The sequence below is a fragment of the Vipera berus genome, assembly GCF_964194415.1.
Source record: "Vipera berus genome assembly, chromosome: 2".
In the NCBI taxonomy this organism is placed as follows: domain Eukaryota; kingdom Metazoa; phylum Chordata; class Lepidosauria; order Squamata; family Viperidae; genus Vipera; species Vipera berus.
In genome coordinates, this window is record NC_138203.1 from 219397386 (window position 1) to 220522298 (window position 1124913).

At 39.7% G+C, this 1124913-nt stretch overlaps 7 protein-coding genes across 12 annotated transcripts in view; 2 read left to right on the forward strand and 5 right to left on the reverse strand.

The window, feature by feature from the left end:
- The window catches only part of RASSF1 (Ras association domain family member 1), a 39516-nt gene extending 35259 nt beyond the window's left edge, over positions 1-4257 (reverse strand). For both annotated transcript variants that reach the window (XR_014025120.1, XM_081317718.1), the window contains exon 1: positions 2788-4257. Coding sequence is in view for 1 of the 2 variants with exons in the window: in XM_081317718.1 (XP_081173844.1) it covers positions 2788-3118 (331 nt within the window). In the remaining variant the exon portion in view is untranslated. The remainder of the gene's footprint in view (positions 1-2787) is intronic.
- A 6026-nt stretch (positions 4258-10283) lies between these two features.
- Positions 10284-40748, reverse strand: ZMYND10 (zinc finger MYND-type containing 10; the record flags this gene model as incomplete). Its single annotated transcript, XM_081316400.1, is given in 13 exon segments — positions 10284-10395; positions 12797-12922; positions 13256-13377; positions 17199-17324; positions 20031-20203; positions 23031-23131; positions 27847-27935; positions 28914-29066; positions 30952-31005; positions 31790-31906; positions 32736-32844; positions 40493-40602; positions 40605-40748. Coding segments are annotated over 13 exon segments (1536 nt in total).
- Positions 40749-42877: 2129 nt separating this feature from the next.
- Positions 42878-57579, reverse strand: NPRL2 (NPR2 like, GATOR1 complex subunit). Of its 2 annotated transcripts, none has more exons than XM_081318054.1 (12): positions 57354-57579; positions 54834-54919; positions 54356-54447; positions 54059-54227; positions 53852-53960; positions 52867-53003; positions 50801-50898; positions 49331-49367; positions 47862-47955; positions 47186-47303; positions 44824-44966; positions 42878-44585 (listed from the first exon to the last, which is right to left on the reverse strand). In XM_081318054.1, exons 2-12 carry the CDS (start codon positions 54909-54911, stop codon positions 44518-44520), a joined length of 1143 nt encoding a protein of 380 aa, XP_081174180.1. In that variant the 5' UTR covers positions 54912-54919; positions 57354-57579; the 3' UTR covers positions 42878-44517. The 2 variants fall into 2 exon arrangements, with proteins under 2 accessions (XP_081174180.1, XP_081174181.1); XM_081318055.1 differs by having other exon boundaries at positions 54356-54466; positions 57354-57493.
- Positions 57468-71173, forward strand: CYB561D2 (cytochrome b561 family member D2). 4 transcript variants are annotated; one of them, XM_081318058.1, is made up of 5 exons: positions 57468-57561; positions 61762-62063; positions 63681-63857; positions 64896-64933; positions 66535-71173. In XM_081318058.1, the coding sequence occupies exons 3-5, from the start codon at positions 63842-63844 to the stop codon at positions 67036-67038; spliced, it is 558 nt and encodes a 185-aa protein (XP_081174184.1). In that variant the 5' UTR covers positions 57468-57561; positions 61762-62063; positions 63681-63841; the 3' UTR covers positions 67039-71173. The 4 variants fall into 4 exon arrangements, with proteins under 4 accessions (XP_081174184.1, XP_081174185.1, XP_081174183.1 ...); XM_081318059.1 differs by having other exon boundaries at positions 63681-63766; XM_081318057.1 differs by lacking the exon at positions 63681-63857.
- A 5947-nt stretch (positions 71174-77120) lies between these two features.
- Positions 77121-86745, reverse strand: TMEM115 (transmembrane protein 115). Its single transcript, XM_081321928.1, has 2 exons — positions 85290-86745; positions 77121-78620 (listed from the first exon to the last, which is right to left on the reverse strand). The coding sequence occupies exons 1-2, from the start codon at positions 86141-86143 to the stop codon at positions 78413-78415; spliced, it is 1062 nt and encodes a 353-aa protein (XP_081178054.1). The 5' UTR covers positions 86144-86745; the 3' UTR covers positions 77121-78412.
- Positions 86746-100957: 14212 nt separating this feature from the next.
- CACNA2D2 (calcium voltage-gated channel auxiliary subunit alpha2delta 2) lies at positions 100958-826924 on the reverse strand (the record flags this gene model as incomplete). The annotated part of the gene is made up of 38 exons (XM_081316808.1): positions 100958-101086; positions 102503-102591; positions 104341-104450; positions 105409-105532; positions 106548-106603; positions 107344-107396; positions 109487-109639; positions 109875-109946; positions 111936-111983; positions 114962-115050; positions 116821-116919; positions 117568-117671; positions 118706-118768; positions 119166-119256; positions 120443-120540; positions 127496-127556; positions 144287-144363; positions 146837-146898; positions 147480-147551; positions 148868-148939; positions 155001-155075; positions 155432-155506; positions 161704-161787; positions 162092-162181; positions 183519-183568; positions 192034-192112; positions 198076-198183; positions 201340-201498; positions 208043-208142; positions 209679-209729; positions 230512-230569; positions 232669-232800; positions 266867-267005; positions 310196-310240; positions 397597-397656; positions 610446-610562; positions 764236-764317; positions 826800-826924. 38 exons carry the CDS (start codon positions 826922-826924, stop codon positions 100958-100960), a joined length of 3351 nt encoding a protein of 1116 aa, XP_081172934.1.
- A 274088-nt stretch (positions 826925-1101012) lies between these two features.
- LOC308661692 (uncharacterized protein) lies at positions 1101013-1112494 on the forward strand. The gene is made up of 5 exons (XM_081316817.1): positions 1101013-1101113; positions 1103100-1103183; positions 1104916-1104963; positions 1108797-1108881; positions 1112377-1112494. Exons 1-5 carry the CDS (start codon positions 1101021-1101023, stop codon positions 1112457-1112459), a joined length of 393 nt encoding a protein of 130 aa, XP_081172943.1. The 5' UTR covers positions 1101013-1101020; the 3' UTR covers positions 1112460-1112494.
- The last annotated feature ends 12419 nt before the right edge of the window (positions 1112495-1124913 follow it).

A 1124913-nucleotide genomic window follows, 5' to 3' on the forward strand; every position in this document is an offset into this window, starting at 1 on the left:
AGATACCAATTCCTGTTTTATTAATTTCATGGCAATTTCTAAGCAGTAATTTGCAGTTGCATTATAATAATGTCATATTTTCATTCACATGCCTTTACAGAGCAAAAACGACATTTTTATTCTTCCCAATGCAAGAGAATGTTAGAAGTGTCTATGGAGATTCTCAGTCATCTGGGTCATGGTTGTCCCAAAGGTGCTTTTTCAAGAGGCAACTGGATTGTCTTTTTTGTCTTTGAAAACATTTTGCTTCTCATCCAAGAAGTTTCTTCAGCTCTGACTGGATGGTGGGGTATGGAAGGATTTATATTCCTTGCGGTCAGCTGGTCATTTGCATTCTTTTAAAGCAGACATGTCAAACTCGCAACGTCACGTGATGTCGCACAACTTATCAGAGCTTTTTCACCATTGCCAGCAACAGGGTGGGCGTGGTTTCCCAATGACACGTCCGGCCCATGGGCCGGCAGTTTGACACCCCTGTTTTAGAGAGTTGTTTGCATTTGCATTCTTTTCGAGAATCATTGAGGCCACTTGGAGGTTTACCTGTGTCCTACTCAGTTGACCCTGAGGACACAGATAAACCTCCAAATGACCTCAATGACTCTCTAAAAGAACACAAATAACCAGCTGTCTGCAAGGAATATAAGACTTTCCATTCCCCACCATCTAAAGGTAAAGGTTCCCCCGCACATGCGTGCTAGTCGTTTCCGACTCTAGGGGCCGGTGCTCATCTCCGTTTCAAAGCCAAAGAGCCAGCGCTTGTCCGAGGACGTCTCCATGGTCATGTGGCCGGCATGACTAGACGCCAAAGGCGCACGGAACACTGTTACCTTCCCACCGTAGTGGTCCCTATTTTTCTACTTGCATTTTTATGTGCTTTTGAACTGCTAGGTTGGCAGAAGCTGGGACGAGTAACAGGCGCTCACTCTGCTACACGGCACTCGGGATTCGACCCGCCAAACTGCCGACCTTCTGATCAACAAGCTCAGCGTCCTAACCCACTGAGCCACCACGTCCCACCCCACCATCTAATCAGAGCTAAAGAAACTTCTTGGATGAGAAGTGAAATATCTTCAAAGAAAAAGCAGAAAGTCCAATTGCCTCCTGAAAAAGCACCTTTGGGATGAGAATGTTGGAAAGAAATTATATAAACAAACTTGGCACTATTTCTGTCTTTCAACAAGATTATTCTCCCAAACCTAAACAAAACTGGACTAAAATTTGTATAAGAAACCAACAAAAGAAAGATTGAATTCAAATATGGGCCAGCTGTGGCCAGGTGTTGTGGCAAAACATGAATGAATGAACCTTTATTGTCAAAGTACAACCATGTATACATTGAGATTGACTGAGCCTCCCTTCGTGCCCCCACCCCCAACTTACAGTAACACAAACCCTCCATCTTATTACACCATGTGAACTAATTGCACAACACACTGGCCTCGCAAGTCAATCATACATAAAGTTTATAAAATTATTTCAGCCCATGGATAAAAGCTGTTCTTCAGCCTGTTGGTACGGCTGGCTATACTCCTATATCTCCTACCCAATGGTAGGAGAGTAAAGAGATACCTTCCAGGGTGTGAGTCGTCCCTGAGAATTTTCCTCACTCTTCCAAGGCAGCGAGCCCTGGCGATGTCATCCAGTGGTGTCAGGGGACAGCCCACAATGTCTTGTGCTGTGCTCACCACCCTCTGTAATGCCTTCCTATCCGCGGCTGTCAGACCAGCATACCAAACCACAATACCATACATTTTCCAGAAAGGAAACCTCTATGGGAAAAACAGCCAGGCAGTGGCTGGTAAGCTTGTTGACTGCTCCATTCTAAGCCCTTCTCTCACTCTCTCCTGGTTCTGTGACTCACAGCTCAGGGTATCCTGCCCATCCTGTGTTTCCCAATGTACAAATACACAAAATAGCAAGGGGAGAGCAGAAACAGGTCCACAGGCAACATGCATGACAGTCCTCTCATTAGACCCTCACAGTCACACTGTAACACATTTGCAGACACCCTAATTAGCCCCCTCCTGTAATATTCTCTTACACAGAGCACACAGGCAGCTTGCCAATGTTGGAAAAGAGAATGAAAAGAAGAAAAGATCTAATTATATTGCATGCCCATGTTCAATGGTTGCTCTGGATACAGTCTTTAGGAAATGCAATTTTCCCCAATATACAGCTTTCAAGGAAATCTTGAACCCATGCAATATACCACTTTCAGAGGATCTGTCATCTTGTTTTTCTTGCACAGCTCTTATACTGTACTTTCAATGCAAGAGGTTCCCTTTTTTCCCCCTTTTCTTTCTTTTTTTCTTTTTTAAAAAACGAGGTAACTAGTTTTCCCCCTGCTGAATCTGTGCCTGCCTTACTTAGTTGTTATAAAAATTCAGCCGGAAACAAGGTAACAACCTGATGCGGTTTGCATGGAATAGGAGTAAAGGTGCTAACATACCCCAAATTGTAAAGCTCCAAATAAATAAATAAATAAATAAATAAATAAATAAATAAATAAATAAATAAATAAATAAATAAATAAATAAACCTTTATTGTCAAAGTACAACATGTGTACATTGAGATTAGCTGAGCCTCCCCCTGTGCTCTCTCCCCCCAACTCACAGTGACAACAAACCCTCCATCCCACCACACTATGTGAACCAACTACACCACTAACGATACCTTATACACTAATGATACCTGATACACAACTAATGATACCTTAACTGGCCTCCTCCCCACTAGGCATCAACTTCTGCGAGCGGAACTTGGGAAAGTGAAGTTCCGGTACTCACAGATGCAACGGAGACGCTTTTTGTAGACGCCCCAGATGAACTCCCCGCACAGATCGCACCAGCTGGGCTGACTCTGAGTGCAGGATCTGAAGAGGTGTCCCTCGCCGAGTTCCTCGGTCAGTTTGGGATCGATCTGGCCAGCCAGAAGGCGGATCTGGCGAACGCGAGTCAAAAGCTCGGGCACTTTGCCGGGAGAGATCCTCAAGGCGTTGGCGCGCTCTAAGCGGACTGGCCGTTCGGCCGTGCCCCGCGGGCCGCGCGTCAGGTCCAGCTGCTCCTCCAGCCCCAGGGTCTGCAGTTCGATCATCTCTTGGGCCGTGGGACGCTTCATGCCCCCCGCCTGCGCTGAGGGCGGAAGGGAAGAAAGAGCCTGAGAACCCGCGTCGAGTCCTCATCCCATCCTCCCCCTCGGTGCTCGTCGGAATCCTCGCCTTTCGTGCGGTTTCTTCGATCCAGCTCTCCGCTCGCCTCCCCCGCCCCCCCGCCGTTTCGAAGCGGTCCGAAACAGTCACCGGGGATCTTTGCCGGGGCTCAGTCAGCGGAGTCTTTTTCTTCTCTTTTCTCCCACCCCATTCTTCCTTTCAACAAACGGGGTGGCTTTCTGGGCTTGACGGCAACGGCCTTCTCCTGCGCGGAAAGGCTGGGGAGGAAGGCGGCGACGGTTATGTGAACTCGGGCTGCTCCGAACCTTGTTTTGTTTTGTTTTGTTTACGCACAAGCAATCGGAGGAAAAGCCTCAGCTCGCCTCCTCTTTCATTCGGGTCCCTCTTCCCAGTGGAGGGAGGGAGGGAGGGAGACGCGGGCGGTGCCTCGCTTCGGAAGCTTTGGGGCCGACGCTCCCCCTCCTCACTTCCCGCCTTAAGGCACCTCCGGAACAAGAAGCGACTGCGCCGCAGAGGAGCCGGCCCCACGCGGGTTCGAGGCGAGCGGTAGTTTCACAGCGAGGCAGCTCCCCCTTGACGAGGCTGGAGGGTGGGGTAGGTGCGCGAAGGGTAGAGAGAATAATGTAGAACAGCGCCGCGTTTTCGGGGTTTTTTTCTATTTTTTTTTTAGCGGAGGGACGGCTGCCTTTGAATTAAAGAGAAAAAGGTTTAGTAGGGAAAGTTTAATAGTGAAAGTTGAAAGTTGCAATCTCCCCCGTCCCCCATCCTACTCTCCCTGTTCTTTATTTATTTTATTTATTTATTTTATTTATTTTATTTATTTTAATTCCATTTATATCCCGCCCTTCTCCGAAGACTCAGGGCGGCTTACAAGCTTAGCAGTAGCCTTCATTCTATGTATATGCCTGCTTGTTAGGGCTTTCACACACACCCCAAGCGGCATTATTACAAAGTCAGCTGTGTGGAAGTTGGGAACCACCGCGTGGCTTGCAAACGGGTGGGGCCTGATGTCAGCTCTGAGTAGAGGGAGCCAGCAGCATGGCCCTGAGAGAGAAATAGGGATGGCAAAGTGCTCACCTACTGTCACCAAGCAAATAACTGTTAAAAACAAACTCTTATTATTGATTGGGACTTAAGCTTGCTGGAGCCACTTTTCTCCTAGGACACAGGTCTGCAACCCGCGGCTCCGGAGCCGCATGCAGCTCTTTCAGCCTTCTCCTGCGGCTCCCAGTCCTCTGCCATGTGCAGTCCAAAAAAAAAAAGTGGGACTAAAAAGGTTCAACCAATGAATTCAAATATGCAGGGTAGGTGCATATTTCGCCTTGGCTCCTCTTCAAACCCTGTTCTGCGCATGCCCGCATGTACGCGCATGTGCACACATTTTTTGCGGCTCCCAGTTTTTCCTTTTGTGAGGGAACCGGTTCCGAGTGGCTCTTTCACTGTTTCAGGTTGCTGACCCCTGCCCTAGGACAACCACTTTAGACTCCAAGTTGATAGCTAGACAGCTGCCATCCCTTCTTTGTGTGGAACACCTTTTCGCTTAAGATTAGACAAAATATTGCTCTTTGTGTGCACACCACTTCTTCCAGGTGCAAAGGTTCTCTGAACCAGTCTCCTAAACTGGGGTCCTCCTAATAGTTGGGACTATGCTTTCAGAATTGTCAGTTGGTACAGTAATTGGCTACATATGTAGCTGGAACCCCTAGAAATCATTCCTCCAACTTTTAGGTGTAAAGCAATGGGTCTAAGTGGATTACTTGCAATCTGCATTTTAAGACAGATTGTCATTCAGAGTCACAGTGGTTTAGCTGCTTGCTTATTAAGGGAAGAAACCACAAGAACATCTACTTCTAGCGATTAGCACTTTCCGCCTGCAAACAAAGCTTTGTCTTTGCTTAAAATAATTGCTCAAAAGTATTTTCCTTTTGTGCAAGGATTATTCTCCAGCTGCTCTTCAGTCTTCTATGAAAGAATCTCTACTGTATAGTGTATATAAATAACGTTTCCTATTAACTTCCTTCCCATTTTCCATTAAAGGTAAACTCTTCTTTGAATCCAGCTCAAATCTTAATGACTTCATAAAAACATCCGTATAGTTTTCTTGGTAACAATGGTTTGCCATTACCTTCTTCAGGGATGTTTTTTCAATTTCTCAGTTCAGACTGCAGTTTTGAGATTTCCTCACCAGATCTGATTCCACTGGCTTTTTTGAGACCAGCCTCAGCTATAACAATGAAAACAAGATTAACAAGGACACTTCTGCAATAGAGGTTTGTTTCTGTTTTGGAATTAGATAAATGCCATAAAATAGATTCTGTACTGTGCCGTCTATTTTTTAGGAGGCTATTTTGCATTATTATATTAAAAGCATGTTTCTGAACTCTCATTTGCCATGAAAAATATTTAGGAGGCAAAGAATAATTTTCAACCTTTAAAGTTCTCCAATGCAACCCTCACACAAAATTTCTGATTTCAGACTCCTTTAGGTGGAAAAGAACTTTTTTGGGCCACTTTTGTAGGGATGAATTAAAGCTCAAAATTCTTTTCTTTCCCATGGTTCTGTCAAAGTCCATCATTTGCATCTGCTTGTTGAGGGAAAATACAGACCATCCCATTTTTCTATATAAAATCTATTGGTCTTTTCCTTGAAAATGCAAGGAAAGCCTTGCCATTCTTTCCCCTTCCTATGATGATAGTATTGGCAATACACTTATATGACTGCAACAACTAAGACAGAAGTAATAATTTTAAATTCCCATCCCAAATTGGATCAGAACAATAAGTGTGAGCACATAGAAGAAGCAAGTTCATGGTCGTGAAGAGTGCCTATGATGGTACTCAAAAGCTGCAAGCAGAACCCCAATATTATATAGTATATGAGGTGCCTTAAGCTTCAGACTTCTTGCTTTTCACCAACAAAAAAGTCTGGAATGACCAGAAAAGTGAGTCCTTCCATTTTAATCCTAAACTTGGGGAAAAGAATGGATCTGTCATTGTTCTAAGTATATGCCATAGTTTAGCCCTGCTCACTGGTGTAAATTATATGGTTTATGTGGCTTCATGATAGAGGAAATCACTCATGCTGATCTTACTAAATACAGCTCTTGTCAGCATTCATAGTAAAAGCCTTATTAAAAATCTTGGCTAAGTCCTTAAGATTGTTGATGGTGGTTACCATAGATTCATATTACTGAGCTTACTCTTTTTCTAAAATTATCTCCAAGTCAAAAGGAGGAAAAAGAATGAAGTTAGAATGAGGGTTGCAGGCCCTACCACTTGCTCCAGGCACTGCATTTTGAACTCTTATGAGAAATAGAATCCATTTGAACAAATCCAAAAATATCATTGGAAAAAACCAGAAATTGTCCTATTTTTGCTGTTTCCTGAGAATAAGCATAGAGGTCTCAGAAGCAAATGTATTAATACAATTAATAGTATTTATCTTTGTCCAGCCTGGAAACTTACATCTGCAGCTGTTTGTAATCTTTGCATATTTCCTTATATTTAATATTAAAGCTTTTTAAACAGTTCAGTGGATACACTGATTATGCTTATGTGATGTCATAATAATTTAGACTTTATAACTATAAAGCCCATCTTCTTTTTTGAACACTCAACAAAGGAAAAGATTGTGGTTTCTTCCCTGCTGTTGAATTCCAGCCTCCTTAATCTCTTCAGTATCTTTATGAGTATAAATACATTTTTGAAACTTTATATATTAAGTTGTATTGGGGAGATTATTTCAGGAACTCCTCTAAATTTGATTACACCAAAAGAAGTAAAAAGAATCTGACACTGACTTGAAATAGCTTTTCATTTACAGATTCACCGATTACTTATCTTGTCATTATTTTAAACATTTGGAAGTAGCACTTGTGTTCGCTTTGGCTAGGCTGGTATTTTCAGATTAGTATGATTAAATTTATACCACAGACCATTAGACAGCTGAAGATTTCTATTCAGTGAAATAACATCCATACTTCTTTGGTTGATTGTTTCTCTTCCTGATAGGTTTCAGAAGTAATTCCTTTAAAACTATGTTTTAAAGCATTTTTTTTTCAACTTCTTTGGTGAACTACAAATTGAGACATACTGTATGTTGGGGAGGGATAAATGAGATGTAACAACCAAGAGTTGAATTAATAGCTTCATTCTGGTCTCGGTAACACTGGGAAGATAATTCAGTGTTATTGTTCATTCTGTAAGGTAAACATTAAAATCCATTCCTCTTATCCATTGTCCAAGTCCTATTTAATTTAGAACAACCATTTCCAAAGTATTACTTGTACTTTGAGAAAAAAAATGCAGAGGATTCATCTTATTCATCACTTGAACTGTGACCTCAATGCTCAGAGTTCTGCACCTTAAAATCAGATAACAACACATATCTAATATTTCATGGTATTATTCTGAAAAATAGTATTTCATAAGATAAGAAATGACTAGCAATTTCAAATTTCAGTAGTATCAATTTTCTTCATGGGAAGCTTCCTTCTTTCTACCTTTAGAGCAGCCATAAGACATATTTTAACCAGTCATTTATTAGCTTTACGGTAGTCTTGGTTTTTATTAATTTTAAACTCCCCCCGTATTTCATTTTTAATTAGTTGCCTTGACTTCTCAATTTAATAGGAAGGCAGGATATAAATAATGTAACACCAACTCTGAATGTCTAGGAATGAAAGAATAGTTCAAACGTATGCACAACTGCAATAAGAAAATTTTATTAACAATGAAACAACAAACACAACTCTCTTCTTTCTGTCAGAGGTATATGCAGCAGTGCATTGTGTGGCTTGCACTTACTATGAAGAGCAGTTGAACTTTGGAAAACTTCTGCCCCTGCAGTATTTTCTACATGGGAGGAACTTTTCAGGAATAGGTAATAAGGAGGGCTCTGTTGTAAAAGTTGCAGCATTTTAAACTTTGCTCTAAAGTCAGCTGAGTTTAACAATTTTTCAACATAAATTTAACTGCTGGAATATTTTTCTCTCTTGGCCAGCAGCTCATCTACCACTGCCAATTAGTTAAAAACCTATGAACAAGACAATACATCTGATTTTTTTTTGTTCCCAGCTTTCTTGGAATGAGGCATGTAATGAGAATATGTTATGAACAAATAAAATGGAAATTAGTGAAGGAAAATATTTGTAAATGAGTTATTATGCATATGACTTAACGATATTTCCTGACTGAAAACAATAATTGTTACATAGATTATATCATTTGAAGACCTTGAGTTGATTTGTTACTGAACAATTGGTATCTCAGCTTTATAATGTAAAAAACTAAGCATATAGAGACAGCCTGAAATATGTCAAGTTGCTTATTTAAAGAATGTAGTTTAATCAAGGTAGAAGGGAGTAAGGAAGAAATAGTATGCTGTTTTGAGGGAATAGCTGACATTTTTCCTCAAAATCACTGAGATTTCAGATTTTTTTCCAAAAGGACTTAAATCTTGCCTTTTTCAAAATCACACTTTGGCTAGAAGAAAAAACCCAGAGGGCTATGATTTTCAGAAATAAACTAAAATTTGTTGTTAAAGATCTTAGAAAAATTAAGAATAGATATTAAACATTTTCCATTTAGAATTGTATTCCATCTCCTGTGATTTTTTTGGTCTGAGATTATTAGTTATTCAGTAGCACTAAAAGCTTATATATAGCAGATTATTAGTGGGTGGTGTGTGTTTTTTACCAAAATAAGTACTAAATAACAGAGTCAGCTTTCTCACTAGCATGGAAAATATCATGTGATATGTATGAAACCATACAGCTCAGTAAACTGAAATTCTTAATTTACCACATCCTTTCCCCTTCTCTTCCCTCAAAGTCTTCTTCTTCTGACATGGGAAAAATATAATCAAACACTTGTATAATTCAGAAACTGTGGTACAGTTGACAATGCTTCACTTTTCTCCTCTCCACAAGCCAAGTATGTAAACCATTTTGATAGAGCATATAATTTGCAAATACCAAGGCCTGTTCAGAGAACTTTAATTGTACTTCATTGCTCTATTAATATAACTGGAACAAGTTAAGGATAAACTATTACCTACCAATACAAATAACTAATCCTTATTAGTTATTTGAAGTTGTACAGAAGGAAATTTGTAGTTGTACAGAGGAAAGTTGTACAGAAGGAAATGCTGCATAAGTGGCTGGTGATTTGAGAAGGGCAGGGATTAAATATTCCTACCCATTTTTAGTTCTAGTCATCCACTCTAGCAATATATATTCTTCTTTAAAAATGCTTATTAGGCTACAATATGTCTGCTTTTCTAAATCATGTAGAATGCACTTAAGTCCAGTTACTTTCATAAAGACAAAGAATTTTCTACATAAATATCTAAAATATTAGGCCCTTAATTAAGAAACTAATGTAATTGTGAAATTACTGGTCATAAAACTGTACCTAAATTCTTCAGACCAGATTTATGTATCAATGTGATTTCACAGAGCTGAGAGCAGAAGATTGAATTAAAATTCTTAAAATTCTTAAAATTCTTGTTCTAATGAAAAATCTGATTATGACAGTCTCCAACAGTGCAGAAATAGATATACAAACAGCTTAGGAGATCTGTGTCTTTTAAGTTAGCAATATCATTAGACCAAAAAGGCCCTTTTAAAATTAAGGCATAGGCTTTTGTTCCCAAATGTTTGCAAGCTATTTCTACTTATAAGAAGAAGGAAGAAGTTTTGCAAGTCAGTTTCATTACCTATGATGTTATTCACTGCTGCAGAAATACTAGTTAAGTATATATGCCATGGGAGCAGCATGTAGTGTTAGGCAATCTACAAAACAGGCCTCAGAAGCTAAAGTATCTTGAATGACAAACAAAAAACACTCCATTTATAACCTACTTAACTCTTCAAATTCCTAGGAAATTCAGAGCTTGATACTGCTTGAGCAATACAGCATAGTCTCATCTAAAATTTAGGATACTAAGATTTATCTCCTAGAATTTGAGAATCATGTTGGCTGACATTTGTTAAATCAAATGCTTTTAAAAAAAGCCTTGTGTATTTTATTAATTATTAACCTGGTGGCCTTTTTTACTCTCTCATTCTGAATGTTGTATATTTGTTAGATATTTTTTTCTGACCATCAGAATTACTTAATGGATGTTGCTTGCATCTGTACATCTTCCTGTATTTTCTTCACCGTATCGGCAATCAAATTGCAAGCTTTCTTGTGCTTTTGCCAGTGCTGCACTTGACACTCTCTAAAGATGAGTAAAAAATGAAAAAAAAATAGTAATGATAATGATAACTACAACAACATTCAGAATTTTTCCTTACTACTGTTAATATCTGCATGAAGGTCAAAGCATGTACTTCTTTTACTCATAAAAATGATTTCATTAATGGTAATTTGGGATTTGGATGTTAAGCCTATATAGAAGCTATATCTATATCTATCTATATCTATATCTATATCTATCTATATCTATATAGGATACAGCACACTTGTCCAAGCTGTTGCTGCAGGAATGGAGCTTCCGAGGGCTGGATCCAGGCTTCGGAGGGATCCTCCAAGCCGTTTGTGCCAGGAGCGGAGGTTGGGGGAGCTTCTGCATGCCTTTGGAGGTTGGATCCAACCTCCGGAAGCTCCATTCCAGAAGCTCCGTTCCAGGTGGGAGTAGCTTGGAGCGCGTGTGCATGGACAATTGGAATTACCATTTAGGTTAAGTTGTGTGTAACAACAACAACAAAAACATTTTGATGCAGATGTGTGAGCCTTTCCAATTTTTTTGAGGAGGGGTGTTCATTCAAATGCTTTGCACAATTTTATTCTGAACTGGATACAAATGCAAAGAAAAATAGATTCCAGCTGAAATTAATGAGAAAAAATTTGCTAAAGCAGAACTATATTTGGTATTTAACTTTTTGAGAAATGTAACCAAACACTGTCAGAACAAATCTTACCATTGCAAAATAATACCCACAAGACCATCTACTGATCTAGAGAAGTTCAGGTAGTCCTTGAGTTATGAGAGTAATGGAGCCTGCAGATTCCACTCATAACTCGAAAACTGGTAGAGTGAATCTCGTACTTCGAATGAGATCACTCCATTGCTCGTTAAAACGCATGCAGCTCGTTAAGTGCACATAAGGTATCTGTGGTGGGGAAGGCCATGGTGGGCCTAGTGATGGAACAGGCCTCCCCAACACACTAAGATACCTCATGCTTCCCCCTCTCTTCTTGCCGTGCTGGACTCACTTACCTTGCAAAGATCCATCTCTTCTCTGCCGCGGTTCCTGCTTTTGAGGGACAGGAGAGTTGAGGGAAGCCCCTGGGTGCAGTAATATCATGCGAGTTCGGGCGGCAGAGAGGATTTTTGCAAGGTAAGTGAGTCCGGCGCAGCAGGAAGGGAGGGGGAAGCAGTTGTGAGGAGTGGGGGGGAATAGGGTGAATGTTGCAGTGCCACTGAAGTCGCTCGTAAGGGTGAATGACTGCCATGGTGCTGCAATATTCGTAATTTTCGGACTTAGTGCAGGTTCGCATCCCACCAGGCTCAAGGTTGACTCAGCCTTCCATCCTTCCGAGGTAGGTAAAATGAGGACCCAGATTGTTGGGGGCAATAAGCTGACTTTGTAATAATGCCGCTGGGGGGGGAAAGCCCTAATAAGCAGGCATATACATAGAATGAAGGCTATTGCTAAGCACATTGATTTGTGCTTAGATTGTAAGCCGCCCTGAGTCTTCAGAGAAGGGCGGGATATAAATGGGATTTTAAAAAAACAAAAAAACACTAGGGGGCGCTGAACATGTAACTTCAAATGAGCTTTAAGTAAATGCTCATAACTTGGGGATTACCTGTAATGAAGAAGCAGATTGCAATATTGCTAGTTGCTACAATTCCTTTTAAAGCAGATATTAATGGCACATAGAAGTAAATCTATCTATATATATACTTGAATATACATGATCACTTCTGAGGGGCTTGATTCAAGCCCCTTACAGGTCATTGTTCAATTAATGTCCTACTGTTACAGAACTGTCAGATGATAACCAAAGAAAACATAAATTTGGTAATATAGTAAAATAAATCTCAATCATATTACCTATAGAGACAGGATTGAAACTGGCATGGTTTTCTCTATTGGAAGCTCAATAGTAACATGAGTAGTTAAGCTCTGACTTATAGCAACCAGAAAGAATAACCCAATTCTGGATAATCTCTACTATTAGGAGAGTCCACTTTCTACTGAAGAGAAAATGTTTTAAGTATCCTAATTATTAGTGATAACATTATGAACCATATTATGGAGAAACTTTGTTTGAATTCTACTTGTTTCACAAACAAAGCCAATGTAATAAAATATGGTTTTATTTTAACTTGGGACATAAGAATTAGATGTAATTTATTAAAACATTAATGCAATAAAATATTTCTACACCCACACATACGTTCATGTTTGTTTACAGAGCTCAAGCTAATGAGATGCTTACAGTAAATGAATTATGAAAGTAAGGGTCTGTTAAATGAAAATTAGCATTTCACCCTTATAGTGTTTATAATATTTATAATATTGGTATTATTTTTGTTTCTAGATATCTATGTTACCATAAGATTAGTGAAGGATTTAGGATAGCATGAAAACTAGTGGTATTAAACTTACCGTTTGCAATACCATTCATTCCTACAACGGGAGCAGCGTTTTGTGGCCTCGGAGCCACATACTGCACACTTGGGTTTATCTGGAATTAGGGCTTCCATTACATCCAGGTTATATGTCTTTGCCCATCTGATTTAAGAAAGAAAGCAACCTTCATATAATACAACAACTGGAACAATTATCAGTCATATCTACAATAGAAATGGAACTCTCACATTAATTTCATATTTGGTAAATAATTATTAAAAGTGAATTTATACCAATGAAATTGACTTCAGTATCCTTTGAAGACAAAGATTTTGGAATAGTATTAAGTAAATGACTTCTAAACCTTATTGAATTAAGAAAATGATTTTTTTATTTTTCAAATTGTGGGCTTTCAGGTTAATTCTATGTATCTTGATAATTGTAACAATTACAATCTTTGACAAAGTTAAGAAGTTAAATGTGAATGAATCTTACCTATAAGCCTGGCTTTTCAGCTCCTCTTCTGAAGGACTAAACATATTGTTTACTTGGTGCTTGGCAATTGCTTGCCATTTTCCAGTGTTTTTTCTGACAACTTTATCCCAGATTTCAGGAACCTGTTAGGACAATAAAAGAACAGAAGACTTATATCTTTCAAACAGTATATCAAAAATATTTTGAAATTCTGATGTTCATTACAACACTAAGATAAGAGATCATAAACATTAACTTGAAGCAAAAAATATAATACTATACTAGATATTTTATCTTGGGGAAAATTTACCCTAAAGAAAAAAAGCAGGGACAAAACTAGATTAAATAGGAATTCCATTTTTATAGACTGGTATTAACTTATGGGGGAATGTGACCTCTTTCCCACTTCACCTTGTCATATTAGGTTCTAGAAAATAATTCCCAGTTTAGAGGCAAAGAGATTAGGAAAGGAATAACATTTGCTCTCCATTTCTGCAAATTCACTTTTAGGTAAACACCAAAGAATGTGCCCAGCTAGTTAGTAAATAAATAACATCTGAAAATTTCTACACACTTGATTTGATTCTGGGTGGTTGTACAACAGATACCACACCTAGAGAAAGTATTGATATGGGATGCTGTTTTCCTTCTATCATTTTTTTTCATAAATAAGAATGTGGATGCAACGTTTGACTCTTGTTCCCCATAACAAATGTGGCAGTTGATAAAAAAAATTTTAGGTGTACTGCTGAGGTCTCCTGGAGGCAGAGGGATCAGTATATACACAAATTCAAGGGCATTTCCTGTGCAACTGATTATCATTCATACTTCTCAGAATATTGATTTGTTATATTCACAAATTAATTCAATTCATGTATAAAGTTCTATAATCTTTCTATATATTAATAATGAGCTGGTTTTTTGATGGCTGAGCCTTATATAGAGATGAATAAGAATACTTTCATTAGCCACAAAATGCTAAATAAATATTATCTGGGAGAGGGAGGAATAAAAATCTAAAGGAAGGGAAATATTAAAATAGGCTGCCTGGCATGCTCACTAAAGGAATTTTACAATGCAGTATTTTGTTGAACAATCCCACTTGTAAAAAGAAAAAAATGTAATGTTTGAATTAAAGTCCTATCATTCATGTTTAATAAGGTCTACAATTAGAATCCTAGTCTGTTTGAGGAATAACTAATATTTGTTTCATTAAGACTAACCACAAGGAGGGACGTCCGGTCTTGTGCGTTAGCGACTGGTCACAGGCTTGCAGACCACCGCACCCCCCCGTGGCTAATTTTTGTCCTGACTGGAGACCCTAATGGGTCCAAGCTGCCCCGGAGAGGCAGCAAAGAAAGAAGGGTGCCCCTGTGACTCTGGAACGACAGCGGTCGTTCCGTTCATCTTGGGGAAAGCCTTCTAACCCGACAGGAGAAAGGCTGTATTTCACCGATCAGCCCAAGCTACTTGCAACCGAAGTCCAAAAGAACTAACCAGCACAACAGTAAACAGCGTGCTTGAAACTGGATGAGGAATCTGATTTTCCCTTTTCTATTCTACACTTAATTTCCTGGTAAAGATCCCCAAGAAGCAAAATACCTCCGAAAGTGAAGGAGGAGGACTTCCGTCCCACCTTTATACTAACGGAAGTGGCAAATTAAACTTTCCATGGAGGATCAAAATATATGGTAGTGAAATAAATTTATAAACTTGAAAGCTAAAATTTAATTTTGGACAAATTTAAAATTGTTGAATGGTTAAGACCCTCATTTTAAAGACCATTGTTCATATTGAAAATTAAATAGATGCTGACACCTAGTGGTGGATGAAGATTATGACAGTTATGGTTTCCAAGAGAACTTGCCAAAACCTGGGAAAAGCTAATCTGTGTTTGTGACCTTCAAAGCTTTAATAAGAAAGAACAGCTGTGACAAAACAGCTTAACAATCTGGGCTGCCGACAAAGAGAGAATTATAAACTTTAGGAAAAAAATCTTTTAAAAAACTCTTTGAATTTCAAATATCTATTTAACCGGGACTCTAAAGCTATTTGCAGATAAGAAGCCATCATGGATCAGAGATGTGTAGATAGAACACACCAAGAAAACATAAATACTTCTCAGGAGGAGTAATATAGTATACTGCAATTAATTCAAATAACACAGTTCAAATCACATAGAAATTCAAAATAAATTTCAAAATATAAATCAATCTATTTCTAAGTTAACTCCACAACAACAACAAAAAACTTTCAGGAAACAACAAGAGAGAAGGAGCAGACAAATAAGTGGACATAAAATTGAAAATAGAGATTCAAAGACGGAACTTAACAAACAAGAAAACATGATTTAATCCTAGTGGGGAAAAATTACAAGAAATGGAAAAAAAACAACTCATCCCTTAAGACTACAAAATAAATTTGAGGACAAAAAAACAAATTGGATAAAATGGAATATAGAGATGTTGAAAACATCAGAGAGAAAGGAAGTGATAAGGGAAGCAAAGAAGGAGAAAAAGATTTTCAAGAAACATGGAAAGGCAAAAGCCTCATATAAAGACACTTTATTCGATTTACTTCTTATACCTACAGCAACACTCATGAATATATGGAAAAACTTTTGATTCAGAAAAACACATTGATCAAGAAAGATACTGGTCAAAGGGAAAAGATTAAAGTGAAAATTAAGAAAATTGATGACGGGATCTACCAGAGAGAATATATAAAAAAGAAACATTTTTTTGAATATGGTTAAAGAAATAGAAAAGTTTCTGAATACATATGTCATTCTAAGAGGGATGAATTCTTTAAATAATACTGTATGCTTTCCCTCCCTTTTTATTTTATTTCTCGATATAAGTAATATAATATTGTTGAAATGGCTTAGATGAAGGAAATGTTTTAGATAATTAAATGTGTTTGAATTTAGGGAAATTATAATGTATAAAAAAGAAAAAAGTTTTGAATAAGAGTTAAAGAATTAGATGATTAGACACATTAAATGGAATATTTAAAGATTAAATATATTTTAATATGGTTAAAAAGAATAAGAAATTTTGGGAATGAATATATATTTGCTTAGGAGGAATATATATTTTAAGTAGTATTTTACTTTTTATGTTTCTTTACTCTAGCTTTCTTTTCCTTTTGTTTACTGTTTTTACCTATTCTTTAAGAAGTGTAAAAGTGTTGAGATGGTTTATATGGGAAAGATGGATTTAAATCTTTAAATGTAATTAACTGTTGACAAAATCTTAACCAGCAAGAATATTTTGAACTTTATGGGAGAAACAAATCTAAATAAGGACTGTAACAGGATATAAGATGAGGCAACTAGAATGATTAGATAGAAATATTGATGTGATCATTATTTCTAGGAATATTGGGGAAAATCATATATGTAACTGTTATTTATCAAAATAATAAGAACTGTATTAATTCAAGGTTTGCAAAGAAGACATTTTGGGGAAAAGGGGAAATCAACTAAATGTACTATGTGGATTATGGATTGTAGAAACCAATTGTTAATGATTTTTCCTTTACAAATGTCAACCCAGCAAACACACTGTTTACCAACTATTGATTTATGTTTAAAAAAATCAATAAAATATATGGAAAAAAGAGACTAAGTTTAACCATATGCTTTCAATAAAGAGAAGATAAAAACTATACATTTTGTATAATAAAACTAGAAAAATCATGAGAACTAGAAGCTTTCCTTTGGTTTCATAGATTTTATTGTAGTGGCTGCAGTAGCTTTGCTTATACATCTTTTGTTGATGAGAGAATGAAATACATATTTGCAAGTAAAATGGCTACTATAACTAGAATCTCTACATCGTTTTCCATTGGTATCCCAAAAAGCTAATGCAGTATTTTAGTGTGTCATCAGAGATATAGAGATGATATTCTCTGGGTTTGTGAAATATAAGAATAGGACAAAAGTAGCAGCGATGCACATTACTTGCTCCAGTATGAGATCCTTCTTGGGTGGATCAGGATCTGTTACAGCAAGATGGCTCAGGAATTTCTGCATCTCCAAAAGATTGGGAAATTGGTCAACAAGAACATCGGTCAGGAAGGCACGAAGCTAAACAGAGACAAGACAAAACTAAAATATTGTAAAGCATTCTAAATGACACATGCATATTTTATATTATAAAACTGGATTGGAAAAATATTATGGGAACTTTAAGCAATTCTCCTGTGCCAGACTCATTTGCCCACCTCCAATCATCAATTCATTTTTTTTTCTATTTTTAGCAAAAAAAAAACGTAAAGAGTTTCCAATCACTAATAAATGTATATGTTGTCTTCTTTCTAATAAAAAAGACATTTTGCCATTTTTGCAATTTATGTCGCTTCAATAAATTATATGTGTATATTAATCATACAAGAACTAGGTTGACAATAATGATGTCAACATTGGGGCCTCTAAGAAGTCATGCTCCAAAAATGCACTTTTCCATCCTTCTAACAATGTCTAGCCCACTGATTTGGGCATTATACTCCCTTTTTTAGTTATTACATCTTAAATCTCATTTACTTTTTTGTACAATTTAAAGGAAGCTTGATTCCACAAGACTTTGGGCAGCTCGCAGCTTTAAATACAAGAAAACAATACTAGTATGAACATTGATAATAGGTGACCAAAATGAGACACGACACTTCAAAAATAGATATTTGACAAGACTTCAATAAAGTTAAACTTATTTTTAAAGCAACTAATGCATATAGAATAGTCGTTTTGTGCTTTAGGTGCAAAAATGAAATAAAAATTTAAAAAAAATTTGTATTCCATTCCATCTATTAAGAATATAAACAGTATTGCACTATGGTCACTAAGAAGTCTTTTACAAGAGATTTATGTTACAACCAAAGTCCCCATATCAAATATTTTGTGGTATCTATGGAATGATAAAAATACTTATTGAAAATAAGATCCCATAGCAAATATTTGTAGACTACTTTTACAGAAACATGAAAAAGGATTTGAATTTGAAATGTTGCAATTTGTTCACAAAATGACTGTGTTATTGAACTAGACCAGGGGTCGGCAACCTGAAAAAGCAAAAGAGCCACTGGGAACCAGTTCCATCACACATTAAAAAAGTGGGAGCCGCGTGCGTGCATCCACGCATGCGCATGAGCAAAAAAACGTTTTGCGCATGCGCAAAACATTTTGTTTCTTGCACGTGCTCAGGTGCGCGCGCGGTTGCCACTTTATGTGTGATGGAACCGGTTGCGCGGCGGCGACGGCCCGTTTGCGCGCGCACCTCTCGGAACGGGCAGTGGCGCCATCCGTCGGGAAAGCTGCCACACCCTTCCTCTGAAGGCGGCAGCTCTGCAAACGGGCCGCAGCTGCTTTCCCAACGAGCGGCGCCACTGCCCGTTCGGGTGGAGGTGCGCGCACCTCCACCCGTTCGGAGAGGTGCGCGCACACCTCTCAGAATGGGCAGTGGCGCCGTCCGTCGGGAAAGCTGCCGCGGCCCGTTTGCAGGCTGCCGCCTTCCTTTGAAGGCGGCAGCTCTGCAAACGGGCTGCAGCTGCTTTCCCAACGAGCGGCGCCACTGCCCGTTCGGGTGGAGGTGCGCGTGCAGGTGCGCGCGTACCTCCACCCGTTCGAAGAGGTGCGCGCGCACCTCTGCCTGTTCGAAGAGGTGTGCGCGCACCACTGCCCATTCAAAGAGGTGCACGCGCACCGGGCGACTGGGAGCCGCAAGAGAACTAGACTGTTAGAAATGTCCAAGCTGGAAGTAACAGAAGAATTTTGAGCTCAACATACATATCAGATCACAACAGAACATGTATACATTCTCTCTCTGTCTCATTCTGTCTTTCTCTCAATTTCTCTCTCTCTCTCTGTTTATATAGATAGATGGATAGAGAGAAGGGAAATGCATTCATATCTTCAACTGATGTAAGTTATACTGACTTCTTTTTATCCATGCACTTTAACAGCATTTAAAATACCAATTAAATATTTTAATATATCACTTTTTAATATTTGTAAAAAGATATTAGTATTATTTGATGGCAGCTTTTGATTTTTCCCCCAAGTATCTGAAACTGCTTGTATGTTTGGCATATGTTTTCTTTTCTTGTGATGCTATTCTGAATTTTTGTCTAATTGTAAACTCTAACATTTTAATATGTTTTGCATGTATTTGTATAACTAGATGATATAAGGTAGTATCAACATATATTAATGTACATTTACAATATTAATTCCATTTTTTGCAAACAATTTGTGAGTGAATAATTAATACACAAAAATAAACCCATATTTGAAGGGGGGAAAAGTCCACATTCAAAATTTGACAAATTTATTTTCTATTTCTGTAGCATTCTAAAACAAAATTACCTATATCTTGCGCTGATAGAGATTGATTCGGAAACAGAACTTGTTAAGGATTGTATGATAAAATGGGCCCAAAACATCCAGGAAGTTATCACAATGGACACGTGGGAAAAGATTTGGGTGAGGAACGTAAAATTCACACAAGCTCAAAATCTAAGAGAGAACTTTTACGATTTTACTTATTTAGTTAGTTATGGCTTTCATCCCTACGTTCATTCTAATTTATTTATGTTGTTCATTATATGTATATATATCTGGATGTGTGTATCTTCCACATCCAATATTGAAAGGGGTTATCATCTGATGCAATATTAAAACAATCCCCTTCTTGCTCCCTGCTATACTGTTTAAAACTAGAATACAATATTAGGTCTAAACATGCTAAGGAAAACCTGAAGTACACATAAAAGGTGTGCCAGTTTTGCAATCCTGTACCTTGAGGAGCTGGCTTTTGTTAAAACTATTGAATTCGTACTTGCGCTGGCATTCTGGGCTAAGGAGTAGGTTATAAAGAGCAAGCCACACTTGCCCATCCAATTTAGTCATCTTCATGCGGTCTTCAGGGGCAACTTCATACCATGAACCATTCTCAAATTTCCTCAATTTTCCTAAGGAAAAATATAAGAAAAAATATTTTGGTATTAAATAGTTTGATACATACGGAACATTAATTTACAGGTGCACTGTTTAGCAACTGTTCAAGCTTATGAGAATAATGAAAAAGTACTTTTATGACTGAACTTCAAATTTACAACAGTTGTAGCATGTCCATAATCAAGTGATCCGATTCGCATGCAGCATAAATTTATGAAGGTCATAGTGTCCCCACATTCAAATTATGGCAATTCAGGCACTTTGCAACTGGTGTGCATTTATGACAGTTGCAACATCTATGGTCATGTGACTGTCATTTGCAACTTTCATAGCCAGCTTCTCATAAGTAAAATAATGGAAAAAACAGCAGTAAACTGCAAATTGCAATCACATGTCATGCTTAATGACATGTGATTCGTTTAATGACTGCAGCAGAACTGAAGTGAAAGTTAGCTACAGTCACGATATTTCACTTAACGAAAGTGTCAATTAGCTACAGAATCATTAGTCACAACTGCAGTCATTAAATGAGGACTACCTGTAATTATATCATTTCTTGAAAGGTGAAGAAGGTACTATAAATACGCCCTCATCGTTTTATACAAGTCCAAATTCACATATGTGTCATCTTTATACATGTGTAAAAATTCTTTTGCTGGAGCTGCACTGACTGCTTCTAGGTGCAATTTAAGGTGCTGGTTTTTACCTTTAAAGCCCTACATTGCTAGGGGGCAAATTATTTGATGGATCATCTCTCCTCAATAACATCCAGCAGAGCAGGAAGGCAGGGCATGTTAAGAGTCTCAGCTACCAAGGAAATACACCTGATGGGACCTAGCAAAAGGGTCTTCTCTGTGATGGCTCCCTCCCTTTGACATAACATTTCCAGAGATAAGATTAGCTCCCACCTTGTTGCTTTTCCGCAAAGCCTTGAAGACATGGTTTTGTCAGTGGGATTGGAGATCCCATTTGGAGCTGGTAATATTTTTCAGTTGCATAAAATAGTAAAAACTGCTTTGGTCCAACTGAAAATGCTGCAAATATATTTTCAGCACAACACACACGATGGAGAGTTAGAGTCTGCATAATAATGGGATTTTCTCAGTAACCTTTTTTAAGCCTGGTGTTCTCCAGAGGTGCTTGGCCTACAGTTCTTAGAATTCCCAATCTGTGAGTCAAAATACATCTAGAGGACATAAATTGGAAAAAGGCTTCTCCGCTGAAATGAAACACACTTTTCAGATATAACAATACATTGTTCTCTGTTGAAACTTCAGAAAACATAAGCTTTCATAACCTATATAGGTTGCTGTTGGGTTTTTTAGGTAGATGTTTTTTTTTCATCTGCTCAGGCTTTTGAACCTTAGAGTTCATTTAAAATCAATGCCTTTCACAAATTCAGTTTTATTTTGAGATGCCCTTAATATCTTTCTTGGACAAATACCCTCCTCAAACAAATGGGGTTCTCTGTTTGTAACATCAGACTAATGTATCAACCTACAATTACAGTACATCCTTAACTTACAGCTGTTTGTTTAAGAACTAGTAATGATGGCCTTGAAAAAAGTGACTTATGACCTGTCTTCAAAGATATGACCATTATACCACCCCCTGCAGTCACATGACGGTAGTTCAGATGCTTGGCTGCCACTCTAATTAATGATAGTTGCAGTGTCTTGTAGTCATGTGATCGTGACTTTTACCTTCCCAGATGGTTACCAACAAGCAGATAACTGGGGAAGCCGGATTTGCATAAACATTGCAGCGATTTTCTTAATGGCCACATAATAATGATTCTAAAACTGGGTCTAGTCACATTATGACCTGCTTAGCAATCAAAATTGTGGTTCCAATTGCGGTTGTAAGTTAAGGACTATTTGTGTGTGGAAAGGAAACCCATCAGCAGGCATCACAGCTTGTTTAAATGGATTGTTACATTTGTTCCTTATTCTTCTGTTTATCTTCCCAGGCAGGCATTCCTGAGGCAAAACCCCCATTAGAGATATTAAAAAAAGAGAAAAAGCCAAGTACAGATAAATGCAAATAAACAAGACAGAAATTACTGAGAGAGATATCTGATGAAAATAAATCTGTCACATGCATACATGAAGAGCCATATACAAACAAAATACTAATTAGATTTACTGAAATGAATATGAAATGAAATCAAGCACAAATTGCATCAGCTAAAGTCCAGAAGGTAATGAAAATAGTAAATGTTGGGCAGAGCCTTCCAAAAATGATGGGAAATGATAGGGCAAAGCCTTTCAGGATATGGGAATGACATCAGAAGCTTGTCTTTTTGAATAACTAAAGTAGCCATGTCTTTTTTCAGACTCACGCAACTCCTATCTGTTTACATTTGTGGGTTATACAAACAGCTATGTGCAGTGATAGCCAGGAATAGTTTCCAAAGACATCTACCCTATAAAAAGACATGGCTGCTTTAAATATTTGAAAAGATGCCTTGTATGTGTTCCAAAACTTCTGCTCTGAATGAAGTGCACAGTTTTAAAAAATAACCCAGAGAGGCATTTGTTAGACGTATTGAAATATCATATGTGCTGATAGAAACACAGAGGACAAATGGCATTAAAATGTCTTGAGGTTTGGAAGAATTTCCTAATTTATCTCAAAATCCTAAACTGTATTTAGAAACAATCAAGAATTTAATCAATAGGTGCTTTAATAATATTTTAACCAATGGAAAAAAGAAGTATCAATCAGAAAAGGTCAGATTTTCAAAAATCCATTCTTTCCTAATTAAAAAAAAGAACATAGAAATGTTGACTACATTACTTTGTCATACACAAGAGAGAATTTCTAAGACATGATACAGACCTTCTTCACGATTGGTCCATGGACAATGCTGTAAGAGCTGCACCAGAAGGCATGGAAAATTGTGGGTATTCAACATTCTTGTCACAGAACTTACTGGCAAACTGACAAAGTATATGAGAGAAAAAGGATATAGTGAAAAACAAAATAAAATTTTAGCCAAAAAGTGTCTGACCTTTCAAACTACTATAGCGCAACCAACACAAGGTGTGAAACCACTAACAGATTATTATCCCATAGCATCTCTGTAGCATGTAAAGCAACTACAGCTCTGATGATGTGACCTAGCTTGGGTAATGAAACATCTGCAAGAAAACAAGCAAGCTCAGAGAGCACCAAGGACTCCTCATTTCAAACCTCAGCTACTGTACACATATTCTCCTTTGTTGGCAATAAAGCCCTCCAAAACAAGTTAAACCAAAACACTCAATAGTCCAAGCAGAAAAAACAAGAATCATCTACAGCAGCGGTCCCCCTACCTTTTTGGCTCCAGCAGTGATGGCAGTGGTTGCAGGCGGAAGGGATAGTTTTGTGTGTGCAATCTAATCCTGTGCACGCGTAAATAAAGCTTCATGTGCTCGCCTACCACTTGTGCGGCCTGGTTCCCAATGGGCTGTGAACTGGTACTGGTCAATGACTGGGGCTAGGGATTCCTGATCTACAGCATATAGTGTAAGAATTGTAACAGCCAATATGTAGGACAGTCAGGTAGAAGACTAGCAGAGTGTCCATGAACATTAACAGTCAGAAGACATGAAAACTTCTTAAATCTCACATGGACAGACTCAACAACAATCTCAGCTGTGAAACTGAGCATCCTTGTTGTTGTTGTTGTTGTTGTTGTTGTTGTTAGCTGCGAAGTCGTGTCCGACCCATCGCGACCCTATGGACAACATTCCTCCAGGCCTTCCTGTCCTCTACCATCTTCTGGAGTCCATTTAAGCTCACGCCTACTGCTTCAGTGACTCCATCCAGCCACCTCATTCTCTGTCGTCCCCTTCTTCTATTGCCCTCGATCTTTCCCAGCATTAGGCTCTTCTCCAGTGAGTCCTTCCTTCTCATTAGGTGGCCAAAGTATTTGAGTTTTAGCTTCAGGATCTGGCCTTCTAAAGAGCAGTCAGGATTGATCTCCTCTAGGACTGACCGGTTTGATCGCCTTGCAGTCCAAGGGACTCGCAGGAGTCTTCTCCAGCACCATAGTTCAAAGGCCTCAATTCTTTGGCGCTCAGCCTTTCTTATGGTCCAACTTTCACAGCCATACATTGCAACTGGGAAGACCATAGCCTTGACTATACGCACTTTTGTTGACAGGGTGATGTCTCTGCTTTTTAGTGTGCTGTCTAGATTTGCCATGGCTTTCCTCCCAAGGAGCAAGCGTCTTTTAATTTCTTGGCTACAGTCCCCATCTGCAGTGATCTTGGAGCCCAGGAAAATAAAATCTGTCACTACCTCCATTTCTTCCCCATCTATTTGCCAGGAATTGAGAGGGCCAGATGCCATGATCTTGGTTTTCTTAATGTTAAGTTTCAACCCAAGTTTTGCACTCTCCTTCTTCACCCGCAACAAGAGGCTCTTTAGTTCTTCTTCACTTTCTGCCATTAGAGTGGTATCATCTGCGTATCTTAGGTTGTTGATATTTCTTCCGGCAATCTTAATTCCAACTTTTGATTCATCTAGCCCTGCCTTTCTCATGATGTGCTCTGCATATAAGTTAAATAGGCAGGGCGACAGTATACAGCCTTGCCGGACTCCTTTCCCAATTTTGAACCAATCAGTGGTTCCCTGTCCAGTTCTCACTGTTGCTTCTTGACCCGCATATAGGTTTCTCAAGAGACAAATAAGATGGTCTGGTACTCCCATCTCTTTAAGAACTTGCCACAGTTTGTTATGATCCACACAATCAAAGGCTTTAGCATAGTCAATGAAGCAGAAGTAGATGTTTTTCTGGAACTCTCTAGCTTTCTCCATGATCCAGCGTATGTTGGCAATTTGATCTCTAGTTCCTCTGCCTCTTCGAAATCCTGCCTGTACTTCTGGTAGTTCTCGATCCACATACTGCTGAAGTCTAGCTTGTAGGATTTTAAGCATGACTTTGCTAGCATGAGAAATGAGTGCAATGGTGCGATAGTTTGAACATTCTTTGGCATTGCCTTTTTTTGGAATTGGAATGTAAACTGATCTTTTCCAATCCTGTGGCCACTGTTGAGTTTTCCAAATTTGCTGGCAAATTGAGTGTAGCACTTTTACTGCATCGTCTTTTAAGATTTTGAATAGCTCAGCTGGAATACTGTCACCTCCACTAGCTTTGTTGTTGCTCAGCTTTTCTAAGGCCCACTTCACTTCACATTCTAGGATGTCTGGCTCGAGGTCAGTGACCACCTCATTGTGATTATCAGGGACGTTAAGCTCATTCTTGTATAGTTCTTCTGTGTAATTTTGCCACCTCTTCTTAATCTCTTCTGCCTCTGTTAGGTCCCTGCCATTTTGGTCCTTTATCATGCCCATTTTTGCATTAAACGTTCCCTTCATCTCTCCAATTTTCTTGAAAAGATCTCTGGTCCTCCCTATTCTATTGTTTTCTTCTATTTCTTTGCACTGTTCATTTAAGAAGGCATTCTTATCTCTTCTAGCTATTCTCTGGAATTCTGCATTCAATTGGGCGTATCTTTCTTTTTCTCCCTTGCCTTTCGCTTCCCTCCTTTTCTCAGCTATTCGCAAAGCTTCCTCAGACAGCCATTTTGCTTTCTTGCATTTCTTTTTCTTTGGGATGGTTTTGGTTGCTACCTGTTGTACAATGTCGCGAACCTCTGTCCATAGTTCTTCAGGCACTCTGTCTATCAGATCTAATTCCTTAAATCTATTTGTCACCTCTACTGTATATTCAACAGGGATATGATTTAATTCATACCTGAGTGGCCTAGTGCTTTTCCCTAGTTTCTTCAGTTTAAGCCTAAACTTTGCAAGGAGAAGCTCATGGTCTGAGCCACAGTCAGCTCCTGGTCTTGTTTTTACTGACTGTATAGAGCTTCTCCATCTTTGGCTGCAGAGCATATAGTCAATCTGATTTCTGTGTTGACCGTCTGGTGATGTCCATGTGTAGAGCCGTCTCTTGGGTTGTTGGAAAAGTGTGTTTGCTATGACCATCGTATTCTCTTGATAAAATTCTATCAGCCTGTGCCCTGCTTCATTTTGTACTCCAAGGCCAAACTTGCCTGTTATTCCAGTTATCTTTTGGCTTACTACTTTAGCATTCCAATCCCCCATGATGATAAGGACATCGTTTTTTGGTGTTAGTTCTATAAGGTGCTGTAGGGCTTCATAGAACTGGTCAATTTCATCCTCTTCAGCACTGGTGGTTGGGGCATAGACTTGGACTACTGTGATATTGAATGGTGTGCCTTGGATTCGAACTGAGATCATTCTGTCATTTTGAGGATTGTATCCCAGTATTGCTTTTCCTACTCTTTTATTGACTATGAAGGCTACTCCATTTCTTCTGAGGGATTCTTGCCCGCAGTAGTATACCTGATGGTCATCTGAATTAAATTCACCCATTCCTGTCCATTTTAGTTCACTGATGCCTAAGATGTCGATGTTCAGTCTTGTCATCTCTTGTTTGACCACGTCCAGCTTTCCTTGATTCATGGATCTTACATTCCAGGTTCCTATGGAGAAAAAATCTTTACAGCATCGGACTTTCCTTTCACCACCAGACACATCCACAGCTGAGCGTCCTTTCGGCTTTGGCCCAGTCGCTTCATTCTTTCTGGCGCTACTAGTACTAGCCCTCTGCTCTTCCCCAGTAGCATATTGGACGCCTTCCGACCTGAGGGGCTCATCTTCCAGCGTCATATCGTTTTGCCTTTTGGTACTGTCCATAGGGTTTTCATGGCAAAGATACTGGAGTGGGTTGCCATTTCCTTCTCCAGTGGATCACGTTTTGTCAGAACTCTCTGCTATGACCTTTCCGTCTTGGGTGGCCCTGCACGGCATAGCTCATAGCTTCATTGAATTAACGCAAGCCCCTTCGCCACGACAAGGCAGTAATCCATGAAGGGGTGAGCATCCTGGATCAAACCAAATCCCAAAACACTATAGGGAATTCCTACAAGCTTGGCATTCAGACAAATCAGCTGTCAATAGGAACATACAATTAAACCATATTTATATACCATTCCATAGAGATAACAAAGTTAAAATGAAAAAAAAAAAGACCAGAACACATCTCTTCCAGTAGCCAACACAGATAAGCATGGATTAATCTCAGACAAGCAATCAAGTTACCAAGGAGAAAACCACACCTCCACCAACATTGGCAGGGCAATCTACTGTATGTAAGTAGGGAATGAACCCCACAGTCACTAACGCTGATGATGTTAGCTAGTAATGTAAAGAAACTTTCACAAGCAAACAACCAAGCTCAGAGAGTTCCAACGACTCAGTAGTTCAGAGTTCCTGAAGGTTCCAGCTTTGTGGACCAGCGGGGAAGAGAGGGGATGGTTCCATGCGAGCAGCTGGCAAGTGCACTCACGCAGCTCCATTTGCATGAGCAGCGTGCATGCGCACCTGCCGCTCACGCAAATGGAGCACACATGCACGCTCGCCTACTGCTTGCACAAGTGAAGATGCACAGGTGCATACTCGTTGGCTGTTTCCATGGCACGATTGCAATCACCTCACTGCCCACTAGTGGGCCATGACCCACAGGTTGGGGACCCCTGCAATAGTTCAACCCTGAGGCTACAGTACAAATAGTCTCTTCTATTGAAAAGATTATCTTTCCCAAGTGCCTTATTTCTTTTATGGAAAGTTGACATACCTCTCTATCACATCAGTAATGAAACGGAACACTGAAAGAGCTCTCAGTGAGATCTCAAACTCCATCATTTCAGCTTGCTTCTTTAGTTCCTGTAAAAGACGCATAATACAATCCTACTAGATGGGAAAATCTGAGGTGCCTAAAATTTTAAGGAATGGCTGGAAATTTGGAGGGCAGCCATGGCAGTGGCCTCTGAATTCTGAAAAGGTTTTCCTAGAAAAACTCTAGGAAATTTGCTCCCAAAATCTAAATATCTAGGTGGTGACTGTTCTTTTTATGAGTTAAGGAAATATAATGGTCTGATCTTGAGTTTAGATGGCTCCAAATGTACTCTTAGTTGGGAAAAGATATGTGTTGCTGGGAGTTTAATAACCATGCAGTCTGGAGTATGATGGCCCTCCATGATGTTGCTGAAAAAGTGTGTGTTGCTAAATGCCCTAAGTCCAAGATAATTTCATAAGAAAAATGTAAAGTGCTGGATAATTGTACAAGGGAATAAGTATTATTGCTGTTGATTGGCTATTTGTGGTAAACTAATATATAATACTTACAATTGAGAAAAAAAATGAGGAAGAAAATATAATAAATGGAACAATGACGTTGTGTAATGTCTTTATTTGGGATGTGATCCAAACATAGAGAAGATTGGGTTCTCTATCTTGGGATGGAAGATCAGAGTCAGCAAAATGCTAAGCAGAAAGAATATAATTGTGAGAAAAACTAAGAAACTGTATAAATAATTGGATGTAAATACATGGATTTATTAAGAAATAAGACCCTAGGAAGTTTGAGGCCAACCAATTTCAATTGGTGGAAGATTAGGCACAAGCAGATAATTATGCTGTTAAATTGATGGAAGAGAGAGCAGTGTGTTACTCTCTCTTAAGAGGGCTAACTGATTGTGACATTTCTGGATACTCACAGGTCACCACAAAATAAAGATACTAGATTTAAATGTTCTTTCATGGCTACCCAACATTTTGCAGCTGTATTCAATTATGATATCTTGTATTTTCCCTTTACCTAGAGTGGCTGCCTAGGAGTAAGAGATAATATCTTTCACTCACCTGCATTGATGAAAGATTGGCAAGATCCCCAGATTGAAGCTTTTGTTCAAATGGTATCTTCCCATTGGCACTTTGAGCTGCTAACCAGGTCAGTTTCCTATGGGTATAATCTATTAAATCCAGAATGGTATCCTCTGCTGATTCACAGATTTCCTATACAAAGAAGACAAGCTATATTTCATAGAAACATCTTCTAAAATGAAGGCAAATGTCAAGATCACTTAAACTGTTTTAATTTCATCTCAGCTGGTAGATTAGTCTACTCACTGGTTATGTGGAAAAATGTTTCTCAGTTAAACAATCTTTGTCAATTATAATTTTGTATCTTATGACTTGGTACAATAAATTCCTTCTCCATCTAAAATAGCTTCCTACCTGATAGGCATGCAAAATTTTGTATTCCCAAAGGCAAGCAAAATACCTTACTAGTTTTGTATTCCTAAGGAATGAATTGTGGATTCGCCCAAAGTAAAGAAAAATGGAATTGTATTAATACAGAAAGTTTAACAGCAACTATCTGAGGAAGATTTGCAGGGGTGATCACAATGGTACAGAAAACAGCAAGAAGCTTGGCCAGATGTGTGTCAAGTTTGGGGATGAATCTTGTCTCTTCCTTCTAGATCAGACATGTCAAACCTGCGATGTCACCTGACACCGCATGATGTATTGCAATGGGGTGGGCAGTTTCCTGATGATGCATCCAGCCCGCGGGCCGGCAGTTTGACACCCCTGTTCTAGATTATCATAGGATTTAGATAGGTCAACAAATTGAGAAAAGTCAATTACTTGAAAGTATTAACATTATCTAAAAGTTTCAATCTAGTTTAAAAAGCAGAACATTTTTGTTTCATCTTTTCCTTACTCTCTTTATAGAATACTAAAATAAAATTCATTTGATTTGAAATGCTAATGTAATTATGAAAGGAAGAATTGAGATGAGTTAGTCAGTTCTTAAAGGGAGCACCTGACTCTTTATGGAAGCGGTGATCTTACTTCTTTTGCATAATTTGAACAGCTCTTAGGACTTTTTTTCACAGACGAGCTGAAATTTCTCCATCTATTCTTGAGTCAATGTGAAATGAACATTGCTGCCCCACTGCCAATCCCTGCTTCTTCTCTAAGGTTCTGTTTCTGAATCACTGGAGGCATCTGATTTTCCTTGAAGGTAACATACTTTTTTTTTAAATCCCATTTATATCCCGCCCTTCTCCGAAGACTCAGGGCGGCTTACAATTTAAAGCACAAATCAATGTGCTTAGCAATACAATTTTATATATGTCGGGGCTGCCTTTGCTTTATCAGAACAATGGAAGAAATACTATTTTAATAGCTATATAGTTAAAAGTACCTTACGCCCATCTCACTCTTGTGTTGCAGATGGGATGAAGACAATGGCTGAAAAAATAGCATCTAGGGTATGTTTATGCCATGGTTAGATGCAAATGTGGAAAGCTGTTGAGTTTGAAATATGGATTCCAAACAAATAAATGCCAGGCAAGTAAGCACCTGAGAGAAATTAGCTTGCACATCAAATTAGTTCAGTTCAGGATGATTCCAAAGGAGGGAAATATATACTTATTGTTTCCCTTATTGTTTGGGGAGCACCAGGTTAAAAAAATGAAAGATAATGTTGATTTAAAAAAATCAACAAACTGTTCAGCTATAATTGGTTCTCCTATTTATTAGGATTGTTTATAGTCCATTTGGGTCTCCAGAATGAAATTATATGAAATATTGTATGAATTTGTTCAGCCAAATGTTAAGATACAAATAGACATTTCAAAGTCATTATACTTGAAAATAAAGTACTAGTAGATGAACCTATTACCGTTTCAAATAAGATGGGATACAAGGCATATACATAACTAAGGGAATAGAAGAAAATATGTTTATACCAGCTGCTGTCTTCTAGATTGAAGTTCTAATTCTTGCTGCACTAAGACTTCAGTCAGATAATTGTATTTCTTCTGGAATGGTCTAAATTATGAATTGAATTTTTTATTTCAAACTTTACTTACATTGTTAAACTATTGCCTACCTTGTGAAAAAATACAGTCTCCAAGAGATTAATAATTGAAGCTTCATGTCGCAGCTGAATAAGAGAAACAGTAGACAGAAATCAGAAATTAATACAAATATTATTATTCTCAGAAAACAAGGTAATATGGAATCAGAAATTAAAAATATTGTATTTGTGTGGCCTCTTGACATAAATGCTACCAGGAAGCATAGAATTAAAAACAGCAAAAGAATTAGACCACCTAACAAGCTATAGCTGAACACAATGTGAATAGTTATTTCTCCTTCCTCTCCTTTGTCAAAGTGTGAGGAAGAATTCAGAACTATTCCCTTGTTCTGAGCTTGTGCTGTCCAAACAGACTGCACTGAATGTTTTCTGCTTTGTATAAAACAAGCCAACCTGTATTATATATTGAAATCCAAAGTGTAAACTGATTTTCTATTATCTGAAGAGATGCTCTCCTTCACAGCTTCTGTTTTGACATTATATTTTATAGAAATTATTGAAAATAATCTGCAACATAATGTAGAACTGTTTCCTTTTGTAAGGTTGACATTCTTCTTTCTTTGAGAAACTCAACAGAAGTTATACTGCACTCCTTTCTCTAATTTCACGGTAAAAGGTTGGACTGAGAAAAAAAAGACAGGCAGAAAGTCACATGAACTTCCACAGCTAAGACTGCCCTCCCTGTTCTTAATCCAATAGCTTGACCCATACTAGCTCTTAAAAAAATAAGATATAGATTACTCTAGCAAATAAATATCAGAAGCATCATTTGGCAAATAGATCTTACAGGAAGCTTTGTGTTCTAATAGCAATTATACAAAGGCTGATTCCAAGCATTTCTCATACATACCACTAAATACAAAGGAAAAGTGCTTTTTGGTTGGAAATCCTCCAGTTTGCATAGTATAGGGAAGATCTTTTGCTTCCAAATGGCCACAGTAATTAATTCTTCAATGAGAGTTGGGATCTACACAGAATGGATAAATTAAGTATACGGTTTGCAAGGTTGAGATCATGGATAACAGGAAACATGTCAGACCTGGGAAAGTTCTGTCTGATGGCTGAATTCATAGAGACAAATCCAAGCCGAAGGCTTTCTCATTTTATTTCTATTTTTGTACTCAGGAAGACAAGAAATATTATTTGTAACAATAATGGGAACATATTTTGCTTTGTAAAGAATACATATCTCTATCTCTTTCATGCTATGCAGGCCCTTAGTAGGTTTGCTTCATCGTGTTTTCTCCAGTAGGGTTATAGTTTACATATACAGTCAAAACCATTCGTTCCAGATAAGTTATTTCTCCATAATTTAGCAATAGGGCTGCAGTTAAGTTGGGAAATTGACAAAGCACTAATGAAACCTATTGTCCCAAAAGTGCTCTTTCAAAAGGGAACTGGACTTTGTTTTTCCTTGAAGATGTTTTGCTTCTCATCAGTTCAGAACTGAGGAAGCTTCTTGGTGAGAAGCAGAGCATCTTCAAGGAAAAACACCTTTGGGACAACCCTGACCTGGAGAATCTCCACAAACGAAGCATATTGTTTTTATCCTGCCAATCAATTTATATAACCAGAGCAAAGGTATTATCAGCATATATGTTTATATCATTAGTCAGATTAACAGTTTTTACTAAATGTATAGGTTAGAAAGCTATGTATTTTTAAATAACAATATTGCCAAATATATAAATAATAAGAGAGTTTGATCCAAATTAAGTTCATATTTACTCAGGTCGATGTTGCCTTTGTCATAATATAATGATTTTCTTGTGACCAAGTGGCTGAATTCATTGTACCTTGCCATTATTCACCAGAAGCTCAATAAGAATCTGCTCATGGCCAGCAGAAGCACTCAGTATGGCTTGCATGTTCAGCTTTTCAATCATTTCCTGTTGCCGTAGCCACCTAGGAATTACAATAATGCAGTTAGTATTCAGTTCCTATCTATGGCTGGTATTCCAATACTTCCCTACATCCACTACTGTAACTACAGACTTACATAATTCAAACTAAAACCATCCTAGCTGGATGGGGCTTGCCCTGCCAATGTTATTTTTAAAATCATCTCTATTATATATTACAGTGTAATCCAATTTCGAGAATAATCTCAAAGATGCAGTAGTATTCCAAGTGTGGTCCTACCAAGGTATTATAAAGTGGTATTAACACCAAGTGATCTTGATTCTATCCCTTTGGTAATGCAGCCTAGAACTGTGTTGGCTTTTTTGGCAGCTGCAGCACACTGCTGGCTCATATTTAAGTGGTTGTCCTCTAGGACTCCGAGATCCCTCTCACAGTTGCTACTATTGAGCAAGGTATCACCTATACCAGGGGTGTCAAACTGCCGGGCCGCGGGCCGGACACATCACAAGGAAACTGCACCCACCCCATTGCCGGCAAGGGGAAAAAAGCTCCAATATGTCACACAACAACATGTGACGTCATGAGTTTGACATGTCTGACCTATACTATACCTGTGCATTTGGCTTTTGGGGGGGATTTTTTTTGCCTAAAAGTAGAACCTTATATTTTTCTGGACTGTTGACTATTCCTGCCAGCTTGGTGTCTGCAAATTTGACGAGTTCCCCATCTATGCTCTCATCCAAATCATTGATGAAGAAGTTGAAGAGCACTGGGTCTAAAACAGAGCCTTGGGGTACCCCACTGCATACTTCCCTCCATGTAGATGCTGTTCTATTGAGGACTACATGCTGAGTGCAGTTGGTCAGCCAGTTACGAATCCATCTGGTGCGGATGCTGTCTAACCTACATTTTTCTATCTTATCAAGTAGTAAGTGTTGTGTACTGGGTTCTTTGCTTGAGCGAAGAGACGAGGCGAGTGAGTTCAGTCAGAAACATTCTTTATTTGCTTGCAGGAACCGAACTGGAGAAACAGGGCTGCGAATGCAGCTATTTATACCCTGGCCTCTAGGTGGTGACCAATAGGCTTAAAGCAACCTATTGCCACCCTAGAAGCAACCAATGGCGGCGCTGGAGACGGGTTGTCTGAGGAGCTGGGAGCCATTAGCCAGCTGCCTGCTTAAGCAACCTTCCAGCAATCAAAGCCCACGTGATACACTCAGTAAAACAAAGCCCTATACATTACACCCCTCCCCCCTAGAATGTACACACATTATAGCACAAATGAAATAAGTACAGCAATTACAGAGTTTACAAAATACAAATAGTAGTATGCATGAGTACAGCATTGTTTCACATTTCGCTAATGCAGAGGCTTTCCTGACTAGCAGCAATTTCAGTGACAACACAACATTACAGAACAATTATTTTAGGACAAAATCCTGTAAGTATGCAGGTTTGCAAACCCTTGTGGATCGCCTGGGGGATCCTGGCAGCTCCCGGTCTACCAGCTTGCCTGCCGGGCTGGGTAGACCAGGGTCCTTGAGTCCCATAGAGTCTGGCTGACTCAAATTTCTCTGGCTGGCCATTCCAGGTCAGCCCACCCCAGAGTCCATTGTTTGCGCAGTTAGCACAGCGAATGTAATGTTCGGTTTGACTTTCCCCATCAGGAGACCCATGTTGCACTCCCGGGCTTTGCCCCTCTATGACCACCTCCCCGTTGCTCTGACTGCTAGGGTCCTCAGAGCATGTGAATTGTTCGGCCTGGCTGCCGGTTTGAGGTCCGTGGACTGGACCTGGGTCAAAGTCCTCACTTTGTGACCATTCTGGAAACCGCTTCTTTAGCTGATCAATATGGCAGCGAATGACTCGCCCACCATCTAGGGCCACTTCGTATGAGAGAGGGCCCGAAATTTTAGTGATTTTGCCTGGCACCCACAAGTTCCCATGCCCATAGTTCCGGGCCCACACTCCTCACCCACTTGCAACCCCCTTGGAGGTCTTGGGCAAGAGGTGTCTGCTGCCACCTGGTCTGGGTGCAACCTGTCCAGTTTCGTGATTAGTCGCCTTCCCAAGTGCAGCTCTGCTGGGCTTTTGCCAGTTGCCATGCACGGCGTGGTATGCTGGCAGAGCAAAAAATCAGCCAATCTGTGGTGCCAATCCTCAGTCACTATGTGCTTCAGTGACTCCTTTGTAGTGTGCACCATTCGTTCAGCTTGCCGGTTGCTAGACAGATGAAATGGAGCCGATGTCACGTGCCTAATCAAGTTAGTCCTCAAGAAGGCCTGAAATTCTGCCGCTGTGAATTGGGCCCCGTTATCGGACACTACAACGTTCGGCAACCTGTGCATTGCAAAGAGTTTCCTAAGCACCTGGATGGTCTTAGCAGTAGTCATCTTCGCGATTGGAATAACTTCCAGCCATTTAGAGTGGCTGTTGACCACTATAAAAAATAGCTGCCCCTGAAAGGGCCCAGCGAAATCGATATGAATCCTCGACCAGGGAGTATGTGTCTCCTCCCATCTATGGACAGGAGCGTGTGGCATTTCAGGCCTAGACTGCTGACATGTGTAACATCCAGGTACTTGAGCTTCATTGGCTTTATCTAATCCTGGCCACCATAAATAGCTTCGTGCCAATGCTTTCATCCGAACAATACCTGGATGACCTTCATGAAGCAATTGCAATACCTTGTCCTTTAATGAAGTGGGGACAATGACCCTGCTCCCCCATAGAATACAACCCTTGTGAGCTGAGAGCTCGTGTCTATGTGTGAAGTAGCTCTGGAACTTGGGTCCAGGACTGTTTTCCAGCCACCCCATGTGAACCCAGGATAGCACTCTACTTAGAATCTTGTCTGCAGCAGTTTCTGCAGGTACATCCCCAGCGTTGAGGGGAAACTCCGGCAAGTCCTGAATAGACAAAATGCGGGCCGCTGGGGCCGGATCTCGCTTGATTTGAGGCAGTGGAAGCCTGCATGGCCCATATCTTTGCCGGGTTTGTGACTTAGCCTGAAACTGTAGGCCGATAAAAAGATAGACCATCTTAACATCCTAAGGGATAAAATGTGGGGTGTCTGTCTGTCTGTAGTGAATAACCCCAATAGCGGTTTATGGTCTGTGAAGACCGTGAAGTCCCTGCCATACAAGTAGTCGTGGAATTTTTTTACTCCAGCTATGATGGCCAATGCCTCTTTATCAATTTGTGCATAATTATGCTCTGCGAAGGACAGTGTCCTGGAATAGGAAGCAATTGGGACTTGAGTCCCATCACTCTCCAAGTGGCTTAAAACAGCCGCCACCCCATATGGGGATGCATCACACGCAAGGCACACTGGCATCGATGGACAGTAGGGCCTTCAATGCCTTGAAGCTGCTTTCATGTACCTTGGTCCATTTCCAAGCAGTGTTTTTATTCAAGAGCTGGTCTAACGGCTCTGCCACTGCGGCCTTGTTAGGAAGGAATGCATGGTAGAAATTTAGGAGGCCTAGGAATGCCTGAAGCTCTCCCTTTGTCATGGGGCTGGGTGCCATCTGAATGGCTTTCAATTTGGACTCGGCAGGGTGGATGCCATCGGCATCGATACGGAAACCCAAGAACTCAGTTGAAGGGACTCCTATGCTACACTTGTTTTTCTTAAGTTTAAGGCCCGCTTCGCAACGCCATTGAAGGACGGCTCTGAGACTCCTTGCAAGTACCTCAGTGGACTCACCGGCGATGAGCAAATCATCGAAATAGGGGCAGACCCCTGGAATGCCCTTGAGCGTACGCTCCATAATGCTTTGAAAAATGCCAGGGGCTACACTAACCCCGAATTACAGGCATTTTACTTTAAAAGCCCCTCTGTGGGTTACGATAGTCTGTGCCGCAGCTGTGGCCTCGTCCACAGGGAGCTGTTAGTAGGCCTGAGCCAAATCTAACTTTGCAAAAACTGTACCCCCTTACAGTGATGCCAGGATGTGGCTCACTACTGGCACCGGGTACGCATGCTGTTTGAGTGCGCGATTAATTGTGCACTTGTAATCAGCACAAATTCTGACCTCTCCATTGGCTTTTAGTGGCATGACGATTGGGGTTTCCCATTCACCCCCATCTACAGGCTGTAGTATCCCTTGTTCTACAAGCTTATCTAATTCAGCGTCTATCTTGTGTTTAAGAGCAAATGGCACTCTACGAGGTTTAATCCTGACCGGCATTACAGTAGGATCTAGTTTAAATGTTATTGGCGGGCCTGTGTAAGTCCCTAGACCTGAGTCAAACGCATCTGCGAACTCCTCGCATACTGTCACTAGACTCGCGACTTGCGTCCGGTTGATACCGGTTACCTGGATGCCTAATGCATCAAACCAATCAAGCCCGATCAGGCTCGTTTGCTGACCCCGTTACGACAACGTCCAGGTGCCCAGAAAACCCCTTAAATTTGACGGCCAGTGTGGCCTCGCCCTTGACTGCGACTCTGGCATTCTGGAAGTTGGTCAGTATAATGTCACATGGCCTGAGCTTGGCCTATCTCTTGCTGCGATTGCAGACTAAGTTAAATGTTTCAAGTGATATAATGGACACACCTGAGCCCGTGTCCAGCTCCATCTTGCAAGGGACCCCTTGCAGCTTGACCTGAAGTCGAAATTTTGGCTTAATGGGGCAGTGAGCTCCCGTGTGGCAAACGCTTCTGCGGCTGGAGCAAAACCCTATGCTAAACAGCCCCATGGCCCCGGTACCTCTCCTGATCAGAATGTCCGACTGGCGCTTCGATTGCCAGTCCCTCTGGCGACCTCTGCAGATGGATGCAATGTGGCCGGTCTTCCCGCAGGCCCGGCACGTGGCTGTCCAGAACCTACAGTCCAAACATTGGTGGCAGCCGCCACACCCTGGGCACCTAAGGAAGGGATCTGCCTTGTAAGTCATCTCTTGTTGCTTGTTGCTGCAACGTTGTTGGTCATCATGCCTCTGGAGCTTGTCAACCTCTGTGTTGTCGTCGGAGTCTTCAGCATATTCAGCGTCCTCATGGTGGACGGCCTCCTCGTGCTGTGCTGTTTTGGCGGGCTGCATGGCTTGTACGGCCCTGCCGGCGGCTTTGTACACCATTATCTCTTTCAGCGCGTCTGGAAATGACAGTGTCTCTTTGGCGAAGAGCTTTTGTTGCAATTCTCGATTCCGGATGCTGCAGACGAGTCGGTCCCAGAGAACTGGCACAGGCCTCAACACCGCGATTAATTTGGACGCTGTTTCACCCGGCCATTGAACCCTCTGTTCGAATGCGTGGGGCCAAGTGATTACCGACAGCTTGGGCTGGAAGTGGTCACCGAGCCATTTCTTCAAGTTCGTGAATGTTATGGACTCCAATGGCGTCAGCGTGAACAAGTTCTCTGCGATGTCGAATGTGGCTGGGCCACAAACACATAGTAGCGTAGCGGCCTTCAGGCCATGCTCGACGACTTGATTGGCGCGGAGGTAGTTGTCGACCCTGGATAGATATGAAGACCATCTTTCTGGGTGAGCTATGTCAAATTCTTCCAGCTTTCCGACCTTCGCCATTTCAGGTTGGTCTTCGCGGCTAGGGCTCGTCGTCTTCTTGTCCTGCTTCTCCGTGTGCCCAGGGACAGATTCTCCAGGTGTGTGGTCACTAGTGTGGCTGTGGGAGGAGGAATTGCTTTCCCGCCAGGCGCGTTCCAGCCTCTCCCCTAGTGACTCTCAGCTCTTTTGGAGAAGCAGGATCCCACCTTCATCGCCAGTTGTGTACTGGGTTCTTTGCTTGAGCGAAGAGACGAGGCGAGTGAGTTCAGTCAGAAACATTCTTTATTTGCTTGCAGGAACTGAACTGGGGAAACAGGGCTGCAAATGCAGCTATTTATACCCTGTCCTCTAGGCGGCGGCCAATAGGTTTAAAGCAACCTATTGCCACCCTAGAAGCAACCAATGGCGGCACTGGAGACGGGTTGTCTGAGGAGCTGGGAGCCGTTTGCCACCTCCCTGCTTAAGCAACCTTCCAGCAATCAAAACCCACATGATACACTCAGTAAAACAAAGCCCAATACATTACAGTAGGTTGTGGTCTTCTTTGTCAAATGCATTCAACTATACCTCTCTGCCAATGGAGTAGGTACTGGCCATGGAATTAGTCTATAGCCCTCTCTGTTCTGTAAAATCTTTTGCTCTAAATCTCTTTCTAAAGCTGATTTGGGAAATGATTACTGCAGAAGACTAGGAAAAAATGGTCTCAGATCTAATAAAAATCTCGTGATATGGGATGGAAATACACTTTTTAGATAAGTGCAAATAAAATTGTGAGTTTAGGTTAATAAGCAAGAATGATTGTAATAATGGGAAAGTGGAAGTTTTAGAGATGTTTCAATGAATCATTTTATTGTGATATATCATTGTTTATAATCAATTTGGGTAATCTTGAACGAGCTGAGTATATGTTCTGTTGCTTTTTTCTGCTCTTTGAATGATTCCCCCCCCCAATTCTGCCCATGATTGCATTAATTCAAACAGCTTGCTTTTGCATAGCCAAAATCAAATCTTTGGTTTCTTTTTTAAATGTTCCAGTTGTAAGCCATTGCTATGTTTTATCTTTATCCATTTTCCTGTCTATCTTTTGTTGAAATTGACCATGTAATGCTTTTTGTTGCCAGCATTCTGTTCTTGTTTTTATTACATTATTTTGATATTCACTTTTTGATTCCTGCACTTTTAAAAAGTGCCAATTTTTACCTTGCATCAATGTTTGTTCTCAGATGTCTTCTTCATAAATCACCCAATGCACACTTTTCTTTCTTCAGCAGTTGTTTCATTTGAAATAAACCTCTGCCTCCATTTCTGTGAGGCAGGTATAATTATCAATATCATGAAGAGGATTAATGCATAGTAGTCATCAGTTTTCTTGTTTATCAATCCAAGCTGTCCAGTTTAGCTTGTGTCCAGTAAATAAATTCAAGAAATGTATCGAACCACAGAGATGGCCCAGGCTTTGATGGTCTTTCTTACCATCTTCTCTTCCATTAGGATATAAACATTGAATCCACTTATCACCTCTTTCCTTGTCCACTCCTACCGTATTTCCAACTGCAGCAATGGAACGGATATAAAAAAGGATTTGCCCCAACGTTTTGATCTTCCTTTTAGGTGGAATGGCAGTTCCAAGCAGAATGTCTTGCCAGCGTCCCTCCCATCTTCGCCCTTCAAGGGTCGTCTATGCTTGTTCTTTTTCTTATCCCATACCTTCAAATACAGTACATGGGAAAACACGACTGAGGTCTTTTGAAAATAACAACGGCCCGCTGTCAGGCAGAAACCTAACAAGTTAAGTTAGTTAGTTAGTTAGTTAGCTAGTTATTCATTCATTCATTCATTCATTCATTCATTCATTCATTCATTCATTCATTCAAGGACCTCTCTGCCATCTCTGTAAAACAGAGGTCTTCAAACTCGGCCCTTTTATGACTCGTGGACTTCAACTCCCAGAATTCCTCAGCCAGCATGCCTGGCTGAGGAATTCTGGGAGTTGAAGTCCACGAGTCATAAAAAGGCTGAGTTTGAAGACCCCTGCTGTAAAAAAATAAGCAGGAGGGGCTGCTCGGAGAAAGGAAAGTGGCCCGTAGCTCCGGCTGACATTCAACCCCAAAGCAAAGCCGAAACAAGCTGTCACGAGTTTCTCCCCATCGCACCACCCGCCCCACCTCCTCCTCCGTACTCATGGCTTCCGATATCCCGTAGCTGGAAACTCCTGAACGACTCCACCAAGATTTCGGCTTCGCCCGGCATCAAAATCTTTGGCAAGAGGTCCTCCATGGCGCAGGCCCGACAAGCTCAAGGCCTGACGCCGTTGCCGTGGTGACGAGCGCGTGCTCCCGAGATGCTCCTCCCTCTAGCGGCGGCCCCCCGGCATTGAGGCTTCTCGCTGCCGGCTGGGCGTAGGGAATTACGAGCGCGACCACTAGGGATTTCATAGGCTGGGTTTGTTCCACGTGCTAGCCCATAAATTCATAACATGAGACATTTGGGAGGAGGGGTTACTTGGAAATCAATCAATGGACAGCTTAACGGGATTTATACAATACTCCGCTTTGCAGAACCAAGCTCCTCGCAAATCATTGTCTCCTTATGATTTCATGTTTCTGTCGTTTGACTTCCCTGCTTAGCTTAGGCTGGTGTTTCTCAAACTTGGCAATGATAAGATGTCTAGATTTCAACTCTCTGAATTCTCCAGTCCGCGTGAAATTGCCCAGGAAAGCCTAGTGCAGGGGTAGGCAACCTCGGCTCTTTTATGACTCATGGACTTCAACTCCCAGAATTCCTGAGTCAGCATAGTCGTAAAAGAGCCGAGGTTGCCTACCCCTGGTATAGGTGGTACTTTACTCAATAGCAGTAACTGTGAGAGTCCTAGTGGACAATCACTTCAATATGAGCCAGCAGTGTGCTGCAGCTGCCAAAAAAGCCAACACAGCGCTAGGCTGCATTAACAGAGGGAAGATCACATGAAGTGTTAATAGTGCCTTATAATGCCACGCTTGGAATACTGCATCCAATTTTGGTCACCGCAATGAAAAAAAGATGTTGAAATTCTAGCAAGAGTGCAGAGGAGAGCAACAAAAATGATCAGGGAACTGGAGGCTAAAACATATAAGGAACAGTTGCTGGAATTGGGTATGTCTAGTTTAATGAAAAGAAGGGCTAGGGGTGACATGATAGCAGTGTTCCAAAATCTCAAGAGTTGCCACAAAAAGAGGGAGTCAAGCTGTTCTCCAAAGCATCTGAGGGCAGTACAAGAAGCAATGGATGGAAACTAATCAAGGAGAGAAGGAACCTAGAACTAAGAAGAAATTTCCTGTCAGTTAGAACAATTAATCAGTGGAACAACTTGCCTCCAGAAGTTGTGAATGCTCCAACACTGGACGTTTTTTGAGATTGGACAACCATTTGTCTGAAATGGTATAGGGCAGGGGTGTCAAACTCACAATGTCATGTGATGTGTCATGACGTATTGTGACTTTTTTTCCATTGCTGACAATGGGATGGGCTTGGTTTTGCTGTGACGCATCTGGCCCGCGGGCCAACAATTTGACACCCCTGGTATAGGATTTCCTGCCTAAGTGGGGCTTTGAACTAGAAGACCTCCAAGGTCCCATTCTATTCCTAATTCTAATTCTATTCTGTGGTCCCCATCCAGATTTATTTATAGTTAGTTTTGTTTTAGCTAAGTAAAGTGGATTACCTACACCTTACAAATCTTGCACAACAGCAATAAACCACAGACTACTCGATCACATTCTAATCTGGCACATGATATCAATTTGACCAGAGTACTGACAGCTCATTGGTTACAAGCAAGGAGGAACACTAATCTTGATCAGGAACATCAACAAATAGAATGCTGGCTGGATTTAAGGAGAGCATATGCAAATCTTTCCATGAGCTAACTTTGATTTTTTGGAGCTACTGGTATTTACTTGGTACCTAACTTGCCATACAGAATTGTTATGAACAACAACAAAATGCATACAAGAGATAAACCCTTAAAGAAATGAAAGTATAAATATGAATATAGCTGCAATCAGGACAAAACAGAAATATGTTCAGGTTTCATCTAAAGTAGAAGTTATACATCTTTAATCCCTAAGGTACATAGTAGGTTGTAATTACAATGCTAAAATACCCATTTTATTCTTAAATACAGTTTAAAAATCAGAACACTCCCCTGGTAACCTAAGGTTTTTTTCTACCTGAAATGACAGTATAGTCAAAAATCTTCATGTGCTCAACAGCTATCTACCCCAAAAACATAAATCATTACACTCAGTTTTATCAAGATGGCAGAGAAAAAAAGCACAAAAAGGTCAATCTGAGATACAATTTAGACTCAGATGTCTTTTCCCTCTCAAGGTTTATGGAGCACCTCTCTAAAATAGAAATTACAGATTCAGAGAATATACTTTTAAAATAATAGTTTCCATCAGCTGAGATGAACTCAGGCAGCAAATCTATGTGGCCACTAAGAGTTGAAATTGATGACACAGTGAATCAATCAAGAACAATTTAATAGAATGCAGCAGTAATAGAATGTAAAAAGTTGGTAAACTGTTACAGAACTTTAGGTCAGCTAAGATGTATGGATTTGCCAAATATATAAACTTGCTACTATAGTCACAAATAGCATAGGACATGTAGATATTAACATACTACAAACAACTTCTGCTCAGTTCCAGCAATGCCTTTGTATCCTCTGTGTATGCTTATGTATGCATGTATATAGAGCACTCTTAGAAAATGAAAATTACAGGGGAGATACAGTCCAGTGCTGTATTTGGAAATGACCCTCTCCCACACATACAAAAGACATCTAAGTAAACGTGATGAAGTGCTTCTGGGAGGTCTTATGGGAGAAATATCCGCACTGTGGTTTCAAATTAATACTGGTAGTCCTTGCTTATCACTCACTCAGTTAGCCACTTGAAGTGGCACAGAAAAAGGAGACTGCAACTGAAAGTTGTGGCCATTGCAGCATCCCCATACTCAATATGATTTAAGATTCGGCTGCTTTGTAACCAGTGCACATTTACAACTATTGCAGAGTTCTGTGCTCATGTGATTGCCATTTACAACCTTCACAGCCAGTTCCTGACAATCAAAGTCAATGGGGAAGCCAGCAGGTAGTTACACTTGATCATGTGACATCATGCTTCATGGCTGCAGCTGGAAATGCTATGATTAGTTAGCATGGTCATGTGATGTTTCACTTTACAATCACATTGCTTAGTGACAGAGTTGTTGGCACCAACTATGGTCGTTAAGTGGGGACCACCTGTATTTGGCACTATCTACCTTTACGAAAGTAGTCAGTTTGTGCTAGCAATCATTTTATCAAAATTCCACCCATATACCTCAAGTTCTTTTCAGATGCAAAAGCTTTAATTGATTTATAAGAGGAAGATATCAAATAATGAATTAGAGATTCTACACAATATTTATTTTTACTGTTTAGTTTCCCTTTCAATTGCTGTGCTTGCATTAAATTTCCACAGGAAAATATTCTAGTTTATATGAGCTTTATAAAATAGAAGAGGCCCATTATTCTTTCTCACAATCACTAGTTTTGAAAAGTATTCGAAATAAATAGGTTGAACCCAATTATATTAAATATAACTATGCTGCAGGTTTATTTCCACAATTTTACTTCAGTATTTTACTTCCTAAAAAAAGCATGCTTGCTTTTTATTAGCATGATTATCCATGATTTATAATCTGCAAGTCTTTCTCAAAGGATTTCAAGTGGGTATGATCCCTTTTGTTAAAAAAGAAGGCATATTATGATAGAGGTGTAGTTATTAGTTATGGGGAAAATCCAGAATGAGACAGTAATAAGCAGAATAGGTATTTCTGCCAGCTGAGGAGCAGCAAATTAAGCGGGAGGATTTATTGTACAGCATTCCCTGCTAGACATTTTTCCATTTCAGTTCCTTCCAAACTATTTTCAAACTATTTTATCCCTTGCTCAACACCATAGCCTTCTGAAGTTTCTATATACACCAGTGTGTCAACCCCCCCTCCCCCAAAAGAAGCATCTCTGCTGATCAAAGAGGGTCAAATCCATTAACCCTTTTTTTCAGATGCTAGTTTAAGCCATGCTGCTTTTCATGAACCAGAAGAGTCCTGGGGCCACCACAATGTCTCCCGCAGCCCAATTATTATTATTATAATCATCCCATTTCTCGAAGAGTCTCATTTCCAACAAACAATTATATTGGGATCATTCTCTAATCTTTCATCCAATTCCCGATAACTCATTCCTAGAGAGAAATAAAAAAGATAATGATGAAAGAGCATTAGTATAATTCCATTGCTTAGGCAAAATAAGGAAACTGATTTATATTTCCCAAGTAATCCAAAGATTGTGCTGCTTTTACAACTGTTTGCTATACTGTTACTATTTACTTTTAAAAAATATTATTTTGTTTCTGCATTGTTATCTATCAATAAGTTACTATGTGTTGTGAGTAGATGAATACAGGAAATATGATTCCTTACCTGTTTTACAACAAATCTCATCATAGCTATGGCAGCCAGTGTACAGTCGAGCTGGATGACTTCTTTCATCCCGAGCTATTTTTACAGGATATTTCTGGAGCCGCCGAATAAGATCCTTCATCAAACCAAACTGGATGAGTTTTCTAAACAAGAGAAGAATATGCTGAGAAAGAGGCTGAAATATTTAACAGCAATAGTATTTAGACTTATGTACCACTTCATAAGGGATGCGGTGGCTTAGTGGGTTAGGATGCTGTGCCTGTCGATCAGAAGGTCGGCAGTTTGGTGGGTCGAATCCCGAGTGCCGTGTAACAGAGTGAGCGCCTGTTACTTGTCCCAGCTTCTGCCAACCTAGCAGTTCGAAAGCACGTAAAAATGCAAGTAGAAAAATAGGGACCACTACGGTGGGAAGGTAACAGCGTTCCGTGCGCCTTTGGCGTCTAGTCATGCCGGCCATATGACCACAGAGATGTCCTCGGACAAGCGCTGGCTCTTTGGCTTTGAAACGGAGATGAGCACCGGCCCCTAGAGTCGGAAACGACTAGTACACATGTGCAGGGGAACCTTTACCTTTACCACTTCATAGGGCTTTATAGCCCTCTCTAAGCAGTTTACAGAATCAGCATATTGCCCCCAACAATCTAGTCAACCCTTGAGCCACTCAGAATTGAACTCCTTGAGTGAGCAGTGAGAGAGCCTGCAGTACTGCACTCTAACCACTGCGCCACCATGGCTCTTAAGACTCTGTGTAGTGCAGGGGTGTCAAACTGCTGGCCCGTGGGCCGGTTGCATCATGCGGAGGCCGTGCCCACCCCAGCTCTGGCAATGCAAAAAAAAGTCACAATATGTCGTAACACGTCACGTGATGTGGCGAGTTTGACACCTGTGGTGCTAAAAACAATTTTGAGATCAGCAGGAATGTTATTACATGTATTACTGGTACAGAAACCTGTTTTCTAAAACTACAGTTGTTTTTGACTGGTTTTTTTTCTGTACTGCACCACAGATTGTTATTAGTCCTTGTTCACACATGCATGGAAAACTTTGATATAAATATCAAGAGATGTGAGAATAAAAGAACCTTTTCCATCAGGAAATGAGTAATGAGTATTTAATGAGTATTTAATGAGTAGAAATAATTATATGGAGAGGAAATTGCTCAAAGGACCCTTTATAATCAACCCACAGGCACACAATTATCAAATTTCTACCTGCCACAATTGACAGACAGTATTTGATATACATGTTACATGTTTAATAGGCCCTGACACAAACAGATCATGGCAATTATTTCTCCTTCCAGACATCCTCAGGTTTCTAAGTTTTTTAGAACAAATGAATGCTTTGCCCATTAATACTAAAAGACAAGTCTGAACATATACGCAACAAGAATGTTGTTTTATGTGAATAAGTAATGCTATTGCTACTAATCAAATAGCCAGACTCTTCTTACACACAGGTTTACTGAAAAAAATAGGATAGCAAACAAATTAAGAGAAGGAATTTCATATTTTGATTTAGCCCATTATTATGTGATCTGGCAGCTGCGAGAAAGAAAAGGATGTGTTTGTTCTGAAAATATATATCCATTTTAAGGAAGCTGACCTGTGGCTGTTTCTACCTGTCTTGATAGAGCCCTAGGAATTGTAGTTTGATGAATATGCTCTCTTACAGATCTCAAGCAAAGTTCTCGGCTTTGTAGATGAGACAACAGTGATTAGATTCAAATCAATTTAGCCTTGAATTGCTCTATGCGGCATATAGCAACAACAACTTTATTATCACTGTGAATGTACACCAATCGGCATACATCAAAATGAAATTTTGTTGCATACAGCTCTCAAAGGTTCACCAACTCTGATATACACTCCTGGTTCGTGGTCAGCTCAAGTTACAGATCTTCCATTTTAGTCTCTAGGGAGCGAATGATGGCAAACAGGACAGATGGAAATGGAGCTCCATGTGGATTAGCCCTCAAATTAGCTTGTATTCCTCCACGACAACCTTGCCTCCTTTCCTTTTTCTGATCCTGTCTCTTCCACCTTTTCCTTAAAGAGGCCTTGATTCTTTTTGCCCCTGGAGCACGTTGCCACCAATAACAACTCCTCCAAAAGCTTCTCTCCCATCCTCTGCGCCTGCCAACAGCCTCATCCAGTTCCTTCGCTCCATAAGCCTCGGGACCTCTCCTCCTCTGCCTCCTTCAGAAACAGCCCTGATTTGCAATAGAATCTGTCACTGGGCCAGCAGTCAGATCTTGCTGCCTTCGAGAGCCAATGCAGCCGCAGCCGATCCAGGCACCGCCATCTTAGAACTCTATATAGCTGAGTCATTGGTTTTCTGAAGGGAGGGGAAGCTTCCTTACCTTTCATCCACTCTCTGGAGTTGGAGGGTATAGCGGCAAATAAGGTCTCGAACAGTTGTCCCAGGGCTCAGTCCACAGTAGAGCTGGAAAACATCTCTCAAACTGGCTCGCTTGTGTCCTATAGAAAATAGTCAGAGAACAAAATTGCGAAACCTATTTGATGAAGATGATGGCTACCATCAAAATTAAAGATGAAGTAAGAACAGCATTCAAAATTACAATGTGGATTGCATTTAGGACTAAAAATAACATTGCAAGGCTGGATGCAAATTGATCTATACTGCCAAATATAGGCTATGAAAGTGCTGGGGTCACTGACAATGCCAGCAATTGTTATGAGATTTTTATTCTGGATTGAAAGTCAGCCAAAAGCAAATGAATTCATTTTATCTGCTATAAATTATTCATACGACTACTTATGTCGTGAAATGATTGTTTTATGGAAATATATGTTACAATAGCTTAGTAAATAGCTTATATTAATAACCTTTGATTTTAACAGGAAAAATGTCAGCAGGCTTGGTAAGTGTGAGGACAAGGACCAATTTTATAGTAGTTCCTCCGGATGAGGCGGAAAATACACACTTTCCTGAAACTAAGTCCAACTCAACTCACAAGGATGTAGTTTGAACAGATACAAACAGGACTGCACTTTCAGCTATCCATGCTTCTTTACCTGGTTTTGTGACATATGAGAGACAGTCATCTTGCAGGCATTTATCATCCACTAGGTCCTGAACTTTAGGAGTTGTGCAATAGACATTTGAGTACTGTGGGAGGGGAAAAAAAAAGAGATTCCAGTCAATAGTGGCAGAGTTGCACCATTTTAGTTACTGCTGGAATTCTCACTAATTACTCATCAAAAGCATTCCAACAGACTGTATAGTAGCATATAATAATATTACATGAAATAATGGTATCAAGTAGCAGTATAGGATAGTATGCCAATCAATAGTAACAATTAACAAACTTTTGCTTCTAGGCTACAGAACATTCCCACTGAGATCACAGAACTTCTGCCATACTGCAACCTAAAATCTGGAACTCTAGAATACACAGGCTTTTTTGTGACGAAGGGGCAGATCACTCTGAGCTGTTATTTGGGAGTTCTCTGCTACCATCATCTCCTATGCAGTTTCAGCCTTGCTGGGCTCTTGTCAGCAGAACAAAAGCCGGGAGGTGGGTTCTTCCCTATCCCTACTCCTGTTAAAAAGCAGTAGGCTCCCCTTCATCTGAAAGTAATTAACTGACACAGAATAAGAGCTGGGAAGGTCTGGCACATAGAAAAAATAGGGTGTACCTTTGCCCTTTTCTGATGCTCAAAAGACCTTGGTATAGGAAGGTGGAGCTCCAAAGTCAGTTTTCTCTTCTAACATGAGCAATATCTCTGTGGGGTAGGTTAGAAGAGTGAATTCCTATAGCTTCTAAGACACCTTTCTTGGCACCTCAAGATAGTAACTGAACTCTTAACGTTCTTGGCAATTAGCATACATATTTTCCATTTACAGTTGAGGTTTTTTTTTCTAAGATGTACTTTAGATATACTGTTTTCAAATATCGGGGACTTCTCATTTCATTAACATCTATCAGGTTTTTAAGCCTCAAAATATCCTGTATGACAACTAGGGTTCCTCTTTTTGTTTAAAATGGGGCTAGATAATCTCAAATTTTCTGTTTTGCGGTTTCACTAAAGCCTAGTCGAAAAAGATGCAGGAGCTGAAGAAGACAGAGATAGACACTTTTTCCTGTGATAAGGTAACAGAAAATAAATGTACATTTTATGTATATCGTCTTATTTCTCATCAGATTATTATGAGCTAAAGCAGGAAGGGATTATTGGAGAAACAATTGCTCTATTAGGGTGTAAGTTCTATTCCTTAACACAGGGGTGTCAAACTGCCAGCCCGTGGGCCAGATGCGTCACGCCAAAACCACGCCACCCCATTGCTGGCAATGGGAAAAAAGTCACAATACGTTGCGACACGTCACATGATGAGTTTGACACCCTTGCCTTAACAACTATATTCTTTGATAGATGACCCACACTTACAAAGCACCATCTGATCATGCATAATCATAATCATGCAAATATATCAACTTGATATTTTATCATCTCAGTTCATATTGTGTGTACGTTCTACTCACCTGAAGTATTGAAACAAGTGTGACTACACTGTAGTATCTAATAATAAAAAGAAAAACCATTGGAAAGTAACAAACATGGAAAACTATATGCATATTATATGAAAAAGAAAAATACAGGAGAAAGTAATAAATTATAGGGAAACCAGTATCACTGGTGACTGGATGTGTCATATTAATTCAAAGATAACCCCACCTTCCAAATGGATTGACAGAAAATGAAGCGTATACAAATACTGTGCAATGGCTAGGTTCCCCAAACTCTTAACCTAGAATTATCAAATCCACTGAGATGGATTGTGGTGGGACAGAAATTGGATCAAGAAGTTAAAAAAATAATTCTAGCAGAAACCAGATTCTTCCATGATTTCATGCATAAATATATGCGTTATGTTTATAAGCAGATGGGCATATGTATTTTTACACTTTCTAGAAGTTAATCTTCAAAAAAAGGGCTGGATTGGGAGAGGCCAGAAAGATCTTAATCAAACTGTGTGCTTTTGAATCCATATTGACTACTGGTAACTGCCTGGACAAATCCCCACACTTTTCCTGGCAAGATTTCAGAAGTGGGTTGTCATTACTTTCTTTTTGGGGCTGAGAAAGAATGACTAGCCCAAGGTCAGCTACCTGTCTTTATTCCTTAGCTGAGACTAGAAATCAGTCTCCTGGTTTCGAATCTGGCACCTTAACTACCACCAAACTAGCTCAATATTAATCCAAGCAATAACCACTAACTGCAAATTAATTGTTTATAAAATATCTTATTAAAAAAAATAATACGGTAATTTCCATTTATATAAACCATTCTCATTAATACACAAATGCAAAAATATACCAGTATATATACTCCCAATATCTGCATGAGAAAACATAGTTCCCTTCCTCATTCCAACAGAAAAAAAAGACAAAAAATGAATGAAGATGTTGAAAAGAGAAGGGAACAGAGAGGACAAACAAGGGAAAACAGTGAACTGCACACCAAAAAAACAAACAAAAGAAAAATCCTATTTCTACTTTACGAAAGTTAAATTCAGATAAATAGCTGCAGCTGCTCAAAGTATCTCCATCCCCGATTTCTGGCCATTTCTGCTTCTTGCTTAACTAATAAATGTCAGATGACACGCCCACTTCCCCAATTTATAGTACATGGAGAAAAACTCATAATTAAATGCAGTATCCTATGGAAATGTTATTAGAAAGATGATTAAAGTTGCAGAATTAGAGTAAAGAAAGAGCCTTAATGTATGATTTTTTAAACTATGGTCAAAACAGTATCAAACGAATACACAAGAAAAAATCTGCAGCCATCAAAAAAGAATCAGAACCTAATATAAAGAGGATGTTAAAGTGCTTGCTGGAATGTTATATGTTACATTATGTTACATCATGTCACAATAATGTAATGTAAAGCACTCTTTCTTTCCTGTAATCAATCCCAGTAGTTTTTTCTTTTGTGCACCTAGCACTTACAAAAGGTTTTGGACAGCAATTCGAACCAAATTGAGTTCCACATCTGCTTCAGCTGATATTTTCTGAACATGACGAAATCCATCAATATATGGCAGGATCTAATGTGAGAGAGGATGTATACAATGAATGTAAGGTTAAAGATCCATAAATATAAACAATTTTTTCCTCATAAATTAAACCAGAAAGACAAAATAAGATGAGAAAATGTCCATATAAAAGAACATTTGATTTCAGTGGAAGCATGTCTTAAGCCAGGGGTGTCATTATGTGGTTGCGTTATTTGGAGGCCACGCCCACCCCAGCTCTGGCAATGCAAAAAAAGTTGCGATACGTCGCAACACGTCACGTGACGCGGTGAGTTTGACACCTGTGTCTTAAGCCCTTTCACTTGTTTATCAAATGTATGTAGCTGCCCATCTCATGAAATGTAACTGTTGCATTGAACTATAGTTAACTGAATGGCAGAGGCAAGTAAGGTCTGATGCCAATACTTTACTAATTGCTTACTTGTTCAGAATTATCAATTCTGGTGTGAATATCAGCTTTCCAGGGTTTTAAAAAATTATTTATTTTCTATAGCCACCCGTCTCAATCAATGATTCTGGGAGGCTTACAATTAAATATATATATTACATTTAAAGCAATAAAAGCATTTTAAAACTCTAAATAAAATACTCTAAAAACATCCAAAATAAATACAGCTGCTGAAATACGTGGGCAATTAATTATAAAGCCAGGAAATTGGGCCCTTAGCACATTCAGCACTGTAGGCTCAGGAACACAGCCTGATGTTTAGAGTTTGTTTGAAATGCTAACAAGTTTGGAACCATTCTAATCTCTGAGGAGAGGATTTTCCACAGAGCAGGTGTTACTGCAGAAAAGGTCTATCTTCTAGTCCCCACCAATCAACACTGTTTGACTGATGGGATCTGCAGTATGCCCAATCCCCAAGATTGAATGGGAACAGACTCTTGGAAAAAGGTGGTCCCTCAGGTAACCCAGATGCAAGCCATGTAGGGCTTTAAAGGTGACAATTAACACCTTGAACTGAACCTGGAAACACACTGGTAACCAATGTAGCTCATGCAGAAGTGGTGCTACATGTACCAATATCTGGCACCATTTACTACCTGCACAGCCATTTTCTTTTGTGTAGTGGAAACTGCAGGCTTTTAACAGCTTTTATCAGAATGACAAACACAGCATTTTAGCATTGTGCCTGGAGCCCTAGCCTCCTTGAATGCATAATGTTATGATGCATACAGAAAGTGGGCAAAGATTGTACTGCATTGCCATAGTGCTGCTTGCCTCACTTTGACATTTCTCTCCCTTTGACCTATGCAAGCACTTTTGTGCTGAACAGATGAAGATCTTAGCAAATGCATAGTTTTAGAGAAGGAATGTGTGCAAATTCATATCTGCATCCACTTACTTCACTTGAGTTTAACTCATGTGCACACAAATAACAACATAGATTCAAGTAAATTTCAATTTCAATTAACCTGCCATTGATAACTAAAATACAGGTAGTTTTTGCTTAACAACCGGTCATTTAATGACCAGTTATGATGGATCTCAAAAAATATACTTATGACCCATCCTTGAAGTTACTTTCCTGCATCCCAATGCAGTCACCTGATCACAATTTAGCTGCTTGGAAATTGGTTTGCTTTTAAGATCAGCTGCAGCAGCCTGTGGACATGTGACCATGATTTACAACCTTTTTTGCCACTTATAAAGTTCATGGCATCCTGTCACCTCTCTTAAAAACTCTATTCTGATGAATAATATTGAATATGCAATTAAATAAATACAGCAGTATTAAGACCACAAAACTGCAGTCTGAATCTCAAAGCAAGGAAACATTTAGCTAGAACCCATTTCAATACAGTGGAGACAGGCTGAATAAATTCATACACATTCAAAATTTAATCCCTTTAATCGCTCAGGAGATTAATTCGTGGTGGATCTGGTGGAGGAAAATTGCAGGCAAATTCTCCCTCTAATGTTGATATTATCATGAAATCCATGAGTGGGACTATTTCAAGCTAATTTTTTGCACTAACCTGTTGAGTAGTGAGGTCCCACTGAGAATTTAAAAAGTCATCTTTATCCTGGGTGAAGACAGGAACATCATATTCTTGTACAATGGGGGGATCTGGACGTTGCTCAATCACTTTCAGGTGAATGGTGTTTGATTCATCTATGAAAAGGGGTAATGCTTAACTCATTGCAAGATTATAGTATCACAACAGGCCTGCTGGAATTGAAATACATCGGACAACAAAAATAGGCCCTGCTTTACAGGGCATAATTGGACTGGGAGTGCAGTGGGAGTGCTCATATTACAACCACGATTAAGTTTTAATGTTGAATGTACAGCAATTTTCAAACCAGTGGGTAATCAGATAACCCAAGTGAATGACAGTCCAAACCAATAGGATAGTGTTACAGTATAGCCTACTCACCTTATTGTCTTACAGCATGTTGCACTTAGTACTAGAGAATATTCAAATTATGCAAAAACCCCAACGACAATTAGTGTCATTTCCTTAATCATGTCAATTTATAAGAGCCAGAGTATAGGAAAATAAATTTAATTAATAAATTATATGTATATTTGTAAAGAATAGTAAGAACTTCCTTCAAAGGACCAACATCCAACTCTTCTTGGTACTTTGTGGATCCTTGATCTAAACAGTGGTTGTGGTTGAGAACTGTGGAGGTACTAGGCTGGAGAAGACTGCTTCGGGAAATGACATCTCCCTTCCCATCCAACAAATAAATAGAAACTACAGTGTACTGTATGCTCAAGAAAATCGGTACAGAATTTCACTTATCACTTTTTCCTGCTGTTGAGCAAAATCATATTCTTATCTACTTTACCTTTTCATATTGAGAGATATAGATATGAAGAAGGCAGCACTAAATAATAAGTGTCCATCTTTCTAAAAGTGCTGCATGGTCTTATCTGCCCAAGACTCACTAGCCTGAATTTTAATATGCTCTGTTCCAAAATATATTTTGTAACAATATGCTTGGTGAAAATACCAATAGGCAGAGTGCATTTGCCAGTAGCATTCAGTTCTTCAAGTAGGATGGTCATGATGGGTATCAGTTTTTGCTTGCTCTCATCATTGGAAATGAAACCACTTTCAAGCTAGGAAAAAATGGAAATAAAGTATAATAAAATATAATAAAAAAATCTGTACACACGAGAGCAGAAATGAAGGATACCATATTTAGGCTATTTCTAACCTCCAGAGTAGTAAGGTAACCTGCCAATTTTTTCACAATCGGTTCCAGTGCACAGGTCTTAGCTCTAGCATCACAAACAAAGCCAAGGTTGAAGTGCAAGGCATTCCGGGTATATTTCTTATGTTCAATGCAAACTGGGCAACCAATCAGCTTTTTCTCCATAGCCGTACTGGATTTTTGTGGAGCAGGGGAGAGAAGAGAAAGAGAACAATTATCTTTCCAGCACCCAAAATACTGAGTAATTGTATTTTTTCATCAAGTAAGGCTTTTCTTACAGTGCTCCTGCATAATACTCACACTGTGATAAGCTTATTTTGGAGTTCGGGTTTGGTGATGATGTATACTTGCACTGTATCAAACAACTCTCGGGAAATAAAATCCTCTGGTACCTGCAGGAACAAGACAGAACTGCAAATAATTAATAGACAAATGAATTAATAAATAATGATCTTGACTTTTAGGACAACACCATTTTAATGCTACGGCAACATGTATTTCAAACAAAGGTAGAAAAACACTTTATTCACCACTGCAAAAATAAAATGCACAATCAGAAATAAAAATAGACAAGCCGAGGCAAAATAAGCTCTGATACACTTTATGAAGGACATCCTGACAAAAGGTGGTCCCCCATGAATGGCAAGTACTATGTTTTCCTTGGTCTTGGTTTCAACTTCAGTCAAAAATAGTAAAGAGCAAATCTAAAATCTTGGACCACTGATGCCAATCAGAGCAGAAAATAACAAACAAGACAGGTAGCTTTTGCACAACTGACCTGATATGTTATTTTAGGTCCCAGTGTTGGGTGGAATTCACTGAAAAATATACACTCAATTCTGCTGCTGATTTCCATTGTTGTAACTGAAAAAGATGAATACACAGAAATGAATGGAAAGCTACTTTTGGGGAAATTTTTTTTTGAAGTATCACTCTTTATTTTTTTTAATCCAGTTTCAAGGCCATATGACTCTCTGATGACTCTAGGTGGTTTACAAATAAAAAAATAAAAAATAAATTGAGGCTAACTGGAAGGACAAGTACTCAGCTATAACCAAACATCAACTAAAGGAGACTCCAAAACCACTCTATCCCAAGGTCCGAAAGAACAACCTGGTTTTAAATAATTTGCTGAACATTGTAATAAGGGTGGGAGATTACATGTAATCAGATTACATCTCATCTGCCCCAAGACAATATCCAGATCTAATTATGCACCATGCTCATGATGATTTGGGACAGATCTATGCTTGTCATGGTGGCTCAACATCATTGATATTCTCTGAACTGACATATGCTCCAAGCCTGCTGACTCACATCTAACAAAAGCTTTATGACAAGAACAAAACTGTATTAGAAAGATGGAGAAAGACCATTGAACAAGGCATAATGTTACAGGAGGATATGGCTGAAGAATACGATCTGCCTTATACTACTTGGAGAACCCTGAATAGGTTGAGGGTTGGAGTGCCTAAGGTAAGAGCAATATGCTTACGTGAAGGCTTTTAGCGAAAAACAACATGCTGTGTGAATGTGGAGAAACACAGAGCTGGCCCATCTGCTTCTGGGTCAGATAGTACCAAAAGCATGTACCAATAATAACTTATTTTTGCCTAACAACAAAACCAAGAAGGTGACTTCATTCTGGCAGTCTAAAGTTTGATCTAGACATGGAAAAAGAAGAACATCACCAGCTGGTAAATTGATATCCCAAGAACTTGTAGCCTTAGGATCTCAGTTACCAGCTTAGTAATGAAATCCAGCAGCTCAGCCATGAGATGCTGTACAACACAGAGGGCAGTGCAACAGCAACAATTACATGTGTTCCTGGGAAGCCAACTTCAAACCAGAGAGGGATTCACTTAGTGACCCACAATGCTTGCTTAACAAGGGCAACAGAGTATACCAAGATTGCCATTGCTAAGCAATGCAGTCACATATTTCACTTTACAACTGCATCACTTAGTGACAGAGATTCTAGTCTCAATTACCACAAAAAGGAGAATGGAGCAGACTCACAGTCACAGCCAGCATCTGTGATGCCGGAGGGAACCCAACTGGCCTTAGCCAGCAATTGAAGAAATTGCCCTATTTTTATATGGAACAAATTCCACAAAAGTAGGTTAACCCTGAATAGGTTAATCTTACCTCCTGCACTGAATATGTAACCTGAGTACTAAGCTTACATTCTGCATAAGTTTAGCTTATCACTGGAAGACTAGCACAACTACCACAATAAATGAATTATTTTACTAGTGTAACTACAATAAATCAGGATGTGTTGTCTGTGATTTATATACAATCTTGTAGAAACCAGAACTCTGCTGAATTATTCTTATTCATTTAAGACTAAATGACTCACAGATCAAACTGTTAAGATCTGAGAGTCACCCCTAGTCAGAAAGAGCAGAGGGAGTAATCAGTGCATTTTGTGAAATGCAATTCAGAAACTGTTGTGTTGAGCAACATAGAAGGTTGCCCCTAGCATTCTCACTCTTTTGTTCCCACTGATAGCATAGGAATACTATAAATACTGTACTATAAAAAATATCTACAAACAGCCGCTCTGTTTCCAAAGACCCATATTTTCCAAAAGAGGGCAGGACAATATCCCATGATAGCAGTAAATATATGTCTACCCACTCTATTCATCATGTTGAGAATGGCTTTGTACTGTACTTAGCAATCTTCTAAATTGGCTGAAAACAGGTGCCCTATCTATCACTAGAACCTCTCTGCTAATCTTACCACTTACGTGTGCACAAATTTCTAAACTACAGTACTCGGAGATTAATCTACCACAGTCCATCAGTTTATTCAATGTTTTTCAGACTTAAAAAGTGTGGACTTCAACTCCCGGAAATTTGAGGAGTTGAAGTCCATCATGCATCTTAAATTGCCAAATTGCAAATCACTACTTTAGTTCATTAAGTACAAGCCAGTCCGCACTTCCTTAAATATAACCAATTCCAACCATTCTGGCAGAGAGCATTTGTCTTTTTAAGAGCTGACGGAAAAGGCGTAGTGGAAGAAACCTAGAGATCAAACAGTATTCTTGCCTTTAATCAATAATCAAACTGCCTATATGAAATTAAAGGGTATTATTGCTCAAGAAAGGCCTATTTCATGCCCAGTCCCCTGAATTAATAGAAAGCTACCGAGACTTGGGTTCACGTAAGCTCCTAAAACCCCCGCCAGATAGTGTGCCTACGGAAGGAAAGCATCGGGAGCCTTCACACGCTCTCTTCCTCTCTCTCTTTCAGGTAGCCAAAGACCAGCCCACAGGCTCTGCACCTACCTCCTACAGAAGAGCACGGGCAAAGCACGCATGTGCAAGGCTAACTCCAACCGGGCGAGCGAAAGAGCTTGGGAAAAACAGCGATCTCAGAGCGCATGCGTCTTGGTGGCCCCGAAGAAAAGACCCTTCCTGCAGATTTCCGCGCGCCAACGTGCTCGCCGACCTTGCCCGCTGGTAACAATACAGTTCTAAAGCTAAGGCAAGAATGGTAGGTACGAACGTGCAGCGCTTGTCACGTGTCGCGCAGTTAGCTGTATTCGGGAGGGTTTCCCCGCTGATGGACAGCGCGGCTCAGCCTCTCAGACGCAGAGACTAGCCGCCAGGTAGGAGGAACACATAACAAACTGGGTAGACTTGCCCAATGAAAAGGCATCAGATACTTCCTCGGCTTTCACCAGAGTTGGTGCTCCTTTGCTATGCTACCGTTCTCAGCGGAGGTGAGTTCCTTGGACTCTCTCTCCCCGTCCCCGTCCCCCCCCCCAGGCGGTTGGATGGAGCTGGGAGAGGGATGCTTTTCTGAAAGCCTCGTGGCGGTGGGCGGATTAGGACAGATCTCCCGAAGGGGATGGGATCTGCCTGGGGTTTCCAGGGCTTGAAATGCTTTTGTGGAACAGCAGCCCGGGAATTCACGCTTCTCATCCTGGCAAAAAGAAACCTAGATACAGTCCTTGATTGGTGGAGGCATCTCTCCACATCTCTTGCACTACAGACCTTATCGCCTATTGCAATGCAAGATGTGGGGTGGGCAAAGCTGAGGTAGGGAACGGCTTCTTTATCCGAGGAGAATGTGTGTCGTGACGCTGTCAAATCAGGTTAGGGGGAAGATCGGCACATTCTCTGCCTCTCCCCGAAATGATTCTTGAAACTGTGTATCACCGTTTTGGTCGGAGTCCTGAGAGCTGTGTGTCTCTTTAGATAGGTTAGCTTCTCATGTTTCCTTCCTTTCTTCCAGCAGCCACCTCCACTTTCGATTGTGCCCGTAAAATACGCGGTGCAGAATCAAAGTGCAGGCTGCCCCCGTCTTTTTTTTCAAAATCCTCAGAGGGAGTCTTGCCTTGCCACTGAAATAAAGAAAAGGAAGGCTGTGACGTCTGTCTCTGCCTTAATGCTGTATTACAGAGAACAGAACAGCCTAGGCTAAAAGAGGGTCGTGTTATTTGTGGTTCAGCATCTTCTAGGAAGCCAGCCAGTAAGCTAGTACATTAAACTATATGTTTTATTTGTTAGGCATACCTCAATGAAGTATCATATGAAAGTCTGTTGTTAGGGTCAACCTGCCTTAAGATCAGCCAAATTTCTTGGTTTCAGTCTCATTTTTTTTAATCCCATGGTTTTATTTAATTAAAGTTGTGTCACTATAGATTCACCTTCTTACAAAGCTTGGAGTTTAATTCTCCACTCGGGATATTTTCATTTATTATGACATCTCCATAGGTAAAGCATATTTGTGGCAAATTGAACCACTGATTGGTTCAAAATTGGGAAAGGAGTCCGGCAAGGCTGTATACTGTCACCCTGCCTATTTAACTTATATGCAGAGCACATCATGAGAAAGGCAGGGCTAGATGAATCTAAAGTTGGAATTAAGATTGCCGGAAGAAATATCACCAACCTAAGATATGCAGATGATACCACTCTAATGGCAGAAAGTGAAGAAGAGCTAAAGAGCCTCTTGTTGCGGGTGAAGAAGGAGAGTGCAAAACTTGGGTTGAAACTTAACATTAAGAAAACCAAGATCATGGCATCCGGCCCTCTCAATTCCTGGCAAATAGATGGGGAAGAAATGGAGGTAGTGACCGATTTTATTTTCCTGGGCTCCAATATCACCGCAGATGGGGACTGCAGGGAAGAAATTAAAAGACGCTTGCTCCTTGGGAGGAAAGCCATGGCAAATCTAGACAGCACACTAAAAAGCAGAGACATCACCCTGCCAACGAAAGTGCGTATTGTCAAGGCTACGGTCTTCCCAGTTGCAATGTATGGCTGTGAAAGTTGGACCATAAGAAAGGCCTGGAGGAACGTTGTCCATGGGGTCGCAATGGGTCGGACACGACTTCTCAGCTAACAACAACATTGTAAATTTATGATTCCAAAGTAGCCTTAACTATTACAGGGTATCTAGAACTGTAATGTTCAGTTAGCAACAAGTTTCCGCTATGAAAAGTTGTAAGAAACTCGTGCATGTATGATTACATATTTAAATTGCTTACCTATTCCTTCAGGTGTAAACAATTTAATGGATGGATTTTGCAATGCCAGAAAAGGTCTCAGGATGATACACACTTGGTTAGTCTTAGGCAAATTAACATCACCTAACAACAGTAAATATGAACAGAAGGAAAATTATTTTCATGTTTATATTGATATAAAATTCAGTGAATAGATCGGTAATACAGCTTGCAACTTGTATAGTGCATAAAAATTAATCTACTGGCATTTTCCATTGGTGCTTATGACTGAACAATTGTTCAAGAGTTTCAAATGTTTGCCTGTAAATACAAATGTACTTTTCAAGTGGACAGTTATTTGAAGTTACAACTCCCAAAACATCTTAGGGAGATATTTACGAGAGCGAGATTCGAACAGCTTGATACAGTGGTCAGATATGGGAGATTTCATGCTATACCGTACAATGAGCGTCTCTGCATTTGTGGAGCAGCAGAGGTAGAGGACCGGGCTCACATCCTATTTGACTGTTGTCTGTATAAGAGGGTGAGAGACAGGTATCTTGGTCTATATACCAAACAAATGACCCATTGGGATCCCCACATCAAAATAACTTACGTCCGGCCAGAACTTGAAAATAACATTTAACGTAGCACAGTATTTAAACAAAATGATCCGGTTAAGATCTGCATATGTGGGACTGATTGGGGTAGATTGCAAGGGCGACTCCGAAATATAATGTTAGCATATTTTATCAATATCTTAAATTTGTATTTTATTACTATTTCATCTTAAATTGTATTTTATTTTAATTCCATTTTAAATTGTATTTTATCAAATTCCATTTTGGACTGCTTTTATCAAGTTTTGGTGATGGTTTGTTGCTGGAACTTTGCACTTTGATATGGCCCAAGGGCTAATCAATAAAGTTGTTGTTAAATGTTTGCCGTCTACTTTTATGCTGCTCAGAGGACTGAAGATGGGCAGCATGATAGATGTGAACATGAGCCCTGCTGTGTTCTTTAACCTGGACACATATTCATAGCATATGATTGAGATGCATTTCCATGGACACTTGTAGTAAAGGTTGAATGTAATACTGCAGACTGTTCTTCAAGAAATCATAATTTCCTAGTGAAACAAAACAGTAATGTTTTAAATGTTTAGGCTTCTGTAGGGATAGCTCTGGTGGTGTACTAGCAGTGAAATGTACATTGTTATGCTAGAAGTATAGAATGAAATTTTCTGGCTTATGATTCATAGAAAAAGGTGCTGCACAACATTTTGTTTTGAAAAGGCCCCAGAAAGGAAGATCTGCGTGCCTGCATGACTGTTGAGTTCAGTTTGAAGAGGTAGATATTTTGCTTCCTACACATAGAACAAAAGTGATTAATGGCTATGTTCACATGATCCCTGCTGAACCACAAAGTAACCAACCATATTTTAGTTTACTGTGATTTGTTGACACTGGTTTTTAAAATTAAACTGGTTAAATTAATCACAAGGAAGCCTATTGGGGCTTACCTATCTCTATGTATCAACCATGGCTGTGTGCTTTCCTTCTTTTGCTTGTCTGCATTGGTTTGTGGTCTAGTACAAATCCCTGTTGGGTGTTTCCCATACTTCTGAATGTCAGTTGAAGTTGACAGCGGCTTGCTGTACTTGCATATTACAATACTGATACCATCTCCCCTTGAATCTAAATAATGGAGCTAGATCAGCATTAGTGGTGTATTTAGGCTTCCTTCAGGCATTTAGGTTTAGTTTGAGTGCTGTGTGTTTAGTCGGTTTGCTTCCTAGAGGGAACAAAACCCTCTTAATCTGAAGCCCACCCTAAATTACAGTTTAGAAAACCTTTCCCCAACAACAAAAAAATTCCATCCAACCCTCAAATGTCAGCATATGCTTATTGCACATAAAATGAGAACAGGAAAAAGGAGAGGGAGAAATGATATTAAATATTTGGAATTATAACATTTTATGATATGAAATTACATTGTCTAAAAATTTCCTTTCTGGCAGAATCCCAGTTTTGATGGGAAATCCATGTTGAAAATGCTCTGCTTTGACAGCCTAGGATTTTATTTAGTTATATTTGAGGACTAAAGATTATTCTTGGGTTTTCCAATGCTTTTATTTTGCTCCAGCACCGGCCCCTAGAGTCGGAAACGACTAGCACGCATGTGCGGGGGAACCTTTACCTTTACCTTTTTAATATAATCTCTTTACGTTTTTCACACAGGATTATTGACAGAAGCATGAGGAGCCTGAAGATTTTTTTTGTTTAAAAACAATACTGCTTGAATTTTCCCTCACTTTGATGTTCTGAGGCATTTGATAGGTTTTGTACATAAACACGGAAAATCAATAATTAGTGGACAGTGGAAGGCCAACATCTTATTCATTTTCCAGAAGACATGGCTCTGACAGTTGAAACAGAATCTCAGATTTACCACTCTCTCAGGACTGTATTTGGTGCAGCTGCACACCTGGTTTCTCTTGGATTCACCATAGTTGTGGTGGTGCTCACCAGACCTGGATCAAGTAAGTAAAGAGCAATGGGAGGACCATGCTGTGTTATTTCCCCAATAGTACTTGAAACATGGACAGGAATTCTTAAGATCTACTGTACAGTATAGATCGTCCTGCTGGATGATGACTTTAGCTAGTAGGTTAAGGCTGGGCACAGGGGGATGGAGGGGAGGAAGAGAGAGGGCAGGTTGAAAGTGAGTCAATAGCCTCCCTAGTTGAGTTACACTTGGACCTTGGCAATTCTAGTCACCCATTTTCACCAACACCCCACTCTGGATTTTCCAATCTCAACTGTACTGTTATATATAATTAAAACAATTAGCGGAGTGCAGAGGTAAGGTGTTGCACCTGAGCGAGTTAGATTCAATTCCCACTCAGTTATGAAGTTCTCTTGATAAATTTTGGCCAATCAGCCCCACTTACCTTATAGGATCATAGCTGTAGATACAGCATTGGGAAAGACCCCATTCATAAATGCTCCATTGTGTTCTTAGAGAAAAAAGTTACATTTGTATGCAATCCTGGTGACTGGACAAGTCTGCAGTTTGCTTGGCAAGATATGCAGAAGTGGCTTGCAATTGTCTTCCTAGGAAAAAGAGAGACTGGTCCAAGGTCACCTAGCTGGCTTCATACCTAAAATACCTAGTAGTCATGGTTTCCCAATTTCTCACCATAGGGATTCTTAATATGGGGGGTGAGGTGTTGCCCCCCGTTGATAGGGCTCGCAACTTAGGCGTCCTCCTGGATTCACGGCTCAATTTTGAAGATCATATAGGAGCCGTGACCAGGGGGGCTTTTGCACAGGTTCGCCTGGTGCGCCAGTTGCGTCCCTATTTGGACCGAGACGCCCTACGCACAGTCACTCATGCGCTTGTGACCTCCCGTTTGGACTACTGTAACGCTCTCTACATGGGGCTGCCCTTGAAGACCACTCGGAGGCTTCAACTGGTGCAGAATGCGGCCGCGCGAGTTGTAATGGGGGTTTCCCGATACTCCCATGTAACACCTCTACTCCGCGAGCTGCATTGGCTTCCGGTTGCCCTCCGGGTGAAATTCAAGGTGCTGGTTATCACCTATAAAGCCCTACATGGCCTGGGTCCGGGTTATTTGAGGGAACACCTGCTGCCGGCATCAAACGCCCTTCGCCCAGTGCGCTCCCACAGGGAGGGTCTGCTCAGGGTTCCGCCGGTGAGAGATTGCCGGCGGGTGACACCCAGGGATAGGGCCTTCTCTGTGGGAGCGCCTGCCCTCTGGAACCAGCTGCCGGTGGAGCTGAGGACTGCCCCCGACCTCCGATCATTCCGCCGGGGCCTGAAGACCTGGCTCTTCGAGCTCTCGGGCCCAGACTGAGGAGGAATTTTTAATTTGGGGTTCTTTTTTAACTGACTACAGGGTTAATTTAATTTTTTTTTAATTTGGTTCTTAATTTTTGTATTTTGGATTTTTAATTCCCTGTAAACCGCCCTGAGTCCTCAGGGAATAGGGCGGTATATAAATACAATTAAATAAATAAATAAATAAATAAATATATAATCATCTGTGATTATGACTGGACTGCATCCATACTGCATTGCCTGTGCTGAGTTTGGTCGGTGTGTGTAGCATTTGCTTTTGTTTTATTGACTACAGACTGAGCTTCATCCCACTAAGTTCATCCATTCATTGCAGTGTCTTCTCCAATCCAGTTATAATTCTGTACCTTCTGCGAGGAAAAGGTAATCAATTTCCTTTAGTGAAAGGAAGGTGACAGTGAAATAAGAGTCTTGGACGCAAAGACTTAACATGGATTAATGTCCATTTTCCATGGTGAATAAAGAATTTTGAGAATATACATAATTTTTCAGGCTGTATCCCATCTTTATTATTTTCATAAATAACTCAATGTGGAGGACATATCCAACACACCTCCCTTCTTCTATTTTCCCTGCAACAACCACTGTGAAGTGAATTGACGTGCGAAAATAGCTGGCCCAAGGTTACCCAGTTGGCTCTCATGGATAAGGCAGGACTACAACTCATGACTTACTGGTTTCCAGCTTTGTATCTTAATCACTAGACCAAAGTGGCTAACATTTAATTCTGAAAATGTATGTTGTGTTACCTTACCGTGAATATTATGTAGTATAGTTTGATGAATTAGCATTTTAAAAAAAATACTTCATTATACATCTGTTTCCTTCTTTTAACTCTCCAAAACAATCCTGTTACTCTTGGAATTTAAACAATTGGTTTTAGGTTTCACTAGGTTGTCACTTTTTTAATGGTGGGGATGGACATGTTTTATTTTTTTCCTCAACCTCAAGAGATTATTAAATTCATATTTGAAAGAACCTCAAAATTACTTATTTCACAAAAAAACTAGTGAGCTTCCAATGCTGCCATATTTAGTATTATTTTACTTGTAGTTTCTCAGTCAATATGAATCTAATACTTCACAATCTGTGGACATGTCAGTTCTTCTGTCTTGGATCACAGTTTAACTTCTTAGCTGCACGAATCTTACTAGTGATACAAGGATACAAGGCAATAACCTTGTTTTGCTTAATTTGGGAGAATTTAGGAATGTGAATGAAAGCCTTGTGTTTCTATTTCTACCCTTAAAAATACCCAGTCTAAAAACAGGATGAAAATTATCCCTAATTAGCTTCCAGATTTTGGTGGCATCTCCCAAATGTAGTATCAGCATAGTCACAGCTATGGTATACAGTAAACCTTGGATTGGATTATATCACACCAGAGTATTATTTTAAGACTTCAACAAATGAATAGAATGTATGGAGCATACATTATCTTTTCAGCCATGATTAGCCAGCAGAGATTGATTTTGCTCTCATTCCTTTCCAGGTCTGTTCTCCTGGCATCCTTTCTTAATGTCTCTTGCGGTAAGCCAGACAAATGAGATTATGTTTTCTTGATTTTTTTATCTCACATTTATTGTTTTTATAAATAACTCAAGGTAGTAGATATAAATAACGCTCCTTCCTTCTACTATTGGCTATCGTTTCTCAAATAACTAACTATGCAGGTAATCCTTGACCTATGACCACAATGTAGCCTGCCCATTACAGTTGAGAGAGTGCCTTGCTTGGTTACCTCCACCCCCTGCAGTTGTTAAAATGACTGTGTGGGTCAGAACACAAAGTGGCTGAGGGGTGGAAGATGCTGGAAGGCCTAGCAAAGGCTCAGGCCCACCTGTCCTGGGCTTCCTATGAAACACTTCAGGCTTCCCACCCCTTGGGATCTCCAGAGCCCTTGGGCCTGTTTCTCCCTCCCCACACTGGTTCACCACAGGGCTTTGGGCTCCTGCCCATTCCCCATCACCCAGTTAGCTTCTGAAGCTCTCTAGACCTGTGTACATCACATTGGGGAAGGAGGGCATATCACGCCATCCCTCAGCGTTCCTGGGCCGTGTGGCCACGTGACAGATGCAGCTACCATTTTAGTGCAGCCACAATGTGGATTGCTTTGTTGCTGAGCTGTGTTGCCTTAGCAACCCAGTTCCTTGTGGCCGCACTGAAATGGCAGCTGCTTCTGGGGATGCAGCCGTGTGGCCCAGTAACAGAATGATCCATTATGCTTCCCTAACATGATCTGTGCAATGCTGTAGAAAGCCCTGGCACTTTCTGCAACACTGCATAGACCACGTTAAGGAAACAGAACAAACTGCTTCATTGCTAGGCTGTGTGGCACGATCCCAGAAGTGACGGCCATTTTACGATCAACCCCTGGAATCCTGGAAGAGGCCATTTTATGAATGGCAATTCAATATGGCCTCTTGGAAGATGTGCCCCAACAACAAAACGTCTTGCTATGCTTCCCTAACTCAAGCTCTGGAACTCCTTGAAAGCTAAGTGAGGAGAAAGAGGATGTGGGCCCTGGTGGGATGGAAAGCAAGTCCAAGGCCTGTGGGGACCCGCAGGGGGTGGGGAATAGGGAAAGAGGCAGGAGGGCACTGCAGCATCACTGTGGTTGTTCATAAGGATTGACTTCAGGATCACTGCAGCAGCGATAACTTCAGGACCAGGTCATAAGTAGCCTTCTTTGGGGGTGGGGTGTCTGCTGTAACTTTGAACAGCTGCTAGGTGACCGTAATTTGAGGACTACCTGTACAACCTTATCTTTTATAACAAGTTCAATTTGCTGGCTCTTCATGCAAAAAGGCAGAATATTTTGTTGCACATAATAGGCGCAGGTGTGTATTCTTTACTATGGAAGTTGGGGAAAGATAGCATAACACATCTGCTGCCCTGGTTCAAGATGGTTCTCTATACCATCTTTCCAAATCTATATTTTTTTCTTTTGTAGAATTTCATTTTAAAAGTTAAGTATCATCTTGACTAGAGCCCCCCACATTGACAAATTAGTGTCTCATTAAATATCTGATGGTTTCCCAAATTTTCACATGAAGTATTCTTAAATATTTTTTGCAGCTGATGTTTATGTGGGTAATCCTTATGTCTTTTTCTGTCTTCCCTTTTCCCAGTTTTCCTTCCTCATGACAGAGGCCCTGCTGACTTACTCTCCAGAGAGCAGCCTGCTCCGGTCCTTCTCCCGCAAGGCCAAGGTCCGCTTCCACTGGGCTTTACAGCTGCTAGCTCTTATCTGTGCATTGCTGGGATTTGCCATTATCAGCTATAACAAGTACCTCAATGGGAAAGAGCACTTTGTCACCTGGCACGGCCAGACTGGCTTGCTGACAGTGGTATATGCTAGCCTGCAGTGCATGGGTGGGCTTGCCCTGCTCTATCCCAAGCTGATGAAGAACTGGACCCTGAGCAAACTGAAACTGTACCATGCCACATCAGGGCTTATTGGGTATCTACTTGGTTGTGCCAGCTTGATGCTGGGCATGTGTTCCCTGTGGTTTTCTACAACTGTGACTGGAATCTCCTGGTATCTAATTATGCTGTGCCCTATTCTCACCAGTTTGGTTATCATGAACCAAGTGAGCAATGCCTATCTCTACCGTAAAAGAATCCAGCCTTGAAAACAGTCTTAAAACAAGACATCTGTGTGTGATCGCAGAAGCATTTCTGCATTATCTGGAAGGAATCCATAACTCTGTACAGGAATACTGGAACACAAGAATCTCTATCTGCCTCTAACTTTGTATGGATTTTTTTTATTGCTTCATTTTTTCCCCATAGCATAGATACCTATGCTGTTGAACCAAATTTGCTGCAGTCCCGTTGCTGCAACTATAATAATAATTAGTATTGTTGAAGAGTCCAACCATGCCCTACTGGTGCTCCCTCACCCCGAAATGAAATCAGTAGATATATTATGGTTTAAATTATTCTTGATCTGGCCATGTACATTTACGCTTGTAAATCTAACTTGCTATATATATTTTTTAATACTCATGCTCTATTCTAAGGCCCAGGCATTTTTAACCTTCCTCTTTGAAAGATGGCTTTTATTCAATGTGTTCGGTTTTTGTTTGCAGTGATGGTCAATTCTTCCTCTTTTTTTAAAGTCACATACTATGTGAAGGTACAGCATATCCAGCTATATTAGCTAAATCGTGTGTGCTGTTCAAGGGCTAATAATATCTTTTACATTTTTTAAAAAAAGTAGAATTGCTTTGTGCAGATGAAAAATGTGAAGAAACTTCAAAAAATGAACATTCCTTCACCTGTTGTTTTTCTTACTCAAGCATATCTGTCCTGTTCCCAAATACTGTCATCCCCTGTAAGATAGAGACAACTCTTCAGCATAAAAGGTATCACTTAAAACCAATGTCCCTCCATTCTCTAGATACATTGAGATTATTGTAACTCTATTCCCAACCGATATTCTGACTTTCTGCTCTGCAGTTAAAAGACGCAAAGTTATAAAAAGGCACTTTAATTTAAAGCAGAAAACATGAACATATATTCCTGGATCACTACCAGAATTTAAACTATAGTCAGCCATTTCTGTAGGTTGCATGTTATTAGCCTTGGTTTAATGGCATAATAGGAATGTTAGCAGAGCATAATAGTGAATCGCTTATTTTGCTAACTCTCTAATACATTTTCAAAAGATATGTCCCCCAAAAGCATATGGTATCCTTATCCAGGAGCAAATAACCCATGACAACTATTCTTGTTGTGGTCATCTATAATTGTAAATAGAATTGGGAAGGAAAAATCTAAGGTGGTGTTTCCCAACTTTAATATTTTAAGATGTGTGGACTTCAACTCCCAGAATACACCAGCTGGGAATGCTGGCTAGGGCATTCTGGGACTTGAATCCCCACATCTTAAAATGACTAGGGTTGGAAACACCAGTCTAAGGGCAAGGAAGTAAGCACAAACTATTTTTTAGAAAGATGAGAAAATGCAGAGTGAAGAATACTATTTTAGCCTTATTATTATAAAAAAATGTTGAGGCCCCCCCAGAGTTTTGCATAACTTTCACAATGCACATCTGACTCTCTTTCTCTACCAATAGTTAATAGTACCTAATTTTCTCCTGCTTGGTAGCTCCTGTCATTACCTTATAATCCCTTGTATTTTTCTCTAACCTTCAGTCAACTTTTCCTGTACTTCCTTGCTATTTACTATTATAAAGGCTGAACACTGATTCTTAAAAATATACATTTTTACTCAGAAGAAAATTCACTTGGTTTATATATGCAGATGAAGATCTAATAAGGCTTATCCCACATGCAAAGAAGAGACATGGCAAAAATTCAAGGGGCCATGCATCCAAAGAGATGTGCAAAAGATTGGGAAATAGCCAGAACTGTTTGTTTCAATCTCTCTCAACACTTTATGATGCAGCTTCAGGGGTGATCTTGTGTAAGATGAGTTGAATCTGTCCCTTGGCAGTATGCATTGAATTTAGAGGTGATTCACTGTTAGCCCACAGCTTTGGCAGCTATGAAGTTTCAAAGCATAGTGGCTAAGTTAAAACTAAATTACAGTGTGATTGGTTTTTGTTTTTGACTTAAGGTTATGTTAATTATACCATTATGGTATCTTTATGAACCAGGCCACCATAGTTTATTCAACAAATTATGGTTAAAAGAAACCAAAATTTAGCAGAATGGATGAACCTATCCCATAGCACTAGCATAATGGCTAACAAAGTGTGCTGTTTCAGGTTACTGATAATCCAGTGGCATTGTAATAATGAAATATTAATTCTTTTAAACAACAAAAGGTAAGAATAAGTAACTCTCCTCTTGAGTTTCCACAATATTTAACTCCTGAACTTCCTTCTCATACTGTATTATATAGTCTCCTGTTCTCTAAAGTGAGGTCTTACAGCAAAATGATGATAGCTTGGAGTGATAGAAACTAGTCCCAAAACTGAACAGGAAACTAGTTGGACAATCTGTCACAAGTGACTGTAAACCTCATCTTTTAGACTTGTAAGGGGGAAAAAAGGCTTCTTATCCTTGCTCTGTAAATCAGGCAAAGTATACTTTTGACCCAAACTTTTCCTGCAGTTACAGACAGAAATGCATAGGCTTGATTGACAAGAAAATCCTGTCATTTCTCCAGACTTGAAGTTGTTTCATATGCACAGTTCTTTCACAAAAATGAGATATATCATGCAAGCAGAGCTTGAGAAAAGCTCATATGTGATTAAATAAATGTGCATAATCAGCATTTTCATTTATCTTTAATTCTTACATCAAAGCACTTCCGAGGCATGCTGAGATTCCTAAAGAACTTAGAAAAGGATTGAGCTTTTTCCTTTGCTTTCCGAGATGGGGAACAATCCTAATTGCTTATTTTTTTATCTTGGCTATCAGCAACAATTTACCTACTATAATGGGGTTTGACAAACATTACATTAATGTTAAAACATTTTCGGTAACCATAGTTCCTGCTTATGTTACTTCCAGGAGCTCCTTAAATATATCTTTGTTTTCTACTATTGAGAAGGGATAACACCTGCCTTCCAAAGAGGGAGAAAAGAAGAGTGATCACAGAAAAGTTTAATGGGGAAATAATATTGTGTCACAGATGAACTATTAGTACTGATGTATTTAAAGACACTCATGTTGCAGTCAATGAAACAGACTAACTTAAGTCTGACAGTTTTCAGAGACATGGCCACAGGTAACTTTAGTTACAATGTAAGCTTTGATTGCATCCCCCCCTCCTATTTTTAAAAATTAATTCAGTTCTCTTATTACAAAGGCAGGAACAAAGATTGATGATCTTGTTAAGATCTTACCACCTGGCATTGTGTAATGAGTATGAGATATGCTCTTCAATCAGTACCTAAATGTCTATATTTCCAGTGGTACATAGTTTAGATATCTGTTGCTGCTCCTTGTGTTCCGACATATATTTTATCATACAGTATTATAGTTAAAAAACATACATTAGGCTTAAAAAGTTTGTATTTGCACTGAAAGCATGGGGAAGATTAATTCCTCCACAGATAACATCAATGAATAGTTTATAACTGGTTCTAATACTACTTATTTGCCCAGTGTTTATCTATTAAACCGGTCAAGTAATGACTGCTGCCTTGATAAGAGGGAACATAGGTAATATTTGTAATCTGAAAACATCAAAAACAAAATATATGCCACCAAACTATGTAGCAAATAAACCTACCACTGAAACTTGGGGGTAGGGAAAAGAAGCTTGTACTTATAAGTGCTTTAAATAAAGATTTTTTTTAAATGCAGCAACTATGACGTACTGCCATCATGTTTGTTTTTCCTTCCTTCAGATAGATTTTGGATTGTTCAATGATACAGAAGTCGTTGGAATGATAGCTTTAGATTTTGTGAAAGCGTAACAACTTCAGATATTTCTATTAACCTTATTCCCTATTAAAATTTCTGCTTGTGTTTCAGAGGAACATTACTCATTATGGACGCAATATTTTAAGAATAGTCATTTTCAGGTCACTGAGCAATAATTTAACATAGTAGCCAAATTAGCTATGACTAGAATTAGAATCTGTTCATCAGAGCCTGTGTATGAATTCACATATCAACTCCTGATGTTCATTTGAATTATAAGCAGAAGCAGAGCTGCCAGCTATCAAGAATTTTCTATTTGACTACAATATATAAAAATACTGTATATGTTTTATACTGACGTCTTCAATTAACAAAGTCTTATTTCACACCATGGCTTAGTATTTTAAAACCAGTGAACCTTATCCAATGTCTTCATCTATATATACTGCTCTGTTCCTGCTGACATCTCTGGAATATCGTCTTCTCCTGTCCTGATATCTGGTTTCATTAACAGTTTAAGTAACTCAGTAAACTAAACGTTGATGAAGTAAAATGGGAAAGTGCAATGGCAAAATCATTGAACTAATAGGATGTAAGGGCGGAATAAAAAAATACAGATGTTTAAGAAACAAAAACCCCACAGTCATGGAAACTAATTCCCAAAATGCATTGCTGAAAATATTGTCTTTTGGAATGCAGATATGGAATGAGGGAATTAATCTGATCTCAGCCAATGCAGAAGAATTGACTAATAAAATTAGTATACAGTAGGAGCCTAGGAGAAAATGATATGCTGGAAATCAATCTTTTAAAAGCTAGTCATGAGCTTAATGTATTCCCAAATTCAGGAAAGTTAATATTAATAAAATCAAGGAGATGTTAATGTTCTATGGCTAGGTATATTAGGAAAAGAAAATCAAGATAGCTGGAAATTCTTGGGAAGGTTATAAATTGCACAATCATAATTTCCAATGATAATAATGGGAGACATCTAAAAAAATTATCTGGCTAATTAAAAATGTTATTGAATTACTGAAAATAAAACAGAAAGAATGCAGCCAATTACAGTATGTATATGAAGAAGTCCCTTGGACAGCAAGGGGATCAAACTGGTCAGTCGTAGAAGAGATCAACCCTGACTGCTCTTTAGAAGCATTAGGCTCTTCTCCAGTGAGTCCTTCCTTCTCATAAGGTGGCCAAAGTATTTGAGTTTCAGGTTCAGGATCTGGCCTAAAGAGCAGTGAGGGTTGATCTCCTCTAGGACTGATTGGTTTGATCACCTTGCAGTCTAAGGGACTTGCAGGAGTCTTCTTGGCAGGGTGATATCTCTGCTTTTTAGTGTGCTGTCTAGGTTTGCCATGGCTTTCCTCCCCAGGAGCAAGCGTCTTTTAATTTCTTTGCTGCAGTCCCCATCTGTGGTGATCTTGGAGCCCAGGAAAATAAAATCGGTCACTACCTCCATTTCTTCCCCATCTATTTGCCAGGAATTGAGAGGGCTGAATGCCATGATCTTGGTTTTTTTAATGTTAAGTTTCAACCCAACTTTTTCCTTCTTCACCTGCAACAAGAAGCTCTTTAGTTCCTCTTCACTTTCTGCCATTAGAGTGGTATCATCTGCATATCTTAGGTTGTTGATATTTCTCTCGGCAATCTTAATTCCAACTTTAGATTCATCTAGCCCTGCTTTTCTCATGATGTGCTCTGCATATAGGTTAAACAGGCAGGGTGACAGTATACAGCCTTGCCGGACTCCTTTCCCAATTTTGAACCAGTCAGTGGTTCTCACTGTTGCTTCTTGACCCACATATAGGTTTCTCAAGAGACAAATAAGACGGTCTGGTACTCCCATCTCTTTAAGAATTTGCCACAGTTTGTTGTGATCCACACAATCAAATGCTTTAGCATAGTCAATGAAGCAGAAGTAGATGTTTTTCTGGAACTCCCTAGCTTTCTCCATGATCTAGCGTATGTTGGCAATTTGATCTCGTAGTTCCTCTGCCTCTTCGAAATCCTGCCTGTACTTCTGGTAGTTCTCGATCCACATACTGCTGGAGTCTAGCTTGTAAGATTTTAAGCATAACTTTACTAGCATGTCAAATGAGTGCAATGGTGGGATAGTTTGAATATTCTTTGGCACTGCCTTTCTTTGGAATTGGAATGTATGTAAACTGATCTTTTTTAATCCTGTGGCCACTGTTGAGTTTTCCAAATTTGCTGGCAAATTGAGTAACACTTTTACTGCATCGTCTTTTAAGATTTTGAATAGCCCAGCTGGAATACTGTCACCTCCACTAGCTTTGTTGTTCCTCAGCTTTCCTAAGGCCCATTTCACTTCACATTCTAGGATGACTGGCTCGAGATCAGTGACCACCTCATTGTGGTTATCTGGGACGTTAAGCTCATTCTTGTATAGTTCTTCTGTGTAATTTTGCCACCTCTTCTTAATCTCTTCTGCCTCTGTTAGGTCCCTGCCATTTTGGTCCTTTATCATGCCCATTTTTTGCATGAAACGTTCCCTTCATCTCTCCAATTTTCTTGAAGAGATCTCTAGTCCTCCTTATTCTATTGTTTTCTTCTATTTCTTTGCACTGTTCATTTAAGAAGGCATTCTTATCTCTTCTAGCTATTCTCTGGAATTCTGCATTCAACTGGGTGTATCTTTCTTTTTCTCCCTTGCCTTTCGCTTCCCTCCTGTCCTCAGCTATTTGCAAAGCTTCCTCAAACAGCCATTTTGCTTTCTTGCATTTCTTTTTCTTTGGGATGGTTTTAGTTGCTACTTCTTGTACAATGTCACGAACCTCCATCCATAGTTCTTCAGGCACTCTGTCTATCAGATCTAATTTCTTAAATCTATTTGTCACCTCTACTGTATATTCGTCAGGGATATGATTTAGTTCATACCTGAGTGGCCTAGTGCTTTTCCCTACTTTCTTCAGTTTAAGCCTAAATTTTGCAATGAGAAGCTCATGGTCTAAGCCACAGTCAGCTCCTGGTCTTGTTTTTACTGACTGTATAGAGCTTCTCCATCTTTGGCTGCAGAGCACATAGTCAATCTGATTCCTGTGTTGACCGTCTGGTAATGCCCATGTGTGTAGCCGTCTCTTGGGTTGTTGGAAAAGAGTGTTTGCTATGACCATCGTATTCTCTTGACAAAATTCTATCAGCCTGTGCCCTGCTTCATTTTGTACTCCAAGGCCAAACTTGCTTGTTATTCCGGTTGTCTTTTGGCTTCCTACTTTAGCATTCCAATCCCCCATGGTAAGGACATCATTTTTTGGTGTTAGTTCTATAAGGTGCTGTAGGGCTTTATAGAACCGGTCAATTTCATCCTCTTCAGCACTGGTAGTTGGGGAATAGACGTGGACTACTGTGATATTGAATATTTTGCCTTTGATTCGAACTGAGGTCATTCTGTCATTTTGGGGATTGTATCCCAGTATTGCTTTTCCTACTCTTTTATTGACTGTGAAGGCTACTCCATTTCTTCTGAGGGATTCTTGCCTGCAGTAGTATATCTGATGGTCATCTGAATTAAATTCACCCATTCCTGTCCATTTTAGTTCACTGATTCCTAAGATGTCGTTCAATCTTGTCATCTCTTGTATGACCACGTCCAGCTTTCCTTGATTCATGGATCTTACATTCCAGGTTCCTATGGAGAAAAAATGTTTACAGCATCGGACTTTCCTTTCACCACCAGATATATCCACAGCTGAGTGTCTTTTTGGCTTTGGCCCAGTCGCTTCATTCTTTCTGGCACTACTAGTACTATCCCTCTGCTCTTCCCCAGTAGCATATTGGACACCTTCCGACCTGAGGGGCTCATCTTTCAGCGTCATATTTTTTTTCCTTTTGGTACTGTCCATGGGGTTTTCATGGCAAAGATACTGGAGTGGGTTGCCATTTCCTTCTCCAGTGGATCATGTTTTGTCAGAATTCCCTGCTATGACCTGTCCATCTTGGGTGGCCCTGCACGGCACAGCTCATAGCTTCATTGAATTACGCAAGCCCCTTTGCCACGACAAGGCAGTAATCCATGAAGGGGTGAAAATGGATACAGGAAGTTATATTCTAAATCAAAAACCTTATTTCCTTTTATAGGCAGCATAACAAGTGACAAAATAGTTATCTGTTCAGTTTACTAGATTTTCTCCTGAACAGTTACTACCAAAATACCTTACAAAAGTCAGAATAATTCTAATTTATGTGAGTGTATGCCATCAAATCATTGTTGCCTCCTGCTTTTTTCCTTGGTGGTGAAAGTGATCTGACTTGATTTATATCTGCATTGGACTATTGGAAGAATGTCACCACTCTTCACCTCAGTCGACCTGGCTAAGTAACTAAGTGACTTTCTTATTTTTCCTTTTACCATAGAAAGTAGGTCAAATTAGTTGGGCAAATAGAGCTGCAGATGTTTATAAATTGTAAACTTGTTTTGCAGGTGGGATACTATTATTGTTGAAATATATTTATCAGTATTCAACTGAGGGGACAATACGTGTATGCTTTTTATGCACTTTTTGTTTTGTCTTTGCTTTTTAAAATGCATTTAACTTTGAAAATTAAAAATAAAAAATAAAAAAGAGCTCATAGAGAGAAACTGGCCCAGGGTTATCCAGCTGGCTTAGTGTGCCTAAGGTAGGATTAGTAGTCAGTCTCCTGATTTCTAGCAGGTTACCTTAACCACTTTACTAAACTGGCTTCTCTACTTCTAATTCACAGGAGTCAATATATTACCTGTAATCAAGTCTTCATTAAAATCTTACCTTATATTAATGGGTCGAAGACTTCATCCAGAACTATTGTTGTAAATATCAGGTTGTCTAAACCATTCTAAAAGCGATTCAGGCTTTTAAACTGATTTAGAAAATTAACTCATTATAAATCGGTTTAAAAATCTAAGTTGAAAAAGTACTTATGCAGAAAATGCTCACAAATCATGAATTAGATCTGAATCTTTTTAAATCAAGTCCAATATCTATAAATCATTGTATATATTTTATTTATATTTATTAAATTTTTATACCGCCCTTCTCCCAAAGGACTCAGGGTGTACAGGGCAATAAATATTAAAATACGAAATTGTATTCACAGAATTGATCCAGCAACTCAAACTGACTTCTCAAACTGCCTGTGAACTCAAATTTCTGAATTTTCAGACAGTCAACCCTAGCTTTTCACATATTTTTTAGCTTTTCTAATATATAGGAACTATTTTAAAACTGTCTAGTTTAATTCAGTACTGCTTAATAGTACCTTCTCAGGGTTTCGGGATGAATTTTGACTATTTCCTTCCATATTTTCCACTTGGAAATATCACATCCTGAATCAAAAGAAAAATAAAGGCTTGATCTTGGGATCCCTTTTCAGAATATCAAGCTAAGGTGCAAAAGATGCTCAAGATTCTTCTTTAAATCTCAGAAGACTACCTTCTCCATGCTCTAACCAGGCCACTACACAATATGAATCAATCCAAAGAGACAAACCATTTGTTGAGCTGCAAAGTCTGAATATGTAGTGAATATAGGAGGAATGTATGTTAACAGGATGAAATATTTTGCCCAACCTACTAATGAATCCATTATAGTTCTGAGAACTGCTTTTCTAACAAGAAGTTGGCAACTCTCTTCATTTCTAACCTTAAAATAAAGCATGATCGTATCAACACAGATCTATGGTGATCACCCTATCATAATTGGCATCATTTCTAATATAGCTATTACAGGGAATGCATTGTACAAAGTGAATTTCTTCCACAGAAATCATTCCATGCAGATTATTTTTTACATTCAGTGGAAGGAAAACAAGGAAGTATTTCAAATCTGTTAAGGACAATATAATTCTTTCTTGTTTTTATTTTTAGAACAAGTACACAATGATTGCAACTCATCAGTGGGGTTTTCTTACTGGTGCACATAAGAAATTCATATTGGGTGAAGAAGCATTAAGTTTAAGACCTAAGAAGTAGATATATATTCAACCCTGGAAATTTAAGATCAGATAAGCAAACAATTAGGAGAAAGTTGCAGCTGGAAACACTGAACTTTAAGGTATCATGGTTGTTTTTTACTCAAGCTTTCAGGTTCAAAATGGACAGTGATTATTATGCAGGGTTTCTGTAGTGAAATGGGATGAGGAAGTGAAAAGGGATATACATACCGGTAATCTTAATTGCACTGGGCATAATTCTGAAAAAGAAGCATTCAGGAGTTTGCATGTAAAGACTTCACAAACATTTGTTATTGTATTTTAACATCTCTTCATGTTAACAATATTGGCTGCAGTGAAAATGATTTTGTGAGCTCATTTCCAAGTAGGAACTAACAAGGTCAAATGATGGGAGGTTTAGAAAGCCAATCAAGAGGCGCTCTTTGAAAGAACTGTTTATTGATACTGCAATCTGTGTTTTACTTCTTGGTTGACAAAAAAAATCATGGTCCTTTAAAAAATTATCTTAACATTTTCATATATTCTCTTTCCATTCTTTTAAGTGCTACCTAACCCAGTTCTCCACCTTTAGTTGGCTATCTAGGCAAGAAATCTCAGAACTTGTTGCCCCACATAAAAAAATATCTCAGCCCAAAGGAAAAGAGGTTAATGATCTCACCAAACAGAAAAATTAGGCATCAGAGAAATTGTCAGTCTCCTGCAAACAAAAATAGTAGTAGCATGTAACCTCCTGTGGCAAAAATTTACCCACTAGTGTCTGAAAGCACTGGTTCCTCACTAAAGAAAAAAGCTTCTTTACACTTTGAGTAATTGTAAATGAAAGTGAAGAAAAAACTAATCAAATTAATTTCCTTTTGGAATCCTAAGGAAAGTCTCAATGTTTTCTATCCAAGTATTAACTGGCAATCTAGAAGCAAGCTGCAGCCTGCATCCTTTCACTTTAAAAACAAATCAGCAAATGGCATTATTAAGACTTTAACTGCCGCCTCTACAAGAGGCAAACAGTTTTATTTGGCAGGGTTTAAAACTATGAAACCCATGGATATCGGAAATAAAAGTAAGTAACAAAGATCTTTTTTGCTTAATCAATATTAAATTGCTTAATTAATCAATAACTAATTCTGAAAGGAAAAAAGCCAAATTATCATTGACAACAATCACTGCCACCAAGTAAAACTGAAATCAAGGAGAAAACTATACATTCGAAGGGGTTGTTCTTTGCTATTTTGGTTGGGTTTGTGTGATAATTTAGCATTTAGAGCTCAAAGAAGAGCAGATCCAATAGATTGGAGAATACAAAACTCCATTCAGATTAACCAGAATTGGGAGCTAAACACAAGCACTGTGTTAATAGCCACAATGGCAGCTATAGGCTGGGGCAAATTTTATAGGTCTTTTTTAAGGAGATAATCCTTACTGAGCTGTAACCTCCTTCCTCCCCTGCCAGTTCTGAGAAGTTCTTAATTTCAAAACCTTTTTGAAAAAAATGAAACAAATTCCCAGGTCAGTTTGACAATTAACAGTTTTCACCAAAAGAGTCCTAAGACCTGGCAAAACCACAGGTGGCTCACAAATGCTGGAGGAAGTAGTTAGGAGGCATAGTGTTTTGTTCCCTGAAAAACAGGAAAGATAGGATACAAGAGAGGGCAGATGAAGGATCATTAGCAGCTCTGATACGCAGGGGCAGGCAGGAGACACAAATGCTTCATGGTCACAACTGAGAGGGGGCATCTTCAAAGGTAATGAGGCTGGATTCTTGGCTAGAAGCTTTTCCAACACTGGTAGAGTCCCGACTCTTTTCAGGTAGCAAGAGAGTATTGGCATTGGTATTTTCTTCATCTTCATCCTCCATATTAGGCCAGGCTGACTGATCTTCCACACGCTTCAATCGTTCATTCAGTGCCTTTAGAGCCAGTTGTCTACAGAATGAAAAAAGATACAAAATCTAAACAGTCTATCAGGCATTCCACTGAACAGGAATTTTCTAGCAGTAGTTACTAGAAGAGACTAAAATCATTTTAAGGCTCCGTGGATATAAACAGCTAAAGCCTCAAAACAATTCTTCTTCCCCATCACATCAATCTAATGCAGACTATGAAGGTTTTGTCACATCCACTATATATCCATATTAATATCTATAGCAATATCCATTTAACATATATTATCTATTAATATCTTTAACAGTTCATTTGTCCATTCACTTATGACAATTATTAGTTAGGTCTCTAGAAACGTATTTCTTTTCATTAACGATATGAAAATAATAGATTCTTTGTCTTTCAATATAAAGTGCTAATATTACTCAAGTTGACATTGTCCAGATATGTGACATTTAACCTTTCTGTAAAAGCACAGCCCTTGGGGGAAAGCATGTACATTACAATAATGCAGTTACTAGTTCAGGTTACAGTTTACATACACTTATAAATGCACTTATTAAATTATTAAAAAATAAACAGTTCAATACCATAACTCAAGAACAAGAGTAACAGCGTAGTAGAACAACTCTTACTGATCTAGTAAAGCAATCTAATTTATGGGCTACATGCTTCATTATATACTAGATCAAGTTTCAATCTATTCACTCTAGTATAATTATAATGAAAAACTGATTTATTCTACAACTTTTGCTAGACAATCAAGCATTCTATACAGATGTATTCCAAGAAAAAGATCAAGTGAGAGTGAGTTTGCCCTGGTGGCCCCGCCATGCAATTTTAGGAGGCTATATCTTGATCTTCTCTCTTAAGGAAAGGACCAGAGAACATGACAAACTTACTTTTCCTTTTTTTTCTTCTAAGGAAGAAAAGGCAAAGTTCATCAGTTTGGCCCTGCATTTCTTTGGAATGTCTTTTCTGTGCAGTTGCCCAAACTCTGCTTTCTTTCACAGTAGAGTTAAGAAGACAGCAGGGACAATAATGAAATAGTGTTGCTAATTGAATCAACATGTGCTTTTCTAAGAGGAACTGCAATCTCCCACAAACGATCCAAAATAAAGTTTTTAATAGACAATATAGTGTTAACTACCTACAAATGTAATTTGCTTGGGCTGGAGACCGACTTGTTTCTACCCCACAGTACTCGAGGTTTCAGCTGAAGAACATTCTTGACCAGATTTGTGCTTAGTGATCTTGTTATCATGTTACAAAGTACATAAAATAATTCAAATGGTAAAAAATTATCACCATAGTAATTCCTTTAATCATAAAAGGGATGAATAATTTGTTCCCATTGTTCCCATTTGCAAGTAATTTGTGATTCGCAAATATATTTAGAATATATTGTTTTATAAAATCACAATGGAATAGAAAAAAGATTTTTACAAATTAAAAAATCTAAAAAAAATAGTTCACTGTGCACTGAATACATTTGCTAGACTAATTCTCTTATTTCCCTTATGACACAGGATCAAGTTCTCCAACCCTGTAATTATTTATTCTGCATTTGTATTCAAACTGTTCAGAAACCACACTAACAGGAGAAAACATTTATACTACAGGCATAAGAGAATGTGAGCTGAAATCTCTAGACTACAACCAATCAAACAATTATGCAAGACAGCGCAAGAGTGCCTTCAAAGCCAATGCATCGAAAGCACATCTACAAAGGATAGTTTTATAACTTTTAAAAACAGATTTAACAAGCATGTCAAACTGCTGGCCTACTGGCCAGATGCATCATACTAAAACCGCGCCCACCCCATTGCCAGCATGGGGTGACACGTCACGTGACATCGTGTGTTTGACATGCCTGAGATATAATAATACTTTATACTTTAGCCTTATAAATAAAAACTCTTTTAGCTTTACACAATTACATTTTCGACCCAGGGTATGTAATATTTAATACTGTTAATACAATAAAATTATGAACTCCTCAAAGTGATTCTGTCTTCTGTTTTGCTCCACTGTGCTTATATGAACTTAAAAAAACATTTTGTTTAATACAACTAAACTGCTGAGGTGAAAAACAGTGTAATGTATAACAGTTACTTAAATTTTTGAACAAGATCAGAGCTCTTTCTGGATTTTAGGCTCAAAATAATCAGAACTAAACAAAAAAGGCATCAAAATGCTTTAGAATTTAGATGTACAGGTAGCACAGTACTTGACTTACAATCACAAGTGAGCGCAAAAATTTTTTCTGTTGCTAAGCAATAGTTGTTAAATGAGTTTTGCCCCATTTTACCATCTTTCTTGTCACAGTTCTTAAGTGAATCATTGCAGTTAAGTCAGTAACACAGCTGTAAAGAGAATCTGGCTTCCCCATTGACTTAGCTCGTCAGAATGTTGCAAAAGATGATCACATGACCCCAAGATACTGCAACCATCATAAATACGAGTCAGTTGCCAAACATCCTGATCATGTGACCCAGGGGATGCTGCAAGGGACGTGTGAAAAACAGTCATAAGTTATTTTTTCCAGTGCCACTGTAACTTTGAATGGCCGCTGAACAAATGATTGTAAGTTGAAGACTACCTTTGTACCTGAAGTCTAACACATGTATTGTGAATTTTCAAGTCTACAATTTCCTTTACTGACCATAAATTGTAATGTCTTTCTGTCTCATTTTATTTATTTATTTTATTTATTTATTCGTTTTATATACCGCCCTTCTCCCGGAGGACTCAGGGCGGTGTACAGAGCAAAGTAAGTATACAATAAACCAACAATACAACAAATAAAACCCCAGATCTACAAATAAAACCCCAAATCTATCAGGCCAGGCCGGCTTGCTGGAATAGATAGGTTTTTAAATCTCGCCGAAAGGTGCGAAGGTCGGGGGCCATCCGGATTTCGGCTGGTAAGCGGTTCCAGAGGATTGGCGCACCCACCGAGAATGCTCTCCCCCTGGGGGTCACCAGCCGGCATTCTCTGACCAGTGGCACCCTGAGGAGGCCCTCTCTGTGGGAGCGCACAGGACGGAGGGGTGTTGACGCTGACAGTAGGTGCTCCCGTAGGTATTCCGGACCCATGCCATGTAGGGCTTTGTATGTTATCACTAGCACCTTGAATTTCACCCGGAAGGCAACTGGAAGCCAGTGCAGCTCACGAAGCAGAGGTGTAATATGGGAGTATCGGGGAGCCCCCAAAAGCGTCCGTGCAGCTGCACTCTGTACCAGCTGAAGCTTCCGAGTGATTCTCAAGGGCAGCCCCATGTAAAGAGCGTTGCAGTAGTCAAGACAAGAGGTCACAAGTGCATGGGTGACTGTACGTAAGGCGTCCAGGTCCAGATAGGGTCGTAGCTGGCGCACCAGACGAACCTGAGTGAAAGCCCCCCTAGTCACAGCTCCTATGTGATCTTCTAAGGAGAGCTGTGAATCTAGGAGGACACCCAGGTTGCGAGCCCTATCTACGGGGGGCAGTAACTCGCCCCCAATATTAAGGGATGGAATACTCTGAATATCCTGACATGCCGGTATGTACAGCCATTCAGTCTTGTCCGGGTTGAGTTGAAGCCTGTTCCTCCCCATCCATTCCCGGACCGCTTCCAGGCAACGGGACATCACGTCAAGGGCATCACTGATGTGGTTTGGGGTCGAGATGAAAAGCTGGGTGTCATCAGCATACTGATGATAACCCACTCCAAAACCACGGATGATCTCACCTAGCGGCTTCATATAGATGTTAAACAGGAGAGGTGAGAGGACCGACCCCTGAGGAACTCCATAAATGAGAGGCCTCGGGGTCGATCTCTGGTCACCCGCCAACACCCACTGTGAACGTTCCAGAAGGTAGGAGGAGAACCACTGAAGAACAGTGCCTCCCACTCCCAATCTCCTGAGACGCCGAAGTAAGATACCATGGTCGATGGTATCAAAAGCCGCAGAGAGGTCTAATAGGACCAGGACAGAGGAATGACCCCTGTCCCGAGCCCGCCAGAGATCATTCATCAGAGCGACCAATGCCGTCTCCGTGCTGTGTCCGGGCCTGAAACCCGATTGGTACGGGTCTAGATAATCAGTATCTTCTAGGAACAGAGGAAGCTGATGCGCCACTACGCTCTCAACAACCTTCGCAAGAAAGCGAAGGTTGGAGACCAGGCGAAAGTTGTTTAAAACAGCTGGGTCCAGGGAAGGCTTTTTGAGGAGGGGTCTCACCACCGCTTCTTTCAAGGCTGCGGGGAAACTGCCCTCTTTCAATGAAGCAGTTACCACTGCATGGATCCAGCCTCGTGTCCCATCCCGAGCCGAATAAACCAGCCAGGAGGGGCACGGGTCCAATAAGGATGTAGTGGAGCTTAGCTTCCTCATGATCCTTTCTACCTCGTCCAGAGTCACAGGATCGAACTCTTCCCAGATAACATCAACAAGACTGTCCATGTTCTCATCGTCAGACTCTGCCCAGTTGGAATCCAGACTGGTCCGGATCCGAGCGATTTTGTCCAGCAGATGTTGGCTAAAATCCTCAGCACGACCCTGCAAGGGATCCTCCTTCACCTCTAGATTAAGGAGGGGGCGGGTCACCTTAAACAGGGCGGTCGGGCGATTATCTGCGGACGCAATAAGGGCAGCAAAGTAATTAGACCTTGCCCTCCTTAGCGCCGCGAGATAAGACCTCGTAAATGATCTTAGTCACGATCGGTCGGATTCGGATCGGCTGGATCTCCAACAGCTCTCTAGGCCCCGTCTCTGCCGTTTCATCTCCCGGAGCTCCGTAGAAAACCATGGAGCCCACTGGGATCTGCAACGGGTCAGGGGCCGCATGGGTACAACTCGGTCGAGTGCTTCTGTGGCTGCCTTTTCCCAGGCTTCCACCATGGCACTGGCCGAGCTATGAGCAAAGGAGGCAGGTGGGGGGCCAAGCGCTGTTTGGAACCGCCCAGGGTCCATAAGCCGCCTAGGGCGGTACCATTTCATTGGTTCAGTAACCCCACGACGGGGAGTGGCAAAGCGGAAGGTCAGCCGCAGGAGATGATGATCTGTCCATGACAGGGGCGTAACAATTGGAGAGCCCCCACCCAGATCATCTAACCACTGTCCAGATAGGAAAATCAAATCGAGCATGTGTCCTCCTACATGAGTTGGGCCCTGGATTATCTGCGTCAGGTCCATGGCCGTCATGGAAGCCATGAACTCCCGAGCCAACTCAGATGATCTCCCCAGGGATGGTAAGTTGAAGTCACCCAAGATCATAATTTTGGGGAACTCAACCACCAGTCCCGAGAGGATGACAAGAAGCTCGGGCAGGGCTGCTGCTACGCGACTAGGTGAAAGGTACACTAGCAGCAAGCCCAACTGAGCCTTAGGGCCACATCTAAGGAGGAGAGACTCACACCCGGCTATTTGGACAACAGTGGCCTCTCGCGGATACAGGTTCTCCCTCACCGCTACCGCCACTCCCCCGCCTCTTCCCTGAGCCCGAGGCCTGTGTAGCACCCGGAAACCTGGTGGGCAAAGATCTACCAAAGGGACACCACCCTCAGGTCCTAACCAGGTTTCCGTAATGCAGGCCAGATCCGCATGTTCACTCTCAACCAAATCTCGGATGAGAGGAGCTTTATTGACTATGGATCTGGCATTAAGATATACAAGCCTGAGCTCAGGTGGTTGATTATCTTTGCTCCCGGTACCTTTACTTGGCAAATGTCATACTTAAGACAAAAAAGCCTACATTTGATATTTAAAATGTTCCAAATTTAAACTCTAAACACTGCCTATATAGTTAGGATGTATTCACTTACTTGAATGAGGTTCCCAGGTAATTCAATGCATCATTTTTAAGTGTTTAGACATAATTTTTATGGAAAAAGCAAACAATGTACAGGCAACTTTATTTCATACAATCATGTGCAATTTTCTTGATAGTATTACAGAAGTAGCTTACAAATGCTTTCTTCTGAAATAGTTTTATATTTTCAAACCTAGTCCTTTGCAAACTTAAATGGTGCAATTAGTACTGTTAAAAAACTGCAGAATGCACTGGTAAATTTTAACTACAGCACTGTAAATAGTAATAACAGACTTAGTATTCAATTCTGCTGACTACTGTGAGGTTACCTTTATGTAAATATGTAACCCCATAAATATGTGGGTCAAATAAATACGCAAAGACTGAAAAAGAATTATTTAAATCTACATTTAAAAATAAACTTTCTTACAACTCACTTTTCCTAGTGTTGACAATACTGACAATAGAAAGTCTAAAGAAGTAGGCTGGAGGCCTCATGAAAAGAATTCAGCTGGATTCACAGTTCTCTTGAATCTCAACTATAACTCCTTGTTCTGGTTTAAATATTTTCTCTCCTTTGCTGCAAAGAAAGGGAATTGTTTTAAAATGCACAGGAACAGGAGAGATGTATCTTTTCACTCTTACTTTGCTCTGCATACCTCAACTTGGAAGGCTATTGATATCTTTGATAGAATATTCTGAGGGCAGAGCTCTCAATAGTAGCCAAACAAGAAAGTCCATCAATAAATCAAAGAAAGGTACATAAGGCACATAAATATAAAACATCAATTTAAAAAGGGACTACTTTCAACAGTTTTATCTTGGAAAAATAGCCATAGTTCACTTAGTTCCTCCCTTTTCCTTTCCAACATAGATTACATAAAAGTTTAACCTAGATACGTTTTAAGAAAAATTACCTCCTTCGTTCAGCATCCTGAGGATCTGTTCCCGGCAAGCTGATAGTAATAGAAGAAGGGGCTCCAACATCATAACGTTTCACTGTTTTCCGGCAGACTTTCACTTTCACTAAGATGGTGTGCACAAGATTAGCCAGCAAACCAACCACAGGTTGGACAATCTCAGGGAAGAATGTGGCAAATGCAAAGTGGTCTGACATATCCCCACGCCCTCGGCAATGCCTCTGGTAAAAACGAAGATATATCCAACTGGAAAGGACCCCAAAGCCATAAGAAGCCAAAATGTTGCTTTCAATAAGAGTAGTCAGTCTCAAAACTGAAAGAACGAGAAGCAAGAGCATTGGAACAACTTTCATTCGCACCTGAGGTATCTTTAAGACAGTACTGTCACCCATGGTTTGCTTGAGGGCCACTAAGACGCCACCAAGGAAACCCAGCATTCCATAAATGCGAACAGAAAATAAGTAAGACAGACTGAACGTCGCCATGTAAGTAAGAAGATAAGCAAAGGCCCCCAGAAGCCCAACTGAAATATTCACCACTGCAAAGAAGATCAAAAGTTCCAGGGCACCCCACAGTGGCTCCAGCAACCTTCCTGCCACCACTACGGTGGCCAGGCTTACGCCTACATCCCAAATGTGCTTTTCCACCAGGCTGTGGGTGGCCAGCGTCCATATCCAAAAGTTGGGTGGAAAGAGATATCCGGGGGTAACACCAAGTCCAAACACTGTGTCGACAGCAAAGGAAAGAAGATAGAGCAAAATGACAATGGCACATATAGATTTCACGACTACACTGGTGCTGGCTAACACAGCCAGGAAATGCTGTCGTGCTACTGGGAGGTATCTGTTCATGTTTCCCCCTATAAAAGCACCGTCCTACGAGTCACGAGAATTTGATCCGAGTATCTGGCTTAGGGTGAGGATTCGGTGGCCCGCAAGCCTCTCTCTCTTTCCTTAGCGCAAACGTACTCTCAGCTCCGTCATCTTTTCCCCCATAGCGCCCAAACGAAGTTGGGAGTCTGGTTCGAAATGGACGGCATCAGCTCCCCCGGCAGCCAGCTTTCCTTGGCTTCTGGGGCACGGAGTCCTTCTTGACGACCTCGTTCCACCGACAGAGATTGGCACGGCCGAAGCGGCTTCACGGGGGAGAGGCTGGAGTTTTAGCGCCTAACAGACGGCGAAGGCGCGACGGGGCCGGTTTGGAGGCGGCGACGCTGGCAGCCCCATTCAACCCGGGCGGAAGGTTGCCAAGGAAGGCCTCGCTTCGGCCTCTCTTCGCCGGAAGCAGAGCTCTCGCCCCCGCCACCTCCCGAGTCGCTCCGTCGAGGCCGACGCCCGGCGGCCCCGCCCCACGACGGCACGCCCGCTACGTTCCTGCCGCTGCTGCTGCTGCTGCCGCCGCCTCTTCTTCCTCCAGGCCGGACCCTGGCTTCTCACGACTCCAAAACGCAAACAAACGGGAGGGCTGCGCACGCGTGACTGCTCTGTGAGCCGTCCGGTGCCTGACGGGAAATGGAAGCTCACCTATTGCGTAAAGGGTGATTCCAGCATGCACCAGGACACAAATTCTCGCGCGAGAGAGGGGCTGGCTGGCTGGGGGGGAGCCCATGGGGTGGAAGGAGGGAGAGGTCGCTCCAGACTCTAATGAAGCACCCGGTAATACAATTTTCTAACGGTTTTCCGTCAATTATTTAAGTCAGGGGTCTTCAAACTTGGCTCTTTGGCGACTTGTGGACTTCAACTCCCAGAATTCCTCAGCCAGCATGGCTGGCTGAGGAATTCTGGGAGTTGAAGTCCACAAGTCGCCAAAGGGCCAAGTTTGAAGACCCCCGATTTAAGTGTTGAGACTGTAGAAAGAATGCAGAGAAGAACAACAAAGATGATTACTGGAGGCTAAAACATAGAGGGAATGGTTGCTGGAGTCGGGTATGTCTAGTTTAATGAAGACATGATAGCAGTGTTCCAGTATCTCAGGGGCTGCCCCAAAGAAGAGGGAGTCAAGCTATTCTCCAAAGCGCCCGAAGGCAGGACAAGAAGGAACGGATGGAAACTAATCAAAGAGAGAAGCAACCTAGAACTAAGGAGAAACTTCCTAACAGAACAATTAACCAGTGGAACAACCTGCCTCCAGAATTTGTGAATGCTCCAACACTAGATGTTTTTAAGAAGAGATTGGACAACCATTTGTCTGAAATGGTATAGGGTCTCCTGCTTGAGCAGGGGGCTGGACTAGAAGACCTCCAAGGTCTCTTCCAGCTTTATTCTATTCTAAGTCCAAGTGGATTTGATCTCTAGGAGAGGTTTTTTGGGAAGGGTTTTTTATGAAGGAATGAGGCAGCGCTGCCCTGAACGGGCAAATTTAGGCAAATTCAAAAGGGGTTGTTGTTTTTTTTAAGTGTTTCCCAACATTTTCAGCTCCAGTATGGCCATTGAGAAGAATTCTATGAGTTGAAATTCACACGCCTACAAGTCTCCAAGCTGGGAAACCCTGCCACATACAAAGACACAAAGAGCAATTTCAACTAAGAGTTTCTCTGTTAAAACGATTGTTACCCATCAGTATAGGTCAGACATGTCAAACACAAGGCCCGGGGGCCGGATCCGGCCCGTGAAGTGGTTTCATGTGGCCCATGAAGCCATCCTGGAAACAGTGAGGGAACGGCCCCCACTGCCTTGGCCCTGGCCCAGAGACCCTCAGATCTGTCCCACTCCTGCCCAGGCCCCCATAGGCACCCTTGATGTGAACGATGTAGAGCTGGCCATGCCCACCCAGTAGGCCATACGCACTCTAGCCACGCCCACCCAGTAGGCCACGCCCACCCTGGCCATACCCACCCGGCCCCTTGAGGGCAACCGCAATGCTGATGCAGCCCTCAACGAAATTGAGTTTGACACCCCTGGTATAGGTGGATGTATGGCATATCCTCTTGGAATACTTGTAACTCTTAAGTTGAAGCCCTGTATGTAGAACTGCTGTAAATGCCTAATTCAGAGGGTGTGCCACACACGTGCTAGGAGGTGGATCTGGCAGAATGCCACAAGGCTACCTAGCAGTAAAGCAGCTTTCATGTCTAATGGAGAACTAAAGCTCACAGCCTCCCAGTTTCTACATGGAGGCATGATGATAATTGTTTCAGGGAGCAGCTATGCCTGTTGATGATGGCCAGATAGGTTATTTTAGAATCTTTTATCTAATTCTCATCTGCACCAAGTATTTTATTGTAAAATAATTGGAGGGGAACTGGATATCAGGACATACTCTTTCATATTTTGTAATGAAATTATGTCACAAGAAATGTTGCAAATATTCTGGAAGTAGCTACAGTTACTGTGATGAAATAATCTCTCCCGCTGGTTTGTATGATGGCTATTGAGAAGTTGAGCACTACAGAATGGAATATACAGAGCTCTACATTTCTTAAATTTGCTCACATTCTGTATCTTTGGGATGGGGATAGCATAATTATGGCCTTAACTTATCAAGTTGCTTATTAGAAAGATTGATTTTGTACTCATCAAAGAAATAAAAAAAATCAATTTCTGGATTGTTGCCAGAGAAACAGAACATCCAGAACTTGAAGCCTGGTATTTATCTTTTCACAAACAGAACATTGCCTCATTGGTCCTCTTAACTATTGCACTGATATGGCCCAATAACTTTTTTTTCTACCTGAGGTAATAGCTTACAGTTGTCCCTAAGTGTTTCAGTGTTCAGCTAATGTTTTTTCTCCTACTACTTTTTTCCCTAAAGGCAGAGGTCCCCAACCCCTGGGCCACTGGCCACTACCAGGCTGTGGCCTATTCAGAATTGGGCCACGCAAATGGCTGGCCAAAGAGTGTGCGCATGTTTGCATGAGTAGTGGGCCAGCAATCATGTTAGAATCTGTCAAACTCCCACTGGCCTCTCTCCTGCCTAAGGGCGTTGGCTAGGAGGATGGCGTTTTGGCAGGCTTTTTGCACTTCTTATCTTTTTCTTGTCCTCTGCTGGTGAAGACTTTGTAAGCTAACTCATCTAATTCTGAAGTAAATTTTCCTGGACCTCCTTTTACTTTCTTGTAACTTCCTCCTAATATCTTCTGCCAACTGTCCTATAAAGATCGTATTCAACATTCTCTGGTTTTCGCCTCAGGGTTTAGATTGGTATATTGCCTGAAACCCTGATATATTCTCTCAAGAAAGTCTCCAGGACTCTCATCCTTCTTTTGCCTAATTTCATAAATTTTTCAGAGATTTTCGATCTTGGGGACTCCATTCTGGATTCCATGCAAGACCAAAGACAGATAATTCCAAAACCTTTTGATATCTCTGGTACCATCCGGATTCCATTCTGGCTCCATGAGGAGATATTCCCAATCAGGATCATCATTATATTCTTTCTCTAATTTCTACTCCATTGCCCCCCTCACCAACCTCCGTTCTTCCAGTGTTAGAATATCCATCAATGTCTGAATATCTGCCCAGGTGGGGTTATGTGTTCTAAAGATAGACAGAAACAGAGAGTGCGTTTTCTCTTGGTTTTCCCTATAACTGGGGTTTGCTGTTTCCAATTGTAGAAATCTGAAGTAGAAAATGGCTTGTAGACTAAATATTCAGCATGGTCTGCCCACTGCTCCTGCCACTATAGTTTCTCTCAATGGAGCCTGTATCTCAGTTTTTAACTCAGTTTTGGACCAACTGTTATAGGAGTGCCCCATTTCCTAATCTCTTTATTCTCCAGCTGCCATGCCCCTCAAGAATTCTACCATTGGGTAGCTCGTCCCATAGATAAACAAGGTCATTCTCAGGGGCCTTTGGCAAAACCAGGGAGCACTGGGTTTTCTTAACTTAGGATCCTGTGCTTTACATACAAAAGTTCCTTTGCAACCACAGTCTTGCAACAGAAATGGACTGTTTGCCAATTTCACAAAGAGCTCTAAGAACTAAATTTTAGTATGCCTTTTCTGTTCCAAGGGGGTAAATCTTACTTTTTTAATTAATTGGAGATTGATTGATCCTTGTGGCAGCCAAAAGCCTCCTGGTTTATCTAATTTTGCATATGGCCATACTAACAATAGTGAGAAAAGGCTGCCTTAGTCCCTATATCTTGCCCCCCTAAGCCAGACATGTCAAACACAAGGCCCAGGGGCCAGATCCGGCCCGCGAAGTGGTTTCATGTGGCCCGTGAAGCCATCCTGGAAGCAATGAGGGAACGGCCCCCACTGCCTTGGCCCTGGCCCACAGACCCTCCTCCTGCCAGAGACCCTCAGATCTGTCCCACTCCCGTCCAGGCCCCCATAGGCACCCTAAATGCAAACGATGTAGAGCTGGCCATGCCCACCCAGTAGGCCATATGCACTCTAGCCATGCCCACCCAGTAGGCCACGCCCACCCAGGCCACACCCACCCGGCCCCCTGAGGGCAACCGCAATGCTGATGCGGCCCTCAATGAAATTGAGTTTGACACCCCTGCCCTAAGCTATGAAAATTAGCCAATATACATCCCACTGGCGTATCCTTGGGCAGTTTCCTTTTTGGCAACTTTGTCGCCCCTTGACCATGTGCCTTTTTATTGCTGCGATTTCCCATTTTAAGGCTGAATCTCTCAGGTATATCCCTTATTCCCTGGGTATGTCTTCCATTCGGTCCTTACCTTTTATTTGCCTTAAATTCCTGTCCCTTTTTTCCTTCCCACTGCCAGTGGTTGTCTCTGCTCCTTGGTTTCTTTGGGGCTTCCAACAGTGAATTTGACATCACTGAGGACTTTCACCAAAGCTGCACATTCTTTTAGACAGTGGCTTATTCCACTCATTCAACCCATTCTGCATCAGTGAGACACACAAATCTTTGCAATATTCCTTGCATTCCAAGGCTCCCCAGTCATCGTCTTATGGGGCTTGTAGGGACTTGAGTGCAGCTGATGTATGCAGAAGCACACAGTCCTGGTCACCAACCGTGAATTTATTTTAGACCATTTACACACCTTTCAGCCATCCATCTCATAACCTAGCATTGTCACAACAGCTGACTCATCACAATTTCATGAATCATCTGCTCTAGTGTGCCTGTTCTTCATAGCTGTCTATCAGTATCACCATCCTGTTGCAGCTCCAGTCAGAGATAAAAAGCTCTTCTGTTATTCATCACTGTCTTGCATTATAGCTCCCCATCTGCTTTTTACCTCTCAGCCAGGCTATTTTTGAATGCTGATTTTTGCAGATGTATAGTTCTGTAGTTTGCTTTTAGAAAAGAACTATATTCATATTTAGAAATCGCCTGAAAGACAGCACAAGCACCTGGAGATCTCCTCCTTGCTTCATCCTTTTATTGTCAGGCTACTTCTGAATCCAGATTTAGAAGACATTCAGAAGAGTGCTTTCTTATTGAGAAATAGCTTCACTGACAGGCAACAGGTGAAGAGAAGGGGTTTTAAAGAGCATTGGGAAAGCTCCTTCTGCAGTAAAGCTTTAGCATTTGCCACTGCAGTCTGAAAGGTGGCAAACCCCACCATCTGCTGGCAAATAGTGTTTAGTTCAGCTGTAGCTGCTATACTAAAAGTGGAAACTATATTCTTTTAGCAAGTGGAATCAAACATTGCACTTTGGCACTAGCCATATCCAGTACATTTTGTTTTTAGCTTGGGTTTGACATTTTGTAAGTAATGGTTTTCTTGCAGGAGGATTAGTGGTTTTGTTCACAAATAGTGTTGCATATATTACTTAAGGAAGCTGGATTTTTGTATGAATAGAGCAAATAGTTGAATTTTTGAAGCCTAGCATCAATACCTGTTTGGGCTATTGGTTACATTTGGCATTTTGATCAGGCCCAATCTATGACAAAGCCCTGAAGTAACAAATGGCTATATGCAGCCTGCTGCCATCATTTCTGCCCGTGTCTTTTCCAGGCAAGTGGGCTCCCTTCCGAATAGTATAGCCAAGCATCCTGCTTATTTTGTAAGAATGCTAATGGGACTCAATTGTGGGCCATAGACATTCTGAGAAGCAGACATGAGGCTGAACCTTGAGTTTCCTATTTGAAAAACATAAGCTTTTTTAAAGCCCAGGGATCAGGCACACTAGAGGTACAATGACAGAGGCAATAAAACTTGAGCACTATGTTTTGGTTGTTAAGTACATCTCAGTTTGTACTTGGGGGGCAAAATGGCAGCCATATATTATACAGGTAGTCCTCAACTTACAACAGTTTGTTTAGTGACTTCTCAAAGTTACAATGGGACTGAAAAAAGTTATGACAATTTTTCACACTTATGACTGTTGCATGATCAAAATTTGGATGTTTGGCAAATGATTTGTATTTATGATGGTTGCAGTGTCGTGGGATCATGTGATCACCTTTTGTGACCTGACAAGCAGAGTCAATGGGAAAGCCAGATTCACTTAACAACCATATTATTAGTTTAATAACTGCAGTGATTCACTTAACAAAAGTGGCAAGAAAAGTCGTAAAATGGAACAAAATTCACTTAACAAATGTCTCACTTAGCAACACAAATTCTGGGGCTCAATTGTGGTTGTAAGTCAAGAACTACCTGTATCAGACTTACTGCCACTTTATTATTAACAGATGAATAATCCTTTTTTTGTGAACATGGTCTTACAGGAGTAGCATGCAGTCACTGGAATGTTATTTACTTAATTAAGGAACAGTTCTAAGGTAGAGGGCAGAACTGATAAAATATATAATATGTAAGGTATGTGTATATACTAGAATATTCTTATGTTTATGCATTACTTTGCTTGCTTTGCTAGATCAGCTTTTTTATTTTTCTATGAGGGATATGTTTATCTCTCCCAGATCACTTACCAGTATGTATATACATGATATATTCTTTTGTTGGGTAAATGAAGAGGGAATAGTTAATGATTTAACAGAGGAGACTACACAGCATATCTTGAACCTTACTTACATAGTAACCTGAAGGTTTTACACTCAAAGAAATCTTCCAACAAGTCTAGATAAGGTTATTGTGTTGTCTGTTTTAAGTCTCAAACTTTTTAGTCTCTTCTTCATGGGAATTATTCTATCCTTATTCAAGGCCCAGTGACCATCAAACCTGCCCAATAACAAAAGTCAGAGTATCTTACGTTGGGGCTTATACGTTACAAGGGTTCTAGCACAGGGGTACCCAACCCCCGGACCATGGACCAGTACCGGGCCACGGCATGCCAGCAACAGGTCCACACAAACAAGCAAAGCCCCATTCTTGAGATGCTGGCAGCAAACAAAACCACACACCCTCCGGTCCGCAGAAAATCCTCTCCCCACAGAACCGGTCCCTGGTGCCCAAAAGGTTGGGGACCTCTGTTCTAGGACATTTAGAGTCTGCAGAAATAGAAGTTTCTAGGAAATAAAGGCGGTAGCACAATCGAATCAAAAGAGCACAGGTGAGCAGGGAGCGAGAGAAGTCATAGGTATCTACAAAGGGGTGCATCAAATGCACTGCGGGATTCAGATGCTTTGTGTTTCCGATCCATTATTTGTTCAGTTCATTATAATCTGTCAACAGAAGAATTGGTATAGATTTCAGAATGCTTACTGCTTCTTTTCTTAAAGTATTTTATTTAGGTATTTGTATTCCGCATTTCTGTCTCTGTGTGACAACCAGGCCAGGAAATTTTTAAATGGATAATTGCCATCTCCATCATGCCATCACTGCCTGTTCAGAACATTGTTAAAAATAACAAACAAGTTTGTTTAGGTATATGTATTAGTCAAACATTTCCACATGCTTATCTACAAAGCTGATGACAGCTTAACTCAAACTTTATAAAGTGGCCTTTCTTTTTGGATTTGTCAAAAAAAACAAACCCAGATGTTCTGTTTTCTGAAAGTGTTTAATTATATGACGTATTTACATTTTGAAAACATCCTCTTATATTCACCAGTGATATAATCAGCCATGTTTGGCAAATATGTATAAATGGAAATGTACATTAAAAAGTTTGCTTATAAACAAAAGGCACAGACTTGCAAATATTAACCTTCAGCATATGGCATAGTCTCTGACTGATGGAAAATTGTTAGAAGATCATGTTAAAATTCTACCTATTTCTGTTTCTTCCTATGTTATTAGTAAAGGGGGAAAAAGCTATGGCTGCAAAGCTTGCTGATGGTAAGAAATAAAACAAAGAGTTTTACAACTCTTGTTCAAATATGGAACTAACAGAGGACCGTAAATTAAGCCCCATTTCAGAAATCTGATAGCAGCTTAAAATAAGACTGCAAAACTATTGAGTCTTATTTTTTTGTTTCATTCAGTAAAATTATGACTTGAGAAACAGGAACAGTAATTATCAGATTATAAGAGAATTTTATCTGCCCATCTGTTTTTACCATTTAATAATCAAGAAAAAGCTCACTGCATTTGAAGTGAAAATATGAACATTATTTAATAACTCATCCTCTGTAATAAACAATTTGAAAATATTTTACAAGGAATCACACACACAATATTTTACAAAGATTTTAGTCTTTTTTAAAATTGTTCAACTCTTCTGTACAAAACAAAATTAATGTAACAAAAAATGAATTATTGGAAGAAAGCTTTTTAAGTGAACAATGATAGGAATAGGATTCAAGCAGCTATAAGAAGAGCAACTTGATGTTTTATTTTATTTTCTTAACTTAAAATATAATATATATTTATAGATATGTATATTTTTCATTGTTTTTCTCAGATGAGCAGCACCCAACTAGACTACAGATTTACATACACTCCTGGTAAACACAGCCAGCCATCTGGTCAAAGCACAGTTCCCATATACATAACCAAACACACACTAAAAAGCTACAAGCAAAATGACCTTTAACCTTGTCATTATCAGTGAATCACCTCCTTGTCCCTTGACTTTGGAATCAAATTTCCAAGATCTTGTCAGAATCATGGATGTCCCCCTTCCTTTCCTACTTCTCTACTCTACCACAAATTTTGTCCAAACTGATTTTAAAAGGAATTAGGCATGGTAGGTGGATTGAAAAATGACTACATTTCACCTCTTCTAATATGTCTTTGTATGAAGAACCCAGCACATAGGGTCAATGGAATTTATTTTCACATAGTCCTTTACTTTTTCTAGAAAAAAAGTTTCTAACTAGGATTGACAAGGTTAAAATAAGAGTCCCTTGCTCTCTAGAGACTCTTCTTTGAAGATTCATTTTCTCCACAGCATTTTCCCTACTTCTCTGAATTCAGGAAATTGGTTTAATCCAAGTTCATAATTCTTTGCGTGGTTAATAATTACATGAGATTTTCTTTGCTGATGCTATATGTCAGTTGAATGTTCCTTTTAATTCTTCCAGTTTCATCATATTTTACTTTCTTCAGAACTATATTTTCTGCTTTTACAGCTTTGGATAATATCACCATTTTGGTTTCTTTTATGGGTTTTTTTTTTGTGCAGCCTGTGAAACTTCTGATTTCCTCAGGTAATAGAAGCAAAATGGTCATGCTTTTGGCTTCCTTTTTCCCAATGGATCCTCCCCTATCAATCAATACCAGCTTCATCCATCATCAGTGGGGAAAAAAAAGACTGGAGGAAGACTTAATGACAATATACAAGTGATTCTGACTGGGACATAGCACCAACCATTCAGACTCTAAGATAAGCGGCAGATAACACAAATTATGTGAAATGGACATTCCAGTTCCTGTTTACACAACTATTTCAAAAGAGCTGGTTGTTGCTTAGCTCAGCTTATATTTACACATACGTCTGAAGAGTTCATTTTCAGAAGGCAAAAATTTTGCTACAATAGCAGGGAAAGAGCAAAAACCTGCACATATTGCAATATGATTAGCTCATGCACAAACATCAATCTTGCCCACCCTAATCGCCTCTCCAAAAGTTGGAATCAACTTGGATTGAAAAATGGGCCATAGTTTCATCTTCCAAACGCTGATTCTCTAACTCTGGAAAAGTTTGCTCAGAACTTTGCTCTCTTTTTGTACCAATTGTGAAAAATGTGAGAAAGGATTACCATTGAACATATAGGTAAATAACAGAAAATTCTTTTCTAACCAGTGGTTTTTGCATATATCACAACTGAAGTAATTGGAGGCAGGACAGCATTTCTCTGACATGGTACTCAGTGATTCCCTGACTGATAAAAGAAGAGGCTGAATCATGTTTGATATGTAGTGATCAAGGCAATATCTACAATTTCTAAGTTCCAATATGTCTTCTGCTGCGGGTCTGTTTTTATATTTCACTTCCAGTGTTCTCCATTCTGCCACATCCTTTCCCTTCTGAACTTGAGTCTAGAATCAACTAAGGGTAAGGGAGTTATTCAACTAGAATTGCACCCAGACATTTAAAAAAATGATGAAACTTCTACCAAAACTGAAGGTGAATACACTCCAGCTAAAGCTGAACAAATGCTATAATTATTAGAAAGGATAATACTGTTCTATAAGTGGTCCTCTGAAATTAGCTCCGTTATGTGGGACTTCTTTATCAGCATTGCTCATATTTTCCTCTCCAAGAGCATTTCTTTCCCAGAGAACCACTTGTTCTGAAAATTGAGTGTCATTATCTCTCATGGCAACAGAGGTGTATCAATTCAGTGATTTATCCAATCTGGACCAAGCTCAGGAGAAATCAGTTCTATTATGTTTGTAAAAAAAGCTGCCTGGGCATAGCAGTCATTGGCTAGAACCTATAATGCTACTAAACCATCTTTCCCCTGCTGCTTCCAGACTTCTTGGCATTTCAGATTCAGAACAACTATTATTATCATTATTATTATTATTATTATTATTATTATTATTATTATTATTATTATTATTATTATTATTATTATTATTTTAAAGATATACATGATTGGAGTTTTAAAAATATATTTTAAAGCAAGCAATTCTAAATCCTAGTATGAAAAAGAAAAAAAGCCAGAAGACCCAACCAGTGCTTTCAGCAGTGACATAAATGTCCTCTTAAAACAAGGATATCTGGAAACAGACTCACCTCAAGGAAGGAAAAAAAACCCCCATAGGAATTACAAGATATACTTGCACCATTATAGAATCACTTAAGGTATGTTTTTTTAACCTGTCTTTGGTTATTACGTACATAAACACATCTGTATGTATATGTATGTAAACAACAAAATGTACTCCATTATGACTATAAAATTTCATTGGATATGTTAAAACCAAACAACCCCCCCACCCCCCAAAACATCTTGGGAGGGCATTGGCCAAAAGTCAAGAATGAAAAGAGTACCAGTTCAACTCCAGCAAACTTTAGCTTTGACCTTCAATAATTTAGCAAGAACAAAGAGGCTGACCAAGAAGTATGTCATGGTGATTAACAGTGATGATGTATGATATTCAAAAGCAGGGAAAGGCCATGTTATCCAATCAGCTTCATGTATGAATGTGAAGCACTTCAGGCCCAATATCATTTCCATATATACTTTCTGTGCTCCAAATTTTTCCCACTTTGAATATCTGTTGTTGATGAATATATACTGGCTCTAGAGCACTAGCCATACAGTCACAGACAAAGTGACATAAGGAAGACAAGAGGTTTTACTCAGACTAATGTAAAATGAATCTGGGGGTTTCAGCAAGCACACTACAGACAGTTGCCCACATCACAAAACAATCACACAATTTGGCACAATTTTGTAGTTTCTGCTCAGAAGAGACCAGGGAGATTCTGAGAGTGTATTCACAACCAGCACAATTGATTATCACTGGTAGTATACACAAGGAATAATGGCACTATCTTTACCATATATCATAGTTAATTAGAGTTATGTATTTATAATCTCCCAGTTTACTTCTGTAGAAATCTATACAAAGCCAATGAAGCAGAACTACTATCCTTAGCACCAGTGCAATTGTTGTGGATATAAGCAGTCTGGAAAAAAAATGCAGACTTGGAAGGAGACTCTTTTTAGTTGCTTACTTGAAAACGAGGATTCACTTGGGGTAGGGTTATATGTACACAAAGGAATTCGAATGAAGTTAGCTTTTGAGAGATTAAGAATTTCCTAGTCTCAAGAGCAAAGTTTACTGAAAAGCAAGCAAGTGCACCATTGGTTCTACTTCCAGATTTGTCAAGTATTTTTTTCCTACAATAGTTCCAAGCACCACATATTTGCACTTTGCAGCCATAATTATTACAGAAGTATTACGCTTTTGACTCTTTTAAATTATATTATGAGGACCACAGAACTCTTACTTCTAAGAACATCAGTAAATAATTTTGTCTGATATGCCTGCAGTATTGGCTGAGGAATGGGTTGCATTCAACTGTACACCTTCCAAGCTGCACTATTTTTTGCAATTAAACAACTGGTGAGGGTCATTATAAATGGCAGAGGCTGAATTAACATGTAAGTTATGAGATCAGAAGGCTTTTCTCCAAAATTCTGGTTTAGTACTAAACCACAATACCAAGACCACAGAAAGTTTGATTCAAGCAGAATCTGAAGTTGTTAATCAAACTGGATTGTCTTCTTCTTTAGAAAACGTCAGGTTGAAGTAATTATGACCTACAGTTTGCTTTCCAGATTTTCTTGCAACAAAGCAAATGAAATTCATAGCTGCTGAATAATTTGTAACAGGTGGCATGTTTGGATTAAAAGAAGTCTGGATTAAAGAACTGAGCATATTAAGTTGAAATGGACGCATCACTGTGTACAATATTTTAGCAGGCTTTTATAACAGCAATCACCCTTGTGCCAGAGGGAAAAACCCATGCAGTTCTTGGTGTTGCAACCAACAGTTTTTCCTTGATGAAGTTGCATTATACTGGTCTGCAGTTCCCCATATTGCCCAGAAGGTTCTGGCTCTCCTATAACATCAAGCAGGAACAAAACGGAACGGAACGAAACAAAACAAAACAGGATTCTTCTCACTTTGCTGGCTATTTCAAGTGTAGAGGCAGTGCAGTGGGGTATATTTGGCTGACGAGAAGGATCTTCTGGAATTGTCAGGGGACTGCAGGCATTTCGGTTCATAGTATGTGGCAAGATGTACTTATTATCATATGTTAACAGGCACAAAGACTGGAAACCTGCTCAAGACAAGTCCTAAAAACAGGCATTTTTTTAGGATACCAGTTGATGAATTCTAGCATTATACTTTCTTTTAATTCTTCAATAGTTGCAACCACTTAAAATAATTCCAGACGTGAAATGTACGCTTGCAAAGTCATCAGAGGTGCTCTGTTGGGGTCTGAGCTGAGTGGCAGATATTTCAACAGCCATCATTGTGAAGCAGAATGTTGTCACTTCCTCCAAGCTCAAGTACACAAACAATAAGCGTACAGTTAGGTTTCTGCACAAAGTCTAGAAGTAAAACTTTGGCTATCATCTTCATAGGTCGGTTTGGCACACAGTGCTGCCTCCACTAGGGTGGACAATATTCTTTAAAATTTAGAAGAAAAGAAACAAGAAAAGAGACTTCATCTTTGTCTAAGTCATCTCCATAATTGGCTTATCTTAAAGATACGGCAAAGCTACCAACTGAAGACTTCATAGTGATTTGGGGAACAGCTCTTAAAATAGCTAAATATGTTTTTTTTTCAGTTGGTTCAAATAAGAAATGGGAAAGCAGTAAAATAATCAACGGGGGCTGCTGGATTTAAACCATCATCATTATTTGCATTCTATCTTGTTATTCATTTTTTAAAGATTGTCTCAGTTGCTGCAACCTCCAACCTTACATGGATTACTGGAATGGTATACAAAAGGATCTTCACCCTCTTCTTTCTGCCCTGCTTGGTTTTCAAGTCCTCTTTACAGAATAAGCAGTTTAAATGAATAATACCGACCTTAAAAATCAAGTGATATCCTCTGCATTTGTGTATGTTTCTTTCTTGCTGACAATAAATGCTCTAGTGATCTTTCAGGCTTAATGTTTGGAAATCAGATGTTGAAAGATCTAGATTAAACTGTTTAGGATGAAAATAATTCATCATTGATTGGAGATGGGATCCACCTATTGAAAGGCAGAAATAACAATGGCCTAGGGAAACTCATAGCGAATTGGGTGGAATGATATTGGGGTGATCTGATAAGATTACTTTGAGTCTGAAAAGCTACTGGAATTGGCTGGAAGGTTTGCTAGGTTATAGAATCAATTTGGCAAGACTACTCCATTTTTTTGGTTATAGTGATTGGTGTTGTTTCTGCAGTTTTCATTATTGGAATGGGAAGGTACATTATTTCAGACAAAACAGTATCATCAGTATTGTTGATTAAGTACTTTTAAAACCATAATTAAAAGTCCTTCACAAGAAAACTAACAAAGGTCTCCCAGAATTCCACAGTTTCAATGGAAAAATAAAACCATGGGGCCATGTTCTTTGTATTTGGCCAACAGCTCAATGAGTGGAAAGGGGAACAATGAATCAAAGCTCAAGAATGTTCCCTGTGTGGAGAAGATCACGGTGGTCCATGCTTCCCCTTGTCATCTCAAAGACCTCTTTAGCACAATCTGCTGTGCAGAGACACCGGAAAGGCAAGGATTGATGGAGGAAAAGGGGTAAAAAAATGAGAACAGCTTCTGGACTTCTGAGTAAAGAAAGCAACAGTCCTCATGAGTGAATGCCAAGGTGCAGCCAGAATTGATGGGACTAGGCAGAAGTCATCCTCTAGCAAGTCTGGAGGGGATGATGATGTGCATAAAATAAAAAGGATGGGTTAAGCTAAATGGGCGTTTCAAAGGCAAAATGCCAAGGGCAGTGAATGGTGACTTGCAGTCAAATAGAGAAGGAGTAACTGCAAGCATAACAAGATATTCAAGGAAGGTCTGAAGGAGGCCCCTTTCCCACAATCCGAGGTGTCTTCCTGGAGAAATAAGAGAGAGAGAGAGATTTCTTTAAGAATACTTGCTTTTGTTGAAACACACACACACACACACACACACACACACACACACACACACACACACATATATATATATATATATATATATATATATATATATATATATATATATATATATATATATATATATATATATATATATATATATATATATATATATATATATATATATATATATATATATATATATATATATATATGTTTTCTGAGGTTTTCGCGGGTGTTTGTATGTGGATCTTTGGTTATTCGGGTTTTTCCCCGCGTAGAACTAAAGGTGTAGGCGCAACGTTTCGACGGAATCCCATCCGTCATCATCAGTGATTCCGTCGAAACGTTGCGCCTACACCTTTAGTTCTACGCGGGGAAAAACCCGAATAACCAAAGATATATATATATATATATATATATATATATATATATATATATATATATATATATATATATATATATATGTATATGTATATGTATATGTATATGTATATGTATATGTATATGTATATGTTTTCTTGCTGAAACTTGCTATATGTATTTTTAATTTTGTTTGTTTTAAGCAAAATGATCATGCAAATAAATCCATGCATTATCCAAGATCTTATTTCCTGTATTCCTTGTTCTATTAGAACAGTTTTGAATATCTAGAATTCTGGAATAAACTTAGTTTCATAGATTCGTTAGCAGGAAAAGAATAAATTTTACTGTTTTCAGGATAAAGAATAAAGCACAATGAGGTTAAAAGGGCACCCAGACCAATGTCTTGTTCAAAGAAATGTTAACATTCATGCCATTTTTTGCAGCATTTATTTAAGAATTACGGTAATTCCCAAAGGTTCTTTCAGATAGTCTTTTGTGATGTATACATACAATTAACTCATCAAAATTGCGTCGGGTGCAGACACTGCTATGCCTCTTGTCATGCACATTTGTTTTTTCATCTAGTCTAAAGAAACAACTCACAAGCAGCAAAAAAAAGAGTAGCTGTATTAATGGTTCTAGAGTCCAATAACCTTCGTTCTGTCAGTTGAAAGTGAATATTTTCTAGAGGCAGAGGCACAATATAGATGCATTCATAATGACTGTCAAGACTGGAAGCAGCCTCTCTATAACCTTTCCCTTTCATTTCCCCCTTCCCTTCCCTTTTTCTTTTTTCTTTCACTATTTACTATTTCTCTTTATTATTTTTATTCTTTTATGGTTTTTGCTTTGTTAAAAATTTCTTCATAAAAATTATTTTTAAAAAGTGAACCTTTTCCTTCATAGTGGAAGGAAAGTCTCTGCCTATTGTTTTTAAGTTTCCCAGGATATCCTCCTCCTAGAGCAGAGTCATTTCAGATGTCGCATTCCATATGTTTAGCATTAGCTATCCCTCCTTTCACTTACAGTTGTATTGTAATCAAAACAGACGTGGGGACCCTTCCGGTAACGTGGCTTCTCTACTAGCTCACATTGATTGCGATCTCCTGGAGGAGCTTTGCGTCATATCAAGCAAATGAAGCAGAAGATAACGGATTAAAATGATGTAAATTAGAAGATTAAAATAATAGAATACAAATGCTAACAGATTACATTATCTCCGAATATTGAACTGTTAACTGTATTCCAACCTAATTTTTGTGGTTTCTGTCCTTCCTCACATCCTTCCTCGTTTTTGTTTAACTCTCTCTAAAGTCTGTAATTGTATCAATGTAAATGGTAACTGGTGGGAGGAAAAAAAATGTGAAAGGTCTATTTTTGTGAAAATCCTCAATGGCCAGTATATATTTAAATGGGCTCCTATAGAAATAAAAATATTTGTAAACAAGGAGGAAATAGACTAGATGGACTTTTGTTTGACTCCCTAGCAGCTTGCCGTGCACAAAAATTTTTAATGAATAAAATATATTGGTCAGCTGATTGTTGGGTTGTCCTATAGCACAGGAAAGTAGGTCTTTCCAGCAACTCACCGCACTTTGGGATGGAAAGAAAAGAGGAACGGAGCAAGAAGTGTCCTTCTTCCCTCCCTTTGAACAAGACTGTTTGGAGGTGCTGCCTTTCTTTTGTTACTTGATTCATTTTCTCTCCTGAAAGGTGCTTGAGAGGAAAGGAGGGAAATTGCTTTCCTTGCAGGAATCCTGATGTTGGGGGGAGATTTTATTTTATTTTTTTTATTTTAATTCCATTTATATCCCGCCTTTCTCCAAAGACTCAGGGCGGCTTACAAGCTTAGCAGTAGCCTTCATTCTATGTATATGCCTGCTTATTAGGGCTTTCACACACACCCCAAGCGGCATTATTACAAAGTCAGCTTAATTGCCCCCAACAATCTGGGTCCTCATTTTACCTACCTCGGAAGGATGGAAGGCTGAGTCAACCTTGAGCCTGGTGGGACGCGAACCTGCACTAATTGCAGGCAGCTGGTGTTACTTAAGGAGGCATTAGCCCACTGCTCCACCAAGGTTCTTGGATGGATGAGGGAAATACATGTGTGTGCATTCATACAGGAGAGCATAGCTCCTGCCTTTCCGTGCAGCTCTCTGGTTCTAGGCAGTTTGTCTTCAACTTGATCTAAACTATATTTATCAACTTTATACAATATCATGTTAAAATTCTGCCTGCAAGTCCTACATGGCACTAAGGTTCTGTAGGTTCCTTCTTCCCCCTTCGTGGGTCTCCAGAGCAATTAATCACTGATTAGTTGTCAATCAGTCATGACCACTTTGGATTACTTCTGCTATCTGATGTAATGTATCTCTGAGCATCACTGGCTATGGAAGATGAGTTGGAGAACGCAGTTTTGTTTATGGCCTGCTGTGGATTTTCCATAGACCTCTTTGGCTATTGCAGGTATAATAGAGGAGAAGATATGTATCTTGAGCACTGATGTTATCTAGTTGGGTAATAAAATGTCTGCATGCAAACAACTAAGCTCAGAGAACACCAAGTACTCCACTACTGCTGGTGGACCAGATGCCCTTTGGTCTGATATAATGTAGCTTGTCTTAAATTATTACAAAATTTCCTTTTACATTTATCTACATAGTCTACAAAATTGTAATGGATTTGAGTTCAGATTATTGTATGTTTAAACTATTTGTGATGATATGAACATCAAACTACTTATGGGAAATGTATCTCAAGTAATATTTATTAAAAAAATACACCAGAACAAACATCTGTTAATAATAGTCATACCATCTATTATATTGTTTCTGATTTGGAACAGAACTGATTACCAATACCTTTTATCTCTGCTTGGAGAAGTTTTGTGGATTCACACTGATTGCATATTGGCTTTTCTGCTACAACAAACAGAAGATTAGACCCAGCAAGCCTTTGTGCATGGAACAGCCTGGAGAAAAAGGGAGAGAAGAAGAGAAGCAGAAGTACTGCTATCCTATTATCCTGTACTATTCTATAATTTACAGAGTTGTGTTCTGCAAAGAAGTGCTTTGGTAGTAGATTTTTTCTTAATAAAGAGCTTCAGTTTCTGAAGCAGCCATCATAGCTATCTCATTCAACTCTATCATCTATCATCTATCATCTCTATCCTATCTATCTATCTATCTATCTATCTATCTATCTATCTATCTATCTATCATCTATCTATCTATCCATCCATCCATCCATCCATCCATCCATCCATCCATGCATCCAGTGGTGGGATTCAAATATGTGAACAACCGGTTCTCTGTGTGGATGCCGCTTCCGGAAGTCCATTCTGGGCCTGGGCAGCAAAAAATTAGGTACCCGTTCTGCTGAACTGGTGCAAACCAGCTGAATCCCATCACTGTATCTATCTATCCCGCCTATCTTGTTGGGGATGGAGAAGGTCATTAACTATTTCCACTCCTGTAGTTATTCCAATAAACAATCCCTCCCCACCCATCAGCATCAAAACAAAGCATCTATTGATGCTAACAGAAGCATGAAAACAGTTTTAAAGTTATATTTTTAGGATTATTGCTATATGAACTTCTCAGGGCATTCTAGGAAATGCAGTTCTTTAAAAAAACACTGAATTTCTAACAGAATAGTACCATCATAACATTCCCCACGAGCTTTTGTGTCTAGCACAATACTGATGTTTACTGGGATGTCATTCATCTTGTGCAATGGCATCAGAAGCTGTCTGCTGTTTTCACTAAACAATCAGTTACAAGCATCCCATAATTTCTATGACAGGCACCACTAATTTTGGTACCTGTTAGTGGTTATGTTCCTTAATCCCACTGTTTTTTACAAGGACTAAGCTGAAGAACTAGTCTTATAATATTTGAACCTTTACAGCAGGGATTCTTTTTACCAACCTAGAGCAATTTCCACAGTCAATGATGGTGTTGTAGGTATAGTTAACAGAACTAAAATAGTATTGGGTTTGCTTCATGATGCAGCTGGTCTCCTTGGATTCCATGTTGTCTGCCGAGACATCCTCTGTTTAGACACATAGTACATATAATGAGTTGCAAATAAAAGCATAAACATTTTTTAAATCTTTCCTACATCATCTAAAAAGCAGTTCATCCGGATGGATTGACCTTTTCTAAAGCTGTGCTTGTGCCAAATGCTACTGATAATGGTGCAAGAATGTATGGGGGGAAAAAATTCAACAATTTATCCTATATTTCCACTTTTACCTTACTGTTTGTTTTTTCTCATCTATGTAGACATTTATTTTTTATTGTAGAAGTGTAACATTTCTCTGCTCAGTCTAGACCACGGGTAGGCAACCTCGGCTCTTTTATGACTCATGGACTTCAACATAGCTGACTCAGGATTTCTGGGAGTTGAAGTCCATGAGTCATAAAAGAGCCGAAGTTGCTTACCCCTGGTCTAGACTGAGCAGTGTTTCTCAAACTTGATAACTTGAAGAGGTATGGACTTCAACTCCCAGAATTCCCTAGCCAACCTGGGGAAATCTAGAGAATCAACTTTGTTATTGCTTTTCATTCTGCTATCCTCTACTAATCTACATTAAAGCTTGTTGTGTTCCCCTGCCCAACTAATTCACCTTGTGAAATTGACTTACATCTATTTTTTCCAGTGCAGAAGGTTAATTTAGCAACTTATTTATTGATGGCTGCACTCCTTTCTTTTGGCATGATAGATCTGATTTATTGGAGTATACTCTGGTGAAGATTTATGTGTGCTGATTTTATATTTGCGCCCTAAAGCCCCCTGAAGCTGCACTCAGAATAACTAGATCACAATTTGCTTCTCAAGATTAAAAAGCACAAAGATGAGGGATGTTTTTTTTAGAGACCTCAACCATTCAGTTGTAGCCGTAACATAGTCAGTCACATGGTAATGAAGGAACAACTGATAGTCAGATAACATTTAGTTTTATTTTCACTTTCTATATTAATCCAGCTACAGTTAATTTATAGTGCCTCCTCCTGCCATTTCATCCTTTGGGAGCTGAAAGAAATATACAAATAGGGATTTTTACCTGTTTGAAACCAGCTGTTATAGGCTAATCCATACAGGAACTGCTGAAATAGAGACCTTGTGGAAAGAAATAACAATTAGGTGTCTGTAAAAGAAAATAACTTCATGTCACAACACAGAACAAGTTCTTCGAATTAATTTTCTTTTGACATCTCCAAGTTGAAAGCAAAAAAAAACACCACACCCCCAAAATACAAACATGAATTTGTAGATTTCTAGAGAAATTTAATAGGGACGTGGTGGCTCAGTGGGTTAGGACGCTGAGCTTGTCGATCAGAAGGTCGGCAGTTTGGCGGGTCGAATCCCAAGTGCCGCGTAGCAGAGTGAGCGCCTGTTACTCGTCCCAGCTTCTGCCAACCTAGCAGTTCGAAAGCACGTAAAAATGCAAGTAGAAAAATAGGGACCACTACGGTGGGAAGGTAACAGCGTTCCATGTGCCTTTGGCGTCTAGTCATGCCGGCCACATGACCACAGAGACGTCCTCGGACAAGCGCTGGCTCTTTGGCTTTGAAACGGAGATGAGCACCGGCCCCTAGAGTCGGAAACGACTAGCATGCGTGTGTGGGGGAACCTTTACCTTTACCTTTAGGGAAATTTAAAAAACAATAAAATTACTATTTTAAAAATTTCCAATAATATTTCTGTAACTGATTGTGAGATCTATCCTAGAATGGTTCATGCTTTGTTACATCTATGCTTCTGCAGTTTATCTCATCAACGACAAGAAAAGAAAAGAAAAAAAGGGAAGAAAGGAAAAGAAAAGGAAAAAAAAGAAAAAAGAAAAGAAAAAGACTCACCATGCAGCTGCTGAGCTCCACCAAGCTAGGTTCAAGAAATCTGCCATGGTTGGCTAAATATAAATAAATAAAGGAGATATGCTTTTAAACAGAACACAGTTGCTACTAGGAAGTGAATGTAGTACTTGGGAAATCCAAGTCTAGTGAACTGCTGTTTCTCATGTGTTAATAGTGTAAATATCAATCCCTAATTTTTTTTCTCCATGAGTGTTGGGCTGCTCCAAGTTTGAATTCCCTTGGGTGATCAGCGTGTAATGATAAATATAGTAGGTGCCTATTTGAAGGGGACAACTATACAATTCATTTGGTATCGGTGAAGCTTGTTACATTAGAGTTGTCCTTTTCTAACCAGCATCAGTGTTTCATCATTTACATCCTAAAGGTGCTTTTTCAAGAGGCAATTGGACTTGGTTTTCTTTGAAGACATTTTGCTTCTCATCCAAGAAGCTTCTTCAGCTCTGACTGGATGGTGGGAATGGAAGGATTTCAGTGAAGGGACACAAGGCAGAAAACATCCTGCAGAAAGCACAGTTCCATTGTTGTTGTTGTTGTTAGCTGCGAAGTCGTGTCCGACTCATCGCGACCCTATGGACAACATTCCTCCAGGCCTTCCTGTCTTCTACCATCTTCTGGAGTCCACTTAAGCTCACGCCTACTGCTTCAGTGACTCCATCCAGCCACCTCATTCTCTGTCGTCCCCTTCTTCTATTGCCCTCGATCTTTCCCAGCATTAGGCTCTTCTCCAGTGAGTCCTTCCTTCTCATTAGGTGGCCAAAGTATTTGAGTTTTAGCTTCAGGATCTGGCCTTCTAAAGAGCAGTCAGGATTGATCTCCTCTAGGACTGACCGGTTTGATCGCCTTGCAGTCCAAGGGACTCGCAGGAGTCTTCTCCAGCACCATAGTTCAAAGGCCTCAATTCTTTGGCGCTCAGTCTTTCTTATGGTCCAACTTTCACTGCCATACATTGCAACTGGGAAGACCATAGCCTTGACTATACGCACTTTTGTTGACAGGGTGATGTCTCTGCTTTTTAGTGTGCTGTCTAGATTTGCCATGGCTTTCCTTCCCAGGAGCAAGCGTCTTTTAATTTCTTGGCTACAGTCCCCATCTGCAGTGATCTTGGAGCCCAGGAAAACAAAATCTGTCACTACCTCCATTTCTTCCCCATCTATTTGCCAGGAATTGAGAGGGCCAAATGCCATGATCTTGGTTTTCTTAATGTTAAGTTTCAACCCAAGTTTTGCACTCTCCTTCTTCACCCGCAACAAGAGGCTCTTTAGTTCTTCTTCACTTTCTGCCATTAACAGTTCCATAACACAGTCCTTTCAGCAGATCCAAGAAATCTTTCCATTCCCCAGCATACAGTCAGAGCTGAAGAAGCTTCTTGGACGAGAAGTGAAATGTCTTCAAAGAAAAACAAGAAAGTCCAGTTGCCTCTTGAAAAAGGACCTTTGGGACAACCATGACCTGGATGACTGAGAATCTCCATAGGCCAGTGGTTCTCAACCTTTTCTATATCCCCCACCCCTAGAACGCTTCTGACATATTCTCATACCACTTACAAAAGTTCGAAATAACAGCAACAAATCATGCATATACACTATAATTTTGAAAACCCACGTTTTCTCACCCTGTGGAATATCATCTCGCACCCACAGGGGTTGCGAGCACCCCTGGTTGGGAACCCCTGCCATAGACATTCATCATTTACATTTGCACATGTATGTATTCTACCCCTCAAATAGTGCTAGAAGTTTTGCTATATAGATTTGGCAGTTTGGCTTGGTCTACTACTTTTATAACTCTATAAAAAAGGCTGATAAGATTAGTCTGGCACAATTTCTCTGTGACAAGTATCCTTTTAACTCATAGGATAGGTAGCCTACATTCCCAGTTGAATTTTTTTTTTCATTCATAGGGATTTTAGAGTTCTCTTTGTCTCAACTTATAGTATCCTCCTCAGTCAAATGGAGTGGCTTCCAATTTATATTTTTAGAGGGGGAGTGGGTTGCCTTCTTCTTTCCCCTACACTGGCTACTTCATAAATTTAAATACTTGCCATTCAGTGATGTGAAACATATTTACACCCATATAGCCAATGCTTCAATCAAGTAAGATCTGATAGCATGGAATCCTGACTCACCACATAGACCCCACGTGATGCACTTCCTGTGTTGCTTGGAGCTTCTGGAGCACAGACAGATTGAAAGTCGTATGATTCTTTCTGTGTGAAGAATGAATTGTTGTAGAGAGCAGACATCAAATGGGCGTCCACCTCACTGAAGAACTTTCCAACCTGAATATCAAATAGGAGAAAAGAACGATCACATGTTGCTATTTGTAAAAAATGTTATCAGTCATACATTCTGTTCATAAATATGAGAAAATAATAATCAGTGAATGAACTGTACTAAGTAAACAGGCAGTCATATTAGAATATTGAAAAATATAACTTTGGTAATTACATAAATATCACTGTGAAATGAAGCAAGTACCCCCTATTATTTTTTTTAAGAAAAAGAACAGCTCACCTGGTATTTGTAGTCTTCTTGGTTGGAGATCACCAGAAATCCACCATCATCAATAAGCACACAAAGCAGATCCTGCAACATGGGAAGAGGGAGTGGGTGGCTGCAATGACATGGAGTGTTGCTGCTATATTGCTTTTGTTTAAGGAGGCCACTGGCCTTCTTTTTCCTCCCTTAGTTTATTGCACCTTTCTGCTCCACATGCATGCACCTATCAGCTTCCATAGGCAATTCGAAGTGCTAATTTTAAAGCCCCATGTCTTGGCATTAAGGTATCTCCAGGGCTGTTTCTTCAACCCAACTTGTCTACCTGGTATGAAATACCTGGGAAAATTTCCTAATTATTCCCGAGGAGGCAAAAAGGTTCATAGGCTTTGTTTCTCTACTTTGGGCTTTTAAACACCCCTTTCCTTGGAATCTGTGCAGCTCTCAGCTTACTTAGCTCTAGGATATTATTAAAAATTGAATTAAGAGAAATTTTGAGTCTTGAATGCATTTCTGTCTTTCTATCCATTTCTGTATTTCGATTTTAGAGTACTTGATATATTTTGTGGTTATATTTTTATATAATAATTGCTTAGTCTTGAGTGTTGTACCATGCAAGTTTTACTGTTAATTCTTACTGGGATCCACTGAGAGTAAATTGACAAGGAAGGCTAAAACAAACAAACACACAAAACATCTACTTATGCTCCAGACAGAGCAGTTATCTGGCACTGCTGCCTCTTAATTCTTTCAAGTTATGGAAGTAGGCCTCTAGACTTGCATGTGAGGACAGCAGCTCCTACAGGGTCCAAATGCACATCTCTACCAGTCATACACACACATCTGCCCAAACATGTTTCACATACCTTTAAACCTTCATTTAAAATAAATTGTTCTCAAACCACATTTAAAATCCATTTGATCTCCTTTTCTAATTCATAAAAACAGGTTCCTCAATCTACTTTTAAAGTAGAATGATTCCCCCCTCTAACCGTAACCCTATAATCCACTTTTAAAATAAATAGTTCTCCCCTCCCTTCTTTCATTTATTTTTATTGGTTAGCTGGCTGGCTGAATGATTTGCTGGGTTCTTCTACTGTGAAACCAAGAGTATTTGTTGTTGAAGGCACAAGGTCAGGAGGAAGTAAGTTTGAGAGCAGGAAGAAAGAAGATTATAAGTCTCTATCAAAGGAATAAGTTATAAGGTGGAACATTTTAAAAGGTAGGCAAACGGTGGGAGCATGAAGTCTCTGCAACCTTCACCCAAGCATAGAGAGCATAAGATCTAGACATTCTACATGACTGGTTTTAAATTGATGAATCAACTTCGAGGCAGGGATCGGTAAATGGGTGACGACAGCACCATCATTAGCCTTTTGATCTTGGACATTAGTCACTGCCTGATCCTTCCCCAGAAGAATATTCCATTGATATCAGATGTTTGCTGATCCTGTTAGCTTTCCATAAAGCCATCAGGACCTGACTGTTCTCAGTAAAACTTTGGATTCTGAATGGTTGCTATTGTCTCTCTGAGTGTGCATTAGCGTGTGATTGTGGAGATGGTTTTCCTGTGTCCCTTGACAAAGTTTCTGTTTTTAATGATTACAGTTATGGAAGTTTGCAAGCCTTTCAGAGCCAGGTAACAGCAGAGAAGCAAAGCAAATAAATAAAAATACAAATAAGGAAACTTATTACAGGTTACAGATGGCTTTTTTACTGAGCAAAGGGAGCATCCTTGCCTTCAGCAGGAGATGGAATATAAATTTCTGAATATGCAATCCAAATTGCAAACTCCTATTGTACATTGTCAATTTGAAAAAAAAAGTATCTTAGGTGCAATTTGCAATGTTTAAATTTTTGCATTAGTTGCTTTAGGCAGCAGATATTTCAGAAGCCTGTTTTGAGGGGAGGGGTGAAGGCATTGTCCTTTACATCATAACTATGTTACTTCTGGAGTCCAACTCAGTATTTCCAGAAGTCAATTTTAAATTGCTTACTTTCTGAATTTTAAAAAACAAGTGGATTTTTACATAGTCTTCTGGTCAGAAGGAGTCATGCAGTGATGTTGCAGCTATTTACCTTGTCATTAGTATCACAGTCCATCTCACAGCTTGTGGAGAGGTCACACTGCAAACCAAAAAAAGGAGGCAATAAAATCAAGGAAATTCTAGACAAATCTTAGAACTAATTTATTCAAATCCACATTTTGTCTATAAATCTTTCATAATCACTTTCTAACACTTCTATAGACTCTATAGACACTAATAAGTACATCAAGGTTGCCCATGCCAGTTCTGAAACATTGGATCTGAATACACCTCTAAAAGTGTACGAACATTCCATCACACAATGTTCTAATCACCAAATTCACTCTTTCAATTTTGGGATAGGTTGTACGTCAGAGTGAATGAATTGTTGTCATCTAGGTTGCGATGAGTGCATATGAATACATGAATCCATTGATTGGTGATACTTGCATGTGAACTCCAGGGAAAGCTTATAATGGAAGAACCAGAGGTAAATTTGGTGTGTGTGTGTGTGGGGGGGAAGAAGTGCAAAATTCTGATCAAATCCCATCCACAGGAAAAAAAAGTCTTTTAATTGACCTTGACTGGATGAATATAAACAATACAAAAGAGTTCAGAAAAAATGTTAGAGAGTGATGGATTTTAGAATTTATAGTTGTTAGTATATGGTTGTTTATGATTGCCTTTTTATATATATATACCTTGTATTTAGCTCTGGGAAGTCCGGGGGGGGGAGGGGGGTTAGGGGGAGGTGGGGGGGGAGGAGGGAGGGGGGGAGGGGGGGGAAGGGGGGAGGTAGGGAGGGGAGGTAGGGAGGGGGAAGGGGGTTTTTTAAAGGAAAACTGTATTTTTAAAACTTTTCAATAAAAAAAAAAAAAAAAAAAAAAAAGAGTTCAGAAAAAATGATTGTGTCACCCACAAATGAGAATACTGACACTTTGATTAGTGTCCGCTTAGAAAAAGGTCTGTTTCGAATAGAGATAGTTCTTGACTTGCAACCGTTTGTTTAGTGACTATTCGAAGTTACAATGCCACTGAAAAACTGACTTACAATTTGTCCTCACACTTATAACTATCACAGCATCCCCACAGTTATGTGATCAAAATTTGGATGCTTCACAACGTGCAGGTATTTATGATAGTTGCAGGATCTCAGGATCATATAATCACCATCTGCGATCTTCCCAGCTGGCTTCTGACAAGCAAAGATTCCCTTAACGACCACATGATTTCTTTATGTCTCAATGGCAAGAAAAAAAAATAGAGCAAGTAAATGAATTTGGCTGATAATTAAGATGAGAAAACAAATAGAGAAATGTATTACTATTGGCGTACAATTTTCTACATCAGCGTTCCCCAACCTTTCAGGTTGGTAGCCTGGCACCGGGAGGGTGAGGGAGGAGGGGATGGTTTTGTGTGAGGGGCAGTGCGCAAGTAGGGTTGCCAGAATGTCTGACGGCACCTGCTACTTGCACCGGCGGGGCTGTGCATGTACATGTACGCCAGCCCACCACTCAGGCTGCCCATTTGTGAATAGGCCATGGGCCAATAGTGGGCCACAGCTCACAGGTTGGGGATCCCTGTTCTACACTCTAGATAACGTGGCTTACCTTAAAAGAAAGTAAATGTACATCTATATATGGGAATATTAACTATGTTTATGATCATGAGACTAATACAAAAAATACTTTTGTCATGTTTAGTAAAACCACAAAGTGTTTTATTTTAAAAAGAGTTAACTGTCAACATAATGGATGACATTTATACAATTATATAATTCAAAATTGTCTTGCTGTTGTGCTGTTTGGTTCGATATTCATCCATTAGTTTACACAGTTTTACAAAAATTGTAAAAAACATTTTTGTTTTAAATATGTGAATATACTTTTGATTTATATACCAGAAACATATCACACTACAGAGAATTATGAATTTATCGATATGGGGGCTGAAAAAAATAAGCTATTTTTCACTGTTGGACTGCAACATTAATCCCACATTTACTATCTTGAATAATCAATACATATTTACTTTCTTTTTATGAACTGATTCTCTAGCAATATAATGAAAAGACTAATATAGTATATGAAAACGCCTACTGATGTGTTTAAAATGTAAATGGATGATTTTTTTGGTATGTATTATTATTTATCTTTAATAAGATTTATAAGGCCACCCAACTTAAACAGTATGGCTCTGGGTAAGCCTAAAGCATAAAAAACAATACCCACCCAACCTACAACTTTAATACATATACACTATAAAAATATAAATGGCAAAATATAAAATATAAAACCAAGCCACATAGCATATTAGGTTGGAACATATAATATTGTACATTTTTGTCATTTCTTTTTGTCCTTTTATTGCCTTTATATATTTTAATTTTTTCCTTCTTTTCCCTTTATTGTATATTAATGCAATATTTATTTATTTTGAAACCAGAAATTCCCCAGCTCCAACCATGCTGTTTTCAAAAGTCAAGATCCTAGGGGTGGTGGTAGTGTTCCTACCATGTTTTCCCTGAAATTAAGGCCTACTCCAAAAAATTTTGGGGGGTGGGCCTAATATAAGCCCTACCCCAAAAATAAGCCCTAGTTTTGGGACGAGGCTAAAAATCAAACTAGGGTGAGGGGAGGGGGGAGTGGAGCTGGTCCACGTGCCCTGTACCCACTCACCTTGCAGCCAGGCCTCTCCTCGCTAACTCACTTCTGCAGCATCTTCTGCAGCCAGGCCTGCATTTCTCAGTCACAGGCCTCTCCAGAAGGCCTCCGCAGCTGAGAACCGAGCTATGGATTGAATCGGTACTCAGCTGCAGAGGCCTTCTGGAAAGGCCTGACTGCGAAATGCAGGCTGGAGTTCCATTCCCATCTGCAGAATTCTTCTCCTTTGACCGCAGAAGAAATGGGCTGGCAGGGTGGGGCTGTTGGTGCCAGAGGTGAGTATAAAAGACATTCCCCCAAAATAAGACCTGATGCCTCTTTTGGAGGCAAAAAAAAGACCTGGTCTTATTTTCAGGGAAACACGGTAGGAACACCACCACCACCCCGCACACGCATGCACACTTTGATTACTTACTCGTCGTGTCTTCTGCTGATCTGTTTGATTGCTAGCAAGGACTTTAAATTTTTGTGTCCAGGCCTCCAAGTCAAGTTTTACTCCTACCACTGGGGAAGAAAAAGAATTTTATTTTTAAATGTGCAGATAGAAAGTTTAATCTGAGGAATATGAATGTTAGCACATTTGTGGGAGGAGATTTTGCTCTTCTTCTCCCTTGCAGCTTCTTGTATTCCCCTGAAAAGTCAAGTCGGGAGAACAGATGGGGAATTGAACTGACAGTGAGGAAAAAGGGAAAATCCTCCAAGTCAGCTGAAAGGACCAAAGGCAAGGACCCAATTCTATCTCTATTTTAAAACACAAATTCTGGTTTCATGATCTACATAGTTTTCATATACCCCAATGGATTTTTCACATAACTTTCCAACATAATCGCACTGAAACTCAAGTCTCAGAGATGGTGGAAGGTATATCTGGAAATAAGGAATAACAACAACAACAACAACGACCTGGCCATCGAAACTGTGCGATTATGGATGAAACGTATAACAGTGATACCCACTGTCATCGGGGTACTGGGAACTATGTCCAAAAACTTTGCAAAATACATCAAGAAACTGCAGCTTCCTGCAATAACTCCAACAAAGCTACAAAAAACTGCGCTACTCGGAACATCTTACTTTTTTTATTTTTTTAAAAAAATATGGAACGCTTCACGAATTTGCGTGTCATCCTTGAGCAGGGGCCATGCTAATCTTCTCTGTATCGTTCCAATTTTAGTATATGTGCTGCCGAAGCGAGCACAAGAACATCTTACATTTTAAGGAGATACCTGGTTGATACCTAGGATGCTGGTAGCATCCCGCGTCAACCATTAGTGCCAGTCAATTTGAGTGTTCAGTTGATTGAGTTTCATGTTTTATGAATAAAAGTTTTATATAATAATAATAATACTGCAATATGGAAAATAAACCTCTGTTTGGTTATCAATGACAGACACTCGCAGATACAGAATTTTATTATACACATTAGAAAACTACAACATTACTTTACCAACACCACACCGGAAGTGGTGCCATAGAAAATCCTGCCAAATGTGAAGATACCAAAGGAGTACTGCTAGTGACGTTCAGGGAGTGTGGTTCAATCATCAATTCAGGAGTCTACTGTGAAATGTTATGAAAACCCAGACGAGCCATCCAGAACAAGCGTTGGGGCATGCTGACTTCCAGTGTGGTGTTGGTTCACGATAACGCTTGCCCACACACCACTAGATGCACCCAAGAACTTTTGAAGCAGTTCCGTTGGGATGTTTTTGATCACACACCCCCCTCCATAGCCCAGATTTGGCGCCAAGCGACTACTACTAGGGAATTTCAAACCTTGTAAGACGTTATGACAAGTGCCTTAATTTGAATGCCGATTATGTCAAAAAGTAATGTAATAGTTTTCTAATGCGTATAATAAAAGTTCTGTACCTGCGAGTGTCTGTCATTGATAACCAAACAGAAGTTTACTTCCGAATTGCCCTTGTAATAATAATAATAATAGTTGGAAGGAAACTTGGAGGTCTTCTAGTCCAACCCCCTGCTTTACTCCAACCCTATACCATTTCAGACAAATTGTGTTCCAGTGTCTTCTTAAAAACTTCCAGTGTTGGAGAATTCACAACTTCTGGAGGCAGGTTGTTCCACTGATTAATTGTTCTGTCAGAAAATTTCTCCTTAGCTCTAGGTTGCTTCTCTCCTTGATTAATTTCCATCCATTGCTTCTTGTCTTGCCTTCAGGTGCTTTGAAGAATAGCTTGACTCCTTCTTCTTTGTGGCAAAGAACTGACCTAGGATAAAAGATCTATGGGACAAAACTCTAGATTACCTTACCTGCTGGCTTCAGATGCCTCTCTCCTATGTTCAGTTCTACAGCTGTGCTAACTAGGATCCCAACAGCACTGCTGTCTGGTTCTGATCCTCTGTAATTGGCTATTTAAAGAAAAGAGGAAAATGAATTAGCATTTTCTGATGAATAATACTCCATGACTGTTACAAGAAACTCTCTGGGCTAGAAGAAACAATCTGATAATGGACTATTTTTATGGTTTCATGAAAAGTTGTCTTCCTGCCGATGCTTACTTTCCAATTCACTTTAACAACAAAATAAAAGGCTGCTTCTTCGATTCTGCTATTTAGCAATTAAAGTCTTAAGCCACATCCAGTGCTACTGATGTGGATGGTAACCTTATCATCTGTCTATCTGTCTACTTTGTGACAATTCTATCAAATTCTGACAGCAAACATGACGAAAATTAAATATGCACCATAAAATACAAACATATGAGGCCAAAGCAATTTATTTCCCATGATATGATGACTGAATGCTCCATTCCCCCACTCCTGTCACACAAATTTGCATAACAGAGATCAAATATGGTAAGTTTTCCTATATAACAGTGTTTCTCAACCTGAGCAATTTTAAGATGTGTGGACTTCAGTTCCTGGGAGTAAGCCAGCATGCAAGCCAGCTTGAACAAGAGTTTTGTTGCAATCTCCTGAAGCTTCATATTTATAACGACTATCCAAACTGAAAATACACCAAAACTGCCTAGCTATTTTCTGCAAGATTTTACTTACGATCTCGGTAAGGTGGCTTAAAGATGTAGCCTTTATTATCTAGGCTCCTTCGATAAAAGCTGGCATTGAAGGGCTCTCGGTCTTCTTCCCAATCTTCAGCAGCTCTTTCATAGAAATCAACCACACCCATAGAATGTTATCAATTTCATTTTTCATAAAAGTAGGCCCAAAATCAAGTATATGCATAAAAATTCTAAAGAATTTTTAAAGAGGCAATCTGCTCTTCATTTGCCAAAACCTCAGATATTCATCAAACATATTTCCTATACATTTTTTAATAGGTAAATAAAACAACCGTTTAACACATGAGATTAAAAAATGGCAATAGAGAGAAGTTTTAATGTCACTTGAAGTTTACAGAATTGCCTTTTTAAAATTAGAATTGAGTTATATTATTTGTTTTAGAAGATTGCAGAAATTTCCCAAAGTAAATCCTATCAACTTTTTTTACTGGGGCAATAAAATAATTTTCATTTTGCATAAAGCTGACTGCTATTATTTTTGTTTTTTCCAAGCATATAAAATATCAGGATATTTATGACATTTATGAAGTCCCTAAAAGTTTGCACATGGTTTGGGGAATGTCAAGTAATTTTATTGCCTACCACTTAGGCATTTAAGGCAAATCAATAAAAATGTTCCTCTGAAGATTGTAGTTAATGCACATTTTTGTCTCCTACAGTATACAATTACAATAACCTCATGATTTAGGATAGTTTTTCAAGTTTGTATCACATTCAGATGTCCAAAAGTAGTGAGTTTTGTTTTGTTTTGTAGGAGACCCACTCTCAACATTCTTGCAGAAACAAAAGGCTTGTTCACATCTTTAAAAGACATACAGAGGAAACAAAAATGCTTGGCTTCATTAGAGGAAACCTTTTTCAATGCTGTCTTTTTTCAGTGGTGGTCAGCTGGGGGCTGCTGCTGATAAATGGGGCCACCAATTTTCTCTCTCCTTTGACCTACCTACTCAGAAGAATCTGGAAAATGGCTTTGATATCAGGCAATCACAAAATAGACCATATGTGCAATTCCATGATTCCCAGAGGACCAAGATGGATTGCAGAGACCAAAGAGAAGAAAGTTTAATCTATCTGTAGAAAGATGTTTATAGATCACAACAACAGCAAAAACTTACTTGTTAGGGAAAACACGGGTGATGCCACCATCTGTGGCAACAAACACAGCTAGAAGACTATATCTGCAGTAAGATAGAAATCAAAGTAAAAATTTAGGAATAGGGTTGCACATTCAAAATGTCCCTCCTTCCTGACAATCACTGAAATAAGTGAATTAGTTTTTTTGCTTTAAGAGATCAATGAGAAGCAGTTTATAGAGCACCTGTACAAGCCTGGGTAAAGATGCAGCTGCTTTAAAAATTAACAGAGATTTTTCATGTGTGCTTCTGAATCACCTCTTTCAAAAGATTTGCATAGCCCCATCCATCATTAATTTTCAACATGGTCTCCAGGCCATGTAATTTAGTTTATATTAACACAGCTGAAAACATCACATTGCCACAGAAAACTACAAAAAGATGCAATTAATCTGTGCATAATTGAATAATACCACTAGCATATCTCAGAAGTTTTATTTACGTGCTTAAATCTTGATTCTTCCATACAGTTTCCACCAGCTGTTGCGTAATTCCAGTGTCCAGGATAAGGTTGTGAAGAAGGAAGTTGTCACCTTAACAGAAAGAACAAATGTTCCAAAACCAGAAACTTGATTACCTGAATAGCCACAAGAATTTCTCCACTCACCATTTTACTCACAAAAAAGCAGTTGAAGGCAATACCAAATCTCTCCATTATTCAGTAATTTGGAATTAGGATAACCTGATCTAAATTTTTAGCAGTATTAAACTGCTTTAAAAAAAAGTGTACGTTTCTCAATGTTTTTGGAAACTCTTCTCAGTACTGTAAGTCAGCCAGCTCAAGTCCTTGGCTTTTCTTGTTCTGAAGTGGTAAATAATGTATTTCTGTATCTTATGCACACAGATTCCTAGAGTACTGTCATATTTTTTGCCTACACTAAATGTAATGAAGAAACATGGTAGAACTACATTTCCATATTTGACAGCTATGGAAGGGGATTGACTGAACTACTTCCCTTGGGAATTTACTTTTAACACCTAAAGGCTACCTGGTCAATACCTGTCCATAAAGGAAGGGAATCCCATGGCTCTTGTTTCTTAGTTGCTCAGTGCACTAATATAAAATCAGGCTGTTATGTAATCTAGGGTTTGTTTTAATGAAGTACATCTTATAGACATAAAATCAGAGAGCTCTAACCTCTGATGAAATGTGACCTGGTTATAGCCAGATCAAGCTTGAGGAAATCAATATTCCTATGATCAAATGTAGGATTCGCAAGCAACATTATCCAATGACTGCATGCTTTTTTTAAAGATAAGTCCCATCAAACCCATTTGGGCAAGCTGATTAGACATGTTCAGGGCTACATTACAACTCTTAACTGGCTAATCAATCTTCCACAATCTAATATTTTCCAGAGCAGGCCCAAGTGATTGGGAATTCTGGAAGCTGTAATCCAATACATCTGGAAGTTGCTAGAAAGCTGAATTACATCCTTGTTTTATGAAATCCACCTAAACCGTATGGTAACAATTCCCAGATACAAAAGAAGCACATCTTAACACTTTATTTAAAGAACAACAACATGCAACTTTATTTAAAACAACCTATTTTTGGTAACCTTTACCCCATCCTCCTCTTTAAAAGTAGATTTATTTATTTATTAACTAACCCACTGCTGCTTAGTAATGGATATCCCTGGATTCTCTCACTCACAAAATGTGAAGCCTTCCTTGGGATGAGACTTTCTGTCCACCACAGAGCTTTGGGGTACTTACATTGTTTGGAGTCAGGCGTCACCTTTTCCATGAGGGCAATAAAGTTTTCCAGGAATTCAGTGTTGTTATCCGACAGGTTGAGGTCTTTGCAATATTCTCTGGGTTACGAGGAAGATTTGTTGATTGGAAGGATGAAAAAGTTGCGGTTAGTTTTCTTTCTCTCAGAATTGGCCTAATCATGTGCTCAGCACAGGTGAAGCAGCTACTCAAACTAGCTGGGTATGGTTAAGACAAGGAAGGTGGGAAATATGCCTGGAGTTATTTATTGTGTCATATCCTCACCACCACCATTTCTGCTCAGAAATGTGATTTTGTGTTCAGTGTGCATCTCATTATCAATACAGATCAATACATTATCAATATAGATGTCTTAAATCTGTGAATGGGTAGAGAAAGAAATATGTATAAGAATCTAGTATGTTTCAAGTCTAATATCTGTATAATATGTACTAGTGAGTCTTTGAGAGTTGGCTATTATTTGGCCTTTTCACACTGATGTTACAGCACCTCTCAAGAGTAACCAGAAGGCTATAAACTAATACAAGGTCAATTTATGAAAGTGCAGTAGGAAACCTTGGGGAATTTATTGGCTATATAAAAACCTGTGGCATAAGTCCTTTCTGTTATTTACTGATGTCATAAAACACCACCTGAATGGTTTCTTAATGCCACCTAAAGTACAACACATAGTACTGGGAAGTACTATGCATCATTGCGTTTTCAGATTTCTGCAATAATTTTGCCACTCTATTTCTCTAAGAACTTACTGGCTTATTTTAATTCCTCCAGGGTTTGTAACTTAATTAAACTCTTGATCTGCTTTTGTGAATTTTTATAGACATGAGGCTTTACTCTGATTTTCAACACTGCACTTATATAGAAGTGTGACCGTGCTAGTTATAAAAAGCCTCTATTTTTACCAAGTATTGGAAAATAGCCTAATTTCCTTCCTCTCCACTTTTTTCTTCCAGAGTTCACTGTAGTTTTCACAATGACGTTGGGGGCGGGGAGGAGAGCAATACTTTAAAAAAGTGGATCCGTATATAAGCCATGAGATCCTTCAGTGAGATGCTAAGGATGCAGATTTGGTATCCAGTCTTTTTAGATTAGCAATAGGAAGCTTGTGGGTTTCCAGATGTTGCTGAAACAACATCTGAGCTGGGATGGTCAGTTGTAAAGAATATCAGCAAAAGATCAATATGTGGACCTACAAAGCCCAGCACTTCTCTAGAGGGAGCAGAACTCAAGCTGTGAATATTATTTTTTCATTCTAGTATTGATATTTCATGGCAGGGAATAAATGAGGTTGGTAATCTGGGACAAAGGTAAAATTCTTCACTGTCTTTAAATGGAACTATCTCTTGCCCACTTTATTTAGATTGTTTCTGAAGATTGTATGTGTCCCCAAATAAACTATTAAAAAGCATGAAGATAAGCAATAGCTATCTCCAAGCTAAAAAGTATATGCAGTGCCAGTTACTGATATAATGGGTCAATTGACACAGCCTTAAATCTTTCTCACTAAAACCATTCCAGAAATACTCACTTTCAGCATCTTTTCAATGTTCTTTTCTGATGTGATTGTATTATAGGACTTGACTGCTTTATTTGCAATGCAGAAAGAAATCTCTGTCAATTGCTTCAACAATGGCACTCTTATCAATGTTCATATCTACATATAATTGTTTTCTAACAGCAAAAGTTAGTCTAAGATGATATAACAGATATCAATTTTCTAAAAAGAAAACAGATGATATCAGTTGTTTTTTAAACTCTTCTGAACAGGTTTTTGGTGGTAAATGGATAAAAGGTGAAACTGTAAGTTAACATGGCAGACCCTATTTCTCCAAATATGGATTGCCTGTATCATGGTAATATCAAACAGTATTGCTAATGAAGCTACCCCAATCTGGCATCTTCCTGACATGTTGGGAAGTTCCATAATTTTCAGCCAGCAGAGGATTCCAATTTTGGGAAGGCTAGCCAAGGAGAACTGACAGGAGGAAGGCAAAAGTGCTAATTCTTCCTTTGCCCGCTAATTCAGTCCACAACTATTCTCTCCTTTCTATTGTATATATTTCTAGTTTTATTTTTTTATAGAAAAAATAATGGAAGTTGGAAGAGTTGTTGAATCAGTATTGTGAAGATGGGATTAATTTATCATCTTTCTTTCACTTATCTGATTGCAGCAGCATTATGAAATGTATCCAGGATGGGAAATTTCTTTCTTAATACTATATATGGTTTTCTTAATAGATTGCTTGAGTTAAGCAGATATAATTTAAATGGAATGCACTAATCCAATTAGATGATTGACTTCTTGAATGGCAACAACAACAGACTGAATCATATACAAGTGTATTTGTGCCAGTTTATTATGCACACATGCATGTAGCACCTATCTGTTTGTCAAGGGATGCTACCCAATTCAAGTGTCTATGGAGATTCTCAATTATCCATGTCATGGTTGTCCCAAAGGTATGCTTTTTCAAAAAAAAACTGAAGAAGCTTCTTGGATGAGAAGCGAAATGTCTTCAAGGAAAAACAAAGTCCAGTTGCCTTTTGAGAAAAAAAACACCTTTGGGACTACTTAATTCAAATGTAGTCAGAAGCCTTGGTGAATTAAGCAGGACAAGATCCTGGAGAAAACAACAAGTTAAGCATTTGGTGATTGGAGCCTGAGTTACTATCTTGAGAGGTGCTCAATTTAGAGGCACAAACACCTTGTTTCTTGCTTTTCCTTTTTGGTCTTGATATGGGATTTGTAAATGAGGGATAAAAAAATACTTACCTCTCTCTTAATGGAAAGAGGAGAGATGTAGGTTCAATGATTTGTGAAAAGAGTAGAAGATTCTCTTATCTATAATGCTTTGATACAGAATTGGTTTCCCTCAAAAGATGCTAAGGCAAAAGTTGGAATTTCTAACAAATTCACATATATTTCATCACTTACTGTGCAACTTACCATATGCTGTCATTAGATATGGTCTCTTCATTTATTGTGGTCACAGTCCAACCCAATAATTAAAATCAGTGCCACTTTTCTTTTCTTTTGGGTTTTTTTTGGGAGGTGGGGAAGGTCAAAAGTTACCCATCTTTAATTGACTTTATATTAAATATGCAAAATGTTTTTTCCCCTGAAACTCCACTCTTTGAGAAAGTGGGGGACAGGATAGGAAAGAGTGGAAAAGGGACATATGAGAGAAAAAACTAAAGATCTGTCTTACTTGTGGAACAAAACAAGATTCCACAACGCACAGAAATTTTCAGGACAGTCACAGTGAACCGCTCTTCACCATAGCAATAGAAAACAGGATGGCCAGCCATGTTTTGCTCCAAGATTATGCAGTGAAAAACTGCTACGGACACATATACAAACTGTAGACATATCTGTACCCTTCATTTAGACAGATAGGTGCTGGCATTTGCTTGCAAAAGTATACGCACATTCAGTACTGAGCTTTATACCGTATATTAAACTATTTATCAGCTCAGACTTTTAATGGGTTAACTTGTAAGATTGTACCTTGCTGTGAGTCTATGCGTCTGCATATATAGATCATTGTGAACTGTAAAGATATATAACAAATCTAGGCTTGTTCCCATCATAATTTGCCACTATCTTTCGGAGTTTCTATTCAATTTAAACAACAAAGTTTGCATGATCTAGTTTTGCATTGCCAGTTATCAAGGCCTGGGGTTGGAAATAGAATGTGTATGTGTATTCCTGCTTTTTTATATTGTAGCTTTCAGAATTAGATATTAAGAAATAATTTAGAACAGGATAGAGACTGCAATTTAGAAAGTGATTTTTCTGGGTTCATGACTAATGTCACATGGGATATCCCATCAGGTGGCCAGATGTAAAAGATGATAACTGCCTTTTAACAGTAATGTAGCTGAGGGGATAGCAGTGGGTGCAATTTGTTTAAGGCATCTGTTGCAAAAAGTGTGTTCAATACAAAAGCCTGTCCATGTATAAGTGGAATACATTTTGTAGATAAAACTACTTAGCTATGTTGCATAGCCACAAAATCAGTAAGTCCCTTAAAACGTCAATTCAAATAAACAGAGGTAATGAGTTTGAACCAAGTAGCAGGTTCAGTATGCATCTCATTTGTTAGATCCAACAAAATGAAGGTATATGAAAACAGAAGCAATTAAAATATATTCTGTAGAGTGGTTGGATAAGATTTGATGGTCACCAGTTTTTAACCATTTTTTCATAGAACTAAAATACAAATTTATTTTGCTTTAATAACCTTTTGATTTTCCATCACTGTACAGTATGTTAATGCAACATAAAATCCTGGGCCGCCCAGTTTATTTTGCTTCTTGAAGAGCTATAGATAGATAGATATACACAATATTTTATCCACCTATGTATCTACACAAATATGTACAAATATGTGCTTGCACACCCACAGATAGATTATTAGTGATATATGGTTTCTGAAAATTACCATGGACTATTGGCCATATTAGTAATGATGAGTCTTCACAGCATATTGCTGAGCATTATTGGGGCTGAATGGCTAATAAATAGTGTAGCTGGAATTTAAAAATGTCATAAGTAATCACTAGGAATGAATGCTTGCAGCCTGTTTGTTCTGATATAATCATAAATCTACATTTCTTAACCTCTGATAGCTTCCAATGGACTACACAATACCTCCTAGAATTTGATAATATGGCTATTGGTCATCTTGGCTGCCACTGGGGGGAAGTGTGGTCCAACAAATGTAGAAGAAATCAGGTTGGGAAAGGCTGCACGTGATAGATCTAATTAGATATTGGGTTGTAAAGAATGTTTTCAGAATAATAAAAAGTCTTTCCATTTTATTTTATGATTATCTATACATCTATACAAAAAAGGACATATTTTCAAATAAATCTTAAAAACCTAAAAAATTGAATATAAGCTATTATCCATGATTTATAAAATGCCCCACAGAAATCATGTATTTCTATGGTGCACAGTGTTTAGTGCAGAAAAACATATTTATTAGTTATAGGGCAATCAGGAATTCAAAAATTCAGATAACAACTAAATGATGACAGCAAAGAAACAGAACAAATAGGCCTATGGTAGCTATCTGGATTTTTTGTACTCTAGATTTGGTAGCCCTAAATGATTAAAAACTACAAATTTTACAGGTCTCCTCATGTACTATCATCCCCAAATGCAAAGCACAGAATGCAACAAATGTCAGTGAACCCCATTCTCAGAAGTTGCTAAACTAGAATCAACAGAATTTAAGAAAATAAAATATACTGCCTCATTCATCCAGGTAGAGTTATCTGGAACTTGACTCATGGCAACTGGACTTCTTTTTGGCTTGAAAAGCAGTGAAACATTTCAAACCAAAAAGAAAAGAAGTCCAGTTGAATGCTAGTTTCTAAGCAACTCTGCTCAATAAGACCAATACTGAATGGTGCTGTTTGGAATGGTTCAGCATTATATGGAGTTCAGCATTGTATGAGTCTCATGCATTTTTAAGACTGCAATCCTATAAATACTTACCTGGGAATAAAGTCCATGGAATACTTCTAATTATTTATGTATAGGATTGCTCTGTAGGATTAATACATCTCATAGCTGCTTAAAAATGTTAGAATGTCACCTATCCATTGTATTATTCTGTCTTATATAAAGCTGAATTTATTAAAATGGTGTTTCTTCTGTTTTCTTACTCTATATCCTTGACCGATGTAAAGGGTCAAGTGAGGCCCAGAAGAGGCCCAGTTTAGTGCATCTTTAAAAGTCTGGGTAGAAGGGCTTATTTCTGACAGCATGGCATGCTTGCCTGAGACTCTGATTTTCCCTGTTCTAAAGAACTATTAAAGATGTAAGAGCTCCATCTTTATTTGTATTTGGCCTTCCGTGGTTGGGAGAGCCAAATAGGTTTCACCATTGCAAATGATTATCACAAACATTTGTCATTGTAATTTCATTTGTATGCCAAATATATCACCAGTTTGTCAGATGTAGGCTGATGTTGTGGTGCCCATAAATCTAGCAAGATTTATTTATTTATGGAATACGGAATTCTGTTTTTCCCCCAAATCTTAGATAATATATAGTTTTCTCCCTCCCCAGTTTTATCCTCAAACTGTTCTGTGAATTTGAACCTCCCCTAGGCTAGTGTAATATTCTGACCCCCTACACTGGACTGGGTAACAAATGTTCTGTTCTGTAGATTTGAAATAATTAAATTTGAAAGAGTTGAAAGAATAAAATTTGATAGAATAAAGCTTACAAAAGGCAGAATTTGGATTTTATGTATGATATTACTATATAATAAGTCAATAATAACGTGTGTATAGGGCAAAGGGAATAGCCTTGAAGGACAGGAAGAAATACTGCTACCAAGTCAACAATCAGATAAGAGGGTCTCAAACCTAGACAAAGAAGTAACATAACGAATCATCTCAGACAAGGCCTTCCTAGTTCGCTCAAAGATAAAATGAGGAAGAGAGAGCACAGTCAGACTTTCAAGATTTCTACTACTATAGCTGTCACAATAAAAGTAGTCCTGATCAATGTGATTTCTTAGGCTGGGCTAATTTAGAGATTATTTGGTGGAATTTTTTTCTTACATGATCTCAATAGGATCAAAATATTGCTGTGCACTGGGGTTTTTTTTGAGGATTTTCAGAAACTATACTTATATATGTGTGCTACATATGCATCTCATATGCAGCCATACATATATATATATCTATATATATATTCTTCTTATGTAGGTGAGTGAACAGAAGGTGGGACAGCTATGCTGCCGGCCGCCAATGATAGCACAATGTAGTGTAGGTGGCGGCAATATAGTCCCCAAGACTGGCACACAGGCAGACAACAGACACACAAAAAAAGGAAGAAATGATCAAGACATTGGCACAATGAGAAGGTATATCAGTTCCAAAGGGGTCAGGAGTGATGGAGTAGAATATCTGAAGGTGTGGCAGGGACGGAAAAAGGGTTGGGGAAGGGGAGTTGAACCACTCCCAGGATCGGTGGTTAAATGGACACCTCAGCAAGCTCACACACAAAGCTACCTTGGAGCAATGAATACATGTCCCTCGGACTCAAAGCTGTTTGGCAGCAGGTATTCAAAATCTGCAACAGAAAGGTAACATTATGCGGCGGGGAGTTGAAATGAGAGAAGAAGGCAGCTTCGGTTTCAGAAGATGACAGAGCCAGAGCAAGAGGAAACGGGATTGGGGGAGAGAGAAAGAGAAAAGAGACAGGAATAAACAGAAGAGGCGAAACCACTGGCTCATTTAACAAGAGAGAAAGGAGAGAATACACTTTGGGCGCTCACATCACACCAGAAGAAAGTTATAGCCAATAAGTTGCCAACATTGAGTGGATTTGGTGAGCTAATCATATATAATTAAAATTCCATAATCTGTAATTAAATATATTTGACAGATTGTATATATATATAAAAATATTGATTTGGGACTATATATAATTATACCTACACACATATATATCCTCATTCTTATATATATATATATAAACACATATATATGTATGTTTAGTAGGTCATGTGGATATCTCTCTCTTATTATGAAATTACAAAGAAAAGAAATCACATGCTCTGCTCATACAAAAAGAGAATTACTAAAACAATATTTTCTAAGAAAAATTATTTTTCAGGCATCAACATGGCCAAACCAGGGTCCTTTATGAAGACAGTCCAACCAAAGACTTACCCACATCTAGAGGCAAAACACAATGCATTGTAGAGTGCAGCAGCTGTCTTTTCTAGTAGACAGAGATCTCAGAGCATTGCAACAGCCATCCCTCCTTGGTTAGAATGTGGAAAAGCCTCTGAATTCCATAGAAGCAACTTATGTAATCAAATCAACCGTGGGGCATTAAATATGGTCAATATTCCAAGAGAATACTGAGCTCTGATAGTTAAGGCACCAGGCTAGAAACCAGGAGACTGTGAGATCTAGTCCTGCCTTAGGCATGAAAACTGGTTGGGTGACTTTGGACCAGACACTGTTTCTCTCAGCCCAACTCACCTCACAGGGTTGCTAATGTAGGGAAATAAGAGGAGGAAGGAGTATCAGTATGTTTACCACCTTGATGTATTTATAAAAATAATAAAGGTGGGATATAAATATATTGTGTAGGGACGCGGTGGCTCAGTGGGTTAGGACGCTGAGCTTGTCAATCAGAAGGTCGGCAGTTTGGCGGTTCGAATCCCGAGTGCCGCGTAACAGAGTGAGCGCCTGTTACTCGTCCCAGCTTCTGCCCACCTAGCAGTTCGAAAGCACGTAAAAATGCGAGTAGAAAAATAGGGACCACTACAGTGGGAAGGTAACAGCGTTCCGTGCGCCTTTGGCGTCTAGTCATGCCGGCCACATGACCACGGAGACGTCCTCGGACAAGCGCTGGCTCTTCGGCTTTGAAACGGAGATGAGCACCGGCCCCTAGAGTCGGAAACGACTAGCGCGCATGTGCGGGGGAACCTTTACCTTTACCTATAAATATATTGTACATGTTTTATCAGTAAATGGTTATTTATTAAAATGAGGAACAGGTATGTTATAGGGTTATATTAGGAGCAGAAAAACCACACTGAAATTCACCCTCAGGCATGAAAAGACTGGATGACTTGGGGCACTTCACAGGTTTTTTTTCTTGGGAAAAATGGAAAGAGAGAGGCCTCTATAAGCTACCTTGAGCTCCCCAAGGAAAGCTGAGATATGAATTGAGTAAATGACTCAATCAATTCAATAGAACTACAGGGTTCTATTAAATCATAACACTGGAACAGCAAAATAGGACAAAAGATATATTTAATACAATCAGCACAAATGCAAGTGGTACTCACTAGTAGTGGTATAGGTATTGAATGAACATGATCGACAGTTTTCCAGAAAAACAATGATGCCTATACTGTAATCTGTACATTACAAATGTTTTCCATTTTGTTATTTGGTTTTCTATGAGTTGGTTAAATTTCAATAAACTTTTGGTATGCTCCTTAAATGTTTAACAGATGTTACCATGTTCTGAAAGTTTGATTTTGCAAGTTTCCTTACACTTAATTCTCACTATCTGAAAAAGAGAAGTAAGAATTCTTGTGGTATAAAACAGAGATAAAAAAATCCCAATGTCCTGAATTTCTATTGTCATAGGGAAAAAGGGGGCAGGAATTATTGTTATTTTATTGAAATTCTGTGTTTTATAATATTATCCTACGTAAGTTTTACCCAGACATATCTCAGGTAAGTAGGCTTATAAGCTCAATTTAAGATGTGCTTTAAAGGTAAAGGTAAAGGTTCCCCCGCACATGCGTGCTAGTCGTTTCCGACTCTAGGAGCCGGTGCTCATCTCCGTTTCAAAGCCGAAGAGCCAGCGCTTGTCCGAGGACGTCTCCGTGGTCATGTGGCCGGCATGACTAGATGCCAAAGGCGCACGGAACGCTGTTACCTTCCCACCACAGTGGTCCCTATTTTTATACTTGCATTTTTACGTGCTTTCGAACTGCTAGGTTGGCAGAAGCTGGGACGACTAACAGGCGCTCACTCCAAAACATAACTAAGCTAAGCTAAGCTAAGCTAAGCTAAACTAAGCTAAATATATTTACCATTGCTTCTGTCAAATGACCTTGCTAAAATGGGTGAGTTCCCCTACAAATTTATTTTTATGAGAAACAAATTTCTTTTAACTAGAATTGACATGCCCTCTACACATTATGAGACATCTCTCCAATGGCATTGCCATTTTGCATTGAATTATATATAATTTTCATCCATTTCATTCCTGACCTCTAGGAATAATTGATGGAAGCCTATGCCATAAATGATGGTGTGGGAAAAGAGAACTAAGTGCCATCGTAACAATGCTTATAAAAGGTAAAGGTAAAGGTTCCCCCGCACATGCGTGCTAGTCGTTTCCGACTCTAGGGGCCGGTGCTCATCTCCGTTTCAAAGCCGAAGAGCCAGCGCTTGTCCGAGGACGTCTCCGTGGTCATGTGGCCGGCATGACTGGACGCCAAAGGCGCACGGAACGCTGTTACCTTCCCACCGTAGTGGTCCCTATTTTTCTACTTGCATTTTTACATGCTTTCGAACTGCTAGGTTGGCAGAAGCTGGGACGAGTAGCAGGCGCTCACTCTGCTACGCGGCACTCGGGATTCGACCCGCCAAACTGCCGACCTTCTGATCGACAAGCTCAGCGTCTTAACCCACTGAGCCACCGCGTCCCTTCAACAATGCTTATACTGTGCTTCAAATCCTTGAATTACCTTGTGCAGCACTTTCGTGTAATTCTTAACAAGTATGGTAAGCAAAATGAAATCCTGTGGAATCTCCCTGGCCAATTTTCACAGAAAACGATTGCCAGGACCATTTCTGAAGCCAATTTGTGAGACAGGGGGTGGGGGTGGGGGAAGCAATGCATAGCAATTTATTCAGCTTTTCATCTAGAAAAGTGGTTCGGAACTATACCACTATTACTGCTGTCAGTGGTTATTGGTGGAGAATCAACATCAATAACTTACTGATTCTCTCTTGCTTCTGTCCAGGATTCAGACTGAAATAAATCCCCAAAATTTTGATCCAATCAAAACAGTGCACCCAATTTTCTACTTGATCAGATGTACTGATAGCTTCAATCTGGACACTTGTCTACACTTTTATGGTTCTTTCAAAAAATAATCTTAAAACAATAGTTCCCTTGATACAATAAAAAATAATTTAACCGAGGCATAATTTAGTTGAACTTTTTCTGGATAGCTCTTTATATAACCAACATTTAAGAAGGGTTCAAATAGGCATATATTGGGATTCAATAATATTTCAAATAATAACAACTGAAGGTTTGTAATTGGATTTTAATTGGCTATTGTGCTTTTGTTTCTTTCCCTTTAGATTTGATAGGAGGTTGAGGAGACTTTTGTTGCTGCAAGACTTGAGAAGTTCAGGACAAGGCAGGGATTGTCACTCACTGTTTTCAGTGTTTCAGAAGAAAAGACATAATTTCCAATCTGCTGCTAACAGATTGGAAAGTGAAAACAGTGGTGGTATGGTTTACTCTCCTAGTTTATTATTTTTTTTAAAAAAATCATGCCACTCTTTAAAAGTAATGAAAAATTAATATTTAGCAAATATTTAGCAAAGAAACAATCATTCTGAATCATATTTCTTTTTCAGTAACCCTACATTGCTCCAGAAAAAAGCAACAAGCTATTTAAATGGAATAGTTTCACTATCTCCTTTATTGAAAATTACAGAATATGTATCAGTTCCATCTATTCACCCCTAATCATATGATGGGTGATACTATAATCTGGATTATTTTGGTATTAAAATGTAATAATACTTAAAAAAAATTAAGGAGGCTAATCATTAAGATTAGGACTAAGAAATTAGTCCATATCTTCAACTCCTAACAAATCTTATCATTATCTTCTCCTCTAGCCAATCCAATCTGCAAACATCAACCTCTGCCAGGCTCATTGGCACTCTAATCACAATTCCTACAGTGCTGCAACATTTAGTAATAATTAACACTCTAGACTTGGCAGCAAGATCACAAACATATATAATTGACTGCACAGAAGAATTTATTCTAAAATAATGGCTTAACTAAAAAATAAACACCTCCCCCCATTTTTCTAGGAATATAAAATCATGCCAAGCAATGATTAAAAAACAGCAACAACAGGAAGGACTTGCTGGCCTTAATGGTCATAACCACAAAGGAAGATTTTGCTTTGACCAAAATAAAAATAATTGTTGACATTTCCAACATGAAACATAGACCAGTTTGCTAAAAAGAAAGAAAGAAAAAGAAAATGTATTTGCAATCATTTGTAAATTGCAACCTTTTTGCTTATTTCATTGGAATGTCTGCATAAGTCTCTAAGGTCAAGGCGCAAATGAATGAGAAGATAAATGCCATTGTACTTTGTGTTGCATATAGCTCCTAATTCACATAAGAATGAAACGGAGGCACAGCATAATCAGATTTGCAAGGCTCTGTTGGCATAGCCATTATCAATAAAAGTAGTATTAGCCTCCTATGGAATTGATTCCTGCTCTGGTCTATCTGCGGGTGGGGGGGCTGACAACAATCTTGCAAATCTCATTGTGCTGTACCCCTTCTCCTCCTTACACTCATGTGAATTAGTGTGGCATCCGTCTGAGCCTTTGTCATATTTTCGCCTTGATGCAGACTTAAGATGTTTTCCCCTGGTAACAATATATTGCCTATCTCCATTAAGGTTATCTTCATTACTTTCAACAGGTCTCTCTATACCAGACTAAACAATAGTCAGTTAACTATCTGTAATGCATGAAAAAAACCTGAATGGCTTTGCACCATTTACATTCAGGGGCAAGAAAAGAACATAGACTGAGGCTTCTGATGGAGTTGAAGTTTGGAGTCGAGTTTGGCTCTTCAGGAATTGCAGCGAGTTCCTTGGAGACCCTGCCGCAATTCAGGGTGGTTCTTTGCAAATGTAAGCATGGTTACTTGCATCCTTCATATCTACACACTACTATCTATAGAGCCAAAATGTGTGAACCAGATTTTTTTACTGGGATAAAAAATTACATGACAACTGTGATAAAATGAATTTTCTCTCTTTAAAATTATTTTTATCAATATAAAATAAAATAGTGACTACCCTAATCTCCAGAGTTTGTGTGCTGATGCCTATAAAGATATTGCACAGATGAAGTCCCCAAACTTCAAAAGTCCCCTTTTGCCAATATGGGCTTTGAGGAAGTGAATAAAACTTTCTGATTCACTGCTTTGAAGCCCGGAGAAAAAACCCTTAACTCAGCGACATTTTCTCCTGTGATGCGTATAGAGGCGGCTTACCTTTAATATATTAATAGGTTCTGGGGTGAGGAATTGTACCAATATAAATGTATATTTTATATCTACCTTCTAAGAATAGTGTAGTATTTTAAGTCTCCTTCAGCTTCTAAATCTCTTTTGGAAGAAAGGAAAGAAAGAAAGAAAGAAAGAAAGAGAGAGAGAGAGAAAGAAAGAAAGAAAGAAAGAAAGAAAGAAAGAAAGAAAGAAAGAAAGAAAGAGAGAAAGAAAAGAAAAGAAAAAGAAAGAAGTAGAGAGGGATAGCTGTTGCAGGCTTTCCCTTGAAGAATATCCATTCATTTTTCCTATTGGATCAATCAAATTCATCAGACTTGTATTTTTCGATTAGCTGCAAAATGCGCTTCAGAATGCATCAGTATAAACAGATGGATTGTGAAACTATCAAAACCCCTCTCCTCCTCCCCCCCATGTCTCCCACAATGCATTGCAAAATGTATGTGGCCCTTTGTGAGGGCAGCACAGCCATAGGTTGGACTGCTGTTTTCGAACAGGACTATAAGGCAGGGTCTGGAAACAAGCCAATGAAAGGAGGAAGAGGAAAGGAATACAAAACACTAAGTAATTATTTTCATCAGCATTGCCAATACAGGGTCAGGAGCAGGCAGCTCATTGCTGATAGAACAGGGCTGAAAACTCTTGTGCTTGACATCCAGTCACTGATAACGTCTTAGTGTGGCAGTGTACAGCTGTGTATTTTGACTGGGGTCTCTTCTCAGTGTCTTTTTACATGATGTATCTTTTCCTATCTACCTGCACCATTTCCTCTACTAAGTGCTTAATTTGGGCTTCCCAATCTGAGCAGTATCCAGCTTTGTTAGGAGTTACAACTCTTAGTATTCCCAGCCAGTGTGGCTGAACTTCCATAGATCTGAGACTTGCTTAACCTCATGAAATTCTGCAAAACTATAGAACCTTGGAAATTTCACTCTTGATTGTAGCTATGCTTGTATCTAGGGGAAATTTGGGTCAAATGAAAACCATATATTTATTGCAAGGCATTTCAGCTTCGTGTCTTTTTGTGTGGAACAGGTCACAGTCTAATAAGAAGCAGCCCTCTGGGGCTTTCCTGCATTTTGTGTTAATTAAGTGCCATTTCAAGTCACACCTCTCACTTTTATATGGATACCGACCCTGGAGATCTTGAATTATGGAAGTAGCCAAAAATATGCAGTATTTTATTTTTTTGCTTCTTTACTTTGATGAAATAAATGTTCCAAACATTGTTTTCATATAAAATAGATAGTTTTGCTTTTACTACTAAAGGGGCTTTAAAAATTCACTCCTCCTCCTTCTCCTGTCACAGCTGGTGCTATGGGTACAACTTCTACCACAGTCTTTTCATAACAGAGGTCTTTGATTTGTAAAGTATATTATTTAAATTAGTTATTTTAGAAAATATAACCACATATTTCTTTTTTTTAAAAAAAAATATATGCTCAGGTACATGTATATGGGAGCCATGGTGGAGCAGTGGTTAGGATGCAGTATTGCAGGCAAATTCTACCCACAGCCTGCAGTTCAATCCTGACTGGTTCAAGGTTGACTCAGCTTTCCATCCTTCCAAGGTTGGTAAAATGAGGACCCAGATTGTTGGGACAAGATGCTGATATTTGTAAACCTCTTAGAGAATGCTGTAAAGCACTATGAAGCGGTATATAAGTCTATGTGCTATTGCTAAGTGCTATATTCAGTACTGTATACAACCTCTAGTCTGTATTTAAACTAAAGTGCTATTATAGTGCTTGATATACAAGAAAAGGAGGAGGCAAGTGAACTCTATAACGATCAACCCTATCTTACTAATTTAGGTTTGTGTAGAGGATGGAAAGTTTTAGACTTGCCCTTCTTATTGAGTTTTGAAACCATTACCTCAAAATTTTATGAATGAGTAGGAGAACTAAGTAGACTGAATGTTCACAACAGTATCTTTCGACTATGTCCCATCTCCTATTGTGATAATAGTTTGAGATAATAAAGTAAAAATAATAATAATAATAATAAGTTTGAGATAACAAGTAGCCAGAAATCTCTTGTTAAGATTTCTGTTAATGATGACGATGCCCATTGTGAGGATTATGGTACTTTGGCTTCAAAAATTCTGGTGTGCGAGCAATGTAGACTCATCCTGAGGTGTTCTGCTCCTCCCCCTCTCCCTTCAGAGGAGCTTAAAGGTTTTCTTGAGAAAGTGATATTAGTCTCTGTTTCCAAACCTTTGTGAACCTGGAGGTTTCGGCACAGCCCTGTTCCATTCAGGTTGAGTTGTCTTGAAGAGAAAGGTAAGCACAGGAAGAAGGACAGGGTAAGAAAATTTGTAGGAAAGGTGTGGGGCAGGGGAGAGGAAAAAGCAGGAAGGGTGGAAGATATATTTTTGCAGGGAGGAAGAAGAGCAGGATTTTAAACTAGCTACAAGAAACCTTAATTGAATTCAAACATAACAGTTCCATATGAAATTGGCTCATCTTTAACGATACCGGATTGAATCTCTGAGCAATGTACAGGGTAGGAGTGGGGAGATCAGTAGTGGTGAAGCTATTATGAACATAACAAGACATGTTGCTTTCAAATAAAGAGTGGTGGAAGAGTATAAGGAGAGGGGGGCAGGGGAGAGGAGAGGGGAAGAGTTTGGTGGTGGTTCGCAAGGTTAGGCGTGGCAAACGGGCAAGGAAATGGGCAAGCAGGCCAGGTGGTGGTGGTAAGGGAGAGTGGTGGAGGTCTGGAGTGAGGGGTGGGGGATACTGGACACAGGTGAGGAGAAGGGGGTGGTGGAAGGGTAGTGGTCTAAGACTGAAAATACTTGCCCTTCAATTTGCTTGGTACTGTGTGAATCCATCAGAGAGAGAAAGCAAGAAAAAACAAACAAAAAACAGAAAACAAAAAAGGGGGTTGGGTGGAAAGGGGGAAGGGGGTACAAACAATATTTTATTCAATTGCTGTTTGAATAAAAATATTGTGTATCATAATCATACCAAAAGGAAACCTCTTGCAAAAAACGACATGAAAAAGAAATAAGCCAAAATAATAGTAATAATAATAATAATAATAGTAATAAAAGTACCAAAGGCCACAGTAAGAAAATAATAAAAATGTATAGATATAACTCGATCTATAGATATATATATATATATTATATAACCAACATAAAAATGGAATTCATTAGCAAACAGTTTGCAACAGTCTTGATCTAGAAATGTTCTTACTGAGTTAGCAGACCATGCAAAATTCATGATTAACAAAAGACACACACAGAGATTGAGACAGAAGGAAAGGAAAGGAAGGGAGAGAAATTCAGGGCAGTGGACCACGCCTGAGCTCATCTGGCAAATGGGTAAGAATGTGGCCATTCACAGTGAAAGGTAAAAATAGGACAGGAGCTTGGAATCAACCCTATGTGGCAGAAACTTTCTTTAAAAAAAAGCAATCCACATTTCCTTCTGCAAAGGAAGCTGGAAGTCTTTATCATGCCTGACATTATAGTGCATGGGGGAAATCACATAGTTTATGAAACATGACCAATTTTAAAAAACAAAAACCTGCCAAAAAGACACATATAATTTCCTGATGAGAGAAAATAGTCTCAATGATGACAGAAATTGTTGAAGAGAAATATATGTGCGTTAAAGTGACATTTAGGAGAAAGCTTGCAGCTTTATGGCAGAAAGGACATACTTGTTCATATGCAAAAGACACCAAGTATAATTTTCAGACAGGACTGGAAATGGCTCCTGCCTGAAATTTGGCAGAGCTGTTGCCAGGTACTACAATGACAATATTAACTTAGATAGACACTAAATAAGGTAGCTACTGTTAGAAGCAGGGAAATTGAAGACCAAATCCAGGTTGTATTATTTCAGGTTGGTTTTTAATTGGAAAAGGAACCTGGGAAGCATCAATCCTGCCAACCTAGTCTGGTGAGGGTAATCAGAGAGCTCTTCCTCTTCCTGACTGAATTTGAACTACTCATTTGTTGGTTTCAGAAACCTGAAGGCCAGGGCCTGATATGGTGTCCCTTAGCATGCTAGTTCAAAACCAAGAACCCAAGTGGTAATCTCAACTACATGTAGTCCTTGACTTACAACCATTTGTTTAGTGACTGTTTAAAGTTACTATGGCACTGGGATAACTGACCTATGACTGTTTTTCACACTTATGACCGTTGCAGCATCTCCATGGTCACGTGATCAAGTCTCAGACGCTTGGCAACTGGCTCATATTTATGACGGTTGCAGTGTCCCGGGATCATGTGATCACGTATGAGCTTTTGACAAGCAAAGTCAGTGGGGAAGCCAGATTCACTTAACAGCCACGTTACTAACTTAACAACTGCAGTGATTCACTTCACATGTAACAACTGCGGCAAGAAAGGTCGTAAAATGGGGCAAAACTCACTTAACAACTGTCTTGGTTAGCAATGGAGATGTTGAGCTCAATTGTTATCATAAATCGAGGACTAGTTGTATAATGTGTAGCAACCTAAGGCCTCACTTGAGAGAGAGAGAGAGAGAGAGAGAGAGAGAGAGAGAGAGAGAGAGAGAGAGAGAGAGAGAGAGAGAGAGAGAGAACACATAAAGTCAGAGATGGCCACTAATGGTATTTAGGAATGATGTTGGGAGATAGGGTGAAGATAGGAACTGTCAGATAAGAGAGGGGAAAGTCAACAGCTGCGTCATGGAAGAAGAAAGAGGCTTAGAAGGTCTCTCTCCCCAAGCTTTCAGGCTGTGAAGGAGATGATGGGAAATTTGTACTTTTAGACTTGCAAGATTCTGTTGATGTAGTCTTACAATAAAGTACAATTAGCTCATCTAGCCATGTTTCTTAACTGTTCTACTTGGGAAGGCTGACATCAATCTTGAAATCCTCCTTTATAGCTTGAGAACTTAGATGGGGTCCTTTCTGAGTCTCATTCTCCACCACGTTCTTCACCCAATACGCAGCTATGGGCTATGACCTCTCTTATTTGACCCTTATCTGACGGGGGGGGGGGGAGGAGGGGTGAATGATCTCTTCTCCCTGTCTCCCAAGGCCATTCCCATGTAACTTTATACCAGAGTAGGATCCTTTTGAAGCACAGACCGATTCACAGCAGATGCTCTTTGGAAAGTATCATCTCTTGGCCTGAGACATACATTAGGCCTATCTGATTCATATTTATGTTTGTTGCTATAATCCTTCCCAAAACTTCTATCAGGTTGTACAAGAGAGTTGTTGTTGTTGTTAGCTGCGAAGTCGTGTCCAACCCATCGCAACCCCATGGACAATGTTCCTCCAGGCCTTCCTGTTCTTTACCAACTTCTGGAGTCCATTTAAGCTCACGCCTACTGCTTCAGTGATTCCATCCAACCACCTCATTCTCTGTTGTCCCCTTCTTCTCTTGCCCTCAACCTTTCCCAGCATTAGGTTCTTCTCCAGTGAGTCCTTCCTTCTCATTAGGTGGCCAAAGTATTTGAGTTTCAGGTTCAGGATCTGGCCTTCTAAAGAGCAGTCAGGGTTGATCTCCTCTAGGACTGACCAGTTTGATCATCTTGCAGTCCAAGGGACTCACAGGAGTCTTCTCCAGCACCAGAGTTCAAAGGCCACAATTCTTTGGCGCTCAGCCTTTTTTATGGTCCAACTTTCACTGCCATACATTGCAACTGGGAAGACCATAGCCTTGACTATATGCACTTTCGTTGGCAGGGTGATGTCTCTGCTTTTTAGTGTGCTGTCTAGATTTGCCATGGCTTTCCTCCCCAGGATCAAGTGTCTTTTAATTACTTCACTGCAGTCCCCATCTGTGGTGATCTTGGAGCCAAAGAAAATAAAATCTGTCACTACCTCCGTTTCTTCCCCATCTATTTGCCAGGAATTGAGAGGGCCGGATGCCATGATCTTGGTTTTCTTAATGTTTAGTTTCAACCCAACTTTTGCACTCTCCTTCTTCACCTGCAACAAGAGGCTCTTTAGTTCCTCTTCACTTTCTGCCATTAGAGTGGTATCATCTGCATATCTTAGGTTGTTGATATTTCTCCCAGCAACCTTAATTCCAACTTTAGATTCATCTAGCTCTGCCTTTCTCATGATGTGCTCTGCATATAAGTTAAACAGGCAGGGTGACAATATACAGCCTTGCCGGACTCCTTTCCCAATTTTGAACCAGTCAGTGGTTCTGTGTCCAGTTCTCACTGTTGCTTCTTGACCCGCATATAGGTTTCTCAAGAGACAAATAAGATGGTCTGGTACTCCCATCTCTTTAAGACCTTGCCACAGTTTTTTGTGATCCACACAATCAAAGGCTTTAGCATAGTCAATGAAGCAGAAGTAGATGTTTTTCTGGAACTCCCTAGCTTTCTCCATGATCCAGCGTATGTTGGCAATTTGATCTCTAGTTCCTCTGCCTCTTCAAAATCCTGCCTGTACTTCTGGTAGTTCTCGATCCACATACTGCTGGAGTCTAGCTTGTAGGATTTTAAGCATGACTTTACTAGCATGAGAAATGAGTGCAATGGTGCGATAGTTTGAACATTCTTTGGCACTGCCTTTCTTTGGAATTGGAATGTAAACTGATCTTTTCCAATCCTGTGGCCACTGCTGAGTTTTCCAAATTTGCTGGCAAATTGAGTGTAGCACTTTTACTGCATCGTCTTTTAAGATTTTGAATAGTTCAGCTGGAATACTGTCCTCCACTAGCTTTGTTGCTCAGCTTTTCTAAGGCCCACTTCACTTCACATTCAAGGATGTCTGGTTCGAGGTCAGTGACCACCTCATTGTGGTTATCTGGGATGTTAAGCTCATTCTTGTATAGTTCTTGTGTGTAATTTTTCCACCTCTTCTTAATCTCTTCTGTTTCTGTTAGGTCCCTGCCATTTTGGTCCTTTATCATGCCCATTTTTGCATGAAACGTTCCCTTCATCTCTCCAATTTTCTTCAGGAGATCTCTGGTCCTCCCTATTCTATTGTTTTCTTCTATTTCTTTGCACTGTTCATTTAAGAAGGCATTCTTATCTCTTCTAGCTATTCTCTGGAATTCTGCATTCAATTGGGCGTATTTTTCTTTTTCTCCCTTGCCTTTCGCTTCCCTGCTTTCCTCAGCTATTTGCAAAGCTTCCTCAGACAGCCATTTTGTTTTCTTGTATTTATTTTTCTTTGGGATGGTTTTAGTTGCTACCTCTTGTACAATGTTGCGAACCTCTGTCCATAGTTCTTCAGGCACTCTGTCTATCAGATCTAATTCCTTAAATCTATTTGTCACCTCTACTGTATATTCAACAGGGATATGATTTAATTCATACCTGAGTGGCCTAGTGCTTTTCCCTACTTTCTTCAGTTTAAGCTTAAACTTTGCAACGAGAAGCTCATGGTCTGAGCCACAGACAGCTCCTGGTCTTGTTTTTACTGACTGTATAGAGCTTCTCCATCTTTGGCTGCAGAGCACATAGTCAATCTGATTTCTGTGTTGACCGTCTGGTGATGTCCATATGTTGAGCCATCTCTTGGGTTGTTGGAAAAGAGTGTTTGCTATGACCCTCGTATTCTCTTGACAAAATTCTATCAGCCTGTGCCCTGCTTCATTTTGTACTCCAAGGCCAAACTTGCCTGTTATTCTGGTTATCTTTTGGCTTCCTACTTTAGCATTCCAATCCCCCATGATGATAAGGACATCATTTTTTGGTCTTAGTTCTATAAGGTGCTGTAGGCCTTCATAGAACCGGTCAATTTCATCCTCTTCAGCACTGGTGGTTGGGGCATAGACTTGGACTACTGTGATATTGAATGTTTTGCCTTGGATTCGAACTGAGATCATTCTGTCATTTTGGGGATTGTATCCCAGTATTGCTTTTCCTACTCTTTTATTGACTATGAAGGCTACTCCATTTCTTCTGAGGGATTCTTGACCGCAGTAGTATATCTGATGGTCATCTGAATTTAATTCACCCATTCCTGTCCATTTTAGTTCACTGATTCCTAAGATGTCGATGTTCAGTCTTGTCATCTCTTGTTTGACCACGTCCAGCTTTCCTTGATTCATGGATCTTACATTCCAGGTTCCTATGGAGAAAAAATCTTTCACCACCAGATACATCCACAGCTGAGTGTCCTTTCGGCTTTGGCCCAGTCGCTTCATTCTTTCTGGCGCTACTAGTAGTAGCCCTCTGCTCTTCCCCAGTAGCATATTGGACACCTTCCGACCTGAGGGGCTCATCTTCCAGCGTCATATCGTTTTGCCTTTTGGTACTGTCCATGGGGTTTTCATGGCAAAGATACTGGAGTGGGTTGCCATTTCCTTCTCCAGTGGATTACGTTTTGTCAGAACTCTCTGCTATGACCTGTCCGTCTTGGGTGGCCCTGCACGGCATAGCTCATAGCTTCATTGAATTACACAAGCCCCTTCGCCATGACAAGGCAGTAATCCATGAAGGGGACAAGAGAGTTACCTACTTGTAAACACTTCCCACGTCAAAAACATATTTGTGCCAAGTTTCCATGCTAGGGAAGAGGCTTTGCAACAATTCTTTTTCATAACGTAACTTTTCATCCGGAAAGTATGGGATGGCAATTTTCCCCCCTAAGCAATAATACTGCACCAAATGCTCCTACAAAACATTGGAAGCATAAATATAGAACATAAAATAATGGAGTTGGAAGGGACCTCGGAGGTCTTCTAGTCCAGGTATGTCAAACTCCCGACATCACATGACATTGCACGGCATATCGGAACTTTTCTCCCATTACCAGCAATGGGGTGGGTGCGGTTTCGGCATGACGCATCCGGACCATGGGCCAGCAGTTTGACATACCTGTTCTAGTCTAACCCCCTGCTCGATCAGGAAACCCTATACCATTTCAGACAAATAGTTTGCCCAGTCTCTGCTTAATAACCTCCAGTAATGGAGTACGCACAACTTCTGAAGGCAAGCTATTCCATTGGTTGATTGCTCTCAATGTTAGGAAATTTCTCCTTAGTTCTAGGTTGCTTCTCTCCTTGATTAGTTTCCCTCCTTGTCGTGCTTTTTGATCCTTTGGAAAATAGTTTAACCCCCTCGTCTTTGTAGGAGCCCCTTAAGCAGCTTAGACCCATACCCCCCAACTTAAAACTAGATGATCTTTATTTTTTCTTTCTATAGATAGAGAAGTGGTAGCTTAAATAGCAGGAGAAAGATGATTCTCATTTCTTCTTAGTGTCATAGTTTTTTTTAAAGAAATTCTTATTGAAAGGATTTTTTATATTCCCAAGTAAATTGGAAAGGACTTCAGCTGTAATGTCTTTATGCAATGGGGTTAAAACTAATTTAATTAAAAGTGAGCAAGTTGGGGCAGCGTCTAGGCTAGAGATATGCCAAATCACCCATCTTTTAACTATTTCAAGAAACTCATGGTGTGGGCCTGATTAATATTATACTATGTCCAGAGTACTTGGAATGGTTTGTTCCGGGGCTGGATCAGTCCATTTAAGGGTAAGACCACTCTGCGATTGATGGTTCTAGCCATTCTTTGTCAGAAGAGCCTATATGCAGGTAGTCCTTAACTTACAACCATTTGTTTAGTGAATGAAGTTACAATGGCACTGAAAAAGTGACTTCGGACTGGTCCTCACACTTATAACCATCAGAGCATCCCTACAATCATGTGATCAAAATTTGGATGCTTGGCAATCAGCACGTTCTTATAATGGCTGCCACATCCTGGGGCCATGTAATTACCATTTGCTATCTCCACACTAACTTCCATCAAGGAAAGCCAATGGGAGAAGCCAGATTTACTTCATCGCATGTGATTCACTTTAAAACTGCAATGACTTGCTTAGCAATAACGGCAAAAAAGTTCATAAAATTGGATGTGACTCACTTACCAAATGCCTTGTTTAGCAAATGGACATTTTTTTTTAAAAAAAATCCCATTTATATCCCGCCCTTCTCCAAAGACTCAGGGCGGCTTACGATCTAAGAAGCACAAATCAATGTGCTTAGCAATAGCCTTCATTCTATGTATATGCCTGCTTATTAGGGCTTTCGCCCCCCCCAGCGGCATTTTTACAAAGTCAGCTTATTGCCCCCAACAATCTGGGTCCTCATTTTACCTACCTCGGAAGGATGGAAGGCTGAGTCAACCTTGAGTCTGGTGGGACTCGAACCTGCACTAATTGCAGGCAGCTGGTGTTACTTAAGGAGGCATTAGCCCACTGCTCCACCAAGGCTGGTCCCAGTTGTGATTGTAAGTCAAGGACTACCTGTATTTTGAAACCCATTGGCATAAGAAAATCTTCAAGATGTCATTCTTCAGCATACATTGTAAGGAATCATTCTAAATTTCCTTGAAGGTGAAAATTTTTTAGTCGCCATAAGTAACAGCGTGAGTATGGAGTACAAAAGGTGGGAGAAGAGAGAGAGTTGAGAAAGAAGAGGAATGACAGAGACAGAGGGACAGACACAGGTAGAAAAAGGCAGAATCGCTCAGAACAGGATGTTAAAAACTCCCTTGAAAGCTCCTCACACCCTTTGATGAGAGAGCAGAGCCCAGGATCACACACAAGGGGAAGCAAACACACAAGTACATAGATTAATTGTAACTTAGTGAGGACAAGAAGCAAAGAAATTCAAACTTTAAATAAAAATAAGGATGGCTTAAAACAAATTTAAACAAAACAGAAAGAAACATGCAAAATTTCCCAGTTTTCAAATTAACCAGCTGCTATTATAATCTACCACACGAAAAGCATATAAAGTAACAACTCAACCTCATCTCCCCTGGATGTTTTTAAACGTTCATTGCAAGGGATCTGATAAATCGTTTCATCTCTGGGAAGCCTGCATTATTCTTTCACAAATAAAATGAAATTTTCTTTTCTTCTCTGGGTAGGAATTTTTTTTTAATTTGATACATTTTTAAAAGCGTTAACATTTAGGCATTTTGCTTTCTCTTGGAAATCATCCTTAGGCTAGCTGGTGGGTTTAGGGTCAAAGGGTATGTGAAAGGACAGGAGGAAAATAAAAACATATACTTACACTTCACCTGGAGAATCTGGTCACTTAGATTAGCTTGGATGTAAGATCTGCTGTAATTCGGTAAGACCAGACCTAAGCTGGAAAAGGAAAAGAGAGAAATCACAGCGTTATCAAAGCAGCTGCACTGGTGATGAAAACAGTCTGAATAGAAGACAATAACTGAAGATTTATAGCAGGGGTGTTAAACTTCCAGCCTGGCCGGGTTGCATCTTATGGAGGCCGTGCCCACACCAGCTCCGGCAATGCAAAAAAAGTCTCAGTATGTCACGACACGTCACATGATGCGGCAAGTTTGACACCCATGATTTACGGCAACAAATTGGCTTGCGAGATCATCAGGGTTGAAGACTGATATATCTGGAAGGAATTGGACTGAGGCCACCTGTCTTAAGACCTCTATGAAAGTGTTGGATGTTGCAAATTGTCCAAGGAACATTTAATGAACTGATGTTATACAAGACTGAATCTCAGAATGGTCTGTCTTTGTCAGGAATGAAATACAGCTAAGAATAAAACCAGTATCTTTAAAGGACACTTGTTGGAAGCAGAATTAGAAATGAAGATTTGAGGAAGTTAAGTTTACAATGTCTTTCCCAGGAGAGTCTGTTTGCCATGCCATATCAAGACTTCATTCTGAAACACAAATTCATGGCAGACATAAATATCTCTTATTCTATGCATGATTCTCAGATAGCTGGATTAGAAACAACTGGCTATTTGTTGAGCCATCTAGTGATAAATTGGTTTTCCTAGAAAATTTCAGAGGAATATATATATTTGCAATAAACAACAACACACTAGATGGCAGCCTCACTTAACAGTTTCTGGTTGCAGATTTCAAACATGATATAATCTTCATATTATAATAAGTAGCTCCCTTTTATTACATTATAGTGGGAGGATATATACATTGGAAAAGTGTTATGCTTTAAAAAAAATCAATGGATGCTTCTTCCCAGATTTTATTTCTACCCTTCAAGACCTAAGGGCACAGTCTTCCGAGTGAGATTCAAGGTTTTGGTTATGGTTTTCAAGGCCCTACATGGCATGGGTCCAGAGTACCTCGGGGATCACCTGCTGCCGGCGTCAACTTCCCTCCGCCCTGTGCGTTCCCACAGAGAGGGCCTCCTCAGGGTGCCACCGGTCAGAGAATGTCGGATGGTGGCCCCCAGGGGGAGGGCCTTCTCTGTGGGCGCCCCGGACTTATGGAATCAGCTGCCAGTTGAGCTCCGGATGGCGCCTGACCTTCGCTCCTTCCGACGCGATCTGAAGACCTATTTATTTGAACAAGCCGGCCTGGCCTGATGGGGGATGTGTTGGGGTTTTTTTTGTGGGTTTTTTATACCATTATTTATTGTTTTAGCTCGGGCTCCTATTTAATTCCCTTTTAACTTTTGTATTTTGCATTTTATATGTGCCCTGTTCACCGCCCTGAGTCCTTCGGGAGAAGGGCGGTATACAAATATAATAATAATAAATAAATATAATAATAAATAAATATAAATGGATCCACAAAGAACATCTGCCACTGTATAATTCAGCACCAGCCATTTGTAGCATCAACCGGCTATTGCTCTGCTGACATAGCATTAAAGAAGAGAGGCTTTTTATTTCCACAATGATAGCTGGATGATATCATAATCTCTAGAGCAGAAGTGTCAAAAAATGTCAAGGGGTCACCTTTCCTGTCCTCCTAAGCACTCACAATAACTACCAATGACTACATTTGTTACACTGTTTGACACTGAATTGTTCTTGTACCAGAGTTTCTACTAGTGTGCTGTGATTGACCCAGTTTTCAAAGGGATGATCTCAAAAATACTCTAACAGACTTTATTACTGAATTCTAAACATGTACTTCGGTGAAAAATAAAGAATTTCAAAACAACTTAAAAGATCAAGCCACTATGTTGTAATCCTTTGGCTAATATTGGCTATCAACTTTAGTAAAGTTGCTTTCAAGTTAGACTGACTTCTGATGGCTTATATGGACACATCTGTGTAGTTTTCTTTAGAAAAATATAGGTGCAGTTTGCCATTATTTTCTTCTGGGATTTTTTAAAAAAACCCCCACAATTTAGCTTAAAAACTGGTTTCCTAAGGGGATCTCAGCCTGAGTACTCACCAGAAACTGCCCTGCTTAGGTTCCCAAACTAACCAAGATTGGCTGAAAGCTCTACCTGCTAAAAGGTTATCTGTTTAAATCATTATGGTCAATCACTAAACCTTTGGCACATTAGATAAAATTCTGAAGAACACAGTCATGAGACAGAGAGAGAGAGAAACAGAAAGAGAGAGAGACAGAGAGAGAGAGAAATAGAGACGGAGAAAGAGAGAGAGAGAGAGAGAGAGAGAGAGAGAGAGAGAGAGAGAGAGAGAGAGAGAGAGAGAGAGAGAGAGGGGAATGCATTTGTGGTGTCTTTTCCCCATCAGCAGAGAATTGCATCTCTTAAGAGTATTTCTCCTAAGCATTCTTTTAATCATCACTTCCGGAAGAGGTACTGTATAACAAATAGAAGAAGTCTGTGTTTTACTTGGCTACTTCCTTACCTGTAGTTTGTGCTTTTGATAGGTGCCCAAGTATAGGTTCTATGAACTTTATCAATATACCCCTGTAGAGTCAAAAGGAATGAATGACTAAATAGTGCTCATTACATTTATGAAAAACATTAACTAGCTGATTTCAAAGATTTTTGGCCACATTTCATTCTTCCTCAAATAAATGGTAAATAAACCAATGTACATCACAATTAACATTAAGTATATATTCCAGTTAATCTAACCAATCCCAACTACTAATCTAGTTCTTGTATTCTAATATATTGGAAATTTCTGTGAAGTCTTTTGAGATTGTTCTACATATAATGAATTTAAATGTTAAGACTGCTCAAATCCAAAAAGACTCTGGGAAGTTTGCAATATTTGTAATATGCAAGTTAAAAAAATTGATGACTGTCCAGACCAAAACAGCACTCCCAACATTCATAAAAGACACAACAGGGTCTCCACAGATACCTTAACATCAGGTGTAGGAACCAAGCAAGTCTTAAGAGACTTGGCCAAATGGAATAATGATTTAATTCCATGAAAATCATATTTTTCATATCCTAGTTCCCAGCTCCCTGTATGTTCCAAAAAAGGGCCACTCTTTTTGAAATCTGGCAGCTCAGACTTAAAAGTCCAACATATTTACCTCATCAAGGGATTTTATCAGAGTCTTAATATATTGTTGATCTTTATTTCCATCTATCATGCTTCGGCGAATCTAAAGATGGGAGAACAGAAAATGCTATCAAGTTGGGTGGGGATACATAACAGTGGTAGCACACAGGAACTGCATTTACAGTTACCTTTTTATATACTCTTCTGTTCAAATCCCAAGAAAATCTCTTAACAGGATAGGATCTGCATTCATGCATGATTCATACTATGGTATAAATGCACATACACATAAATATGCAATTTACTATACAGAAGTATAAGAAATAATTATGTAATTACAGGTAGTCTTCGACCTACAGCCACAATTGGGCCCCAAATTTCTATTGCTAAGGGAAACATTTTCTAAGTGAATTTTGCCCCAGTTTATGACCTTTCTTGCCACGGTTGTTAAGTTGGAAGGGACCTTGGAGGTCATCTAGTCCAATTCCCTGCTCAGGCAGGAAACCCTATATCATTTCAGACAGTCTCTTCTTAAAAACTTCCAGTGTCTAGAGGCAGGTTGTTCCACTGATTAATTGTTCTAACTGTCGGGAAATTTCTCCTTAGTTCTAGGTTGCTTCTCTCCTTGATTAGTTTCCATCCATTGCTTCTTGTCCTGCTTTCAGGCGCTTTGGAGAGTAGCTTGACTCCCTCTTCTTTGGGGCAGCCCCTGAGATATTGGAACACTGCTATCATGTCACCCCTCATCCTTCTCTTCATTAAACTACACATACTCAATTCCAGCAACCGTTCCTTGTGTGTTTTAGCCTCCAGTCCCCCAATCATCTTTGTTAAATGAATCTGGCTTTCCCATTCACTTTGCTTGTCAGAAGGTCGCAAAAAGGGACCACAGGACCCTGTCATAAATATGAGTCAGTTGCCTGGTGTCTGAATTTTGATCACATGACCATGGGGTTGCCGCAGTGGTTGTAAGTGTGAAAAATGGTCATAAATCACTTTTTCCAGTGCTGTTGTAACTTTGAACGGTCACTGAACAAACAAAGTCGAGGACTACCTGTATACATAAAGACATTATTCCAAATTGCCATCACCAGTACTGCAAAAATCCTGTTGTGACAATGTAGCAGTAAGTTTGTCAAAGGAAAAAAAATCTGATGCTTAGATTTGTAAAAGTAAACTTTGTAGAAGCTTACTATTCTGCACTGAGAAAAGATTGCTACAATGCCATTAGAATCTTTGTTTTTAAATAATTGTATCATAGTTTTTGTATTTTCATTTTTGGGGTTGTTGTAGGCTACTCTGATAGTCTTTGATAGAGGAACTATATAAACATTAATACAAATTTTTTAAAAATAGATAATTACGGTACATATGTATTTGCCTCAGATAAAGCAGAGCTGATCTATTGTTATCGCTTACCCTTTCTTTGTTCTCATCCTCTAGTTCAGCATCAAGGAAATCCAGGGTTACAGGTTCTTGAAAATTGATGATCTGAAAGAATAACCCCAAAGTAGTGATAGGTGGACTCACTGGAGAAGAGCCTAATGCTGGGAAAGATTGAGGGCAATAGAAGAAGGGGACGACAGAGAATGAGATGGCTGGATGGAGTCACTGAAGCAGTAGGCGTGAGCTTAAATGGACTCCAGAAGATGGCAGAGGACAGGAAGGCCTGGAGGAACATTGTCCATAGGGTCATGATGGGTCGGACACGACTTTGCAGCTAACAACAACAACAAAGTGATGGGTGGTGTGAATGAGATGAGAATTCAAGATTATCATTCTGTTCACAATAAGCATGTCAAAACAATCCTTGTTCTATGCCTTGACAGAGTCTTTTTTTTGCCTTCAAGTCAGTGTTTATTTATTAAATTTATATGCCGCCCATCTCACTATCCAGTGACGCAGTATTGATTCCTACTGACTGCCTGGACAAATCCCTGCAGTTTTTTTCTGGCAAGGTCTTTCAGAAGTGGATTGTCATTGCCTTCTTCCTAGGGCTGAGAGACAGTGACTGGCCCAAGATAACCCAGCTAATTTCATGCCTAAGGCAGGGCTAGAGTATACATAGTATAAATGCTGTTATAAATTATGATGTTCAGTAATTAGAGATGCTGACAGTTTGTAACTGAAACATTTTGTACAAAATGCAAATGTATGCTGTTGGGAGTAAATAGAAATTTTCCATATACACATAAGAATCTCAGACTTAGATGTACGGGGAGCTGTAACTGGAAAGAATGCTTTAATTGTAAAATTAATTCTTCTTCTGTAAGACACTTAGAACTGATTCAGAGATAAGGCAAGCCATCCCTTCTTTTAAACAATGTATCAATAATATAGGTAAAGTAAAGCAGTCCCTTAGGATTTTACTCCGCTGCTTGTTGCTGACTCTAGGGGGCAGTGCTCATTTTCATTTCAAGGTCATTGAGCCAGTGCTGTCGAAGACATTTCTGCAGTCATGTGAACAGCATGATGTCATGGACCAATATTGCCTTTCAACCTAAGTGACACCTATTTATCTACTCGCATTTGCCTGCTTTCAAACTGCTAGGTTGCCAGGAGCTGGGGCAAGGATGGGAACTCACCCTATTGCATGGCACTCAGGTCTCAAACCAGGGCTGCTGGCTTTTCAGCTGATAGGCCCAGTGTCTTAACCACTGTGCCATCATGCTGCCCCTATTAACAATATAACCTTACCTTAATATCTCGTTATATCTGTTCCTAATAGTTTACTTAGTAGTAGGCAAACTAAGATCTGTTGATTTGCCAGGATAGAAATGAGATATGAAGAATGGATGATTAAATGCATGTTGTCTTATAAAGGCCAAGTCAGAAGCACTCAACAAGACCAGACTATTTCATTATAATAACAATGCAGAGCTGTTAATGGCTTCCGCCATCAAAAGATATGAGACTCTCAGCCCATTATGCCACACTGGCAGAAAAAAGAAGTAAAAAAAATTGAACCTTACTTCTATTATAAATAGAGCTTGTAATTGATAATTGCCAGATTTCTTCTTTATCATGTTTCTAGGTTTTGCAATCAATATACTTATCAAGAGCTACATCCTTGAATCATTGTGAGACTTCTAGAAGCCCGGCACATATATTCTTCAATAAATGATTCACTGGATGACTGATGGTATGTTAACCAGAAAGTTTTTTCTCAAGGCTTCTACAGCAGGGAGAGACACCTCTCTGTTGGAATGGGACATCTTGCCATGGCTATCTTGCCATGGCCAACTCGCCATGGCCAACTTGCCATTGCCAACTTGCTGCAGCTAACTTGCCATGGCCAATTCAAAATGGCCAACTCATGGTAGGGCAACGTGCTGCTGGATAATTCAACAATTCAATTTAATTATTTAAAATAATTTTTAAAAATATTTTAATTTTTGTCATTCACATTTCATTTTGTTCCTCCTTTGGCATCCTTTCTTTAATGATTCTATGCCAACATTTTTTTTAATATTACTGTAATTCTTGTCCTGTGGTGAGTTGTTCTGTAGTGAGTTGGCCATGACAAGTTGTCCTTTGGTGAGTTGGCTGTGGTAAGTTGGCTGCAGCGAATTGTTCTAGGCCCCTCTCTTGATCAATCTGGACTACAACAGAAAGCTAGAGACTCTGAATCTAAAACTATTTCTGGGCCTACCAGAGCATATGGCAGGGACGTGTGTCTGTGAATGATTGTTTCAAAAGTGTCTGCTTAGAAAAAAGTTCTTTGTCAAACCCCACTGGGCAGGTAAAAAAACAGAAAGAAAAGAAACCCTCAACAGTTTTTGGGAGGGTTTTCAGTGGATTTTACACTGAAAGGATGTGACAGTGACAAGACAAAATTTGAGAAGCATAGTAGGGCTTTAGGTTATGTGCAGAACCAATTTGACATTTCAGCAGTCACTAGAAATGCATGAATTTAAGTGAGAAATTATATTGTACTTTTATTTATTTATGAAAGGCATACGATAATGTGAATATATTTATTTCTTGTATCTTATATACCAGTTGGAACTGAAAGTTGTGAAGTGTGATAGAAGTGCTATGTGGTAGAAGTGAAATGACCTAATAAATGAAAATGGTTCATCAGTGAGCAGAGGTAACAAAAAAAAATTGAGTTTGTTAGAAAGAATACATATGGCCAAGAAAAGCTTTGCTAGAATCTATTCCATTTTGTGCATAACTAACCAGTTTATTGTAATAAAAAAGATATTAACGTAGCACTTAATACCAAGGTGTCAAAGAAAAAAGTGCTTTCATTGGTTTGAAATTTCCAAACCAAGTTTTAGGATACTAAACATTTTTTGTGTACAAATGTAATCCGATTTCTAAGTAGGAAGAAATGCAAAAATGAAACCAGACATCAATGGTGTGAAATTAGGATAGAGTTCTACCACATTACCAGGACAAAATTTTACTAGTCACTTTTCAATCTTTACTCCATCAAATGCAGGTCTGAATGCCATTTGAATCAATCAATTAATTAATGAAGAAAATAGGAACTTGTTATTTGGAAGCATTCAAAACTACCGTAGTCAAATTCTCAAGTGTCCAGAAAGATATATTCTACTCATATGCCAAAATAATGTCTTCTAATTAGAGTTGAAAGAACAAGGTACTATTTAAAGACAGGCATTGCTATGAAAGTTGTTTGGATTTAAGACACACACACACACACACACACACAAAACACAGAGAATTATGGCTGTTCCTTGGGTGATTTTACTGTGCTGAATAATTTGAACTGTTATTGATCAGAGTCACAGTGAAGTGACTAAATAAATTGCTATGGTTTCTGTCCATCTCTGCCACATCATCTGCCTATTAATAAGGCTGATGAACTGAGCTGGAAATTTCTGCCAATGAAATGTAACTCAATCTGATCAATGCCATTTTTCAATTCCTTAATTTCTGGCTGCCCTTTCAATGACAGATTTATCTGACTAGTATTTGAGCTAGAAGCCTGTTCTTTTTGCTCCATTCTGATGATTGCAGAACTTCTGAGATAAATTAGCCTAAGGCTTTCATCCACTCCTTTTCTTTTGGTTAATACCCCCGAGCAAGTAATATTTCATAAAATGGTCTAGCTAATTCTTTCCTATACTTGCTAAGAAAGAATGAGAAATACATATATTATATTGTCAAGATGAGCCAATATGTGCTTTGTGACTCTCAGGAACATATTTTCTTTTCTTCAGGGCTTTTTTCCTCATAGAATGCTCAGAACGGAGTTCCGGCACCTTTTTTGGATGGAACCTTGTAGGGTAGGCAAGGCGGGTTATATGACATGTGTGAGTTCCGGCACCTTTTTCCTTTACAAAAAAAGCACTGCTTTTCTTCTACTTGAAGCACATGAGCATATTTGCCCACAGTCAATGAATTCCACCCTGCAGCCAAAACAATTATTTAAATCCCAAATATCTGAATTTCACACTGCCCAACATCCTTAGTCATCATCAATGCCAGTAAGTTAGAACAACCATGTCTATAAAGACAAAGGGAATGACTGAAGTGAAGGTTCAGTTCAGTAGCTCTTGTCATTTATACATGATGTGCATATTATGGAACTTCAACTGCAGATTCCACCATTAGAGTGGGCTTCTATATTTCCTAATCCAGTTAAACGCCATAATTCTGCTATGGCTAACTGATGAGCAGATATTGTGCTGTTCCTGTCTAATGTATATTCTCAAATTGGCTATTTTTTCTCACTTTGTTGCTGAGGAAATTAAGCAGGTCGTCCCTGTGTGTTTATTTGAGGTAGCTACTCCTTCAAGGATTGCCATGTTTAGCATACGCTGCGGTGGCTGACTTGCATTTGACACCCATGAGCAAATGTGTTCATGGGACAACTAGCTGAGGGACATACTATCATCATGCAGTCTTATGTATATCTTCGCATTTAATCCAGCAAAGTCAAGTTGAGCTCCGGATGGCTCTTTCCGCCGTGATCTGAAAACTTACTTATTTGAACAAGCCGGCCTGGTCTAATGGGTTTGGGGTATTTTTAATTTTTAATTTTTAATTATTTATTGTTAGGGCTAGATTAATTTATTTTAATTTTTGTATGTTGTATTTTATTGCCCTGTACACCGCCCTGAGTCCTTCGGGAGAAGGGCGGTATAGAAATTAAATTAAATAAATAAATAAATAAATTGAGCTCAGTCCCTGGAAAGTATCCGTAAGATTATAGCCTCAAAATCCCACTTTTTTAAAAAAAAGGATAAATTACACATTTTGGTGTTAATGTAATTAGCTAAATCTTTGGATGCAATTCTAATTTAAGCTTTGAAAATCTCTCGTCAGTTATAATGCTCATCGACATTATAATGCATTTAATAGTTACATCTTTTTTGTCTTTGTGCAAGGGGCTCCATGCCAAAAGCTGATTGGGCAAGGCTCCCAAGAAGAACACAGCTAAATCAAAAGAGTTGGCCAGGCAAACATTTTACATAGAACTATCTCCTTCTACCCATCCCCCACCCTGAAAGTAGCTAAGCAATAAACCAAGAAAGCTGACAAACGTTAAAGTGCTGAAAATGTTAAGCCTTGTAAAAGGATTTAAAGTGTGAAAAGCAAAAGTTCACCACTGTTTCTTTTTAAAATTTTTGCAGCAAACTGTACTGTCAGATTTGGTGACAATGATGTGTGGATTTCAAGATTGCATGAAAACCATCCCAAGGGTTGCAAATACAACCTAAGAGTGTTTGTTGGCCCTCTCTGGTGAGAGACAGGATTTGCAAGTCTGTTCTGCTATTATAGACATAGGGAAAGATCAATTTTCTGGAAGAAAAGCTTTACACCTGACTAGATTAGAGAAAAAAGTCCTGCAGGAAGTTGAGACCCAAGGTTCTAGGAATGTAAAGGAATGAACATCAAAGGGGCAAAGAATGAAAGAGAGAGAGTGGAAGGAGTGACGGGAGAGTTCACAAAGTCACAGTGAAGGGGGGAAAAATGATGCTTAATTCACTAAAACGTTTTGGGCCAGAAAATTTATGAGTGCTACATTTCACATATCCATTATAAACATTTATGCCAAGCTTTGATTATTAGTCAATAATAAGTATATGCAGCTATACATCCTACAGAACAGGAGGACTGATCTTTTCAATTGCCAAGCTCACTTTCTGGCCAGATGGTGGCATATGGTGGTCAATCTGTGACTCAGAGGTGGCTAAAATGTGAGTGGTGCACTTGTTTGTAACAGCTGTTTGAATACGCTTTCAGTCTAATGGAAAATTGCCACCATTAACATTTCCACCCAACTCATTAATTCCAATCCAGGCAGTACGAGATACTCACCTTTAGACAGGCATACTCAGTATCCACATAATAGCAAGAATGTCTTTTCAGGAAAAATGAAAGAGGGCAAGCTTATTGCAGTTAGTTTGGGGGGGGGGAAATGGAAGAGCTCATCATGATAAAAAATGGTGAAAGAGGAAAAATTGTCTTTCTAACACTGTCTGTTTTGCGGTTGCTGCTAACACGATGGACTAAATCACTACATATTTTTGCAATGATTTTGAATACACATTCACATGCCCAAAAGTATTCTTACCGGAGGTTGCAGGTTTGGATGTAGCAATACATATCCATTCAAGTCGATAGCAAATACATAGCCATTAGCACCCAACTAGATGGAAAGACAAAAAAGAAAGGAAAATGCTCCTGAAGAGAAACAGATTACATCTCAAAAGGACAGAATGGAGTTGTGTCAAAGCTTCTTTACCATGATACTCTGTGTCACCTCCTGCTTATCTAATACCCAACTCAAGCAGAGAATAAAGGTCCATCACATTTTCTAAATGAAAGGAAAGGATTTCAGTTTGCCTTACTGTAGTGATCTTCATTCGAAAGATGAAAGACAGTTTGGGGGTGAAGTAGAGAATTTAGGGAGGACACTCCTAAGAAAACTAACACCCCTCTTCCTATCCTGCTTCCTTTTTTTAAAGGACAGAGTTTGAAGAACATAACATCTTCCCTACTCACATTGTATCGTGGTGTCAGCTTCTTGATATCATTTAGGGCCACATCAATCCCCACAACACCCAGGATGAGCTGGTTCTGAAAACACATAAACAACAATGACAGTTTCATTCATTACATCATTCATTATTCTATTATTTGAAATTGAGCCAGTCGAGATGCTGACTCTATTAATTTCTACTGTTTGTGTCTAAGGCAGCCCTCAACCTCTTTGAGTAGTCCTGACAGGGAATTCCAGGAGTTTTAATCTGGCACATCTGGAGGTGACTGATTTGGAGAAGGAGGATAGAGTATGCCATGCCTACTTCCTCCACAGAATTCATTGGTCTAGTTAGTATATAACAATCAACTCATATACTTTTACATTTTACAATTAAATTGTTCAAAAACTAGAAGTGGACAATACGTAAGTATACCTGAGAAACTAATGGAAATATCAACATGTTTTCACAAGATGAATTTAGTATTTCACAAGATGAATTTTGCTTCAGTATTTGGGAGAAGATGTGTTAATTTCCTGAAGCAGGCTGGATGCAAGGTAAGCTGTGAGCTGTCAAAGAATTTCCAAAACCCCTTCTTACAGCAAGAGAAAGTGTAAAATATCACAATATTTAGTCAACTGAATGTCTGTCCGTTTAATGCTGAATAGAGAGTTGGAGGACACATAGTACCAGATATCTCAGCCGTGAATGAACTTTGTCACATTTGTTGTAAGAGGTCATGGTGGTGCAGTGGTTAGAATGCAGTATTGCATTCAAACTCTACCCACAGCCAGGAGTTCGATCCTGATTGGCTCAAGGTTGACTCAGTCTTCCATCCTTCCGAGGATGATAAAATGAGGACCCAAACTATTGCGGGCAATATGCTGTCTATGTAAACTGCTTAGAGAGGGCTGTAAAGCACTATGAAGAGGTATATAAGTCTAACTGCTATTGCTATTGATGCCTGCAGGGGTCTCATGACCCCATTTGGCTTGTCAGCTCAGTTTAGAATAAGGGGATAGCTTTCTTTAAAGAAGTCCAAGTCATGGAGCACCTGCTCCAAGTTTACACACCTCTGCTCCAGTACAAATTTGAACTATATGTTCTTTTCAAATGTAGGAACATTATGTCATGGTGTTTTACTATTTGCATAAGCATTTCTAAGTAAATTATTATTGTATTGTATTGTATTATATATTATATTATATTATTATTATATCATATCATATCATATCATATTACATTACATTATATATAATAATAAAGTTGGAAGGGACCTTGGAGGTCATCTAGTCCAACACCTGCACAGGCAGGAAACCCTATACCATTTCAGACAAATGGCTGTCCATATTAATTTAATTAATTAATGTCACCTAAATCTATGTCATAACTTTTCTGTATATCAGTTATTAGTGGCATCCCAGAATTCTCTGGAGTCAAATTTTTCTTCTAATATTCCAGCAATTCTGAAAACTGCACATAAGCAACATCCAGTGAAAGAAAATGGGAGGAGAAGAATATTAGTGCTAGTAGCAATGCTCCCTGCTCCCATAACCTCTCCTAAGGGCAGATGGGTTGTAGTTTTGGTCAGCTTCAACTACCTACAGAAACAAGGAAATTCATTGCCTTTTGTACTGTGGTCAAACTGAAGAAGTTCTGTACTTTGGCTCTTGGCAGCAACTCTGTGGTTTACATCTTTTCCATTCCATTTAGGATAACATATGGTGGTTGTTATAGCTAAGTTCTCACAACTACTATTGCTCTGCACTAGTCTAGCTGAAATCTCTCTTCGACAATGTACATAAGTTGACTTACTTACTGCTTACTTACTTACAAACTTACTGCTAAGTTTGTAAAGCCGCCCTGAGTCTTCGGAGAAGGGCGGGATATAAATGGAATTAAAATAAATAAATAAAAAATAAATAATAAATACTTTTCCAACAATATTAGCGAAGACCCTGCTCTCAAATTAATTGATTATGGAATTATCAGCTGTTGATTGGGACCTTTCCTTTTTATTATGTATGTTGGTTATTTCAAATTCTTGATACTAAATTAAAATCTTAAAATTAAAAGCTCCATTATGTGTTTGATGTGACAGATCCTTTTAAAAATTAATTTTATTGAATTTTCTTTTGCAGAATTAAAACAATATAACAACAACAACAATAAAAGTTGCCCCATTTTATGACCTTTCTTGCTACGGTTGTTAAGTGGCAAGTTGTTAACTATAGTTGTTAAGTTAGTAATATGGTTAATAATAATAAAGTTGGAAGGGACCTTGGAGGACATCTAGTCCTACCCCCTGCTCAGGCAGGAAACCCTATACCATTTCAGACAAATGGCTGTCCAATCTCTTTTTAAAGACTATCTTAACTTGTTTTTCTAATCTGTTTTTTGAGGTACTGTTTTTAATAGGTTGGGCTGTTTTTTCCCTTTATGTAAAGACGGATGCAAAAAACAAGTTAAATAGTTTCTCCCTGTTGCTTGTCACCTTCTTGCCACCTTCTCCCACTAATGGGCCAATCATTTCCTTCACTTTTTTCTTGTTTTTTACATGTTGAAAGAAGCTTTTTTGTTATTTTTGACTTTTGTCACAAGCCTTAGTTCATTTTGAGCCTTAGCTTTCCTCACTTCATCTTTGCAGGCTCGGGCTATTTGCTGATATTCTGCCTTAGTTATGTGCCCCTCTTTCCACTTGTTATACTTTTTTTTTAATCCCATTTATATCCCGCCCTTCTCCGAAGACTCAGGGTGGCTTACAATTTAAAGCACAAATCAATGTGCTTAGCACATGCTTGTCCTTTTTGTCTTTCAATTTACCAGAGAGTTCTTTATGCAGCCATGCTGGTTTATTTTGAGAACTGTTATTTTTCTTCTTTGTTGGTATCGTGCTAGACTGGGTTTTTATTATCTCACTTTTCAAATTTCCCAAGCTTCTTGAGTTGTTTTCCTATTGAGGATTCTCATCCATGGAATCATTCCCAAGCTCTAAGTTTATTGAAATTAGCTCTCTTAAAGTCCAAGACACTAGTTTGAATGTGTTCTAAATGCTTGTGCTTGCATAATGTTGAATTCCAATATTGCATGATTACTCCCCCCCCCAAGGTTCCTGTGGCTTCAACACCTTCTACTATCATTTCATCCCTGTTAATGAGAATGAGGTCCAGTATGGCTAATCCCCTAGTTCCCTTCTCTACTTTTTGGGAGACAAAATTGTCTGCTAGGTTTTCTTTAAATATAAATGTAATGTAAAGAAAAGAGAAAAAAAGTAAAAGAAAAGTGATAAATAAGACAGAAATGAAAGAAAAGAGATAGAAAAGAGATGAGATAAAGAAATGGATTCCAATCTTTACAACAGTTATAAATGCATTTATATTTTATTCCCTCTCTTTAAGGTTACATTGTAGGAAACAGAGAGATATCTGGAATACTAGATGCCTGAAAAATCTGGGGAGGATTGTTGCACTCCCTTACTATGTGAACGATGATTGAAATATCTAATGGCATCTACCAATATCAATATCCTTTGGTAATATTTTATCAGAGGCTTGCAAGGCAGAGCCAGAGAAAAATGCAGTCTGGAAGTGAATTTCTTATGTGCAGTGTTCACCCTTTAAGTGGTACATGTAGCCAGGCTTGGTGTGATTTAAAGAACAACTTGTAACTCAAATTCAAAAGGAATATCTGATTCTCAGCATTGAGGACTGGACATTTTGCACCTAGGTTTTCTGAGCTATGGCATAAAACACATTAATCCTGGGAGTCACACCAGAGTATTGGAGAAACCAGGCCCTTTCCAATGACTGATGAAAATGCATAGCCAGCCTTTATTGGGTTCTTCTAAAGAAAAGTACATTTTTTTCTTTAAAAAGACACCTGCAAGAAGCCACCGTGTCAACGACTAAATGGCGCAGCATGGGATGCTCATTTCAATGGAGCTGCCATGCTGCTTTATGAAGCCATAACTAGGCTCCCTGGAGAATAAATGGCTTGGTCTTTGGCCTTGTCACTTACCTAGTTGGGAAACAGATCATTGCCTGCTGAAAAGCAAGCTGACATAGAATGCCATGGCAGATCTATTGCTGCTAATAAATCTAAACAAGTAGGGATGTAGGAGCATAATGCAGATGAGACAGATTGCTTGTAGACATGCTGTGAATCTACTCACTGGGGAGAAAAAGAAATGTGTGATCTACTTAGTGGCACTTGTTCATCTTGCCATATAGAGTGATAAAGTGTACAAATATATAGTCACTACATTTGTGCTGCTGCATTAATAAAATCTTCAATAATATTATTTGTTATTATGTGACTCCTTTGGGCTCCCCATGAGAGGCCACAGAGCCAGGTTTTGACTCCTTTTTGGAAGGCTAGGAGAGTGAAGGCCGTCTCATCCTGGTGTGTGTGTGTGTGTACAATATTCCACAAGGTGGGGCAACGGCAGAGAACTTATCTTCCTAGGCGTTCTTCCTTGGAGTTCTTTAACTGACGGTGTCCATTCCTTCCCTGCATGACTGGGTGGGATGTGCTAATGTAATGGGACAAAAATGGCTCTGTAGGTAGCCTAGCCCTATGCCGTGTAGGGTTTATAGGTCATAACCAACACCTTGAACTGAAGCCAGAAGCAAACTGGGACCGAATGTGTCCTTCTTTGGGTGACCAGAATTGCCCATGTAGCTGCATTCTGTACTAGGTGAAACTTCTGGATACTTTTCAAGGGTATCTCCTTGTATGTACATGTACAGTATGTTGCAATAGTCCAAACGAGAGATGATCAGGGCATGAGTGACCAAATGGACAGCCTTCATATTCAGGAAAGGGCTGTTTCTGTCTTACCCAATGATAAACAAATACAGGAATTGCAATCTGATAACACAGATAATACATGTTGACCATCCCTGATGAGGCCTTTAATCTTACATATCTCATAATTAATTTGGGTCCAAGTGTATTTTTAACAGATCATTACTTGCTCTCTAAAACATTGTCATAGTTTTTTGAAGACTGTCTTCAATGTGATTCCACAGCAGAGGAGAGCCAGTAAATTAGGCATAAATTATTACTCATGATAAATATCCTAAAATACATATAAATCCATACAGTTCACCATTTCAACAGTTAACTCTAAGTTTGATAGCAATAGCATTTAGGCCTATATAGAATCTCTCCTATTTCAATAATACACAATTTTGGCTTTTCGCTCAATAAACAAAATGCATTGCATGCCAAATATATTCTAAGAAGCATCTCAAAGAGTTCAATTTCAGTTGAGTACAAATTTAATAAATACAATTAAACTCTTCCTGTTTAAATAAAAAAATCAGCTTACATTAATGATGAAATAAACATAACTCTGCTCAGTAATTTGCTTGTATTCCTGCACCCATGTTATCAAATGAATAATATTTGTCAAAATAGGTTTGGTGTGAAAGGATAATTTAGTTTACCTGCAATGTAAGCTGAAATTATGGATGAATGAAATGGGACAATTTTGTCTTACTCGATTGTAGTAATATTCCTTCACATGTTTGCCATTCTGGACAGATTTAACATCATTTATATGCTTATATACTTTTACATTCCCTCCTCATAATTGCCCCTAAACTGTGATTATAAATGTTTAGGACAATTTATTGGTGTATTATTTTTGCCTATTGTATTTTTTTTCTTTGTTTCCTATACTGTAGGACCAATTCATTCAACATATATAAGAGAACGTTCTCCATTACTTGCTGATATAAGATATACCTTCAGAATTATATTATGGGATATTACTGATACTAAGTATGTTTAGAAAAGAAACACTTCCATTTACAGTTTTGTTATACAAAAAATGTTTGTGAATCTAACTGCATTCTTTTTAGCGTATGAATATTGGTTGGTTGCTGGCTTACTGTCAGTACTGTGGAGTCCCAGGAAAAGTGGCAGTGTCTCTATCCCATCTTCTCCAACATGTTGCCCTCCATGTGTGGTGAACTATGATCCCCAGAATTCTCAGTTATATCTGGTAGGCACCCATTGGGAAAGGCTGTTGTATCTATTTAGCATCTTATCTTTTGTCTGTCCGTCCATCCCCCAAAATACATTTAGAAGATTTGATAACAATTTAGAGCCAATTTCAAGAAAACATGATTGTCAGTTGAGGATGTTACTTGACTGAAAACCAAGGAATAAATAAAGGAATACTGTGGATTCTCTGTGGAGCACTTGGACAAAGCAAAGGGGATGAGGGGATAACAGCAACCACCCAATATGATTATGGTGGCAGCTTCTTGCAACATAGGAACATACCTTCCATTCACTGCTCCCACGAGACTGACTATCTTCAGTGAGGTTAAATACAGGAAGAGTGCCTGTTATCACCAAACCCAGGCCCTAAAAAAGTAACAACAACAACAAAAGTAAAATATGGCATTATCTGTAAGACTGTAACTGGCCCATTCAGAATTATAATAGCATCTCTAACTCATAATATTGAAGAGTGAAGCAGTTAGACTTTGATCCAGAAAAAAATGGGGAGAAGAAACCATCTCAAGATTAACAGGTTTGGGAATCTGAAGAGATACTGAATACTAAATGTATTTATCTAATTTGAACCATATTACAATGTATGAATCACACAAGCAAATGAAAGTGGGGAAAAACTGGTTGCAATATTTCATAAAGTTGTTTTCCTTACCAAAGCGTCCTGATAGACATTGGTCCACTGAACTTGCTTTGCTTTGTTTCCGGCCAAGACCATGGGCCTTCCTAGGACATTGAGATATTCCTGCAGGAAACGGAAAGAGACTAAAATTAACAACACATAACATGCATTCATCCAGAAACATGAAATATAGCAGTATGTGTATATCATAGCATCATTTGTACAGCAAGCTCACACCAGCGTGTCTTTGAGGATTTATTTGTTTGACAATTTTAGCAGCTTTCAGATTGAGAAACAGCAGACTCCTCAAATGCCCAAAGCCACTATTCTTCCAGCTGAAGCAATCCAGATGTGCTGAATTACAACTTGAATACACTTTTATCAGCTGGAAAATATAATTATTGCAGTCCAGCAGACACTGGAGACACATGCTAAATAAGACTGCCTGAGCAATCAATTTTGTCAAAATGTTTATTCAGTCAATCTAACAGTTTCACCTTTAACTCATAGCTTAATTTAATCTAGTTATCACTAAACCTGGAAGCCTGGCCTCTTTCAGCTCATCTCCAGCACAGTCTATAAACTGGCAGCTTCACATGTTTCTACTGCATTAGGGTCCAAACCAAGTTGTACCTGCACTGAAACTGCTTGGACTTCATCATAAAACTAGTGCCAATTATATATATTTTGCCTCTAAGTTTTATCATAGTGATTTATACATATTATGCTTTTTATCTTGAGTTTCAGAAATATAGCTACAGAGTTCTATTAATGACTTATACTATTTACTCACTTTGATTACCTTTAAACCTAATCTAAAAAAAATATTTTAGAAGCTGAACCTCATTTAAGTTAGTTTCAGAGTATTTTTTAGTTGTGATATGATATAGTTTTATTATTGTCCAACTGCTGCAGCTGGCATTGCTGGGGAGGGCATAGGTGCAAATTTGAAAAACAAACAGTAAGATAGATAAAATATCACAATCCACATATTGGAGAAAATAAGCAATCTAAAACCTGTTTCAAAGGTATGCTATCAAAATCTATTTTTTTCCATACAGGGAAAACAGAACATTGGTCTCTATGGAGAAAAAATATGGGTTTTTCTATTGAATATAAAAGCTGGGGAGAGATATGGAATACAGTATTGTTAATATCAGCAAAACTTTAAAAATACTGCTAAGCTTGTAAGCCACCCTGAGTCTTCGGAGAAGGGCGGGATATAAATGGAATTAAAAAAAAATAGTGCTATATACAGATGATTTGAAATTTATTAATTCATCTATTTACAACTGAGAGGCTGTGATGAAATATATTTTTGATATCAAATGTGCTAGGATTAGCCCCAAATCTTGGATCAAGATACTCGGAATGATCTCAGATATAATAACCTCGCAGATGTATTGAATTCTGTTTGTATTATTACCCATTTTTTACAAAATAATGACCAATATTTTGCAAAAAAACATTTTTTTTCAGTTCATTTGGCTTACATTTTGAAGATTACAGACTTTAATTTACCAAATTTGTGAGGTATGGCGGGGAGAGAGAAAAAGCATTTCCTTGCCTTGCATTGGATTCTCTTTAACTATTCTTAAAAGATTGCAGGTTGCAAAACCCCCAGCTTTTAAATGGCTTTTGACCCTGTGTCTCCCAGCACAGTCACACTGAGATAAAGGTCACAGCCCAAATGCCCAACTGCTCTTTCCCTTCAACCCTATAGCTTGTAAATCCCTCGTCCACTTCTGCAACTTCCTTCTCAATCTTCTCAACCTTCCCACTTTTCTCTCCATCAGAGCTTTGTGCAGAATCTTCATGCTCCCCTGGCATAATTACATGTTCTCCTCTTTTGAATGGCAAACACTGCAATAGGAATGCAGAAGCTTCATACAGGGTCACCTGCTTTGCATTCAGCATGCTTCTGCATGAAATTGGCAAGCCTGTTTGGAAGGAACTCTTGAACAACTGTTAATTGATTGTCTCACAACCTTCATTTTGAGAAATGATAACCTATGTATACAGAGGCATGCTGCCATTCATACTGCCATCAACATCCTTTTTGGAAAAGCCTTAAGAGGGAGAGCTAGAACACGGAGAAAAGATAGCTTTCATTACATTTTAAAAGTGTTTTTTAATGCCCAGTAGAGGCCTAGTTGCCTTACATCCATGCTATCATTTCTGCTGTTTTAATAATTTGAGCACATGAACTGTACCTTAGTGCAGGGGTCCCCAACCTGTGGGCCATGCCCCACTACTGGGCCGTGGCCTACTGGCCACTGGGCCACAGAACAGGCTGGCTAGTGCACGCACACTCACGCTAGCGCCACCGCTGCTACACAAACAGGGTGCCATGTGGAGAACACAGGGTGCCACACGGTGAAAACAGAGTGCCATGTGGCAAAAATGGGGCAGTGCTAACGTGTGTCATGCAGGCGCTAGCACTGCCCCATTTGTGTCACGCATGCTCGCGGCCCCATTTGTGTGTGTGTGTGTGTGTGTGTGTGTGTGTGTGTGTGCGCACACACAGACACATAAAATGCTTCCCCCTCCCTTTCCCTCTGCTTTAGTGGAATGGTGCCTTGATGATTTTGCAGACAACCCTGATTGTGAAACTTCTGATAATTTAAGAACCAAACAAAAAGATAGACAAGAAGAGATGGGATGCATATTTATACCTGACTGACCAATGTACTCTCTAGCTGACCAATGATTTTGAAACCTGATGACCATGGGTTGCATTTTTCTTTGCAAGGTTTTTCAGAAATGCTTTGCCCTTGTCTCCAATAAGCGACTGACTCACCTGGCTTCCTGCCTAAAGCAGGACTAGGACCCACGGTCTTCTGGTTTCTAGCCTAGTGCCTTAACCACTATGGCTGACTGGCTCTCTTTTGGAGAGGGGCAGCAATAATGGTGCTGAAAAACTCCTCAAGGATTTCAGTGTTTTTGGTGACATTTTTTTCAGCAGATCTTCCTGCAAGCCACCAGACAAATACATTCCCTCCCCCTCCCAAGATGAGTTCTGAAAAGTAGGGACAAGAAATGGACATTGGCAATTTATTTTATTTCCTTTTTCTATGGAGGATATGTAAGCTGGTGGTATTTGTTACTTCACACTGGATGATCGTGAAACCTTTGATGTCTCCTATTGGTTAGCTGGAGGGTGCACATAAATTGGCATATGATGTACTCTGCATTTGTTGAAAAGATGAAGTTAATTACAGGTCAGAGTCCATTTCTTTTATGATGAACTTGGATGGACTGGTCTTGCAAATATGTCCTGAGTCGGCAGTGTAAAAATAGAATTATTGAAAGACAGTTTAGAGAGAAGACATGAAGAAAATGCAACCTAGCTCATGTATTCAAGAAATGCAGTCTTTAATGAGGACATCTCTGAATTTCAATGTTAAATTTAATTTCATGATTTCATACAAGACTTAAGGATTTCTGCATGAACAATTTCTACCATTGGGGGAGCTGAATCTGATTTAATACACAATAATAGTAATGAAAAGCATCTACTCCTACAAGCAAAAGTGGGAGAAGAAAGAAGTAATACATGCTTCTGGAAAATAAAAGTTGATATAACTTTCAAATGAATCTATCTTATGGTACCAATGAAAACAAAATCCCACAAATAATAATCATAGATCAACTTTGTCACATGCAAAGGCTTGTCAAGCATTTCTTCATGTGCCTTAGAGAACCCGTGAAACATTGACTATTTCTAACATAATTGAGGCCCTCTTGGCTATGTTAGATTGAGCTTAAATTAGACAACAAAATACAGAGTTTCAGATGGGCAATTAAAACAACTTTATCTCCATCTGTTTGAACTACTTAAAAAAACCTATACTTGTTGCCAAAATACCATCATGAAAAGAACATCTGTGTGCAGGAATCAAGTACATGCATGAATTTCATTGTATATTTATTTGCATGCTGGGAAGTACTTGGGACTTCTCACTATATGTGCGCATTAGACTTCTGCGCATGCCTTATCTAATGGTAATCTATATGCTGTGTTGGAAGAATCATGGTTCATCCAAGCGGGGAATAAACATGGCAACTGCTTTGGGAAGAAGGTTGTAGTTTATTGCAGAGGAAAGCCAGACAGAAAGATGGATCCAACAGAAAAAAAAGGACTGACCACATGTGGGTAGTGGGTTTTTATACCCCCTGGACTCTATTGTTTGGAGTTATTTCCTGTTTCAGGCTTTGTATTTCCTGTGTCATGAATTCTGTCCTGAATCTAGGTGTGCCCCTCTAGGAATCTTGATGGTTGTGGGTATGTCCTATTATGTTCCCTGCTTCCCTGGGGCTGTGACTGATGTTGACTCTAGAGATCTTTCTTCCTAATCCGTTTCCTGACAAGATTATCACATCTGCATTCCTGCAGACTTGGTTTGTGCTTGGGACAGAGAGACTTGGGGGCAGGGTTGGTTTCTGCTTTTAAAATCCTTTAGGGATATATATTCTGCCCTTTTAATATTTCCTTCTCTGGGGAGCTGACTTCCCACAGCCGGCTGCAGCTTCATTCGAGTAGTGGAAATCAGAGTTTTCTCCCATATTCTGCATTTCAGTGTGACACCAATGTAAACAAGGGAGGAATAGTAATGGCACAATTCCTTCAGCTTTCTTTTCGGACTTCTTCAGCTTGTAGAGAAAGACTGAATCTATTAAATACATTGGAGCTGATAAACCAGAAAGCTACCAGAAGAGGAGCAAAAAGAGGCAGAGAGTTGAACCCTTTATGAACATATATTGAATTCTGCCCTTTTTGTGAATTCTGCAGGAATGATGGTGAGCAATGGGGGGAGGAAATAGTGGGAGGAAATGGTCGGGGAGGGGGACAATGAATGGGTGTGGAAAAATGGCACCAGCATTTCCATATGCTAAAAGTCACATTGATTGCCTGTTAGTCTTGGTAAGCAGCATATTGTAAGGGAGAGCATGTTCCAGTCAGTCCTTACTGTCAGCATGAAGGAAACACACACTTTCCCCCCAAATCAATTAACCTTCCCTGCAGGTTGCCATGGAGAAGCGTGGCAGGCAAGAATTTCAGCCTGAAGCATCAAAAGAATGTATGTATTATTTCCGGATGATGTAGTACAAGGGCGGGGGGGGGGGAAAGAAAGGGGTGGAAAGGCAAAATGGAGTGGGGTGGATGAGGAGGAAGCGATATAGGCAGAGTGAGAGAAAAAGAAAAATAGTGGTAGAAATAGAATGACTGAAAAACATTCTGGAGAAGAGTGGCAATCAATAGAAATCTGAGCTATAAATTCACTGAAGGTCATGCACACCTTAATTCATTATTATAGCAGGAAAGTTATCTTCCCAGCAGTGTGCACTCAATCATGGAAAGCATTTATCTGCCCTAGTTCTTCAAGGACTGGTCATCATATCTTGCTTTCCATATGATTGTCAGCTTTAGTTGGCCTCTTGGCAAAGTCCTTCTAAAGCCACAGAGAAGTCTTTCTGCTTAAGTACTGGTAGAATATGCAAACTTCTCAATTCTGATTCCATTTTCTGGGACCAAGCCAACAAGCAGTGATGCTGTACTTGTAACATTTCTAAATGATTTCTGAATTTCCATCCTGAAAGTGGAAAGGAATGCATATATTTCATGTTTGTGAAGACCGCAAAAAAGTGTGTGTGCACGTGTGCGTGCGCATGTGTGTATGTATGTGATATCAAGACTGTGGTGCAAGAATTGCTTAGTCCTGCTTACTCCTAGTTGTTTGGAAGCTACCTTCAGGTTCACAAGTATCCAACTGGAATGGAAGAGGACCTGGTGGGGAGGCTAGTTCCGATTACGATTAGCTAAATCCATGGTGGTAGCCATTTTTGTCAATATACCCATCAAATGCTGTTAAAATTCCAAATATCTCTCCCCTTCCCAAACAATTGCCTGCTGCTGAATTATTTCACAGTATAAATGTGCAGCTACTATAACAGAAGTAAGCAAGAATGTAGTCCCGTTTCCCTTTCATATCCTAAAAATGCCATTTTAAAAGATTACAAGTATAGATGTATGCATTAGTTCTTTTTTGATGAATCAAAAATTGGAAAAAATCTTTCTTTTCTGTATCATTTACACCAATTCATTATTAGGGGAGACAAGTGTGCCTCCTTCCTCTCTTGGTTGCTGTAAAATAGCCAGAAGGGAAATGGAGTTGAACGATTGATTCAGCCCTATTGATTGTTTGATTTATAGCCCGTCTTTCTGCCAGGAGCAAAAGGTGGAGTGCTTAGCATTAGAAGTGATTTCCCCTCCCCCCCATCTGATTTTCCTGAATTTTCATGAGAAAGATCCTCTCCAGGGTTGAAAAGCTTGGGAAAAATTAATGGTTATCAAAGTGAGCGGTGGGGATCTTGCCATCATATCACTAGCCTGAGCAGCACAAGTGAACTCAGGCTGTGTGTCTGGAAATTCACCAACTCTCTCACGCTTTTGCTTTTTATTCAGCAAGTAATTAGGTTCTGGGGTTATGTTGAGCATTTGAAAGAAGCACTTTGAAAAGTCCATTACTGTAAGTGAAGTGCCCCTCGTGGAAGCCTTGATGCATCCACATCACAGCTACTTTGAGGCTTTCTCAGGTTGTCTGTACTTGAATAGACCACATGTTTGAAGAAATGGCCCATACAGATGCTTTGTGCAGCCTATCAAGTGATATTAAAAACCAAATCCTGTGGACAAAATGACTTAAAGTTTATAGAAACCAATATTCACGGAGTAAAATTGAGTAAAACTGTCTCATTCTTGTCCCGATAAACATGTAATTGCATAAAAGTGTCTGTGCTTGTGGGGTGGTGGTGGTGTGTATGGCTGCCGTTTCATTATTGTGCTGTTGATTATTCTAGACAGACAAATATGTAGCTTTTAAAACATATTTAATAGCAAGCACAATTGAGGCCACTAACTTAACATCTGGCACTGCTTACATAGCAGCCTCACTTTAGTACCTAATTTCTGCACAGTAGCAAATGCTCAAACATTTTAAATCTGGGATATAAATGGCTCTATTACTCTGCTGATCTGCTTCTCTCTGAGACTTCAGGCAGATGAAATCTGACGTGTTTGATGACAGGCAGTTTAATCATAGACTCCCATAATTGGACTCAAAACTTAAGGCAGCTGAGAGTCCAGTTAAGTGTGATTATTTGATAGGCATGCTTGTTGTCTCTTTTGTGCTTCAGTGAAACCAACACAAAACCTGTTTGCTGATGCAAGGCTCTTTGGGGAAATAGATAAAACGCTGTCAGTGTTTATCCCTACCACAGGAATGTATTTCAGCAAACTCTTTCTAATATGTGTTGCGGTGGTAGAAATTAAACAACTAATATTTGTTCAATGAAATGGTTACAAGCAAAATTTTCCCACGGTGGTGAAAAACTACTCCTTTTGTACTTTTTAAATGAAATGTGCCTCTGTAGATATAGTTGGAATTAAATTTATAACACGATCACATCTTAAACATTTATTATTTTAAAATCTATCATCATTTGCCTCAAAAACATATTATTTTTTTGCAGTTATGCTGGGAAGTGGTTTTTGGTTTTTTTGCATTTCCTAGGTGGAAGGGAAAAAAGGGCAGTCTTGTGTTCAGTTGCCTGTATAATAATTAAGGAAGGTACGATAAACATATTACAGAAGAATTCTATCAAGATGTCTTGAACAATAGGGGACCTCTGACCCTAACAATACTTGTCCTTCATTATGACATAAAGTGGCTACCCTTTAATTTCATAAAAAAACATATACAAGCAATTAATTTAGAGTACTAATAAGAGAAAAATGATGAGAGAAAAGTGTCAGAAGGATAGAAGTTTCATCTAATGTCACCCGCCAGTGATTTCAGTTCTGCTCATGGCTGGTATAGGTCTCTCTGGTGGAGAATTAAGCAAGTGGAGTGGTCACCTTAAACAGCAGATACCACCAGTTTGGGAGCTGTCCATTGTATTTAGCTTCCACCATAGCTCCCAAGTTGGTCTGCCACTCTCAAGCTGGCCACCACCAGTTCTCAAACAAGATTCAAAATGCCCATCCTGGAAATGACATCCTATTGCATTCATTAATGGAATGTCTTGGGACAGGTGTACTGTGTTTACAGGATGTGATTGGATGTTCACACACTTAGGAAAAGGCATACAAGTGCTAATGTTTCAAGTGGCAGTATTTGCTGTTTTTTTTCCTCTTCAAAGGTTTCGTTCATTTTGTTAAGCATTGAAGGCACTAATGCTACACTTCTTCTCAAGTAGTGCTTCATACATGTTTATTTTAAGAAAAAGGAGAACAGCTGGATGGAGGAAGGGAAACATTTAAAAGTGAAAATAAGAACTTGAGGTTGCATGTTTGACTCTGATCCATCTTGAAGAATTGCAGATTCCTCTCCTTTAGATTTTATCAGGAAAGGCTTCATACTGTCTGTTTGGCACTTAAATAATGCTGCTAAATGAAACAGGGCAACATGCCAGAAAGTACAATAAGGAATCAGCAGATCAATTTGTTGCTAGCTCCACTGGAGCCCCAGAAGGAAGCCAAGGGAGGAGGGGCATGCTGGTCCAATGCCCTGTCTATCCCTGTTCCTTAGCTGAAGCTCTGAGTGAGGGGTAGCAGAATGAAGTATGCATTAGAATAAGCTCCATACTGCAGCTCTCTTTACTTTTTCCCTCCTAAAGGTGTTCTGCTCTTTAAATGCATAGTCAGGAAAGACTTGGAAAGTGGTGACGGTGTAAAGTGTGTGGTGCTGTTAACAATCTGCAGCTTCACTGAAGGAAATGCACATTTATTTGTTGATTTAGAAGGGACTGGACAGTCTGCACAGATCTGTGGCTGAAATCAATGAAAACTATAAATATTTCTATTGGCGTATCTATTTATATCAATCTACTATGGGAACTGGCTTCACGGAGGAAAGCATATATTTGTGTTTGTTAAAATATTTTCATATGGAAAGCAAGTCACTTGGACAATAATAGATTTTAATTCATATAAATATTATATTTAATATATACTGTTGAGGTCTTCACTAATGATTATAGGTATGTACTTGCATAAGCAATCATGGGGTTGTTTACAACTGATACCTTGCAGCCACCTATAGCAGACTCCGTATCAGCACTGACAGGCATTACCCAAACATACAGTTTATTGCATTTTATCTGTCAAGATAAAAACAGAACAATTATTTCCTTAATTCATATGACATACCCTCATGTGCTGCCTAAGGGAATCAAGAACCTGATACTAATCTATTGCTCTTGCCCTGCTTATCATTTGACAACTGCAGTATTAAATAATGAGTTGGATATATGAAGCAGCCATAAAAGCCAAATGGCAAACAGAACACAGTGTTATCTGCTAGCATCATTTTTCATATTTATTTTCAGCCAAGCCGTCAGCATATTCAACAGTGAGGTCATCTGGCAACAGGTTTTTAGATGACAGGATGTCACATTACAGTGAAAGTGTAAAACAAAGGCTAAGAAGATCTAGACTGAAGAGAGTGACCTAGATATTGATTGATACTAGACCTCTAGTCCAATCTAAAATAGAGTATGTAGTTCTATTTTCTATATAGTGTCTTGTATTCTATAGTATATACAACACAGATACTATATTGATACACCAAACAATTAATGAATGAATATTGCTATAGAGATGGAATTGGTTTTGAGACAACTGGGGACGACAGAACTATTTTGCTTGAGCAGTATGTATGACCTATGTCTCACAATTCTGATGAAGGATATGCTCCATTCTCCTTTCTCCAAACTTCTTTCTCCAAAGCAACTAAGTTTAGGAGTGGAGAGAAAGCTTGGCTCAGGAGAAAGTATGCCCTTTAGCAGACCATCCCAAAGACACAAAGTATATCTCTAAACTCCTTTCTAGCAGATGATTCAGAAATGGAACAGATTAGCCTCCCCTTGAGGTGATAGTGGAGAAGGTGCAGGGTTGAACTAATTGATTTTGCATTTATTTAGCCTATTGTCTGTGAGCCTCCCTCCCTCTCTCCCTCCCTCCCTCTTACTCTAAGAAGGCATTCAATCTTCTACATTCAAAAGCACCAAGAAAGGGGATTTGGTTTGCTTTAATAGAACCATCAAAAAGCAATTCATCAAGAAGTAAAGGAACAGGGCAAAATGAAATAGTGCAAAAGATGCAGTGCAATTTTCTCTCCTCCCCCCCCCCCCCCGCACAGCTCTTTGCTAATCTCCACATGTATTTTCATCACCCCAGTTCCGAGACTCAAGTGGAGGACCAAAAAAATCAAGAGTGGGATTTCAGCTTTTATTCTGTGAAGCAAAGGAGAAAGATATATAATCTGGAATATATTTGAAAGTCAAAAGCTGATTTCACCCTGTTTTTAGCCCTCTCGGTATTGGAAACAGAGGAAAAGATTTACCCATTGGGAAAACTCACTCTGTCCCTCAAGCACCATTCTCTGAATATCACATGTAATTTATGCCTAATTTCCCAATCTGCAAGATACTGTATTCTAGATTACACATCCCATCGTTCTCTGATATTAAATTTGGGTTTAAATATGTAATTCAAAATAAAAGAAGAGTACTAGCTTTGTGGAATCTATTGTAAGGCACACACTACTAATCCAATAAGGCAGCAGCTGGCTGTGCCTAACCGGCTTTGGGTAGGTATTTATGATATAACTTTAATAATGATGATAATTTTAAAAACTAGAGTTGTTTCTTCCTTGTATTTGGATATTGGACAATATTCATTCAAACTGCCATAGCATCAGATGAAATACATACACATTATTGGAAGGAAACAGATTATCAGCTGAAAATCAAAATGTAGATTCTGCAGAGCCAACCTAAGCAAAATATTTTAGGATTGCTTCTGGCATCCATTTTATTTAATGTTGTTTTAAACATGCAAATAAAGAAGACAGAAAGAAATAGCACGAGTGTGGGAAGCCATTCACTCAGAATGTTATTAAGATTGGCAGATCTATGGAGGTAGCAGTGTATTCAGATTAGAGTTGTAGAAACAGAGCAATCACTTTTTGGGGGGAAAAAGTGAGGATTAAGCTACATGTTTTAGGCATGCACCTTTCATTACTTTTTTTCAATGCTGACAAGGGTTCAGTTACTTCTGAAATCAATTAGAAGTGCATCAGAATCCACAGTTTGAGCCATATGTAAGTGAAGGTAGAGCAACAACATGAGTAGAGTTGGCAGGATGACAAAATTGTATAACACTCTAGTTTTTCAGTACAGATTGCATGTAGTTAGACTCAGGACCACGTGTCCACACTAGAACTATAGAGTAGGATTCTCCTAAGAGTTCTTTTTGCTTGGTTTAGGAAAACTGGAAGAAGTTTCCTTACTGCTCTGCCCAACCTTGAGTCAGGAGTTAGCAACATCCGTATAATGTTTAATGTCCCTTCCTAAATTTTATCTTGCTCTATTGTTTTGGTTTCAAGTCACTGCAGTAAACTGATTTACTTGAAACTAATAGGTGATAAACAGATTTGACACACTTGGAGGCCACTGTTTGATCATGTTGGAATAAGAGAAAAGACACTATTGCAATGCCATTGTAGCTAAGGCTGTCTCAGTCACGGTATGTCATATGCAAATGATCCTCCACAACAGTGTTTCTCAACCTTGGCAATTTTAAGATGTGTGGACTTCAACTTGCTAGCTGGGGAATTCTGGGAGTTGAAGTCCACATATCTAAAGTTGCCAAGGTTAAGAAAAACCAGTCAGTCAAAAGAGATAGATGACGTTTATTAAAATAGGTAACTCATTTCATAGCTCAAAACCATGAAATGATTATAACAGGAAATTTCAATTACCCAAACATCTTTGAAAGTCTAACTGTCAAACAGAAGAGGTCAGATAAATTGTTTTTTTTAAAGAGTGAAACAGATTATTATGAAATCTGGAACAAATTGTATAATTGGTTGGAAAAAAAATATATGGAAAAACTTTTTGATTCAGCAAAACACATTGATTGAGAAAGATACTGATCAAAGGAAAAATATTAAAGTGGAAATTAAGAATATAGATGATGGGATCTACCAGAGAGAATATTTAAAAAAGAAACATTTGTTTGAATATGAGGCTTATGGATTATAGAAATTAATTGTTAATGATTTCTCTTTACAAATGTAAACCCAGCAAACACACTGTCAATCAACTATTATGTAATTTATGTTTTAAAAAATCAATAAAACATACATAAAAAAGAGGTTAGATAAACTCTTGACCAATACTGACATTAATTTTCTCTTTCAAGTTGAGACTAGGAAATTTGCTACAATAGATTTGGTCCAAGGTAAAAAGGAGGAGTTGATTTAAGGTATTAAAATAGTGGAAATTTTGAATGCAAGTGTTCTTGACTTTAACAACAACGAAGGTAAAATAACAATCGAGCAGAAATCATGAATTTTAGAAGGGCAGTAAAGAGAAATAGTACAGAAAATGTCATGACAAGAAAACCTTAAAGGCAAAGGTGTTGCAGACAACTGGGACTTCTTGAAAAGAAAATTAAGAATGACACAGCCTCAAGTAATACACTGGGGAAGAAAGTTAGGAGTCGTTTAAAAAAGACCCAACGTGGTTTAATAGGCAGCTTCTGAGAGGCTGAAGAAGGATGTGTATTAAAAATGGAAGGAACAGAGAATAATTAAGGAAATTTACAAAGCCTCCACTCGTGAATACAGGCATGAAGTCAGGGAGGCAAAGGTAGAAAACAAGCTAAGTTTAGCAAGAGAGGCAAAACTATCCAGAAAAAATTCTTCAAATATGCATGAGCAAGAGGAAAACAAAAGAGGCTAGGGGAGTTATTGCTTCATCTGAAACAGGTGGGCCACCATGGCCCCTTTATGACATGTGGACTTCAACTCCTAGAATTCCTGAGCCAGCCATAAGGGACCATAGTCGCCCATCTAAATGGAGGTCTAAAGGGAGAAATCTATGTTGATGTCCAAGTGAAAACATGAATTTAATTGCTGCCTTGTTTTTCTACTGAAAGGAAATAGTAATTTGAGTGGCACTGACAAAGAACAAACACAACACGGGAGGGCTGCAGGTCAGTAGGAATATAGTAGAGGATATTCTCTCTTGGCCCTGATGAAATACATCCTAGAATACCGAAGAAGCGGATTGAAGATCTGCCAGGAACTGTGTCAATTTTCTGAAGGAATCCTGAGGATGTGCCAGAGGATAAAAGAGCAAATGTGATCCCTTCTCTCAAAAAATCAAGTGGGGGAGCCCAGTCAATACTGACCAGTGAATCTAACATCAATAACTAGAAAGATATTAGAGCAAATAATAAAGCAGGGCATTTATAAGAACCTCATGGTTGCTAATAGTCAACATGGCTTTGTCAAAAATAGGTCATGTCAGAGCTTTTCTCCTGGTCTACATAAATAGAAATGGCAGGTTCATAATCTTTGGAGGTTAAGACACTAGATAGCCATCTCTGAAAGATGACTGAATTCAGGGCTAGGCAACCTTTTTCAGTAAAGCATCATGGAGGCCCAACAGAGAAAAGATATTGGCAGGCATGCCAATACCATGATGCTAGGTGATTAAAAAGAGCCCTAAGATAATCAGAGCACATTTGTAGAAGTTGCTCTGGAACAATATATTTAAACTAAGAATTGGTGGGGGGAATTTTATAATCCATTTGCTCTATCTTTTCTGTCCCTAAAGGAACAAAGCACGAGGAGACCAGAGCATCAAGAGAAGGAGAAAGAATTAAGCAATCCCACTTCTCACTTCATTATCCCATTGCTTAATTGGCACCTCCCTTCCCAGTCCCTGGGCAAATGACAAGATTCTCAAGGTGACATTAGGGATTTTTCTGAGATAATGGGCTATAATATTGGGCAACGTCCACCAGATGGCATGCTTACACCATTGTATATTGTCTTCTCAGCACAAAGAGAAGTATGAATTGGAAACCCAGAGGGGAAGCTCCTGTCAAAATTTGGACTCGCGTCACCAGAAATAAATATTCAGTAATGAGCTATTAACCTTTATAGTTCCCTAAGGGGGAGTGGACATGCTAAATACTTTGCTGTAAAACTGTACGGGATCCTGCTGAGCTACACAGAAATGCATTTTGCTACGATACTTCTAATCAGCAGAGATTCCAACAAGAAATGCCAATCTTGACCTAGAAAAGCAGTGGTTAGAACTGGACGATACTGATTTTTGTGGGATTGATCAGGAGGAATATGGTAAGCCTTGCTCATTGTGGATGGTCGATTGTTTTTGATTATTTCTATTTAATCTATGGCTTAGCATTCTGGAAGATGCCAAATCTAGTCCACAAACAGGGAAATAATGAAGTCCTTGATTGTCCAGGACAGGGATCTGCAACCTTGACAACTTTAAGACTTGTGAACTTCAGTTCCCAGAATTCCTCAGCCAGCTGGCTAAGGAATTCTAGGAGTTGAAGTCCACAAGTCTTAAAGTTGTCAAGGTTGCAGACCCCTGGTCTAGGAGGTGTAGAGCCATGGAGAAGGCCTTGAGGAAATATGTAGAAGCTGCTATGAAAGGGCCAGAAGCATACCATGAGCCCTGGGAAAGGATATAGTACTGTATTAGGAGGAGACTCGGGATGGCTCCTCCCTGACTTAATTAATTAATTAATTAATTTAATTTAATTTAATTTAATTATTGAATTTATATACCGCCCTTTCCTGAAGGACTCAGGGTGGTTTACAGGGTATAATTTTTAAAACATTAATACAAAAATTAAGACCAATTTAAAAAAGATTAAACTAAGTCCCTGCAACATGTAAAACCCCAGTTAAAACCCCAATTAAAACTCAGCCTGAGCCGGAAAGCTCGAAGAGCCAGGTCTTCAGGTCTCGGCGGAATGATCGAAGGTCGGGGGCAGTCCTAAGCTCCGCAGGCAGCTGGTTCCAGAGGGCAGGCGCCCCCACAGAGAAGGCCCTCCCCCTGGGTATTGTCCGCCGGCATTCTTTGACCGGCGGCACCCTGAGAAGACCCTCCCTGTGGGAGCGCACAGGACGAAGGGAGCTTGATGCCGGCAGCAAGTGTTCCCTCAAATATCCTGGACCCAAGCCATATAGGGCTTTATAGGTCATCACCAGCACCTTGAATCTCACCCGGAGGGCAACTGGAAGTCAATGCAGCTCGCGGAGCAGTGGTGTTACATGGGAGTAACGGGAAACTCCCATCACAACCCGCGCGGCTGCATTTTGCACCAGTTGAAGCCTCCAAGTGGTCTTCAAGGGCAGCCCCATGTAGAGAGCGTTGCAGTAGTCTAAACGGGAGGTCACGAGCGCATACTTCCTAGGGTATAAGAGCAAGGGGAGGGAAAAAAAAACCAGGCTTGCAAAGTTCTGTTAATATAGCTTATCTCAACAAAGCATATTTTTAGTCCCCTTGTAGAGTCCAAAATCTGGAAAATTTTGGAAAGGATACCAGAGTTCAGCTTGGGTCTCTTCCTCCTACTCAGTTTCCTTTGCATTAAGGTGCACCCTCCAGAGATAGCTTTGTGACAACGTCTTGTTTATACTCTAGCTACCTCAGGAGCTCTAGATTTTGGAAAGCACCCCAGTGACAGCCAATTTAATCTCGCCCCACACCTAACAGCAGCACCATCTGTACAGCAGCTGCTTGCCTATCATCCCTGAATCACATACTTCTTTTCACTCTGTGCTAAGAGGAACAATCTAGTGTCACACTTTATTCCACACAACTAAGACCGGTTTGAAATGTTTGCTTTGAGGGGAAATTGTCAAGCATGAGGCTGCTTGTTCACAATTGTGTCAGGGAAGAGAGATGTGCTTTTTGTGGAGTTAAACTGTTTCTAATCTGCCCACAACACTATGAATTTTCTTTGTCTTTGCTAATAACAAAACTTCAATAGCAGAGAGGCATGGGTCTTGGATGTTTCTGCAGAAAACAGAATGGCAATCTAAAGTTAGATTTCTTCCTTCAAGTGCAGTCTTATGGAGGAAGTTCTCAGCTATTGTCTACTTTCTTGCCATTCATTGCAGAGATCATAGGATTGCAGTTTTTGGTTCTTCATAATATTGCTACATTCCTTCAGTCTGTACTGTATATTTCTTAATAGGAGCTTAGCTTTTATTATTCATTAGAATTAGCACAGGTAAGACAGTGTGACTGTGGTTAAAACTATCCTGTGAGTTTCTGAATTAACCAGGGATATGTATAGTAGCTTTCAATTTAACTATGACAAGCCAGCAGTTTCTTTGGTCCTGACCACAGATCCACATCTCTGTGTGAACTGTGGGGTAGGGGTTAGGAGGATGGAGATTACTCCACAAATTATTTTTTAAGCTTTGGACTTTGCTGATAAGGAGTGAGGAATAAGATGGTTTAGCTTCTTATAGGACAAACTGTTCACAAGAGAAGAAGGGACTTCATATGGACTTGACACCAGTCTTTTCCAGAAGAGTACATCAAGACCTGAGAGAAGAAGATGAGAAGTGAAGGAGCCGGCTGGTAGCTAAAATGGACTAAACAACTTTAATAGCTGTTGACGTTAGTCTATGTACTATTGTTTTCTATCTAGTAAATCTAAAATAGGGCTGAGCAGTTGACATTAATTAGGATTTATAGGTACTGAATGAGACTTGAGGAATAGTCACTGAAGTGTTGTCAGCAACTTTGGGAAGAAGAGTGGTGAAAGGAAACAACATTGTGAGAAGACACGGCCAGATGAACCCAAGGTTTGACTGGAGTTGAAAGTGACCAAAAATAAGAATATCATAGATACACCTGCCAGAGAAATAACTCCCTGTCATCTCTTCCAGATGGTAAAATGCCAGTTGATTAACTAAGCCCTTTCCTTGGACTTAAGAGTGACAAACAGAGTAATACAAGGAATTGGGGAATGTATTGTGAGGAACCAACCTATTTTAGGCTCACGTTATATGGTGTTAAGAATTATTTAGTTAGAATGCATTTGAGAACAAATGCAAGTTTACAGAAAAAAAGACCTCATTGTGTCAGGCTATAAGTTGGGAGGTGGGAAATAAATGGCTAAAGAATGAAAACTGCTAAATGAAACTGATAAAAAGTGAAATTACATAAGTATTCTGAGGCAGCTTGGTGTGTGTGTGTGTGTGTATCCATATCCCACTTGCTTAGTTCTGTCTTTGTCTTGAATGAAATCAGAGAAAAAACTGGAAATGGTCTTGGCCTGTCTCTTTCAAATCTTGAACCCCCTATCTGTGCAACCCCAGGGGTGTGAAAGTATGGCCCTTTTATAATTTGTGGACTTTTAACTCCCAGATCTGCCCCTTTGAAGTAGGCATTTACAGATTTAATTAGGGCTATTGGAACAGGCAATGTATCTTGACTTCCTAGGCTGACAGTGCTTGGAGCACTTGAAGTTCCTAGAACACATAAGGTATAGGCTTCAATTACATAATATTAACTCTACAATTGTTAACTCTACAGTTACATTTTTCGTGACATTTGTTTTTAAATATTATGTATAAGGTAATGCAGAATTCAAAATACTGCACTAATCAATGGAAATTCATGCAAAAAATATTTTGAAATGTCATATCAAAGTTAGAGTTGGGGTTATTATGTACAATTATGAAAAAGAGCTTAGAATCAATAACTCAAAAATCAAAGTAAGATCAGATCGTAATAAATAAGGGAAGAACTATAAAAATAATTCCCCCCCACACACAACAGTTCTATAATTAAATACAGTGGTTCTCAGTGGATGTTTGTAAGTTCCAACATGTGGACCTTTTTCTATTATACATGATGCAAGTCTCACCTACTGTAAGCCCAAGTGATTGAATTGTTGGGAGCTTCGGTTTCTAGCTGCTCCGGAAAAACACCATGTCCCTTTACAATAAAGGTGTTTATAATCAAGTGATGGTAAAATGGACAGCTCTAATATGTATCACTGAGATCTAGTTAGGAGGAGAAAGGAAAATAGCACTGCCTGAAATCATTCTGGTTGGGTTTTAGATCCTGTAATTTAGGCCCTGTAATTTTTTGGGAGTTGATGTTCACAAGTCATAAAGGGTCCATAGTTTCCCATCTCTGCTCTAACCATTGAACTGGATTGATTCTTCAAGTATCACATTATTACAACATTGCAGAATTGTTTGTTGTAAATCAGCCAGCCAGAAATGCTCTCTTTGTGTTCCTTTCCATTCCATTCCTGCCTCATATTCTCCATCTACAATCCAGCCAACATTCTTGCCTTGAACTCTAATAGGAAGATTTTATTTTATTTTATTTTATTTATTTATTTTATTGTTTAGTTTAGCTTAGCTTAGTTTTAGTTTAGTTTAAGGTAAAGGTAAAGGTTCCCCCGCACGCACATGTGTGCTAGTCGTTTCCGACTCTAGGGGCCGGTGCTCATCTCCGTTTCAAAGCCGAAGAGCCAGCGCTTGTCTGAGGACGTCTCCGTGGTCATGTGGCCGGCATGACTAGACGCCAAAGGCGCACGGAACGCTGTTACCTTCCCACCATAGTGGTCCCTATTTGTCTACTTGCATTTTTATGTGCTTTCGAACTGCTAGGTTGGCAGAAGCTGGGACGAGTAACAGGCGCTCACTCTGCTACGCGGCACTCGGGATTCGACCCGCCAAACTGCCGACCTTCCGATCGACAAGTTCAGCGTCCTAACCCACTGAGCCACCGCGTCCCTTCTTAGTTTAGTTTAGTTTTGGTTTATTGCTTTGCAAACCTTAGGAGTTTTTCTAAGATTGCCAATGATCTTCCTCTTGTGTATAGATGGCACCATATGGATCCACACTGGGAGACTGAATTTGCCATTACCGCATAGGCATGATTATATCTTGTTCTTATAATTGAAGCCTCCTGGAAGTATTCTAACCCTTGGCTTGTACAAAGCAATTCTGACTCAGTATCACTTCACTTCACTAATACATCAGGTTCATTCCCCCCCCCCAAGTGGGATAGGAAGGAAGGGTAGTTTTCCATTCTTTTTTCAGCATATATGAACTTGGCTTAACAATTCTTCTACCTATCCCTTTTGCTGACTTTTATTGAAATGCTGCATGCATCAGTTGGCATATGTAACAGCTGGAAAAAAGCAGACAGGGGCTATCACAAGGGCAGAAATGCTCATTAGTTTCAAGCATTAAAAGAAATCGTTTTCAAACTGCTACTGAAGCTAAACAGTTGGGTTATCCATCTAAATAACATCAACTTTGTGTATTTTTTTTCCCTGGGTTTTGAAAATCAGGAGGCCTGGGGAAACAATTATTTCAAAAATGGGCTCCTAGGAGAGGTTCGGGCAAAAACTACAGATTGTTTCTGTGTTGCAAGAATCACCCAGGTAACTTTTCTCACAGTATTTATACATGTGTACAGATGCACAAAGCCCTCTGTCTCACTTTCCTCTACTTCCCCCATTTCCCCTGTGGCTTTAGGCCTGGAGATTCAGGCATCATTTGAATGGAAAGCTATTAGCTCTGCCTCGTCACCCCATTTCCAGGGCACTTATAACTCATCCCGTGCTCTTTCTCTTGCTTGTTGCCTGTCGGCTTTAATAGTTTGACAGATCTGGCGACTTGGCTTGGTCCTTGACATGCTGATTCAGGCACAAAGTTTTAATAATTAGTTACATAAATACAAGTCCCTTTAGCAAGCACACAAGCACTTCCTTCATGAGCAAGTCTCTGCTGGTTTGGATATTAGTGCAGCTTTGTATGAAGATGATCAAATTAGGAGGAATGTGAGGCTGTAACAAGGGAACTAACACATTTTTGTGAGCCAAGAAAATGGCAGAACAGGAGTACCGAATAAGTAATTAAGACAACTGGCAAAGTTACATGCACATTACATGAATCTACTGAGGCAGAGCAGATCTCTACCGTATAGTAGTAATATGGAAATATAGGATGTATGGAAGATATTCCTCTTAAAGAAATGGCTATGGCTTTATTAAACAATGGTGCTTTGTACACAGAACAAGGCAATCCATGATATTGCCAGATAAAACAGCTCTGATAATAGGACTGGAGACATTTGCTGGAACTTCAAATTCTGCTGTCAGGAGACAAGAATGGTTCAGAAAGACTGACTGACTTTATTAGCATCATCTTATTCATTCAAAGCCAATTCATGTTGTGATGGGGCTGATCCTTTCCTGTGTAATAGCCTGTCACATGCTCAGATTCATATTTCAATATAGCATGGTTGCCAGATTCAGGAGTGAACTTAAATAAAACCCTGAACTCTTTTGAAAGGAGAACATTAGAAACTTTTTCTCAAAAACTAAATTCTAAACAATACCGTCTTATCACTTTCTCTATGATGTTCTTCTATTATGTTTTGCGTCAACAGTATTTCCCTCAAGAACTAAGAAAAAAGTAATAACTATAGTATGCAGGTTTATACAAATTACAGTAAGTTCTTCCCACTGAAACGGGTTACAGGTAGTTCTCACGTAGTGACCATTTCCAGTTATGATGGACCCCCCCCCCCAAAAGGTACTTATGACCCAGTTCCAGATTTGACAGTGGCACCCCACCCTCCAAAAGTCACATGACTGCATTTCAGGCACTTGACAACTAGCTTGCCTTTATGGATGGTAGCAGTGTTCCATGGTCACTTGAGATGATTTTTATTTTTTTTTCTGGAAAACTTCCTTTACAATTTTAAGTTGTAAGGCTTTCAGGTTACTAGAGACTTGCTCAGATGGCTGCACTGCTCATGCTTATCCTTTTTTCCCCTAGGCTTTGTCTCTTTGGTTTTTTTTTTACAATATTTACTTTTTAAAGTAAAATTTATCTTTTATACTGTCATTGCAATATACATGTCAATGGTGCTTTTTCAAAAGGCAACTGGGTTATATTTTTTCTTTGAGGAAGAAATTTCGCTTCTCATCCCAGAAGCTTCTTCAGTTGTCAGAACTGAAGAAGCTTCTTGGATGAGAAGTGAAATGTCTTCTTCCTCAAGGAAAAAACATAGTCCAATTGCCTTTTGAAAAAGCACCTTTGAGAAAACCAGGATTTGGATAACTGAGAATCTCCACAAACTTTGTGATACATGGTTTTCTCTTTCGTTATGAGCTACCCAGAGTGACCTTTGGTGATATGATATGAATTTATATAGTTACATAAATTTAATAGACAGACAGACAGAGATACCTTCATTTTGTAGTGAATTGATTTAGACTGCTTACAAACAAACAAATGCACCTGGAGTTCCTCTGATAAGTCAGATGACTTACAAACGGATCTCTCTTTTACATTCTCAGGTATACAGGACTGAACTCAAAATTTGTACTCAACAGAGTTCTACTGAAGAAAAAAAAGTGGGAGGGAATTTCTCTTGATTTCCAATGCAAGCCTCACTTCTGCTCCCCACGCAGTTGTAAGAAAAAGAGAAACCCCAAATTCTAGCTCTACAGTATTGCCTCCTAACCCCCTTCACAAATGAAATAATTTGGACTGAGTTCACACTCATCTTTTCTTACCTGAGTGTTGATTCGGATAGCACCAATGGAAGGAATTTCAAAATAATAGCCTTTAAAAAAAACACACAGACACACACAAAATTAATGTTAGAAATTTTTTTAGCATCATCTTTTGAACTGGTTTCAGGACAAAATCCTCTTTTTAATCCAATATTTGGTACAACTGATGCAGGCTACATGCAACAATGAGTTAACTAAGCTCAAACTCACTAAATTTTGACTGCGTCATCCCCAAACAGCTTCCTATCTGAGATCCAGAAATTCTGTTGAGATAAGCCAATACAATCATCATGTTTAAGGACGGCCTTGAGCCATTAATTTGGTTGGATTCAACTCAGCTGACCTGCTTTGGCACCATCACCTACTACTTTGACAGGTGGCGAGTAAGAGCATCTTCTCTTCTTCTGCCTCACCACCAACTGCCAGCAGTCAGTGGTTTCTTTCAGACACCTGACTGGATGGCAACATTCACTAGATATGATGGACCACCCAGGCAGATGCCTAATCCAGGCCACCCAGAGCAAGCAGACAAAGTGGACCTATCAAAGTAGAGGCAACTCCATTCCAGCATTCAACTAATTAATATCCTCCAATGTCCAACTTCCCCTAGTTCAAATCCTTCACAGTCTACAAATACTGCATAGCAGCCATGTATCTTGCTGATGAAGATTTGCTAGGATGTGGGGTGTGTCATCTGCAATTCTCCCCCAATTAATACTTTAATCAAAGCCTGTAAAACCTGAATATTAATTTACATAGTCTTCATGGTAGTCGTACACATATAGGGGGTATACAGAGACACACACATGGAAAGAGGTATTGAAACTGAATTCCCATATCTTTTAAACTAAACCAAACTAAGACAGGTAGAAGCCCAAAGAGTCCATTTTTAAACATTTCTATTTCTGTTTTAGTTGCTTGAACATATTTTCAGTGATCAGGTACATTCTTCTCATATGCAGAACAAGTCTGATACTTTAAATTCTTTTTCTTTTCATCCATCCATAAGCAGAAGAAAAATTGATCCCTGTTCTTAGAGTTTTAAATCTAAATTGCAGCAGAAAAGAAACTACAAAGGCTAGACATTGTAGGGGAAAGCTTGTTAGACTATGGTGGCAAAAATCAGGAATCCGGCAGCCCCTTTTCCAACTAACAAATATTACTGGAAGACATAAGCTTTTTTGTGCTTCAGCTTTCTTCATCTAACTAATATGAGATTTAAAGTGGGAAAAGGTGGGAGGAGCGAGGGGAAGATGGTTTGTTTATATAGATGCAAGTAGAACATGGGACAAATTACAAATACCTTATCAACTAACAATTGTATTATAACAAACAACACAATAGTTGTCCTGAAGCTGCTTTTTCACGAGGCAACTAGACTTTCTCGTTTCTCCTTTGAAGACATTTTGCTTCTCATCCAAGAAGCTTCTTCAGCTCTGACTAGATGGTGGGGAATGGAAGGATTTATAGTATACTATTTGCAGATAGCTGATCATTTGCAGTCACAGCTGAAGCAGCTTCTTGGATGAGAAGTGAAATGTCTTCAAAGGAAAAACAAGAAAGTCCAGTTGCTTCGTGAAAAAGCAGCTTCGGGACAGCTATGACCTGGATGACTGAGAATCTCCACAGACATTTAACACAACAGTTACAATAAATAGCAGTTATGAGGTAGAGGTTTCCCTTTTCTCATTATAAATTCTCGGATTTTTTTTTAACGGTCAAGCAAAAAACATTTAAATTGTACTGAGTGCATGGAGTGAGAGTACTAGCAATTAATTTCTTTTTTCGGAAGTGTGAAGAGGAGGTGAGGGAATTTGTGTTATTCCTGGAGAAATAGTAGTCTGGGCACCAGGGCATTTTGAGCTGATCTTCAGGGTGAGGAAACTGTTAAGAGAATAGGAACTGTTAAGCGGAAGGCAGGAGCAAGCCATTGAGGAGGAATTTGGAAAAAAGATTACAGGATTCAGGGATGGAGAGAAACACAAGAAAGAAACACAGCATAATCCTGCTTGATTTTAGTATAATACTGGATAAAGAGAAACTGGGACAAGCTTTGAAGATTCTATTAATATACCCTACAGGAATAAATTAGTATTCCGGAAATCCTTGCAGGTCTGTACCTTGGCCTGGCCTACCTCAAAGACTTGATGGGTCCCAACTGAATGAAGGTTTGTTTATGTGGACTCCAATTGGTCAGCTGGAGAGTGAGTATTGATTGGCTCAATGCCTTTTGATTTTAAGAGCAGCAGAAATGAAGATGATCAGCAGATCTGCTTCAAGCAGTTTTGGAGGGGAATGGAAATGGTGTTGTATGGAAATGCCCTGCCTTCTTTTTAAAGTAAGTTTGGATATTGGCAAAAAACAACAATTCTCTCCTTTTTTTGGGATCAAAAAGTGCCTTTCCAGGAAGGCTGTTATGATGTAACTGGGAACAATCGGAACAGCAATAATTACAGTAGTGGCCAAAATTGTGGAAATCTTTTGGAAAAAGTGTACAGTAGAAATGCCACCTTTGGATAGGTTTCCACCAATTTTTCTTCTAATTTCTTTATAACTGTAGCCTTGTTCACTTAATAATACTATTTTACATTGCTTTCTGGGTGACCAGTCAACTCTTTGCACCATCGTTTTAATTTTATTATGTTTTACAAGCTCACTAAATGAAAGAATACAAAAAACCCCAACCAACTTGATAGCGATCACATAACATATTGACAAATGTCCTCCTCTCACCTTCAATACATGACATCAATAACTGAATCCTACTGTGATCTGATTGGCTCATTGCCAAAACAAGATGACACCTGATTGGCTCTCTAAACACTCATGCACATTGGCTACAATCAGATGAAGGAAAGCCACCTGATATCAAGTTGTGCTTCCTTTTTCTGGTTATTTGGTTATATCTTTTCATAGAATACAGTACAGATAATTGAACAAACTATGTTGCATTACATTCTTGATTAAATTATCTTTCCATTGATATATAATTTTATGGTACTACTCCCAAAAGAAAGTGGTGTTATTAGCCATCAAACCTCAAAAATACACTTTTGGCCACTGCTGTATAGTATAGAGTAGTGTAAAGTGTTGAACGTGATCATGGAGACTCAGTTTAAAGTCTGCTCTGAGCCTTGGTGCTTTACTGTATGACTTTGGGTCAGTCATTCTCTTACCCCGCTCTATCTCATAGGATTGTGGTTGTGGAGAAGAATTGGAGAAGAAGCACTATGGATGCTGCCTTGAATTCCTAAGGCAAATGTGGGATATACATCTAACAAATAACTATGCACATCTATGGGTCTGTTTGGCATATAGTTGTACTGGGAATACTAATCCTGTTGTAGATATTAACCCAGATGGATTACCTGGGGTCAATCATTCTATCTCAGCCCTTGGAAGGAGGCAATGACAAACCTCTTCCAAAATCTTGCCAATAAAACTGCAGGGACTAGTCCAGGGAGTTATCAGGTGTCACGACCGACTCAAAGGCACACACACAATACAATAATAACAATAATAACAATAATGACAATGACAACGACAACGAGAACAACAATAACAATAACAATAATAATAATTGTAGATACTTGGGCCTCAAAGCCATGGCTGGTTCTCTAGCACCAGTGCATCCATCAGGGCCATTTGCTGGGATCTCTTTCCAGTCCAACTCTTGGCAGCTGTGACCCTCACTGTCTCCAGCATTTTTCATCTCTCTACAGCATCTACCTCTGCAGACACTGATGTGCTATTATATTTCTTCAATTTTGTAAACAGGGAAGCCAAGATAGTTATAGTCACCAAGAGCTAAATGTTGAAAGGCTGATCTAAAAAGATGCAATAATTTATCTCCACCATTTCAGTTCAGATTTAATTAGCAATTCTGGGTAAAAAAACCCAGAACTCTCCAAGAATGCAAATAGACTTTCTTGCTACAACCTTGAGATCTACTGTGGACTGAAAGTTGCTTAAACTGTATGGATATAGCCTTTACTGTACTGCTGGGGCTGTAGAGAAATTACTTTAAGAGTGGGAGTGGTGATTGTCCAGACTTAGAAGTGGTTAGATGATAATGTCATATTATATTGAAACTGAATTGCCTCCAAAAATTCTCCAGATTGTTATATGAGTGAATATTAATGCATTCAGCACTGAACGATCTTGTAATCCAAGTAACATTGAGAAATAAAAGAATGAAATCATGTGGAAAAGTCTGATCGGGTGAGTACTAACCATGCCAACATCAATTGCTAGATAGAATGAAGGATTAAGGTATAGGTTGGGGTGAAACCACAAATTTAGCACCCAGTTATCAATTTTTGGTGGTACTTTTTTCTTTTTAAAATTAATGGTTTTAATGAATGCAGATGATCTCTGAGTGGCAAATTGTTTCCATTCCCACTCCTTAACCCCAAACAATGCAAAAATATCCCAAATTGTTCTGAAAATCCACAGCATCATTCTTCCTAAATCAGAAATCAGGGTGGGAATAGTATACAAATCAACAATAACCCCATATGAAAGGTTTGGAGCGGCCTCAGCTGGAGATGTGGTGTTTTTAAAGGTCAGGAGCCAGAGTTTGACTCCCCTATGCCTCAACAGTTTTCACCCCACATCACTATCTGTTCTTTATCCTACCTGAGGGCAGTTTATAAAAGTTTCTGGAATGACTTGAATCTGGTCATGGGATGGGACTGTATGTAACTCCAGAGAAATGTTGTGGTGCTTAAGGTAAGTGCTGTTTCTCCTGAGATCCTGGTGCTCTTTTTACAAACCAGCTCTAATCACCAAGATTTATATAAGTTGTAAATGTCTATCCTTGTTTAATCTGCATTCCCCTTTTGTTACAGTTTTTTTTTCTCCTGTGATTGAAAACCGGAAGTATTATGACAGCTTTCTCCAACCTGATGCTCTTCAAATGTGCCATCTAACTAATATAATAATGGAACATACATTTTACAGAAAACTTTTCTCTCACAAGATTTTTGTCCCTTGCTCTTTCTTGCCCTCTCAATCATCTTGCACCTCATGCAGCTTCTGCTGTGCAACAATAGAGCCATGAGCTTTTCCTTTCTGGCATTTTGAAAGGAGCCGGCTCTTTTTATTCTTGAGAAAGTTATGATGGTAGCTAACTATCGGTAACAATAGGATACTCCTCTTGTTCTAACTACCTACATCTTTTTCTCTCTCCTTCAGAAGTTCCTGCTGTTTACAATGGAGCTTTTCCTAAATATGATGTCACTGTTGCTGTCCAAATATCTTTGATGTCAGAAACCCAGACCTGAGGGATCAGCAGCAGGAGATTACAAAACTCTCAAGAAACAAAGGGTCTCCTCCTGCTTCATATGCCCTTCAGAACAAAGGCTGCAAGAACAAAAGCAGCACACAGAACCTTCAGTCAAAAACAGGTGGGCTTTTAAAGAGAATATGGGAAAAAAAGGCAAAAGGAGGCTGAAGGGGTTCATATAGCTACAAGTCGTTAAAATACGTAAGTCAACAACAAAAAAAAATCCATGGGGCTTAAATAATTGTCAAAATCTCTCTCTTTTCTAAAATTAAGCTCTTGGGGGGGGGAGAAGCTAGATGTTACAGTACGTAAGGTTCTTATTAATATTCTTATTGAGAGTCAGTGAATAAGCATCAGGTATTTTACATGAATAAACAGTAAGCAAATATCAGGACTTCCGAATGCCAAAAGGGAATGGGTGGAAGTTGAAAATAAACTGGCAAGATGAGTGGCAAACAAATTTAATAAATAAAATAAAATAGAAAATTGCTGGTAGAATAAAGAGTAAGGAACTAGGTTCCTGTTTAGTAAAAAAATTTCACATCAGTTGCACACATCCGATGTACTTGTCTAATTTTAATCACAGTGCTTTATTTCTGAAATGATTTACAAAATGCAGTATGTTTCCATCTGTGTCTTCCAAGATACCTTATAACCTAAACTAAAGGTCCACTCAACTAACATCTGTTGGGAACAAATGGAGTGTGTTTAGTATAGCACAATAGCTGGAGGTTCTGAAAGTCCCTATCCCAACTGATCTGGAGATCCCTGAGTTGAAGAAGCCTAGTTTACTATTAATAAAGTGAAAAGATCCTCAAATATCTTACTTCAGTTGGGTAACCTTATTAATTTATTGAGGCTTCAGTGACATCTTGGAGCACAGCAACAAAAGGACTGTTGAATAAATTTTCATCCTCACCTTCAAATAATCTGGAATTGTACTGACATCAGTTTCTAGGTTAACTCTGGTAAGCCTTGTTCTATAGCAGGGTCTTCAAACTTGGCCCTTTTATGACTTGTGGACTTCAACTCCCAGAATTCCTCAGCCAGGCACACTGGCTGAGGAATTCTAGGAGGTGAAGTCCACAAGTCATAAAAGGGCCAAGTTTGAAGACCCCTGTTCTATACAAATTAATTAAACTCAGTGAAGCAGTTGAGGCAAAAATAAATAAAAAATAGCTGTATTTATTCAAACTTGATTTTTAAAAAGTTGAAAGTAAACCTTGGCAAATGATTCTGATCCTGCATTAATAATAATAATAATAATAATAATAATAATAATAATAATAATAATAATAATAATAATAATAATAATAAACCTTTATTGTCAAAGTACATGTGTACATTGAGATTAGCTGAGCCTCCCCCCTGTGCTCTCTCCCCCCAACACACAGTGACAACAAACCCTCCATCCCACCACACCATGTGAACCAAGTACACCACACACCGGCCTCCCAAGTCAATTCTGCATAAGATTATGTCCCATTTAAAAGCCTAACAGCCCACGGATAAAAGCTATTTTTCAGCCTGTTGGTACGGCTGGCTATATTCCTATATCTCCTACCGGATGGTAGGAGAGTAAAGAGATACCGTCCAGGGTGTGAGTCATCCCTGAGAATCTTCCTCACTCTTCCAAGGCAACGAGCCCTGGCGATGTCATCCATTGGTGTTACTTGATGATATGAAAAACGTGGAAAGGATTGGCCAGAAAATGGCAGCAGCTAATATAAATTGAGCAAAACTCTGAGAAGTTTTTTTCCACGAAGCTTCTCTACTTGGATGCAGTGGCAATCAAAACACTTGCAGACATACAATGATGCATGATGACGGCTGGAAGGAGGAAGAAATACTTAAAGCCTAAAAGGGAGACTAACATCAGAATTACAATGAGAATTAGTTGCTGTGTGCAGTGCTGATCTGAAATGGAAAAGGACAAGAAAGCAAAATGGATGAAAGAGAGAAGTGGGCACTTGGTTATTCTGTCTAGAGATATTTCCACAGGGCAGAACAATGGGAAGATGGATTACTGCCAGCCCAAAGGTTCACAGACTTCCACCACCTGCTGAAAGATACAGACGGTGTGAACAGAAAGCCAGCCCTGGAGAACAAAAGGGCACAGGAGGCAATTTCAGATAAATGAGAGACAGCCAGAAGGCTTCTGATACAGAGGAAGGTGAGGAGATTAAAAGACTGTCTGAATGTGACAAGCCATCAGAGCAGTGGATGAGGTGGGGAGCAGCTTCAGAGACCTTATAAAGGGGTCTATGGCCACATTAGTATCAGAGAGCAAGAGAGGAAATGAGCCAAGGGATAATGTCTCCTGACCCTAACTGTATACAGGTTTTGGTATTACCCAAACTCACGCCCTTCTCATTTTTTCACACAAAATGAAAGTTCTGTTAATTCTGGTAATGTTCCTAGAATACCTTCTTTCCACAAAACAAACAAGCCAAAGCCGACCCCCACCCTCACCCTCCAGTTTAAGGAAATTGCTGAATTTTGTCCTTAGAGTGGAATCACTTTCATCTATCTCTTTCCCTACCCTCATTCTCCCCCAAAGAAAAGTCTATGCATTTGTCAATTGCTGGTATACGATTGGTGAAGAACTATTTTCCATGGACATAGAAAGTAGGACCAGAAAGAATGGATTTAACTTGCTGCCACCTAGACCTCATATAAGTATTAGAAATATTAGAAAAAAACTAATCTGTACAACTATGGAAGAGTCTGCCTGTGGAAATTGTGGGTTGGATGGAGGTATTGAGGAAGAGGCAGAAAAACCACCTCTCATGAGTACTTTAATTGATCTTCTTATATATTTTAATAGGTTGGGCTATATAATCTTTGTGATCCTTTTCAGCTAAATAATGTTATGATTCTCCTAGGTAAATTTATCTGGCAGTGCATTAATCATTTAATCTTTCAATATGGAATACCCTCTTCTTCCAATATAAAGCTACTTTATATCAGCTCTTCCCTCCAAATGCTGTCCAGATTTGTTGGGAATGTAGTTCCCATTCTCATTCCCAACAGTCCATCACCAAAACACAGAATGATAGCTGTGAAAAGGGGCACGTTGCCCACTCCAATCTCTGGGAAATAGCAAGCTAACTTTTGACCAGCAAAGGCTGTGTCCCTTTCTCCCACTTTATATAGTACAGTAAGAGGAGGCAATTTTGCTCCTGAGAAAAATTGAACATTTTGAAGAAGCAGGAGAAGGCAACCTACCTTTGTTAGCACAAGCCATCCACTGCAGGGGAGTGACATCATAGTTATGCTGTCCAACAGAAAAGGTGAATACTCGTACCTGGAACAAAACAATCAACCTATAAGGAGTATGTCTACCAAAGGGAGAGAAATTTGGAACATCCAACAGTAAATGAGTGTATCGTTCCCTAACTTTATCCCATACCTAAATGGCTTCATTGTAAACTCTTGTAAATGAAATCTACCAATATGACCATTCAAAATACTAGCAAAAATTCCTGCAACTTGAATAGCACAATAGTGTTAGATCTATCTGTTTGACCACTACTCACCTTCTTTCTTAATATATATATAAAAACCTGCCATTTGTCTTAAAAATGTGGAAAAGCCTAGTGTATCTTAAGAGATGCTGAGAGGGATCTAGGACAACTTGCCATGGTCAACTTGCCATGGGACAATTCGCCACAGTCAACTCACCATGGGACAACTCGTTGCAGGACAATTCAATGCTGTATTAATAATTTCATTCAGTTATTTTAATTATTGGTGACTATGTTTTTGTCAAAATTATTGTTAACTCTTGAATTTCTGGACTGACTTTATTATTATTGGCCACAGTTCCATTGAAATTAATATCCAATATCATGTCGATAGCATTCACCGAATCTCATTACTGTGATGATATGTGAATTCTCAGAGCCATGAGCTCAGCTTCTCTGTGTTAGATCCATGCAAGCTAGAAAGGTTTCTCAGGAAAGGATATATGGGTGGCCTCTGGTGCTGATGAATGCATCTTTAAGGGAGGGGATATATATATATATATATATATATATATATATATATATATATATATATATATATATATATATATATATCTCCTGCTGATATATAAGAAGGCAGAAGTCTGACTTTTCCTCAACCTCCATTGTCCATCTGATCCCTAATCAGGTTGTTGAGAAGATTATTGTGTTGCAGCTTCAGAAAATACTGGAGGAAATGGACCCCTTTCAGTATGGTTTCAGGTCTAGACACGGACCAAAAAAGCACTGACTGAGCTTGGGAAAGTACATCCATCCTTGCTCTTCTTGACCTTTCAGCAGCTTTCAATATCATCATCATGATATCCTCTTGGATCAGCCCTGGGTGGTCTAAGGAAAACAATCTTGTATTGTTATTATTAATTTATTGCTGGTGAGTTATTCTCAGACTTTTTTTTTGCTTTTCTTGCATTGTTTCTCTCTCTCTCTCTCTCTCTCTCTCTCTCTCTCTCTCTCTCTCTCTCATTATATTGATGTTTTTAATTGTGTTTTCCTCCTGTAGTTTATTCGTGAGGTGGGCTGACATATAAATGTAATAAAATAAATAAATAATCATAGGCACAAGTGTCTTTAACCAAGTATGCTGAGTAACTCAACATAGAGAGCCTGTTGGGTCTAGTGGTTAAGACCACCAAACTAGAAAGGGGGAGACCATGAGTTCTAGTCCCACCTTCATCATGAAAGCCAGCTGGGTGACTTTGGGCCAGTCACGCTCTCTCAAGCCAACTCACTTCACAGGGTCATTGTGAGGTAAATAGGAGGAAGAAGGTGTGTTGGATATGTTCACCACCTTGCATTATTTGTAAAAAAATAAAGGAGGGATACAAATAAATAAATATATACATATGCAGGAATTTTTCAAGAGACTACTGTGCATTACATATTGCTTTGCTAAACATATGAGAGAATAGTACCTGACAGTAGTATGATGTGAAGAACACTCGTTACAATTTATAATGCTCTGTTTAGGAGCTTATTTTTTGTTAATGTAAATATCTATGACAACCTCTGGGATAGATGTAGGAAAAAAGGACCGAAAATGCAAGAGCATATTGATTTGATTCACCTTACTTACTAATTGATTATTTTGGCAGTGTTGTGGCAAAAACTAAACCATATGCAAAATGGCAATTGGCCATGCATTTTCAAGCAGCTGTTATACCCATATTGATTGATCCAAAGAACCAAATATTATTTTATTGATTTTGGATCATATTTATGAAGAAATCAAACGGTTCTAGGCAGTCTTGCTTTATTTGTTTGTTTAAAAGAGTTATATGGTCGCCCATCTAAAACAATTCTGGGTGGCTTACAACAGCACTGTTGTTGCTGCTGAATGGCTTCTGCAATAGCCCTGTTGCTCAGTTTCATATCAAGGAAAAATTTGCTTGGTTGTCTTAATCAGCGCTCACATGCGTTCACATTTTCTAAGAGGAAAAACCTAGTTGTCAAAAATAAAATAAAATAAATGTATTATATTATGGAAGCACCCAATCCCCTTTTATCGAAGGGGGAAAACCCCATAAGCCCCGTAATAATATACACAAAATACTCTTGAAATACTGTGCATAAATAGATGCCCTCCAGCTTCTCTTATTTCCAATTTCATCCCCCCTTCTCTTTGAGAAGGGGAGACAAAATAGTTCCACAGCTATTGGATGTGCCAACGTCTTGCTTTGATAATATCACTCATAACTCCATCATCCTTAGACCAGGCTACTCATTTCAAATGGGAGTGGTCAGTGTGTCCACATCAGTGAGGTAGAAGGGGCAAACTTTGTTTCTCTTTGGTGACCTCCATCTTGTGGAACAGTTTTCCTTTGAGAGGTTCAGATGACACCTTCCCAGCCTTGTTTCAAGAGGGTTAGGATTTTCCATACAACTTTACAATATTAATGCTGCAGTGATTAGACTGTGAGTAGCATCAAAAATTGCTCTTATTCTTTTTACTTTTGTTTTTATTCTGTATTGTTACATTTATTATGGTTTTATTGTTGTTTATCTGGGGAATATTTTATGTTGATATGACGTTGGTTTATATTTACCATCCACAGTTTTTAACTATACCATATCGATAAATATTTTTTCTCTCTTCATGCAATCATTATTTGTGTCTGATAGAAATTGCAGAGGTAAAGAAAACTCTCCTGTGCTTCCTCTTCTTCACTTACTGGGAATTATGGATACAGTATTGTCTGGAGGGATTCCCTGTATTTCAGACTTTCAAATGAGAGGCCTTTCTAATCACATTGGATTACAACTTCTATCATCGTCACCTTGCAGAATTTGAGTTCTATAAATTGAACCCTTTCTCTGGAGCCATCTCACACTTCCAATCAATTAAACAAACTGAACTGGGTTCTACTTTGGACCTATTAAAATATTGGAGATCTCTTTTTCTTACCCTCTCTAAAACATTTCAGGGGATGTTAAATTAATCCTCACTTTCACCTTTCCAATCAACAAGTTCTCACTGACAATTTCCATTCTCAGATGTACCTATTAACTGAAATTAAATTGAGATATTGGAAAACTGAGGATGAATTTTGAAGGCATCATGACAACTGTCCTACTTCTAATGCCCACTAGGTGTTAGTTACATTAATAAGACTTATATCCAATAAGTTAGAAAAGTAAGGTCCTTCCCTTCCCTTCCCTTTCCGCTTTGTCCTGGCACAGAAGTGACTGGGGACTGCTAGTATTTGTAATCAGCAACATTTTGATAGCTACAAGTTTTCTATTACTCATGCTGAGTAAGAGTATCCTCTCCCAAAAAATGCAAGAGACATAACCCTCTCCTTTATTTCTTTGTATGAAAAGGGAGAAAGAATGTGAACATGAAGAGTGCAAATATTATGTGACTTTGAGTCTACAGTAAGCCATTTAATTTTTTTTAAAAATTCCATTTATATCCCGCCCTTCTCCGAAGACTCAGGGCGGCTTACAAGCTTAGCAGTAGCCTTCATTCTATGTATATGCCTGCTTATTAGGGCTTTCATACACCCCCCAAGCGGCATTATTACAAAGTCAGCTTAATTGCCCCCAACAATCTGGGTCCTCATTTTACCTACCTCGGAAGGATGGAAGGCTGAGTCAACCTTGAGCCTGGTGGCATGCGAACCTGCACTAATTGCAGGCAGCTGGTGTTACTTAAGGAGGCATTAGCCCACTGCTCCACCAAGGCTCTTATTTGAACTTCCATTAACAGGTTGACATTTCATTATACAGTTGACTTCAATGGGATATCTCAAAAATCCCACATATTAACAAAAGGTTTTTTTCCCCTTGTAGAAACATCCTCTACAAACTTTCAAAGGAAGTTCTGTCCATTTTTCCTTCTGGCACTTCAAGGTCAGTGCAAGCAATAAAACCAGTGCCGTATGTTAGACGCCCCATTAAAGGGGCAGCGGCTCAGTGCAGGAGCAGACAGGCAGGAAGATCAACTGTCTAAATAGCTGGCATCAAATGAGGCAGATAAAACCTGAGTTAGCTGCTCCTGTCTGTCCCCATGACTGAATTGAAGCAAGTCAGACAGCTGGGCCTTCAATTGTTTGGTATTTCTACAGGAATAAATCCTATATTCAAGTATTTGATTATATTGGCACTGTTACTGACTCACACAGAAATCCTCATTGAGAAAGATTATCATTGTATCTGCAGTAGAAAAAGATAGGCAATTTATGACTTTACCTGCATTTTCTTCAGGAAAAAAATCGAATGTGCATATGGGGCAATCAGAAGAAGGGTATTTAACTTAGCCACTGCACAGTCATTTTCTTTGTTGTAAAATAGGACCCACCAAAGTCAAAGGGTGAAAATTTAGAACAAGACAAATGGAATAAGGAGAGGAAGGTGTTCACAAGTTGTTGTTAGGTTATGGCCAATTGCACAGTTAGCCAGAGGCTTAGATTGGATTTGGCATTTTTATCTCCCAATCGAGTCCTTTCTAAGGACTTGAGATAACCAGTTGTTGGCGTTGGCTGGTGTTAAAGGCATCATCACAGGATGTAAGGCAAGCTATTCCATGTAAATCTGCATTTTGCAATAATTGTTGGTGATTTTGTCAATGCTGATAGTGTTCAAATGGTGCTCCAGATGTTTTGGGATTGCACCCAAGGTGCCTATTACTATTAGTAGTACCTTTGCTTTCTTTTGTCACATTCTATTTCTATTTGCAGATCTTTGTATTTTGTGATTTTCTCCTGTTCTTTCTCTTCTCTACTGCTGCCATGTCTGCTATCCAGACTTTTTTGCCTGTCTTCGTGACAATTGTGAAGTCTGGAGTGTTATGAGGCAGGTGTTGTCTGTTTGGATTCTAAAGTCCCAGAGTACTTTAGCTTCTTCATTTTCTATGACTTTTTCTGTTTCACAGTCCCACCAGTTCTTGCTTGTAGGCAAATGGTATTTCTTGCAGGTCTTCCAATACCATTGTTGCTACTTTGTCATGCCATTGTTCATAGCCAGCCTGTGTGATCTTCTTGCAGCAGCTAACCAGGTGGATCAGTTTCTCCAGCTTCTTTGTAGAGACAGCATTTGCTGTCTGCTGCTGTCTTCTCAATTCTGGCTTTGTATTCATTTGTTCTTAAGGCCTGATCTTGTGCAGCCAGAATTAGCCCCTCTGTCTCTTTCTTTTAACTGGTCTCCACCATTGCCAGGTCTCATTATATGCTTTGCCTATATACTGGCCATGTAATATTTTGCTTTGCCATGTCTCTTTCTATTCTTCATTCAGTCTTTATTATTATTTTTACTTTGCATACCCTTTCATTTAGATAGGATTTCCTGGCAGAAAACAAAAAAAACCTGTAGATTTTACAGAATTCCTTTTTCTGGACCCCAGGAAGAACTGACTCTACTAGCTTATTCATATGTGTTGAAGCTGAATTGTAACTAAATGTGATTGCCATGGTAGAAGAGTAAAACAAATCCTGATTCATTAAGTCTCTCCCCAATTATCTCTGCTAAAGCACAGGTGAAATTAAGAACTTTTCTAAAAAAAATCCGGGAGACCAGATGGTTAAGAACTTTAAGAGTCTATTTTAACTTGGAGGCTATGCAGAAGAGATTCCTTTTTACAGACTGAAAGCTAATAAATGCAACAACGTGAGGTCTCTTTTAATAAGCTGATTTAGCATTTTTGTACACAAGAAATGCAAGAAATGCAACCGGCTGTAGTAATATCGGCTGCCTACCTGGGGACATAATATAGTCATGTCCCAAGAGGAAGTTCAGGCTGAACACTCACCGTCTTGTTGGGTCCATTATACTTCTCAAAAACATCTTGCACGCGATCTTCTCCTCCATCAGTAAACATCATGATCATCTTATTACAGTTGGCTCTTGTGATGTTGGACTATAAATAAGCAGAGATTTCAGCAAGTATCGGACGCAGAACCAAGTACATTTTTTTTCTGGGAGAGATACAATCTAATTTACAGTACACACTGCATTTGTAAGGGCACTTGATTAAAATAAATTGTTGGTGGGAAACTGGCATTTAATGTATGCAGTATGGCTTCTTCAAGCAACTTTTCTGTAACCGAATGTGATTTTGTGTATGCTTCTTCCTAATAAAAATTTCTTTGCAAATTTTTCTTAAATATGCGTATTCCCATATACATATTTTGAGTTGTAAACATTACATTTTTTTAAAAAAAAACCCTGCAGATTTCAGTGTAGAATTTGAACTCTGCACATTTGTATACATTTTACTTGAGACTTTGGACTAATACTTTTCCTATCTAAAGAGAAAAACAAAACCAACACACAAACAGGTTGCTGACTATGTAAATACAGACGCACATGCCTTGGCACATATATTTTTCTCTATACGGAACTCAATTCAATCAGGGTGTATTTTTCAGACTTTTGGATAAGCCAGTGAAAGGAAGTGTATGGTTACAATCCTTATGTGTTCCTAGGATGGCATTTCACTATGGAGGACAACCATAGGGTATTTGTAATGGGAAAGAGCAGAAGGCAATAGATGTCAAGGTTATCAGTTCTACTTCTTTCCCATCCTGGTTGCTGTCCTCTAAAGACACTGGCAGAGAGACATCTGTTTTCTTTAGCTATTCTCCACGGGTGAAGGTGGTACAGATGAGCAAGGGAGAGGGAGTTGCTGCCGGGACCAAAATTATGTTGTGGCTATTACCGCTCAGCATTTAATAGAGCTATTCATCTTTATTTTGTCCAACGTCATTATAACCCTTCTGATCCAAGTCTTCTCAGATGGATCCTGCTAACTTTATAATGAAATGGAAGAGGCAGCTGTTTCCAATGAAATTTAAGTACCAGCTGCTGGAGTTTTCATTTATCTAGGAGAAAACACCCAGCACTGAAACCTTTTCCTTGGTTTCAGCCCCTCACATGCTCAGGAAAAAGAATAATTAAGGTTCCAGCTCTGTTTGTCATCTTAACAATTAAATATTTCAGGGAACAATTGCAATGAAGACAATTCCAGAGATGCCAGGCTGTTGGATGAGCAAATATCCTTCTGTTCTACCATATCAGAAGACAGAGCCAATGTAAGGTAATGGGGTACAGGCCTGAATATTTTAAAATTTATTGCAAGGAATAAATGTTCCTTGCTTGTACATAGGAGATACAAATTGATACAAATACAAATCAGATGTCCTTTTGGCTAATGAACTACTCTTGCTGGTGGCAGGATCGAAACAGCAGTGTTTAACCAATGCCTGCTTGCGTTGTTGCTAGTGGTACAGCTAGTTCTCAATTTACAATTATAATTGACTCAGAATTAAGGTCATAAGTCATGGTAGTCATTATGCAGGTTACCATGTGACCATATAAGATGTTATGACCTTTTTACAGCAGTTAAGTGAATGTGATGGTTGTGAAACAAATCTGTTATACCAAATGATCGGGGTTTTTTTTGCCAAAAAACTAAGTAGTAAACTGTGGAAACTGGCAAAAAATGTTGAAAATTGTGATCACATGACTATAGAATGCTCTAAATAGCTGTAAATGTGAGCCAGTTACCAAGCCAGTTACCAAAATGACCATGGACCATCAGAATTCCAGAACTGGGTCATTAGTATCTTTGGGAGGGGGGATTTTCATAACTTCAGTGGTTGTTAACTGACGGCTACTTGTATTATCCTCAGAATAACCCCTCTCAATCAAGAAACAGGTTTAGTGACTGTGTCAGTTATTATCTTGGTCCAACCTGCCTCACAGGATTGCTAGGTGTAAAAAAACCCTCTCCCTCATGGTTGATAGGTGTGAAAAAGAATCTTGTATTTTATCTCGAGTACTCTGGGAGAGAGATGATCTACATATGGGATAAACAGAGGAATACAAATATATAATGTGCTTACAATGTAATGTGCTTACAAATGGCAATTTTTACCTAGTGCAGAAAATTTAAAATACAATAAGCTCTGTGTTCTGAAAAGATTCCTATGATGCAGGCATTCTGGAACTTGCAGCTAAAAGGGGAAATCATTGTGGCTTTAATTGACAGATTCCACAATTCTTCACAGTCCTTTAATATTTTTTATCAAAGACTGTTGTGCTAGGCTAGTGTTTATCTTGTATGCTAAGATAACAGAACAGAATATAGCAAAGGGAGACAATGTTCGTGGAATGTTGTGCTAAACTGGGTTCTCATGGTAATGGAAGCTGTAGTAAATCTCAAGAGCAAAGCTGCAGTTGGCAAACTAGAAGGTTACATCTATCTAGGGAGACAAAACAAAGGAAGTGAATTGTGGCTGCCATCAAACATTTGACACTGTGGAGTGAATGGGCCACACTGAGTGTTATAACTTGATGCAGTTCCCAAGGCTCAAGGAAGAAATCATGGCAAACTTAGATTAAGAAAAAGTGACAAGAAGCAAATGTCATAACAGGCCCTTTTAAGTAAAAATTTAGTGCCCTGTCCAGAGTTCTGAAAAAGGACAACCTTGTAATTACAGGTAAACACAATGGATTTCTTTCTTTCCTTATGGCCTCAGTATTATTCCATTTCTATTCTCTTGCTCCAAAGTCGCATGCAGGATTTCTTTCCTCATTTTATTACAGCATCAACTCAAATCCACCAGTAGATTTTTTTGGCTGAGTAAGAGTTGGAGTTCAATTTTTCTCAGGTTGTTATCCAATATACAGGCATATTTATTTAGTGTCCCATCAAGGAAAACTAAACCAACATAATCACTTTTGCTTTTTAACATAGTAATGACACTAGGAGAATCTGAGACACAAACATAAAATTCCAGGAATCCTTCTGCTTAGACTTGTCAAGGTCAAGCTAAAATTTCAAATACAGAGATTTTCATTGTTTCCACCCCCCTTGATAGTTGCTGGGGATAGATTGGGAGAATCCTGCACTTGGGTGCTTTCGGCAAACAGAACACTAAAAATTCTTCATATGACTTTATATCAAATTTGGCCCTTCTCCAGCTCCATATTTCTTTGCCTCCATCTTATTTGAAATCTGGCATTTTAACGCTTAACCTTCCACCCTCCCAAGTTTAAACCCTGGACTTACATTTTGCAATTGCTCAAAGGCATATTCAAAGCCAGCCTTATAATCAGTGGTTCCTTGGGCCTCCATTCCTTCTACATCCTCTTTGAAGACCTTCTTGTTGCGGATATTAGCTTGGACTAAATGTTTAAAACAGGACACAGGTTGCGCCTTCTGGTTAAACTGAAAGACAGAAAATTATAATCCATTAGACTAGTTAAGGGCACCATGCAAAAGCTGCTAACCTGATCAGCTTCCACCAACTGGGTTTAGTGAATAACAGCTGTAAATGTTTTGAGTAATACTGAGCCATGATAACATACTTAGGTCAGCTGAGACAATCAATTGAGGAGTCAAGGAAGGTCAGAAGAAAATTACTACTACTTCCAGAGACTGACTTTCCTTTAAAATATGATTGTATCCTATTTCAAAATATTGGAACCCTTCCAGTTGATAAAGTTTCTGCAGCTGTGCTGTTCAAGATCCAGCTATAAAGGATGTAAGAACAAAAGAAGACACACAGCAAAGGGACAGCTTGGTTTCCCACTACCCTTGGAAATGATGATCAATTGCAATATACTGGTAAGGACCTGCCTCAACTAGTGCTAAAGCAAAACTCTTGAAACTGGCATTGTTTCAACAGGAACTTCTATTGAGAGTTAGTGATAGCAGTAGTAGAGCAAGGCAAGATCTAAATTCTTCCCACATGAAATGTCACATTAAAACTGTCCTTTCAAACCCCTTCCTAGTGTCCAACCATCCGGTTTGATTTTAGCCAATCCATAGGTGTGAAGTTGTTATGGGAACCGGAGTGATAAAATGCAGTTCTCAAGATTTCAGTTCCTTTGCGGTCCAGTCTTATCCATATGGAGATAAGGCAGATGGCTGCAGGCATACCCCTCCCATCTTTTACACTCAGAGAGGGTCATTTCAAATAAGGTAAAACAAAGCAAAGGAAATACATCTCAGAGCCCACAGAACCTCCCCCCTCTCAACAGAATGGCAGTACCCTAAAATGGAATGCACAAGCAAGTGAAATGGATTAAATGAATTGAGGGTCGGAGAGGTTTCAACTTGTAGTGAGTGTATCTTAGAGAGAGATCAATCAGCAGTCCAAGATCTATCCCTGCTTTTTTGCATGAGTGGGCATATAAATATCAAGATTTCAGCTTACTATAACCTAGGGATAATGGGAATTGTAGTTCTATTTTAAAGGGAAGGAACACAATGACCTCAAACTGATATTTCCAATTACCACTGCAGCTTGCAATTAACAGGGTTCTCTAGGAGAAAGTATGCCAATTAAAATGCATAACAAGTGCACAGCGGATATGCCCACTGGGGAAGATAGTTTATGGTCTTCCCACCCTCTTGTGAAAGGAAGAGCTGCAGATTATACCTCCAATCACACAAAGAAAGATGCAGTTTGGATAAGGTTGTGCTAAAGAAGTGCAGAAAGGAGTGGCTGAAATAAACATGGTTTCCCCCCTAGGCTGGGGGTCACAGCCCTCTTACTGATGACCACATTCCGTACTCAGGTTTCTGTAGGAATAGACTGACATTAAGGAATAACAAAAACCTTCGTTCCTGTTGAGAGTGATTGAGAATTGAATGAATTTGTGGATAGCATAACTGGGATTGCCCAAACATATTTTTTGCAGGGCATTTTAATGCTTTATCACAAGGTCACAGCCTCAGTGAAGTGGGTGCTCTATGCTAAATTGTTGTTGGGAGAGAGCAGGCTTCTCTTGCATAGAGTTTGGCCAGCAGGTGAACTGAAAAAAAACAACACTCATTTTTGCTTATGGCTTAGTTTGCTGGAAATACAGAACATTAATTTAGAAGGCAGTGATCCAGCAAAAGTAACGAGGCTAGACTTGTTAATTAGGCCAGCCATGTTTCTGCCAGTCAACAAGCACATGATAGGGTTACGGAGAATGATGGAATTTTTATTTTCTTTCATGGTGTGCCTTAATTCTGACTTATAAAAAGAGCAAATTTACAGGACTTTATTGAGGGGAAGAAGAACAAGATTAATTTAAGTCAAATTAAACATTAATTCAGGAAGATAACCTAAAATACATAGTACAAAACTGAAAAGTACTTAGCAGGCAATTCCTCAAGCTTTCTCCATGTCCTTTACGCTCAGGATCAGGTTTTGGGAGTAAAAACAGTACATTTGCTAATTGTTCCTGATGTGGCCAGGATTGTGACAGTTGGGGATTCATCCTATCTGAAAATCTGTCTTGGAAAATTCTAATTTTTCAGGTGGGATGCAGCTGAGCAGCAGAGATGCCAATATTAAGAAAACCTTCAGGGGACACCCATTAAGAAATGACAGGAAATTTCAGGAATGACACCTCCTTCTAACACTGCCAGGAAAAAAGACATTGTCCTCCTGTAAGTTTGCCAGCTGTTAAAAAAAAGTGTGTGTGTGGGGAGACAGTAATAAACCACTAACTTGTGGCCGATGGAAAAATTGGCATGCCAGCTAATTACAGTTCAGGCTTGACTCTTGGACACTCTTATTAGTTAAACAGAAATCTGGATCTGGATGAACTAACTTTAAAATCACGGCACCACTGACAACTTTCAACCTAGTGCCTTCCAGTTAGGTGGGGATGTTGTAGGTTTGCTCTTCTCAAGCCATGGTCTATTTATTTCTTGCTAAAGTATCCTCCGAAGTCCTCCAGATGGCTTTCGTGCCTGAAGCAGAACTATAACTCAAGTCTCCTGGCCTCTAGTCTCGTGCTGTAACCATGCACCATTTAATAATTTAAATTTAAAATAACTTTAAAATCTTAGTCTGTCCTCTGGCAAGGAATTCTTGAAATTATAGTCCAAATATGTTCAACTCTCAGTTTCCTATTTGATTTATAGGTGATGCATAATGCTGTCAATAAATAAGTCTTCTGCTGTCAAGAAGCTACAGATTGTACTCCTAAATTGTTTAGGTTTTCCTTTGTAACAAAGACTGTTGTTATGGAAACTATTTAAGGAGGAATAAACTTGATTTAAAGCAATCCACCAGGCCCAGTGGATATAAATGGTAAAGTTTTAGTGATATTTTAGATTTTGTTTTTTGGTTTGGACACATGAAACATTTGTCCTACAGTGCCAAGGACACCACGCTGCCAGATTCACTTCACATGTATACATACTGTACATATATACATAGGCTCTGTCCCTCAAAGGCAGAAAAATGTTGAAGGCCAGTACAATAAATAAAACATTAGAGTCAGTGTGATGTATAGGATGAGTATTATATAAACCAAAGTGGGATTTTCATCACTGAAGATAGCCCTCCTCAGCTGTGCTAGTCACTGGGACCAATTTAGCTTATGGATTTGTCAGCCTGCTTATGCTGTTCTACACATCTGTGTTCTCCATCTCTCATGCACTTCCCACCCTTTCTACTGAGAGTATTTCTTGAAGCTGTGATGGTACCATTCCTTCTTATCTTCAGAAGAAAGTTGGTATAAGAGGGACCAGTGGTTCTCAGGCTAGTGTCAACATATTCCAGCTGTGAACTTGAAAATAACAGCCAAAGGACCATTAACTTGGAAAGAAGGGGGGCGGGGGAAGAGTCTAGAATTTAAACTCTGGAGCAACTATCCAAGCATACATACACACATACATACACACACACACACACCCTGCTTTGTGAGATAACATAGGCAGATTTTTCTGCTGTATTGGCTTATGTTTTGTCTGTAATGAAGTATCAGAATTTGGTAAATCGTGTCCAAAAGTCTACTAACAAGCCCTTTCTAGAATAAGGGATGGAGAGTCTACAGTTCTGTCAGCCCTTATCCAAACAAATAAGGATGGATGGGAAGCAAGACCTACCCGCAAAAAAAACCAAAACCCTCTCTCAAACAACTATAGAAGAGAGGCAAGGTTTATTCTTCCATGAGCTGAATTTAAAATAAAAAACTGGAAGGCTTTTCAGTTTGAATGGCTGAACCCTTCCTCTTCCATAAAGCACCATGTGCTTGCTAGAGAGCTGAATGTCATTCATAGAGATATCTAAGCTGAATTAGGTTGTTCCTTACTTTTTCCAAGCCATAGCAGACATGAGAGGACACCTCTCCTCTTCCAGAAGCTTAACACTTGCCAGAGGACTAGGAGAGCAAACAATAACAGGTAAAAAGGACCCTCTATTTTAGATTAGGGACAGGGATATGACAGGTAGAAAGAGGCTGTTGAGCAAGTGGCTGCGATCCTTAGATGTCCCTTTCCATGTATCTATCCAGCCGGAGGCAGCAGCTTGGGAAGACATTCCTAAAAGGAGTTCAGCTTTGCTAATGCCGCCAATTTCATTCTTGATCTTCTGCAGCTATAAACCACAACACGTTCTTGCCTGCAAACGAACCTTTCCAGGTCCAGGAAAGAGCCCAGCCTCTTTCATGAGCATCATCCTCTCAGTCAAAGCTTTCCTTTTCCTCATCCTTGTCATACCTACTGGCTATGTCCCTCCCCTCCCCCCCCCCCCGCAACTCCCACCACAAAGAACCACCTTGTGCAAACAGAACGGCTTGTCAAAGCTGGCACAGAGGAAATGGCAGTGTAGGATGCAATTTATTTCTTGCAGGTGTGTTTTGTCATTTGCAATCGATCAAAGGCAAAGAACAGTCAGGAGTGTGGGAAAAGGAAAGGTGACAGAAATGGTAAATTGGGCTGCAGGAGCTGCATGAGGCAGAAGCCAAGGCTTCAGATGGGCATCTCCCTCTCCCCCACTCCCTGTTATACAAGGTAACAAATCAGACAACTAAAGAGCACGGTTGTTTTCGCAGGGCTGATGTGGCATTTTGGTTTGAGATGTTTTCAGAACTTGTTTCTTAGAGAAGCTATGGTTTAACTCCTAGAGGCTGGTAAGTACAAGAGCAGGCATTAAATGCACCACATCAAACCCAGGATAACAGCTTTGGTCATTAAGTTCTCTTGCTGCTGGAGAAATACTTATCTTGCTCCTGAGTGGTTGGTTCTTTCACCTTTACTTTTCTGTCACCTGTACTATCACGCCTGCCACTGATACCATTGAATTTATATGAGCCCTGAGCAGAAGCCACATAGATTGGCTTCAGTATGAACTGTGAACCATCAACTTCTTCCAAATTGTGCTATTATCTAATAGCAATGAAAATTAGGTTTTAGGTTTAGGTTTTATTGTATTTGTATACCGCCCTTCTCCCAAAGGACTCAGGGCGGTGAACAGGGCATACATAAAAAATACCAGATACCAAAATTAAAAAAGAATTAAATAGTAGCCCAGCTAAAACAGTCAATAACAATATACAATATAAAAATCCCCATTAAAACCCCAACATATCCCCATCAGGCCAGGCCGGCTTCTTCAAATAAATGGGTGTTCAGACCGCGTCGGAAGGAGCGAAGGTCAGGTGCCGTCCGGAGCTCAACCGGCAGCTGATTCCATAAAGCCGGAGCGCCCACAGAGAAGGCCCTCCCCCTGGGGGCCACCATTAATTGATGAAAGCAATAGTCTACTGTGGTGATGGATTCTCAAGTATTTATAGCATTTGTATTGTAGTTATTGCAATGTAAATAATCATATATCATTGTAGATTTATTACTATTGCACTATTTGATACTCTTTCATTCAAATGCTTTCGATCAGACCTTTGGATTGTAGGAAAAAGTTTGGCACTATGCTGAAAAATCCAAAGAAGTGCAATATCTAAGCAAAAAACATGTCTATCAATCTGGATTGTGAAAATTGTCAATCTATTTAACTTCAGATAAGTTGAGTTTTCCAACATCCCTAGAGAGCAAAGATTTCTTGCAAGCTTTCTTTCTTTTATCTTTAGGCATATATGAATTGCTACAATACACCTGACAGTTTCTTATGGTTAGCTTGTAAATCTATAGACTATGGGCCTGTCCTTTTTGTCCTATGTGTACCTTCCCCACTTTCATCTGCATGATTGGCAGCATATCTCACAAGTGTGAACACAGGTATTAATTCAAAAATGGTTGCATGGTCACATTACAGTAAAAGGGAAATATGACATTATGGTGCATTGATATTACCCTGTAACAAATTTTAACAGATCTGCACACAAAGCACTCATGTTAGTTACACCTTTATTTAGTGGCCAAATGACCCACTATCACTCAGAATAGAGGTGTGCTGATGTGAATTCCCTTTGCTAAATATCTACACAACAATTATAATGTTTACCAATAGGTTGTGGTACAATTTAGTGCTATTCAATCTGCTCTCTTTCCTAAATGTGGGCATGTATATTTATGTAAGAAAGGATATATGTGGTTTTTATATTTATAGGTATGTGCATGTGCCTATAACTATAATGTAATTAAGAGAATCTTAATAGAATCTTAATAGAGAAATCCATCAATTACTGCTGTGGATGGTATGACAATGAAGAAAATATTAGATTCTGCATCTCGCTTCCTTATTTTGTGTGCTCAGCACAAATCTGCATATACTCTCTTGGTCTGCATTCCATTTTTAAAAAAAATCTGGAATGAGGAAGAAAAGCATTATTGAAGATATAAAAGCAAATATAGCCAAATTCATAACAAAACTAGTATTAAAGATGGTATAGGCTACTACAAGATTTCACAATGCTTATTAGCATTTATTATTTCTATAATTACACTTCCCAATCCAGTGGGTGCCATATTGGTGGAAAGCTGCCTGTGTCTTTGCCCCTTACTTTCCTACCATAGTCTGGCTACTCACAGAAGCAACATTAACGTAGTCATCATCTGAGAGTGTGTCCAACATGTCATAGACTGAGGTCTTCATCAGCTTCAGTGTCAGGCCACTGACACTACCACTCCTGTAACAGAAGATAAGGTAGAGCTCATTATGCATCTCTTTCATTAAGGGCCTTTCCTTGCTTCCAGAAGCATGACCCAGCAACGTATTTCCTTTGCTGTGACTCACGAGGTTGCCTTCATCTTGCTCCTAGCCCGAATCTGAGACAGCTTAAGATTGCTCTTAGCTGTTCTAATTTCAAAATGCTTTCCCCCATCAGCAGGCAACAAACTGTAGGAACTTAATCACGAGTACCTTCGGATGTACTTCAGTGCTCATTCTGTCAATCACAAGTCACCATAGGGAGGAATCAGCCCACCCCCACCCCCCGCCCAGCACTATGGTCCACTTCAGATTGGTGAGGACATATTCCTCCCCTCAGGTTTCTGACTCAGCAGTGTCCTTGCTTGTTTCTTTCAAATAGAAACATTCTTCAGTCCATATCCAGGAGGGTTTTTTGCAACAGCCATTGATAATTATTATAAGCTTGATTTGAATCCACTCCAGAGTCAAAGCTTTTTTTTTTAATCACCCACAGGCTATAGTTTTAAAACTAGTTGATTAAGCAGCACATGCCACTAAATGTACCTGGGACCTCTGAATAAATAAGCATAGGATCAAATGTTAAAATTCTTCCATTCTCATAGCTGTGATAATTAATTCTCACAGCTGTGAGAATTAATCCTTTGTTGGAAAAGATGGAAGGTAAAAAAAGGAGATTCCTGGGATCAGCAAATCAATATGGATGACTTGTGGCTTTAAAAGCTTTCCAGCCTTATTGCTGTTTACCTAGGCATAAGTTATGCCAAATTAAATAGGATTGATTTTCCAGCAAAATGGGTTTTAGCATATGTGCTGATTGCATCTAACCTTTCTTTCATACACATCTGTGCCTTCAAAATCTTGAAGCAATATATCCTAGCTCAGCTGCATACAACTGCAACCCACTGCTCACTAAATTCCCAAAAGGAATTTAGAGCTGACCTTGAAAGAGCCATTAAGGAGGGACTTAGACAAGGGATTATGGAGTCCAAAGACTGAAGCAAGAACAAAGAAAAAAATTTAAAATAACCCTGTCTTGTTTTTGTTTAGTAAAAGATGGGACAGACAAAAACTCGGATAGGCCCAGATTCCTCCCAAAGCACTTTGAACACAGCTGGGCACTACAAATAGGGTGCAGATTGGTAAAGGAAACAGCAAATTTTAGGCTGCTCCAACTCTGAGGAAAGAATGGCCCACTCCTATCTCCTCACAAAGTTTAGAGCTTTGGGAGAGTTATATATTGACTGTGAGGGAGGAAAGTCTTATCCTCTTTGTCAGCCAGATCAGCCAAATCCACTAATGTGAGGAGAGCTTTTGCAGTCAGATTGTCCTGATATCTGAAGCACCAGGTATGTTATATTTCCTTTCCATGATTATCTTATGCTGCGGAAACAGCCTCTCCTGCCCACTGAGCCTCCAAATTCATTTCAAGAATTTTAGCATTTTACTGGGACCCAAACAATGAGATATAGTCTGAAAATATGACAAGTGGAAAATTGTAGGGAAAAATACTCACACATCCACAATGATCACCATGTCTTTTGGAGATGAGGCCCCTTGAATGTACCTGCATTAAGCAAAAAGAGAAATAAAATGAGAACTTGCATTCAATAGACTTTGTGAGTTTAGATAAAGGCTGAAGGTATCACTATAAGGACCTGCCTTACTACCTTTAGCAGGCTCAGGTAGCACCTTTAAGGGGGAAGTTTTGGGGTGCTATTACAGAGAATTCAACCATTTCAGAAAATTCAACAATTTCATTAAGAGAATAAAGACATTTGAATGTTCTTTTCAAGATTCCACAGTATCTTGAGCTGAGCCGGTTCTGCTGAAGAGATGGACAAAGAATAGCATGGATGTTGGCATAATAATTAGGTGTCAGTTCATACAAGCCACATCTATTATTTATGGTCAGTCCTGGAGAGCTGAAATGTGACTAGACAGTCTCTTAGTTGGGAAATCAGAGCAGCTTAAAAGATGAAATAAAAAAAGAAGCTTGTATCCATTTGTTACTTTGATCTACTACATTTGTACGTTTTCTGGGCACATTTCTAGCTATTTTTGTGCAATCAAAAATGTATAAAACAATTTTTAAAAATGAATACAGACTAATTTTACATAATGACTAATTTTACTTTTGATTCATTTTTTTACTTTATAGTTTTTGGAATAAAAAGAAAAATCTCCCTGGAGTTCAACTCAACTCCTTGTGATAATATGGATGCATTTGCATTATTTGGGAGGCAGTGGTTTCCTATTGTTATTTTGTTTCCGGACGCATTACTCTAATATCTATAGTCTTGAGATTTCCTGATGGTTGCCTATCCAAGTGCAAACCACGTAAGCCTTGCCAGATGCTATGGACTTTTTAAGAGACTGGCAATGAAATTACAAAGGTTGCAGACATGTGCTCTCTTTAAATGTAAGTTTGCTAAACTGTGACCTCTTCATTGCCTTTAAATAGATTTATATTTATTTACTTACTTATTTACATTTATTAGTATCCTGCCTTTATTACTTTTACAAATAACTCAAGGAGATGAACCTATCTAATACTTCTTCCTCCTCTTAGTTTCCTCACAACAACAACCCTCTGAGGTGGATTGAGCTGAGAGGGAATGAATGGCCCAAAGCTGGTTTTCATGGCTTTGAACTCACAGTCTTCTGGTTTCTAGCCTCCTGCCTTAACTACTAGACCAAAGTGGTTGACAAAGTATTCCACTAAGTACCTAAACAATGTTATTTCCTATTGTTCTAGATGAGCCCAAAGTATAAGAACAGCTAATTGATCACCAAAATATACTCTTCTTGGCACGTAGTTCTCTACAGATTCCAATTCTCCTCCAGATGTTGAGAATGCCATATTTTTCTATGAAATAAGCTTCTACATGTATGTGAGTACACCATTATCTAACCAGATGCTCACTAGTCACCTTTTTAAATTCATTTTGAGATCTTTAGAATTGGTCACTTCCTTTGCTATCTTGTCTTGTGTCCTTCCACCCTATCATGCCATCTAAAACAATCTCTTTCTCCCTCTGGATCATGTTGTTTCAGAATGTTGCATTATTTTTTTCTCCAAAATCATCTCTGGTTCTTCCATTATTACAATTCATTGAAGCACAGCATACAACTTATAAGTAACCTATGGAATCCTACTTTTAACCAAAATATGCAATATTTTGTCAGAGCAATGAAAACGGCACTGCAGTGGCACACCATAAGCATTTGCCCTTTGATACCCCTGGAAAAGGGCAGAGTTTGTATCGCAATGCCATTTGTATCACTCTGCCCACCCCCTTCTAGCCTGCAGAAGCTGCTACCCACAACATCCTATAAGATACCAAAGGAAACTTTCTGATGCATATTTTAGCCCTTTCCTTCATAACTAAGGACTAAAAAAGTAAAATAAATCTATTCTTTTATTTCCATTCATTTATTTACAATCTACACTTTTATTTCCATGGCTCCATAGCAATTTATTACATCCTCCTCCTTTCTCTTAGCTTAACAGCTTTACAATGTAACAGCTTTCCTTTCACTTAATTCATTTGTTAATTCATGCTCTTTACCGTGAATTATGTCTAAAGGTCTAGGCAAGCTAAGCTGATACAGAGGCTAACCTGAGTTTAAAAACCTTGGTAGGCTAAAGGTTTTAGTTCAGGCACTGGCATTGGTTTTACTCTTTCACCCTCCATTAGCATACTGTTCTGTACCAGCCTGTTACCGGCCTTGCAGAAAGGCAACCCCTGTACAAACGGCAGAGGCTGGAAAGCGTCTGAGGCTGGAAAACGTCTGCCAAGTTTATTACACAAACAAACAACAAAACATGAAACAAGATACCGGAGCTTTGATCCTCAAACGGAGCGGTTGCTTTCAGCAACCAGCCCTTCCCCAAACACTCCCTTTATTAGAGTTCAGGGCGTGGCCTCCCTGTGCCTCCTTCCGAGAAGTCCCACAGCCTTTCTCTGCTTGCTCCTGCTTGACTGCCTCCTGCGTCGGGCGTCCTTGAACAGGGCCAGCTGTGGGTCATCATCATCCGCACTGTCGGGCTCGCGCAGCTGAGTCTCCACCAAGTAAGAGGGCCCTGGCTGGGGGCTCTGCGAAGCCTCCAAGCCATCATCAGCAAGTTCATCTTCAACACCCTCCTCCTCCCCCTCGTCTGAGTCATCCGAGTCATCCGACCCGGCTGCCGGACCCACAGGCTGACCCTGAATCACAACACATACATCATAGGTGAGCAAATTATTCAAACAAGGAACCATGCCAGTATCTTCCTGATTATGATCAAGGAACACATGATCCTCTTTTTTGTGATATAAGAGCAGTCGAGAGAACCGACTTTCGAAGAGAACAAAGGAAGATTAAAAGAGAAAGGGCGTGGCCTCCCTGTGCCTCCTTCCGAGAAGTCCCACAGCCTTTCTCTGCTTGCTCCTGCTTGACTGCCTCCTGCGTCGGGCGTCCTTGAACAGGGCCAGCTGTGGGTCATCATCATCCGCACTGTCGGGCTCGCGCAGCTGAGTCTCCACCAAGTAAGAGGGCCCTGGCTGGGGGCTCTGCGAAGCCTCCAAGCCATCATCAGCAAGTTCGTCTTCAACACCCTCCTCCTCCCCCTCGTCTGAGTCATCCGAGTCATCCGACCCGGCTGCCGGACCCACAGGCTGACCCTGAATCACAACACATACATCATAGGTGAGCAAATTATTCAAACAAGGAACCATGCCAGTATCTTCCTGATTATGATCAAGGAACACATGATCCTCTTTTTTGTGATATAAGAGCAGTCGAGAGAACCGACTTTCGAAGAGAACAAAGGAAGATTAAAAGAGAAAGGACTTTTCTTCATCATCATTTGATAATAAATACCTTGAAGAAAACAGTGCTAACTTGCAATGGTTCCAGAGATACAAATTTACCAAGTTGCATAAACCACGGATGGTTGCATTTCATGTTTATGAACTGTCATGCATGAAGATACAATGTTAATGAATATATATTCATACACATACATGCCCACAGACACACTCAGGAATGCAAAAATGCAACTATTAATCCATTGTCTAGTTCAGAGGTGGGGAACGATGGCCCCTTTATGATCTGTGGACTTCAACTCCCAGAATTCCTGAAAGTTGAAGTACACAAGTCATAAATAGCTCACTGTTCCCCATCCCTGGTCTAGATCAAACAAACTCTGGAGGGTAAGCCAGTCAGCAATGCTAGATGGCCTCAAGGATGTGGAATGCACTAGAGTCATAGTGTTCTGCTGCTGTACCTCAGATTAGAACTTAAATATTGAATTCTATCATATTTTTAGTAGTAAAAATTCTGTTGGCACACACATCTATGTTACAATTTTACCTTAAGATTCCTCCTTCCCATATCAGTGGTTTCAAGGACCAAACTATTTAAAAATGGTAAGAAGACAATTACTTGACTCTTTGTAAACAATAAAGATAATTTTTTAAGAATTCCCCTTGTTTTAAAACAATGCATATTAAACCTAAATGAATATGTTTTTCTCTGTAAATCTCAATAACCTTGTTTTGTCTCCCTTTCTCTCTCCCTTTCTCTTCCTTTCTCTCTCCCTTTCTCTCTCTCTCTCTCTCTCCCTTTCTCCCTTTCTCTCTCCCTTTCTCTCTCTCTCTCTCTCTCTCTCTCTCTCTCTCTCTCTCTCTCTCTCTCTCTCTCTCTCTCTCTCTCTCTCTCTCTCTCTCTCTCTCTCTCCGTAAACTGATTTACAGAGTTAAATTGGAATAAAATGTAGGGAGGACAATAGGGATGGATAGACCCCTGTTTTATTTCAGACACATGATATACAGTCAAATTATTATATATGCAGCCCAATTTTTTTTTTAAAAAAATTGGCTCATCATGTAATCAGGAGAAATGTTGGTTTGGGTGATGGCAGGAACTGCTTCAGCACTGATGTACTGAAACATCTACATCTGCAAGCAGTATGCTTGCTCTAAAAGGCGTATTGGAAAGTATGAGCTCCAGCATCTAGTATAAGTCTACTTCATTCATAACACTAAGTCATAACGTGGTGGGTACTTTTGGGCTTAGCATTACACGATACCATCCATTACACATTAATATAAAGTCTGAACCATACTGGCATGGCTCGTTCAGCAAAACATTTTAGCAGTGCTATGTGTAAATACAGTTATAATGGTCTCTAAGAAACTCACAAACAGGAAATCAAGATGAGATATTTTTCCTGGTGTGGCTCCCCATCCATTGTTAATTGAAGTGACACTATTAATAATCAGAACACTGCTTACAGTCATCATGATAAGCAGCCCTCGCAATATTGCCCTATTTCTCTTTAAACTATCTTGTTGAAACTGTTCCTGATCCTTTTGTTGGTTCAGGATAATGTTAACTTCTGCAAACTGGATCTTTTTGCTTCTCTACTGTAATACCAGATCATTTATGAACCAGTTAGAAAGCTGCACAGCCAGGACATACCTATGGGGAAATTAACTATTTACATCCTTCAGGGCAAAACCTGTCCATTAGTTCCTGCAGAGCATCTTTTTCTTACCCATTCCTAGGAATACCAGTCCTCTTATAAATAAAGACTGCTCGCATTAAGAAAGTAAAAAGGATGGTTGGGATTGGGAAAATTAATGGGTCCCCTGCTAAACAAAATCCATAAACATAATGATCAATTAGTGCCAGTATCCACAGACTATTAATGATGTGGCCTGGCTTTTCCTCCAAAGAACATTACTCCACTGAGCCTCATTGAAAGGGCTGCTCCAATTTGCGCGCGTGCGCGCGTGCACACACACACACACACACACACACACACACACAAACACACAGACTGCAGACTGCCTGCCTTCCAGTAGTTTTCTTTCTGCTCAGTTCTTTTTCTTCCCCGTTAAACCCCTCCTCTGGGCAATTAGCAGAGAGTGCGTGTGAATGCAGTAGAGTGGGGTGACAATCAGGAACATTGGCTCTAGGGGACACATTTTTCCTTTTGATGTTTGCAAGAAACTGACAACCCAAGAATGGATTTGTAGCTCTTTCACACACATTGGTTCATTCAGCTCATTCCTCTTTTTACAGCTTCCTCATTTCTATGTGACAGGAGACACCCTCTGGAAAGTTGCTCATGAACCGATAAGCAGAGTGCTTGCCTGCCAGGCTGAGTTATTCCCCACCAGAGTGCAAAAATGCGCAAAAAGCATTAAAAAAATAGTTGCTTCTGCAGAAACAACACACCTAGAAACCATTATTTGTCTGTCTGTTTGCATCTATCTATCTATCTATCTATCTATCTATCTATCTATCTATCTATCTATCTATCTATCTATCTATCTATCTATCTATCTATCATCTACTGTAGTGCTTTTTTTGTAAAAGAAAAAGGTGCCGGAACTCACACATGTTATACAACCCACCTTGCCTACCCTACAAGGTTCCATCCAAAAAAGGTGCCGGAACTCCGTTCTGAGCATTCAATCAGAAAAAAAGCCCTGTATCTATCTATCTATCTATCTATCTATCTATCTATCTATCTATCTATCTATCTATCTATCTATCTATCTATCTATCCATCCACCCACCCACCCACCCATCATCTCAAAATGCGTAATATACCCCACAAGCTAATTTTCCCCCAAGACCTTCTTCCTTAGTGCCTGATATAATGTATCACAGCTTCTGTCATCATACAGTCAACTTGATGCTTATTTCCTTGTTTGCATACTTTGAAATGTCAGTGAAATATTTTCAGAAATCTCATAGGCCAGAAGTACCCAACTAGTAATCCCTCTGCATGTAAGAATGATACTATTTGCTCCTAAGATCTTACTTTGGATTACTCTGTATCACGTATATATCAGAAATGTATCATCATAGAAGAGCTATAATTCTTCAGACAGATACATGGAATCATAAAAGCTGACCCAAATCTGTCTGATATCTTCATATCACTGTTTTGTCAATCATTAGCAATTGAGCTAGAGAGTGTCAAAGGATGCTCATCTTTTAACAATTAAGAAAATTAAATCTACTTTGACAGTACAGAAACCTATGAACGGGACAGTATAAGTCCTGACAGGATCAATAACTTCAGGGAGCGTCTCTGTCTACCTGTTTTTATGTGTTGGACACAAGAAAGGGAAATAAAAGCTACCTGCCTATTATCTACTGTTTGGGAGCTATGCTTAGTTTACATTTTGATTGATGACTAAGAACATGCAAAATTGTGGCACAGAAAGTGCCACTTAGCTCTGTTAAAAATTCATTGTAATGTTAAACTGTAAATAAAGCTAATGTTTCCTCTTACATCTACATAAAGTCTGATCCTTTCCTCAAAGAAGCTAGAGGGAGATGTGATGGCACAAGCTGGCTCAAACAGGATCAGTCCCAGCATGAATTAATTAGTGCTTAATTACTATCAATTATTCAGCATTACTGGGAATTGCTTGTAAATGGACAGCCTTTGATTGCTAATCCCAATTACTAATGTTATCTAATTGGAAGTGATTATATTTTCTTTAGGGGTGATGCTGAGCTTTATGCCTTGTGTGCAGCAAAGAAACATTCTGCCTTCTTCTCATGCATTGTGGCATGTTGTGCAATGAAAGGAGATGACTTCACTGCAATTTCTCTGCCTTGTCTTGTAGGACCAGAATGTAATCTTGCAGGCTTCTTGGAAGTTCAAGCCCACTTGAAGGGCACTTCACTGTAAACCATCTGGAGCCTTTAGAAGTCGACTATATAAACACCTCTATAAAATAACAAATAGCAACTACCTCAGAACTGAACTCTCTGAAGTTTTTAAGCATTTCCTAAACTGAAGCGTAGTTCTAGTGCATGTAACTTGGAAGGTCTTCCAGGTGAAGAACAATAACTACCCCCATCTCGGTTAGCAGACAAAGTACAACCTGAACTATCCATGCAATGCCCATTGACTGTCTTCACACATTACCTGTGGGTTTTATGTTTGCTTCAGCTATACTTTGCTGAGCCTGTCAGAAACAAGCTAAAATTAGCACTGCAGAAGAGTATGAAATCCTCTTGCGGAACGAATTTCAGGTTTGTTTTCTTTCAGTTCTAGCTTTGCTCATTACATAGCTCTTAGGTTGGTTAGGGAGCCACAAACTGACCAGGAATAAGTCAGAAATGAACTTCAATGGCTTACCATTAAGGCTAGTTCAGGACTTCCAGGGTCCTAGACCAACATTTTAACTATTGCCCTGTACTGGCATGACATGTAACAGACAGTAGCAAGGAGAGTTGTTTTATCTCTTTGCTCCCATCTAGTGGTGATCCTGCAAGTTTCTTGGACTGCAAGGCGATCAAACCGGTCAGTCCTAGAGGAGATCAACCCTGACTGCTCTTTAGAAGGCCAGATCCTGAAGCTAAAACTAAAATACTTTGGCCACCTAATGAGAAGGAAGGACTCACTGGAGAAGAGCCTAATGCTGGGAAAGATTGAGGGCAATAGAAGAAGGGGACGACAGAGAATGAGGTGGCTGGATGGAGTCACTGAAGCAGTAGGCGTGAGCTTAGATGGACTCCAGAAGATGGTAGAGGACAGGAAGGCCTGGAGGAACATTGTCCATAGGGTCGCGATGGGTCGGACACGACTTCGCAACTAACAACAACAAGTGGTGATCTGGATGTTTGTACCTCAGATATGGTGCCTTGATATTATAGCTTCCTACCAACTCAGCCATAGAGTTAACTGTTTGTGTGATTCCCCCCCCTCCTTTTAATGGACAGAAACAGCATATATTGGCCTCTACCATAAATTACCTCATGAGTGGGGACAAGTATAATTTAATGCAGCCTTCACACGAGTTTTATAAACCTTTGTGGTTTAAACACTGGGAAACAAAAAGAAAGGGAGAGAGCAAACACTATCAAAAGGAAGGTAGTTGATTTCTGCATTGCTTCAAATGCTTCTATAGAGCCATGGTGGAGCAGTGGGCTAATGCCTCCTTAAGTAACACCAGCTGCCTGCAATTATTGCAGGTTCGCATCCCACCAGGCTCAAGGTTGACTCAGCCTTCCATCCTTCCGAGGTAGGTAAAATGAGGACCCAGATTGTTGGGGGCAATTAAGCTGACTTTGTAATAATGCCACTTGGGGGGGGGGGGCGAAAGCCCTAATAAGCAGGCATATACATAGAATGAAGGCTACTGCTAAGCTTGTAAGCCGCCCTGAGTCTTCGGAGAAGGGCGGGATATAAATGGAATTAAAATAAATAAATAAATTAAAAAAATATATGTGGTTGGAGACCCGATAAGGAATCACAATGGCATGTCAGAGGATGCTATAGCTGAAGTCTTACTAAACCAGGGGTGTCAAACTCTCAATGTCACAAGACGTGCTGTGACATATCGTGACTTTTTCCTCCATTGCTGGAGTTGGGGTGGGCGCGGTTTCGGCATGACACATCCAGCCCGTGGCTCACGACACCCCTGTACTAAATCATGACCTTTTAATCTTCCCCTATGTTTTTTTTTTTAAAAATCTGGAAATAAGCATTACATTCTAATGCAGTTGATTTCCTTTTTTTGTGCTCATCAATCTGGGCACTTAACTAAAGGAAAGTTACTGTTTGCCCAGCTGTTGGCTTGCTCTAACCCTGAGCTAGCTGGGTTTAGGCAAGGCAGCCCAAATTTAGTAATCCTTGTATGGCAGCATCAGTGGTTTTGAAGAAGAGGATAGCATGCCACTATAGCAGGGGTGTCAAACTCAATTTCATTGAGGGCCGCATCAGCATTGGGGTTGCCCTCAGGGGGCCAGGTGGGTATGGCCAGGGTGGGCGTGGCCTACTGGGTGGGCGTGGCTAGAGAACGTATGGCCTACTGGGTGGGCGTGGCCAGCTCTACATCGTTCGCATCAAGGGTGCCTATGGGGGCCTGGGCAGGAGTGGGACAGATCTGAGGGTCTCTGGCAGAAGGAGGGTCTCTGGGCCAGGGCCAAGGCAGTGGGGGCCATTCCCTCACTGCTTCCAGGATGGCTTCGTGGGCCACATGAAACCACTTCGCGGGCCGGATCCGGCCCCCGGGCCTTGTGTTTGACATGCCTGCACTATAGCAAGCGGAGGCATAAGTAAAAGGGACATATTTAATTCATTTTACTCCCTGAATAAAATAAACCTGGAATGGAAGGTAAGAATGCAATAATCAGTTACTGGCTGGCAGCTGAAAACTCAGTTGGCTTCCAGTTCTTTGTGCTTAGCTGTTGATCACAAAGAGCTTGTGTTTGGTTTTCTGAAGGGGAAAAAAAAAAAGCTCTATCCTGTTAGCATTCCAATTTTCCAAAGATCTAAAATGGTTAGAACAGCCTGGAGCAATACTGAGTAGGCTGTAAATTGAAGTCAAAAAGGTTTAGTGGTAGAAAAGCTGGTGGTCTGAAAGCCCCCTTTACTCGCTCCCTATATTTTAACGGGAAGCCATTGCAATGGTCATCTGAACTCTCAGTATGAGGAATCAACTTTCCGCTGGTGCCTGGGGAAGATAAAAACAGATTTTTAAAAAAAACCCAATTTCATCAGAAAGCAGCAAACTTTATTATGTTTTCTTGTGTGGGGACTATGCTTCAGGGAAAAGAAAGCCATTTCTAAATTATTTATTGCAGAGAAAGCTGTGTTAAAGCAAACCAACCTCACAAAACTGATCTGACTGAATTAAGCCTGTTCACATTTGCTCAGCCTTTAAATCAGTTCAATCTACCTGAGTTGTCCCTAGTTCAGTTCAAGCAATCCTCTTGCATGATGGCTCTCTTCTCATGATTTTTGTTGCAGGGCTTCTCCTCCTGATTATCTCATCCGTGGTACACTGAGAGCCTTTATAAAGCTCTATGACCCACTGTTGCTTCAAACACCCAACTAGTAATCCTCCTGTAGAATACAATTGAACTACTATTGCCAATCTGAGTCTGTCTCAACCACCTTCCTTGAAAATATTGAAGTGATAGGAAGAAATTTATTTATTTATTTATTTATTTAATTTAATTTCTATACCGCCCTTCTCCCGAAGGACTCAGGGCGGTGTACAGGGCAATAAAATACAACATACAAGAATTAAAATAAATTAATCTAGCCCTAACAATAAATAATTTAAAATTAAAAATTAAAAATACCCCAAACCCATTAGACCAGGCCGGCTTGTTCAAATAAGTAAGTTTTCAGATCACGGCGGAAAGAGCGAAGGTCGGGAGCCATCTGGAGCTCAACCGGTAATTGATTCCAAAGGGCTGGCACGCCCACAGAGAATGCTCTCCCCCTGGGGGCCGCCAGCCGACACTCTCTGACGGCACCCTGAGGAGGCCCTCTCTGTGGGAGCGCACAGGACGAAGGGAAGTTGACGCCGGCAGCAGGTGCTCCCGTAAGTAATCCGGACCCATGCCATTTAGGGCCTTATAGGTAATCACCAGCACCTTGAATCTCACCCGGAGGGCAACTGGAAGCCAATGCAGCTCGCGGAGTAGAGGTGTTACATGGGAGTATCGGGAGACCCCCATCACAACTCGCGCGGCCGCATTCTGCACCAGCTGAAGCCTCTGAGTGGTCCTCAAGGGCAGCCCCATGTACAGAGCATTGCAGTAGTCATGACAGGTCCTGATGAAAGTTAGAAACCATATCTGATCCTATGGCAAGAGGGAAGAATGAGACTCAAACATATGATGGAAGAGAAAGATCTGCTCAGTGTACTATGCAACATACTACAGAGAAATGCTCATTTGCAAGAAAGCAGTTGTAAGATGATGTGGTCCTTTAAAACTCCTTCCTCCTCATCTAAGCCCCCTCTTTGAACAAAATATCCCATTTGGGAGACAGCTAATCCTATAATAGTAGAGCCAGTCTTCAATGACATATTATTTCTATTCTTGAAAGAAAAAAAAATGCAAAAATACTTACCCATTTTTCTTTTCTTTTCTTGAAAAAAAAAGTTATTGGAGTGAAGGAGAGAAAGAAGGAGAGACAATGGCAACGAGGAGAATTTTCCAATAGATGAAATTAAGAGAATAAAGGCAATTGGCTTATTCCACAATAGGAATGGAGTGGGCAGTGGAATTCCAAGTGCCATCCCCGAAGAATTCAGATATATGCTACAACATTTGCTTCTTTCAGAACAAAGAAGACTCTTTTGCTGGCGGCCAATTCCCTCACTTAGCAAGCTCTCTGCAAAAAGACCTATTACTTTTCTCTCTAATCCATCCCTTTAATCCACAAGTGAGGAAAGTTAATAATGAATATGCACCAATTGTCAACAATTAACTGGAATGTTGCGGTCATTAATTTTTTGCCAAAGAAAATCCAATCATTCAGAATGCACACTGCCACTCAATCCTATTTGTCAAGAGGTGACACAGCATGGCTGAAAGTATAATTGCCCATCTGGCCAGCTAATATTTGAGGAGGAAACCCACCCCCCACAAGTGAATGTACAGTAGAAAGAAAACCCATCAACACTTGCCAATTAGTGTTCTGCATCTTGTTGGCATCACTTATCATTTAATACATACTACCTATGCCTTGCATGTACCAACAGCTAAGTAAAAATTAATTCATTCAATTTTGTATAGTCGTCCATCTCAAACAAAAGTGACTCCAGGTGACAAACAATCATCAAAATTAAAAGCAGTTACAACATAGTACAAAATGAAATAAAGACCTAGATAGAAAGCTGGGTCTTCAAAGCCTTAAGAGAGATTAAGAGAAGGGAGAAAGTTGCAGGGGACAGGGGCTACACCAGAGAAGGCATATCTCCTAGACTCCAAGACACTGACCAGCTGACATTCTTTAGCTGATGGAACCTGTAGCCTGTCCAACCTGCCAGACCAAATTAAATGGGTAGAAAGCACTTGGTGAAGACAATCCTCAGATAATCTGATTCCAAGCCATGACAGGCTTTAAAGCTGACAATCAGCACCTTGAATTGCACCCAGAAACACACAAGTAACCAATGTAATTCACGCAGTAGTGTCAAATATCTAATATCATCCACTACCCATGCAGTCATATTTTGCATCAGTTGACGCTTCTGAATGTTTTTCAAAGGCAGCCCTATATAGAGCACATTGCGGTAATCCAAACAAGAGTCACGACTGTCAGCAGAGCCTCTTGGTCTAGGAATGGGTGCAACAGACACACAACCCAAAGTTTACAAAGGCTCTCCCAGCTACAGCTGTCACCTACTCTTCTAACAGAAGCCATGAGTCCGGAAAGAACCCCAGATTGTGCAAGAGGTCTAAATATCTAGAGTCACTCACTCTTGCCTGGGTTGAATCGAAGCCCACTGCACTTTGTCCAGGCCCCTACAGCCTTCTAGGCACTGGGACAGGATATCCATGGTATCACTCAGGTGGTCCAGGATGAAAATATAAAACTGGATATCAACACCACATTGATGATATCTCACACCAATTAACAGATGACTCCACCCAGAAGTTTCATGTAGATGTTAAATAGGAGAGGAGAGAGAACCAAACCCTAAGGCACCCCACAAAGTACAGGCTGTAGGCTGGATCTTTCAACACCAATTGGAGCTGATCCCAGGAGAACCAGTGCAATACAGTACTATCCAAACTGCTGAAGCCAGTCCAGATGGATACTATGATTAATAGTATCGAAGGACGCAGAGGGTGAAGAAGAGCAAGGACCATTCCACTCTCTCCAGTGGTCAATGTGGTTTCAGTCCCATAATCCAGCCTGAACCCTGACTGAGAGGTCATCCAGGGTTTTTGTGAAGCTGCGATGCAACCACACTTTCCACAACCTTTCCTATAAAGGAAAGGTTGGAGACGGCATAAAAATTGTCCAGGCTAGTTGGGTCGAGCAATGACCCCTTGAGGGCCAACTATCAACAGTAAAGGAACCAACAGTCAAAGCTATATCACAGAGTAGCTTCAGGTAAAGTAGCAATGAAGGGTTTGGAAAAGATATTCAGGGGCAGAATCATGCAGGGAATGTTTTTTTCTCCTGTAATATTGCTTGGAAGTAAAAGCTGGACTATGAAGCAGAATAGAAAGAGTATTGATGCTTTTGAATTTTGGTGTGGGAGAAGACTCTTGAGAATAATACCACAAACAGCTGAGAAAATAAGCAAATGAATCATAGAAAAATCAACCCAGAGTTCTTCTTCAAGGCACAAATGACCAGATTCAAATTTCATATTTTGGACATATTATGCAAAAGCCTAGATATTTGGAAAAGGCTGTAATGCAGGGAAAGATGAAAGGGGAAAAAAGAGGACATCCAACAGCATGGTGGAAGGACTCTATTACTGAGACAATGGATACTCTAATCCCCAACCCCGGGGCCCACTACTGGACCGTGGCCTATTTCAAATTGGGCCACGCGAGTGGTTGGCCGGAGCTCATACACGCAGCTTAACTTGCGTGAGCAATGGGCTAGTGGGCACTCGTGTTCATGCGCCGGCTCACCACTCATGTAAGTCGAGCTGCATGCATGCATGCCAGCCTGCCACTTGCACAAGGGCTGTGAGTGCACCTGCCTGTGCCTGCCCACCACTCACCTGGTCCAGTTCCCCTCCCCCCCAGCTGGGCTGCCAAGTTGCAAAGATTGGGGACTGCTGGTCTAATGGAAGACATGAAGAGCTAGGTTGGGGACAGATCATTCTGCTGAAAATCCATCTGCCTGGTCATTAAGAATCAACACCAACTTAATGGCACATCATCATTAAATAAATATGCTTTAAAATTTAACTGGCCAAGGAAGAGGTGACCCTGGATTTACTTTTAAGTGGAACCTAGCATGTCTTTTATTATCAACTTCTAGAGAACATGAAATCATGAGAGCCTGCTCTTGATTCAGATTGTATACATGGACCTTCCAGAGGAATTTATTGAATCCCAAGAAAAAGCATGCTGTATGTAATGGACCCATTATAACTCTTTTTATGTTCTAGAATCTATACCTTAAAATATCTCTATTGTATTGTATAAGGAAGGCCTTGAAAATGAAATTTGCATTATCCTGTCCTTGCCAAGACTGTTCTACAAAATCTTTAGGGATTTGTTGCTCCACACATAATTATTTGATTTTTTCCCATTTAAAAATGGATGCATAATATGAACTATAGACCACAGTGAAAGTATAGGTTTGAAGATATTTATTTATAGGTCTTAAGCATCAGCCTTTTCAAAGCACTGTCTGAAGCATTTTCTTAAAAGTAAGAAGCTTAGGAAAAAGAAATAAACCTAGAGTGAAAGTTGAATGGAAGGATGTCAGCCTATGCTCTTTAGCGTACCCTACAGATTCATTTCTTGTAATTTCCTTATGCTTCCACTTTAAGAGAGACCTTTGCCTATCATGGATTATTATGGTCAATCTAGTTTTGCAATGCTGAGATAAATGCACATCCTACTGTATCTATAATTCTCTTTTGTAAGGGTCAATTTATTGCTTCTTTCATGATACTTTGAACATTTGGTTCTGGATAGCTGAAGGTGTATGAGCTTAGATGATCAAAGATATAGTTTACTATCTTAATTCAAAATGATGATAGCCGGAAGCCTCTTTGTTCATATTTAAGTAATTTCAGGTTGGCAGCTTGGAAGTTGGACTGGATATGAACCCATTAAGGACCATTATGGGGTCAAAATGGAAAGAGGCTAAGTTTTGTGAAAATCTCCTTTAGTTCACTACTCAAAGCATGTCTCACTGTCGGTATGGAGAAGATTCTTCTTAAAATCTGTGTCAGATGCCTTGACTTTTAGCTCCCTTACCTTGCAGCTATAATAATTCACCTTCAGAATGAAGCAGCTCAGACCAGCAATACCAGCCAAAAAAGGCTTGAGCTATTTTGCATGCCTGTACCAGCTCTGCATGGTTTGGAGAAGGCCTTAAGTTTAAGGGCTAGAACTCAAAGCAACTTTGGCTGTTTATACAAAGAAATGTTACTGGTCCCTCCCCCCCCCCCCAAATTAGACAGGATATGGTTTAAGGAAGACCTTCCAAGTCCAGTGAGAGTGGCTGGGTAGCCTGCTTGTGATATTGTTCTGGGAATCTGACTGGGCCCAGAAAGTGTGTGTGGCAGGATGTTCCTCTCTCAGAAATATCCCAGCTGGATTTTGGGTGTGGCATCAACTGAGATCTCAGGACAGTGGTGTAGCAATTGTCATCCAAGAATCTCTTAAGATTTTTAATGGTGCTGCTCTTCAGGTTGCTGGATGTAAGATCCTGTTCATTAAGTTGAGGCCTTGGGATTATTTTATTTTATTTATTTTATTTTAATTCCATTTATATCCTGCCCTTCTCCGAAGACTCAGGGTGGCTTACAAGCTTAGCAGTAGTTGAGATTGTTGCTATTGTACTAGCTTCTCTGCTGCTGAGCTGCTTGACTATTTCTGGATTGGTGGATGTTGGCCTTTCTGGGTAAAGCAGACAGAAAACATGGCTAGATAAACTAAATTTACTTTATTGTAAGGCTACAATAATAGACTCTTGAAAGTACAAACTTTCTGCCCTCCACTTTTAACCAGTTACTCCATTGGGGCAGAGTCTTCCTTTGTTTCTTTCAGTGACCATTAAGTGACTGCAGGCTCCTGCCCCTCTTATTTAATTGTTTCCTAGGCAGTACATCTTCCCCTATTTCTTCAATAGGAACAATAATGGTGCAGTGGTACAATGCAGCATTTCAGGCAAACTCTGCCCACAGCCTGGAGTTCGATCCTGACAGGCTCAAGGTTGACTCAGCCTTCCATTCTTCCAAGGTCAGTAAAATAAGGACCCAGATTGTTGGGAGCAATATGCTGATTCTGTAAATTGCTTAAAGAGTGCTGTAAAGTCTGAGTGCTATTGCTAATATCACCCATACATTCCATTACAGCCCTGGTGGCGCAGTGGTTAGAATGTGGTACTGCAGGCAACTGCTGACTCCCGGCTGCCAGCAGTTTGGCAGATTAGATGGCTCATTTTCAGTCAGGCCTTTATATGTGACAGAAATGGCATCTGTTGCACTTTTGAGGGATCTCTGGTGAGAGCGGGATAAAAGTTGTGCATCCATCCTTGCCCTGCTTGATCTCTCAATGACCTTCAATACCATCAACTATGGTATCCTTTCGGATCAGCTCCAGGGATTGGGGGTGGGTGGCACTGTACTGTGCTGGCTCTCTTCCTTTCTCTGGGTCCATTTCCAGATGGTGATAATTGGAGAGATTTCCACCCTCAGTCCCTATAGTGTGGCATTCTATAGGGTTCGGTGCTCCCCCTTTTCCTATTTAACTTCTCCATGAAACCATTGGTTGAAATCATCTGTTCTGTATACTCTGCCCCTGGCAATTTAAGCAGTGTTGTTGATATCCTATCCTGGTACCTGGAGGCTCTGGGGACTTGGATGTGAATAACAGGCTTCAGCTGAACCCTGTCAATAGTGAGTTTGGGTATTGGGTCCTCCAGCTCAGGGGTCATGCCGTTTTTGGACTGAATGGGGTTGAACAAATAAATAAATGGAATACTCTACTTTTCCTTCTTTTTGCTATCCAGCCAGGATTTCCTGCTCAACATGTCTGTCCCCTTCCTGTTTTTGCAGGCTACTAACGCTTGTTTGAACAAGAAATGTAGTCTCTCAGGTGAGAGAAAAAGCAGATAGTACAAGGAACACCAATCACCTCTTGTGGGAAAAGACAAACAGGCCTTTTTAGACAGAGGCGAAATGAGGTGTTGAAAAGAAGACTGTTTATCCTTCCATTTACAAGGCAAAGGCATTGTAATTTCCTTTCTGTGTCTGTGTCTGTACTATGTCTGTAGGAGGCCAGTCCTCTTCCCCCAATTTACAAAAGCTTCAAATAAATGGAGGAAAATTAAATCTGAAGCACTCTGCATTTGCCCAGGCATAATTAGTATTGCTAAACCAGTGCCTTTACCTGAGCTACTCCTAACTGATTCAATCACACTTAACTTGCTGTGTGGCTAAATTGACGATTACAGCTTTCACTGAAATGCAATCTGTCACCATGCGAGGTATTTATCTCTCTGTCCTTCTAGACTGAGAAGCGTTTGTTTTTCTGTTTTTGTCTCCCTGCTGCCGCTGCCTAAGGTGAAAGCCCAACCCAAGCTGCCTGCAAAATAAGACAAAATTTACAATTGCAACTTTGTTGGGAAAGGCGGAGGATTCCTGCCTCTTTTATCTGTATCTAAGGTTATCATCTCTCCATCTTCCCTGGCTGCGCTCCCACTTTTCTCCCGAGACACAATGTGAGGGAGGAGAAGAAGCCGAAGCAGATGAGAGCTGCAGCTTGGATGCCCCTGTCTGTGTTATTGTATCCATTTTCCAATGGCAACGATGTGTGAAATGAAAATTGGACAGAGCTGGCTGCTCACAGACCTGGAATTTCATACAGACTAGTGGAAGGAAGGAGGGAGGAAGCAGAGAGACAGAGAGGTGTCAGGAAGGGGGGAGAGTGTCTTCTGGATGGCTGCACACACCCATGGCCTGAGTAAGCCCTACTTCAGTTTAATAGACCCTTGGAGTGGAAGTACCGCACTCATTTACATTTCATTACTCCAAATGCTCTGCTAGCTCAAGATATTTGAGAGCATTTAAAGAAGCAGAAAAGTTGAAGAGAAGCCCAGAAGGGTTGTGGAGTCCCTCCCTTCTCTAATTCCTTTTGCTACATTCTAGCAGCCATTTTATAAGCATCTCCTTATAGGAAATGCTGCCCTACGTGACACAGATTTTCTCTTAGGTGTGATCTATTTCCTGCCATTTTTTCCCACCACAAAGCCTTTTCTTTCTATAAAGACTGGGATAGAAGATGGTGTGTGTGTGTGTGTGTGTGTGTGTGTGTGTTTCTGCATATGCGCCAGTATGTGTCATTACAATAATGTTCTGCAGAAATAGGATTATAATGTGATAAATAACAGAATAACAGAGTTGGAAGTGACTTTGGAAGTCTTCTAGACCAGCTCCCTCCACAACAAGAAGACCCTATACCATTCCAGACAAGTGGCTGTCCATTCTCTTCTTAAAAGCCTCCAGTGATGGAGCACCTACAACTTCTGGAGGCAAGCCATTCCACTGGCTAATTGTTGTCACTGTTAGGAAATTTCTCCTTAATTCCAGGTTGCTTCTCTCCTTGATTAGTTTCCCTCCATTGTTTCTTGTCTTGCCTTCTGGTGCATTGGGAAATTGGTCGGAACCCCCCCCCCCATCTTCTTTGTGGCAGCCCCTCAAATACTGGAGCACTGCTATCATATCACCCCAATTCTTCTTTTCACTAGATTAGGCAAACCCAATTCCTGCAACCATTCTTCATATGCTTTAACCTCCAGCCACCTAAACATCTCTGCTGCTTTTTTCTGCACTCTTTCCAGAGTGTCTACATCTTTTTTATAATATAGTGACCAAAACTGGATGCAGTATTCTAAATGTTCTTTTCACTATTTCCTCTTCTCTCTTACCAAACCCACAGAAGAAATAAAATGGAAAAAATATTCTGACCAGAATCTCTTGGTTGCTTCCGATAATGATCTCCAAAAGTATGACTAAATATTCTTTTACTAGTCTGTAAAATCAGAAATGATAATTTACAAAATCACAATATCCTCATTTCAATGTTTTCCCTTTATATGAGAGAACTAGGTAATCAAACCAGGAAAGTTCATGTGATGTCCAATATTGGTAAGTTAATAAAGTGAGATAACCCTAAGATATATAGCAGTTTTAAAGCTGTCTTACCATCATGGAATTTTAGACATACTTAAACCTGGTTTTGTAGAAAATATGGAGGTATGCCTGCTTGCTTTGTTCACCTGGTTTTAAAGGAGAGGTGGAGCTGAATTTACTAGCATAGTACTTCATGGCATTGCGGCATATTACGTTAGGATTTCTGATTAAATGTAACATCCAAAGATGGCCAAGGACTCCTGATGGTATCACAGGTTTTATTTACAACTATGCTTAGGTACTGTATAAAAAATGAGTGAAACTCACAGGAGACAAACTTGAACCAAAATTGTAGCGCATGTCTGATATTAAGAAACATGAACAATGAAATGATGGAGATACTATCTCCACAGTTCAAAGATAAAGTAACAGGAGAAATTGTCTGAGAATTTGTTCAGTTATTTTCTTTGGAACTTTGGTATTCATAGGAAGGTGTCAAAAATGGGTACATGTGATGCAAAATCAAAGAACATACAAAAGAGCTGGGACTTGTGTTGCAAAACTGCATCCTCTATCTTGCCTTTTTAAAATCTCCCTCCCATGGATATTATTGTTTGACATATTGTTTTAAGGATCCATTCAGACAATTGTTGCTTGCCTGGCAAATAAATGCATATGTATCATTCATTTGAGAAAGGAGATCCAGACTCACAAGCAGTAGTTTATTATGAAGTGAATTTTGCATCTTTCTAGTAATGAAACTTCAGTATCGTATATTGTTGCTGAGAAAATGCAACTTAACTCACTCAATCTAATACTTTTAATTCCAATGCAATTGCTGTGGTTAAAAGAAATTGTCACAAGGATGAATTCTACATTACTTCAAAAGTATAGAAGAGCTAGAGCATTTTTTTTAAAAAAATAATCTGAACTAAGCATGGGGCCCTAATATAATTCAAGATTTTAATTTGTGTAGGGGAGAGGTAGTTTGATCTTCCCCACGCCTGTAATTTAAACTGTCCAAAAATGCTTCATTCAAAACAACAACAACAACAACAACAACAACATTTGAATCATTTCTGGCAATAAAAATCTCAAGAAGCCCTCCTCCCAATCTAGATCAGGGCTATAATGAGAAGTAATATATTAAACCATCATAGTTTGCTTGCTCCTGGAACCTCTTTTGGTTTGGGTCATCTACAGCTCTTGCTAATATCCATTTGATAAAATCTATTTCTTCTGCAATGCATGTGCTCCATTTCGGGACCTTTTCTTTTTCTGTTTTCTCCCTTTTAAACCTACAGTATCTCCAGTATCTCAGTACACCTCATGATTTGCTGATTGAAGAGGGAAAATGGAATAGCAAATCACATAGTCCATGTGCCCTGAGTATGGATAGGGTTTCAAACTCTGTTATATTACTACCATTAGGGGGGCAGCTGTTGCTCATCTCAATAAAACCTGAGACTGTATATTGCTTAAGAAGTATTTGAAAAAAAAAGTTATTGTTAAATCTAGGCATCTCTTAGCTTCACCTGCACAATGCCAGAGAAAGGTATTTCCTGGAAGCCTGAGATCATTTTTTTCTCTGATTTTTCTCCAAGGAAGATTAAAATATAACAATAATAAATAAACTGACTTAAATTTTGAGCTGGTCCATTGGCCTCAATTTTGTGCTAAGTTGTTTTATTCTTTCTCAAATATGCAGCATAGTAATTACCCACTCCACTATATCCCTCTACTTACCAAGGCCTTCTTCGGACGTCATATAGGTCAATCTTATTGGGGGCTCTCCATGGGGAGGCTGCAATGAAAAAAAGCAGTAAAAATATAATGATTTTTGAGATATCAAATGTGTTGATATGAGGGAACTTGGAGAGAGAGCAAAGCTGACATGGAAAGATTTCTCTGCCAGAAGTTGTATTAAGCAACAACAACACTGGAAAATGTGAAACTGGGAGGAAAAGCAGCTGTAACTTTGTGTTATTCAAATACCTATTATTGTCACAATGTACTGGCTCTGAAAGAAATGTGTCTAAGGCCCATATTAATCTGAAATGTTTGAAGTTGATTTTTTTTTGCACATTTCAAACACTGTTCTTTATTTTGGAACATGTGAATTAGAAAGCAGTTAACATTTCAGCCAAACACATCTCTTTTTTCTCTCCCTCCTTTGAAAATACACATTTTGCTATTTTGATAAATAAGTACAAGGTGTATACAGTAATGGAGGGCATTACTGGGCTTCCCAGTTTAACTGGCAGTTGGACCTTGGGACTTTTGACAGAACTTTTCTATTCCTGCCTCAGAATTCTTCGAAGATTCGTATGAATGATATGTTTATTGCCATTTATATTTTTCTCAGGAATTCAGAATAGCATTTTCAAGCAGAGAAAGTATGACTTTATCAAAGCCAGTAGGTCTGGAAAAGCAGTCAGCAGCCTCAGAACTTCATATAGGTTTGCAATCCAAATTTTTATGGCCAGCAGAATACCTGAGGCTCTGCTACTGAAAACCAGCGGATGAATACTGAAAATGAATGGTGTGATTTCTCACCATTTTTATAAGGTTGATACTGTAGTGTAATTCTTACAGAAGGATTAGCACGGTATTTTAAAAGGCTTCACATTCCCCTTCATAGATTAGAGTTGCTAGGAATTGGCCAGCATTCAAATTACTTGTTTAATTAATTAAACAAACAAATAAATATGAACCTCAGTGTCTTAGTTCTGTCTAAATCAAGGCAAGAAAAGTTAGGAAAGAAAAACCACTGGGTCTTCTGCAAATAATTTTATTGCTAGTACAACAAAATCCAGCCTCTTGCAAGCCCACTTCAGCACTTCTCCAGATCATCCTGCACCTACTGAAATTAAGGCAGAGTTGCTTTGGGTCTATTTCTCATGATATCTCCTCCTCTGGGCTGAAGTGATTCTTCAGTGGTGGGCTGATTTCCTTTCCTTTCTTCCTGGGTGCTGCTAGAACTTCAACTCCTCAAATCCATGATATTCCCCATAGACATCACCTCTTTGTCCACATGGACCTTGGTCCTGGCCAATAATGATAAGTGCTTCCAAAAGAACCATGGGCAATGCCCCAATTTAAAGTAGGCCCAGCGGACACTGCATTTTAATTTGCATAGCATCCCTAATGTGGTCCAGGTCAGTGTGGAAATTAAAATAGTAGTTGGCCAATGTATAAAAATCCCAGATATTTTGTGAAAAGGCAGGCAAATAAAAGGACACAAGCCTTGCTGATTCCCTAAAAGTTGCCCATGGACGTCATAAGTTACCTCAAATGTTTGGTGGTTGGCAGAGCACAAGAGGACCAATCAACCTCTTTCTCTGACATCCCTACCATGTGAAGAGAATAAAAAAGATGACCTTGATGGAAATATGTAGAAACTGTTAGCTAGGCAAAAGGGGCAGAAGCAATTTTTAATGAGATAACATTAGGAAATGGCTCGGGTACATGCCTCTCTAATTCACTGGTGTATAAGAAAAAGGAGGAGAAAGATTCTGATACTGTAGCCAGGCTCAGTAAAAGTACGTTTAACCTTCCTGTGGGGTTGATTTCAAGGTCTGATCTACTTAGTGAGGCTGGCCATACCTTGATATCCGGAATCAAAAGGGAGGGCAGAGAAATAAAGAAGGCAGAGACTTCATTATTATCTAGCAAAGAAGCTCTTATCTATCCTATTAGGAAGAACAGAAACAATGGCCCTTCCCTAACAATGAGTGGCCTAGGATGATTAGGAAAGTAGTGCACTTTACTTCTTCTAATGTGAAAGCCATGACTGTGCTTCTACTCCTACTGTAAAAGCTCTGTCCTCAAATGCCAAATGTTTAAATGCAATGCCACTGTTCAAATTATATTTTCACTCTGTTAACTGAGAATGGCACAAACCTGGATAGAAGCGGGTTACCCCTGTAGCACTGCCAAAGACTTGCCACAGCAGAGACGGGTCATCTTTTCTGTTTTCCACAAACACATCCTCTAAGGCTTCTGTCCAATTCAGTTCATTGAGAATTACAGTGGCTGCAAAAGAGGGAACAAGTTTAGTGTGCTTAAGGTCTAGAGACCTCTTTGACAAATGTGATTGTTCTCTGCCAAGGAAAGAATGCGAGTTGCTTTTGTGAAAGGATATATGCCCTCCATTAGCAGGATATATTCACTCCATTAGGAGAGCTGTGAAGAGTGACATCAGCTGAAGGATTGTTCCTGGCAATGCCCAGCAACTCTTGTGGAGCTGATTATCATCAATTTGTCACAACAATATAGCCTGCATGCTATACTCCTTGACCTCTTGTTTATATTGCTTATTTACAGACCACCTTTCTATCAGAGATGGAATAGGAAGTGCCTAACAATAGTAAAAAAACAAAACAAAACGCTGAAAGCAATTAAAAGCCAAATAAGAACATACCCCCCAAAAGGCCACTTAAAACTTCATTAAATTAAGATAGAATTTAAAATTCAGAACAGCAGAAAAAAGTCTGTAAGCCAAGCACCTGTTTAAAGGTAAATGTTTTTGCCTGCCATCAGAAGGCCAGCCATGAAGGACACTATCAGTGCTATTATCAAGGTAATGATTTCATGAAAATACCATGCATAAATGGGTTTATATAATCAAACATCAACCGAAGTATTCATTAAGAGCAGTGATAATCAATTGACTGTGTCTGAGACGAAGTCCAAAGAGACATGGGTGGTATAAATGATTTAACGCATTAGATTTAATAACTACGTAGGAAAACATTATACACAGAACCAGGTGAGGTGCTCTTAGACTAGAATAAGTTGAAACAGAGAGCTTTTGTTTGTTGGTTCTAAAAGGAAATAACCATAAAATATAAAACCATTTGATAGTGTGTGCAGTAAGGAATTAGTTTTCTGGCATAGTATAATTTGTGATGTGTCTCATATAATGTAATATAACATGATTATAACATAATATAATAATATACAGAGAGAGATTAATAAAAGAGATTACCTAAAAAGTACCTATAAACTATCAAAATTTGAACTGAGCCTTCTCACCAGATGTAATAATTTTGAGGGTTGTGCACTGTTCATCTGAAACTTGGAAGAGGATGGGGAAGTGCTATCTGGTAACTCAGCCCACATCATCTCCATGTATATTGACAGCATCCAATCTGTGAAGGCGATGGCATTGTAGCATGGCAGTCTATGTGTGCCCCCTCCTTCCTGGTGTTCTCACCACCAACATTTGGTAGTGCAACTTTAAGGCTTAGCAAGGTAGTTTGCAACACTTTTAAAATGACAACAGGGTAGCTAAGGGAAAGGATATTTTGTCTGTATTTTGATGACTTGGAGCATTATTTAAAAATGTGGTTTTTCCCCCCTTTTTAATCCTGGTGATCCTGACTACTGCATCCCTCAGCTCAACTCATGGTTCAGAGATAAGTAAGCGAGTATTATTCACCACGCTGATGGAGGCTGATGGAAGCTAGAATCCAAAACAAGTGAAGAACTCTAGAGATTCTCCTTTCTCCACTTTCACTGGGGATATATCTAGAATGTCTTACCCTCTTCATGACACTCTGTTTTCAGTTCCCCAGTCCTTGCCCAGTACTCCTCATTACAGTCAGACGTCTTTAACTGGATGACAATTTTATGGCCATCTTAAAGTCTTCCCAAGAATAAAATTCCATGTACCATGATAGTTCCCCATACAGATGCGAAATATTCTGTCGGTAGCCAAGTTTATCCCTCCATAAACCAGTTCAAAAGAGAGGCCAAATGAGAGAAATAAAGGGACCCTACTGAGGTTATTCCCATTCTACATTCTTGGTGGCTTTTGTGTCTATTGCAAAAGCAATTAAGACGCTGACAAACAGAGGCTTTAAATTATTCAGCTATTAAGGAAGGTGATAAGCTCAAAGCAGCCTGACTGTATGATTAATCAGCTGGGGCTGGGATTTAAGCAATGTGCAGAAGAGAGACATTTGGTGCTTGTCGCTGCCAGCCTCCTCCTTTTCTCTTTTAAAGGAATCTTCCACCCCCGAAAAGGTGCCAGTAACAGTACTCAAGGGAGAGAAAATCCCAGAAAGCAGCTGAGAGGAGCTGGCAGCTGGACGATTGGGGAGAGAGATGAATTTTGAGCACCGGCTGGCAAGATGAACAGGAAACACCAGCCCCACTGACAATTATTGTTCTACTCAACCGCTCACATGCATTTTTAAGAGATCACATGTCACTCTTCCCTGACAGAGGATATCAGTGCTAAAAAGCAGTCAAGATATATACTTGAAATATTTTACAAGAGAGCACCAACTAAATTTCCATCATTTTATCACCCAGGAAATGGAAGACAGCTTCATCATGTTTAGTCACGAGCCCAAGATATTCCAAAATATGTTATCAGGCCCTGGAGTCTTGCCTAAAAAGATGGATACAGGAGAGAACAGCACTCCACACCTTTGTTAGCTCACACAAACATCCCTTCACCTCTCATCTGTTTCCTGATGCAACTCCTCTGGGAAATGCTCAAATGTATTATGTATGAATTGTGGGCCAATTTCCTATGTATTCTCTTGAATATATCAGTTGTCGCCTTTGGCTTCCCCATCAGCTGTACTGATCATTATACAAATATATTTCCAAGAATATAAAGGCACCACTCTTCCATGTGTACCCTCAGGAGATAGAAAAGAACAGCTCTTTGCCCTTCACTATTTGGAATGTGGTCCAGAAGAAATTCCTCATTCACAACCGTGCCAGAATACTAAAATAAAATGGGAGACTCTACTTTCATTAAGTATTATCATAGAATTATATCCAGTTTTCAAGTTATCCCAGGTGCTCCAAGTCAGAATGGCTGTGAATGTGAATGTTTACACAAACAATATCGAGCTTTGTATCATGTTATGGAGATATTGCCCCGAATTGTCTGGGGTTAATGGGCTCAGGTGGTATTTTGAAAACATATGAGGTATGTTTCTCTTGTAAGTTGGCTGTTGAAGAAACATTGTGAGCAATTTTCTGTTCACAGCAGAAACTCCTTAGGAAAAAGCAACTTGGATCAAAAAGCAATGGGAGCTTATAATTATTCTCATCCTTCTGGAGTCCACTGTTTCTTTGGCTCTGAGTTAACCAAATACCAGTTGTTGCATAAACAAATGTCATGACATATTTGAGAAACAACATCTAATCTCCTTTGTGCATTTAGTTCTATGTTATCTTTACAATTGTCTGATCTAGCCCCAAAGGATCATTACAGATCATTTGCTTGACCAGGAGACAGAAAAACCAGTGCTTGTTGTTAATTCTGTTTAAAGAAATCTACTAGCTTTCTTCCAATTGTGACAACAGTTCTGGCAAATACAATTTCAAGGATCTGGCTAGATTCCTACTGGTACTGCTCACAGATAATTATTTAGGGGTTGGCTTTTTGCTCATTCCAATTCTTTTTGGAATGAAATAAAAAGAAAGCTGGTAAAAGGGCTTTCAGTTAAATGTTTGGAATACGTATCTCTCAATGTTCCAGCTTAATGGATTGTGGAAGCTCTATTCTAATGCAGCACAATGCCTATCATAAACCTGTTATATATTGTTGGACACAAACCAGAGGGCACATTCTGGTTGAATCAATATGATTTTTTCCCCTTCTGACAGTTAGCAATTATTAAAGCTAAATGACCTGCAGGCGTGCTGGAATCCATGGTGGAACTGAATCAAATATAAATTAGAACATAGGGAATCTCGTGGCACAAACAAGCAGCTCTGATCAGAGGATAATATAGTATATAAAGAAGTCAGGAATTTGATACAGATACTGTAGTTTACCGGAGTATGGGGTACCCTTCCTCAGTCTGGTGCCTGCTAGAAGTGTTGTAGTCCAGAATTACCAATCAGAATGCCAAACCAGCTGACAGTCTGGAGAATATCTGATTGGGAAAGGCTGGTTTGAGAAATTTCCTATCCGAGTAATGGTAGAATGAGGAAAATCCAACTGTTCCTTTGACCTTACATCTTGAATAAAAGCTGCAAATATCTCTGACACAGCCTCACAAACATTTCTAAGTAAAATCCACATGCAGTATATCTGAATTTTAAAACAACTTGTTCTGCTGAAATCGGGGTGGGTATGCAACTGTAGGAAAACATTAGTTATTTGACAGCTTCCCTCCCCCCAAGGCACATGAGAAACAATCTCTTGGGAATTTGTCCCATCAAAGTTTCTTTTTAGTGATCTAAAGTTGCAGCAGAACTCATCCAAATATTTAGTGCATTTTTTGCCTAAAGGATACAGGACACCCCAAACAGCAATTGACATCTAAAAGCTTTGTGAGGATTCAGAATCTCAGCAATCGGCCTTAGTGCTTCCATTGCTGCATTTTGAAATATTAGACTCTATTTGTGCCTCATTTCCCTTAATAACCGTAATGTTCTGCCTGGTAGGCAGGATTTGATGATAAACCTGTTAGTATTAGGCTATCAGTCACTGTACCGTCATGGCTCTTTTATAACTCGTACAGATAAATAAAGGGAGCCCTTAACATTTAAACAACATCGGCACAGTTTCTTCCATCTTGGGAGAAGGATTACTGTATCATTTCTGTGAAGTTTGTTCAGGCAGACAAAACAGAAATACATTTCCTTTCCTCCTTCCTTTTTCAAAGATCAAGGACCTATGGGGTGAGGAGAAAATACTTTTACCTCTTCAAGCACCTGATGTAAATCACAACCTCATTTTTCATAAGATTCCTAACTTGCATAATCTTCATAACTTCATAAGGTTTAATTTGACATCCAAATAGGAACAAATAGCTTTATTTGTGGTTTCTTAACGTGACTTGCTTAAGCTGTTAACCAATCCAGAGGCTACAGCAGATAAAAAGGAGGAAGAGAAGTAGAAGGAGTAACAACAGCTAAGCAGAAACATTATGTACAGTTTGCAAATCTGCACAGCTGACTCTTATTTCTTGCATGCTGAACAGATTATGATTAAAACAAACCTTAGTGCAGTAATGAAAAGAAAAAGAACCCACAGGTCCAGGCAGCTCTACAGTTAGTTTGCTTCTCATTTTTTCTTGTGTTTCTCAATCCCTTGCAGTCCCTCTTGTCTTTTCTTCTTAATATTTTCAGTATCTCATTTTAACACTTAATTGTCTCCCTACTGTCTGCTTCTGTTTCAGTTTCTCTGCATCCTTCTTAAAATGCGTTGCAAATTTGATATGCATTCCATCCATCAAATCATCAAAATAATTAATAAAAATGTTGGGCTGACACTGGCTTTACCATTTGTAGGGGATGCGGCATATTGCACGGGTACAATTGAGGTTGAATAACAGAGTCTATACTTCATCTTGCTAAAAAAGTAATATGTGAAAAAACTGACTGATCGAAGCTCTGATAAGTAATAAAATTGAGTATCTATGATCCCATCTGGTGACAATCATGGCATTCCAACCATGACTTCACTGGGACCGGGGCAATTAACAAAGATGATTACTTAATAAAAGTAATGAAATAATGAATGAAAGTGGCCTGATTTGTGGTATAGAGTTGAGGAATAGATGTGAAGAGGCAAAGGGAAGATTTAATTATCAATGAAAAGCTCTAAATGTACTTTCTGGAATATGGGGTCATCTATACTTTGGGGATACATATTTGTTTACTGCAACATGACCAGTATTTCAAATTTTGACTCTAGGCAGCTTGCAATAAATGCAACAATAAAATTTAATAGTAGAAAAGGTACACTTATGGAAAAAGACTACTATTATTAAACTGTATCCATAAAATGTCTAAGTGCCATCATCTAATTTGCTAGAAAAATGTCATAAAAATCAACTACTAAAATATTCCCTCCACAAAGTTTCTTTAGAAAAAAAGAACATTGTGTTTTGACAATGCAAGCCATCTTAACCTCAGGGGACAAACTTTACTAAAGTTGGGGAGCCTCCAAATCATCAATTCTCCCTTGTCTTATCTCCCCAACATTTAGGACTCAAAAAAGACCTACTGACAAGGATGAAACTTTGGCAGCTGCGTGCCTCTGCATTTCATCTTGCCTTAAGATTAAGGGGGGGGGAATGTTATTTTCAAGTGGATTAAATGTAGAAAAAAACAAATTTGATTCATCTGGAGATTGTGAGAGACTGAAGCCTTGTCAAGGATACTATAACAGGTGTGGATTTGAAGCAGATGGTTCCCTTAACAAAGTGAACTTGTTGATATGTATTACATAAGATGTTGGGGGTGGGGGTTGGCTGGGAGAATTATTGTTTAAATATGTGAATTGGTGTTGGAACCTCAGAGTTAGTTTTTCTTTGACATACCCAAGCTGTGTATTCAATAAACATTAAGTTTTTCAGTAATGAAATGAACCTGGAGTTTTATTTGAATTCTTGAGCTGGGTGTTGACACCTACTCTATTAGATCTTATTCAATTTTCATCCAGGGTGTGCATATGAAAATAGGAATTCATATATAGAGTATATTTGCCTTTAATTGCTCCAATGAATGGTGATAATGAAATAAAAGATGGTGAAAAATGTGGGACATTCTGAATGAATGTGATTCAGTACTGAGCAATGTCTAAGCAAGCATGTGTGATACCCTTTGGTTGCTCAAAGTATGTATATATCACTTGTAATATTACTGGAGATAATAGGGTTGGGGATGTGGATATACATGTAAATAATGCCAGATTGTTGTCAGCAGGGCTTTTTTTGTCATAGAACGCTCAGAACGGAGTTCCGGCACCTTTTTTGGATGGAACCTTGTAGGGTAGGCAAGGCGGGTTGTATGGCATGTGTGAGTTCCGGCACCTTTTTCTTTTACAAAAAAAGCACTGGTTGTCAGAGAACCTAATGATTTACAACAAATGTTAGACTGTATGATTTGATTTCAAAATTGATTTATCAAAGACTGTGGTAGGTGTGTTACATGGAGGAAATGGAGTGAATAAACTAAAAGTGATACAAGTGGCAAAAATTAAGATTTTTGAATTTGTATTTGTATAACTTGGTAGAATGCTTACTAAATGTGGAAAATCAGATGAAGAAATTTTAAGATATGTACACATGCATAGGAAGGTAGTGTAGTCTGTAATGAAGAATGAAGACGGTTGAAAGAAGTGAAAATTGCTCTTTAGAAGAGAGTGCATGGAGAAGAGAGAGAATGGTAAAATTAACCTGAATGCAGAGGGAATGGCAAATTTAAAAACTGTTATGGTGATGCTAGAAGAGAACGGGAGCTGAAACAAGTTGACTCGAATAGATGTGGCCAAATGAAGTACACAGAGATAATTCTCCTATCAAGAGAATTTAGTAAAGATCAAACTGCAGGGAACTTAAACTTGGAGAATACACAGAAATGGACAAAACAACAGCACGCTTACAGAATAAAATTTTAACTAATTTAAGCAAGAATTATTTTTAGATATACAACACACATCATGCAGTATGGTAAATATAACTACTAACAGTTTTTGGCTTCTAAGAGGGCCTGAATGCTTACTAATATTGTAAAAGAGAAAATGTGTAAAAAGGGGGAGACAGAAATCATTTATTTTCTATTACTATGGTTTGTTGCACAGTCAGGTCTTTCCAAGGACCTGGGATAGGCAGATCTGGAAGTTTGATGGTGTTACAGATATTGTCGCAGGGTGTAAAGCAGCCTTTTGCAAACAACTGAGGAATATGCCAATGCCGATGGCATTCAAGTGGTGCTCCATTTGTTTTGGGATTGCACTCAAGGCACCTATTATTATTGGTACTACCCTTGCTTGCCTTTGTCACAGTTATTCTATTTCTATTTGTAGGTTTTTGTATTTTGTTATCTTCTCCATTTTTTTTTCTTTTATTCTGCTGTCTCCAGGTACTGCCATGTCCACTATCCAAACTTTTTTGTCTTTCTTATTGACAATTGTTAAGTCCGGGGTGTTATGTGGCAGGTCCCTGTCTGTTTGAATTCTAAAGTCCCAGAGCAATTTAACTTCTTCATTTTCTATGACTTTCTCTATTTTATGGTCCCATTAGTTGTCATTATTTTTCTTTTGAGGTACAGTATTTTCTATGGAAGGGACACGGTGGCTCAGTGGGTTAGGACGCTGAGCTTGTCGATCAGAAGGTCGGCAGTTTGGCGGGTCGAATCCCGAGTACCGCGTAACAGAGTGAGCGTCTGTTACTCGTCCCAGCTTCTGTCAACCTAGCAGTTCGAAAGCACGTAAAAATGCAAGTAGAAAAATAGGGACCACTCCGGTGGGAAGGTAACAGCGTTCCGCGCGCCTTTGGCGTCCAGTCATGCCGGCCACATGACCACGGAGACGTCCTCGGACAAGCGCTGGCTCTTCGGCTTTGAAATGGAGATGAGCACCGGCCCCTAGAGTCGGAAACGACTAGCACGCATGTGCGGGGGAAACTTTACCTATATTTTCTATGGAGGTATTTTAACTTGCTTCATCTATCTCACTTCATTAATTTTAATTTGCTTTGTCTATCTTCTATTTCACACACACACACACACACACACACACACACACACACACACACACAGAGAGAGAGAGAGAGAGAGAGAGAGAGAGAGAACATACATACACCCACACATATACATATACCAATACAAAGTAGTAATATAAAGGAAATTTTAATTTTAAGAAATTAAAATTAAGATTTAAAATAGTAACACTGCAGAGACAGTTAAATTGACAATATCTACATTTGTTATTGACTGGAAGCTCCATATAGACTCTTTGTGTGAACTGGGAAAAAATAACATTACTTATAGTTTTGATGATTAAGAAAAAGACCCTCAGATCATAGAAAAGAGAAAGCTTATTTTAGTAATCATAGAATAACAAGTAATTTTTTATTTGTGTTTATAATTGCTTTAAAGAAAAAAGGAAGCTACTTCTATTTATGTCTATTTTTTTTCTTTTAGCATGTTTGGCTTTTTTCCCTTGCTTCCTCTTCTCCTTTCCCTTATTATTTCACTTTATATTAGTTCTTGTTAGTGTCTTCTGTTTAAAATTCTTAATAAAACTGTGTTTTAAAAAGGAAGCCTCTATATATTATTAAAAATGGTATTCCCTAGTGTGAGGATCTAGACATTCCTGCCTCTTCTGTGATATCAAAATAATATTAATAGTGATACAGAGATGTGTCAGTAAGCAGGAATTAAATTCAATTCCCTGCATGTTTCATTTTTATATACATCAAAATGGTTACGACATACTGTAAAACCATGTTGTTTTGGTATCTGCCATGTAGCAAAATGTTATGAAATGAGCCATCTTGCCTTACACAGCATAAAATAGAGTAAGATATCAAAATAATATCAATAGTAATACAGAGATGTGTCAGTAAGCAGGAATTAAATTCAATTCCCTGCATGTTTCATTTTTATATACATCAAAATGGTTATGACATACTGTAAAACCATGTTGTTTTGGTATCTGCCATGTAGCAAAATGTTATGAAATGAGCCATCTTGCCTTACACAGCATAAAATAGAGTAAGACAAGAAATCATACTAAATATATTTGATAACTCTGGCAAGTGTATATATTTCACACAGAAACAGACTGTGAGAAAGCAGCACAATAAAGTACATATGTCAGCCAAAAGACAGTATCTGTTCCCCAATTTCGGCATGAGTACTGAAAAAGTCAACTCTAGGCTAGACGGGGGGGGGGGGGGAGAAAACAGAATATACAAAGTCACATCAATATCACTCTAAGATTCATTTTATACCTCAGAATAAAAATATGAGGGCTATTAGATAAAAATAGCATAGAGCAAAAAACGCCATATCAGCCAGCACTACCCTCAATCACATTTCTAAAGCTTATAGGAAAAAGCTATATTGTGATATGAAATGCCCTTGACTTATGGCTTCCCATCAGCTGCCCTGCTCATCACGTGTGTATCCCCAATGATAATTCTGATGTTCCTTCGTAGAGAGGCTCCTTTTATGCAGATAGAACTGCATAGCATCTCCTCAGTTGGAATGACTGGGGAAACTGTATGGGAGTAATTGTATATTGTATATCACAATTGTATAAACTGTATATCACAATTTCTTCTGAAGCAGCAAACCAGGAATCTTCTGGTATTCTGCAGCTGAAAATCTGAACCACACAGTGAATACTTTGTGCATCAGTTGGGCCTATTCTGGACTGGGAGACCTAATTCATGGACATCCACACTTTGGTTACCCTTAGGCTCCTGCAATCATACCACATGAGGCTATCTTTGAGTATTATTCAGAAATTGTGGTCAAAAAAATCAAGCAGTTACGGGTGTACTTCAATATGGACTTGTAAAATGCTACTCTGTGAGCTGCGCTGGTTGCCAATGGGCTTACAGGTGCAATTCAAGAAGCTGAGGGTCACTTATACATGGCATAGGACCTGATCTGTCTCCAATAATCTCTGCTTCTCCAATGAGATCTGGCAGAATTGGCATGCTGCAGATCCCATCACTTTAAGAAGTGTGATCTTTTGTGATTCAGGAGTTTGTTGTAGCACCTGCCCTATGGAATAACATTTCCCCTAAATTTGGACGGCCTTGGTATTGGCAGTATTTGGGAAAGGACTAAAGACCTGGTTCTTCCTGAGCCAGGAAGTTATGTGATGCTGTTTTAAATGTGAGTTGCTTCTGTTGCCATGTATTTTATGTATTTCTTCTGAATTTTTTAAAATTTCTTTGGAATCCTTTTGTAAGCCAACCAGAGTTGCATGATTCATGGGCAGCTACTGTAAACAGATTGAAATAATAAAATAAATCTTCCTACGGTTTTTTCTTTTTTACTTTTTTAAAAGCAACGTATCAAGTTTCTATTCATTGTGTGTATAAAAGAACCTTTGAAACTGTACAGACAGTGCTGTTGGAAGCTTAGAAATCACAGTGAGGAATAATTTGCTAAAAAACCTGCTGATGGATGTGTCTTCCTGATCATTAAATGCTGTTTGAGAATATGTGTGTTCAGTCTGCAGGAAAAGTAGGAAAGCAGATTTTGTAATCGGATTATGCTGGTCTGAGCCATAAGAGGAATACAAAGTTTAAGAGCAGTCAGAAAAATTAGATAAATGAGACTAAATGGAAGCAATCTGGACTCAACAATCTCTCAGGGCAACATCAGCCAAAATCCATGACTCTATGATCAAAATGACCTTCAAGCAGCCTACTAAAATGACACATGAATAATATGTAAATAGGAGATCATTGGTGTAGTTTTTTGTGGGCCATGGTTTAAATATTCAGATGAATATTATTTATTTATTTTATTTTATTTTATTAAATTTCTATACCGCCCTTCTCCCAAAGGACTCAGGGCGGTGTACAGGGCAATAAAATGCAACATACAAAAGTTAAAAAGAAAATTAAATTAATTAGCCCTAACAATAAATAGTTAAAATAAACTCAAACCCTTAGTCCAGGCCGGCCTGTTCAAACAACCAAGTCTTCAGGTCACGGCGGAAAGAGCAAAGGTCGGGAGCTGTCCGGAGCTCAACAGGCAGTTGATTCTAGAGGGCTGGCACGCCCACAGAGAATGCTCTCCCCCTGGGGGCCACCAGCAATCCAAATGTATGGTTGTAACCCAAAGAACTAAAAAAATGGTGAGATCAGAGATAAATGAACATAAAAAGGGACAGATCCCTGGTCTGTCTGTTTGAAAGGCCAATAACAAGAGATTGTGGTGTTGTAGTTCAACACATTATGGAGAGTACATACTAACTTGATGTAGATAGTGATAATTATCTTCTTGACATGCCATTCACACAAGCGTTGCTATGTATAACACAGACATTCCTACATTGGTGAGCTGTTTTTCAAAGGTACGCATTAAGAACCCTTAATTCAACCTACAGGAAACAGATTTGAACTTGCTAATGAATGATAGGTCAAGTGAAATAAGCTACAGAATTTTATCCAAATTTTGGGCAGAAATTTCCTTTATAGAAGTGGAAAGAAATGTAAGAGGAATGTTTATGCATCTCTGTCTGCTTCTTCTGGATAAGAAACAAGCATATACCACTGACCAGCTTTCATAGTTTTACAACGGCCATTTTTTAACCACAGATATAAAGACTGTCTAAATTGTGTTCCAGAATAACCTTGTTCACATGGAAAGCTGCTTGTGGAAGCCTCTAACTATAGCTCTCTTCTCCATGTAATCACAAAACTTCATACCACAAGGCCTGCAGTAGAACAAATTGCATTGTCTACCTGCTGAGGTGCTTTTTGCATGAAGACAGTTGCCATGGTGAGCAGTGAAAGCAGCCTCCCTTTGGTGGCAGGTACATATTCTCTAGCCTTGAAGATTACTGCTTACTCCATTTGGTCCACAGTGAAACAATTGTAATGCTTCTATCAATGTATTTTAATGTTATTTGATACAAGAATATTTCTTCTTCTTTTCTTCTGGAAAATGGAATTTAGTACAGAATTCCTGATAGGTGGCCAAATCTTTCTCAGTTTGGCTCACTTGTGACCAAGCTGAAGCAGGCCTTTAATGGAATCAATCACACTGGGGATGATATCATGGGGAATTTGCTATCCAAATATACCAGTCCTAAGGGGGAGTGGGTGGAGAGGAGACAATTAGCATGGTTACAAGTTTCTCCTTATAAGTTCATTAAAATCTACACAAACTCAGTGTGAAACTACCAAGTCTGCTGTTCATTCAAAGCAAGATGTAAGAGAAATTATTGGAGAAATTAATATTTTGTTTTCTTTGTTCAGTTATTATAGAGATTGAACATTACCAGTACATTTAATGTTCTTCTCAGCCTGAATAATGCAAATATAAAGCTATGTTTGATTGATTTAATATTTGATTGCCAGTAAGAAAATCATAAAAGAAATCAGAGAAAGCATCTACAGTGATATGTGGGAATGACCTTGGAAGATAGGAGGAAATGCTGTAGCTTAGGCAGCAGTCTGATAAAAGAAATCTGATTCTGAAGGAGGAGTGGGGGTGGACAAATTGTCTCAGAAAAGACACTCCCCCTTTATACTTTTTTAAAAAATCTACTGCCTCTTTCATTTCAGCCTTCCACCAAGCATCATACTGTACTTCTCATGAGGAGAACACCACACATTTCAGTGGAGATCTGTAACATATTTTTCCACTCTATTTTAAGCAGCTTCTATGTGGCCTAAAGTCAACTTTACATTTGTTCTGTTGGAAGTTTAATGCATTTCTAATACCTTTTTATACAAGGATTCATACTTTCTCTTCTTGCAGTCATTCTGCTTTTGCTTTCATTGCTTTCACTGCTTTCATTTACTTTCATGTCCATTTCTCATTTTTAACACTAATAGGAAAGATCTGACCTTGATTCAGAACTTTCTGTTGCTGTTGTAACCTTCAATAATTTTCTCAGTCACACTTATTTTCATTCCTGTGTCATGCGTGTATATGAATACACTTCTACTCAAACAATGTGTTTGAAACAGAGATGTTCAGAAACCAATCTACAAACTCGGAGAACTAACCTTCACCCTCACAGAGAGATACACATAAAATAGTGATCGTTCTAATTCTTTTTTGGGTCTCTGAAATGCCCGGTCATTTTTTTTCTGTATTCTCCTACATTATTTGCACCCATTCATTTGTGTTGACTCACAGGACAATTTTCTCTCCTGGATTGCATTTATTCATAATGTTGCACAATTTTTCACAAAACTCATCTCTGGTTCTTCCATATCCTCTCTCACTGGAACATAATATGCAACTATCTATTTATATGAATCTGTAGTTTTGTACACTTTCATTGCAATTGTGACTGTATGTAGGTAATCCATTCAATGTTGATTTTGAACTGGCTTTTGTTAAGGAGAAACCACAATCTTAGTCTTTGAACAGGACTGTATTTTCAAAACCCCCACAGCAGTGTTATGAAACCCAATTCAAAATCTCCCTAATGTTATTCCTTGATTCCCCATCATGGATGGTAAACAGAAACCACAGATTTTGCAAGAAATACAAGCACAAGTTGTAACGGGATTGAAATGAACAAACGGTGCCTCTTGATTTCCTGAGCCGGAATTTCTGTGCCACCTTCCCAATACTCCACCCTCATCTAAGAATTTCAACACTGAGGCAATGGAGGGGCACTATCGCTAGCTGGCACGCTAATTAAAACATTTATATAACACTCTCCATAGTCACCCGTCACTACACACGCTAATTGCATTTTAATATATTTTTTAATTTACCATGCTAGTTTTAATTAAATCTGTAATCACTTGCCAAAGAGGGGCGGGAAGAAGGCGTGGCCTAGATTCTCGCTCTTCCTGGGCAAAAAAATTGCTTTGAGCCTTCACATTTAAGCTAATAGTGGATTCCTCCATAAAAAAAGGAGCACCAAAAGGAGGGAAGAGGGAGCTTAATGGCAGAAGAACAACAACCTGTCCAGGAGGGAGGAAGTCTGAACAGGAAAAAACTTGTGAGAAACCAAGGTTTAATCAAAGCTTAGAGAGTCTCCTTATTAAGCAGAATGATTTATTATCTTAGCATTTTAATATGTTTCCATTAAAATCAGACATGAGGCAACAGATGATATAGAGACGAGAAATCTCTTTGAACATGACAATCCATAATATGTTAAACTCTTTTTTTTAAAAAAGTATGTCTTTCCATCACAGGGAGGTTTAAAACTCCCTGTACCACATTCCTTATCCATTAGACTCTACCAATAGTGAATAAAATCCTTTTCATAGCCTTAGCAGTTTTCATGACTGTGTTGCTATGGGAAAATGTAGTGCATGATAATCTGTGTAATATTTACTTAATAAATATTTCTTTTCTTTATACCTTTATTTTTGAATTTATATCCCATGTTTTAAACTTCCCTTCTCAAAGCTCAAGGCACCTAGCAGTAAAAATGAAAATAACAAGAGACTCATGCCTAAAAGAGATTCAGTAATTAAAAGCATGGATTAAAAGAATTAAAATATAATTTAAAGCACATGGATACTGAGCATCTATCACTATAGTGCATGTACCTCCTAGTGAACAGGATGCAAGCAACAATATGCGAGCTTGCAAGTTAACCTGTAGAGACCTTAGCGTGTACAGAAAAGCATAACTATGCTTGAAGTGAAATTGGTTTTTACTGTGCTTGTGATATACTGTTCAAAATGTGCTGAAACTAACTGGGATTGGTCTTACTATTAATAGAGTGTAGTGTATATGGCAGCTGCTTGTAACTAAGTATAAATCTTCTCGTGTTACTAAAGTCAAGTCATTTATTATAGGTTATGGATTCAGACAATACAAAAACATAATATTATATACTTGTTTTTTAAAAAGTCTGTGATTATATTCCATCCATTTTACTATTAATGAAGCATTAAAATTACAGGTTACATTACAAACCCACAAAAGCAAAAATTATTTTAGGATCTCTATCTGCCAAAAAATAAAAAAGCATACCTAGAATTCTTCTACTTATCCAATAAAGGTAAAGCTAAAGGTTCCCCCACACATGCGTGCTAGTCATTTCCAACTCTAGGGGCTGGTGCTCATCTCTGTTTCAAACCCGAAGAGCCAGCGCTAGTCCGAGGATGTCTCCATGGTCATGTGGCCGGCATGACTAGATGCCAAAGGTGCATGGAATGCTGTTACCTTCCCACCGTAGTGGTCCCTATTTTTCTACTTGCATTTTTACATGCTTTCGAACTGCTAGGTTGGCAAAAGCTGGGACGAGTAACAGGCGCTCACTCTGTTACGTGGCACTCGGGATTCGACCCGCCAAACTGCCGACCTTCTGATCAACAAGCTCAACGTCCTAACCCACTGAGCCACCGCATCACTTATCCAATAATTTTACTAAAAAGAGCTATGTGAAAGCCTCAGTTGACCAAAGCCAAAGAGACAGGGTTCAGTTTTTGTGATAGTATCTGATAATGACAGTGGTATACAGGAGATTTTGACTTGAAAGCAAGAGGAGTAAAATACATAAAATAAAGAAAAACAGATATATTTGTTTGCAAAAATAACCAGAAGGGTAAATAGATGCAACAAATATGAATTAAGCTTGTTTGATTTTCTGGAATGGAACTGATGAATCCTGCAGGGAAGTGAAGGTTTAGGCTTAATTATGAAAGAAAAGCTACAAATTATGTCAGCAAAAAAATTAATTACTGTCATTTAGTTTGTTGTGGGTGTATTTCAAAGTGTGAATTCGTATGTTGATTATTGTTGTATTTTTTTTACACTCCAGTGAATGTTGATGATGGAAAAAAACAGGGATGAAGTTTTGGAGAAAAATAGTAACTGAATGAATGTGATGAGAGGAGGAAAATACGTTGAATGTGAGAATAAGAAGAAAGGAACCACATTAAAACTGACAAGGTGATTTCTGAACCTACAAATGAATAAAATTGTGACTATTTGCTGAGTATCTGCTTTAAAAAGTCCATTTCAAGTATGTGCTTATCTCTCATCTTCTTTTTTGCATTGCAAAATAATGATTGCTGCAAAAAAAAGATGAGAGAAAGTTATTGTATAATCTGCAGAGAGATTAAAAAGATGATTGGAAAGAATGTAGTCAAACAGAAAAAGAAATGGTTAAGACTGAAAGAGGGAAAGAAAATTCAGATTGGTTTTGTTATAAATAATAAAAAAAATGTTTTAGAAGTGAGTGACAAGGACTAAACAAAAAGATCCCAGTAGAAAGGGGTTTGGAATGAAATATAAAAGTGATTAAATATTTTGGGTTGAAATTGAAATGAGAGATTATTTTCTTTGAGAGAGAGAAAATGTCATCAAGGATTACAGGTTACACATACTTGAGCAAAAACTACATTAGATGAATTAATGTACCTTTGTATACAGTTTATTAAAAACGGAGAAATGGAGTAAGAAATGTTAAACTGTAGAAATGCTGGAAGAAAGATACTGGGTGACATATGATCTGCAGATAAGGACTATGTATAATGCCCATTTTGTCTTATGGAAAGGAGGGTTGGGTACGTCAGGAGAGACATACAAGTGAATTGTGGCAGGAGTGGGGTGCAGTAAAGCAGGAACAGATTGGGTCAAGGCTTATGTAAAAAAGAGAGTTACTATTAGGAAAGAAGTATGCTGAAATGGTTTGATCATACAGAGGAAATTAATGTGGATCAAAACAAACCTATAAAGAGGAAATGTGAGAAAATCGTGGTTGGTTGCAATTAATAAAATCCTGAAAGACGGAGAAGTAAGAAATTTAAAGAACAGGAGACTTGAGAAGTGATGCATAGACTTGGTTGAAGCAAAGATGGCTTGCAAGGACAAAAATGGTTTGGAAAAATATAGTGAATGATTTTGCTACAAACAAGTTTAACCAATCTTTTCTTTTCCTTTTCTCATCTCAAAAACAACACGATGAAATATTTTAACATTTAAACAATCTATTAAAGTTCTTAGGTGCAGTCTTACACACCCAATCTTCAATGAAGTGTATGAATTAGGGAAATGATATGAAAAGTGTTCTGTTTTTCTGACTTACCATGAGCCAACCTGAGATGGAAACTGGACAAAGAAATAATTTTTCTAGTGCTATTCTTTAATATTCCAAAAGGACATTTAATGGATACAGAATAATAAGATATATGGGTAAGATATAGGTGAGAGAAAGATCCTTCCCAACTTTATTGTACGTATGTGAAAGCCAACCCCTCCTCAGTCAGTAAACCCAATTGTGTTAAATGAGGAGCAGTGAATAGAAGACTTTGTTCCAAATGCTCTAGTTCTAATGTTACATATTACAAAGATGTGATGCCGGATGCGTCATGAGAAACTGTGCCTACCCCATTGCCGGCAATGGAAAAAAAGTCATGATACGTCATATGACGTCACATGACGTTGCGAGTTTGACACCCCTGCCTTCTAACATAAAAATCATGTGAATGAGAAATCCCAAGGTTATGAGACTACATTTTTTAAAAAACGTAGGATGTTTCCAAAGTCTGTCTTCAGTGATATGGCTGAAGACAAGAAACAGCAAAATAGAAGAACTAAAATATCTGCTGAATTCACTAGATCAAATGACATCTCTTTCACTAATTTTTGAGAAATAACCGAATTTTGCACAGACAATGAAAAAACAAACAAACCCTGAATGAAAAGAGGGTACCGCCCTTGGTGCTGAAAAAAGACCAGTGCAGTCCAGTGCAGCACAACCCTCTAGATTGACGACCCCTTCATTCTGGAAAAAGATGAATTTTAATGAGGAAGGGCTCTTCATTATATAGAGCAGGGGGTCTTCAAACTTGGCCCTTTTATGACTTGTGGACTTCAACTCCCAGAATTCCTCAGCCAGGCATGCTGGCTGAGGAATTCTGGGAGTGGAAGTCCACAAGTCATAAAAGGGCCAAGTTTGAAGACACCTGATATATAGTTTCTCTGTAAAAACATCCTACGGTCCATAGACACTTAATGTTGTCAGGTTAGCGACCCAGTTCTCAAGCTGCTTTCAGGTTATCTGTGGAAGGTAATGGATTATCTCAGCATGAGACAGTATGTGAACAGGAACCTGATCTGGAAGGAGCATTTGACATGCTTTTTACCAGAGGCTCTGTTTTAGCTATTTTTGTGAGGAGTGGTTTAGAAGTTCCTAGACACTTTGCAGAAGATGCACCACTTGCTAATGTACCAAAGTCAAGGCTCCCTGCTTTGGTGTGATATTTTGCAAATCTGAGCAATAGATTGCATGCATAATAGCCCAGCACGAGGCGTGGATCCAGTTATCTTAACTATGGAGAAAATTTCCCTTCACCACCTCCATGAAAAGGAAAGTGAAAAGTGTGGCTTCATTTTCCCTCAATGACAATGTCAGGGGCACTAAACTCACGATGCTGTAAGTAAGGTCACTGCATTTAGTACAAACCACTTGGGGAAACAAGAATCCCAGAGAGAGGCAAATGGAGAACAAAAAGCAGGAATGGAAAGAATTCTAAATTGCTGCAAGCAGAAGCTAATAGGCTGCAATTCAGCTGGGTTAGAAAGGAAAATTTGCTTCCCTGAGGAAATTCAATACTGCCCTAAATACATGCCAATGTCCATTCTGAAATATAATAATGTATATATGCAGTTCTCAATAATGGGTGTTAATCAAATTCTGTACTTTTCAATTTCAGCCCCCACAAAAAAGGAAAAGAAAAAAAGGCTGTTTCTATAAGCTCTACTGTTCAAAATGTCTTGCCTTCAAAATGTATAAATTTCACATTATTATTCAGGCATGATAGCGCCAGAATAATTAAGGTTGCATCAAGAATATAATAAGGGCTAAAACATTTAATATCTCCAAAAGAACACGATCAATCTTAATGAAACTTTCTAGGGGGTTAGTTCCAAGGACTTTTCAATTTTCTAAACAGTTATGGTTTACAGTACTTGAATGTTAAGGGGCAAAAACTGGGTTTTGAAAGACAAGCAGTGTGTTCCCACTCCCTTTGAAATGCATTTTTGGCAAAATACAGAAAATTCATACCAGGGGATTTCTAGCTTCAGTAGTTTAACATAGACGATGCTTCTAGAAATATAAGCATCTGTTTTCCTATTGAAAACAATGGGGATAGTTCTTTAAATGTTTTGGGTGAATCATTTCTCTAGAAAGTAAAAGAAGATCCAGTGATAGGCTTTGAATTCTGCACTAAGCCAGGACCTTATTTAACTGGGTTTGCCTTAGTATACTAAATATATCTAGCCATTATGATTTGCAAGTCATGGTTTATGTCAGACACAATCAATTGTGACTTATTCAGTTTTTAAAACATGGCTTAGTGCAATGTGCAAGCTCAGCCACTAGAATGTGCATTTTTGTTTGTGCACAAGCATCTGGCTTGGTAGAGATATCCTTCAAATTTACTTTCAATTTTTCATCATTAGATCCTGATTCATATCTTTTTTTTGGAAAATGTTTTATTAGTTTTATAGGGTTAAAAAGTAAGGTAAGGAAATGGGGATTTGGAATAGGGTAGTGGAAAAGTTAAGGGTAGGGGTTGGGGTATATACATACATTTGTGAAGCAATATGGTTGGGTGGTCAAAAGTAACAAATAACAAGTTGTTTGTAGATAGTTCAGGTTGCATCAATAAAAATTCCCTCTCTGATTCCCTTAATTTTCACATAGTCAAAGTAATTAAGTTAATACATTTCTAGTTATGAACTAGTCAATTAACAAAGGTTTCAATATAGTTAGAGTAATACATATCAAAATCCTGTTTTTAAGTTTTACCTAATTGCAATAAAAATACTCTAAGGTAGCCTATAATATACAAAAAAGAGCTTACTTTTTGGGTAACCTACAATTCCCTATTTCAATAAAAAGTAATTCTCTTGTCTACAAAACTTACATTGTTCATTACAAATCATCCTTAGTCCATCAAAAGAAATTTTTTAAGTTCTGTCTTTACAAATCCCAAAAAAGAGAGACAAATCTAAGTCTTTAAATCTAATTCTCACCTTCTTTTTGTGCCAATCAGGCTTCCATCTTAATGCCTTTAAGTTCTCCAATGTGTCTCCCTTTCTTCCTCCACCTCTTATTTGAATCCACGGAGACCATCCAAATGACAGTTTTGCCAAGCTAGTGTCCCCTTTATAATCATTGAGGTATTGCTTTAATAGCTCAGTTTTTGATGTTTGATGTGATATGATTGTCATTAATTCAGTCTGATCTTTTTCTTGTTCCATTTCCATCTGGGTTAGGTAGTAAGTAGTAGCTAATGTGATCATTTGATTAGCTGGATCCTCAACATACTGTATTTGGAGGCCTTTGATATCTTTGCTCTTAATGTTGCTTTCTTGGGGTATTGTTGTTTTTTGAATTGTAAGTTTTGTAGTTAAAGTTGCAATTTGGACTTCAAAGTTCTCTGTAGGCTGTGTTTGTTGCTCTTTGAAATCTCCTATTTTAGTACTGATTTCCACTTCTATTTGTTTTTGGGTTGTCAGTTCATCATTTAAGGTCAAAGTTTAGTTTGGTGGCTTTGAGTTATCAGGTTTATCATGCAGTTTGGGATTAATTTGTTCAGTTATAGCCAAGATTGTGTCTAATATCAATTTGTAGTTAAGTGGTGGGATATAATCATCCATTTTGTTAGTGTTTACAGCTAAGTCTTCCATGGAGGCTATTTTAATAAGAGTCAGTAATTTTCTACCTCCAATGTTTCTAAAAGTTTTCAGTGCCAGGTGTTTCCACACTTCTCTTTAAAGATAATATCAGGGACAGCTCTCAGCTCTCAAAATAAGCAAAAGGTTTATTTGCAATTCCAGGTTTAGCCACAGGATGTCATCAGTAGCATATAGAATAAGTTGTAAAGTTCTTTTCTTTTTTTCCAAATTAATATAAGGCTTTTGTATAATTAGTCCATTCTTTTTTCCTTAGTTCACATCTTAAACAGAAAATAAGGTAGTAGATCCCCACAAAATTAGGAGCTTTTTAATAAGTAGTAATGAGATTATTTAGTTTGTTTAATAAGCTAGGGTTTTTTTTCCTTCAACGCTTTTAAGACTTAAAATGTTGATCCCCCAGGTATACAAAAGCCATTTTCTCAAAAAGAGGGGGGAGAAAATTTTCAGAAAAGTCCCACAGGCAGGCAGTTAGGGGGATAGAAAAGGAAAGGTCTCACCCAGGTCCTCCAGATTGCTTCGTTGTGCTAGATGGTGCTTTTGGCTTTTGGCAGGGAGCGGCTTAGTGATCAGCCATGTTGATGGCCGGTCTCTTCTTCTTCGGGCCAAAAGGAGCTGCTCCAGATTCAATCGGAGGGATGCCACCCTTCCACGATCACAGGAGGGTCTCCTTGCAGTGGTCGCCCCTCCAGGGCGACTTTCGACCCTTTTCAGGGTCTTCCAATGAAGAAGGATCGGACAGCAGGGAGGGAGCTCTCCCCTGTGTGTCCGAAAGCGCCGCACGTGCAAACCAGAAGCCCTGATTCATTTCTCACTTGAAGGGCAGATTTCCCAAAGTGATAATCTCCATGTGTATGGATTTACAACTCTTCATGCCTGAGTTAACTAATGCTAAATGGGTAAAGAAGATTCAACTACTCCCTCCTACTAACTAATAAAACTGGCTATTATAGAATCTAGAGGACTTAAGCTTGTATCTCCATCCTTTTCTTTCTTGGTTTAGCCTGATAAAGAAAGCAATGACAAAATCTTTCTGGAGACCCTCCCTCTGTTCTAACCTGAGTTTACTAGATCACACTTGGCATTTTATTGAAGATAAGTTGAGCTTCTGAGCTAGCTAGGCCTTCAGAGGACACCACATTATGTGATGGGCAAGTGCAGAGTCCTTTTCATTACTATTTCATGGCTAAGATGTAAGGAATGGTGCAATTGCCTGGGATAGGCGTGTATTTTCTGTATTGGGGGCGGGGACAGTTGGCAATGAGAAATACTTGTTCTGGCTACTGGGAGCACATTTCCATGAACAAGAGATCTACTGTTCATTTTCTTGCTTGTGCTTGCAATCAGTGGCTGAATCACTTCACTTTTTCCAGTTCCATTTAGAGTTCAGTGTTTTCTTAAAAATGCCAAGCATTTTAAAATCTAATTTTTTCAGAGCTAGATTGAAAGCTCTCTTCTTTAAATGGTTTAGTGATTTTATTGCTCATAGTATTCCTTTTATTGGAGGCATTTTGGTCCTAATGTATTAGTTCTATGCCATTATGCTGCTCTTTTCAACTGCAGATTTTGTATTTTGCATATCTGGTACTGTTGGGTGATTTGAAAGTATTAAGGTTGATTTTCTCAATCTAGAAAGCACATTGGTACTTGCCATAATGTAAATAGGCTTCACACCTATATAAGAAGGGACTTTTTATCATTTATGGTGGACATGTGATAAGGCAAAGAAATATTGGATTAGGATTCATATATTAATGCAGAAAATTCTTAAAGTGAACATAAAAATTAAACCAGAAACTTTCCTTCTGGGTCTAATGGAAAGAGACAACTGGAAAAAAAATGGAACTCTGATTTATATATGATGACGGCAGCAAGATTGCTCTATGCACAAAAATGGAAGGATGCATTGATTCCTACCATGGACAAATGGTTACAAAAGCTGATGAAATTAGCAGAGATGGCCAGATTAGCTGTGCTGATAAAAGAAAAGAACACAAGTACTTTTGTTTCTACTTGGTACCTGCTTCTGGACTTTGTGCTTGAGGTAGAAAAAATGATATTATGATTTTAAGTTTTACTGATTAGACTGATTTGGCGATACAGAAATGGCTAGTGCAGGGATAGGCAACCTTGGCTCTTTTATGACTTGTGGACTTCAACTCCCAGAATTCCTGAGCCAGCATGGCTGGCTCAGGAATTCTAGGGGTTGAAGCCACGAGTCATAAAAGAACTAAGGTTACCTACTCCTGGGCTAGTGCATACTACTATACAAACGTAAAAAGTTGAGATTTGATTTTAATGTCTGATTTTACTGCAACAGAGAGAGTCGGAAGTCAATGTCTTTTGTTTCTTCCCCTACCCTTCTTCACACCTTTTTGGTATTCCCTTTTTCTACTGTTGTCCCCTATTATTTGCTTTTGTATGCTATAAATGAATAAAACTAATAAAAAAAGAAAAAAATAAGAAATTGTATAGTAACAATGAGAACCAGTTTGGTGTAGTGAATTCTAATTCCACTTTAAGCACAAAGCCAGCTGGGTGGCCTTGGGCAAGTCACTTTCGCTCAGCCATAGGAAGGAAGCAATGCTAAACCACATCTGGAAAACCTTGACAAGAAAATTGCAGAGACTAGTCCAGGCAGTTTCAGAGAAATGGACACAACTGAAGAGAATAACAAGAACAAAGCCCTTACAATAATATTTACTATTTACTTAGCTTTCATACTAGGGTAAATGATGTAGAATTCTGTGTAGAGTGGGATCAGCTGATTGAGAACTGAGAATATTTTATGGTAGAAATGGCTATTTTTTATTCCTATCTCATACTACATGCAGCAGAGTCTTTTCCCCTCACCCTTTTATTATATAATAAAAATTGAAGGCGAGCAATTCTCAAGTACAACAATCCAGCTTGCCATTAGATAGAAGCAAAGGCTTAGAGCTTTCTATCTTCTCATGGCATTTGGTGAACCTCTGGATTTTTTGTCCTCAGAACTGGCATTCTTAATCTTAGTAAGAACTAAATATTAGGATTCATTTGGACTTACTCCCAGGTAAGATTCTGACATGGAACTGTAGACTTATTTGCTATGTGACGACGACGACGATGATGATGATGATGATAACAACAACAACAACAACAACAACAGGAGGAGGAGGAGGAGGAGGAGGAGGAGGAGGAGGGCTTTGGAAGAATATCTGAAAGACAATGATGAAGATGCACTGAAATTAGTATATCAGGAAGGCTTACTGGAGAGACCAAACTGGCCTACAAGAAAGACCAAATGAAGAACAGAATAGAGGCATGGGAAGACAAAGCACTACATGGCCAGAACATTAAAAAAATAGCTGGGAAAGCAGATAATAACAAGACCTGGCAATGGCTAAGAGCAGGAGAGTTGAAGAAAGAGACCAAGGGACTAATTCTGGCTGCACAAGACCAAGCCTTAAGGACAAAAGCATACAAAGTCAAAATTGAGAAGATAGCAACAGACAGCAAGAAGCTGAAGAAACAGTGGACTACCTGGTAAGCTGCTGCAAGATCGCACAGACTGACTACAAGCAGCGGCATGACAAAGTAGCAATAATGGTGCATTGGAAGATCCGCAAGAAATATCATTTGCCTGTAAGCAAGAACTGATGGGATCATAAAATAGAGAAAGTCATAGAAAATGATGAAGTTAAACTGATCTGGGACTTCAGAATTCAAACAGACAAGCACCTGCAACATAACACCCTGAACTTAACAATTGTCAATAAGAAAGACAAAAAAGTCTGGATAGTGGATGTGACAGTGCCTGGAGACAGCAGAATAGATGAGAAAGAATTGGAGAAGATAACAAAGTACAAAGACCTACAAATAGAAATAGAAAGATTGCGGCAAAGGCAAGCAAGGGTACTACCAATAGTAATAGGCGCCTTGGGTGCAATCCCAAAACAACTGGAGCACCACTTGAACACCATTGGCATTGACAAATTCACCATTAGTCAATTGGAAAAGGCGGCCTTACTAGGAACTGCTTCCATCCTGTGACGATATCTGTAATACCATCAAACATCCACATCTGCCTATCACAGGTCCTTGGTAAGGACTTGATAGGTAGACAAAAATGCCAAATCCAGTCTGAACATCTGGCTGACTGTGCGATGATCAATAATAATAAAAACAATAAAGTTGGAAGGGACCTTGGAGGTCATCTAGTTCAACCCCCTGCTCAGGGAGGAAACCCTATACCATTTCAGACAAATGGCTGTCCAGTCTCTTCTTAAAAACTTCCAGTGTTGGAACATTCAGCGCTTCTGGAGGCAGGTTGTTCCACTGGTTAATTATTCTAATTGTCAGGAAGTTTCTCCTTAGTTCTAGGTTGCTTCTCTCCTTGATTAGTTTCCATCTGCTGCTTCTTGTCCTGCCTTCAGGCACTTTGGAGAATAGCTTGCCTCCCTCTTCTTTGTGGCAGCCCCTGAGATATTGGAACACTGCTATCATGTCACCCCTAGTCCTTCACTTCATTAAACTAGATATACCCAATTCCAGCAACCGTTCCTTATATGTTTTAGCCTCCAGTCCCCTAATCATCTTTGTTGCTCTTCTCTGTACTCATCTTTTTCACATCGTGGTGACCAAAACTGGATGCAGTATTCCAAGTGTGGCCTTTCCAAGGCATTGTAAAGTGGTATTAATACTTCACATGATCTTGATTCTATCCCTCTGTTAATGCAGTCTAGCACTGTGTTGGCTTTTTTGGCAGCTGCAGAATTTAGTTGCAGAAACTAAGATCTATTGTCTCCTGAGCTGATTTGTCCTTGCACGCATATTGCTTCATTAACTGCCACCAAGCATACAAACTAATTTAATTTATCTTGATAAAATACTCCACAATGCCTGTTTTTTGATATCTTTTTCACTTTTTAAAGTTGTCATTTGATTATGAAATAAAGAACATCTATGAGTACATTTACTGTGCTTATCTCTCTCATGTGCATACATAAACATGTAGTGGCATGCAGAGTTATTTATTCATCTTTATTTGTCATCTTTATTTATTTACTGTATTTTTAGACCACCATACTACCCAAGGTCACAAAATATGTATAAGGTATATATAAGGTATAAGGTATATGTATGTGGATGATTATTTTCCTATCAATCACTTTTTATCATATCACTGTACCATGTTGTAATGCTCTTTTAAAAATACAAAAATACTTTGCTAGGATTGTTAACTTTTATTTTTACTTTAGCTCATTCTCTTTTGAAAAATACTTGATCATATAATTTAGTTGCTGTGGAATATAGATCATAATAAATGTTGCAAGCACTGTAGCTTTTCATTTTTGGAAAAAAATAGCAAATTACTCACTTTTTCCTCTTTCTCTCAAATGCACTTGTCAGATGAATGCTCCAACACTGGAAGCTTTCAAGAAGAGACTGGACAGCCATTTGTCTGAAATGGTATAGGGTTTCCTGCCTGAGCAGGGGGTTGAACTAGATGACCTCCAAGGTCCCTTCCAACTTTATTATTTTTATTATTATTGATCATCGCACAGTCAGCTAGATGTTCAGACTGGATTTGGCATTTTTGTCTACCTATCAAGTCCTTACCAAGGACCTGCGATAGGCAGATGTGGATGTTTGATGGTATTACAGATATCGTCACAGGATGGAAGCAGTTTCTAGTAAGGCCGCCTTTTCCAATTGACTAATGGTGAGTTTGTCAATGCCAATGGTGTTCAAGTGGTGCTCCAGTTGTTTTGGGATTGCACCCAAGGCACCTATTACTATTGGTACTACCCTTGCTTGCCTTTGCCACAGTCTTTCTATTTCTATTTGTAGGTCTTTGTATTTTGTTATCTTCTCCAGTTCTTTCTCATCTATTCTGCTGCTGCTGCTGCTGTTGTTGTTGTTGTTGTTATTATTATTATTATGTGAAAGAGGAGCTCCAACCAAATATTTTTCATTTTTTCACTGGTCACTGGCAAATCCTTACCTTCTGCTTAAAACTCTTCCGAGAACCAAGCCAATTCATGAGTCCTGTCTAAACTTATTTATTTATATTTATTTATTAAATTTATATCCTATCCGTCTTGACCCAAAGAAACAATACTTAAGTACAGCTGATATAGTTCCACAGAATCAGAAGAACCACTTTTCTGGGCATAAATGGAGAGTCACAAAAACTTGCCAGATAGATGATTTCTCATCTAATTACAAACCATAATAAAATGAAATGGGATCTGGGAATAAGCAACATTGATGCTTATTCAGTGAAGACAAATATATATTGCTAGATGATCTGAGCAGGTTCACTTACACCTACATGGGTAAACAAGCAGAGGTAATGGTTTGTGGGATTTCACACATATTAGAAATATATTCCTCCCATCCTGAAAGCAGTATACTTCCTGATTTAAATGTCTGGTTGGAATATATTTGCAACCATGTCTGTCAAAGCTTTTCTGTATGTGTGAAAGCTAACTTCCCATCAAGTACAGCCATTGGCAGCTATCGTCTATCAAAGTCTTGAGAGCTACTCTAACCTTAATAGCTATGCTAAGTGACTTCTTAATTTTCAGTGCTTCAGAGGGCCTTCAAACTCTTCCTGTGTTTCTGTCTTCCTTGAAACTCTGTCATGGTTTTATCTAATATTTTATTATGCAAACAATAATTGTCCCCTGTTCTGGGGATGGCTCACAAAACAGAATACAAACTGTATTAAATAAGATGCAAAATGTTTTGCTAAAATATAGCTTTAAAGAGCATCCCAGTCTCCCATCCTAATAGTTCTTTGTTTTGCTTATGAAACAAAGCATGGAAATTCATTTCTGCAACCCTTGTCTCCCACAGAGGAACAAAAATGCTGCAGGCATAGCTTGTTGTTGCTCTTAGGCAAGAAAATCCACAAAGCATACACATAGCTAGTGACCTCCTCAGAGGCTTAGCTGCTCAGATAATTATTTTAAAAATCCATGAACTTCCCTACTTCAAAACACATTATCTTGTTTGATTTCTTTTTTAAATGAAGCCCACGCACCCTCTTATTACAAGATTATTTCTTCTTCCCCCAGAAGGCATTCTTTGACATTACCCAGCTATGCCCTAAAACTGTTGTAAACTATGATATTCTCCATTTGTCATATCGCAGGGATGTTTCCTATTTATACCCGAAGCACGCCTTGAAATTATGACAGTGAGTAAATAAAAGTGAGTTCCGGGAATAAGATTTTTCTTTGATTTCCTCAATTATATTTTCTAACTTAATTTTCTTGTTCATTTCCTACCTTTATATTCCAGGATTCCCCAATGCATTGGCTGTGCGCTTCTCAGAACCAGCATTATTGCTATAAATGTCTTATGAGGCACAATATACTTTTATGCATAAGGAATTGCTATTATTACAACTTTATTGGTGGGACGTTGAGATTCAGAGTAGAAGAACAGAGCATTAACAATAAATCCTTGTAGATGCTGTATTCCTCTGACAATGCTTTACTGTGGCAAGGATTGAGTCATGTGCAGTACTAGTAATATCGGTAATAGCACTTCTCCTTTAGAGTAATGGATCTCAGTCTTTTCTGTTCTGCGTCCCACCTATCAGTCCATGAATAAGTTTGGATCTCACTAGAAACCCAAAAGCTTAATAAAAACAAAGAAATGACTAAAGGTTGGTCTGCTAATAAGCAGCTTCATGATTGGCTTCATTAGTAGCTTGGTCTAAACAAGGATGGTAATAAAATTAATCACTACATTTAATCCACTGGTGCCAATGCAATGAAATCTTTCCACTGATATAGTTCTCAATTTATGCCTGTAACAGGCCTCTGTAGGTGTATCTCAGAAGATGTCATTAAGAGGATAACATTAAGTTGTATTGTGTCAACCAGTCTGACAATTCAGCAGATGGATTCCAAGGATATATTTGGATGCATGTGAATACTGCCTACCTGAATTGCTTTTTCCAGAGACTCAACAAATACCAATGAATTAGTCTACATGGGGTAGCATCATTTTTAAATGATGCCAAACACCAAAAACAGCCTTTCCTCAATTTGGTGCTGTCCAAATGATTGAACACATCCTCCACAATTACAATTTAGCATGCTCTTTGATTTGCTAACCCCCAGACACTTAACACATTAGGAGGGAATTATGGGACTTCTAATCTAAGATCTGGAGGGCATTGGGTTGAGGAACAGCATCTCTGCACTAGGTGACAGTTCAAGGTCTCATATTTTTATGAGGCTAGGCACCTAGCTGAATTAGCTAGGCAAGGTTAGTGCCACGTCTCTACCAATTGCCCTTAAGTTGGGCAGAATTAGCCTCTCTACACAATGATATTAACTTGCATTTAAAAGAAAATCCGCCTTTCTAAGCTTACAGTCTGGCTCTGAAAGGCAGTAAAAGTTAAGCTTCTGTGTCATTTTTGATTAAATTCCTAAGTGATTTAATAGAGAATTTTAAAAACCATATTAAGGTCTTAAAGCTTGCAGGTGTCAGAGATTTAGCAATCTTGATCCTCCAAGCTGCCACTAAAGGGAGGCCAAGAGTTATATTTCTAGCATGTGGTATATTCGTCCCAGACTAGCATGAAAGGAAGGCACAGTGGGCATTGTATATAGAAAATCTTGTATGCCCCACATAGGAAGAAGCCTATACTAGCCTGCTAATACTTTGTGCATAATGATCCCTTGCTCTCAGTTGCTCCATTTACCTGTATTAAGGCTGAATTCAAAGACTGGCAATGCAGATTCATAATCAGCAAACTGTGCTCTGACTGATGAGGAAGCTAAGAGCCATGAGAAAGCACCACGGCCTCTTGATTGTAGGATGCTCAACATAGGTAAACAGCAGCAAAGATTGCCCCCTTATCAAACAGTAGGAGAAGGACATGACTTCTCTAAAAGCTGCAGGACTGGTTGTTTTCCTCACTAATACCACTGGATTCTAGGTCCGTATTTGGAATTAGGCAACATCTTTGCTTAATCTTTTGTTAATGGGAATAAATAAATAGGAATGTTGTAGGAGAAATAAAAAGAGGATTGCACCCTGCTATCATGGTCATGTCCTTTTCCAACCACGTTGTGCAAAATAAACATTAAGAAATGTAAGCGATGCATTGGAAAAATATTGCACATTTTGGGACACATTCAAGGAGCGCCATTTTCTTGGTAAAAAAAAGATAAAATACACCTTCATGAGCTCCCAGTTACAATCTAGTCCAGGAAAGCTAAGTTTCAAGAAAAGGTGTTCCATCCTACCTTCCTACAGCAAAAGAGAAATAATAACTTGGTGGGTAACAACAAATTAATTTTCTCAGTAAAGATCCTCAGTTAGGCTGGGGCTATTCTGGAGCTAAAGAGAAGGAATAAGTTCTCAACCCACTGATAAGCCAGTGACGTGCAGGGGCAGGGCACAAATTGGGCTGTAAGCAGGCAGCAATGGCAAGAATTTTTGAAACATGCAGAGTTTAATTCCACAAAATTGCAAATCTGTTGGAAGTGTTTACACCATGAAGTTTTCCTGGGGCAAAGAGCCCTTCAGGATTAGCAAGGTTGGATGACAGTTTTTTCCTTCTATTGCTGGCGCAGGGATTTGAGATCATATCTCTTTTTCATATTTTTCCATGGCAGATTAGCCTGGGACATGAATGCCTCCACAATTTTCTCGAGATGCTAGAAAGGGTGGGAGGGAGAAATGCACCATTTCAAATATGCCTCCTCCCTGTGTATTGATACTGTGTACATTAAAAATGTCCTTGGATTGAAACTGTATGCACGAGAAGTTGCAATCACTGTTGGCTGAATTTGTCATGATTTTCCCCTTTTCATTGTAGAATTCATCTGGTTCAGGAACTGTGGTTTATTAGCTCTGCTATGGTAAGCCAATTACTTCACAATTACCCTACACAAACACACTCATGTGAAATAGCAGTGGACAGAAATACAATACAAGCAATGCACAAGCCAATAGTGCGCCAAATAGAAATTAGACAGCCTGTAGTGCAAATTATGCATATAGCCAACTGTTCTGTGACTAATAATAATCATAACACTAAAGTTGGAAGGGACCTTGGAGGTCATCTAGTCCAACCCCCTGCTCAGGCAGGAAACCTTATACCATTTCAGACAAATGTCTGTCCAGTCTCTTCTTAAAAACTTCCAGTGTTGGAGCATTCAACGCTTCTGGAGGCAGGTTGTTCCACTGGTTAATTGTTCTAACTGTCAGGAAGTTTCTCCTTAGTTCTAGGTTGCTTCTCTCCTTGATTAGTTTTCATCTGTTGCTTCTTGTCCTGCCTTCAGGAGCTTTGGAGAATAGCTTGCCTCCCTCTTCTTTGTGGCAGCCCCTGAGATATTGGAACATTGCTATCATGTCACCCCACACCCTTCTCTTCGTTAAACTACACATACCCATTTCTAGCAACCGTTCCTTATATGTTTTAGCCTCCAGACCTCTAATCATCTTTGTTGCTCTTCTCTGTACTCTTTCTAGTCTCAACATCTTTTTTACATCATGGTGACCAAAACTGGATGCAGTATTCCAAGTGTGTCCTTACCAAGGCATTGTAAAGTGGTATTAATACTTCATGTGATCTTGATTCTTGACTAAGCATGCACAAACCTCCTGTCTTTCATTTCATGAAAAGAAGCAAAATTCAGAAGGAGTGAGATGCAAGGGCGAAGTTGCCTGAGATGCAGAGTAACAAAGTGATGGAAACACGCATTGCGACAAGCCGTCGGATTCAGTTCTCTGACTCGCAGGAGAAGCATTTTCAATATGGTACTCAAGAACATGGTTGTGTCTCTTTTAATTAGCATGACAATTCCACTTTCACACAGTCAGAAGTCATTATTTGGAAAACTGCTCAGGTGGAAGCCATTCTTTGCCACATGCAATGAGAAGATTCAGCAAAGGAATGGAACTTTCCAAGGCAAAGGAAGAGCAGTACTAACTCTCAAACAGGATCAAGCAGCAGATCTCGCCAAAATTGCAGCCCATTACAAAAGAGATAGCACTGACAGTACCATTTTTTTAAAAAAAAATATCAGTAGTGCAGGACAACTAAAAATCTAAAAGATCCCACTTTGGGTTATTGAATTTTGAGATGTGGATCTCAAAAACAGGGAATTGGATAGTTAATAGATAAGTTCACTGCTCACTTCATAAGCAAAGCTTATTTTCTAATCAACTTAGGTGCTCACGATAAGAGGTGCCTATTTCCTATATGGGGCTGTTTCCATCCAGAACCCTATGACAGCAGTCATAGTTCAAAAGGACAATGACAAATTGGAGCAAATTCAGAGGACGGCAGTCAGGATGGTAAGGGGTCTGGTAACCAAGCCCTCAGAAGAATGGTTAACGAATTTAAGGATGTTTGGCAGACAGCAAAGATGACTGAGAGGAGATATGACAACAGCCTTCAAATAACTGAAATATTTTGACATAAAAGAAAGAATGAGCTTATTTTTTATTGCCTCAGAAGTCAGAACCAGAATGATGGGTCAAAACTACAAGTGAGCAGGTTTAAATTAGATATCAGAAGGCGGTTCTTCACTGACAAGTAATCAGTGGAACCAATGATCTAGTGAAATCACTTTTTATTTTATTGTTATTTATTTAGATTTTTTTTATCCTGCCTTTATTATCGCATACGTAATTCAAGGCAGTGAACATACTTTCTGCCCCCTCCTATTAGCTCCACAACAACAATCCTGTGAGATGAGTTGGGCTGTGAGAAAGTGACTGCCCAAAGTTACCAAGACAGCTTTCATGCCTAAAATGGGACTAGAACTCAATCTCCTAGTTCTAAGTCAGCACTTTAATCACTATACCAAACTGCCTCTCACTTTTGTTAGAGGTCTAATTTTGCACTAAATAGAGGATCTATAAGCTCTTTTCCAATCCTAAGTTTCCATGACATGTACTCAAATCAGTGTAGAAATCGATGTATTCCTTGCAACAGTGAAGAATCAATGTAACATCCTCATCAATAAATATCCTTTTTTGTTAGAAGATATATACCAAAGTTCTGAGTGAAATGCACAATCAATCTCCAGTCTGCACTGGACAGGGGATGGAACTAGATGACTCCAAAATTCCTTCCCACCCTCATTCTATGATTCTACAATTTTAGTGCCTCTCAGTATGCCTGAAATTGATGCTAAATTGTAGCTTGAGGATGGACTTTTAAATATTTCCCTTTACATCCTATTATTTTTCATAGATGCTGTAACATTTTTGAATTGTAATAGAAAGTTGTGACTTTGTGACCCTGTACATCCATAAAGTGCTGAAGCTTATGAAGGCTTGACACACAAAGCTCACAGCAATCAAGTTGAAGCTTAATCAGCACATGGGGACAAAGATGTTCATCTCCTTCCCTACATATTTAACCATTGGTACTATAGAAACCTCATTCCATTTTTCCATCTAGATTTTTAACCTGAGGGCAACTTCACTTTCTAGGTCTTTAGTTCACAAACATTAGGCATAACTCCAAATAGTTTTTATAATTCACAGGGTTCTTGAGATATTGTTTATCTACAGTTTTTCCATATTATTTGAGAGCAGAGTCCAGTTCAGCTTTCCCCAACTTTTAGTTACACCTGACTCTGTTTCTCATAATCCCAGACTATCTGATACATTAGAATTATCCTTTCATACATCAGAAAAACACAAGCTTAGGAAAGGCTAATATAATACCTTCCTGTAATAAAGCAACAGTCATTTTCTTGTAAAGCAATTATACATTCAAATAATGGAGTATCCACACGCAGCCAATTTGACATTAGAATGTAGGAAAGAACTAGCTAAGAATCAGTCCCAGAAAACTCAAGCATAGAATAAGTAATTTTTTGGTTTGTTTTTTAGTAACTTTTCTATAAGGATCTATACATGCAGAGGGAAATTAATCCAATTCTTTTGTCTATATCACAGATTTTTTTTTAAAAAAATGAACATATAGGATATGGTCTCTGTCTTAATATGAAGAGTTCTGTGATAAGGAAGAACTTACAGCCTTTGTAGATGTCTGTAGGTATCTGTACAGCTGCATATGAGTAATTAACTTTGGTTTTGAAGTTATCATCTTCTGTGAATTCCAGCTTCAAGGAATTGGATTTCTCTCTTTCAATCTCTTCCCCTTCTGGGTCATCCTAGGGAAAGAAAAAGACATAAAAAATCAAGTCAGGAAAAGTCATAATGCCCCAAAGATGGTATGGCAGTGAGTTTTTGCCTTTGAACAGGCCTCAAGAAAGAAATGTCTATAGAAATTCTCAATCATCCAGGTCATGGTTGTCCCCAAAGTGCTTTTTCCAAAAGGCAACTGAATTTTCTTGGTTTTTTTTTCCCTTTGCTTGTCATCCAAGAAATTTCTTCAATTCAGAACTGATGAGAAGCAAAATGATGAAAACTCCTTAATTTCACAATACATGGGACCAAGCCTTGTCTAAAAATGCTAGAGAATTTCTGGAAGGCTGGCACTCAGACAAATCAGTCATCAACAGGCACACAGAGATAAACAATATCTACATACCATTCAAAAGAGACAATCAAAAAGCCAAAAAGAAAACAAAAAGACCAAAATACTTCCTCACCAGCAATCAACACTCAAATAAATAGAGATTAACCCCAAGATTAACATTAGACTAACAATCAAGAAGCAAACAATACTCCAATCAAGGAACTACCAACTCAGACAAACAACTTAACAGCCCAATAAAGGAACCACCAAGATCACTCCAACCAATGCAGGGCAAGTCACCAGTATAGAATGAGAGCAAACCTCACTCCCTACTAGCATTGATGATGTTATCTAGTTTAGTAATGAAATATCTACAAGAAAACAACCAAGCTCAGAGAGCACCAAGGACTTTGCAATATTGATTGACTTCAGGTTAAAATCTGAAGGTGATTTAAACCTTCACACAGCTGTAAGATAATTTGCTATGCAGATTTATATAAACAGAACTTTAAAATTTTGTAGCAAATTGTATGAACCTTGTAGGATTTCTTTAAAATGCACCTTTCGGTTCAGAATGAAAGCCTCTGCCTCTCATTTTATTGCTTTCTTGAAACAATCCAACAAAATAGGCTCCAAATATTAGTTCAGATTGTGATTCAGGGAGGCAAGTAATGCACCCTTGCAGACTTTTCTTTTGAAACGGAGGCATCCACCTCACAGCTCCCATTCTTAACAATTAAAGTGTACCACTAGTGACAGCATCTCCTATCCAATGATCTCTCCATTCCATCAGGTGTGTGTGTGTGTGTGTGTGTGTGTGTGTGTGTTGCTAGGAAACTGAGATGTGTATATCCCTCAGCACTCCTGAATCAACTCCATGGCAACCGCTGCCTGAGAATGGTGGAGTTGCTAAGATGCTCTATCAGGCTGAGGTGGCTTACGAAGATGTCTGAGTTCCTAACTCCTGCCCAGGCTCTGTTTTCCTTGCCTTCCAGTTTTCAGTTGCTTAAAGTAAAGGTAAGGTAAAGTTTCCCCCGCACATGCGTACTAGTTGTTTCCGACTCTAGGTGCCGGTGCTCATCTCCGTTTCAAAGCCGAAGAGCCAGCGCTTGTCCAAGGACGTCTCCGTGGTCATGAGGCCGGCATGACTAGACACCAAAGGCTCATGGAACGCTGTTACCTTCCCACTGTCGTGGTCCCTATTTTTCTACTTGCATTTTGACGTGCTTTCGAACTGCTAGGTTGGCAGAAGCTGGGACAAGTAACAGGCGCTCACTCTGCTACGCGGCACTCAGGATTCAACCTGCCAAACTGCTGACCTTCTGATCGACAAGCTCAGCGTCTTAACCCACTGAGCCACCGCGTCCCTTTTCAGTTGCTTGGCAGGAGTTAAATCAAGAAAGCCCCACCCCTTGAAAATCAATTTAGCAGCAAAAGGCAACTATCAAAGAACAAATTAAAACACAGCGGAGCTTACTTTTCTGTCAATAAGCACTGCAAACAATATTTAATTACGGCACAGAAAGGGAGAAAGAGGGAGAGATGGCAACCTTGTCTACTGCTGAGGCTGGGAAGGGGTTACTGTACTTTCTCTCTGACAGATCTCTCTGAAAACAGCCATGTTTAACCCAGAAAATATTTGTTTCTTTTGTAAAATCAGAACTGAGAAACCTTCATCCTGTTGATTGAAGAACATTGCCACCACCTTTGAAGCAGATTTAATCCATCTGCTTAGACGATATCTTGCAGGTAAAAAAAAAGTGTGTGTGGGAAAAGTATTTTAAAAAACCAGAGATAGCCGGACCAAACCCTCTTTCTTTGCTAGCATTTTATTAACAGGAAATACACAGCAAAGCAGTTGAAACTAAGTGGTAAGAAACAGCACAATGAAATGAATTAACCCAACCCCTACTTTTGTTTTAAAAGTATTAAAATGATTAGAACATTAATAGCCACTATATATGTCGGGCCTTAGACCAAAGATGATACTATTTTTTTTGCTTACACCTAATAGATAGAAACTTGCTAGACTAAAGCTATAATCTTTCAACCTAGCAGGTATACCCTGAGAGAATCTAGGCCAGTGATGGCGAACCTTTTAGAGACTGAGTACCCAAACTGCAACCCAAAACCCGCTTATGAATCGTCGGGTGCTGGGTGGGCATGGCCCATTGGATGGGTGTTCCCCATTGGGTGAGCGTGGCTGCGGTGGTAACAGCAGACCAGGTGGGACTAAAAAGTTCAATCAATCAATTCCAACTTAGCGAGATTTTTTTTTCCTGTGAGAAGTTGAAATTGATTGATTGATTGAACCTTTTTTTTTTGCACATGTCGGCGGAGGCCTAAAGCAAAAAGGTTTTATAAAACACAGCTGAAGGCCTAGGACTGGGGCGATGGCACGCGTGCCCACAGAGAGGGCTCTGCATGCCACCTGTGGCACCTGTGCCATAGGTTTGCCACCACTGATCTAGGCTGTACCGATAGTTATTCTGCACCTCTTCCCCCTCCCCCATCCAGTTAGGACTGTACAGTTTCTTATTTTGGGCTTCTCCCTGGAATACACTGCCTCTTCCCTGGAAATCCAAATTGTGATCCAAATGCTCTTTACAGAAATGGTCTGAATTCAGTGATGTTCTTGATCTTCTTTGAGAAAGGGAGATTGTGAAGAAAGCAAGAGAACACAAGAAATTGAGATAGCGACTTTGGAGATGTGCTTGGCTTCTGTCAAGTTTCTGCTTTCTATCAGCTCTTCTTACCATAAGAAATCTTAAAATGTATGTTCCCAACATGAGCAGCTTTGCTTCACTAGAGTTAATTTCTTTTGGGATCCTTTTAGATTGTGGACTTCTTTATAATCTGCAATGGGTGCTTGTTTTGACCTAGGGTTATGTTGTTTGTTCTGAAAATACATAGCAGAAAGCTTTTATCCACGATACTGAAGATGGAGCACATTTCAAAATTGTTGATAGTTACAATCTCCTTAGTGAAAGAACTCTTTTTGATTAAAAAATAAGAAAAAGAAAATACACAGTATTGACAAGTGATATTATAGATAATACAGGTGAAATTTAAATTACTTTGTATGTATAACAACAAGGCTTTTGACAAAGTAACTAAAATTATAAGTCCTAGGGCAAATAAAACAAAGAACAGCAGTTGATATGAATTTCTTTTGGGGAAATTCTTAATTCTGCATAGACATTTCTTAATAAAACAGCTGCAAGATTGAATCTCACCCAGGGGCTCTCATTTCATTTCACAGTATAACAACTAAGAAATGAAACACCAGTGAACCTTTTTTAATAGGTTTTTATTAATTTTTAAAAATTACAATCTTTAAAGCTTAGTAAACAACATGTTGTCTGGGTTCACATATTTAACATTAACTTCTTCAATATAAATCTATTTAGTACTGCACAATCCAGTATTTTTTCCTTGATCTTCCTTTCTTCCCTATATTTACCTATATTGTAAATGATTACAATTCTGAATACTATTGATGTATACAAAATTAGATATAGACATTATCATATTTTACTATTATAGAAATAGCAGTAATATCAATTCATAAGTCAATATCCTGTTTTTTGTGCTCTTATTAAAGTTTGATTTCCCATCAATATTTAAAGTATTTTTCTCAGTTATGATTTTCTCAATATTAATTACTTTTATATAGCTAAAAATTATTCATACTAATACTCCTCTTAGTTTCAAATTTCCCATATCAAAAGAAAAAATGCTATTTTAATTCTAAATCATATCTTCTATTATAAAAAATTAGTTATATCTAAGAGTCATCTGTTCTTTTAATCATATTCAAACAGATATATTAAATAGATAGTGCCTCCTCTGATAGATCAAATCCTCTGTTTTTTAAGTCTGACTCTCACTTTCTTTCTTTGCCAAGCAGCTTTCCAGGCCAAGGCAATTAAATCACCCAAGAATTTTCTTTCTATTTTTGTGAAAGCTGCTTGGCATGAGAAAGACAATTTAGGTAGAGTATTTTGAGGGAAGAACTCCACCCATCCACATTCCCTAGACATTTCCCCTGCCTGCTCTATGTTCCATTTTCTAGAATCTTCTTCCTTGCCATCAGGTGTATTTTGGAGAAAGGAGTAAAAGGATCTTTTGTATTTTCATTGTTATAGGTACGTCTTGCAGTATTTTATTTGTGTATGGCAGTCCATATTTCCCTTCTCCTATCTCCTTCATCTCTAGGTCCATTTCTTCTGCTTCATCCTCTGATTTCTGGTTTATTTGTTCAAACTTTGTAGTCATTGTCTGGGAGCTTTCCGGTTGTAGCTTCAATTTGGAGATTTGGTCCTTTATACAGTATGATGTAGGTTATTTTTAGTCTCATTATGGTTTCTTTTTATGTCCTCTTTGTGTGCAAGAATTGTTTGATGAATTTACTGTAGCATAGAGAGCATTTCCTTCCGAAAAGTGTTTTTTCTTGAGGCATCATTCCTAGAAATCCTCTAGTATCACCAGTCTCAGTAAGAGTGGAACAAAATTTCCTCTAGTTTTCTGGTCTTTATATATAGCCTTTATGATCCAGTCCTAATAGCAATATTTTATAGTAATCCTTTGTCTCAAGTATCCTGAAAATTATCAGTCAGGCACGTTTGTAATCCACAATGTTCCCAGTGTTCAAAATGTTCAACCACCTTGCAGCCAGACATATTCAAAAGTTAATTTTTTCTTCCTCTCCCACTGGTTCTTGAAATTAAAAGTCCAAGCTCAGTAGGTATTTATAGTCCATGAAGGTCAGGATGATAAATATGCCAAAATATTTTCCTTTATTGCTAGCTGTTCTCCAAGTCACCAAGAAGCCAAGGAGATAGTTATAGTACTGTACTCAAATTCACCACTAGGTGTCATTCAAAGTCCATTTTCCACTCTTAAAAGGTTGATTTCTTATATTTCTTATATTTCACCTCAATAGTTTTTTTCAAAGAGAAAATCTTAACAATTATCTCAGTTCTCAGATTTATCAAAACTGTAGCTTTGTATTACTTTCACTTAAGCATTGTGTATTTCTGTCCCCCATAAAAAATTTAAAATGTCGCTTCCATTCACATCCGGAGGTTTTAAGCTTCTTGGGAGCCTTCTCCAAGAAATTCAGTTGTAAAATAGTAAAGAATGGATCAATATTCCCACCCAGTTCAAACATGCTGTTTACTATGTGCTAATTAAAGCTTTTGTTCTTCGGTTGTCAGCAGCTAATGGCGGCTGCAGAGGTGTGGCCGGTCTTTCCCCTGCTGGTTTAGAGGGCTTTCCTTGGATCAAACAGAGAGACCACTGTCTCTCCATGATTGACAAGGCTCCCCTCCTTCTTCATCGCCTCTTCGGGGTGACTTTAGGCCCTTTTCAGGGGCCCCAGCAGGGTGAAATTGGGCATGGAAGGCAGAACGCTGCCTTCCTGCATCCCGTCTTGCCGTGACGCAAAACCGGAAGTCACCAGTGAACCTTTTTATTCTTGCTGTAATGTTTACCTTGATGAAATTGCAATCATTATGACTAGAAATATTAAAACACGATTATTGGAATTCTAGCTATGTCCACAACTCCTGGATGATATGAAGCATTTGCTAACAATGTAGGACAGTGCTTATGTGCCAATCTGCAGTTCTTCAGTGTTTCAGAGAGGGGAGCTATCCAGTTTGATGCGGAAATGCCAGGAATAATTCTATAGCCTCCTGCATGCCAAGTTTGTATGCTATTTCTCTTTATCACTGTTAAAAAGTAATATAATGCACAAACCATATTTTGGCACTTGGCGGATCACACTATATGATCCACAGACAATGTTCAGTTTCATAAATAATATAATCTCCGGATTTAGATGAAATGCTGAATGGTGCCAGAAATGACTTTTTTGTTTATTTGTAAGCTGTGCTAATTATTGAAAGTTCAGCACTAGAAATATGTGTTACTCAGTTTTGCAAGTATTGGATAATAATTTTTCTCATGAGGATACTGACATGGGAACAACATTTGATGTGGTCATCAGAGTCGACTTTCCCAAAATGGATGCCCTCCAGATGTGTCTTCAACCTTCAGAATTCTCAGAAAAGGTTGTACCAGCTGGGGAGTTTGGGGAGTTGTCATCCACACATCAGAAGGGCACCCAGAACAGGGTAGGTGAATTACAGGGTGCCATTCTGATGGGAAATTCAGGATCAAATCCACATTCGGCCATAAAGCTCAATGAGTGATTTGAACTAATCACAATCTCTCACCCAAATCTATTGGGGATAAAACTATACATTGTGTCAAGCATCTGGGAGAAGAAAAGTGCTATGAAAATTGAACAAATAGATGAGTCACAAATTTTCTGTCCTCACCATTGAGGCATTTATTTATACATACGTCCATGCATAGAGGCCTGCACATTCATTCCCCTTCTCTAGTCTAACAAGTAGTCAAGGCACCTAGGCGTGAAATTTTTATGTCAAAGGTACTGAAGCAAGATATAGCCCAATGAACTCCAGCTCAAACAAAAACCTTTTCTTTTCTGTTGTGTGTCAGAATGGAGGGATGTCTAAAAAAAAGAGAGAGACTGAGCTAAGATTGGGGTTAGGGTTAAACCAAAATGCTCTTAGCACCTGTCAGATTCTTTGCCCTCCTGATTTTAATTGGTTATAAAGCAAAGTCTCAGCTTCTATTTCAATCTTCATTTAAAAAATGCATGTGTGCTCCTAACAGGCCCAATGGGAATTCTTAGACAATAAGCACAGCCCTGGGTATTAGTTAGAAGTGCTGCTATTTGCACAGAACATAGATACAATCTGGGTGGAAATGAAAATCCCAGATAACTAGAAAGGATGGCAGGGAGCAAGCTTATCAGTTTTCCTTCTGGAAAATGGCTGTTTTGTGACTCCCCCAAATGTACCTAGTACCCCTTCCACAATTTCCTGTGGGATATACTAGTTTGTAATAATGTTATAATATTAGGGGGTGGAATAATCATAGTTTTTTTTAATATACCTCCCCCAGCCCCCTGAAAAAAGAAAAAAAATCCTTTCATAACTATTTTCCTGGACATGATTTCTGCTTTATGGCAATACGAGCCTGAGATGTTTCAAGAGCAATTTGGCTAGTATCTGAATCCCTTCCTATGAAAAAAACTGGAGTGCGTTATTTGCAAACTAGAAGTGTTTGAGGATTAGGGTTTTTTTATTTTAAACATGCTTGGCTAGGGCCAGAGTTCTAACTAACAGTGCATAAATGAGGAAGGAAAGAATAATTATTATGATTCACAAAGACAAAAATGCTCATCTTATTTTATAAAAAAGTTCCCTTTTCTTCCATCTTTCTAAAAATAGATACATCAAGAGACTATTAGAACAGAAGTCCAGGCTAACAGCCTCTGCTTCCAATCTTCTCTAACTACATTTTATATCTGATGACTCTCTTCTAATTGCAGCTGCAACGACTAGATGCATCTGGGACAACTGAAGAAGTTTACTGTTGTGAGAAGGTAATAAATGCTTTGTCTGGTGTCTTTCTGGAAAGATACCACTGAGATATATATGAGTGAAAGAGATATAACCAAAAAGCTGAAGGATTGCAAAATACAAAAAGACAAGCAAATAATATTTGCTTCATTTTTATTAATGGTAAAAATTTCAATGCAAGGGAGAAGAAATAAACTAAATTGATTTGTATGCTATTATTGTGAAGCTATCATGTAGGGCAGGGATAGGCAACCTCGGCTCTTTTATGACTCATGGACTTCAACTCCCAGAATTGACTCAGGAATTCTGGGAGTTGAAGTCCAGTCATAAAAGAGCCGAGGTTGCCTACCCCTGATGTAAGGCAAGATGCAGAGTGGAATGGGTCACTAAGGGCACGTCCAAACAGTCATCATTTTCATCTTCAAATCTAGAAGCCTTTTCTCCTCTTTGTCTTAGTGACATCACTGTGATTGTCCTTGCAATGCTTAGCATGGACCATCTTCATCCCAGCTGAGCAATAGTGAATACCAAAATCAGTTTTCAGTCAGCACTATTTGTGTCTTTGGTAGATTTATTTTAAGTGTGATGAACAGAACCATATTCACTCAGTTAAAAATGGTTAAATGATGGCTAGTTACCATGGTGTCATAATTTCAGCAAGATATCAGAGATGCTGAACTTAAAAAGCTCAGAGAATGATTTGGTTTCTTGACTTACATCAGGGACCAATTGGATCCAACTTCTTCAGCTGAAAATGAGTAAGTAGAATAATTTATCAGGTCAATAGCCCAGGAGCCTATTCATGAACCAATGGGCAAAGAACTGCAGGCATTGTTTTTCTCAATTTGAGTACAGAGGATTTGAACCTCCACCTGGAATCAGAACTAGCCTTTGGCATCAGCAACATGAGAACCAAAAGAATGTAAGGCAGAAAAGTGGCCTTTTAGAAGCAAAAACGCTTGTCTAAAACTTGAGTAAAAGAAATCAGGCTGATGCATTCTTAGCTGCATCTGGAAGAACATCCCCACTGTGGATGTTGCACCCCAACGGTTGCTGGCCTCCCCATGGTGGCTGCTGCATCCCCAGTTGCTGCATGTTTCCCAGCAGTTGTTGCACATTCAGGGGCTGCAGCCATTCCCACGGCTCTTGCTATACCTCCAGAGGCTGTTGGCCTCACATTTGTGGTGGCTGCGGCATCCCCCATTGCTGTATGGGCCTTGGACTGGGTGGCTGGCAGGCACGTTGATCTGGACTTCGGTTGTTCCCCACTTTTCATCTCCAGCTCCTCAAATCTTCCCACCAACGTCTCCACTGACTGACTACAGATTGTGGACAAGTACTTCCAGTCACTAGAGTCCTCAGCGGTAGTTGATTTCATGGCTCTCCACCGGTCCGGGGAACACGACTTGCGGGAAGCCCCTCTTTGCAGCTTGACCTCGTCTGCCTTCGAAGCACTTGATTGTGGCAAGGCTGTCTTGAGGTGTCTGGAGTCTCCACTGGGCAAGGTCCATTCCGACAACCAGATCAGCTGTCCTCATGGTTTGGGCCTTGCTCCCATCTGCGAGACCTGAAAAGGATCCTTCCCCACCGGTGCGCTGGTCTGCGCTTCCTCCCTTGAGGCAGCAACCATTGCCAGGGTGCTGGTTTCAGGCATCCCTCCCTTTTTCATGTTGGGATCTTCCCCGAATCTCTGTCGGTCTATCCCTCAACTCTAGGGACAGTGATTGGGGCTGTCATGGTTTCAATAGATGAAACTCTTCAAAAGAATTTCAAGGCATTGTTTACCTTAAAGAAACTTTTATTTGAGAAACAAAGTATCAGCACTACATAGTTGAAACCAGAAACTAAATTCCCCTCCCCTGGATACAAAGTAACAAACTGCAATTCCCTCCTCCAATAAACAGTGATAAATCACATTCCTCAATTAGCTTGAAGCCCAGGCTTTCTCCCCAGCTCTCCAGCCTGCCAAAACACTATCAGCTCTGTAATGATACCTTTAACAGCATAAAGCAACACCATCTGCCTATTCCAGGTTCTTGGGAGAGACCTGATAGGTGGATAAAAATACCAAATCCAATCCAAACATCTGGCTGACTGTGCAACCAACTATAATTTATTTCAGCATGTAACAAACAACAAAAATGCCACCTTTGTAGTGAAGAGAATGAAACAATTGATCATTTGACTTCACAAAATGGCCATAAGCAGTGTTGTGAGAGTTGCCAAAATTATTGTTTGGAAACTTTGCCAGAGATTTGAACTTAAATGTGTCAAAAACTACAGACCTCATCAAGTTGAGAAGGTTTTGGAAAAAGTTGGGTAAAAATCATACAGGACTTTAAGATCCAAAGAGTCAGACATCTTGATGGTTGATCTACTATCAGTCTTCTTCGTTGGGAATGGAAAGCGTGAGACAGATGGTTGTGACGGAGTCTTTGTGGAAGGAATAACACTGGATAAGTATAGCTGAAAGGTAGAACTGATAGAGAGAGTGGCAGAAAGCAGTGGAGTATGGAAAGAAGGTGGAGGTAGGGGAAAGCAAGAAAGATAGTAATAAAGAAGGGAAATAAATTGAAAGAGAACATTAGAAGCAAGAAGCACTACAGAGTAGTGATATGTAGCAGAGAAATTGTGAAAGTATCTGAAGAGAGAGTTACACAGCTGAAGAAGATTCAAATTGAATTTTTTCCCCACTAGAGACTGAAGAAGGTTGAAGATAATTGTTGAAAAAGCTTAGTTTGGACAACTGGAATGAGCAAATCTATGGAAAGTAATGATTTCCTGCATCCCTGCCATTGCTCAGTAGGAAAGGGATGAAGCTGAGGAAGGAAAGAAGGCTGCTGCTCTTAGTAACAGACAGACAAGGTGGACTCCAGCAGGAGTTACATCAATTTACTATGCAACAGCTGCTGTGGGAGATGGAGTGGGGTGCAAGTGAACTCGGGTAGGCTGAATGGTGGAACCCACTCCTGAATGCTGGCTCTATTCTCTGAGGAATGAATGGAATAGGTTCTTACAGACTGTCCAGATATTTTTGTGGATAAATCATTCATACATACCATGTTATAGAGACCAGGTTCAAGTGAGTAAATTGGGCAATGTCTTGTTTTACAATCAGGTGGTTTGTTTTTTTTTGAGGCTGTGGAATCCAAGAAAGTGGACAGGGTTCTCTATAACATGAGTCGTGTTAGTCTAGGCCTGAAAGTCAGGCAAAAGTGATTCAGGTGCTTGGTCACCAGCATGTATTTAAGAGAGTTGCAGTTGTACTTAAAATAAAGTGCCTCTTATTCCGTAGGTGCAAAAAAGCTGGAAAACAATTCTGGAAACAAGCAGAGCATAATGAGGTGGATTAAGCCTGAACTGATAACAGCATGGATTGGAGATGAGAGACGATAACGTAGACATGCAGGCAAATGTCACTTTCACCAAGTTTATTTCTCCCAGTGGCTACCATGCACATAAAAGACTTAGTAAATGCAGACTCCAGGATTGAGGCAATGAACCTGAGTGCAAGGCTGCATGGATGCAGAGCTAATGCATCCCTTTTTTGGGAGCTACTTATTTATAACAGATGATATTTGCTTTAATAAAAAGGCTATCACTTACCCCAGAGGGAGTGAAAGCATTATGCTTTTAAAGTCAGTCCTGCCCCGCTTCCAATGCCTGCCCTTGATAGGTGCCAATTATGGCACTGCGGCATTCTAGACATGCAAAGGAGCACGCCTCCCACTCTGCAATTCACTTCAGATAACAAAGTCAAACAATGTGATTGGAGCCATGCTGAGGAGGAAAATATGAGCAGTTTAATCTTGCAGGTGTGTAGACTTGTGCATTTTTTTTGTTCATCTTGGACAACAGAGAAATGGGAGGCCTCACTATATCTCATAACACTTCTGAAAGAAGCCCAGTGAATCAGGACTGCAAAAAGACAATTGTTTAAGTTAGGTGAAGTTGAACTTCCCTGATATAGTTTCATTTTGACAAAAGACCACTCAGTTTCTGGAAATCAAACTATTAAGTGCAGTACAAAATGGGAAAGAGTGAAGATGCAGACCTTCTGGTACACCCAAAGCCCAGCTGGAAAACACAGAGCCAGAAGACAAAGTTGGCTGCCTATTGTATGAAACTCTTGTATCACTCTCTGCTTGAAGGAATAGAATAGAATAGAATAGAATAGAATAGAATAGAATAGAATAGAATAGAATAGAATAGAATAGAATAGAATAGAGAATAGAATAGGGCTGGAAGGGACCTTGGAGGTCTTCCAGTCCTGCCCCCTGATTAAGCAGAAGAACCTATACCATTTTAGACAAGTGACTGTCTAGTCCAGTAATGGCGAACCTTTTAGAGACCAAGTGCCCAAAGTGCAACCCAAACCCCCCTTATTTATTGCTGGGTGCTGGGTGGGCGTGGCTGTGGTGGTCATGGCAGATTGGGTGGGTGTGGCCAAGGTGGGTGTGGTCACCTCAATGTTGCTCATGGGAAGGAATGCCTGTGGAGGGGTGGGCAGGGTTGGGGAGATCCAGGGGGTCTCTGGCAGGTGGGGCAGGAGGCAGGAGGCTCCTCCTGTGGAGTGAGGTGAGGTAAGGCAGGGGTGCCATTGCCATGGGGCAAGGCAAGGGCTGGGGTGGCTGCTGCTTGACACCATCAGCCCCCGCACACAGAAGCCAGCAAGCGCATGGGGGCTGACGGTATCTGTCAGCAGCCACAGCCTGCTGGCCCCTCATCTGGCACACTCTGGGGCTCTGCAGCCCGCTGCCAGCAGTTCAAAGAAGCTGCCTCTGAGCTGGATGGCCAGCTGACAGCTGAGGAGGCGATGCAGTGGGTCGGGCTTGGGAAAAGGAGAGCATGCGAGGCCAGGAGGGATGAGACGGGGGGTGGGAATCAGCTGTGCCGGGATGCATCCGGCCACATGGGGCCTCGGCAAGTTAGCAGGTGGCTGGTTGAAGAGGGACAGTTGCCATCTCTGGGTCATGGCGCATTTGCCCACAGAAAGCGCTCTGAGTGCCTCCTGTGGCACGCGTGCCATAGGTTTGCCACCACTGGTCTAGTCTCTTCTTAAAAACCTCCAGTGATGGAGCACCCACAATTTCTGGAGGCAAGCTGTTCCACTGGTTAATTGTCCTCACTATTAGGAAGTTTCTCCTTAATTTCAGGTTGCCTCTCTCTTTGATCAGTTTCCAACCATTGTTCCTTGTCCTGCCCTCTAGTGCTTTGAAGATTTGGAGAATAATTTGACCCCCTCTTCATTGTGGCAGCCTCTCAAATACTGGAACAGTGCTATCATGCACCCCTACTCTTTAGACTAGCCAAACCCAAGTCCTGCAGCCGTTCTTCATATGTTTTACTCTCCAGGCTTTTGATCATTTTAGTTGCTCTTCTTGGAACTTTTCCCTGTCTTTGCAAACACCTACCTGCTCTCCATAGCTGCCCCAAGCTTTTGTTTTTTCTTTTAATTTTCTCTTAAAGCCAAAAACAAATAGGATATAGGGGGGCGGAAAAATGGAATGGAGAAACGAAAAGCTGTCATTTGTGGCATCCTTTCTCCATTAGCTAATTGAAGGGACAATTTCGCTTATTTTCTAGAATTTCCAGAAATCCTTCTCAACAAATCAAATCAAACTCACCAAATTCTGATGGAAATGAAATATATAGATAGATGGGCCACAATTCTTTGAATAATTGGGGTAAGATACAGGTTATTATGAAGAATTAATTGTAAGTTTTTCATTCTGAGAGGACTTCACAACATTTATTTTTTTAATGGACATTGAACAGAGTCACCTCACAGGGGAAATGGACAGCATAGAAATTTAATAAATAAGAATAAGAATACAAGACCTTGCAATGGCTAAGAGCCGGAAAGTTAGAGAAAGGGACAGAGAGGCTAATTCTGGCCAACAAAGACAAGCCTTGGTGGAGCAGTGGGCTAATGCCTCCTTAAGTAACACCAGCTGCCTGCAATTAGTGCAGGTTCGAGTCCCACCAGGCTCAAGGTTGACTCAGCCTTCCATCCTTCCCAGGTAGGTAAAATGAGGACCCAGATTGTTGGGGGCAATAAGCTTGACTTTGTAATAATGCTGCTTGGGTGTGTGTGTGAAAGCCCTAATAAGCAGGCATATACATAGAATGAAGGCTACTGCTAAGCTTGTAAGCCGCCCTGAGTCTTCAGAGAAGGGCGGGATATAAATGGAATTTTTTAAAAAAATGCATATGAGGCCAGAACTGAGAGCACTGAAACAGCCAGCCAGTGCTGCCTCTGCCAAGAAGCTGAAGAAACAGTAGATCACCTGTAGCTGCTGCAAGAAGATTACCCAGACTGACTACAAACAACAGCATCACGAAGCAACAACGGCACACTGGAAGATCTGCAAGAAATGCGCTTTGTCTGCAAGCAAGAAAGGATGGGACCATAAAATAGAGTAGGTAATAGAAAATGTAGAAGCTAAAGTGCTCTGGGACTTAAGGATTTAAACAGACAAGCACCTGCCACACAACACCCCAAACTTAAACAAATTGTTGATAAGAAAGAGAAAAAAGTCAGGATAGAGGCCACTGCAGTACCTGGTGACAAGAGAATAGAAGAGAAAGAACTGGAGATGATAACAAAAAACAAAGACCTGCAAATAGAAATAGAATGACTGTAGCAAAAGAAAGTAAAAGGTTGTAGTAACAGGCACCCCAAAACAACTGCAGCGCTACTTGAACACCATTGGCATGGACAAAAATCACCATCAGTCAATTGGAAAAGGCAGCTTTGCTGAGAACAGCTTACATACTGCCAACAATATCTTTAAGACCATCAAACATTCACATCTGCCAACCCGAGATCCTTGGGAAGGGCTTGATAGGTGGACAAAAAAGCCAAATCCATTCTGAACATCTGACTGGCTGTGCAATGAACCATAATAATGATAACAGATCACTTTGGCAAGGATATTTCCTGATATTTTCATTGTGCAAATTACAATTACTTATTGAGAAAGGTATATAATAAGGAAATTCAGAATTCAGAGTTATTATTGGACCTTACTGAAATCTGGAGAGGGACGCGGTGGCTCAGTGGGTTAGGACGCTGAGCTTGTCGATCGGCAGTTTGGCGGGTCGAATCCCGAGTGCCGCGTAGCAGAGTGAGTGCCTGTTACTCGTCCCAGCTTCTGCCAACCTAGCAGTTCGAAAGCACGTAACAAGGCAAGTAGAAAAATAGGGACCACTACGGTGGGCAGGTAACAGCGTTCCGTGCGCCTTTGGCGTCTAGTCATGCCGGCCACATGACCACGGAGACATCCTCGGACAAGCGCTGGCTCTTTGGCTTTGAAACGGAGATGAGCACCGGCCCTTAGAGTCGGAAACGACTAGCACGCATGTGCGGGGGAACCTTTACCTTTACCTTTTACTGAAATCTGACAAGTACTGAGATCCCTAGTTGTGCAGAAAATTAAAATATTAATTTTAATATTTGTACTTAAATCTGCAAGATATACTTGGGTCATAGATATAATTTTAGCACACTCACCATAAAGAGCTAATGTGATTTTTTAATTTATAATTTGAAAAAGAACATTGAAATCCTAGAACATTATTTTGGATCAACTGTGTTCCCATCAACTTTTGCAAAATCAAGTTACTAGCTTTATGCTGGTCTATATGCTGGCTATTGCTAAGCACATTGATTTGTGCTTAGATTGTAAGCCACCCTGAGTCTTCGGAGAAGGGCGGGATATAAATGGGATTAAAAAAAAATAAAAAAATATCCATAATAAAGATCTGATTTGATAGTATTAGCGTAATTTCTTTCAGGATACTTTTTGTTTGGCATTGCTAACTTAGTATACTTACTACTTCAGTACATTTTCTCCTAGTATTATTGCTACTTTTGACATTCTGCAGTGTTTAGAGATTTTGCAGGAATTAAACTAAGCCACTAACCATCTTTATTGGAAATTGATGAAACTGATGATATTTACTTATTCAGTCTCTTGAATGCCAAGTTTGAATGTCCTGTCTTGATAACCCAATTGAGGGTCACTTTAGATACATCAGGGGTTCTCAATCTTTTTCTTCACCATGGACCACTTTTAAATACCTTTTGTGTCCATGGACCCCCAAGACTTAACTCAAAATTTAAATCATAACATTTCTTCAAGCTTTTGTGGACCCCCTGGATGACGTCACAGCCCCACAGGAGTCTGCAGAGGAGAATCACTGTAATACAGTATTTAGTTCTTTTGAGTTTAACCTGAGGTTACTACAACAACAACAAAAATTGTTTTGGACATAATTAGCACTTAAAAGTTGGTTGTAATTGCTTTGCTATTGGAAATGCAGTTCAGGAGTAGAAAATTAAATCATATGGTTTGGTCTTGTTCTAGTATCACAATCTGAAATGACAGTGATTGGGTGATTGATATGAATACGGTTCAAGTAGTACATGTCAAAAATGAATATATCCTCAGCACTTTGAATTGTCAAGATATAAACATTTGGAATTTTTTGGGACACAGATGTTGAATAAAAATTATACACTGTTTGAAGGAAAATATTTAATAAGTTGTTTATCTGGTTGCTTGTCAAAAATATTTTTCTTTAAAGGGGTAAGGAAGAGTTTTAAGCATTATGGTCAAAGTTTTGGGGGATTATTCATAGTTTACCAAGCTCCTGCATTTTCTGTTTTAAATAGCGTAATCACTATCAAAATTCATTATCTGTTAATTTTGCTTTATGCACAATATTTTTCTTTTGTTAATTAGTTTCGTTCAATAACATTTATTTTTAAAAACAGAACAGCAGTGAGATAGCAGTGAAGATACTTGTGTATTGACATGAAACTGCAAAAAAGATTGCGTGGGGCAAGGGTGAGTGGCAGTGTGGAAGTGCCCTTAAGTGCCAGCTATTTTCAGAGTTATACTGTAATTAGGAATCTACAAACCTTTGACTTGCCAATCATAACATTAGTCCTGCCAGTTGGAAAGACTAATTGGAAGGAACTGAGAAAAGGAGATATTTTTAGCCTGACATATGTTCTTCAGTATCAGAACATTACCTGCAGCCTTTGGTAATACTCCATTCTTGGGAACATGCCCCTCTCATGGAATTCAAGCACACTATTTAAATAGATAATGTCTCTTACTGCCAATTCAAGAAATCTTAGTTGAATGATTTGCAGCTTCTAATGGGCTAAGAATCTGGATGTTGAGCCTATCATCCATCTCTGTCTGTCTGTCTGTCTGCCTGCCTGCCTACCTACCTACCTACAGTTTAAATCATGAATTTTCTTCTTCCACCTTTTGTAATAAACTACTTGCAGTCTGTTTCTGATACCTGGCCTATGTTTCACAAATGGTTCTTGTAATTCCAGACTCTTTGTTTCCATCTTGCCAGTTCTATCCCCCACATACAAATATGGAGGTAAATCTAAATTCTGAAGTTGCTGTTCTTGAATACTTCCACACTTTCTACCACTCTAAAATATACTCAGCGTTCAGGTGATCTTTCTATGTCATCTGGATTTAGCATCTGCGTGGATTTTTTAAAAATCTCAGATGTGAAGCATCCCGAGTAGCAAAATGGGGAGTTTTCAAATAAAAACCGTGTGATCCCACAGAGTTTGGAAGCAGGCAGTTTTTTCCCATTGGAAGGGAATCTGGGCTCATCCATGCTTCTGGTTCCTGGGCTCAAGCCTGGCTCTTTCCCCCTCTGATAGAGAATTTGCCACTATATTTTGAAAAACGTTTTAAACGCACCTATGACAGGCATGTCAAACTCGCTATGTCATGTGACATCGCCTGACGTATTGGGACTTTTTTCCCATTGCCGGCAATGGGGTGGGCGTGGTTTTGGCATGACGTATCCGGCCCGTGGGCCGGCAGTTTGACATGCCTGACCTATGACATCATCTGTTGATGGCTTTGTAGCTCCCTCTTGCTGTAGCTGCTCAGATTGTTTAGAAACTACCAGAGAAATCAACAGGAGTTAAACTGACAGTGTGGATAGGGGGCAAAATGCTGACTGAATCCTGTTCCTTACACTCTTCTCATGATGAACTGATATGAGCAATGTTGATGTTCTCAATGTTTTGAAGTTGGTTTTAGTCAAGATAAGCTTGAAGCAGCATTTGAAATATTAGGAAGTAGAAATGGTGATAATATGCAGCACATTGCCCTTCCTTAATGCTTTTCTATTTATCAGCTATTCCTTTGAATCATTACAAAAAACACCTGGCAGAATATACTTGGCATGATACTAAGAGTGTTTCAGAAAAACAAAATGGTTTCTTGTGATCAGACTGCCATTTTACCCATCAATACTGGCTCTTATTGAAATAATTAAGGTTTTCTCCTTTTGTTTTCATGGAATAATCTAAATGGAAGGGGCTATTTAAGAGTATCAAAGGCAACCTCTGCTCACTACAATGTGTCCATTGCTCTTCTATGATTTATGAATATTTCCTATTTCTCATATTCCTATACTGTGCATCAATGAAAAAGAACAGAATCTACACATGCAACATTTGAGATATGCTTGAGATTTTTTTATGAATATGAACAACTCTTGAAGAAAGAAAAACATTGTTCTTATTTATAGGATTTTTTTCAGGATTTTTTTTAAAAAAATACAGGCTATCACATTAGAAATAAGAAGTAAATTTCCTGAGAAGGCAAAAATAAATCTTCCCACTGTACTTGATACACTATTAGCTTAATTTGAATGAGCGAAGCCAACCAACCAACCTTCTCTTAAACTGTATATATTAAATATTAAAATATATGTGAATATGAACAAATGTTTTCCTGCATTCAGATTGTTCATTTGAATGAATGCCTCTTTCAGCTTCCTCCTTGCAACAGGAGGCAAAACCAAAAACCAAAACCAAAAATCCTTTGTAACATCATTCTTCAATTGGGTGGTATGTTACTGCTGACTGTAGTAATGATTAATCTGTTTGGTCATTTTGAAAAACAGAGGGCCTCTTTGGTTTAATTATCAGATCACTGATTCACAAAAGCAACAAAGCCAAGAGGTCAGCAATTCAATATTCTCTAGGGCAGGGCTTTTCAACCTTTTCACCCATTGTACCACTTTTAGGATAAGGCAACATCCGAGTACCAGCAGTTGCCTAGCAAGGTGTCAAAAACTTGATGACCAAAAAAAAAAGGAAAAAAGTGAGGAAGTACAGGTAGTCCTTGACTTACAACAGTTTGCTTAGTGACTGTTTGAAGTTACAATGGCACTGAAAAGTGCCTCCCAAACCTAGAAAGACACTTACTTGCCTGCCCGGCGGCGCTCTTCCTCCTGTCTGAGGTTTTCATTGTTGTGAGCATTTCTGTTGAGGATTGGCAGTGGGGGTGGGGTGGGGTGTGTTCGGTTTTTATTCCCCCCATCTGCTGGGTGGTTGCAGCAGGTTTTGGTCACTTCACATGACCCTGGGACACTGTGACCGTCAGAAATATGAATCAGTTGCCAAGCATCTGAATGTAAATCACAAGACCCTGGAGATGCTGCAACATTCCAGCTGATTGGCACTTCTGGGCTCAGCAGAAGCACCAGGATCAGCACCGAGCTCCAGCTGGAGCCTGGCACTAATCCTGGCACTTCCACTGAGCCCTGACAGCCCCGAAGAAGTGCTGATCCTGGTGCTTCCGCTAAGCCCTGACAGCCCTGCAGCTCCAGCCATCTCTTGCTCAGGCTTGTGCGGAGCTGCCACCGGTTCAGCTCATTCCCCTCCCCTGCCACTTTTCTAGGATGGTCGCGTACCACCTGCCAGGTGCCAATGTACCACAGGTGGTACCCGTACCACTGGTTGAAAAGCCCTGCTCTAAGGCAGTGATTCTCAGCTACTGCTTTGTTGCCAGTGGTCAATTTACAGCAAAAAACTTGGCTTGGCACAGTCCTATTTGCTTCAACAACATGGCCTTTTCAAGCATTTTTTCACCTAGTATGAAGCCCAGAGATTGCCATAGAAATTGTCTTAACTGGAAGAAGGTATCCTGCATTTTGCCTGTATGAAATGTATGTGAATCTTACATTTTCTCTTCGTTTCACAATTTCCTTGTACTATGAATATATACTATATATATTGTATATTGTACAAGCACAGTGAACAAAAATACATAATTTATTTAAATTGGATAAAAAATTAACCAGGGCACCGAAGGCTGCAAAGAGATATTCTTTTAAGGCTTCCAGAAAAGTCAATTTTAACTACCCCAAGGAAGTGCATAGCTAAATGTCTATGGAGGTTCTCAGTCATCCAGGTCATAGATATCCCAAAGATGCATTTTCCCAAGGCAACTGGACTTTCTTGTTTTTCTTTGAAGATGTTTCGCTTCTTGGATGAGAAGCGAAATGTCTTCAAAGAAAGACAAGAAAGTCCAGTTGCCTCAGGAAAAAGCATCTTTGGGATACCCTAAGGAAGGCTACAAGAGTGGGAATCATCCTCATTTGCAGGGGTATATTGTTCCATTAATTTTTTTATTAAATTTATATGCCACCTATAGAGAATTCCCATCATCAAGATGCTCCTTCTTCACCTTCTGATGGTACAAGGAGAACTGCATTCTCTGGGGTTCCCTAATCAACAAAACTAGTCAAGCAGAATCTATCTGGGAATAGAAATCTCTTATTTTGATTCCCAGGCCTTGAAAAGTCTCAGAATTAATACAGCTCCCAAAGTAAAGTGGCAGCATCATGACTGGCCAGTAAATATGTTGGCCACTGAGTTTTTCAAAGGCAGCCCTATGTAGAGCAAATTATGGTAATGTAACTGAAAACAAAGAACAAGAGTATGAGTGAAGTTCTTAAGGGTACTTTGATCTAGATAAGTGTGCAACTATAAAATCCAGTTGGAGCTAAGCATAGGCACTTCTAGCTATAATTGCCAGATATTCTTTAATCAGGAACTATCAATTCAGGAGAACCCCTAGATTGTGAGCCTGCCAGCTCTAGGTAAGCTGAACCTCATTGAAAGTCAAGGTTAATGCAGGAGCTTCTCTGTCAGTTCAGAGTAGACTAGATAGCTTATCCCATCTGCTTGTGTAAGAGTGCTGCATAGGACGAGAGAACAATTGAAAGCACTAGCAATTTCAATAAACGTTTTGTTTGAAAGAAGTGCTGAAAGTTTGTTGAAAAAAAGCATATTAACTCCATTCTTCACCCCATTTCAAAAACAAAATGTGATTGATTTTGGTCTAGTCTTGGAGGAAAAAATGTTTAGTATTTTTAAATTGACCCAAGTTATGCTAACATCCACAGACCTTCATATCTTATTTTTGTCCTAAAGATCTTTGGTTGAGAAGAGCCTTGTGCATATTGAGTTACATAGACTTCAATCAATAGACATGATCAAGTGCTGCATGCTGCATTTCAGGCCAATGGAACCACCAAAAGTAATTTTGGGGAGGGCTTACTTTCAATAATTATCTATATCTATATCTATATCTATATCTATATCTATATCTATATCTATATCTATATCTATATTTATATATCTATAACTAGATAGATAGATAGATAGATAGATAGATAGATAGATAGATAGATAGATAGTTTGGGTCTCCTGGCTCCTTCGAAAGCTGCTTGCCTTTTTTATTTCAGATGAGCTTTTCAGGCCTCTCAGAATTACCTCCCCATGATTTCTGTTCCCAATGGAGAAAAGAAGAGCAAGTAGATGCCTTACATTACAGCCTGCACAAGAAAAGGGAAGATGGTAGTTCTCCCAATAATTACAAGCAGAGAACAGTTTTATCCACGGCAAGGGAGAGTAACAGATTAGATATGCAATGTTTGTTTTTTAATTCCAGCAGATGTATTCAGTGTAAATGCATCATATACAAGAGTTTTAATGGAGCAACTCTTGCAAAGATTCAGAGCCCAATTATGTTTTAGGAGCTCCTACTAGCATACAACACGGGAAATGGCTGCAGTTCCCCTTAAGGGGCAACTCAGCAAGTCAAATCTAACAATATAATAACACCGAACTGAATCCTCATCTTTGGTGTATTACTGTAGTTTATGTTTAGAGAGCAAATTGAGATTTTTATGAGCAAAGGACTCCCCCTAGGTTAACTAATTTGCCTTGTCAATACCAGAGGTTACACTATTGTACTATGTCATTACCAACCTGAATTGCTTCATTTTAATAAGATGTCATATAAATCAAAAAAGAGGATAGAAAAATCAGACAAAACCAACTAATATCTGAGAGAAGTATAAACATCATGCCAACAAAGACAAAGAAATGCTTACAAGCTTTCAACTTTTCAGTGATATTATTAAGAGAATCCTTAAAAGAGAACATTCTGTACTTCACAATAGATGTGGAAGGAAGTTGTGGACCATTTATATTTTTTTTCCTTCTTGGAAAGAACACACATGATGTTTTAAATTTCAGTGACACAGCCATGTAATTATTTATTCAATGACTTAATTAAAAGGACTGCTTTTCTGTGATTTAATTTATTTTTGTCCTTTCTGCACTGTACATTGTATCTCTGTTGAGAGCAGTTTCAGTCAGTATAAAATATACCAACCCTTATTTTAAAGGCTTCAAAATCTGAGAATACAAGTGACCATACAAGTATTTCTTATTCATATTCCAGAACAAAGATATTCCTCTTTTTCATGTTTCTTTGCTAGATTTTCACTTATCAAATGTAATTCATTAAATAACATAGGGCCAGTTGTGTGCAAATTTAAAATAATAATAAGAGTTCACAGATTAGTCTTAGAGAAGTTGAGGCAAACATTATACTGCACTGCATGACTACATATATCTTTTACCTGCCTATTCATTTATTTAATCCTGCTTCTCATTTGTAAGAAGCTGTTCAAGCTTCCTTCCTTTATTATAACAAGATATAAAATTCAGGAGCTTCATTTGATAGCACTAATATGAGATAAATCTTTCTGACAAGGGAGCAATAAACAGAGAGCATGAGAGAAAATCTTTCTCAAATGATGCCGTGTGTGTGTGCGTGCGCACGCGTGTGTGTGTCTTTCTCTGTGTAGTTAGTGCAGGTAAGAGAAATTCTCCTGTATTTTTTCAACAATTTTCATTCAGCTGAATGAAAGAGAAATAGTTTTCATGCAGAAGAGAATTTCAACGAAACTCCCAGGGCTAGCCTGTGGTACTGTTATATTTACCTAATTATAACTTGGAGAAAGGGTGTGCAGTGTGTTGATGGGTAATCACCTGTCCAGTGAGCTACACTGGTTAACCTCCCTGGTTACTTATCCAGGCTTCAATTAAATGCCAAAGGAAGATTTCCTAAGCAAAATTCTCCCACTGGATCTTGGAGGTTACTGTCATGGCAAAGGAGGATTTTTGCCCAGACATTTGATGGAGAATGCTGAAAGGCCATTTGTGGCTGACAATTTAGGTAGCACCTATGGATTGAATTTTGCTTTGTGCAAGTGAACTGAGAAAAAGTTGTGGCACACTGCAAAATATATGGCCTTTGAGTCTGTGCTACAGCCAAATAAGCAGGCCATCCCTAATCTGGTGTTCTCAATGATGTTGGAAGTTATGAGCAAATTTATAGAACTCATCTCTAGAAAGCTCCAGAGGAGTAGGGTTGGAGTTAGAAAAAACACACCTGTCTAAAAGTCACTTCCTGCCATACTGCTTATATCACATCTCCATTTATCTGCTTGCCAACAACACGTGTAAAAATTCACCATTCATGCCTGTTTTACACTTTAGTATGTTCTCATTATCATTGTTCTTCATTTTTTTCATTACTATCATTTTTATTTGGTACAAAATTTTAAAAATACCATACGTTTTTTTACTATCCTGTTCTTGTTCAAAAGCTGAAGTCTTCAGCTAATTTCATTTGAATGTAGATAGATAGATAGATGATAGATAGATAGATAGATAGATAGATAGATAGATAGATAGATAGATAGATAGATAGATGATAGATAGATAGATAGATAGATAGATAGATAGATAGATAGATAGATAGATAGATAGATGATAGATAGAAAGAAAGAAAGGAAATGAATGACATGAAGTTTTAAAAAGCTTGACATTCAGCTGGAATAACTGATTTGTGAAAGGGAAGCATCCATTCAAATTCCCTTCTCATCTAGGTTGCTCCTCCTTTCTGAGACTCACATACCTGCAAGCTGAAATGACAGTTCAAGGAAACTAGACCATGTCATTTCTCATCCTGCCTAGAACAATTCTTATTAGTTTTAATGAGGCATTTAGTGAAGGTGGTGTATAAAGCAAGATGACACACCGCAGTCCCAAATGGGCTCTATAACAGAGATCACGCATCTCAGTCCCAGCACATCTCTCTAAGTCTCCCGTACTACTTTGAAAAATGTCCTAATTATTCATGGTGATAATAGTACAAAATATATGGAATCAGTATTATAGCATATACTTTGAATGGCAAATAGGTAAAGAAATACTGGTAAATTAAACTCTCTGGTTGCTAGGTCTCCCTAGAATTTGTGGGGCCATTTTGGTCATTGAATCCAACCTCTGGTCAGTACAGGTATTTGAGTCAAACGATCTGTTTCAAATGTCTGTCCAGCATCTCTTGAATACATCCAGGGAAGGGTGCTTGATACTCCCCTCTGCTACAAAACTGTTCCTAATCCTACTTGTTGTTTCTACTAACAAACTACTTTACTATTAGGCAAGATTTTGGAAGTAGTTTGCCATTGCCTTCTTCTGAGGGCTGAGAGTGTTACCAGCTCAAGGTCATCCAGCTGGCTTTGAGGGGTCTAGGACAACTCACCACGCCCAACTTGCCGTGGCCAGTTTACTGCAGCCAACTCACCACAGGACAAGAGTCACACTAATATCGAAGAAATGTTGGAATAGAATCATTAAAGAAAGGATGCCAAAGGAGGGACAAAATGAAATGTGAAATGACAAAAATTAAAATAATTTTTTAATCTTTAAATAAATTAAATTGTTGAATTGTCCTGCGGCGAGTTGTCCTTCAATGAGTTGGCCATGGTGAGTTGACTCTGGCGAGTTGGCTGTGGCAAGTTGTCCCATTCTGGGTTTTGAGCCAGGGTGGGTCTAGAACTCATGATCTCCTTCTTTCTAGACTGATGCCTTAACCACTGGACAAGACTGGCTTTTTTCCTCAGACTACTTTTGTTAACTTGTCTCCTATACTATAAAGAAATAGAGAACAGATCTTTGCCTTCCCACCAATATCTAGGACTAATAAAATAATACTTCTTGGTGATGCTTTATCTTTTCTTACTAAAAATAGATATTTCATGCAATTGAATGGGTTCATTCCCCTTTCTATCTCTTCCTTTCTTGTATCTTCACTTATCAAAATATAAACTCTAAGTTTTGTGTGATATAAAATGGCCTTTTGTGTGTGGGCTTAGGTTGTAGTGCAATATAAACAATGCTCACAGATGCTAGCTTACACTTATTTTGTGGGCCCTGTACTGCCTTCCCATAGGCTTATGGGTGTGGTTTCAAGTGCTGGTTTTAATCTTAACCTATTTATGCCTGCATGCTAGGTTAACTTCAGGACTACATCTCTTTACTGGAATTGGCCTGACCTCTTCAATATGCTGGGGAAGCAGCTGATTGTTCCCAATTTTTGGGACATCAGAGATTCACAGGGGTTGATCTTTCTGTCATCATGCTGGCCCTCTAGAATTGCCTCTTGTCCGAAGTGCTTTTGGCCTAATCTAGTCACTTTGTGGAAGTTCTGAGAATTGAACATTTCCCAAGGGCCTTTAGGAGCTGATGCCAGATGCTATCTGGAATGCATGCGTCTGCATTTTTGACTACAAGTTTTTGTATTTTTGATTTTATTGCTTCTCCTCCCATATTTCAAGCCACCAAGAATCTGCATACAATTGTGGTAGAATATAAATGTGATAAATAAATAAAATTAATATGTAAATGCCAGAATCTAATGCTCTGAAATTATAATTTTTGCTCCCTAAATGGCAATTATTTTTAATTGCTGGAGTAATTTAGTATTTGGAGTGGGGTGGCCCATGCACAGTGAATATGTTCAGAATGGGATTTAAAAGAATGGTAGGTCAGGATGACATTTTATCTTTCTGAACCTAAGAATCCATTATTCTTAAGAAAAACATTTAACAAAACTGCTGCAAGAACACTGTTTCTTAAAACCAGGAGGTTTAAAGTGAAATATCAATACTCATCAGAACTACTAACCAGATTCTACCTAGCCTAATTAGGCTGCTGGCATTAAGTTAGCTGACAGCGGTGCCATTTAAGAACTGTATTTCTCTGATGCCATTGCCAACTACCTGGCCTTTGACCTATATAGATTTTTTTTCTAAGTGATGAGAGTGTTCTCCCCTAGTGAACTAAACCAGATCTTAGAAGGATGCTTATCTTCCTTCATGATACCTTTGATTTTGACATCATAGCAGGTTTTATAGAAATAACCAGTTATCTATCATAACTGTTTGGCCTGATACTTACTTGGGAATATATTACTGCCCTCCCACAACCCTGCGCACAGTATCCCTGCCCCCCAATTTACACAGAGAGAAATTTGGCGAAGTTTCACTTAGAATTATAAGTCCAGAAACATCAAACACTGGACAACCTATTAATTGCAGGAAGGTTGTGAGATTGTAAAAAAAAGAGAGGACTATCTACTTTTATGTTTTGTTTCTCTATGAGAAAGACTAGCTAAGTGCTAAATTAAGGGGGAAAAATAATCAATGAAATCTGGGTCAGAAGGGAATTATATAGCAATCTAGGGACTAATGAATGCAAGATGTAGATTAGAATTTTCATTTTATGGAATATTTTTATTTATTTATTTTAATTCCATTTATATCCCGCCCTTCTCCGAAGACTCAGGGCGGCTTACAAGCTTAGCAGTAGCCTTCATTCTATGTATATGCCTGCTTATTAGGGCTTTCACACACACCCCAAGCGGCATTATTACAAAGTCAGCTTATTGCCCCCAACAATCTGGGTCCTCATTTTACCTACCTCGGAAGGATGGAAGGCTGAGTCAACCTTGAGCCTGGTGGGATGCGAACCTGCACTAATTGCAGGCAGCTGATGTTACTTAAGGAGGCATTAGCCCACTGCTCCACCAAGGCCCTTTATGAGTTGAGCTGCAGTGCTTTGCTTTTTGCTTAGGTATGCGTAACATGCTGAACTAATGGTTAACTGAATTCAGCCTCTTCAGTCTTTTTGGCTCTTGCATAATAGACTTCAGTTCTTAATAAATCAGTGATTTCATTCTGGCCAGTATCTAGATTTCAAAGAAGGACTTAAGAGACTGATGAAAAGGCACAAGGATGGTGACTTCCTTCCTCCTAAATACATTGGTGCATGAGGGATATCAGTGAAGTAAAATAGCACCATTACCAAATAGGCTGAGAAAAGTAAGGTTTTACATTTAGGCAAGAAGACCAAAATGCAAACACATCTGCCTCAATAGCAGTAACTGTGAGACAGGTCTAGGAGTCCTACTTGACAATCACTTAAACGTGAGTAAGCAGTGTGCTGCAGCCACAAAAAAAGCCAATGCAGTCCTAGGCTGCATTAACAGAAAGATAGTAGATCGCATTCATTTTATAATGAATGCCTTGGAATACAGGTAGTCCTTGACTTACAAGAATTCATTTAGTGACTGTTCAATGGCACTGAAAAAAGTGACATGACTGTTTTTCACACTTATGACCACTGCAGCATCCCCATGGTCATGTGATCAAAATTCAGATGGTTGGCAATTGGTTCATTTTTATGACAGTTGCAGTATCCCAGAGTCATGTGAACACCTTTCGCAAGCTTCTGACCAACAAAGTCAATGGAGAAGCTACATTCACTTAACAACCATGTTACTAATTTAACAACGAAAATGATTCACATAACAAGAAAGGTCATACTTAACAAATGTCTCACTTAGCAACAGAAATTTTGGGCTCAATTGTGGTTGTAAGTTGAGGACTAACTGTAGTGCAACCAGTTTTGATCACCATAATATATAAAAAAGATGTTGAGATTCTAAAAAGAGTGCAGAGAAGAGCAACAGAGATGATTAGGGTGCTGGAGGCTAAAACATACAAGGAACGGTTGCTGGAATTTGATATATCTAGTTTAATGAAGAGAAGGACTAGGGGTGACATGATAGCAGTGTTCCAATATCTCAGGAGCTGCCACAAAGAAGAGGGAGGCAAGCTATTCTCCAAAGCACCTGAAGGCAGGACAAAAAGCAACGGATGGAAACTAATCAAGGAGAGAAGCAACTTAGAACTAAGGAGAAATTTCCTGACAGAACAATTAATGCACGGAATGGCTTGCCTTCAGAAGTTGTGGATGCTCCATTACTGGAGGTTTTTAAGAAGAGATTGGACAACCATTTGTCAGACATGCTTTAGATTCTCTTGCCTGAGAAAGGGGTTGGACTAGAAGACCTTTAAGATCTGTTCCAACTCTATTATTTTTTTATGGTTAATTGTAGGTAGAAGACTAATAGACCATTCTTCATGGGAGCCAGAGAGCCCAATCCACTCCCCCCCCATCTTGTTCTGTCTGCTACTAAATGAAATTTGATTGCTCTTTGTCCCCTGCTTGCTTCTCCTTCTCTGTCCTTCTCTGTCCAAAGATTTTCCCTAATGCCACAGCCTGTCCTTGATTCATGTAGCTTCCCATTATCAGCACTCAGATCAGAAAATCATGCATTCTCTGACTACCCACAAGGAATTCAAAGAAATGTAGCATTACCGGTAAATATCCTCTCATACAAAACAGGATGCCATCATGCTCTTAGCAAAGCCCTTTGGGAACTGGCTAACAGCATGGCTAGCCTTTCTTGCTGGATTTGAGGAATTAGCTGGAATTGGGGGAATAATTCATGGAGGGGGGCTTAGTTTCTCTTGAACAATAGACAAGACAACAAATAACCAAGAAAACAAAGGGTAGCTTAAATTGCAAGATGGTCACAGTTTGTTTCTCTTGAAGGATGCAGCCCTGAATGCTCTTTTACACAAACAGCTGTTTAAAAAACAACAACAAAAAACTAAGACCTCCTTCTAGGATTAAGAAATATACCCCCAATTAAAACTGCAACCCTTATTGCCCTTAATGCATTTTGCTTCAGCATAGCACACTGCAGAGAATCATAACACATTGTAGAAGAGTCTGGTACTTTATTGCCATTCAGGTTATAAATAACAATCAGTCTCTCTTGCTTGTTTGCTTCTTTAAAAAAAGTAAGTTGCCAAAGGTAGTATTGAGAGATCTTTCTAGACCATTTATTTTTAAATTAACAGCCAGAGGAGAGAAGAAAGGGGATGGGCCGGGGGATTGCAGACCAATTGCTTATCAGATGAAATCCAAATGTCACATTAGTTGAGTTTAGGAGATTAAATTTTCCAATGCCCTTCATCTGCTGCTGACATTTTAGGAGCTTTCCTCCCCCTCCCTCTTGCTTTCTGCTCTTTAACAACTTGAAACACAAACATGCACACATGCAATCCAGACAAACCCCAGGTAAAGGGAGAGGACTCCATAGTCTAAATTGCCACATCATTTTGTAGGCAAGGGATTTTGGGTGGGGGGCAGGTGGGGGCACAGGCTTACCTTTGCATGCAGAATCAGTCAGTTGTAGGCTTCATTTTAACTAGAGCAGGGATTCCTAACCAGGGGTGATTGCACCCACTGGGGGGGCTGAAACAATATTCCAGGGGGTGTGAAAACTTGGGTTTTCAAAATTATACTGTATATGCATAATTCATTGCCGTTATTTCAAACTTTCGTATGGGGTGCGTGAATATATCAGAAGCGTTCTAGGGGTGCGGGGTATAGAAAAGTTTGGGAGCCGCTGAACTAGAGTGTTTACATTCTTAAAACCATTATTCCAAGCAGGTCACCTGTTATTATAATCTAATGAGTTTTTACTAGCTTATAGCCTGCAGGTATTTCCTTTCAACATGTTTTCATCCGTCTGTTGAAGATCCACATTGCACAGCTGAACACAACATCTAAAAAGTGCACTTTTGGCATGTGTCTTGTTGGAATTTAAAAAAAAATCAGGTTGATTTCAAATAATAATCTAGAAAGACAAGGCAATGTTTGACTCTCCTCCTGCTTTTCTGTTTCTGTTGAAAGCTTTGCTCTCAGTCAAAAAGGATGACAGATCATTTGCAAAGGAACACTGAGATCCTTTTGTGACGCCTTGATCAAGACTAAACAAAAACCTTCATCCACTATCTATCTTCCTTCCAAACTGGAGTAGCCAATAGAACAAGCAGATAAAGGGCAAGATCACTATTTTCTGCCAGTTCAGTAGAATAATGCTAAAAATGATTGTTAATACCCTTCATGACAAAATCTGACACCTTTGGTTTTATGACAGTAGGTTTTATTTTAATTTCCTTACTTTGCTTGGTTCCAGTACTTCAGTGCATTGTGCTTGAAATCCAGTTCTAGTTTTTCACAGTGAGCAGGAACATGCTGGCAAAACTAAATTAAATTTTTTAAAAAGCTCAACTCTCTCTAGAAGAATTGGACCCTAATCTCCAGTGATACTTTAAGTGCACTGAGAAAGGTAAGCGATTCTCTTGCATTTCTAAAGCCAGTGCTGGAAAGGCACATGGGTCAGTCTTATTTTTCCACCCCACCTCCACTCCAACCTTGCCTTGGTTTGAAGGGAGAAAGGGAAGAAGAGAGAACACCCCAGAAGACAAACTGAGGATCCAAAAAGATCTTGACAAACTTGAACAATGGGGCCCTATCCAACAAAATGAGTTTCAGTGTGGAGAAAAGCAAAGTTTTACATTTAGGTAGGAAAAAATAAAGGTACAAGTACAGATGCCTTCCTTTCATTATCTATTCTTTAAAGGTTCTGTAAGATGTGGTGGTTTTCCGTTCACATGTTTAAAGTGTCACTGAACTTGCATCTTTTTATAAAGCTGCAAACATGCAATCCTATTAAGAACAGAATTTAAAAGAATGTGTTTGCATATTACATACCACCATTTCTGAGCGTTTGGACTGGAACACGTCCCTGGAATAAACCACACAAACTACCTTATCTGGATGACTATCCTGTAATTAGGTAATGGCATATAGCTTTATGAAGATGACAAGGAAGCTCTTAGCAGATGATGACTGCCTTCATTCAAAATTTTGTCAAATTCAGCATTGATCAAGGAGCATCTCCCTCCCTCATACACCTGGAATTGCAGTGAGAGGCAGATGAATAGTTTTGCTTGCTCTCCCCACATGACAAATTATTAATAGCACTGAGAAGCAGGACATTTCATTCTAAAGAAAATCTATTTAGAATTCACTACCAATCATTCTGTTCTATCTTTCCTCCATATTATAGAACTGTGTTCCATTCAAATCCAGTTGGAGAATGTAACAATAAAAAGGGAAAGCATTATGGGTTTGCTGTTGATGGAAGCCATTCTGTAGGGAATATTTATTTATTTATTGTGCCCTTAAGTCAGTGTTTACTCCTAATGACTCCATGGATAACTCCCTGCAGTTTTCTTGGCAACATTTTCTGTATAGTTTCCACTGTCTTTTTCTTAGGACCTAGAGCTAAGTGAAAGGGACGCGGTGGCTCAGTGGGTTAGGACGCTGAGCTTGTTGATCAGAAGATCGGCAGTTTGGTGGGTCGAATCCCGAGTGCCACGTAGCAGAGTGAGCACCTGTTACTCGTCCCAGCTTCTGCCAACCTAGCAGTTTGAAAGCACGTAAAAATGCAAGTAGAAAAATAGGGACCACTACGGTGGGAAGGTAACAGCGTTCCATGCACCATTGGCGTCTAGTCATGCCGGCCACATGACCATGGAGACGTCCTCGGACAAGCGCTGGCTCTTCGGCTTTGAAACGGAGATGAGCACCGGCCCCTAGAGTCGGAAACGACTAGCACGCATGTGCGGGGGAACCTTTACCTTTACCTAGAGCTAAGTGAGGGACGCGGTGGCTCAGTGGGTTAGGACGCTGAGCTTGTTGATCAGAAGGTCATCAGTTTGGCGGGTCGAATCCTGAGTGTCGCATAACAGAGTGAGCACCTGTTACTCGTCCCAGCTTCTGCCAACCTAGCAGTTCGAAAGCACGTAAAAATGCAAGTAGAAAAATAGGGACCACTACGGTGGGAAGGTAACAGCGTTCCGTGCACCATTGGCGTCTAGTCATGCCGGCCACATGACCACGGAGACGTCCTCGGACAAGCGCTGGCTCTTCGGCTTTGAAACGGAGATGAGCACCGGCCCCTAGAGTCGGAAACGACTAGCACGCATGTGTGGGGGAACCTTTACCTTTAACTAGAGCTAAGTGAGGGACGCGGTGGCTCAGTGGGTTAGGACGCTGAGCTTGTTGATCAGAAGGTCATCAGTTTGGCGGGTCGAATCCTGAGTGCCGCATAACAGAGTGAGCGCCTGTTACTCGTCCCAGCTTCTGCCAACCTAGCAGTTCGAAAGCACGTAAAAATGCAAGTAGAAAAATAGGGACCACTACAGTGGGAAGGTAACAGCGTTCCGTGTGCCTTTGGCATCTAGTCATGCCAGCCACATGACCACGGAGACATCCTTGGACAAGCGCTGGCTCTTTGGCTTTAAAATGGAGATGAGCACCGGCCCCTAGAGTTGGAAACGACTAGCACACATGTGCGGGGAACCTTTACCTTTAGAGCTAAGTGAGATGGTCTGGTCAAAATCCCCCAGCTGGCTTTGTGCCTAAAGTACGACTAGCACTCAGGTTTCCTTGCTCCTAGTCTAGTGCCTGAACTATTAGATGAGTGTTTCTCAACCATGGCAACTTTAAGGTGTCTGGACTTCAACTCCCAGAATTCCTCAGTCAGAATCTTTTCCACATTCAGAATCTCCTATTACCCCTGTATCTATGTAAATTCTCTCAATTTTTCATCACAATTGGATGAAACATGTTTTTAGCTTCATATTTATTCCTTTGCTATGGGTATGGGTACACTTAAAGCATTTATTTGAAATAAGCAGGCCTTTCCCAAGAAAATAATCAACAGTCAGTCAATATCTAATTAATTCTTGGATCTACAAGTGGCTTGAACATTTTTTTTATCCTCTGTTTAAGTTTCATCTATCCATTTATGTCCCTGAATAGAATAATTTTTCTCTTAGATCACATTCATTCAAACTATGGCACAATTTTCCTGAGAGGTCATTTCTATTTCTTTTATTATCACTATTCTCTGAAGTATAACTTGCAGTATCACCATCGTATGAACTCCTATACCTGTAAGAACGATGATACAAATTCATTTCTTTCTGAAATACATGTTTACATTCATAATTAAATCTACACAGTCATTTCTGTGCATACATTAATCAACTCACTATGTACAACAAGACCTTTTTCATTCAGATTTATTGTATGCTTCCCTTTCCTTTTAATTTCACATAGAAAAATGTGCCTATTTTTCCTTTTATTTTATTGTTTAATTCATACTATTTACCAATTATTCCTCTTGTAGTACAAGCCTCATGCCTCCTCATGCCATAGGTTTCCCCAGCGGGCCCACAGATATTGATCTTTGATGCTCATTATGCCTTTAGTTAATCAAAGATTTCACTCTTTTTAATTAAGATACATAAGAAGGTATGGACTAAATAACCAACCTTAGGCATATCCATGCAACATGCAACATTCTCTATTAATAGTGATAAACAGTTTAGACATAACGTGGTCTATATGTCACAAGGACAACCAAAGCTTCATGCATCTTCACTCTATTTTAGGATTTGTAATCTAGAGACCATTTTGCAAGTCAATGACTATTACCAACATACCAACACAGTGCACTGGCACACAGGATAGAGAGGAATATATTAACATTTGGGGAACAGCATTTTTTTTTAAAAAAATATCCTTTTTTAAAAAGAATGGGAAAGGAAGGATTTTTGTTTCTCCATCACCCCCAGCAGCTCATAAGATAGAATACTAATCAAATGACATTTCCTGAACTTTCCTCTTGGTTAGTTGGAGGAAACCTGTTTGACTAGACGCCAAAGGCACATGGAGCGCTGTTACCTTCCCACCGTAGTGGTCCCTATTTTTCTACTTGCATTTTTATGTGCTTTCGAACTGCTAGGTTGGCAGAGGCTGGGACGAGTAACAGGCGCTCACTCTGTTATGCGGCACTCAGGATTCGACCCGCCAAACTGCCGACCTCCTGATCGACAAGCTCAGCGTCCTAAACCACTGAGCCACAGCGTCCCTTGGAGGACTCTAGCATACCTCAAATCAGTAGACAGCATCTTTTTCTCCTTAGCATATTTTCTGTAGGAGGACAACAGTTTGAACATAAAATCAAGCAATGTGATACCATCTTACTCCTCAAAAGAAACAAAATGGTTGCCACAGTTTGGAAAATTGCATGCTGAAGTTTCCTGTCTGAACCACAGTTTGAACCACAACTTCACCACAAAACAAGGGTCATATTGGTGTGATTAAAGAAGGCATTCCCAAGTGTCAAGCAGCGCATGACCAGGGAAAGAAGGTTCACATTTCATTAAACAGGTTTAATGCAGGAAACACAGGATTAAGTCAAAGGATCTTAGAAAATGAATAAGCACACTTTTCATCTTCATTTATGAACAAATTCATTAAGGTGAGGTCTCAGTGAGTTGCTTAATCGGCTTTTTCCTGGAATATGAAACCAAAGAACTAACTGACCTTTTCCTAGTTAAGCCTAGGATTGCAATATCCATCTGCTTTTCATTAGCAATGCCTTTGAACACTTCATTTATCCTTCCTTCGCTCCTCCCTTTGTTCTTTCCTTGATGTAGTCTTGATGCCTACATGCTTGGGAATTTGCTGACTGAGGCAGGCTGCTTCAAGTCACTCTCTAGCAAAAAGGGCCCTTCACGGATCTTCCTTCTTCCTTCTAAAAATATGCTTTGATTTTCATTAATAGGCCTGAGGCTGTTTATGTCTCTTTTGTAGCTTACTAGATTGGCTGCAACTCACAGTCCCCAACACATGAACTATTTATATTCTGCCTAGTGTGCTATAATTATAATAAGAGTTTTGGGGGAAATAGTCTTAATTTTCTCATCTTGACAAGAAGCAACGGATGGAAACTAGTCAAGGAGAGAAGCAACCTAGAACTAAGGAGAAACTTCCTGACAGTTAGAACAATTAACCAGTGGAACAACCTGCCTCCAGAAGTGGTCTGAAATGGTATAGGGTTTCCTGCCTGAGCAGGGGGTTGGACTAGATGACCTCCAAGGTCCATTATTATTATTATTATTATTATTATTATTATTATTATTATTATTATTATTATTATTATTATTATTATTATTATTATTATTATTATTATTATTATTATTATCTTCTTTCAGGGGAATCCAGAAGAGAATGTCAGTTAATTTGAACACTTTTTTCTGAATAAACATTGAACTCCTCTCTGTTGGATGAATGAGTAAAGTGGATTTTTAAAACAAATATAACATATGTGAGTTCTCTTGTACAAATAATCAGACACCTTATCACTTTTTTAAAAAATAATCTTTTTAAGAATGGCAGCGGAATGAAAAACCTGTAACTCACATAGTTCCCAACACATGAACTATTTATATTCTGCCTAGTGTGTCTGCACTTGATATTAGCAGCTTAGCCAAATGCTATGATTTATTGGGATGTCTTTTTGTGTATACATATACATGCATACACACACACACACACACACACACACACACACACACACACACACACACACAGTGTCCAGGCCCATCAAGCAAGATATAAATTTTTCATATGTATACATGTGTGTGTATTTCTCATTGGCCTGGTATAAATATTAAATTGTGTTGTTTGAAAACCATCCAAGGTCACTTGGGTGAGATCGGTAGTATAGAAATTTGATAAACAAAAATAAATAAAAATGATTACATTTTTATGACAATATTAATTTGTAATTCTAACGTGCCTATCTGGGGGTCCTAGAGTTGATCCCATTTATGAACACCATCTGCAAAAACAGGAATTGGCAGCTCCAATGGCTCCTACCCTCAGCAGTGAAGTTTATAAGCTCCCGAAGCTTGCGTGGAAACCCCATCCATTTGCATTGCTTCATATACCCCTGGTCTCTAATGCATCAATCACAGTCCATGTGCTTTGCATTTTAAACTCCATTATAAGAAATGAAATGGAGGGGAAAAGCCATATAGTAACACCCATTTGCTCAATTTCTTAGCAATTTCTCTTCCTCTTTTTCCTGCACTGCTGCTCTTCATCTACACCCACTGTACTGGAAATCCAGAGGCAAAGTTACTTCATTTACATCATATCTTCACTGCCCAGTTATAACAAATTACAGTTTACTGAGATTTTCCAGTAAACATGCATAAGCCTGCAACAGGTTTCTGGATGTAACAAAATGGACAATTCTGTGATTGTATAAGGATGCAGTATGGAGGCTGATACTGGATAAAGACGCTTTTAAATACTTTTCCCCAGTGCTTTCTTGCTGGATATAAGCCCCCCAAACAATGCCTTTTATTCCTTGAAAGAACATAGCCCAATTTTATTCTTATCCTCCTATCTTTCTTGCAAGGGCAGGGTAGGGTCAACAGAAAAGAAATGAAAAAAGATTAAGTCCTTTCTTCCTCTACCAGTTTTCCATTTCAAAGTTCAGTTTCAGTAATTGCGACATACGTAAGACAAAAAAAAAATAACAACACAAAAATTATAAAATGAAATGCAACCTAAAAATGCAAACAGTAAAGAACTCACATCTTGGGGAAGAAACTCAAGATTTACAAGTTTTTATTTGAATGAAAAGATCAGTTTGACTTTCCTTCACCTTTCCTTCCCAAGGTATATAATTTTTCTCTTTCCCAGAAAGATAGAAACAACTAGGGTGGTTGTTTTCTGATTGCAGAAAAATTTGACAAGTTCCTAAGTTGTTTCTTTTGGAACTGGTAGGTAAGGATCCAAGCTTCCAGGTTTTGACTTTTTGATTCCTTCTAACAGCTGAGCATTGGAAGCAACAAGAGAGATCATAAAATGCCATAAAATGCGCCAATCACAAACTACTTTATGTATGTTTTATTAGAAAGCAGAACTGGAATGCTATGTGGTTTAAAAGGATCAGACTCTTAAAAATAATACATACAAAGGTGACTTCTATTCATACCACAGAATGTATCAGAATTGCATCTATCCAACCACAAAAGATCTGCAGAGAAAAAAATGCTTACTGATTTTTAACATTCTAGGAAATTAATTATTTATTATTGGTCATAGACAGAAAACAAAGGATACTGTTTATGATGTCCAGGAAAATCAGTGCAGCTTAAGTATGATCAATGGAAGGGGGAAGCTTACTTTTGTCCCAGGTGATTGTTGCCTTTATTATGATATATACACCATCTTACAACTCTACAATTAGAATAAGAGTCTCGTCTTCTTTCAGAGGAATCCAGAAGAGGAATGTCAGTTAATTTGGACACTTTTCTGTGAATAAACATTGAACTCCTCTCTGTTGGATGAATGAGTAAAGTGGATTTTTAAAACAAATATAAAATATGTGAGTTCTCTTGTACAAATAATCAGACTTCTTATCACTTTTAAAAAATTAACCTTTCTAAGAAGTTCATAATCAGAATGGCAGCGGAATGAAAAACCAGTCCAGAGAATAGGAATCTCATTTCTATTTCTCTCCACATTTATATCTCCCACAAGCTTCTAGAATAGAATCACTTTTATTGTATAAACATTGTCTCTCTGAATTAACTTCATTTGAGGGCGATCATGCTCTATTTAAATGGCAAAATGGATGCAAGCAAAAATGAAAGAGTTAGGTCATTTTTATTTAGTTCCACTGAATACTATTCATTATCTTTCTAATTGCATCATCAATGCCATCCTCATCATCTTTTCTACATTTGTTGGATTTTGTTGGAATAAGATTCATTGCCATCATAAATAAATAAATAAGAAAGAAAGAAAGAAAGGAAGGAAGGAAGGAAGGAAGGAAGGAAGGAAGGAAGGAAGGAAGAATCTCTCCTAGTTGAAACTAATTTGCTCTTCTTTCCCCCTATTTAGTGTTTTATTATTCATGGATTGTCAGAAGTCTGATGAATTTTAAATGTTTAGGGAATTTATCCTTAAGTATTCTTAAGAACCATTGTCCTCTGTAGCAAGCAAAGCTGAAGGTCTGCTAATACATTCTCCTTGAGGAATGTCTAGATTAAGCCATAAAGACCTTCTGTTCTGCAAAAATGATTCTGTGCTGTGGTTCTTGGGCTTCTTCCATTGCAATCCACATCTACTCTTTAGAGTTTATTTTATTTTATTTACGGAAGTTTGAAAGTACAACCATGACAAAAGAGAAAAAAACCCCACCTCTCACTTTAGGTTAGGTTTAGGTTTATTAGGTTTATTAAATTTTTATACCGCCCTTCTCCCGAAGGACTCAGGGCGGTGAACAGGGCATATCATAAAACTACAAAAATACAAAAGTTTAAAAAAGAATTAAATTATTGCCCACAGTAAAAACTTTAAAAGTAAAAACTTTAAAAGTTTAAATTCTTGATCGAGAGTTAAAACTCTAGTGACTGACAATTGACTGTGTTTGAAGGAACTTTTATGTTAGCCTTTTTACTCATCCAGAACCCCAGGGTTCTATGGAACACAATTTGAAGAATTCTGACTTAGAACATGTTAGGAAACAAGTTCTATTTGGTCTCCATCAATGTTATTTTTCCAGCTGTAATTTAAAGGAGGGGTGAATAAGCTTCCCAGATGAGTCTTGTTTTAAGGGAAAATTGTAGGAGATGAACTCAATCAGCCAAGAACCTAGAAGGCTAGCAGGGAAATTTGCTTTTTTTCCTGCCTGTGCCAATGTTCAGCAGGAAATAATAAGAAGTCCTTACTTAGTAGCACTGATAGAGGAGCTGAGGGAACAGAATTAATTGGTAAATAGAAATACAAACAGAAGTTCAAATGCAGATTGATGCTAGATATAGAGGGTAGAGTAGCTACTGTTTTATAGGAGATAGGTCTAAATTATATCAATAATATTGGCTGACCTTAGAAATCCATTTATTATTAAACTAATCAACTGCAAGCAATGTTTCTCTAGGAACTCTTACATTTTTGCCCTTTATAGCTCCATAAATTTTCAACAGCAAATGAACAGGCACGCCAAGAATAGAGATTTATTGCCATGTGTTCTAAACTGCTAATGACTGTGCACATCTTTGTGTGAAAACATAGAAGGAGAGAGGGATGGGGAAAGCAAATTAGACTAACAGTAGTAGTAGCAGGAGTAGCAGCTCTAGTCTGGCATGCTACAGGTTTTGCATTCAAAGGCAAAGTCATCGGCTGAGGAATTCAAGCAAGGCTGAACACAAATGAGAAAAGAAATCCTTCCGTAATGAAGAGAGTGGATGAGAGTGAATAGGAAAGATGAGATTGTTTTTAGAGGAAGGAGGTTTATTACTTAGAAGACATTGATAGATTTCCTTGCACAGGTGAATTTTTAATAAGAGGAATGGTAAAAATTGGGGGGGGGAAGAGGCTTGTTGGTCAAATTTTAAGAAATGAATAAGAAGTTTAGATAAAAGATTATCTTGTCTCTTCCCCATCCTTTCACCCTCCTTATATTTAGGTTTGTGAAAGAAACCTAGTAATTAACTTCTGTAGGCATCCCTGTAAAACAGTTTTTGAGATAACAACCAACTCCAGTATAAAACCTATCTGACTCCCTTTTAACAACCCTGTAATCCCTTAATTTGGGCTATTTAGCCCTTAACAGTAGCTTTTGCATTAACCTTCTATATTGCTGCAGGTATCAGCAATGACTTTTTCTGGTAGAAATCTGAGGACATATGCTTCTGTTTTATAGCCCTCTAGCTTCATTGTTCTCCTAAGAAAATGGGCTGACCAATCAAATTCCAGTTTGTGTTTGAGATGGGGTTCAAAACTGTTCTTTGTCAATAATTACCAAATTGGACATGTAGACTATTGGTCACTTCTCTCTTACTATAATGTTCCTCTGGTTATAGGGTGACCAGGTTTTTGCAACTTTTGTTTTCTATGAGCTTTTCTTTATTGTCTAGGATTCCACATTTTTGGTTGGCTACCATTCATAAAAACATAAATGAAACAAATCTTGAAAGGAATCCATTCTATATGAAGAACTGATACCAACTCAATCATGACATATAACTGGATGAATAATGTTCTATAGTCCAGTCTGAAAATTATATAGGAATCCCCTGTTAGTTTTCCACTAATATTATTATGAATATTATGAAGCTTAAGGACAGCAGCTTTCTCAATGGAGATATTATTAGTGATTTGCACCTTCTCACCAAGCTGGCAATGGACAACCTCTGTTCCTGCTCTTGCATACAAGTTCCTTTTTCTCTGCTCTGAAAAATTTGAAATATTCCAAAAGCACTCCACAGCCAATCAAATGCAGTCAGTTCTGGAGTGGGTTAAGCCAGGAGTGGATACTTGGGAATAATTTTGAGTAGCATTCTCTCCAAGTATTCATATTGCACATAGTAACTAGCAAAGGCCTATTTCCTTGGGGAACTGAAGCTCTCTAGTTTATACTTAACATTCTGATTGCCAGAATTACAGGATGGCTGTGCCGGGAGGAGGGTAGAGAATTAGATTCTGTCTCTAATTAGATGTTTGCTCTTCATTTGAATTTCAGATGCTAGCTTTAATTTTAGAAACTTTCCCAGGAAGCAAAATGACTTTCTCTAGCAAAATGCACCTGGCTTCTTCAGTCTTTGTCTGATAGCTTGTCAATATCACGAAGTGAGCATGGAGTGGAGCCAACCATTGTCTCAGTACTTGAGAATCAAAACTTTTAGATGCAGGCATGTCAAACTGCCGCCCTGCGGGCCGGATGCATCAGACTAAAACCGTGCCCACCCTGTTGCTGGCAATGGGGAAAAAGTTGTGATACGTCACGCGGTGTCACATGACGTCATGAGTTTGATATGCCCTCTCAATTTTTAGGGACCATCTCCCATGAGTATCCTCTAGATACGCAGACTTCAGTTCCTAGGATTCCCCAATTAGGTTGGCCATTATTGAAAATTCTGGTAGTTGAAGTCTACATATTTAAAAATTGCCCAGACTGGGAATGCTGTTTTAAAATCTCCACGTAAATAAAGGAAGTATATCTAAACTGCCAAGAACACATAACAATAGACAGCTCATTATTATGTATTATTAGGTAATTTAGGTAATGGTTAAGGCATCAAGCTAGAAAGCTGGAGACTGTTCTAGTCCTACCTTGGGCACAAAGCCAGTTGGGTGACCTTAAGCCAGTCATTTGCTCTCAGCCCTAGGAAGCAGGTAATGGCACATAGCTTCCCAATAACTTTCCAAGAAAACTGCAGGGACTAATCTGGGTGATCGCCAGGAGTCAACACTAACAACCATTTGTCTGAAATGGTATAGGATTTACTGCTTGAGCAGGAGGTTGGACTTGAAGACCTCCAAGGTTCCTTCCAACTCTTGTCATTCTGTTACTGCTTGTAATATATCATTGTAGCTTCACTGAATCCCAGGATATGTAACCTGATGCAAGCCTTGTGAAAAGATCTAATTAATCAACCATGTCTGACTTCTATAAAGACCCATCTAATAAAGGAGAATATTTGTAGCTCATGGTTGAAATGAGAAGTCCTTGCTGCTCTCTGAGCGTGATTGTTTTCTTGCAGATGTTTCATTACCCAAACTAGGTAACATCATCAGCACAGATGATGTTACCTAGTTTGGGTAATGAAACGAGTGCAAGAAAACAACCAAGCTCAGAGAGCAGCAAGGACTCCTCTAAGATCCATCGCTTTTTTGATAGATATCAGTTTTGGATAGCTTAATGGGAGAAAGAGAGGGTAGATGAGTCAATCACATGACAAACATTTGCAGGGGACCAAACATATTACCACAGTATCTCTTTAGCATTCAAGGAGATGGAAAACAGACATATCTAGCTTATGGTAATGAATAGACAAGTAGTCACTAGCTTCTAAATTTATATTTAAATTACAAAGGAAGAAGGTGGAGTATTTTTTGGTAACTGCAAATTAGCAGATGGATATATACGAACTCATATAAATATAAAACCTTTGGAGCTTCGTAGTGTAACCTTATACTTGTATTGTTAAAAACAAGTCTCTTTAGGGATTGCTGGATTTATTCCCAGATGGAGGACTTCAGTGCAAATTCTGTATTTGATGTAAGCAACAATGACATTATATATTTCCAATCAACTAACAATGATAGATGGTTTTGTTTTAGCATTTAAAACTTGTCTTCTCTCTCTCCACTGTTTCTTTTCCTAAGGTTTCACTATGATATTCTGTGCTAAAATTGTTCTGATTTAAGCATTCCTTATCCTGGAAAATAAATTTATTGTTATGATATTTGATAAAACTACATGGGAAGATTTTAGCACTTCTGAGCTGAACACTGATAAAAGAATATATATATAGAGAGAGTGACAAAAAAACCAAAAACAAAACCAAAACAAACAAAACAAAAAACCTCAACTAACCAAGCAAGGAAGCAATGAGAATTTAAACCATGAAATAAAACTGTGAATCCATTTCAAAATGCAATAAAACTTACAAAGTGTTGTGATTCAGGGTCAGCCTGTGGGTTCGGCAGTTGGGTCGGACGACTCAGAGGAGGAGGAGGGGGGTGTTGAAGAGCTTGCTGAGGGGGTTGGAGAGCTTGCTGATGAGAGCCCTCAGCCAGGCCCCTCCCACCTGGTCACGACGCAGACCCAGCTGTGTGAGCCTGACAGTGTGGATGAAGATGACCCACAGCTGGCCCTGTTCAAGGACGCCCGACGCAGGAGGCAGTCAATCAGGAGTAAACAGAGGAAGGCAATGGGGCACCTTGGAAGGAGGCAGAGAGAAGCCACGCCCTGAACTGTATAAAAGGGGAATGTGTGGGAGGGCTGGTTTGCTGAAGGCAACCGTTTGAATAGCTCCTGTTTCATGGTTCGTGTCTTGTTTTGCTCTGTTTTATGTTAATAAATTTGGCAGGCTTAGTTCCAGCCTCTTGCCGTTTGTAAAGGGGTTGTCCCTGCCTTTTCTGCAGGGCCGGTAGCAGGCTGGTACAGAACACAAATATATATTCTTGTTCTCTTCTCCAACGCACCACCCTACAATCACCAAGACTGATGAACATTTTTTTGGTCCTATTTCTGTTCTTTGAAATTTCTCCTTGTTGAAATGTAGTTAAATGTTTATAACTTCCTTTCCATTACCAATTGATGAAGAAGAGTGACAGGTTTGCAGCTCCACAATTTACTTTTCACCATTTTAAGCATAATTTTACTTTGGAGCCCATTAAATGAATGTAAGCACTGAACAACTGTAGCAAAGAAAACTCTACAGAAATTAATACAGAATCCATTTACTGTGTAACACAAAAGCAATACAACTGGAAGATACTTACGTATTCTGTATCAGCCTTGGAGTCATAGTATTCAATATCTTCCTCCTGTAGATTAAAAGAAATAAGTGTGATAAATATACAGTGCAGGATCCAGGAAGATTTTTCACCATGATAGGATTCCTAAATATTAGTTGAGTCCAAATATCTCATAGGACCATGGATCCCTGAGGAATTATTAGAAAACTTTTGGAGACTTTTTTGAGGCAGGCCAGAGTTTGTGATTGGATTTTATTGATGAGGTGAAGGAACAATGCTGGGATTTATGTCTGGGAGGAGATTCCCCAAGGGCAGCTGCAACTCCACCACCTTTTCTGTCTGGCTTTTGCTGTAAGTCATAGTCTGTTGAATAGCTTATCATACTAAGCCAAGGACACTCCGTATCTCTTTTGATCAGCATCATGTATGTATGTCATTTGGAAATGTGTCAGTAGAAACACCAGAGCTTGCCATGAAAAATGCCTATTGACTAGGTAGTTGCATGAACAGTATGATCAGTTCCAAAAGAAAAATGCTTGGTGGCAGTGCATTGAGAGATGGCTGAACTAGGGTTCCTGTAGGCCAGAAAGGCTATTTTGTTGTAATCTATTACTTTTAAGTGAAAATCTACTCTTAGGTGTAAACAAGATTGTTACGATTTATGTTGATTGCTTTTATTTAATATCCTGTGACTATCACTGACTGTTGTATCTTATGATTTATGATGATTGTATTTTATGATCATGATCATGATTTATCACTTGTTGCTTGCATGTAGACTGAGGACTTATGCACTTGAGATAAATTCCTTGTGTGTCCAATCACACTTGGCCAATAAAAATTCTATTCTGTTCTGTTCTGTTCTGTTCTGTTCTATTCCATTCCATTCCATTCTATTCTTGAAATCCACATAGAAAATGTTTAAATATATAAATGATTTACAAACCACAATAGCTAGATACAGAAAACATGGCATGATAGAGCCTTGGTGGAGCAGTGGGCTAATGCCTCCTTAAGTAACACCAGCTGCCTGCAATTAGTGCAGGTTCGCATCCCACCAGGCTCAAGGTTGACTCAGCCTTCCATCCTTCCGAGGTAGGTAAAATGAGGACCCAGATTGTTGGGGGCAATTAAGCTGACTTTGTAATAATGCCGCTTGGGGGGTGTATGAAAGCCCTAATAAGCAGGCATATACATAGAATGAAGGCTACTGCTAAGCTTGTAAGCCGCCCTGAGTCTTCGGAGAAGGGCGGGATATAAATGGAATTAAAATAAAAATAAATAAAAAATGATAGAAAGAAGCCTCATTAGGGTGACATATCTATACAGGTGAACTCAGATGGCTTAAGAAATTCCATAGAACAGAGACAAATTACTAAATAAAAGCATACAAAATAATTGGCATGCTGCAGCTAGGTTTAAAAACATACCATTGTTAATCCATGTGTATGATCTACATAATTAAAGTAAAAAAATGCATGGGTTGTTAAAATAAAATGAACAAATTTTGTCATTACTCCCAAAGGGCCAGCTTTCACTCATTGTTTGCCTTTTTTTAACTGCAGCAAGAATGAGAGCAGGTTGCGACGGCACTAGCTTAAAAGCAATAACTTCTTTTCTGAGCCTGAACAATGGTGATAAAAATGCTATTAATAATTCTTTCCTTTCTTTGGAGAGCTGTCCTGTGAACAGATGATTCTATTTCCACTTCATGCTATCTTTTTTTTCATAATTCTGCTCTATGATGTTTCCATGTCATTCATATATCTTTTTGAAAGATATCTACTTCAGAATTCATATTGAAATATGTATTTCAAATGACCGTATTTCAAAATAGTTGTATTTTAATACATACTCTTGCAACATTTAAATTAAGAGAGAACTGTGTTAATGTTCAAAGATTTGCAAAAGACTTTGATTTGTTTATTTTATTTATTATGTTTGTATATTGATGAATCAGACAGACTCACAGTGATTTATAAGCAGATGCTACTAAATCCATTAAATTACAAAGAGAAAACAGTAACATAAACCATTACTAATAAGGCAATATGGGAAGCTTGAAGACCTTTTGAAAAAGTTCTATTTTGATGTGCGACTAGTGAATTCCAATTCTATCTCTGAGAAGAAGATTTTCCTCAAGGTGAGAGCAGGCAAGAACAAACACTATTGTAATTTCCCACCTTCACATTTATGGGAAAAATTCCTCACTGGGCATGAAAATGATGAATGGGTTGGCCCCATAAGGAGGAAGCATCCTGGAGAAACTTGGGAGCTCTACCACATATGTTAAAATCAAGCCTTGGTGGTGCAGTGGTTAGAATGCAGTACTGCAGGCTACTTCTGCTGACGGCTGTCTGTCTGCAGTTTGGCAGTTCGATTCTCACTGGCTCAAGGTTGACTCAGCCTTCCAGACTTCTGAGGTTGGTAAAATGAGGACCCAGTTGGGGGCAATATGCTGACTCTGTAAACCTCTTAGAGAGGGCTGTAAAGCACTATGAAGCAGTATATAAGTCTAAGTGCTATTGCTATTTTGAATTGTACCTCGAAGCCTCTGGAAAAATTGATGCAGTGCCTATCACATTGGCATTGTTTTCACCAACCAGTGGCAATTCCAAATACCATTACAGTGATGTGGTTTATTTGTTATCAGGGCACTTCACAATCATCAGGGCCTTCTCATCTAGCTAGGATCACAACTGGCAAAACAGACAAAGCTGGGCAAAATGACCCTTGTGCATGTCCTTTATCAGGAGTCGTAATTCCAGGAAGACTCCTAAATTTTTCACTATCTCATTACAAATTTGCTGAATTCAAGGCCTGCATTTCCAAAGGTCATATGAGTAGTTTATAATATTCCTCCTCCTAATTATGATTCTTTGAATGTATGAGAAGCATGGAATATATTCTTAGTCCTAAAGGAAGAATGTGTACTAAAACTGGAGATCTTAGACCAGTGATGGCGAACCTTTTAGAGACCGAGTGCCCAAACTGCAACCCAAAACCCACTTATGTATCGTTGGGTGCTGGGTGGGCATGGCCCATTGGGTGGGTGTGGCTGCGGTGGTAACGGCAAACTGGATGGGACTAAAAAGTTCAATCAATCAATTGCAACTTTGCGAGATCTTTTTTTCCCTGCGAAAAGTTGAAATTGATTGATTGAACTTCTTGTTGTTTTTTGCACACGGCAGCAGAGGCCTAAAGTGAAAAGGTTTTATAAAACCCAGCTGAAAGCATGCCATAGGCTGGCCACCACGGCCTTAAGACATTGTCCTTCCTTTTACCCAGAACCTCTAAACAGGCAATGAAATATTGGAGACTGAATTCATAATTCCAAAAAAAAAAGAACTACATGCATTAAATATGCAGTAATTAGAAACGATTTGCATAGAAAGCTGTGTTCTAATTTCTCTTCTCTGCTAGGATACCAAGTAGCTGATCAAATTCATAAAGGGACCAGCAATTCAGAGAGCAAATATAGCAAAATATAATGCTCTATTCTACCCAAAGGGGTAATGTTAAAGGGCACTCAGAGTTTGTATTCTGCAAGCAAGAATGGAGTGAGACTGAAGCAGCAGTGGTAGCGTGCTCTCCTCTGCAACTCACTCATCATCATTATGGCTCCAAGTGCATCCATCGGTGGCCCTGAAAGTCTCACTGCCCTAATAGAAAAAGGATATTCTTCTGCATCTGGTTGTGTTGCAAGGATTGTAACCCACTTTGGAGATTCCAGGGTATGCAGGAAATTATATTTAAAACATGTCAAGAACTGCATTCTTCAGTCTATTTAAATCCCTGAGATTATGGGCCACACATATAAAATGTGAGAGAAATGAGTTAGAACAAATAGACACGCTTTTCTTCTCCTGGAAACCAAGGAAAGATAGTGGGCTACTAAGAACATGTTTTCCAAGCCATTTCTTCCCAGCACTGGCTTTAATGTTCAAAGGGGCAGGGTCATTGGGAACTTTAAGGTTACATAGACAGAAAATGAACTTTTTAAAAGACTAATGAATGGGGAATACACTTCTGATGGAATGCATCTCATTCCATAAGAAGCAACACAATCTATGTGTTCCCTCACAGATCATGGCCATGTTCATGAAGCCAGTTGTATTACTAGACTAGCTGTGCCCTGTTCAGTTTTCATTTCAGAGACATTTCCTTAGCTAATGAATGACCAGGGGTGGGTGAAAAAAGCAATGGGACTGGGAGCAAATTATGGTGTTCTGTCGGCTTCTATTGAGTTTTCTTATGAGAAAAGAGAGTGTCTGAAATTTTCCTCCCTCCCTCCCTTTCCCTCCTCTCCCCTTGCCTCCCATCCCCTAAGATTGGCTGGGAACATTAAAAATTAAACTCTTGTGACCACAACAGCAGCACAGCAGTGGAGTAGCAGCCTGGAGCGCTGAAGCAGCCACAACGTCCCCAAATTTCATTCCCTCAAGAGTCATGGGTCCCAGATTTTGGAGACATCCTGCAAGAAAGCCCATTTGAGATAATCTGATTAAAAAAATATTGCCCTATGCTGTACCATTTTTTTCCAATTAAAGGTCACAACAGTGAGAGTTTTAGCATAAGATATAAATATAGATAGGTACAGATGATAGGAAACAATGTCTTCCAAAAAATAGAACACAGAGAATATGCTTCCTATTTGAACACTAGTTTCTACTCTTTTTCTAGTTATAACCAAGACATCACTGTTGCTGTTCATAATAGTAGTAATAGTTTATAAACAACAGCCGGCTTGTTTTTGCACTGCGCTTGCTTAGCTCTTACAGTGAAACTATCAATGTACGATGCACAAAGGATTTTGTTCATCAGCTGGCTTGTTGCAAAGCCTAAAGATGATTAGAACTGTGAGTGAGTGACCAGGCCAAGATCCCAAAGCTGACTTCCATGTCCAAGAGAGGGTTACAATGATCTCCCTGCTCCTTGTCCAACACTTTAACCACTGTGCTCTATACTGGCTCTCTTACCTAGACATGACCGAGAGTGAGGCAACTCAATTTACAGCTGTGAAGACAGCTTAAACCAAGCAGAAGGAGTTGAGGAGATATTTCTGGGTGCTCTCTTCCAAGTGGATTGATCTAGCAGTAGATGGGGCATGCCCGCCCCCTATGTCAACTTTAATTGCAAGAGAATAACAGACAGTTCCTAATAAGCAGTTTTTGGTGGTAAATATGTAAAAAGATTTTATTCTCAATTATTTTAGTGACATTTGCAAGAGTACCTTAGCAAATCCTATGTAGAGTAGGAACATCTGATGAAAGTAATTGTAATTATAACAACAGTAATAGTACAGTAATAGCAACAACAGCAATAATACTAATAGAGTCGTGGTGGCGCAGTGGTTAGAATGCAGTATTGCAGTCTATTTTTGTTGACTGCCAACTGCCAGCAGTTTTGCAGTGCGATTCTCACTGGCTCAAGCTTGACCCTCCTTCCATCCTTCCAAGGTAGGTAAAATGAGGACCCAGATTGTTGGGGGCAATATGCTGACTGTGTAAACCACTTAGAGAGGGCTGTAAAGCACTGTGAAGTGGTATATAAGTCTAAGTGCTATTGCTATAGTTAACAGCAATTATTTGTATACAAATAATTCTACACAATTCTTATTCATATCCTACTTTAAATAATACAGATAATAGACTTCATATGCACTATTGCAGAAATCAACGTAATAGTCCTATAATATAGGTTAATATTAGTACCCACATAGAAGATTCCTAACATATGGGAGTCAGTATCCTCAAGGAGTAGTCTCATGTCATTTGTCTCTTGAAACAAGATTTTAGATGATACTGTAAATCTGGATTCTCCATTATATCAGAATTCATCAAAATGCTACAGTTTTTTTGACCAATGTTTACTTTTCTTTTTGTTTTACTGCTAAGTTTTTAAATCAAAAGTTTCCTGCTTCCCTTGCACGTGCCTACACATAATCAGCAATTTCAATTATACACATTTCATGGTATGGAAGTCAATTCAGTAGACATTCCCTCTGCAAGCTTCTATTCTTAATACCTAAATATCAAAGGATAAGAGCTGCACAATGTCATCAGCAGTGCAGCAGAAACAACCTTGCTGCTATTTCTATAGAAAGAATCCCAAACATGCAAATTATATAATTAAATGGTTATAAAGCAGCCAAATATGAATTTCATAATCTGTATATGGTGTTTTGCTGTACAGTTTTAGTCAGCACTTGGAAGAAATATAATTGTACATTGAAAGGGGTATCTTTTCCTGCATATATCCTCAATTTATCAAGCTGCAGTAATGAGGCCAACTGGATTATAAGTTAACTTGACCTGTATGGCTAGCAGAATCTTTCTAATGGTAGCCCCAGATCTAGAGAACTCATACAATAGCTTGGCTTACTTAATTGAAAGAAAAAGAGAAGATTCTTGCATTAATTGGCAAAAACATTCTTCTTGATTATGTTTTTAATAGTTATTTTCACTGCTTTTTAATATTTTTAAATGTTTAATAATTATCTACTCTAGATCTATTTATTTAGTAGGTTGTATCTCCTTTAAATATTGGCCAAAAATCCAGACTGACTTCTATTACTAACTGGAAGTTTACTTGCTATGTATTCATACATCTATACAGCACTGCATATGCTCTACCAGAACATCGTGCATTACAAAACTGCTAACTTTATCATGGTGAAGATTTTCTATAAACGGCTGAGAAGGGCTAATTATTCTTTGGCACTATCGTAGGGATGAAAACCTGCTTAGCTAAACTAATTTCCTCTTTCTTCTCCAGAATGCTAAAACTACAGGTAACAAAAGTATTTTTATTTAAAGAGACCTCTAGAATTAGCAGCAAGCTGTTCATTATTTTAACAAAAAAACTGGGTGTTAGCAGAAAATTTACATTCAGTACAAAAAAACAAAACAAAACAAAACAAAAAACTAGCATTCATAATATTAAATATTAATTAAAAGTGTTCATCATGTTTTCAGATTGTTATATTTTGTGTCTTTGTCTCTTTCGTGCCAGCTCCTAAATGTATACACATAGTGCTTCATTACATCTTGGAGAGCAGATTATTTAGCATCTAGATCAGTGATGGCGAACCTTTTAGAGACTGAGTGCCCAAACTGCAACCCAAAACCCACGTATGTATCATCGGGTGCCGGGTGGGTGTGGCCCACTGGGTGGGTGTGGCTGCAGTGGTAATGGCAGACTGGGTAGGACTAAAAAGTTCAATCAATGAATTCCAACCTTGTGAGATCTTTTTTTCCCCCGCAAGAAGTTGAAACCTTTTTTTTTGTACATGACAGAGGCCTAAAGTGAAAAGGTTTTATAAAACCCAGCTGAAGGCCTAGGACTGGGGTGATGGCACGCATGCCCACAGAGAGGGCTCTGTGTGCCACCTGTGGCACACGTGTCATAGGTTCGCCACCACGGCTCTAGATCTTCCTGCCTCTCCTAAACTCATACAACTAAACTATGAAGATTGGTTTTATATAGATGAGGCTTTATAAATGGTTCCAGATGAGTTGTAGGTGAAAAGAATGGTTGTTAGTGTTACAGAAGTAAAAATCAAAAATATTTATATCTCCTAATATACAGACTATTGTGCTTCTCTTAACTATCACTTTCTATCAGACAAGGAGCTCATCCCAGGCAGAGCTTTGTTTTTTCAGATCTGGAAGAAGGCTTGAGCCCTGTTGCTTTATCCCCAAATGTAGCTGTTGTCTGATATCTGTGACATCTATTGGTTTCAAAAGATCATTTCAGATTGTGGAAACTTCCCCACCATCAATATTTTGGCTATTATTTCTTTTAAATTACATTGCAATAGAGCCAGAAATAAATTGTTCAGCTCCTAAACACTAAGCTCATAGAGATCCTGAAATGGTATAGTAACCTTGCATGGAGGTGTCCTGATTTTAAGCTGTAAACCTCATGGCTATACTATGTATACTGTACATATACAGTATTTTTGTGACCTTTTGGCCACTCTTAATGAAGATGCTGTTAAGGTACCAGATGGATAGTTCCCTAGCCACAGCTCTGTCCTCTTAAAAGGGAGTAGAGAGGGCTTTAGTTTGGTGGTCTGTTCTCAAGGCCAGCCTAGACAGCATTGATTTTATTACTTAATATTCAACTAATAATTTTCATTCCTGATATGCTGCTTTTACTGATGGGTATTAGTAAATATAGGGACGCGGTGGCTCAGTGGGTTAGGACGCTGAGCTTGTCGATCAGAAGGTTGGCAGTTTGGCGGGTCGAATCCGGAGTGCCGCGTAACAGAGTGAGCGCCTGTTACTCGTCCAAGCTTCTGCCAACCTAGCAGTTCGAAAGCACGTAAAAATGCAAGTAGAAAAATAGGGACCACGATGGTGGGAAGGTAACAGCGTTCCGTGGGCCTTTGGCATCTAGTCATGCCGGCCACATGACCACGGAGATGTCCTCGGACAAGCGCTGGCTCTTTGGCTTTGAAACGGAGATGAGCACCGGCCCCTAGAGTCAGAAACGACTAGCACACATGTGCGGGGGAACCTTTACCTTTTATTAGTAAAAATATTCACTAATTCTCCACATTGGTGTAAGGATATGCCCTGATTCTTCTCATCTAAAAGATAGAAAAATGAATGCGATATGTATTTGAGGATAAAACTTCTAAAAAAGAAGCAGGCATAGATGGTACCTTATCTTAACTGCTTAAGTAAGGACAGGTTAAGAAACATATATAAGAATGTAAGAAAAATGCAGTACGTAAGAACATGTTAAGACAGTGGTCCCCAACCTTTGCGTCTTGGTGGCCTGACTGGGGGAGGAGAGGGGAACTGGGCCGTGTGAGCAGTGGGCTGGCGCACGCACACACACAGCCCCACTCACGCAAGAGTGGGTGCCATTTGATACTCCTTCAGGCTTCTCTGCGCCAAAAGCTTTTGCAACGGGATGGAAGGCCTGAAGCAGTGTGAGATCGCTCCGCCGAAGCCTTTTGTCCATTTGCAAAAGCAAAAGCAGAGAAAAGAGACTTTGGGGGTGTAGTCTCGAGCTCCTTCAGACTCCCTGAGGCTGCCAGACCCGCCAAAAGCAGATTGGGTGTCCTGTACAGGCAGCTTCAGTGAATCAGCGAACTGAGCACTCAGCCTCTGCTCTCAACGCTCCACTTTTGGTGCATTGGGAGAAGGCAGCTTGGCGGCCTGGCTGGTGGGGGGGAAGAGGGGAATAAGGCTACGTGAGTGGTGGGTTGGCGTGCAAGAAAGAAGAGAAGTCTTTGGGGCGATATTTGTGCAAATGGAGCTGCACACATGCACCTGTCCGCTTCTCGCATGGCCCAGTTTCAAATGGGCCATGGCCTGATAGTGGACTGCAGCCCAACGGTAGGGACTCCTATGTTAAGAAACAAGACCACACCAGTTTTCTAAAATAATGTTTTTAATATGTATAAGAAACTGAGAGACATCACTTTCAAATGGGAATTTGCACATGATATTTATCACCATTTTGTACTGCACTTGTAATAACAATAACAATAATAATAAGTTGGAAGGGATCTTGGAGGTCATCTAGTCCAACTTTGGAATTAGTTATTTCTAAAATGAAAAGCAGATAATAAACAGATAAATGAACATGTAGTATAAGGATAGTACAAAATGGTGGTGGGTTTTTTTGGTAAAATATTTGTTGTTGTTAGCTGCGAAGTCGTGTCCGACCCATCGCGACCCTATGGACAACATTCCTCCAGGCCTTCCTGTCCTCTACCATCTTCTGGAGTCCATTTAAGCTCACGCCTACTGCTTCAGTGACTCCATCCAGCCACCTCATTCTCTGTCGTCCCCTTCTTCTATTGCCCTCGATCTTTCCCAGCATTAGGCTCTTCTCCAGTGAGTCCTTCCTTCTCATTAGGTGGCCAAAGTATTTGAGTTTTAGCTTCAGGATCTGGCCTTCTAAAGAGCAGTCAGGATTGATCTCCTCTAGGACTGACCGGTTTGATCGCCTTGCAGTCCAAGGGACTCGCAGGAGTCTTCTCCAGCACCATAGTTCAAAGGCCTCAATTCTTTGGCGCTCAGCCTTTCTTATGGTCCAGCTTTCACAGCCATACATTGCAACTGGGAAGACCATAGCCTTGACTATACGCACTTTTGTTGACAGGGTGATGTCTCTGCTTTTTAGTGTGCTGTCTAGATTTGCCATGGCTTTCCTCCCAAGGAGCAAGCGTCTTTTAATTTCTTGGCTACAGTCCCCATCTGCAGTGATCTTGGAGCCCAGGAAAATAAAATCTGTCACTACCTCCATTTCTTCCCCATCTATTTGCCAGGAATTGAGAGGGCCAGATGCCATGATCTTGGTTTTCTTAATGTTAAGTTACAACCCAAGTTTTGCACTCTCCTTCTTCACCTGCAACAAGAGGCTCTTTAGTTCTTCTTCACTTTCTGCCATTAGAGTGGTATCATCTGCGTATCTTAGGTTGTTGATATTTCTTCCGGCAATCTTAATTCCAACTTTTGATTCATCTAGCCCTGCCTTTCTCATGATGTGCTCTGCATATAAGTTAAATAGGCAGGGCGACAGTATACAGCCTTGCCGGACTCCTTTCCCAATTTTGAACCAATCAGTGGTTCCGTGTCCAGTTCTCACTGTTGCTTCTTGACCCGCATATAGGTTTCTCAAGAGACAAATAATATGGTCTGGTACTCCCATCTCTTTAAGAACTTGCCACAGTTTGTTATGATCCACACAATCAAAGGCTTTAGCATAGTCAATGAAGCAGAAGTAGATGTTTTTCTGGAACTCTCTAGCTTTCTCCATGGTCCAGCGTATGTTGGCAATTTGATCTCTAGTTCCTCTGCCTCTTCGAAATCCTGCCTGTACTTCTGGTAGTTCTCGATCCACATACTGCTGAAGTCTAGCTTGTAGGATTTTAAGCATGACTTTGCTAGCATGAGAAATGAGTGCAATGGTGCGATAGTTTGAACATTCTTTGGCATTGCCTTTTTTTGGAATTGGAATGTAAACTGATCTTTTCCAATCCTGTGGCCACTGTTGAGTTTTCCAAATTTGCTGGCAAATTGAGTGTAGCACTTTTACTGCATTGTCTTTTAAGATTTTGAATAGCTCAGCTGGAATACTGTCACCTCCACTAGCTTTGTTGTTGCTCAGCTTTTCTAAGGCCCACTTCACTTCACATTCTAGGATGTCTGGCTCGAGGTCAGTGACCACCTCATTGTGATTATCAGGGACGTTAAGCTCATTCTTGTATAGTTCTTCTGTGTAATTTTGCCACCTCTTCTTAATCTCTTCTGCCTCTGTTAGGTCCCTGCCATTTTGGTCCTTTATCATGCCCATTTTTGCATTAAACGTTCCCTTCATCTCTCCAATTTTCTTGAAAAGATCTCTGGTCCTCCCTATTCTATTGTTTTCTTCTATTTCTTTGCACTGTTCATTTAAGAAGGCATTCTTAAATGAATGGTAAAATATATGTTATTTAATTAAATTCATGCACCTTTCCAATAGCAAATTGTTCTAGATTGCCTGTCCTTGCTCTTGGAGATAATGTAACATAAGATTTAAGCATGCTGTTTCCACAGTTCTTCTTCTAAAGCAGAAGAAAATCCATGGTTTATGATTGCAGCATGCCAAGGACCTCTCATAATTCAAGCTCTTCTAATCCTCAGGTGGACTTTAATATTTCTTGGTTGTATGGACCCTGATAAATCTGTTTTGGCTGCTTCTGTGTCATTGTGCTGTACTAATCTCTCTGTGACAGAAAACTGTGCATTGTAGTCTTGCTGTGAGATCAGAGGTAAAGGAGCCAGGGGAAAAGAAATCGAAATCTAACACCTGCACCGGGTAGAAATGTAAGGCTTCAATTCCAGACTGAAGTTCTTCCTCCAGCCTTTGTATCAGTGTAAGATGTATATAGCCTGGCTCACATATAGTCTTACATGCATCCTATGGGAAAAAAAATCTCTAGCATAACTAAACCATTTGCCGCAAGAAAAAGCAAGAAATGTTTTCCTAAACAGCACACATTGGCTTTTTCTAGAATAGCTAACATATAAAACCATCAGAAACCTTACTACATCTCTTTTGCTATCAATCACAAGTTTCACAGCATTGTCTATTTTAGTACAGTGTCATACTTCACCTGGCATATGGCTTTAGGCCATCCAAAGTACAACACCGATCACATATGTATATATATGTTTTCTTTTTCTTTACTATATTTTTATTTTTTCTTACCTTTCTCTTTCTCTGTTGTTTCTTTCTTTTCTGCACCTTCTACTTTTTTTTTTAAAAAAACCAGTTTTTATTAGTTTTGGCTGTTGTAATTATAATCTTTAGATAAAATTATTATATTAAAAAAGATACTAAAAACAAGTTACAAGGTCAATTCTACATTTGCAAATGTGATTATGCTTACTCTAAAATACCAAAATGTCTGAGGAATAATGTAAGATTTTGTTGCAATCAATACACAAACAAGCAATAGCAAAAGCCCAAGAAACTGGTGTTTCCTGCTTTGTGAGGATTTATCCCCTGGGCAGATTAACTCTCTACAACTTTCCCAACTGCCCTCTGAACCCAGTGTTCTGTTTAGCATTCTGTTATATAAGGTAGATTGAGTTCTATGTCTTGAAACCATATTCAGTATTACAATACGGAGAATGGATTTAATCTATGCCATGTTTAGGACACACAAAATATATAGATTGTATCAGGCTTCTTGCTATGTCAAATAATCTCCTTGCAAATCCCGGCTCAGCATGAGCAGTAATAAAAGAAAATAATCTAGGTGGCTCAAAATTTGGCAGCTAGTAGATAGAAGGAAACAAGACCAGAAAGGGTAAATCTGTGGATCACCAGCAATATTTCTGATATATGAAAACCTCTGGCATTGCACTCACTTACTAGTAAGATAGAGAGTTCTAGCCAGATAAGGACTAGTAAGCAAAGTTATGAAGGCTTTGCTGCCAGCAGCAACTACTTTTATAGAATGCAAGACTATCATAGCAGTAAACATCTATTCTAGACCTTTTGCTCCAGCCAAAAGGATTTCACTATTTGCTCCTACATAAAAAGAATGTGGAGTGTCCAACCAACTGATCAAAGAGAGAAGCAACCTGGAATTAAGGAGAAAGTTCCTAACAGTGAGGAAAATTAACCAGTGGAACAGCTTACCCCCAGAAATCGTGGGCGCTCCATCACTGGAGGCTTTTAAGAAGAGACTGGGCAGTCATTTGTCTGAAATGGTATAAGTTCTCCTGTTTGAGTGGGGGGCTGGACTAGAAGACCTCCAAAGTTCTGTTCTATTCTATTCTATTCTATTCTATTCTATTCTATTCTATTCTATTCTATTCTATTCTATTCTATTCTATTCTATTCTATTCTATTCTATTCTATTCTATTCTATTCTATTCTATTCTATTCTATTCTGTTTGTCTCTGTCTGTAATGGATAAGATTTTCCCAAGGAAAGGTAGAAAATTAAGGAAGGGAAGGCTTTATTGGGGGAGGAAAGTTTTAATAAGAAAACATTCAGATTTCTCACCTGTCCCTGGGTAAGAAATTCAGGAAAATAATGGGGAAGCAAGGTATGGTTAGGAATACCTACGTGAGATACAAAGGAAAATGAATAGAAGGGAAAGTTGTAAATGTCATTTGTATAGTGATGGCACCTTGCGTCAAATCATGGAATATCTTTCTGCAGCAATTTCAGACAGACATTCAAAAGCAGGGGGGAAATGATGAAATGCTGCAGTTAAAATGCCATTGGACTTAGCAGTCAACATACCATGCTGTCCATTGGAGATTATCTTGCAGAAAGTAATGACTACCATCTCGTGGCAATTTCAATTCCCACCTGGCAGAGAATATCTGTAATGGTATGTGGGAATAACTTTAGTGGACCGGAGGAAGAGCTGCAGACCTGAAAAAGGTATCTCAGCCAACAGAAGGAAAAGGGGTGTGGGAAACATCTCAGAAAGGCTCTTTCCTAGTTTTTTGGAAAGTTAAAGTAAAGGTGGGGAAAGGGGTTTTCAGACCTGCAAGATGCTGTTCCTGTAACCTTACAATACTGGTAGTGTTAGTACTCATGGTTTGTGCCTCTTGCCTGGACTACCTCGAAGGGCTAACAGTGGCTATAAGGATACACTGGTTAGATGGCATCTGAGATCTAATAGAATCAAAGGAAATAGGGGATGACTGATTTTTTAAATATACTGTATAGTATTTCTATCTCCCCCTTTCAATAAAATAGTGCCTGAATATTTTCCACCAATTTCAAATGAAGCAGAGGGGATATTTAGGAGCTTGCACTATATTATCAATTTACCTGTGGGGGTCTTGCTTGTCATATTCTGATGGAACAAAATGACAGCTGAAAACTTTATTGCTAAGCGGGACACCTGCTTCTAGTAACATATGGCATAGGTCTAGGGCAGGGGTAGGCAACCTTGGCTCTTTTATGACTCATCGACTTCAACTTCCAGAATAGCTGACTCAGGAGTTCTGGGAGATGAAGTCCATGAGTCATAAAAGAGCCGAGGTTGCCTATCCCTGGTCTAGGTATCTGAGGAGCCATCTTGCCTCAAAGGGACTAGCCTATCCCACTTACTTCAGTGGAATGTGTCTGCTTTGGACCCTGTTGGCCAACAGTTCTGGCTAGGGAGGTCAACAAACAGAGCCTTGCCTGCTGTCGCACTAGCTCTGTGGAACACTCCACCACCGGAGGAGGTGAGAAGTGCTTCCATGCTTCTGATCTTCCAGAAAGGTATTAAAACCTGGTTTTGCTAGGGGGCCAACTCAACACTGGGGGGAGGGGTATGAACAAGAGCTCATCCGTCACCATCATGCCATCCATTTCCTTGGTTCTAGTTATTTTATATAGAATTTGTAATTTTAATTGTTTCTATATTTATCATTTTATTGTCTGTAAGCTGCCCAAAGCCAAGGGCCCACCACTTTTGAAATCTTAATAAGAAAACTGCAAAAATGATGTGTCCAGGCAATCATGAGGAATCAGTACAAACAAACGTGCTGTGAGACCACATCCTGAGGTGTGAAGGACACCAGTGAAACACAGGGGAGTCCTTACAGGAAGAAGCACATCTTCAAGCATGTGGTCATCAGAATTTCCTTTCCCCCATACTTCTTTTCTAAAGCCTACAGAGAAATCTATCTAAGGGCCAGGGTCATTGCTGTGGCAGACCCAGAAGGAACCATTTTATCATATTAGAGTTGCTGTGAAGCAGTCTGGAGTAAACTCTTCTATTACATTAGTCATTTCTTTAAAGCTGTGTTTCTGAATTGACTTTTGCCTTACAGTTGCCTATAAAAAACAATCCTTTCAACTTTAAAACAAGCTTTTAAACCATTGCACTCATCAAAGAGAAGAACACATTTTAAGAAGGGAGAGTGCAGGTAATACAACCAATGGAACCCAAGTGAAAGCAAAAGTCATGGCAACCTAATTAAACCTGATTAAAAGAGGAGGGGCCAATTTAAACCCCCTTGGACAGAGTATTCCTCGATAAAAATGCCAGCACAGAGAAGGCTTCCATCATGTTCCATCCATTGCCTACCTCTTGCTAGTTGGATACACAGAGAATTTGCTGAAGCACATCTTAACCTCAGCAGAGAATAAATGACCAGCTGACAGTGTCCATCCAGCAAGTGACTAACTGTGCCTGCAGTGCTGATTTCTATCTTCTCCACTTCTCGGCTTTCATTAATATTGGGAATGGAGGGCCTGGAATTAGCTGGCACTTGCAAATATGCCTGCCTGATTTCTGATTCCTTTGGCTTCCTCAGCTAAGTGATTTTTTTGCTCCATTCTCAGGAATGAGAATGAGTATGAGGGAGAACATCCAGGAGGAGAAGGAAGAGGATGCCAGGTTTCCAGTTTTGGCCCAGACTAATTTCCCTAAAGTCACAGATACTTCTTTCAGAAAATGGTAGCCCTTAGAAATGCCCATAGCCAGGGAGAATCTGGAGGGAAAGTAGATTTTATCATATATTTTCCCAATGCTGAGTCTCTATCTCTACATAAGATACAACCCTCAGTCATCCATAAAAGTTGGTTTTAGGTTATTGGTTCACAAATCTCATCAATTAGCTCCTGCTAACACAGCCAATAGTCCATGATAGTCCAGGGATAATTTTTAAAAAGCTGGGAAATTTAGAGGAGACCCTGGAACAACATGGGATTGCGTTCTGCCATTATATTCACTTCCCCAGTATATTTTCCTCCTTCCCTTCCTTTATTTGGTTTACAGCCCACTTTTCCTTAAGGAGGTATACATACCTATCCCGTTTTCCCTACAATCTCTCTTTGATGCAGGTTAGGCTGAGAAAATATATTGAGCCCAAACTCAGCCTGTGAGCTGCTATGGCTAAGAGTAGATCAGAAGCTCCTGCACTGTGTGTCCTATTACACAATGTTGGCTCTTTATGGTGACTGCATTACTTGCTACTGTAGCTCATTTTAAGTCAAGAAGAAAGCTCATGAGTCTGCCTATACAGCTTAATGCAACAAACACAATATTTTGTTATGTGAAGAAAGTACTGTCCCTGCACCCAACCAAGAACAGGACAGCAGTAAATAAGAAGCCTCTCTGCATAATGAAAATATCTAAAAATGCTTGCCACAGGGTGGCAGTAATAAAAAAACCCCTGTTTGTTTGTATCCCAACTTTGTTATTTTTACAAATAACTCAAGGTACTCAAGAACATATCCAACCATCTTCCTCCTATTTTTCTTACAACAACAACAACAACCCTGTAAGGTGGGTTGGGCTGAGAAAGAGAATCTGGCCCAAGGTCACCCAGCTGGCTTTTCATGGCAAAGGTGGGACTTGAACTCACAATCTCTCACTTTCTAGTCTGTTTCCTTAACCACTAGACCAGGGGTGTCAAACTGCCGGCCCGCGGGCCGGATGCATCATACGGTAGCTGCGCCCACCCCATTGCCGGCAATGGCAAAACCGTCCGGATACGTTGCGCGATGTCACTTGACATTGCGAGTTTGACATGTCTGCACTAGACCAAACCAGCTGTTTGTTCATACATTGTTCTATCCAGCCTTTCCCCAGTCTTGTGCTCCACAATGAAAAATAACAGTTCTCAAAATTATCAAGCTAGGAGTTCTGAGAATTGTACTCCCAGTAGGTTTGAAGAGCACCAGCCTTGAAGACATCTGGCCAAGAAGAAGGTGTAAGAAAAAAAAATCAATATGGCAGTCATGGCACACATTAAAAATGGTCAGGGCTTTGACTGCACCATCATTTCCACAATCTTCACCTTTCTTCAGACCCCTGGCTGTGAGATCCCCAAAGAGAGCATTTTCAGATTTATTTCCTGCTCCATAGAGTCGTGCTGGAGGGCTCCAAGGCCCCAAATGGGATGTTCCCTATATGGATTGGCAGCAGGGGGGCAACTTTCTTTTTTGTCGTGGTTCAGTAGGCATCCTGGCAGAGCTGGAAGATGAGAAAAGAAAGCGCTGGCTTCCAGCATCATACCATAGCATGGCTCTGGCTACTCCAGCAGCCAGAGAGAGGCTCAAACCTGCCTGATAATGAAAATCTAAATGGGGAGGGTGAAGGCAGAGAGAGAATGAACTGATGCTGCATCTTCCAATATCTGCAATTTAACAAGCCTAGCTATTAAAGGAAGTGCACTTATTAATTATCCGTAATTTGTTGTGAAATACTCCAAGGCCTAGAAAAACATTGAAAATACAGATAAACTCATTTACATTTCCACCCCTTTCTTGGTCCACTGTTGGCCAGCTCATGCTTCCACCTCCAGCTCTGCCTCCTTTTCCAGAGGTGCCGTTTCCCTGGGATCTTGGCAGTCCACATTAATAATTTAAGACACCTCAGGGGACCTGTAACACAAATGACTTAATTTCATGTTTAATGATCTTTAATCAGAAGCAAGCGTGACTAAACAGTCATCCAGAAGGTGGCTGGTTTCTCATTTTATCTTCCAGCATTCCTCCCAAACCCCTAAATTTGACTTTCACGTATGATAGCCCATTTCTTAGCCAGGCACAAACCAAGCCACTACCAATACAGCGATGAAAGGAAGAGATGGAAGGGATAAGCAGTACCAGGCATGCTGAAAGTATCCAGCAGGCTGGGTAAAAATCCAGCTCTTGCTTCTTCTAATGTGTTTTCGGGTCACAGAATTATTTTGCAAGGGAAGTCTACACCATCTGATATTTCTGTGAAGTTGTCTCATATTCCCAAACTGTTGATTTACCCTGCCTGAGACCTGGAGGGTGGTTGTCAGATATTTTTTCTCTCCCTGTCACCCTTTGAACAGAGATGTTATGTGCTCTTCGAAAACACCCTGCACTTCCTCTTATATTATCACTCAAAATGGCAAAATAGGAAACTTAATAATAACAAGGCTGCCTGAATGGTTAAAACTATGCTTCTGGTGTGATTCAAGTATCCAAAGAGCTTTATCACCTATAAAGCCTTACATGGCTTGGATCCTAGTTATGTGAGGGATGGTCTGTCACCTGTGGTGTCTGTTACCTGTTACCTACCAGTAAAAGTGGGTGTGCTCTAGGTCCCTTTGATCAAAGAGTGTCATTTTTCAGGCCCAGGAGTTGTTCTTTCTGTATTGTAGTAGATGGAATAATGCATTGCACTTGGAATTCTTATTGTGGCACCTGGAATTAGGTTCCATTGAGACTTGGACAGCTCCAACGCTATCATTCATTATATGAATCAGGCACGCATAAGCATGAAACTTTGCATATGAACTAATCAGTGTATTTCTAAAAGTTGCCATGCAGATTGAATCAGAAAATATGGACAATAAGTCTTAAACTATCTGCAATACTGGCTAACCTCACTCAGAGAAGTTTGATAGGATTTGCTGTTCAGCAGACTGTAAATCAAGAGGAATTCGGGAAAACAGACTTCCTGTTAGTCTTATTTCAAGACATGTTTAAAGTAGTTTGCAAGTGGATGAAGGTGAACAAGCTGAAGCTTAATTTCAACTAGTTGGAAGCATTTTGGATAAAGTGATTTGCTTATCTGGTTAAAGCTATTCCACTGTTGTTGGATGGAGTTGCACTCCTCCATACAGCCAATTTCATACAGGTAACTGGCCTATGGAAGCTGATTACACTATATCCATTTTCCTGAACTGGTTGCCCATAAAATTCTTTACTCAGCTCAAAATAATTTGAGTTCAAAGAATTGCCCCTTTATGAACTTGACTATGTCAGAATGTTCATAGCCACATTTGCATGTTCACCATTAAAATATGAGAGATTGTTAGGCAGTAACAATAAATCTCTTGATTTCTGGGGAAGCAATGGTGGACAGAAGATGGGTCTGTGAGAGCAGGAACTGATAATGGCAGACTGAAGATAGCTCATGAAAGTAGAACTAATGACCATACAGGAGCTAGTGAATGGACCACCTCCTTAGAATTCCTTTCTGGAGCAAGGAGGGGATCAGGATCACCCATAAGTACTCCATACTATGGCTCCTCATAAGGAACCATGTGGTCTCTGGTAGGTATTAGAGCTCTGGGAGAAAGTAATCTCACCTAAGTCACAGTTCAGTGCCTTCAAAAGGATATAGGGTCTGCAAACTTCCTTTCTTAACTACTTTAGGAAATTGCTTGTTAACGGCTTTTGGGATGTTAAAAGCCTACAGAATGGCATGTTTAATTATACCAAGTGAGTTTTCCTCTAGTTTATCTCCCACAAGTTTAAAGACTTTAATACAAATATAACTTTCCAAAATCAATCCTCTATTCACCCTTTTGCTATTTGTCTGTCTGTCTGTCTGTCTGTCTGTCTGTCTACATTTGTGTCTCTAGAGACAGAGTTTAGGGGATGTCAGTGTTCTTCTGTTTATAAGGGTTTCAGTTGTGGGTGTGTCAAGTGAGGGTCAACACACCCACACTGAAGCCCTTATAAACAGAAGAACACTGACACTGACATCCCCCCAAATTCCACTGAAGATGTTACCTTGCCTGGTAACAAAACATTCGGAAACCAATCCACAAGCTAGATATAGATGTAGATGTAGATAGATAGATAGATAGATAGATAGAGAGAGAGAGAGAGAGAGAGAGAGAGAGAGAGAGAGAGAGAGAGAGAGACAGAGTGAGAGAGAGAGAGAGAGAGAGACAGAGACAGAGACAGAGACAGAGACAGACAGAGAGACAGGCAGACAGAGGAGACAGAGATGGAGAAGAATGTTTCATTCACACACACACACACACACACACACACACACACACACACAGCAAAAGGGTGACTAGAACATTGATTTATGGACTTGAGATAAGATTTTGAGGTTAATTACAAGAATACTTCCTGGGGGTTGTTTAAAATGTATATGAAGATTTTGAAACTAACTTCCCATTGGAAAGTGTTGTTGATTAGGAAAAAAAAACATGGTAAAAGGGGACTTGGAAGGTTGACTAGAGAGAAAAAAAACAAACGTTTTAATTAAAGGAGAAAAGACCCATTAATACAGAATGGAGCAATATTATTTGGAAGTATTCAAGGATATTTGGGACTAATACATTCAAAAATTACTCTTATCTGCTATTATAAAAATGGATTCAAAAGAAATTATGGAAGAGGAACAGATTTTACCGGGTAAAGCAGAGACTGAGGCCAATTTAAATGTGGATTTGAAAATGTCAGGTTACAAAGTGCGATATAGAAAACAATGTTACATTGGATTTACAAATGAAACTAGCTGATATCTTAATAATAAATCAGAAAAGTGACTTGAGCAGCTTTCTTATCTTGGATTTATGCAACAATTATGTTGAACTTGTGAAGGGGTTTCTCAGAAGAGACAAGGATTAAAGATCAAGATTATTAACATAAATGAAAGGAAAATCAAGTGGATTTATTTGATCAAGGTTAAAATATGTATGATGTTGTTTATGGTTGCTCATAAAGGATTTCTGCATGAAACCAACTAAACATTCTGATCCACAAGACTGGTACATAGAGCAATATATTTCACAGGGTGAATACAAATCCCAAACAAGTTGTTTGGGTTCTACTTTAAAATATATTGATCACAAACGTTTCAATAGTATATGGAAGACAAAAGCGCATCTTCTGATAATTTGCAGTCACGATCAGTTTCAGCATGTGGCTTTCTATAGAAAGCACAACATCAAATTTAAACTACTCTAAACTTTTCTCTACTACTGTTTCAATGAAAACAGTTATTATAATGCATTAAGCCGAAGATACAAACACAAAGAATACAAAGGACACGCAGGCTACTATTGATTCTACTGCAGATTCTTCCCATGCAGCAAGATAAAGAGATTGTTGTGTTCCTCCATCACAGCCTGCTGATCTATAATGGCATCTGCTTGAATGGTGCTTCTTGCCTGGGGGAACAGAAATTAATCTCGGGATGCCAGGAAGCCAATGCTATCATCTTGGCTAATGCTATCACCTTTAACCTGTTCCATCAACAACCATGGATGACAAAAACAAGGAGGGCCACAATCCTCTCTTGCTTCAGCTGGTTGCTAAGTTTGCAGTCAAAAAGAACTATAATTGTGATACCACACAGGAAAATAGCATGATGGCAGATGCAACACAATTGCTTTATGCCAATTCATGGAGTAAAGCAAAGCGAAGCTGGACAGAATGAAATTGATCAATAAGCTTGAAGTCCTAAAATATCCAGAGTTATGGAAGCAACAAAACCACGTTGACTTTCAGGACTTCATGTGGGAATGATAGTGACTCCACGGGCCTTACAGGCTAACAATGATAACGAGTGATCCACTTCATCCTTGCTATGAAAGAGAACAATATGGTAAGGTTGCCTTACTCTTTTTTTTTCAGGGCTCAGTTTATTGAGAATAAAAGACAAGAAATAAATAAAGGACTATGTAGAAAATAGGTGTCTTGAGTTACAAGAGATAGCACAATAAAAATATCAACTTATTATTAAACTTCTCTGAAAAGAACAAATTTCATCTTGAAGAGCATTAGGAAAGAGACTGAAAATAAAATTACCAATGCTAACATCTTGATGCAAATCTATGTATGACTACAGACTGCATTTGTACGATCGCATTTGGAATATTGACTACCATATCTCAAAAGCTGACAAGAATACATACCAGGCAAACAAACTGAATAAGGAGCTAGAGAAAAGTCTTTGGTGCTTTTAGCTTAGAGCAGTGTTTCTTAGCAATTCTAAAATGTGTGGACTTCAACTCCCAGAATCCCCCCTCAAGGCTTTCAGAGGCCAAAACTGACAAATTCTGGCTTAGAGGAAAGTGGGAAGGATTTGTAGTGATGTATAATCATATGCAGGGGCGCGGTGGCTCAGTGGGTTAGGACGCTGAGTTTGTTGATCAGAAGGTCGGCAGTTTGGCAGGTTGAATCCCAAGTGCCGCGTAACAGAGTGAGCACCTGTTACTCGTCCCAGCTTCTGCCAACCTAGCAGTTCGAAAGCACGTAAAGATGCAAGTAGAAAAATAGGGACCACTACGGTGGGAAGGTAACAGCGTTCCATGCGCCTTTGACGTCTAGTCATGCTGGCCACATGACCACGGAGACGTCCTCAGACAAGCGCTGGCTCTTCGGCTTTGAAACGGAGATGAGTTGGAAACAACTAGCACGCATGTGCGGGGGAACCTTTACCTTATAATCATATGCAAAATGAGTAAATGCAAAAGTTTGTTTTCTCTTCCCCCCATCCCCCCCACCCTGCTGTTTTTGTCTTAATATACAGTGGAGAATCAGCCAAAGGAAGTCCATCTTCACTCAACACATATTTAAACTGTGGACTTTAACCTGGCCAAATCCTGGGTGTCAAGTGACATGCTTGGGCTTGCAACAAAGTAAGAAGGAATGAGAAAAGCAAGCAGCAATAGCTAGAGAGTTTGCCTCTGCTAAATATCACCATCATCCATTTGTAGCTGGTTATCGGAAGAAGACCTGGCAGACAGTGACATTCCCTGCCAGTTATCTCCCCGGCAGCAGCGGCTTTTTCTTTGACACGCTTTCTTGTCTCTCTCTTTTTTCTGCCTCCCGATGCATCCAAACAGACAGACCAAGAAGAGGAGCTGAGATGAACAGAAGGCAGAAAGGCACTCCCTGCACTCCCCATTAAGGCTTGAGCAAGCAACCACTGCATATCGTCTAATTTTTTTGGCTAAATAGTCGATTTATAAAGAAATTGTTCATGCTTTCCTTGAAAAGAGCAAGGAAGGAAGCAAAAGAAGGACCCTCTCCTGCTGCACATGTCCTGAAATAATCACTGTTTACTGACACAGCAGGAGATGGAGGATCCAGGAATGACTGCAATTCTCGCTGTGTGAAGCTGTCAAAGAGCCCAACCTGCCCCTATGCCAGACAGGTGTCCCAGCAGATTGCCTTCCATTTTTCTTTTTATATCATAATCATCCAACTGCCGTATTAAGCCTTAATATACTGTACTTCTGAGAAAAAAAATCAGTGACATTAACCTTCCTAGGTGGGGAAAAAAATCATTAAAATTTCAAATATTAAATCTAAAAACCTTACAGATTATATTTTAACACTGCGAACGCAAAGGCTATATTTTCTGTTTTTGCTTTTAGAGTCGGTTATTTCAGCTGGACTGACAAGTTGAAAACTTTTTTTAAAAAAAAATGACAGTTGCAAAGAAACTTCTCATCTTGTTTTAAAACCCTTTCTTTTGAAACCTCAGCATACACATAAGATCCTGAAAAACAATTTGATAGCAAGCTTTTCTTTCTTTTTTACAGTTCAGCCCTACACTGCGTGCTGGTCTGCTGTCTATCTTTATGCTTTGCATTTGTAAGTTTGCTCAATTAAAAAATAACTCTAGGTGACATATTAAAAATAGATAAAACGTTTAAGAAAAATAACTCCACATAGAAAAGTAAATTCTAAAGGACCTTGCCATCGAAGTTAATCCTGGACGTGGAGAAAAAGATAGGTTTTAAGAGCTTTTTTTAAAAAACAAAAACAAAAATCAGTGGGGGATGGTACGTGATCACTGGGGAAATATTGTTTCAGAGACCAGAAGCAGCAACAAAAAAGGTCCACTTCCTGGTTGCATCAGATGACACCCTTTTAACAATGGTATCTGGAGCATGCCATATTGCACAGGATGAATAGACCTTATGGGAGAGCATTGGTCCTTCAGCTAGCTAAGCCTGATGCCATGAAGGGCTTTAAAGGTGATAACCAGCATCTTCAGTTCTATCCAAAACCCTACTGGTAAGTATCAGTTCTCTTCCTATCCTGCTTCTTCACATCCAACCTTTGCTTCCATAAAGCATCACATGATATTACATGGCTTGCGTGATTCTGATCTTTGTAAGTATAGACCCATCACAGCATTTGAATATCTTTTCCAAGACCTTCATAGCTTCATTACCGTATTTATTGAAAACGTATTCCTTTACTGTTGATAGTTGAAAGGCAGAAGCTGTCAATCACTTTGATAGATTCATTGTCAGTTGTACCTGTTGTCCTTAATTTGGTCTTCTTTATATTTAATTTTAGTTCCATTTTTTTCACTGTACTCAGAGGCATTTATTACTAGAGATTGCACATCCTCAGTATTTTTAGCTATCAGGGTAGTGTCCTCACTACAGTGCAGGTTAGTGATGTTTTTTCTTCCAATTTTAAAACCACCTTCATCTTCTTCCAATCCAGCTAATATGTATTCAGCTTAATACTGAATAAAAAAGGGGAAGGTATGCAGTGCTATCACACTCTTTTGCCAACCTGTCTGTTTCACCCTGTTCTGTCCATACTGTGGCTTCTTGATCTGGGGATGCGTTTTTGATGAGGACAATAAGTTACCTTGACAAGTCCCTGCAGTTCTTTTGGCAACATTTTCAGAAGTAGTTTGCGACTATTTGTTTCCCTACAGATGAGAAAAAATGACTGGCCAAAAGTTATTTAGCTGGCTTTGTGCTTAAGGCAAGACTAGAACTCACAGGCTCCCAATTTCTAGCCTGATGCCTTAAACAACGTATCAGACTAAATCTCCCCCCTGACTTTAATGGGCTAAAAATAAAAAATTTGAGAAGAAAGCTATAAGTGTTATAATTCCTATGTCTTTCATAAATAAAATTAGGGAGCACAGTGAAAAATATGGATTTATTTATTTACATCCTGCCTTATTTTTACAAGTAACTCAAAGCAGCGAACATATGTGTTAGATATGTTCTAACACACATCTTCCTTTTCTTATTTTCCCCACAACAATCTCTGTGATGTGGATTGGAGTGAGATAAAGTGGTTGGCCCAAGATTAAGAACCATGGTGACACAGTGGTTAGAATGCAGTACTGCAGGCTACTTCTGCTGACTGCTGGCTTTCGACAGCTTGAGTCTCTCCAGCTCAAGGTTGACTCAGCCTTCCATCCTTCCAAGGTCAGTAAAATGAGGACCCAGATTGTTGAGGGCAACATGCTGACTCTGTAAACCTCTTAGAGAGGGCTGTAAAACACTGTGAAGCAGTATATAAGTCTATTGCTATTGGTATCACCCAGCAAGCTTTCATGGCTAAGGTGGGACTTGAACTCACGACCTCTCATTTTCTAGCCTGGTACCTTTAACCACTAGCCTAAACTAGACTAAATTAAATGTAAAGAAGACAACAAGCAAAGTAATAACAACAGGCAACCATGGTTAGAACTGATAATGAAGATACTTAAGTGATGGACAGCTTCTGCCTTTTAGGGTCAACCATCAACAGAAAGAGAAATCAAGAAATACTGCAGAATAGTCCTTGGTAGACCACTGGTTTTTTTGAATCAACGATTATAGTAGGAAAACTATTTCAGAATTTTGTAGTTCATTTTAAAAACTTTATGGAATCTTACAGTAATAAACAAGAGTACTGAAGTGCACTCTAAATAATACTGCTTCACAGGTGTTAAAGACAAATGCTTCAAATCCATCTCCTGTAGTTGGATGGATGCTGAAAACACGGTGTGTTATTGCTCTGTCGTATTTCATAACATTAAGTGACCAAACATTCTTCATCGGCAGGTATATTCTAAAGTGACTTTAAGAGAAAAAAGGCAAACAACAAATTGTTAATTGTTTTTAAGTTTTGTAATTTGTTGTATTGTTTTAAAAAACCTTGTGAACCGTGCCGAGTCCTACGGGAGAAGGGCGGTATATAAATCTAATAAATAAAATAAATAAAAATAAAATAAATTGCTCCTCAGTAAATAATAACAGGGTTGTAAAAAAGGATACTGTAGTTTGGTTCCTGTGCAATACAGAAGGTCAACAAAAAATGTGGCACTGAGGACAGACTAACAATATAAGAAGAACATCACATTCAATGCTGCAAAAATTACTTTCTTTTAAAAAGTTTGAAAAACACTAATTCTTAACATCATTTAAAAGTTTCATCAGTACTGGTATAATTAATTTCTGAAGTTAATACTGAAGTTAATAATAATACTGACTTATATTAACTAGGTCCAATAGATTATTATCTTTGTTTTTCTGTATATTACCTAAAGTATACCTGAAATGCGCATGCATTTATACACACCGCAAATTCTCAACCTGGAAGATAGTACCTACCATAGCCCTCTAGAATAAAACTTATGGCTATGAATATTTATGAATTATTACATTTATGTAGCTGTACAGCCCATATATGGATGATGGCACACATTGGGTGGTGCCTACAATTAAAAGTAAGGTTCTACGTTTAGGCAAGAAAAACCAAATGCACAGGTATAATATAGGTCAGACATGTCAAACTTGCGACATCACATGATGTCGCGCAATGTATCGGAGCTTTTTTCGCCATTGCCGGCAATGGGGTGGGTGTGGTTTCCCAATGATGCGTCCGGCCCACGGGCCAGCAGTTTGACACCCCTGATATAGGTGGTACCTTTCTCAATAGTAGCAACTGTGAGAGGGAACTTGGAGTCCTAGTGGACAATCATTTAAATATGGGCCAGCAGGGTGCTGCAGCTGCCAAAAAAGCCAACACAGTGCTAGGCTGCATTAACAGAGGGTTAGAATCAAGATCACATTAAGTGTTAATATCACTTTACAATGCCTTGGTAAGGCCACACTTGGAATATTGCACCCAGGTTTGGTCACCACAATGTAAAAAAGATGTTGAGACTCTAGAAAGAGTACAGAGAAGAGCAACAAAGATGATTGGGGGACTGGAGGCCAAAACATATAAGGAACGGTTGCTGGAATTGGGTATGTCTAGTTTAATGAAGAGAAGGATGAGGGGGGACATGATAGCAGTGTTCCAATATCTCAGGGGCTGCCACATAGAAGAGGGAGTCAAGCTATTCTCCAAAGCACCTGAAGGCAGGACAAGAAGCAATTGGTAGAAACTAACCAAAGAGAGAAGCAACCTAGAACTAAGGAGAAATTTTCTGACAGTTAGAACAATTAATCAGTGGAACAACCTGCCTCCAGAAGCTGTGAATGCTCCAACACTGGAAGTTTTTAAGAAGAGACTGGACAGCCATTTGTCTGAAATGGTACAGCATTTCCTGCCTGAGCAGGGGGTTGGACTAGATGACCTCCAAGGTCCCTTCCAACTTTATATTATGATGATAATGATGATGATGATGATGATGATGATGATGATGATGATGACAAAAACCAAAACAATCCAAGCAATTAAAAACAAAACCATTAAAATACAATAAAACAATTAAAAATTATAAATTAAAAAAATTGGAGACTACTTTCTAAATCTTACATGAAATACAACCATTTTGCAGAATCCATACTTGCATAGGATCCCTATGTCCAACGACCTATGTCCAATGTTATCTGAAAAGTTCCATATGTGCCTCCTGAAGGGGTGAGATCTTTTTCAAAGCAACTGAAGCAGACAAAAATGTTTTGCTGTTTAAACCTTCATAATTACATTTTATGTATGATTAGCTATTATATTGGGTTACATGAGCCATGATAAATCTATTTGATGCTTTGAAAGTCACATCTGTACTGCATGTGCATCTGTATACATCTAAAGAGATCAAGGAGAGATTGTTGCTTGACTAGCTAGCTAACAACGACGTGACCAATATCTCTCCATTATTATGTATTCACAATCTTTACTTTCCTCTCCTGATCTTTCTTTAATCCAACTTTCTCTTAGACTCAGTTGCATGCTCAGCTCCTCATAACCAAAGCAATCCAATTAAGGCCCATCTGTTGATGTGTGTGTGTGCTGTTCTCTCTGAGGAGGGAGGCAAGAGGGCTGTGGTTAAATACACAATGAAGCAACCATATCTAATAATCAGAGTAACTCTCTCATGCATTGCCTGAGATGCTTGAACAGTAAAAGCTGTAGCCACCCTTGCAGGGACCACTGACTACTGCCAACCAGTCCGACTGCTTAGCCAAGATATCCAGGAAGTAGCAGCTGCCATCACCAGCAGAATTACTAGAAGCAGTTAGACACTGGGACCCTTCCTGATTTCAGGCAAATAGATGCTGAGTAATAACAGGAAGGAGATTTCACTTCTTTACAGAAGAAGAAACACAGAGAAGTGAGCTTTTAAGAAGAAGACATCCTAAAGTGACTTGGGGACAGATATAAAAGAAAGGATGCTTTGCCTTGTGTCATCTAATAAATTTACTAGCTCCCTGAAATAACAATTTAACAATTCAATTTAATTATTTAAAATAATTTGTAATTTTTGTCATTCATATTTCATTTTGTCCCTCCTTTTGCAACTTTTATCTAATGATACTATTCCACCATTTCTTTGATATTTGTGTAATTCTTGTCCTGCAGTAAGTTGTCCCGTGGCGTGTTGCCCTCTGGTGAGTTGGCCACAATGAGTTGAACGTGGTGAGTCGGCCATGGCAAGTTGGCCATGGCGAGTTGTCATAGACCCAATCTTGGGCTAGTCATTCCCTCTCAGCCCTAGGAAGAAGCCAATAGCAAACTACTTCTGAAAATCTTGTCAAGAAAACTGCAGGGAATAGTCCAGGCAATTGCCAAGATATAAGACTGAGTAAAGACAAAGAGGGTTATTACTTAAACCAGTGGAGTCCCCAACCCTTTTGGCACTGGTTTCATGGAAGACAAGTTTTTCATGGACCCGGGGGGGGGGGAAGAGGATGGTATCAGAATGACACACAAGGAAGCCTTCACTAGAAGAGGCTTCTTTTTGCTGCAGGGGTGGAGGGAAATCAGAAGACAGAGAGAAACCTTCACTTGAAGATGCTCTGCTTCTGCTCCAGAGCAACCCCCCCAATCAAAACCTCCATAGAAGCAGAAAGAGGCTGAATGACCACTGCCTGCACTTTTCAATGGCTCAGCACAGTGTTTCCCTTCCAGATTACACCAGTGACTTTCTGTCTCTAAGAAAGTGGGAAGGAAGTGGAGGAGAACAGATAATCCCAACAGCCTTCCACAAAAGAAGCCAAAGACCTAGCACATTAAGGAAGTGCTGAGAAAATAATTCAAGAGAGAGAGAGAGGGAGAGAGGAGAGAGAGAGAGAGAGAGAGAGAGAGAGAGAGAGAGAGAGAGAGAGAGAGAGAGAGAGAGAGAGAGAGAGAGAGAGAGAGAGAAAGCCAACTCTGCATAGAGAAACATCTATTTGCAAAAAAAAACCAAAGTGTGCAGCCCCCTCAACTTGCAAAGGCTTGATCACCATGCAGTGAAAGCCTTTTAAACACACGCACACACAAACAAACGGTCAATCACATACACCAAAGCAGACTGCAAGAAGTAGGCAGGATGTGCAAAAACACACGAGGCATCATCGAACATCAAAACAAAAGCGAAAAACATAAGTTGAAACACAACAGAGCTCAGAGATCTTGGAAAACGTTCAAACTAGAGAGGGATTCCCTTAGAGACGCAGCACTTAAGGGGGAAGGTACTTTCTCTCCACCCCTATTTGCACACCAAGGAAAATGAGGCTTTGGGGAAGCCCTCAGTCGCCAGCCGGGCTGTTGTGCCTTTGCAAACCTGGAGAGCTGTGCGAAGGCAATGTGAGCCGGGTTGGGGTGCAGGAAGGGGGAGAGAAAGAAAGCGAGGAAGAAGAGGTAGCAGAAGGAGAAAGAGGAGAAGGATGCGGAGCCCAGGACTGGCAATCCAGTTGCAAGCGCAGCCAGTGGGTAACGTTTTCCCTGGGCAAGACAGCTTCTGTCCCGCCAGTATCCCGCCCCAGCTCCCCCCCCAGACTCACCGCATGCCTAGAGATGGAAGACATGCCTTCATCTCACCTCCTGCTGTGCGGCCTGGTTCCTAACCTAACTGGCCATGGCTCAGGGGTTGGGGACCCTTGACTTAAACCCTTTGCTCTGAATCCTGCACTCTAGGATAACAGAAAACAGGTGTTGATCTTTTCCTGCACATGCCGGCCCACGGGCCGGACGCGTCATGACAAAACCACACCTACCCCATTGCTGGCAATGGGGGAAAAGCTCTGATACGTCACCCGACATCATGTGACGTCGTGAGTTTGACACGCATGAAATAGATTCTTCCTCCTCTTCCTGTCTTTCTTCACAGACCTTCATTTTTAGTGCCTTGATCATATTCGCTGCCTCCTTTCTCTGAATCAGTTCTAACCTGGCCTTTCTAAAGAATGGGACACATCACTTCAGATGGGAAAGTATTATTTCTTTGATATGGAGATTACATTTCTATTAATTCATATTGGATTTCTGTTTCCTAAATGAAAAATTTGCCCATTGAATTTCACTCTGTTGCTTTCAGTCCATTTCTATAAATTATCAGGATGATATATTTATTTATAAATATAATTTATTTCTGTCCTAAGAGTTAGTTATCCCACCCAGTTTTGTGTCACCTGCCTCCACTTCTTTATCCAAGTCACTGATAAAAAAATATTGCTTCAGGTTCCAGTGGGCTGGGCAGCTGTATGCTAAGAAAGTACTGGGCTATTTCTGAAATTAAAGTTACTGAATAGGTCCACGAGCCAATGGGCTCATGCACACATTTGCTGAGGAATTTCAAAGTGGGGGAAAACAACAGTAACAATAACATTAGCCAAAAGCCAGAACCATGACATTGGCTGCAGTTGGAGTAGGAGGGTGAGACAGCGTCTTTCTTATTTATTTCCAGTGTTTTTAATATCTGTACTGATAAAGAGGCTCTTCAGCCACCATAATTCTTTTCTTCTATTTTTCAATTTCTGCCCTGGGCTGACCTTCACAACAGATGCTAAAGTGCTAATAGGCAATTAATTAAAAAAAGAAATGAGAATGCTTTCTGCAAACTGCCATGCCACTCATCTTTTTCTGTTGCTCAGGTGATGCTCGTACTCCAGTCATTTCAATTTTGTGGAAGTGATGTTTTGACTGAGTTTGGCAGAAGCTGTTAAGACTCTTCTACTAACTGAAACACTTCAGAATGGTTGGCTTGGCCACTTGTTCTTGTGAATGCCTTCACTGTAATCATTTTGCACCAGTGTCTTGCTTTGCAGAGCAAATATAAACCCACCGCCATTCATTCATTCATTCATTCATTCATTCATTCATTCATTCATTCATTCATTCATTCATTCATTCATTCATTCAGTGAATGTATGGCGATGGTATATTAGCCAGGAGAATACAGTGTTAATACAGAATAGTGGTTTGGTTGTCTAAGACTGCTAGTCCATTTGGTTCACACTCATGCACTATCCAGAAGTGCACTACAGGGGCGAACTAGCTCTGCGTTCAGATTGTCATACAGAATTATGCAAACAGTGGGTCAACCACAACTCTGATGTCGCAGTGTTGTGTTTGCTCCCCCAAGAGTCCATACTTACCTTTGTAGTTGATACAAAGGTAGTAGTTGTAGTTTTTTTTTAATATACAATTAAACTGTGGTAAAATGTGATAATAGTTCTTTTCTGTTGGCAAAAGTCTTGTGTGGGCTAAAGATTGCAAATTATTGCACCAAGGATCATTTTAAAAAACCCCACAGAATTAGAAGGAATTTCAGAGTTTATCAAGTCCAATCTATGATCAGTTCAGGCTCTACTGAAATATTTCAGAAGATGAATATCGAGCCTTTGTTTTTTTTAAAAAAAAACTCTAGTGAAGGGAACTGTAGCACTTTATTGGGTAACTTATTCCACTTAGAAACTCTCCCAATACCTAATTGAATCTACTTCCTGTAGTTTCAGTCCACTGATTCCTCCCCTGATCTTTCCAGTGAATCAATATCTGGGCTTCATTGGGACACAGTATTTCAAATGGGACCTGAGCAAGGGAAGCGATTTCTTCCCACGGATTCTGCGCCTCTTACTACATCCCCAAATTTGTCATTTTAGCAGTTGGCTCATGTTCAGCTTGTGCTTTACTAGAACACCCAGACCTTTTCATATATTATTGCCAAGCCAATTATTCTATTTTATTTATGTCAAGGTAACAAATATACAGTATCTATTATTCCTTCCTCCCTGTGAGGTGAGCTGGGCTGAGAGAGAGTGACTGGCCTAAAGACACCCAGTCAGCTTTCATGGCAAATGCACAGTCGCCTGGTTTCTAGCCTGGTGCCTTAACACAGGTGCCTTAACCACTAGACCAGACTGGGCTTTCATGTTTTCCCTTCTATACCTGTGCTTTTCATTTTTTTCTCCCGTTACTACTGCTACATTCATGTCAGAAGGATCTACAAAGGTGCTTCCAGGTTGAAAAGTGACGTCACCTGTGACATCACCATTGCTCGGAGGGGGAGGTGCACGTTTCTCTCTCTCATAATGCAGGAATTTACATTCTCCCTTGTTCAATTTGACCCACTGTTCAAGCCCATTTAAATATCTTTCCTGAAATGTTAGCCACTTTTTGTAGTTTTGTGTCACCTGCAGATCTGATAATGTCCCCTCAACCTCTTCATCCATCATTAATAAAAATATGGCCCAAGACAGTGCTCTGCAGCATCTACTTGATGATAATCAAGGAGCCATTTATGAGTGTTATCTGAGTGTCATCTTTTAGCCAGTTATGAATCCATTCAAGAACTGTATCATCTTGGTCATATTTTACCACTGTATTTATGACTATACCATGAGATATTATGTTGCTGAAATCAAGGTACATATGTGGCATTTCCCCAATCTATTAAGCTAGTAACTCTGTCAAAAAGGAAGATAAGCCTAATAGGTTATTTGTTTGTGACAAACCCAGGCTAGCTTGACTTCTTGCATACTTATCTGAGCACTCACATATATCCTGTTAAAAAATGTGCTTGAGAACCTTGTTCTGTATCAATAAAAAACTGTCAGGTCTGTAATTTCTTTCTTTCTTTCTTTCTTTCTTTCTTTCTTTCTTTCTTTCTTTCTTTCTTTCTTTCTTTCTTTCTTTCTTTCTTTCTTTCCTTTCCTCTTTTCTTTTCTTCTTTTCTTTTCTTTCTCTCTCTCTCTTTCTTTCCTTACTTACCAGTCTTTTCAGACCTTGCTAATTCTTCAGGAATTACAGGAATTACAATTCATAATTTCTTGAAGAGGAAGCATAGAATACATATTTGTTCCAGACTACCATGGCAAGCTTTATATGGATGACAGTTTATATATATTTGAAAACTACTATCTCTTTTATGCCTGAGATTCAGAGCCATGGTCCCTTTTATCTGCTCTTCCAAGAGACAAGTCAAACTCAATTATCTTCTTGGTTGAGTCAGTATTACTTCTGCAGAGCCCTTCTTAAACCCCGCGAGGGTCATCCAGCTAAGGAAGCAAGTTATACTGAGGATTCTAGTAATTCCTTCAGTGCTGTATTGATTTGTGCTGCCTCAGAATTTCCAGTGGATTCCACTCACTTACGTGACATGACAGTTAGCCTTTTTGAAGATTTAATTAGCTTACAAATATAGCCTTTTCTTTTTTCAACCTGTTTAAAGGTAAATCAGAGCTGGAAGGAACCTAGAAGGTCTTCTAGTCCAACCTCCTGCTTAAGCAGGAGACCCTATACCATTTCAGACAAGTGACTATCCAGTGATGAAGCACCTTCTGATGGCAAGTTGATCCACTGGTTAATTGTTCTCACTGTTAGGAAGTTTCTCCTTAATTCTAGGTTGCTTCTCTCCTTGATTAGTTTCCATCCACTCTTTCTTGTTCTGCCCTCTAGTGCTTGGGAAAATAAGTTGACTCCCTCCTCTTTGTGGTAATGTATAGGGACATTACTGCCATCATGTCCCCCCTAGTCTGTCAGAATCCATTTATATCACATTCATAAATGTATGTTTAAAACATTATCCCCCCCATGGATTCTGCCATCTCCCGATGAAGGAGGAGTGCATGTGGATTCAGCCTGCCTTAGGTTATTTCAAAGACCAAGGGAACCTTTTGAACTGGGGGAACAAAAGGGAGGGTTAGAGAAGAAGGCATCTGGCCTGTGTCTTCATTTAATTCTGTAGAGGAAGAAGGCAATAACCATAAAGATTCAAAGTTCCCTTTTTCCCACGAAAGGGATGACACGAAGTAAAATGATGGGGGCTGACCAAATGGGGTTGAGGGAAGGGGGGTTGAACCGGGAACCCTTTATAATGTTTCAATTTGTAAAACAATACTAAGTCCTGTCTTGTATTTCCACAACCAAGCATGTCCTAGTAAAAATTCCTTTTGGACTAGAAATGACTCCAAGAGTTTTTGTTTTCCTAAGATGTGGATTGGGGTGGGTCCTGACAGTAGACAGGACTTGCACTGAAAGTCAACCTGGAAGGGAGAAAGCTTACCAGGGGACTTTGCACTAAATACTATGTCTGGCGACGAAGCAAGAGAGGAGGGAAGCCCCACAGAGAGGGAGTCTTCCCCCCGAATGGAATCCCAGAGATGATGGGAAGTTGAAGCGGCATATTTCCCTGGGGAAGAAGCGGTGGAGTAGCATGACCCAAAACCTCAGTGGTCGATGGGCGTCAGAAGGAAAAATGAGTGGGAAAAGGCATCGGGGGAAGTGACCCTGAGACGGAGCGAACACCAACCGGAATGGAGGCAAGAGATGGAGAGCTCCCTGCACACCAGTGAGGAGGAGCGGATCCTGGAAAAAGCTATTGATTTGATGAAAGCAACCCTGAGCTCACTAAGGGAGGAGAGAGTTGAAAAATGCAACCGAGGCAGCGCCTGGGGCCGCAACTGGAGTGGTAATGGAGGGGATCCAGCACCTGAAACCCCGGGGCCGTCCAACAGAATGGGAGTCGCTGCCTCAGCAGTACCCCCCCAGAACCACAGACGGGGAGCAGGATGAGGAGAGATACCGTCAGCGGCACAGACAACACTCCAGTCAAAGAGTCCCGCCCCTGGAAACAAAATTCAAGGGGGAGCAATCACGATTGGGGTTTTTCTTAACCCAAGTCCTTAGCTATATGGAAGAATATGGACGGGACATCCCCAGTGACAAAACTCGCATCCGAAATTTGCAAACCACCCTGGATGGACCGGCTGCAGACTGGGTGGTGAACCTACATGACTCCAATGCCCCAGAACTCAACGATTTCAACCAGTTCATGGCATCCTTGAGGCGGTGTTTCGAAGATCTCTTGGCAGATCGTAAAGCCTGGGAGAGAATCAAAACAGTCAGGCAGGGCAGATGGCCGATGGCTGAATACACCCAAGGATTCCGAGCCATTGCCAGCAAGCTGAACTGGCCAGAAGACATCCTCCTTAGCCATTTCAAAGACGGGCTAAACTATGAACTGTATGATGCTTGCCTGCCTCGAGGAGACCCACACCATCTCGATGACTGGTATGTCCTGGCAGAGGAGGGGGAGATAGGCCTACTGAAGAGATACCATCGGGGGAAACCATGGGGCCAACCGAGCAAACACGTGAGAGGGAGAACCCACTGCCCACAGCTAAAAAATCAACAGGCTGTTTCAAATGCGGGAGAGAGGGTCACCGCGCCGCAGAATGCCGCTCAACCCCCCCCCCCCCAGCGTAAAACAGTCATCACCCTCCAAGAAACTAGGGAAACCCCAAGGCAACCCAAAAGAATCTTCCATGAAGGGGATAGGGGCTGTAGAGTCTACAATTCCTGTCAGGAACTGGGATTGGACTCCGGCCTACACTGCAGGGGTGGTAGACACCTCGGAAGACAGCTCAGAGGGAGAACCATTGGTAAGTGGACCCCTTCCACCTACATTTAAGACAGTGACTATATTAGCTTCCTCTATGCCTAAAGCCTTCGAAATAAAAGCTCTGATAGACTCTGGCTGCATCCGCTGCCTCATCAGCCCAATGCTGGTGGAGAGATTGAGCATCCCAGTGAGGAGACTAAAACAACCAATCTCCTTTAGTCAATTAGATGGATCAATAGCAGGGGGGGGGGACCAGCTACCCTAGCCACCTTACCAATTCACCTGTCCCTGGGGTCTCATGAGGAAGACATAACGTTTATAGTGGCCCAAGGCATGGAATGCCCAATGATTTTAGGACTGGAATGGCTGAAGAAATGGAACCCTGGGATAAAGTGGAGGACAGCAGAACTCAACTTCCCAAAATGGGAGCAGGAAAATGTAACCCCCCCAAAGCACCCCCCAACCCGAAGGGAGGAGACAGCAGCAGTGGGGAAAGAGAGGAGGTTACCAGAGATACCGGAGGAATACAGGGACCTTGCTGAGGTCTTCAGTGAGGAGCAGGCAGATGAGATTCCCCCTCCCCCACCCCACAGACTGCGCCATAGAATTCAAACCCGGGCAAAACTCCCAAAACCCAGGATGTATGCCATGAGCCCAAGGGAAATGACAGAAATGGAAAGATTCATAAAGAAAAACTTAGAAAGAGGATTCATCGTGCACCCCCCTGCACACAGAAGCAATTGCAAAGTTTCCTGGGGTTTGCAAATTTCTACCAATTCATCCCCGCATTTGGCCAAATAGCCATGCCCCTCACAAACCTGTTGAAAATGAAGGGGGGCCCCCCTGTGAAATCCAGCTAGCCTCTAAAATGGACAATGGAATGTCAAGCAGCATTTGAGAGGCTAAAGAGACTCTTTTCTGCTGAACCTGTACTAAAACACCCAGATCCTGACAAACCTTTTGTAATACAGGCAGATGTGAGCGATGTAGCAGTTGGAGCAGTCGGAAAATGATGAGGGGACGTTGCAACCTTGCGCATATACATCCAGAAAACTCACGGAAACAGAACAATGGTGGCCAATATGGGAGAAGGAAGCATTCTCATTAAGGTGGTCGTTATTAACATGGCGACAATTTTTGGAAGGGAATAAAATACCTTTCCAGGTCTGGACAGACCACAAAAAATTAGAAGCACTAAAGACGCCAAGGAAACTCACTCCTAAGCAATCCCGCTGGTTCCAACACTTTCACCGATTCAATTTCACTCTCAAACACTTGCCGGGGGGGGGGGAAGAACTTCCTGGCAGATGCATTATCTCGCATGCCCCAATATAACAGCACACGAGTAACTGACTTTAAACCACTTGCATCACAACAACAACTGGCAGCACCAGTCACCACCAGGGCACAAGTAAAAATGAAGCCGGAAGTGAATAGCCAAACCGGAATAGAATTCCGAAAGTCCTTGGAAAGCGACGAATGGTTCCAGAAAAATAGGCATGTGTGCACAATTAAAGATGGGTTACCTTGGGTGGGTGAGAAGTTATACATACCTACCACCCAGAGGATCAATTTCATGCAACTGTGCCATGATACAAAATCAGCAGGACATTTCGGGTTTGTAAAAACATTACACTTAACTAAAAGGCAATTTTGGTGGCCAGCTATGAAAAAAGACATAGCAAGCTATGTGAGCAGTTGTCAAATTTGCGCGATGGCTAAGAGGTTGCAAGGGAAATTGCCAGGACTGTTACAACCGGTGGCGAATCCCTCAGCCCCATGGAAAGAAATAGCATTTTTATCCCTGTTAGGAACTACCCAAGGATTGACATCTAGTCATCATCCTCAAGCTAACGGGCAATGTGAAAGATCTAACGCAGTACTTGAGCAATATTTAAGATGTTATGTAAATTTTCAGCAGGAAAACTGGACAGACCTCCTGCCTTTCGCATAAGTGGCATACGTATAATAATGCAGTCCACTCCAGCACAGGTTACACTCCTTTTCAAGTAGCTAAAGGCCAAAGCTTCTGGTTGCCCATACCTGAACTAACCCCAAAAGAACCGGTAATTCCAGAACTAAAGGAATGGATTGCTCAATTACAATACACCTGGCCTATTGTCAGAAAAGCGTTAACAGATGCTAGACTAGCATACAAAACACAGGCAGACAGGAAAAGAGCCGATCCCACACCGTTCAAAGTGGGAGAGATGGTAAATCTGTCCACAAAATACCTTAAATCACTCCAACCCTGTAAAAAACTAGGACCAAAATATATTGGACCTTTTCCAATTAAAAGAATCATAAACCCAGTAACAGTTGAATTAGGACTACCTAAAAATCTTAGACAAATACACCCAATCTTTCACTGCAGCCTAATAAAGAGAGAACAACAATCTCCCCTACGAACAAAAATCCCACCACCACCACCTCCCATCATGGTGGAAGGGGAACAACAACATGAGGTGAAAGAAATTTTGGATTCCAGAAAACATCATGGAACGACCCAATATTTAGTGGCTTGGAAACACCTCCCCTCCTTAGAAAATGAATGGGTCAGAAAATTCCACGTTAAAGCACCAAAGCTGCTTAAGAGATTTCATACAGAATATCCGAACAAACCGAGTTAACATTTATATATGTTTTTTTCTTTTTCTTTTCTTTCCCTACAGATGGACATATCTTTCTTTTAAGGAGAGCGGACTGTCAGAATCCATTTATATCACATTCATAAATGTAAGTTTAAAACATTATCCCCCCCCATGGATCCTGCCATCTCCCGATGAAGGGGGAGCGCATGTGGATTCAGCCTGCCTTAGGTTATTTCAAAGACCAAGGGAACCTTTTGAACAAAAGGGAGGGTTAGAGAAGAAGGCATCTGGCCTGTGTCTTCTTTTAATTCTGTAGAGGAAGAAGGCAATAACCATAAAGATTCGAAGTTCCTTTTTTCCCACGAAAGGGATGACACGAAGTAAAATGATGGGTGCTGACCAAATGGGGTTGAGGGAAGGGGGGTTGAACCGGGAACCCTTTATGAAGTTTCAATTTGTAAAACAATACTAAGTCCTGTCTTGTATTTCCACAACCAAGCATGTCCTAGTAAAAATTCCTTTTGGACTAGAACTGACTCCAAGAGTTTTTGTTTTCCTAAGACGTGGATTGGGGTGGGTGCTGACATAGTCCTTCTTTTCTCTAGACTAGCCAAACCCAAATCCTGCAACCATTCTTCAACCATTCTTTGCTTCAAAGCAAAGTTCAAACGTAAAGAGCTAATCCCTCTCACGTTCTCTGCACTTTTATTATAATTTGGAAGAGGTTGTGAAGCTTAATTTTGGTTGTACCAGGAGATGGGAAGCTGTGGCAGTGCCAATGGGTGGAGGCAGGTGAGCCAGATATATAGCTCATTCTATTCTTGCCTTGCTGGATCATTTGATTGAAGTGAAAGCCTCAGACTCAGGCATTTTTTTCACAGACTCTTCTATGTTAATCTAACGTAAATCTGTAGTATAACCCCATCTGAGGTTATGGCCTTGCCTATGTAAAGCTTTGACTATGAGGCTGATTAATAAGAAGGAGAGGAACGTGGGTTCTCCTGTGGTGAGACCTTGACTGAAGCCTTATGCCTTAAATTGCCTGGTTCTCAACTCTACTATATAATCCTAGGCAAGGATGAGGTTACGTGAAGGATCAGCATTCAACCCCATTTCTGCTCTATCATGTTATCTAAGCAAAAATTGAGTGTATAGTAGCATTTCATATATTCAGCTTAAAAAAAAATACCTCAAAGACATTCTTGTGTCATGAAGCTACAGGGAAGCTCTTCAAAAAGGTCCAATGTAATAAGCTTTTGGGGCAGGGGGTATAAATTACGCTATTCTAATAAATGTGGTATTATGAGAATGCGAGGAATGAGGAAAATAATTCAATGTATATGTTCCTATTTATATAACTAAACTACCTTGGCCAAGTAATCCTATAGATCAAAGTGAGAAAGTCCTTTACATGTGTAATTAAACTATTTCCCATCAATAAAATCTTGCAAATCATAACATTTTTTTCAGTCTAGCCTAGTTCACACAGTACCCATGGTTATCCCAAAGGTGCTTTTTTTTTCTTCAAAAAGCAACTGTACTTTTTGGGGGGTTTTCTTCCTTTGAAAATGTTTTGTTTCTCATCCAAGAAGCTTCTTCAGTTCTAACTGACAGGTGGAAAATGGAAGGATTTATATTTTTTGCAGTCATTAGCACTTTGAAGGTCATTAGCTCTCTTAAGAATAGTTGAGGCCACTTGGGGTTTTATCTGTGTCCTCAGAGTCACCTGAATTGGAGGGTTAATGGGTGTGGAACCTTCTTGGGATTGATGAAAGGGCTGGATTGTAAACAGAACACAGGTGGTGTTGTATCCCTGGCCCTCTGTTGAGGGAGGGCTGTTCAATTTTAATATAGTCTGTTTGACTCCTCTTTCAAACTAGTGGTCCTTTCTGTCCAGAGCATGAAGCTTGCGGTCTTCAAAAGGGTGACTTGTCTTTCAGATGCAGTTTATTCGCCTGTTGTGCCATGTATTTGTGAAGTGGTTGTTTATTTTCCCCAATGTATTGGCTCTGCATATCTTGCTGCATTGTACTGCATATACAACATTGCTCTGTTTCTGTCCGGGTGTTTTGTTCTTGGGGTGGACAATCTTCTGCCTTAATGTATTCTTGGGTTTAAAGTACGTACGTATGTAGCGTTTGTTGAAAATTCTCCTGAGCTTTTCTAATATTAATAATAGCAATAGTACTTAGTTTCATATACCGCTTCACAGTGCTTTACAGCCCTCTCTAAGCGGTTTACAGAGTCAGCATATTGCCCCCAACAATCTTATATACTTACAGAGTTATATACCATTCCATAGTGATTTATAGCAACGTCAGCACATTGTCAGCACGTTGCCCCCAACAATCCTCCTTTTACCCACCTCGGAAGGATGGAAGGCTGAATCAATCTTGAGCTGGTGAGAATCGAACTGCCAAACCTCTGGCAGCTGGGAGTCAGCAGAAGCAGCCTGCAGTACTGCATTCTAACCACTGCACCACCAGGGCTCTTACTCCTGCAACATATGGAAAAACATATGCTGCTTTGTTTGTTGCTTTCTTTTCTGTCTACTATCAGGATGCTCCTACTGGACCTTTTTAGGGATTTGAAGATGGACCGGTTAGGATAGCCACAAGTTCTGAGGGCTTTCTTGATATGTTTTTGTTCTTTCTCTTTTCCCTCTTTGCTAGTGGGCAAACCTTCAGCCCAGTGATGTAGGGTTCTGATCACTCCCAGTTTGTGCTCCAGTGTGGTGAGTATCAAAAGGTAATTACTGATCTCTGTGTGTACATTTCCTGGGTACTTCAGTGTTGAGGCTTCTGTCTTCCTTGATCTGTACTGCAGAATCCAGGAAGGCCAAACTATTTTCCTTTACATCTTCCCACATGAAGTTAATGTTGCAGGCCGCAGAATTTATGTTTCAGAATTTATCTTCCTGAGTTTTAATTTTGACTCAGATATCATCCACATACCTATACCAGCAAGTGTGTGGACTTCCTATAAAGGGGTTTAGTGCTTTAGTTTCTATTTCTTCCATATGGAGATTGGCCACAATGGGGGACACAGGTGAACCCATGGTGCAGTCATGATTTTGTCTGTAAAAACCTCCCTGTATTTGAAACAGGTGGTGGCATGGCCAGGTAGTTACTTAATTATATATAATTGTTATAATTATAGTTAATTATACACACACACATGTATGTGTAATTGTGTATATATGTATGCGCGCACACACACACAATTGTGTATATATGTATGCACACACACACAATTCAAGGTGAATTTTTAAGTTGTTGTTGTTGTTGTTAGCTGCGAAGTCGTGTCCGGCCCATCGTGACCCCATGGACAACGTTCCTCCAGGCCTTCCTGTCCTCTACCATCTTCTGGAGTCCATTTAGGCTCACGCCTAATGCTTCAGGTCCAACTTTCACAGCCATACATTACAACTGGGAAAACCATGGCCTTGACTATACACCCTTTTGTTGGTAGGGTGATGTCTCTGCTTTTTAGTATGCTGTCTAGATTTGCCATTGCTTTCCTCCCCAGGGAATTTTTAAGCTGACATGAGCTAATGTCAGTTTTCAATTTTCTAAAAAAAGAATTGTTTGTGCGCATTTGTGCATATGCACTAATTATTGATGAAATAAAGGACATATATAAATAGGAATAATTTCTGTGATCTACTGTTACAGAGGCAATATATTTTCATACATTTCATTCACTGGATTCTACTTCACTAATGAGGTAAATAAACAACAGCTTGGCCTGCTGTGGCAAAGATATAAAAATCTGCATACCAAAATACTATGATGGTGCCAGATATGAGTGAAGCACTAAACAGTTTGAAAACACAATTTCTGAAAGAGTTGCCAAAAGCTACCTATGTTCATTATTATGAAAATTGTTGATGTCTGTCAAAACAGAGATCTTGCAAATTTTACTCTTCTTCTATAACCATATAGATTTGTAGCATGTTGCTGTGTGTTTTCACTTTTCATTGAATTGCAAAAAAGAAAATGGGAGTGGAATTACTGAATTGAAGAAACTGTCAGAGACTCAATAGGTTATGTCAGATTATATCATAGCTCAACTCTCTCAGTAATTTTATTGCTTTTGAACAGAATCAGCAGTGGACTGAATTCTGCAATAAGTATGGAGGCACAGTAGTTTTGTAAACCAGATAGACATTTACTTTGTGTTTTGTCTGACACTTTTTAGTGAAGTGTTTCTAGAACATAAAGCAGTATCAGATTACTTGCAGAAGTCAGATTGTGATGTGACTCCAGCTTGTTTCCATATTAATTCTTTGGTAAACTGGAAGATCTGATACTACAGAAGATCTTCAAACAAAAACTGCATGATAATCTCTCAGAGATACCTCTAATATGGCATAGAGTATTGGATTGGATTAGATGACCTCTGAGATCCCGTCTAACTCTATGATGTTATTATTCTATGAGGATAATTTCAACAACATTATAAAAATGTAATGATTAATTCAGAAGAAAATTTAATTAAATTTACAGAAAATTTTTTGCTTTATACCCGGCAGCCCCCAGTTTCAAAGCTATCAACTCTACCTAGCAGAAGTACACTGCAAAACTGCACAATGACTTGAAAATAAAGCTCTTTTCCTCATATATGTTTGAAGCATCAGTAAAGTAGGGGATAGTTTATAGACATGTTCCAAATTTTAGACATGATCAGCAAATTTAGTCTACAGTGGCATGATTTTTTTGTTTCAGAAGAATTCAGACCATCAGAAAATGTCTTTCAATGGTCTCTATTGGCTGTTCTTGCCACCACCATACTTTTATCAAAAGCAGGCTCTCACTGAGCATTTTTAACATAAGGTAAAGGTAAAGGTTCCCCCACACATGTGTGCTAGTCGTTTCCAACTCTAGGGGCTGGTACTCATCTCTGTTTCAAAGCCGAAGAGCCAGCGCTTGTCCGAGGACGTCTCCATTGTCATGTGGCTGGCATGACTAGACGCCAAAGGTGCACAGAACGCTGTTACCTTCCCACTGTAGTGGTCCCTATTTTTCTACTTGTATTTTTACGTGCTTTCGAACTGCTAGGTTGGCAGAAGCTGGGACAAGTAACAGGCGCTCACTCTGTTATGCGGCACTTGGAATTCGACCCGCCAAACTGCCGACCATCTGATTGGCAAGCTCAGCATCCTAACTCACTGAGCCACCGCGTCCCACATATTTTTAACATATGTCCATGCTGTTGTTGCTGTTCATGTTGTATGGACTGCAAGATGCCACTTTGGTTCAGGACATGTTAGGCAGCTTCTGCCTTTGCAGTAAATCAGAATATTCTGTGTGGTTATTTTTTATGTAGTTTATTTATTGTGAGAGATGCAAAAACAATTTTCATCTACCATATAAAAGAAGCAGATGGACGAAGAGGGCAAGTGGACCAGCCTAATCAGGCAGCTGGACCTGTCAAGCTAATGAGTGATAAATAGTTGCTAGGAAAAAAAACCAGATACTCCAGAGCATCATAATTAGTGATATGGATGGATTTGAAGCAGAACTGAGGCTATTTCCAAAATCTGAGAGAGAGAGAGGTAAAAAAAATATTTTCAGAGTTAACCAAGTGCTTGATCTACTGGAAGAAAGGAAAAATGAACTATCGATTGTGTACCACTGCCATCACCAGATCACCAAAGGCATGATATGGACATTTTCATGTCTGGGTTGAATTAAGACCATTTGAGGAATGATATGAATAAGGAACACCCATGCAGTACTGCCCTACTGCCAATATAAAAGAGGTTCTCCAAAGTCCCTGATTTTGAAGCAGTGGGTAGCTGTTTTGTAAAAGTGTGTGATTTAAACGTTACAAATATCTATACAGTATGTAAATTTGCTTCCATTTTCTTCAATGCCTCTCACTGACTCCCTGTGTGATCAAATTCATCAACCAATTTAATCAACCAGAACTTGGATCAACAAGAATGTCTTCTGGCTTTCATACATGGCCAGAGATTGTCTTGTCTCAGTTCGCTGTGCTTTCGTTCACTGACATGTATTCCTTGCCTTGCCTGTAGTAATACTAGCTGAGAAATAAGCAAGTATATGCTTGAAATAACTCTGCAACTTATGTGGTTTTGTTCACCCTTATTTGTTCCTAACATTTTATTCAAAGCAAACTTACCTGAGAATTGTTTTCCTTGCTGTAAATTGGAATTTGGTTGGTAAGAGCTGACTTGCAGTGCAATAAGCAAACTCTGCAGTTACCTAACTTCACCCTAATAAACTTCATATGAAATTCAGTCAGCTTTACTTCAGAGAATATCAATTGAGTGCTTGTCCACCTTGAAACTCACAATTCCACCTTTTATACCTCCTCCTTGCAAAAATGTTGGAAAGCATTGGGAAAAGTTTTTCCACACCTAAATAGTCAACTTGCAAAGGAAAGATTCCTTGCCTTTTGATATTTTTTATAATACATGTACAATCTGTAAGTTTCTTTTGGAATAAACTATTATAAGTAAGAGCTTTGTTTTGTTTTATAACATAGTTTATAGTTAGTATGGATTAAACATAATTTTATTAACTTGGTTTCTGTCTTTAGTAGTTTCTTGCAAGTAGTGGCTTGCATCACGGAGACTTGGTTGGGCCCAGAGGGCGGGATTCCTCTGGTTGACCTTTGCCCACCAGATTTCCGGGTGCTGCACCGGCCTCGGGCTCAGGGTAGGGGTGGGGGTGTGGCTGTTGTTATGAGGGAGACCTTGTGTCCGCGGGAGGCCACTGTTCCTCAGATAGTCGGGTGTGAGTCTCTCTTTTTGAGATGCGGCCCTGGTGCGCAGTTGGGCTTGCTGCTGGTGTACCTTTCGCCTAGTCACGCAGCAGCAGCCCTGCCTGAGCTGCTCGATGTCCTCTCTGGGTTGGTGGTTGAGTTCCCGAAACTTATAGTTTTGGGGGACTTCAATCTACCATCGCTGGGAGGATCATCTGAGTTGGCTCGGGAGTTCATGGCTTCCATGACGGCCATGGACCTGACGCAAGTAATTTCGGGACCGACTCATGAGGGAGGCCACACCCTTGACCTAGTTTTTTTATCTGGACGGTGGTTAGATGATCTTGGTGGGGGCTCCCCAATTATTATGCCCCTGTCATGGACCGATCATCATCTCCTGCGGCTGGTCTTCCGTTTTGCCACCCCCCGCCGTGGGTGCTTGGAACCAATTAAATGGTACCGCCCCAGACGCTTAATGGATCCCCAGAGGTTCCAGGCAGCGCTGGGGTCCCCACCTGCCTCCCTTGCTCACAGCTCGGCAGATGCCTTAGTGGAAGCCTGGGAAAGGATGGCCACTGAGGCTCTTGACCGAGTTGTACCCTTGCGGCCCCTGACCCGGTGCAGATCCCGTCGAGCTCCATGGTTCTCTGCGGAGCTTCGGGAGATGAAGCGTCGGAGACGGGGCCTAGAGAGCGGTTGGAGGTCCAGCCGATCCGAATCCGACCGATTGCGACTAAGAGCCTACATTAGGTCTTATCTCGCTGCGATAAGGGAGGCGAGGTCTAACCACTTCGCCACCCTTATCGCGTCCGCAGATAATCGCCCGGCCGCCCTGTTTAGGGTGACTCGCTCCCTCCTAAATCAGGAGGTGAGGGAGGATCCCTTGCAGGGTCGTGCCGAGGAGTTTAATCAACATCTGTCGGACAAAATCGCTCGGATTCGGACCGGTCTGGACTCTGACTGGGCAGAGTCTGACGATCAGGACACTGGCGGTCTTGTCGATATCATCTGGGAGGAGTTTGATTCTGTGACTCCGGAGGAAGTGGACAGGATCATGGGGAGGCTGAGCACCACCACGTGTTTATTGGACCCGTGCCCTTCCTGGCTGGTCTATGCAGCCCGGGAGAGGACACGCAGCTGGTTCCAGGCAGTTATATCGGCTTCTCTGAGTGAGGGTTGCTTCCCCGCCGTCTTGAAAGAGGCGGTGGTGAGGCCTCTCCTCAAGAAGCCTGCCTTGGACCCAGCTGTATTAAACAACTTTCGTCCTGTCTCCAACCTTCGCTTTCTTGCGAAGGTTGTTGAGAGTGTGGTGGCGCATCAGCTCCCTCTGGTCCTGGATGAAGCGGATTATCTAGACCCGTACCAATCGGGTTTCAGGCCCGGGCACAGCACGGAGACGGCATTGGTCGCGCTGGTGAATGATCTCTGGAGGGCTCGGGACAGGGGATATTCCTCTGTTCTAGTCCTATTAGACCTCTCGGCGGCTTTCGATACCATCGACCATGGTATCTTGCTGCGGCGTCTCAGGGGATTGGGAGTGGGAGGCACAGTTTTACAGTGGTTCTCCTCCTATCTCCGGGGACGTTCGCAGTCGGTGTTGGCAGGAGGGCAGAGGTCGACCGCGAGGTCTCTCATTTGTGGAGTTCCTCAGGGGTCGGTCCTCTCGCCTCTCCTGTTCAACATCTACATGAAACCGCTGGGTGAGATCATTCGTGGCTTTGGAGTTGGGTATCATCAGTACGCTGATGATACCCAACTTTTCCTTTCGACCCCAAACCACCCCAGTGATGCCCTCAACGTGATGTCCCGGTGCCTGGAGGCGGTTCGGGTCTGGATGGGGAGGAACAGACTCCAGCTCAACCCCGACAAGACTGAGTGGCTCTGCATACCTTCATCCCGGGTTTATTCGGATGTTCCACCTCTGGCTATGGGGGGTGAACTATTACCCCCCGTAGATAGGGCTCGCAACTTGGGAGTCCTCCTAGATTCACGGCTCACCCTGGAAGACCATATAGGAGCTGTGACTAGGGGGGCCTTCGCCCAGGTTCGCCTGGTGCGCCAGTTGCGGCCCTATCTTAGCCGGGATGATTTGTGCACGGTCACTCATGCGCTCGTGTCCTCTCGTCTAGACTACTGCAACGCTCTCTACATGGGGCTGCCCTTGAGGACCACCCGGAAGCTCCAACTGGTACAGAATGCAGCCGCGAGAGTTGTGTTGGGAGTCTCCCGATACTCCCACGTTACACCGCTGCTCCGTGAGCTGCATTGGTTGCCAGTTGTCTTCCGGGTGAGATTCAAGGTACTGGTAACAGTGTTTAAAGCCCTTCATGGCATGGGGCCGGAGTACCTTAGGGAACATCTGCTGCCGGCATCAAGCTCCCTGCGCCCTGTGCGTTCCCACAGAGAGGGCCTCCTCAGGGTGCCACCGATCAGAGAATGTCGATTGGTGGTCCCCAGGGGGAGATCCTTCTCTGTGGGCGCGCCGGAGCTGTGGAATCAGCTACCGGTAGAGCTCCGGATGGCGCCCGATCTTCGCTCCTTTCGTCGCGATCTCAAGACGTTTCTGTTTGTTCAAGCCGGCCTAGCCTGATGGGGATTGGTGGGGTTTTTAGTCTTGTGTTTTAATTTTAACTTGGTGTTTTTAGAACTTGATTCCAACTGTTTTAATATGGGCAATTATTTAATCTTGTTTTAACGTTTGTATTTAGTATTTTATTCTGCCCTGTGAACCGCCCTGAGTCCTCAGGGAGAAGGGCGGTATATAAATATTATTAAATTAAATTAAAATTAAAATTATTAGGAAATTATACTGTTTTCTGATTGTAAAAAGGCACTCCATTAAAACAGATGTTTTGATGTACACATTGCAAAATTGAGATTCTCTGTTTATCAGATTTATAATTCAGCTTTATTTTGAATAACTCTAGTTACCATTCACAATTTTTCTTATTTTCCAAACAACAAATGTGGGATGCATTGGCTTAGAAAGAATGGAGCACTTATTCAGCCAGCTTCTATACCAAATGGAGGTCTTCTGGATTCTAGTCCAGCACCTTACAATGACTATTAATAGATAGACCTAGAATACTGGTGTTCCTATTTATAAATATTATGAATTTATGGATAATGAACAGGATTTGGCCCAATGGCTGGATTCATCCTCTACTCATTTAAGTCTACTCATTCAAGTGATGTCTTCTGGCTCTAAAGAAGGTGCCATTCAAAGCATCAGGAACACTTTGAAATGGCTCTTCCCTGCCATGCCTCTATTTTGCAGATACTCCAGTTGTGATGCCTACAAGAACAGCTCTTGTTAATATTTGCCAATCCACAATTTTAGGAAATACAAAACAGAGGGAAAAAGGGTTCTACTTGCTGGCATTCAGGAAGGAATGAAGGAATCTGATAATGAACTGAATTATAGAAGTCACTCAAGTTTTGTTTACAAATCTATGCTTTTCGTCTGCATAAAAATATTTGAACATATCTCTAAAAATATTTAAAAAGCAACATACTGCAGAAATTACAAAACAATCAACTATTCTATTTGCTTAACTTCTGCTTCCTTGGGAACTTTCTATCCTTCTACCAGAAATGCTCACCTTCTTATATCTTATCCCTATTAAAAGCCAGTGAGCCAGCTGAGAGATGTTGCTCTATTGAGGGGACTATACTATTTTTTTGTATAATTACAGATTAACAGAAAAAATGCACTGCAAAGCAAGTCAGTAGTACAATATCTATTAGCAGATAAATGTAAGAATTCATTATAAGGCCAACACAGGTCTACAGCATAAAGCTAGCTTAACCTTCAGTCCTCTGCAAAGGTTATTTAACATTCATTCCCCATAAAATGTAGTGAATTAAGATTTGCTAAAACATTTATTTGACATTGATTTTTCCAAATGCTTTGGATTATAACTTTCCTTTGTCTCAGTTAATGTGACTCTCAATCAGAATGATGGCAATTGTTCTTAATAAAAATATGCCGGAAGGGCCCAGATTAGAGAAAGTGATTTTAAAAAACCCATTGCAGGTTCTAAGCAGTGATTAAAAAAAATGATATATAATGTAAAAATTAGTAAGTTGTCTAAATTTCAGTATCTCTGAGATAGTACGTTTTCTTTTTAAGAAAACTTTGGAAGCATTTATATCTGAAATCTGTCATATTTCCACCTGAACACTTCCAATACTTCCAAGCCTTTGTTTTTGTTTCGTGTGTTCTGAGCTTTAGCAAATATTGATTTTTATGTATTTACAACAACCAACTGAGCTAAAGTTACATAAGGCTGTCCAAATAAGCCTAACAGACAATATATATCTATTCAGTGGTAAATCTTACAGAGTTCACAGTGAGTCCTAATTTCAGGTCCCCGTAAGTAAGTCCTGGATAGCAGCCTTGCTCCACGGAAATCAATGGAGAAAAAAAAAGATAAGCAATCTTGCCTTTTTCACTGGTTAATCAGTGCAGGAAACTGTACGAGAAACTGAACCTCCTCCAGGAGAATCAACAAGTCTTGTCCCACCAGAAACTGAATAGCTTAGCACATTTGATAGCAAAGGCCATTAAATTCAGAAATGCACATTTTTAGAATTGCATCACAAGTTCTAATGGCTTTCTTGGATAAAGGTATAAATATCAAATATAAATATCTGTGGCTTATGGGGGGGGGGGTCCTTGGTGTTCTCCGAGCTTGTTTGTTTTCCTCCAGACAGTTCATTACCTGAACTAGATAACATCATCAGGGTTGATATTACCTAGTTTTTGGGTAATGAAAAGTCTGCAAGAAATCCGAGAGAGCACCAAGGACCTCTTATTTCTCAACAGGGCTTGACATATGACTTGGCACTGAGGTACTTACTAGATTGCCTTCTCTACCTGAAGGCCTACCCAAATAGTTCAGCACCACATTCTCCAACATACTTTAATGATCTTCCAGTCAGGTGAAGGGGGCCAGGGCTCAGAAGCAAAGTCTTTGCTTGTGTCCTCCATATTATGAAAGAGGCTCTCTCAGAAAATCAGGCTAGCATCCTCAATAGCTGGCCTTTGAGAAGCTATTAAAGACAGGGTTGTTCTGGAAGCCCTCAATCCCTGTTACTTGAATAGATCGTGAAAAGGGTAAATATGGATGTGTTCACCTAATTGTTATGCTTCCCTGAGGACTAAATAAAGTGCAGGGTACAATTTAGCATATAGTAGCACATTTTCCTCTGCACAATGCTTTGTAAAATTATGTATTGGATAGTGAAATACTGCGTGGGCAAACAGTGCTGCTATTATTTGCACAGCTGTAACTCTCCCATTGCCTTGGGCATTAAAAGCTTTACAAATAATAAAGCAGGAGTGAGTGGGGGAAAGTGAGAGAGAGAGAAAGGCAACCGGTCCTAAAGCATTGGTTAAAGTGACATGTAGCATTTCCATGAAAAAAATAACTCGATTCATCTCAGTAAAGCGTGGAAAGCAGTAACCAGAAGGCCTTTTGGAGATGAGTGCTGCTCCATGGTCTTTGCTCAAATGCCAAAAGATGCTTCCATCAGAAAGAAGGTAATTAAGATATTGCGTGTGAGAGAAGTCTCATCCAAAATACCTTAATTACCTTCTTTCTGATAGTCTTCAAAATTCAGAACTGAGTGTATAAGCAGTTTTAATTTAACCCGTTTAATTTACAATCATTCTGTGGAAAAAAAAGGGGGCAGCTGCTATCCACAGTTTCTGAAGGAGGAAAATGGGAGCTCAGGCATGTGGAAGTCTCAGCTGTATAACAGTACCAATCTGTATTTTAGCCAGCATTCTGTTATTCATACCCAGCTGTGTCCTACTCATTAGGCTGTTCAGGAATTCCAGGAGTTTTAGTTCAAGGCATCTGGAGGACATCAGGTTGGGGAAAGCTATCTTAGACACAGTACAGGTAGTCCTCAACTTACGACCACAACTGAGCTCAAACTTTCGGCTCTTAAGTGAGACAGTTTCAAAGTTTGTAAGCTGTCCAAAGTTGTCTCTGACAAGAGGGGCAGCACATAAATTTAATAATTAACTAACTAAACAAACAAACAAATAATATAACATGAAACGTGCACAGCCAAAGCAGAGTAAAATATTGCTGGCCTTCAATCTGCACCTTTTTTTTTTTCTTTTTATGTTCTTAGTTCTGAATAGTCAACTTTGCTAACTTTTTGATGCCAAACTAGATTTTACGTGTTCTGGATCCCTCACCTCTTTTCCTTGTGATTTTGAGAGAGACAGCAGAATGGCTGCTGGAGAAACATTTAAAATCCTTCCATGCATCACTAAAAGAAGCTGCTTGTTTTATATTGTTGTCATGAAGTTTCACCTACAGTAACTCTGGGAAACTTATGTTCATTTTCAAATGTCCACATTTCATATGGATGAAATGTTTCAAGCAACTGTTCTCATTTCTACAAAGATTTCACAAGCATTGCTGCTTCGGTAATTATTTGTACTGTGAGACCAAAGCACTGGAGAATGTTCAGAAATTGTTGGAAGGAGCAACTTGTCATGTTAGTAGCTTTGCATTATATGATAGCCCGTGGTTCAAAAACATTGAAACATTACCAGTTGAATGCCATTCAGAGCACAGTATCCCCAGTCAGCTAAAGATTCTTCTTTTAGTTCGCAAAGTCCTTCATTTCAAAATTAGCTGCTTAATGGATTCATCTCCACTCCCCCCACTGGGTTCAGTTTTATATAACCTTATTTTCTAACAATTAAATGACTTTGGTTCATTATCTTTTTGGGAGTTTTACGATATGCTGCAGATTTGTTGCTGAGCTCTGTAAACTATAATGCTTTTTCTTCAAATATGTATTGTGAGTTAATTTATTGTTATCTGTCTTTTCTTGCTATAAATGTATCGGTTCCATCTAATGCTCTTTCATGTGTTATAGTTCACAAAATCCATTTGACAGATTTGTTCTGCAAATTTATAAATGGTTGTGTGGACCTTTGATTTAACTTAAAATGTCTTTCTCATGCTAGTCTGTGCTTTCAATCACCAACGGTTATTTTCCTTACACATTATGTTAACCACTGTAAGCAAACTCAATTTTGCCTTTGACTGCTGTGCAAAAGAGATGTGACATTCAGAATTTCTTTTAGATTCTTTCTTTTGGAAGATCAGCCGATGATTGGCTCAAAAGGCAAAAAGTACTATTCTACTGTTGGAAAGCTGTAAGAATCTGAATATAAATTTTGATTACCATGATCCTCCTCACCCCCAACTCATCATAGTGGATCTCTGGTTGAACACTAAGAATTAAATTGTATTATATAAGGTATGCACATATATCAGGCTTCCAATAGCATATAATATGTATTTGTCCCTAGTGGAAGAGAATACACACAGACAAACACACAGGCAGACACACCCACAAACACACAAACACACACATTTCTGTTTTCTGACTGTCACGAGGTTTTGCATTAATGGAGAACTGAGGCTTGAATCAGGCTTTCTATTTCCCTTCTACTCTGTTTAACATGAAGTGCAAAATATATTGCTTTGCATAGATGGGGAAAAAAACTGGCACAATTCTCCGTGTCATCTCTTTTTTAAGAAAGCAATTTTCTCTTTCTGTTCTCTGATGGAGCTGGATAAATATTTAAGTGACCTTTCAATAGCCTTTTTTCTTCCATTACGTTTTAATTGATCTGACAATTTTTTATTTTGACTTTCTCTTTTTCTCCTGTCAGCTTAAGATTTCCCAAAATGAAATCTGTACAATTATCTACATTATAGAAAGCATCTTGCCAGTGGCTGCCTACCAAGCTTCCTTTATAGTCACTCCTAATCGGAGTGGATTGGACTGCATTACAGAAAGAAGATGGCAATCTGCATTTTACAATGTGAAGGGCCAACTTTCGCAGGCAGCAGCAACTAGAACTGGTTATACTAAGATTTCTCAAACTTTGGGTTGTAACCAGCTGGTGGTCACAAACAACTCAAAAGAGTGTAGCTGTTTTGCTTTTCTAAGATACAGGCAAGCAAAAAAGAATGCTGACAAAACCTCCTTCTGCTTTGTAGGGGCACGCCTGCAGCAAAGTGAGCGGCAAATATTGAGACATGGGTAAATCTGTAGATCTACACTTTTCTTGAAACCATCCCTGCATCCATGGTTGCCTGTTGGCTTCAAGTAATCCCTAGTAAGACCAAATGGCTTTGGGTAAACAGGGCTCTGGGATCAGGAAATTTGGCATCTTTGACTCTGGATGGGACGGCACTGCCCTAGAAAGATCCAGTCTGCAACTTAGGGGGTTCTTCTGGACTTGCAACTCCTGCTCGAGGAGCAGGTGGCAGTTGTGGCTAGGAGAGCCTTTGCACAACTTTGTGTTGTGCATCAGTTGCGGCCTTTCCTGGATCAGGATTCCCTGCGCTCAGTCATTCAGTCCTTAGTCATCTCATGGTTGGATTATTTTAATGTGCTCTATATGGCGCTACCTTTGAAGAGCATTTGGAAGCTATAGCTGATGCAGAAGGCGGCAGTGTGGGCAGTTTAGGGAGGCCCTATAATTGCCCCAATAACCACTGCTCAACGAGTTGCATTGGTTAATGGTTGCCTTCTGGCTGCAATTCAAGGAGCCCTTCATGGCATAGGTCCATCCATAGGACCATCTCACCCTACTGGGATTGTCCTGTCCCACCCATGCCAGCAGAGGAGGCATGCTGCAGGCCCCATCAGACCAAGTATTCCAGCTGGTGGGGTCCAGGAGAAGGGTCTTTTATGCTGTTGCTCCTGCTCTCTAGAACATCTTGCCCCTCAATGTGAGGTTGGCCCCAACCTTCCTGTCCTTTCGCAAGACAAAAAGACTGTAGTTTATTTGATAATCCACAGGAATTGCAAAGTAAATAAAATAAAGTGACAAGATGAATGTGCATAACATGGGCCATTTGAAGCGAGGTCTTGTTCTACGAAACACTTGGCATAAAACTAATCCCAAGTAGCTTCTTTGCTTGCAGACCATGTAAAACCTTAGGCAGCTCACACTTGAGTCAGCTGTACTCACTTCTCTTTTCAGAAACTTACAAGTTAGGCAAAATGCCAAACAACAAGAATCTGAAGTGCTCCTTGAAAGATGAGTGATAGAGGAAATCTCAAGAAATTCTATTTTGATATACTTCCTAAGGAGATGGCCTTAGTGTATTCTTGGGTTTGAAGTGTGCACGTATGTTGTGTTGGCTGAAGATCCTCCTGAGCTCTTCTGATATTCCTGAAATGTACAGAATGACTATGATGCTTTGTTTATTGTTTTCTTCTTTGTCTGTTGTGGAGGAGCTCCTGCTGGGTCTTTTTTGGAATTTGACAAAGAAGATTCCATACGTTCCATACATCATTCCATATGTTGCAGGAATATCAGAAAAGCTCAGGAAGATCTTCAGCCAAACAACATACGTGCACACTTCAAACCCAAGAATACACTAAGGCAGAAACTTGTCCACCCCAAGGATAAAACACCCAGACACAAACTGAGCAATGTGGTATATGCAGTACAATGCAGTGAGCCATGTGCAGATCTGTATATTCGAGAAACAAAACAACCACTTCATAAATGCAAGGCACAACGTAGGAGAACAAACCCATCAGGACAAGATTCAGCAATCCATCCGCATTTAAAAGACAAAGAGAGCAAAATCCACACTTTGGACAGAGAGGACCACTGGTTTGAAAGAGGGGTCAAAGAGGCCATCTATGTCAAAAATTGAACAGCTCTCTCTCAACAGAGATACGACATTATCTACCATCAGTCTACAACACAGTCCTTTCAGCAGTTCCAAGAAGGCTCCACACCCATTTGCACTACTCAGGTGACACAGATAAACGTCCAGGTGGCATTAACGATTCTCTAAAAGAATACAAATGACCAGCTGTCTGCAAGGAGTATAAATCCTTCCATTTCCGTCCCCCCCATACATCCAGAGCTGAAGAAGCACCTTGGATGAGAAGTAAAATGTCTTCAAAGAAAAACAAGAAAGTCCAATTGCCTTGTGAAAAAGCATCTTTATGACAACTTGGGTAGCATCTTCCTAATCTGTCTTGAGTCAGAATTCAACTCTTCCCTGCTTTGCCTCACTTTTTGGCTTTACTTATGGCATGTATATCTGCTCTGCTGGCAGATTTCTTTATTAGTGAATTGCAAAGTAGCACGAAAGGAATTTAGCTGAATGTGAACTGGCAGAAAAGACTTGTGCTTGATCTCAGCTTGGCTCATTTGTAGTTCTGATTTTATGCTCAGAAAATATATACAAAATGCATATGAGATTTTCCCCCCAGAACTATACATGAATATGCATATGAAATTCATGCATGCTTGTTGCTCTGATTTTTCAAATAACTAAACTGAATGATATTTGCACGCACTCAAATTAGAGCACTGACTTTTTTTTTTGAATTGTCTACCCTCATGCCTCTCCAATCTTATTACTATGCCAGGAACCTTTTAAAAAAAACCTTCTTTATCTCAAACAGAGGGGAAGCCACCCCATTTCCTTGATGAATTTCATTTAAAAAAAAATGAAGCAGCCAAGATTTTGTGCATTTTCTCCTGAACAATTTTCTTGTTTTACTTTTACTCAAAATGACTCTCCAGCAAGGCTGGTGCTGAAACACAGGAATTTGCAGCATGCCCTTATGGCGTAATGAAAGCTGACATTATATCAAACACAATAAAGGGTCTCAGCTGATGAAGATCATTGCTGAACACACAAACCTATTAAATGGAAGGGGAAAAAATATCAATTCTACACACTCGCCAGCCAAAAGAAAATGTGATTTGTTATCTAAAAGGGAGTTATAAACGCAGCTTTAGCGCAGTTTCTGTGCTGTAATGAAAACTGGGTTTGAAATGAAAAGATGATTGCAAATTAGAGCATTTGGTTTTATTTTCTAGCATTTTTTTTTTAGGTAAACCTTCCACAAGGACAAGTAGAAGGTTAAAGAGACAATCTCTCTGTTCTCTGCTGATAAGTGGGCTCTATAATTAAGGGAGAATAAAAAATGAAATGGGGTGCTAAGCTGCCTTTGCCCTTCTTGACATGCTTGGAACACAAATGCAGACTTCAACAATACAGTGCCAGAAATAAAATGATAGATACTATCTATACCAATGTCATTTGTGTGTGTATGTGTGTGTATATATATATATATATATATATATATATATATATATATATATATATATATATATATATATATATATATATATATATATATATATATATATATATATATATATATATATATATATATATATATAGGCCCCAAACATGGGACAAATCTTTATTTCCTGTGTCAGCCTAACCCGAAGGCCATCGACAGGCAGTAGTCACACCGGTGACAGCTCATATTTGTGTAAATTTTAAATTGCTAACAAAGAATTAAGGGAGACTGATATGCATTTCAAACTTATTAGTTTTCATCAGTCAGCCATACCCTTCTGAGATTCGAACCTGGGCTGATGAAAACTAATAAGTTTGAAATGCATATCAGTCTCCCTTAATTCTTTGTTAGCAATTTAAAATTTACATATATATATATATATATATATATATATATATATATATATATATATATATATATATATATATATATGTATGTATATATGTTCTCTGTGCTATATATAGTTTACATGTTTTTCTACTTAGTTTACACATAATTCTTATAACAATATTATCAAAATTATAAACCATTATAATTTTAAATTCTTATGGAAACTAAACATTTAAGAGATGAATTGGCACATTTAAAAAATATTATCTGAAAACATCAGTTGAATCCAAAATGTACAGTAGCAATAGCAATAGCGCTTAGACTTATATACTGCTTTATAATGCTTTACAGCCCTCTCTAAGAGGTTTACAGAGTCAGCATATCACCCCAAACAATCTGGATCCTCATTTTACTGACCTTGGAAGGAGGGAAAGCTGAGTCAACCTTGAACCGGTGGCAGCCAGGAGTCAGCAGGATTAGCCTGCAGTACTGCATTCTAACCACTCTGCCACCATGGCTCTGTAGCCATGTTGGCTGGCCTAAAATAGCATCATAAAGGTACATACTATAGAGCAGGGGTGTCAAACTTGCAATGTCACATGATGTGTCGCGACGTATCATGATTTTTTTCCCATTGCCGGCAATGGGGTGGGCACGGTTTTGCCATGATGCATCCGGCCGGCGGGCTGGCAGTTTGACACCCCTGCTATAGAGTCAGAAAAGGAATAAATTTTGAGGAGTGGCATACATTAAGAGACAGAGGTTCTAACTTTAATATCTGGAAAGATGGGCACAGTAAGGTCAGGATCAAAGATTGCTAAATTGAAGCTGCAATCTGATATATAGCAGACTGAGAAAAGAGATACTCCTTATCATTCTTTTTTTTTTTTAAAAAAGTTTTTTATTGAATATACAGTTAAAAAACAGAGTGGACATGATACAACTTCCCTGGTTTAAACAACACTATTAGTATTACCTTGTGAAAAGAAAAAAAAAGTTTCTTTACATTATAACATAATATGCATATACAGTCTGTGAGCTTTCTAGTAAACATTTTTTCGATCATAGATATAGTGGTTAAATAACTTTCAATGCTCTCTTACAGAGAATACTAGTATGAAGATTTCTAGACTATCAACTTATCAAACAACATTCGTCCCAGCATTCCTCCTTGACTCTAGCCATTTATACAATTCATTCCACATTTCGTAATAGTCTCTTTCACTTTTAATTTTAAGCTCTAATGTTAACCTATCCATTTTGGCGCAGGATAGGATATTTATTTATTACTTCTTCTTCGGTGGGGGTTTCTTTTCCCTTCCATTTCTGAGCATAGGCTAGTCTTGCTGCAGTTAGGATGTGCAGTACTTTGCTGAATTTATCCTTGTAATCCCTAATAAAAAAGTTTCTGGTTTTAATTCAATTTTATGTGTTAGTATCTCTTCAAGCCAGTTTTTTATCAAATGCTAAAATTCTTGAGCTTTTGGGCATTCCCACCACATGTGTTAGTAGGTCCCTGGTAATTTTCTACATTTCCAACATGTCGATGAGGGCTTTTTGTCCATTTTTGCTAGTCTTGTGGGGGAGAAGGTGCCACCTATAGAACATCTTATATAGATTTTCTTTATATGTGGTGGCTAACATTAGCCTCCTATTCCTGTCCCATAATAATTGCCAATTATCTAAAACAATACTATAACCAAAATTTTTGCTCCAAATTAACATTGTATCTTTTACTTTTTCTTCTACAATGTCTTGTTCTAGTAAATATTGATATATCTTTTTTATCATTTTATCTTCTGTTCCTAATAGAATTTTATCTAATTCTGTGTGTTCTAATTTTATTCTGGGTTCTTTTTTATCTTTTCTATATCGTCACTGTATTTTAGATACTCCCACCATTCCAGGTCTATGCTATCTTCAAATAATTCTTTCCTTGTTTTCAACTCTCCATTCTCATCTAGAATATCTTTGTATGTAATTACTCTTCCTAAGTTCATAAATTTTGGGTGTATATATATATATATCTCCAATGTCGATATCCAATTGGGAATTTCTATGTAGTTAATTTTTTTTAATTTTGGTCCACACATCTAATAGTGCCCATGTAATATAGTGTTTCTGAAAATACTGATGTGTCTTGTGTTTCCCCTCCCACAGTATCGCATGCCACCCTATCTGCATGTCATGGCCTTCTAATGCTAACACTCTCCCATTCCTTAAGTGTATCCATTCTTTTAACCAAGCAGAAGTTGCCGCCTGATGGTATTTTTCCCAATTTGGAAGGCCAAATCCTCCTCTTTCCTTTGCATCTTGTAATAATTTGAATTTAATTCTCGGTTTTCTCCCTTGCCAAATAAATTTGGATGTATTTTTGTTTAAATTTTCAAAGAAGTCTTCGTCTAATTCAATCAGTATGCATTGGAATAGAAAAAGTAGTTTAGGGAGTACATTCATCTTAATTGTCGCGATTGTCCCCATAAAGGAGAGCTGCAAGTTTTTCCATCTATCTAAATCCACTGTAATTTGATCTATTAGTTTATTGTAGTTTTCTCTTTTAAGTGTGATGCATCTTGCCGTCAACTGAATCCCCAGGTACCTTACTTTTTTAGTTATTTAAATGTTATTTTTTTCTGCTAGCTCGTTTTCTTGTAGCTTGGTCATATTCTTAACTAGCATTTTGGATTTTTCTTTATTAATCTTCAATCCCGCTACATCTCCACAGTTTCCTGGTATAATAGTCTTATACCGGACTCTAGGGGCTCTTCCAAAATAAAGACTAAATCATCTGCATAGGCCTGTAGTTTAAATATCTCTTTCTTAGTTTCTAAGCCTTTAATCAGTTTATCTTTTTGGATTATTCTTGTTAAAATGTCTAAAGAGAGTACAAATAATAATGCTGATGGTGGACAACCTTGTCTCGTACCTTTTTTATTTCGAAACTTTTTGTTGATTCTCCATTTATAATTACCTTTGCTTCTTGTTTAGAGTAAATTGCTTTGAACATGTTTATGAACCAAATTCCATATGTTTAAGTTGGGTCAACATGAAATCCCATTTGACATTGTCAAATGCTTTCTGCGCGTCAACAAAGATCAATGCCATTTGTTTTTCATTATGCGATTCATAATATTCTAGCGTTCAGGTAGTCGCTCTAGATTTTTACAATAATGCAAGTCACTTAAATTTGACTAATATAAAACCTGCAATTATATAACTCCGATATGGTGACATTTTAAAAATGTAGATTATGGGTTTTCTACCTATGGAGAAAATTATTCATGTTATATCAAAGGCATTAGAACTATGCATGCTTTAAAAATGATTTAGGGAAAAAGATTCAGGTCTCATGTGAATGCAGTGCCTCTCTGCTATTTAATGAAGAGCACTGACATTTCTGAGATTGTTGAAAAAGAAAGAGGGTGGCACTGGATCTTAAAACAAAATCTTTGGTCTACTTAAATAAATAGCAGAGAGGTGCTATGCTTGTTTGATGTCTGGAGTACTTTTCTGAATCATTTTTTAAAAGTGCACAGTTGTAAAAGATACACATACACTGCTACAGAAAAATGCAGGATGTAGAAAACAGTACAAATAGTGAACAATTTTCAAGCATTCCATAAATAAAGCATATAAAATTCTAATCAATAGTACCACTTCAATATTTTTCATGTGTATTATACAATCCACAATTATTACCTTCCAAGCCCATTAGGGCAATATGTATGTTGCTCTGTCTTGGGTGGTTCCATTGCATTCCCACCATAAATTTCCTCTAAAGGAACAGTCATGTTAGTAAAAACTTCTCATTGGGATATCAAAGAAGTAAATTATGTTTCAAAAGCTCCACATAAAGCATTCACTCAATATTTTTTCAGGTATATGATATAAGAAGAGAAGATTATAAGGAGAAGACAACTGCAATGATGGGAGCTAGAAAATATAGAACAAAAGAAGGGATAAAAACAGTAATAAATGTTTTATGAAGCAGAAAATTGCTTATAAAGAAGTCAACTTTTAAATGCAATTGATACAACCCTGCCAAGTGCACATAAACAAGGAAATAATTCTCTCTGCAACTACTAAGCACTTCTTTAAATGGGACAGATAGCTGCAGAAAAAAAAGGTCTCAGATGCCAAAGCCGATTAACAAAAAGAAAGACTGATAATGATGGAGGAGGAGGAGGAATATATGAAATCTATTTATTTCTTCTTCCTGTATTTCCTGTTGGGCAGCATAAGATACAAAGTACTAGCCAGTAAAGGCAAAGAGGCTGCTCATTATGGTTGATGACTTTTTTATTAAGGTGATAATTGCAACTGCAACTCTAATACTATACCTCGTTGTTGTTGTTAGCTGCGAAGTCGTGTCCGACCCATCACGACCCTATGGACAACGTTCCTCCAGGCCTTCCTGTCCTCTACCATCTTCTGGAGTCCATTTAGGCTCACACCTACTGCTTCAGTGACTCCAGCCAGCCACCTCATTCTTTGTCGTCCCCTTCTTTTATTGCCCTCAATCTTTCCCAGCATTAGGCTCTTCTCCAGTGAGTCCTTCCTTCTCATTAGGTGGCCAAAGTATTTGAGTTTTAGCTTCAGGATCTGGCCTTCAAAAGAGCAATCAGGGTTGATCTCCTCTAGGACTGACTGGTTTGATCGCCTTGCAGTCCAAGGGACTCGCAGGAGTCTTCTCCAGCACCACAGTTCAAAGGCCTCAATTCTTTGGCGCTCAGCCTTTTTTATGGTCCAACTTTCACTGCCATACATTGCAACTGGGAAGACCATAGCCTTGACTATACACACTTCTGTTGACAGGGTGATGTCTCTGCTTTTTAGTGTGCTGTCTAGATTTGCCATGGCTTTCCTCCTGAGGAGCAAGCGTCTTTTAATTTCTTGGCTACAGTCCCCATCTGCAGTGATCTTGGAGCCCAGGAAAATAAAATCTGTCACTACCTCCATTTCTTCCTCATCTATTTGCCAGGAATTGAGAGGGCCGGATGCCATGATCTTGGTTTTCTTAACGTTAAGTTTCAACCCAAGTTTTGCACTCTCCTTCTTCACCCGCAACAAGAGGCTCTTTAGTTCTTCTTCACTTTCTGCCATTAGAGTATTATACCTAGAGTATTATACCAGGGCAGCTTAAAGAAATACTTCTGTCTTAGGACCTTTATCCACAAATGAGTTTAAACGCTAATCACCCTTCCTGAATCAGCCAAAAACAATATTGGCATGTAATTTGCTATCCCCATCACTGAACCTATCATGCCTCAGTTACCTTTGTTTCCAGTCACTGCCTGTCCTAGACTTCCCTTCAGGGTATGAATGGCAAAGCCTTGGCTGGTGTCAGGATAGGCAGTAAATATTACCTTAGTACTAGTGAAGTTAAGGATAACTCATGTCTGTCTCCCTTGAGGATAAAATGTAAAAAGCCAGAGAATGAAACTTGGGCATGGCTGTACCATGGCTAAATCCAAATAAAGATGGGATCAAAGGGCTGAAAGACCCTTGATTATGATTTGCAAAATGTAACACCACCACACCCTCTACAGCTTTTAGAAATAAATCTAAATAATCTTTTTTTTAAACAATCTGAGACTTTAAGGCCCAAAATTTAGCATTTAACTTGGTGATTTAAGCGATTTGTTTAGCACTTCCAAATGTGAATGATACAAAATATTTCACAGCTTTTATTTAATGCTATGTATGTGTGTTTCTGCATGTGTATATGCATTCGAATGAGGAAGCCCAAAAGCTTTTTTGAATATCTACCAGGGCCTCCAGTCACAGGTTTTAAGGGTTTTATTAAGCCATCCAAATAGGGTTTTATTTTTCCCCCAAAGAAAGAACTGGAGTTCTTCAATTAAAAATCAGCATATAGCCTTCAGCAGGGAAGACATATGTTTATCTTAGAGTATAATGAAGTTCCTTACTTTAGCAGAGGGTGAATTAGCTCACTTTGAAGTAAATGAAGTAAACCTTTGATTTTTCATTTGAATTTGGTTTCAAAGTTGCCCTCTGTTGATAAAGAATGCACACTGATTTTTATTAAAAAGACTCAGCAACAATACAGTGTAGTGAAGAAAGACTTCAGAAACATCTGTTTTTGTGTTTTCTTAGATACAGCCGTAGAAAAAGGCTTAACCGTAGGATTGTGAGGAGAGAAATCAACCCAAATGATAGTTGTGATCTTTGGGTGATGTCCTTAAAAATAATGTGTTGAGTCTTAATGGTAGAATGAGTCCATGTTCTATATTTGCAAAGAAAAAGTCCTAGGTGTCATTCCCAGGAAATAATGGGAAGAATCCGTTTGAAGTATTGGAGAACTATTACTTATCTGTGTAGATCAAGGATAAGCAATTTTTTTCAGCATTCTCAAACAACATGTCCAGAGAAGTGACTTATTTATTTCTCCAATGGTTTCAGTGAAGGGTGTAGCCAGAGTTATGGGTCATGTTCATGCACTGTAGTTTTTATTTAGAAGTATTGTGAATGGATGGAATTACAGCCTCAGTGACATCTTTAAAATATTAAGGGATTTCGAAGTTAAATGGACATATAGGCTGCTCTGGTATATAAAGCAATTTCTTGCGTTCCATGCCCACAGAACACCATTTCTTCAACTCCCAGAATTCCCCAACCAGCACTCTGCCATAAAGTTTTAATTACTGAAAATTTAACTAGGGTTATCATACACACATATATAACACACATAGCAACAGACAAGGGTTCAGGTGAGACATTCTAGACCCAAAGACTCTTGACTCCACTAGTCAGTTCAGAAAATAAATGAAAGCTGCAACATCATGAATCTTTCAACTTTTATAAGGTCCATTTCAAGCTATCTCATTTCCCACATCTCCCTGGTCTCACTCCCCACCGCCAGCACCATCACCACTATAGGTCAAGTTCTGTCTACGAAGATACCAGTTGCAGCCTGCTCTGTTACAATCTAACTAGCCTGGATTAGAGCAATTTGCTTCCTACACCTCTTCAAGAAAAAGTGCAACAGGTAGTCCTCATTTAATGACTTTCAGGCACACCAGGTAAACCAGAGAGGAAACACAATTAGATGAGCTATATCTACTTATTGTAAGGCTACCATTAACTGTTTCTTGTAAGTCTGAAAGTACAAACTTCTGGCCTAGCACTTTTAACTGCTGGATCCGTGAAGGGCAGGTTCATTCTAAGTTTCTTTCTTGGACTGTTAAACATTTGCAGGCTCCTGCCTCTCACGTCCGATGGTTTCCTAGGCAACATCTGCCCTCCCCTTTCCTCAAGATTATTTAATTACTTTTAATTACAGCAACTGACTTGTTTAGCAACTGTTCACAGTTACTGTGGTGATGAAATAGTAACTTTGTGACCAATCGTTGCAGGTCTGTGAAGCAAAGGAAACCCGAAGTCATATTTTAAGTACCGTTGCAGTTTCACTTAGTGACCATTTCACGTAATGATCAAATTGTCAGTCCCAATTAATAATAATAATAATAATAATAATAATAATAATAATAATAATAATAATAATAATAATAATAATAATAATAATAATAAAGTTGGAAGGGACCTTGGAGATCACCTAGTCCAACCCCCTGCTCAGGCAGGAAACCTTATACCATTTCAGGCAAATGACTGTCCAGTCTCTTCTTAAAAACCTCCAGTGTTGGAGCATTCACCTCCTCTGGAGGCAGGTTGTTCCACTGGTTAATTGTTCTAACTGTCAGGAAGTTTCTCCTTAGTTCTAGGTTGCTTCTCTCCTTGACTAGTTTCCATCTGTTGCTTCTTGTCCTGCTTTCAGGTGCTTTGGAGAATAGCTTGACTCCCTCTTCTTTGTGGTAGCCCCTGAGATATTGGAACACTGCTATCATGTCACCCCTCACCCTTCTCTTCATTAAACTACACATACCCAATTCCAGCAACCGTTCCCTGACTTTGTAATAATGCCGCTTGGGGGAGGTGTGAAAGCCCTAATAAGCAGGCTTATACATAGAATGAAGGCTACTGCTAAGTTTGTAAGCCGCCCTGAGTCTTCGGAGAAGGGCGGGATATAAATGGAATTAAAATAAAAATAAATAAAATAAAGTGGTATTAGTACTTCACTTGATCTTGATTCTATCCCTCTGTTAATGCAGCCTAGCACTGTGTTAGCTTTTTTGGTAGCTGCAGCACACTGCTGGCTCATATTGAAGTGATTGTCTACTAAGACTCCGAGATCCCTCTCACAGTTACTACTATTGAGCAAAGTACCACCTATACTATACCTATGCATTTGATTTTTCCTGCCTAAATGTAGAACCTTACTTTTTTCACCATTGAATTTCATTTTGTTAGATAGTGCCCAGTGTTCGAGTCTGTCCAGATACTTCTGTATCTTAAGCCTATCTTCTGGAGTATTGGCTATTCCTGCCAGCTTGGTGTTGTCTGCAAATTTGATGAGTTCCCCATCTATCCCCTCATCCAAATCATTAATGAAGATATTGAAGAGCACTGGGCCCAGAACAGAGCCCTGGGGCACCCCACTACACACTTCCTTCCATGTAGATGCGGTTCCATTGAGGACCACACGCTGAGTACGGCCTGTTAGCTAGCTACGAATCCATCTGGTGGTAATGCTATCTAACCCACATTTTTCTATCTTATCAAGTAGTAGGTTGTGATCTACTTTATCAAATGCCTTACTGAAGTCCAAGTAAATTATATCTACAGCATTCCTCTGGTCCACTAGTTTTGTCACTTGGTCAAAGAACGTAATAAGATTTGTCTGGCATGATCTGTTTTTGACAAACCCATGTTGACTCTTAGTGATGACTTTGTTTGCATCAAGGTGTTCGCTGATTTGTTGTTTGATTATCTTTTCCAGAATCTTCCCAGGTATTGAGGTCAGGCTGATAGGTCTGTAGTTTCCTGAATCTATTTTTTTCCCTTTTTTTAAGATGGGAACAACATCAGCTCTCTTCCAGTCCTCTGGTAGTTCCCCAGTGCTCCAGGATCTTTGAAAAATACAGTTCAGTGGTTCTGAGATCACGTCTGCCAGTTCCTTGAGAACCTTGGGGTGTTGATGAATTAAAGGATGACCTACACAGTATCAGAATGTGCCTCAGGTGGAAAAGAGGCACCTGGAAGACAGGGAAGTCCAGAAAAAGCATAAAAGAGGGAACAAGTATGATGTCAAAGCAAGAACATCCAATGTTAGCTGGACATCCATACATGCTGGTACGTACATGTGGAGAAAAACGGTATCTAAGGAAATTTTTTATTTTTTATTTTAATTCCATTTATATCCCGCCCTTCTCCGAAGACTCAGGGCGGCTTACAAGCTTAGTGTCAGGGAGTAGAATACATCAGAAGGGACAATGATGGGTAATATACAGGTAGGTAATTCCCTTACAAGCCATTACAAGTTCAGTTGTAAAAAGGAACAAGTAAACTTATTACCAGGTTCTTTTAAGCTGCAGCTGCTGGCTTGAAACCATCCAAAGAACATGTAATAACACCTTAGCTCTATGGTATTTTTTCTTTGGCATGGAGCACATAAAGAAAATTACAGAGAAGGAAAGAGAGAAACCAGCCGCCTTTGCTAGTTTTTATAGGTACATTTTGCACCTGTTTCTCTTCTGAAAGACGAAGTGCAAACCAGAAGATGAAATCTGCTGAGCAACATGGTTTACACTCGTTCCAAACCAAAGCATCCAACCCACCAGCTGTCTAGGTATTACCCAAAGCAGCAGGGAATGTTTGGGTGGCCTCTTATTCTTCCTTACTGTTACCAAATGAGTCTGCAGAACTAGAATGCTGTCAATGTGCAGCAACAACACTGGCTGGGTTTAAGAAAGGCTACCAGTGCTAAACTGCAATAGAACGTTGCAGATCTTCCAAGGGAGGAATTTTCTGCTTCTAAAAAAATGTAGTGAACCTTTATAAAAAAGCAAAAGAATCTCACAACAGGCAATAGATATACAGTTTTGTAAAATGCCTGAACTTGACTCTTTGGTCCATGCCGCCTCCAATTCCTGGTGTCACAGGGCTGGAATCTTACATATTAGTTGGCGAGTGACTGATGGATGGCCATGGAAGGCTTCTCCCAAGGACAGAAGTACCTCTGGTGATTTTCCCATTCAATTCACCTTCTTCTCCTGCCATGGCTGGAAGCCCAGCTTTATATAAATAACATAGTCCTCTATCCATCTGGCCATAAGAAAAATAATAGAATGATTTCTAGCCAATTAGATGATTCCTAAATTGGAACAAGTTCATATGAAATACATAAAAGGCAATCATAAAGAGAGGTTGCTCATTTTGGTCATCCTGTTTTCCTTTTCTTCTTTCTAGAAATCAATCTCTGGATACAGTGCAACATAAATTACTTCTACTACTAACTATTCAATGTGTAAACACTGCCTTGAGACACAGGATCTTTCTGCTACTTCAGAATCTGTCTAATTATTCATGGACTTCAGCTCTTCTAATACATCTTTCAAAAAATAAATAAAAATAAATCAAATTAGCTATCTGCTCCTTAAATTGTATTCCAGTTGTGGGACCCCAATCAAATCACAAGGTCCTCATTCCTGGGACAAAACTAATATCCACACATGCAAGAAGAAGTCAAGCTAGTACGTCTGGATGACAGAGGAGCTTGTAATGCCTAACATATTTTGTTTCAACAGAATTGGCAGGGTGGGAGCCCCAATTCATTACAAGGAGAAAGGGGGCTTCATAGCTTGGCAATTCCTCATAGGAATTTCCCTGATTTTTTTAAAAAAATGATTATATTTTTGTGTGTGACCAGACAAATGCACACAATGTATGTATGCATCGAATGTGAGTCGATATGGGGATGGTAATGCACACATTTTTCCTCCTTTCATGTTGAGTAAGAGTGAGATGACCTTTTAGAGGACATAACTGTCATCTTCAAAAGCATCAGAGGAACTGGGCAGTGGTAAATACAATGGCAAGAAAGTGTCTTCAATCTAGGTTCAAGATCTAATGGCAGTATTAATTAATTAAGTATTAATTAATCATTTTAAAGATTTTCTTATTTCCCCCCCTCTCCTTGCTTCTTCTAGCATCCTGTTTGATGAAGAGATTTGGAAAACAGAAAGAACACACTCTGTCATTTTAGTTGATCACAATAAAGTCATTATCTAGCTATGAAGGATACTGTGACTGTGGGGCTAAAGATAGTAGTGCCAGGACATACTGTATCCTCTCCTCAGACTGAGAAGATTTAGTAATACAAAATGCATAATACAAAATGAGAATTATACAATTGCTTGTTCCTGAAAACTACTGGCAAAAACAAACAAATAAAAACAGAGCTGGGAGAAGACCAAAGCAGAATGACACCATTTGATATGGTTGGACGCTACCTGGAGCGCTCAGACGGACGGTGAAAGGAAAGTCTATTCCTGCTTTTCCACATATGGGGCACTCCAGTTAGCTTTTGATGAAAGAAAATATTTCCCAACATGGTATCCATCAGATATATTGGATTTCAACTCTCATAATCTCCCAGCCAGTACAGCCAGAGGAACAATCCAAGTTGAAGGATAACTTATCTGGAAGACACCAAACTGGTAAAGGCTGCTGTAGATAAAGCATTTCTTAAGTACTTGGTTCTTGGACTGTAAATTTTGGTCCTTTAGATACAGAAATATTTGGGGCGGGGAGAGAAATAGAAACATGTAACTTAATGTTGAGGCTCTGTATCAACAGAGACCTGAAAGTCACCTCTACCAATGTTACTTTTCATATACTGTATATCAGAAGGGAAGGGAAGGGAAGGGGAAGGGAAGGGAAGGCAAGGGGGAGGGGAGGGAAAGAGAAGGAGAAGGGGAAGGGGAGAATCCATGTAGGAATCACACTTCTGACTGTTTGCCCAGCTGATGACTGCTAGAAACAGCCCACAGTCACTTTCATTCTCGCTCTTGTTTCATTTCCCCCTGAACTTCCATAGCAAGCCATCTGCAGTGAGTGACTCTAATGTTTAATGGTCCTGCCATTAGCACTAATGCATTCCAAACACTCAGCATCTGCTGTTGCGCATTCATATGGAAACACAAAAATAACCACATTCAGTGCAATCTGTCATAAACTCCAGCTTTAGGTTATAAAATGACATACTAACACAGAGAAAGAGAGAAATGGCCAAAATTAATGATACACTTGGTTAAAAAACAAAAGGAAGGATAAAAAATATAGACAAGTAAATACCCAATAAATAAATAAGGAAGATGTGCCAGGTATTAAAAAATACCAGGAAAAGAATGGTACTGCTAATGCTTACTCAGAACCCTCCACAGAAGAAACAAGGAAATGTACGTTTCTGAGAAATTATTTTCACAATAAAGTGGGAGACACAAGGAACTTTGTCCAATCACTCACTCACTCAATCATCAGCCCCTCGTGTTAAATGTGAACAAATAATGTACCGGTAATACAAATAATAGGCAAAATAATTGGGGCACTAAACAATTGGCAATGGGATAGGTTATAATGAAAACACCAGTAGATGCAAATAAACAAATATTCTGAGATTGTTGCTTCTTCTAAAATACCTGACCAGGAACATCAGAACGAGGCTTGAATGTAGAATTAAGCAATTATCTTCACCAAGTTCATAAATCATTTCCAGTACAAGAGATAGCATATATGATTTTATATTTTAGTAGAAGAAAAACAATGTATTAACCAACATGATAAAGAGGGCACATATGAAAAATACTAGGCTCCATTCTTGGGAGAGGTCTTTTGAAGAGCGAAATCGAACAAACAGCTAACTGTTGCCATCTAAGAGCTGCAATATCTACATTCTCTACCAGGTAAAACCATTCTGCCTTTCCTTCTTTACTTTTTTTCCCCAACAGAGATTATAACCATGGAATGGAGGGACTATTAATAATATTTTATTATGTGAAGGGTTTCTTCCAGGTAATGTCCATAGTAGAGTGAGGGGGTTTGGAGGTATGTATACGTATTAGATTTCCTTACTAATGATAAAAATGATTAGTACATGCTGGTAAGCCTTACTCAGAACAGAATGAGGGAGAATTATGAGACTGGAGAAGTCCTTTTTTTTTGCTTTTAATCAAATATTACTGGTTAATTGACATTTGATCCACATGACTCATTAATATTGTAGTTGTACAATGCTAGTCCCCCAAAGAAAGTAGCTAGCCATAACAAAAAGCCTCACATCTGTAATAGGTTAATTTTAAAAAATCAGAAAAAATTACAAGGTTTCTAGATCTCTTCATTAGGAAAACTGTTCCATAAAATAATGACAAGAGACAAAAAAGGACTGATTGATAGTGAAGTCACAAGTTTAGTAAGGTCATCAGGAAATATAATTTCTGAGAAGCCAACATTTAAATTAGACTGTACCTGATACAGGTATGTTATTTTGTTCTCCCTAAGTTATTGCTCCCTGAAACATTTAACATATACATTTATACTGTATATGTCTTTTCATTAGTTTAAAGGACATAATGAAAGTTGTTTATATTATAGGAGAAGAATTTCTTTCCCCTAATTACCAAAAAATGGATTATGATCAGAATGCATTTGTCTGGATCACTTCTAAACAAGACTTTACTTTTAGGAATTTCACTAATGTTCCAAGGGTGCATTTTCTCACTTCTCTTTATGGTGCTCCCACCAACCGTGACAGGGCAAGCCACTAGAATATAAACTGGGAGCAAATCCCACTCCTTACTTGTACTGATGATGTTACCTAGTTTGAGTAATGAAAGGTCTGCAAGAAAACAACCAAGTTCAGAGAGCACCAAAGACCCCGCAGTCCAACCCTGAGCTACGAATATTTTCCTTTATCAAAACTAAACTGCTCCAGCAATTTGTTGGTCTGTATGTGTGTGTCTATATCTATACTAATTTCAGATAAAATGAGACAGGTGGAGCTAATATTGCCAAGGTAGACACAAGCAAGCGAAAGAAATGCAATTTCAACATTGAATATTTCAGTTCCAATATATTTTTGAAATCAACCTTGCTCCCAACATTTGGCAATAAAGTGCACCATTAATGGTTTTCAATGGCAAATGAGCAGGTAGCTTCTTGGGCCACACCAAAAATTTCCCAGAGGGACTGAGATATAATAAATAATAAATGTGTATATCTATATAGAGCTCCATCTCCCCTTGGATGAGCATAATAAAGAAACCAGCAACTTTTGCTTTGCTGAGCTGCCAATCATTGCGGAGAAGCAGTGGCAGAGGAGCTGGCTTCTGCATGCTGTGAAGAGTATCCCGAGTAAGCAGGAGAAAAGCTCTGGGCTATCCTGATAAAGCAGCCCTGCATTCTGCAGAGAAGTATCAGAGCATATCGGATTTGGGTGGCTTGTTCCTAATTACCTGCATCGTGATTAACTGGTATGATTGGTACCATTAAAACATTTTCCGGAGAATTTCTGAACATTTTGCGGTGTAAAATAAGCTAGCAGCCCACAGGCATGACAAATCATTTTAAAGAAGATAATTAACCTCTTTATGCCCCTTCTAGGCACTAAATCAGATGCAGTGGATGCTGGCAATGACCACATAACCCTTTTCATTGGCATAATGCTTAGTGGTCTGTGTGGAATGAGGCTGTGGCTATTGCTGGAGCAAAAGACGAGTTTCTAGCATATTACAGATCTCTCTTTCTTGCAGGCTGATCCATAGAAAAAGCGCATTGGACAAAAATAAGGCACAACACTGATCTCTCTTTGGTGTAAGTCATCACAATTTCTGCTCTCTCAAGAAATCTGTGAAAGCAGATTTCACAGATTTGACAGTTAATCCACAAAGCCATGCCAATTGTTTCAGAAAGAAGTTCAGGTGAATTCATATTGAAGCAAACACCAGGAATTGATTGGTGTATATCTAAGGGTTCTGAGCAAAACCTAAAGCAACAGGGATTTTCTCCCTGTCATTTAAACTGCCCATTCAGGAAAGAGTCCTCTAGGACTATTTTATTCTGCTTTTATTCTTTCCATTCATTCCTCTTTTATTCTGGGAGGATCTCCCAGATCAGGAGTAAGACACTCCAGTACAGAGGGAAGTCAGGTGGACAAATAAAATTATACAGTTTCAAAGTCAGAAAATATATTGAAAATAAAAGGTTTGCTGTGGTTGGTCACACTCTTCCATTGGAATGATCAGTTCACAATCCTTCCAATGCAAGTCAAATGCCACAAACAAAGCACGTACTTCCAGACTTATGGCATTTCCCCCCCCCCAGAATCTTGCCACTGTTCACAAATCTGGCAGTGCTTATGAGATCCATGTAGTATGTCTAATGTGCAGTACAGTATATTCATCTGCCAGTTCCTCACATTATCACATTCAGCAAAGAAGATGACATTTGTGCCTGGATTTGGAGTTTGGAGAGTACAGTCTTGGAAAGCTGTACTTGGATTCAAACATGGCCGTGTTTCTTTTCCACCATCACTCTCTGTAGCTTCTCTTTGTGAGACTTCATTGTTAGCTGACTAATTTAAAAATGACCAGAGAGGTTAAGGTAATCAAAGGCAGAAGAACTAAGGAATTTGATGACAATGCTAACATCAGTGGAGTATTGTGGAGGAAAAGAGATAAGTAATAACTTAACAAGTGAAAAAGCAAGAAATGTGTGTTTTCCAGGACAGTGTTATATACATTAATTTTGAGCTCAGACCATAGCATTCTTCTTCATTTGGAAACTGCTTTAAGAATGTAGACATAAAAGCAACCTTTTTCTTCCATCAGGAATATAACAGCTGTTATCAGCACAGGGGAGACTCCTGGTGTCCAGCTGAGCGAAGGCAGTGATGGTGGATGCATTTTCAAAAGAAAACACAATAGCTCTATGTCAGGGGTCTTCAAACTTGGTCCTTTTATGACTCATGGACTTCAACTCCCATAGACTTCAATATATATATTGAAGGCAAATGCTGTCAACTCCAGCTTGTGGAAAACGCTTTTTTTCCTGCTTTGTAGTGAGCCCTGTACACACATCAGGGAAGACCCAGTTAGATGCCTGGTGTCTGAAATATATATTTCTCATGTTCTAAATAAAATGTTAGGCTTTGGCAGCTTCCTCAAACTGGAAGCAAGACTCTTACAGAAGGTTTCCCTCATAAAATGTATTGAGCTGAAAAGGGTAGATAACGGGAATTTTGAGCAACTGAATTATTCCTCACACGGCCTTACTCCATTTATTTCTAAGTGACTTTTCTGTGAAATGGAGAGGAGGTGGACCTCTTGGCAGATAATGAGAAACCTTGTAGCTGCCTGTTTACCAAACCATCTCTCGAATCTTTAATAGTCTGTGAATTAACCATTACATGAAATCAAGTCTCAACTCTTCATGTTGATCTTGATAGTTGGTGTTTTAATGGATTTTCTAGACAGTTTTGCAGGTTAGTTTTCAAGGCAGTATTCCAGAGGTGATATAGCTTACAGCCCAGAGATTGCCTGGAGGTCTCCTGTCCAAATACAAACCAGCCCCAGACAAGATCATCCAATGCTGCCACTTTCTGGGACTTACTTTGGGCACGATCAATGCCTTTTATGCCTAAGCATAAAAGACTTTGTTCATTTAACATTTTCTCTTTATATTCACAAAGCCTATAAGGTGTTCAGCTACTGCAGCAAACAAAGCTGCATTTATTTCTTTCACTGTATATATAATGTCTCCCCACAGACCATTACAGTTAACTTTAGCTATTTATATAGTCTCATGCATCAGCTCCTTTCTATATCATTACTGTCACTCATACACATACGTTACACAGACAAATACTTTTACCTTCAGGATTTTGAGTGAATATAACTAAATCTTTCTGAGTTCTACACAAATATCTTGCAACTTAGAGAGACTATTTTCTTTTTTTATCAAATGTATAAAGCAACCTCCTATCCAAAAATTTCACTCATGATACCTAAAAGAAAAGAAAATACACAGATAAATATTTTTTAAAAAATCTATTAAAACAATACAAAAAATATGCATCATCGTTAAACAGCTAAACTGAAGAGATGCATCTTTGTTGTCTTTCTAAAAAGTGCAAGGGGAAGGACAAATCACAATTCCAGAAGAAAACTAATACAGCAGGAATTATTTCTTTCTAATTTGACAAATGAGAATCACGCGAAGAATATCCTCCAAAGAAAATGGATCTTGTTGTTTGAGATTGTTCAAGGATAGCAGCACCATCCATCTATAGCAGTCGTCTTCCCCAACCTTGTGCACTACAGATGTGTTGGTCACCCAACTTAGAGAACGTCCAGCCACCATTGCCAAAAGATTCTAGGACAGACATGTCAAACACAAGGCCCGGGGACCGGATCCGGCCCGCGAAGTGGTTTCATGTGGCCCGCGAAGCCATCCTGGAAACAGTGAGGGAACGGCCCCCACTGCCTTGGCCCAGAGACCCTCCTTCTGCCAGAGACCCTCAGATCTGTCCCACTCCTGCCCAGGCCCCCATAGGCACCCTTGATGAGAACGATGTAGAGCTGGCCACGCCCACCTAGTAGGCCATACGCACTCTAGCCATGCCCACCCAGTAGGCCACGCCCACCCAGGCCATACCCACCCGGGCCCCTGAGGGCAACCGCAATGCTGATGTGGCCCTCAATGAAATTGAGTTTGACACCCCTGTTCTAGGAGCTACAGTCCCTACAGTGGGAAGTGCTATTTTATGTGTATTTTTTTAAAAAAAGGGCTCTCAGTGTAAGGACTGAAAAGCCCAGAATTTAAATTCATCCCAGAGGTTAAGGGTAAATTCTGCCAGTTGGGACCTATTTCTTTTATGAAGTGTGGAGACGATTGAAGCCAATGATTGAACCCATAAGCAAAAAGCTTGTTTCTCATGTTGTCATGGTGTTCCTTGGAGCTAGCCATGTTCCTTCTTTCTTAAGTATATAGTGGCCATGTCACTTTTGTAATTGCTTGAAACCAAAGTATATTTTAAAAAAGGGACAGCAAGCCATCTCAGATATTGGAACTCATTTCTCTGAAAAATATATTCTGCTCTCAAATTCTTAACCATAACTTCTTTGGGGCAAAAGGAGGGAGGCTTCATATTAGGAGCCAATACAGAGTAATAAAAAGTAGTCACAGACTTCACAGAGGAAAGCTTACCCAGTTCCAATGACTATTTTCTGCTTGCTTTAGCTGTAATTTTTTCTGAAACTGTGATAATTAAAGGGTGCTTCCATCTCCTGCTGTCTTTCATCCCCAATGGCTTAGAAAGTAGCCAGAAATTAAGTTACTATTGCCTTTATGTCTGCAAACCCCCTATGCATTTATTTAGCTATCTAGCTATGTTTAGATACCTCTCCAATTGTTACTGACTCTGCTATAAACAGGGTTAAAATAATAAGAATAACAAACAATTACAAAACAGTAGTCTGATACTAATACCCTCTTTTTGCCCCAAAGAATAGTGACAAGGCAATTAAAACAGAACTCCCATAAGAGAATGGGTCCATCTCAAACAACAACAACAACAGTAACCCACCTCTTGTTTCTAATAGCTTTTATTCTGTGGTTATAGTCCTCTTCTCTAGGGAAATCAGTAATAAATCTGTATGTGCAAGAACCCTTTGGATACTCAGTCTATTTTTCCTAGAGCTCTCCATAACTGCCAACTGCGATTCCATCACCTTCCCTCAGAAATGCTACTTAAGAAATTGACTGGTAGTTGTCCAAAATTGTCATGTTGAATGATAGGCTTTTGAGAATGGGTTTACCACCCCCTCCTTCAAGATAGTTGTCAAGGATGCATTCAGTACTACTCTGGCCCAGCTTCCTGTTACCTGCCAAAAGTCTTTTAGCAACCAGAAAGGGTAAGGATCCAGGCTACCAGTGATAGAACTGAGAACCTTGTCCAATTTCTCACATAACTTGCCAAGGTGGTATCCAACACGTGAGACTGCTGCTTTGTGGAATTTACTAATACTGGTAAGTAGGATAAAACTGGGCAGATCTGTTCAAAGTTGGATACCACTTTGACCAGATCTGCCCCGTTTTATCCCACTTATTAGTACATTCCTCAAAGCAGCACTCCGTTCTGTTTTAACTTATCCTAGCAGGGTTCAGCAAAGACGTGGTAAGATGAGAATACATGAAAAAGAGTTGTAGAGTTTTTGCTCTCTTCTCTAACAATCTCCCTCTCTGCTTAAGAAAATGATGAGGCCCTCTTCAAGGCTCTTCACTTTGTTGCAAGGAATTTATAAGCAGGCTTAGCAATGCCTTCCCTCAACATCTTGTGATTTCCTCTGTCACTCACAATCTAAGCCCTGCAACGTATTTCTCCTAACCATCTCCCATGAAATTTACTGACCGTTGTTCTTTGCATTTTGAACAGACGATTTTTATTTTTTAGTGCTGACCCAAGTTCCTTTTTTGCTGAATTTTTGTGTTTTCTTGTAAACCACTTTGACATTTAAAGAACTGAGCTGGATTAAAAAAAGAAATGTCTGTAAGCGACAAAACCCAGTCTCGCTTGGGTGTGATTGCTGATGATTTCAATGAAATACCCTGCTTATCGATCTGCATGGTTTAAAAATACCAGCATCTCTTTGCCATAGGTAGGTAGGATAAGAATCTGCCTTGCAATGACAGAAATCTCCTCCCTGGTCTAGAGGAAATGTTCTTTTGCTCCTGTTCACTGACTTAGTGCGGTCTCCTACTAATTGGGACAGACAGCTGCTATGACACACTTAGCACAACAAGCAAGTGAGCTACAGGATACTGTATGTTAATAGAGAGCAAAGTAGCAAAGGCTTTTTTTCTTTGGAGGGGCATGTGGAATGTGTTGGAGGAGAAATGAAACTGAAAATTAAAAAAAGTTGGACTTCAGGAAGATAAACAGAGGTTAGAAAATCTCTCTTGCCTGGACCTCCCTTCTCTTCTGTCCTATTTTCTTTCTGCTTTTATTTGGAATAAATGGCATGCATTCCAGTTTGTCCTGTGATTACTTTGCTGTCATAGATTTGGACACAGTTACCACACTGATGCCTAACAAGGCTGAATTACCCCTGCAGAGACTCAATTACTCCCTCAGCTGGGCTCCTGCAATGAAGGGAGGAAAGGGACCCAAAGCATCCATAGGCTGAGAAGGAGAAAAGGCCGTAGGATAGAAATAGGGGGAAACCCCTCCCCTGCCCCTGTTTAGTACTTCAACATGGCAAGTCAGGCTGGAGAAACTGCTCTTCTCTCAACTAATTTCCAGAATTAAACCAAAGCTGTTGGTAATCGGTAGGGTGGGAAGGAAAGGGTTGAAAAAAATGTTTTGATCCTTGATTCCAGTCTACAAAGGAAAATGGACTCCTTTCATTCCTCTTGCTTTGCTTCATAGGATCAAAGTTATCTTCCTGGCACCACAGCACTACCCATAATAATCTAGACTCCCAATAATTTGGAGGAAGAATAGGAAAGGAAAAGTTGAATGTATTTTCAGAAGAGAAACAAAAACACAAGAAGAATGAGCTAATTGTGCATATCAGAGATGAAAGGGGACCAGGAAAGGAATCATTAAGCTCTTCTTTATTCTGGGGTTGCTGAATGTCTGAGATAACAGAGATGAAAGATGATTTGCTTATATTTACATGATGGCACAGTGGCCCCTGGGTTACAAATAATAGACAAAGAAGCATTTCTGGCCGGAGTGGAAAAAGAAGTCACAAAAAGGGCCCTTTGCACTATTGATGGAGGTCACTGCCACCATCCTAGGAGAAGGGTTACAGACCTGCCGGTGGCAGATAACAACAGGCAACATGGCACCACTCTATGGGGGTGCTCTTTAAAAAAAACTTCACTGTTCCCTTCTTTGCAGCCCAACTTATTTCTATTAGACTCTGCTGGCGTACCCACAAAGAGAGGAAATGGAGTGAGACCTAAAGACATTAATCTGCCAGGTGCATAAACTAGCTTCCAAGCCATCAAACATGTTATTATGGGTTGGAGATTTAAAGATTTGTGGAGAAAATCTAGAATCATCTAGCCTAACTTGCTTAATGCCAAGAAATTCATGAAGTGTCTCTTGGTAAGTCATACATTTTAATAGAAATGTTAAATCCTGAATCATTTATCGATCTGCTTTCCTGGGCAGGCTGCTGAAACTCTTAATCACTGTCACTGTTTACAATTTTAAATCATATTTCTATCACAAATCTCTTAACAGTCAAATTCTATACCTTAAATCTAGCTTTCCTTGTTTAAACAGCCATGCTAAGCTCTTAATTGCTTCTTTGGGAAATGGTGGGTTAAATCTGCTAAATATATGCGCAGCTCAAGCAGAACCAGGATGACAATATGTCATTTTTAAAGGATCTGTTTTTCTAAAAACATATTTAAAAAATTCTTGTGCCATTTTTGACTGCCTCTGTGTAGCTTTGGATGAAACAATGCAAGCAAATGTTGCCTATTAAGTGACTTGAGAAAGGTGATTTTAAATCCATAATTGACCATAAATCTATACACTTGGACTCAGTGCACATACTAATTTTTAATGTCAAAATTGGGTAATAAATAGTTGTGTGACCCTTCTCTTCATTAAACTACACATACCCAATTCCAGCAACCGTTCCCTGGAGGCTAAAACATATGGTGAACGGTTGCTGGAATTGGGTATGTGTAGTTTAATGAAGAGAAGGGTGAGGGGTGACATGATAGCAGTGTTCCAATATCTCAGGGGCTACCACAAAGAAGAGGGAGTCAAGCTATTCTCCAAAGCACCTGAAAGCAGGACAAGAAGCAACGGATGGAAACTAGTCAAGGAGAGAAGCAACCTAGAACTAAGGAGAAACTTCCTGACAGTTAGAACAATTAACCAGTGGAACAACCTGCCTCCAGAGTTGGTGAATGTTCCAACACTGGAGGTTTTTAAGAAGAGACTGGACAGCCATTTGCCTGAAATGGGTATAAGGTTTCCTGCCTGAGCAGGGGGTTGGACTAGATGACCTCCAAGGTCCCTTCCAACTTTATTATTATTATTATTATTATTATTATTATTATTATTATTATTATTATTATTATTAATTCTGCTGTAAGATATACTGTATTAAGTTAGTTTCAGACTAGCCTAGTTTCAATGTACCACTGACATTGTAAAGATCTTAGCAAAAGATAGTCTAAACTCCATACTGTTTGTCTGCCCTTCTTTTGAAAGCAGAACATTACTTCACAAGATGATCCCTTATTTCTGCCAACAAGTAATCAATGCATGTTTCTCACTTTTGACCTCTAATGGCAGCTCTCTTTTTCCTTTTACTTCATGGGAGTATGCCAGCCTACTATGAAAATTGATTAAACGATTAAAATGGCCAGAAGCTAGAGGTCTGCTGTACATTCTATACAAATTTTTCCCAAAAAGGCACACTTGAAATAAGTTGGGACTACAACTCCCAGAATCAATCAGTAGGCTTCCAGAAATCCTAGAAATTGCAATTTAAACCTGTTTAAAAGACATTCAATTCAGAAACATTATTCTATACAAATCTATGTAAGAAGATCTGAAGAGCCTCTGCTTATCACCTTATAATCCTGATTCTAATTGGCCAGTTCCTCCATCTGGATCAATGCCATCCTTCAATTACTGACTTAGACTATTGGTTCTGAGAACCCAAACCTGTACCCACCTCACAGGATTGTTGTTGTGGGGAAAATAGGAGAAAAAAGTTGTGTTAGGTATGTTTGTTACCTTGAGTTATTTATAAAAACAATAAAGATGAGAAGAAAGAAAGAAAGAAAGAAAGAAAGAAAGAAAGAAAGAAAGAAAGAAAGAAAGAAAGAAAGAAAGAAAGAAAGAAAGAAAAAAATATTCTTTGGGTTACTACTGTATTTCTACAAATTATCAGATAGGTATAGTAAAAATAGATGGAATAAATTTAAAACTTAATTGCTCCTATGTATTCTTATTCAGGTTCAAATATTTTCATCTGGATTGCCTGGTGCCCAGCTTGGAAAGCCAGAGATTTTTGTCAGATGTACTGATGCTATTCAGATGAGTAAGCACAGAGGCAGCCACATCAAAGGACAGGTCAAGATGGAATACACAAACTCCTGTGCTGTGCAATTTATGGAGCAACAATATTTGCTGCTCATTTCATGTCTACTTATTTGAGTGGATAGGCAGAGAACTATAGTGGCTGCTCTCTGCCTCCTGCACTTATGCATTCACTATGTTATTAATATCTGGATGGGGCTGGAGCTGCTCCTGTGGGAATCACGGCTCTGAACTAGAAATTTGGAGTTGTCAGCCAGGCAGCTTTGGCGATGTCACTTGTTTTCAAGGAGAAAACAGTTTCCTCCAGGCATTTATTATGTAATATTGAGATAACAAATATCTATTTGATTTTGGCTTTGGGTTATGGAAATGAAAGCTAGACATATGAAAGTCAAACCTAAGTGGAAAGGATCGTTCTCTACAGGCAGGCAAGAGAAGCTCAATGCCATCATTGTTGCTACACATTGCTATTGATATGCACACCTTAGGAAGAAACAGTCTGCAGGCTCTCAGATATCTGGATCTGTTGAAAGACTAGGGCATGCAAGGATATAAAGAGAGCTGCATATTAAACATCCCTTCTCAAAAGCTGAGCCTGAGTATAGTTTGGTGAATATGACAGTCCAGTGAAAAGCATAGTCTTGCTAAGCTTTAATAATGGAGTGAGAAAGCTCCTTTTTCCCAGAGGCCAAACTAGCGCTAGTAAAATGCACCAAAAGAGATGTCACAAATAAGTTGCTTTGATGGGCAAAGTACTGAAGATTCCAAGACCGCAGCCCCATAGGCCCTTAGAATTTCCAAGGACCCTTCCCTTTCATTTCATGTTCTCTGTCTCCACTTAGATGCTACAAGAGCAGTAAATTGAAACTCTAACATTGCTTGGAAACTATAGTTTATTCTGACTCATAAGAGAACAATAGCACTTATATACTGCTTCACAGTGCTATACAGCCTTCTCTTAGCAGTTTACAGAGTCAACATATTGCCCCCAACAACTGGGTCCTCATTTTACCGATCTTGGGGGATGGAAGGCTGAGTCAATCTTGAGCCAGTGAGTATCGAACTCCTGCAATACTGCATTAGCCTGCAATACTGCACTCTAACTATTGCACCACCATGGCTCAAGACAGCCATACTGACTTAATTAAAACTGTCTCATTCACAACTGATGCTGGAGATGTTATTCCATCTCCCTGTGTCTCTCCATAACCTCCAATACAATGAAGACTATGGAATGTCAAGGAAGTATGATTCTGCAAGGTGTATGTTTTTGACACAGGAACAACAAGGTTATACAGAGTTAAATAAATTAAACTGACTCCTTTCTGAATGGTGTACCGAATCTTTTACCTCAGAACTGTAACAAATCTTTAATCACCAGAAATAGAATGATACCTCAATGGAAAAGTTAATTTCACACCTGCTCTTCACAGGTATCCACTTCCTTCTTCAAACAAGTGGGCATATCCCATATATCTGAATTGTTAACTCGGGCTTTGCTTTTAAAAGCTGTTGTCACAAATCTCATTTAAGATCAGGGGAAGAGAAAAATGGTCAGAGAGTTTCCTCAAAGGGCCAAATTTACATATATTTTTTTAAAGAAAGCTGGAATGTGAAAGTCGACATTGCTTAGGTTCTTATTTCTTTAGTACAATATATATATATATATATATATATATATATATATATATATATATATATATATATATATATATATATATATATATATATATATATATATATATATATATATATATATATATATATATATATATATATATATATATATATATATATATATATATATATATATATATATATATATATATATATATATATATATATATATGTTTTCTGAGGTTTTCGCGGGTGCCTGTATGTGGATCCTTGGTTTTTCGGGTTTTTCCCCGCGTAGAACTAAAGGTGTAGGCGCAACGTTTCGACGTTTCGATGGTCTATATATATATATATATATATATATATATATATATATATATATATATATATATATATATATATATATATATATATATATATATATATATATATATATAAAGACCATCTAAATGGCAGCCTTCCCCAATCTGGTGCCTTCCAAATGTATTACATATCTGGAGGTCAACAGCTTGGGAAACCTGTTCTAAAGAACAGCCTCAGGTCCCCTGGGGATTCTTTGGGTTCCAGTTCTTGTCTTCATTTATTTTTCTATTCCCTGCTTTTTTCAGTCCTCCACTGACTCTCCTTTCTTGCTCTACCTCTTTCTGTTGTAGACATTTCAACTGTGGCTTCTGAATCCTCCATGGGGTAGCCATTACCATTCAGCATGTGTTTCACTCCTTTGTCTTTTCACAAATGATGCTCCACTGGAGTCTTAGGTCTCAGACTCATTCAGGTGTAAAGTTATAACATCAGCCTTCAGCAGCACTCAGTGCTTGCCCTTAGATCCTTGAAAGAAGTAAACGGAATGTCACATTAACTCCCTTTAACGAAAGAAATGTGAAGAAAGTGGACAGGCAGACAGTGCAGATTGCCTAGTGCAATGTCAGAAGAGTGATAGGGAAATATTTTTCTTCCCATAAGATTTTTTTAGTGACCTTCAGTAGTTGCTCCCTCCAATCATTTATTCCTATCTACATATATACCTCTCTGTCTCCATCTCTATATGAAATAATCCCATCACCCAAGCAACTAAATAAAAAGGCAATAGCTTCATTTAATGTTCACCAGAACACACTTTGATTCTACTTATAAGTGCATTCCACAGTATTAGAAGGACGCTATCTAGATTACAAGGGTTTTCACATGTAAAATCCATCCTCTGTCCATAAGGGTGTCTTTTGGTCTATCCAATTTAGGGCTAAACTGAAATATTTCACAGCCTGATAGGGCTTTGCAATTAGCACCCCACTTAAAGTTACACTCCAGAGTACATTATTTTGTTTTCAAACCCTATTCACCTTTTGGAAAATGCTTGTATCTAAGACATTAATTTTTCTGCTCTTTCTGGAATGCCAAATCATCTTCTTTTGGAATTGTTACCTCAACTCCCAAAGATCTCACAAGATAATTGTGGGAACAGTTCTCCAAAATGGCTGAATAAACCTATGTAAACAAAGAAAAAAACAAAGAAAACTTCCAAAGCATATTTGTAAACAAAACTGCTATAACCTCTAGGAGGCATATGTACATCCACATGCTTCCTGTATCAGATATACAGGAGAAATTACCACTTGAATCAAATGGATATTAAAGTCAGCTTATGCTTTATCCATACAGCAGAATTTAGTGCCAGAAGCTAGTTGCTGTTATGTTCAATCTGTTGCATACTCAAAACAGTTTTTGAGTACCCTTTGAGATGTTGTGGACTATGATAATTTCATAATTAGTTGCATAAAATAATAGCCTTGAATTTCAAGTTATGTATAGATCCATGATTAAAAATTATAAACAGAGCAACTCCTAATAGCTCCATACATCTCTCACATCCTTGAGTCCCATAGTGTTTATTCAGGAGCAGAGAACAATCAACTAAGTTTCTAATTCCCACAGGTAAGTGATGAGCTCAGCTTCCATTTCTCTGTCTGCTATAGATTTAAAAGATAATTACTTACACAGGCAGATTCTAAAATAAAGCTAAGTAAATAGAAACAAAATAAGGACTTAACAATTACCCATCGCTCAACTCAACACAGGTTTGGATTTCCCAACTGATATATCTCATTGCAAAAATTATCAGTTTAAATGCACAATGATTATCTCCCATCAGAATGGTCATGCATCAGGATTATCAAAAAGAATTGCAAAGGACATTTAATTATATATCCCACAATAAGCTCTGAGCCACTTCAAATCAGGCAGCCACATGACCAGGAAAGCATGCAAGAGAATTTATTTTATTTATTTATTTATCTTAATCCCATTTATATCCCGCCCTTCTCCGAAGACTCAGGGCGGCTTACAATCTAAGCACAAATCAAATGTGCTTAGCAATAAATGGAAAATAATATGAACCTTAAGATCTGTATCACACATTTCACTTGTACAGAAGTCCATCCTTTATGATAGAGGTTCCTAAACCTTTTGCCTTTAGTGTAATCTTAACATAAAGGTAAAGGTAAAGGTTCCCCCGCACATGCGTGCTAGTCGTTTCCGACTCTAGGGGCCGGTGCTCATCTCCGTTTCAAAGCCGAAGAGCCAGCGCTTGTCCGAGGACGTCTCCGTGGTCATGTGGCCGGCATGACTAGACGCCAAAGGCGCACGGAACGCTGTTACCTTCCCACCGTAGTGGTCCCTATTTTTCTACTTGCATTTTTACGTGCTTTCGAACTGCTAGGTGGGCAGAAGCTGGGACGAGTAACAGGCGCTCACTCTGTTACGCGGCACTCGGGATTCGACCCGCCAAACTGCCGACCTTCTGATCGACAAAGCTCAGCGTCCTAACCCACTGAGCCACCGCGTCTTAACATATCCCCCCCCCCAAAAAAAATACAGAAAGGAACTCAAAACCACAACGAAAACAAAACTTTAGGAAAGGTAGATTTATTGGAACAATATAATGAAGAAGTTCTTCACACCTCCCCTGAACTCTTGTCTGCACCTTTCCCAGGAAGATATACTTCACAGTATGGGAAATCCTGCTTTATGAGGTCGCTCTGAATCATGTCCTAATTCTTTTTTTTTTTTGGAGCAGCGAGACACAATGCCAATAACACAGAAACCCTTGATAAGAAGATTTGTGGTTTGGATGTATCCTTCCTTTTTGTTTCAAAATATATATTTTTAGTTGAAAAAAATACAAAGGATAGAGACAGGAGAAAGAGATGCTTTCCAAATATAAGTACAATTACAAAAATTACCTCTTACATGATGATTATTCTTTTTCTTGTTCACTTTTTTCCTAATCATTAAAACCACCAATCATAAATGCATTTTTTCTTCTATTTCGTGCAAAAAGTCTATAAGGGGTTTCCGGCGAACCATAAATGTTTCTCAATAACCAATGAAATTAATTTAGCTATCTGTGCAACTTCCATCATCTTCACCAACCATTCCTCTGTTGTAGCATATAATAGACTCACTGTTGTTATCATATATGAAAACAAGCTTCCATGACTTTTTTCTGATGCTTATCCATGAGTCCCAATAGGCCTTTTCAAGTGTTAACTTTTAAATTCTAAGCAACTTTGTGTACATGGAAGGATATCATTCCTTTATAGAGCAACATGGACTCTAAGGTCATTTTCTAAGGATGCTTTCCAAGTACCCCTGCCAAATAATTTTTTAAAAAAATCAGTGATGCTACCTGGGTTAAGGTATGTCCTTCTCTTCTTGGAAAAGTGCAGATGATGCCTACACTGTGGTCTACAGTGGATCAAATGAAGACATTTTTATTCTCCCAGGCTCCTTAGTCTTTTAATATTTCGCTTTAAAAGTTATTAGCATCATTTAGATTCTTCCATTCCTATTAGCCTCCCCTAGCTGTTTATTTTGGATTTATTCTGAGACTGCTTTATTTGTTTAATGTTTTACATTAAGTTTTATTATATCTGTATATTTTATGGTCTCCGCCATTAATTTCTGAAGTGCCCAGAGAGCTCTGGCTATTGAATGGTGAAGAAATTCAATAAATAAATAAATACATTTGGAGAATACCATGGGCAACGCTTTATAGCATGAACAAAAACAGCTTGCATCAAGAAATATTCCTTCCCCTTATGCTCCTGTAACAGATGATTAGCAAGAGTGGATTGACTGGCTTGAAATTATTTCCCCTAATCCTCTTCCTGAAAGGAGAAGATCTCTTTTCTTGGGTATAATTTGACTGAATTTCCAAGTAGGATACCCATTTCCTGGCAGAGGTGCCATAATTACAAAATCAAATGCAATCACTAAAGCAGCAACATTTGCTTGGCATCTATTTCAATTGCTCTTTCCTCCTCCAGAACCTACCTCAACTGGAATGAAATTGCATCCAATCCTATGGAAAAGGTGAATGCAAAGAAAAATGCCAGGTACCTGCTGCCCTCTTTGATTTAAGAATCATCTTTCGGGACACTCTCTGCAGGGCAACCTACACAATTCCTCTCAGACTGCTGAGATAGCAAAATGGCAAGCTTTCCAAGGCGTTTCCCATGGCAACTTGAAGCCAACCCTTTAACCATTACCTTGACCTTCGCCTTCAGTCTTTTGAATTGTCTTATTTCATGCACGTGTGAGCAGAGGTAATACTAAAAATGAGTTCAAAATGACATTATTCACTTTCATTACAGCTGGGAGGCTCTGAGAACTAGGAACCTCTGTCTTAGTTTAGTTTTTATAGTTTTTAATGCTTTTAAACCATTATTATATAATGGTTATAGATAATGACTGTTGTATATTTCTACTTTTTTATTGGACTGTTGTATGCTACCCAAACTTGCTTTCTGTGAGATGGTTGGCCATATAAATTTGATTAAATGTATGAAGGAATAAATGACAAGAAGAGGGCATCCACACATGAACTTGATAAGATGGAGCTTGCTTTCAGAAATCAGGGTGCTAGAAAGTTACAGAAATAGGAGATGGGAAAAGAAAAGAAAGGTAATGGAAAATAATGTGAGGGGGTCCTTGATGCTCTTTGAGCTTGCTTGTTTTCTTGCAGACACTTCATTACCCAAACTAGGTAACATCATCAGCTATCAGCACTGATGATCTTACGTAGTTTGGGTAATGAAAAGTCTGCAAGAAAATAAGCAAGCTCAGAAAGCATCAAGGACCCCTCTTGTCAATCCTGAGGTACAACTATTCTATTTATTAGAAAATAATGTGCAAAGAAACATCAGATGTGAGGAAAAAATGTTTTTAATTTTTAGTGCACAATTATGGTGGAACAATGTTAAAAATCTGGATCCTGTAAAATGTTCTTCTAATTTTTGGTGTATCTTAGGCGCAATGATAGATCAACCCATATTTGGAGAGAGATGAGCCTTGGTGGAGCAGTGGCCTAATGCCTCCTTAAGTAACACCACCTGCCTGCAATTAGTGCAGGTTCGCATCCCACCAGGCTCAAGGTTGACTCAGCCTTCCATCCTTCCGAGGTAGGTAAAATGAGGACCCAGATTGTTGGGGGCAATTAAGCTGACTTTGTAATAATGCCGCTTGGGGTGTGTGTGAAAGCCCTAATAAGCAGGCATATACATAGAATGAAGGCTACTGCTAAGCTTGTAAGCCGCCCTGAGTCTTCGGAGAAGGGCGGGACATAAATGGAATTAAAAAAAACCATAGGATCTACAGTAAGAATAATGTTATGTCACCTCAGTAACACCTCTTGTGCATAGATGTAATAGGAAATGAGTTAGATCTGCACATAATGGCCTAACATGCCTGATTTTTTTTTAAAAGGATACATTTGTGAGAAGGATGTTTGATAAACGTATTAAGACAGCTTTTCCAAACAGAATACCTTCCTAGTGTATTGGAACTGCAATTGCCAGCATTCTCAGCCAGAATAGAAATTTTACCTCAGTATACGTCAGTTTAGTGAAGATTATGTTAAACGAAAGGAATAGGAAAAAGAAGCCCATGACAGTGAGATCAGAGGAGGCCACTCAAAGAACATTACCTTAATGTTGTCTTGCCATCGATGGGCTTTCTGAAACTTCTCTGCTGCATCAGCCAGTCTCTGAAATGAAAGAGAAGAAACAGTATGAGTCCATAAAGAGATGGTATGAATTGCAGCAATGACCAAGGACTCATTTTAACTCTGCTCTTTCATATGGCAAATCAGCTATATCATTCTCCCAGCTTATTAAGTAGCAAAACATTTTCAGCATCCTTACTTGGCAGCTCGGCTGTGAAAAGACATTAATTAAAAATTTATGATTTCCATAAACATCTTCTATATGCAGCTCTGATCTTTCTTAATTGAATGCTCAGGCTATTGGAAAACCTTACCTTTCGTTACTTTTATGGGATCATTTTACTTCTGTGTCAGTGCAGTAGGGCTCTACTGATAGGTACAAATAAAACTAAATAAATTACAATCAATGGCATACCGAGTCCGATGGAGAAGCCAATCTTCAGAAATCTCATGCTCAAAGCCCAAACCCTGAGGCCAAGTTGATTAACTGATGAGGTTTGAAACCGGCTAACATGTTTTTTTTATTTTTGAGTTAATAATATTGCCTTGATAGGTTTAATGCCTCGCAGTGTCCTAACAATATACGGTAAGTATGATTGGAGAAGAAAGCAAAGTATCAAACGGTCATTTTATCCTCCACAGTCAGCCTGGAGCTGGGCAGCACCAAATAAGCAACTGAGCCCTCCACGTTTCCCTGAAATTGGCTTGCTAAAATAACTATTTGGTAACAGTAACAAGGCCATATGATTCCAACCTAAGTAGGAAACAATAAGGCTTTTGCCTGGCTGCAGCCTAAGAATTGAATGTGGATGTGGATGGTAGTCAGTTGTGGCTCACTGAAACCATGGCTAAAGGAAAGACCTGTGATTCCTGATGCTGTTATGCAGCTGTATGGAACACTCTATAACATATTTTTCTATTGTCTTATAGAAGTATCCACTCAACCTGCTGAAAGACTCAAAATCAATGTATATTATAAGAGATTTGCAGAATTAAGTCGATTTGCTAGCAGGAAGTTATAGCCCATAGAGCTAGGACCAAGCCATTATACTGACTTACCACTAAAATCAAAAATCCTTAACTACACGAGCTCACTCACTTTAATTTGGTGGTTGTAAAATAGAATGAATTTAGTCCAACACCCTTTTCTTTTTCTTCACTTTGACAGATCATTTTCACCAAATTCAGTCTTCGAGAAGAACTTGTATGTGTATGTATGTTGAACTTCCATCCAATTGCAATGTACTAGCCATCCAAGGATGCTGTTCAGTGGTGGAGATCAAGAACTCAGGTAGTGTTCTAATATTCTTATAATCACAAGCTTCAAGCAAGAACATTTAAGGTTGACTCAGCCTTCCATCCTTCCGAGGTAGGTAAAATGAGGACCCAGATTGTTGGGGGCAATTAAGCTGACTTTGTAATAATGCCGCTTGAGGGTGTGTGTGAAAGCCCTAATAAGCAGGCATATACATAGAATGAAGGCTACTGCTAAGCTTGTAAGCCGCCCTGAGTCTTCGGAGAAGGGCGGGATATAAATGGAATTAAAATAAATAAATAAATAAATAAAAACAGCCCGACCAAGCAGGATGTTAATGTATGAGATGTGAAAGATATAACTTGTCTCCCCCACCCATTCACACAACACATATGAACACATACATATATACATTTGAGGGTTGGTATTGTATAGTAATTAATGTGCTAGACTAGGAACACAGAGACTGCTATTCCACATTGCTCAAGCAAAGGCTCTGCATAAACAATGCATTTTTCTTCTCTTAGGCATGAAACACTCACTTATAATCAGTGTTTTATGTGTCTTGGGTTCTTTAGAAATATTAACACCTTTCAGAATGGCAATTATCCCAAAGGAACATGCAACGGTCATAAACCCAATTTAAAGTAATATATCACAAGATTCCATAAAACAAAACACAGAAGCTGCAAAATACACAAAAATTAACCTGAGGCCAACCAAAACCATGCTTCCTAATATTCAAATTAAAAACAAAGCAAAATATTTTTCCTTAATGCTGCAGAGTTTTTCTCTCTCAAGGCAATGCAATATTGCAACTTGGACTTTCCCAATAAACAATCCAAAGACTCCATCTGGGCTGGAAGCATCCAAGCAATCTCTCTTCCAAGCAAAGCTCACCGACAATGTTCTTCAAGCTGCTTTTTAAAAAGTGCTTGTTGAAAGGCTTCCAAAGGGCAGAGTAGACAAGCATTCAGAAGAGGAATGCCAATCTTTTTCAGGAAAGGAGGAGACTGTCCTTTCCCATTTTTCATCTTTTTTTCCCCAACCCTTTATAAGCTAGTCATACTCTTGTTAGAAAAAATATACACTTTTCTGTCAAAGTCTTGCTTCCTTCATTCCATGCCAACATATTCTCTTCAGCTCAGCTGGCTACATGAAAAATTATGAACAGAGTACATTAGGGTTTGCTGCATAAAATGTAACAGGTATAGCAATAAAACATATCTTCCATTATTAAAGTGACTGGGAGTTGGGACAGTGTATAAATTTAATAAATAAATATGCAGTGAGTCTTTAATCACTGAGAAAATAATGGGGTAGGTATTATTATCCAAACTGAGAGTGGGATCCTAATTTAATGCTGAAATAGAAATCAATCATGTCCCTCAACAGGTGAGGATGCTCTTGGGTTTTCCCATTAGGCTCTTTAGAACTAAATGACTTAACAGGACTGAAATGAGGACAAAATCAATATTATTTCTTTTTCCTCTGTAATGTTAAACCACCCATTCTGCCATTTAGATGGGGGGGGGGAAACTAACACCAACTGCTTGGCAAATAGCACAGAGTTCAATGAACTACAAAGTTATTTTTAAATTTTGATGTAGATAAGTCTTCATTCTAAGTGTGTAACAGTGACAACAGGAGTGTTACCCATTATTTAACATCAGATCATTTTGATATTTTTGGCTCTTTCTTTGATGCTCATTTACTCTGCGTTTAGATAAAAGCTGGAACAAACAGCTATGGAGCTAGAGAGAAGAAGCAGGGCACTGATATGTTTTGGGGATCTGGAAACAAGAAGAGATTACTGGACTCAAGATATGTACATATGTGTATGTGTGTGTGTGTATCATGTGTATATGTGTGCTATGTATGTATGATTGATATACACACACACACACACACACACACACACACACATATATACATACATACACACACACACTTTTTTCAGAGCGAGAACAGAATTTCATTTTTAATATGTGACAGTGTGGTCCCAGTAAAAAATGACAATAAAGGTTATCTTATCTATCTTATCTTATTAAGGTGTTTGAAAGTGTAAGGACACTAAAAATTAAAGGGCTCCATAAAAGCTGGAGATAAATCTTCCATTACCTCTAAATAGATCATCCCCAAAAGCTACTTTTTCTAGCTCTCTTAAATACTAGCAGTGGCAAGACCAACTTTACCTTGGAGGTTGTTTCATCAAAAATGGGACCATCATGGAGAAACCTTTCTCCCGAGCTCTGTACCATTGACATTCCATTGGTCTATGGGTCTGTTGCAAGACCTTCCTTTACCTCTGCCAGACTGCCTACTCTATGTGGAATCTGCTCAGTAAGACAGATACAACATAAAATAGGCACTCTCACAGACACCATGAATCTAAATTTTGAAGAGCTTTAAAAGTGACAACCAGCATTTAGTAATAGCAATAGCTCTTAGACTTATATAATGCTCCATAGTGCTTTATAGCACTCTCTGGGTGGTTTACAGAGTCAGCATATTACCTTCAACAATCAGGTCCTGATTTTATCAACCTCAGAAGGATGGAAGGCTAAGTCAACCTTGAGCTGGTTTGGATTGAACTCCTGGATGTGGGCAGAGTTAGCCTATAATACTGCATTCTAACCACTGCATCACCAGAGTTCTTAATGTACTGGAAGCAGACTGGCAGCTAGTGCAACTCCCATTGTTGACATGTTACATGGCTGTCATGACAGTCTTGAACTTATAAGCTGTCCTAGATCCTGTCTGAAATTCCTCAGAACCACAGGTCTGGGCAAATCAACCTCCAATCCACCTGGGATATCCAGCAGTTCATTTTTCCCTAACCTAGAAAGTGCTGATCACTAATTCTGGGATTCAAAGTTACCACATATGTGGAAAGCATCAAGAATGTTAATCTACAGACTTCCGGGTGGCAAGGCTCCGTTGATGGTGGTCATTTCTGACCGTCAGCCCCGTTGTTCCGTTCAAATCGCGAAAACAGCGATAATCAGCTGTTTTGTGGTTTGGGAACCCTCCCTTCAGGAGAAGGGGGGGTGAGCATTCAGGTAGAGGTAGAGCTCCCCTAGATCCTCAGAATGATTAGTCTGGGGAACGAAGGGCGAGAGCTCCCTCGGAGCCTGAATTCAACTCTGGACTCAGGGACTCCTCTGTTTTAAGGCTTTAAAACAGAGCAGGATGCTGCAACCATCCCTGCATACAATATTGAACTTTGGATACTCGGACGCAGGCAGAGCTGAGCAGGAGAATGCTGAAATTGCAAGTACAAGATCTTTAACTCTGGGGAGTTATTTTTTCTTCTTCTCCAAAGCTTAACCTAAAAGAAAGGGAAGGAAGATGGCGCTGGAATGAATTTTTAAAAGCTGTAAAAGACTCTTTTAAAAACATTTGAAGCTGGTACAAAAGAGATTTACAAGATTCGGAGACTTAAAAGGAAAGCAACAAAGTTGCAACCTGGGTTTCTAAGTTGAACTGTGATTTTTTAAGGACTGGGTGAAAAAGTAAAAGTGAGAAACGAAAGTTAATGAGTCTTAAAATGGCTTCTAAACTGCCTAGAGCTCCTGTTTTCAGAAGTACGGGGGCATCACCAGCTAAACAACAATCTGTATTTCAGACCTTGATGTCATCCCCCGCATCACCCTCATCGATATTAACATTAAAAGACTTACAAGAGGTGTTAAAACTTCAATCTGAGCAAATTGCGGAGCTCATTAGTGAGAAAAATAAGGAAATAAGAAAGGATATTTTACTGGCATTCCAGGGGTTGGCAGTTTGTATTGAGCATTTGGATGAATGTGTGGAAGAAATTAACCAAAATAATTTGATATTGGAAGCTAAAATATGTGAAGTTGAGAATAAAATGGATAAGATTGATGATGAGGTGGTAATGATACAATATAGAGACATGGAGTTTGCTTTGAGGATAAGAGGTCTGAAAGAAAACCCACAAGAAAATTTGGAAGAGACATTCGCAGAGGCTGTGGCACCTATATTTGGATGGCGAGCTGAAGATTTTATAAGGGAAATAGATAGAATATTTCATGTCAACTCTTGGATTGCCAGGCAAAGAAAACTACCAAGAGATGTGGTTGTTTATTTTACAAAGAGAACGATTAGAAATGCGATTATTCAAGCTTTTTATAATAACAGATTTAAAGTGGCTGATCAAGAGGTCCTAATTTTGAAAGAAATTCCATCAAGAATTTTAAGAAAAAGGAAAGAGTTTGGTTTCTTGGTAGATGAATTTAAAAAATGGCAGACCCAGTTCAGATGGGAGATACCAACTGGGATGGTGGTGAACTATGCAGGTACAAGATATCGTCTTAATACAGTTCTGAAGGCAAGATATTTTTATTGTAATGTACTGAAAGTAGATTCACCGCCACTCCCAGAATTCAAAAGAGGAAAGGAAGAAGGAGCGCGACAGCTTTAAATGGAAGGAATACAGTATGGTGAAGAAATAACCTCGCTGATTGTAAAAGAAGCACAGCAAACTTTGGAAACTGTGCAGCCCCTGGTACTATTAGAAGAGCCAAAGGATCAAATAATGACACGGGCTGCAACCAGACGAAAGGAACGACAACAAGAACAACAGAAACAGTATTCTAAAATCACAGCTCAAGAATCTACTAATACTGAACCAGTGGGAGGAGTGAGACCAAAGAGGCAGGTGATTATGGATCTGCGAGATATGCTCCGAAAGCTTCAAGCTGCAAAAGATGGCAACAAAGTTTAATAGAAGGGAAGAAAATACTTTTAATTGGAATATATGCACCTAATCAACAGCAAGGAGAATTTTACAAATTTCTACACAATAAAATAACTCAATGGGATTATAAATTGTGTATTTTGATGGGAGACTGGAATGGAGTTTTGGGTATACAGTACTCCAAATCATGTTAGAGTGCCCAAATCTTTTTTATTAGATTATAGTTAATGTTTTTCATAGAAATTTTATTTAAAATTATATCTTAGTGACCATCACATGTGATACAATTTTAGGTTTAGATATAGTTCGATACTTACAAGAACTGATTACTCCTATATTTATATAAGAGTAAAGGGATCTTTGGATTAAAATTTGGTGGAATTCGTAGAAGATATTTAAGAATAAGATAAGGTTTTATTTGCAGTTATTACAGATTGTATTGTTGAATTTAATAGTGGCAGCAAGACTTTGGGTATCGTAATATTGGAAGAAGGAGGATCTGCCTACTATAGAAGACTGGACTTTAAAAGTTTCGAACTTAATAGAAATGGTAAAAATTTCAGTATATTTGAAAGGTTAATCGCAGCGAAGACACATTTCGGAATGGAGAAGATGGATTGATTACATTTTGAATAAATATGGGACTAAAAGGTTTTATTTAGCATATGAATGAGTATTAGAATTTAATAAGATGTATTATTGTTTAGTTATGCTTAAGGGGAGTTAAAGTGCGATAGGATTTAAAGAGTATTTATAGATACGCGGTGGCTCAGTGGGTTAGGACACTGAGCTTGTCGATCAGAAGGTCGGCAGTTTGGTGGATCAAATCCCGAGTGCCGCGTAACAGAGTGAGCGCCTGTTACTCGTCCCAGCTTCTGCCCACCTAGCAGTTCGAAAGCACGTAAAAATGCAAGTAGAAAAATAGGGACCACTACGGTGGGAAGGTAACAGCGTTCCGTGCGCCTTTGGCGTCTAGTCATGCGGGCCACATGACCACGGAGACGTCCTCGGACAAGCGCTGGCTCTTCGGCTTTGAAACGGAGATGAGCACCGGCCCCTAGAGTCGGAAACGACTAGCACGCATGTGCGGGGGAACCTTTACCTTTACCTTTATAGATAGTTAGCATATTCTAGCTCAAGCTTGTTAGATGCAACACCCTGTATTCAGCTCTGGGAAGTCGGGGGGGGTAGAGGGGGAGGGAAGGGTGGGTTTTATGGGGAGGGGGGAAGTTTATTTATTTATTTATTTATTTATTTATTTATTTATTTATTTATTTATTTATTATTTAAATTTGTATACCGCCCTATTCCCGTAGGACTCAGGGCGGTTTACAGGGAAAAATTAAAAATACATAACATACAAAGTTAAAATCGATTAAAACTAAGATTAAATTAAGTCCCTGAATTTAAACTAAAACCCCATTAATAAATAATTAAAACCCCTCAGTCTGGGCCAGAAGCTCAAAAAACCAGGTTTTCAAGTCCCTGCGAAATGAGCGAAGGTCGGGGACAGTCCTAAGCTCCATGGGAAGTTGGTTCCAAAGGGCCGGCGCGCCCACAGAGAACACCCTTCCCCTGGGAATAACCCGCTGGCATTCCTTGACCAGCGGTACCCTAAGAAGGCCCTCCCTGTGGGAGCACACAGGACGATGGGAAGTTGATGCCGGCAGCAGGTGTTCCCTTAGATAATCCGGACCCAAGCCAAGTTGGGGGAGAGGGAGGGAAGGGTGGGTTTTATGGGGAGGCGGGGGCAATTTATGTTAAAATTTGCTGTAAAACTTTTCAATAAAAAAATGTTAATCTACGTATTGGATCAAGATTTGTCCCAGGAAGTGATGTGGTTAAAGATATCACAGCAAGTTAACTACTTTCTTAAATGAAAATAAAGTAGTATATATTATCAAAGAGAAGTCTGGGTCTGTGATGGTTTGCATGTAGGAAGCTTATTTTCTTTCTCAATAAAACTTCCTCCCTCCCTTCTTTCTTGTTTACTTTCCTTTTGCATCTGCTGAAGCAGTGATATGAATTTTGGTTCAGATACATTCACTTTAGCACTCATCTGTGGACACCTTGTTCCAGTTCTTTCCAAATATTGTCATTTCATTGTCTCTTTAAGCTTCATAGAAAGCAAAGCATTTCAGAAACATCTCAGGGTAGACAGAAAAGTTTCCCATAATCCCATGGACTAAGGAAAAGTAGGAGAGTTGGGAAAGAAATAAATTAAAAGTGCAGAGAATTGATTTGTGTAACACATTTACTCTGAAATAGCAGTGCTTGTTCTTTATTTTTAATTAAGCTAAAAGGTATGAATATACTGAGGCCATGGACTTCCAAAGGGATCAATTTTGCCTCAGGAAGTAAATTAAAAACAGAAAGCGCAATAAATGACATCCTGCTTGGGGTACCAGTCAGACTCTACCTTGATTCAGAGGAATATATTTTCACATAAGGAGAATAATTTCCGCCAAGCTAGTTGGGCCACTGGCTCTTGGGATCCAACTTTGCCCTCAGGCAGTGAGAGCTAAATGTGTTTATGTCATAAAGATGTAAGCACGTGAGACTAAAGTTTAGGCACTTCTGTAAGCAAACACAAACTCACAGTTGTTCATTTCCCCACAAGAGCAAGCCCATCCTTGGCTTCTTTCCACAAGGGAAATTATATTCAGACATAATAATAGAGCCCTACATGGCAAACTAAAAGAGTAATTAACACTGCCATGAATTAACAATTAATAGTAGAAACCGAGGGTAGAGATAAAATTACAATTGCATTAGTAATGGATAGATTTAATAAGCAAAGTATTCTGCATTCAGCTGAAAACAGTCATTGCTTTGATTTGTGTTCTTGTGTGTGGTGGTAGAGTAACAATTTTCTTATTTTGTTTCGCCTTAGCACTTCAGCCTCAGTCTTCAAAATACAAGTGAAGATTTTTGCAGGGGAGTTGTTAAGTGAGTTTTGCCTCATTTTACAGCCTTTTTGTCACAGTTGTTAAGTGAACCACTGCAGTTTCTAACTGATTCATGTGGTCCTTAATTGAATCTGGCTTCCCCCCATTGACTTTGCTTGTTGAAAGCCGGCTGGGAAAGTTACAAAGGGTGATCACATGATCCCAGGACAGTGCAACTGACATAAATACTTGCCAGTTGCAAAGTATCCAAATTCTGATCACGTGACTATGGGGTTGCTGCAATAGCCATTAGTGTGAAAAACAATCATAAGTCACTTTGTTCAGAGCCCTTACAACTTTGAACGGTCACTAAACCAATAATTTGTAAGCCAAGGGTTGTCTGTAATAACGATATGAATCATAGGCTCCAAGACAGTAAGCCTCACAATTCAAACAGTTGTGAAACAAAAATAACAACTCCCTGTTTTGCTTGTTCCTTCCTCAGGGCCTGTGAATGGCAACAGCCAGAAGAAACTTGGTGGGATTTTGATAGAAATGTAAGAAGAGCCTTCCGTCCTGGATCCATTGCAAGTAGCATTAAAACAAAATCAGCCAGACCCACTGCCTATACTTGATCCAGACCTTGGAAGTTACCTGGGTAAATATGATCAGTACGGGATCTACAGAGCTTAGAAAGCAGTTATGAAACCTGAGAAATAAAATTCCACTTCATATCAGAAACACACCATGTTTCCTTTAGCATTTCTGCAGTCAAAAGAGGTTTCTTCAGAAGCAAAGCACTCTTTGAACTAGCTGCACTACATAAACAGCCATCTACTATCTATAATCAATAGCTGCTTTGTATCTGCAGAATACATCTGCAGAAGCTTCACTTCCAGAAGCGCTTTGTTCCAGGATTAGTGAGCTTACATAGTAGAAGTTTTTGTGTTTGAGGTTTTTCACATTTTTAGAAATCCTGGGCTTCCCCCTTCTTATTTATTGATCCCTCTTTTAGTGGCCCATTTTTGATTCCACTTAATGCTCATCATTTTAATTCATATTAAAGGGATCTGTGTGCATCTCAAATTGTGGCATGTATTATAAACAAATAATATACACACGTGCGCGCGCACACAGACACACACATACAGAGTGTGAAAATGAAAGATGGATAAATAGAAACATTACTTCTTTAGATGGGTATATTTGCACAAATCTTGCAAAGTCTCATAACTGAAGACAGAGATCTTACAAGCTGCAGCTAGCTTGTAAGAATTAATTAATTTTTTTAAAAAAAATAGTTAAAAAATTGGAAGTCAGTGGGTGATATCAAAAAGTATTATGGGTACTGTAACACCCATTGACATTTTTTTATTTTTTATTTTTTTTTAAACTTAAATTATGCTGCGGACTACTGCACTAATGTAAATCTGTGGCAATAACAAGAGTAGATTTTGTTACTATGTATACACAGAAGCTGAATTTGTTCTACTAGATTTTGAATGTGAATCGAAAGACCTCTTTCGATTCTGCAGTTATAATAATTAAATAGGGCAGTTTCCAAATTGTTTTTATTTCCAAGAAAGCGCCAGAGCTCTTCAGAAAGCAGCTTCTTGGTCTTTTTTGTGTTTGTATGTATCTTCAGAATAAACACTCATGTGTTTTTAATGTTAAAAAGCAAATTAAATCACAGACATCAGCCCTGTACTAATGGGATAAGCCCTCAGTAGATTCCTAGGCAGAGCTGAATATTTGTAAGAGGCATAGCAATAAATATTTGTGATAACTTAGCTATGAAAGAGAGCTAACATTAGGGGACATTAGGATTCCATGGCCCCTGTCGGAATAAGGCAACATGTGCAATTTGTCACATGTGGGACCTGATATTTTCCTCAAAGCAGTCAACATGATTTGCAGGCAGAGGACACTATTGCCAATTCTTTGCTCTGGGTGTGGAATGCTTTCTGGATCACATGCATACTGTTGCTATCCTTGACCTCTGCAGAGGTAGGGAACTAGATGGTTTACTGAAAGGCCCAAGTCATGAACCACTGAAGAAGCACCAAGAGGGACATGATGCATGGGTGTACATGATTGCACATTGCATATGTCTCCATGCTCAGAACATATTTCAGATGCATGCCTTTTCCATCTCTGTTGCAAGAATAATGTATTCTAAAGGCATGGGAAACCAGATTTTTTTTTCATCTTGGGGAAGTTAACATTTACTTACTGTACTTTTGGGCACATCATGAAAAAAAATCATCCCTAATAACCATATGGCTCTGAATATAAACAGAGCCAGCATGTGCCAGGAGAAAGCAAACACTTTGACAAAATATTTGTACGCAGACGCCAACACATTTACATGCACATGATGCACACGATAAACACTATTCCGAACTTTGGTATGAATCAATGCAGCACATGGTAACTACTAAGCAATTAGTAGACTATAGGCCAACGTAAGAAATGTTATTTTCATCTCTTTGCTTCCTCCATATGAAAAGAGAATTGCCTGAAGAACTAGAAGTATATTCTCTTTAGGAGCTGATATTCCCACTGTAGAGCAAGGCAAAGCCTTCAGTATATGAAGCTAATATTTTTGGTGAGTGAGTGAAGCTGGGCTTGCTGTCTGCTCTTTTCAAAGCAGCTACAGTGATGCAGACAATCTTCCTTACCTTCCCTCAAACATTCCTTGATTCCCTCAGAAGTGTACTCCTGAGTAAGCCTGGGCATTTTATGGACCCCGGGCCATATTTGGCCCTTTGTCTGTCCCTGTCTGGCCAGCGTGAGGTCAACTAGACATTAGAATCAAGTGTAAATAAGTGTGCTGCAGCAGGCAGGAGAAGAAGCCAAGTTGGGTCTGGCTCTGTGCAGTCGCCATGAGCTCCTGCAGTTGGCTGGCAACTGTGGGAGGGCGTGGAAAGAGTGGGTTCTTTTGTGTCTGCACAGTGCTCACCCCTAACCTGGAGCAGCCTGAAGAGGTGGCACAGTCATTGTGTGAGGGGACCCAGGCTCAGCCAGCCACAGCTGCCTCCGGCGAAGTGCAGCTATTGGTTTGGTCCTCCACAACAGTCCCAGTTTCTCATGTGGGCCTTTGAGAAAATTAATTGCCCACCTCTGTTGTTGGGGATCCAAGCTGGTGTTCCTGATGCTTAGCTACACCCCTGGGGTTTTCAAGGGTGGGCTGATGTCCAAAGGGAGCCTCACCCACCCAATCATTTAAGCTTACAAAAGTAAATGCTACAACAGAGTGTGAAGGGGCGAGTGTAGCAGGAAAAATGAAAGCAAACAGCCTGCAGAAAAGGAAGCGGAGATGACATCTACAGATTAGCAGCTATTACAAGCATTACACTTCCATTCAGCTACCAAAACTCACAAGCTATGGTGAGCAGCATACCCTGGTGGAAGTCCTGCTTGTAGCTTTGCTGGGAGCATAGTAACAACTAAAAAAGGAACAACCACACTGAAGCAACTAATGCATGAACATTTGGAAACAGGCCAAGATTATATGTTGCTTAGAGACTTTAGTGTGAACTGAGTACTGAAAGAGCACAAAGCACTATCACAGAGAAAGTTATATTTTAACATTATCTTGCAAAGACTAGAAGGGTAGGGTTGACCCAGAGCAATATGCTTGTTGTTGGGAAGGAGTGTGTTGTAATAAATTATTTTTACAGATTTGCTATTACAGTGGTGTATCCAGTTCTTGCAGAGCAAAGAATTCTCACAGTGGACTAGTAGTGGAGTTGGGGAAGGGAAAGTTTATATGGTTTAGTTGATTTTCAGACCCTGTGTCTTCTTTGCAATTTTGGCAAAGGAATGTATACATAAGCATTACACACAGGCATGCAAAAAATCAAATTTTCACAACATTTGGGAGTTTCAATGAAGTTCATCTGCTATTCTTGATATTTAAAACAATAAAAACTTGGATGACCAGGGAGGACTCCTGGTATTCATGGTGATGCAGCAAATGATTAAAGAGTCATTTTTCTAGGAGGAAGTAGTAGATATGCCAGTGTTTAATAGAATAGAAAAACAGAGTTGGAAGGGACCTTGGAAGTCTACTATTCCAACCCCTTGCTCAGGCAGAAAATGTGTACCATTTCAGACAAATGGTCGTCCAGTCTCTTCTTAAAAACTTGCAGTGTTGGGGCATTCACAACTTCTGGAGTCAAGTTATTCCACCGATTAATTGTTCTAACTGTCAGGAAATTTCTCCTTAGTTCTAGCTTGCTTCTCTCCTTGGTTGGTTTCCATCTGTTACTTCTTGTTCTGCCCTCAGGTGCTTTGGAGAATAGCTTGACGTCCCTCTTCTTTGTGGCAACTCCTGAGATATTGGAAGACTGCTAACGTGTCACCCCTCATCCTTCTCTTTATTAAACTAGAGATATCCAATTCCAGCAGCTGTTCTTTATATGTTTTAGCCTCCATTCCTCTGATCATCTTTGGTGCTCTTCTTTGCACTCTTTCTAGAATCTTATCATCTTTTTTACATCGCGGTGACCAAAACTGGATGCAGTGTAATCAGAACCAAAATGAGTACCACTCTCAGTGGGGGAAAAAATAGTAAGAGTTAGAAATGTGTTTCAGATAGAGGGCAAAAGAATGCAGAAATATAAAATTGAGTCATAAAGTTGCTTTGTAGCACAACTACTCTGAAAATTCAGCCATTTTGTCAGCAGAAGTCTGGTTCAGGCAAGAGACAGGCAATCTGACATGTTCAGACTTCAGATAGCAAATCTCATTTCAATGATGAAATGAAAATGAAGGGGCTATTAGATACTTTAAGGAAGGGAAAATATCACAGCAAAGTAAATGGCCAATTCAGTCAAATGAAACACAAAATCTGTAGCATGCTAAACGTTCCGTGACCTCCCTACAAATTTATTGCATCAAGTATATCAGTGAGGGATAAGGAGAGGTTTAGAGAATAAAAATAATGAATTTATATGATCCAGCAGATCAGAAAAGGCCATTAAAGATTTATTGAGTGGAGGCACATCCAATGCTCCCAAGCCAGCCATCAGTTTGTCAGAACATAATTTTATACTAGGTAGGTAGTTATTATTATTTGGCAGCCATGTGGTTTAATATTTTTCTCACATATTCTCATCTTTATTTTTCATTCTCCACCTAAGAAAATCCACTCTGAGCCTTCTGTTCTAGAGCCCCAAATCTAGGATTAAGGAGGATCAGAGCTAACACCACCCAGAATCAGCTGATGTCGGACAGTATCAAAATTGAATTAATTAAAAAATGATTCAGAATTCACAGGCAGTAACTTAAAAAAAAAACTTTCAAAAACACTCAAATATATAGAACCTAATCTACATGAGTGTCTTTCAAATTTTAGATCATAAAGGAATGGAACCAGTAAGCTAGGATGTCATAATAACTTTATAAAAATAAAGGCATGGTATATTTATCTCAGTAAAACTGCAACATCTGCATTGGAAATAAATCCCTTTAAATTGCCATGGTAACCAAAATCCTCCACCATCCTTTCTTCTGCTTTCTCTTTCTCGTTCATTAGACAAAGTGCAATATACCTTCCTTTTGTTTGCACTATGCCACAGACATTATGATTTGTCGAATTATCTTATATGAAATTGGAGCAGTATAGAAGCTGAAGCAATAAGTAAATAAATAAATAGATCCAATCCTTTCTTACGTGGGTCAAAAAAACCGAGGCTAAAAAAAGAAGACGACAGCAGCTAATTTACAAATTTTTCTTTTCCAAAAGAGCACCATGTTCTAAACTGTTTAAATCTAATTGTCTAAAATGGTATAGTGTTTCCTGCCTGAGAAGGGGGTTGGACTAGAACAGAGGTCCCCAATCCTTTGGGCACCAGGGATCAGATTTTTCCACAGACTGGAGAGTGCATAGTTTTGTGTGCTGCCTGCATCCCATGGATCTTTGCTTGTTTGTGTGGACTGGTTGCTGGCATGCTGCAGCCTGGTACCGGTCCACAGACCAGGGGTTGGGGACCCCTGGACTGGAAGACCTCCAAGGTCCCTTCCAACTCTGTTATTTGATTCTGTTCTGTTCTGTTCTGTTCCGTTCCGTTCTATTTTCTATTTTCTATTTTCTATTCTACTCTACTCTACTCTACTGTATTCTATTCCAGTTAGAATATTTGATCAGTTGCTAGAACTGGAGGAAGAGTAAAACTGGTGCATTTTTATTGTTTTGCTGCTTTTTTAAAGCTATACTTCTATAATGTACCCTGTTTAAAATAAAATTATGCACATTTGTAAAAAAAGGAGATTGTCCTATTTCTTCTTCTGCTGAGGTCAGAGAGAATTCTCGTCTTTTAGACCACTCTTCTTTCTCAGTTCAGACCACCATAAAAAGGTAAAGGTAAAGGTTCCCCCGCAAATGCATGCTAGTCATTTCCGACTCTAGGGGCCGGTGCTCATCTCCGTTTCAAAGCCGAAGAGCCAGCACTTGTCCGAGGACGTCTCCGTGGTCATGTGGCCGGCATGATGCCAAAGGCTCACGGAACGCTGTTACCTTCCCACCGTAGTGGTCCCTATTTTTCTACTTGCATTTTTACGTGCTTTCGAACTGCTAGGTTGGCAGAAGCTGGGACGAGTAACAGGCGCTCACTCTGTTACGTGGCACTTGGGATTCGACCCGCCAAACTGCCAACCTTCTGATCGACAAGCTCAGCATCCTAACCCACTGAGCCACCGCATCCCTTTCAGACCATCATAGATGCCACCAAGTCCACTTTCTGGCTGAACGTGTGTCTCATGCAAATATAAACTAAACAAATTAATGCAATTCTAGAACAGAAGTAAAAAGGAAGTTTTCAGCAATTGATAGAGAGCACACCAAAATATTTTTCCTAAGCCCAGCTGGCCAGTTATTCTGCTGAACATATTAAACAGAATAATTTGGGATTGCCTCTCAAGGAAATACAAGAGGTGTTTTAAAAATCCTCGGAAAAAAGCTGGTTTTTCAAGTTAATCCTTTGGTTGCTTCTGACATGCATTAATTACCAAAATGAATAAAAGCTCTTTGGCATGTTTTCCTTTCCTATGATACAGAGACTGAAGCAAACTCATGCCAGAAAGAAGATCTGTATGGGGCAATTTCCACCATGTTTTTCTGCCTAAATCACTGGAGTAAGGAATAATTATGTACCTTTAGAATTTGTTCCCTCTCTTGGGCATCTAGGTGCATTTCCATTTGTCCAATGAACCTTTTATTTGTTGCATGCTTTTGATAGGCATTGGATATATAAATGACAAGAGATTTTTCCCCTGATGTATCAACCAGCAACAACACAAAACAGTCATTGCTATATTCTTGTGGAATACTGTATGTCATCAGTGAATACTGTAAAGAAACCATTGATCTTCTCCTGTAATAATCTCAGTGGCAAGTGATCCCATGGCTCTTGTTAGTCATGCATCCCTAATCTGAAATCTGCTAGGCAGCTGGTTATGCCACAGCTGAGTATTGATCAAAGAAGTAACTTCACGAAGTGCTGTTTTTCAAAGTACTAACGTCTTTGTCAATAACTGTCTCATCTGTAAAATAAAGGTTTTTTTAGTGAGAAGATTTTGAGTTTTGGACAGGCATGGGAAGGAACAGAATTAAGTTCAATCCTGTCAAAACTGAGTGGCTGCTAGGGCCCCCATTCTGAGTTGGGGGCCCCATTCCTTGGGACATTCTATCTTTAGTCTTGGATGGGGCTGCACTTGCCCACACAAGACTGGTATACAATATGGGAGTCATCCGGGATTTGCAGCCCCTGCTTGAAGAGCAGATGGCAGCTATGTTCAAGACAGTCTTCACATAGTTTAATCAAATGTATCAGTTGTGCCTGATCCTAGATTGGAGTAATCATGCCTTAATTACCACAAGAATGGGCTACTGCTCTGTTCTCTACACGGGGCTGTCCTTGAAAGCCACTTGGAAGTTATCACTGGTCAGAATGGGTAATGCTGGGCATGCCTAGATGTAACGCTGGTTGTACAGTCATACCCAATTAATATACGCCAATGGCTTCATGTCAAAGATGAAAGGTATTAATTAGTGTAGCACAGGGCTCTGTTACAATGCACAAATCAACAGAAACCATTGTTCCTCTCTGTTTTGCATTGGTCAGATCACTATTATAATATTGTCTCCAGTTTAGTGCACTGCATTATTAGGGCAATTTCTTTTGAGCTTGCTTGGGTAGTTCATTCCTGACTATAATACCTGAAAGTTTGGTTATGAGAAATAATTATTATCCTACTGATATCCAGACTGATGGAAATGGGGATCTATAGGAGCCTTCATTGTCCTATTGTCCTGTGATGACAGGGAAAAATCCATATTATGGGGATTGCTACCTTTTGGTTGACCAGGGAGAACAAAATTAGAAGTTAGTGCTGTTTTAAGTGAAAAAATATTACAAAGTGGATAAAGCTATGTAAGGTACATAGATGAGGCTGGAACTTGAGGTTTTGGAGAATTTAGGAGAATGGTTTGTTTCTTTCTAATTGCATTAAGCTTAATTTTATGGCTTATATATTTTCACATCCTTCTTCAGAGCAGCAGGACATTGTGCATCAGTTTTCAGCTATTATGATCAAAGAGGGCTCCTGAGGCCATGTTATCCATTGTCCACGATGGTATTTTTCTTTTGAGCACAATCTTCTATGGGAATATAGAACACCATGACTCTGATAGTTTTGTTGCTATAGTTGTTAATTTTTTGTTGTAATGCCAGAAAAGGGATAGAGCTTGTGCCTGCATGCACACGTGAGCAAGGAAAGGTCTCAAACCTGAAATCTGCTAAAATAAACATGTTGCTGTGGATTCCAGTTTTAAAGTATTACATCATTTGGAACAGGAACGTGCAGAGTCCTTAGTGTTCTCTGAGCTTGCTTGTTTGCTTGCTGATATTTCATTGCCCAACTAGATAACGTAATCAGTGCCAGTGATTGTGGCATATTCTTCCTGTCTATTAATAAATAAAAATAAATTATAAATAATGCTTACAATCTTATTTCACTTTTCCTTTGCTTTACAAAGCTGTAAAGGTCATAAATGTGAGGATTGGTTGCAAAGTTGCTTTTTCATCACTGTCGTAACTGTGAATAGTCACTAAACAAGATAGTCACTATACTAGGACAACTTGAACACAACTATATATGTGCAAATCCAGAGAACCAGACTGTAAACATTCATAACAAATGACATCTTCCAAAAAATTCTCTGAATTCTATAAATGTCTCTTTGGAATCATAAACTAAAACAACGTCTAACAGGATAACTTGATCCAACAAATACATTTCAGGTTTCTGAGTCTATTTCTTATCCTAATTGTTTTTCTTAAGCAATTAGGGAATCATTTATGTTTGCACGAGTTGTTCCCATCAGCTACTGTCTTTTAGAAGAACATGTCATGGTCGCCTCAGAGGCCAGTTTGGAGAAGGAGGAGGAAGAGTTGGAGCTAGGACTGTCTGACAGGGAAGGCACGCCAGGGGCTGCAGACGATGCTTCCCTGACCCCTCCGGCATTGGGGGAGGTGGTCAACCAGAGAGCTGCCTGCCTGTACAGACATAGAAGAGGATTGGCTAATGACTGGCAGTGGTGCTGATAGGCAGCCAATCTCCTCTGATGAGGCCCAGCTGCCAGCTCCACTGATCCAAAGATAAGGAGAGTGTAGGCAAGCCCAGAGAAGGGCTGCAAGGCTACTCGGGAGGAGGTCGCCCAACCCCTCCTCACAAGGAACACATGGCAGAGAGTAACTTAAGGAGAAGCAGTGGGGAGGTAGTCTTTGCCAGGAACAATTGTTTGCTTTGGCTTACACTCCCCTGGCTTTTACTTGTGCCTGTTGCTGTTTGCCTTGCCTTGCCTTGCCTCGCTTGGAAGATGGCTCTTCGCATCTTGTTTTGGACCTCACCCTTCTCTTGTGGCCTACGTTTGGCCTTTGCTTCACTGGGGCTTTGGAACTGCTTCTTTCCTGGGACCTGTTTCTTGTCCTGAGGACTGTCCTTGTGTTGTGCCTGGACCCTGCCTGGTGGATTGGACTTGGAACCCTGGACTTTGCCCTGTGAGCGTGCTCCTACTCTGGGGGCTTCCTTTGTACTACCGGGGCTGTGTTTGGGAGCTGGAGGGTGGCTGCCTTCAGGGTAGCGTGAGGATGGAGCCTTAGCGGTTGTTGGGAGAGCCACTGGCTGGAACATTTGTTAAGAGAAATAAAGGACTCTCTAAAGGCCTGCCTTGTTTTGACCACCTGGGTCATAACAGAACAGAACAGAAATTGTGAGAATTTGTAAATAAAATCCAGGGCATGTGAGAAGAGAGAGAACTTGCTCTGTGAATCCGAGAAAATCTTTTGATCTTCACTGACCCATTTGTGAGAGTTCTCAGGTATTTGAGAGAAATTTCAGAAAAATTTTGCTCACTTATCAATTGTAGAATTATGAAAATGTTCAGAGTAAAAGCTGATTACCAATGGTCACCATCTGCTTTTATGGGTCAAAAATCTCATCAAACTAATGTGCCCTAGTTCATTTTCCAGTTAAGCAATTAAGAAAGAGCTCTTTCTCATAATTGCTTGTGCTCTATATAACCCGTGTACAATGAAGGTTGAAGGTGATGGAAGGGGACTAGGATGTCAAGCCTCATTCTACATGCATCTAGTAGATGCTCTCTACAGAATACATAGAGAAGTTCTGTATGCAAAGGGAGAAAAACAAGGCTCCCCCACTGCTCTGGCAGTGTATACATGTGCATAAAATTCTCTATATAATTTATTGAGGGACCAGTTAATCAGATCCATTTTATATCTACAGTCAGTCACTTATACAAATATTTTCCCTATAAATCAATTCTGTCCTTGTTTCTCATTATTCTGCAAATATGTGTGTGGGTTTTCATAATCCACACATATATTTGCATTTCAATATGTATTTGCATGAATATTTTTAAAAAGTATTTTCTTGCAGAACACACATTTCTAAACGTATGCTGATACCTTTTATGAGTGAGGAATTGCAATAGAACGTATGCAAACATCAGTAAATGTTTATTTTATTTTCAACACTTGGCATGCTTTTCGAAGCAAATAGACTCTCTCTCTCACCTGGTATCTCCAGACATAACTCCATTCTCTGAGCCATTTTCATTCTTCCTCACCCCATGTTCTCTCTCTCCCCCCCTCTCTTCATTGTACTTCTTACCTTCATGGTGAGTGAGCCCTTTCATTGTGAAAAGCAAAGAGAGAAAGTTTTGGAAGCTGTGCAAGGCATCTTAAAGCAGTGACTGACAATGGAGTCACTTTTGTCCATCTTTCTCCATTCCACCGAGAAAGGTAAAAGAGCAATATCATGAGATATTGCTCTTTTACCTTCCTTCCTTTATACTACTCCTAAGAGAGCAGTACAAAGGAAGATCTTCTCTTGGAAACCTCAGGTGTCTTGAAACAGTCACTCACAATGGAAGTATCGGCTCATAGCAGACTGAGCAGGGTAGATTTTTAAAGGAGGGCTCCAGCTAGATTGTTGTAACTTGACATCTCCCCTGACTCCTACAAAACATGGCCTGCTAGCTGAATAGGTGGTATAGGAATTAGAGGCTGAAGACTCTGAATGCTAGAGGACTTGGTGGAAGATATTTCTTGGAACCTTAGATTATCTAATTAAAATACCAGAATGTATACAGTATATGAAAGGAGTGGGGCATACAATTCCAATTATATACATAACGTACAGATTGTCAGGGAAAATATGTCATCCCAAAAGGAAACATATCACAACAGAAACATTGGAGGACTTAAAATTCTATGCTTTCACGCTCCTTCGATATGAAACAGTTATATGCTTTGCTATATTTAGCACTGGAGGAGTAAATCCAAATTCAGACATTGCAACTGAGAACATTTGACTATATACTGAATAAGTTATGACGGAGCTCCCCACAGCTACTTAAGAACCCTTTTCAAAGTTCTGACTGCTACACCAACACCCTCAGTGATCACATGATCATATTTGGGCATTTGACAATTAGCTCTCATTTATGATCAATTGCAGCAAGCCACAATCATGTGTCTGCAACATTTAGCATTTTTGTCAGTTTCCAATATATAAATCCAGTTTCTGGCCAAAAAATGCCTATTAGTGAAAATGGGTTCACTTAAGGATCTTGGTCTTTGCTTAATCACCATGGTGTTTGCTTAACAACTGCCATAAAGATTGTAAAATTGAGTGACCCACTTAATGATTGTGACAACCTGCAACTATAATTCTCAAATACAATCGTAAGTCTAGGCCTACCTGTGTAGGTTGTGTAATCAATAATATTTTGTCCTTTACTCAGGGCTTTTTTTGTCATAGAATGCTCAGAACGGAGTTCCGGCACCTTTTTTGGGTGGAACCTTGTAGGGTAGGCAAGGCAGGTTGTATGACATGTGTGAGTTCCGGCACCTTTTTCTTTTACAAAAAAAGCACTGCCTTTACTTTCATTCCTAGATGTGCTACATCTTCTTGATGTTAGTATTTTATGAACATCCAGCATGAATAGAAAAAAAACGATTTTATTTTTTAAAAATCAATCATGTTAGCTGGGTTGTTGTTTGCCTTGCCCTGTACTATCTCTTTCAGGTGACTGAAGCTATTCAAACTACTCCAGCTTCACTATCCACAAATCTTGTAATTAAGCCATGCAATATATATGTTTTACAGGTCATCATGACCCATCCTTGGCCTTTTTAAAAAGTTTGTGGCATAGCACAGAATAAAAAGCCCTTTGGTATATCTGGCTTTTCTGAAGATGAATTCCTAATATTAAATAAAGGTATTGATTCATTTTAAGCATTTCTAAAACACTCTTCATCTCAACAGATTCCCAAGAACTACACAATAAAAAAATCAATGTAATAAAACAATGTAATCATCAAAACCCTAGAAGCAATGAAATGTAACACTGAAAATAGACGCAATAAAAACAATTTAAAATGTCTGGAACTATGAGACATCTTGATTTGGTATCAAAATACTCCACAGTGTTGGTGCTTCTTGATCTTCCGTATGGAAGATGCTGTACTGTCTGGATCCAAATATCCCCACCTTGTTTGCTTTTGCAATTTACTCTTAATTCATTATGTCACTCTTTAAATGTAGGTAAAGGTAAAGGAGTGCCATGCAGATTTTATTTTGCCAGTCATTGCTGACTATATGGGCAGTGCTGTTCTCCGTTTCAAGGCTATTGAGCCAGCACTGTCTGAAGACATTTCCGCAGTCATGTAACCAGCATGAAAACACAGAGTGCTGTCACCTTCCCACCAAAGAGTTACCTATTTATCTACTTGCATTTGTATGCTAGGTTGGCAGGAGCTGGGGTGAGGATGGGAGCTCACCCCATCATGTGGTACTTGGATCTCGAACCTAGGTTGCTGGCTTTCCAGGTAACAAGCCCAGCATCTTAACCACTGAGCCACCACATCACCCCCTTTAAATGTAAGTAAGGTTGACAAAATGGCTAGTGTGCAACTGAGTGCTTTGATTATTCTGTGTTTTCATTATGTTCAGTTCAGTAGCTTCTGCAACTAAGACAGGCTTCTTAAAAAAAATCCTTCCAAAAATCCAAAAAATATTGGTTGATGTCTAGGCTGCAGTGATAAATAAATCAGTCCCTGGTACAGTGAAACCTATTTTGGAGTGAACTTGATGCAAAATCTTTTTTGTTAATAAAACTCTGTATAATTATTGCTGGAATAGAGACAATGGTAACATGGAGATCTGTGTTAGAGGCTAACTGAGAGATTCAGCTTGATTTTGTGTAAATTTGAATTTTGTATTAAATATCCTACATTTTAATCCATATGTTTGTGGTAACCCTAATTTAAAAATAGAAGTTGTTGAAACTGGTGCTTTCCCCCAAAATTTTAAAATTAGACAAGAGAGCAAAAAGCCTCTCCTGGCAATGAAATCTAACACCAGTAATTACAGTCAAGAGGAAAGACAGCCAATCCGGTGTGATGGTTAAGACCCCAAGATAGAAACCGAGAGACCATGAATTCTAGTGCCATCTAAGGCACCAAGCCAGATGGGGTACCTTGGGCCAGACATTCTCTCTCAGCCCTAAGAAGCAGGCAGTGGCAAACCACTCTAAAATCTGAGAGAAAAATCTGCAGATCTGAAGGCACAAAAAGGACTGCTTTTCAAAGAGGAAAAAGCCTGGGGTAAAACAGTATCAAGATATTAGGCATCTTTCTGGAGGTAAACAGCATGATCTGCAAATAATACAGTAAATGTTGTATCACCAGAACTCCTTTGTAATTCACTCAAGCAGAAAAAACCCCAGCAGTTCCGAATCCAAGATATTTTACAGTACTTGTTAGCCTTTCCTCCAAATGAATTTCCAGCAAGTCAGTTGTACAAGATTTGTGAGAGGGGGGAAAAAGTATAAAAAGGGACAGAATTAAACACCAATATTATCTCACTATTAGATTATAAGTAAAATAATAGAGATTGATAAGGCTAAATTTCTCGTATTCTAGAATCTAATAAAGGGATAAAGTAAGGGGAAGATTAAAAAGATCTAGACCAAGATGCTGTATCTGCATCTATTCATGGGGCTCCCATTCCTTCCCTCTTTTACCACGGAGGAAGCCAGGTCAGGAGAGCTTCAATATCACATTTGGCATCCATAATTTTGAAAGCACACTCGGTGCACCATGAAGCCAAATATTAAAAACTGAGATGGTTATTATTTCTTTATCTCACTTTGTTCCACCTTATAGATTGCTACAAATAATATACACAGCTTCATCTATTGATTGCATAGCATTTATAATGTTGCTAGTACTAGCCACTTGGCTCTACACGGCTCTACACAAAGGTATATATAGAACGATGGGAGTAGACTCTGATATACACCCCCTCTGGCAGTTTAAAAAAGAGGAACAAACAGCCACTACCACATACTTCTCCGAGAAGAACGAAGCTGAAGCCACCAGCCTGAGGATGACGGATGAGATTTCGTCGAAACGTTGCTCCTATACCTTCAATTCTACGTGGGGAAAAAAACCCTGAATGACCAAAGATATATTCAAATTGCTAATAAAAGAGAGAAAGAACCTGTGGCTCAGGAAGTTAAAACAACTGCCTAATATATAATCAGCCCAGGTTCGAATCTCAGATAAAGGGTATGACTGACTGATGAGAACATAAGAAGTTCGAAATGATCATCTCAGCTTCCCAAATTCTTTATTAGCAATTTGAATAATTTACACAAATAATCAGCTGTCATAAGTTGACTATATCCTGTGGATAAGCCTTGGGTCAGGCCAAAGCAGGAAAGAAAGAGTTAATTAGCAAGGTGCATTCAAAAAGCCTTGACAAATACTTAACACATATTTCCCTTGCCTTCTAGCTAATAAAAGAGAGAAAGAACCTGTGCCTAATATATAATCAGCCCAGGTTCGAATCTCAGATAAAGGGTATGACTGACTGATGAGAACATAAGAAGTTCGAAATGATCATCTCAGCCTCCCAAATTCTTTATTAGCAATTTGAATAATTTACACACACACACACACACACACAATCTAAATAGTTAACAAGCATTTAACACACACACACACAGATCTGCATGCACATGTGCATACACACACACACACACACACACACACACACACACACACAGACAGACAGTTTGAGTCATTTTTTTAATCAATAGACTAATTCAGTGGGAATCAATGGGAGGCTCTTGCTTTGTCTAAATCATACACTTTTTAAAGGAAAAAATTGGTACCCATTTCTATCTGCACTATGGAAAGAAGCAAGCTACAAACTATGTTTTGAAGGGATTCACGCCTGCTGGATTTTCTCATCATGCTATCATAGATAACCCTTCACTGTTTCTTCAGGGTCTAAATGGAAGCAGTGGAATCACATGCATTTCTGTGATAATCAGAATGAGTTGTAAATTAATGAGTTGTGAATTCGGTCATTGGGGGTCTTATATTATTGATCTGGAGATATTATTATTACATTTAGTACATTACTCTGTGAAAAGTGCCTTGATTCAACAAGGCTATAATATAAGACCCCAGAGAAGATTAACAATAACCCATTCCTTTTAGACATTTCCAAAATAGATTTTGTGTCATTCATAATGTTGCCATCTTTAGATGCCAAATCTGCCAGGGGTAGAAATAAATATACCAGCCCATCAAGAGAGAGCGATTTGCAATACAGATGATACTCAGAATCAATATAAAAGTGGTTTTTTAAAATGGATTGGGGCTACGGATGTTTTCAGATGCAGTGTGTGTCTAGTGTATTAGTAATCATTAGTATTCTGTAACTATTCCATCATTTTCCCTTCAATGGTCTATATGTGATATGAAACAGCAGTGTTACACAGTGGAGAGAGAGTATGGGTGAGAAACTCTAAAGGGAGGGATATACTGTTAATTAAAAAATGTTTGAGACTGGTGCTTGCATCAAAGAAAATCAAGGTTTTAGTTATGAAATCACTTGATGATAAGAAATCAAAGTTATTCAGTCTTTCTGCAGCTAAGAATCTGAAGTTGTTCTTCTCCAAATGAAGCCAAATATACGTGTCCCAGGATAAAGTTGCAGGATGTGTGGAGAACATTCTAAAGAGAAAGTAGTTCACTGAGGATGGGCTCCAGCATGAATCTGAACATTTGGAAGAATAAAGCTCTGGTCCAGATGACCAACTCAGATTGACTCCTTGCTCTTCTCTACTATGGATGAAGAGCCAGACAAATTGAAATCCAAACCACACTGGTCAGAATCAAAAGAGAGCTGAATTGAGACAGGAAAAAAAAAGTGATGAAAGCTTGGAGAATATAATAGTCGGATGCTGGTTGCATAAAGACATGCAAAGAAAGGCTTCCATACGAGGGAAAGAGGTACAGGATCCTTCTGCCAACTATCCCTACATTTATTCCCTAGTGGTCAAGAGATACAAACAACACTGAATTCTAAAAGCTGGCGATTTTTTTAAAAAAGGGGAGGGGATAAGAACTGGCAAAAAACAAAATGAACAACAGGCTTTGAGAAAGACTCTTTTTAAAACTCTGTGAAATAATTATGCCAGGCTGATTGCCTGGGAAAATTCTTACTTGAAAGCAACTGATCCCTGTATCTCATTTGTCATAACGGGCAATATTGCTGTCTTCAGAAAGACTGCACTTCCTTTGGAATGGGATGCCAAACCGGAGAATATGGATTCTGTATTAGTTTTCCTTCTTCCCGAGGTATCGTAAACAGATGGTGGGAAACACACCTTTTTATCCAAGTCAACAAGTATACTTGTGCTCATTCATCTGTCTCTTCCTCAACTGGGGTGCTGAAGAAACACTTTTTTAAAAGTGCTGTAGGATTTTCTCTTCTGTCATCCGCACATATGGGGAAAGATTTAGCACATGTCTGTCTGAATAAGGATTACTGCAGAAGTTCTTGTGTGCTGCTAAAGATTGCAGAAACCTGTTATGAATTACAAACAAACTGGAGAAACAAACTGGAGAGGCAGTTTGGTCTAGTGGTTAAGGCACCTGGGCTAGAAAACAAGAGAAAATGAGTTCAAGTCCCGCCTTGACCATGAAAGCCAGTTGGGTGAGCTTGAGCAAGTCTCTCTCTCTCTTTTTCTCTCTCTCTCTCTCTCTCTCTCTCTCTCTCTCTCTCTCTCTCTCTCTCTCTCTCTCTCTCTCTCTCTCTCTCTCTCTCTCACACACACACACACACACACACACACACAATGGGATCAAAAGCACAAATTATTAAATACTGTATGTATGTGAATTGGAAGTAATATTAACGAAGTATATATTTTTAAATTAAATGTATTTATAAATACAACCAAATTTTTTTGCTTCACCACCAATTCTTTGAGCACATCTTCCAACAGGCCATTCAAAAGCCAAACACAGTCCTCAGCTTGGGAAAAGATATGTGAGCCCGACATACAGCCTGTTTGAATGTCTACCACTTAGTGCTATTGGAAACGATGAAATATTCATAAATGCTCCTCGCTCAAACGTATCTTATCCAGAGAGAAACAACTGAAAAATCAGTAGCCAATTGTTCTGTCAAGGGGGAGCACATCTTCTCTTGCAGCACCTCAGTTCTGGCCCTCTTGTTATATTTTCAGAAGCAGGTCAAGCGTGTGGCTTCTTTGTGGTGCCTTTCAAAATAGAGTTTCCTGAGAAGCTATGGTAGGTGCTTCCTGATTTGGTTATTCTCACTAAAAATATAGGTTTACTCCTCTGGGAAGAAATTAAAACAGCTTAGTCAATAAATGGTAATTTGTTCAGAGGAACAATAAGAGGATCTCAAGAAATTGCCTAAACTTTCTAGGTAGTGTGCTTACTCTTGCAGAGCCCTTGGCGTAAAAGTTTTGAGTTGGCCTGGCAAAAAAGATGCAATAGAATAATGCTAATAACATTCTGAGCTTCTCTCCTGCCATCCTACTCACCGTACCCCTATGGCTGGAAGCCCGCCTGCTAATGACAGCCAAAGTAGTGCATAGGATCTGGCTGTGAGCTAAAAGCTTAAGGATGGTCGTTGTGCGTAAGCTCTCATTACAAAAACACGTCAGAGATGAAGAATGCTCTTTGTAGTTTAGAACACTGCATCTAACTCTTGGGTCCTGACATCCTACAGAGAAGGAGAATGGGATGTCCTGAGGAGCCCATTATTCAGGCTAATTTGCTGACTGGCAGCTTCTCTTGTTGGCAAGTGCTAATCTTACTCTCCAGTGCTCCCAGCCACAATTGCTCCTTTGTTTATTACAGTTATTATCCTTGTTTAAAGAGGGGAGGGGGGGGTTACTATATGCCTGGTGCCATTTATATGCCAGCTGCCACACCTTGCTATTTCCTGCTCTCCATCTCCCTCATATCAGCAATTGTTCTTCATATGTTTCATTTGTTAATGGGTGGGCTGGCACTGCACTAGGATGTGATTATTTCTGGGTTATTTCCCACAAATTATTCCACTTTTTGGAAAGGGTTTGCCAGAGAGTTTGGAGAACTTCTGAAATTTAATATAGCAGCCCTCCCCTCCACCCCCCTTTTTTCCCCCCAGAAGTCATCACTTCTGGAACAAAGGACCTTATATAAAGCAATTCTAACTCCCCTGCCTGTTTATTGCATTTTCCTCTGCTCAGCTTGAATACAGGTAGTCCCCAATTTATGACCACAATTAAGCCCCAAACTTCTGCTGGTCAGACAGTTTTAAGTGAAATTTGCTCCATTTTATGACCTTTCTTGCCACAGTTGTTAAGTGAATTACTGCAGTTGTTAAGTTAGTAACGCAACTGGTAAGTGAATCCTGCTTCGCCATTGACTTCGCTTGTCAGAAGGCCGCAGAAGGTGATCGTATGACCCTTGGACACTGCAACCGTCATAAATATGAGTCAGATGCCAAACATCCGAATTTTGATCACATGATTGTGGGGATGATGTAAAGGTTCTAAAAGTGAAAAACAATCCATAAGTCACTTTTTTCAGTGCCACTATAACTTCGAATGGTCACTAAATGAATTGTTATAAGTCGAGGACAACCTGTAAACAGAAAGTTCATATTCAGATGTGACAAACTTGCTGAATCTCAAGTGGAGAGCAAAGGCATGTTTTATGAAGTGCAGCCCTGGTGCAAACAACTCGAATGGTGCCACATCAAGCCGATTATTGTTGAAACACAACCCTATGGCCTATTTCCCCTGTCATATACTGTGGAGAAACACTAATTTCTGATAAGGAATAGCCTCTGCAACAATGGCAAGGCCTGAGAACCAAGGGACCTAGATTGTTTGTGAGTTAATACAAAGAAAAGAGTGAACATTACAAAATGATAGCAGTGGGTTAGGACGAAGGTCGGCAGTTTGGCAGGTCGAATCCCGAGTGCCATGTAACAGAGTGAGCGCCTGTTACTCGTCCCAGCTTCTGCCAACCTAGCAGTTCGAAAGCACGTAAAAATGCAAGTAGAAAAATAGGGACCACTCCGGTGGGAAGGTAACAGCGTTCCGTGCGCCTTTGGCGTCTAGTCATGCCGGCCACATGACCACGGAGACGTCCTCGGACAAATGCTGGCTCTTCGGCTTTGAAACGGAGATGAGCACTGGCCCCTAGATTTGGAAACGACTAGCACGCATGTGCGGGGGAACCTTTACCTATATGAACACACAAACACACACACACACACACACACACACACACACACACATGCACACACACACACACACACATATAGTATAACTGTTAGGATCTGGTTTCCAACTCTGGAATATGTCATAATAGTTACCTATTGTCAATGATTAAATACTGGAAGCCAACAATTGGTGTTTGTTTGCCGAACTGGGCAACTTTGGAATATACTTATATAAGCAACTTAGGTCAGATGGACAATATTAGGACCGGAATACTGAATACTAAAACTCTAGTGTCTCCAGAGACAATTACCTCAATTAGAAAATTATGGAATGTAATGAGTAATAAAAATATTTCAGCTTTTTCCCCATGCTACATTAATTTTATGGGGAAACACAAAAATGGGGGGGGGGGAGATGGAAAAATATGGAAAAATTGGATGAAAGTGGGGATATTGACTTTGGATCAATTGACAGATTAAAAAGATGAATTTTTATCGTTGTCTGGGTTAAGAGATAAAATACCATCCACCAGATGTAACTAAATTGCAATGTTTAGAGTTACAATATTTGTTAACAACATTGCTTGGACCAGCAGCATTTATAGCTTCTGACACACTCGGGATACTAGAACACCTTCTTAATCGTTTGAAACAAAAAAAACCTGTGCTAATATTTTTTATAGATATTTGTTATCAATAAATAAATTTATTATTAAGATGCTAAAAGAATTAATGGAATAAAGAATTAGAGGTTCCTATATTACCTAAATAATGGGAGAGTATTTAATTTCTTTAGCAACAGTCAATGGATCTCAAATGACTATTTATACAACAACCGCCCCCCCAAATATAGACTTTTTCAGACTTTGTTACGTTTAAATAGAAAATAACTGTCAAAAAGAGCATTTTGTTAAAATAATACTTCCCAAGTTTTTGGAAGAAAATATTGGACTATATAAAAATGAGAGAGAAGCTAAAATTTTCAGATGATGATATTCTTTTGAACTACTCACTTAGTACTTGGAATTCGCACAACCAGACAACATAAATGGATTCTCTGTCCCTTTGTTATTGTCAGGTCCCCAAACCCTCATCGTTTTCCTTGCATATGTATTCTACTTTTGGGGTCTGCCATTCTGCTGGGGGGAGGGGGAGCTTACTCTCGCTCAGGATAACGTTCGCTTTCTACTCTCTCCTCCTCCCTCTATCCCCTTGAGAAAGGAATGTGTCTCCCTCATCAGGGAGACGGCTACAGAGAAACAAAATTGGAGAAGACCTTGAGATGCGTGCCAACTGTGCCAGTTACCCGTTCATCTGACCACCTGTGGACTGGCTGGATTTCAAATGGACATTATGACTTTGGTGGGAGGAGGACTATTGCTAGTTTAACTATACTGTTTGCATGGGATTTTCCCCAGATTTCGCCTTGACTTCCCTACTGTCACTGACCCCTAGTAAAAGTATCCTTTGGAGAGAATGCCTGTTTCAAGAGTTCTGCTTTCTTGGCTGGTTAATTGAAGTGGATCCTTACAGTTATAGCCAAAAGACTGATATTGTGCAATTGAAAGATAATGTTTGGCTCCTTTCACTCAATGGCTTGAACCCCATATTACACTCACCACCTATCAGCGGATTGCCTATAGATACAGACTTTGAATGGGTAAAGGCAATGAAATACGGGGCTCATTTATATAAAAAACAGTAGGTTACAAATTATAGCTACATAATGGTATCAGAAACACATATGTACTTGAATAATAATTCCATTAGATAACTGTATATATAAAATAGTAACCATTTAACATGACATTCAGTATTGTATATTTTTGTTGTATTTTTTCACTTTTTAAAAAAAATACTTTCTATGTGTTTTTACTTTTCTTTGATAAAGCAGGTATTTTTCTCTGGGTGTTTTTTTCTTTCTCTCAGTCTTCATTTTAAAAACAATAAAAGGATAAATTAAAAAATAACTTTACAAACATAATGCTTACTTACACACCTGAATTCTTCTGAGGAGCATCTAGTACAGGGATAGGGAACCTTGGCTCTTTTATGACTTGTGGACTTCATGGATACATCCATCGAGCAATGTTCTGATTCAGGAAATCTGGGTATTGAAGTCCACAAGTCATAAAAGAGCCAAGGTTCCCTACTCCTGTTGTAGTATAAGGTCTATCAACATGTTTGTTGCCCTTCGTTTAAAATACCTTGTAAAGAAAGGAGTTATGGACCCACCTAACTTATTAAAATAATTAATTGGCGTAAAAATTGTAATTCCAAAATTCAGATTACCCGATTGCCTAGCTCTTCATTCTTAGTTTTCCCTTATCTCTGTCCAACTGTCAGCTTCTGAAATGCCATGAATCAAGAAGTGAGAAAGAAAAGCTTATTTTACCTGCCAGGAAGGTTAATAGAGTTCGTTTAGAGCAATACAGGTTTGTAGTATCAGACTAGCAAAGCACTCATTACCTGTTGGAGGTAAAAGGGAGAAATGGTATGGAGTGAGCAGGCAAGTATTTTGTCCATTTCTCCAGAGTCATAAATAAATGTGAATCATTCCTTCCACTAATATTTCCTAGGTCACATTAAAATAACATATATTGTTCCCGTTGCAAGCATCAGGTAGGACTTGCTCAAAATCCATTACAAGGTATTTATAAGAAATATTGGCAATTAAAAATAATGTGTATTACTGACCATGGAATAAATTAACTAAACAATGATGCATATAACTTGCCTTTTTGGCAAGAGGGCACAAAATGTTATGGGGTTTAATTTAAGTAGATTTTGCACTGGGCCATATCAGGATATAGGCTCTGGGAAAATAAATAATTTCCCAGATGGGGTCTTCCGGTGGCGACGCGGCGCCGAAGACAGCCGTCTCCGGGCTGTCCGCTCCGCAGCTGTGTTTATTCCATCGAAAACAGCGCCGATCAGCTGTTTAGGTGGATTTGAAGCCCCCTCCTCGGGAGAAGAGGAGGGGGTGAGGCGCCAGGTAGGGGCTGAGCTCTCCGGGGCCGCCTGAGCTGAAAGTTTGGGCGGCTGAAGGATTGAGCCCCCCCGAAGCCTGGGTCAGCTCCGAGCTGCGCAGCGTCTCTGCTCCGTGATTTTTGGAGCAGAGCCAGGCGTTAGCAACCACCCCTGCCAGAAGGAAAGACTCTTGAGTATTAAGGTGCAGGCAGAGCGGTACAGGAGGTCAAGGTGAAGTGGACTTTTATCTTTACTCTCTAGCTCAATGGATTTTATAGCTTTAAAGTGAAAGTACGCAACAAGTGAAAGTGGGGAAAGATGGCGGCTAAAACTTCTAAAGCTCTTCGGAGTGCGGGAACTTCACCGGTGCAACAGACTTCGTTGCAAGCTTTGCTTCCTCCTGCACCTCCTCTGGCATTGACACTTAAGGATTTACAAGATGCCTTTACAAAGCAATCGCAAGTAATGTCAGATATGATGGATGATAAGATGGAAAAGCTGGAGGCAAAGCTGGAGGAGAAATTGGAGAAATTGGAGGAGAAGATGGAAGAGAAGTTTAGTGCAATGAGGGTAGACATTTTGTCTACAATTGAAAGTGTGGCTGAATGTGTGCAACGTTTGGATGAAAAAGTGGAGGATCTTAGTCAAAAGAACTCTATATTAGAAGTAAAGGTACTAGAGAATGAAAATATAAGGGACAAATGGACGGAGAATTGAGCCTTGTCCAGTACCATCAGATGCAGTATGCTATTAGAATTAGGGGCTTAAAAGAGAATCCTAAAGAAGACTTAAAGCAGCTGATCTCTGAGGCTTTGGAAGCAGTACTGGGCCAGCCAGCATCTGAAATAGAGGGAAGCATGGATAAAATCTTTCGTGTAAATTCATGGATTGCAAGGCAGAGGAAGTTACCTAGAGATGTGGTGGTTTATTTTACAAAGAGAGCAACTAGAGATGAAGTTATTCAAGCTGCTTACGATACTAAATTTGTGGTTGCTGAGCAAGAAGTCCTGGTTTTAAAAGAGATTCCTCCAAAGATTTTAAGGAGAAGGAAAGATTTTGCATTCCTTGCACAGGAACTTAAGAAATGTGATATCAAGTTTAGATGGGAGATTCCAGTCGGAATGGTGGTGATGCATGAAGGTAAAAGACATCGTCTGGTTACTGTGACTCAGGCACGTGATTTTTACAGCAATGTGTTAAAAGCAACCCCTCTATCACTTCTGGAAGCTGCAAAGGGATTTGGAGAGGGAAAGCCTCAAGACGCTGAAGGTAGACAGACAGAGGAGAATGGTGCTGGAGGGGATCAAGTTACAGTTTCATCAGCTGCTGCTGGAGAGCAGAGGATGACGCGTGCCGCTTTAAGACGAGCGAGACAAGAGCAAGAGCAAGACCAGCAGAAAGTTATGGAACTTCCAAAGCGTACTTACAGTGAAGCTGTGGGAGGGGCGCGGCCCAAGGAAGTTACAAGGGTCATTGCAGACGTGCTCCAAAAGCTTCGGGACGCCAAGAATGGCGACTAAATTTTTAACTTCGAATGTTAATGGATTAAACTCACCACAGAAGAGAAGGAAAGTTTTTCAATATTTAAGACAATTTAAGAATGATGTTATTTGTTTGCAAGAAACGCATATTAGGGTTATGGACCAAAAGTACCTATCGAACTCAAGGTTGGGTACGCAATTTGTTGCTTCTGCGATGAACAAGAAAAATGGAGTGGTTGTCTATGTTAAAAGTACTTTAACAGCGGAACTAGTTGAAGTAGATAAGCAAGGAAGATATGTTATGATAGATTTGCTGTTAGAAGGTAAAAAAACGCTTCTAGTTGGACTGTATGCTCCTAATCAACAACAAGGTGACTTTTTTTAACTTACTACACACAAAGGTTACCCAATTGGATTATAAATCTTTTATTTTTATGGGAGATTGGAATGGCGTCCTAGACGTACAGATGGACAAAGCTGTTTTTTTTAAGCGTCTCCCGAGCCATGCTAGATTGCCTAAATCTTTTTTTGAAATGAAGGACAATTTGGAATTGCGAGATATTTGGCGTGATACACATCTACATGAAAAGGATTATATTTTTTTTTCTGATAGACATCAATCTTTTTCCAGGATCGATTTTATTTTGTTGACTAACGACTTTTTTTCTAGGATTAAGAAGGTAAAGATCTGTGCAAGAACTATTTCTGACCATAGCCCAGTTTGGTTAGAGATCAATAAGGACAATAGGGATAGGCGCTCCTGGCGCGTAAATGAGAATTTGTTTAGAAATCAGAGAAATGTGGAAGAATGTAAACAGCAGATGAAGGATTTCTTTGAAATTAACATGAATAAGGATACCTCTATGGACATGGTTTGGGATGCTAGCAAGGCCTACATGAGAGGGGTGTTGATATATATGAATAATAAATACAGACGCACTTTGGAAGGTAGAAGGAAAGAACTGGAGAATGAAATTAGGGAAAAAGAAAAGGCCTTAATTCTGAACCCATTGGATGTGAAGACCAAGGAGGTTATTAACCTATTAAGAGGACAATTTGATAAGTTGATGGTTGATCAAGTGGCAACCAATTTACGGTTTGCTAGGCATAATACTTTTTGCAATGCTAATAAGCCAGGTAGATGGCTAGCTTACAGGTTAAGGAAAAAGCAAAGGGCTTCTAATATAGATAAAATTGAATATAAAGGAAAGGTTGTGTTTCAACAGGATCTTATTAAGGAAGCCTTTGTGGATTTTTATTCTAAATTATATGCTAAGGAGAAGATTAATGAAAAAGACATTGATGTGGACTTCCGGTGGCTCCGCGGCGACGGAGGGAGCCTTCCCGGGCTGCCCGCGGCTCAGCTGTTGTTTTTTCGCCCGAAACAGCGCCGATCAGCTGTTCGGGCGAATCCGAAGCCCCCTCCTCGGGAGAAGAGGAGGGGGCGAGCTCCCAGGTAGGGGTAGAGTTCTCCAGGGCCGCCTGAGCTTATGGCTTGGGCGGCTGAAGGATTGAACTCCCCCGTAGCCTGGGCTGCTCCCAGCTGGCCGTCGCCTCTGCTCCTGACTTCTTGGAGCAGAGCCAGCCGTCTGCGACCACCCCTGCCTGAAGGAATGACTATGATTTAAAGGAGCAGGCAGAGCGATACAAGAGGAAATGGTAAAGAGGATTATTATGTTTTACTCTCCAGCTTGATGGACTTTTTTGGATTACAAATCTGAAGTGAAAGTGCGTCATATTTGGTAAAAGATGGCGGCTAAACCACCCCCTAAAACTCTTCGCAGTGCTGGAACTTCTCCCGTGCAACAATCATTATTGCAGGCGCTGCATCCTCCTGATGTATTGACATCAAAGGACTTACAAGATGCTCTTGAAAAACATACCCAGGTAATTTTGGAATCAATTAATATTAGATTTGCACAGATGGAGGAGAAATTGGAGAAATTGGAGGAGAGAATGGAGGAGAGGATGGAACAGAAGCTCAAAGCAATGAGGGTAGACATCTTGACTTCAGTGTGTAAAGTGGCTCGGTGTGTGGAAGAATTGGAGGGAAAGCTAGAAGACTTGACTCAAAAGAATGCTATATTAGAAGCAAAAGTATTGGAGAATGAAAATAAAATGGAAAAGGAACTGTGTCTTGCTCAATATTTCCAGATGCAGTTTGCCATTAGAATTAGAGGCTTAAAGGAGAATACTAAGGAAGATCTAAAGCAGCTGGTTTCTGAGGCTTTTGAAATAGTGTTGAAACAGCCAGCATCTGAAATAAAAGGAGACATGGACAAAGTGTTTCGTGTGAATTCATGGATTGCCAGACAGAGGAAGTTGCCTAGAGATGTGGTGGTATATTTTGCAAAAAGGGAAACTAGAGATGAAGTTATACAAGCTGCTTATGATACTAAAGTTATGATTGCTAATCAAGAAGTTTTGGTCTTAAAAGAAATTCCTCCAAAGATTCTAAGGAGAAGGAAGGATTTTACATTTCTTGTGCAAGAGCTCAAGCAGCGAGATATAAGGTTCAGATGGGAGATCCCAGTGGGGTTGATGGTGACGCACGAAGGTAAAAAGTACCGTTTGGTTACTGTGATGCAAGCGCGTGATTTCTACAATAATGTTTTAAATGCAACGCCATTAACACTTTTGGAAGCTGGAAAGGGATCTGGAGAAGGAGTGCATCAAGAGGCCGAAGATGGTCAGATAGAAGACAACGGTGTTGGAGGAGATCAAGATATAACCTCGTCGGATGAATCTATAAAACAGAGGGTGACGCGTGCTGCTGCAAAACGATCTAAGAAGAGAAAGTAGCAGGAATCGCAGAAGTCTTTGGAACTTTTACGATATAGTCAAGTAGTCAAGTAGGGGAGGGGGGAAAAGATTTGGGTGTAGACGCAATATATTTTTATATTTGGTGGTTTTGTGGAAAGGCTGAGCTTTTTTGGATTAAAGTTCAAGTTTTGTTTGCAATCTTTTTTTTTTCTTTTTTCTTTTTTGTTGTGTTTGGAATAATTATAGATGTGGTACTGGAAGAGGAACGGTCGATTACAGAAGAGTTGACTTTAAAGTTTTTTGATTTGGGATCCTTGGTTAATTTGGAAAATTATTTGTAAGAATGTTATATCATGGAATGGATAAAATGGATGGAGTTTATTTAGGATAAGTATAGGGTTGAGAAGGGTTTTTTTTTTCTTTTTCCTTTTTTTTTGTCTTTAATATATGTTTAACACTATTAAGGTTTGTTCCATTCTATATAAGCTAGAGAGTGTCCTTTTCTTATTCTAGTTTTTTTTTATATATATATTCAATATTGTTAAGGTTTGTTTTATCCTATATAAGCTAGAGAGTGATGGATTTTAGAATTTATAGTTGTTAGTATATGGTTGCTTAGGTTTGCTTTTTTTTATATATATATACCTTGTATTCAGCTCTGGGAAGTAGGGGGGGGGAGGGGGGGAGGTAGGGGGGGGAGGAGGGAGGGGGGAGGAGGGGAGGTAGGGGGGGAGGAGGGAGGGGGAAGGGGGGTTTTTTAAAGGAAAATTGTATTTTAAAACTTTTCAATAAAAAAAAAAAAAGACATTGATGTATATTTGAAGAATGCTAGCATCCCGGTTCTTACGCAAGCACAAAAGGAGGAGATTAATCAATTGATAACAGAAGAAGAAATTCTTATAGCAATTAAGGAACTGAAGGTGGATAAAGCACCAGGCACGGATGGTCTGACTGCGGCTTACTACAAAAATTTACAATTGGAGCTGATAAAGCCGTTAAAGGAATTGTTTCAGACAATTTAGAGGGGGGGAAAGGTGCCTCCGTCTTGGAGAACTGCTTTTATTTCTTTGATTCCGAAGGAAGATCAAGATGTTACTCAAGTAAAAAACTATAGACCGATATCACTTTTAAATACAGATTACAAGATATTTGCCAAGGTGTTAGCTAACAGATTGATGAGGGTTCTGCAACAGGTGATTCATGGGGATCAAACCGGGTTTATTAGTGGTAGACAAATGAAAAATAATGTGAGGCATATAGTTGATGTGGTGGAGTTTTTGGAAAGGAACAACCAGATCCCTGCGGCGCTAATTTTTCTAGATGCGGAAAAAGCTTTTGATCAACTGAATTGGCAATTTTTGATGAAAGTTTTAGATAAAATGAATTTCGGGGATAAATTTTTGCAACCAATTAGGGCATTATATCAAAAACAAACTGCCCGAATAATAGTTAATAATAGTTTGACTGAAGTATGTAATATTGAGAAGGGCACAAGACAAGGGTGTCCGTTATCACCTTTATTATTTGTTTTAACATTGGAAAATACGGAATTCGGAAAGAATTAAGGGTATTCAAATTAGAGATCAGGATTATAGACTGAGAGCGTTTGCAGACGATCTGGTTGTTACGGTGACCCAGCCAGAAAACTCTGTTGTGGACCTGATGGAGATAATAATGCAATATGGGAAGGTTTCTGGATTTAAGGTTAACGCACAAAAAACCAAAATTTTGGCCAAAAATATGACAGTATTGCAAAAGGCCCTTTTAGAAGGATTAACTGGATTTGAGATTGTTAAAAGGGTCAAATATTTGGGGGTGTATTTGTCACCCTCTAATACAAAGTTATATAAAAATAACTATGAAAAGTTATGGGGAAAAATTCAAAAAGAATTGGAGAGTTGGGAAAAACTGCAATTGTCTTTGTTGGGAAGAATTGCAGCGGTGAAAATGAACGTCCTGCCTAAATTTTTATTTTTATTTCAAATGATACCGGTTCTTAAAAAAGATTCTAATTTGGAAGAATGGCAACGGGGTATCAATAAATTTGTTTGGGCAGGGAAAAGGCCACGAGTTAAACTTAAGATTATGCAGGATACTCGTGAAAGAGGTGGTCTTAAAATGCCTAATCTTAAATTATATTATGAAGCTGCTGCGTTATCAGGAATAAGTGATTGGATTAATTTGACACAAGAGAGATTATTAAATCTTGAGGGCCATGACTTGTTATTTGGCTGGCATGCATATTTGTTGTATGATAAGAAGGTAGATAATGTGTTTAAAGTGCATATTTTAAGACAGGCATTGTTGAGAGTTTGGAAGAAGTATAGACATAAATTAGATTACAAGATGCCGTTGTGGGCAATTCCAAAACACGCAATAGAAAACATAAATGTTGGCTTCAAACATGATGTGACTACGTATAAGGAGATTTTAAGCTTGGAAAGAAATGTCTGGTGTTTGAAGCCGTACAACCTCTTGCGAGATGAGAAGATTGTTCAAACTTGGTTTCAATATACTCAGTTACGGGCCAGGTGGAAAGAGGATCAGAAAATTGGTTTTGCAATGACGGATGAAAATTTGATAAAGCAAATTAGAAATCAGGGTCCAGCACATATCAAACGGATATATCTTGCATTGATAGAAATTGACTCAGAAACAGAGCTTGTTAAAGATTGTATGATAAAATGGGCTCAGAATATCCAAGAAGTTATTACAATGGACACGTGGGAAAAGACCTGGGTGAGGAACGTAAAATTTACACAAGCCCAAAATCTAAGAGAGAACTTTTATAAAATGTTTTATAGATGGCATTTAGATCCTAAAAAGCTTGCAAGTATGTATCCGAACTATCAGCCAAAATGTTGGAGGTGTGGTGGCGAAGATGCAACATATTTTCATATATGGTGGACCTGCAAAAAGGTTAAGGCTTTTTGGATAAAAATTTGGTGGAATATGCAGAAGATCTTCAAGCAAAGGATAAAGTTTTGTCCGCAATTGTTTTTGTTGGGCATAATTACAGATGCTACTGTTGTGGACATTAAGTTGATGTTGAATTTAATTACAGCAGCAAGACTTTTAATAGGTCAATATTGGAAGAAGGAGGAACTGCCGACTATAGAAGAATGGACTCTAAAGGTCTCTGACCTGGCGGAAATGGCAAAGATCTCGGCTTACTTGAAAGATCATTCGCAAGAACGTTATATTATGGAGTGGAAAAAATGGATCGATTATATCCAGAACAAATATGGGACTAAAAAGTTTCATTTAGCATTTGAATAAGTTTTCCTTTCTTTTTTTCTTTTCTTTTTCTTTTTATATGTAATATTAATATTGCTTGTAGTTATCTTATATGAGCTAGAGGGCGATAGAATTAATAGTTTATTGTTGTTAGCATATGGATGTTTATGATTGTTCTCTGTTTTTATACCTTGTACTTAGCTCTGGGAAGTCGGGGGGGAGGGGGGAATGGGGGGAGGGACAGGGAGGGTTAGGTAGGGGTGGGGGAGGGGGGATTGTTAAAGATAAAATGTACTGTAAAACTTTTCAATAAAAAAAAATAATAATTTCCCAGATGGGGACAAAAGCAGTTAGATATCTATTACCTTCTTAGAGATTACTCATACATTTTTCCTGAATACTATGTATACAAGAATTTAAGTCTTAGGTCAGTCAACTAATATAAACTATTTTCTAAAGTTGGTGAACTGTACATCACAAAAGGAGCTAGAATTCTATTGTGGTTTACTTACTTGTTTCTAAAAATTGATTTTTTTAAAAGTTGTTTTATTTTTGCTATCAATATTTAAGCAGGAGGACTTCATATCTAACATTTAAAACATCCAAATAGCACATCCGGTCTTTGACCATTCCAGGTAAATTTTATCATGTTAATACAATGAACATCTCATGAGAAATACTTCCTAAACTTCCTAAAATTACACCCTGACTTTTACTAGGAAGCAAAAGAGATTTTTACAGCATAAGAAATAAGGCTGCAACATTTAATCAATTACAATTAATTGCTCAAAACTTCTAAGCCAACTAATTAGACAAATCACAGGATGTTATTAATTCATGCACTTATAAAAAGTAGAAATTATGAGCATTTAAAAAGAGGAATTCTTTTTTTCCCTTTCCATACAAAAGAATGCCTCATATTGTGCTTTTTTTGTCATACACACAAACTTAAAACATGATTTCGCTATAACTTTCATTTATGAGAAATTTAATCTGTCAATTACTTAAAATACAGAAATTACTTGAATAATGTTTACTTTAATGAGAACTACCAGAAAATGTCAGGATTATAGACTAGGCAAGGAAATAAAATCTCCGGGAAGAAGGAAGTAGAAAACCATTTTTTATTGTTCGGAAGATTGCTAAATGAATGTATCCATGAAGTCACTAGCAGTTAAGCTCAACTCAAATAAAGCTTTAGTTTTTCATATTTTTTATAATCAGCCAAATCTAATCTCCTATGTTTTAATAATATATAAATTTATAACATAATAAATTGCTTATTATAGAAATGTCTGTCAAAAGGTCACTAGCTAAATAAATGTTACAATACAGGTGTCATTATTTATAGGTTTTCAAAAATGTACTCTTAAATGATAAGCAGACTCAGCAATCTTGAGAACATGAAAATTGATACAAGGTAGATCTCACCCCACGTCATCCAATTTTCAGTGGACACAGTGACATTTGCAGCATTATTATCGTCAGGATAATGTCAGGCATGAAGAATCAGGACCACACATTAAGTTGCAATTAAGAAAATTTATTGCTCACACCTATACACAAGAATCTATCAAGGAATGAACGGGTCAGCACTAAATTGGCGCTAGATAAGAGTCAACAGAATTCAAGAGGGGGCTGGTGGAAACGTAATCGCTTTTGGGAACCTAATGACTTGACTGCTTCATTTCTTGGCTCCACCCCCTGGCTCTGCTTCTTCTTCTCCTACACACAAGCAACCAGAAGAACTTGAAGAAATGATTAGAGGTTTCTTTATTGATGAACGACAGTATACAGGAATCTCGCCAGACTGTCTACCTTCCTTTGGGAAAGGACAGATATACTCCTAATGCCTTGACTTCAAATGCTTTTTCCCACTTACAGAGGCTAAGCTGAAATGTCTTTTAACTCTCCCTTATAAGGGCTTCCTCCCCTTCAGTCAGTGGTTCCACCGTAATTATGGTGTCACTCTGCAAGCTCTACTCCTTTGACGTATGTATGCAATATGTACATGGAAAAGAGGCAGGGCTTCTGTTGCCATGGCACTGCTATCATCATTCTGATTACTCTCTCTCTCTCTCTCTCTCTCTCACACACACACACACACCATGATCAGTACTGAGCACAAAAAGGATGAAACTGCATTTCTCCCAAGACATATACTTTTATGCCTGCTAGGTGCCTCAAGGAAGAGGAGAGGACCGATGGCAGCTTGGTTTATTACCACATGTTAAGCCAAATTATGTAAAAGCTGTTAGAATAGAGCAGACATGTCAAACACAAGGCCCGGGGGCCGGATCCGGCCCGCGAAGCGGTTTCATGTGGCCCACGAAGCCATCCTGGAAACAGTGAGGGAACAGCCCCCACTGCCTTGGCCCTGGCCCAGAGACCCTTCTTCCACCAAAGACCCTCAGATCTGTCCCACTCCTGCCCAGGCCCCCATAGGCACCCTTGATGCGAACGATGTAGAGCTGGCCACGCCCACCCAGTAGGCCATACGCACTCCAGTCACGCCCACCCAGTAGGCCACGCCCACCCTGGCCATACCCACCCGGCCCCCTGAGGGCAACCGCAGTGCTGATGCAGCCCTCAATGAAATTGAGTTTGACACCCCTGGAATAGAGGAAGAATCTTTTTATTTTACTTCCCTCTGCTATAGTATTTTTTACATCAAACAGATCAGTTGAATAATGCATGTATATATATTGTCCTGTGAATGCTGTTTACTTGTTATCCTGCATGCACTAATCAAAGTGGGTAGTAACTCTCAAGGCTGATTCCAGGTTTTAGAATGCTCTTTGGCAATGTGTCATCTATGGTTCAACGTTTCACCACCGTCCCTGCCCATTTTTACATTCCTCTTTTGGGAATGATTTGCATGGCTTACTCATATCTTCTCGTTGCTCCCTCTCCTCGTTCCTGGTGCCATTTGTCCCATGGAGTCTACCCACAGGAAGATGGAGTGGCAGTAGCAAAGTCAAGAGTGCAGGAAACTTAGTAGATGACCAATGCTACTTCTGATACCAAACCTGGCACTTGCAATTCCCCTTTATTTCATCAGTTTGAGCCAGAGAATAACTGGATAAAGTGCACCCAGTGTGAATAGGAAATTACATATGATGGTCTCTACAAAGAGTTTTTATTGAAATGCTGCTTTCTGAATATATTTCTTTTCAAGGTAACTTTGGAGAACAGGAAAGGAGGAAGGGAAATAAAACAATTGTCTCCCAGAGTGATTTTGTACTAAATCCAGCAGCAAAATTGGCCTCTACTGTATGGAACAATGAAGTTCAGTTCCACAAATCACACAAAGCAGCCTTCCATAGAGAATTGCTAGCCATGTACTGCACAGCTTACATACAGCCACACAGGTCTCATCTAACTGGTTTTTATAGACTCAGTTTGAGAGACCCAGCTAGGGTCTTTTATGTATTTCTCACCAGTCATCTCTTGAACCAGACAACCTGAAGAAGCTCCAGAAGATGAGGGAAATGGTGGCAAAATCATTTTTTTAAAAAACCAAAACCAGAATGAAGCAGTCAACTATCTGGAAAAAGCACAATAATTACAGCCAAATGTTACACCAACTGTATAGAGCAGCATATTTCAGATGGGAGATTCATGAATACTTTTGAGACTAAAGAAATGAAAGAAGTATATCCTATTCATCAAATAGCAGAGAAAAAACAGGGAACATGGGCATATTGAGCTTTAAAACAATATATCAGACTCCTTTAAAAAAAATCCCCAGTGAGAAACAGAGATACAATCCCCATTGTTTTCCTTGTTACCTTCTGGGAGGAGGCTTCGTAGTATCCGAAGCAGAACATCTAGATTCAGTCACAGTTTTGTTCTATGGACAGTGATTAATATATACAGTATATACAGAACAGACATGTCAGACTCCCGATGTCACGTGATGTCGTGAGGCGTATTGGGACTGTTTTGCCATTGCTGGCAATGGGGTGGGCACGGCTTCCGGATGACATCCCTGCACTAGAATATAAACCAAGAGCAAGCTCCACTCCTTACTAGTACTGATGATGTTACCTAGTTTGGGTAATGAAACATCTGCAAGAAAACAACCAAGCTCAGAGAGCACCAAGGACCCCTCGTTTCAAATAGCCTCTTTTATTTTATTAGATTTATATACCGCCCCTCTCCAAGGACTCGGGGCGGTGAGTCTTGGAATCACTAAAAGAGGCAAGCTGTTTCAGAGAGGAGTCTGGGAATGTAGTTTCCAAGGCTACTGCTTTCAGGTTTCCCCAGAGGTGGCAATGTCAACACACCTTTTCTCAAACAACTATTGGATAGACAGCTTCAATTTGATTTATTTGAGTACTCAAAGGTATCCAGGCCCCAATTTCATATGACTTTATAGGAAATGACTGGCTCTTTGAACTGAACCTGGAAACAAGTCAGTGCAATCACCCAAGATTTTGTTAAGGTTATTGACTAGAAATTTTTGTGGCACAGGTGTTACATGACAGCAGTGACTTTGAGTTATTAATAAATAATCATATAGAGAGTTTAGTTTTTCAGGTGGTCTACCAAATATAGGAAGGCTAACGTTTATGGTATGGACTGAACTTGGAACATTTTGAATTCAAAATTGGTGAGTTAGTACTGAGTTATGAACCCTCTGTTACAGAATGGGACAACTCACTGCAGTCAACTCACCATGGCCAACTCGCCGTGGGACAACTCACTGCAGGACAATTTAACAATTCAATTTAATTACAGTATTTAAAATAAATTAAAAAATTTTTTTATTTTTTGTCAATCACAATTCATTCTGTCTCTCCTTTTGCATCCTTTCTTTAATGATTCTGTTCTATCATTTCTTTGACATTAGTATAACTCTTGTCCCTCAGCAAGTTGTCTTGAGGTAAGTTGGCCATGGCGAGTTGTCCTGCAGTGAGATGGCTGCATCAAGTTGGCCATGGCAAATTGTCACAGACCCCCTCTGTTACAGGGAGAGCAAAATCTTTATCCCAAATTAATTTTGCAGATTATTTATATGCAGATAGTTCTTGACGTACGTCCACAATTGAGCCCAAAATTTCTGTTGCTTAGTGAGACATTTGTTAAGTGAGTTTTGCCCCATTTTACAACTTTTCTTTCCATAGTTGTTAAGTGAATCATTGCAGTTGTTGAGTAAACAGCATGGTTGTTAAGTGAATCTGGCACTTTGCTTGTCAGAAGGTTGCAAAAGCTGATCACATGACCCAAGGACACGGCAACTGTCTTAAATATGAACCAGTACCAAGCACCCGAATTTTGACCACATGGCCAGGGGGAATGCTACCATGGTTGTAAGTGTGAAAAACGGTCATAAGTCACTTTTTTCAGTGCTGTTGTAACTTTGAATGGTTACTAAACAAACTGTTGTAAGTTGAGGACTACCTATACTTAACTACAGTAGTTACGTTTTTCACGTATATCTATGTGTGTGTATGTGTGTATTTTTCTTGTTTAAAATACTCATTATAGACTTATTTCCTAGATCAAGTCCTTAAAAGAAGACAGCAAATTCCGTTTTCTTTCGAAATAGAAATCTGATTTGTCTTCCTTAATTTGGACAGTGACTTGGGCAGAGGAAAGCTGCCTCTAGTTAGCCAAGATAATTATTGGAACTTCAGACAAAACATTTTAGGAGTTGAATTGTTCTAGCATGTAGGTCATCTGTGGAATTACAGTTGTTGGCCTGGTTTTATTTCCCTCCGTCTGGAAAAGCTCAAGTTGAAGAAAGTTATTTCTCTTTGCCTTTAAATGGATTAAAAACAGTTTCTTGCCAGATCTGGGGATCTTTGATGACATTTGAACTTTAAAAGGCCATTTTGGGGGCTGGCTAGATTGAGAAACAGGACCTTTATTTTCTAGTTATATTAATATACACCGCAGTGTATATTAATTTTACCTATAAAATTCAGCAAATGCTCCTTCCAATTCTTTTTTAAAATTTGCCCTTACAAAAAGAAAGGGAATGGAGCCAGCCGCCTCAAAAATTAAGTTTCCCAGACCTTATTTTTGCTCATAGTATTGATATTAAAATATGAAAAATCAAGCAATGATTGACATGCACATTTTATTTTAAAAGAAGGGATGAATGAGAGAGTGAAAGTGAATTCCCTCAGGGAAATGCTGTCAAGTGAAACAAGATTTCTACAGTTACACATTCCCTGACCTTTTCCACAGTCGTATCTTTAATGTTTCACTGGCAAGCTTGATAAAAGAAAAAAAAATCATTTTTTTAAAAGGTCAGGACACGTGTTTCAGAGGAAAACTCATTTCAGTTTCTAGCTTCCACGTGTCAAAGGGAAACACGTGGTCCTCGCTGGGGGACCTTTTCTTGCCTGGGTTTTTTTTATTTCACTCGTTTCTAGCATACTCAGCACCTAAGTGTCTTCCTCCCTCTACCACACCCACCCACCATCCAAATAGTATTTAAATAATCAGTTTTATTCACTCAGAGAAGGAATGAAAATAAATCATGGGGTTCACTTTGTTAACTTGCCAAATGTGGCTGATATACTCAGGACACTTAACCACTTTCCATCCCTGCTTTCTTCAAGCATTGTGGCAGCTGTAGAGAAAAAAGTATTAAAAAAGCAGGCACACACTGTAACCCTGAACATTCTCCCTGATTTCAGCAGAAAAGCTAATGGAATAAGTACTGGTTGAAAAAGCAGCTATACACGAAACCAATATAACTATTAATTGTAGAGAACACACTATTTACATGTATTCAGGTATGTTACCAAACTATATTCAGGATACATACATGTTATACTACAGATTACTGTATTTATCCCTAGCCATTTTATTTCAAATTTTCAGTTCGAATAAGTAGACTTTCCTTAGCTGAGGGTAATTTCCTGGAGATTTTGAGAGGCTCCTGAAATCATCAATCACCAATCTAATAGAGAGAAAGAATCTCTTGTACTGAAAAATAGTTCTTAAATATTTATTCTGTCAACCTTCAAAGGGATAAGAAGCAGTGAAACTAATTTTATTATGTTAAATTTACTTTTCCTCAGCAGGCACACCAGCAAAACATTTGCACTGAAACTGGTTTCATAAAACCTGTAAATATATCAAACAGATTCATTATAATTTTAGACCAGGACTAGCTTCTCAGTTTATTTTTTGAATGCTTCACAAATAATCAAAGCTTTAGAATATGTTGTCAAACACACTGATGGGCAGGACTTTAACTTATTCTTTTAAAAATTTACATTCTGATTTTTTATTGAATTACACCTAAATGTAATTTATCGATGTTAGTCAAAAATTACCCAGATAACTTCTTGCCATGTCATTAAATAGCGATGAGAGGGAAAGAGAAATTATAGTACATCATCTATTATACTGTACAGCCATCAAGATGAATCAAAGTGAAAGCACACAATGAATGGAAAGCACATTAATCTGAACATTAGTATAACAGAATACAATACCTGCCATTCAACCAGTGTAATTATTGCTATACTGACACAGAACTGACTACAGAGATATAAAGCAAGAATTAGAAAAAAAAGGGAGAAGGGAGCATGATTGTGCAGTGCCATTAAGAAAGATGAACCTACTGTTATCATTGCTTATCTATGGTTATTTGCAAGCAACAAGAATGCAGGATTATCCACCTCCTGAAATCACATTTGTAATTTAATGATATGAGAGACAGTCTGCTTTGTGTTTAAAGTACTAGGCTAGAGACCAGAGATTGTGAGTTCCAACGTTGCCTTAGGCATGAAGCAAACTGAATGACTTTAGTCCAGTCACTCTCTCTCAGTCCTAGGAAGAAGGCAAAGGCAAACCACTTCTGAAATCCTGTCAAGAAAACTGCAGGGGCTTGTTCATGCAACTGCCAGGAGTCACACTGATAGTAAGGGACATTTTTAATGATACAGGGTAAGTTATTTAAACCCTTGATGTGCATTCAAGTTATTTTTTATTGGGTTCTTATTCATCAGCGCTAGTATCCAGTAACATTTTCAACTAACAATTATATTTCTGGGAGCTGGGAGTAATAATCTGTGTTATAAGACTGTTCATAAAATAGGAGACTCTGCCCATTGTAATTTCCCACTATAGCAATCTTATTCATGCATCAGTTTTGCATCAGCATGTAGACTATTTTTTTTTCAGCAAGTGGCAGCACCTCTGGAGAATATGAGGACTATATGCTAAATCAGGAAGCAAAAAATGGAGGGCTTCTGTACTGTTGCCAAGAAAAGTATGTGGATATGTCCATGAAGTCATCAGGAGTTGAGCTGTACTTGAAGGAGACTATACATTTAGGTTCAGCTTTATACTTCATTAACTCAATGTCTTGCACAAGAGAATGCAGATCATACATTGAAATAATATAAGAAAGAAAGACTCTAAATTTAAAATTGTCCCTGTGAAAAGGAAAAGTGTATGTGTGTGTGTGTGTGTGTGTGTGCATGTGTGTGTGTGTAGAAAAGCTGAAATCAATCCTAAAATGTAACCCTCTCCATGAATGACTGCATGTGATACATATGGAGGTAGGTATATACAATATACTGTACATCTACAGGAAAACACATTAAAAAATGAACAAGGTCAGGATACTTGTAGTGTCCTTCTCTGTAAAGAATGAATCACTGACATTCAGTGCCTGGAAAATAAGATATTCCATTTACAAAATTAGTGGAATCCCTCCTTGGCATATGCCAGCCAACGCCTTTCTCCAACTCAAAAAACTCAAGTAGAAACATACAGACAGTCCCTCTGAACCTCTAGCAGAAACGGGGAAAAAACAAGAATAATTTTCCTCAGGATACAGTAGGAACAAGCTACATAAAGGAAAGAAAACAAAAAGACTATTTGAAGATGAAGAAGTTTTTTTATTTATTAATTTATATAGTGACTCATCTCATACAACGTGAGTCTGGGAGCATACATCAATAAAATATAAAATAAATATATAACTACTAGACAGAAAAGAAAGAAAAGAGAGAGACTTCCATTCTTTTCTGCAAATATTAGAATACATTTTCCCCCATCACAAATCCACAAATCCACACATAATTATCTGAGGGAAGAAAAAAAAACCACAGCACATCTTGACCGTATGATAAGATGTTCACATTAGCTACACTGTGATTATCTCTATATTTGGCGTCTCTGGTTACTAGGATGGGGCCAATTATGTGTCTAATATAACCCAATGCCTATTGACTTATTTGTACAATACTGTTGACCTGTTTCATTCTAGAAAGGGGGCAACTAAATATGAGATCCAAGATGCAATCTCCTGAATCAGTAAAGGGAACCCATTTTCCCCTCCCATTTCCTGACTTTCTCCACCTTAAATATTTCTTTGAAGAAAAAACACAAATGGCATATCTACATTTCTCCTTGCATGACAAACAGCTTCTTGAGTGAGGGTGGCTTGATTTTAACTATAATCCATTGCAGCCCTCAGTCTTTTCCATGTTGCAGAGGGCTGGTTAACAACAACAACAGAGTTGGAAGGGACCTTTGAGGTCTTCTAGTCCAACCCCCTGCTCAGGCAGGAAACCCTATACCAGGGGTGTCAAACTCAATTTCATTGAGGGCCGCATCAGCATTGTGGTTGCCCTCAAGGGGCCAGGTGGGTATGGCCAGGGTGGGCGTGGCCTACTGGGTCGGCGTGGCTAGAGTGCATATGGCCTACTGGGTGGGCGTGGCCAGCTATACATCATTCGCATCAAGGGTGCCTATGGGGGCCTGGGCAGGAGTGGGACAGATCTGAGGGTCTCTGGCAGAAGGAAGGTCTCTGGGCCAGGGCCAAGGCAGTGGGGGCCATTCCCTCACTGTTTCCAGGATGGTTTCGCGGGCCACATGAAACCACTTCGCGGGCCGGATCCGGCCCCCGGGCCTTGTGTTTGACATGTCTGCCCTATACCATTTCATAATTTAATCAACTTCCTCCCCCTCCAAAAAAACGCAATGGGGCAGTTGTAAATCCTAGATGTCCAAATTGCATCACAATTTGGATGCTCTATTGTCACAGCCATCTAAACAGCCAAAATAAGGCTACTAGAAAACAAGACAACTGAAAAACAGCATGCTGGGGAAACTCTTCCAACTGAGCTAAAGGCAGACAAAGGCTTCATGCAAAAAGACAATGAAGTCTGACCATGTTCAGAATGTCACTTAGCTACTGCTGGATGTCTCTAGAAGGGATGAAAAAAAAATCTGGTTGGCAAATGAAACAATGAAGAAAAGCAATCTGCAGCAAATGTTTTGTTGAAGACATCATTCCCTCTCTTCCTCCCAAATCCTGCTATGTCACCTCATTGTGGTGTGTGTGTGTGTGTGTGTTTGTGTGTGTATATTTCTAGGAGATATGGGTGAAGAATACCAGCCGTGTATGTCTAGAGTGTATAATCCCAATAGGATCTCCCAAGTGTGAAGGTCATTCCAGCTGTCTAGCTAAACCCAGTAGGCAATTTCATAGGGGCAACAGTCACATAAGAAGATGCTGAAGGTGGAAGGTCAGTTTAGTAAGAATGGGAAAAGGAATCTCTTCATATAAGGCATTGGTAAAAGCAGTCCAATAATTTACCAAGAAAATCACAGGGATAGAAAACACAAAATTATTGATATAGTGCCAGACAATGACCACCTCAGTTCAAACAGCACTCAGTGTATTGCTGAGGAAGAACTATGGATCTTCCAGAATATCAACAGTGTTCACAACATTTCTATCTTAAACCTTTGGGATTTCTAGCTGCTAACGTTGCCATGTAGAAAAATGAAAGCTGAGACTGCAAAAACAGAATTACAGTGGAAACATGGAACATAATAAGTTTGAATGTGGAAAAGTTCAACACACTGAAAAATGAATTGACAAAACATTGACATCTTATGCATCACTGAATTGAGATGGACTGAAATTGGACATTTTCTATCAAAGTATCACTGTTTAATATTCAGGACATGAGAAACAAAGAAAGAACAATAGTGCTTTCATAGTTAGAAAGGGTATATAGCAAGATCAGTACCTGGCTGCAATGCAATCAATGACTGAATAATATAAATTAGATTTCATGGGCAATCCTTTAATGTGACTATTACCTATGTTTATGCTCTTACCACTGATGCAGAAGAGGAGGTGATGAGTTTTATTATCAAGTTTAATTTGAAATTGACAGAACATGTAGCAAGAGGTGCTGTTTGGAATGGAGTCCAGAATGCCAAAGTAGGAATTATTAGGGAGGAAAATGTTGCTGGGATGCATAGCTTAGGAAGCCAAAATAAAGCAGAATAATTTATCAGTTTCTGCCAATCTTCATTGCTAACATGGTCTTCAAACAATTGAAATGACATTTTTATACATGGACATCACCAGATGGAGTACACAGAAATAAAACTGACTATATTATAGGTAGGAGATGGAACAGCTACTTAGCTGCAACAGCAAAGACTTGGCCAGGGGTGGCTGGATTACAAATTGCTCATATGCTAGTTCCAAGTTAAGGTAAAGTGAAAGAAATATGCAATCAGTTTCCAGCATATGATCTTGAGCATATACCAACCATTTTCACGTATAGCATTAATTTTAAAGTCCCGAATCTCATTGACTGGAAACCAGAGAAATTGTGGCATGAACTTAAATACAGTGTTAAGAATGAATGTAAAAAGTGCCAAAGATCAAGAAACAGAAGAAGGTTAACTGGATATTAGAAACTGCCAAGAAGAGAAGAGAAGCCAGTGACAAGAAAGACAAAGATTTCAGAAAGGAACTCAGCAAAGAATTTCAGAAGCAGTATTACAACAACATGTAAAGACCCTGAAGATGGAAACAGGGAAAAAGAGGAAGGTCTTTCAAAAGATTTCAGAACTGAGAAGGTATGACATGACCAGTGCACTCACAATAACCGATTCAAACAAGGTCAAACAAAGATGGAAGCAGTATACTAAAATTACTGTACAACAGAAATGTCAGCATCTAGGAAATCTTAGAAAACATTCCCTCCTTACAAGAACTTTGTGTACAAGAAGCCTTGGTGGAGCAGTGGGCTGATGCCTCCTTAAGTAACACCAGCTGCCTGCAATTAGTGCAGGTTCGCATCCCACCAGGCTCAAGGTTGACTCAGCCTTCCATCCTTCCGAGGTAGGTAAAATGAGGACCCAGATTGTTGGGGGCAATAAGCTGACTCTGTAATAATGCCACTTGGGGGGGGGCGAAAACCCTAATAAGCAGGCATATACATAGAATGAAGCACATTGATTTGTGCTTTAGACTGTAAGCCACCCTGAGTCTTTGGAGAAGGGCGGGATATAAATGGGATTAAAAAATAATAATAAATCAGCATTCTGATGATTACTAAGTTGATTACAGAAATGGATGAAATGTCCATATAAATACAGCAAGCAATGGATGGAAAATTTTTTTGAACCAAGATATCTGAGCAAACCTGGAGAATGATATACTAGCCAATAGATTTAAAGAGATCAATGTAGTTTCCAATTCCAACGAAAATAAACTTAACAGAATATGCAAGCTACAGTACAATATCCTTAGTTTTACAAGCTAGAAAATTAATCCTTAGGATCATCCAACACAAATTAAAGCCTTACACAGAAAGGAGGATGTCAGATATACATAAGGGTTTTATAAAGGGATGAGGAACATGAGACATTATTGATGATTCATCCTTGAAAAAAGCCTAAGATAAGCACAAATAAGTCAATACGTGTTTCACTGCAATAAATCAGATGAACTATTGGTTGTCAGAAATGCTATGGCACCATGGGTTTGCTTCATGCCCACAGATGTCTTAGAAAAGCTTTGGAGCCTCAAAGCAAGCAGCATGGCAAATGAAAGAGAGGAAGGCTGTAATAAAACGGGAAGTTAAATGGAGAGGGATAATTACAGCTGAAATTATTTTCAGTGTAACTGGTCGATAATACCATGATTATGTCATGTTCTATATCTCATGAACAGGTCAGAATATATATAATTGACAAACATCAATGATTAACGATAACCTCTTTAATACGAACAAAATAAGCAACCCACACAAAATAGTCTCTCCCAACTCATGCAAAAAACAAGTGAAAAAGTTCCTCAGTACTGTTATAATGAAACAAGGAGCTAAGGCAACTTTCATGCTATATTCCAAATTCATTCTACCACACTGTTGCTGCAAGAGATAATGCCAACATGTATACTGATGCACTTGAAATAACATAATTTGACCAGATTGTCGCATTCAATAGGATGCCAGATTGTATTCCCATTTCAACAAAGCAGCATTAATTGTGGATCCACAAAGCATTCAGAGTTTTTGATCAGGGTGTCAGCCTTGATCTGTTAACAAGACTCCTGGGGAATTATTAAATAGTGCAATACACTTGTTAAATATATAAACACTCTCTGTACATATCACTCCACAAAATTATCACTTTTAAATTTACACTTTAGTTTATCCCCACCAATGTAGAAGATAGGAAACATAGCACAATCAGCTGGTAATCTCAGGCAAACTTCAATGATCAGGAATTTTAACATGGAAATGTAGTAAAGCTCAACTTCTCAGTTCTATGCACATACACATACCACAAATGGTCAGCAGGATACATAAAATTAATTTTTATGTAACCAAACAACATTTAAAAAAGCAAGAGTTCTTAGCTTCTGAACCCAGCACTTCAGTTCCCAAACCCGGAAGGCTCGCTGCTAGACTGTCAAGAAGCAAAAGAAACTTTAATGCTAGGTTGTGTCAACTACTAATGAGAAGGCCATGATGGATGCTGGTCTAATACTATCTGCTTCTGATGAATGCAGGGGAAGCAAATTGCTGCTAGGGGCAGAATCATGGTTAAGAGATGGAACCATTTAAACCAGGGGTGTCAAACTCAATTTCATTGAGGGCCGCATCAGCATTGCGGTTGCCCTCAGGGGGCCGGGTGGGTATGGCCTGGGTGGGCGTGGCCTACTGGGTGGGCGTGGCTAGAGTGCGAATGGCCTACTGGGTGGGCGTGGCCAGCTCTACATCGTTCGCATCAAGGGTGCCTATGGGGGCCTGGGCAGGAGTGGGACAGATCTGAGGGTCTCTGGCAGAAGGAGGGTCTCTGGGCCAGGGCCAAGGCAGTGGGGGCCGTTCCCTCACTGTTTCCAGGATGGCTTTGCGGGCCGCATGAAACCACTTCGTGGGCCGGATCTGGCCCCCGGGCCTTGTGTTTGACATGTCTGATTTAAACCTTCCACTAATAATGCATTTTCCTACCAGACCCTTCCACATTTAGTGTACCTGTAGGATTCAGTCCCCAAAAAAGAAATCCACTGGGGAGATGAAAAATGATGGGGGGAAAATTATACATCTTTTGGATTTGCACTGGTTTCCTCCCCTCCCACCTTTTTATTATGTCTTTTTAGCAAGTCTGTTCAAGACACGCATGCCTCTCGTTTTCTTTCTATGATCCAGAAATGCCACCCCTTAGTATGAACTTACATTCTTAGGCAAAACTTGTCTTATCCTGGGGTAGGTTGGATATACATCCTGAACAATTTTTACATAAATAGAGTAATGAATATCTGGCTACCATAAAAGCCTGATTTTGCTGCATGTTATTAAAGTGAAGGCTTTTAGAAATATCTCTATATATCCTGTTTATTTCTTTGGCTTTGAAGTTATGGGGGACTTTGATGTTTTACTCTCATTAAGGACCACTCTTCTCCATTCTGCTGTTTTGCCCCCAATATACAGTGTAGTTTTAGATGTTCCGGGCAATATGAAGAGTTTACTGAGCAATTAGAGAAGTGGACTGCAAATGGAATACACTTAAGATCTGCTATGTTATCACTGCAATTTTCCTAATCATTTTTGGATCTTAACTATTCACATTGTAAAAAAAAGAAGGTAGGATTGCTAATTAACTATATACTAGGTTTCACAACCTCCATGTCAATTTATTTTTCCACACTGTTCTTGGTTATTTAACATCTAGGGAAATAAATAGTAACAAGTACAGCATAAACTAGTTATACATCAGCCAACCATTAACATTAACTTTAAAAGGGCAAACATAAAATCATGGAATCATGGGGCTGAAAGGGACCTCAGAGGTCTTCTAGTCCAAGGCTTTTCAACCATTGTACCACTTTTAGGATGTGGCAATATCTGAGTACCACCAGTCGCCTAGCAAGGTGTTAAAAACGTGATGAACAAAAAAAAACAACTGTTGAAGTACAGGTAGTCCTTGACTTACAACAGTTTGCTTAGTGACTGTTTGAAGTTACAATGACACTGGAAAAAGTGCCCCCCAAGCCACAGCCGAGCAGGACACCTGCCTGCACACCCAGTGGTGCTTTTCCTCCTGTCCAAGATTTTCATTGTTGTGAGCATTTCTGTTGAGGATTGGCAGTGGGGGAGGGGTGGGGTGTGTTTGGGTTTTTTTTTTTATTAAAAAGTTTTAACATACAATTTTTCCCTTAAAAAATCCCCCCTCCCCCCCCTTCTCCCTCCCCCCCTTCCTCTCCCCCCTCCCCCCCTCCCCCCCCGACTTCCCAGAGCTAAATACAAGGTATATATAAAAAAAACAATCATAAACAACCATATACTAACAACCATAAACTCTAAAATCTATCACTCTCTAGCTTATATAGGATATTCAAATATAAAACTTCTTAACCCTATACTTATTCTGAGTAAACTCAAGCCATTTTCTCCCTTCCATAATATAGCGTTCCTGCAAGTAATCTTTCAAATAGGCCGAAATCTTCACCATTTTGACCAGGTCGGAAACCTTTAAAATCCACTCTTCTATGGTCGGCAGTTCCTCTTTCCAGTACTATCCTATCAAAAGTCTTACTGCCGTAATTAAATTCAACATCAACTTAGTATATTCCATCAGACTTTTATCCAAAAAGCCTTAACCTTTTTACCAGTCTACCATATATGAAAATATGAAAATATATTACGTCTTTATCACCGCACCTCCAACATTTAGGCTAATAATTCAGATACATGCTTAGCTTTTTAAAGTCTAAATACCATCTATAAAACATTTTGTAAAAATTCTCTCTTAGATTTCAAACTTATATAAATTTTACATTCCTCACCCAAATCTTTTCCCACCTCCCACTACTTGGCTGTAAGTACGTTGTGAAAGTTCCATAGACTTCTGCTGATCTTGTTCTTTTATCTTTTTTGATCGTTTTAAAGCAGCACGCGTCACCCTCTGTTCTCTGGGATCATCCAAAAGTGTTATAACTTGATCTCCTCCAGCACCATTCTCCTCTATCTGTCCATCTTCAGCCTCTTGATATTCTCCTTCTCCAGATCCCTTTGCAGCTTCCAGAAGTGTTAATGGGGTTGCTTTTAAAACATTATTGTAAAAATCACGCGCTTGCATCACAGTAACCAGACGGTACCTTTTACCTTCATGCATCACCATCAACCCAGCTGGAATCTCCCATCTGAACCTTATATCTCGTTGCTTGAGCTCTTGCACAAGAAATGTAAAATCCTTCCTTCTCCTTAAAATCTTTGGAGGAATTTCTTTTAGAACCAGAACTTTTTGATCAGCAATCACGACTTTAGTATCATAGGCAGCTTGTATAACTTCATCTCTAATTTCCCTTTTTGCAAAATAAACCACCACATCTCTAGGCAGCTTTCTCTGTCTAGCAATCCATGAGTTCACACGATACACTTTATCCATGCCTCCTTTTATTTCAGATGCTGGCTGATTCAATACCACTTCGAGAGCCTCAGAAACCAGCTGCTTTAGATCTTCCTTAATATTCTCCTTTAGACCTCTGATTCTAATGGCAAACTGCATCTGGAAATATTGAGCAAGACTCAATTCTCTATCCATTTTGTCTCTTAAATCTTCATTCTCCAATACTTTTGCTTCTAATATGGCATTCTTTTGAGTCAAATCTTTAACTTTTTCATCCAAATCTTCCACACATTCAGCCACTTTATACACTGAAGACAAAATGTCTACCTTCATCACGCTGAACTTCTGCTCCATCCTCTCTTCTATTCTCTCCTCCAATTTCTCCAATTTCTCCTCCATCTGTGCAAATTTATCACCCATTGATTGATTAATTGATTCCAAAAGTTTATCCAGAGCATCTCGTAAGTCCTTCGATGTCACTACATCAGGAGGATGTAATGCCTGCAATGATGATTGTTGCACCGGGGAAGTTCCAGCACTCCGAAGAGTTTTAGGGGGAGGCTTAGCCGCCATCTTTTACTTTCAATTGTGACGCACTTTCACTTAGAGTTTAAAAAGTCCATCAAGCTCGAGAGTAGAATAAAATAATCCTCTTCACCTTTTCCTCTTGTACCGCTCTGCCTGCTCTTTTTATTCCATAGTCTTTCCTTCAGGCAGGGGTGGTCGCAGACGCCTGGCTCTGCTCCATAAAGTCAGGAGCAGAGGCGCTGGCCAGCTGGGAGCGACCCAGGCTACGGGGGAGTTCGATCCTTCGGCCGCCCAAGCTGCAAGCTCAGGCGGCCCCGGAGAACTCAACCCCTACCTGGGGCCTCACCCCCTCCTCTTCTCCCGAGGAGGGGGCTTCAAATTCGCCCGAACAGCTGATCGGCGCTGTTTCGGGCGAAAATCACTCAGCTGAGCCGCGGGCAGCCCGGGAAGGCTGTCTCCGTCGCCGCGCAGCCACCGGAAGTCCGGGTGTGTTTGGTTTTTATTCCCCCCCCCCCCGTCTGCTGGGTGGTTGCAGCAGGTTTTTGTCATTTCACATGACCCTGGGACACTGTGACCATCATAAATATGAATCAGTTCCCAAGCATCTGAATGTAAATCACAAGACCCTGGAGATGCTGCAACATTCCAGCTGATTGGCGCTTCTTCTGGGCTCAGAAGCTTCAGGATCAATGCCGAGCTCCAGCTGGAGCCTGGCGCTGATCCTGGCGCTTCCGCTGAGCTCTGACAGCCCCGCAGCTCCAGCCATCTCTCACTCAGGCTTGTGCAGTACTGCCACTGGTTCAGTTCATTCCCCTCCCCCGCTACCACTTTTCTAGAATGGTCACGTACCACCTGCCAGTTGCCAATGTACCACAGGTGGTACCCGTACCACTGGTTAAAAAGCCCTGTTCTAGTCCACCCCCTGCTCAAGGCAGAAGCCTTATGGCTTATACCATTCCAGTCAAATGGTTTCCAGTCTATTTTAGAAAACCTCCAGTGATGGAATACCCAGAACTCCAGAAGGCCAGCTATTCCAATGATAAATTATTCTCACTGCCAGAAAATTCTCCTTTCTTCTAGGATGGATTTCCTTTAACAATCTCCCACCCATTACTTCTTATCCTGCCCTTAGGTGCCTTAGAGAATAAGTCAATCCTCTCTTCTCTGTGATAGTCCTTCAAGTACCGGAAGACAGTCATCATGTCTCCTCTAACCCTTTTGATTGATAGGCTAGATACACCTAGTTTCCTCAAGCATTCATCATACGATTTAGCCGCTGGATCCTTTATGATCTTTAGTGCACACTTTGCAGTCTCAACATCTTTTTTATATTATGGTGACCAGAAACAGAGACAGTGTCCCAAAGGTGGCCTCACCAGTGGGGTATTATCACTTCTCATTGTGAAACATACAACCGTCTCATCTTAACTCATTCAATATGCCTGTAAATATCAATGGTTAAGTCTACATTTGCTACTATTACTATTAAGAATGACAGTGAAATATGTCTGCAATTTAGCCAGGTGGAAAGAAGACCAAAAAAATGGATTTGCAACGACTGATGAAAATTTGATAAAGCAAATTAGAAATCAAGGACCAGCACATATTAAACGGATATATCTTGCATTGATAGAGATCGATTCAGAAACAGAGCTTGTTAAGGATTGTATGATAAAATGGGCCCAAAACATTCAGGAAGTTATTACAATGGACACGTGGGAAAAGATCTGGGTGAGGAATGTAAAATTCACTCAAGCTCAAAGTTTAAGAGAGAACTTTTACAAAATGTTTTATAGATGGCATCTAGATCCTAAAAAGCTTGCAAGTATGTATCCGAATTATCAGCCTAAATGTTGGAGGTGTGGTGATGAAGAGGCAACATATTTTCACATATGGTGGACATGTAAAAAGGTTAAGGCTTTTTGGATAAAAGTCTGGTGGAATATGCAGAAGATTTTTAAACGGAGGATAAAGTTTTGTCCGCAATTTTTTTTGTTGGGAATAATTGTTGACGCTACAGTTGTGGACTCTAAGTTGATGCTGAATTTAGTTACGGCAGCAAGACTTTTGATAGGTCAATATTGGAAGAAAGAGGAACTGCCGACTATACAAGAGTGGATTTTAAAGGTTTCCGACTTGGCAGAGATGGCGAAGATTTCGGCCTATTTGAAAGATTACTCGCAAGAACATTATATTATGGAATGGAGAAAATGGATTGAGTTTATCCAGAATAAGTATAGGGTCAAGAAGTTTTATCTAGCATTTGAATAAGTCTTCTTTCGTTTTCTTTTTTCTTTTTTTATTTTGTCTTCTATATATATTTAATAATGCAAAGTTTTGTTTGATCCTATATAAGTTAGAGAGTGATGGATTTTAGAATTTATAGTTGTTAGTATATGGTTGTTTATGATTGCCTTTATATATATATATACCTTGTATTTAGCTCTGGGAAGTCCGGGGGGGGGAGGGGGGTTAGGGGGAGGTGGGGGGGGAGGAGGGAGGGGGGGAGGGGGGGAAGGGGGGAGGTAGGGAGGGGAGGTAGGGAGGGGGAAGGGGGTTTTTTAAAGGAAAACTGTATTTTTAAAACTTTTCAATAAAAAAAAAAAAAAATATGTCTGCAATTTCCACTTGTAGCTGAAAAATCAAGGGAATGGCTATTTCAAATAGTCACTTTAAATTCCTTGCCATTAAAGCTGTCATCCTTACATGCTATGGTAACTTTACAAGCCCAACATTATGTATCTGCAAATTTCCTTAGTCTTTCAAGCCAACTTGGAACTGCAGAGGGTGTTTTAAGACAGACCATCGAACAGGTGTGGCTTTCCCCATTCTGTTGATAAGAAATGCCCCCTGATAAGGTAGGCCTGATGCTTTTCTACAGTCATTTCTGAAATGAGAGGGTTATGCAGCCCTCAATTGTGTTGAGGGATCCCAAAAGGCCCCTGGTTTTCCTGGGACATCATGGTATAAAGAAAGAATCTGACTAGTGATAGATAATGCCCTTTATTAAGTATTAGACCGTGGTGATTTTCCAATCCTGTATAAGGGGAAACTGATCTTACCCTTTTTGGGAGGAATGAGTCAGAGGATATCCATGCTTATATAGGACGTCACACTGCTATTAAGACAGCTTTTGCTACGCCAGTATCCCTATTGCTGGGGATTATTCGGAGACATCCCTTCTCCCCCACAATGCAAGTGTTCATTTTGCAATCAAAGGCATGGCAAAGGAAGTGAAATGGCACGAATTCTCACTTTCAGGTTTTACCCATCTCCATCTCCTGATCTGCTGTGCCTGTGTCTGAAGGCTCCACCTGCTGGCTCAGCCTGCCCACATGTCTCATTTATAACTGAAGCTGCATTCTGGGAATGATGGAATGATGGAAGCTTTCTGGAAAATAGTCCAAACTTGCTCTTGCAGGGCTGGCAGGAATTTTCTCCAGCACATGTATTTTGCATGCATTTCAGCTGAGCAGGGCCACTATTCTAATTTTGGAAAAGAGGTCACAGGAGAATCAACTCCCCCATTATCGGCCAGGTTTGTAGTCATTCAGGAAGGAGATTTTCTTTGGTTTTTCTGACTACTTTCACAGCTTGGTCTAGTTTTACATGTACTAGATTGTAACCTTCATTACCTAAATCAAGAGAGGTAACAGATCGTGGGTAATGGACACCACAGTCCAACTTGCATAGAGATTAGTTTTAGATTAACACGACGACGCTAGCAATGTCAAGGCAGAAGCGAAAGGACACAAAAATCAATAACGGGGAAGCAGATGTGACAGAGTGAAAATAATTCAATCTGTTAGCTTTGCTATTTATTTTATTTTACATACAGGTAGTCCTTGACTTACCGCAGTTCGTTTAGTGACTGTTTGAAGTTACAGTGGCACTTATGACCGTTTTTCACACTTACAACCGTTGCACAAACAAAATTCAGACACTTGGCAACTGACACATATTTATGAGGGTCACAGCATCCCAGGATCACGTGATCCCCTTTTGCGACCTTCTGCCAGGCAAAGTCAAGGGGGAAGCCAGATTCACTTAACAACTGTGCCACTAAGATAATAACTGCCATGATTCACTTAACGACTGTGGCAAGAAAAATAGTAAAATGGGGCAAAACTCACTTAACAAATGTCTCACTTAGAAACAGAAATTTGCGCTCAGTTATGGTTGTAAGTTGAGGATTACCTGTAGTAATACTGGCAGTCCTTGACTTATTGCCATTCATTTAATGACAGGTTAAAGTTACGACAGTCTTGAAAAATGTTACTTATGACCCCATCCTCTAAGTTATGACTGCCGCACCAACCCCGCAGTCACATGATCGCATTTTGGGCACTTGCTAACTGGCTCAATTATGACTGGTTGCAGCATTCTGTGGTGGCGTGATTGTATTTTATGACTTCTTTTGCTATTTTCTGCCAAAAACTGCCCATTGGATCAGCATGTAATTTGCTTGAAAACTGTATCAACTCACTTAGCAGCCATTGAAGAAAATGTTGATCCCAACCCTGTCCTAATCCCAACCCCAACCCCAATCCTGATTCCAACCCCACCCTAAACCCTAATCCCTAACCCGATCCTATTTTATCCCTAACCCTATAAAATTCAATAAAATCCTTTTATAAAAAAAGAAAAAATGTTAATAAAATCAAGTCTGGTCACACGGTGACTTCTGACCATTTTAATTTAATTTTTAATTTAATAATATTTCTATACCGCCCTTCTCCCGAAGGACTCAGGGCGGTGAACAGGGCAAGAATAAAAAATACAAAATTACAAAAGTTAAAAAATGATTAAATACATGCCCACTAAAACAATCAATACTTATTAAACCCCAATAAAATGACAGTAAAAAACCCCACCAATCCCCCATCAGGCCAGGCCGGCTTGTTCGAACAAGTATGTTTTTAGATCGCGGCGAAAGGAGCGAAGATCAGGCGCCGTCCGGAGCTCAACCGGTAACTGATTCCATAGCTCCGGGGCGCCCACAGAGAAGGATCTCCCCCTGGGGGCCACCAATCGACATTCTCTGATCGGTGGCACCCTGAGGAGGCCCTCTCTGTGGGAACGCACAGGGCGAAGGGAGGTTGATGCCGGCAGCAGGTGTTCCCTAAGGTACTCCGGACCCCTGCCATGTAGGGCTTTAAACACCATTACTAGTACCTTGAATCTCATAATGTCTTACAACCAACATTATGATTTCAACTGTGGCCATAAATCGAAGACTACCTGTAAATAGGTAACACCCTGTTTGTGTGGTCAGTACAGTATTAAATGCCTCAAGAGTGGTATGTTAATATTATTTCATATTAATAATTAATGATCCTGTACATCTATGACTTCAGCAGTTCCTTCATAAAGATCCCCCGATGTTCTTGGCTATCATTTATCCTGGATCAGTGAGCATTGCTAATGTTATTTTTTTTTTAATTCAATAGCAAATATATCCTTCAGATTAACAAGTAATACAAGTTGATTTTATATATGAATGCTATTGAAGCAATGGAGCTTTGCAAAGCAGGTTAGGAACACTGTAGAGGATACAGGGAATGGCTCTGAAGCAGAGGAAGAAGAACTGCTACCAAGGTAAAGATCAGATAAATGGAACTTGAGCCCGCACCCAGAAAATAACTTTTGAGAAAACGATTCAGACAACCCCCACCGGCTACAACAAAAGTAGTCCTGACATATATGGCATTGGTTTCTAAGTGTGAACTACTTTGTAGGTCTGTCAACAACCCAGACGAAACAATGGTTGCTAGTAGTAAAACTAGGCATGTGGGCTACTTGTGGACCAGCTTTCCTAAGTACATAATTGCTTACGTGGATCTGCCTAGGAGAAGTCTTCTTACGTTTTGGTCTACTATATCTGGCCAGGAAAAAGCCAGATGACCTCTAAACAGCAGCAAATACAGAAAATTCAAATTTCTTATTGACATCTTGTAGTTGTCCCAATTTTCCCAACCTAGATATAGTAGCTCTACTTATATCCCCACAATAATTGGAATTCGTACTGTAAAAATATCAGGAAGATTTTTAGGCATGCCTTACAACCAACCCCCAATCTTTTGGAATGAATGGGCTTATTTGGAATGTTGAGAAGGTATAGAATAGATGAAGGTATAGAGCACCACAATTTCAACATTGTCACTGTACAGCTTCAGTAGTAAGAAATACGTCTCTCACTAACTAGTAAAGTGCTTGTCTCAGAATTACATGCAAAGATCATCCCTAGATTAGAGAGCTTTGGTACTTTCCCCTGGCCCTGTTCTTACAAGGCCACAGGTGTCCTCTTAAGTAGTCGAGTTTTCTTCTTTCACCTTCTGGAAACATTATTTTTACATTCTTGTTAAAATATAACACTAAGAGAGGCTTCTTGACTATATTAACATTAGGAATCTAATCAGCAATCAGGCAGCTCATAATTTTCTGATTAGCTCTGATTATGTTCAATCTCTGAAAAGGAAAAAAAAAGAAGAAAGAGAAAAGAAAGACATACTGTCTACATTTTTCAATATTTTAATCCTATCTCAGGGGGACTGAACAAAGCAGAAACATAAGCACAGATACCTGATACACAGACACTTGCTATGAATCTTCATAATGGGCTGGCTCTATAATGGCTGATATAAAAATACTTTGCTCATGTGAAAACCTTAATCTGAGATACTGCATTTTCCCTGTTCTTCAGTTTGCATTTCTACTGCAACCTCTTTGGGAAAAACATTATTTTTTATCATGGGGATTCAGGAATCAACCGTCAGATTCTTCCACTGCCTACCTAGTCAGATACTATATTTTGTTTCCAGTCAATTGGTATCACATCGTTGCCTTAGATCAGTCTATACACTGCCTCTATGTTCAGTGACTAATATGGCAGTTGAGGTTTCAGAGAAAAGATATGATAATAATCAAGCCATTTTAAGGACAATAAACTTATTAATCAATAAAGCCACACAAAGCAGATTTGTTTCCAGCTGAAGTAAGGAATGCTTCTGTATTGAAGCATGAGATTTGATTATTCGTATCTATACAAAGCCTGCAGAAATACAGACATTGATAATGGTCCACATGTTACTGTATGTAGCTGACTTTTAAGAACTAGCTTGGATGACACTGACTTTCATACTGTCCTCTGGCAGTAATTTTGACATAATAAATGGAGTACCAAGATAAATAATTCCTAGCTGTGAGCTAATAACTGATCGGGTATTCTTAGAAAATATTCCTTAAAAAGCAAAGTTGGACATCTCTTACTGTGAATCTTCTTGAATACTCTTCAATATCTTCATAAATGACTTATATGAGGGAATAGAAGGGGAACTCATCAAATTTGTAGATGACACTAAGCTGGCAGGAATAGCCAACACCTCAGAAGACAAGCTCAGGATTCAAAAAGATCTTGACAGACTTGAACAATGGGTCCTATCCCAAAAATAATAGTAATAATGTGGAGATAAGCAAGGTTTTACATCTAGATGGGAAAAACCAAAGATACAAGTACAGATTAGGCAAAACTTGGCTCAAAAACAGTAACTGTGAGAGGGACCTTGGAGTCCTAGTGGACGATCACTTAAACGTGAGCCAGCAGTGTGCAACAGCAGCCAATAAAGCCAATACAATTCTTGGTTGTATAAAAAGAGGCACAGAATCAAAATCACGTGAAGTATTAGTATTGCTTTATAAATCCTTAGTAAGGCCACACATGGAATACTGCATCCAGTTTTGGTCAAATATCTGAAAAACATGTTGAAACTTTGGAAAAAGTGCAAAGAAAAGCAATTGAGATGATTAAGGGCCTGGGGACAAAAACATATGAAGGATGGTTGCAGGAAATAAGTATGGCCAATCTACAGAAAAGAAGGACTAGGGTGACATGATAGCAATATTCCAGTAGGGTATTTGAGGGGGTCAATTTATTTTCCAAAGCACCAGAAGGCAAGACAAGAAACAATGGATAGAAACTAATCAAGGAGAGAAGCAACCTGGAATTAAGGAGAAACTTCCTAACAGTGAGAACAATTAACCAGTGGAACAGCTTGCTTTCAGACGTGAATGCTTCATCACTCAAGGTTTTTAAGAAGAGACTGGACAGTCACTTGTCTGAAATGATATAGGGTCTCCTGCTTGAGCAGGGGGTTGGACTAGAAGACCTCCAAGGTCCCTTCCAGCTCTATTCTGATTGTATTATATAAGTTCCTATAAGTTTAGGGTCTGTTTTCACTGAAAAGTATTCGTCAAAGTCAAGCTAAATCATTATCCTGCTGTACTTACATAGATTAATAGCTCCTACCTTTCAGCTCATCATAAATAGTTTCTTTCCCAGTGAAGATGGGGCTCCTAATTCTAGGAAAATGTGGTTTTTATTCATGACAATTAAAATTTTCCCCAAGTCTAGCTCAGCTCTTGGTGATTTCACAGATACAGCATTTTATACTTGTTTTTTCCAGAGTTTAAAATCCTGATTTCCCAAGAAAATAAATAATTCATACTTTTATACTAACCAAAGATCTGAATGCCTTTGTATAATTAACATTCATTTAAAATGATATCTTTATATATTACCACACTGTAGCTTTTCAGTATCAACTGAAATCCAATTTAACATTGTGATGTAGACTTTCTAAATTCAACAAGGCAAACTTTCTAAATAATTTCTTCAAAGATCTTAGTCAAAAGGTCTTGCTAAAGTCCACAATCCTGGATTATTATTATTATTTTTAAAATACTATAGTGGATCGCCATTAAATTAGAATGCCAAAGCTATCTGAAGGCAAATAGTCGGGCTTTTGCTAGTTTCCTACTTGTAAATTTCATGTCTCAGTATTTTACGTTTCATTTTTCAGAGACACTTTTGATAGCCATCACACATTGCAGAAGAGCTTGGGGCAAATGGAAATAAAAGTTGGCTTCAAATGCCAAAAGAAACCATTGGAGAGATTAGTTGTTGAATGATCTTTGCACATCAGAGTAAAAGAGATTCATTTCAACTTGGCTACATTAAATTCCAGCATAAAATTGCTCCCAGCTGGAAACTGGAATTTGGCACCAGGCAAATATATGATTAGTGGATGGACTCTTTTGTTTATTTTCAGCAGGGCCTGAACTCTGTGCACTGTTGTGCTTGTTGCACTCGACATAAGCTCCATGTTTGGAAGCCTGTGTAAACAGAACCACATGCAAGACTCCTATAATTAAACTACCCAAATTTATGCATTAAAAGCTAGCCAGGTTCACATGGCTAGTGGCCTTTCCCCCTCCCTCTTCAGTACTATAAAATCTCCTGGTTGCACTTCAAACCATGTAATCACATCCATGCAGCCTCTTTTGTAAAGCAGCACTGGGGATGTAATTAGTTGGAGGTGACCTCTGAAAGAAAAAAAGTTCAAGTTTAAAAAGAAAATATCTCTGGTTAATACTATGCAAATTACCAGAGAGGCAATCAGGCTGACTTTTTAAAAGCTAGCCCCTGCCACAAGCACTTGCAACACAGTTTATTGTCTCTTTCCCAATTTGCATCTCATTACCCACAATCCTCTGCACTTTGGATGTCACCTTTTCGGGGTTCACACTACAGCAAAGTAGCAGCTTGATATAATATGACTATAAGAGTTGACAAGTATTCAGCATCGAGACAGCCCTAAAGGACTTGCTTCCAGAATGCCCAGGTAAAGTGGTTGTCCTTCTCAACCTCTCCTACAGATACCAAAAGCAAACCTAGTTTTGCTACATATCATATGTCAGATCTATGACACCCTGGTTTTTCAGCCAGCAATATCTTTTTGCAGCTGTAGTCTCAACATTTCTCTGATGTACGATACTGTGTTGGAGAAGACTTGTTTACAGACAGACATCACCACTGCCAAAGTCTTGAGCTTGCTCCCCAAATTATTCACCATTTCAATCATGATCTAGTCCTTTAATTTTGGCTACTGTGGATCTCCTCAATGTGCATCACTCACCTCTTGAAATTTACATACCCTTGCTATTGGTTGCAACCAAGCTACAGGGTATGTATAACCCAGTTGGTCTGATTGAGATAGTTGAACTGTAAATAGTGAAAGAGTAAGTACAGCAAGCATAAAAGATGGTAAAAGTAGGACAAATCTCCATTAAATTAGATGAAGATTTATTGTCGCATGTCTGCATGCAGATCACCTAACAAACATTCTTCAAATCAGATCCAGATGTGACCATTAGTCAGGCCTAGGAGTTATTGGGACAGACCCATGGTCACAGTGGATCCCCCCCCACACACACCATGAGCCTTGCCAAACCTCATTCAGAAGGTGTAGAAATACTAGCCAACCCTACTAATCGTGGAGAGTCCAATACCAGCACAACAACACAGTCCAGCAGCTCAGGAAGGGATTCTACAGGAGACAAGGGCATCCATGCTCTTGAAATAGATTTATGGGAAAAGATGACCTGAAATGTATCAATCTAAAAGTTTGCTGAAGTGAAAACAGTGGCTATGTCCTAAGATCCTCTCCAAACAATAACATTTGCAGACGTATCCAAGTGCCGGTTCAACACTCTCTCCTAATGAAGATCGCACAAAGATGCCCTATATAAGTAGCAGTTTTACATTTTTTTAAAAAAAAAGATTGTAAATTTATTCTGTTAGGAAAACATATTATAGGCATGTTTAAAGAAGTCTATAATTAATCAGTCACAGCTGAGTACACTGGATATTCTTGAAATGACAGATGCCAAGAAACAGAACAGCCCACATCTGTTTTCAGAAGCAGTGGAGATACATGCCAAATTGAGTTTAGAGTATAAGTCTCTATATTCAAAGAATTCATATATATATTAAGACATTATGAACTCAGTGGGACACAGTACAGGATTTTATTTAATGGTGCATGAGATTTACCTTTTACAATTTCTCTCACACATTTCCTGTTGTGTCCAATATCAAAATACTTACAGGTTTCCCAAAGTTACAAAAATCAGCTAATAACAGGTGAGTCCCTTTTTCATATACAGATACATTTTTTCTATTTCCCCCCAAAAATTAGAAACAAAAAAACTTTAGGAATTCTAAAGATGTGGTTTCCCCCATGTTTCATTTCTCATGAGAAGCCTATAAGGCCTCTTTCTTTAGCCTCTTGCTCAAGCAGCATAGAACTTCAGCGTTGCTAAGCACTTTCAGTGGCCTGGAGCCAACCCGAAGATGCCACATATCAGTCATCCATGCTAGAGATGCCAAGGCTATGAAGTGATTTTTAATAGGCAAGAAAGTACCATTGTGATGAAGAAAATGGGTTCATTTAAAAATCCTTCTGAGTAATGAGGCCACCTCCCTGCAGCTCAAATCAGCTACTGCATTTAGTTATTATGATAACTAAATATGGTTGATTTTAACAGCTGGAAACACAGCAACAATATTTAAAAGAGGGTCTTTTTTAATATCAAGATTGTATTCAACAAAAGTAATGGGCTATTTAAAGTACATTGTTTTGGTTCTGCTACTCTTTCCACATTGTGCTAGTAGGAGCTGTGAAGCCACCACTTGCCTGGAGGTGGCAGGCACTTAACGCCTGCTGAAAAGCAAATGTACACTTTGGCAATGACAAACGTGCATTGCTCCTTTTTCGCTCCTTTATTTCCTTGCTTCATTTTGGCTACAGGCTACAGGAAATTAGAAATGACTGCAAAGTATGCCAGATTACACAGCCCATGTAATCTTATCAGGAAGTAAGACTTGACCTAAATCCTTTGGACCGTCAGTGTCAAGCAAAAGACTGTTTCACAATATACTTGAAATAAAAACGGTTTTTAATGGTACAGCTATGTTTGTTGATTTTACTGCAAAGACCCTTGTTGAACCCTAAGGACTAAAAAAAAAATGTATGGTGAAATAAGCATTTAGATTCTACTCCATATTCTTATTCATGATAAATATCCATTTTCTAAGATACTACAAGATAGTTGTTAAAATGGTATTACTCTGCACTACAAGCATTTTCAGGATGGATAATACTGTTTATGCTGGAACACTGAATTCCAGAGTTAATACCAATTCTGGAACAAAAGGATAATTTGAATCATAGTTTCTTCCTACAACTAAAAAAAGACTATTGTGTCTTAGATGTCAGGGCTGAGTAACACATATTATTCTTAGGAAAAAAGATACTTAAAAGCAATTTTTAGCTGTTGCCTTTGCCAAGAAAAGCAATTTAGAATGTACAACTCTTAAAGATACAGCCTATGGTGTAAAACTAAAATAAGTGATAAATAGCATGAAAACTCTTGATTTTATCTTGACATATCTTCATGTTGTCATGGTGTAACCTAATCTGGCTCCATGATAACATTATATGAAAGACAGATATAAAGAACAGACTTAAATTGAATCCTTGGAAGACAAAACTACACACTGGGGATTTCTTGATACTTTGCTAGTCCACAACTTGGTGGAACTGTGTTGTGTAGTAGAGAGCTACAAGACATACATGTACACAGGTAATGAATTTTCATTTCATGGGGGGAAACGCAATTTGAAAACCTATGGAGAATGACATACTGTGTATTCTTTTAAACTGTAGAATCTGAAAAATATAGCACATTTCAAAATAATCTTGGAAGGTTTTCGTTTCCTGTATTTCCTGAATCAAGGGTGTTAAATCAGTGCTTCCCCAAAATTGTCCTTATTACCCCAAACTGCTTATCAGAAAGTCTTTTTTATCCACTGTAGGTAAACACTTTAAGACATTTGAATGCTCCTGTTGTGATTGGATGATGTGTCATTATCCAAAGAAGAAACAGTTTCACCCAATTTTGGATAATTTAGCCAGGTTTGGGAAGCACTGTGTTAAATGGCGCAACTATTGGGAATCCGACAAGCTTTATGCACAGAAAAGATATTTAAGATGTGTTCAGTTTAAGAAGTGGGAAATGCAAACATACATGTATAAGTAGAACTCCAGCAAATAAGTAGAACTCCAGCAAAAATATGCATTTTACTTGTAATGTATACTTGCATTTTATTAGTAGTAATATGAATTAATTAGTTGAAACAGCTCCATTAGCTCACTGATGGAAAAATGGATATCAAACTGCAGTCTAAATGCTTCTTTTGTATTCCTCCTTCATGACTCTCAGAAGACTATACTTAAAGAGTTTCCAATTGGTTTTTTTTATATAAGTAGGAACCTGATCTGACTACTGAAGCTTCAGAAAAATTACTGCATCATCAGTATCTTCATATTAGCACTTCGGAAAGTTGCCCCCCCAAATTCCAAAAAAGGATGAATTCAGATGTTAACCCATGCCTGTTTTCTCAAGTGGCATTTAGATAAGAAAAGGAAGGTAAGTGATGACATCTCAGGAGCCTGTTTCAGCCGGATTCTCCTCCTCATAGGGCCTTTATCATCACTGCTCTCTGAAAAACAGCCCAGTCATTTTCATTGTTGTTGTTTAAACATTATTTATTGCATTTGTGTTACTCTTGCCTGTAATCTATTTTAGTTAGATTTGCATTCTGGAAAGTAGAAAATAAATATCTGTAATAAATAGGTAAATGAATTTGTACCTACATAGGTCTCGTATGAGGTGCAGTCACCTCCCTTAAGATTTCTTGAGATGAGCTGTCTTGGGAAGATTTATGTCATTACAAACTGGTCGTAGAAAGTGATGATGATGATGATAATAGTAGTAGTAATAATAATAATGTTGGAAGGGACCTTGGAGGTCATCTAGTCCAACCCCCTGCTCAGGTAGGAAACCCTATACCATTTCAGACAAATGGCTGTCCAGTCTCTCCTTAAAAACTTCCAGTATTGAAGCATTCACCGCTTCTGGAGTCAGGTTATTCCACTGATTAATTGTTCTAACTATCAACCTAGTTCTAGGTTGCTTCTCTCTTTGATTAGTTTCCATCCGTTGCTTCTTGTTCTGCCTTCAGGTGCTTTGGAGAATAGCTTGACTCCCTCTTCTTTGTGGCAGCCCCTGAGATATTGGAACACTGCTATCATGTCCCCCCTCATCCTTCTCTTCATTAAACTAGACATACCCAATTCCAGCAACAGTTCCTTATATGTTTTAGCCTCCAGTCCCCTGATCATCTTTGTTGGTCTTCTCTGTACTCTTTCTAGAGTCTCAACATCTTTTTTACATCATGGTGACCAAAACTGGATGCAGTATTCCAGGTGTGGCCTTACCAAGGCATTGTAAAGTGGTATTAATACTTCACGCGATCTTGATTCTATCCCTCTGTTAAGCCTAGCACAGTGTGGCTTTTTTGGCACCTGCAGCACACTGCTGGCTCATATTGAAGTGATTGTCCACCAGGACTCCAAGATCTATGGAGAGTGTTTAAAATAGTGTTTACACGTGTGCATTAAACAGGGATACTGTTTTACTTTGTTCATTGACAAATGTTTCAGAAGTCATTACCCCTACCAATTTTAGTTTTTGTGCCTATTTCTAGAATTATGATTTTATCATTTTGACTTCTCAAAGCTTCTATATTGCCATCTTTTCAGCTGTGGAAGTTTACAACTGGCAAGAATTTCATTCAACTTTTGAAAATATACTGAAGATACCCATGTACCGATGTGACCAGCTAAGGATTAATAGTATAACACCAGCTAAACTTTGTTAGATCTTTTAAAAAACAAAGATAATTGAGGAGAAAAACACAGCAGTGACAAGATGTTTATTTATAGGTACACTTTGTGGAAAAATAGAAGGTAACTAAGTAGCTCTAGAATATCTATAATTATCTTTCCTGGTCTGGAAATAATAAATGTAAAATATACCATGTGCTAGTCATCTGTACAGTTCATCTTTATTTCTTTCAAATAGACAAGTACCCAGAATTTTGCAAATACCTGTCAGGTGTGAAGAATCGGAACCACACATTAAATTCCAGTTAAGAGGATTTATTGTTCACACGTAGACACAATAATTTAGTCAAGTAACGATCAGCACTAAATTAGTTGCTAGATATGAACAGAATTCAAGGGGGACTAGAACTGGAGAGTTTGTGAACATGTTACAATTTTAGGCTGAGTCCTTTCTTGACTCCACCCCTTGCCTCTTTTTGCTCCTACATCACCAGTATAATGCAAACAGAGATAATATGTCTTATTGTGCAGCTTCTATACTGAGATGACATTATTGACAACTTTGATGTCTCTAGAAAAACAGCTTTGAAATAAATAATTAGCATATAGTTCACTAACTATATTTAGAAGATTAATGGAATAGTAATTAGCAAACTTAGCTTTTTGAAAAAAAAAATGCAATTGTTATTGACCAGGATTAACCCTCAGGGATCTAGCCAGTGTGCTCAAAATGAATAAATAAAAATATTAAAATATGGGCCCACTAATCAAGATTTTTCTTTTAAATAGTTTAATCTGAATCAAATTTGTATTTGTATTTGTATTTATTAAATTTGTATACCGCCCTTCCCCCCAAGGGACTCAGGGCGGTGAACAGGGCACATATAAATAAAGGATACAAAAATTAAAAAAGAATTAAATAATCGCCCAGATAAAACAGTAACAATATAAAAACCCAATTAAAAACCCTAACTTCCCCCATCAGGCCAGGCCAGCTTGTTCAAATAAATGGGTCTTCAGACCACGTCGGAAAGAGCGAAGGTCCGGTGCCGTCCGGAGCTCAACCGGCAGCTGGTTCCATAAAGCCGGAGCGCCGACAGAGAAGGCCCTCCCCCTGGGGGCCACCAGCCGACATTCTCTGACCGGGGGCACCCTGAGGAGGCCCTCTCTGTGGGAACGCACAGGGCGGAGGGAAGTTGACGCCGGCAGCAGGTGGTCCCCGAGGTACTCTGGACCCATGCCATGTAGGGACTTAAAGACCATTACCAGAACCTTGAATCTCACCCGGAAGACAACTGGTAACCAATGCAGCTCGCGGAGCAAAGGTGTAACGTGGGAGTACCGGGAAACTCCCAAGACAACTCTCGCGGCCGCATTCTGTACCAGTTGGAGCCTCCGAGTGGTCTTCAAGGGAAGCCCCATGTAAAGAGCATTGCAGTAGTCCAGACGAGAGGTCACGAGTGCATGAGTGACCGTACACAGGGCATCCCGGTCCAGATAGGGCCGCAACTGGCGCACCAGGCGAACCTGGGCGAAAGCCCCCCTAGTCACGGCTACTATATGGTCTTCCAGAGTAAGCCGTGAATCTAGGAGGACTCCCAAGTTGCGAGCCCTATCCACGGGGGGTAAAAACTCACCCCCCATAGAAAGAGGTGGAATATTTTGAATGTCCCGGGATGCTGGAATGCACAGCCACTCAGTCTTGTCAGGGTTGAGCTGAAGTCTGTTCCTCCCCATCCAGACCCGGACCGCCTCCAGGCAACGGGACATCACGTCGAGGGCATCACTGGGGTGGTTTGGGGTCGAAATGAAAAGCTCAATTCCTCACTGTTACTTTATTTGTTAGTTCAAGGCTATGTAAGGTTAATCTGGAAAGTCATTTAAAGACAATTCAAGAAAGAACAAGATTAATTCATTGCTGCATAAGACATAGACATATTCAGCCCTAACCTCATGTGGAGCTGATCTTACAAGCCCAGATAAGCCTACCAAGTGCCCCCCAAATTAGGAATCCTTATCCTTGACCACACCCATCTAACTGGGTGTCCAATTTTGGTTTATAAGATTTTTTTAAGCCTAGTCCTAATTTCTACAGATGTTAATCATTACTTCATTCTATGAGCCCTAGAACCTCTAACTAATTCAGTTTTAGTTATGGCACATACGTGATCATACCAGGATTGGACATTGGACTAAAATCTGGAATTTTCTAGTGGTATATTTACTACTAATATCTCCTAAGGCCTAGCAAATAGTTGTTGAAAGATATGTAATACCTTTGGAGACTACTTCCCAGAACAGATGACCTGATACAATTGTACAGCTATAGAAAGTTGAAAAATTGTGAAACTATAGTTTCCAGCTGTCTAGACTATCTAACTGATAGTCCTTAAACATTAGTGTTTTGGACAAAAAACCCCCAAGTATTATCAGCTAATTTCACCAAATAACCATGAATAGCTACTATTGAAATGGATATCAATTATAAGAAGAGCAATTGTGCTAATTAAGAAAACTATGTAGATGGGACTGGATTCTCATCTACCCCAGGTTGTATAGTCAGCATTACAGTCTCTATCTACTCATCTCATCAAAATAAATAAGTCAAGCTTGAAGACTATTTGTATTATCCTTCATAATTCCATTGCCTTATAAAAGAGGGTCAAACCATTAAACGGCGTGCATTTAGTCTCTAATATATAGTACTAATTTCATTAATATTTGCCCTAGTAATCTCCCCTTTTGTGGAGTAAGCTATAGAAATATTTACATTTGGATTGTTAACATTTGCTTGGTTAAAATTCATTCAACTAGGCATTAAGGATGCTTGTAAGGCGATTCCTCTATGGAGCAGAGATTGATAATATAAATATTTCCTTTCAATTGTATAATTCTATTTTCTGTGCTTCATTTTAATTACTAATAACCACAAATGGAATACATAACACAGAAGAAGAGAGAGCCAGTTTGGTACAGTGGGTAAAGCATAAGACCAGAAACCAGAAGATTGAGTTCTAGTCCCATCTTACGCACAAAACCAACAGGGTGACCTTGGGCCTGTCACTCTCTCTGAGCCCTAGGAAGCAGATAATGGAAAACCACTTCTGAAATCTTGCTAAGAAAACTACAGGGTTTAGTCCAGGCAGTTGCCAGAAGTCAATCCTGACTTAAAAGCTTAAAAAGCTTTAAAAGAGTAAAGCAAAAGTCAGATTACAAAGAAATATGTAATCACAGAAGAAAAAAATAAGGAAATTGGACTAAATTGTTTAAAAATATTTTTTCATTCACTCTAGCAAAATTAGTTCACTGATAAATAATAATACTTGATCCTACAAATCTGTTACTTTTTGGCTACCCACCATGTACAAAGAGTTCTTCCCTCAATATTTTTGCAAACCCTGCTCGTTGCACCTTATTCACATCCCAGTTGGATTATTGCAACGTGTCTACAGGGACTGCCCTAGAAGAATACTTGGAAGCTTCTGCTGGAGCAAAATGTGGCTGTATAGGCAGTTATGGCTGCTGGCTATTTGGCACAAATTGTGAGAGCCTATCATCTGGTGGGACCCAGGAGGAGGGCCTTTTCTGCCATGGTGCCAGCTCCTTAAATCATTCCCCCACATACACCTCAATCCTACTGGTCATTTGCAAGACATTAAAAACTTGGTTCTGCTGTTAACCTTGGGATCCAATAGAGCCTGTTTCTTTCGATATATTGATTGTGGGATGCTGTTGAATCTCTCAGTTGCTAATTTTATGTTATTTCTGTTTATAATTATTGACTGTGCTTTTATGTTCTTTTAACTACCCAGAAGTATATGAGATGGGCAGCCATATAAAATAATTAAACAAGCAACAAGTGGTGTCAAATAGTGCTCTGAAAAGCAAAAGCAAACAGACATTTCAAAAGAGAATGCTTTGAAAAAGCCCCCTGTAAAAGCCCCGTGTTTACCATGAAAAACGGTACAAACATTTTATTTTTTCTACAATAGAATGAATATCTCTATTTGGAGAATGAAAGCTCTAGTCTGACTCTGATTATAAAGCAATGCATTTCTTTGGAATATTATCTTGTTTCAGAAAGGGCAGGATATCCATCTCTTCTCAGACCTATGTTAAATTTAAGACTAAATTCTTTTCCTATAGATTTAAACAATTTTTTTCCTATAGATTTAAACAATCCGAATACTGAAGAATCATGCAGACTACAGGGAAAACAAGAAAGGTCAAGAGCTGAACAGATCTAAGAATAATCCTGTGCATATTTGAAAGAAAGATGGCAGGAAGGAGAATACCAGAGAGACAGGAAGAAGTGGCAAGGACAGAGAAGAAAGCAACAGGGACCTTTGTTCAGGCAATGACCCAGGAGAAAAGTGTTATTTCATTGTGCTTATTCACAGCCACTGGTGGCCTTCACCTTGATGTCCATTTAATGTTGTCCTATTCAGCAAAGGCTCCTATGATCTGGTAATTATCTTTCATTTATAGAAGCACATCTCTGGGTTTCAAACACTTTCCTCACCAGTTTTGCTATAGATCAATATCTGCTTAAGACCTTGCACTATTGTTTGGGAGAATGATATTGATTTCTCCAAGGAACAAGGGATGATGTTTGCATGACAGGGGGAGGGGGCAAGTAATGCCACAGATGCCTCTGTACCGAATTCTGGCTGAAAGATGTGTTACAGTCAAGTAATAAATTGTACTCTTTGGCATTTTGAACGACTGCAGAATGAAAGGGAGCATCCAGTCCCTATCAATTAAAAATCCAACTTGTTTACAAAGCATTACAGGAAGTTTCTATCTCCTAAGGTTTCTGCAGATAGGTTTCTACTTGTGAAAAATGATTGATTTGGGAGGGATGGGTGTTATGTATGCAGGCATCTGCATAGCAACAGCCATCAGGGGACGTTGGCCTGGACAGTTTCGGCGGGAAACCTAGGGCCAACCCCATTGGCTGTTAGCTTACCTGGCCAGGTATATAAGGAGGCCAGGTAGCCCTCATTCCTCAGTTCACTTCCCCTTCCAATAAGGAGCTGAACTCACACACCGGCTGGCGTCTCTCTTGCGTCGGACCCACTACACAATAGTGGCGACGAGGATGGGATTGCTGCCGACCAAGAGCTGAAGTCACTGGGGAAACGCTCCGCGAGCTGAAGGGAAAGGCATTTTTCCTTCTTCCCCCCACGACCACCAGCCGAACCGGCAACGCCAAGCGCCACATCCACGACCAACTGCCGCCATGGCTAGAGCCGGACAACCCCGCAAATTCGAGACCCGCCGCCCCGAAACCTGGACCCGTTACCTGGCTCACGTTGAAATGTACATGCGGTTCAATCAGATATCGGAGGACGGTGCAAAGGCGGCCGCCCTGCTCTGCCTTGGGGGACCAGCGCTGCTGGAAGTCGCCGCGAACCTGTTCCCCCAGGAGGCCATCAACACCGTCGCGTACCGAGACCTCGTGGCCAGGCTCAACGCACATTTCAGGCCCCGGCGCTCCAAGGTGGCCGCACGGTCACAATTCGAGAAAAGGGACCAGCGCCCCGACGAGACCGGCGCCGACTTCCTCGCCGCCCTACGGGAAGCTGCCGTCGCTTGCAGGTTCACAAATTTGGAGGAGCGACTACGGGACCGGCTGATTTACGGCCTACGCGACAGGCGGTTGCAGGAGCGCCTGTTCGAAAGAGAGGAGGTCTCTCTCCAGGAAGCCGAGGATGCCATCCTAGCCCACGAAGCGGCCTGCGGGGCTGTCCAAGCCTGCCAGGGAACCCGCAACCAGGCAACCAGCGTCCACCGGCAAGGGGCCACAGAGGAGGAGGACCTGAGCATCGACCTCCTCCAGCGGAAGTCGACCCCCGACCAGCGAGCCAGACGCCCAGACAGGCCCAGGCCTCCCAGCAACACTGCCGTTCCCCAGAGGTGCGCAGGGTGTGGTGGGAACCACATGCGCAGCCTCTGCAAGTTCCGGTCCGCCACGTGCCGGGCCTGCAAGAAAACAGGCCACATAGCCGCCGTCTGCCGTAGCCGCCGCCCCCGAGAGGAGATCCACGAGCTGCAGCCGGAGTAACCGCCGTTCGAAGGTACTGGGGCTCCCACCAAAACAAAAATTGGCTATGTCGAGAGCCGGCTGGCCATTAACCACACGGGTAGCCGCCGGCTGCTCAAACCCAAAATTAGATTAACAATCCGTTTGCAAGGTGTCCCTTGCAGCATGGAGCTTGACTCCGGATCAGCGGTCTCGATTATTTCGGACGAGACCCTTAACCACATAATTAGCCGGAGCAAGCAACGGATTAAATTACGGCCTACTAAATTAACCCTGACCGATTTTCAGAATTTGCCGGTCAAGGTGAAGGGGGAGGCCACCATTTCAGTGGGGTTTAAGGGTCGCGAAGGGCACCTGGACGTTGTAGTGGTAGAGGGCCGCAGAGCCAGCCTGGTCGGGCTGGACTGGTTTGAGGCCCTGGGAATCTCAGTATCCGGGATCCATCGAATCCAGGGGGACTCCGTTGAGGCCGTTTGCCGGGAGTTCGCCGACGTCTTCGACGGGTCATTAGGCAAGTACACCGGGGGCCCCATATCGTTCAAGCTTAACTCGAACGTCTCCCCCGTTAGGGTCCGGCCGCGGCGAGTCCCGTTTGCGCTCAAACACAAAATCGAGCGCGAACTAGACAAGTTGGTGGCCCAGGGAATCTTAGAGCCTGTAGATGGAGGGGAGTGGGAAACCCCCATCGTGACCCCCCTCAAATCCAACGGGGAAATAAGGATCTGCGCCGACTATAAGTGCTCGGTGAACCGCGCCCTAAACCCACACGCTTACCCGGTTCCCGCGGTCAGCCACGTTCTTGCTTCCCTCCAAGGCGGCGCCATTTTTGCAAGGCTCGATCTTGCACAGGCGTACCAGAAACTCACGGTCACTAGGGAAACAGCTGACATCCAAACCATAGTAACCCATAGCGGGGCGTTCCAGGTGAACAGGCTGCAGTTTGGAGTCAGCGTTGCTCCCGGCATTTTCCAGGAGGTTATGGAAAAGACACTCAAGGGCATTCCAGGAGTCTGCCCCTATTTTGATGACATCCTGATCGCAGGAGCATCAGCAGAGGAACTGGAAGGGAGGCTTAGGGAAGTGCTGGCAAGGCTGCGCACAGCTGGCCTCAAACTCAAAAAGGAAAAATGCAGCATAGGCGTTCCTTCCACAGAATTTTTGGGGTTCAGAGTAGACGCCAGGGGAATCCACCCCACAGAATCCAAGGTGAGGGCCATCAAACTAGCACCCACACCCAAGAACAAAGCAGAGCTTCAGGCATTCCTGGGTCTGCTGAATTTCTACCATACATTCCTCCCACACAAGGCAGCCATCGCTGAACCGCTCCACAGGCTGCTAGACAAACAGGCAACATGGGCCTGGACGGCCACCCATGATCAGAGCTTCAAGGCCCTGAAGGCATTGCTGTCGGACAAGTCCACAGTAACCCATTTCATCGAGTCCAAGCCCATTTGTATCGCCTGCGATGCATCCCCTTATGGTGTGGGCGGTGTCCTAAGCCACCTTGAGCCCAACGGGGCATAGCATACTATTCTAGGACACTGTCTGGAGCAGACTAGCATACTATTCTAGGACACTGTCTGGAGCAGAAAGAAACTACGCCCAAATAGACAAAGAAGCCCTGGCAATCGTGGCAGGAATCAAGAAATTCCACGATTACTTATATGGCAGGGAGTTCACTGTCTTCACGGACCACAAACCAGTCCTGGGCCTGTTCACCACAGACAGGCAAACCCCCCAGATTCTGTCCCCCAGGATGCTCCGGTGGTCCATCTTCCTTGCAGCATACAATTGCAAGCTGGTACACAAGCCAGGGAAGGAGATGGGCCACGCAGACGGTCTAAGTAGGCTCCCCCTAGACACACACGACCCAGACCCAGCACCAGCCACACAGATCCTAGCCCTGCAGGAACTACCCGAGTGCCCAGTTCTTGCCAAGGACATTGCCAGCCACACAGCCACAGACAACATCATGGGCAGGGTGCACTCATGGGTTTGCACAGGGTGGCAGGACAAATCCCCGGGACCAGAGTTTCAGGCCTATTTCATTAGACGCGATGAAATCTCCACACACAAAGGGTGCCTCCTTTGGGGTAGCAGGGTCATCATTCCACCCGCACTACGCGCCAGGATATTGGACTCCTTACACGAAGGGCACCCGGGGGTGGTCAGGATGAAGGCACTGGCTAGGAGCTACCTCTGGTGGCCCGGGTTGGACAAGGAGGTTGAGGATCGGGTCAAGGCCTGTTATACGTGCCAGAGATCCAGGCCAGAAGTGCCACATGCACCAGTACACCGGTGGGAGGCCACACACACGCCATGGTCCCGCATTCACATTGACTATGCGGGGCCATTCCAGGGTCAACTATTTTTAGTAGTGGCGGACAGTCACTCCAAGTGGTTAGAGGTAGTCCCTGTCCCCAACATGACCTCGGGGAGGACAATCCAGGTGCTCAGAGCTCTCTTTGCCACACACGGCCTCCCCGACGTAATTGTGTTGGATAATGGGCCTGAGTTTACTGCTGCTGATTTCCAGGCGTTCTTGAAGGCGAACTGGATTAGGCATGCCACCTCTGCACCTTTCCATCCATCTACCAATGGGCAGGCCGAACGGATGGTAAGGACGACCAAAGACGCACTCCGGCGCATCATCAGCGGGGACTGGCACCACAGACTGGCCAAATTTTTACTAGCCCAACACACAACACCATGCGTGGCTACCGGCAAGAGCCCAGCAGAACTGCGATGGGGACGGCGCCTCATCACCAAGCTGGACCGCCTACACCCAGACCGGGTAGCAGCCGAAACTGGTAGGGCAACATCACCATCATCACCATCATCACCATCACCACCAGCATCACTACCATCACCACTGCCATCATCACCCACACACAGGGTCCTCAACCTGGGGGACCTGGTCTGGGCAAGGAACTATGGGGCTGGACATCCTTGGGTTCCGGGGACAGTGGTCAGGAAAACAGGACCCCTTTCGTACATTGTAGGGGTGGAGGGGGACAGACGCATAAGGCGACACATCGATCAGCTCAGAGGAAGAGTCCCTGAGCACGTCACACACGCCCCTGAGCGTGTCACACACGTCCCTGAACTCAACGCACACGATCAACAGGAGGACCACACTCCAGGAGGGGTCAACCCAGCTGAGGACGTCACAGGGCAGGGACCAGAGGAGGAGGACTTCCTGATGCCGGCTCCTTGCAGCCCTGCACAAAGGCCTCAGGAACCCACAGTCCAAGCCCAGGGGCCAAGCACACCCAGACGATCCACCCGTCCACACAGGACACCAGCCTACCTGTCGGACTATGTGTGCAAGTGACCCTCACACAAGGACACCACTGTTTTTTTTTATATACAGTATATACTCATAGTTATAGTAGTTGCATGTTGTTGTTGTTATGTGGGTCTTCTCTAAGGGGGGAGGGGTGTTATGTATGCAGGCATCTGCATAGCAACAGCCATCAGGGGGCGTTGGCCTGGACAGTTTCGGCGGGAAACCTAGGGCCAACCCCATTGGCTGTTAGCTTACCTGGCCAGGTATATAAGGAGGCCAGGTAGCCCTCATTCCTCAGTTCACTTCCCCTTCCAATAAAGAGCTGAACTCACACACCGGCTGGCGTCTCTCTTGCGTCGGACCCACTACGCAATAATGGGTGTCATTTGCTACTTGCATGATCTTGCAGTAATAAGTAGTAATAACATCACTATGAAGGACAAAGACAATGTGAAAAAGGCCCATCCAAATTTTCCCCTTTGTACATAAACAAGAGTTTTATACGGGAAGTGTCTTTATAAAGTTAAATCCTGAAGAACATTTTTTTTATCAGTATACAGACTGGGAACAATCTACTATTATTTATTGTTAAGAACAATAATCAATTCTTTATTTTGGTCAAAGGCCAGCATTAAATATTAAGATAACTTTTTGACCAGTTTAAAATGTTGCTGTTGCAAGCAGCCTAGAAATTAAGCAATAAATAGCTATTGGAAATGCTAATTACAATAATTAATGTATACTTAATCAAGAATACTTTTCTTCTTTATGAAAAATGTTTCAAGACTGACCCTGATATATGAGACAAGAAAGGGAAAAAAGGGCAAATCAGGTCCCATGGCTTCCTAAATGCATGCATAAATGAAAAATTTTCAGAAACAAAATTGAATAGACAAATCACTGCTTTGTTCCTGCACCTTCAGGGGGGAACACCCTTCTAGTCTTGCCTTGGATAACAAAACATTGTGTTTTCTTGGGTTGCTGAATTTTTTTACCATCATCATAACTTTCAAGAAAGTCATATGCCTTGGGCAATCAATACTGTGAAAACAGATACATTCCTGGGTGAAATCTTTTAAGTGTATCCCAGTGTTTGTGTATTTTAAAAACACTTGGGGGTAGAAGGTGAGGTTGATCTGTGTTTTATTTATTATTCACCATTCAAAGGTCTTCAACCATCAAGTTTCTCCTGCAGCAACTAGAGATAATTAAAGAGAAGGCAAGAATGCAGAGAGCTGTGCTAAACAATATGATTTCTCCTTTCATAGCTCTCTGGCTTTATGTCATGAGTTCTTAGCTGACAATATATTCTCAAATCCAAGGAAGAAGAATGCAACTGTAGCTCTGGGGTTTATATTTATTTATTTATTTTGGAAGTGCTTTTAAACTTAATACATCAGCGATGGCACCTGAAGAAAAGAAAAGTCAGAGTAGGCAGAAGAAATATCTTGATAACTAGTTTTTTGCCATTATTTTCAGCACTGTTCACTCTTACGGAATATTTAATCAATATTGACTCACTTGTCATTTTAAAACTGAATAAAGAATCTAAAAAGATATCTCCTGTTCTATGTTTTTCTACCGAGTTGCCTTTTGAGACAACTTTAAGATAAGCCTTTACTTTACAAGTATAGTCCTTCTACTTGATTCTTTGGAGCATATTATTAATAGGAACAAGAAAAAAATGAGTTATAAAGAATAGAGAAAGATGCCTCATGTCAAGTCAATCCTGTTGTCTACTACTGTCCTATTATATCAAGAAGTGCTTTCTCCTATGATATCCTGCCTCTTTTAAACCCTCAGTTGAGCCCCATCCTCTCAATTGTAAGAAAACAGTTGAAGAGAAATGTTATTTTTGCCCCTGGCATCTGAGTTGTAGAAAGCCTTTTCCAGGAGGGCTCATTTGCAGTGTATTGGGGGATTTGGATGGGAGGAGACACCAGACAAGCTTTGAAAATATAAGCATTTGTCTGATTCAGCTTAACAGAAACTTCTATTGTTGCTTTTTTACTGTTCTGATGTGCAAATAGTTCTAATAAAACTGGTTGGCAGCAACTTCTTTAGAAGTTAAATGAGAAGTCTTTGCCAGACTTACTTGGATTTTTACATGCACTTTGCCACAAGGAAGGGAAACTGAAGGATGAAATGTTAAGCCACCCACACGAATGTAAATAAAATCCCATTTTATTGAGAATCTTTAAAATAAAATATTTGAATATTTTATTTTGTATCTTTACTATCATAAATGGGATTGTTGCAAAAGTAACAAAAAAACCAGCCGTGTGCATTAAAGATGAATTAATATCACTTGCTCCATTATTGGGCTTTTTTTTGGTCTGGCATTCATTCCATCCTGTTCCCACATTTGTCTAAGAATTTTTAAAAGTCTACATAAAATTAATATTTATTATTATTCCCACTTTTCTTAAAATATATGCTTTGAATGCAAATTTTACCTGATATACTTCTTTGTAAACAATCCCCCCCATATATAAATTGATTCAGAAAAGAGGATACCTGGCCTTCCAGCTATAGCATCAGCGAATAGTGGCAGGAAGCCCATAGAGCCCTCTTTATGTACGAGACATTGCGGTTGATTCACAGCCAGCCATTTCACTCTGGCAAGCTCTCAAGGTGGTAAACCAAAGCTCTCAAGGTAGTAAACCAAAGCTCTCAAGGTAGTAAACCAAAGCTCTCAAGGTAGTAAACCAAAGCTCTCAAGGTGGTAATCCAAAGCTCTCAAGGTGGTAAACCGAAACAAAACCCAAAGTGAAAAGCACAGATTAAATCTAACAATTTAAAAAAAAACCCAAAGCAAAATCATTTAACTAGCAACAGACTCATTTCCTTACAGCATTTCTAAAAACCAGACTTATGGAGACCAAATCCTGCTAGTAAGAGAGTAAGAACCACCAAGTTTCCAGAAGGCAAGAGGTAAATGAATGTCAGGGCAGCAGCAAGTCCACAATATTTACATTGTATGATGAACACAACTGCAAAGGTGAACGTGTTCATGAAGCTGTCCTATGACTGGCTCTCATTTTTTAAATTAAGACTAGGAGGAATAGAATAGAATACAGAATAACATAGGTGGAAGAGACTTGGATCATAGAAGTCATCAACCAATAAATCAACAGTCAGAAAAAAACATTATTTTGCAGGAAAATAAATAGTGATGGAGCACATGTTCAGCATTTCCTGGTGAGGAGCCATCACACTGATGGACTATAAAGTCTGTGAAGAAATGGATAAGTAATTGTCTTCCTTATCTATTTGTGAATCTTTCAAGAAAGACATTCTACCATTTATCTACAAATCAAGCTACACATTATCTAAATTAATTAAATAAATACCATGGAACTGGTCATTTATAAATCTAAAGTAAATATCTAAATCCCAAAGGTGATCAGGTCTATTATGCAGCGAGAAGGATTCAAAATTTCTTCTATGAAATCCTCTTTCCATTCCAAATAGCACAGAAATTATTAAAAAGGCAAAAGAAACAAAAAATCATAGAAACCAAGAGAAAAAAATGATAATATTTTAACCCCATGTACAATCCAATATTGGAGAGGGAGGGAGGTAGGGAGGGAGGTAGGGAGGAAGGAAAGGAAGGAAGGAAGGAAGAAAGGAAAGGAAAGGAAAGGAAAGGAAAGGAAAGGAAAGGAAAGGAAAGGAAAGGAAAGGAAAGGAAAGGAAAGGAAAGGAAAGGAAAGGAAAGGAAAGGAAAGGAAAGGAAAGGAAAAGGTTTGCAAAGTCTTTTCAGTTACCTTAATTCTCAAATCGAAATAACGTTTCAGGCTTCACAATGTCTGCCTCTCTTGTTCCCTGTCATTTAGGTGGCCATAAAGTTGTACAATCTGTTAACTAAAGTAGATATTACATTTATTGAACCAATTAATGATTCTGATTCTACCAATCCATCTTGGTGCATTTATGTGTATCTATGGATGGGAAAAAAGTTAGCCATTAGTTATTTGAATGGAGAAACAAATTACAAATGTTCAACAAACTTTCATATCTTCTTTGCTTTCATTTAGGCATATACTGTATGTTGGGAACTTTGTCTCCTGTTATTTCTGGAAATCATTCCCCTTATAAAATAGGTCTCACTCCACCAATGAACATTCATTAAATATAAATTTGACTGTAACAGGAAAAACATCCAGTTACTGTTAAATATGTATATATATATGTGTGTGTGTGCATTTTAACATTATTAGTCAATAATGAGGCAGAATTAGAAACACAAACCATCCATGTAGCAAATATAAATACGAGATTTGCGGACACAATGTAGTGCTGCTTTGATGCATAATCATTTTAAACATATCTTCTTGCAGAATATATCATCCATAGCATTTTCTATGCTAATTCCACATTTTTAAGATTCTTTCTCTACTGCTACTGCTAATAACAACACCATAGCTGTGTATTCACTGTGGCTAGGAAATTAATATTGTTCTTACTGTGGAACTGTGTTGAAAGAAAAAACTGCACCACCACAAAAGATGGGCTTTTTAAAAAACTCTGTAAAACACCTAATTCCCACAGTATTGTCTTATGTCTAAGTATGGCTGTATAACTATTTTCCTTCCCATTTTTTCTACAACATTCTCTTATTGATATCATTATTATGATTATTATTACTCTGTTGTTTTGCATACACTGAGACTTTCTGCACCGGAAATTATTTCCTTGTGTCTAATCATACTTGGCCAAATAATGTATTCTATTTCTATTTCCATGTCTATTTTCATTCCAATTCCCATTCCCAATTCTATCCCATCCCATCCCATCCCATTCTATTTTTAATCACAAAAGCTTTTTTTCAATTTCCATAACAATTCTTCACCTCATTGAATATTTATATTCAAATAGTTTGAAAGTCTTCCTGTAGTCTTTTGTAATGAAGTAACTCTAATTCTTTTTTTTTTTTTAATTGAAAAGTTTTAAAATACAATTTTCCTTTGAAAAACCCCCCTTCCCCCTCCCTCCTCCCCTCCCTACCTCCCCCCTATCTCCCCCCCTCCCCCTCTCCCTCCTCCCTCCCCTGCCTCCCACCCCTCTACTTCCCCTCCTCCCCCCCTCCCCCCCCCCGACTTCCCAGAGCAAAATACAAGGTATATATCTAAAAAGCAATCATAAACAATCATATACTAACAATTATAAACTCTAAAATCCATCACTCTCTAGCTTATATAGAGTAAACCAATCCTTAACAATACTAAATATGTATAAAGAACTAAAATAAAAGAAAACTAGCATCATTCCCATCTATGTTCTTCCACAATTCACTATTACCTAGACATATTCTCACTTACACATCACAAGCACCTATCCCTATTAACCTCTCTAGCCAAAATAGGCTATAATAGATAGTTCTTACACAAATTAACCCGCATTAACCCACAAAATTTTCTTCCTCTTCCTCTGTAGTAAATTGTCCATTAATTCCAAATTGAACATTCTGTTACCATAGATATCATCCCAAAACTCTTAAAAACACAGCTACCACTTGACTATAAGTATATTGTGGAAGTTCCATAGATTTCTACTGGTCTTATTTTTTAATCTTTTTTGAGCGTTTTAAGGCAGCACGCGTCACCCTCTGTTCTCTAGGATCATCCAAAAGAGTTGCAGCTTGATCTCCTCCTGTACCCTTCTCGTCTATCTGTCCATCTTCATCCTCTTGATGTTCTCCTTCTCCAGATCCCTCTGCAGCTTCCAGAAGTGTTGATGGGGTTGCTTTTAAAACATTGTTGTAAAAATCATGCGCTTGCTTCACAGTACCCAAACAGTACCTTTTGCCATCATACATGAAGCTCAACCCAGCTGGGATCTCCCATCTGAACCTTATATCTCTTTGCTTGAGCTCTTGCACAAGAAATATAAAGTCCTTCCTTCTCTTTAAAATCTTTGGAGGAATTTCTTTTAGAACCAAAACTTCTTGACCAGCAATCACAACTTTAGTATCATAGGCAGCTTGTATAACTTCATCTCTAATTTCCCTTTTTACAAAATAAACCACCACATCTCTAGGCAACTTTCTCTGCTTAGCAATCCAGGAATTCACACGAAACACTTTGTCCATGCCTTGTTTTATTTCAGATGCTGGATGGTTCAATACCCCCTCAAAAGCCTCAGAAACCAGCTGCTTTAAATCTTCCTTAATATTCTCTTTTAGGCCTCTAATTCTAACAGCAAACTGCATCTGGTAAAATTGAGCCAAACTCTGTTCGCTATCCATTTTGTCTTTTAAATCTTCAATTTCCAATACTTTTGCTTCTAATATAGCATTCTTTTGAGTCAAGTCTTCCACTTGATCATCCAGCACCTCCACACATTTAGCTACTTTATGCACTGAGGACAAAATGTCTACCTTCATCTCTCTAAGTTTCTGCTCCATCCTTTCTTCCATTCTCTGCTCCAATTTCTCCAATTTCTCCTCCATCTGTGCAAATTTAACACCCATTGACTCCAAAATTAACTGGGTATGTTTTTCAAGATCCTTCGATGTCAATACATCAGGAGAATGCAACGCCTGCAGTAATGATTGTTGTTGCACCGGAGAATTTCCAGCACTCCGAAAAGTTCTAGGGGGAGGTTTAGCCGCCATCTTTTACTTACAATTGTGACGCACTTTCACTTTAAGTTTTAAGCATAGTCCATCAAGCTTGAGAGTAAAATAAAATAATCCTCTTCATCTCTTCACCTTTTCCTCTTGTACCGCTCTGCCTGCTCCTTTAAATCATAGTCCTTTCTTCAGGCAGGGATGGTTCGCAGACGCCTGGCTCTGCTCCAGGAAGTTCGGAGCAGAGACGACGGCCAGCTGGGAGCAACCCAGGCTTCGGGGGAGTTCGATCCTTCAGCCGCCCAAGCTCGAAGCTCAGGCGGCCTCGGAGAACTCTACCCCTACCTGGGGCCTCACCCCCTCCTCTTCTCCCGAGGAGGGGGCTTCAATTTCGCCCGAACAGCTGATCGGCGCTGTTTCGGGCGAAAAAACAAACAGCTGAGCCGCGGGCAGCCAGGGGAGGCTGTCTTCGGCGCCGCGCCGCCAGCGGAAGTCAAGTAACTCTAATTCTTTGTGTTATGATAAAATATGAGGTGGCATGAATGTGATGGTAATATATTGCTAACCAGACACTGTCATTTGGGGATGTCAAAATATTACTTTTTCTGCTACATAAAATGTATGTAGTATGACACTGTGGTTAGTTACAAAAATTCATATCTGACTTTAAAGAGAAGACCTCTTGTAATTTTTGAAAGGATTTCCTGAATTTCCGTAATTAGGGGGACCACTGAATTAAAGTAATTAAGAATTTAAGTTTAGGGATTTAGAAAAAATAGCTTTGGAAATAAATAGCAAAATGGTTTTTGGAAAATTAAAAATGGACTAAATTTATAGATGGACTTGAAATAAGACTTTGATTTAATTATAACAATTGTTCTTATAGGAAAAGGCTGTTGTTTGGACTCCTTAGGGCAGAAGTCCCCAACCTTTCTAGGTTGGTGGCCCGGAGGGAAAGGAAGGGGGAGGCATGGGCGTGCGATGAAAATGGGGGCGGCTCATGTGCACACATGATGCTGGGCAAGACTAGCAACCATATGAGGCTTGGGAGGAGCTATCACCCACGCAATGCTGGGGGCGGGGTGAGTGCCCATGTGAAGCTGGGGGTGGAGTGAGTGCTTGCTGGGAACGGGCCTAGTGCCCGTGCGATCCTCAGGGCAGGGCTAGTGTCTGCGCAACACTCAGAACAGCGCTAGTGTGAGGGGGGGACTGCAAACACATATGAATGTGCGCTGGCCAGCCATTCACGTGGCCCGTTGGCCAAGAGGCCATGGTCTGGGGGAAAAAAAGATAGGATGCAACTTTAAAGGTTGGATGCTATAGGAAACTAGCTAGAAGAAATTAAAGATTACAATTAAAGGAGAAAAATTAAATGAAGTAAAATATTTTTAACACTGAATGCATTGAAGGATTTTTGTGAACAATGGACTCAGAAGCTAATTTTTAAGATGTTTGCCATTATAGATAAAGTGTATTTAAATGATGTTGTGAAAAATGAACAAGTTCTACCAGACAAGGCTGAAATAGATTTGAATGTGGATTTAAAAATGCCAAGCTACAAGAGTTTTATGGGAAAAGATGTTATACTGGATATAGAATGAAACCAGATGATATGTTAATAATTAAAAGGGACATACAAACCAAAAGAGTTATTTGGATAACTTTTCTATATTGGATTTACAAATAAGACCTATTAAAGTTTTGAAAGATTTTCTGAGAAGAGATATAGAAAAAAATGGGGTTAATGTGTTTGTGGGCCCCTGTTGTGTATTTATTACTATGGTTGTCCTATGGCTGTCATATTTTGTTTAAGGTTTTTTAACTGTTTCAACAATATATTTGGATTTTGTAAGCCGCCTAGAATCTAATGGAGTGAGCAGCCATCCTAAATTTAAATAATAACTGTGTGATTATGCTTATTTTGAATTTAATCTTTAAATTCTTTAATGTACCAATTTACAGTTCTAATTGTTCAGAGTTGTTATCTGGATGAAGTATCTTGAATAGTAACAAAAAGAAAAAAGGAAAAGATGATATCCTTTTTAGCAATGATGGGAGTACCAAAAGCAGCCGGACTTTCTTGGTTTTTTCCTTGAAAATATTTCACTTCACATCCAAGAAACTTCTTTAGTTCTCTGTTCTTTGATTGAGAATCTCAATAGACAATGAATGGAGTAATTTTCACAATTCATAAAGGAGCATAAGTCAGAGTGCTGATTTTTATTCAAAAGACATTTTGAGACTGAATTTATTCTTTTCACTTTGTGTTCATTTAATCTTAGTAATTAACACTGTCCCCATCACAAACAAACAAGCAAGCAAACAAAGCAACCTCTAAATATATTGCAGAATAATCTGTCTGATTCAGTTAATGTGCAGTTTGACTTCCAATTAATCTTACACATTTTGCATCAGTTTTGTTGAATCAGCACAAAATAATTTTCCTGAGTTGTATTTTAAAATATTGATAAATTCACTTCCTGATGCTGATAAATAGCATTATTAGTAAGATATGCAGTAGTAAGTAGCAATTAGTAGTAAGATATGAAGGTATAAACATTATGACTGTTGTAGCATCCCTATAGTCATATGATTGAGGGATGGACACTTCATAATTCTGCATTTCTGCATATCTTCTGCATTTGGGCAAAATTAGGGTTTAATTTGTTTTCAATATCTGTATTTGTGCATTCTGTTATTTATGTCACTGTTCACCGCCCTGAGTCCTTCGGGAGAAGGGCGGTATACAAATCAAATAAATAAATAAATAAATAAATAAATAAATAAATAAATAAATAAATAAATAAATAAATAAATAAATAAATAAATAAATAAATAATTGATGGGCATTTACCACATTTCCTGCAATCACATGACTGCTATTTGCATGCTTCATAGCTGGCTTCCAACAAGAAGAATTATTGGCAAAGTCGACAGTAAAATCACAAGTTGAGGTCATATGAAATGCTTAACAACTGCAGATGACTCATTTAATGACTGCCACAGAAGCAAAGTTGTTAGCTGGTTGCAGTGAAATGAAGGCTTGCTTAATGACTGAATTGCTTAGCAACAGAGTTGTCAGTCACAATTGTGATCATTAAACTGGGACTACTGTACCTGTAGAATATTATTGCCTGCAGACCCAACAAAATCAACTTCTAGCTACTTATGCAATGTGTAAAAGAGAAATAAAAATGTTCTTAGTAGTTCATGTTGCCGACTTTTCCTCCATCACCCAAAAGGAATCCATCTTGCAAGAAAAAAACTGTTTATTAAATGATCCTTTTACATGTTTTGTGGGGGTTTTTTTTAGTTCCATGAAGCTGTCACTATAAAATGAGAGGGTTTTTAGTACTCTTTGAAATAAGGATGTGATGTGGGATCAATTTTCTATGGCAGTAAAGTAAAAGGAGAAAATGGAAGCAATTTTCTCTTTTGAACATGCCCTATTTAATGAAATTGATGTCACAGCAAAGCTTTATTTAAGGAAGATGCAGGAAGAGCCACAAAATGAAACTGTGGCCAAAGACTTCCACTCTGAATATTTCCTTGTTCCTCCATATTTGGAGGGGGGAGCTACCTTCATGGATAGTCATCACAATTCTATCTCAACAATTCTATCTCCCCCACAAATCCTTCTCTCTGCTTCACCTAAACAAACAAATAAAATAGATATGCCTGTTTTTTCTTTTTGTGCTAGACAAAACTTTTTAAAATAATGAACTTTGTCTGGATGTTGTGTTTCCTATTCAGTTCTATATGCAGATTTGGTCCAGATTTGATGCAGATCTGAAGGAAAGTTTGCCAGCATCCATCCAATTATTTTTGAGTATAATTAACAACTAATGTTTCACCATGTTTCAAAAGCTGTTATGGCTACAATAGGTCTCATCAATAAGTGCCAGCATCCAATTGGTTTCACACATCCTTTTTGTAAATCCAAGATAAGGCAGCTTCCCAAGTCACTAGTCTGACATGTGAATGTCCCTTTTAATTATTAAGATACCACAAAGATACAAGATATTTGTAAATCCATTTTGGCATTGCTTTCTTTAACACTCTGATACTCTGGCATGTTTTTCAGATTCATAGCATCTTTTTCTGTATCGCCTTTATAATCCAGCATTTTTTAAAACTTGGAATCCAGATTCAAGTCAGTCTCAGTCTCTGTTTTATCCAATAATCTGTTATTCTTCTATGGCTAAAAACCTGTCTTGCTTTTTGCTGTTTATTTTAAAATTGAAAGCTTTTAAAGAAACAGTTTTCATTTTCTTATAAGAAGGACTGAAGGCACTCACCCATGGTTTCTAGCCTTTTCATTTTAAAGGTGTCTAGCTTCCTTAAAGAAATTAATAAGCAGTTTCCAAAAAGTGATTAGCAAAGAAAGTGCGAACTTAATGTCCTTTTGTCGGCCTTACCAGATACACCAGACATGAAATACAGACAGATAAACTAATTCTACCTTAATATTAAGTTTAATTAACAGAATCTTATAAGTCTGAAAGTGAAATTCTCCTAACATCACCATTAGAGCCTCATAACTTTTAGGCTGCTTGCCCTACCTACTATTCAGCATCTATTTGCCCATTTTCTCAAGGTTATTTCCATGTACCCTTACAGCTTTGGAAGACTCTGATTGTGGCTGGAGCAAATATGACAAATTCCCCAGTTCTCCCACCCTTCAGATTGCTGTTTTGCAGTCTCCTCATGAAAAAGAACTGTATGAAGCACAGTTTGGGCAATCTTGAGTCCTCTCTTAGTCCAGCTTTTTCCATTGGTCCACTGTATTGCTTTTTTGAAAGTTTGCATCCATTTTATCATGCAACTTTTTATTTATTCTGTCTCCAGCGTACTCAGCGAGTAGTGCTTAATGGTACTACATCCACATAGAGAGAAGTAAGCAGTGGGGTACCACAAGGTTCTGTCTTAGGCCCAGTACTCTTCAATATCTTCACCAATGACTTAGATGAGGGAATAGAAGGGGAACTCATCAAGTCTGCAGATGACACTAAATTGGCAAGAATAGCCAACAACCCAGAATGTTCAAACTATCGCACCATTGCAGTAATTTCACATGCTAGTAAAGTTATGCTTAAAATCCTACAAGCTAGACTCCACCAGTATGTGGATCGAGTAGAGGCAGGATTATGAAGAGGCAGAGGAACTAGAGATCAAATTGCCAACATATGCTGGATCATGGAGAAAGCTAGAGAGTTCCAGAAAAACAGCTACTTCTGCTTCATTGCAAATAATAATAATAATAATAATAATAATAATAATAATAATAATAATAATAATAATAATAAGAAGAAGAAGAAGAAGAAGAAGAAGAAGAAGAAGAAGAAGAAGAAGAAGAAGAAGAAGAAGAAGAAGAAGAAGAAGTAGTTGGAAGGGACCTTGGAGGTCATCTACTCCAACCCCCTGCTCAGGCAGGAAACCCTATACCATTTCAGGAAACTGTATACCATTTCAATGCTAAAGCCTTTGATTGTGTGGATCACAACAAACTGTGGCAAGTTCTTAAAGAGATGGGAGTACCAGACCATCTTATTTGTCTCTTGAGAAACCTATGCGGGTCAACAAGCAACAGTGAGAACTGGACACAGAACCACTGATTGGATCAAAATTAAGAAAGGAGTCCAGCAAGGCTGTAAACTGTCACCCTGCCTATTTAACTTATATGCAGAGCACATCATGAGAAAGGCAGGGCTAGATAAATCAAAAGCTGGAATTAAGATTGCTGGGAGAAATATCAACAACCTAAGATATGCAGATGATACCACTCTAATGGCAGAAAGTGAAGAGGAACTAAAGAGCCTCTTGATGCGAGTGAAGAAGGAGAGTTGTAGGACATGGATTTGGCTAGTCTAAAGTAAACAGGGGAGACATGATAGCAGTATTCCAGAATTTGAGGGGCTGCCACAAAGAAGAGGGAGTCAAACTATTCTCCAAAGCACCAGAGGGCAAGACAAGAAACAATGGTTGGAAACTGACCAAAAAGAGAAGCAACCTGCAATTGAGGAGAAACTTCCTAACAGTGAGGACAATTAACCAGCTTGCCTTCAGAAATTGTGGGCACTCCATCACACTGGAAATTTTTAAGAAGAGACTAGACAGTCACTTGTCTGAAATGGTATAGAACAGGGGTCCCCAATCCCTGGTCCTTGGACCAATACTGGGCCGCAGCACGCCATCAACTGGTTCACACAAGCAAAGCCCCATCCGTGGGATGCAGGCAGCACACAAAGACATGCACTCTCCTGTCAGTGAAAAAAACAGTCCAGTGTGGTTGGAGATTGATAAGGAAAGAGGAGATAGACGCTCATGGCGCGTAAATGAGAATTTGTTTAGAAATCAGAGAAATGTGGAAGAATGCAAACAGCGGATGAAGGATTTTTTTGAGATGAATATGAATAAGGGTACCTCTATGGATATGGTTTGGGATGCTAGCAAGGCCTATATGAGAGGGGTGTTGATATATATGAATAATAGACATAGACGTGCAGTGGAAACTAGAAGGAAAGAACTGGAGAATGAAATAAAGGAAAAAGAAAAGGCTTTGATTTTGAACCCAGAGGAGGTGAAGATCAAGGAGGCTATTAGACTGTTACGAGGACAATTTGATAAATTAATGGCTGATCAAGTGGCGACCAATCTGCGGTTTGCTAGGCATAATACTTTTTGCAATGCTAATAAGCCAGGCAGATGGTTGGCTTATAGACTGAGGAAAAAACAAAGGGCATCTAATATAGATAAGATTGAGCATAAAGGAAGGGTTGTGTATCAACAGAATCTTATTAAGGATGCCTTTGTGGATTTTTATTCGAAATTATATACTAAAGAGGACATTAATGCAAAAGATATTGATACGTATTTGGAGAAGGCTAGCATCCCGGTTCTTACGCAAGTACAAAAAGAGGGGATTAACCAACTGATTACAGAAGAAGAAATTTTTACAGCTATTAAGGAACTGAAGGTGGATAAAGCACCAGGCACTGATGGCTTGACTGCGGCCTATTATAAAAATTTACAATTAGAGATGATAAAACCGTTAAAGGAACTGTTCCAGACAATCCAGAGGGGGGGAAAGGTGCCCCCGTCTTGGAGAACAGCTTTTATCTCTTTGATTCCGAAGGAAGACCAGGATGCTACTTTAGTTAAAAATTACAGACCGATATCGCTTTTAAATACAGATTATAAGATATTTGCTAAGGTTTTGGCTAATAGACTGATGAGGGTTCTGCAACAGGTGATTCATGGGGACCAAACGGGGTTTATTAGTGGAAGACAAATGAAAACCAATGTGAGACATATAGTTGATGTGTTAGAGTTTTTGGAAAGGCACAACCAGATCTCTGCTGCGCTAATCTTTTTAGATGCTGAAAAGGCTTTTGATCAATTGAACTGGCAATTTTTGTTGAAAGTTTTAGACAAAATGGATTTTGGGGAAAAATTTTTACAACCGATTAGGGCATTATACCAAAAACAAACTGCCCGAATTATAGTTAACAATAGTTTGACAACAGTATGTAATATTGAGAAGGGCACAAGGCAAGGCTGTCCGCTATCGCCCTTGTTATTTATATTAACATTAGAGATACTATTGGTTAAGATTCGGAATTCGGAAAAAATTAAGGGGATACAAGTTGGAGATCAGGATTACAGATTGAGAGCATTTGCAGATGATCTGGTTGTTACAGTGACCCAGCCAGAGAACTCTGTTGTGGACCTGATGGAGATAATAACACAATATGGGAAGGTTTCTGGATTTAAAGTAAATATACAGAAAACTAAAATTTTGGCTAGAAATATGACAGTTTCGCAGAAGGCTCTCTTAGAAGGATTAACTGGATTTGAGATTGTTAAAAGGGTTAAATATTTGGGGGTGATTTTGTCGCCCTCTAATACAAAGCTATATAAAAATAATTATGAAAAGTTATGGGGGAAAATTCAAAAAGAACTGGAGAGTTGGGAAAAATTGCAATTGTCTTTGTTGGGACGGATCGCAGCAGTGAAAATGAATGTCCTGCCCAAATTTTTATTCTTATTTCAAATGATACCGATTCTTAAGAAAGATTCTAACTTGGAGGAATGGCAGCGTGGTATCAATAAATTTGTGTGGGCAGGGAAAAAGCCACGAGTTAAACTTAAGATTATGCAGGATACTCGTGAGAGAGGTGGCCTTAAAATGCCTAATTTTAAATTATATTATGAAGCTGCTGCACTAGTAGGAATAAGTGATTGGATTAATTTGACACAATCGAGGTTATTAAATCTTGAGGGCCATGATCTGTTGTTTGGCTGGCATGCATATTTGTTGTATGATAAGAAGGTAGATACTGTGTTTAGGATGCATATTTTAAGACAGGCATTGCTGAGAGTTTGGAAGAAGTATAGACATAAGTTAAGCAGCAAGATACCATTGTGGGCAATCCCAAAACACGCAATAGAAAATATACATGCTGGTTTCAAACATGATGAGACTACTTACAAGGAAATTTTAAGTTTGGAAAGGAATATTTGGTGCTTGAAATCATATAGTTTCTTGCGAGAAGAGAAGGTTGTTCAGACTTGGTTTCAATATATTCAGTTACAGGCCAGGTGGAAAGAAGACCAAAAAAATGGATTTGCAACGACTGATGAAAATTTGATAAAGCAAATTAGAAATCAAGGACCAGCACATATTAAACGGATATATCTTGCATTGATAGAGATCGATTCAGAAACAGAGCTTGTTAAGGATTGTATGATAAAATGGGCCCAAAACATTCAGGAAGTTATTACAATGGACACGTGGGAAAAGATCTGGGTGAGGAATGTAAAATTCACTCAAGCTCAAAGTTTAAGAGAGAACTTTTACAAAATGTTTTATAGATGGCATCTAGATCCTAAAAAGCTTGCAAGTATGTATCCGAATTATCAGCCTAAATGTTGGAGGTGTGGTGATGAAGAGGCAACATATTTTCACATATGGTGGACATGTAAAAAGGTCAAGGCTTTTTGGATAAAAGTCTGGTGGAATATGCAGAAGATTTTTAAACGGAGGATAAAGTTTTGTCCGCAATTTTTTTTGTTGGGAATAATTGTTGACGCTACAGTTGTGGACTCTAAGTTGATGCTGAATTTAGTTACGGCAGCAAGACTTTTGATAGGTCAATATTGGAAGAAAGAGGAACTGCCGACTATACAAGAGTGGATTTTAAAGGTTTCCGACTTGGCAGAGATGGCGAAGATTTCGGCCTATTTGAAAGATTACTCGCAAGAACATTATATTATGGAATGGAGAAAATGGATTGAGTTTATCCAGAATAAGTATAGGGTCAAGAAGTTTTATCTAGCATTTGAATAAGTCTTCTTTCGTTTTCTTTTTTCTTTTTTTATTTTGTCTTCTATATATATTTAATAATGCTAAGTTTTGTTTGATCCTATATAAGTTAGAGAGTGATGGATTTTAGAATTTATAGTTGTTAGTATATGGTTGTTTATGATTGCCTTTATATATATATATACCTTGTATTTAGCTCTGGGAAGTCCGGGGGGGGGAGGGGGGTTAGGGGGAGGTGGGGGGGGAGGAGGGAGGGGGGGAGGGGGGGGAAGGGGGGAGGTAGGGAGGGGAGGTAGGGAGGGGGAAGGGGGTTTTTTAAAGGAAAACTGTATTTTTAAAACTTTTCAATAAAAAAAAAAAAAAAAAACATTTCTCCCTGGAATGGTCCCTGTTGCCCAAAAGGTTGGGGACCTCTGGTATAGGTTCTCCTGCTCAAACAGGGGGCTGAACTAGAAGACCTCCAAGGTCCCTTCCAGCTCTATTCTATTCTGTTCTGTTCTATTCTATTCTTATTCCATACTGTATTTCAGCAAAAACAGATTTTATTTTCCTGGGCTCCAAGATCACTGCAGATGGGGACTGTAGCCAAGAAATTAAAAGACGCTTGCTCCTGGGGAGGAAAGCCATGGCAAATCTAGACAGCACACTAAAAAGCAGAGACATCACCCTGTCAACAAAAGTGCGTATAGTCAAGGCTATGGTCTTCCCAGTTGCAATGTATGGCAGTGAAAGTTGGACCATAAGAAAGGCTGAGCGCCAAAGAATTGAGGCCTTTGAACTATGGTGCTGGAGAAGACTCCTGCGAGTCCCTTGGACTGCAAGGCGATCAAACCGGTCAGTCCTAGAGGAGATCAATCCTGACTGCTCTTTAGAAGGCCAGATCCTGAAGCTAAAACTCAAATACTTTGGCCACCTAATGAGAAGGAAGGACTCACTGGAGAAAAGCCTAATGCTGGGAAAGATCGAGGGCAATAGAAGAAGGGGACGACAGAGAATGAGGTGGCTGGATGGAGTCACTGAAGCAGTAGGCGTGAGCTTAAATGGACTCCAGAAGATGGTAGAGGACAGGAAGGCCTGGAGGAATGTTGTCCATAGGGTCGCGATGGGTCGGACACGACTTCGCAGCTAACAACAACAACATTTCAGCAAAAAGTTGTAAATATACCATCTATAGATTCACAGTCATGCAGGTCATTGTTGTCCCAAAGGTACTTTTTCAAGAGGCAACTGGACTTTCTTGTTTTTCTTTGAAGACGTTTCGCTTCTCAACCTAGAAGGCTCTTCAGCTCTGACTGGGGACTGGAAGGATCTATATGCCTTGCAGACAGCTAGTCATTTGCATTCTTTTAGAGAGTTGTTGAGGCCACTTGGAGGTTGGTCTGTGTCCTTAGGGTCATCTAAGAAATGTAAATGGGTGTGGAGCCTTCTTGGAACTGTTGAAAGGACTGTGTGGTGAAGCTGTGTTTTCTGCAGGATGTTTTCCGCCGTGTCCCTTCACTGTTGAACACAGTGCAGGCTGTTGGGGATGAGTCTGTCTCAAACTAAATAAATATAATAATAATAATAAGTTGGAAGGGACCTTGGAGGTCATCTAGTCCAACCCCCTGCTCAGGCAGGAAACCCTATACCATTTCAGACAAATGGCTGACCAGTCTCTTCTTAAAAACTTCCAGTGTTGGAGCATTCACCACTTCTGGAGGCAGGTTGTTCCACTGGTTAGTTGTTCTAACTGTCAGGAAGTTTCTCCTTAGTTCTAGGTTGCTTCTCTCCTTGATTAGTTTCCATCCGTTGCTTCTTGTTCTGCTTTCAGGTGCTTTGGAGAATAGCTTGACTCCCTCTTCTTTGTGGCAGCCCCTGAGATATTGGAACACTGCTATCATGTCACCCCTCACCCTTCTCTTCATTAAACTACACATACCCAATTCCAGCAACCGTTCCCTATATGTTTTAGCCTCCAGTCCCCCAATCATCTTTGTTGCTCTTCTCTGTACTCTTTCTAGAGTCTCAACATCTTTTTTACATCGTGGTGTCCAAAACTGGATACAGTATTCCAGGTGTGGCCTTACCAAGACATTGTAAAGTGGTATTAATACTTCATGTGATCTTGATTCTGTCCCTCTGTTAATGCAGTCTAGCACTGTGTTGGCTTTTTTGGCAGCTGCAGCACACTGCTGGCTCATATTTAAGTGATTGTCCACTAGGACTCTGAGATCTCTCTCACAGTTACTACTATTGAGCAAAGTACCACCTATACTATACTTGTGCATTTGATTTTTCCTGCCTAAATGTAGAACCTTACTTTTTTCACCATTGAATTTCATTTTGTTAGATAGTGCCCAGTGTTTGAGTTTGTCCAGATCCTCCTGTATCTTAAGCCTATGTTCTGGAGTATTGGCTATTCCTGCCACCTTGGTGTTGTCTGCAAATTTGATGAGTTCCCCATCTATCCCCTCATCCAAATCATTGATGAAGATGTTGAAGAGCACTGGGCCTAGAACAGAGCCCTGGGGCACCCCACTACACACTTCCTTCCATGTAGATGCAGTTCCATTGAGGACCACATGCTGAGTACGGCCTGTCAGTCAGCTACAAATCCATCTGGTGGTGATGCTATCTAACCCACATTTTTCTATCTTATCAAGTATTAGGTTGTGACCTACTTTATCAAATGCCTTATTGAAGTCCAAGTAAATTATATCTACAGCATTCCTCTGGTCCACTAGTTTTGTCACTTGGTCAAAGAATGCAATAAGATTTGTGTGGCATAATCTGTTTTTGACAAACCCATGTTGGCTTTTAGTGATAACTTTGTTCGCATCAAGGTGTTCGCTGATTTGTTGTTTGATTATCTTTTCCAGAATCTTCCCAGCTATTGAGGTCAGGCTGAGAGGTCTGTAGTTTCCTGGATCTATTTTTTCCCTTTTTTGAAGATTGGAACTACATCAGCTCTCTTCCAGTCCTCTGGTAGTTCCCCAGTGCTCCAGGATCTTTGAAAAATATAGTTCAGTAGTTCTGAGATCACGTCTGCCAGTTCCTTGAGAACCTTGGGGTGTAATCCATCTGGTCCTGGTGATTTGAACCAATCTAGGCTGGACAGGTGTTCACTTACCATTTTCTTGCCTATCTTAACTTGCGCTTCTATACTGTTTTTTATGGCACTGGTTTTGGTAGGTTGGACTGTTGTTTCCCTTTGTGTAAAGACAGATGCAAAAAATGAGTTAAATAGTTCTGCTTTCTCCCTGTTGTTTGTCACCTTCTTGCCACTTTCCCCCACTAATGGACCAATCAACTGAAGCGCAAATGGTTCCTGTAGTCTGCAATTTTTCTGGAAATTGTTCATACTCCCACAACATTTGAGGGTGTTCATCCCTTGAATGGTGTAAATATATCCTAATAAGTGATTGTAGTTTTATATCACTTTCATACATATTAACATGTTGGGACATTAGATAGAGGCTTGTTCTACCCATGTGACAGATACTATGTACATATGGGGCAAAAATCAGGTAATAATGAGGATATGAAGAATAAAGAGAATGTGGAACATAATTTTTTTAATAAAAAAGAGCAAAGCAAATAAAGATGAGATGCAATGGGCATTGTGATAGTCTGAAATTCAGCCATGGCTTCCTTTACCTGTCCATGTATAAACATAACCAATCTAAAGAACTCTTTGTTCTAGTGAACAGATACCATATATAGTCACAGAGAAACCAAAAGTTTTAGGTGTCAAAATATAAGACACACCCCTCAATTGAATTCAGCTTATCCACAGATGGGCTGCATTGCAAAGCACTCATGTCAGAAGTAGGGAGGTGCTTCTGGGTTGAAAGGATTAGCTGATGAGATCACCATTGCCTGGAGGACACCCAGTTGGGAGTTCCTTTTGTGTCCCCAACAAGATAAATGGGCTTATCATATGTATAAATGATAATACTTGTTTTTAAAGTGCCTGTATATATACTCATGTATAAGCACATCCCTGAATAAGCCAACCTTTAAATTTTTAACCAAAATACTATGAAAAATGTGCTACCCAATTTTAAGAGTCAACATATCCATGGGTAGTACATTTTTTTATGGTATTTGGCTAAAAATTTGAGGGTGAGCTAATTCAAAGATGGGCTTATCCACAAGTATATATGGCCAGTAGAAGTAGAGTAGTAGAAAACATAGCTTCATTGCCCGTAGGAAAATGCTTCTATAAGAAAAGGAAGAGCTATTGAAGTAAAGCTGGAATCTTAAGAAGTCAGAGATGACTGTACAAAGGAAAACTCTGATAGAGAAAATATAATGACTGATACAGTCTAAGTAAGATGTAGACAGCAATAGCTGTTGAAAATGTGTGACTGGTTTCAGTAAAGAGCTATGTTAACTGATAACCCAAAATTGTACTGGCAATATTAGGCTGCTAAAGATTTGTTATTGTTCCTGGGATGCTGAAAGACATCAGAAACAGGGGAGGCATAATTAGGAAAAATGTGCCAAAGTGGAACAGAAGGATGCACCTTGGGACCTTGTCTGTTCTTTACTGAAGATCTCTCAAAGATTGGAGATAGCCAGAAAATAAGAGGTTTTATCTGCCAGAAGGAAGCCTCTGTCAGTCTGAAAGAAAGAATAACAGCTGTAATTCAGTCCCTCTTTGTCCTTGTAGGAACCTAGTAGAATAATTAGAAACATTCATGTGTTCATTAGTTCAACATTGTAGCATGAAATATATGCAGTTAGACCAATGTTAGGCTGCAATCTTGAGTATGGAAAAGAAAAAGTTATTTGCAATGCATTTTTAATCTATAGATAGACTGGAAAGGTAGGGTGAACAGAGATGACCTTGCCTTCTCCGTAGTAAATAATCCATACTGACTTTTGCTAAAGAATGTGGTAAATTATAAGTAGCTTGCTCACTTTGATTTGTTTTCTTAATAAGATTTTTAAAAATATACTGCTCAAAAAAATAAAGGGAACACTTAAACAACACAATGTACTGTATTTAATAGTAGGATGTCTTATTTTGTGTTCCCTTTATTTTTTGAGCAGTATATATCTAAAAGAGCTTATTTTGCCCTGTGCCTTTCATTGATTCCTACAAACTCTCAAGAAGCTCCTGTGATAGAGCCAAAAAGGTAACTTAACTTAAAAAAAGTAAGATACTGTACACTATCATCCGTTCTCTACATCCAACACAGGAAGGCTGGATTCTCATTAGAAAGAATGAATTCATAACAATGGCACACCAGTTGTGTAACAACTTTTCAACAGGGGAGTGGTTAGTGCAGCTTTCATTAATATTAGTGTTGCATGTGTTCTCACTTTATTCTGTCCTAATTTCTCTGCAAATCAGAAAAAAACTCCTCCATTTGCTACTGTACAAAAGTTGGTAGAATCTATCTTAATGCATGCTTTTCTATACAACTTAAGTGAATTGCATACTATACATTTTTCAACTTAGTACCAGATTCAACTTTCATAGATAAACATTAACTTTTATAGAACTTCCCAAATACATGCTTTGAAAGATCAACTTTCCTAAATATCAGCTGATTGTATAAATGTTTCTAACTGTGACATTTGGCATCTTTGGGAATGAAAGATGGCTCTGTGTCACATACATAAACTCAGTCAGGCAGATTATCCCAGCCCATTCATCTATTGCAGGGATAGGCAACCTTGGCTCTTTTATGACTCGTGGACTTCAACTCCCAGAATTCCTGAGCCAGCATGGCTGGCTCAGGAATTTTGGGAGTTGAAGTCCACGAGACATAAAACAGCCAAGGTTGCCTACCCCTTGATCTATTGGATATAGAAAACTTAAAACAAAACAACAGAGGGTGAAATCAGTGGAGAAAGGCTGGTAAGGGACTAAACTTGCATGATCCATACCAGCCTCTGATTAATATTTGGAATATCCAAGAAGCTGGATAAATTAAAAAATTAAAGCAGAGGATCATTTCTTTCTGTTTCTGTACAAATTAAGTAAAATATGTACCCAGGAATTTCTGCTACATTTTTATTTCTCTTTTGCTAAATCTCATGTTCTGTATCCCTTTGTAATAGTTATGAAACTTGGTGTTAAATTTCCACTTTCATTTGTATTTCAGGCTATATTCGTGAACACTTTTTTCTATAGATTTTTCCCCCAGTTTTGTAATAATCTGAACTCCATCCTCAGAGTCCTCAAATCTCCTCAGACGTTTTGAGCAGCAAGGTCTTCATTTGTGGACCATACACAATGCCTTTTCCTTGAGATGCATCTTCTTTAACTAATTTGCAAGCTACTGTATTCTGGGCAGCACTGTATTTATCTTCTTTCACAATGAGTGTCTCCATTTTAACACTTACAGTTAAAAGGTGTTTTTTTTAAAAAAAAGACTTTTCTCTTATAAAAAGATAAAGATTGATTTTGTTTATCTCTCATGAGCTTAGTCTGTCTCCCAAGGGGGAAGGAAGGACTGAATCTTCTAATAATCATGCCTTTATACTAAACAGCCAGGAGACAACAGTATAGAAATTACTTCAACCTTTACATTTTAACCTTTTAATTACCCAAATGGGAGCATGGGACAGGCAAATAGATTATAGATTGTGCATTATGATGGGTAAAGACTTAGTTCAAAACACGGTTCAAAATAAAGACTGCCCATATGCAGAATATCATTTTTTTAAAATTCCATTTATATCCCGCCCTTCTCCGAAGACTCAGGGCGGCTTACAAGCTTAGCAGTATTGGATAGAAAAAAGAGTCAAGTGGCTTAGCTATGCCAAGAGGTCTACCTCCCCTATTGCAGGAGTCACGTATTATTGCATAAAACTCTCAAACATAAAGCATATAAGCAACATGAATATTTTGTAAGAGAATTTCATATTGCATACAGGTAAGCCTTGACTTAGGACTGTACTAGAGCCTGCCCATTATGGTCACAAGTGGTGAGGGTTGTTAAGCATGATTGCCTCACTTAACTGCCATCCACCCCACTCTCCCTAAGGTGGTCATTAAATGAGTGTGTTGTTATGTAGAGCATGGGGTGCATCAGGGATGATGGAGACCCTAGGAGGCCTAGCGCAGGCCCAAACATGCCTACCCAGGGCCTCTAAAGGCCTCCTGCAACACCTGAGGTATCTTGTGCGCTGCTTCCCACCCCTTGGGGTTCCCACAGGTCCTACACCCTCCTCTGCACTTGCCCTTTGAAAATCTCTGGAGCTCAGGGTAGGAAAAGAGGACAGGTCACTCCTTTGCTGGACCACATGGCAAGATCCCAGAAGCAGTGGCCATTTTCTGAGTGACCACATTGAATTGTGGTCACTTGGAAAACGACGGCCATTTCCAGGATCGCACCGAACAGCCTAGCAACAAAGTAGTTTGCTTTGCTTCACTGATGTGAGCAATCATTTTAACAAAGCAAAGCAAGCCTCTCCAGTGCTGGGCTGAGTGGCACCATCCCACAAGCGGCTGTCATTTTGCTTCACTAAGATGAGCTCTACATTTTTTTACAAACTTATTACAAAAATATTTCACTATAATATTTTTGGATAATACTGTGTGAAAGTATGGTGCGTTGCCTCATATTCTTTCTGCTAATCATTCAGATAATAGAGTAGGACTATATCTTCTGGGCATTATCTAAACAGAAGACTATTTCTCTATGAAATTCCCACAGTTCAATTTTATGACATATAGTAAACTTTTCCCACTGTGTTTATTGGCTCTTGATGTTCATTGTACAGGATTTCAGATTCAGATTTACAAATACTTTGGGAAATACTGGCAATTTATATATTTTGGAAAACTAATTTGAAATGTTTCCATTATCAAAAAATTGTTTTCCATCAACTTTTCCTCTTGATCACCTGTTTGGGGAAACAGAAGAATCATGGCTTACCCCAAATAACTAAATGTGTAAAAGCATTCATTTATTTATTGAATGTATAGGCCGCCCAGAATTATCGTGTGTTAAGCATAAAGAAGAATTATTAAATGAGTTATTAAATGTAGAGAATGTTATATTTAAACAGGAATTGATACATCAATTGATCAGATTGATGATCAGTGATACAAGTGTTCAGATATATTCTCATTAAGTCCTTTATAAAAATTCCAATGATACTTCATTAAAGGTAGAGTACACTAAATAACAAAATATGCAGAATTCATTAATTTGATATTTGCCAATTTCTTATATTTAAAGAGCCAATTTGCCCAGATTTCCAAGTTTACGTATCTTGGCACTTATTGATGTAGGGAATAATATTTTTAATGGATTTACATTCTTCAGAATTGCAGCTGATTTTTAACACTTCAAACTTTATCGATCTATTGATCTATCGATTGATCCATCCATCCATATCAGTCAGTGAGTAATATGTACAGAATGGATGACAAAAAATTGTTTTGCAACTAACTACTATCAAGGCATAAAGCAGGATATCATGCACCTATCTATTGACAGTATTATGCACAGTATCACATAGATTTAACCTGAAGCAAAGAACACTGCATGGAATCCTCAAAATAAAAAGAAAACGGTGAAGCTTGAGAATACCTTAAGGACTTAAATGTATTTTGTGGACATAAGCTCTGTATTCTAGAATCCAACTCCTTCAAAATGAACTTGCCAAAGGCCTTTAGCTGCCTCTTGAGTGCTTTTCAGCAGATAATGGCTACTGTTTAGAAATAAAAGATAGCGAGATGTGCAGAGATGAATGCTTTCACTACACCTAGAAAAAAGAGAGAAAACCCATGTGCTTTTTTTACTCCGCTATAAGGGCTTATATAGCACACATTTCACCAGTGTTCACTGCTTTATTCTACAAAAGTATTTTGAAATTTAATCATTGGCATCGAGTCAGTCAGAAGTTGTTAAGAGTTTGATTTCAGCCATCAAGTAGGAATAGGCATATACAACTCACCGCTTATCATAATTGGAGTCCCATCACAGCACCTTGTCTAAGAGATCACAGAAAGGAACATACTAAATTGTAGAGGCAGTGAAACTGAAATAAATTCTATTATGAAAAAGGAAAATAATGTTTTTCTATGCTGACAGAGGATTTTCCATATTCTAAGGAAGAAATGTGAACATTCCGAAATAAAAACTCCTTTAAGCTACTGTAGCAGCAGGAAGATTAATATACATCAATGACGCTTGGCCTAAACTCAATACTGCTACATTTATTCAACATGTACGTCATGCACACTCATTCAATCTGTATGCCGTGCACGCATGTCATGCATGTATGTATATCTCTTTAATGTATGAACTCTGTAACTCACATCTGAATTGTCCTAAAGGCTGAAGCAGCTGAATTTATCAGGAATTCACCAGACTATCTAATTTACTCATACCCTAGTATCATTCTCTAGACCAGACCTGGGCATTTTACAGCCCCTGGGCTACATCCAGCCCTTTGGCTGTCCTTATCCAATCCACATGGATTGCTTTTATTTTGAAGGTGACTGCTAGTTTTTTTCTTCAATGTATGTGTATGCATATGTGCATGCCTCACACCTTCACAGCCCTATTGGTTCAGTCCTCCACAACAGTCCCAGTTTCTTATGCGGCCCCTTAATATCCCACGCCTACTCTACAGGGAAATAAAAAAATAAAGGGGATTGGAAGGTGGTGCTGATGTAGGAAATTTTGCAGGATCAAGTCAAAACGCTTAATCCAAATACATCTTTCCAGAGGAAAAAAAAACCTGGGGTCAGCTATATAGTGTCGAATTGGACAACTATCCCATTATTAGAACATCTTCCCTCTAAAAATGATATCCTGTCAGCTTGGCACAAAATATTCAGAAAGTCAAAGGAAGCTGAAAAAGCTAGGAAAAGATACTGGGAAGGCAAAAGAAAGTAACTCCCGAGAAAAAAAAAACTATGTTTGTGGAATAACTGCCTCTCTGTTCTTTCAAAACCCAATTATCATTGTAGTCCTGCCCCATTGCCTCATAGTTATATCCTAATGGCTTCGCTGACTTTACTAGGCATATGATGTATTATGTGCCATGAAACATCTAGTTGCTCTATCTAATCACATGTATATTGTAATTGTACAATTAAAGTATACAGGGACTCTAACCCCTCTCCTCTTTAGGCCTGTTTTTGCCTTCAGCACTAGCAATAAACCAATTTGTGCTTCAAGATAATGTGTCCTAATGTAACACTGAAGTATTCTGCCATACTGACATTAGATCAAATCAGTCTGGACCCCTGATAGTGGGGTGAGAAAGAGGAATATTTACCTATTTTATTTGAAGACATATGGATGGCCCTAAGGTGCTTGATTATACAGTACAATGAAGGAGACAAAACTCTGCACCAGGAATTTTTAACAGGCCTTGCAAAGGCATTGTTTGTTTGAGCTGAAGAAAGGTGTGGGAGGCTTGAACTGGTGAATTATGCAGCTAAAATAGTATTATCTATTTTAGAAAAGGGTTTCCTAATCTTTGTGCCTCTAGTTGTTTTCAATTACTTTGTCCCCAATTATTGGCAATGTAGGAGAAGGCTGAGGAGAGTTAGAGATCCCAAAACATTTTTGAAAAGCCTGCTTGAAGATACTTCACTTGGTTTTGGTACATTCATGTGGATCATTTTATTTATAAATAAGAAAAAAATAATAACCCACATCATTTTGGAAAAAGCCCTGCCAAGACAATAGCTATTAACAGCCCTGGAATCTCCCATGAAACAGAAGGAAAGAGTGTTCTGAGCACTCAAGTATGAATTAGTAAAATATTCTTGTGTACACAAGCAAGCAGAGGCCACATGTGCAGCAAACATGGGAGAAAAAACAAACAAACAGATAAGAAGCACTATCTGGCAGCAGATCCATCCCACTCTTCATTCATAGCTCAGCTTTTGATATAATTAGCAATTTTGAACTACAAAACACTGCCCCAGTGGAATAATAAACTCTAACATCTGTCAGAAAAGCAAGTGCCTATCAGATTGCCAAGAGAAACATTTTTCTTCTCATTCAACTCACATCTAAATTGAAAACAACCCCAGAAAGTATCCAGTGGCACCAAATCACTATATGTTTCTGAGAGGATGCAAGCTGTTCACCATCATAGACAAAGCTCGCCAGCCAGGCAGCAATCACTCACCCAAATTAACAAATCATTTAATTTAGATAGAAAAAGAATTTGTAATTGACCGATGACGTGGCCCCATATGGCACCATAAATTGAAGAAGTTTTAAAAATTAGGCACAACCATCCCTATGAAAGCAAAATATATGAAGGGTATAAGTAAACTCTGGATATATTAAAGGACAGAGGTCCCCAATCTTTTGGGCACAAGGGACAGGTTCCGTGGAGAGAAGCTTTTCCATGGACAGGAGGGTGTGTGGTTTTGTATGCTGCCTGCATCCCACCAATGGGGCTTTGCATGTTTGTGCGGCCCGGTTGCTGGCATGCCGTGGCCTGGTACCAGTCTATGGACAAGGGCTGGGGAGCCCTGTTATAGGAGAAATTGGGTGAGCCTAGTCTCTTTTCCTTCATATCAGCATTTACCCCACTAGAAAACAATGTGATAATTTTGAAAAGAACAATTTGTCTCTACAATCTCTCTCTCCCTCACTCTCTCTCTCTCTCTACACACACACAAGGAGACAGAGGGAAGGGAAGGGGAGGGAAGGGGAGAAGGAAAGGGAAGGGGAGAGAAGGGGGCAAAGGAGAGGAGTAGGAGAGAAATCACAATTCAGTGATCTATATAATTGTATCTGGAGTTTCTTAAGGAAAAATATTCTTAAGTGTTCTTAAATGTTTTCAGGTTACTATGGAGTAACAAGATGGAAAGTTGTTTCAAAAACTTTTTTCTCAGATTAAACTATAATAATAATATTGGAGATGCTTTTTTTATCTTGGAATATTACAAAGTTATTTACGGTACGTTGTTGCAGAACAGTTCAAGGGGTAAAGTCTGCACACAAACTAATGAGGAGGCATAATTTAGATTTGATATATTTCCATTTTATATATCTTCTTATATGTAATTTTTACATATTTCAGGAAATCTCAAGTTCATTTTTGCAAGAAAATATTATCTTTTTTCCCCTGAATATCTCCCTAATATACACACTTTGAAATACAATTTTGTGGAGGATCAGAAGAATAACTCTATTCAGCTTGTTTAGCAGTAAGGAAAACGCAAATTAAGTCAGTTAACTTAAAAACCTTTTTCTCCCAAACTTCTCTAGATAATGCCAATCTATTAATAAACTCTCTCATATTTCTAATTTATCTTTCAGCTGACAATTATCAGGGCAAGTTATAAACCTGTCTGCAAAATTCCTTGCTAATGACACAATTTAAACCCTGTTAAAGCTATGAACAGTTCAAAAATCATTTCAACAGATCAGTAATATTTATTTGGCCAATGGCCAGCAACATAAAACAGACAAAAAGAAATAAAAGATAAAAAGTGAAATGAAAATAATTGATTTTAGGGCAGAAAGGAGAGAACTAATAAGGGGATGGGAGAAGAGACTTTCAATTAGAATAGAGCTGGAAGGGACCTTGGAGGTCTTCTAGTCCAGCCTCCTGCTCAAGCAGGAGACCCTATACCATTTCATACAAGTGACTGTCCAGTCTCCTCTTAAAAACCTCCACTGATGAAGGACCAACAATGTCTGAAGGCCAGCTGTTCTATTGGTTAATTGTCCTCATACAGGCAGAAGAGATTAACCAGGTCTAAGGAAGAGGGAAACATGAGAAAGGAACTCAAAAGAGCCTTGGTGGAGCAGTGGGCTAATGCCTCCTTAAGCAACACCAGCTGCCTGCAATTAGTGCAGGTTTGAGTCCCACCAGGCTCAAGGTTGACTCAGCCTTCCATCCTTCCGAGGTAGGTAAAATGAGGACCCAGATTGTTGGGGGCAATTAAGCTGACTTTGTAATAATGCTGCTTGGGGTGTGTGTGAAAGCCCTAATAAGCAGGCATATACATAGAATGAAGGCTACTGCTAAGCTTGTAAAGCCGCCCTGAGTCTTCAGAGAAGGGCGGGATATAAATGGAATTAAAATAAAATAAATAAAAAATAAAATAACCCCACCTTTATTTTGTTTAGTACAAGATGTGACAGAGAAACCTGAACAGGGTTTCATGATTCTGCTACTCTTCAGTATACAATTAGGGTGTTTTTTTTAAAAAAATTGATCTTCTTTCTTCCTTTTTTCGTGATTGAACAATCTCTTCTGTCAGTCCCCTCTTAATGATTCCCTCCTGATATTGGTAGAAGAGAACCAGACAGGGTAATACTGATGAAAGATTACTGATGCTATATGCATTATTTTGTTTTTATTTTATTGTTATTAACCTGGTTTACAGAGTTTGTCCCCTTCATGGATTACTGCCTTGTCGTGGCGAAGGGGCTTGCGTAATTCAATGAAGCTATGAGCTATGCCGTGCAGGGCCATCCAAGATGGACAGGTCATAGCAGTGAGTTCTGACAAAACGTGATCCACTGGAGAAGGAAATGGCAACCCACTCCAGTATCTTTGCCATGAAAACCCTATGGACAGTACCAAAAGGCAAAAAGATATGACGCTGGAAGATGAGCCCCTCAGATCGGAAGGCATCCAATCTGCTACTGGGGAAGAGCAGAGGGCTAGTACTAGTAGTGCCAGAAAGAATGAAGCGACTGGGCCAAAGCCAAAAGGACGCTCAGCTGTGGATGTGTCTGGTGGTGAAAGGAAAGTCCGATGCTGTAAAGATTTTTTCTCCATAGGAACCTGGAATGTAAGATCCATGAATCAAGGAAAGCTGGACATGGTCAAAAAAGAGATGACAAGACTGAACATCGAAATCTTAGGTATCAGCAAACTAAAATGGACAGGAATGGGTGAATTTAATTCAGAGGACCATCAGGTATACCTGCAGACAGGAATCCCTCAGAAGAAATGGAATAGCCTTCATAGTCAATAAAGAGTAGGAAAAGCAATACTGGGATACAATCCTCAAAATGACAGAATGATCTCAGTTCAAATCCAAGGCAAACCATTCAATATCACAGTAGTCCAAGTCTATGCCCCAACCACCGGTGCTGAAGAGGATGAAATTGACCGGTTCTATGAAGCCCTACAGCACCTTATAGAACTAACACCCAAAAATGATGTCCTTATCATCATGGGAGATTGGAATGCTAAAGTAGGAAGCCAAAAGATAACCGGAATAACAGGCAAATTTGGCCTTGGAGTACAAAATGAAGCAGGGCACAGGTTGATAGATTTTTGTCAAGAGAATACGATGGTCATAGCAAACACTCTTTTTCAACAACCCAAGAGACGGCTCTACACATGGACACCACCAGACGGTCAACACAGAAATCAGATTGACTATATGCTCTGCAGCCAAAGATGGAGAAGCTCTATACAGTCAGTAAAAACAAGACCAGGAGCTGACTGTGGCTCAGACCATGAGCTTCTCATTGCAAAGTTTAGGCTTAAACTGAAGAAAGTAGGGAAAAGCACTAGGCCACTCAGGTATGAATTAAATCATATCCCTGTTGAATATACAGTAGAAGTGACAAATAGATTTAAGGAATTAGATCTGATAGACAGAGTGCCTGAAGAACTATGGACAGAGGTGCGCAACACTGTACAACAGGTAGCAACCAAAACCATCCCAAAGAAAAAGAAATGCAAGAAAGCAAAATGGTTGTCTGAGGAAGCTTTGCAAATAGCTGAGGAAAGGAGGGAAGCGAAAGGCAAGGGAGAAAAAGAAAGATATGCCCAATTGAATAGCTAGAAGAGATAAGAATGCCTTCTTAAATGACCAGTGCAAAGAAATAGAAGAAAACAATAGAATAGGGAGGACCAGAGATCTCCTGAAGAAAATTGGAGAGATGAAGGGAACGTTTCATGCAAAAATGGGCATGATAAAGGACCAAAATGGCAGGGACCTAACAGAGGCAGAAGAGATTAAGAAGAGGTGGCAAAATTACACAGAAGAACTATACAAGAATGAGCTTAACGTCCCTGATAATCACAATGAGGTGGTCACTGACCTCGAGTCAGACATCCTAGAATGTGAAGTGAAGTGCGCCTTAGAAAAGCTGAGCAACAACAAAGCTAGTGGAGGTGACAGTATTCCAGCTGAGCTATTCAAAATCTTAAAAGACGATGCAGTAAAAGTGCTACACTCAATTTGCCAGCAAATTTGGAAAACTCAACAGTGGCCAAAGGATTGGAAAAGATCAGTTTACATTCCAATTCCAAAGAAAGGCAGTGCCAAAGAATGTTCAAACTATCGCACCATTGCACTCATTTCACATGCTAGTAAAGTTATGCTTAAAATCCTACAAGCTAGACTCCACCAGTATGTGGATCGAGAACTACCAGAAGTACAGGCAGGATTTCGAAGAGGCAGAGGAACTAGAGATCAAATTGCCAACATACGCTGGATCATGGAGAAAGCTAGAGAGTTCCAGAAAAACATCTACTTCTGCTTCATTGACTATGCTAAAGCCTTTAATTGTGTGGATCATAACAAACTGTGGCAAGTTCTTAAAGAGATGGGAGTACCAGACCATCTTATTTGTCTCTTGAGAAACCTATATGTGGGTCAAGAAGCAACAGTGAGAACTGGACACGGAACCACTGATTGGTTCCAAATTGGGAAAGGAGTCCGGCAAGGCTGTATACTGTCGCCCTGCCTATTTAACTTAAATGCAGAGCACATCATGAGAAAGGCAGGGCTAGATGAATCTAAAGTTGGAATTAAGATTGCCGGAAGAAATATCAACAACCTAAGATATGCAGATGATCCCACTCTAATGGCAGAAAGTGAAGAGGAACTAAAGAGCCTCTTGTTGCGAGTGAAGAAGGAGAGTGCAAAACGTGGGTTGAAACTTAACATTAAGAAAACCAAGATCATGTCATCCGGCCCTCTCAATTCCTGGCAAATAGATGGGGAGGAAATGGAGGTAGTGACAGATTTTATTTTCCTGGGCTCCAAGATCACTGCAGATGGGGACTGTAGCCAAGAAATTAAAAGACGCTTGCTCCTCGGGAGGAAAGCCATGGCAAATCTAGACAGCACACTAAAAAGCAGAGACATCACCCTGTCAACTAAAGTGCGTATAGTCAAGGCTATGGTCTTCCCAGTTGCAATGTATGGTTGTGAAAGTTGGACCATAAGAAAGGCCGAGAGCCAAAGAATTGAGGTCTTTGAGCTATGGTGCTGGAGAAGACTCCTGCGAGTCCCTTGGACTGCAAGGTGATCAAACCGGTCAGTCCTAGAGGAGATCAACCCTGACTGCTCTTTAGAAGGCCAGATCCTGAAGCTAAAACTCAAATACTTTGGCCACCTAATGAGAAGGAAGGACTCACTGGAGAAGAGCCTAATGCTGGGAAAGATTGAGGGCAATAAAAGAAGGGGACGACAGAGAATGAGGTGGCTGGATGGAGTCACTGAAGCAGTAGGCGTGAGCTTAAAAGGACTCCAGAAGATGGTAGAGGACAGGAAGGCCTGGAGGAACGTTGTCCATGGGGTCGCGATGGGTCGGACACGACTTCGCAGCTAACAACAACAGAGTTTGTGATGTCATTCATCCCATATGCACAAAAATGGAAAGATGCTGTCATATACACAATGAAGGAACAGTTTATGAAAAGGACGGAACTAGCAGAGGTGATAAAATTAAGTTGTTGGCTCAGAAAAAGATCAACTGTTATATTTATTAGTGAATGGAAATGTCTTTAGTAAAATGACTTTTTGCTAAAAGAAGAAAAAATGAACTTGTGATATATGGGTTTGATATTAGAAAGGGTAGCTTAAGATAGAAGGAAGTATGATGTAACCTTAGAGAAAGAAGGTAAAATATAAATGTATTTATAACCACTGGCAAAAAGATCAGAAGCCAGTTTTTTATAATCTTTTTTTTCTTTTTCTTTATTACATCTTTTATTTTCTTTCTTACATATTCCTTATTTTTATTTTTCTTGGTTTCTTTTCCAATGTTTGTATTGGTTTTATCTTGTTAAAATTATTTCAATAAAATTATCTATCTATCTATCTATCTATCTATCTATCTATCTATCTATCTATCTATCTATCTATCTATCTGTATATGTATATATGTGTGTGTGTTATATATGTATATTCATTTCCTATCTGTGTCTGTCTGTCCTATCTATCTATCTATCTATCTATCTATCTATCTATCTATCTATCTATCTATCTATCTATCTATCTATCTATCTATGAAAATATAAAGATTTGATAAATATGGTAATGTAAATGTTCCCAAATTAATGCTTAAGACAATCTGCAGAATATGACATCTTCGCTTTTTTAAAATCTATTTTCCAGTTAATCTCAGCAATGTTGATCAGTTTTGAAGTCAATAAAAAGAAATGTCTCAATCTAGGCTTTATTTTGAGTCATTTAAAATAAAAAAAATCTCCTTTCTTCCTTTTGATCATTTTAAACAGATTGATGAAATCACAACATGAATATAAACAGTTTTGATTATTGCTACTGCATTGAATAACTTTTCACAGGTTGGTTAATTTAAAAAATCCACTGCGGTGTTTAATCTCTGATTAATGAACTACTTCTGTACTTCAGCTAAATGAAAGAGATGGTTAAAACAAAGAGTAAGGGGCCCATGTGATTTTTGAACAAAAGAACTGAAATACTAGCCTTATCCATTCTACTTTTACAATTTCAAGCTCCCAAATCAGCTGTGGCAGAGGAGTGGGGCGAGAAACTAAGAATATTGTTGGGAATTTCCACAGCCAAAATTGTAAATTTCTAAATACGGTGAATATTCAAAAACCAACTTTGTGGATAGAAATATTTCCAACAGTTACTACGGTTGATTTTCTGAGGCCTTGAACTACTAATATTTATCAACTGTTGTAAGATTTAGATTATAAGGGACAGCTATAGGAATAAAGACTCAATGGGATATTTTATTTCACATTCCTAGTATGAGGATTATTGCTGTGAAATCAAAGTATCCAATTTAAAAACAAGCAAACAAAACGAGCCAAGAAATTAAAGGATATTTTTCACCTGCAGACTGCATGCCAGTATTAGAAATAAGTAATGAAGCGATCACTCACTTTCATGTCGTCTGTCAGCGAGTTCTGCCAACCATGGACAATGCTGGACAGCATTTTCTCCTTGACCAAAATGTCAAAACTGTTATGACTGTATGACTGGAAGCCTTTCATTAGCAAAGAAAAACTCTTTCTACTATCTGTCAGTGGATGAGCCTCAGGGCTCCTGCGAAGAGCACCTCTTGGCCTGACAATATGTCTATCACTTAGTAAAGACAATGCAGAATGGAAAGCATATTTGGATATCTCCCCCTGCGATGCCCTTCCTTCTGCTGTATCAAAAACTTATTTGAAAACTGTTTAACAAAATAAGAAATTAAAAACAAAACTGGGAAAGCCTGTGCTGAGATCTAGCTGGGGGCATGGAAAAGCTGTCTTAGCGCAGGAAATGGACTTGTTAGATTTCTGCAGTCATTTATCCGTATTTTGGACTTACACTCCACATTTCAAGCAATCAGCCTCTGCCAAATTTTATTGCCTATGAGGGGTATTACTCCAGGGATGATTTTCTGATGTGACCTAGGAGCTGTCTGGGGTTTTCTCACTGAGCAGGAGAGCGGGGACGAAAAAGAGAGATGGAGGATGAGGTAGATTACTTATCTGGTTTACAGCTCCCAAGTTTTTAGATTGCTCTTTGCTCAGTTAATCAGTTGGCCACAGAACAAGGATCTGGCACATGTAAAGAGAAATCAGAAAAAGACAAGAGAAGTGGTTCCCTCATTCTGTTCCAGAAATGGATTTCAAGAAAATTAAACAGAAATTGCCTAGATGTGTTGAAAGGGACATTCTCAAAATTAAGGGATGACATCACACTTTTATTTATTTATAAAGAAAATGTATATGGCTGACTCACAGTGATTCCAGGAGGCTTACAAATATAAACACCCAATATAAAAGTCAATAATTGATATGTTATATGATAATATATATGAATTTCTAAGCAGTATGACCTGGAGATAATGAGCAAGTTAGTATAATAAATAAGAGAATGGCTAAGATTATTGTCAACTGTTAAGCTACTCATTATAAATCTGTCAGGTGCTAAAAACCAAGAACAGCCACTGAGTTCAAAGCATTGAAGAGTTTATTGCTACCTATATACAAGAATCTGGTCAACCAGCGATCAAAGCTAAATTGGCGCTAGATAAGGGTCAACAGAATTCACGTGTGTGTGTGTGTGTGTGTGTGTGTGTGTGTGTGTACTTGTAACTGCACAATGATTCTAAACTGATTACATGTAACCCCTGCTTTCCAGCTCAGCCTGCTCATCTCCTACAAAATCTCACAAAACATTTAAATTAAAAGTAGAATATCTACTTGACACTGAACCTAATCTCTTTAGAATGTGGACAGTATAAAGGAGTTTTAGAAGAAACACGAATGTCATGCCCCCAAAACCAAGAAAAGCATGTGGTGATTGTTCCAAGTAGATTTGTTTATTGTTCCACACCTCTAAACAAAATCTTGCCAAATCAAAGCACTCTACTATCTACACAGGCCTATATTCAGAGAACTATTAGGGTGAGGCTGTCTTTATCTCTCTCACACACAAACTATCTTAATTGAGTGTGTCTTACAATTCTGGAATGGACTCCCTCCCTCTTGGGAATTGATACCAATACAGTCCACCACAGATACATCAAATTGTTGCAACAAAGTAGTTTAAGATAAAAATAAAAATAAAAAATACTTCCTTTATTAGAATTAGTGTTTGGTTTTTCCAAAATTCCAGGAGTTGAAGCCAGCTAGAACTGTGAATGCAGGATCTTATATAAAAAAACCAAGCATGAACCTAAACTAGTATTTCTGTCTCCTACTGAAGGCAGTGAAGTTGGGCTATATGTGAAAAATCATCCATTGTGACATAAACTTGTTTTGAATGTCAAAGACAGTTTATTTTTTTAGCACAGCATCCTAGCTATAGAATATTTTTCTGTAGACAAAAGTGGATCCTATTTGATTGCACTGAAAAATACATTCACGCGAAATATATGAATTAAAAAGCATAGGTTTTGCTTGCAGAAAGTTCAAGATCGGTCCTCAGTATCTCTAGTTGAAAAACCTGTGTCTGAATTCCTCAAGAACCTGCTCACTGATAGTATAGACCAGGGGTCTTCAAACTTGGCAACTTTAAGACTTGTGGACTTCAACTCCCAGAATTCCTCAGCTAGCCAGGGCTGGCTGAGGAATTCTGGGAGTAGAAGTCCACAGTCTTAAAGTTGTCAAGTTTGAAGACCCCTGCTATAGATAGTACTGAGCTAGACAGACTAATGATTACATTCTACTTCAGACAACGTCTTTTGTTCTTAATTTCCCCCATCTCCTAAAGTTTAAAATTATGATATGTTACTGAAGGGAGAAGGTCTATAGTCATCTGAATCCTGAAAGATCTTCATGGCTGGGACAACAGGGCAGGATAGGGATCTTGGAACATAAATAAAAATTTGGAATGTGACCTGAATAAGCTTGCAGCAATTGATGCAGCAAATTTGCTTTGCCCTTCCCAATCCAGCCCTCATAATGCACACTTCAGATTGGTACTCAAGTGTGAAGGCTGCATCTTCGGAATAGCTGCTGTCTTCAATCTTAGAGATTAATGACCAAAAGAATGTGTCTGTCTGAGAGATGAAAGAGTTTTGTTAAAAGCATGACAGTAATTATGTTCACATTAGTCTCAAAACACTGAACACTCCAAGAGATTTCAGATGGGTGCTGAGCTAACTCTATATTTTTTTTGCCACACTAATTTGCTCAAACTGCTAATGAAGTTGAGATGAGCATAGTTTTTCTTGTACTCATGGCCCTGGATTCATCCAAATTTAACTAGTGAAAAACACTAACCATGGGGCAAAGCTGAAAATATCGTTTATTTCTTATGCGTACAGGAAGTGGACACAGAAAACAAAATAAAGAAAAAAATAACATTAGATAAAAACTAATGTATGCATTTCTGTATGTTAAACAATATAGGCTAACACAACACAATCGGATTTTCATAGTAGATAAGATTTTGTCATATTTGAGTAGTTAAGCAACATTGGAGGTATCTTGATAGTACACATTATGTTGTAAATCATATGCATTCTTTGAAAATACCTATGGTCTCATATTTTCCAAATTTATTTCTTTATTTAAAACTTACATATCCATCAATCTCTGGATGGCTCCCAACACATTATTTATAGACACATTCCAGTTTTTATTATAACAACAATCTGGCAGTAAGACAGCAGTGTGTCTAATAAATGAGAATACAATGCTAGTTTAAAAAGCAATAATTAAAACACCGTTTATCGGTTAACATGCAATGCAATGAAATAATAAAAAATAAATAATAGAAATTAAGGTTAAATTTCAGTTCAGTAACAAGTTAATGTAAATATGAAACGTCTGTCTGAATAAGAATGCTGGCCACAGAAAAGCAGTGGAAATGGAAACTGTTTGGCCTCAAATGGTTACGATTTCAGACTCTTCGAACTGCCATTGAGAATCTCCTCTGGCTCTCGTAACATTTGTTTTAATATTTTTGGTTCCAAATATCTAGTGACTATTTTAATTTCCCAAAGTATCTGATTAACAGCTGTAGTAAGGTAGTTTGTACTATGGACAAGTAAATGGTAGCAACCACCAAACGTCTCCTGTTGATAATCCAGTAAGAGGATCTGCAGAGTCCAGCTTTGTACCTAAATTAGAGGGTTTCAGCAGAGGCACTTGAGGAACATTGATAACAATATGGCCATCAAAAAGGAGGCTTCTTTAAACCATTAACTATAAGCCTTAACTTCACATAATTATACCACTGATGGAGACATACTTTCCAGATGAAGGAAATCATTGTAGAGGAGAAACAGGAAAGAGGTGGTACAAATAAAACTGCTTTTGGCTAAACAAGACTCCTTTTCTCAGCTCATGTGTTTATTAAAAGAAATTCAGCATTACTGAGAAGCCTCTGTATACCAGAGGGGCTAAAGAAAAAAAAAAACACAGGCTGTGCTGTGTAGCAAATGCTACCCTTCTGGCTCTTATTAGCCTTTGGACCAGCTCACGGGATTGGGAATAGGAAGGATATTCAATGGTTGTCCCTCTTCCTCCAAGGCCAGTTCCAGTTGATGTTTGGTTTATGGTATGCTGCAGGGATTAACTCTTTCCCTGTTACCAATGTTCCTCAAATGCCTCTGTTGAAACCCTCCTATTTAACATCTACATGAAGTGACTGGGAGAGGTCATTCACCTGGCACAGGATTAAGTATAACTAATATGCTGAAATTAATTATACTTCTCTGTCCCAGGCCATCCAAATGATGCTAGCAAATCTCTTTCCTAGTGCCTATGAGAGTCTATGAGAGCCTGGGTGGGGAAGAGTAGGCCTCAGATTAACCCTAGCAAGATTAAGATCTTGTGTAGTCTTTATGGGTTTTTGGACTCTCCAGATTTGGAGACCTTCCATTATTAACTATGGATGGGATAATATTGCTCTAGTCTAGATGGAGCTGGTGTGCAGTCTGGGAGTCTTCTTGAATATACTGCTGCTGCATGAGGATTAGGTGACAGTCATGGCCAGGAGGATCTTTGTACAAATTTATCTTGTGAGTGAGTTGAGCTTATTCTGAGACTGGGAAATACTATTCATGGTCTCTTGCACCTTAGTTACTTCTTCACTGGACTGCTGAAATGTACTCTACATGGAATTGCTCTTGAGAAGCATCTGAAAGCTTCAGTTTGTCCAAGATGTTGTGCATCTACACTTCTGGGCACATGTTTAGAGTACACTGACATAACACTATTGTTATGTAAGCTGCATTGGTCGCCCTTAAAGCTGTAGAATGGGCCAGATTGCTTGCTGGAGCACCTGCCTCTAGTTTGCTCTAGATTCCATCACTTTCATTATCATAGTAGCCAGAATCTTTCTTTCTCCTAATCACTCTCTACTATTTCTTGAGTTCTATCTTCCCTGTTGTGATTTCCCTTAGTGATTTCCCACATTTAGAATGTGTGTCATGGTCAGTGGTATAGCTACGAGACATCAGAGATTGAACTTAATGGTTTTATGAAGCCACCATTTTTTGGACAGCTAGAGTGTCCAGAAGGCTATAATGTGGAATGTACTAAGGCTGGAGACAATCTCCAAAAGCCTTGGGGTCACCTCAGAGGTCTGTCAAAGATGTAATCAAATTGTTCTTTTTAATAAAATTATACATACTGTATCTTCAAAGCTTTTGCCTTTTTTATTTGAAGTGCCTGGACAAAGTGAAGCTGAATAGAAACACTTACTTGTGAATAGGGTTGGTCCAGTGCACCTTTTTGAAGGTCTTTACCTTACAGGTGATGCAGTGCACCTTCACCAGGCGAAGCTATCTTACAGGCAGAATAGCCACATGCATCCAATTTTCAACTTAAGGATAAAATACTTAAATAGATGGTAAAGAATAATCACATGAACTACGGTATATTTATTCTTAATAGAATTGAAACGGAGTTAAATCAAACACTGATTTATCCTGGTCCCTCTTCCCACTGTTTGGAGTTTGGATCATCCCACTGATGCAATAGGAAAACTTACATGCTGTAAAAGGCATACAGTATGTGATTCCTTCTAAATACCTTTCTCCCAGTTAAGCAATCTTAGAAAGGACCTCCCACTCCCACGTCCGACTCTTATTTTAGATCTTTCCATATGTATGTGGACTGAAATCCGATTTTATGTGACACTTAACATCTATACCGCTATTGTCCTCTCCCTTTTCCTCTAACCATCCTCCTGATTTCTTTTGCTTTTTTCACCAACCATCTTCCATTACCAGCATCTCTTTCACCCATACAATGAATTCCTGCCCTGTCTATAATTCTCAATTGTAGTGAAATAAGCTATGACCTGATCTCTCCTATTTTTGGGAAAAAACCTAACATCTTGAACTATCTTCTTTCTGCAAAGAAACCCTCTCAGTTTTTGTTATGCATGGTCTTGAAGCTCCTGCATTGTGCATATTATTCTTACTATCTTAATTTCCTCTCCCTAGACTTCCTTTGGCTCTCTTTGGAATGCCTGCATGCCATTCATTCTTCAATTGTCCTCATGGAGATATGAATGACAATCTCCTTCCTGAAAAAGTGAAACACCTCATTTTCTGAGAGTCTATTGCTTTTTATTCATTTTTTTTGTTTTTTCTTTCTCCTCACCCCACCCCACCCCTCCTCCTCCCATTCTTTTAGTACCATCATCTTTTGACTTTGTATTCTGAATAACTGGTTTTAATTGGGTGTTTCCTCTACCTGTCTAATCAATAGGACAGTTGTAAATGTTTTCTCCTCTTTATCTATTTGGGTTTCTCATTGTGTTTTTCTCTTCCTCTTATCTGGGTGACATTATAAAAGCCTGAGGTTTCTATTGCCCTCTTACATTTAGCCAACACTCAGCTTCTCTCTCTGCTCCTGAATTGTGTCTCTCATTCCAATTTCTAACTGCTTTCTGCACCTCTAATAATCCCTTAGATTTCTTTTTTCATCCACTCACATCCATACCTCTCAAATCTGAGTCTCTTCCCAACTTCCCCCACCCCAATGTTCTAATCTCTCAATACTATTTCTACCTATTCTATTAAAAAGGACATACTTTGGGGCTTATCTTTAACTATCTCTTTTGCTTGTGTCATGTATTCAGTTTATAACCATAGCCTATCTTTCAAACCTACTTGTCTTCTGGTAAATTAAATGCTATTGCTAAGCACATTGATTTGTGCTTCTTAGATTGTAAGCCGCCCTGAGTCTTTGGAGAAGGGCGGGATATAAATGGGATAAAAAAAAAGTTGCTGGTTCATGTCTATGGGAGCAACCCATAGCAAGTCTTTGCACATTTCAGAATCCACTCTGAGGCCACAAACTCAAGTCAACATCCATGTTCAACAACAAATGTATTTATAATTCAATCACAGCCAAGAAATCTAGTCTTTTTTTTGACATATTGTGGTATTGTGAGTTAGTAGAATAGTAATAGTTATTCTAGCAGTAATTTTTACCTCATACCATCTCCTGGACTTCATGTGGGCTCTTACTATCCTAGCAGCTCTTTCAAGGAGAGAAGTGCTTTCCTTCATAGATATAGATGATTAACTGCTTAATTAAACTGCTTCTGAAGGACTGATCAGTGGAAACTGGCAAAGAAATACCATACCTTTCAACTACTACAATCTTTTCTCTGGCCTTCTGTTTTCTCATCTTAGTTTCTTGGCATTTATTGAGCACGCTGTTGTCTCAAATTATGTTAATATTATGTTAATTATGTTAATATAATACTCTGATGCTAGGAGACACCTACTTAATTCCATGCAGTACTTTCTTGTCATTCCTGATCCAGTAAGAGCTTCTAATCTTTATCCAGATTGTTCCATTATAGTTCTCACCCCATTTTTTTGTCATCTTGGATCTTGATTCCATTATTTTTCTATCTGAAGTTCAGTACTACTTTATCAGTCTCCCCTATAAAATGTTATATTCAGTTATTGTCCTTGTTCAGTAAAAACGTGAATATATTAAAAAATAGAATACAATCAATTTAAATGTAAGTGTGACTATAAACAGAAATCTTGTCAAAAGATATGCCATTGAACTGGTTGTTGTGGGGAAAATAGAAGGAGGAAGGATGACCTATAAAGCCCTAAATGGCTTGGGTCCGGACTATCTAAGGGAACACCTGCTGCCGGCATCATCTTCCCATCGTCCTGTGCGCCCCCACAGGGAGGGCCTTCTCAGGGTACCACCAGTTAATGAATGCCGGCGGGTTATTCCCAGGGGAAGGGCGTTCTCTGTGGGTGCGCCTGCCCTATGGAACCAACTACCCACAGAACTTAGGACTGCCCCCGACCTTTGCTCATTTCGCCGGGACCTGAAAACTTGGCTCTTTGATCTGTTTGGTCCAGACTGTGGGGTTGTTAATTTAACTGGGTTTTAGATTTTCTCTTGGGGCTTGAATTTAATTTGTTTTAATTGTTTTTAATTTTTTGTATTCATGGTTTTAACTGCCCTGTAAACCGTCCTGAGTCCTATGGGAATAGGGCGGTATACAAATCCAATAAAATAAATAAAATAAATAAATGTTTGGTATGTTCACTGCTATGAGTTATTTATAAAAACAATAAAGGGGGATAATTTTAAAAAATCTAAAACATTCCTGCAAATGGAGTGTGCCTTAGCAGAAGATATCCAAACTTATTACTTTGTCTTACTGATATTTTGTAAGAACAATAATTTCCACATACGTTCCCCAGGTCCATAAAAGTCACACACGTTCCAGCAATATATGTTATATAAGTCCTCTGGAATTAATTTAGATTCCAATCATTATAATGGGAGCTAGAGTGATTTTCCCCTGATCGTGATTATTACTATAATTGTATATAGAATGCAGTTGCCAGCCCCAGCTGTGGTTGCTAAATAGTGTATAGAACATAAGGCATCATTTTAATGGTTCCGTTTTTCTTGCAGCACTGGTGGCCCTTCTTGAAGCATGGAGGCAGCCATGTGTTCTGGAAGGAATGCCTTTCTGGAGACAAAAGGCATATGGCCCCCTTTTGTTTTCTGCATCCTTGACCATGGGTTACATATATGGATGAAAGTTTGTAGGGGAAAAAGAAATCACTCTTTGGGCCAAACACTGATTTGGGGTTCCATTTAATTTTGGAGTGTCTCCATCTGCTGGAGATCTAAAGTTGGTGCAATGTTGACAGCATCCAAGCTGTGAGTCATTTCAGTTGGTATATTTATAAATAAGTATAGATTGCAAAATGCTAGTCATCCTCCAGAGACTTCCTTAAAAAAAACCAAACTAAACTAAATTTTTGGAAGTGCTGTGCTTTTATCTGAAGAACTTGGATGAATATATCCAAATCTCAAAATATAATGGAAGAAAAGATTGTGGTGCTTTATAATGTTCCAATGAGTAAACGTCAGCTCATTCTCTATTTAGCAAATGCCAAAGGCAAATAATGATCTTTGTAAGTGATTAAAATAGCATCATTTTGTAAATAATATTTGGTAAATGCAATTCGGAAAGGACCATGCCAAAATATGAATCATCACATTCATTAGTGAAAAGGCAGTTTCTTCTCCCCTATACTCCCCATTTTTTTCTTATTTCCCTTTTAAACAACTAACGGGGGCAGAAAAAACAGCCCAAATTGATTTTCCTTGGGAGACCGTTTTTCATACCACGGGCTTGGAGCAATATAAAGAAACTGGCAATTTACCTGACCCAATTGGCATTGCTGAAGCATAACTTGATATTGCACAAATTGTTCCTTAAGTGCAATTATTGGTCCACCTCCCCTTTTCTTTATCTCATCCTGCCTTGATTTCTCAGAGAAGGGCAAGGGGGGGGGGGGAAAGGAGATGACAGATGCAACATTTTGCAAAATGAGATAATTATATAGGAGCCACATGGTGAGATTAGATCAGTAAGAAATTTCAAGACAAGGACATTTAATAAGAACGAGACACAGGTTTGTGAAAACCCAGACAATGGAAAGGTCATCACCATCACATCCTCTTGAGATGATGAAGCAAAATGCTTATGACCTACATAGCCTTCAGTATTGGCTGCAGTAATTCTATTGTTATTGCAAACACAAATAATAGTGTTACTTTTCCACAGATGTATAGTTTTCCTTTCTCTCACACGACTTTCCAGCCTCGTCTCCCTGAAGCACAACTATGGTAATTCAGCTGTGTTAAAGCGTTCAAAAAACATTTGCTGTTCCATAGTCAATTTTGCTAAAGGACATGAAAGATTCAACAAGGATCTGATTCACAAAGAGGGGTTTTGCTTTGTTTTGTTTCTTTTTAATACTGACGGAAACATCAAATAAGAAAAGCTTTTATTGCTATGATTGCTTTAAGACAACTTCTTCGGGTTACTTTTTCATATCTCATTCGTAAACTACTGCTATCTATACAAGGCAAAGAGCTTAAAGAAAAGGACTGAATGTCATATTCTTAGTATAGCAAATGGTTGGATTTTTGAAAAAAGAAAGGGGGGGGGACATACAGTATTAGCCCTGAAAAGTTGCTTGGAATGCATCTGAACAAAGAGATTAAAAGCAGAGAAAGAAAAGAACAGACAAATTTTGCATACATGTGTGCATCTCAAACACACACAGATGCTATTTCTCCAATATCTAAATTTTTGGTAGTCCCATTTTCATATTTTTGATAACAAAGAAGAGGGAGCCAAGCTATTCTCCAAGGCACCTGAAAGCAGGACAAGAAGCAATGGATGGAAACTAATCAAGGAGAGAAGCAACCTAGAACTAAGGAGAAACTTCCTGACAGTTAGAACAATTAATCAGTGGAACAACCTGCCTCCAGAAGTGGTGAATGCTCCAACACTGGAAGTTTTTAAGAAGAGACTGGACAGCCATTTGTCTGAAATGGTACAGGGTTTCCTGCCTTAGCAGGGGGTTGGACTAGATGACCTCCAAGGTCCCTTCCAACTACTTCTTCTTCTTCTTCTTCTTCTTCTTCTTCTTCTTCTTCTTCTTCTTCTTCTTCTTCTTCTTCTTCTTCTTCTTCTTCTTCTTCTTCTTCTTCTTATTATTATTATTATTATTATTATTATTATTATTATTATTATTATTATTATTCCCCCATGGCTTCTTAAAAGAAGATAATATACTGGTTCTGAGAAATCTGAACAAAACAATTTGTTCAGCAATAATGAAAAAACACTAAAAAAAATTCTTTGAACCCTAGATATAGCTAAAAAAAATGGCTCACAACCTTTAGAACATTTAGAGATTAAGATTTTACAAGTTTCAAGTCTTAAAAATTTTCTGAGACATTTATTCAGAAAAAAACACTTAAATATATGCAAGAACTGTATAATTTACCTTAGAAGCATCAGGCGGTGGGAATGTCAAAAGATAGAACGTCAAATAGTTCAGTAAGATGAAAGCTGTATTGCACTATTGTGATGCAAGTCTTGCCCCATTTATACATGTTCTGTGACATTATATGCATGCCCATTATATGCTTGCAGCATGATGCAAACCATTTTCACAAACCAGCAGGAGCCTTAGAAATGATCAAAATTCTTGAGGGAAAAAAAAAAAGAATGGGAAAGGAGCTGACCCTTCTGAGCAAATCTAAACAAAATAACCTCTAAAGCCTGGAGATATTACCAAGTTAAGTGAAAACCTCACTACCAGGAAGGACCTTTTAGTTCTATGGGCTTGCTACAATCTTCTAAGAATCTTCTCTAGTGGTGAGCTTTCCTCATATCTTCAGTTCATGCGTGTACAGTCTCTGTCACCCTCTTTATCCATTTAATGAAATTACAGGCTGTGGAAGTAAAACTGGATAAATAGCATCCTTTGTAGAACATATCTTGTAAAGTAGAGGACAAACCTGTCCTCTGCCTCTTCTTGATTTTTGCCCCTCTCAAAGCAGCCATTCTAATCTGAAAGGATGCAATTGTTTATTTGGCATCCAGGTATTATATACCCTACTGTCAGTCACTCAGTTATTTCTCTTCAGTTTCTAATCAATAAAGGATTTGACAAAGGTTCTGGAAAGTGTTTCTCAGCCAGGAAAGTTACACATTTTTTTCTCAACCTCACATTATGATCCAACATGGAAAAGAAGTTCAGGGCTTTGAAAGTATGTTCCTGTTTTGTAGATGGACTCCTCCTCCCCCTCCTCCTCCTCCTTTTTTATTTTTATTTTTATTTTTATTTTTTTACAAACCAGTGGATTTCATTGTCCATTTCACCTTGGGAGAACTTTAGTAAAGACTTGCCATAGTTTGCTTGCTATCTATAGTGTTCTCTGAACAAATCCTTTGCATTGTCACAGAATTCACAATATATGAATCCAGGAATTAGCTAGCAGGATCCAGACAGTGATATTATCTCCCTCTAAACAATAGCTTACCTTGAGTTAAATCTCTGTAAGATACTCTTCTGATAGCCCAATAAAATAACGGGAAGGACTATGTCAAACAAGGGGACATGCAGTTAATTATTTGTATAGTTCCTTTAATTCTGCCTTTGCCTTTAGAGTCTCCTAAGATAAATCTACTCCCCCCTCAAAGAAATTTTAGAATTCCAGAGACTAAAGGGCGTATTTTATAAAAAGAATGAGGTGCTTCTTATCTATCCAGAGATCTGCCCACCTCTTTAGAAAGCCATTGTTATTAGCATTGTTCCAGCAGACAGATAGTCACAGGACAAGGTGATAGCAGGTCACTTGACTAAGAGAGACTCCTGTTTTAACCAAGGGATGGAATATAGCAATAGCATTTAGACTTATATAGTGCTTTATAGTAGTGGCCAAAATTGTGGAAACCTTTTGGGGAAAAGTGTATTTTTGAGGTTTGATGGTTAAAAACACCACTTTTTTTGTAGTACCATAAAATTATATATCAATGGAAAGTTAATTTAATCAAGAATGTAATGCAACATAGTTTGTTCAATTATTTGTACTGTATTCTATAAAAAGTTATAGCCAAATAACCAGAAAAAGGAAGCACAACTTGTTTAGGTTGATATCAGGTAGCTTTCCTTCATCTGATTGTAGCCAATGAGCATGAGTGTTTAGAGAGCCAATCAGGTGTCATCTTATTTTGGCAATGAGCCAATCAGACCACAGTAGGATTCAGTTATTGATGTCATGTGTTGAAGCTGAGAGGAGGACATTTGTCAGTATGTTATGTGATCGCTATCAAGTTGGTTGAGTTTTTCCCCCCCTTTCATTTAGTGAGCTTGTAAAACGTAATAAAATTAAAGTAATGGTGCAAAGAGTTGACTGGTGCCCAGAAAGCAATGTAAAATAGTATTATTAAGTGAACAAGGCTACAGTTATAAAGAAATTACAAGAAAAATTGGTGGAAATTTAACCAAAGGTGGCATTTCTACTGTACACTTTTCCCCAAAAGATTTCCACAATTTTGGCCACTACTGTATAGTGTTTTACAGCCCTAAGCAGTTTACAGTCACCATAATATCGCCCCCCAAAAGATGAGTCCTCATTTTACCAACCTTGGAAGGATGGAACCTTGAGCCATGCAGAATCGAATGCCTGGAGTGAGCAGTGAGCTAGCCTGCAAGACTGCATTCTAACCCCTGCACCACCACGGCTCTTGCATGATCTTGCATGAAGTGATCCAAAATTAAAATGGAAAGTGGCACAAATTTACAGGAGTTGTGACTAACCCATACTGTGATAAAAACCACACAGATGTGCAAGCATCTATCTACATATCTGCAGGGGTGCAAATGTTTTTTTTTGTATTTTTTGGCCTTTGCTCGAATCATGGTTAATATCCAACCCATGTATGTTCCAAATAAGTCTAGGGAAACCTGGCAATTAATGGGTGCCTATTCTGTATTAAAATAGTACTACTGGATAGCTAAGATTCATACAACTATTTGAGATATAATCTTCCTTTATCATTTTGATTCCCATGTTCACGGCCTTGCTTCCTGACTAGCAGTAGTTTAAATATCATATAGGTCTTTTATTATTCTTTACAGCTACAAGGATGATGATGAAATGAGATTTATCAAAGGAATAGTGCATATTTCACTGGCTACCATGGAGTGCATCCTCAGGGGTATAAATTTGTTCGGACATATTTGGCACAAGCCCTTGTTTCTGGTCTGCACTGTACATTCATATGCACACAGCAGATTTTTCAAATATAGTTCTTCCTCCAAGGATCTCACAGTGCTTTACATACATTAATAAATCAAGCTTCAACAAACTGAAAAATGGAAAATATAAGGGATGAGAAATCCATTTCAGCAGAGATCATACCATTTGTTATCTGCTCACAAAATTGATTCAAAATCAAAACTCAGGCACCCAACAAAGTGACCTTTCATCAGAGCTTCAGCATGCATTTTACTTGTAAACCATCCAGAATTGCTGGGATTTGGCCTGCATATAAATATAATAAATAGTACACATACACATACAAATAATAAATAATACACATACTATAATTCACTGTATTATGATTTTTAATCAATGCCACTGTCAGCATTTCACTTACATAAGAACTTCTTTGCAGTGGGACACTCCAAAAAGCAACATGGGATAAAGTATGGAAAGCTGCAATAAGGCAGTGCTATATCCATTTATAGTGAATTAAAATAACCACAAATACTTCCTTTGGCTCTATTACTATGAAATAATAAATGAAGGTTTAACACACTAAAACTGGAAAGTATAATGAGGCAATCTGCCTGAAGTAGGAAAACAGTACAATATGTAGTAGCAATTTTTTTTTAATAAAGATGAATAGCATTCAAAATAAATCTACTCACTACAATTCCACCACTGGGTTTTGCTCTGCTATTTTTCAGTAGGAATCCTGGATTTTGGAATATTAGTAACAAATTATGAATATGGTCACAAAGAAAACAAGCTCTTTTCACAATTGCAGACCAAGAAAATTTAAGTAAATATATTTATTATGCATTTCCATTTGAAAATATGCTGGCAACAACAAAATCCTCCTTAACTTGTTAAATTGTTGTGTAAAAGTAAAAATAAAAAGATGTAATGATATATTACACCTTTCCTCCCTAGGAAAGACCTAGGGAGGCATGTCAAACTGCCAGCCTGCAGGCCGGATGTGTCACGCTGAAACAGCACCCACCCCATTGCCGGCAATGGGGAAAAAGTCCCGATATGTCATGTGACATCACGTGACATCGCGAGTTTGACATGCCTGACCTAGAGCGACAGAGTGACGAGTGGATGCAAAAGTATACTATTGCTGATGATAACTAACTGAGAGGCCAAGAATGAATGCATGACCCACATTCTGCCCATGCCAGAGATCCTTCAAAAGTGCAACCAATGCTATTTCTGCCTCTTACCCAGGTCTGAATCCTGATTGAAACGGATCCTCATAATTGGCTTCATCTAAGATCCCCTGAATGCAACCACCTTCCCCCAAAAGGTGGTGGGTGGATGAAAATTGTCCAGTATGGTGCAGTCTAGCAATGGCTTCTTGAGGCAGGGGCAAACTAAGATCTCTTTAAGCAGTAAAGCAGGGGTGTCAAACTCCTGGCCCGCGGGCTGGATGCGTCATGCTGAAACTGCACCCACTCCAGCTCCAGCAATGAGGAAAAAGTCACGATACATTGTGACACGTCACATGATGTAGCAAGTTTGACAACCCTGTGGTAAAGGAACAAGCCCCTCAGTCAAAGAATTAACCATTACTCAAACCCACTCACATGATAACCCCCAAGCCTTTTTAACAAGCCAGAAGAGGCATGGACCTAAAGATGGCAGAGACTACAGTTTTAAGGACTCTTTCACTTCCTCAGATCCAACAGGGAGAGCATTCTCTGTGGGCACGCCTGCCCTCTGGAATCAGCTCCCTGTTGAGCTCCAGATGGCTCCCGACCTTTGCTCCTTCCGCCGCGACCTGAAGACTTGGCTATTTGAACTTGCCGGCCTAGATTGAGGGACTGGGATTTTAGATCTTAAATTTTAAAAAAAATAAATTTTAGAATGTGTTTTATTGTTTAGGGCTATTGGTTTAATTTCATTTTATTTTTTGTATATTATGTGTTGTTTATAGTGTTTGATTGCCCTGTACACCGCCCCGAGTCCCTTGGGAGAGGGGCGGTATATAAATCCAAATAATAAATAAATAAACACCTGGGGATTGGCCGATTTGGATGACTGGATGAACTATGGGGAGGGGTTTTGCTTGGGGATACTTTAATCTAATGTTTTTGAATGGGGAAACCCTCAGATCCTGTCTATTATGCCTACTATCAGCTTCTCCTAATAAAAATTCCTTTTGGAACAGTTTGCTTCCATGAGTTCTGCTTTCTTGGGATCAGGTTTTGAGGTGGGCCCTGACAATACCATTACAAAATGTGAAGCTGAATCCCTCTGGTCCTAGACTAACATGTTCACTGCATTTTTATCCTAATACTCTTGGAAATTAATTTAGCTTGTCTTATGTTAACATTTCAGGAATTAGACAGAATCAAGTCTGATCTCTCCTGCAAGGAAGACAAACAGATAGATCTTCAGAGGATAGAACTCAAGAAGAAATCCTGTCTTCTCTTTTTTAACAAAATCATTGTTGAATTAGTTTTTGAGTCTAAACTCTAAGATCTACTTTCAGCAAATCTCTTCTAGGTAGCTTCTTTTCCCTTCGGACATCATTATTCTCTTCAGGTCTTTTCTTCAAGGTATCTGTAACAATGCTCAGTAGTCACAATAAGAAACATTCAGTTTTTGGTTTCAATTTGGTTTTAATTTTAAATTTAATTTAATTTTAATTTTAATTGGAAAAAAAGGAAAGAAACAAGTCTAAATCCAGAGATACAATGAAAAACTCCATTAATTAGTTTGTTGCTTTGTAACTCTATAATAAACAAGTGAAAAGGCACATATCCTTGAATCCTCAAGTCATTGTTCATGTACCAAGGCAAAATAATTATAATATTTCAAATACTTTTCCCATTTTAAAAATATTTTGATACTATTACCAGATGAATATTAACCAATGAAATGATTAAAAATGCTAAGGCTGGCAAAACATCTAAAGCTTTGAAGAGAATGGATTTTACTACAGTGAAGATAGCCTTAGGCTCTGCAAATCAATTTCTTCCTACAATTGTGTTGAAGTGCTAGTTTATCTCCCTTGTTAAGTAACTTGTATCGTAACCATCTGCAGAATATTTTTGAAGTTTCTGCTGACCCAATTCAAAATAATAATGCAAAATTATTTTGCTGGGATATAGGTTTGGGGAAAAGTAGATATCCTATCTAGACTGAATTTTGTATATGCATTTAAATAGACTCTGGTTAAGATGAAGAGTTGAAATCAGTGAAAACAATTGTGTTGTTGCAGTGTATCATCTTTTTTCCATCCCTATCTCATGTAAGAACACAAGTTTGCATAGTTCACTTGGTGTCAGTTTTATCAACCCCAAAATAATAAATGTAGCTAAGAGAGTACAAGCAGTCTTGATTAGCCAAAGGAATTGGGAAAACTAAGATCATATTGTAAACTAGTAAATTAACTCTGTGGCCAGAGAAAAAAAAAACCAATATTCCTTCTGTAAAAGTATTGATAAGCTATACACAGAAATTAAGAACAAAAAAGGTAGGAAATAAGATACTTGCAATAAAGAAGCAAAATGTTAGTAAACAAGTAACCTTTGTAAAGAAGAAACTAATGATAAAACTATCTAATTCTGCCAAGGATGAGAATTTTCCCATTAACGGGAAACTTTGTTATTCACCAGACCTGGGGCACACACTAATGGTGGTGATCAGTGTTTGACAGGGTCAAAATTTACTCCATTGTGGACTATTTGTTGCAGTGTTTACTCTATCCCTTCCCTGTTTTGAGGGACAGGAAAAATTCCAGAATCTGCTATTGGGTAACTTATGAACCTCTTGATCACATCTTTGATGACTGATTTGAATTTCCAGTTTTCCCAGTGCTCTTGATTGTTTGGCTGCTGGGCAATTTCTGCTAGTTTGCAGATTCCACCCATGTCCTTGATTATTAGGAAACGAAAGAAGCTGGTGAATATGTAGAGAGATGGTAGCATACTTCTACAAGAATGTTTGTGAATTGTATTTGTTCCTGATCAAATTCACGCTTTATTTTCACTCCATTTCTCTTACTAAGATTAGCTGAATTTTATTTCTGTCTTTTAGGTTATTAGCTATCCCATGGCATTTTGTGTCATCTATAAATCTTTATCTAAGTCATTAATAAAAATGGTGATACAAGGCTGAGGACTGTTCACATAAAGAAACCTTCTGACTGATTTCTCCAGTGGTAATCTGAACACTCCAGTTTACGTGTTCTGCCATCTCCTGCAGCCCAGGGTAAGATCTTTAAAATACTGCACTCTCTGAAGCCCAAACTGCGCCAGCTCATAATTTTTGAACCTTGAAACCATTTCTGGAGGGCTAATGTTCTAGTAGACTATCAAACAGTCTTCAATTCATTGAAGATGAAGTTGGTTTAGCATTGTTAGCATGCATGAACATTGAGCAATCTATTCATTAATAATAATAAATAAATCCAGCCCAAGCCAGAAATTTATAAAACTGACTGTGTGAGGGGGATGACTCTACAATTTTCAAAACTGGAGCAGCGAAACACTTGGTAACCAACTCTGTCTAAAATAAGAGCAATCTTATCATCTTGTCTTCTAAAGACTGTCTTCAGCGTGATTGTGGATAGCAAGCATCGCATATTATTATTCTCCCAGTAATAGAGTGCTTTGATCTGGAATGATATACATCCCGAGTTTCGAGAGATCACATTTTGGATAATGCTTCTTTTAAAAAGCTGCAATAATGATCTGAACTCCCTCCCTCCACCCCTCAATCTCAGAGAGGTTGCTGCCAGAAATGAACAGTAGTAACAAGTAATGAAAAACGTATAACTGCAATAGCCGCAGGCAGAAAAGACAAACCTGTCTTTGTCCTATATTCTGTAAAAGATGAGAGAAAACTAAGCAGCTGTTAAAAATTCAGTTGTGTTAATCATATTCAGCTCTTAGAAGTTTTTCTTCATCTGGCCTTTTCAAAGTGCCTCTATTTAAAAAAAGCAAAGTCCTCATCCCTAAACAGAATGGAGGGAATAAGTGTAGTACTGCAGATAGAAAGACCAAGATAAGTCTCAACTTACCTGGTATTCCTGACTCACAGTTAAGAGACCAGAATTTACTCCTCCTCCCATACTTCATCGTATCTTCTTTTTGTTTTTATTGCAAAAGGCACCTTTCAATTCAGTGATGAACATGCAGCTAGAAGAAGCTCCCTTCCAACTTGCTTTGGGGACAGAAAATGTCTCTAAAAATTTGAAGTTCAGTAGCTCAAGATTCATCACATTATTATTTGCCCAACTGATGGGCAAATAATGTGTACTGGATCCATAAGCACAGAAAGAACAGGGAGGGGAGCCTATGGGGCCAAAAGTGCTGTTCCCCAATGCTACAGAATTGTGTCTGTAACTCACTAATATGGTGTAACCCAGAGGTCTCCAACCTTTCCGGGCTCACTGCCCGGAGGGAAAGAGAGCAGCTTCCAAAGTGGTGCACGCACATGAGCGCACTCAAAAGGCACCATACGCACAGGTGTAGCATTAACGGCCCCATTTGCACATGTGCAAACGGGCTGCACACACCCGCCCAGTGCTAGTGGCCCCATTTGGGCTGCAGGTGCTAGCGCAAATGGGGGCAGTGCGCACATGCGCGTCCACGCACCGACCAGCCATTTCCACAGCCCACTGGCCAACCTTGGTGTAACTGACACATCTCAGCACTGGATCAGTAGTCCTTACTCAGCACAAGTGTTTTTACTTTAATGTACTTTTTTCCTTTTCGTTTTAGAAAGAAACTATCATAGATGCTCCTCGTTAAAAAAAGAGCATAGTGCTTCATGTTCTCTGGCATTTAAAAGTTTAAGAAACACTGGTCAGTTACTATATCGGGTAATGGAGAGAAAACATTTTCTGTAGTCCTCTGATGGGGGAAAGAAAGCTAGAAGAAATGATGATGGCAGAAGGTACTGCTCTTCAAATGTTCAAAATAAACAACACTTATCCCCAAGCAGATAAAGATCAAAATAATATATTTTTTTCTATATATCGACAAGCTGCGCTATATGTACAGTATACTAAAGAATCAAAGCAATACAAGGTATTAGCTAACTATGTGGCAATTCTGTACATGGTTTAAAGTAAAACCAAAACGAAACTGTTACATTACCAAAACAAGTAATAAAATACCAAAACTGCAGCTTCTGTGGAAAGTAACCCACGAAACACTACTCAACAATATTGTGTAGTCTGTGTAAGGAAAGGAAAGGGAAAAGGAGAAAAGGGGGTTATAAAATATCTGGCTTTGAGTAATGTATATTTTTATAATGACTTGTAGAAGGAAAAAATGATGACAATTGAGATTCAATAACTTTCAACCTAAAGGAACTAAAAAAAAGAGTCAGAAATGATATCCCAATCATTACATTTCCAGGATATGAAGCTAAGCCTCAGGGAGTAAGGGTGCACATAAGAGCAATTCTTCACTCCACAGGGAAAAACTCATTGTTTCCAAGTCATCACATTACCATAGATTTACTCAGTTTGATTTAACAGCAAGTCCTGTCCCCCATAAATTTGAGAGGCATGGTGTCATGTGCAGAATTGGCTTTGTGTTTACAGTTACAGATCCAGTTTGTTTTGTAAGCTACCCAGAGTTGTAATAGGCTGGATTAATTCTTAATACAACATAGTCTAGCAATAATATTCACAGCATTTAATTGGTTAATGCTGCTGGAAGGGGCCTAAAAGTCATCAAATACAAATACTATTCCAAAAAGAAAAGTTCTTGTATACAGGTAGTCCTTGCCTTACAACCATTTGTTTAACAAAAGTTCAAAGTTATAATGGCCTTGGAAATGTGACGTTAACATACTTGCACTTGGAATAAGCAGGATATTTTTCCTACATGTGTCAGAAAATACGTTAGGCCCAATATTATCTTCTCAAACTGACGGCAGCTCTTTCAGATTTGAATATCAGCAATATTAAAAAATACTGGATTATAGTAACTAAACAATAGGTGATTTTGAATTGAAGTAGTACTGCTGAAGCCATATGGATGACTTGGGGCCAGCCACCATTTTTCAGTCCTAGGAAGAAGGCAATGGTAAACTCCTTCTGGAAAAGTTGCCAAGAAAACTACTTGGAGTCATTCAGGCAGTCAATAGGAGTCAACACTGACTTGAAGGTGCAGGTGTGTGCATATGCACACATGCTCCATGCACACATACCACACACACACACACACACATACACACAGAGAGGCATTTGCTTTATTACTGAGCTATGATCCCATCTGAAGGGTCTAAGAACACTGGCTAGCCATTTTAATTACAAACAAAATAAATTGAAATTCTGCAAATTAAAGGGCTGATCACAAACTTGTTTGTGAAAAGACACATATGGACATACTTCTCTTTTTTCTCAAAACTACAACTTTCACTAAATCATTTATTGTTACTTTTCTTAATAATTTTGATACAGACAAGTAGGCTTTCTGAACCTTACTGGGCTAAAATGCAAACAGCAATATGGTGGAGAAATAGTAATCTGAGAACATTTACCGTAGGATTCTTTAGAAAACCACCTGTCCTAGGGAGCCAGTTTTACCTAGAAGTATTACAGGTACTTTTTTTCTTTTGGTACTGTCCATGGGGTTTTGACAGATTTTATTTTCCTGGGCTCCAAGATCACTGCAGATGGGGACTGCAGCCAAGAAATTAACACACTAGCTCCTGGGGAGGAAAGCCATGGCAAATCTAGACAGCACACTAAAAAGCAGAGACATCACCCTGTCAACAAAAGTGCGTACAGTCAAGGCTATGGTCTTCCCAGTTGCAATGTATGCCTGTGAAAGTTGGACCATAAGAAAGGCTGAGCGTCAAAGAATTGAGGCCTTTGAACTATGGTGCTGGAGAAGACTCCTGCGAGTCTCTTGGACTGCAAGGCGATCAAACCGGTCAGTCCTAGAGGAGATTAACCCTGACTGCTCTTTAGAGGGCCAGATCCTGAATTTGAAACTCAAATACTTTGGCCACCTAATGAGAAGGAAGGACTCACTGGAGAAAAGCCTAATGCTGGGAAAGATTGAGGGCAAGGGAAGAAGGGGACGACAGAGAATGAGGTTGCTGGGTGCAGTAGGCGTGAGCCTAATTGGACTCCAGAAGATGGTAGAGGACAGGAAGGCCTGGAGGAACATTGTCCATGGGGTCACAATGGGTCGGACACGACTTTGCAACTAACAACAATAATTACAGGTAGTCCGTGACTTACAACCATTCATTCAGTGACCATTAAAAGTTACAATGGTAAAGAAAAAAGTAACCTATGACCATTTTTCATACTTATGATTTTGCAGCATCCCCATGATCTCATGATCAAAATCTGGACGCTTGACAACTGGCATATATTTATGATGATGCCTGCAGTGTTAACTGTGGCCTGAAAGGTTGTAAAATGAGGCAAATCTCACTGTTTTGCTTAGCAATATAATTTTTTGGCTCAATTGTGGCCATAAGTCGAGGACTACCTGTACTTATGCATAGAACTTCAATACTAAACAGATCTATGCAAACTAAGAAGTTGGAGCCCAAAAGACTTGATAAAAACTCCCAAGTGGTCAAGTACTTTTCTATACTTCTACAGTATAGAAAACAATTGACAAATAGTTACTCAAGGGAGGATGGTTAAGTTCAGTGCACACTACAGTTCTTCCACCCCAAATAACTCATCCTTTCACAGTTTGTGAAAGTATAGGGATGTAATAGAGATGTAAATATTACAAACCCACACCATCTTACCTAATCTCTAATTATCCTCCTCTTTGAATGAATATCAGCACTTTTAATTGGAAATATAAGATATATTTTTCTCCACTGAAAGCCCTGAATGCTAGCATGCCTTTTGTATATAAGGGACAGTGTATGCCCATCTAGATGTTACTAAACTAAACACAGCCTGGATTTTGGCCCTTGATGTCTGATGTAAGGCCCTAAAATACCAACAGGCACATTAAGTTGCACTGAGGGACAGGTTGAATGATTACTTATACTGTAATTAAGCTCAGAAGTTTCATTCCAAGGAGAAGAGAGCCAGTTTGGTCTAGTGCAGGCATGTCAAACTGCCGGCCCACGGGCTGGATGCATCACGACGAAACCGCGCCCTCCCCATTGCGGCAATGGGGAAAAAGTCGCGATACATCGCGCGATGTCATGTGACGTCATCAGTTTGACATGCCTGGTCTAGTAGTTAAGCCACCAGGCTAGAAACCAGGGGACTGTAAGTCCTGGCCTGACTTAAGCATGAAAGCTAGCTGGGTATCTATCTCTCAGTTCAACTCACCTCACAGGTTGTTGTGATGAAAATAGGAAGAGGAAAAAGAATTAGGTATTTTCACCATCTTGAGTTATTTATAATAAAGGTGGGCTTAAAAAAAACTTAAATAAGAGTGAAGTAGAAGAATTTGGGGAGACTTAATTGTTGCTGTAAAATGATATATTAGCATAAATGATCTGGAAAGAAGACTATTGCCCAGCTTTCCATTTTTTAAAGAAGTGAATCAATCCAGGGAAAAGACAATTTGAGTACATTAACAAACAGAAACACTCGCAAGTGTTCTTCTGCATCAAGAGCTTGAATGTTTTGATTCCCATAACAACACAAGAATGGGCCTTGAAATTACCTGTTAGAGAAGGTTTTAAAAATTTAACAGTGGAAAATTAAATTGTTTAAAAGGCCAATTAAAATCCTCAGATTCATTAGAAGAACAATACGGTACATACAGTAATTCTGAGAATATTTAGGATTCTTCAGAAAACTGCCCTAAAAAACAAACAGAACAAACAGACAAATAAGAAATAAGGATGTCAATAGTGATCCTAAACTTTGGGTCATGTGGGAATCCTGATGCTCTGTAGCATTTTCATGATTTTTGACAGAGCTTTGAATAGATCATCTTTTTTTGACAGATCTCCTGTTATCTGCATTGTGTCTGCATCGTGGCTTGAAATAAATTTTCTCATAACAAAGAAAACAAAAAACAGTAACAAGGCAGAGATCTATAATACCTGAGGAGGCCCTTTCATAATAACCAGATGTTTGAAAAACAGAAAATAAAATAAAAACTACCTTTCCCCCTTTTACAGTTGTCTTATAAGTATTATAAGGTATCTTTTTGACATTGCTATTGAAAAAAACAAAACAGGCTTGTATAACATTAACATGCTGGCAGAAAGGCCTGTCCACTTTGGAGTTTATATCCCCCAGAATGAATCTTTATAATGACCCAAAACTAGCACTGCAGAATTAAGGAATTAAGGGTGAGCACATTTGCTGACAGAACCAAATAATTCATGGTGGTTGAAGCAAAATATTTCAGAGTAATCAAGTGTAAAACAGTATACATGGTGGCAACTGATTTACAAATTTGTGGCTTTTATCTTAAAATCATAACAATGTTTTACTCCAATCCAGAGCATATGTAAATGGGTTTTTTTTTATCTTTTGCAATTCTCCAAAACCATTTTCTCAGTCAGAATTGACTATCATAATTTCCAATGATAACCTACCGAACACATTGTAAGGGGATATTTATTTAGTTTTCTATTTTTCAGAAACTTTAGAATTCTAATCTAAATGTTGAAATGTCCATTTTAAACTCTGAATGACATTGCTACTCTTCTGCTCACAATATTGTCATTTTAAATTTCACAACAAAAAATATTTCCCTTCGGTGTATCTGCGATCTAAGATTATACAGTCTGTTTGGGAATATTCAGGGTGAAGAATATTCACCCTGAATATTCTCATCTGAAAAATCCCTATAATACGTTAAGGAATATAATTATTAAATCTTGTCATATTTCTGCCTGAAGAGAGATTAACCACAAAGGTAACAGAAGCTCACTCATATCTTGCTTGTTATGTTTCAAACCACATTTATCGTTCTTAATAACAATAATTTGGCAAATCAAAAGCAGAAACTTTCCTTGAGGCTAGATAGTTCTTGAAAGCCCTAACAAAGATAGGAATGGTAATTGCTGGGCAATCAATAGTTAATGGGAAATAATTTATCCAACTCAATTGTTTTGCAGCTAAAAGAAAAGCACCTGCTGGCTTAATGATATACATAGTGGCTTATTTTTAGATTAGATATATATTCTAAACAAGGTTATGAATATCAAGGGCAGTTATCTGGAATTACTTCAAGAAGCCTGCAAAGCATGCGACTGATGGACCAATCCACTGGGCAGCAGAAGGAGTAGGCAATGCGGTTGGTTTTCTTTTCTGTATTAGAAGATATTCAGCTTTACTGTTGTGTTCATGTTATCTTCATAGAGACACTTACAAAACAGTACACTAAGAGAGTTCACTAGCAGCCAGTCTCTGCATGACCATCAGTAATGCTAGTGGGACTATCCTGTGGAGTCCAATGAGATCTAAGTACTATGTTAGTGGGAGACTCACAGGACTTCCATTGGTGATTATGATAAGTGAAAGAAATGTAGACTGGTGCAATATAAGTTCAGATCCCAGTTCAGATATGCATCAGTGCTTTTTGTTCCCTCTGCTTCTTACCTCTTGGAACGGAGGGTTCGTGTAAATAGAGGCAATGTGTTCCCAAAGATTGGTGGAAGGGAGTTACTGTTAAACTTTCCAAGAAACGGAACCTGAGTAAATGTAATAACTGGCGAGATATGATTCTTCTTTCCGTACCTGGCATAATGTTCTCAATCGTTCTTCTTAGGCACCTGCAAGGAGCAATTGATAAAATGCTGTGGGAGGATGTCATCATGGCTGTTCATGTCCTGAACAAATTCTCACACTACACAACTTTATCGAGCAGTGTATCAAGTCCTAGCGACCACTTTCCCATGAATTTTATAGATTTCGTGAAGGCTTTTGATAGCATACACCGGGATTCCCTGTGGAACATCTGTAGAAGATAGAAAATCCCTGATCAATTTATCAACATCTTCAAAATTCTCTATCATAAGAGCACTTGCTATGTAAAGATTGATAGTGAAACCACCAACTTGTTCAACTTCAATACTCATGTTAGACGGGGCTGCATTTTATCACCCTTTTTGTTTCTCCTTGCCACAGACTTTGCTATGTGGAAATCACTGAATAGGCCAAAGGCTGGAATTCCTTGGCAAAATCACACAAGGCTCACAGACCTTGATTTTGCTGATGACGTTGCATTGTAGTCAGACACTAGTGCCTCCTTGCAGATCATGACTTCCAGCTTAGACAATGAAGCTAGAAAAGTAGGACTAAACCTGAACTGTTTTTATTAGGTGTAATGCCAGAAAAGCTTGATAAACAAAGCATATATTTGATTTTGCACGTGGCAACAGTGGCAAGAATTGTATTTGCACAATACTGGAAAAATGAAGACATAACACCAGAGGAAGAAATAATTAAAAAAATACTAGACTGTGTGGAAATTGACAGACTTACTTTGAGGTTGAAAGAAAAAGAAGAAACAGAATATTTTCAAACTTGGGACTTATTTCATCAATGGCTGGAGAAACGAACTAGGGATTAGGAATTTAATTTGTATTAGTGAATGATAAACTCAGACAACATGTTTGTTGAATAAGCACTGTTGAATAGTATTTAAAAATCAATAAAAAAGAAAAAAAGAAAAAGAAAAGTAGGACTACATATTAGTGCAGCTAAGGCCAAAGTCATGTTGATTGGGAGTCAGCCTCCCAACACATTAATAACAACTAGCCAACAGCCAATAGAACATGTCCAACAGTTTATATACCTACTGTAGGTGGCATCTTGTCACAATATGGCAGCATAGATGCAGATGTCAAACACAGAATTGGTAAAGCCTTAGCAATAGGTCATACTCAGCTTATGAGGTATTTGGTTAGCTCCAACAATGGAAATGATGACCAACTTATAGTATTATAAGACAATTGTACCAACAGCAATCTATGTCAGTGAAACATGGGCATTAACAACATGCACAGCACAAAATTTCAATGTCTTCCGTCAATGTTGCCTATGGAGAATTCTGGGTGTCAATTGGTGTGACTGTGTCAATAATGAGGAAATTTTCCACTGGAGTGGATCCAGAAAGTTACAGGCCATTGTGACAGAATGTTGAATGCACCTAGCTGGCCATATTCTTTGTTTGCCAGAATACTGATAACTGAAAAATACTGTACGATAATGGGAGGCACCAGAAGAAAAATGGAGATGGAGGTAGACCACGCAAAACTGGTGTCAGATGTTTAAGGATGATTTATGGACAGTGGAATCAAATGGAAAGATGCCAAAGATGCTGCTACAGATAGGATTCATTGGAAGAAGCTTACTGTCCTATGCATTTTGCATGAACTGAACCAATGATAATAATGATGTTCTACAAAACTGTTATGGAATAACTTTCAGACTGAAGGGGATGACCAGGCTGAGTATGAGGAAGGGATCAAAAGCATCATAAGTCATGAGTCGTTGCACACCCGCAAGAGATCTAAGTCCAGCCCACCTCAAATGACTTAATTCCCACCCATTTCCCTTGACCATTAGTAGCTCATATTTTTGTAGAGAGCTTAAGCTTGCAATAAATCTTTATATTCATTTGAACTGCCTGAATCTCCTGATTTCCCCAGTGCTTGACATGGACCTCATATTCAGAGCCAAAGCTATCATGTTCCCTAACCATTCATTATATACCACAACTATATTTATGTGATGCTTTCTAAACTTCAAAGGCTAATATGTGTATCAGAGGGGGATAATCATTTACAGGTCTGGCTGCTGGGAAAGACTCTCATTCTTACAACAAATGAACAAATGGATCAATACTTTGTCTATACTATAGCCTCTTGGCACACAGTAGAAAACACCATTTTTGACAAGTAACAGAAAAATGTATAGAGGTTGCCTTCTGGTGAGCGAGGGATACAGAGAGAACAAGGTAAAGTGTTTATGGCTTCATGGAATGGCCAGTGGCCTGGTCAGGCACAGGAAAATGGAGACTCATCCAGTGATGCTAAATCCATCATATTTAAGGAACTTCATATACTGGCAGATCAGATGTAAAAGAGAGTTGGAGGGGGAGAGGGAAGAAATAGAAGAAAATTCTTCTTAATTATTAGCAGCAGGCTGCCCCAAGAAATTACACAAGGTTGTCACATCTTCCTGAAATGATCTACTCAGAGGAGAGGGCAATGATTAAATGGCTCACAATAAAGGTGAAATAAATAAATAATTTTTTTTAAAATGCATCTTAACAAAGTGCTTGTTGTGAAACAAGACCTCTTGTGCAAGTCTGGAGTAGCCTCTGGGGTTGGGGCAGGGGCGAGGTGGGTGGGGGGCTCTGTCTAGTCCTCAGAAGTCAGCAAGAACATTCTGGCCCAAGATACTAGGCAGGCATAACAGACATACAGGAGGCACAGGCGTTTTTTCTTCCCTCTGTGCAGTGACTCTCCTGTCAGTGCTAATTATCTGTGCAGCTGTAGACACAAAGAAGGAATCAGATCAGATGAACTTTTCACCATGTAAACAGCAGGAGAGGAGAGGCAGGAAGAAGAAAGCAGGGAAGAATCTTTATGGATTGAAGCTCCTGCAAATACTGAAAATTAAACCACCCAGAAAGGCAGAGGTGGGGAATCCTTTTTAAGAAAAATTACACCCACTCCCTATCTGGCAGAGAAAGGCAATCGAAAGCAATTATATGGGCCCCTCAAAGTTTCCACAGGAGGTGCTGGATGAATGGTACACCGATCAGAACAGACCGGATTCATCAGGACAACAAGAGGCTTCAAACAATGGTTCCTGCCAAAGAGAAAGGGAGAGTGAGATGAAAGAATCCAAATGGATACAAACAAGAAAGCCTGCAGACATTGTTTGTGCAGTGGGCTGGAATAACAACATTTGATACCAGAGACATACTTGCTGCACTTTAACTATTGTGCCACTGAGAAGCTGCTGTCATACAAGAAAGAACACAGCTATTACAATTTGGGAAGCAGGATGCTATTCAAACCCCATAAAATCCAACAAATTGGGGTGATTTTGTAGTTTTTTTTATTAAGCATTTGCAAACAGTTCCATTTGGTATTGTGAAACACATATTGAAAACCACATGTGAAAGAAGTCAGTCATTCAAGAGCTTATTTATTATTAGAGACTCATCTACAAGCAGGGAATCACAAATGTAATCTTCTGAATAGTTCCCTTGAGCCAACGTAAGAGATCATTTAAATAATCAGATCATTACTCAATTCATGGATATAATTGTTAAATTTTATCTAGTATGGACTGAAAGACAATTGAGCTCTAGTACCAAAATTAACCAAAGTGCCGAGCCACTAATGTAAGAATCCACAGGTAATATTAGAACATTCAGTGGTGTCATAAGTATGACATAAAATTATTTCTGATAATAAAATTCACAAGAGAGGGAGATACAATTTTGCAAAATAAACCGAATACATGAAAATAAACCTGCAAATAGAGAGAAACTTATATATAAACAGAAACTCATTATGTGTGATGTCTGTAAGAAAGTAAACAAGAGAAATAGGTCCTGAACAAAAACTTTATTCTATCCATCTGTTTTCTGCCTTGTGACTGTGTACAATAGGATGACAGAGAGTTTGTTTGACATGGAGAAAACAAATTATTCACACACCCCTTGCAAATTATTTAGCCACACAGAAATGAAAATAAAAGGAGAGAGTAAAAATAAAACAGCTTGGCAAAGCGATCAGAGGAACAATACTAACTAGAAAAGATGAAAAATGAAAGAATGTCAGTAGGAAAACACGACCAGGAACTGTTGTGTATTTACTTATTGTTATTGTTATGTATTCGCACATTGAGTTAAATAGAAGTTAACAGGGCTGAGGTAAAACCGCGGCAGCTTTTGACAGCTGTCAAAAGCTGCCGGACGGAACTGCGCAAGCGCCAGCGATTGACAGCTCAACACGCGCTACCGATGACAGCTCCGAGCTGTCAAATCCGGACGGCCCCGATTGGCGGAGACAACGGCGCGGGAACGAACTCACCCCTGATTGGTCAAACTGTCGGCAGCTGTCAGTATAAATAGATGTCTTGTTCTCTCGTTCTTTGCCTGGTTCAGAATAAAAAGTTAAACTGTTAACTTGCTGTCTCGCCTGCTTACTAACTAAAGCAGGAACAATCATCCATAATACATCGAAGCTACCTAACATATCAATTCAATCCCTATAAAATAAAAATGCCACAGAAAACATCATTTTAGAAAGCTCTGATATTTTTTTAACCCAGATTCTTTTTTTAGTTGCAACATAGTTCTCCCACCTATGCAGATGAATCAGTATTTTATCCAGTATGGAGCCATATAGTTTTCCCTTTCTCTACTGTCCCATGGGTCTCTGAAAGATTAGAATAATGAAAATTATTGTGATTGTGTTATGAAAAATTCATTTAGTTTGCATATGAAGTAAAAAAAATCCACTTGATAGAAAGAGCCTGTTCAGAAATATCAGTGTAAAGAAGAGAATTATTTACCACCACATATTTCCCTATGTTGATTATCTGTATTTATATAAATCAGTTGTCTTCATTTTGCCCAATTTTCTTGTGTTCAGATAAGATAAAGAGAAAGAACAGGGGACAGAGTTATGGCTTTCAAGGTTTGTGTTGTGGCACTGAAGGTGTCTTATGTCAGAGTACTCTGATTGTCCGTCTTGCTAAATGAAGTATAGCTCCAAGCAGTGGTGGGATTCAAATATGTGAACAACTGGTTCTCTGTGTGGTTGCTGTTTCCAGAAGTGCATTCTGGGCTTGGGCAACAAAAAATTAGCTACCGGTTCTGTCAAAGTGGTGTGAACTGGCTGAATCCCACCACTGGCTCCAAGGTACCAAACATGATACTGCCCAAGGCCACAAATATTTCTTTTGGTGTCTATCACATTCCCTGCTCAAGTGATTGTTTTAGAGAACAAAACTATTTTAATTTTAAAAATAGGAAACTGACATATTTCAAAAGGGGCTCCAAAAATAGGACCAAGATAAATAAAAGTGGTAGGGAGTAGGGCAGTAATATTCCAATAAGTGAGAGTTTTGTAATTGATCATGCATCTCATGGCAGTTATTTTTTGAACAGGCAGCTGTTCAGGCAGCTGTACAGGTCCTCAGCATGTACCAGTACCATATGTATGTGCACCTTTTTTCTTTCTTTCTTTCTTTCTTTCTTTCTTTCTTTCTTTCTTTCTTTCTTTCTTTCTTTCTTTCTTTCTTTCTTTCTTTCGTTCTTTCTTTCTTTCTTTTTCTTTCTCTCTCTCTCTCTCTCTCTCTCTCTCCCTCCCTCCCTCCCTCCCTTCCTTCCTTCCTTCCTTCCTTCCTTCCTTCCTTTCTTCCTTCCTTCCTTTCTTTCTCTTATGTGCCACCCATAATATTATCATGTTGGTAAATATCATGTTAGTACAAGCATCTAAATCTGCTTTCTATAAGTAATGACAAAAACGGTTACCATGTAGATGAAGGAAGAATGGCCAAATTGGTATTTGTGAACATTCTACCATCTTTCTCCATACTAAAAGCCTCCTTAATTAGTTTTATTATTATTTTAGCTGCTCTTTTTTATCTTATTCTCTGCCTTTATTTCAATCTCTTTCTTGGCTTTATAGTCTTTTGCTTTTAAGGACAGGAACTAAAACTGTACAGACGATTCTAAATAATCACCCAATACTATGCGGGATTCTCAAAAATCATCTGTCACTGCTTTAAATAGTTCAAACACTACGATTTAAAACCATTTTCAAGGTTTAAGTATAGATATGCCTTGGGTTCCTAGATTCATTTCTGTTCTACCATACCCTAAATGTATGACCTTTAAATTCAATCAGAAATAGATATTTTAAAACTACAAAGGGCCCCCGGGCATCCATTTTTCATGAAAATTTCCTGGAACTATGAGAGTATGCATGCCCTTTTAACCTTCAAAAATATTTCCCTTAATCTTGGTGCCCTTTATTTTCCTAGCTAAAACAAAAAAACAAAAAGTACGTGGAAGAGGGGATTGGTTTACTTTAGCTCTCCCACTGAAAGCTGTCAGGACAAGGAACCTGTATTCAAGTTACCAGGTTCAGAGAATTTAAAGGAAAACAGAATGGTCAAAGTGAAAGACTTTGCAAAGGCTACCTAGTTCAGTTTCTACATGGGTCTAGAACAGGGGTGTCAAACTCAATTTCATTGAGGGCCGCATCAGCATTGCGGTTGCTCTCAGGGGGCCGGGTGGCTGTGGCCTGGGTGGGCGTGGCCTACTGGGTGGGCGTGGCTAGAGTGCATATGGCCTACTGGGTGGGCGTGGCCAGCTCTACATCGTTCGCATCAAGGGTGCCTATGGGGGCCTGGGCAGGAGTGGGACAGATCTGAGGGTCTCTGGCAGGAGGAGGGTCTCAGGGCCAGGGCCAAGGCAATGGGGGCCGTTCCCTCACTGTTTCCAGGATGGCTTCGCGGGCCGCATGAAACCACTTCATGGGCCGGATCTGGCCCCCGGGCCTTGTGTTTGACATGTCTGGTCTAGAAACACTAATGGTATTTTCAGCAAATAGTTTATTCCATGGAAGGGAAAAAAAAGTATACTTGGTTAATATCTTTGTCCTCATATTTATTTATTTGGTTTATTAGCAATACTTTTATGTCATTCAGTCATCTGATTCTAAGGCTTACAGCAACATATAATAATATATATTATTCATATTATTTCTGATTGCTAGATAATACATACAAAATACAATATGGTAATAAATCATAAAAACCATGACCTCTTAAAACCCCAGACAAATAGATTTATCCAAAGCATAAATACATCTCCCAATGGAGTCTCAGTCCCCAAATACAGATTGGAAAGACCCACTGTCAACTGATTGTCTTGGTCAATACCAGGCCACCTGTCTGGACCTAAGCCTTTGCCTGTTTTCCATTTTTTTAATGGCATGTGATATTTCAAAAGTAGTTATAGGATTGTTCATAACTTGTTTTTGCACCTGTGAAAGCTTTGGTAGTTATTGTTTTAAAAGATATTTATCAGTTTTTTTGTAAGTCCACATCCTTTTTCTTGTACAAATTTGAGTAAAAATTACATAATGAATTTAATTTAATATCTGTCAATATTGCCTTGACCTCCTGGATTTTACCAATCATCGTCTTTTCTTTCTTTTCTCAATTTATGTGCCAATCAACTTCCTGGCTTATTTGTGAGCTTAAAATACTTCTGTTTTGTATAATTCAATTTTATTTCAATGGTCAGCATAGGTAGTTGTTGGAGTAATAATTTAATTTGGTGTAAAGTTTTAGAATTTGTAAATGAGTTTAATTCTTTTTAAGTTCATCTAATGTTTTTTGCATCTTTTCTTGAGTTTGCTTCTTTTCTCAAAGATTATATTGGATGAAATAGCCCCTCAAAACTCTCAAAAATTGCTCACTTCCCAAACAGTCATTAAATCTGTGCCTTTACCCAAATTGTTGTTATTCATTCAATTTCTCTTTGCATTCTTTTAAAATATTATTTTTCAGTAAAATAGTCTCCCTCTGAACTGTGAGGTCTTTTTTTTTAAGCATCAGAAGAACTTGATTAGAAACTGAAAAACTTTTAGGCAAAATATCCACTTTTGAAATTTTATTAGCAAAAGTTCTTGGAAATCAAAGAATCCAAACCATCCCTTCTGAAGCTAAAGTTGTTTTTGTTCCAGAATCACTCACTACCCATCCCTCCAAATCCCTTTCTTTATTCTGCTACCCTACTATATGTATATAATATTGCATCGCAAAATATGCACATCTAGTAAGTCCATGATTGAAACCATTTTTTCTTAAAACTATTCTTCACGTCTTTCCTCTGTCCAATAGCACTGAAGCATAAGGCAGAATCTTATAAAGTTCAATGTCCTAATCTAATTCATAAATCTGCATTGCCCTTATATTTAAAAATGTTTTCTGCTTTCCACCAGTATATAAAAAGGCTAGATTAAGGGTTCAAAACAACTTATTCTTTCATCATCATCACCACCATCCCCATGTGTTTTACTCGCACAAGCACGAAGCCGAAGACACCAGCCTGAAGATGATGAGTGGGACCTCGTCGAAATGTTGCCAAGACACTCTCAATCTTACACGGGAAAAGACCTGAATACGCCAAGACCTACACACACACACACACACACACACACACACACACACACACACACCCCTACACTCATATATATAAGCAACATATAAATATTAATCACTGTCCATCTTGAAGAGGAAGCTTGAGAGTTCACAAGGTTAATACTGTATGGAACAAAACTGACTGAATATGGATGTTCTGCTTCGGATACCACGAAGCCTCCTCCCAGAACTAACAAGGAAAACAGGTCGTGAAGAGGATGTGTAGTGTCCCACACAATCTTACGGACCCTGCTCAAGCAACGCTTATGTGCTATGTCCTGGATGGAAGGGAGGAAACTGCCAATAATCTTTTCAGCCATCCTCACCATTCACTGTACCACCTTCCTGTCTGAAGCAGTGATGCTTCTAAACCAGACTGTGATGCTGTATGACAGGATGCTCTTGATTGTCCCTCTGTAGAAAGTGGGACCACTACAGTGGGAAGGTAACAGCATTCCATGCGCCTTTGGCGTCTAGTCATGCCGGCCACATGACCACGGAGACGTCCTCGGACAAGCGCTGGCTCTTTGGCTTTGAAACGGAGATGAGCACCGGCCCCTAGAGTCGGAAACGACTAGCACGCATGTGCGGGGGGAACCTTTACCTTTTTAGAAAGTGAGAAGGATAAGGGAAGGAAAATGTGCTTTTCTCATGTGATGCAGAAAATGCAGGCACTGCTGTGCCCGCTTGTTAATTGCACACCAGGAATTTGATGCTGGTAACCATCTCCACAGGTGAATCATTAATGCACAGAGAAGTTGTATCTGATATTGACAATGATCTCTTTGGTTTTTCCAGTATTTAAAACTAGGCTGTTTTCCTTACACCAGTTCACCAAACCCTCAATCTCCTTGCGGTAAGCACCCTCACTGTCATCATGAATAAGGCCCACTACTGTTGTATCATCTGAGAACTTCACAATATGGTTGGTGGCAAACCTAGCATAACAGTAATGGGTCAACAGGGTGAACAGCAGTGGACTTAGGACGCAGCCTTGAGGAGAACCTGTGCTCAAGAAAATGGTGTTAGAAATTCTCAGAAGAATTTCTGATTTGCTCCACATCATATCAGCTCATAGTTGTAAGCTACCATTACACAAAAAAGTGAGGATTTTCTTTTAAATAGCCTTTTACAGATTTCTCCTCAACCTGATCAGCATCCTCTGAATGGAGCTGAGAAAAAAAGAGGAAGGCATTACAGGAAGTGGCAACTTTGCTGGTATGAAAACAACTAAGCTGGATTCACCTGGTTATTCTGGGTTGGGTTAACATTTCCATTTTGTTGTCAAGAAAACAACTTGGACACAAATGTGAAATTCTTGGCAGTTAAGCTACATGCATGGGAATCTCCAAGCAACAGATTGAATCCAAAAGCAGATACAACAGTTTCCCCCCCAAAAAGTTAAAATATTTGAGGTGGGATGGAGGTCACATTCCCTATTTTTTATTTTTATACATTTAGGTTATATCTTATCCTTCTACATCAAAACTAAGCCTGCTTTCCTCTTTGTTCTTTCTTTGAAAGTGTTTGTATCATGTCAGTAAACCTGGGCCAGACTAAAGTCAACTGAAAGCAAATGGAAGCTATAAAGCAGAAAGTTGTAAACCAGAGAAAGGGGTAGGTAAATTGGCCACAGTCTGATGGCTGTTTGACCTTCTTGCTCAGGTTGTGGAGAAGCTAGCTAAAAACCTGCCTGAAGCTGAGAAAACCAGATATCCCAGTGACACAAGTTCCCACATTGCCTTCTGTCCACCTATAGTCTGGGGACATGAGATCAGGGTACCCTTATCTAGCAAGCTGCTGTGATAATGCAAAGAGTCAAGCTGTGGGTCAGGATATCCCCCAGCTGAAAACCTGCTACCTGTACCTTAAATAAGACAACAATACTTTCTAACCTACAAAAAAAGCTCCTGACTGCTATCAATTCATTTACATAGAGAGGGATTCAACTGTACAGAGACAGACAGCAGCATAAATTCCTACATGCGGAGATTTTTTTAAAAAATCTACTTTTAACATTCCCGTCCTTTCTTCCAATTTATTTACCTTACAATGCCTTTCCATTCTGCAAATTGAACTATTAAGAGAAACTAGTCTACAATCTGCTTGAAGAGCCTAATGGAAAAGGAAGGGAGGGGAAAAGTAAAAGTTGTTCCCAGTCTGCTGTTAGAAAAGCTCATATGAAAGATATTTCTGGAAAACTGAAGAAGAAAATATATTTTGAAAAATAAGGCTGTAAAAAAACCCCATAGCACTGAAAGAATTTTAAGCATTTATGACATTCATTTTTGGGAACTGCTTAGTATCTTCTGTGGCCGGACAAACATAGAAATTCACTTAAACTGAAAATGGTCCTACATGTTATTGTTCTTTGGTTCTGGGAATGTAGCAACATAGAAGTGTTGGTTAGGACTGTCAAGAATATGCAGGATCTTTTTAAAAAAATAACTAGAAAATATGGGGAAAAGGTTAATCTGTTAGGTTTCATGCTACGTTAATTGGATGACTATGACAATTGAACTTCATCTGGTCAACAGCCACCAGTACATAGAAACAAAGTGAGATCCTTCAGTATCATTAGTTTAGAAACAGGTGAATATGATTGAGGAATTGGCAACTTTTCTGTCAATTTGATAAATTTGCAAATCAGCTGGTTAAGTTGGTCCTCAGTGTACACATTTATTAAATTAAAGTCTATAAAATAAAGCACAACTCCAATATGCTCTTTTTTCAACTGAATCTTTCCTTGCAACCAAATGTATGAGATGATTTTACTTTCCTAGATTCAGGCAGAGCCACCCTGTTGACCATTTTCTAAAGATTCATCCATTTGAGGCATCTACAAAATATAGAGAGAGCTGCTTCAACAGTGAGATGGGTAGCACGCATAAACACACCAAAAGGGACAATAATGTGAAACACAAGTGAACTGTATTTCCAAATTATATGCATTTTCAGTCTGATGCATTTTTTCTGCTGTTGATGATACCATTTCATTTGCAAAAACAAACTTAGCCATGCAATAGTACATATACCCATATAATAGCAAAAATGCAAAAAAATAAAATAAAAAACTGAATCCTATGTATAATTAAATGGGAAATAAAGAGATTATAAAAGCCATGCTATAGATCAAGTTAATTAAAATTTGCAAAGCATGTTTTGGTTTTAGTAACATGAAGAATTTACAGAGTCAAGTCACAAGCTGTATTCAACAGTGTCACGTGAATACTAAAATGGTATCTTCGGAAGAACAGATACCTCCTCCTTACCACTCCAGAGGTAACAGGAATCTTCAGCAGCAAATTAAGGAGCTGCATGGTAGGGGGGGGGAAAGAATGACATTCTACTGATGTAACAATGAACGTCATCTGGAGGTTTTACATTTTTGGCTTGAGCTCTTTATATGAAAATAGATCCCTATAAAGGAAGTTCTAAAAAGGTAAAGTTTCCCCCGCACATGCGTGCTAGTCGTTTCCAACTCTAGGGGCCAGTGCTCATCTCCGTTTCAAAGCCGAAAAGCCAGCGCTTGTCTGAGGACGTCTCCGTGGTCATGTGGCCAGCATGACTAGACACCAAAGGCACATGGAACGCTGTTACCTTCCCACCGTAGTGGTCCCTATTTTTCTACTTGCATTTTTACGTGCTTTCGAACTGCTAGGTTGGCAGAAGCTGGGACGAGTAACAGGCGCTCACTCTGTTATGCAGCACTCGGGATTTGACCTACCAAACTGCCGACCTTCTGATCGACAAGCTCAGCGTCCTAACCCACTGAGCCACCGCGTCCCTAAAGGAAGTTCTACCTATGCTATATTTACAGTTAAAGCAAAGTCTCTGCAGTGATGAAATGCTGCATTTTGGGAATCCAAACATAATTTTATAGAGTTACAATACCCACCTATCACACATAGTTCCAATGTATTCATTCAGTTTTGACACTTTAATAATTCTCAAATCAACACTTCGTTAATACTTAGAGGAAGCTGTGACAATAAGCTGGTTTCTTTCCTTTTTTCTTTCTTGTCTTCCCTCAAGGGCAGAAAGGATAGAATAGAGTAGAGTAGAGTAGAGTAGAGTAGAGTAGAGTAGAGTAGAATAGAATAGAATAGAATAGAATAGAATAGAATAGAATAGAATAGAATAGAATAGAATAGAATAGAATAGAATAGAATAGAATAGAATAGAATAGAATAGAATAGAATAGAATAGAATAGAATAGGAGCTGGAAGGGACCTTGGAGATCTTCTAGTCCAGCCCCCTGCTCAAGCAGGAGAACCTATACCATCTCAGACAAGTGACTGTCTAGTCTCTTCTTAAAAATCTCCAGTGATGGAGCAACCACGATTTCTGGAGGCAAGCTGTTACACTGGTTAATTGTCCTCACTGTCAGGAAGTTTCTCCTTAATTCCAGGTTGCTTCTCTCTTTAATCAGTTTCCAACCATTGTTTCTCATCCTTCCCTCTGGTGCTTTGAAGAATAACATGACCCCCTCTTCTTTATGGCAGCCCTCAAATACCTGAATACTGCTATCATGTCTCCCCTATTTTCTTTAGACTAGCCAAACCCAAGTCCTGCAGCTGTTCTTTGTATGTTTTAGTCTCCAGGCCTTTGATCATCTTAGTTGCTCTTCTGAATTTTTTCCAAACTCTCAACATCTTTTTTGTGATATGGTGACCAAAATTGGCTGCAGTATTCCAAGTGTTGTCTTACTAGGGTTTTATAATGCGGTACTAATACTTTGCATGATTTTGATTCTATGCCTCTGTTTATACAACTCAGGATTGTATTAGCTTTTTTGGTTGCTGCTGTACATTGCTGCCTCATAGGATCGTCCAATAGGACTCCAAGGTCCCTCTCACAGTTACTGTTTTTGAGCCAGGTCTCGCCCAATCTGTATTTGTGCCTTTGATTTTTCCTGCCTAAATGTAAAACTTTGCTTTTCTCCACATTGAAGCTCATTTTGTTGGATAGGGCCCATTGATCAAGTTTGTCAAGATCTTTTTGGATCCTGAGTTTGTCTTCTGAGGTGTTGGCTACTCCTGTCAGTTTGGTGTCATCTGCAGATTTGATGAGTTCCCCTTCTATTCCCTCATCTAAGTCATTTATGAAGCTATTGAAGAGTACTGGGCCTAAGATGGAACCTTGTGGTACCCCACTGCTTACTTCTCTGGAGTAAAAGGTCTTGAGCATGGCAATGAACACTGCTACCAATATACTTACCAAACTGGCACAGATAGACATCTTATGGGTTGAAATGGTAAACTGATATATCATAGGCAATTCACAATTTCCTCATCATACAATTTTCCTCTGACACAGTAAATCAGAAAGGACTAGCTATTTCTTATAGGGAAAAAGTTCAAATCAGAATCAGAATGTTAAATCCATTTTATTTTTAGGGTTTTTTTTAAGTCCAAGCTGTAATTGCAGAATCTATGCCAAATGTTTAACTGAATCACATAAATTCACATTAAATGAAAAATGTTAAAGGCAAAAAAAATTCTATGTATCACAAAATAAAACATATTTTATCTCCAACAATCTTTTGAATAAGGGAAAATGATGTTTCCTATATTAGTAGCTGATGCTAAAATTACACATTAATTTCACTTAATCCAAAACAAATGAAACACATATGCAGTCCAAACAAAGCATTTAACCCTAAACTATCTGCTCTGCAAAACCTATTGCTCAGGCTGAATATATTGCTATCATCATACTGCAGATTGCAAAGGAAGAACGTGGGTTGTCATAATGAATGGAATCAAACCAAACCCACTCACAGGACTGATTTTATGCAGGTTTACTTGGCACTTTTATTTCAGAATTTCTGTTGTCCCAGTCCTGACATGAATATTTTCTTTTCACTTTTTATGAAAATGTGAGCTTTTTTTTTTAAAAAAAAATGTATAAATCATAAGGGAAAGAAAACTTGTATAAAAATCAGTTTGAAGATAAAAATCACTCACTTCAAAGCAAGCAGAATGATATAAAAAGACATGGAATATCACTGAAAGTTACTTTTAAAAAAAAGCAAAAGAGGAAGACAGATAGTGGCTAGAATTACAATTCCATTGTATACTTATCTGGGTATTAACCTCAATAATACATATAAGGTGCTATGGTGAACACTAAGTATGTTATACACAGGAGCAAGTCCTCTCAATGCAATAGCACTAATAGCCTAAATGTGAATAGAATCATAACTTTACTGAAAAATCTTAATTGTTAAAGTCACAATCAAAACCATTTAGATCCCAGCCAGTGTCATGGCCCCCTCAGAAGAGGGTTCGGAAGAGGAGGAGCAGTTGAAGCTGGGACTGTCTGACAGGGAAGGCATGCCAGGTGCTGAGGACAGTGCTGTCCTAGGCCCCTCAGGCATTGGGGGAGGTGATCCACCAGACAGAGAGCTAGCTGTCTGCCTGCATAGACACATAGGTGCTGACCGGCAGTGGTGCTGATAGGCAGCCAATCTCCTCTGATGAGGCCCAGCTGCCAGCTCCACTGATCCAAAGACAAGGAGAGTGTAGGCAAGCCCAGAGAAGGGCTGCAAGGCTACTCGGGAGGAGGTCGCCCAACCCCTCCTCACAAGGAACACATGGTGGAGAGTAACTTAAGGAGAAGCAGTGGGGAGGTAGTCTTTGCCAGGAACAATTGTTTGCTTTGGCTTACACTCCCCTGGCTTTTACTTGTGCCTGTTGCTGTTTGCCTTGCCTTGCCTTGCCTCGCTTGGAAGATGGCTCTTCGCATCTTGTTTTGGACCTCACCCTTCTCTTGTGGCCTACGTTTGGCCTTTGCTTCACTGGGGCTTTGGAACTGCTGCTTTCCTGGGACCTGTTTCTTGTCCTGAGGACTGTCCTTGTGTTGTGCCTGGACCCTGCCTGGTGGATTGGACTTGGAACCCTGGACTTGGCCCTGTGAGCGTGCTCCTACTCTGGGGGCTTCCTTTGTACTACCGGGGCTGTGTTTGGGAGCCGGAGGGTGGCTGCCTTCAGGGTAGCGTGAGGATGGAGCCATAGCGGTTGTTGGAGAGCCACTGGCTGGAACATTTGTTAAGAGAAATAAAGGACTTGCCTTGACCACCTGGGTCATAACGACCATCAAGGCATTATTGTTGCTTCTATTTTGTTTAATTACATGCAGTGTAGATGGACCAATCCAGTGGACTCTAGATGGCTTACAATATATAAAACCCGATTAAAACAATTAAAATATTAAAAAAGAGAGAACAAGACAGCCCTGACTGAAATTAACCGTTGAAATATCCCCTTCCAGCATATTATACATGTATATATGTATATATAACACATACTGAAGTCTATGTGAATCTCCTTAGCCACAAAAAACAAACTCCTTTTTGATGTATACACCAGGTTGTTGAGTGCACCCAATTTATCTTTTATGCTTCTTGGTGGTAAACTAAACATTACAATAACTAGAACACTATAATAATAGATTATCATTTAGTTTTAATGATGAAGTGGATCATGGTGCTCAAAATGTCATGTACTAATGAATGTGCAGGTATAAAGATGCTACAACACTCTTTCCCTATATTTGCTGCAAACCCTCTGGATGCTTAAATGTCGTGCTTTTGGTTTTCTCCATTTGTCATCATAACGTCCTTCAGCAGAATTCATCGGTGAAACATGCTGACAATTAATAAAATAAATTATAATGTTCAGAATATTAATTATTACAATGTGGATGTCTTATGAGATGGGAAAGATATCCTGAAAAAGTGTCAATAATTTCAAGAGGAGAACAGAGCAGCTGGGAGGAAGCAGGTCATTTTTTAAAAGTTTGTTGTATGTTTCTTCCATGTTATATGTTTGCATTTAAACATAAAGGCTATCCATTAATATAATATAGTGTCATTAATAAAAAATATCCTACAGGATTAAATAAGTCTTCCACTACTCCTGTTCTAGCATGCCAGTCAAATCTTAAAAGTCTATTGGTATGAGTGATTAGGAGCCTCCTGAACATCATTCTGTTTGCTAATTAGGGCTGATGCCCCTTTAGCTATGGGAGAAGGTTGACTTTTAACTATTTTGTTACTTCCTTCATTGAATGGTACAGATGGTGCTTTGTGATTCACTGATCATTTGGATCACTAGAGCAAATTATATTTTGGGCATAAGTCTGTAACAGAAACACTGTTTTCCCCCCCAACATTCAGAAGAATGGGAAGGGGGGGAAGTTTATGAAAGATTTTTTTAAAAAGATTCAGCCTGTTGTGCGTTTCGACAACCTTGCTTAGTTTAAAGATGGCGGCTTCACTCCATTCATGCAGTTCAGTGCCCTATAATTCAAATTTTAACAAGAGGTATCAAAGTGTGATGAAAACTAATTCTGCCACTTCACTACTGTATTCCATTCAGTGGTGGGATTCAGATAGTTCGCACCACTTCGGCAGAACCGGTAGCTAATTTTTTGTTGCCCAGGCCCAGAATGGACTTCTGGAAGCGGCATCCACACAGAGAACTAGTTGTTCACATATTTGAATCACATCACTGATTCCATTGTGTGGTGTTTCTCCCTACTCTTTACAAAAACATGTTGTGAGAGGCATTTATTTTTGTTTATTAAATTTATATGCCGTCCATCTCACAAATATATATGAACGAATGAAAACATCAGGATAACAGTTTAAATTATGTTTAATTTAAGTGGGGAGGATGGCTGATTCAGGCTAATTATTTATTTACTTTCTTGGGCATACAATAAATAATTGAATGAAATAAAAATCTTTTTAAAAAAAAACATAGTGAGAATATAGTGCCAACTTTGGAAAAAGAATATGCTGTGAAAATCTATGTACACTCTGAGAATAGAGGATGGCAGCCCAAACACTTCCTCAAACTGTCTTTCATTTATCCTTTATTTCTCCAAAGAAAATCATTTCAAGGATAAGGTGGATTCTCTTCCATTTTAAAACATTCATATCACATGAAGGCTAAAAAAGAAATGATTCTACAATACTATTTTAGTTCTGTCATAATATCTGAACAATTCACAGATTGGAATACTTTTGATAACACCAAATGAAGAATTTTAACTTTGACTGCTGTAAATATTGAGGACTCTAGGATTTAATTTCCCTTGAAAATTGGAAGGCTGATTTGGCTTTGACTGCAATAATAGATATGGTATAAATGATGTTTAAAGGGAATGCCTTGCCTTGCCTTGCCTTCAAATATTTATAGTCCTACAATCTCAGGGACATCAATGGTTAGGCTGTGAGGTGTGTGTGTGTGTGTGTGTGTGTGTGTGTGTGTGTGCACGCGCCCTTTTTTGGGGAGGGGGGGATTCTTGGTGACTGCCTGGACTAGCCTGTGCACTTTTGCTGGCAAGGCTTTTCAGTAGTGGTTTGCCATTGCCTGCTTTCTAGGCCTGAGAGAGACTGCCTGGCACAAGGTCATCCAGAAGGCTTTGTACCTAAGATAGGATTACAACTCACAGTCTCCAGTTTCTAGTCTAGTGTCTTAATCATTACACCAAATTGGCTCTACTGCTAGCCTGAATTACACTGGTACTATTGATCTGGTATTGCTATTGCTATGGTTACACTGGCGCCATTGGTTAATATTACTAAAGAAATAAGCATAAATTTTACATTTCCTTTCTACTGAGAGCATAGAGGGAACTCACAGGAAAATTCACAAATTCCATACTTTAAGAACCTTCTATTGGTCTGCTATGATGAGCCCCCAAAACCTGATGTTATATAAGCCATTTTAATACTGTTTTCAAAGCATTCATTCTGTATCTCCGGAAAATTGCTTTATGTCTCGAAATAAATTCTCATTCTTCTATTTTTCCCCCCCAAAATTACTAGTGGACAAAAGAGTGACTGCAGCAAAATGTCAGTAAGACATGGGAAAAACAGTTCAAATCAAAAGTAGACATCCATCAAGCCTGTTATGTTCTGAGGGAGTGATAAGAAAATATACAGTTTCTAGTCTTTATGGAGGCAGCAATGAATAAAAATTGCCTCCAGTTTTTAAGAGATTTAGAAGGTGCCTTTTCTGCATGCCAATGCCTGTCTCAGATAAGAAATTACTACACTATGCAGAGTACTCTGTGATGTTTGGCTGATTCAAGCATAATCAGACTTAAATGCAAGCAATCAGAAAGAAAATGTCTTCACAGGCACCTAATTTCCTGTACTAATTGGCACAATGTATTACTTTTTCTTCCAGGGGAAGAAAACAGGTTAAGATCTTTAAATGCACATTAAAGGACAAAATGCACATTCAGAAAATTCTCTTTAATTTCAAAGATAAAAGATGAAATTTAAAAGTTAGGAAAGGAGGAAATGTCTAAAATCAAGTAGAGCAACTGTTTAAAAATGCATTTCTTGGAACGCATTATGCTTTCAGCATTATTCTCCAGAATTCTGCTACCCAGAAAAATAAAAAGGTTCTAGATTCTGTAAATTAGGAGTAAAATGCACAGCATGATATAATGCCACATCCTCATTAAAGATAAGCCAGTTGCAATGGGAAGGCACATGAAGATGTTATACATTCCTTTCTGAATTTCATGATGCAAGTATCAGAATCAGAAATGTAAATTTAAAATATTTATTTAAAATACTTATAGCCTACCCACTCAAAATTGTTTTGCCATCTGTCAAGGCCACGCACACATTGGCTTCTTAATCCAAGCTGGTGTCAGTTTGTCATTTGATTTGAAAACACACACCCACACTCTTATTCTATTTTAACTTTTGCAAATCACCCTGAAAATTGCAGATAAAATGATAATTGAAAGTGCTGATGTATAAACACAAATTGCTCCCTTGCAATGCTATATCTTGGAAAATATATCCTCTTACAGCAGAGCAATATTGTCCATTGCAGAGATGCATGATCTGTGGACCCTTGAGTAACCCTTTCAAAAGTTCCTGCTGTATTCTAATTTTTAATATGAAATTATGCCCATGGAGAACAATCCATGTAACTATATTTAAGACACATCTGCCGTACCTGCAAATGTGAGACCTATGGATTGAAATAATGACTATTTCCAATTAAATCACACTAAATTTCACATTCTTTGGAATTAATCCAAAAATTAATTTACAGTCATGAGATGTTTCAGTAACAGTAACAGGTCTAACAAAAAATATGATAATGTAGATTGTGATAAAGATATGGGTAAGCACTTAGGCAGGTAAGGAATAGTTCTAGTTCAATAGTCCCTAACCTTTGAGGCTTGGCAGTCCAGTTGGGGGGAGACAGGGAAACTGGGCCACACAAGTGGTGGGCTGGCACACATGCACTCACAGTGCATGCAGCCCTTGGGTAAGTGACGGGCCAGTATACACGCATGCAGTTTGACTTGTGTGGGCAGCGGGCTGGTACGCACACACGCCTGCCCCCACTGGCCCGCCAAGGTTGAGTTGCACGCACACACGTGTGCTCCAGCCATCCATTCACACAACCCAATTCCAAACAGGCCAGGGCCTGGTAGTGAGCCGCAGCCTGGAGGTTGGGGATGCCTGTTCTAGTTTATTAATCGATTTTTCTCTTACTACACTGAGTATCGTGGCATTAGAATAATTACACTAAACCAGCCAAGAAACTAAAGCAGTCTGCAAGTGAAGCAAGGAAAATATGGTTCCTACCATTAACACAGCTGTTATCAAGACTGCTCTTACCCAAAATATACAGGATACTTTTTTATTAGAATAATCGTATTATTTTCAAATTGCAAATATCAATAGTGTTAATTGCAAGCTTTCATTTGTTTTCACTTTCACTTAGAACTGGACAACCCTGTTCAAGTCCAACTTCAGCCACAGTTGTTCACTGGTTTATTTTCCACTTGCTGTAGTTGTGGTATGAATAATATGAAGGGAGCCTTCTAGCTACTTGGAAAAAAGGCAGGATATAAATCCAATGCTGTATATGTTTAAATATGAATTTCATGCTGATTTAAGACTATTTCCTTTCATCAGCTTAAAAAAATACTACCTTTTATAGGATGAAAGCAAAGAGACATAAAGAATTAGCAGCATTGCAAATGAAGTTCATAAACTTTTCAATCTGCTTTCTAATAGGAAAAAAAAGAACGGTTGGAAAGAATCAGATAAAGTGAAGGCATTAAAAGAATGGAAATTGTAAAAAGCTAATATGTTTTTAAGTAAAATACAAATGACCAAAATATAATTCTGAAAAGGAAATTGGTGCATCTTTTTAAAGAGGTTGATAATAAAAGAAAAGTGGTTGCAAATCTTAATAAATCTCTGGCAAATTTTTCTCCAGGTTGTTCAGGGATATCAAAGACTCTGAACTGAAAAATTTCATACAGTATTGGGCCACAGGAGTGAAAAAAATGGAATTCTCAAAACACAAAGGATCCACCCACATTCAGAATTACGGATCTGGAACAAGCAGATCATGAAGAGAGGAGTTCACCCATCTTTCCTTGTCTGAAGCTCTATGGACGTATTGCAGACCCAGCCAACAAATATAAAAATATTCCAATCATATAATCCAGCTGTTGGAAACAAGTACATATTGACAAAGCAAGGACTTTAAAGACAAAAGGACATGGAAGTGAAGGAAATGGCAGCTAAAGTGGGGGGGGGCGGCGCAGGGGACAAGAGTCCCTCTTAGGACAGTTCATTTTGATTAGAGCAGAAAACTCAGAACAGAACAACATAGACCCGTGGTGGCGAACCTATGGCACGGGTGCCACAGGTGGCACGAAGAGCCCTCTCTGTGGGCACGTGCACCATCGCCCCAGTCCTAGGCCTTTAGCTGGGTTTTATAAAACCTTTTCGCTTTAGGCCTCCGCCACCATGTACAAAAAAAAGGTTCAATCAATCAATTTCAACTTCTCGCGGGGAAAAAAAAAGTTCTCACAAAGTTGGAATTGATTGATTGAACTTTTTAGTCTCACCCAATCTGCCATTACCACTGCAGCCACACCTACCCAATGGGCCATGCCCACCCAATTGGCCACACCCACCCAAAGAGTCACGCCCACCCGGCACCTGATGATACATAAGTGGGTTTTGGGTTGCAGTTTGGTCACTCAGTCTCTAAAAGGTTCGCCATCACTGACATAGACATTCCAGCTGGACCTTTTTTTTTTTTTTACCAGTCAGGAGGCTGCATACAGATCTATTGAAATGTAAATGCTCAAGGAACATTGCATTTAATTCTGATTTGTTTTCCAACAGGAATGATCATATATAATTTAGCAAAAAATGACTTAATGCTGTAACAAATATGAATCTGTGGTCTTTTTTTGAGGAATCATTTTTTAATATTCATTCATTAACATTAAACATAGAAGATTCAGATTACATTCAAACTATATTTGAATTGGGACACATTTAGAATTTTGATAAAGTCCTGCAGACATGACCACACAACATAGTTGCCACAAGAAGTTTACCCATTTCCAAAATTATTAAGGTAACTTAGATGAAACATTTTTTTGGGGGGGGAACAAAGGCTCCTTATGTTCAGCGCTGAAACATCCCTCGGGGAAAAAAATAAGATGAGATTTGGTACTCTGTGCTCTTCCAGTCCCAGAATTTGCCAAGCAGACCACTGACAATGTTGGCATACCTGGAGGCCACTTGGGTTTATTTTAAAAAATAAAATAAAATTCTCTAAAAGTTAATAAAATCAGCTAGAATAAAGGGGCTGACAGAGAGGAAGGGAAAAGTCTATGATAACTCTGTGATGTATAGTCATCAACAGGCAAACCTGGAATGAAAGTCTCTTCTAGGCTTGTCCAAAGTTAATGAGAGTTGTCAGTACTGCAGATTTCAAGCCTTCCCTTTAGCAACAGCTCCAGCAAAAATCCCATCAAAATGCTTTCTGAGATTCTGGGTCATTTTATTATTCTTACTCTTATTTATTAAGATTGTACAGAGTAACTCCCAGTGACTGTGATTCTTTTATGAAGAAATTGCTGGGTGTTGCATATCCCTTAAGCTAGCCTCATCTGTTAGGTGTAGTACTAAATATCCTGTCAGCAATATTAAGTAGGTCTTCAGCAGCTGGTCCTCTTGGCTTCTGCACGTGGAATAAATGGATTCTATCAGTTCTTTCATCTCAGGCAATTCATGCCTTTGGTCAGTTTGGGCAGTCTGTAATAGCTTTTATATATAAATACAGGTAGTCCTCTACTTACAACAGCTCATTTAGTGACCGTTCAAAGTTATAATGGCATTGAAAAAAGTGACTTATGACCATTTTTCACACTTATGACCATTGTAGCATCCCCATGGTCACATGCAGTGGTGGGATTCAAATATCTGAACAACCGGTTCTCTGTGTGGATGCCACTTCTGGAAGGCCATTCTGGGCCTGGGCAACAAAAAATTAGCTACCGTTTCGACGAACTGGTGTGAACTGGCTGAATTCCATCACTGGTCACATGATTTACATTCGAATGCTTGACAACTGGTTCATGTTTATGGTTGCAGTGTCCTAGGGTCATGTGACCATCTTTTGCAACCTTCTAACAAGTAAAGTCAATGGGGAAAGCCAGATTCACTTAACAACCATGTTACTAATTTAACTACTGCCGTGATTCACTTAACAAATATGGCAAGAAAACTCATAAAATGAACAAAACGTGTTCAACGCATTTCTCACTTAGCAACATAAATTCTGGGCTCCCTTGCAGTCATAAGTCAAGGACAACCTGTAGTCCTTGAGTTATGGCCATAATTGGCATTACAACATCCCCAATCATTGTGGCTGTGAATTCTGGGAGTTGCAATTGCAGCCTATTACCTTCAAAAGACTGGTTGAAAGGGAGAAATATAACCTTATCCAGAATATGTCCAAAGCCCCTCATTTAAATTGACTATATTATCACTGAAAGTCAAGATGAAACATCTGGGGGGGGGGAACAATCAACTTCCTTTCCAACTTTGACTTCTAGTAAATCTGACTTGTTTTGTATATATGTACTTAAGTATTGTGTTCATATAACTGTTTTTTTCCAGTTTGATCTGGTAATTTTGACCTTCTCAATACTTCAGAGTAACTCTTAAGTTGTATTCCATTCTATTGGTAATAATCAAAGAACATTTCTAAGCCCCCCTTTCTATCCCACATAGTAGAACACTGCAAAATTTCTTTTGTAATGCATCGGGTTCTTTGCACAGGAAAGAAGATGAGGCAAGTGATTTCAGCAAAACTCATGGTTTATTGCTTGCAGGATCTGAACTGAAAATTGGGCTCCAGCTTGCAGCAATTTATAGCCTGGCCCCTAAGCAGCAGCCAATAGATTTAAAGTAACCCATTGCCGCCTAGGGGCAGCCAATAGCAGCAATGGAGACCTGGAGTCTGGGTTGCTGGAGAGCTGTTAGCTGCTCCAGCTAACCATGTGGTGCTACAATTGAGCCCAATACATAACACCCCTCCCCTCTTAGATCAGACAACACTATAGCAATGTTCAGTAAACAATACAAGACTTAACATCATAGCAACTATTTGTGAATAATACAAGTTAACATTAGCAGGGGTGTCAAACTCAATTTCATTGAGGGCCGGATCAGCATTGCGGTTGCCCTCAGGGGGCCGGGTGGGTATGGCCAGGGTGGGCGTGGCCTACTGGGTGGGCGTGGCTAGAGTGTGTATGGCCTACTGGGTGGGCGTGGCCAGCTCAACATTGTTCGCATCAAGGGTGCCTATGGGGGCCTGGGCAGGAGTGGGACAGATCTGATCTCCTCTGGCAAGAGGAGGGTCTCTGGGCCAGGGCCAAGGCAGTGGGGGCCGTTCCCTCACTGTTTCCATGATGGCTTCATGGGCCACATGAAACCACTTTGCGGGCCGGATCCGGCCCCCGGGCCTTGTGTTTGACATGTCTGCATTATAGCATCAGTTTAGCCAAATGAATAGACTTCCATTATAGTACACAAGACAGTTAACATCATAGCTTCAATACTATTTCAGTACAGTGACAAGTTATCAGTACGGACAACATTATAGGTTCTTTATTTTACAATGTAATCAGCTAAATAAGAAGGAGGCTTGCGTGCTCTTGTGGAACATCTTGGTGTTCCGGTCACTTTCTGGTCTACTAGCTTACCCATTGGGCCAGGTAGACCTTTGTCCCTTGATGCACTTGAGTCAAAGGAATTAGATGCACTCTGGCTGGCCTCTCCAGGTTGGCCCACCCCAGAGTCAGGTTGCTGAGCAGAGTTAGCACAGCAGTTGTTAAAGTCTGGTTGGCTTGCTCCGTCAGGGGATCCATGTTGCACTTCTGGACTCCCCTCCTCTATGCCCAGTTCCTCATTGCTTAAAAAGGAATAGTCTTGAGAGTCCATGTGTGGGCTGGCTTGGCTGCAAGTTTGGGGACTTTGGGGGGAACTTACAATGCAGTCCTCACTTAGTGGCCATTCTGGAAACCATTTTCTGACTTGATCGATGTGGTGTCTGACAACTTGCCCTCCTTCCAGCCCCAATTCATAAGAAAGGGGACCAGATGATTTGGTAATTTTACCAGGGACCCATAGATTTCCATGTCCATAGTTTCTGGCCCAGACCCAATCGCCCACTTGTAGCCCCCTCGGGGGTTTTGGTCAAGAGGCTTCTGCTGCCACTCTATCTGGATGCAACCTGTCCACTTTAGTGATCAGTCGCCTCCCCCAACAAAGTTCTGCAGGACTTTTGCCTGTAGCAGTGCAGGGCGTAGAATGCTGGCAGAGTAAAAAATCTGGCAGTCTGTGATGCCAGTCACCTGTTACTATGCATTTAAGCGATTCCTTTGTGGTCCTCACCATACATTCAGCTTGACCATTAAAAGATGGGTGAAAGGGGGCAGAGGTTGCATGTCTGATAAGATTTGCTCTTAGGAAGGCCTGAAATTCAGCAGCAGTGAATTGAGCCCCATTGTCTGAAACTAAGACATCTGGCAATCCATGTGTTGCAAAGAGTTTTCTCAGCACCTGGATGGTCTTAGCAGTAGTCATGTTTGCAACTGGAATTACTTCCAGCCATTTGGAGTGGCTGTCCACCACTATGAGGAAGAGCTGTCCCTGAAAGGGCCCAGAGTAGTCTATGTGAATTCTAGACCAGGGAGTGTGTGTTTCCTCCCACCTGTGAACTGGGGCATGTGGCATCTCAGGCCTAGATTGCTGGCATGTATAACAACCATGTACTTGTGCTGGTGCTGGTAATGACCTTTAAAGCCCTACATGGCATGGGTCCGGAGTACCTTAGGGAGCACCTGCTGCCGGCATCAACTTCCCTCCGCCCAGTGCGCTCCCACAGAGAGGGCCTCCTCAGGGTGCCACCGGTCAGAGAATGTCGTCTGGTGGCCCCCAGGGGGAGGTCCTTCTCTGTGGGTGCGCCGGATTTGTGGAACCGTTTACCGGTTGAGCTCTGGATGGTGCCCGACCTTCGCTCCTTCCGACGGGATCTAAAGACTTACTTGTTTGAACAAGCCGGCCTGGCCTGATGGGTTTTGGGTTTTATTATTGTTTTAATGTTTTAAATGTATTTTAACTTATTGTTCTGAAATACTGGGCTCTTGGTTTAATTTATTCTTAATTTTTGTATTTCTGTATTTTGCTATTTATTGCCCTGTTCACCGCCCTGAGTCCTTCGGGAGAAGGGCGGTATACAAATAAAATAATAATAATAATAATAATAATAATAATAATAATAATTATTATTATTATTATTATTATTATTATTATTATTATTATTATTATTATTATTATTATTATTATTATTATTATTATTATTATTATTATTATTATTATTATTATTGTGCTTCAATGTCCTTGTCAAGGCCAGGCCACCACAGATAGCTTCTTGCTAAGGCTTTCATTCTGACAATGCCTGGATGGCCCTCATGTAATGACTGTAACACCCTATCTCTCAGTGATGAGGGAATTATGACTCTGTTTCCCCAAAGGATGCACCCCTTGTGGGCTGATAGCTCATGTCTTTTGACAAAATAGCTCTGGAACTCAGAGCCTGGGCTTTTTTCCAACCACCCCGTGTGTACCCATGAGAGCACTCTACTCAGTGTTCTATCTGTAGCTGTTTCTGCAGCTATGTCTCCAGCACGGAGGGGAAATTCTGGTGGGTCCTGAATGGACAGAATTCTGGCCACAGGGGCCGGATCTGGTTCCATTAGTGGCAGAGGGAGTCTGCTGAGGCCATGAGCATGGCCCATTTCTTTACCAGGTTTGTGAACCAGCTTAAATGTATATGCAGAAAGGAAAATAGACCATCTCAACATTCTTGGGGAAAGTATGTGGGGGGTTTGTTTATCTGTTGTGAAAAGTCCCAACAGTGGTCTGTGGTCTGTAAAGACCGTGAAGTCTCTGCCATATAAGTAATCATGGAATTTTTTTATTCCAGCTACAATGGCTAAGGCCTCTTTGTCAATTTGAGCGTAGTTATGCTCAGCAAAGGACAGTGTCCTTGAATAAAATGCAATAGGGACTTGTGTTCCATTCTTTTCTAAATGGCTCAAAACTGCCCCCATCCCATAAGGAGATGCATCACATGCTAAACAGACTGGTTTATACTCCTTAAAATGAGTTACAGTGGATTTAACTGACAACAGTGCCTTTACGTCCTGGAAGCTTTTCTCATGAGTGTTAGTCCATTTCCATGGAGCTTTTTTATCTAAGAGCCTGTGAAGAGGCTCTGCCAATGCAGCTTTGTTAGGCAGGAAAGCATGGTAGAAATTTAGGAGGCCCAAGAATGCCTGTAGCTCTCCTTTGTTTTTAGGGCTGGGAGCCAATTGAATGGCTTTCACTTTAGATTCAGCAGGGTGAATACCGTTAGCATCAATTCGAAATCCTAGAAATTCTGTTGAAGGGACCCCAATACTACATTTACTCTTCTTTAATTTGAGGCCTGCTTCTCGAAGCCTCTGTAAGACAGCCCTGAGCCTGCTGGCTAACACTTCTGTGGATTCCCCAGCAATTAGCACATCATCAAAATAAGGGCACACACCCTGAATGCCTTTAAGTGTGCATTCCATGATTCCCTGGAAAATGCCTGGAGCAATAATAACTCCAAATTGTAAACACTTTACTTTGAAAGTCCCCCTATGAGTCACGATCATCTGAGCTGCAGCTGTGGCCTCATCAACCGGCAGTTGCTGATAGGCCTGTGCTAAATCTAATTTAGTGAAAATGGTGCCCCCTTGCAAAGAAGCTAAAATGTGGTTCACCACTGGAACAGGGTAAGCATGTTGCTTAAGGGCTTTGTTCAGTGTACATTTATAGTCTGCACATATTCTAATTTCTCCTTTGGCCTTAAGTGGTGTGACAATAGGAGTTTCCCACTCCCCACCATCAACTGGTTGTAAAACGCCCTGTTCTACAAGCTTATCTATTTCTACGTCAATTTTATGTTTGAGGGCAAAAGGGACCCTTCTAGGCTTAACCTTAATGGGAACTACGTTGGGATCTAGCATGAATGAGATAGGCAGGCCTGTGTATGTTCCTAGGGCTGAATCAAAAATGTCTGCAAAGTCCTCGCAAACTGACGAAAGATTCGCCTCTTGTGTCTGGTTGATCCCAGTTATTTGAATGCCTAAAGCATCAAACCAATCGAGTACTATGAGACTCGTTCTCTGGCCCCCTACTACTATTAATTTAATTTAATAATTTGATTTCTATACTGCCCTTCTCCCGAAGGACTCAGGGTGGTGAACAGGGCAATACACAATAAAAATCAGATACAAAAATTAAAAAACCATTAAAAACCAATTAAACATCATGCCCATAAAATCAATACATATTAAGTTAAAAACTAATTTTAAAAACCCAACCCCATCCCGTCAGACCAGGCCAGCTTGTTCGAAAAAGAATGTTTTAAGATCGCGCCGGAAGGAGCGAAGGTCGGGGGCCATCCGGAGCTCAACCGGTAAGCTGTTCCAAAGGTCTGGCGCGCCCACAGAGAACGCTCTCTGGCTAGCCATTTTAATTACAAACAAAATAAATTGAAATTCTGCAAATTAAAGGGCTGATCACAAACTTGTTTGTGAAAAGACACATATGGACATACTTCTCTTTTTTCTCAAAACTACAACTTTCACTAAATCATTTATTGTTACTTTTCTTAATAATTTTGATACAGACAAGTAGGCTTTCTGAACCTTACTGGGCTAAAATGCAAACAGCAATATGGTGGAGAAATAGTAATCTGAGAACATTTACCGTAGGATTCTTTAGAAAACCACCTGTCCTAGGGAGCCAGTTTTACCTAGAAGTATTACAGGTACTTTTTTTCTTTTGGTACTGTCCATGGGGTTTTGACAGATTTTATTTTCCTGGGCTCCAAGATCACCGCAGATGGGGACTGCAGCCAAGAAATTAAAAGACGCTTGCTCCTGGGGAGGAAAGCCATGGCAAATCTAGACAGCACACTAAAAAGCAGAGACATCACCCTGTCAACAAAAGTGCGTACAGTCAAGGCTATGGTCTTGCCAGTTGCAATGTATGGCTGTGAAAGTTGGACCATAAGAAAGGCTGAGCGTCAAAGAATTGAGGCCTTTGAACTGGTGCTGGAGAAGACTCCTGCGAGTCTCTTGGACTGCAAGGCGATCAAACCGGTCAGTCCTAGAGGAGATTAACCCTGACTGCTCTTTAGAGGGCCAGATCCTGAATTTGAAACTCAAATACTTTGGCCACCTAATGAGAAGGAAGGACTCACTGGAGAAAAGCCTAATGCTGGGAAAGATTGAGGGCAAGGGAAGAAGGGGACGACAGAGAATGAGGTTGCTGGGTGCAGTAGGCGTGAGCCTAAATGGACTCCAGAAGATGGTAGAGGACAGGAAGGCCTGGAGGAACATTGTCCATGGGGTTACAATGGGTCGGACACGACTTTGCAACTAACAACAATAATTACAGGTAGTCTGTGACTTACAACCATTCATTCAGTGACCATTAAAAGTTACAATGGTACTGAAAAAAGTAACCTATGACCATTTTTCATACTTATGATTTTGCAGCATCCCCATGATCTCATGATCAAAATCTGGACGCTTGACAACTGGCATATATTTATGATGATGCCTTCAGCGTTAACTGTGGCCTGAAAGGTTGTAAAATGAGGCAAATCTCACTGTTTTGCTTAGCAATATAATTTTTTGGCTCAATTGTGGCCATAAGTCGAGGACTACCTGTACTTATGCATAGAACTTCAATACTAAACAGATCTATGCAAACTAAGAAGTTGGAGCCCAAAAGACTTGATAAAAACTCCCAAGTGGTCAAGTACCTTTCTATACTTCTACAGTATAGAAAACAATTGACAAATAGTTACTCAAGGGAGGATGGTTAAGTTCAGTGCACACTACAGTTCTTCCACCCCAAATAACTCATCCTTTTACAGTTTGTGAAAGTATAGGGATGTAATAGAGATGTAAATATTACAAACCCACACCATCTTACCTAATCTCTAATTATCCTCCTCTTTGAATGAATATCAGCACTTTTAATTGGAAATATAAGAGATATTTTTCTCCACTGAAAGCCCTGAATGCTAGCATGCCTTGTGTATATAAGGGACAGTGTATGCCCATCTAGATGTTACTAAACTAAACACAGCCTAGATTTTGGCCCTTGATGTCTGATGTAAGGCCCTAAAATACCAACAGGCACATTGAGTTGAACTGAGGGACAGGTTGAATGATTACTTATACTGTAATTAAGCTCAGAAGTTTCATTCCAAGGAGAAGAGAGCCAGTTTGGTCTAGTGCAGGCATGTCAAACTGCTGGCCCACGGGCTGGATGCATCACGATGAAACCGCGCCCTCCCCATTGCCGGCAATGGGGAAAAAGTCGCGATACATCGTGCCATGTCATGTGACGTCATCAGTTTGACATGCCTGGTCTAGTAGTTAAGCCACCAGGCTAGAAACCAGGGGACTGTAAGTCCTGGCCTGACTTAAGCATGAAAGATAGCTAGGTATCTATCTCTCAGTTCAACTCACCTCACAGGTTGTTGTGATGAAAATAGGAAGAGGAAAAAGAATTAGGTATTTTCACCATCTTGAGTTATTTATAATTTATTTATTTTATTTATTTAATAATATTTCTATACCGCCCTTCTCCCGAAGGACTCAGGGCGGTGAACAGGGCAAGAATAAAAAATACAGAATTACAAAAGTTAAAAAATGATTAAATACATGCCCACTAAAACAATCGATACATATTAAACCTCAATAAAATGACCGTAAAAAACCCCACCAATCCCCCATCAGGCCAGGCCGGCTTGTTCGAACAGGTATGTTTTTAAATCGCGCCGAAAGGAGCGAAGATCGGGCGCCGTCCGGAGCTCAACCGGTAACTGATTCCATAGCTCCGGGGCGCCCACAGAGAAGGATCTCCCCCTGGGGGCCACCAATCGACATTCTCTGATCGGTGGCACCCTGAGGAGGCCCTCTCGGTGGGAACGCACAGGGCGAAGGGAGGTTGATGCCGGCAGCAGGTGTTCCCTAAGGTACTCTGGACCCATGCCATGTAGGGCTTTAAACACCATTACTAGTACCTTGAATCTCACCCGGAAGACAACTGGCAACCAATGCAGCTCACGGAGCAGAGGTGTAACATGGGAGTATCGGGAAACTCCCAAGACGACTCGCGCGGCTGCATTCTGCACCAGCTGGAGTCTCCGGGTGGACCTCAAGGGCAGCCCCATGTAGAGAGCATTACAGTAGTCTAGACGAGAGGTCACGAGCGCATGAGTGACTGTGCGCAAGGCATCCCGGTCTAGATAGGGCCGCAACTGGCGCACCAGGCGAACCTGGGCAAAGGCCCCCCTAGTCACAGCTCCAATATGCTCTTCCAAAGAAAGCTGTGAATCTAGAAGGACCCCCAAGTTGCGGGCCCTATCTACGGGGGGGTAATAGCTCACCCCCCATGGCCAATGATGGGATAATCGGAATTTCCCGGGATGCCGGCACGAACAGCCACTCAGTCTTGTCAGGGTTGAGTCGAAGCCTGTTCCTCCCCATCCAGACCCGGACCGCCTCCAGGCAACGGGACATCACGTCGAGGGCATCGCTGGGGTGGTTTGGGGTAGAAATAAAAAGTTGGGTATCATCAGCATATTGGTGATACCCAACTCCAAAACCACGAATGATCTCACCCAGCGGCTTCATATAGATGTTGAACAGGAGAGGCGAGAGAACCGATCCCTGAGGAACTCCACAAATGAGAGGTCTCAGGGTCGATCTCTGCCCCCCTGCTAACACCGACTGCGAACGTCCCAGGAGGTAAGAGGAGAACCACTGGAGAACCGTGCCTCCCACTCCTAACCCCCTGAGACGTCGCAGCAGGATACCATGGTCGATGGTATCAAAAGCCGCTGAGAGGTCTAAAAGGACTAGGACAGAGGAACAACCCCTGTCCCGAGCCCGCCAGAGATCATTCACCAGCGCGACCAATGCCGTCTCCGTGCTGTACCCGGGCCTGAAACCCGATTGGTACGGGTCTAGGTAGTCAGCTTCCTCCAAGAACAAAGGGAGCTGATGCGCCACCACGCTCTCAACAACCTTCGCCAAAAAGCGAAGGTTGGAGACCGGACGATAGTTGTTTAAAATTGCTAGGTCCAAGGCAGGCTTCTTGAGGAGGGGTCTCACCACCGCCTCCTTCAAGGCGGCGGGAAAACTACCCTGACTCAAAGAAGCAGTAATCACTGCCTGGAGCCAGCCTCGTGTCCCATCCCGGGCTGCATAAGTCAGCCAGGAGGGGCACGGGTCCAACAAACACGTGGTGGAGCTCAGCTTCCCCATGATCTTGTCCACTTCTTCAGGGGTCACAGGATCGAACTCTTCCCAGATTAAATCGACAAGACCACCCGTATCCTCTTCGTCAGACTCTGCCCAGTCAGAGTCCAAACCGGTCCGGATCCGAGCGATTTTGTCCGACAGAAATCGACTAAACTCCTCGGCTCGACCCTGCAAGGGTTCCTCCCTCACCTCCTGATTAAGGAGAGAGCGAGTCACCCTAAACAGGGCGGCCGGGCGATTCTCTGCGGACGCAATGAGGGTGGCAAAGTGTTTAGACCTAGCCACCCTCAATGCTGCGAGATAAGTTCTCGTAAACGACCTTAGTCGTAACCGGTCGGATTCGGATTGGCTGGATCTCCAACAGCTCTCTAGGCCCCGTCTCCGACGCTTCATCTCGCGGAGCTCCATGGAGAACCATGGGGCCCGTTGGGATCTGCGTCGGGTCAAGGGCCGCATGGGTACAACTTGGTCGAGTGCCTCTGTGGCTGCCCTTTCCCAGGCTTCCACCAGGGCATCGACCGAGCTGTGAGCAAAGGAGGCAGGTGGGGGCCCAAGCGCCGTTTGGAACCGCTCAGGGTCCATAAGGCGCCTAGGGCGGAACCATCTTGTTGGCTCAGCAACCCCACGACAGGGAGTGGCAAAACGGAAGACCATCCGCAGGAGATGATGATCGGTCCATGACAGGGGTAAATTAATTGGGGAACCCCCCCCCAAGATCATCTAACCACCGTCCAGATAGAAAAACCAGATTGAGCGTGTGACCCCCTCCGTGAGTTGGGCCCAGAATAACCTGCTTCAGGTCCATGGCCGTCATGGAAGCCATGAACCCCCGAGCTAACTCAGATGATCCCCCCAGGGATGGTAGGTTGAAGTCACCCAAAACTATAAGTTTGGGGAACTCAACCACCAACCCTGAGAGGATATCGAGAAGCTCAGGCAGGGCTGCTGCCACGTGTCTAGGTGAAATATACACCAACAGCAAGCCCAACTGAGCTCTGGGACCACATCTCAGGAGGAGGGACTCACACCCGGCTATCTGGACTATGGTGGCCTCCCGCGGACATAAGGTCTCCCTCACAACAACTGCCACTCCACCGCCCCTACCTTGAGCCCTAGGCTGGTGCAGCACCTGGAAACCTGATGGGCTAAGATCAACCAGGGGGACCCCGCCCTCTGGGCCCAACCAGGTCTCCGTAATGCAAGCCAGGTCCGCATGCTCCTCCTCAATCAGATCGCGAATGAGAGGTGCTTTATTCATTACAGACCTGGCATTGAAATACACGAGCCTGAGCTCAGGTGGCTGCTCATCCTCGCTCCCGGTACCACGTGCTGAAATCAGAGGGTCGGAGCGCATCACCGCTTGAAGACAGCGGGGACGCACCCCCGGGTATTGATGTGGCCCTCTGTTCCTACACCTGCGGCCATTCCCAACCGCCTTGGAATAGATAATCCCACACCCTGCCCCGGGGCCCCGTAAACCCCCAGCCCGGCCCCTACCACGGCACGATCAGTCCCTGACCTGGTCTGAGAAACGGTTGGTGGAACCCCCCTAGTTTCCAACCGAGCCGATAAGCCCACCCCCCTCCCTAACCCCTCAAAACATTTAGCTAAAAAACACACCAGGGGCCTCTTATTAAATTTGGAAGAGAGGCTCCTGTCCCTGCCCAGCCATCTCTCGGGGTCCCAATAATTGGGTCCGTCATCAAGAGGCACGATGGAAAAGCAGGCAGGTCGCACCCAGGAGAGGGGGGCACCCCTGAGCGCCAATAAGGCTGTGCTGGAGTAAGATAAAACCATTAGTCCGGGGGAGTCCAGTCAGGCAGTCCATCAGTCAAAAGTTGGAAAGCTGAAAGTCAAAAGTGTCCAATTCACCAGCTCCCTGCCACTGAGCTGGGTACCAGTCAGATGACTCCAGGATAGAACAGGCACCTCCCTCTCACGAAGGGCCCAGATCTACGATGGGATGGACAATTGCCAACTCAAAAGGGCATACCTCCCTAGATCTCTCACCTCTAGGGAGGCAGCAGATGGTAATTGGTTGGTATCGATGATAACATATACGAGCCGCCCTCTCACAGAGGCTCGTCCAAGACCTTCTTGCTTCAGTGGGGACCATAGAGAGAGAAAAAGAAGAGCAGCAGTTATCAGGATTAACCTGAGGGTAACCATAGTTAAGTTGGAGAGCAGAGTTCATCTCAAGGCGGGAAACGCAAAGCGGGGAGAGCAGGAGATGCAGGATAGCAGATCGATGGACCCCGATGCAGGGGGCTGAAAGCCGGAGGCAAAAAGCCCGTCGCCCAGCCAGCCACACACAGCACCAGAAGTCAGGCAGTCCCACGCCAGCCGCAGGCCTCCCCGGTAGAGAGCAAACAAGAGTGACTTCAAACAGACCTCCACAGACCGCGCAGGGGCCACGAGCCAGCAAAACGCTCCCCATTCCGCTCGCAGTCGATCACTCCACCGTTCTATTCTGAGGCCGACTATGACATCCAGGTGCCCATAAAACCCTTTAAATGTTATGGCCAAAGTGGCTTCTCTCTTAACTTTGACTTGAGTGTTTTGAAAGTCAGTTAAAATTATGTTGGAGGGCCTTAGCTTGGCCAATTGCCTACTGCGACTGCACACGAAATTGAAGGTGTCCTGGGAGATAATGGAGACAGCAGAGCCAGAGTCCAACTCCATTTTACAAGGGACTCCTTGTAGCTTCACCTGTAGTTTGAGTTTAGGTTTGAGGGGGTGTCAGGCCCTGGTGCGGCAAACACTTCTACGGCTTCTACAAAACCCCACACTAAATGGACCCTGGGCCCCAGTACCTCTCCTGGTCGGATCTTCCGACTGGTGTTTGGGTGGCTGGTCCCTCTGGCGAGCTCTGCAAACCATTGCGATGTGGCCTGTCTTGCCGCAGGCCCTGCACATGGCTGACCGGAATCTGCAATCAGTGTGTGTTGATGGTTGCCACCACACCCTTTACATCTAGGTAAGAGAACTGCCTTGTAAGAGTTCTCTTGCTGTTTGCTGCTGTGGTGCTTTGCGTCGGGTTGCTTGTGAAGCTTGCTGACTTCAGGATCTTCTTCCTCTGAAGATTCCTCTGAGTGTTTGGCGTCCTCGTGGTGGACTGTTTCTTCATGTTTCATTGTTTTGGCGGGCTGGACTGCTTGGACTGCACCCCCAGCGGCTTCATCTGCCATTACTTCATCTTGTGCTTCAATGAAGGTTAAATTCGGTCTGGCAAAAAGTCTTTGCTGGAGCGTTCGGTTCCGTAGGCTGCAGACGAGCCGGTCTCGCAGTTGCTCCTCCACGTCGGAAAATTTACAAAGGCATGCAGCCTGCCTCAAGGCCGCGATGTATTCTGATGCTGTTTCGCCGGGCTGCTGCATTTGCTGTTCAAACATGAAATGCCATGCAATTACTGACATCTTTGGCTGGAAATGCTCTCCCAGCTTCTTCTTGAGCTCAGTGTAGGAAACTGACTCAATTGGCGTCGGTGCGAAAAGATTTTTGGCCAGGTCGAATGTGGCCGGACCACACACGCAGAGCAGCATGGCGGCCTTTAGTCCGTCTTCTGTGACTTGGTTTGCCCAGAGGTAGCTCTCTACCTGAGATAAGTAGGAAGGCCATCCCTCTGGATGCTTGACATCGAATTCGTGAAGTCTTCCAACCTTCGGCATGCTGTCTTCGGCTGGTTCCTGTGGTTTGCGATCCTGCCCAGGGACTGAATCCACTGAGCTCATGGCCGCTAGCGTGGCTTGCTAGCCGACAGTAGGGGGGGGGAAATGCCTTTTCCCTCCAGGCGTGAGCTGCCTCTCCCCTAGTGAACTTCAGCTCTTCTGGAGAAGCAGGATCCCACCTTCGTCGCCAGTGTAATGTATTGGGTTCTTCGCGCAGGAAAGAAGATGAGGCAAGTGATTTCAGCAAAACTCATGGTTTATTGCATGCAGGATCTGAACTGAGAATTGGGCTGCAGCTTGCAGCAATTTATAGCCTGGACCCTAGGCGGCAGTCAATAGATTTAAAGTAACCCATTGCCGCCTAGGGGCAGCCAATAGCAGCAACGGAGACCTGGAGTCTGGGTTGCTAGAGAGCCGTTAGCTGCTCCAGCTAACCACGTGGTGCTACAATTGAGCCCAATACATAACATCTTTCTTCTTACATAAAATTTTCCCCAGGTTTCTTCAATCCTGTTAGAACATTCCTTGCAATTCTCCCACTAATTTTATGTTTCTTACAGTGACTCTGGCTTTATAAAAGTGCTGCAGACGTTCTGCTAACAAGTCAAAAGTAGTTTTTATGCCTTTTCTGCAAACCCAGTTTTTCTACAGAAAATTCAGTATAGGAAAGTGCAATTTCACCAGGTTTTCACCAGTTTTCCCAATAATATTTAGACACATACTGAATAATTTAATGAATGTATCTGAAAAACCTAATTTGGTTATTCTATCTAAAAAGGGCAAAAAAAAAACCTTTAAAGACTTAGTGCTAGATAAATTCTGTAATGTATTGAGGAGGGCATGGGCATCAGCTGAAGAATCAAATGATGAAATATGTTCTGTGATGCAAACTCTGTCATTCAGATACCCTGTATTTGCACTATGATGCAAATACAAAAAAGCACTACTTGTACTGTGGTATCATGATGCTCATTTAGTAATTTTGGCACTGAATCATTGTATATTGGAACACATAATTAAGTGGAGGAAGTGTTAGAAAAGTAAGTTATTCTTAATTTAAACACTATTTACTGTTCCACTTCATTAGTCAAGTAACTAAAGCTCTCCTTTAGTTACTTTTGGATTATAACATCTATCCCATTGCAATTATATGGCTCCATATTATGATGATCTTATTATGGTTTTGTTTTAATTTAATATATTATCTCCATCATTGGATTGTGTGTGTGTGTGTGTGTGTGTGTGTATTCATGAAGGCAATTCAGAAATAAACCTCTGTTTGGTTAATGACAGACACTCACAGATACAGAACTTTTATTATGCATTACTTTTCGATGTAATCACCATTCAAATTGAGGCACTTGTCATAAAGTCTTACAAGGTTTGAAATCCCTTAGTAGTAGTTGCCAGATCTGGGCTATGGGGGGGGGGAGTGATCAAAAACCTCCCAACGGAACTGCTTCAAAAGTTCTTGGGTGCATCTAGCAGTATGTGGGCAAGCATTATCATGACCCAACACCACACCGGAAGTGGTGCCATAGAAAAAGCATGCCAAATGTGAAGTTGCCAAAGGAGTACTGCTACTGAAGTTCATGGAGTGTGGTTCAACCATCAATTCAGAAGTCTACTGAGAAACGTTATGAAAACTCAGACAAGCCATCCATAACAAGCATTGGGGCATGCTGACTTCCAGTGTGGTTCACAATAATGCTCACCCCCACACTGCTAGATGCACCCAAGAACCTTTGAAGCAGTTCCATTGGGATGTTTTTGATCACGCCCCCCCCCCATAGCCCAGATTTGGCAACTACTACTAAGGAATTTCAAACCTTGTAAGACATTATGACAAGTGCCTCAATTTGAATGGCAATTATGCCAAAAAATAATGTAGTGTTGTAGTTTTCTAATGTGAATAATAAAAGTTCTGTATCTGCAAGTGTCTGTCATTGATAACCAAATGGAAGTTTATTTCCAAATTGCCCCTTATATGTATATGTATTTGCTGATGCTTTATTTAAACTAAATTTGTATATCTGTGATTGTATAACCTCTGTAAATGCCATACACTAAATAAATAAATCTGAAAAGTTCAGACATGTTGATTCCCCACCTGGGACTATGGGATCTGAATGTAGACGATTTGCATAAAGACCTTCACAAACATAACAATTCTGCTACCAAAATCTCAAAATGGGAGATCTTCAAGGCAGTAATTTATCTGGGATTAAAATGCAACTTTCTGTGGTGACACTTCATAAATTTCTAGTAACAGGAATCTTTAAAAAAAATCCTTGCATCTCCACTTCTGTTACACATGCACACATGCAAACCAATTTCATTTCAGACAGAAAGGACAGAATGAGGAGCAAGGGAAAATGTTTTAGAAGGTGCTCGGTCATTGGGGCCAGGATGTTAAATGGAACTGGCATAGTTGTATTTGACCTATGGATGTGCAATTTTCATGGGGCCTTGACTTTATCTATTTTTTCCTGTGGTAATGGATTTTGATAATTGTATTTGCATTTTTATTCTGCTTCGCTGCCTAAAGTTAACTATGGTGGATGGGTAGCCTTATCCATTTGCTAAATTAGTAAGGTGGGCATTTGGAGAGAGCTACAGGATGAATAGAAATCAAGCTATAGGAAAATCAAAATTGCCTCTGCTTCTCATGTGCACTCACCCTCTTGTGCAAGCAGTATAAATTGCAGCTGCAGAAAAGCACTCCAGAGTTTCCCCTGTGCTGGGGATTAAGGAAATTTGCTTTAGCCTCATCAGCAACGGCCATCAAGATGTCATATGGTACATGTTGGATCAAACTAAAAGAACTTAGATACCTATTAAACCTGTCTAGAAAAAAGGCATCTCAAAAAATCACCAGATGATTAATTTGGGGACTAAGAAGAATTTCCTTCTATACCCTGTATATAGTATTTACTCAACCAGAATCTGTGGCATAGAAGCGGATTCCCCATCCTTCTGTTTTGGAGATTATTTCTGATATTTCTGACCAGAAATAATTTCAAAACAGAAGGATGAGAAGATGCCTATATACCAGAGATTCTAGTTGAGTAATGCTACATGTAGTGTATACAAAGAAATTCTTCTTAGACTCCACCTCCCTGCAGTAAAACCATTAACTGCAACAAATTGCTCTGCATTTCAATACATATTTTTGTACATGCATTCTAGTTTGAAAATTTCATATCCTTTCAGATGCTGCCAGATACAATAAATAGCTACAGGACTACACAATGTGAAATCAATAGAATCAGAGGTGTTTCTGTTATTTGCCACCTTGAAAAATGTCAGCAGCCATGAATATGTTTACAAACCTTTGTCAGAGCGCCAAAAGAGTGTTATCTATGCAGAGATATCCAGACCAAAATTTTGTCTCGGCAGTAGAACACTACAATCACTAAAAGCTTGTGCAAATAACATACAGTAATGGAGATGGCTTGATCTCATTTATTTCCCTTCCTCTCCTACCCAGTCACACCTCTTGCTCCTGCCCTACCTCATTTATTTTAGATTATTTTAATTTTTTGAAATAAATTTTAATTTAATTTAATTTAATTTAATTTAATTTCTATACCGCCCTATTCCCGAAGGACTCAGGGCGGTTTACAGGGCAGCATAAAATACAATATAAAAATAATATAGAATTAAAATACATTAAATTAATTAAGCCCAATTAAAACAACATTTAAAAAGCTAAAACCCCTTCAGTCCAGGAAGAAGAAGCTACTGTGAGGCAAAACAGAACATAATTTATATTTACAATAATGCTTCTATAGTAGTTCCCATATAGATAAATAATTGTTAGTAAATACACAGTTGGTTGTTAGATAGATAGATAGATAGATAGATAGATAGATAGATAGATAGATAGATAGATAGATAGATAGACAGACAGACAGACAGACAGACAGACAGACAGACAGACAGACAGACAGACAGACAGACAGATATTATTGTCATTTTTTTACTGTGGGCACAATGGCACACATTAAAAATGAAATTTAGTTGCTTGCTCTCAAAGTGTACACATACATAACACACATTTAAGCATACTATATACAACATATGTATAGACCTACACCCTTACATATAAGCAACATATAAATATTAATTACTGTCCATCTTGAATACATAATGGAAGGAGAAAGCTTGAGAGTTCACAAGGTTAATACTGTATGGAACAAAACTGTGACTGAATCTGGATGTTCTACTTCGGAGCCTCCTTCTAGAAGGTAACAAAGAAACAGGTCCTGAAGAGGATGTGTAGTGTCCCAGACAACCTTATGGACCCTGCTCAAGCAATGCTTATGTGCTATGTCCTGGATGGAAGGGAGGGAACTGCCAATAATCTTTTCAGCCATCCTCACCACTCTCTGTACCGCCTTCCTGTCTGAAGCAGTGATGCTTCTAAACCAGACTGTGATGCTGTATGACAGGATGCTCTCAATTGTCCCTCTGTAGAAAGTGGGAAGGATAAGGGAAGGAATATGTGCTTTTCTCATGTGACGCAGAAAATGCAGGCGCTGCTGCACCTGCTTCACTAGTGTCTCGCTGTTGAGCGACAAAGCCAGCCTACTTGTTAACTGCACACTCAGGAATTTGATGCAGATGAATCATTAATGCACAGAGAAGTGTGGCTGTGCCTGCCTTTTCTGAAATCGACAATGATCTCTTTGGCTTTTCCAGTATTTAAAACTAGGCTGTTTTCCTTACACCAGTTCACCAAACCTTCAAAGTCCTTGCAGTAAGCACCCTCATTGTCATCATGAATAAGGGCCACTACTGTTGCATCGTCTGAGAACTTCACAATATGGTTGGTGGCAAACCTAGCACAACAGTCATGGGTCAACAGGGTGAACAGCAGCTTTACAAGTTTGCTTTACTAGTGTGCAGATCTATCCAGAAAAAAAAGACAAAAATAAGAAGAAATATTTTTTAAAAAATCATGGAAGTGAGAGGGGATGTGAGGAAGCAACCTCACTGAATTCACGTTCTGGTAAATTGGTCACTTGTATTCAGGAAAACCAAGGCAACTTTTTGTAAGAAGGCTCACGGTATGCTCTCCAAATTCCAAATGTGACCATCATTCAAAGGATTACAAGCAGTACTCTACAATGGCAGTATTATATATTTCATTAATCATGGAGAAGAAACTAGGCAACCTCAGTATATAGCTTGCAGCAAAGGGATTGGCAATAGGGAAGGTTTTATCCAGGAGGTCAATGCCATGCTTCATGTTTTTTCAATCTACCTTCCCTTCCATTGCTCCCTATCACAGCAACCTAATGCAAACATTTGTAAAAGACACAGCTGAAGGCAGTGGAGTTCTTGCAATTCATTTTTTTGCCTGTGGGATTAGTATTACTACAAACTAGGGCAGTGGTGGCGAACCTATGGCATGGGTGCCAGAGGCGGCACTCAGAGCCCTCCCTGTGGGCACCCGCACCATGCCTCGGAGGTGGCAACTGTCCATCTTCAACCAGCCCACAGGTGTCCCTCCCCACGAGCGACATTGAGGTGACCACACCCACCTTGGCCACACCCACCCAATCTTCCATTACCACCACAGCCACACCCACCAAGTAGGCCATGCCCACCTGGCACCCAGCAATAAATAAGTGGGTTTTGGGTTGCAGTTTGGGCACTCGGTCTCTAAAAGGTTCGCCATCACTGAACTAGGGTAATAGATTTGGCTGGGTGGGAGGGTTGGCCATGGTTGGATGATGTTTTTTCCACTCTCCTATTAATCAGCTGCAAGGAAAAGGCAAGAACAGACTAGCTCATGGTGTCCTCTGGGTTTCAGGGTTGGGAGAAATGAAAACAAGTATAGAACTGATTTATTAAGAAGGCAGTTTGCCAGCATTTTTTTTACAAAAAAAAATTGCTCGACAAGAGCCAGCATACTTTAATCAAGAATCTTCTTTTTTGACACTGATTGGTTTAGCTGTTTGCAAGAATGCAGTGAATATAGCATATTTAGATTATAGCAAAGCGTTCAACAAAATATCTCATGATATTCTAATAAATAGAATCATAAAATGGTTTGTTACCATTAGATGGATACAGAAATGGCAGAACAATCATGCCCAACTCGTGTATGTCAAGGCTTTGCATCAAGCCAGAAAAAAATGGTTAATGACATATCCCAGGGCTCCTTTTTATGCCCTGTTCTATTCATGATCTTTATTAGTTACTTGAATTAAGGATTAGAAACTATGGCAGTCAAAAAGACAGGAAATTGACAAACTCCTCAGAGGGACAACATCAATTTTCAAAAAGAATTTGAATAAGCTGAAAGAATAGAAGTGAGATAAACTAGAACAACAGAGAGGTGAATTTCAAGAGGAAGAATGTAAAATCTTACATTTTGATGGGAAACATCTAGGACAGGAGGCACTCACTCTGTTACGCGGCACTCGGGATTCGACCCGCCAAACTGCCGACCTTCTGATCGACAAGCTCAGCATACACCACATATGTGTGTGTGTGTTTGTGTGTGTGCATGTGTGTGTATATATATGCGTGTGTGTGTGTATATGTATATATGTGTGTATATATATATGTATATATATATATATATATATATATATATGTGTATGTGTGTGTGTTTGTGTATGTATATATGTATGTGTGTATATATATATATGTATATGTGTGTGTAAGGGACGCGGTGGCTCAGTGGGTTAGGACGCTGAGCTTGTCGATCAGAAGGTCAGCAGTTTGGCGGGTCAAATCCCGAGTGCCACGTAGCAGAGCGCCTGTTACTCGTCCCAGCTTCTGCCAACCTAGCAGTTCGAAAGCACGTAAAAATGCAAGTAGAAAAATAGGGACCACTACGGTGGGAAGGTAACAGCGTTTCGTGCGCCTTTGGCGTCTAGTCATGCCGGCCACATGACCACGGAGACGTCCTCGGACAAGCGCTGGCTTTTCGGCTTTGAAACGGAGATGAGCACTGGCCCCTAGAGTTGGAAACGACTAGCACGCATGTGCGGGGGAAACTTTACCTTTACCTTTATATATGTGTGTGTATGTATATATGTATGTGTGTGTATATATATGTGTGTATGTATATATGTATGTGTATATATGTATATATGTACACACACACACACACACACACACACACACACACACATACAGGATGGAGAAAAATACTGGGCAACAGAATATGTGACAAAGAAATGAGTGACTTGGTACCCCATAAGCTGGATGTGGAGCAAAAGTATGACGCACCTGCAAAAAATAAAATAAAACAAAAATATAAGCAAATGTAATCTAGGCAGCTAAAAGTGAAGAGCCAAGATCAAAAGAAATAATAATTGGTCTCTATTCTGCACTGTTCATATTGTATCTAGAATACTGGATGTATTTGAAGGAGGACACTGACAAACTGTAGTGTTGCAGAATCCAATCTCGACTGATCACTGACACCAGAGGTTTATTCTTCCAAGCTTTCAGACTTGTGCTGGAGCCCATCCTCAGGGAATTTCTCTCTAGCAGAGTGTAAACCTTGGGTTATTGTGTGCGGTAATTATATGGTGCATGGTTGTGTGTTTTTACTTGTTGATTGAAGTGTTGATGGCTGGTTAGTAAGTCGTTGGCTGTTGCTTCCTTGTGCTGCCAAGCTGGAGATGAGAAGATAGTAAGTGCAAAGGGCTGCTGTGGAAAAGACTGCTCAGATTTGTTCCAGATAAGAAAAAATGGATTTAAATTAGAAGGAAGTAAGTTTTTTGGGGGGTGAGAGGAAAACATCCTATTCTGTTGAAATGTTCAGCATTGGAATAGAGTGCCTCAAGAGAAGCTGGATTCTCCTTTGCTATGGGTGTTTAAGTGATGCTAGATGATCATCTTTTAGAGATGCTGTAGTAATGGATTGGACTAGATGATTCTCAAGCTACTTTCTAACCCTTACATTTTATGGTTTCCAAGTGCTTTGAGAGAAATAGTGAGAATGGAAATGGTGGTATGAAAGTATCCTTCTACCTCGAATACAGAACTGGAAAGGAAGAACAGATTCTAAATAGAGCATTAGCATTACAGAACTTTTTTTTGTCACCGGCTACTTCTGTGCTTTTCGATCTTTTGGTATTGAATTCTATTCCTTCCTGCAAGCTCTGAAAACTCTGGGTTGAAGTCTAAGGAAAAACGGCACAGAGAGGTTGTGAAGGCCAGCTGTTTGGATTCAGTAACTTCTAACACCGTTCTGGCAAGAAGAAACCTCTGGGAAAGCCATGACTTCAATCCTTCTATGGGTCCCCTGCACTTGACAAATGCTTCTCATCTCAACAATGCTTCTGTCTATTCTGTAGCAGCTGCTTCCTCCTCTTATCTAATTTCCAACCCAAAGAGTGAAAGCAGTGACTGAGATAATTCTTCTCCTCAACAAACAGCGAGTGTACTATAAGAAGGAAGAAACATTGCTGCCTCTTGCTGTCTCATGCTCCTTACCAAGGAGATGACATTTTGAGCTGCCCAAAGAAATCAGGCTCTATCATTGTCACTGTCAAGAAGAAAGTGAATAGCCCCACCATAGCCTAAAATGTTTTTGTGCAGGGCAATGGCAAATCAGCACTCCTCAACTGATCAAAGAATCTGTGCTGTTGAAGCTCCTTGGGCTGACAGTGTAATAAAATTAATTGGTGTTCTAAATATTACTAAAGCAGTGGCTGGCATGTTTAATAAACCTTTTCATTTGAGAAAATTAGCACTCATCTGGACAAGCACTGAAATGCTGTTACTTGGGAGGGGGAGATTTCAAGGATTTGAGTACAATTTAAATAATTATCAGCATATTTCTGCTCTTAAAATGTTTCTGAAATTACAGGGAAATTCAGTGCAATCTAACCATAAGTGCCTTTTGTCTGCATATAATTTATTGATCTCATTTCAATCAGTCAAGCACTTCACTTTCACTGCCTGCACTTTCCACATAGTAACCAAAGATGTGTTTTATAACCACAGATAGCAAAATCAATAACATGGCTATTTTTATGGATTTTGATTAGAACTAATGCTAGCATCTAACAATATTTACATTGGTTAAATCTTATTTCAGATACAATCCTTTTTGCTTTGTGTTTAGTTAATTGTTTTCCTAGGTTTTAGACTCCACTGAATTTTAGGGAACACATCTTACACTCATTATGCTGTATCAAAGCTATAATCATTCAGTCAAAGGGCAAACTGACATACCTACAATCAAAATGAATTTGGAGCTATTTGGCATCCTGGACTCACAAAGTAAGACTTATTGAAATATGGGCCAGGAACCAATTAGTTTACCACTATCATCAACCTCTTAAATTTGCCTGTTGAACATGAATGAACCAAGGGAGAAACACAAACACTTTCGGTCAACACCCTTCCATATGTCTAGTTGTGAATGCTTGATAATTAATAGAAACAATTGAGCATAATACTCTTATTCATTCCAGATCTTGACCATCTGGAGTAATTATACAAATGAAGGTTGAATATCATAATCAAGTTGAAAACTAAATTGGTTTGCATTTGTCAGATGTGCCATCAAAATGTGATGAAAATTAAGTGACCAAGTAGAGACTATTATGAAACAATATCAAGAGGTTGGTAAAACTAAACTGTGAACCCCCATTCATGTCTATGTTGCCGTAAGTAATGGAAGATAAACCATAGTGACCAGCCATTATAGGACTTTTTGCTCGGATGTCAGCAGTTGAGATAAGAATGGATCCAACCAACAACTTATCATCCTTTTCAGGCACCAATGCTATCATAAAAGCAACTCCCTTTGCTTCAGTCCAGTTAACAGATACAGACACTGAACGCTGTGAGTTCAGCTACAGTTGTCCAACGTGTATGGAAATAGTTGGGGCATACATTTTGTTACAAAATAAAATGTCAAGCTCCAATGTTTTTAAAATGCATTCAAAATGCGTGACAAACTTGCCACAGATGAAAGAACATGCTTTAGTTGTACTTTAAGGTGCAGTTGCTCCATTTATCAGAGATTCGTCCTCTGCTTCCAGCTAGGCTTTCCCTTACTTTGAAGTTTCTACCTTCTGCATGAGAATGATGTGGAGAAAGTTGGAGAATTGCAAGTTAACTAATGAACTCTTCCATCTACATGCACAGTGAACCATGCACTCAAGGAAACAAAAGATTAAGTACTGATCAAACAGAAGGAAGAATCTTCTCTTCACACTTAAACCCAGATACATTCAGTTAAGCAAGGAAGGGTCCTTGGAGGGACAATTCCATAAGCCACAGTTTTATCACTCTTGTGATAAATTGAACAGGACTGCACCCTTAGCTTAGCTTCAATGGAATTGGTGAAGACGTTGCTTCATTCTAAGTTTCTAACGATTTTGGTGATGCCTGAGGCTAGTCATAATACTAGAGAATAAATCTTAAATACATTTTACATCCAAGAGTGGCATTCCTTGCAAATTTTCCAAATCTCAATTTCCATTGTTCTTGAACTGAATCGATACCTCTATATACATCAATGAATCAATCAATTTTATTATTACAGCCAAAGGCCAACACATAAATTAAACATTCAAATAAAACAAAAGTAAACAGAACCAACACAAGAGGACATAGCAATATATTACAATTAATGATGTAATCAATGGGTGACCAAGGTCTGCCTAGTTTTACAGACAGTTTAACAAAAATTAGCTAGCTTCAGAAAAACTAGATCAATATAAGTAATCTTTACAATTAAATTTAAGATGAATAGAATAGAATAGAATAGAATAGAATAGAATAGAATAGAATAGAATAGAATAGAATAGAATAGAATAGAATAGAATAGAATAGAATAGAATAAACAGAGTCAGAAGGGACCTTAGAGGACTTCCAGTTCAACCCCCTGCTCAGGCAGGAAACCCTATACCATTTCAGACAAATGGTTGTCCGATCTCTTCTTAAAAACTTCCAGTGTTGGAGCATTCACAACTTCTGGAAGCAAGTTGTTAATTGTTCTAACTATCAGAAAATTTCTCCTTAGTTGTAGGTTGCTGCTCTCCTTGATTAGTTTCCGTCCATTGCTTTTTGCCCTGCCTTCAGGTGCTTTGGAGAATAACATGATTCCCTCAACTTTGTGGCAACCCTTGAGATATTGGAACACTGCTATCATGTCACCTCTAGTCCTTCTCTTCATTAAACTAGACATACCCAATTCAGCAACCGTTCCTTATATGTTTTAGCCTCCAGTCCCCTAATCATCTTTGTTGCTCTTCTCTGTACTCTTTCTAGAGTCTCAATATCTTTTTTATATCATGGTGACCATAATTGGATGTGGTATTCCAAGTGTGGCCTTACCAAGGCATTGTAAAGTAGTATTAACACTTCACGTGATCTTGATGCTATCCCTGTTAATGCAGCCTAGAATTGCTCATATTTAAATGATTGTCCACTAGGACTCCAAGATCCCTCTCACAGATACTATTATTGAGCGAGGACCACCTATACTGTACCTGTGCATTTGGTTTCTCTTGCCTAAATGTAGAATCTTACTTTTTTCACCACTGAATTTCATTTTGTTAGATAGCGCCTACTGTTCAAGTCTGTTAAGATCTTTCTGCATATTAAGCCTATGTTCTGGAGTGTCGGCTATTCATGCCAGCTTAGTGTCATCTGCAAAACTGATGAATTCCCCATCTATCCTCTCATCCAAATCAATGATGAAGATGTTGAAGAGTACTGGGCGTAAAACAGAGCCTTGGGATACCCCACTGCATACTTCTCTCCATATACCGGTAGATGCTGTTCCATTTAGGACTACACGTTGAGTGTGGTTGGTCAGTCAGTTATGAATCCATCTGGTGGTTATGCTGTCTAACCGACATTTTTCTATCTTATCAAGTAGTAGGTTGTGGTCTACTTTATCAAATGCCTTACTTAACTCCAAGTAAATTATATCCACAGCATTACTCTGGTCAACTAATTTTGTCACTGGTCAAAGAACACAATAAGATTTGTCTGGCATGATCTGTTTTTGACAAAGACATGTTGGCTTTTGTTTATGACTTTGTTTGCCTCTAGGTATTCACTGACTGATTTGTTGCTTGATTATCTTTCCAGAATCTTCCCAGGGATTGAAGTCAGGCTGATAGGTCTGTACTTTCCTGGATCTATTTTTTTCCTTTTTTGAAGATGGGAACTACATCAACTCTTTTCCAGTCCTCTGGTAGTTCCCCAGTGCTCCAGGATCTTTGAAAGATATAGTTCAGTGGTTCTGAGAACACATCTGCCAGTTCCTTGAGAACCTTGCGGTGTAATCCATCTGGTCCTGGTGATTTGAACTCATCTAGGGTGGACAGGTGCTCACTTACTATTTTCTTGCTTATCTTAACTTGTGTTTCTAATCTGTTTTTTATGGTACTGTTTTTGATAGGTTGGACTCTTTTTTCCTGATGTGTAAAGACAGATGCACAAAAATGAGTTAAGTAGTTCTGCTTTCTCCCTGTTGCTTGACACCTTCTTGTCACTTTCTCCCACCAATGGACCAATCATTTCCTTGACTTTTTTTTGTTTTTTACATGTTGAAAGAAGCTTTTTTGTGTTATTTTTGTCTTTTGTTGCAAGCCTTAGTTCATTTTGAGCCTTAGCTTTCCTCATTCATCTTTGCAGGCTTGAGCTATTTGCTGATATTCTTCTTTAGTTATATGGCCCTCTTTCCCTTTTTTATACTTGTCCTTTTTTGTCTTTCAATTTATCACAGTACCTTATGCAGCCATGCTGGTTTCTTTTGAGAACTGTTATTTTTCTTCTTCATTTGTATTGTGCTAGACTGGGCTTTTCCAATCTTGTTTTTAAAAATTTCCAAGCTTCTTGAATTGTTTTCCCCTTGAGGATTCTCATCCATGGAATCCTTCCCAAGTTCTAAGTTTTTGACATTAGTTATCTTAAAGTCCAAGACTCTAATTTGACTATATACTATTGCTTGTGCTTGCATAATGTTGAATTCCAATAGTGTATGATCACTCCCCCACAAGATTCCTGCAGCTTCAATACCTTCTATCATTTCATCTCTGTTAGTGAGAATTAAGTCCAATATGGCTGGTTCCCTAGTTCCTTTCTGTACTTTTTGGGAGACAAAGTTGTCTGCTAGGTTTGTCAGGAACCTGTTTGATTTTCCACTCGGTGTAAAGTTTGTCTCCCAGTTGATGTCAGGGTAGTTAAAGTTCCCCATTACTATTGTGATGTGCTTCCTATATACCTTAGTTAACTGACTAGCAAAAAGTTCATCTATTCCTCTGTTTCATTGGGTGGTCTATACTATGCACCTATGGCGATGTCATTTCCCCCTCTTTTATATTGAGCCAAAAGCATTCAAGACAGTTTTATCATTGTTGTGTTCTATTTCTGTAGAGTTGTAATTATTTCTTATATAGAGAGCAACTCCACCTCCTCTTTTATTTGGTCTGTTTCTTTTAAATAATTTAAATCCCTCTAGCTGTGTGTTCCATTTGTGGATTTCATCCCACCAAGTTTCCATAACGGCAACAATATCATATCTGCCTTCATTTACTTGAATTTCTAATTCACTCTGTTTATTGCTCATACTCTGTGCATTGGTGTATAAACATTTGAGTCCTTTTTGACTGACCCTGTGTTTACTTTCTACATAATCCATGTGGGGCCTGAATTCCCCTACTTCCTTACCACCTGTTTGATTAGTGCACTTGGTATGGCACTCACTATTAAAAGCTTGATTTTGCTTGACAGCAAGGTTGATCTTCTTACTCGCACAAACATCTATGTTACATGCACTGATAACCCTATTAGTTTTAGATTGCTAGGGACAGAAATATTCTGTATCAGTTAACTCACTCTCCCGTTGTTTAGTTTAAATGTTTCTCCAGAACATCTGTGAATTTAATGTCAAGTAACTCAATCCTTTTCTTTGATGGATGCAAACCATCTCTTTTGTACAGTTTTTCATTGGACCAGCTACAGACATTGTGACTAATATAACCAAAGCCTTCCCCTTTACATCACTCCTTAAGCCACACATTGGATGCCACTATACCAGACATGTCAAACACAAGGCCTGGGGGCCGGATCCGGCCCACAAAGTGGTTTCATGTGACCTGCGAACCCATCCTGGAAACAGTGAGGGAACGGCCCCCGCTGCCTTGGCCCAGGCCAGCCAATATACAATTTCATGGTGGCCATCTATGCTGAAACACATTCAGTCTTAGCTCCAGAAGGCCATCTGGAAACAGCGAGGGACCAGCTCCTGCCATGTCGGCCATGCCCCCTGGGTGCACACTTGGGAGGTATCACCCTTTGTGAGCAATGAAGAAATGCACCATTGCCTGGAAATGGCCAGCACATGGCCCTGCCTACTTTGGGCAGTCTAGGGGCTGGGAAGGATTGCACTTCTCTTCAGATTCATGCCACCCAACTCAGCCACTCAGCACTGTGAGGAGAGCACCTTGCTGCCTGCCAAAACTGGGCAGGCTGGGGGCTGGGCAGCATTGCGCAAGTAACATCGACTCTCATGCTGCACATGGCATCCCCTCCCCCAGAGCCCACTAAGCCGGATATGTGAAGTAGGTGAGGGCCATGTGCTGGCCACTTCCAGGTGATGGTGCATTTCTTCATTCCTCACCAAGGATGACACTTCCCCAGCTGTGTTTCTTGCCTCCCTCATCTCAAATATTTCCCCACCACTCTTAGGAAGGAAGGAAGGAAGGAAGGAAGGAAGGAAGGAAGGAAGGAAGGAAGGAAGGAAGGAAGGAAGGAAGGAAGGGAGAGGGAGGGTCTGAGGGAAGTCCTGCCTTAGTCCTTCCCTATTGCCCTTTCACCATCCCCTTGCCCCCTCCTCATGGGCTATCCTGGGGGTTCTCCCATCCTATTGCTAAGGAAGCTCAGGTCTCCTCACATGGAGAGGGAGTGGGCCTCCCTCTTGACTTTGCCCTTGTACTCATCATGAGCAACCTGGCTAAGGAGAGCAAGCACAGCTGCAGCAGCCTTGAGGAGGTAAGTGCAGCTGGCCGCCATGTTGGGGAAGTAGGGCTGGGCTTAGTGCCGCGGGTGCTTGAGGGCTGGGCAGGGCATTTGACCTCTGTGCCACTGTCCAGCCCCCCCATATGGCCTGAGAGGAACAGTGAAGCTCCTCCAGTGGGCCATGCCTTGGCACTTGCCCCGGTCCCATCTCCTTCTGCCAGAGACCCTCAGATCTGTCCCACTCCTGCTCAGGCCCCTGTACCCTCGACGCGAATGATGTAGAGCTGGCCATGCCCACCCTGTAGGCCACATGCACTCCAGCCACGCCAACCCAGTAGGCCGCGCCCACCCTGGTCACACACACCCATACTCCTGAGGGCAACCACAATGCTGATGCGGCCCTCAATGAAATTGAGTTTGACACCCCTGCACTATACACTGGCTGTTTCCTTTCTGTTCCCTATATATTGGTAAAACCTCTGAAAAAGTAAGCCTATAGCTTATCCTACTAAGTTCCTGTCCCAAGCTTTGGAAATCATTCTGCACAGAGAGCACAACTTTTTGGGATGGACCATTTATGCCAAGATGTACAACAGCATCAACATCACAGTCCTTACTGGAATTATTGACTATCTTAAAAATATGCCTCTTGTCTCTGCTGGCAGTAGCACCTGGCAGACACCTGACCTCTTTCAAAACCTCTGTATCCTTTCCTAAATTTACATCCCTTATAATTGAATCACCAACCAGAAGGTGGCTTCTCTTTTTAGATGCCTTCCTCTTCTTGCATGACTGATGTGTAATACCTTATTCACACTTTCCCCTATCCAAAACAAGTTCTAGGGTATTTGAGTTACCATCATCACAACTACCTTGACCTACCTCCTTAGTATCCCTATTAAGGTCAGCAAGGGCACTGTGTCTGTTATGTAGGGACACAGTGAAAGCTTTGTGTTTGTGGTTTCCTGACAGTTAGAACAATTAACCAGTGGAACAACCTGCCTCCAGAAGTGGTCTGAAATGGTATAGGGTTTCCTGCCTGAGCAGGGGGTTGGACTAGATGACCTCCAAGGTCCCTTCCAACTTCTTCTTCTTCTTCTTCTTCTTCTTCTTCTTCTTCTTCTTCTTCTTCTTCTTCTTCTTCTTCTTCTTCTTCTTCTTCTTCTTCTTATTATTATTATTATTATTATTATTATTATTATTATTATTATTATTATTATTATTATTATTATTATTATTATTATTATCACAACCACCTTTATATTCTGCACTAAGCAGATTTTCCATTTATTTATTTGTTGTATTTATAAGGCTGCTTAATTATCAATGACTTCCTTCCTTCCTCACAATTTTGCTAGCTATGTCAAGTCTGTCGTTTGTGCTGTTGCTGAGGTTTTCTGGGAAGTCAATATTTATTGCTCTACCTGACATGAATCACCAATTGAGAAGAGAAGACTCATTGGAAAAAACCCTGATGTTGGAAATTATTGAAGGCAAAGGGAGAAGGGGAGAGCAGAGGATGAAATGATTAGATAGTGTCATCAATGCAATGAATCTGAAATTTGGGCAAACTCCAGAAGACAGTGGAGGACAGAGGAGCCTGGATTTAGGACTTAGTGACTGAACAACAACTGGTATGAATTCTGATAGGTAAAATGTAACTCTCTTAAACCATTCCATTCACTGGAACTGCCCACCCTGCACTGTCTTTCACTGGGAAGGAAAGATAAAGGCCAACATTGTGCTACTGTTTTTTCTAATCAGCTGGGTTCAGGAAGCATTTCATTTTTCAAAAGTATAAAACAGAGTATCTAATCACCACCTTACAAATATGTTATCCTGCCAGTCCTTCAGGTAGAGCAGATTAGAAAACCCAAGTCAAGTATATCAATACTATTTTTATTGTAAAATTTTAGTAACAAAATCTTGCAAGTTTTAATATGAGCTCCCCCCCTTCCCGCCATTTACTTTTGTGTGAACTAGGGAGGACTTGTCTGAGAAGTTTATGTACATTACAGTTCTGTCCCAGATTCAGGTTTCTTGTATCTAAAAGTTGAGTTGGCAGTGGTTTTCCTCCTGTCTCTCAAGGCCATTTCTTCTACACAGGCCAATGAAAAATGTGCCAACATAGATAGCTATTCCTAACCACAGGGCAAGATGACAAAGCCTGCATTATGATCCAAGAGTTATCATTTCATGTTTGCATCTAGACATTACATATAAAAATATAAGGGGCAGATCTTATGTAGTAACTTCACAGTGTGTATTTTATTACTGTTATACCCAGGTGACTAGGCACACAAAGTTATTTTAAATAACCACTCACTCCCCAAGAAATAGGACAACTGATCACAACTTTCCAGCATCACTTGTATTTCAGCCCTACTGATTATAGATCCGTTGCAAAGAAAGTAATTTACAGAGCTGAGCTTGTGAAACTGTTGTGGTCAAAAGGGGCTTCCCAAAATGAGCATTCCAAAGACTGAGTTCCTAAGATACCAATCTGTGTTGCCTATCTATTTAAAATTGTCTTTTTAATTATATTTTGTTAGGCACACAAAAGACTGGAAGCTCAATCAACCAGGAAATAAAGGAAAAAATACAGTACTGTGATTATGGTAGGCAAACTGGCTTTTCACTAATCCCTCACAAGCAAGGAGTTTTCAACTAGGAGCTAAGGATTTACATAGGGTTTGTGTAAGCAGTTTAAATAAATTTGCTGGCTAACAAGGATTGCTGTTATAGATCACAGACTTTGTTGCTAAACTTGCATTAAACTGATACAATTTCTTTAATGTTATCTGCAGCTTTTGATCACACATTCATGTGCAATTTACATATTGTCAGCTCCGGATTTGTTTAAGAGATAATTCAGATTTCACACATTGTTCCAATGTCACTTAAAACTGAGTAAACCTCAAGTGCTCAAGGAGGACATGAAAGCTCTTCTGGGGAGAATGGATAAACAAAGCCCTCTATACAGGTTCATGTATTGCACTTCTAGCAAGAAAAAGTGTGCTCGTGAGTCTTAAAGTCCCTGTCTCTGTTATATGATAAATGGATGAAATATTGCATGAGAAAAAGTGAGCGAGTGACTTAAGTTTCCTTAGCAGAAACTCTGATGGAATGGAAGATGTTATAGAGCAGCGGTCCCCAACCTTTTGGGGTCTGTGGACCAGCAGTGGTGGCAGAAGGGGGGGGGAATAGTTGCACATGTGCAACCTAATCCTGCATATATGCAAATCAAGATCTGCGCGCTCGCCTGCCGCTTGTGCAGCCCTGTTCCCAACGGCCCAGGGGTTAGAGCAGGGGTGTCAAACTCAATTTCATTGAGGGCCGCATCAGCATTGTGGTTGCCCTCAGGGGGCCGGGTGGGTATGGCCAGGGTGGGCGTGGCCTAATGGGTGGGCGTGGCTAGAGTGCATATGGCCTACTGGGTGGGCGTGGCCAGCTCTACATGGTTCGCATCAAGGGGGCCTATGGGGGCCTAGGCAGGAGTGGGACAGATCTGAGGGTCTCTGGCAGGAGGAGGGTCTCTGGGCCAGGGCCAAGGCAGTGGGGGCCGTTCCCTCACTGTTTCCAGGATGGCTTCGCGGGCCACATGAAACCACTTCATGGGCCGGATCTGGCCCCCGAGCCTTGTGTTTGACATGTCTGGGTTAGAGACTTCTGTTATAGAGTTATCACTGCTTTCTGGATCTTTACTTATTTGATTTGATTTCTGTCCTGTCTCATTCAAAACTCAAGGCAGCTTACATAAGGCTCCCTCCTGCTGTTTTCCTACGAAAAAATAATCCTGTGAGTTGATTGGGCAGAGAGAAATAACTGGCCCAAAATCATTCAGAGAACTTCTGTGGCTCAACTAAAACCCAGTTTTCCCTCATCCCGGTCCAACACATTAGACACTAAACCACATAACATAAAGGAAAAAATAAAATAACTTAGGAAAAAAATTCTTTCTTTTTGTTAAGGATAAAATTATGTTCTCTTCTTTAGTGATTCAGATGTCAAAGGAAAAGAAGGTATTGTCTTCATTTTTCCTTATGCTATATTTCAATATGCACACACACACACACACACACACACACACACACGCACACACAGAGAGAGAGAGAGAGCCATAAAAGAGGAAACACCCTGAGCTAACCAAAAATGTGATTATCAAAAGAACAGCATAGCCTTATTTCACATAGAACATTATATCATAATATGGTTCAATTTTAGCAACATTTACATATAATGCTGGCTGAGGAATTCTGGGAGTTGAAGTCCACACATCTTAAAAGTTTTCAAGATTGACAAACAATGACAGAGGAATATGTATTGACAGTTCATTTCTCCCTAATCACATTTATCTGTCCTATCATATCTGGCAGAGAAGGCATGCTGCAGGTGCTGTCTACTAGGAAATTACATTTGCAGGGCCCAGAAGGCCTTCTCTGCAATAGCAGCCATCTTGAGGAACTTATTCCTCCAGAAGTGAGATTAGCCCCATCTTTCTCAATATTCTTTGCAAGATATATTATCAAGTCTGGGAGTCCCAGGAGACCAGGGAGATTTTATGATGGCTGTCTTACCATAGTTAATATCATCCTCTCTTGTTTTGGTGCCTTTCTATAGTTATTTTAAAATTATGATCTTTTATGTACTTATTGTTTTTAATTGTTATATGCTGCCCAGAGTCCCTTCCATATGAGATGGGCAGCTAGATAAATATGCTAAATAAATAAATACGCTAGAGAATATTCAGAGAAGCATTCCCAAAATTATTCCCCCCTCTTGAAAAATAAAACAAGCAAAATAAATCCAGGGAAAATCTCAGCTGTTGTTAAATATGATGCTCTCTGGAAAAAAATCCAACTCTATTTAGTTTAGGGCATCAAGGCTACTGCTTAGTTATGAGAAGCCTGACAATTCCAGATTTGATGATCCAACTAATTTGGTATCGTGGTGCTGGCAGCTCATGATAATTGGATAGGAATATACATGCTGAGGAAAGCAAAACAAGTTGTTTATCACTGTTTTTAACAGCTACAAATGGTTCTACTTGCCACTGCATAAGGAGATGACAGCTATTTCTGTAAAATCTATGTGAGTAATGAAAAAAGATGGACCATGAATGAAATCAAGTCCCTACTTTAAACAAAAACTGGTTGACACTCTTATGTAACTTTAAGCTAATAAAAATTTATAATTTACAACATGTCTAGTAACAATTAAACTCTAGCAGATTACTGATATGCATTGGCCAAAAAACACATTTGCAATATCTATCAAGATTGTTCATAAGAAAAAAAAGAAATGAACCAAAAATATGGTCATGGATACAAAAAACAAGCAAAGTATGGTTAATTAGATCAACAGAATGGAATACCTAAACTGGAATACTGAGAGAACATAAACAAACATAAAAATAACAAGTTAGAATGACTGTCTATTCAATTTTGCACCCTTGCTAAGAGAGCAATTAACACAATAGGCTGGAGAAAGCATAAACAAGAACTATAATAGCAAGATATAAAAATGCCAGCAACAGGGTTAGTGAAAATGTTTCATATAAGTAGTTGTAGTATGATGAACAGCTGGCTTGTTTGTTTAGGATGGGATGTGCGATTTCTACAAGTTTGGAGACATAGCTTGTATAGGAAGGAACAAGTTCAAAATGGACTCAATTTTAGAAGTGGAAGTTAAGGCTTAAAACAAATGCTTTAAGCCAGGGGTCCCCAACCCCCGGTCCATGGACCAGTACCAGTCCGCAGCATGCCAGCAACCAGTCCACACAAACAAGCAAAGCCCCATCTGTGGGATGCAGGCAGTACACAAAATCATGCACCCTCCGGTCTGCAGAAAAACCTCTCTCCACGGAACCAGTCCCTGGTGCCCAAAAGATTGGGGACCTCTGTTTTAAGCTCCCGTAAAATCTAAGTCTCTTCATCTCCTCCACTTTTGGGGAGGGCTATGCAGACATCAAACAAGAACTATACTTTTTATATAGAAGCTCAGGATAGTCTTCAGATATTCTAATGTTACCACCTTGAACTGCAGTACAAACAGAAAATGATGCAGGATCCAGTCTGATTCAGCCACCGGGGACCAAAGGCTTATTCTTTTGGGATCACAGGGAACTTCTGTCTCTCCAGAATACTTGCACTATGCTGTTCTACATGTTGTAAATATTCAGACTGGATCCTGCAAGATTACTCTCGGACACCTTCATTCACGAATCAGAAAATGAGTGTAAAAGCCATACCATTTGTCTAGCATGACCCTCCCAAAGTGGACACCCATAAGCAATGGGTGTCAGCCCACTACATTTTCAAGAGCAGTTTTACAGAAGTCGTGAGAAGTGTTCTCCCAAAAATTGCAATAGCTAAATAAAAGAATATGAACAGTGTGCAGTAAAGCTTTCCTCTTTTCCCAGAAGAGACATTTAAGAACAGCATTCAGTTTAAACTAGGCCCATCAGATGAAAGCTGCAGTTGCTTTCCAATCAGTTTGTCTACTGATTAATACTACATTAAGGCTCAGATTTTTATAATCCCCCTTCATCGTATCATTGCTTCCAGATAAAAGTTCGTGATATCCACAATCTCTTTGATTCCACCCACAAAAAAGGATAAAATTTGATAATATGAGCATATTGAGGAGATCCAACTCTCAAACTTTTGATGAGGCTAGAATAGAAAAGGGAAATAGTCTGTTTTTCTTGTATTATTAGTCATTTGTCTCATTTTCCAAAGAGCTCCTTTTAATCTATTCAAAGTACTGCTCACCGGGAATTTGAGTTGACAGTGTTTTAGGAAGGAGTTCTGAAATTAGGCCAAAGTTTCATGAAATTAGCTAGTAGTCATTATGATCTCTAATATCATGCCTATAAAAAATAAATTAGAAAAAAATCCAGAGATTGGATGTAGGAGTTTTTGCCATTTTAAAAACTATTATAAGAGTATATTTAAGCAAACTTGAGCCGTGGTAGTGCAGTAGTTAGAATGCAGTGTTGCAGGCTAATTCTGCTGACTGTTGGGGGTTCAATTCCCCACTGGCTCAAGGCTGACTCAGCCTTCCATCCTTCCAAGGTTGGTAAAATGAGGACCCAGATTGTTGGGGGCAATATGCTGACTCTGTAAACCGCTTAGAGAGGGCTGTAAAGCAGTGTGAAGAGGTATATAAGTCTAAGTGCTAAATGCTATTGCTAAATTCTGCTACCAGATCCCCCTGTAGCAAATTTAATCAGCCACAACAGAAAAGGATCAAACTAGGAAATAGCTGCCTCTCAATCCTTCAAACAGGTAGACCCCATTCTCTCATGGAACACTCAAATGAAAACTGCCTATAGTTGTCAGGTAAACCATGAAATGGTGAACAATGACACATGAAATCTAGATCTAAGACACACAATGCCTGCCTCTACTTTGAAGAAAACCCATACCACTTTTATTCAGACCAAAAAAAAATCATCATGCAACAAAATGGATGATATGCATAGAAAGAATTCCAATAATTTCTTGACAATGACAAATTACCACTAAAGGGTGATGGTGAGATCGACACAATGCAAGGCACAAAAAAATATGTCTCTTCATTTGTTGACTCTTATTTACTGCTCCTCTTAAAAATATGGATAGCATTATTTGGTCAAGCTGATCACTGTCCTCCCCTTCTTTCACACTTGCAGCCAGCTCATAGGTTTCCCCAGTCCACAAAGCTTTATTATTATAACTCCTAAATACCGTCCTGAGCATAAACAAATAACATTTTAAGATATGCCGATAATGGGCAGCAATTTTAAGACTGCCTGGGGCTTACACTAGCATACATTCTAGCTACTCTTCATTTGCTCATTCATTCTCCAACAACATCTCTATTTGGAAATGCCTTAAGGCTCACAGTCAAATGTACAAACATAGAGACAATATGCATCTCTTTAGGTGGTTAATGCCTTCAAGACCAAAGTCGAAAAGCATCCTAGGTGACCTATAAAATACCCATCCACAAATGTGTTGACAGCAGGGGGCTCTGCTCAGCAAGCGCTCCAGCCCCCTTAAATAGATGCCTATCTACATATTTTAGTCCATTTAGTCTAAAACAAACAAGTCCTTCGACTACTGAAACTTAAATGTTGTATTCTGAAGGCTGCTTAAGTATCAAGAGTCACCCAATAATAACAGGAATAACAGGCTTCAGGTTCATGTTGAGTTAAGCCCATTGTTTAAGAGAAAACCTGCAGCTAAAGCTCAGATAATTTATCCTTACTTGCATCTCCTCCAGAAACATTCATTTTTCAAAGAAAGTGGAAAATAAAGAGGCTACAACTGCACCTAATATTAAGCCAAAAAAATTTTCATCCATGCTTTATTAAACAAACCAGAAACTCTGAATGCGTCAATACTTCCCTGACAGATTTGGGGCACAACCAATTCTGTGGCAACCGAAAATGAAAGGAAAATGGCTTCAGCTAAATTCGTTTGTAGTGTTGACACAGCCACTATAAACAGCCTCCAACTTGAGATTTGAGAGGTCTCCCACCCTTTGACCCTCCCGGTTAGGCTGGTTGGAGGCTGATTGTTGTGGTGCTTGGTGGGGATGGTTCACAGCTTAACCCTGAGATATTTGAGAATGCTGTAGACAGGGAAGCCAAAAATGATCTGTAATACAATTGTATCAAAAGTCAATGCATCTCAGCAGTACAGGGGGTAAAAAAATGGTATTAATGATGTAATTAGAATATTTCAGATCAAAGTTGATACGTGTGGTAGGAATTCCTTTTCAGCAGTCATCTTCTTTAGATAACTACCGAGGAGGACCAGTTTCATAGTAACTGCATATTCTTCCCCCGCTCCCAACAAGACAGTCTAGACTAGAGCATCCATGCAGGGAAATTATGTTTTCACTTCACCCAGCCCTATAATCGTGATTACTGCAATTTCCACCTGCCATTTCCAAGTGATCAAATACCCGTTTTAAGATTTCAGCATTTCCAAGGAAGTGGGTACCCAATTTCTAATGTTAATTTCAAATCAGGTATTTGACTTACTGCTATGAAAATGATGAAAGCACAGTGTCAGAAACCATAGCGCTGTGGGTGGGATGGGGTAGCGCTACAGAATACAGAACCCATACCATTTGAGGACTCAGCAGAAATCTAATCCTCTAACATATGGATAATCCTTTGCAGAATATGAAGCTGCTTATGGAGTTTCAAAAAAGCAAAGTGGGCTATGCTTCTGCCAAGCATGTCCTGCAAAAGAAAGGAAAACATGCAAGGTAATCTGTATGAAAAGACATGAAACTCTCAATCGCTTTAGCATTATTAGAAGGCTGGATACAGTGTTTAGCAAAAGGGTCCCACGCAGCTTTGATAGACTTGTTACAGACATCTGATTCCCCCTGATTAGATTAGAAAATAAATTCCTATCTTGGTGTTCGCATTGTTCAACTCCCACTGCAATCTGTAAATTAGAATTTCAGACCTCAGAGACTAGATTCAAATTGGATTAGTGGATCTAGTCCAGGAAGAGGTGGGAGGGAAAGAAGTGAGGGAAACCCAGAGGGAAACATATAACAGTCCACACACACTCATGTCACCTACACTAACAAAATAATTAAATAAACACAGAGACAACAAGCCACAATTTGATTAGGAGTAAATTAAAAATATAATTAAAACAAAAACAACAAAACAACAATTAAAGAAGTGGGGAAAGGAATGAATTGTCACTATTAATTAACGAAGCAGGGAGATTATACCTTTAAATGTTGTTTTTCTCCAGCTTAGACTGTGTGGGATTTTAATGCAAGGGCTTAGCAGAAGAGACCAATTTTCATTTCTATTATTGGGTGGGCTAATGTGTAGCGGGCCGGGAACTGCATAAATACACACTGAGTAATAGAAGAGCTGTCTCCAAGATCCAAAGTACTAAGAAGAAAAATATTGCTTTCTCTTCTATCTGAATGAAGAAAACCTAATTCATACATAATCTACATTCATTGCTGAAATTTAGACAGGTACAGTTCTCATCTAAGATGGTTACAATTGTAGCTCCCTGTAATAAAGGAAAGGTCACACTATATTGAAGTGACTCTCCTTCCAACAATCCACTTCTATTTAACCCACGTAGATGTACTCTACTATCGATGACACTGTAATGTGTAACACTAGTTGGCTTTCAAGAGTAGCTGCAAAAATGAGTCAGTTCACTTAGTACTAAATGTGAACTGATTAAATTGCTCAAGCACCTGTAATTCAGAGTGGTACCTATAAGGCACAATTTGCATAACCCACTTTTCTGAAACAAAACTGAATCTCAATAATTTAGATATGGTAAAAGCAGGACATTAAAGAAGAAGACAGCTTCTTGTTGGTCAAGTGATTGTGACTTAGGCACTTTGCAATTATTTAGTAAATAATAAAAACTATTGTTCTAGATACAGATTTAAACAATAGGAAACAATCCCAAAGGCCAATCAAGATGGGTCTAATACAGGTGTGTCAAACTGCCAGCCTGTAGGCCAGATGCGTCATGTGGAAGCCATGCCTTGTAGCTCCAGCAAGGGGAAAAAAGTAGTGATACGTCGTGATATGTCACGTGAGATGGTGAGTTTGACACCCATGGTCTAATACCGTCACCATCTCTAGATAACATCTAGAGTTAGTGGTGGCATTAGAGGCCTTTGGGCTCTTAAGGCAAATAGAATTGTGCCCCCCTGTAGCACAGGGCAGGCAGAATACCAGAGAAGACATCCCCCCCCAGGTCCCACCAAATGCTTAAATGATAGGACCTGAACCATGCCCAACCTGTCTGATGTTATCAAATGGCCAGAATTGTAGAACAACAGTCTCATAAATAAATTTTATACCATTAAAGGCTTTATAGATATTAACCAGCATGTTTTGCACCTGGAAGCCTACTGGTAACCAGTGCAGCTAGCAAAGCAATGGTGTTACATGAGTGTACCATGGGTGTTCACACCACTGCATCTGGATCAGTTATAGCTTCCAAGTGGTCTTCAAGAGCAGCCTCATGCAAAGCACATAATAGATGTTCTGAGAATTATTCTTGCTCGAGTCTTCCTTCTACATAATTTTAAATGATACACAAGCCTTGTCACATAAATATCATCACTCAATTCTAACAGCCACAAAAGCTAGCTTGATTCTAATGGCTGCAAATGTGGCCCAATTTCAACCACTTGGGATTGGGGAGCCAGAAACAGAGCGAGAACCACTTAACATTCAAGAAAATTCCAATCTGCCTAAGAGATACTCTCACCCAGTCAGAAGCAAAAGTATTGGTGTCTTTATATTACAGCTGCTCTCTCCATTCTTTTCAGTCTGATAAGCTAAATTACTATTTCTAATACAATTGTATTATGTTAAGGCACAGCACAATTAAATAAGCAGGCCAGCCTCAAAGTCAGTGCAAATATATAATGCAAGAAAAAACAGTTTCTTTCCCACATAATTCCCCAAATATAAGCTCACACATTTCTGCATTTTAAAACAGAGCAAGTGTACTTTTAGACAACACATTTACCTCTTGGTGAAGTGTGAAATTGCCTCTCAAAGTGCTCCAGTTTACAGCATCCATTTTGATGGGATAACAATCCCTGTTCTTTAATGTGGGCATTTTGCCATAAAATCAGTTCTGGGCTGGTAATGTACAGAATTTCTGGACTAAACAGTATTTCCTAAATATTCCACACCTGTGCTCAATCTGACAGAAACTAGTTGCACACTATTCATTTTAGAAGCTTCAAAAATTCATGAAGATTTGGCAGAATAATCATAGGTGTTATTAATTAATTATACAAAATCCAGAAACTATTTTCCAAGATAGCTCTTCTGTTTTTGAAATATCATTTTTTCCAGCATTCAACAATAACATTTCGTTACTGAAAAGGGGGGGGAAACAATGGATTCTTCCCTTCAATAGGCACAGAAGTTGAAAGAAATAAGGAGCCATTTTTTAAAAAAAAAATGTTTTCATGCTGGTGGTGTTCCACTACCCTTTTAAAATCAGGTTAGCCATTACAGCAGTGAAACTGGAAAGATGTGGAACAGCTGGAGCGAGCAGGGACTTCAACCACCTTTATCTGATAAATCGGATGAGTGTTCTCCTGCAAGGACAGTCCTGGCATCGGTGAGTCATGTCCTGGTAAACTAACAATCAGACTACTGTAGTACACACTTGGTTAGGAAGTCCATTAAAGCAGTTCAAAATCAGCAGCTGGCTCAGGATGCAGCAACATGAATGATATCTCTTTAAAGTTCTGGATTACCCCTCAATACTGAAACAATTTCAGTGCTCGTGGTTGCCTTCTGACTCCACCCTCAGCATTTAGATTATTAATGCAGTATTTTGTGAGTCCTGTCGTGGGTCTCATTATATACTTGACATCAACTATTAAATTTGTTTTCTCTATGTCAAGGTTCATTTTATGGTACAAATTGCCAAATGGAGTTGAAATTATCCCCCTTCTTTTTACAGATCAGGAAGGTGTTCTACATGTATTTTCTCTGGCCTTTTAATCTCTTTTAATGTTTTCAAATATTTTGCATTTTGTTGTTTTGACTGTGTTTTTATTATTATGATCATGTCGGTGCTATTTATCTAAGAAGGCTAGATCTGTTGAGGGAGCAGGTGGCATATAAATGTACTAAACACACATAGCTCCTCTACTTTAAGACTAGAAGAGACAGACCGGGCTGAGTGTAAGGAACTTAGCTGCCCAGGTAAATTTGGGGAAAGGGGGGAAATCTTGATCAGAGTAGCAAACAATTCTTTTCATTTCCTTTTTTCATAATCCACCCCGCCCCAAAGTCCTACTATGTAGAGGTGGGTTTTTCTGAGAGAGATGAGCAAAGAATGTCAGGAGTTTATGCCAGTAATATGCCAGCAGGGTCATCAAAGGCATGAAGGTCATCCCAGCTGCCCAGCTAAAGCAAAAACAGGAACCTACTGTGGGGCAACAGTCACATAGGAAGATGCCGGAAGTGAAATGTCACTTTAGTAAAAATGAGAAAGGCATTTTTTTCCCCACACCAAGCAGGAAAGGCCAATGGTAAACCTGTTCTGTACCAGCCTGCTACCGGCCTTGCAGAAAGGCAACCCCTGTACAAACGGCAGAGGCTGGGATACGTCTGCCAAATTTATTACACAAACAAACAACAAAACATGAAACAAGATACCGGAGCTTTGATCCTCTATCGGAGCGGTTGCTTTCAGCAAACCAGCCCTCCCCCAAACACTCCCTTTATAAGAGTTCAGGGCGTGGCCTCTCTTTGCCTCCTTCCGAGAAGTCCCACAGCCTTTCTCTGCTTGCTCCTACTTGACTGCCTCCTGCGTCGGGCGTCCTTGAACAGGGCCAGCTGTGGGTCATCTTCATCCACACTGTCGAGCTCACGCAGCTGGGTCTCCACCAAGTAAGAGGGGCCTGGCTGAGGGCTCTGCGGAGCCTCCAAGCCATCATCAGCAAGTTCTTCTTCAACACCCCCCTCCTCCCCCTCATCTGAGTCATCCGAGTCATCCGACCCAACTGCCGAACCCACAGGCTGATCCTGAATCACAACAAAACCACTCCAATACTTTACTAAGGAAGTCCCATGAATAAACAATATAAAATGATGCAGAATGTAGTTCTGGATGGCGGGCCCCTCGGCTCGGACTCAACATGCTACTGAGGAAGAGCTGAGGATTTTTTGCAGTACTGACGGCTTGATTAAAGCCTTTGGAACATCCAATTGACGTTGCCATACAGGAAAAGAAAATCTAATGCTATAAAGTTAGAATGATAGTAGGAACATGGAACATAAGAAGCATGGACAGGGGAAAGCTCAAACAGTAAAAGATGAAATGAAGCAACTATATATTGACATCTTAGACTAGATTAGATATTTTGAGTCAGAGGTTCCAACTGCTTATTACTTAGCACATGAAAAAGAAGGAAAGGTGTTGCATTTAAGGAGACAAGGTATTCAGTGACTGACTGATATCAATTAGTTTTTTTTATGGACAATCCTTTAGTTTAGATTAGACTGGATTAGAACTTATCTAAATCGGTTCCTAACCACTGATGCTGAAGAAGATGAACTTGATGATTTGTGTAGATAAGTAAAGTCTGAAACTGATGAAGAGTATAAGCAAGACGTGATGCTTGTGACTGGAACCTGGAATGTCAACATTCGAAATCATATGGAAGAAATTTTAGTTTGGGCTGTACGGCCCGGGAAACAAAAAATGAAGCAGCAGAATAATTTGTCAGTTTCTGCCAATTCAATTATGTTTGTCATTGCTAACACAATCTTTAAATATGCATGGACGTAAACAGATAAGAGTACAGAAAAATCAAATTGACTATATCATTGTCACAAAAAGGTGGAAGAGGTTAGTTGTAACAACAAAATTGTGGCTGGGGGCTGACTGTGGAACAGACTATGAATTGCTTATGTGCAGGTTCCAAGTCAAGCTAAAGCAGATAAGCAACCAATCCATATCCAAAACATATGAAACATGTTTCCACCATTTAAGGGGAAAACATTAGGAATCACTCTGAAGTCCTGAACTTCACTAATAGAAAACCAGAGGAATTGTGGTGTGAAGTTTAAAAAGTTGTTACAAATGAATGCATTTCCATTGAAGATGAAAGCAGACTTGGATACTGAAATATCCAAGTACAAGAGAGATGTCAATAAACAACTTATCTTAAAAATATTCCCTACTTACAAGAACCTCTAGTACTAGATAGAAGGTGAAGTTAGATCAGCACTCCAATCATTAAAACATTAGAAGGCTACAGGAAATACCGCCAGAACTATGTCAAGCAACAAAGAATCAGTAAAGGGTCCAACCAAAGTATGCAGCAACATGGTGGCCAACAGGCTGGAAGAGGTCACTCATATTCCAATACCAAAAAAAGCAGAGATTTAACAGAGTGTGCAAACTATTGTACAGTATCTTAAATTTCATAAGCTAGCAAAATAATATTTAGGATCATCAAAGACAGATTAGAATTCTGCCTGAAAAAGGAGATGTCATATTTAGAAAAGGCCAAGAAACACGAATCCTTATTGCTGGTACATGCTGGGAAATTGATGATAACTTTATTGTATGATCGGCATACATCAAAATGAAATTTCGTTGCATACAGCTCTCAAAGGGTCACCACCTCCGATATATACTCCTTGTTCGGGGCCCGCTCAAATTTCACATTGTCCATTTTAGTCTCTAGGGAGTGAACGATGGCAAACAGGACAGATGGAAATGTGGATTAGCCCTCAAATTTTCTTGTATTCTGACAACCTCGCCTTCTTTCCTTTTTCTGATGCTGACTCTTCCACCCTTTCCTTAAAGAGTCCTTGCTTCTTTTCGCCCCTGGAGCACGCTGCTGCCGCCGCCACCAACTCCTCCAAAAGCCTCTCTCTCTTCCTCTGGGCCTGCCGACAGCCTCATCCAGTTCCTTCACTCCATAAGCTCCAGGTCCTCTCCTCCTCTGCCTCCTCTGGAAACCTCCCTGATTTGCAATAGAATCCATCACTAGACCAGCAGTCAGATGTTGCTGCTGGTAGAACAAATTCAAACAGCGCCAACGACTTTTAACGGTCTCACCAACAGTTCCAAAACAACTAGAAACTCGCCAGGCCAGCAAAGATTGTCGGTTCGTATGTCGTATGTTACCTTAGTTCCACCATGTTGCTCAAACACATTAAAATCTTCCTGATCATGTGGCCTATAGCCTTTACTATCCCTCCCAAAAAGAGAACGGCAAAGAACATTTTAAAAATCCCTCAATATTTTAATTGATTGAAGAGAGGCTTTAAATTGTATTGATCATGTGAAGCTATCAAATGGGCTTAGAAAAATGGGAATTCCAGAACATATTATTGTTCTCATGCGAAAGCTTTATACAGATCAAGGAGCCATAATACAAGCAGAGATGGCAAAACAGAATAGCTCCAGATAGGCAAAGGAGTGCAACAAACCTGTATACACTCCCCTTATTCATTCAAACTATATGCTGAATATAAAGAGGAAGCTGGTTGGAAGAGGAGTGTGGTTTAAATATTAGAAGAAGAAACATCAATAAATTATGCTGCCCTGAGGACACTACACTTATAGCTGCAAAGGATCTGCAGTCTAGTACTAAAACTCAAGAATGTAATGACAAAACAGGACTAAAATTAAATATAAAGGAGATCAAACTAATAACAACTGGCACAACAACTTGATAGAGAACTGATAATGAAGGTACTGAAATGGTGGATGTTTCTACCCTTTACCATCAATAATAAAGGAGCAAACAGTCAAGAAATACACCACATACTAGAACTTGGTACAGCAGCCATGAAAGCCTTTAAAAAGATACCTCGATATATCTATATTTAGAAAGATCACTAGAGTTCAAGTACTGTGCCCTGTGATGCTCTATGGAAGTGAAAGCTGGACTTTGAAGAAGCAGGATAGAAAATATGGTGAAATATATTCAGGATTCCCAGGAGGAAGAGACATCAAATGTGTAAAGCTAAAATGGCTCCACCTTAGGAGTTCTCAACCATATGTTTAATGGTGCAAGTAATCTGTTTTTGAGTAGCAAGATTTCTGTTTATAAATAAAGGAAGGAAGCGGCTTAGAAGAACCTCAACGTGTCTTTTCTGGTTTTGGAGCCTGCAGAAAGAATATTCACATTTTTTAACATTGGTGATAGAGAATACTCATAAGAATATCAGAGAGAGATCCCTCCCCCCAAAATAACTTCAACCCAAACAAATAGCTCATTCAACAAATCAACCCAGAATCAAGGGACAACGGATGATGCAAAGACCTTGCTCTCTATAAAAGAAGGATACAGAAAGGGAAGGATACAGAAGAGAAAGACCACCAGCAAAATGGATGGACTCACCTACAGTGGCAATGGGTGTGACATTGGAAGACCTGAAGGAGAAGGTTAAGGTCAGATCCTTCTAGAGAAAATCTGTGTGGTTACTAAGCATCAACACTGACTTGATAGCACATAATCAATTAATTTCATACTGCCCAACTGCTACATTATTGTACAAAAGGAATTGCAAAACACAAACATCAACTTAATTATCTTAATTCAGGTTTCCATAGATAAATTACATACTTCAACTGTAACTTCAATAGAATGTAGAACATGCAGCATTTATATGACACAGAAAATACTCTGTGACCCAGAATAACATACAGAAATATTAAAAGCTGTTAGAGACAGGTTATATTGACATCAATACATACTTTATCTCAGAATATCTACTCTCCACCCAATTTCTTCTTGTGCAATTTATTTCCAATCCATGGAATCCTATACTTTAGTCAGAAGCTATCTTATGCTGAACAAACTAGGTCTTCATTTTGACTGAATATGCAAGGATTATGGAATCACTGTAGATTCTTACAAGTTAGCCAAAGCACTTAAGTCCTATCAACGTTGTTCAATCAATATTTATTTTGTTTTTTTTCAGGAGAGCTAAGAGATAGTAAATATTAACATTCTCATCATGCAGATCACACATATTTAATTTACTTTTGTTGATATTTTGCTCTGCAAAACAAGGTATGAATAAATGAAAGTTCTAGGATTTCTTTAGTTTTGGATGGGGCTGTACTAGCCTAGACAGACCCCGTGCATAATCTGGTGTTCTCCTGGACTTGTGTCTGCTACTTGATGAAGTTGCAGTCAATGCTAGGAGAGCCTCTGCACAACTCCATGTTGCGTGCCAGTTGTGCCCTTTCTAGATTTGGAGTCCCTGCACTAACTCAAGTCCTGGTCATCTCATGCTTGGACAATGCACTCTATATAGGGCTACCCTTGAAGGGGATCCAGAAGTTGGTGCAGAATGCAGCTGTGTAGGCAGTTCTTGGGGCTCTTAGGGTAGGCCATGTTATACTGATGTTCCATGAGTTGCACTGAGTGTTGGTTATCACCTTGAAAGCCTTTCATGGCATGGGTTCATTCTATCTGAGAAACTGGCTCAACCTGATGGAATACACATCCATGCTAGCTGAAAGGGCATACTGCGGGCCCGTCAGTCATGGAATTTATGACTTTTATTTATTGCTTTAATGTGTTAATCTGCCTTTTATTCAATATCTGTAAGCTTCCTAGAATCATCTTTGGCAGATGGGAGACATCCAAGTTTGATAATAAAATCTTAAATCAACAGGAATGTATCTCCTATTTTAGTCATTGCTGACTCAATATAAAACTTTCTTCAGTAAAATAATCCTCTAATTCTTACAGGACTATCGCAGAGAGGAAAGGTAAGGCTGTCTAGAATAAATGCAGTGAAATGCACTGACATCCTGAGTATTACGCTCATCTCATTCATTTCCATTAACTCATCCTCATCATCCCAATTCCTACGTGCATGAAAAAAAATCACAACTTTTCTTTTATTGTGAAAAAAAAGAAAGAAAAGTCCCTGGATGACTCAATTACAGTACAAAGAAGAAAAAAATAAATTTGAGGTCTGCATGTATACCCTACTGTAATATATCTTGCTTCGGGAGATACATGAAATTGCAAAAGAAACCAAAACAAAAGCCAATGTCAATTGTAGTGGGCAGTCTGCTGTGTAGTGAAATAGAAGACTTCTAATGTAGCACAATCAAGTGTTAATAGAACTTTAGAATGTAGAATGTAACAGTACAGCATCCTTAAAGCAATCATATTCCCTGCTGGCAGCTGACTTCTAAACTGTTTTAAGAAAATTCTGTCTGGTTTGGGGGCTTTGCCAGCAATTTGCCAGATGTTCAAACTAGAATTGCCAACTAGCATGCCCCCTGCTGGGCAACTCATATATATATATATATATATATATATATATATATATATATATATATATACACACACACACACACACACACATCTATATTCACACAACAAAATACATGTATACAAAGTCGAATTATACTCCCACAGACAAAAGAACCTCTCAGCAGGAGAGCGATTATAGCATTTGTTTAATGTGCAGAACATTACATCTTTGAAACCCAGCAGAACTTTTTAAATTTATTTTTCTCTCTCTGAGATGCTCGCTTTATTACAATACATTCTTTAAAGAACAAGAGGGAAAACGCTGCACCTTTTCATTCCCCCTCTCCCCAGGTACATGTGGCAGTAAACTGTAACTGTACTACTTATTCATCTGGCTTATTTGAGAACTGGAATGAAATCTTTCCTTCCCAAGTAACTGGAAAAACAGCTGAAATGGCGTTATCAGTGGACTTATTAAAAAAAAAATTAAACACCAACAAATAAATAGGTAGCTCTACTGGGTTTTGAGCCTTCGATATATAAGCAGGTACTATGACCACTACGCTGCTAAAACACCATGGTAATAATAACTGCAGCCAAGATTAGGCTGCTACCGAGTGATGACCACTGACCCAGATAAGAAGGTGTTCCTGTTTCTGCACACTGCCAGATCAGAGCACAGCATCTGAAGAAAGCTCAGCAGGCAGAACCAGAAAGCAACTTTGAACACTGAAAAACACTACTTTCAACATGGAGCAGAAAACGGGGAATGTCACATTCGTGTGGGGTGGAAATATGCAGAGTTCAAGGCATGTGCCAAGCCTTGTGAGGCACGTGAAGGGCCACACTCCAAAAGTGGTGGGACCAGGATCCATTCGGAGAGGGACTAAGAGGTAAACAAGCCCATGTTTCAAAAAATCCAAGGAAAAGGAGGTGGGCACTAAACCTTTTTTTTTACCATGGGGTAGATGCTGATGCTGCAGAACAAATGCTGGAGGGTCATACTCTTTATGTATTTCTGCTGTATGGGATGGGGTTGGTTCTGGTATTGTACAACGCTGTGTCTATCATGCAAATCACATACATATGAGTAAAACTTTGGCTAGGATTAATAGTAACATAGTGGACACTGCCTCTCTTTGAAATGTGCTTAGAAAGTTAATGTGTGGCTACAAAGAAAAATGTGAGTAGAATTTATGAGACAAATCCACTGATTCTTTTCTTGGCCTGAGGATGGCCTACTAATGTTCCCCAAGTCTCTCTGTAGCTGAGTTGGTCCAGGGACACTTTAAGGTACTGCAGCATGCTCTGAGGTAATGTTTTCCCCAATATCCTGCCAGAAGAGACTATGTGCAGCCATTGTAGAACATATTAATATGTATCAGCGAGGCAGTCTGAAACAACATATGCCATATCAGCAATCCTCTCACGCCAAGTGGTTTCCTATGAATCCAGCCTCTTCACTCTTCCTTTGGCCTCAGGGGAATTTGGAACTTTGCAGCTCCCTTTCCTTTCTTTTATAAATGCATGGATCAGCTGTTGGATCTAGAGGGTATAAAACCTTGACAATGTCCATCCTATGCATGACTTAACACATGTAATTGAAATGTAATTGAAAGAGTTTGGTGCTTACTCTGCTGTTGCCTGTGTAATTAGGAATTCCCTTCCCAGCAGTTGCTGCTCCTAAGGAAGCACAGGTCCCTTGCCTTCTCTCTTCATGTTATGTACTTGGGATAGTTTATAGTTCCCACATTAATCTTTGCAGCTGACCCTCTTTCTCAAATTCCAGTTTTTCAGTATCTGCATCTCAGCAAAAATCTGGATGACCACTAGGTGGCAGCCAAAACTTTAAAAAAAGCTCTAACTTTCTGCTCCCACCCAGTGGTCATTAAGTCAAACAGTCAATCCACAGATTCAAGGATATTAAAAACAAATGTAATTGGTCGCTGGTACAGTGGGAAATAAAAAAAAGAAAATATTAAAGTAAGCAGACTGTTTTGTATGCTGGGGCTTTTCATGTGGAACAACGTTGAGCAGAAGCTGGAATTTCATCTAAGAGAACCACCAATCAAAGCTCTCAGAATGTTGTGCACTAAAGATGTACGGTAGTATGGTGCACATTCATTCTGGGTGCCTGGTGTGGAGGTTGCAAGATTTAGAGCATCACACTTTACTCCTAGCTCTGGGATGGGGTAGGAGATCGTAGCAACTGGCCTTGAACACAGATGAAATGTGATGATACCAACAGTAGCTAAGACTGGCCCCATGTATGTGCACTGAAAAACTGAGTCCCACTGACTGTCTCTTTGAATGACTTGGGAAAGAAGGTAGCATGTGGAAAGACTGACCTAGTTAAAAGACAGGAAGGAGTGTTGTGACCTGAACTACTGCTGAGCTTTGAAAATGCCAATTGCCAAGATAACTGAAGCTGACTGCATTTTTGCATAATTGTACTTTAATCTTTATGCACTTTATTGTATTGTTTTTGCTTATCTTTCTGAAGGATCTGACTGATTTTAATCTACATTGTGAAACTATCACTGCCATGTGTTGCTTTGCTACTCCTTTAGAATTTCAGTTTTATGGACTGAAAAGTTGATATGCCTTTGAAATAAATGAGGGTTCACCAAAATTAATATATATCATTGCTTTGCGATATTATTATTGCTATTCTATTTTTTGGCATTATGAACTACTACGGTCACAAGGTTTCTGGGAAATCACAAACAGGTCATAATAACAAACAATTTAATAATATCTGCTAATGTTGAGGCAATTAAACTATGCAAAAATATGCACATATAAAAGCGATTTACTGAGAATCCTCAGTGTGATATCTAAGCAGAAAAGATAAAACAGAAAATGTACATATTGAATGTTGTCACAGGAAAAGTCAGGTCCATCTAATATTAGAGCTTAAACATGCTGATCTGCTCTGCACTGTATAACAAGGAAGGAAATTATATAAAATCAAAAGTTGGCTTGAAAACCTACTTGAAAGCCCAGATTTAACTGCAGACAATTGCTATTACTCTCTGTTTCATTCACTCACATTTTGCAAAATATCCTCCCAAAGGAGCAGAAAAGGCCACTCATCTCAAGAGCCCAAAATAGGTTAGAGCCTGAGGGAGTTTAGACTGCTTAAAAAGGAAAGGGCTAGGGGACACATTTCACACAATCTTTGATTGTAGACTTATATACGTCAGAGATGCAAAGGAGAAAATATTTGGAAGAGCTATGCAAGCACTTTGTTTAACATTATCCATTTCTTAGAAACCTTCTGTGAAACCTTGTAATAAAGTATCAATCAATCCCTGGGGATATCAGAGGATCATCACAGGTATCAATTCCATTCCCTCCTCCTGCCTTTTTCATTCAGACGCACTGAAACGGGGGAGCCATTTTACCTTTAAAGCTTGAACTTTCTTGGCCAGGAGACTCTCAATGTCCCCTGCCACTTTCTCCACGATTTTTTCAGGGATGTTGTCTCTTACTTCAAATAAATTCTTCTTCTCATCATAGATCTGTTGAAAGAGATGAACAAAGAAAGAAATTGGAGCGCTGACAAATTCAAACCTTCTATAAAATACTTCTGGAAAAGAAAAAAAAAGAAACCACTAATAGAATAGAACACCGTCAATGTTCAGAGTAGGAAATACCATGACCAATCTATAATAAAGTTCTTAAACCAAACAACTGCCTATGGACAGCTTTTTTCACTCAATATATTTTCTTCTCATATGTGCAGTTATCTTAGCATTCCTTGCAGGGACCTTTCTCTTATTGCAGTGTCTGGTGAAAAAAGCAACCTACGTCTCACAGATTTTAATATATCTAATTCTAATGATTAGGCAAAATTAATTCATTGTAGGATGAAGGACGCTCCTCTGAAATTACCTTCAGTGGCAGATTAATCTATCAGTGCATGTATGAGTGATAGAAGCTTCTCAGTCTAGGTCTCCCACTCTCTGAGACAGGAGTGATTGGCCCACCAAGTCAGCTTCTGTGCTTAATGGAAGAAATCACATGAGCAAAACCTTGTTTTCTCTTTTCCCCTCCTCTCCTAGTCCAATACCTTAACCACTATACTACACTGACTCTACATATTTATATTTACCTGTAGCTCAATATCTACACATATAGTGTACATACATGCATAGTACTAAGATATTCATAACTTTTTTTTTAATTCCATTTATATCCCGCCCTTCTCTGAAGACTCAGGGTGGCTTACAAGCTTAGCAGTAGCCTTCATTCTATGTATATGCCTGCTTATTAGGGCTTTCACACACACCCCAAGCGGCATTATTACAAAGTCAGCTTAATTGCCCCCAACAATCTGGGTCCTCATTTTACCTACCTCGGAAGGATGGAAGGCTGAGTCAACCTTGAGCCTGGTGGGATGCGAACCTGCACTAATTGCAGGCAGCTGGTGTTACTTAAGGAGGCATTAGCCCACTGCTCCACCAAGGCTCTTGTACCCAACTTGTTCTTGGGTACGTTGAATTGGATGTTTTTAATGTTTTCCTTACTGGTTTTTCTGCTTTTATTGTTTTTTTTAAAGAAAATTAATCATAATATCTTTTCTGAATTATAAACCACCCAGTCATTGACTGAGATGGGTGGCCATAGATTTGAAGAAATAAACAAACAAATAAAATGTGTAACTGAAGTATTATAAAAGAGAAGGCAGTAAAAATGGATTTACAGCATCCAGACCGATAGTTAATGTCAAAAGTGCAGAGGATGTAAAAAAAATAGATGTAGAAACACAAGATTGTATTTGAGTGCCTGGCCAGTTATTTAATTTCTTTGATTTTTGCTTTTCAGAACAGCCTTCCACTTTTATAAGTTGAGCATGCCATGTGGTCAGAAGCCTTTGAAATTGAGATTCTAATTTTCTCAGGATATTTATGGTATGCCCCCAAGCCTTAATCAGAAAACTATTTTGTGAAATCCCACATATGCCCAATCCAGTGGTTGAAACCTAGCACACTGCCCTCATCTCTCCCACTGTGCGTATAATTCAGTGGATATTGAGACTAGCAGCAGATGGTACATAGCTGAAGGTGGTGGAAGAGCCAGTGAAGCTCAAAACAGAAAATGAAACAGACTAATATGATTAAAAGTCTATAAGAAAAAAAGGGAAAATATTTAGAGTAAATAAATGGAAACCAGCAAGCTGTCTCAATTTTTATATCTACAGACCACTGCTATCATGTCATATAGCACTTGAAATGGCAACAGCACTATAATTTGCATCAGAGAAACCAATTAGTTCAGCAAGGTAACAGTCTCCACCTACATCCTTATCATGAACTCTTAGAATTAGTTTCTCTTCACTTATGTCTTTGCATATACAAAAAATATGCACACAAGTTTACAAAAACAACCCTCTTCAACCTGGTGCATTCTACATGTTGAACTGTACTCCCTGTAATTTCCAATTAGTATTATCCAGCTATTATCTATCCAATTACCCCAAGAAACCCTTTAATTCCAAATCAGTGTAGCCATGAACCAAATTATGGAATTTGTGGTCGAACAGACACAGAGAGCACTAAGTTGGCAAATGATGATATAGAAGATTCAAGAGAATTTGTGATTCGCTCAGCATACCATAGAGAAAAGAAACCATGGCACAGAATGATCTACAAATCTGGCTGCAGTAAGCAGCAAGTCTGACAACAACCTCAACCCTGCACATAACCTGCTATCTATGCCAGACAAAAATGGATGTGTATAAAAAAAATCTGGAGGGCCTAATCTGAGAAACATTGCTATAGACTATCAACACACATCAAAGACACATGATGCCATTCAACGGGCAACTACCAAGTCTGACTATGGTAGGTAAGTATAGATAAAGCAGACAAGCCTTAATATTTCTATTCTTACTGTATATATCTTTCCACAGACTTTGTGCAATGCACAGATAATATTATTGTTTCAAAATAAAGGCAAGCTTTGTGAAGCAGTATCAGAAACAAATTTTTGAACACTGTAGCCTAAATATCATATGGAAGGATGCAAATACCCAACACTGAATATTTATCTAATGTTGTTTCTGGCAGTGGGCCTCTTCCATGCTTTTCTAAAAATTGCCTTTGACCTGCTGTGTGAAAAGGCTGCTCCTTCCATGTCTTTCTAAAAAATGCCTTTGACCTGCTGTGTGGAAAGGCTGTTCCTTCGTGATAATATAAGGGCAGCTGGAGGTGAACTGATGTTCCTGAATACCAATCTTAGACTTTCCCCTTGTCAAACAGCAAGCTGTACATGCCAGAGGATGGAAAAAATACTATACAAAACCATTTAATATCAGGGAACATGGTATAATGGATTCTTATGGTCTCTCCTCCCTTCTCTTATTTTTCTTTGGGTAACAGCATAACAAAGTAATGTGTTTTGAAGGCACAGCAGCTCCAACTGAGCAGCAGCAATTTGGGAAGCAAAAGAAAAAGGAATAACCTTCAAGGACAAAATCTTGGATGCAGAGGGCATCCTGACAGCAGCATTTTGCTATTATGAAATGCCAAATCTCTTCCTATTGGCTATTGCTGATTTTATCCAGAAAAAATATATACTACTGTAGACTGTGTTGTGTATTTGCCCCATTAGACCCCGATGCTTTCAGTCTTCAGAAGCAATTCTGTACACAACACAACAAAATAAGATACTGCCTTTTATAGATGAAATATTTACCTATTGTAGTTTTTCTGTACATGAATCTTTCTGGCCAGGGATTATGGGAGCTAGCTTGGAATGCTGATAACTACTATATGAAAATAACTCTGGTAACCATTGCAGAACAGATAGATTTTATGAATCAGTCAACAGTATAGATCAGGGTAGGCAACCTTGGCTCTTTTATGACTTGTGGACTTCAACTCCCAGAATTCCTGAGCCAGCCATGCTGAGGAGAAATGGAGAGATTTCCAAGCTGGTTCAGGAATTCTGGGGTTGAAGTCCACGAGTCATAAAAGAGCCAAGGTTGCCTACCCCTGGTATAGATATAAACCCAGAGAAAATGCTTATGTTGTCAGTAACAGTTTCAATGATTGTCACTCTTGCTAGTTATCGTGTTGTCTACAAATAAAACTCGAATGCAGATCTAGGCAACCTTGTACACCAGGATTTATTTCTTAATAAATATCTATAAATAAATAAATGACATGAAATCAACAAGTAGGAAGTAGAGACAAGAATTTGTATGAAGTTAGTGTGTTTTTAACAAGTGAGCAGGTAGGGAGCCTCTTCCCCTCCAGGTGTTGCTCAGCTACAACTTTCACAATATCTAATGGTGAAACATGTGGAAAACTGTAATTCAGCAACATGGTTGGAAAAACTGCTTGGCCACCCTTAATCTAAAGTTATTTGTGAAATACTGAGATGGCCATGTTCGCTGATCAGACCAAATTATGCAAAGTAATAAAAATAAACAGATTGCAAAGTGCTCCAGAAGGGCTTTCTCCAAGCTGGATAAATAGCAAGAGCATGAAAATGTTTTAATATAAACACAAAATGGTGCTCATGGAAAAAATAATTATATCTATCCAATGACAGTGTATGAGTTACAGATCCTGGAGCCATGATAGGTAAATTTAATGATAATGTCAACCTGGCGTAGTCAACCATGAAGAATACAAAAGAAGATGATATAGAAAGATAAAAAATAAACTATCAGTATTATGCTTTTTCGGTGAGCCATTTCTAGAGAGAAGGCTGTGGACATACTGGAAATACTCTGTAGAACAATTGCTGTATCTCAAAAAGTATACTGTAGAATTGGTAAAAAGTAAAGAACTGGTAGGGAGTTGGATCAACTCTCCTCTAAGATAAGGTTGGAACAATTGAACCTTTTTAAGTTTAGGGGGAAAAGATTAGTCAGCGGATGTACATGCTCATAAAATTATGAACTGCATGGAGAAAACAGATAAGGGGTTCTTTTTCTCATTCTTTCATTTATTAGAGCCTGAAGGCCTACAATAAAGCTGAATATTGGGAAATTTAAGACAGGCAAAAGGACATACATCTTGTATAATTAAACTATGGAATTTGTTACCACATGTGGTGGTTAAGAGGCCCTAACGGAAAAGCAGCTCAAACAAATTCATGATGAAGTCTTCAGTGGTAGCTCGCCTTAAACAGCTCTAAGACCTCTTAGAGGCAACCAAGTATTTCATTGTCAACTGCTGGGTGAACAGAGCAGGCTGCTCAACTGGATATGTCTTTGGCAAAATCAGTATTAAACAGTAGAGTTTAATGGTATGAGATAGGGGTCCCCAACGCCGAGTCTGTGCACCGGTCCGTGGCATGCCAGAAACTGGGCCACGCAAGCAATCAGGGAAAGTTAAAATGTCAACATTTGGAAAGCCAATATGTGTGTGTGTGTGTGTGTGTGTGTGTGACAAGAAGTAATAAAGAAGAAGTCACCACCAAATCATTTGAAGCAGCTAAAAGGAGAATACCATGCAGTGAGTGAAATGCCTACTACTTCCAAATATTTTTTACAACTTCTACAGAGTTTGAATGTTCTCAGTAGGCTTTTTCTGTTATGCAAAGCTTCTAAAAGCTCAAAGTGCTGTGCATTTCCCAATCATTTCTGAGAAAAGAAATTGTTTCTCTAACTGCTCCGTGAGAATATTTTCAATTTTATAACTTAAAAAAGGTACAAGAAAAACAGGCACATTTTCAATACTATTGGCAAGGTTATTTCTGAAGGACTTTAAAAAATATGCAGCTGATCTTGTTTTCTTACTATGGGAATGAAAAAGACAGTCAGCTCAAATCTATGCATACCTATTCAAAACTGCATTTCACTGGCCTCAGTACAATTTAGCACTGTATTAAGCACCATTAGACTTTTGATTCTTAGTGTATTCAGGCAACCATCATAGGCAGTTTATTGGTAATTCCGATTGCTTGTTATTGTTATTGCAGATTGTTATTTCAGATTGAATTGTGGTTTACTATTCAGAATCTATATAAAGAAGGTAAATGTCAATTAATCTATGAAGACACAGACAAGCCAGCTCAAGGTTACATTGAGGTTTAATAATCCTGAATGATTAACCATGTATATGTGACTAATCAGAAGTAACATTTCCAATGCAGAAAATTGTTTTTCTTCTGTTTTCTATATTTTTCCAATTCACTTGCAGAATAACATAGAGAAATGGTAGGTGCAAATAAAATTAAATTGCTTTCAAATAAGTTTTACTATAAAAACATTACTGATTACCGTAATTAAGAGTCAAGATGGTGTTGACTCTTAGGGACCATACAGACTTTCTCCACAATGATCTGTCCTTAACCTGGTCTTTCAGTTCTTTTAACAATAACCACATGGTAATATCAAAACACTGTACTTTTTTCAAGGCCAGGCTGTCTTTCTTATTAAATGTCATAGGATGATTGATTATATGCCATCAAGTCAGTATCAATTCATAGTAACAATATAGATAGGATTTCTCAGTGATGAACTATCTCCAATCCGGACATTCACGTCTCACAATCATGTATTCATTGCTGCTATAATTGAGTCCATCCACTTTGTTGCTGGTTATTATCATCATGTCATTCCTTCCATCTTTCCCAACACAATGGACTCCTCAGGGGCTGTGCCTTTGCCTAATATACAATTTGAGCCTAGTCATTTGTGCCTGAACTGCAAGGTGCAGTGGCTCTGTGGTTAGAATGGAGGCTTGACAATTGACAAGTCCGAGTTTGAGACCTGGGTACTGTGTGGTAGGATGAGTTCCCAGCACTCACTTCCATTCCTGCCAACCTAGCAGTTTGAAAGCATGTTAAATGCAAATAGATAAATAGGTACCACTTTGATGGGAACCTGTGGGAGGATGAGAGAGGGAAGTCCCCATTGCACATCCCCCAGGCAATGGTGACATCACCGGCTAATACCTCTTGACCCGGAAGCACCTTGGTGGCTGCTTCCAGGTCCCAACAACTGCCAAACATCTATTATCTTTGATACAGTAGACTCCCAGCTTTCTGTACATGATCATAAGCCAAATAAATAAATAAAATGTACCTTAACTTAGAACTTGGTTAATTTGTTCTGTGAACTGTTCATTTTCTTGGCTGTCCATGATATTCTGATGTCTTCTGCAAACGTTCAAAAGCATCAATACTATTTCTATCCTGCTTCTTCACACTTCAGCTTTTACATCAATTGCCTGCACAATTCTGATGCCCATCACCACATCTAAAAATTGCTACTCCAGAGGTACTCCAGTCTGAGGTATATTTCTTGACTGGTGGATTTTCTGCTGTTGACAGTCAAGCTAGTTATCCTGAATTTCATTACTAGAGCTTGGAGTTCATTTTCATCTTTTAAAGTTGCACCATGAGTACAGAATATATTCTTGATATTTCTTCCTATAATTTTAAGATCATGCTCATTTTATTTCAGTCCAGCATCCCTCTCTATGTATTCAACATATAGTTATAGGATGAAATGGATGGATTTTCTTGAGTCTGACTCAGTATTCCATAAAGGATCTTACAACTTGTAGCCCTTCTTATAACCATTATTGTTGTAACTGTTATTGCAACTCAACTATTACCAATATATTTTGCAAAATCTTTCTGCACAATTGAGTGGCCATCTGTGGAGATAAGAAGGCAGACTGAGATTTCCTTGTACATTTTCACTTTCTCCTACCTTTTTAAACACTGAATAGGGAAATTCTACATTTACCTATTTCTAATTCTATCTATCTATCTATTAATCTATCTATCTATCTATCTATCTATCTATCTATCTATCTATCTATCTATCTATCTATCATCTATCTTTACCTATCTAATTTAGAAACTGCCTATTTCCCTCACAGAGATTATCCTCATTTTATACAACTTTCTAAACTTGGGAGGAATGAAATCTTGTAGAAGAACCAGCAACAAAATACTGAAACATACACTATATATAATAACATATAAATACTGTATAAGAAAAAAATATCTCAGTTTTAAATTTAAACTATGCATCCTCCTTGTTCCCTAAGATAATTTTGGTAATATATAGAAAATGGTTCATAGTTTCAATTAAGCCATTCAACAAAACTTCAAATTAGAAAGTTAGTGGTTGAAAAGAAGGACACTCCAAAGAAAAAAACAAACTAGAAGAAATGTAGGTAAACATCTCTCCTACACATTCTAGATATCACTTTCATCAATCAATCAATCAATCAATCAATCAATCAATCAAAATAGAGCTGGAAGGGACCTTCAAGGTCTTCTAATCCAACGCCCTGCTCAAGCAGGAGACCCTATGTCAGACAAGTGTCTGTCCCAAGTCTCTTAAAAACCTCCAGTGATGAAGCATCTATAACTTCTGAAGCCAAGCTGTTCCACTGGTTAATTGTCCTCACTGTTAAGAAGTTTCTCCTTAGTTCCAGGTTGCTTCTCTCCTTGATTAGTTTTCATCTATTGTTTCTTGTCCTGCCTCCAGGTACTTTGGTAAATAAGTTGACCTCTTCCTCTTTGTGGCAATCTCTCAAATGCTGGAATACTGCTATCATGTCACCAATAGTCTTTTTTTTTCTCTAGACTAGCCAAAAACAAATCCTGCAACCATTCTTCATATGTTTTAGTCTCCAGGCCTTTAATCATGTTAGTTGCTCTTCTTTGCACTTTTTCCCGAAGTCTCAACATCTTTTTTGTAATGTGATGACCAAAAGTGGATGCAGTATTCCAGGTGTGACTAAAACTTTATAAAGCGGCACTAACAACAAGTCCCAAAGACTGAGTGGGATGGAGAAGACCTTTAGGAGGACTTTATGATCCAGGAATTGAGATAGTTTAAATTGTAGCATAGTTTGAGAATGCCTCAGTTAGGTTCAGAATTCCTCTGATAACATACTTCCCAATCTTTGTATTTAGTAGATTCTACAAATCTTTTCAAATTTGCACTAGCCAATCTGTAGCAGGGTATAATACAGAGCATACTAACCAATACTCTGAATTGCTGCTCTGTGACATCTCCGTATCTAGAGAAATTGCTTGTAGAAATAAACTAGGATTAATAAACTGAGAGACTGGGCACTTGCATGTATGATCTGCTCTCTCCAGAATAATCAAAGTAAAAGGTCAGAATTCAAATTTTAGTCAGTTTAATTTAAAAGGAATACATCATTCATTTCAACTTGCTAATTCTTGGAGTAGTCAGTGGATCTGAATAATGAAGACCATAGGTTCTTTTGCTCCATTAAATTCTACTTCATGAATCACTTTTAATACCGGGAATCAACAAAAATGGACATAAGTGTTCAGACTGCTTGCAAAACACCACAGGAAAGCCAAGATTGAGCGCTTCTCAAAATCTAGAAGAAACACTGTGCAACATCTATTTCCCAGGCTCACCTAGTTATCTTAAATGTAATTATCTGGTGCCTATATTTCATAGTGTTTTTGTAATCATAGTGCTGTCTCTATTACATTAATAAGATGTCAACTTCTTTGCAGCATCACGGATATTCAAGCAGGCAACGACAGAAGTGACATCTGATTTCACTATTAGAATCATTGAACAATTACCACAGTGGCATTGATTTGGAAAATGGAGTGAAATTTAGTACAAAAGGAATAGACACAGATCATGGTGGCAGGACTGATGTATGGCAGAAAGGCAAGAGAAAAGGGGAATAAACAAGCACATGTTTTTGAAGGAATGCTGAGCAAGGACAAAACAGTAAGATTTTGAGAGTGCTCCAATCCAGCCAGTTTAATTCAAGGCAGAGATCAGCACAATTTTAGTGTCACCTATGACATCAACCAAATTGCAGCAACATTGCAAAGTCTTCCAGTAGTCACAGTCATGCTGATCCAAGATGCTTGTTGTTCTCAGAGGGAGGTAAATAAGCCAATTTTAAACAGGATGCACATGTTGCTGACTCAGAGCTAAGTACTAGCAGGCAAAGAAAAAAATTCTACAGCTGCTCTCCCCGTTTCCAGTCTTCAGCATCCCCCAATAAGACCCACTTTCTATGAGAACAGTAAGGATATAAATGATAAAATGTTAAGTGTGACCTAAAAAAAAACCCTTGTCTTCTGTGTACGTTGCACTCTTAAGCAGTTTTTTCCCCATTATTTAAATAATAACCAACCAACTATCCAAGCAATTATTTATGAAAAGGAGTAAGAAATTGATTTATGTGTTTATGTAGACAAGCAAACAGACCCAAACATACACAAAAGTTCTGCTGGTTGGTTAAATAATAGCTCCAGGTACGTAAATGGAGCATAGTAAATAGAAGGTGGTGGAATTAACCTAACACTAAAATAATAAATAAATAATTACACTTTTCATATATAATCTGTTTGGTTCAGGTAGACAAGGACTCAGAGTGGTTCACAATGAAAAGAGTTTATTCAATACACATAAGTCAACTGTCAACTGTCAAATGTTTCAAGCTTTTATAGTAGAACTGTTTCAACTGTAACCAATCATCAATCGCTATCTTCCCGCTCTTTGCTACTTTAACCAATGGTTGCACCAGAATCTCCCGCTTCAAGAACCTACTTTTGCAACCTGCTATTTTACATGTTTGCAACTATTTACAGACACAACACCCCTTACCCCCCAGTTGTTGTTATTTATTGACATAGTCCCTTAAATATTTGGGTGGCCTATGGACTCTTGAAGGATATCTATTGCTTTGGATACCTATGTCATTCCTATCTGATTGTCTGCTTGGCTGGCTTACTCTGGTGGACCTGGACTCTTGGCTAATTGGCTCAGATGCTTCTCTGTTAACAATTTGTGGTTGTTGTTGTGTTTGATGTTCAGCTATTGCCGGCCTACTCAGAGGGGGCAGTTCCCAGTCAATTTGACTGTGTTGTTGTTGGTTAGCTGTGGACGGGCTGGTTTGCATTTCTGCTTCCCCACTAACAGGCATGTTGTTGTCAATGAGCCCTGATGCAATGTTCCCCCCGTGTAAACTTTGATCCCCCTCAACTGGCATACAGCCAATAGTTCTCTTCCTTAGCTGATCTATATGTCTTTTGCTAACCCTGTTCCCTTCCCCCTCAATAGTGTAAGACAAGGGACCCAATATCTCAGTGACCACCCCTGGAATCCATTTGTCCCCTTGTGCATAATTCCTGGCCCAGATTAGGTCCCCAATTTTGAATGATCTGTTTGGAATGTCCAGTTCCGCACTTGATGGTAGTCTGTCAGGATGTAACCTGTCCAGTTTGGTGGTTAATCTCTTCCCCCACCTCATTTCAGCTGGGCTTTTACCAGTAGCCGTACATGGGGTCGTATGTTGGGTCAGCAAGAAGTCTGCCAGTCTTTGGTGCCAGTCGCCTCGGATGATTCTCTTTAATGCGTCTTTAGTGGTCCTCACATTTCGTTCAGCCAAGCCGTTGGTGGACGGGTGGAAGGGTGCTGATGTCGTGTGTTTAATCGAGTTGGCCCTGAGGAAATCCTGGAATTCAACAGAGGTGAATTGGGGCCCATTATCTGACACAATTACATCAGGTAACCCGTGAGTGGCAAAGAGGCCCCTTAAAACTTGTATTGTTTTACCAGAAGTCATTGAACTGACGGGTACTACCTCTAGCCATCTAGAGAAACTGTCCACTACTACAAGAAAGGTTAACCCCTGGAAAGGTCCAGCAAAATCAATATGAATCCTGGACCAAGGATTCCTGGCTAACTCCCACTTATGAGTACGTGTGTGTTGCAGCTCAGGCCTAGAACGTTGACATAAATAGCAATTAGAAACACATTCTTCAATGTCCTTGTCAAGTCCTGGCCACCACAAGTGGCTCCTAGCCAATGCCTTCATACGTACTATGCCAGGGTGCCCCTCGTGTAGTTCTAATAAGATTGTAGGTCTGTGGATTTCGGGAATGACAACACGGTTTCCCCACAGAACACATCCCAAATGGGATGACAGTTCATCCTTTCTTCTAAAATAAGGAATGTATTTGGCATCCGGGTTAGTACTTGGCCACCCACTAAGGACCCAGGCCATAATTCTTTTTAGGATATGGTCATTATTTGTTGCCACAGCTATATCTTTAGCGGTTAAGGGCCAGTCAGGAATGTCCTGTAAAGACATTATTTGTCCCACAGGGGCAGGGTCTTCCTCAGTGACATTTAATGGCAGTCTGCTAAGGGCGTCAGCATGTCCCATTTCCTTGCCCGGTCTGTGTTGGAGGGAGAATGAATATGCTGAGAGGAAAATTGACCACCTCAGCATTCTTGGTGACATTATTTGGGGTGTCTGTTTATCCGTGGTAAACAGTCCCAATAAGGGTTTATGGTCAGTGAGTATGGTAAAGTTCCTACCATAAAGGTAATCATGGAACTTTTTTACTCCTGCCACGATTGCTAATGCTTCCCTATCTATCTGTGCGTAATTCCGCTCTGCTTTAGTAAGCGTCCTGGAATAATATGCGATTGGCTTTTGAACACCCTGGTTGTCCAAGTGGCTGATAACAGCCCCCACACCATAAGGTGAAGCATCGCACGCTAAATAAATTGGTTTATTTTCAATAAAATGGGTTACTGTTGATTGGCTGGAAAGAATGTCTTTTAATGTTTGGAAACTAACTCTATGTTTGTTAAGCCACTGCCAAGGGGTCTTTTTGTCTAAAAGTCTATGGAAAGGTTCTGCTATGGCAGCTTTGTGTGGCACAAATGTGTGGTAAAAATTTACTAATCCAAGGAAGGCTTGTAATTCAGCCTTGTTTTTTGGTTCTGGTGCCAATTTAATTGCCTTGATTTTATCAGGGGTAGGATGAATTCCATTTTTGTCTATTCTAAATCCTAGAAATTCAGTGGACTTAACCCCAATGGAACATTTTTCCTTTTTTAATTTCAGTCCAGCCCTCCTAAATCTTTCCAGTACCTGTTCCAGCCGCTCTGCTAATATTTCTTCATTTCTTCCAGCTATCAAGACATCATCAAAATAAGGGCATACACCAGGTATGCCCTTTAAGGTCCTCTCCATCACTTCTTGGAAGATGCCTGGAGCTGCTGCAATACCAAATTGCAGTCTGTGGACTCGGAACGCCCCCTTGTGGGTAACTATCGTCTGAGCTTCTGCAGCCTCTTCAGAAACAGTTAATTGCAAATACGCCTGCACCAAGTCTAACTTGGCAAACATGGCGCCGTCCTGTATCGTGGCGAGGACCTGCTTCACCGTCGGGACCGGGTAAGCGTGTTTTTTCATTCCCAGGTTCAGGGTGGCTTTGTAGTCAGCGCAGATCCTCACATCCCCGTTAGGTTTAAGGGGTGTGACGATCGGCGTTTCCCACAAACCACCCTCGACTGGTTCTAAGACGCCTTGGCCTACAAGCTTGTCGAGCTCGGCCTCGATTTTTTGCTTCAGGGCGAAAGGCACCCTTCGGGCCTTAAGCCTGATGGGTTTAACCGCCGGGTCTAGATTAAATTTAATTGGGGCCCCTTTGTATTTACCTAAAGACCCATCGAATACGTCTGCGAATTCATTGCAGACTGATTCGATGGTCTTATTTTTAATAACTGTGTTTATTCCCCCTATCCAAATGCCCAGGGCAGGGAACCAGTTAAGGCCAATTAAACTAGTCCTCTGGCCCTCAGTCACTATTAAATCTAAAACTCCCTTAAACCCCTTAAATTTAACACTAAGGGTAATTTTCCCTTTTATCTTTATTGGGGTTTTTTGAAAATCGGTTAATTGGATTTTGGTTGAACTAAGTGGAATTTTTCTGCCACTTATTTGTTCAATCATTTCCAGGGTTTCACTAGATATTATGGACACTGAGGCCCCTGAATCTATTTCCATTTTGCAAGGAACCCCTTGCAAATGGACTATGATTTTTAATTTTCCTTCCGGAAAATTATTACTTTTCCTTTTCCTGCTATAATTGACACGCGCCACCATCCCGCAGTTCGGAATTTTAGCCCACGGTCTAGGGGTCTCTTTGCCACTATGGTAAGGGGTTACCTTACCTTCGGGCCAAACGTCGACTTCATGAAGGCGATTGTCGCGTGCACGACCCCTGCAGATTGCTTGGATGTGGCCGGTCTTCCCACACGATCTACATTTGGCGGTACGGAATCTGCAAGTGGCGCGGGGATGGTTGCCCCCGCAGCTGCCGCACCGGTTGTCGTTGTCGCGCGGTCTCGTTGCGGAGTCTCTCCACGGTCGTTGGGCCGCTGTCATTTGTCGTTGCGGTGTTGCGGTTTGGAATCTGCGGTTCGATTCAGGCCCCTCACTTCGGGATGTTTTTGGCGCCATTTTCCCAAATCGTCTGGAGACTTCGGCAATGTCATCTTCCCATTGCTGGTCCACCTCCCCGCAGTCCACAAGGCCTTCTTGGTTGATTTCGGCAGGCGCGGCCATGCTACTGCGGGGGGGGTCGCGATACCCGGTGGATTCGTACGTTAATAGTTCGTCCAGTACTTCTTGCAAATCGCCGGTGGGCTTGGCGATTATTCTATTTTGTAGCTGCTCGTCTCGCAAGCCCAGTACTACTCGGTCCCGAATTCTGATTTCCAAGTTGTCATACTTGCAACGTACTGCGGCTTCCCTGACGGCAGCAACGAATTTTTGAATTGATTCGCCCGGTCTCTGGTTTCTTTTTTCAAAAATACGACGCCAAAAGAGTTCGGATCTCCTAGGCGTGAAATGTACTTTTAGTTTAGCTAGCAGATCGGCATACGGCACACTAGAGACCGGCTGTGGTTGACACAGTCCTACAGCGATCCTATATACTGGTGTGCCGCAAATTGTCAGTAACGCTGCCGCCTTTTTCCGGTTGTCCGTTATCCCGTTTACAAGCAGGAATCCTTCGACCTGTCCTATATATTCTTCCCAGTCCTCTGGGAAGTTTGGGTCGAATTCTTTTAAGGACCCGATTTGCGCCATTCGGAGGATTGTTTATTCCGCCGCGGCCGCTTGGTTGACTGTGCTTTTTTTTCAAATTTGCCGCCTTTGCGCAGCTGTTCCGCCGAACCTTCTCTGGTCTGCCGTCTATCCCACCTTCGTCGCCAATTGTTTGGTTCAGGTAGACAAGGACTCAGAGTGGTTCACAATGAAAAGAGTTTATTCAATACACATAAGTCAACTGTCAACTGTCAAATGTTTCAAGCTTTTATAGTAGAACTGTTTCAACTGTAACCAATCATCAATCGCTATCTTCCCGCTCTTTGCTACTTTAACCAATGGTTGCACCAGAATCTCCCGCTTCAAGAACCTACTTTTGCAACCTGCTATTTTACATGTTTGCAACTATTTACAGACACAACATAATCCATGTTCAGCATTTTCCCTCTCTCCAAATTCTTGCCCAAGGGACTGTAAATATCAAGTTTATAACTGCCATTTCTCTTACTGGACTGAAGAGAGAAGTAGTCCTCTCTATTTTCCAAGCACCTGAAGGCAGGACAGAGATCCAATCTGGAACTAAGGAGGAATTTCCTGACAGGGAGAACAATTAATTAGTGGAACAGCTTGCTTCCCAGAGTTGTGGTTTTCAAGAAAAAAATTGGACAACCATTTTGTCTGGGATGTTATAAGGAATCCTGCCTTGGGCAGGGGGTTGGACTAGAAGACCTTCAAGTTCCCTTCAAGCCCTATGAAACAAAGTTTATTTGCATATGCATACAAACATGCACAAAACAGCCTTTTCTTGATGCCTATCAGAAGGCTGATCTAAAAGCCCCAGCTCCTCCACCCCCCCCTTTTTTTTACTACCCTGTAGTCCCTATTCACGACACATTTGGGGAGCTGAGTGTTTACTGGCCAGATGCCCTTCCTGATGGCTATGAAAAGTTCGCAGCAGATAATTTTTTCTTTGCGCCTTAGGAGAGAGAAACATCTGCTGCTATCTAGGATTGAACTCTCAACCTTCCAAGTGGATGTGAGCATCTTTACCACCAGACCACCACGCCACTCTTACCTAAAAGCCACAGCTAATAGGCTAATTTCAAATGTCATCCTATATAAATGAACATTACCTCAGCATATGGGAGTGACCATCACTGTTTACCTGAACTACTTTGGAAGAGTAAAAATTATAGTAAATATCTGTTCTGTACTAACAGTGGTGCTAATATCCAAATGGATATTAAAGTGTTGTTGTTCTTTGTGATCTTTCAGCATAAAGAGAGGGAATATAAAAAAAACCAAGGAGTCATTAGAGTGGGAGAGACTTACAAAGATGAAGAAAAATGGAAAACCAGTTGGAAAAATCTGCACCAACAGCCACGGGGAGCTGTTTGTACTCAGAGTCAATAAATGCTGCCTGGATGGAAAGGAGGAGGAGGAGGAGAAAGCACAGCGTGAAGGATTATGAAAAATTGCTTTTCACACTGTATTTATTTTAGGGATAAATGAGCAACTGCCTAATGTGTTCACCTTTAAAAAAATAAAGTTTTTACAACCATTTTCTTAGACATTTATTTTTCAGTGCTGAAAAATTACAACTTGTATAGGCTGGTGTAAGTCTGCAGTATTGTAGGTGTCTTGAAAATAAATTTGTCTCGTGGGAGACTTTGCAAATTTTTGCCCTCCAGACGGTTTAAAGATATTCATAGAGCACATACATTGATTCTCCTTGTTACTCAAAATAAGGCATAAATTAGGCATGAATATATCCACCTGCTCTCAAGGCCCATCATGGGCAATCCCTACGTTCATCTCTAGCTGGCTGCTCAATCCAGAGCCACCATCTTCTAAATGTCAGAGATATCCATTAGCTTGTCTACTTGCAAAATTCTAAATGCCAAACTCTAGACCTGCCACCGCCTAAAATAGGAGTAATTGTTCTGTCTCTGTTTATGTCTGAGCTGACAAGCCATTATCTGTTACAGATTTATTAGGCAACTACAAGGATATAAAAAGACAATGACCTGAAGTATTCTGGTGGCTGTATCAGACTATCCTGCTATTTTATGCTCTTTTGTACTAACTACAGATAATCCCCAATTTACAACCATTCATTTAGTGACTGTTCAAAGTTACAACAGCACTGAAATAAATTATTTGTGACATGTTTGCATATTTAGGACAGCTGCGGTATCCCCACGATAATGTGATCAAGTTTTGAGCACTCAGCAACCGGAATGTATTTGCAATGGTTACAGCATCCTGAGGTCATGCGATTGCCATTGGCAGCCTTCCTAGCCCAGTTCCCAACAAGCAAAGTCAATGTGGGAAGCCCATTGTGTGATTCACTTAACAACTGGAGTAATTTGCTTATCAACTGGGGCAAAAAAGTTCATAAAATGCGACATGACTCACTTAACAACTGCCTTGCTTAGCAATGGAAATTCTGGTCCTGATTGTGGTTGTAAATCAAGGACTATCTGTAGATAAAAACCTTTGTCTCTTCAGTTTCTGTTTTGCCCTTGTTCTAAACTGTATCAGAATTTGCACTTCCCTTGTACTGCCTAGCAGTAGATTTTTGTTTAGCTTTGAGAATATTTTTACCCTTCATATTTATCCTTACCAGATTTTCTATTAGTCTTAATATTGACCAGGAATCTGGCTGCACTCTAGGGAACAATTTTTGCCAATTCTGAAACTTTCACTGAGAGCAATTCTACTTCTAAGTACAATTGAGCATGTCCACTAAACCCCCCAATTTCCTTATGCATTTTCTTATGGATTAAAACAACCTTTCTCCTCTGAACTCCTGTTGCTATTGAGAAGCACATTCATGATAGCTTTAAGTTAGATATACATTCTTATCTGAATAATTCTAGCTTGTCTAGCACAGAGGTCCCCAACCTTTTGGGCACCAGGGACCGGTTTCATGGAGAGAGGTTTTTCCGCGGACCGGAGGGTGCGTGGTTTGGTGTGCTGCCTGCATCCCGCGGATGGAGATTTGCTTGTTTGTGCAGACTGGTTGCTGGCATGCCGCTGCCTGGTACTGGTCCATGGACAGGTGGTTGGGGATCCCTGGTCTATCACATACTGTATTTCTAAAAAAGGTTGTGAGAGCAGGAGTTAAGAGGGTGTTGAGCACAGACTGGATTTCTGTAGAATGTAGAACCCACAAGCTAGTGCAACTTTTGAAAGAAGGTATGGTAAATGGCTGATGCCTCTGCAGTGACCAAATCACTACCACAGCCAGTCTATAATGACATTTTTCTTCATTGTTTGGCTATCTAGAGCCTTAGTGAGAAGCATGATCCAATCCAGATGCATCCTGTCTTAAGGTCTCCTACTAAAAAGCACTCCCTCCAATGTCTTTCAAAATTATGGTTTTCCCAGGGCTTGGTACAATTTGACCCAAATTCTGCATTTTTCCCCTAACCAGACTGCATGTCTCAGAAAATATTCTCCATTGTGGCCTTGAGACCAAGAGAATAGAGGACTGCTTTGGAATTTGAAGTTATTGAGAAAGTGAGAGCAAATTTTGAATGAACAAAAGGGAAAACCACAAGCCTTCTCTCCTGTGAGAATTTTTAAACATCTGTGACCAACCAGGAAGATGTCATATTCTACTTCCTCCAAAAGGAGATAAATACACTTGTTTTGACTAGTGGTTTGGAACCTATTCTTTTTATCAGATGCACCATCTGTGATTTGGAGAATCTCCTGCTGCGTAGAAAAATTTTCAAATTCTGTGTAATGATTTCTTTAGTCCCTCTACCATACTTATTTATTAAACCTCGATCTCCATTTAGTATTATTCTCTTGCTCTACTAATGTTTTCTAGAATAGGCTGCTGGTCTAATGCTATGGGGTTAGTGGTTAATTTAGCCTTTTTTCTGTAAACACTTATGTAAGGACAAACATTAACATTGTTTTCCAAAGAAAAGACAGTTAAATTTTCCCCAGTGAGGATTTTCTAGAAATTTATAGAATTTTAGCATGTTGGAACTTTAACAGATTTTTAATCTGCCTTTAAATGCTCAATACTTATTTATTCATGATTGCAATTTTTTTTGTATTTTGACTGTTAAGACACACTTATAACTTTCACACTTAAGGAGAACAACATGTAAAAATTAAGCTAATATAATCCTTGCTTGTATAAACAAAAGCACAGAATCAAAATCATGTGAAGTATTAGTACTGCTTTATAAAGCCAAAGTAGGACTTTAGCTCTTTTATTAAATTAAATTATTATTAATTTTCAAATAAGAACTGCCAGGGCAATGTATAATGGAATAATTTGAGAAAATGTGGTATTAAAAAACATACTAGAGGTAACCAAAATTTCAGCAAACCAAAACTCAGTAAAGAGTTTTCTTTTGTTAAAAAAAATAGTAAAATAAATTAGATGCAAACAATATTCTCTTGGTAAAAAAACCCTTCATAACCATAGATAAACAATATGGCACCTGTAAATCAAGAGAAGTATGTTGCCTCCCATGTGCCAAGATCACAGACATGATTGAGAGGCTTACTCAACTAATCAAGCCCTTTCTCCTCTTTCACATTGGCATGAATATTACAACAAAAAATGAGCCTGAAAAAAAATCAAGAGATTATAAGCAGTTAGGCAGAAGGCCAAAGAATTAGGAATATAGGTGGTGTTTCCGCCATACTTCTGAAAGATGTTCAATATTCAATGAGGGAACAAGGACTTCAGAGGTAAACACTGGCTCAAGGGATGTTCTGGTCAAAAAAAGTTGGGATTTCTGGAGCATGGTCTATACTATCTATCTATTGGGCTTCCACTGCCTTGGCCCTGGTCCAGAGACCCTCCTTCTGCCAGAGACCCTCAGATCTGTCCCACTCCTGCCCAGGCCCCCATGGGCACCCTTGATGCGAACCATGTAGAGCTGGCCACGCCCACCCAGTAGGCCATGCGCACTCTAGCCACACCCACCCAGTAGGCCACGCCCACCCAGGCCATACCCACCCGGCCCCCTAAGGGCAACAGCAATGCTGATGCGGCCCTCAATGAAATTGAGTTTGACACCCCTGGATTAGAGCAATATAATATGTTCAAAAGAAATAGATCCAACAAAAATGGAGGAGGGGTTGCATTGTATATAACCATACAGAAATACATTACACCAAGGACGAAAGCCTTCTTGAAGCTGACAGGTACTAAGACAGCTTATCCGCATAGGGTCACCCTGTAAAAGAAGAGAATCCTGCCTGCTTCGCTGCATTGCTCTGCCAGACCGCATACATCAGGAATTGTAGGTGATCTGTGGGATGTTAGACAATGATTTCTTGCTTCACTCCTGCTTCACAGGGTGGCAGAGCAGAATCAACTCAAGCCATGCATATAAATATCCCCCCAAACAGAAGGCAGGTGAGATAGGGATAGTACTGTATAGTGCAAGGGTAGGCAACCTCGGCTCTTTTATGACCTGTGGATGAGGTTGCCTATCCCTGGTATAGTGGGTCAGAAGAGATCTTCGACCACCACATCCCACCCCACTCACTCCTGTGCTGGCTCACTGTTTTTAAAACTGCTGTATGGGTTCTAGACATAGGTTCTGGTTGTTGTGGGGTTTTTTTAAAGGCTTATCGCATTTATTTAAATGCTAAATCCATGTTTAAAACGTGCCTGGCTGACAAAGGGGAAATAGTTGCTTGGTACAAGTGAGATACTTCGCATTTTACCTCTCAACTGCCACACACCACAAACCCTCCACCCTTTTCAGGTATTTTTCAAGCTTGTTTTGAATTCTGGTTTACTGCTTTTCTTTGGAAGCTCCGTAGACCTGTGCCTGATCTGAAAGGTGAGACAGGGATGGTCAATCAGCAGGAAATTCTTCCTAGGTAACCAATGGAATCTACGGATCTAATTATTTCTGCCACCACCCAAACCAGAATGGTCTTAAAAAGTAATAAATTCACAGATAAATTCACATATTTTCTGGAGGAATATTTAAACTAAACAGCGGGGACAGTGAGTTAATTGATATAGAATATCCCTGTCCCCGCCAATCTAAAAATTATAGGGCTATCAATGCATGTAACATAGATGTGTGTATGGACAAGAATATCAACCTTGCTGTCAAGCAAAATCAAGCTTCTATTAGCGTGTGCCACACAAAGTGCACTAACCAAATAGGTGGTAAGCCAATAGGTGAACTCAGGCACCACACAGGTTATGTAGAAAGTAAACACAGGGTCAGACATAAAGGACTCAAATGTCTATACAGCAATGCACACAGTATGAACAGCAAACAGGGTAAACTAGAAATTCAGGTTAATGAGGACAGATATGATATTGTTGCCATTACGGAAACATGGTGGGATGAAACCCACAAATGGAACACACAGCTAGAGGGATTTAAATTATTTAAAAGAAACAGACCAAATAAAAGAGGAGGTAGAGTTGCCCTCTATATAAGGAATAACGACATCTCTACAGAAATAGAGCACAACAATAATGAAAACTGTAAACTTGAATGCATTTGGGTCAATATAAAATGGGGGAGGGGAGAAATGACATTGCCATAGGTGCATAGTATAGACCACCCAACCAAACAGAGGAAATAAATGAACATTTTGCTAGTCAGCTAACTAAGGTATATAGGAAGCACATCACAATAGTAATGGGGGACTTTAACTACCCTGACATCAACTGGGAGACAAACTCCGCACCAAGTGGAAGATCAAACAGGTTCCTGAGAAAACCTAGCAGACAACTTTGTCACCCAAAAAGTAGAGAAGGGAACTAGGGGATTAGCCATTTTGGATCTAATTCTCACTAACAGAGATGAAATGATAGAAGGTGTTGAAGCCACAGGAACCTTGGGAAGAAGTGATCATGCAATATTGGAATTCAACATTCTGGAAGCACAAGCAATAGAACACAGTCAAACTAGAGTCCTGGACTTTAAGAGAGCTAATTTCAATAAACTTAGAGAGGGCTTGAGAAGGATTCCATGGATGAGAATCCTCAAGGCGAAAACAACTCAAGAAGCTTGGGAAATTTTGAAAAGTGAGATAATAAAAGCCCAGTCTAGCACAATACCAACAAACAGGAAAAATAACAGCTCTCAAAAGAAACCAGTGTGGCTGCATAAAGAACTCTCTGACAAATTGAAAGATGAGGTGAGGAAAGCTAAGGCTAAAAATGAACTAAGGTTTGTGACCCAAGTCAGAAATAACAAAAAAAGCTTCTTTCAACATGTAAAAAACAAGAAAAAGTGAAGGAAATGATTGGTCCATTAGTGGGAGAAAGTGGCAAAAAGGTGAAAAGCAACAGGGAGAAAGCAAAACTATTTAACTCATTTTTGCATCTGTCTTTAAACAAAGGGGAAAAAACAGACCAACCTATCAAAAATAGTGCCATAAAAAACAGAATAGAAACAAAAGTTAAGATAGGCAAGAAAATGGTAAGTGAGCACCTGTCCACTCTAGACGAGTTTAAATCACCAGGACCAGAAGGATTACACCCCAAGGTTCTCAAAAAACTGGCATATGTGATCTCAGAACCACTGAACTATATTTTCCAAAGATCCTGGACCACTGGGGAACTACCAGAGGATTGGGAAAGAGCTGATGTAGTTCCCATCTTCAAAAAAGGGAAAAAAATGGATCCAGGAAATTACAGACCTATCAGCCTGACCTCAATACCTGGGAAGATTCTGGAAAAGATAATCAAACAACGAATCAGTGAGCAGCTAGAGGCAAACAAAGTCATTACTAAAAGCCAACATTGGTTTGTCAAAAACAGATCATGCCAGACAAATCTTATTGCATTCTTTGACCAAGTGACAAAATTAGTGGATCAAAGGAATGCTGTGGATATAATTTACTTGGACTTCAGTAAGGCATTTGATAATAGATCACAAGCTTCTACTTGATAAGATAGAAAAATGTGGGTTAGACAGAATCACCACCAGATGGATTCGTAGCTGGCTGACCGGCCATACTCAGCATGTGGTCCTCAATGGAGCCGCATCTACATGGAGGGAAGTATGTAGTAGGGTGCCCCAGGGCTCTGTTCTGGGCCCAATGCTCTTCAACATCTTCATCAATGATTTGGACGAGGGGATAGATGGGGAACTCATCAAATTTGCAGATGACACCAAGCTGGCAGGAATAGCCAACACTCCAAAAGACAGGCTTAAGATACAGGAGGTTCTGGACAGACTTGAACACTAGGCGCTATCTAACAAAATGAAATTAAGGGTCTACATTTAGGCAAGAAAAACCAAATGTACAGGTATAGTATAGGGGGTACCTTGCTCAATAGTAGTAACTGTGAGAGGAATCTCGGAGTCCTAGTGGACAATCACTTAAATATGAGCCAGCTGTGTGTTGCAGCTGCCAAAAAAAGCAACACAGTGCTAGGCTGCATTAACAGAGGAATAGAATCAAGATCACATGAACTATTAATACCACTTTACAATGCCTTGGTAAGGCCACACTTGGAATACTGCATCCAGTTTTGGTCACCATGATGTAAAAAAGATGTTGAGGCTCTAGAAATGTTATAGAGAAGAGCAACAAAGATGATTAGGGGACTGGAGGCTAAAACATATAAGGAACGGTTGCTGGAATTGGGTATGTCTAGTTTAATGAAGAGAAGGATGAGGGGGGACATGATAGCAGTGTTCCAATATCTCAGGGGCTGTCACAAAGAGGAGGGACTCAAGCTATTCTCCAAAGCACCCAAAGGTAGGACAAGAAGCAATGGATGGAAACTAGTCAAGGAGAGAAGCAACCTAGAACTAAGGAGAAATTTCCTGACAGTTAGAACAATTAACCAGTGGAACAACCTGCCTCCAGAAGCTGTGAATGCTCCAACACTGGAAGTTTTTATGAAGAGACTGGACAGCCATTTGTCCGAAATGGTATAGGGTTTCCTGCCTGAGCAGGGGGCTGGACTAGATGACCTCCATGGTCCAACTTTATTATTATTATTATAGTCCCCAGGTTTTAGATGAGAAGGGCCATGGCCTGAAGCACCCTGAATATATCTTGGCCTGAAAGTGTCAGCGATTACATCACTGAAGAAGTTTCCTTAGAATAGATTATATCCACCACAAAATCTATGTCAGGATAAGAGGGAAAACTCTATTAAGAATTAGTACAGATTTTAGACTGCATCAGCTGTGACTAAAGGCAAGACAAATAAAACATCATGAGGACCTGTCCTATAAAAATACATACTGGAATAGTACCTATTGTTGGTGTCTGTGCTGTTATTAGAGAGAAGCAAGGTTGTGTTCAAATACAAAGGAAGAGAAAGAGAATGTGTGCGCACGCACACGCACACACAGACACACACACACACAGAAATCTTATAAAAGCACCAAATAACATGACATCAGCATTCTTGCACCAGAGTGCTTGAGGAGATTATACAGTTCCAAGAATAGTTACTAACTCTGACATAAATAGAATGTTACTCCTCCTCCTCACCAAAAGAAGACCTCACCTACTACATCACAGGAAGTGAATAGACAGAGAGCCTTTAAAGTTCTCCTTGACACATAGGCAGGTTATGTGGGAGAAGATCACACTGGCATTGTTTGCTCATTTCTGAATCCCAAATAAAATGATGCAGTGTTTTCAAAAAGTGACATTTCAATTTGAAGAGAATATTCTGCACCAAGGAAGTTACTAAGATCTGATTCCCAAACTCCAGATGATCCAACCTGCTGGTTTCATGTTTACTATGGGTACATAATATGCGGTACTTCTGAGGTGGCTGAATGACAGCTTCCACTGATCTACTAGCCAGGATAGACACACGTGGGAAATGGTGGGGGCAGCCTATCTGTAGATGCTAAAAAGCATGGGGCTGCAATAAATAGCACAGAGTTAAACAGAGTTCTCCAGCAGTCTTTTCGGGAATAAACCTTCCAAATAGCAGTAGAATCAAGAATCCATTCAGCCCATCCTGAGCATATTATTTTATTAAAAGTGATAAGAGATAACAACTGATTGAAGATCAATTAATTTTCTTCATGACCTTTTTAAAAATGTTTTCTTTCCTCTTCAATTATTAAAAAAAAAGAAGGCTATTGCACCAAAGAGGTTTATCACATGCACTGTTAAATGCAAGTCCTCATTTCGGCACCTTGTATTTTCTGTTGGTCAAAGACAAATTGAATCTACATTGCATGCATCTGTTCCTGCACTCTTTAGACAGATGTTTGGATTTTAACAGTGCAGAGGTAGGTTTAATGTGCTGGAAACTGTACCAGTCTTAGAGGGTGCTAATTTCCCAAGGCAATTTACCATGCTTCATAATTTATGGATGGAAAACTCACAAATTGCACATTTATTAATATTATTATTACATCTAAAATTATGTCAGGCACAACAACACTGTCACCAGTGAGCAGTGCTGGTTGTTTCCTCATTATTTCCAGTAGATCTTTCTTTCTCTACTCCCTGAGATTCAAATGATGAGGTTTCTATTTCATTTTTCTTTACGGCCATCTGAGTGCTAGATGAGCCTAATAGTGTATGCAACTGAAATGCCACTGGAAACACAAAACCTGTTACTTAACAGGAAGTATCATCTTGGAAGTTTGGAGGAGGAGTTTTTTCAACTGCTTTATAACAGGGATTTAGGAGTACTTAGATCACACCTTCAAAACAAAGGTCGTACAAATATTTCCAAGCATGTGGGAGATGCAAAAAGCATTTTTTTCCAGCATACAGAGATATAGCTGTTGCAAGTGATGAAAACCCATTGGCTCAACAAAAATGAATAAAGCCACTCTTTCCCCTAAAGATGTGTTTATGGTTTCCACTTCTCATTAAGGCCACCAGTAATAAATCTAAGTGTTGGTTCCATTTCAAGCCTTGCTGAGAAATGCTCCCAAATTATTCAGTGAGTCCAAAGTCAGCATCCAACATCAGTACTGAATTCCATGAATCTGACAGATTTGCAAAATAATGTCTACCAAAATGTGGCGATAAATGAGTTTTTGGAGATTACTTTGCATTAAGTACTATTTACTTAATTACTTTGTTGGCTTGGGATATTTACAACTAGTGATTTAGTATAAAATTTGATAAAAGAACTAAAATAAAAAGTTCTTTGATGAAAAGAACTAAGGCACATTTACTGTAATTCACACTGTCAAGTAAATTATTAGAACACAGCTAAAAATGATGAAGAAAATGAATTTTATATATTTGCCATATAGTGAAAAAGCAATACATGAATTTAAAAATGCAATTTCATTGCATTTCAGCTACAGATAATACAAATAGTGCAGGTCTCCAGAGTTTAAAAAAGTTGCAACTAATCTCAGTAACACCTGCTGATCAATATAAAACTTTCAGGCTGGGCTGATCTTATGAAAAAAATATCTAAATTTCCAGAGCTGGAATAACATGAAATTAAAATATTTAAATGGACTGCAAATGAAGTGACTGAGGCCTCAAGCTGATTCAAGGAGAAGAGTAGACTCAAAGGTCTCAAGTGCTGCAATTGTCACAGAAACATCCAAAGCTGCTTTATACTCTTAGAACATTAGTCTAAATTAATGTTAATTCAAAATGTGTATTCTCAGAGTTCTTCTAGTATCTGCCAGTAATTTTGAAACAAATTTATAAGATATTGAGAACATTTTGATGGGATGGATGAATCCCCAGCTTTCTCTAAATTGTGATATCCCTACAAAGATGGGGAATTTGAGTTTCCCAAATTTCAGCTCTATCGGTGAGCTTATATTTTGACCTTTGTTTCCTTGTGAACTTTAGGTGGTTCCTCCCAAAGATATTTCCAGATACAACTATAAAGTTTCTATTTTGTCCTGTTGATACTTTGGCAGAAGTGTTTCTCACGTTTAGCTTTTTTTAATGCACATGCTATAAAAGCAGGTTTTCAGTGCAGTGTCAGTATAGCTGTCATAGCTTCATCCTCTGCAGTACAATGAACACTGCTTTATTTTTTTTTAAAAGAAGCAGAGTGGAAACCTCCTAATAGAATATGAAAATTTTGCATACCCCTTCGGCAGGCACATATCCCAATGAGGTTTTCATTACTGCCTAAAATCTCCTTTGTATGAAAGCTGATTCTTGTTTCTACAAGATAATGGAAAAGAGACCTGACAGGTTTAGAGAGAGATCATGCAATACATTTTGGTACATGTTAATGTGAACTCAGGTAATATCAATCCTGAAAGAGTTATTATCTGGGTGCTATATAGTCATTATCTCCCTTACACATTTCCAGTATTCAATACACCTAAATCTCCACAGATGCAGAACACAGGGCACCTCCCTAGCCTAGCCTAGCCCAGCCTTTTCCCAGCTTGCCAAGCTCAGCACTGCCATCTGCAGAACTTAAGGGAAGGTAAATTGTACACTTTTTGATGCTGTAGATCAGAGGTGTCAAACTCGGAAGTCATGTGATGTGTCGCAACATATTGTGACTTTTTCCCCCCATTGCCGGCAATAGGGTAGGCGTGGTTTTGGCATGACACATCCGGCCCGCAATCCAGCAGTTTGACACCCCTGTTGTAGATTTTATACAACCCTTCCTCAAACCACTGAGCATCAGAACCTGGATAGGTCCTAAAGCTAATGAACTATATATATTCTTCTAAAGTGCAAAGGTACATGAGCTCAGTTATCTAGTAGGAGGTCTGAACTCTATAAAAGGTATATATTTGGCTACCTATTTCTGATTGTTCCTGATAAGGATGAAACTGGTCATGTAGGACTTGCCTCCTATTATTTTAAGGGGAAGTGAACAGCAGGTGGATGTTGCTAGTCTTACAATGCTATCCCATTTAGCAGATTACCTATATTAATCAAATTCTCCTTCCTCCTTCCTTAGACCTTCTGATTGCTTGGATATTTGCTTAGCTAGCACAGGCTAATATCTAACCACATTATTTTGAAGTAATGCAATTCAACACTGGGCAGTATAAAAGATTTCATAAAAATATTATTTAATGTACACAGTTTGTATTGATTTCCAGATAATTTTCAAAGATCTGTTTCCTACACACACTTCTTTGACCAGGAAATCATGGTCAACATCTGCAACAAGAGGGATCTTTTTCAGAGATGCCTAAATAACCTTACAGCTGGCATCCAAGGAAGAAAGGAAAACAATATAAAGGTCACACAATGAATACAAAATTCATCTGCTTCCCAAATACATTCATTGTTAATTTCTCAGCATTTAGTTACTATTTATCTGCTCTTTAAAAATATAGAAATCAATTACTTGAAAACAAAACACAGCAATGAATATAACAATAACATGCAGCCCATCCAAAGTCAGCAAACTCCATATTTTTAATGGTTCAAATGAAATAAATTAACGTCCATTTTCATTTGGCAGCATGGATTTTTAGTTTCATTCATCTGGCAATTAGAAGCATATAGTCATGTTAACAACTCAGAAGATGGCAGCATTTCAGTGCCCTTGTCTGGACTTGAAAGCTAAGGAGGCTGAGGCCAAGTTAAAACTTGGATGGGAAACCATATAGGAATACAAGGTCTGTAGGATACACTGTGAATTTGAAAAACATCCAAAAAGTCAATAGCAAACCACTTGTGTCTTATTGCCAAGAAACCTATATGGATGAGTCTTGGAATCAAGCTTGACAGGAAGACATTATTATCTTCATCACATTAAGAGGCTCTTGTATGTTAGAGCTCTGCCAATTATTTATACATTGATGTGTGGTAAATTCTACTTAAGATCTGCACCTGAATAAATAAATATAACTATTACATACAGAAAGGTTTTTTCCAGAAATGGTTGGCCATTGCTTCCTTCCTAGGGCTGAAAAAGAGTGCCTAGCCCAAGGTCACCCAGCTGGCTTTATGCCTTTATGGCTTTAGGCTTTATGCCTAAAGTGGGACTAGAATGCACGGTCTTCAGGTTTCAGCCTAATGTCTTAACTAGTACACTGAACTGACTGGCTCTTTATATAGGTCAACTTCCTCATTTTAGAAATAAGCCTAAAATGCTTCCCAAAGTATAGACTTTTATCCACTTCATTTTTTAAAAGGAAAAAAAAACAGGCTATGGTTTTGCAAATCCTTGGCCCCTTGGTTTTGCAGTTCTTAGCTCAAGTCCGTGGAACACGTTCAGTTAGAATACTATGTGCCATACTTCTAAATAGGAAGCAGTTCTCTACCTCTCTGAAGGCAGAAAAAATGAGCAAACCCATACAACCATTTGTCTGACATAGTTGAAGATTCCTGCCCTGGGTAAGGAGAGACCCTAACATCTGTTACATCAAGTGCTGAATTTAGTGAATGAAAATCTTGGTTTTTCATCTTTTCCTTTCCAGGCAGTTCTAAGAAAAGGCAGTCTTTCATAAAATATATTAGCATAACCATTAAAAGAAACTCCTCTATCCTCCTCTGCTATTAAATCCAGTTGGCATCCTGTCCATACAAAAGAAATAAACCAGTGACATAAATTGTGCCTCAGGTAGAATGCTATTTATTAGAAGAGTAGTAGCCTAATCCAGGAGTCCCCAATCCCACCAGGCCACGGTTCAGGCTGCCCAGTGTGCACACGTGTGTGTGTGTGCAGTCACCTCCACTCATGCTAGCGCTGCTGCCATGGCAAAAACGGGGCACCACATAGTGAAAACAGGTTGGTGCTAGCGCCCACAGGGCAAAAATGGGGCGGTGCTAATGAGTGTCAAGTGGGCGCTAGCACTGCCCCATTTGTGTTGCACGTGCTTGTGGCTCTGTTTGTATGTTTGTGCATGCATAAAATACTTCCCCCTCCCTTTCCCTCCAGTCCGCCACCGAGAAACGTTGGAGCTCCCTGGCCTAGTCTCCCTAGGCTCTTCAGTTGAACAAATCTCATAAGCTGTCACATCTTGGCTAATAAAATTTGAAAATAAAGTGACTATTTATGTTCTATGTTTAAAATTTTACAAAATTTTTTTTTTAAAGAAAGTGGAAAAAATGAAAAAAAAAAACAACTTTGCCATCTGGTAACATTAATGAAGGGAATTCTATATCTTCATAATTTGAAGTATTTGCAACTATCTCATATTTAACACTGTATTTAGATTACAAGCTATTTGATACATTACTCTATAACAATCAATTTCAGTATGGTACTTTCTGGATGTGCTGACCAGAGTTTGAGTATATTCAAATAAAAAGATAATCCTACCCTACATAAGAAAGCATCCTAGAGTCCATTAACTGGCTACTCAACCATTTGAAATAACCATGGCCTTACAAAACATACTAGACAAACCCAAAGACCTTGTACCAAAGGAAGACAAAACAGGAGCCATTTCCAAAACAAATGCAAGGACTGTGAAGGCCACTATGCAGGACTAATAGGCAGTAGACTAGCAGAATATATCCATGCACACCAAGTAGCTACCAAAATAATCATTAGTTCATTAGTCTTTCAGCACACAAACTGCCTCAGGTAAAAGTGGAAAACAGTGAAAATCTTAGTAAGTCAGATAAAAAAAGTACAAGAAAATTATTAGAAGCATGACATTCTAACCAGGCATCAATCAACAGATGCACAGACTTAAATCCTAATTACAGATCTATCAAAAGACATAACCAAATACCCAGCCTTAGTACAATGGCTCTATACATAATATCTCCCCGCCTCCCTACACAGATACCTGTACTTTGAAGAAGCCAACTAGAAAGAATATTGACACTTGGTACTGGTACTTCCACCCAGAGTTCTCACTAGACAGGTTTTGGAGAAAATCTATCTATGTAGTTGCCTACTTTATGGCACTTAATCAGTTGCCACATTGTAATCAACCAACAGCCAGATAAACTAGAAACATCTCTTTATCAACCTAATAATCAAAATGAAACAATCCCAGGAAAGAAATGATACCCTCTCAAAAAGCCATCCAACCCTGGAACTATCAACACTACAGGAAAAAAAACAACACATAGCTAAGACCTACCCATCAAATTTATCAACAATAAAAAATAAATCACTTCCAAAACCACATATCCCCACATAACCACATAATGCACCTAAGCACATTCAACCAATCAAGAAGGATATATCACCAAGCCAACCACTGAATTTCATTTCTTAAAAAATCCTGGATAAATTACCTAGTAATAAAATGATTTCAACTCCAAAACCATACCTGAAGAGCTTAAAATGCAATACTGTACTATCATCTCAATGCATCTAGAGCACATGGATTACCTCAAACATTTAACAGCAGAATAGATAATTTCTGATAGTTAAATATGAAAGGAGAGGCAAAGTAATCGTGTATGCATGTATATAGTTATGCTTATGATTTACCTCAATCCGGTTGGGCTTTGTTCATTAAAAATCAAATTGGCAAGTAAATATCACAATTAACACAACATGAGGATGACAATGGAAAGGATACAATAAAATAATCAATACATCCTAGGATTCTGGCTGAAGGCTCAGCAAAGTAATTATATGTTAAAAAGGTAAAGGTAAAGGTTCCCCCGCACATGCGTGCTAGTCGTTTCCGACTCTAGGGGCCGGTGCTCATCTCCGTTTCAAAGCCGAAGAGCCAGCGCTTGTCCGAGGACGTCTCCGTGGTCAAGTGGCCGGCATGCTTCATGTATCTTTTGGGGACATTGGGGATTAATATGGAGAATTGAGGTACAGGTAAATGTAAACCAGAGAAAAGATAATTAAGAGCAAATACTTAATTGCATTTGCTCAGAATGATATAGAAACCACAGTTTCAAAGCACAATGGATAACATGGACCCAATCTGAAGAAATGGCCAGGAGCTGTGTTGAAAAATGAAAGCATAAGTTTATGTAGTTGGACTGAAAATGCATTTTTGGTGTTTAATACTGTCCAGCAGTTTACCAAAGAAAGGTAATTTGTAAATTGTAATTTGTCTCTTCTAAAACTTGATATGCATAGATTATCTGCATTCCAAACAAGAATTCCATGAGCTTTTTGACCATTTTCTTTGATTCTGAAAAGAAATTTCAGCAAAGGGAGAATTATTTAAATGAAATAATATAGAAGGATAGTTAGAAATTAAAATATTTAAGAACCACCAGAGGAAATGAAAGTTTCCTTTTTCTAGTTTATAAAGGCAAATAAATGCTTTAATTAATATTCATATTCATATAAAGGTAAAGGTAAAGGTTCCCCCGCACATGCGTGCTAGTCGTTTCCGACTCTAGGGGCCGGTGCTCATCTCCGTCTCAAAGCCGAAGAGCCAGCGCTTGTCCGAGGACGTCTCCGTGATCATGTGGCCGGCATGACTAGACGCCAAAGGCGCACGGAATGGATGTATAAATAGAAAAACAGACACCCTAGGTCAGGGATTTTAATATTTTCCCCATCACACCTCCCTTTAGTATAATCTTAATGTACACACCTCTCTTAAAAATTGAAACATCAAAATGAATACAAATGAACACGCAATGAAACTTCGGAAAAGGTAGATTTATTGTAAGAATGCAGCTAACAGTTTCTTCACACACTGGCTGGACTCTATTGTCCCCTCTCGCAAGGAATTACTATATATTTCATGGTTTGGAAAACAATGTCCTAAATCAGTGGTGATGAACCTATGGCATGCATGCCAGAGGTGGCACTCAGAGCCCTGTCTGTGGGCACACGTGCCATCGCCCCAGCCCCACCTCCCCCTGTGGCCCCCTCAACAGCAGCCCCCCCGGAGGAGAGTCGCCCCGAGCACAGCCTGCATGGAGCAGCACAGCCAAGGACATGGCAGGGGGGACAAGACTCTGCCCTTGCATCCCATCGTGTGCAGTTGATTCTGTGAGGCACAGGTGGAGGGCATGGCTGCCATGCCACTGTTGGGCTGCCATGGGGATCTGCAGCAGGCCATCTAGGCCAGTGATGGCGAACCTTTTAGAGACCAAGTGCCCAAAAACTGGCCCTGCCCCCACTCTGCTTACCACCCCACCCTCTCTACCCCTGTCCTGCTCCACCCCCGCCTGCCCGCAGGACCATCCACCGCCTAGACAGCCCGCTGCAGATCGCCCAGGCAGCCCAGCCAAGGAAGCCACGCCCTCCACCTGCGCCCTGCAGAATCAACTGTGCATGATGGGATGCGAGGGCAGACTCTTATCCCCAATGCCATGTCCTTGACTGCGCTGCTCCATGTGGGCCATGCTCAGGGCAACTGAGGGGGCTGCTGGTAAGGAGGGGGCCACAGGGGGAGGTGGGGCTGGGGCGATGGCACACGTGCCCACAGACAGGGCTCTGAGTGCCACCTCTGGCACGCATGCCATAGGTTCGCCACCACTGGTCTAGGCGGTAGACGGCCCTGCGAGTGGGCAGGAGTAGAGTGGGGCAGGGGTGGAGAGGGTGAGGTGGGAAACAGAGTGAGGGTGGGGGGGCAGTTTTTGAGCATTCGGTCTCTAGAAGGTTCACCATCACTGTCCTCAATCAACCCATTATAGGATGAAGTTGCAGATTAAGGACCATAATTCTACATATTGGTCTAGTGCAGGTAACAGATGTTTTTTAGCCTCCCAACCTAGAATTGAGAGAGAGCAATTCAACTAGCTTCTAGTCTCTGTGCTTGAAGACTAGAACCTGGATCTCCCTATTCCTAATTTAAGACCTTAACGACTATATTACACTGGCTCTCTTCTATCATATCATATATCATATCACTATCCCAGGCAGTAGGACACTATATGTGTACTGTTATATCAACTCAACTTTGGAGAATTTCAGAGTCATTGAATGATTATCTTTCCCACGTTTCTTTCCATTTGATTTCTATTGCTGTAAATGGAATTATTGGCCTCTTAGTTATTGCTTGTTTTACTTAGGCCAACATTACCTTCCAAAAAGAGATAGCGAGATTGCTTTAATGTAGAAATGAGTTTACAGTCAAATCAGCCTTTTTCTCTCAGTGACTGTGATTTCCACAAATTAAAAATGCTCTCAGCAGAGCTGCCCATTTTTTTCTCCTATAGTCTTTATGGCTGTACTAATGAACCAACACACGATAATGCTAGATAATTCCCAACAGAGACTGATCATAAAACTGATGAGAATTTTATAGTTTAGAATTGGGAAAGAATAACTCTCCTCCAATTGTGATCCAGCATGCATACTTTTTCAATATGAAAGTCTTACTGAAAACATACATAACTAACCAATAACAGATACCACACAATTCCACCCCTTCCAACTTAAAAATAACAAAAACAAAACCAGAATAAGCTCTCCAGGCAGGAAATGTCTTTACTAGACGTGTTCATTAATGTCTCTGCATGGTTTCTAGTTATGTGAGCACTGCCAGGAGAAGGAAACTTAAAAAAAAATCTTCCAATTCAAATCAGCTTATATGTAACTCTGTGATGCCTCTGAACATTTGGAATTAAATGAGCCAGAAACCATATAAGTTATTAAGTGTTTATTAACTCAGAGACAGTCACATTAAAAAACATAAATTAAACTAAAAATGTTAATAGGTCACTTAGAAAAAAATAAATTAGAAATTTATCTAGGTACTAGAGAATTTGATGTAAATGAATCTATTTCTTGCCTTTTTCTCTCTCACATTTTTCATGTTCTCTGCTTATATTTGTATATACCATTCATGCCTACTCTAAATGATTCTCCGCTACACTCTTTCAACTATATGCTATTTGTATTTTACATATTGCAGCCCTTAAACAATCTCTTCCAAACAATCTAACACCTCCATGGGGGACTAAACTGCTTTAGTTTACCTATACCGTAGTTCCTCCTTCAAGAACAAAAATGTTGGCTGTGCCCTATTGGTGATGTTGCTATGATCCCCAGGAGGCTGACTGGCTAAGCTGTATCCCCAGTCAATCTGAAATTGCTCACTCATGTTCTACAGAATAACCTTGATAGGGTTGGTAATTTTGAACTAAAACAGATCAGTTCTTCAAGTCATAACAGTTCAACACAATAGATGTTTTTCAATTAAAAAAAAGATAAAAGTTCAGTTTAGCAATGATACTACTTTGTAACTGTAGAGGAATTATCCTGTGATTTTATTCAGCCTTTCAGCCTTGCTAATCTATGAGGTTTATATTCTATCTTAAAAGCCAGGGGTCCTAAGTGTCTGAACAGCATATTCTGCTGCTCTCACATTTGTTCTTTCCATAATGAAAATGGGTGAAACAGGCAATAATTCTTGTTAGTTTAATTCAATGCATTTTTTTTCTTTTCAAAGAATGCTAAAAAAAATCCCTCTAAACTAAAAGCCAATCAATGTACATTACTACTAGCACAGCAACCTTCACAAATGTAAAAAGGCAGGTGGGAATTACAATGACAAAAAATAGAAATCTAAAATGCATTTCTAGGTATGTTGAAATGCCATCATTTGCTATCTATTCCCTTCAGAGTTTCCACAACAAAATGGGTAAGTTGTTTTTTTAATAATTGTGACACTAAATGATGTAATGCACATAGTATAATTATGTTTAAGTGCTTTCCATGTTAAATGTCATTTCAGTTATCACTTTTTAAATGCATTTTATTAAGTGCACAATAATAGTTGTGCTGGTGTATGAGCAACTTATAAGAAAAGGGAGCAAAGCTGGATTGGGGAGATCTGAGACACTATCGTGAAATGTACTGTATACACAACGATGCTATCCCTGAAAGCTTTAAATAATAAAAAGAGAGAGCCCAAAATTACTAGGCTGCCAATTGTAATAAATTACAGCCTCTACCAAAGCAGATAATGGAAACTGAAAGGATAAAGGAGGGGAAATGCAATAGAAATCTGCATAATTTGCCACTGCTGGCACATGGTGGATACGCAGCATGGCAAATACTGTGATATTTCAATAGGCAAAATCATCACAATGCCCACAAGCCAAGAAAGCCAGGAAGTTCATGTTAATTCTGTTTTCTTGATCATCTGGGAGTTCTGCTTGGCTTTTGCTCTGGGTTAGATTAATACATCTTCAGGCTGAATGAATGAATTAGTTTCAAAAGAACAAGATGTGGCTTAAGAGGTTCATAGATTTCACTTTCCACATATGGCATTTACATTTTGCTCTTCTAAAGCATCCAGGACAGAAAACATAAAGCAAACTCAAGATATTTCCACAGCACACACCAAAATTAAGCTGATAAATAATGGCTGTATACTCTCTGGCTAGAGAAGTCTGAAACTATGTTATTGTTGTGTCCAACCTGAAATCCACTCTTTGTGTATCCATAATAGGCTTACTCAGACCTCCCAATGCTTAGAACATCCTTCATAAGCCTTCTCACTTGGTTTTTTGCTCATTTTCTCCATATATGAGATTATCTTCTTGTCCTTTTTCCAGCTGCTTTAGCTAAGAAGCAGGCGAGACAGCAAGTTAACAATTTAACTTTTATTCTGAACCAGGCAAAGAACAAGGGAACATGACAACTATTTATACTGACAGCTGCCGGCGGATCGACCAATCCCGGTTGAGTCTTCTCCCGCGCCGTGGTCTCCGCCAATCGGGTTCGTTTGGTTTTGACAGCTCGGAGCTGTCATCTGTAGCGCGTGTTGAGCTGTCACTTTTGGCGCTTGCGCGGTTTCGCCCGGCAGCTTTTGACAGCTTTTGTCAAAAGCTGCCGCGGTTTTACCTCAGTTCTGTAACTTCTGTTTAACTAATGTAAATAACAATTAGTAATACACAACACCCCTTCCCCCTCCCTCTGATTGAGTTGATTTTACCCCAACTGTTTCTTCTTTGGTTTTCCCCATTCATAGTCTTTCAGGTATGTGGGAGGTTTCTTTAATCTCTCGGAGCGCCGGGGGGTAGCCTCGGTAGTATGTTCTGGTTCTCTTGGCGCCTCTTGGGTCGGTTCCGGGGGTGGGGGGTTTGGCTCTGCAGGATCTGCGTAAATTGGAGTGGGGTGTTGAACTGGTATGCTCCGATCAGGGGAGTCCTGTCGTGCCAGTCTTTGCGCCGGTGCTTCTGTCGGTATTTCGTCGTCACCCCTTCCCCCTATAGTTTGAGGACTGCGTTGGCGTAGTTGGTCTATGTGTCTGCGGATGTGTATATTTTGTCCGATGTCAATGATGTAAGACAAAGGGCCTGTTTGTTCGATGACCACCCCTTGTGTCCATTTGTTTCCTCCCCCGTAGTTTCTCGCCCAGACAGCTTGCCCAGTGGTGAGAGTTCTATGATGGAGGGGTAGGTCTGGGTCTGGAGGGGATCTGTCTGGGTGGAGACGGTCCAGTCTGGTGGTCAATCTTTTGCCCCAGCGAAGCTCTGCTGGGGACTTTCCGGTAGTTGTGCAAGGCGTGGTGTGTTGGGAGAGAAGAAATTGTGCCAGTCGTTGGTGCCAGTTGCCGGAGATGATCTTGCGCAGGGCCTCCTTGGTTGATTTTACCATCACCTCTGCCAAGCCGTTCGATGATGGGTGAAAGGGAGCCGAGGTGGTGTGCCTAATAGAGTTCGCCGTTGTGAAACTCTGGAATTCGTAGGAGGTAAATTGGGGCCCGTTATCGGAAACTATAACATCAGGGAGGCCGTGTGTGGCGAATAATCCCCTTAAAACTTGTATAGTGGCCGAGGAGGTTGTATTGGCTACCGGCGCCACTTCAAGCCATTTTGAAAAGCTGTCTACGACAATTAGGAATGATTGTCCCTGGAACGGACCTGCATAATCTATATGAATGCGGGACCAAGGTGACTTTGTCGTTTCCCATCTATGTACGGGCGCCTGTGGCTGAGCTGCTCTAACTAGCTGGCAGGAATAGCAGCCAGCTACGTGTGCCTCAATGTGTTTGTCTATACCCGGCCACCACACATAGCTCCTGGCCAGAGCCTTCATTTTGACGGTGCCCGGGTGCCCTTCGTGGAGGCTATCTAGCACCTTAAGCCTGTGTTTGTCAGGGATGATTACTCTGCAGCCCCATAAAAGACATCCCTGATGGGTGGATAATTCCTTTTGTTTTAAGAAGTAAGGTTGGAATTGTGGTTCCTGGGGTGCATATTGCCAGCCCGTTGTGACATAGCCTAGGACTCTGCCTAGGATTTTGTCTCCCGCGGTAGCTGCGGAGATATCTTTGACAGTTAAGGGGCATTCTGGCAGTTCTGAGATAGCCAGTATCCTTCCAGCTGGTGCTGGGTCTGGGTCAACAATTGGCTGCGGCAGTCTGCTCAGGCCGTCTGCATGGCCCATGGTTTTCCCTGGCCTGTATTCTAGTTTGTATGAATAGGCTGATAGAAATGTAGACCATCTCAGGATGCGGGGAGATAATATTTGTGGTGTTAGCCTGTTTACTGTAAAGAGTCCTAATAGGGGCTTATGGTCAGTATAAATAGTAAATGGTCGACCATACAGGTAATCATGAAATTTTTTTACGCTGGCCACTATAGCTAGAGCCTCTTTATCGATTTGAGCGTAATTCCGCTCAGGTTTTGACAGCGTTCTCGAATAGAACGCTACAGGGGTCTGTATTCCTTCTGTAGTTAAATGGCTTAGGACCGCTCCGATGCCGTACGGGGAGGCATCACAGGCGAGACATAAGGGCAGCTGTTCGTTAAAAAGGGCTACGGTTGTGCTGCTGGAGAGTAAGTTTTTTAGGAAGTTAAAACTTTTATCATGCTCAGGGGTCCACGTCCAGGGTTTGCCCTTGTCTAGTAATCTATGTAAGGGTTCTGCAATGGAGGCTTTATGCGGTAGGAAGGTGTGGTAAAAGTTGACTAACCCTAAGAAAGCCTGAAGTTCTTGTTTGTTTTTGGGGGTCGGTGCTGTTTTGATAGCTTTAATTTTTGTGTCCGTGGGGTGAATTCCCTTAGCGTCTATTTTAAACCCTAAGAACTCTGTTGAGGGCACCCCGATGGAGCATTTGTCTTTTTTTAATTTGAGACCAGCCTTCCTGAACCTTAGGAGTACCTTAGTTAGTTTGTCAGCCAGGTCATTTTCTGATTCCCCTGCAATTAGGACGTCATCAAAATATGGGCAGACCCCGGGGATTCCCTTAAGTGTTTTCTCCATGATTTCCTGGAAGATTCCCGGGGCTGCAGAGATGCCAAATTGAAGGCGGTTAATTTTGAATGCTCCCTTGTGGGTGACTATTGTTTGAGCCAAAGCAGTGTCAGGGGTGACAGGCAACTGTAAATACGCCTGCGCCAAGTCTAATTTGGCAAATATGGCGCCTGACTTAATGGCCGCGAGGATGTCTTTGACAGCCGGGACCGGGTAGGCATGTGCGTTTAAAGCGAGGTTGAGGGTCGCTTTATAATCGGCGCATAATCTTATTTGGCCGTTTGGTTTAACTGGGGTCACTATGGGTGTCTCCCACTCGGCCCCTTCTACCGGTTCGAGGACCCCTAAGTTTGTTAATCTGTCGAGCTCCGCTTCTATTTTTTCCCTCAAAGCGAAGGGAACCCTTCTGGCCTTGATTCTGACAGGCATCACATTTGGGTTCAGTTTAAGTGATACGGGCGGTCCCGTGTATTTCCCTAGTGAGCTGTCAAAAACGTCCGCGAATTGACGGCAGACGGATTCCAATTTTGACAGCTGAATGGCGTTGACACCTGTCAACGCTATTCCTAGTGCCTCAAACCAGTCTAATCCTAGCAGGCTTATTCTGTTTTCTTGGGTCACCAAAATAGGAAGGGATCCTTTAAATTTTTTGAACTCTACGGAGACGGAAGCTTTTCCCCGGAGTTTAATGGGCGTTTTCTGGAAGTCGGCTAGGCGGAGTTTAGTGGGTCTAAGGGCGGGTCCTTCCTTACTACGGTTACAAATGTCCCTGTACGTTTGCCAAGAGATTAGTGAGACGGAGGACCCAGAGTCCACCTCCATCTCACAGGGAATTCCCTGAATCCGGACGTCCACCTTAATTTTGGGCTTAAGGATGTTGTGGACTGTATGTTTCTCTGCCCTTCCCCTTACGTTAGACACTGGGGTTCTGGGGCTGTGCCTAGCTCTTAGTGTATGTGGGGCCATACCTTCGGCTGTCACCTCCAGGTCGTGCAGGTTTTCCCGGCTCCGGCTGCGGCATACGGCTTTGAGGTGACCTGTCTTCCCGCACCCGTGGCACTTGGCGCTGCGGAACCGGCACGTTGCCCTGGGGTGGCTTCCGCCGCAGCTGGCACATTTCGCCCTGTTATTCGGAAAATTGGGCCCCCTCTGATTGCTGGCAGGGCCCCCCCTGTAGTTGCGTTGCATCCTCAGTTTCTCGAACCGCCGTTGCACCGCGTCTATATCTGTGGGGCCGTCGTCGTCCTCAGAACCGCTGAACCTGCCGTCTTCCTGGTGCACGGACCCCCGTGGTCCGCTGTCCGGTACCCGTCGGTCGTCTCCGTGGCAGTCTTCGTATGCGATGACTTCTCTAGCCACATCGGTCATTGTCATTTCAGGCTTGGCGATCAGCTTCTTCCTCAGCCGTTCGTCCTTAAGCCCTATGACAATCTGGTCCCGGATTCGGTCTTCCAAATCCGGGAACCGGCACCGACGTGCGGCATGCCTGACCCTGGTTATGAAGTCATTTGCTGACTCGTCAGGAAGCTGGAGTTTCCGAGCGAAGTTCACTCTCCAGTAGAGTTCTGACTTGAGGGGCATGAAGTATTTACTCAGCCCCTCAGTAAGGTCTGCATAAGAGATGGTGGCGACCGGCTCCGGGGTGAAGATCCCCACAGCGGCATCATAAACGGCGGGGCCGCTGAGCCAGAGGAGGGCGGCCGCCTTGGCCCGGTCATCCGTTATCTTCTTGACTACCAGGTACCCTTCTACCTGGCCCAGATGCGATTCCCAGCCTTCTGGGTGGCGGGTATCGAATTCTCGAATGTGGCCGTGGTTCGTCATGCTGTCTGTATTTGAGGTGCCGCTGCTTGCGTTGAATGGAAGTTTGACTTCCAGTGACTTCAGCAAGTGACCAGCTCGGCTAAGGGAAAAAATCTCTTCTCCCCTTAGGTAGTGACTTCAGCTAAGCAAGCAGCATCCCACCTTCGTCGCCAGTGCTTTAGCTAAGAAGCAGGCGAGACAGCAAGTTAACAATTTAACTTTTATTCTGAACCAGGCAAAGAACAAGGGAACATGACAACTATTTATACTGACAGCTGCCGGCGGATCGACCAATCCCGGTTGAGTCTTCTCCCGCGCCGTGGTCTCCGCCAATCGGGTTCGTTTGGTTTTGACAGCTCGGAGCTGTCATCTGTAGCGCGTGTTGAGCTGTCACTTTTGGCGCTTGCGCGGTTTCGCCCGGCAGCTTTTGACAGCTGTCAAAAGCTGCCGCGGTTTTACCTCAGTTCTGTAACTTCTGTTTAACTAATGTAAATAACAATTAGTAATACACAACACCAGCACTTCAACCTATGCAAGGGTCTCTTAGCAACTGGTTGTGTTCAGGTATTGTCTGTCTATTTCAGTCTCTTGTATCCATTTCTTGCATCTACTAACTTGATTTACTATTGGCTTCCTGTTTCAGAATCTGGTATGAACTGCAATATTGATATCAAAAAGAAGGTGTGGATCACATCAATAGCTCAAGGACCCCTAAGTACTTTGCAGAATTATATCAAAGTAAAGCAAGAATCAGTGTTCCTCACATGGATTCTTGCATTACAAGTATTAGTGTCCCTAATCTAAATCCAGGCCCTGTCCCACCACAGCGTGCTGGATTTGTGAATTACTGTAATACATAAACATTACTTTAACAAATTATATGGAAATGGTAGGCATTCATGAAAACTGAGCTGTTACAGAATGCTTCATCTCAATATAGGGGCATCACTGTAGATAAGAGGGCTGTGAAATAAGCACTCTGAGAACCTCACCAAGAAGAAATCTATTCAGATTTCAGAACAAGAGCCAAGCAATGAATGAGCCCTAATGAAAAGGGAAACAGCTCTTTTAATACTTGGTTAGGACGCTGAGCTTGTCGATCAGAAGGTCGGCAGTTTGGCGGGTTGAATCCCGAATGTCGCGTAACAGAGTGAGCGCCTGTTACTCGTCCCAGCTTCTGCCAACCTAGCAGTTCGAAAGCATGTAAAAAATGCAAGTAGAAAAATAGGGACCACTCCGGTGGGAAGGTAACAGCGTTCCGTGCGCCTTGGGCGTCTAGTCATGCCGGCCACATGACCACGGAGACGTCCTCGGACAAGCGCTGGCTCTTTGGCTTTGAAATGGAGATGAGCACCGGCCCCTAGAGTCGGAAACGACTAGCACGCATGTGCGGGGGAACCTTTACCTTTACTTTAGTGCAGTGTAGCTTACTTAATGCGCGGAAAGTTGAGAGGAAATACCTATTGTAGAGCTCCATCAAATGTCAGCAGCTCTAGCAAACAATCCGAAGTTCCATTCTAAAGGGTAAAAGTTAGTGGAGATGTCAGGATAATTGTGACAATCTTGTAGAACTGCCTTTCCTCAGATTATCCTGATTACATTCAAGTTGTATAAAACTTGCTTGTGAAAATGTGTTCTTTAGTCATTGCTTCTGCTTGCTAAGCATGCAATCCTACTTCGTCAGTGAAGAAAACTATTATGTGGGAAGGTTATGAGATTACTTATATTAAAACTGCCTTTCAATTTGGTTTGGCAGGTTTCTGAAAACTGATAAGCTAGTTTTCACTGTCTAACAAAACTACAGTAATCCTTTTAAGGCTCGTGAGCTTTCGTAAATGGCTTCTAAAAATATACATTTCCAGTGGTCTGAAAATTTATGCCTGAGATGCTTAGGATCTCTGAAAGATAGAGAAAGCACACCTGCCCAATTTGTCATGAGGGTATAGCAAGTTCCAAGCAAGAGATGACATTAAGAGGTATTGCAGACGAAATATTAGTTTTTATTTTTAAAAGGCAGGTAGCCTCTTCACGATGTTTTGGCAACAGCAGTTCCTGCACTCTTTATTCTTTGAGGGTGCTCAGCTCATGTACCACTGCACAGGTTACAAATCAGGACACAGAAGGATCAGGGCAGGCAGGAGCTGGTCTCTAGGATTCTGTTCCCAGCAGGAGTGAAATGCCTGAATTAGAAAGAAATAGCTTCACTGCTGTACTTGAATTCAGAAGAGAGGCTTCAAAGGTTTCCAAGGAAGTAAGATAAATGAAGTTGTTTCCAAGTAGAAAGAACTATTTCAGGTGTCATAATAGACCAGCCGTTGCATTCCATATACCCTAGGCTATACTCATCTCTTGGGCTCAGAACTGAACTGCACCAGTTCCCAATATTTCTTTCTTTGTAGCACAACCAGAATACTCTCAGATAATTCTCCATTTTCTCTTTCAATTCTCAAAGAAGAATTGTCTTTCTACCTATCCCAACCTTGATCGGAATAGTGTAAATTCATGACTTCCCCAGACCTACAGTACAATCCTAGCATACTTAATTATATAGGATCTTAATCCTTCTTTCTTCCCACTTCATAAAATGAATGTTATAGTGTGCCTTCTCCCACTTTCTCACGTCATGCTCCCAGCTGATGTCTGCTAATAAGAGTAGAGTATGCCCCTACAGCATATTAATTTCATTAGCTATGGAATCACTGAACTTTTATGTGTACATGCTAGAAGTGCTGGTGGCAAGGCCAGATCACTTCAACAGAAAGACTCTTCAGCATGTGCCAGCAGCCATGAGACCAACCGGCTTGGCCTCCTTGGATGTAGCGGTACCAATTTGTATTTGGGTAACAGGGAGTTGACTGACAGACTCCCCTAAGGCAAACAAGGCATTAAAGCATAGAGAAGATGGTTATTTATAAGCCTGTATATTATGTCCTCCACTGTTTGCTTATTCTGCTCCTAACCAAGGCATGTTCAGAACCTCCAACCTCTGCACATTATTTTTTACAGCATTCATTCTCTCCGTGCATACCTGAAAAGAAACACATATTTTCTCTACTTAGTTAAGGGAAATATAAACTCATTCACTATACTATATTCCAGAAAGCATTGTTATTTCTTTATTAAATAAATAGCAAATATTCATTGTAATTTCTAAATTGCATAGAATGTAATCACAGCGATCGCCAAAAATAAGATCCCTTCTTCTACATTCCCATTTTCCAAATTAGCACACTAATAAATATACTGTAGCCTTAACTCACCATAAGAAATTAGCTATTCCTCATTTAGTCCAACAGGCTACAGTTTTAATGCAGTCTTGCGGAGCATCTCCTGCAATTTTAATGATTATATCATTGTGTGAACCATGCATGTTATTTTGTCTCCACACTCCAATTGCTGTAAGAAATTTGCAATTTGTGGAAAGCAGTATAATGAATAACAGCCCAAGCACTGAAATAATAGTTGTTTTCTGCAGTCTTATTTATGTTCTCCAGATATATTTGAACTGAAACCTCTGGTGGTCCCATCCAATCAGCTGGAATTTCCATGCTAGTTGGGAATTCTGGAAGTTGCATTTACCATAGGTCTGAAGAAAAGCAAACTGTAAAACTCTGCCTTCCTCCCAGGAATTCAAGGAAATGTACATAGTACCCATGTTGTTTTATTTTCCTCAAAATTCTGTGAGACAGTGACTGCTTGAAGTTTCTTGGTGAGCTTCTTGGCAAAGTGGAGATTTGAACCTGAATCTCCTCTATCCTAGCTAAACGGTACAGTTTAAGTTTAAGTTTAAGTTTTATTTAATTTGTATACCGCCCTTCTCCTTGGTAGGGACTCAGGGCGGTTCACAGGGCATATATAAAAAAGACAATACAAAAATTAAAAAAGATTAAACCCATGCCCAGTTAAAACAGTAATACAAATCTAAAACAACAAATTAAAACCCATAATCCCCCGTCAGGCCAGACCAGCCATTTCAAATAGGTGGGTCTTCAGGCCACGACGGAAAGTTCGGAGGTCTGATGCCGTCCGGAGCTCTACCGGCAGTTCGTTCCATAATGCCGGAGCGCCCACAGAGAAGGCCCTCCCCCTGGGGGCCACCAGTCGGCATTCCTTGACTGGCGGCACCCTGAGGAGGCCCTCTCTGTGGGAACGCACAGGGCGGAGGGGAGTTGATGCCGGCAGCAGGTGGTCCGTGAGATATCCCGGCCCCATGCCATGTAGGGACTTAAAGATCGTAACCAAAACCTTGAACCTCACCCGAAAGACAACTGGTAACCAATGCAGCTCGCGGAGCAAAGGTGTAACATGGGAGTACCGGGAAACTCCCAAGACAACTCTCGCGGCCGCATTCTGTACCAGTTGGAGCCTCCGAGTGGTCTTCAAGGGAAGCCCCATGTAGAGAGCATTACAGTAGTCAAGGCGAGAGGTCACGAGCGCATGAGTGACCGTACACAGGGCATCCCGGTTCAGGTAGGGCCGCAACTGGCGCACCAGGCGAACCTGGGCGAAAGCCCCCCTAGTCACGGCCACTATATGATCTTCCAAGGTAAGCCGTGAATCTAGGAGGACTCCCAAGTTGCGAGCCCTATCCACGGGGGGTAAGAGCTCACCCCCCATAGAAAGAGATGGAACATTTTGAATGTCCCGGGATGCCGGAATGTACAGCCACTCAGTCTTGTCAGGGTTGAGTTGAAGTCTGTTCCTCCCCATCCAGACCCGAACCGCCTCCAGGCAACGGGACATCACAGCGAGGGCATCACTGGGGTGGTTTGGGGTCGAAAAGAAAAGTTGGGTATCATCAGCATATTGATGATACCCAACTCCAAAACCACGAATGATCTCACCCAGCGGTTTCATGTAGATGTTGAACAGGAGAGGCGAGAGAACCGACCCCTGAGGAACTCCACAAACGAGAGACCTAGGGGCCGATCTCTGCCCCCCTGCCAACACCGACTGCGAGCGTCCCAGGAGATAGGAGGAGAACCACTGAAGAACTGTGCCTCCCACTCCCAATCCCCTGAGACGCCGCAGCAGGATACCATGGTCGATGGTATCGAAAGCCGCCGAGAGGTCTAATAGGACTAGGACAGAGGAATATCCCCTATCCCGAGCCCTCCAGAGATCATTCACCAGAGCGACCAATGCCGTCTCCGTGCTGTACCCGGGCCTGAAACCCGATTGGTAGGGGTCCAGATAATCCGCTTCATCCAGGACCAGAGGGAGCTGATGCGCCACCACACTCTCGACAACCTTCGCAAGAAAGCGAAGGTTGGAGACTGGACGAAAGTTGTTCAAAACAGCTGGGTCCAAGGCAGGCTTCTTGAGGAGAGGTCTCACCACCGCCTCCTTCAAGACGGTGGGGAAATAACCCTCACTCAAAGAAGCAGATATAACCGCCTGGAGCCAGCCTCGTGTCCTCTCCCTAGCTGCATAAACCAGCCAGGAAGGGCACGGGTCCAACAAACATGTGGAGGAGCTCAGCCTCCCCATAATCCTGTCCACTTCATCAGGGGTCACAGAATCAAACTCTTCCCAGGTAACATTGACAAGACCGCCCGTGTCCTGATCGCCTGACTCTGCCCAGCTGGAGTCCAAACCGGTCCGAATCCGAGCGATTTTATCCGACAGATGTTGGCTAAATTCCTCGGCACGACCCTGCAAGGGATCCTCCCTCACCTCCTGATTAAGAAGTGAGCGAGTCACCCTAAACAAGGCGGCCGGGCGATTATCTGCGAACGCGATGAGGGTGGAGAAGTAATTGCACCTCGCCGCCCTCATCGCTGCGAGATAAGACCTAATGTAGGTTCTTAACCGCAACCGGTCGGGTTCGGATCGGCTAGACCTCCAGCAGCTCTCTAGGCCCCGTTTCCGACGCTTCATCTCCCGGAGCTCCGCGGAAAACCATGGAGCTCGCTGGGATCTGCGCCGGGTCAGGGGCCGCAAGGGTGCAACCCGGTCAAGTGCCTCAGTGGCTGCCCTTTCCCAGGCTTCCACTAAGGCATCCGCCGAGCTGTGAGCAGTGGAGGCAGGTGGGGACCCCAGCGCCGCTTGGAATCTATCAGGATCCATTAAGCGTCTGGGGCGGTACCATCTAATTGGCTCCGTGCCCCCACGGCGGGGGGTGGCAAAACGGAAGACCAGCCGCAGGAGATGATGATCGGTCCATGACAGGGGCATAATAAATGGAGAGCCCCCACCTAGATCATCCAACCACCGTCTAGATAAAAAAATCAGGTCAAGGGTGTGGCCTCCCTCATGAGTTGGCTCTGAAATTACTTGCGTCAGGTCCATGGCCGCCATGGAAGCCATGAACTCCCGAGCTAGCTCCGATGAACCTCCCAGGGATGGTAGATTGAAGTCTCCCAAAACTATAAGTTTGGGAAACTCAACCACCAAGCCCGAGAGGATATCGAGCAGCTCGGGCAGGGCTGCCGCTGTGTGACTAGGCGAAAAGTACACCAGCAGCAAGCCCAACTGCGCCCCAGGACCAAATCTCATAAAGAGAGACTCACACCCGACTATCTGAGAAACGGTGGCCTCCCGCGGACATAAGGTCTCCCTAATAGTAACCGCCACTCCCCCACCCCTACCATGAGCTCGTGGCCGGTGTAGCACCCGGAAGCCTGGTGGGCAGAGGTCAACCAAAGGGACCCCACCCTCTGGGCCCAACCAAGTCTCCGTGATGCAAGCCAGGTCCGCATGCTCACCCTCAACTAAATCCCTAACGAGGGGAGCTTTATTAACCACGGACCTGGCATTCAGGTACACCAGCCGGAGCTCAGGAGGCTGCACATCCTCGCTCCCGGGATCTCGGGGAAGAAGCAGAGGGTCGGAGCGCCTCACCGCTTGCAAATAGCGGGGACGGCCCTCCCGGTAGCGATACGGCCCCCTGTCTATCCGCCTGCTGCCATTCCCCGTCGTGGGAATTGATAATCCCACGACCCGCTCATGAGCCCCGGCGACAACGCCACCCCGTTCTCCCCCCGTGCTATCAGACCCAAGGCTGGTCTGAACCATGGTAGATCGGCCACCCCCCATAGCCAAACAACCGGTATCTCCCACCCCGCTCCCTAGCCCTATAAAAAATTTGGATAAAAAAATAATCAGAGGCTTTCTAGATTTACATGAACAGCCCCTGCCCCTGCCCAGCCATCTCTCAGAGACCAAAAACTCGGGCCCGTCATCAAGGTTATCAATGTTTAAGGAGGCAGGTCGCACCCAGGAGAGGGGGGCACCCCTGAGGGCGTACAAACGAGTGCTCGTATATTGCCGCATAAGTATAAAAAAGTCCAAACAGTCCAGGATAGGCATCCCTGAGTTGTCCATGGGAGGATTGAACATGACAGAAGTCTGGATCCCCACCCAACTTCACTGCCACTCAGTTGGGTGGCCCCCCAAGACAGGCCGCAGCCCGTTCTCTCACAACGGGTAGAGACTCCCTTCCTGGGGGTGGACCAGGTATCCTCTGGGTAGGCAAACCCCATAGAGCTCCCACCTCTATGAGGTTGCAAATGGAAAGGTCCAGCCACTCTCCCACCGTGGCCAATACCCAGGTATGTCGAAAGTCCAAAGGGAGAGGGGAGAGGATAGGCAGGCAGATGGTAAAAAGTGTGTCCAAGGCAAGGAGGGTAGGCAGGCCAGAATAAAAATAGTCTGAATCACCGGCGTCACTGCAAGAGCAGTCCAAAGATGATACACGATGCAGGAGCCCCATGTCGTCCTTGCTCCGGTAAGATAACTCCCGGTCGTCCTCTTCGTCACCCAAGCAGTCCGAAGACGCCGTCGCCATAAGAGGCGGCCTGAAGCAAGGGAATAGGTCAACCATCGTCGCCAAGGTAAGTAATAATAGTCGCCCTCTCCACCGCCAAAACGGCCCGAGGGCGACACCACCACCAAAGCGGGCCAAGGCGGCTTGGGGCCACATGGAAGTCCCGCCGCCGGCGAAAAGATCAAAAGCCCAAAGGCACCAGAGTCAGCAGCCGGCCCCCGCAGACGGGGCAACAGTCTCAGGAACGCCGGTACAGACAAAAATGGCCCTAAAGCCAGCTGGTGAATTCCCGAGCGTCCGGAGCATATCGTCATCACCGTCGCCGCCAAACCCGGGCCGCCGCCGCCATCGCCATCACCGCCGAGCGCGGCCCAAAAAATCGTCGCGCAGGCTGCTACCCGCGCCAATGCCGACGCCCACGCCGCCGCCGCCATCATCACCGCCGCCGACCGGACAGCCCAACGGGCCTCACGGGCACACTCCTCACCGACGGGCGTCCTCCTCATCAGCCCGAGCCGGCCCGAGAACAACCAAAGTGGCCCGGACGGCCCGAAAGCAGCAGGGAGCGCCATGCCAGCTATGAGCAGCCCGAACGCTCCGGAGAGTGAGAAACGGCGGGAGAAAGCAGCCGGTAGGTAGCAGGGCCAGCAGCCAGCAGCCGGTCGCTCAAACAGCACAAATCCAAAAAGACCGCTGCTGGCTTCGTCCGCCTTCGTCCGCCTCCGCGTTGCCACATTGCCCCTCGACAAACCCCAATCCCATCTCAGCAAGCCGTAAAGGCTTGTGAGGGGCTCCCAGGGGACGCCTATCAGCTGGAGCTCGCGGAGCTCAGCCGAGCGCGTCCTCCATCTTTAATCCAGTCTTAACTCAATATTTAATCCAGTCTTAACTCTTCACCAAAATCAATATTGGATCTTGTATGATCTCCTTTGCTTGACTGCATCTTTTGCTTGTTTCTATTATCGGAATCCTTATCTTTTTTTTCTTGTGAATGTTATATTTTTATCAGCTAGATTCTCTTTTGGTGATCACAATGGCCAACAAACACAATAATCATGATTAGAGGAAATATTTTCAATTACTGAGAGAAATGCATTACAAAAATAGTGAGATGAAAAATGGAGCATGAAATATTACCTGTGAACTAATATTTGTTCCTTTATTAGTTCTCTGCCTGCTACCATTAGTACAGTGATGATATTGATCAGAACTAGCACACTTTCCCAACAGAATAAAATGTAATCAATGAGGTATCATTGGACACCTGAGATAATGCAATCCAATCAAACCAGTCTAGGAAAAATCATTTTATGGGCCATAAAATAATCCATCTTAATCCCATTCATAACTACTAAGCTGCTAGTTCTATGGCACCCTAATCTCCTTTTTTTACACTTCGTTTCTCCCTCTACTTGTAGTCTTTCCACATCAATGTTCAGCATTCAGAGCCAAAACTGACCTCTTACTTCCTCATCGGTGTTGTACTAAACAAGAAGTTATTCTTTCCAACTCATTCCTGGGTCACTTTCTCAAATAGGGAGTGGATGATAGCAAACAAGAATATTTTTCTCATACTGAAAAGGGAAGTCTGTCAAGCAAATGAAAAGCATTTTATAATTGCCCTAGATGATAAGGGCAGGATTAAGGAAAGGGGAGGAAAAGAAACAAGAATGGAGTAAATATACAAAACTACTTGATTTCAGAATTCCTGAATTTTTTCTAATAATATACCATGATCAAATCCTCAAAGTGAGAAACATCTGAGTTCTCCATTCATTATGTTCACCTTGTGTTCCTTAACTGTTTCATGGATTCTGAAAACTTTCGAAGAAAATTTTAGAGAGGGCCAACTGATCATGGATGGAAGGTGGAATCTGCAGCAGCAGAGATGTCTGATCCCTTGCCAATCTATTCTCATTTATACAATGAGCAACTGAAGAACAATCAGTTCCTAAAAAATATGACATGCTAGTACAGTGATGGCGAACCTTTTAGAGACCGAGTGCCCAAACTGCAACCCAAAACCCATTTATGTATCGTCGGGTGCCGGGTGGGTGTGGCCCATTGGGTGGGTGTGGCCAGTTGGGGGGGCATGGCCCTGGGGGGGGGGCTGGCTGCAGTGGTAACAGCAGATTGGGTGGGACTAAAAAGTTCAATCAATCAATTCCAACTTTGCAAGATCTTTTTTTCCCCTGCAAGGTTGAAATTGATTGATTGATTGATTGAACCTTTTTTTTTACACATGGTGGTGGAGGCCTAAAGTGAAAAGGTTTTATAAAACCCAGCTGAAGGCCTAGGACTGGGTCGACGGTGCACGTGCCCACAGAGAGGGCTCTGCGTGCCATCTGTGGCACGCGTGCCATAGGTTCGCCACCACAGTGCTAGTACTTTAAAAAGCGAAAGACATCCCAAAAATCTGATTACTTTGCAATGTTTTTAATAGGTTTGATTATTTAAACAGTTGGGGGGAATGTAGAGAATGCACATAGAGAATGTTTTAGACAGTGAATGAGTGAATGAATAGAAAATACATCGATCATCCCTAGAATCATAAAATCATAAAATGTCATGTGTACGCATACCTGAATATAACCCTTCCCAAACAGAAGAATTGGACCTATTTAGGATTTCTGTTTTTTTTTTTAAGAACTGAAAATGTAACAGGTTTGTTAACTTTAGCAATATGGCAGAAGACAGACTTTTGGCATATGGAAAGAATATGTGGATTCTATCCTGAAACTGAAATATAATTGTTTCCTGAATATTTTAGAAATTCATAATTTTTTCATAAATATAATTTTATACACAGAGATTAAATGTTAAAAAACAAACAAAGGGGGCGATGTCTTCAGAAGATCATGAATATACTTACAAATCAAAGGGACTTTCCAGGCATCAATTAAAAGTACAAAATAATATATTAGAGGATGTGGCTAGTTAGTCCTTTCCATCCTTAAGAAAAAGGAACTTCCCAGTAATTTTGAGATAAGAATTAACCTTTGATCACATGATGTGCAAAAGTATTCAATCATTTAGCACAGTGGTGGTGAACCTATGGCACGCGTGCCAGAGGGGGGCACTCAGAGCCCTCTCTGTAGGCACACGCGCCTCATTCTTTGGCTAAGTTTTCGCAGGAAAAAGCCATTTTTCAAGTCTTTTCCTAGCCAAAAGAAGCCTCCAGAATGAGCACACTGTTTTCAGCTTTGAATTATATTAAATCTGACACCAGAAACAGACTAACAGATGACCTGAGTGCTGCATGTGTTGCTCTCAAACTTACAAAGTATAAGCCAAGGTTAGACAAATTATCAGCGTGCATACAACAGCAAAAATCACATTAATTTTTCAAAAGCATGCCAAATGCAAAGTTTTACCTTTCAGTAAAAAGTTGTTTGTATCATTGAAAGCTTTGTTATTGTGTTTTTGTTTTAAGACAAAAGATGATAATGTATGAGTTATTTTTTCTAAACTAAAACCCCCTTTCAGATTAAATTGCCATGTTGGCACTTTGTGATAAATAAGTGGGTTTTGGGTTGCAGTTTGGGCACTCAGTCTCTAAAAGGTTTGCCGTCACTGATTTAGCATCTAGTGGTGGAGCACAGTGTCAAGCCTTATGGGACAATACATCTATGAATCCCTAAGGAGCCATTTCATTTTATTTCATTTTTGCAGTGGGCTAATGCAGCTACCTTTTGCAAATTATTTGTAAATCCATGTATGATCTCCACTTGTATCAGTTACGTTTAAATTTAAAATAACCTTGTAGCTTTATTATATGATGTACAACAATTGCATAGCATTTCATCCTATATTCAAAAGTCAAGGTTTTGTAAATTAAAGTGTGTATTATATTTCAGTTGGTCATTTTTACAGTCTATTTGAAACCATCAACAGAGCTCATATAACCTGGTCAATGAAAGGGGTAGCGATCCCATTAAGGTAGACAGTACTTGGACAGAAGAGTATTGTTTAGTTAAAGTACTGTATAAGTGAAATTACCATTCCCTATCTGTTGTGTTGTGCAAATCCAAAAAGCCAGTAAATGTTAGAAAATGTCTAAATCTAGTTAGTCCTTTTATGATAAGTAATAGAGCAATATAAACAAGGTACTCCAATATAAACTGCTTTGTTGACACCTGACAATTACCGGCCAATATGTCTGCATATCCACAGTATATCCATTACTGTCTAACAAATGCTATTCTCATAATAAAGCCTGACCAAAACTCAGTTAAGCAAGATCATAAATACAACTACTCCAGCTGTTGGGCGTAAGCTCCAGCTGTTGGGCGTCCCTTAGGAGCCCCTCAGGGGTCGTTTTGGGCCCTCTGGGTAGGGGATTTGGATTGCTAAATCCATGAAGTTACGAGGCAAATAATGAGGTAGTTTACTGTTTGCTTGTTCTACCTGCGAGCTGCCTCTTTCCATCTGCTCTTTCCATCTGCTCTCGTCTTCCGTGGTGTTCGCTGGGCTCGGCTTTTTCGGCCTGCCGGCTCCTGCTGCCCCAGCGTCTCCGGGCCTTCCCGGGGATGCTGCGGTCGGCGGCGAAGGTGTTTTCCGTTGTTTTGGGCCGCCATGGGCCGTTGGATCAACATTGCTATTTTAAGCAATTTTCGGCCGTTCTCGGCAGCGTTCTCGGCGTCCTCGGAGCTCCAGCTGATCGGCGCTTCCGGGAGAGGAGAGGAGAGCTTGTACGAGATGCCTGCGGACTATTCTGGCGGCGGCAGCAGCGGCGGCGACGGCGGCAGCGGCGGCGACATTTTGTATCACTCTACCTGCCTTGGGCCGTCTTTGATTGCTGCCTCTTGGCCCGCTCTTGTTAGACCGTTTGCTCGCTCGATCGCTTGCCCGACCGTCCACCCGCTCCCGCCTGAGCCTTTTCGGCCCGTTTTCCATCGGCGGCGGGAATGGCTGGATCGTTTTTTGTTCTGGCGGCGTCCTGGTGGCGGCAGCAATGGCGGCAGCGTCTGCAACGGCGCTCCGGTGGTGGTAGCGGCCTTGGTGGCTCAGCATCGATGTTGCACTCGACTTGTCTTCTCCCCCGTCTGCTTTGCTTGTTCCAGATGGCCTGGTACCCTCACTGTTGCTGGTGGCCCTGGAGGTTCTTGGGTTAGCCGGTTAACTCCGGTGGATCCCAATGGAGCCCAGCGGTCCCTTGAAAGACCTATGCTCTCCGTGGCACCTGTTGTGATCCTGGTCGGTGCCAATGGATTTTTGGACCTAAGGGAGTTAGACTCAGTAGACCACAATCTGGAAGGCCCCAATGATTGCAGAACTGAGGGCCCATGGAGTTGTGGCCATGAACAATCTCCTGGAACGGCAGAGCAACGGAGGACTCGGCTGTTTAGCAGGGCAGACTTTGATGGCGTACTACGATGGATTATTATACCACCATACTTTTGCCTTCGGACTGTTGCTTATTGTCACCTACATATTATCCCCTAAGGATTCAGAGTTCCCTGGGTAATAGCCACCGTGAGAGGGTGGCTTGAACTTACATCTGCTGCCCCTAGAGGTGAGAGCTCTAGGGGACATGCTATACCCAGGATGGGTGTTTCAGACCACCCCCCCAGGAATAGGCCTTGCGACTGTTGTGAGAGGACGGTGGTTGGCCTGTCCTGGGGGTGCACCCAGCTTAGTGGCAGTGGCTGGGTGGAGGGCCGGGACACCTATTTGTCCTCTGCTTAGACCCTCCTTACTGACTATGGACTGCCTGCATCTGGACTGCTCTTATGCCTTATCTTAGGTATTCTTCTACGGACTTGCTCGCCCTCAGGGGTGCTCCCCCTTCCTGGGGGCGACCCGCCTTTCCAGCCGCGTACAATCTCGAGGAAGGGCCCACTTGTTGGGACCCTGAGAGATGGCTGGGCACGGGTAGGGGCCTCCGACGTAAACCTAATAAGAGGCCCCTGGTTTGTTTTTTGTCGAAATTTTTTCAGGGGTTAGGGAGGAGGGAGGGTACTTCTTTTGGTTGTTTGGATGAGGGGGGCAGTCCAACAACCTCTGTTCAGGCCAGTGCTAAGGCGGATCGCGGGGGGGAGGAGCGGGGGTCGGTTGCTTCTGGGGCTCCAGGGCCAGTCGTGGGATTACCTATTCCCACGACGTTAGGGAATGGCAGCAGGTGTAGGAACAGAGGGCCGTATCGATCTCTGGGAAGGTCTCTCCGCTGCTTACAAGCGGTGAGGCACTCCGACCCTCTGGCTCCGCCCCGAGGTCCCGGGAGTGAGGATGTGCAGCCTCCTGAGCTCCGGCTGGTGTACTTGAATGCCAGGTCTGTCGTTAATAAAGCTCCTCTCGTCCGTGACTTGGTCGAGGGTGAGCAGGCGGACCTGGCTTGCATCACGGAAACTTGGTTGGGCCCAGAGGGCGGTGTTCCTCTGGTTGATCTTTGCCCACCAGGTTTCCGGGTGCTACACCGGCCTCGGGCTCAGGGTAGGGGTGGGGGAGTGGCTGTTGTTATGAGGGAGACCTTGTGTCCACGGGAGGCCACCGTTCCCCAGATAGTCGGGTGTGAGTCTCTCTTCTTGAGATGCGGCCCTGGTGCGCAGTTGGGCTTGCTGCTGGTGTACCTTTCGCCTAGTCACGCAGCAGCAGCCCTGCCTGAGCTTCTCGATGTCCTCTCTGGGTTGGTGATTGAGTTCCCGAAACTTATAGTTTTGGGGGACTTCAATCTACCATCTCTGGGAGGATCATCTGAGTTGGCTTGGGAGTTCATGGCTTCCATGACGGCCATGGACCTGACGCAAGTGATTTCGGGACCGACTCATGAGGGAGGCCACACCCTTGACCTAGTTTTCTTATCTGGACGGTGGTTAGATGATCTTGGTGGGGGCTCCCCAATTGTTATGCCCTGTCATGGACCGATCATCATCTCCTGCGGCTGGTCTTCCGTTTTGCCACCCCCCGCCGTGGGTGTGTGGAACCTATCAAATGGTACCGCCCCAGACGCTTAATGGATCCCCAGAGGTTCCAGGCGGCGCTGGGGTCCCCACCTGCCTCCCTTGCTCACAGCTCGGCAGACGCCTTAGTGGAAGCCTGGGAAAGGGCGGCCACTGAGGCTCTTGACCGAGTTGTACCCCTGCGGCCCCTGACCCGGTGCAGATCCCGTCGAGCCCCATGGTTCTCCGTGGAGCTCCGGGAGATGAAGCGTCGGAGACGGGGCCTAGAGAGCGGTTGGAGATCCAGCCGATCCGAATCCGATCGATTGCGATTAAGAACCTACACTAGGTCTTATCTCGCTGCGATAAGGGAGGCGAGGTCTAACCACTTCGCCACCCTTATCGCGTCCGCAGATAATCGCCCGGCCGCCCTGTTTAGGGTGACTCGCTCCCTCCTGAATCAGGAGGTGAGGGAGGATCCCTTGCAGGGTCGCGCCGAGGAGTTTAACCAGCATCTGTCGGACAAAATCGCTCGGATTCGGATCGGTCTGGACTCTGACTGGGCAGAGTCTGTCGAGCAGGACACGGGTGGTCTTGTCGATATCACCTGGGAGGAGTTTGATTCTGTGACTCCGGAGGAAGTGGACAGGATCATGGGGAGGCTGAGCACCACCACATGTTTATTGGACCCATGCCCTTCCTGGCTGGTCTATGCAGCCCGGGAGAGGACACGCAGCTGGTTCCAGGCAGTTATATCGGCTTCTTTGAGTGAGGGTAGCTTCCCCGCCGTCTTGAAAGAGGCGGTGGTGAGGCCTCTCCTCAAGAAGCCTGCCTTGGACCCAGCTGTATTGAACAACTTTCGTCCTGTCTCCAACCTTCGCTTTCTTGCGAAGGTTGTTGAGAGTGTGGTGGCACATCAGCTCCCTCTGGTCCTGGATGAAGCGGATTATCTAGACCCGTACCAATCGGGTTTCAGGCCCGGGTACAGCACGGAGACGGCATTGGTCGCGCTGGTGAATGATCTCTGGAGGGCCCGGGACAGGGGGCATTCCTCTGTTCTGGTCCTATTAGACCTCTCAGCGGCTTTCGATACCATCGACCATGGTATCTTGCTGCGGCGTCTTAGGGGATTGGGAGTGGGAGGCACGGTTTTACAGTGGTTCTCCTCCTATCTCCAGGGACGCTCGCAGTCGGTGTTGGCAGGAGGGCAGAGGTCGACCGTGAGGTCTCTCATTTGTGGAGTTCCTCAGGGGTCGGTCCTCTCGCCTCTCCTGTTCAACATCTATATGAAACCGCTGGGTGAGATCATTCGTGGTTTTGGAGTTGGGTATCATCAGTATGCTGATGATACCCAGCTTTTCTTTTCGACCCCAAACCACCCCAGTGATGCCCTCACCGTGATGTCCCGTTGCCTGGAGGCGGTTCGGGTCTGGATGGGGAGGAACAGACTTCAACTCAACCCCGACAAGACCGAGTGGCTTTGCATACCTTCATCCCGGGTTTATTCGGACATTCCATCTCTTTCTATGGGGGGCGAATTATTACCCCCCGTAGATAGGGCTCGCAACTTGGGAGTCCTCCTGGATTCACGGCTCACTCTGGAAGATCACATAGGAGCTGTGACTAGGGGGGCTTTCGCCCAGGTTCGCCTGGTGCGCCAGTTGCGGCCCTATCTAAGCCGGGATGATCTATGCACAGTCACTCACGCGCTCGTGACCTCTCGACTAGACTACTGCAACGCTCTCTACATGGGGCTGCCCTTGAGGACCACCCGGAAGCTCCAACTGGCACAGAATGCAGCCGCGAGAGTTGTGTTGGGAGTTTCCCGATACTCCCATGTTACGCCTCTGCTCCGTGAGCTGCATTGGTTGCCAGTTGTCTTCCGGGTGAGATTCAAGGTACTAGTCATGGTGTTTAAAGCCCTACATGGCAGGGGTCCGGAGTACCTCAGGGAACACCTGCTGCCGGCGTCAACTTCCCTCCGCCCTGTGCGTTCCCACAGAGTGGGCCTCCTCAGGGTGCCACCGGTCAGAGAATGTAGATTGGTGGCCCCCAGGGGGAGGTCTTTCTCTGTGGGCGCCCCGGAGCTATGGAACCAGTTACCGGTTGAGCTCCGGACGGCGCCCGATCTTCGCTCCTTTCGCCGCGATCTGAAAACATACCTGTTCGAACAAGCCGGCCTGGCCTGAGGAGGGATTGGTGGGGTTTTTACTATCACTTTATTGGGGTTTTATTAATGTATTTATTGTTGGGCATGTATTTAATTACTTTTTAATTTTTGTAGCTTTGTGTTTTATTCTTGCCCTGTACACCGCCCTGAGTCCTTCGGGAGAAGGGCGGTATACAAATATTAATAAATTAAATTAAATTAAATTACTCTTGTGTGGGATCCCCTCAGTTTAGTATCCAAATATTTGGGACTACAAAATGTCATAAATCCTAGCTAACAAGATCATCTAAGTTCTGCAAATCAACTATGTCTTGTGTGAAGAAGCACTTTTTTTAATTCATGCTAAATCTCTGCAGATTTAGTTTGCTTGGTGACTTTTGTCATGTAGAAAATGTCAAACAGAAATCTATTATTTCATCATTTGTCATCTTGCCTGTAAATTATTCTGTACTACTATGTATTGAGTCAGCAAGCATGCAAGCAGTGATGCACCAATTACTATATCCTCACTGGAAATATATGACATTTGACTTCTGATGACTACACAGACACGTCCATTACGGAGATGATTTCCTGGACATTGGGATGGGCCCATTTGCCATACATGATGACAGGAAGAAGAGCTTCTCTTGTTGAATTTCCATGAGAGAAAGATTCTATTTAGTTGCAACAGAGGATGTTTCTATTTTAAAGCCTCTAATTGTTTTGAATCTTCCTTCAGAAAAAGTATCAATTAATCATTAAGTTTACATATCACACTAACCAATAGATTATGTATATGTGTTCTGTTGAATAAACCACCATTGACAGGGCTCATATGTCATAAAATACAAACAGCAAATCTAATAAAATAAAAAATAAAGTCAATCAATATTAATTAAGGTTTTCAATTGGTCAAATTCAAAAGACAAAAAAAGTCTGAAAAACCCACCAGATTTAAAATAACCACACTGAGCAAATCAAATTATGATTGTAATCAATCTGTTAATCGAGACATACAATGGTGGGGGGAGGTATCTACAGTATGTATGGATATTATTATAATTCATTCTTTTTCTTTATGATTTGTCCTGTTGCCAAAGTACTACAAATTAAAAAAAAACTGACTGGTATTTTATTGAGGGCATGACAGAATCAGAGCATTGTTTCTTCTCCAGTACTTTTTAAAAAATTGATAAAATTTTAATGAATTCAGTGCTTAGTTCTATCCAGAACAGCTGAACTTTTATACACTTGATATATAAAACTGGAATGTATATTGTTTGGGCTGTAATTATAGATTTATATACTGAATTTTACAAACTATTAAGTACAGCATGCCTTCATTTTTATCTCTTTGAGAAACAGGCAAACAAAAGCTGAAAACAGAAGAATTTGTCAAAATAATATAATTATGAGGAAAACCTTGTAAGATCTCTGTGTTCATAGATGATATTTCATAATGGGTGATCATCATCATCATTACTGTCTTATTTTTAATTTGATTTTTGTATTTTGGCATCCATGATATAAATGAATTTGATGAAAGGTGTCTACCAGCTTAAAGGGTGCCTCAACCCTGTGGTACATACATATATCAGAATCCTCTTGAATTCTTAATGAATTACTATAATTATAATTGATTTAACCCCCATCCCCAACTTTGAACATTTCTATAAGGTGCACAAAGTCATATTCCTAAAGGCTCATGCACAAATACTAGATGAAATGAATAACAAAGCAGAGTTGCTCTGCTTGGACAGGTAGGGAGAAGTTTGAAGAAGCAGATGATACCTCTACTATTAACAAGCCAGATTTATTCATCATGAATTTTCCTAAATAAGAAGACATATCCAGAAAGAACCATGATGCAGTTAAATCTGGCCTTTGCAGGCTTGTAATAAAATCACAATAAAATAATTGAGCTTTCTCCAATCTGCTATCCTCCTGCTATGTTCTGCTTCAGTTTCATAAATCTTAGCCAACAGTACCAATAGCTGAACTAATCAATCAATTAGTCTTCTTGTTAATTGACTATGGTAAAAATCAGCCATTTATACCTTGAATTCTACATTCTAATGTTTACTTTGTGAACTGGCCTGTTGCCGTCTCAGCACAGTTTTTAAAGATTTTTTTTTAATGGCTGCTGCTCTTTTCTATTAACTGCATTAAAAACAGATTGAACCCAGTGTTCCAAGGTAAATATCAAAAAGGAGAACCGTTTAATGCATGGCCCATTTAATCTTATTTTAAGTTGATAAAAATTATAATAATTCATTGCATATTTAAATAGGTTACTTTATATATTTCTTTCAACTATGGCAATATGCCTAACAATTAATTTACACAATAATTACATTTATTTATTTAGAAAGTTTATACAGCTGCCCATTTTATCTTGCTTCAATAGAAGGAGGAAGGATTATCAAGTATGATCACTGTCTTAAATTGCTTATAAAATAATAAAAAAGGGAGAAATCATTTTGTCATAATTATCTCATCTTTCAAGGGGAACCTCTCTGCCAGTTTACCAACATTTTCATGGCCAACCTAAAGCCAGGCCAACTTAAGGCCAGGCTTTCATAGCTCTGTCTTATATTCAAGAAACCTTTATTAGTTTTGCCTTCAAGGATACAGACTATGATGAAGTTCTACCAGGATCTCAATAGTTTGGATAAAAGTTTGATTTAAATCTAGATGAATCCACATAACAGGTATGCTTTTGAAGAGAAATCAGATTGATCTTGGGCTAGCCTAATTAATGCTATCTCGCTTTTGTACACTATGCCTGTGGAGGGAAACACCATTTACCTTAAATGAAAGGAGTCACGTACCTAGATGCAAATGAAATGATGACGCCTAACAAATTGATGACACATAACTATTGTTTAACCATTTAAAAGCCAATCAAACCACTTCCTTGTCCCCTTGCAATCTTGTGCTGTTGTGATTGGACAAGACTCTGTATAAAAATGAAGACCCTCCCCCCCAAGGTGTGGCACATTGCTGCCCATGTGCCAGGAGGCTGCCCACCCAGCTGCTTTTCTTGCTTGATTAAAGAGCTGTTTTTTCCCCCATTCCTGAAGCCTCCGAGTTTCTGCTTTGGCCTATCAGAGTCTCAGATTTTATTTGCCAGCAAAAGCTTACACTTTCTAGTCACTGGAACCACACAATGGCCACATAAATATCAAGTTATAGAAGAAACCACTGATCACTATGCGTACAATTTCCAGGTTCTATCAGAACACATTACAAAATGGACTATCTATACAATTAAAAATGCAACAAAGTAAAGGAAAAAACAGCCTTGTGCTTGACTGACAATTAGAATTTATCTTGGCCAAGACAGACATTTCAGAAAAATAGTACAGCCCTTATCAACACTCACAGGGCATTATTTGCAGTATTACAGGCAAACTCTGTCCACAGCCTGAAGTCCGATCCTGTCAGGGCTCAAGGTTGACTCAACCTTCCATCCTTTCAAAATGAGGAGCAGATTGTTGGGGGCGATATGCTGACATTGTAAAGCACTCAGAGAGTGCTATGGGGCAGTATATAAGACTACATGCTATTGCTACTGCTATCATCACCTCTGTTCCAAATAAGCCACTGATTATCCTGATGGTTTCTTGAAAAACAACTGCAGCCAGTCCATCCCTTGTTCAGTTGCTCTTTCCTAATATTCAAATAAGGTTTTTATAAAATGAAGAATCCAAATTGCATCAGAATAGAAATTAGGCAAGGCAGCCTGGAACTGGACTCATATCTACCTCACTATATTACACAAGAACATTCCTGATAACATAAATGTAATATAGAAAGCAGCTCTTCATGTAAACTGAGGAGCATTATAAATTAAACAAGACTTTGGTTAACTCTGTTCTTCTTGTGTGTGATGGTTTGGCAGCATTTACCATAATGCCGTGCAGTAAGCACAATGGAAAACAAACCTTAGAATTCTTTCTTCTCACAAATGAGAAAGTTTAAAGCAGGGGTCCCCAAACCCTGGTCCATGGACTGGTAATGGGCCACGGCATCCCAGCAACCAGTCTGCACAAACAAAGCAAAGCCCCATCCACTAGATGCAGGCAGCACACAAATCCATGCACCTTCAAATTCGCGGAAATATCTCTCTTGATGGAACCAGTCCCTCTGCCTTAAAGGATAAACCAGGGGTCTTCAGACTTGGCCCTTTTATGACTTGTGGACTTCAACTCCCAGAATTCCTCAGCCAGCATGCCTGGCTGAGGAATTCTGGGAGTTGAAGTCCACAAGTCATAAAAGGGCCAAGTTTGAAGACTCCTGGGATAAACCTTTATAGGGAAAATAATCTTTAACAAGTTTTCTAAGAAATAATCATATGATCAATAAAGAATCCAGATAAGTTAAGTTGTCATAGATGCAGAAATGAAGTAAGTTTTTATTCCATCAGTCAGTAACACTCTATTTCTGTATAGTTTGTCAAAGAAAAACTTCAGTACATCATCAGAAAGAAAATAATTACATTAAAAATGCTGAGATATTTCAAAGAAGTTAATCATTACACTCAGGATACATTCAAGTCTTCATATATGTAAGATCACTGATCAATGCTGAAGTATTTTTTAAATATTTAGACTACTGACAAACTATTAACAATTTTAATAAATGCATACAAAGCTCATGTTCTCAGCACTAAACGCCATCTGCAAATTAATGTGTCTTAAAGGATCAAACAATTGCATTCTGCTTTAATCTCTTATCATTAGATCTCTCCAGTTTCACCATCATGGTATCTTATTTGTGCAGAAAAAGCTCTTTAATATTCCTGTTTTTGCTAATACATTTCTGTCATGTCAGTAGCAGTAGTACCAATGTAGTTGCTGTGCTAGAAGTGTCCACATTTGGAAAAGGAAATGGGGTTCCAACAGGATTCATCATTCCACAGAGGCACCATTGTGTTTCCCACCTCAACCATTGCAAGTTAATTAGCAATTCATCCCATAATTTGCTTCTCTATTTCCTATACACAGACACACAGACACACACAGACACAGACACAGACACACAGACACACACACACACACACACACACATGCCCAGGGAATGTGACCATGTGGATATTTTAGAACACAGCAGTTCTCTCCCCAACTCTAAGATTTGTAGAAAGAATTTTTAATAATCAGTAATAATCCTAAGAGACTCTTTTCTCCACTGTCCCAAATAATCAGCCAAGACTAGAAACCATGTTGCAATCAAATAGGTACATTTTAACAAAGACTGCTGAAAGCACATCTCTGCTAAGCAATCAACTGATAAATAGTAAAACTAATTACCTGAGCAAGAGTAATTAACTAGACAAAGGATCAGTTCACCCACACTTCCCCAAACCCACAAATAGGCTGCCCAGACACCATTTACAAAACAAAGGCAAGCTGACAGACACAAGGAAAGACAATTAAGATTCACCTTTTGACAGAGACACACACTTAGAACCAGCACATACACAGACCCATGCTCCTCAAACCCACACCAAGGACTAGACCCCCTATAAAACAACCTCTCTGCAAGGTGGATAATAATCGATGGTTTTTTAAAAATATTTTTTTAAATCAGATTTTTTTATCAAATTTATTTTAATAAAATGCTTTTGGAGTAAAAATCTATCTAAATATAGTTTTCTATTTAAGATACATTAATAATTTAGTTTATTCAGCATGAAATGGAGGTTAGTTATGTAGCACGAGGCTGTATATTCTGCAATATTTTCATTTTTTGGTAAACTCGTTCAATGAATCCAAGCTTTGCAAGCTGAGATAACATACACTGCATTGATGCATTCACACAATTTCACAGTAACCACAAGATAATCATAAAACAAAGTTCAGGAATATTCTTTTATCCCACTGTTTTGCAAATCTATGTACACAACAAACTGTATGATTGTTTGAAGAAAAATGCATCTAAGTATTTTAATTAAATAAAAGTATTTGAGTAGCTCTCCAACTATCGTGTTTCCCTGAAAGTAAGACCCGGTCTTATATCATTGTTGCCTCCAAAAGAGGCATTAGGTCATATTTTTGGGAGGTGTCTTATATTTTTTGTGACATCTGCCTCACCTTGCAGTGGCGGCACCAACAGCCCCATCCAGCAGTCGCCCACGCGGCTGCCAGCCCACTTCTGCTGCAGCCACTCGTGACAGGAGGCCATGCAGCACGTCGCACCACTGCTACAATGAGGCAGGGCAGGAGGGGGAGGCAAGGCAACCAGGCCATTTCTTGCTCAGTGACCTTCCCTTTTACTCCCCTCCCTAGCCGGACTACCATACTACTGAGGATGGGCAGGATAGGTCCGGTCCCCCTTTGCTGTTTCAGAGCAAGGGGGGAGTGATGGCGAAAGGCTCTGCTGCCGCTGTTTGCTGCTGGCTTTCTTCGTGCTTCACCCAATAGATTATCTGCCGGGCAGCAGCCGCCTCCTCCTATTCCACCAACTCTCCCGTGGCTTCCGTTGCCGCCACTGGAAAGAATGGAGAACAGGGAGGGGAGAGGCTCTGCACAGCAATGCAGAGCAGAGAAGAGCACTTGCTTGCCGCCCTGCATCGCCCCGTGTCTTTTTTCTCCATTCTGAAAATGGCAGCCTAACCACCCTAACCCTAACCACCACCCAGCTCCTTTCTCTTCCTGAAAGCATCTCTTCACTAACCTGCTTTCCAGCTCTGGCATGTTTCTCTCCTGCTGCAGGGAAACAGAGTTTGTGGGACTAAAAAAAGTTCAGTCAGACCTTACAACTTCTTGCAAGATTTTTTTTTGTGAGAAGTTGGAAGCCGCTCCCCTCCCCGTTCTCTGTTTTCTCCAGTGGCGGCGATGGAGGGCTGGCAGAGGGAGGTGGCAGGGGAGGCTTGCAGTGCCCGTTCAAGGCGCAAGCCACGGGAGAGAGGGTGGAGTAGGAGGCAGTGGCTGCCGTCAGGCAGGTAATCTGTTGTGCAAAGCGTGAAGAAAGCCCCTACAGTGGTGAACAGTGGCAGCAGAGCCTTTCGCCATCACTCACCCCTGGCTTCGAAATGGCAGAAGGGGACCGGGCCTATCCTGCCCATCTCTGTAGCATGGTAGTCCGGCTCAGGAGGGGAGTGAAAGGGAAGCTCACCAAACAAGGAATGGCCTGGCTGGGGGGAGGGGCTGAAGTAAGCAGGTGGGGCAGATCCACCCCCTTCCCCACCTGCCTTGCCTCATTGTGGTAGCAGCAGCGCAACACACGCTTTCCTGCCCCATTGTGGCAGCAAGGTGGGATGGAGTGGGCAGAGTCCTAACTAGGCCTTATTTTGGGGGTTGGGTAGGTCTTCTTTTCGGGTTAGGTCTAATTTTCGAGGAAACACAATATGTGTGATTATTTATTTTATTTTATTTTATTTTATTTTATTTTATTTTATTTTATTTTATTTTATTTTATTTTATTTTATTTTAATTCCATTTATATCCCGCCCTTCTCCGAAGACTCAGGGCGGCTTACCTAAAATCAGTTCTGATATCACTGTTTTACTAACCTGACAGCTTATTATTCTAAATAGGAAACTTTCATTTTGTTTGTAAATAATAATATTAAAGGTAAAGTTTCCCCCGCACATGCGTGCTAGTCGTTTCCGACTCTAGGGGCCGGTGCTCATCTCCGTTTCAAAGCCAAAGAGCCAGTGTTTGTCCAAGGATGTCTCCGTGGTCATGTGGCCGCCATGATTAGACTCCAAAGGGGCACGGAACGCTGTTACCTTCCCACTGTAGTGGTCCCTATTTTTCTACTTGCATTTTTACATGCTTTCAAACTGCTAGGTTGGCAGAAGCTGGGACGAGTAACAGGTGCTCACTCTGCTACGTGACACTCGGGATTAAAGATTCTAAATACCAGCAAGAATGAGTCCTTACATTTAAAGAGCACTTGTCATTTCAAATCCAACATGGCAGCACCTGTTAGGGGGTATCCATTCACCTGCTGTCCGCCACGTCCCTCACCTTGTCATGTCACTGCCGCATCACCAGCTATCCCATTAAAGTGAATGGGACTGTCAGTGAGTCAACAGCAAGTCAGAGGAGGAGCCACTGCGGGACAGAGATGACAGTTGCTCTTTAAAAATTATGATTAATTGAGTTGATTTAAATCAAGCCTTTTTACTAGCGATTTAAATCATGATTTAAATTGACTTGATTTAAATCAAATAGACCCTGCCTCTCTGTACCTTATTTTCTCTGTAGCCAATCCCACAACTGAACCTCTTTGCTTTTCAGAAGAGATAAATCTACTTTCCTCACATCATATCTGGATTTCATTTTGATTTGTTCTTGCATAGCCCCGGCTTGAACTGGGACCCCAAATTATTTTCCTGACCAAGATTAAGACAAGAGAGGCTGGGGTAGTTTGATAATTCAACATATAACTTACAAGTCTCTTTTCAGTATTTAACACTGAATTATTCCACTGTTAAGCAATCTATAATTTGCTCTAAAAATGCAGAAGCAGATTTTGCTCATGTGCAAAAGGAGAATTATGTGCAAGCATTTGTAAATAATCTATAAATATTATAAACTCCTTTTGAAAGCTCAAGTTATCTTCAGCTCCATAAAGCCTAAGCCAGTCTTTCCTAGAATAGTCTTAGAGATGCATACCGCATACTGTAACCTTCTCCAAACTGATAACCTACAGAAATGGTAGAATTAAAGATTCAGTATATGGCTGGTTCCTACATTATACTAGATCACACACCACAGTTTACAAACAAAATGGTTCCATTTACACGCTAAGAAAATCTTCAATGTGTTTAAAACATAGTGAGGCCCATTATAACTATCAGCTCATTTTTGTGCACTATTTCTTTTTACAAAAGAACATATAAAACAATGTACAGGTAGTCCTTGACTTACGACCACAATTGAGCCCAAAATTTCTGTTGTTAAGTGAGATATTTGTGAAGTGAATTTTGCCCCATTTTATGACCTTTCTTGCCATAGTTGTTAAGTGAATCACTGCAACTGATAAGTTAGTAACCTGGTTGTTAAGTGAATCTGGTTTCTCCACTGACTTTGCTTATCAGAAGGTTGCAAAAACATGACTCTGGGACACAGCAATGGTCATAAGTATGAACCATTTGCCAAGCATCTGAATTTTGATCACATGATCATGGGGATGCGTCAAAGGTCATAACTGTGAAAAACATTCATAAATCAGTTTTTTCAGTGCTGTTGTAACTTTGAACAATCACTAAATGAACTGTTAGAAGTCAAGGACTACCAGTATTATAGTAAACTCCCAATGAACTTCACAAACATTTTACTTAACCCTCCCTAAGTGTGAATTCCAGTCTCACTTCCCTGGCAATGTCATCAGGATGACTCCTTCAAACCTACTCTGGATAGAGCAGGGGTCCCCAACCCCTAGGCCGTGGCCCACTACCAGGCCCTGAGCCATTCAGAACCAGGTTGCAGAAGTGGTAAGTGAGTGCATGTCTGTGTGCACGCATCCCCACTTTTGTGAGCAACAGGTGAGCGCATGTGCTCCATTTGCACATGCAGCATGCATGTGTGCCTGCTGCTTGTGAAAATGAAGTTGCACATGCATACATGCTTACACCCCCGCTCTTGCGAAACCATCCCCTCTCCCCCTCCCTGACAGGCCACAAAGCCAGAAAAGCTGGAACACTCTGGAATAGAGCAACAAAATTCTATTTTAATCTCTATTTAACTTTAGCATTAAATATATAAAATACTTCCTGATTATAAAAAGGATGATTGCTCCTGGACTAGACACATTTTGGCCCTTTCATTGTCATTATGATCTCAGAATGTCAATTGGTGTGTCCTTCACAGAGATTAGAATGTGAAAACGAAATCGACCTGAATTTCAAGAATGCAACCACTCTGAAGAGCAAACTCAGAAATTGCTATCAACAGGATTATGGCCAAAACAGGGCTAATGAAGAAGAGGTGAGTGTGACAGGAAAAATGTGCCATACTCTGCAGAAAGCTGAAGTTGGCAGAATCCGAACACTAATCAAGAATTATCAGATGAGTCCTGAGGAAGTTTAATGGCTAAAATATGTTCAGGATCTATTGGTTGAAGAATCAATATAAGAAAGGGAGAGGGTTGGAATATTCTTGAAGAGGGTAAAGCTTGCTAGAAAGCACAAAAAACAGATACTAAATAGAAAAACGTTTAGCAGCAGATCCTATTTCCTATGATATTGTCATGAAGGTGAGAGCAAGAACTGAGCAGACAACGGGAAACTTGTTATAGGTTCACAAATAATTTTAATTTCTTTCTATTATCTTGCACATTGGGAGTATATAGGTTTACCAAACCACATATATAATCTATGCCATTTTCCCGCTTTTCCCTTTCCCAGAATATTAGGGTTGTTTTAAATTTGCTGGCATAAAAATACCCTTCGTGTAACAATCTTCAGCTATTCATTGTTTGCAGCTGACAAAAGTGGAAGCCATGCCATCTGCTCTAGAAGCCTTTAATGATTCCAAGAGAGTGTGCGTTGGGAGGAGGGGCTGATTATGCTTGGAAAAGACCATCTTTGTGAACTTGTTCACAAAACAATACTATTCCACATTATTACTCCATCTATTCCAAACACTAACAGCAAACAATTTAGCCCAGGTGGGAGGAGAAACAAATAATGATAAAAAAATTGTGCCTGTATTTTCCTTCCTTGGAAGTATTCAAATAGATGTGGGAAGGCAGGGTTAGTGGGCACAGTTGTTTATCTTTATACATTAAAGTAAGTCTATGAAAAAAATGGTGGGCAGAACCTAGTAACCTTTGAAACGTAAAACAATATCGCATACAAAATATTTTTAATTATATTCTTTGCATTCATTTGGAGCAGTACAGGTTACTTTCTAGTGACTTTGACTGATTCATTTTAGCATATTTCCTTTTGCTCATTCATAACGTGTTTCAGACCCCACCTTCTCTCCCTTGTTCCACCATAGATCAACATCAATGTAAAAGGGGATTGGCAGACATTAACCCTCCTGTAAAATACATACTCAAGGAAGCACTAAAAATGAAGCAATCAAGAAATTCAAAGCGAAAGCTTCTGGTTCCCAACAGATAATTGGGAAAAGAATTGTATGCCTGCACTTCTTTAATCCCTGGACCTTTTCAGTAATACAGCAAACAGGATTGTTTTGTGGGAGGGAGAATTGGTTTGCTTATTTGCTTTATTTATCTGATGTTTTCAGCCCAGCATGCTGGTTCAGTTTTCATTCTGTGTCCACGTACAATTTTTTGTATGTGTGTGTATGTGTGTGCATTTCTGCTAAAGCTTTTTCCAGTTTCATCTTGTTTCACTCACACCCGTATTAGATTTTAGCAAAAGGACAGGTTTATCTCTACATTTCCTTCCTTCTTGCTCTTCTACCCTTGAATTTCCGTCCCAGTTTTTCCTTTATTATTCTGATGTATCTGCATCCTCAACTTTAATGAATCTTTCCCCCATCAGTAAAGAAATTCAGGTTTTTTAGATGGAGCTCAACTAAGATTGGCCTTTACCCAAACACAAGTACCGTATATACTTGAGTATAAGCTGAATTTTTCAGCCCACTTTTTGGGCTGAAAAATTCCACTTCGGCTTATACTCCAGTCAACAAAAAAAACTTACCGAGGACTTGTGCGCGGCCGAGGCTTTGGTGCTTCCGGGATCGCGCGCACCTCTCCCAAGCCACCGCCGTCCGGAGACCTGCCGAAGTTTGGGGAGGTTTGGGGAGGTGCGCGCGCACCTCCCCAAACCTCCCCAAACGTCGGCAGGTCTCCGGACCTCCGCGCCCTGCCTGCCTGCTTCTTTCCGCAGCAGAAAGAAGCAGGCAGGCAGGGCGCGGAGGTCTGGAGACCTCCCCAAACCTCCCCAAACGTCGGCAGGTCTCCGGACCTCCGCGCCCTGCCTGCCTGCTTCTTTCCGCTGCGGAAAGAAGCAGGCAGGCAGGGCGCGGAGGTCCGGAGACCTGCCGACGTTTGGGGAGGTTTGGGCGCCTCCCCAAACCTCCCCAAACGTCGGCAGGTCTCCGGACCTCCGCGGCAGGCAGGGCTGGATCCGTGCTCCACAAGCCTCTGCCGCAAGCCTCTGCCGCCGGCGGTTCCAGCCTCCGCCGGCGGCAGAGGCTTGCGGAGCGCGGATCCAGCCGGTGGCAGAGGCTTGCGGAGCGCGGATCCAGTGGGGGGGGGGGAAAGCCCTTTAGCAGGATTTGCCTGCATGCCGGCGGAGGCTGGATCCGTGCTCCACAAGCCTCTGCCGCCGGCTGGATCCGCGCCCTGCCGCCGGCAGAGGCTTGCGGAGCGCGGATCCAGTGGGGGGGAAAAGCCCTTTAGCAGGATTTGCCTACATGCCGGCGGAGGGTGGATCCGCGCTCCGCAAGCCTCTGCCGGCGGCAGGGCGCGGATCCAGCCGGCGGCAGAGGCTTGCGGAGCGCGGATCCAGTGGGGGGGGGAAAGCCCTTTAGCAGGATTTGCCTGCATGCCGGCGGAGGGTGGATCCGCGCTCCGCAAGCCTCTGCCGCCGGCTGGATCCGCACCCTGCCGCCGGCAGAGGCTTGTGGAGCACGGATCCAGCCTCCGCCGGCGGCAGAGGCTTGCGGAGCGCGGATCCAGCCGCCGGCGACAGAGGCTCGATCCGCCGTTCTGCAAGCCTCCGCCGCCGGTTAATACCCTGTATTCAGCTCTGGGAAGTGGGGGGAAGGGGGAGAGAGGGGGAGTTTGGGAAGAGGGGGAGGGGGAGCTCCACGGTGCAAAAATAAAGCCCTGCCGCTCTTCGCGTTGCTTGCCCGACTGGCTGTCACGGGACCGCACGGATCGCCTCACTCCCACCAGCAGCTGATTCCTTCGAGTTTGGTCTCGAGCGATTTTGCATTTTCTCCAGTGCTGAAAGCCACTCGGCGGATCCCAGCCTCGGCTTATACTTGAGTCAAGAACTTTTCCCAGTTTTGGGGGGTAAAATTAGGGGTCTCGGCTTATACTCGAGTCGGCTTATACTCAAGTATATACGGTATATATTATTTAAAAATCTTCCAATTTCCATTCCTCAAGACTTTTGCTAAATGCTTATACTTCAGTAAACACTGTGAAACCTTTCTTCTAGTGCTTTTCAAAATAATTGCTAATAATTCAGTCTCTTTACCCCCAAAGTTCATCAAGAAATCCCTCTGCTATTGTTTCTATGATTTTTTTTCTTTGTTTACATTGTCCAACTGACATTATCTGTGTACAAGAAATATATAAAAACTTGCATCAAAGTAGTAGTAGTAGTAGTAGTAGTAGTAGTAGTAATAATAATAATAATAATAATAATAATAATAATAATAATAATAATAATAATAATAATAATAATAATAATAAAGTTGGAAGGTACCTTGGAGATCATCCAGTCCAATCCCCTGCTCAGACAGGAAACCCTATACCATTTCAGACAAATGGGTCTCCAGTCTCTTCTTAAAGACTTCCAGTGTTGGAGCGTTCACAGCTTTTGAAGGCAGGTTGTTCCATTGATTAATTGTTCTATCAGGAAGTTTCTCCTTAGTTCTAGATTGCTTTTCTCCTTGATTAGTTTCCATCCGTTGCTTCTTGTCCTGCCTTCAGGTGCTTTGGAGAATAGCTTGACTCCCTCTTCTTTGTGGCAGCCCTGAGATATTGGAACACTGCTATCATGTCACCCCTCGTCCTTCTCTTCATTAAACTGCACATACCCAATTCCAGCAACCATTCTTTGTATGTTTTAGACTCCAGTCTCCTGATCATCTTTGTTGCTCTTCTCTGTACTCTTTCCAGAGTCTCAACATCTTTTTTACATCGTGGTGACCAAAACTGGATGCAGTATTCCAAGTGTGGCCTTACCAAGGCATTGTAAAGTGGTATTAATACTTCATGTGATCTTGATTCTATCCCTCTGTTAATGCAGCCTAACACTGTGTTGGCTTTTTTGGCAGCTGCAGCACACTGCTGGCTCATATCTAAGTCATTGTCCACTAGGACTACAAGATCCCTCTCACAGTTGCTACTATTGAGCAAGGTACCACCTATACTATACCTGTACATTTGGTTTTTCTTGCCTAAATGTAGAACCTTACTTTTTTCACCATTGAATTTCATTTTGTTAGATAGCACCTAGTGTTCAAGTCTGTCCAGATCCTCCTGTATCTTAAGCCTATCTTCTGGAGTGTTGGCTATTCCTGCCAGCTTGGTGTTGTCTGCAAATTTGATGAATTCCCCATCTTGCTGTAAAGTAGGAGGATAAAGCAAAGTTAAAAGAGACAAGGTCTTCTAATACGCTTCTCCCAATTCTGGAATTTAAAATTTATTTATATCCCTCCTTTATTATGTTTACAAATAACTCAAGAGGGTGAATATATCCAACACTCCTTCCTCCTCCCACTTTCCCCACAACAACAATCTCTTGAGTTGGGCTGAAAGAAAATGACTAGCCCAAAGTCACTGAGCTACATACAGTTATCATTGCCTCTCCCATCTGAAAATGTTGCAAATTTCCTTAAAATGCTCTCCTTCCATAGCAGTTCTTTAGGGAAGGTTGGGCTGGGGCAAAATCCTACAAATGTTAGTTAATGACTAAGGATAAATTTGAATCTGGGTGTCCCTCCTCCTAATTTAGTATCTGAAGCACTATATCTTGCTGCCTGTCTGCTTATGTGCCTACCTACGATATCTAATCTTATTTGCTTCTCTCTTTCTGCTCCAGTAAGGCAAGTGTTATAGGGTTTCCTGCTTGAGCAGGGGGTTAGATTAGAACAGGAATAGCTGGCTGCGGAATTCTGGCAGCTGAAGTCCACAAGTCTTAAAGTTGTCAAGGTTGGAGACCCCTGGATTAGAAGACTTCCAAGGTCCCTTCCAACTCTGTTACTTTTAATCAAAGGGGAAAGAGGGGGAAAGATTGTAGGAAATAGGGATTCAAAAGAAATAATAATAATAATAATAATAATAATAATAATAATAATAATAATAATAATAATAATAATAATAATAATAATAATAATAGTAGTAGTAGTAGTAGTAGTAGTAGTAGTAGTATCTTAAGCCTATCTTCTGGAGTGTTGGCTATTCCTGCCAGCTTGGTGTCAGCTGCAAATTTGATGAGTTCCCATCTATCCCTTCATCCAAATCATTGATGAAGATGTTGAAGAGCTGTGGGGCACCCCACTACACACTTCCCTCCATGTAAATGCAGTTTCATTGAGGACCACATGCTGTGTACGGCCGGTCAGCCAGCTACGAATCCATTTGGTGGTGATGCTGTCTAACCCTTATTTTTCTGGAACTTATTCAAAGAAGAAGAAGAAAACAATATAATATTGGGTGAAAAATACCTGAGATGATGGGAATAAAATGTTGTTGCTTTAATAAGGGCTTTATTTCTGCTTTACTAGAAACATATAGAAATATATGCCTCTCATGGATTCTTGATATTCCCTAAGCTTGTTTTACTTCTTGCATTTGTTCAGACCATATCAAGAACCCAATCATTCTTTGCTACTATGTTGGTGTAAGCTAGTTCTCCCCCTGTGGTGCACCAAGGATAGCCATGCAAGTCCTGAACAGAATAATCTAGCAATTTAGGCTGTCAGGACTGCATTGTGTCTAGCATTTGTAGATTTCCATGACATTGTACACTATGTGTTTAATAAATTTACTACTATATTCAGAGAACCTCATAACCTAGGATGAGAATAGTTAAAAACTTTATGATCATGCCTATAACTCTGAGCAACATCCACATCCTTGAATTGTACCTATTGAAAACTATCCAACAGAATTGAAAAATTCATTGCCTCAATCATCTTCCTAGAATGTGTTCTCAATATAAAACTCACATTTATGCATCGCCAACATTTTTATTAGTAAAGTAACAAATATGAGATTATGTCTTAAGAATATGTTTATTAGTCTGTGACCAGAACAAAACAGTGCTTAACTATTTAAAATAAATTAATTGGACAGTATTGTCCTCTGATAATGAAGACATAGGAAAGGTATTCTTTGCTTCCTTTATCACTATAGTAAACTCCAACTAAGTTCAAATTCATAATAAATTATTCATCACAATTCTTCTTACCTGCCTTTTAGCAACAATTTTACTAAATCACTATATATTACTCCAGCATCAGAAGCAATATCTCTATGAATAGCAATTAGTGTCAAATACAGGGTGTGGTTTTCTGCTTAGGTATTTTAGTTGTGGGATTTTCCAGGCATCTGGCTAGATAGTAAAGCAGTAATTATGCATAATGTCCTCCAAGGGAAATCACATCTGAATGATTTAGTAAAGGCAGGAAGGAAGAACAAGAAACAAATGTGCCCAAGAATTCTGGTCTTCAATAAAAATTCACCTTCTGCTACATCACAAACCACTGTTGCCCTTCTTAATTTATATTCTAACCTTTTTGATTTGGAAAAGAAGCAGTAGAATTTAGACTACTGCAACATACTATACATAAAGGTACCTCCTGAAAATGGTTCAAAAATGGCAATTGGTCCACAATGAAGTGGCCTAGCTATTAATAGAGAGAAGTACATTTAATAGCATTAGTGCTTCAGTTGCTGCCCAGGTTGTCAATAGGCTCTCGGCCCATTCCAATGGTTGGTTATGATCTATAAATCTCTATGTGGGCTGGCATCTGTATACTTGTAGAACCCCTTGTCTCAGACAGGTTCATCCTATACTGTGGTGCTTATTCTGAAAGGAGATGCTAGGTATCCCCATTGCTCAGGATCCTGGAGAGACACCATCTTGGTGAAGGCCCCTGAGTTATGAAGATGCAGGACTTTCTGCATTTTGTAAGGTCTTTTTGAATGACTATTAGGTGGACAAAGGTTCTATTTTTTTCTATTTCTACTAGTATACAAATCGCCCTGGGTCTTCTGAAATATACAACATAAATGTGCAAGTAAATGGAGAAATAAATAAGGACATTCAATATGTGTAGCTGTAGCTTTCTTATCAACCACTCATCAAGACAAGACAGCAGGGGTTTGTTAAGAGGTGCTAAGAAAGAAAAGTCAAACAAACCACAGATGCTAATCTGCAGGGACAAGTTTTGCTGAATTAAAATGCACAGACATGGGGTATTAGAAACATTATAACTAATATTCCCAATATTAGTACAAACAAGCTTATGTGTCACAAGAATCCCATACGTGCTAAAGAGAGAATGTGTATAATCTAAATGTAAAGGTAAAGGTAAAGGTAAAGGTAAAGGTTCCCCCGCACATGCGTGCTAGTCGTTTCCAACTCGAGGGGCTGGTGCTCATCTCCGTTTCAAAGCCGAAGAGCCAGCGCTTGTCCGAGGACAAATCCGTGGTCATGTGGCTGGCATGACTAGACGCCAAAGGTGCACGGAACGCTGTTACCTTCCCACCATAGTGGTCCCTATTTTATAACTTGCATTTTTACATGCTTTCGAACTGCTAGGTTGGCAGAAGCTGGGATGAGTAACAGGCGCTCACTCTGCTACGCGGCACTCAGGATTCGACCCGCCAAACTGTTTAAATGTGGCAGGTGAGAGGTAAATAGAAGCAGTTGTTTGCCAGCCAATGCATGCTTGGAAAAGAGATAAATCTCTCCATTGTAAGGTCAGTTGTTGGGTCTCAGAGGGAAGTGTCCCAACATGATGATTCATTGTCACCTTCAGCAGAAGAATCACATTAAGTAGGAAGATAAGATAAGCTCTCTGGGCATGGATTTTGATTAAAAATATAATGGAAACAAATCTAAGAACTCAGTGGCTCAAGGGAGAGGAGGGATCAGTTCACAACTGCATTCTTTTTTTGGGGGGTATGACTAAATTATTTTTAGAATAGCAAAAGAAAAACAAACATGAAAACTAGACTCTCTTAAGTAGGTGTCAGTACATTTTATCCTTTAAGAAACATAGGCCCCCAGTGAATTTTTATTCTGCTTAATTGCATGTTGTTCTGGATATCACTGGAAATTTTACTGAAAACATTTTAAATATTTTTTAACTTCCCACCATTGAAATTTATGAATAACTTATATTTTTGTTCATAACTTTCAATGACAGGAAGTTAAAAATATTTATAATGTTTTCATTTTATATATATTATTTTTATTCATAACTTTCAATGATGGGAAGTTAAAAATATTTAAAATGTTTTCAACAAAATTTCCAGTTATTTTTCTATAAGTTCAGTGTTCTGAAATTCTTCCTGCAAAGAGGTTTACAATTACTGATACAGCAATAGCAATAGCACTTAGACTTATATACCATTTCACAGTGCTTTTTAGCTTTCTCTAAGCAGTTTACAGAGTCAGCGTATTGCCCCCAATCTGGGTCCTCATTTTACTGACCTCAGAAGGATGGACGGCTGAGTGAGCTGGTGAGAATCGAACTTCTGAACTGCTGGCAGCCAGGAGTTAGCAAAAGTAGCCTGCAGTACTGCATTCTAACCACTGCACCACACGCATATATAGGCAATTGGTAAAAATATTATTAGCAGCTCTTAATTTTGGTGCAGTTAATAATGATTTGTTATCAGAGTTTCACCCAAAACATACCAGTAAATCTCTCTTTAAAACCAGCAGCTAACTGTTAATAGACAAGAACAAAGCTTAGAGAAATATGTTGCTTTTACTTCAGTCACAGTTTACTTTCTAATAATGCAGATGATCAGCTACTACAGAATAAAGCAATCAAGGCCTCTATTTATAGTAGCCTTAATCTAACATCTCTTCCTCCTCCCCTTACATGGTAACAAACTTCTTGCTGCTCATTTCTTGGCCTGGCAGGGAAATGCCATCGCTATAGTGTTTTCTGTATATAATTTTTATTATTTTATCAATGTATAAAATACAAATAAAAATAAAAATAGGATATTAAGGGAAGAAAAAAACAAATATGAAGGGAAGAAAGAAAAAAGCGTTGACTTCCAACTCTTTTTAGCACAGTATAACATTACAACCTCAGCTTTTTACTTTTACGCATTAGTATATAACCAGCCATTTCTATAACAAATCTATCTAACTGACAAAACCAGTTAGTTTCATTTTTTTTCACTTTATTTGAAGTGATATTCAAATAAAAAAACATAAATATATTCTCCATTTTGAATAGAACAAGCATTTGTTTTATCTTCCTTGCTGTTGAAATAATACGTATTTCTATTTGTACTTAATAACCTTTATAAACTATCACCATTTATATTAACAAAATTTACTGTATTCTTTCAGATTCTTTAACCTTAAAGGGAAAATATTTTTTTCATCCATTTTGAAACACTAAGCTTTTCTTCAAAAATATTTCTAAAATTAAAACATTCTAATGCATCTTTGTTAAACTTCCTCTTAGCATACATACTTTAAAGTTCACTTTCAGACCAATACAATTCCAATTAACTCCAATTAACTCAATAAATTTAGATTACTTCCTCCAAATTACCCTCATAAAATAATTTTTCTTCTTGTATGTATCCTTTTCAAAGGTCTAGATTTTTCTTTAAGCTAATACATCTTTTTCTTTAACTTTCTCTTAACATATTTTCAAATACATTTTCAATAATATTTTACAAACTTTAGAAAAATTACATCTTCATACTTTAAATTAAGACTTTCTTTCAATTACAAATATCAAACCAATGGAAGTCCATCCTAATTCCATTTAGTTCATTAAGTTTAAATCACTCCTTCCAGCTTGTCTCCATGGAATAAAATCTTTTTCTTCTCTGGAATGTTTGTCAAGTAGGTATAAGCTTCTCTTTTTCTCAAGAATTTCTCAACCTTGTTAATATCCATTAGGAAAAGGTCCCAAACTTGTCCTTTTAAAAATTGCAAATTTTCTTGGTGCTCTCCTTTCAATTGTGTTGAATAGAGTCTTCTATTTAAGCCATCATAATAAAGATTGATGTCAGCTTTATATTTCAAAATTAGAGTTGACTCCTCTGTATTGTCAGCTACTTGTGAAATTGCCTCAGTGGCTTGGTGATTTTCTACACATATTTGCATCTCTGTAGTCTGTTTAATATCTTTGGAGCATAGCTGATCTATAAAGTGATGTAATTTATTTAAAGATTTTACAAATACATCTCTAATGTTTTGCTTTTTACCTCCATCTTTAGTCAAAGAGTAGCTTTTTTGTAAGTCACTTAAGAACTGCTGAGCAATCAGGAATCATAAAAATCAGAAAGCTTTAGTTTTAGCCACCCACAGCAAAGCAGACAAACCTACAAATTGCTAAAAATAATAAACTAAAACCCAACTTTCTGCCCTTATATTTCCTCATCCATTTTTTAAAAGATAATCCACATTTCCTTATTTTAGCTTGCCTTAGCAGCCTTCTTCCTTGTTGTTTAACAAGAAATCCCCCCACCCGCCAAATCCACAGATTTTCAAAAAGGAATATAGCTAAAGAGAGCCTCTTTTAGCTTAATAAATATTAATAGTTCTTAAAAATGATTAAGAAATTAAAGGCACAATTACTATCCATTTGAAAAATAAATTCCAAAACAGCTGCTTCTTCAACCACAAACTGATTGCAGCCCCACCCACCAGCTTTTGGCACACAAACTACTTTGAAGCACAGCTCCTGAAGCTACTTGCATACCTGTTGCTGTACTGAAGGCTCTTGAGGGGTAATTCTAAATTTTCCCTAACCCAGGAAAATCACAAAAAAGTAAAAGAATGCCAATTCCTTTTGTTCATAGTTGAAGAGGCTACATTGCAGGGACAGCCCCTCAGGGATCCTTCCCTGAGCGTTTATTCAGTTGGCCATCTTCACCGGACGTCGCTACAGTGTTTTGAGAGTTATCCTATCTGGTCTTCAATTATTTGTTTCCCAGTCTAGTTACCTTCATCCATTACACCTGCAGTTAACCAATAATATAAATTGCTCCACTGATGTACAGTATGTTTGTGTGAATACTTTGATTCCAAGTCAAATACCGGCATATATATCTGGTTCCTCATAAACTGCAAGATGCTTGAGGAGGTCAGTTGAGCATTGAGATTTCAGGACTAGAGGATGCAGTTAGATTAGATTAAATTATCACATTTATGTAAGCTGATGGAGTGGAAAAATATTGTTTTCATTGCCCTTGGTGCTAAATGGAAAAGCAATGTAAGTATGTATATATATATATATATATATATATATATATATATATATATATATATATATATATATATATATATATATATACTTATATATATACTCCAGAAGAAGGAAGCAGAAGCCACCAGCCTGATGATGACGGATGGGATTCCGTCGAAACGTCGCTCCTACGCCTTTAGTTCTACGCGGGGAAAAACCCGAATAACCAAAGATCCACATACGAACACCCGCGAAAACCTCAGAAAACATATATATATATATATATATATATATATATATATATATATATATATATATATATATATATATATATATATATATATATATATATATATATATATATATATATATATATATATATATATATATATATATATACATACACATACTTACATTGCTTTTCCATTTATATATATATTTATATATATATATATGTAGGTATATATACAAAATGAGTAACATGAATAAAATGAATACACTTTACATGAGTAAAATGAATTCAGCATGGGCACCCACCTCAAGCCAGCTTTGAGGCGGTGCAGCCATATAAATCCAAACTACAAATATAAACATAAATAAATGGGCCTCTCTGTAATATATAGACGTGAGAGCTTTAATCTATAATCTTTCAATTCAAGGAGCTGAACATAGGAGTTTCTAGATTGCTTTGAAAATGCCCTCTGTTTTTCAGGAATATGGATGACATTAAATTGGTTTACCTGTTTTATTTAGTTTTAGGGGAAAACTTGTATCTTTCATTAGTATTATGATATACTACCAACATCCTGACACCTCACAGTTTAGAGAATAATACATCAATCTGGTTATACGTTACAGGACTCCAACACTTCTTCTATACATATGAATACGTGATTTATTTATTAAGGTTTTTTTTTTAACAGCAGCTTCTGTAACAGACATTTTTGACAAGGCACAAGCAGCTGTAAGAAAGTCTAGTGCATGCAAGGATCTGTGCATATGTTGTGAATTCAAGCTGGTAATCATGTTCTACAGCCAGGAATATGAAAATACAATATAGTAAATTTATGTTTTAGCTTTTCTATGGAACCCCCACTGTTTTATCTACAAAGAGCCCTGTGAAGATAGGCTGGCTGAAAGAGCGTGACTGCCCCAAGACTACTACCACTTTGGTCATTTGATCCAGGTCCAGCCTCTTAAGAGAGCCAGTTTGGTGTAGTGATTAAGGCACCATGTTAGAAACCAGGAGATCATGAGTTCAAGTCCCCCCGTTAGGCACAAAACCAACTGGGTGACCCTGGCACTCCCCCTCCCCCCACACACATTGTCTGGAAGTAGATAATGGCAAACCATTTCTGAAAATACTGTGAAGAAAACTGCAGGAACTTATCAAGAAAGTTTCCAGCACTCAATGGTTGCTTGAAGGCATGCAAAAAAACCAACAGTTTACAATGGACTACACTGATTGTACAAAATACACCATAACTGTGTTGCTGAAAATTATGGTTAGGCAATCTAATCTAATCTAATTCAACCCATCCCATTTGGAATACTGACTTTTGCTATAAGATTTTAGAATTAACTATACAAAATAAATAGCTTCTTATGGGAAAGACTTATTTTGGCTATCCTGGCTACAGTAAGACATAACAAAGATAAGTTATTTTATGAATTAAGAAACTGGATTAAAGATCATAACTAGAAGAGAAAAATACAAACCTGTTCTTGAGATCAGTTAATACTAAGATTTACAAAATAACACAAAACTTTATAATATCAGAAACATTAAAAAAATTCTTTGAATAATGGAGCAATATCAATGCTGACAGTAATAACATCTCCTGGTATGGATGGCCCATGTCTAAAAATACTAAAGAAAATAGATATATAGAACAAATTTTAAAGGACAAGATAAAACATAGAATGGGGACCTACAAGTGACCAAGAGGATGATTTGGAAAAGGACACTTTAATGCAGGGGTCCCCAACCTATGGTCCGCAGTTTGAAGGTTTTTGGCCAGTGAGCTGTGGAAATGACTGGCCGGTGCGTGCATGCGTGGGCGCACATTCCGCCCAGTTGTGGTAGTGCCAGTGGCCCCATTTACGCATGCACATGGGCGTGAATGGGGATGCTAGTGCAGGGTGGGTTTCCACAGCCCATTTGCGCATTTGCAGCTAGCCACCGTGGGGGGTTGCACAGCCATTTGTGCATGTGCACAGTGCCAGTGCATGCCACATGTGCAAATGGGGCTGCTAGTGCACACATGCACATGCACCAATTTTGAAGTTGCTCTCCTTCCCTCGGGTCCACGAGACTTGAAAGGTTGGAGCCCTCTGCTTTAATGGATATGCAACCAAAAACTCTGGCTTTTAAAAAACTTGGCAATCCTGCCAAGACTGAGTGGCTGTGCGTACCGGCATCTCGGGTTAACCAGTCTATTCCACCTTTAATGATGGGGGGTGAGGTGTTACCCCCCATTGATAGGGCTCGCAACTTGGGCGTCCTCCTGGATTCGCGGCTCAGTTTTGAAGATCATATAGGAGCCGTGACCAGGGGGGACTTTGCCCAGGTTCGCCTGGTGCACCAGTTGCGGCCCTATCTGGACCGAGATGCCCTACGCACAGTCACTCATGTGCTCGTGACCTCCCGGTTGGACTACTGCAACGCTCTCTACATGGGGCTGCCCTACTCGGAGGCTTCAGCTGGTGCAGAATGCAGCTGCGCGAGTTGTGATGGGGGTTTCCCGATACTCCCATGTAACACCTCTGCTCTGCGAGCTGCATTGGCTTCCGGTTGCCCTCCGGGTGAGATTCAAGGTGCTGGTGATGACCTATAAAGCCCTAAATGGCTTGGGTCCGGGATATTTGAGGGAACACCTGCTGCCGGCATCAAGCTCCCTTCGTCCTGTGCGCTCCCACAGGGAGGGCCTTCTCAGGGTACCGCCGGCAAAAGATTGCCGGCAGGTAACACCCAAGGGGAGGGCCTTCTCTGTGGGTGCGCCTGCCCTTTGGAACCAGCTGCCCGTAGAGCTCAGGACTGCCCTTGACCTTCGTTCATTCTGCCGGGACCTGAAGACCTGGCTCTTTGAGCTTTCTGGCCAGGACTGAGAATTTTAATTGTAATTTTATTTAATTGGGTTTTAATTGGAGTTTAATAGGGGTTTTATTTTATTCAAGGACTAAATTTAATTATTTTAATTGTTCTTAACTTTTGTAATGTGTATTGTTATTTTAAATTCCTTGTGAACCGCTCTGAGTCCTACGGGAGAAGGGCGGTATATAAGTCCAATAAACATAAACATAAACATATAAGGAAAATAGAAATGATAAACCAAGACAATGACCTGGAAAACGTTGTCTTATTGGATCTTCAAAAAGACTTGTTAAAACCTCAATGTGGGATGAAGAAAATATGAGATCAAACCTATAACAATATTTGATTGGATTAAAGGTTAAGACTATTGGAAGTAGAAGGAAGGAATATCAACCTTTCTTTGATCAAGGTTGAAATAAGATTTTTTTTCAAAGTTCTGGCACATCTTTATGAACATTTTTTGATATCAGGATTGAAAAGTTTATTTTATGGATTTGCTTATCAATAAAGAATGGGATATGGGATGAAGAAATATCTGTTTGTAAACTTATAGAGTGTGAAGAATCATAAATTTGTTCATACTTAGTGTGTTGAAGGTCGGAAGTAACTTATTTATGAATTTCTTTTCTTTTTCTTAATTACATTCTTTCTTTTCGGTTTTTCTTTTCTTCCTATACTTTTTCTATGAATTTCTCTTTCTGTAAATTTTTACTATTATAATCAAAATTCCTAATAAAAATATGTTAAAAAACAAAAATATAGAAATTATGGTTGAATGTAGTCTGAATTCCCAGGAGGGAGTGGCTACATTCCGGAAAGTCAAGAGATAGCAAATCTTAGATAGTTTGGTTGAAAGAAATAGAGTTAAGAAGGCGCCTCCTTAGCAATTCTCGGAGTATATTTACAATGATACTTTAATTTTGTAAGTTTTCTGTCTACAGCTGAAGAGCAATAAAGAAAACTGCTCAGAAGTAAGCCCACCCGTCTTTCTTGGCTTCTTGGGGTCTGGGGAAAAAAAACTAGCCACAAAATGTGTTTTTATAACAAGGACAGCACAATAGCCACTGAAAAAGTACTTTTCATTACATTCCTTCTATAAGCACATATAATGCAGAGCAATAGGAAGAGAAAACATTATGGTTAAAGCTACAACAGGAACTAATGAACCCTGTATGGTTAAATATTCTTATTGATTTCTACCTTTGTATCTCTTGAAAGAGATGAAGAATCTGCATTTCACCCAGTGCCATCGCAAAGCTTCCCAGCAACTGTCCTGCTTTCATTATAACTTATTATCTGATCAGACAATTCACTTGTCATAGAAATGTTTTCTATTTAACAGCTTCAAACACATTTTGAGTGTTTCACTTAACAAGTTAACTTTATTCTCTGAAATCCTGCCATCCAATGCACAAATAAGAAGAGGTCAACCATAATGCGAAACCCACATGATTTGCCAGCTAGTTAATTTTATTGGGTTCAGCAAAAATACACAGAATCAGCTTATTAGTATGCAGCCTCAACCTGTGAGTAAGTCCAGTGGCAATTCATTCAGATGCTTCACTGAATCAAGTTTCTAGCCTAGATGAGAGAATAATTAAAAAAATTACTGTGGGTAAGTAGAGAAACCAGAAAAAGAAAGATTTGAATTCATCCAGAACAAAATGAACTAATGCATTCATTCTGAGAGGAAGAAGATAATCTTCATATTACTGTGAGTTGGTGCTCCAGTGAACTCGGTTGTACATTTAAGCAGATATTTATAAAACTGTATTGTATATATTATTAATATCTTGTCTATTGAACATTAAAAAATACTTTAATGGTACTTTTTGGATCAAAGAACATTGAAATGCTTCATAGATGGAAAAACTGTCATCCATGTTTTAAACAACCATATCTTAACACCTGTATAATCAAGTTCATATATATTTATAGGAGAAGAAATCTGATGCCTTTCAAATGTTTTGGATACCCAGTTCCATAATCATAAACTATTAGTCATATTAGTTGGAACTCACAGCACAAAACATACTTAGTGTCAGGACCCACCCCAATCCACGTCTTAGGAAAACAAAAACTCTTGGAGTCAGTTCTAGTCCAAAAGGAATCTTTACTAGGACATGCTTGGTTGTGGGAATACAAGACAGGACTTATTATTGTTTTACAAATTGAAATTTTATAAAGGGTACCCAGTTCAACCCCCCCCCTTCCCTCAACCCCATTTGGTCAGCCCCCATCCTTCTACTTCGTGTCATCCCTTTCGTGGGGGAAAAAAGGAACTTCAAATCTTTATGGTTATTGCTTTCTTCCTCTCCAGAATTAAAAGAAGACACAAGCCAGATGCCTTCTTCTCTAACCCTCCCTTTTGTTCCCCCCCAGTTCAAAAGGTTCCCTTGGCTTTTGAAATAACCTAAGGCAGGCTGAATCCACATATGCTCCTCCTTCCTCGGGAGATGGCAGAATCCATAGGGGGGGGATAATGTTTTAAACATACATTTATGAATGTGATATAAATGGATTCTGACACTTAGCACCATAAGGTAACCTGGCAGTTCTGTACTGACATCTTAAAACCTGAAGAGTTCTCTCCAAAACCACATTTATCCAAGGAGAAATTGAAAAGTATCATTGGAGAAGCTTAATTGTCTATATCTCTCTCTGACTTCAATGCCTGATATGGATTTCAGGTTTCAACATATTTAGACTCAGGATGCCCATTTGTCTCATGCCAGCAAAATTATGTCTACTGCCTAACAATCCCAAGGCAAGATAACTATAATCTGGTTCCTGTGTGTAAGTGTGTGTGTATGTTTCCAGATAGCAGCCCTAAAAGCTTCATTTTATCTTATACCAATGAAGTTTGTAATAGTAGTAGTTAGTTCCAATTAGTAGTAGTTCCAATTCATTATTTGAATATTTACATATAGTTTCAAGCAGCCATTGGTTCCTACAAGGACAATAGATCTTTCCCTTTTTAGCAAATTCACAAAATTGGTTACTTAACAAGCCAGTTCCTCTCTAATTGGTTTATAAAACAGCAGGTCCTCTTATTTCTAACTGGCTGATTAATTACCAACTTTAAATACCTTGTCTCCTGCGAGCTCCTTGTCTCCTGCGAGCTCCTTAGCCCTGTGGGCTAAGGCCTTGAATGTTACTGAGAAGGTCAGAAAAAAAAATATTTAACCAGAGTTCTCCCAACTCTTCTACACCAACCTGTGGTTTTTTTCATATATCTTCCTAAGAGGGAGAAGCCCTGGCTATTAAAACCAATTACTTCCTTCACAATCTTTCAATATCACAATCAATAGGGGGAGGATAGGAGGGCCCACACACACAAACAAGGATTTTTATGTGTCTTAATGATAAACACATGGTGCATATAGGGTGCATTTTTTTTTCTTTTTTTCTTTACATTCCTTTTTAGGCTGCTGAGTTTTAAACTGTTCTTAAATTCCTGCAATGGTATAGACCAGACATGTCAAACTCGCGACGTCACGTGACATTGTGCGACGTATTGGAGCTTTTTCTCCATTGCCAGCAATAGGGTGGGTGCGGCTTCCACGTGACGCATCCAGCCCAAGGCCGGCCGTTTGACACCCCTGGTATAGACAATCAATCACTATCGTGACCTATCCATAATAATAACCTTGTAGTTTTTCCAGGAAAATTTTAGTCATTTTTAAAATCTTGACTATCCTTTGTCTCCCCCTTCTTTTACTTCCCTTAACCTTGCCAAGACAGTTCATTTCTCTAGTACAGGGGTAGGCAACCTCGGCTCTTTTATGACTCATGGACTTCAACTCCCAGAATTCCTGAGCCAGCTGGCTCAGGAATTCTGGGAGTTGAAGTCCATGAGTCATAAAAGAGCCGAGGTTGCCTACCCCTGCTCTAGTACATCATTCATTTATATCACATGTCCAAAATGTCTCAGTTCTGTCATTATCTCAAAAGACTAGTAAGCCATTATTTAGTCCATGTTTAGTAGCCATTGCATGTTTTCTTCTTTCTTTTGTTTTCTCAGGGCATTTCTTTTAGCCTGTGTTACACAGTCTTCCTCCCTAAGATATTTTTTTTCATTTACCAAAATAATGTCCATCCTTATTTATTATTCAGCTCAAGAAAATAAACTCTTCACTTCATCACTATGTGGATTTTCAGCATATGCTTTGTGCATTAACTCTGCTCCTCATATTTGTCTTATACTCTTGACTACATATTCTCCAGGTTATATGTTGCAGGCATGGCTATTCTCCTTCCCTGTTTTATCTGTAGATTTAACATGTCTATCTCTAGATTTGTTCATTATAGATGGAACTTTCCCATATTCTACACATGGTGGCATGCATATGTTGACCCTGCATTTATGATACATAAAGCAGGCATTAATAACAAAAAATGTTGACAAAGTCATTATTTTTTAACCATGCTAAATGTTCTTATAATTCCAGTTTTCTCCAGTTTTCTAACTTTTTTATACCAACCACTTAAGTCCTTTTTTGGTAATATGTAGCTCCTTTTGAATTTGCCAGAGAAATCTTCCATAAAGAGTGGCTGCATATACTAATATAACTGCTCAAAAAAATAAAGGGAACAGAAAATAAGACATCCTACTATTAAATACAGTACATTGTGTTGTTTAAGTGTTCCCTTTATTTGTTTTGAGCAGTATATTTACTGGATAATTCTGACAGATATGATTCTATAGTTTCTTTAATTACAGCTAAGTATATATATCTAGCAATTTACTTTTTAAGTATTATTGGTTCTCCATTATTTTGTAGTGATTCATGCTCTCATCAGTATATCTTACAATGATGTATTTTAAAGTGGCCTATTCTGGCCTACCTAAATTTATTTATTCCTAAAACATTGTTTAGTTCCCCATTCCCATTTTAATAATTTCAAGTTTCTACTTGGTACTCATGTGCCATATATGTTTTCCTTGTAAAATTAGTAATTCCTTTTTCAATACTGGTATCATCGGTGATGAAATTTCCTTGTGATTTTGATCTGAAGAATGCCTTCATATAGTTTTCTTGGCAATAATATGAAATTATTTGCCATTGCCATCTTACTGATTTGGTTTTGTTGGTGGATGTTCTTTTATTAAGCAGCCTGGCTTCCATCATATCACCTACAGTGGATTGATTTTTCTTCACTATGCAAATTCATTTCTAGATGGAATGGCTTTGATAGCACCTGTGTTTTGGAAAATAAATTAACCTAAATGGGATGGAATGGAACAGGAGCTTCTGGTAAGGTTATGTTCTATGATAAGATTGAATTAAATGGTATCACATTGCCATTAAACTTTATTTATAAAAGTAAGATATGCTTCCACCGTGCAAAAGTTCCTCTTATTTTTATGCTGCAGATGCCCAGCGGGGAGAGGTTAATTTATTCAACTAAAGTAGCAGTGGCTGTTCAGCTGAGAAAATCTAAGAAAGCAAGAAATTCCAAAAAATTCTAAACTGTAAAAAATAAGGCTGCAGCCTTTCTAATTCAGAAAACACAAGACAGCTGAATTACAGTAAAGGTAATCCTCATTTTACAACCATTTGTTCAACAACTGTTTAAAGTTACAACAGTGCTGGAAAAGTGGAAATTACAACCAGTGCCTTAAGTTATGTTGCTGTACCACGGCAGTCATGAGATAAAATTTGGGTGCTTGGCAGCCCACCTGAACTTATGACCACAGAGGCACTTTAGTTCTTTCCACTCTCATCTATCTCCCCATCCCCATTTCTTCCCTTTTGGCCACCCTGCACCCTGCCTTGGAGAGCGGCAAGCAACCTAGAACTGTGTAGCTCTGGGGATGCAAAAAGCCGCAGTGCAACGTGAAGCTGCAGCCATCTCTGGAAACCACACCCACACCAGCTGCCTTAGCAGTGTGGCACCAAACTGCAAAATCCAGGAAGCACCAGCAAGTGCCAGCAAGCATTTGTTTGCCCAGCTTCTCTCCTATTTCTCCCTCAGTCCTTTCACCTTTTGCCCAGCTGCCACGGCTGAAGCAGTAGCATCTTGCTGTCTTCGATGTCTCCTTTTTGGACCCGGGGAAAATACTGGGGGTGTCTTAGGGTTGGCTCATGCTTCCTACATGTGCCTCCCTAAGCCAACCCCTGGTGCTTTCTTGTTGGGAGAAAACACTTCCTGCCTTTCCCATTTGCTGGCATTTTTATTTCTGCCACACTGTGGAAAAAATAGGGATTAGGAACCCACATGCAGGAAGTTTTCACCGGAGAAGCTGGAGCCCCTGTGGTAGCTTAGCAGTCCCAGACACAAAAAGGAGACAGTAAAGGGCAGTGAGGCGCTTCTCTTTGGCCATGGTGGCTAAGTGCAAATGGTGGAAGATCAGTTTAGGGAACTGGCAGAGAAAGAGCTGGGCAAATGAATGCTTGCTGGGACTTCTTGGGTGCTACAGCTTGGAACCATGCTGCTGGGGTGGGGCTGGAGTGACTGTAGCTTCCAGGGCCAGCTGCAGCTTCGCAATGCACTGCACTTGAAGGAGTTCTTGCATATATTTATGTTACTGTGTAGTGGATGAAATGTGTATTTATATGGTGTATGTGTAATGGAAGAAAAACAGACAGCATCAAAATCTCAGAAGAAATACTAAAGAGATAATTCCAAATATTATTAAGAATCACAAAAAGTTTCAAATGAAAAAATATACTTTTTATTAATAAATTTGTGTTTTGAATATAATATTCTTACATCCAATTTAAATAGCTGACAGAGAAAGGCATAGAAAATTAAGAATTAATAGCATAGAGAAAAGCAGAAATCAATTCTCTACTGAAGTCCCTGGCTAGATGTCTTACCTATGTTTACAGCAACGGCTGGTTCCTAAAGGAAATGTTCCCCCACTTCCTAGACTTATCTGGATTACTTATTCCAAATTTTAATATCCTCAGCCTCTTCCTGAAATAGTCTCCCTTGGGTTTTTTTTTATATCATAGAATCAGAGAGTTGAAAGGTACCTTGGAGGTCTTCTAGTTCAGTCCCTTGTCCAGGGCAGGAATCGTCATACCAGTGTGGAAAAATGGATGTTCAGTCTTTTCTTGAAAGACTCTAGTGACAGAGCACCCTAAACTCCAAGAGCAGACTCTCAGGAAATTCCTCCTTATTTCAAATTCTGTTCTCTCCCCATTAAAGCTTCTTACTCATTGCCTCTTGTCTTGCCCTTAGGTGTTGTGGAGAATAAATCCACATTCTTTTCCCTGTGACAGGCCTTCAAATATTGAAAGACTCCTATTATGTCTTCCCTTGGCCTTCTCTTCTTCAGATTAAACATATTCAGGTGTTTTTTGAACTGTTCCTCATTGGATTTAGCCCCCAAGCTCCTCACTATCTTTATTGATCTTCTTTCTCTGAAAAAGTGGGGGCTGAGGTACTTGATTGCATATGACAGAGAGCATATTCAAGAGTGTGTAGTGACAGTCTGGCCTGAGAGGCTTACCCTTGTTGGAACTGACAATCAGGCATGAAGGACTAGCAGGCAGCCTACATTCATAATATATTCATATGCTTGCAACTGCAGAATAACTGGTGTCATTCCAAAAACCACATGTACATAGTGAAAAATACACACACTCCTCAGTAGTCTAACTGCAAGTCCCCAAACAAAAATATCTGTAGTCGCCTATGCAACAGTCAGTTCTACTCTTGTTCCAACAGCTTGTAAAGACATGGGTTACTGTACTCTAAACTTGAAAATCTTAGGGAATTACAGCAAGTTTTCTATGTATAACCTGGTTAGACACCAATCAATGTATGATTGGCTCCATAGCCTCAGATTTCTGGAACACTCATAAACCTGCCACATTCTCAAAATCTGGATATATTCCTGTTAACTGGGCCTAAAAGCAATGTCAAGCAACAAATTTGATGCCTTGGGGGTAGGAGAAAATACAATTTTATCCTGAACTATCCAAAGTGAGTTAGACAAGATATTCATTCTGAAACATGTGTGCATTAAAGCAGTAATTCTCAGCTTTAAGGTGTGTAGGCTCTAGAAATAGAAAGTTTTAACACTTTAGGGAGGTTTGGTTGGTGAAGTTGACAGACTTTGCTGAAATGGACAAATTAAATTCTTTGATTACTGAAAAGACCTTATTTATATTTAAATACTGATTGGAAGCCTCTTAGGAACTTTTTGCGTAACAATGAAAAAAGTGAACTTGATGATTAGACAGGGTAGATTAACTCCAAGGTCACCTTCAGACCAACAATCAAGTAAGCAATACCCCAATTAAGAAACCCCAATGAGCCAACAGTAAACAGCCCAACTAAAGAATCTCTAAGACAGACATGTCAAACACAAGGCCCGGGGGCCAGATGTGGCCCGCGAAGTGGTTTCATGCGGCCCGCGAAGCCATCCTGGAAACAGTGAGGGAACAGCCCCCACTGCCTTGGCCCTGGCCCAGAGACCCTCCTTCTGCCAGAGACCCTCAGATCTGTCCCACTCCTGCCCAGGCCCCCATAGGTACCCTTGATGCGAACAATGTAGAGCTGGCCACGCCCACCCAGTAGGCCATATGCACTCTAGCCATGCCCACCCAGTAGGCCACGCCCACCGAGGCCATACCCACCCGGCCCCCTGAGGGCAACCGCAATGCTGATGCGGCCCTCAATGAAATTGAGTTTGACACCCCTGCTCTAAGACCACCCCTACCAACACTGTCAGGGCAAGGAACGAGAATATAAACTGACAGCAAACAGCACTCTTTACTAGCACTGATGATTTTACCTAGTTAGGATAATGAAACGTTTGCAAGAAAACAAGCAAGCTCAGAGAGTGCCAAGGACCCCTCACTTCAACCCTGAGGTACAAATATTCTCCTTCATTAGACAGGGTAGGTTTTAGAAAGAAGAGTAATGTGATGTAACTTTAGAGAGAAGTCAATATATCTGACCTGCTGTGAAGAATATCAGAAGACATTTCTTTATACTTTTTTCTTTTCTATTTTTCTTTAACTTTTTCCCTTTATTTGCAACTTTTGTTGTTGTTGTTAATAATAATAATAACAATAACAACAACAGCAATCATCCTTACTTTCTATTAGTTTGAGTTAGCTTTTACCTTCTGGTTTAAATATTTTAATAAAAATTACATATGAAAAAGGAAATGTGTTGACTCTGATTCCCAGAATTCCACTTGCCAGACTGCTGGGAGCTGAAGCCTACACATCTCAAAATTGCCAGTGTTCAGCATGTTTTGTAAGATTATTTGAGAACCTGTTGAATTCACAGCGTAAAAATGGTACATATACATACAGCACACACACATACAAAGGTATACACATGCACACACTTGCATTATTAAACAAAATGTTACAAAAGAAGATATCATTGTGGCAGCAGTAGTCATAGTGTATATAGCCTGTAGTGTAACTCACCTAGTATTTCAGAGCTCTGCCACTAGAAGCCTTTGCCCTGCCCTCCTTCCCTTTATCAGGCTCCCCTTTACCCACTGTTACACAACAGCATCTACACTGAATGTCTCTGAATCACCCTTTTGCCGGAATCATGGTTTAGAGGCCTAGAAAACAGCAGAAATGACAGAATTAGAACTGACAGCTCCACAGCATAAAACCCACCAGGGCATTTGCCTCCCTATTTTCTTTCTTCTCTCTTAATATACACTTCCAAGCCAGAATATAGGAAAAGATGGGATACACAGGAATCCATGCCAAGTCTGGACTATACAATGGGTGGGATAAAACAGATCCAACTTCCAAACTGTATCTTGCGGTAGTTCATGTATTGGAACGCTAGTGTTTGTCATATTGCAGCAAAATATCCTTCTTGTGCTTCCAAATTCTGTGTAATCATTCTTTCAAAATTTGAAGTACTTCAATTTTGCATTCTTAAAATCTGGGGGGGGGGCAGTGTTCATAGGAAGACAGGGTCCATTGGAGAAGCTTTGTGATGATATTGTGAAGGCGGTGCAGAGTGTGGTGAGGATGGCAGAAAACATTATTGGCAGTTGCTTGAACAGGATCCACAGGATTGTCTGGGGCACTACACATCCTCTTCACAACCTGTTTTCTTTGTTACCCTCTGGGAGGAGGCTCCATGGTATCCAAAGCAGAACATCTAGATTCAGTCACAGTTTTGTTCCATACAGTATGAACTTTGTGAACTCTAAAGTTTCCTCCTTCCGTTATGTGTTCAAGATGGACAGTGATTAATATTTATGTTATTTATATGTAAAGGTGTAGGTTTATACATATGTTGTATGTAGCATGTTTGTATGTGTATTATGTATGTGTACACTTTTGAGAGCAGGCAACAGAATTTCATTTTTAATGTGTGCTAGTGTGCCCACAGTAAACAATGACAATAAAGGTTATCTATCTTAAAAAAAAACATTCCATGAACTGATCTATTTCTAATGATGAGCCTATGTTTTGTTGGTTGTGAAGAAATCGCCTTGCTTCATTCCCATAAAAGTAATTGCTGGCAAATTTCAACTCATCTTTCTCAACAACAGGCAAGGACCCCATCTTTCACAAACCTTTTAATGTAATATATATAAAACTCTTTACAACTAATTAATGGTATATTAGAAAGCTATATCCTCCATGACATTTTTAAATCCCTAATTTATTCATTTCCATGATAGTCTTCTTTCATGTTCTTTCATGTACTTGTTTATGGCCTTTTCTTAAAGTATTTAATTAAAAAAAAACAAAGTGAGATAACACGTCATCTCTTGACAACTTATAACATAGGAGGCACACTACTTTTTGTTTAACCCGCCTTCAATATATTGCAGAAATCCAAAGAGATGCTTTTTTTAAAAAAAAGCAAATTCCTGAATATGAGGCATGCTCTTAATGTTATTAATTTCTCCAATAAGTTGAGTTAGTAAATTGATTGCTGTGTTTGTAGTTCCACTGCCAGTAAATTATCTAGATTGTCTTGCACAGTCAACTCCAGTCACTCCAGTTGCCAATAATGCTGGATGAACGAATATAGAGAACATAGGATTTTTTAAATCACAATGGTGGTGTCTGTCTCTCCATGGAAAGTAATTTCATAGAATTGTGTATTTCAATCATAGTTTATTCAGGTACCACAGTTATATCCAGAATGCAGAACTGCATCCCCGACAAGAGAAATTCATTACGCTATTAATGAAATTTAGAATCCAAATGCTAAAGTCCCAGTCTAACTAATTTCTTATTGTTGGAGTTGCAGATACTTGAAATCATCTAAAGAAAAGTTTGTAAGCATAAAAAGTGCTTATGCTTTACATTCATTGATTTGGTGATATTTCAACCCTGTTTTCAAATTGCCTGTCATTGCTTTTAAAAGTAGTTTTTTTTAATGTTCACAGGGCTGAATCCCATTGGGTTTCAGAACAAATAAGACATATGTTGTTCTGATTCCAAACTAAGAATCATGTTCTAGAATTATTTTACAGTATGGTTAGCAACCTACTCAAGACTAGGACACCAGTAAAGAATCTTTTGCAATGGTTTTGTCTCACTCAAATGGCTGAAATCTTGTGAGACATTTCCAGCTTCACGGAGGTGCCTAAATATCACAAGGTTTTTAAGAGATATAAAAATACTAAGGGGGTGGAAACATCCCTTGGTGAACTGGTGGGAAGCATGTTATTTCATGCCAATCTTACTTTACATGGCCTCCTTTCACAAGCATAGAAATCTCACTAGGTCAGGGGTATCAAACTTGCAATGTCACATGATGTGTCATGATGTATCACAACTTTTTTTTCCATCACCAGCAATGAGATGGCCGTGGTTTCGGCATGATGCATCTGGCCTGCAGGCCAGCAGTTTGACACCCCTGCACTAGGTACTATGCATTTTCTATACCACCTCAGTGCTGCACCATCCTACTATTCAGCTTTTCTTCATATTCTTCCTTCTTCCCTCCCTCCTCTTCTCCTTCTTCCCTCCCTCCCTTCTTCCCATATCTTCTTCACTTCACTGCTGAGTCTGGGCATTACACATTTGTGAGTCTTTAAAGTTTCCTAAAGCATCACACATATTACTGATTCTCAGTCTTGATGGGACTCATGTTAGGGATACTCACTTGCATAAAAATCAAATATGGAGGTAGAAAATCAATAGCAAATTAACAGCAATACGGTACAAATTTCTTTTGAAAGATGTTTTAGGCAGCCAAAACTTTGCTCTCTACCATAAACATTATATCAAGGCCGCCTTGAAATGAATCTAAATTCTGGGCAATCTATATTTTTTGCTAACTGTTCAAAAAAAAAAAGATCAAACGTATGAAACTATTGAGTCATGCAAGTCTATAATTGGAATGCTATGCTACCTGACCCTTGAAATTAATGGTTTCTTTTCTACAGCTGATTTGAGAGATAGGGAAGAGCACTAAAAATAAGAACCGAACTTATATTTTTCCTCTACTGTTACTTATGAATAACCATAAGGAGGACTCTGCTTATTTTAAGCAATGACATAACCTGAACCTTCCTTCCTCTCAACATGTTGTCAGGGAATGATAGCAATTGTAGTTCGATATCCAAAGGACACCAGTTTGAGATATGTTTGCATAACTTCACTGAAACAGCTGCACCATTACCTATTATAGCTTACAGCCCTATCTCCTTCTCTCCTAGTCTTCTCTTTCTGTGCAGGAACAGCTCTTAAAATGACAAATAAACCTTCAGGGGGAAAAAAACTTGTTCCCATAGGGCACAATGTCGCCAATTGCTTTATGGCGAGCCAAGAGGTCACATGAGAATTCTATTCTGAACTTCTATATTTATATGTGCACCCCTTACATTTTCAAATTAGCTTTTCAAATTAAGCATCTTGCAAGAGGTCTGATACCCTGTACTCCTAGTAGGCCCCTCCCTTTTTAGAGTTTATGGCTTTAAATAAAAATGCAGCAAATGACTGCTTTGCTGCTGATTGTGGCATATTGTTCTCTGGTCTTGATAAAAGTGGGCAAATAAGTATGCCATTCCATGGAAATTTAACTAAAACATAAGAGACAAATACAATAAGTAGTACTTTTCATCTACTTAATCCTTTCCTATTGTTTTGTGCATGTGCAGAAGCTGGCAATGGGTGATCCTCCCCCCACCTCCCATTTTCTACCTGGAATGAGGAGCCTTCAGTTCAAGAGAGCTAATAGGTTTATAAGTTCAGATATGAAGAAAAGAATGAAAACTATCCATTAAGATACACACCTTAATTTCTACACTAGGCAAGTAATAAATATTTTATCTCTACATGTTGATGTATTATTCTCATTTATAACTTAAGGCACTTGCTTCAGGTTGTACTGGTTCTGCACCTCACTGATTACACAATGTCAACTGAATTCAATTTATTTCCCCTGTTAGGCACTTGCAACAAAGCTAGTATTTATTTTCCTGATGATCCTCTGCTGAATTTCTGGGTGGCCTCTGTCCCCACTGGTGGGCAATCTAATCTTATTCTGCCTGCTTGGACCAAGCCAGCCATTTATTCTCCCCCCAAAAAGTTCAATGTCCCATTGCAGAGCTTTTTAGAACTTAGCTTCTCCTCTCCAGCTGGGAAAAAGCACATAGTTGCAAAATTATTAATAAAACCTTTTCTTAATAGTTTTACGGTCATTCAAGCATGATGGGATATCCAGTAAAGTCTGGAAACATGGAGGATGGAGAAAATCTGTTACAGGAAGAAACAGAATAGAGGGAAGGAGGAAGGGGGGATCCATGTGACCAGATCACCAGTGGAATTACAGATTCAGGGATGTCTGCAGGATCTGGTCAAAAAAAGTCAGGATGGCAGTCATGACACTGATCCAACTCCACCTGGTTTATTAATGTGTGACACTCATGAAAAATGGATAAAGCTTGATCAAACTTCTGTGGCCATCTTGACATTTTTTGACTATACCACTAATGGAATTCAAATATCCTGCAGGTGTGGACAGTAGTACTACAAAAAATAGCTTCCATATAGCCTGAGTCCTTGAGATTGAAATAATTCCTTTCTTGATTAAATACTTTATATCTAGTCCATGACATCTAAGAAAAACCAACAGCTTCAGGTTCTTTTGATTTATTTACAGACCTCACATTACCATCCAGGAGACTTTACAAAATATCAGTTAAAAAACAAAAAAGCCACAATAGTTCTCAGGACAGCTGAGTTACAGTTTTGTATCAATTACAATTTCTGTCTTTTTCTCTCTCGTCTGCTTGGTTTATTTATTTTGTATGTGTCATTATTTCCCCCTTCCACTAATTGTTCTGGGGGAGAATCATGTCTGATAAAAGCCAATGTGAGGTTTTGTGTGTTTCTCATTACATTTCTCACAGCACTCACATCCAAACAGCAACAGCAATGTGAAAGAGCACTCGGGTATATTGGCGTCAGGGCAGCATGGCTTGATATTATGACTACTGCCACTATAATCAAATGAATGAAATGAAAAGGAAAATCAATTTTCCTTTTCTTCCTTTAAGACTGGCACATTAAATAGCAAGTTTTATTGCCAAGGAATTTCATAAATACTTAAAGAGGAAGGGGAAGGGGAGGGAAACTATCATCAATTTGGGTTTAATGATGGATTGGGCATAAGACTGGAACAAGGGGAGCTCAGTGCCATACTGCTGATATTCTTTCGGCTTACATCTGAGATTTTTGCCAACTCCAAAATACAATACTAGCAAAGTGATGGGACCAATGGCTACCTACTGTCAGCATTTTTAATCATCTTTTTCAGACACAGCATAGCTGCCAGTTCCCCAATTCTTCAAGGAGAAAAAAAATTAATACAAAAACTTCTCTTGCATGTAAGCTTCTGTGTGAGTGAGGAACTTGGTTTGCACAGGGATCTAGCCCAAATACATAGCCTTTGAGCCAGCAAATGTCCATAACTTATCCTCTGATCCTTTAATTGCAAATAATTACATACATAATAATGAATTCTGCAAAATATGACTATTTGACTAAATTTGAGATTACAGATGTAAACATTAGCAAAAATATAAAAGATTACAAATCCACTAAATAGTAATGGTTAATGAATGCCTAGCGATATAGTACAGGTAGTCCTCAACTTACAACAGTTCATTTAGTGACCATTCTAAGTTAAAAAACAGAAAGAAGTGACTTATGACAATTTTTCACGCTTGCAACCATTGCAGCACCCCCATGAACACGTGATCAAAATTTGGACGCTTGGCAACTGACTCATATTTATGACAGTTGTAGTGCCCCAGGGTCACATGGTCTCCTCTTGTGACCTTCTGGCGAGCAAAGTCAATGGAGAAGCCAGAATCATCTAACAACCATGCTACTGACTTAACCACCGCAATGATTCAGTTAACAACTGAGGCGAGAAAGGTAATAAAATGGGGCAAAACTCACTTAAAACATGTCTCACTTAGCAATGAGAATTTTTGGCTCAGTTGTGATTGTAAGGAATAGGCAACTACCTTAAAGAGGGAAAGACAAAGAACGTGTTTTTAAGCAGCTTCTCATATATCATCAGAAAGTCAAAAAAAAAAAGGAATTTGGAATTCGAGGCATCAGACTGAATTTCATATTTTACTCATCACAAATCAGCTGCAGAATACTGGGAGCCCACCAAGGAAAGCAACTCTGGCTGATTATGGATATTGTTACTGTCAGAACTTTTGAAGCAAGGAACATTCTCACTAGAGTTGTTATGGCTATAATGCTCAAACAGCAGAACAAATTAATAAAGAAGCTCTGCTCTATTAAGAAGTCTGTGTCTTTGTCTCTTGGTTGAAAAAAAAAATATATAAATTGAAGAGTTCCCTCCTCTGCAAGTAATTCCCGTAAGAGCTGAAGGTCTATTCTACCTCAAACTGCAATCCCTGAAATGTTATGTTATGGAATCATAAAATGTTATGGAATCATATTACTACCCCATGGCTTTCATAATTTTACTTCCATTGCCAATCTGAATTGTGTTTCATTTTCTTTTGAACTTATGAAGGCTTAGACATAAACTTCTGATATCTGCATCTACCATGGACTATTGAAACCCACAACTCCGTGAATTAGAATAGAATAGAGCTGGAAGAGATCTTGGAGATCTTCTAATCCAGCCCCCTGCTCAAGCAGGAGAACCTGTACTGTCTCAGACAGGTGAATATCTAGTCTCTTCTTAAAAATCTCCACTAATGGAGCGCCCACAAGCTGTTCCACTGGTTGATTGTCCTCACTGTCAGGAAGTTTCACCTTAATTTCAGGTTGCTTCTCTCTTTGATCAGTTTCCAACCATTGTTTTTTTGTCCTTCCCTCTGGTGCTTTGGTGAACAACCTTGTGGCAGCCACTCTCCTATTTCTTCTTTTCTTTAGACTAGCCAAACCCAAATCCCGCAGCTGTTCTTTGTATGTTTTAGTATCCAGGCCTTTGATCATCTTTGTTACTCTTTTCTGAATTTTTTTCCAAACTCTCACCATCTTTTTTGTGATATGGTAACCAAAACTGGCTGCAGTATTCCAGGGGTGGTCTTACTAGGGTTTTATAAAGTGGTACTAATACTTCGTGTGATCTTGATTCTATGCCTCTGTTTATACAACCCAGGACTTTATTAGCTTTTTTGGTTGCTGCTGCACACTGCTGGCTCATAGTCAAGTGATCGTCCACTAGGACTCCAAGGTCCCTTTCACAGTTACTGTTTTTAAGCCAGGTCTTGCCCAATCTGTATTTGTACCTTTGGTTTTTCCTACCTAAATGTAAGACTTTGCTCTTCTCTACAATGTAACTCATTTTGTTGGATAGGGCCCATTGTTCAAGTTTGTCAAGATCTTTTTGGATCCTGAGTTTGTCTTCTGGGGTGTTGGCTACTCCTATCAGTTTGGTGTCATCTGCAAATCTGATGAGTTCCCCTTCAATTCTCTCATCTGAGTCATTTATGAAGATATTGAAGAGTACTGGGCCTAAGACGGAACCTTGTGGTACTCTACTGCTTACTTCTCTCCATGTGGATGTAGTGCCATTGAGGACTACTCATTGAGTACGGTTTGTCAGCCAGCTACAGATCCATCTGGTAGTGATGTTGTCTATTCCATCTTTTTCTAGCTTACCAAGCAGTAGGTTGTGGTCTACTTTATCAAATGCCTTACTGAAGTCTAAGTATACTATATCCACAGCATTTCGCTGGTCTATTAGTTTAGTCACTTTGTCAAAGAATGAAATAAAATTGGTTTGGCATGATCTGTTTTTAACAAACCCATGCTGGCTACTGGTTATAACCTTGTTTGCTTCTAGTTGTTTGCAGATCTGTTTTTTGATAATCTTTTCTAGGATCTTCCCAGCTATTGATGTTAATTAACAAAGATCAATTCTATAAAATATCTGAAACTAAAGAACAAGAGAATGGACCTCCTGTTCCCAGACATGAAGTTTTCCCAGAATTCATAAGAACCTTTTATTAATTTTCATCCATCTCAGAATATCACAAGTAATTATAACAGATATCTATACCACAAAAACAAGCATTGAAATCTATCCCAGGAAAATGGGAGTGTATTCATAGTCTGATTGAGGCATATGGAATAACAATTATTTAACATAAATTTGATGTACACATGTATAGTAATAATACTGGGCCTATGGGATAAACCTGGAGGTTTTCTCTATAAGCCCACTGGGTCTTAGATATCTTATTCCATTTCCTGTCCTTGTGGTTTTGCTTGTAGTTTCTGCAATTGCTATTTACCTTCCATGGACATTCCAGATGGCATTCTCCTTATAACTCCCATCTTTGAGAGAAATAGGAGTCCCACAATCTATACTACCTTTTAGCAAGTTAATGTAAATATATATAAAGAAATGAAAAATTCTATACACCAATGCACTTTCTGACTTTGTAGCATAAAGGTGTATTACTAGTAGCTTAATACTTTCCATCTTTCAAGAGATAAACAAAATCAAGTTTTATTGTAAAAAAAACCTTAAAACTTACAATAGATGAAGCCTGATATACAAAAATGCATGCAATGCATGCAGCAGATCACAAGAGGAGGCTTGTCTGCTAAATAATATTTTCAAGTTATACAGTTATATACAGTATAAGCTCCAAAAAAAGTAATATAGAGAAAAATAAATCTTGAAGTCAATCCAAAATTATATAGACTGCACTGAGCAAAGAAATAATATACAGCTTCTGACATAGATACAGACATAACAAATTAAAATGTAACATGTCAACTAGAACATTTATTTATTGTTCAGAGATAACCGGAATGGAATGTAGAGTATAATATAGTAGAGTAGAGTAGAGTAGTAGAGTAGAGTAGAGTAGAGTGGAGTGGAGTGGAGTGGAGTGGAGTGGAGTGGAGTGGAGTGGAGTGGAGTGGAGTGGAGTGGAGTGGAGTGGAATGGAATGGAATGGAATAGAATAGAATAGAATAGAATAGAATAGAATAGAATAGAATAGAATAGAATAGAATAGAATAGAATAGAATAGAATAGAATAGAATAGAATAGAATAGAATAGAATAGAATAGAATAGAATAGGAATAGAATAGAATAGGAATACAGAGCTGGAAGGGACCTTGGAGGTCCTCTAGTCCAGGCCCCTGCTCAAACAGGAGAACCTGTATCATTTCAGGTAAGTGACTGTCTAGTCTCTTCTTAAAAACTTCCAGTAATGGAGCACCCATTATTTCTGAAGGCAAGCTACTGAGAAGATTTCCAAGCTCAGGCAAAGAAATGTTTTACTCTGCATGTTCAGAGTTCTGTCTTTGTAACGTACCATTTCCTCTATCTAGAAGGGGAGTGGATGAGGCAGATTCTTGAGCCTATGTATTAAAGAACATGTCTGAGAGGATTGTGTATTCAGTCAGGTGCTGCCTAGGAAGCTGAAGAATTGTGTCTTAGATTTTTTAACAGAGGAATTATTAAGTAAATAAATCATCACGTTCTAGGTTACAAACACTATTTTTAGTAACAAATTATACTTATAAATTATAATAGCAAGACTCAAGCAATTCCCTAACCCACAAACAAATAGCAACATTATGGCTTAGCACAGCTTCCCCAGCCTAGCCTTCTCTCAGATGCTAAGATTTCAAACTCCAAAATTCTCCAAGTAGCTTGATCGTTGGATAAAACCCAGGCTGGGAAATGCTACCTTAGTGTAATGTGCAAACGCAGTCATTCTTCACTATGTAATTTCCTTTGCTTACAAACTTTGGCCCTCTAGGCTTCTAAGTGCAACAGATCAACCACTGTATTCAAGCCCAAGATGATTGAATTTTCAAAGTATATCATATACCTATGTTTGATCTTTTACTGCAATTGTCACTTGCCTTCCCACAATGGAAAAAGAAGAACTGCTAAAGAAAAAAGGCCCATCATCTTGTATGGGTCACCAAACATCCATTACTCAGTGCTTACCACCTCACAACTGACTAGAACCAATTTGCAATGAATAAAACAGAGATGTGAAGAACATATTCATATTCTTTTATTTCTTTTAAACTATGAGTAAGTAGATTGTTACCCGATTAAAAAACTTTGGCTGATTATCAGTTGTTCTGAAGGGTAGGCAAGCATATTTTATTTTCAAATCACCAACACTCTCATCACATTTAGTACTCAGAAAAAGAATCGCTATTTCTATGAATTATTTTTGCTACGTCGAGTATTTTGCCTTATTATTCAGGCGAATTTCTTCAGATACTTTGATTCAGTTAACATAATCAACAATTGGTTATATCTTACCATTCTAGGGCACAGCTCCTATTGTTCAGTGCTTCAAATGATGCATAATTCTGACACAGCTAGAAAACTAAATATTAATACTAAACCTTGGATTGCTATTGTTTTCTTTTTCCTTCAAAAGATATAACCACTCAAATCCACACAGAAAATAGCCGCTGGGAAAATGGCACCTGTCCATCAGTATCATGGCTATGCAGTCTATATAGCACTTTTGTTTCAAAAACAAAAATGTAATTTGTAGCCCCTAGGAGCATATGTATGATGCATGTCTGGAATTCTGTAAACTAAACAGTGTTTTCTGGGATTGCATGACAGCAACCTCATGCTCCTAGGTAAAAAATACAGGTACTTTAAACCAAACTCTTGTATACGATACTGTCACAAATGCAATCTGAATATTGTTAGTTCTCTCCACATTTTAACTGAATCAAGTTTATCAGGCCTCATGAAAGCCATGCTGCTTTTCACAAGCAGCAGCTGCAGTAGGCAGCTAAGGCACAGAGAGGCATAAAGGTCAAAATCAGACTGAAATCACACGCCTCTTTGGAGGAAAAAAATACTGAAAAATTGAACACCTGACAGCAGAAAGACCTGGTCCAGGTGTTGGCACAATTCTGCCCCAGTTCCTTTTGTGTCACTAATATTACAATGCCAACTTCAATTGATTCATTTTTAGACTTCGTTCCATATGCATCTGGTGTAATAAAATATAAAACATTCATTTTTCTAAGATGAAGTTCATGTAAGTTTTTCATGTCACAGTCTCAAATCAAGAAGCAACAGCATCTGGAGATTCTAGTCTCTTCCAAATAAATATGTAATTTTCATCAGTCATCTCTCTCAGATAAATGAAATCTCTGGGGGGGGAATTGAATGAACGGTATTAGCATTGGAAATCTCTCTTTTCTATTTATGTTCTTTCTTATAGAAAGCTAAGCTTGATCAAAGATAAATACATATGGATGCATAAGACAGGATGCCACTAACATACTGAAAATGTTGGACCATTTCATAACACTTCAAATACATATCATCATCATCATCATCCTGGTGCAGAATGCGGCCGCGCGAGTTGTGATGGGGGCTTCCCAACACTCCCATGTAACACCTCTACTCCGTGAGCTACATTGGCTTCCGGTTGCCCTCTGGGTGAGATTCAAGGTGCTGGTGATGACCTATAAAGCCCTAAATGGCTTGGGTCCAGGATATCTGAGGGAACACCTGCTGCCAGCATCAAGTTCCCTTTGTCCAGTGCACTCCCACAGGGAGGGCCTTCTCAGGGTGCCGCCGGTAAAAGATTGCCGGTGGATAACACCCAGGGGGAGGGCCTTCTCTGTGGGTGCGCCTGCCCTTTGGAACCAGTTGCCCGCGGAGTTTAGGACTGCCCCCGACCTTCATTCATTTCGCCAGGACCTGAAGACCTGGCTCTTTGAGCTTTCCGGCCCAGGCTGAGAGTTTTTAATTGGGGTTTTTTATATATTTTTCAGGGATTAAATTTAATCTTTTTAATCGTTTTTAATTTTTGTATCAATGTTTTAAGTACCCTGTAAACCGCCCTTACTCCTTTGGGAAAGGGCGGTATATAAATTCAATAAAATAAATAAATAAAATAAATCATCATCATCATGGTTGGCTACACAGTCAGTCAGATGTTTAGACTGTATTTGACATTTTTATCCACCTATCTTCTTTCCCAAGGACCTAGGATAGGCAAATGTTGTTGATTATGTTAAAGGTACAGTTGCAGGATGTAAGCTGTTCTAAGTAACAGCTTATTTTTATATGCATCAAGGTCTTCCCAAAAACTTAGGATGTTGTAATGTATCAGTGTAGTGTGCCTGTAGCAACTGGTATCACCACAGGCAGATTATACCATAAAATTTCAATTTCAATTTTCAGATCTTGATACTTTGTGATCTCCCATTTTTTTGTCTTCTATTCCACAATCCCTTGGTGTTGCCACATCAATAATCCATACTTTCTTCTTTTTAAACATAGCTAAAACTACCAAGATATTATCAGTCTGTATTTGGAAATCTCACAATATTTAACTTGCTCATTTTTTACTACTTTTTCAGCTATATATTCCCACCGTGTTATGTTGTTTATAACTAGTTTGTGCGATCTTATATGAGCAGAATATATGCTCTGTTTTTTCTGCTGCTTCGCATAATCTGCACTTTGAATTGTTCGATGATTTTTCAATTCTAGTCTTGATTTCATTAGTTTGAACAGCATACTCTTGCACAGCCAAATTCAAGACTTCAGTTTCTTTTTTTTTAATGTTTCAGTTGTAAGCTATTGCCAGGTTTATCCTTATTCACTGTCCCCTTGATCTTTTGTAGAAATTGATCATGAATGGTTTTCTTTGCCAGCATTCTGTTCATATTTTGATTACAATTTCAATACTTACCTTTTGTTTCCTGCACATTTAGCAAGTTCCAATTTTTAGCTTGCATCAATGTTTATTCTTGGCTGTCTTTTACATGATCAGCCAATGCATGCTTTTTTCCCCTCAACCATTTCTTTGCTTGAAGTAAACCTGTGTTTCCATTTCCGTAGGGCAGTCATAATCTATCAGCATCAATACAGGGATATAATGTATAATGAATAGTCATCAGTGTCCTTGTTCTTTAGTTCAAACTGTCTTGATTAACTTCTGTCCAATTAATAATTGGAGATATGTACCATATCACAGATATGGTCCAGATATTGATGGCTTTTATGGTGTTTACACCATTCATTTTTTTCTTTAGCAATTTTATCACTCTTTGGACCTATTTTTCATTAATCACATTTTAACTTCTTCATGCTTGATGTTATCTAACTGTAAAATGCTCAGATACCAGTAAGCTTCATAATTGTTATTATTTACCAAGATTTGATACCTTATATAAAAGACATAGTCCCTACTCTCAGGATTACAAGCCACAAAAACCAAGGCAGGCAAAAAAGGGAGAAAATGCAAATTCTCAACCATTTAAATGTACTAGAATAAATATATAATAAGTAACAAGGGAGAATGAAGAAGGTAATCCTGAAATACTCACCATGCTTCCTGCCTTTTCTAATGTCTACTTTTTCAAAGAAAGGGAGAAGAATATTATGTTATAAGGCAAATCGCTATCCTCCAGCACCATCTTTATGTCTTCATTCCCTTAAATGTCCCATAAGCATTCTTTTAAAAAAAAATCAGTAAATGCATCCAGCCTGGTGCTTTGAAGGATAAAATTAAGGAGTGCAATGGGGGGCAATTTGAAAGGAGCAAGGTGCATCCTTGTTTTTCTTTTTCTTTTCCTTTACTCAAACTTCTATGCAACCTCAATCACAACAATAACTCTAAATGGCTTACACAGTGTAAAATATTGAAATAACAGCAGCAGCAACAACTTACTGTAATAACTAAGAATTACCAGGCACCTGCATCAGGGTAAACAACAAAACCAATTATAAAATTATGGAAAATAATATCAGCAGGATCACAACCCTCCTACGCTAAAGCTTGCTGATTTTTCAAGTCTTTGCAGAAACACAACAGGGTCAGCACTGTATGGACCTCAGGGAAATGATGTCCCATAGTGCAAGCAAAGCTCCAGAAGGATTCCAAAATTTGATCCACCCCTTGTTCTGAGACAAATTTATTATTGCCTGGATACAACTACTAGGTATCTTTCATTATGCAACTAGGTAACATAATCAGTGCTAGGAGGGAGTGGGATTTGTTCTCTTTTTATATAGAGATTATATTATATTATATTATACTAGCTTTAACCCTCTCTTCTGTTGGTTCATCTCTCAGATTGATTAATTGTGTTGTCTTTATAGCAATCACATAGGTAGATCTTTTACAGGATGATTCGTCCCCAGCCTTCTCAAGACAGTTGGGTCTTTGTGTCTCCAGGGAGAACTCTGGATTGACTTGTTGATCCAGGTTTTTTTGGCTATCAGTGATATTATCATGAGTTTTCTCCAACACCAAAATTCAAAAGTGTGAGTAATTTTTGTACTCTCTTTTTTTAATTTCCAGCTTTTGCTCCCATAAGGATCCTGTATGATTTTGATCTTTGTAGGTTTAGAAGCATGTTACAATATCTCTAAGGGCTTTATTAGCATCTTATCAAGTTTCTTGCCTGCTGGTTCCTTATTGTTAAAGAGTTGATCCTAAAAGACATAAGCTACCAATCACTTCACTGTCAGTTCTAAGGCTGATTGCAGTACGTGTTGTCATGGGTTTGAACTTCTTTATATTTAATAACAATTTTTTTTTGCTGTGCTCTTTAACTTTCATTATTGGAGCTTGCAGATCATTTGGATATACAGATATCAGACTGGTAACATCAGGATAGCGTAGGTTGATGTTTCTTCCTCCAGCTTTAAAACATGTTAATCTTCTTCCAGTCCAATTTTTCCCAATATATATTCAGTATATAATCTGAGTAAATAAAAGGATAATACGTAGACTTAGTCTCATTCCTTTGCTACCCTGTAGTCCAATGTCCAAACTGTGGCTTCAGATCTTGTATATATGTTTCACATGTGAACATGCGATTCCCTTTTTTTTCCTAAGCACACTCCAAAGATTGACATGCTTGCCTCAGTAAAAGAACTTCCTGTCATCAACAAAACACATATTGACTTTTTAAAAAATATACTTTGGCTTTCTTAAATATCCAGTGAAAAAATCCCCTTCTTCTATATTTGTTTATTCTCTAATATCTTCATTGGGATGATTTAATATTGCTTCTTGTCTCTTTTTAATATTTCTCAGAAATTTTTGTTAAGTTCCTTCCTAAAAACTTTGCATATTTTGGCTTTGGCTTTTCCTCTTTTTTGGGTAATTTCCATTGTTTGTTCTGACACCCAGTTTGCTTTCTTCTGTTTCTTTGGTCTTTGGCAGATTCTTTTCACATTTACAGTATCCTTAACAGCTTCTTTGATTTCATTTCACAGTTCCTCTGATTCCTTGCCAAAAATGATTCCCAATGTTCTCCTTGAAAATGTGAAGATATGCTCAAGGTACTATTCTGGACGCTAGTTTGCATAGTTCTTCTGCTTTAATTTAACCTAGAACTTATACATTAATAGTTTGTGATATTTTCCACAGTTCGCTCTCCAGCTATGTGTTTGCTATTAAAATAAGCTCTTCCACTTCCTTCTACCAAAAATATACTCAATTTGATTTCTGTGTACTCTATCTGATGCCATCCATGTATATACTCATGGTTGTTTGTTTGAAGACCGTGTTAGCAAAAAAGAAATAATTCAGTTGGAAGAAACCTGCAAGGTGCTCTCCTGCTTCATTTCTGTTTCTGAGACTATACGAGAAGCACGTCTTTTTTCCACGTTCGGACAATTTTAAACTGACTCTAAAACTCATCGGTGCTATATTGCTCCTTGTACCACCCATGATGTATGCCATCATAAATTATTTAAAATGTTAGTTGCTTTCCTGATTAGAAAAATCATGGTCTTAAAGTTTATTCCACAATTATTTTTATTGGGTGTTATTACAGATTGTGATACTAAAGAAACTAACTTGATGTTGAATTTGATAACAGCTGCAAGGTTATTGGTAGGGCAATATTGGAAGAAGGATAGTTTGCCTACTATTGAAGAATGGACGCTTAAAGTGTCAAATTTAGCAGAAATGGCTAAGATTTCTGCTTATTTGAAGGATCATTCACAAGAAAGATACATTTCAGTCTGGAGAAGATGGATAGATTATATTCAGAATAAATATGGGACTAAAAAGTTCCATTTAGCCTATGAGTAAATTTTAGATTGTTATTATTATTAATAGTTTATTATAGTGGAATTTTTATTAGTTTTAAGTATATGGTATTATTATTATTTTTAGTATTAGTATGGTTTAATAATTTGGATATTGTATTGTTTAATAATTTGGATTTTAATTTGTTTATGTTTTTTATTATTATTATGTATACTTTTATTTTGCTTATATTTATGTTAAAGGGGAGTTAAAGCGCATTATGAACTTGGTTATTTATATAGTTGGTTAATGTTAGTTAGATTATGATTATTATATTTGTAACCCTGTACTCAGCTCTGGGAAGTGGGGGAGGGAGAGGGGGCGGGTTTGGGGTGGGTTGGTTTTGGGGATTTTTTGTAACTTTTATAAAACTTTTCAATTAAAAAAAAAGAAAAGAAAAATCATGGTCTTCTTTCTGCAACATCTAACCTGGACAACCACTGCAAAGCTTGCCAAGTTCCTTGTAATAGCTAAAGATTGCAGAAGCCAGGCTTGTAGAAGTTAGATGTGGGCCTCTTCTCACTATTCCCAGTTTGGGGTCCCCCCCCCCTCTATTTTATAATTCATATTTGGTGTTTCTCTATTTTAAACTATTGGTGCTTTCAAAATTCATCAGCATCCTCTTGGAATACTGTGCCTAATTTTGGTCAACATGATACAAAAAAGATGTTGAGGCCCTAAAAAGAGTCCAGAGAAGAGCAACAAAGATGGAGGCTAAAATTATGCGATGAATAGCCAAGGGAACTAGGTATGTTTAGTCTAATGAAGAGAAAGCCTAGGGATGACACTGTAGCCATCTTCCAATGCTAGAAGGGCTGTAACAGGGAAGAGGGGGTTGGTTTATTCTCCACAGCATCTGAAGGCAGGACAAGAAACAATGAGGGGGGGGGGAGGAAGCTTGTCAGAGAGAGATCCAATCTGGAAAAAAAGAGGAATTTCCTGATATGACAATGATTAATTAATAAAACAGCTTGACTCCTGGAGTTGTGTGTGCTCCATTGCTGAAGGGAAAAAAAATTGAACAACCATTTGTCTGGGATGGTGTGAGGACTCCTGCTTGGTCAGGGGGTTGGACTATAAGACCACCAAGGTCCCTTCCAGCCCTATGATTCTACATCAGTGGTTAGAGCATAAACTTGCAAAAATCATCATATGATGATGTTAGTTACATCAAAACCAGAAGGAAAAACTAATGTTTTAATAAAGATAATAAAAGATAATAAAGATAAAAGCAACAGAATTTGAGTGACCTTATTGTAAAGGAAACATAACAAATATTTTTAGATTTTAATATTAGTGGGAACAATGGAATCAGAGAACAAAGGAAAGTAAGGATGGGGAGAAGCAGAAGAAAAAAATGGAAATCATTTCCTGAGACCAATAATATAGTGAAGCAAAAAAGAATACAAGTTTGGAAAAAAAAAACATTGACACTAGGACAGAACAGATAAGGAAGTATATGATGGATAGTGTTAAAAACGGGAAGGGGAAGGGGAGGAAGAAGGGAAAAAATCCCTGAGATTTGGAATGAAAATAGCTGGAGAGCTTCATTAAAGAGCATTCACATGAATGAATAAATCTAAATTCAAGCTGAATCAAGGAATCAAAAAGGGAATTATCAGAGGAAATATTTAAGAGCTTGATAATGACCTTTAGATAAAAGAAAGTAAAAAAAACTTGCTGCTGGTAAAAAATTGAGAGAGATGTCAATGAAATATGTGCATATCCTAAGAAAATGATAAAAACAGTAATAGGGAGAAAAAAGATCAGAGGATATTTTCACTATACAGCCAGAATTTAAGATATCAAAAGTTACTCAGCAGATAATATCCCAATAACGTTCCTTGCGTCATTTAGGAATAGCAATTTGTGAAAGAATAGTGCCAACTTCAACCAAAAATCCTTTCCCCTTGCACTCTCTGCTTAAACCACACTGCAAGAAGAAAGCTTTCAATAAATCTGAAAAGTGCAACAATTGTAACATCTTGTTCAACTTGAAAGGACTGTGAAATTATCAAAATAAATAATAGCTGATATGGTAAAAATAGGGCGGTACCAGGTCAACAAAACGAATGATAGAATGAGAAAACAGAAAGAGGAATTACAGGAAAAGAGTTAAAAGGCCAGGGAAACTTTTAGAAATATTGAAATGGAGCAAAATAGGGATATATATTTTTTAAATTAAGGAAACAAATCTGAAATAATCTGAAGAGCAGAAAAACTGTAAAAAAATGAGGAGAATAAAAAAACAGAAGATACTGTAGATTAATAAAAGAGAAGTTAAGAAGAAAATGAGGGAATGATGAGAATAAAATTCTGTAGTGGAGCTAGGAGAAGAATCTAGTTCAAGTACAAGTCTCTCATTAATGCAAGCACTGTACTTATATTTGGATTTAATTTCTCAGTATAGAAGTCCAAAAGAGATCTGAGAAAAACATTTAATTAAAAAGATAATTATTAAGGAGAATTGGTGATTAGAGAAGGCTAGCATTAAATGATAATGTTTTTAAGCATAACACTGAGATGTAGTCTACTGCACAGGGGATACTTTTCCTCCACATTAATTCCAATACTGTAGTAGAAAAGGCTGGACTCTGCAAGCGGCAATCTGCAAATTACAGAATAATAAAAATAATAAGTTGGAAGGGACCTTGGAGGTCATCTAGTCCACCCCCTGCTCAGGCAGGAAACCTTATACCATTTCAGACAAATGGCTGGCCAGTCTCTTCTTAAAAACCTCCAGTGTTGGAGCATTCACAGCTTCTGGAGGCAGATTGTTCAACTGATTAATTGTTCTAGCTATCAGGAAATTTCTCCTTAGTTCTAGGTTGCTTCTCTCCTTGACTAGTTTCCATCCGTTGCTTCTTGTCCTGCTTTCAGGTGCTTTGGAGAATAGCTTGACTCCCTGCTCTTTGTGGCAGCCCCTGAGATATTGGAAAACCGCTATCATGTCACCCCTCACCCTTCTCTTCATTAAACTACACATACCCAATTCCAGCAACCGTTCCCTATATGTTTTAGCCTCCAGTCCCCCAATCATCTTTGTTGCTCTTCTCTGTATCCTTTCCAGAGTCTCAACATCTTTTTTACATTGTGGTGACCAAAACTGGATGCAGTATTCCAAGTGTGGCCTTACCAAGGCATTGTAAAGTGGTATTAGTACTTCATGTGATCTTGATTCTATCCCTCTGTTAATGCAGCCTAGCACTGTGTTGGCTTTTTCGGCAGCTGCAGCACACTGCTGGCTCATATTGAAGTGATTGTCCACTAGGACTCCGAGATCTCTCTCACAGTTACTACTATTAAGCAAGGTACCACCTATACTATACCTGTGCATTTGATTTTTCCTGCCTAAATGTAGAACCTTACTTTTTTCACCATTTAATTTCATTTTGTTAGATAGTGCCCAGTGTTCAAGTCTGTCCAGATCCTCCTGTATCTTAAGCCTGTCTTCTGGAGTGTTGGCTATTCCTGCCAGCTTGGTGTCGTCTGCAAATTTGATGAGTTCCCCATCTATCCCCTCATCCAAATCGTTGGTAAAGATGTTGAAGAGCACTGGGCCCAGAACAGATCCTGCCTGAAAATCATAAACATGGAAGAATAGTGTATCTTTGTATCATTGTACCTTTCCCTGAAACGTAGAAATTTATTGCTGAGATCGAACCTCTAAAAATGGGTCAGAATTCTTCAATGGTAGATAAAATCAGCAGAACTTAAAAGAGAAAATATATGCAAGCAAATACTACCAGTCTGATGCAGTGGTTAAAGACACTGGGCTACAAACTGGATGGCCATGAGTTCTGCTTTAGGTACCAAAACCAGCTGGGTAACTTTGGTTCTCTTGGTCTTAGGAAGAAAGCAGTGGCCAACCACATTTGAAAATGCTGCCAAGATAACTGCAGGAAAGTATAGAAGCCTTCTCCATGAGTCAAGATTGATGCAAAGGCATAAATAAAATGCAAGTTGGTACACAGAATGTACTGTAATGAACATGTGCATAAATTTATTAAAACACTAATTTGGAACACAGTTTTAGAAGCAAGACTTTCAAATTTAATTATGATAAAATTAAAAGCAGAATGAGCAATAAAGGTCCAAGAAAGGAATTTTTGCATTAAGCATCTCCTTAAAAATCCACAGTTTCCTCATACTTCATCTTAAACAGTACACATATTTTACAGACAACAGATCAATCTGCACTAAAACAGCCTCACTTAAAAGCTAACATGGATTTGTCAAAAACAGATCATGCCAGACAAATCTTATCGCATTCTTTCACCAAGAGACAAAATTAGTGGATCAGAGGGATGCTGTGGTTATAATTTACTTGGACGTTAGTAAGGCATTTGATAAAGTAGATCACAACCTACTACTTGCTAAGATAGAAAAATGTGGGTTAGAAAGCTTCACCACCAGATGGACTTGTAGCTGGCCGACCAGCCGTACTCAGCATGTGGTCCTCAATGGAGCCACATCTACATGGAGGGAAGTATGTAGTGGGATGCCCCAGGGCTCTGTTCTGGGCCCAGTGCTCTTCAACATCTTCATCAATGATTTGGACGAGGGGATAGATGGGGAACTCATCAAATTTGCAGATGACACCAAGCTGGCAGGAATAGCCAACACTCCAGAAGACAGGCTTAAGATACAGGAGGATCTGGACAGACTTGAACACTGGGTGCTATCTAACAAAATGAAATTCAATGGTGAAAAAAGTAAGGTTCTACATTTAGGCAGGAAAAACCAAATGTACAGGTATAGTATAGGGCAGGGGTAAGCAACCTCGGCTCTTTTATGACTCATGGACTTCAACTCCCAGAATTCCTGAGTCAGCATAGCTGACTCAGGAATTCTAGGAGTTGAGGTCTATGAGTACCTTGCTCAATAATAGTAACTGTGAGAGGGATCTCGGAGTACTAGTGGACAATCACTTACATATGAGCCAGCTGTGTGCTGCAGCTACCAAAAAAGCCAACACAGTGCTAGGCTGCATTAACAGAGGGATAGAATCAAGATCATGTGAAGTATTAATACCACTTTACAATGTCTTGGTAAGGCCACACTTGGAATACTGCATCCAGTTTTGGTCACCACCATGTAAAAAAGATGTTGAGACTCTAGAGTACAGAGAAGAGCAACAAAGAAGATTAGGGGACCGGAGGCTAAAACATATAAAGAACGGCTGCTGGAATTGAGTATGTTTAGTTTAGTGAAAAGAAGGAGGGGGGGACATGATAGCAGTGTTCCAATATCTCAGGGGCTGCCACAAAGAAGAGGGAGTCAAGCTATTTTCCAAAGCGCCTGAAGGCAGGACAAGAAGCAATGGATGGAAACTAATCAAGGAGAGAAGCAACCTAGAACTAAGGAGAAACTTCCTGAAAGAACAATTAACCAGTGGAACAACCTGTCTCCAGAAGCGGTGAATGCTCCAACATTGGAAGTTTTTAAGAAGAGAGTGGACAGCCATTTATCTGAAATGGTATAGGGTTTCCTGCCTGAGCAGGGGGTTGGACTAGATGACCTCCAAGGTCCCTTCCACCACCACCACCACCACCACCATCACCACCACCACCATCATCATCATCATCATCATCATCATCATCATCATCATCATCATTATTATTATTATTATTATTATTATTATTATTATTATTAGAACCAAATGCAGTGGTACTGTTTTCCTGTAACTTTTGACCAATAATTATAAGATCACAACAATCAATGATCTCATTTCCTACACAGGCAACACTATTAATTAATCCAGCATTGTCTATGAATTTTCTATCCATTATAATCAAAGTAGTTTTAGTATCAGGGTATACGACAGGAACATAAAGGATCAAAATATCTATTTCTCTTCAACAAGATTTGGTTAAGATTTGCTACATGAAAAGAAAGAATTTAACTACAATAATTCTAACAAACAGACTCATAACAAAGAAATGCTTTGAATAGCCTGCTTTGCTGAATGCAGTCTGTCAACTTGTTTGAAGTGTATTTCAAGTCAGGGATGATGAACTGACTGAATAAGGCTTGCATTTGGAGTCAACAAAGAAGAATTGAGAGCTGATGTAGCATATGCCTAATAGAGAATCTGCAGTATAAATGTTATTGTTGCTATTATTTCACAAGCTCATCTTTATTCTGTAATGTAGAAGTAATAATTCCAATATACTTAGGCTTTCCTTTATAGTTTGGCTAGGTCAGGGGTAGGCAACCTCGGCTCTTTTATGACTCATGGACTTCAACTCCCAGAATTCCTGAGCCAGCTTGGCTGGCTCAGGAATTCTGGGAGTTGAAGTCCATGAGTCATAAAAGAGCCGAGGTTGCCTACCCCTGGGCTAGGTTCTAACAGAGTGATGTACACAAAAATGATTCAGATACTTCCAGATAGAGTTACATACCTTTTGTCAAGCTGATACTTGAAAAATATCTCAAAAAATATCTCTTTTGAATAGCATTCAAAATCAAAAACCCAAGGGGGAAAAAAACAATAGGAAAAGATTCCATTCCATTTCCATTTAATTAAATGTTAAAATTACAGTGTGGTAACCAACTTTGATGGTCCTATTCAGAGATTCCACAAGTTGTGTGTAGTCCTTAAAACTCAGATTGTACACTTCTGCCCTAAAAACAGTGTCATGGTTCCTACAGATGAAACTTTTTAAAAGAACTTTGAGGCATTGTTTACCTTAAAGAATCTTTTATTTGAGAAACAAAGTATTGGCACTACATAGTTGAAACCAAAACCAAAATTCCCCTCCCCGGATACAAAGTAACAAAGTACTATTCCCTCCTCCAATAAATAGTCACAAATCACATTCCCCAATTAGCTTGAAGCGTGGGCTTTCTCCCCAGCCCTCCAGCCCTCCAAAACACTATCAGCTGTGGGCCCAATGTCCTTGGGTTCTCATGGCTAAGTTATTATTGTTATGACTAGCTGGATTCTCATCCCTATTCCCCCTCCCAGCATCAACTAATTCTAAAAGCAATAGAGAAATTGGCTGCATTTCCATCTGTTGTCAAAGCAAGAACGGCCAATGTTAGCAGTGTTGACACATTGGATTAATGGTAAATATGACTAGAGACACAGGTTTCAAAAGAATCTAGCCTAGTTAGAGAGATATAGAATGACTGTAATCACTGTTACCTAGGACATCTTATTTTCTGTCATTAATTCTGTCTTCTGTTTGTTTCACCACCAAATTCCTCCTACCTATCTAAGCCTAGTGTGCTGTTCTGTTATGAACCACTGTTTCCACCCAGATTTCAAACATTGAAATCCCCCTATCTGCAAGTACAGACCTGGACTAAATCTCAGAATGTGAAATTCATTCTTTAGTGATTTGTTGCATGATTTCAGAATTATATTATCCTTTAGGAACAGCTAATTATTTGCAGCAAGGTTGCTAGTAAACATCTATTAACTAAAGAAAACAACTGTAACTTACACATTTGCATAAATACATTGAGAAAAGAACATTGTTCCTTAATATCAAAAGGGACAGCATATGGTTCCTCTCTTCTCAGCCATATGTGAATATAATGAGAGTATCACAAATGGTATGCAAGTATGAACTTTAAATAAATGCAAAACAGGACTCTAGAGTGCTCAGCCATAAAAATTAATTCAGATTAGAAATTTTCTGAAATCTGCCCAAGTTCTCAGATAATGCAAATTTCTTCAATGATCCAATCTGATTTTGAAACATGCATATGGTAAATCCACAAGTCCTAATCCCAATACAGCTCTTTTATTGTTGCTTTGCATAAAGGAACTCCATGCAGAGATTACTTCATGTACTTACAAATTATCTGCGTAAAAATTATCAAGAGAGAAGGCATTCAATATCTGGTCTCCAAATAAAATGAGTAGAATATTTTTATAAGCAGTTCTGACAAAGAGCAAAGTCGTCGTCATGGAATCACTCTGCAAATAATAGTAAACCTTTCTCTCCAGCAGAAGTACCAAGCAAATACATATCCAATCAGCCTAATGAAAAACTGTTTGTCAATCTATAACTGAGAAAACATCATCGAGCAAAAGCTAATTTAACAGAGTTCCACTCTGAAGAGTCTTCTTTGTCCCAGCATTCCTCAGCCAGGGAGATTAGAGAAATTATTTTAACATTCAGCATTAAACTCTCAAATTCAGTGAGCTAAAAAAACAAGAATTGATAGAGCATCCATTTTTGAGAGGCAAAAAACAGTTCATATAATTTGTATTAAAAGGAGTACAATCTCCTGGATATTATTTGATTTTACTCCCTTTTTCAAGATCCTCTGGAGGATAACCTGGCAAGTATCTGTGAGGTTTGCACGTTCTGCTTTGCATTTAATCAGCTTTTTACTGTATAATGATTAGTGCATCATACTCCTTAAGAGAATGTTTAGATTAAAAGTTATCTAGCTAGAAAATGTAGAATAACTTGCCAACATTACACCTACTGTCTTCATATTGCTGAACACTTTTTGAACCAGAAATGGAAAGCCCAAGACAATTCCCTGCTCTTTTACATTTTTTGTAATTATGTTCCTTAGAGGCTAGAATCAAGGAAAGAGCATCTACTACCTCTGAAAGTTTTTGCCTTAAATAACTTTCACTGTGATTTATTTATTGAAAAGCTGGCCCTAGAGTAACGAGAAAGAAAGGGGAGCACTGGGGACATGACAAGGGGATAACGAACCTAGCAGACAACTTTGTCACCCAAAAAGTAGAGAAGGGGACTAGGGGATTAGTCATTTTGGATCTAATTCACACTAACAGAGATGAAATGATAGAAGGTGTTGAAGCCACAGGAACTTTGGGAGGAAGTGATCATGCAATATTGGAATTCAACATTATGGAAGCACAAGAAATAGAACACATTCAAACTATAGTCTTGGATTTTAAGAGAGCTAATTTCAATAATCCCCTTCATGGATTACTGCCTTGTCGTGGCGAAGGGGCTTGCGTAATTCAATGAAGCTATGAGCTATGCCGTGCAGGGCCACCCAAGACGGAAAGGTCATAGCAGAGAGTTCTGACAAAACGTGATCCACTGGAGAAGGAAATGGCAAACCACTCCAGTATCTTTGCCATGAAAACCCTATGGACAGTACCAAAAGGCAAAACGATATGATGCTGGAAGATGAGCCCCTCAGGTCGGAAGGCGTCCAATATGCTACTGGGGAAGAGCAGAGGGCGCCAGAAAGAATGAAGCGACTGGGCCAAAGCCGAAAGGACGCTCAGCTGTGGATATGTCTGGTGGTGAAAGGAAAGTCCAATGCTGTAAAGATTTTTTCTCCATAGGAACCTGGAATGTAAGATCCATGAATCAAGGAAAGCTGGATGTGGTCAAACAAGAGATGACAAGACTAAACATCGACATCTTAGGTATCAGCGAACTAAAATGGACAGGAATGGGTGAATTTAATTCAGATGACCATCAGGTATACTACTGCGGGCAAGAATCCCTCAGAAGAAATGGAGTAGCCTTCATAGTCAATAAAAAAGTAGGAAAAGCAATACTGGGATACAATCCTCAAAATGACAGAATGATCTCAGTTCGAATCCAAGGCAAACCATTCAATATCACAGTAGTCCAAGTCTATGCCCCAACCACCGGTGCTGAAGAGGATGAAATTGACCGGTTCTATGAAGCTCTACAGCACCTTATAAAACTAACACCCAAAAATGATGTCCTTATCATCATGGGGGATTGGAATGCTAAAGTAGGAAGCCAAAAGATAACTGGAATAACAGGCAGGTTTGGCCTTGGAGTACAAAATGAAGCAGGGCACAGGCTGATAGAATTTTGTCAAGAGAATACGATGGTCATAGCAAACACTCTTTCCCAACAACCCAAGAGACGGCTTTACACATGGACATCACCAGACGGTCAACACAGAAATCAGATTGACTATATGCTCTGCAGCCAAAGATGGAGAAGCTCTATACAGTCAGTAAAAACAAGACCAGGAGCTGACTGTGGCTCAGACCATGAGCTTCTTGTTGCAAAGTTTAGGCTTAAATTAAAGAAAGTAGGGAAAAGCGCTAGGCCAGTCAGGTATGAATTAAATCATATCCCTGTTCAATATACAGTAGAGGTGACAAATAGATTTAAGGAATTAGATCTGATAGACAGAGTGCCTGAAGAACTATGGACACAGGTTCGCAACATTGTACAACAGGTAGCAACCAAAACCATCCCAAAGAAAAAGAAATGCAAGAAAGCAAAATGGCTGTCTGAGGAAGCTTTCCAAATAGCTGAGGAAAGGAGGGAAGCGAAAGGCAAGGGAGAAAAAGAAAGATATGCCCAATTAAATGCAGAATTCCAAAGAATAGCTAGAAGAGATAAGAATGCCTTCTTAAATGAACAATGCAAAGAAATAGAAGAAAACAATAGAATAGGGAGGACCAGAGATCTTTTCAAGAAAATTGGAGAGATGAAAGGAACGTTTCATGCAAAAATGGGCATGATAAAAGACCAAAATGGCAGGGACCTAACAGAGGCAGAAGAGATTAAGAAGAGGTGGCAAAATTACACAGAAGAACTATACAAGAATGAGCTTAACGTCCCAGATAATCACAATGAGGTGGTCACTGACCTCGAGCCAGACATCCTAGAATGTGAAGTGAAGTGGGCCTTAGAAAAGCTGAGCAACAACAAAGCTAGTGGAGGTGACAGTATTCCAGCTGAGCTATTCAAAATCTTAAAAGACGATGCAGTAAAAGTGCTACGCTCAATTTGCCAGCAAATTTGGAAAACTCAACAGTGGCCACAGGATTGGAAAAGATCAGTTTACATTCCAATTCCAAAGAAAGGCAGTGCCAAAGAATGTTCAAACTATCGCACCATTGCACTCATTTCTCATGCTAGTAAAGTTATGCTTAAAATTCTACAAGCTAGACTCCAGCAGTATGTGGATCGAGAACTACCAGAAGTACAGGCAGGATTTCGAAGAGGCAGAGGAACAAGAGATCAAATTGCTAACATATGCTGGATCATGGAGAAAGCTAGAGAGTTCCAGAAAACCATCTACTTCTGCTTCATTGACTATGCTAAAGCCTTTGATTGTGTGGATCATAACAAACTGTGGCAAGTTCTTAAAGAGATGGGAGTACCAGACCATCTTATTTGTCTCTTGAGAAACCTATATGCGGGTCAAGAAGCAACAGTGAGAACTGGACACGGAACCACTGATTGGTTCAAAATTGGGAAAGGAGTCCGACAAGGCTGTATACTGTCGCCTTGCCTATTTAACTTATATGCAGAGCACATCATGAGAAAGGCAGGGCTAGATGAATCAAAAGTTGGAATTAAGATTGCCGGAAGAAACATCAACAACCTAAGATATGCAGATGATACCACTCTAATGGCAGAAAGTGAAGAGGAACTAAAGAGCCTCTTGTTGCGAGTGAAGAAGGAGAGTGCAAAACTTGGGTTGAAACTAAACATTAAGAAAACCAAGATCATGGCATCCGGCCCTCTCAATTCCTGGCAAATAGATGGGGAAGAAATGGAGGTAGTGACAGATTTTATTTTCCTGGGCTCCAAGATCACTGCAGATGGGGACTGTAGCCAAGAAATTAAAAGACGCTTGCTCTTTGGGAGGAAAGCCATGGCAAATCTAGACAGCACACTAAAAAGCAGAGACATCACCCTGTCAACAAAAGTGTGTATAGTCAAGGCTATGGTCTTCCCAGTTGCAATGTATGGCAGCGAAATTTGGACCATAAGAAAGGCTGAGCGCCAAAGAATTGAAGCCTTTGAACTATGGTGCTGGAGAAGACTCCTGCGAGTCCCTTGGACTGCAAGGCGATCAAACCAGTCAGTCCTAGAGGAGATCAACCCTGACTGCTCTTTAGAAGGCCAGATCCTGAAGCTAAAACTCAAATACTTTGGCCACCTAATGAGAAGGAAGGATTCACTGGAGAAGAGCCTAATGCTGGGAAAGATTGAGGGCAATAGAAGAAGGGGACGACAGAGAATGAGGTGGCTGGATGGAGTCACTGAAGCAGTAGGTGTGAGCTTAAATGGACTCCAGAAGATGGTAGAGGACAGGAAGGCCTGGAGGAACATTGTCCATAGGGTCGCGATGGGTCGGACACGACTTTGCAACTAACAACAACAATTTCAATAAACCTAGAGAGGGCTTAGGAAGGATTCTATGGATATGAATCCTCAAGGGGAAAACAACACAAAAAGCTTGGGAAATTTTGAAAAGTGAGATAATAAAAGCCCAGTCTAGCACAATACCAATGAAGAGGAAAAATAACAGCTATCAAAAGAAACCAATGTGGCTGCATAAAGAACTCTCTGATAAATTGAAAGATAAAAAGGACAAGTATAGAAAGTGGAAAGAGGGGCACATAATTAAGTCAGAATATCAGCTAATAGCCCGAGCCTGCAAAGATGAAGTGAGGAAAGCTAAGGCTTAAAATGAACTAAGGCTTGCGACCAAAGTCAACAATAACCAAAAAAAGCTTCTTTCAACATGTAAAAAACAAAAAAAGTGAAGGAAATGATTGGTCCATTAGTGGGTGAAAGTGGCAAGATGGTGACAAGCAACAGGGAGAAAGCAGAACTATTTAACTCATTTTTTGCATCTGTCTTTACACAAAGGGAAAAAACAGATCAACCTATCAAAAATAGTGCCATAAAAAACAGAATAGAAACACAAGTTAAGATAGGCAAGAAAGTGGTAAGTGAGCACCTGTTCAGCCTGGACGAGTTCAAATCACTAGAACCAGATGGATTACACCCCAAGGTTCTCAAGGAACTGGCAGACATGATCTCAGAACCACTGAACTATATTTTTCAAAGATCCTGGACCACTGGGGAACTACCAGAGGATTGGAAAAGAGCTGATGTAGTTCCCATCATTAAAAAAGGAAAAAAATGGATCCAGGAAACTACAGACCTATCAGCCTGACCACAATACCTGGGAAGATTCTGAAAAAGATAATCAAACAATGACTCAGCGAGCACCTAGAGGCAAACAAAGTCATTACTAAAAGCCAACATGGGTTTGTCAAAAACAGATCATGCCAGACAAATTTAATGCATTCTTTGACCAAGTGAAAAAATTAGTGGATCAGAGGATGCTGTGGATATAATTTACTTGAACTTCAGTAAGGCATTTGATAAAGTAGATCACAACCTACTACTTGATAAGATAGGAAAATGTGGGTTAGACAGCATCACCACCAGATGGATTGGTAGCTGGCTGACCGGCCATACTCAGCGGGTGATCCTCAATGGAACTGCATCGACATGGAGGGAAGTGTGTAGTGGGGTGCCCAAGGGCTCTGTTCTGGGCCCAGTGCTCTTCAACATCTTCATCAACGATTTGGAGGAGGGGATAGATGGGGAACTCATCAAATTTGCAGACGACACCAAGCTGGCAGGAATAGCCAACATTCCAGAAGACAGGCTTAAGATACAGGAGGATCTGGACAGACTTGAACACTGGGCACTATCTAACAAAATGAAATTCAATGGTGAAAAAAGTAAGGTTCTACATTTAGGCAAGAAAAACCAAATGTACAGGTATAATATATGGAGTACCTTGCTCAATAGTAGTAACTGTGAGAGGGATCTCAGAGTCCTAGTAGACAATCACTTCAATATGAGCCAGCAGTGTGCTGCAGCTGCCAAAAAACGCCAACACAGTGCTAGGCTGCATTAACAGAGGGATAGAATCAAGATCATGTGAAGTATTAATACCACTTTACAATGCCTTGGTAAGGCCACACTTGGAATATTGCATCCAGTTTTGGTCACCACAATGTAAAAAAGATGTTGAGATTCTAGAAAGAGTACAGAGAGGAGCAACAAAGATGATTAGGGGACTGGAGGCTAAAACATATAAGGAACGGCTGCTGGAATTGGGTATGTCTAGTTTAATGAAGAGAAGGACGAGGGGGGACATGATAGCAGTGTTCCAATATCTCAGGGGCTGCCACAAAGAAGAGGGAGTCAAGCTATTCTCCAAAGTCCCTGAAGGCAAGACAGGAAGCAATGGATGGAAACTAATCAAGGAGAGAAGCAACCTAGAACTAAGGAGAAACTACCTGACAGATAGAACAATTAACCAGTGGAACAACCTGCCTCCAAAAGCTGTGAATGCTCCAATATTGGAAGTTTTTAAGAAGAGACTGGACAGCCATTTATCTGAAATGGTATAGGGTTTCCTGCCTGAGCAGGGGGTTGGACTAGATGACCTCCAAGGTCCCTTCCAACTTTATTGTTGTTGTTGTTGTTGTTGTTGTTGTTGTTATATAAGAAAAACTAGTTTCCAAATCAAAGCCATCATACCCTCTAAGGATATCTCTACTTCTCTATTCAGGATAGAAAATGCCATGATGCTAACTTAACCTAAAGGGTATAAAGGACACCAAAGTCTTCCGTCAGAAAAGCTGGAACTCCAATAAATGCTATATGATGCAAGTAAAACTAATTTAATTGACAGAAAATATGGCAAATACAACTATATTGTCAGTAAATAAGCAAATCAGAGAAATGTCTTCTATGGGAGTTTATTGTTGTTGTTTATCTTAATGCTATGAATAGGCTATAAATAGCACAATGGCTTTGGTTTTCTTGGATGTGACCAGTCCCTGAAAATCCTAATGAAAAAGAAATGTATTTACAAGGAGACATCAAACCATCTATGACAAGTCAAAACAACATGTTTGTACCTAGAATGTATGCTTTTTATTTCAATTTTTTTTACTCTGGCCTTAAAGCTGATTACAGTGCACAGACATAAATATTTTAAATAATGGTACTGCAGGTGTATGCTAGACAAGGAATAATTAGAAAATAAATTACCTTTTTTAAAAAGCACAAATTACTATCTGAATCTGAATAAATCAGATTACTAACCAAGTGCTGTCCCTAAGCAGGGATTCTGTCTGTACACAGGGGCCTTATGCAAATTGGATCTCTGATAAAAATATATTGGGATGAAGGCTGGAAAACACAAATAATGCAGCTCCAGGAAAGTGTTCAAAATCTGCCCAACAACTTTCATAAATCTAAAAGATGTAACATTTCTGCTGGCTCCACACCAATAGTTTGGTCTAAAAATAGCTTAATCTCCTTGAGAGCAAAAAGAGCAATCAACGAAACAGTCACAGGCTCTTAGCAGCACTCACAAATGCTGGCAGTAACCACACAATCACTCTTTTTCTCTCAAATACACACGATTCCATCGCTACCATCCTGATGTAAATGTCTTGCCCAAGATCTGCAGTTTCAATGTCCAAGATAGCATGGTCCAAGTTACTTGTATTACAACAAGTAACAAACATAACATGACACTTTGCATGGGGTTACATGGCACAGTATATTAACTCACTGCAAATGCTACGCTTATGTAGCTTGCTATATCCAAATAAAGAAGCCATATGGTTTTATTAAACAAATTAATAAATGAAGGTTTTGTGTGTGACAGAGAATGCAGAGAACACATAGTGTTGGTATATGAAGGTATTACACTGGTCTTCTATTAAAAAGGTAAAGGTAAAGGTTCCCCCGCACATGCGTGCTAGTCGTTTCCGACTCTAGGGGCCGGTGCTCATCTCCGTTTCAAAGCTGAAGAGCCAGCGCTTGTCCGAGGACGTCTCCGTGGTCATGTGGCTGGCATGACTAGACACCAAAGGTGCACGGAACGCTGTTACCTTCCCACCGTAGTGGTCCCTATTTTTCTACTTGCATTTTTACGTGCTTTCGAACTGCTAGGTTGGCAGAAGCTGGGACGAGTAACAGGCGCTCACTCTGTTACGCGGCACTCGGGATTCGACCCACCAAACTGCCGACCTTCTGATCGACAAGCTCAGCATCCTAACCCACTGAGCCACCGCGTCTATTACTGGAACTCTAATTCCCAGACCTTCCCAACTAGCATAGAAGCTTCCTTGTGATTCCCATTTCTTTTTCAAGTGATTGCATACTCCATATTCTAACTAAATATCCCAGAGTGGGTAATGTTATTTGTATAATGCAGATCGGGCTTTTCTTTGATCCTCTTGATTTTTTTTTAAAAAAACCCTACTAAATAGTTCTATCCAATCAGGGTCCTGCAATAAATGGGCTGACATTACAGAACAACAGAGCTATCAGTTTTGGCTGTGCAGTTATCTCACTGTGAGCAAGAAAGGTAATTGAGAATGAGGGTGATGAGAATGAATAAGAAAACAGTTTCACGGGGTTGGAAAAATCACCAGAAGAGGAAGTGTTTCAACACTGTGTGTGATAAACTGTGGCTGTTCTCTACCCTGAAGTAAAATGCAAAAATAGAAGGAAATTGGAAAAATCCATCTCAATGGGGCTACACTTAGAATTCATATTTTTTAATTGTTGCCTGCAAAAAATGGGGAAATTGTGTTCATAGAAAAGCTTTCTTAGATCCAAATGCAGGGGTTCTGAATAGCTATCTCCTTATTATTTCTAATAGACCAGAATGAGATATTGTATCAAATCTAGCTTCATTTGAAAGGGAGACAGGATATGAGAACCAAAGGCCCTTAAAAGGCAGTGGAAGTCACCAAGACTAGAATTCTTATGGGTGAATTGAACTGAATTAACATGGAGAGGTTAGAGAGCAAACCCTGCTCCCTTTTACATTGTTGATGTTACCTAGTTGGGCAATGAAATGTCTGCATGAAAACAACCTAGTTCAGACAGCACCACAAGGACCCAACATAGAGGGGTTTGCTAATACAGCAGAACTCCTTTTAGATCCATCCTTATTTATCTATGTAATTTTTATTCCACTTTTTATTACTTTATAATAAAATAATAATTCATGATCTGATTACAGCCACCCTGTGACTATAAATGACTAGGTAAAGGTTTCATCTGGCCATCTTCAGATGATATTTAAGCTCAGAAGACTTTAGATTGACTTTGAAATATCCACGCCAGATCTGGATGACTGAGAATCTTCCTAGATATCCATGCCACACTTTCAAGCATCTGCCTTATATAGAAAATCCAGATAAGCTCATGAAATTATTTGCATAAATTTAGTACTCAAAACTGTATTCTTATTCATCACCAGCAAATCACAATTATATAGATGTCAGTGCACAAAATCTAAAGGAATTATATCACAAATTATTCTAAAGCAGAAAAAACTAGTTGATAGCAAAAGATTTATTCAGAAGAGTGCAATAGAAGCAATAGTTTTGCCAGTATTGGTGGAGTGTGTGGTTTTCTCCTTGATAGTTCATTGATTAAAATATTAATTTCCTCTTGATTATTTGCCTAGTGTTAATCCCTGCTAATTTGAATGTTAGATGCTAGAAAGGATGTGTTCTGGTCTTTTTGTTTACTTTTTACTTTTTTAATTGTCTCTTTTGAATGATATGTAAATATTGCTTATTTCTATGTGTCTATTGATTTGTCTGAATGACAAGATTCCAGGAATTCCCAGGCATTTTAGGATTTTCACTTGGGTTAGTAAACTCACAGTTTCGCAACTGAAACTATGGTTCAGTTTGTCCACATGTTGTGACATTAAGGAGTTTTCATTGTGTCTTTTGACTGCTAGTTGGTGTTTGTGGATCTGCTCTGCTAATCTTCTGCCTGACTGTCCTAATATTCTCCTTGTCTTTTAAAGCTAACATTCTTCCAAAACATTTGTTCATTCTGGCAAAATATTCCATGCTTTATGTTTAACTAAAGTAGAGGTAACACAGAGTTATTAGCGATCCAATCTTGCCTACTGTGTATCTGTTGTTATCTGTAGGAATGATCTAGTAAATGGTACAGAAATAACTAATTTAGAGAAAGCTGATTATCTCTCAAAAGTAATAGTTCATCTTAATAACAAGATATCCTATTTATATAGCCCCCAGACAGACAGACAGACAGACAGACGCAGATATGAGTATTTTAAGAATAATGTCATTTATATACTATTGAAGTATTATTTGTCAATATTGTTTAACCTTGTAAGAAAACTTGATCCCATAGTCAAGGGGAATATATAGTAATAAAAAGGAAGAAAAGAATTAATGGATGTCATTGAGTGAATACAGACCCCATGAAGGGGTCTAGGTCTGAACAGTTTTCATGTATGTTTCTCAGTCCCTGCCTGATGATGTCTTTTAGAGCTCTAAATTGTCCCTTTTGAACAACCATGTAGCAGTGAAATAACATGGAGGTACTACAGGATTGTAACTGTGGTGGTATGTAGTCTGGATTCCCAGGAGAGAACAGGCTGCATACCAGAGGACAAAGAGACTGTGGAGCTTGGAAATTTTGGTCAGTAGGAACAGTTAAAACGGCTCCTCCTTAGCATTTCCAAGACTATATCTATAGTTATATAAATAGTTGCTTTAGTCTGGCAAGATTTGTTTATAATGAAAGCAAATAAAGGAAACTGCTCAGAAGTAACGCCACATCATTCCTGGTTCTTGGGGCCTGACATTAATAGAGAAAAAGGTGTATTGCAAATCAGTTGTGCGCACATTTTGAGATTATACTTAATTTACCTGAAAGTATTTAGTAATCCATGAGTCAGTTGTTAAAATGAAACACGGCTCACTTCAAAATCAAAACTTACAAATAGTATCATGGCCACTAAAAAAAAAGCTTGTACTGTATTGAAGTACAAATATAGAGAATCTACAGTGCCAGCTTTGAGAATACATTAAAAAAATATTCTGGCAAAATAATTGCTTTTTGTATAAATGTTCCTTTTTTATTAAATAGTTTTGCCCAGCATGAAAGTCTCTCTTTTAAAAGGAATAAATTTACTGCATGCCAATTTATTCACAGCTTGTAGATTTAGCATAATAAAATCCTCCTAAGGTAAATAACTGATGAAAAGAGCAAATAGGTAGCATTTGAACCCAGGAGTTGCATTTTCTTGACATGGTGCTCTAATGCAAAACAGCAGGAACCTCAGAGCATTGGGCACACGGAATCAAGAAATAAATCATTCTGGGTGGGGAAGAGCTCTGTTCCTAGGAAGGTTAGTGGTAAGAATTGCAGCAGATGGAATCAGACCAAGAGATCAAAGGAAAGTGTAACTGATTTCTTTCTTGGGTTTGTGATGATCCTTGCAGTGGTTAGAATGCAGTAATGCCCTTCTTGAGTAGGGTCGGATGGGCCAAGGCTTCCAAGGTTGATAACCAACATGGAATTTGCGCATAGTACTTGGCACTTATCCCAATTCCGAATCAGTATATCCCTTATGTAATGACGAGTAAACTGTTTGCTTGGAGGAGTACCTTCCCGCCAAAGAGCAGCATGCCATCCCTGCAACAAATCGAATCCTTCCAAACTCAACAATCGATTATTCCTTAAACTTATCCATTCCTTGCCCCAAAGTAAAAGGGCAGCCTGATAATAAAGTTCCCAATTCGGTAGGCCAAGGCCCCCTCTTTCCTTGATTTCTTGCATCATTTTTTTCCCAATCCTGGGCCATTTCCCCTGCCATACGAATCTAGAAACTACCCCCTCTAACTCTTTTAAAAATTTCATCGAATGTTTAACCGGTGCTGTCTGGAAAAGAAAATTCCATTTCGGCAAAATATAAGATTTCACCATGGCTACCCTTCCTAATAATGACAACTGTATCCTACCCCATTTTCCCAAGTCCATTTTTTTTGTATCAGTAATTTAGAATAATTATCCTCCCTAATACTTGAACATCTTCCCGTCAACCAAATTCCTAAATATTTCACCTTCCTCACAATTTTAAACCCTGTAATGTCCTCTAACATCTGTTTACTTCTATTCGAAAGATTTTTCGTTAATATATTCGTCTTATCTTTATTTACCTGTAGACCGGCCACATTTCCAAATTCCTCAATCCTTTTTAGTAATTCTGTGCTGGATTTCAGAGGGTTTTCCAAAACAAAAACCATATCATCTGCAAACGCCTGCAGTTTGTAAATTTGGTCTCTTATCCGAAGCCCGGTAATCTCCTAATCTTTCCTTATTATTCTCAATAGGGGTTCTAAGTTTAAAATAAATAAAAGTGGGGAGAGTGGACAATGCTGACTCTGTAAACCTCTTAGAGGGTGCTTTAAAGCACTATGAAGTGGTAAATAAGTCTAAGTGCTGTTGCTATTGCAATCGTTATTCTAGAAAGTAGCACATATTAATCTATTCGCACTCTTTAACTGAATTAGGACACATTGGTTCAAAATATAGTTGGACTACCAATAAGGAATAAAAGTTTGGCTTGTGCTGGCAGAAAAAATTAATTTTTCAGCAACCATTAATAAGTGCTTTCTCTGTCAAAACAAAAGAAACCAGGATGTTCGTTAGGTATGATCATTTACTTTTACATAAATTTCTATACAAGGCATTGATTGATGATTCTTAATGGAGACAATCCATAAATCTTTAAAACTACACATTTTGTTCAGAAAGTGCAGAATTTAGCATCCCTTGTGCTTGAATCACAACTGAGGAAAGAATGTGATTAAAAAGGGAAGGCTTTGAAAACTGGTGATGGATATATATTTTTTAATCTAATCCTCTTCTTTCAGCAAAGGGCAGAATGCATAATCTCCTCAGAACAACCTTGTATAGTAAAGACACAGAGGTTGGCCTAAGTTCATCCACTGAAATTTATTGGCTCAGAGGTTTTCGGTCTTAGTTCTAGCTCTTAAAAATCACTACCAAATTTTTAGAAGCAAAAAAATAAGTTTCAAAGTTGTGGTAGAACTACAACCTCCCATCATTAGAAAAAAGTGAGCAAAAATGAACAACTATAAGCAAGTATTTGTATAAAGGCAAAATAACTAAATCTTTCTTCATGCAAATCTCATTTTTCTTGCAGAATTTAAATTAAGTGTATGAGAATAAAAAAGATATGCATATGGAATCAATGGCCTATATATTGGCATCCTTCTTTAATCTCTTATTTATTTCTTTAATCTCTTATTTAATAACTATATTTGTTTGCTGCCCACTCCCAGAGAATCTAGGTGATTAAGAATATTAAAAAAGCAAAACCCAAAAGACATACAAAGGTAAAATCCTGACAAATAAGTTATGTGAGTCACAGATTCCATCAACTATGTATTAGGTATCTTTCTCCTGAGCCAGCTAAAAGAAAAAAGAAGTTACAAGCTTCCCAAAACACAGGATATATGAAGTTCCTCTTGGAAGAACTTCCAGGGAATGGCAACAGCAACAGAAAAAGGACCCTGCAGGGATGGGAACTGAAAATAGTTGACCATAGGAGATCTGGTATAACAGAAAGTATGTTTTACTAGCTACCAAGTAAGAAGCAATAGAAGCAATAGAACAGGCATCCCAAACATGTGACTATTCTATTTGATTGATTGACTGATTGTCCAGCTTCAAAAAACAAGATGCACTCTGATTCTTACAAGTAGATTTCTTTGTTGCTCTTCACCTGGACACAATCTTGCCAAACTAAAGCATGCTACTATCCCATATTATTCTTGGGAACTATTAGAAGGAAGCTGTCTTCACCCTATTTTTCTTACACAAACTATCTGAACTGAGTTGTCTCTTCCTCATCTGGAATGCACTCCATCCCTCCTGGGAATCCAAACTACATTTCATCACAATGATCAAGTGATATAATTTTAAAATATAGAACATCATTAATATGTGTGTACGGATTATACCATTAATATTAAACAGAAGGGACTAAACATTTTGGACTTAACTATGTTTAAGTCTACTAGGGCTTATTCTAAGCCTAAAGAAATAGGGCTGGCATTGACAGTCCATATTGTCTCAGATTTTGATTTAATTATTTTTTCAGGGTAGATTCAATGAGATGCATTAATGATGTTTCACACATGAATTGTTTCTCCCAGAACCTTAGACAAAGTAACCTTGCCTAGGTCTCAAATGGGATACAACCTAGTTCTAATCTTGTGGTGGCATTAGAAGTTGAGTATGGGATGAGTGCTACTTATTTTAAGCATTTTGTTTATGACTATTCTGCAAGTATTGAAATTTATGCCTTCTTGATATTGGTCAAATGTCATCATGTCAGTGTCAACTCTTAGCACACAATTCTCTTCAATGTGTCCTTAACTTAGCCTTTTAGGTCTCTTGGTGATACTTTCTTTGCTGTCACAATCAAGTTGCTGTTGGCCATCCTCTTCTCCTCTTTCCTTCAACATTTCCCAATATTTTGGATTCAAGGATAATAATGCATCATTTGGAGAACTCATATCTATATATAGTAGAGGTCCCCAACCTTTTGGGCACCAGGCACCAGTTCTATGGAGAAAGGTTTTTCCATGGACCAGACAGTGTGTGGTTTTGTGTGCTGCCTGCATTCCACAGATGGGATTTTGCTTGTTTGTGTGGACCGGTTGCTGGCATGCCGTGGTCCGGTACTGGTCCATGGACCAGGGGTTGGGGACCCGTGATATATAGGATATCTGTTTTAAAAGCAATGCATCTCCAAGTGTTCTTACATCATACTAATCAGCCCTGCATTCTACAAATACCTTGTAAAAATGTTTTAAAAAATCCTCATTTTTCAATTAGAAAACTAGTATAGCTTACAGAAGGCTACAATTCCATGTATAGCTGGTTTATTCTATTTTTGCCAATTATACTTTGAAGTGACACAGCAAATTATCTTTTCAACTTCTCAAGACTGACATTGTATTCCAGTCTTGCTGCTCTCTATGCACATTTAGTTTTATTTTAATAGGATAGGATAGGATAGGATAGGATAGGATAGGATAGGATAGGATAGGATAGGATAGGATAGGATAGGATAGGATAGGATAGGATAGGATAGGATAGGATAGGATAGGATAGGATAGGATAGGATAGGATAGAAAGGGAACTTGGAGAACTTCTAATCCAGCCCCCTGCTCAAGCAGGAGAACCTATACCACTGGTTGGCAGCCCGCAGCTCTGGAGCTGCATGTGGCTCTTTCAGCCTTCTCCTGCAGCTCCCAGTGGTCCTCCGCCATTTGCAGAGAGAGAGAGAGACAGAGAGAGAGGCACTTGCACTTCCTTTCTCTCTCTCTCTCTTTCTCTCAAATTGTTCTCCAACAAGCTGACAAGCTTATTGGGTGGGGCTCCTGCCTTTGGTGCATCTTCTGCAGAAAGCAACAGAAAGCAGAAAGCAGCAGCTCTCTCTCTCTCTCTCTCTCTCTCTCTCTCTCTCTCTCTCTCTCTCTCTCTCTCTCTCTCTCTCTCTCACACACACACACACACACACACACACACACACACACACACACATAGAGGGGGGGAAAGAGGACTGGCAGACCAAGGGCAGGAGAGCCAGCCCAATAAGAATGTGTGTCAGCTTGTCGGAGAACAGCGTGAAACCAGCTTGCCAGGTGAGCAGAATATCGGAGAGGAGAGAGGGGGGGAGAGAGGGGGGAGAGAGGGAGAGGGAGAGAGAGGGAGAGAGAAACTCATGCACAGCAGTCTCTATTTCTTTTTAATTAAACTCTTCAATCAAGTTCCCCCCCCCTTGCGCGCACAAGTTGCGGCTCCCAGTGTTTTCTTTTCTCTGGGAAATGGGTCCAAGTGGCTCTTTGAGTGTTTAAGGTTGCTGACTCCTGACCTATACCATTTCAGATAAGTGTTTGTCTAGTCTCTGCTTAAAAACCTCCAGTGATGGAGCACCCACGATTTCTGGGGGTAAGCTGTTCCACTGGTTAATTGTCCTCACTGTTAGGAACTTTTTCCTTAATTCCAGGTTGCTCCTCTCTTTGATCAGTTTCCAACCATTGTTTCTTGTCCTTGATTAGTCTGGTGCTTTGGAGAATAATTTGACCCCGTTCTTTGTGGCAGCCTCTCAAATACTGGAATACTGCTATCATGTCAACCCTATTTCTTCTTTTCTTTAGACTAGCCAAACCCAAGTCCTTCTTCATATGTTTTAGTCTCCAGGCTTTGGATCATCGTAGTTGCTCTTCTCTGAACTTTTTCTAAGGTCTCAACATCTTTTTTGTAGTATGGTAACCAAAATTGGCTGCAGTATTCCAGGTGTGGTCTTACTAGGATTTTATAAGGTGGAACTATATTTATTTATTTATTTACTAATACCTTGTGTGATCTTGATTCTATGCATGTTTATGCAACTCAGGATTGTATCAACTTTTTTGGCTGCTACTGCACATTGCTGGCTCATAGTCAAGTGATAGTCCACTAGGACTCCAAGGTCATAGATACAGTTCTATGGTTGTGGAAGTCAAAGCAATACAAAGCAATATTCATTTTGGTAAATTAGTAAGCAAATAATATTTTTATACTTATATATTCCTGAATACAAAGAAGGATACTCATATAAACTCATACAGGCTATTACATAAACACTGTCACAATGCAGTGTTTCACAACTGCTGCTTCACCATTATAAATAATTTGCAAAATTATGATTTTAAAAAAGGGCATGTCTTACAGGAATCCAATGTTAATTTTTCATAGGTTTCAGTGGTAAATGTGACTATCAACATTTAGCGAAACAAACAAGCAAGCAAAATGCTATGTTCCTTATTGCTTATAATTTACAGTGGTATCCACTTTCACAGACCCAAAAAGATGGCAACGACTAAGAAAAAAGATGGAAAATATATTATTTCATTCCTATTTGTCTCCGCATTAGACTATGCTCAGGTAGTCTACTCGGTAATATTTCAGATAGTAATATTTATTTTGTATTATGCTGGTTGGGATGCATTTATAATGATTGTTGCCACAAAGTTTGAGACTTTGTGACACTTTTAATTATTTAGTTTTCTTCCATCTCAGTGATATAGAGATGTCAACATATATTGTTATTTTCTACTTGATGCTACTAATACAGCTTATTCTACCAAAATATCCAGTCCAGGTAAGCCCTTTTCTAAGAATTCTTTTCATATTCCCAGACCTCTTTTAAGATCTGCCAGACTAATGCTATTTAGATCAGAAGGAAATCCATTATTTACCTCGCCATTTTCTCCTTTATCAAGGTTAGCAGCAATATTAATCTGCTTCCAAATGAAAATATGCAGTGACTGAAGACTGAAGGGGAAATAAAATCTCCTCCCTCAAAACCCATTTTTGTCTCCACACTGACATTCAAGGTCTAATGGGAATAAACTACTCTGCTTTCCTAATTAGTTTGCAAGCCACCTTCCCTAGAATGCAATAAAATAACTTGCCTAATCTTTTTATCAAGGATTGTCTAGATCAACTTTCATTAACCTAGCACCCTCCAGCTATAGTAGGAATTAAACACTGGGAATCTTGAAGGTACCAGTTTGGGTAAGGACGGTCTAGATGCTAATTTTGAAACTGTAATCTATAAATAAAATTAGTTATTCTATATTAAACAGCTTAAAGGTATCTTATACAAAATAGGGCTAATTATAACTGCAATCCTCTGAAGAAATACTGGAAAATAACTTCCCATGATATCTATGGAAATTCAATTTAAAACAACAAGATCAATCAATTTTAATTTTTTCCCACTCTGTTCATCATAAAGGTAAATTAACTTAGATAGCACAGGAGGGAATTACAATTTATCACCCACACCCACCACAAACTTATTAATACCATAAGGAAACTTCCTATCATATATTTTAGTTACCATATATATTTCTTGAGCTTAAATGGACTCCAGAAGATGGTAGAGGACAGGAAGGCCTGGAGGAACATTGTCCATAGGGTCGCGATGGGTCGGACACGACTTCGCAACTAACAACAATATATTTCTAGTACAATATAGTCAGAAAAAAAGGCTGGTATTAAAAGTTGTAGCCACTCAGCCCATTAATCAAACCCATTCCCTAAACAAGGAATCAAATAAGATGGGAGAACATCACTTCTTTCAGAAATTGATCTCCTGCCAAACTAGTCTTAGTCTTAGGATTTTTTTCCTAACATTCAGTTGGAATCTGCACTTCTGTAACTTCAGTCCATAATTTTCTGTTCTGTATTGGGCCTCTTCTGTTGAGCAACATTTTAGGTATTTGAAGAGTGGTATCATAGAATTAAAAAACAAACTACGACACAAATCCAGAGTAATGTCACAAAACTATATTATCTCCACTCATCCATTACTCCCCAAACATTTACATCAATTTCTGAAAGGCCATCAGGATGGGCACTAATCTGGACTTGAGGGGGAGATTATTCCATAGTATAGGGCAGGGGTGTCAAACTCAATTTCATTGAGGGCCACATCAGCATTGCGGTTGCCCTCAGGGGCCCGGGTGGGTATGGCCCGGGTGGGCGTGGCCTACTGAGTGGGCATGGCTAGAGTGCGTATGGCCTACTGGGTGGGCATGGCCAGCTCTACATCGTTCTCATCAAGGGTGCCTATGGGGGCCTGGGCAGGAGAGGGACAGATCTGAGGGTCTCTGGCAGAAGGAGGGTCTCTGGGCCAAGGCAGTGGGGGCCGTTCCCTCACTGTTTCCAGGATGGCTTTGTGGGCCACATGAAACCACTTCACGGGCCGGATCCGGCCCCCAGGCCTTGTGTTTGACATGTCTGGTATAGGGGTTACCAATAGGACCCAAGCATCTTGACCACTCATTAATAGCTGCTATGGGGAGCATATATTGAATGGAGAAAGCAGGACTTCAGGAACCAAGCCATATAGGACTTCATAAATTAAATCAGTATTTGAAATTACAGCCAAAGTAGTCTATTGGCAACCAATGTAGGCATTACAATACCAATAAATAAGACTGGCAAATTTAAGGTATCAACACATGAGTTGCTGCATTTTGAATCAACTATAGATTTGAATATTATTTTTATCTTCTGGGGTATTGATTACTCCACCTAATCTAATGTCACCTGAAATTTGATAATAATTTATTCCATATCTCTATCCAATATTCTATTATTCAGTAATAAAATTACTGAAGAGTAGAGGAGATAGAACACGGTACTCTTACATCATCCACTGATAATCTCTCTTCAGTTTGATAAGGAGCTGAACTGTACTCAATGAGAGCTCATCAATTCTTCAGCTATCTATGCATCTATTTGATTATGCTATCCTGTTCTCATTTAAGTACTCTGTTAATCAGAATATCATCACATATTTAAATACTATGCTGAAGAAATCAAGATATTATACCCCACAATCTATTAAGCATTCCCCAGCTTTTCAAAGAAATTTATTTGGTTTTTAAAATGAGGGGTAAGATTAGTTTAGAAGACTTGTTCCTGACAAATTATCCAATGTTGTTGTGAGCTACATAAAGCAACATTTCTTAAGATGAATGGCCATATAAGTCTTTAAATTCATTAACAATTGGGGAAGAATAAGAGTGGAATCTTAATCAAAATGTGAGAACTGTACATGTACATAACTATGTGTTATAGTCTTTATCTTTGCTGCAATAGAGAAACTTTCAACAGTTTACAACATTCATCAATAGAAAATCATACATTGCTTATTATATAATTGTAAGCTGAAATCTTTAAAAAATCATAGATGATAAATGCTGATGTTTATTATTGGTTCAATGGCCTCTAATTTGTTCTGCTGTTTTTCCTTTCTATTACATCAGACATGTCAAACACAAGGCCCGGGGGCCGGATCCGGCCCGCGAAGTGGTTTCATGTGGCCCGCAAAGCCATCCTGGAAACAGTGAGGGAACGGCCCCCACTGCCTTGGCCCTGGCCCAGAGACCTTCCTTCTGCCAGAGACCCTCAGATCTGTCCCACTCCTGCCCAGGCCCCCATAGGCACCCTTGATGCATAGGCCATACACACTCTAGCCACGCCCACCCTGTAGGCCACGCCCACCCTGGCCATAACCACCCGGCCCCTTGAGGGCAACCGAAATGCTGATGCGGCCCTCAATGAAATTGAGTTTGACACCCCTGTATTACATTATTTTAGTGTGGGCTGTCTCTTTGACTCAATGTGTTAACTGTTTTTATATTTTTCCTCATTTTATACACTGGCCAAAGTCCACTGGAGTTGGATAGCCAATAACCTTTACACACACACACAGAGAGAGAGAGAGAGAGAGAGAGAGAGAGACAGACAGACAGACAGACAGACAGACATGCTGTACAGGCAGTTTGGTCTAGTGGTTAAGGTATAAGACAGGAAACCAGGAGACTGAGTTTTAGTCCTACATGAATATTATTGGTAGATGATGGATGGGCATGGATGGATGGTGTTTTTAATAGCATATTGAAAGCCAATTGGCATAGGGATAGACAGAATTCCAGAGGGAGGCATATACAAAGTGCAGGTGCCCATATCCCAATACCTTAAAAGAAATGGGAGACCACTCAGGATGTACATGTGGACAGACTGTCCAGTAAGAACACATTGGCCTTTTTTTTGCTAGAGATAAGTTATGAAAAGAAAGAAAAGGGCATACATACATGTCCTGCTGAGTTGAATTAAAATATCTGTACATCCTGTTACCACTGAATAATGATATTAAATATCATATTCCTTTTGAATGCAGAAATTCTACTTAGCAAGTTATCACTGATTGTCTGCTCCTCCATGGATTTATGTAATCCTTTTTAAAGCTGTTTAAGATATCAACATCATCTCCTTCTTTCAAATAAGATATAATTTGATTATGTGTGGAAAAACAACTCTGTCCCGATTATATTTCTAATCAATTTCACTGAAAATTCCTTTATTTCTACCATTCTGAGAGATGGGGGGGATTATCTCAGTCCATCTTCTCCAAATTGTGTGCAAATTTTGAAGTGCCCTCCCACATACGCTTTAACATTTTCTGACACACAAACACAAATATTTTAACTCAATTATTATTCTGGTTGCTTTTTCTTATACCATTTCAGCTTTATAAGAGTGAACACTAAATGGTAGGGAATATTTAAAACTTCCCTGCTTCAGAAATTATATAAAGACATTCTCTTAGTGATTTTAGTTCCAATATTTTTCTTATGATCTGGTGCCATAAAACACAATACACAATACTACCACACTGCTCTGTAGAGAGATTGTATTGCATACTACTTTGTGTAGTGTATGCATTCTGAAAAGGAATTAGAAAAAAAGGGGGGGAAACCAGTCAAAATGAACATTCATTTGCTCTTCTTTTATTTACTTCAGAGCCTTGGTGGAGCAGTGGGCTAATGCTTCCTTAAGTAACACCAGCTGCCTGCAATTAGTGCAGGTTCGCATCCCACCAGGCTCAAGGTTGACTCAGCCTTCCATCCTTCCGAGGTAGGTAAAATGAGGACCCAGATTGTTGGGGGCAATTAAGCTGACTTTGTAATAATGCCGCTTGGGGGTGTGTGAAAGCCCTAATAAGCAGGCATATACATAGAATGAAGGCTACTGCTAAGCTTGTAAGCCGCCCTGAGTCTTCGGAGAAGGGCGGGATATAAATGGAATTTAAAAAAAAAAAGCCAGAGTTAGTATATTCTGTAAATAAATTCTAACAAATTCTTACTCTGGAGCACAGCTCTCAGACCACCAACCATTTCACCGAGTGCAGTGTTACATGTCAGGTTCATCTTCATCCATGTAGGATTCTTGGAAATTCACCAAAAGATAATAGATAAAAATGTTTCATGTTAATAATATAGAACACCAGATGTATCTTGAAATATCATTTTTCTTTTCTTTCTTACTACAGAAACTTTCACATATAGTGCTTCCTATGTTATAAGTTGTCAAGAGATGCCTAGCACTCCAGGTGTCCCAAACTTCTAGACCTGACACATGGTAAATCCTCAACATATTCTCATTAAGAAATACATAATAAAGTACAAAACAATTGATTTGACTAATAAATCTTCCGATGCCAGAAACAGTGCAGTGTAACAGTCTTTTACACTTGAAATGATGAACTTTGCCAACAAAAATAAAGGCCAATTTCTTTCAATTAGCATTCAGATCTATGGGAGGAAAAGATAAGTCATAATCACGCTGGAGTTTTTTTTATTTTATTTATTCTGATTCCTAGTCAATAATAAAGCTACATTTTCATAGAGATCTTCATCTCAAGCTACATCTATTCCCACAGCAAATTCCAAGGAAAAGAACCAAAGAAAGTACAACACAATTAAATATGCATTAAATAATAATATATTCGTGTTGTTAAAAAAGGAAGTTTGACTCATGGCACAATATGTTGGCTTTTAAAAAACTGAATTAAGTGTAAAAATTCATTCTTTTGAAGAGATGCTTGAGGTACTACATTGTGGAGTCATTGTAGCTCCCAATGTGAATTGTATTGAAGGAGAAAAAATTGAAGCAGTATGAAGCAATACGGAGCAAGCCATTTCAGGCATGTGAATTTCTTCAATTTCCTGCCCCACTTTCATTTCTCTGTATTTAAAAAATGGTAAGTATGCTCCATAATGAAGCATACTTGTCACAAACGGAAACAGGCTATAGGGTGAAAGTTACATCAATTGTTCTCTGACATACTTAAGCGGTTATAGTAGGCAGTTGATGTTGTATGAACTTGGAAACATAATAGTTTAGGAACACAGTGTTTCTATACTACTTCAGAGAGTGGTATTGGTCTAAAATTTTAAATAAAATTTTAAACCAGAGCCTGGTGGCACAGTGGTTAAAGTGCAGTATTGCAGGCAAACTCTGCCCACAGCCTGGAGTTCGATCCTGGCAGGACTCAACATTGACTCAGCCTTCCATCACTCTGAGGTAGGTAAAATGAAGGTCCAGAACGTTGGGGCAATATGCAAATAATGCTGACATTGTAAACCACCCAGAGGGTGTTGTAAAGCACTGAGGGGCAGTATATAAGCCTAAATGTTATTGCTATTGTATTAAATAATAAATTAACTATTTGGGATTTATCAATAGAGCTCAAACAATTTAGAAATTAACCTAATATCTCTGTCTTCATTCATGGGGATCTTTATTTATTTTAATTGCTTTTAATTAATAACAAAAAAGAGAAAGGAAAATGATCAAAACACAAAGATGATAATGATGGAGATACATACGTTGTCAAAGTGAAGATGAAAAAACACATAAAAGTGAAATAATACAAGAAAAACATATTACAATACATGTATAAGTATATATAAAATTGTATGTATATAATATATAACGCAACATATACTTATCTAATGCAAATATTATTAAATGCATAAATTTCTAATACAATTATATGACTATCACACTGTATTCTGTATAAATGAGTCCCATATTTCATTATACTTGCCTATACAAAATCTACCTCTACAGGCTGTTAACTGGCAAGTGCAAACAGGTTTTCAGTCCATTGAATAAATGGAGGCATACATTTATCTTTTCAGAGCTCCATTATCAGCCTTTAAGTCATAGTAAAGACACAAATAATCCACTGATGTTGTTTGATTGTCAAGTAATCTATTTTACCAGCACTACTACAGCATTTTCTAGGTATATAGTTCAAAAGAATATTATTCTCTGAAAAGTTAGTTTTTGTCACACAATCACATTTACATAATCGACTTCTTTTTCCAAAGCATGGTAAGTTTAGGACACTGTAGAAAGATGCTGTAAAGAAGTATTATCCTTATTATACTTCCAACCAAGTGTTGTTTTTGACAGTCCTTTTCTATACAAACATAATGAAATCCACTAAATTCTAAATATTATTTGTTGTATAAGGAGTAATTTGACATTAACACACTTGCTATAGAATTTAAAACACTCCCCTGTCATCTAGACAATATAGGAAACTCTTAATTCTTTATTCCACTCATGTCTTAGAGTGTGCATATCAAACTGATTTATTGATAACAAATATCTATAAAAACGAATAGTAGGGGCTATTTAGTGTTAAAAGTTTTAATAAGTTGTTCTAGTACCTCAGGTATCTGAGAAGTTAAAAATGCTGCTGCTCCAAACAATGTTGTTAACAAATGGTGTAACTGTAAATATTGCCTTTGGGTGACATCTGTCAGGTACAAAGAATCAGGACTACATATTAAGTTCCAGTTAAGGTGATTTATAACTCATGCCTATACATATCTAGTCCACTAACAGTCAGCACTAAATTGGCATTAGAAAGAGTTAACAAAATTCAAGAGGAACTGGATTTGGACCGCTTGTGAGAACGTAATGATTCCAGGCTGATTCCTCTCTTAACTCCACCCCCAGGCACACACACATATACATGCACACACTAAACATGTTTCCAAAATTGGAAAATTAATACTGTCTTCCAGTATTTAATATTTGACCATAGATAAGCTTGATGATATAGCTCCAGATTTAGAAAACTGAATTCTCCCTCATTAACTGGTAATTGTGTTTTCTGTAAAGATATTCTCAGAATCAAAGAAACCGTCTAACCAAAAAACTTATTTTCTGAAAATATTTTCAAAATATATAAACTGGAATTCCAGTTATAAATTAATCTTGGAAGAAGATGACTTATAATATAAATAAAATCTATATATGTAGATTTTATTTATATTATATGTTAGTTAGAGTTATATCTTTTGGTATACGCATAACTAGATATTTAATTAATTCAGTACAAATATGGCATTGATATTCCTTAAATGGATGGCTAACTCATTTTTTCATCAATTGGCATTAATTTTTATTCATTTTGCTCATGTCTTTATCTGGGAATTGGTTGCTGGAGAACATGTGTTCTGAACTTTTTGTTTCCTTTTTACCTCAACCATCCATAAACACACAGAAATAAAACACATGTCATGGTTCCGATAGATGAAACCAATTAAAAGAACTTCAAGGCAAGAATTTCTTCCTCAAAGAACATTTTATTCAGGAAACGAAGTATTGGCACTTTACATAGTTGAACCCAAGACTGAGATTCCCTCCCCGCAGATACAAAGTAACAAGTTGCAATTCCCACCCCACAAAAGCTGTCATAAATCACATTCCCCAATTAGAGCAAAACAGGGCTCTTCTCTCCAAGCCTGCCAAAAGCTTATCACACAATGTCCTTGAGTTCCCACACTTCTGCATTGTTATGGCTAGCTAAACCCTCAAGCATTTACCCCATCCCCCCCTCTACATCTGAACTCTAAAAGAACAGAAAAGGCACATTAAAAGAAAAGGTAAAATGGCTGCTGAATCTCAGTTGTCAGAGGGTAGACATCCATTGTCACAGCGTTGACACCATATTTATACACCATTCAGAAAAGACAATTTTTTTAAAAAAGCTAAGAAGAAAATAAAAATACTAGAACCAGGGTTGTTCATTTATTTCCAATTAAATGTTTTATTTTTATAAAGTGGCAAGATTCTATAATTATTTTATTTGAGATATAGACTAAAATTAAAATATTAAAAGTGATATGTTTATTTCTTGCCCATCTCTAACCCAATTAAATCGTTAGTTGTTGTTGTTTTGTATGGGGAGGTGGAACAAATTCATTTTTGATCTCACAATATCAGTTTTTCAGATTATTTGCTCTAAGAGAAGGCAATTCAAAGAGAGAAGGACATGTTTCTACATCACTTGTTATAAGTTACAATAGTAGAATTAATAGTCTTGACATATAAAAACAACAATGTGGTGTTAAATGCAAGATGTCTGCTGGATTTCCAAATCACAAAGGTTATCAAGTGATTGTCATTTAATGAGATGTTTAAAAATTATGGTTTATATTTGAGTATTACCAATGAATCCAATACGATCTTTTTCAATAAACTAAGGTAAAAATAAACTTAGTGCACTGTCTATTTACTATTTACTCTACCTTTTACTCTTTGTGATAATGGCACAAAATTACTAAAACTGTTATCTCCTGATTCCAGAATAACTCAGCATTTTTGGCCAGAACAAATCTATTAAATGCTACATAAGCTGGCATCTATACATCTTTTCTCTGGCAACTGTTACAAAGTACAAGATATGCATTTCCAACTTGTGAGAACTGAAGAAGGGGCATATTTTAATGTATTATGTATATACTCTAATTCATTAGGCAAACATAATATGCTTTCCTGACATTTCTTAAGGTGGATGAGAGTAGAAACCTAAGTGAAAGAAGAAGAAAAAAAACCAAAGAAGAAAAAGTGAAAAGTTTCCAACAGCTTTTCATAATTTAGTACAATAATAATAACAATTAACACCCTAAAGCATCAACATCTGCCTATCCCAGGCCCTTGGGAAGGATTCTCTATAAGTGGATAAAAATGCCAAATCCAGTCTGAACATTTGGCTGGCTCTGTGATGAACCACAATATAAAATCAAAAAACACAAAGACCTGCAAATAGAAATAGAATGACTGTGACAAAAGAAAGTAAAGATAGTATTGATTATAATAGGTGTTTTGGATAGATTCTCAAAACAATACCATTTGAATAGCACTAGCAATAGCACTTAGACTTATATTCAGCTTCACAGTGCTTTACAGGCCTCTCTAAGTGGCTTACAGAGTCAGCATATTGCCCCCAACAATCTGGGTCCACATTTTACCGACCTCGCGATGATGGAAGGCTGAATCAACCTTGAGCCAGTGAGAATTGAACTGCAGGCAGCTGGCAATCAGCAGAAATAGCCTGCAGTATTGTATTCTAACCACTGTGCCACAATGGCTCATACCATTGGCACTGACAAAATCACCATCAATCAATTGCAAAAGGCAGCTTTACTTGGAACAGTTTATATTCTGCAACAATGTCTTTAACACCATCAAATAACAAGATACAGTATGCATATCCCAAGTCCTTTGGAAAGATTCAATAAATGGATAAAAATGCCAAATCCAGTTTTAACATCTGGCTGACTCTTCAACCAACATAAATAATTCATTAAATTTATATGCCACCTAACTCCCAGTGACTCTGGGTGGTCCACAATTGTTAAAATGTTTAAAAACAAAGAACAATAGAAAAAGATACAAAAACAGCAAGACAAAAGAACAATAAGAAAGAAAATAAATCCAGAGGGGAACACAAAGGAATAAAGGGGCACCAGTCATCCTTGCCAAAGGCCTGAGCAAAGAGCCAGGTTGTCAAATCCAGCTCAAGAATCCAAATAAAACTCCAGCTTCATTCTATCTCCGAAATCTTACTGTTTATTGAATACACTGCATGGTAATGTCAAAGCAAAACTAATTCTGAGGTTCCAACACCAATTCATGGACTTCAAGAATAATTTTCTCAGTCAAACCCCCATCGTCTTATGTAGTCCATATATACAAGTTCACTTTGTTATGGGAACCGTCTATTACAAATCCACACCTGTTATGGTGTCCTTGAAAAGGTTTCAGGTTCTCACAATCTTCAGCGGAATCCTAAAAGTTTTGTTTCTCCATCTTACCCACTTGAAAGTTACGCCCTTACTCTAAAGGTAAGTTGAAACGCAGAGGCACATAGCTGCCAAAGTTTCATCTTTGACACAGGTCTTTATAACCCTTTGAAATACCAATAGGATATCATTCAAACTTTAGAGAGAAGCTCATTCCAGACAGCAGGTACTGTAGCACAGAAGGTAAACTTCCAGAGTCCCAATAAGTGGCATTATTTGATCAATGGAACCCGGAATACACCAATCCTGCCATATCAAATCATTCAAGCAGATACTATGCGAAACAGGTGGTCCCTCAAGTAGCCTGGTCCCATGCCATGTATGATGGACACTTTTCTTCTTTTATTTAAGAAGGAAATGGCAAATAAACAAGTAATAACTAGGATCTCTTAATTATTCAGCATGAAACATAAATAGAAAAGGGAAATGGAAAAATCATCTGAATCTACTTATCAAAATAGAGAATATTGGGTCAAATGAAGGCTCTCATTTACCACAAAAGTCAGAAGCACCAGATTGCAGAAGACTAATGTAAGCGAAGAAGGAAAATCCCACTTCAGCACTAAAATATGGAAGGGAAAGTTTTAGTAGAGTAAGGTAGAGTCCCTGAGGTTATTTACTCCTCTTGTCATAGCTGACTTTAGGGGGAGTTCATTTCCATTTCTAAGCCATTTGAGCCAGCACTGTCCAAAGATGTTTCCACATTTATATAGCCAGCATGACATCACGCTGCAGCACTGAGTGTGCGGCAAAGCACAGAACGCTGTTACCTTCCCACTGAAGTAGTACCTATTTATCTACTCACATTTGCATGCTTTCAAACTGCTAGTTGACAGAAGTTGGGGCGAGTAACAGGAGCCCGCCCTGTCACTTGGGTCTTGAACCTGGGCTGTTTTGCTTTCCAGCTGACAAGCCTGGTGTCTTAACTCCTGAGCCATCAGTGTTTACACCAAAATAAATTGCTGCTATTTACAACCTCCTACAGTGAAATATATGCTGTCATTTAACTAGCTCAGTGCCTGCTACTTTCTTATAGAATCATACAACATGAGAAAATTTATTGTGAGCAGATTAGTGGCCAATAAGATAATCAAACAATTCTGACAATGAATAATGCTCTTTATATAAATGAAATCTTATATCCCATTTGTTGCGTTTTTAGACAATCTAAATCTGCTGCCTGTCTCCACACACATATACAAGTTATAATGTCTCTGCGTTCTTTTGCATTTTTTCCCACAGTAGTAAATGAAATATTCCTTCTCAATTCCTAACACGTGTTAACTTATTTATAGTTGCTGATAAATGTTTTCTTTTTCCCGTTTTACTTGACAGGTGATACGCTATAATTTTGCTCATCATTTCTCTACCTGAGAAAAATGGAACAGAAAACCACTGGGTGGATGACCTTTCCCCTGATATACTAGCTTTCTGCATGCAAACATATTTACTCCAAGTTTCAATGAAAACAGGAATCCTCTTGCCCTTCGCTTGTGCTGTCAAGGAAGACTGTTACTTGCTGACTGTATGAATTGATCACAGCAATAAGGTACAATCCTGTAATTTTTTGGCTTGGTCCAAATCTGTCATTGGTGGGATTGATTGGGAGAACACCTGAAAGCTATTTCTGGAAGACACTCCAGGCAAATCAATACAACAAACCAGGAGTGTGTATGATTGGGTACAATAAAAAGAAGGACAAGGACATCATCTGTTGTGCATCAATCAGATATTCAGCATCCCCCTCCAGCAACTATCTATCAATGCATCTCTCTGTAATAGAAATATAATACTTCACTAGCTCCATGACAATCTATGCTAACTGAAAGTAACATATTTTTTTCAAAAATGTAAATACTTCCTTAAAAATTTTGACCAATAATTCATGGTCACAAGAAAAGCTATATCTAACTTTAGATAAAATTTGCTACAGTAGAAATTTCACAGAGTGTCCCGAATCATCATCACTGAAAAACTGAGTGCTAGTTTTCAACCTCCGAAAGCAGCTTCATGGTATAAAAATGATAATCCCGTTTTTTTTAATCAATATTTTTACAGACAATCTAGTGTCATTGGGCTAATGCATGATTCTCAGCTGTCTAGAACAAAAGTTTAATATTCATTTCAGTGACAAAAATTAAAATTTCCAAAATTCATCATCCATTTTACTATTTTCCTATTTAAAGCATCACCTTAAAAATATTCTGAAAGTATGAAGAGGAAATTAGTTAGCAAAATTAAGATGAATCCACATTGGCACATCATTATGATTTGTAAGAATTTCCCCTGGTATCAGGTACAAGTAGTCTCCAACTTATGACCACAATTAAGCACAAGATTTCTGTTTCTAAATGAGACATTTGTTAAGTGAATTGTGCCCCACTTTATGATTTTTCTTGCCACTATTATTAAATGAATCACTGTAGTTATTAAGTTATTAACACGGTTGTTAAGTGAATATGACTTCCCCATTGACTTTGTTTGTCAAAAAGTCGCAAAAATTGATCTCATGACTCTAGGACACTGGAACCATCCTGAGTCAGTTGCCAAGTCTCTGAATTTTGATCACGTGACCATGGAGATGCTGCAACAGTTGTAAGTGTGAAAAATAATCATCAGTCACTTTTTTCAATACCGTTCTAACTTTGAACGGTCACTAAATGAACTGCTGTAAGTCAAAGATGACCTGTATGTCTATTTCATTCTGGGTTTCTGATCTAAATGGCTTTATTAAAATCAGGGTAGACATTGCTTAGTGAGCTGAATCAATATTACAATTATATCTGCTAAGTGAAACCAGTTAGGCCAGTTAGAGACCTAGTAACTAGGTTTATATATAACATATTAAATGCAGGCCAACAAAACACAATGGCTGTGTTCACAATGGCTGCCATGTTCAAGCAGCCAAACATGTAGTGGTTTAGCATCATGGTTTGGCCCTTACAACAATGGCTAGTTTTCTACACCAAACTACAAACTCCCCACTTCATTTTACCTTAGTTTAGCATGTTGCTCAAATACAATGTATCGTTCCAATCTCCTACGGTACCCAAGATTAATTTACCTCAGCGTGATTGTTACATGTCATTCAAATTATGTTATTTACCTAGGAATAGTAACAGATGTAGCAATGAATCTAATTTAATCTATTCTAATCTAGCAGCAGGGCCATCAGAAAGTGATGTGACAGGGAAGAAACAGAAACCTTCCCCAATTTTAGATCATGCTCCCATTGGTCTACCAAAAAACCTGGATCAGGCAAAATACCACATAAGGCCCTGGAAGACCTAGGACAGACCATGGCTATCATAGTGGCTTCAGATCCCACACCCAAGGAAGACAAGTTAAAGTCCCCAAAGAGGATAAGCCTAGAAAATTCTACTACCAACCCAGTCACAGAGTCAAGAAGCTCAGGCAGGGGATATTGCTTCACAACAGGGCAACTGGCACAATAGCAACAATCTCAGATGAGCACTAGAACCCAACTTAACAAATAGGGTCTTGAACCCAGCAATCTGTGAAGCGGCATCTCTGAAGGCCACCCAGTATCTTGGATGACACTCACTGTACCTCCACGTCTATCCTGGAGACTTGGCTAATTCTTGGAAATAGGTCCTTCTGCCCAGGAAAAAAAGCCAAATATATTAATGAGCATGGCAGAACGCTGATGGAAATGGTGGTGAAAATATTACTTATTTGCCCTTCAGTAAACTGATACTTTGTGATGAGCCATCTCCATTTGATGGGAATTCTTGTAGCATATGCTAAACATTCCAAATCTGCCCACCAAAGTTGAGCAACCTCTGGTTTAGATCCATTTCTCTTGGATCCAGAGTAGAAGGCAGACAGCAAATATTCAGAAACAGCAAATCCTTTATTTATTAAGGATTCTGTCCCTTCACGACTGTCACTAAGGCCTTGACTTGTAATCAAGATATGGCATTTGGTTGACTGTGAAAGGCAAGTTGTGACAATAAGGAATAAAAGAACGATTTCTGTTCCATTTTAATATCTCTATTTTCAATTACCATTTCAATGAATACTGAAAATCATTTCAGTTAGTTTGAAAAGACAGGTAAAGAGTAATCTCGGGAATTTAATATGAGACTGACACTTGGGAGGTAGGATTATCCTGATAACATCACTGATTAACTCCTTTTTGGCTTTGGGATCACTTGTGCCTCAGTTCCCTCTTGGTACATGACTTTGTACTTGATTGTAAATCACTATGAGTTACTGTCTTTAAAGACCATTCAGAATGGTAGAGTCTATATGCTTAGTTTTCCAATGAAATGTGTTAATATCACAATCTTTGATTATTTATTCTGAATCCCATGACAGCAGGTGTTGTTTACAATAAGTAATTTATGTTACAGAATACGTAACATAATAATATGCTCTTTGTGATGCAGTTGCTGTCCTGGCTTCATGTATTTCATTAGACCATAATGCATTTGCTTATTTTGGGCAGAGAATGTTGGCAAGGACCTAGCTGTTGCAATCTGCAAACCGTAAGTTATGTCTTAGTGTTACATAACTCTCTGACAGTATCCATATCTGGTATTTTTTTAAAAAAAATCCAGAAAAATTATAAAATTTGGAGTATCTTAATCTTCAAAACAATTTATATAATTGAATCAACATTTTGCTTTTCAAATATGTACCTCTGCAACTGGATATATATTTCAACTACTTCTATCTAACTATGAAGCCATTCAGAACATTATGTTCATATTACTAAGATCAATATATACAAGTTTCTAAAATCAGCCAGCATAAATAAGGTTTACTATGTGTCAATGAAATAGCCTTTCACCCTATAGACTCCACAGGTCTTTAACAGATGCTCTTTCTATGGAACTGGATTTAACTAGGCTGGAACTGAGTACATCTGCTCTAATTTTCTTGCTGCCATCAAAATTGGAGGCTTGCAAAAAATAAGTCAACAAACCATGTTCAGAAGAAAATGTTGGCAAGCATTGTTTATGTTTCTTGGAAACACAGACAACTCCCAAATAATCAGCAACATTTCCTGCTTCTGGAAATAATTCAAGATTAGGGGAAAAAAATCCTTGGTACCAGCAGTCATAGAAAGCACTCAGCAACATTATATTTTCTGGAGCCTTATTTCTGACAATAAATTTTAGGTTTTCTGTAGCAAAATAGTTGTGAAATTTTAATGACTAACCACAGCCTCGATCCACAGCAGGCACAGAATGAGAAAAATTAAGAAACAATGCTTTCCCCAGAAAAAGGGCAGGAAGTATTATTGTTCTTTGGTGCTTCCTCAATGTCTAATTAGACCTAAATTAAATAGAGGCAGCTCACTTTCTCAGAAGAGCTTGTTTGTTTCCCTCTCACACATATACACACATACAGACCAATAAAACATAAGAGACACAAACTAAACTCAAAAATTGCAAATGCTGCTCTGGAAGGGATCTGTTAAGTTTCAGACCTTTACCTCCTCTGGTGGTGGTGTTATTTTTAATACCAGGATGTAGAAGACCGAATCACAACAAAGAAAAAAAATGGAGTCCTAGAACAATAGAACAGGTATCATATCTGTGACTGTGTTAAATATATTCTTATTGGGGATTTGCTGGGGACTATTATTAGTCTAAAATTTCTAATACTGATATTTCTGTTTGAATTTGTCCTTGATGTTATATACATGTACACATAAACACACATACACATACAATATATATATTGTGCTAAATGTCTAAATGCCATAACACAACAAAGGAGAGCAAACCCATCAGGACAAGATTCAGCAGTCCATCTGCATTTAAAAGACAAAGCCACTCTTTTGAAAACAGCAAAGTCCACATTTTGGACAGAGACTGCTGGTTTGGAAGAGGGGTCAAAGAGGCCATCTATGTCAGAACTGAACAGTTCTCTCTAAACAGAGGGGGAGGGATACAACATCATCTATCTCCAGTCTACAACACAGTCCTTTCAGCAGTTTGGAGAAGGCTCCACACCCATTTGCCCAGGTGACCCTGGGAACAGAAATAAATCTCCAAGTGTCCTCAGCAACTTTCTAAAAGACTGCAAATGACCAGCTGTCTGCAAGGAATATAAATCCTTCCATTCCCCTCCATCCAGTCAGAGCTGAAGAAGCTTCTTGGATGAGAAGCAAAACATCTTCAAAGAAAAACAAGAAAGTTCAGTTGCTTCTTAAAAAAGCACCTTTGGGATAGTATGCTGCAGCTGCCAAAAAAGCCAACACAGTCCTAGGCTGCATTAACAAACCCAATGGCTTGGGTCTGGACTATCTAAGGGAACACCTGCTGCCGGCATCAACCTCCCATCATCCTGTGCGCTCCCACAGGGAGGGCCTTCTCAGGGTACCGCCGGTTAAGGAATGCCGGCGGGTTATTCCCAGGGGAAGGGCGTTCTCTGTGGGCGCGCCAGCCCTATGGAACCAACTTCCCACAGAACTCAGGACTGCCCCCGACCTTCACTCATTTCACCGGGACTTGAAAACCTGGTTCTTCGAGCTGTTTGGCCCAGACTGAGAGGTTTTAACTAGTTTAATTTAATTGGGTTTTAGTTAATTTCAGGGACTGTAATTTAATTATAGTTTTTAATTGTTTTAATTTTTGTATGCTATGTATTTTAATTCCTTTAAACCGCCCTGAGTCCTACGGGAATAGGGCGGTATATAAATTTAAATAATAAATAAATAAATAAATAAATAAAGGGATAGAATCAAAATCATGTGAAGTGTTAGTATCACTTTATAATGCCCTGGTAAGACCACACTTGGCATATTGCATCTAATTTTGGTCACCACAATATAAAAAAATGTTGAGACTCTAGAAAGAATGCAGACAAGAGCAACAAAATTGATTAGGGGACTGGAGCCTAAAGCATCTGAAGAACAGTTGCAATTGGGTATGTTGACTAAGGGTGACATGCTAGCAATGTCCCAATATCTAAGGGCATTCCACAAAGAAGAGGGGCTCAACCTATACTTCAAAGCATCTGAAGGGCAAACAAGAACAATGAATGGAAACTAATCAAGGAAAGAACTAACCTAGAAGTAAGGAGAAATTTCCTGACAGTTAGAACAATCCGTTGAACGATTTGCTTCCAGACATTATGGGTGCTCCAACACTGGAGGTTTTAAAGAAGAAACTGGACAACTATTTGCCTGAAATGGTAAAGGGGGCTGGACTAGAAGACCTCCAAGATCCCTTCCAACTCTGTTATTCAATTAAGACTTAATCTATTGACAGTATTGAAGTAACCCTGTTGGTTTGTCCTTTCAAATCACAATACAAACAAAACGCAACTATTTGGGTTCAGATGTCATGAAGAACTCAGGTAAGGTTTTAATGTAGAAGCTAATCTAGTGATATGGACTTGGAGGAGGACAAGCTCATTTTGTGCATTCGAGAGCATTACATCTATTGGCACCCTCCTTCAATCCAATATGCCAGATCTGGAATCTTAAGATCACTGCACAGCCACCCAATTCAGGGCAATATCTGGGCTCCAAAAATGTAGTCAGCAACAAACGTTACCTCTTTGCTGCTACTTAATGGACATCTGGAGTTTTACAGCTCCGATACCATAGCTCTAGCTTTAATATTGTACATGAAGGTTTCCAATTTATTTCTTATTGATTCAAAATGGAAGGTGAAAACAGGGAAAGGGAAGCAAACAGATAAAAGTAAATAAATAATGAGCTGAGAATTAGAGATCACAATTTCCCGCTATTTCTGAAATATACAATTGTAAAATAGTATACTTAAAATCAGGAGAGCTAAAAGATTTCTCTGACACTCTGATAATGAAGTGTGTTTGTTTTTTGGCTTAGCATAATATGCAAACCTAAACTTTAAGGCTTAATATTATCTGCAAACTACAACACTATGGCTTGTTTAGCAAATCATGGATAACAAACCCTTGACACAGATTAATATAGTTTTAAGAAAATGCGATACTGCCAAAACACATGTTATTCAGACTACTTAAAAGGATATGGTTAAAAATGAGCACCATTTTTAAAAATCAGATAGCAGTATTTATTTATTTATTAATTTAATTTATATACCGCCCTTCTCTCAAGAGACTCAGGGCGGTGAACAGGGCAATACATAAAAATTAGATACAAAAGTTAAAATTAAATTATTAAAAACATAATTAAACAATGCCCAGAGATAATACAAATTTAAAATTGAAGTCGTTAATAAAAATCCCACCCCGTCCCATCAGGCCAGGCCAGCTAGTTCAAAGAGATAGGTTTTAAGGTCGCGCCGGAAGGAGCGGAGATCGGGCGCCATCCGGAGCTCAACCGGAAGATGGTTCCATAAATCCGGTGCACCCACAGAGAACGCTCTCCCCCTGGGGGCCACCAGTCGGCATTCTTTGACCGGCGGCACCCTGAGGCGGCCCTCTCTGTGGGAGCGTACTGGGCGGAGGGAAGTTGACGCCGGCTGCAGGTGCTCCCCAAGGTATTCTGGACCCATGCCATGGAGGGCTTTGTAGGTCATTACCAACACCTTGAACCTCACCCGGAAGACAACTGGTAACCAATGCAGCTCGCGGAGCAGAGGTGTAACACGGGAGTATCGGGAGACTCCCAATACAACTCTCGCGGCTGCATTCTGTACCAGTTGGAGCCTCCGAGTGGTCTTCAAGGGTAGCCCCATGTAGAGAGCGTTGCAGTAATCAAGACGAGAGGTCACGAGCGCATGAGTGACCGTGCGCAAGGCATCCCGGTCTAGATAGGGCCGCAACTGGCGCACCAGGCGAACCTGGGCGAACGTCCCCCTAGTCACAGCTACAATATGATCTTCTAAGGAGAGTTGTGAGTCTAGGAGGACTCCCAAGTTGCGAGCCCTATCTACAGGAGGTAAAGACTCACCCCCCCATAATGAGGGGTGGGATATCCTGAATATCCCGAGATGCCGGTACGCACAGCCACTCCGTCTTGTCAGGGTTGAGACGAAGCCTGTTCCTCCCCATCCAGACCCGGACCGCCTCCAGGCACCGGGACATCACGTCGAGGGCATCACTGGGGTGGTTTGGGGTCGAAATAAAAAGTTGGGTATCATCAGCATACTGATGATACCCAACTCCAAAACCACGAATGATCTCACCCAGCGGTTTCATGTAGATGTTGAACAGAAGGGGCGAGAGGACCGACCCCTGAGGGACTCCACAAGCGAGAGGCCTCGCAGTCGACCTCTGCCCTCCTGCCAACACCGACTGCGAGTGTCCCAGGAGATAGGAGGAGAACCACTGAAAAACCGTGCCTCCCACTCCCAATCCCCTGAGACGCCGCAGCAAGATACCATGGTCGATGGTATCGAAAGCCGCTGAGAGGTCTAATAGGACTAGAACAGAGGAGTATCCTCTGTCCCGAGCCCTCCAGAGATCATTCACCAGCGCGACCAATGCCGTCTCCGTGCTGTACCCGGGTCTGAAGCCCGATTGGTACGGGTCTAGATAATCCGCTTCATCCAGGACCAGAGGGAGCTGATGCGCCACCACACTCTCAACAACCTTCGCAAGAAAGCGAAGGTTGGAGACCGGACGAAAGTTATTCAAAACAGCCGGGTCCAAGGCAGGCTTCTTGAGGAGAGGTCTCACCACCGCCTCTTTCAAGGCGGCGAGAAAACTACCCTCACTCAGAGAAGCAGATATAACCGCCTGGAACCAGCCTCGTGTCCCCTCCCGGGCTGCATAAACCAGCCAGGAAGGGCACGGGTCCAATAAACATGTGGTGGAGCTCAGCCTCCCCATGATCCTGTCCACTTCCTCCGGAGTCACAGGATCGAACTCCTCCCAGGTGACATTGACAAGACCGCTCGTGTCCTGATCGTCCGATACTGCCCAGTCGGAGTCCAAACCGGTCCGAATCCGAGCGATTTTGTCCGACAGATGTTGACTAAATTCCTCGGCCCGCCCCTGCAAGGGTTCCCCACTAACCTCCTGATTAAGGAGGGAGCGGGTCACCCTAAACAGGGCGGCCGGGCGATTATCTGCGGACGCGATGAGGGCAGCGAAGTAGTTAGATCTCGCTACCCTCATCGCTGCGAGATAAGACCTAATGTGGGTTCTTAGTCGCAATCGGTCGGATTCAGATCGGGTGGACCTCCAAACGCTCTCTAGGCCCCGTCTCCGACGCTTCATCTCCCGGAGCTCCGCAGAAAACCATGGAGCCCATTGGGATCTGCGCCGGGTCAGGGGCCGCAAGGGTACAACTCGGTCAAGTGCCTCCGTGGCCGTCCTTTCCCAGGCTTCCACTAAGGCATCTGCCGAGCTGTGAGCTGAGGAGGCAGGTGGGGACCCCAGCGCTGCCTGAAACCTCTCAGGGTCCATTAAGCGTCTGGGGCGGAACCATCTAGTTGGCTCAACAACCCCACGGTGGGGAGTGGCAAAACGGAAGACCAGCCGCAGGAGATGATGATCGGTCCATGACAGGGGCATAACAATTGGGGAGCCCCCACCAAGATCATCTAACCACCGACCAGATAAGAAAACCAAGTCAAGGGTGTGACCTCCCTCATGAGTCGGTCCAAGAATTACCTGCGTCAGGTCCATGGCCGTCATGGAAGCCATGAACTCCCGAGCTACCTCAGATGCTCCTCCCAGGGATGGTAGATTGAAGTCTCCCAAAACCATAAGTTTGGGAAACTCAATCACCAGCCCTGAGAGGATATCGAGAAGCTCAGGCAGGGCTGCTGCTACGCGACTAGGCGAAAGGTACACGAGCAGCAAGCCCAACTGCGCCCTGGGACCAAACCTCAATAAGAGAGATTCACACCCGACTATCTGAGGAACGGTGGCCTCCTGCGGACATAAGGTCTCCCTCATAACCACAGCCACTCCCCCACCCCTACCCTGAGTCCGAGGCCGGTGTAGCACCCGGAAGCCTGGTGGGCAAAGATCAACCAGGGGGATACCACCCTCTGGGCCCAACCAGGTTTCCGTGATGCAGGCCAGGTCCGCTTGCTCACCCTCGACTAAATCCCGGACGAGGGGAGCCTTATTAGCCATGGACCTGGCATTCAAGTACACCAGTCGGAGCTCAGGTGGCTGCACATCCCCGCTCCCAGAACCTTGGGTCGAAGGCAGAGGGTCGGAGCGCCTCACCGCTTGTAGGTAGCGGAGAGGCCCTCCCGGAGGTCGGTACGGCCCTCTGATCTTACACCTGCTGCCATTCCCTATCGTCGTGGGAATTGACATTCCCACGACCCGCTCCAGAGCTCCAGAGATGACCGACCCCGGCTCCCCCTCAACGCGATCTATCCTAGGCCTGGTCTGAACAGCAGTTGGCGGATTACCCCCCCTCTCCAACCAACCACAGCCCTCCCCCCTCCCTAACCCTACAAAAAATCTGGCTAAAAAAGTAATCAGGGGCCTCTTATTAAATTTATTTATTTTATTTATTTATTTATTTTAATTTCCATTTATATCCCGCCCTTCTCCGAAGACTCAGGGCGGCTTACAAACTTAGCAGTAGCCTTCATTCTATGTATATGCCTGCTTATTAGGGCTTTCACACACACCCCCAAGCGGCATTATTACAAAGTCAGCTTAATTGCCCCCAACAATCTGGGTCCTCATTTTACCTACCTGGGAAGGATGGAAGGCTGAGTCAACCTTGAGCCTGGTGGGACTCGAACCTGCACTAATTGCAGGCAGCTGGTGTTACTTAAGGAGGCATCAGCCCACTGCTCCACCAAGGCTCTTATTTATATCTTTATAAATTTATATCTTAGGCCCCTGTTACTGCCCGGCCATCTCTCAGGGACCCAACAGTCGGACCCGTCATCAAGAGGCAAATTAAAAGGTAAGGCGGGTCGCTCCCAGTAGGATATCAAATCAAAATTTACTATAAAACTATTATTCCGATAATCAAAAGTTTCAAACATTGGTACTAATGAATACTCAGTAGTCTTCTGATGGCATAGTTTTATCCACATGCTGACATAAAGTAAACATAATGCAAGAAAAGAAAGCAAATTTTACCTGTCTGAGCTGCTTAACATCACCAAATATCTTCATCACTCCATCAATCTCACGCTCTAGCCTTTGAGCCCAATTCTGCATTCTGCGAAAGAAAGTTTGGAAGGTAGAGTCAGTGAAAAGAATGTGGTAAAATTTAGCATTCACAGCTTAGCTAATATCCTTTGTTTTTATGTTCAAAAGATCCAACATGTCTGCCTCCCATGCAATACAACTGCAAGTTTATCAGCTGGTGAAGGTCCAGTACTAGATACATCTTAAATATACAGAAAGAAAGACAACTAAAAATAAAAATCAATAAAATACTTATGTTTGAATTATTATTTTTGCTAAGAAAATATTGTAGAACTGGGACTTCAATTCATTTCAATAAAGATATACCTGTTATAAAATAATGCTGATACTATTCATTCTAATTTAAAAAATAGCTGCCTACGTCATTTCTTTTTTTGAAAATGGGGGGGGGATGGAGAGAATGGAGGGTTTTTATTATTTTATTTTATTATTTTGTCACCCATCTCACTGTGAGGTATCTCTTACAACAAGACTGGAGGACTTGTTCAATCTTTTAAATGTTAAGAGGTAAAACACATAAAGGATAGATGCATGCTATGGATGCATGGTTAAAATAGTATATTTGTTTTCCACAGAACTGCAGTATTAAAGTTTACCTCTAGCAGCTGATTAATCCTCTATCATACTACCAGCGAAGGCTCTGAAAGTTAAAAAAAAAAGTATTTTCTTTCCTTTTCAATCCTAAATGTTCCTATCTAAATTTAAAGAGGCTGAAGACATGAACAAGAACATGCCATCTAATGGACAAGAATGTATAGCAATCCTTTGCACATATTTGTACATAATTAGGCTTTTATTTATGCAAATTAAGCAGTGTCTTCAGCCTCTTAATAAACGTGCACTTGTGAAGGTTGCAACAAGAAGTTCTACTCCAAAGCAGGATATTCTGGTCCCTCAACTTCCCATTCCATCTCTTCCTGCTTTTGCAATTCTAGTAACCAGGCTTGCTTGCTTTTGGCAAAATGGGAGTTCCATTAGGCCTCTTTTTACTTAAAAAAAATCCACATCCCTACAAAACTTAAGAGCTCCCTTGAGCTTGGAGTACTTCCTCAACTTAACAACCATGTTTTGATGCCACTTCTGTTGGCACTTAGAAATGGAGTTTATGGTTAGATGGAACAATATTCATTGAGACCAGGAGGGAGCCTGGAGTTCATTAGAATGCAAGAAGCCAAAGGACTGGCTTGGTAAAAAAAATAAGTTTGAAACTTTTGAACAAACTGTAATATGCCCTCAGGAAATTATCATGTTCAGCATTCCAATTTCAATTTCTTAAACCTCTCTATATTCAACCTTTTCTCCTCTTTTTCAAGCATGGCTTGATGCCAGCAGCTTTCTTAAGTCTACTTTAAACAGAGAGATCCAGAGCAAAAAAAGCTGAAAAGTCAATCATAGCTGCCACCTAACACTAAGCAAGAGAACGGCAAAGCAGGTTTTTCATTAAGCTATGAAAAGAATGGAAGGGAAACGCAGTTCGTAGAAGAAAGGAAAGCAACTGCATTTTGTCAAAGGCAATCAATTGTCTGAAATACCTTCAGTCTTAATGTGTAACACCCATTCTTTATAGAACGTGCTACATCTAACAGCTAGAGCATCTCAGCCACTTAAAGGAGGCATCTGACAGTCATGATCTACCTCTCTCCAAACAGGGTTATGCTATGCCCTTGTTGGATTTGGGGTTATATTTGAGACTCTTTCTAATGCAGGCAAAGTCTCTGGGTGTCCTGCAGTCACAATGTGCCATGTGACCAATCTGCCCTCTCAGTAACAACTACTAGCAGTATGAGGAACATATTGCCTCTCTGCCTTCACTTTTCCTTCTGTTCGCACACCCAAGGTCAGCAAGAAAAAGACAGAGGCAGCTTGAGTATTGGGGCCAAGCTGACTGGCTGCTACAACAAGTAGCAAGGAAGTCAAAAACACTCTCTGTTTCCATGCCATGCATATGAGGGACTGGAGGGATTCAGCCGGCTTGCACCACTTCGGCAGAACCGCTAGCTAATTTTTTGTTGCCCAGGCCCAGAATGGACTTCTGGAAGCGGCATCCGCACAGAGAACCGGTTGTTCACATATTTGAATCCCAACACTGATGTGAGGGTTTGTATAGCAGCAGTCTAGAGAGAAGCTGATAGCAGAAGTGCTGCTCCCCCTGTCTCTGGTGATCATTTGATTGGTTGGGGAAAAGTTAAGCAGCAATTGGGGCTGCAGGATATTGAAATTAACAGCCCCTCACAAAGCCCTGAAAATGTCTTTGCAGAGAATAGCCAAATCCACTCAGGTCAACCAAGATCTCTCAGGAAGAAACTTAGTTGGGGAAGCGTAAACCCAGCATTCATTCCATCACAAATCACAAAATTCTTCCTGGTGAAAGAGCAGAGCTTCAACTCCCCATGTATAGACTGGAAAACTGTATTTCATTTGTGCTTATTGCAGGTTGCTTTTATCCTCACTTATTTAAATACAACTTCTCAGCTTCTTTTCATTAACTCAAGCTTAAACTAGCCATTTCTCTGAAGTAACAATACTAAGAAGTACAATGGAAGAGAATGTATTGCCCTAGACAACAGTGTTCCCTAGACCTGGGCTTTTCAACCTTTTCACCCATTGTACCACTTTTAGGATATGGCAATATCCGAGTACCACCAGTTACCTAGCAAGGACCCCCCACCAAAAAAAGGAAAAAAGTGATAAAGTACAGGTAGTCCTCAACTTACAACAGTTCACTTAGTGACTGTTCAAAGTTACAACAGCACTGAAAAAATGACTTATGATCATTTTTACACTTATGACCGTTTCTCGCTCGCTATTCCTCCAAAAATAGGCCACTCGCTCTGTCTCTCTTCACTGCTTCAGTAAGAAAAGCATCTTCTCTTCTCAATCTGCCCCTTTTATACCTTCTCGTCTCTCCACCTTCCTCGTCCTTTTCTCTTCCAGGTGTACCAGAAGCTCCAATTAGCATGTCGCCACATGGCAGATACTGGGGATTCTGCCAAGCTCTGCAGCTCCAGCTGATCTCCTCCAGGTATGTGCAGCTCCACTTTAACTGGTTCCCTCCCCCACTACAATTAGCTAGGACTCGCGTACCACCAGCCAGGTGCTAAAGTACCACTGGTGGTACGCGTTCCACAGATTGAAAAGCCCTGCCCTAGAAACTTCTTTTGGTGCCTACTAGCTTTTTACCCCAGCTGACTATTTTTTAAAATCAATGTGAAGCTGACATTCTTCAACAGCACCCAGCATGCTTGTTCCCCTAGAACAGGGCTTTTCAATCTTTTCACCCATTGTACCAGTTTTAGGATATGGCAACATCCGAGTACCACCAGTCGCCTAGCAAGGTGTCAAAAACTTGATGACCAAAAAAAAATAATAGAAAGAAGTGATGAAGTACAGGCAGTCCTCGACTTACAACAGTTCGCTTAGTCACTGTTCAAAGTTACAATGGCCCTGAAAAAGTGCCCCCCCAAGCCACAGCCGAGCAAGACACCTGCCTGCCCGCCCGGCAGCACTCTTCCTCCTGTCCAAGGTTTTCATTGTTGTGAGCATTTCTGTTGAGGAATGGCATCGGGGGTGGGATGGGGGGTTGGTTTTTTATTTTTTTCCCCTCTATTAGGTGGTTGCAGCAGGTTTTGGTCACTTCACATGACCCTGGGACACTGTGACCATCATAAATATGAATCAGTTGCCAAGCATCTGAATGTACATCACAAGACCCTGGAGATGCTGCAACATTCCAGCTGATCAGCGCTTCTGGACTCAGCAGAAGCGCCAGGATCAGCGCTGAGCTCCAGCTGGAGCCTGGCGCTGATCCTGGCGCATCTACTGAGCCCTTACAGCCCTGCAGCTCCAGCCATCTCTTGCTCAGGCTTGTGTGGTTCAGCTCATTCCCCTCCGCTGCTACCACTTTTCTAGGATGATCACGTACCACCTGCCAGGTGCCAATGTACCACAGGTGGTACCCGTACCACTGGTTGAAAAGTCCTGCCCTAGCAAAGTCATATCAGCATTTTGAGCCAGATGACATGCTGAAGACTAGTGGCTCATTTGTCTATCTAAACCGATGACCCTATCCATCAAAATAGAAAAATACAAATGTAAACTATACTGTGATAGAGAAATTGTAGAGCAATAGCAGATAGTAATTGCATCAACTTGCCTTCTCTTAAATAGGTTTATACAATGTAAAGCACCCATTATAGGAAGCATCTTGTAAACCAGAAAATCTTTTGCCATAATAGCCATTTTCTGAGTGCATCCAATGCATGCTGAAAAATTTCAAATGTGCCCTTAGCTCTAAAATGTTTGTTATACTTGACATTTGTTGAGCTATTTTTCAGGCTACCTTTTCATGAAGGCATTTTCATATGTTTCAATTTTATGTTTACATTTCACCAAAATGTATACTAATCACTTTTGGTATGTCTGAGAGCCACATATGTTGAATGACAAGCAGGAATAGCATAATTTTATTGTTTTTTTCTAAAGTAACTCCTTAAACAAAATGGGTATTTCCATAATTCAGAAACATACATTCATAAAATCTATAAACCATTCTCAAAAGAAAGAAAAATTAAAGGATTCTTTGTAATAATATAAGATCTAAAAATACATTTTTTAAAAAAAGCAAGGGATAATAAAAAAAATAATAAATAAATAAATTTAAGATTTGATCCACTTTCTCTCATTATCTAAAAATGTACCCAACTCAACTACAGTTCAACACTGAGTTAGCATATACCAGTTGCTCAAGTAACATACATTCATGGAAAGGAACAGTGGTCTGTTAACATTTTTGTGCTTTCCTATAACGTTTTAAAATACATAATATCTGCTTTGGCTGCCATTTGTAAAATCATGTAGAAATACATACAATGTGCTACGCTAGTCCTTATGCCTGCTTTACATACAAACACACCTCAAGTGTGCATTAAAATGTAAAATTTTTGGCTGTTAGGTAAAGAATAAGATAGAAATGAGTATGAGTAAAAAAGGAACAATCCATAGTTTCCCTAAGATGTGGACAAAAAAAAAAGACTTCACACTTCCAGGGAAGAAATGATGGACTGAAGACAGCTCCATGAAAAGTGGAGCCAATGACTGTACAGAATGAAGAAGTGGGACCAGATCCGTTCTTTCATAATGCCCCTAACAAGGAAAGAACCTCAGATCACCCACAAGTGCTCCAGACAGCTGCTCCTTATAAGAAGACCACAAGATAGCAGTCTCTGGTGGGTTTAAAGCCAGGAGATGACAAAATAACCATCTTGCTCAAACTGCATTTAGGGCATTTGAAAGGACATTGTGTTCGCAGACTTCTTTTCTAATCACTTTCAGAAATTGCTTCTTAACTGCTTTTCAGCTATCAGGGAACTTTGGATCACCAAATTTTTACAGCATTTTCCTTCAATCCACAGTGAAAGAAGTTTCTAACGTAAGTTTTAGAACTTAAAAAAATATTTTCGAATAAAGCAGAAAAGGTGATTAAAACTGATTTTAGAAAGTTACAAGCAGACTAGGGGTCCAACCTAATTTGAAACAAGAGTTAGGAATTAATTATAAAGAGTCCTTCCCATGGAAACCTGCTTTTATTTCGAATTCTAAAAAAAATAAGATTTTAAAAGTTGGGCACTAGAGGGAACAAGATGAGCTAACTTTACTTTATTGTAGGGCAACATTAACAGAAACTTGCAAGTTTGAAAGTACAAGTCCTGCCATCTCTTTTTACCATCTGATAAATTAGGGTGCATTCTTTCTAAATTTCTTTCTTTGTCCAATATTCAGCTGTAGTCTCTTTCCCCCTTTTATCTGTTTGTTTCCTAGGAAGCATCTCTTCCTCTGATTTCCCAAAGTCACTCCCATATACTATTTTCAGAACTAGAAGGTACTAAAAATTATAAATGAGAAGAACACTCAAACTCAACTCACAATTATGGAATGAAGCAAAGTATTTTAATACTAGACATAGCAAAGAATATTTTGGAACAATGGACTCCAAAGTTAATTTTAAGAGTGTCTGGTTCTGTGTTTCAAAGGTATTAAGGAAGAAAACAAGTTTTAACTGACCACATTGAAACTGATTTGAAAGTGGATGTTAAAATGACATGGGGGAAAATGTTACACTGGACATACAAAAGAAACTGGCTAATGTCTTAATAATTAAAATAATATACAAAAACAAATCAAGAGATGATCTAGATCAGGGCTTTTCAACCAGTGATACGGGTACCACCTGTGGTACATTGGCACCTGGCAGGTGGTACGAGGCCATCCTAGAAAAGTGGCAGCGGGGGAGGGGAATGAGCTGAACCGGTGGCAACACCGCACAAGCCTGAGCGAGAGATGGCTGGAGCTGCATGGCTGTAAGGGCTCAGCAGAAGCCCCAGGAACAGCACTTCTTCAGGGCAGTCAGGGCTCAGTGGAAGTGCCAGGATCTGAGCCAGCCTCCAGCTGGAACTCAGTGCTGATCCTGGCGCTTCTGCTGAGCCCAGAAGAAGTGCCGATCAGCTGGAATGTTGCAGCATCTCCAGGGTCTTGTGATTTACATTCAGATGCTTGGCAACTGATTCATATTTATGACGGTCACAGTGTCCCAGGGTCATGTGAAGTGGCCAAAACCTGCTGCAACCACCCAGCAGACAGGGGGGATAAAAACCAACCCCCCCACCCCTGCTGCCAATCCTCAACAGAAATGCTCACAACTATGAAAACCTCGGACAGGAGGAAGAGTGTCACCAGGTAGGCAGGCAGGGGTCTTGCTCGGCTATGGCTTGGGGGGCACTTTTTTCAGTGCCATTGTAACTTCAAACAGTCACTAACCAAACTGTTATAAGTCGAGGACTACCTGTACTTCATCACTTTTTTCCTTTTTTTGTTTTGTTTTGGTCATCAAGTTTTTGACACCTTGCTAGGCAACTGGTGGTGCTTTGGATGTTGCCATATCCTAAAAGTGGTACAATGGGTGAAAAGGTTGAAAAGCCCTGATCTAGATAACTTTCTTATATTGGATTAAAAAAGAGGTTTTTTTAAAGTGTTGAATAATTTTATGAGAAGGAACAAAGAAAAAATGAAAAGAAATCAAATTATAGGATATTATTTGAAGGCACTAAAAGTTAAGATTGTTAGAAGTAAAAAGATTAAATGTAAAGTTGGTTTATTTGATCAAGTCTAAAATAGATATGTTGTTATATCTGGTAATGTTTAATGGACTTTTGCTGACTTCGGGACAGAAATGCTAAGGCTTTATGGATTTATTTATAGAAAAAAGCTGAGGTATGGGAAGAAGAGATCATTTATTGTATTCTAAGAGAAAATGATTGGTTACTAAAATTCTTTATATTTGTTGTGATGAAGGTGGAAATAACTTCTTTATATATTGTTTCCTTTTTACTATATTCTTATGTTTATCTTTCTTTTCTACTTTTTCTTTTCTGTACCTTTTATTTTTTATTTCTATTCTTATTAAAATTTGTAATATGTAATATTTAATGAAATTACCATTAAAAAGGCGAAAAGGTCTTACTTACTCCATAACAGATTTTAGAATGCCTGTATCAGGATGAAACAGTTGTTAAGTTTCCACTGAAATCTATCTGCCAAGAAAACTTATGTGCAGACTAACATCTTTCTATCACTTTCCCTTTAAAAACAGATTGTCAGGCCTGATCAGCTCACCGGTTTCGTCTAGTCTAGTACTCACTTCTCCTTGAAAATCACTTCCAGTACAAAGCATTTCATTGTCTTTTTATTATATGGAAAAAAGAGACAAAAAAGCCTTATTTAAAGACTAAAATTATTACTTTTAATCATAAAGGCCATTAAAACTCTTCAAGATGATTTAAGCATATTATTTTGGAAAACAGTCAATAACTTAGGGAAGAGGTACATATTAATTTCCATATTAAAATATGACAAGCAGCAGGTGGGTCTTTAAAATCCACCCAAATGATAGCTCCAAGGAAAAGAAGACTAGAAAGTGTGCTATAAATGCTAATCAAAATGCCATTTGATTGAGAAAAAGGAGAAAATAAACATTTTTTCATTGTTAATGTTTTTTTTAAAAAAAACCTGTTTGGGATTCATTAATTACTGCACCAGGGGGTATTCTATGCTATCATTGAATTAAATAAACATTATTTTTATACTGCTTTTCTCATACTCACTATTGTGTGAACATTAAAAAGCAGCAGGATTATATTGTAACAAAACAATATTCACCATACATTAAAATATATTAAATATTTTAAAGCATGCTGCTTTCATTGAAATGCCATAACCTTATGCTGCAAGTTTCATCCCTTTTGGATGTGCATGCAACATCACAGCATATATACAAAAAGTTTGCATTGCAATGACCATCTGTCTGCAAGCAATATAAATCCTTCCACTCCCCACCATCTATCTAGTCAGAGCTGAAGAAGCTTCTTGGATGAGAAGTGAAACATCTTCAAAAGAAACACAAGAAAATCCAGTTGCCTTCTGAAAAAAAGCATCTTTGGGTTTGCATTGCAACAGCACAGGACCTGGGTGACAATGGCATGACACTGCTTTTCTCATTCTCGTTCCCCTTGCCCCTCCTTTTCTGAAATCAGAAAGAGTGGAAACAATTAGAACACCAAAATCTTCCAGTTTAGGACAATTTGATGGTCAGTGTTTACAAATCCAAGCACTTCCTAGCTGAATGATGCCTTCCCGAAAACTGAACTAGTATTTTATTTACAGTATTTATTTTTCACATTTCTGAACTGCCCATCTCCCTTAAAGAGGAAATATTAAACACATACTAGTGAGGCAAACTTTCAAGCTAGAAGGTCCATTTATCCATCCTCTTTAGAATAGCAAAAGAGAATGAAAAAGATATTAGCCAACACCAGAGTCATACCATACCTTTCTTTGCAACTATTGTACTGTAATTACCTGTCCTGCTGCTCCAAATCACTTTTATTTTCTCCAGGCCATATGAGTTAGAAGATTGTCAATACCATGACCAAGCATTTGATGTGACCACTTTCTTTATCAGTGTCAACTATGCTAGGATTTATTACTGTTTCTGTCTTTTTTCTGTTCATATCTGATTTCTCAATGCACTATAATTTATTGTACTTTACATTTTATGGAAAGTGAATAAAACAAACAAATAAATAAATAAAAAGAGTACAATTGCAGAAGAAACAGATACAGAATTATGTACGTGAATTTTCATTTTGAAATAACTCAGTATGTAAATAGTAAATTATAAGGTATGATTTTGATTGCTTTTGGGGGTACTCTGGCACACTACTATAGGTCTGAAGGTACAATCATTTCTTGAAATTCCTTTGCAAAACCTTATGTATAAATAATATACTGCTCAAAAAAATAAAGGGAACACAAGATAAGACATCCTACTATTAAATACAGTACATTGTGTTGTTTAAGTGTTCCCTTTATTTTTTTGAGCAGTATACATAAAGAAATAGCCAGGCAAGATCAGGATAAGCCATCCACAGAGACAGAGTTTTTAGTTTTCATCTTATTATATTCTATGTTCATAGCTTTGGGCTGCTGAAGATACAAAAGATAAATGGAATAAAACACAGAATTACAATAGGAACTGAGAATCATTCTAAAAGGTTTATTTCTTTCTGCTTTACTTAAACCACTACAAATTTAAACAGAGCTATCCTATGGAATTAGTGGCAACCAAGCTCAAATTAATATATGTACCTACTTTTAATTTATGTTAAATGAGAGATGGAGAATTGTAGCCTGGAAGTTGTTATTTTTGGTAATTTATTTTTTTTCAGTGCTTCATACATTAAAAACAACAAAATAAATTCTAAGTTATAATGAATTTACTCTTTATATATTTAACACCCATGATGATCCCTGCTGATGGCCATGTCACCAGATGAAAATTTCCAAAGTCACCAAAATGTTTGCAAGTTCCATGCCTGATTCTTTTCCTATTTCTCTATCCCAAATTTAATTTCCTTTTACAGAATTTATTAAGAAAAGAATAGTTCATGGTTCTTTCAAGGAACTTTTGAGCACTCTGATAAATTCCAGAAAATTTAATCTACTGTAAATCTTGTTGAAATCTTGACTTGCTAAAATTTTAAGCACAATTTCTATAAGTGGTATAACATTAAGCCTTAAAAGAAGGATACGCATGCTTCTAGTACCACCTAGCTAAACTTGCTAATCTCAAAAAAGTTAATTAGAGTTGGGCCTAATTCATTCTTGGATGGGACAACAACAGTGCATACCAGAGTTACCGTATGTAACTATCCTGAGTTTTAAAAAAATTCCAAAATAAGTAAATGGTAAATCAATTTTGTTCAATTGCCAAGAAAACGATATCTGCCTAGACAGAAGTCAAGCTCCTCAAGAAGTCTTTAATGTTATTAAATACACATTTAATGTTATTAAATAGTGTATTTCCATTATTCCTTTCCTTATTGTTGTCTATAAAATAAATGACAATTCCCTTTATCACAATTCATCACAGAAACTAATATTCAGTATACACGTCTTATCTATTTAAATATATTCTTTCTTACCATCTTACATCAACTAATTAATAATACAGTATAACATTATTATTTTCTATTAATTTCCAAATGTCTTAAATTTAGTAACCAAAATTTTCTCTTATTTCAACATTAAAGAAAAAATGGAGGTACATTATAGGAAGTCATGGGACATCTGCCAATAATAAATGTTGTTGTCTGGACTTATACAATAATCTGTGAATAAGGGAGGATAATCTTATAGTAAAAAGTGGAAATACACTCAATTAATTGCATATTAAATCTACAGAAAAATGGGATAAACTAGTTATGATTAAGTTAATTTTCAGTTTAAAGAATATTCCAGATTCTTTTTTAATTTTTTTTAATTAATTTTCTAATTTTACATATAAATATTTAAAAAGCAATGTGGCGGCTGAGTTAATTGATAATTCAATAACATACAAATATCTTTAGTACAAGTCACAAACTACTACATTAAGTATTTCCTCTCTTTTCCCCTTAGTATTTACTGTCTCATGTTTAAAGTAATACAATTCTTATTATATCAATTAAATAAAAATAACTTTCACATTTATCAATAATTTTTAAGTTTATACATATCCTGGTTATTTTAACATTCAATCTTTATAGACAATCAATGTCCTAATTAGTTTTCCCCAATTTTTAGTTTCACATTGATATTTAAGTTTAACATTTAATATTTATAATTTCCAAGTTTTAAATGACAATTCCCTTTATCACAATTCATCACAGAAGCTAATATTCAGTATACACATCTTATCTATTTAAATATATTCTATTTCTCACCATCTTACATCAGCTAATTAATAATACAGTATAACATTCTTTTTTTCTATTAATTTCCAAATGTCTTAAATTTAGTAGCCAAAATTTTCTCTTATTTCAACATTAAATACTTCCTCTTTTTCTCTTGATGTCTACTATCTCATATTTAAGCTATTAATTTTTATTATAACCAGCTAAGTAAAAACATATTACATTCATCTATAGATTTTTAGTTTATATATATCCTTTATAAGCAAATCAATATTTGAATTTAACCTTATTTATACTTCCAAGTTTTAAATGACCAAAGTTTTCTTCACCTCAGCTCATAACAAAATCTAGTATTCAAAGTACTCATCTTATCTATTTGAATATGTTCTATTTTAATTCTCACTAAGTCAAAACCCCAATTTTCTTTAGCCTTATTCTAGCTTAGGGACGCGGTGGCTGAGTGGGTTAGGACACTGAGCTTGTCGATCAGAAGGTCGGCAGTTTGGTGGATCAAATCCCGAGTGCCGCGTAGCAGAGTGAGCGCCTGTTACTCGTCCCAGCTTCTGCCCACCTAGCAGTTCGAAAGCACGTAAAAATGCAAGTAGAAAAATAGGGACCACTATGGTGGGAAGGTAACAGCGTTCCGTGCTAGTCATGCCGGCCACATGACCATGGAGACGTCCTCGGACAAGCGCTGGCTCTTCGGCTTTGAAACGGAGATGAGCACCGGCCCCTAGAGTCGGAAACGACTAGCACGCATGTGCGGGGGAACCTTTACCTTTACCTTATTCTAGCTTGCTTTCTTTGCCAACTTGCCTTCCAAGTCCGTGCTTTTAAGTCATCCAATAGATCTCCCTGTGTTATTATATATATTGTTTGACATAAAAAAGGCCATCTGGTCGCCATTTTTTGGAAGGACTAACAAATTGTCTATTTTTCCATCTCGATATAGTTGTCCTGAAATGTTTATCTTCCCTTCAGTCTGTTCTTCTTCTTAACCTCCAGGTTTCTTCTGGTTTATATAAAAAGTCTTTTCCTTTTTCCATGTTGTCAGTCTCTTTTCTGGGTTTTCCATTAACTGTATTTGTTGATCAACTGAATCTTCTATCGTAGTATTTAATTGTTCCACTTCTTGTATTATATTCTATGTAGTTGATTCTTTAGTTGTAAACAAAGTCTGAGTTCGTATATCTGGGCTGACATCTTGTTCTTTTCTGTAGCTTCTTATTTCATCAGTAGCTGTAAGAATAGTTTCATAAATTGCTTTCAACATAAAGAGAATTTGTTCCTGATCTTCATCCATGTTCTCTTAGTAGAGTGTTAAGTTAAAAGCTTTACAATCAGAGAATGAAAATAATGTCACTGAATATAGAACACAGCTGGGCTTCCCTCAGCTGATATCTGTCAAGGTTGCAAAAGTATTATCTATAGTCTGGGCATTGAGCCAAGTGTCTTTTAGACAATAACAAATTGTAATATCAGGTTTAGCCACAAAATGTCGCCTATACCATTTAGGGTTTGTTTGTTTTTTAAGTCCAAAATTTTATAAAGCTCCAGTTAGAATCAGGTTATTCTTACAACATTTTAAACTCCCCTGGATAGTCAGTCACTGCTGTTTTTAGAGGGTGGGACAGAATCTCCCTTCCCTCTCTTACAGGGGGAAAATACTTTGGGCAGCTTATACAGGTGGAAAAAATAAGTAGGATTGAAGAGAGGTAGATCTCACCCAGTCTCATCCGCGCGCTGCGTTGTAGGTGCCTGATGGTAAATTTGACTTTGGCTGTCAGCAGCCTAGTGACGGGCCATATTTCTATGGCCAGTCTTCTGTCCGCCAGTTTGGAGGGCTGCCCTGATCAAGTGGAAGGGCTACCGCCCTCCTGCGATCAAGTGGGGATCCCCTCCTTGCTGGTCAGCCCTACAGGGCAACTTTCAACCCTTTCCATGGTCACCCAGTGATGCTGAATCGGACGTGGAAGACACAGCTCACCTTACAAATGGCCACGGCGGCCATGGCAATGAACAGAAGTCAGAATATTCCAGATTCTCATTTGTATCTTGAAGTAATGTCCATTTTTTCCAGTTTCTTTCTTTCTTTCTTTTTGGCATGATTGATTTTATTGACTCTTAATGGCCACATAAAAATGTTTTTTCCCCCAGTAGGATCTGTCCCCAACCTGATCTTTCAGGATTTCCAATGGTGCATCCATCACCCCTATAACTGAATCCATCCACCTTCTTTTGTCTTCCTCCACTCTTCCCTTCCAACTTTTCTAGAATTACAGTCTTCTCCACAGAGCTAAGTATTCACATAATGTGCTTGAAGTAGGATAATTTGAGCCAAGACATTTGTGCTTCAAGTGAGAACTCTGGTTGATTTTTTTAATGATCCATTTGTTTGTTTCCCAAACTATCCATGGTATTCATAAGAGTCTTTTCCAACACTAACATTCAAAAACAACAATATTCTTTCTACTCTATTTCTTCAAATTCCAGTTATCATTTCTATAGTGTTACCTTTGCTTGAATTATTCTGATCTTTATAAGTATAGATACTTTGTGGCATCTGAATATCTTTTCTAAGGCCTTCAGGACTACTCTACCAACCGCTAGTCTGTCATATATTTTTTGATTGCTGGTTAATTTATTGTTGTTGGTTATCTTAAAAGACAGAAGATATTTACCAGTTCAATATCTACCTAGTCAATTCTGGTATGAAGAAAGCTGACATGCTAATCATTATTATGAGCAAACTATTAGGACTAATATTAATAGCAAAACAACTATTTTATTTTCTTCTTTTATTCTTCTGACTATATCTAAATTCAGAATTATATCCACTCGTCTTATATTTGGAGTTGTTTCTGCATGTGACTCTCAGCAGCTCCAGGCAGCATGCTCAAAGATAAGAAATGAACTGTATTTTTTTTGACCAGCTCTCTCTTATATTAGTTGTGACTGGAGTGAAAATTGTGATCTTGGGCCAAATTATGAACAAATTGTACCTGTTATTCTTAATGTTGCACACAGTCACAGGATGGGCAATGGAGTGTAAATATGCATTGTAGCAACCAAGTGAAGATGTCCAGAGTCCCATCTACTGAATTATATGGATCAATTTTAATACGTACATTTTAAGATTATGGATAAAGTGCACAAAGGAGCAAGATCAACCATGTAGGTGGAAGGTTATTTAAATGGGTCCAATTGGAACTAGTGCCTCCTTATTCAATAGGTTGCTACCTGTTTTAAAGAAATAGTTGTACATTTCTTTTTTGCATAAATTCTTTCTGTTGCTCAATCATTCTTTCATACGGGAAGTTTTTTAGAGTTATGGTGACAATTCAGAGACTTTTGGAGAAAGTAGATTTTATCATCTATTTCAATTAGCCTTTAAACCAAAGTTTTTATAATGAAGTAGTCTTATTCATGCTGATAGAGAGCACTAGCAATAGTACTTAGACTTATATACCGCTTCATAGTGATTTACAGCAGTCTGTGGGTGGCATGTCAGCATATTGTCCCCAACAATCTGGGTCCCCATTTTAACAACCTCAGAAGGATGGAAGGCTGAGTCAATCTTGAGTCTCATCAGGATCGAACTCCAGGCATTGGGCAAAGTTTTCCTGCAATACTGCATTCTAACCACTGCACTATCATGGTGGGATCTGTTGTTAATCTATCAACCACCTCCACTGTGATGCTCCCCCATTGGAGCCCAAACTAACTGGCAAGTCTTTAGGCTCTTACAGTACGTCAGGAGGGTTGTAGTCGACCTCATTCCAGGGCACTCAATATTCAGAGTTCAGGTGCAATGGCAAAGAAGGCCCTTCTCCTGGATCCCGTTGGCCCAAATAATCAGGCTGGTGAGGCCCACAGCATGCCTCCTGTGTCAGCATGAGTAGGGTGGGCCAATCCGAGTGGGATGAGATGGACCTTCAAATAGCTTGTAGCCTGGACCCCTGCTAAGAAGAACTTTAAAAGTGATTATCAATACCTTGGTTGCAGAAATTTCTGTGTATAACTTTGATTACTTCTTGATCCAGTTTCATCACTATTGTACATTCACAAATGGCTTCTTAGCCTTAGAATTCCCTCCAGATAAATATTATTTGGCCACAATAGTTCAACAGCTGAGAGCCTCGCTGTAGTAACATCTCAAATATTTGACATGCACCAAAAGTTTAACAGCAACTTAAAATCTTGTTAGGACAAGCTTATCTGATCTGTTTTACTTGTTTTCTTTGTTGGATGATATTTCATAATGTTTTGATTTTTCTATAATTTTAATCATACCCTACCTGATCTTTAAAACAAAACAATGGCTTAAAAATATTCCAGTAAAGAATGAAAACATAAAACTTGTACTAAAATATCCTTTAACCTCAATTACTTACCTCTTCATTATCGGGGCCTACATATGACAAGATTGGAGTTGGGTGAAGAATTAATCAAATATTACAGCAAAATGCAACTGAAAAATTGTCACTCTGTGAAGTTATCTGTTTCCAAGATAAGAATTGGGCTTTGATTAGCACTGACTTTGTTGGGTGACTCCATGATCTTAAACAACTTTTTTACTTTCTATGCATGCTGTAAATATACTGTATGATCCATTTGTATTCATGTATAAAACATAAATCTTTGAAAGACAGAGAATTTACTGAGCAGCTTGCAATAAATAGCTTGCAAAGCAGTAGCGTTACGGCAGACATGTCAAGCACAAGGCCCGGGGGCCGGATCCGGCCCACGAAGTGGTTTCATGCGGCCTGCGAAGCCATCCTGGAAACAGTGAGGGAACAGCCCCCACTGCCTTGGCCCTGGCCCAGAGACCCTCCTCCTGCCAGAGACCCTCAGATCTGTCCCACTCCTGCCCAGGCCCCCATAGGCACCCTTGATGCCAAAGATGTAGAGCTGGCCACGCCCACCCAGTAGGCCATACGCACTCTAGCCATGCCCACCCAGTAGGCCACACCCACCCTGGCCACACCCACCCGGCCCCCTGAGGGCAACCGCAATGCTGATGCGGCCCTCAATGAAATTGAGTTTGACACCCCTGCGTTACGGGCTATGAGCCTCTACTGGCATTGTTGTTGTTGGAGAAACTGTTGGGGAAACAGTTTCATGGCTTGCTCACCAAATTTGGACAAATACTCTTTCATATTCTGCAATAAAGCCACTTCAGCCATGTTCAACCTCATTTACATTTGTTTATCACAAATATGCTAAACATTCTGACAGATACAATTTTAGGAAAGCAAAGGAGGAAATTCATGGAAAACATATTTAAATTTTTAAAACTAGTGATTTTGCTCATATTTGTATGCAGCTAATCAAGGACCAGAAATATCATGCTAAACTGACGTTTTACCTGACTTTTTGCATGATTCAAAAAAATAAGTACTATATACATAATTTACAACACAGACAAGCTTGTCAATATAAGAAAGATCACATCTGGACCTCATCAAAGTCCAATTCTAGTTCAGTTTTCTGTATCCCACAGTATCTTACAGAAGTCTTTGGGGATCCAGAACAGTCCAGAAACATCTACAAATTCAGTGGTTTTGTCAGAAGGATGAAATGAGCATTGCAATGTCACAACCCAAGTTCCACCCCCATGTACATGCATGATATAGCATGATACACATAGCAAGATACACATACAAAAGAGATGTAACTTGATGTAGTTTTATTACCTCCCTTCCCATCTCAACTAAACGTTTTCCAGTTAACTCTAATTATATTAGATTGCATATGTAATCTATTTTAAAGCTGCCTATATTGATAGAAATTGCTATATTCTGTGATAAAAATTCTATAATCTAACGGTGCATTGCATAGATAAATACCTTCTTTTTATATCTTGAATGTGTTATTAAAGGTTTTTGGCATTAAATGCTAGCAATTCAGTTCCATTTCACTGCAACTAACACCTGGCCTTTTACAGAGCTACATCTTATTCCAAAATGTTCCCCAAGGCCTAACAAATCTAAACTCCTCTCAATCCTGCCGTGAAATTCATACACTGAGACTCCTGTACCAGAAACCGCACAAACTCACAAATATGGCTCCTTTATTTGATTTGAGCAATTCATTAGACTCAAAGGGTTCTGAATATGCCGATTATTAGTATATAATTCATATGTGATCCAGGAACTGAGAGAGATCTCTCCAAACTGGATTAATCTAGTGAGAGGCATACTAAATCTACCTATAGAGAGAAAGGACAAATAATATGCCTGTCGGAATAAATATCTCAGCTAACTGCAAGCATATTCCAGAAATAGGCATCCTTTCAGCACTAGAATAACTAGTCAAAACTTTGCTGATTTCCTGGCTGTGACAAATGAAGCAAAACATTATACCTGTAATTTAGAGATACATTTATAATACTTTATATTTCATATTTTGTATTTTAATCTGTTTTTTATCAAAATGTGATGTGAATGTGCTATATAATAAATACTAGTTAAACTGAACCTCATCTTAAAACTTACTAAAATTCATCACACAAAAATGTATATTTTCTAGAGTTTTTAAACTTGTCTACCCAATATTTCCATCAAATCTAATAAAATCATCTCTCCAAATCTGCTGTGTTATGATCCTATCTTTTTTTTATGAAAGGGCATAACTGCCTTTGATTCCAACCCATTTTTGTCAAAATTTTCTCCAATCATCAACTGGCTTATATTCATAGTGTCTTCCAAGATGAGACTGATACATAGCCTCCCTTAAGGTCTTTAACTTTTTCTTCAAATGATCCAAAAGAAAGACCAATCCAGAAAGTGCTGCTACAGACAAAGAAACTCTATGCCCTAGAAAACCTACTATTCTATAAGAGAGAGCCCTACTATGGTAGCTGACTTTGAGCTCCATATTCCCCACTTGAATGCTCTTTCGTTGATTTGGAGATATTTTCTTGGCTGTTTTATTTAATCTATGATCTAAAGGCGTAAGAACACTTTGTCACAATGAAGTCTCCAAACACTCCACATTAGACAGCAAGAAAAAGAATGCAAATGACCAGCTGTCTGCAAGGAATATAAAACCTTCCATTCCCCACTATCCAGTCAGAACTGAAGAAGATTCTTGGATGAGAAACAAAATGTCTTCAAAGATTTAAAAAAAAAGTCCAGTTGCCTCGTGAAAAAGCACCTTTGGGACATCCATGACCTGGATGACTGAGAATCTCCATAGACAGACTGCAATTAAAGTATTTCTTCCCACACATGGGTCTTGTATAGTCTACAATTTCACTATAATTTTCAGATCTAGCACTGTGTCATACAATATTTACTGCAAATTATCCAGATTTCAGGCAACAATATGGCATAATTTGCATACTGAAGTAAATTCAGCATTCATATTCTCAGCAACCACACCTCTAATGTCACCTCTAAGCATTCCTTATACAGTGATCTATAAACAACCAAGGGAGAATCAGATATCCTTGTTTTATGTACTCAGTATTGAAGCATTTGCTAATTGCTAAGTTTATTCTTAAGTATGATTTATATCATATACCGCTTTTACTAAATTTAGCAACCAACTTTTAACTCCAAATTTTTGGCAAAAATAATTCATAACTGAAGCCTTTTCCTTTTATCATACACATTCACTAAATCTTTTAATTTTTTTCCTCTCAGGATCCCTTCACACTTTTAAAAATAATGATGCCAATATAGCTTTTGTTTGTATGGTTTTTATATATCAATATTTACCATATTCAAATTAAAATTGATGCATTTACTGTATTACCACTGCCACTTGGGATGATTGTTAGATGGGATTTTAATAATTGTATTATTTTTCAACATGGGTTGGCAAATAGTTTCAAAGTTCCTGAGATGGTCTTGGGGAATCCCCAGAGATCTTAGGATCATATTTTAACAGATGCTGCCCTAAATCAACAAATATATAGTAATCTTTCTCATATTTCTCAGTGACTTGCTAGAGAGTGAAAGTCTAGTCTGTACTGGAATAAAGCATAATTCCATAATTTTACTCATTATCATAGGATCCAATCTGGGTCGGTCATCAGGAGCAAAGGTTTTGTTTTCCAAGCTTTCAGGCTCATGCTGGAGCCCATCTTCAGGGAACTTCTCTCTAGCATATTGTGTGCTGTTCTGTGGGTGGTATTTATAGTGCTGTTGTAAGTGCTTTTTAGATGTTGACTGGAGTGTGTTGATGTCTGGCTTTTAAGTCATTAGCTGTTGTTTTACTTGTGCTGCCCAATACTCGTTTCTAAGTACTTGATAGGCTACTTGACTGTTGACAAACAAGGGGCCTGTTTCCCAGACTTCAATCACTTCCCTACCTGTTTTTGTGCCTGCTCATCCAACAATCTTAGTAGCTGCAAAATTGAATGTGTGTCCTTGCTCATTTCACAAAACTGAAAATTAACTACTTTCATACTGAAACCATGTATCTGCTACATGTTTATCTCTTTGCATTTCAAAAGACTGAAAACTCAAAAGCCTAATATTACCTTCTCTATTGACAAATCATAGAATAGCATTTGCTACCATATTTAAATCTTTGTTTATTAATCTTCCTTAATTTCATCTTGAACAGACTTACTAAATTATTATCATATATTTAGAGGCAATGCATATAAACATGTCAGGCTGATTATTTACCTAGATTTTCAATTTTTAGGATTAGATTCTTTGGGCTCTAATTTAATAGGTTTTTTAAAAAATTATTACTAAATCAACATAATAGGATTATCTTTGTTAAGACAGTGAGTCCTTTATAATCACGATTACAAAAATTGTAATTTAAAGAGAAACGGCAATTGATATAACTGCCACACAATAATAACAACTACAAATTCTATTAAGCACTTAGTAAGGCATTTTATGGTTCTCATGTCACACAAGCTTATAAGTAATGAAGGCTTTTCAGCTTTCCTGCCTAGAAGATCTAAACGTTAATTATGATTAAATTCTGTTTAATTGACAGGACTAGAAAAACCATTCTTTCAATTGGGAATAGAAAGTCTTCATATCCTATCACTCAAAGGATAGGCTAGTTCTTTAAACTCCATTAACACTCTGGTGATAGACTATATTAAACAGCATTTTTAAAAAACCCTTCATGTTCTATTTATGTATTTATTTATATTTATTACACTTAACAATCTATCTCCCCCCCCTCTTTCCTTCCTTTCCCTCCTTCCTTCTTTCCCTCCCTCCTTCCTTCTTTCCACAATAATTTCACATGCCTGTTTTTCCACAATGAGGAAGATAGCTAGAGACTAGAACTTTTAATCTAGTCTTCAACCTTACCTTTTTAGCAAAAAGTTGTAGGAATGTAGCTCCAAAGGGACCTGGAAGAAACACATTATCCAGATCCTTCCCAGTTGGACACACCCCAGATTTAAAAAGACATTGATAAACTAAAGCAAGTCTAGAGAATGGCTACCAAGATAGTGAAAGACCTGAAAGCCAAGACCCATTTAATAACAATTAAAAGATCTAGCTAGGTTTAGATGGCAGAAGAGAAAACTGAAAAGGGACATGGAAGCTATCTTCAAATTATCTGAAGGGGGATCACATTGTAGAGGGCTCAAACTTACTCTCACTTGTTCTGAGGGAAAGACTACAACAAACAGGATGAAACTTAAGAATCAAGATAAAGACTACATACTGTATTAGGAAGAACTTGATAGTAAAAGTTGTCAATCAGTGGGATAACTTACCACGTGCAGTAGCTTCTTCCCTTTCATGGGAAGTTTTCAATAAAGGTTGGATAATCATCTATCAAGGATGATGTAGTGAATCCTGCAGGGTATAAAGGGTTGAACATAACCTTTTATCTCATTTCTAACTATGATTCTATGATTCTGGATGACTTCTGTTGGGCTGGGAATGGGAGTGGTGCATATGTTCTAGCCCTCCCCAAGATTACTGTAGATATATATAATCTACATCATTCGGGATCAGTTTAAGGGTTGAGAGAGGGGAGAACAATGTTATGAAGGTTCTGCTCCCTCCTCCAAGGTCAGTTCCAATTAGTTTGGGGGGCCTCTGTTTGGGGAGGTCTTAAGGCTCAAGTTTCTCTTTGCTACATAGCTGCTATGTAAGATTATTCATGATACTCAGTTATGTACCTTTATCCAAGGATCTCTAAGTAATGCCACTAAGGTTCTTTCCCACCTCCCTGAAAGGTCTAACTATTTGGATGTAAAATAAATAATAATAATAAATAAACGCACTTCAGTATTGAAAGATTGTAGGGTTTAAGGAGGTCCTGAATGGACACTTTCAACCATTAATTCTGGATAATGGTCGACTGAGCTGGTATACAGGTTGGGGGTCCTCCTGAATTCAAGGCTCCTGCTTCAGAAGCAACTGACATTTGTGACCAGGAATAGCTTTGCACAAACCTACCTTGGGAATCAGATGTGCCCAGACGTTTCAAATACAAAGCAAATATTTTGATTAACCCATCCAAAGTGTGTGCCAAAAAAGAAATAATGCATTTTTTCCTCTTTATTATCCATATTTCTTCCTCATTTTTACCTATTTCATGCAAATTCCAACCTCCTCCCATCTGCCTCTTCTACACATTTGTATGACCACTACAACACTGTTCTGTGTGTATCAGATCCAAAGTTGAATTATTTTTTCCCAGCAGGGCACCAAGGGGAATTTACCTTATTTCCTTATAGGTACAGTAAAATGGATTTAAGAGAGGATTTTGTAGTGAAGGCTTTAGGTTAAGGTCAATCATGATGCAACATGTATTGTACTTGCAAGCTTATTTAACAACTGAAGAGGATTCGTGCACTCTTGATTACTATCATTCCCTGAACCTAAGCAAATGAAGGATAAATCAGGTTGGTAGCACTGGGGGTGGGTGTTTGTCCACAATCAAATCAAACAGTAGGAATGTATTACACATAATAGCCTCCCACTATTGCACTATAAACAAACCCATGTATGGAATTACAGTACATTGTTGACAAGGAATTAACATGATACAACTTTATAATGTATTACTTTGTCCCAATGTTGCCAACACTATTCAGGTAAGGAAGTAAAACATAGCAGTGATGTGACAATACTACTTAAAATAGTTTTTTCTAGCCTAATGGCCTCCAGAGAGTTGAACTTCAACCCCCAGAATTCCCAACCAAGGCAGAGTAATTCACTGTTGACATCACAGCTCAGACCTAGATGAAAATAATCCTTTACGTTTTAAAAGGCATGCATAAGCAGATTTATTTAATTATACAATACAATTGCATTTTATTTCGCGAAGCAAAAAATATCCTCTTTTCTCAGCATATTTATGTAGCAACTTTAAAGATGATATTTGGTTCTGGTTTAGTAACAAAATTGCCATTGTTCCATTTTTCTTTTGTTAATATCTCCAAACATATACATATACACCATAATCAAATGTATTCTATGACATAAGTAGTATATAGAAACACTCAGAGTAGCTTGTGATGTTATGCCACGCTACATGTTAATGCAATTAATATTTAGTTTATTTCTAAAACTCCAAGGAGTAATGAGATAATATGTATTTACAAAGGATTATCAGCATTCTATGGAAACTTGAATAGTAAGTCAGAAGAGAAATTTTCCCAATAGTTTAGGAAATTAGTGCAGTGTATACAGACCACAAACAAGGCAGTCCATCCATTAATAAACAGAAAGAACAAATTATTGTTGGGCTAGTGTTCTTTTCTATTCAGCTGCAGTCTGACTGACACTCTGCATGCCTCCATTGGGTGCCAATGACAAATGTTCATTTGAAATCTTTCTTCTGCTTTTTACTGCCTTTCGTACAGCTGTCAAGGGAATAGCTGAATTGAAAAAATGTCATCTCCTCCAAACTCTAAAATGAAACTGAGTTGTATCAGAAAGCCTATATAATGGCATCTTAGCCAAAAGCTTGAATTATTAAGGAATATTCTAGTGTAATAGTAGGCACACCAGCCTGTTTTTCTTTTTTGTAGATTAGATGTAGCTCTCTTGAGAGGTACAGGAGGAACAAAGGGGTCGTTTACAGACTATGAGAAAACTGAACAGTGCAGCAGAACAATCCCATTTGCACGGAGACAAAGCATTGGAAACCCTTGTTTCAGGCAAGATAGGACCACACTAATAGAACTGACAAGGACGAAGAATCATGACAAAGCTTGGCAGAATATTCTACTTTCATGATAGTTCTGCTGATTACCAATTCCGCACATTATAACAATATTAGTAATGATAGAAACTGAAAATTAAATTGTGAACCAACAACTAGTCATTAAAGAATGCCTCAGTTAGGTCCCTTCCCATTAGACGTTCTATAGTGTTTAATACACTATATTATTTTCAGTGGATTTAATTCTAGCAGTATAATTAGAGCAAATAGATACATTTTTAATTTAGTTTCTCTAGTCAACTACACATACACAAACAAATAGCATTTAGATAAGAAGAATAGCAAGGACTCAGCAAATTCTTTTCAATGGTCTGATTTACCCCCTAATGCTAATCTGTGGTTTGTTTACCATTTGTGTGCTTTACCATTACAGTTTAATGCTATCTGTGAATCAGGTCTCTATGACTTGTTTAAAGAGCCATGTTAAAATAATCTTGGTTTAGTGTATCAAATGTATTGCACTCAGCCACGGATTTAAGTACCATTAACAAGAAGGTGTTAATATAATGTAACTAAAGGACACAAAAGATTCAGTTACTGAACTGCTATTACTATTAGTTAGTTTGTGTATATCATAAGTGATAGATACATGAAAATAATCAACTGGAATATGTGTCCCTATAATTAAAGTCCATTATCTTTTGCCTGGCCTTCTGAGATAACAGTGGCCAAGGTTTTCTTCTCCTTAATATCTTTTCAGGTACTTGAGGGGTATCATATCCCCCTGAGTCTTCCTTTCTCAAGGCTTAATATTCCCACTAGGCCTGTGGATGCACAAAAGCCTCTTTCAACTCTTGGGACTTTTATTTTTTTATATAAATATTTTATTAATGTTCTGGTTTACAATCATAAGTACTTAATAAACGTGTTGTCCTGGGTCCTTTAGTAATTCAATGGTACATATTAACTTCTTCAGTCTAGGCCCAATGTTACACCATCCAATGCTTCCTCTTTTCTTCCAGTAGTACACATTTTCCCACATTAGGCAAATACAATTCTTATTGTTGTTAATACATATACAATTGAATACCAACATCTTTGTTACATTTTCCTAATAATATCAATAATGTCAGTTTAAAATATATTTTCTAACCAAAATATATCTTAATTGCATTTGCACTTAATATCCATTTGTTCAATATCCTGTTTTTCCCACTTTTTTCATTTTAATTTCCCATCAGTGTTCAAAATATCTCTATTGCTTATAATTTCTCATAAGAAGTTATAATTGGGTAATCAAAAGCTTCCCTTATTCAAACCTTCTTAGCATTTCCATATTTCCCTTCTCATACCAAAATACAATATTCTAGTTATAAATCCTATCTTTCTAGTTATAATACTACTTCTAACAATTATCTATTCTCAGCCATGTTTAAACATCTGATTAATAGTATAATATCCCATATAATAATAATATCCCTCTATTTTCTTCAGCCTTACTCTAGCTTTCCTTTGCCAACTAACTTTCCAAGTCAATGCATTTGAATCATCAAGTAGTTCTTCCTCTATTTTTGTGTATATTGTTTGGAATAAGAAAGACAATTTGATTAAAGTATTTTCGGAAGGACGCTCAGCCCATTGATATTTATTAAACAGCCTCACTCCTTCTCAAATTTCCCACAGTTCTCCTAACAGCTCTATCTTCCATTCAATCAGCTCTTCTTTCTTATCCTCAAGTGTGTTCTGAGATCTTGACAGGTAAGATATCTTTTCCATTTCCAATATTATCGCTACATCTTCTAATTCTTCATTTGACTGAGTCTGTTAGTTCCCTTCTTTAGGTCCTCCATCTTTGGATCTGCTTCCTCTGATTTTCCTTCTATTTTCTGGGTTGCTAGTTCATTCTTTGTAGTCATTTTATGAGTTTGCAGATTTAGATTTTAAAAATGTTCTTTTATCTCCTTTGTGTTATTTTAGTCTCATCATGAACTAAGGCAATTGTCTCTTGTATTGATTTTAAGAAAATTGGGGAGATGAAGGGAACGTTCAATGCAAAAATGGGCATGATAAAGGACCAAAATGGCAGGGACCTAACAGAGGCAGAAGAGATTAAGAAGAGATGGCAAAATTACACAGAAGAACTATACAAGAATGAGCTTAACGTCCCTGATAATCACAATGAGGTCACTGACCTCGAGCCAGACATCCTAGAATGTGAAGTGAAGTGGGCCTTAGAAAAGCTGAGCAACAACAAAGCTAGTGGAGGTGACAGTATTCCAGCTGAGCTATTCAAAATCTTAAAAGACGATGCAGTAAAAGTGCTACACTCAATTTGCCAGCAAATTTGGAAAACTCAACAGTGGCCACAGGATTGGAAAAGATCAGTTTACATTCCAATTCCAAAGAAAGGCAGTGCCAAAGAATGTTCAAACTATCGCACCATTGCACTCATTTCTCTTTTTTTTTTTTTTTTTTTATTGAAAAGTTTTAAAAATACAGTTTTCCTTTAAAAAACCCCCTTCCCCCTCCCTACCTCCCCTCCCTACCTCCCCCCTTCCCCCCCCTCCCCCCCTCCCTCCTCCCCCCCCACCTCCCCCTAACCCCCCTCCCCCCCCCGGACTTCCCAGAGCTAAATACAAGGTATATATATATAAAAAGGCAATCATAAACAACCATATACTAACAACTATAAATTCTAAAATCCATCACTCTCTAACTTATATAGGATCAAACAAAACTTAGCATTATTAAATATATATAGAAGACAAAATAAAAAAAGAAAAAAGAAAACGAAAGAAGACTTATTCAAATGCTAGATAAAACTTCTTGACCCTATACTTATTCTGGATAAACTCAATCCATTTTCTCCATTCCATAATATAATGTTCTTGCGAGTAATCTTTCAAATAGGCCGAAATCTTCGCCATCTCTGCCAAGTCGGAAACCTTTAAAATCCACTCTTGTATAGTCGGCAGTTCCTCTTTCTTCCAATATTGACCTATCAAAAGTCTTGCTGCCGTAACTAAATTCAGCATCAACTTAGAGTCCACAACTGTAGCGTCAACAATTATTCCCAACAAAAAAAATTGCGGACAAAACTTTATCCTCCGTTTAAAAATCTTCTGCATATTCCACCAGACTTTTATCCAAAAAGCCTTGACCTTTTTACATGTCCACCATATGTGAAAATATGTTGCCTCTTCATCACCACACCTCCAACATTTAGGCTGATAATTCGGATACATACTTGCAAGCTTTTTAGGATCTAGATGCCATCTATAAAACATTTTGTAAAAGTTCTCTCTTAAACTTTGAGCTTGAGTGAATTTTACATTCCTCACCCAGATCTTTTCCCACGTGTCCATTGTAATAACTTCCTGAATGTTTTGGGCCCATTTTATCATACAATCCTTAACAAGCTCTGTTTCTGAATCGATCTCTATCAATGCAAGATATATCCGTTTAATATGTGCTGGTCCTTGATTTCTAATTTGCTTTATCAAATTTTCATCAGTCGTTGCAAATCCATTTTTTTGGTCTTCTTTCCACCTGGCCTGTAACTGAATATATTGAAACCAAGTCTGAACAACCTTCTCTTCTCGCAAGAAACTATATGATTTCAAGCACCAAATATTCCTTTCCAAACTTAAAATTTCCTTGTAAGTAGTCTCATCATGTTTGAAACCAGCATGTATATTTTCTATTGCGTGTTTTGGGATTGCCCACAATGGTATCTTGCTGCTTAACTTATGTCTATACTTCTTCCAAACTCTCAGCAATGCCTGTCTTAAAATATGCATCCTAAACACAGTATCTACCTTCTTATCATACAACAAATATGCATGCCAGCCAAACAACAGATCATGGCCCTCAAGATTTAATAACCTCGATTGTGTCAAATTAATCCAATCACTTATTCCTACTAGTGCAGCAGCTTCATAATATAATTTAAAATTAGGCATTTTAAGGCCACCTCTCTCACGAGTATCCTGCATAATCTTAAGTTTAACTCGTGGCTTTTTCCCTGCCCACACAAATTTATTGATACCACGCTGCCATTCCTCCAAGTTAGAATCTTTCTTAAGAATCGGTATCATTTGAAATAAGAATAAAAATTTGGGCAGGACATTCATTTTCACTGCTGCGATCCGTCCCAACAAAGACAATTGCAATTTTTCCCAACTCTCCAGTTCTTTTTGAATTTTCCCCCATAACTTTTCATAATTATTTTTATATAGCTTTGTATTAGAGGGCGACAAAATCACCCCCAAATATTTAACCCTTTTAACAATCTCAAATCCAGTTAATCCTTCTAAGAGAGCCTTCTGCGAAACTGTCATATTTCTAGCCAAAATTTTAGTTTTCTGTATATTTACTTTAAATCCAGAAACCTTCCCATATTGTGTTATTATCTCCATCAGGTCCACAACAGAGTTCTCTGGCTGGGTCACTGTAACAACCAGATCATCTGCAAATGCTCTCAATCTGTAATCCTGATCTCCAACTTGTATCCCCTTAATTTTTTCCGAATTCCGAATCTTAACCAATAGTATCTCTAATGTTAATATAAATAACAAGGGCGATAGCGGACAGCCTTGCCTTGTGCCCTTCTCAATATTACATACTGTTGTCAAACTATTGTTAACTATAATTCGGGCAGTTTGTTTTTGGTATAATGCCCTAATCGGTTGTAAAAATTTTTCCCCAAAATCCATTTTGTCTAAAACTTTCAACAAAAATTGCCAGTTCAATTGATCAAAAGCCTTTTCAGCATCTAAAAAGATTAGCGCAGCAGAGATCTGGTTGTGCCTTTCCAAAAACTCTAACACATCAACTATATGTCTCACATTGGTTTTCATTTGTCTTCCACTAATAAACCCCGTTTGGTCCCCATGAATCACCTGTTGCAGAACCCTCATCAGTCTATTAGCCAAAACCTTAGCAAATATCTTATAATCTGTATTTAAAAGCGATATCGGTCTGTAATTTTTAACTAAAGTAGCATCCTGGTCTTCCTTCGGAATCAAAGAGATAAAAGCTGTTCTCCAAGACGGGGGCACCTTTCCCCCCCTCTGGATTGTCTGGAACAGTTCCTTTAACGGTTTTATCATCTCTAATTGTAAATTTTTATAATAGGCCGCAGTCAAGCCATCAGTGCCTGGTGCTTTATCCACCTTCAGTTCCTTAATAGCTGTAAAAATTTCTTCTTCTGTAATCAGTTGGTTAATCCCCTCTTTTTGTACTTGCGTAAGAACCGGGATGCTAGCCTTCTCCAAATACGTATCAATATCTTTTGCATTAATGTCCTCTTTAGTATATAATTTCGAATAAAAATCCACAAAGGCATCCTTAATAAGATTCTGTTGATACACAACCCTTCCTTTATGCTCAATCTTATCTATATTAGATGCCCTTTGTTTTTTCCTCAGTCTATAAGCCAACCATCTGCCTGGCTTATTAGCATTGCAAAAAGTATTATGCCTAGCAAACCGCAGATTGGTCGCCACTTGATCAGCCATTAATTTATCAAATTGTCCTCGTAACAGTCTAATAGCCTCCTTGATCTTCACCTCCTCTGGGTTCAAAATCAAAGCCTTTTCTTTTTCCTTTATTTCATTCTCCAGTTCTTTCCTTCTAGTTTCCACTGCACGTCTATGTCTATTATTCATATATATCAACACCCCTCTCATATAGGCCTTGCTAGCATCCCAAACCATATCCATAGAGGTACCCTTATTCATATTCATCTCAAAAAAATCCTTCATCCGCTGTTTGCATTCTTCCACATTTCTCTGATTTCTAAACAAATTCTCATTTACGCGCCATGAGCGTCTATCTCCTCTTTCCTTATCAATCTCCAACCACACTGGACTGTGATCAGAGATAATTCTTGCGCAGATTTTCACCTTTTTAGTTCTCAAAAGAAGATCATTAGTCAACAAAATAAAATCAATCCTCGAAAAAGATTGGTGTCTATCAGAATAAAATGTATAATCCTTCTCCCGCAAATGTCTCTCACGCCAAATATCTCGCAATTCCAGGTCATCCTTCATTTCAAAAAAAGATTTAGGCAGTCTAGCGTGACTTGGAATGCGTTTAAAGGCTCCAGCCTTATCCAACTGTACATCCATAACTCCATTCCAGTCCCCCATAAAAATAAAGGATTTATAATCCAACTGGGTAAGCTTTGTATGAAGTAAACTAAAAAAGTCAGCTTGTTGTTGATTTGGAGCATATAATCCAACTAAAAGCGTCTTTTTACCTTCAAACAACAGCTCGATCATAACATATCTTCCATGCTTATCTGCTTCAATTAGGTCCGCTGTTAAGGCACTTTTAACATAAACAACCACTCCATTTTTCTTATTCTCTGCAGAAGCAACAAATTGCGTACCCAGCCTCGAGTTCAATAAATACTTTTGATCCAAAACTCTAATATGCGTTTCTTGCAGGCATATAACATCTATCTTAAATTGTTTTAAATATTGAAAAACTTTCTTCCTCTTCTGCGGTGAGTTTAGTCCATTAACATTCCAGGTTAAAAATTTAGTTGCCATGTATATCCTCGAAAAGCTCTTGGACCACAGCTTTGATAGGACTGGTTACTTTAGGCCGTGCTCCTCCCACAGCTTGGCTATGAATGCGATGTGAAGAATCTGAAGACTTTTGCTGATCTTGTTCTTTTATTTTCTTTGCTCGTTTTAAAGCAGCACGCGTCACTCTTTGCTCTCTAGGATCATCCAAAGAGATTGTAGCTTGATCTCCTCCAGCACCATTTTCCTCTGTTTCCTCCTCTTGTTGTTCTTCTTCTCCAGATCCCTTTCCAGCTTCCAAGAGCGTTAATGAGGTTGCTTTTAAGACATTATTGTAGAAATCACGTGCTTGTTTCACAGTAGTCAGCCTATACCTTTTACCTTCATACATCACCATCAGCCCCTCTGGAATCTCCCATCTGAACCTTATATCTCTTTGCTTGAGCTCTTGCACAAGAAATGTATAGTCCTTTCTTCCCCTTAAAATCCTTGGAGGAATTTCTTTTAAAACCAAGACTTCTTGTTCAGCAATCACAACCTTAACATCATAGGCAGCTTGTATAACTTGATCTCTAATTTCTCTTTTTGCAAAATAAACCACCACATCTCTAGGCAACTTTCTCTGTCTGGCAATCCATGAATTCACCCGAAACACTTTATCCATAGCTGCTCTTATTTCAGATGCTGGCTGGTTCAATACCCCTTCGAGAGCCTCAGAGATCAGCTGCTTTAAATCTTCTTTAACATTCTCTTTTAAGCCTCTAATTCTGACAGCAAACTGCATCTGGTAATGTTGGGCATGGCTTAACTCCCTTTCCAACTTGCCTCTTTCAATTTCATTCTCCCGTGCTTTTACTTCTAGTATAGCATTCCTTTGAGCCAAATCATCCACTTTTTCATCTAAATCTTCCACACATTCCGCCACTTTATGCACTGAAGTCAAAATGTCTACCTTCATCACGCTGTACTTCTGTTCCATCCTCTCTTCCATTCTTTCCTCAAATTTCTCCAATTTCTCCTCCATCTGTGCAAATTTATCAGCAATTGATTGATTAATTGATTCCAAAAGTACCTGGGCATGTTTATCCAAGGCATCTCGCAAATCCTTCGATGTCAGCACTTCAGGAGGGTGCAATGCCTGTAGTGATGATTGTTGCACCGGCGAGGATCCTCCACTCCGAAGAGTTTTAGAGGGAGGTTTAGCCGCCATCTTTTAATCCTCAATTATGACGCACTTTCAATTAAAGTTTAAAAAGTCCAACAAGTTAGAGAGTACAGTAAAATAGTCCTCTTCACCTTTTCCTCTTGTACCGCTCTGCCTGCTCCTTTAAATCATAGTCCTTTCATCAGGCAGGGCTGGTTCGCAGACGCCTGGCTCTGCTCCAGGAAGTTCGGAGCAGAGACGACGGCCAGCTGGGAGCAACCCAGGCTTCGGGGGAGTTCGATCCTTCAGCCGCCCAAGCTCAAAGCTCAGGCGGCCTCGGAGAACTCTACCCCTACCTGGGGCCTCACCCCCTCCTCTTCTCCCGAGGAGGGGGCTTCAATTTCGCCCGAACAGCTGATCGGCGCTGTTTCAGGCAAAAAAACAAACAGCTGAGCCGCGGGCAGCCAGGGGAGGCTGTCTTCAGCGCCGCGCCGCCAGCGGAAGTCACCATTGCACTCATTTCTCATGCTAGTAAAGTTATGCTTAAAATCCTACAAGCTAGACTCCAGCAGTATGTGGATAGAGAACTACCAGAAGTACAGGCAGGATTTCGAAGAGGCAGAGGAACTAGAGATCAAATAGCCAACATACGCTGGATCATGGAGAAAGCTAGAGAGTTCCAGAAAAACATCTACTTCTGCTTCATTGACTATGCTAAAGCCTTTGATTGTGTGGATCATAACAAACTGTGGCAAGTTCTTAAAGAGATGGGAGTACCAGAACATCTTATTTGTCTCTTGAGAAACCTATATGCGGGCCAAGAAGCAACAGTGAGAACTGGACACGGAACCACTGATTGGTTCAAAATTGGGAAAGGAGTCCGGCAAGGCTGTATACTGTCGCCTTGCCTATTTAACTTATATGCAGAGCACATCATGAGAAAGGCAGGGCTAGATGAATCAAAAGTTGGAATTAAGATTGCCGGAAGAAATATCAACAACCTAAGATATGCAGATGATACCACTCTAATGGCAGAAAGTGAAGAGGAACTGAAGAGTCTCTTGTTGCGAGTGAAGAAGGAGAGTGCAAAAGTTGGGTTGAAACTAAACATTAAGAAAACCAAGATCATGGCATCCGGCCCTCTCAATTCCTGGCAAATAGATGGGGAAGAAATGGAGGTAGTGACAGATTTTATTTTCCTGGGCTCCAAGATCACTGCAGATGGGGACTGTAGTCAAGAAATTAAAAGACGCTTGCTCCTCGGGAGGAAAGCCATGGCAAATCTAGACAGCACACTAAAAAGCAGAGACATCACCCTGTCAACAAAAGTGCGTATAGTCAAGGCTATGGTCTTCCCAGTTGCAATGTATGGCAGTGAAAGTTGGACCATAAGAAAGGCTGAGCGCAAAAGAATTGAGGCCTTTGAACTCTGGTGCTGGAGAAGACTCCTGCGAGTCCCTTGGACTGCAAGGCGATCAAACCGGTCAGTCCTAGAGGAGATCAACCCTGACTGCTCTTTAGAAGGCCAGATCCTGAAGCTAAAACTCAAATACTTTGGCCACCTAATGAGGAGGAAGGACTCACTGGAGAAGAGCCTAATGCTGGGAAAGATTGAGGGCAATAGAAGAAGGGGACGACAGAGAATGAGGTGGCTGGATGGAGTCACTGAAGCAGTAGGCGTGAGCTTAAATGGACTCCAGAAGATGGTAGAGGACAGGAAAGCCTGGAGGAACATTGTCCATAGGGTCGCGATGGGTCGGACACGACTTCGCAACTAACAACAACAACAACAACAACAAAATTGATTTTAACATAGAAAGAATTTCTTTCTGAAATTCATCAACATTTTCTAGTTCATATATCACACTGGGGTCTTTGAGGACAGGTGTTAGTGATGGTTTTTTACCATTCGAAGCTAAGTATGGAACATCCATTTTGTTTTTGTAGTCATTATAGTCCAATCTATTTAGGGATTTAAAAAGTTTCAATCAATTGTCATTTGATCTCCAAATTATCCAGCCGGCCTATCAGTCCATCCTTAAGTCTCCCCTCAGCAAATATAAGTAAAGTTTGAATTTTTCAAATTTTTCTGTTCAATGAAAAACATATCCTTTCTGTCCAGAGAGAAAAGACTTCATATCCAATACCCCTCATCATTTTTGTTGCACTTCTCTGAATCTGTTATAATTTGTCTGTGTCCTCCATAAATGTGATGCCCAGAACTAGATACAATATTCAAACAGGTTAAAATGCTTCTATTATTTACCACAATGTAATAAAATTGTTGATTTTCTTATAAAAATATAGTTTGTGATTATTACACAAATGTCTGAAAAGACACTATGTGATTCAGAATGTGGTAAAGAGCCATGGTTGCACAGTGGTTAGAATACAACTTTTGTCAACTTTTCAATTTTCACCAGCTCAAGATTGACTCAGCCTTCCATTCTTCCAAGGTTGTTGGGGGCGATATGCTGACTCTGTAAACTGCTTAGAGAGGGCTGTAAAGCACTATGAAGGGGTATATAATTGCTATTGTTAAGTGTTATTGATAATTATGTCATCTGTTACTAAGTATATGTATGATATTCCCAAATTACTATTTAAACTATATAATTCTATATAGCTTAACTATATAATGTATAATTATATAATACTATATAATTTGTTTGATCTAAACTGGCAAAAACTGAATTTGCCAGATTTCAAACTTTTCACAAATCAGATCTTTGTTAGGCTATTGTCAGGGCCTTATCAGAGACAGACTCTCAAGAAATGAGACTGTGTGAAGTGATTCTCCTGAATCCTCCACACTAAATCAGCTAAGGCAGCCAAAGTCAGTCTCCTGTTTGAATCACTAATGCAGCTCTCTAGCTCAAATTAACAAATGGCAACACTGAATTATCAGAGCTAAAATCCTCACTTGCAAGAGAGAAACTTGAAAAACAATAATTTAGAATGCCTGGGCAATGCCTTTGCAGTGAATGCAGCCTTAATGGACTGCTATTACTGCTAAGCTTGTAAGCTGCCCTGAGTCTTCGGAGAAGGGCGGGATATAAATGGAATTAAAATAAATAAAATTAATAAATAATAAATTAGCTTAGTAAGAATGGGATAATGACAATCTCTAAGTTAAAGCCCTCTATATAGCTTGCTGTTGGAAGCAACATCTACTGTGTGAAGCTTGTTATCAGTAACAACTTGTAGCTTGAATTCAGATTATTAGATTCTTCTTTGTCTGGACTACGAAAATTTTCTTGTGTTTTACCCTTTGAAACCTCAACTACAGCTTAGACTGTTTTGGCTTTAGATTTTTGGACAAATTATTCTTATCTACCTGTACAGCACACATGTCTCACTGACAGGGAATAACCCTTCTGGGAATTAGACCTTTCACCGTGTAAATAGTCTTTTGCTGCAAACCTTGGAACAGGGCATCTATGGGGAATTCAGTGAATCAGTAGTTATCATCTAGACTGGATGGTTTCAGCTATGAATGTGTAAAACAGCTTGTTGTATATAGGAAAAGGCGATGCTTTTATGCCTAGTACCTAGTTTTCTTTATAACATCTCTGTATACTATATCTGGGGACGCGGTGGCTCAGTGGGTTAGGATGCTGAGCTTGTCGATCAGAAGGTCGGCAGTTTGGCGGGTCGAATCCTGAGTGCCGCATAACAGAGTGAGTGCCTGTTACTCGTTCCAGCTTCTCCCAACCTAGCTGTTGTGATTCAGGGTCAGCCTGTGGGTTCAGCAGTTGGGTCGGACGACTCAGAGGAGGAGGGGGGTGTTGAAGACCTTGCTGAGGGGGTTGAAGATCTTGCTGATGATAGCCCTCAGGCAGGCCCCTCCCACTTGGTCACCATGGAGACCCAGCTGTGTGAGCCTGACAGTGTGGATGAAGATGACCCACAGCTGGCCCTGTTCAAGGACGCCCGACGCAGGAGGCAGTCAAGTAGGAGTAAACAGAGGAAGGCTGTGGGGCTTCTCGGAAGGAGGCAGAGAGAGGCCACGCCCTGAACTCTTTATAAAGGGAATGTGTGGGGAGGGCTGGTTTGCTGAAAGCAACCGCTCAGATAGTGTTTCAAAGCTCCTGTATCTTGGTTCGTGTCTTGTTTGTTTTTTGTAGTAATAAATTTGGCAGACGTCATTCCAGCCTCTTGCCGTTTACAAAGGGGTTGCCTTTTCTGCAGGGCCGGTAGCAGGCTGGTACAGAACACTAGCAGTTCGAAAGCACGTAAAAATGCAAGTAGAAAAATAGGGACCACTACGGTGGGAAGGTAACAGCGTTCCGTGCACCTTTGGCGTCTAGTCATGCTGGCCACATGACCACGGAGACGTCCTCAGACAAACACTGGCTCTTCGGCTTTGAAACGGAGATGAGTACCGGCCTCTAGAGTTGGAAATGACTAGCACACATGTGCGGGGGATAGTATAGTACCTATACTATATCTGGACAAATGCTCCAGAGAAGGAAGCACCATGAATTATTGCACAAATGCACCAATTCCTTGCCAAAACTATTGGCAAACACTGTGAGGTTTTGACATCTTGTCTGTATTTTATAAGATGCATAGAAGATTGTGATTTCAATGTGACTTTGCTATTTTTAGCTACTTAATTCTATTTATATTTATTTTAACAAGATAAATCTGGGGCATGGATCAAATCCATCAAGAGTATACTCCAGATTTGTTTTTTAAAAGGATGATTTGTTTTAAATACAGCTAATAAATATAGCTTAGAAACTTCTTTCTTGAAGCAGTTCAGGTTAACACCTGCCATGTGAAGCATTCCTCACTTCAAGATTATCACTGAAAAGAAATCAGTTACAAGGAATCATGAAAATTTATATAGAGAAATGCAGGAGCATGGTGGCTCACGCGGTTAGGACACTGGGCTGACAATCAGCAGCCTCGTGTTCGAAACCCGGTTGGGGCCACAGGATGGGGTGTGCTCCAGCTCCTGCCAACCCAGCAGTTCAAAAGAGGGTGACCACAAGTAGTTGGGTACCACTTTGGTGGGCAACTTAATGGGGACATGAAAGGAGCCCCCAACAGGGTATCCCCACCTGGGCAATGGTAATGTCACTGTTAATTCATTCAATCCAGAAGTACTCCAGAAACAAACGTAGTAGTAATATATAGAAAAATATATTTATAGCCAGTTTTCAGGTTTTGGTTAAGCATGTGTATATGTACATTGACATACATAGTTCTATGTACAACTAGATATGCAAAACTATTATTGAAACTTTAAAATCACTTTCTCCTTTAAAATTTAAAAGATGCCAATGAATCTACATTTTCAAGCCAATGTGACTTGGTCGGGTTCAGAGTCTGAGCTGTTTGTTGGCGAGTGGAAGAGATTTTAGAATCTCCCAACAGTAATAGCTGCTGGGCTTGTTTGCTTTTTCAACCCTCTCTATTCTACATATTACACTTTTCCTTGAACTCTGAAGACTAAACTGCTCAATATGTCTTTTGTTAATCTACCAATCTTGTTTCCAGCACTGCTGCCCTGGAAAAAGTCCCTGGCTCCTAAGAGCAGCATCATTAAGAGAGGGTGGCATAATCATAGTTATTATAAAGCACTTAGCAATGTTCAGTTGGTTCTTTCAATAGCCAAGCATGCAAGAGCCTGTCATTTTACATGCAGATACTTTGTTCACAGGAGACAACTGTAGGCTTGTTATTGTTAAGAAAGAGCTCTGAACTGAGGAAAAAAATGAAGGAAAAAAATTTACAAAATATTTTCCTCTTATATTAGCATTCCTATTTTTCATGTATATGGTATATTTGTGTCACATAAGATAGCAATTAACAACAGTTTAGAGCAGGGGTGTCAAACTCCCGGCCCGCGGGCTGGATGCGTCACGCAGAAGCGGCGCCCACCCCATTGCCGGCAATGGCAAAACAGTCCCGATACATTGCACGACAACATGTCTGGTTTAGAGAAACAAAGTCCTACCGCCCCAACATCCTCCAATCTGGTACATTTATCACAAACTCATATTTGTCAAAATTCTTTTCTTTATGATGTGAAAGAACATGGGTGAAAATGATTTGTTCCTATTAGGAATTTGAGCAAATAGGACGCCGAGATTAATTTGGATAGACAATAACTAATCATATCTGAAGTTACAGATTGCAATAGATGCAATAGCTGTACATCTCCAGGATACAGTAATAGGTTGCTCCCGTGCTTCCTTATCAGTACTATTTTTTTAAAAAGTGAGATCTCCTAGGATAATTTTCAAAAATTGAGAAGACGTATTCAGAATAAGGGGTGGAGTCAAAGCCAAAGAGTATTTCCAACCCTCTCTCTCAATAAGAAATCATAATCAAGGCTATCTAAAGCTACCCAAAGAACCTGGATTAACAGGGCCAGACTTCCTCATTCCTCTCCTGGATCATCCGTCAGAGTGATCAATAACATCTCAGTGCCAAATTTGGATTTAAAAAGCCCAGACTAGAAAGGATTGAGACAAACTATTTCATCTAAGAGCTCCTATAAAAGTGTCATGGCTGTCTCCAACAACTAATTGAGAGTTATTAAAACCATTCAAGTCTAAAAATAGTTTCTTGATTTATAGCCTCAGCAGCATCTTCTTTAAGAAATAGGGAACTAAGATGTTATTCACCAAACAGAATCTTTGAAGGTCCTTGAAAGCCAAGGAAAAACTAACAGGCAAGTAATGGTTCAGAACAGATTCAATAACATTATCCACTTCTTCAGAGTGAAACAACAATATTAATATTATTATATAGTGCATTGGAACAACTTATAATATTGAAATCAAATCTGACAGGAATTTGTATAATTTTATCCATGGTTAAACTACTCAAAATCCACAAATTAAACTTGTTTGAAGGACCATACCAACTGCTCAAAGAATCATTGGGGAATGGGTTGTTCTTTGCAGCTGTAATATGTCTTCTATACTTCCATGTGTTCATCTGGATTTGCCCTAACTTGCATTTAAACTGCATATCCTCAAGAGGTTGTCTGCATACTATAAAGGGGAAAGGGCAAAAAAGCATAAAAACCACTTTATCAAGAACCAGCATACATAATTATTCCAAGTTTGAACCAAATCACTAACAGGACAGTCAACGAAGGTCAAGAAAGCATTCCTCATATATGTCTGGAATCCCACAGGATGCAGCATTCTCTGCAGTAGATTGGTTTATTGTAATGTGATCTCACTCCTGCAGACAGCAACATTTTGCAACTCTTCAGCCTTCCTCACTGGCAAAGGCATAATTTCTAAGGCCCACCTATATGGAGTCCAAAAAGCCATGAGACCATGAGTTGTATCTATCAACGTGCCCTCATGAATGTTATAAAGCTGCTATATCAAAGGCTTGAATTCTCCAAATCACTTCCAAGATCACCCTTGGTAGTTCAGTCTGGATAGTCTGTTAAACAGATGGCTAGACAGTATATCATAAAAGAATCCATCTTCATCCAGAACAAAATGCATCTACTTCAATCTTGTAAAATAAAATAAATGTACTCAAAGCTTTGCAAAGTCTCAATGTACTCTGCAAATAAACAATGAGAATTAAGCAGATACTTCTAATTATTTTCTCCCCATTGTGCTAGACGAGAAAACTTTCTTTTCCACAAAACATTCTTATAATTAACCTCTCTCATATGTAATTGCTAGCAACTTTCCAAACTGCCATTGACAGGATTGTTGTATTTTGTTTTGTTTTTTGCTACAAGAAATCTCATACTACATCCATGTTTTTCAAAGTTCTCTAATGTTCTTGATCGTGTTACTGGCTTAGATACTCCTTGTCCTTGTTATAACTCTGTTGTAGATGTTCTTGTTTTTTGTCCCCATATGCATTATTTAATTTTCCAGGAATTGGTAATCAGATGGAAAATGGCTGCAGACCAAAAAAAGAAAAAGGTTCAGTCAATTGAAGTATCATTCAAAAAAAATCACGAGCAATGTACTATTATATCCAGAACTATATTGTTTTCTTAATATCATATCATTATCAAAGGAATAAGTTCTATAATACTTCAGAATTTACAGCCATCATAATCTTACATTATTTCAATACTTCATTCCCTTCACAGGCAGTTCCATTTCACTTTTGTACATAAACCTTTCTCAGATTCTCAGTAATACTGTGGTTGCTTAAAATTGGGAGCTCATCTGGTACCATTTTTATGAATGTCAGCTCAATCTGGAATCATTAGCTTTTTCTGGCATCAGTTCTTCTGGAATTGACTATAGTACAAATAGGATGACCAATGTTTTCTTTTACATGAATAGAGAACAGGGCATTGTGGGTGGGAGAAAACTTCCATCCCTTCCCTCTTCTTCTCTGAAGCCAACAGTGACTCAGACTCCTCCCCCTCTAAAAGCTGGTGATTCAGACTCCTCTCTTCTCCAACTTTTTCCATTCCAGCCAACTGCAATAATTTGCAATCAAGGGCTAGGAAAGTGAGAGGTAGAAAGGAGTAATAAGCTGCCTTGCATCTCTTATGTTCACATTCTTTCAGGGCGATCAATAGTGAAAACAAAAAACTGAATTGTGCGGTGATAAAAAAAATCAAATAAAATATAGCTTGACAACAAGCAAACCTAGAATCCATGACGGAAGGATGTAACTGAAAATGAAAGTGATATCCAAATTAAAGTCTATATTTTGTCAATATGGATTCTAAGTTAGGGCTACCAGATCTATGTTTTGATGTGACCTACTACCCAAATTTGATAGCCCTAATTAATTCTGCTGGATATTAATTCAGGGCCTTAATAGGTGAATGACATCTAACTGACCTCATTGGCCTCGAAAATGCTAAACAAGTCAGATCAGATTAGTATTTGGATGTGAGATCTCCAGAATATTAAACTTTGAAGTAAAAATAAAATTTCAAAAGGAGATAACGATAAACTGATCTTTCTTCACTAAATAGTATTTTGGATACTAGACCACCAATTCACTTTCATTCCCTTTAAACACAGAAGGCAGATGATCTAGGACCACAAACCCGTAATGTATTACCTGAAGGAAAATATATAGCTTTAAAAATATCTACACTATATATCTATATATCTATATCTATCTATGTATATATCTATCTATGTATATATCTATCTATATCTATATATCTATATCTATATCTATCTCTATCTCTATCTCTATCTCTATCTCTATCTCTATCTCTATCTCTATCTCTATCTCTATCTCTATCTCTATCTCTATCTCTATCTATCTATCTATCTATCTATCTATCTATCTATATATATTGATTGATTGCTTAAGTGCCATCAAGTCAATATAGACTCAGCCACAACACAGGTCAATTTTCTCCAGGAAAACCTTCAAGTTTTCCAAAGAACAGTACACCAATCACTACTGTAATTGAGTCCATCCATTTTGTTGCTGGTTGTCCTCTTTCCTTCCATCTCTTCCAACATCAGAGCCTTCTCCAGAGATCTAGGTCTTCATAAAATCATAAAATAAAGATAATTTCAGCATGATCATTTATGCCTCAAGTGAGAACTCTGGATTTATTTGTATGATGCAGTGGTAGGTCCTTGGGAGAACAGATTAAAAGATGCTGCTGGTCAGATAAGTGGGAGCACAGCCCACAGTGGAATAATGGTTAGAGCAAGAGACTCAGGTAGGAAGCCTCCCTAAGTTGCTGGACTTAAGTAAACCTGACAGCAGGAGAACTGTACTTTCAGACTTGAAAGATTTATAATAAATTAAATTATATGGCCATGTTTCCTGTCTCGATTACCTAGTAATGCTGATATCAGATAATCCAATTGTTTTCCTGGCTATTCTCAGGAGTCTTCATCAACCTCAAACTTCAAAAATATCAATCTCTATATTACTACTTCAAAGTCCAACTTTCACTTTTATAGAGTGACACAGGAAAACTTACACACACACACACATTTATACTCTGCATGAAGAATATTTAATCCTACATCGAACCAAGTTTAGATAGGTTTTATTTTGCAGAGAAATCTACTGCTTGGAAAGGGGGTGGGAACTGACCATATAATGGAATTCCTATTATAGTTTTAATCCCATATAATACAAACCAACTCGGTATAGTAGTTAAAATGCTGGACTAGAACTAGGGAGTCTAGGCTCTAGATCCATCTTCAGCAATGGAAGTTGACTGCAAGATTTCATCAGCCAATCTTGTTTAGTGCAACCAATCACATAGGATTGTTAGGGGGGGAAATTGTAGGAAGCTGTAAAATCTACAGTGCCTTGATTTCCTGGAGTAAAGATGCAATATAAAGTTAATAAATTATAATCTATTTTGTAAGACATCAATGATTAATCTGAAGATTCATTTTTGCCAGTTAAGAATGGAAAGCCCATTTTTTACAACCCCACCATATCAGCAATCATTATACCACAGCTGTTACTGGTTATAATGTGCAGGATCCTATACTATCTGCAGCAAATAGGGGGGCGGGGAAGAGCAGTTGAGAAAACAAGCACTAAACAAAGGAGCATTCATTCCTAAAGTGATCTTGACAATTCCACTGCTAGCCTATCAGTATCTTGCAAATCATTTGTAAATCTGCAGCAGGCACAAATACCATGATGGATTTCATTCACAGCTCCAGAATCCTGGATCTGGAGAGCGATACTTTAAGCACATAGGCTGTCAAACTGGGCACAAGCTATTGAGACACTCAACATATCATGGCTAAATAAGAATCTTACTTTAAGGACAGATTGTCCTCTGCATTAACAACATAATGCAAAATCCCCTCTTAATCTGTTGCCGTTTAAAGTTGGTGTTTCTTTTTTCCCTGTGACTGAACAAATACCTTGTTTTGTATTTTTCAGATTTGGAACTATTGGGCTGTTCATTCCTAAAGTAATTGACTGTTGACATTACCAGCATTCCAGGCACTAGAAAACTTTTCAGCATAACTCTTACAGAAATCAAACCTGTGACATAGATACAGTTCCTGACAAACCTCTTTCCTTCTCTGCCAAAGCCCTTTTCACTGAACCACTCAAGGATCCCAGTCACATGGCTGAATATTGAAGGGATCCTATAGAAATTATACTAGGTGAGAAAGATTTGCACGTAAGAAATCTTGAGCATCTCCTGGCTACTGATTGTCAGCAAAAGGAGCTTGTAAGGAATGCATGAACCCACCCACCAAATATGACTCAGAAATATTACTCTCTCTCAAGTAAATGTGTCATATTTGCTGTGTGGTGTTTTGCATTCCAACCTGGATCTCTCCATTGTATTCAAATGACATTACTTATACAAATTTCTTTTTCAGCATAAAGATTACTTTGGGAGGAAAAGAGCTCTTTAAAAAGCCACCCAGTTGTCAAATCGTAAGATGTGTGGCAAATAAATTTAATAACCTTAATTTTAAAAAGCTCCAAATATGGACAAAACCAAACCATAACAATTTTTTTCAGTTTGCAATGACAATAGTCTATAGACGTAAACATTTCTGCAGCAGCAGGTACTAATGAGATATTATTGTTATGGAAATGTTTTGGACCACTTTACCTGCAAAGGAAATCAACCTTGCTATGGGGAGAGATTGGAGCTGGGTATATAACTTGAAATAAATGCAGGAGGTATGTGGGGGAAAAGCAACTAATCAGTTTGGTTATCTGAGAACAGTCCCTAAATGTCTATTTATTCTGCAAATTTATTCAGACCTCTGGGGTTAATATATTATATGGTATAGACTGTTACTCTCTGAAGATAAATGATTAAAGCTTTTATTTTATTTTATTTGGCAATCTTCAATTATCTTAGCAAATTACCCATGCACACTGAGAAGCACCAGGGAATATTTACACTTCTGGTTTTAGCACCAACACTTTCTTTGAACTGAAAAAAATGTACATTTTAAGCAGCAAAAATATTTGTTAAGATAATATTCTAGGGTTTTCCCTTCTTTCAACAGTTTTTTAATGTACGTAGTTATTCAGGGTGGTTCTTATGACATCATCTACTCTTTCTGTGTAGAATAATGACTTCTACTGCCTGCCAAGAGGTTTGAAATTACCTGTGAAATACATTTCCCTAGGCAGAGGCTGAAGAAGCATGTAAATTACCCAATGTAATGGACTCTGGATTCTCTCTTTTTCAGTCACACATACTCACACAAATTACATACGTTCCAAAAAGTTCATAGGAACTATGCTATGAGAATCCTGAGGATTTGTTGAGTGATAATACTGTTGCTAATTTTCCCAGGACGATCCTAATTCTCACATATAAACACAACCTCTTAAAAAGATAAAAGTAAAATAATACATTAATGTGCAAAAAGAAATTACACATTTTAAAAACTATGCTCCTTGGAGGGTAAGAAATACAGGCACAATTTTCATAAGAAACAAGAAGTCAAATATTCAATTATTGATGCTTCAGTTTACCTAGTTAATTTACAAAATCTGAATATTCAATTTATAAGGTTGCCTAACTCCATCACAACTCTAGCTGATGTGCAGTATTAAAACAGCACAGAAGAACAAATACAAATAAATTGTGTTTTTTTTAATCTAATAAGTGACCCAGAGTCACTTGTGTGTGTCTTTGGTATAATAAATAGGGAGAAAGAAATGCTGCCAGGCTTCCAAAATTCTGTTATTATATATTGTAACAATAGACTCTTGAGGTGTCTGTTTCTGACATATCTTCTCATGGGCCACAATGCAAATTCACAAGCTGAGTCCAACTTTGGTAACATTCCTCCATCTGAACCTATGGATTGTCAGCCTCAAGCCATGATTCATCTGATGAGGCTATCAACCACAAGCAGCTCCTGATCAGCTGAAGCAGTCAGATGACAAGGAACAATCCCCAAGCCCCAGATCTCAATGCATGTAACAGCAAGCAAAGCAAAGTTATTCAGTGAGGCTTCTAAATAAGCAAAGAGAGAGGCCTGAGAACTTGAAGCCAGCTGCCTAGAGAGGGAGATTTATGTAACTGCTTTGCTGTCAGCCTTTCTTTTTTTGAAACAACCATTTGGAATTCCGTCTCATTCCTGTGTTTTCTTGCACTTGAATCTTTGGCTGTTGACTATCTGATCAGGCTCTTTGACTCCTGGAATGAATTTGGCCATGTTATGGCTGCTTGAACTTCAAACAGACTTATTCAGGCAAGCATTCTTTGAACAGATTTTGATTTACAATCCTGTGTACTGTTAACTATTTTATTGTAGTAAATAGTTCAACTCCTAAGCAACTGTGTCTACATGTTTATCTCCAATCTGAGGCAGAGCATAGCTTACCTTGGAGGTCTGACAACAATCCTGAATGCATCACCATTCTCAATTTAGAGAGGGCTCAAACCTTGTCTTTGATCATGGAAATGGTATCAGATTCTCAAGTCACTTCAGTGCCTATTGAATAACATGCTGAACATTGTTACAGCATCAACGGCAGCAAGTGGATATATAAAACCTGTACAATGCCATGGGACAACTAACACAAACTTTGGGACCAGCCAGGAGCAGAACAACAAATTGCAATCCAACCATTTTTTCTACGCTCTCATGGGACATTGCCAAAGAAGTTTGGTGGACCTCTGGATCAATTTTTGACTTTGACACAATGCAAGATTCAGTGTGAATTGTTTATGGCAGGTTGGCTAGAATTTCTAGAAGATGCAACAAGGTGACTTTTGTTCTGAGTCTGCTGAAAAAAGGAACAACTAAATAAGCTGTATCCCTCATTCAGTGCAATGATCTGTCATTGGACCATTACAGATAGTCTTCAGTTAATATCCATTCATTCAGAAATCATTCACAGTTATGATGGCACTGAATAGAGAAACTTATGACTGAACCTCACAGTTGAAGCCATTGCAGCATCCCTACGCCCACATGATCATAATTTGGGCACTTGGCAACTGACTCACAATTATGACAATTGCAGTGTCCCATGGTCACATAAATACTATTTGCAACATTCTTTGCCAGCTTCCAATGAGCAAAGTCAGTGGGGAAGCCAGCAAAATGTTGTGAATGGCAATCATGTGACATTGTGCTTAACAACTGCAAGGGATTTGCAACTGGAACTGCCATCATAAGTCAGCTCAGTCACTTGATGTCACATTTTATGATTGCATCATTTAGCCACCGAGTACCCATTGCAAGTACTATCATTAAACAAGAACTACCTGCACCAGAACTTCACACAAAGGTTTAGAGTTATGTTTGAAGATATGGCCAAAAAAGCAACTTTAGATTTATAAACTGAAACAAAACAATGCAGAATTTGTGAGTCCAGCAGATTTCCAGTTATTTGCCGGAATGATTTGGCTCCGCCTAACCAGTTTTGAGACAGACTTGCTCTAAGAGTTGAGTTAGTGAACAAAGGCATCCCCCACAAAAAAATTGAAAAAGCTGTTCCAACATTGTGTATTAATCAATGGATGTTTGGAAGAATTGAGACATAAAGGTATGTTAAGGAGAGATGTCACAACTCTGTTCTACCCCTACCCCATCTCACTATGGCTTCTTTGGACCCTAGTGCTGGAGAACCATGGAAATAGAAACAGTAAAAAGATCACCATGCCCAGCAAAGAATTTTTGTTGTTAGTTTGGAAGTCGTGTCCGACCCATCGTGACCCCATGGACAACGTTCCTCCAGGCCTTCCTGTCCTCTACCATCTTCTGGAGTCCATTTAGGCTCACGCCTACTGCTTCAGTGACTCCATCCAGCCACCTCATTCTCTGTCGTCCCCTTCTTCTATTGCCCTCAACCTTTCCCAGCATTAGGCTCTTCTCCAGTGAGTCCTTCCTTCTCATTAGGTGGCCAAAGTATTTGAGTTTTAGCTTCAGGATCTGGCCTTCTAAAGAGCAGTCAGGGTTGATCTCCTCTAGGACTGACCGGTTTGATCGCCTTGCAGTCCAAGGGACTCGCAGGAGTCTTCTCCAGCACCATAGTTCAAAGGCCTCAATCAGCAAAGAATACATAAACATAAAACATAGTTTAGTTTATGTTTTTAGTGTAGAGCCATCAGGCCAAGACTGGCACTACTAAAGCACATATCCCAAAGTTAGCTTCAAAAAGTTAGGCTGTATCTGTGTGTGGCAGTTGGCAAGCAGGCAAAACGGCAAGCAAATGCCTGAATCATTCCACAACTTCATCTACAGGAAACTGTGTAGGCTTTCCTTTCAAGAACTTGGCAGATGCCTCGGACAATTAAGACCAACTAAGGCAACCGACAATAGGTAAATGCATTTTATTCTACTTTTGTTCAGACTTGGATTTATACAGAAGCTTTTGGCTCTTACAGAATCAGAATAAAAGTTTTGTTTGCTCCCCTAAACCTCCAGCATCTACACTTACATTTACTATACCCGAGAAAAATAATTATTGAGAGCGGTTCGTGATTATGAACTTCTTAATATTATGGCCATTAGGGATCACCACCCAACTTCTTATCACAGACCTACTGAACAACTTTCAAGACACACACATTTTCATGAAATTGGGCTACTGTACTTAAACTGTACCTATCCAACCACTTGGGCCTCTCCTTGCTCCTGTTCCCACAAGACAGCAGTTACTTACCTACTTGCCATCCTGCTTGTGAGATGCATGGGACTTGCAATTTCTGGCTGGCTTCTCCACTGGCCTGGGTTGTTCAAAGCTGGTAGGAAGCTGCAAGGTCACTTAACAATTGCAACAGGGACGGCCAAGATTACCATCACTAAGCAACGGAGCCACATTACAGCCACATCCTTTAACAATGAATATTCATAGGAACGAAGGTGAACATAGGTGTCCTAGGATAATGTCCCAGGATCCAATCTGGGTCAGTCGATTCACATGTCATGGCTACCTATTCCTGGACAGGAGCAGCCTGGCCATTGTCTCTCCTGCATTGCTAGGATTAAAACTGGATTAATATAATGGGTGCTGAATGGTTCTGACTTCAGGAATGATCAAAAGGGGACTACGTGTAACATACAGCAACTTAGTGTCTGATCTGCTTTAAATTCATGTTACACATGTGCTACAAAGTGTGTGCCTGCCGTTATGAAGCCAGATTTAAGGAGTTAGTATGAAATAATCGTGGACCCATATTTCTAAGTCACTAACAATTTTCAGGAGAAAACCTGTTCTCCATTCCAAAGCTTGCTGATAGCTACATAATGTTACTGACACAGGTTGGGGCTTCCCTATAAAATGACCTTGCTAGACTTCAACTCTGATATATTGCAAGGATCTTTTAAATATCTATCTTATGTTGGCCTTCTTCAAACATTAACTCATCCTGAGATTTACCTTTTTAGCAGATTGCTTTAGCCTGTTTCATGATTATTGCAAACAGCTTTAGAATTCCTGTTAATAAGCATACATAAATCCTATTGCTAATGGCGATAATATACAAATAAAATTCTTAAAAATACTGAGTGCGATTTTTGTGGAACGCAAATTAAAGCAATATAAAATTACAAATACAAAGCTCTTCTCCGGAACATGAAAATCTAACAGCAATCTATTATTCCTCTGAAGCTAAATCCTGGAAGAAATTCCAAAGATTCACAGCATACTAAATCATTTTGCTTCCTCAGGCAAAAATCAAGACAGTGTCTATAAAAAAACCTTCACAAACATCATTTCCAGCTTTACTTCAAGACTCATATTTTGTACTACCAGTTTCTAAAATTACCGGTTAGCTCAAAATAGGGTAGTACTGACAATGGAAGTAAATAAATGAATTTCTTCACATGATTATTTGATTGCAGGCATATTTTCTGCTCATCTGAAATTCTCAGGACACAGTATTCCCACTTCCCTACAAAATGTCTGTATGTCTAACCTTCTCAAAAGCTGCTAAAAAGAATACTGAAGAATCAGCCCTGTTGGAAAACTGAATTTATCTACAGCCTAAACTGGCAGAGTACTAAGTTAAGGATTCTACTTCCAAGAAAGGAAAGGAGAGGAAAACATCTTCCTTCTCAGTCTGCCTATACTTCCTAACCCAAAGAGCTTTTGCATCCTATCCCAGGCTAGATAAAGTCACATCTTCTAAAGGAAATGAAACACAAATAAGGATGTTATGATGGCATAACACAAAATTCTGCACAGCCAAGAGAGGAATAAACATTCATCCAAACAGGAATTGTGATCAGATCCAGATTTTCTGTCAACATAACTTGGCTATTCAGTGTATTACTTTGCTTCTTTTTATGACAGAGTTCTCTCTCTCTTTCATTAAAGCAGTCTGATGAAACTATCAAACTGGCCGAAGCCAACTTAAACTATATTTTTTAAAGGAAGAAAATACAAACTTTGCTCTAGGAAATTCCAATTACATCCATAAGAATATTATACAAATTAGCCAAATATACCTTTATTTGTTTCTTTCAAAATTTTATTTCTGCTCTCATGAAAAAGATGTAGAAAGAGCTATTTATAACACTAAAGCCATATCTCTGGGCATAGGAATCCATCCCATTCGTACAATTTCACCTGGCTCTGCTCACATTCCAGAATCCTGTGTTTCTAAGATAGGCAGGTTTTAAATTCTGCACTATTTTAATGAAAATTTGGTGACTTCACAATATACAAATCATATATTTAAATACCTCCCATATGTCATCCCAGAAAGAGAAAAAATAACCAATATCCGTGCTTTCCCATATTGTTATATCTCCACATATAAAGTGGATTATATTTTCATTTATGGAACTAAATAAAAAATCATTCTGTCCCTCCCTTAATAGAGAGATACTTCTTAGATGAAAATAGCTGATGGGTACCGTTAAGTAATACTTGAAGAGAGTTAGCAAGATTTTAAGCCCCTCAAAACAGACAAGAATGTGCATTGTCGAAAAATGCATGATATCCAAAATTTTCTTATATATGTTCAAAACAGACAATGCAATATACAGCAAAGAAACAAATTCATCAAGACATGTAGGAATCATAGTTTATTGTAAATCACTTTGATATTATTTAGTAAAGTACAGGTAGTCCTCAACTTTCAGCCACAATTGATCCCAAAATTTATGCTGCTAAATGAGAAATTTGTTAAGTGAATTTTGTCCCAATTTAAAACTTTTCTTGCCACATTTGTTAAGTGAATCGCTGCAGTTGTTAAATTAGTAACACGATTGGTAAGTGAATCTGGTTTCCCCCTTGACTTTGCTTGTTAGAAGGTTGCAGAAGGGAATCACATGACCTTGGGTCACTGCAACCATCATAAATGTGAATCGGTTTTCAAGCATCGGAATGTAAATCACCTGACCATGGGGACGCTGCATTTTCATAAGCGTGAAAAATGGTCATGTCATTTTTTTCAGTGCCGCTGTAACTTTGAATGGTCATTAAGTGAACTTTTGTAAGTCCAGGACTACCTATATAAGGTACTATGCCATTCAAAAGTTGGGTATGATTGCAATGACTACGTAAGAGGAAAAATTGACAAATACATGTTGATTCATCCAACTTTCAAGATTTATGATTACTGTTGTTCATTGGAAAGAAAGGTATTACTGTAGATTTGTTCACCATTATATATAAAATTACTAAAACAAAGGCAGCACTGTACTGCAAAGCTCTAGAATCTTCTAAAATGTGCATATCCAATTGCAGCAATGGAAAGCTGTTTCACTAACTGCAAAATATGCCTACTATAACTGCCTTTGAGTTCACTGCCCTATGGCATTCACAGCATTATAGGGCTTCAATAATTAAGTGTTGTCTCTTCTGTCCTACTATGCATGATAGGTAGCTGTGTAAGGTTTCCCTCAGTAGGGAAAATAAGTTTCAAAACAGCAACCCTCATCTTCCCAAGGAAAACTTGGGATAAAATGCTATCTTGCCTGCATGAGGATAAATACAATACTTATACCAAGCAACCATTGTTGTTTTGTGATTGTGCTGCACTTGTATTTGTCAGCAACACAGTTAATTCCAGAAAGGTAGCTATATAGATTATTATGCCTTTATGTACACAGATCATCTTTTACCCACATAGTGAAAATAAGTTATTTGGCATGGCATGTATTGATTCACTGACGTTTCTAGAACACCTTAACTTTCAAGCATTCATACAGAAAAATTATGCCCAGCAAAATGAAAGATGTCCATTGTTAGAGTAAAACATACCTATTTCTTCAAGGGATGCAAAATCAAATATTCACCTGATTTTTCACCCAGTTTACAAAAGGGATTCACTTATGTTTGACAAGCAATAAAACCCCATGATTAGTGATATAGTTATGAGTTGTTCAAGTGCTTTATTCAAGGCAGAGAGAGAGAAAGAAAAGAAAAGAAAAGAAAAGAAAAGAAAAGAAAGAAAGAAAGAAAGAAAGAAAGAAAGAAAGAAAGAAAGAAAGAAAGAAAGAAAGAAAGAAAGAAAGAAAGAAAGAAAATATTATTACAGCCAAAAGGGAAGAATGCTATTCCAAACAATCGGATTGAAAAGGCTAATTCACAAGCTTCTCTCTGTGTGTGCCTGTCTCTTTCTTTCTCTCAAGTGGGTTTGGAAGAAAAGTCAATATTGAGAAGAGAGATATCTGATTCCTAGCAAGTTAAACATGACATGAAATGTGACTGTATTACTTAAGTGTCAACAATCCCATAATCCTGGCTGTCACTGTAAACCCAAGACTTATGGGTCATTAAGTGAGAAGTGGTAGGAGTCCCAGATAAGGAGTACAGGGGTGCTGTAGGGGGTGGACGAAGCTTGAGGAGGCTCTGGGAGGCCTGGTGCAAGCCACATACAAGAGGTGGGAATGACTTACTGCAGGTGGAAATGACTTACTGGAGTAACTGGCCACCTTCCATTGATTTTGCTTGTGGAAAGCTAGCAAGGAAGGTTGCAAATAGTAATCACATGACCATAGCTTTCAGCAATGTCATAACCACAAGCCGAGTACCCAAGTCAACACTGGCTTGAAGGCACAAAAAAGAAAATAAATAGGCTAGTTTCTCCTTAGTTCTGAACTATTTATATTTCCAGGGATGTATTTAACTCAACACATCCCTAGATGCAGAAGTGTATATTCAAGTAACAATTTGGCCTTTAGAAAAATTCTATTCTCTAAAAACAAAATGTCCAGTGTTTTCTTTTGCTATTTATATAATGCAAGAGCACCCTCTTGATTAATAAAAAATGCTGAGATAACAAAACTATTATTTTTACACAAAAATGACTATGTTTTCTAATGAAACATTGTAACAGACTCCGATAATTTATATGTACTTTTTGATGAAGTATAAACAGAAATTTGAAATTTAGAAGCCCTGTGCCTTAAAATAATAAAACCAACAATACTTTCATGAGTTAAAAATGCATATAAAATATAAATTAATCTTCTAGTCATACACTATATTTTTCATTTTATGAAGTGCAGCTTATACGATATTAGCTATGAAAGATCTAATGATTTCATGACATATATCGGCTCTTTTTTAAAAGTTTGCAATTTTATGCAATGGAAAATATTCTTTAAAATAATTTAATCCACTAAAGTATCTTTCTTTCCTTTAATTACATTTTAAAAATATAGTATTCCTTACTTAAGGAAACACATTGTCAGTTCACAAGAAGGAATATGGAGTTTTGGTGGGAATACTCAAATATTATAATAACATTTGACACAACAAAATTTAATATCATTCAGTTGATGTGGAATGCTACTTAGATGATTTTAAACTCTCAAAATTACTGAAGTACTATATTGAATTTGGTTTGTCATTAAAATGTTCAAAATATGAGTGGACCATTAAGCAAATAATAAGCTGGAACAAATGAATGATAACTTGTATTCAGCCTAGATCACATAATTATGCAAGTCAACCTTTAAGTCATCAGAACTTTTTTCCTACCATAGCAAAGTTTCCTGAGTTGCACATAATGTGATTGCATATCTCATCAGCCAACAATGAACTTTTCTCACCTGCCCAATTATTCCATCACTATCTAATGCAGCGGTCCCCAACCTATGGGCCGCGCCCTGGTACTAGGCCATGGCCTGTTTGCCACCAGGCCAAGGGAAAGGCTGGTGAGTGCGCACACGTGTGTGCACCCCCCCCACTCATGCTAGCACCACCTCGTGGGTGCTAACGGCCCCGTTTGAGCATGCACAGGGGCGCCAGCTTCACCGCCAGCATCACACGGGTGCTAGTGGCCCCTTTGTGCATGCACACATGCTAGTGCCGCCACTGTGCACACGCCCATTTGCGCCTGTGCATTTCCCTGCTCTTCCCTTCCCCTCCAGGCCGCCAGAAAGGTTGGGGAGTTCTGATCTAACGAATAACAGAGACAGAGAAAAAATACCAATATCATGTTACTGTAGTTCTATTAACTTAAGTGCAATCATGTTTTCTAATACAAAGAACAGTAAGATCAACAACTAAAAGCATGCGTAACAGATTAGGTAACCAAAACTGTTGCATACAAATGACCAATTCATAATCTGAAGACTCTCTGGGCAGGGAGGATCATATTACAATGGATAATTAGAGCAGATTGGCACAGCTTTTAATTAGCATCTTACAGACAATGATTCTGGGAAGCCTCTTTGTACTTTCCATGTTAGTACTTTCAGTGTTACATCTCTCTTTAACATGTCACTTTCTTCTACATGTTTTGTTCCCATCACTACTGCAGCTAGAATAAATGGTTGAGTGAGTAGCAAAGAAAAGACATTTGTTCCTTTCAGCAGTTTTGTAGGGTGCTATTCTAATCATAAATATGAGGCTATGAGTTCCTGAGTGAAGTGAGGTGCCTCAGAAAATCTGTTGCATTCTGGTGTACGCATTCAAATAATTACCAAACCTATAGGCAGCAGTCCTATAGATCAGTGTTTCTCAACTTGACTACTCTAAGGTGGGCAGACTACAAGTTCTTTGCTGACTGGGGAATTCTAGAAGTTGATGTTATAGATCAGTGGTTCCCAGCCTTTTCTATACCCCGCATCCCTAGAACACTTCTGATATATTCTCGCACCCCTTACAAAAGTTTGTAATAACGGCAACAAATTATGCATAGACACTATAACTTTGAAAACCCAAGTTTTTGCACCCCCTGAAATATCGTCTCATGCCCCCAGGGAGTGCGAGCAGGGAACCCCTGCTATAGATCAATGAGCCGTACAAATAAAAATTCAAATTATTTTCCTTTTGGAAAATAATAAATTTGAGATCAAAAACACAGGAAGTTTTTTATTTTCTTTACAGATTGAAGAATTTCTCTATGGCTGTGGCCCACTACCAGGCTGTGAGCTGTTCAGAACCGGGCTGTGGAAGTGATGGGTCAGCATTTGTGTGCATCAGCATTTATGCGAGCAGTGGGTGAGTGCAATGCATGCATGCACACTCTATTTGCATGAGTGGCTGGTGCATGTGTCCACCACTCACGCAAATGGAGCTGCACACACGCATGCACTCGCCCACTACTCACACAGAACCATCCCCTCCCCCCATCATTCTGCAAAGCCAGAAAAGTTCATCTGTATCAGTTCTTAAAGCAAAAGAAAATTCATTGTGGCATTAGATAAAAATACTATCCATTACTATCCACTACCATCCACATACTATCCATTAATAAGAATCTCATATATGTCTTATATAGGTATAATTTTGGATTCCAGGTCAAATGTATATGGAAAACCAATTAAAAACTAAAAGAAAAATATTTCCATGACAAATTTGCCAATCATTTTGATAGGTGCTGAAACTAAGGATTTGCCAAGAATGAAGCTGAGGATTTACCAAGAATGAATATGAATAAAATTGGTATCATTAAAATTATTTCCATTTCATCAATACCTTTATTAATCAAAAACCATGTATATATTGAAATTATAATTTCAGAGGAACGGGCTCATGTAAATCCATATCTAAACAAACTCAAAGGGAAAGGAAACATTTGATTTTTGTTAAAAAAAAAGTGAAATACTGCAACCCAATTTTACTATCTTTTTCAATTTAGATCCCATCACTGCCAAGCTTTTCAACAAACAGATATGATGACAAAGATTACATCTTTTCTGTTTTTCACAAAATTCTCCCTCAGGCAGAGCCACGGTTCTCACAGATAAAGGTTGCAAAAGTCTCAGAATGTTGCAAGAAGGTCATGTCTTTATTAAATTCAAGGTCCTCCCAAACGTTCTTCACTTATAGGGTAGAAACATATAGTACGTAGTACACTGGAGATTCAGCTGTGAAAAAGACCATAGAAGTTATGAAATACTGCCCTGAAGAAAGGGATGCTGAACATGGTGCTGCAGCCTCTCAATAAAAAATTCCTTTGAGTCAATCTTCATTCCCGGTAACTTCATGAATATGTGTCATTTTCATGAAAACTGTACGATTACTTTGCTGACAATACAAGTGAAATAACGGTATGGATAGTGACGTAGATAGGAAATAACACTCAGGTACAGGTAATCCTCAATTTGCCTCCATTTGTTTAATGACCATTCAAAGTTATAATGGCACTGAAAAAAAGTGGCATGACCATTTTTACACCGTTGCCAGCATCCCCGTGGTCATATGATCAAAATTCAAATGCTTGGCAATTTATGATGACTGCAGTGTCCCGGGATCATGTGTTCCCTTTAGCGACCTTCTGACAAGCAAAGTCAATGGGGAAGCCAGACTCACTTAACAACTGCAGTGATTCACTTAACAACTGTGGCAAGAAAGATTGTAAAAATGGAGCAAAACTCACTTAACAACTGTCTTGCTTAGCAACATAAATTTTGGGCTTAATTGTAGTCGTAAGTCAAGGATTACCTATCATAAAATGTTATTTCTTCCTCCAACTCTGGTATATACTCTGTCATGCTTCTTGATTGTGGGAATCAGCAAAGACAGACACTGCACTGCATATTTCAAAGAATCACCCATACTTCATTTGGTTCTAAATACATTCCATGGGATTTAACATTTTTCTTGTCTCATTCTATTAACTTTTCCAGAGCAAAATCTGTTCCTTATTTTCTAAACTAAATTAACTGACTTGATCGCTGGACCAGTTGTCTTGAGGAACTTCATCTCTTGCAAAACATTTTAACCAGTTTCAGTTCTGTGGAACAGCCTAATCACAATGAATTCAATCTAGTTCCTTCTGACAACACCAGCTGCTCATTCTAAATATGCAACCATAATCTTGGGCCAGCTGACCTTTAGTGTGGGTTTTAAGAGGGAAGAACCAGCAATGACAGTGTATCATGCTTATTAGTTATTGACTGTAAGTGTCATGATTATTTATTTTATCTATTATAGTTATAACCACGTGGCCCTAGCAAAATCAACTCACAGCATTTTAAAATAAAAATCAGGAAATGGCAACAATACAATGGTAACAAAATCTATTAAAACGCCAAAGCAGTTTTAAATCTGCAGTATATGTTAAATGAAAACAGCAGTAACTAATTTAACATATACTGTATATCTTCACACTGAAAGAACCAATGTTAAGAGTAATAAAAACAGATTCCTCTAAAAGCAGATTTTTAACATCGTCTTAGTACACACCAGGAGAAAATAGTTCAAACATGATTGTTGTATGGTGAGATGGGAGGCTATATAAATTTGATAAATAAAAAATAATGCGTAGGAGATGACCTGACATTAAGTTCTAGAAAGGGAGAATTTCATAAAGTTGGTCCTATCACAGAGAGGAACCTAAACCAACCCAATTCCAGCCTTGACTCAAAGATTACTGGAGCCACCTAGTTTGCAAGATATAGAAGAAACCATTCTATTGAGGAACTGAGGTAAACAGTTGACCCCAGTAAGCAGCCCATAGGCAGCATATAGTCCTATTTCTTTCGTTGTTGCCTAGGAAAGCTGAAGTATTATTTTCCTCCAATTTTCACTGAGAAAAAAAGACAGTAGAGTAACAATATATTGAAACCTATCCCCCTCCCATTCAAACACATCAAGATGAAGTTTACTCTTCTACTCTTGTGTTATCTTCATATCACTAAAACACTGCTAGAGCCCTATTTTTTTTCTTGAAATGCTATTCCCATCTCCACCCCACCCTACCGCCACCCCACAATCTTCTGATTTTAGTTTACGGCATTATGGTACACTTTACAAAATCTTAAAACATATTTTATGACATATTTTACCTGCCCTCTCAGTTCACTCCCCTGTCTTCTTCTCCTTCCCTTCTTTTCATATTTATCATTTTCTTCAGAGAAGTCAGAATTCAAGGAATGGAATCATTTTTAGTTCTCCATTCCATATTCTAGTTTTACAAGACTGGATTTGGCTCTGGAACTCATGACAGCTTAGCTAACTAATCATTTATCCTATCAACTTCTTTGACCTAAAGACCTAACCAATGCTGAAATATAACCCATGTTGAAACATATAATGTAGGTTTATATACATACATATGTACACTTACCGATTATTTCTGGTGTTTCTATATAGTTTACCCAGAGAGCTAGAGTAATCATCCAAATGTAATCATGAAAATCCTGCATACCAAAAGACAGCTTGACTACTTTTTGTTTTTAGTAACCATTACCAACCATGATCACAAGGGTAAGATTGCTTAGATTCTTCTTACCCTAGCAAACAGTGAATATATCTGTTCTATTTTTTTTAATCCTAAACTTGCTTTAGCAAAGCAATCCAAAGTTCCTATCTGAAGATGCTCCAACCACAGAGGTTCCAGAGAATCCAGTGTCCTGGCAGGAAAGAAATGAGAATAAAGAGACATGTACATATTGAATTGTTTCCTTGGCTGTGCTCCTCTATCTATCTCTGTCCTCCACTAGCGAAAATATGTTGCCAGAGTTTGGGGGCACTACAGAGGGGCAGGGTATTCCCACCATGCCTCTTTTTCAGCTCCTCAATGTTGGAGTTTCCTGTGTTATGAAAAACCAGGCTTCAAATAATAATAATAATAATAATAATAATAATAATAATAATAATAATAATAATAATAATAATAATAATAATAATAATAAAGTTGGAAGGGACCTTGGAGGTCATCTAGTCCAACCCCCTGCTCGGGCAGGAAACCCTATACCATTTCAGACAAATGGCTGTCCAGTCTCTTCTTAAAAACTTCCAGTGTTGGAGCATTCACCACTTCTGGAGGCAGGTTGTTCCACTGGTTAATTGTTCTAACTGTCAGGAAGTTTCTCCTTAGTTCTAGGTTGCTTCCAGGAGTAATTTCAAAACGAGGATTCTGACAACTGAGATTAAAGCCTTTTCACTCATCTCAGTGGGGGAATTTTCATGCATCCTATGAATTGCAATGATTTATTTAGCCTAAGAGAAATCCCGAAGAACCTCATCTGTAAATAGTTTTGCAATTTTTCACAATTTTCCTTGTTCCATATTTGGCTGACTTTTAATTCTTCACTCCTATTCTTCATCTCTGTTATTTAAAAAAAATAAGACAGTTGATGGATTGTTAGCAGACCAGTGCATTAATCTAATAACTCTTCTCTAAATGTTTATGATAAAAACAGTTCTGTATAATCTTTGTCAGTTCATTTCTTTTTTTTCAATGGAACAGACTGCACAATCTGTTATGCAGGCACTCTCTGAAAAAAAAACAACCTATCTCCTTACATCGAGTATTCCATGCAAGTTAGTACTAAGATATTCAGAAACTGCAGGATTATCTTGGGAATGCTTGCTCCCATACAGTTTTACTTAGAGATTATAATCAGTTAGAGACCTAATTCTTGTTACAATCTCAGGTGATTTAGTGAGCATGAAAAGGCTTTTCTTGGGGCACAGCCCATGATAGCAAATGATAATTGTCAGATTCCCTCTTGATGCCAGATATTATACTGGGCTCTTAACAACTAATACTATTGGCACCAGTTTTGATGATTGACATGTTTTGCCTGTATTACTATTAGTTATTTGGTTATATATTGCTAAGCCTTTGGATTTTTTTTCTTGACCTTGAAATTTTTATTGATTACAATATATGGTTTTATGACTATATATTGCTCTGATACCTTTAGTGAAAGACTGGGATATAAATAATTGATATCAAAATAGATAATGTGAATTCAGTAAAATGCAAAGAACATCATTCTTATTGATTTATTCACTTATAAGATTTGTCTATCACCAAAAATAGAAGGACTGAGCAAAAGAGTTAATACTCTAAATTTAGAGTATTAGATTATATTTGCATGGGGGGGGGGAGAGAATTACCAATGCCATGCAACAGAAACACAAACATGTTTGATGTTTCATCAAACATCCCAAGAAAGACATCAAATCCAAGTGCCTGGTTTTACTGTCCATTTCAAATGCAAATACGATACTCAACTATCTTACAGAATTGTTGTTGTGGGGAAAATAGGAAGAGGAAGGGATGTTAGGTATGTTCGCCACCTTGACATATTTGTAAAAATATTAAAGGCAGGATAAAAATAAATAACTTACTAAGTGAGGAACTGAAGCAAGTAATAACTCACTTAAATTGCCAGCAACAGGATTAGTTTACCAGAATATTCATTTATGAATAACAGGACCAAATATATTCTACTCCATAAATGATTTTAAAAATCCTGATTTTAGATATATTGTTTGATATTTAAAAACTAATCATTTTTTCTTGTAAGGTGGATACAGGTTTATCATTTTGTATTTGTGAGACGTGATGAGGTCAGGTAATATATAGACAGATCTTACTTCTGAACAAATTTATTACACTTTAACAAGACTAACTGCTTTGAACTAAAAAGAAGTTAACAGCTGCAATTATGGATATATTTGGAGTTTATAGTAGACATATTTTAATTCTTAAAAACTTCTCATAAATATCATATATAGGTACAGGTTGCAGAAGAGTTTCACACAGGATCTCTTTTCACTCTATCAATGTACATGGAAAGAGACAAAGGTTGCTTGTCATACCTCCAAAAAACTCTGCTTCTATTTAGCATCAGTTGGGCAATGCTGGTAGAAAGTATTTAAAAGAACAGCCTACCTCAAAAAGTAAAACCTTTAATCCCAATTGCATACACAGGCGTACCATTCATTAAAAACACCATGCCTATCAGGTGGATGACTCAATGTCCTTAGCAAAATAGGCCCATTCCAATCTTGGGTTTTCCTTTTTGAAGCTCAGTAAGAAATCCTATCCTGAACAGCAGACTGAGCCAAGCCTTCCTTAGTTCAGTGTAAGATGAATAAATAGCTCATGTAACACAAACACAGCAGCAATGTTCTAGGAATCAGAACTAGGAACTCACATGCACTGCAATTGTTTAAATAGTGTCTGAATTTCACTGCTCAAAGACTAAGTACACCAATCGTACTGCACCTGAGACAAAAACTAACCCAATAAAAGGCAGTTTCCGGATTATATATGAAGATAAAGTACTTATTCTGGAGGGTTAGTGTTGCGCATACTGAGAATAAATAATTTAGTGAGAGCTCTAAGTTGCCAATTTCTGATATCATTCCATTTGTTCAGCATCACTCAGTTGGTCCAAAAGCCTTCCAATATTTTTGCAAGTCTTTTTTAAGACTTTCATTTTCATCCTGTAAGTTTAAGTAAACATAATTGCATTTTCCTACATCAACCACTTTTCTCTCTTTCCCTCCCCCTACCCCGAGTGTATTGTTTGCTATTTTAGTTTAGGAACTTTGGGGGACATTTCTCTATAAATTCCTATAGAGGGCAATTATATGGATAATACATAAATAGAATAGTAGGCTCTGAAGTAATAAACTAAATATACTTGGAAGACACACCACTTTATTAAAGAGATATAATCACATAACTCTGCAAAATACTACTTGCTTTCAGCAGTTCAGTTATTTTTAATCACTGGTCACTTAACTAAGATTGTTGAAAGAAAAGAATTCCAGGGAGACTATGACAGCTTTTTTTGCCTTCCCTTCCAGTAACATCTGAGCCTTTAAGCATTTGAATGACAGCGATGGGAGCTCTGAAGAGCTGTAGCTAGTATTATAGCCCAGATGTTAAAGGGCATTAGCAAGCAGTGATACATCAACATCAGCTAATCATTCATGCCCTTCATTTATTTCCCAAACTGGTTTGGAGAAATCAAGGTAAAAAGAGACCAAAAAAATGTTTTCACAGAAGAAATACACAAATGCACAGATTATTGGGTTTTAATATGGTTTTAACTATTGTATATATTGGGCATAATTATTTAATTGTTTTTTTAACTTTTGTACTTTGTATTTTAATATTTATTGCCCTGTACACTGCCCTGAGTCCTTCGGGAGAAGGGCGGTATAAAAATCTAATAAGTATAAATATAATATAAATATTAATATTAATCTATACATTATGTGCATTTGAACAATTACTGTCTTCCACAAGTGTTCTAAGAGCTTTGGAAATGTAGAACCTGGAGCTTTTGGTCTTACTAGGAACAGTACAATAGGATATCTGATAAAAATACATTTTATACAATTCAGCTATATGAATGCCTAAAGGGATTTATTTCCCAGTAAATCTAGTGAAGTAATCCACCAATACCATTTCAAAAACTTAATCTAGCATGATTTATATTTAAACCTGGTCTAATCAGGCTTAAAAGTAATTTATATAACTATATAAAGTCACATATTCTGTAAGCTGTAGTTCTTGTTTGTGATGCCCACTTCCTATTTTTTTTAATTCAGTTTCTAAAAAAATCTAGTACAGTACAATTTAATGGTTGGGAATGTTAAATCATCTTTTGTTAGAAAGCAATAAAGTGATGATTTCTAGAGGGACTGCTTGCATGAGTAACAACCACTCATGCACACAGGGAAACTGCAAGATGAAACCGTGAACATTTAGTACTGAACAAGTGTTTGCATTTGGTTTCCTACCAAGGTAAAAATAACTTTCAACTTTAAATCCTAGGTGAATTTATATGTCTGTCTGACAGGCAGATGGAAGTCTAGCAGCCTAGACTCAGACGCCAGTAGCGTATGATGCACTGAAGGACTAAAGCAGTATTACCAGAAACTCTTGGGAGAAAAATGTACATTCTGTAGCTAAATAAATACAGGAAACTTATCGGGATGGGGAAAGGTCAGTAGTGGGAACTGTACCCCATCAGAATTTATCACAATATTTCAAAAGACCTAAAAAGTGTTGCATTGGAAAAAGAATTCCCATTTCCTCCATATAAGTTAAAACTATGCATTCAGTGGCTGCCATGCCCTTCAGCAGGTCATAGCATTTAAAATCATTGAACCAGTTACACTATTAAAATATCTATCATATTATGAAGACTTCAATTGGTCTTAAACTAAAACAAACTACTAATGCCAGTAGCTATATTAGATCTACCTTGCAGTTATTGATTTGGATTATCAAACCTATCCTCACTTAAAGAAGTAGGTGACAAGTAAGCATGCTGCCAGCCTTCATAACGAACCCTAGGAATAGGACCAATTTGACTCCTGAAGGTACTGTATGCAATTTTAAAAATATCAGAATTAATCCTGATATATGCTTTGAATTAGAATGTTCAGAATAGCAAACTATCCACTAGCAAAAAGCATTTAACATGCTTATTCTTAAGTGCCATAAGATACAGTAGTATTCAACCTTCTATATAGGAGGAATAGGATTAAAGCTTTAAATAGCTGCATTGCTACCAGTTATCAATTTATTATTTGCTTTGCACTCTGTGAAGAATTCCTGGATTGTGGAGACTGTATGGGTACATTTGTAAGCCATAAAAAGCAATTCTATTTCTTCTACAGATGATGCACATACACATTAATTTCAACAATCTTTTCTACTTGTTAACACTATGTTAAATATTTTTAGATATTTTAGATATAGAGAGGGAAGGGGGAAGAAGAATGCAGAAAGTGACACAGGAACAGGGAACTGAAAAACTTGCTAATATTTGCAATGAAATCTGGGTTATTTCTAACACAAGTCTAGTTGAGCAAGGTGTAAGATAAATGGCTTCATTACTACTCCACTGCAATATTTTCAAACTTTTGCTTGTCTTAAAAGAGTTCTTCAATGAATTCCCAATGAAATGATGCTTTCTTTTGTTTACTATACTAGTTTGCTGTAAATGTTCAGCCTCAACAGTTATAGAAAGGGACGCATCCCTTTAAAATTAGGCGAGCACAGCTTGCTCTACCACCATCACTTTCCACAAACAAGCCGAGTTAAGGATTTGGTCGTACCCAAGTGGGAAAAGGTAGTTGGAACAGAAGGACCGTCACCAGCCCCTCTTTCGCTCTGCCCAAAGACTCATCTGAAAACCCTGCAAAGCAGGTGCACTTTCACACCCCCTATATTAAGGCCACACGAAGGGATATCGCCGGTGGTCCTGTGAAGCGGGACAAGCGCAAAGGCGCGCGTCAACACCGGCAATCCAGGACCAACCTGCGCCGCAAGCATCCGACCGGCAGCACTTCCCCGTGGCGGCTGGCTGCCTTGGCAGCCTCGGTGGGAGAGCAGCTCTTACTTACGTGTACTGCTGGGGAAAGCTGTAGCCATTCGCAGAGGGAGCCGAGGCGAGGAAGCATAGAAGGATTTGGCCGTACAGAGCCCGGACGAGGCAAGATGTGCCGCAGGTCTGAGCCGAGATCGCCATTTTTCCATTAAAAATTCAGTGGCGGCACCAATTCTTCCCCCCCCCCCTCCCCGCCCGGTAGCGGTGGCGGCGGCGGCGGCGGCGGCGCTTGGCTGCCGAGACGCGCTGGCTCCTGCTCGGGCTGGCAATCTGCTCGGGTCTTGGAAGCAGGCAAGCAGGCGCCCCGAGTACTCCCCACCCCACCTTCCCGCTTATTCCAGAAAAGCGAGCGGCAGCTCAGCAAAAAAAAAACCCCTCTGCTTTCTCCCGCAACGAAGCAGTTCGCAGGGGACGGGGACACACAGCTTCGCGCGGCGAGCTCAGCTCCGTTGAAGGCAGGCGCTGAGCGAATGCAAACTGCTTACTTTCCCTCACACGGGCGGCCAACCTGCCCAGCCGCCTCCTCCTCCTCCCCCCCTCGCTTCCCTCCTCCCCATCTCTCGGATCGGAACGCTCTCCATCCTCAGCAGCCACCACGGCGCATGCTCTCTAGGTAATTGGCTGATAAACGAGCGCTCTCGCTCTCTGGACCTTTCGTCAGGCCCAGGCGGTCCGTGTTACACGCGCGCTCTCCAACGCATGGCGCAGTCAACCTTACTTTCTTTCAGGAGCTGGCCGGCACGCGCACCCATTTCAACACACACACACACACAACACACACACCCTCAGCATGTGGCGCCGTCGGGCCTATTTCTAAGGCTGCTGGTATGGGGCACGTGACTGGTCCTTCTAAGTTGCGTTTCCTTCGACCCTTGGCGGCCGGCCGTTCACATATGCGTATATCGCTTCGGATCGTTTATGGTTCTCTCCGGGTTTATCCAGTCCGCATCTAATCCAGTCTACTGAAACCTTATCTGCACCAGTGTCTCTTTAAATCCTAGGGCATATATATACGACCCCAAGACTACGTCTGAACATCTTCTCGGGGGCTCATTTTGAGCTACCACCTGCAGAGTCAAATTGATCCCTCAGCTGCAAGCGTTTTCGGGGAAGCGGAGCTTTGTATAGCATTTCAGAGAGGAAATTTCTACTCCAGCGCTCTGTAGAGCCTTCACCTGTCAGAAACCCCTTGGAATGCTATTATTACCTTGAGTGTTCCCACTCCTGCCGCTTCTCACGTGCAGACCATCGATTGATGACATGTGGATAGATTAGTGACATCTGGGGCTTTAAGCTTCCAAAATTATTAGAAATTGAATGTTACACCCAACATAGGAAGTTCACCATTCCATGCAGCCCGGTAATGAGAATTATTCTGGCAGTGCTATTGCTAATCTCAAATATGGTGCTAAATAGAGCAAATGGATTAGTTAACTGCACTTTAATTTGCTGGGCTTTCAAAAAGATTCTTAAAATAGTAAATGCAAACCCCGCCTGTAGATTTAGAGTTTTAAAAAGACATTAAATTGGACACAAAAAAGTGGGAAGGTGAAAGAGAAAAAAAAGTAACCTACCGTATATGAATTCTTAGTGTGAATAATTGGATCTTAAATAATGACCCATAGTAACAATGATAACATTTAGATAAAATCAGATGGAGCAGCTCTGACAGCAAAGCCAATGAAATGGCCTAGCCATTTCCCTCTGCTACAGCTGAATGACTCTTGTTTTGGGTGACAATTGAGAACACAGTATGTATGTATGTATGTAGCTAGGTTTTTAAGGATGCCTGACTCCCAAAACATTTGGCTGATCTTGAAAAGTTTTGCAAGGCAGGATTAGACCTGATTAATGAGGGACCATCAGAAAACACCAAGGATGTACCAAATCTTTAAAAAAATCCCCAAGGACTACAGTGGCAAGCTACTTCCACACTATTTTCAAAGGAGAAAGACTTCATTCTTTTAACCAAAAAACTTAAATCTGAATTTAAAATAATTGTCTTCCACTGAATTTTAGTAGGTATATACAACAATTATATATGTATTCCACCTATTTTTTTCTTATGGATTTTTAGTGCTATTGTCTCATTTTTTATCTCTTACACCTTTTCATCAATTCTCTTATTGTCCTTGTCTTAATTGTTTTTATGACTTTAATTGTTTTCACAAAGTTCAGCTTTCTATTTTAGTGTAAATAAATAATCTTTGGTTCTGTTTGTGGAGTGGAAATAGAAAGTCAGCAATTCTTAAATACCAATTCACAAATTACTTATATGTGCACTCATGCTTCCCTTCCATTCTCAGAGTGAAATTAAAATGATGCTCCCATTTAAGAAATAAATTTATACTGCCAGGTAAATAAGGTACTTTAACTGTTTCTATTATCTTGGATGGCATAAATCTCCAAATAATGTTTAGGCATTTTAACCATGAAAAATATGCTTCATTCTACCTAACATCTATTTTTGGAAAAAATAGGCTGCCTTTTTATGTTAACAACATTAAAAGGCTCATTTAAAAAATCCAGTGTATTATTATTATTATGGGAATTAGGCAGGAAGGTTTTTTTAAATGTATAGACTGAAATAAAAAAAAAATCCTTCAAGTTGAGCTTTATTTCTGGTGACATAAACACACCGATACAGAAGGATGTGGGCACAGATATGGATGGGATATTTCAGGGTATTTTTTCCCACTTCCTGTCTAATCTACAGGCTATAACTTCTGTAATGGCTTCCCATCTGTGTATCATCCAAACTCAACCCTGCTTAGCTTCCAGTTTCTAACATCTACCAGTAGAACATTTCCAAACTTTGTTGCTGAAAAGCCTACAATAGGAAGCAAGAGCAATTTACTTAGAAATAAATCCTATTGATTTGAGTGATTTCAGGCAAAAAAAATTTTTAAAAAAACTGCTGCAATTCTAAGCATGTAGCTAATGGAGGTTGGGGCTGACTGTGAAGAATTCTTTTTTTTTCCTCCCAAGTCATAGGTAGTAAGGCCATCAGGGCTACAGAAATCCAGAAAACCATTAAATGGCCGCTAAAAAATATAGAAAACTCTAATTCTTTACTACCCTCTATTTGTTCTTTTCAATCAAAATCTGGTAACACTAATAAATAGTGACTACATTTAGCACTTGCTTATCAATGAACAAATGTAACATCTTCAGGACTAGTAACATTCCAGACACTAAAAACAGAGAAGTTGAGCATCAATAAATCACACAGTAAGGAAGAAAAGGTACATACCTATCTCTTGAGTAAAGATGTAAAAATGACCTCACCTTAGCCTACTAAACAAATCTATTGCTTCAAGGGATTTTCTTTTAATGGTGCCACCTCAAGAGCTGTCCTATTTATTGCAAGAATCAAGTGTTTCCTCTGGAAATAGAAGCATACTTTTCACTTGTCTTGCTGGAGCCCAACTATAAGAGCAGAAGGATGGCATGGTTTTAGCATTCCCTCCACAAATTAATACTGCCTATGTCAGTTAACAAAGTGAGTGACAAACAAATGAAGTTGAACAGCTATTTAAAAACTTCCTCCTCCAAGCTTGCAAGCATCCCTTTGATCTGTTTAGATTTACTTTTCTCTTGGTGTCACAAAGAAATAAATGGCAACATGCTCTGAATATTAAGACATTATAATTAGAAAACTTCCACTAAAAGTACCTTTCTACTTGAACAGGAATATATTAAGAATCTTTTACACTTAGACCAACTTGACTTACAAGGGAGGGTTATGTATTTGCTTAGTTAATTAGTTATGAAATAGATACAATAAAAAATTTCCTTCAAGTTGAGCTTTATTTCTGGTGACATAAACACACCGATACAGAAGGATGTGGACACAGATATGGATGGGACTTGCTATTTTACTTTACAATGTACAGTAAATATAATTTGTTTTTTTAAAAAATCCCCAAGTGCCATAAGAAAAACTATTAAATGTGAATCAAACATGCAGGGCCCATTACCCACTGGATGAAGAGAGGTTTTTAGAGCTCTTTTGAGCATGGCCAGGGTGGGGACTAGATTATGTGGGGGAAGATTAGTGTTCCAGAAGGCAAGTGTTGCATCAGAGAAAACATGGTTCTTAGATCTCTTCAGATGAACCTGTTTAGTGAATAGATCTTGCAGCATGCCATTTTACCCCAATTGTACAGGCCAGAAAAAGTCACAAGAGCAATGTGATATTTTAAATAATCTAGCCATGAAGGGTTTACAAGTAATAAGCCATGCCTTGAATTGCACCTAAAAACCTAATGCTAACCAGTGCAGCTGATGAGGCAAATGTTACACAGATATCACAAGATACCCCCATAACTTCCCACGGCACTCTATAAATAATAATAATAATAATAATAATAATAATAATAATAATAATAATAATAATAATAATAATAAGAAGAAGAAGAAGAAGAAGAAGAAGAAGAAGAAGAAGAAGAAGAAGAAGAAGAAGAAGAAGAAGAAGAAGAAGAAGTAGTTGGAAGGGACCTTGGAGGTCTTCTAGTCCAACCCCCTGCTCAGGTAGGAAACCCTATACCATTTCAGACAAATGGTTGTCCAGTCTCTTCTTAAAAACTTCCAGTGTTGGAGCATTCACCAATTCTGGAGGCAGGTTGTTCCACTGGTTAGTTGTTCTAACTGTCAGGAAGTTTCTCCTTAGTTCTAGGTTGCTTCTCTCCTTGACTAGTTTCCATCTGTTGCTTCTTGTCCTGCCTTCAGGTGCTTTGGAGAATAGCTTGGCTCCCTCTTCTTTGTAGCAGCCCTTGAGATATTAGTACACTGCTATCATGTCAACCCTCACCCTTCTCTTCATTAAACTAGACATTCCCAATATTCTGGACTGGATGCATCTTCCAAATAGTTTTTAACGGTGCCCCAACCTAAGATGCCTTGCAGTAGTCATGTGCAGTAGCCCATTGACTAAGCCATACCTGACTGATTGAAGGACTTTCTGGCCCAGGAAAGGGCATCATTGACACACGAGATAGATTTGTGTGAAGGCCACAGCTGACACCATGTTTCTTAAGCAAAAGCTGTGGGTCCAATAAAATTCCCCAGATTGCATTCCAGGGTGTTGGGATTGATCTTTTTCCTCCTGTCATCACCAAGTGGACCCAACCTCAGAGGAAGATTGTGCCTTCTATTCCTAGCCTGTATTTTTAGGGCACAAGGATACCAAAACTGTCACTACTAATTCATTTTTACTTTATATGACTAACATTTCAGATGTGGTTACAGAAAAGCAACTGTGGGACAAAGTGTGGGAATGAACATCTCATCCTTGATAAAAGAAAAAAATAGCTTTTTTTAAAAGAAATGTTGCTTATCTTTTACAATATTTAGCTGTATACACACTGGAATGAATAGACAGATTTTTTAATTCAGCAACTTTGAAATAAATTTTAAATATTAGATAATATAAAATTAATGTATACCTTAAACATTACAATCATGCCTAAGATAAGGTAGCATATGGAAAGAAAGGGGGAAAATTGAAAGCTGCTTTCCAATTGTATTATGCAATTGTGTAAAGACAATGTCCTGATATATTTATGATGATTAGGGTAGTTTCAACCTTTTTAGGGTTTAGCTATACATTGCTGTGTTCATATCTAATTGAATAATTTTACTGTGGTGTTCTAGAATCATAACAGAACTTTTCCCATAGCTTAGATTTAATTATGCGTTTATCTGGTGTTTTATCAGTCCTGTTTCCATAGACTCAAAATGAATGATACAGATCAGAAACAAATCACCAACTAAGTGGCAAATATAAAAATGTATATTTAAGAGAAAATCACCCACTCAGAAATGTACTTTTCATGCACAACTCTTGCATAGAATGGCCTTTCCAATGTTTTGCAGATGTACTTACTGCAATCTCTTGTGCATATTCAGCTATTTAAATCAGTGTACACAAAATGTTGCCTGGCATGCCACTAAAGATGTGACAAATAAAACTAGAAAGTAATCAAAAGTAAAAAGACGTTGCTGTTGGGGGGTTTACTTTTTATCTGCAATGTCCTTCTACTTGAGTACTTTGGCTTCTGACGGATGTATATATGTGTGTGAATGTGTGTTGCCATCTGATGAGACCCCGGAAGTGCAGCTTCTTGTTGCTCACTCCTGATCTTTGGAACAGTCTCCCACCTGAGGTCTGAGGGATCACTACCCTTGTAGCCTTCCAGAGAGCTATGAAGACCTCCCAAGCAAGGAAGTAAAGGTTATGTTGCAAGGATGGTTAGTCTGGTGTCGGAGTGTACTTTTGTTTTTAGCTATGCTTTTTATGGATTGTCGTGAGCTGCCTAGAATCATCATATGAGATAAATCCAAGCAAGCAAGCATAGCAACTCTATCGAAAAACTACTACAAGATATAATGGCGATCACTAAGTTAGATAATTAGATATACTCATGCCTTTCAACAGGAAAGAGTTATCTGGAGCATATCTTGCCTCCAAGATTAGAGTCAGTAAACATTGGTAGATATCAGTAGTGAGAGAGGCAGTAGTTTTCATAGCCTACCTTTGAGCTTCCACAAACGATCAAGCAACCTAGAACTAAGGAGAAACTTCCTGACAGTTAGAACAATTAACCAGTGGAACAACCTGCCTCAAGAGGTGGTGAATGCTCCAACACTGGAAGTTTTTAAGAAGAGACTGGACAGCCATTTGCCTGAAATGGTATAGGGTTTCCTGCCTGAGCAGGGGGTTGGACTAGATGACCTCCAAGGTCCCTTCCAACTTTATTATTATTATTATTATTATTATTATTATTATTATTATTATTATTATTATTATTATTGTTGTTGTTGTTGTTGTTGTTGTTGTTGTTGTTATTGTAATAGAAAATATATTAGACTTGATTCTTCCTGAGTATTTATGAATTGCCGCATGCCAGGGATTAATGTTTCACAAGAAAGAATGTGGAGAAAGGAGGCACTTTTTAAAATTAGAAACATGAAAATTTGTTACTATACCCCGGGACATTTATATACTATTTTGAAGATAAAATAGTAGACTTTTGTTCAGAACTCACCCTCAGTCTGGGTTCAGATTTACAGAGGAAAAGAAAGAAAATAGTGCTGAGAAAGTAAAAAGTAGAAGAAGTGGTGGATTGAAGAGAGCTCCACAAAAAGTGGTTACGGCAGAATAAAGAGCAGGCATGCACACTGGCTCTTTCAAATTCTCCTGTGGACAATGAGAGAGCTTAGGATCACCCAGAAATGCTCCGTGCAGCTGATCTCGTGAAAAGACTGCAAAACAAGTGGCCTCTGGCAGGTTTTAATGCTCTGGGAGACGAGATATTAGCTTTCTTGATCAAATCACAGTTAGCCCCTCCCCACCCCAAAAAAACAAGAACAACCCACTGGGTTTGCATACTTTCTTTCCTTGTGTGTATGTGTTTGTATGTCTTTGCGCACGCGCTTGTGCGCATGTTTAAAATTATTAAAGCTTTTAAACCAGAAGTTAAAAGCTAACACAGACTAATGGAAAGTATGGAAGAAGAAAAAAGAAAGCAAGGAGAAAGCAAAAGGTACAAGAAAAGGGAAAAAAATAAGAAAAACAGAAAGAAAAAAAATGATTTACAATATTTTTCACAGCAGTTAAAAGTATAAATTTATTTTAACCTCATTCATTAAAGTTACATCGTATTCTTCTTTCTATCCTGTTTATTCATCAAAACCACAAATCAATATTTTTCATTTTTATTTTTACATAAAAAGTCCACAAGAAACTTCCAGTTGGCAATAAATGTCAAAATCTTTTCTCCAATCAAAGAAGGTAATTTATCCATTTCAGCAAAATCTATTAATTTCACCAGCCATTCCTTAATAGTAGGTAGTCACATTTTTCCACCTCTGCATAGCAGTGATCTCGTTGCTGTGATCAGATATTGAAATAATCTTCCATGGCTTTTTTTCTGACTGTTTCTTCAGCAAATGTAAAAGGAAAAGTTTTGGCTTCAACTGAATATTTATCTTTAAGGCCCTCTTATTCGAAGTAAATATTTGGATCCATTTTTTAGCTTTTTTTACAGGACCACTAAACAAGATAAAATATCCCTTCATGTTGTTCACATCTCCAACATATATTTGAAGTGCCTTTATATATTCTAAATGATTTCTCTGGCATCATTTAGCAACAATACTTCTTTTTATAAAATTTCTCTTTGATATCATAGCACAATGTATATTTCAACTCTTGTAAGTACTAATATCTGTTTACAGGCACCCCTCCGACACTATTAGCATCCAAACACTGGTGTCTAAGGTGACTTCCTAAAGGCAAGCAATGTGCACGATGGAGAAAGAGTGCTTTTAACTTCCAAGTCTACCTCATCTCTGCAAGGGGACTCTCGGCGAGTTCTCTCTATAAGAATATACAGAGCAGGCCAAATTTTTTTTGGAAAAAATATTTTCATAAGTACTGAGAAACCAGGCCAAGTACAACTGCTTACATGTACAGGTAGTCCTTGACTTACAACAGTTCATTTAGTGACTGTTCAAAGTTGCAACAGCACTGAAAAATGTGACTTAAGACCATTTTGCACACTTAAAACCATTGTAGCATCTCTTTGGTCACGTGATCAAAATTCAATGCTTGGCATCTGACTCCTATTTATGATGGTTGCAGTGTCCCGGGGTCATGTGATTACCGTATGCTACTTTCTGACAAGCAAAGTCAATGGAGAAACTAGATTCACTTAACTATGTTACTAATGTAACAACAGCAGTGATTCTCTTAACAGGAGGATCTGAACAAACTGGAACACTGGGCACTATCTAACAAAATGAAATTCAACGGTGAAAAAAGTAAAGTTCTACATTTAGGAAAGAAAAAAACAAATGTACAGGTATAGTATAGGTGGTACCTTGCTCAATAGTAGTAACTGTGAGAGGGATCTCAGAGTCCTAGTGGACAACCACTTAACTATGAGCCAGCAGAGTGCTGCAGCTGCCAAACAAGCCAACACAGTCTTAGGCTGCATTAACAGAGGAATAGAATCAAGATCACGTCAAGTATCAATACCACTTTACAAGGCCTTGGTAAGGCCACACTTGGAATACTGCATCCAGTTTTGGTCACCACGATGTAAAAAAAATGTTGAGACTCTAGAACAGGGGTGTCAAACTGAATTTCATTGAGGGCCGCATCAGCATGGCAGTTGCCCTCAGGGGGCCAGGGGTGTGTGGCCTGGGTGGGCGTGGCCTACTGGGTGGGCATGGCCAGCTCTACATCATTCACATCAAGGGTGCCTATGGGGGCCTGGGCAGGAGTGGGACAGATCTGAGGGTCTCTGGCAGAAGGAGGGTCTCTGAGCCAGGGCCAAGGCAGTGGGGGCCGTTCCCTCACTGTTTCCAGGATGGCTTCACGGGCTGCATGAAACCACTTCGCGGGCCGGATCTGGCCCCCGGGCCTTGTGTTTGACATGTCTGCTCTAGAAAGAGTGCAAAGAAGAGCAACAAAGATGATTAGAGGTCTGGAGGCTAAAACATATAAGGAATGGCTGCTGGAATTGGGTATGTCTAGTTTAATGAAGAGAAGGATAAGGGGGGACATGATAGCAGTGTTCCAATATCTCAGGGGCTGCCACAAGGAAGAGGGAGGCAAGCTACTCTCCAAAGCACCTGAAGGCAAAACAAGAAGCAATGGATGGAAACTAATCAAGGAGAGAAGCAACCTAGAACTAAGGAGAAACTTCCTGACAGTTAGAACAATTAACCAGTGGAAAAATCTGCCTCCAGAAGTGGTGAATTCTCCAACACTGGAAGTTTTTAAGAAGAGACTGGACAGCCATTTGTCTGAAATGGTATAGGGTTTCCTGCCCGAGCAGGGGGTTGGACTAGATGTCCTCCAAGGTCCCTTCCAACTTCATCATCATTATCATCATCATCATCATCATTAACTGTAGCAAGAAATGTCGTAAAATGGGGCAAAATTCACTTAACAAATGTCTCACTTAAGAACAGAAATTTTGGGCTCAGTCATGGTCATAAGTTAAGGACTACCTACATCTAACATTAATAACCAGAACCTTGAATTGGAATAACAGCAGCAAAATGGCCCCGGTAACATTAGTATTATACCACTGAATCTGTTACTATCAATTAGCAGACAGGCTCTTACACTTTGTGCCAAATGAAGCTTCCTAGTTGCATTCAGAGGCATTTTATGTATAATGTGTTATAGCCATCTAAGCATGAGTTTATTTGTTTGTTTGTTTGTTTATTGCATTTTAATCCAATTGCAATCCAATTAAGAACTCTCACCATGCCTCCCCTCTCACCATGGCAATGAATTTTCTGGAACACCTGGAAGGCTAATAGGCACACTTCGGATACAATTACACTCTTATCTTCACTTATCTACTTTCTGTGCTGCAAACCATATTTACAAGTGGAACCCAGTACCATTATATTGAGGAATGAGGTCCTATTACACATGGATCTGGAGGCAGGTCAGCAGCCACCTGAGGTCCTGTCAACAATTCTATCATCCAACCTAAGAAGTAAAGGCAACAGACCAGAAGCGGGGAACTGCCTCAAATTGTAGCGGTGTCAGGTTCATTGTTCTTTTGAAGTTCACTCCTTTCATATTCTTTTCCTCTACTTAACTTACCGTAGTTACTTAATTGCATTTGTGCCTGCTGCAATCAATTCAACTCTTAGTGCCTTACATTGCAGAAAACAAAAAATTAAAACATTTAAAATAAACTTAAGAATGTAAAAAACAACAAAACCTCATAACAGGTAGTAGAGCTGTTTCCTTTAATAGATCAGGCCGATAGGTACCCAGTCAGCAAGGGCTTTATAAGTCAAAGCAACCCTTTAAATTGCACCTGCAAGCGAATCAATATCAAGCCTGCAGCATAGTGCAATATGTTCTCAACAACAGGAAATCAACAGCACAAGGAGCACTGTATTGAACCAACTGTAGCTTCCAAGTGTTCTTTAAAGGTAGTTTCATATAAAGTGCATTGCAGTTGTCTAATAAGGGCATTATCTTTTCCTCTTTACCCAATTGTGACTCATTCATTTCAACCAGATGAGAATAACTGTGTTCTCTACAGATTACATTCATCCAATAATACTATTCTAGGTGGCAACCTTAGGCGTAGGCTTCAGACCTAGATTATCTCCATTCACATTTGCTATGCCACAAATATTCTTTCACAATATCTTTTTTTCTCTCATGTATGGTGAGGTTGTTTTCATTTCAACCCCAGCCCACAAGTGAGTCAGGAATCATTCACGTTTAACAGTGGCAATATTAAAGTGGTATCTTTTCTCTTGTTCCATTACCCTCCAAGGGCATCTTGAGGGTGTAAACCAGAGGTCCCCAATCTTTTGGGCACCTAGGCACCAGTTACATGGAGAGAGGTTTTTCTGCGGACCCAGAAGGCGTGGTTTTGTGTGCTGTCTGTATCCTGTAGATGGGGCTTTGCTTATTTGTGTGGCCTGGTTGCTGGCATGCCAAGGACCAGTACCAGTCCACGGACCAGGGGTTGGAGACTCCTGGTGTAAACAATCCGGTAAGTAGGTAGGTAGGGAAGTAGACTTTATTACAATTTTTGACCAGCATAAAAACCTATTAGACATTGTCACCTATTATCTTCTGGAGAAGTAAGGTGACTTACAGAAATAGAAACATTAGGGCTAGAATAGAAATCACCAACTAGAATGGAAAATGGCATGCTGTCTCAAGGTTGTGTGGGTATCAGTAGTAGAGAAAGATTTTTAGATTTTGCTAGGTAGCAGAAAGCACTTGGTGAAGCTCTTTTAAACTGGTTGTGGGAATATATTTGCAGAGAAAATTGGACCTGGGCCAGTAATCCAATATTGCCAATGAGGCTTGCTCTCCAGGGATCCAGAATGACAGGTAACTTTCATCCAATTCAGTCATACTTCCTCCAATAATTTGTTGAATCAATGTTACCAAGGATAACATATTTTTCTACATATTGTTCATAAAAAGACATTTAAAAAAGCAAAAAGAAAAGTATAGAGAAACATAATAAACACCTTCCTATTTGCCATATAAGTATTGTCAATAGGACTGTTACTATTAAGATAATATATGAAGTTTGTGCAAATTTGACAGAATTGTGATTCCTGCCTCTAAGATTTCATTGTTCTAATTCTACCTACAACCTTTTCTGCCATGGCCATTGAAGAGGGTTTGTTAATCCATACCTTAATTGTTCAATTATTTAAGGTTTTCCATTGTTGAATGATAATTATTTTATTACTTTAGCTGCTAAGATTAAGCAATTTTTTAAAAACGTTCCTTATTTTTTAAGCTTAAAATTTGATCACATAAATAAATATAATAACCCTAACTCTGGAGAGCTTTTCATTCTTTGTTTGATAATGATGCTTATCTAGCAGAAAATTTTACACCAAAATTCAACTTCCCTTATATATCCCCTTTTAAAGCCATCCAAGTTAGTGATCATTACAACTTGGGATAATAAATTACACTTTAATTATATGATTTGTGAAAAACCTGTTTCTTTTGTTGTTTCAAATTTTCTCTTAGCTTCATTGCATGTTCCCTGGATCTAGTGTTTTGAGGGGGGGGAACTTACCTGTATAAGTTACCAAGAAAAATATATTGAGGTCACAGAATATTAAAAGATGTCAGCTCAGTGTGTAGCATCTGTGAAAAATTAGCAAATTCTATGCTAAGAATCATAAGGAAAGGGACTGAAAATAAAATTGCCACTATTGTAATTCTGTTATGCAACTTTATCATACATTTATATCTGGAATTCTGGTTTCCCCATATGAAAAAGATAGAGCTGGAAAAAAGGCAGAAGGAATTCCCCGCATTAAGAAAATTGTCAATTTACTTATTCCTCCTCACTGTTTTCAGCTTTTAACCCGTCATTAGTCCATAAAAGTACAGGTTTATTTAGTTATATTTATTTATTTAGTTATATTTATATACCGCCCTATTCCCTGAGGACTCAGGGCGGTTTACAGGGAATTAAAAATCCAAAATACAAAAATTAAGAACCAAATTAAAAAATATTAAATTGACCCTGTAGTCGATTAAAAAGAACCCCAAATTAAAATTTCTCCTCAGTCTGGGCCCGAGAGCTCGAAGAGCCAGGTCTTCAGGCCCCGGCGGAATGATCGGAGGTCGGGGGCAGTTCTCAGCTCCACCGGCAGCTGGTTCCAGAGGGCAGGCGCTCCCACCGAGAAGGCCCTATCCCTGGGTGTCACCCGCCGGCAATCTCTTACCGGCGGGACCCTGAGCAGACCCTCCCTGTGGGAGCGCAATGGGCGAAGGGCGTTTGATGCCGGCAGCAGGTGCTCCCTCAGATATCCCGGACCCAGGCCATGTAGGGCTTTATAGGTGATAACCAGCACCTTGAATTTCACCCGGAGGGCAACCGGAAGCCAATGCAGCTCACGGAGTAGAGGTGTTACATGGGAGTATCGGGAAACCCCCATTACAACTCGCGCGGCCGCATTCTGCACCAGTTGAAGCCTCTGAGTGGTCTTCAAGGGCAGCCCCATGTAGAGAGCGTTACAGTAGTCCAAACGGGAGGTCACAAGCGCGTAACTGTGCGTAGGGCGTCTCGGTCCAGATAGGGACGCAACTGGCGCACCAGGCGAACCTGAGCAAAAGCCCCCCTGGTCACGGCTCCTATATGGTCTTCGAAATTGAGCCGTGAATCCAGGAGGACGCCCAAGTTGCGAGCCCTATCGACGGGGGGTAACACCTCACCACCCATCATTAAGGATGGAATAACTTGGTTAACCCGAGATGCCGATATGCACAGCCACTCAGTCTTGGCAGGATTGAGACGAAGCCTGTTTCTCCCCATCCAGACCTGAACTGCCTCCAGGCACCGGGACATCACGGAGAGGGCATCACTGGGTTGGTTCGGGGTGGAAAGAAAAAGTTGGGTATCATCAGCGTACTGATGATACCCCACCCCAAAACCACGAATGATCTCGCCCAGCGGCTTCATATAGATGTTGAACAGGAGAGGCGAGAGAACCGACCCCTGAGGAACTCCACAAATGAGAGACCTCGGGGCGGATCTCTGCCCTCCTGTCAACACCGACTGCGAGCGGCCCTGGAGGTAGGAGGAGAACCACCGTAAAACGGTGCCTCCCACTCCCAACCCCCTGAGACGCCGCAGCAGGATACCATGGTCGATGGTATCGAAAGCCGCTGAGAGATCTAATAGGACCAGGACAGAGGAGCAACCCCTGTCCCTTGCCCTCCAGAGATCATTCACCAGCGCGACCAATGCCGTCTCCGTGCTGTGTCCGGGCCTGAAGCCCGATTGGTACGGGTCCAGATAATCAGTTTCCTCCAGGAACAGAGGGAGCTGATGCGCCACCACACTCTCAACAACCTTCACCAGAAAGCGAAGGTTGGAGACTGGACGGTAGTTGTTTAAAACAGCCGGGTCCAAAGCAGGCTTCTTGAGAAGGGGTCTCACCACCGCCTCCTTCAAGGCGGCAGGAAAGACACCCTCCTTCAAGGAAGCAGTTATTACTGCATGGAACCAGCCTCGTGTTCCTTCCCGAGCCGCATAAGCTAGCCAGGAGGGGCACGGATCCAACAAACAGGTGGTGGTGCTCAGTCTCCCCATGATCCTGTCCACATCATCAGGGGAAACAGGGTCGAACTCATTCCAGATAACATGCTCAAGACCGCCTGATTCCTCCACATTAGACTCTGCCCAGTCAGAGTCCAAGCCGGTCCGGATCCGAGCGATTTTGTCCGCCAGATGATGACTAAACTCCTCGGCTTGTCCCTGCAAGGGATCCTCTCTCACCTCCTGATTAAGGAGGGAGCGAGTCACCCTAAACAGGGCGGCCGGGCGATTATCTGCGGACGCGATAAGGGCGGCAAAGTAGTTAGACTTCGCCGTCCTTATCGCCGCAAGATAAGACCTTATAAAGGTTCTTAACTGCAATCGGTCGGATTCGGATCGGCTGGATCTCCAACCGCTCTCTAGACCTCGTCTCCGACGCTTCATCTCCCGGAGCTCCACAGAGAACCATGGGGCCCAACGGGATCTGCGTCGGGTCAGAGGTCGCATGGGTACAACGCAGTCGAGTGCCCTGGTGGCTGCCGTTTCCCAGGCCTCCACCAGGGCATCGACTGGGCTGTGGGTAAGGGTGATAGGTATAGGCCCAAGCGCCCTCTGGAACCGATCTGGGTCCATTAGGCGCCTGGGGCGGAACCACCTGGTCGGCTCCGCCGCCCAGCGGCGGGGGATGGCATGACGGAAAACTAGCCTCAGGAGGTAATGGTCTGACCATGACAGAGGGGTGATGGACGGAGAACCCCCTCCCAGATCATCCAACCACTGTCCAGACAGGAACACCAGGTCAAGAGTGTGACCCCCCTCATGAGTTGGGCCCTCAATAACCTGGGTCAGGCCCATGGCTGTCATGGAAGCCATGAACTCCCGAGCTAACTCCGACGACCCTCCCAGTGATGGCAGGTTGAAGTCACCCAGGACTACAAGCCTGGGGAACTCCACCGCCAACCCTGAGAGGGTGTCGAGCAGCTCGGGTAGGGCTGTTGCCACACAGCTGGGCGCCAGGTATGTAAGCAGCAAGCCCAACTGAACCCGAGGACCACACCTCACGAGGAGGGTTTCACTCCCGGCCATCTGGACAATGGTGGCCTCCCGGGGACATAATGTCTCCCGAATAACCACTGCCACCCCACCACCCATGCCCTGAGCCCCTGGCTGGTGCAGCACCCGGAAACCCGGCGGGCATAACTCGGTGAGAGGCACCCCTCCCTCCGAGCCCAGCCAAGTTTCCGTGATGCACGCTAGATCCGCACATTCCTCCTCGATCCGATCACGGATGAGGGGAGCTTTATTAACTACGGATCTAGCGTTAAAATAGACCAGCCTGAGCTCAGGGGCCTGATCACCCTCATCCCCGGGTAAGAGGGTGCTAACCGGAGGGTCGGAGCGCGCCACCGCTCGAAGATAGCGGGGGCGCGATCCCAGATGTTGATATGACCCTCCGCGCAAACACCTGCTGCCATACCCTATCGCCGTGGGGATTCGATGCCCCACCCCCACATTCCCAGCGCCAGCAGCCACCTCCCCCAACCCCGTCCCACCAGGACCTCTAACAGGACCAGACTGAGTGCCGGTTACAAGTTCCCTCCCCACCCCCCCTCCCTCCCCCTCCCTAACCTCTTAAAATAACCGGCTAAAAATCTGATCAGGGGCCTCTTAGCGCGTCTTAACTCGAGGCCCCTATCCAAGCCCAACCACCTCTCGGAGTCCCAAAGCTTGGGCCCGTCATTAAGGGGAGTATGAAAACAGGCGACAGGTCGCGCCCATGAGGCAGGAACCGCCCTAAGGGCATACAAGTCCGCTTCGGAATAACGATGGATCATATAGCACTCAATTAGTCTCTTGGGGCCGATGTTGAAAATATGGCCAAAGGATTGTTCGTTGATGGTACAAAGATGGAAAAAGAACAGGTCCAGTGGGCATATCTCTCAATCTGCAAAGCCATCTCAGCTCTCACCCGAGATGGAATTCCAAGGGACAACCTCAGCCGTCCTCTCACTCCGGCTGAGGAGTCTAACTGGAGCAGAGAGAGAAAAGGGGAGTCCTAAGCCAGGCCCACCCCAACTGGTCTCCCACACCAGTGAGGTGGTCGCTGACCAGTCCAAAACCGTCCTCCCACCACGGTTCGGTCCCGTCCACACTGGATTATCCATAGGGAGATCTTAGTTCCCATCAGGTATGGAGCTAGCCGTAATGCCTGCCTGTCAACAAAAGACGTAAGGAACAGGCAGGCCAGGCCTCTGTCAATCCTCACAACGCCAGCCTGCACCGCCAGTCTGGGGGGGGGAGAACAAAACATTCTCTCCCCAATGTCCATCCACCAGTCCAAGCCATCCTTCAACGGCGGAGAGAAGTGATCCCAGCAGTTATGTTGAGTCCTGGAATTCACTAACATGTCCGCCGAGGCCGATGACCAGGCCCACAATCTGCAACCACCATCCGGGAGAAGAAGGAGGCTCCTCGCCACCAAAGAACGGTGTCAGCCAGCAGATGGTCGTAAAAGGATCTCATCCGGTGGGGTCGTCGCCGCTGCCCCTCTGCTACATGAACTGGTAAGTTTATGCAAGAATCTTTGATGAGAAACTTTGCAGCTTTTTGATAATCCAAGTACATAATATTGATAGGATCCCACTCCTAAATAACTTTGAAAAGCTGATGATGCAGGATGTACTGTCAGGTCCCCAAAGAAATGTATTTTAACCTTATGCCTGTTTTCCCCTTTTCTGAAGCCTTTCTTTGTGGCCTGCCATTCTGTTGGGAGCTTTTGGGATTGCTTTGCACTGTCAGCAGGATGCTCTTCCCCACCCCCAGAGGATAGAATGTCTCTCCCTTATCCGAGAGACGGTTTGTGCTTGGAGCCAGGAGAAATCGAAAGTGAGAAAGACCTTGAGCCCGCCAAAGGACCAGTTTCCAAAACACGATGCCACCTGTGGATTAGCTGGGATTCAAACGAACACTGAGACTCTGGCGGGAGGAGTATTGAATGTTGCTTTTAATATTTATTGCTTTGCAGGTTTTTCTCTCAGATTCTGCCTTGATTCCCTACTGTCAACTAGCCCCTAGTAAAGTTCCTTTTGAGACAATGCCTGTTTCAAGAGTTCTGCTTTCTTGGGAGGCTTAGCTGAAGTAGGTCCTTACATGTACCTTTGGAGAAGGTAACCAAACAGACCAGGGGAGCTCAAATTCCTTCCCTACCAAAAAGGAAGGCTAAGTTCTTTTACTCTTATTATATTGCAAAAAAACAAACAAACCAGGAACTTAATGGAGGTGTATAAAAACATTTATAATATGAAGAAAATGGAGAAGGAGAAACAGAAGCAACTACAATAAACTGTGAGGAAGGTAAAATGACTGTATGTGCATGACAATATTACCATGCAAATTTTACAATTATCTACCTCTGCTGGGACACTTATTTGAAAACTCTATATGGCCACATGTATTACATAAAACAAAGGATAGAAAACACAATTGTATGTAAAAACATACAGTTAAAATTCTAGCATACAGTGCCATAGATTGGTTTTCCTACCATCAAGTCCCAGTATCTGAGGAACAGCTATAACTTAATAGCTCTTTGCATCTCAGGAAGAAGGCTGATCCATTGGGTACATGCAGCTGTGGAAAAGGTACATCCAAGGTCCCACCAATAGCAAATCCACACTATCCTCAGGAAGAGATTGTCCCTCAGATAATATGACTTCATGCTTAAGGGGCTTTAAAGTCCCTTGAATTGGAAGAAAATTGGGAGAAAGCGCAGCAGAAGTTATAACACTGGGAAACCACAGGTTGCCCAAAAATTTGTGCACTATGGTATTCTGGAGTTGTTAAAGTTTCCAGGTGGTTTTTAAGGGCAGCTCCATGTACAGTGCATGGCAGTAGTCTGATGCAAACATAGTTGTGATATTTGCATGGTGATGTCATTCTGCATATGATAGTTGCTTCTCCTCTCCCTGCTACAATAAATTTAAACTTACCCTATGGCCATCCATGGCCATGAGAACCCAGAGCGGGAGCAAAGGAAGCAAGAGACAAATGTGCACCAGGACACAAATTCTGCTTCTTATGGATTTGCATGTGAAATACAAAAGAATGTGGCTTATGCTGTGATGTTACAATGTAAGTTTCATCATTTTGTCATCATGATTGCATGTAGATATCCACTGCATAGCTCAGAATCCATCACTATATATGGAAAGTTAGGGTTTGTGCATCCTATTATTCTTGCTGTTATTATTATTTCATTAAATTTATTATAGCCATCCACTCCAGGGGACTCTGGGCAGTTCACAAAATATAATACTAAATTAAAACTATTTAAAACATAAACAAAATGAAACAAGACAATCCAGACTAAAAACAACTATTAAAACACACACAGCGAGAGACAAACACCAAAACCCACATTAATCTTAGGGCCTAGGACCAAAGCCAGGTTTTAAAAGTGCTTTACACTTAAATTAAATTGCATTTACCATTTGATTGATTCAATGTGAACAGACTTACTGGAGTTCTTCATAATCATTTTTGGTTTTTACCAGCATGAATAGCCAGCTCATTGTTCATCCTTAAGTCAAAATTACTTACAAACAAATTAAAAGAAACTGATTATAGAACAGATCCTTGAGGAATGCCACTTTGTATTTCCCTGCATTAAGAAAATTGTCCATTTACTTATTCCTCCTCATTGTTTTCAGCTTTTAACCTGTCATCATTCCATAAAAGTACAGGTTCTCTGCTACATGAACTGGTAAGTTTACAAATTTGATGAGAAATTTTGCAGAAGCTTTTTTTGAGAATTCAGGTACAAAATGATGATAAGATCCCACTCCTAAATAACTTTGAAAAGCTGATGAAGCAGGATGTACCTTTGTAGAATTCATGTTGATTTATTTTCAGTGCAATTTGTTTTACTATGTAACTAGTTATTTTCTTTAGTTAGAACAGACATTTTGTCATCCAGCCTGTATTTGCATAGATTTCCCTGGATTTCTTTTTTAAAAATAGCATCACATTAGCTATCTTCTAAAGATACTTGCGGGTGAAGAAGGAGAGTGCAAAACTTGGGTTGAAACTTAACATTAAGAAAACCAAGATCATGGCATCTGGCCCTCTCAATTCCTGGCAAATAGATGGGGAGGAAATGGAGGTAGTGACAGATTTTGTTTTCCTGGGCTCCAAGATCACTGCAGATGGGGACTGTAGCCAAGAAATTAAAAGACGCTTGCTCCTGGGAAGGAAAGCCATGGCAAATCTAGACAGCACACTAAAAAGCAGAGACATCACCCTGTCAACAAAAATGCGTATAGTCAAGGCTATGGTCTTCCCAGTTGCAATGTATGGCAGTGAAAGTTGGACCATAAGAAAGGCTGAGCGCCAAAGAATTGAGGCCTTTGAACTATAGTGCTGGAGAAGACTCCTGCGAGTCCCTTGGACTGCAAGACGATCAAACCGGTCAGTCCTAGAGGAGATCAATCCTGACTGCTCTTTAGAAGGCCAGATCCTGAAGCTAAAACTCAAATACTTTGGCCACCTAATGAGGAGGAAGGACTCACTGGAGAAGAGCCTAATGCTGGGAAAGATCGAGGGCAATAGAAGAAGGGGACGACAGAGAATGAGGTGGCTGGATGGAGTCACTGAAGCAGTAGGCGTGAGCTTAAATGGACTCCAGAAGATGGTAGAAGACAGGAAGGCCTGGAGGAATGTTGTCCATAGGGTCGCGATGAGTCGGACACGACTTCGCAGCTAACAACAACAAAGATACTTATTTTATTATTATTATCATGGTTTGTTGCACAGTCAGCCAGATGTTTAGACTGGGTTTGGCATTTTTATCCACCTATTGAGTCCTTCCCAAGGACCTGGGATAGGCAGATAAGGATGTTTGGTAGTATTAAAGGTATCTTCAAAAAATGTAAACTGTTCCAAGTAAAGCTGTCTTTTACAATTGATTGATGGTGATTTTATCAATTAGTGGTGGTGGTGCTATTTAGTTTTAGAGGCCACCTGCCTCCAGAAGGATTGCACAGCTTATAATTTAAAATTTGAAAAAATAGAGAATCTAAGTTATCTAGATAACCATATCCTATAAATCCCCACACCAAAACCCCACCACTAACAGGGCTTCACAAACACTTAGCCTCAAGGCTGGGACAACAGCCAAACTTTCAAAGACTTTTGGAACAACATTGGGGTAGAGCAGGGGTCTTCAAACCCGATCCTTTTATGACATATGAACTTCAACTCCCAGAATTCCTCAGACAGGCATACTGTGAGTTGAAGTCCACAAGTCATAAAAGGGCCAAGTTTGAAGACCCCTGGGGTAGAGCCACACTGATCTCTGGGGGAATATTATTCCAGAGAGCAGGCACTGCATCAGAGAAGACATCTTCCTGGGTCCCAATAAATGATACTGGGGAGCTGAAGTTACTCAAAAAGCATCTCTCAAAAAACTTATCCCATAGTCATTTTATAGATGATAAACAAACATTGCATTGCACCCAGAACTTTACTGGCAATCAGTACAGATAATGAAGTACAGATAATGAAGCAATGGTATCACATGGGCATACCAAAGCATTCTTATAACTGCCTCTGTTGCTGCATTCAACAGTTACCTTCAAGGACAGCCCCATGCATTGTAATACTTCAACCTCAGTTGGATTGATAGTAACTTTTGCTTTATTTCAAAGGCTATCAAGATGGGCTTATTCCACAGGGTTTTTGAAAACTGATACTGCCTTATACTAGCTGATGCTATTTGATAATTGAAAAGAAGGCTGTAGCCAATTTGCATTTTCATTGTATTTTCATTGTGTTTTCTATTCTCTATTCTTGGAGTATATAAGTGATGAATAAACAAAAATGCTAGCAGTTGAGGATTTGCTATGAAATGTTGCTGTCTTTTTAAATCACTGACCCCTTTCACTAAAATTCCCGTTATAGGTTTTCCTCTTTGTATGCTCAATTTGTAAGATGAAAATGAACTAACACCCTGCCTCAAGCCGTATCATCTGAGTAAAGGAATCTACATTCCTAGATGGAAATTTACAACACATGATTGCATTTGTGCTTTGACAAGCAGTAGAATGAGGCATCTTTTGTCATGGTTCTATAAGTACATGTATGTAGGCAGAATTAGCAGTAGGTCCAGGTTCTCTCTTTAACTCATTGTTTTTGTCACATAAAATTGGACTGTTTGCATGGCGACAGAATCAAGATTTGAAGGAGTTGGGCATGCTAGTGAAGTCATAGCCTTTCTACAACATATTCTTTCCTTTGACCTTTTGGTCCCCAAGATTACCAGCTCATGCCAACACAAGGACTGCATTAACAAGTGCTTGCAGCATCTCTAGAGCAGAAATCAAATGCACTCCTACTGGTATAAGCAGCTCTGAATTATTTACCAGGAAATATATTGGCTAAATAATTATTATAAAGGAATTGATTTCAAATAGCCCGTCAACCATATTTAGACAGAAGGAGAAGAGCCATGTAAATCTAATTTAAAAAATGACTTGACATTATGATACCATCTACATAGAACAATGTTACTGCAATGTAATAAAAGGAATCTATTTGATACTATCAATGTTTTCTTTTTATTTTCATTTTAGGGCTTTCTGATATTCTCTGGCTATTTACTCTACCACAGAAAAGAGATGGCTAAAGAACAAAATGATTCAAAGGTTTAAGGATTTTGTCAGAAAAAAGAGGGCATTTTTCTGACTCAGTTCTTCGTGAAATCATTGTAGCTAGTTCTGTCCTGAGGGATAACAGAATGGTTCATTAGAGGTCTTAGAATGTTCATACTAGATTTTGAAGCTACCCTTCAAGCTGAAATATCAATATTTTAAATAAATGTATTTTTAAAAAAACTAGAAGAAATGCAGAAAGTGAAGACAGAAAAAATACCTTAACAAAGAAAAGTCATTCTCTCCTTAGAATGGAGAGGAAAAAAGGTCAGAAAATTACTCCTCTCTACCTCTGGTGATTTAATCACATATGATAACTGTATAAATCAAATCTTCATTTCTCTGAAGTATGAAATAGCTCATAATTAGGCCATAGGACAAGTTTCCAGCTAAAGTGAAATGTGTCTTATTAATAGGCTGGCGTATCTATTGTGAATATTAAGGTTGTCATCTATCTTATGCAAATACATCAGAGATTCCACTTTAATCTCATTCTCATTGGGTTGACCCCAGTAACATCCATATCATTCTTCTGTTTCCAACGAATACAGGTCAGCGGAGGCCCAGGCCACCAGCCTTCATTTTCTCAGTAGGTCAGACAATGCTTCTGCAATTCCATCAAATTTCATTTTTGAGTCCCAGGACAGCAGCTTAGTATTATAAAATGTTTCCTATGGTAAATAGTGTAGTAGTGGTTACTAGATCTTCATCTGCTCACAGGATCATCTTAAGATGCTGGAAGTGGCCCACTATTTCCTTTTCAGTTAGCTAAATAGGCAGCAATGGAATCCCATTTTCTTTTATTTTTTTATAGTAATCTGTAGAAGCACTCAGATGAAAATTGCTTTACTAGTCTTCCAATTTCTTAGTTAATAAATCAGCTCTGGCAAGATTCTTGTGGTATTCCCAAAGATGCTTTTTCAAGAGGCAACTGGACTTATTTTTTTTTTCTTTGAAGATGTTTCACTTCTTACCCAAGAAGCTTTTTAGCTCTGACTGGATGGTGGGGAATGGCAGGATTTATATTCCTTGCAGACAGCAGGTCATTTGCAGTCTTTTAGAGAGTCGTTGAGGCCATTCAAGGTGCTGGTAATGACCTATAAAGCTCTCAACGGCTTGGGTCCGGATTATCTAAGGGAACACCTGCTGCCGGTATCAACTTCCCATCGTCCCATGCGCTCCCACAGGGAGGGCCTTCTTAGGGTACCGCCGGTCAAGGAATGCCGGCGGGTTATCCCCAGAGGAAGGGCGTTCTCTGTGGGTGCGCCGGCCCTTTGGAACCATCTTCCTACGGAGCTTAGGACTGCCCCCGACCTTCGCTCATTTCGCAGGGATTTGAAAACTTGGCTTTTTGAGCTGTCTGGCCCAGACTGAGGGCTTTTAATTATTTATTAATGGGGTTTTAGTTTAAATTCAGGGACTTAATTTAATTTTAGTTTTAATCGATTTTAACTTTGTATGTATGTATTTTAATTTTTCCCTGTAAACCGCCCTGAGTCCTACGGGAATAGGGTGGTATACAAGTTTAAATAATAAATAAATAAATAATTTGGAGGTTTATCTGTGTCCTCAGGGTCAGCTGGGTAGTGCAAATGGGTGTGGAGCCTTCTTGGAATTGCTGAAAGGACTGTGTTGTAGACAGGAGAGAGGACAGGAGATGGTGTCATATCTCTCCCCCACTGTTCAAAGAGGGCTGCTGCTTTGAAAGAGGGAACAAAGAGGCCATCTATGTTAAAACTGAACAGCTCTCTCTCAACAGAGGGGGAGGGATTCTGGGTATTGTGCCAATAATATAACAGAAAAGTAAAAACAAAAACTTAAATATCTATAACAGTATAATGGAAGTGAGGCTCCTAATAAAATATTTGAAAAAGAAAAACACCTAGCCAACCTTATACATTCATTAAATTAATATCTTGGCCCAATGCTTACGGGAAAATCCATGTTTTCATGGATTTATGGAACGTTAATAGGGTTGGGGCCATCGAATTATGAAAAAATGCTATTTTGTAGGATAGGCGCCACAATGGAGAAAACACATCTCTTAAGACAGGGGTGTCAAACTGCCGGCCTGCAGGCCGAATGCGTCATGGTGAAACTGTGCCCACCCCTTTGCTGGCAATGGGAAAAAAGTCACGATACGTCGCAACACGTCACATGACATTGCGAGTTTGACACCCCTGTCCTAAGCCCTACTAGAAGTGATTTGGAGCATGACTAACCTGCCAAATCTATTAATTGATTTGATTTTCATCCAAAAGCCTTCTGGAACCCAGTCCATTCATGAATATTAGATCGGCCCTCACATTTGTATTTAAATCATGGTAGATAAGGCAAGCCTTATGTAAGCCAACCTTGCCTTAAATAGCAGCAGCTGGAAATAAGGGACCAGCCTTTTCTGCCATTTTCCACCAAAAGCTCCATTTCAATTTGGGAGGATCTAGCTGATATACTTATAGATGTTCCTTTGCACAATTCCATCTACTTGGCTGTGCTGTTCAGTGTATGCTGCTCCTGCTTGCATCTTACACCCTGCCACTATGTGTTGGACTGTCTTTGAGGACCCTCTGCATAGGCTGCACCTTGAATACTGTCTAGTGTATGAATCTGGTGCTGAGTGCCTGTTCTTGTGGTGCTATGATCAGAGCTTCAGTGCTGACTTTTAGACTAGCCTTTTCCAGCAATTGGTAGGATTTCCCAATGTCAGCCACTTCAGCTATCTGTCAATGGTACATCCCATTCAGGGTCTTGTCTTGACATGAAAAATAAAGTCAGATCTTCATAGTATAAATATACAACTAAGTCTTTTAATATATTATAGACCATACAGCTCCATTTTCATTCATATAATGTAAATATAATTCAAAAATCCACCAGAAATGCATCTCTTAACTAAATTATTTGACCTCTGCAGTTTTTAAATATTATTTTTGTGCTATTGTTTTATTTAATAAAACAAAAGATAAAAGAATAAAACCATTTAAAAAGAAACAAGAAGAAAACAATGCATCTACAGTTAATTTAAAAAATGAATGGATAGACCAGGGGTCGGCAACCTGAAAAAGGAAAAGAGCCACTGGGAACCGGTTCCATCACACATAAAAAAAAGTGGGAGCCGCGTGTGTGCGTCCATGCACGCGCATGCGCAAAAAAGTTTTGCGCATGTGCAAAACGGGTTTTTCTTGTGCATGTGCAGACACGCGCGGTTGCCATTTTTTTATGTGTGATGGAACCGGTTCCCGGTTGCGCGACGGCGACGGCCCATTTGCAGAGCTACCGCCTTCGGCAGCCTGCAAACATGCCGCAACAGCTTTCCAAAAGAGCGGCGCCGCTGCCCATTCGCGTGGAGGTGCGCACGCACCTCTCCAAAGGTTTGGGGAGGTGCGTGCGCACCTCCGCTCATTCGGAGAGCTGCGCGCGCACCTCTCAGAATGGGCAGCGGCACCGCTTGTTGGGAAAGCTGCCGCGGCCCGTTTGCAGAGCTGCCGCTTTCGGCAGCCTGCAAACGTGCCGCGGCAGCTTTCCCAAAGAGCGGCGACGCTGCCCGTTCACGCGGAGGTGCGCGTGCACCTCTTCAAAGGTTTGGGGAGGTGCGCGCGCACCTCTGCCCATTCGGAGAGGTGTGCGCGCACCTCTCCAAATGGGCGGTGCCACTCTCCATTTGGAGAGGTGCACGCGCACCACTGCCCGTTCGAAGACGTGTGCGCGCACCGGGCGGCTGGGAGCCGCAGGAGACGGATCAAAGAGCCGCATGCAGCTCCGGAGCCGCGGGTTGCCGACCCGTGGGATAGACCAATAGACAGACAGTTAAATAGAAATTTTAAATAACAACAAAGGATTGTTTTATTTCATTGTAATTATCCATACTGTATATAATCTGTATCTCTAAACATCTTGTTCCAAAGTCACAAGTAACACTAGCTTTTCAATGCATGGAGTAATTGGAGCCATACATTTGTCTTTCCAGTATCAAAGGCTAGTCTCTTAGTAATAAGGACCTATTCTGGGAGTTGAAGTCCACAAGTCATAAAAGAGCCAAGGTTGCTTACCCCTGAACTAGAGAATACATTTCTGTTATGCAACTCTCAATATCTATAGGTAGACCTTGATTTACAACATTTCATTTCATGATGGTTTGAAGTTAGGATGGGCACAGAAAAATGACTTATGATCCTTGAAATTATGGCTGTCGTGACACTCCTGCAGTCATGAGATCTCAATTCGAACCTTCCCAGCTGACCTCCAACAAACAAAGTCAATTGGGAAAGCTCAATTTACTTAACCATGATAATTTGCTTAACAACCCTGGTGAAAATAGTTATAATTATTGGGTCTGGTTATGTGGTGACTTGCTTAATAACTGCATCACTTAGTAATCAAAATTCTAGTCCCAATTGTGAACGTAAATTGAGGACTACCTAATTACCTTAATACTGTTGATGTATAGTGCAAAAGAATGTGGGGATCCAAAAATACTAAATTTTGTCCCAGAGTTAAATTCATATCTATTTGTTTCCATGGCCTAATTATCTTAAGACATTGCTAAAATACTTTTTAATGAAGTATTGCATTTCCAACAGCATGATTATTTATGCATCTGGAGTCCTTTCTTTTCATTTTTATAGGATGATTCCCCTAGCTGAACCTCAGGCTTGGTAGAGCCAGAGTTCTTCATAACATGTCAAATTTCCTTTATTTGGAGTGTAATTCAGCATCACATTTACATTCTTAACAATTATTTTCCCCAAAGCTGTATTAACACATTAATCACTTGAAAACCCAAAAGGGCCATAAATGAACAAAATCAGGAGTCAAGGGGCTATCAAGTTTGTTATAGCACCAACACACACACACACACACACACACACACACACACACACACAAAAAGCAGATGAACACTTTTTAAAAAACATTCTCCATCCCTAAGTCATAAGTAGGAACAGATAGCATCAATACAGTGATTGGGTGCAAGCAGTAGTTAATGCCTCTTTGTGGGAGTGGGATGGTTCCAACTTCTCTGAAGGAGGTGGTGGTGTGCTCCCTTACCAAGAGGCCATCCTTAGATTCTTGGATCCAGCTTCTGTCCAGTCTCCAGCATTCATTTTACGAAGGTTTTGAGCGGATGGTTAGTTCTCAGATACAGTGGATTATCAGGACCTTTTTCAGCCTGGGTTACAATATGAAGATAGCATTGTTTGCACTTGAGGTTGACCTCGGGTGGGCTCAGGACTTAGGTGGTATGACTAACCTGGCCTTCCTGGATCTCACAGAGGTTTTCAATACTATTAATATGGAATCCTTCTGGACCAGCTTCAAGGACTGGTAGTAGGAGTCATTTTTTTGCAGTGGTTCTCTTCTTTCTTCTGCCGCTGGCCCCAGGCTGTGTTAGAGGTGGGGATGGGAAAAACACCTAGCAATGTGAGTGTCTTAGGGGCTCTTGCTGCCCATTTTTAATGTCTACATGAAACCACTGAGTGATATCATTTGACGACCCAGGATGTAATATCATCAATATACTAATGATACCAAGTTATTCTTTTCAGCCTTGGCCAGGTAGGTGAGACTATTTTGGTATTGACCCATTGCCTGGAGCCTGTGTAGAACTGGATGAGAAGGACCTGGCTCTGATTCAACCTTTGAAGTTTTGGCTCCCTGAGCCTAGTAATATGTTATATTTGAATCTCAGTGGGGTAACACTTCTACAGGCCAAACTGCTCCAAAATTTGAAGGACATCCTGGACTTGTGGCTCCTGCTCAAGCAACAGGTGGCAGTTGTAGCTAGGGGAGCATTTGCACAGATATGTCTTGTGCTTTTTCCTGGACTGGAAGGCCTTGATCATGGTCACTTATATACTAGTCACTTCCCAATTGAATATTGCAATGTGTTGTACATGTGGCTCTTTTGAAGACCACACGGAATGAGAAATCTGCATAGTGTTGGGTGCCCCAGTTTGGTCGTTTTATACCACTGCTGTAAGAGCTACACGGACTCCCAGTTTCTTTCCAGGCACAATTCAATGGGCTGATTATCATCTTTAAAGCTCTAAATGGCATTGGGCTTTAAAACTCTAAATGGACAGGTAGGTATCTGCCTGTTCCACAGTGTGTACATTCTAGGCCCCTTTCTTTACAAGTTGCTATTTGGTAAACTCTGGAAATGTCCCTTTTCTATAGTATCCCTGTCCTGTGGCACACACTTCCCCTGGGAATCTGCTGGCTCCTAGCCTTTAACCGTCCAGAAGGCTAGAAAGTACTGACCTTCCCCCCCTCCACCCCCCAGACATTAGGACAGGGTGAAATTGGGCCCTGAGGATTGTATTATTTGATGGACTGGAGATTGTGGGTCATGCACCTTATTTTTGCTGCCATTGTTATGAGCCATCCAGAGTTGTATTTTACAAGATGGGTAGCTATATTAAGCCTTTAAATAAGAATAAAATAAAATTCTTAAAACTTGAGCCTACTGATTTTCCAAAGATTTTCTAATTCTGTATTCCACAAATCATATATAATGCCAGTATCATTTTTCCCAGTTTTAGTTCATAGAAAAATCAGTTGTTGATTTTAAGTCAAATACAGCATCTCTTTAAAAAAAATCCAACTATTTCAAAGCATCTGAACCATGTAGTTCAATCAGCATATATTTTAATTGCATATACTGCCCGTCAAATGATTCAGATAAATTATATTCAAAATGTAACCTCTTCGAATCTTAAAACAATCATAACTAATCAATTTATTCAAAATGTTGATCCTTAGTTCAGCCCAGGAGAACATCACTTCCCTCCCATCCCCCATTCAAAAGTAAGGATAACTTCACAGCATCAATTTCTTACATGAATCCAAGTCAAAGATTCAAGTGTCACTCAGTAATATTTCTGGCTAAGTGGTCCTTCAGTTCTCTTTGTCTCAATCCCAAATCGTCACAAGAGATGAAAAAAAGGGCTTTTATCCTAGTTGAGTTTTAGACTACAGATAATGTTCCCCTGATAGAGCTGCATAAACATTTTTGAAAGTTGTTTCTTTTCACTTTCTAGATTTGTGAAAAACAATACAAATTAGTGCTTTTAAAAAGTAGCTGCTCAATCAATATGAAGTTTACATAAGAAGGAATTCTGGTAAACAACCAAAAAACATTTCAGACTGTACATCTCTCCTCTCTCCTTTTTAAGTGCAGGGAGGCACAAATATCCTTTAGAACAAGAATAAACGCACCATTATTGTTCTCACAAAATTGACTCAAGGATCTCCAGCTCATTATTAAACAAACTTATTGATGTAGAAGTTCTTACTTATGCAGATCATAATCCAATAATTGTAGGACTACATAAAAGGAACCTCTAGAACCAGTAGAAACTGAAGGTTCACAAGAATATATTAAATCGAAGTGTCAACATGAATTAAAGAGCTTTTTCCAAATTAATTTAACTTCTGGCATTTTTTTTAACTACAGTATGGAATTCAAGTTAAGCATTCGGGTGAGGACTGTTTATTTCTTTAGCACTGAATGGAAAGTAAAGCGCAAACACACACAAACAAAAACATATTAATGAGTGACTGGAAGCAATTAGAATCATGATGTAAAGCAAAACCCTGCTTTGGATTTAGAACAAATGCAATCAATTGGACCTAAAGAAAGTGAACAAAACTTTTAAAACTATGAATGTTATTAAACAGAAATATTTTTTAAAAGGCAATGAATCAGGCAAAAGCCAGTTTTGTGCAGTGGTTAAAAATAATGGATTGGAAATCAGGAGACCTTGAGGACACTTTGCACCTTTTATTGAAATCCCTTATTTGTTGTTGTTAGCTGCACAGTCGTGTCTGACCCATCGCGACCCCATGGACAATGTTCCTCCAGGCCTTCCTGTCCTCTACCATCTTCTGGAGTCCATTTAAGCTCACACCTACTGCTTCAGTGACTCCATCCAGTCATCTCATTCTCTGTCATCCCCTTCTTCTCTTGCCCTCAATCTTTCCCAGCACTAGGCTCTTCTCCAGTGAGTCCTTCCTTCTCATTAGGTGGCCAAAGTATTTGAGTTTCAACTTCAGGATCTGGCCTTCTAAAGAGCAGTCAGGGTTGATCTTCTCTAGGACTGACCGGTTTGAACGCCTTGCAGTCCAAGGGACTCGCAGGACTCTCCAGCACCATAGTTCAAAGGCCTCAATTCTTTGGCGCTCAGCCTTTCTTATGGTCCAAATTTCACTGCCATACATTGCAACTGGGAAGACCATAGCCTTGACTATACGCACTTTTGTTGACAGAGTGATATCTCTGCTTTTTAGTGTGCTGTCTAGATTTGCCATGGCTTTCCTCCCCAGGAGCAAGCGTCTTTTAATTTCTTGGCTGCAGTCCCCATCTGCAGTGATCTTGGAGCCCAGGAAAATAAAATTTGTCACTACCTTCATTTCTTCCCCATCTATTTGCCAGGAATTGAGAGGGCTGGATGCCATGATCTTGGTTTTCTTAAGTTTCAACCCAAGTTTTGCACTCTCCTTCTTCACCTGCAACAAGAGGCTCTTTAGTTCCTCTTCACTTTTTGCCATTAGAGTGGTATCATCTGCGAAATCCCATATACTGTAATACAAAAGAATGGCAAACTGTAGGATTATGCATGAAAATAAAAAATGACCTCATATTTGAAAAACAAGTATCATACAGAATTTAATTCAACTTGGAAACCTTGTATGGATTACAGTTCTGTATACAGACTTGTACTGCATCTGAAGTTTGGGTTTCTCTTAACATAAGGTTTTAAGGTATTAGCTAATGTTTGATGTGTTAAATAAGGATAGAATTCTTAGACAGATTTGTTGATTCTTTGTTCTGATTTCTGATTTTCAATAAGTTATACAGATTATTCTTTTTAATTATTGAATATTAAATATCACCTTTAATGATGGCTTGAAGTCTTAAACTGATACAAGCTGCAGCATTAATCTATTAGTTTGACATTTTATTTAATCTTATATTGCTTTTCTCTTTTCTCTCCTTTTTTACCTTTTTGTTTTTCTTGATTTTGTTTTTCTAAAGGTTTTATTAAAATAAATATAACAAAGGTAGTCTTCATCTTATAACCATCCATGTAATGATTGTTTGAAGCTACAGTAACATTGAAAAAGTGAATTTTGACCAATCCTCAAACATATGACTGTCACAGAATCCCATGGTCATGTGATTCAAATTCAGGTGCTTGGCAACCGGCACATCTTTATGACCATTGCATCATCCTAAAGTCTCATGATTGACATTTGCAACCTTCCTGGTCAGTTTCCAACAAGCAAAGTCATGGAGCAAGCCAGATATGCATAGCAACCACGTGATTCACTCAACAATTGCAGTGATTCACTTAATAACTATGGCAAGAAAGGTCATAAAATCAAGCATCTCACTTAACAACTGCCTTGCTTAACAAGGGAAATTCTGGTCCCAATTGTGGGCATAAGTTGAAGATTACCTATAATACTTTATGTATTTATTTATTAGGTGAATTTATATAGTCACCACTCCAAATATATGACTCTGGGTATTAAGCACGGAAATCAGGAAACCCAGGCAGTTCAAATGAATATATAGGTTTATTGCAAGCTTAAGGTCTCTACAAGAATCTGACCTGCTAATAGTCAAAACAAATTGGGGGTAGATAAGAGTCAATGGAATTCAAGGTGGGCTGGACTTAGATCTCTTGTGGGTGCAAAGGGACTCGAGACTGATGACACATTTGACTCCTCCCTCAAGCTCAACCTGGCCATCTCCTACAATAGGTGGCTCATAGCAATTAAAAATTACAAGCAAGAACAATCTTAAAACATATAAAAACTTATAAATTCAATGCAAACTAAATAACAAAACCTGCAGGCAAGATCTAAAAAAACAATCTGCACTCAACATAATCATTGAATCTGCTCTACTGCACATCCAGGTCCTCATGCCCAGTGACACAATAACATCTTCATGGCCTCATGAAAGGCCTGTAGACAGTGGTGATTCATATTTATGTGAACAACCGGTTCTCTGTGTGGATGCCGCTTCCGGAAGTCCATTCTGGGCCTGGGCAACAAAAAATTAGCTTCTGGTTCTGCCGAACTGGTGCGAACTGGCTGAATCCCAGCACTTCCCATAGAGCTGGGGACAATCTGATTTCTGGAGTGATGATGTTCCACAAAGGAAATGCTACAGATGAGCCTTTTCTCCTGGGCCCTGCCAGATGACTTTCTGTAGTAGATGGGACCTTCCGGAGATAATGAAATCAGTAAATGTAACCAGGAATAAGCAGTCCCTTAAATAACCTGACCCCATGCCATGAAGGGTTTTATAGGTCATTACCAGCAGCTGGAATTGAATCTGGAAGCATACTGGCAACGTATGCATCCAACAGAATAGTGATGTAATATGCACTGCCCATGCAGCTGCATTTAGACCAGCTATGAAAATTGTGTGTTTGTTTATTTTATTACAAGATATATGAGTGTTTGTATTTATTTTGTTTAATTTATATTCCACTTTGATTCAAAGAAGCTTTCAATATAATACAAATACTAGAATAACATCAATAATAAATTTAACAGCAAAGCAAAACAACAGCACCCCTAGAAACGAATGAGATCATCAAAGTTCATAACAAAAAGTCACAGAGCTACAGGTTTTAATGGCTTTCTGGAAAATCAATAGGATTTTATGCACTCCGTTTACTGTATCTGTATTGTTCAAAAAGACATTATAGCCGTAATCCATGCACTGATAGCTCCCAATCAGTGCAAACAAAATCCTAACCTAAAATAAACCTCAAACAATCAAGGCTGGTTCACATAATAGTATCATAATTAGCATACTTGCATATTTTAATTCTTATCCATCTGTTCTGCTCCTTTGGGAAACATAGTGTTCCACTCCTTTGTCCTGCACACCCAGAAAAAGGGAGGAGCCTCATACAGTAATACTACTTCTGCTTTGATCACAGTGCATTCCTTCATCCTGTAGCTACCATCTTTTGTCACTAACAGGGCCAGTTGTTGCTTGGTATAGTCGTCCATCTACTTAGAGCCATCTCTTGCTGGTATGTGTATATGTTACATGTGTGCTTTTTTATCTCAGTATTTTTATCCTTTGAATTGAGAAAATGAAATATCTTCTCTGTCTTGCAGTAATAAGGAAGGACATGTAAATGCCACTTAAAGTCTTGATTTCCAATGGATTCCTGTAAGGGTATTGCTCATATGGAAGAATAGACATGTGTGCTTTAATCAACCTCACACGAATTTGCAACAAGTGTCATTCATGTCAGCATTTTCTAGGTGTGAAAAAGCCCTGACTCAAATTATTAGTAACATGATCTCTCTCAAATCAGGTTTCTGAATTCTGCTGTGAGTCTATCTACAGCTCCTACTAGTTAGAACAATCTGTTTTAAAATCACTCTTATTTTTCTGAGATAATACCTGAAGATGGCTCAATCTGTCCTTTTAGTTTATCTAGACCAGAGGTAGGCAACCTTGGCTCTTTTATGACTCGTGGACTTCAACTCCCAGAATTCCTGAGCCAGCATGGCTAAGCATGGAAACCTCTCCTTTCCCCTCAGCATAGCTGACTCAGGAATTCTGGGAGTTGAAGTCTACCAGTCATAAAAGAGCCAAGGTTGCCTACCCCTGACCTAGACCTTCAGGGTTACATAAATCTTCAGTCTTAATACATTGTTGTCACAATTGTATTAAGTGATTAATTAGAGGGCTTTCATTTTTCACACATTCAGCTTGAAAACACTGCAGACTAAACAAGGCTTGAAACCTTTGAAGAAGCATAATATCAAAATGAAAAACAAGGATACAAACCATGTCTAATGTCATTACTTTTCTTAACCATCCTCATAGTAATATTTTTGCACAATAATAGGAATTTGCCTTTTGAAATATTCTACATCTAACAGTCATAGCTCTTCTAAGAGGAATAACTTCTGAACTGTCAAATGTAATTCAGAAAAACCATTCTATTTAATAAAAAAGGAGACAGGCTCAATTAGTAAGAAATATTCCATATAAATGAGATTATTTTAAAAGTACTTGCAATGTTATAAAACATTTGCAGTAAATGAGCAGCTGTCAGAGAGCAGCACTTGTATTTTACTTCCTCTCTGTTTTAAAAATTCTGTTTTATTTCTAGTCGCCCATTTTGCATGTGCCATAACCAATTGCAAACATTAATTCATAATTGTTCATTTAAATAAGAAAATATTTGACTGGCTATGCTTGTGTTTGGGTCATGCCACAGTAAATTTTACTTCCAGATCATTCCTATGAATTTTCCTTATTTATGGATTAATATTTGCTTGGACTTATCAGACACAAGAGCATGCATGCTCATTTTTTGACACATCAATTGCCTTGAGCATTATTGATCATTCTACTTCTATTTACATCTTACCAATAGAACTTTCCATTGTTGTCTCTTATAACATCTTGAGCTGAGAATTTAGAACAGGCCACTTCAACACTGTTCAAACTTAATGTTTAAGTACCATTGCAATATATCCCACATCAAATGTTAATGTACCTGTTGAAGAAAAAAATAGATCTGGGATGTTTTTTATTCAATATATTTATTGACAATTCTTTTTATTTTTATATGATCTGTAGTTCTCATACATTATAAAATGCTTATTTAGAGATGCACTGAACATAAGATAATGTAAAATAAAGGCAGGGGACAGGGACACATACAGAGAGGCCAGGGCAAATCTCAGAAGAGGCATTAGGATGGTGAAAAAACAATATAAACACAAGGTGGAGAACCACTTAGCAGACAACGATCTGAAGCAAGTGTGGCAAGGACTGCAGCACCTAACCAACCACAAGGGCAGTACAAGGAACATGGTTAATACCGATTCCTCGTTGGCAGAGGAGCTGAGTATCTTCTTCGCTCACTACGAGGTGAAAAGACCAGACCCTGTAGCCTCTGCTGGCTGGCCTTCTGATTCTCAGCAACTCACCCTGTTTGAAGACCAAGTGAGAACTGTATTGAAGGCTGTGAATTCCAGCAAAGCGGCAGGCCCAGATGGGGTGCTGAGGATAGTGGTTAAGAACCGTGCTGACCAATTAGCAGGGGTCCTGACAAGGATCTTTAACATCTCCTTGCAAACGGCATGTGTACCATCATGCTTGAAAGCAGCTACCATTGTCCCAGTCCCCAAGAAAACTGCAGTTGAGTGCCTGAATGACTACAGACCTGTTGCATTAATGTCTGTAGTCATGAAATGCTTCGAAAGACTGGTTCTCCAACATCTTAGGACATGCCTCCCACTGGATTTCGACAAACATCAATTTGCCTACAGGGGGAACAGGTCGACAGACAATGCCATAGCTACTGCTCTACACTCTGTAGCAAGCCATCTTAAGAAACCTGAAGCTATGTCAGGATGCTTTTTGTTGATTACAGCTCGGCTTTCAACACCATTTTGCCGAGCACTCTCATTGAAAAGCTGACTGACTTGAAATTTTCCTCCTCCATCTACGATTGGATTCAAGACTTTCTCAGGGACTGGTTACAAACAATGAGGGTCAGGTCTGTTCTATCCACCCCCCTGAAGCTTTGCACCGGCTCGCCATAGGGCTGTGTGCTTAGCCCCTACCTGTACTCATTATACACATATGATTGTGCATCATCCAACCCATCTACTGCGATAATTAAGTTTGCAGATGATACCACCGTAGTGGGTTTTATTACAGGTGGGGATGAGACAGCATACAGGGGGGAGGTACAAAAACTATCCATATGGTGTTTCAACAACTTGCACCTGAACATTGGCAAGATGAAAGAGATGGTGCTAGACTTCCGGAGGAAAAAAGAGGAACCTGCCCCACTTTACATCGGGGGAGGGGGCTGTGTGGAAAGAGTTTTCTCCTTTAAATTTCTGGAAATCTACCTCTGTGAAGATCTTACCTGGAAAGTTAATACAACCCAGGTGGCCAGAAAGGCCCAACAGAGACTCCACTACCTCAGGGTCTTGCGGAAGAATAGGGTAGAACAACGGCTAATAACTCTCTTTTACCAGTCTACTAAAGAGAGCGTCCTCTCATACTGTATTATGGTTTGGTATGCTGGTCTGACAGCTGCGGATAGGAAAGTATTACAGAGGGTGGTGAGCACAGCACAAGACATTGTGGGCTGTCTCCTGACACCACTGGATGACATCGCCAGGGCTCGCTGACTTGGAACAGTGAGGAAAATTCTCAGGGATGACTCACACCCTGGTCGGTATCTCTTTACTCTCCTACCATCGGGTAGGAGATACAGGAATATAGCCAGCCGTACCAACAGGCTGAAGAACAGCTTTCATCCATGGGCTGTTAGGCTCTTCAACGGGAAATAATTTTATAAACTTTATGTATGATTGACTTGCGAGGCTGGTGTGTTGTGCAATTATCTCACATGGTGTAATAAGATGGAGGGTTTGTTGTCACTGTGAGTTGGGGGTGGGGGCACGAAGGGAGGCTCAGCCAATCTCAATGTATACATGGTTGTACTTTGACAATAAAGGTTCATTCATTCAATAAAGTGTACTGGTAAATTTAAAGTCTATGATTAGATGATTTCTTTTTCAGGATATTTGCATATATCTATGTTCATACTATAAAATCAATGCCATTAAGATAACAAAATGTCAAATAAGAATTGAGAACAGGGGGAATTCTAGACAGCTATCATATCTAGTAACCATCTCACATGAATTTTGTTAGAAATTAAACTCACTATCTACCACTATAATGATTTATGCCACACCATTCTTTTCTGAAGAATCATTACCAAATGTCCAGGTTAAAATTTGCCAGACTTTCTCCCTTCACCCAAAAGACAAAACTATCTTTGAGCTGATGTTGCAAATACTTTAAATTTAGATTTGTCAAAGTGCCAAGCTGTCCATGAGAAAGATCTCTCTTGTTCTGGCCAGGAAAATTCAATCCTTATTAGAAAAGGAACACCTGGAATAGACAATTGCCAAAGCAAATAACCAAAGGTGATTAATCACCTGATTTCACATTCATTAGAACTAAATGCTACCATACATTGGTCTCATTTTGCTTTCCTTGCCATTTTAGAAAGCGTTTTGTGGAGCTAGACTATCAGGAAGCCTACTTTAAATACATATTCTGTAAATACTGCATTTCAGAAATAATAAAGATGATTCCAGAGATATTTTACAACCAGACTTGATGTGTACCAAGGATAACCTCAGATTTAGCCTTTCTGTCCAATATTGGTGGTCGGTCTAAGAATTTATGCGGTTATGTTCCTTGTTTTCTAGCTTGGTCTTACTCTTCTCATTTGGCCCTTCTTGATATACAGGTGAAAATCGAAAAATTAGAATATCGTGCAAAAGTTCATTTATTTCAGTAATGCAACTTAAAAGGGGAAACTAATATATGAGATAGACTCATTACATGCAAAGCAAGATACAGTAGTTCAAGACATGATTTGTCATAATTGTGATGATTATGGCTTAGAGCTCATGAAAACTCCAAATCCACAATCTCACAAAATTAGAATATTGTGAAAAGGTGCAATATTCTAGGCTCAAAGTGTCCCACTCTAATCATCTAATTAAGCCATAACACCTGCAAAGGGTTCCTGAGCCTTTAAATGGTCTCTCAGTCTGGTTCAGTAGGAATCACAATCATGGGGAAGACTGCTGACCTGACAGTTGTGCAGAAAACCATCATTGACACCCTCCATAAGGAGGGAAAGCCTCAAAAGGTAATTACAAAAGAAGTTGGATGTTCTCAAAGTGCTGTATCAAAGCACATTAATAGAAAGTTATGTGGAAGGGAAAAGTGTGGAAGAAAAAGGTGCACAAGCAGCAGGGATGACCGCAGCCTGGAGAGGATTGTCAGGAAAAGGCCATTCAAAAGTGTTGGGGATTTTCACAAGGAGTGGACTGAGGCTGGAGTCAGTGCATCAAGAGCCACCACACAAAGATGGATCCTAGACATGGGCTTCAAATGTATTCCTCTTGTCAAGCCGCTCCTGAAAAACAAACAACGTCAGAAGCGTCTTACCTGGCCTAAAGAAAAACAGACCTGGTCTGTTGCTCAGTGGTCCAAAGTCCTCTTTTCTGATGACAGCAACTTTTGCATCTCATTTGGAAACCAAGGACCCGGAGTCTGGAGGAAGAATGGAGAGGCACACATGTTCTGTACCAGCCTGCTACCGGCCCTGTAGAAAAGGCAGGGACAACCCCTTTTACAAGAAGGCAAGAGGCTGGAATTAAGCCTGCCAAATTTATTGATACAAAAACAAACAAGACACGAACCAAGAAACAGGAGCTTTTCAAGTGGTTGCCTTCAGCAAACCAGCCCTCCCACGCATTCCCTTCATACAGTTTAGGGCGTGGCTTCTCTCTGCCTCCTTCCGAGGTGCCCCATTGCCTTCCTCTGTTTACTCCTGATTGACTGCCTCCTGCGTCGGGCGTCCTTGAACAGGGCCAGCTGTGGGTCATCTTCATCCACGCTGTCAGGCTCACACAGCTGGGTCTCTGTCATGACCAGGTGGGAGGGGCCTGGCTGAGGGCTCTCATCAGCAAGCTCTTCAACACCCCCCTCCTCCTCCTCTGAGTCATCTGACCCAACTGCCGAACCCACAGGCTGACCCTGAATCACAACAACACACTGCAAGATGCTTGAAGTCAAGTGTGAAGTTTCCACAGTCTGTGTTGATTTGGGGAGCCATGTCATATGCTGGTGTTGGTCCACTGTGCTTCATTAAGTCCAGGGTCAACGCAGCCATCTACCAGGAGATTTTGGAGCCACTTCATGCTTCCTTCCGCAGACGAGCTTTATGGGGATTCTGACTTCATTTTCCAGCAGGACTTGGCATCTGCCCACACTGCCAAAAGCACCAAAACCTGGTTCAATGATCGTGGGATTACTGTGCTTGATTGTCCAGCAAACTCGCCTGACCTGAACCCCATAGAGAATCTATGGGGCATTGCCAAGAGAAAGATGAGAGACATGAGACCGAACAATGCAGAAGAGCTGAAGGCCGCTATTGAAGCATCTTGGTCTTCCATAACACCTCAGCAGTGCCACGGGCTGATAGCTTCCATGCCACGCCGCATTGAGGCAGTAATTGCTGCAAAAGGGGCCCAAACCAAGTACTGAGTACATATGCATGCTTATACTTTTCAGAGGTCCGATATTGTTCTATGTACACTCCTTATTTTATTGATTGCATGTAATATTTTAATTTTCTGAGATTGTGGATTTGGGGTTTTCATTAGCTGTACGCCATAATCATCACAATTATGACAAATCACGGCTTGAACTATCTTGCTTTGCATGTAATGAGTCTATCTCATATATTAGTTTCCCCTTTTAAGTTGCATTACTGAAATAAATGAACTTTTGCATGATATTCTAATTTTTCGAGTTTCACCTGTATCTGCTTTTAAACATATCTTGGCCCATTGAATCACAATTTGATGCAAAACCTAGGAAATTCTTTTATAAACTTTCTCCACATCCAAAGTAATACCAGATATTGTAAACTCCATAGTATTCAAACCCTATAGTCTGCAAGTAAAGCTTACACCATAGATTCCCATTTGACATGTTCAGGAAACAATCTTAACAAACTGGGATATCAACTCAGCAACCAAGGATAGGTGGGAAAGAGATTTGCAAGGCATAGAGCTAATTTTCATGGTTATTATTCTTCATTTAATGTTACCAAATATTCCACAGAATAGTTCCACATGTAGGGATATTTTGAAAAGTAAATCTATGAGTGCAGACAATGAAAGAGGCATTAGCAAAATCACAGTGGGCTGCAAAAAAAACATTTACCCTTTAGATCTGTCTCCCCCACCCCATTTTCTTCTCCTGCCTCCATTTTTACTTTAATTCAATAAAGAAAAGGCAGATGCCATCAGCACTGTATCCGCAAAGTAAATTATCTACTTTCCCATTAAATGAACATGGCACACCTATCATTAAAACCAGCTCTCTTATTATACTATTATTATTATTTCCTTTATATAACTCAGAAGGCCTATGGGGAGAAAGCTTTTGTCATCAGTGAATACAAGACACAAAGCAACCTGCACTTATCTTATTAATTAATTCAACAACTTCCCAAATCTGATCATTTGGTGTGTTATTAATCAGTTACTACAGCTGAGGCTGCACGCTGACTGATTCTGTCCACAAAACTACAGCTCTTACAATTGCTGAATTTGCATAGCACAAGGCAGCCTTCCACTAGCTTTGAATCTGGGGTATATCAAGCAGAAAGGCGTAAGAGGAAATCAGCACACAGGAACATGCTTTGAGGAATGTGTTATGTCAAGTTTGTGGGAAACACATTCTGAAATTTGCTATGTTCCAAAGACATCACAACTGGCCATCTATTAGGTTAAAACCTTCCTCTCAGACATGCTATATTTCCTTCTTAGTTGTAGAGAGCTTCTCACAGAGGGCCATTCAGATCAGGGATCCCTCATTCATGATCTTCATGATGCAATTTACCCTTTCTGGGTTCAACCCCCTTCTTTCTCTGAGTGTGTCAAAACAGATTCAAACCAGAGCTAAACACAGAGAAAGCTTGAGAACTACTGAAATGCTATAGTAGATTGTTCAATTTCAAACTGAGTTTGGGGTATGTTTCTCAGTGGCAGCTTGATTAGAAGTGGAATGAACTTAACAGCCAAACCTTAACATTAAAATGAAGGAAGATGAAATTAAATGATTTAGGGAAGGGAGGGGAAAAGTCCATGGACAAAATGTCAACTTTATCCCTTCTCCTTGATTTTGCATCATTTTCATTCCTTTTAAAAATCATTTTAGAGATCAACTAGGAAGAAGAATTAACAGTATGTTGCTTTCCTATCAGTTAGTACTCTACAGAGCAGAGAACAAGAGATATGATGGAAGAGGATATTTGTAGCTCAGGGTTGAACTGTGTGGTCATTGGTGCTCTCTGAGCTTGGTGGTTTTCCTGCAGACATTTCATTACCAAACTAGGTAACATCATCAGTGCTAGCAAACTCCTTGTTATGTATGCAGGCATCTGCATAGCAACAGCCATCAGGGGGCGTGGCCTGGACAGTTTCGGCGGGAAACCTAGGGCCAACCCCATTGGCTGTTAGCTTACCTGGCCAGGTATATAAGGAGGCCAGGTAGCCCTCATTCCTCAGTTCACTTCCCCTTCCAATAAAGAGCTGAACTCACACACCGGCTGGCGTCTCTCTTGCGTCGGACCCACTACACAATAGTGGCGACGAGGATGGGATTGCTGCCGACCAAGAGCTGAAGTCACTGGGGAAACGCTCCGCGAGCTGAAGGGAAAGGCATTTTTCCTTCTTCCCCCCACGACCGCCAGCCGAACCGGCAACGCCAAGCGCCACATCCACGACCAACTGCCGCCATGGCTAGAGCCGGACAACCCCGCGAATTCGAGACCCGCCGCCCCGAAACCTGGACCCGTTACCTGGCTCACGTTGAACTGTACATGCGGTTCAATCAGATATCGGAGGACGGTGCAAAGGCGGCTGCCCTGCTCTGCCTTGGGGGACCAGCGCTGCTGGAAGTCGCCGCAAACCTGTTCCCCCAGGAGGCCATCAACACCGTCGCGTACCGAGACCTCGTGGCCAGGCTCAACACACATTTCAGGCCCCGGCGCTCCAAGGTGGCCGCACGGTCACAATTCGAGAAAAGGGACCAGCGCCCCGACAAGACCGGCGCCGACTTCCTCGCCGCCCTACGGGAAGCTGCTGTCGCTTGCAGGTTCACAAATTTGGAGGAGCGACTACGGGACCGGCTGATTTGCGGCCTACGCGACAGGCGGTTGCAGGAGCGCCTGTTCGAAAGAGAGGAGGTCTCTCTCCAGGAAGCCGAGGACGCCATCCTAGCCCACGAAGCGGCCTGTGGGGCCGTCCAAGCCTGCCAGGGAACCCGGCCCGGCAACCAGGCAACCAGCGTCCACCGGCAAGGGGCCACAAAGGAGGACGACCTGAGCATCGACCTCCTCCAGCGGAAGTCGACCCCCGACCAGCAAGCCAGACGCCCAGACAGGCCCAGGCCTCCCAGCAACACTGCCGTTCCCCAGAGGTGTGCAGGGTGTGGTGGGAACCACATGCGCAGCCTCTGCAAGTTCCGGTCCGCCACGTGCCGGGCCTGCAAGAAAACAGGCCACATAGCCGCCGTCTGCCGTAGCCGCCGCCCCCGAGAGGAGATCCACGAGCTGCATCCGGAGGAACCGCCGTTCGAAGGTACTGAGGCCCCCACCAAAACAAAAATTGGCTATGTCGAGAGCCGGCTGGCAATTAACCACACGGGTAGCCGCCGGCTGCTCAAACCCAAAATTAGATTAACAATCTGTTTGCAAGGTGTCCCTTGCAGCATGGAGCTTGACTCCGGATCAGCGGTCTCAATTATTTCGGACGAGACCCTTAACCACATAATTAGCTGGAGCAAACAACGGATTAAATTACGGCCTACTAAATTAACCCTGACCGATTTTCAGAATTTGCCGGTCAAGGTGAAGGGGGAGGCCACCATTTCAGTGGGGTTTAAGGGTCGCGAAGGGCACCTGGATGTTGTAGTGGTAGAGGGCCGCAGAGCCAGCCTGGTCGGGCTGGACTGGTTTGAGGCCCTGGGAATCTCAGTATCCGGGATCCATCGAATCCAGGGGGACTCCGTTGAGGCCGTTTGCCGGGAGTTCGCCGACGTCTTCGACGGGTCATTAGGCAAGTACACCGGGGCCCCCATATCGTTCAAGCTTAACTCGAACGTCTCCCCCGTTAGGGTCCAGCCGCGGCGAGTCCCGTTTGCACTCAAACACAAAATCGAGCGCGAACTAGACAAGTTGGTGGCACAGGGAATCTTAGAGCCTGTAGATGGAGGGGAGTGGGAAACCCCCATCGTGACCCCCCTCAAATCCAACGGGGAAATAAGGATCTGCGCCGACTATAAGTGCTCGGTGAACCGCGCCCTAAACCCGCACGCTTACCCGGTTCCCGCGGTCAGCCACGTTCTCGCTTCCCTCCAAGGCGGCGCCATTTTTGCAAGGCTCGATCTTGCACAGGCGTACCAGCAACTCACGGTCACTAGGGAAACAGCTGACATCCAAACCATAGTAACCCATAGGGGGGCGTTCCGGGTGAACAGGCTGCAGTTTGGAGTCAGCGTTGCTCCCGGCATTTTCCAGGAGGTTATGGAAAAGACACTCAAGGGCATTCCAGGAGTCTGCCCCTATTTTGATGACATCCTGATCGCAGGAGCATCAGCAGAGGAACTGGCAGGGAGGCTTAGGGAAGTGCTGGCAAGGCTGCGCACAGCTGGCCTCAAACTCAAAAAGGAAAAATGCAACATAGGCGTTCCTTCCACAGAATTTTTGGGGTTCAGAGTAGACGCCAGGGGAATCCACCCCACAGAATCCAAGGTGAGGGCCATCAAACTAGCACCCACACCCAAGAACAAAGCAGAGCTTCAGGCATTCCTGGGTCTGCTGAATTTCTACCATACATTCCTCCCACACAAGGCAGCCATCGCTGAACTGCTCCACAGGCTGCTAGACAAACAGGCAACATGGGCCTGGACGGCCACCCATGATCAGAGCTTCAAGGCCCTGAAGGCATTGCTGTCGGACAAGTCCACAGTAACCCATTTCATCGAGTCCAAGCCCATTTGTATCGCCTGCGATGCATCCCCTTATGGTGTGGGCGCTGTCCTAAGCCACCTTGAGCCCAACGGGGCACAAGTCCCCATAGCATACTATTCTAGGACACTGTCTGGAGCAGAAAGAAACTACGCCCAAATAGACAAAGAAGCCCTGGCAATCGTGGCAGGAATCAAGAAATTCCACGATTACTTATATGGCAGGGAGTTCACTGTCTTCACGGACCACAAACCACTCCTGGGCCTGTTCACCACAGACAGGCAAACCCCCCAGATTCTGTCCCCCAGGATGCTCCGGTGGTCCATCTTCCTTGCAGCATACAATTGCAAGCTGGTACACAAGCCAGGGAAGGAGATGGGCCACGCAGACGGTCTAAGTAGGCTCCCCCTAGACACACACAACCCAGACCCAGCACCAGCCACACAGATCCTAGCCCTGCAGGAACTACCCGAGTGCCCAGTTCTTGCCAAGGACATTGCCAGCCACACAGCCACAGACAACATCATGGGCATGGTGCACTCATGGGTTTGCACAGGGTGGCAGGACAAATCCCCGGGACCAGAGTTTCAGGCCTATTTCATTAGACGCGATGAAATCTCCACACACAAAGGGTGCCTCCTTTGGGGTAGCAGGGTCATCATTCCACCCGCACTACGCGCCAGGGTATTGGACTCCTTACACGAAGGGCACCCGGGGGTGGTCAGGATGAAGGCACTGGCTAGGAGCTACCTCTGGTGGCCCGGGTTGGACAAGGAGGTTGAGGATCGGGTCAAGGCCTGTTATACGTGCCAGAGATCCAGGCCAGAAGTGCCACATGCACCAGTACACCGGTGGGAGGCCACACACACGCCATGGTCCCGCATTCACATTGACTATGCGGGGCCATTCCAGGGTCAACTATTTTTAGTAGTGGTGGACAGTCACTCCAAGTGGTTAGAGATAGTCCCTGTCTCCAACATGACCTCGGGGAGGACAATCCAGGTGCTCAGAGCTCTCTTTGCCACACACGGCCTCCCCGACGTAATTGTGGGCCTCAGTTTACTGCTGCTGATTTCCAGGCGTTCTTGAAGGCGAACTGGATTAGGCACGCCACCTCTGCGCCTTTCCATCCATCTACCAACGGGCAGGCCAAACGGATGGTAAGGACGACCAAAGACGCACTCCGGCGCATCATCAGCGGGGACTGGCACCACAGACTGGCCAAATTTTTACTAGCCCAACACACAACACCATGCGTGGCTACCGGCAAGAGCCCAGCAGAACTGCAATGGGGACGGCGCCTCATCACCAAGCTGGACCGCCTACACCCAGACCGGGTAGCAGCCGAAACCGGTAGGGCAACATCACCATCATCACCATCACCACCAGCATCACTACCATCACCATTGCCATCATCACCCACATACAGGGTCCTCAACCTGGGGGACCTGGTCTGGGCAAGGAACTATGGGGCTGGACATCCTTGGGTTCTGGGGACAGTGGTCGGAAAAACAGGACCCCTTTCGTACATTGTAGGGGTGGAGGGGGACAGACGCATAAGGCGACACATCGATCAGCTCAGAGGAAGAGTCCCTGAGCACGTCACACACGCCCCTGAGCGCGTCACACACGTCCCTGAACTCAACGCACACGATCAACAGGAGGACCACACTCCAGGAGGGGTCAACCCAGCTGAGGACGTCAAAGGGCAGGGACCAGAGGAGGAGGACTTCCTGATGCCGGCTCCTTGCAGCCCTGCACAAAGGCCTCAGGAACCCACGGTCCAAGCCCAGGGGCCAAGCACACCCAGACGATCCACCCGTCCACGCAGGACACCAGCCTACCTGTCGGACTATGTGTGCAAGTGACCCTCACACAAGGACACCACTGTTTTTTTTATATATATACTCATAGTTATAGTAGTTGCATGTTGTTGTTGTTATGTGGGTCTTCTCTAAGGGGGGAGGGGTGTTATGTATGCAGGCATCTGCATAGCAACAGCCATCAGGGGGCGTGGCCTGGACAGTTTCGGCAGGAAACCTAGGGCCAACCCCATTGGCTGTTAGCTTACCTGGCCAGGTATATAAGGAGGCCAGGTAGCCCTCATTCCTCAGTTCACTTCCCCTTCCAATAAAGAGCTGAACTCACACACCGGCTGGCGTCTCTCTTGCGTCGGACCCACTACACAATACTCCTAGTACTAATGATGTTACCTAGTTCGATAATTAAGTGTCTTCAAGAAACCACCAAGCTCAGAGAGCACCAACTACTCCACAAAAAAAGTTCCCTTCTCTTTTATTGGAATTAAGAAGGAAATGTACAGTTTGATTCTCTAAAACCATTCAAGATCATGTGAAATGTTAGTATGACTTTATAATGCCTTGGTAACACCACACTTGCAATATTGCATCCAGTTTTGGTCACCACAACATAAAAAAATATTGAGTCTTTAGAAAGAGTGTGGAGAAAAGCAACAAAGATGATTAGAGGACCAGAGGCTAAAACATATGAAGAACGATTGCAGCAATTGGGTACTTCTAGTTTAAGGAAAAGATGCTCTAGGGCGTCACATGATAGTAGTGTTCCAATATCTAAGGGACTGCCACAAAGAAGTGGAGGTCAACCTATTCTCCAAAGTACCTGAAAGCAGGACAAGAAGCAATGGATTAATTAATCAAGGAGACAACTAACCTAGAATAAGGAGAAATTTCCTGAGAATTAGAATAATTAAATCAGTACAACAACTTGCCTCCAGAAGCTGTGGGTGCTACAACAATGGAGGTTTTTAAGAACAGATTGGACAACCATTTGTCTGAAATGTTATAGGGTTTCCTGCTTGAGCAGGGGGTTGGACTAGAAGACCTCCAAGGTCCCTTCCAACTATGTTATCCTGTTAATAGTGAGAAGGAAGGGAGATGGTCACTCTTAAGTCTTTAAAATCTTTATGGAGATGTTCCCATTGCATGAATGTCCTCTCCCTTATTTCTTTGGTATTGATTGGTTGGTGTGATATCTTCTGCCTCCTTCCCCTCTCCTGCTACTTCTGCTGCTCCTTCTCCTCCTTTCAAACACTAGCATGTTATATAAGAGGCAGCCAACCTTTTGGCAACAGGTAGCCATATATACTAACAATTATGGGTACCAAAGGACTACATTGGGTAGAACAATGAAGCCATCTCTTCCACCCAAAAATTGAAAAATAAAAACGGTTGGTAAACTACTAGTAGGTAATGTTAGTACTGAAATGTTAGCATTTTATAAAACCAAAATAATAAAGATGATATTTCTTCCTTTTTATTGGGAATCTATTCAATCCATAATATTTATCATCCTTTTTCAATAACCTGGAAGTTTATATATTTCATTTTATTCAGACAGAGACATCACATATACAATTGGTGGTAGTTGTATTGATTTAAAACTATAAAATTATTTTTCAACATACAATAAAATTTGCAAGATAGGGTTTTTTCCCCTGCTAGAACAATTGAAACAGGTTTATTTTCCTAGAATAGAAGTAGAAATTCTTACATTCATGAACTGAGAATCTTATGAATACAACCAACTATCTTTTAAAGTAATCCTTTTATATTGTTTCCTTGATATCACTGGAAAAATATCTTTAATAGAAGCGCTTTTAAGAGTGATCCAAAGTCCTTACATAGTTATAACTGTCTACAAATAGTGTATTAGAAATTAATAGCACTATTGAAAACTGATAAACTAATTTATAATGTGCTCTTCAAGAATTGCTATTTTCCAATAGCCTAGATTAGATTAGCTATACAGCACTGGGGTAAATTAGATACAATTTGAATTTAAAGAGATACAATTTGAATTTAATGAATTTATGAAATATTTTATTGCTTATTTGAGAAACATTATTTTGTCTCTCCAATGAAATTGAATTTCTTCTCCATAAAATATTCTTCACTGCTTGATACAGCAAAGTGATACCCCCAACTCACCCCCTCTCTCAAAATCACCCCACTAGACAGTAGTAAATATCATTTGCCCTGACTTCTTCCTTCAGTTTATTCGGCATGGCTGAACGCTGACTGAAACACACAAGGAACTGGAGTGGTGTTAAATAGCTTTGAATCTGATATAGACTGAGCTGCTGAATAGCAGATTCATACTGGTCATGTCACTCTGAAAGTATGCCAAGAACTGATGGAGAGAAATAAGTAATACTAATGGAGTAATACTAAATGTAGATCCCTATTCCACCAAAAAAAAGTCCTTTTACACAGTCTGCTTGGTTTGGGGAGAAAAAAGCAGGGGGGGGTAGTACTGACAAGTGACAGAAAGGTTAAATCAAGATGGTTATATTTGGACCAGGAACAGCCAGACAAATCAGATTTGTCTGCTTTTTTGTAGTCCAGATGGGATAGTTCTAGTTAAATAGTTCCTTCTGAATGCTGCTTCTCTCTACTAACCCAATGAGACAAAACAAATGATAAACAAGGACTTTGAAATGATTTACTGCACTGAGTATCATTCCGTTAAATTCATTTTCAATTATCTTTTAAGAGTTGTACCAAGAGACAACTCTTGGTATTAAAACAGAGAAGTGACTCTGAGCAGTTTATAAAGATTCAAAACTGCAATTTAACCATTTTTGAGAGGAGGGGTGTGAGATATTTCTGTTGATTAGTGGCTGGAGTTGGCAATATGAGACCTTCTTTGGCATTTGTCAAGCTTCCTATCCCACTGGAATATTTGTTTAAATTAAGTGAGCAGGAAGTAGGTATGATGAAAAGCAGAAGGGTAGGTTTCCACATCTTCCTAGTTTTGAAGCATGCTATTGGGCCTCATATAAGGCATTCTCAGAAAATAACCTCAGTAGGTGGCTACATCTCAGTGCTTTGTTTGGAAATCTTCCCACCCAACCTGAGGAAAATGAACAGTATGTAGGAGTATAGTGAGCTATAGAGAAGCCTAGAAGTGATGAGGAAGTTTGAGCTTCCCTGGTAAATGGGTGCTTTATGCCTTCCCCCAACTGGCCTACCTGTCAAACAGTTTGCTTACCCATTTAAAACAATCCTGTGATTGTCCTGGAGAGTTGCTGTTTTTCTGCCTTTGGAGAATGGGCCTAAGCTTATGCACTGTGCTACTATAAAAATACATTGATTGAATAACAGAGCAATTAACTTATGGAGCATACTTATCTCTTCAAATATGTTATCAACGATTTAAGTACATGGTGGTATTTCTGAAAGGAAGGAATGCAGCAGATTCTTGCTGCAATGCCACAAAGATAAAATAATTCTTAACCTACAACTACAGTTTACCTTTAAGAAGATTTTGTCAAGTGATATGTTCTATTCTGTAGCTGCTGTAGTATGGAAGCAAACTGCGGATGGGTGACCTTTTGGTCACTTATTTAACATTTAATATTATTTAACATTATTTAAGGAAGCAACAGTGGCCGAGATAAGGCCACAAAGAAGGAGCCAAGGTGTTCTGTTTTTGATAGGAGGAGTTTCTTCCACATAATTGTAGTGCCCACTGAAATAAGGTACAGTCTCTTGTGTTACCAAATACGCTCATTTACATGCATGCAAGTATATTTTACATACACAGATTGGATATGGCTTGTTGTGAGTTCTCGCCTGCCAGCAGATCTGGCAGCCGAGTCAGATGAATCGGATGAGGGGGAAGGGTTGCCTGGGGTCACATCGGAGTCTATGGAAGATCTGAGGAGCACAAAGACTCAGGGCTAGATGTGACACCAGGCCCATCTACTCACGCTCAGGCAGAGAGAGACAGCTGGGTTGGGGGCCTGAACTGAGTGAAGAAGAGGAACACCTGGGGCCTGTTCCAGATGCATGGATGCGCAGAGAGGAAAGGTGTGCAGGACAACAGAGGGCGGTGGGGCGGCTCTCCAAGAAAAGTAAAAGACTCTAAGAAGCCACGCCCTGGCTGGAGAGGCATGGGAGGGGGCTGGTTGCCAAAGGCAACCATTCATGCTATGGCTTCTTGCTTCTGTCGTTGGATTTCTTCCCTCAGGATTCTTGGACATTTAACCAGGTTTGTTGGATTTCTGTGTGTTTGAGTGACTTAAACCTTAAACATTCCAGCTGAAAACTCAGAGACTGAATCTTGTTCGTTTCAACAGCTAAAGGACTGGTTGGAGTTTTGTTCCATAAAAGCTATGTCAAAATAAAAGGGATTTATCTTACCAAGTCCTGCCTTGTTCAATGCAAAGGGTTTTTTTCTCGCGAGTAAGCGGTTGAGCAGTACTCGCATAGGCTGGGACAGAACATGGCTATCCAGAATCTTGTGACATTGAATCAGGCATGCTTAAGGAAAATCTGACATTTCAGAAGATCATGGACAAAATTCTGAAAAGCAATGGAGTGTTTATACAGTAAAAGAACTAAAGCAAATTCAAAATAACATACAGTGAGAATCAGAAGCATGCTTAAGCTGAGAATGTTATTAAGCTAGGAGACTTCGATTCCCTAGGGCAGGGGTGTCAAACTCAATTTCATTGAGGGCCGCATCAGCATTGCGGTTGCCGTCAGGGGGCCGGGTAGGTGTGGCCTACTAGGTGGGCATGGCCTACTGGGTGGGTGTGGCCTACTGGGTGGGCGTGGCTAAAGTGCGTATGGCCTACTGGGTGGGCATGGCCAGCTCTACATCATTCGCATCAAGGGTGCCTATGGGGGCCTGGGTAGGAGTGGGACAGATCTGAGGGTCTCTGGCAGGAGGAGGGTCTCTGGGCCAGGGCCAAGGCAGTGGGGGCCGTTCCCTCACTGTTTCCAGGATGGCTTCGCAGGCCGCATAAAACCACTTCGCGGGCCGGATCCGGCCCCCGGGCCTTGTGTTTGACATGTCTGCCCTAGGGAAAAGCAGTTGTGCAGCTGTTGTGTATATTGGGGATGTTTCCACAGCAATGAGCCACTGACACCACCAGGTGGCAGGGTGCCCTGTCAGGATTGGCAGGGCAGTCCTTGGCGGGAAATCTTGACAACGGGATTGGTCCCAGGTATACCTGGCTAGGTATATAAGAGGGGCTAGTTGGCCTTTGTTTGCCAAGTCTGTGCTAACATCAATAAAGAGATGATATGCTGAACCTTGTCGTCCATCTTGACCATGCGGTCCAGAGCCCACAATATAACAGCAGCAATATTCAGGAAGCTAGTATTGATAAGGAGCTGGCTACAAAAAAATGGAAGAGGAAAGACTAGGAGTACTTTAAACATAGAATTGGAAACACTCCTAAAGAAATCAGCTGATAAGAAACAGATACAGACCAAGGGTGATATAGGTTAGCTTCACAATGAAGATTTTAAAAAAAGGCAGAAGCTCACTACATTGATGGCAATATTTTTTGCCTGAGTTTTCTTCCAAACCAGAATGGAGCCTTTACTTTCAAATATGGATTATGTTTAACAAAATATTAATGGGAATTTTCCGGCACTGGTAAACTCTCCTCCAAAATTTAGGAAGTGTTTGAAGGGTGTGTATAATGTTGTGTGACAGCTTTCAGGATTATTAAAATCTATCTCCCATCTTCCCTGGTGACAGCCATTATTATTTATGATTGTACAAGGCAATCCATCACAAATTCCCAGGACATTTGACATGTAAATGAAACCATTCCAATATTCATAACAACTAAAGGAATGGAAGTCAGAAAGCTCTTTAAAACCCAGTAACATCAATCATCAGAATTATAAGCACTGTGTCCAACATTCTGGTATTAAAGCTGCATAATGATTTAGTACTATTTATGTCCCTGTATGTTTGTGTATAGATGATAGCTTAAATTCAATAGCAGTTTTTGAAATGTTCATTAATTTTGGAATTTTCATGTAAGGAAATATGATTAACAATTGTCTTTTAAGTTTGGATATCCCCTAACAAAAAGGACATTCTTTACAATGAAATATTCCATTCTGTTGTTATTGTTGTTTCCCAGTACTCTTTTTCACAATTACATTTCTAAAGGTTGTGGCACACCTGCTGTATTTGTTTGAGATTGTAACCACTTTAGTTGAAATAACCATCCAAATGCAATGTCATTGCATTGGGGAAGGGATCATACAACTATATTTATCTCTGAAAAACGTCCACAAGCACTCCTCAGAGTCAAACTCTTAACAATGTCACCAGGTCACCTGGGAGACCGTACAGATGGATGAGAAACTATTCAAGAATGAACAAGGAGTCAGTGCAGAACAGAGACATGAAAGTAAAAATAATGTGCAGCTTCATCAGCTTCCAGCTTATCTTTGATTCCAATTTTTCCTTTATATATTTTGAAATATACAGTACATCTTCTGAAAACATGGCTTCTAATCAAAATTCCAAACTTAGCTTCTGCATACCAAAGAAATCATGTATAAGGAACGGCGTATTCAGATGAGAGAAATATGAGAGAAGGTGACACTAAAGCTATGCATAAACTGTTTGGTCTAAATGTGTGTCTCTAAGGATTGGAGGAAAGTTTGAGATTTTCATAAAGATCCATTAAACACACGCGCACACATTTTTCTTTTCTTCTGTTTTTAAATTTTCAGGAAAGCCAACACATCACCCCATATCATAATTTGGCTGAACCTAGCAGCCCAAGTATTTAAAGCTTAGAATAAATACTCATAGAAGACTTTAGGAATTCATTTGTTGTATCACATCTTCTATATTGGTAGATCTCAAAAAACTAAGCAGAATCAGATCTTCTTCATACTTAAGAGACTACCCAAGAAACCACACGAAAGGAATCCCAGGAAATTCCTAAGACTCCCAGATTTTCAAAATATTTATTTTTAAAAAATAGACTGTCCAGCCATTTTTTTTCTAAAAGTCTACACTATACAATCCTCTTGCCCAGCTGAATGGTTGCATTTCTTCTATTCCTCAGAAGAAATTCTATCCCCTCCACCTTCAAATATATCAATGTTCCTGACAGCTTGGGGGGTATGGGTGCTAAAAGGAAAGGCAATCTCCAATGGAGGAGGAAAGGGGCAGCTAAAATAGGCAGGAATGTACTAGTAGAAACTTTAGCAAAGAGAGTGTAATGTACTGGGATTTTACTTGAACTGTTTCACATGTCTGTTTGAATGCTGCTTAAGGTTGCTCAATGGTGTGTCTGTTTAATGGTCACTGACTAGCCAGACTTGCTGTCTCCAAGATCATTGGATGATTTGGGGTGGAAATGGGTTCCTTTAAACCTATTGGCCGCCGCCTAGTGGCCAACCATATAAGTAGCTGCGCAGAAGCCTCTGTTTCAGTTCTGTTTCTGTTTGCCTCAATAAAGTAATGTTCCTGTTTGCAACCTCTCGTCTCGCTTACTGCCTCCAAAGAACTCACTACACAACAGAGAGGCTGTTGAATTTTATAATTTTACTCACACCGTGTTAATTACTTTATACAAAGTATTAGAAAGAGGTGCTTCAGAACATATAAGTGCTTCTTTTGAATAATTAAAAGTGCCCACATCTTTTTCCAAGCTCAAATGGTTGCTTTGAAAACTGCGTCCAGCTACCTCTGACCACAGATCAAAGTTGCTGTTTTCCCACATTGATGTGGAAACAGCTTAGGCCAACCCCGAAACTGAGTTCATTAGTTTAGTGGGAAAATATATATGAATTTAACCATTCAAAAAGGGCTATTTCAGATTCACTCCCCTGCATTTGGAGGCACCTCTTTCCAAGGATTTGCACAGCATATTGCATCAATAGGTATTTTTCTATCATTTTCCATTCAATCCACATTTCTAATTATTTTCATCACAAAAATGAATCTAGTCCTTCCCTACTTTCTAATCAAAATCCAGATACGGTTAGAACATGAATAACTTGATGAGAATATTTTGCAGAGATGCAATTTTTTGAGATTTTAAAAAAATAATTTCAAATGCTATCAATAACTTTGTAGACCCATTTCTGAGATAAGAAAGTTCTACAGATCAGAATATTATATAAGAATCTGCTCTATCAGTTGGACTTTTAAAAGTAATATGCCCTTAAGTAAATATCTGCTTATTCATTGTTCTTACAAATTATTTCCATCAGTGAAATCTGTGCATTGTACTATCTAAGATGTCATCTTTCACAGTTCCTAATAAATTTAATTTAATTTAATAATAATTTGATTTATATACCGCCCTTCTCCCGAAGGACTCAGGGCAGTGAACAGGGCAATACACAATAAAAATCGAATACAAAAATTAAAAAACCATTAAACATTATGCCCATAAAATCAATACATATTAAAGTTAAAACTAGTTATAAAAACCCAACCCCATCCCGTCAGACCAGGCCAGCTTGTTCAAAAAAGAATGTTTTGAGATTGCGCCGGAAGGAGCGAAGGTCGGGGGCCATCCGGAGCTCAACCGGTAATCGGTTCCAAAGGTCTGGCGCGCCCACAGAGAACGCTCTCCCCCTGGGGGTCACCAATCGGCATTCTTTGATTGGTGGCACCCTGAGGAGGCCCTCTCTGTGGGAGCGCACTGGACGGAGGGAGGTTGACGCCGGCCGCAGGTGTTGCCGTAGGTAATCCGGACCCATGCCATGAAGGGCTTTGTAAGTCATAACTAACACCTTGAACCTCACCCGGAGAGCAACCGGTAGCCAATGCAGCTCGCGGAGCAAAGGTGTAACATGGGAGTATCGGGAAACTCCCAAGACAACTCGCGCGGCTGCATTCTGCACCAGTTGGAGTCTCTGGGTGGACCTCAAGGGCAGCCCCATGTAGAGAGCATTACAGTAGTCTAGATAAGAGGTCACGAGCGCATGAGTGACTGTGCGCAAGGCATCCCGGTCTAGATAGGGCCGCAACTGGCGCACCAGGCGAACCCTGGACATGTGTACAGTAATGTAATTTACCTGAGGTGTCTAGCATCCAAAACATTTCTTCTATCATTTTCCTTAAATATTATGCTAATTTTTTTTCAGTTACATAATCTGAAATGTTTGTGGTTGAGCTAGGTCCAAGAGTGTGACAGCATGCATTCATCCATGGCTCTCTGCTATCTTGTGATATACACATCCAAGCAGACATGTTGTTCTTTCTTGGTCGTGTTAGATCCTGAGAGTAGAAAGATAAAACATGGGGTTTTAGAACTTTCTCATAAAATGGTGGGGGAAGACTGCTGCTGAGCTGACAAAAGAGAGAAGTGAAAGCTGGACAAGAGGTAAAACGAATGATGGAAAATATACGTGTCCCAGGATAATGTTGCAAGATCCTACCTGGGTCAGTCATTGGGACGAGAGCTTTCAGATTTGTGCTGGAGCCCATCCTCAGGAAACCTCTTTCTACCGGAGGCAAAATGGCTAACAAAATATAATATTAATTAAATTAATTAGAATATAGATTCTAGGTACTGTTTGTTGTTTCCAGAAGAGCCTGGGGTAAGACCATTAAGTAATTGTGAGTCAGGAATAAGTCTGAAGTCCTATTGAAAGAAGAAAAGGACCACCATGGCTCAATTTGTACAATGCAGATGGTTTCAGCCAGAAAGAATGGGAGACTATTACCTGGTCAGCTGAGAAAAAGACAGACAGTTCAAGAAAGAGAATGTCATCCACTGTAACTTAACTTCTTACTTCTCTGTAAGTAGGAAAAGAATGTAGTAGTAGCAGTGATCACATTTAGCCCATTGAGTGCCTGTTACTCGTCCCAGCTTCTGCCAACCTAGCAGTTCGAAAGCACGTAAAAAGTGCAAGTAGAAAAATAGGGACCACTACGGTGGGAAGGTAACAGTGTTCCGTGCGCCTTTGGCGTCTAGTCATGCCGGCCACATGACCATGGAGACGTCCTCGGACAAGCGCTGGCTCTTCGGCTTTGAAACGGAGATGAGCACCGGCCCCTAGAGTCGAAAATGACTAGCACGCATGTGCGGGGGAACCTTTACCTATTACCTTTTTTTTTGGACTACATGCATAACAATAAGAACATGGGAAGTTTTACCTTGCTTATAAAAATGCTAGGCAACTATATACTGGTGATGTACTTCATGGATTTACTGCAACCTCTCAGCTAGTTATCAATAAGGAAGGTAAGAGAACAAGGAGAAAGAAGGCTGGCTTCTTTAACAAAGCTTCTTTGAGAGAAAGAGAGAGAGGGGGGGGGAGAGAGAGAGATGCATAAAAAACATGAATCTTCAAGCATTTGTGGCAAAGAGATCTTTTTACTTCCTTTAAAACCTGCAGTGGTGTATCTATCCCACAGATCAGAGTTGCAAAATATGTGATTGAACACATATATGGTCTATCAGCATCACTTTGGCAGCCCTAAGAGTTCCCCCAGAATGGGTGGGTCCCATGAATTTTATATTTTTCAGCATTTTTGTGGAGGGAGCTTAAGTGGTAAATGGATGTCTTGAGACTTCCTTAGGTATCCATTCCACATATGTCTATTAGGGTATCTATGTATATCTATTAGGTCAAGGGTCTGCAACCTTGACAATTTTAAGACTTGTGGACTTCAGCTCCCAGAAATCGTCACCCAGCTAAGGTTGCAGACCTCTGTTTTAGGGTATTCATTCCATCTGTTAATATTTTCTAATGGTTTGGCCTTTTTGGGTGCTGTTCTCAACATCCTGTACAACGTCCATTTCATCAGCCCAACATTAGTTGTGCACTTGCCAAATTCTAAGGGTGCATAACTGCCAGTGAATTATAATAGAATTATAATTATGACATAAGTGATATATTTGTGTCCCTGTTTTGAAATATGATGCCTTAAAGTAAAGGTAAAGGTAAAGGTTCCCCCGCACATGCGTGCTAGTCGTTTCCGACTCTAGGGGCCGGTGCTCATCTCTGTTTCAAAGCCGAAGAGCCAGCGCTTGTCCGAGGACGTCTCCGTGGTCATGTGGCCGGCATGACTAGATGCCAAAGGCGCACGGAAAGCTGTTACCTTCCCACCGTGGTGGTCCCTATTTTTCTACTTGCATTTTTATGTGCTTTCGAACTGCTAGGTTGGCAGAAGCTGGGACGAGTAACAGGCGCTCACTCTGTTACGCGGCACTCGGGATTCGACCCGCCAAACTGCCAGGCCAAGTGGACCTTTTGCCTTAAAACATTTGCACAGTGATGCTATGGAGACTAAATTTAAAAGCTGTACACATGAGCCTGGAAAAAATTTTTCTTGAATGTACACTAAATTTGGGCCAGGATCTACAAGAGACTTTGGTTTGTAAACTAGAAAAATCAAACTTCACCACTACTAGCAGTTGCTTGTCTGATAAAACAATATTCATAAATAACATGTTTGTCAATCATTCCCATCATGGAGGAACTGTTTGCACTTTAGAAATGGGTAAATTAAAGCTCACACCCTTGCTGATAAGCAAACAAGTAACAATGTCCCTGCTTTCAGATAAGAAAAGCAAGGCGCTGAAAGGTGAATTAATCTGGTCATACTCATAGATTGAATGCCAGGGAAAATAGAGACAATTTGCTGTTGTTAATTCAATCAGAATTAAATACTGCCATGTAAACATATTCCAAGTACCATATTATACAGGTTTTTTTGGTAGGCTGCTGGTCACTAGGTCCAAAGTCCTAGCAACGGTCTATATAGCAATAGCAATTAGACTTAGATACCGCTTCATAGTGCTTCACAGCCCTCTCTAAGTGGTTTACAGAGTCAGCATTTTGTCCCCATCAATCTGGGTTCTAATTTTACAGACTTTGGGAGGATGGAAAGCTGAGTCAGCCTTGAGTCAGTCAGGATCAAACTCTTCGCAATGAGCTGAGTTAGCCTGCAATACTGCACTCTAACCATTGTGCCACCACGGCTCCTGTATATTATACGTATTTAATTACCTGGGTTGTTGGTTTTTAATGGTAGGTTGGGGTTTTGTTTGTTTGTGTTGTATGTTGCCCAGAATCACAAATGGGCACCCCTATAAATTCGATGAAATAAAATAAATTATTCTTAAGACTGGCTTGATGAGCCCACATCTTCCTCTGTTCTTCTGTTTCTGGAATTCTAATTACTAATTAAATTTATTAGTAATAGGTTTACCTCAGTCTAAGAGATTTTTTTTTCTTGTCCTGTAAAAATTCTCCTATGAAATGACTACTGGAAGGCAAAGGAGAAGGCTCTGCAGGATGGTATCAACATCAGGAGTAAGTGTTTCATGGCAATAGGAATAGCCTTGATGATAGATATCTCCCAGGCCAGCCTCCCTCACAGAGTTGCTGTCACTAGGATAAAATAGGTGAAATAGGTGCCTTGAGTTTCTTGGAGATAGGTGAGACATAAATGTAAAAAATTAGTTTCTGAATCAAAACTACAGGAAGAAACCATAAGAATATAATTCTTCTGGTCCTTTAAAAGATGCTCCACTTTAATTATGTGAGCAAATTCATGTTAATTGTGACTGATTCCCCAGTTGCAAAGGAAAAATAGCTTCTGAAGCCAACTTTGTTTATTGTTTTGAGGAGGTTTAAACATTTCTGGTTGTCAGTATGCGACTCAATTTACCCTTTTCTCAGGCATGCTATTTAGTGTCTGGGAAAGGTATTTTTTTCCACAGGCAGAGTTCAGAAAGACTGTATCTCTCATTAATATGTAATATAGACAGGAAGCACAACACATGCTCTTAAAATATACTGAGTTCTTCCACTTGAATAATGGAAGAGGCTTTTGAACTTTGCAGTGTATTTTTTTTATTTATGTTCTATACCTCTCCCTCTCCCCTCCATTGAAATCATTCTGTTTTTTTCTCTCCTGACCACTGAAACATGAAGCTCTGCCTCTGGTATTTCTGCTCCAGAACTGAGTAGTGACTATTTTCTCTGCAAGTACAAGAGCTATACAGTATAATTCCTACAGGGATTTTCTGCTTTTCTGATTCAATAAAATAACGTAGGAGAATCATGTGACTGCAGCTGAACACATTCTGGAAGGGATTGGCTGAAAGAGTAGCTACCATCTACTAGAGCACTTGTCAGAAATAAAGTTTTCCTGAAAACTGTACAAAGAAGCGAAGCAAAATTTGAATATCTACTTAAGGAAAAACAGTTAAGAGAAATACAACAGCCATCACAATTTTCTTGACAATCCCATTATTTTCTTTCAGGCATCAGCTTGGCATCTTGCCCTAGAAAGGAGGTGAGACATAGCAAGCACAAGCTGAATTTTGTTTGGCCTATTACTGGCCACTCCATGGTCCTATTGCCTATCTGAATGTCTCTTGTCATCTACTTACTACCCTGCTTGGTGAGTTTCCTGACAGTCTGATAGGTGAATTTGTTGAAGGACTGGTTTGCTGTTGGCATCATGAGATGACGCAGGACCTTGATAAAACCATTCAACTGTCTCTGTGTTGGCCAATCCTGGATGGCTTCTTGGTTTACAAAGAGCTTGCCAGAAACAACATCTAAAGCTGAGGCTTGCTCAGAGACTGCAGTTGGTTCAGAATACAACAGCCCTGCCCAGGTTGTCAAAAGTTTCTGGGTGCAAATTAAAATGCTGGTATCAGCCTATAAGGTCTTACATAATTTCACACGTAGTTATTTGCAGGGCTGCATTCTTTTCCTGGTATTGGCCTGATCTACCTGGTTCAATCTACCTGAAAAATAGTGGTGCTGCATTCTAGGGAGAGGGTGAAGTTTGATGGCACTTTTTTTTTTTTTAGCGGCTGGATCAGTTTTTCGGAATGGCCTCCCAAGGGACATCAAATTGGCTCCACCTAACTGTCTTACAGAAGCTGCTCAATGCAGAGCATTTCCAGGGACATTTTCATCTTGATCCCTCTTGGTTTTGCTATAATTTAGTTTGGTTTAATTTGACATTGGTTTATGTTTCTCATTTGTATTTATATACTTTGACACTTATCGTATATTGCTTTTTTGTGTGTGTTCTCCACTGCTTCCCCTGAAGATCATTAAGTAAGACTATTAATACCAATACTATTAATTGATTAGATCTTGTGATTATAATATTGGGAGACCTTGGGGGGAAAAGATGAAAGCCATATTATTTTGGTGGGCCTAGGGAGGCAATTAAACTGAATTCTGAAATTGGGCTATGAGACAAAAGACACCTTTTGTGGCTCATTCTGGGATCAAGGATAACTGAAAAGGGTCTCCTGCAGCACTAGAAAGCACTGCTTCCATTCTCAAGACCAAGTCAGGTTTACATTCATCTTTTTACTGAAGGGATAAGGTATTGGTTTCCTCCTCTTAAAAAGGATGTGCAACATTAAGTTCAAAGACTAAGATGGTAATGTAATTGCAATCCAATTGAACATGATGGTAAACATTTCCCTCTTTCCTGAGTGGAATAATTCAGCTTTCTTCATGGTAAAAAGAAACAAGAAATTGCATATCAATGCTAAGTAGGTTTTTTTTTTTGCTAAGGGCAGTCCTGTCATATATTTCCAATTTTTATCAACATTTCCAACTATCAGTGGGGTGAGGTGAGGGTGAGGCTTCCATTGTATAAGAAGCCCTCAGCCAATTTGTCTGGATATGGTTAGGTCATACAGCAGGAGAGACAATTCCTCAAACAACAGAGTTGTGGGAACTTTTCTGTAACTCACCCTACCCAGGTTGCAATGGAGTATGTTTGGAAGGGTTCAACTTCCCAAAATCTTCCGTTTTGCCGCTCCCCATCGTGGGGTGGTTGAACCAACGAGATGGTTCCGCCCTAGGCGCTTAATGGACCCTGAGCGGTTCCAGGCAGCGCTTGGGTCCCCACCTGCCTCCTTTGCTCACAGCTCGGCCGATGCCCTAGTGGAAGCCTGGGAAAAGGCAGCCATGGAGGCACTCGACCAAGTTGTACCCATGCGGCCCTTGACCCGGCGCAGATCCCAATGGGCACCATGGTTCTCCATGGAGCTCCGGGAGATGAAGCGTCGGAGACGGGGCCTAGAGAGCTGTTGGAGATCCAGCCGATCTGAATCCGACCAGTTGCGACTAAGGTCTTTCACGAGATCTTACCTCACGGCGATGAGGACGGCAAGGTCTAATCACTTTGCCGCCCTCATCGCGTCCGCAGATAATTGCCCGGCCGCCCTGTTCAGGGTAACTCGCTCCCTCCTTAATCAGGAGGTGAGGGAGGAGCCCTTGCAGGGTCGTGCCGAGGAGTTTAGTCAACATCTGTCAGACAAAATCGCTCGGATTCGGACCGGTTTGGACTCCGACTGGGCAGAGTCTGACGATGAGGACGAGGGCAGTCTTGTCGATATTATCTGGGAGGAGTTTGATCCTGTGACTCCTGAAGATGTGGACAGGATCATGGGGAAGCTGAGCTCCACCACGTGTTTGTTGGACCCGTGCCCCTCCTGGCTGGTTTATGCAGCCCGGGATGGGACACGAGGCTGGCTCCAGGCAGTGATAACTGCTTCTTTGAGGGAGGGTAGTTTTCCCGCCGCCTTGAAGGAGGCGGTGGTGAGACCCCTCCTCAAGAAGCCTGCCCTGGACCCAGCTGTATTAAATAACTTTCGTCCGGTCTCCAACCTTCGCTTTCTTGCGAAGGTTGTTGAGAGCGTGGTGGCGCATCAGCTCCCTTTGTTCTTGGAGGAAGCTGATTATCTAGACCCGTACCAATCGGGTTTCAGGCCCGGGTACAGCACGGAGACAGCATTGGTCGTGCTGGTGAATGATCTCTGGCGGGCTCGGGACAGGGGTTGTTTCTCTGTCCTAGTCCTATTAGACCTCTCAGCGGCTTTCGATACCATCGACCATGGTATCTTGCTGCGGCGCCTCAGGGGGTTGGGAGTGGGAGGCACAGTTCTTCAGTGGTACTCCTCCTACCTTCTGGCGTGTTCGCAGTCGGTGTTGGCAGGAGGGCAGAGGTCGACCTTGAGGCCCCTTGTTTGTGGAGTTCCTCAGGGATCGGTCCTCTCGCCTCTCCTGTTCAACATCTACATGAAGCCTCTGGGTGAGATCATTCGTGGTTTTGGAGTTGGTTATCATCAGTACGTTGATGATACCCAGCATACCCAACCCCAAACCACCCCAGTGATGCCCTCGATGTGATGTCCCGTTGCCTGGAGGCGGTCCGGGTCTGGATGGGGAGGAACAGGCTTCAGCTCAACCCTGACAAGACTGAGTGGCTGTGCGTGTTGGCATCTCGGGAAACGCAGAATGTTCCATCTCTTAATATGGGGGGTGAGCTATTACCCCCCGTAGATCAGGCTCGCAACTTGGGGGTCCTTCTAGATTCACAGCTCTCCTTAGAAGATCATATAGGAGCTGTGACTAGGGGGGCCTTCGCCCAGGTTCGCCTGGTGCGCCAGTTGCGGCCCTATCTAGACCGGGATGCCTTGCGTACAGTCACTCATGCGCTCGTGACCTCTCATTTGGACTACTGCAATGCTCTCTACATGGGGCTTCCCTTGAGGACCACTCGGAGGCTTCAAATGGTGCAGAATGCAGCCGCGCGAGTGGTGTTGGGGGTCTCCCGATACTCCCATGTTACACCTCTGCTCCGCGAGCTGCATTGGCTGCCAGTTGCCCTCCGGGTGAGATTCAAGGTGCTGGTAATGACCTATAAAGCCCTACAAGGCATGGGTCCAGATTACCTACGGCAGCACCTGCTGCCGGCATCAACCTCCCTCCGTCCAGTGCGCTCTCACAGAGTGGGCCTCCTCAGGGTGCCTCCGATCAGAGAATGTCGATTGGTGGCCCCCAGGGGGAGGGTGTTCTCTGTGGGCGCGCCAGACCTATGGAACCGCTTGCCGGTTGAGCTCCGGATGGCCCCCGACCTTCGCTTCTTCCGGCGCGATTTAAAAACTTATTTATTTGAACAATCTGGCCTGGTTTGATGGGTTTAGGGTTGGATCTAATTTTAACATAGTTTTAATTATTGTATTATATTGGGCATAATTATTTAATTCTTTTTAACTTCTTTTTTAACTTTTGTATTTATATTCTGATATTTATTGCCCTGTACACCGCCCTGAGTCCTTCGGGAGAAGGGCGGTATAGAAATTTAATAAATAAATAAATAAATAAATAAATAAATAAATAAATAAATAAATAAATAAATAAATAAATAAATAAATAGCAGAACACCCTGCAGTATGGGATTAACCTAAATTAAAGCTAAGTGATGACTTCAAAACCGTTGTCTTTTTCTGTGTACCTAGGGGGAGGGGTATTTATTTCCTCAGAACTGTTTATTGTTCTGAGGAAATTTCATCTTTTCCTATTTAAACATAAAAAAGTCACTCCCTTTTGTGTTTTTTCCCATGCTAATCAGGGGGAAGTCCAAACTGTGGTACAGACTGGACTTGCATCAAAAGTGGCAGCCTTTGATTCAGTCAGTTTCTGAAGTGCCAAATCAGGCCTGAACTGAATCACATAGTTTAAACCCACCTCTCTTTTGTACTTGAACTTTCATATTCAGAGGCAGAGTGATCCTGAATACCAGTGGCTGGGGAACAAGCAAGGGAAATATGTTGTGGTTTTCCTGCTCTATTTGGGAGCCTCCTGACTGGTGAGAATTGGAAAAGAAGTTGCTGAACTAAATAAATGCTTGGTCTGTTCTCCCAGGGCTCTTCCTATGCTCTAATATTCTCTTGCTGCATATCCCAGAAAGAGGCTGGCTTGGTCAAACACAGCCTTGCCCCAGAAGAATGTTTATTTAACATGAGGTCTGCAACTAGATATGACAGGGGTGTCAAACTCAATTTCATTAAGGGCCGCATCAGCATTGCGGTTGCCCTCAGGGGGCCAGGTGGGTATGGCTAGGGTGGGCGTGGCCTACTGGGTGGGCGTGGCTAGAGTGCGTATGGCCTACTGGGTGGGTGTGGCCAGCTGTACATCGTTCGCATCAAGGGTGCCTATGGGGGCCTGAGCAGGAGTGGGACAGATCCGAGGGTCTCTGGCAGAAGGAGGGTCTCTGGGCCAGGGCCAAGGCAGTGGGGGCCATTCCCTGACTGTTTCCAGGATGGCTTCGCGGGCCACATGAAACCACTTCGCGGGCCGGATCTGCCCCCCGGGCCTTGTGTTTGACATGTCTGAGATATTATGTCATTAGGCTTGGAGTGAAGATGCCAGTTCAGGATGTAAAAACCTACTTTCATCTCAAAACTTTCCAGATAAAGAAGTGGAATGATGGCAATAACATTTTTAGGTACATGCTAAACATATCTTTAACAGTGATATATTATTTGCAATTCCTAACTAAAATGACTTCAGACATAATTTTAAAGGACTGAGTACTGATCTGGTATTGTAACACTGAAGCATAGAAAATGATATAATAACAAGCTTCAGGAGTTTCTCTGGCATTATCCAATGCTCCATGCCAGGCCTTGTTCTGCTCAATGTATTTATAAGTATTAAATGATAGACTAGAAAATATAATTATCAAAGATAGAGGAGACACCTTAGAGGAGAAAAATGAGATTCAAAAGAATCTTTACAAGCTGGAATAATTCTTAGCCTGTGCAAGAGAAGACTGTGTCTTCAAGGTAACTTAATGGCTAGCAGGTAAAAGATAGCATAGAATTGTTCAGCACTATTGCAGAAGGCAAGAAACAATAGGTAACCTCAACCCACTTGAATAATCCTGGCTAATTTTCATTAGATCTGATAGACAGAGTGCCTGAAAAACTATGGACAGAGGTTCACAACATTGTAGAACAGGTAGCAACCAAAAACATCCCAAAGAAAAAGAAATGCAAGAAAGCAAAATGGCTGTCTAAGTAAGCTTTGGAAATAGCTGAGGAAAGGAGGGAAGCGAAAGGCAAGGGAGAAAAAGAAAGATACACCCAATTGAATGCAGAATTCCAGAGAATAGCTAGATGAGATAAGAATGCCTTCTTAAATGAACAGTGCAAAGAAATAGAAGAAAATAATAGAATAGGGAGGACCAGAGATCTTTTCAAGAAAATTGGAGAGATGAAGGGAACGTTTCATGCAAAAATGGGCATGATAAAGGACCAAAATGGCAGGGACCTAACAGAGGCAGAAGAGATTAAGAAGAGGTGGCAAAATTACACAGAAGAACTATACAAGAACGAGCTTAACGTCCCAGATAACCATGATGAGGTGGTCACTGATCTCGAGCCAGTCATCCTAGAATGTGAAGTGAAGTGGGCCTTAGGAAAGCTGAGCAACAACAAAGCTAGTGGAGGTGACAGTATTCCAGCTGAGCTATTCAAAATCTTAAAAGACGATGCAGTAAAAGTGCTACACTCAATTTGCGAGCAAATTTGGAAAACTCAACAGTGGCCACAGGATTGGAAAAAATCAGTTTACATTCCAATTCCAAAGAAAGGCAGTGCCAAAGAATGTTCAAACTATCGCACCATTGCACTCATTTCTCATGCTAGTAAAGTTATGCTTAAAATCCTACAAGCTAGACTCCAGCAGTATGTGGATCAAGAACTTCCAGAAGTACAGGCAGGATTTCGAAGAGGCAGAAGAACTAGAGATCAAATTGCCAACATACGCTGGATCATAGAGAAAGCTAGGGAGTTCCAGAAAAACATCTACTTCTGCTTCATTGACTACGCTAAAGCCTTTGATTGTTTGGATCATAACAAATTGTGGCAAGTTCTTAAAGAGATGGGGGTACCAGACCATCTTATTTGTCTCTTGAGAAACCTATATGCAGGCCAAGAAGCAACAGTGAGAACTGGACATGGAACCACTGATTGGTTCAAAATTGGGAAAGGAGTCCGGCAAGGCTGTATACTGTCACCCTGCCTATTTAACTTATATGCAGAGCACATCATGAGAAAGGCAGGGCTAGATGAATCAAAAGTTGTAATTAAGATTGCCAGAAGAAATATCAACAACCTAAGATATGCAGATGATACCACTCTAATGGCAGAAAGTGAAGAAGAACTAAAGAGCCTCTTGTTGCAGGTGAAGAAGGAGACTGCAAAAGTTGGCTTGAAACTTAACATTAAGAAAACCAAGATCATGGCATCTGGCCCTCTCAATTCCTGGCAAATAGATGGGGAGGAAATGGAGGTAGTGACAGATTTTATTTTCCTGGGCTCCAAGATCACTGCAGATGGGGACTGTAGCCAAGAAATTAAAAGATGCTTGCTCCTGGGGAGGAAAGCCATGACAAATCTAGACAGCACACTAAAAAGCAGAGACATCACCCTGTCAACGAAAGTGCATATAGTCAAGGCTATGGTCTTCCCAGTTGCAATGTATGGCAGTGAAAGTTGGACCATAAGAAAGGCTGAGCGCCAAAGAATTGAGGCCTTTGAACTACGGTGCTGGAGAAGACTCCTGTGAGTCCCTTGGACTGCAAGGTGATCAAACCGGTCAGTCCTAGAGGAGATCAACCCAGACTGCTCTTTAGAAGGCCAGATCCTGAAGCTAAAACTCAAATACTTTGGCCACCTAATGAGAAGGAAGGACTCACTGGAAAAGAGCCTAATGCTGGGAAAGATTGAGGGCAAGAGAAGAAAGGGACGACAGAGAATGAGGTGGCTGGATGGAGTCGCTGAAGCAGTAGGCATGAGCTTAAATGGACTCCAGAAAATGGTAGAGGACAGGAAGGCCTGGAGGAACGTTGTCCATAGGGTCACGATGGGTCAGACACGACTTCGCAGTTAACAACAACAATTTTCATATTTTTGCATTTCTTCTTTAATATAACAAGAAAGAGGATTGCAGCTGTATCTTATGAAGATTTTCATAAAGGCCATAGCTTTTCAACAAAGAAACTGACTGCCTTGGACTGTTCTTCACTAGAGGTAGTTAGGCAGACCCTGCACGGCCATCTGTCAGGATAATGTAGTGCAGGGGTCCTCAACCTTGGCAACTTTAAGACTTGTTGACTTCAACTCCCCGAATTCCTCGGCCAATTCTAGGAGTTGAAGTCCACAAGTCTTAAAGTTGCCAAGGTTGAGGACCCCTGGTGTAGTGGGTTCCTGTGTTGGGTAGAGGATTGGATTAAAGGATCCCCAAGGATCTTTCCAAACCATTTCTATTCTAAGAACTGGAAGCTCTTAAAAAGTCTATCTGATTAGAAAGCAATGGCAGTAGAGAGTGCATAAAGATAAGCATTTCAAAAACTGTTGAATTTAGTGGATATAAACAGCACGTATGCAAAGTATAAGCCGGAGCATTTTGACATTTCTGATCAAAAGATAAATGCTTGATCTCTTAAATTTCAAAAACCATAAAAGATATCATATCAAGTATGAGATGTGTCAGACAAGTTATACTGTCCTTAAGCTATGATGGTTAGGGCAGAGTTTAAGAATAAATAGTGCTGGAATGATATTAATGCTGTAATGCACCATCAGTGGTTTTGGTTTTCATTTTGCTCATATTGGTGCAGATGTGCTCAGACTCAAGTACACCATTTAATAAGGTTTCCACTTCAATTTGCTTCCTTCTCTACAGGGGTTTTGCTGCTTAGACAAATAGCTTCCTTTGGGGCTTGTGCTATTTCCAAATATAGCATCTACTGTGGAACTTTGCAAATACTTTGTGCCAGGAGAATCTGGGTGCTAAATAGTAGTTTTCTGTCAAGTTCTCACATGGTAGTTACCAGCTAATTGTCATGGTTTGTGTGGGTAGAACATCAAATCCAAATTCCATAATGGAGAAGACTGTTGAGCAATCTAAATTAGGCAGATACCTGGATATAGAGTACATTGATGTCATTTGTGGATTATGCACAATTGTCTATGAGATCTTAATACCAGATATTTGCTGTCTGAAGGAGAGATGTGTTGAGATGGAAATGATGAAATAATTCACTGTGTCTGAGTCAAAAATGCATGAATGACAACAAGCCTGGGAGCAATTTGATAAAAGATTGGATTAAATTAACATTTGGAGATGGTGAGAATGGCACAAGTGGAGCAGACACAGAAAATGAAAGAATTTGTAAGTTTTTGTGGAAGGTCCGGTGTATATATAATGAGATGGTGATATAGTGAAAATCAGAAGGGTTTTTTTTCCAAAAGAGGATATTTGTAGGCATTTAACATCTCACACTGACTACTAGATTCATTAGCACAAAAACCCGCAGGACTTTGCATCTGCTCAGCAATTTCCTCTTTATTACTAATTCAGATGCTCTACAATTGATCTATGATCCTCCATATAGTCTAATGAATTTTTTAAAAAACTATCACTTGGCCACCATTCAGTGTAAACCATTTCACAAAGCAGCACGTAATATAACAACAATAAGAATATGGTACTGGTCTTTGTAAAACAATGGGTTCATACGACCACTACATTTCCATCTTATTTTGAGTATGTTTCAAGTTTATTTGACCTCATCAATCCTAACCATACCGAGCATAAGAAATCTCAGTGGTCTCAAGAATGTCAACCCAATAACCAAACAAATGCATTCACCACCAGAACATGATAAAAGTCTTCTTCTTAGCTTTTTGGTAGCTAAGGCAGATCATCTTTGATATGGGAAGTAACATACTGGCATATTTCAGAAGAGAATGAGAGGTCTTTGAGAGAGGAAGGTTTTTGTCTCTGATCTTCATACGATCATTGGTTCCATTCTCACTACCCTCTGTTCATTCAGCTGAAAGCATGAATGGGCTTTGTGTTTAGCCCACACAAATATTATGGAATTTTGTAAATATTAAGGAATTTTAACATGGTCAGATTGTGGATCTTAGGGCTCTACAATGATATACTGGGAATCAGTGACATATAATTTTTAAAGCCTACTAAATCTTCCAATTCGTCAGGTATCTCCTGAAAACACTGATTAGAGACATCAAAGTTACATCCTCACATAAGAAAGAACAAGTCAGGAGACCTATTTCTGAATCCACAAAAGAGTAAACTCTGCCTGTTTGCCACGTTCAGTGTGGTATTTCATTGAAGCCAGTAATGAGGGGTCCTCCCCAAGAGGGGTCATGGTTGTTAACTAAAAAGGCTACCCCTTCCTGGCATCTTCCAAAGGCCAGTGATTAGAGACCGCACAATCCATCAATCCACAAGTGCAATCAGTGACTGGCAGCCCAGGAAAGGAAGTCGAAAAATTCATAGCTTGCTTTTTAAATAATTCTTTATATTTTTTTAAAGTTGGTTTTAGGACACTTTTTGCATTGTTCAACATAACTCAAGGTTGTTTCTGCTATCTTTTTCTTATTCTTGCTATCTCTGCTTTAAAAGCGATGGAGGAAGATTATTTCAAAACATTATCATGGTGAAATCTTTGATGTTATCCAGCTGACCTCTGGCACAGTTAATGTCCTCTACAGGTCTACTATCCATGATATTTTCATTCCATTCTATCAAAAAATGAAGCTGATTCCTCCAATATAACCTCTGAATAAATCTTTTTTAAACTGAATTTCAAAATGGCTTGAATACATTTGCCCTCATATCTTGGCTCACAAACTCAAATCAAATCTTGCCTTCTTTGAATCTCAGATCTCCAAAGTGAATTAAATCAAGGTTGATTCATACATTCTCATGGGAAGCCAAATACACAGGGCTGCTATATGTAGAGAAAAATGAATAACCTCCATTCAGACAATCGATGAAAATTAAGTAGAAATAAACTTTAGATTATTGTCTAAAATGCAGTTATACTGTAGATGTATGAATTATACCATCTATCTTATCTAAACTGAATTCCTGATTCATAAGACCTGGAGGAGCATGTATAGCTAAATATTTAAGCCAGGTAAATCCAGGGAATCTGATTTGTTCAACCAACATTGGGCATGCCTATAAGTTAAAGCTATACTTTGAGAACAGCCATGCACTTTTCTGCAAAAAGAGATGGGATTTTGAATCATATTGGCATCAAAACCTTCATGGATCTGCCCTGAAGAAATTAATGAAGATGAATTGTGTCACCAGCTACATGACATTCCTGGTTCCTTTAGTTCCATAGGAGAAGCAAAAGTTTCTGTGAATCCTGCATGCCTTGTAACTCTCAGGATTAATTTTGTTTCCATAATGAGACTCCTTTGTCCCATCTACGGGCATGCAACTGTTTCCAATGTGGTGACATTTGTTTAACATTGCATAATGGCTCTGGGTATCACAGAGGAATAAACTTAATCATTCAGAAAGCCAAATGGGAAGATTTCACTAGGTAGGTAAAATACCCAGGACAAAACTTCATTGCTGGGCCAAATACTTTTAAAATCTTTCACTTTACTTTCCCTCTTCTATTTTTTCTTTCTTTCTTCTGGGTACTGTAGTTGTCCATGTAATAAACTTGGTCAAATGCACTAGAGAGTGGGGAGAGTCTGCTGGAAAGCGTTCCTACAGAGCACTGCCCTCGTGAAGCTCCAATTCCTTTACAATCAGTGGGGCTTGTAGAGGGGAACTGCATGACACACTGGGTTTGGCAGAAAAAAGCCAGCAGCCTGGCGCAAATCCTAAAAAGCAGCTTTAAAGCAATTGCTGCCTTGTGATTATGTTGTGTTGGCCTAAAAACATAAAAATAATAATGCTTAATTAGATCAAAGGCATACAAAGGCATCAGCATCATATAAATTGAATAAATGTGTCATGAACATCATGGGTTGGGAGCCGCCCAGAGTTTGACATAAGATGGGAGGGTATATAAGTGTTTTAAATAAATAAATCAATACGAAGAATAAATCTGTGCTTTGCACAATTGCCAACCTATGGAGAATCTATGATTAGGATATGAGAACAATAGCCCTATTCCAGGGATATTCTTCAGCACCTGGTCCTCAGATCTATGCTTCTGATTGTCTTTATAGTCTCTTTCTTCATCTATTTTCTATGGATATTAGCTGTAAAATCCAAGATCTGAGTAGCAGAAATGCCACCTCGCTACCTCCCAAATAAATGCTGATGAAAATATGCCTAGGTTGCTGTGGAAAGAGCATGATTTTGAACGGTAGTCTACTTTTTCTTTGTTAGATGCAACTGGAACTGGAAAGAGTGCTGATCTGCACTTTTAGAAATAGATCCACGCCTGTCTTATATTTGCAAAGAGTCACTCAGAAGCCTAAAGTACAATTCTCCCTCCGCACATATACACATACACATGCACATCCAAGTAGACCTTGACTTATGACCATCTGTTTCAAAGTTACGATGGTGCAGCAAAAGGTGACTTACAACTCATCCTCAAAGTTAGGACTGAAACACCACCCCCACGGTCATGTGATCACAATTCAGGGGCTTGGCAACTGGTTTGCATTTACAACAGTTACAGTGTCTTGTATTAACCTGATTGCAATTTGCAACTTTCCTAGCCAGTTTCTGGCAAACAGAGTCAAAGGGGGCAGAGCTGGATTTGCTTAACCACTGCAGTAAAAAATGGTTGTAAAATTGGATCTGTTCATGAGATGACTCACTTAAGGTCCTCACTGCAAAATTGTGCTCCTAATTGTGGTTATAGGTTGAGGACTACCTGTAGACATATTTTACTGATTTTGCTCTTTTCTAGTAAGCATTCATTATTTTCCCTCTTTTAAATGAAACCGGAATTAGCTTGGTTATTTTTGTAACAATGAACCCCATGTAATGTGCTGCTTTTATCCAAGTTGGGGGGGGGAAGAAGAAACAGATTTGTTTTCTCTCTGGCATAACTAATGATGTCAGAAAAGCTGCCAGAAGAGTGGCTGTTGTCATCTAATTGCTGACTGCTTTATAGCTAACAAGATTAGTAAAAAAAACAAACAACAACCAAAAAAATGAAGCCTGATACAATTTGGAAGCACTTTAACATGTCCTTAAAATAGATTCCATACCTTTAAAATCTTGCCTTATAACAGGATATTATGGTTAGGCCAGGAGAGTTTAACTGGGGTTCCACTCATTTCAATGACTGCTGGGTAGCTAAGGAAATTTGCATTTTCTAGTTTTAGTTTTTGTTTGAAGGGTGGAAAGAAGTATTTCCCACAAAGTGTGTATTTTGCATGATTCCTCCACTGAAAATCCTACTCCCATGGTCAAAGAACCCTGTCAAGAGCCACACTTGCCCACAACTGCGTCTATGATAACTACGCAGCTCATCAAACATACAGCTGATGAGGCCCTCCTATATCAGTTATTAAAGGAAAATCCTACTCAAGGATTTTCATTTGTTTCTCTCTGCTGCTCTTGAAGTGGGAATTCTTCTTGCCATTAGCAGAATGACTGGAGTTGCAGTGATAGTAAATAACATCATTGACTAACCTCGAGAATTTAGAGCTGCCAGCCTGCAGGCTGGTTGCATCATGCGGAGGCCGCACTCACCCCAGCTCCAGCAATGCAAAAAAAGTCACGATACGTTGTGACACGTCACGTGATGCAGCAAGTTTGACACCCGTGATATAGAGTATGGTAACATGCTGTTGAAGATCTCAGCACCTTTTCAGAACAAAAGAAATAATTAAGTAACCTGGAAATCTGGGCCAGTTGACTAGCATCAACTTTTCATAGCAAAATTAAGAAGTATTTTAAACTAATCTACATGGATGACATTGCAGCAAAGCCAGTTTATGCTCAAGAGACCATAAGTTCATTGCTTTCTGTCAGTGGAATAGATTATCTAGCAAGAGCGAAACACATAAGATTGGGAACACTATAGTAGATAAAATAGTTCAGTAGACTCACCAATAAATTGAATAGTTTGTCTGTTAACAGTTCAGTCAACCTTCTCAAACCAAAGATATAACTACTATTATTCATATCTTTCAATTAAATGCCCCCTGACTCCCAGTGACTTTGGGAAGTTTACCATGATTTCAAACATGAAAAGAAGACAGTAAAAACCACATAAACAATCATGTTTTGAGTTGAGACAAGTTGAGATGGCAGATTAAGTAGACAGAAGCCAAAAGAAGACAACCTATGTTAAAAGGCAATTTCAATCATCTTCACCTAAGATCTGGATGAAGGGCCAGGTCTTGAGGCTTCTTTGAAACACTGGTAAGGTAAGGATGGTTTCAATCTCAGGGAAAACCTAATTACATGGGACAGGGGATATGACAGAGAATGCTTCTGGTTCCCAATAGATGAGAAGTATTCATTGATGGAATCCAGAGCAGTCCAGCTCTGCCATATCGAATCAGCTGGGCAAATAATATTGGGTATAGGCAATTGTGTATCATCAAATAACCACTTCCTGTGTCATGGAGGGCTTGATAGATAACAATCAGCACCCTGAATTGCACCTGGTAGCAAACTCAATGCAGCTCATGAAGCAGAGGTATTACAAGGGCAAACCAAAACATGTCCATAGCTGCTTGCAATGCTGCATTCTGGATCATTGAAGGTTTTTAGTGGTCTTCAAAGGCAGCCCCATATAGTGCCAAGAGTTGACCAGGGCACTAATGACTGTCTGAGGGGCTCCCTGATTTAGGATAGGCTGCACTGGTGCACCTGATGGTGTTATGCATATGAACCCTCCATTCATTGAGCAGGATCTGTGAGTCCAGGAAGATTCATCAAGTTCCACACCACTCTTGAATGAGGAAGTAGCATCCCATCCAAGGTCAGAGAGGAAATATCCCCAGATATTTTATGTAGGTGTTGAAAAGGAAGAGAGAGAAAAGAGAAGCCTGTGGCACCCGAAACAGTAAGAGCTTAGGGAGTGATCTCCCTTCCCCAAACAATACCAAAGAAACTGGCCCTGGAGAAAAAAGATAACCATCATAAAACACAAATCCCAATGCACTGAGTCAGCTCAGAATGATACTGTGATCAACGATATCAAAATCTGCTAAGAGATCAAGGAGCACAAGGATAGATGCACCACCAACATCCTAGCTCCACTCCACATGCCATCTACAAGCATGACCAAAGCTGTCTCAGTATTAAATCCCAGGCTAATATTCAGCTGAAATGGATCTGGAATACTTTTCAAGACTGTAAACCATATGGCTTTACCTGGCACGTCATATTTACAAAGTGGCTAGCTGAGAACATCATTAGATTGGGTGACAAAAAAAGTTCAACATCAAAAACCATGAGAAAGAAAACTTGTACCTGCATTGATTGAGAGAACTACCTGCCTCTAAAACTTGATTTAGACTTCTGCACTTCAGGGAACATATACTTCTGTCATTTGGAGATGGCTGCATAGCTGATGCATTTATACTTTTTTGGCAAGTCTCTCCTCTAGCTGCACCATTTTGTCCCTTAAGTGTGCGTTGCCTTCTACCCACCTCCCAACAGAAAGTCAGCTCAACTAATCAACTAATCAACTAATCAACTAATCTACGTACCGGCATCTCGACTTGTCCAAGAGGTTCCATCTTTGGTTATGGGAGGAGAGGTGTTGCCTCCCGTTGATAGGGCGCACAATTTAGGTGTCCTCCTGGACTCACGACTCAGTTTTGAAGATCATATTGGAGTCGTGGCCAGGGGGGCATTTGCCCAGGTTCGCCTGGTGTGCCAGTTGCGCCCCTATCTGGACCGAGATGCCCTACGTACAGTCACTCATGCACTCGTTACCTCTCGGATAGATTGCTGCAATGCTCTCTACATGGGTCTGCCCTTGAAGACCACCCGGAGGCTTCAGCTGGTGCAGAATGCGGCCGCGCGGGTAGTGATGGGAGCATCCCGATACTCCCATATTACACCCCTCCTGCGTGAGCTACATTGGCTACCAGTTGTCTTCCGGGCGAGATTTAAGGTGCTGGTACTTACCTTTAAAGCCCTACATGGCTTAGGCCCGGGATATTTGCAGGACCGTCTGCTACCAGGGACGACTTCCCATCGCCCAGTGCGCTCACACAGAGAAGGCCTCCTCAGGGTGCCGTCGGCCAGACAATGTTGGCTGGTGACCCCCAGGGGGAGGGCCTTCTCTGTGGGAGCACCAGCCCTTTGGAACCAACTCCCCCTTGAGCTTCGGATGGACCCAGACCTCCGGTCCTTTCGCCGCGACCTCAAAACTTTCTTCTTCCATCAGGCTGACCTGGATTGATGATGGGTTTTTAAATATGTTTTAATTTTTAACTGTGTAGTTAATTTATTTTGGGGCTGTTATTTAATTCTTTTTTAATTTTTGTATTGCTGTTTTTTATTGATGTTAGCCGCCCTGAGTCCTTCGGGAAATAGGGCAGCATATAAGTCCCAAAAATAAATAAATAAATAATCAGCATGCAGGACATGCATCTCCATACAAAGTGGTAGTTGAGATTTGGAAGGTGTGCACATCAGCCCAGCTGCAACCAGCTGCAACCTACAACCAACTTACCCATCAACCCCTTCATAGAGTAAGTATGCATCAACAGTTACTCAAGCTTCACTCTACAGTCTTCTAATTTGCCCCAAAGATTGTGTTTTGAAGTCATGCTTCTTACATCTATTCAACTAATCTCTGGAAGAAGAAACTTACCAGTTAAAAGATCAGTAACAAATTTTCAAGTGGAATCTATTATATGAAATTAGACTTAAGTATGTGATTGCCTACCCAAAGCTGACACTATTTAAAGAACGTATCAGGGCATGCAACATAACCTGAATTCTCATATAACAAGAGTTTCATACTGAATAACATCTGAATGGGATTTATGATAAGGACAGTTTGGTTTTTAATTCTGTTCTAATGATCCCCAAAATGGACTTTGCCCTTTTCTTATCTTGTACTGGATTATTGCTTTCATCTAGCTACCTCTACTACATTCTGTTGAGGTCAGTTATTATGGCGGTGCAAAACCTTGAAAGACATCCTTCAGTTTGATGCTTCAAAATTGCTTCATTAAGTAATGTGGCCTACCATCAATATCTTCACCAGGGGTCACAAATGTTGGTTGCAGCAGTATGATTGAAGCCTGTCCTGTCTACATGTGCATTTATGCCACATACATCTACAAGTAAGCAGGACTTTGATTACACTGCTGCAGCCAACTACTTTGTAAAGTGTGACTGTCCCCTTATTTCAGTTTAGGTTGCTTCAGATGCTACTTCTGGCATTTTGAGGAGTTGGAGAGAGTTCTGTGTGTATCAGAAGAGGAGGTGTCTAAAGCAATGTGAAGCACCCTAATGAGACCAATGGCATTTAACGAGACTCAACAAAATAAATAATGTTGCTTCCACTTGGCAAAATGCCATGCCAAGATGAAGTGTAGTTGCCCTAGACCAGTGGTTCCCAACCTTTTCTATACCCCGCACCCCTAGAACACTTCTGATATATTCTCGCACCCCTTACAAAACTTCAAAATAATGGCAACAAATTATGCATATACACTATAATTTTGAAAACCCACGTTTTCACACCCCCTGGAATATTGTCTCGCACCCCCGGTTGGGAACCCCTGCCCTAGACTTATCAACAGCTCAGATCACATCAAAATATTCATGAAGTTAACTTTTTTTTGGCCCAGTATGCATTATTTTGAATGTTAGCCTTTTTTGCAATTTCAATGTCTATTTTTCCAGCTTGGAGGGATATTTTCATAAGTCTCTATATACATTTGCTTATTTTTAATTTCTTCTTCTTCTAGTTGTTTCTGCACCCCATCATCACCATAGACTCTATTATTTCTGGAATTGAAAGATAGAATGAGTCAGAGGCAAATATTGTGAATGGGATAGTATCATGGCACCATATAACAACATAATAAATATTAATGAAGGGAAATGAAGGTAATTGACAGGAAGAATCACAGCCAATCATTTACAATAGACTGATGGGTTTGAGATCATGAGGGCAGACACATGTGACCCTGTGATTGACCATAGGTCACTAGAAACAAAATAAAGAGAGAATGATTAATAAATAAAGGAATATGTAATGATTTTTCAAGATGTATTTTATAATATATTTTACATTATATTATATTGTATATTTATAGTATAGGAAAAGGTAATGTTTTTTAATATTGCTGAAAATGTTTTTAAGAAACTCCCAATTGCTTTGTCTCAACTCTACATACTTTTAATTCTGTCCTTTTCTAACTTGTTCTATTGATACAGAGAGAGTTATACATTCATTCAAATGAATAAATAATGCCTCTATTCCTGGATTAGTGAGATACACAAAATAGAAAGGAGCATATTCTAAAGGCAGGGAAACTAAAATATTTCTAAATCAGAAAGGCTTCCAGACCTTCCAAGTCTGATTGCACTGGCTTCATCATGCATGATGAGAACTGACTACAAATCATAGCTCTGGGAAAACATTGCAGACAGCAGAAGATTAGGAAGAAGTATGTTTCATAATAATGTGCTAGCAGGACCATCACACAGGTCACACGGTGAGCTCTCAGCTGCTCAGGCCTTATTCAAAGCATTTGTCTTTGTAGACAAACAGGAGCATAGGAGTGTGGGAGGACAGCACACCCCATCCCCAGAGAAAGAAATATTTTGGGAAATATTAAAAAGCAGAATATTATATTTCCCAAAGGAATACAGTAATGGAGAAAGAAATTCTTAAAAGACAGAAACCAGTCCCCAGAAACCAGCCCCAGCTCCTTTCCCCCAGGCAGAGGCCAGGTCTGTAGAAATGCAGATTTCATAATCCTATTTAGAAAGGTTGAAGCCAGGAAGCTAGAAGGTGATGAGATTAGGAAGACAAAGACCCCTAAAATCTACATATCCCACCCAAAGTCTAAAGACATGACCTTTAGGACATAATAAGATTAACCCACCAATACCAAAAAAGACACACACAAAAGCTTGGGTCAAAGTTCATGCCACAGGAACAGGAAACTACCTCAAACACAAAACCCCAAGAAGGTATAAAAATTCACTACTCCCAGCTACATGTGGTCAGCTTTCCCAGAGCCACATTTCTGTCTGCCTCTGCTCTTCAATAAACTGCAACCTTCTTTCTAAAGCAGTCTCCATCTTGCTTATTCCCGGCTTGGACTGGACCCTGATGAAGAATTTCTCTTTCCACAGGAGATCCTAAGTCCTTGCTGGTATCACCATTCATGTGCTCCAAGGGGTTAAGCCCATGTGTCTTTGAGAGCATCTGCATGCAGGTTTCCAGCAGAGAGGAAGAAGGCAGGTTTTTCCCTTCCAGGCTTTGATTATGTGGCAGGTTTTGTGATTTTTGAAAGCTGCTGGTTCATGAAAATTAATGCAGTTCTGCCAGACTATTTTCTTTGCATCTGATGTGCCCTGATGCATTATGAACACTCTTCAAAGGCCTGAAATTTCCCGTCTGCTGAGTGCAGGCCATCAGAGCTTAATTCACATGGTTCCAAGATCTTTATCTCTGACCTGAGCATGATGCTAAGTGGCCCAGCTGAATAAAATGGAAGGGTCTTCTGTAAGCCCGAGCATTTGTGCAAATGCTTGTTCAATTTTCTCCATAGCATTTTGCCGAGTCAACAGACAGATTTCCGAAAATATGTCAGTGCTGTAAAAAGTCCAAAGTATTTGCTGTCTTTCCTCATGTTTGTAGCCAGTGAGAAGCAAACAGATTCTAGATAGGCAATGTCTGCCACATAGAAGATGTGTGAGAGGCCATCACTAAAAGTGGTGGTGCCGTGAGCCAACCCAAGAGATATTTTTTCTTCTTTTTTTAAACAGCATAGAATGTTGTTGGAGAAGGTACAGCTGGTTAAAGCAGTGTGTGGCTTCTGCTTACATTGCAACAAAATAGCTTGATTTACCCAGTGTAAGAGCTGATTGTCCTAAAAAGCCTTAATCAAATGATAGCCTAATTTAGGATAAAAAAAATAAATTAAATGAGATGTAGTTGAATGTATTTATTTAACTTTGATAAATTTGTACTGCTGTGACCAATCAGATTCTTCTATGATTTCAATTTTAACCCAAAGGAATATGTTAGTGATACTTCATTACAGGTTCTGTAACTCATGCTGATCACAAAAAAAAACCTTTGACTAGCAAACATGCAAAGCAGATGTTTCAAAGTTAAACTGCATTTGGCAGCTATAGTAATGTGCAGCGGGCCAAGTGGAGAAATGGGCATAGGCTTATTCCATGTAAGAGTGTTCCAATTTTATTCTATATGGACTTCTAGCATTTGGTCAAAAAGCTTGACTTTGGTAAGTTGGCAGTAAATGATTTAACAAATTAAATTAGATGCGAAAAGAAAAGGCACTCTGTCTGAATAGGTTTTGAGATGCTACTCCTGCAAGATGCAAAACTAGAAGAGTATTCCATACTTTTTCTTTTTCCATTTAATTTAAATTCTGAAAAAGTATCTGAGGATTCAAGGTTTGCATCTCTAAAATGGCAATTTGCAAGAAGAAAATGCAGAACTAAAACTCAAAAGGCAAATTTGTTATTCTAAAAATGTTGTTTCAGAATAGTTCTACAGGGGGGTCTATTTTGAGCCAGGTTTGGAAAAACCATTCCTCTTGTAATAATCACCTGGTACAGCTGAACTATCTGCTTTACTTGGTTCATTCCCATGCATAAGATTTTGAATTCCATTGACCAAGATTGAAACACCTATAGCAGAATGATCCTCCCAAATGCATGTAGATATACAAAAGTTGTGTCAAAGAAGCCCCATCAGGAGAAAAGTAAGATTTTATACCTGGGAAAAACCAAAGGTACAAGTACAGATTTGGTGAAACTTGGCTCAAAAACAGTTATTGTGACAGGGACCTTGGAATCAGTGGTGGGATTCAGCTGGTTCGCACCAATTTGGTAGAACCGGTAGCTAAATTTTGTTGAGTTCAGAGAACCAACTGAACCCATGCTGCTTCTGGAAATCCGTTCTAGGCCTGGGAGACCTGGAGGAGGTCTCCCAGGCCTAGAATGGCCCACCAGAAGTGCATTGTTGTCACTTCCAGAAGTCCATTCTAGGCCTGATGGAGGACCCAGTCATAGAATGGCCTGCCCAGTCATAGAATGGCCTGCATGGATGTCACTTCCAGAAGTCTATTCTAGGCCTCAGAAGCCCAGGCCTGCATCCATGTAGAGAACTGGATGTTCAGGTATTTGAATCCTACCGCTGCTTGGAATCCTAGTGGACAATCACTTAAGCATGAGTCAGCAGTGAGCAACAGCAGCCAAAAAAGCTAATACAATCTTTGGTTGTATAAACTGAGACATAGAATCAAAATCATGAGAAGTATTAGTACTGCTTTAAAAGGTAAAGGTAAAGGTTCCCCCGCACATGCATGCTAGTCGTTTCCGACTCTAGGGGCTTTATAAAGCCTTAATTAGACCACACTGGAATACTGCATCCAGTTTTGGTTACCACATTACAAAAAAGATGCTGAGACTTTGGAAAAAGTATGAAGAAGAACAACTAAGATGATTAAAGGCCTGGACACTAAAACATATGAAGAACCGTTGCAGGATTTGGCTAGTCTAGAGAAAAGAATGACATGATAGCAGTATTCCAGTATTTGAGAGGCTGCCACAAAGAGAAGGGGGTCAATTATTTTACAAAGCACCAGAGGGCAGGACAGGAAACCATGGTTGGAAACTAATCAAGGTGAGAAGCAACCCAGAATTAAAGAGAAACTTCCTAACAGCAAGGAAAATTAACCAGTGGAATAGATTACCTTCAGAAATTGTGGATGCTTCATCAATGGAAGTTTTTAAAAAGACAATGGACAGTCACTTGTCTGAAATAGTATAGGATCTCCTGCTTGAGCAGAGGGCTGGACTAGAAGACCTCCAAGGTTCCTTCCAACTCTATTCTGATTCATGTGAAGGTAAAGGCCAGGGAGCAGGCATGTGCCTTATCCTATAGAACAGTCTGAGATAAGGATGACCCCTCTTTGAAATTTGGAGGTTTTTTTTTTTTAAAAAAACCTCTCTTTTATCAAGGGCTGGGTGGGGTGTTGCTACTGCTCAGTTTATTCATTGTTGGTTGTATTAGGTTTTATTTGTTTTTGATCCCTGTAAACTCTTCAGAGTTATATAATTGGGGCAGCACCGCAATAGCATCAAATAAATAAATAGAAAACAGAAGCAGAACAAAATAGGTTAATGATTCAGAGTACGTGAATGTTGAACTTTTTGTATTTTTCAACTTTATATTTTAACCTGCTGTAATTAGTCTTCCTCAATTGGAAGTTATTTTCCAACAATATCCAATATTTTCCCAATGCATTAGAATTCGTTTCTCGGAAATCTCTCCCACAATTCCAAATGTTGACTAGAAATTATGGGAAGAGAAATGTAACATATCGGGTAAGTAGCAGGTTGGGAAAGGCTGAGCTATAGAAAAATTCATTACCATAGAAAAAGAAATTAAGAAAAATTGAGATCATATCCAAGGTTTATTTTAAATCCCAAAGCACATATAATCAGAACGGCTAATGAAACCCTTCTATTTCAGTGATTACGGTCTTATTGCAGTTCAGAGTACTGATGCATATTAGTTGATACTAAGTTAAATTTATTACTAAAAATGAATTGTAGGGCTAGTAATAATCCAGATGGTGGGAATATTGACTTTATTTTGGAAATACCTAAACCCATATTCTAATGCATCAGGCAGTCCCATTGTGTTAAAACAATAACAACGTGCTATTGCAACATTAAGACACTGGAACTTTGTTATGAATCAAATTATAAAAATATTCCGTTCAACTGGGTGAAGATCTCAAGAGACAATAAATCATAACTTCCCCAGCTGGAAATTGTTAAAAATGTAGTGACTAAGGCATTTTTGCTGCCTGCAGTTATTCTTACACTGCAATCCCATAAATTCCAGTTGGAAGTAAGCCAAATTTAGTCCATTGACATAAGATTTCAGCAATATGTTTCACAGGTTATCATCTTATTTCTTATAGACACCTTTTCAATGGCTGCTTGATAACACCTTTTTGTGTTAAGTTTTCTTTTCTATATTGAACATATACTGTAGTTCTAAACTTTTGTGTATCTCACTGAACAAACATAGGGAATTATATGCTGTTTGGTAACAGAGCTATAACTCATGGAAACAGTTTGTGAAGCTTAGTGGCTGATTATGACCCAGAAATCTTAATCTCGGGAGCAACTTCTGCATTTGTGTTGGAAGAACCTACCAAGGCACTTCCAGGTTGAATGGATTAACCAGTGACATCACCATTGTCTAGGGAACACCCAGGAGGGCTCCTCCACATCCCCAGTATTTTCTCACCAAAGTGATATCTATTTATCTACTTGCATTTGTATGCTTTTGAACTGCTTGTGGCAGGAGCTGGAACAAACTGACTGGAGTCATTCTGTCACGTGGCTTATACTCTCAGGTCTTGAACTGCTGAGCTGTTGATCCCCAATGGTCTTCTGACTCTGTGTCCTAACCATGTGAGCCACCATAGCCCCTGAGATTAATCTCTCAGGGTTACACAAGAAAATGGTATTATTTAAGACTCAACATACACCTCTTCCTTTTCTAATCTATGGTAAAACAGTGACAGATAAATCACATCTCTCCCTCAGCCTATTTTGAATTGATCCAAGAATGATCTAAATTCTTTCCAAAAAGATCAGATCATTCCCCAAAACTATTTTACTAACCCTGCCAACCCTCTTACCTCCCTCCCAATATCCTCTTTCCTTTACGTACCAATATTTGAATAAAAACAGGGATAGGCACACAGTACACCTACAGTACACCTACCTATACAAGGTACGCCTCTACCTACATCAACAGTCTTATGGAGGCTCTCTTCTTAGAATGCAAAACAGACAAGCTAGCCTTGCTGCTTTGGGGAAATTCCTGATCATGGCCCCAAAGTTCAGCTCTGAAGACACTATTAAATGGAAGAGTGGAGGGCAGAGATCTAGACCTTTTGCTCTCGTGATATGATCCACTGCATAGCAATTCCAGGAAAAAAGTATAGTAATTCCTGGGAACATTTTAATTCTTTTTTCTGAAAAAACCTTACCAGCATCTTGAACAATTCTGATTTAACTTTGCTAGCATCTCTACCGGTAATGATCTAAGTTACTGGATTGCTCTGCGGATTACTTCTTGTTTCATTTTTGTCGTATTATGTTGCAGTTGTGGTCAGGATTATGCCGTGCTTTAAGCCCAAGCACAATCTTAAAATAATCACTAATCTCTTCTCATTTCTGTCTGTTTACTTGTTCTCACTGGGTCTTGCTCAGCAGAATCAATGAGAAACCATTAGGAAGTAGCACAAGCACACTTCTTGATGAAACTCTTCCCCCATGTGCCATTAATTGGCTTGTTTGCAGCCAGTAAGGATTAGCTCTGCTCTGCTGCCCCCATCCCTAAGAAAGTAGGAGGAAGAGTAAAAACGCTGTGGAAATGATAAATCATGCAGAGATGCGGACAGAGTTGTAATGATCAATAAAACAAACAATTATCCTGTCATTATCTGGTACAGCATAGCAATGGCTTGAAGCTCTAGCTCGGGAATATAAATAATAACTATCATAAAGAGGAGGGAATTAAAATTTATGAAATTCTGATCCCTGTGAAGGAGCTTTTGTAATGAAGGAATCTATGTAGTACCAGCAATAAAACATATCATTCATTTAATATGGAAGCAGAGTTCTTGGGAACTGCAAAATCCTGGGCAGAGCAAACGCATGGCTTCTTCTGGTCAACTTACAAGCTGATATCCCCTCTCATTTGAGAGAATACTCTGACAAATGATTCCTTGACAAAACCCTGAAGCGTATACTTTCATGTAATTCTATAACAAGTAGTGATAATATTCCACCAATGCAATTACTGTTGTCACAATAGTAAATCAAATGAGTGTGTGCCTGTAATCCTCGAGCAAGTTTCTCCCTTCTAGTTGGTATCTCTGAGTCCTGAAACAGATATTACTTACGATTAATAATAACAGTAGCAGCAACAACATTTACAGCCCAACACACCACATGTAGCTCTTGGGAGTTTACAAGAAATATAGAAAAATAACTAAAATATCCAGGATTAAATCTAATTAAAATGTCTAAAATCAACAGGAAAGCTTGCTCCAGACAGAACCATCTGACCCTCCCCCCTGAGATTAGACATGCCCTGATCCTGCTCACCTTTTGCCAGGCATTAAAAACTTGGCATTGTCATCTGGCCTGGGCCCTGGTAGTATGAATGACCCCATTACATGTTTAGTTTGGATGTGGGTATTATGAATGTTCTTGTCAACTATTTTTTAGCAATAACAATAGCAATTTGACTTATATGCTGCTCCACAATGCTTTACAGCATTCTCTGAGTGTTTTACAGAGTCTGTATATTGGCCCCCAACAGTCTAGGTCCTCATTTTACTGACCTCAGAAGGATGGAAGGCCGAGTCAACCCTGATCCCTGTCAGAATCAAACTCCAGGCTGTGGGCAGAGATAGCCTGCAATACTGCATTCTGACCATCTCATGGCTCACTTTTTTGCTATTGATGTTTTTTAATTTTAGCTGTTTTATTCAATAAATCCCATAAAACCTCCAAATAAGCAAACAAAATAGTGAGCCTTACTTAGTGGTGTGTTTTCCTTTAATTTGCTTTAATATTAAGAAATTAAACAAAAGAAAAAGAATATAGAGGAAGAAAAATATATAAAAAGAGAAAGTGTAGAGCAATGCATACAGAAAACAATTCTGTTTGTAAACATGTATTTGAACACATGGAACAATGCTTAGCTATTGGCATATTTGTAATTAATGGAAAAGATCCACTTCTCTTTTATTCTCATGGATGCAGTGGCGTAGCGTGGGTTGTCAGCACCCGGGGCAAGCACCCGGACGCTGCACTGTCCCTCCCCCAGATAGTCCCTCGCTCTCTCTCCGCACCGCACCGCACGCCTGGCACCCCCCCCTCCACAGTGGGCGGCGACCCGGCGGCTCGGATCGGATTCGCACAGCCAGCACTGCAGTGAGAAAGAGTGAGTGAGCCAGGCAGGGGCAGAGAGCTGCGAGTGCGAGCGCGCCCCCCCAGATGTTGCGCCCGGTGCGGCCTGCCCCCCCTGCACCCCCCACGCTACGCCACTGCATGGATGCTTATATTAAAAAAAGCATTTGACCTGCCTCTACTACTGAGGAATGAAGTCATGAGATTTGTAAGGGAGAATGAAAAAGAGCTTAACTGAAAGTGAAAACTAACCAATTAACAACGAGCTAAGAATAAACCAAGGCACAGCTCTATACTTTAGAAAAGAAAATTCATCCTGACTTGTGTGGAGTCTGCCAGGCCTTGGTTTTCCTCACTTGTCTCAGATTCTTCTCTACCATCATCAGTCTGAAGGCTGACTTGTCAGTTGAGGAAGGCATGCCACTCCAGCATCTAACTTACAAACCTGAAATATGTGCAGATCAAAGAAGAAAAAAAATAGGGCAACTATCAGATGAAGAGTTCTGCAGTTTGCTTATCATTCTTGTATGAGATGCTTAATTATATCCCTAATCAAAACTAATTACAATTAATTATATGCTGAATCAGGAAAGATAGATTTAGGGATTGCATGTTTAAATTAGGATGCCCTCCAATCACAAGACTTGAGTTAAGACACAATTCAGTGATTTACAAAGCTTTGTTGATGGTGCCGGTCTAGGACTGGTAAAAGCTTAACAGTTCAAGTCCTAACCAAGGACCTAAGAGCTATTAAAGTAGTGTCTGAGTATATAGGCATTTCCGAGTAGGGTGGTTTTGATGATGAGGATGAGAATGGTGATGATGGTGATGAGGAGGGTGATGAGGATGATGTGAGAAAAATATTTTTTGTTTTGTTTTTGCTCAAAATAAAATTGCATTTACAGTCCTTGTAGCTGGTACAATCTAAACATTTTCCCAAATGCCAGGCAAAGTGCAAAATGTATTTATAAATAGGATAATGAGTTGAAAACAGTGTTAATTGTTCAACATTCTGATTTTACAATAGTTACATTTAAGAAAACAACAGTCATTTTAAATACGCCCATGTTAGGAAAGACTCAAATCATAAAAATAAATAGAGGAATTTCAGAGCTAGGCCCCATTAAACTCAGAGATTTAAAATAAAAAATGCCTACAACATTTTTTTACATGATTGGCCACAGATTCACACAAATAAAAGCCATATATGAAGACCTGACAAAGTGTTTAAAATAGTTGCTCAACAGTAACAGGTTTATCATTTAAACAAAATTCAGAGAAATATGATTTTCAAAGAATACCAGTATGTGGTTTCTGTTTATTCACATATTGATTTAGGAAGTAGAAGTTTGGTAGGATTATATTCAAATGCAAATTGAACCATTTTTATTCTCCATTATAAAACTGGATGCAACTAATCAGTGATGGGAACCTTCATTGTGTTAGTAAGCCAGCTGAATGGGGACTTTTGGCAAACTGAAGATGGCTTCACTAAAACCGGAGCTGGTGAGCATGATGTAACAGAGTCAGCAAGTAGACCCACTCTTTATAATTCCTCTCCTGACAAGCAGAGGACGTGAGATTGCCCACAAGTGCTCCAGACAGCTGTTCCTTACAGGAAGACTGCATGACAGCAGTCTCCAGCAATCTTAAAGATCTGAGAGATGAGGGAGTAGCCATCTTTTTGTTCAATCCATCACCTTTTAAAAACATTTAGATTTTAGGTTTTACAGCATCAATTCTTAGTGAAAGAAGATTAAAATTCAAGTTTAAGGACTTAAAAACATTCTTTTGGAATAAACAGAAAAGAACTGATTGAAATTTTGATTATATAAAATTATAAAGGGACTAAGGATCCATATGGACTTGAAATAAAATTTTGGAATTAATTATAAAAAATCCTTCTATAGGAAAATGCTTTCATTTTGAATTCTCACTAAAAAGGGACTATAAAGTTGGTTTATTTTATCAAAATTAAAATAGATATGTTATAATTTTTACTTTTAATGGACTTTTACAGATCAGGACTAAATGACAAGGCTGTTATAGTTAAGAGACGGAATGAGAGAAAAAGACCATTTTTAGAGAACATGATAAGTTTCTTTATACTTGTGATGAAAGGCAAATCAACAACAGTTGGAAACTGACCAAAGAGATAAGCAACCTGGAACTAAGGAGAAATTTCCTAACAGTGGGGACAATCAACCAGTGGAACAGCTTACCCCCAGAAATCGTGGGTGCTCCATCACTGGAAATTTTAAAGAAGAGACTAGACATCCATCTGTCTGAGACGTTATAGGTTCTCCTGCTTGAGCAAGGGGCTGGACTAGAAGACCTCCAAGGTCCTTTCCAGCTCTATTCTATTCTATTCTATTCTATTCTATTCTATTCTATTCTATTCTATTCTATTCTATTCTATTCTATTCTATTCTATTCTATTCTATTCTATTCTATTCTATTCTATTTTTTATTTTTCTTTACTATATTCTTACTTTTTCTTCCTTTTCTATTTTTCTTTGTGTTTTTTCTTTTTTCACTTTCACTTTTTTCTTTTTGTTCTTTTAATTGTTTTTAGTTTGTTTTATCTTTTTAATTGTAATTTTAATGAAAAGTACTGTACTGTTGAGGTCCTCAACATATGAATGGAACTGAGTCCAGAATTACTGTCATAAATCATTGTGGTCATTAACCAAGTCACCACACAATTGAACCTGACTTTACAACATTTTTGCAATAGTTGTTAAATGAATTCATCAAGTAAACCTCTAGTCTGGTGATTGACCCAGACTGAATTCATTATACCCAATAGCCATTTTTTTTTGCTAGAAACTAGAGCTAAACTCTGGAAACTAGCAAAAAACAACAAAATTGCAGCCACGTTACTCCAGGAAACTACAAACAGCTGTAAAGGTGAGCTGGTTACCAAGCACCCAAAATGTAATCACATGATGGGGGGGAACAGCTGTCATAAATTCTAAATCAGGTTGTAAGTACCTTTTGGGGGGGGGTGCTGTAACTTTGAACAGTTGCTAAGTGACTGGTCATAAGTCAAGGACTACCTTTAGAAAGCCAGCTGCATAAATAATAGAGAGAAGTGATTCATTTTCCTGGACTCTAGCAACTCCAGCTCTTCAAGTTAAACTGCAAATTTGAATGGGATCTTGGGTGATTCATTCACTCCTAACATCAGAGGTTTACTTAATGAAGTCACTTAACAACTACTATAAAAATGTTGTAAAGTCAGGTCCAATCATGTGGTGACTTGGTTAATGTCTGCAATGACTCCTAATAGATGGGGGAAGCTGAAGAATGTGAATAGGCTAAGTTGCATTATATGCTGGAGTCCCAACTGCATAGATTAATATGGAGAAACCAAATAAATACATAATATAGTGAACAGAAACAGGTTGGAGTAGGACCAAATGATATGATGGTCCTAGGGAACTTAAACTGAATTGGAATACTAATAGAATGGCTTTCTTTCACTTGCTGGTTCAGTTCCTTCTTTCCCCCTCATTTAGGCTTTTACTCCAATGTTTCTTTCATAGTGTATTCTGTTTTTTCTTTTGTAAGTCTGAACTACACCAATGGAGTAATTCCTATTTAGGTATCTCAGTAAAGCCTGCAATTGGCACAGTAATTTATATTCTTACTTAGTTGCTACTGAGCTATCAAAGGGTTTTTTAATATAAAAATATCATATGATTTGATATTATTTTTTCAATACATTGATATTTAATTTAATAATACCTTTAGCATTATGCAAATCTGTTTGGGGTTTGTGCCATAAGATTATTTTCTAATATACTGATTTTGAGAGACTGACAGCATGCATAAAGCAATAGCAATATCATCCATAAGTTCAATGTTGGGATAAACCTAGTTAGGCAGTAGAATACATAATTAAATTTATGTTGTGTATCTAATGATTATGTCAGCCTGGAGGCTTTTTCATACTTACTATATTTTTATTACTTCAGGGAGAGAAGCTGAACAAGCCATAGATTCAGAAGTAGCAGATGGTACAGTCCTCTTAAGATGGTACCATTCAAATAGGAATTGAGGGGAGGGAAACTGTTGCATCAATGGCCTAAGCTATAACTGAATGCATATGTCAATATGGCCTTGCAATATTTAAAAAGTGGAAGAAAAGAAAAGATTTGGCAAGAAACACTGGTTGAATTAAACTGTGGAATTCACTGAGATTTGAATGCAGTAGTGGAGTGAAGTGGACATATTTTAGGCTAAAATGCAGAAATCCCTACTCAAACATGACATTATCCTGGAAGTTTTAGGTAAGTCATAAATTGGGCTGTTACAATATATAATATTGTATTAACTTGCTGAAATCTAGAATATAATTATATAATATCCACCTTTGTTTTTCCTCTTGTTTTATCTACCCAATAGATCAACATAACTCAGTAAGATATTAACAGCTTTGACTAATAACTAGAATTTGTATTTTGAGAAAATGCAGAAATATACACACATTAGCCTGTACCTTTTTTTCCCCAGCAAGCTTTTGGAGAATGCTTATGACAATCTGAAACTAGTCTGTACCTGATAAGATCTAATCTGCATGTCTGAAGTCTCTCCATCATTCCATCTAATCATGCAAACTAGTGGAGATATGGTTTGCAAATCAGCCACATTTTTTTCCCTCCCCTTAACTTGTCTGATGAAGAGTTCTTGACGTTCAAAAGCCTGTAGGAATTCTGAACAACTTCAGCTGGCCAATCTGGTATAGATCCAGGGTATAATGTCCTTATATAAACTGTCATGTGGCTTCTTATTTACATACTGTATTTTTAAAAAAATAAAATTATCTACCCAAGGCACTTGACAAATGCTTGGGTTCTAAAGGTGAGCCTGTTTCAGACAGAAGTAAGACAGAGAACAAAAGGTGCAAAAATAAGGTGGTCAGAGAGAAGTCAGCAAAACTTAAGTGGACTTAAGACTTTCAATATGAATTGAAAGTGTGTGTGTGGAGGTGGGGGAGGGGGAGGGAGCAGATTCTGCATCTGAGTCTACTTCAGCTGTACTCATGTAATGTTAGTTTAGGTCATCAGTTCTGTGCAATGTGTCTCTGACAGGAGTAAAAGAAAAATATTTCATCTAGCCTGCCAGCACCCTAAGCTCTGGTCTGCTGATCCAACTCTATCTTTATCTTCCTGTCAAAGACCAAAGTGTGAACAGATGCTAACTCCTCTCTAAGGAACTTGCTGTTACCTGATAACAATGGGCATTGGACATACATCTACCCACAGATCCTCCTGCTCAGTGCTTTTTTTGTAAAAGAAAAAGGTGCCGGAACTCACACATGTCATACAACCCGCCTTGCCTATCCTACAAGGTTCCATCCAAAAAAGGTGCCGGAACTCCGTTCTGAGCGTTCTATGACAAAAAAAGCCCTGCTCCTGCTCTTCCATCAGAAATGCATAAAAAAGTTGTATATGCTGAAGGGTTGCTGGCTTTTGCAGTTTCAAACACAGATTTCAGGTAGTCTGATGATTTCTGAAAGCAAAAAAAATAATGACAAGGTGTTCTAACCATTTCCACTCTTTAAAAAAAAAGATCATACTTCTGATATTCCTCTTGTGAAGAAAGTTTTGAAAATATATCTGCAGCCTTCCCCAAAGAAGCTGGAAGAAAAGCCTAAAAATAAATGAAACCGGGGCACTGTTCTTTCAAATTATTTAGTGATTGGAAAATTCAGCTTAAGAAGGGAAATGGTGCTTTGAAAACAGTGGTACCATTTGGACTTCAGGAATTGAAGCCCCATTCAGGAGAATGAATGAAGGGCTCCAAAATGTAGCAGGTGCTTTGCCATATTCCAAAGCTTCTGTCAACAAAATAGTTCCTGACTTGTTTAGATCAGTAGCTAGATATTATCTAAAGAAATGCCATTTACTATATCCCTGAATGCCAATTTCTGGAAAATAACCAGAAATCCAGAGTTAGTCCAGTGGCCCATCTAATTTAATTTAATTGACATTGTGTTTATTCCAGGTTTTAGGCAGGAGGGTTTTTTTTAAGTGTATCTCTCAATACAGTAAGTGCTACTGATTTATTGATCCAGAAGAGCTTTTCTGCTGTAATGTTTAAAATGTGCATTTCCTGTATTCTCCATTGGGAATATTTAAGGGCCAGAAGTGTGTATGTACGTGCACCTTCAATCAGTGTTAACAATCCTTTTTTATATGCACAGTTGGGCACAGCCTTCACCAGTTTAATATATTTCCAGCCACTTTTCACAGCACTAAGTTTCATGCCTTGTGTGAAATTTCTGTCCATCAGATGAACCAACACAAAATGGAACATGATTTATTATTCTGTACCATTATGCCTGTTTCCAGAGAAACTAATTATTCTGCATTGTTGTACTGTATTAGATACTTTAAGAGAGATTACATTTTCGTACTTTAGGCTGATAAAAAATTAAATCCATCAGTTCTCCTAAACACATTAAAGATGGAATTTTTGCTCCTAATTATTAATAAGTTGGATTTCAGGACACAGAATATTTGAATTAAACTCAATATATTCATGAACAATGTCACAATATTACATTTTGCACTGAAACACTTTTTCACTTTATTAAAGTTCATTGCAGATGGACCAAACTGCAGTTCTTGCTCAAGGTCACAAAAGCTTAATGGGCCTTTTCTGAAAAGCACTACCTAACCTTATCTCCAGCTTTACAGACAGCAGCATTCTTGTCTCATCTGCCAAAGTGTTGGTGTGCCTATCCACACACAATCCCAGATATGGGTTACCAAGACACCCAGCCAGAGTGAAACCAAACAATGCCAGTGAAGCGTAAAGGTTTCCCTGTCAGTCATGTCCAATCTAGATCACGATGCTCATCTCAGTTTCTTGGCCAAGGGACCCTGCACTGTCCAAAGACAATTTCCATTGTCATGTGGCCAGCATGACTATATGCCAAAGGCACTCAGAATGCTGTTACCTTACCACCAAAGTGGTACCTATTCATCTACTTGCATTTGTATGCTTTTGAACTGCTAGGTGGCCAAGAGCTGGGGCAAGTGACAGGAGTTCATGCCATAGTGCTGGCTTTTTGTTTCCAGGAATTTTCTTCCCTTTTTTCCTTTGCAATGAGTTTGATTACAGCTGCTGTAATAAAAAGCTGCTGTAACAAAAAGAAGTAGCAGAACCATTTTAGCATGGACTAATTTTTCCTGATAGAGAGTAACATGTACAACCTTGGTATTTAAAAAAAATCATATTTTTTCTTGAGAATAGGGAAGAAAATATTTGAGGAGTATATCAAAAATTGTTTCCAAGCTTTACTCCCATGACCACATTTCAGTAAATTAAATTTTAATTTAATTTAATTTTATTAGATTTATATACCGCCCTTTCCCGAAGGACTCAGGGCAGTTTACAGGGCATTTTAAAATCACACCAATACAAAATACAAAAGTTAAAAAACAATTAAAAAGATTAAATTATCCCTGAAAATAAAAAACCCAGTTAAAAATTCTCAGCCTGTGCCGGAGAGCTCAAAGAGCCAAGTCTTCAGGTCCCGACGGAATGAACGCAGGTCAGGGGCAGTCCTGAGCTCCACGGGCAGCTGGTTCCAGAGGGCAGGCGCACCCACAGAGAAGGCCCTATCCCTGGGTGTCACCCGCCGGCAATCTCTTACCGGTGGGACCCTGAGCAGACCCTCCCTGTGGGAGCGCACTGGGCGAAGGGCATTTGATGCCGGCAGCAGGTGTTCCCTCAAATACCCCGGACCCAGGCCATGTAGGGCTTTATAGGTGATAACCAGCACCTTGAATTTCACCCGGAGGGCAACCGGAAGCCAATGCAGCTCGCGGAGTAGAGGTGTTACATGGGAGTATCGGGAGACCCCCATTACAACTCGCGCGGCCGCATTCTGCACCAGTTGAAGCCTCCGAGTGGTCCTCAAGGGCAGCCCCATGTAGAGAGCGTTGCAGTAGTCTAAACGGGAGGTCACGAGCGCATGAGTGACTGTGCGTAGGGCATCTCGGTCCAGATAGGGTTGCAACTGGCGCACCAGGCGAACCTGGGCAAAAGCCCCCCTGGTCACGGCTCCTATATGGTCTTCAAAATTGAGCCGTGAGTCCAGGAGGACGGGATGGGGGAGAAAAAAATGATCCTAATAATCCTATATAACACTGGATTTAATCCAATACTCTGGCTGCCCCAGATATTGTATACCAAACTTTGGGGCCAGAATACCTATGAAAATACCATTTTTCTCTGATAGTTTCTGTCCATCCAATAAGACTGACACGATCCAGATCCCATCAGCAAAGCAAACCTAGAGATGTGTCTTCATTCTAGCTGTTCCTGCCCTAAAGGTGTAACCTTTCCCCTGAAATCTGCCCTAACCCTCTCCTCCTTCAGGGAAACTTTGACTTCATTATTTCAAGAGATTGTTGCATAGGCTGATGGGATCCCACTTGATGTACATTGTTTAGGAGTTATTTCCTCCAACAAGGGTAGTTATATTTTTCTTATTGTTGACTGAGTTTGAGTCTAATCTATTTTTTTAATCTTTTGATCTTATTTTTGATTAGCTTTGGCAATCAAGGTGGCTAATTGGTTGAATGATTATAGCTTCTGTTATGTACTGGGCTTTTGGAATATCACCACATGCGTTGCTGGAGAACTAATGGTTCTCCAGCAACTCAGACAGGACGTCTCTGGTCCTGCAATTGGTCAACTTTGGGCGGCAAGCATGGCTTCAATCCGATTGGTTAATACCATAGGGCCTGGCTATATATTGAAGCAGGGTGACTCCAATTTCTCAGTACAGTTTCTGCTTAAATAAAGTATGAGTTTGTCTGTACTCATCTGCGTGTCCTCGTTCCTGCTCATCAGAGCCCACGACATAATAGCTTCATTTCCTAGAAGAAGGCTGTAGTGCACGGGTGTCAAACTCGCCACATCACGTGACGTGTTGTGACGTATCGTGACTCTTTTTGCATTGCTGGCAATTGGGTGGACACAGCTTCAGTATGATGAAACCGGCCCCTGGGCCGGCACTTTGACACCTCTGCTGTAGTGTGTGTAATATTAATGTTGCTATGGGGAAGAAAAAATTAACAAAGTGGAAGGGTCTTTACATTCTAGGTGGTATCCTCTTAGAGCTAAACAGAACTCTGTGTCAAAGTTTTTGTGCAGAGACCAATGAGCTTATCCACTATTTTGTGAATATATTCAGTATTTTTTAGCTAATCAGTGTTTGAATTTTATGGAAACAGTGAGCTTATAAATTGCTCCAAAGAGAGTTACTTTCCCCTTGGAATCATCTGATCATCTGCAGGATTCTGAAAATTGTGCAGAGATTTGATGGTCAAATAAGGATGGACTAGCAAATCAAAGCTGCTAGAAACAAATAAAAAGAAGACTGCAACATTTGAGAAAACGTTATTTAAATTAGTGTAGTTATACAATCTACTTAATCCAGAGATTTTGGATTTTACTAGCAGCACTAATTACAAACCTATAACTACTTGCTTGTGTAGCCTAGTTAATTATTGCTGATTATCACTTCTAATGCTTTTTAAAGCTTTTCGTCATCTTTCATTTAGTGCTTAAAAAATAGCTTGGCTTTCCCTATAAAGGTAAAGGTAAAGGTTCCCCCGCACATGCGTGCTAGTCGTTTCCGACTCTAGGGGCCGGTGCTCATCTCCGTTTCAAAGCCAAAGAGCCAGCGCTTGTCCGAGGACGTCTCCGTGGTCATGTGGCCGGCATGACTAGACACCAAAGGCGCACGGAACGCTGTTACCTTCCCACCGCAGTGGTCCCTATTTTTCTACTTGCATTTTTACGTGCTTTCGAACTGCTAGGTTGGCAGAAGCTGGGACGAGTAACAGGTGCTCACTCTGTTATGCGGCACTCGGGATTCGACCCGCCGAACTGCTGACCTTCAGATCGACAAGCTCAGTGTCCTAACCCACTGAGCCACCGCGTCCCTGAAGGCTTTCCCTATAGAATTCTTTAATAATAGAAACTATAATTTAACCACACATATATAAATTGTCTATTCTTACCTTGACAGTGGGTTTAGCTAATTGTTAAAGAAATCCTCCTTTATGATTTATGAACCAGATTTTTATCAGAAATATTTGGACTTCCTTTTGACTTTCAAATAGTTTCTTAGTTCTCTGTTTCCACACAATACACACTTCTTTACTCAAGTCACTCTGTAACAAATGCTATTTGAATCTGGTATCCGTATGCAAATTATTGCCAAGTTCTGAAGCCAAAGTTGCTGCACTTAACTTGAAAGTAAGACTTTATCAGGATGTCTGAGTAGATATGCATAACAATGAATCACAATAACATCCAAGACTCAAATGAAACAATAGAATGAATGACCTTCATTTCATTTCATATTAATTTTGAGAAAATAAAAACCTGTTAATTAGAAGGAAGGAGAAAAACAGACTTGATAATGTTGATGTTCCATGCAAGCCGTCCCACAAGCAGAGCAGATGGCTAGTATTCAGGAAATCATCCTTTCTGAAAAACTCACAAACTCAGATTATCTAAGGGGATTGAGAAGACAGACATATCTGTGGATGTTTATTTTCCATTTATTTGGTATTTGAACAACAGACCATCTGTGTTCAAACCTTCTAATTATCTGCTGGCAAGAAGTATTCTGACTGCAGTTATTCAACCATTAACTTATTTTGACCTCTTGCCAAAATAAAAGTACTTAAACCATAGCATTATCCTGTAATTTTTGTCCTGGTTATGTTTTTGCTTGTTTTTGAAGAGGAGCGGAAGAAAGTTTTTAGTTTTATTAATGGCCTCTTTAAAACCAAAGTAAATAATTTAATGCTTCTTTGGAGTTGTCTTCAAAAATTGTTCCATCTATATATCTGTGATTTAAATGCTATTCTTTTTTTAATGACAATAGATGAATATTGGGACTCACTCTTAATCTGCAAGAGCCTATTGGCAAGGTTGATTACTGTATACTTGCAATGTGTAAGGCTACAACATCTATGAAGAATTTGAATTTTCTGCATTTGTTTTCTGCCATCTAGTAGTCATCCAGCTTTTTGTAGCTCATTTCTCATGGCCCTAACAAAGCAACATCTGTAGATCAGTGTGTTAGCTACCACTCTACTAGTTCATGCAATATTTATAGACAAAGAATTGCAAAGGGAGAAAAAAAAGATAAGGATTGAAATTAGAAACATCAGTATCAAACTGGCTTCCTTGGACAAGATGTATAGGCAAACAATTCCAGCTATGAAAGGTTACCCAGATTTGCCATTCTACTATTAATAAAGTACAGGCATTCCTTGCTTACCAACCATTCAGTAACTGTTCAAAGTTATGTTAGCACTGAATATGGAGACTTATGATTGGTCCTTGAAGTTACAGCCATTGCAGCATCCCTGTGGTCATGTGATCATGAGCTGGGCACTTGGCAACCAGAATGAATTTATGATGATTGCAGCCTTCTGAGAAGCAAAGTCAATGGAAATCTGGCATTTGTATCTGGTATTGATGATAACAGTTCGCCAGTTCAACACCACTACCAGAAATGAAGTGAATTTTTGCAGATCATCAAATATAATGTCACATGGCCTTTACTTGCAACTTCCTGACAGGTTACTTTGCTTCTTGAAATAATATATCATTTGAGTGCCCATCATCCATCAGTTCTTCAGATACATTGGCCCTTAGTACATATACATGTGGGTCCATGCATGCCAACTAGAGGTGCTTAACACAATGGTGAATATTGCATTTACATGAGGTACACAGACATCTGTCTCAGAAACTTCCACAAACTTCTAGGCATGTGTGTCAGGAAATCATTGAATCCACACTGTTATCTTTAACATACATTTTATATTTTAGTTGGGAGGGAGGGATGGTGGGACAGATTGTTAATAGATGATACTGTATTTTTTAAATAATTTTTTTTAAAAAACATACATGTATTATCCAAAGAGAAGCATATCAGAAACGTCAGGAGAGCAACCATTTATTGCTCAGATATAGATAGCTCCTAAAGTTTGTCTACTACTGATTCCCATATTTATTTCATATGATTTGAACCATCTTCCTCACTGGATAAGGATGCTAAATAGCTATGTGTGTTTGTATATTTGTGTATAGTTTATTATAATTTAGAATTATTTTTAGCTTCCAAAATCTGACAGCATATAGAGATAGATTTGGTCACATTTGCCTGGCATAAAATATATTTGTGTACTCTAGTTCTTTTAAAATAAGTTGTTTTTATTTTTAAAGCAAGAAGGTTAAGAGGCCGCTCATTTACTTGCTGTTTCCTAAAGATCCCTGTAAATATGAGATTCGGTACATCAAGATTAATGGCAGAATAATACAGGCCTATGTCAGTTCCATTTTAATTCTCATCTGTGTTATCCATGGAAGGTGTCACTTTGATGCAAAATATGGGAACTGATCTTTTGTCACTGTTATCAGGTGCAAAGCACTGTGGGATCTGACTAGATATTAGTTTAGAAAATAACTTCCCACAGTGAATTAACTTTTATTAGCCTGTCACACACCCTTCTGCATCAGTGCTATGTAATGCTCTGTCTAAGAGATGTTTTGCCTGCCATGGGCTCAACTTATATTTCAGAAACATGTTGTGATGGGAGAGGTAGGCAGCAGTGGTCAATAATTCATCCAGAAGCAGACATATGCAAAACATCCCACATGGTTTTATGACACTTGGCCCAGTGTAGCTGAAAATTGGAACCTTATAAGCGTCTCAAAATTGCCTTCCCATCTTCACCCCATACTGGTCATCATGGATTTATCACTCAGTCTATTTCCTCATTCTATGTTTTTTTCCCCTTTTTTTTAATTGACTGTATGAACATCTTATTTGTGGACCATTTGGATTTGCTCAGGCAGATTGCAATTACACATCACTGATAGCTTTTGGAGAATTTCTAACACACCAGATGTTGTATCAGATGTTTCAGAGTACCTGTTTACCCCAAAAGGAATTGGTTTCATAGAAGTGAAAATAAGGAGGCCTAGCTGTTTCTTGTCCTACTTTCCTCTCTAACCCTGTCTTTACATCAGGGGTCTTCAAACTTGAGCCTTTTATGACTTGTGGACTTCAACTCCCAGAATTCCTCAGTTGAAGTCCACAAGTCATAAAAGTGCCAAGTTTGAAGACCCCTGCTTTACATAGTTTTCCAGCTGTCAAACTGTGGACAAACCCAGGTGTGTGAGATTGGGTGATGGCATATGCAGATGAGAAGTCATGATATGTCAGGTGTGACAATTGTTTGCAAGGGAGGGTAGATACCTGGTTAGATACCACAGAATAAACTGTGCTATGCCAATAAAAATGTGTGCATGCCTTCTCTTTTCCCCTCTGCTGATTGGAAAAGTGATTATAATACATTTTGAAGTATAAGAATAATCTTGTTTCAGAGCTTAGCACTTTCTGATGTGCAGTTGTAGTGTTTTAGTGTGCAGATCATTCATCACTCACAAGCATAGTTTACATCATTTAAAAAACTGTCTACAAATATAAAATTTAGAATTAGCATAAAATCTTGTTTTACTTTTTTCCCTCCCTTCTATATTCAAAATAACAAGTTGGAAGGGACCTTGGAGATCTTCTAGTCCAACCCCCCGATTCAGGCAGGAAACCATATACCATTTCAGACAAATGGTTGTCCAATCTCTTCTTTAAACCTTCCAGTGTTGGAGCATCCACAATTTCTGAAGGCAAGTCATTCCACTGATTAATTATTCTAACTGTCAGAAAATTTCTCCTTAGTTCTAGGTTGCTTCTCTCCTTGATTAGTTTCCATCCATTGTCCTGCCCTCAGGTGCCTTGGAGAATAGCTTGACTCCCTCTTCTTTGTGGCAGCCCCTGAGATATTGGAACACTGCTATCATGTCACCCCTAGTCCTTCTTTTCATTAAACTAGACATACCCAATTCCAGCAACTGTTCTTTATATGTTTTAGCCTCCAGCATCCTAATCATCTCTGTTGCTCTTCTCTGCACTCTTTCTAGAGCAGGGGTGTCAAACTGCCGGCCCACGGGCCGGAGCGTCACAGAGAAACCGCACCCATCCCATTTTCGGCAATGGGAAAAAGTTCCGATACGTCGCGCGACGTCACGTGACGCCGTGAGTTTGACATGCCTGTTCTAGAGTCTCAACATCTTTTTTTACATTGTGGCAACCAAAACATTCAAAGCCTCACCAGAAAGGACACCTCCCTTTCATTTATAAACATGAATGATTTTCTCCCTTAGGAAAATCACCAGTTTTAGGGTTATTAACCCTGGAGATGTGATAGTTTATATGCAATCTTCTAGTAGTTCATGTGCCTCTGAGAAGAAATCAGAAGCACCTTCACTTGAAAGTAATATATTGACAATATCTAATATTCACATTCCAAACACTAATCATCCAGTGTCTAAGAGAACCTAATTCATTCTTTCTCTGTTTTTTCTTTTGCCTAAATTACTACAGAAATCTACAAAAACACCAAGCTATTCATTAGAAGCCATCAGCCTTCTGTCAGACCAGGTTTTACTTTGTATTCCTGCATGGAACAAAGGCCACATTTCATGGCTTAAATGTTGCCTTCTACTCTATTATTCACAAGGTCTACGGATGGCTTCTGTGGCATATAAGGCTAAACGATTCCCTCAAGGTAATTCTAATTCTAAAAAAAGAAAGCTGGCATCATGGCCCCTATTGGCCATCTTATTAAGATGCGGCGATACTTTTGAGAGGCCATTGAGGGAGAAAATTTCCTGTGGCTGAATAATTTTTTTTTACTGAGGGGTGTGTGAAAAGGGGATGATATGGGAAGAGGTCTGAGCAGTCATCCTGTATTTCCATCAACATAACTAGTCACCTTCAAATTACATCTTAATGTACCCTCTTCTGTTTATTTACCTTTAACTAGAGTTAATTGTGCTTCCAACCTCTCTGTCCCCATTCCTGCAATTTTTGGGGGAGCATATTCTATACAGGAAAGGATTAAATGACTTCTTCTGAAGTTTTACAAAAAAAACCATAGCTAAAATGTTTGCAGGAGCAGAGGGCTTTTTTCTGCCAAGGCATTCAGACAGCCTCTCATTTCGCTTGACAAAGCCGAAAGGGCACCGCCAAAGGCTTCTGAAAACCATTTCCATGCCTCTGCAACTATCTGTCGATCTGCTCCCTCTTCTCTGTGTCCATCGCAGCCCTTCCTTTCTTTCTAAATATAGATTCAGTACTCTCGTGATTTATGTTGTCGCTTTGTGTCCTCTATTTAACAACAAATAATAATAAAACCTCTTCTGCATGTATCTTGGCTTGCTTTTTTTAAAATGCCAAAATGGAGGAGAAGATGTAAGAGTACCACCTGATTCACCACGATTGCTTATTCCCTCTCTTCTGGTGAGGAGAGGTCATTCATAATCAGAAATCTCTGGAAAAGATGCAGCCTTGGAATCTGTCACTTTGTGGCCCCTCTGCAGAGCAGCCCATAGAGTGCCTTCCAGCAGGGCATGTTTGGAGTTTAGTTGTGTTTTTGGAGAAAAACACAACATTTTATATTTCTGAAGGTCACTTGATGGAGATACACTGTAACTCTATGATGGCTAAACTACTATCAAAAATTTGAAATAAGGAGAAAAAGCGAGAGCATATAACCTTTAGTCCAATGTTTATAACCCCAAAGCTTCCTTAAACCATTTGCATACTGATATCATTGGACTTTTCAGCTTGAGGCTTATATTTGGATTTAACCTTTAAATCGATCATGAGGTAAACAAGGAGCTGTCTAATGACTGTCCAGATTTTTGCATTCATGATCTGGTAATACTCAGGCACGAAATCTTCCTCTGCTCTAAAAATGTGCTTAGAAGTGCTAGTTGTATAATAAATTGCTACTGAATGTCTGTTCAAGGGTTGTAACCCAGTGACACCATTTATAAAGCAAGTCCTAGATTCAATATTTATCAGGTAGCATATGATACAGCCACTGACATTTACATTTCTCCCAAATTGGGCAAGTTGCACCACTTTCAAGGCAGCTGCAGAAGTGTATTCAATCTTACAGACTTAGAATTTTCTTACAGTGCATCTCTGGACATTTTGTGTAGAATATAGGGTGGTAATCCTGAGGCATTAGATTTGGAGCTCAGCATTCTGAGAAAATGCAGCATTTCAAGGGATGATTTAAGGACCTTAATTTCTGGATCAGGCTACAGAAAAGTTACTCCCCGATCTCTTTTTCTTTACAAGTTCGTTATGTGGTTTCCTTACTGTCATGCTTTCAAGTTCAGTATCTAAGTCCATCCTGATCCTGATATGGAATTCTGCTCTCTTCTTTTCTTAGGAGAAAAACTCCCAATAAGGCAATGAAATACAGAAATGTAAAATATTGAGTTAAGAAATTAAAAGCTGAAAAAGTATTGTAAGTAATGGGATGGGAAGGGAAGGGAAGGGAAGGGAAGGGAAGGGAAGGGAAGGGAAGGGAAAGGAAAGGAAAGGAAAGGAATGGAACAGAAAGGAAAGGAAAGGAAAGGAAAGGAAAGGAAAGGAAAGGAAAGGAAAGGAAAGGAAAGGAAAGGAAAGGAAAGGAAAGGAAAGGAAAGGAAAGGAAAGGAAAGGAAAGAAGGAAAGGGGAAGTCCATTAAAGAATTCTTTTCTGTATTTGTATTTCTGCTCTCTCCATTATTTTGAAGAAGAAGATGCAGAAGAAAAGTGTTGAACTTTCCAAAGGATGGAGTATTATTACAAATCAAGCAAAGCATATACTTTTATTCCCCAAATCACCTTTTCAAATATTGCATTTATTGGATTACTTGGTTGGTAGTGACAATAACTGAATTTTCAATAACTGAAAATTGTGGCTGTTGTAGTTTGGATAATACTCATAGCCATAGAAAAGTAATAAAAGATAGTTAAAGAATCATGTATTAGATTTCTTCTCTTTGTTTAATGGTAATTGGCATGATTGGAATGGCTTTCTATATCATGCAAACATGCCTACAGACCAGTTCTATGCTTTGATTAGCTACAGTTTTTTGAAAATTTATTTATTAAATTTATGTGGCTGTTCATCTTATATACATGTTTGGGGATGCGGACCATTAAAACAGGATAAACACAGAATAAAAACAAAACCAATAAAAACAGATCACCGTTATCTGAATTCATACATTCTGCTAAGTCAAAAATTATATTTTAGAGATCACAATGATTGTATCTTCATGACACCAATATACTATACTATAAAAAGGTAAAGGTAAAGGTTCCCCCGCACATGTGTGCTAGTCGTTTCCGACTCTAGGGGCCGGTGCTCATCTCTGTTTCAAAGCCGAAGAGCCAGCGCTTGTCCGAGGACGTCCCCGTGGTCATGTGGCCGGCATGACTAGACACCAAAGGCGCACGGAACGCTGTTACCTTCCCACCATAGTGGTCCCTATTTTTCTACTTGCGTTTTTACGTGCTTTCAAACTGCTAGGTTGGCAGCATAGTTTAAAATGTGAAGCCACTTCTAAATTAATGGTTTGAGGCATGAAGTGTCAACCCAGAAACTTTATTTGGGCTAATTTGAGCTTGTTAAACTTCTTCTGTGCTGGCATTGATTTGCAGAAGTTTGGAATAGATCCTGATTCAGCTTCTCCCATCTCACTCCTCCACATGTCTTTCAGCACATCTCCTGGCGTATTTTGAACGTAGCTGTGGTCAGCCACCAGACTGTAATTACCTGACAGTTCTTCTCTCTTCCAGCCAGTGCATCATTGACCTAGTACTGCATGCTAGTTCATTATTTAGAGAGGGAGTCAGTTCCACTTAATCGGTATCCAGAGTGGTTCATAGCATACAAATATCAACAGTGGTTCATTGCAAAGAACATTGAAAACATTAACATTTTTTAAGAAACAATGAAATAAAGCAGAGGGAAATGTGCTACAATTTGAAGCTTCTTCATCCCAAAGCTCCTTATGTGTTTTTTGTCTGATTCCCAAGCAAGAGGGAGGACAACTTAGTCTCCTAATTAGTGATGTGAATTCATTTTCAGATGAAGGAAAATGGCATAAAATTGGCCCATTCAGTTCAATTTACATTTTTTCCAAAACAAACCGAATGACAAGCAGATAGTTAAGTCTACTATTGTGTAATGGGTTCTGGAACGCATGGATGATGCCAGACACAGGAGTACAGCATAACCGTCTTTATTAGGAGGTAGATTGTACTGGGGAAATAGGGGTTACCTGTGCCCTATTTGTACCTGTCCAGGTACACTTCCAGCCAATAGATTTAAACCTGGCTTTCCCGCCGAGAGTCCAGATACACTTCCAGCCAATAGATTTAAACCTGGCTTTCCAGCCGAAACGCTGCTGCCCAGCCACAGCAGTTTTGGCCCAGCGCCACCTGGTGGTATCGGTAGAGCAGTTGCTTGCAGTGTTATTAAACCCCATACATAATACCCCTTCCCCCTTAAGAACAGACAATACTATCAAACATATAACACATGCCACATTAACTATGTACAGGATATAGGTTATAAGTAACCTTTCGGTCGCCCTCATGCCTGCACACAGTCTGTGAGATAGGTAGGTGGCCTATGAGTCCGGGCTAACCATCTCAGGGGCTCCCCCCTGTCTTGGGTAGCAAAGTCAGTGTGTAGGTCGGTTCTGGGCGTGCCTGGTGGACTCGCCCCAGAGTCTGTTCCTGTGGCCCGGTTGTCTGAACGATCCTGAGCCTGTTGTTGACTGGGCTGGACAGGTCTTTCTGACAACAGTTCTGGGTCCATGCCATCCTCCTCTGAGTCGGGTTGGTCGCACAGATTTGTGGGTGCTGCAGGGTGGCCCACCTGTTGGTTGCTGTCCCATGGTCTTTCAGGAGCTCGTCTCCTGACCTGATCGATGTGTCTTCTGATCTGTCAGCCCCCCTCCACCCCTACAATGTAGGACAAGGGCTCAGTTCTATCAACCACCACCCCCAGAATCCACACATGTCCAGGCCCATAGTTTCTGGCCCAAACCCAGTCACCAGTGTGTAGTTCTTTTGGGGGTTTGGGTTGCTCAGTCTCTGCAGCCAGTCTGTCGGGGTGGAGCCTGTCCAACTTTGTGATGAGCCTTCTGCCCCAAAGGAGTTCTGCTGGGCTCTTTCCTGTGGCTGTGCAGGGTGTGGTGTGTTGATTAAGTAGAAATTGGGCCAACCTTTGGTGCCAGTCCCCACTGATGATGCGCCTCAACGCGTCCTTGGTTGTGTGCACCATGCACTCTGCCTGTTCATTGGTTGCTGGGTGAAAGGGCATGGATGTGACATGCCTAATTGCGTTGCTCCTCATGAAAGCCTGGAATTCAGTAGAAGTGAATTGAGGGCCGTTATCCGAGACCAACATGTCAGGAAGGCCATGTGTGGCAAAGAGTCCCCTGAGTACTTGGATTGTTTTTGCTGTGGTCATGCTAGTGACTGGTACTACCTCTAGCCATTTAGAATGGCTATCTACCACCAATAAGAATAGCTGCCCTTGGAATGGCCCCTTATGAGTGGATAACTCATGCCTGCATGTGAAATATGCCTGGAATTCCGGGCCTGGACTCTTCTCCTGCCACCCGGTTGTTACCCATGTTTGGACCCTGCTCAGTCTTTTGTCTGCTGTTGTTTCCGCAGCAATATCCTTTGCATGGAGTGGGCATTCTGGTAGGTCTTGGATGGCCAGTATCTGTGCTGCAGGTGCCGGATCGGGTTCTGAGTGTGTTAGTGGTAACCTACTTAGTCTGTCAGCATGGCCCATATCCTTCCCTGGTCTATGCACCAGTTTGCAGTTATATGCGGATAGGAAAATGGACCACCTGAGCATCCTAGGGGATAGAATTTGGGGGGGGTTGCCTGTCCGTCATGAATAACCCTAGCAGGGGCTTGTGGTCTGTGAATATGGTGAACTCCCTGCCATACAGGTAGTCGTGAAACTTTTTGACTCCAGCCACTATTGCCAGGGCTTCTTTATCAATTTGGGTGTAATTCCTCTCAGCCCCTGACAGTGTTCTGGAGTAATAGGCAATAGGTAATTGATCTCCATTCCCTTCCAAATGACTCAGTACTGCACCCACTCCATAGGGGGAAGCATCGCAAGCAATGCAGATGGGCTTAGTCTCTATGAAGTGGGTCACGGTGGAATTACTGGACAGCAAGTCTTTTAAATCCCTGAAGCTTTTTTCGTGGACCTTGGTCCAGCTCCAAACTGCCTGCTTGTCCAGGAGCCTGTGCAGAGGCTCAGCTATAGCTGCTTTGTGTGGGAGGAATGAGTGGTAGAAGTTAAGTAGACCCAGGAAGGCTTGCAGTTCAGCCTTGTTCTTGGGTGTGGGGGCCATTTTAATTGCCCTTACCTTGGAGTCAGCCGGATGGATTCCCTTGGCATCAATCCTGAATCCTAAGAATTCCGTGGATGCCACTCCAATGCTACACTTGTCCCTTTTAAGTTTGAGCCCTGCAGAGCGGAACCTGCTTACTACTGCCTGCAGTCTCTCAGCCAGCACCTCCTCAGTGTCTCCAGCGATGAGGACGTCATCAAAGTAAGGGCATACCCCAGGGATGCCCTTCAGCATTCTCTCCATCACCTCCTGAAAGATCCCTGGAGCTACAGTTACACTGAACTGTAAACGGTTAACTCTAAATGCTCCTTTGTGGGTTACTATAGTTTGTGCATCTGCCATCTCCCTGGTAACCGGGAGCTGCTGGTATGCCTGCGCGAGATCCAGCTTAGCAAAGATGGCACCGCCTTGGAGGGAAGCAAGAACGTGGCTGACCGTTGGGACCAGGTAAGTGTGCGGATTAAGGGCCCAGTTAATCGAGCATTTATAATCCGTGCAGATTCTCACCTTCCCATTTGATTTAAGAGAGGTAACTATCGGGGTCTCCCACTCTCCCCCATCTAAGGGCTCTAGCACCCCCTGTTTGACTAGTTTATCCAGTTCGCTCTCAATCTTATGTTTGAGAGCAAAGGGAACTCTCCGGGGCTTGATTCTTACTGGTAGGACATTGGGGTTTAGTTTAAATGAAATGGGGGGCCCGGTGTACCTGCCTAGTTTGTCATCGAATACATCTGCAAACGTTTTGCAGACGGATTCGATGCTGTTGGTCTGGGTGTTGTGGATACCTGAGATCCCTATGCCTAAGGCCTTAAACCAATCCAACCCCATTAAGCTAGTCCTCCGGCCCTCGACCACGAGGACATCCAAGTGCCCCTGGAACCCCCTGAACCGCATGGACAAGGTGGCCTCCCCCTTGATTTTAATGGGGGCTTGTTGGAAGTCAGTTAATTTAATGTCAGAAGGCCTCAATTGGGCCCACCGCTTGCTCCAGCCACACACGAGTTTAAACGTCTCGTGCGAGATCACTGAGACTGCAGAGCCAGAGTAAAGCTCCATCTGGCAGGGAATACCCTGCAACTGGATCTCCAATTTAATTTTGGGGGTGAGTAGCCGGTGGACCCCTGTGTGGCAGACGGCCCTCCGGCTTTCAAAAAAGTCAATGGTGGTGTGTTGGTGGGCCCCAGTACCTTTTGCTGGTACGTCCTCAGGCTGGATTTCATGTAGGCCGTCTCTGGAGCAGTTCCAGCAGACCACGGCGATGTGGCCTGTTTTTCTGCAGGCCCGACACTTAGCAGACGGGACACTTGAGGGTAGTCGCACCGCAGCCACAGCCGGTGCACTTGTGTGATGCCGGGGGTTTCCGCTGGGCCCCCTGAATGCCACACCATGGGGGTTGTTGTTGATCCGGGCTCCGGTGAACCTCGTTGATTTTGGCCTCATCTGCTTTGCCTCTCCCGCCATGCGCAGCACTCGCCTGGTGTATGGAACCTCCTGGGCTGCTGGGTCGGGAGGTGGTCTGGTCTGCACCATCAGCCATTTCATGGGCCAAAACCTCGTCCTGGACCTCCTGGAAGGTTAGGTTGGGTCTCGCGAACAGCTTTTGTCGCAGCCGCTTGTCGCGTAGGCCAAAGATGATCCAGTTGTGCATCCTCTCATCCAATTCTGTGAACTTGCAGAGGCAGGCGGCCTGCTGCACGCCCGTGATGAAGTCTGCCGCCGATTCACCCGGGAGCTAGGCCCTTTGCTCGAACTGGAACCACCAGGCTAGTTCAGACATTCGTGGGTTGAAATGTGAGATCTCTGTAGGAGACACTTCCGATGGCATCTGGCGAGCATGCTGATGCAGAGCAGGGCCGCCACCTTCATGCCGTCCTCCGTGATCCGGTTTACACGTAGATAAAATTCGACCTGTCCCAAGTGCGATTCCTATCACTCAGGGTGACAGATGTCGAATGTCTGGATCTGGCCAATCTATGCCATGCTGCGTCCGGTCATGTGGATCCTGCTTCGGGTTGACCTCTAGTGCGGTAGCTAGCCGGTTGTTGTAGAAGCAGGGAGAAAGATGCCTCTTTCCTCCAGCAAGTGATGCCGTCCCTTCGTGCCTTCAGCTCTCGGTGAAGCAGGATCCCACCTTCGTCACCACTATTGTGTAGTGGGTTCTGGAACGCATGGATGATGCCAGGCACAGGAGTACAGCATAACCATCTTTATTAGGAGGTAGATTGTACTGGGGAAATAGGGGTTACCTGTGCCCTATTTGTACCTGTCCAGGTACACTTCCAGCCAATAGATTTAAACCTGGCTTTCCTGCTGAAACGCTGCTCCCGGCCGCAGCAGTTTTGGCCCAGTGCCACCTGGTGGTATCAGTAGAGCCGTTGCTTGCAGTGTTATTAAACCCCATACATAACAATTTTCAGATGAAGGAAAATGGCATAAAATTAGCCCATTCAGTTCAATTTACATTCTTTCCAAAACAAACTGAATGACAAGCAGATAGTTAAGTCTGTTGATCCCATTCATCATTCTCTGTTCAGGATACAAGATGCCAATCTTTCTCTAAGGTCACTCATGGCCAGAGAGGTGCTCCACATGGCGATCTTTTTATTGTCTTTTATTGCCCTGGCTCTTGCATAAGGCCAAGGCACTCGAGAGAAGAAAACAAGTTATTTCAGCAAATGCCACTATTTCATAGGCAAATGCCCACAAGGCAATCCAAATAAAGTTGTTGAGGCAACTGATGCTCTCAGCACAACCCATGGCAAAGTATATACAATGGGAGGGGGATTGATTGAACAAAATTGAAAGTCAGTGAGACTGTGATGTATCTGTAACAAAATAAACATTTTTACTCCATGATGAAACTTGCATTCTTGTCAGGGACAATGAAAACAGAAAGCATGGATTCCATAGGCTCCATCATGTGGATTGGAAAGAAGTAGTCTGTACAGTATCTCTTCATAGAAGAATGTATTGCTGCAGTGATTTAAGGCTAGGTAGCTTTAGCAGAACAGGAACTATGTTACAAACCAAGGCCTTGCAATGCCTTGAAGAATTATAATATCACTGCATAAGCTTTTAGGGAATATAGTTCAGTTCATCCAATGCTCAGAGTGCACAGACCTAAGATGCAACTTGTTGCGTGAGGATGGGGTAGGGATGACAATGGAGATAGATAAAAGGATGCCTGAAACAGAATTACCTCTAAGTTGTGGCCATTGAGAAGAATAGTTATTGAGTGTGATGAAGGCATTCTTGCACTGACAAGCCAGCTGGCTATAAGATGGTTGTTATCTGCTGCATTAACAAGATCAGACTCTTTCAAAGAACTTCACAAACTGCAGACTGAAGTTTCTAACTTTTACTTCTTCAACTTTTAAAAGAAATACATATAACTTCCATATCTTAAATAATCAAATCTTCTCAAACATAATCATTCCAAGTGCCTGTAGCAGGAGCACAAAGGGAATTGTTTGATTGCTAGAATAAGTCTACAGCCGAACTTCCAATAGATTTATGTGTGTCTGTGCATTTGCTTTCACTGGTAAAAATGAGTGCAAATTAGATATGCCTGTCCCTGCTACATTTTTGCTTCTAAAAATAAAATAAAGGAGAGAATAATAGTTTGAGGGCATTTATGAAGTTTTCTGGACAGGGTTGAATGCATTTGCATGGTACTTATATGTGCGCTGACAGCAAAGGCCTTTAGCCAACTGCTCCTCCTGCATTAAGTACCCTGCTTAGTCGTTTGTGTGTCAGAGTTTCCAGGTCTGTATTATTTTCCCTTATTCAGAGAGTTGGCAGCTGGTATGGAGATCATGTACATAACAGAATATACAAAAGCCAGCACCCAGTTTATATCACACTTCTTCCTGTCCTCTAATAAGACACATTGTGATCTAAAACATAAGTGACCAGATGTATCACTCACTTTCCTTTATCTGTAGAGCAGGGGTGTCAAACTGCCGGCCTGTGGGCCAGATGCGTCATGCCAAAACCGTGCCCACCCCAGCTCTGGCAATGGGGGAAAAGTCGCAATATGTCATGACACGTCATGTGACGTGGCGAGTTTGACACCCCTGCTGTAGAAGGTTTGGGCAGACTTTTTTTCACATCCTTCTTTCCTGTGACAACCAGTGGTTGTACAGCATCCTACAATCGCCATGCCAGTGACTTGGAACACAGGAGAGTTTCCTAGAACTCTTTCCCATTAGAGAAGTCAAGGTCTATTATGAAAGCAGTGACAATCAGCCAGCCCTGAATTAGAAAGTGTATGGGAAGGGAGGGGTGCAGAGAGAACAGCATCATACAATAATAATAATAATAATAATAATAATAATAATAATAATAATAATAATAATAATAATAATAATAATAATAATAATAATAATAATAATAATAATAATAATAATAATAATAATAATAATAATAATAATTAGAAGAAGAAGAAGAAGAAGAAGAAGAAGAAGAAGAAGAAGAAGAAGAAGAAGAAGAAGAAGAAGAAGAAGAAGAAGAAGAAGAAGAAGAAGAAGAAGTAGAAGTAGTTGGAAGGGACCTTGGAGGTCATCTAGTCCAACCCCCTGCTCAGGCAGGAAACCCTATACCATTTCAGGCAAATGGCTGTCCAGTCTCTTCTTAAAAACTTCCAGTGTTGGAGCATTCACCACTTCTGGAGGCAGGTTGTTCCACTGGTTAATTGTTCTAACTGTCAGGAAATTTCTTCTTAGTTCTAGGTTGCTTCTCTCCTTGACTAGTTTCCATCCGTTGCTTCTTGTCCTGCTTTCAGGTGCCTTGGAGAATAGCTTGGCTCTCTCTTCTTTGTAGCAGCCCCTGAGATATTGGATCACTGCTATCATGTCACCCTCACCCTTCTTTTCGTTAAACTACACATACCCAATTCCAGCAACCGTTCCCTATATGTCATACTGCTTTTATAATATTGACTAAACATATTTATGAGGAGGAGAATTGGGCATTTCAGACTGGCATAAAAACATGGCTTTGTGGCCTTGATTGGGGCTAAAGGAAGATATGCATCTCTGGGGTTGGTGAGTGTCCTGAAAGCCTCGCCCTGCCTTTTAATTATTTTTAATATTACTTTTTGATCCATCCTTAGCTTTTCAATTGTAAACTTTATATACTGCTTTTACGTTTTAACATTTTTGCTTGTACGCTATCCGGAATCCCTCTCTGAGGCATACGTAGTTTTAAAAATTTGGTAAATAAAAAAAAAGTAAATAAGGCAGGCTCAAGGGGGACACTAACTACTGGGAAAGCAACAATTTCCTGCCATCCTGGCCAGTGCTAAGTACTGAAGCATCTTAGAGAAACAAGAAGAGAATGGCTTTCCTACCAGTTGGGTTTCTGACGGGTGCCATAGGTACAGATTGCCTGCTGTTTTCTTGTCCTGCCTTCATGATCAGATGCACATTGGAACTGATGTTCCACTGAACTTCGTGAATGGAGAGGCAGTCAAAATGGAAGGTGCAAGTGAGGTGAGGGAGAAGAGGCATGCAGTTGTGGCATACAAACTCATGCAGAAGAGAACAATGGTGGTGGAGACAACTGGATGCAAAGGCAACGTGTGCAGAAGAAGCTTATCTCCCTCTGTGCTGAAGAATGGAGGAAGAGATTCCTTTAGCCCAGGGGTTCCCAACCGGTGGGCAGTGGCCCAAGAGTGGGCGGTGAGGGGATTGCAACTGGGCTATGGAAATGACTGGTGAGCGCGTGCGTGCACACGTGCATCCTCACTTGGCTAAGCAGTGGGCAAGAGCATGTGTGTGTGCTCCATTTGTGTGAGTGGCAGGTGTGCTTGCCAGCTGCTCAAGCAGAACCATCCCTTTCTCACTCCCGCCAGTCTGCAAAGCTGGAAATGTTGGGCAACTCTGCTTTAGCCTACAATCCTACCTATTCTTCTGGAGCTTGGCATCTCCTATCAGTTACTGCTGAGGAATCCTGTAGATGTCAGAAGGATCATAACTGGTTCTTGCCTAATTAAAATAATTGAAGGTGCATCAATTTGGAGCCAGACAAATTTTCAACAGTAAAATTCTAAATCATCTGCTCAGGATTTAAATTCAGTTTCTAACTTTTCAAAACCATTTTCCTTAAGGAGATCAAGGGATAGATCAAAGCAAAAACCAAACCAAATCAAACCCTGTCCAGGAAAACGTAGGCTTTGGGGAAAAGATCAGCTTCTCTGGATGGAGAAGGACTGAAACTGCCATCTGATTTAGTCTTGTTAATCAATAGGCAGTTGTTAGCAGCATTGTCTTTAGCCAGTTTGAGACCAATCAAATGCTCAAAATAGGAAGCCTACTTTATTTGCATGCAGGCTGTATTGCTGCAGTCTGCAATATATGAGCATGTTGAGGAGTCTTAAGAATCTTCAAGTGGATTTTGAGCCTAACTGTCCTCACTGATGGGACCATTTAAGAGCATTTAAGAGCAAGAGTCACACTAGATAATAGACACAATTCGACATGTGGATAATTTCCCTTGAGAAGGTCTACCAGAGAATGGGAAAGGGCTGGGATTTATCCAGACACACATACACTTATTTTTACAAACTGAAGAGTTGCTTGTTATTATATTGCCACTCCAATAAATAGGCAGTGGCTCAGTTAACAAATTACTGGATAACTATATATGTACGTATAGTTCTTTTTACAGTTCCTTAATTATTGACTCCCACCATAACTAATGATATTAGTTATCACTGTGGAACAATAATTCCTTCCTGGGCCTACACATTGGCCATACTTTCCCAAGATTCCTGTTTTCTCCTTTCCAAATGCAGCTTTTAGTCTCTTCATCCACAGATCTCCCTTTCTGATCTGCTGACTTATCAGTTGCACATTCCTCCTTTCTCCCAGGATTCTTTGTTCAGCTCTGTGTCCAATTTCCTTCAACAACTTCAATCGTTGCACATTCTTTTACACAGCACCTCCAGCCTACCCAGTATAAACACAATACCAAAAGTCTCCTCTGTTTGCCTAGCAGATGTGCCCCTTATATATTTTCCTTAAAAGGCAGATTTGCTACCCACAGATACCTTAATCAGTCTAGAAGCATTGGCATGGAACTAGCAAAGAGGTGGGGGGAATCAACCTTAAAACCAATGTTATAATTCCATCTCAATCTAGGCAACTTATCTCACACAGTATCTGTCCATATTACCTTTTCCCAGCTTAGTAGTATTTCTCTTTGTAAAAACTTCCTGCCTATATAAATAATAAATTGGCTTTTGCACCAGAACAAAGAGCCATAAGCACAATAAAAACTTGTGACTTTTGGAGATTAATATTTGGAGAATATTTTGGAGAATATCTATTGAATAGTACACATTTCCTGTATTCAGCCAATCCTGTGTGGCTTTTCAATTCAAACTCCTTTCACCCAATGCCTTCTAAGCCCCTGCAGATAGACTAAAAGTATATGAGCCTCTAGCCCTCCATTTCCTAATATAGCTTCCCAAAATGGGATTCCCTCAAGTAGAAATTCTACAACAGTTATTGTTTAACAATAAAGTTTTCTGGTGCCATTATGCTTTCTGAACAATAACAACCTGTATGTAAGGGCTGTTTCCATTAGTGCTTTATTTAAAATTGTTATTCACTAAACCTATCAAGCATGACTAAAGGACACCAAGATTGAGGGTAGAAGTTCAAATAACATTGCACAAGCAGGCCTATAGATTTCATGCCTGTGAAGAGGCACCACCCATCTCATCTGGACCCGTACCAGTCCGGTTTCAGGCCCGTTTACAGCACGGAAACAGCATTGGTCACACTGGTAGATGATCTCTGGCGGGCCCGGGACAGGGTTTGCTCCTCTGTCCTGGTCCTACTTGACCTCTCAGCGGCTTTTGATACCATCAACCATGGTATCCTGCTGCGACAGCTTGAGGGGTTGGGAGTGGGAGGCACTGTTTTACAGTGGTTTTCCTCCTACCTCTCGGGCCATTCACAGTTCGTATTGGCAGGGGGGCAGAGATCTACCCCGAGGCCCCTTTCTTGTGGGGTACCTCAGGGGTCGGTTCTCTCCCCCCTCCTGTTTAACATCTATATGAAGCCACTGGGTGAGATCATCCGTGGCTTTGGGGTGAGGTATCACCAATATGCGGATGATACCTAGTTGTTCATCTCCACCCTGAGCCAACCCAGTGATGCTCTTGACGTGATGTCCCGGTGCCTGGAGGCGGTGCGGGTCTGCATGACTCAGGCTGAACCCCTCCAAGACCGAGTGGCTTTGGATACCGGCATCTCGTATTGTCCAACATGTTCCATCTCTTTTGATGGGGGGGAGGTACTGCCCCCTCAGAAAGGGCCCACAACTTGGGTGTCCTCCTGGATTCACGGCTTAACTTGGAAGACCATCTAACTGCTGTGACCAGGGGGGCCTTTGCACAAGTTCACCTGGTGTGCCAGTTGCGCCCCTTTTTGGACCGAGATGCCCTATGCACGGTCACCCACGCCCTTGTCACTTCTTGCCTGGATTACTGTAATGCTCTCTACATGGGGCTGCCCTTGAAGTGCACCCAGAGGCTTCAGCTGGTGCAAAATGTGGCCGCGCGGGTGCTTATGGGAGGATCTCGATACTCCCATGTTACACCATTCCTGTGCGAGCTGCATTGGCTTCCGGTTGCCCTCCAGGTGTGATTCAAGGTGCTGGTAATTACCTTTAAAGCCCTACATGGCTTAGGCCCGGGTTACTTGCGAGACCACCTGCTGCCATTATCAACCTCCCTTCGCCCGCTTTGCTCCCACAGAGTCGGCCTCCTCAGGGTTCCATCGGCTAGGCAATGCCGGCTGGCGACCCCCAGGGGGAGAGCCTTCTCTGTGGGCATGCTGACCCTCTGGAATGAACTGCCTCTGGAGTTGCGGATGGCCCCTGACCTTCGGTCCTTCCGCCGTGACGTGAAGACATGGATGTTCCAACAAGCGGGCCTGGACTATGGTTTTAAATTTGGTTTTTATTGGGTTAAATTGTCATTTATTTATTACATCCATTGTTTAATTCTTTTTTAAATTTTGTACTTTATGTTTTTTAATTTTTTATTGTTGTGAGCCGTCCTGGGCCCTTGGGTAGAAGGGCGGCATATAAATTTAATAAATCTCAATCTCTCAATCTCAATCTTCCTTGTGTCCTGGCTGGGTTGCACTGTGTCCAAGTAATTAACACTTTAATCTTTTGATCACTTTGAAGTTGGAATGTCTACCTCAATCAACATCATTTCTATTTTTATAGAGAAGAAGAAAGAAAGCAACCACCACCCCCACAAAACATCATTATGTGATTCCTAATGTAAAGTCGCTCATATGCTGATCATAAAGTTTCTCTTAGATGAAAGAAATACAATTTTATTGGATATGATACAGTATTTCTATTAGAGAAGATGGTGTATCTCCAAGCTAGGTATGCTACCAGACACTGAAAATGTCGTATCCATCCTTAATTCTGATGCCTTTTTTATTTTAGCTTCTACAATAGCAACGGGGGGGAAAACATTAGTACAGTAAATCAATAGCAGGATATTTTGTTTTTGTGTATCTAACTATAACCATTTCATTATATTATAAATAGGCTTCATGAAATCTTTAAGAACAACCTGAATATGCTGATCATAAATCAGGAGTTCATTTCAGCACTTTCCAGCTTTGGAATTTAAGTGGAATATTCCAAGGTGGTATTAAAAGCGGGGAGACTCTATTGCTGTATGAGGTCTGCATTTTTCTGATTTTGCCTTGTTTTCATTTTATTTCTGTGGGATTTGATAGTCACGTCTGCTTAATCTGTGTTCTGCCACAGCAAATTTTTCATCACTTATAAATAGAATTGAAAGCCAATGTGTAGCAGTTCAAATATTGGATTAGGTGCCCATAGAACGGGGGCATGTGAAAAAATGTGAGTCACAATGGACCAGTGCAAATTTCAACCCTTATGTAGCAATAGCAATAGCACTTAGACTTATACACTGCTTCACAGTGCTTTACAGCCCTCTCTAAGTGGTTTTCAGAGTCAGCCTACTGCCCCCAACAATCTGGGTCCTCATTTTATCAACCTGAGAAGGATGGAGGGCTGAGTCGATATTTGAGCCAGTGAGGATTGAACTCCTAGCAATGAGCTGAATTAGCCTACAATACTGCATTCTAACCACTTTGCCACCGGGGCTCCTACTTGCATGCTACATCACAATGTAAAATCAAAGGGGCAGAGATGACATCCTGATGCACATTTTAGCCTTTTGCTGTCATTGTAATTAGTTGCAGTTATTTATAGATCCATCCTTGGCCATTTTATACCCCTTTTATACCCCTTCATGGATTACTGCCTTGTCGTGGCGAAGGGGCTTGCGTAATTCAATGAAGCTATGAGCTATGCCGTGAAGGGCCACCCAAGACGGAAAGGTCATAGCAGAGAGTTCTGACAAAACGTGATCCACTGGAGAAGGAAATGGCAACCCACTCCAGTATCTTTGCCATGAAAACCCTATGGACAGTACCAAAAGGCAAAACGATATGACGCTGGAAGATGAGCCCCTCAGGTCGGAAGGCGTCCAATATGCTACTGGGGAAGAGCAGAGGGCTAGTACTAGTAGCGCCAGAAAGAATGAAGCGACTGGGCCAAAGCCGAAAGGACGCTCAGCTGTGGATATGTCTGGTGGTGAAAGGAAAGTCCGATGCTGTAAAGATTCTTTCTCCATAGGAACCTGGAATGTAAGATCCATGAATCAAGGAAAGCTGGACGTGGTCAAACAAGAGATGACAAGACTAAACATCGACATCTTAGGTATCAGCGAACTAAAATGGACAGGAATGGGTGAATTTAATTCAGACGACCATCAGGTATACTACTGCGGGCAAGAATCCCTCAGAAGAAATGGAGTAGCCTTCATAGTCAATAAAAAAGTAGGAAAAGCAATACTGGGATACAACCCTCAAAATGACAGAATGATCTCAGTTCGAATCCAAGGCAAACCATTCAATATCACACTAGTCCAAGTCTATGCCCCAACCACCAGTGCTGAAGAGGATGAAATTGACCGGTTCTATGAAGCCCTACAGCACCTTATAGAACTAACACCCAAAAATGATGTTCTTATCATCATGGGAGATTGGAATGCTAAAGTAGGAAGCCAAAAGATAACTGGAATAACAGGCAAGTTTGGCCTTGGAGTACAAAATGAAGCAGGGCACAGGCTGATAGAATTTTGTCAAGAGAATACGATGGTCATAGCAAACACTCTTTTCCAACAACCCAAGAGACGGCTTTACACATGGACATCACCAGACGGTCAACACAGAAATCAGATTGACTATATGCTCTGCAGCCAAAGATGGAGAAGCTCTATACAGTCAGTAAAAACAAGACCAGGAGCTGACTGTGGCTCAGACCATGAGCTTCTTGTTGCAAAGTTTAGGCTTAAATTAAAGAAAGTAGGGAAAAGCGCTAGGCCAGTCAGGTATGAATTAAATCATATCCCTGTTGAATATACAGTAGAGGTGACAAATAGATTTAAGGAATTAGATCTGATAGACAGAGTGCCTGAAGAACTATGGACAGAGGTTCGCAACATTGTACAACAGGTAGCAACCAAAACCATCCCAAAGAAAAAGAAATGCAAGAAAGCAAAATGGCTGTCTGAGGAAGCTTTGCAAATAGCTGAGGAAAAGAGGGAAGCGAAAGGCAAGGGAGAAAAAGAAAGATACGCCCAATTAAATGCAGAATTCCAAAGAATAGCTAGAAGAGATAAGAATGCCTTCTTAAATGAACAATGCAAAGAAATAGAAAAAAACAATAGAATAGGGAGGACCAGAGATCTTTTCAAGAAAATTGGAGAGATGAAGGGAACGTTTCATGCAAAAATGGGCATGATAAAGGACCAAAATGGCAGGGACCTAACAGAGGCAGAAGAGATTAAGAAGAGGTGGCAAAATTACACAGAAGAACTATACAAGAATGAGCTTAATGTCCCTGATAATCACAATGAGGTGGTCACTGAGCTCGAGCCAGACATCCTAGAATGTGAAGTGAAGTGGGCCTTAGAAAAGCTGAGCAACAACAAAGCTAGTGGAGGTGACAGTATTCCAGCTGAGCTATTCAAAATCTTAAAAGACGATGCAGTAAAAGTGCTTCACTCAATTTGCCAGCAAATTTGGAAAACTCAACAGTGGCCACAGGATTGGAAAAGATCAGTTTACATTCCAATTCCAAAGAAAGGCAGTGCCAAAGAATGTTCAAACTATCGCACCATTGCACTCATTTCTCATGCTAGTAAAGTTATGCTTAAAATTCTACAAGCTAGACTCCAGCAGTATGTGGATCGAGAACTACCAGAAGTACAGGCAGGATTTCGAAGAGGCAGAGGAACTAGAGATCAAATTGCTAACATACGCTGGATCATGGAGAAAGCTAGAGAGTTCCAGAAAAACATCTACTTCTGCTTCATTGACTATGCTAAAGCCTTTGATTGTGTGGATCATAACAAACTCTGGCAAGTCCTTAAAGAGATGGGCATACCAGACCACCTTATTTGTCTCTTGAGAAACCTATATGCAGGCCAAGAAGCAACAGTGAGAACTGGACACGGAACCACTGATTGGTTCAAAATTGGGAAAGGAGTCCGGCAAGGCTGTATACTGTCGCCTTGCCTATTTAACTTATATGCAGAGCACATCATGAGAAAGGCAGGGCTAGATGAATCAAAAGTTGGAATTAAGATTGCCGGAAGAAACATCAACAACCTAAGATATGCAGATGATACCACTCTAATGGCAGAAAGTGAAGAGGAACTAAAGAGCCTCTTGTTGCGAGTGAAGAAGGAGAGTGCAAAACTTGGGTTGAAACTAAACATTAAGAAAACCAAGATCATGGCATCTGGCCCTCTCAATTCCTGGCAAATAGATGGGGAAGAAATGGAGGTAGTGACAGATTTTATTTTCCTGGGCTCCAAGATCACTGCAGATGGGGACTGTAGCCAAGAAATAAAAAGACGCTTGCTCCTGGGGAGGAAAGCCATGGCAAATCTAGACAGCACACTAAAAAGCAGAGACATCACCCTGTCAACAAAAGTGCGTATAGTCAAGGCTATGGTCTTCCCAGTTGCAATGTATGGCAGTGAAAGCTGGACCATAAGAAAGGCTGAGCGCCAAAGAATTGAAGCCTTTGAACTATGGTGCTGGAGAAGACTCCTGCGAGTCCCTTGGACTGCAAGGCGATCAAACCGGTCAGTCCTAGAGGAGATCAACCCTGACTGCTCTTTAGAAGGCCAGATCCTGAAGCTAAAACTCAAATACTTTGGCCATCTAATGAGAAGGAAGGACTCACTGGAGAAGAGCCTAATGCTGGGAAAGATTGAGGGCAATAGAAGAAGGGGACGACAGAGAATGAGGTGGCTGGATGGAGTCACTGAAGCAGTAAGCGTGAGCTTAAATGGACTCCAGAAGATGGTAGAGGACAGGAAGGCCTGGAGGAACATTGTCCATAGGGTCGCGATGGGTCGGACACGACTTCGCAACTAACAACAACAACCTTGGCCATAGAAATTCACTGGATAATGTTGGCCAGTCACTCTTTTAGCCCAATTTGCCTCACAGGGTTGTTAATATGGGGGGAAATGAGGCAGTTGAGAGCCCTGTTGGAGCAGTGGTTAGAATGCAGTACTGCAGGCTACTTCTGCTGACTGCTGGCTGACAGCAGTTCAGTAGTTTGTTCCTGACCGGCTTAAGGTTGACTCAGCCTTCCATCCTTCCAAGGTCAGTAAAATGAGGACCCAGATTGTTGGGGGCAGTAGGCCGACTCTGTAAACCACTTACAGAGGGCTGTAAAGCACTGTGAAGTGGTATATAAGTACTATTGCTATTGTAAATGCCCAACTGAGCTCTTCAAGGAAAGGGACATCATCCTAACAAATGACAAATTTCCTAACAAATGCTCTGCAGTGTGTAACTACACAATGTGATTACACAGGTTTTCCTACTTCTGCCTGCCTACCTCATTCATTGTTTGGCACCAGCCATTCGCATTGATAAACTGCAATACAGGAGAGAGAAAAAAGATTTGGCAAGCATCCCAAGATAGGTTTTGCCCAGATGGGAAGCCTCCCTTGCTGGTGAACAGGAGGAGAGATCAAGTGACATTTGGTGGCTTTTTGCTCTCGGAAGGTTGTAACTACAGAGCAAGTTGGAAAAGATGAAAAGCAGCTTTCAGTTCTCTCACTTTTGTCCTCGGATCTAAAAAGCCAGTGCAATTGGGCAAATAGCCATGCAATCAACCTCCTTGGGGTTTCAGATCAGGCTCCTTGTTTCTCCAAGGCATTGAAAATGCTCTGCAGACAACTCCCTATCAGCACAGGCAATTCTGATTTTTGCTTTTTTCCCTATGCTGAAAGGTGATCGTGGACCAAGCAGAAGAGAAACACTGCTGCTGTTGGAATTAGTGTTACTGGTCCACCCCTTCCTTCAAATTACAAGGCTGGCTTGCTCCTCTGTGACTTTCCATTGTTTTTGAATATAACTTGTCAGCCTTCCATCCATTACAGAGACCAAATGCAGTTTGAAAGAAGGGGAAGGATAGGCTGCAGCCATTTAAGCTGTCACTGGCATGATCAGCATTTTTAAATCACTGACATCGAATAACAACACTATATATTAATGCTCAGAAAAACAGCTTATCACTAAAAATCATCCACAGGACAGAATAAACGAACAGTCTTATCCCCCTGGTTGTTTTCCATTTGAGGGCAATGCAACCCCACATAACTAGACAATGACTAAACTTTTATACATCATGAGCCTACTTTGTACAGATGATGAACACATCTTGATTTATGATTTTATAACAAGCATTATGCTGCATCACTCCCAGGCTGAGGGAGTATTTCTATATATTTTCTTACCTCTCTTACATTTATGATTGACTGATTGTTTGATAAAAGTATTATCCAATTTCATTATTAAAAGGGATCCCAATGCAGGAGTATAAATGCAACAAAAACATTAGAAGCATATAACAGTCCAAAACTAAAGCAGGTTAACCACCACAGAAGATGAAATAGCACAGCTTTTTGAAATGGAACTAAGGGAACACATGAATCCTCAGCTAATGTATGCAAGAGTCAATGTTAGACACAGTTAAACAAGGAAAATAATAAACAATTGGATGCTACCACCAAGAAGCCATATCCAAAGCATACCCACCAGTGAGAAGATAAGTCTTCTCGTTATCTTTTAGTTTCTTTTGAACTTCTTACTCCTCGCGTTTTTCTTATCTTTTTCATAGGAAAAAATAAGTTGTAATATTGTTCAAAATGCGGCACATGAAATGTGTTATTATGATACTGTATGTACCTCTGCCTCCCATTCAGCATTTTTCATTAACAAAATGTTTCTCTAGTTTTGTTTCATGAGAAAGATCTTCAAAATAATTATGTCCTAGGCCACACAGATATCTTATATCTTAGTAGAATAATGTGTTTTACTTTTAGCAGCCTTTTAGATGGACAGGAAGGAAGAGAGAGAAGATAGCTGAAAAATTACTGATGTTCTTTGTCTTGTCAGCACTGTATTTTCTTTTCCTTAAAATTATTTAACTTCCTCTGAAAGATACAATTGCAATGTCAAATCTTATTTTTTGGGATGACAATGATGATGATGACAATGATGATGTAACTAGATTTCTATTTTGCCTCTTTGCCAGTGGCTCAGGGCAATATATATGGCATTCCTTCCTCCCATTTTTCCATATGAAAACCTTTTGAGACGGGTTGAGTTGAGAAACTGTAAATGGCCCAAAGTCACCCAGTAAGCTTCCATGCCAAAGGCTGCATTTGAACTTTTTCTTAACCACTGCCCCGGAAACAGCAGCAGAGATGAACAGCAACTACTGTGAATTATAGAAAAAAATAATAGGAAGCAATTGGGCAGGAACATTTTCTGTTCCCTAAGAAGATGCTTGTTGTGTCCAGATGGGCGACAGATAACACGGAGACGGATCTGGGTACAGACTGTTTATTTAGCTGCACGTGGTAGAACTGAACTCACATGGCCCCGTGTTGCTTATATGTCCGGCAAGCACCGGACGCTAGCCAACCACCCGACTGGAATCTCCCGCCTTGCCGCAGGCACCCAACCCGGTGTCCAGGAATTCCCGCCAGCTGGATTAGCCAATCACGAGGCTGTGCAGTTGTGTACAGAACAATGCTTACCTCTGAAAATCTGACCCAACTGAGTTATGTCTTCCTTATAACACCTCAACTTCCAATGGCTGTAATCTTATATCTCCTAACCTGGGGATGAACCCCATTTAATTTAGCTGGAACTGTTTCTGAGAATGAGAGCTGGCACTGTAGAAAGATGCCAGCACTGCATCATCGTTGAACTCAGACTTGAAAGACTTTTCCCTTATCCCTGTACTCACCCAGTGGTATTTTTGTGCTATATATGCAATGCAAGCAAAGACTTCCGTAGTATGAAACAGAGGCAATGATGCACATAGAAGAATTTTATCTTATTTTATATTCACACAGAAGATCCCATTTGCAAGGGAGGGGGCTCTCTCTTTTTTCTTTTTTCTTTTTTTTGGGGGGGGACAACTGGTATGTTAATTACCACTCTCTTTAAAAGAAAAACAAAAGGATAGCTTTTTGCCTTGTGGACTTTACCAGTTCTTTCACCAAATTGAAAGGGCCATGATAAAGAGACAGGGTTGATTAACTCGCAGGAATTCAGCCTTTGTCTTTGATTGCTTAGTATTAACTGGATAAAATTATAGCCTTCTGGAGGTTGCATGTAAAAATAATTTTTTAAAATGTCAAAAGAAAGAGAAAATATCAATGCTGACGATAACAGAAACAATGGCTTGGTTAAATTAGAGCCTTTTGAAAACAGCAAAACAAGCCTTCATGTGAAGGGCAGAGAAAGAAATTCTAGCTTCTTTCCAGCTTAACAAAATAATCGGAATATGGGGAAGAGATGGACTGCAAGAAATAATAGGCGCTGTCCATGGTTCTGAAATGTAGTTTGTTGTGCTGATCCTACAGCAGGGGTCCCCAACCTTTTGGGCACCAGGGACCCGTTCCATGGAGAGAGGTTTTTCCATGGAGTGGAGGAGGCGTGGTTTCATGCATTGGCTGCATCCCACGGATGGGGCTTTGCTTGTTTGCGCTGACCGGTTTCTGGCACGCTGCTGCCTGGTGTTGGTCCATGGACTGTGGGTTGGGGACCCCTGTCCTACAGCACAAGGCAGAAAAAAGACACTTAAAGTGGATACCATCTCATTTCACATTAAACAGTGGAGCATCAGTTTATTCGAATTTAAGCTGCAATCATGCAGAGAAAGGCCCTCTGTTTGCTTAAAGGTCAAGCGATTAATCTTACCTTTACCTCACCCAATCTGATAGTCCTCTACCATATATTTTTGTATATTGTGCATAAAGTCACTCCAGCACACCTAGAATTGGTCAACAATGCTATCAGCCTTGATTGTTATACTTATCAGTAAATTGATTCAGGATGGCATACAATAGCCCGAACATGCAAAGATGAAGTGAGGAAAGCTAAGCTTCAAAATGAACTAAAGCTTGCAACAAAAGCCAAAAATAACAAAAAAATGTTTCTTTCAACATGTAAAACACAAGAAAAAAGTCAACAGAACTATTGGTCCATTATTGGGACAAAGTGGCAAGAAGGTGATAAGCAACAGGGAGAAAGCAGAACCACTTAATTCATTGTTTGTATCTGTCTTTACAAAAAGGGAAAAAACAGTGCAATCTATCAAAAACAGTACTGTAAAAAACAGATTAGAAACACAAGTTAAGATGGGCAAGAAAATTATAATTATAAATTATAAGTCCACCCTAGATGTGCTCAAATCAACAGGACCAGATGGATTACACCCCAAGGTTCTAAAGGAACTGGCTGATGTGATATCAGAACCACTGAATTATATCTTTCAAAGACCCTGGAGTACTGGGGAACTAACAAATTGGAAAACAGCTGATTTTTGTTTCCCATCTTCAAAAAAGGGGGAAAAAATAGATCCAGGAAACTACAGACCTATCAGCCTGACCTCAATACCTGGGAAGATTCTGGAAAAGATAATCAAGGAGTGAGCATCTAGAGGCAAACAAAGTCATAATCAAAAGCCAACATGGGTTTGTCAAAAACAGATCATGCCAGACAGATCTAATTGCATTCTTTGATCAGGTGACAAAATTAGTGGACCAGAGGAATGCTGTGGATATAATTTACTTGGACTTCAGTAAGACATTTGATACTATGTGATAAGATAGAAAAATGTGAGTTAGACAGCATCACCACCAGATGAATTCATAGCTGGCTGACTGGCCGTGCTCAGCACATGGTTCTCAATGGAACTGCATCTACATGGAGGGAAGTGTGTAGTGTGGTATCCCAGGGCTCTGTTCTAGGCCCAGTGCTCTTCAACATCTTCATTAACGATTTGGATGAGGGGATAGATGGGGAACTCATCAAATTTGCAGATGACACTAAGCTGGCAGGAATAGCCAACACTCCAGAAGATAGGCTTAAGATACAGAAGGATCTTGACGGATGTGAACATTGGGCACTACCTAACAAAATGAAATTCAGTGGTGAAAAAAGTAAGGTTCTACATTTAGTCAAGAAAAACCAAATGCACAGATACAGTATAGATGGTACCTTGCTCAATAGTAGTAACTATGAGAGGGATCTTGGAGTCCTAGTGGACAATCACTTAAATATGAGCCAGAAGTGTGCTACAGCTGCCAAAAAAGCCAACACAGTTCTAGGCTGCATTAACAGAGGGATAGAATCAAGATCACATGAAGTGTTAATACCACTTTACAATGCCTTGGTAAAGTCACACTTGGAATACTGCATCCAATTTTGGACACCACGATGTAAAAAAAGATGTTGGGACTATAGAAAGAGTGCAGAGAAGAGCAACAGAGATGATCAGGGGACTGGAGGATAAAACATATAAAGAACAGTTGCTGGAATTGGGTATGTCTAGTTTAATAAAAAGAAGGACTAGGGGTGACATGATAGCAGTGTTCCAATATCTCAGGGGCTGCCACAAAGAAGAGGGAGTCAAGCTATTCTCCAAAAGACCTGAGGGCAGGACAAGAAGCAATGGATGGAAACTAATCAAAGAGTGAACTAACCTAGAACTAAGAAGCAATTTCCTGACAGTTAGAACAATTAATCAGTGGAACAGTTTGTGCCCAGAAATTGTGGATGTTCCAACACTGGAAGCTTTTAAGAAGAGATTGGACAACCATTTGTCTGAAATGGTATATGGTTTCCTGCCTGACTAGGGGGATTGGACTACAAGACCCCATGGTCCCTTCCAACTCTGTTATCCTATGTCTTCTATGTCAAGGCTTAAAATTGTGGCATTTTATCAGCACAGCTATTCTGGTGCCCAATGCAACATACATATTTGCCTACACAGCAGCTCATAGGATTTAACCTTAAAGTATCACTGTATTTGCAAAAAGAAAGAAGCAGCAACTCAAATCCATAACTATGAGATCTGGTTTATCAAAATGAAGCAAATTTTGTGGAATCAATTTGACCTCAGGATCGAGTCGTCAGCATACATTGTCCAAGATAGATTAAATCTATCTCCATATGCATATGCTAGTGAAATAAAGTGAAAAACTGCTCTACATCTTATAAATTGTTGATAAACTATAGTCCCTCCCTCCTTCCTCAAATATCTTAATGCAGAAGGTGCACAAGCTTTTAAACACCTTGAAAGTAAAAGAAATGATAGAGATGTTGGCATGAAGATAACATTTTAGACAATAAGGGAACAAAGGTTTATCTTAGACAAAATAGGACTTGCTTGACATAACTCTGAGATTCTAGCACTTCTAATTAAAAGAAAGGTCTGCCTCATTCAGTATTCCATATATAAGAGGATATTGCTTCTTTTATTCTAAATAAAGGATCCTGTCTGATTGGTAATAGCACCAGGGATCTTTTGAATTTCTCTGCTTTTTCAGTTTAAAAAATTAGCTATAAAGAATATTATAGTGGATGTTTGAATTCAGCATATATATTAAGTCCTTTAGAAGGCATTTACTAGGTATGATTACCTAGTTGCATTTGATGTCTACAGTATCCATGAGAACTGCAGATAGACTGAATAATTAAATAATGTGTATTTTAGTTTATGTGTACGATATTGATTTGTATGTCACACTGAAGATTGATGTCTGGCATAAAACTCTGATGGATGGATAGATGACACCTTAAGCATGGACACAGTTGTTGCCTTTCGTTTAGGCTGAACAACAATGGGAATGACTCCTGTGCAATTAGAACTACCCACAAGGAGTGACATTATAATATCAATACAAGAATAAACAATATAGTAAGAATAACATCTCTTTGTGCTTATTCATTTTATTAAGGTAATAGTAAAAGTATATGTCATCTGCAATATACCCTAAAGAACTTTTTAGAGTAGCTCAGTATTCTTCCTTCCTTCTCGTTAGGAGCTACTCATTACTTGTGGAAAAAAGAGAAAGAAGTTTTTAAACTTCTTTGAATTGAAATGAGCAGTCTGTAACCTACGTATGTACCATGGTTCTCTAGTTCTCTATTATTTGTTTATGACTACCTATACTAAGATGGATTTTGGGAATGAGGAAGCATAAATACGTATAATGGCTGTACATATATATCCCCCCCCCTCGCCAACCCAACACCAGGTAAAAATATTTCCTCCCTTTAAGTTGAAGCTTAGAGTGACAAGTAACTATAGCTGTCCTCTTAGACTGATGTCAGCTGCTGATCTTCAAGGCCATTCACTTGAATTCAGCCTGTGTTACTATCCTAAAGAAAAGCATAAGGTAAGTAAAATGCTTTGCTTATTTTTTTTCATGCTTAAAGGGAACAGCAGAATAAGCAGCAATTGCAAGGAGCTCTTGCAGAAAGAGCAAAAGATTTCAGAGATGGACTATGGGCCCCTTGCAGTGTCTGAGCATCAGTAAGTATATTACCTGCCCCTGATCCAGCATTAGGCCATCCTTTCAGCTTTTTATATTGAATAAATGTTTTGAAGTCTCTGTGTCATAGTCAATAAGTCCAAGCGTGTGTCTATCTGTCTGTCTCTGATCATGCAGCAACTGCATCTATCTCCCAGCTGTTTTCTTTCCTATAAGAAAAGAGAAATGATTTTTCACTTTATGGGTCCTAGTCATCATTGTACTACTGAGTTATAAATGTGACACACAACACAACATTGGTAAGAAGTTGACCGTGTCACAATTTTCTTGAGTAATAATTCTTTTAAAGAACAATAGCAGGAAATGTAATTTTTAAAAGGAAGACTACTAAATCAATAGGTGCTACATGACTAATCATTTTCTATTTATTCAGCGGACAAAGGTGGAGCCGTGATCCGAAATCCTGAACACAGAGCTGAGATGGTGCTGCAGCACTCAGAATAAGGGAGGTGATCTTTTTTGTCCTTATAGCAGAAAGGTTGGGCTAGCAAAAAGATGGTAACAATGTGTATTTTTAATGATGATAATAAAACCTCTGAATAGTTAAAGCAGGCAGCCTTTTTGTCATTATTATTTAATAATAATTTATTCAATTTGTATGCCACTTGACTCCAGCAGCTTGAGATAATGTTTCCTCTAAGCTTCCTCTAAGCTTCTCAATAGCTAATCTTCAGATTATATGTATATAAAGTGTATGTGTCTATATACAGTATAAGTTCTTTTGTATCTAGAATAGGAAGGCATCTTTCTGCATGTACGCAAAATATTAATGCTGCCTGATTGTGTTCAAAAGTTTAAAGTGATTCAGAAAACACAATTCAATAAACATGTTTGCATTCACTTTGTAGAAAATGCAAAGGGCCACAATTGTGGAAAATATCAGAATTAGTCCAAAACAATTAGAATCCAAAAATCATGGCAAGAATTAAACTAGTCAAAATCGAAACAAGACAAAATAACCAAGGAGCTGCAAAACCTATACACAGAAAAGTGAGAAAAAGACTTTACTGCTTGCCATGTTTGAAGGTCTGCTCCAGAACTACCTGCCCTCTTCCTTTTGACTGACTTTCTGGACAAAAACATCATTTAAAGCTGACTAGGTAGGCATCAATTTCCTCCAGAGTAGCTGGTTCCTTGAGAGAATTACTTTGCTGCTAACATAAAGGTGAGGAGCTTACATGTCTGGGTGTGGGCCTCATGTGTCTGTGTGAGAACTTATAATGAATGGTGTTTTGGAGAACCAAGAATAGCGGGAAGATTGCTTAGGAAAAATCCAGCTGGTCTCCTTGTAAGAGGAGAATTGCTGACAAATGATATCCTTAGTGAAGTTCCAGATAACCACTTTATGGAATATAGTCTTTGTATCACCCTTTCATAATATTTTCACTAAGCATTGTAATACAATGATCATCATATGTTATCAGTGCCATTTAATTGCATCCAGAACACTCTGTGTATGAAAATAATATCCAAATTTTGCAAAACAAAGGAAGAGAAGTATGGATTTAAATTCAGTCCTAATAAGAGCTAACTTGTGGAACTAAATGAGGAAAGTTACTATCCTAAATCTCATTGAAGTTACAATCAAATCTGACTCCAACTTGATCTCTGTGCAATCTCTGGATTAATCATAATTTTGATCAAGGTAAAGGTAAAGGTTCCCCCACACATGCATGCTAGTCGTTTCCGACTCTAGGGGCCGGTGCTCATCTCCGTTTCAAAGTCGAAGAGCCAGCGCTTGTCCGAGGACGTCTCCGTGGTCATGTGGCCAGCATGACTAGATGCCAAAGGCGCATGGAACGCTGTTACCTTCCCATCGTAGTGGTCCCTATTTTTCTACTTGCATTTTTAATGTGCTTTCGAACTGCTAGGTTGGCAGAAGCTGGGACGAGTAACAGGCACTCACTCTGTTACGCGGCACTTGGGATTCGACCCACCAAACTGGCGACCTTCTGATCGACAAGCTCAGTGTCCTAACCCACTGACCCACTAATTTCTAAAAATCAACTCAGATCTAAAACAGTCTGAATCATAGACAGGTTGGCTCCAGGGGTCTGTATTTAGTTTGGATTTCTGGGGTAATAAATTCTTAAATCTCTTACATTCTATCCATAACAGCAAAATGCTGAAGTGCGGGAAGGTAGGAGGGTGTAGTTATCATTGAGGCAATAGTTTTACTAGAGAGCCATTTAGACCACTGGCTCCAACCCCCTGCTTAGTGCAAGTATCCAAATTAAAACATCCCAAAAATGTCTGTCTAATCTTTACTTGAATAAATCCGATGAAGGGAAGCCAAGTGGATCATTAGTTCCACGACTCTTAATGTTAGCAATGCAGTTTTCCCCCTAATATTGCATCAAAATCCTTCAGTCAGAAGTAATGCTTTTCAGAAAGATAACCAGAGAATTCCTCAGCATTGCTGAAGTGCTTTGAATAAACTGTACAAATTTTTATAGCATCTTGGCCACGTCAGAATTACAGGTAGTCCTTGACATATGACCACAATTGACCCTAAAATTTCTGTTGTTAAGTGAGACATTTGTTAAGTGACCTTTGCCCCATTTATGACCTTGCCTCAGTTGTTAAGTGAATCACTGCAGTTGATAAGTTAGTAGCCCGGTTGTTAAGTGAATCTGGCTTCCCTATGGACTTTGCTTGTCAGAAGGTTGCAGAAGGTGATCACATGACTTTGGAACACGGCAACGGTCATAAATATGAACCAGTTGCCAAGCATCTCAAGTTTGATCACATGATCATGGGGATGCTGCAAAGGTCGTAACCATAAACATTGGCCATAAGTCACTTTTTTCAGTGCTGTTGTAACTTTGAACAATCACTAAATGAACTGTTGTAAGTCGAGGACTACCTGTATTTATAAAAGTAAAGTAGTAAAGAAGAAGTAGAAAAAGAAGTAAAGAAGTAAAATTTGTTTGAGGTTTGTTCTTTGTTGCTGTTGTTGTGGTTTGCTAATAAAATCTTGTTATTCCAGTACAGACTAGACATTTCCTAATTTATTTTGAAGTCTACCTCTTCTGTCCAAAAACGCTTAGGTAACACCAGTGTCTGTAATGTGAATTTCACCTTCATTATTAATGGTTAAATAACTCTGTTTGCACAACATGCCTAATGTGATTAGCTAATTAATTCTTTTTATGGCCCTGACACCATCCTTTTGCATACACTTAATGGAGTATATGGAGAACAGGTACTTACTGTATTGTGAGAACATCAAAAAGTCCTTCAGGAAAAGAAACAGAAGAGGAAGAGTGACTGAAATCACAAAAATCTCCATTCCAGAACTCTGTGCCGAGAACTAATAGCAGAGAATGCAAATATCTAGCCAGTCCTGATTGGTCAATGGGAGCATAAGCAGAGATAAAATGATGGGTTAGAAAGCAAGCTTGTGTCAGGGCATGTATGGAAGAGACTGCAGGACTAGAAAGCAGTAAAGAAAAGCAGGGAGAAACAATGACCACGTCTCTGTACCTGTACATTCAGCTTTACACCTTCTGTGCATAGGATCTACTGGATGATACCTTGGGAGAGTCAGAAGACAAATATTTTAGATTTGGTTTGAATGAGGGAAATTTAATTTCAAATTCCTTCTCACCTATTGAGCCCATGTTATGCCCTTTTTTCTTTGTTTATTTTTATTTTACTCAAGACAAGGTTAAAATACAAAACTCCCCAAAAAATCCCAAAAAAAGGACAAAAAAGAAACACAAATCGAGACATTTAAAAAAGAAAAAGGTGCATTAAAAAAACCTCAACACATATACACATTTTATCCCTCCTAGTTGAATACTGATTAATACATTACTACGACATTGATTTCTACCCCTTGTGAAACAGCCTCCCCCCCCCCAAATTTTAAACTAACAAATCTATTTGCAAGTTATTGACCTGTCTTCTATATATTATATTAATGACAAAATAGTTAACAGGAAGAATAATAATACTAAAACAAAACAAAATTAAAGTTTGAAAACTCTCTGATAAAAACTGTTATTGTAATCCACTCGTAGAAAGTTTACCACATTATCTATCCCAAATCATCCCAAAAGTTAAAGTATAGTTCATCCTGGATCACATTTGTCTCTTAATGTCATCTCTTATCAATTGTTGTCTAATTAAATATAATAGATTCAGTCTCCCCAATAGATCTATCTTCCCACCAGGGTCCATATAGAAGTGGTTTCCAGTTAGATGTAATGAATCCATTCAGTCTCCCTCAATCTTCATAGGAAAAAGGAATTTGTCACTTCCCCCATTCAATCAGAGTCCTGTTATTGTAGGGATATGCAGGCTTAAACTTCAGAGAAACAGATGGAATCATCTCAGTACTCCAGCCGTGAGAATATCTCTTTGGTCTTGAACTGAATCTTTTTGTATATATGTATCCAAAATTACATGCCCCAACATATTTTGCATGATCAAGCTTTTTAGAGAGACTTTCAGCTAGAAGCTGCATACTATCCAACCACTTTTCTTAGGTTTCAGCCACTCCTTAGTCTGTCAGATTTGATCAGGGAACAAAGAACACTGAAGCCAAAGAAAACCAAAGAGATATTTTCTAAATGTTTCTGTATATTTCAATCCAAGGCTAAAAGAAAAATTAAAAAAGATAAACTCCAAACAGTTCACAAATTCAAAAACTACAGAAATCTTGTGGTGAGAGTCTTAATATTGAAATCAGTTGAATGAAAGCTCTTTGCCCTCCAAAGGCATTCTGTGGTTCCTTATGGAGGGAAAATATACATCAACATATATCAAAAGGGGGGGGGACAGAGTCCAGCAAGGGGTTCAAATAAATCAGCATTCAACCACTGATCAACTTTTAAAGCAAAACACAAAATAAAACAATACATTCAAAAAGTGAAAGTTAAGATACCAGGCATGCTTAAGAAAATGAAACTGCTGACAGGAAGATGTACTATATGCCCAGTGACTTTTCAATAGCTTCCAGAGGGAACTGGAATCTTCATGAATCCCCTTCCCAACTGGGTCCATAGTCATCTAAAAGTCATCTTGGGCCATTCCTAAGTGCTCCCATTCAAATCCAGGGAGCAGCACTGCCAGAAAACCAGCTTTAGTAGTAAAATCACCAGATCATTGGTTACAGAAAAGAAAAGCTTTAACCATGTAGTGGCCATCTTGGGGAGGACCGGCCTTTTGTGTAGTTAAAGTTGTACCATTATGTAGAATTTACTTGAAATCTAACTGAAAGTAAACTCATATTGCAGTAAACATACCTTTGGCTGATACGTGTGACTATCCGTCTATCTATCTATCTATCTATCTATCTATCTATCTATCTATCTATCTATCATCTATCTAATGTCTATCTACGGCTTTCACTATTGACTCCTAGTGATTATCTGGACAAGTCCCTGCAGTTTTTGTGACAAGATTCAGAAGTGGTTTCTTTTGCCTCCTTAGGGTTGAGAAAGAGTGACCAGTTCAAGGTCTCTCAGCTGACGTTGTGCCTAAAGTAGGACTGGAACTCAGTTTCCCAGTTTCCAACCCAAAGCCTTAATCACTGCATCTAACTGGCTGAACTTTATCCACATGATAAATAATAGTAAAGCATTTAGGAAACAATAGACATTTATAAATGTTGTTCATAAGAATGATTAAGTCAACATTTCAGAGAACCTGTTTAGTTGTTTGGCATATAACAGCAATAGGGGGTTAATAGTGCTCCCTGTTCATGCCTCAGTCTCCACTGTTTAAGAATTTCACAGCAACAGATTGTTGGTTTGTTTTAATAATTACTCACATTCTTGGAGTGCTTTCAGGTAATCTTTTAAAGAATATTAATTAAGCTTTATGCACTTCTGTGATACTGCACAGTTCACCAGAGTAACAACCGGAAAAGTATAGGATTCTGTTCAACAGCAGAAGCAGGAACGTGTAATGTTGTTTACTAAGGTTATGTAATATTTCAAAATCTCCTTTTTACCAAAGATAGATTAGGCAGCTAAAAATATATCAGCAGGAAGTTAGCTATAGAGTCCTGCTTGGGGGTTCAGTTTATACAGTAACAGTGTAAAACAGCAACATCACAAGTTACAAATATTGGTTGCAATGATACTCCATCTAGATATCTGCCGTAACATTTGACCAGCAGAACATATGGCATCCTATCCTGAGGTCAAAAATTGTTCAACCAGCATCTGCTGCTGTCACTGATCCAAGAACCACATTAGCAGGATCTTTCTACACCAGTAGTTATGAGGTACATTATTTAAAACAAGAGCATATTGGACTTGGCCTCTTTGATAAGCACCTTAATTTCAAAAGATAACCATGCTGATAGGTGTTTTGTTGAGAAACCCAACTGATTGTGTCTTCCAAACGAATGTTTCAAATAGTTTAGCAAAATAGCCTTTAAAAAAGGGAAGAAAAACAGCTTGAGGAGGGAATAATTTGAGAGTAACAGACAATATGGGGAGTAAAGTGCTTATTGCATTTTCCACTTGTCAGTGTTGATTCCAAATTGTTATCTTTTTGCTGCTTTCTACCCTCACTCCGATGGGATATGAACTAGCCTCCATTTCATCCAGCAGGTTGTTCTAAAAAAGTTTTAAGGATACAAATTCTTGTATTTGTAGGGAGGTAATGCATTTAGACAGACCATAAACTAAAATTTCTGTTTGCACACACTTTTAGATTAAGCTAAGATGGAGTTGTATTGTTTATGGATCAGCCTCTTGTAGGAAACTAGTCATTGCTATGTGTATCAGGACATCACATCAACCTGTAATATGATTTATTTGGACATAACATGTTATCTCAAGAGAGGTATTTTTTTCATAATAGGGTTATCATGCTATCTGAACACAGCCAAGGGATCATGTGAACATAATTCACAGATAAACTTTTCAGATGCCTTTCCTCTCCAGAAAACCAGAGGAAGCTTTTGGGAGTGTGTATACAGTATTATCCTTTTATTTGAATATATCTGTCCCAAATTGGATTCTGATATGAAAACAAGATAGATAGATGATAAATATAGATAGATAGATGATAAATATAGATAGAAGATGATAGATAGATAGATAGATAGATAGATAGATAGATAGATAGATAGATAGATAGATAGATAGATAGAGATTTAATGAAACGTGAATGTTAGATGTTTTAGAAATATAAGTATAGAAAGCCATTTTACTGTACTCTCTGCGTCATTTTAACATGTCACTTACTGGTGATATTCATTCTCAGAATATAAAGACTTATCTGTGTGATACATTTTACAAATTATGTCTAGAAATCTGAAGAACCTGCAAAGGAAGAAAGTACAAAAAAGGAGTTTGTAATAAGACACAGCAGTGTTCAGCTGTTCAAGAAAAGCAATCATGTAGAAAGTGCAAACTGACTGCATGATTTGAGTAGGCCTTTAAATCGAAGCTGATGCCAGTGTATTTGTATTTATTTTAAAATACCTGCAGTTTATTCCAACAGTAACTTCAGCTGTGAAATACTTGTGTCTAGGGCTAGTATTATCCAAAAGGATAATGTACAATACATGAAAAATAGCACATTTTTCTGAAATTGTAGGTATTCAACAAATGTATCAGGCACAAAAAAACCCAGGTCGACACATATAAATCCAAATTAACTGATTTATTGCTAAAAACCTATGCACAAGAATCGTCTCAACTAACAGTCAGCACCTGGTTAAAATTAGCTAAGGTTCAATGACAATCAATCAGAATTGGACTTTGTTTGTGGCTATGCAAAAACTCTAAACTGGTCCCTCTTTTTATTCCTTCCCTAGCTCTGCCAATTTTTCTCCTACAAACAAGAACTATATATTTTCAGAGTACAGAATTCTACTTCAGCACCTTAGATAGATAGCCCTTTAACATGACTGTTTAGTCATCAACTTACAACCACAATGGGGACAAGAATTTCCATTGCTAAGCAAGGCAGTTGTTAAATGAGTCAATTTCTTGTTGGATTCACTTAAACAGTTGTTAAGTGAATTATGTAGTCTTTAAGTGAATCTAGATTTCCCCCACTGACTGTGCTTTTCCGAAGCCAGCTGGGATGGTCTAAAATGGGAATGCTGTAATCTTTGTACGTGCGAGGACCTGTTGCAAGATACTTTTTTCAGTGCCATTAGAACTTTGAACTGTTGCTAAATGAATGGCTATAATTTGAGGAGTACCTGTATAGAGTTTCATTTTTAAAAAGTCATTGCTTAAATGATCTTCTCAACCTCCTCCAGTTCTCCAAAAAGTACAGTGTCGTAAACTCCCAATACAAAGATTGTGGCTATTTTGGTTTGTTAGTGCAAACCTGACCAACCAAAATTATTTAACAAGCCATGTTTAAATGACAGCCTGAGGTGGGAGCCCAGTTCATTGATTTTAGGGCACATTGACAAATGTTACTCATGACAATAAGAAAATAACTAACCTTTTAAGGGCATATCATGTGAAAATTGCTAATATAGATTAATTTCTGCCACATTTTACTTACTTGGTGACTTTTTGTGTGTTTGTTTTATTTAGTGTTAGGTTCTGAAACTTTTAGATTTATCAAGATTTGCTTTATTTAAAGCAACTTAATTCACTCCTTAAAAAATCACCAATCTCTCCAATTTTATATTCCCCTGAAATTTAAAATGATGTCTACTCTTTCATATAAGATGAAATACTCCCAAAGCAACTTTACCATTAGCAGATGAATTGATATCTATGGTAATTGTTAAGCTATCACCTATGAAGGAAGAAATCAATAACAAATAAAAACTTATTTTGAAAAGCTGCTCTTCAAATTAATTAACATGGTTAAATAATGCATATTTATTTATTATGATTATTATGTACATAACAGTCAGTAAGAATGTTCTAAATCTGGGCATAACAAATTGACAGAAGACTTTACCTATTAGACAGATGGCATTGTATTTAACAAAAATCATTAAAGTATATATTGTACATATAAAATTGCCTAAATGTTTATACCTTATGACACTGTCATGGCCATTTCCAGTAATATAACTTTTACTGCATTTGTTTATACTGTGTTGACCTCATATAAGAGATTTAATGATCAGACGCCTTATCTGATTCAAGTATGTATTTAGGCAGGATAGAGATACAAGATCATAAGAAGTATTTCCATTTTAGGTATAAGAAGTTTACAGAAAGATCAAGAACTATATTACATAATGAATCAACACAAATATTGGTTCTGCTAAAACAAACAATATTAACATTTCAAACTGAACACACAATTCTCTAGAGAGAGATATTTAGGCAGGAAGCATATCTATTGTATAAGGATAGAAAGAAGAAAAAGTATATGAAGTTTTACAAAGAATATCTAACCTCAGGCAATGTACCTATTCTGGGTTTCAAGAAGTCTTTTTGGCATTTAATTTTGCTCTTCTAGCAAACCCAAAGTTTCTGAATGAGTAAAGAGTAGGGCCCTTTTTCCACTCTTGAGCCTCAGGAATAGCAAACCTAAAACATCTCCATTTATCATCTACGTGTTTCCAGATGCTGAAAAATCTTTGATATACTTTGATTGCGTCTTCACGGTTTTGTTTGTTTACAGTAAATTTCTAGGCTTCCTCAATATGTCATGATTCTGGGCAACTTACAAAACACAACAATAAAACAGAGAAGTACATCATCAAATAGAAAAAGTTTGGAATAAACCCAAACATCATTCAAAAAACAAAACATTGAACAAAGGGTCCTTTGCCTTTTCTATTCCAGTGCCTGTGGTAAACCAGGTTTTAGGAACTCATTCAAAGAGGGATAGGGTGAAAACTATGTAAATCTTGGATTTTTAAAAAAAGTGTTCCAGAGGACAGATATTATGACAGAGAAGGCCCAATTCCTGGGTCTCATAAGAAGACATTATTTGTTGGAACTTGGAGGAAGCCATAAAGGATGGGAAGAAATTGTTGGAGAAGCATAAGAATACAATCCCTCAGAGGAACTCTATTCTATGAAGGAATTTATGAGTGATATGTTATCCAAAGCAACCAGTGTAGCTCACAAAGCAGAAATGTTACATGGCACATGCAGTGCATAGAGGTTGTAAGCCTGGATGGAGAGAAAGCAGTTACAGCTCAACCCTACCAAAATGGAGTGGTTGTGCGGTTTGGGCTCTAGAGTCAAGACAATGGAAATCTGGGTGAGGTAAACACTGCTCCACAAATATCTGGTGCACAATGTGGGTGTCCTCTTGGACTCCCAGCTCCTGCTGGAAAGCAAGGGGCAGCCACGGCTACAGAGTGCCTTTGCACAAATCCATCTTGTGCACCAATTGCACTCGTTTCTCTGTTTGAGAGGTCTTCCTTATATTTATCCATGCCACTTTCACCCACTAATGGACCAATCATTTCCTTAACTTTTTTCTTGTTTTTTATATATTGAAAGAAGCTTTTTTTGTTATTTTTGGCTTGGGTTGCAAGCCTTAGTTCATTTTGAGCCTTAGCTTCCCTCACTTCATCTTTGCAGGCACGGGCTGTTTGCTGATATTCTGACTTAGCTATGTGCCCCTCTTTCCAATTCTTATACTTGTCCTTTTTATCTTTCAATTTATCAGAGAGTTCTTTATGCAGCCATGCTGGTTTCTTTTGAGAGCTGTTATCTTTCTTCTTTGTTGGTATTGTGCTAGACTGGGCCGTTATTATCTCACTTTTCAATATTTCCCAAGCTTCTTGAGTTGTTTTCCCCTTGAGGATTCTCATCCATGGAATTCTTCCCAAGGTCTTTTAGAAACATATGAAATTTATTTGGGAGGATTACATGCTCCAGAAAGAAGCTGTTCAATATTTTGACAGGTGCAAGATCATAATAAATGATTCATCCTGCATTCCTGACTCTCTTACTTTCTCATGCCTTTCTGGGGTTAATGCAAAATAGTGATTTGGCAATCTCTTGCTGTTTCATCTAAAGAAAAAACTGAGGGGTGGGGTGGGGATAAATCAAACTATATGTAAGTTTCTCCTTCCTAGACTGTATGCATATATTACTAAACTCTCTTTGTATATATATATTTGTGTGTTTGTAACTTCAAATGCATTATAATGAAAACAATTTTTGAATCAAGGTACCTAAAAACTGCTAATTTAATCTAGGGCTCATTACTCCTATGGAATTGAAATGTGGCCACATGATTTCCAACACACTCTGCCAGCTTCCTACAAGCATAAATAGTGGGGAAATTGGCAGGAAGTCAGATATTGGTCCCGCTTCTACTGCTTTTTTTGCCTGCCCATAATCTATTTGTTTGGTAAAAAGAATTGATTTATTATTAAAGTTCATTTGACACTAGAACTCTTCTTAAATAATCACAGTACCGGTAAAAAAATATAGTTAGCTAAAATTTCATGTTCATTGTGATCACATTAGACTACACTACTTTTCTCTCAAACTTTCTCAAACTGTCTCAGAGGCTTGCCTAGTATATCCTAAAATCTTGTGCCAAAGAAAACATTGTTCAAGTCTTTTACTTTAGCATTCTCATTCTTTATGTGTTAATTCTTCTTCTGGATTTTGAGCTAAATTCAAGAGTTCAATGACATAAATGTAACACAGCCAGGTAGTGAAAGTAAATATCACAGTGTTTAATCACTGTTAGGACTGTGCTGCTTTGGAATTTGTAGTGACACATTTACAAGGGACCAGGCTGCCAAGGAATCTAGCATTATTCTACTGTAGCATTGCCACAGTAGAATAATTTACTGAGTCTTTATCCTAAACCAGGTCATTGTTCCACTGCAGTTCAATATCTTAAATAGGGATTGGCAGCAGTTTTCTAGAGTTTTAGGCAGGAATTCCCCATCCTAGTCCTGCATCTCTACCTGGCTTTATTAGATTCTGAATTCTTATATGCAAAGCATGTGCCATTCTCAGTGCTCTGCAACCTGATCAGATTATTCATTGCTCCCTCAAATTGCTTTCAACATCTTTTTTTAAAAAAATGAGGGAGCCAAATGCAAACTGTTTGTCATTTTATCCAGATGCAAAGAATTGGAACAGAATAGCACAGGATGATAGAATAGAGAGGGGTCAGTTAAACAATCAAGTCTAGCCTCCTGTTCAGTGCAGGAATCCAAAATTGAAGTATCCAGATAAATGGCTGTCTAGCTTTTGAACACATTCAACGAAGGGGGGGGGGAAGCTCACCACTCTGGGTAATTGGTTCAACTATCAGATAGCTCTTACTGTCTTCCTGTAATCCAAATCCATTATTCCATGTGTTGAACTGAGTCTTGATCTTCTAGGTCTGGGTCTCAATCATTTTTCTGAGTACACTCCTTCAGGTTCTTGGAAAATGCTACCCTATCACCTCTGTGTCTTCTTGTCTCAAGGATAAACATATCCATTTCCTACAATCTTCTTTTGTTAACACTTACAGTATCTTCTTTCCAATTTTTTAATGCAATTAACCCTTTGGTCTCATATAACTAGCTTTCTCTTTATATATATATATATATATATATATAAAGCAAGTCAGCAAGTTAAAACAACTGCCTAATATACAATCAGCCCAGGTTCGAATCTCAGATAAAGGGTATGACTGACTGATGAGAACATAAAGAGTTCGAAATGGCCATCTCAGCCTCCCAAATTCTTTATTAGCAATTTGAATAATTTGCACAAATAATGAGCTGTCATAGTTGACTATATCCTGTGGATAAGCCTTGAGACAGGCCAAAACAGGAATGAAAGAGTTAATTAGCAAGGTGCTTTCAAAAAGCCTTGACAAATACTTTATATATATATATATATATATATATATATATATATATATATATATATATATATATATATATATATATATATATATATATATATATGTGTGTGTGTGTGTGTGTGTGTGTGTGTGTGTGTGTGTGTGTGTGTGTGTACACACACACACTAAAGAACCTATAGTTGCCAACATGTTATGGCAAAATGCTTTTCCCACCACTGTCTGACATGGCTAATAGGGATAAGATCACACCTGTGTTGTTTCTGCTAATTAAACAAATATTTGAATGCTGCTGTAATCCTGGCATCTGTTCATTTTAGCTCTGAAATCTCCCCAGATGGGTGACTATTATACACACACAGAGATACACAGACACACCATAATTTGGATATTATACTTTGACTAAAATTGCATTCAACCTTGCATTCAATCAAGCTAGTCCCCCATGTTTTACCTGTGTATTTTATTTCTTTTTCCTACGTGAAGAACTTTGCATTTGTCTCTCTTAAATTTAGGTTAGCCTTATTTCTCTAACTTATCAAGAACATTTGGAATTTTGTTTTTATCTTCTAAAGCAGTGTTTCTCAAAATGTAGGTTTTGATTCATAGCAAGAGTGTTATGAAAAAATGCATAGAGGGACACCAGGAAGTCACTTTCTTTGATGAGCACCTTGACGGATGTTGAATGAAAGGCATTCAGTATGAGTCCAGAGGCCTGTAGGAAGCCTGAGTGGTTTTATAAAATTAATATTTTGTCTTTTAACACACTCATTGCCTTTCAAAAGAAAAGAAGTCATGCCTAGAGATGCAATGGAATGTGGAAATGACAGGAAAAAGAGCTGAAAACTAGACAGCAGGTAAAGAGGCACCTGAATCCAGAGAAAGAAGGGACAGAGGGATCTCAGAACATACCTTATCTAGTTCCTTGGACTTTTGAGTTAAGTAGGGATAGATGTACTTTCAGACCTTGTAAGATTCCGAATAATACTGCATCCAGTTTTGGTCACCATGATGTAAAAAAGAGTACAGAGAAGAGCAACAAAGATGATCAGGGGATTGGAGGCTAAAACATTTAAGGAACGGTTGCTGGAATTGGGTATGTCTAGTCTAATGAACGAGGGGTGACATGATAGCAGTGTTCCAATATCTCAGGGGCTGCCACAAAGAAGAGGGAGTCAAGCTATTCTCCAAAGCACCTGAAGGCAGGACAAAAAGCAGTGGATGGAAACTAATCAAGGAGAGAAGCAACCTAGAACTAAGGAGAAACTTCCTGACAGTTAGAACAATTAACCAGTGGAACAACCTGCCTCCAGAAGTTGTGAATGCTCCAACACTGGAAGTCTTTAAGAAGAGACTGGACAGCCATTTGTCTGAAATGGTATAGGGTTTCCTGCCTCAGTAGGGAGGTGGACTAGATGACCTCCAAGGTCCCTTCCAACTTTATTATTATTATTAAAATTCTTACTAGTCTGAAAGTACATCTGTCCTGAATAATAATAATCTTTATTCAGAATTTATTCTGAATCATCTTTATTCAGAATTAACCCTAATCTCCAATAAGATTAGAGTTAATACTTCTGGGTGTGCTTCTGTCTGGAAAATCTTGCAAGGCTGACAAGAGGACACAAAGCTTCTATGCAACAACAATTTTTTTTAAAAAAAACCTCTGACTATATGACCTGACATACTCTGTAAAAGAAATCAAGGGCCAGGGCTGTCTCAGTATGGCTATTCTGGGAAAGAGAAAATTAAATCAATTTAATCTTGCTAGTGTTTTGCCCATTGTAGCAATTTTAATCTGTTTTAAGAGAACTTGTTTTAAGATAAGAAGATACACTTTATTGTTTTCTTTTCTGAGACCGATGAATGAAAGTGACTATTGTCAAAATGAAAATGAAACTCAGGAAATAATGTAAGCAAGCTCAACCTTCCCATGAAACATATGATCAATTTTTATTGAGAAGGTATTTTATTATGATTTGTCACACAGTCAGCCAGTTGTTCAGACTGGGTTTGGCATTTGTATCTATTATTATTATTATTATTATTATTATTATTATTATTATTATTATTATCATTATCATTATTATCATTATAATTATCATCATCATCATCATCATCATCAATGGATCCATAATGTTCATCACCCAGTCAGTGGAATATTTAGACTGAATTTGGGTTTTTTATCCACCTATTGAGTCCTTCCCAAGGCTGATGTTGTTACTTGGTGGTGATAAAGTTATTGTCACAGGATTTAAGCTGTTCCAAATAAAGCTGCCTTTTGCAATTGACTGATGGTGATTTTGTCAATGCCAATGGAGTTCAAATAGTGCTCCATGTGTTTTGGGATTGCACCAAAGCACCTATTATTATTGGTATTATGGATGCTATTGTTTGGTTTGGGGGGGTTGGTAATGAAACTGTTTTATTTTATGAACTTATACAACATTTTTATTTGCTATAACAGCCAACATTTACTTATTCAAAATAGTGAAAAGTAAATATATTTCTTGCCAATCCTTCCTAGGTCCAATGAAATCACTAGTGAGGGTAGGAGAAGTCGCACAGAGTCCTTCTAACATTTTAGAAGTTCATAGTATTTAGGTATCTTTTAATTCTTATCTTAAAATTTGACAAGCTTTCCTCCAGATGTTCATCTAAATCATTAATTGAGGCATTTAAAAAATATCAGTGCAGTAATTAGTACATCTTCATATTTTCTTCCACTTTGATGAAGACTTGTTGAAAATAATTATTTGTAGAGAGTTTTCAGACCAGTCCTGTATTTTTTCAATAAACATGATATCCAGTTAATTACTTGCTGATAGAATGTCATGTGATAATTGGCAAATGTTTTGTTGAAGCTGAGATATATTACCTCTATACTATTCATAGAGTCTACAAAAGATAGCATTTTATTTAAAAAAATTAATCAAAAGAATAAATGAATAAAGCTACTCTTACAAGAGTTGATTTTGGAAAAATGCATGCTGATCTCTTGCAATCTCTGATTTATTGCTTAGAAATCAACTATTTTATGATTTGGTCTAGAACACGGGTGTCAAACTCAATCGCATCATGTGACGTATCGTGACTTTTTTGCCTTTGCAGAGACGGGATGGTTGTGGCCTGTGTATGACACATCCGGCCCGCAGATGCCAGTTTGACACCCCTGGTCTAGAATGATCTCAGATATCAATTTTGGGCTGACTGGTCTATAATTCCACAAGTCTGCAAACTCAGTCGGAAAAGGCCTATCCTTAAGTTGCCCACAATGTGCAATCAATAAATCACCCTTGCAATTAACATCTGTTCAGGAAATTATCTTTTCACTCCACACTGAACTCTTTTCCCAAAGTAGACGTTTCTTTCTTCCATGCCTTTTTGTCTTGATTAATACGATTGCTAAAATCCTGTTAGCATTCCCTGTTTGCTAACACTGATAAGAAAGTAAGGGAGATAAAGAAAAATCACTTACACTGAAATCTGTTTGACCATACAACAAATAGTGACAGTGTCATGGTTAGTGAATGGCTTTGACAGTTCTGCAGAAAAACATGCTGACTTGTTGAGCTCAATGTGAACCAGTTGCCAAGCATCCAAATTCTGATCACCTGACTATGGGGATGCTTCGATGATTGTAAATGTGAAAAGCAGTCATAAATCACCTTTTTCAGTGCTATTGTAACTTTGAATGGTCACAAATTGTTGTAAATCAAGGATTATCTATAAAGTGGGTTTATATAACCAAGTTTTTTAAAAAGAGGTTGTTATTTATGTTATGTTATTTATTAAATTTATATGCTATCCCTTTTACCAGTAAGGTAACTCTGGATCTTTTTATTATTTTTGGCAATTTGGACAATTTTTTGACTAGGACTGGAAAATGATGTTTTAAAGATTTTGCTCTACAGCTAAAAATTCTACTGTGTTTCTGGCAATTTATGTTTTTTTTCTGATTAGGATTGTAAAAAAGATATTTTAAAGTTTTGCTTTTAATGATAAAGAATTATATGGGAAAGAGGTTATTTGTTACATTTTAAAATGATTAAAATGGTTATGTTATTATTTCTGATAACATTTATTGAGGGGTTTATTGATGTTATTTCAGTGATCAGGTGTGTGAGATTTATTTAAGAATAGAAAAAGAGATATAAATGTAAGAAAAAGAAAATTAAGTGGGTTTGTTAGATTAAGTTTATAATACTGTAGATATGTGATTATTTCTGGTGCTGCTTAATGGACTTTTGCTGATTAGCATGGGTGATGGAAATGTTTAGGTATGTTTATAGAAAGTGAAGTGAGACATGGGGTGAAGAGATTGTTGTATTTTAAGAGATGGTGATAAGTTGTTAACATTGTATATACTTGCTGGAATGAGGAGGGAAGTAACTTCTTTTTTTTCATCTTTTTAATGTTTTCCCTTTCTTTTTTTAACCTTTTGTACTTTATATTAATTTTATTTATATATTGTAATCTTTAATAAAACATTTTAAGAAAACCAAATGACATTTAGTTAGTTTACCTAACCTAGCTCACTCATATTTTAGAGCTGTCATAGTTATCCATGATGTGGCTATATATAACAAATGTAAATAAAAAGTACATGGTGTCAGGACTGAAAACAAGAATCTTGCAAAACAACAACAACCCAAAAATGGAAGTGGCCTGGATTAATTCAACTCAATATTCTGAATATAGCCAAAGCACCTACTATACTCATTGATCCAATACAGTAAGGATCACTGAGTATTGTCATATAGCAGGTGTTGTTAGGTAAGAATTTGTGACGCTTAATGCCTTTAAAAAGGTAAAGGTAAAGGTTCCCCCGCACATGTGTGCTAGTCATTTCCAACTCTAGGGGCCGGTGCTCATCTCCGTTTCAAAGCCGAAGAGCCAGTGCTTGTCCGAGGATGTCTCTGTGGTCATGTGGCCGGCATGACTGGACGCCAAAGGCGCATGGAGCGCTGTTACCTTCCCACCGTAGTGGTCTCTATTTTTCTACTTGCATTTTTACGTGCTTTCGAACTGCTAGGTTGGCAGAAGCTGGGACGAGTAACAGGCGCTCACTCTGTTACACGGCACTCGGGATTCGACCCGCCAAACTGCCGACCTTCTGATCGACAAGCTCAGCGTCCTAAGCCATGAGCCACCATGTGCCTATTTAATGCCTTTACCTTGCAAGATAAGTTCATCTGGTACATGTTTCCTTGTGTAGCCAAGTCAAGGCTTATTTATATTAAATAAACTGAAAAAGAAAGACTTAAAGATATTCTTGGAAACAGTTGCAGTGGAAAAGACACTGATTACAAGGCTTATTATATATACAGCTTTAAAAAACGGATATTTTGGCTGCTATCAAGGATATCATTGGATGGATATACAGTGTGACTTCTGTCAACTAACAACTGTTCTTAAGCAGCAGAAAGAGATGGGTCATATAATGGGGTTTCTCCAACATGCTTGCTTTCCACTACATCAGAAGGGGGACTTGGGAGATAACCAGATTCTACGTAAAGAGCTGCTAATTTCTGTTTAATTTTCTCCCCTTTATTACTAATCATCTCACTGCAAACATATGGCATATGTTTATACGGCAATATAAATAGGCTCTGTAGCTGAAAGGAATTGTGCAACCTTTGTCAGGCTTTTAGCACCCAAATGTGAAACAGAAGCAATTAAATTCCAAGGGGAAATTGTAACAGAGTGGAACATATAAAAAACTGGGTCATGAATTCACACAGATGGAGAAGCCAGGAAACAGTGGGAAAACAGAATTTGATTGACTCACCATCAACAGTAAATGAGCCACAAGAGTGTTACTATCTAATTCTTTCATTTAATCCACAAGTTCCTTAGGTCAAATTCAGTAGAGGGGGGCGGTGAAAAAGTTAGAAGTAATGAAATGTAGGAAATACAAGTGAACCAAAGTCAGGCCAACCTCTTAAGCAACTTGTATTAAGAGATAATTGTTTAGCTAGGTTTTATTTCAGTAGGATACACCCAGCACCAATCATTGGTATTCATTCACAGGTGTAGCAGTGTCTCCTTCTTTATGCAACCAGCCAAAGTCTTTGCCCTAAAGTATATAGAGATGTACTGGTTCTAACTGAAATTAGTTCACTTGCTAAATTTTTCATACCACCACGATGTAAAAAAGATGTTGAGACTCTAGAAAGACTACAGAGAAGAGCAACAAAGATGATTAGGGAACTGGAGGCTAAAATATATAAAGAACGGTTGCTGGAAATGGGTAAGTCTAGTTTAATGAAGAGAAGGGTGACATGATAACAGTATTGCCACAAAGAAGAGGGTGTCAAGCTATTCTCCAAAGCACCTGAAGGGAGGACAAGAAGCAATGGAGAGAAGCAACCTAGAACTAAGGAGAAACTTCCTGACAGTTAGAACAATTAACCAGTGGAACAACCTGCCTCCAGAAGCACTGAATGCTCCAACACTGGAAGTTTTTAAGAAGAGACTGGACAGCCATTTGTCTGAAATGGTATAGGGTTTCCTGCCTGAGCAGGGGGTTGGACTAGATGACCTCCAAGGTCCCTTCCAACATTATTATTATTATTATTATTATTATTATTATTATTATTATTATTATTATTATTATTATTATTATAGATCAAAGAAATGTATTATTAATATATTAATTATGGAATTAGCAAATTTAATCATTATTGACTGTTAATTAATTATTACTGTCGTTTTTTTTCTTGTTAAAATATAAACCAAGACAACACACTATACACCAGGCACTGGAGATGGTTATAGTTAAAAACCAATAAAATATCTATATATATAAAAAAGAAAGATATTTACTGCATTATGGCAGTCAGTCAGGAAATTTAAATTGCTTACTCCATTTGTATAAATGTTGAATGTAAGGAATTTCTTATATAAATGTTTAGTTATTTTCTTTGTGGAAATGTTCACTCTGTCCTCAATAACAGGAAGGAAAAGATTGTATGCAAGTCAATCCTTATGAATCTGGCTTAATAATTATACTGCTTTAATATTAATATGATTCCAAGGAGCAAGTATTTCATTCAGTATGAATTCTAAGATAATCATACCATCTCTGTAATGTTGCAGAATGTTAATTGTGCCAAGTTCATTGGTGATGAGAATTATCTTTCTTTCTGGAAAAAAAACCCTAATGACTTCTGGGAGAAGTACAATACCATGAATATAATGTTTAATCAACATGAATGAGTGTGGCTAAAGCCAGGTATTATTTCACTTTTCATATAACGTCTTCAATGGACTCCATCTGGCCTATGCATAATATGAGCTGCAAAACATGCAGCTAAACTTTATAGGACCAAATTGCATAGTGCTTGTTGTGAAGTAATATAAAGTTGTATAATTAAAGGTACTTATCTGGTGCATGCTTTGATGAATTGAGGTTGTGAGTGTGTAGCTTCTAATATGTCTTTTTCCCCTATATAGTGACGTGTGTCACTGCAATAAGGAAAGTCATAAATGTACTTTGAAAAGGCAAAAATAAAGAACAGGGTAAGTTATATAGAGGAGATCCTTTCATCTTATATTTTTAAAGCTGCCTATTGGAGCCAGATGTTTGTGACAAAGTTCTTTAGTTCAAACTAAGAACACAAAGTTGCATGCAAATACCTGTGTAAATGGAGCAGAATAACAAGAGGCTTAAAAATTATAGCCTTCACTTTTAAGGAGTTTTGATCAAGAGGCACAGATATAAACATATGCTGATATAGAACACAGAACATAGAATAACAGCATTGGAAGGGATCTTGTAGGTCTTCTAGTCCAACCCGTGCTCAAGCAGAAGACCCTATACCATTTCAGACAAATGGTTGTCCAGTCTCTTTTTGAAAGCCTCCAGTGATGGAGCACCCACAACTTCTGAAGGCAAGCTATTCCATTGCTTGAATGCTCTCACTATTAGGAATTTTCCTGACCGTCAGAACAATTAATCAGTGGAACAACCTTCCTCCAGAAGCTGTGAATGCTCCAACACTGAAAGTTTTTAAGAAGAGACTGGACAGCCATTTGTCTGAAATGGTATAGGGTTTCCTGCCTGAGCAGGGGGTTGGACTAGATGACCTCCAAGGTGCCTTCCAACTTTATTATTATAACTCTTATTTAGAGTGTAGTTGTACAGTGTTGTTGTGGGGATAAAATAAAAAAAACAGATCCCCATGTAAGCTTTTGTGAGCTCTGTTCTTCAGCTTCTGTGTGGAAGGATGAATTGAGGACAGCATGGTAAACAGAATGGCTAAAAGATACCATGTTGTTGAGGCAGTGATTAGTCTTTGTTGGCCCTTGACTAGTTGATCAGTAATTCCTGCAAATGAAAAATGGCAGAACTGAGTATATTTTTATATTCTTTCCCATGAGAACTGCTTTATATATGGATTGACATAGCCTCACTGGGAAAACTGGAAATATTTTAACATGTAGTGACATTTATATATCAAGGTTTTCTCTTAATCAAAAGTCACACGGTTTTGTTAAGAATTTCCACATGAACTTTAAACTCAAATCTGGCTAGAATATATATCAATACAAAAAATTAAAAATGAAGTTTACATAGCTTGCAAACTTTATGCAATTTTCAAGGAAAATGTATTCAGCACTATATCTAAATACATTGTTTGGCTTTATTGTGATTTTCAAAAAGAAAAAGGAAAAGGAATAGGCAGTAATTATTTAAACAAGTCTATTTGTCTTACATTTCTTTATTACAGTATAAAATGAAAATATTGTTTTATCCTACAGAATTAATACCAATTCTCCTCTGTAAAAAGGCACAGCAGGATTTGTCACAAAGATGGCTGAACATGGGAAAAATAAATCAAACTTATTTAAATTGTACCAGGACATTTTCTACTGTAAGGTACTGTTACATAACAACATGCAGAATGCAACTTGCAAAAATCAGTTGTAAAGCTGTTTTGAACAAATCTCTCACAGCACACTGCTTGTCCTATAACTGCATCTCACTTCCTTTGTATTTTTTTTCCCTTTGGTAATGTGCAACAGCTCAATTGGAAATCTTAGTTCTCCTCCCAACCCCCCCTCCAAGAGTTATCTTTGCCTTTTGTTTTGTAGCTCCAGTAACTTTAATCTTACAGCCTTAATAACTTTAATCTTCAGTAACTACACTTTGATAAAACACCTGGGCTCTTCATCTGGATAATAATGGAAGGATATATTAAAGATATAGGTCAAAACTGGTCACAGGCTCTGGAAGGAACACCCAGTAAACTAGGTACTGACAGCATCCATAGAAGCAAGTCAGAAAGACAACAAGCTTAATGCAGATATTGTGATTATTTGTGTTGGAAATGCAAAATCATAGCATCTGTAAGGGCCTGCTTCAGCTAGTGCTCCCAAGAAAGCAGATCTCTTAAAACTAGCATCATTTCAAAAGGAACTTTTATTGAGAGTTAGTGATAGCAGGAGAGCTAGGCAAGATCTGAATTTTTCCTGCATAAGATGTTACATTAAAAATGCCCTTTCAACCCCTCCCCAATGTCTGGCTGTTAGGTTTGATTTTGGCCAATCCATAAGTGTGAAGTTATTACGAGAACTAGGCAATAAAAGTGTAGTACCCAGGGCTTCAGTTCCTCAGCTGTCCCGTCTCCTCTAACTAGAGATAAGGCAGATGCCTGAAGGCACATTCCTCCCTCCTTTCACTCCCGGAGAGGGTTACTTCAAAGAAGATAGAACAAAGCAAAGGAAACACATCTCAGAGCCCACAGAACCTTCCCCCCCTCCTGAAAGAGCAAGCCTCCCCCTCCCCAACAGAATGGCAGTACCTGAAAATGAAATGCATAAGAAAAACAAATAGGCATAAAGCATTGAGAGTCTGACAGCATCTGTGTGATGATGTCACTGTGTGCATGTTACCATTTTCTCCCTGCCTGCCCACAGTGGACAGTCAGGCTAGTTTATTTATTTATTTATTTATTCGGTTTATATACCGCCCTACTCCCAAAGGACTCAGGGCGGTTTACAAGGCAGAAGAGGCTATCTGCTATTTTCTTCCCCATTTGTAAAGGCAGAGTTAGAAAATATAGTAGTTGATAGAAGGGCTCTGGAAGTGGGAATAGCTTCCTCCCCGTTCCTTTATATCAGCAAACATTAGCAGTTCTGACACAATGGGGCAATTTTTAAGATTTTGGGATTAGGTTATATACCAAGTTGATGTTAGGGATAAGTCAAGAGCCAGAAATATTTCAAGGCAAATATGTCAGTTATGTCAACAGCCAACACCCAACTTCAAGGCCATGCAGGAAGCATAAAAGGATAATATATCCTTGTACTGTTGGAAGGTAATCAACAATTTAATATGGCTTCAGTCTAATTGTGATAAACATACTTCCCTACAATAGTTGTGCATTTCATATATCTGAAAGATTTCAGCCAAGAGGGAGTTTAGCAGCCAATATAAGCCATGTACAGTGAAAGGTTGAAGATTTGTGGTTGAATCCAAGTCTGGGAAGCACGAAACCTTACACAGAGAAAGCATAAAAGCTACTACCCACTATTTGAATGACTGGATGGACAACTCTAACGCTGGTTGTCACCTATGAAATCCTGCATGGCATAGGTACTAGCTATTTGTGGGGCCACATTTCTCCCATTGTTTTTGCTCAATCCATCAGATCTAGCAGAGTGGGCATGCTCCAGGTTCTTTCCTTTAAACCTGAGGTGGTAACAATGGCATCTTTGTGACTTTTGGACTTCAACTCCCAGAATTCCTCAGTCATCCATGCTGGCTCAGAATTCTGGGAGCAGAAGTCCACAAGTCATAAAAGGGCCATCTGTCATGGTTCTGACGGACAGAGACGAATAAAGCAGAACTTCAAGGCTTGCAAATTCCTCAAAGAACATGTTTATTAGTTACAAAGTATCAGCACATCCCAAGTGAAACCAAGTCTGGAGACACACGTAACAATTCCCCAATACCAAGTTTAAAAATCCCACCCCTAAAACTATGCAAGCAACTATGTTCCCCAATACTGTACATCTTCTCGGTGGGCTTTTTACACAATGCCCAGCCTGCAGTCTCGGGAGCAGACCTTGGTTCCCACGGGACAAAAGATTATTTTGACTAGCGAAGCACCTGGGCAACCCCCCTCCCTCCATTCTATGTGGCAACCAAAAATGAGTAGGAAAAATGGCTGCAGCCATGCTCATTTGTAGAGTTGATACCATAGTTCCCCACCAATGCTTTAAACAATCTCTTTTTGTGGACCTAAAGTCATGCCTTCTCAGTGGCAGCACATGTATGCCCTGACTCTATTGGCTTTTCTTAAAACTCTGAAGACCTGGCTGTTTCCTCAGGCATTCAGGCCAAGAGGTTAGGCTGGTCCTATTGTTTATGTGCTTTTTAATACTATCATTTTCCCACAGCGCCTTGGAATATTTTTTTTATTGTTGGGTTTTAATCTTTGTACATCACCCAGAGATACCATTATGAGATAGGTGGCCATATAATTTATTTAAAGTAAAAAAGAAAATAAAGAAAAAGAGTTTGTTCATGTGCTTGTCAGTCCTATGGGTCCAACTCTTCCACTGTACATGTGTCAGTCCTACTAGCTAAGATTGGCATAATAACAGGATTTTTTGCAAATCTGATTTTATTGTACCTCCCACATCCCTTGCTCCTTCTTATACCCCAGTGAGTCAGGGGAGATTCTAAACCTGAGCTGTTTCTAAATTTTATCTGGTTTCTCAGGGCTTAAAAAAAATCAGTCCCTTGCATCTTTCTCTTAAGATTATCTTCCTTACTCTCTACAATAGATTAGATAATATAGAGGATAATAAATAATGAAAATGTCCAACATTTATATAAGGGACATTAATGTCTTTTGGTAAAATTGAGGCTGGGAAACCAGGGTAATAAATTACTTACTGCAAGTGTAATCTACTGCGAAGAGCAGGAGTATGCTGCAACATTTTCCACTTTGGGGAATATTTATTTATTATTAATTATTAGATGTTTCAAGATGAATTACAAAAGTGAGCATTTCTGCTAGAGTTCTAAGACAAGCATACAATATGAAATATGATCCAAATGACAGCAAGAAAAATGGACTCTTTTGTGATTTCCGCTGAGAGTGGGACGAATTCTATGTTTTGAAGATTTGGGAGCAAAATACTTAAATTGCGAGTCTTTGGTACTTCACATGCAACATCTGCACAACTTCCAATCAGCTTTACATTCTTGGGACCCCAAGCCTTTGTCTCTGTGCAATGACTTCTGTCTATATCTGATTTATTTCTATATCAGCTGCAGTATATCAGATATTGCTGGAAGTCTGGCTTTTCCTGTGAAATGATGCATCCCTGCAGAGCTGCTGTCCTATTTTCCAAAATTAGGTTTCCATGTTCTGGGCTTTCCTCCCACCTCACATGGAAAAGCCATGATTCTTCATCCCTGCAGTTCATCAGTCTTTTGAGCACAAAGGATTAGGTCTTTTTTTTAAAAAAAAAAAAATCCAACTCCATAGGGAGAAATATGGGATGAGCTTTTGGTGTCATTAGCTTTCTAAGTGTTCTGCTGGGAAGAGCAATGCTTTGCTCGTGTGCTGTTCTTAGCAGAGGAATGCAAGGTGGTCATACCTGGCTTCAATGAGATGGGGAAATGATGTCATTTGGTTCATCCTAGCCTGGGATGCATCTTGCCTCATGGAAGCACTTTGTATCAGCTCCAATAGATGCAAGAGAATTTCGCACACAAACTCAGCATGCCTAGAAGCCCCATTTGATGCTCTTAGTAACTGCCTCAATGAGAAACGTAAGTATTTCACTTTCTGAAGAATGAAGCACTCCTTCAAAGTTTTCACAACCTTGGTTTTCAGCATTTCAAGATTTACTGCTGTGAGAACAAACATGGGTTGGCTAAAAAAAATGTGGCAGTGTGGAAGGTAACTAAATCTTAAGATATATGAATCTGGGTCATCAATAAATTTTCCTAAGCCTTGATAGTTCTTAAATTTTCCTTCTGTTGACAAAATCTATCCTCTTGATTTTCAGCTATTCCTATCATAGTTTTTTTTTTTGCCAAGGGTCAAGATCAAAGCCTTTCTGTTCCTCCTTATATTTTGAAGTTTTTCTCATATATCATCAACTTCTTACTTATTCTACTGCCTGTGGCTTACTAGGAAAAAGAAACACAGCCCGCAGTATTCTGGTAATAATGCTTTGGGGTAGCCCTGACCTTCTGATAAGGAATTCAGTTTTACAGCACAAAAAGTTGGCATTGAGTTGTGCTGTAAATTGTTACGTCCATCACTTACCCATTTACCACTATCTCTGCTGTTTCTAAAGCCCCAATCAATGTAGCAGCTAGGCAGTAACAATGAATAGCCTCACTGACAGTACTCAAGGCACTGCATTCCTTTGCCTTTTTGCTTCATCCAGATGATCTAGTTTGTTTTCCAGTCTTTCTAAGACTAAAAGGGGTTGGGTGTGTTTTTTTTGGACAGCTGTAAGGTGAAGGACAGTAGAGTAGTAAAAGATTTTCAGCTAGGATGTTCAAAAAGAGAGAATTTTCAGTCCAGTCATAAAATGAACAAGCACTCCATGTGTCTTTGTGTGTGTGTGTGTGTGTGTGTGTGTGTGTGTGTGTGTGTTTGGGTGTGTGCATTCCCACTCCAATCTGAATTATTCTGGCCAGTACACAGAAATATGTATATTTTGAGCTTGAGTGTTTTTCCCCCACAGGTGGCACAAAACCTATTACTTTTATTCATGCATGATACATAAAACATGCATTACAAGTTTAAAAAGAAATCCATCCAAAGCAAGTAACTTTATGCAGTAGCTTGATCTGGGCTTGTATGATCATTCCAGGGTGTCAAATTTGATTACTTTGATTGGTTTATTGGTTGGCAGGATTATGCATCACAGGCCAAGTAATAATAAAAATAATAAACCTTTATTGTCAAAGTACAACATGTGTACATTGAGATTAGCTGAGCCTCCCCCTGTGCTCTCTCCCCCCAACACACAGTGACATGAGGTTGAGAGGCGCCACTGTTTCCCACACAAGTCTACCAAAGCATTGGACCAACACTTCTTTCACCCACAGCATCACAAAACTGTCTCCATAGCCTGAGATAGGGAGAAAACACAAACAGCAAAGTCAATAAACCAACAATGTAATTAGATGTGCTGGTTAGGTGAAATTGGGTGATAAATTAAAAAATGGTCCTGCAGGAAGTGTAAACCATGGATATTGACGATCTTCAGGTGATCTAAAAACTATCAGAGGGGAATTTATTAATTAGATGCTGACATTTAATTCCCTTTCTCCATCAACTCTCAGCACTATGGTTCTTGTTTACTTGTGCCTTTGGCAAAGGCAGCAGGTAAATTTCTTTAATCTTTGTTCTCTCTCTGTGTCAAAGAACCATGAAGTGGAAATAAAAAGCTCATTAGACACAAAAGGACGGCCTTTGGTCCTGATCTTCACATCTCCCACTCCTAGTGCTGATAATTTTTTTCATTACAAAGGTCTCTGGTATATGTTTGTCTTCTATGCAGTAATACCTTCCATGGGGTGAAAAACATAAATGAACCCATAGCTATCACCATAACCTTTTCCTTAATGGGACAGAAACTTGTGTCTATGCTGCATAACTTCAGAATGTAGAAAAGGACAATTACTCATTCCATATGTGTTGGATTATTTTTCTATCACCTCTTGAGATGATGAGAGTTAAAGCCTAACCACCTAGAGGGAATGGGCCTCAGGAATACTGGTTTATGTAGATTAGATTAGATTAGATTAGATTAGATTAGATTAGATTAGATTAGATTAGATTAGATTTATTGAATTTATTGAATTTATATGCCGCCCTTCTCCCTAAGGACTCAGGGCGGCTCACAACAAAAAATTTAAGAAACATGGAATACAAAATTTAAAAAAGAATTAAATGATATATGTAATAGATACATGACAATTTAACTCAATAAAAGCCAAATTTAAAAAAAAAACATAGTCAGTCCAGACCCACTTGTTGGAATAACCAAGTCTTCAGGTCACGGCGGAAAGACCAAAGGTCAGGGGCCATCCGCAGCTCCGGAGGCAGTTCATTCCAGAGGGTCGGCGCACCCACAGAGAAGGCTCTCCCCCTGGGGGTCACCAGATGGCATTGACTGGCCAACAGCACCCTGAGGAGGCCGACTCTGTGGGAGTGAACCGGGCGATGGGAGGTTGATAATGGCAGCAGGTGGTCTCGCAAGTACCCCGGGCCTAAGCCATGTAGGGCTTTAAGGTTATTACCAGCACCTTGAATCGCACCCGGAGGGTAACTGGAAGCCAATGCAGCTCGCGGAGGAGTGGTGTAACATGGGAGTATCGAGATACTCCCATAAGCACCCGCGCGGCTGCATTTTGCACCAGCTGAAGCCTCCGGGTGCACTTCAAGGGCAGCCCCATGTAAAGAGCATTGCAGTAATCCAGGCAAGAAGTGATGAGGGCATGGGTAACTGTGCATAGGGCATCTCAGTCCAGAAAGGGGCGCAACTGGCGTACTAGGTAAACCTGTGCAAAGGCCCCCCTGGTCACGGCCGTTAGATGATCTCCCAAATTAAGCCATGAATCCATAAGGACACCCAAGTTGCGGGCCCTTTCTGAGGGGGGCAGTGCGTCCCCTCCATCAAAAGAGATGGAACTTGTTGAACCATACAAGATGCCGGTATCCACAGCCACTCGGTCTTGGAGGGGTTAAGCCTGAGCCTGTTCCTTCCCATCCAGACCCGCACCACCTCCAGGCACCGGGACATCACGTCAAGGGCATCACTGGGTTTGCTAGGGGTGGAGATGAACAGCTGGGTAGCATCCGCATATTGGTGATACCTCACCCCAAAGCCATGGATGATCTCACCCAGCGGCTTCATATAGATGTTAAACAGGAGGGGGGAGAGAACCGACCCCTGATGCACCCCACAAGAGAGGGGCCTTGGGGTAGATCTCTGTCCCCCTGCCGATACAAACTGCGAACAGCCCGAGAGGTAGGAGGAGAACCACCGTAAAACAGTGCCTCCCACTCCCAACTCCTCGAGCCATCGCAGCAAGATACCATGGTCGATGGTATCAAAAGCTGCTGAGAGGTCAAGTAGGACCAGGACAGAGGAACAGCCCCTGTCCCGGGCCTGCCAGAGATCATCAACCAGTGCGACCAATGCCATTTCTGTGCTGTAGCCGAGCCTGAAACCGGACTGGTACGGGTCCAGATAGTCCGCTTCATCCAGGAATTGCAGGAACTGACGCACTACAACACTCTCAACAACCTTCGCTACAAAGCGGAGGTTGGAGACAGGACGATAGTTATTGAACGAGGCCGGGTCCAGAGCAGGCTTCTTGAGGAGGGGCCTCACCACCGCCTCTTTTAAGACGGAAGGGAAGACACCCTCTATCAATGAAGCATTGACAACTGCCAGGAACCAGCCCCCTGTCACCTCCCCGGTGGCTGAAACCAGCCAGGAGGGACATGGGTCCAGTAAACAGGTTGTAGTGCTCAGTTTATGCATAATCCTGTCCACATCATCCAGAGTCACAGGGTCAAACTCACCCCAAATGATATGATCAAGATCTGCTCTCTCCAGTCCGCCGGACTCTGCCCAGTCGGAGTCCAAGCCAGTCCGTATCTGAGCGATTTTGTCCTGCAGATACTGTAAAAATTCCTCAGCCCTACGCTGCAAGGGGTCATCTCTCAGTCCCTGGTTAAGCAGTGAGCGGGTCACTCTAAACAGGGCGGCTGGGTGGTTATCTGCGGACGCAATGAGAGTGGAAAAGTAAACATGCTTTGCTGCTTCCATCGCCACTAGGTAAGATTTAAGATAAGTTCTTAGCAGTGTTTGATCAGATTCAGATCTGCTGGACCTCCAACAACTCTCTAGGTGCCTTTTCCAGTGTTTCATCTCCCGGAGTCCCTCAGTAAACCAGGGGGCTACCCGGGATCTGTGCCAGGTCAGAGGCCGCAAAGGCTCAACTCGATCCAAGGCCCCAGCAGCAGCCCTCTCCCAGGCAGAGTCGTGAGCAAGGGAAGCAGGAAAAGTCCCAAGCTCCGTCTGGAACCTCTCAGGGTTCATCAGGCACCTGGGGTGGAACCACCTGGTCTGTTCCACCTCCCAGCGGCAGGGGGTGGCGTACTGAAAGTCTAGCAAAGTCTAGACTCCGGCTCCAGTTCACTCAGCCCAGTTCACTCAGCTCAGCTCCGCTTGGCTCAGCTCAGCAGCAAAAAGGTCGAGTCGGCCCCGCCCAGCCGCCAGCGTCGTCTCACCAGTGTATCAAATGGCCGGCTTCTCTGGCTTCTCCTCCTCCGTCCTCTATCATTCCCAGGCGTATCCCAATGGGGGAGGGTGCCAAAGCTCCACCGGTAGTTCCACCGACTGAACGAGGGGTCAAACAATGGCAAAAAGCCCCATGGCCACCCAGCAGAGCCGAAAACCGTTCCGCCCTAGGAGCTCAGAAACCAGCGGACAGCCATCATGGACATGCACAGAATCACAGAATGCTTTGAAATATAATGGAAAGTTGATGTCATGGAGTCACATTATAGTCTATTCTTCCTTCAGTGTACAGCATTTTAAATTTTTTTATTTATCTTTTGGTCTGGAGAAACAGTCCTGTGAAGCACAGCCATGTGAATATCAACCATGTACAGATTATAATGATGATAAAAAAGACTAAGCACAATTGTTCTAGGATGAAATTACAAGTGGTAACATAATTTATATAGTATTCTGAATATCCACCAATGCCAAATTCAGATTCGCACTGGGCTTATAACGTTATGAGCAGTTAAACTGCATATTTGCTCTTGACTCCAGGGAAAATTAATCAGACCAACAATTTGTGGCCTTGCATCCCGTGATTCTTGACACTAAATTAGAAGGGAGATATAATATTGTCTTCTATTGCTCCTATTAAACATAAAATCAAAGACCACAAAGGCTTTCCTAAGGTTTATTTTTCATGTCTAGTTAGCCATGGGCCTCAGGGTTTTTCCAATCTGATTCATGTGTCTTTTTGCTGGCCCTTAAAGTTAATCTGTTCTCATGAGCTGTTGGCAAGAGTAAACAGGCAAAAAATATGAACAATTGAAAAGGGCTAAAAGTCTCAAAGCTGTTTTCCAAAATTTACAGAGATGTGAGTGAGCACCCGAGGCAAAAGCAAATGCACACAACCATCACCTTTTGTCCAAACAAAAGTATAAGATTAATGTGACAATTATTATAGACAACTGGTTTATGTTGGTAATGTTTTAGTATTTGTGCATTTCATTGTTTACATTTTGTTCAAGTATTTTATTCATAAAACAAGCTCTATTGACTTAGACGGATCTGATAATTTGATGCAAGGCCAAATCTGTACGGTGATTTGGAAATACTGAGCTTTCTAACATATAATGACTATATGTGGAAAATAACAAATGTCCCATTTATCCTCTTAATTGACAGACCTGACTGAAATTTAGAGAGCTAACTTCAGGCAATAATCAGTGCGAGTGTTTGTATTAGATGCCCTTAAATTCTGAAAAGTATATTTTTCTTTTTTACTTTTTCACAGAAATAGATGGAGTTTTCAGACACAATGTTCAATCTGTTCAGGTCTTCCAATGGTGCAGTCATTACCACTCTAACTGAGTCTATCCAGCTTGCTGTTGGTTATCCCTTTCTTCTCTTTTCCTCCATTTTCCCAGTACTGCAACCTTCTTCAGAGAATGGTTCTTCACACAATGTGTCTGAAGTAGGATAATTTGAGCCTGTGGGCTGGGGGTGGAGAGAATAGCTCTAAACTGAGCTTGGATCCCAGCCCTCTAACCTTCATCTAACTCAAACTGAAAGGCCCTCATTCTGCAAAAGATGAATTCTGGAATCACAACTGATTGTAAGAGGGAGGAATTATTTTTCCATGAGCTTCCTTTTAACTTGTCTTATAATCCAAGTGAATTCCTGACAGAAGATAGTGAGAAATGCATTTTTGTGGCCGTTAAAAATTAAAATGCATTTTGGCATACTAGTATGTTGTTCGTAATAGAGAAAACACTTGGCTATTTATCCAATGGCTAAATAAAACAATTTCCTAGAACAAATGAAATATAATTTCTTTCTCATGGAGCAGGCAGTGGGAGATCTTTCTTCAGTTACATTTTTGCTTTCAGCTTCAATGTGGGAACACTATTATCTTATTGCCATTTGCAAATCAAATTAGGTTCAATAAGTTAACAAATCTATCTGTTATATTGTCTTGCCTGTACCCAATAAAAGTGTGCGGTTGGAGAATGTTGATTTTTGCCAATACAGTAAAATCTAGCTTGAGTTATACTGTTATTAAAAAAAAATCCTAGATAGTACTACCTATCTCAGAGAGGATTAAAAGAAGAAAACAGAAATGGATCTCTCCTACTTTCCTCTCCTGCTTGAGTTCACATCAGAGGAAGAATACTAGACAGACAAGACAATTTATGTGACAATCTCTGAGGAGTGACAGCACTGCAGCTATCTTGGGCTGCTAAGTGGCAAAGCTGGCCAAAAAAGAGAAAAAGGGGGGAAAGAAAAAGGACTAGATAAGGTTATGATTTTCTTTCTGAACTTGAAAAACTGTGGATGATAAGGACACATCCCTGAACTCTTTGAACCTGTAAAATACCTTGTGAACAAAATGTGGCTTTGTGATCAGTGGAAAGCACAAGGGACTCTTTCTAGATCCATGCCCAATTTATTAAAAGTTTTTTTTTACATATCACATAGCCCAGGACATCAACATTAGAACTTCTAGAATGGGCACTGATTATATAGCACATATCAAATTAATCTGCAGTCAAAGAAACAAGATAATTATTTTAACATAATGCACTCAGAGGTGATCCCTAATCCGATTGCAGAATGCTAACTTCTAAATACGGTGCAGGGAGTCCTCACCTTATGCCCACAATTGGCATCAGCATTTCTGTTGGTTAAGTGGATCATGCCTGACTTTACCACCTTTCTTGCCACAATTGTTAAGGAAATCCCTGCAGTTGTTAAGTAAATCACATGGACATTAAGCAAATCCAGATTCCCCCATTGACTTTGTTTGACGGAAGATGGCTAGGAAGATGGCAAGTAGCAATTGCATGATCTGACGGTGTTGTAACCTTCAAAAATACATGCCAGTTGCCAAGTGCCCAAATTTTGATCATGTGACGTGACGAGGCTGTGAGAGTCATAAGTGTGAGGACCAGTCATAAGCCACTCTTTTCAGTGCTGTTTTAACTTCAAATCCTTGCTAAATGAATGGTTGTCAGTCAAGAACTACCTGCACACCTTTTAAAGGTATGGTCCATTTCAGAAGAAGACAAGTTTCCATGCATCACAAAGAAATATGTCCATATTCCTGTAAGAACAAATTCAAGTTCAGTCCTCTTGCTCTTGGTTGTTTATATACTGCCCATGCTTAAAGCTTGCTTCCTACATTAAAGAGCTGCTTAGTGCAATAATGTAAATATAAATAATAGACTAGATTAGAGTTTATTTTATGAGTCAGTGCAAAAAAAAAAGCCATCCAGTACTGTTTATTGTGACAAAGAGGGGAATTAAAAGTATGCAGCTACAAACATTTCTCACACAAGATGTAGTTGTCTTTGTTCTCTACAATTACCCTATTTAGTCTGGAATCCATTTTTCTTCCAAGCTCTACCTCTTCTAACTTTCTTGAAAGGACTTCCTCTTTTCTTGCTCCAGAAAATGCTCAAACTCCCCTTGAAGTTCTTTTACCAACTTCATCGCTCTGCATTAGCTGCAAGAGTTAAATGTTTTTTCTTCTGCTCCCATGAACTAAAATGAGCATCCATTTTTAGAGCACCACTTTATACAATCTGAAATAGAAATATAACCAGTAACAAAAAGAAATTTTTAAGGAATATACTTCATTAAATTTCTGCAAAAGCTAAAATATAAAAAGCAAGAAAAAAGAAATTACAAAGGAATAACATAGGGAAAGGAAAGATGCAAAGGAATAAGGCAGGCAAAAGGATACAAAAAGGATAACTTCCAACTTCCTTCAGCACAGTTACAAGCATACAATATATTAACCTTTTGATCTAAAATTCAATATTGCACAGTAATTTTATAATCAGAAACAATTCTAATTGTTCAATCCCAAAATTAATATATATATTATTTCTAGCCAAAAGTCCAAAAACGGTTTCCAAGTAGAAACAAAGCTGAACAAAGTTTTTAAGAAGAGACTGGACAACCATTTGTCTGAAATTTATTTATTTATTTATTTATTGATGGGATTTATATCCCGCCCTATCTCCCGAAGGACTCAGGGCAGCTAACAACAAAACATATAATAAGTACAGAAATCAAGATAAAAATAAAATTGAAATCATCTGTGCAATAAATTAAAATTAAAGATTAAAAAAATAAATTAAAAATTCTAAATATAATTAATTAAAATGCCTGTCAGTCCAGGTCAGCCTGGTGGAACAGGAGTGTTTTGAGGCCGCGGCGAAAGGATTGGAGGTTTTGGGCCATCCAAAGCTCAGGGGGGAGCTGATTCCATAGGGCTGGCGCTCCCACAGAGAAGGCCCTCCCCCTGGGGGTCGCCAGCCGACATTGCCTAGCTGACGGTACCCTGAGGAGGCCTTCTCTGTGTGAGCGTACTGGACAATGGGAATTTGTTCCCGGCAGCAGATGGTCCTGCAAGTATCCCGGGCCTAAGCCATGTAGGGCTTTAAAGTTAAGTACCAGCACCTTAAATCTCACCCGGAGGGCAACTGGTAGCCAATGAAGCTCACGCAGGAGGGGTGTAATATGGGAGTATCGGGGTGCTCCCATCACAACCCGTGCAGCTGCATTCTGCACCAGCTGAAGCCTCCGGGTGGTCTTCAAGGGCAGCCCCATGTAGAGAGCATTACAGTAATCTATACGGGAGGTAACGAGTGCGTGGGTGACTGTACGTAGGGTTACCTGCCTGAGCAAGGGGTTGGACTAGAAGCCCTCAAAGGTCCCTTCCTACTCTATTATTGTTATAAATACATTTGAGAAACAAATGTATAAAAGTCTTACTACAACAAAAGAAAGCTTGCATCTATTTCTTTCCTAACATGCTCTATCTATCCAGCTTCTTAATGTTGTATGAATGTCTAAGCCTCCACTGATGTCCTATAGCATTTCTTACAAGCGCAACATATACAGGCGTTAGACAATTGACAAGCATAGGACCCAACCCATGCCCTCTCCTCATTCAGCTTTCCATGTCCTTTTTCTTACAATGCCACTGAGTCCATGCAGCGCAAACGTAAGCCAGTCAGTTTATGCCAGAATCCTTCAAAGCCACTTCTTATTTTGTAGCAAGTTATTTTGCTTCTTCCATCTGGCTGGCAAACTCATGTAAAATCAGAGGATAACTAAAAGTGACAGCATATTTTGTTTTGTAGCATTGCTAGGTAACAGTGTATCTTGATCAAGCTGCAATGCAAGGTCTACTGAGTAGAAAAGGTCAGAAATGGAGCAGACTATACCAACAGGAGACCTGGATCAGGAAGGGCAGGAAACCAACCATGGAGGAATCCAATTAACAGAAGCTGAGTAAGTCAATGATAAGAGCAAAGAAATTTAACTGAGGATGTTGTTCCAGCAGTGGTCTGTTCTTCACTAAAGGCTTTAATGCTTCTACCTCCAAAAGCACCAGCAACAATTAGCTTGTCAGAGGAGCTGTTTCTGCATTCACTTGTTATTTCAGGGAACCATTCCATGTACTGTAACTGAGCTTCATTGTTTTGCTTCCTGAATCTTTAGTCCTCTGGTTTCTTTGAAGGCTGGATGGAGTCTGAACATGTGACATCTGGAATGAAATAATACTTCTGAGCTTCTCTCACTTTTTCACTTCACTTTAGATTTTAAAATTTTGAGTTTGCTGCAGAAATATATCCCCCTCTTCTCCGAATCTGCCATGTGATAGGATCCCTTTTGTTTATCGTTTTTTTCACTTTCCCAACACTGTGAGAAAGATCAAAGGAAATCAACAGAAGTGGGAGGTTAGGGATAACAGAAGGTGATCTCAGCTGGATTCCAATTAAAACGGAGCGCAATTGATTGTACATCGAAAGATACAAAATGTGGCTTCATTCAGCAAACAGCAAAGCTGCCATGGGTGTCACTTTTACCAGATCCATGGCTAAGAAGCAGATTACACAGAAATTAGGAACACCCAATTCTCTGAGTCATGAAAAATAGTTGCCACTAGGCAATACAGTAGGTATTAAGGATAGGTAGTCCTTGGCTTATGACCACAATTGAGCCCAAAATTTATGTTGCTAAGTGAGGCATTTCTTAAATGAGTTTTGCTACAAATTACAACCTTTCTTGCCACAGGTATTAAGTGAATCACTGTAGTTCTTAAGTTAGTAACACAATTATGTGAATCTGGCTTCCCCATTGACTTTGCTCGTCAGAAGGTCACAAAAGGTTATCACATGACCCCAGGACACTGCAACCGTTATAAATATAAGTCAGTTGCCAAGCATATGAATGTTGAATGGTCACTAAACAAAGGGTTCTAAGTCGAGGACTACCTGTACTGCAAAATCAAAGGTGTTTCTTTGTGCAGAAATAGTCCAGTCATGCTCACAAACCAGGGGTATTTCTTTTGCTCACTTCTGCCTTTCTCAACCAGGATAGACCAGAGAGATGCTGCAGTTATTGTCTTCAGCTGATATACGCTGTCACTGCTTCGTTGTCCTCTCCTAAATGAGAGATAGAGAAGCAAGGGCAAAAGATGGAGACTGCCTTTACTTTTCTGTTAAGACAAAAATACAAGGCCAATTTAAACAGACAAAACATAAAACAACAGCAGTATTGAGTGTTTGTTAAAACATGGATGGATGTTATGTTTAAAGAAAAGGCATAGGGTTCAAAGAGCAACTGTAAACACACAAATCCAAAGTGGAGAATAAGCTTCGCAGAAAAATACCTTGGAAAAAAGCAAGGCTTAAGTGTGTCTCAGCATACAATCAAAACTCCAGTACATTTTACCTGATTACCTACTGCATCTTACTAAAACTCTCCTTGTCATGACCTCTAACTGGGTAAAACGGCATTACAGCGCAACAATTTTTGAAGGTACCTCAAAAAGGCTAATTTACAGAATGTGTCAAAAATCTGGGACTTACGACTTCCAAGGGAATGAAATTTGGGAAGGTTGTAACTGCTTCAATTCTACTTACCTGCTGGGAAGGGGCGGACAGGATGAGATGGGGCAAAATGGGATGGGAAGGAAAGGAAAGGAAAGGAAAGGAAAGGAAAGGAAAGGAAAGGAAAGGAAAGGAAAGGAAAGGAAAGGAAAGGAAAGGAAAGGAAAGGAAAGGAAAGGAAAGGAAAGGAAAGAAAGGAAAGGAGCCCATGGCACCACTCTCCCTCATGTTCCCCCAACTTTGCTGCCTCCCCATGTGCCTTGCCTGATCTGCTCAGAACCTATTGCACAACTCCATGCATCCTCCCCAAATTGTACCCCTCTTGTGCACCTTCACTGACCTACAAGCACCTCCTGTGCACCCCCATGCTCCCTTCCCAACTCATGCTCCCTTCCCATGCACTGGCCCTGACTTGGACAGCACCTCTTACACATTTCCAACCACCTCCAGGCACCCTTCCCAAACCATGCTATCCTCCCACATGCCCTGAAAATTAAAGTATTTTTAATTTCTTGGGATGGTACAGAAAAAAGTATTGTTTTATATGGAATAAAAAATAATGCAATAATAGAGGGAAATCATAATTGTAACACAAATAACTGATAAAAGAATGAATATCTAGCAAAAGATCCCACATTCATTATATATCCAAGTTTCTTCCTTTCCTTTCCTTATTTCCTTTCCTTTCCTAAACTAGCATGGCAATGACTCTGGGGAGCTTTGCAAAATTAAAAGCACTTTACCTAAAAGCAATAATCATGCAGTATCCAGTGCAACAGAACCATCCTTCCATCTTCCTGGTAGCTTAGGGATATCTGATCACCCTTCTGATCCCAAGCCCTGGGAGAAAAGGCAGATCTTTAAAGAACATTTGAAGACAGACAAGGTGGAAGTGACAAGATTCTCCAAGGGGATGCTATTCCAAAAACCGGTGCAGTAACAGAGAAGTTGGGCTGGAAAAAGAGTCCAGTCTAATAGTCTGGAAAGTTGGTGAGAGGAATAAAAAGCAAGATGAGCTAATGGTCTAACTCTATAAGATACCTTCTTTAATGGTCTGACTCTATAAGATATCTTCTTATGTTCAACTCTGTCATCCAGGGATTTCTTATTCCTTCAGAGGAGGATATTTTAATTATTACTCAAAATACTTAATACTGGGATTTGTATAGGGTCTCCTGCCTGAGCAAGAGGTTGGACTAGTAGTCCTTCAAGATCCTTTCCAACCTATTATTCTACGTACTATATTGTAAAACAGTTTTCAATAAATGTACTTTCTCTTCCAAAATTAATTTATTCTGACTAATGTTTATATTATTTTCTTGCATACATATTCTTGCCTTTATCCCATTCAGTCATCAACTGAGCTTTGACATTTTTCACTATTTAGCATAACAAAAGCAGGCAGCTAGTATCATATGCAATATTAATTTTCAGCAATTAGATTAGATTTTAGGATGGATTAAAAGAAAGATTGTTGGGTTACCAAAAAATCGCTCTGTGAGAGATACCATTTTATTTTAAAATGTTTTAATGATTTATTTGTATCTTTCATTTTCATTTTTCTATCCATTTACAAATGAGAATTTTTTGTCGGATTACATGCATAGCACACACACACACACACACACACACACACACACACACACACACGTGTGTGTGTGTGTGTGTGTGTGTGTGGAAATTCCTTTTTTTCTTCCATTTTCAGCATTTTTTTACTTTATGGAAAAATAAAGGAGAAAGATGCTGCATATGTAATGATTTTAGATTAGAATTCAGAAAAGAGAAATAACTATGTTAATTTCTTGTAAACCAAAGCCTAGTCCACAAAAAAGCCATAATAATTTTTCATCTTTAATTCAATAAAAACCCACCAATTTCTATGAACCATATCCATATGTTGCTACAAGCCAAATCATGCATACTTTTATAAATAAAGGTGATGAGCCCGTACATTTAATATAGAAAGGCAAATCTGATTGATTGGAAATAAGGAAAAACTGGAATAATGATTTCCATTGTTATAATAAATCAAGTCAAGCAACTTCTTTGTTCAAAAGGAATGGAAGGAATGGGAAAGCAGGAGAGGCTGCATTACACACAAAACTATCTACCTCTGCCCTGAAATCCAAATGAATGTACCTGGCAACACCGTACAGAGTGTTGGAGTTAAAATTAGTGGGGGAATTAGTGAAAACAATATGGTAGCAACATCCCCCTCCCAAGGAAGAAGATTTACTGTCCAAAAATAAACTGCAATTTAAAGATATCTGAGTTGTGAATTAGGCCAACATCTTTTCAGAGGTAACGTGGGTAAACACAGCCCATCCAGAATAGCCTTATTTTACTATGAAATCAGCATTTTCATTCGGAAGTGGAGGAAGTCACAGGGACTTAACCAAAGAAAGCCTTAGCTGAGAAAGTGAAATAGCAGGAACATTGATGGAAAATTATCATATAAATGCTAGAATTTTAATTTTGATTTTGTTGGATTTTATGGGAAATTAAAGTCAAAGATTCTTTTTCCCAATAAAATCACATTTTAATACGATCATAGAAGTACTAGGTAATATTGTTGATTTTAATGTAAGAGATTAATGTAATGTAAGCCGCCCTGAGTCTTCGGAGAAGGGCGGGATATAAATGGAATTAAAATAAAATAAATAAAATAAATATTTTATATCTGTATCCATACCAAAAAAAAAGTGAGAAGTTATTCTTTTTCCCCTTTCCTTTTCTTTCTTTCTTTTTCTTTCCCTTTGCATTCTTGACTTTGTTTCTTCTTTACCCTCTCCATTCCCTAGCCCTTCCCTTCTTCTCTTTTTGTATTTTATCATTTGCTAAAGCTTTACAAAAACAAAAATGCATTTTAATAAACCCAGTGCAGTGATAAGTACAGTTCCATGATCAGAAAAGCTAATGGGAACTCAAGGTGATGGAAGTTCCTTAGAAAGGAGATGTTAAGCATTGCAAAGAATTGACTATAAACTATAAGTGTCTGCACAGAAATAATCTTGTCTCTGTTGATCTGACTACTCACTGTAGATATTTAGACTTGGTATAAATAAATGCCCCCTGTTCTCTTCTATATCTCTCATGCAATTAAGCTATATTACTTGACTTACAAATGACTTAGATAAGGGAATAGAAGGGGAACACATCAAATTTGCAGATGACACTAGGCTGGCAGGAATAGCCAATGCTCCAGAAGATAGGATCAAGATACAGAAAGATCCTGTCAAACTTGAACTCTGGGCCTTATCTAACAAAATGACATTCAATGTAAAGTAAGCTTTTACATTTAGGCAAGAAATGTACCACAAATGTACAGTATAGAATAGGTGGTACCCAGCTCAACAGTAGTAACTGTGAGAAGGATCATGGAGTCCTAGTGGACAATCACTTAAATATGAATCAGCAGTGTGCTGCAGCTGCCAAAAAAAAACCCCCAACACAGTCCTAGGCTTCATTAACAGAAGGATAGAATCAAGATCACGTCAAGTGTTTGTACTACTTTATAATGCCTTGGTAAGACCACATTTGGAATATTGCATCCAGTTTTGGTTGCCATGATATAAAAAAGATGTTGAGACTCTAGAAAGAGTGCAGAGAAGAGCAACAAAGAAATGTTAGGGGACTGGAGGCTAAAACATATGAAGAATGGTTGCTGGAATTGGGTATGTCTAGTTTAATGAAAAGAAAGACTAGGGGTGACATGATAGCAGTGTTCTAATATCTCAGGTGTCAAAGCAAGAAAATCCAATGTTAGCAGCGTTGACATCCAGGGTTGCCACAAAGAAGAGGGAGTCAAGCTATTCTCCAAAGCATCTGAAAGTAGGACAAGAAGCAATGGATGGAAACTAATCAAGGAGAGAAGCAACCTAGAACTAAGGAGAATTTTTTTTTGATAATTACAACAATTAATCAGTGGAAAAGCCTGCCTCCAAAAGTTGTGAATGCTCCAAGTTTTTTAAGAAGAGACTGGACAGCCATTTGTCTGAAATAGTTTAGGGTTTCCTGCCTGAGCAGGGGGTTGGACTAGAAGACCTCAAAGGTCCCTTCCAACTCTGTTATTCTGTTATATAAGGTACAGGGTAAATTTACACATAACATTAAACCATAATATATTTAAATCAAGTTTATTAAATCCTGGTTTTAAAAACATAATATCTGGGTGACTATACTTCCACATTCTTAAAACTCTAATGAACCTTAAATCATCCTCCCAATTCTCTTTTTCTCTTGCTTTCTGGATAGGTTTATAGCAACTAATTGCTCCTAGCAAATGGAGAATGGAATGATCAAAAAAGAAAAGTTGTTCCCGCAGAAGAGGGAAATTATCTACCTGGATATGTGCTAAACTATTTTAAGAGACTAGACAGTTATAATTAATTGTGCTTCTTTATGTTCTCGCCTCTTTCCTTTTTTTGTTTTAGTAATAGCCTATAATCAAGGCACTGATGCGTTTACTATGTTGCTTGTTATTTTCTTGCTTGCCATTCTTCTCTGGTACAGAATTATTGTTTGCTGAGCAGTAGCAATTGTATCTTATTGATAGCCTTTCTGAGGTGACTGGTAATGCTTTGGGGTGTCCATTCCATACCCCAAGAGAAGTATGCATCATGTAACTTTAACTTCTATGTGACTGAGCAACTGATTATCATTAAAAGATGCATCTCTTCTGACCTAGCAAGAAATGGCCAGGAAATGGTGGGATTTATTATACACAAGAAAAGACCTTTTCCGGGTCTTCAGTCTAGAGCCCAAGAAGCAATATATATATTATCAAAGTGAACTGCCAATTAAAAGTTAGAGAGGAAAAATCACGCTGCTCTATCATATGATGTGCTCCAGATCTGCTCTTTGGTGTAGCAAAGATGTAGGCCCATTGAAATTGGATGGTAGCTGGGCAAACCAAGTGTATCCGTGTTTGCCATGGAAACATTGTAGTGAGTTTTTGTGGTGACAGGAGGTGATGATTTAAAAAAAAGTTGTTGCAGAGGTTTATGCCTCCTTTTGTAAATGGCACTGTGCTTTTAAAATATGAAAACAACAGTAATGCCTGATGGAAGCAACATAGAATTAAGAAACAAGAGATTTCGGGTTTTGTTCCCATTTTTTCTTCCGCACCTCAGGTGGGTGGCTTCACAAGAACCACAGTTAACAATATCACCAGGAAAGAAGGGGTCCACACCGATTGTGGAGATTGGATCTTGGCCAAAATGCCTTATCTGGCTTCTTCAGCAATACTCATATGAGGACACTTAAAATCTGCATTTGTGAGAAGGATGTGAATCTGCAGGATAATATGTATAGCTGGAAAATTTGAAAGGGTAACTCTTTGAAATCAGAGCAGCCTTCCCCAGTTTGCTACAACACCCATCGGTATGCTGGCTGAAAAAGTTACAGGCTGTAAATCTTTGTCTATTCAGTGTTATATGTGTCCTTTGGGGAGGCATCCCTACAACACCTGGAATAAGTGGTTAAGGGAGCAGCAAACAAGAATCAGTTGCTCCTTCCAACAGCTTTCTAAGATTGAATAGATGTATAAGCTGTCAAACTCCACTGTGCCTCTGGGCAATGCACAATGTAACTTCATTCATTCTCAGCTCATCCTACCCCATAGGGTTGTTGTGATGGGAAGAAACCAGAGGAGAGAGTGAAATATATCCTGCTTTCAGTTCCTTAAAGAAAGAGTGGGCATACATCTAAAAATTAAATATTTTTGAAATTGTTATTTTACTATAAAGGTTTTCAACAAACATAAGACATCCAAGGGCAGCATTATAGTAAGTTATCCAGTTAAAATATCTACAGTAATTAGGAAAGAAATAGACAAGATTAAGAAAAGACATTCATTATTATAAGACTGATGAACTAATTTCTGTAATGTTTTGAACAAGAAGGATTAGGGGATTTCCAAACTTTTGCATAAGCTTGTTTATTTATTTAGTTTGACAGTCAACCCTAACTGAAGACCTCTTTAAGTTGGTCTTGAGCACTGTTTTCTGCTTTAAAATTAGTTTTAAACTCCTTCTCTTTCTTCTCCCCAAAACAGTCCCTCCCTTCAACACTCCATTACAGGGGTGTCAAACTGCCGGCCCGTGGGCCAGACGCATCATAGCAAAACCGTGCCCACCCCATTGCCGGCAATGGCAAAAAACTCACGATACATCGCGACACATCACTTGACATTGCGAGTTTGACACCCCTGCTCCATTGGATATCAATCTGCTGATGCAATAAGGAAGAGAAGCATACGGCTGAGTGTGAACTGTTACCACTGCTCCCATCACTATGGCACAGATACCTTTCAATCCAATCAGGGAGAAGTTATTTTTCTCACTCTATTCCACAGAGGTTCCTTTCCCTTTAGTCATCTTTGATACCCAGGAACCATTTAATTTTCTGTCTGAAAAGGAGAGATGCTGGTGGTCAAGGAAAGTGTGTCAGGGAAGCAGCTGCTTACATTCACTACTCAGAAGTGAACAGCAACCAGGAAAACTGTGACAAAAAAGCTGAGAACTTCAAGTTTATCTAGATTTCATTTTTCTGATTCAGTTTCATTATTTTAATTTACCGGTATTCCCATTGTAAGTTCATTCAGTTTAGGTCTATATCAGTTCCTTATCTGTCTCAGTTTTACCCTGGGAATGGCAGAGAGGTCCATCAAGTTTGCCCCTTTTTAATGCCAATTCACTCTCCTTGAATCTATGTATGAACTCCTTTTAAACTTCTGTGGTATGGTTTATAAATCTACAACTCAGATGTACACAAAAATAACACAGTACACATATTTGCATCATGAATTTAAAATAGGTTTGTAAATTCACTATGCAAATATATGGACTTTGTGTATTTTTGTGCACATCTGAATTGTAGATTTATAAACTATACCCCAGAAGTCTAAAAGGAGTTCATATATAGATTCAAGGAGGGTGAATTGGCGTAAAAAATGCAAACCTGACTGATTTCTCTGCCATTTCTAGGGTGAAACTGGGCAAAATAAGGAAATTGGAACAGAAACTTTATAGATTAAATCAGGGGTGTCAAACTGCCAGCCTGCGGGCTGGACGCGTCATGCAGAAGCCGCGCCCACCCCATTGCCAGCAATGGCAAAAACGTCCCAATACATTGCGCGACGTCGCGTGACGTCACGAGTGTGACATGTCTGGATTAAATCATTCCACTATATCAACTATATAAAACTGATACAAAAATACAAATAAACTAGTTTATAGTAACAGTTCTGGTAAAAGAATTTTGCAAGTCTGGAAATGCTTCCCCCTCATTCACTTTACCTTTTTGGGGATGTGGGGAGCTTGTCTGAGATATTTTCTCCAGTTATTTTCTGACTGTTGCCTTGGAAGAAGCTCTTCCTCCTGTCCTTCAAGACCATTCTCTCTCCTCTTTACAATATGACCTTCTCTAGCTTCTGAGTCCAGAGTAGGTCAGCCAGTTGCTAAAAAAATGTCAGCCAAAGTTATATATACATTTAGAATATACTGTGTGTGTGTGTGTGTGTGTGTGTGTGTTTAGTATGTGTGTATATACAGTATGTGTTGCAGAACAGAAGCAAAATTGGCAGAATGGTGCATGTTCTCCTTGCCTTTAAGCCAGTGGTGGGATTCAGCCAGTTTGCACCAGTTCGGTAGAACTAGTAGCTAATTTTTTGTTGCCCAGGCCCAGAATGGACTTCCGGAAGTGGCATTCACACAGAGAACCAGTTGTTCACATATTTGAATCCCACCACTGCTTTAAGCCATATGTTCTGAACAACATACCCCCATCTCCAATTTCTGTGATCCCAGCTTTGCCACTTTATTCAACATGGATGGCAACAGGTGGCCCTCCAGTATCTAATCTTAGACACACACCTGTTGCACTTTTTGGTGGGAGCTATATAAAAGGATAGTGGGGCAGGATGGGAAAAATCAAGGAAGATGTCTTCTCTAGAATTCATGCCACCTTCTCTGATGGAACCAAACCAGAGAGTATTCAGATCTTCAGCTGATTTAATACAGCATGTCTTATGGGGATTCTTTGTTCCATATAATAAAGAAGGTTGGGGACTAAGAATTTAAATGTGCCTATCTACTCTCTCCTGTTAAATTTCCAGAAAGTTTGGCAGGATGCTGGATCTGGACCTATTCAGCAAACCAAATATTGTAGCCATAGCAACACACAATTCAACTTTAAATTCTCCATCTCACAGAAAGGCAATTTATTTTATGTTGTCTTTCTCCTTTTCTCTGCATTTTTATATATTTATGAGGTTTATAATGGCAATCATGGCTTCAGGTTCCTGCCTCACTCAGTCACTAACTGCCTGGAAAACTTGACTTAAGATCTCAATCTAGGAAACAGGCAGGGTCCTTTGAAATCACTAGCCTGCTGTCTCAGAGAACATCATTATGGGGTACCTCTGGGAAACAGAAGCAGGGAACAGGGTTCCCACCAATGTGCAGGTAGAAATTGCAGGGGGAATTAAGTAGCTACCTAATTCCACCCTGTCTTGGCCTCCCCCAATTCTGGGAACTGCAAAGTAGGAATTCTAAGAGATCCAGCACAATTCATTTTGGAAACACCATGTTAAGGGAAGGCTACTAAATGGACTCCAGAAGATGGTAGAGGACAGGAAGGCCTGGAGGAATGTTGTCCATAGGGTCACGATGGGTCGGACACGACTTCGCAGCTAACAACAACAACTACTACTCTGGAATAACAAAGTTTCTTGAAGATGAGGTTTCCTAATACTTTATGTGACTGAGCTTACAATACATTCCATATTTTAAAAAGGAAAGACAGTGGGGAACTCATGGAAGTGTTTGGGCTTTGATTTCTGTAAGGGTCACTGCTGTTTCTATTTTGTGTTACTACAAAAAAAACCCCCGAGAAATTACATCACTGGGTGGGGAGGGATTTAGTGGGGCATTTTCTAGAGTCTCTGGTTAGGGGCCACCAAAAATGGGTTTGTGGCTGCATATCATTCATGGCCCAACATTGTTCACCTTTGCTTTAAATAAAATTAAATGTGGAAATAAGTAGTATTATATAAGTTGATTTTCAAAAATTATGTGTATTTGCTTTCACAGCTCAGGCTGTGATTATCTTTTTTTCTGGCTGTCTCAACAGCACACTTGCTAGTTAACCCTCATAGCTGCCATTAAAACAGAGAAATGTTATTGTATTTTAATGTACTTATTCTGTATTAAACACTAAGATTCGGCACCCTTCAAAAAAAATCTAGAGGGAATGTTGAGATTCCCATAAGCACCACACCTTCATTTTATTCACCAGAGCTAATTGAAAGATGATACAGTTATTTTAAGAGCCAGTTAATGAATAACAGAAAGGTGCTGTCCTTGGGTAAGGACCAAAGTACTATTGGGCACCCTTCAAAATCATTTTGTAGGATATTTGATAGGTTATGTGTTACATCTAGCTAAGTGTTTTCCTGGTTGAGAAGTTCAAAATTCTAGATCAGGATTGCAATTAGGCACCAACTTTAAGGCTTGTGGAGAATTCTGGCAACTGAAGCAATAGCAATAGCACTTAGACTTATATACCACTCCATAGTACTTTATAGGGACGCGGTGGCTCAGTGGGTTAAGACGCTGAGCTTGTCGATCAGAAGGTCGGCAGTTTGGCAAGTCGAATCCCGAGTGCCGCATAACAGAGTGAGCGCCTATTACTCGTCCCAGCTTCTGCCAACCTAGCAGTTCAAAAGCACGTAAAAAATGCAAGTAGAAAAATAGGGACCACTACGGTGGGAAGGTAACAGCTTTCCGTGCGCCTTTGGCATCTAGTCATGCCGGCCACATGACCACGGAGACGTCCTCAGACAAGTGCTGGCTCTTCGGCTTTGAAATGGAGATGAGCACCGGCCCCTAGAGTCGGAAACGACTAGCACGCATGTGCGGGGGAACCTTTACCTTTACCTTAGTACTTTATAGCAATGTCAGCACATTGTCAGCATATTACCCCCAACAATCCTAATTTTACCGACCACTGAAGGATGGAAGGCTGAGTCAACCTTGAGCTGGTCAGGATTGAATTTAAGGCTGTGGGAAGAGTTGGCTTGCAAGACATCCCTGACTACAATCATGTAATCCTTAGGATGGACTCAGTTCTACTGTCCTTTTATAAGACCCAAAGACCTTCTTCTGTGGTCCAGTCTGGGGCGCCGAGTCTGTGAATTGTCCAGTCTCTTAGTTTATTTATTGTGTCATCATCCTCAGCTGCTGTGCATTCTAATAATTATATTTATGATGGACAGTGCTTTTTTTTAAAAGAAAAAGGTGCCAGAACTCACACATGTCATACAACCTGCCTTGCCTACCCTACAAGGTTCCATCCAAAAAAGGTGCTGAAACTCCGTTCTGAGCGTTCTATGAGAAAAAAAAGCCCTGATAATGGAAATGTGTTTTTTAATTTCTTTTAAGATTGTTCATCACCCAGAGCCACTTGCAGAGATAGGCAGCCATAGAAATTGGAAAAAAATAAGTAAACAAATAAAGCCCAACCTGGCTGGCCATAAACCCTACTAAATCAGTAGAATTATTTCAGAGTTAAGGGATTCATATACAGCAACTCATAGAAATCATCCCAGGCTATGTGTGTGTGTAACTTTATTTTTAAGCTTGAATTCTATCTATCGGCTGTTTGGCAGAAGAAAATCTCCTTCTGCAACAGTGAATGTCTAGTTATGTCAAAGAACTATCTGGTGCAAGTGGAAAACATCTATTAGTAATGTGGAATTGTAATGTCTGAGAGAGTACTGTGTGAGACTATGATGTTACATCAGCTTCCTTATTGTTTCTGAAACAAAAGCTGGAAGGCCATTAAGATATGTGTAATAGTAGAAGTCCTACATCAGCAGAAAGTAAGAATAGAAAGTGGTTGAAGTTCCATCTATTTTCATGATTCTATTTTATTTATTTTATTTTTTATTTTAATTCCATTTATATCCCGCCCTTCTCCGAAGACTCAGGGCGGCTTACAAGCTTAGCAGTAGCCTTCATTCTATGTATATGCCTGCTTATTAGGGCTTTCACACACACACACCCAAGTGGCATTATTACAAAGTCAGCTTAATTGCCCCCAAAAATCTGGGTCCTCATTTTACCTACCTCGGAAGGATGGAAGGCTGAGTCAACCTTGAGCCTGGTGGGACTCGAACCTGCACTAATTGCAGGCAGCTGGTGTTACTTAAGGAGGCATTAGCCCACTGCTCCACCAAGGCTATAACTACAAGGATGCGGGGCCCATCCTAAAATCTTATCTTTGTCTTTTATTGGCTGCTTGCCTCAAGAACATTAAGCAGATGTGCCCATTGGGGTAGGGGTTGAAATACAAGTAGTCCTTGACTTACAACAGTTCATTTAGTGACAGTTCTAAGTTACAACGGCACTGGAAAAAAGTGACTTATGACCGTTTTTCACAGTTGTGACCTTTGTAGCATCCCCATGATCAAAGGGTCAAAGTTCAGATGTTTGGCAACTGGTTCATATTTATGACCGTTGCTGAGTCCCAAGATCATGTGATCACCCTTTGCGACCTTCTGACAAGCAAAGTCAATGGAGAAGCCAGAAGTCACTTAACAAACCGGGTTAGTAACTTACCATCCACAGTGATTCACTTAACAACTGAGGCAAGAAAGGTCGTAAAATGGGGTAAAATTCACTTAATGAATGTCTCACTTAACAACAGGAATTTTGAGCTCAGTAGTGGTTATAAGTTGAGGACTATCTCTAGTGAGAAGGCTTTAACTTTTCTCGCTTAATATCTCCCTGTTTCTCTGTGGTTAAAAGTTCAAGAAAGGCTGAAAGGAAGAAAAGAAAAGCAGTCCCCATGACACTGACTTTCTCGGTTTGCCAGGTAGGGCTATTGTTAAGTGTGCCAACATTTTACTGGCCGGCTGCTAGGCTTTTGACAGGAGCCTGGCAGCCCGGCATTTAGCAGATTGAGCTGTTTTGGCCAGGGGTTAAGTGCTGAGGAAAGCTTCTCCATCTAAATGTGTATATCACAGACAGAGAAGAGCCTGTAAAAAAAAAAAGCTGCCTTAATAACAGTAACTTTGTCTCCCCCCAAAACCTTCAGAAAAGCTGGATTTCTGAAATAGAATGCATTATTCATAAATATAAATTATTTGGGAAGTAGTTACTAATTCTTGCCCGATTAATTTTTGGCCACAGTGATCCTTCATGTGATGTATTTCTTCCCCACTCTTAAGTGCTGCTGCGCTTATTTTAAAAGAGACTGGAGACAGCTGGATACGGTGGTAGGCTAGATAAGTGGCTTTTTTTTCCATTGCTGGGTATGCATCACTATATTTACAAAGTGGTAAGAGGGCAGCTGGGGAAAGTGTGCTGTTTTTGTTCACAGTAGATTACAATAGCTTCTAAAAAGGGTCAGACTGCTTGACTGCCAGAGGCCATAAGCTATTACAACATTCATGACCAGCATCTTTTGAAGAAGGTCGTAAACAAGTACATTGGATGATTTTAGGTGGCTAAGAGGGCTACAGAAAGAATAGCCAAGGTCTCTGGTATGAGGGCTCAGCATCCATCAGTCCTGCCTATTCCCCAGACCTCAGCCGTCGCAAAATGAAGCCATTTCTCCAAAGATTTCGGCCATTTGGGGCCACATAGCAAAGATGCTGTGGAGCTAAATTTTTCAGAGAAGGTCTCAGTCACGAATGGCTAAAAACAAAATTATAGAGCAATTTTGCTCATGGAGAGCAGGAGGAAATGTGATTCATTTTCCTCTGCCAGGCAGAGTCGGCAGCAGAAATGACTAACTTAACCCTTTCCCCTTTGCAAGTGCCAGGCCTCTTATGTTTTGTTTTGTTTTGTTTTTTTAACTGCCTGTTTTCAGGAGTGGGGAGAAATAATGACAACTGAGGTCAGCCGTTGCTTGAGAGCATGTGGTTCCTAATGTGATGTGGGGAAATGGTTAATGGCCAGCTGAGTGATGCTTCAGACTAGATGCAAACCCAACACTTCTCTGCTCATCTTTTTCAGGGTCTCACAGCTGTCTTCTACTGCTGCCATATGATCCAAGAAAAAGGCCAGCCTCTTGAAGCTATTACAGACAGGGACTATGGTTTCTCATGCCCACCCCTGAAATAACTTTCTGGAACAGAATCCAAAGCACGGCACAGTCTTTGTCAGTAAAACTGCTACTTTCTTGCTTATGCAAGGGCAAGATGTGGAACAGTCTGTTTATCTGACGTGTCCTGGTAACCCCCTTTTGAAAGAGGTCACTTTTATTCTCAGGTTTCATCATAATGGGCCTTGTGTGACATAGTAGAAAATGGAGGGTTAAGCTACCCTTCTGCTCCACTATGCAGATAGTCCTTTGACTTACAATGACAACTTGGAACAGAAGTCCTGTTGCTAAGCCAGGCAATAGAGTTGGCCCTGATTTTATGACTTTTCCTCCACAGCTGTTAAGCAGATCACTGCAGATGTTAAATGACAAAGTCCCCCATTGACATTGCTTGTTGGAGGCTAGCTGGAAAGGTGGTAAATAGCGATCACATGACACACACACACCCTCAGATGTTGCGACATCATAAATACTTGCCAGTTGCTAAGTGATCGTGGAGATGCTGCAATGGTTGTAAGTGTGAGAACTAGTTGTAAGTCACTTTTTTCAGTGCCATTGTAACTTTGAACAGTCACTAAACAAATGGTTGTAAGTCAAGGATTATCTGTACAGTCTGATTTGTCTAACCCAGGGGTAGGCAACCTCGGGTTTTTTATGACTCATGGACTTCAACTCCCAGAATTCCTGAGTCAGCTATGCTGACTCAGGAATTCTGGGAGTTGAAGTCCATGAGTCATAAAAGAACTGAGGTTGCCTACCCCTGGTCTAACCTGTTTGCAAGAAGCAAATCTGGGAGCACCTGAATGTTTCACCAGGGAAAATGAATGGTGCCAAAGTAATTGAGTTTGCTGGCATTTCTGACTGCCACTCTAGGCTTCTCTTTCCTTCTTCTCCTCCTCTCTCAGAACTACTTCAAAAAAATTGGGGAGCGTGAAATTATTCTCAGTGTAATGTATATTCAACAAACAATACGTCAGTGTCAAGATTGGGAGGGAAAGACTGGGAATTTAAAAATCCATTAAGAAAAATGCTTTTTGACTTTGTAGATTAATATAATGTCTACAAAGCAGTTGAATGTTATTTCTGGAAATTCTTTAGATTTAAAGGAGGGATTCAAGAAAGCTTATGTTCTGTTCACATGTAAGGCAGTTCAGCTGAACTTCAGGCATTCTCAGGTGTGGATGTGAATGATAGCTGCATGTTTCTCAGGTTACTTACTCCTGCTGTACTTTCCATAATCGTAACAATCCTTTTATTTGACCCAGTGAAGGGAGGCCAGCGAATAGCAGAACAAACCAGCTGGGTTAGCATAGTCAAGACAGAAGCAAGGGACTTTTTTCTTTTTCCCTTTTAGACAACCTTAGCCAACCTTTACTTCTACTGAGAGGAGAAATTAGTGCTCCATCTTCAGAGCTGGACTTAAGAAAGGGTAGATGATAGCATTATATCAGGAACTTCCAACTAGCAATAGGAAATCTTCACAGAGAATCACTGGGTCTTTGATCCAATATATATTCAATTCCATGAAGCCTTCTTCTGGATATGAGATAGAGGGATCATATTACCAACTCTGTACCAGGCATTTAAGTATTGTGATTTAATCTAATCCCAGTTATGGGCATGGGCTGATCTAAACCATATAGTATAAAACTGTATTTTGTGTTGGTTTCTGAGGCATGCACATTACTATTGCAAATGGTATTTGTGTGATAAATAAGCAAGTACCAGAAGACCATTGTTTTGTGCTCTCCATAACATAATTATGTTTCATAACAAATGAATAAAACAGGACCAAGAAGTGTGCAGAACTAAAGAGGTGAAAATGTATATAGTTAACATGAATTGATGTTAATTGTAAGCATATTAGTATTTGGCTTCAGAGACTAAGATATTATGCAGGTTATGTTGATAATACTGAATTTCAGCAAGTGAAATTTCTGCCTCTGTCCCTTACTTATGCTGAGCTGGGGAAAAAAACCTTGTTTCTATATCAGTATATGATAGACTGATTACACCAGTAAAATATACAGAATCATTCCATGGGGAAATAATAGACTTGATTAGCCAATATCAAGTGAGTCAGTCCAGCTCCATTTATGGATGAGTTCATTTTGCATGTCCTTTGTGACTTTGCTAAAGATACTTTTATTATTTATTTAAACAAACATTTTCTAACCAATTCTTAAAAGGTTTAGGAAAACACTGGTTTCCAGCTTACAGTTTAAAGGTTTTGTGAACTGTATATACCACATCCAAAAGAGGCATGATGGTTCAGTGACTTAATCACGCTGGATATGGCCTTTACTTTAGGGGGTTTGAGTTCTAGCATCATGAGATGGGGTGAGCTCCCATCACTTGCCTCAGCTTCTGCCCACCTAGCAGTTCAAAAACATGTTATATGTGCGTAAATAAATAGGTACCACTTGGGTGAGAAGATGGGCCGGTGCTTTGTGCAGATTGTCAAATCCTTGCTGGCACTGGACTTTTCCAGAAGCAACACCATTTTGTGAGGTGATTTTGGTGGACGGAGAAAGCTATTTGTGTTTCTTTCTGGTGCAGAGCTAGCTTGCACCCTTGGTGCACCATGAATAGCATGAGAGCATGAACCAAAAAGGAGCCAAATAGCTACTCTATATTAGCACTGTAATCTCCTGGCTAATGTAACATCACTATATGATAGATAGATAGATAGATAGATAGATAGATAGATAGATAGATAGATAGATAGATAGATAGATAGATAGATAGACAGATAGATAGACAGATAGATAGACAGATAGATAGATAGATAGATAGATAGATAGATAGATAGATAGATAGATAGATAGATAGATAGATAGATAGATAGATAGATAGATAGATAGATAGATAGATAGATAGATAGATAGATAGATAGATAGATAGATAGATAGATAGATAGATAGATAGATAGATAGATAGATAGATAGATGATACATACATACATACATACATACATATTTCTCTTTCATTAAACTAAAAATATGAATCCTGGGCATGTTAATGCTAGAAAAGAATACTCAAACACTGGGATAAAGTCAAAACTAAACAGTTTAATAGCTTTTGTTGGCCAACTGCCAACGTCGTCAGAGTAAAATTGCCAGAGATGAGGGAACCCGGTTTCATTGCAGGTGTTTTTTGCACTCTGCCCATAGAGCGAGTCATGGGTCTGTTCACCTCAGCCAGCCGTATTGTCCTGAGCTGCCCCGCACTCACTTTCATCCGTGTGTTCTCAGGTTGAGGGCATTGCGCCCTCCTCGTAAAGTGTGAATGTGTCCAAATGCCTGTTGTCAAGGGTGGATCGTGAGCTGTTCCCATCATCCCATGTGCCTCCATGGTAGGTGTCTTACGGGTTCCCCCCTCCTTTTTACCAGTCATGATGCGCTGACACTGTGCGGCCAAGGGGTCCTGGTCCTGCCTTGAAGGCACCCTTCGTAAGTGTTTGCGTTGCTCGCGTTGCTCTTCCCAGCTCCTCAGTGCCTGATAGGTGGGGAGCAGATCTATATTGCGGTTGATAGAAAATTCATCCGAAAACCAAGCCTCCTTGAGCAGTCGGCCACCCTTGGTGCTGTCCTGAGCAATGGCCTCGCCAAGTCAAAAGTATGGTTATGACTGGCCATGTGCACCCACACCTGCGAGTGTTGTCCTTGCTGTCTAACGGCAAGCTCATGCTCATGCATCCTAGTTCTCAGCCATTTTGCTGTCTCCCCAACATAGTTACAACAGAAATCCTCACATCTCACCCTGTATATCACTGAGGATCTTTCCTCATTGGGGAGCAGGTCCTTTGGATGTATTATCCAGGCACACAGGGTTTGGTCAGGATTATGGGCAATACTGACGTTATAGGGAGCTAATATTCGCACCATAGCTTCATATACACCATTGATGTATGGCAGCATTATCCATGCCATTGGCATGCCCTCCTGTTGGTCCTTAAGGGGCTCATGTGGCCTGCTGTACCATCTGATAAAATGCAAGAGATACCCATTACTCCTGCAGATACGGTAAAGGTGGCACCTCTCCTCTTCCCTTGCCCTGACCATACTGCAGTGTGTATCCACCCACTTGAACATCATCCTGATACAGCCAACCTTATGGGCTATAGGGTGGTTGCTCCTATAATGAAGAATTATTTCAGTATGCGTGGGTTTGTGGTAGATCAATGTGTGGAGAGAACCACCCACACAGTGGAGAAGGAGACCAATGGAACCTTGGTTTTCGGATGAGTTTTCTATCAACTGCCGTATAGATCTGCTCCCCGCCTATCAGGCACTGAGCAGCTGGGAAGAGCAACTCGACCAATGTAAACATTTATGAAGGGTGCCTTCAAGGCAGGACCAGGACCCCTTGGCCATGCAGCGCCAGCGCATCGCGACTGGTAAAAAGGAGGTGGGGGGAAACCCTAAGACACCTACCATGGGATGACGGGAGGACTGATCGCAGCAGAAAGAACAGCTCACGATCCGCCCTTGACAACAGGCATTCGGACACATTCGCACTTTACGAGGCAATTTTACTCTGACGACGTTGGCAGTTGGCCAATGAAAGCTATTAAACTGTTTAGTTTTGACTTTATCGCAATGTTCGAGTATGTGTGTGTGTGTGTGTGTGTGTATATATATATATATATATATACACACACACATACATACATACATAATAACATCTATGATTGGTCACACAGTCAGACAGATGTTTAGGCTGGATTTGGCATTTTTATTGACCTATTGAGTGCTTCCCAAGGACCTGGGATAGGCAGATGTCATTTTTTGGTGTTAAAGGTATCATTGCAAGATGTAAGCTATTCCAAGTAAAGCTGCTTTTTGCAATTGACTGATGGTGATTTTGTCAATGCTGATGTCAATGGCACAATCAATGAACCATACTTTCTTCTTTTCAATAACTATTTTATCAGGCACCTTTTTAAAAAAAGATGCCTGTTTGCTTGGATCTTAAAGTCCCATAAGATCTTAATGCACAGAATAGAATAGAATAGAATAGAATAGAATAGAATAGAATAGAATAGAATAGAATAGAATAGAATAGAATAGAATAGAATAGAATAGAATAGAATAGAATAGAATAGAATAGAATAGAATAGAATAGAACTTTGGAGGTCTTCTAGTCCAGCCCTCCGCTCAAGCAGGAGGACCTATACCATTTCAGACAAGTAACTGTCTAGCCTCTTCTTAAAAATCTCCAGTGATGGAGTGCCCACGATTTCTGGAGGCAAGCTGTTCCACTGGTTAACTGTCCTCACTGTCAGGAAGTTTCTCCTTAACTCCAGGTTGCTTCTCCCTTTGATCAGTTTCAAACCATTGTTTCTTCTCCTGCCCTCTGGTGCTTTGGAGAATAACGTGACCCCCACAAATACCAGAATACTGCTATCATCTCCCCTATTTCTTCTTTTCTTTAGACTAACCAAACCCAAGTCCTGCAGCCATTCTTCATATGTTTTAGTCTACAGGCTTTTAATCATCTTAGTTGCTCTTCTCTGAATATTTTCCAAACTCTCAACATCTTTTTTGTGGTATGGTGACCAAAATTGGCTGCAGTATTTCAGGTGTGGTCTTATTGTATTAGCTTTTTTGGTGGTGGCTGTACACTATTGGCTCATAGTCAAGTAATCATCCAATAGAACTCCAAGGTCCCTCTCACAGTTGCTGTTTTTAAGCCAGGTCTCACCCAATCTGTACTTGTACCTTTGATTTTTCCTGCCTAAATGTAAAATTTTGCTTTTCTCCACATTGGAACTCAATTTGTTGGATAAGGTATCAAAGAATGAAATAAGATTGGTTTGACACAATGTGTTTTTAACAAACCCGTGCTGGCTACTAGTTATGACTTTGTTTGCTTCTAGTTGCTTGCAGATCTGTTTTTTGATTATCAAAACCACCTCAACTTGATGGTCCCATAAAATAGTTTAAATCCAAAGCTCTGACAAAGTTTTCAATATATAATTCTGGCAACCCAGGCATGACATTGCTTGCAGTCAGTTTGCAAAATTTTGCTGCAGCCACTTATAAAATGGTCAAATGTTTCATCCTATATTATTATTATTGTTATCTATTCACAATGTGAAATCATAGCTGTCAATTCTTTACCTGATGTTAGTCTTCATGTACTGTATATTGAGTTGTTTTCAAGAATCTAAGATGTTGTAATTTATCAGTGTAGTATATGTGCAGATTGCAGTAGTGTGGCTTCCACAATTGACAGAAGGATATTTTGCAGATGCGCAGATTTTCTAAGTGCTGTCGGAGATTTTTTGGTATGGCACCTAGTGTGCTGAAAAATCACTGGGACCACCACAGCCAGGTTATGCCATAATCTTTCATAATCTTTTGATCATTATGGTTATTCAAAGATAATAGATGATCTACAGTTGTGGCCAAAATTGTGGAAACCTTTTGGGAAAAGTGTACAGTAGAAATGGCACCTTTGGTTAAGTTCCCACCAATTTTTCTTCTATTTTTTTTATAACTGTAGCCTTGTTCACTTAATAATACTATTTTACATCACTGTCTGGGCAACCAGTCAACTCTTTGCACCATTACTTTAGTTTTATTACATTTTACAAGCTCACTAAATGAAAGAACACAAAAAAACCACAACCAACTTGACAGTGATCACATAACACACTGACAAATGTCCTCCTCTCAGCTTCAATACATGACATCAATAACTGATTCCTACTGTGATCTGATTGGCTCATTTCCAAAACAAGAGGACATCTGATTGGCTCTCTAAACACTCATGCTCATTGGCTACAATCAGATGAAAGAAAGCTACCTGATATCAACCTAAGCAAGTTGCTTCCTTTTTCTGGTTATTTGGCTATAATGTTTCATGGAACACAGTACAGATAATTAAACAAACTTTGTTGCATTACATTCTTGATTAAATTATCTTTCCATTGATATATAATCTTATGGTACTACTCCAAAAAAAGTGATGTTATTAGCCATCAAACCTCAAAAATATACTTTTCCCAAAAGGTTTCCACAATTTTGGCCACTACTGTATACTTTTAGATTTGATACTCTGATAAAGTTGAAAGCTTCCAGCAGAAGTAAGTATCTGAACTGAATGTCAATGAAAGAGATAAGAGAAAAGTTAAGTGTAATGCTACTGTTAAAAAAAATATTATTGAGCAGAATCCACATCAATTTTAGTTAGCTGTTCAGGCCACTAATTTTATAGATAGATTTTTCAGAAATACTACAGTAATATTTGTTGTTGTTGTTGTTAGTTGCGAAGTCGTGTCCGACCCATCGCAACCCTATGGACAATGTTCCTCCAGGCCTTCCTGTCCTCTACCATCTTCTGGAGTCCATTTAAGCTCACGCCTACTGCTTCAGTGACTCCATCCAGCCACCTCATTCTCTGTCATACCCTTCTTCTATTGCCCTCAATCTTTCCCAGCAATAGGCTCTTCTCCAGTGAGTCCTTCCTTCTCATTAGGTGGCCAAAGTATTTGAGTTTTAGCTTCAGGATCTGGCCTTCTAAAGAGCAGTCAGGGTTGATCTCCTCTAGGACTGACCGGTTTGATCGCCTTGCAGTCCAAGGGACTTGCAGGAGTCTTCTCCAGCACCACAGTTCAAAGGCTTCAATTCTTTGGCGCTCAGCCTTTCTTATGGTCCAGCTTTCACTGCCATACATTGCAACTGGGAAGACCATAGCCTTGACTATACGGATTTTTGTTGACAGGGTGATGTCTCTGCTTTTTAGTGTGCTGTCTAGATTTGCCATGGCTTTCCTCCCAAGGAGCAAGCGTCTTTTAATTTCTTGGCTACAGTCCCCATCTGTAGTGATCTTGGAGCCCAGGAAAATAAAATCTGTCACTACCTCCATTTACAGTAATATAGCCCCTGACTAAAACAGAATCAATAAAACTCCTATCAATTTCAGTGGATATTACTGAGCACTTTTAAAAATTTAATCTGGAGCACTGTACATGATTATTTTGAAAGACAAGATGACTTGCTTGTAATTGTGTTTACCTGGTGCTGTTTTTATATTCTCTACTAGCTTCGATTTGAGTTGGCATTTTGAGATGCATTGTACCAATCTAAAACAGAAAGCGCATTCATTTCTTCCATAAGTTTGGCTGTTTCATTCCGGAGAGAAAAGGATTCCTTTCATAGAATCTCAAGAATCTCAACCAAATTAGACATTTTAAAAAAACTAGAAAATAATTTAAAACATTAAGGCAGGTGATCAAGCCAAACCTTTGCGTCCAAATCATAGGTAAAGAGTATATTGGAAGGAAGACAGTGTGTTCTTGCAAAATTAGAATGTAAATAGTAATGTAAATGTAAAATGTAAATGTAAATATTGTAAATATTTATATGTAAATATATGTAAATATGTAAATATTGCTAAGCACATTTGATTTGTGCTTAGATTGTAAGCCGCCCTGAGTCTTCGGAGAAGGGCGGGATATAAATGGGATTAAAAAAAAATAGTCCATAGATGCTCATAGCCTAAAGCCAGAAACAGCCCAGATAGAGATAGATGGAGCTTTCCAGTGGGACTACAGACAAAGAGGAGGGAAGACATTTTGTCAGCATTTTGCAAATCCAACAAATGTTTGTGCAATGGTCTTTGGCAACGTGCTCCAATAGTGTATACAGTCTATGCTTGTCTCTTTCCAGGTTCAACACTGCAGTGCTATCCATACTCCAGGAAGGAAACTCTTCCCCTTTATCATGGCAGGTATGGTCACTGGATAATGGCATTGAAAGCCTTCTTCTCTCTTCAGGGAGGCTTGAAATTATGGTGTACATCTGAAACCCAAAATTAATTGTACAAAGATCAGAATGGCTGTGACAATTGTCCTCCAGACTACACACATGTTGTTTTTGAAAAGAAGAACTTGGAGAGCTCCATCTTATTTGGACCCCATTTAAAAGTCCACCACCACCACCACCATTCCTTTGAAAATGCCTTTACTGTTTCCTGCAGCACCTGCCTTTATTTGCAACTTTCCATCTATGCAAGACTGGCTCTGATGCTCATTAACTTATAGGATCTGACACATCCACTATCCTGGGTGTTTTGGCTGTGGTTTGCTGTCATTGCTTTCCATCACTGTTTATCAGGATGCCGCACTTCCTCAGAGCATTGTTTATGGTGATGTTTCAATAGTCCTTCAAGTGGCCCTGTGAGCTCATATCTTTTTACCCAGGGCCAGCCTTAGTGTGTAGTGCTCTGGGCAACTGACACAAAACGCAGACATTATCTTCTGACTTCCATCACTGAACCCCATTTCAAAATCTGACTATGTTTATTCTGATGGCTGGCATGGTCTGGAGGGAGAAATTATTTGATGTTGTGTTCAAGAAAGAGGTTTAAGGCTAGCATTGCAGAAACCCTGGTGTTCTTTGACCGATGGCCTTTAGGAGAATAATTTGTGGTTCTCGGGATGTTTTAGTTTGAATTTTCTATATTGCAGCTTAAGGAATGAGAAACAATGTCCTTTCCCCATAGGAGTGGTTAATTGGTGACCTGATAGACCATTTCCAAGGCCTCATACCAGCACTAATCACAGTGCTACTAAATAATCTTTCCATGTATTAACAAGGCATTTTCTAAATTTCATAAACAGCACCATCCTTCCAGTAAACATAAGAAGTATAAATTGGAAGCCTTTTCCTTCCTAGAGGTATAGATTCCCAGAGCTATCATTAAAAAGTGGCCTCGTGCTCCTGGTTTATGACTGTAATGAACCTCCCACTAACCAGCAGGTCCTTCATAACAGAAGTCTGCCCATAGTCAGCAACAGATTAGACAGAGAAAGAGAAATCGCCAAGTGGCCGTCAGGCAGTTAGTCAAGGCAGAGTCATGCAGATAGCTATACTGCTAGCCCCAACATGTTTGATGGGGAAGCTGTTCTATTTTATATATTAGATATTTGGAAGCAAGAGTCATGACCAGCCAGCATGGGAAATTCTGGGAGCTGAAATCCAGCAACATCTTAAATTTGCTAAGGTTGAGAAACACTTCTCTACAAGTACAGAGTGCAGGGGATGGGAGCTGGAAGGCAGGAAAGGGGATCAGGGGTTCAGAGGCAAGGTACTCAGGGATGTTTTCAGGAGAAGTTTAAAAAAAAAGATTTGAGAGGATGGATATATCCCAGTCCTGTTGTCAAATCAGGGTTATTTAATGAGACTCAGGCATGAGTTCTGTGTCATAATCTCTGCCTTTAGAATAGTACCCCATCCCTAAGGATGCAAGTTGTACCAACCCCGCCACCCTTTTTAAAAAGCCTGAAAGACTTGAGATTTTCCTCAGGTGAAAGGTTAGGAAAGCATGCACCTTCTGAAGGGATTTTATTAAGTAATTGGGTCAGTGGTGGGATTCAAACTGGTTCTCTGTGTGGATACTGCTTCTAGACGTCCATTTTGGGCCTGGGCAACAAAAAATTAGCTACCTGTTCTGCCGAAGTGGTGAAAACTGGCTGAATCCCACCACTGAATTGAGTGTATTTGTCCCTGGGTTATTGCCTATTTTTGCTTTTATTGCATTATGTTGTATTGTATTTATTTTTAACTTGTATGCTGCCCAGAATCATCATGTTGAGAAGCCTTATAAAGCAGATTTATAAATAAATACAAATAATTACATGTCTGTGGAGAATGAACATTAGAAAGACTAAAATGCACTGGAATTGTGATAAAAATACATATAAAAAAGATTCCAAGGACTTGTATTGATATGAGCAAACTGAGAAAAGTGGAGAATATGTAAGTCAATATGGGCTGGTGTGATTTTTGAAAGTCATATAACGTATCTCTGTCTATGTGAAATCTTCAAAGCCACTCTCTGACAAAATGTTCTTTATTCTGTGGTGACCTCTTCTTAAATGCTTCACCCCTGATATTTTCACTTTAGAAAATATAGATAATATATAGAGTCTGCTTTGTACATTATGCTGTTATGACCGAAGAGATATTTCAGTGGAGAGAATCACAGAACAGAAGAATCAAGGTGTTAGTGGACAGGAAGCCATTGGTCCTATGAACTCAATGTTTTCATTTCTTTTTAACTTTTGGGGCAAAAGGGAGAACCTGTGTTACTTCATTATCTTCTATACTATAGCCCATCATCTGCTCCATTTAATCTATGTGGTGTCCCATAGGCTCTGCCACATCTGAAATGGCAGAGCCTATTCATGTTGGGGGCAGATTAGCTTTTTCCTGGGATGACCTGAACCTTCACATTGTATTTTTGCCATGATCATCCCCAAAATATTTGCAGGGTGTGATTAAAAAAAATATCAGGATGGCAGCTACAACAATGCCACAGAAGTTCATAGGTCACAAATAAAAAATGAATGGAGCTTCCATCTTCACTTTTTGGACTTCACCCGTGGTCAGCATTCCTGATCATCAGCTTCTCACAATCTGGTAACAGCAAGTCTGTCACTTTCCAGGGGATTTCAAAAGGCACTGAATAAAATTATGAATGACTATATATGCCTTTACAGCCCTAGTCTACATGTAAAGAAGCTGTGTAACAAAGGAACAGAAATGACAGGTCCTGTTTCTTTAAGTCGAGATCAATTAGAATGTGTTGAAAGGAGGATGGCTTTGAGTATAATTAAATATTTAAAATAGTACAACAGCAGCCTAAAACAATGGAGGAAGTGGAATGAAAATGATTAGCAAAGAACAAAACAGAAATGGGAGTGATATTAATTGAAGCTATTATAAAACAATAATGGCAGTCAAAAACCTAATTTCTGTATTGTCAGACCCATTTTGATTAAGTGTTAAATGCTGCTCTTACAAACTGGTCTCAGTTTGTGCTGAAATATTAATTCCTGCCTTTATTCAGCTATTATCTTTTGCCCTCCAAAATGGTATTTCTGTGCAAAGTCAAGTAGCACTTTCTACATTGAAAGAATAGAATAGAATAGAATAGAATAGAATAGAATAGAATAGAATAGAATAGAATAGAATAGAATAGAATAGAATAGAATAGAATAGAATAGAATAGAATAGAATAGAATAGAATAGAGCTGGAAGGGTCCTTGGAGGTCTTCTAGTCCAGCCCCCTGCTCAAGCAGGAGAAACTATACCATCTCAGACAAGTGACTGTCTAGTCCAATGATGGCGAAACTTTTAGAGACCGAGTGCCAAAACTGCAACGCAAAACCCACTTGTTGTAGGGTGCCAGGTGGGCATGGCCCATTGGGTTGGTTTGGCTCATTGGGTGGGTTTGACTGCGGTGGTAAAAAGTTCAATCAATTAATTCCAACTATGTGAGATTTTTTTCCCCGCGAGTTGAAATTGATTGATTGATTTTTTTTGCACACGACGGCGGAGGCCTAAAGCGAAAAAGTTTTCTAAAAGCCAGCTGAAGGCTTAGGACTGGGACGACAGTCCACAGAGAGGGCTCTGCATGCCACCTGTGGCACGCGTCCCATAGGTTCGCCACCATGGACATAGGGTTAGGGTTAGGTCACCATGAATTCGGAGAGCAAAATGGACATTGCCAACAAATTCGGATTGCTTCAGTATGGTTAGAAAGGCACTGACTTTTCTAGCCTGCCCTATCTATCTTTTTTACACTTAGGGTTAGGGTTAGGTCACCATGAACTCATGGCAAAGTGGAATTTTCCTCCAATGGGATTTCCCAATGTATTTTACCAGGAAACGTACTGTATATAGGGCAGCCTAGAAAAATAAGTGCCCTCCTAACCATACCCAAGCACTCCGAGTTTGTTGGCAATGTCCATTTTGCTGTATGAGTTCATGGTGAACTAACCCTAACCCCAAGGGGAATTTTCCTCCAATGGGATTTTCCAATGTATTTTACCAGGAAACATAGATAGGGCAGGCTAGAAAAGTAAGCACCCTCCTAACCATACCCAAGCACCCCGTGTTTGTTGGCAATGTCCCTTTTGCTGTATGAGTTCATGGTGACGTAAGCCTAACCCTAAGTGGAATTTTCCTCCAATGGGATTTTCCCATGTATTTTACCACAAAAGATAAATAGGGCAGGCTAGAAAAGCCAGTGCCTTTCTAACCATACAGAAGCAATCCAAATTTGTTGGCAATGTCCATTTTACTCTTTGAGTTCATGGTGACCTCACCAAAACCCTAAGTCCATGGTGGCAAACCTATGGGACACGTGCCACAGGTGGCATGCAGAGCCCTCTCTATGGGCTGTCACCCTAGTCCTAGGCCTTCAGCTGGCTTTTATAAAACTTTTTCGCTTTAGGCCTCCGCCGTTGTGTGCAAAAAAAAAAGGTTCAATCAAACAATCAATTTCAACTTCTCGCGGGAAAAATATCTCACAAAGTTGGAATTAATTGATTGAACTTTTTACCACTGCAGCCAAACCCACCCAATGGGCCAAAACCACCCAATGGGCCATGCCCACCTGACACTCGACAATACACAAGTGGGTTTTGTGTCACTGTTTTGGCACTCAGTCTCTAAAGGTTTTGACATCATTGGGTTACGGTTAGGTCACCATGAACTCATGCAGCAAAATGGACATTCCAACAAATTCGCAGTGGTTGGGTATCCTTAGGAGGGCACTAACATTTCTAGCCTGCCCTATCTATGTTTCCTGGTAAAATACATGGGAAAATCCCATTGGAGGAAAATTCCACTTAGGGTTAGGGTTAGGCCACCATAAACTCATACAGCAAAATGGACATTGCTAACAAACGCGGAGTGCTTGGGTATGGTTAGGAGGGCACTTATTTTTCTAGGCTGCCCTATCTATCTTTTGTGGTAAAATACATGGGAAAATCCCATTGGAGGAAAATTCCACTTAGGGTTAGGATTAGGTCACCATGAACTCATACAGCAAAATGGACAGTGCCAACAAACTCAGAGTGCTTGGGTATGGTTAGGAGGGCACTTAGTTTTCTAGGCTGCCCTATCTATCTTTTGTGGTAAAATACATTGGAAAATCCCATTGGAGGAAAATTCCCCTTAGGGTTAGGGTTAGTTCACCATGAACTCATAAAGCAAAAGGAACATTGCTACCAAACTCGGAGTGCTTGGGTATGGTTAGGAGGGCAGTAACATTCCTAGCCTGCCCTATCTATGTTTCCTGGTAAAATACATGGGGAAATCCCATTGGAGGAAAATTCCACTTAGGATTAAGGTTAGGTCACCATGAACTCAGAGAGCAAAATGGACATCGCCAATCTTTTTTTTTTTGCACTTGGTGGCAGAGGCCTAAAGCAAAAAGTTTTATAAAACCCAGCAGAAGGCCTAGGCCTGGGGCGATAGCGCATGTGCCAACAGAGAGGGCTCTGCATGCCACCTGTGCCACACGTGCCATAGGTTCGCCACCACGGGTCTAATCTCTTCTTGAAAACCTCCAGTGATGGAGCGCCCATGATATCTGGAGGCAAGTTGTTCCACTGGTTAATTGTCCCCACTGTCAGGAAGGTTCCTTAATTCCAAGTTGCTTCTCTCTTTGATCAGTTTCCAACCATTGTTTTATTTATTTATTTATTTATTTATTTATTTATTTATTTATTTATTTATTTATTTATTTATTTATTTATTTATTAATATTTTATTAGTTTTTATAGGATTAGGAATAAGGTGGGGTCGCGAATGGGGTTGGGATTAGGGTTGGGGTTAGGTTTTTTTTAAAATAACTTCTCAATATTTGGCAAACAGCATAATGTCTGGGTTCATGTATTAAAAAAAATGAGTAGTAATTAATTATCATAAACAATATGTTAATTAATTGCTCGATGGTCTTCTTGCTAATATATATTTAAAGTTATATATCACATTCCTTTCTGTCTAACTCATTTTTCTAGCCATTGATAAAAATTATCCCATGTTCTAAAATACACTTAGCCTTCTTTCTCTTTTATCTTTAAAGTCAATCTGTCCATTTCTGCACACTCTAAAATTTTCTTAATTAATTCTTCTTCAGTTGGTAAATTTTCATTTTTCCAATGTTGGGCAAATACAATTCTTGCTGAAGTTAGTGCATGTAAAGTTAAATATATACAGTCTTTCTCATAATTTCCTCCTATTATTCCTAACAAAAATAATTCTGGCTCAAAGTCTATTTGTTTTTAAGTTATTTTCTCCAACCATAAATGTATTTTTAACCAAAATCTTTTTGCTTTAGGGTATGTCCACCAGATATGATAATAAATACCTGGTCTTTGTTTGCAATTCCAACACTTGTTTGAAGTATTTTTTAAACATTTTTGCTAATCTCACTGGTGTCATATGCCATCTGTAAGACCTTTTATATAAGTTTTCTTTATATGCCACTGCTTTCATTAATTTAGCATTTCTTTCCCATAACTTTTGCCAGTTTTCTAATTCTATATTATATCCAAAGTTCTTTGCCCGTATTATCATTGTTTCTTTTACTTGTTCTTCCTCCATCTTTAAGCTTAACAGATATTTATAGAGTTTCTTAATTAACTTTTCATCTGTTTTTAACAGTATCTGGTCAAATTCTGTCTGTTCTTTATAAAATCCCATTGTTTTAACATCTTTTTCATATCTTGTTTGGATTTGCAAATATGGCCACCTTGATAGATCAATACCCTGTTCTTGTAAATCTTGTCTGTCTTTCAATTTCCCTTCATTGTCCAAGATACTTTTATAAGTCACAATTTTGTCGTAATTAATTAAATTTTGGTAAGCAAATGCTTCCATTGTTGAAAGCCATCCAGGTATCTTGATATAAATTTTCGCCTTTATTTTTTCCCATTCTAAAAAAAGTGCATTTCTTATAAAGTGGTTTTGAAAGTATCTATGTATTTTATTCTTCCCATACCACAGAAAGGCATGCCAACCAATTTGTAGGTCATGCCCCTCTAGATATAATAGTCTTTTGTCTCTAAGCATTATCCATTCTTTAAGCCATGTTAAAATAGTTGCTTGGTAGTATAAAATCCAGTCTGGCAGTCCAAATCCTCCACTTTCTTTTGCTTCTTGTAGCATTTTCAGTCTAATTCTAGCTTTTTTAACTTGCCAGATAAATTTCAGTATTGTTGTATTCAGTTCATAAAAAAAGACTTTTCCCAGTCTTACAGGAATTGTTTGAAATAGAAAGAGTATTTTTGGTAAGATATTCATTTTCACTATTGCTATTCTCCCCAGCATTGAAAGTTGTAAGTTTTTCCATTTTTCCAGATACAATTTTATTTGTTTTAGCAATCTTATGTAATTATCTTCTTTTATTGTTACACATCTTGCTGTTAGGTAAATTCCCAAGTATTTAACTTTTTTAACTATTTGAAGATTTGGGGATTTTTTTGCTAATTGTTTTTTGTTGTTGTTAAATTAAGGACGTTTCTCCTTAATTCCAGGTTGCTTCTCTCTTTGATCAGTTTCCAACCATTGTTTTATTTATTTATTTATTTATTTATTTATTTATTTATTTATTTATTTATTTATTTATTTATTTATTTATATTTTATTAGTTTTTATAGGATTAGGAATAAGGTGGGGTCGCGATTGGGGTTGGGATTAGGGTTGGGGTTGGGGTTAGGGTTTTTTAAAATAACTTCTCAATATTTAGCAAACAGCATAATGTCTGGGTTCATGTATTAAAAAAAACAATGAGTAGTAGTTAATTATCCTGCCCTCTGTCCTGCCCTCTGGTGCTTTGGAGAATAACGTGACCCCCTCTTCCTTGTGGCAGACCCTCAATTCACCTCTCTCTCTCCTGTCTGGGAGACTCTTCTGGCAACCTGTTTGCCGGCCAGGTGAGGAATACCAGCCACATCTTCCCTGCCAAGAAGAATGAAGCTGGGGGGCTGGTAAAGGGACGTGAGCAGTAAATGGAGACATGACCATGGATGGGGTGAAATGCCCTTGGCAGTATAGCAGCTTTTTCAAATGGAATCAAGGCAAAAATTAAAAGGAAGATTCATATTACAATAATTAACAGGAAGCTTCATCCTGAAAAAAGGGATTGTTGTTTTTATTTTTAGCTGCATCATTTGTGCATTTCTTTTACACAATTATTGCTTTAGCAGAGGAGAATGACTGTAGATTTTATAACTATGTAGTTATTATATTATACAACTATAAGGCATCTCTGATTTAATTTATTTGGATACTATCCAACTTCAACTGGATGGTATATAATAACAAATAGAAAAACAGTACCAAAAAAAACAGTACAATAACTCTAAGAAAATAAAAGAGTAGAAGATCTGGCAATCACACCATGCACCCTACCTCAAGATTTGGAAAAACAACCAGGCCTTTAAGGCTTTTCAGAATGTCTTCAGAGTGGAAGCCACATGAATATTGTGGAAATCTCATTCCAAAGGGTATGCACCACAATAAAGAAAACATTATTTTGGAGTCCTAATATATTATAGTGTTTAATGGGAGGTGGGGGGCATGAAGCTCACCAATTTTATTGGACTGAACCAATCAGACTGATACCTAAATGGGACCTTTAATTAACCAGGCCCTATTCTTTATAGGGCTTTATAAATAATAACCAGTACCTTGGATTGAACCTGGAAGTGTGAAATTCCCAAAGAAGTATCCCATGAGCATAACAAGACATGCCCATCACTGTCTATGCTGTTGCATTCTGGACAAGTTGAAGCTTCTAAGTGATCTTCAATAGCAGCCCCAATTTCCTGAGGTGACTAGGGTGTGAGTGAAGGACTTCCTAATCTAAGATTAGGCACTAATGCTGCTCTCTTGATCATAACTACCACCTGTTCTTTGAGCAGAAGCTATGAGTCCCCAAAAATACTTGTACTGCTCACCAACCTCAAATGGTGAAATGCTACTCCATCCAAGAATAAAAATGGAAAGTCCCAGAGCCAGAAGGCCTAAACATCCACAGTCACTTGGTTTTCTCAGGACTATAAGGATAAGACCTCAAGAACATAATTTTTTTATCTCCACTTCCTTCTCCCAAAGTCTGCTTTCCTGGGAGGAATTAAGTTGGATTGTTTTGCTGTTTAATTAACTGATATATCCATTGCTGTTTGTAAAAAAGCTCTGCTTGTCTTTCTGTCTCTGCAGCAGACAGAAAGAGGTCGTGAAGAGCCAGCATCCATGTCACCAGACTCGGCTTCCTCTTAAACAAAACTTCTACTCACACCACCTGGTCCCAGCCATGTGTGCTGCCTTCCTTGGGCTGGGCCCAGCATTCAGAGGCATGGATGGGTCTGTTCCATGGCAGCAAAACAAACTGTCTTGCCAGAAAGCTTTAACAAGGCACATGGGCCACTTCCAATTCATTCCAATTGCTTCTGCCTTTGAAGTTCTCATTATGGGCTTTTGGGCACAAGGCTCGTATGCAAACTTTATGAAGTGGAAATGACATAAGGGAGAGCTGCGTCCCTTTATTTACCTTGATTGAGACTCTTTACTATCCCTTTCTCATAGGAAAAACAAAGTACAATGCTTTGTGGTAAAATGATTTAAAGTAAAAGTAAAGGTTTTCCCTGTCCGGTCATGTTCAAATTTAGGGGGCAGAGCTCATCTCCATTTCTTAGCCAAGGGAGCCAGTGTTGTCCAAAGACATTACCTTGGTCATGTGGCCAGCATGGCTATACAGCAAAGGCACAAGGAATGCTGTTCCCTTCCCACCAAAGTGGTACCTATTTACCTACTTGCATTTGCCTGCTTTAGAACTGCTAGGTGGGCAGGAACTGGGGCAAGGAAATTGGGCTTTCAGCCCATCATGCAGCAGTTAAATCTCAAACCTGGGCTTTCAGCTTTCCAGCTGACAACTCAGCATCTTCAGCCTATGAGCCATCGTGCACCCTAAAAATGTTTTATGTGTGGAAATTCAATGGTATGTGGCCAAACTATGCATTACATTGGGGTCCTGTGATAAAGAATCCACTAGAGGTTTGTTTTGCATTGGGACTATGGGAGATGGGATAGAAGGGGAGATGGAGGAAGTAATGTGGAGAGAAAGAGTCAACATGGCTATTCTACAGCCTATGCATCTGGTGTCTGTGGCATAGCCATCACTCTCTGCCTAATGGTAGGGCCGGCCTAAATCCAAACAAAAACAAAGAAGGGAGGAAAGGAAAAATTACTCAATCAAAGTCTTATTAGAGATTGTTTACAGCAGACTCTGGCATTGCCAGCAGGGTTGCCAAGTAACTAGGATAAAAGACAAAATAAAACTGTCTAGCCTGTTCTAGTGCCATTAACTTAATCTGCTGCAATTAGTGGATGGCCACACTTATCTTTTAGCATGAAGAGTGTTATCTGTTAATTCCTGAAAACCAAAAACAGAATTAGGGAGATTCATTTCAGATATTGGCTATTCAACTTTACCACCTGTATAGAAGTTGGGTCAAGAACCTAGGGGAGAAAACAAAATGTTTGCAGGAATCAACTGAGTTGCAGATTGTTAGCAGGATAATGCCTGTACTTGCCTGAAGCTCAAAGAAGACAAGGCTGGATTGTGAAGAGAACTGGATTAATTATATGCTATGCTATTTCAATATAGTCAACATTTTCTATGTTTCCATACCTTAGAAAGGAAAGAGCTGGCAGAAGGACTGGCCTGCATTATCATATCATTCAAGAGATTCTCTCAGGCCTTCTGCAAATGGTGGGCTGTTCTCAACTTTCCAATAAGATACCATCATTTCCTTCTGAGAAGAAGACTTGTCTTCATAGCCATTGCATCATATTTCTGCAATGTACATCTTGACTTTCCTTATATAGCCATGTGGAAAATAAATCTCTAGGCTGTCAATCAATCAATCAAAATAGAGCTGGAAGGGACCTTGGAGGTCTTCTAGTCCAATCTCCTGCTCAAGCAGGAGACCCTACACCATTTCAGACAAGTGACTGTCCAGTCTCTTCTTAAAAACCTCCAGTGATGAAGCACCTACAACTTCTGAAGGCAAGCTGTTCCACTGGTTAATTGTTCTCACTGTTAGGAAGTTTCTCCTTAATTCCAGGTTGCTTCTGTCCTTGATTAGTTTTTATCCATTGTTTCTTGCTCTGCCCTCTGGTGCTTTGGAAAATAAGTTGACCCCCTCCTCTTTGTGGAAACCTCTCAAATACTGGAATACTGCTATCATGTCCCAACTAGTCCTTCTTTTCTTCATATGTTTTAGTCTCCAGGCCTTTAATCATCTTAGTTGCTCTTCTTTGCACTTTTTCCACAGTTTCAATATCTTTTTTGGAATGTGCTGACCCAAACTGGATGTCATATTCCAGGTGTGGCCTTACTAAGGCTTTTTAAAACTGTACTAATACTTCATGTGATTTTGATTCTATGTGTCTGTTTATACAACCCAGGATTGAATTAGCCTTTTTGGCTGCTGCCTCACACTGCTGGCTCATGTTTAAATGATCATCCAGTGGAACTCGAAGATTCCTCTCACAGTTACTGCTTTTGAGCCAGGTTTCACCTAATCTGTACTTGTACCTTTGGTTTTTCCTACCTATCATAAGTGTAAAACCATGTAAAACCTTGGTACATTGTATTAAAGATAGTTTACTTAGAGGAGAAGACATTTAGTTGGTGTAAAATGCCCCTCCACAATCTATTAATTTCTCCTTTTTTGCAGTGCCTCCATGATATCCCATCTCTCTTCCACAGGGTACTCCAGATTTTTACCAGCATAACCCGGAATGGCACCCAGGGCATTATTTGGAAAGGGAAGCAGGAAAATTACAATTCTTATTGCACATCTGTAACCCATTCTTCTTCTTGGTGTCTGATTAAACCAAAGACAAGAGAAAGTCCTAACTCAGAACTACAAATTTCTGTTGTAAGGAATAGCTAAGATAAGCACACATCTTTTTATTCTTTTTTTTAATCAAAAATTGAGAATACTTTTTTTTCTTTGACCCTGTGGAGGCTTAGGTTTGGGTGGGGTTTTGTTTGTTTTTTTGTTTTTAAGTAACATCCCTCATCTTCCAGCTTTTGTTCAAGCAATAGTATTGATGCCATACCATTTCATGGTGCAATCACAGCTATGGAGATTACTGAGAGTTTGAGGCAGCTTTCAAAGCGGCGATTGCTTTTCTGCTACAATTTTATTTTTTCCACTGCAGTGTCCATCCGATGCAGTTTGCTACCAGGTAAAATGAATATGGATTTAGGCCTTCCTGATATGCATGTGCATGCCTGAGAGAGAGGAAGGCAGGGACGGAGAGAGGGAGAGAACGTGCACTGCCATTATGGATTTTTTGCTTCGCTGCATTTTAAGGATATGCTCTAGTTAATGAAAAAGAGGCTCTGATGCTGACTGGTTTTATGGCTACTTCTAGGGATGGCTTAAAAAAACACAGCTTCATTGCTTGCTTACACAAATCTCTCCAATGCCTTTGCTTTCATTGTTTTCAACAAAGGTTTAATAATGTTATATTCATTCTTTTTCAAATATGTATCTGAAAGAAAGGAAGGAATAGCCTACTCTCTCTTGGATGAGGAAATCATAAGGCTAGCAGGGAGATGCGGTGGGGGATATGCAATCCTTTTCAAAGCCCACTGGCTTGCTGCAATCAAGGCAAGACGAAGGCTTTTTTTTTTCAATTTCATCCTGCCCTTTTTTCCCTCCTCCCTCCCTGTATTATAATCAAATAATCTGTATTTTACAGTCAGTGTGGCAAAGACTTTTCCATGAGCACACTAAAGCCTAGGTCCAGTTTTCTTCACCATATTAGGTTGAGTTTTATGGACACTCTGGCTTTGTAATTATCAGTCTCATTGGTGGACCTTATTTTCTGCAAGCAGCATAACTCTGATTCCCTCACACTTCATCATAATATGAATACATTCTTGGTCATCTTCAGTCATGTCTTTCCTAGGCTGGGAGAGAGGGTTAGAGTCTTTACCCTGATCGTATATTTAGAATTTATTTGAAGTTACTCCAGCAGTTTCACAAATCACACTCACATGCCAACATCCCTCAGCAGATAAAATGGGTAGGACATAATAAAAGAGCCTTTTCATTTGTGACAATGCCACCACAATTATAGAGTCATAAAAGAGCCAGGGTTGCCTACCCCTGACCTAGACAGATGACCGTCTGAACACAGATGTTACAGAACGATTTCATGGAGAAGAAAAAAAAAGAGTTATCACAGGGTTGGCTAAGCATCTTTTAATTCATTTCTAACGAAGTTGCCAGATTATCTCACAACTCACCACAATGGGGAAAATATGGCTCAGAGCATCCTTGTGCCTCTTTCTGAATAGCCTGACCACATTGCTAATCATCTGCTTTGGATAGAGACATATTAAATTCTACCATTTGTTTAAAGTAATAAGAGTATGAAGTTTGCCAGTTTGCTGCCATCTGTCAAGAATTCTTTTCCCTTGCATGCTTTACATCCTGTAACCTATTGACTGGACATTTTGTAACTGTTCCTATTTCCTCATTCTGTTATCTTAACTGCTTGTCGTAATGATGTATTTATCTGATATCTTGCACCTTATTACAATACATTTGACAGCAGCAAACCAGGAGTTTTAATAAGTCCTCATTTTGTTCAGACAAAGCTTTTTTGTACAGTGTCTCTGGTGAAATGCTGGCACTAACAGTAACAGGCACTTCCTAAGTAACTAAGAGAGGTTTGCCTTGTAGGTCAGAAAGTCTTATAATTCAATCAAGTAGCACCACTTCTCAAACATGGATAGCCTACTATAAACAAAAAGCATGTTATCTAGCTGTTGAAGACACACTGAAAGTCCTCCAAGTACCCAAGGCCAAATGAGATAAGACTTTTGAAAGTATTGCAATTACTTATTTATTTATTTATTTAATTTATTTTATTTTATTTTATTTTATTTTATTATTTTATTTTATTTTATTTTATTTTATTATTTTATTATTTTATTTTATTTTATTTTATTTTATTGAATTTGTATACCGCCCTATTCCCGTAGGACTCAGGGTGGTTTACAGGGCAGTTAAAACCATGAAATACAAAAATTAAAATCAATTAAAACAATTAAATTCAAGCCCCAAGAGTAAATCTAAAACCCAGTTAAATTAACAACCCCACTGTCTGGACCAAACAGATCAAAGAGCCAAGTTTTCAGGCCCCGGCGAAATGAGCGAAGGTCGGGGGCAGTCCTAAGTTCCGTGGGTAGTTGGTTCCATAGGGCAGGCGCACCCACAGAGAACGCCCTTCCCCTGGGAATAACCCGCCGGCATTCATTAACTGGTGGTACCCTGAGAAGGCCCTCCCTGTGGGGGCGCACAGGACGATGGGAAGATGATGCCGGCAGCAGGTGTTCCCTTAGATAGTCCGGACCCAAGCCATTTAGGGCTTTATAGGTCATTACCACCACCTTGAATCTCACCCGGAGGGCAACCGGAAGCCAATGTAGCTCACGGAGACTTGGCATCATCCTAAAAATACACCTAGAGAGAGTGAGTTTGGTGTGGTGGTTAGGTCACCAAGACCTTGAATTTTCGATATGGAAATTTTTTCTAGAGCAAAATCTTAAATAAAGACAATATGTTTTTAAAATCCTTTTAGAAATAAAAGGATCAGCAAAACATAAGGAAAAAACTGATTAACACATCTGTGCTAAATAATCACTACATTATACACCTCCCTCAACAGTAGCAGTGAGTTTTACTACGTTTGTTTGAAAATAAGCTTCATTCAGAAGTAAGGAAGGGAAGACCAAACATTATTGATTATGATTGAAACTCCAACTTAATTCTTTTAAAGCAAAAAAGTTATTATTTGTGATTTCTGGTGCTAGTCAATGGAAGAGAAAGGCAGGAAGTTTGCATTGAAATGGAGCTCAAGATGATTCTGGCAGCCTGTGTTTTAGTGAAAAGTGGGCTAATTTTCTGAGAAAAGCTCAAGCTGAATCTTGTGACTAGTTCTCACCCCTATTACATAACCATCTCAAGCAGGATTCTTGGTGGCTTTAGGAATATAGGTATTTAGTGTCAAGGTTCTGATAGACAAGACCAAACAAATCAGAACTCCAAGGCTTGAGATTTCCTCAAAGAACATGTTTATTGGTTACATAGTATCAGCATCGTCAAAAGTAAAACCAAGTCTGAAGAGAAACAGTATTACAAAGTTAACTTCCCACCCCAATGCTATGCAATCAACTATTTTCCCCAATAGAAGAGTTTGGCGGGCTTTCTAAACAAATGCTTACGCCCCCATCTAACTGACAGAAATGACCTTGGTTCCCATGGGACAGTAAAATGTTTAGACTAGTAGAAATCTTTTGCACCCCCTCCCATTCTCGTGGCAACCTAGAACAAGCAAAATGGCTGCAGCCAAGTTCATTGTAGAGTTGGCATACACTACAGTATCATAAAGCTATTTCTCATACCAGCTAGTAGAACCTAGAACACATATCTCATGATATGCATAGCAGATATTCCCAATTATATCGTAAAAACATAGAAAACATAGAATCATATGGCTGTATATGGCTATGGATAGGACATATTATTACACTTCCTACTTCTACTGAAAAGGTAAAGATTGGTTCTTTTAAAACTAGAAGCTACAAACTAGAAACTGTGAATTAAGTCCAGGAAAAGCAAAAGACTAAGATAGTTCCTTCTAGTCATGGATTAAATTTTGGGGATTTTCAAAAGCCTGGGAACCCTAGGTGACTAAAGCAGAAGAATCGGTAGATTCCTTTTTAAAAAGAAATGAGCAACAAATGCAGAATGTGAGCTGCAGGCTGCCATCCTATAATCTCTATTTCTTGGCATTTTCAAATATTATCCAGTTCTGAGCTGTTTAGCATTTTCATATACAGAGTTAATGCTGCTCCTAATTCTTTTATATTATTTTTCAGTAAGTTGGTGGTAGTTCTGGGATCAGGTTCCTTTGGAAGTCATTGAAGCAAGTATGCAATTGTCATTTTCTCACCATCCATTTTTACCTGAATGCAGAAACTTTCTTAAAAAAATTAAGTTAGCGGCTCACAACCATAAAAATTAAAAAACATAAAGTAAAAAAATTAAAAAAGAATTAAGTAATAGATGCAATAAATACAAAACAATTTAACCCAGTAAAAAGCCTAATTAAAAAACGTAGTCAGTCCAGGCCCGCTTGTTGGAACAACCAGGTCTTCAGGTCACGGTGGAAGGACCGAAGGTCAGGGGCCATCCGCAGCTCCAGAGGCAGTTCATTCCAGAGGGTCAGCATGCCCACAGAGAAGGCTCTCCCCCTGGGGGTCGCCAGCCAGCATTGCATGGCCAACGGCACCCTGAGGAGGCCGACTCTGTGGGAGCGAACCAGGCGATGGGAGGTTGACAATGGCAGCAGGTGGTCTCGCAAGCACCCCGAGTCTAAGCCGTGTAGGGCTTTAAAGGTTATTATTCCAAGTTGCCTGATGTTTCCTTTCCCCTGTGCAACCACTTCCTGAGTAGTTTAGCTCCTATTTTGAGACAAAAATGTATCAATGAGAAATCATGTGGAACTTTAATGGTACAGTAAGCATGATCCATAGAAGGCCTTGGCTGACAAACTCCAATTATGTTAAATCAATGGATCTTATTGACCACAAAATATCTCCTAGTTAACCGAGAAAAGTGAAAATTAATCTATGAAACATGGTTAGTTGTAGCCAGATTGCTGAAACTTAGAGCTCTGGAAATATTTTTACAAAGCTTTCTAGTAACCATATGAGAGGAGAAGTATGCATTGCAGTATTCTTGGGAGTGGATTGCCATTATGTTACATCTGTTCACACATCAGTCAATGCAACAATTGCAAATGCAAGTCATCGCTAACTGTTTAAAGGCAATTAAACCCTAGCCAAACTACTTCCCCATAGGAAGTGCCTGGGATTCAAGTTGCTCATAGCATTGGGATGTAATATTATTTGCCCCATATCTGTCTCTCTTGCACAATAGTGATTAAGTTCAAATATTGCAAAAATCATGGGAATGTTAACCCAAACATGATGTCCTAATTTTCATGCAGGGTTTCTTTGATGTCCTAATTTTCATGCAGGGTTTGTTGTTTGTTTGTGACAAAAATCTCTTTTAGTCAGTGTTGACTCCTAATAACTGCTTAGTTTCATCCTTGCAGTTTTCATGGCAAGATTTTCATAAGTGTTTTCTCATTGCCTCCTTTCTAGGGCAAAGAAAGAGAGAAACTGGCCCAAGGTCATCCAGAATTCATGTCTGAGGTAGAATTAGAACGCATAGCCACCCAGGTTCTAGCCTGGTAATCCTGCAACAAACATGGTCTTCACAGTACTAAACCATAAAATCCAACTAAACAACAATGGTGGCTGGATTCACACAACATGGAATACCAAAATCAAATCACTTCTATTACGAGACACACACAAACAGCAAAGGCACTTCATAGGTATGTGGAGTGGAAGAAAAAATATTTGAACATATATGCTTACATAAATATGCAGATTAACACCAGAATTTCACAAAAGGAGGCATGGAGGAGAATGGTGGATATTTGCTCTTCTATAAAATGAACTTGCACTATTCTTCCAGAATTAACTTCAGTTTCTAAAATTATGTCTGAACCCGATTGTTGCAACCCTTAAAGAAAAGATTCCATCACAGACTAAAGCCAAATTCCCAACTAAGCTATAATGGCCATCCTTGTGCCAATAGAATGTAAAGATTGGTCCCTTCTTGCAAAGCATCTTCTTTCATCTAGTACTGAATGAAATTGCCTAGTTCTATTTGTCCTTAGAAGCCAGGTACCAATGTGCATCTGAACAGGGAAATGTTGAAAAGAGGCCACATTGTTTATTGGAGGAACAAAAATCCCAAATCTGTTATTTGTGGAGGCAGATAATAATTATCTTTGTCGTTCATCTTGTTGGGCATTTAACAAATCCTAATCCTGTGTGCCCCAGTTTGGATTTCTGTTGGTACAACACAAGAATTGGATAACTTGTTCTTTTTGCCTAATACAATTAGATAATTTTATATTGTTTTATCAACTTCTTCTCATATGACTTAAGTATCAAGCTTGCATGTCTGGGAATAAATTTAATGCTTGCCCACCCACGTGTTCTTCTTAAATTGTCAGCTAATCTGTCATTATATCAGACCTTGCAGCCTGGCATTTGCCACTGAATTGCTGTGCACTTGGTAGGTTTTTTAGAGTAAATTGCCTGCAGCATGCTTGCTTATACATATTGTAAGAGTCTGAAAGGAAAAGGGGCTGAGAGTGGGGTTGTTAGGTGTACAAAAATAGGCAACTTTAAATGAATGGATCCTGGTGGATGTCTGGTCTATAGGAGGAGTGTGTTTCTGTGGAGATGTGTTCCTCTGTAATGTTCACCATCTGATAAAGACAGATTACAGATGTGACAAAGGCAAAATACACTTATTAAATCAGTTAAATGCAAAGAGAAGAAATCAGTATGGCTGATTTATGTATGGGCAGTGGTGGGATTTAGCCAGTTCACACTAGTTCAGCAGAACCGCTAGCTATTTTTTTTGTTGCCCAGGCCCAGAATGGACTTCTGGAAGCGGCATCCACACAGAGAACCGATTGTTCACGTATTTGAATCCCACCACTGAGTATGGGTCTGTATCCATCAGAGACTTATTTAAATAAATAAATCAGACTTGTTTAACCAGATTGTTGACTAAGCCATAATCCATGGTTCACTTATAATATTAAATGCAAACATGATTTACAAGCCTTAGTTGCTTGCAAAATAAACTAAAATTAAATAAACATTATAGATGGTCCCAAACCAAATTTGAACTGCAAAAATCTAGAAAAGCATGAAGGGCAGAAAAGTACCACATTTTTTAAAAGCTCAACTTCCATCATTCTTTTCATACTGTGGGTATGTATTAACCCCCCTTGCCAAGACCTCTCACTCCTTTTATAAATTTCAATATTAAAAAGCTTGTCTGTCCAAGAATACACCCAATTCCATCTGTCTTTTTTTTAAAAATTAAGCCACTCCCCACTTTTGTACAAATCAGGAAAAACAGCACATATTTTCTAATATTCAGTAGCACTTACAACCGAAAACATCTCTAGAAAAGAAAATAATTCCATCCATGCTTAAGCAGTTGCATGGGATTTCATAGTTTCATTGAGATTATAATTTGAGATAGTGCATTTTCCCCTAAAGTTTGATTTCTGGAAGGTAGAGATACATTCACATTTTAGTAAAAACATACAAATTTGTATGACTTACCTTGGGGTTTGTTTGTTTGTTTGTTGGCAAAATTTCAGAAGTAGTTTGCCCTTGCCTGCTTCCTGGGTCTGAGAGAGCATGACTGGCCCAAGGTCGCTCAGTTGGCTTTGTACTTAGGTGGGATTAGAACTAAGTGTCCTGATTTCCAGCTTGATGTCTTTACCATTTCACCAAACCGACTCTTGTATTATCTTTTACTTTGTCTTGTTATACAGAAGATGCATTATATGATATTTGGAGCAATAAAGTTGGTGTCTTTTATCAAAAAATAACAGGCTCTTGTCTCCCTACCCCCAATCTTCATGAAGGGTTTTGAGAGCAGCGTGTGCCTCAGTAATGATTTTTGCAATTACAGAAGTTAAGTGTACTTCCTATAATTCCCAACCACAGCCACAGCTCTTAGAGAAATATATTTAGAACAGAGAAACAGCACCACATACTAAATCCTCATGCTACCTGGGCAGCTAAGTAACCATGCATCTTGCCATAAGTCAGTAGTATAAGAGGAAAATGTCAAATGGCTTCCCTTGAGGTATGTGCCAGGAAAAATGCACTACTGTTCTAAAATGACATTCAGTGAGTCTCCTTGAGGCCCACAGTGAGAATGAAGGAAACTGACCTTTTCCACAATGTGACATATTTTGTGATGTTTTGGGAAGGGTGGCAGAAGACTAGAGATCCAGATTCAGATCCACACTGGATCATGGATCTCATTAGTTAGTCATGAGTTAGTCATTCTCTCCCTTAATTCAAATTACTTCACAGGGTTGCGCTATAGACATTATAATAGGGATACTTCCATTTATGCTAAGTTCCAAGTCAGTGCCTCAACTACAACTACTTTGATGCTTCAGAGGTCACTGGAGGAAATAGAATATCCGTAACTTTTTAACCAGGTTTCAGACTAGATTTAGTATTGAGATGGGGCAGATGACTCAGAAGGGGTCTGTGTGCATCTTTTTTGGTCATTCTTGAACTCTCTATGGCTTTTGATACAGAAGAGGTGTCAGACTAATTCCTCCTCATTGAGGGCATGGGGGAGGGAGGAGAAATTTAGTCCTAAAACTCTGCTTTGTGGGGTTCCTCATAGTTTTCTACTATCTCCACTGCTATTTAACATCTACCTCATGGGTACATCATTGCCTGGGCCACATTGCCTGGAGAGGAATTGTCTTGGGTGGTATGTAAAATATATAATATAGTTAATGTATATAAATCATTAAATAATGTTAAAAGTTTGTGATTTTATGGGGCTGCATTAGTAGCTGTCCAGGGTCACATGCAGCCATGCATGATCTACACAAAACCATTGGATGATGTAATCTATCTATCAGAATGGGATCAAGTATCACTTTTAGTTCAGGTTTGTCACAGTGTCTTAGAACTGGAAGTATATTTTGGTTTACAAGGATGGCAACTGATGCAGAGAAATACAATAGTGGAGTTTTTTATGCTTTCTGACTAAAAATAGTGATGCTATTTATAATGACTATGTACAACAGGTATCTATGCACAATCCCAGGTTTCACCAGGTGTCAGGTTGCCTCCTAAGTCTCCTTCCTCAAGACTATTCCCTTCTAGCTCTTCTGTTGAATGCTTCAGTTCCTCCCTCTTCACTCCAACTCCCTCCAGTTTCTGGGCTTAGGAAGAGAGAATGAAAGGAAAGGAACGTTCTGGATTTATGCTTATGTGTCAGCAGAAACTGACTCAGCCAAACACCTCTCCCTCCACTGGGGATGAACCTCTCTCAGGGTATTCTGCCCAGTCCTTCCCCAGAGACCAGGGCTTTGCCAATGATAGCCAATTCCTTCCTTCCCATTTTGTATCTCATATGAGGTTGCTGTCTGTGGACAGCCCAATTCCTCTTTCCCATCTTGGGTCTTGGGCAAAGATGTCCTCTTTCAAAGATTTCTTCACTTCCTTTCCTTCAGGGAAGCCACCTATTCTTCTCCTTTTCTGGCCAGGAACCAAACAGCTCCACGCACTTGTATAACTTCACTCTCCAAATTTTCTCTCCAGCCACTCAGTTTGGGACTGACTTTTTCACTCCTCTCCCTCTCATTCTCTCTCTCTCCAATTTTGGGTTAGATCAGCAGCATGTGCTTCAGCAAGGAACCCTCTCTAGTTCTCTAGAAAGGAAAGGCAAAAGTGGGGAAAATGCTTTCAGAGTTGCAAGATTTTGTTACTGTAACCTTAAAATAAAAGTAGCACAATTATTCGTGGTTTTGTTTCTCTTCCTGGACTACTCAAAGGACTGACATCAGCACTTACTTCCTATAGGCTCCTGGATGCTATTCAAGATATTGTTTACCTATAGGTTATAAAGCTCTATGTGGCCTGGGGCCTGGTTATTTACAAACCCATCTATCTCAGTTGTTTCTACTTGTCCCATGAGATGTGACAGAGTGGCTGTGTTTTGCATTTTTTTCTATGCAACACTGCCAACTAGTGAGACTTGGAAAGCATGTCTTCTTTGTCCCACCCTCATGAGATTCAAATGGCTCCAATCCCATTGGCCTTCTGTAGGCCTTGAAAAACCTAGATTTCCTGTTCAGGGATGATATTGTAACTGTTTGAAGAATGTGCACATGGTTGCAGTTTGACCTGGATTGTATTATTGTATTATGTTTTGCAGAATTTATGTTTACTAGTCATGCTTGCTTTTTCATCCTACGTAGGCTGTTTAGTGTCACAAGTCATGAGTTGGGAGCATTACAAATAACTTCAATCAATAAGCAGACTAATTACAAACATCTGGCCAAACATCTTAATACAAGCTGGGCAATACTTTTCAGGATTGTCCTGTGCAAAACCAAATATTGGACTCTAGCCTGAGGAGCTACTTTCGTATTCTGGTTCCTCTTATGTTAGCATGAATGCACACGTTCTTCTTTGCTATATGATTTCAGGAGGCTGCTGCTACTGTACAGCAATCAATATCAGGCTCCCGAGTCAATCCAGACAATGTCTGCCTGTTGCTTAGTCTGGCATCAATTCCTCTGACCTTCATCTCTGGCCATTCTTGGTCAGTGAGGTGTAAACGAGGGGAGGGAGTATCTCTCCCATCTGTTCTAACTGAATTAGACCAATATCTAACTCAGTCATTAGAGAAAGGTACGCTGTAGTATCAGCAAAATTAAACTGGGGAATAGATCAACCTCTCAATTTTATTATTGTTCTGTTGGCAAAACAACACAAAACAATTTCGTTTATGAAAGAATGTGTGGATGGTGGGTTTTGCCTTAAAAATCAAAGCTGAACAAAATTGTTACCTTTCTGCAGTGCCCAATTGCCAACATGACTTAGCTGCCTGCTGAATGATGAGGCACCCATCAGGGGAAAAAATGGCAGTCCTAATTTAATATCATATATATTGCTTACTTTTCAGAAATTCAAATACAGCATAACTGCCAAATATCCTTTGCCCACATTCAAATTATGTCCCCTTATTAATGAACATGTCCATATTTTATCCATAAAAACAGGGAAAGTTCTTAAATAATGTTATTCATTCTTAATTAATTGAAATAATTTTTGTCCATCCAAAATTATATTGAGATCCAGAAAGTAGCAATAAAGCAGGATAAGTGAAAGGAGATATTGGCATTCAGGTTTATTAACATGGAGAGACAGACTTAGATGTTTGGTTGAGTGCATTCAGTCTATGCCAGCCTGCCAATGAAATGGATTTCAGTTATTTCTGAATAAATTCCTCCAAAGAGGTTTGTGATTTTTTCGTCAAAGTGGGGAACAAAATAGAGCACACTCTAATTCTTACATAGTGAAAGTTCTAGAGAAATCCAAAACTTGAGAAATCCAAGCCTATAAAGAGATTACGTAACTCTGGCTATCGTTGCTTTTTTTGACTGCTTAGGATACATTCTGTTTGCAGATAAAAAGTATATATATTTAACCTAACAGGGATGCGGTGGCTCAGTGGGTTAGGACGCTGAGCTTGTCGATCAGATGGTTGGCAGTTTGGCGGGTCGAATCCCGAGTGCCGCGTAACAGAGTGAGCACCTGTTACTTGTCCCAGCTTCTGCCAACCTAGCAGTTTGAAAGCATGTAAAAATGCAAGTAGAAAAATAGGGACCACTACGGTGGGAAGGTAACAGCGTTCCGTGCACCTTTGGCATCTAGTCATGCCAGCCACATGACCACGGAGACATCCTCGGAAAAGTGCTGGCCCTTCGGCTTTGAAATGGAGATGAGCACCGGCCCCTAGAGTCGGAAATGACTAGAACACATGTGCGGGGGAACCTTTACCTTTACCTTTTAATATTTAACCTGAAGAAATACTGCCCATTTCCAAGTCCTATTACTTTCAGCTATTAGGTAATGTTTTATAGTTTGACTTAACTGGTTTTAAAAGTAGTGCACCAATAACATTTAGCATTTCTAAATGTCTGGATTGTTGTCTTACTTTGCTTCTATTCTCTGCCAGGTCAAGTCATCTGTATATAACAATGGACAAGGCAATATCAATTTTCTTCACCCCTAAATGCTATCTTGGGAATTTCTATCTTGGGACTGACTTGGGACTTCATTATTGAAACAGGTGGCTTATACATTCATACATATGTTTTTTTCTTTTATTTTTTTTTTTTTGCTTCTTCCCATCCCATTGCACGAGGAAGAGTTTTGGAGAATTCAAAAGCTTATATCATCCTGTGAGCTCATTTTCTCATCCACCTAAAATATGGCATTAAAATTATTCCAATAAACATTTTTAGCACCACCTGCTTAACATTTTGCCATTTCTCTCATCTCTAAATCACAGCTGAAGTTGTATTTTGCTATTCCTAGTTTAAAATGGTGCTTTCACTGCTCGTGTAGTGATGCTGCCTAGCACACTTCATCAGTTATGGGATTGCTGACGTAGTCAGGACTGGATTCTGCCTCATTCCTATTGATCATTTTAGACTGCTGGGGACCCAGCCTGTCAACGCTGCTAACATCGAATGTTATTGCTTGACAAGAGATGAAGAAGTAGCTATTTCATATGTTAAACTTGTGTATTGCTTTAAGACTTGTGTATTGTTTTAGTTTAAAATTGGTGGGAGGGAAGAGTAGGAATGCACTTTGAAGGCCATTTGTCTCTCTAAAGATGATAAGACTTTGGTTGTTCTTCTAATGGAAGGGAAGCCGATTCTTTAAATTAATTGGAGAATATGATTAATGACAAAATTAGAAAGGTGGAGAATTGTGTTTTAATATATTGTGCAAGGGGCGGAGATTTCAGATTCCAGCTTCCTTCGAGCAAGCATTTGCCGGTGTAATAGGCTAATAAAGGACTTTTAAGGTAAACAATGCCTCAGAGTAACTTGAAAAGCCCATACGTCGGAAACTTGACATCCCTTTGGTCCCGGAGAAGGTCCCTCCCTTTCCATTTTGGCTTGAGCTGCAGGAAAGACTGGACTCTTCAAAAACATCAGCTCTTGGATTGCTTGGTGGTGCTTTCCTCATTATCAGATCAGCTCCTTAAACCCACGGATTTAGCATTGTTTTGAAAGAGCAATGTAGGCCTGTGGTTAAAAAAAACAGGAGCAGGATGAGAGAGACAGAGAGAGAGAGAGAGAGCTAGTCTAATACTCCACAGAAGGTCAATTTAAATTGGAAACAGAACCAGGCATTGCCAATTGTGGGCTGCTAATTTCGTTACCAGTGGTGGGTTTGGTTTTTTTTTTTCTTTTCTATTTCTGCCAACAAATTATTTAGCATGGCTGTGCTTTTTTGCCATTTTTGTTCATCAGAAAGAGAGCAGCCCTTTATCATCCCAGTTCCGTGACTTGCTGCCACTTGCTGCCAGGACTACCATTCCTTTGCAGCCAAAAGTGGAACTGTCTCATGATTGATTACTTCCTCCTGCACACTTCCTCCAGACCTGTAACCAGCCAGCCAGGTCCCAGATTGTTGCAGGTAATATGCTGACTCGATAAACTGCTTAGAGCAAAGCATTATAAAGCACTATATAAGTCTAAGTGCTATTGCTATCTCACTTGCAATGCGATTCCTATGGCTTACTGCCCTACCTCCATCCATCTCCTTCTTTACTACGCTTTATTGAGAGCGATTGGGGTTTGTTTTTCCTGCTGGTAGGCAATATTCAGTGGGAGAGACAGTGAAGGCAAGGGGATCCTACCAGTTGCATTCCTTAGATTGTCCTGCAACAATAAGGACCACCTCATTCCCCAGCACCATTAGAGGAAAGAGATTCACTGTGAGGGCCATGTAGCCTATTGCTAGCTGAAAGATTAGAGGACAGTGGGGTGTTTTTTTAAAATAAAAAAAACCTATCTGACTGCACCAGGTGACATTCCTGGTTGGTCCTAATAGAGGTATTTTTTAAAAATCCAGTGAACCAAATGGTGATCAGTTTCTTTGCTAATGGCATCTGACGTCCGTGATATCAGAAAGTGAACAAAGGTTGCTGGCTGAAGGTGACCATATCAGTCAGAGGACAGATGCTGAATCTCGTGGCTGGATCTGATGAAGTTATTTCCTTTTCTATAGCAGCAGCTGTCACCCTCTTTTTTTAAATAAAAAAAAATCTGCCTAAATAGTTTAACCCGGGCAACAGTTTAGTCTCCGCAGACACAAACTTGGAATCCTGGGGCTGTCTTTCCTAACCAGATTGGTTAGCAGGGGCTGGGATAGCGTGACAGCCTTCCTTGACCTCCTTCTCCTGCTTTCTGTGCTGCTTGCCAAATTCTCCAGCCCCTGCCTGCTTTCAGGGAGGCTTCTCTGTTTGCTTGCCTGAAAATGAGAGACAAAAGCCAGTCATTTTGCTAGGGAGGATAAAACACGGCACCAGGCAGGCGTTCCCGTCAACCCCCGAGAGTACTCCGCATCTTGTCACCCATTCTGGTAAGGACTTGCCCCCCCCGCCCCACTTCATATTCGCCACACTTGACAGCACAGTGAGAATGTCATTGATCTACTGATTTCTCTTTGGGAGCAGAGGGAACACTGAATTTCTTTCAGCAACAGAGAGCAAAATGTGCCCACGTGGCTCTTTTTTACCCTATCCCCTCACTAAGAGTGGGATGCCGTGCAGGATTTGAGATATTTAGGTGCTCAATATAAAATGACACAAATTGTCTGCAACAGCAACACAGGGCTTGGCTAGCATGGTTGTGCTGCACGCTTGCCCTCCTTTCTTAGGCAGATGAGTGGCAGTGGCACGGCAGGCAAAAGGAGATGGATGAAGCTTTCCCAGGGAGAGAGTGGTAGTCCTTAGAGGGGGGGAAACCCCTTTGGCAGCTGTTATAAGCTCAAATGTTTTATCCAGTAAAAGATAGAACTGTGCAATTATTTAATGACCCCAGGATCTTCCTCCTAAAGTCCATATAATGACACAGTGTTTCCAAACATTTTTTTAAAGGAGGGTTTATTTAAGTATATAACATATATAATAAGAAATACATTTTTTAAAAAATATAGTAAATGTAAAACAGAAAAAAAAGGAAAGGAAGAGACAAAGAAAAAGGAGATAGAAAAAAGAAAAAAAAAGAACCAAGCAGAACAGAAAACATGAGAAAAATGCAAACAAGTGGTTTCCGATTTTCTTCTTGGCAGTTATATACATAATTCTAATTAAACCTTTCTACGATTACAACATAATTCCCTTCTTTCTATAACCTATTCTAATAATCAAAATCATAAATCAGAAAATCATTTTCTATGGAAAAAAATCCACAAGGGGTTTCCAGTCATTAGTGAATGTCAATAATGACCTTTCTCTAATCAAAATCTTTCCAAACATTCTCAATCTTCATTTGGACATTAGTTTTCCTGCTGACAAAGATGATGAGTCAATGCCAGAAGTTACTATGTCAAAAAGACACAATTAAACACAAACTCTTTGAAAGACTAAAAAATGAAGAAACAAATCGGCTATCACCAAGGCTTGTCCATTCTAAATCTATTTACAAAGCTCCATTCTAAATCTATTTAGAACGTTCTGCTGAATTCAAACGGTTTTTATTTTTTAAAAAGTGGACACTTTTTCTTTGTTTCATGAATGTTATCACCAGAGATGACTAGATAAGAAGATTTGGCCTTTTTTCATGGGACATTCAGCACTGTAACGTCAGGAGTCTCCTGGGCTATAAAATTAAGGTGAGTAAAATACAGCCAACAAAACATTGTCTGATTCTCACACTGAAGCACAAATGGTTCCTGTAGTCTGCAATATTTTCTGAAAACCCATTCATACTCTCTCACCAGTTGCCTCCTGAAAAAAAGCACCTTTGGGACAACAATACCTGGATGACTGAGAATCTCCAGAGACATTTAGCTATGCATTTTGGGATGAACACCCTTTGAATGGTGAGAGAGTATGAATGGATTTTCAGAAAATATTACAGACTACAGGAACCATTTGTGCTTCAGTTTGAGATTCAGACAACACAGACTCATCCCCAACAGCCTGTGCCTGTCTTCACAGTGAAGGGACACAGGGGAAGAAAACATCCTGCAATCAAGAAGGCTCCACATATTTTTGCACTATTCAGGTGACCCTGAGGACACAGGTAAACCTCCAAATAGCTTCAATGACTCTCTAAAAGAATGCAAATGACCAACTATCTGCAAGCAGTATACATCCTTCCACTCCCCAGCATCTCGTCAGAGCTGAAGAAACTTTTTGGATGAGAAGCAAAAAGTCTTCAAAGAAACACAAGACAGTCCCGTTGCCTCCTGAAAAAAGCACCTTTGGGTTCTTGTGCAAATCCGTTTAATTCCTGTTTAATTCCCCACCGTCCTGTGCGCTCCCACAGAGAGGGCCTCCTCAGGGTGCCACCGCTCAAGGAATGTCGGCTGGTGGCCCCCAGGGGGAGGGCATTCTCAGTGGGTGCGCCAGCCCTCTGGAACACCTTACCAACCGAAATCCGGATGGCCCCTGACCTCCGTACCTTCCGTCGCGACTTAAAAACTTTCCTGTTCCAGCAGGCTGGCCTGGCATGATAACGTTAATTGGGGTCCCAGTTTGTGTTCATTAGTGTTTCTTATTATTTTATTGTTCGGTCTGTATACCTTCCTTCCTCTGTACACCGCCCCGAGTCCCTCGGGAGAAGGGCGGTTTATAAAAACTAATAAATAAATAAATAAATAAATAAATTCTCTGAGGTCACACATCATTTAGTTCTCTTCTTACACAGATCCCTTGTTCCTACCATTCCTTTGTTCAAAGGTGAAAATAAAGATGAGTCATCCTTGGAAATCACCTACAGCTGTTTAGATTTCTTAGCCTGTTTACTGTAGGTTATAGCCATCTTTTACCGGGTTTAGTGAGAGCTGTGAGTTCCAAGGGATGGTCTTGACCAGCTCCCTTCTCATAACTGCGCAAGATCATCTAAAGCAGCCTATAAGACAGCTTTAGTTATTGGATATATTAAAAACATAAAGAAAAGCTCGCATCTGTACTTATGAACCATTCAAATCTCCTGGCATAAGATTATTAAAGGCTTCTGTGCCTTTAATAATAGTGCAGTTATAAATTCAATAGGAGAAGTTCATAAAGATCTATAAAGATGATGAGAACAGCTCCACTTAGCTACTATACCTCTAGCCCCTGTGAATATGAAGAGTGTACAGTATATCACTGGAATTTCCAGTGGTTTGCTTGAGACTTATTTTTGTTTTGCACAGCCATTCCTCTTGTTCTCCCAATCCATCCTGAGCAACCCAGCAAAATAACTGCAGATGCTTGGAAACAAATGTCAAGGCAGCAATTTGTACTTTTATATAAGAGTTGGTCTCCCATCATTCTGTTTCTTCTCTGAAAAACCAATTATATTGTACAATACAATCCTAGCACTTCCCTTACAGGGGTGGTTGGCAGTCGCTTGCCTTCAATGACCTATGACCTGTGTTGTTGTAGGCATTTATACATGACTTGAACAGGTGAAATCTGAGCTGAGAAAGTCTTTGGATATTATCCTAGGTGCCATATGGAGTAACTGTGATGTATTAGTTAGATTTCTCCAACTTGGCCTCTGCAGCTCTGTTGAACTAGGCTCCCAGAGTTGGTTGGAAAGCTTGGAAAGAGTAGCCCAGTATAATGGAGGGCATAACCTTGGGCAAAGGTAAGTTAAAGGGTGAGAGAAGAAGAAGAAGAAGAAGAAGAAGAAGAAGAAGAAGAAGAAGAAGAAGAAGAAGAAGAAGAAGAAGAAGAAGAAGAAGAAGAAGAAGAAGAAGAAGAAGAAGAAGAAGATGGAAGGGACCTTGGAGGTCATCTAGTCCAACCCCCTGCTCAGGCAGGAAACCCTATACCATTTCAGACAAGTGGCTGGCCAGTCTCTTCTTAAAAACTTCCAGTGTTGGAGCATTCACCACTTCTGCAGGCAGGTTGTTCCACTGGTTAATTGTTCTAACTGTCAGGAAGTTTCTCAGTCTTCAGCTAACTAAAGTAATTTAAATGGTGCCACATTGAAGACAAATCCATTTCCTACACTACCAGATCCTTTAGAAACAAAGGACTCTCCAATTGTGTGGAAAATTAGTATTCATTGAGGAAGGAAAGAGCAAATATTCTCTAGCTCAGGGGTCCCCAATCCCTGGTCCATTGACCAGTACTGGGCCACGGCATGCCAGCAACTGGTCCGCACAAACAAGCAAAGCCCCATCTGTGAGATGCAGGCAGCACATAAAACCACACACCCTCCAGTCGGCAGAAAAACCAATCCCTGGAGCTCAAAAGGTTGGGGACCTCTTCTCTAGCTGTCATTTCAGGTTTCTTGTTTTGTCAGTTCCTTTTTCACCATATCAGACAGTGCTATTTGATTCAGATCCTGGTCTGGGTGTTGCCAATATTTAGATAACACCGAGAAAGCAATTTCAATTGCTTCTCATTGCAAAGACAGGGGAAAAAGAAGTTCAACCTTCTTTGAAGGAACTTTTTAGCAGTCTTGAGCTTGGGGATAGATGGGGCCAGATGGTCGAGGACTCAGAAACGGTAGGAAGGTAACTTCACCCAACTTATAACAAAGCAGATTGGAGAAATGCAAAATGTGCTGAGGTGTTAACAGATAGATGCCTGTCAACAGAGGGCAAAGATCACAAAGGAACAAAGCTTTTAAAAAGCTAGAGAAGGGCACAAAGAGCAAACTGTGGGGGGGGGGGACATATCTTTTATATATAAAAAACCCCTATCAGATAATTAGCTTTTATGATTTATTTCAAGGGAAAGTCCAGATATAACATGCTGACACTTTCACCCCATACCCACATATTTTAGAGCATAGTTCTAGGTCAGTGTTGTGTGTGTCCTTGGTGAGATGCAGCAGAAGTCTAGAGAAGAGGGAGGCAGCTGTCCCAGAACCGTCAATCCTCAGCAGCAGAAAGGACATCTCTAGCAGCCTTCAGCCATTTGCCTGAGTAAATGGAGAGCTTAGAGTGGGGCCGTACACAGAGCTTCTACTCTCTAACAGCAGACTTCAGGTGGTATCGCTGAAGTGCAGCTAGAGTTGTATTAGCTGCAAGAGAAGTCCAGCTCTCCACAGGGTCAGTGAGCCCTCTGTCTGCCCTGCCTTAAACTTGCCTGAATGCATTAGAGCAGTAAAGAAGCAGGGTGTTTTGAAATGTCTTTGAAACTAGATCTGTCCTCCTTCCAATCATGGTGGGGCCAGGATTATTTGATAGAATGTATGGTGAACTGTAAGACTGTGACTAGAGCAAAAATACACTGTTCAGGTTAACTTCAGAGTTAGCCCAATAGCTTAGTGGGCTTGATTCTGAGTAAATATGACAGCATTGCTCTGTCAATGTTACTTTGGACACCCTTAAAGAAGCAAGGCCAGAGTCGCCTACAAATACAAAATAACACAAAAGGGGGGAAAGGGTGAAATTTAAAAGATGACAAAAATACATAAAACAAATACATAAAAAGACTAACTTTTGACTTTTTCCAATATAGATACAAATATACAATAAAGAAACCTCTTACTCTAAATTTGAGTAAATACATTAAAAAGATGCGATAATACAATAAAAATAACTTCTTATGTTAAGTTTAACCAATAAATAAAATGCCAATTGTTAAATGAAAACAAAACATACATATGTAATATTTCTCTAATCAAATGTGATCTAATTAGCCAATCCCAAAATCAAACTTTCATTTATCTTTTTCAAACATAAATTCCAAGAATAATCTGCCAATAACACACACAGAGAGAAACACACATATAAAGATACGTATAAAGAGTAACTTAAAAATTACAACACAAATAACCTCTCATTTTAAATTTAGGTGAATACATTTAAAAAAACCTATAACTTTTACTGTATTTCTGTAATCAATTCAAATTTAATCATCAATCCCAAAATCAAATTTTCATTTTTATCTTTCTCCAGCAAAAAATCCAACAGTGGATTCTAGGAAGCAAGAAACATTTCCAACCCCAGAGTCTTCTCAGAGGAAAAAAAAATCTAATCAGTAAAAAAGAATATAGAAAGGGGAGTGTTCAAAAAAGCTAGATTGAAAAGCTGGATCTTAGCTCCATCCCTAAAGGTGGAAAGAGTAGAAAAGTGAAGGTCAGCCATGTGACTGGAGGAAGGTATTCAATCAGCTGCAAGTGACACAAATGAAAGTCCTCCCCCACCTGTCCACTCACTGGAGTACTGAATGTGGGATGGATATCCTCTTAGATTCATATTTATTAAAAGGCTGAGGAAAAGAAATTCACACAAATAACCTGCATTTCTCATTCTAGGCATGCCCTATACCTACAGTGCTTTGTGATACAAGCTAATTGTACAGGTAGGAGACAAAGCAATAATTGATACGTAAGGTCCGGTGTTATGGGCACTATTTCCTTTTCTTACAAATGGGTTTCGATCCCTGATTTGCACCAAAGTACTCTGTAATTGTGGATGCTCTCTGAGTCTTTGGGGCAGAGTCTGCAATAGGAAGGCAGTGGTGCCCCCAGAAAACACTGAGGCATTTCAGTGCACACAGAACCCCAGGAGGCTCTTAACAGTGTCTCTTCTGCAAGATGCTTTCAGACAGGGAGGACGCAAAAGTACAAAGTGGAACAAGTATAATGTCTTTGCTGCCGTTGCTGTTTAATAAGAGAAACTCACAGGGCAGAGTGTCTGCTGTTTTTTTTTTAAAAAAAACAAGTTTTATTAATTTTCCAGTTTTACATCCAAATATTTAGAAAGCAGTGTGGTGATTGGGTAATCAAAAGTCCAATAACAAAATCTTTTGTACATGTCTCAGGTTGCATCATCAAAAATTCCCTCTCTATTTCCCTTAATTACTATAACACATTCAAGCTAGTATATTTCTAATTATAACACGTTCAATTAAGACATTTATCAATATATTTTTATTTATACATATCCATGTCCTGTTTTTAAATTTTACCTAATTTCAATTACAGTATTCCAATTTAGCCTTTAATATCCATAGTATTTAGATTTCAGGTAACCCAAATTTCCCTTATTTCACTACATAATAATTGTCATATCTAAAGTACACATATTACTTACTTAAATACATTCTTATTTTATTTCACAAATATATTCTATTTCTCATCCTAGTACCTCATCACTTACTAATAAAATATCCTTTATTGTCTCAATCCATCTTCTCTATTATAATTCAAAACTATATTCTAATAGCTAATTTTCTTTTCTGTTATAAATCTAAATCCTAAATATTAAATCAATTAATATATTTTAAAGTCTCCCCTTAGCCCATTAAGTGGAATTTTAGGCTCTTCCATCATAAATCAAACAATCCCATTTTTTAAGTCTAACTCTGGCTTTCTTTTTGTACCAAGCAGCTTCAATACCAGTGCCTTTAAATCCTCAGGTGGATCTCCCTTCATTCCTACACATGTTATTTGAATCAAGGGAGACCATCCAGTTATCAATTTTTTAAAGGAACTGGTCCCTTTGTAATAATTAAATTGTTGCCCAAATCTCCATGTTTGGTTTAGTATATTTGTCGTCAGTTCAGTCTGGTCTTCTTCTTCTTCTTCAGGTTTCATCTGGTTTGAGTAAGAAGTCATGTCCAATGTTGTGATTGTTGTTTGGTTGTCTAGGTTTTCAATATGCTGTACTTGTTGATCTTTAGCACCCTCCATCTTAGTATTGCTTTCTTTCACTTCCGTTGCTTTTTGAATTGTAGATTTTTTAGTTGCAGTCAGGGTTTGGCTATCAAAGTTCTCTGTAGATTGTACTTGTTCTTTAAAGTCCTCTGTCTTGATATTAATTTCTTCCTCTTCTGTTGCCTTTTGGATTGTAAGTTCTTCAGTTGAAATCAGGCCTTCATTTTGTAAATTTAAGCTGGCACCTTTGTCTTTCAGTCTGGATTTCACTACCTCAGTAGCTTCAAGGATTTTTTCAAGTATAAGGTTATAGTTAATTTGTTGGTAGTATTCCTCCATTTCTATGATGTTTACAGGTAGTCCTTTAGTGGAGGCTATTTTTGATAAGAGTCAGTGAATGTCCACCTCCACTATTCCTAGGAGTTGTTTTCACCATCCAGCTGTTTCAAGTTCTTATCTCTTTTAGATAGTACCAAGGACAAATCTAGGCTGCAAGCAGATCTCACAAAGAAATTCACTTGCTATACCAGGCTTTGCCACAGGATGTCCCTGATAGCGTGTAAAGTCTTTTTCCAAACTCAAGTTAGGTTTTTATCCAGTTTAATTTTTTTTCCAGCTTAACAAGTAGATAAGGTAATAGGTCCCCATAGAAATAGGAACTTTTTGGGACCCCAAATATCCAAAAGGTGCAAGTCCAATTATTTGTTTACTTTAGTTGTTCTTTTCTTTTCCGTGATCAGTCAGGAGTCCTACTCACAGTCATCACCCCTCCAGGGCAACTTTTGACCCTTTTCAGGTCTCCCAATGGAGAAAAAACCGGACAGCAGAGAGAGAGCTCTCCCCGTATGTCCACCGGTGCTGCAATCGCAAACCAGAACCTGGGCAGAGTGTCTGCTGTTGATTGGCTTTACTAGACATCCTTCTACTGACCTTTTCACTTTTTTTAGCCTCTCTCACTCCTTGGGTACACCAATAACTTGCAAAATTAGATGCTGTACTTTAGTGCTATTATATTACTATTATGATACGTCCTGAAAAATCAGATCTGAAATGAAAACATCGTGTGTTAAATACTGATGATGTTTTCAAAGTACCAAAGAAATGAATATTGCAAAGGATGTTAGGGTAAACTTGCAATTCTTTTGTTTTCAGCCATGCTGTTAATGGGAAGAAGATATAAGTTAATTTAACTCAGGGAAGCTAAATGAATATATTTTGCAGAATGATAGGTGTGTGTATATGTGCATGTGTAGGTTTAAAATTGCTTAGAAATAAAGCAACTCTGCATTGCTTATAATTTGCTGCTGCCTCCAATCGTTTCATTGTATTATGACATTAGAGACCTTGAAGCATTGCTGAATTCTTGTTGGAGTTGAAAGCAAATCCCCAGGAGAGATACAGGATCTGACTTGTATCTCTTGTTATTATGTACACTGGCTGGTACAACATGATTTGACTTAACTGTAACACTGAAGAAGCTTTATGGGGTCAGACGGACAGACCTTTTACCCCAGTAGGCTGTTACAGCTATATATGCATCAGACATTTCCTTTGTGCTTTTCTTCCAGACACTCTCTTACCAATGCTGCTTTTTAAAAGGGGGGAGAGTAAGTTCACAGCTGAGTACACTGATGAAACGGAAAATTCTCCCAAATCCTCCAATATATGGTAAGCCTATCTGGGTCATTTCCTCGGATAATGGCCAGCACTAAAGACAATTGTGTCTTTCAGCTACCTTTGACCAGTTTAATTCACTCCATTTTGGTTTGGAGGAGAGTCTTCCCCATCACACAGAACAATTTCAGAAAAGTAGCCATTTCATCTATAGTTGTGAGATGGCAGTCCAGAGGCAAATTGTTCTGTTATGAGCTGGCCATTTGCATGCCTTTTAAGAGCTAACTTTGCTCCCATTCTTACTGGCTCTATTGTTCTTCTCTTTACATAATGTGGTCATGCCACATTTTCACAGTAAAACTGTTAGGAATTGTTGTGCAGAGGTCTCCTTGTGCTAGCAAGGAGTTGCACAGACAAGGAAGGGTACTGAGAGCAGTAAGAGTCACACAGTAACCACAGGAGTACACTGAGTTGTGAAAACAGAAAGTACTTTACTTTTGAGGTGGTGTAAAAACAAAAATGCACGATCAAAAATAAACAGTCCAGGTCATACACAATAGCAACAGTCCAAGGAGTATTCCAAATACAAAGTCTTCTTACCGGTCCAGAGGTCAAAAACACAGTTGTTCAGGTTTATCACAGTAGTAAACCAACAATACAGCAAAACAGCAATAATAATAAACCTTTATTGTCAAAGTACAACATGTGTACATTGAGATTGGCTGAGCCTCCCCCCCCCATGCTCTCTCCCCCCAACACACAGTGACAACAAACCCTCCATCCCACCACACAATGTGAACCAACTACACCACACACCGGCCTCCCAAGTCAATTCTGCATAAGATTACAGTATGTAGAGAGAGCAGAGAATTCAGAGAGAAAGAAGCTACATTCCTAGCTCCCTCTTATGGCCATGAGAACACTTACACACCCATTGGCCAATTAACATCTTCAAGTCACAACATCATGGTTTATATATTTTCAACCCAACTATGTAGGCTATCACCATATGCCTAACAAAAACTTTCTCCATAATTTTTTTTTCATTGCTAGGATAGTTTACTTGCAAGTTTTGTCTATATTACTGCTGTGAAAACATATGTTAGAAATATTAGTTATCAAGATTTGGTAGACTGTATCAATTCACTTCCTTTTGCCTAACCAACAATCACTGCATAATATGAAAAATGCATTTCCATATTATGTTCAACCATTATTCGTATATCCATAGTTTGTCAAATAAATTACAACTCTGGATTCACATAACTCATTAAGAAATAATAGATACTATGAATTGTTTGTGTGAACCTGGTTGAAGAATTTAACAAGAATAATGTTTCTGTGATTGCTCTTCCAGAAAGATAACACCTAGAGTCCTAGGGATGGGAGGTAACTTGGAAGTCTTCTAGCCAAACCCCTTACACAAGGCAGGAGTCCTCATACTATCTTGGACAACTGGTTCTCAATTTTTCTTGAAAACTTCCAGCAATGGAGCACCCACAACTTCGGAAGGCAAGTTGCTCCGTTGGTTAAGACCTCCTACTGTCAGGAAATTCCTCCTTATTTTCAGATTGGATCTCCCTCTCAAGAGCTTCCATCCATTGCTTCTTGTCCTGCCCTCTGGTGCTACAGAGAAAAAATTGACACATTCCTCACTGTGGCAGCCCTTCAAGTATTGGATGACTGCTATCAATCTTGTCTTCATTGAAGTAAGCATAACTAGTTCCTTTACTCATTCTTCATAGGATTTAGCCTTTAGGCACCATATTTCTTTCTTTTGTCTGCACTCTTTTAAGGGCCTCAGCATCTTTTTTTATATTGTGGTTACCAGAATGTGGCCTTTTCATTGTGATACAGATATATACTATCACTTTCCTCAATCTTGATATTATCCCTTGTTAGTTTTCTGCCTACCACATAATGCAGCAAATATAAACACCATGCGATAGTGTAAGATAGGGACTAGATTAAAAAAGGAAATAGAATAAAAGATAAACTGAAATAAACTTTCTATATTTTAATTTTATTCTTCCCATATTTGCGGTTTATACAATCACAGTATTCTTTATATATCTATTATATATTGTATATCTTCCCAATTGCAGATGCTGCAACCAGAGCTCTCCTATTTGCTTTGAAACATACTGCATTTTCTGCATATATGGACAAAAAAAGAGGTCTGGCAAAGCAATACAAGGAGAATAGGCAATATCTCCCCTGTTGACATTAATGTTCATGCACATCTTTGATCACATCTTTGCCTCATCTGACTGTAATGTTGTCTTCTTTATTTTTAGTAAAAAAAGTAAATGCTACCTTATCTGCTTATCTGTTTACTACAATATCTGTAGCCATTTGTGGGAAACACGCAGCCCAGGGTCTTGTCTAGAAATGCACCCCCTTTATACTGGATCTGAGTGTAGATGGTTAATATATTTATCTTGGTCTTTCACTCTGGGAACACACTCTTATTAAGATCTGTTAAATGTTTGTACTGGCATGGCCTCATCAAGGTATAGAACCTACTGTAAAAAAAGTCATCAGACGTGAGCCGTGGTGGTGCAGGGGTTAGAATGCTGCATTGCAGACTAATTCTGCTGACTGCCAGCAGTTCAATCCTGATTGGTTCAAAGTTGGCTCAGCCTTCCATCCTTCCGAAGTCAGTAAAATGAGGACCCAGATTGTTGGGAGCAATCGGCAGGACTGTAAAACCCTATGATGCGCTACATAAGTCTACGTGCTATTGCTATAATATAGCCTAAATCAGCCCTCCCTCTCCAGGTTGCACTTTGGAATTTTACCAAAAAGTTGGACAGCCTGAAAACCCAGGTTTCCACCCTTCCCCAAACTTGGGGATATGTAATTCCTCCCCAGTGCAGGTGATATTACTGTGCCCATTGATAACCAGCTCATCACTGACATCACAGTATGCCTTAAATTGTGGAAACCCCATTTACTCTTCTGCCTGTATGGAATTCTGCATGGAATTCTACATAGCATCTAACCACAGCTGCTTTGTTATACTTTTCTTATAGATAAAGAATCTGGCCACTTGAAGGGGAAGGGGTCCAGCTTTTTGAGCATGGGGATAAGAAAATGTATTATCTGGTCATTTTCTTACATATGTCTGCCTGTATTTTAAGCATTTTATTACCCCAAATCATCAGATCAGGAAGTAACAAAATAAACTCTAAAGGTAAGCATGGAGTCTAAAAGACAAATAATGATAAAAAAAGAAATGGGGAAACACAGGGATTGATTCAAATCAGACAGGGCAATTTTAAGAAGCAGCTAAGACTGAAAATGCTCAGGGAGATGAAAAATAGATGCATGGCTATATTGGAGATTGCAGTGGTGGGATTCAAATATATGAACAACCGGTTCTCTGTGAGGATGCTGCTTCAGGAAGTCCATTCTGGGCCTGGGCAACAAAAAAATTAGCTACCGGTTCTGCTGAACTGGTGCAAACCGGCTGAATCCCACCACTGGGAGATTGGCATCTGTATCAATCACAGAGGGGGGGGAGGTTTAAGAAATGCAAGATGGAACATTGTGCATTGTGGTTGTGATGCAGGTAAAAAACCCCAAAGTTTCTATTGTGCAGTTGCAGCCCCCACCTTGACTTTTTATCCCACTCCACAGACACCTCTGGTCATCACAACCTAAACCATGAGTCAGAGTGTGGTTAAGGATAAGTGTCTTAATAGGTGTCTGTAACCATGTAATTTTGTAGGTCAGCTTATCTTAAGTATGGACTGACATACCATCCTAATGTAGGTTAATGGTTAAGCAACTGTTAGTTCCCTCAAAGAAACAAGAGTGCCTGTGCAGAATTGATCCTGCTGCAGCTTTTCCTATTTGGGAGCTATAAAAGATACACTGTTGGAGATAAAGAAATATTAGATGTGTGTGTGAGAGAGAGAGAGTGATGATGATGATGATGATGATGATGATGATGATGATGATGATGATGATGATGATGATAGATGAGAAAGAAAGAGAGAAAGAGACCAACTGGGAGAAAAGCTAATCTTCTCCAAACGGTGTAGCTACTTCATCTCTGATCAACTCACTACACACATTTTTTTCCAGCTTAACAAGTAGATAAGTTAATAGGTCCCCATAGAAATAGGAACTTTTTGGGGCCCCAAATATCCAAAAGGTGCAAGTCCAATTATTTGTTTACTTTAGTTGTTCTTTTCTTATCCGTGATCAGTCAGGAGTCCTACTCACAGTCGTCACCCCTCCAGGGCAACTTTTGACCCTTTTCAGGTCTCCCAATGGAGAAAAAACCGGACAGCAGAGAGAGAGCTCTCCCCGTATGTCCACCGGTGCTGCAATCGCAAACCAGAACCTGGGCAGAGTGTCTGCTGTTTATTGGCTTTACTAGACATCCTTCTACTGACCTTTTCACTTTTTTTAGCCTCTCTCACTCCTTGGGTATACCAATAACTTGCAAAATTAGATGCTGCACTTTAGTGCTATTATATTACTATTATGATACATCCTGAAAAATCAGATCTGAAATGAAAACATCATGTGTTAAATACTGATGATATTTTCAAAGTACCAAAGAAATGAATATTGCAAAGGATGTTAGGGTAAACTTGCAATTCTTTTGTTTTCAGCCATGCTGTTAATGGGAAGAAGATATAAGTTAATTTAACTCAGGGAAGCTATATGAATATATTTTGCAGAATGATAGGTGTGTGTATATGTGCATGTGTAGGTTTAAAATTGCTTAGAAATAAAGCCTGGGCAACAAAAAAATTAGCTACCGGTTCTGCTGAACTGGTGCAAACCGGCTGAATCCCACCACTGGGAGATTGGCATCTGTATCAATCACAGAGGGGGGGAGGTTTAAGAAATGCAAGATGGAACATTGTGCATTGTGGTTGTGATGCAGGTAAAAAAACCCAAAGTTTCTATTGTGCAGTTGCAAGAGACCAACTGGGAGAAAAGCTAATCTTCTCCAAACGGTGTAGCTACTTCATCTCTGATCAACTCACTACACACATTTTTGAATTCTTTTCAATAAATAATCAAACAGGAATTTACAGCCTGCTCAACATTTACTGAGATATGACTATCAAACCATGGCTAGTTGTTTACTATCTCATCTGGAGAATATTCAGTGGGTAACTTAACCATGATTAATGCTAAGCTCAATAAGCGGATCCTATTTTCCAGCCTGACACCAAGAGGGCCCTGTTTCCTTAAGAGATTGTTGCCTCATTCAGAATGTCTGTCTTGCTCCTATACAGAAAAAGTGAAGGGCCAATTTAAAGAGTGGGTCTGTTTATTTATGTATGTAGTTTGTGTTTATGTAAAACCTATTGATGTTGTTCGTTGGGCAATTTGAAGCAAAGCAAGATTGATTGTTTGACTGATTGGCTGACTGAAGTTAAGCTAAGTGTAGTGGAAGAGCTTTTAAATGTATCCAGTGATATTAGGTAAATGTACTGCATTCCCATGCTCAATAAATCAGAATGAAAATCCTACATCATACTTTTCTTCCTTGCATGGCAATTGAATGACATGGAAAGTCATTCTTTTTAAAATATTCAGAATTTAGAACTGTTCCCAGGCAAGTGTGAACATTTGTGTACACCATTTCATCTTTTATAGTTGTCAGATTTCAAGGACTAATCTGTTCAAGATATTGATAACAAATCAATTAACTCAAACAATAGATCCCACAAAAGCACTTTCACTACATTAATAAGTGACTCTAAGAAAAGTGTCAGATAAGGACCGTTTAGTCTTCAGGGACAGCAGCCTCCAGAATTCAGTATCCAAAGACAATCTGCAGAAAAACCTTAACTTAATGCTATTTCCCTCTGTATCAAACATTCTGAAATTCTTATAGTATTGAAGATTGCAAAGAAGCTATGAGACAGCTAACTGTAATTTAGAAGGATCCATATATTTGCCCTTAGGCAGTTCTGAACATCATGCAATGTCCAGCTGTATCTTTCAACAATGCAACTGGCAAAATAAAACTAAACTAATTTTAATGGCATTAGTGTTTAGTAAAGTTAATTCATGTTTGGGATGGATATATCATCCTTAGCAACTTTAAGATGTATTGATGTTAACTTCCAGAATTGAACTCCCATGCATGCTGGCTGGGAGATTCTGGGAGTTGACGTTTACACATCTTAAAGTTGCTAGTGTTAAGATACACTGGACCAGTTCACCTAATAACTTACATTAAGCTTTATGCTTCTATGTCTGTGCCCTTAACAGCTGCATAGGATCTGATGTTAAGTGCAGTTTATGTGATAGGGTATTCTTAAAAATGTCAAAAGGTTCAGTTGGTGCAAAATGCTATAACTAGGCTTCTAACCAATGCAAGATATCGGAATTATATCATTCCCATATGACAAAGTTTGTTCACCTGCTCAGTTGCAGGTGAAATTTAAAGTGCTATTCCTAACCTTTGTAGTCCTAAGGATACGGCTATCCAATTGCTTTTAACTTTGCTTGTAGAACATGTAAGTCACTCAGAGCTGACTGAAGTATTTAAGCCCAATAAAATCAATCAATCAAATAATCAGTCTAATATCTTTTTCCTGCTTAGCTCCCACTGATACCTTGTTTAGCAGCTGTGACTTTAATCAAATGTTTCCTGAATATGTTGATCAATCTTAACAGCCCCCCAGCCATCTTCAGGATGGCAGTTTTCCTTTTGATTGAGAAGCCAATCATTTCCTAAGAGTTTCATGCCACAGCACACAGATTTTCCAAGCCCACCAAAAGAAACCAGCATGGCTGCATGAAGAACTCTCTGATGAATTGAAAGACAAAAAGTACAAGTACAAAAAGTGGAAAGAGAGGCACATAGCTAAGGCAGAATATCAGCAAATAGGCCAAGTCTGAGAAAAGTGAGAAAAGCTAAGGCTCAAAATGAACTCAGGCTTGTGACAAAAGTCAAAAATAACACAAAAAAACACTTCTTTCAACATGTAAAAAAGTCAAGGAAGTGATTGGTCCATTAATGGGTAAAAGTGGCAAGAAGGTGATAAGCAACAGGGAGAAAGCAAAACTCTTAACTTGGTTTTTTGCATCCATCTTTATACAAAGGGGGAAAAAACAATCCAACCTATCAAAAACAGTACCATAAAACAGATTAGAAACACAAGTTAAAATAGAAAAGAAAATGGTAAGTGAGCACCTGTCCACTCTAGATTAATTCAAATCACCAGGACTAGGTGGATTACACTACAAGGTTCTGAAGGAACTGGCAGACATGATCTCAAAACCACTGAGCTATATCTTTTAAAGATCTTGGAGTACCAGGGAACTATCAGAGGATTGGAAAAGAGTTGATATAGTTCCCATCTTCAAAGAAGGAAAAAGTAGATTCAAGAAACTACAGACCTATCAGTCTGACCTCAATATCTGGGAAGATTCTCAAAAAGATAATCAAGCAATGAAACAGCGAACACTTAGAGGCAAACAAAGTCATAGCCAAAAGCCAACATGTCTTTGTCAAAAACAGATAATGCCAGATAAATATTATTGCATTATTTGACAAAGTGACAAAATTAGTGGACTAGAGGAGTGCTGTGGATATAATTTATTTGGACTTCAGTAAGGCACTTGATAAAGTAGACCACAACCTACTACATGATAAGATAGAAAAATGTGGGTTAGACAGCATCAACACCAGAAGGATTCGTAACTGGCTGACCAACCGCACTCAATGTGTAGTCCTCAATGAAACTGTATCTACATGGAGGGAAGTAAGCAGTGGGGTACCCCAACTCTGTTTTAGGCCCAGTACTCTTCAACATCTTCATCAATGATTTGAATGAGAGGATAGAAGGGGAACTCATCAAATTTGTAGATGACACAAACTGGCAGGAATAGCCAACACTCCAGAAGATAGGCTTAAGATACAGAAGGATCTTGACAGACTTGAATATTGGGTGCTATCTAACAAAATGAAATTCAATGGTGAAAAAAGTAACCTTCTACATTTAGGCAAGAAAAAGCAAACAAACAGGTATAGTATGGGTGGCACCTTGCTCAATAGTAGTAACTATGAAAGGGATCTCGGAGTCCTAGTGGAAAATCACATAAATATGAGCCAGCAGTATGCTACAGCTGCCAAAAAAAACAACAAAGTTCTAGGCTGCACTAACAGGGATAGAATCAAGATCATGTGAAGTGTTAATACCACTTTATAATGCCTTGGTAAAGCCACACTTGGAATACTGCGTTCAGTTTTGGTCTCCACGATGTAAAAAAGATGTTGAGACTCTAGAAAGAGTGCAGAGAAGAGCAACAAAGATGATTAGGGCATTGGAGGTCAAAACATATAAAGAACATGGTTGCTGGAATTGGGTATGTCTAGTTTAATGAAGGTCTAGAGGTGACATGATAGCAATGTTCCATCCCTCCGAAAGCCCACCAAAAGTTTGCCCAGCCTTCTCTGCATTGCATTGCCAATAATTATGGCCATGATGAGTGGAGGAGTCTCCCCTTCCTCAGCATTAGGCCTGACAAATCACCCCTGCATCTCTCTTTCTCACCTGCCACCTTTCAATTGCTTCCAGCCAACCATCAGTCCTTCCTCTGCCATCGGGCTCCTGCATGCTTCCTTTGGGAAAATAACTTGGGCAAAGGGAGGGGAATGAGAATTCTCTTTCACTCCTCTTTTTTCATCTTTCTTTTTTTTTCCTTGGGTAAAAAAATAAAAAACAACCACCCCAAAATGGTAACTAGCACATCAAAATCTATTTGGTATTTGTTCTTCCTTGATAAGCAGTCAGCCGATTTCTATCACTGTGCTGAGGCTTATCGGCTCCCTCCAGCTTCTCTGCTCCAGCAGCAGCCTGTTCTTCTGTGGCCTTAGAAAGAGGCTGTCAGAGCAGGCAGGGGACCCTTTCCTTCCTCCTCTGGCCATCCCTTGGTTGGGTGCTCAGCTTCAATATTCCTGGCCAAGAGCAAAAGATAAGGAAGAAGAAATAGGCCTGAGGGAAGGGTCCCAAAGTCTCTTGAAAAGCTTTCCAATTGCCTCTATACCTTGCTGGTATGATATAATCTATATAATAATAATAATAATAATAATAATAATAATAATAATAATAATAATAATAATAATAATAATAATAATAATAATAATAATAATAATAATAATAATAATAATAATAATAATAATAATAATAATAATAAGAAGAAGAAGAAGAAGAAGAAGAAGAAGAAGAAGAAGAAGAAGAAGAAGAAGAAGAAGAAGAAGAAGAAGAAGTAGTAGTTGGAAGGGACCTTGGAGGTCATCTAGTCCAACCCCTTGCTCAGGCAGGAAACCTTATACCATTTCAGGCAAATGCCTGTCCAGTCTCTTCTTAAAAACTTCCAGTGTTGGAGCATTCACCACTTCTTGAAGCAGGTTGTTCCACTAATTAATTGTGCTAACTATCAGGAAGTTTCTCCTTAGTTCTAGGTTGCTTCTCTCTTTAGTTAGTTTCATTCCGTTGCTTCTTGTCCTGCCTTCAGGCACTTTGGAGAATAGCTTGAGTCCCTCCTGTTTGTGATTTATTGATTAATTGAGGAAATTTTATACCATGTCAATCACAGTTGTCTCTAAGCAATTCAGTCCAAAAAAATTGACATAGGACTGTCTGATCTTTACCTAGAGATGATACACATCAGGCTGTGCACCTTTGGTTGTTTTCAGGAAGATGTTAGCCATTGTACAGTATGTCAAGAACCACATTAGTTGTGATTGCTGACCAAGAAGTTTTGGTTTTAAAAGAAATTCCTCCAAAGATTTTAAGGAGAAGAAAAGATTATGCATTTCTTGTGCAAGAGCTCAAACAACGTGATATAAGGTTCAGATGGGAGATTCCAGTTGGATTGGTGGCGATGCATGAAGGCAAAAGGTACCGTCTGGTCACTGTGACACAGGCGCGGGATTTTTATAACAATGTTTTAAAAGCAACCCCACTATCACTTCTGGAAGCTGCAAAGGGATCTGGAGAAGGAAAACTTCAAGAGGCTGAAGCTGGACAGACAGAGGAGAATGGTGCTGGAGGAGATCAAGCTACAACTTCTTTGGATGATCCTGGAGAGCAGAGGGTGACGCGTGCTGCTTTAAAACGAGCAAAAAAAATAAAAGAACAAGATCAGCAGAAGTCTATGGAACTTCCAAAACGTACTTACAGCCAAGCAGTGGGAGGAGCACGGCCTAAAGGAGAGCCTATTAAAGATGTGCTCCAACAGCTTTGGGATGACATGCATGGCGACTAAATTCTTAACCTGGAACGTTAATGGACTAAATTCACCACAGAAGAGGAAGAAAGTTTTTCAATATTTAAAACAATTCAAGATAGATGTTATATGTTTGCAAGAAACGCATATTAGGGCTATGGACCAAAAGTATTTATTGAACTTAAGGTTGGGCACGCAATTTGTTGCTTCTGCAATGAATAAGAAAAATGGAGTGGTTGTTTATGTTAAAAGTGCCTTAACAGCGGACTTAATTGAAGCAGATAAGCATGGAAGATACGTTATGATAGAGTTGCTGTTAGAAGGTAAAAAGACGCTTTTAGTTGGATTATATGCTCCTAATCAACAACAAGCTGATTTTTTTAGTTTACTTCACACAAAGCTTACTCAGTTGGATTATAAATCGTTTATTTTTATGGGGGACTGGAATGGTGTTTTGGATGTACAGATGGATAAGGCTGGTTCTTTTAAACACGTTCCAAGTCATGCTAGACTGCCTAAATCCTTTTTTGAAATGAAGGATGACTTGGAACTGCGAGATATTTGGCGTGAAATACATTTGCATGAAAAGGATTATACTTTTTTTTCTGACAGACATCAATCTTTCTCCAGGATCGATTTTATTTTGCTGACTAATGACTTTTTTTCAAGGACTAAAAAGGTGAAGATATGTGCAAGAACTATTTCTGATCACAGCCCAGTCTGGCTAGAGATTAATAAGGAGAATAGAGATAGGCGCTCGTGGCGCGTAAATGAGAATTTGTTTAGAAATCAGAGAAATATGGAAGAATGTAAACAGCGGATGAAGGATTTTTTTGAAATTAATATGAACAAAGACACTTATATGGACATGGTTTGGGATGCTAGCAAGGCCTATATGAGAGGGGTGTTGATATATATGAACAATAAACATAGACGTATTTTGGAAGCCAGGAGGAAAGAATTGGAGAATGAAATTAAGGAAAAAGAAAAGGCTTTGATTTTGAATCCAGCGGATGTGAAGACTAAGGAGGTTATTAAGCTATTAAAAGGACAATTTGATAAATTAATGGCTGATCAAGTGGCAACCAATTTGCGGTTTGCCAGGCACAACACCTTTTGCAATGCTAATAAACCAGGTAGATGGTTAGCTTATAGACTGAGGAAAAAGCAAAGGGCTTCTAATATAGATAAAATTGAGCATAAGGGAAGGGTTGTGTTTCAACAGGATCTTATTAAGGAGGCCTTTCTGGACTTTTATTCTAAATTATATGCTAAGGAGAAGATTAATGAAAAAGATATTGATGTATATTTGGAGAATGCTAGCATCCCGGTTCTTACGCAAGAACAAAAAGAGGGGATTAATCAATTGATAACAGAAGAAGAAATTCTTATAGCAATTAAGGAATTGAAGGTGGACAAAGCGCCAGGCACGGATGGTTTGACTGCGGCTTATTACAAAAATTTACAATTAGAGATGATAAAACCGTTAAAGGAACTGTTCCAGACAATTCAGAGGGGGGGAAAGGTGCCTCCGTCTTGGAGAACTGCTTTTATTTCTTTGATTCCGAAGGAAGACCAAGATGCTACTCAAGTTAAAAATTATAGACCGATATCGCTTTTAAATACAGACTACAAGATATTTGCTAAGGTGTTGGCTAATAGATTGATGAGGGTTCTGCAACAGACGATTCATGGGGACCAAACGGGGTTTATTAGTGGTAGGCAAATGAAAAATAATGTGAGGCATATAGTTGATGTGTTAGAGTTTTTGGAAAGGAATAACCAGATCCCTGCGGCGCTAATTTTTTTAGATGCTGAAAAAGCTTTTGATCAATTGAATTGGTAATTTTTGATGAAAGTCTTGGATAAAATGAATTTTGGGGATAATTTTTTGCAACCAATTAGGGCATTATATCAAAAACAAACTGCCCGAATAATAGTTAATAATAGCCTGACAGAAGCATGTAATATTGAGAGGGGCACAAGGCAAGGGTGTCCGTTATCGCCCTTGTTATTTGTACTAACATTGGAGATATTGTTGGTTAAAATACGGAATTCGGAAAAAATTAAGGGTATACAAATTAGAGATCAGGATTATAGATTGAGAGCGTTCGCAGACGATCTGGTTGTTACAGTGACCCAGCCGGAGAACTCTGTTGTGGACCTGATGGAGATAATAATACAATATGGGAAGGTTTCTGGATTTAAAGTTAATACACAAAAAACTAAAATTCTGGCCAAAAATATGACAGCTTCGCAAAAGGCTCTCTTAGAAGGATTAACTGGATTTGAGATTGTTAAAAGGGTTAAATATTTGGGGGTGCTTTTGTCGCCCTCTAATACAAAGTTATATAAAAATAACTATGAAAAATTATGGGGGAAAATTCAAAAAGAAATGGAGAGTTGGGAAAAATTGCAATTGTCTTTGTTGGGGCGAATCGCAGCAGTGAAAATGAATGTCCTGCCTAAATTCTTATTTTTATTTCAAATGATACCGGTTCTTAAGAAAGATTCTAACTTGGAGGAATGGCAGCGCGGTATCAATAAATTTGTATGGGCAGGGAAAAGGCCACGAGTTAAACTAAAGATAATACAGGATACTCGTGAAAGAGGTGGTCTTAAAATGCCTAATTTTAAATTATATTATGAAGCTGCTGCTTTAGCAGGAATAAGTAATTGGATCAATTTGACACGAGAGAGATTATTACATCTTGAGGGCCATGACTTGTTGTTTGGCTGGCATGCATATTTGTTGTATGATAAGAAGGTAGATAATATTTTTAGAGTGCATATTTTAAGACAGGCATTGTTGAGGGTTTGGAAGAAGTACAGACATAAATTAGATTGTAAGATACCATTGTGGGCAATCCCAAAACACGCAATAGAAAATATACATGCTGGTTTCAAACACGATGTGACTACGTACAAGGAGATTCTAAGCTTGGAAAGAAATGTCTGGTGTTTGAAACCATATAGTCTCTTGCGAGATGAGAAGATTGTTCAGACTTGGTTTCAATATACTCAGCTACGGGCCAGGTGGAAAGAAGATCAGAAAAATGGTTTTACAATGACTGATGAAAATCTGATAAAGCAAATCAGAAATCAGGGTCCAGCACATATTAAACGGATATATCTTGCCTTGATAGAAATTGACTCAGAAACAGAACTCGTTAAGGATTGTATGATTAAATGGGCCCAAAATATCCAAGAAGTTATTACAATGGACACATGGGAAAGGATTTGGGTGAGGAACGTAAAATTCACACAAGCTCAAAATTTAAGAGAAAATTTTTATAAAATGTTTTACAGATGGCATTTAGATCCTAAAAAGCTGGCAAGTATGTATCCGAACTATCAGCCTAAATGCTGGAGGTGTGGTGAAGAAGATGCAACATATTTTCATATATGGTGGACTTGTAAAAAGGTTAAGGCCTTTTGGATAAAAATTTGGTGGAACACGCAGAAGATTTTCAAGCAAAGGATAAAGTTTTGTCCGCAACTTTTTTTGTTGGGTATAATTACAGATGCTACGGTTGTGGACACTAAGCTGATGTTGAATTTAATTACGGCAGCAAGACTCTTAATAGGCCAATATTGGAAGAAGGAGGAACTGCCGACTGTAGAAGAATGGACTTTAAAGGTTTCTGACCTGGCAGAGATGGCAAAGATCTCGGCTTATTTGAAAGATCACTCGCAAGAACGTTATGTTATGGAGTGGAGAAAATGGATTGAGTATATCCAGAACAAATATGGGACTAAGAAGTTTCATGTAGCATTTGAATAAGTCTTCCTTTTTTTTTCTCCTCTTTTTTTCTCTTTTCCTTTTTTTTATATATCTTATATTAATAGTGTTTGTAATTACCCTATATGAGCTAGAGAGAGATGGATTTCAGAGTTTATGGTTGTTAGCATATGAATGTCTACGATTGGTTTTTTTTTGGGTTTTTTATACCTTGTACTTAGCTCTGGGAAGTCGGGGGGGAGGGGGGGAGGGGTAGGGAGGGAGGGATAGGGGAGGGCTAGGGGGGATTGTTAAAGATAAAATGTATGATAAAACTTTTCAATAAAAAAAAAAGAACCACACTCTGAATTTTTGGTACAGCCACTTTTTTAAAAATGCTGCATATTTAGGTGTTTAATATTCTAAACAGCTTAAACTCAAATGCACAAATGTTCAAAAATAATGTAAACTACTTTTATATCTTTTATACTCTAGCATTATACTCTAGCATTGTAGCATTGCTTTTAAAAATGAAGGAAATAAATAGCTACTGGAGTTGGCAAGAAGAGAAGCCTGGGAATGTAGGAAGATGTTCTTTTTGTACACTTCACGCAATCTGAAAAACTTTGGGGTACAACGTGTTTAAAAAATGCTGAAGCTTTGATCATTTGTTCACAGCTTCTGCCTTGACTATTTTTTAACCTCTTGAAGGTGGCCCAGCCCTCCCTTCTGTACCTTGTCTCTTTACGCCTACTACTTTCTGTTGCTATGGCCACTGGCATGCCGGGTTTGGGCAAATCTGGATCCCTGTGTTGATGAAACTATCCAGCCATCTACCACTGTATAACCTTGTTCGATGAAACTCTTCTGCTCCCTCCCTTAGGCTTCTTTAGAAAGTCTGATGATGTGAAATGTAACTATTTTTTTTGCTTCTCTTGTTTTTCTTTAATTCCACACCATACACGAAATTGTGAAAAGGGTTCTGAGTGGATGAATATAACAAGAGGCCAAAGAGCAGTTAGTTCAGCTTCCTGCTTCCTGTAATGGCCAACCAGATGTTTCTAGGAAGTCCAAAAGCAGGACATATCAGCAAAAGCCTTTTTCTGTTGTTTGCTCCCTAGTTACTCATGGAGAGAGAGAGAGAGAGAGAGAGAGAGAGAGAGAGAGAGAGAGAGAGAGAGAGAGAGAGAGAGAGAGAGAGAGAGAGAGAGAGAGAGAGAGAGAGAGAGAGAGAGAGAGAGAGAGAGAGAGAGAGAGAGAGAGAGAGAGAGAGAGCCTCCAAGCTAGAGGTTGTTGCCATATCTTGTAGCCTTGAGTTAAATCAATTAATTGCACACCATGTGAAGTAGTAATAGAGTGGATTAGAACCATGGCTGGTTGCATATCACTCTAAGGAACCTGATTGAAGAGAAGGTTTATGGCTACAGGACATTTTATACATTTAACGCAGAAGTGTGACAGTATGTGAATGGGGTGGGTGGGTTTAATTAGCTCTAAGTTAAATTCTTCTGCAAGCCTGAATGAGATGCAGAGAGCCATGTATGCCAGTAGTAAATTGCACTCTGTGGTATCGCCAGCATTCTTCCTATTATACTTCTCTGTTTAAATGCTTCCTGAAGTGATCAGAATGGACTGAAGATTCTTGTTTATTTTTAAAAGGACAGATTTAAACTTGGAAATGGTAGCAGGTAAATGCTCTTGATGCCTTTTTAAGAAAATGTAGCAACAGCCAGGTTTTCTGTATGGGGAACAAGGGCATGTCTGAGTTGTGAGTACAGGAAATCCATTAAGAAATAGTTGTCAATGCTGCTCAGAGGTGAGAACTGCACGGAATTGCCCTTGTTTGCTCTGCTGGAAAAATTAGCATTTCTTTAGAAGCTGGTTGTATAGATTAATATGCTCTGTTGTCAGCCTGACAATGTGTAAAATGCCACATAAGTTTCCGTGGCAGCTTTTTACAGGGAGATAACACATAAGGAGGGATCGAGAATGACAAGAACCATGCAATCAATTGTTCAACACCAACAAATGGCTAGATACAATTTTTCATGGGGGTGAAATTATGAGATAGGTTTTAGAATAACAGATGGCTGGGTTGGAAAAAGAGCACCAAAGGGCAACGTGCAGCCACAGCAGCCTTTTCCTGCTTATTAGGAGGACCTGCCTGAAATGGTTCTTGAAGATGGACTATCTGCGGCCATTTTGTTATATACTGGACCATTAAGCTGGGAAAATAGATGCATAGGCTGTTGGAAGAGAGACATGTCCTTCCATCTCATAATTGCATTCTTGGAAAAGTCTCCTGTGCTGAAGTTCTATTGTCCCGAAGCTGTTATATCTAATGGTCAAGACAGGTGCCAACAAAGGTGCTCTGAGAAATGGGCAATCAGGGGCCTTTCAGCTAAGTAATCATTTAGTGCAAGTGCGATTCCTTTCAACAGAGCTTAACTACTAGTTCCTTAGAGTACTCCACTAGTGCAAGTAAATGTCCATGATTGCAGCCAGAAAGAACATTTATAGAAATGGGTCTTGATCAAGGCTAAAGAATAAAGGCAAATTGAATGATTTATTGCCTCTATTTAACATCAAAATTTTCAGAGGGAAATATAAATTGATGGAGATGAACTGGTAAGAAATTATTCATTTGGCTAATCATTTACCTTGTGCTTTATAGGAATTTTTACAGTGAAGAAAGTATAGCTTTTTCTTTTTGTTTCATCTAAGGCTGGTTCTTAAAGTCCATGAATTACACACATTTTAAGTACATCTAATATTGAATCTATATGTTTGTATGCATCTGTATTTATATAACTATATCTCTCTAAGACAGAGAGAAGATGTATTGTAGTGCAGTACAGTGCAGTGCAGGGTAGGGTGTGTATACAACTAAGATCCCATGCAGAACCCTCAAACTCCTAGGCCTCTGGTAGAGGACCAATAGTACCATGGGCTATATGGAAAAATATATTGCCAGATTTTCATAAGATAGGATGCTCATTATTCAAATTTCAAAATGAAATTATGTCTTCTGGGTTTCATGCAGTAGCTTATTGAAATATGGTTTAATGAAAGAGAACAAATAAATGGACATTGGGGGAAAAGATCTCAGTTGCAGTACAGGCTTGTGAAGCAGCAAATCAGGAGAGGAGAGGAGTGGAGAGGAGAGGAGAGGAGAGGAGAGAGAGGAGTGGAGTGGAGTGGAGTGGAGTGGAGTGGAGAGGAGAGGAGAGGAGAGGAGAGGAGAGGAGAGGAGAGGAGAGGAGAGGAGAGGAGAGGAGAGAGCTAGCTGAGAAACCAAATGATTGGCAGGTGGAAGAGCAACAGTTTGTCAGATGTGTTGTCATGTCTTTCATGGTATATAGGACAACAGGTATATGGATAGAGATTTACCATTGTTTGTGTTATTTATACACCATCGCTATTGCTATTATTTGGTGACTGCATAGTTGGTCAAAGTGGAGGAAGAAATACTGAGCTGAGATTGTACAGCTCAGCTTACTGGTGAAAATTATTGGTCCTGTCATTGCTGCTTGAAAGGATGGCAAGCCCAGTAAGGTCCTATTCAGTATCATGGCTGTTACAACCATTGCTGTCATTGCTGCTGAGACTGAAGGTTTTAACTGCATGGACATGGAAGAGGTGCCACTTGTCACTGCTACCTGCTACTTGCCATGGCTGTGCTTAAGGGTTCATTAGCTGTTAGGAAGAATACTACTCTGTGGGTGAAACAGGGAATGGCTATGGAGAACTACCTGGTCTGAGAGTACACCGGCTGATAGCATCTTCAGCCTAGAGACCTTAAGGCTCAGAAGTTAGAGAAGCGCCTAGTGTAATATTCTTGGTGAATATTGGTTAGCATTGGTAAAAAGTTGTATTGGAGAGGTATAAAGTAGGCTGTCAGGAAAGCTTTTAGATAGACTGCTGGTTCATTTGCTTAAAGTGATGGGAGGATTGTTACTGAATGAAGATAATGTTTCAGTTTGTGAGAGTAGAGAGAGGTGCAGAAAGTCACAGAGGGGTAATGATGGTGAAGATTAATTTTCACTGTGGCTGGCAGAAGGAGGAATTAGAGAAAATGCAGGGCTGGCCATTTTAGGGGAAGAAGAGTAAACAATTGAGTGTCAGTTTCCTTTCCAGTCCAGTTGCCTCATTCCTGGACCAGAGAAGTTGAATGGCTGGATCCAGTGACTTCAGATCGCTGTTGGTAATTAGATGGAGCATGCAGACCTGACACCTAAAACGGATTGGGCAAGCAACATTGCCTTTCACAGATATACCCTCCAAGGTTTCAGGTCCTTTAGCTATCATGATTCCAAGGCTAGGGGTGTGATGATCCTGTGTGAAGCTTTCCTGGTAACCAAAGTTGTATTTGAAGTTGGGTTTCAACCTGCTGTCAATGGCCTAACTAGCAAACCCAAAAGAAGTAGACACTCTCAGGAGCTTTGAATTCCCAGAAGTATAACTTTATTGGAGACACCAACTTGGTATTGCAGATGCAAAATCAGCTCCAGGGTTCCCGTGGAAAAGCCCATTTAATAAAACAATAGATTCCCTTTTTCCCCACCCCTGGGTATTCACATGGTCAATTATATGTTTCCCTTTTATTATGGGAACAATCCATGTTTCCGTCTAGCACCTGTGCTGTGCCCTTGGCGAGGTTCAGCTCTCAAGGTCCGTAGAGAAAAGCTTAGCATTCCATTTTCCCCCCCCTGTCCCTCTTGTTTGGCAAGTTGAAAAGCGATAGAAGCTCAGAAGAAAAAAGCGATTCAATCTTGACACCTGCATTTGAAGTTGGACTTCAAGTTCAGCTGAACAAGTTAAGTGTATTGCTCATGTACCACCCACTGCCCATTAGCATCCCTCATTGAATTCTGGGATCTCATCAGTTCAATCTCTATATTCTATGGATCTAGTTGGTTTTCAGCAGTGATTTGTCAGGCAATTCCACCTTGCACTTCATAGAGCACTGAAAAGATTGAGATTACTCCTAAGTGGTATCTCCCTATTTACCAGTCTCAGAGGGATTTTGGTTCACTCCTAGTTGAACCTGATTCATGGAGAACAAGAAGCTGGTAGAATCAATGCTTAGAATAAAGGCAGTAGAAAACAAGAGATATAAACATGAGCAAAGACTTCTTTCAAGCCTACACTGACAATGGCTAAACATTTGTCCAAAATGGTGTAGGATTTCCTGCCTGAGCAGTGGGTTGGACTAGGTGACCTCCAAGGTACCTTCCAACATTATTATTATTATTATTATTATTATTATTATTATTATTATTATTATTATTATTATTATTATTATTATTATTATTATTATTATTATTATTATTATTATTATTATTATTATTATTATATTTTTTTCATTTGTATTGCTTGTGCAGAGTCTTGTCCGGTGGCTGTTCAAGATGATCCTATCCTGTTAAGGAAAAATGGGAAAGATGATATTCCTGCAGGCATTTTGCAGATGAAAATACTCACATTTTTCTGGGGTGTTTTGTTTTTGTTTTTTTGTTTGTGGATAGTGTTCTCTACAAAATATGTTTTGCCACCAGCAGACTAGATTCATACCCCACCTTTCTCCTTTAGGAAATTAGGGTGTATTAGTGGATGGATTGGAGAAATGATTAATTTTATTTTGAAGGGACAGAGGTTGTTGTCAGTGAAGGAAGGAGGGGTGCCCCAAATCCTGTAAGTGCCATCTCTTGATCCAATAGTATTAAATAACTGTTGAACAATCCTCAGTCTTTCCTTTTTAGGATGAAGTCAGACGGTGATCATTTACATTGAGACGTTCTATCTTCAGACCAATCCAAGATGGCAATGTTTGGCTACATTAAGATGTGCAGCCTTCAACTCCCAGAATTCTGAGAGATTCTAGGATTTAAACTCTACACCTCTTAAAGTTGCCAAGTATGACAGATATTGGTCTAGAGCACAGGTCTGCAACCCGCGGCTCTGGAGCCACATGCGGCTCTTTCAGCCGTCTCCTGCGGCTCCCAGTCCTCTGCCATGTGCAGTCCCAAAAAAAAAAGTGGGACTAAAAAAGTTCAACCAATCAATTCAAATATGCAGGGTAGGTGCATATCTCGCCTTGGCTCCACTCTTCAGTCAAACCCTGTTCTGCACATGCGCACATGTACGCACATGCGCACTCATTTTTTGCGGCTCCCAGTTTTTCCTTTTGTGAGGGAACTGGTTCCGAGTGGCTCTTTCACTGTTTCAGGTTGCTGACCCCTGGTCTAGAGCATTATAGCCAGGCCACTGCACAACCTTTTCAACCCTATTCCCACTTAGGAGTAAGCCATATTGAAGTAATTTAGACTGTCAAATAGAGCTGTTTACAACTGCTCTGTAATTATGGATTCACCCATTGCATTGAGCTATAATATGACATAGTTTGGTGTGGTTTAGTTTTGAATGTTGTTGGCTTGTTCAGTAAGTTGTATTTAAAAGTCAGTTTTGTGGAATGAATGAATTCAGCCTTGGTCTTTTAAAAACGTATATTAATACAGTTAGCAATCCAGATTGTGAGCATGTTTTAGCTAGATTGTATGACTTGCTCTTACTTATAGGCAGTGCTTTTTGCGGGGGGGAAGGTTCCAGAACTCACACACATCATGCAATCTGCCTCGCCTAGCCTACAAGGTTTACCCTTGTATTTGGGGGGGAAAAACTTCCATTTTTAGTGTATCTAAATGACTAGGATTTTGTTCAAAGCAACTCTGGAAAATCCATCAAAAAAAAGTGCCGGAACGCTGTTCCAATGCGTCCTATGACAAAAAAGCCCTGCTTATAGCTATATCTGCTTCCTTTCTACATTATTTTTTTAAAAAGGTGCCAAGTAAACTGAATCAGAAGTGAAGCCATCACCTAAGGTCCTTCTCTGAGTACCTTAAAGGTTCCCCCGCACATGTGTGCTAGTCATTTCTGACTCTAGGGACCGGTGCTCATCTCCATTTCAAAGCCGAAGAGCCAGCGCTTTTCCAAGGATGTTTCCGTGGTCATGTGGCCGGCATGACTAGATGCCAAAGGCGCACGGAATGCTGTTACCTTCCCACCATAGTGGTCCCTATTTTTCTACTTGCATTTTTACATGCTTTCGAACTGCTAGGTTGGCAGAAGCTGGGACGAGTAACAGGCGCTCACTCTGTTACGCGGCACTCGGGATTCGACCCGCCAAACTGCTGACCTTCTGATCGACAAGCTCAGCATCCTAACCCACTGAGCCACCACGTCCCCTGAGTACCTTAGCCAATGCCAAATGAGATCAGACTAATGGCAAATGCAGATAGTAAAGTGCTGTCTTCTAAGAGGTTCACCTGGCATCTACATTTTCATAGTTTTAATCATGTTTAGATTGTACATTATGATTTATTTTATGTGTGGTTTATGGTCTAAGTTTTTTATCATATATTTCTGAACTGACTCAATAGTTATATGGCATAAGAAAATAGTGCAAAAGAAATATGGGGTGGAGATGAATTAAAGTTTATGGACTTGCATATTCATGTCACCCCTGTCTGTGTCTTAAATGGCATTGCTAAAGCTGAACAACAGTGTATATCAGGGGCCAGATGCATCACAATGAAACCGCGCCCACCCCATTGCCGGCAATGGGGAAAAAGCTCCAATACGTCACACGACATCACGTGGCATCATGAGTTTGACATGTCTGATGTATACAATAAATTATTCTACAAGAATGGTCAGCATACAATTTATGGCATTTCAGGGAGTAGGGAGAGAGGAAAAGGAAGGAGAAAGAGAAGGAGAAGGAGTTACACAGTCTGCATCTCTAATCTGTCCAATTGGAAGCTGACTTATATTGCCTGGAGCCAATTTCTGCACAGTGAAGAAATGGCAACAATCAAAATCTGCTTTCTATATAATTTCCATTTTACTACTGAAATGCTCTACTGAACTCATGTTTATATAACTGACATGAATTCTGCATGTTTTAGACATGCAAACTTCCTTCTCCAAATTCACAAATTCATTGTTTCTGAAAATGGATATTAAGAAATCATGCATTATTCTTCTAACAGCAGACCTGCCTAGGTACACAATCCCGAATAATCACATCTACAATAGCAGCGTGTTTTCTGTTACGTGGCTTGCTGGAGATAATCTATATTCAGAACAGTGTGAGGGGGTTTTTTCTTTGTTTTTTTCTTAAGCTATGTCACTCTGCTGACAACACCAAAACAGAACTTATTCTGAGAGACAGCTGAGGTAATATGATTTTGAAATTAAACATGGGAAAGATAAATCTCTCCATCAGGCTCCTTGGACACCAATCTTTCATCTGCAGGTCACTTCTGAAGGCAGTTAGGAGAAGAAAGAAAAATGAAAGGAGAACCATTCCTTGTGACTTTTTTGCTGCATTCCAGTTTCACTTCACTCCTTTCAAGGCTAGTAGGAACATACTGGTTTAAAATTAAACTCTCCAGTTGAAGTGAACAGATAATTCATGAGTCTTAACAACTTGTGAACTAATTTAAGGCTATTATCCAAGAGTCTAATAACCACCACAGTTCCCATCTTTGACTTGTAAAAACTGGTGGGGGAGAGAGAGTGATGTCAGCATTGAGAGATTTGGAGCAGTTCTCCACCATGTGGGCTATCAATCCAAGCCCAAATCACCACTTGGTCACATGCTGCCTTTCCAAATACTGTATAGCATGTTTTTTAAGAGCCTTGTGTTTTCACAAGATCTGTGAAGTAGGGGGGAAATCTTTCTGTCAAGTTTTCTGTTGAGGTTCATTATCCCATTAAGGGTAATTTACTGGCAACAGAGGAGCTTTTGTAATGATCAGTCTCTCAAAGGCCCTTGTAAATATGGATCCAGCATGTAAATGTTTAAAATATTTCCACATTAGGGAGAGAATCACACTTGCTTAGTTGGTATTTAACGACTAGATGGAATTTCTCCCTGCCAGATATCTTAATTCATCTCTCAAGATTCAAGCACACATGATAAATGAGCAAGGAGAACGAGCAGTGCATGGGCCATTGAATCCATATAAACAGCTTAGAGCTCTTAGCAGAGCTTCAGTCAGCTGAAGTGAACAACTGAGTTAAATCACAAACTACAATGACAAACAGGCCTGCAGTTTTTCTTGAATTTCCAGAACTAGTTCAACAAGATGACCAGCTATAAAGCACGCGTATCTGGAAAATTATTTTGACCTAAATATTTTGCATATTCTTTACAGAAGATGCAGATTTAGCTCTTGAAGTTATACTTAGTCAAAAGGAATCATGATTTTACTTGCTTGTCTATTGGAGACCTCTTAAATTGTTGTTTCAGAAGTATTTCCACATATATCAAAATAGGTGATAAAGCCACAAAGAAGCAGAAAAATAAAAGGTTTTCTGTAAATATTGATGATACTATGGAAGGGAAGAGAAAGAAAGGGAAGGGGAAGGGGAATGGTGCTGAAAAAAACATCAGATTTAAAATGGCAAAAAAAATGTTTTGGAAGGTAGAATGGGCATAGAAGAAAATGTTTGGGGGAATATGTTTCAGCAGCTGAGAAGTGTTTTCCTTTCTGAACACATCATTTCTGACCTGCAAAGTGAATATTTAACACAAGCTCATCTAAGCCCATACAAGATAACTCTTTCCTTTTCAAAGTCAACAAATTGAAGACCTATTAGTTACCAATATTGAAATAAATATAAATTATCAGCAAAGTATGCATAGATCTCATGGGAAATGGAAACAAATGAAGAATTTAGAGGGATAAATTAAGGCCAGCAAGCTCTGGAAAAAGCCCTAATTCAGTATCCACAGCATGTATAAAAACTCCCAATTTTTAATTTAAAAAAACTCTGCCAGATATGTGGCTACTTGATAGGATAGTCAACGCTCAAATAGAACATCCTGTAATGTGATGTAGAACACAGGAACATAGAAGTATCCTGTACAAGCTTTACGTGATAAAAAACTGTCCTTGGTTGTGCCACTAATATATTAAAGGGATCATATAGTTCATTTCTAGTGATCATCTCATAACCTGATAAGTTTTTTATGTTTTAATGATGCACACTGTTTAAAATCACTGGTTGAAATGAGTTACTGAAATTAAATAAATAAATAGACCTAGGTATACAAAAATCAACAGAAAAATGAATATGTCTTTTCTTAAGCAAGAGTACATCCTCAGGATTACTTGACATATTTTAGCCTTTTCCATAACAGCTTCTGCCCTTGGTAAACCTTAAGATCTGGTAGCCTCTCCCCCCACACACACACTTTCTTAAACTTCCAGAAGACTATAAACAACTCTCTCTCTCTCTCTCTCTCTCTCTCTCTCCCTCTCTCTCTCTCTCTCACACACACACACACACACATAAACCCATCACTTCAATAGTCAAGTTGGACTCAGTGATTATGTAGATGAACAGATACAGCTTACACTATCACCAGATTTATTAATATGATTGCGTAGTCCAGTTCTCATTTCTGTTGCATATCAAAGTATATCACAACGGCTGCAAGTTTTTTAACTTTAACTGCTAGATTCTATATTTCCAAAAATAAGGAACAGTGACATTTGCTTGTTTCTTCTTAACAATACATTTTGGGAGAACCCATAATGCACCTTAATAAAACATCTGTATCTGCTATGATCAGTAATATGTATGATTAGTGATTCATCATTTCTCTTTCTATAGTACCCTATTATAGTAGCCACATTTTCCCATCTTGCCTTCTTTTCTTCTTGCCTGATGAAGTAACTCTGTTGCCTGCATGTAACTCTTTTGTAAACATTCTTTCATTCTGAGAAAGCATTGCCTCAGTACAAACCTTCGATTTTCTTTCTCAGTGCACGGGGATTTTATCTGTAGCTTTTGTGCTCCTTAGTTAGCTCGTCTATCCCAACTCCTCAAGCTGCTGTCCATGGTCCTGCTCTTTTGCCTGGCTTTCTGTACCATAATTGCAAAACTTCACAGGGATTCTCCTACAAGTCTCTTCCAGGGCAGAGCAGATGCTGAAACACGTTCCAGAGCACATGAGCTACACGTGAGACCCTGTCATCTGTCTCAGAGCTCCTACAGCAGCATCGGAGTTTGACAGTGGGGTTGGTATGCTGGCTTTCTCGTTGTCGTTTACAATTGATCCTATTATCTGCTTCATTAACCCTAACATGGGTTTCAACCTCAAGATCTTTCTCTTTTGGCACTCAGTTCCAAATCCCAAATGCTCTGTGAATTGTGGGACCTGCCAGATCCTGGCTGTAGCGCAATGCAAGCTCGGAGACAGAGAGGAAATCGATGCTCACTTTATTTACCACAAACTGAGAAGAAGTGCTGCAGAAAAAGAAAAGCACCAATTACCATCTCTTGTTGACTGATTCACTAGTTCTAAGCTCAGGTTTTCTTCCTTCCAGTCAAACTGCATTTGTTTGCTTAATTTTGCCTCAGAAGTGGCCAATTTTAAATTTATATAAAGGGAAAGATTAACTACTTCTCTGCTCTGAAAAGTGCTAAGTATTATAGAGGAAGAGTTTCACAAGGAGAGTTAGATTTACATCCACTGACAAATGGTCTGAGGAATGGAAGGAGAACTATTTCTAAGACTGATATAGATATCATTCTGTTCCTTGAAACTGATTTGCAAAGTTAGCAATTGCATTAGAAAGCATTTTGCACAAGACTGTTGCACACAGTTTGACACAGCCTGGAGCCCATTTCTTCCTCCCTCTGTAGTATTAATTCTATTTATTATTAGGTGGGGGCAAAGGAAGAGGGGAAAATGCTCTTCAGGATTGCACTTGAAGTCAGAAGTTGAACCTAGTTAAGCCACAAAAAAACAGTATCATTAAATTAACAGTCTTGGTAGAATTCATGGCCCAATCCTAAATAATATTTGCCTCACAGCAGATCAGCAGCTTAAAGAGTTATCTAAATACCTACCATGATATGTTCTTCTAAAAACCTTTAATTGTCTCTCCCAAGCATGATGTTTCTAGTGCTGGGGCAGTTAGTTTTAATTCAGCCAAATAGCTAGGAATTCAAATAAGAGGTCTCTACTAAATCAAGACTGTGACTTCTTTGTGTTCTCTTTCTGCCCCCAATCATTGCCTTTTTGTTATTCCTAATAGTCTATCAGTGACCTTGAATATAAAATGTAGAACATACAGTTTTACCTGTATGACCAAATGGTTAGAACTCAGCCACAGTTTCTAATCATTTGTTCCACTTTCTAATCATTTGTTCCACTTTAGTCTGACTACTTTTTATCCCCTTATTCTGTACTTTTTTCCCAGAGCCAGATTTCATCTTTCCTTTTCTGAATCATCACCCTAACCCTCTTTGACCAGATAGATCCACTCACAGATTCACAGTAGAAAGTGCCCATTTCAGTTGCTTTGATACAATTTCAGATCTGCTCTTGAAACTCTCAAAAGTGTCCTCCAAAAGTAACTGGGGGAAATGCTGCATCAAAAGAGGAATTTAAATAATTGAATAGCTAAATCGAAATACCCAGCTATACTTACATGTATAGCATGATAGTCATTATAAAGGCACACCTTTTTTTATCCAAATGTAGCCAGCCAGTCACACAGCATAGATGACCAAAATCTAAAAGTCTTCTCTAATGTGAATTTCTGGAAAAGTTAACATCTTGCATGCATTGGCCACCAAATGTCACAAGGAGTAGTGAAAGGATAGAAAGAATGATGGACAGAAAGGGGAGGAGAGCAACAGTAAAGATTCTAAGAAGAAAATAAGACTGTGGGCTTTAGAAAGGCTGCTTGTAAAGAAAGATCTATGGTGGCTTTCTGTTACCTCACTCTATATATCAAAAGAAAGAAGGAAAAGTAACTCAAACATCAGCAGAGAATCTATATGTAAGTCATTGATTCTGCGCTCTTGCTCTCTCTGTGTGTGTGTCTCTGTCTCTGTCTCTCTCCTTCCCTCCCTCTCCCTCCCCCCCCCCCAATTTTCATTGGGATTCGTGAGCTCAGGATTTTTTTTTCTTGCAGTCAATGAAGCCTGGAACTTTGGATTCAAAACTGCAATGTTGGACATTTTTGTATGGACCCAATCCCCTTGTTCCAGTTGTTGAAACAAAAGCTTACTGGAACTGTTAAATATGAATGATTCTTCATCCTATTCCATATAACTCAAAACTGGTAACTTGTTTTGCTTGATTTTTCTTTTTCCTTCATTCCTTTTGTGTCATATCTGATTAATTGTAAGACTGCAAATCAACCCTGTTTTGTTCCCCTTTTGCATCTTATCCAGAAAAATGAAATCATTTCATAATGATATGAATTATAGGAGTAATAAGCTTTCCCCTGAGTATTACATTAAGAACTACAAAAATAATATTAAGGTTCTACTTAGTCTTTTAAGTATTCAAATATCTTACCTGGAGTGTTTTATTGAACATATCTACTCAGAAGTAAATCTCACTGAGGTAAATGGTGCTTAGACCCAGATCAGGTTTCCAGTTTAAAGTACAAAACATTTCTTTTCACACATATGAATGTTTTCAAAGTATTTCACCTTGGGCTCCACAGTTTCTGCTACATTAAACAAAACACACTTTTCATATTTCTGATTAGACTGAAAACATGACAAATGGAAGCAATCAGTGACCATCCTTCATTACTATTCCAAGCCCCCAATTAGAAGCCTGTATTTAAATTAACTCAAGATGGGAGAAGCTCCGTGAAATATGAATTCAGGTTGATTATATTCATCAAATGCTAAGAAGAAAATATATGATCCATTAACATAGTAGTCAAAGTACATCACCCCAAAGTTGGGTGTTATTCAAGCAGCAGAGCTTCTTCCAATATATGGTTAAATACATTCAGCTATTTTTAATTTAAGATAGACAACTTTGAATATATAAATATAATGTTATTAAACAATTACTATAACTCCTTCTTAGGTAACAGTTCTGGGGATAGGTAAAGAAGGGCGAGGTATTCCATATAGAAAGGAAACCTGACTATTGGATAATCTATCATATGGACTTCCAAAGAAACCTTCTCCAAATGCTTCTGACAATTCAATCTGTTATGAAATCAAGGATGAAAATTTGTAGGAGGAAGGGAAATAGTCCAAACTACCTCTACAGCTACTGGGGCATACCCAGTAATGAAGTTATGCAAGATAGACTTCATTCCAATAATAATAATAATAATAATAATAATAATAATAATAATAATAATAATAATAATAATAATAATAATAATAATAATAATAGAGTTGGAAGGGACCTTGGAAGTCATCTAGTCCAACCCCCTGCTCAGGAAGGAAACTTTATACCATTTCAGACAAATGGCTGTCCAGTCTCTTCTTAAAAACTTCCAGTGTTGGAGCATTCACCACTTCTGGAGGCAGGTTGTTCCACTGATTAATTGTACTAACTGTCAGGAAGTTTTTCCTTAGTTCTAGGTTGGTTCTCTCCTTGGTTAGTTTCCACCCATTGCTTCTTGTCCTGCCTTCGGGCGCTTTGGAGAATAGCTTGACTCCCTCTTCTTTGTGGCAGCCCCTGAGATATTGGAACACTGCTATCATGTTCCCCCTCATCCTTCTCTTCATTAAACTAGACATACTCAATTCCAGCAACCGTTCCTTATATGTTTTAGCCTCTAGTCCCATAATCATCTTTGTTGCTCTTCTCTGCACTCTTTCTAGAGTCTCAACATCTTTTTTACATCGTGGTGGTCAAAACTGGATGCAGTATTCCAGGTGTGGCCTTACCAAGGCATTGTAAAGTGGTATTAGTACTTCACATGATCTTGATTCTATCCCTCTGTTAATGCAGCCTAGCGCTGTGTTGGCTTTTTTGGCAGCTGCAGCGCACTGCTGGCTCATATTTAAGTGATTGTCCACTAGGACTCCGAGATCCCTCTCACAGTTACTACTATTGAGCAAGGTACCACCTATACTATACCTGTGCATTTGATTTTTCCTGCCTAAATGTAGACCCTTACTTTTTTTACCATTGAATTTCATTTTGTTAGATAGTGCCCAATGTTCAGGTCTGTCAAGATCCTCCTGTATCTAAAGCCTATCTTCTGGAGGTTTGGCTATTCCTGCCAGCTTCGTGCCGTCGGCAAATTTGGTGTCGTCTGCAAATTCCCCATCTATCCCCTCATCCAAATCGTTGATGAAGATGTTGAAGAGCACTGGGCCCAGAACAGAGCCCTGGGGCACTCCACTACACACTTCCCTCCATGTAGATGCAGTTCCATTGAGGACCACATGCTGAGTACAGCCGGTCAGCCAGCTACGAATCCATCTGGTGGTGATACTGTCTAACCCACATTTTTCTATCTTATCAAGTAGTAGTTTGTGATCTACTTTATCAAATGAAGTCCAAGTAAAAAGGTAAATGATTCTAGTGATTGCAAAGTGCTATATGTCTATGCAACATAGAAGGAATTATGTTGCACAGACATATAGCACTTTGCAATCCATACAGTCCAAGCACAGGAAAAGCCATGTGAATGTACTCAAAAGAACAGGTAAAACTATTCAATTTTCAGACTATAGTAGTCACTAAAACATTGGCTTCATTTTGCAGAGCATGTCCATTTTGCAAACATGTCCAGTTCATGCAACTTATTTACCTTTTAACTGATTATTGTTTGATTGAAGTCTAATTTACATAACTTCATTACTGGATATGTCCCTCTACCTACAGGACATTGAGACAGCATAAATAGCTGTTTCTACTCTGATTTTTCTCTGCAGTAGCAACAATCCTGTGAGGAAAGTTGGGCTGAGAAATAATAACTGTCCAAAGTCACTTAAGCAAGCTTCCAAGTTAAAGATGGGCCTGGATGAATCTCCCATTTCTATGCTAGTACCTTAAAATTACAATGCATTGGCTATCAGATAAGCTACTGATTGAAACACTAGAGCAGGGGTCAGCAACCTGAAACAGTGAAAGAGCCACTCGGAACCGGTTGCCTCACAAAAAGAAAAACTGGGAGCCACAAAAAATGTGTGCACATGCACGTACATGTGTGCATGTACAGAACAGGGTTTGACTGAAGCAGGGGTGTCAAACTCAATTTCATTGAGGGCCGCATCAGCATTGCGGTTGCCCTCAGGGGGCCAGGTGGGTGTGGCCAGGGTGGGCGTGGCCTACTGGGTGGGCGTGGCTAGAGTGCATATGGCCTACTGGGTGGGCATGGCCAGCTCTACATCGTTCGCATCAAGGGTGCCTATGGGGGCCTGGGCAGGAGTGGGACAGATCTGAGGGTCTCTGGCAGAAGGAGGGTCTCTGAGCCAGGGCCAAGGCAGTGGGGGCCGTTCCCTCACTCTTTCCAGGATGGCTTCGCGGGCCACATGAAACCACTTCGCGGGCCGGATCCGGCCCCCGGGCCTTGTGTTTGACATGTCTGGACTGAAGAGTGGAGCCAAGGCAAGATATGCACCTACCCTGCATATTTGAATTGATTGGTTGAACTTTTTTAGTCCCACTTTTTATTTTTTGGACTGCACATGGCAGAGGACTGGGCGCCACAAGAGACGGCTGAAAGAGCCGCATGCGAGTCCGGAGCCGCGGGTTGCAGACCTGTGCACTAGAGAGTAAAATATATAACTGGACTGTCAATGCCATCTGCCCAGGGACAAACACAGAAGCATGACCCAGGAGAAATGTAGCTCCTTCCTATGAAACAAGTAGCTAATAATTTCTGAATCACAGTAGAAGCAGACCATCTCTGCCTATTATTTCTGTATCCATCTCTAAGTTCAAATAACAAAAACAAATTCTCAAGAGTATAGGAAACCACTCTCCTACCTTCAGAATAATGTAGTAATTAATTATTGGTGGACTGTCCTAGGTGTATTTTTAATCTGTCTGTCTTCTATTTTTTTCTCCTTCTCCTTAATGAACTGGAATTTAAATCCATTGTTCTTACAGTGTTTGTTGTCTGGTCTATCCATATATAGCACTTTGCCACTAATCTACCTGTTGCTCAAACCTTAGTGCAGTTTTCCCCAACCGGGTCCCCCTAAACGTATCAATATTGCTCCTATCACCTCCAGCCAACATGGGGAAGACCATCCTGATGATTTTGCTAAAGCCTAGATAGCTTCTAGCTTCTTTATTTTTTTCTGCCTGCCATAAACATGAGCCCTGCTGCACTGGGCAGCTACAATTGGAACAGTCAGTGAATTCTTCCTGGAATGTCAAGAAGGTTGTGACAGTGTCTGCAGGATTTTATGAAATGAGCTGTCTTTTAAAAAAGGTAAAGGTTCCCCTGCACATGCGTGCTAGTCGTTTCCGACTCTAGGGGCTGGTGTTCATCTCCGTTTTAAAGCCGAAGAGCCAGCATTTGTCCGAGGACGTCTCCGTGGTCATGTGGCTGGCATGACTAGATGCCAAAGGCGCACGGAACACTGTTACCTTCCCACCGTAGCGGTCCCTATTTTTCTACTTGCATTTTTACATGCTTTCGAACTGCTAAGTTGGCAGAAGCTGGGACGAGTAACAGGTGCTCACTTTGTTACAGAGTGAGCTGTCTTTTAGGAATAGCTAAAAATGTTGAAGTCTATTAAGAGTTAACAGCTTCAGTTAAAAAATGAGCTGCAAGGAGTTAAGTGCTGGCAGCGGGTGTGAAACACTGTTGCATTTCTATTAACTCCAAACAGCTTCTTTAAATCCAGAAAATGGTGCCCAGATTTTAAGTCAATATTAATTTTACACTTGGCACCACAGGAGAGTGAGAGCAGCTGAGTTCCAAAGGGTCAGTCTAATAAAGAGACAATGGGGGGAAATCAAAAAATGCAAGACTGAGTTGTTTATCCAAGCATTGAAGATCTCATAAGTGAATAGGGGTGAATAAAATAATGGGGAATTCAGCTTTGCAATGAGAGAATTACTAGCCGGATGGAACCTTGAATGAGGTGTCAGTTCTATACAGGAAGCAATAATTAAGGCAGTATTAGCAGATTTGGCACACAATGGAACAGTTTTCATTGCAGGATGGAAGATGTCAGAGAAGGATGTTTAAAGCTGGAACGATCCACAGACAAATGGTTCAAATTTATCCCCTATGAAATTCTTCCCCAAATCAACATGGAAAAAAAGTACCTTGGTTATACCTCCCTCAAATGAGCCCTCTTGCAGGAAGAAAAGGGAAGAACAGGAGCTGAGAAAAGAAACTGTTGACCCTGGTCCAGCAGTACCGCAGTACCACGGCTTGGTCTTGAGATCATAACAAAATCGTTTTTCATCATTCCTGACTCACCAGTCCTGGGTCCTTCGTGGATGTGTGTGGAGATTCTCAGTCATGGTTGTTCTGACAGTTCTGTTCTTTGGTCAGAACTGAAGAAACTTCTTGGATAAAAAGTGAAAGGTCTTCAATGAAAAACAAAGTCCAGCTGTCTTTTGAAAAAGCACCTTTTTCTAAAGCATCTTCATGGATGCTGAGGTCACCGTATGCAAAGTCAAAGAGGAGATTCAGACAAACAGACTCTCTGGCAAATGCAGCAAGCCACAATCAGGTAAATAGATGGCATGCATGCAGTGATGTAGTGATATATCCTTGACCATGACATATTTATCTCCCAACATCTGATATAAGATTCTGTGTCAAGACACCATGATGCACTTGTTGCCATTTGCACCCCGTTTCCTCTCGTTGATGCTTATGGCTACAGTACTCGCAAGAGCAGATCTCAGAAATAGAGGTGCACTCAGAAGTAGGTTGTTCTTTTGCGTAGTCCAGTTCTTAGAGAAAGCTCTGATCGAAACTAGTTGCTGTGAATATGCTCGGTACCTTCCAATATTTAAGCCACTACCTGAGAGCAGTCAAATACCAGAGAAATTTCTATGACAGCCTATTAACAGAGGCATCTACAGTATGAAGAGGTAATGTCAGAAGTCAAGATGGTGGGCATAACTCTGTGACAAAAGTCCCACCATTTTTAATATGGATGGAGTTTTATTACTCGGTCGCATCCACCATCTTGCCTTTTGGAACCCCTGTGGATGCCCTGGCCTGTGAGCCTTCTCAGCAGCTGCTATAATCTTTTCCAACTTCCAAACTCTTCACAGAGTTTTTCTTTAACAAAATATGGTGAGTTTATAAGAAGACCAGAAGCCAAGTTATTTTCAACTTGTCAAAAAAAAATTTAGGTGCCTTCCAGTCAGTGTTGACTCATGATGACTGCCTGGACAAATCCCTGCAATTTTCTTGCAAAATTTCAGAAGTAGTTTGCCATTGACTCCTTCCTAGGGCTGAAAGAGACTTTGTGTCTATGGTGGAACTAGAACTCACAGTCTCCCAATTTCTAGCCTGGCCCTAACGACCACTCTCTTTTTTAATTGACGATCAACAAACACTTGTGTACATTAGTGAAAATATTTCCTGATTTTCACTCTAACAGTATATCTACACTTTAGTGGTAAGAAATTTGCATTTCATTATTTATAAAGGTAGCCCTCAACTCACGACCACACATGAGCCCAAAATTTCTGTTGTCAAGTGACACATTTGTTAAGTGAGTTTTGCCCCATTTTATGACCTTTCTTGCCACCATTGTTAACTGAATCACTGCAGTTGATAAGTTAGCAACATGGTTGTTAAGTGGATCTGCCTTTCCCATTGACTTTGCTTGTCAGAAGGTCGCAAAAGGTGATCACATGACCTTGGGACACAGCAATGGTCATAAATATGAACCCGTTGCCAAGCATCTCAATTTGGATCATGTGACCATGTTGTTGTTGTTAGTTGCGAAATCGTGTCCGACCCATCACGACCCCATGGACAATGTTCCTCCAGGCCTTCCTGTCCTCTACCATCTTCTGGAGTCCATTTAAGCTCACGACTACTGCTTCAGTGACTCCATCCAGCCACCTCATTCTCTGTCATCCCCTACTTCTATTGCCCTCAATCTTTCCCAGCATTAGGCTCTTCTCCAGTGAGTCCTTCCTTCTCATTAGGTGGCCAAAGTATTTGAGTTTCAACTTCAGGATCTGGCCTTCTAAAGAACAGTCAGGGTTGATCTCCTCTAAGACTGACCAGTTTGATCACCTTGCAGTCCAAGGGACTCATAGGAGTCTTCTCCAGCACCATAGTTCAAAGGCCTCAATTCTTTGGTGCTCAGCCTTTCTTATGGTCCAGCTTTCACAGCCATACATTGCAACTGGGAAGACCATAGCCTTGACTATATGCACTTTTGTTGTCAGGGTGATGTCTCTACTTTTTAGTGTGCTGTCTAGATTTGCCATGGCTTTCCTCCCCAGGAGCAAACATCTTTTAATTTCTTGGCTGCAGTCCCCATCTGCAGTGATGTTGGAGCCCAGGAAAATAAAATCTGTTACTACCTCCATTTCTTCCCCATCTATTTGCCAGGAATTGATAGGGCCGGATGCCATGATCTTGATTTTCTTAATGTTAAGTTTCAACCCAACTTTTGCACTTTCCTTCTTCACCTGCAACAAGAGGCTCTTTAGTTCTTCTTCACTTTCTGCCATTAGAGTGGTATCATCTGCATATCTTAGGTTGTTGATATTTCTCCCGGCAATCTTAATTCCAACTTTTGATTCTAGCCCTGCCTTTCTCATGATGTGCTCTGCATATAAGTTAAATAGGCAGGGCAACAGTATACACCCTTGCCAGACTCCTTTCCCAATTTTGAACCAATCAGTGGTTCCATGTCCAGTACTCACTATTGCTTCTTGACCCGCATATAGGTTTCTCAAGAGACAAATAAGATGGTCTGGTACTCTCATCTCTTTAAGAACTTGCCACAGTTTGTTGTGATCCACACAATCAAAGGCTTTAGCATAGTCAATGAAGCAGAAGTAGATGTTTTTCTGGAACTCTCTAGCTTTCTCCATGATCCAGCGTATGTTGGCAATTTGATCTCTAGTTCCTCTGCCTCTTCGAAATCCTGCCTGTACTTCTGGTAGTTCTTGATCCTCATACTGCTGAAGTCTAGCTTGTAGGATTTTAAGCATAACTTTACTAGCATGAGAAATGAGTGCAATGGTGCGATAGTTTGAACATTCTTTGGCACTACCTTTCTTTGGAATTGGAATGTAAACTGATCTTTTCCAATCCTGTGGCCACTGTTGAGTTTTCCAAATTTGCTGGCAAATTGAGTGTAGCACTTTTACTGCATCGTCTTTTAAGATTTTGAATAGCTAAGCTGGAATACTGTCACCTCCACTAGCTTTGTTGTTGCTCAGCTTTTCTAAGGCCCACTTCACTTCACATTCTAGGATATCTGGCTCGAGATCAGTGACCACCTCATCATGGTTATCAGAGTTATTAAGCTCGTTCTTGTATCGTTCTTCTGTGTAATTTTGCCACCTCTTCTTAATCTCTTCTGCCTCAGTTAGGTCCCTGCCATTTTGGTCCTTTATCATGCCCATTTTTGCATGAAACGTTCCCTTCATCTCTCCAATTTTCTTGAAGAGATCTCTGGTCCTCCCTATTCTATTGTTTTCTTCTATTTCTTTGCACTGTTCATTTAAGAAGGCATTCTTATCTCTTCTAGCTATTCTCTGGAATTCTTCATTCAATTGGGTGTATCTTTCTTTTTCTCCCTTGCCTTTTGCTTCCCTCCTTCCCTCAGCTATTTGCAAAACTTCCTCAGACAGCCATTTTGCTTTCTTGCATTTCTTTTTCTTTTGGATGGTTTTAGTTGCTATCTCTTGTACAATGTTGTGAACCTCCATCCATAGTTCTTCAGGCACTCTGTCTATCAGATGTAACTCCTTAAATCTATTTGTCACCTCTACTGTATATTCATCAGGGATATGATTTAGTTCATACCTGAGTGGCCTAGTGCTTTTCCCTACTTTCTTCAGTTTAAATTTTGCAATGAGAAGCTCATGGTCTGAGCCACAGTCAGCTCCTGGTCTTGTTTTAACTGACTGTATAGAGCTTCTCCATCTTTGGCTGCAGAGCACATAGTCAATCTGATTTCTGTGTTGACTGTCTGGTGATGTCCATGTGTACAGCCGTCTGTTGGGTTGTTGAAAAAGAGTGTTTGCTATGACCATCATATTCTCTTGACAAAATTCTGTCAGCCTGTGCCCTGCTTCATTTTGTACTCCAAGGCCAAACTTGCCTGTTATTCCAGTTATCTTTTGGCTTCCTACTTCAGCATTCCAATCCCCCATGATGATAAGAACATCATTTTTTGGTGTTAGTTCTATAAGGTGCTGTAGGGCTTCATAGAACCGTTCAATTTCATCCTCTTCAGCACCGGTGGTTGGGGCATAGACTTGGATTACTGTGATATTGAATGGTTTGCCTTGGATTCGAACTGAGATCATTCTGTCATTTTGGGGATTGTATCCCATTATTGCTTTTCCTACTCTTTTATTGACTATGAAGGCTACTCCATTTCTTCTGTGGGATTCTTGCTCACAGTAGTATACCTGATGGTCATCTGAATTAAATTCACCCATTCCTGTCCATTTTAGTTCGCTGATACCTAAGATGTCCATGTTTAGTCTTGTCATCTCTTGTTTGACCATGTACAGCTTGCCTTGATTCATGAATCTTACATTCCAGGTTCCTATGGAGAAAAAATCTTTACAGCATCGGACTTTCATTTCACCACCAGATACATCCACAGCTGAGCGTCCTTTTGGCTTTGGCCCAGTTGCTTCATTCTTTCTAATGCTACTAGTACTAGCCCTCTACTCTTCCCCAGTAGCATATTGGACACCTTCCGACCTGAGGGGCTCATCTTCCAGTGTCATATCTTTTTGCCTTTTGGTATTGTCCATAGGGTTTTCATGGCAAAGACACTGGAGTGGGTTGCCATTTCCTTCTCCAGTGGATCACGTTTTGTCAGAACTCTCTGCTATGACCTGTCTGTCTTGGGTGGCCCTGCACAGCATAGCTCATAGCTTCATTGAATTATGCAAGCCCTGTCACCATGACAGGGCAGTAATCCATGAAGAGGCATGTGACCATGGGGATGCTTCAAAGGTCATAGCTGTGAAAAACAGTCATAAATCACATTTTTCAGTACCATTGAAACTTTGAACAGTCACTAAATGAACTGTTGTAAGTTGAGGACTACCTATATAGCAGTCTCTCAAATCTTTGTCAGTCTGAGAATTGTCTATTACATGGGCTAGTAATGTGCCTTGATATCAAGTATAGGACAACTTTGTGGAGATTTATGACAGGTTATGGTAATACTTTATTACTGATAATAGACCTTCGTTATGCTATTGTCTGCTGGTAAATAATTTCTATTGCTTTTGGGGAAAAACACTGCCTGGTAGATTTGATTATTTTACTTGCTCTTCAGTGTGAAACCTGAGAAAGAAATCTGTTCATAAAATGCTGCAGCTGGAGGGCAGAAAGCAGGAGACCATGCCCAGAACCACAGCCCTAGAATACTTTTCCCTAAATCAATGTTTTCCAGATGTATGGGGACTGCAGTTGCCATGTCCTGTCCCATCTGGAAGCATAAAGTTTGGTGTGGATGATTTTAGGGAAAGACTTTTGAACTTGAAGATAAAATCTGTACTATAGGGAAATGGATAAGAAAAGGTTATATTTCATTGAATGAAGTACATGAACAATATTTACACCTCCCCATAGATGCAAACGGGCTTTTTAAAATTTGTGTGTTTTCACAGTGTGATAAATTTTGAACTTAATATAGGTTGTGGTTATTATTACAAGTATTATAAAGCAGCTTTATGCTTTGGCTTTATATAAGTGTTTACAAGCATGCAAAAATTTTCCATTTAGTTCCATGCAGCCTGAATCCCTAACACCAAAACAAATTGACCACTAACTTTTATTCTCTTTGGAAATGCATAAGAAAAGTTATTGTCTAATCCAGGGAGCTGAAGCCCTCATGTCTGAACTCCTGCTCTGGTCCCACAGTTGTGAGAACTATCACTAATTAAAGTTGTTACCTTTCTATCAACATCCTGTGCATAGTTATTCCCAGACTTTTTCCTATCTGCTGTTATTGATAATTATATTTCTCTTATGTCAACTATCATTAGTTTCTGGTACATAGTTCTAGCATTGCAATCATTAAACTTAATTACAAAACTCAGCTCTTAAGGATGTAAGTTTAATATGCATGGGGGTTTTTTTGGTTAACAATATAACTGTAGCAGTTTTGTGTAAAGCACTCCATGACAATCACTGATTCCTTAAATTGAAAAGCTTCTTTTAAGGAGTCTCAAAATTACTTTTTCAAATGTTTTGAAACCATGTTTTTTTTTCCTTGAGGGAGAAGACGTTTCTCCTCTCATCCAAGAAGCTTTATCAGTTCTGATGAACCTTCTTGGAGAAGAAGCAAAATGTCTTCTTCCTCAAGGAAACAACAAAGTCCCGGTTGCCTTTTGAAGAAGCACTTCAAGGCAACCATGACTTGGATTACTGAGAATCTCCAGAGACATTCTGATAATATCACACATCCAATGCTATTTCTTCCTCTAGGACTGAAATTTTGATAGCTCACCAAATTCTCATCTGTCTATGAAATATAACTGAATTGCTACTGAAAAAATATCAAAAGATAGATTCTTCTGAAATGTGAAAGATACAAAGAGAGCTGCAGTGGAACTCCTGTGCATTATGTCTTCTATCACCAGTACTTCTCTAACCACGTTTTGTGGAATGCGTTCAATGTCACTTACTTTACATTACCCAAGTGAGCATTCAGTCAATTGGTTTTATCTTTAAAGTCGTTGAGTCCTGAAATAGCTTCCAGATTGCCTCCTATCAAGTCTCACGTCCCGTTTATTAAAGTCAATATCAGCAATTTTTCCTTGGACACCTTTTCCTGGTTTTGAAATTAAGCAGTTGGTGAGAGGATACCTTCAGATACGGTGTGTATGTCTTGAATGTGTTTTCTGCTGCTTTTGAGCTTCTCCCCAAACCTATTCTTCTTTTGTCGTTTTAAAAAACCCAGTAAAGATTTTTCCTCTTTCCTTAAGCTTGAATTTGGTTTTCATCTGTTCTGAGTTGTAGCTTTTGTAACTGTAATTTAATTTTCATTATTTTATTTGAACAATGTATAATTCATGCTTAAGACAGGGATATAGAAAGTATAAATCACGATACATATTGGTTGCTTGCTTTGGTGGATTTGTCTAGTAAAAAGATATCCATTCAAAGCAGCGCTCTGCCTGTCTCTCATTCTCTTTTCATATGATTGCTTCTGAAATAGCTATTTAAGGGTAATTTTATTTAATTGCAACTTTTTATGGCTCTTCTATATTTAACTGCAGTTGTTGCAATAATAACTTTGGCAATTTATTTTAAGACAGTAACCTCAACTTGCTTTTTATGATAACATCAGCACCCATGATTGTCAGTCCGGAGCAAACAAAGGCTTCACGACATAGCTAACATTTATCTAGCCATTCCTTTACTAAATGTGTATTTTTCTCCTTTTTGTCAATTGTGGGTTGCAGGCCTTGGAGGTGGGGGGGGGATATTCCTGCTTCCACCCACCCACCCACTTACCAGAACTCATTGCAAAAAAGAGAAGGTAAGCTTCTCTCATGTATTTCCTTTGAAGACAGTCAATCTAAGGAGTTTTCCATAATGCTGATGTCTATCAAACAGGAGATTACAGTCAAAACTTGTCAGACAAGATCAGGATGCTAATGGTAAAATTTTAAAGTTCTAACCATATCCTCTGAGGTTGTGAGCAAAGATGTTTGACTTGGTACCAGAAGAGAGCCTATTTGTTCCCTTTGACAGAAATTCAGCTACTGAAAAAATGACAAGCAGGTGTTTTGACAAACATCCATCATTCAAAGACTTTACTTTTTGAATTATAAGGGGAATTGGAAACATTACAGATTCTAGATTCCTATGACTTTTGTCCCTCAGTAACAACTGTAGAAGATATAACATGATATGCTTAAGGAACTCTCAGGTTTGACAAAATCCCCGCTGTGCCAGAAAATATTCAGGAAAATGAAAGATATACTACCATGGGAAATTTAACTTTCCACCCAGTGAAAATATATTGGAAGAATATCCTGCATAAAATCAGTTGAAGACGTGAGCAAAACATGGACAGTCTAAGACTAGCCATGGATGCAATGTGCATATATCTGCTGCAGATCTGGCACCTGAATATTTATTGCTCTTGATTTCAAAAGGTTGCTATCAACAATTTATAGGATATAATGTAGCTCAATAGAGTCCCAGAGTAACAAAACCTGGATGATATGTGTGTTACTTGGTCTCTCTCCACCTTTAACTGTTATGATTGTATCAGGTCAACTTTCCTTTTTCACTTGCTAGTCATAGCTTGAAGCTGTCCTCAACCATATTGCATCAATACTTTTTTCTCTCAACAGAAAAAAACTATGATTTGCAAAGGGTACATTTCTTAAACACACACACACACACACCCAAGCACACTTTGCAATAATCTCTATTTTCAAGGCAAGACATTTGGCTCTAACCTTTAGTATTGCTGGTCACCCATTGTAGTACTGACTCACTACAGGCTGGAGCCCTAATGCTGTAGGCATTCAGCAAGAATTAAGTAATATTTAATTATACACAATTAGCTACAAAATCTCTCCCAGTCTTAACAAGACATAGCAGAAACTATTTTTTATTTTTTTATTTTTATTGAACAGTAATTAAGAAATGTTATTAAGTAAAATAAGTAACATAAATCCATGATGTATAAGTAATTTAATAAGTCTTTCTTACTAAAGTCAATTGAGGAACAAAAGATTAATACAGACTTACAATCACAATTAGCATTGGAGTGAAAATATCATTAAGCAAGACACCTATGTGACTGTTTCACTCAACAACTGCACACCTGGCTCTCCTAGTTCCTGTCATTAAGCAATCTCCCAAGTTCCTAAGCAAACAGAGTGAAAGAGCTTTCTGTCAAGTTCATCTTCCCTCTGGAAGGGAACTGCTCCAGCGGATTGCTGGAATGAAGTGAAGTTTCTTCATCTGCCAAGGGAATTGTTCAGCTCACCTCAGCAAGCAGCTTTCTGGGAAGCCGACAGAGAACATTGCAAATGGTGAGCATGCAAGTTTGCACCTAAGTGCAAACAAGTTGCCAAGCACCCAAATCAATATCACATGACTGGAGGTGGGAGGCATGACAACAGCCAGGACCCTTTTTGAGGCTGTTGTTTAAAAGGTTGTTAAGTGGCCAGTTGTAAGTTACTTTGCCCCTACCAATAGTCGGCTTGCATTACAGGTCCTCCTTGGCTTACAACCACAAATGAGCCCAAAATTTCCTTTGCTAAGGGAGAGAGTTGTTAAGTGATTTTGCCCCATTTTATGACCTTTCCTGCCAGAGCAGTTAAGTGAATCATTGCAGTTGTTAAGTTAGTAACACACTTGTTAAGTGAATCTGGCTTGGCTTGTCAGAAGGTTGCAAAAGGTGATCACATGACCCCAGGACACTGCAATTGTCGTAAATATGAGCCGATTGCCAATCATCCAAATTTTGATCATACAACTGTGGGGATGCTACAATGGTCGTAAGTGTGAACAACTGTCATAAGTCACTTTTTTCAGCGTCACTGTAACTTCAAACAGACACTAAACAAATAGTTGTAAGTCGAGGACTACCTGTACTCAAAAGCAAGTACATAAAGGAATTGTTGCAGCAGCGAAAACTATATTTGTGCAGATGATGTCATTTTGGCTACATAAACTATGGTTTCTGAAGTCTGAACACTGGAAATATGGGAAGATGCAAAAAGGCATCTTAACATACCAGTTAACCAGCAAAAGAACACAGGAAAACTATTGGAAGAACAAGGATCAGGGACACGCCAAGACCTTCCAAATCATCTGACGATTATCCCTTGCTACTGATCTATGTGAGGGCAAATAATACAAATTGCTAACTGGCTGTGCTAATTAACTAATTCTGATAGGGGATATTTGGTTTCCAGGGTTATGGGCAGAGTTATCTAATACGCAGCTCCCAACCTTTTCACCCATTGTACCACTTTTAGGATATGGCAATATCCGAGTACCACCAGTCGCCTAGCAAGTTGTCAAAAACTTGATGACCAAAAAAAAAAAGGAAAAAAGTGATGAAGTACAGGTAGTCCTCAACTTACAATAGTTGGCTTAGTGACTGTTTGAAATTACAATGGCACTGAAAAAAGTGCCCCCAAGCCACAGCCGAGCAAGACACCTGGCTGCCCGCCCAGTGGCACTCTTCCTCCTGTCCGAGGTTGTCATTATTGTGAGCATTTCTGTTGAGGATTGGCAGTGGGGGTGGGGTGGGGTGTTTGGTTTTTATTCCCCCTGTCTGCTGGGTAGTTGCAGCAGGTTTTGGTCACTTCACATGACCCTGGGACACTGTGAATGTCATAAATATGAATCAGTTGCCAAGCATCTGAATGTAAATCACAAGACCCTGGAGATGCTGCAACATTCCAGCTGATAGGCGCTTCTTCTGGGCTCAGCAGAAGTGCCAGGATCAGTGCTGAGCTCCAGCTGGAGCCTGACGCTGATCCTGGTGCTTCCACTGAGCCCTGATAGCCCCAAAGAAGCACTGATCCTGGTGCTTCCACTGAGCCCTGACAGCCCTGCAGCTCCAGCCATCTCTCGCTCAGGCTTGTGCGGTGCTGCCACTGGTTCAGCTCATTCCCCTTCCCCTGCTACCACTTTTCTAGGATGGTCGCGTACCACCTGCCAGGTGCCAATGTACCACAGGTGGTACCCGTACCACTGGTTGAAAAGCCTTGATCTAATACGCGGCTCCCAACCTTTGGGGCACCAGGGACTGGTTCCCAGGAGAGAGATTTTTCCACGGACTGGAGGGAGTGTGGTTTTGCATGCTGCCTTCATCCCGTGGATGGGGCATTGCTTGTTTGCACGGCCTAGTTTCTTGCATGCCGCAGCCTGATGCCAGTCCATGGACTGGGGGGTTGGGGACCCCTGATCTAGATGATGGATTGCTGGCCCAAGTAAAATTATACCTTAAAAACAACAGTAAAATGTGTTGGGCCAAAGAATGGTGAATTTAAGTGTTTAGACATTAGATTGAATCGAGTTAGCATTGGTTTACAAAAGTCCATACCTTTGTTGCTTATCCATTAATGTATATGAAAAAGTAAACAAGGTGTGCTTGAGCTTTTAGCATAGAAAAGCAAATATCTTTTAATACTGTAAATATAACAGAGTGGGAGGACTCCAATGACTGGAGCATAGCAGCTGAAGGTTATGATTTATTTGAAAGGAACAGAAGGAAAAGAAAGCAAGAGAGAGTTGCATTGTATGTTAAAAGCATACATTCCCTATTTAGAAATCCAAATGAATGTGTGTGGAATACAATTGCGATCATCTGGATTAAAATAAATAGAGAAACAAATCAAAACAATACTGATGATTATGCCAACTGTTGCCTGCTCAGTCAAAAGAGAAGATGATCCCTTCCCAAAGCAAACCAAATATCTTTCAGTGACAGAAAAAACTGAAGTGATGGGAGGCACTGAATATCAACATCCATTGGGAAGCAAACTCTCAGTGCCATGCCCGTTCAGGAAATGTCTTGACCTGCTGACATTTTGCTGCTTCAGAATATGGCTGAAAGTAACAGGATGTGCTTGTCTTTGTTAAATTTCAAAGCTCTTCATTTAGCAAAAGTAAATCAAAATCACAAATAAAGAATAGAGAATATTTGACTGTTTGATGAAATTTTGGAAAAGATAGCAGAATGCTAGTTGCTAGAATGCTAGAAATAAAACAGGGACCCGCAGAGCTGTAGGGCCACAAAAAAGACAAGTGCCATTTTAAGTTGCATAATTATGATTGTTTGATACTGCTTTCTTCAGACTCATCTCAAATACTATATTTTCTCCCCTAGTTGAATACTGATATATGTATTACAAAAGTGATAGTTTCCCCCCCCCCCTTGCATTGCAGGCTTACAATTTATAAACTTCTACAAGTCTGTTTGCAACCAATTGACCTGTATAATAATAATAATAATAATAATAATAATAATAATAATAATAATAATAATAATAATAATAATAATAATAATATCAATAATATCAATAATATCAATAATATCAATAATATCAATAATTAATTGGAAGGGACCTTGGAGGTCATCTAGTCCAACCCCCTGCTCAGGAAGGAAACCCTATACCATTTCAGACAAATGGTTATCCAGTGTCTTCTTAAAAATTTCCAGTGTTGAAGCATTCACCGCTTCTGGAGTCAGGTTATTCCACTGATTAATTATTCTAACCATCAGGACAATTAATCAATGGAACAACCTGCCTCCAGAAGTTGTGAATGCTCCAACACTGGAAGTATATTTTAAACAGTTCTCCTGATAACTTCATCAATGTGTCGTTAGCAAAAATTTTAAAAATCTGTTTTATTTCATTTTGCAGAGTCTCTACTGCCAATACAGTGATCAAACCTTTTATATGTATAATTGATTTTTGAACTTTTTTGTATAGTTTTTCCGTATATTTCTGTATTATTTTTTGATATTTTTTTCCTCCCGTAGATCTTTGACTTCTTAGTCTTTCATTGTAGCAATCTTTAGAGAAAACACTTCACTTATTTCATTTTCTTATATAAACCTCTGTTTTTCCCATTTGATAACTATCCTCAATTTCTTTACATTGTTTATTTAGATACTAGTTCCTTGTCTTTTGTTTTTCCCCTTAAACTCACTGTTTAGTCCAGACATGTCAAGCACAAGGCCCGGGGGCCGGAACCGGCCCGCGAAGTGGTTTCATGTGGCCCGCGAAGCCATCCTAGAAACAGTGAGGGAACGGCCCCCACTGCCTTGGCCTTGGCACAGAGACCCTCCTTCTGCCAGAGACCCTCAGATCTGTCCCACTCTTGCCCAGGCCCCCATAGGCACCCTTGATGCGAACGATGTAGAGTTGGCCATGCCCACCCAGTAGGTCATACGCACTCTAGCCACGCCCACCCAGTAGGCCACACCCACCCTGGCCATACCCACCCCGCCCCCTGAGGGCAACCACAATACTGATGCGGCCCTCAATGAAATTGAGTTTGACACCCCTGGTTTAGTCGATCATATTGTCCTTCGTCTCTTCTGTCTTTCTGCCTTTCTTTAGTTACCTGTAACATGTTAACAGAGAGCCATTTTTTCTTATTTTGCATTTTCAGATATTCTTGTTTAGTTCATCTTTAATGATGTCACAAATATCCATCCTGAAGTTTTTCAGGCATTCTAACCCATTTAATATCTTCTTAACTTTCATGGTATAGTCATATTGTTCACGTTGCATCTTGTTGGTCTGATTTTTTTTTCAGCAAAAAGACCACTAGGATTTTCCAATCATTAATGTAATTATTGTCCTTTCTCTAATCAAACATATCAATGTTGCCATCTCTTCTAATCTGTTATCTTCATCAGCTCTCCATTGTCAGTATTTCAGTGTCTTCTCAGTTTTGTATATATAATAATCTCACAGCACTGGTCCTATATAAAAACAATCTTTCATAACTCTTTTCTAATTATCTACCATTAGTCCCAACAAGAAGAGTTTGGGTTCAGTTGAATATTAATCTTTTTTAAAAAAAATTGTATCACTTTGTAGCAATGTATTTGAACCCCATATTTTCTGGTTATTTTCCAAGTTGATCAGACATAATAAAAAGACTCTTCATATTTTCCACATTTCCAACATAAATTTGAAATACCTTTCTATTTTCTAGATAATTTTTCTAGATAATTTTAAAAAGTTCTCCTTTAAATTATAATGTAAAATTCAATCCTTTCAACCACACATTTTTCCCTTTTTCTATGGGAATAATGTACATTAATATAGATTTAAGTTACAGGAAAACAGACTCCAAATGAATTTGGGGTGGGGGTGGGGGAAGGAATGTTAACAGTTGAACAGTAAGAATGGTTCTGTCTAAAAGTGGGACCTAGATAGCCTCATGACCAGGATGCTTTAATTTGGATTCCAATTATGAGCAGAGCATTGGCTTGATCTACTTTGCCCCTTCCAACTCTGCTTCAGTGACAGCTGTCAGCAAATTTCCCCTCATCCATTTTATAAATTGTCCTTTCTTATAAATGAATCCTTCCAAAAAGCCATTGAGGAAGAGGCCAATGGCCAATTGCTTCCGTCTTGTTGCCAAGAAAACCACATAAGGATAGCTACATAGTCAGGAATCAGACTTCATTCCAAAGAGATTTGACTTTAAAGTGCCTAGTGCCGTGGTGGTGAACCTATGGCATGCGTGCCACAGGTAGCACACAGAGCCCTCTCTGTGGGCACGCACACCACTGCCCCAGTCCTAGGGCTTCAGCTGGGTTTTATAAAACCTTTTCACTTTAGGCTTCCGCCGCCGTGTGCCAAAAAAGAAAAAAGAAAAAAAAAAGTTCAATCAATCAATCAATTTCAACTTCTGGCAGGAAAAAAAAGATCTCGCAAAGTTGGATGACATCGCCAGGGCTCATTGCCTTGGAAGAGTGAGGAAGATTCTCAGGGATGACTCACACCCTGGTCGGTATCTTTTTACTCTCCTACCATCCGGTAGGAGATATAGGAGTATAGCCAGCCGTACCAACAGGCTGAAAAATAGCTTTTATCCGTGGGCTGTTAGGCTTTTAAATGGGATATAATCTCTGTGAACCTATGCCGAATTTACTTGGGAGGCCAGTGTGTGGTGTAGTTGGTTCACATGGTGTGGTAGGATGGAGGGTTTGTTGTCACTGTTGTGTTGGCGGGAGAAAGCACGGGGGGAGGCTCAGCTAATCTCAATGTACACATGTTGTACTTTGACAATAAAGGTTTATTTATTTAGAATTGATTGATTGAACTTTTTAGTCCCACCCAGTCTGCCATTAGCAGCGCAGCCACGCCCACCCAATGGGCCACACCCACCCAGCACCCGAAGATACATAAATGGGTTTTGGGTTGCAGTTTGGGCACTCGGTCTCTAAAAAAATTCACCATCACTGACCTAGTGTCTCACTCAGCCTACCTTATCTTCCTCAGATGCCATCACTTTGAAACGCCTACCTTCTCTTACCCATATCATCTCAGAGGTAACAAAAAGCATACAACTTAGCTATTGCCTAATTTGATCATTTGGCTTCAGTGACATGAAGCATTTGTGGTGAAGCTTCGAGTGATCTGTGCTTTTGGTATTCCAGGCAAAGTTTTCCTAGGGTAGACATTGGGGATGCTTATTGGTATGTATTTGTTTCTTGAATATCACCAACCTTTCCCCTCTGGTTTTAAAAGTTTACTGAATTAAAAAAAATCAACTGCACCATTTAAAAGCCCAGCCAGCCCAGAAACTATAGAACTAAACAGACCATTAAATAAATGGATTGCAAAATTCTTCAGTTTTCATCAGTGGAATTTTGAAATACTGCATTTACTCCATCATTTTATATTTGTCCCAATTCTGTAAAAAGTATAAAGAGAAATCTCATGAGTAATGGTGGTGGAAGTGCCCCACCATGTGGCTAGTAGAAATACATAATCCAGTACTTGATTAATTCCTTAGCTATTTATTCCCTATTGGACAAATTGTAAAACTTCAAAGTATGAGTTGCTCTGCCATTTTGCATCACTGTGTTCTTCTGCACCAAAAGGCTACATCAAGGAAAAAAGTAGAAAAAAGAAAAATGTATCTATCTGTGTGATATGTTGAAGCATACTATTTATTATTTTCCAGGCAAGTAAATACATATATAGTCAAGTTCAGGTGCATCAAAAAAAAACAACCTCAAGACATAGTCAGGTTCATATATATTGGGACAATCATAAGTTTTTTGGCATTTGGCCTCTGTACACCACCACACTGAATCTGAAATGAAATACTCAAGATGTGAGCAAAGCGAAGACTTTCAGCTTTAATTCAAGAAGCTGGACAAAAGTGTGGCATTAACCATTGAGTAATTACTGCCATTTTAATACACCCACCGCCATTTTTGGAGGCTGTAATTCCTCAATGGTTAATGTCATACTTTTGTCCAACCCCTTGAATTAAAGTTGAAAGTCTTCATTTTGTTCATATCTTGAATGTTTCATTTTAAATTTGATGTGGTGGGATAGAGAAGCCAAATGCCAAAAAAACCCTTATCATTATCCTAAAATAAACGAACCTGACTAGTGGTGTACACAATGTTTTAAAAATCATATTGATTTTATTCAGTACAGAAAAGGTAATGTATCATAGCCATAAAGGGGGACAAAGCTGTGGAGTGGTTTTTGTTTTGCTGTCAGTTATTTTACAAAACAGAATATTTCTATAATGGAAAAGCTTACCACAATTTAAAGAGGCAAATGGCATGACAGATATCTCAGAATTCATGTTTGTTTGTTTGAATGTAGTTATATGTAGTGCAGATAGTAAAGTAGAATGGCAGAAAACCCTTTAAAATGTAAATCATTTGCATTTTTAATTACCCAAAGAAAATGTATTACTGCTTTCCTGAAGATATTTTTAATTGTGTGCACTGCACAATAGCATGTTGTTAGATTTCATCTATAAATTTTGGAGTTACAGTTTAAGAGAAAAACAGTGTGGAATACAAAATAAACAATACTCTTTTGTTCTTTAACTGAACTGCCACAAGTTTAACTGAATAAACTATCTAACTTATTTTATACCACAGAAAGTCAAGCTTAATATTCCATTCTTGAACAATTATCCTTTCCTCCTTTAAGCTACAAGCATTTATTTGAAGAAAAAAATCAATACATTGCAAACAATATAAAATTCTGAAAATATTTCAATTTCATTATTTCCTTTCTATTATTCAGTTCAGCATTTGGTTATCATCATAGATTTACTTTATTCTGACTTAGTGTGCTCAGCACTACTATGATTTGTAAATGATGGTTTATGACATAGTACTTTGCGTAAGACCTTGTCATTCAGTCAATACACAAGCCATGGCTCTACAGGGTGCATATGCACCATCCATTGATATTTAACACTGTTGTTTTTCCTCTAGTCCAAAATGGTTTAGCTTCTTGAGGGAGGAAGCCTACACTCCCATCAAGTAGGTCTAAGGAGGCAAGCAAAAGATAAGATGATCAGCCCTGGATGTTGGCTCCATATTTTCCAGTAGGAAAACCTGATGTACAAATGAAGAAAGAATGTGTAGTAGTTATTCCCATGTGGATTGGCACTCTCTGTAACACAGCAGTTCCTCTTCAACAGATATAATGGATTCATGAAAAAATAATTAAACAATAGCGCTAATTTCTCATTCTCCATCCAATTAAGAGCAGATCCAAATCTTGATGCAGTTGTCAAAGGGAAAAATCAGTTCTGCTTCTGGCTTCTTACACAGCTCATTAAAATACCTGAAACTTATTTTAAGGTGAAGTGAACCCTAAATCCTTATTACAGTTATCTTATCTCTGAAAAATTTGCAACATTTGTTTTCACAATACTGATAAAAGAGGACAGCTCCACCACAGGTGGATCAGAAGGAATATTTCTTTATCTCATTATTAACAAAAGGAGCCAAGATGAGAACAGATCTTTGTCTCCAGGGTTTTGAATACCAGCATGCTTATTCCTAATTTATAGACATTCTGAACTAAATTGATCCTCATGAACTTTTTCAAATATCCCAGCCATGATTCAGTATTACATTCTTGTAGCTTCTACCTAAGTCTTGATTTTACAGAGTTTGGAGGGGGAGGGATGTTTTGGATTAGAGGGGTTTAAGGAGGCCATTGGTAATTCATCTTTTACTTCAGGGTTTCCCATCAGGGTATGGCTGGCCATTAGATAAAATAAGAGATGAATACTAGGCTACTCAGGTCTTTAATCAAATCAGAAGGGATGTTCTGAGATGTTCCATTTATTTTATTTGGTGGATAATATGTAGTTCCAGAGCTCTCCAAATATTGCTGCCTAACTGTAATATTTGCCCTTATTACCCCATTAAATGCATGAAAAATAATAATGTCAATTGTTGTTAATTACTTACGTTCTCTGCATATTTCATTACCATTAAATTGAACTCAGGGTTTTGCTTTGCTTATTTATGACCGCACATACTACTTTGTGCTGAACAAGCATCTCTTGACATGATGCTCAAAGGCCTGGGCTGACCTCAGACAATTTCTGCCTTTGAACGTTACCATTTAACATTTGATATATTGTCCTAACTAAATTGTGAACCTCAAAAAGTGCTTTACAGCACTATACCCTTCATCAAGTGACTGAAATGAGCAATTGACCAATTGCATGAAGTCCAGAGACACAACATGAGGAGATCCAAAATATAGACTGGACAGCCATTTGCCTGAAATGGTATAGGGTTTCCTGCCTGAGCAGGGGGTTGGACTAGATGACCTCCAAGGTCCCTTCCAACTTTATATTATTATTATTATTATTATTATTATTATTAGTAGTAGTAGTAGTAGTAGTAGTAGTAGTAGTAGTAGTAGTATTCTTTACCAGCTGACCTCTAAGAAAGTGTGTGCATATAGCATCAATATGCAGAATTTCATAGCCAAGGCCAGCATTCTCGACTAGGAAGGCTCTTGGTGCTTCCACATTCATATCTACTGGATAAGGGTCCTTCTTGTCAGCATTCTGCATGTCAAATTTCCTTGATTTGGTGCCTTCTGGATGCGTTAGCCTTCTATTATCATGGTGGCTGGAATTATAGGAGTTCCAGTCTCAACACAGTGGAGGATGACAAGTCAAGAAAGCTAGCCTGGGGAGGCAACTGACCCTATGAAGTTTCTCTTCCTCTTATGTTAAGTGTGTCAGTAATTAAAATTGTCTCCACCTCCATGCTTTCTCTTCCAGTCAGCTTCCATGGATAAACGCATTTACATGTGCCCTTGTTAATCTCCTCTCTGCACCTGGTGTTCTGGGGAAACTCTCCTTGTGTTCCTTATCTGCACAGATTCAGGGAGCAGTGACTTAAAAACATTCTCCTCTGTCAAATGCAGTGCAAGGCCATAGATCATTTGCTATGAGTGAAATCAGGAAGCTGTCATTGTTTCCAGCACAAGCTCTGGGGCATGGAAGTCCTGACACATAAGGCCACAGGGTTTGGGGTTTGTTTGTTTTTTTTGTTATTATCGTTCAGAAATAAACTGGAGACCACACTGAGCTTAGAAAAAGCCTATCTAAGAGTCTTAACATTATCTTTCTCAGAAGATAAATAGTTTCCCCGTTGGCATTCGTTTGAGTGGCTTTCCCACCACCATGGATGCTAGCTTATTTTCTCCTAATATTAAAGGTGTTTATAAGCAGCTGACATTTAAGCAACACTTTTGCTTTCCCTAGGGACTCAGGTCCAAGCAGCAAATATTTCTCCTTTTGGGAACAGACATGTCAGTAAGAGACGTGGACTTGTAATGGACTTTGCTTTTCTTCTCTGGCCCTTGGACTAATGTTTCTAAAGGGTGCATTGATTTCTTTTGTTAGATTGTATCATATATGCTATATCAGGGCTAAACTTTTATCCGCAGACATCAAACTGAAGAAAATAAGGTGATAGGACAATACTCCTTATCACTATCCTTCCCTAAGTAAATTATTCAAAGAGTCTTGAGGTAGAAATGAATTTACCTAGAAATAAACGCGTTTCCAGTAAAAAAAAAATGTTGTAGATCATGGTCACATGACCCTGGGATGTGCCAACTGCCATAAATCCAGGAGGGTTGCCAAGCACCCAAAATGAGATCATGGCCTTGCCATCAGAACTTCAAATCTGGATCACTAAATGATTGGGCGTAAGTCGAGAATTATTTGATTTGTTAAGGCCACCCTACTCCAAAAAGACTCTGAGCAGCTTATAAAATATCCATACATTAATTTAAAAGCACAACAAAAACAACATGGTTGCCCAGACTAAAACAGCAATTCCCAACATTCAGAAAAACAATATGGGTTCCACCAATAACTTAACCCCAGGTCCAGAACAATGTCAGGTCTTAAGGTACTTCTGGAATCCTTGGAGAGCTGGAGCCATGTGTAGGGCAGGGGCTATGACAGTGGGGTCATGATTCCTCAGTCTGACCAGATAATAGCCAAAATCTTGAAGTGCTATTGCATTTTGAATCAGCTCTACCTTCTGGATTGTCTTCAACTACAGCACATTGTAATAACCCAATCATGGGATGATTAGGATGTGAGTGGCCATCTGAAGGGCCTCCTTATCAAATAGTAAATATTTTTAAAAACTGTTCTGACTGATGAAACATAAGTGTCTGATTCTCTAAATATGTAAACAATCAATAATACATAAAAAAAACCTTCAGAGTTATTTTTTTAAAAAAAAAAGTTTGAATAAAAATAATATATAACATTCTATCCACCTAATAGTCTATTTCTGTAAAGTGATCTTCCACTAACCGGGTGTTCTCCAGATGTGCTAATCCCATCATGCCCTATCAGAGTGGCTTTCTGAGGATATAGAAATGCAGTCCCATTTGTTTCACAAATGTATTTATGTATATTCCACCTTTACAATTTTTTTCCATAAATAACTCAAGGTGGCAAACAGATCTATTCCAGTGTTCTATTTTCCCCACAACAATAACCCTGTGAGATGGGTTGGGCTAAGAAAAGAGTGACTAGCCCAAAGTCATCCAATTGGCTTTCATGCCTAAGGCAGGACTAGAACTCAAGGCCTCCCAGTTACCAGCCTGATGCCTAACCACTAGACCAGTTTTGATGAGTTGAGGAAAGGAGCCTTATGACACATGTTACAAGTCCCTGTATGAATGAATATTTTAAAGAGAATCTATATTTTGGAGCAGATGCTATTGGACCAATCATCAAGTAAGATGCTATCTTAGCTGTTTTGAGTTCACTTGATCCTTTCAAATAATGATCAGCCATATTCAATAAGTCCAACAGACCTCATAGGCCTCCTAATGCTGAGTTCCTCTAAAAAGGGAGGATAATTGGAAAAAAAACAGAGAGATATGCATGCCGAGTAGGTGTTTCTCTTCAGGGGTATCCTATCTTATTTTATTGCTAGACTAGAACTTGCCTGCTGAAGACCACATTAAGTTCCCTGATGAGACAAGATTAAAGGAACCAATGAAGCTCGCCTTCTACTTCTCTGGAGAAAAAATAACCCTGAGAGAAGACATATAATATCTCTTGTGTTTTCAGTTGCTCGTTGTAGAAGCCAAACAGCAACTCAAACTGTCTGCCTGGCAGAAGTCTTCTTGAATTAAATCCTGAGCAAAGTTTACTTTGGACACTTTCACTCTTGCATATCATCACCAACTGTGAAAAATCCCCTAAAGGTTTTGTGTGTGAAGACCTAGAATCACTATACCTCTCCTCGTCGGATATTTCGTTTCTTCAAATGAGAAGGGCACTTTTGAAAAGCAAGGATTACCATTTCCCCAGTTGGATGCAAACAATTGCGTGAAACAATATCTTCTTTCCACTGAGCTTATACTCTGCGCGCGCGCACACACACACAGAGAGAGACACAAACAAATTTTGTCTCTCAAAAAGCCCCTTTCTTTCTTTGTATGATTTGGCTGTTTCTGGCTGAGTTGGTGGTTTCTCTGTTTGTTCTCCCTTTCTGTCAGTTTACTACCAGACCCCAACTGAGTTAAAAAGTGAACTTCTACAAGTTTCATTTGTTGCCCGAAGTCAAGATAAGAGTTAGCAGCATTCAATCTGTTTCCATATCACTAACTGGGAGCACAATTTGGATAGGCACAACAAAGAGCCAAGCTCCTGAAATGAACACATGTAGTTTTCAAGCTCTTTCCGCCTCTCCCCAGGGCAGGAAGAGGGTGAGTCATAGAGTTGCTCCTTCCCTCTCTTCTTTAGAAGGGCTGAGGGTGCCAGGGTAACGTAAGCAGAGCTACCCCAGATTCTTGGCAGGTAAATTTGCTCTTCTCTTATCACTTATTGAGGCAGTGTTGAAAATGTGCATAGGGTTGATTGTAGATTGAACAATGGACCATTTGCCTAAAAGTTGCCAGGATTCTTAATATATTCTTGATGTGGTGAGAAGGAGGTGGGGGGAAGAATGCTACTAAAGAGCAGCATTCTTTGTGAGTTTTGATCTCTAATCTTACAAAGGAGGAAAGGAAGCATGCTTCTTTTGGATGCTTGGCAACTAACCTTGGGTACAACTACTTGCAAAGGTCTTTGATTTTTTTTAAAAAAAATCCATTGACTTGGTTTCCTCTGATTGGGTGCATTTCCCACCCCCTCACCCACCCCCGGGCCTCTGGTACATGCCCACCAACCCACACCTACACACCACTGCCACCATTTCTTATCATTTACTGCAAGATCTCGCCCACGATTTTCAAGTTAATCTATGCAAGAACATTTACCAATGCTGAGACTTCCTAAGGCTGGTTAGGGGAGGTGGAAATCATAGTGTGTGCTGCAGATTGAGCCCCAGATTGATGGATCAATCAATTTTTACAGAACAGCCAAAGAAAGGAGGAAGATAGCTACATTAAAAAAAAGATTCATTCTGGTGGGATGCTGGAAATTACCAAATCAGCATTTAAGAAGATTAAATGGTTCTTAATCATGTAGTCAGAAAACTTTTCTTTCAGTCTTCCAGCTCTGCAATAAAACACAGTTGGGAGCATCTGTGATTTTAAAAAAAGGGGCAAACTGAGATCCTTCACCTTCCTTTCTATAGGAACCTGAGAAGAAACGGCTCCTTCAAAACTTTGAATTGTCACCATGAGCAACCTTGGGAAGCCAATAGCTCCAGCTTCCCCCATCCTGACCGAGCAGCCGAAAAGAAAAAGGGGGCGGCCAAAGAAGCAGCCACAGGTAAGAGTTCATGCTTTAGTAAGCTCAGAAAATTCCATTAAATGCTTTGCCTTTGTATTAAGTTAAGATTTATAAACAGTATCCCCTCTGACCATAATAGAAATGATATTAGATGACACAGTTTGTAATTCCCAAACAGTCTCAGCAATTCCAGCCAACTTTGCTTTGGTCAAAGCTAGAGATCATTTTCTATTTATCAGCGTATGTGTGTCATAATAATGTATAGGGCAATTTATATGCTCAAGCTGAACCACTGTTCAGTGCTGGAATCTACAAAAGAGCATCTCCAGCACATAGTTGTCCAGCCACTACATGAATTCATCCAATCAAGGGAAGCTGGTAATTGGTTCCATTATCAAACTGTGCTTCCTGTTAGGAAGTTTATTTTAATGCCCAGTCAGAATCTATCTTTCTCTAATTTAAGGCCATCGTTCTGCCCTCTGAGTAATAGAGACTGAGTTTGGGCTAAACTGTAGTTACTTTAGAGGATTGTGAAGTGGTGTACTCCATTCTTGAATTACAATGTGCATTCCTACTGCCCGGAGTCGCTGGGAGCCAGCTGGTATATATATATATATATATATATATATTATTATTATTATTATTATTATTATTATTATTATTATTATTATTATTATTATTATTATTATTATTATTATTATTATTCACAATCAACCAGATGTTTAGACTAGATTTTGGCATTTTTATCCACCTACCCAGTCTTCCGGGGGATCTGGGATAGATAGATGTTGTTGTCTGATGGTGTTAAGGGTATCATCTGCAGGATGTAAGCTGTTCCAAGTAAAGCTCCCTTTTGCAATTGACTGACTTGATTTTGTCAATGGCGATGATGTTCAAGTGATGCTCCAGATGTTTTGGAATTGCACCCAAGGCTTTTGCTTTCTTTTGCAGTAAGGGGTACATCTATTTTTTCCCCCACTAAAGATTGGTGTTATGTTTTTGCAAACCTTAACTCTCCCTGGACCTTGATGTTATGTGTTCAGGGTGTCATTTGGTTGAATTAAGGATTCACAACATGCTTTTTTATGGGGAATATTTATTCCAGAAGGTCTAGTTTATGTATATTTCCAGAAAGGCATAAAGATTGCAGCAAACCAGATGACTAACCGACAAACAAATGTCCATTTTACCAATAAACCAATAAACTCATTCACTTTCCTGGACAACCTAGGTACTCTGTAGCATCAGATGATGGTCCTTACATCTGGACAGAAAAGTCACAGCAGTTCTCAGCCTGCTTACACAGCTGGAGTAGGCTGTCTTTCAGTTTTCTAGTATGCTGAGCATAGCCAAAGCATGCACATTCTGAGGAAGAAAAGAATGATTGCTTTGCAATAAAACAGCAGATGATTGTTTTCTACATTGTTCTCCAAAACAACCATAGCCACCCACAGACAAGTAACACTGTTGATGTCTATAGAATATTTCAGCTGTATCCAGTGGATGTCAGTGACAAGTGTTCCTTTTGACTAATACTGAGGTGTATCCATTGGAAAAGTAATTAAGAAGAGCTAACAAAAGCACTGCTTTAGATTCCACATTTAACTATTAATAGATTATTTTCTTCTCTTTTGCTAATATTGGTGTCATAGAAGATCCCAGGTTAATCAAATAATCTTCTCATCACATACACTTTTGAGTCCAATTGATCTGCAATTTGGCATTACCCGAGATCTGATATCCATCGTAGAAGTCATTTTTTTACATCATGAGAATTATTGAGACTCAGTAATAGGCACTTCTGTCTAATAGTTTATTTAGATTTGATGCCTTCAGGAAACCTGTTCAGTATCAGCCACCAAAAGATTCTGGGTGTACATCCTGGAGGTTTTATTCATTTCATCTGGTGTAACACTAGATTTTATCTTGCAATATTCTCTGTAGTTACATACAGAGAAAAATAAGACATAGCGATAGCTGTCCTTCTCATTCATAATAACCTTCCCCGCTTTTCCATCCAAAAAGGATCCAACTGGACCTCTGCCCCCAAAGAAACCACGTGGACGGCCAAAGGGAAGCAAGAAGAGGAGTGCTGGGTGTGGACTAATGGTAAGAACAATCAGATTGGCATGTTCTACTCCAATCTTCTTTACTTTCTGATAGAAGAAAGGGACTGATGGTCTTTGGGCCTAGAGAAACAAAGAACTGAAATCAAATATACAAGTACTTGTATATAAATCATATACTGTAATTTAAAAGTTTCCCTTTATTATACGCCAGATTTTCTGAGCCTTTGAATCAGTTTTTGATTCCCAACAATTACCTGGACTAGCCCTTAAAGTTTTCTTGACTAGTTTTTCAGAAATGGTTTGTGCTTGCCTCCTGCCTAGCATTGGGAGAGAATGACTGACCCAAAGCACCCAACTGGTTTTGCACCTAAGGAAGGACTAGATCTCAGGATCTCCCATTTTCTAGCCTGATGCCTTAATCACTACACCAAATTGACTGTCATACAATATGCCAGTACTAATGCATTAAATATAACCCATCAACCGACAACCTATCATTCTCCACTGTTATTCTTTGCTCATTTCTTCTAAATGATTCCTTGACCTTTTTTGTCTAATGTCACATGTCCTCCTTTGCCATTGAGAATATTGTTTTTCAGTTAAACAATTTGATTCCAAAAGTAATAATGACTGCCACTATCAACTTTGATATCTTCTACTTGTTTTCTTTATCTCCTATATCTCTTTCATCACATGGAATTGCCATTGATACAGCTCCTTTATGTTAGGATTCTATGGAGACATTATGAGATTTTCAAACAGTTGTCTGGCTAACACATCCAGTAATAATTATTAATAGTAATAATTGATTAAAATACCCCATCTGACTCCCAACAATTCTGGGTGGCTCACAACAATCAAAAGAATGAAATTAGATTAAAATACATTAAAAGGAAAATAAAAGATGGCCAAGACCAAGAGACCAGATGGAATTAAGCAAGGAGTCTATCTCACCAAAGTCCTGGTGAAGAAGCCAGGTCTTCACAAAAGTTTTAAACAACAGCCAAATGGGGGCCACCAAATCCAGTAGTGCCTAGAACACCACCATCAAGCCAGATAAATTAGGAATCTCTCTGGACATTAAAATATGTTGAGGAATCCTTTCTGAAGATACCCTTGCTTTCAGAAGACAACTAATCAGAGAACTTTTCCCTTTACTGTTCTCAACCAATGGAATCAGTGGTGGGATTCAAATATGTGAACAACCTGTGTGGATCCCACTTCCAGAAGTCCATTCTGGGCCTGGGTAACAAAAAAATTAGCTACCAGTTTTGCCAAATTGGTGTGAACTGGCTGAATCTCAACACTGAATGGAATGTATATACCTTTGTTGTCGTTGTTGCTCTGGTTGGCTGCTATCATCTCTATCTCTGATATTTTATCTTTAACACTGAAAAATGAGATACAGTATAATCGTCCACTGGGACCCACTAGCAGAGAAGGAGAATTAGGTCATTGTGCTTTTCAAACCTGGACTAGCCCAGTTTTCTTTCATATTCATTCATTTCTCAGCTTCAAGTTGCCAATAGATTTTTGATGGTGATCTCCCAATTTTTCTTTTCTTTTAGCCCTAATGTGTTGATTTTGGTCACTAGATGCAAGTCTTTCTTCTACTATCTTTTCAAAATTCATTTTCCTTTCTTGAATCATTAGAGACTACCTATCAAGAAGATGATAATTAGGGTTTAATGTATTGATTGCAAAGAGTACATATTGCCTAAGAGACATGCTGTTTTTATTGTTGTTGCTGCTGGTGTTGTTCTATATTACAGGGGCACATCTCTACTGCAAAAAAGCCCAGGGGAAGGCCAAGAAAGTGGGTAAGTGTACAGAATCAAAACTGTGGCATGCTTTCTTTTTCTTCTTAAGTAGCAGCTCATCTTTCAATCTAAGGATGCATCATTTTTTTTCCAGGACTAAGGGCTGTCCTCTGTCGCTCAGTAGTAAAATAAAGGTTACACTTTAGAAAGTCAAGAATGTAGCCTCCGTGAAAACAAAATAGAATTGTAGCTTCAATTAAAACTAATATTATTATTCTTCGATTATTTATTATTATTTTTCTTATCTCACAATAAAAATTACATTTTGGTAACAACAAAAGTCCCTGGGATTTGCACCAAGGCTTGGAGGGCTAAGTTATGTTCTAGGGCTTCAGTGCCTAAAAAAAACTTTAAACATGATTGTACTAGTCCCTCTCATTATATTTCTGCAGTAAAGTTTGGGGAAAAAAAATCTAGCTGGGGAGCCGGAGAGTTGGAAGGCAAATGAATCAAACACACTATTATTGTGGCTTTTCAGAACATTTCCAATATATTTGTGCTATTAATTTATTCATTAGATTTATAGCCTGATTTTCCTCTAGGACAGATTTTTTTTTCCAAATTAGCACTTTCCAGGTATGTTGACTTCATTTCCCAGCATTCATAGCAATCATAATGCTGGCTGGAGAGTTCTGGGAGGTGCAGTCCTCCCAGAATGGATAAGTCTGCTCTAGGCACTCAAGACAGAATAAGTACCATTCTCTCCTTCAATGTCGCCCCACAACTGTAATTTTGTGATGTAAAATTGGGCTGACAGACTTGCTTATCATAAAGAGAATTTCCAGATTTCTCAAGTCATTGCTCATACAGACAAAGGACAAAAAATATTTTCATTACCAACTAGAAAAATGTTCTGATTTCTAAAGACAAGCCACTTTTTTGCTGATGCACAAATTACCAGCTGTGAAAAATTATGTTTTCATCTGTCTAGAGAAAGCATAGGTAACCTGTGACTTATGGAATGATGCCTCCAGCTTTACTGCTCCTTATTTTGCATCTCAGAACCCTTCAACTGTATATCAAGGATCTCCATAGAAATTCTGGAAAAAAAATTAATTATTCCTAATTTAGCTCTTCCTCAAAAACAAAAACAAAAAACCAAAAAACCCACAGTCCTGCTCTCCTAGAGAGATTTTATGTCACTGCCAGGCCTACTATGGAAGTCGTATTGTGATTTTCCAGCCCACAACCACAAAAACATTGGCCATCCATCTCAGCCTTTATAACTGAGGGTTAAATGTAGGTCTTCAGTGTGCCAGCAGCATAAGTGAGCAAGGTGACAACTGGTTTGGTCACGGCAGAATTTGGAAATATCTACAGTAAACGCAGAAAAAGGAAACACATTTTCTTAAATCCTCTCCAATTTTTGTTTTCAAAACCTCCACTTTAATTTATAAAATCAAAGGCAGTGAAGGAATAGCTCTAGATAAAGCAGGATATAGTCAAATTGCAATTCACAGCAAGAAATAAGCTCCACTAAACACAATGAAACTTATTCCCATGTAAACATGTCAAGAATTCTATGTCAAGTAAGTCTTTTATAAATTAATATCAGTCTTTGATCTCTAATAACTTTTAATTTTTTTCTCTTTGGCGCTTCGTGAAAGTCAGTCTATGCTTGCATGCAAAGACAAGTGGTGGTTCCAGAGTGAAGTTTCTGTTATCTTTTTATAGTCATGCCTTTTTATATTTCTTTGAAGGGAACTGTTTATAGATTGGCTGATTGCAATAGCTTGCAGAAGGAGATCGCTTATCAAAGCAGAAACACAATGTCAAACGGCTAAATGTTTCTCTATTTAAAATGTTTCTTTCTACAGTATTTCTATTCTGGATTTTCAGAGTGGTCTCAGTAAAATGTTGTTTAACCTCCTCCTTTCTCAAAAAAAAAACACAACACAATGCCGCATAATAAAAACAGGAGGCTGTGTGCTTTTTTACTAAGGATCTCAAGTGCTATGTTCAAAACTGTTGCAGTGGCCAACTGTACGACACCTGCTGCCACAGGCTGGCCTGTGGTTAAACTGCCAACAGCATAGAGGGGAGCAGAAGTCTCAGTCATGACTCACCCCACAAAGCTCTGCTTAGTACATCTGGTGCAGGGCAGGAGAGCATGTGGGATCCGAAGCAGAAGGAATGGTCTGCGATAGTTAAAGTTCAGCTTTTTTCCCAGTGACCCAGCATCAATTAAGCAGTGGCCCAAGCTGGAATCTTTTCAGAAAGGAGAAAAGGGAAAAGGCATAAAGAGAGCTGGATTTGCAGATGTTTCTGCTCCATGGCCAAGTTCTTTAGTTCTAAAATACCAAATGCAAGGTGCAGTTCTGAAAGCTGTCAAAGGGGCATCAATAATCAGTGTCACCTTCAAAGTTGCTATGTGCAGCTCTCCTGCCATGTCCCCAATTAGCTTTGTTGGCTCACTGCCAGGGAGGACAAAAGAGACATCTGAATGCATTAATACACAAAAGCTTTTCAAGTGTCCTCCCACACCACTGCCATTAGATAAAAGCAGGGCTTTTTTTGTCATAGAACGCTCAGAACGGAGTTCCGGCACCTTTTTTGGATGGAACTTTATAGGCTAGGCAAGGCAGGTTGTATGACATGTGTGAGTTCCGGCACCTTTTTCTTTTACAAAAAAAGCACTGGATAAAAGAATGTGTTGGTCTTCAAAGAGTGCATGGTGGTTCAGGGGAGACATGCAAGAATGAAAGCCAAAGATAGGATTCTTACGCTTCTATCCACAGTGTATATGTACATCTTATGAAAGTCAGTAGGGTTTATTTTCATATGATTGCTCAAGAAAAAAATTTGGAGCCTCCAGAACCCAGAAGGCATTGTGCATTGGAGAACCTGTTCTATAAAGTTCTATAACCTACCACAGGTATAGCACAGTTGTACCTGTGCTATAAAGTTCTAGTTCACAAAAAAGTTCTAGAACTCTAGATTTCCCTTTCCAGCAAGCATTGTCCAGCTCTTCAAGGGTAGAAATGAAGCTTGCTAAACTGTCATTCCTAAGTGCTTCTGTAAACTGCTGATCCCTGTGTGGAAAGCAAAAGGGGATTGATTGCCTGGGTTAGTGAAAAAGACAAAACAAACATTTTAAAAAAATAAATACCAGAATGCAGGAGGGCTCTTTTTTGTTACATTTTCATGTAAAATAATATAGCTTCTGCTCATGTGGTAGACAACCAGCGTGCGTTTTATAGGATGTTGACTCAAATTTTCATATTCTTGCTCTAATCCAGGTGTCCGACTTGTGGTCCATGAGCTGCATGCAGCACTGAACAGATAGTAATGCAGCCCCACAAAAAAGCATAAACTTTTAACATTTTAATGTGATCTTTTCACCAACAATCAGAGCTTGTTTCTAATCTTCTTGAAACTCCTCACTATTACCCTATAGACGGGAGAAAACAATTTTTGACTGAACTCTAAAATCAGATCTGCACAAAGGTGAAATCCAATTAAACCTTTGCTTTTCTGGCATTGTTGTTTATATGTATATAACAAGAAGGATCAGTTTTTTATTATACAGTAGCTGAAAATATTGCAAAGGTCTAGGGAATACTAAGCATGTTTAGCAAGTGAAAAAGGGGCAAAAAAATACATAAATATATTTTCAAATATACAGCATTTTCTCAAGTGAGAATAAAGGGAAGAAACATGTGAAACTTTGGTTGTGTATAGATGTAAGGTAAGAACAAGAAATATCACTTCTATAGGTTATCTGGTTTGAGGATCATTTAAGAAACATTTCATAAAGCCTGTTCAGTGGTATCACATTGAAGGAGGATTTTCATGTTGTTTTATCCTAGCAAATACTTATAATTCCTTTACAGCTTTTTGTCCCTGAGGAAGAATATCAGAAAACTGAAGTCCAAGGGGAAAGCAACTCAGGTTTTAATACATGCCCCGCCACAGAAGGTGTGTAATAATTCATTCCTTTAGTCAATCCTTTGTCTGTTGATTACAGATGTTTTGTGTTACTTCAATCACCAGGATCCTAAGGAGCTCACAGCAGCAACACAATCCATGAAACTATGACCACACAATCATATTTAATAGTCACAATACTCTAATTATAAAACCAATGTTATACATACATATACATATACAAACTTAAAGACCACTAATCAGGTTTCTCCACCTACTCACAGGGTATTCACTACCTATTTAAGGTTTCCCAACCCTTGAAAAGAAACATGATAAGGTGTGTTATGTCGTGGTTAAGATGGTGGATGTGAACTGTTTGAGGGATGGTGTTTTCCAGAATCAAATACTACCCATCTGTGCTCTTTACTATATCCATTCTTTCTCAGCCCAGCTTATATCACAGGATGTACAGAAAAATTATGAGAAGAATTTTTCAGATTGCTCATTAACCCCAAAATTATATATAATGGTACTGCAAATAATAATAAGCACCTTAAGTGCAATCCCAAAACAATTGTAGCCCTACCTGAACACAACTGGCATTGAGAAAATCACTATCAGTCAATTGCAAAAGACAGCTTTACTTGGAACAGCTTACATCCTCCGATGGTACCTTTAACACCATCAAACAACATCTGCCTATCCCAGGTCCTTGGGAAGGATTTGATATGTGGTTAAAAATGCTGGCTGATTGTGTGACTAAACATAATCTACCCTTTGACTAGTCCTATCAACCCTTGTGAATCAATATAGACCACATTGGGTGACCCTGATATACACCATCTTAACTTCCCAAATAAAATATCTACATGTGATAAATAAAATTTAAATGGAGACGTTTCAGCAAGAAGAACCAGCTCTTGCTTTGAATGGATTTGATGTTGAAATGGTGTTACAGAGCAGCGGATGAAATTACTCTTTATCTTCACCCTCTTTGTTACCTTAGTCATGTTATAGATGGAATATGCTGATGACTGTCTAGCAGTCAAACATGGCCTTGTTGAACTTTTTTTCAATAAGTCAGTGCAGATGCTACTTGATAAATTTGGAGGCGTTTAACCTCCACTTCCTCTCTGACTCCTGTTGTCATTACTTCTAAAGGGTATGGTGACATCAGCATAGCCATTGTTGTGCCTCAGATCCTCCCCAGATCTCTGCCAAATCAGTATCTCATGTACTTCCTTCATAACCACTCAAAACATTAGTAACAACATATTGTCCTTTCCTCTTCTGTTTAGAAAATCTCCTTTCTTGCCTACGTGTTTATGTGCAAGTATAGATCAACTCCTATCTAGTGCCATCCATTAAACTGAAACTGAAATAACTGACATTTCTTAGAAAATGTCTGTATGATGTGTTACCCTTTAACCCCATTAACATTAATAAAATAAATTGAAAAAAATAAATAAATTGAAAAATAAATTGTAGGAAAGAAAAGAGGAAGGAAGCATAGATATACAGGCATGGAATGTATAGCCAGCTGTACCAACAGGCTGAAGAACAGCTTCTATCCATGGGCTGTCAGGCTCCTGAATGGGAAATAACTCTATGTATGATTGACTTGTGAGGCCAGTGTGTTGTGCAATTAGCTCACATGGTGTAACAAGATGGTGGGTTTGTTGTCACTGTGAGTTGTAGGGGGGCATGAAGAGAGGCTCAGCCAATCTCACTGTATACATATTGTACTTTGATAATAAAGGTTTGTTCATTCATTCAATTCTACAAAATATGGAACCAAGCCCTAGGAAAGAATATGGGTGCAGCTCAAATGTCTTTTTTTAAAATTAGTTTTATTCATTTATAACATAAAATGTGAAAATACAAAAGCAAATAGTAGGGGACAACAGTAGAAAAAGGGAAAACAAAAAAGGTGTGAAGAAGGGAGGGGAAGAAACAAAAGGTATTGACTTCCGACTCTCTCTGTTGCAGTGAAAATCAGACATTAAACTCAAATCACATACATTTCTATAGTAGTATGCACTAGCCATTTCTATATTGGCAAATCGGTCTAATAGGTAAAACCCAAAATCATAATATCATTTTTTCCCACCTCAAGCACAAATTACGGAAGCAGTTTCCAAGTAGAAATAAAAGTACTTATGTTTTCTTTTATCAGCACAGCCAATTTGGCCATCTCTGCTAATTGCATCAGCTTTTGTAACCATTCATCCATGGTAGGAATTGAGGCATCCTTCCACTTTTGTGCATAGAGCAATCTTGCTGCTGTCACTATATATAAAATCAGAGTTCCAATTTTTTTTCCAGTTCTCTTTCCATTAGGCCCAGAAGGAAAATTTCTGATTTAATCTTTATGTTCACTTTAAGAATTTTCTGCATTAATATATGAATCCTACTCCAATATTTCTTTGCCTTATCACACGTCCACCATAAATGATAAAAAGTCCCTTCTTTACATTTACATTTCCAACATTCATTTGAAATACCTTTATACATTCTAGATAACTTATCTGGTGTTAAATACCAGCGATACATTATTTTGTAAAAATTTTCTTTTAGGTTATAATTTAATGTAAATTTTAAACCTTTTATCCACATTTCTCCCATTGTTCAAGAATCACATTATGCCCAAAATTGGATCATACAATGCAGCTCAAATGTCTTTTTGACCAAGAATTTAAAAATAGGTTTGGTGTGATTTTCTCCCACAAAAAGTGTTTAAGGAAAACATTTCAACCAAGGGGACTGCTCAGTGGGTTAGGACACTGAGCTTGTCGATCAGAAGGTCAGCAATTTGGAGGGTCGAATCCTGAGTGCCGCATAGCAGAGTGAGCGCCTGTTACTCGTCCCAGCTTCTGCCAACCTAGCAGTTTAAAAGCACGTAAAAATGCAAGTAGAAAAATAGGGACCACTACGGTGGGAAGGTAACAGCGTTCCGTGCGCCTTTGGCGTCTAGTCATGCCGGCCACATGACCACGGATTTGTCCTCGGACAAGCACTGGCTCTTCGGCTTTGAAACAGAGATGAGCACCGGCCCCTAGAGTTGGAAACAACTAGCACGCATGTGCGGGGGAACCTTTACCTTTACCTTTTATTTTGAAAACAATCCATAATCCTGGATTTACATTTGGAAATTTAGGTTTGGAAATATGCGGCCCCTCTCACCTGGGTGGGAGGCATGGCATATAAATTTAATAAGTAAATAAATTTCTCTTCTTCTGAAAGTTATCTGAATAAGACTAGTTATGTGGAGCTCCGTCTGGTACTCTGACATCTGGACTTTCATAATGATGTTCTGGAAATCCTTGTACTTCTCTAAAAATTTATAGAATTTCCTTACTATGTTCAGAAAGAGAACACCAACTTCCTGCCCCCATAGAGTAGTTATAATGCTTTGGTCCCTTGACAGCTGATTGGAGAACTCTAGAGTATATATCAAAATCTCTTTCATGTACAAGAGATCTTTATAAACAAACAGTAAAGGTAGAAATTTGCTTCAATTCACTCTTCATCTCATATTCTCCTTAGGGACATCTACAAAAGGCTGTCACATGAAGAAGGGAGCCACAGAAATCAGGAGAACATTGAGTGAGCAACAGTCTCCTTGTTGATGTGTCACAAGAGTAAAATGAATTAAATTCCTGTTCTGCCATGTGCAAAGTAAAGCCAAGTAAAGCTCCCCCACCCCCAATTTTTCTTTTTTACCTTTACCAATAACTGCCTCTTGCAAAGCTCAGCCATTCACATTTGTAACAGTGGTCTTCACCCACAAAGGGGGAGTTAGATCTAATTGTTATTTGCAGGAAAATTGACCAATGTTACGTGTTTTGAAAACCTTTGTTGATTTGAGTCTTGTACCATTGGAAACATTAATTATTCTAGGATGCCAAGATCTTGATTTTAAGAAATGGGAAACAACTAATTCCTAACTAAACTTGCTTACTCAGAAATCCCACTAAGGGCAATACTTTTTAAAAATAAGAATGCTGAGTTTTGAAGCCTTGAGTTACATTTATGCCAGGTTCATTTGATAAGCAGGACAGGTGCAGCACAACACACTCAATTTGGTTTCTAGATTAATGCATGTTTTCAGTATATTTAATTTATGGTTGAGCAAGTCATATATACTGGATTTGAACAATATGCCAAATATATTTGATTAATAAATAAATATATAAACCATTCCCACTCAACCTCTCCACTAAAGCTAATATTAGATAACCTTACCTTATGTTGTATGCACATAACAATTGGGTCTCTAATTGTCCTAATGAAGCATGTTATGTTGCAACCAGGATATCATAAACTATAAGATATTTTGGCCTACCATGTTGTACATCTTCAGTGCATATACTTAGTTTATAGTCCACCATGTTGCATAAACTGGAACAATGGGTTTGTTGATTAATTTCATTTGTTTCGTGTATGTATGTTCCAAGGGAACTTTCAAACAATGGGGTAGTAGTACTTGGGGGACAAAAGGATTTGTCTGCCAATCACATTATGTTATCACTATGTGGGGCAGTTGGGCTTAACACTCTATTCCAATGGTGCTGCATCTGTTGTTGGGGTTTTTTACAAGCTTTTATGACCTTCAGTTCATGCCAATAGATTGTTGCCTTTTGTAAGAAGGAACAGTCTATACATAGTTTGGTAGAGTTCTTGGCTTTCCTGACCTTCCAATTCCTGCAAATCCATTGCAACGGTCTATTGATATGATTAGGAAATGAGCCCAAATGCATAACTGCCAGCAGCAAAACACTGAGGAGTTAAGAAAGCAATGAAAAGTTGCCACCATGGTGATCACAGAAGCATGGGAAAAGACAAATAACATGGAATCTTCTCTGCAAAAACCTGAGGAACAGGGCAGGGGATACCCTTAGTTCCTGTTCAGATAGTGAATAATAATAATAATAATAATAATAATAATAATAATAATAATAATAATAATAATAATAATAATAATAATAATGAAAGGTACCTTGGAGGTCATCTAGTGCAACCCCCTGCTCAGGCAGGAACCCCTATATCCGTGGTGGCGAACCTATGGCACGCGTGCTACAGGTGGCACACAAAGCCCTTTCTGTGGGCACACGCACCGTCGCCCCAGTCCTAGGCCTTCAGCTGGGTTTTATAAAACCTTTTTGCTTTAGGCCTTTGCCACCATGTGCAAAAAAAAAAAGATTCAATCAATCAATCAATTTTAACTTCTCACAGGAAAAAAAAAAGATCTTGCAAAGTTGGAATTGATTGAACTTTTTAGTCCCAACCAGTCTGCCGTTACCACCGCAGCCATGCCCACCCAATGGGCCATGCCCACCCAATTGGCCACACCCACCCAATGGGCCACACCCACCCAATGGGCCACACCCACCTGGCACCCGACGATACATACATGGGTTTTGGGTTGTAGTTTGGGCACTCGGTCTCTAAAAGGTTCGCCATCACTGCCCTATACCATTTCAGACAAATGGCTGTTCAGTCTCTTCTTAAAAACTTCCAGTGTTGGAGCATGCACCGCTTCTGGAGGCAGGTTGTTCCACTGGTTAATTGTACTAACTGTCAGGAAGTTTCTCCTTAGTTCTAGGTTGCTTCTCTCCTTGATTAGTTTTGAAGTTATGCAAGATAGACTTCATTCCAATAATAATAATAATAATAATAATAATAATAATAATAATAATAATAATAATAATAATAATAGAGTTGGAAGGGACCTTGGAAGTCATCTAGTCCAACCCCCTGCTCAGGAAGGAAACTTTATACCATAAGAGCCTTGGTGGAGCAGTGGGCTAATGCCTCCTTAAGTAACACCAGCTGCCTGCAATTAGTGCAGGTTCGCGTCCCACCAGGCTCAAGGTTGACTCAGCCTTCCATCCTTCCGAGGTAGGTAAAATGAGGACCCAGATTGTTGGGGGCAATAAGCTGACTTTGTAATAATGCCGCTTGGGGTGTGTGTGAAAGCCCTAATAAGCAGGCATATACATAGAATGAAGGCTACTGCTAAGCTTGTAAGCCGCCCTGAGTCTTCGGAGAAGGGCGGGATATAAATGGAATTAATAATAATAATAATAATTTCAGACAAATGGCTGTCCAGTCTCTTCTTAAAAACTTCTAATGTTGGAGCATTCACCGCTTCTGGAGGCAGGTTGTTCCACTGATTAATTGTACTAACTGTCAGGAAGTTTCTCCTTAGTTCTAGGTTGGTTCTCTCCTTGGTTAGTTTCCACCCATTGCTTCTTGTCCTGCCTTCGGGCGCTTTGGAGAATAGCTTGCCTCCCTCTTCTTTGTGGCAGCCCCTGAGATATTGGAACACTGCTATCATGTCCCCCCTCATCCTTCTCTTCATTAAACTAGACATACTCAATTCCAGCAACCGTTCCTTATATGTTTTAGCCTCCAGTCCCCTAATCATCTTTGTTGCTCTTCTCTGCACTCTTTCTAGAGTCTCAACATCTTTTTTACATCGTGGTGGTCAAAACTGGATGCAGTATTCCAAGTGTGGCCTTTCCAAGGCATTGTAAAATGGTACTAATACTTCACATGATCTTGATTCTATCCCTCTGTTAATGCAGCCTAGCAGTGTGTTGGCTTTTTTTGGCAGCTGCAGCGCACTGCTGGCTCATATTTAAGTGATTGTCCACTAGGACTCCGAGATCCCTCTCACAGTTGCTACTATTGAGCAAGGTACCACCTATACTATACCTGTGCATTTGATTTTTCCTGCCTAAATGTAGACCCTTACTTTTTTCACCATTGAATTTCATTTTGTTAGATAGTGCCCAATGTTCAAGTCTGTCAAGATCCTCCTGTATCTAAAGCCTATCTTCTGGAGGTTTGGCTATTCCTGCCAGCTTGGTGTTGTCTGCAAATTTGGTGTCGTATGCAAATTCCCCATCTATCCCCTCATCCAAATCGTTGATGAAGATGTTGAAGAGCACTGGGCCCAGAACAGAGCCCTGGGGCACCCCACTACACACTTCCCTCCATGTAGATGCAGTTCCATTGAGGACCACACGCTGAGTACAGCCGGTCAGCCAGCTATGAATCCATCTGGTGGTGATACTGTCTAACCCACATCTTTCTATCTTACTAGGTCGAGAGTGTGTCCCCCCTATGAGTCAGACCCTGAATTACTTGGGTCAGGTCCATGGCCGTCATGGAGGCCAAGAACTCCCGGGCTAACTCAGATGACCCTCCCAGAGAAGGCAGGTTAAAGTCGCCCAGAACTATAAGTCTGGGAAACTCAACCGACAACCCTGAGAGGGCATCGAGAAGCTCAGGCAGGGCCGTTGCCACACATCTGGGCACCAGGTATGTTAGCAACAAGCCCAACTGAGCCCCAGGGCCACACCTCAGGAGGAGGAACTCACTCCCGCCTATCTGTACAACAGTGGACTCCCGCGGACATAAGGTCTCCTTTCTATGAAACAAGTAGCTAATAATTTCTGAATCACAGTAGAAGCAGACCATCTCTGCCTATTATTTCTGTATCCATCCCTAAGCTCAAATAACAAAAACAAATTCTCAAGAGTATAGGAAACCACTCTCCTACCTTCAGAATAATGTAGTAATTAATTATTGGTGGACTGTCCTAGGTGTATTTTTAATCTGTCTTCTATTTTTTCTCCTTCTCCTTAATGAACTGGAATTTAAATCCATTGTTCTTACAGTGTTTGTTGTCTGGTCTATCCATATATACCACTTTGCCACTGATCTACCTGTTGCTCAAACCCTAGTGCAGTTTTCCCCAACCAAGTCCCCCCCAAACGTATCAATATTGCTCCTATCACCTCCAGCCAACATGGGGAAGACCATCCTGATGATTTTGCTAAAGCCTAGATTGCTTCTAGCTTATCTAAAGCCTATCTTCTGGAATGTTGGCTATTCCTGCCAGCTTGGTGTTGTCTGCAAATTTGATGAGTTCCCATCTAACCCCTCGTCCAAATCGTTGATGGAGATGCTGAAGAGCCCTGGGGCACCCCACTACACACCTCCCACCATTGGCCAATCATCCTCTGCATTAGACAAATAGGGCAAGCACTAGTGGGGCAAGCACTGGCCCAAGTAGGTCTAGTGCTCCTTCGTAAAGTCTAGACAAGCTGGGGAAATCCTGCTAGCTAGGGGAATTTGGGGAGTTGAAATCCACACATCCTAAATTTACCAAGTTTGAAAAAAACCCTGCTCTAAACTAATAAAAACAGCATTTTTATTGTGTCCTGGTGAGTAAATGGATTGTTAACAGACAAAAAAAGCTCTGATTATCTTAGATACTTTTTAAAATTGGATTCAGAAGAGAAGGACAATGGAAAGGCTGGTTATTTAATAGAATCCTTAGACTTACAACACCTGAGGCTGTAATAAGACTGCTACTGAATGAGACTCTGTGTGTGTGTGTGTGTGTGTGTGTGTGTGTGTGTGTGTGTGTGTGTGTGTGTGTTTGGGTGCACAAATGTATCTTTCCTGCTATGGTCTCTGGTCAAAGTGGCTCTAGATTTTTCACATTAATCTAAGAGGAACTCAGGGAAGGTCTGGAGTAGGTAGCAGCACATAACTAATCTTGGATTGAGCTCAGAAAGCTAAACCTCATTTATACTTAGATAAGAGACCACCAGGAAACCCCAGTCTATAGATTAGATGAGACTGGATTTTTTAAAAAAAAATCATTCTGGAACAAGGCAATACAAATCACTCTGTATTGCTGCCAACAAAACTGGATAGACATGTTTATGTAGTCATTAGGAGTTGAGTTCAACTCGAGTAAGATTTGGTTTTAAGTTTCAGAACCTAAATTACCCTGTACAATACTCCATTCACTTCTTGCAGAAGGATGACATCTTGAAACTGAAGATTGAAACTGAAACCCAAGGCCAGCATATTCCAGCCACTTGGGGCATCATTTGCTGATGGGTTGAGGCTGTGGCAGGAACCATCCTTGTAGTTTAAAGGCTGTCAGAAGCAACTTCTGAGAGCAATCAAGTTTCAAATGTGCTTGTACAGTATATACTGTACATAACTAGATCACTGCCAAACTATGCTTGTATTCTGCCTATTCTTCCTGGACAAACTGGAAGCTCTGAGGCCTTGGACTGCATGCATCGATGAGGCATCACCCATTCCAACCAGTCTCCATGTACAGATAGTCCTTGACTTACAACAGTTCATTTGGTGACTGTTTGAAGTTAAAACAGCACTGAAAAAAGTGACTTATGACCATTTTTATACTAGTGACCACTGCAGCATCCACATGGTCACGTGATTTAATAATAATAATAATAATAATAATAATAATAATAATAATAATAATAATAATAATAATAATAATTTAATTTAATTTAATTTAATTTAATTTAATTTAATTTAATTTATTGAATTTATATACCGCCCTTTCCCGAAGGACTCAGGGCGGTTTACAGGGTATAATTTTAAAACATTAATACAAAAATTAAGACCAATTTAAAAAAGATTAAACTAAGTCCCTGCAACATGTAAAACCCCAGTTAAAACCCAATTAAAACTCAGCCTGAGCCGGAAAGCTCGAAGAGCCAGGTCTTCAGGTCTCGGCGGAATGATCGAAGGTCGGGGGCGGTCCTAAGCTCCACAGGCAACTGGTTCCAGAGGGCAGGCGCCCCCACAGAGAAGGCCCTCCCCCTGGGTGTCATCCGCCGGCATTCTTTGACCGGCGGGACCCTGAGAAGACCCTCCCTGTGGGAGCGCACAGGACGAAGGGAGCTTGATGCCGGCAGCAGGTGTTCCCTCAAATATCCTGGACCCAAGCCATATAGGGCTTTATAGGTCATCACCAGCACCTTGAATCTCACCCGGAGGGCAACTGGAAGCCAATGCAGCTCGCGGAGTAGAGGTGTTATATGGGAGTAACAGGAAACTCCCATCACAACTCGCGCGGCTGCATTTTGTACCAGTTGAAGCCTCCGAGTGGTCCTCAAGGGCAGCCCCATGTAGAGAGCGTTGCAGTAGTCTAAACGGGAGGTCACGAGCGCATGAGTGACTGTGCGTAGGGCATCTCGGTCCAGATAGGGTCGCAACTGGCGCACCAGGCGAACCTGGGCAAAAGCCCCCCTGGTCACGGCTCCTATATGATCATCAAAACTGAGCCGTGAATCCAGGAGGACACTGGATTCTAATAATAATAAGTTGGAAGGTACCTTGGAGGTCATCTAGTCCAACCCCCTGCTCAGGCAGGAAACCCTATACCATTTCAGACAAATGGCTGTCCAGTCTCTTCTTAAAAACTTCCAGTGTTGGAGCATTCACCACCTCTGGAGGCAGGTTGTTCCGCTGGTTAATTGTTCTAACTGTCAGGAAGTTTCTCCTTAGTTCTAGGTTGCTTCTCTCCTTGACTAGTTTCCATCCATTGCTTCTTGTCCTGCTTTCAGGTGCTTTGGAGAACAGCTTGACTTCCTCTTCTTTGTGGCAGCCCCTGAGATATTGGAACACTGCTATCATGTCACCCCTCACTCTTCCCTTCATTAAACTACACATACCCAATTCCAGCAACCGTTCCCTATATGTTTTAGCCTCCAGTCCCCCAATCATCTTTGTTGCTCTTCTCTGTACCCTTTCTAGAGTCTCGACATCTTTTTTACATTGACCAAAACTGGATGCAGTATTCCAGGTGTGGCCTTACCAAAGCATTGTAAAGTGGTATTAGTACTTCACTTGATCTTGATTCTATCCCTCTGTTAATGCAGCCTAGCACTGTGTTGGCTTTTTTGGTAGCTGCAGCACACTGTTGGCTCATATTGAAGTGATTGTCTACTAGGACTCCGAGATCCCTCTCACAGTTACTACTATTGAGCAAGGTACCACCTATACTATACCTGTGCATTTGATTTTTCCTGCCTAAATGTAGAACCTTACTTTTTTCACCATTGAATTTCATTTTGTTAGATAGCGCCCAGTGTTCGAGTCTGTCCAGCTACGAATCTATCTGGTGGTGATGCTATGTAACCCACATTTTTCTATCTTATCAAGTAGTAGGTTGCGATCTACTTTATCAAATGCCTTACTGAAGTCCAAGTAAATTATATCTACAGCATTCCACTAATTTTGTCACTTGGTCAAAGAATGTAATAAGATTTGTCTGGCATGATCTGTTTTTGACAAACCCATGTTGACTTTTAGTAATGACTTTGTTTGCATCAAGGTGTTCTCTGATTTGTTGTTTGATTATCTTTTCCAGAATCTTCCCAGGTATCAAAGTCAGGCTGATAGGTCTGTAGTTTCCTGGATCTATTTTTTCCCTTTTTTGAAGATGGGAACTACATCAGCTCTCTTCCAGTCCTCTGGTAGTTCCCCAGTGCTCCAGGATCCTTGAAAAATATAGTTCAGTGGTTCTGAGATCACGTCTGCCAGTTCCTTGAGAACTTTGGGGTGTAATCCATCTGGTCCTGGTGATTTGAACTCGTCTAGGCTGGACAGGTGCTCACTTACCATTTTTTTGCCTATCTTAATTTGCATTTCTATTCTGTTTTTTATGGCACTGGTTTTGGTAGGTTGGACTGGTTTTTCCCTTTGTGTAAAGACAGATGCAAAAAACGAGTTAAATAGTTCTGCTTTCTCCCTATTGTCACCCTCTTGCCACTTTCCCCCACTAATGGACCAAACATTTCTTTAACTTTTTTCTTGTTTTTTATATGTTGAAAGAAGCATTTTGTTATTTTTGACTTTGGTTGCAAGCCTTAGTTCATTTTGAGCCTTAGCTTTCCTCACTTCATCTTTGCAGGCATGGGCTATTTGCTGATATTCTGACTTAGTTATGTGCCCCTCTTTCCAATTCTTATACTTGTCCTTTTTATCTTTCAATTTATCAGAGAGTTCTTTATGCAGCCATGCTGGTTTCTTTTGAGAGCTGTTATTTTTCTTCTTTCTTGGTATTGTACTAGACTGGGCCTTTATTATCTCACTTTTCAAAATTTCCCAAGCTTCTTGAGTTGTTTTCCCCTTTAGGATTCTCATCCATGGAATTCTTCCCATGGTCTCTCTAAGTTTATTGAAATTAGCTATTTTAAAGTCCAAGACTCTAGTTTGGCTGTGTTCTATTGCTTGTGCCTCCAGAATGTTGAATTCCAATATTGCATGATCACTTCCCCCCAAGGTTCCTGTGGCTTCGACATTTTCTATCATTTCATCTCTGTTTGTGAGAATTAAATCCAATATGGCTAATGCTCTAGTTCCCTTCTCTACTTTTTGGGAGAGAAAGTTGTCTGCTAGGTTTGTCAGGAATCTGTTTGATCTTCCACTTGGTGCAGAGTTTGTCTCCCAGTTGTTTGGATGCTTGACAACTGGCTCACATTTATGACGGTGGCAGCGTCCCAGAGTCATGTAATCTTTTTTGTGACTTTCTGACAAGCAAAGTCAATGGGGAAACCAGATTCACTTAATAACGGTGTTACTAATTTAAGAACTGCAGTGATTCACTTCACAAATGTGGTGAGAAAAGTCATAAAATGGGTCAAAACTCACTTAACAGATTTCTCACTTAGCAACATAAATTTTGGGCTCAATTGTGGTCATAAGCTCAGAACTATCTCTTAACTAAAGTGGCTTTTTTTGGCTAAACATATACTTTCAGATGTAAAGTGAGGTCCAGATGTCAAACAATTGAGATCAGTTATTTGGGAAATGCGGCTTCAATTCATCTGCAAGGCTGTTTACACATATTGGAGTATTTACTTGCAATTTGTATGCTTTGATGACATTTTACTAGTGCAACAGTTGGCCTCTTGGCTATTAAGCACACTATGCAGAAAGATGCTAGTGTAAGGGAATTAAGCTGGAGTATTTGTCTACATTTCAGAAAAGCAGCTGCAGCTGGGCAGAAACACTTCCCATCCCCACTTCCCCAAGGATAGACTCAGCTCATCCCTTCTCCCAAAGGGCTGTAAACATTTACCACCCTAGACATTTGAGGGAAGGTGGACTTATTCATCCATTCCCCCTCCTCACAGTTTACTCACAGGCATCCACACCAACATTCCAGGTTTCTAGGGAGCCACATCCTGGTGTTTTTAGGAACATGCAGATGTCCATAGGCAGCTTCTCCCCAACTGAATGTGTATGAGAGAAAGAGAAGAATACCACAAAAAGACTAAGTAGGGAGCAACTATTACAGGCAAGCAAAACAGCTATTTCACTCAACTGCCAGGAGTACAAACTACAGTAAACAGCCCACTCTGGGGTGATTCCTGCCCACAGTTTGGCTTAGAGATTGGCCTAGAGTGTGATAGAAACCAAAAAGGCGCAATGATGTTAAGGTGGCATGTAATTCCAACCAATGCAAGACCTTTTGGAGGAAGGTAAGCTATATGTCACTTTACAGGTTTTTCTTTCTTTTAAGGACTGAGTAATAAAGATGTATTTCTGTGATTGCATCAATTTGCCAAACTCAAGAGGATGGAGTTAACCCAGAGCAATATCCTGTTGTTGGGGAAGGTATGCGCCACAATAGAGTGTTTCTGTACAGTTATCTGCCACACTGCGTTGTGTTAATTCTTGGAAAACAAAGAACTTTCACTGTAAGATAGGATCTTCAAGTCTTACAAAGCAGCTTCTTCTCTAGCTACTTTTCCTGAATGTTTAGGAGATTGGAGTGCAAGTGCTCCCTCAAATATTGTACTAATATTTGCAGTCTCTGTAAAAATCTGTCAGCCTAGCTGAGGGTAAGTCTCCAGAAGTTGTTGCTCCCTAAAAGTCAGTGGCCTCTAAAGCTTGAGTTTCATCTTGCAATCCAATGAAGACAGCAGCCATACACAATATATACAGGAAAAATAAGTGGTAATGTCCAAATCATGAATCGGTGGTTCTTATCAGATGTGTGTTATGCAGAGGAATAGTGCTGGAGAATGTTAGATCATCCAATACCTGTTTATTCCCCCTCCTCATTGTGGGCATTGAGTACCAATAGCAAAACAGCAGGAGCATCGTAAGTTCAAGATCTTGCCAGGCTCCATTCTTCCAGAGATGTGAAATTGCAGCCTATATAGCACTGAGATAACTTATTTTCCAAATATTTGTCTTTTCTCCTTTAAAAGTATTGATTTACTGGCCATTTTCTGGCAGAGGATATCATAAAAATTATGTATGTAAGAGTTTTGGATTTGGGGGTGTGTGTGTCAATAATCAATAGTTCCTGGGAGGGGGGAAAATATGAATAATGCAATATACAACAACGTGAGCTCTTACAAGAGAGACCAGTGAGTTTACTACTAACAAATTGCACTGGATGACCCTTCACCCCAAGTTTTTGAATAATAAAAAGAAGATAAATTACCTTGATTCAGTTTCTATTTCCCTTCTTTGCATCTCTTGGTATCTTACCCTGCCCCAAAATAGAACTTGCCTCTGTAACTAGTTTATAAATTGCACAGAACAAAAGAAAACCAAAAATATGAATTTGTTTCTTTAAACATCTGCACCTGTGAATGATTTACATGCACCATTTTATGCATCTTGCAGCTGAAGTTAAGCAGATTGATGCTTTTATTTTTAAAATGGGAATGCCTTATCAGCATTCACATCTCAAGTTATTCAGCTCAGCCAGAACTGAAGCCCTAACATCTGAAGAACCCTGGACATTCTTCTGAAGTCGAACACTTTGAAATACGTGTGGCAGAAAGCAGTTAAGATAAGTGACTTTAAATATTCAAAAGATAACTGACTACAATACATAATGCAAGAGACACTGAGACCTGTTTCATCTGAGGATTGAAGGCTGTTTTTGATAACTGATCCTTAGATATTAAAAAAAAGATTATGCCTTGGGAAGTATTCTTTGATTTTATTATTAATAAACCTGTATCTCCAATAGCACATTTTGGTTCCCAGTTCTCTTCAACTTTGTACTTTGCCACAAATGGTAATAAACAAGTGAGGATAGACTGTTTGCATATAACAGCCAAGCTTTAACTGAGTTAACCATTAAAAGCATCACGTCGTAGTTTATTCCATCTATCCTTGGCTTAAACAATCAGAACCCCAAATGTTTGATGGAACCCAAAGTCCAACAACTGTATACTGTAAGGCGCTAGATGAGGAAGGCTTATAAAATGTGAACGAGGAGCATAATGAGGAAACTGAAACTGACAGAAAAGGTTGCAAGTCAAGTCCTACTATTCAAAATTGTAAACTGCTGTTATATCACCAAGACAAGGCTGTTGGCAAGTGGAATCGTATGTTCTTTGTATTCTTAGCAACCTACTTGTCCTGATGGAACTACTTGTCCTGATGGAACAACAACAACAACAACAACAACAACAACAACAACAACAACTAATAATAATAATAATAATAATAATAATAATAATAATAATAATAATAATAATAATAATATGTTGGAAGGGACCTTGGAGGTCATCTAGTCCAACCCCCTGCTAAGGCAGGAAACCCTATACCATTTCAGACAAATGGCTGTCCAGTCTCTTCTTAAAAACTTACAGTGTTGCAGCATTCACCACTTCTGGAGGCAGGTTGTTCCACTGGTTAATTGTTCTGTCAGGAAGTTTCTCCTTAGTTCTAGGTTGCTTCTCTCCTTGACTAGTTTCCATCCATTGCTTCTTGTCCTGCTTTCAGGTGCTTTGGAGAATAGCTTGACTCCCTCTTCTTTGTGGTAGCCCCTGAGATATTGGAACACTGTTACCATGTCCCCCCTCGTCCTTCTCTTCATTAAACTAGACATACCCAATTCCAACAACCGTTCCTTATATGTTTTAGCCTCCAGACCTCTGATCATCTTTGTTGCCCTTCTCTGTACTTTTTCTAGAGTCTCAACATCTTTTTTACATCGTGGTGACCAAAACTGGATGCAGTATTCCAAGTGTGGCCTTACCAAGGCATTGTAAAGTGATATTAACACTTCATGTGATCTTGATTCTATCCCTCTGTTAATGCAGCCTAGCACTGTGTTGGGTTTTTGGCAACTGCAGCACACTGCTGGCTCATATTTAAGTGATTGTCCACTAGGACTCCGATATCCCTCGCACAGTTGCTACTATTGAGCAAGTTACCACCTATACTATACCTGTGCATTTGGTTTTTCTTGCCTAAATG

Bases quoted from the DNA above. Each gene is read 5' to 3' on its own strand.
- NPRL2 (XM_081318054.1), bottom strand. From the start codon at position 54,911: ATGGAAATCAGCAGCAGAATTGAGTGTATATTTTTCAGTGAATTCCAC. The intron at 47,956-49,330 runs GTGAGTAGAACG...CCCCTCCCACAG, and splicing joins CACTTGTTTCAATACTTCAG to TACTCAAATGTCTATTGCAC. The intron at 44,967-47,185 runs GTAAGGAAGCTT...TCTCTTGTTTAG, and splicing joins CTCCAGAGAGTGGATGAAAG to AAAACTCATCCAGTTTGGTT.
- CYB561D2 (XM_081318057.1), top strand. From the start codon at position 61,937: ATGGCTCTGACAGTTGAAACAGAATCTCAGATTTACCACTCTCTCAGG. The intron at 62,064-64,895 runs GTAAGTAAAGAG...ATTCCTTTCCAG, and splicing joins GCTCACCAGACCTGGATCAA to GTCTGTTCTCCTGGCATCCT. The intron at 64,934-66,534 runs GTAAGCCAGACA...CCCTTTTCCCAG, and splicing joins CTTTCTTAATGTCTCTTGCG to TTTTCCTTCCTCATGACAGA.
- TMEM115 (XM_081321928.1), bottom strand. From the start codon at position 86,143: ATGAACAGATACCTCCCAGTAGCACGACAGCATTTCCTGGCTGTGTTA. The intron at 78,621-85,289 runs GTAATTTTTCTT...TTCATTCTGTAG, and splicing joins CAGGATGCTGAACGAAGGAG to ACAACTGGCTCTAAAGGCAC.
- LOC308661692 (XM_081316817.1), top strand. From the start codon at position 1,101,021: ATGAGCAACCTTGGGAAGCCAATAGCTCCAGCTTCCCCCATCCTGACC. The intron at 1,103,184-1,104,915 runs GTAAGAACAATC...TCTATATTACAG, and splicing joins GTGCTGGGTGTGGACTAATG to GGGCACATCTCTACTGCAAA. The intron at 1,108,882-1,112,376 runs GTGTGTAATAAT...TATTCTCCTTAG, and splicing joins TACATGCCCCGCCACAGAAG to GGACATCTACAAAAGGCTGT.